The sequence below is a fragment of the Hemiscyllium ocellatum genome, chromosome 6, assembly GCF_020745735.1.
Source record: "Hemiscyllium ocellatum isolate sHemOce1 chromosome 6, sHemOce1.pat.X.cur, whole genome shotgun sequence".
NCBI classification, from domain to species: Eukaryota; Metazoa; Chordata; class Chondrichthyes; order Orectolobiformes; family Hemiscylliidae; genus Hemiscyllium; species Hemiscyllium ocellatum.
Genome location: NC_083406.1, coordinates 106,408,149 through 107,437,957, shown reverse-complemented (window position 1 = coordinate 107,437,957; position 1,029,809 = coordinate 106,408,149). Strand labels below are relative to the sequence as shown.

Sequence of the window (1,029,809 nt, the reverse complement as noted above, 5' to 3'; positions counted from 1 at the left end):
CAAGTGTTGATTTGATGTTTTAATTTGATGTGCTTCTTTGGGAGTCTGATTCATACATAAGGGTCGAGAGTGTGGCGCTGGAAAAGCACAACAGGTCAGGCAGCATCCATGGAGCCGGAGAATCGACATTTTGGACATATGCCCTTCATCAGGATTCAAAACGTCGATACACCTGCTCCTCGGGTGCTGCCTGACTTGTGCTTTTCCAGCAGCACACTCTCAACTCTGACCTCCAGCATCTGCAGTCCTCACTTTCTCCTCCTGATTCATACATAAAACCATAAGATGTAAGAGCAGAAGGAAGCCATTCAGCCCATTGAGTCTCATCCATTATTCAAGGGATCATCTGATCTGATTACCCTTAATTCCATTTTCTTGCCTTTTCCCTTCAATCCTTGATTCCCTTACTGATTAAAAATCTGTCTATCTCAGCCTTGAGTACACTATCGACCCAGCCTCAACATCTCTCTGCAGTAAAGACTTGCACAGATTCACAGCCCTTTGAGAGAAGAAATTCCTCCATATCTCTGTCCTAACTGGGTGATTCATTATTCTCAGTTGCTGCCCTCTGATCCTAGCCTCTCCCACTGGGGAACACACCTTTCTGCATCTAGCCTCTGAAGTGATTGTATTATACTGGCTGTAGAGGATGTTACCTAGGCTGAAACATTGAGAAGAGGCTGGATAAGCTCAGGTTGTTGTCTGTAGAGTAGAGAAGGCTGGGAAAGCGAACTGATTGAGGTGTATAAGATTATGAGGAGCGTGGATAGGGTGAATAAAAAGCAGCTGTTCCCCTTAGTTGAAGGGTCAATAATGAGGGAGCACAACTTTAAGGTGAAAGGCAGGGGGTTTACAGGGGATTTCAACGGTAGCTCTTTTCACCCACAGGGAGCTGGGAATCTGAATGCATTGCCTGAGATGGTGAGAGAGGCTGGAAACCTCACAACCTTTAAAAAGTATGAGGATGAAACCTCATGGTATTCAATGCTAAGGGCCAAGTACTGAGAAGTGAGATTAGTGTGAATAGGTCAGTACAGACCAAATAGGGTTGAAAAGCATCTTCGGCTGCATGTCAGTCCCCTTACAATCTTGTATGTTTCAGTAAGATTGTCGCCCATTCTTCTGAACTCTATTGAGGACAGACCCAACTGATTTAACCTTTAAGACAGCCTTTCCATACCCAGTATCAGTTTAGCAAACCTTCTCTGGACTGACTCCAATTCCGCATATCATTTTTTAGATGAGAAGATTTAAACTTTTAAGGCTCCTCTTGGTGTGGTAACTACTACCTTGTATAGTTTTCACAAAAGACTTCTGTATTTTCAGTTCAAAGGGAAGATGTGTAAAGGACAATATTTTATTTGCCTTCCCTGTTACAGCCAAACATTGATGTTAATTTTTGTGATTTATGCACAAGGACTCTCAAATCCCTCCATAATGTCATTTTCTATAGTCCTTCTCCATTTAAGTAATATTTAGCTCCTTTATTCTTCCTGCCAAAGTACATTACTTCACATTTTCCCACATGAAATTACATCTGCCAAGTTTTTGTCCACATGGTTAACCTGTCTGTATCCATCTCTACATTCTTTGTGTCATCCTCACCACTTGCCTTCCCACCCCTATTTTTATGTCATCTGCAAACTTGGCTATAGTACATTCACTATCCTCATCCAGGTCATTAATATATATTGTTAATAATTGTGGCTCTACAACTGATCCTTCTAGCACTCCACAAGTAACAGGTTGCCATGTATAAAATATTCCCGCCTTAGTCCAATTCTCTGCCTTCTAATAGTTAGCCAATTGTCAATCCATGCTAATATACGACCTCCAATACCATGGGCTCTTATCAAGGAGACTAATGTGTGGTACCTTATCAAATATCTTCTGGAAACCCAAACTTGTTATATCCACTGCTTCCCATTTATCTACCCTGCTTGCTATCTCCTCAAGAAATTCTAACTAATTTGTCAGTCACAATTTCCCCTTCATGGAGTTATGCTGATTCTGCTTGATCAGATCATGGATTATGAAATGCTGTTTCATTACATACCCTCGAATTGATTCTAACATTTTCCCAATAACAGTTTTAAAGTTAAGTGTCTTATAGTAACTCGATTTCTTTTGTCTTTCACCCTCTTTAAATAAAGATGTTACATTAGCAGTTTTCCAGTCTTTTGGAATCTGAAAATTCTTGGAATATTTCAACCACTAACATTGTAGCTATTTCCTTTAATATCCTAGGATGTATCCCATCTGGTCCAGGGGATTTATTGGTCTTTAGCCTCATTAGTTTCCTCAATGTATTTACTCTGTCTGTGTGGAGTTTGCACATTCTCCCTGTGTCAGCGTGGGTTTCCTCCGGGTGCTCTGATTTCCTCCCACAGTCCAAAGATGAGCAGGTTAGGTGAATTAGCCATACTAAATTGCCCACAGTGTTCAGGGATGTGTAGGTTCGGGCATTAGTCGGGGGAAATGTAGAGTAATGGGGGAATGGGTCTGGGTGGGTTATTCTTCAGATGGTCAGTGTGGACTTGCTGGGCTGAAGGGCCTATTTCCACACTGTCGGAATTCTAATTCTAATTCTAAAAAATACAAGTACCAAGAAGCAAGAGTTACTGAACAGTGAGCTCTAGAATGAGAGGCTAAAGTTTACCTCTCCTGATTCTCGCTGGTTAATTACATTCCTGCTATCCATCAATAAATTTACTTCTCATTAAGAATCAATCCTGTGTGGCACATTGTCCATTACACCAGGGGTCCTCTTTCACACATGGACCAACCTCCAGTTAAATATTAAAATGTGATAGATGAGAAAAAATGATTAAATCATTTGATTTCCAATTTCCATCTTCACTGCTTTGCTAACACAGCAACTTGGTGCTTGCAACGAGCTTGCATTGATCTTATTCTGTGTAGTACCCATTCTGTGAATGGACAAGGCATTGCTCACAATTTTTCATCCATTTTATAACTGAACAATTTTGTATTGAGTCCACCCCAACACACTCTTAGAAAAAACCAGATCTGCCCCAGACAGTTCAATGCAAAATTTGCACTTTCAACTGATGGTGCTGGTAATGAGAAATGTTTGAAAATCACAGATCCCAGCAGGTTTTGCCTGGTTTGCTGAAGGAACAAAAAAAACCTGATAATTCAATTTGGTCTCCTCCTAAGGTCCCCGACCTTGTAGATACCATTCTTCTGTTAATTCACTTCACTCAACCTGATATAATGGGGCCTGACAACATGCTGGTCAGGGTACAGAACACTGTGTTTCAGAATGAGCAGTGTACCTAACTGATCTATTTCTGTCCAGCTACAACACTGTTGACAGATGTAATACAATGTGGGAATGTGTGAGGTTATGCATTTTGGAAGGAATAATAGAGGCATTGGCATTTTCTAAGTGGGAAAGGGCTTCGGAAATCTGCAGCACAAAGGGACTTGGGAATCCAAGATCGGGATTCTCTTAGATTAACATGCAGGTTCAGTTGGCAGTTAGGAAGGCAAATGCAATGTTGGCATTCACTTTGAGAGGGCTAGAATACAAGAACAGGGATGTACTGCTGAGACTGTGTAAGGCTTTGGTCAGACTGCATTTGTAATATTGTGAGCTGTTTTGGACTCCATATCTAAGGAAGGATGTGCTGACATTGGAGGGGATCCAGAGGAGGATTACTCAAATAGTCCTGGGATATGGGGAGTGGTTGAGGACTCTGAGTCTGTACTTGGGGTTTAGGAGGATGAGGGGGGAATGCGAGAGGTTATTAACAGGCCTATATAGAGTGGACATGGAGAAGATTTTTCCAGTGGTAGGAGAGACTATGACCCGAAGGCCCAGCTTCAGAGTAAATGGATGACCCTTTAGAACTGAGATGAGGAGGAGTTGTTCCATTCAGAGGGTGATGAATCTGTGGAATTCATTGATGTAAAGTGTGTGGAGGCCAAGTCATTGATTGTATTAAAGACAGATATAGATAAATTCTTGATTGGTAAGGGGTCAAAGGATATGGATAAAAGGCAGGAGAATGGGGTTGAGAACCATATCAGCCGTGATCGAATGGTGGAGCAGAGTTGATGGGCTGAATAACCTAGTTCTGATTCTATATCTTATGCTCTTATGTTCAACTCGGCAATGAGGAAAATGGCCCAGCTATAACCTATCCACAAATATCAGGACAACTCAAATCTATCCAATTACCATTCTATCAATCTGCTCGCAATCTCAGCCTAAAGACTTCAGAACAGAAGTTCTTTAACTCAAATATCTTCAGCTATTTCAATGGTGACATCTTCTCCACCTTAAAACAGAAATGGGAATGTTTGCTGCTGATTGTATTCAATCACAATTCATCAGACGCCCAAGGAATCCACTTCCAGTAAGACCTGGACAATATTCAGGGTTGGGCCGATAAGTAGTAAATAATACTCATGCTATACATGTGCCAAGCAATGAATATCTCCAGGAGGGAGAGAAACTAAATCCCCTTGACATTCAATGGCATAACCATCACTGAATCCCTCACAACTATCGTCAAAAATGGCTGTGCCTAAAATTGACTGGTTTCATCGTTGAGGAAAAGAAAGGGTAAGTTGCCAAGGAAGGTGTGAAGAAAGAACTGAAGGAGTCACTAATGAAGAGCGGCAAGAAGAGGAGGAAGTCCAGGAAAAAAAAGTTATAGCGTCTGCCTGTATGAAGTGGTAAAGCAGGTTCACCCTGATATTGGTATCTCCTCTAAGGCCATGAGCATCCTGAACTCGCTCGTCTCTGATATTTTCCAGGGAAGCTTCCTGCTTGGTCTAATACAATAAAGGTAGTGCCATCAGTTCCTTGGAAATCCAGAAGGCTGTGTGCCTGCTGCTGCCTGGGGAGCTGGCCAAGGGCGCTATTTCAGAGGGGAGCGAGGCAGTGACCAAGTACGCCAGCTCCAAGTGGAAGACACATTGTACAGAAACTAAACTGGGCCAGCCATAAATACAGCTTAGTGACTGGGAATCATGTGATTAGTAACGATTGCCTTATTCCTCAAAGCCCTGTCCACCACCTCCAAATCACAGGCCAGGAATACCAGTGCAGCTGCAAAAAACTTGACTCCAACTAAGACAAAACAGCTGCTTGATTAGCATTTCATCCACCACTTTGAATATTCCCTTCCTCCACAGTGGCAGCAGTGTATACCATCTATAATGCACAGTAGCAATGCGCTAATGCTCCTTCAGTACCAGCTTCAAGCCTGTGAGAAGGACAAAAGCAGCTGACACATGGCAATAATAACATTTCCAAACACCCCTCTGAGGTACTTACCATCCTGCCTTGGAACGATAGTCTTTCACTGTCTGGCTCAGACACCACGATCATCCTCCCCACGAGCTGTTGGATGTATCTACATCACAATGACTGCAGTAATTGAAGAAGGTAGCTCACCAAATCTGAAGTTATTTGTATTGACATCAAAGACTTATTATGAGAACAGTGCCAGTATATTGACACTGATTTAGAAACATAAATGTTTCCTTTCTCTGTCAGGCCTCAATGTAGGTTATCCAATTCAGGTCACATACTAACTTTCCATCATGATCGAGCTAGAAAATGCTGTTAATATGTTTTCAGGTGATTTATTATTGTAACCTCCTGTAAGTAGAATGTATAAGGTAAGAAGTAATGCTTCTCCAGCTGGCACCAGCTCTATATATATAAATAAACTGATCAAAAATATCTTAATCAGGGGCTACATCTGCTTAATGTATGCGTACCTTTTAGATGTAACCAACCTGCTCATTGATGGAATTATGATTGCAGTTAAATTTAGCCAATGGACAAATCCTCCAGTCTGCACACCTTTGAAGACAGCACATGTGACTGACGATGCATATTGAGACTGTACAGATGTTCTGATGTGCTGACCGACATGGGAACTCCCAGGAAATTTCAGTTTCCATTGAGAAAATCCCCTACTCCCAGATACATTCCGTAAATTTCTCAGTGTCTGTGCTAGAGTAGGGATGTGCTTACTCAGCAAGTGTTAGTCAGACTAAAACCTTATCTAGGTCAGGCAGCATCTGAGGAACAGGAGAATTGACGATTTGAGTATAAGCTCCCCATCAGGGATGAGGCTTGTGGGGGCAAAAGAGATTGAGAGATAAATGGGAGGGAGTGAGGCTGGGGGTTGGGTGAGGATAGCTGGGAATGTGATGGGTAAATGTAAGTGGGGGTGAAGGTGTTAGGTCAGAGAGGAGGGTGGAACGGATAGATGAGAAGAAAGATGGACAGGTAAGACAGGTCAAGAGGGCGATGCCGAGTTGGAAGGTTGGATCTGGAAAAAGATGGGGGAAAAGGAAATGAAGAGACTGGTGAAATCCACATTGATCCCATGTGGTTGGATGGGTCTAAGGCGGAAGATGAGGCTCTCTCTCTCCAGGCGGCGGGTGGTTAGGATTTGGTGGTGGAGGCGGCCCAGGACCTGCATGATCTTGGGGAAGTGAGAGGGAAAGTTAACATGTTCAGCCATGGGGCGGTGGGGTTATTTTGTGTGTGTTTCCTGAAGATGTTCTCTGAAGCATTCCACAAGTAAGCATCTTGTCTCCTCAATGGAGTAGAGACCACATTGGGAGCAACAGATACAGTTAATGACGTGTGTGGAAGTGCAGGTAAATCTCTGACAAATGTGGAAGGCTCCTTTGGTTTCCTTGGATGGAGGTGAGAGGGAAGGTGTGGGCACAGGTTTCCAATTCTTGCGTTGGCAGCAGAAAGTGGCAGGAGGGGAGGGCAGGTTGGTGGTGAGTGTGGACCTGACAAGAGAGTTATGGAGGGTTTGGAGGGAATTATATCCTTGGTGGTGGGGTCTCATCCACTTCCCCCATTTCCACCACCTACAAACAGACCCCATAGAGCAAAAAGAGGCCCTTCAGTCCATCAATCTGTGCTGATGTTCCATACTAATCTCCCTGTCCAGCATTTAACCTTGAATATTAATGACATTTAATGTGTCCATCCACATATATTTTAAACATTGTGAGGTTTCCAGTCTCTGCTACTCCCCCAAGCGACGCATTCCAGATTCCCACCTCCTTCTGGGTGAAAAAATCTTTCCTTAAATCCACACTAAACCTCCTGCTCTCTTCTCCATAAAATTATGCCCCTCATTATTGACCTTTCAGCTAAGGGGAACTTTTGACTGTGTCCCAAATATGGACAGGACATTGGTTAAGCCACATTTTGAATACTGCATTCAATTCTGGTCTCCCTGCTATAGGAAGGATTCTGTGAAACTTGAAAGGCTTCAGAAAAGATTTACAAGGATTATGCCAGGGTTGGAAGGTTTTAGCTATAGGGAGAGGCTGAATATGCTGGGGCTGTTTTCCCTAGATCATGGAAGGCTGAGGGGTGACCTTACAGAAATTTATAAAAGGAGCATAGATAGGGTGAATAAACAAGAACTTTTCCCCAGGGTAGTGGAGTCCAAAACTAGAGGGTATGAGTTTCAGGTGAGAGAGAAAAGATTTAAAAGGGACTTAAAGGACGCCTTTTTCATGCAGAGGGTGGTGCATGTATGGAATGAACTGCCAGGAGAAATGCTGGACACTGGTACAGTTATAGCATTTAAAAGGCATCTGGATGGGTATAGGAAGCATTTAGAGGGAGATAGGTCAAATGCTGGCAAATGGGACGAGATTAATTTAGGATATCTGGTTGGCATAGACAAGTTGGACCAAGGAGCCTGTTTCCGTAGTGTACATATCTATGACTCTATGATGCTTCTCTGACAACCTCACTATTCCTCCCAACCTGACTAGCCCTTTAATCCAACCTGTCTATTCCCTTGACCCAACTAGCCGCTCATCCAAGTGTAGCTTAACCATTTATCCACCAACACACCTTTACCCACCAATAGACCCACCAATAGACCCACCCAACTTGATCATCTCCCACCCAAGTGTTCGACAGACCCCATCGCATACCCACTTACCCACCTCTTGTACTCCTCTAACCCATCCATTCATTCACCACATTTAAAGTGGACCTTTAAATTTACCAAAGCAGTACAAAGGAAGTTGTGTCTTTTCTCTAGATTCTACTTGACTCAGATGAAGATTCCCAATGGACACTATGCTGCCACCACTCTGTTAAGGCCAGGCCCAGTACAGTAGATGTCAGTGGGAATGCGTTGTACTGTTGAGTTTGGGAGAGTTGACAAGCACTGCAGCAATCTGACAAACATTGCTTGGATAATCTAAGCCATTGCGTAATTTTGGTGCTCATTAGGATGACAGATGCCACAACATCATTTTTTGCTGTTACAATATTTGTTTAAAAATTACAATCAAAGGACAAAGTAGAATCAACAGCTTGTGGAAGAAATGTTAGATTTACATGCAATCTTTCCGTGTATGTGAGCAAGCAAGCTGGCTTTGCTGGTGTACGGCAGCACGTGGGCGGCACGGTGGCACAGTGGTTAGCACTGCTGCCTCACAGCGCCTGAGACCCAGGTTCAATTCTCGACTCAGGCGACTGACTGGGTGGAGTTTGCACGTTGTCTGCGTGGGTTTCCTCCGGGTTTCCTCCCACAGTCCAAAGATGCGCGGGTCTGGTGAATTGGCCATGCTAAATTGCCCGTAGTGTTAGGGAAGGGGTAAATGTAGGGGTATGGGTAGCCAAAGGGTCTGTTTCCACACTGTAAGTAATCTAATCTACAATGGATACAGATCAGTGAAGCTGTCCTCAAAAACCTGACTGGTGAAACAATCTCTTATTAAAGAAGGAAAGTCATCCTAACATGCCAGGCTTAAATGTGACTCCAATCCCACATCGATGTGGCTCCTTATTCTTTCCCCATGCCATTCAGGGGCGGTCATAGACAATGCCAACCCAGAACAACATCAAGCTGAGAATGTATAACAGAACATTTGACATTTACTTAGGAACATAGGAACAGGAGATGACCATTCAGCTCATTAGGCCTGCCCTCCTATTCAATATGATCACGGCTGATTGAACACTTCAATGCCTATTTATTTACCTCATCCCCATACAACTGTATACCATTGCTAATCTGCAATCTAACAATCTTTATCTTAAAACTCATTCAAAAAGTTTCCATAGCCCTTTGAGAGAGAGAATTCCAGAGGTTTACAACCCTCTGAGTGAAAAAATAAATTCTCTTCATCTTGGATTTAAATGTTCCTCTTAGTTATAAGCTCAAAACAAGTGAAAATACGTGACCACGGTGAATCTATAATTTACTTGATCGCGCAAGTTAAATTTAGTGTTCTTCACTGGATGGATAAAATCCGTGGCCTGAATGTTTCCTCTGGGGACAAGATACAGGACCGGGAATTGAACTGAGATTTTGAACCCACCTCTTGGAGAAATCAACAACTGGTTGTAATTTGGATCAGAGCCAAAACAAGTGGGGGGACGGCTTCCCTCTCTGGTTCAGGTTGCAGCCTCAAAGCTGGAGAGCTGAGGTCAGAGGTCAGCTGCCACTGCTACTTTTTTAAGGAGTTAATTAACAAAATTCAGCCAAGCCCCACCACTCTGGTGATTGTCGTGGATGTGGTCTTTTGTTTGAAGGGATGTGGATTTTGGGTGGGGGTGTTGAGGGAGGCATGCTGGAATTTCCCAATCAGCCATAGAGGTCCTGACAGCCTTCCCGGAGTGCTGACCTCCCCACTACCCACCAGCTTCCCAACTCTGGGCAGTTAAAATGTTGCACAGCAATATTGGAGGCAGACTGGAAGATCCCAGTCGGTCTCTCTTACTTAGCCTTAACAATGTTAAAATAGCCAATGCTTGGAAACAAAGTTGGAATACTCACACGCCAGTCCTTGCTGGTATCTTTGTGTCCTCTTTGCCCCCATTTGTGACCATTCTTTCTGCAACCCACATCTTGGAAACCTGGTCACCATAGATAGAAGCCGTGAAAAAGGTTGGAAACAATAACAAAACTTTCGAAGCAAGTTCACCAAAGAATGGATGGGTGTGATGTGATCCATTTTATTTATGACCCTTTGGACTAAAAAGGTACATCCCAAACAGCACATGCATTGTTATTGGGGCTGCAGTCTCCTAGCACTGAGCATTACTGAAAGCTCATTATGGAATTAAATGGGTTAAACAAATACAACTCAAATTTTGAGTTTTGTGAGGAAACGTTGTCCAATATAATCAGGCCTGTTCTTCCCTTTGGGCTTTCTTTGATCTTTGCTCTCTAAGTCTCTAACCTTCTGCTAAACACTGAAGAACATAGAATTGGTGATAAACGCTTATGTGCCCTCTTCCAGGGATCAAGAAAGCAAGCAGTATTCAGGTCCAAGCAGAATGCTATTTTATCAAATGGATTTGTTCAATTATGCTATGCATATATTTAATGAGTACTGTAAGCTTTACTTGGCTGTTTCATCAGCGGTAAAACTAATCTGCTGCAAAGGATGAGAGACTATGTATGGTGTTGAATTTGAGCATTGCAGAGATCAGGTTGTGGCTGAGCCAATACAGGCAATCAAATATTCACTGACAGGGGTAGTGGGAATCAGACATGTGTCCTGAAGAGGGTCTTGAGTGCTTCATGTAATTGAGGTGATCTGACTTCACAAACATCAGCGTTGATCAATGCTAAACGCTCTCTGGGGCCTCCATCTGAAACATACACCAAGCTTTCTGGCAGTGGATTTTCAGGTACACTATGCATGATGAATATGTATTACCAAAAATTGATGTAACATCTCCCTGCTATGCCCTTGCTCCCGACATCACATGCATACACAGACTTGAACCAGTTTAGGGGAAGCAATGGCCTAGTCATATTATCGCTGGACAATTAATCCAGAAACCAAGGTAACATCCTGGATTCAAATCCTACCATGGCAGATAGTGGAATTGGAATTCAATTAAAAATCTGGAATTGGGAGTCTAATAATGGCCATGAAACTACTGTCATAAAAAACCCATCTGCTTCACCGATGCCCTTTAGGGAAGGAAACTGTCATCTTTACCTGGTCTGGACTACATGTGACTCTAAGCCCACAGCAATCCAGTTGACTCTTAACTGCCCTCTGGGATAGTTGATAATGCTGGCCTAGCCATCAATGCCCTCCTATGAATGAAGGGGAAACAAAATGTCAATTCTCTTTGTTAAATCTCATTGACCTGAATATCTTACCTGCAAACTAGGCCAGAACCATTTTATTTCCCTCACACTGCCTAAAATGATGCTAAAAGAATGAAATTATTTCACTGACATGCTTGAGGCAATGCAATAATTCTTTCAAGACCACAATGAGAAAGAATGTGGCCAGCCTGCAGGGGGACTTGAAACAGCATTCTATTTCACAGGTGGAGGTGGGATCGACTCGAGCCCAATTTGCTGCTGTCAATTCAAGGTTGCTCAGATTTTCTAAAGTTCAGTTCCACGAGAAAAGCAACATTACTTGTGTCCCGATAAATGCTTGATCTTTGTAAATGTCAATAACTGGAGCTGATGCTTCAGTAGGAGCCAGCTGCTTTGAAACTTAAACAAAGAGATTTTCAAATGAATCCCTCATCAGAAACATGGAGCTGGCTCCATTTGTGTTTTATCCAATTTGCTGTGTGGATTCTGTGTGACCTGAGCTTGACAGTCTCAGCCTAGTTCCAAGCACGAGAGCATCCAAGGCTCAAAAATGACCTGTAATTCAGCACTAATTGACAATCAGAGGATTTCTGGTATTAAAATGTGGAACAACTTGCATTGCATCAGTAGGGGGTGTTCTTCTGAAGTCGGTACTGAGACGGAATTTGAGAGCTTCAATCTACATCTTGTTTGATTAGATTCCCTACAGTGTGAAAACAGGCCCTTCGGCCCAACTCGTCCACACCGACCCTCCGGAGAGTAACTCACCCAGACCCGTTTCCCTCTAACTAATGCACCAAGCACTAAGGACAGGGATGTGCAGGCTAGGTGGAATTGTCATGGGAGAGGCAGGGTTACAGGGGTGGGGTGGGATCCTCTTCAGAGGATTGGTGTGACTCTGTGGGCTGAATGGCTTGCTTCTGTACTATAAGGATTCTATGATTATCCATAGCAAGACAATGAGGGACAGATTGCTGACACTGGACTGCAGTGAGTGCCATTTAGGAGGCCTCTCTTGAATAAACCAAGAATTATAGAAACTGGCCCATCATTTCTGCATAAGTTTTTTAAAGGCACATCATTACCAGGGCCGTTCTCCTGTTTTCTCTACCGTTTTTAGCCAAATAATCATCCAATGTCCTCTTAATGCTTCAATTGGACACTCCTTCACCACCCTTTCAGGCAGTGCATTCCGTTACCTAACTACTTGCTGTGTGAAAATGTTTTTCTGTACTTGCTCCTTGTGCATATCACATTAAATTCATGCCCTCTTTTTTGCTGATGATTTTATGAGCTGGAACAGTTTCTCCTTATCCACTCTATCCAGCTTGTTCATGATTTTGGAAACCTCCCCCAATCCTCCACGTGGCCTTCTTTTCTCCCAGGAGAAGCATCCCCATTTCTTCGATCTATTCTCATAACTGAGGGCAGCACAGAGCTCACTGCTGCTTCACAGTGCCAGGGACCCTGGTTCGATTCCACTCTCAGTTGACTGTGTGGAATCTGCTGTTTTCTGTGGGTCTGTGTGGGTTTCCTTCGGGTGCTCTGGTTTTCTCCCACAGTCTAAAGATGTGCAGGTTAGTGAATTGGATGGGGCAGCACAGTGGTACAGTGGTTAGCACTGCTGCCTTACAGTACTAGAGACCCGGGTTCAATTCCTGCCTCGGACGACTGATTGTGTGGAGTTTGCACGTTCTCCCTGTGTCTGTGTGGGTTTCCTTTGAGTGCTCCGGTTTCCTCCCACAGTCAAAAAATGTGCAGGTTAGGTGAATTGGCCGTGCTAAATTGCCTGTAGTGTTAGGAGAAGGGGTAAATGTAGGGGGTGGGTTGTAGGTCAGCGTGGACTTGTTGAGCTGAAGGGCCTGTTTCCACACTGTTATTAATTTAATTTAATCTAAACCCAGAATGGGGGTGGGTCTACATGGTATGCTCTTCACAGGATCAGTGTGGACTCAGTGGGCCGAATGGCCTGTTTCCACTATTTTGGGATTCTATGATTTTAACTGAAGTCTCTCATCCCTGGTGCCACTTTTGTAAATCACTTCTGCATTATTTTCAATGGATTTGCAGCTTTCCTACAATGTAGATAATATGGGTGGCACTATGGCGCAGTGGTTAGCACTGCTGCCTCACTGTGCCAGAGACCCAGGTTCAATTCCTGCCTCCTCCTGTGGGTTTCCTCTGGGTGCTCTGGTTTCCTCCCACAGTCCAAAGATGTGCAGTTCACCTAGTGTTAGGTGAAGGGGTAAACGTAGGGGAATAGGTCTGGGTGGGTTGCTCTTCGGCGGGTCGGTGTGGACTTGTTAGGCTGAAGAGCCTGTTTCCACACTGTAAGTAATCTAATCTAATCTAATACTGCAGCTCTTACAGAAATTCAACATTGCCTCATTACTCTTATACTCTAGGCCCCCATCACGAAAGTTGAAGATTCTCGATTTATAATAGTGATAATTCTGCTTTATTTCCCGCTACTCTACCTGCTTGCCTCCTGCCACGATGTAGGCACACACACACACACACACACACACACGCACTCTGGTCTGCTCTGCACCTGTACTTCCGTTAGAATTGTACTCTCTATTTTACATTTCGTTTCAATATTCTTCCAACCAAAATGCATCACCTTACATCTCTGCATTGAAACTCATCTGCCACATATCCCCCCAACTCAATTAACTTGTGTATATAAGAAAATAAGCATTATCTCCCAAGAGGAGTAGATAATTCAGCTCCCTGAGCCTGCTCCGCCATTATTATATGAGCATGGCTGATCTCACCACAGTCTCAACTCCAGTTTCCTGCCTGCTTTCCATATCCCTTCATTTAATTAAAGTCTCGGTCGAGAGTGTGATGCAGGAAAAGCAGGGCAGGTCAGGCAGCATCCAAGGAGCAGGAGAATCGACATTTTGGACATAAGCCCGAGATAAATAGAAGGGGAGTATGGCTGGGGGCAAGGTAGCTGGGAATGTGATAGGTAGATGAAGTTGGGGAGAAAAGGTGATAAGTTGGAAAGGAGGGTGGAGTGGATATGTGGGAAGGAAGATGGACAGATCAAGAAGGCGGTGCCGACTTTGAAGCATGTTTTTGCGACAAGGTGGGGCGAGTGGAAATGAGGAAACTGGTGAAATCCACATTGATTCCATGTGGTTGCAGGGTCCCAAGGAGGAAGATAAGGCGTTCTTCCTCCAGGCATCGGGTGGTTAGGGTTTGGCAATGGAGGAGGCCCAGGACCCCAAGAAAATCTGTCTACCTCATCCTTACATTTACTTAATGTTCGCTGCATTCCAAAGATTCATGACTCTTTGAGAGAAATAATTTCCCCTCAGCTGTGTTTTAAATACACCTTGTCCCCAAACCACGATCTCTTGTTTCATGGCCATTTCTTTTGGAATTTCGCATTGTCCTCCTCACAGCTGGGATTTCTTCCAAGTTTTGTGTCAGCTACAAACTTTGAAACTGTCATCCGCAAACTGAGATCTAGGTTGTTAATATTTATCGAGTTAATTGCCTTGGCCATGCTAAATTGAACATTGTGCGTAGGCCAGGTGGGGTAGCCATGGTAAATGTGGGGTTACAGGGGGCTGCATCTAAATGGGATGCCCTTCATAGGGCCAATTGGCCTCTTTCCATACTGTCGGGATTCTATGTTCATGAAAGATTTTACACACGGATGGTATAATCTGGTGCTCTCAAATGGCCCAATATAGAAAGCTGATCAGTATGATGGAAATTAAGAATGAGCAACAAACACTGACATTCACATCTCATGAAAGGATAAATTATACAAACAATTTGAGTGAAATAGTGGGCTGAATTTTACCAAAAGTCAGCAAAGTACCAATTTTGATGAGCTTTATGGAGGGCTTCTCTCCATGAGGCTAAGTGCGTGTTCTGGTGCCGTTGTACCAACTTGCTTCATACCAGGGCACCATGCTTCTATGGCGTCCCACTTGCATGTTCTTTCCCTTGCCAGGAATGGAAGTTTTGGCTCTCATGGGACCACCCAGAGGTTCCTGATCACCAGCACCATCTTTAAAGTTCAGTCATGCACCGGGCAAGCTCTGGTAGCCTACGGCTGGCCTACGCAGTTTGTTTTCATTGCCCCAGACATGTCAGACAAAGGATATTTAGCACCCTATGTTGCCGATAGGAATCTGGAGTTCCTGGTGGGTAGGGGTGGTGTTACATGCTGCCACTACTCTGAGATGTTGATGAGTCAAGGAGGGCTTGAGGAGAAAGCAGTAAGCTGTAATCACCAGGTTACCTCTGTTGTCATCTAGTTTATATCCGGAGGGTGGGAGAGAAGGGAAACTATATCAATGAGGCAGGATGGCATAATTATAAGGATATTAGTACATGCTCGTTCATGCATGTAGGTCTGTTGCTGCTCCCTAGCATTTTACTCTCGATGTCAGGGATCTCCTTGCTGGGCGTCTCATATGCTTTTCCCAGCTTTCCCAGCATTGTCCAGTGTTACAGATCAGATCAAACCCCTCAAAGTACATTCAGAAGATAGCCTTGACCCAATTTTTTTTATTTTAAAGGTAAATGCAGTTGTTTTCGAGATGCAATTTGACTGGTTATTACCAGATTTGAAGCAAAAAACACTTCATCCCTATACTACAGTTAAAACACAAAAAAAAGAAGAAATTGAAAAACTAGCAGAATAATAGATTAATTACTGCTAATTAACTATTCAAATATACTGATGTCTCATAAATACACCCTTGGCAAAAAATAAGTTCAGTGAAATAGATTGTCCCACAGATAATTCTCCACCCCAGGGGGAAAAACATTAAAAGAAAACTCCAGGAGAAAGAGGAGCAGAGCAGGGGGAGATGTAATGCAGCTTTCAAATCCAGCTTCACGACCCAGCAACAACTGCTACTGAAAACTAAAAACCCTGGTTCTGTGGGAGCTTGACCCAACCCATCCAGGCTGCTTCTATAGTTCCAACTTCTAAAAAAACTCCCCAAGACCTCACAAACAGCTTACTTTAAGAGATTTCAATAGACAACTAAGCACGTCTGCCTTAAAACCTCTCTTCAAAAAATAACCTGGTCCAAGGATACCTCTTAAAGCCACAGTATTATCACATCATGTCATTCAGGGTTGTGCAGATTCTACCCAATGCATTCAATGTAATTCTTTCTGATCAATAATCAAGGTGTAATGAGGATAGTGTAGTCTTGGGCTATGAATGTGATTGCTGAGCCTGTCCAAGCTTCTATCATAGCAGAATGCAAAGACTAATTGAACCCCTTCAGTAGGAACAAGCACCTAAGAGCCACATGTCCTACCAGTTGTTTGAAAATAAGTTGCGTGTCCATATTGTCCTGTTGTTGTTTTCTGCAGTCAATAGGGAAAGGGTAATAAAAGGCAAGATGGTGAGTAAAAGGAGTTGGCTTTTGCACTATTTGTCAATTTATAACGCAATTTATAACTAAAATCAATCAGGAAACATGTAAAGTCTTTGCTTGATGAAAATGAGAATACAAAAACATGAATACTGAAAGGGGACTCATGTCTCAATCTTCACTGAAGAATCAATTGAGATTTGGCGTGATCAATTTGACGAGAGAGAGGTCAATATGAAACGACTTGTTTCAACTTAGCAGAATGCTCATCATTCTCACATCACTCCTGCTTAATCTGGGCAAATATTTGGCAGATGGAAAACAAGGTCATCCATTTTGGTAGGAGTAACAGTAATAAGGACTATTACTTAAATGGTAAAAATTGCAGCATGCTGCTATGCAGGGGTACCTATGCAGAAGGTTGGTTTGCAGGTATAGTAAGTAATTAAGAAGGCATTTGGAATTTTGTCCTTCATTGCTAAAGGGATTCATTTTAAAAGCAGGAAGGTTATGTTGAAGCTATAATGGGTGCTGGTGAGGCCACACCTGGAGTACTGCATGCAGTTTTGGTCTCCTTACTTAAGAAAGGATGTACAGGGACTGGAGGGGGTGCACAGGAGGTTCACCAGGTTGATTCCGGAGTTCAGGGGGTTGGCTTATCAGGAGAGACTGAGTAGACTGGGATAATATTCATTGGAATTTAGAAAAATGAGGGCGTAGATAAGATAGTCGTAGAGAGAATGTTTCCACTGGCGGGTGAAACTAGGACAAGAGGCATAGCCTCAAAATTAGGTCGAGCAAATTTAGGACTGAATTAAGGAGGAACCTCTTCACCCAGAGGGTTGTGAATCTGTGGAGGTCCCTACCCAGTGAAGTAGTTGACGCTAGATCAGTCAAAGGTTTTAAAGCTAAGATGGATTTTTTTTTGAACAATAAAGAAGTAAGGGTTATGGTGAGGGGAGGAGGGGGTAAATGGAGCTGAGGCCACAAAAAGATCAGCTCATGATCTTATTGAATGGTGGAGCAGGCTCAAAAGGCCAGGTGACCTACTCCTGCTCCTAGTTCTTATGTTCATATTATGTTCATTGCTGGCCACCACCCAAAGATAACAAAACATTTCCTCCATCTCATTATTTTGCCATTTTTTGTTAGAATCACAGAAACACAGGACTTAGTCGTTCAGCCCCTTCAGCTTGTTCATGGCTGATCTACGGCCTAACTCATTTGCCTGCCTTTGGCCCAGATCCCTTACTACCTTTGCTGAATAAAATGTATCTATCTCAGACTTAAAATTAAATCTGTGTCACTTTGTCTTATTACTTGCATTTTGCCTATTCCTGCAGTTTTCTTTCTGTAAAAAGCAGTTACGCTGAAGAGAACCTGTTCCACCTACTTGTTCTTCTAATCTCACTTGAGTTCACTGCTTTGAAATGTGTGCTTTCTTGTTTTGTGCTCACATGCAAGTCAAACACGTCCTTAAACAGGACTGTGCTATGTCCTCCCACAATTTAAATTACAGTCAGTTCTTCTATAATATAGTGGTTGCATTCTTGTGCAACTTCGCGTTGTACTAAAATCGTGCTTCAGAAACAACACTTAAAGTATTCGTGATGTAATCACGTTACAGCCATCGCACATTTTAAAAGTTTGCACTTTAGACACAGAGTCCTGAATTTGTCAATCGGGTTATAGCAAAATAACCTGTACTTGAAGAAAACTTTCAGAATTTGTTTCTTACAATTTAAAATACAGGAATGGATCGCTTTTAAGCATAAAGTATGAACAAAGGTCCTGCACTCCACAAATGCCTAAAAATTGTCTAGCCAGACGCCTACCATTCCGTGAGAGGTTGACTCATACCTTTCTTGTCGTTCCAGTAAAAAATGTAGCCTGGTGTGACTCAGCTGACCCATTCTGCCATATTGGCAGAAAGTGCAGGCAAACAGGCTGTTGAAATGCTGGAGTTGTAGGCCTCTGTTTTCTCTGGGAATTGTTACGGGCATTTTTTGGGGACAGCTTTCTAACAGAAATGAGGTAATTTATGTATGTTAATGAGAGGGCCTAAAGGCCAGCTTTAGGCCTCATTTAAAATTGGGCTGGCTTCAGCTCTGTCCTTCTTAGAATTCCCACAGTTGATATGCCCACCATGACACTGAAACATCTGTCTTCATCTTCCACAAGCCTTAAATCACAAATTCAACCCTGAACTGAGGGGGGGGAAGAGATAGACACAGAGGGTGGATGAGCCCACTGCCAGGCAGACCCTAAAGAGGAACATCCAGACTTCTCAATACCAACAAATCTCATTACTGGTAATTTTTGTCCATTTAAATTGATGCTATTCATCACATATGAGCTTCGAGATCGAGAGTTAATTTTTGTCTCTCACATCTGATTTATATTCTGAGCTGTCTCATAGTTTAAGACCTGACCTTTGGAAAACAAATGAGATTTTATGATTTATAGCCGCGACTTTCTTCAGGAAAAAAAATAATGACTGTATGGAATGGATAAGAAGCAGCCTGAATACCCAGTAAAATTCTTAATTGGCTGGTTATGTCAGCGAACTGATTTCTGATATGTTGGCTTCTGGTATTATTTAGATATCTTGTCATCTTAGCAAGTGCTTATCATTGTTGGAAAAAAGGCTTACCATTCATTGACATGAACAAACAATGTATACTTGGTTTTCATAGAATTGTGATTGATTTGGTGACACACAATTTTTCACCAGTCTGGAAGCTTCCTGGAGTCAGCCCAATGACAGCTTTGCCCCATCCTCCCCCTCTGTCCCTCTCCATTGCCTCCATCCACACAATATAATTGTCAAGGAACAGAAGCAAACTCCCTAATTTGATATTGCTGAGGGAAATTAAATTAAGTCCCTGGCATTTGAAAAATTACCAATGTCACGTTAGGTACATGTGTACAAGTATTCTTTCATTTTCATGTGATCACGTGTGCTAATTATGTGACTGTGCTCCCTATCCCTAATGTAATCAACTTTTGAGTATTGTTGGTAATAGAAATTGGCATGGTTAACACTATAACCTCATAGCACCAGGGACCTGGGTTCAATTCCAGCCTTGGGCATATACCTATGTGGAGTTTGCACATTCTCACTTGAAAGGTTAGGTAGATTGGTCACTCCATAGTGCCTGTGGTGTGCAGGCTAGATAGATTATCCATCGGAAATGCTGGGGTGGGTTGGTCTTTGGAGGGTTACTGTGAGCTGAGTGGCCTGCTTCCACACTATAGGGATTCTATGATAATAGGACAGAACTCGATATCTCGAAGACTCCAATCCATTGAATTTGACAAGAGTAAGTATCTTAGTGGAAATGAAAGTTTTAACAAAAGTTGGATTGCCACAGTCCAAGAGGGCAGATTACCACTACCTTCTCAAAGCTGTCACAATACTGGTTCTTTTTGCAGCGAGGAGGTAAGTGGCCAGGCTCCAACTAGGCTAGGTTTGAAAATATTATTGGGCCTTTTGCTTACCCCTAACAGATAGTGCTTCAGCCCAAAAGCTTTCATGTTAAAAAATACAATCAAAGGCCATTGGCCAGCTCACTGTGTGGCTAGCCTTTGTTTAGATTAGAACTTTTTTATGATTCAGAACTTAAGTCAGTTCAGTACCAGCAGGGGATGTGTGAAAAAGGCTGCTGACCTTTCTCTCTAACTTGAAGCCTGTAAGCTCTAGTCTGTTTCATTTTTAGTGTTTGTGCTGAGGCATGTATGAGTTGGGACTGTTGGAAGTATTTTCAGAACAGCATCACTAAGTCGGGTTTGGATAGGATAAATTAAATGGTATTCTGTTTTCTGTTCTTGATGTTTCATTCCATCGTTTTGGAAATAAATTTTGTTTGTTTAAAACTTGGTAGTAGAACCAGCTAATTTACTGCAGGAATATCCACTTTAGTTAAAACAAATATCAAAGTTACAGTCTGGGCTATCTGCTCAAAAATAGAGTCATAGAGTATGTCCAACCCATCCATGTCAACCAGACATCCCAACCCAATCTAGTCCCATCTGCCAGCACCCAGCCCATATCCCTCCAAACCCTTCCTATTCATGTACCCATCCAAATGCCTTTTAAATGTTGCAATTGTACCAGCCTCCACCACTTCCTCTGGCAGCTCATTCCATGCATGTACTACCCTCTGTTTGAAGAAGTTGCCCCATAGGTCTCTTTTACATCTTTCCCCTCTCACCCCAAACCTATGTTCTCTAGTTCTGGACTCCCCGACCCCAGGGAAAAGACTTTGCTTATTTATCATATCCATGCTCCTCATAATTTTGTAAACCTCTATAAAGTCACCCCTCAACCTCTGATGCTCCAGGGAATACAGCCCCTAGCCTGTTCAGCCTCTACGTATAGCTCAAATCCTCCAACCCTGGCAACATCCTTGTAAATCTTTTCTGAACCCTTTCAAGTTTCACAACATCATTCCGATAGGAAGGAGACCAGAATGTTTTGAGGTGTCTGGCCTAGTCTGTAACCAAGGCAACTCGGGCTGGGCAATTAATGCTGTCCCAACCAGTGACATCCATATTCCAGAAATCAATGTAATAAGAAAGCTATAAATTCTTCGTTATTGTATAACAACAATTCAGCAAAGCAGAATAGCTTCAACTTGGTGAATGGGATTTTACTGAAAGAAGACAAAATAGTGTAGATAGCAGTATTTCACTGAAGCTGTGTGGCCTCTCATTGTTATCCCTATTTGAATAAGACTTGGCTCAATGGAAGCAATCTCACTGCTGAAGAGATAATGGTCCAAACCCGAGTACAGAGACTTAAATGCAGTAATTTAGTCTTCTTCAGTGCATTACTGAGAAAGTGCTGCTCCGATCACACCAAGGCCACATCTGCCTTCTCAGGAGAGCATAAAGGAGTCTTTTGAAATAAATGTTTCCCTTACAACAGACATTGCTAACTCTGATTATTTGACAATATAATAGATTGCTGTATGTGAGATCCTATTGTGTAGAAACTACCTCCCGTTTCTGCTTCAATACAATTGTAACTCGGGCTGGAACCTTATCAAGGTCTGACTGCTGGGGGAAATGGTGAGATGTATAGCAGAATCAGGCAAGGCCAATAACACCAAGCTGAGTGTCAGGAGCAACTCATGCTGTGTTTTACCTTTTCAGTAAGTGGTGAGGTGGGTTTCTCCCTGGGCAGCTGTAAGTTGCCAATTAAGGGACGATAATTGCTTGATGGCCCAGTTCACCTCATCAGTATTCATCTTTCTATCTTACCAAATTTGCCAAAACAAATTGAACATGGAAAAAATGCAATCTGGAGACCAGAGTGCTTACCAAGTCGATTCAGCTCACTTTTTGCCTTGGATCGATCTCGGTGCTGTCTACGACTAAACCGCAGCTGAGGATAAGATCCACATGCAGCAGCCTTGTATCCATGTCGACGGGCATTGGCCAGCCCTCTCAACCATCCAGGCACCTGTCCGATAACACTTGCAGTGCACTCTGGGAGCACAGACTTGCATTGCAGGATGCACCAGCAACTAACATTGAAGGACTGAAACACAGACATTTTGCACGCACAGAAAGATACCCAGCTGACAGATTGGTCCAGACTCCATCTCGGGGCTACTCACTTCACCTCTTTGTGCCCACTCAATTGGCTTCTACTTGGCTGCTCACTGCTCTCTGCCTTGCATTGCCTCACGTGCCATTTAGTTCGATCACATGACCAGGCCGCTTGAGTGGGAGTCACAGGACTCAGTCAAGGGGTGAGACATCTCACAGTGCAACAGTGTGCTTCTTTTTTTAAACATTCATGGGATGAGGGCAGCAGTGTCCAAGCTAGCAATTATTGCCCATGCCTAATTACCTAGAAGGCAGTTAAGGGTCAACCACCTTGCTGTGGGTCAGGAGTCTGTGTAGGCCAGACTGGGTAAGGATGGTAGTTTCCCTCCCTACAGGACATGAGTGAACCAGATGGGTTTTTCCAGCAATCAACAATGGATTTATGGTCATCATTAGACTCTTAATTCCAATTTTACTGAGTTCACATCACAGCAGCTGCTGTGGTGAGATTCGAACCTCAGTACCCAGAACATTATTTGGCTTTCTGGATTAACAATCTAGTAATAATATCACTCAGCCATTGCCTTCCCTTATACATCCACCTTACTGTCCTGCTCCACACGCCAGCAGTGGATGCGGTGAACACACACGCAAGCATCCGTGTCTTGGGATTAGTCTTTATTGAAGTCCATGAGTGTATCTGTCAATTGGGGGGGTGGGAACAATAGGTCAATTGGCAGCTTCCTATACCAGTCCAAGAATTGGCCATCACTGTCAGGCATCTAGTCAGGGTGATTCCAGTCAGTGATCCATGCCTTTGCAGCTTAGGGATTAGTCACGGTCAGTCTTGTGGCTCCATATCAGGCAGTCACAGTTAGTGCTTAATGCAGTTGGGGGAAGTGTACAGTCACCAGTTAGGGGTCAGGGTAACTGCCGGTCCAGAGGTTCTCTGGTCAGGGCAGGTTGCGTCTGTCGGAAATAAGCAATGGATAAAGGTGGAGGCATGGATGATGGTTGCTGTGAAAGTTTGCCCATGGGGCAGGGGCCTACTAGTGTGGTAGGATTGCAAATATAAAGTATCCGCAATGATAGGAGACAGTGAAGCTTTGCTGGGAAGGCCCAATGCGGGAGGAGGGTCATCCATGGTCAGGAGCACCCTGACATGGGCACCTCATTTGCCAGAGGCAATGGGGAAAGGAGACGCACTCATGTGGTTTAAATGGTCACTTGGGAAGGTGTGAAACCTGTGGGGTTCATGAGAAAGCCATAAGGAAGCAGACTGGAATATTTGAGAGCTCATGTCTCCTTCAATCATGCTGGAAATCGAAAGTACTCACTGGGGGAGAAAATGCAGCAACTATATTCAGATGCCGGCACGAGTGAGGAGGGTACTTCTGTGGGACTTACTGATGATTGCGGTTTTAAAGGGAAAGACCTTTAATGACAGATCCAGGCATAGTACAGGACACAAACCTGCAGAGTCCCGATTCCCTGGACATCCTTAAACATTGGGCAGAAGTCGGCACTGCAGATGCTGGAGATCAGAGTCAAGATTAGAGTGGTGCTGGAAAAGCACAGCAGGTCAGGCAGCATCTAAGGAGCAGGAAAAATCGACATTTCAGGCAAAACCCCTTTATCAAGAATGAGGGGCTTATGTCTTAAATATTGCCGCCCTCTCCCTGTGTCTTATACTCCCTGCCACAATCACTGCTGGACAACTGATTGATACTGAGACCTGTGGGTACAGAGGCTGTGACATAACAGTCATGTTGCACAACAAGGACCAACAGTGACAGCCCAGCCCAGTGCCAGGGAAACACATTATTCCACTTGCTTCCACATGATCCAGCAGGGTCTCAGCACACACCTCACCCACAGAGCCTTACCTGCTCCCACGTTTCTGTACCTGATCATGTCACCTTTCAGCCCTACACACAGAAACTAACAACCAGATGTATGGTTGGATCACATACATTTATACATGGGTTCACAATCATTGACAAGCCATTGGTGCTCACATGGGAGGTTGAGGGTGTGAGAGCAAGAGAAAAGTGCTTCAGTGACAGAGTGTGAGTCTTGATGGGAGGCCAGTGCGTAGGTAGAGCGAGTGAGTATGAGGTAGCAGAGAGAAGAGTGTGGCATTTCCCCTGATGCAGTGGAGACCATCATTGACCTTCCTAAGACGTTGTTGGCTCTAAAGTCTGGTTGAAGATTTGTAGCTCGGGTGTCCGTTGTTGTGGTTCTGTTCACCGAGCTGGAAGTTTTTGCTGCAAACGTTTCGTTCCCTGGCTAGGGAACATCATCAGTGCTATTGGAGCCTCCTGTGAAGCGCTGCTTTGATGTTTCTTCCGGTATTTATAGTGGTTTGTTCTTGCCGCTTCTGGGTGTCAGTTTCAGCTGTAGTAGTTTGTATGTGGGGTCCAGGTCGATGTGTCTGTTGATGGATGTTCTTGCCGCTTCCGGGTGTCAGTTTCAGCTGTAGTGGTTTGTATATGGGGTCCAGGTCCATGTGTCTGTTAATGGAGTTTGTGGATGAATGCCATGCCTCTAGGAATTCTATGGCTGTTCTCTGTCTGGCTTGTCCTATGATGGTAGTATTTTCCCAGTCAAATTCATGTTCCTGGTTGTCTGAGTGTATGGCTACTAGGGATACCTGGTCGTGTCGTTTTGTGGCTAGCTGATGTTCATGATGCGGATTGATAGCTGTCTTCCTGTTTGTCCTATATAGTGTTTTGTGCAGTCCTTGCATGGTATTTTGTAAACTATGTTAGTTTGGCTCGTGCTGGCTATTGGGTCCTTTGTTCTAGTGAGTTGTTGTCTGAGTGTGGAAGTTGGCTTGTGTGCTGTTATGAGTCCCAAGGGTCGCAGTAGTCTGGCTGTCAGTTCTGAGACGCTCCTGACGTATGGTAGTGTGGCTAGTCCTTTTGGTTGTGGCATGTCCTCGTTCCGTGGTCTATCTCTTAGGCATCTGGTGATAAAGTTGCGTGGGTATCCGTTTTTGGCGAATACCTTGTATAGGTGTTCCTCTTCCTCTTTTCGCAGTTCTGGTGTACTGCAGTGTGTTGTGGCTCTTTTGAATAGTGTCCTGATGCAGCTTCGTTTGTGTGTGTTGGGGTGGTTACTTTCATAGTTTAGGACTTGGTCTGTGTGTGTTGGTTTCCTGTGTACCCTTGTGGTGAATTCTCCGTTGGGTGTTCTCTCTACTAACACGTCTAGGAATGGGAGTTGGCTATCCTTTTCCTCTTCTCTCGTGAATCGTATTCCTGTGAGTGTGGCGTTGATGATTCGGTGTGTTTTTTCTATTCTACTAGGTATAGTGATACTAGTGATACTAGTATCACTACCAGGGACACCAGCATACAAACTGGCCAAAGAACTACAACAAAAACTGAAACACCTAGTCAGCGGATCCAAACACTCCATACAATCAACACAGGAATTCTTGGACATCATCAGGAATACACACATAGACAAAGAAGAAACCATGGTATCATTCAACGTGATGGCACTGTTCACATCAATTGACAAAACCCTAGCCAGAGAAACAATAGCCAACTTACTGGACATACATAACAGAACACAGGAGGCAGAACCTATCAACAAGGACGGCATACTTAAACTACTAGACCTGTGCCTCACCACACACTTTACATTCAACAATCAGATATACGAACAAATCAACGGAACACCCATGGGATCACCAATCTCGGGATTCATAGCAGAGGCAGTTATGCAAAGGTTAGAACATACAGCCCTACCACAAATCCAACCCAAACTCTGGATCAGATACGTCGATGACACCTTTGTAATCATCAAAACACAGAAATAGAAAAAACAATACGATTCACGAGAGAAGAGGAAAAGGATAGCCAACTCCCATTCCTAGACGTGTTAGTAGAGAGAACACCCAACGGAGAATTCACCACAAGGGTACACAGGAAACCAACACACACAGACCAAGTCCTAAACTATGAAAGTAACCACCCCAACACACACAAACGAAGCTGCATCAGGACACTATTCAAAAGAGCCACAACACACTGCAGTACACCAGAACTGCGAAAAGAGGAAGAGGAACACCTATACAAGGTATTCGCCAAAAACGGATACCCACGCAACTTTATCACCAGATGCCTAAGAGATAGACCACGGAACGAGGACATGCCACAACCAAAAGGACTAGCCACACTACCATACGTCAGGAGCGTCTCAGAACTGACAGCCAGACTACTGCGACCCTTGGGACTCATAACAGCACACAAGCCAACTTCCACACTCAGACAACAACTCACTAGAACAAAGGACCCAATAGCCAGCACGAGCCAAACTAACATAGTTTACAAAATACCATGCAAGGACTGCACAAAACACTATATAGGACAAACAGGAAGACAGCTATCAATCCGCACCATGAACATCAGCTAGCCACAAAACGACACGACCAGGTATCCCTAGTAGCCATACACTCAGACAACCAGGAACATGAATTTGACTGGGAAAATACTACCATCATAGGACAAGCCAGACAGAGAACAGCCATAGAATTCCTAGAGGCATGGCATTCATCCACAAACTCCATTAACAGACACATGGACCTGGACCCCATATACAAACCACTACAGCTGAAACTGACACCCGGAAGCGGCAAGAACAAACCACTATAAATACCGGAAGAAACATCAAAGCAGCGCTTCACAGGAGGCTCCAATAGCACTGATGATGTTCCCTAGCCAGGGAACGAAACGTTTGCAGCAAAAACTTCCAGCTCGGCGAACAGAACCACAACATTGTTGGCTCTGCCTCTGCACTCTGGAGATTGCAGCAACTGGGTGCCAACCTTGGACCAGGCTGCCAGAATCTGGTGACATGGCCTCCTCTAATGGTCCTTCGGGAAGCGGATAACCCTTCCTTGCACCACCCTATCCAGCAGGACCTCCAAATCCCTCTTGAAGAATCTTCCCCTTCTCCTCCATGTTCAGATTCTGTCTGTCACTGAGCTGGGCAACTTCGGAATGCCAGTTCTTAACCGGGTGCAAGTTGGCCCTTTAAAAGTGGTGCAGATGCAAGGGATGCTGGTCTTTTGGCAGAGGAGTGAGGAGTTGTTCTGGAAATGGTGCAGGGTAAAATGGAATCAGAAATGATGGGCACCATAGGGTAGGTAATTAATGTGGCGAGTTTGGTAGTTGGGGTGAAAGTCCTATCCCAGCCTTGTGGTGAAAAGCCTTCCAAAATAACCCAAAATCACACTTTACCAAAAGAACCATACAATTGAGCTTAAGTTTCATCTCACTGGCTCTGAAAGGATCTTTCTTTTTATTATAGTGCAGAGATAGTTTTACTTGGTTCTGCTTTTTGACAGTTGTCTGGCCCAATGTGGCACAGATCAGGAATTCAGAAAATCACACATATGGCTATCAGGCAATGTGGAACTATATAATAATTTATTTGCAGTCACACTAGGAGTACTGTGTACATTTCTGCTCTCTGTAGGAGAGAGAGGAAGTGAAGAAGGTGCAAAATACATTCACAAGGAAGAAACCAGAACTGAGAAGATCTCTGTATCAGAAAAGGCAGGGTCTATTTTCAGTTGCAAAGAACAGACTGATGGGTGACTGATTGAGGCTTTAACACAAGGAAAGTATTTGATTAGGTAGTTATGGACAAAGTGTTGACATTTGCAGGGGAACATAGAACTAGAAGTCACAAGTGTAAGATATTCACTAATAGATCTGAAAGAAAGTTTGAGGAAAAATGACTTTTGGGGCACATTGCAAGGGGGTAGATTGTGTGAAAAACATTTGGAGACAGCCAGAGAAACACAGGAGTGAGAAAAGAAGAGAAGAATATATCGGTAGGGTTAGAAAAGGGATGAAATGAGACTTATGTTGAATATAAACAGAGGTGTGGATCAGTTGGTCCTAGAGGTGCTATATCTCTCTCTTCATCTCGACATAACTTGGTGTCACATATTATATTCCTCTGGTGAAAGGAGCATGCTTGGATTTAATATTTAAGAATGAAGAAATGTAACTGCCTATATATATAGGACAATTGAATATGATGGGCATACGGTAAATCTCAGAACTTCCAGGCAGTAAGGCAATGTTTTTGTTGCAAACATTCCTCTGAAAATCCAGAGGATTATTCGATTTTAGGAGCAAGGAATCATGTAATTCCCAATACTGGACAATAGAGTGAAACCCAAGCTGAGCATCGAGGCCTTGCTTTGAGCAGAGAATGGCATCATTTCCATTGGCTTCATTGTGACCTAAGGTAAAAGTTTCCTGAGTTCACTGGAAATGGAGGGCAGAGGGAATTAATCAGTCAGCATCCAAATGTCAAGGGACAGGTTAAATATTTGCTAACTTGGAATGTTTCAGTTGATCAGCTTTCCTGACCATGACGACAGATGATGGAATGCGAATTTAATAAAAAATCTACAATTCAGAGTTTAATGATGACCGTGAAACAACTGTCAATTGCCAGACAATAAAACATCCGGCTCACTAACTTAACTGCTTACTGGTAATTAGAGACAGTGAATAAATGCTGGCCTAGACAATGGTGCCAACCAACTATGAATAAATCTTTGAAAAAATTGACAGAAATTGCTTTTGCATTTGTTAGCATGTCATGAATACTCATTTACACTCCGGACTACTGTACCTAGAACAGTCAACATAGCTATTCACAAACCCAATTGGATGAAAGAACATAGGAGTAGGATTAGGCCATTCATGAGATCATGGCTGATTTGTGGCCTAACTCCATATGTCTGCCTTTGGCTCATATCCCTTAATACCTTGCTTTAGAAAAACATTTATCTATCTCAGATTTAAGATCTAACAACTGATCCAACATCTATTGCCATTTGTGGAAGAGAGTTCCAAGCATCTTCCACCCTTTGTGTGTAGAGGTACTTCCTGACAGTTCTCCTGAATGGTCTGGTCACAATTCTCAGACTATTCTGTAATCCTCAATCAGTGGAAGTAATTTATCTGTACTGACCTTTCCTGTTCATAACTTGAAGACAGCAATCAGATCACCACTTAACCATCTAAATTCTAGAGAAAAGCCTAATTTATGTAAAATCTCTTCATAACTTAAGGCCTGATGCCCAGGTATACCCGTTCTTTTCATACTGTAGCAAGTAAAAACCTCTTCACTGATGTGACTACCCAAAAATAAAAGCCATTTCATTACATCAAAGCTGGTCGTGTTAGAGAGGCAGACTTTCCATTGTTTATCAGCTCAAGAGAAGTCTTAACTGGACACAGTCTGTCCTGTGTTCTGTGACAATTGACAGTGATCAGGGTGAAGGCCCTATGAGCTCATAGTGACACCACAAAGCTGACCAGGCCAGGGGAATGGGGACCAACTTAAAAAGAGATGCGGTTTAGATGGTGGATTAAAGTAAAGGGGGATCAGCGGAAAAGGTGAGCAGAGTGATAAGGAAGGATAAGGAATGGAACTTCAAGGACTTCATTAAGATCCAAAAGAACTGCGGATGCTGTAAAGCAGAAGCTGATTAGATTACCAACAGTATGGAAGTAGTCCATTTTGGCCTCGAAGTCCACACCGACCCTCTGAAGAGTAACCCATCCAGAACCATTCTCCTCTCCTTTATTTACCCCTGATTAATGCAGCTAACACTGTGGGCAATTTAGCATGACCACGTCACCTGCACATCTTTGGATTGTGGGAGGAAACCCACACAGACACAGGGAGAACTTGCAAACTGCACACAGACAGTTGGCTGAGGTGGGAATTGAACCCAGGTCCCTGGTGCTGTGAGGCAGCAGTACTAACCACTGAGTCACAATTCCAGTTTTGGGTGAGGAAGGGTCACTGGATCTGAAACTTTAACTCTGATTTCTCTTTACAGATATTGCTAGACCTGCTGAGATTTTGCAGCAGCTTCTGTTCTTGTTAAAAGACTTCATTGCTGGGGGATTCCTAGGGAATGGAAAGGGCTGGCTGGGATTCAGGGGGAAGAGCAACATGGACAATGAAGGATAAGAGCTGGATATTAAGGACAGAAAGGACTAAACAGTAAATTGGATGTGCTGGAGAGAGATAGAGAAGGAGCAGTAGATCTGAATGGCAAGGGATGTAATTGGACTGTACATTGGCAGACCAGAAAGGATCATTCAGACCCTTACAACACTGTATCTAGCCATGCCTGTAGGTTGAGTACATACATTGCCTGCATCCATGCTGTCTTTGGCAGGCATAATGGCATCTTGTTGCCCACCCCAGATGAACAGGATATCACAGTACTCACAAAGACGCTACAGGTGCAACTCAAGGCAGTGGTCATTACATTTGTGCAATCTCTGAAGTCAAATGGCTGGAGGTCAGGAGAGCAGGATGCAATGATCTTTAAGGGTATTTGGATTCAGAGAGTGATGTCCTTTTTAGAAATGACACACAAAATCCTGGAAAGGTTCCAAACTTTCGGCCTCTCTGAACAGTAAGAGCTGGCATGCTTCCTGTGTGTCTATGTAATGACCCTTAAAGAGGAATTCTATTCTGAGTGTGAAGCTGAATTGTTTTTTTAATTAACTTCTGACATCGCTGGCTGGGCCAGCTTTTATTGCCCACCCCTAGTTGCCCTTGAGAAGGTGATGGTGAACTGCCTTCTTGCACTGCTGCAGGTTAAGTGCTATAATTAGATCTACAATGCCATTAGGGAGGGAATTCCAGAATTTTGACCCAGCAAACAATGAAGGAATGGAGATATATTTCCAAGTCAGTGTGGTGAGCGGTTTGGACGGGAACTTGTGGGTATGTGATGAGACTATGACTTGAAGAGATGTATTTTGTTATGGTTTTATTGTGAAGAAAGTTTGAGGCAGAGGTGCAGAGTGGTATGCTCAAAGCCAGTAGAGTAAACAGCTTGTGAGGTATTGGGTTTTTTTTAAGTTGGAACAATAAATGCAACCCAAATGGGTGTGATCAAGCTCCGACAGAAGCTGGAGTTTTAGTTCTAGCTTTCAGCAGTTGCTGGGGTCTTGAAGCTGGATGTGGAAGCTCTTATTTTTCTCTCTGTTACAACTACACGCTGGGGTTCTCTTTCTGCATGTGAGACAATTTATTTTACTGAATTTGTCTTTGCCAAAGATGTGTTTATGGGATGTTACTATATTGGAACAATTAATTAATACTAGCTTATAATATATATATATAGTGGCCCTCCCATATCCACGGATGATATGCTCCAAGACCTACCGCAGATACTCAAAACCATGGATAGTAGCGAACCCTAACATTTAAATGGGAAATTTACCTCCCCAGCAGCCCCCTGGTCCCTGCTTCTGGAATGTTCCATGTAATATTTTTGGGCCACAATAAACTGCAGATAACTGAAACCGATACGCGGATATCGGGTTCAACTGTATATATAAATGATCTTGTTAAACAATTCAATAGCTACAGTTAAGCCAATTGTTTTCTTCTATTGTTATCTTGTCTGCATTTTAACTGTTGTATGAAAATTAAGTGTGTTTTGCTTAGCATCAAGTAGAGTGACCAAATTACATCTGGAGTACAACATCCTGCGCTTACTTTTAAAATAAGAAAAATATAGGGTCCAGTTTACCTTCTTCATATATTTTGATGGGGTTTGGTTTGATCCATAGCACATCACACAAGATAACTCTCAGACCAGCTGTAAAACAATTAGATGACAAAACCACCAGTTGTGAGTGTAGCTTTGACAGTGATAGTCTGGCAATGGTAGACAAGTAATTCTTACAATTCATAGCAGTCTGGCACTTCTCAGCAGCAAAATCCCTGCTTTGGTAGTGCACAGGGAATTCAAATTGATGGTTGGACTCCTATAGAAGGAAAGAACTCACTTTTGATTGGCATTTCTAATGACCTCAGAGCATCCCAAAATGTTTCACAGCTAATTACTGACTTTTGCAGTATACTCTGTGCTGTAATATAGTAAGCACAGTAGTCAATTAGCTCACAGCATGGACTCAGAGGCAGCAATGGAGTGAGTGATCATTAACACCACTTTAGTGATAATGGATAATGGATAAATGTTCATCAGAACAGCAAGAAAATGTTACTACTCTTTAAATGGTATCATGGCATCTTTTACGTTCACCTCAGTGAGCAGACTGGACATTTGCCTCAAGTGAAAGTAAGCTACTCTCACCATACAACATTTGATCATGGTTTAGGTTTGGATTTGGGACCCTGGTATTAGGTCAAATAGAGGTCACAGCTTCACACTCTGAGGGAAACAGTCACCCAGGAGTGTTTCTTCCTGAAATGGTCAATTACTGGCCAGAGAGCTGTCCAATAAGGATTGGCTCATGGGCTGTCAAAGCTGTCATCCCTCCCTTAGCTCATCTCTGCATTATCCTCACTCTCCTCTGCATTATCCTCAACTTTAGACTAATGGATCTCTTCATCCCCAGCCTTTTCAAAGGTCTGGCTCCTGTACAGGGCGGAGCCAAGGAACATAAAGCAAACAATGACCAAAGCAGAGATTTCATCTGAGCATTCCTCCAGAGGCCAAGGTTTGTTGAGGATTTAGATGGTCTTCTCAATCTAGGCTCAGGTGGGCTCTTAAGTGCTCTTGGACATTCTGAGAAGGAATTATGAGCTATGTTCTCAGGGTGTATCTGCTGTCCTCTAGTAGTCAGCCTAACACCGGATAGCCTGGGAGAAATTGAACGGGCACTGAGCATGGTGGAAAAGCAATGGCTTCATGATGATTGTCAGGGATCTCTGTTCAGTCCTTTACATCCTGTTTTGAGGGAATTGAATCCTTTCCCATTGAGAAAAGAAAGAAAGTCTCACATTGATGTGTGCTTTTCATACCCTGAGAACAAGGGACATATTTTTGAAGCGAACACAGAGAATGTGGATTTGGGGAAGGTACCATGACATTGGAAAATAGTAAAATGTAACTCCTTTATTTAAGAAGGGAGGATGAGAGAAAGCTGAAAACTACAGACTGGATAGCTCAAGATCATAGAATCCCTGCAGTGTAGAAACAGGCCCCTTGGCCCAACAAGTCCACATCAAAAAGTAACCCACCAAGACCCATTCCCCTACATTTACCCTTGAACACATCTCTGAACACCATGGACTATTTAACATGGGCTACGGGGAGAATGCTGGTAAGTGGAGTTGAAATGCCCATCAGCCATGATTGAATGGCGGAGTGGACACGATGGGCCAAATGGCCTTACTTCCACTCCTATGTCTTATGGTTTTATGGTCTTACGGCTAATTCATCTAATCTGTACATCTTTGGATTGTGGGAGGAAACCAGAGCACCCGGAGGAAACCCACGCAGAGACAGCGAGAATGTGCAAACTCCACACAGACAGTCGCCAGAGGCAGAAATCGAACCTGGGACCCTGGCACTGCGAAGCAGCATTGCTAACCATTGAGCCACCATATAGAAAATGTTTGAAGCAATTATTGATTAATGTTAAGACAGGACATTTAGAAAGGTTCAATGTAATCAGTCAGAGTCAACTCGGTTTTGTGAAAGGGAAATCATTCTTAACCACCTTAGTGTCTTGGAGTCATAGAGATGTACAACATGGAAACAGACCCTTCAATCTAACTCGTCCATGTCAACCAGAAATCCTAAATTAATCTAGTCCCATTTGCCAGCATTAGGCCCATATCCCTCAAACCCCTTCCTATTCATTTAACCATTCAGATACCTTTAAAGTTGCAAATGTGCCAGCCTCCACCACTTCCTCTGGCAACTCATTCCATACACACATAACCCTCTGCATGAAAAAGTTGCCCCTTAGGTCCCCTTTAAATCTTTCACCTGTCACCTTAATCCCATGCCCTCTAGTTTTGGACTCCCCTACTCTGGGGAAAAGACTTTGTCCATTTACCCTATCCATGCCCCTCATGATTTTATGAACCTCGATAATGTTGTCCCTCAGCCTCCGACGCTTCAGGGATAATACTCCTAGCCTACTAAACCTCTCCCTATAGCTCAAATCCTCCAATCCTGGCAACATCCTCGTAAGTATTTTCTGAACCCTTTCAAGTTTCACATCAACCTTCCTAGAGCAGGAAGACCAGAATTAAATGCAGTCTTCCAAAACTTATTTGAATCCCTCTGATCCTCAGTACTTCCTAGCATTCTGCTAGTCAATGGGATGCAGGCAGACGAAGAGATTAGAAAAGCAATGGAGGGGGGGGTGATGGGATGGTGAGTTGAATGCAAACGTTATCCTTCAGTTATACAGGACGTTATTGGAATGTATCTGGACTATTATGTATTGTACTCATCTCCTTATTTAAGGAAAGATGTAAATATCTTAGAAGGTGTTAAAAATTTATTAGATTAATACCTGGAATGGGCAGATTGCTTTATGAGTAAGGATTAGACAGACTGGGCTTGTATCCATTGGTATTTGAAAGAGAAGGACGTTGCCCTTTCAAGTAGTGCACGGGGTCTGCTATTGCTCCTACTATGGCAGGTTAATTTGCTGTCCATAACTGTACCACCCTGGATCCTCATGGAGTCCCTGAGGTGTTCTTGATAGCACCTCTGCAGCCTTATATCATAGCAAGTATTGAAGTAATGCCACCATTTACAGAAAGAGAAATTCCCGTCCTCGAAGCAGTGGCCACTGCAGAGAAGTTCTCAGCACCTCCCCTCCACCATTGCCCTCAGGATGCCCTTGATTCTTCTTCTGAACAATTACATTTGTCCCTATGTTAGGGGCAAGGCAGAGAGAAAAGAAAATGAAAATTCCACGTCCTTATTTTCATATTTGTGAGGCTGTGCCCTTCAATCTTTTCCTGTGAATAATTTTTGTTCCCCTACTGGTCTGCAATGCTGTCACATTCACCTCTTCATGTGGGTCATAGGCCAAAGAACTGTCATTGTCAGAAGTGGACATTTCACTCCACCAACGTGCTAACCCTCCAAGGAAGGAACAAGAGAGCGCAAGAGACTTAAATATTCTCTCAGAGAACTGACCATGCAGTGGGGCATTATTCATTATTCGTGGTCAAATGGAAGTGTTAAAAATGGGACACTGTGATGGTGCTTAAGATAAGATGTAGAGTGAAGGGATGCAAATTTAAAACATTTTAAACCCCAGAAATTCCAATTAAAACTACTCCAGTTAATATCCAAAATTATGTGTTAGAAATTGATCGTTTAGGTCTTCGTTATAATATCCAGATTGGTCTTGCATATAACCTTGGTGAGTTTCTGTACCACATTAGAAGTGTCCACACTGATGAGAGTACTGTTGCTACCTTTCAGCTGTGCCTGATTCCCACTGCCACATAGTGAAGGTGATTCATGCTCGAGGATAGGATGAAGTGAGGACCAGATTTGTTCTCCTACCCCTTTGGAGTCCTCAGCTCCATTTCACTGTAAACATCGAACATGCTGCTACACTATATTGTTAATCTACTCTGGTGGCTTCTCTCAGCGCCGATTCTATTTTGTCAAAATGGTCATAATGTTCAATGGAGATAACAACTTCCTGAGTTGACCTCACAGGGCTCAAGTCTATGTTTGAAGTCTATGTTTGCTTTGGGTAATTGACTTTCATTTCCCTATTTACCTGAATGAAAAGAATTCTGAGAGCAGAAGAATACATCTGGAGGTGAAGCTCAGTTTAGTTATAGCAAATAGTGGCTTGTACATTGTCACTTGCAACACACAGGAGTCATCTGTGAAATCAATTACTTATCTTGAGCAGTGGCGCATGAAAGACATCAGACAAGTTCTCATAACATTGTCTTTCCCTTCCTCGTTCAAAGATCAATCTAGATCCTGTGTACTTCTGCACTAGGATTTGAAGCTGAAACAGCGGCATTGGTCATGGATTTTAACCCCGGTTCATTGTATTTGGGTTAAATTAAAATCCCTTACAATACCCTGCTCATTCTAATGCTAATTATAAGAATTGTTCCGTTTTGTTGTTCAGCAGAAAATAGTGATCTGCAAAAAGGTAAAATCACACAACAGTCAAAAAAGAGGCCATTCAGCCCATTGTGTCCATTCCACTCCTCTAAAGTGCTGAGCAATATGTCATTGTCCAGAGCTATGCAAGTAGTTCCCCTTCAATTATTTACCCAATTCAGAAATCACTGAATCTGCTCCAGTCTTTAACAAACAATACAAAGATAGATAAACTGGTGGTTATCTCATTGCTGTTTGTGGTAACTTGTAGTATCCAAATTGCCAACCATGTTACTTATATTACAACTTCAAAAGTACTTCATTGTCTGGAAAACCCATTGTGACAGCTGATGGTCATGAAAGGCATTATATCAATGCAAATGTTAAGAGAAAAAAGCAGCTAACATTTTGAGTGTGGTATGACAGGTCAGAACTGTTCTGATCAAAAGTCAGATCAGATTTGAAACATCTCCAGAATTCACTGTGTGTTTGTTACAGATTTCCAGTACTTTATTTTTATATAAATGCAAGTCTTTCTTTCTCTCTGTTTGGTCATGATAAAGGAGGGTCAACAGAAGTCAGTAGAATTGAATATTTAGCTGCCTAGCCTATATAACACATTAGACAAAGCTAAATAAGAATGATTTCTATCCTTTTATCTTTTGATCTGCCAAAAAAAATTCTGATGCTTCAGAAAGAAGAAAAGGTTCTGTAAATGTTAATACTTTTTAATAAACTTTAAACAGCCCATGTTATCGTGCAAAGCATCATGTATGCTGCAAGTTGAGATATTGAATTTGTAACTTGTGAGATAAAAGCTAGTCTTTTTAACTTTAATCAAGATAAATAGATTTCAGTAAGGGCCATCAAGGATATTTTGCTGTAAGTTGAACTGTCATTATCGGGAAAATGAAAAGTAGCCTGATTTCATTCATTGATTGTTCAAGGCACATTAACCACTCTTCACAAATCTTCTGTAAGAAATGTAAATAAGCATATAATTATGCTCCGTACATCTTTTACTTGGACAAATAAATGAGTCAAATTGAATTGTATTAGATAACACCTATTCTGACCTGGCCTGACGAATCTACACGCACCAGCCAGTTTCACAACAGTTTCTAATCTACTGTTGTTAGAATGCTGAATAAACTCACAAACTCTTAACATTTGCCTGTACCTGTGTTTTTGCTTTTGCCGCTGTTTTCTTATTATTTACTATCTATGCTACTTAACTGTGATATGCCTGTATTGCTCACAAGGCAAAGCTTTTCACTGTGCCTCAGTAAAAGTGACAATAAATTCAATTCAATTCAATTAATGAAGGTGGCATTTACCAATGAAAAACAATCCATATTTAGAATGATATTTCCTATAAGAAAGACCATGAGCAGCTTAATTTTATATTCTTAGAAAGCAGAAAATCATATTTTTAAAGTGTGATGAGAACAATTTAAAAGGGAACTGCAGGACAGCTTTTTCACTAAGAAGATATGTGGAATAAATTGCTAAAGAAAGTGGGAGATGCAGTAACAGTTACAACATTTAAAAGACATTTGGATAAATACATGAATAGAATAGGCTTAGAGGTATAGAGGCTGAAAATGTGTTGCTGGAAAAGCGCAGCAGGTCAGGCAGCATCCAAGGAGCAGGAGAATCGATGTTTTGGGCATGAGCCCTTCTTCTCCTGCTCCTTGGATGCTGCCTGACCTGCTGTGCTTATCCAGCAACACATTTTCAGCTCTGAACTCCAGCATCTGCAGTCCTCACTTTCTCTTAGAGGGATATGGGCCAAACACAGGCAAATGGGACTAGTTTAGTTTGGAAAAATGGTCGGCACAGACAAATTGGACCAAAGGGTCTCTTCGTGCTGTATACGTCTGTTACTCTATAACTCTAACTGCCTTTTCTCTGATGAAGTGTTCTGAGTGCTTTTTCTCTGAAAGAGTGTATTTACGAATTTAAGGAAGTTTTTTTTTAATCTTGAAATAATAATGCAATAAGGCAACACAAAATCTCACAGCTCTCTGTGAGTAAATGACCCTTGATCTGGAGAAGACACACATCCACCCCACCAGCTTCCCCACACCCCCACCCCCACCCCCACCTTCTGTGTAAACCTTTGTTGTGTGCTTGTTGTCACAGTTCATTGTTCTGTTTTGGGGTCATAGAAAATAAAGTACCACTTTTGTTCTTTCAAGTAAACCTTCTCCAGAATAACTTCTCCACAGGTGAAGAACAGAATTAGAGTAGGACTGACAAAATTTCTTGAGTCTTTAATATTAATGGTGGTAAAATGTCCCGGCTTGATGTTAATGCTTTCACGCAGCTGGATAAAATAACTCATGATAAACTAACAGGCTTTTCCTTGGAAGAATTAAAAGTGATACCTAAGCACTTACAGGTGAAGTTTCACCTCAAAGCTAGAAAAATAGAAATTGCAACATTTGTGGCAAAACTATCTAGAGGTAGATAGTTTGAGGATAATGAAGCAGATAAAATAAAATTGAAACACCAAAAATTGGAACTGAAATTTCAACAAATAAAAAGATATTTACAGGAAAGATGCAGAAGATGTAAAGTGAGAGAGAATTCCAGGCAAGAAGGATTGAAAGAGAATGGGAAGCTAAACTAAGACATTTCAAGCTGAGAAGGTAGCCTGATATCAACTATAGTAAAGGAAACACATCTAACTCAGATGTAAGTGTATATATTGTAGATTGTCCATTTGATCCTGAAGTTTGATCAGGAAATCTTGATCTCCTTGGCTGCAGTAAGCAATATTCAGCAGAGATTTCTTTATCCATGTCCAGACTGCGACTTTATATGTCTTCAAACAAAATGGAGGACTCCCAGGGTAGCTCTGACTGAACTCTATACCACTGTGCTACCACCTATACTGGATCTGTCCTGCCATAGGAATAGGACATATCCGGGATGATAATGGTGGTGTTTGGGACAGTGAAAGGTATGATCCCATAAGTATGACTATGTGAGAATGTTGCTTGACTAGTCTGTGAGACATTTCTACCAAGGTTGACACCAGCTCCCAGATGCTGGTGAGAGGACTCTGCAAAGTTGGCAATGCTAATGTTGCTGTTCTCATTCTCAATGCCTGGGTCAGTGGCAGGTTGTTCATTCAGTCTCATTTGGTTTTTAAGACATTTTAGTGGCTTGACAAGGTAAATAGCTTGCAAGGCTCTTTCAGAGTCAACAGCATTGTCATGGATGTGAAGTCACATGTTAGCCTGAACGGGTGAGGATCGGCAGATTTCCTCCAGAATGTCCAGAGATATTCTTGAACTAAGTGGTATCGTGATCTCCTTTAATTTAAATTTTTGGTTGTTTTCAAACTTCAATCCTACCATTTGGGATACTGAAATTCAAACTCAGATCCCCAGAACATTATCTGGGTCTCTAGATTATTAGTCCAGCAACAAAAGCTCGACACCAGCATCTCCCTCCTTGTAAAAGTAAGCCAGAACTGGCCAGGAAAAGTGACAATGGATGAGAGTCCAAACTAGACATCTGCTTAACTGATACCAAATTTACAACAGACTGGTGGCGCTCTTGAACAGGTCAGGAGAACGTGTACTCTGATTTAGTGGAAGTGCAACATTAGAGTATACCAGAAGTTGAACACCCAGCTGCTAGCAGCAACACTCCAGGAAAAAGGAAATAGGTTAAGCTAAAGACCAAAGCAAAGGAGAAAGGGAAAAGAATTTATCCCACGCCAGACAACTCTTATGGAGGTAACTAAGAACTTATGACTGAGTTAGAAAGAGAATTACCCAATGAGATATTCAAGAAACAGAATCAAATGTCAAACCTTAACCAGTCATAGAGACATAGAGATGTATAACATGGAAGCAGACCCTTCGGTCCAACCCGTCCATGCCGACTAGATATCCCAACCCAATCTAGTCCCACCTGCTAGCACCCGGCCCATATCCCTCCAAACCCTTCCTATTCATATACCCATCCAAATGCCTTTTAAATGTTGTAATTGCACCAGCCTCCACCATTTCCTCTGGCAGCTCATTCCACGCACGCACCACCCCCTGCGTGAAATGGTTGCCCTTTAGGTCTCTTTTATATCTTGCCCCTCTCACCCTAAACCTATGCCCTCTAGTTCTGGACTCCCCCACCGCAAGGAAAAGACCTTTGACTACTTACCCTATCCATGCCCCTCACGATTTAATAAAACTTTAGAAGGTCACCCCCACAGCTTGACACAAAGGTAAGTGAGAGTGAGGCGTGGGATGCAAGTTCAGACAGCCTACATGTGGCAGACTTCAGTTCATTACTTAGTAACCTCCTGGAGATCAAATATGTAAAAATGCTTGAAGCCAACAGATACATTACAGAATTAGACAGTGAAAGAAAAAGACTTGGGAATGTGGCACAGTTCAGCAAACAAGTCTGATTGCTCAAACCTAGTTAAAAATCCCACAACACCAGGTTATAGTCCTACAGGTTTATTCAGAAGCACTAGCTTTCGGAGCGCTGCTCCTTCATCAGATGGTTTGTCAGGTGCTCCAAAAGCTAATGCTTCTGATTAAACCTGTCGGACAAAATCTGGTGTTGTGGGATTTTTAGCATTGTCCACCCCAGTCCAACACCCGCACCTGTAAATCATGCTGGAAGCTCAGGAGACTTTGAACACAGTTTAGGACAAAGAGAGTGTACGCAAAATATGTTGTCTCATTTCATTTTAGATCACAATTTCATACTGACTCCATAAGGAATGCTCACTTTAAACAAAGTAGGAAAATATCTTCTTCATAGTGAAGGTGTTACAATTGTGAAAAATGAACCATCACTTCCGCCTTCATCATCTGACTTTAATTCACGTGATTTTCATGGATGTAAAAGATCTTACAAAGGATGCTACTAACCTGAAATGGCTGCTATGATCACCTGGCAGTCTTAGGGACTCTACACAAATATCCCAATATAGCTACTTTTGAATTACCACTTACACAAGAAGCACTGACACTCACTGAAGGTCAAGACATTAAAATCTCATGGTTTACTCACACTTACCCTGTAACTGCTGATATTTCATTATTTTCATTTTATTCTTTTTTTAATTTTGGTTTGCAGCTGTGAGCTCAGAATTATGAACTAAAGGGCGGCACGGTGGCACAGTGGTTAGCACTGCTGCCTCACAGCACCAGAGACCCGGGTTCAATTCCCGCCTCAGGCAACTGACTGTGTGGAGTTTGCACATTCTCCCCGTGTCTGCGTGGGTTTCCTCCAGGTGCTCCGGTTTCTTCCCACAGTCCAAAGATGTGCGGGTCAGGTGAATTGGCCATGCTAAATTGCCCGTAGTGTTAGGTAAGGGATAAATGTAGGGGTATGGGTGGGTTTCGCTTCGGCGGGTCGGTGTGGACTTGTTGGGCCGAAGGGCCTGTTTCCACATTGTAAGCAATCTAATCTAATCTAAAATGATATTTGGATTGTGGGGATCAGCCTATGTTAAAACAAAAGCAGCATAAAGAAGCATTGGTTTGTTTGTGAGGCCAAACAGGTTGGTTCTGGATCAAAAGGTTCCATAGATGCTTTGACACGAAGGAGAGTAATATATTTAAATAGACAGGGGATGCTGGACACTGCCTAGGAATTGGTTCCAGCAAGTCTGGAAAGGCCGAATGCTCCAGTAGATGGCAAATGTTGAAGGGAGATGGACAGTCTGCCAGAGAAAGGCCAGAGTTTTGAAATGGGTTGTCATAGAATCTCTATATTGTGGAAGCAGGCCATTTGGCCCATTGAGTCCACACCAACCCCAACCCTGTAACCCTACATTTCCCATGGCTAATCCACCTAACCTGCACATCTTTGGACTGTAGAAGGAAAACTGGAGGAAATCCATGCAGATACGGGGAGAATGTGCAAACTCCACACAGACAGTTGCCCAAGGCTGGAATTGAACCCTGGTCCCTGCTGCTGTGGGGAAGCAGTGCTAACCAATGAGTCACTGTGCTGCTCAGATGGGTTTGGGACTATGACTACTGGAAGAAGGAGTTTTGCTGTTGATGCTGCAGCATGAAGATTGGAAAGTTCTTTGTTTAGTCTCCCATTAATAGCTATTGGAAGTTCAGAGAATAGAAACTATACTGTCGGTATCAGTGACTTCCTGTGAATGAGTTGAAAAGTTAGCCCTGATCAACATCTTCAGAAAAATCACCAAAAAAATAATTTATTTATGCCTATGGAACAATGCATCATGGAAGCCATTTAAGTAATCTGGCAAGCTTGGTAATTTTCTCATATTTATCGTGGAGCTGTGTCTGTTTTTCTTATGAATGGGATTGAAAACAAAGGTTAATAGTTTTAAACAAAGAAATCAATTAGATTACTTTCTTGTTTAATTTTGCTCTGCTAAAGTTAGTGTCTTGTTAATAAATTGCTAAGTCTTTTGTTTAAGCGACAAACTGGTTTTGAGAATTGATTGTTTGTAGAGTCTGGAATTGTTTACTCAAAAAAGTATGGTTCGAACATAAGAACATTAGGAGCAGGAGTTGGCCTTCTGGCCCTCCACCTTTCAATAAGATCATGACTGATCTTTTTGTGGCCTCAGCTGCACTTATCTATCCACTCACCGTAACCCTTAATTCCTTTACTATTCAAAATCTATCGAACTTTGCCTTAGAAACATTGAATGACGTGGCCTTAGCTGCTTCACTGGGCAGGGAATTCCACAGATTCACAACCCTTTGGGTGAAGGAGTTCCTTCTCAACTCAGTCCTAAATCAGCTGCCCCTTATTTTGAGGCTATGCCCCCTCGTTCTAGTTTCATCCACAAGTGGAAACAACCTCCCTGCTTCTACCTTCTCCATCCTCTCTGTAACTTGATATCTTTCTGTATTCTCCCCTCATTCTTCTAAATTCCAACGAGTATAGTCCCAGTCGCCTCAATTGCTCGTCATAAACCAACCCTCTGAACTCTGGAATCAACCGAGTGAACCTTCTCTGCACCCCCTCCAGTGTCAATATACCCTTTCTCAAGTAAGGAGGCCAAAGTTGAACACAGTACCCTATACAGCAGTTGCATAACCTCCCTATTTTAAATTCCATCTCTCTTGCAATGAAGGACAATAGTCCATTTGCCTTCTCAATTACCTGTTGCACCTACTAGCTAATGTTTTGAGATTTATGCACAAGGACAGTCAGGTCCCTCTGCACAGCGGCATGCTGCAATTTATCACCATTTAAATAATAGCCCATTTTGCTGTTATTCCGACCAAAATGGATGACCTCACATTTACCAACATTGTACACCATCTGCCAGACCCTTGCCCATTCACTGAACCTATCTATATCCCTCTACAGACTTTCAGTGTCCTCTGCACACTTCGCTCTACCACTCATCATATTGTCATCTGTGAACTTCAGCACAATACAGTTGGTCTCCAACCTTAAATCATCTATGTAAATTGTAAACAATTGCAGTCCCATCACTGATCCCTGAGGCGCATCACCAGTCACTGATCGTCAACCAGAAATAACATTTGTTTATCCCCACTCTTAGCTTTCTGTTTATTAACCAATTTTCTATCTATGCTAATACATTACCCATAATGCTGTGCACCTTTATCCAACGCAGCAGCCTTTTGTGTGGCACCTCGTTGAATGCCTTTTGGAAATCCAGTTCCACCACATTTACTGGGTCCCCATTGTTCACCAAGCTTGTAATGTCCTCAAAGAATTTCAGTAAATTAGTTAGACATGACCTGCCTTTCATGAATCCATGCTGCCTTTGCCCAATGGAACAATTTCTATCCAGATGTCTCGCTATTTCTTCCTTGATGATAGATTCAAGTACCTTCCCCACTACAAAAGTTAAGCTAACGAACCTATAGTTACCGTTTTTTTGTCTATCTCCTTTTTGAAACAGTGGCATCACATTTGCTGTTTTCCAATCTGCCAGAACTGCCCCGGGATCCAATGAATTTTGGTAAATAAGCGCATTTACTATTTCCCCGCCATCTCTTTTAGTACCCTGGGAAGCATTCAATCAGGGCCAGGAGACTTGTCTACCGTTAGCTCTATTAGTTTGCTCTGTGCTATCTCTTTAGTCTTAATGTTCATTTCTAGGTCCTCATTTGTCAAAGTCTCCTTGTCATTAATTCCTGGCATGTTACCGTGTCTTCCACTATGAAGACCGACACAAAATACCTGTTTAACACCTTGGCCATTTCCTCATTTCCCATTATTAAAACCCCCTTCTCATCCTCTAAACGACCAATATTTATCTTCGCCACACTTTTTTGTTTTGCATTTTTGTAGAAATGTTTGCTTTCTGTTTTTATATTTTGAGCTAGTTTATTCTCATATTCCATCCACCTTTATAGCTTTTTTCATGACTTTCTGTTGACCTTTAAAAATTTCCAAATCCTTAGTTTCCCACTAGTCTTTGACACTTTGTATGTGTTAGCTTTCAATTTGATACCCTCCTTAATTTCCTGAGTTTGTCATGGCTCGCTATCCCTTTTTCTACAGTCCTTCCTTTTCACTGGTATATACTTTTGCTGAGCCCTGTGAAGAATTGCTTTGAAAGTCCTCCACTGCTCCTCAATTGTCCCACCCTATAATCTTTGCCCCCAATCTACCTTAGCCAACTTTCCCCTTGTCCCAATGTAGTCCCCTTTGTTTCAGCACAAAGTATTGGATTTCAACTTCTCACCCTCCATCTGGATTTTAAATTCAATCATACTGTCATCTCTCCTTCTGAGAGAATCCCTAACTATGAGATCATTAATTATTTCTGTCTCATTACACAGGGCCAGACCTAGGATAGGCTGCTCCCTCGTGGGTTCCATTGCATACTGTTTGAAGAAACTACCTTGGATACATCCAATGAACTCCTCCTCAAGACTGCCTTGACCAACTTGGTTTGAGCAATCAATATGTGGATTAAAATCCCCATGATAATTGCCATATCATTTTGAGGAATCAATGTGTCAGTCTTAAGTATCTTTGATGGTTTTAATTTGAGTGTGTTACAAATACAGGGGTAGACAAGCTGATTTGGCTCAGCAGTCTGTCTTTGTGTCATCACACTACACACTTTGAGAGATGAGAGTTTGCCTACAGCTATCTAAGTTGAAATAAGATAATGACACTGATGCTAGAATCCATAAAAAAGGACCCTTTGAGAAAAATAGAGAGAAAGCAAAACGATGTCATCTAAGATACTGGATACTCTTCTTTACCTCTTAGTCTCAGCCTGAATCACAGTAACCATGGAGTGCAGTGGTTTAAGAGAGCTCACCATTATCTTCTCAAGGCCAACTAGGGATGGGAAATAAATGCTGACCCAGATAGCAATATCCATGTCCCACAAATGAATAACAAGAAAAAAAAGACACTGATGAAAAAACACTTTGAAAAATTATTGTTTGCTGAGGACTAAATATCTGCAAACATCACCAATGATAAAGAAACAGACCAACAGATTAACAGTTAAACCCAAATATTTTCTCTCTCATAACCTTGTAACTTCTCTTGGATTTTCTTTTTATCTGTTTGTAGCGAACATCTTCTTTCCTTCTAATAATCTAGAGCGAGAGCGAGAGAAAGAGAGAGAGAGAGAGAGAGAGCAAGAGATTCATAGAGAGATAGAGGGAAAGAGATAGCCAGAGAGATAGCAAGATGGAGAGAGAGAGAGAGAGAGGTTGTGTGTGTGTGTGTGTGTGTGTGTGGTCATATTTTATCAACTGTTTGAAATTACATAAATGGCTTCAATGAATGGATGGGAGGTTTGGTTGTCAAATTTGTTGACTGCACAAAAATAATTGGTAAAATAAATTTTGAAGATACCAAAAGATATAGATAGGTAATTTGGAAGAAAAGATCTAACAAATGGAGTATAATGTATAAGCTTGTCCATTTTAGTGGGAAACATACTATTTAAAAAGAAACATACTATCCAAATAGTGAGACATTGCAGAGCTCTGAGATAATGGCAGGGCGGAGGGATCTGGGTGTCTTAGTACATGAATGGCAAAAACGTCAGAACGCAAGTACAGCAATTAATTAGACAAGCTAAAAAAAATTTATCATTTATTGCAGCAGTAATTAAACATAAAAGTAGGACAGTTATGCATCAGTTATATGGAATATTAGTCAGACCACAGCTGGAATACAATACACAGAATTGGTCACATTTTTTGAGGAGGGTTGGAAAAAATTTAAAGAAGATTTACCCAAATTAATGTCTGGAATTGACAGTTTTCTTATGAGTAAAGGTTGGACAGGCTAGCTGGAGTTTGGAAGAGTAAGAGGCAACTTGTTTGAAACATATAATTCATTTCAACATTGAAATTTGGTTGTAAAATTGAGGTTTTCTGTTGGGAGAGAATTAAGAACTATAGGTCATGTTTAAAAATAAGGGGTTGCCCATTTAAAATAAACAGGATGATTTTTTTTCTCTCTCAGAGGAAAGTGGGCATTCTGAACTGTCTTCCTGAAAAAGTAGCAGAAGTAGATGTTTTGAATATTTAAATGGTAGAGGTAGAAAGATTATGGTGAAATAAGAGGGTGAGGGTTATCAGGAATAAGGAGGAGTATGAGTTTGAGGCGACAATGAGCCTTGATTTTCTTAATGAACAGAGAGGGTCAAGGAGCTGTGTATTCTACACTGCTCCTTATTTATATGTCCAAATCTTTTCATTGATCAGTGAGGGAAACATCAGAATAAGTTAATTTTATATTTAAAAATAGCCACAATTAAAAGAAGAGCTGAGGAGAAAAGTCTTTCAAGGATCAATATTAGGAATTAAGAATTCTCTGCTGCGAATCAATATAGTGTCGGACTAAATGATACTTTTCTCTGATCTAACGTTGTATAAATCCCTTTTAAGACTTTCACTAGGAGTCCTGTTTAGATCAAGAGACCTAGTTAATGTTGCCTTCCCTAATCCAGATGATAACATTAGAACTCAATTATTTACAAAGAGAAATCAATTAATTGAACACCAGCTATAACATAAATCAGAACCAAGTAGTAATCCTTAGGATGAAGCATAGAAACTAGGAGTAGGCCATTCAGTCCATCAAGCTTTCTATACCATTCAATAGGATTATGGTTGATCAGGGTCTCACTGTATTATCTCTGCTTTCTCCCCATGCCCGTTAACGCCTTTAAAATGTAGATATTTATCTATGTCTTGTCCTTGAATATCTTCAGTGGCTGAGCCTCAACAGCCCAGTAGAGGGGCTGAATTCCTTGGAAGACTACCCTTTGAATGAAAAAAGCTCTCCTTATCTCAGTTCTACACGATATACCCCAATCCAGAGACTATGTCATCTTGTTCTAGACTCCCCAAGTAGGGAATACATGCTTCCTGTATCTAGTCTGTCCAGCCCTGTTCAAATTTTATAAGTTTCAATTGGATTTCCTCTCATTATTCTAAACTCTAGTGAATATAGATCCTATTGAACAAATCTCTCCTCATAAGGATAGCATGTTGTGGCTGTACAGAAGAATTATGAGGCCTCTTTTAGAATACTGCATTCAATTCTGGTCTCCCTGCTATAGGAAAGATGGTGTTAGTTCAGAAAAGTTTTACAAGATGTTGCAAGGAGTGAAGGGTTTGAACCAAAGAGAGAGGCTGAATAGGCTGGGACTTCTTATCCTGGAGTGTTAGAGGCTGAGGGATGACCCTATCGTGGTTTATGAAATCATGAAGGGCATAGATAGGATGGATAACTAAGGTATTTTCTTCAGAATAGGGGAATTCAAAATTAGAGGGCATAGGTTTTAGTTGAGAGAGGAAAGGTTTAAAAAGCGAATTCATGGGCAATGTTTTCATGCAGGTGGTGGTTCTTGTATGGAATAAGCTCCCAGAGAAAGCGGTGGAGGCTGGTAAAATTACAACTTTTAAAAGACACCTGGATGGGTACATGAGTAGGAAGGGTTGAGAGGGATATATGCCAAACGTTAGAAAATGGGACTAGATCAGTTTAGGCTATCTGGTCAGAATGGAGAAGTTGGACCGAAGGGTCTGGTTCTGTGCTGTACATCTCTGTGAAGGACCTACCATCCTTGGTAGCAGTCGAGTGAAATTTCACTGCACATCCTTTATGGCCGCTGTATCCTTTCTTATGTAGGGAGACCAAAACTGCACGTAATACTCCTGGTATGGTCCAAACTGTGCTACTGCAGTAAGACATCCTTACTTCTGAACGCACAACCTCTTGCAGTGAACCATCTCCCACTTGCCTTCCAAATTGCTTGCTGCTCCCTCTGCCTACCTTAACCAGTGTACAAGGACATTCAGATTCCTTCCCACACTGTTTAAATAATGCTCTCCTTTTTCTGGTTTTCATACCAAAGTGTATTTAGCCATATTATACTTCATCTGTGATGTGCTTGTCCACTCACACATGTTTAAATCATCTTACCTACTTCTTACAATTCACAATCCCAACCGGTTTTGTGTCATCATAAAACTTGGAAATGATGCATCTGGATCCCTCATTCAGGTAATTGATTTGTATCATGAATAGCTGGACCCAAGTATTGATCCCTGTGATTAGGTGTTGCCTGCCACTTTGAAAAAGATCCATTTATTCCCATTCTTCTTCCTGTCAGTCAATCAATTCTTAATGCATTCTAAGTTTGCCCAATAACCCCTTATGAGGGACCTTGCCAAAATTCTTCTCAGAATGCAAGTATACCACAACCACTGGTGCCCCATTATTTATTCTACTCGCTATACTTCCAAAAAACTCCAACAGATTTGGTTAAACCTATGCTGGCTTTGTCCAATCCTATTAAAGCTTTCCAAATGTTCAGTGTGTTTTAAAACTGACTCCTACATTTACACCCACTATTGATGTTAAGCCTTCTGGTCCTTAATTTTCAGTGCTTTTCTTCCCTGTCTTTTTAAATAATGTGATTACGTTTGTCTTTAATATATAGGGACTGCTCCAGAGCCCATAGGATTTTGGAAGATGACCACCAATGCATCCAATATTTTCAGGATCACTTCCTTTAGAACATGGATTATCAGGTCCTGGAGATTTGTCAGCCTTTAATCCCATCAGTTTCCTGAGTACCATTTTCATATTAACACTAATCCCAGCCATCCACAGTGCCATGGATGTGGCTCGTGCTGTTATCCTCGGAAGGTTTACTCCCAACAATAACCAGAATGTTTGGTCTCTCAGCGATGGGTCAAGCTTCTGCACTATCTGACTCCCATTACACTGCTTGATGATCACCATCTTCTTTCTGCATGTTTTGTCTTTACTTGACACTTGACTAAAAATGTTGTTTGAAGAACTAGGTATCCCATCACCAAATCACTCTTTATTTACATACGGAAAACCTTTGACACTGATCCAGCTTCCTTTGAGCCTGGTCATAGAGTCATGGAGATGTACAGCATGGAAACAGACACTTCGGGCCAACCCGTCCATGCTGACCAGATATCCCAACCCAATCTAGTCCCAACTGCCAGCACCCGGCCCATATCCCTCCAAACCCTTCATATTCATATACACATCCAAATGCCTCCTAAATGTTGCAATTGTACCAGCCTCCATCACATCCTCTGGCAGCTCATTCCATACACGTACCACCCTCTGCATGAAAAAGTTGCCCCTTAGGTCTCTTTTATATCTTTCCCCTCTCACCCTCAACTTATGCCCTCTAGTTCTGGACTTCCCGACCCCAGGGAAAAGACTTTGTCTATTTATCCTATCTATGCCCCTTATAATTTTGTAAACCTTTATAAGGTCACCCCTCAGCCTCCGACGCTCCAGGGAAAACAGCTCCAGCCTATTTAGCCTCTCCCGATAGCTCAGATCCTCCAACCCTGGCAACATCCTTGTAAATTTTTTCTGAACCCTTTCAAGTTTCACAGCATCTTTCCAATAGGAAGGACACCAGAATTGCATGCAATATTCCAACACTGGCCTAACCAATGTCCTGTACAGCTGCAACATGACCTCCCAACTTCTGTACTCAATACTCTGACCAATAAAGGGAAGCATACTAAACGCCTTCTTCACTATCCTATCTACCTGTGACTCCACTTTCAAGGAGCTATGAACCTGCACTCCAAGGTCTCTTTGTTCAGCAACACTCCCTAGGACATTACCATTAAGTCCTGCTAAGATTTGCTTTCCCAAAATGCAGCACCTCATATATATCTAAATTAATCTCCATCTGCCACTTCTCAGCCCATTGGCCCATCTGGTCCAGATCACATTGTAATCTGAGGTAACCCTCTTCACTGTCCACTACACCTCCAATTTTGGTGTCATCTGCAAACTTACTAACTGTACCTCTTATGCTCTCATCCAAATCATTTATGTAAATGACAAAAAGTAGAGGGCCCAGCACCGATCCTTGTGGCACTCCACTGGTCAAAGTCCTTGAAAAACAACTCTCCACCGCCACCTTCTACCTTTGAGCTAGTTCTGTATCCAAATGGCTAGTTGTCCCTGTATTCCATGAGATCTAACCTTGCTAATCAGTCTCCCATGGGGAACCTTATCAAACACCTTACTGAAGTCCATATAGATCACATCTACTGCTCTGCCCTCATCAATCTTCTTTGTTACTTCTTCAAAAAACTCAATAAACATGACTTCAAAAAACTCAATAAACAATGAGATATGATTTCCCACGCACAAAGCCATGTTGACTATCCAGAATCAGTCCTTGCCTTTCCAAATACATGTACATCCTGTCCTTCAGGATTCCCTCCAACAACTTGCCCACCACCGAGGTCAGGCTCACCGGTCTATAGTTCCCTGGCTTGTCTTTACCTCCCTTTTTAAACAGTGGCACCACGTTTGCCAACGTCCAGTCTTTTGGCACCTCACCTGTGACTATCGATGATAGAAATATCTCAGCAAGAGGCCCAGCAATCACTTCTCTAGCTTCCCACAGAGCTCTCGGGTACACCTGATCAGGTCCTGGGGATTTATCCACCTTTAACCTTTTCAAGACATCCAGCACTTCCTCCTCTGTAATCTGGACATTTTGCAAGATGTCACCATCTATTTCCCTACAGTCTATATCTTCCATATCCTTTTCCACAGTAAATACTGATGCAAAATATTCATTTAGTATCTCCCCCATTTCCTGTGGCTCTACACAAAGGTTGCCTTGTCAGCCAGGGCTTCCTGATTGGACCAGATTAACAGTCTCAATCGGAGAACTCATGTTCTATCAGGCCCACCTGGCTGACCTTGTTACAATCCCTGTACTGGCAACATCAGTCTCAGCATTTTCGAATGCTGGGTATAGGCTTACTTGCTGAGCTGGAAGGTTCATTTTCAGATGTTTGTCAACATACTAGGTAACATTTGAGTTTTGACTGTGGTGCTGGAAAAACACAGCAGGCCAGGCAGCGTCCGAGGAGCAGGGGAATCGACATTTCGGGCATAAGGACTTATGCCCGAAATGTCGATTCTCCTGCTCCTCGGATGCTGCCTGGCCTGCTGTGTTTTTCCAGCACCACACATTTCAACTCTGGTCTCCAGCATCTGCAGTCCTCACTTTCTCCAACATTTGAGTTTTCCAAACATATAAATAGAAAGCAGGAAGCATCAGCAGTGTTTCATCTGAGGCTCACTGCAGGTGTTACCTGATGAAACATCTGAAAATGAACCTTCCAGCTCAGCGAGCAAGCCTACATCCAGAACCTCAACCTGAGCTAGAAATCTTCTCAAAACTTGATATTGTCAAATGCTCCAGAGTGCATCCACTGGCTGATCCAGTTCTGAAATATGGTTAGCCAATGGGCATGCTGACATGATCGCCTAGGACACATGGCATGTTTGTGATTTTCTCAGTAGTGCAGGAGGATCATATCCCAAGTACACCATGACCTCCTTTTAGATTGATTATGTTAGTTACTCCTTTTAAAGAATAATCATTCCGTAAGGGATCTTATTTCACTCCAAATATTCCTGTTGTAATGCAAAGTTCTTGTCATAAATCTCTGGAGACCGTACTTTTAACTTTAAGTCCCTTACATCACTTTAAAATACCTTATATTGGGGCCAAACTTTCTCAGTTGAATCCAAAAGCAGCTGCTTATTTAAAAAATACACTTTTCTAATTTACAGTAATTTCTTCTCCAACTAAAAACTTGCAGTTTTTCTGTGTTATAACTCTTTTTTTTCTCATTTTGTTTCAAATCAGTTGCTCCCCGCAGACCCACTCCAGCTGCCAAGTCAGCAGGGTAGGCCTCAATCCTCAGCCCCGAGTTCGATATTCCTGCTCCCCCGCAGTACCCTCTTGAGTTCTGCTTTCTCTTCTGATTCCTAGGGTAACCTTCCAAAAATTCAACCCTTAGCCAATAAACTTACAGATTTTCTATATCACTCATGGACCATGAGAGAATTTCCTGAACTGAGCAGTAACAGAAAGGAATTTTAATCGAGCGATTAATCAGAAATTGTGTTGCAACAAACCAACAATTTGAAGCTGTTTGAATCACAATGCCAAAAGTTTTTAATGTAACAGATGTCATAGTTCTCGGTAGGCAGGATTCAATAAATTGTTGCTCCATTTTACACAGGCACTTTTGCCAGTAATTAAAACATTTATAAGAAATAAATAGTGCCAATGCAATAAATGGTGATGCAACCCTTTCACTTCTGAAGCTCAGCTCCAGCTGTTCATCTGTACCCGAAGTCACTTCACATACAAATTGCTGGTGTTGGGTGCTTTCATGGATCAATTAGGGTGTCTGAATTTGCTGATCTGATCACAGAGTCATACAGCACGGAAACAGACCCTTTGGCCCAACTCATCCATGCCGACTAAGTTTCCCAAACTAAACTAGTCCCGTTTGCATGTGTTTGGCCCATATTCCTCCAGACTTTTCTATTCATGTACCTATCCAAATTTCTTTTGAATGTTCTACTTCCTCTGGCAACTCATTCCACACAGGAACCACCCTCTGTTGCCCTTTGGGTCCCTTTTATATCTTTCTCCTCTCACTTTAAAATATGTTGTCTAGTTTTGAACTCATCTACCTGGGGGAAAAGATCTTTGCTGTTCACCTTATCTGTGCCATTCATGATTATATAAACATCAACCTTCTGCACTCCAGTGAAAAATGTCCCAGCCTATCCTTGTAACTCAAACCCTCCAGTCTCACTAATATCCTGGTAAATCTTTTTTGAATCCTTTCCAATGTAATAATATTCCCAAGAAGGGCTCATGCCCGAAACGTCGATTCTCATGCTCTTTGGATGCTGCCTGACCTGCTGCACTTTTCCAGCAACACATTTTCAGCAAAGTAATAATATCCTTCCCATAGCAGGGTGACCGCACTGTACACAGTACTCCAGAAGAGGCCTCACCAACATCTTGTACAATCTCAACATGGTGTCCCAACTCCTGTACTCGGAGGTGTGAGCAAGGAAGGCAAGTGGCTAAATGCCTTCTTAATCAGCCTGTCTACCTGTGATGCAACTTTCAAACAACTATGTACCGAACCTTGAGATCCCTCTGTTCAAAACACTACCCAAGGCCCTACCATTAATGGTGTAAGTCATGCCCTTGTTTATTTCACCAAAATGCAATACCCCACCCTTATCCAAATGAAACTCCATTTGCCACTCCTCAGGCCGTTGACCCACTTGATCAAGATTCCATTGTAATCTTAGATGACCTTCTTCCCTGTCCACTATCCCACTAATTTTGGTGTCATCCGCAAACTTACTAACCATGTCTCCTAAGCTCTCATCCAAATCATTTATATAAATGGCAAACAAAAATGGATCTAGCACCGATCCTTGCACAGCATTGCTGGTCACAGGTTTCCAGTCTGAAAAGCAACCCTCCACCACCATCCTCTACCTTCTGTTGTCCACCAAATTTTGCAGCTAATTGGAAAGCTCTCCCTGAATCCCATGTAATATAACTTTACTACTTAAACTGCTGTGCAAAACTTTTGTCAAAGGCTTTACTAAAGTCCAATGCATCTAACGCTCTGCCCTCATAGAGTCATAAAGTATACAGGACAGAAACAGCCCCTTCGGTCCAACTAGTCTGTGATGAACATAATCCCAGACTAAACCAGTCCTGCCTACATGCTCCTAGACCATATCCCTCCAAACCTTTCCTATCCATGTACTTATCCAAATGTCTTTTGGATATTGTACCCAAATCCTCCATGCAGAAAATATGCATCAATCGTCTTGGTTATGTCCTCAAAAACCTTTGATAGTTTTCCTCTGGAAAATTTGCCCAGGGGAACCCTCTACTTGTGGTGATGAGGCCTCTCAATGGGTTTTCAACTCTCCTACGTTGCTGAGAAGGGTTTTAAGGGAAAAGTAAGAAAGAACAAAGGCTGTTGCTGCAAGCAAGTTATCTCCTTAAGGTTTTGCATCCAAATCCAATAGCTTTATTGCATCCAAAAATTGGACCCTCTCTGAAAAAAATTGTCGACTCAGTGACTCCAATCCAAGCAGCTTGCTTGTGCAATCTTTTCCCTGCCACAGACTCCTTTGCTTTGCAAATTGTTTTAACCAAATTGTCTAAGATATAGATATATGTCATCAATTATATTCTGAACTAATATTTCTGTTAATACATCATCCAGACAAATGCAATCTCTCTCCTGTTCACTCTGCTCCTTTCTAATGGGCTTGAAGACAGAAAGCAGAATCAGTGAATTTGAGGCATCTTCCTGGCATATTCTCACTGATCCTAATGTCCATCCCTTGAAGTGTTAGCAACTTGATTGAATGTACCTTCCCTTTATGAGCAACAAACTCTGTTTTAGGTAGAGCTGGCTAGCTGCAGCACCTCAGTGAAATGAAAATTGAGTCGCTGCTAAATGCAAGATGGAGCCAGCGGCTTGGAAAGGATTGGGTTGGGATGTCTGGTCGGCATGGACGGGTTGGACCGAGGGGTCTGTTTCCATGCTATACATCTCTATGACTCTATGACTCTATATCTTTGTGATTGCAGCATCTGGGTTTCCCTTCTACTGAAACTGGATTCCACCTTTTTTTTATTCATTGTGGGACTTGGGTGTCACTGGCCAGCCAGCATTGATAGCCCATCCTTATTTGCCCTTGAGATTAACTTTAAAGTTCAGATTTTAATAGTTACATTTCAATTCTATCAGCTTCTGTGATGGAATGTGAACCCATGTCCCCAGAACAGCATTCAATTTCCTATTTTACCTGCTTACCCCACTTACTTCTGTACAAGACCTAGTTTGTACAGCCTTGTTCATTGTTGGATAACAGCAAACTGAGCTTGAAATAGAAAGACTTCCTGTGCCTTCTACATCACCTTGCTCCCAATCTAAAACTCTATAATGAGAGGTATTCATTTTTATTGCCTTGTTATTCCTGCCCTTCCTTGTAACATGTTTGCATATGTATTTTACTGTTCAGCAGTCTATAAAATAACATACTGCTAGGAAGAGAAAAAGGCTTCCATCTCTACAGCACTATTCATAACTACCCAATATTTCAAAGAGCTTCACAGCCAATTAACTGTATTTGAAGGGTAGTAATGTAAGAAACACAGCACACTCCCACAAACAGCACTGTGATAGTGGAGAGACCATTTGTTTTAGTGATGTTAATTGATTAAATATTGGCCAGCTCAACGGAGAGAACTCCTCTGCTTTTCTTTGAAGTAATGCCATGGGAGTGTGTACACCCAGCAGATAAAGCAGACAACAGAACTGAAACATAAAAATGTGGAAAATAGGAGTTGAAGTAGACCATTTGGCCCTTTGAGCTTGCTCCACCATTCAATATGATCATGGCTGATCTTCCAACTCAGCCCCTGTTCCTGCTTTTTCCTCATACTCTTGCATTTCTTCATCTCCAAGAACTATACCCATCTCCATCTTGAAAACAATCAGTCTCTTTCTGTAGCAAAGAATTCCACCGGATCATCACTCTTTGGATGAAAGTTTCTTTCTTTATCTTGGTCTCAAATGACCTAACCCCATATCCTTAGATACTGATCCCTGGTTCAGGATTCCCTGGTCAAGGGAAACATCCTTCCTGTGTTTACCTTGTCTAGTCATGTTAGAATTTTTAGGCTTCTATGGGATTCCCCCTTCATTCTTTGAGGGGTTGATGAAGGGGAACCAGTGGTTGTGACTTACTAGGACGTTCAGAAGGCTTTTGATAAAATTCTACATAAGATACTGCACGTAAGATTAATATGCATGGGATTTGGAAGTGGGTACTGGCATGGATAGAGGACTAGTTGATGGATAGGAAACAAAGATTAGAACATAGAGCAGAACAGCACAGTACAGGCCCTTCAGCCCTCGATGTTGTGACAGCTTTTTATCCTACACTAAAAATCTCAGAGTAGAGCATTCTGTTACACAATGATTGTTCAATTTTGTGACGAAAATAATTGGAATTGTAATTAGTTACACTAGAGACTCTCATTATCTCAGGCTAGAACACAGCCAAATTTTTTCAGACAGTACATTTGTGTGATTCCCTATTACCCATTTTACCAGGATGTTTGCTGGGAATGGAGGGTTGGCGTCATGAGGAGAGGTTGGATAGGCTAGGATGTTTTTCTGCTGGAGTGCAGGAGGTTGGGAGCTGATCTTATAGAGGTTTATAAAATCATGAAGGGTATAGATAAGGTGTATTTTCCCTTGGGCTGGCAATTTCAAGACATGGGGATATATAGAGTCATAAGGGTCATAGAGATGCACAGCATAGAAACAGACCCTTCTTTCAGAGTGAACGAGTGACAGGCAGTGACTAGTTGCGTACCACAGGGATTAGAACTTAGACAACTTATTCACAATGTTTCTCTTTCATAAATCCTTGCTGAATCTGTCTAATCCTTTTGCTGTATCCATGTGCTCTGCTATTATATCTTTTTTGATGACCTCTTGCATTTTTGCTACTACTGATATCAGATTAATTGGTCTGTAATTCCCTGTTTTCTCTCTAACCCCTTTTTAAAATAGTGAGGTTATATTTGCTACCCTCCTATCCATAGGAACTCTTCCAGAGTGTATAGAAACTTGAAAGATGATCGCCAATGCATCTACTATTTATAGAGCCTTTTCCTTGAACTCTCGAGGATGTATTAATCAGGTCCTATCAAAATCTACCTGATGATGTGGAAGATTGCTCAGGTATGTCCTACACATAAAAAGCAGGACAAATCCAACCCAGCTGATTTAACATCCCATCAGTCCACTCTCGAATTTCAGGAAAGTGAAGGTATTATGATAACACTGTTGATGATACCTTCATCAAGCTGCTTCTGCTTAGCAACAACCTCCTCACTGGTGCCCAGTTTGGGTTCCGCCAGGGCCACTCAGCTCCTGACTTCTTTACAGCCTTGGTTCAAACATGGGCAAAAGAGCTGAACTGCAGAGATGAGATGAGAGGTACAACCCCTGACATCAAGGCTCAGTTCAACCAAGAGTGGCATCAAAACTGGAATCAATAGGATCCACGGGGTAAACTCACTGCTGGTTGGAATCACACCTGGCACATAGGAAGATGTTTTTGGTTGTCAGAGGTCAGTCATCTCATCTCCAGGAGTCCTTCAGGGTAGTGTTCTAGACCTAACCATCTTCAGCTGCTTCATCATAAAGCCAGAAGTGAGGATGTTCATGAATGATTGCACAATATTCAGCACCATTTTCAACTCCTCACATACTGAAGTAGTCCATGTTTAAATGCAACAAGATCTGGACAATATCCAAGCTTGGGTTGAAAGTAACATTTGTGCCATACAGATGGCTATCTCCAATAAGAGACAAGAGGAGGAAGGTGTCAGAGATGGTCCAGGTAAATTTAAGGTCAGGGTGGAATGTATTGGTGAAGTTGCCCCCTCTCCTTCCTGGACCTCTCCATCTCCACTAATGACGACCGATTTGACACCGACATTTTTTACAAACCCACCGACACCCACAGCTACCTGGATTACACCTCTTCCCAACCTACCTCCTGCAAAAATACCATCCCATATTCCCAATTCCTCCGCCTCTGCCGTATCTGCTCCCAGAAGGACTAGTTCCACCACAGAACACACCAGATGGCCTCCTTCTTTAGAGACCGCAATTTCTCTTCCCACGTGGTGAAAGATGCCCTCCAAAGCATCTCGTCCACATCCCGCACCTCCGCCCTCAGACCCTACCCCTCCAACTGTAACAAGGACAGAACCCCCCTGGTGCTCACCTTCCACCCTACAAACCTTCGCATAAACCACATCATCCGACGACATTTCTGCCACCTCCAAATGGACCCCACCACCAAGGATATATTTCCCTCCTCACCCCTTTCCACCTTCTGCAAAGACCGTTCCCTCCGTGACTACCTTTTCAGGTTCATGCCCCCCAACAACCCACCTTCCCATCCTGGCACTTTCCCCTGCCACCGCAGGAACTGTAAAACCTGTGCCCACACCTCCTCCCTCACCTCCATCCAATGCCCCAAAAGAGCCTTCCACATCCATCAAAGTTTTACCTGCACATCAACCAATATCATTTATCGTATCCGTTGCTCCCGATGCGGTCTCCTCTACATTGGGGAGACTGGACGCCTCCTAGCAGAGCACTTTAGGGAACATCTCCGAGACACCCGCACCAATCAGCCACACACCGCCCTGTGGCCCAACATTTCAACTCCCCCTCCCACTCAACCGAGAACATGGAGGTCCTGGGCCTCCTTCACCACCCGATGCCTGAAGGAAGAACGCCTCATCTTCCATCTCAGAATACTTCAACCCCAGGGCATCAATGTGGACTTCACCAGTTTCCTCATTTCCCCTTCCCCCACCTCACCCTAGTTCCAAACTTCCAGCTCAGCACTGTCCACATGAGCTGTCCTACCGGCCTATCTTCCTTTCCACCTATCCACTCCACCCTCCTGCCTGACCTATCACCTTCATCCCCACACACATTCACCCATTATACTTTTGCTACTTCCCCCACCCTCCTCCCTGACCTATCACCTCCATCCACACCCCTATTCACCGATTGTACTCTATGCTACTTTCTCCCTACCCCCACCCTCCTCTCATTTATCTCTCCACCCTGCTGGCACTCTGCCTCTATTCCTGATGAAGGGCTTTTGCCTGAAATATCGATTTTCCTGCTCCTCGGATGCTGCCTGAACTGCTGTGCTTTTCCAGCACCACTCTAATCTAGGAGCAGATAGCTGGGAAGGAAGATGGACAGGTAGGGCAGGTCAAGAGGAAAGTGCTGAGTTGAAAGGTTGGGACTGGTATAAGGTGGCAGGAGGAGGAATGAGGGAACTGGTGAAACCCACATTGATACCATGTGGTTGGAGGGTCCCAAGGCTGAAGATGAGGCATTCTTCCTCCAGTTGTCGGGTGGTTAGGGTATGGCGATGGAGGAGACTTGGCTAACTCCCAGAGTGTTGATAGTGGGAGGCTTTAGTGATATGATATGCCAAGGGTTGATTGTTAGATCCTCTTTTATTGGAGGTGGTAATTGCCTGGCTCTTGTGATGCACGGGTCGGAACTTTTGGTTATTGGGAGGTTATGCTCATCACTTGTATACACGGTATTGAAGTGCACCTAGCTGTTCCCATTTGCCGTACCTGGGGCCTGGATGAACACTTTGGACTGTGCAGGTTTTTCAGTTTGGTTTGAGTCTGCTGATGTGGTAAGGTGTGGATTCGATCTATCGGGTAAGCACATGGTTTTCCTTACTTTGGTGGGCCTGGTTTTCAATTCAGGTTGTGCCTGAGGACTCGTGGTATTGCTCGGGTTTGTTGTTTCTCCAAGTTGTCGGTCTTCAGTTCAGATGCTTGTGGTCAGTTGCTGAGGGTTTTGCCATTGGTGCTCTTGGTTCAGAAGAGGCTCATGTGTGGAAGCACTCATTCAGATAGAATACCCAGGTGAGATGGGGACTGGCAATTATACTGACCATTGGCCCCTTATCTACGTGACAGAACTCTCATTGTCATTGTACTCTGATGTGTGTTCTTCTGAAGTTGATCAGCTTTCTGATAGAGTATGTGTGAATGGATATTGATTGAGATTGAATGTCCGGTATCTCTGTCGGCCCTATTCTGTCAACACTGTGTAGCCTAGGCTGTAAAAGCTCTCCCGTGCTCGCATCTGTTGGCTATGGTCTATTGTTCTTTTCGAGTGGGGGTGTACTTTGGAATTCCAGGCTGAACAGTCATTCCAGAAAAAGGCCTCCGTTCTGCTGGTTGTGTGTGTGCATATCCCACAGAACTCAGTTCAGCTGTCCCCTTTTTCTTTTAAAAGTTTTGCAAAGTTCAGGGTTTTGTCCAATACTTTAGATATTGGCAAGTCCAAGGGTTTTGTCCAGTGTGTTAAATATTGGGGATTTTTGCTCCATCCTGTGCACCTTGTGTTTAAGTGTGTTTGGTGACTCTAACCTCACATCTTTAAAGCAATGTCTGAGCTGAGATGTCACCTTTTTTTTATATAAAACCTTAAGTAATCTTGGGCCTGTGACTTGAAAGAAGTTCTGGGATTTTTGGAGTAATCACTTGAAACCTGCAACCCATTCTAAGTGATTTAAGATTTAATCGCAATCTAGGTCGGTTCAATCCTTCATATCAGTTGTATAACACTTTGATCTTTTATTATAAATTCTGTGTCCTATGATCCTGCTCCACTAGCTACTTGATAAAGGAGCAGCGCTCCGAAAGCTTGTACTTCCAAATAAATCTAGTGGACTACAACTTGCTGTTGTGTGATTTTCAATTTTGTCCACCCGTGTCCAACACCGGCACCACCACATCATGGCATACCCTCTGACACAGTTTAAAAATAATGGGTAGGCCATTTAAAACAGAGTTGAGGAGAAACTTCTTCACCCAGAGAGTGGTAGATATATGGAATGGTATGCCCTAGAAAGCAGTGGAGGCCAAGTCTCTGGATACTTTCAAGAAATAGATGGATAGAGCTGTTAAGGATAGTGGGATCAAAGGTTATGGGGAAAAGGCAGGAACAGGATACTGATTGAGGATGATCAGCCATAATCATAATGAATAGCGGTGCAGGCTCGAAGGGCCGATTGGCCTCCTCCTGCACCTATTGCCTATTGTCTATTGTACACACTTCAATGAACCAGGATTCATCTCCTGGATTGCTGTGTCTAATTATTGACAAGAATGCTCCCAACTGAGCCACAGGCTTGAAGATAGAATTGTGGAGGTAAATTGTCATGAGTCATTCAGAGGGTTGTTGGTGTGAGTTTACTGACAACAGGATGTTTTACCGGATGGGGGCAATGTTAATGTTACCTCCTGTCACATAAGCGACTGGATGTAGATGTCATGATATTGAAGAATACAACGGACATTTATTACACTGACTATTACAAATAAACATTACATTCTGCAGGCACACAAGTGGCTGGACCACCAGTAAACTATTCAGTCTCAGCACAGCAGCAGGTGTCTGGTAGAGTGTCATGCTTCCACTGATCTGAAGTAAGGTGGAGTAAAAGATTTTTTGACCCTCAGGTCACGGCCCATGATACAGTGCAGTTTTTATGGGCATGTTACTGACCGTGAGCTATAAAATAATAGGAGTAGAGGAGCTGTGTGACTGTGCAGGACGGTATTCCAGGTAGCATCTCTCATTTATGCTGATCAGCTGTATCTACAGCTAGAACATGGGACATCAGCTCTAAGCACCAGGTAACAAACTTGGAAGTGGAGAAAATACTTGTAATGCCATTTATGTTACAACTTAAATTGCAAAGTTGTGTGGTCTTCCTTTGTTTTATATTCTTCATACAGAGGTTCGTCCAACAGAGGGAGTAAAGTGAAGGCTCACCAGACTGATCTCTAGGATGAAGTGAGACCTCATACTTGATGAAGGGCTAATGCCCGAAACGTCGATTCTCCTGCTCCTTGGATGCTGTGCTTTTCCAGCATCACACTCTGATCTCTGGGATGTTGGTCAGTCTTCTGGGGAGGTACTGAGACTGTGGCTGTATTCCTTGGAGCTAGAAAGATGATAGGTGATCCCATTGAAACTGACAGAATCCTTACAGGGTTCAACAGGATAGATGAAAGTTGTTACCTCAAGGAGCTAGAACCAGGTTTCACAGTGTCCATTGAAGATATAGCCTATTTACGACTGAGATCAGAAGGGATTAGGAATATTCTTTTCACTCAAAGGAGATCAATGTTTTTTTGGGATTCTCAACCTGAGAGGGCTGCAGAGCATATGTCATTAGGTATATTCAAGACAGGGATTTAAATGTTGTATTTGTGCCCGCTTCTACCAATTTCTCTGACAGTTCATTCCAAATGCGCATCACTTGCTGTGTGAAAAGGTTGGCCCTTCTCACCTTTGACCTATGTCCTCTGGTTTTGGACTCCCCCAACCTGGGGAAAATATCATGGCTATTCACCTTATCAATGCCCCTCATGACTTTGTAAACCTCCATAAGATCAGCCCTCATCCTCCTGTGCTTCAGGGAAACAAAGTCCCAGCATATCTGACCTTTCCTTACAACTCAAATCCTCCAGTCCCAGTAACATTCTGGTAAATTGTTTCTGCACCCTTTCCAGTTTAGTAACATTCTTACTGTAGCTGGGTTACCAGAACTGTAAGTACGTTTTCGAGGGAATTGGGCCAAACACAGGCAAATAGGGCTAGTTTTTGGAAACCTGGTTGGCGTGGATGAGTTGGACTGAAGAGTCTGTTTCCATGCTGTTGACTCAATGACTTTATAGATTTTTAGATATTGGAAAGATCAAGAGATACATGAAAGTTGCAGGAAAATGGTGTTGACTCCATACAGGCCCAAAGGGCTGATTGACCTACTCCTGCTTCTATTTCCTGTATTTCTATGCATTGCAGATCAGCTAGGAAGGAGAATCATACAGACTTGTTGTTTGAAGTTAATGGTTTGTATTTGCAACTCTGTTATTCAATTTACAATTACAATGTCATGCAATAACATTTAGAAACGATAAGCTTTTAAATTTAGTTTATGGTTACTCTAAGAAATTGCTCTGCTGACAAGGCTGTTCAGTACAGTGTACACAAGTTGGCCACCTTGATCTTTCATATCCTCTTTATGGCAACCTGTGGTGAACTACTGAAATATTGAATTAAAATAATGAACAAATCAGAGTTAAAAAAAGATGGTGGCAAATTTTGGAAGTTCAGGAACAACCAAAATGCAACCCAAAAATGAGGAAAACCTGAAAGTGTTTCAAATACATAATAAGTCTAGTCAGCTTATGAAATAAATAAAATCAAAAGATGAGCTAGCATTTTGGGTGAGACTTCTTTTCTGAACCTATCGAAGTGTCCCACCCAGTGCACCTATATTCTCTCTTCAGATCCTGACAAGGACACTGAGTTGTCTAGAGTTTGTCCATTAATTCAAATAAAATTTATACCTCAAACAAACAAAAAACAGAAATTGCTGGAAAGACTCAACATGTCTGGCAGCACCTTTGGAGTGAAAGCAGAGTTAACATTTCAAGCCCAGTGGCCCTTTGTCAGAACTCAAAGTGAAACACTGGAGTCATTGACCCTGAAACATTAACACTGTTTCTCTCTCTACAGAAGCTGTCAGACTTGCTGAATTTCTCCGGCATTTTCTGTTTTTGTTTGTATCAGATCTCTACCACCTGCAGTTCTTTGTTTCATTATAATAATATATACCTGTTGGCCCATCATGACCCATTTAATTTTCTAAATGTTACCTTCCTTCACCAAAAAAAAAGTGATTTTTGGAGGAAAATAGTATTTTAGAAGCTGCCAGGAATTGTTAATTACCACCCACTAAGTAATGAAAATTAAATCTCTCGAGTTCCTAACTTCCCACGATCTCCCATACGTATAATCTACATAACATTTAAAACTCAGTTATAAGATCGCCTAAGTCATTACTTCTTGATGAGCAGTGGAGAAAGACATCAACTGTGAACTGTGTGTAATGCACTTGGATATCTATTACAAGTGAGTTGCCTCTGGCCTCTCCCCTACAGTTTTTAAGCTTATGACTGACCTGGACTATGAGCCGTTGCCCCTCCCACAAGTTAATTAGTTCTATAAATATTCCTCCCTTCTTAATAAATTGTCAGCTTCAAATGTGATCTGCCAATCCTTGTTTGCTAGGGAAAATGAGAGCAGGGAGTGAAGAGCTGTTAGAGTATTTAAGTGTTTTGATGATGTGTTAATGCACAGGGACCTAATGTTAAAAGCTGTTTGAGGAATTTATATTCATTGTTTTGAATGAAGAAACATGAGTTGATTATGGTAGTATATACTTAGCAGCATTTTCAATCTTCAATACAACCAATCAGTCAAAACAAACCTCGTTGCCAGCCCATAATTTTGACTAATGAAAGCTTGATTTTGCATAATTCAGTTTGGCCTATCTGCGCACTGTCTCATGATAATTTATCATCTTTCAGTATCTCAATTTACAACATTAATACTATTTTATTTCCTTCTCTCCACACCTGTCCACACATGACAACATCATTATGGAATAAATCTATTAAACTCAATGTCATGTACGTCAACCAGTTTTGTTGTCTTACTCCTAGTATTATTTTAGACATACCTGTATTTATTGGCGAGAGAGAACCTGTTGCATGTATAGACCTGCTGGCATGACGTCTAATATTGGTTCTACATGTGGAAGTTAAATGGAGTCATTATAAGACTATGCATGGGCAGAGGAAGAGAGAGAGGTGATGGCTGAAGCAGGGATATGGAGGTGTGTAAGGAGCTTTAATTACTTGTATTCATTCATGAGATATGAATATCTCTGACAAGGCCAGCATTTATTGTTAATCCCTAATGCCATGGAAAAACTGGTGGTGAGCTTTCTTCTTGAACTACTGTTGTCCGTATGGTGTCTGGCCACTTAGAGTGTGATTGGGAAAGGAGTTCCAAGGTTTTCATCCAGCAAGTGAGGGAATGATGATAACATATGGCTTAAAGGGAAATTTGCAGATGGTGGTGATCCTATCTGTCCTTTGCCCTTGCCCTCTGGGTGATGGAAGTTGAGGGTTTGATAGGTGCTATTGAAGGAGTCTTGCTGAGTTGCTAAAGTGCTTCTGTGCTGCTGAAGGGAATGAATGTTTAAAGTGGTGAATGCTTTGAACCTCTTGAATATTGTTGGAACTGTACTCATCCAGATGAGTACTCCATCTCCTTCCTGACATGTAAATGGTGGGCAGGCATTAGGAAGAGCCATACCAGATTTTCAGCTGTGACCCTGTCTCTACAGATGCTGCCAGACCTTGAGTCATTTAATTATAGAGCATGAAAACACACCCTTCTGTCCAAATCGTCAATGTTGACCAAGTTTCCCAAACTGAACTAGTCCCATTTGCCTACATTTGGCCCATATCATTCTAGACTTTTCCTATTCTACTGAGTTTTTCCAGCATTCTCTGTTTGTTTCAGATTTCCAGTATCAGCAGTGTTTTGCCTTTAATTGGGAGACTGAAGTGAGTTACTTATCCCAACATTCCCAGGGTCTGACCTGCTCTTTTAACCAGAGCATTTCTGAGGCTGTTCAAGTTAGGTTTCTAGTGAATAGTGATGCTCAGGATGATACAGGATTCAGTGATGGAAGGATGATTATCTATTGCCTTCCTTGGATCAACAGCAGTGAACTCAATGATTACAGCCCACACTGTTATTGAAAACTACTTCTTTATTGATCGCTCAATCAATTTACCTCTACAGCATAAAATTGCATCAGATTACAAAACATAGCTGCCTCAGACTGATGACAGAGACTGAGGTATTACTGCACTTGTGAGGGCTAGCTGGCTGGGCTTCAGTCACTCAGATAGATCTATTCCTCTTTGTCGAATATATGCTCTAGGTACTGCTTCTTCAATGTTTGTTCCTAGGTTATGTTGCCAACGTTTTAAAAATAACTTATTTTTATAAATTTTCTCTTGGAAGTTCCAGAAAGTTTGACTCCTGCCCATGACTCTAAAATCACCCATACAAGGGTCGTTTAGACATGATACATCTTTTTCATTGTCCTCCCTTCTGTCTTTAATTTAGGAGCCTTGATAACCATGAAGGTCAAGCCACTTTTTAGCAGCCCTTACCATCAGATTCCTGCTGAATGAATAGTGCCTGGTTCTATCTTGCACAGTAGGCTTTCATCTTGTGAAGCTGGCCACCTTTTTCCCATCATCCTTTAGAGATTTCGTTGTTAACCACTCTGGTACAGTGTAGGAATTAAGATTAGATTCCTTACAGTATGGAAACAGCCCTTTGGCCCAACAAATCCACACCGACCCTCCAAAGAGCAATCCACCCAGACCCACCCCCCCCCCACCCTGACTAATGCACCTAACACTATGGGCAATTTAGCATGGCCAATTCACCTAACCTGCGGGAGGAAACGAGAGCACCCGGAGGAAACCCACGCAGACATGGGGAGAATGTGCAAACTCCACGCAGACAGTCGCCCGAGGCTGGAATCGAACCCGGGTCCCTGGTGCTGTGAGGCACCAGTGCTAACCACTGAGCCACTGTGCTGCCCTTAAGATGCAGTCATAAGGTACACCGTTGAATGTGAAAGGGGGAGGGGGGTGGGGTGGGGATGTTAAGAATTCTCTTTTGCTTGAGATCCTCTTACGTGGCATGAATGTTATTTATCAGTTACTAGTGCAAGTCATTGTTCAGATCTTGCTGCATGTAGGCATGAGTCGAGGAATATTTGAGGAGTTGCAAGTGGTAGTAAATGTGGTGCAATCATCAACCACCTCTTCTACTTTTTACCTTATATTGGAGGGAAGGTCATTGCTAAAGTAGCTAAAGTGTGATCAAAGCAAAGTTACTAAGGAAAGAAAGTGATGCTGCTTTGTCTGGAGGTATAATTGCATCATGAATACTTCTAAAAACAATGACATATCTGACAACATCTAAGAGACTTGAATATCCTGAAGATCTCTATCTTTTGTCTTGCCAAGGATAAATCTAAGAAAGTTCACAGCTAGAGAGACAAAGATATATTTTCTCATGTGACCATTTTCAGAAAAAGGGTTCCTTTCATACAAAGGGACGATGGGTATTTTAATGTCCTTGGCCAACATGTGTTGACTTATGAATTGATTGAAATACAATAGCTTCATAGTTATACCATTACATGCTGATGTAAAAGACATGTTCATCTGCAATTCTTTTCTGCTCTTTTGGAGTAAGATGTACTGTTAAAATATTAAAGCTAAGACATTCTGAAGTATGAGTTGGCATTTATATGTTAATATCCTACAGTGTAATTTATTTTTAAAAATTCAGTCATATACAAGTTGTCAGGGTTACTTTTTCATAATTGTTATTTTGTTTTGAACAAAGGATACCATTAGGTTTGAGACGTTTAAAAACTGGCATATTTTTCCTTTCTTATGTAGTTATCCAGAGTCTTGTGGGATTCCTACGTTCTGAGACATTGTTACAGAATATTTAGTGCCAGTCCAGTCTGTTATTTTGTTCTATTTGCTCTGTATTGGTGAGAATGTGAAAATCAGTCCCTCACTAATAGCAAGTTACCTTTGCTCTGCAACTTATGTTGAGTTGACATCAGTGTTGCTTGTGTTTTATGAAGTAATTACCTCATGTTTAGCTACTTCAAACTGATTTGAGGGTCTCAAAAGAATCATAGCTTCATAGAGATGTAGAGCACAGAAACAGACCTTTAGTCCAACTCGTCCATGCTGACCAGATATCCTAAATTAATCTTGTTCCATTTGCCAGCATTTGGCCCATATCCCTCTAAACCCTTCCTAAGCATATACTCATCCAAATATCTTTTCAATGTTGTAATTGTACCAGGCTCCTCAACTTCCTCTGGCAGCTCATTCCATATACATACCACCATCTATATGAAAAAGTTATCCCTTAGATCCCTTTTAAATCTTTCCCTTCTCAACTTAAACCTGTGCCCTGTAGTTTTGAACTCCCTCACCCTGGGAAAAAGAGCTTGGTTATTCACCCAATCCATGCCCTACATGATTTTATAGACCTTGATCAGGTCATTCCACAGCCTCCAACCCTCCAGGGAAGCTCCAGCCTATTCAGCCTCTCCTTGTAGCTCAAACCCTCCAACCCTGGAAATATCCTTGTAAATCATTTCTGAACCCTTTCAAGTTTAATAACATCTTGCCTATAGCTGGGAGACCAGAATTGAACACAGTATTGCAAATCTAACCTTACCAATGTCCTGTACAGCCACAACATGACATCCCAATTCCTAAACTCAATGCACTGAGCAATAATGGCAAGTGTACCGAACACCTTCTTCACTGTCTACCTGTAACTTCACTTTGAAGGAGCTATGTGCCTGCACTCCAAGGTTTCTTTGTATGGCAACATTCCCCAGGACCTGCCCTGATGTGCCTTTCCAAAATGCAACACCTCACATTTATCTAGATTAAACTTCATCTGTAACTCCTCAGCCCATTGGCCCATCTGATGGTCCCATTCTACTCTCAAATAACCTCCTTCACCATCACTACACCACCAATTTTGGTGTCATCTACAAACTTACCAACCATTCTTCCTATATTCACACAAAAATCATTTATATAAATGACAAAAAGCAGTGGACCCAACACTGATCCTTGCAGCACACCGCTGGTCACAGGCCTCCAGTCCGAAAAACAATCGTCCACAACCACCCTCTGTCCCCCACCTTTGAGCTAATTTTGTATCCAAATGGCCAACTCTCCCTGTTTGAAAGCAATTTGGTTTGGCACTAAATGTTACTGATATATTCACTTTTTGCAATACAGCCACAAATATTGATCTGTGCAAAGTTGTCCTTCAAATATAAACCAAAATCAAAATCTAAAATTGTCATTACTCAATAAAATGAATAAATCCTCAAGATGCTATGCCTGACAAAAAGTGTTTCAGTTTATTCATATCTATGAAGCACAGATTGTGACTTAACCCCAAGAATTATGTGGTGTTCTCTCCAACACGCTCTTGTCCCTAAACTTCCAGACCCATATAAATGTATGATACAGAACTTCCATTGAATTGAAAACATCTTTCACTTATATGATGTATTTATGACAGTAAAATGACTCTAAGTGATTATTAATGATGTTAAAGAAGGGAGGTTTATAAGAGCAAACTGTAGTGCCATCTCTCTTATTTTCACTGACATGGAAGTTGAGTCTTCATCTTCACCTGTGAACACAACATGACAAACATCACATACAAGAGCGACTGATGCTTTAAGGCTTCCTTTTCCTAGTCAGGTCAGAAACAATGTGTCATTAAAAGTTTTGGAAATAAGCTGCAGTTTGTTCTCCATTTAGGATGAGTTATAGATGCTTCAAAACTTTGTGGAATAGATTCAAGCCATTGTTCTTGGCCCCTGCAACAAGTCATTACCATGCACCCTCATTCAATGGATTAAGGTCATGTGAAACACAGACATTTTGCTCATCCTTGAGCTTTCACATTTTCAAGATGACTTATTTCTACCACTGAAACATGGCTTGTTGAAACCTTAACTCAGCTCGTCAAATCCATCTCTTTGGAAATTAGATTAATTCCACCATCATACTAGCAAGCAAATGGAAATATGGCATAGATATGCGGCAATGATCAAGAGCAATTGAGCAAACAATATGACCATGGAAGAGCACAGCAGCTGTGCTCTTCCAGCACCACCAATCCAGAATCTAGTTTCCAGCATCTGCAGTCATTGTTTTTACCAAACAATATGACCATGTCTGATCATTTCTCTCAATGCCATACTCAAGCTCTCTCCCAAATTCCTTGACCCCTCCATTGTATAGAAATCTATTGATTTCTTTCTTATTTCATGATCAGGTTGAGAATTCCACATGTTCACCACCTTCTGAGTGAAGAGAATTCTCCTAATCTCCGTGTTAGTTTGCCTGCCCCACATTCTGACACCATGGTGCCCTCATTTAGAATCCCTGGACTCATAGAGTCATAGAGATGTACAGCATGGAAACAGACCCTTCGGTCCAACTCATCCATGCCGACCAAATATCCCAACCCAATCTAGTCCCATCTGCTAGCACCTGGCCCATATCCCTCCAAACCCTTCCTATTCATATACCCATCCAAATGCCTCTTAAATGTTGCAATTGTACCAGCCTCCACCACTTCCTCTGGCAGCTCATTCCATACACATACCACCCTCTGTGTGAAAAAGTTATCCCATAGGTCTCTTTTATATCTTTCCCCTCTCATCCTAAACCTATGCCCTCTAGTTCTGGACTCCCTGACCCCAGGGAAAGACATTGTCTATTTGTCCTATCTATGCCCCTCATAATTTTGTAAACCTTTATAAGGTCAACCCTCAGCCTCCGATACTCCAGGGAAAACAGCCCCAGCCTGTTCAGCCTCTCCCTATAGCTCAAATCCTCCAACCCTGGCAACATCCTTGTAAATGTTTCCTGAACCCTTTCAAGTTTCACAACATCTTTCCGATAGGAAGTTGACCAGAATTGCATGCAATATTCCAACAGTGGCCTAACCAATGTCCTGTACAGCCACAACATGACCTCCCAACTCCTGTACTCAATACTCTGACCAATAAAGGAAAGCAGGCCAAGCGCCTTCTTCACTATCCTATCTACCTGCGACTCTACTTTCAAGGAGCTATGTGTCAGGAACAGATTTCAGTCTGTCAACATTTTATAAACTCCAATTAGATTGCCCTTCAATTGGTCTTAACTCTAGTCAATACAGGTCAAGTTGACCCAATCTCCCATCAGAGAGCAAGTCTGCTATCTCACCAACCATCTCGCAAACCTTTGCTGCAATACCTCCAAGGAAAGTATGTTCTTTCTGAGATAAGGAGACCAAAAATGCCCACAATACTCCGATGTGCTCTCTCAACCTGAAAAGTTGATGTAAGACATCCTTTCTCCTGTACTCAGACCCCTTTGTAATGAAGGACATTATACTATTTCTCTTCCTAATTGTTTGTTGCACCGACAATGTTTGCTTTCAGTGACTGGTGCACAAGTCCCTTTTCAAACTGATACTTAGCTATCTGCCACTATCTAAATAACTATCTGAATAATTCGGTTTTTCCTGCCAAAGTGGATAACTTCACACTTATCTACATTACTCGCTAAATTGTCTTGAAATATCTTTACATCTCTTATATTCTCCTTATAACTTAAAACTCCCATCGAGTTTTGTGCAATCAACAAAATTAACAATATTGCAATTGATTCCCTCATCCAAATTGTGATACACATTGTGGATAGCTGACCATTCGTCTCACATGTGGGACTTTATCAGAAACTTTCTGAAAATCCCATTACACCACATTCGTTGATTTTCCCTTGTGCTCAAAAATCTCTACCTGCTTTATCAAACACTCTTTTCCTTTCATAAATCTCTGTTGGCTTTGTCTAATCCATCAATATTTCTAAATGCCTTGATGTCCCATTGTTTATAATAGAGTCCGGCACTGTTTAAGCTCCTGATGGTGGCTATATAGTCTGTAATTCCTGATGAAGAGCTTATACACAAAGCGTCGACTCTCCTGCTCCTCAGATGCTGCCTATTTTCAAGCGCCATATATTTTGACTGCAATTCCCTACTGTTTTCTCTCTTTTTCTTTAAACTGGGGAGCTACATAAGTCACTCTCCAAACTGTTGAGACCATTCCAAAAAATACAGAGTTTTGGAAGATGGCCACCAATGCTTCCACTATTTCTGCCTTTCGTACCCTGGGATATAGATTATCAGGCCCTGGGGATCTATCAGTTTTCAATGCCATTAATTTCTCCAGCACCTTTTTTTAATTAATGCTAATTTTCTTCAACTCCTCTTTTTACTAGAGACAATGTTCGTTGCACATTATGACTTCTAATCACATCACATTAACCACAGCTTGCAAACAGCTATTGTCTGTAAATACTGAAGACGATGTTGAAGATGCTGTGAAGTGTTTTAGAGACCACAAGCAGTTCTAGTAACCTGTTCTTTCGGGTTTGCAATGATGTAAGGAACACAAAACAGAGCTCTTCCATTGAAAATTAAAATGCAGAATTTAAATAGCATTGTGAAAAACATAAAACTGATGAAAAGATAATTTACTGTTTCTTTATACTCATTGTTAGATGATTGCACTTGTCTTGTTTTAACACTCTCTTTATTCCTTTGTTTTTCATGGTGTGCGCTCACTTTCATCACTGACACACACACACATACACAGACAGACAGACACAGCACACACACAACACATATAACACACACATCACTCACACGTGCACACACACACACACATACACATGCAGATATACAAACACAAGATGGACACACACAAGCACATGCACACACAGAGACACAGACACAGGCACACACACGCACATGCATGCATACATGCACATGCACACACCGACACACACAAACACATCCACATACAGGGAGACACACAGACAGACACAAGCACATGCACACACCGACACACACAAACACATCTACACACAGAGAGACACACAGACAGACACACACAAGCACATGCACAAATGCACACACACGTACAGACACAGACAGGCAGACAGACAGACAGACACACACACACACACACACACACACACACACACACACACACACACACACACACACTTGTGGTCAATCAATTGCTTGGATAAGACATTGCTAATTTGCTACCAACTCCCACATGATGTTGATTATTCATCCAAATCACCTTATTAAGACAAACCCAAATGCATGGGAAAATGTAACCTAAGGACTTCCTAATGTAGCTATTATACCACATTGGTGAAGGAACTGAAAGGATAAAATCAATAAACTATGAGGGTTAACACAGCTGACAATTGGAAGTAACTAAAAGAACTTTGGATAATCAGCAACTGGAGTTGTACAAGTGTACACCTGTGACTTAAGGGGAAATAATTGGATTTGGCTGTTAGCTGCCATGACAACTTGAAAGTGGTGTGTCATCATAGGATAATACATGCATCTTATAATAAGAGAGAAATAATTGTTGAGATTCTGATTTGCTTAAATTAAGTTAAATTGGAGGCTTGTGGTCTAAGATTCCTGCCTCTGAGCTGGATGCTCTGTGATCTAGTCCCACTCTAAAATCAAACGACACCAGGTTACAGTCCAATAGGTTTATGTGATATTGCAAGCTGTCGGAGACCCTGGTCCTTCCTCAGGCTTTGTATAAATCTGATATACCACGCTTGAGCTCAGGACATCATCTCCGAGAGCTTGTGGTTTCAAATAAGCCTGTTGGACTATAACCTTTGGTCATTTGATTTTTGACCTTCTGCGGTCGACAATTCCACAATTTCACTGCCTTTTGAGCAAGATATCTTTCCTTATCTCAGTTCTAAATAACCTTGCCTGTATTCTGAGACTGTATACCCTTGTTTTTGACACCCCGACCAGGGAAAATATCCTTTAAGCATCTAGTCTGTTCAGCCTTGTTTGAATGTTATACCTTTCAATCAGGTCACCTTTCATCCTTCTAAACTCTAATGATTACTCACATAGTTGAACTAATCTCTCATCATACAACAACCTATACCAATATTAGCCCCCATTACCTTTCCTTAACAATGAGTATATTCTTTCTTCATTATGATGTGGAGATGCCAGTGTTGGACTGGAGTGGACAAAGTTAAAAATCACACGACGCTAGGTTATAGTCCAACAGGTTTATTTGGAAGTACAAGCTTTCAGAGCACTACTTCTTCATCAGGTAGCTAGTTACTTGATGAAGGAGCAGCGCACCAAAAGCTAGTGCTTCCAAACAAACCTGTTGAACTTTAAATTGGTACTGTGTGATTTTTAACTTTCTTAATAGGGAGACTAAAACTGATGGAAGACTCCATATGTGGTCTCACCAAGGTCCTACATAACTGCAGTAAGATATCCCTATTTCTCAACTCAAGTCCTCTTTCTATGAAAGCCAAAATACCATTTGAATTCCTAATTGCTTGCTGCACCTGCCTGTCTACTTCTGGTGTACAAGGACACCCAGATCTGTTTGTACATCCACATTTCCCAATGTATCACCATTTACATAATATTCTTCCTTTCTATTTTTTTCACTGAAGCGTGTAAACTCATTTTTAGTCACATTGCACTGAATCTGCCATTTGTTTGATCATTTATTCAACTTGTTTAAATTGCATTGAAACCTCCTTGCATCTTCCTCACAATTCAAATTCCACTTGGTTTTGTGTCATCAGCAAACTTGGAAATGATACGTATGGTTCCCTCATCCAGGCCTTTAATTGAGATCATAGTCAAAAATCACATGACACCGGGTTATAGTCCAGCAGGCTTATTTGAAACTACAAGCTTTAAGAACCTCTGTTCCTTCCTCAGGCAGCTAATGAGAGAGAATACATCACACACAGAATTTATAGTAAAAGATCAAAGGGTCAGACAACTTATGCGAATGTATTGAATGTAAGGCTGATGGCTGTTAAGTCTTTAATCAGTTAGAATGGAAGTGCAGGTTTCAACTGATTAATATGTAAATCCCTGCCCCAATTTAACTTCAGGTTTTATCAAAATAAAGTGATATCTTAGATCATAAAATGCATTTTAGGTGTCAGGCCGTGTTTCAAGTTTGTTTGTATCTCATCTTGGAGCCAAAGCTTGTCCCTCCATTCCAACTGCTTAAAGACTTAATAGCCATCTAGGTTAGTTCAATACATTCACATAAATTGTATAACCCTTTGATCTTTTACTATAAATTCTGTGTCCAATGTATTCTCTCTCACTAGCTTCCGGAGGAAGGAAAGGGAGCTCTGAAAGCTTATGATTTCAAATGACCCTGTTGGACTATAACCTGATGTTGTGTCATTTTTGACTTTGCCCGCCCAGTCCAACACTGGCACCTCCACTTCATTTATGTCATGAATAACTGGGGCCCAAGCACTAATCCTTGTTGGACTCCAGTAATCGCTGACTGCCATTTGGAAAAAGATCCATTTATTCCCACTGTGTTTCCTGGCTGTCAACCAATTCTGAATTCATGCCTGCAAATTACCTTCAATCCCATGTGTCTTCTAACTTTGCCCACTGTATCTAATGAAGTAACTTATCAAAAGCCTTCAGAAAATCAAAATACATAATATCCGCTTGTTCCCCCTTATCCATTCTACAAGTTACATCCTCAAAATAATCCAGTAGGTGTGTTCAACAAGGTTTGCCTTGACCCACTTGACCAATCCCATTTCATGGAAGAAAATTAATGGCGTCCACATCACATTTGCTGCTTTTGCTGATTTTGACCATGCTGCCAATAGAGAATATAACGGCGGTGTTTCTTTTTGTTCCAATTTGTACTACAAGAAATGGTGGTACAAACACTTCATTTGATGCCATCAGAAAATCCACGTCTGGGCTACTGGAGGAAATTGAAGTCTCCATTGAAATTGTAATTAAAAACGAGAATGATTTGAGTATTCATAGCTCAGCGGCCAGATGAATGGTATCCATGAATACATAAGGAAATGAAGGTAGAGGAATCAGTGCTGAAATTTTTCACAGCTCATTAAATGCTTGGGTGGTAGCAGAAGGCACAAAAATTACTTATTTTGTTCCTTTTTTTCAAGAAAGACTAAAAGCTTTTGTTTCGCATTCTGTTCCTGTATAGTTACTTCCCCACTCACTCCACAGCTGCAACTTTACCACCATTAGTGTGAGAAAAGACACTCCAAAACCTTGAGGAGAAGCTTAATTGGGAAAAAAAATGAAACAGGTCCTATTCAAAAATATGACTGAAAACATTGTCAAGGATATTGGTTTAAAGGAAGTCTTTAAGGAGTTCAGAGAATTCGAGAGACTATGGAAACAGATTTGTTTCACAAGTATACTAGAATTATCACCTTTAAGCCTTATACATCATGCTTATCAATATTTAAACTGATCGAGTGACCATTCTTACAGTTCATTCTTTGTGTTGGTGAGATATTTAATTCAATTTTACATTACTCGTCTACAAGGGAATGGCGAAGGTTAAAATGCTCACTAAGCATTAACCCTGTGTACTAATAAGGGGTCTGGGTAGCTGGACAGCTAGTCTGTGATGCCAATAGTGTAGGTTCAGTTCCTATACTAGCTGAGGCCACAATTCAGGTCTTTTTCAACTTTACTCCTTGCTTGAGATGTCGTAACCGTCATGTTAAACACACCCCAATAGTCATTTCTCTCTAATGAGGAAGCAGTCAGTCCTCTGGGACCATGGCAACTCAATCTTTGCTGAGTTAAAAACATAGAAATAATAAAAAAAAACAAGATTAGAAACATGTCTCAACAAATCAACTCTATTTTCCTGACTTTTTTTATCCTATAATTGTCAATAGTGATCTGTTTACAATCCATTTGGCACATGCACTATAGTTACCAAGGAAGTTTATACTTAAGACAGTCTGAATAATGCTGCCTGTATCTCCGTCACAGACAGGCTCATTATAAACTTGGATTTGATACTCTGCATTTCCATAGAAATGTACCCCCACAATATTCTCCCTGTTAATCCTAGGCATTGGACTTGGGTTGGCATAGGACCACATCAAGAAGGCTGAGATATGTAATGAAACAAGAATAATTAATCTGCTCCAACCTTTCTCAACTTTTCCCACCTCACCTGCAACTCTCTTGACCACATTGCAACATCCCTGCTTTCCTTGACAATGTTTATCTCCTCCTGCACCCTTGGACATTGCTCAGCCAAACCCCTCTTGCTGACATTGCTTACTCTGCACCCAAACCTTCTGACAATTCTCACTGCCCACTTCATCCTTCACTAATGTTCACCAAGCCCACTCCATAGTTTATTTCTGTTAAGTATTCACTGAATACAAAATCACTGTGTTAGGGATAACATTGATGGTGTCATCATAAGAAATACATTGACTTTGATATTATCAGTTCAATGGGTTGATATATAAAAGTGAAGAACAAAGAGCAAGACAGCACAGGAATAGGCCTTCAGCCCACATGCTTGTGCCAACTCATGCTGCCTTGTCACAAAGCTAGTCCCTTTTTTTGCTAAAAGCTGTTCCTTTTCTCAAGGACACTCTGAGTTTGATTTTTTTCAGAGGGGTAATAAACTGGGCCGGGCTTTGATCAGTCCGGTTTGGTACAGAGATGAAAAGGATTTTGAGAGACCTTTTGTTTATATGTAAAGAGATGAGACTTCAGGCCAAAGTGGTCATGTTTTAGAAGTGACCTGTCTAAAGAAAGGACAGTGGTCTGCTCTCTAGCTGAGCTGAGCAGTTTTAGTTCAGTCTTGAACTGGTTGGAAGTTCAACAGGGAGCTGTGTGTAAACTCTCTTTTCTGTCCTTCAACTTCAACTTGTAAGCATGTGTTCCATTTATTCTGGTTTTTAAAGGGAGTCGCTTATTGGGACTGTTGTGAAGATTTGGAAGAACGTAATTAAGTCTAGTTGGATAGGTTGAGTTCGGTAGGGGTTCTTTATTCTGTTCATTGCATTTCATTGTGTAATTTTGTGAATAAAGTTTTATCTGTTTTAAAATCTAGTAGTCAACCTAGCTAACTTAATCTGGGTAATGTTCACTTAGCAAAACAAATTGCAAAGTTATGGTCTGAGCTGCCTGCTTAAGAATGCATTGAGTGGTCTGGCTTAGTCCATAACACATAACACAAAATAGTGAGTGGTAGGTGTTAATGTCTTTACTTCAGGTGTTGGTTTGGTTGGGTAGACAAAGCTTTGGATAACAATGGCTCTTTCAGTCACCAAACATTTTCTGGATATAGATGCGGTGACTTTGGATGCTTTGCAAGACCAAGTTGCAAGAATTAGCACAGAAACCGGGATTGGAAATGTTGGCTTCTGTGAGGAAAGCAGAGGTAATTACAGCAGTAGCTCAGCATTTAAATCTGTAGAGACTGCAAGAATTCAATTGCAAATGAAGCACCTTGAGTTAGAAGCGAGAGATGAGGAAAGGGCAGCAGAAATGAAACAGTTTGAGTTACGATTAAAAGCAGAACAGAGAGAAAAAGAGAGAGCAGTAGAAGAGATGGAAGAAGAGAGAGCAGAGAAAGAAAAAGAGAGATTGTTTGAACTTCAAACACTGACAGTTAAAAAGGAAATTAGGAGAAAGTGAGGACTGCAGATGCTGAAGATTAGAGTCAAGAGTATGGTGCTGGAAAAGCACAGCTGGTCAGGCAGCATCCGAGGATCAGGAGAATCGACATTTCCGACTTAAGCTGCTGATGCTGTCTGACCTGCTGTGCTTTTCCAGCAACACACTCTCGGCACTTAGAAAGGAACATCAGCTTAATAGGCTGGAGATAAAGGCTGAGGGTAGGTTCAGTGAGGAAGTCGTGCAAACTCATGTGGAAGAGCAGAGAGTTAAAATAACAAGCTTAGCAGCTGAAGTGGCTAATGATCATGAGTTGGCCAATAAAACTCGGTTTGGCTTCCAGAATCACTTTCAGTCCATGAGGGATAGAAATTGGGGCAAAGAAAAATCCTCATGTGGAAAGGGAAAGATAGATCTCAGTGAAGATCATAAGGATAATCTACCACAGGGTGAAAAAGATACCCTTGAGGAGGACAGAGCTGAAAATGTGTTGTTAGTTAAAGCACAGCAGGTCAGGCAGCATCCAAGGAACAGGAAATTCGACATTTCGGGCATAAGCCTTCCTGATGATGCTCTTGGATGCTGCCTGACCTGCTGCGCTTTAACCAGCAACACATTTTCAGCTCTGATATCCAGCATCTGCAGACCTCACTTTTTCCTTGAGGAGGACAAACAAGCTAAAAAGCTCTGGTGTTTTCATTGTAATAATGTTGGCCACACAAAATCACAGGGTTGATGGGCTAGGAGGAAGCCAGATGAAGGAAAACCAGACAAGCCTGGAAGATTTGTTGGACAAGTTACAAAAAGCACAAGGGAATTTGGACAATTGCCTCAGAATGTACAAGATAATCAGAGGTTGGTTAAGGAGGAAGTGCTCCATTTGCTCAAAAAACATACATGCAAAGATAAAATTTATTCACATAGCCGTGGGCAGTAGGTAAGGAGGTTACATTATTAAGGGACACAGGATCCTCTCAGTCTGGAATGCTGAGGAATGAGGAGATATGCACTCCTGAGGGACAATTGCCAGAAAAGGTATTGGTAACAGGAATTCATGGTGAGACAAGAAGTGCTCAATTATTTAAAGAGACGCTAGAAAGTCCAGAGAAGAGTAGAGAATTTGTGGTAGGAGTACTGGACAAATTCTCAGCTCCAGGAATAGAACTTACCCTTGCAAATGATTTCACTGATGCACCGGTAGGCGCACTGCCTACTCTGGTTGAAAAGAGACACAGGCAACTGAAGAAATGGAGAATGTTTTTGCAGGAATTTTCCCTGATTGTGTGATCACAAGATCACAGAGGCACAAGCTGAAGCAGGAGAGATCAAAAAGCACAGATAGTACTAACTAAAGCCTGTAAGGAACTAGATAATGAAGTCAGCGTGACTAAGGAAGAGCAGGCAGGAAGCAGATGATAAATACAAAGGGACTGGTGGTCTGAGGTGCATTTGCTTTAATGTGAGAAGTGTACTCAGTAAGGAAGATGAACTTAAGACTTGGATTAGTACCTGAGGATACGATGTTATTGTTATTACTGAGACTTGGTTGAGGGAAGGCAAGATTGGCAACTAAATATCCTAGGATATAGATGCTTGACATGGGATTGAGAAGGAGGTAAAAGGAATGGAGGAGTTGCATTACTGATCAGAGACAATATCACGGCTGTGCTGAAGGAGGGCACTATGGAGGACTCGAGCAGTGAGGTAGTATGGGCAGAATTCAGAAATAGGAAGGGTGCGGTAACAATGTTGGGGCTGTACTACAGGCCTCCCAACAGCGAGTGTGAGATAGCGGTACAAATATGTGAACAGATTATGGAAAGATGTAGGAGCTACAGGGTAGTGGGTGGGGGATTTTAATTTTCCCAACATTGACTGGGATTCACTTAGAGTTAGAGGTTTAGATGGAGCAGAATTATAAGGAGCATGCAGGAGGGTTTTCTAGAGCAGTATGTAAATAGTCCAACTTGGGAAGGGGCCATACTAGATCTGATGTTGGGAAATGAGCCCGGCTAAGTGTTTGAAGTTTCAGTGGGGGATTACTTTGGAAATAGTGATCACAATTCCGTACATTTCAGAATACTCATGGACAAAGATGAGAGTGTTCCTGAAGGAAGAGTGCTAATTTGGGAGAAGCCAACTATAGCAAAATTTGGCAGGAGCTGGGGAATGTGGATTGGGAGCAACTGTTTGAGGATAAATCCACATTTGATATGTGGGGGACTTTTAAAGAGAGGTTGATTAGAGTGCAGGACAGATATGTCCCTGTGAAAATAAGGCATAGAGATGGCAAGATTAGAGAACCAAGGGTGACAGGTGAATTTGTGAGACTAGCTAAAAGGAAAAAGGAAGCATACATAAGGAGGTCTTGGTGACTGAAACTAGATGAAGGTTTGGAAGAGTATCAGGGAAGTAGGACCAATCTAAAACGAGGAATTAAGAGGGCTAAAACAGATCGTGAAATATCTTTAGCAAAAAGGGTTAAGGAAAATCCCAAAGCCCTTTATTCATATATAAGGAGCAAGAGGGTAACTAGAGAAAGGGTTGGCCCACTTAAGGACAAGGGAAGAAAGTTATGCGTGGAGTCAGAGAAAAGGAGTGGGATTCTTAATGAGTGTTTTGCATCGGTATTCACTGAGGAGAAGGACATGATGGATGTTGAGGTTAAGGTTAGATGTTTCATTACTCTCAGTCAAGTCAGCATAAGAAGGAAGGAAGTGTTGGGTATTCTAAAAGGCATTAAGGTGAACAAGTAACCAGGTCCTGATGGGATCTATTCCAGGTTACTGAGGGAAGTGAGAGAGGAAATAGCTGGGGGCTTAACAGATATCTTTGCAGCACCCTTGAACACGTGAGGTTCCAGAGAACTGGAGAATTTTTGATGTTGTTCCCAAGTTTAAGAAGGGTAGCAAGGATAATCCATATAATTATAGACCAGTGAGCCTGATGTCAGTGGTAGGGAAACTGCTGGAGAAGATACTGAGGGATAGGATCTACTTACATTTGGAAGTAAATGGGCTTATCTGTAATAGGCAACATGGTTTTGTGCAGGGAAAGTCATGTCTTACCAGTTTAATAGAATTCTTTGAGGAAGTGATAAAGTTGATTGATGAAGGAAGGATTGTCAAAGTCATAAACATGGACTTCAGTAACGCATTTGATAAGGTTCCCCATGGTAGGCTGATAGAGAAAGTGCAATCGCATGACGTCCAAGATGTACTAGCTAGATGGACAGAGTACTGGCTGGGCAACAGGAGACAGAGAGTAGTGGTTGTAGTGGAAGGGAGTTTCTCAAAATGGAGAACTGTGACCAATGGTGATCCGTGTTAGGACCACTGTTGTTTGTGATTTATGTAAATGATCTAGAGGAAGGTATAGGTGGTCTGATTTACAACTTTGCAGATGACACTAAGATTGGTAGAATAGCAGATAGTGAAGGGCACTGTCAGAGAATGCAGCAGAATACAGATAGTTCGGTGAGTTGGGTGGACAAATGGCCGATGGAGTTCAATCTGTGCAAATGCGATGTGATGCATTTTGGAAGATTCAACTCTAGAGCGAGCTATACAGTAAATGGAAAAGCCCTGGGGAAAACTGATGTACAGAGATATCTGGGTGTTCAGGTCCGTTGTATCCTGAAGGTGGCTGCGCAGGTCGGTAGAGTGATCGAGAAGGCATAAGGCATGCTTTCCTTCATCAGACGGGGTATTGAGTACAAGATTTGGCAGGTCATGTCACTGTTTTTTAGGACTTTGGTTCGGCCACATTTGGAATACTGTGTACAGTTCTGGTTGCCATACTACCAAAAGGATGTGGGTGCCTTGGGGATAGCGCAGAGGAGGTTCACCAGGCTGTTGTCTGGTATGGAGGGAGCTAGCTATGAGGAGAAGTTGAGTAAATCAGGATTATTATCATTGGAAAGAAGGAGGTTGAAGGGGAACCTGATTGAGGTCTACAAAATCATGAGAGGTGTAGACAGTGTGGATAGCAAGAAGCTTTTTCCCAGAGTGGGGACTCAATTACGAGGGGTCATGAGTTCAAGGTGAAAGGAGAAATGTTTAAGGGAGATATGTGTGGAAAGTTCTTCACGCAGAGGGTGGTGGTTGCCTGGAATGCATTGCCAGTAGAAGTGGTAGGGGCGGGCACGATAGCATCATTTAAGATGTATTTAGACAGATGCATAATAGGCAGGGAGCAGAGGGATACAGATCCTTGGAAAATAGGCTACCGGTTTAGATAGAGGATCTGGATCAGTGCAGACTTGGAGGGCTGAAGGGCCTGTTCCTATGCTGTAATTTTCTTTGTTCTTTGTTCTTGAACCTTATGTATACCTCTTTTTACTTTTGACTAACCTCACAATTTCATTTGTGAACCAGAGTTCTCAAATCTTGCCACCCTTATTCTTAATTTTCACAGCAGCATTCTGGTCCTGAACAGGAATTAATTGGCCTTTAAAGGATTACCACGTGAGAGATATGGATTTAGCTTCCATCAGCAGCCCACCTCCCACTCACCCCCCACGACGTGCACTCAGGTATGGGGTACAAGAGCACAGTGAAGTGTGTTCAATGTCACCACACACCGTACCATCTTGGGTACAAAGTACCTCGATACAAAATCTTAGTTACAGAAATAGAGAAGTAAAAAAAAGTTTAAAAGTTCAGCATTACAGTCTTAACATTGAAGTAGAAAAATAAAGAAATAAACTTTACATGTCAAGCATTACAGTCCTTTGTTGTGGTTCTGTTCACCGAGCTGGGAATTTGTGTTACAGACGTTTCGTCCCCTGTCTAGGTGACATCCTCAGTGCTTGGGAGCCTCCTGTGAAGCGCTTCTGTGATCTTTCCTCCAGCATTTGTAGTGGTTTGAATCTGCCGCTTCTGGTTGTCAGTTCCAGCTGTCTGCTGCAGTGGCCGGTATATTGGGTCCAGGTCGATGTGCTTATTGATTGAATCTGTGGATGAGTGCCATGTCTCTAGGAATTCCCTGGCTGTCCTCTGTTTGGCTTGTCCTATAATAGTAGTGTTGTCCCAGTTGAATTCCCAGCAGCAGGTTCAAACCACTACAAATGCCGGAGGAAAGATCACAGAAGCGCTTCACAACAATGAGCACCCGAGCTACTAATCTTCTCCCAAACTTTGAATTACAGTCCTTTTTTAAGCCTTGGGCATGGAGATGATCATGCTAGGCTTTCCCCAAGAGGATTCACTCTCCCCTGCACTGAGCATGCTTCCACCCGCACTGGGCTAAGACCAGTCTGTGTTCACCAGACACTGTCACCGTAGACTGTCACTGCCATCAGTGCCATCACGTCACTATCACCATCCAGGCTCCCGCTGGTCCCAACAGCTGCCTTACTCTGTTGCCACATTTGCTGCTTCGCTGAAGAATCTCGATTGATGTCTGGTACTGCACTGGACATCAATTGAGCCGCGATGCCGTCCACCATCAAAGTCTCCCAGCCACCACTGTCACCACGTCCACGAGCAAGCTCTAAAGATTAAAGGACTAAAAGATAGAATAAGTGAGAAAACAAAAAGACAAAGAAAGGAAAGTGGTCAGAGCAGATGAGCTCTGGGAAGGACCACACTCTACCACTATCTTGCATGATCCCAGTTCCTGGTTAATAGATCTGTAGCTGGCCTTCCCCTCAATTTATTACTTTTACCTGAGGGTTACTGATAACCTTGTCCATGAGTAACCTAAAACTTACTGAATTACCGTCACTGTTCCCGAAACGTTCCCTCACTGAAACTTTAATCAACTGATCAAGCTCATTCCCCAGTATGAAGTCCAGCATGGCCCCTTCCCTCATTGGGCTATGCACACATTGTTTCAAGGAACCCTCCTGGATGCACCTTACAATCTCCCCTCCCCCACCCCCACCTAAATAAGCCCCTGGCACTAAGGGAATCACAGTGAGTATAGTGGGAGTTGAAAACACCCACCAGAACAACCCTGTTGTTTTCACATAATCTGCTCGCATAATCTGTTCGTCTACCTCCTGTTGGATGTTGGGAGGTCTGTAATACATCAACGTTATTGCATCCTTTCTATTCTGAGGCTCTATCAATATGGCCTCGCTGGATGAAACCCCCAAGGATGTCCTCCCTCAGTAAAGCTGTGACATTCTTCCTTGTCAGTAATGCAAGTCCCCCAATTGTTTTCCATCCCTCTCTATTTGACCCGAAACATCCAAATCCTCGCACGTTAAGCTGCCAGTCTTGTCCCTCTGTCAACCAAGTGTCTGTATTAGCTACAACATCATAGTTATGTGTACTAATCCAAGCTCTAACTTCATCTGCCTTACCTGTCATCTTTGTCAGGTGAAAATAAAAGCACGTCAGACCATCGTGCTCAGGACCTTCTTGCTGTCTGTTCTGCCTATTATCCTTACTGCCATTGATCTTGAACTCCTCCTTGGTCACTTCACCTGCTGGTCTACTGCTCTGGTTCCCACTGGTTTCAACACTCCCTGGTGACACGAGCTAAACTAAACCTCGTTGGAAATTCTACAATGCCATTTCAGTAACAATCATCTGATTTAAGTCACATCACAACAAACAGCCGTGAAGCTGGAATTTATGAAATCTTAGCCCATGGAATCATTGTCCTCAGCTTTGGCTCCTCATCAAGTACATTCCAATTTGATTTTAATTTACGTGGTTTTATTTGAATTTCAACATTGAGTTAGGAGACAGATTGCTGGAATTAAGTTAGTACAATGTCTTTGCTTGCCATCTGGCTGATAATTTATTGCATAAAGCGGAAGAATTAAGTTTAATGCCTGGCTCAAGTGCTGTTCTGCTCAGTCTGCAACTGATGTTAATTATTCAACGTCCTTGTTTAATCCCCATCAGATGTTGATATCTGAAACTGATGCTAATTATTTCATTCACTTGCTTAATTTTCCTCAGCTGTTAATTGAAATAACTTCACAGAGGCCGGCATCTTGTCATCAAATCACACTTTATTTACCCATGGTCGATGACATCACATATCAGTACCAGATCTTAGTGTGCCAACACGTGAGAGGGTGAGAGCTGTTTCTTCACTTCTCTGAAAGCTACGGCTTGCAATGCTACCATTTCTAAGTCTGACCCTTTTTTAAGAGTTGATGTGAAGGTGCCAGGATGTCGACCAGGTTCAATAGGAACTTTCTGTAATAACTCACTTGCTCAAAGAAAGACCTAAGCTCTGGTACAGACATAGAAGCCTGGCCATCTTTTGACCACCGTGACTTTATCTTCCAACGGCTTGTAACTTGATCTTGTCGACTCTGTAGCCCAAGTAGGTCAGGCAGGGAGCTGGAACACACACTTTTCCCTTCCCTCCTTGCCTGGGAGAACCATCTAAGGAATATGTCCAAGTTCTCTAAGTACTCCTTATTGGTCTTGCCTATTATTAGCATGTTATCTAGATAAACGGTGACCTGGAGTAGACCCTACAAAATGTTTTCCATCATCTACTGAAAAATGCAGAGGCTAACAATGCCCCAAATGGGAGTCTCATATATTGGTACAAACCCTTATGGATATTAATTGTAGCATACTTCTGGGAATCCTTATCTAATTACAATTAGATGGCTCATGTCCAGCTTCATGAAGGACAGCCCCCTGCCAGTTTTGTGTTTAAATCCTGTACATGAGGGATTGGGTATTTACCCAGCTGCAAAAAGCAGTTCACCATTTGTTTAAAATCTTCACCAAGACAAACTAACCTACGGACTACACAACCTGTATGATCAGTGCTGCGCATTCCACAAACTAGGCGGGTTTGGTGATTCCTTTGCTCTTCGTTGTCTGATGTCTGTCTCTACTTTTGTCCATAAAGCAAATGATATTGGGCTGGCCTTGCAGGATTGTGGAATTGCTTCCTAGTCAAAGCGGCCTTGGCTTCTTTGAAAGTCTCTAGCCTTTCCTGAAAAGCTTCCTGTTCTTTCATTAAGACGTCATCCAGACAGCCATTTTCTAATCGAAAAATGTTGAACTAATCAAGGTGAATCTCCCTCAGCCAATTTCGCCCATCAAGCTTGGGCCTGAGTCTTTTTTACAATCAGTGGTAACTGAACCTACTGTTTCTCAAAAGAGACCAGAACCAAAGTTTTCCCTTAATCGGTAAAGGTTCCCCGTTATAGGTTCGCAGTCTTGCAGAGAAATGCATAAAGTTAAGGTTTGGAGTCCGGAGCAAATTTTGTTAAAGGCTGATTCCAAGATCACTGATTCAGCCACACCAGTATTGACCTTCATTAGAACCAATGGCCATTAAATCAGACGTTAATTTAGATTGGTTCTGATTTGGATGTTGTTATGCAATTTAACTCTTCCAAGCCAGATGTCAGTGAACCTTCCAGGGTGTGCACTCTCGTGGATACTGGCCTAGGAGTTCTCTTACTCCATTTAGGTCGAGATCAATTCCTTTACTGTCTCAAACAGGCGTACCTGCAGCAACTATCATGGCTTGGCCGCACCGATCCTGAAGAAAACTTTAACCATTTGCCCGAGGCTATGCTTTGTTTTGGGGTTTTGCTGTGGACTGGCTGAGAGTCCTACTGATCAGGATATGTCTTGTGCGAGCATCTGCAATTGCCTCCACTCAAGCAATGTTCCCCAAGCTCAGTTGGACTGGCGAGGGTGTCCACTTCCATTGGAATACCCTGTAACCCATATACTCCACCTGCTGCATTTTCTAACAACAAAGCTAGTTGTAATGTTTGTTTGATGTCCAGCTGGGCTTCAGCTAGGGTTTTGTACAGTCACATCATTAATCCCACATACCAACTGATCTCTTGACATCTCATTAAGGCTTAGACCAAAGTCACATGCCTCTGCCAGTTGTATTAACCTCGTCAAAAATCCCAATATGAATTCCTCTTTCAAAGTTTGTGAGAAGATTTGTAGCTCGGGTGCTCGTTGTTGTGGTTCTGTTCGCCGAGCTGGGAATTTGTGTTGCAGACGTTTCGTCCCCTATCTAGGTGACATCCTCAGTGCTTGGGAGCCTCCTGTGAAACGCTTCTATGATGTTTCCTCCGGCATTTATAGTGATTTGTATCTGCCGCTTCCGGTTGTCAGTTCCAGCTGTCCGCTGCAGGATTGTGGAATTGCTTCCTAGTCAAAGTGGCCTTGGCGCCTTTGAAAGTCTCTAGCCTTTCCTGAAAAGCTTCCTGTTCTTTTATTAAGACGTCATCCAGACAGCCGTTTTCTAATCGAAAAATGTTGAACTAATCAAGGTGAATCTCCCTCAGCCAATTTCGCCCATCAAGCTTGGGTCCAGGTCGATGTGCTTATTGATTGAATCTGTGGATGTGCACTCAATTTTAACCAATTTTAAAAATGATTAAAGTTCAGATTCCTGAAGCTAAATGTAAGCCTCCTGATTAGCTGAACATAAGGTGATTAGTCCAACACTTGATCTGTAGAGGGGGCACTCTTTGATCATGTGCAGCTGTACGTGTATCTCTTCAGAGAGAGTTTGTACCAAAGGTGTGTGTTGGCTGCATAAAGAACCTGGTTTGTCCTGGAACTGTTTGTTTAGATTACTTGTTGATTATTTATTAAAAGTGGTACTGAGGAAGGGTCAGTGGACCTGAAATGTTAATCCTGAGATGTGTCCACAGATGCTGCCAGATCTGCTGAGCTTTGCCAGCAATTTCAGTTTTTATTCAGTTTCTGATTGTATGGTTTCTGTTAGCTTTTGCTGCAAGTAAAAGTGAACACTTTGAAGTTTTTGAAGGTGTTCCTTTGTGTGATAGTCCCATAATGAAAGGATCCTTGGTGACGGTTCATTTTGGGGAAATAGTAGCAATGACTTAGGGAGGGATATAGGGTGTGCTGTGGCTGAGGACAGTTGAGTTGTGTGGCTTGATGCTTGGCAGCCAGAGGTGTAGGAATGTGCAGTTATACACGCAAGCCTCTTATGTCATCTCAGAAGTGTTGATCTTTGGATGCTGTCCCAGTTTGTGCACAGTGAAGGACAACTCAAGGTTGCCAACATTTTACTGGCTGCATGCATGGGGTTCGAAGATAATGCCGGATCCCTGAATGTCCTGACAGTAATGGGTACGTCTGTACTTGGTAAGCGAGAAAATCAAGCTGGCATTGGACAGGTCAGGAGACATAGGGTATTGAAAATCAACGTTTCGGGCAAAAGCCCTTCATCAGGAATGAGGCCCCATTCCTGATGAAGGGCTTTTGCCTGAAATGTCGATTTTCCTGCTCCTTGGATGCTGCCTGACCTGCTGTGCTTTTCCAACACCACTCTAATCTAGACTCTGATCTCCACCATGTGCAGTCCTCACTTTTGCCAAGTCAAAGATAGCTCATTAATGAGGCAAGTTTGGAGTGATAGTACAAGACAACTGCTCAGGCCTGGCCAAGAGAGACACTCCACTGAAACCTGCTGAAATGACATTTAGCCAGTTACTGGTATGATTCGGCTCAGAGTGACCATTGCTGGAAAAGTGCAGCAGGTCAGGCAGCATCCAAGGAACAGGAAATTCGACGTTTCGGGCATAAGCCCTTCATCAGGAGTGGGCCCTCATTCCTGATGAAGGACTTTTGCCCGAAACGTTGATTTTCAATACCTTATGTCTCCTGACCTGTCCAATGCCAGCTTGATTTTCTTGCTTACCAAGTACAGAAGTACCCATTACTGTCAGGCTTATGCCCGAAACGTCGAATTTCCTGTTCCTTGGATGCTGCCTGACCTGCTGTGCTTTTCCAGCAACACATTTTCAGCTCTGATCTCCAGCATCTGCAGACCTCACTTTCTCCTCAGAGTGACCATTACCAGTTAAGCAGCTGAGATGGCTGGAGTGATCAGCATCACCTTCTCAAGGCAACCAAGGATGGACAATAAATGCTGGCCAATTAGTGATGTTCACATCCTATAAATAAACAAAAAAAATTACAAGCTGTTGATTCCAGATTTTATTATTTGAATTTAAATCCCATAAGCTCCCCCCAGTAAGGTTTGCAGGCTTGTCTCCAGACTATTAGGCTGAGACCTGATGAATTACTAGTTCAGTGATGTTGCCACAGCAATGTCAAATCTCAAAGTGGAAGATCAGTAAATGTGCAGAGAAAGGAGAAGGAAGATAGGAGCTATGTGACAAACTGGAAGTCGAATTAAAAAACTTGTGTTTATGGAGTAAATCGGATGGAACACGGTGCGACAACATCAGTGGAATTCTCCCTTCATTAGTGTAGCACGAGTAATGGTAAGAAAGCTGGGAAAATACAGAAGATTTAAAAATCAGAATCTCAACATGGGAAAATGTTTGCAATTTTCCCCTCAAGCATTAAGTGGCTAATTCAGAATCTCACCATCAAGTGGCAACTACCATATTTCTATGTATTTGCATCTCATTAAAGCTCCAATTGGCATTAGTTAGACACCCTTTCAAATTCTCTTCCCTTGTCCTTAGAAATGATATGGCAGACACTCTTGACCTGTAAATCTGATGGCTACCTGATTGCTATTCCTTGTATCATCCAACTGCATCTTCGGAACACTCCATGACTACCATTGCCCTTGACTCCTTACCCAAGCAAGTTGGCTGTGGTAAACCACCAGGCTCAACCTCTCACCTCTCAAAATCCAGTCACAACCTCAGGGCTTTGTCCCTTTACTTTGGGGTTCAGAGATAACTACAGCCTGCATGGTTCTGCCAGTTTGCACTGTGTGGAAGGGCACACCATGTCTTGAGCAATCAAATGGGTGGACATGAAACTGTGAGGACTGTGCTTTGTCAGCATCACACCACCTTTACACAGTAAATATGCTGCACATGCATCAAGCAGATGGAGCAGTGCATTGTGGAGTGAAAAGGGATAGTCAGGCATTGCCACAATCAGTAAATGGGCTTGTCTGATTTTAACCTGGGGTTTGGCTACGATCAGTCAAAGGCTTGTTCTAACCGGCATGGTGACACAGTGGTTAGCACTGCTGCCTCACAACTCCAGGGACTCGAGTTCAATTGCATCCTCAGGTTGACTGTCTGTGTGGTACTTGCACAATCTACCCATGTCTGTGTGAGTTTCCTCCAGGTGCTGTGGTCTCCTCCGACCCTCCAAAGATGTGCAGATTAGGTGGATTGGCAATACTAAATTGCCCATAGTGTCCAGGGATTGTGGGTTAGCCAGGGATATGGAGGGTTACAGAAATGGGTTGGGTGCTCTTTTAATGGCTGGTGTGGACTCAATGGATGCAATGGCCCTCTTTTTCATTCAAGGGATACTATGATCCATCTCCTTGCAGTCTGGGGATAGGGCCACAGTCAGTTCCTGAAGGTCAGCAGAACCGCTCCAGGGATTATAGGTAGGTCAGTCAGGATTATCTGTGGAGGTATTAGTTTGCAATGGGGAATGAGCCATTCTTACTGCAATGAGGCAAAGGGAGTGTTTGAAAATAATGGAATAGCAGTTAGTGGTAATTCACAAACAGCAAAAGTGCCCATGTTGATCGAATAGGAAGTATAGGGGTGAGGGGTTCGTTGTTTAGGAGGTTGAAGTGGGTGGAGGTCATTTAGTGCAAAAGCATGTAATATTGACAGGTGTAGTCCATGTACTTTGGTGAGGGGTATATGCATTTGAAGAGTTAGTAACTGATGGCTTTGAGACAGTAGAAAAGAAATGGTGGCATTTACCCTTGTGGAATGCAGAAGATTTGTGTTATTGTATAGCTGTATAGCTTGATGTCCCTTTTCAATGGTATGCAGCATTGACCCATCTTGAAATTTGGCTTCAGGTTGGTTTTCGTCTGGTAATAGAGCCTCCTGTGGCAGTTCACAGGAATAAGGACTGCCCTCCTCATCACCACCCCATCTACCAATACCTCCATATCGCGGTCCAAAAAGCAGGGAGCGAGGTTTCCTTCCTGTTGGGCAAGTATTAATGGGCAAGGACCACATTGTAAGGGATCATTCCTGGCTTGGAACACCTACCGTGCAGCCAGATTTTCAGCATGGTGCCAGTGGTGTTGAAGCTAGAGAGTTATGCCCATGCCAACCACAGTCTGCTCCCCAGTAACAATGTTCCTCGAAAAAGGTGGTAAAAAGTGCTGTGACATAATTAGTGGGAGATTGCCTGGTATGTGCCTTTTCCACACAAAGATGAATACTTTAGACAAAACTTTTCTAGGATATAGGTTTGCTCACTGAGCTGGAAGGTTCGTTTTCAGATGTTTCATCACCATACTAAGTTACATCTCCAGTGAGCCTCCGAATGAAGCACTGGTGGTGTAGCCCACTTTCTATTTATGTGTTTGAGTTTCCTAGGGTTGGTGATGTCATTTCCTGCAGTGACATCATTTCCTCCGGTGATATTATTTCAGGTTCTCCATTAGTGTATTCTTCCTTGATGGATTATTCCAGAAAAAACGCAGTATGACAGTTGTACCCTTGTATTCTTCTTTATTCATTCACAGGATATGGGCTCGATCAGCTTTTACTGCCCATCCCTCTCTGCCCAGAGGACAGTTAAAAGTCAACCACATTGCAGTGGCTCTGGAGTTACATGGTAGTTTCCACCCCTAAAGGCGTTAGGGCTTTCTCCCCCCAATAACTGGCAATGGTTTCATGGTTATCATTAATTCCAGATTGTTATTGAATTCAAATTCCAACATCCATATGGCGGAATATTACTTGGGTCTCTGGATTAATTGTTCAATGATAACACCACCAAGCTATCACCTGAAAATGCAGCAGCCAATATGTGCACAGCAAGGTCCCGAAGGAGCGGGAGGCAATGCCTGTTTTATTTTGTGATGCTGACTGAGAGATAAAGATTGGTCAGAACACTAGGCGTAAACCCCATTACTCTCTGTTGAGATCATATCAGGTGATCTTTAATGCCCATGTGAAAGAGCAGGAGGACTTCAGTTTAGCATCTCATTTGAATGCCAGTGTAAGGGGAGATTCTCTAACTATCTCTCAAAGAAAGAGAGTCTTGGCTAAATCCAATGAAACAATGAAGAATGCCATCAAGCTCTGTCTCATTGCAAAAACCCCCAATTTAGCAGCAATGCCTGCAATCAATAGGGGGAGTTTGCTCTTTACTCTCAGAGACGTTAAAACAAGAAATGTGCTTTTTATAGGAAAACTTCAATTGTGATTTTTGTGTCTTGTTTTCAAATTGAAATCCCAGAGTTATTAACATAAAATAGACATTAAACGTGTACAAAATCAATTAAGCAGCAAAGAACAAGAAGCTATGTATACATCAGGGATTTTTAACAAGCCATTGATTATGTTGGCATCCAGGCTGAGCTCCAGAATAACCTTTGATCTGATCAGAATTCCAATACACTCATGCACTGAATTCAGCATTCATATTGCAATCCATCCACACAGTTGCTGTACATATATATATATATATATATATAAACACATTTACATATGAAATCAGTTAAATTGAGTCAGTATTGTTAATTGCTTAAGATTCACTACAAGACAGCCCGATTGTTTGGATACAAATGTGCCATCTCATTGAAACATAGAATGACAAAGCATGGAGGAAGGCCATTCAGCCTGCTATTTTTGTGCTAGCTTCTTGAAAGAACAATCCAGAATGTTCCATTTTCAGGTTGTTTTTTTCCATAGCCCTGTACAGCTTTCCCCTCCAAGTATTTATCCAACTCCATTTTGATCATTTCTATTGAAACAACTTCCACCAGGCTTTCAGATCACAACAGATTGCAATATAAAAAAGATCCGCCTCCTCCCTCCTCTTGTTCTTTTGCCAATCAACAACCTGCGCTCTTCAAATTTTGTGTTTGGTGTTTTTATATAAAGATGTTAAAGAATTATCTATCCTTTCCTGTTACCATTTGAAGCTTAAACTAATTGCCATGTTAAAATCAGATAGCCAGGCTATGGATCGGACGCATGGACCTAAGATGAAGGCGGAGTAGTTTGAACTTTATACAAGAGTATAAAGAGGATTGGATAGTAGCCACTTGGCAGCCCGTAGGCAGCAATGTAATTGCAAATAAAACTTGAGGTGAAGTACGTAAAATCGCCTAATGACTAGCTATCACCCACTTCACAATTGCACTCGGTTGAAATTAGTTCCTTTGAATTTGTGAATTAAGATTTCATGTTCTATTAAGCTTACAGCAATAAATGCCTTCTGTTTCTCATAATAATCAAAGGACAGCATCACAATCACAAAGAGCAGAGTTTTAATGATTTGAACTGTTACATAGCCTTCACTGCAAGATTAGAGTGGTTACTTTTTGATCCCTCTTGCTTTGATTGTGATCAAAACAATTTTCAGTCCACACCAAGGTTTCTCTTTGCTTCTGTGTTGATAGCACCTGTTATTTTGCTGCAGTTTAGTGGTGCCCTGTCCACGCTCACAAACACATGTGAAAGGACAAAAAACACAGGAGATTTGATTTGAGGTATTATTGTCACATGTACCTCAGTATGTTGAAAAGTTTTGTTTTGCATGCAATGCAGGCATATATACCATCCAAAGCATATTAGTGTAAGAGGGCAGAGCAAGGAATACAACGTTACAGCTGTAGAGAAAGTGCACAAACAGTGAGATCAACATTAAATGTAAAATTTGAGAAGTTAATTCAGAAGCCTAAAAACGAGGAAGAAGTTGTTCTTGAATCTGTTGGTAGGTGTGCTTAAGCTTTTGTATCTTCTGTCTGATGGAAGAGGTTGGAAGAGACTATAACTGGGGTGGAAGGGTCTTTGATGATGTTGGCTGCCTTTCTGAGGCAGTGAGAATTAGAGATGGAATCAATGGATGGATGACTTGGCTTGTGTGATGGTATTCGCAACTCTCTGTAGTTTCTTACGCTCCTGGGCACAGCAGTTGCCGTACCAAGCCGTGATGCATCAGGATAGAACGTTTTCTGTGGTGCATTTAGTTGGCCCATTAAGTCAGTCCTGATCCAGCATTGTGTAACATCTATACACCATAATCTGCACCATCTCTTGCCTCCAGCTCCACACTCATCCCGACGTCCCTATGTGCTTTTGCGCTACCCTGAATGGCAGATAAAGAAGAGACAGAAAACAAAACAACGGACAGTTTGGAGAAAATAAAGAGACATTTCCCAAAGGCAATCAGGAAAGTTCCAGGGGATTCCAACCACTAAACCCAAATGTTCCTCCTTCCTGTATTTGTAGAGAGATGATGCAGAAATACAGGTTCTCACCTGGCTTCTTTTTAGTGTGTGGCTTTCAGACCATAAATTTGGATTTATACTCACTCTATTACATATTCAATTGAATGAAGATAATAAGCTTCAAATAAATATACTTTTTTTCCAAAGCAAAGCATCAGACAGAATTATAAAATAGTTTATAACTTAATTTGTGTTAAATTATGCGGCTTGTACCACTTGTATTTTCTTGAGGATAGATGATTAAGGAGTCATCTAATTGAGCTGTTTAGGATGATTAAAGGATTTAATTGGGCAGATAAAGTGAAATTGTGTTTCTGGGTAGAGAGCCCAGAACCTGAGGGCATCAACCTTAAAATTGGAACTAGGTCACTCAGGGGTGAGATAAGGAGTGACATAGTGGTAGTGGCCCTAGACTGAAAGATCTGAGTTCAAGTCCTACCAACACAGAGGTGTGTAATAATGTCTTTGAACAAGATTGGTTAGGTAAAAAAACAGATCAAATAAAAATGGAAGGAAGCACTTCATCATGAAGAGGTCATGGAAATCTAACATTCTCTCTCCCCCCCAAAAAAAAACTCTTGTGGATGAGGGTCAATTAAAAATTTCCAAACCTAGAGTGCCAAATTTTTTTTTTGTTTGGAAAGATTATGAAGGAAATATAAAACTTGAAGAAGTAAAGCGCGGAGATGGAGAAAAAGTACAAATTCGAGGTGAACCAACTGAATAACATCACCGATCCAAATGGCCTTTTCCTGGTTGTTATTGACCATTTCTCCAGTGTGAGTCTCCACTGAATGTGTACAGGCTAGCTCCGCTCTGCTGTTGCCTAATTGATTTCCACAGTGACCTTCCGGCAAGTCACTTGTGTTGTTTACTTGCAGGCCTTCAGCAACGCTTCGAATAAGGCACACAGTTAGTACTGACTATTGATTCCCACTTAAAAGCACACACAGTTTATCCTGATCCCACAGCAAGCATTACAAATCACAGAAGAGGCTTATTAGTTGTGACAGAATTGCTGCTGGTGATGTAAGGCATCACTGATTCCTATAAAAAACAGACTGTGGAGAGATATTGAGACCATTCTGAGAGAGTGGTTACACAATTTAGTCTGTGTTTCCTGTACTGCTTCCTTTTGTTTGTATATTTGGGCTAAATACCTGTTCCTGTGACCGTAGGATTCTGGGATTCTAATATTGATGGCTTATGGTTTTGCATTCTGTACAGTTGAAACTTCTTCTGTGTGACTTCCCCACTGAATCCATTCATAATGTTAAAAACCTCGATTTGGTCACCCATCAGATTTCTCTTTCCCTCCATTAGCTGAGGTGTCTTGAAAAGGATAATTTTTCCAATCGACAATTTTGGTCAAACCTGTGTATACCTCGATTTTCAGCAACTTTGAATTGGATCATGCCTGATGTAACTCTGTTGAGACCTAAGATCAAATGGCAATTTAGATTTATTGAATTATCACAAGGAGAGATGTAAAAATGTATTAATTGCAAACAGAGATGCAATTCCCTAGTATACTACACATATAGGAGGATAAGTATTTACCAAAATGCAGCAGGAAAGACCTATCCATGGCTTATAAAGGTGAATAGGAATAGTATCAGTTTAAAAGCCAATAGTATTAACTTATAAAGTTCAAACATTAGCAGTAAGTGTGCAGGTGTGTTTTAGAAGCCAGCAAAAGGCCTCTAGAAAATACATTTAAAAATGGGAAAGCCATTGAATCTGAGCGTAAAGTGGTTAAGAATATCGAAATATATTCTAAGAGCCTTTAAGCAGGGCATGATTGAATGAGTTTTGAGAGAGAAAGACAGAGTGGCTGAGAATGTGAGTGTAAAAGTGTATGTGTGAGAGAGAGAGAGAAAGTGAGTGCGTGAGAGAAAGAGAGAGTGTGAACTTTAAGACTGGGCAAGCGAGGCACATAAATAGTCATGAAGAAGAGGAAAAGTCAGTCTGATGGCAAACTGCATTCCAATTCCCACATTAATATGAATTTCACCAAAACCACCTTAGAATGTTCATGGCAGAAGCGAGTCTGAAATCGGTATTGTTTCCAACCCATCCAAGATGCAGTGGAGTAGGACTCCTCAGCCAGTCTTCATCCACTCTGTTTCTTTTCTTTATCTTTTCATGGTTTTTTTTCCTTCTTTCTTCTTATCTCCTGACATCGAGACCTTTGAGGTTAAGCCCAACATGGACTGATGGTGAGGTCAGGCCAGAATTGCAGTGGGTGGGATTGCATTCTGAACTTTATGTTTCTCTATTTTTCTAATTTATTCCTATACCTTTCTACTTTTGTACCTAAGAGTCCCGAAAGTCTGTAATGCTAGACTTTTTATTTCTTTGTTTTTCTAAGTTTTTCCTTTGAATTTGTATTTGAGAATCTGTACCTAGGTACATTTGTACCAAAGATTGTGTCATAAGTGGCAACTGATAAACCTTTCACTGTACTCATGTGAGTACCTGTGACAATAAAGCTAATTCTAAATTTAACTGCTAATCCCACCTCGTGGTTCTTATCTACTGATTTTTAAAAGCTCATTTGTGGAATGTGAGTGTCACTGATTGGCCAGCATTTATTGTCCATCTCTAGTTGTCCTTGAGAAGGTGGTGGTGAGCTGCTTTCTTGAACCACTGTAGCCCACCTGCTTTGGATTGACCTACAATTCCATTAGGGAGGGAGTTTCAGGATTTTGGTATTCAGGGTTTGGAGCTTGCTTTGTCTCTCCAGCTTTGCTTTTGGGGAAATGAAAAGGCCTTTTTAGTTTGCTGTGGTGTGTTGTATAAGGAATGAAGGGCTAAGCTCAGTACATTGGCTCCATCCATTCTACTGATGCCTTACACAGCCTGTAGGTGAAGATAAGGAGCTTTCCACTAGCTTTTGGAGCAAGTACTGTATATGAATCTGTACCAGCTCCTTAAGGTCCAAGTAATTAATCCTGACCAAATATAGTCGTATTTATTGCTGCCATGAAATAAATCTTCTCATTTAAAGGAACAGCACCTCTTCTGCAGTTATTCTAAGGCAGTATATCCTTTCCTACTAACACAAGATACACCCAAGACAGAGCAAAGATAAAAGAGAATTGGTTGCCATGAATTACCTCAAGCAAACCTTACCCAATGCCATAGACTGGTAGAAGTGGCAAAGACCATAAAGTGCAAGGACTGGTCACCTTGAAATATACCACATGCTGCTTGACACATTTTACTGGTTAGCTTTAACAATTACTCTTCTTTTAAATGATCAATTCATTGTTGAGTCATTGACTCTTTACTTTGCAACTCACTTGTGATTTCTACATACCGTATTTTTAAAAAAAAAATAATGTTCATTGTTGTGCTAATTCAGGTCTCAAGTATTTGCTGCTGAGTTTATTTCTGAAAGACCTAAATGAAATCTGATTGCGTTTTTGGAGGACAACAAAATTTAGGTTGGTTTTGCTCGAAGATAAATGGGAAGTGTTTGAAATACTCACGTATCCGACAGCATTTGTGCAGAAAGAAACAGACATCAGTAACCATTTGCAAAAACAAGTGAAAATCACGGATCTAAGTGTTGATTTTGTTTTTCTGTCTCTCCAGGTGCAGCCTGATCTGCTGAATATTTCCAGCATTTTCTGTTTGTATTTCAGATTTCCAACTCTCCTAATATATACTTTGTGTTTGTATTTCACTTTGAAATATTTACTCTTGAGTGCAAATTGTAATTCCTCTGTTCACAAAGGCCTCTGGTGTGAGAAAAAAATAGCCCATTATTCCAGGTGGATTGCTCAGGACTAATTAACTGAACAGTTTTACATGTTTAAACTTAACCGAAGGTGAGAGTTATGCTTCAGCAAAATATGTCACTGTTAGTTCAAAATATTCTCCCTTGTGCTATGGATTGTTGATTATGTAGTTTGCCCCTTGTGAATGTTGTTGTCTTGATATTCATTTGGGCCAGGTTCAAAAAAATGGAAGCATTGCATAAGATGAATGACTAAATTCAGTGTAATCGTCAGACAAAGCTGTGGTTGCAAAGCGTATCATACTGAAATCTGAACTTTCAACTTCAGAGACATAGAGTGCAAAAACCTGGTTTTACTAACTCTATATAAACAGTACAACCCTCCCGTAACAATAGGTCCCAAACCTGCACTCCTCAGGATTAGAAAGGATGTGCCCTGTCAGTTCTGTATGCGTCCTATTATTTGTAATTAGACTATGGAAGAATTGGCTCAGACAGGTTGCCTTAGATTACACATGGAGCACAATGAGTTTATTGAATTTGCTTTTTTCAAAGCTAAGAAAAATTTGGCAACATAACGTTTTTCATATGATCACATATTTTCATCTGGGCTCATGGATACACAAGTATAGTTGGCAGGGTAAGAAGGCAAACTTACAAGCATTGTACAATCCTTGAATGTTAAAAAAAAGTGTACACTTAACTATTCCTTGACTGGTCTCAATAGGGCAGGAAATCTGCTGGTGCTATTCAGGTGGGTTTAAACTAGCTCAGCAGGGAGGGTGGGAGCCTGAGGTGTAGTTCCAGTGCCCAGGAGGATGAGAGTGGGGAGGGCATGGACAGGATTTCACGGTCACAGGAATGTGCTGGCAGACAGCAAGCTGGTTTGAAGTGTGCCTATTTCAATGCCAGAAGTATTCGAGATAAGGTAGGTGATCTTGCAGCATGGATAGATACCTGGGACTTCAATGTTGTGGCCATTTTGGAGACATGGATAGAGCAGGGTGAGGAATGGATGTTGCAGGTTCCAGGGTTTAGATCTTTCATTAGGAACAGGTATGGCGTTAAAAGAGGGGGAGGTGTGACCTTGTTAGTCAAGGACAGTATAATGGTGGCTGAAAGAACTTTTGATGAGGATCGTCTGCTGAGGTAGTATGGGCTGAGGTTAGAAACAGGAGAGGAGAGGTCACACTGCTGGGAGTTTTTTTATAGGCCTCCACAGAGTTCCAGGGATGTGGAGGAGAGGATCGGCAAAACGATTCTAGATAGGAGTGAAAGGAACAGGGTGGACATTATGGGGGACTTTAACTTCCCCAACTTTGACTGGAAATGCTATAACTCTAGTATGTCAGATGGATCAGATTTTATACAATGTGTACAGGAGGGTTTCCTGACACAGTATGTCAAAGGACAAACAAGAGGGGAGGCCACACTGGATCTGGTGCTTGGTAATGAACCAGGCCAGATGTTTGATTTAGTGGTAGAGAGTGAAGAGAGTGACCATAATTCAGTTACATTTAGTTTAGCAATGGAAAGGGATAGGTACATGCCACAGGGCAAGAGTTATTGATGCAGCAAGGGCAATTACAATGCTATTAGGCAAGACTTATGAATCATAGAATGGGGTAGCAAAATGTAGGGGATGGGGAATATCGAAGTGTGGAGCTGATTCAAGGAACAGATATTGCGTGTCCTTGATAGGTATGTCCCTGTCAGGCAAGGAGGAAGTGATAAGGTAAGGGAACCGTGGTTTACTACAGAAATTGTATCTCTTGTTAGGTGGAAGATGGAGACTTCTGTGATGATGAGATGAGATGGTTCAGATGGGGTGATGGAGAGTTACAGATTAGCTAGGAAGGATTTAAAGAGAGAGTTAAGAAGAACAAAGAGAGGACATGAGCAGTCTTTAGCAGGTAGAATATAGGAGAACCCTGAAGCTTTCTATAGGTATGTGAGGAATAAAAGAATGACTAGGGTAGGAATAGGGCCAGTAAAAGACAGAAGTGGGAAGATGAGTGTGGACCCTGTGGAGATTGGAGAGGTGCTACGTGAATATTTCTCATCAAAAAAGGAGAATATTACAGAGGAGAAGAATGAGATACAAGATATTTGACTAGAACATATTGAGGCTAGTAAGAAGGAGGTATTAACAATTCTAGAAGGAGTGAAAGTAGACCAATCCCCTGGGCCAGGTGGGACTTATCCAAGGATTCACTGGGAAGCTAGGGAAGAGATAGCAGAGCCTTTGACTTTGATCTTTGAGTTGTCAATGTCTACAGGATTAATACCAGAGGACTGGAGGATTGCAAATGTTGTGCAGTTGTTCAAGAAGGGTAGTAGAGATGACCCAGGTAATTATATACCAATGAGCCTTACATCTGTTGTAGGAATGGTTTTGGAAAGGAATATAAGAGATAGGATTTATAATCATCTAGCAAGCAACAGTTTGAATGCAGATAGACAACGTGGTTTTGTTAAGGGTAGGTCATGTCTCACAAACCTCATTGAGTTTTTTGAGAAGGTGACCAAGCATGTGGATGAGGGTAGGGCAGATGATATGGACTTCAGGAAAATCTTTGATAAGGTTCCACATGGCAGGCTGTTGGAGAAAATGCAGAGGCATGAGATTTAGCAGTTTGGATTAGAAACTGGCTTTCTGAAAGAAGGCAGCGAGTGGTGGTTGATGGAAAATATTTAGCCTGGAGTCCGGTTACTGGTGGTGTGCCACAAGGATCTGTTTTGGGACCACAGTTGTTTGTCATTTTTATAAATGACTTAGACGCAGGCATAGGTGGATGGGTTAGTATGTTTGCAGATGACACTAAAGTCGGTGGAGTAGTGGACAGTGTGGAAGAATGTTGCAGGTTGCAGCGGGACTTGGATAAACTGCAGAATTGGGCTGAGAGGTGGCAAATGGAGTTCAATGCAGCTAAATGTGAGATGATTCACTTTGGAAAGAACAACAGGAAGGCAGAATATTGGGTCAATTGAAAGATTCTTGGTAGTGTGGATGTGCAGAGGGATCTTAAAGTCTATGTGCATAGATCCCTGAAAGTTTCCACCCAGGTTGATAGTACTGTTAAGAAGGCATACGGTGTGTTAGGCTTTGTTGGTAGAGGTATTGAGTTCCGGAAACGTAATATCATGCTGCAGCTATACAAAACACTACTGCGGCCACACTTGGAATATTTTGTACAGTTCTGGTCGCCATATTTCGGGAAGGATGTGGAAGCATTGGAGTAGGTGCAGAGGAGATTTACCAGGATGTTGCCTGGTCTGGAGGGAAGGTCTTATGAGGAAAGGCTGAGAGACTTAGGTCGGTTCTCAATGGAAAGAAGAAGGCTAAAAGAGGAATAAATAAAGACATACAAGACGATCAGATGATTAGATAGGGTAGACAGTGAAAGTCATTTTCCTAGGATGATGATGTCAGCTTGTAGAAGGGGGCATAGCTACAAATTGAGGGATGATAGATTTAAGACAGATATCAGATGTAGGTTCTTTACTCAGAGAGTGGTCAGGTTGTGGAATGCCCTGCCTGCCAATGTAATTAACTCAGCCACATTAGGGGCATTTAAACAGTCCTTGGAGGAGCACATGGATGATGAAAGGATAGTATGGGGGATGGGCTTAGATTTGTTCACAGGTCAATGCAACATCGAGAGCTGAAGGGCCTGTTCTGCGCTGTATTGTTCTATGTTCTATGTTCAACATTATGGCCATTTAGTTAAGCCATTCTCCGGGATAAAGTTGTGTCATGCAAATGTTAAATTTTAAATGATTTCAGTTCACAATTGCTCTTCTCTCGGATTGTCACTCTTGTAGAACTGGGCCCACCATTACCAAAGAGACAGAGCAATAGAGAGAGGCACGGCATCTCAGCGTGTCTTCAACACAGCATAGTTTTAGTCTCCCCTCGGACTTGCAAGTACCTTCAAATTACTCTGTTCATTTATATATTCCAGAGAGATTCTGTGAGTTCATGTCTGCAACCATCATTGCTTCAAAACAGGTAACTCCATTTCAAAGTCTCATCTCAGAAATATTTGAAACGTTTCAGGGTGCTGTAATGAAAGAAATGAGATGGTCTATCATGCTCCCTTGTTGTCTTATTGACTGTTTTCATTCATCTCGTTGAAATGTGAAATTGGTTAGTCAGTGTCTTGTTTAAACAGAAATCTGAAGTGTGCCTCAGTTTGTTTTAAACAAATCTAGCCAGGAAATAGAAAATTAGCAAATGTATGTCAATAAGAAATAGATCCTTGTAAAACTGGGTAGACACTGAGTGCTTCTTTCCTCTCCTCTCAACCAAAGGCCACAGTCTTAATATAAGGAATAATCATCTGTGAATGAAATAAGGAGACATTTCTTCACTCCAAAGCTTATAATGTCTTCGAATTCACTATCCTATATGCATATGGATGCACCATTATTGAATATATTAAACGCTGAGGGAGACAGGAAATCAAGAATTATGGGTGGTTAAGTAGAGTTCTAAGATTAGTGTGGCATGGTGGCTCAGCAGTTGGCACTGCTGCCTCACAGTGTCAGAGAATCTGGTTTCATTGCAGTCTGTGTGGAGTTTGTATGTTCTCCCTGTGTCTGTGTATTTTCCTTTATATAAGCACTAAGAGCAGGAGTCGGCCATCTGGCCTTTTGAGCCTGCTCCACTGTTCAATAAGATCATGGCTGATCTTTTTTGTGGCCTTAGCTCCACTTACCCACCCTCTCACCGTAACCCTTAATTCCTTCACTGTTCAAAAAAACTATCTACCTTAGCTTTAAAAACATTTACTGAGGAAGCCTCAACCTCTTCACTGGTCAGAGAATTCCATAGATTCACAACCCAATGGATGAAGAAATTCCTTCTCAATTCAGTCCTAAATCTGCTCCCTCTAATTTTGAGGCTATGCCTCTTGTCCTAGTTTCACCCGCCAGTGTAAACATCCTTTCTGCTTCTATCTTATCTATTTCCTTCATAATTTTACATGTTTCTATAAGATCCCCCCTCATTCTTCTAAATTCCAATGAATATAATCCCAGTCTGCTCAGTCTCTCCTCATAAGCCACCCTCTCAACTCTGGAATCAGCCTGGTGAACCTCCTTTGCACCCCCTCCAGTGCCAATACATCCTTTCTCAAGGAGGGAGACTAAAACTGCACACAGTTCTCCAGGTGAGGCCTCACCAGCACGCTATACAGCTGCAACATAACCTCTCTGCCTTTTAAACTCCATCCCTTTAGCACTGAAGGACAAAATTCCATTTGCCTTCTTAATTACTTGTTGTACCTCTAGACCAACCTTCAATGATTCATGCACAAGGACACCCAGGTCTTTCTGCACAGCAGCATGCTGCAATTTTTTAACATCCAAGTAATAGGTCTTTTTGCTGTTGTTCCTACTGAAATGGATGACTTCACATTCATTAACATTGCACTCCATCTGCCAGACCTTTGCCCACTTCCTGAAATGATCAATGTCCCTTTGCAAGGTTTCACAGTTCTCTGCACACTTTGCTCTGTCACTCACCTTCGTGTCATCTGCAAACTTTGACATACTGCATGTGGTCCCCAACTCCAAACCATCCATGTAAATTGTGAATAATTGTGGTCCCAACACAGATCCCAGAGACACACCATAGTCACTGATTGCCATCCAGACTAGCACTCATTTATATCCACTCTTTGCTGTCTGTTGGTTAACGAATACTCTATCCAGGCTAATATTTTGCCTGTAACCACTTGGATCTTTATCTTATGTAGCAGCCTCTTGTATGGCACCTTGTTAAATGCCTTTTGGAAATCTAGATACACCACATCTGCTTGGTCCCTGTTGTCTACCGTTTTTGTGATGTCTTCATGGAATTCTAAAAGATTAGTGAAGCATGACCTAGCCTTTGTGAATCCATGCTGGTGCCTGCCCAATGGGACAATTTCTATCTGGATGCCTTGCTATTTCTTCCTTGATTGTAGACTTCTATCTCTTGCATTGTTCTGTCCATGCAAACCGAATGGGCAAAGTTAATGCCCAGGCCTTAACTGCTCTTTCATGCCAGCTTAGCATAGCCATGACTCCCGATATTTCAAAACGTCTGTCTATCTCCCCTTTAAATACTTTGTGTGGAAGAACAAATATTTCAGGCAACTGACATTAAGGGGAGCGTTACGGTGTGCGAAGTGATTTTACTTCATGAGATGCAGCATAGGACAATATTGTAAAAGTTTGTGATTACATTTGCTGTATGTAACTGTGGTGATTTTTAAGACTCCTAGATGGGTATGTGAAGTTCATAATTATCCCACTTTCCTCAGCTCATTGGAAATGGCATCAGGATTTCATTTTAAAAATCCAATTTTAAGCTGATATTGAAGCTGAGCTAATGAAACAGTCCTATATGTATGTTACATTAAGGCAGTTAAATGAATGCTATGTTACAAGGAGAACTGATTGAGGTGACAGAATAATGGGCCAACTGACCCTATTAGTGAATCCACACTTCGAAAGGTAGACTTCAACATTAGCTGCAGTAGGTGGAGACGCAATTAGTTGAAGTGATTGAAGATACAATTTGTAATAGGCTGTTGCTGCCCATTCACTGCCCCTCACTACCATCACCATCTTCTGAGTCCAGCTGAGAGCTGGAGTGAATTCTACTGTGAAGGATTCATAAAAGTACATAACTAAATGTGATTAATACCAGGACATGGAACATTTTTTTAAAAACTGCTTTTTTTATGTCCCTGTAGTGAATCTTACGCTCAAAGTCTTTTTTTTATTTTCATTGCAAGTCTTACTCCATGTGGCACATGGGGTTGAACTTAAGAACATAAGAAATAAGCGCAGGTGTAGGCCATTCATCCCCTCAAACCTGTCCCACCATTCATCAAGATCATGGCTGCCCTGCCCAGGCCTTAACTACTCTTTCATGCCAGCTTAGCATAGCCATGACTCCCCGATATTTCAAAACATCTGTCTATCTCCCCTTTAAATACTTTAATTGATCTGGCTTGCACAGTGCTATGAGCAAAGAATCCCAAATATTCACTGCTCTATGGGAGAAGCAAATCCTTTTAAATAGTGTTTGATTATCATTTAACCATGCCCCTATTTCAAGATTCCCCAACTAATGAAGAACATTTCTCAGTATCTCCCCTGTCAAGTCCCCACAGAACCTTGCACACTGCATTGAAACTGAGGCGACAGTTTAAACAAAATGCATAGAAGGTACACAAGCCTAATATTCAAGAGAGTATATTAGATTACTTACAGTGTGGAAACAGGCCCTTTGGCCCAACAAGTCCGCGCTGACCACCAAAGCACAACCCACCCACCTAAAACTAACACTACAGGCAATTTAGCATGGCCAATTCACCTGACCTGTACATTTTTGGACTGTGGGAGGAAACCAGAACACCCAGAGGAAATCCACACAGACACAGGGAGAATGTGCAAACTCTACACAGTTAATCACCTTAAGTGGGATTGAACCCAGATCTCTGGTGCTGTGAGGCAGCAGTGCTAACCACTGAGCCACCCACAAGCTTTATTAGCTTTTCTTGTAAACATCTTGAAGTCTTTGGTTACACGAATGGCTTCACAGACTTGAACATACTTGACCAGAGAGACAACTGTGTGACCAGAAACAAACCTAAGATCAGGTTGGGGGAGTGGGTAAGATCAGTCTAATGAGAACCCACGGGTGGCACAGTGGCTCAGTGGTTAGTGCTGTTGCCGCACAGCAACAGGGACCCAGGTTTGATCCCAGCCTTGGGTGAAAATCTCTATGGAGACTGGACATTTTCACCGTATCTGTGTGGGTTTCCTCCGGGTGCTCTGGTTTTTTTCCCACATTCCAAAAATGTGCAGGCTCGGTGGGTTAGCCATGGGAACTGCAGGAGGGTTGATGTAGACTTGATGGGCTACATGGCCTGTCTCCATACTATGGAAGGTGAGGGAAACAGCACAATTTTGATTAACGTTACATATGTCTGCAACAAACATGTGTAAGTTCAACTGTACTACTGAGAAGTACAAGGGAGGCAGATACATGGGAACACTGAAAGTTTCCAGCCAAGCCACTTACCATTTTGACCTGGAAATATATCACTGTTCATTCACTGTCAAAATTCTGGAAATCCTTCCCAAACAGCGCTATGAGTGTGTCAACACCCCAAGGACTATAGCAGTTTGAAAAGGAAGCTCGCCATCACTCTCCAGGAGAAGAAGGGATGGGCAATAAATACTGGCCCTACCAATGATGCCCATGAATGTATTTTTAAAAACGCTTGGCTGGTCACTGTGCAAAATATTCTTTCATATTCCATTATGTCAACATACCAATGGAAGCTTGGTTGCTTCCATCCGGAGTGCTGTATCCTTTTGTATGGCTAACAGCATTGCTATCATGCCTTCTATGTCCCCAATATAATCATCTTGGCCAGGAATAAAAGGGTGTTTTACTATGTATTTTAATTCCTGATCCATTGACATCTGTTACCCTAAATCATCACTGTCTATCGATCACTCATTCAGCAATTTCACTTTCATCACATTGTCCATCCGGAAGCAGATTGTGGCTCCTTTGTTATAACTTTACGATTTTCATATTCTCATAGGCTATGAGCAGAGCAGAAGGCATCAACCACACATTTAAATGAGTTGTAATGCTTGTCTAAGAGTTCAGTTGCCTGCTGTGGTTCAGATGCTTGCACACTTGATTCTGAGTCAGAGATTTATTGGTTACAAGTCTCAACTCCACATGGTTGAGTGTGAAATCTATGTTAATATTTCAATGCAGTACTGCTCTTTGGGAAATATCATCTTTCAGCTGAAATATAAAACCTCTTGTGTATATGTGACAGATTTTATTGTTCCTTTGGAAGAAGAGCAATGATATTCCTTTCCATACCTTGGCAACTTTTTGATTTCACATCCAATATGGCTAAAACTATCACATGACTGATTGTGGGACCTTGGGTCTGCACAAAATGAGAGCTGCATTTCCTACAACACTAACTTCCAAACATTGGGCAGGAGACATAAAATTACAGCAGGATATTGATAGATTAGGTGAATGGGCAAAGCTGTGACAGATGGATTTCAATATAAACAAGTGTGAGGTTATCCATTTCAGACTGAGAAAGGACAGGTAGGATATGTTTTTAGAAGAAATACACTTTTTTGAATCCCTATGATGTGGGAGCAGGCCATTTAGCCCATCGAGTCCACACTACCCCTTCGAAGAGCAACCCACCTAGAGCCACCCCCACCCCTATCCCTGCAACTCTGCATCTTCCATGGCTAACCCACCAAGCCTGCAGATCCCTGGACACCAAGGGCAATTTAGCATGGCCAATCCACCTAAAGTGCACATCTTTGGACTGTCGGAGGAAACCCACACAGGCACACAGTGAGAACCTGCAAACTCCATATAGACAGTTGCCCAAGACTGGAAACCAACCCAAGTTCCTGGTGCTGCGAGGTAGCAGTGCTAACCACTGAGCACCATGACACCCCAGTTGATGCATGATGAGATTTGAGTTTCAGGTACGTATTTCTTTAAAATGCCACAAGTAAACACAGAAAATAGTCAATGAGGTTAATGGCATATTGGGCTTCATATCTAAAGTGCTTGAATACAGAAATTCAGATATTATACTGAAGTTGCATAGAACTCTAGTTAGACTACACTAAGAGTACTGTGAGTAGATCTGGCCTGTATACCTAAGGAAGGATGTTTTGGCCCTAGAGAGAGTTCAGTGCAGGTACACAAGGACTTCCAAAGTTACATCATGAAGAGAGAATACACTAATTAGGCCTTTATTCTCTAGAATTTAAAAGGTTAAGTGGTGATCTAATTGAGGTTTTTGGGATATTAACAGGAAAAGATAGGGTACATAAAGTTAAACTATTTCCACTGGTTGAAGATTCTAGAACCAGGGACGTGGTCAAAGAATTAGGGCCAGGCCACATAGGAGAGAGTTAGAAAGCATTCCTACATGCAAAGAGTAGTGCAAGTTTGGAATCTCTTCCTCAAATGATAGTTGATGCTAATTCAATTGTTAAGTTTAAATCTGAGATAGACAAATTTATATAAAGTGAGAATATGGGCCCAAGGCAAGTAGAGGTGGCATGGTGGCTCAGTGGTTAGCACTGCTGTCTCACAGCACCAGGGTCCCAGATTCAATTCCAGTCTTGGGTGACTGTCTGTGTGGAGTTAGCTCTGGTTTCCTCCCGCAGTCTAAAGATGTGTAGGTCAGGTGAATTGGCCATGCTAAATTGCCCACAGTGTTTGGTGCATTAGTCAGAGGGAAATGGGTCTGGGTGGGTTACTCTTCAGAGGATCGGTGTGGACTGGTTGGGCCGAAGGGCCTGTTTCCACACTGTAGAGAATCTAATCTAATGTGGAGTTAGGTCACAAATCAGCCATGAACTTAGTGAATGGTGGAACAGGCTGAATGGCCTAACCCTGTTTGTATGTTTCTTGTGTTCCGAAAAAAACACCATTTTGGATGTGCATCTTTTTGATGGTCTGAAGTCAAGACCAATGCTGCACAAAGAAATAGCTTTTCAAAGCTCCCAGTGTTTTGAACATCATGCAGAAGACATATTTGAAGTATTTATTTCTAGAAAATTTTCATTAAATTCATTTCACAGAGTCAAGATATCCTGAAGCAGGGGGTAGAATATGGTAGCGATATTTGGCAGCAAAGGCGACAGTGAGTGCACAGCAGTTTGGTAACTTCTGGATGTATTGATGCCATATGGAAAAGTAAGATGGCTTTGAGAAATTGTCCAAAGCTTTCTAAATCGGAGATTGAAACTGGAGCAAACTAGTCGTCGAAAGAATCGGAAAAAAAAAATTAATTGTTCAGCCACGTGGCATGAAATCTCGCATGTGAAATATATCCTACAAAAACCATCACTATTTTAATTGACTTTCCAATAAGTAGCAGGGATTCTAGCTTTACCAGAACATGCTTAATGCAGTCACTGAGGCTGAACAATGAAGTCTTGTGCTGGCTAATTCAGCATGTAGATATTGGTTTGTTAAACAACCAATGGCCCAGGTTAAAGGTAACTGACAAAAAAAATCTAAAGGTGGGAATCGAGATTGCTGGAAAAGCTCAGCAGGTGTGGCAGCATCTGTGGAGAGAAATCAGAGTGAACCCACTTTGTGTCGAGTGACCCTTCATCAGATCATATTTTTGTTTCTGATTTACAGTATCTGCAGTTCTTTCAATTTTTATTAAAGAAGGAGGATGTGTATTATGTAGCTGGTCATGATGATCTGGAATGCACTGACTGAAGGAGCTGTGGACGATGATTCAAAAATGACTTCCTAAAAGGAAATTAGATTTAGACTCAAAAAGGAAAAAAAAAGACCTCTAATAGAAATCCCTTGTTCACTATTACCTTCCATTACTGTTGTGCTGATGGCTGAAAATCATGCCTTTCATTAAATTCGCCAAATTGAATTTGAAGTCTGACCTGGACAAAAAGGCTGACTGTCCAATTTGACTCAGCTGCTAAAGTTCATCATTAATAAACTTCATTAAGCCTTCAAACTCAAAAATTGAAACACTCTCCTTAATCATCAGGAACTTTTAGCAATTTCTTTGGTAGAGTGGGAATTTTGAAATCAGTGCCAACTATATCATTCATACAAAACAGCTCGTCACCTTTATTCTGAATAGTAAGTCCTTTTTACTGATTTGGAGATGCCCTGTGTTAGTCTGGGGTGTAAAAAGTTAAAAATCACACAACTCCAGCTTATAGTCCAAAAGGTTTCTTTGGAAGCACTAGCTTTCAGAGTGCTGGTCCTTCATCAGGTGGTTGTGGGGGACAAGATCATAAGACACATCTCCCCACCCTGGAGGCTCCCTGCCTCTATTCCTGATGAAGGGCTTTTGCCCGAAATGTCTATTTTCTTGCTCCTTGGATGCTGCCTGACCTGCTGTGCTTTTCCAGCACCACTCTAATCTAAACAGTAAGCAAAAGTTTACAATGTGATGGAACTGAAATTAATATATTGACAGGAACCTGGATTGTTTGTTAAGTCTCTCACCTTTTAGAATGAACATGTTAGTTTCAGTTCTTTCTTACGTAAATTGTAGAATTTTTTAAAAAGTTAACTTTTAGATGAACTTTAACAATTGGTGTCACGTTGGCCCAGATAATGCATTGAAGGTGTGAACTGCCCTGTGTGAGACTGTCTGTGCCCCAATGGTCAGACTGATTCTAATCTAAAAACCAGATTTACAGAATCTTACATGGATTCATGCAGTTTTTGAGCAAAAGAAAATGTAATTCTTCAAGTACAAATTCACCCCACAAACTTATATGTGTGTTTGTGCATGTGGGTTGGTCTGTCATTGTTGGGGGAGGTGTGCGTGTGTGTGTGTGTGTATAGTGCAGTGGGGTCACCTGGAGAGTGACATGAACCCAAGGTACCAGTTGAGGCCATCCCCATAGGTACCGAACTTGGCTATCAGCATCTGCTCGGCCACTTTTCATTGTTGCCTGTCCCGAACCTGGACTATCGCCTGGACACATGCATCTCCATCAAGGATGGGCATCTCAGCACCTCACTCTACCACACACCCACGAATAATCTCACAATGCTACACTTCTCCAGCTTCCACCTGAAACACATTAAAACAGTCATCCCCTATGGACAAGCCCTCCGCATACACAGGATCTGTTCAGATGAGGAGGAACATGATGGGTACCTGAAAGTACTTAAGGATGCCCTCAGAAGAATGGGGTACGATGCTCAACTCATCGACCGCCAGTTCCGAAGTGCCACAGCAAGGAACCGTAACGACCTCCTCAGGAGACAGACACATGCTGCAACTGATAGGGTATCCTTCATTGTCCAGTAATTCCCAGGAGCTGAAAAACTATGCCATGTTCTTCGCAGCCTGCAACACATTATCAATGAGGATGAGTGCCTTGCCAAGACCTTCCCCACTCCTCCACTTCTCACCTTTAAACAGCCACCAAACCTCAAACAGATCATTGTTCACAGCAAACTGCTTGGCTTTCAGGACAAGATCATACAACCCTGTCACAGTAGACACTGCAAGACATGTCAGAGTGTTGATACAGATACCACCATTATGCGTGGGGACATCTCCCACCATGTTCGTGGCAGGTAATCCTGCGACTCAGCCAACGTTGTCTATCTCACACTGCAGGCAAAGATGCCCTGACACATGGTACATTGGCGAGACCAATCAAAGGCTACGGCAAGGAATGAATGGATGCCACACAACAATCAATAGACAAGAGTGTTCCCTCCAAGTCGGAGAACACTTCAGTGGTCCGGGACATTTGAGCTGGGACCTTCGGGTGACCATCCTCCAAGGTGGACTTCGGGACAGGCAACAACGCAAACTGGCTGAGCAGAGGCTGATAGCCACATTCAGTACCTATGGGAATGGCCTCAACCGGAACCTTGGTTTCATGTCACACTCCAGGTGACCAAATTGCACTATACATACAAGGACAGGGACAGACACACACACACACAGACAGATGCACAGACACAGACAGACACTACTATATACACACACACTCCTACACACACACACTCTCACAGGTGCTCCCTCATACACTCACACATACACTTACACACTCACATACACACACCCTCTTACAGACTTATACCCCTTTACACTCACACTCACACACATACACACACTCTCTCGCAGACACTCATAACCACCCCACCCACACACACGCACATAAACATATAAGCATAAGTTTGTGGGGTGATTTTGTACTTGCAGAATTACATTTTATTTTTCTCAAAAGCTGCATGAATCCATGTAAGATTCTGTAAATCCATTTTTTAGATTAGAACCAGTCTGACCATTGTGACACAGACAGTCTCACACAGGACAGCTCGCACCTTCAATACATTATCTGGGCCGATGTGACACCAATTGTTAAAGTTCACTTTTCAATGTTCTACAATTTACATATGAAAGAATTGAAACCAGCATGTTCATTCTCAAAGATGAGAGATTTAACAAACGCTCCAGGTCTTTTTCAATATATAATTGCAGTTACATCACACTGTAAACTTTTGCTGCAAATACTGTGTCTTATAATCTTATACTCCACGATCACCTGATGAAGGAGCAGCGCTCCAAAAGCTAGCGCTTCCAAATAAACCTGTTGGACTATAACATGGTGTTGTGTGATTTTTAACTTTTTACTGAAGTTAGAAATGAAACCATCTCTAGGCCCAATCTGCGACTTATAACAATGCTTATTATTTTGCAAGTGTGGCATTGCTCTGTTTTTGATGCTAACCAACTTAGGGCTTCCCTGATGTAGTTTTCACAGTGCACCTATGTTCAAATAGGAGTCAAGCAGGCACCAAAACCTTTAAAAGTCACTACTGATGAGACGTTTAACTGGACCAGCCATATCATAGCTTTAAGGCCATGGTAAGATGTCATGGGTGACACAATGACTCAGTTGTCAACACTGCTGCCTCACAGCATCAGCAACTTGTGCTCAATTCCACTCTTGGGTAACTGTCTGTGTGAAGTTTGTGCATTGTCCCTGTGTCTGCATGGGTTTCTTTCAGGTTCTCTTGTTTCCTCCCACAGTGCAAAGATGTACAGGTTAGGTTGATTGACCATGCTAAAATTGCCAATAGAGTCCAGGGATGTGAAGGCTGGGTGGATGACCCATGTGAAATGCAGGGTTACAGGGATAGGGGAGGGATGTAGGTCTGGGTGGGATGTTCTTTGGATGGTTGGTGTGGACTCGAATGGACTGTTTTGCACTGTAGGGATCTTTGATCAATACTTCTGTGATGATCAGGAGTGATGATGCTGTTGTGATTATCTCACTGAATCAGTAATCCAAAAGGATAATGCTCCGGGGATCTGTTTCAAATCCCATCATTCTTACTGGTGGGATTTAATGTCAATCTATTCACCTGCAATCTGTAAGTTAGTCTCAGTAATGTTGACAGTGACTAGGAAACTACCATCTTTTGTTGTAAAAAGCAATGTGGTTCACTCATGCTCTTCAGGGAAGGAAATCTGCCATCGTTAACCTGTCTGGCTTATATGTGACAGTAAACACATTGATATGTCGTTTTCTGAACTGCCTTCTGAACTTACCTGACAAACCACCAATTATGGATAAGTAGCCAATGTTGTCCTCGCTATGCGATGCACATCTCAGTAAACAAAAAAGGAACATGCTCAATTCCCACCCATATAAAACTTCTTCACCATTTACTCTGCCTCTGGTTATTCATAGGTGAAGATCCTTTCAGTGAAGTACCATTTAGTACCTACCCTGCATTCAAAACATAACTAAATGACACAGAAACAGACGTTCTGGAAGAGAAATGATTATTCAATGTCATTAAATCTCCAATTGTCTAACTAAAGGCCAATCCCAGGAATCAGAGTTTGCCTTGAATATGAAAACCAAAACATCTTAAATAATCTTGATCAAGTATAATGGGACATGCCATAAGCTAAAGCCACAACTGGATTCTACTCTTGGATCAGTAGAATTGCAGACACTCTGAGGTCAGTGTTCCATACAATGCTAATTAAGTAGTGTTGTCTCACTACTCGGCTTAGAATATGTTGATATCTGTCAGGTTGACACATCATTAGGAGGTTTTGTGGGTTGGATGTGCTCTCCTGAACCACAGGTTCCATGATTGAATCCCACTTCAGGACTTGACAGCCTGAGGGAGATGCCTTCATAATGCGACCAAAGAGGTTGACTATTTACTTGCAACTTATTTTTTTCAAAATGCACCAATGACAGGTGGTAAGAGTAGGAGAGATTCCGGTTCGGTCATGTGTTGGAAAGAAATTGGAGCCCCTACCATCAATATCCATAGCTTTGGAATGTGAGAGACATCCACCAGTGTATGTTGCCACATCAACTTGGACTACCTGGGGATATGGTTGACCTCAGTTGACTGTGCAGCAGTTTGGATCAGATTGGCACCAACAGCATGGGGCTTGATTCCCAAGTTTGCTCAGGTCAATTCAGGCTCTGCCTCCTTGCTCTATCCATGTTAGAGATCATGGTACTGTTAGATGAACCTATTTCTGGCAGGAAATTGAAGAAGGAGTTAATCATTCACATTGCTTGGATTTGGTTTGAATTCGGTAAAAACAATGACTGCAGCTGCTGGAAACCAGAGTCTAGATTAGAGTGGAGCTGGAAAAGCACAGCAGTTCAGGCAGCATCCGAGGAGCAGGAAAATCGACATTTTGAGCAAAAGCCTTTCATCAGGAACTTTGATTTGAATTCTCCCACCCAAGAGAGAGATCTGTGCACAGTTATTTAGATGACACACTGGTTATTTGCTGTTCACGTTATAAACTGTTACATCCAAATGCCACAAAAATTTCTACTTCAGGGATCTGTTTGGATAAAGAGTGGAGCTGGAAAAAGCTCAACAGCATCAGAGGAGAAGGGAAAGTCGACGTTTCAGGTTGGAATCTTTCATCAGGACTGGGGGAGGGGAAGGGATTTAGCAACTCTACATTTTGAAGTCAGTTTGCAACCTGCGACCATGTGCATATAGATGCTCTAGCATCATTGAAAAGGAAGAAACTTTTCGAGTCACATTTAATTTGCTGTATAAAACACAAAACTAGTGACAGGGTCATATTGCTGAGGCTAAACTGCGCAATTAAAATGTGTTGGAAATCACAAAATCTGCTGAGAATTCTATGTGTTGCAGTGTGTGCCCAACTCTTGACTTCACTTTGTCTTAGCTGTGGTTTCAGAAACAATAAGAGAAATGCAAATCTAGGTACAATCCGTCCGTGTTTCATTAGCGTATTAATTGTTGAGCCAAGAAACAATTTTCTTGTAATGCACCATCCTTGTTAAACCACTTGGGCTCCTGGGATCAATAAAATGCTCATTATCAAACCATCCACTCACTTCTTCTTCATTCTTCATGACTAAGTAAATTGGCACTGATGGGAGAAAAGGATATTTGTGATTAATATAATTTGATATCGTTTTGCTGCCTGTCACTGCTGTGACTCCTTTTATCAAATGCATTGTGTTTGGTTCTCAGCAATGTGACCTAAATTCAAATGTCAGCTGTCATTAAGTCAAAAACTGTCTAGGTCCAGTTAGCGTGTCCGGTGAAATGAGCATGTCACTTCCTTGAATAATGACAATGGCTGCAAACATTTGGACGATGGAATTAATCAATGCTATGAATGACATCCTTTGTGATTGATGTTAAAGTGTATTCCCTTTTTAACCCCCTGGACCTGTCTGCAGCCTTGGACCAGGAGAAAGTGAGGACTGAAGATGCTGGAGATCAGAGACGAGAGTGTGGTGCTGGAAAAGTACAGCCAGTCAGGCAGCATCCAAGGAGCATGGGAATCAATGCTTCGGGCAAAAGCCCACAATCAGGAATGACTGCAGCCTTGGACCACTCTATCTCCCTCTACTGTGTCTCTTCAGGTATTAAAGGGTTCACCCTGCGTGTTTCCACACTTTGCAGGAAATTCTATGACAAAGACTAAGTAGCAATGGCCTCTAGTTCATCAGAAGGCTAAGGTGTGTCCATATGACTCTTACCAATTTTTATAGATGCACTATAGAAAGCATCCTATCTGGATGCCTCACAACTTACTATGGCAACTGCTCTGCTCAAGACTGCACTAAACTACAGACAGTTGTGAACACAGCCCCGTCCATCATGCAAACCAGCCTTCCTTCCATTGGCTCTGTTCATACATCCCGCTGGCTCCTGAGGGAATGCAGCGTAGGTTCATGAGGTCAATTCCTGGAATGGAGGGATTACCTTACACTGAAAGACTGAAGCGACTGGACTTGCATACCCTTGAGTTTAGAAGACTGAGAAGGGATCTGATTGAGACATATAAGATTATGAAAGGATTAGACACTCTGGCAGCAGGAAACATGTTTCCACTGATGGGTGAGTGCCAAACCAGAGGACACAGTTTAAAAATACGGGGTAGACCATTTAGGACAGAGATGAGGAGAAACTTCTTCACCCAGACAGTGGTGGCTGTGTGGAATGCTCTGCCCCAGAGGGAAGTGGAAGCCCAGTCTCTGGATTCATTTAAGAAAGAGTTGGTTAGAGCTCTCAAAGATAGTGGAATCAAGGGTTATGGAGATAAAGCAGGAAGAGGATACTAATTAGGAATGATCAGCCATGATCATATTGAATGGTGGTGCAGGCTCGAATGGCTGAATGGCCTACTCCTGCACCTATTGTCTATTGTCTCTTGTCTTTTGAAAGCAGCCAACATCATTGAAGACCCCTCCTACCCTGGTTATACTCTCTTCCACCCTCTTCCATTGGGCAGAAGATTAAAAAATTTGAAAACACCTGGCAACAAATTCTTCCCTGCTGTTATCAGATTCATGAACACACCTCCCATATATTAGAGCTGATCATACCTGTAGCTGTAACACTATAAGAATATAACATAAGACCTAGAAGCAGGAGTAGGCCATTTGGCACTTGGAGCCTTCTCCACCATTCAATGAGATCATGGCTGATCTTTCGTGGACTTAGCTCCATTTACCAACCCACTCACCAAAACCCTTAATTCCCTTACTGTTCAAAATCTATCTAACTTTGCCTTAAACACATTCAATGAGGTAGCCTCAACTGCTGCACAGGGCAGGGAATTCCACAGATTGGGTGAAGAAGTTCCTCCTTAACTCAGTCCTAAATCTACTACCTCTTATTGGAGGCTGTGCCCCCTAATTCTAGTTTCACGTGCCAATGGAAACAACCTCTCTGCTTCTACATTACCCATTCCCGTCATAATTTTATACGTTTCTAAAAGATCCCCATCATGCTTCGAAATTCTATATTCTGTACCCTGTTCTATTACCCTGATGCACTTATGTAAGTTATGATCTGTCTGCTTAGTGTGTAAAATAATACTTTGCACAAAACAATACTTTTCACTGCATCTCGATGCATGTGACAATAATAAATCAAATCAAACCTTCTCTGCTTCTGCCCAGACAACTATCTGTAAAGCCCCTTAAGGATCAATGCTCACTCCTCCCTCTCTCTTCCCCTTCAGCTATATGTTGCCCCTCAGATGAGTTATTTGGAGATAGGCTCAGAAACAATAAGGGTAGTAAAATGCAGAACAATGTTGGCCAACTGGGAAGACGGTGTCCAATTCTGGTGAATTAATTGGCCTCTTGATGGCCATTTTATCACCTGAGGGTCATTTTACTGTTATTAGAATTGTCTCACCTACTCTATCCAGAGAGGCCACCAGATAAAAGGGGGTGACCTATCAATGCTATCCCTCTGGGTGGAGGGGGATGGAATTCTAGGTCTCATGGAAGGACCATCCCAGTGGTCATGGCTCCAATGTTGACACTGCAGGCTCAATCTCCAATTGTCGGGGCCTGCCTACCTTGCTCTCATTCATCAACTTATTTTTTTAGTCCTATATATAGGAACATCACCTCTACCCACCTGTAGCCTCAGTATTGACCACCTTTCTCAGGAGCATTACTGAGGATGTCAGGTTGTCTGCTCCCTGATTGGAAAGGGTGGATCGGAGATGTAGACGATGATCCTGACTGGCTCTGCTGTCCAAATGAAGGCTTTTTAATTGCCACCAGAGTCCTCTCTTTGCCCTCACTGGCTTGGGTCTAACATTTGGCTCCAATTATGAGAACTTATACATTCTTGATGAAATTCTTGCTGAATTTCAAGTTACGCATACACCCCCAACTAACTCTTGTTGGCTACTGTAGGAATACTGTGGTGAATGAGTCACCTCCTGAATCTTCAAAGCCTGTCCAGCAGGTCTCAACCAGAATAGATAGAGGGAATTCAGTAGATGCACTGCATTTGGACTTCCAGAAGGCATTTGACAGGGTTCCTCATAAAAGGTTAATCCATTGGATAAGAGCCCATGGAGTTGGAAAGAGTATATTCTCAGAGATACAGAATTGGCTAATAGGCAGGAAACAGCTAATGGGATAAGGTATTCTTTTTCAGGTTGGAGAAAGTAAGGACTCCATTCCTGATGAAATGCTTGTGCCCGAAACGTCGATTCTCCTGCTCCTCGGATACTGCTTGAACTTTTGTGCTTTTCCAGCAACACACTCTCGACGCTGTTCTTTTTCAAGTTGGCAACAGCTAGGGTTACACGGCTCAGTGCTAAGACTGGGACTGTTTACAATATATAGTCATGACTTGGAAGAAGGAAGTGAATGTACTATAGCCGAGCTTACAGATCACATAAAAATAAATGGAAAGGAGGGTCACACGAGGGATGCAAACAGTTTACAGAGAGATTTTAGTGGGTTAAGTAAGTAGCCAAATAGAGTATAATGTGGGAAAATGTGAGGTTGCTCACTTTGGAAGGGAGAACGTAAAGGACAAAGTATTATTTAAATGAGGAAAAACAGCAGAAAACTGCAACATGAAAGGACTTTGGGGTACTTGTGCACAAAACACAGAAAGCTAGCACTCAGGTGCAGCAGGTCATCAGGAAAGCTAATGGAATGTTTGGCCTTTTTCAAGGGATTTGCAGTATAGAATAGGGAAGTCTTACTGCAATTACACAAGTTGCAGATGAGACTACATCAGGAGTATTGTGAGCAGTTTTGGTCCCCTTATTTAGGAAGGATGTCTTTTCATTGCAGACAGTACAGAGAAGGTTCATGAGGGTATGCAGGAGCTGTCTCATGAGCAAAGTTTAAACAGGTTGGGACTCTAATCACCGGAGTTTAGAATACTAAGAGATGATCTCTTTGAGACATATAGGATTCTTAAGGGGCTTGACAGGATAAATGCTGAAAGGATCTTACTCTCATTAGGGAGTCCAGGACCAGAGCGCATAGTCTCCGAATAAAGGGGTGTCAATTCAAGACTGAGTTGAGGAGGAATTTCTTCTCTCAGAAAGTTGTGAGTCTTTGGAATACCTTGCGACAGAGAGTTGTAGAAGCAACTTGTGTCTATTTACGATTGGGATATCTTGGGATAGATTCTTACGAATTGGGGAACTAAGAGATGTGGCGAACATGCAGGAAAGTAGTTACGATGAATATCAGACCAGCCATGATCCTGATGAATGGCAGAGCAGGCTCAATGGCTTCGAATGGCCTACTGCTGTTCCTATTTCCCATGGCCTTAAAGTTTTATTACCCTGCAAGGACACTATTGCTTTAACTCTAGCCCTTTGTGTACCTCACACACCTTTCACACCCCTCCCCCTTCCTTGGCAATTCTCCCTTCAGCTTCAAGATTTTCCATTCTGGAATTCTATCCCCATACTTTCCATCTCTGCTTATGAAACTCCTTCAGACCTATCTCTTTGCCCAAACATTTGGTCACTTATCCAAATGACTCTTTATCTGGTTTGTTTGTAGACCGTCAATCACTTCATTCAAAAATTAACTTGAGGGAGTTCATTTCTTGACATTCTGAACATACAACTCCCTGCCTGAGGGAAAATGGATGGTTGGGAGTCAGTAATTTCACAGATGATCATTTCATTATTAACATTTCTACAACTGACCCATTTTTCTTTGATGTTTACAGATTGTAAATAGTTGCTTTTGATGCATTTATCTTGAGTTGGCTGATTGTTCCTTTAGTGTGGTAAAAACAATGACTGCAGATGCTGGAAACCAGATTCTGGATTAGTGGTGCTGGAAGAGCACAGCAGTTCAGGCAGCATCCAAGGAGCAGTGAAATCAACGTTTCGGACAAAAGCCCTTCATCAGGAATAAAGGCAGAGAGCCTGAAGCATGGAGAGATAAACTAGAAGAGGGTGGGGGTGGGGAGAAAACAGCATAGAGTACAATAGGTGAGTGGGGGAGGGGATGAAGGTGATAGGTCAGGGAGGAGAGGGTGGAGTGGATAGGTGGAAAAGGAGATAGGCAGGTAGGACAAGTCCGGACAAGTCATGGGGACAGTGCTGAGCTGGAAGTTTGGAACTAGGGTGAGGTGGGGCAAGGGGAAATGAGGAAACTGTTGAAGTCCACATTGATGCCCTGGGGTTGAAGTGTTACGAGGCGGAAGATGAGGCGTTCTTCCTCCAGATGTCTGGTGGCGAGGGAGCGGCAGTGAAGGAGGCTCAGGACCTCCATGTCCTCGGCAGAGTGGGAGGGGGAGTTGAAATGTTGGGCCACGGGCAGTGTGGTTGATTGGTGCAGGTGTCCTGGAGATGTTCCCTAAAGCGCTCTGCTAGAGGTGCCCAGTCTCTCCAACGTAGAGGAGATCACATTGGGAGTAACGGATACAATAAATGATATTAGTGGATGTGCAGGTAAAACTTTGGATGTGGAAGGCTCCTTTAGGGCCTTGGATAGAGGTGAGGGAGGAGGTGTGGGCCCAGGTTTTACAGTTCCTGCGGTGGCAGGGGAAGGTGTCAAGATGGGAGGGTGGGTTGTAGGGGGGCGTGGACCTGACCAGGTAGTCATGGAGGGAACAGTCTTTGCGGAAAGCGGAAAGAGGTGGGAAGGGAAATATGTCCCTGGTGATGGGGTCTTTTAGGAAGAGCCAGAAATGTCGGCGGATGATTTGGTTTATGCGAAGGTTGGTAGGGTGGAAGGTGAGCACCAGGGGCGTTCTGTCCTTGTTACGTTGGAGGGGTGGGGTCTGAGGGCGGAGGTGCAGGATTTGGACGAGATGCGTTGGAGGGCATCTTTAACCACGTGGGAAAGGAAATTGCGGTCTCTAATGAAGGAGGCTATCTGGTGTGTTCTGTGGTGGAACTGGTCCTCCTGGGAGCAGATATGGCGGAGGTGGAGAAATTGAGAATACGGGATGGCATTTTTGCAGGAGGTAGGGTGGGAAGAGGTGTAATCCAGGTAGCTGTGGGAGTCAGTGGGTTTGTAAAAAATGTCAGTGTCAAGTTGGTTGTCATTAATGGAGATGGAGAGGCCCAGGAAGGGGAGGGAGGTGTCAGAGATGGTCCAGGTAAATTTAAGGTCAGGGTGGAATGTGTTGGTGGAGTTGATGAATTGATCAACCTCCTCGCGGGAGTACGAGGTGGCGCCAATGTAGTCATCAATGTAGCAGAGGAAGAGGTGGAGAGTGGTGCCGGTGTAATTACGGAAGATCAACTGTTCTACGTAGCCAACAAAGAGACAGACATAGCTGGGGCCCATACGTGTGCCCATGGCTACCCCTTTGGTCTGGAGGAAGTGGGAGGATTCAAAGGAGTAATTGTTAAGGGTGAGGACAAGTTTGGCCAAACGAATGAGAGTGTCGGTGGAAGGGTACAGTTGGGGACATCTGGAGAGGAAAAAATGGAGGGTTTGGAGGCCCTGATCATGGCGGATGGAGGTGTAGAGGGATTGGATATCCATGATGAAGATGAGGCATTGGGGACCGGGAGGAGGTGGAGGGCGTGGGTGGTGTCTCGAATGTATGTGGGGAGTTCCTGGACTAGGGGGGAATAGGACAGTGTCGAGGTAGGTAGAGGTGAGTTCAGTGGGACAGGAGCATGCTGAGACAATGAGTTGGCCAAGGTGGTCAGGCTTGTGGATTTTGGGAAGGAGATAGAACCGGGCAGTGCGGGGTTCCCGGACTATGAGGTTGGAAGCTGTGGGTGGGAGATCTCCTGAGGTGATGAGGTTCTGTATGGTCTGGGAGACGATGGTTTGGTGATAGGGGGTGGGGTCATGGTCGAGGGGGCAGTAGGAAGAGGTGTCCTCGAGTTGGCATTTGACTTCAGCAGTGTAGAGGTCAATGCGCCAGACAACCACTGCACCCCCTTTATCCGCTGGCTTGATGATGAGGTTGGGATTGGAGCAGAGGGATTGGAGGGCTGCGCGTTGTGAGGGTGAGAGGTTGGAGTGGGGGAGGGGAGTAGACAATTGCACCTACAAATTGATTCAAAATGCATGCTGTCCCCCATCTGCAGATGGCACATTCCATGTACGACTGCATCGTAACAACTCACCTTTAACTTGTGACTGCCCAGTGGACAGCAATTTTGTTTTTAATTTCATAGAACATGTTCTTGAAGGTTACTGACAGACATGGTGTTCCTTTGTCCATTGTAGCACCAAGCTGCAGGTGTGAGAGTCCACATCAGCTTAATTGCCACTGGGTAGTATGTGTCTCGATGGGAATAGACAAGCATTATCGAAACACAGTACCTCTGTAGTTAAACCCATATTGACCTGTGCTGCACTTTACTCTGTAAACTGAAGCGCATTGATTAGCTGAAGGTGTTTAATTAACAGCGCAGAACTAGACATCCATTTCTACATTCACTGTCAGAAGATTTTCGTTTCTAACCTTTCAATGACCTTTTCTGTGACGTTTTAACAACCCAGTTTCTGAATCTGTATTTATTTCTTGGCAGTGATACCAAAAGGAAATCGTTGAGTATTGATGTTAGCGGAGGTCTATTTTCTTTCAATGCATCCTGAAGATAAAGAGCACATTTTACGTCTTTGATTACATCACACGAGAGAATTAGATTTACAGATCTTCCCCTTAACATAAGTCTAAACGTAAATGTAACATGAAGAAAAGCAGCAACTTCTGAAGAAAAATATACTGTCACCATAAATATTTACAATTAACTTAGTGACTGGTTTACCTTGAAGAATTTGAAATCGTTATTGGAGAGATTCTGTTTGGAGGGAATGATATAACAGTAGGATACTGCACCTTTGGGATGCTCCAGGGTAGTGATACAAGTAATTGAGGTTAATGAGAAGCTAATTATGCTGTTGCCTAACATGGTTAGTCTAAAGGAAGAGTAAAATGCAATGCTAGAAATCTGAAACAAACACCAGGAATGCTGGAGAAACTTAGCAGATCTTGCAGCATCTGTGGAAAGAGAATCAGAGCTAACGTTTCAACTCCAGCGCGACTTTTCTTCAGAACTAAAGGAAGCCCATAGCACCAAGCAGTAAGATTCAAAAGGCTACCAATCCACCTCAGTTCATAAGAGAATTCCACTCCAACCAGATTTTCAGAGTTGGGCTTAAGACGTGCCATTCACATCCCTGAGATTATGAAAGTATAGACGAGAAACATTGTACCGGTGAATGGACATCGATGTCAAACTCCGAGCTTGTGTACCATATAAAATCAATGCAGGTAAACCATGAGACGTAGATTGATTTTAGTAGATATCTTGGAGATAAGGAGTGGTCTGTTTGTGGTCCAGTAATATTGGCTTCATAGCTTTAGTCCAGGGCAAGCAGTGCAGGGGGCACTGGTAACAGAGTAAAGGAATAGCATCATTATAACATCATACGGTATGTAGGGAATCGCTTGGCTGATGTTGACTCCACCCATTTTGATATGAGAAGATGATTTGCCAACTCGTTGAATTGTCAACATATAACCCTCTTTATTACAGCAGTGCATTGGCTAAGTATGAAACCTAAAACAAATGGATATTTGACATCCTGAATGCATCCCATTTACAGATATGTCGAAGTCAATAGAATTTGGGAGAAGTTACCTCTTTTTGGCACCAATGTCATTAATGCCACCATCAAAAGCACAGGGCAGAAAGCAATATGTCAAAAGTATCGGTTTTACATCCACCTGTGCATGAATGGGCTGATGCCGTAGAGTCTGGAGGAATCAGTAGGGGTGCACTTTTGCCAATAGTAACTAGAGAAAGGCTGTGCTAACTGGTGTGACAAAATTAAGAATCACACAAGACCAGCTTCTCCACCTTATATCTGATGTGAGTTTACCTCCAACAATATGTTTTTACCTGAAGCAGCAATGCTTATGTTACCCCTACTAATGTAAGTGGGTGTGGATATCATGCTATTGAGGAATCCAACAAATATTCTCATTATAGCTGACTGTTATACATTCACAGACACATATATACCAGGGCTAACATCAAGTTTGTAGTTGACAATAGGAGAGTATGCTTTTACTATGCTACAACTGATCCAAGGTAAGATGGAATATGAAATCTTTATACTTCCATGTCATATGCTATAGTACCATTATTATGAGCACATCACTTAAAGTATATTTATATGCTGACTGTGTGATTTAACACACATTGTTTGGACCATAATTCTATTCGTTTTAAAATAGTGATGGGAAAGAATAGACCAGATCTAAAAGCTGAAGTTCTAAATTGGAGAAAGGCCAATTTTGACGGTATTAAGCAAAAAGTTTCGAAAGCTGATTGGAGACAGATGTTCGCAGGTAAAGGGACAGCTGAAAAATGGGAAGCCTTCAGAAATAAGATAACAAGAATCCACAGAAAGTATATGCCTGTCAGGGTGAAAAGGAAGGCTGGTAGGTATAGGGAATGCTGGATGACTAAAGAAATTGAGGGTTTGGTTAAGAAAAAGAAGGAAACATATGTCAGGTATAGACAGGATAGATCGAGTGAATCCTTAGAAGAGTATAAAGAAAGTAGGAGTATACTTAAGAGGGAAATCAGGAGGGCAAAAGGGGACATGAAATAGCTTTGGCAAATAGTATTAAGGAGAAGCCAAAGGGTTTTTACAAATATATTAAGGACAAAAGGGTAACTAGGGAGAGAATAGGGCCCCTCAAAGATCAGCAAGGCGGCCTTTGTGTGGAGCCACAGAAAATGGGGGAGATACTAAATGAATATTTTGCAACAGTATTTACTGTGGAAAAGGATATGGAAGATATAGACTGTAGGAAAATAGATGGTGACATCTTGCGAAATGTCCAAATTACAGAGGAGGAAGTGCTGGATGCCTTGAAATGGTTAAAGGTGGATAAATCCCCAGGACCTGATCAGGTGTACCCAAGAACTCTGTGGGAAGCTAGAGAAGTGATTGCTGGGCCTCTTGCTGAGATATTTCTATCATCGATAGTCACAGGTGAGGTGCCGGAAGACTGGAGGTTGGCTAACGTCGTGCCACAGTTTAAGAAGGGCGGTAAAGTCAAGCCAGGGAACTATAGACCAGTGAGCCTGACCTCAGTGGTGGGCAAGTTGTCGGAGGGAATCCTGAGGGACAGGATGTACATGTATTTGGAAAGGCAAGGACTGATTCAGGATAGTCAACATGACTTTGTGCATGGGAAATCATGTCTCACAAACTTTATTGAGTTTTTTTTGATGAAATAACAAAGAAGATTGATGAGGGCAGAGCAGTAGATATGATCTATATGGACTTCAGTAAGGCGTTCAACAAGGTTCCCCATGGGAGACTGATTAGCAAGGTTAGATCTCATGGAATACAGGGAGAACTAGCCATTTGGATACAGAACTGCCTCAAAGGTAGAAGACAGAGGGTGGTAGTGGAGAGTTGTTTTTCAGACTGGAGGCCTGTGACCAGTGGAGTGCCACAAGGATTGGTGCTGGGCCCTCTACTTTTTGTCATTTACATAAATGATTTGGATGTGAGCATAAGAAGTACAGTTAGTAAGTTTGCAGATGACACCAAAATTAGAGGTGTAGTGGACAGCGAAGAGGGTTACCTCAGATTACAAAAGGATCTTGACCAGATGGGCCAATGGGCTGAGAAGTGGCAGAAGGAGTTTAATTCAGATAAATGCGAGGTGCTGCATTTTGGCAAAGCAAATCTTAGCAGGACTAATACACTTATTGGTAAGGTCCTAGGGAGTGTTGCTGAACTAAGAGACCTTGGAGTGCAGGTTCATAGCTCCTTGAAAGTGGAGTCGCAGGTAGATAGGATAGTGAAGAAGGTGTTTGGTGTGCTTTCCTTTATTGGTCAGAGTATTGAGTACAGGAGGTGTGGGCGGCACGGTGGCACAGTGGTTAGCACTGCTGCCTCACAGCGCCTGTAGACCCGGGTTCAATTCCCGACTCAGGCGACTGACTGTGTGGAGTTTGCACGTTCTCCCCGTGTCTGCGTGGGTTTCCTCCGGGTGCTCCGGTTTCCTCCCACAGTCACAAAGATGTGCGGGTCAGGTGAATTGGCCAAGCTAAATTGCCCGTAGTGTTAGGTAAGGGGTAAATGTATGGGTGGGTTGCGCTTCGGCGGGTCGGTGTGGACTTGTTGGGCCGAAGGGCCTGTTTCCACACTGTAAGTCTAATCTAATCTTAAGGAGTTGGGAGGTCATGTTGTGGCTGTACAGGGGCATTGGTTCGGCCACTGTTGGAATATTATGTGCAATTCTGGTCTCCTTCCTATCGGAAAGATGTTGTGAAACTTGAAAGGGTTCAGAAAAGATTTACAAGGATGTTGACAAGGTTGGAGGATCTGAGCTACAGGGAGAGTCTGAACAGGCTGGGGCTGTTTTCTCTAGAGCGTTGGAGATTGAGGGGAGACCTTATAGAGGTTTACAAAATTGAGGGGCATGGTTAGGATAAATAGATAAAGTCTTTTCTCTAGGGTCGGGGAGTCCTGAACTAGAGGGTTTAGGGTGAAAGGGGAAAGATATAAAAGAGACCTAAGGGGCAACTTTTTCATGCAGAGGGTGGTACGTGTATGGAATGAGTTGCCAGAGGATTTGGTGGAGGCTGGTACAATTGCAACATTTAAGATGCACTTGGATATGTATATGAATATGATGGGTTTGGAGAGATATGGGTCGGGTTCTGGCAGGTGGGACTAGATTGGGTTGGGTTATCTGGTCAACATGGACGGGTTGGACTGAAGGGTCTTCTTCCATGCTGTACATCTCCATGACTCTATTACTCTATTGAGTGGCCCATAATTGTTTTGTGAGCTAGGGTGAGGTGGAAAAGAAGTGGCAGAGTGCTAAGAAACATGAACTTGAAAATAAAATTTCGTTTGAAGCAGTTCAGGGAAGGGTCTTTTCTGGACAAAGCTTGAAAAGGTTGGGCCTATATTAGATTAGTTTAGGATATCTGATTTGCATGAACGAGTTGGACCGAAGGGTTTGTTTCCATGCTGCACATCTCTCTGACCCTATATCCATTGATGTTTAGAAGAATGAGGGGTGATCTTAGTGAAATAGATATGATCTTCAGCTTCCTCTTGTGGGGAAGGTTAAACTAGAGGGCATAGTTTTTTAAGGCAGAAATAAGAGGAATTCTTTCTCTTTCAAACGGTAGGTAAGCAATGGAATTCTGTACCCCAGTAGGTGCTAAAGGCTGATTCTCTAATTGTATGTTAGATAGATGATTTGATAAATAAGGGATTTACGGGTTGGAAGGTGACAGATAACAAAACTATGGGTAGCATGGTGGCTCACTCGTTAGCATTGCTGCTCCACAACTCCAGTGACCTAAGTTTGATTCCACCCTTCGGCAACTGTCTGTATGAAGTTTATATGTTCTCCCTATGCCTGCATGGGTTTCTTTTGGATGCTTTAGTTTCCTTCCACTGTTCAAAGATGTGTAAATTAGGTGGACTAATCATGTTAAAATACCCATTGTGTTCAGGAATGTGTAGACTAGGTGCGATAGCCATGAGAAATGCAAGGTTACAGGGATAGTGTAGGGGGATGGATCTGGATGGGATGCCCTTTGGAGGGTTGACTTGAACTCGTTGGGCTAAATGGTCTGTTTCTGCACTTTATAGATTTTATGATTCTCTGTTCTAAAATACTGTGATCATAACCTGATTAACCGCAATCTTACTGAATGATGGAGCAGTCTTGAAAGGCCAAATGATCAATTGCTGGTCCCATGTCCATGTTCTCTGTTTTTTATTTTCAAATGAAATTATCATCTAAACCTGCTGTTAACCAATATTTCATTAACTACAACTTCAATTACAATTGCAGTATTGGACATTAACGGGATATAACACTGGTGACTGTTTGGCATGCGACAATAATTATCATGCATCTTGGTTTTCTGAGTTCACAAATGAAAAAGAAACTCAAGGCAGAGCACTGGAATTGTTAAAAATATCAAAATAACTGTGACAATTGTAAAAATAGCCCTTTTGTTTCCAAATTTGTTAAATGTCTGTTAATGTTCAGCCCGATGACAGTGTAAAAATGGTGAAGGGGTGAAAGCATTTAAGAAATTGACAGCCTTAGGTACAACATTAAATTTCAGAGATTTAGAAGAGAGGAAGGCAACAAAATCTTCAAGCATAGAATAGGAAGACAAACATACATCTCCAATTGTGAGACTGCAATCTGGGAGCCATTCCTTCACAGAAACCGCCAGTCCTTAGGAAGAAGATCTATACCAGGCTCCCAACCATTCCAGGTGAAAGTGAGGACTGCAGACGCTGGAGATCAGAGTCAAGGTTAGAGTGGTGCTTGAAAAGCACAGCAGGTCAGATAGCATCCAAGGAGTAGGAAAATCGACAGGAGCCCTTCATCAGCCATTCCTGGTGAAGGGCTCCTGCCCGAAACATTGATTTTCCTGCTCCTCGGATGCTGCTTGACCTGCTGTGCTTTTCCAGCACCACTCTAATCTTGACTTTGATCTCCAGCATCTGCAATCCTCACTTTTGCCTAATTGATTACAATTGCTATGGCCTGCATTACCAATTAATGCTGCTTTTTATTCCAGAATTTTCTTAATTGAATTCAAATCCCATCAGCTGCTGTGGTGTGGCTTGAATGCATGTCTTCAGATAATTAACCTGGTTTACTAGAACAGTGACATTATACGACATCATCATCACTCAATAGCACTTTAGACGAATTGTTACAAAGGCTTGAAATGTGTTGCTGCTTAAAGCACAGCAGGTTAGGCAGCATCCAAGGAACAGGAAATTCGACGTTTCGGGCCAGAGCCCTTCATCAGAGCCCTTCTTCCTGATGAAGGGCTCTGGCCCGAAACGTCGAATTTCCTGTTCCTTGGATGCTGCCTGACCTGCTGTGCTTTAACCAGCAATACATTTTCAGCTCTGATCTCCAGCATCTGCAGACCTCACTTTTTACTGTTACAAAGGCTTACCAGCATTGGGTTTCCTTGGATAATATTTGGGTCCGCTGTAGACTAATTAATAAGAAATTAATTTGTACAATTAACCAACAATTTAATTGCCATTGTATCACGTGACTTCTACCAGAAGAGTAGAAGATGAATTCTTTGTTGATAAGTTACATTTGCACCACACAAATGCCACTCAATGACCATTTCCGATGAGAGAGAAGCCAGCCATCTTCCTTTGCCCATCAATGGCGTTACCATTACAGAACATTCCACTATCATTATGGTGGGATTTACCATTGGCAGGAAACTGAACTTAGAATACAGTGGCTCCAAGAGGAGTTAAGAGGCTAGGAATTCTAAGGTGAGTAATTCACTTTCTGACTCCCCAGAGGCTGTCCAATATCTACAAGGAACAAGTCAGCAGTGTGATGAAATCCTCTTCATTTACCTGGATGATTACACATCCACCAGCACTCATGAAGCTTGGTACCATCCAGGGCAAAGCCACCTACTTGTTTGGCACCCAGTTTGCCACATTAACCATTCACTTGCTCCACCACCAATGAACAGCATCAGTGGTATGTACCAGCAGCAGCTCAAGATACACTGAAGCAACTCAACAAGTCCCTTGAAACAGCAATTTCTAAATCCACAACCAGTACTATCTAGAAGGACAAGAGCAGCAGGTACTTGGGAGCAAGTTTCACTTCAAATTAGACAAAATCCTGACTTGGGAATTCATCACTGTTCCTTAACTGTCACTGAGTGAAAATCCTGGAACTCCCTTTCTAACAGTACTCTGGATGCCCGTACAACTCAAGCACTGCAATGATTCAAGAAGGCAGCTTTCTACAACCTTCCCCAGGTCAGTTACGGATGGGCAGTAAATACTGGTCTTGTCATTGATGCCCATTCCCCATGAAATACATTGTGTGTTTTGAAAAGACATGTCCTTAAAAAAGCAGGATCATATAGGAAGACCATTAATGGACTTTGGCAGGCAAAGCAGGCTGAGCAAGGAAGGAATGATGACTAATACATTGTTCTTACCTATATCCCAGAATGGCATTAATGGCTCTAAAAACTCATGTGGCATAATCTTGTGTTCAGTTTTTAATAAGAGAGTGGCAGATACACTTGCTAAATTGTTCTCTTTCAGTTGTTTTTGCTTTAGTAACTCTGTCATAAAAGCTTTAGCTGTGGTCTTTGTAACTTCCTATCTATTTCAAAGATGCTTACACTGGGCACTCACTTATAACTATATTTACATATACCTTTGAAGTCAGACTCACTCATGCACATGTCTTTATAGTGACAGAAATGTTGGCTAATTCAGTTTTATCGTTCAGGATGACAGATGCCTCAAAAGCAGGAAATTCCCCAGTGTTTTTGATCTCTTCCAACTTCTAAGAACCAAACTGGTAGGGACGTTGATAAACAGGAGAAAGTGAGGACTGCAGATGCTGGAGATCAGAGCTGAAAATGTGTTGCTGGAAAAGCGCAGCAGGTCAGGCAGCATCCAAGGAACAGGGGAATCAACGTTTTGGGCATAAGCCCTTCTTCAGGAAACGTCGATTCTCCTGTTCCTTGGATGCTGCCTAACCTGCTGTGCTTTTCCAGCAACACATTTTCAGAACGTTGATAAACAGAACAAGATGATTTCAGTCTGTTCTTTTGATTGATCAAGTACAAAGGTATTGAGGCACAGTCCAAGTAAAAGATCACACTATCATGTATATCATGTCAGAGCAATACAAACAGCACAGAATAGGAAAGGAGAGAGACTGTGGAAGAAACTGTGGGTGACATAAGTGAGAATTACAAATGAAATGAAGCCAGTGTATAGATATTTACCACCAGTATATAAAATGCAAAGCAGCCATCACAAAAGGTAATAGATATTCAGTGTCGAGAGCTCAATAGGATGGAGAAGTAGACAAGAGAAAAATCTATAGGAACTCAATCCTCCCCACTGCTCTCCAAAATGCTGCTGGAAAGCTAAAACATCGTGACTACGTATGCATTTCAATAGATTGCTTCACAGCCAACTCTTTCTAGATTAAAATAGAAGCACTGTGCTATTCAAATATTGTGACAGCTTCTTTATGAAGTTAATGCCAGCATTGCCTGAGTGTATTCACTGAGCTCTGTGGATTCTGCCAGGACTTTGATGCGTGGGCGGCATTGACTTCACATCGAAATCATGTACCAGAGCGTTAACCAAAGCCTCCTTGAGGTTTTAATTGGGGCAATGATTTGCTGTCATTTGGTTGAATGCAGGGCATTAGTTAGCAAGAACTTGCATTTATATAGTGCCTCTAACATAAATAAAACATTTCAAGGACCTCAAATTAATGGAATCAGACAAAATTTGACTTTGAACCACATTATGGAATGTACTGCCTAAAAAGATGGTGGAGATAAGTTCAACTGAGGCATTCAAGATGGTATCAAATAATTGTTTGAATAGAAGTAACATGCAAAGATATGAGGAATGGACAGGAAATTGGCAGTAGGTAATAATGCTTATTTAATGAGCTGTAGCAGACACAATGGCCCGAATGATTTCTTTCTTTGCTGTATTGATTCTGCAATTCGGTGACAAAGAGAGATGTTAGGAAGCTTGATCAGAGATTCTTGTTAAGCAAAGGATGAGATGTTACCCAGGATAGGCAAGAATGCAGATTTGATGTTATAGTCAGATCACTCACTTATTGAGTAGCATATGTTTGCATATAAAACAAGGTTAGATTGTCATATTTGTAATAGGTTAATGAATGGGACAGCTCAGCTATCATCAAACATGCTCAGTTTCATAACTACCCCATCCATTGGCCCAAATCTAGGCTTATTTCTTCCATCACACACATTGACTTTTAAGGTGTATCACAGATGTTATTGTGATCTACCAAAACTACACCATTCCCTAAGAATTACAGACATTTGTCTATCTTTGCTTAAAAGACGTATTACCATCCATTCTACATAGTCAACCAACCAGCAGCAAGAACATGTTTTGAATTCTTACAACCTCAGTATGCTGAGCAACCAGTAAACTCCTGTCTATATTCTCAACCTCCATTATGTATAACTACTTCATTCACCTGTTTGGGCATTCCTCAGACAATGGTTGGCGTACATGACCTGAAACATAAGGTCATTCAGTTCTTGTAAAAAAAAACCTAATTTAAGTTTTGCTGAAAAGAGAAATTTTATTGAAGTTTTTTTTCATTTTGTACTCATCAGGAGAGAATTGAAAGAATGCTAAATCTAAAGGGAACAACAGTACAGACTGCATGAGAAGAAGGTGAGTGTTTAAAGTAACAATTAAATTTCTCAGAGTACATTTTATAAAGATACACGATTCAAATACTAATTTTTAATATTATTAATTGGGCCAATTTTATATATGTTCAAATTTTGAAAGAGATACTTTGCAAAGGAACATGAGGAACAATATTGCACTTGCAAGGAGCACTGTATTCAAGTGTAGACATCCAGTCTAGAATATTTTCAGAGGGAGGCTGCATACCCCAGTTTGTGGACGTGTGGAAAAAGCCAACTTTTTAAGACAGACACTGAAGGAGTCTGAGATAACGTACCTGAGGAGCAACAGCCCTTTGCCCTCTCTCACTTTTTCTGTAAGTCCTCTCATTAAAATGTGAGATGAAGACTTACTGGAAAACCTCATCACCACTTCATGGAGGTTTCCTAAAGAAGATTTTAGAATTGGTCTCCAGAAAAGAGTATTCAGCCATCCAAAACTGATCCAGGAAGACACAGCAGTAAGAACAGTTACCGCTCAATGGTTACCGCTCAACATTCAACATCTCCTTTATCCTGAGGTTAACTATCACTTAGCCAAAGTACTTTTAAAATAACAGGCTGCAAAAAATTACACTTTATTTCTCAGTCTTGCAGTTTGTGTATATGTGTGTTGTTTATCATTAAAGGTAGAATTATGTAGGTTCTAAGGCGGTTCCCTCTCTGAAAGGTAACAAACATTACCTCATTATTTAAGAAAAGTGGAAAAAGACAATGAGGAAGTTTAGGAGAATTAGTCTAACATCAGTGGCCTAACAAAGTTTTTATTAGGAACTTGTTGACAGGGCACAAATGAATCATAACATGAATAAGCAGAATAATAACAAGAGTAACAAGAGTAAGAGTAACAAGAAGATGGAGTACTGGGCTAATGATCGGATACTTGGTAGTGTGGATGAGCAAAGGGATCTTGGTGTCCATGTACACAGATCTCTGAAAGTTGCCACCCAGATAAATAGTGCTGTGAAGAAGGCATATGGCGTATTGGTTTTTATTGGTAGAGGAATTGAGTTCCGGAGTCCTGAAGTCATGTTGCAGTTGTATAAGACTCTGATGCAGCCACATCTGGAGTATTGTGTGCAGTTTTGGAAGGATGTGGAAGCACTGGAACAGGTGCAAAGGAGGTTTACCAGTTTGTTGCCTGGTATGGTAGGAAGATCGTATGAGGAAAGGCTGAGGCACTTGGGGCTGTTTTCATTGGAGAAAAGAAGGTTTAGGGGTGACTTGATAGAGGTGTACAAGATGATTAGGGGTTTAGATAGGGTTGACCATGAGAACCTTTTTCCATGTATGGAGTCAGATATTACGAGGGGGCATAGCTTTAAATTAAGGGGTGGTAGGTAGAGGACTGATGTTAGGGGTAGATTCTTTACTCAGCGAGTTGTGAGTTCATGGAATGCCCTGCCAGTAACAGTGGTGGACTCTCCGTCTTTATGGGCGTTTAAACGGGCATTGGATAGGCATATGGAAGAAAGTGGGCTAGTGTAGGTTAGGTGGGCTTGGATCGGCGCAACATCGAGGGTCGAAGGGCCTGTGCTGCGCTGTATTGTTCTATGTTCTATGTTATAATAAAGCTTATGGAAAGGGAATACATTTGAGCAATTTTTGAAGGATATAACAAACAAGATGATTAGCAGTCAAGGTTTTATAATCAGGAATTATGCCCGAAACGTCGATCCTCCTGCTCCTCGGATGCCGCCTGACCTTCTGCACTTTTCCAGCACCACACTCTCGACTCTGATCTCCAGCATCTGCAGTCCTCAATTTCTCCTCCAAGATGGTTAGCAGGAAATGAGTGTGCACAGTGCACATTTTATTATTCATTCACAGGACGTGGGAGTCATTAGTAAGGCCAGGATTTTATTGTCCATTCCTAATTGGCCAGAGGGCAGTCGAGAGTCAACCAAATCATTATGGGTCTGAAGTCATAGGTCAGACCAGGAGACGATGGCAAATTTTCTCCCCTCAAGGCCACTCATGAACCACTGCTCTTTTGCCAATTGATAACAGCTTCATGGCCATCATTAGATTTTAAATTCCAGATTTTTATTCGAATCATAGAGTCATAGAGATGTACAGCATGGAAACAGACTCTCCTGTCCAACCCTATATCCCTCCAAACTCTTCCTATTCATATACCCATCCAAGTGCCTCTTAAATGTTGCAATTGTACTAGCCTCCACCACATCCTCTGGCAGCTCACTCCATATACGTACCACCCTCTGCGTGAAAAAGTTGCCCCTTAGGTCCCTTTTATATCTTTCCCCTCTCGGTTGAAACCTATGCCCTCTAGTTCTAGACTCCCCCACCCCAGGGAAAAGACTTTGTATTGAATTCAAATTCCATGGCAGGATTCAAACCAAGGTCACCAGAATGTTAGCTGGGTCTCTTAAGAGATATAGTGATAGTACTAGGCCATTGCCTCTCCTCTTTCACTACCAATGAAGTGTCACATTTGGGGTTTGGTGAACTCAGTTGGCTAGATGATTAAAACGTGGTACCTGCATCTGTGATAGTTCTGGCAGTCCTCTCCCTCAACTTATCTCATGCTTGTGGAGTGGTTACTCAAGATATCCATAAGAAATTGTTTTTCTTGAAAGGAGATGTTGTTGATCATTTTTTGAGCTACCAAGATGTAAGTTTGCAGATGACACCAAAATTGGAGGAGTAATGGACAGCAAAGAAGGTTATCTCCGATTACAACGGGATCTTGATCAGACGGGCCAATGGGCTGAGAAGTGGCAGATGGAGTTTAATTTAGATAAATGTGAGGTGCTGCATTCTGGGAAAGCAAATCTTAGCAGCACTTATGCACTTAATGATAAGGTCCTCGGGAGTGTTGCTGAACAAGGAGACTTTGAAGTGCAGGTTCATAACTCCATGAAAGTGAAATTGCACGTAGATAGGATAGTGAAGAAGGCTTTCCTTTATTGGTCAAAGTACTGAGTACAGAAGTTGGGAGGTCATGTTGCAGCTGTACAGACATTGGTTAGGCCACTGTTGGAATATTGCATGCAATTCTGGTCTCCTTCCTATCGGAAAGATGTTGTGAAACTTGAAAGAGTTCAGAAAAGCTTTCCAAGGATGTTGCCAAGGTTGGAAGATTTGAGTAATAGGGAGAGGCTGAACAGGCTGGGGCTGTTTTCCCTGGAAGGTCGGAGGCTAAGGGGTGACCTTCTAGATGTTTACAAAGTCATGAGGGTCATGGATAGGATAAACAGACAAAGTATTTTCCCTGGGGTTGGGGTGTCCAGAACTAGAGGGCATAGATTTAGGTTGAGAGGGGAAAGATATAAAAGAGACCTAAGGGGCAACTTTTTCATGCAGATGGTGGTACGTGTATGGAATGAGCTACCAGAGGAATTGGTGGATGCTAGTATAATTGCAACATTTAAGAGGCATTTGGTCCTCTCTTTCTCCTATATGAATAGGAAGGGTTTGGAGGGATATGGGCCAAGTGCTGGCAGGTGGGACTAGATTGGGTTGGGAATATCTGGTCGGCATGGACGGGTTGGACTGAAGGGTCTGTTTCCATGCTGTACTTCTCTATGACCCTATTACTCTATGTCTCACAAGAGGTTATTACACTGAATTAAGACTTATAGGATTGGGTGCAATATAGTTGCATTAATTAAGGATTAGTTAATGAGAAGAGAGGGCGGATAAACAGGACACTTTCAGATTGGCAGTCTACATCTGGGTACAATAACCATTAATAGTTGGATTTGTCCAAATTTGTTGGTGATGCAAAGTTAAGTGAGAAAGTTAGTGCTCGGGAGAATGTAAAGTGTTTGGATGAATTTGCAAGAACATGGCGAAGTGTGACGTTATCCACATTGGTAGGTTTAAAAAAAAACATATTTTTTTAAAATGGTCAGAAATTGGGTAAGTTTGCCTTCAGTGGAAACAGACTGACTGTCTTTGCACAGGAAGTTACCATGCAGACTCTATAGGCAATTAGGAAAATAACTGTGTGGTTATCTTTTGTTAGAAAGCAAAGTGAACTGCAATTGTACAGTTCATTTGTGAGGCCACAACTGGAGTATTGTGCACAGTTTGGTCTCCTGACCTGAGGAAAGGCATCCTTGCTCTTGAGGGAATTTAGCGACGATGATTCCTGGATGACGTGACTGACCTATGAGAAAAGACTGTGTACACTAGGTCTATATATCCTGGATTACAGAATAATGAGAGGTGGTTGATGGAATCATGTAAAATTCCTCTGATGTTTTCCTGAGAAAATGTGTCCCATGTCTGTAATATGCAGAATATGGGGTCATTACTTACAAATAAAGTGTCAACTTTTTTAGGACTGAGGAGAATCTTTTTTTCTCTCAACGTATTGAAAGCGTTAGGAGCTTTCTAAAACTGTCAACAATGGATGCTCTGGTGTTGAGCTCAATAGATTTTGACTCCTATGGAATTTAAGGGATATGGGAATCATGAAGAAAGGTCACATTGAGGAAGAAGAGCACTGATCAGCAGGTGGCATGGTGGTGCAGTGGTCAGCACTGCTGCCTCACCGTGCCAGGGACCTGGGTTCAATTCCAGCATTTGGTGACTGTGTGGAGTTTGTGCGTTCTCCCTGCGGGTTTCCTCCGGATGCTCTGGTTTCAGGGATGTTTAGGTTAGGTGTCTTAGCCAGGGGAAATGTAAAAGTTAGAAGGGTAGGGCATTGGGTCTGCACATTCTTCCTTTTGTCTGCGTGGGTTTCCTCTGGGTGTTCTAGTTTTCTCCCACAACCCAAAGATGTACTGGTCAGGTGAATTGGCCATGCCAAATTGCCCATAGTGGTAGGTGCATTAGCCAGGGGTAAATATAGGATAAGGGAATGGGTCTGGGTGGGTTACTCCCGGAAGAAACATCAAAGAAGTGCTTCGCAGGAGGCTCCAGAGCACTGATGATGTCTCCTAGCCAGGGGATGAAACGTTTGCAACAAAAACTTCCAGCTCGGCGAACAGAACTACTACAACAAGCACCCGAGCTACAAATCTTCGCACAAACTTTGGGTTACTCTTCAGTTAGTCGGTGTGGACTTGTTGGGCTGAATGGCCTGTTTCCACACTGTAGGGAATCTAATCTTGAATCATGGAGCTAGCAGGCTTGAAAGTCCTGTTCCTGCTCCCATTCTGTATGTCTTATCCCTTATATCTCAGAAAATGAATTATTCTCATGATTAAAAAAAGAGCTGTGCTTATTCAATAAGAAAAAAAAACAGTGTTCTGATCAGTGGATAGGCATCCAGTCATGTTGCTTGAGCAATCATGAGAGAACTAAGTCTGCCCTACTTGCAGTAAACTTGAAGACATTCCCCAAAGGATTATTGGCTGGCTGTATTGACAATGCCTGAGAACCAATGCTTAAATGAACCGAAGCCAATAATAGCGAAATATTTTTTGTTAAGTTTAGACTCCTGCTTCATGGAAACAAGCAACCAATTTCTTAAATTCCCCTGTGTTTCTCATGCATAAATTCATAATCAAAATGAAGGAAATACATTGTTCGCTACATCCATTGGCCCATATCCTTCACAATGTTACTGTATGCTATGTTTGAATATATGGCTTCATCTCCCTCAAACAATTTGACCATTTGTTGAAGTAACCATGACAATATTGAAATATGGCTCTTGAATTTCCTCGATTGGGATTTGCACATCCGTTGCTTCTTTGAAACTTCAGCACAGTTTTCTCAATGCACTGTGCAAAATGCCAAGGGGCAAGAATGTAAGACAGGAACCATGTTTGCCTTTATCTTCGTGGAATTCCAGCAAGTGTTGAATTTTATAGTGTGTTGTGCTCTCTGTGCTACTAACTTAAAAGCTCAGTTGGGAGCCTGCAAGCGAAAAGTTTGGTTTTGCAGAGGCATTAATTGGCTTAGGATAAAACTTCCCAATCCAGTCCCTGTGCCATATTTGGTCATCCCCAATGCTGTCTTGGAGCCAGGATGTAGGTAGTTGTGAGGTTCTTAGGGCAGGTACCAGAGGGAAGCCTTAAAGTGGGAAGGAGGACATGAGAGTGCAACTGTGAGGGAAACACACCCTCTCCCTTCCTGATATGCCCCAAGCATTTCTATATTGATAGGGTTTGGTATATTTCCACTTTAATCTATATGCCATGGGATTTTGCAATGCATATTTTTACATATTAGAGCCTTGGAAAATACCTGAAAGGTACTTTGCTGTCTTTCTACTGGTTTAATGATGCCTTCTACTGAAAGTCAGTGAATGGGTGGTTGGTTAGACCACTAGCATGGCTCAGACAGCTTACACAGGGTTCGAACCCTGCTCTAGCTCTAGACTCACACTCGCCCCGTTTCCTTTCCCTACCTGGGATGGGATTTCCAACATGATGGGATGGATCTATTTCAGGCAGGGAACTGATGAAGAATAAACAAGTCCCTTCAGATATTTTTCAAATCAAACTGTTCAGTGATCCTATTACACACCTAAGGAGGTAGGGACATTACCACATCGCGATAAGCACCTTAAAATGTCCCTCTCGTGGTGCTGGATTGAGAGCCACAATGCATATTAGTGATGAGCCCCAGAACAGATATTGTGGGCGGCACGGTGGCACAGTGGTTAGCACTGCTGCCTCACAGCGCCTGAGACCCAGGTTCAATTCCCGACTCAGGTGACAGACTGTGTGGAGTTTGCACGTTCTCCCCGTGTCTGCGTGGGTTTCCTCCTGGTGTTCCGGTTTCCTCCCACAGTCACAAAGATGTGCAGGTTAGGTGAATTGGCCATGCTAAATTGCCCGTAGTGTTAGGTAATGGGGTAAATGTATGGGTGGGTTGCGCTTCGGCGGGTTGGTGTGGACTTATTGGGCCGAAGGGCCTGTTTCCACACTGTAAGTCTAATCTAATCTAATTAACCTCTTCAGGTATGTTATATACCTCTGAAGCAGGTGGGGCTTGAACTGAGTCTCCTGTTTAGAACTAGGGTCACAACCACTGTAGCATAAGAACCCTAAAGAATGCAGTTACAGAAATTACATCCAGCACATCCATTATGAGCACAAACCCTGCCTAAATAAATGCATAAATATGAAAGGGAGATTGTCACTTTCATTGCAATTAGGTGAGTTCCATCACAGCAAGTGATCCACTTTCATCAATTTACCACTAAAATGGTGAAAGTTGGTAAAACTCATGTGATATTTGGTTAGCTTCATAAACTTTGGTTTTCCTTGGAGATGTTCCTTGGAATCTAAAGTTGACCACCTATCTCAAAGATCAAAAAAGCCCTCAGAGGAAAGCAGTAAAAGAAATTTATCAGAGCAGAAGAGAGGTGGTCATGGCTTGAGATTTTATGTATGCTTAGCTGCTCATCACTCAAATTCACTGCAATTCATCGAGGATTAAGTTTCACATTCATTAGAAAACAGAAGTGGGAAAGTGGTTATACTTATAAGAGGAAATCAGGCTCTTGTTTGGTTTATATCTTATTGGCAATGCACACAATAAAACAGACTGCCAAGTTTTGAAAAGGGCAAGAGGCAGTCTAAAGCATAAATCCACTCTATTTGTCTCTATTTTTCAAATATGGCATTTTTGGATGTATATCAGCAAAAGGTATTTAATTAAGTGAAGAGGAATCAAAGACAAAACAGAGAAAGAAAGTTTTGCTTATCATTATGGTTGGAGATATTTGGTTGTTGCACCAGGTGTTGTAACATAGCTACTGTCAAAATAATTTTGAAGTTAGAGATTCATTATCTTTTCGTGACAGTAGCCAGTGGCCACGAGACTATTTTTTTCTGGGTATATTTTCAAGAAAATGAAGGTTGATATCAAAAATAGTAACTTAATAGGAATGCAACAAGGTGTTTGGGTGACTGAAATTCCCCAGGCAAAGATGCAGCCTATGCAAAGGGACATCAGTGCATTCTTGCCTGAAGGTGTTTCCATTGTTTTCCTCCAGTATTCAGCTGCGATTATTAATTTACACAGTTTGATATTCCTTTCATCAACTTGAAGTCAGTAAAAACAATGCTGTAGCGTTCAACGAAACATATGGTAATTTATGCCATGTGCTACATGCTGAGCTGAGAATTCTGCTACTGGATCCAAGCCACTTCTTGTGCATACACACATATAGTTAGTTACCAGCCTGTTGATAGTCTCAGTCTCAGTATGTTGTGAGTTCTTTGCAATTTATCAGATTTTGCAATTGCCCTGCAACTTGCATGTCCCACCTTTTATATGAACTCTCCTTCTGAAGACAAAGAGTTCAAAATAACATGAATTGCACTTGCAGGCTGTCTTCTATCTTTCCAAATTATATCCAACATGTCAGGGTTAAAAAGTTCAGTGACTTGTTACATGGGCTAGAACATCAGCAAATTATTTCATAGAATCTCTACAGTGTGGAGACAGGCCATTTGGCCCAACAAGTCCACACTTACTATCCGAAGAGTAACCCATGCAGACCCAATCCCCTACCCCTATTATTTTTATATTTCTCCTAGCTAAGGCACCTAACCTACACATCCCTGAACACTACGGGCAATTTAACTTGGCCAATCCACCTAACCTGCACATCTTTGAATTGTGGGAGGAAACCAGAGCACCCGGAGAAAATTCACGTAGACACGGGGAGAATGTGTAAACTCCACACAGACAGTCACCCGAGGCTGGAATTGAGCCCAGGTCCCCGGTTGTGAGGCAGCAGAGCTAACTACTGAGCCACTGTGCACGACGCATCCTTAAAGAAGCAATGAGAAGAATGATTTATTAATAAGTTTTTGGTCAGTTTTGATAGTGTGATTTGGGAAGAACTGATCAAACTTCCGACTGTTCTTTCAAATAGCACTATCATATCTTTTACAGCAAACTAGGTCATGGAACATGAGACGGCATGTTGACTTACATTTTTATCTGACACTGACACATGGGAGATAAGCATGAATTATAATAGTCACCTTTGACTATACTAAGAGCAGAAGACCAGTGCTTTTTATGCACCACACTCAATTTTTGCTTTCACATGGGCAGAAGATCTGTTACTGTAAGTGTTCCACTCCCACTGAAGTTAACGTTATCCCATTTTTAAGTGCTGGTTTGGGACTTGGGCACACAACGTCCTGATCACTGGTCAAGGCTGGAGTTAGTTAACCTCTGGCCTGTCTAATCTATTCCTGATGAAGGACTTTTGCCCAAAATGTCAATTTTCCTGCTCCTTGGATGCTGCCTGACCTACTATGCTTTTACAGCACCACTCTAATCTTGACTCTAATCTCCAGCCTCTGCAGTACCCATTTTTACCTGTCTAATCTATTGCCCTTCCAAGACCATATCGTCATGCATAGCTGTCTGATTTTGCTCTTTGTTAAGAACAAGCCTATTTTTATACTGTGTCGATGAGAACCTAAGGAAAGTCGCAAAGTCAGTTACAACCTGTGAAATGCTTTTGAAGTCTGATCACTGTTCTAACACAAGGAATCCCAGCAACCAATTTGTGCATAGCAAGGCCATAGCAACAGCCTAGAGAAATGACCAGATATATACATGTCATTTTTCTCTGACCTTATTTATCGGTCAGCCAAGACAACTGTAGATTGGGAAATCGAAGGTCTTCCTTATTCTTCATACAGTTTTGCAGCATCTACTGCATCCACCTGTCAGGGTGAGCAAGTCCTTACTTTACATTGGCTTCTGAAAAACAGCACAGTTCACCCTCAATGTTGCAACGATAGGTGAACATTTTCTTTATGCTTAAGAATTTGGAGTGGGCTTGAAACCATGACTGACTTAAAAGGTATGGTGCTGGAAAAGCACAGCAGGTCAGGCAGCATCTGAGGAGCAGGAGAGTTAATGTTTCTGGCTGAAGTTCTTCATCAGGAATGTGGGGGGTGGGGGCACGGGGAAGGGGGCTGAGAGATAAATAGGACAGTGGGAGTGGGGGTCGGGGTGGGAGGAAGGTAGCTTGGAAGGTGATAAGTAGATGCAGGTGGTGGGTGATTGTGGTAGGTCAGTGGGAGGGTGGAGTGGATAGGTGGGAAGGAAGATGGACAGGTTGGACAGTTCAAGAGGGCATTGCTGAGTTGGAGGGTTGGATCTAGGATGCAGTGGGTGGAGGGGAGATTTGGAAACTGGTGAAGTCAGTGTTGATGCCATGTGGTTGTAGGGTCCTGAGGCAGAAGATGAGGCGTTCTTCCTCCAGTTGGCTGGTGGCATTGATCTGGTGGTGGAGGAGGCCCAGGACTTGCATGGATAGCAAGCCTGAACAGACAAAAAGCTGAATATGTGATAATAAAAGGTAAGAATAGGAAAAATGGGTTAGCTGTGCTGAATGCAATCCATATAATGTGATAATGGGCCGAGGAGTTAATGAGAATTGTTTACTGTGCTAAATGCAACCCATGTCATAACAGGACTTGGTGTTGGTTGAGTATTAAACATGGACGGATGGATTCAAGCACTAAAGTTATTGAACTCAATGTTGAGTCCTAGAAGCTGCAGGATCCCCAAGTGTATCCAGCATCGATGACATTGACATCGCAAATATATATACAAATTCTACACTCCTCGTACTGTTTATCATTTACATTTCTTTGTAGTTGCTAGACTAATAGTAGAAATGCTTATGATGAATCAGAGCCATGAATACCATAACGCAAACTGAAAATGCTTCCTGTAAAATGATTGGAAACATTATTTCATAAACCTATGTTTCTGCATATATCTCTTTACTCCTAATCATTCCCTGTCACCTCACACACACCCATTTGGCACGTCCATGGCCCAAATCCAGATGGAAGTAATTTCTATTGCATCCTCCAAAACCAGGTTTCTGCTAATGACATGCAAGATGTTGTTCCTGCTTCCTGAGAGAACTATGCATTATCGCAGACGACAGGTTTATATTAAACTAATCTTGGTCGCAGTCGTATAAAATTATGGCTGCATAAGTTAAGGAAATACATCTTGGTGAATGGAGCCTATGTAACAAGCACTGCAGAAATGTAGTCAATTGCCTGAAGTACTTTGAGATATTTTGTGTGCAAGCTTGTATTTTGTTGTAGATGCTGCGGTAGAGGATTAGGCGCAGCAACAAGTTTCTTCTCATTCTGCTTTACACAGGATTATGTGGAACTGACAGTAGAGGAGCAGGTAGTTTCATTTAACTGGGTCAGGCAGCATCCAAGGAGCACGAAAATCGATGTCAATTTTCCTGCTCCTGGGATGCTGCCTGACCTGCTGTGCTTTTCCAGCACCACTCTGATTATAGAGTCTGATTTCCAGCATCTGCAGTCCTCACTTTTGCCTAGTTTCATTCAACTGCCTATGTATATAAAATTACATATGAGCATAAGAGTTGGGAACAAGATTAGGCCATTTGGCTCCTTGACTCAGCTCCATTGTTGGATAAGATTATGGGCATTCTGACTGTGACTCAATTCCATTTCTAACTTCTCCCACATACTCTTGGACTCCATTCTAAGTCAACTTGACTCTTTCGTTTATGTTCCATTCCAGACTCTTCCCACACTACTTCATCAAACCTTATTGACAGATCTGATCTTTTATGGCCTCTGTAATCATCTAGCATCCCTGTAAAATCATCTGTTTCTGACCTCAGTTAAATTTAGTTTTACCCTGGTTTTGCATGGGGTGAGGGAGGTGGAACAGGAGCTGTGTGGTCCACTCACTGTGTCACCTTGACATAACGAGATTGGACATGCAATTAGCAGCTGCCAGTGGGAAGGTGGATAAGTAGCCTTGGCAGTAGAATCCTGTACCAAGTTACATGTTAAGGTTGGATGTCTGGTGGGGAAAGGATTAGGTCATTATCCAGAAAGTGCCAGCTAATAATTTGATGGACCTCTCCCCTCTCATTCTCTCATTTGATAGAGTCACTTAACAAGAGTCAAAAATCTAATAGCATTGAAAAGCCTTCACCTTCATCAAGAGACTCAGACTCATCTGTTACATGTGGCCATAGCCCAACTTGGGAATCTTCTGCTCAGTCCTTGTGTCACCTCCTCATATTTGATAAGATGCTTATGTAATTTTTTTTCCTCATGTGCCTAATGAAAAGAGGAACTCAACACACAACAATAATCAGTCAATTTTTATTCATTGGATGGGGGCATCACTGGCTAGGCCAAAATTAATTGCCCAGAGGGCAGTCAAGAGTCAACCATGTTGCCATGTGTACAGAACCAAATGTGGGTCAGACCTGGAAAGGATAGAAGTTTCCTTCCCTAAAGGACATTAGTGAATTGGGTAGGTTTTTTCTCCCAAAATAACATCATGGTCATCATTAAACTGCACCATCTGCCATCATGGGATTCATACCTGGGCCCCCAGAACAGTCCCCATGAACAGTCCAGTGTTCATGCCACTAGGCCATTGGCTCCCCTAAGGCTGGGCCTTCAGCAAGCCTAACTGCTTGCTTGGTTTCTTAGGCAGGCTTCCTTTATCTATGACACAAGGTCATAGTCAAACAAGTTTATTTGAAAGCATTAGTTTTTGGAGTGCTGCTCCTTCACTAGGTGATAGTGGAGGAACAACGCTCTGAAAGCTACTGTTTTCTAAAACACCCCTTGGACAATAACCTGGTGTAGTGTAAGTTTTGGGCTTATCCAACTCAGTCCAATACCGGCACCTCCAAATCTTTTAACTAGGTCAGCTCCCCTCCCAAGATATAGGAAACTGACATGATGAAGTTGGGTTGTTCACCCAATGTTATTGTTCAGTATGTTACTTGAAAATAGCGAGGTTGCCTTGACTGATGTGCAACTGTAAAATCCAGAATGGAGGCCAGGTCTCCTTCATGGGCAAGGAAGAAAATTATAATGAGATGGGTTTAGGACAGATTTGGACATCCAAAGAAACTAACTGAGAAGCAATGCGAGCAGAGTTCTGGATTTAAGATGGTGCAACACTAGAAGCAGCAGAAGAATTATTTAGAAATGCTGATGCAGTCTATAGTAACTGTCAAACCTCATGGAAATTTTTAACAAAATCTATTGGGGAGTATTTATATTGTAGGAGTACACTTAGTGTTTGGGCTATTTTCTCACTGCCCCCTTTTTGAGATGGCCTTATTGACCAATACATTGACTTTGGACAGAAACATGATGAACAGTCTGCTGATAGGTTACCCCCTGTTTGCCCACAAGTTACTAACTGGCACAGAGTATGAGAGCATATTTCACTCTCCTACTCTCGAAGAAAACTATTATCATTGAGCAGACAACAGGCAGACAATCAGATCATAGAATGTTACAACGCAGCACAGGCCTTCAGCCCCCGATCTTGTGCCAACCTGTGAAAATAATCTGGTGCCCATCTAACCTACATCTTTCCATTATTTTTCATATGCATGTCCAATGCCCTTTTAAATGCTCTTAACGTCGGCGAGTCTACTATTGTTGCGGGCAGGCTGTTCCAAGCCCCTACTACTTTGAGTGAAGAAACTACCTCTGACATCTGTCCTAAATCTATCACCCAGTAAAAAGTGAGGTCTGCAGATGCTGGAGATCAGAGCTGAAAATATGTTGCTGGTTAAAGCACAGCAGATTAGGCAGCATCCAAGGAACAGGAAATTCGACGTTTTGGGCCAGAGCCCTTCATCAGGAATGAGGAGAGGGTGCCAGGCAGGCTAAGATAAAAGGTAGGGAGGAGGGACTTGGGGGTGGGGCGATGGAGATGTGATAGGTGGAAGGAGGTCAAGATGAGGGTGATAGGCCGGAGTGGGGTTGGGGGCGGAGAGGTCAGGAAGAGGATTGCAGGTTAGGAAGGTGGTGCTGAGTTCAAGGGAATCGACTGAGACAAGGTGGGGGGAGGGGAAATGAGGAAACTGGAGAAATCCGAGTTCATCCCTTGTGGCTGGAGGGTTCCCAGGCGGAAGATGAGGCGCTCTTCCTCCAACCGTCGTGTTGTTATGTTCTGGCAATGGAGGAGTCCAAGGACCTGCATGTCTTCGGTGGAGTGGGAGGGAGAGTTAAAATGTTGAGCCACGGGGTGGTTGGGTTGGTTGGTCTGGGCGTCCCAGAGGTGTTCCCTGAAGCATTCTGCAAGTAGGCGGCCTGTCTCCCCAATATAGAGGAGGCCACATCGGGTGCAGCGGATGCAATAGATGATGTGAGTGGAGGTGCAGGTGAATTTGTGGCGGATATGGAAGGATCCCTTGGGGCCTTGGAGAGAAGTAAGGGAGGAGGTGTGGGCGCAAGTTTTGCATTTCCTACGGTTGCAGGGGAAGGTGCCGGGAGTGGAGGTTGGGTTGGTGGGGGGTGTGGACCTGACGAGGGAGTCATGAAGGGAGTGGTCTTTGCGGAACGCTGATAGGGGAGGGGAGGGAAATATATCCCTGGTGGTGGGGTCCATTTGGAGTTGGCGGAAATGACGGCAGATGATACGCTGTATGCGGAGGTTGGTGAGGTCACCCCTCAATTTAAAGCTATGTCCCTTCATGTTAGCATTCACCATCTGAGGAAAAAGGCTCACTGTCTGCCCTATCTAAGCCTCTGATTATCTTATACGTCTCGATTAAGTCACCTCTCAACCTTCTTCTCTCCAACAAAAACAGCCTCAGGTCTCTCAGCATTTCCTCCATAAGACCTTCCTTCCATACAGGCAACATCCTAGTAAATCTCCTCTGAACCCTTTCCAAAGCTCAGTGACCAGAACTGCATGCAATATTCCAGGTGCGGCCTTATCAGTGTCTTGTACAGCTGAAGCATGACCTTGTGGCTCCGAAACTCAATCCCCCTACCAATAAATGCCAACACACCATCTGCCTTCTTAACAACCCTATCACCCTGGGTGGCAACTTTCAGGGATTTATGCACTGAGATCTCACTGTTCATCTGCACTGCCAAAACTTTTACCATTAGCCCAGAACTCTGTATTCCTGTCACTTCTTCTGAAGTGAACTACCTCACTTTTCTGCACTTAATTCAAAGTTTCTTTCCTTTCAGAATTGTTAGCTTCCATTGAAAATTTAAAAGCAAAGTCACTGCCACATTCACCTCCAGTGAATTTGCTAAAATTCTGAACAGACACGACATTGAGGTTTTTCTTACTGTGTCAGTGAAGTTCAAGGTAAGCATTCTTTGACTGAACTACCATTGTTTCATTATAACAGTTCAATGAATCATTTTCTTTGATGTTACACACTGAGGAGCATCTTCACATTAATGTACCAGGAATGTATTACAATAAGGGCTTTACACTGACAGCACCGTCTTTTTCTTTGAATTCTAAGATAGTTGTTTATATCAATCTGTTTATTAACTATCTGTGATAATAAAGTTAAAACCATCTTGCTACATCTTTCAGGATGCCCATAAGGGATGGCACTTTTAAAGCAGTAATATTGCACGCCCAGTGCTTTGTTCAAGGATATACAGAAATATGGTGAACAACAGGCACTAATTCTTCTCATGCTTCCTATCCTTTCTCTGATGTTTATATGTTCTAATCTTCTCTTGATATCTCACCTGGTTGGGTTAAATTCTAATAACATCTTTTAGCTGTGTAGTGATCTCTACCTTTGTCACATTTCCTGAGGTTAGACCTGAAGTGTTGCAAGTATGAAGAGAGTTGAGATCTCTCTCAGTCTTTGGAAACTCTCTTTCCTGGAGACCAGTGTGAGAGGGGGGGTGGGGGTGGTGGTGGGGTAATGAAATGCTATTAAGGTGGAGCAAAATAGATTCTTAACTAATAATGGAGTCAATGGTTAAAGGGGAAGACAGGAATTTGGAGCTGAGGCCACTGTTAGATCAATCATGATCTTATTGAATGGTGGAATAGGCTGGATGTGCCAACTAATTTATTGTGCTCCTAATTCATATGTTCAGACAGGAGAGTACTAGCCTGAATTGGGGCTTTAGGGGATTTTGATTTCCATTGTAAAACTCCACCTGAACTGATCGTGAATTCACATTAGATTAGATTACTTACAGTGTGGAAACAGGCCCTTCGGCCCAACAAGTCCACACCGACCCGCCGAAGCGCAACCCACCCGTACCCCTACATATACCCCTTACCTAACATTACAGGCAATTTAGCATGGCCAATTCACCTGACCCGCACATCTTTGGACTGTGGGAGGAAACCGGAGCACCCGGAGGAAACCCACGCAGACACGGGGAGAACGTACAAACTCCACACAGTCAGTCGCCTGAGGCGGGAATTGAACCCAGATCCCTGGTGCTGTGAGGCAGCAGTGCTAACCACTGTGCCACCGTGCCGCCCCTGTACTGTGTGCATTTATCCAATTAAATGCATGTATTTGTCATTTTGCAAGGACCTTTAATCTTCACAGCACATAACATGGTTTGTTATTTCAAAGAACATGTTTCAAATACCAAAACACATGGAATTTTAACCCTTAAGGTTATGGGTATTGTTAGTTGGTACCTCAATTAATACCAAAACTTCAACAAGAATCAGAAGATTTGAAAAGCAATCAATAGAAAATCTTGGTTGTTTTTCACCTCTTAGGTGGTATGCTGTGGCATGCTTCAATTGTAAAACTTAACCATTTCACATGAACCCTAGAGTCATTCAAAAACATTTAAGTTGGCACTGGAGACTTCAGCAGTATAAGTTATCCACAGGCATATCAACCCAATTGTGAAAAGGGAAAAGGTGCAGGAGAGAAGGCTGGAGAATGGCATTCGGCAAAGTGTACATTAGATGAGTTGGTGCATACACAATGGGCATACTTCTGCACCAATACAATACTGTGAAATTCATATTGCCAAAGCAAGTGATTTGATATGTTTCCTATGAGCAATGAGAATATGGATTGTACCCAGATGGTTCTACATGCTACTTCGCACACTGCCGGCCACAAGAATTAGAAAGGTGACATGGGAGCAGAATACTTCAGTTACCAAAATATTTTGAATTTTAATCTTTGCCATTGTAATTGTCTTTGGTTAGTGCTTTCAATGAATTGCCTAGAATCCACAGAAATAGTGGCCTGGTGAACATTGATCAAGAGACCATTGATGCATCTATGGGCATAGGCTGAAAATATGTTGAAGATTCTCAAACAAATAACATAGCCGAAGCAGTCGTGGTCATATTTTAATGCGCCTTTTCTATCAATGTTACTAGACCTTGTTTTCCAGCTGTGTTCTTTATTTCAGCTGCCAGCTGTTTTAAAAAAAGATATTTGAGAATTCTTTTTACATGCTGGTATCAATCAACAATGGCAAGACTCAGGAATCAAAATTCTGTGCAATCACATATCAAATCAGTAAATTGAATCAGGTCTTACACTGTCAGCGTGATTATGGTTAAAATTGGTTGTTTAAGAGCCAGTCTTAAATAAATTACAATGGGAATGAAACCTAATTTGTCATCAATTTTATGTGCAGATGAGAGCTGGTGTTCAGAAAACGTTTTTTTCAGCTTTAACTCAAAAAAATTATGATTTCACTATGAGCACTTCTTTTTTGGTTTTATTGGTATGCATAAACCTAAGGTTTTGGATTAATGTTCAGATGCACATCAAATGGATGGCAGAACAAAAGACAAATCATTAGGAGTTGTTTTGAAGTTGTATTATCTGAAATAATAATTTAGAAGATCATCATTGTATATATGTGCATAACATATTGAACTTTTTGGAACTAAAACTTTTCACAGCAGAGCAGCTCAGATTGACTGCATGCAGTTTTTGGGTAGGAAAGTCTAAATTTTTATTTTGTACAAATCTCACTTAATTTGGAGTTGGTATGAAATCAAAATCTACAGTTTAAGTACAGAAAGTGCCAACCTTTAGCTGGACTTTAACAAGGCTAGTGATGAAAGAACACTTTAATAATAGCCAGCTGAAATTGGATCTTCATTGAAGTGAGCCAGTTAAGCAGTTTCTTTAGAAGCATATAAAACTAACAAACTTAGTGCAACTTAGAAAGCAGTATGCCAGTGTCAAATGATTAAGGGAGTCAAGAAGAAGAAGAAAAAGAGATGTTCTGTTGCTTTTACTTTTGTTTTTCCGAACCTTTTTCTATTTCCAAAATTGCTCCCTACTCTGCTAAAGGAAAATGACCTTATTATTTGGAAAGTATATGGTAAGGGAGAATAGCAAGTTGTAGTTAGGTTTATAAAATAAATAAAAAAACATTAATGCATTCATAATTAAATGATATAATTAAGTAGCTTATCAGAACAAATTGATGAAGCTAGGATAGGTGATGTGTCAAGGCTGTTGTATCTGGGTGTCCCTGGATACCTATTTGGACCAGAGGAAACATGTCTATGGTAAGTTCCACTTCATTTCAGAGTCTGAGTTGGAAGCTAAACTGTAGACATTGAGATGCATGTGAGAGATGGTAGTTTATATGGATTGGTTGTACCAGGAGGTAATCCTATGTTTTAGATTTGGTTAATCTGATTTGGTCAATGTTCAGGGACAAAAGGGTATGACTGTGAGTGAGACAGCTAACATGACTCAGGACAGGGCTGCAGATGACTCAGCCTTTGTATTTTCAGAAAACATTAGAGGTTCTTTCAATTTGTTTGGATGAGAATGAGGGCTGCAAGGTGGATGAGATCATCAACCATGGCACTGTGATATATTCATTTAAGAGTGGAGTAGGAAGGAGCAATGCAGTAATGGTGCAGGGGACAGTAGAGTAGGGGGAATATGGGCAGTCGGGTGTGTGAAACTGTTTTCTGCTGCCAAACGTGTGGAGTTCAGATGGCGATGTTCAATGGCATTAACATTCCTGATTATCCCACTCTGATTATCCTTGGGGCGTACAAAGTTAAAAATCACACCACACCAGGTTATAGTCCAACAGGTTTAATTGGGAGCACTAGCTTTCGGAGTGCTGCTCCTTCATCAGGTGGTTGTGGCGAATAAGATCGTAAGACACAGAATTTATAGCAAAAGTTTACAGTGAGATGTAACTGAAATTATATATTGAAAAAGACCGGGATTGTTTGTGAAGTCTCTCATCTTTTAGAATGAACATGTTGGTTTCAGTTCTTTCATATGTAAATCGCAGAACATTTAAAAGTTACATTCTCAAGTGAACTTTAACAATTGGTGTCCTGTTGGCCCAGACAATGCATTGAAGGCGTAAGCTGTTATGCCACAATGGTCAGACTGATTCTCATCTAAAAAATGGATTTACAGATTCTTACATGGATTCATGCAATTTTTGAGCAAAGTAAACCGTAATTCTGCAAGTACAAATTCGCCCCACAAACTTACATCTGTATGAAGGTGTGTGTTTGTGTGTGCGCATGTGTGTGCGCGTCTGTCTGTGTTTATAGTGCAATGGGGCCACCTTTAGTGTGACATGAATCCAAGGTCCTGGTTGAGGCCATCCCCACGGATACCGAACTTTTCATTGTTGCCTTTCCCAAAGTCCGCCTTGGAGGACAGTCACCCAAAGGTCTGAGGTCGAGTGTCCCAGACCACTGAAGTGTTCTCCGACTGGCAGGGAACACTCCTGTCTGTTGACTGTTGTGCGGTACCCATTCATCCGTTGCCGTTGCCTCTGCTTGGTTTTGCCAATGTACCATGTCTCTCCATGGTCTCCATGATCTCCATTTGTTTGGATGAGTGCACTCCAACAATACAGAGGAACCTCGATTATCTGACATTCAATTATTGGAATATTGGATTATTCAGCAAGACCACAAGGTCCCCATGCTTAGCTAATCAATGTTATCCAGCATTCAATTATCCGGAATTCAATTAACCAAAGAAAATGCTCCCCACCTGTGTCATTTTGATAATCAAGGTTCCTTTGTACATACAAAGTACAACACCATTCAGCACAAAACAGTTTACAGAATTGGCATCCCATCCACCACTGTAAATATTTATGCTCCTGTACAGTGGTAACCAGTATAGAGTTTACTATGTACAGGACATATTGCAACAACTCACCAGGCCTGTTTTGACAGCACTTTCCAACCCACGACCTTTACCAGCTAGATGGACAACAGCAATAGATGCATGGGGACACCACCACCTACAATCTCCTCCAAGCTACACACAATCCCCGTTTGGAATTGTATCACGGTCCCTTTACTGTCATTGCTTCAACATCCTGAAATTCCCTCCACTGTAGGTGTCCTACTTCACATGAACTGCAGTGGTTCAACAAGGTAGCTCACTAACACCTTCTCAAGGTAATGAGTATAGGCAAGTCTCCAAAATCTCAGAGGCATAGAATTAAAAAAAGCCTGCTGATACAAAATGAAGTTAAGTTTGTAGTATTAGTCATTATGAATGCACCGATTTTCTTTCTTCACGCGAGTCTTCCTTCTGGTCTCTTATCTCCTGGTGGTGAGAGTCTGTCAGTCTCTGAGTCCCTGAGCATCACAAAACCATTGAAGGAAATATTGAGGGAAATAATTTAAAGACCATAAAATTCTATCTGGGACCCACTTTGGGGAAAAAGAATGAAGTTCTATCTAAAAGTCACTCCTTCTTTTTCCTTCTCCCTGATCTCACCTTCTTTATCTATAACTTAGTCTGGTCATAAATATGTCAGTTTTCTTTTATTGTCACAAAAGATTTTGCACCCAACTCCCCTTCTTACTCCAAAATGAACACTCCTCAGGCTGCCTGGAAAACTTGAGACATTTCCATAGCAGGTTGGACTTGAGCCCAGATGTTTTGGCTCAGCGAGAGGGACACCATGACCGACATAAGACATCCCCTCCACCCCCACCCCGTTGTCTGGATTAATGTCGCCAATCCTCTGAAGAATTTAAGTGGAAGAATCTTCACAGAAGGCCAAAGAAAATTTCATAATTGAGGTCTCTGATTACATGAGTGGCTCTGTACTGTCTCAAGAAATGCATAAATACTTTCGTTGTTTAGTGATAAGATATACACAGTTACTCTGAAAGGTATCATAGAATCCCTATAGTGCAGAAAGAGGCCATTCAGCTCATTGAGTCTGCACAGATCCCTTGAAGAGCATCCCACCCAGACCAATCCATCTAGCTTGCACATTTTTTGGAAACCCATGCTGACACAGGGAGAGAATCTGCAAACTCTACACAGACAGTCATCCAATGTTGGATTAGAACCCAAGTGCCTGGCACTGTGAAGTAGCAGTGCTAACCACTGAGCAGCATGCCATCCCACCTTTGGTGAAGTTATTGTCAGACTAAAAGCATTACTGATTCAGCCACTTTGTAAAATGAAACAAAAACACTCTGGATACCAACTCTACTCATAAAATAGTTTTATTTGTTGTAAATACATTTCACTAAAACACTTATAAAGTGCATGGATAAAGTTAATAATTCTTAAACAGAAATGATAAAAACAAAAGTTGATTTTCTTCAATGGCTTAATGACCTGTACAGTTGCCTCACCATTCGATAAAGAAATGCTTCATTAACCCTTTGAGTACTGAGTTCGTCTTACAGATTTATGAAGGTTATCTCTGTCACCCAGGATGAATACCATGTGCAATTGCTGCACTGTATATTTTAAGATGGAATGAAGGGATGATACTGTTGGTACTGGAGATCTGAAACAACTGCTCCAGAAGCTCGGCAGGTTTGGCAGCGGGCATGGAGAGAAAAACAGAGTCAATGTTTCAAATCTGATAGGACTCCTTCAAAACTCTATGCTCATCTTACTTCTCTCTCCACAGATCTTGCCGGACATGCTGAGTTTCTCCAGCTTGCTGTGTTCATTTTAAGATGGAAATTGAAGACATGCACAGGGTAACTTTATTCCATGAGGAAGCTGAAACATCATCAAGGTGTGAATTTCTCACATTTTTGAACACTCTCCCCCCATCCATTGGCTACAAATGTTAGTAACTTGAGATATCTGTATGAGCATTATACAAGCTAATCTCTATAAAGTGACCTGAGGTGCAATCTGAATGAGCGGCCATCTCTATCAATTTTTAATTTCCTTCCACATTCTTCACTGAAACATCTTTGATACATACCCTGCTCAACAATATATATATAATTTAGCGAGTGAGTTGCAAAATTTGAATGGTAGTTGAGACCAGCACCTTACACGGATCTTTCACAGAAAGGTGGTGCCATTTAATGGTGAAAGCTACTGTTCTGTCTACAGAATAGAAAGTTTATTATAATTTACAGTCTGATGATGTTATAAATGATTGTCCACATTATTAAAATTACTGCATGAGTGATCACTCGACCGCATTCTGTGATGAGGTATAATTACATCAGTAAATGTGTAAAATGTCAATCTTGTTTTGGGAGCTTCACCATTTTATTTTTTTCATTTTTGGTTGGAAGAGTGAGCCGTGAATTGAAGGTAACCTTCACACTGTGGGTAGCAACTTTTCCTTAAAAGGACAAACAAACTTATACAGAATTTGTTTATGGGACCGGCCCTCGGAAGTTAATCGCAGGTTGATTATTGTTCAAAGAACACTGTAGATGTTTAGAATCAGAGGTGCATTATGCTCAAAGATGGCAGATGCTTGGATGTTAAAAGGGCTGATCACAGAGAGCTGGTGCGGACCAGTCTAACAAAGAGAAAGCAAAAACAGAAAGAGAAACCAAAGTTTGAAATGGTTTGGATAGTATATTTAGACAGAAAGGCTGTGACTGACGGAGCTGCTGGGAGGAGTTTTGATTGCTTTCCAGTTATTCAAATTTTATCTACTTATTGAAAGTTTGGAGAACAGAATTACAATTATAAGAAATAAGTGAATAGTCCTTGGAGCTTACTGGAAATATTTACATTGATAGGTGTCTTTAGAAATTAAGCAAGATAAAATCCCATGTGCCTCTGATACTGTGAATTATACCATGCTTAAGTGAATTGACAAATTATATCTTTTATTTGCCCTTAGCTGTCTCTGCCTGCCTATGAAATCACTGATATTCATTAGATCACCTTGATGTTTCGTTTTGCTTTGCTGAAGTTACAGTATAAATAATAAACTGTCAATTTTTAGGTATACATTTTCTGTCTGATATCAATTAGAGTCATAGAGTCACAGAGATATACAGAATAGAAACAGTCCCTTCGGTACAAGTCATCCATGATGACCAGATATCCTAGACTAATTAGTCTGATTTATCAGCATTTGCCCCATATCCCTCTAAACCCCTCCTATTCATATACCCATCAAAATGCCTTTCAAATGCTGTAACTGCAGCAGTCTCCACCCCTTCCTCAGGCAGCTCTTTCCATACACACATTATCCACTGCATGAAGAAGTTGCCTTTTAAGTCCCTTTTAAATCTTACCCCTCTCACCTTAAACTTACACCCTCTAGTTTTGGACTCCCTCACCCTGGGGAAAAGACCTTGTATATTTACCCTATCCATGCCCCTCCTGATTTTATAAACCTCTATAAACTCACCAATCATCCTCCGACACTCCAGGGAAAATCACCCCAGTCTATTCAGCCTCTCCCTATTTGTAAAATCTGCTAGGGCATCATTGTGGAAATCTTGAGGGTTATTGAATGTTTTAATATTACAGTGTTGTGAGTGTAGGGATAGATAAGCTGATGTAATCTGGCTTGCTGTCCCTGAATTGTAACATAAAGGAAAAAGGTAGTCACTATGTGAAATATTCTAAATTCATTCATGATTTTCCCTGCTCAGCATTTGATGAGATGAATAATAGCAACCAAAAAACCCAATTTTATAGTGAAATGTGTTTTAACCCACGTTTATTTATTAAAATAAAGAATAATATCTGTATTTTCAACTGGACAAATCACTGGAAAAATAATCACTGGTGTTGAGTGTGTGATGCTGGAGAAGCACAGCAGGTCAGGCAGCATCCGAGGAGCAGGAGAATCGACGTTTCAGGTATAAGCCCTTTATCAGGAATGAGGGCTTGTTCAGACCTCATTCCTGATGAAGAACTTATGCCCAAAATGTCAATTCCCCTGGTCCTCGAATGCTGCTTAACCTGCTGGGCTTTTCTAGCAGCATACTCTCAACTCTGATCTCCAGCATCTGCGGTCCTCACTTTCTCCTAATATAATTTGGTGCAATGTTTGTTTCACAACTTGCATGATTTACACCAGGCAAAATACAAAATGCAATCCTGCCAACTTTCCCCAGGCAAGTTAGGTTAAAATTATCTTTGGTGTTTTTAGTTAACTGACAGTTATAATGACTGATCATTGCCTTGAGATATTTTAACCAGATTACAAGAACCACATGAATGTAAACCATTTTTCTAGTGAAATATCAATTCTTTGATATTCCCAAAACATGGAGAAGAAGAGTGAAGCAAAATGTGTCCTGGAATTTGATGGAAGTGCAGGATATGTAGATAAATGATTGATTGTAGCCAGGGACTAAACAGTTAGCAAGCGGGTCATACATAAGCATGTTAATGAGGTTATCGACTATTTCATAGAGCAAAAAGTGATTGGACAATTAACAAACAGGAGGATACAGCCATAAAGGGATTACCAGGAGAAGCAATATGGGATGAAATTGATAATTAAGTAAACAAAGCAACTGACTGCCAGATGAGTTGATATGGTTGGAAATTAATACAGTTGAAGTTGTCATCCACTTGTGTAACCTGGTCATATGAAATTTCTCTCTCCAATGTATTAACAGAAGCATTAGATTAGAGTGGTGCTGGAAATGTACAGCAGGTCAGGCAGCATTCGAGTGACAGGAAAATAGATGTTTCAGGCTTTTAAAGGGCTTTTGCCCGAAACGTCAATTGTCCTGCCCCTCGGATGCTGCCTGACCTGCTGTGCTTTTCCAGCACCACTCTAATCTATACTCTGGCTTCCAGCCTCTGCAGTCCTTGTTTTTACCTAACAGAAGCATTAGCCTATTTCAGTTAATTATCTTTGTTAAAGCAAAAGAGAGATTTGGGATGGGGTGTGATTAGCATTTCTGCTATAATGTTACTAGCAGGGCTTTCTCTCCATTGACAGCTGTTTTCAGAAGAAACAGCAGTTAGAGAAAACTCACACTGTGATAATGATTGGATTTCAACATTCGATTGATAAATTGAATAGACCAGGGATAAGTAAGTGGTCAGAGAAATCTAGGACAGATACCATATTAGATGTTATGTTCAGCTCTTCGGAGTTGAAATCAGCCTAGGAAATGACTGAATATTTAGTTGAATTTGTTGCCATAATTGACACTGAAGTTAGTCTATTTGAGAAACTTTGGAACGCAAGCATGCATCAAATGTGAAATATCAATTGGAAAAAAATGTTGCTTTTCAATATAATTTTAACGGACAAACGGGCACACTTAGAATAATTTAAGACCAAAGATGAGGAGCTGTACAGGCTGAGTTATTGAATACATCCATGGCTGGCACGGACAGATATTTGAAGGGAGTCTAGGGTTATAGGAAACAGGGAAGTGGAGTCGGTGCCAAGCTCAGATCAATCTTGTTCCAACTGAATGGTGGTGCAGTCCTTAAGGACCAAATAGCTTGTTTATGCTCCTATTCCTTTTGTCCTTAGAACCAGGATTGAGATTGAATTCGTAGCAAGTTAAATATACCAAGCCTCAGGAAACAATGGGTGAATAAAAACATTGGGTGTAACCTAAAGACTAAAGGGGTATTTTTGAAAATACTTAAAGATTCTATAGTGTTGCTCACACTAAAGCAGTTTTATGTATTTACTTGAATAAAATGGATAAAAACATGATAATTATGAAGAACAATGTTTATCACTGCCTAACAACAAAGCAATTGGCACCATTGTCCGTTAGGTAGTTCTCAAGAAGGCTGACTATTGGTCTGTTTAAACCACCTTTGAAGTTAAGGCAAGTTTGTGTGCTATAAGGAAGCAAACCTGAAAACCATGCAGAAGCTAAGTCCTGTTTCTCAAGAAAGTTTTGGAAAAGGTTGGCAATTGATTAAGTTACAGATGTCTCATTTGGCAGGGGGGGGGGGGGGGGGGGGGGGTGGTGGAGTGGAGAGTGAACATTCCAAGGCTGCAAACAATTTTAGAATTATAAATATGTCAAAGCACAGCTGAGGTAGCACTAGCATGCAATTCAGGTAGATGGTTAGGGAGGTTGGATTTAGAGAGTTATAGTGATTCATATTAAACCAGAGGGTGAGTCCATGTTTGAGGAGCATGTAGTATGAGGAACTTCAGGATAGGCTTGGTAAACCTTGAGGTAAATCATTTCTGAAGTGTAACTGCGAAGGTGTACTGGGAATTTGATGGAAGTGAGGAAAATTATCAGGCAATAAGATAAAATAGTTCAGGATAAAATTGTAGGGGGAGGAATTCAACTTGTACTAATTTCCACAGCAAATTGGGGGTGCGATCAGAATGTAGGTTGTAAGATATCAACCCTGGAAACCATCCAAATTTGCAGCTCCTGGAGGGGTGTCACAATAGGATCTGATAAGAGTTGGTAATGAACAACACAAAAGATCAGCCATTCTCCAAGTACAAAAACCACCACATCTGGCTGGGATGCAGCTCAAGTTATTGAGAGAACTCAGGGTCAAAGTTGAGGAAATTCTGGTCAGATTCTTTCAATGTGCCTTTGATATGGAGCTGCAGCTCGAGTTTTGCAAACATTGCATAACTGTTCTTGAATTGGGAGAAGGAGACAAAGCAGGTCAGTCATTTTGCTGTTGTTGTCAGGGAAACCTTTAAAGACTGTAATCTAGTATAAAATGTTTGAATAAGTGGAAACCAGTGCAGATTTGTTAAAGGCAAATTATGCTTAATTATGATGAGTTGAGTTCTTTGATGAAATAAGAGATGATTAATGACTGCATATTAATTCACATACAAAATATTATTTAATAAACCATAAGTAAAATTAAAGTCCACTGGGAGATTAGCGGCATGGATATAGAATTGGCAGATGAGTTAGCAGTAGTGTGCTCCAAGCTTCCAGCAGCATGTCTTAAGAACATTGCCCTTTTGTTATGCATATTTATGAAATGGATCATTAACTTCACTACCTGAAAATGTAAATTAATAATGAAGCATATTAAGTACTCTAACATCCTGGTTTGCTTGTCTTATATACCATACTGCAATATGATTGACAATCCTCTGCAGTTATCACTACTGCTGTATGACAATAAATCCTCTTGACTTGGTAAACTCCCACCATAAACATCACTGGATCTTACTGGTCAGTTTTCTTTTCTCAAAAGAACAAAGGAAGAAGAACTAGGAGCAGCAGAAGGCTGTTCAACTTACTGATTCTGCTCTGCTACTCAGTAACATCATATCTGATTTGATTGCCACTCCAAGTCCACTTTTCTGCCTTCCACTTTCTCCTCACAGCCCCATGAACTTTCCATGTTAATATATTTGATGATCTAGATTTCACTGCTTGTTGAAGGAGCAAATTCCACAGACTTAGTAACAGAGAAACAAAAAACTCCCATCTCAAATTTAAATTGGAGACTCCTTAGTTTTAAACTTTGACCCTTAATTCTAAATTTCACCATATTCTCTGTGTCCACCCTGCATCAAGGCCCTTCAGAATGTGTTTCAGTAAGATCCTCTCTCAAGCTTTTAAATTCTAAGACTTTAGACACATTCTGTTTACATTTCCTCAGAGGACACCCCATTTATCCCAGAAATCTGACTAGTGAACTTCTCAATCCAAGTGCAATGGAAGTCTGTTATAACATGGTTCAGCAAACTGCAAATTTGCTTATATGGTCGAGAAGTCCTGGTTCCCAAAAGAAGTAAATTCTTATTTAAATCATCATTTTGCTGGTTAAAAATAAGCATTTTCTTTTGATGTGGTCCACCTACAAATCAGCTGTAGAGAGGCTTTGCTTTTTGGACTTCAACATTCCTATGACAACCAACTTTCACTGTACAGTAAGGTCAGCAGTAAGTACCTTTTCATCATGACAGTTCACTAAATCCAGGCAGTCTTCTGAGGTTACATGGTTGATTAGTACATCACATGTAAGAAACAACAAAGTTCATGTTTGCTTGCTGGTATTGACATCAAATTCCCATCCAATGTTTTCAACCCATTTCACTTTGTTTGATATCACTGATTTTTGATCCTCTTCAACACATTTGTTTTTGGTGGAATCAATGTAAGGCTGTCCTGTATATTTCTTCCAAATGATGATGGCTCATTCAAATGTTGATGGCCAATATGATGACCATATTTATGGCAGTCATGTTCATAGCAGTGACTCAATACAAGGAGGTACACTTGATATTTTCTTCCCTGTTTTCAATTTACCTGTTCATGTCTATGGAATGGTCCATAGGTACCACTTCTGCCACCCCTTTGACACATCAAAAGATACACTTGCATCATGCTGAAGGATCTCTTTGCCCTCCTGGGTAATACTGCCCTGGTAAGATATCCCGAGGGAAAAGCTTGTAAATGGGAATTAACCAAAATATCAAACTTAGCCTTGATGTTGTTGATTTAATTTGGTTAAACAACTCAGTCCTCAAAGGGTTAAACAGAATTGTGATCGTTTTCAAGGAAGAATGAATGGAGAATGCACCACCTAATGTTTCATCAATATTTTCAGCTAGTTTATCTCAGTCACCTCTAACATCATACTACCAAAGAAACCCCACGTAAAAATATGACGTGCTGAATAATTTTCCAAACAGTCTAACACTTTGTTCACCCGACACTGTTTTGAAATTTCAATTAATGAAAAGACATAGCATACACAAACACTCTTAGTTTTTTTTTTCAAAGAAAACTTTCCTTTCGTTCCAAAGAACCTGACTATATCTCTGGATTTAAGTCCATCTTGTCAAATACAAATGTGTTCACATGAGTAGCCTTTAATTTGGAAAGATTTAAAAAAAAATCTCTTGGGTTTCTATGGCCAGAAATGCCTTAATTGATTCTAATTAGCTCTGTAAGAGTAATATGCTTCAGTCTAGTTTGCTCTTAGCTAACTCTTCACTTTTCTCCATGCAACTATGTAATAATCCAGGCATTTCTGACTATCCGACAAACCTGTGAATAGTTACTCTAAAATTACTGTTGGTTGCAAAACCAAGAAAACAGTTTGTGAAGTCAAATAAATTGGGTCCCTTCTCTTCAAGTTTTTCAAAAAATATTTCAACACTGATGACCTTGGAGAGATGCCTCGTCAGCTTATGTACACTTTCCACACCTTCTTCCTTCTGCCATTTTGAATTTGTAGCTTTTTTTTTAATATATTAAAGAAATGGAAATGAAAGAACCAATGCTGTTACTTCATCCCAGGTAGTTTCACTTTTCTGACAACATCCAGAGATACATATCAAAGTTACAGGACAAGCGTGACGAAGAGAAGTCTTCACTGCTACAGGCAGAAGCTTAAAGATAAAGGTATCCAACCCAGTAGACAAGATTAAATAGCAAAAATGTCGTAGGAAAAAACACACGCGAATACGTGTCTAATTTCAAAATGTCTACGTGAATCCGTCCTTTGCGCCATGAGCCTGATTTGCATTCTTTGTAACAGCAGAAGAAACTCTGGCAGTCTTTACCATCCAGGCATTCATAGACGCAGGCTTCCTCAAAGTCCTGCCAGTACATAGAATTATTTATGGTAATAACTGAAGAGGCCGGCCCCAGGTTCAGTACAGAGTAATTCTAGAATGAATAGAGAAATGAGATTTTAAATATTGGCAACAGCACACTAGTTGCAACGTTTTCAACAAAATCTAACCAGATTTGTTTAATATACACACATCTCACTTCACAAATCTGAACGACCTGTAGATCCATATATTCTATGAAAAACATCAGTTGTAATCCTGACCATTTTCTTGACTGCTTTCAGTGACAATGTTGCAAAATGCTTTCTATTGCTGCCTTATGCCACAGCTAAATTATCAATAAAGAAAATAATAATGATTGCAAGGGTCTTAAGAAGCATTCTCCAATTATGAGACATTTTGATTATTCATAATTAAGTCAAACATTTTCCAAGAGGCTAAAGATATTCTCTTTAAACAATATTTTTCACATATTAGCCTACAGTAAAAACAAATGTGGTCTTTCCCCTTCCAATATAGTTGATTAATTTAGAATCAAAACAACTGTCTCTTGCAATCCATCCTCTGAGTAGAGAGCTGTGCTGATGTGCAGTACAGATTGCAGGATTCTAGTTTCCATTCTATCAGCAGCTCACCCCTGTTGCTCAAGGAGGGCTCCTTTGATAAAAAGCACAGGATCACAGAATATTATTTATTTATTTAAAAGTAAAGAACATCACCATATCAGAGTGGAGCAATTGCTTGGCTTAATACTTGAAAAAAATGCCTCTATGTGGGTCATGTGAGTCAGGATTTGTTCCCATTTATGCTTTGGTTTTTTTTTATAATCTAATGAATATATTTAAAGCTGAGCTGGAGAGATTTTATTTGAGAAAGTGACATGCAGGCCACTATCGCTGTGATCATGTTAAATGGCGGAGCAGGTCTGAAGGCCTGAATGGAGGCCATTTCCTATGACTTTTCCCTTCCTTATTTGGTGTTCAAATCCTCTTAGTCAGGTACTGACAGTCTTCTTATAGACCTTCATAAGACATGGCTGTCACTATAAAAATTGGAATTTGTAGCACATTGCTAATTGCCCTTGAACTGCGTGGCTTGCTAGGCCATTTCGGAGAGCAGTTAAGAGTTGCTGTGGATCAGGAGTAACATGTAAAGGCCCGACCTGAAAGGATGGCAAACTTTCATCCCTAAAAAAATCAATAGTGAACTAGATGACAGTTCACAATGACCACCATTAATGAAACTAACTTCATGTTCTCAAGCTATTAATTAATTGAATATGAACGTGTGATGCCGGAGTGTTATACTGGGCCTCTGGATTAGTAATCCAATGCATTGCTATTGAGTTGACATGTCCCTCCATAAGAATGGCATCCTTATATGACAACAAACCCTGAATTTTGAATAAGAGCAAGAATTGTGAAGTATAATTACCTCTTGTGGTCCTTTCTGCTGGGTGAAGAACCATTCACGTCTGCGCTCCGCTTTCCAGTCATGCTCATATTGATTCGGATACCCACGACAGTGAGAATTCTGCTTAACTCTACAGCTGAGGGTTGCATCTGGGAGCTGGGACGGGAAAAAGGTTTTTCCATGTGTGTGTAATGTACTTCAGTGAATTTGAGAATCATCATTACTAATGAATCATCAAAGCTAATCAAACCAAACCTCTATTCCTGATGAACGGCTTTTGCCCGAAACGTCGATTTTACTCCTCCTCAGATGCTGCCTGAACTGCTGTGCTTTTCCAGCACCACTCTAATTTAGAATCTGGTTTCCAACATCTGCAGTCATTGTTTTTGCCTCATTTCAAAATGGCGGAGGCTCCTTGGCCTGGGGCTCATTCATCTGTCTGCTTTATCTTTTCCTTTTTCTACCTTTTTTTCCGATCTAAAATTTTTAATTGTTTTGTTTAATAAAAGGAAACGTACTTTGGAGCAGGCTGGAGCAGTGGGGCTGAGGGCGAGAACTGAGCGAAACACAACAGGTTGGAGCCTTGGAATGGAGGTGCCGGTCAGAGGCTTATGAGCCCGGTCAGACCACATGAGGAAGCCCCTGTGCTTGTCGACTACATTGCAATGTTTATCTGTAGTCTGTTTATCTGACTGTAGTATTTACCCTTTTAACTCTACTTCATATTATCTAACTTATATTAAGTACCACTAAGGTAATTCACTTTTTTTTTCTTTATTTCTCTATTTTGTATCTAAGATTTGTATCAAAAATGGCACCGTGAGGGCCGACATTATAGGCCGATTAGCCTAACCTCGGTTGTGGGTAAAATTCTAGAACCCATCGTTAAGGAAGAGATTTCTAAATTCTTGGAAGTGCAGGGTCGAATTAGAACAAGTCAGCATGGATTTAGTAAGGGGAGGTCGTGCCTGACAAACTTGTTAGAATTCTTTGAAGAGGTAACAATTAGTTTAGACCAGAGAAACCCAGTGGATGTTCTCTATCTAGACTTCCAGAAGGCCTTTGATAAGGTGCCTCACGGCAGGCTGCTAAGTAAGGTGAGGGCCCATGGTGTTCGAGGGCGAGCTACTGGCATGATTGAGGATTGGCTGTCTGACAGAAGACAGAGTTGGGATAAAAGATTCTTTTTCAGAATGGCAGCTGGTGACAAGTGGTATCCTGCAGGGTTCAGTGTTGGGGCCGCAGCTGTACACTTTATGTATTAATGATCTGGATGAAGGGACTGGGGGCATTCGGGCAAAGTTTGCCAATGGTACAAAGTTAGGTGGACAGGCAGGTAGTTCTGAGGAAATGGGGAGGCTGCAGAAAGACTTAGACAGTTTAAGAGAGCGGTCCAGGAAATGACTGATGAAATTCAACGTGAGCAAATGCGAGGTCTTGCACTTTGGAAAAAAAGAATATAGGCATTCTTTCTAAATGGTGAGAAAATTCATTAAGCTGATGTACAAAGGGATCTGGGAATGCTAGTCCAGGATTCTCTAAACGTTAACTTGCAGGTTGAGTCCATGATTAAGAAAGCCAATGTAATGTCATTTATCTGAAGAGGGTTGGAATATAAAAGCATTAATGGGCTTCTGAGACTTTAGAAAGCTTTAGTTAGGCCCCATTTACAATACTATGTCCAATTTTGGGCCCCACACCTCAGGAAGGACATACTGACACTGGAGTATGTCCAGCAGAAATTAACAAAGATGATCCCTGGAATGGTAGGCCTAACATATGATGAATGGCTGAGGATCCTGAGATTGTATTCATTAGAGTTCAGAAGGTTAAGAGGAGATTTAATAGAAACTTATGAGATAATGCATGGCTTAGAAAGGGTGGACTCTAGGAAGTTGTTTCCGTTAGGCGGAGAGATTAGGACCTGTGGGCACAGCCTTAGAATTAGTGGGGGTAAATTTAGAATGAAATGAGGAGATACCTTTTCAGCCAGAGTGTGGTGGGCCTGTGGAATTCATTGCCACACAGCGCAGTGGAGGCCAGGACGTTGCATGTCTTCAAGGCAGAGATTGATAAATTATTGATCTTGCAAGGAGTTAAGGGCTACGGAGAGAGTGTGGGTAAATGGAGTTGAAATGTCCATCAGCCATGATTGAATGGCAAAGTGGACACGATGGGCTGACCTCCAACCACAAGGTATGAAGTCAGATTTCTCCAGCTTCCTCATTTCCCCTCCCCCCACCTTGTCTCAGTCGGTTCCCTCAACTCAGCACCGCCCTCCTAACCTGCAATCCTCTTCCTGACCTCTCCGCCCCCACCCCACTCCGGCCTATCACCCTCACCTTGACCTCCTTCCACCTATCCCACCTCCATCGCCCCTCCCCCTAGTCCCTCCTCCCTACCTTTTATCTCAGCCTGCTTGGCTCTCTCTCTCTTATTCCTGATGAAGGGCTTATGCTCGAAACGTCGAATTCTCTATTCCTGAGATGCTGCCTAACCTGCTGTGCTTTGACCAGCAACACATTTGCAGCTGAAAGGATTGGAAGTAAGCCCGATGTCGTATGGTCTTATGGACATTGTAAACTTTTCACTGTGGAGTCAGTTCTGTTATGTCTCTTTTGTTAACGCAAATTGGCTGTAACGCGATTGGGTAAATAAGGAAGGCTGTTCCTAAAACATGAACTTTTAAAGTGTGTGTTAACATGATTACATCGCAAGACTTTACATGTTATTTGTATTGCACAAGTTTTGGGGTTGCACAGAAACACAGCTATCAGATTATAGCAGAAACTCCTATACTTTTGCACTTGAGTAAACGTGACAATAAACGTAATTCTAATTCTAATAGCAGCACTGTATTGATTAAGAAAATTGTCCTTTACCAGCAATGTTCCTCAGAGTAATGCAAAGGAAAGTCTTCGCAATTCACCAGCTGTAGTATATGAATTGGGCCCAAGTGATTTCCGTTCAGTTTATTCTGATCATTGCCCCGTAACACAAGACATAAACTTATACTTGTACAGATTCCCATAACATTCTGCTCAAGGAGTAAAGAGACCCATGGCTCAATGCAGAATTTTTATCAGACATTTTACACAGAGCCTCAGCTGAAGATGTTTAGACAGTTGGTCAAAAAGGTAGGTGTTTACAGAGCATTTTAAAGGAAAAGGATAGGTTAAGAACTGGAGATTGTAGGAAGGAAGTCCACAGCTTGGCTGGCAACACTGGGGCCAAGGAAATTAGGATGTGCTAGAGGTCAAAATTGAAGGAATATAGAAGTTTCAGTAGGTTATGGGGCTACAAGAAGTTTTGGAGATAGGGACTGGTGAGGCCAAAGAAGGATCTAAATGTCACACTTGCAATAATTCACAGTAAGAGTGAAATAAAATAATAATCATTCCCCATGTGGATTTGAATGATAGGGGCGGGGCTTGTGGTGTGGTGATGGTGGCCTCATCCACATTGGTGCTTCAAGAGGATAATTTTCAGAAATTCTGTTAATGACAAGATTCAACATCCTAGTGTGGCCAATTCTATGTTCTTATTCTAAGTGCACCTCTCCTGAATGATATAATACCTCAAAGGTTATTATAGTCAGCCTAAAGTAGACCAAATGGAGTGTTCACTGTTCATTAGACTTGCCCTTGCCTCTTCACTCTATGCGAAGCCTCACAGATTACTGGGAGAACAAGGTGGAGCCAACACAATCATTGCAGGGTGCCTGAGATCTGAATGGACATGGAAGTACACTCAATTGAATCAGATTGAAGGATGATAAAATGAAAACAGCAAGATTGCACTCATGCATTCTAACTTAAATCTGCCTGAGCCAATGTTAAACCAGGTAAAGGAAGAAAAAAGAAGAAATTGAATAAAGGATTACAGTAGGAGAGAGAGTAAAATATGGTTTAATGTGTTTATCTTTTTTAGTTTCCAGAATAACCATTAAAACCTTAAGCAAAAGAACTGCACACATGTAATGGTTAATGCCCACTGGTCAGTCGGTTAACAAGCAGTAATTAACACTTATCACACAGTTGCAAGGGCACTCAGACTGAAATGGACAAGCATATCTTTCCGTGGCAATTTACGTACATGGTTTCTATCCTGTAAGTGCTTTACTGCATTGATGTAATGTATTTGAATTGGGAACTAGAGAACAAGATGCTGATTTTAAAAAGCCACAACAGATACTTTCATGCAGTGACCCTTGCCCAGAAATTCCACTTAATAATAGCAAGCAATATTAGCCTCACCATGACTTGCAAAGCACTTTTTTCTCTTCTGTTTTGCACTCCTTTAGTCTGGTTACAAGCTCGTGTCGGGGAGTCCAATATATGAATCATGAAACATGTGCTGCATGAAAGGATTTCTTGTAACTACTCCAGATATGCTTTGTAAGATGACTGGACTATAACTGTGAGGTAAATGTTTGTCTTGTTTCCAGCATAGAATTCAAAGTAAAGTGGATGTTACAAAAGAACTAAAATAATCAAAAAAGGGTCGAGTCAATTCTAGCTCTGTTACTCACTGAACACAATGCTGTCACTCAAACCTCCAATAGTGTACTTCATATCATTATTATTATTATTATGCTGGTTTCATACTAGCTCCAGGCTCCAATTATTACAAAGTAGATTGTCTACACATGGACAGTCATGTTACAAAATCCTTTCTGATTGCTTTTCCAACCCAGTACTGGATGAATAAAAGTTTCCACCAACTATATATTGAGGAAACCAAAAGCATTGTCTTCAGGTATAACTTTCATTCCTTTGCACCCAAACCAATAGCTCAAAATCATTTTTGTTCTCTATCTTCTCCTCGAACATGATCCCTAAAACTTACCATTTTGACTAAGCCTTTGGTCATCTGTTTTAATAACCCTTCATGTGGCTCAATGCCAAATTTTATTTCACAATGCTCTTGTGATGTGCCTTTAGAATGGCACGATTTAGAATGTTAAAACCATGATAAAAATGCAAGTTACTGTATAAATGAAGTTACCAGAAGTGATGTAGTTAATGCCAAACTAGTATCTAATTGTGAACAAAGGAAATTATCAAAACGTGAGGGACAGTTGGTTGTGGTGGATTGAGAAAACAAAAGACAGGCAATGGTTAGCATTTAAGAATTAATACGTGGTCAACAAAAATGCAATTACATTCTTCTTAGGGACAGAAACCTAAGAGAAAAGGTGGAACAACCATGCCTAACAAAGAAAGTTACTGTGAGGAGGCATGGTGGCTCAGTGGTTAGCATTGTTGCCTCATAGCACCAGGGACTCAGGTTCAATTCCAGCCTTGTGTACCTGTGTGTGTGTGTGGAGTTTGTACATTCTTCCTGTGTTTGCACGGGTTTCCTCCCACAGTCCAAAGATGTGCACGTTAGGTAAATTGACTATGCTAAATTGTCCATAGTGTTGAGGGATGTGCAGGTTAGGTGGGTTACTCTGAGGGTCAGTGTAGACTTGTTGGGTCAAAGGGCCTGTTTCTCTGTTGTCGTGATTCTACTAAGAATTACATTTGATTGTAATGTTGCCAGAGAGTGGTAAGTCTGGGATTGGCATCACTTTAGAATCTGGTAATGGAGAATGAAGAAACTGATAAAGAGAATATAAATACATAATATCACACAAAAAGACATATTGTGAAAGCTTCTTTAGGTATGTGAAAAGGCAGGGAATAGCTTGGACAAATGTAGTTCCATTATATGTTGAGAATTGTAGTGCAAAATGAAGAAATAGCAGACAAACTAAAAAATTGCTTCAGGCCTACTCAGCCCTGAATAATGTGAGATACAATGAGAAATCTCTGTCAGGTGATGCCTTTCTCAACCTTGACTGCATTTTCAAATAGAGTTCTGGATGTTCTGGTGAGATGCCTATAAATGTGGATTATTGCTTGCTAACGATCTCACTAAATGCAAACCTTGCCTCATAATATGCAGCTCTCCTACACCAGCTCCGAGGAAACCAAACATTGACAATTCACAATTTGACGGTCAGAACAGATACCTGGCAACTCCTGCTTTCCACTTGTTCCTCTGATCTTAGGGTATACTATATGGACAGTGGTTGCAAGCAGTACTCTATCCCACACCCCAGTTCATAGGCATTGTTGTCTGAATGTGCTAACTTTCTTACATCACCATGGCACGTCTCTCATCAACTTGTAGGAAGCTTCTTCATTTTAAAGCTAGACATCACGGTGCACCGGTAATTATCACAGCAATACCTCATTCAAATCTTACATTCTACTACGGGGACAACTGCAACATTTAAAAGATATTTGTACAGGTGCATGCATAGGAAATATTCAGAGAGATATGGGCCAAAAGCATGCAAATGGGGCTAGTTTAGTTTAGGAAACCTGGTTGGCATGGGTGAGTTGGGCCGAAAGGCCTGTTTCCTTGTTTATGACTCTATTATACTTGATTTGCCATCTTGTTGTCCAATCACTTGCCCTGTATACAACTCTTCAGCTTACCCTGTGTATTATTAGCATATTTAGATTCATTCCCCTCCGAATGTCCATTTAAACAACCAATATCGATTGTAAGTAACCGAGGCCCAAAACTTAGCAGCATTCCACTGGTCACATCTTTAAAATGTGCCATTCATCATTGCTGTCTGTTTTTCATCTGTTAACAGATCCATCTATTTGTGTTAATATATCACCCGCAATTCTTTATTTTCTCTTTTATTAACATTTTCTGTTTTCAATGTGTTTTAGAAATATAGTTAAAAATCACACAACATTAGGTTATAGTCCAACAGGTTTATTTGGAAGTGCTAGCTTTCGGAGCGCTGCTCCTTCGTCAAGTGGTTGTGGAGTATAAGATTATTAGACACAGAATTTATGGCAAAAGTTTACAGTGTTATGTAACTGAAACATGTACATTGAAAAAGACCCGGATTGTTAGTTAAGTCTCTCATCTTTTAGAATGACCATGTTGGTTTCAGTTCTGCTATAAATTCTGTGTCTTACGATCTTATACTCCACAAACACTTGATAATGGAGCAGTGCTCCGAAATCTAGTGCTTCCAAATAAACCTGTTGGACTATAAACTGGTCTTGTGTGATTTTTAACTTAATACACTCCAGTCCACCACCAGTATCTCCAAATTTTGGAAATATTGGTACTGGTTCATCTATGTCGACCCTACTCCTTACACTCTCCAAGATGTGTAATCAAACATGATTTCCATTGCATGAGATCAAACTGAGCTTTCCTAAATATACAAAACTTGTTAAGACTTTCGTGGCAATAGATTCTAGCACTTTCATAATGATTGATATCAGGGCAACTGGCCTATTGTTGCTTGTGTTCGCCTGCCTCCTTTTTTGAATTTACTTTTGTTGACTTGTAAACTGTTAAGGCCATTCCAGACTCTAGAAAAATTTGGAAATGCATATCCAGCGCACCCATTATTATTGAAGTATCTCTTTTAGAATTATAGAATATAGGACTTGGATTTTAGGTCCAGGAGCTTCTCTAACACTATTTTTCTGAGGTTACTAATTATTTAAAGTTCTTCAGTCTTATTAATCCTGAGGTTATCGTCTACTTCTGGACAGCATCTTCTATGAATACAGGCAGAAAATGGTTCAATGTATTTCAATTTCCTTATTCCACATGATAATTTCTCCTGTATCTACTTCTAAGGGATCAAATGTTTACTTTAGCTACTGTCTTCCTTTACACATACTTGTAAAAGCTCCTATAACCTTTTTATAGGTTCTTTAGTTTATTATTGTATATATTTTTAAAAAAAATAATGTTTAGATTAGATTCCCTACAGTATGGAAACAGGCTCTTCAACCTAACAAGTCTGTACCGACCCTCTGAAGAGTAACCCACCCAGACCCATTTCCCTCTGACTAATGCACCTAACACTATGGGCAATTTAGCATGGCCCAATTCACCTGACCTGCACATTTTTGGATTGTGGGAGGAAACTGGAGCACCCAGAGGGGATCCACATAGACACAGGACAGATGTGCAATCTCCACACAGACGGTCGCCCGAGATGGGAATCAAACCCAAGTCCCTAGCTCTGTGAGGCAGCACTGCTAACCACTGAGACACTGTGCCGCCTAATAATGTTAATCGTGCTTTGTTGATTTCTTAAACTTCCCTAATTGTCTGATTAATTGCTTTTGCAACACTGTAAACCTCTTCTTTTAAGCAAACACTAACTTTAATATCCTGAGTTACCCAGGAAGCATCATGCTGACTTTTTGTTCTTCAGTGAAGTGCATCTTCCTAGCATATTTTCAATGTTTCAAAAATGCTTCACACTGTTTATTTCCACCAACACCTTTTAATTACCCAATCAACCTGAGTCAGCTTTTCTCTCATGCCTATGTAATTGCTTTGTTAAACTTTATGATTCTTGTTTGGGAGAATTTATTAATGTATTCTACAAAATCTTCTTTATCAATATGTAGATGAATCTATTTAAAGAAGGAGAAAAACTTGGTTTTCTCTGGTACAGGAGTTGAAAGGTCATGTTGCGGCTGTACAGGCATTGATTAGGCCACTGTTGAAATATTGCGTGTAATTCTGGTCTCCTTCCTATCGGAAAGATGCTGTGAAACTTGAAAGAGTTCAGAAAATATTTACAAGGATGTTGCCAGGATTGCAGGATCTGAGCTACAGGGAGAGGCTGAACAGGCTGGGGATGTTTTCCCTGGAGCATCGGAGGCTGAGGGGTGACCATATAGAGATTTACAAAATTATGAGGGGCATGGATAGGATAAATAGGCAAAGTCTTTTCCCTGGGGTTGGGGAGTCCAGAACTAGAGGGCATAGGTTAGGGTGAGAGGGGAAAGATATAAAAGAGACCTAAGGGACAACTTTTTCACACAGAGGGTGGTACGTGTATGGAATGAGCTGCCAGAGGAAGTGGTGGAGGCTGGTACAATTGCAACATTTAAGAGGCATTTGGATGGGTATATGAATAGGAAGGGTTTGGAGGGATAAGGGCCGGATGCTGGCAGGTGGGACTAGATTGGGTTGGGATATCTGGTCGGCATGGACGGGTTGGACCGAAGAGTCTGTTTCCATGCTGTACATTTCTATGACTCTAAATAAGGCAGGGCAAGTGACTGATGTTAATGGGGGAGCACTTTGGGATCAGTGACCATAATTCAGTTAGTTTTAAAATAGTAATGGAAAATAATAGGCCTTGCATAAAACTTGAAGTGCTAAATTGGAGCAAGGTCCAATTTGATGGTAGTAGACAGGAACATTCAAAAGTCGATTGGGGTAGCCTGTTTGCAGTTAAATGGATGACTAGCAAGTGGGAGGCTTTTGAGCGTGAGATACTGAGAATTCAGAGACAGTGTGTTCCTATTAGTGTGAAAAGCAAGCATGGTAGGCGTAAGAAACACTGGATGATGAGAGATATTGAGACTCTAGTCAAGAGAAAGGAGGCATGTGTCAGGTCTAGACAGCTGGGATCAGGTGAACCCCTTGAGGAGTATAAGAGGAGGAGAGGCATACATAAGAAGGAAATCGGGAGGGCAAAAAGGGAATATGAGATAGCTTCGGCAGATAAGATCAAGGACAATCCAAAGAGATGATACAAGTAATTAAGGACAAAAGAGTAACTAAGGAGAGAATAGGGTGCCTTAAAGTTCAGCAAGTTTGTCTAAGTGCAGAATTGCAGGAGATGGGAGATATTAAATGAATATTTTGCATCAATGTTTACTGTGGAGAAAGACATAGAAACTAGGGAAATAAACAGCAATATCTTGAAACAGTCCACATTACAGACGAGGAAGTACTGGAGATCTTAAAACCCTAAAGATAGATAAATCTCCAGGACCTAATCAATGTAACATAGGACATTGTGGGAAGCTAGGGAAGAAATTGCGAAGCCCCAAACAGAGGTGTTAATATCGTCCATAGCCATGCCTGAAGTGCTAGAAGATTGGAGGGTGGCTAATGGTGTGCCTTTATTTAAGAAAGGCTGCAAAGAAAAGCCATACATACTGGTGAGTCTAACACCAATGTGGGTGAGTTATTGGATGGGATTCTGAGATACCAAATTTACATGCATTGGAAGAGCCAAGGACTGATTAAGGATAGTCAGCATGGGAAATGGTGTCTCATAAACTTGATTGAGTTTTGTGAGACATGACCAAGAAGACTGATGAAGGTAGAGTGCCTTTCACAAGATCCTGCTTCGTATGGTTTTATCACATGGGATCTTGGGAGAGCTAGCCAATTGGATACAAAATTTGCTTGATGATAGGAGACAGAGGATGGTAGTAGATGGTTGTTTTTTGGACTGGAGGCCTGTGACCAGTGGTATTTCACAGGAATTGGTGCTGGGTCCACTGTTGTTTGTCATTTAATAAACAGTTTGGATGAGAATATAGGAAGCATGGTTAGTAAGTCTGCAGATGACACCAAAATTGGTGGTATAGTGGACAGTGAAGAAGGTAAACTGACAGTGCAATGAGATCTTGATCAGCTGAGCCATTGGGCTGAGGAATGGAAGATGAGGTTTAATTGAGATAAATGCAAAATGTTGCATTTTGGTCAGACAAACCAGGGCAGAATTTACACAATTAATGGTAGGGCACTGGACAGTGTTGTTGGTAAGTGAGACCGAGGGTTCAGGCACATAGTCCCTTGGAAGTGGTGTCGCAGGTAGATAGGGTCATGAAGAAGGCATTTGGCATTCATTGGTCAGAGCATTGAATGTAGGAGTTGAATGTCATGTTGAGGTTGTACAGGAGGTTGGTGAGGCCATTTTTAGAGTTCTGTGTATAGTTCTGGTAATCCTGCTACAGGAAGGATACTATTAAATTGGAAAGGGTACAGAAAAGATTTAAAAGGGTTACCAGGACTGGAGGGTTTGAGTTATAAGGAGAGGCTGGGACTTTTTTCTCTGGAGCGTAGGAGGTTGAGGGGTGACCTTATAGAGGTATGGGCGGCACTGTGGCACTTTCCTAATAACCCAACTGAACAAGAATTTATCTATCCTTTCCCTAAATTTACACAAAGAATGACTCCACAGATTTCTGTGCCAAGGAATTCCAAACACTGTGAACCCTCAGAGATGAAATTCCTCCTCATCTTAATTTTAAATTGGTTCTGAAATAACTCCCTCTGGTCCGAGACTCTCCCATGAGGGGAAATGTCCGCTTAGCATTTGCCCTGCCAAACCCCTTTATAACTGTGTATGTCTCAGTGAGATCACCTCACATTGTAAGGGTATTTTGTACATGATGCTTGTTCTGCAGGTTGTAGGAACAGAGTTCTTTAAATTCCTCGGGAGCTGTGTCAATGTGGTGGTTGGTTTGTAGGCCACCATGATGCCTTGGGACTGGAGTAGTCTGGTCATCATCTGTCCAGCTGAATATAATGTTCCCTATCATTATCACAGTCTTTTTCGTTCCCTCCACTTGCACAGCATACAACACCAAGATGCCTTGGTTGATTTGCTTGTCCACTCCTCAGTTCTTCCAATTTGGCACCCATTCTTCACTACAGGATGGCTCTATTCACTCTGTGCTTCCCATACTCTGACCTGAAGGCATTTCAGATATCTCAGCCTATGCCAACACTGCCAGAAGATGAAACTGTATTAATCCAAGAAAGAAGTAAGTTGACTCTCGATGCGATTCATCTGCAGGTAGTGGAATGGGACACCACTTTTACCTATGGATGATAAAATTTGATACAGCACTGCACCGCTCCATGAGGAGGGGACCAGGAAGGTCTGACAGTTTGGAACTCCATGGCACAGATATACCACAGTAGGAAATGCCAATCAGAATCAATGGTGTGTACAATCCTGTTCTTACAAGAAGCACGCAATTGCATATACATTTTAACAAATGTGGCAGTGTATGTTTTGTGAACAATGCTATTGATCATGTAAAGACATTAAACTGCGCTGCAAAAGGTTTATTGTGAACCTAGGAGAAAGGAGCTGTCCTGTCATGGTCAGCACTCATACAGCTTCACAGCTCTTTCATTAGAATCCACCCACACTAACAATTCAGCAAAGCATGGCATCAAAATCCAAGCTCACTGACTGAGAGGACAGTTGATTTGCAGATTGGATGCAAGCCTGTCATTGCAAATATTTGCTCTCTATTAACTATATTACATGAGTACTTCCCTGGTTGGATTGACAGAATTAAAGGTGACAGATTGAAATAGAACTTTTCACACATCACCTCCTTTTGCCTCCTGTGGAAGAGGCCATGTGAGACATTAAGGTGCTCAGTCATCCTTTGCTGCCTGGCAAGCAATCGTTCTTACAGTTCCATAACCCCTGGAGGCAGGAACTCATTGCGGAGCCAGCTGGGCAGGAACTCCTTACCTTACCATCTCTCAGGATCAGACCCCCACCACCCCAACACCCCAAGGTCTGCTTCTGGTTCTGCCACCATGGGACATTTGAAAGCTTGGTTGAATTTTTTCCAGCTGTTGTCTCCTGTAACCATCTAATTCCTTTCCACCTGTATCCATAATCACTGTGCAGTGAAAGCTCTGTTTGAAAGTATTCTGTGGTAAAGGCAGTCTAACACATTACCTCAATACCATTGTAAATATGGAGGAACGTCCTTGCCCACACCAGTAGTCCATGAGGGCAGTGTAATGATTGGAACAAGATCATCAAGGTGGATTTCAGAATATTGGGGCAGTTAACCTGGTCCAAGTGGGGATCCCTGGATGACAGATATAAACAGGAGCGTCACAGGTTCAGTTCAATCTGAGAGCTGGCTGCGTCAGTGTTATATACTGTGCTTGTGTAAATAAAGTTAAAAATCACATAACACCAGATGATAGTCCAACAGGTTTATTTCCATGTACTACCGACAAAGGAGCAGCACTCCAAAAGATAGTAACTCCAAATAAACCTGTTGGACTATAACCTGGTGTTGTGTGGTTTTGAACGTTGTCCACCCCAGTCCAACACTGGCACCTTCTCGATGTGTAAATAAAGAGTGACTTGATGATAGGATACTGGCCTTTGTCAAGTTATTTTAGGCGGAAACATTGCACAAAAGCCAACCTCTTACCAGTATTTCAAGCAACATCATAGCTAGACAGAGTTCATTTAATGAACTTGAAGAGGTCATGAAAAAACCTTACTAACATATCTCTACATGCCTTGAAGTCAGTAATTTGTGTTTTGAGATGCACAATGCCTGAACCAGCATTCCGCAAGTGTCTGTGCTTTGTGGATAGTCTCACGTGACACTAACATACTAAGAGCCTTTGTACATCATTAGGTTGTGTGAGATATATCTGATGATCTCCCTGCCATATTTGCCTCTTTGCACTTGGGGCCACTGATAAGATTGGTGAATTATCAAGCTATTTGGAACTTTGGGTTGATGGGAGTTCTGGTCAAATGCCACCGTATTTCTTTGAAGGACTAAACTGTCAGGTTCTGACATTATGCAGTTGTCAATATCAATACAGTACTAGTTTAACCATTTAACAGATACCATAGCATGCATTTTTGACACTGACAATCTATTTTGGCAATTACTGCAACGTTGGTCTAAGTCTATATCTAATAAAGGATGGCAAAGCTTTCAATTGCTTTTAGTATTTTTAATGTGAAGCCTATGCTGGGAGCTACTTATGGTTATTCTGACAAACAAAGGGATTTGCTAAGAGAAAGAATTTTTTTTTAGATTACTTACAATGTGGAAACAGGCCCTTCGGCCCAACAAGTCCACACCGACCCGCCGAAGCGCAACCCACCCATACCCCTACATATACCACTTACCTAACACTACGGGCAATTTAGCATGGCCAATTCACCTGACCCGCACATCTTTGGACTGTGGGAGGAAACCGGAGCACCCGGAGGAAACCCACGCAGACACGGGGAGAAGGTGCAAACTCCACACAGTCAGTCACCTGAGGCAGGAATTGAACCCAGGTCCCTGGCGCTGTGAGGCAGCAGTGCTAACCACTGTGCCACCGTGCCGCCCAAGAATATCTCATACATTTTGCTAAATGTTCATGGTGAATTGAATCAGCCCCTGAATTTAGCGACTGGAGTTATCCAGTCATAATATTCAGAATCTAATGTCTTTGCAAATAGTTACCAATTATGTTGCTCTGCAGCACTGAGGGCCTGCCACATAGGAATGTTTGCAAGCTACTGCTCTGCAGGGGAATGGCAATAAATGGGCTACCATTTGCAAAGAAGGCAACTCATCTCGAATGCATCTCTGGATAACAAGCTGACTGAGTCAGTTTACTTTTATGGCTAGTATTCAGATTCCTCTGCCAGCAATGTTTGCTGGGGGGACTGTGAAATCCAAATAGTGACCTGCCCACTGATTGCCTGCAACATGGCTCACGCTCCTTGTCTGAAATTTTACTGGGGACTGTTTAGGAGGTGAGTGACCTATTGAACCTTGAACATGTTGAGGCTCTTAAATGGGCAATTAGTAGCCACTTAAAGGGTTTGTCCCACACAGGCCACTATTTTACCCAGAGAGAAAAAAAATGCAGAAGCTGGAATGCAGAAGAGCTCAGCAAGCCAGGCAGCATCAGGAAGTACTGAAGTCAATGTTTCAGGTGTAACCCTCAGTCCTAAAGAAGGGTTACACCTGAAATGTCGATGTCTCCACCTCCTAATGCTGCCTGGCTTGCTGTGTTCCTCCAGCTTCCAGCCTCTACCATTTTATCCAGGACAGGGAGGGGCCAGGTAGCTGGCGGTCTTACCTTCTTGGGCTCATGTCCTGAAAAGGAGCAAGGGGAGTATTAGATTAGATTAGATTACTTACAGTGTGGAAACAGGCCCTTCGGCCCAACAAGTCCACACCGACCCGCCGAAGTGCAACCCACCCATTCCCCTAAATTTACCCCATTACCTAACACTACGGGCAATTTAGCACGGCCAATTCACCTGACCCGCACATCTTTGGACTGTGGGAGGAAACCGGAGCACCCGGAGGAAACCCACGTAGACACAGGAAGAACGTGCAACCTCCACACAGTCAGTCGCCTGAGGCCGGAATTGAACCCAGGTCTCTGGCGCTGTGAGGCAGCAGTGCTAACCACTGTGCTGAGATTTCTTTGTGTCCACTGCAGCCACCCCCTCAATACCACACCTCTTCCTTTATCATTCCCACCTTCCCCGTATCAAAGTGGTCACTCCACCCAACCACCCTTTGCCATGGCCTGCCTACCTGACCTGGGCTTGTCACTTTGTTGGGACTAGTCCCAGTAATGGGCATCACATTCTAAGACAAGACTTCACTCTGAGATAGAGGCAGAGGTCGCATCACGAAATAAGGAATGCTGCTTTTGCCGGGTTATATTGCTAATGGGCTGTCAGCTACATTGTGGGAAAAATCACTACTGACATCCAGCCAGGAAGTCAAGCCCATGATGATGTGCAACATCCAGGTCTTAGTGGCAAACAAAGAAATCTAACTTTTTAATAAAGTTTTATAACTTTGCTGACACTCGGTATTGACAAAATCATGAGGGGCATAGATAAGGTGATTTGCAAAGGTCTTTTCTCTCAGGTGGGGGAATTCAAAACTAGAGGGCATAGTTTTAAGGTGAGCAGAGAAAGATTTTACAGGGAGCTGACGGCAACGCTTTCATACCGAGGGTAGTTCGTACGTGAAATAAACATTTAAAAAACATTAAAAAAGGTAGATGAATAGGAAAGGTTTAGAGGGATATGGGCCAAATGCAGGCAAATGGGGCTAGTTTTGTTTGGGAAACCTGGCTGGCATGGATGAGTTGGACCAACCAGTCTGTTTTCGTTCTGTATGACTTGATGACCCAAGTATGAAAATGCAGTTGATGTTATAATGTAGGCATGTACAGGTGCCAGATTGCTTGCAAAAGGGAGACCATGAGCAACAATGCGATAAATGACCATTAATCTGTTTTCAAGATGATTACTGATACGTGCATACTGGATAGGGGAATGGGGAGACAGGAGTGTTTGCTTCTCAGAGGTAGGGGGTTTGAGGAACCTGAAAAGGACAGTTGGATGTAGAGGAGTCAAGAGGGTTCAGGGACAGAGGGGTAAGGGGAGGGTAAAATTGTGAAAGCTGTAGAGGGAGTGAGAGGCTGCAGAAGTGATGAGGAGGAGAGGGAGGCTGCAGGGGAAGTGAGGGAAGGGAGAAGCCACAAAAGAGGTGTGGGTTAGAGAGTAAGAGATTGCAATCAGGGTGTCGGGAAGGTTGGGGGGAGAAGGAGGCTGCAAAGGAGCTGAGGAGGAGGAAGAGGTTGCAAAAAGGGATAGGCGATGAAGTAGAATACAAGGGAATGGGAGGAGAAGGAGACTGCAAAGTTATAAAGCTGCCAACAAAGAAACCTGAAATCACTGAGTTTATAAATTTCTAGCAAATGAATGTGGAAGCTTTATATTTAAGGTTGCATAAAATCAGGAAGACTGAGGAAAAAATCTAATGGATGCTATTGTAATAAACAGTGTGTGTCAATTGGTGAATTTTAACCTGAGATTGAGATCTGAGACATTGTAAAAAGAGTGATGATTGCATGGTTAACATATTCCAGCCTTGTTTACATGCAATAGAAATGCAAAAGTGATGACCTCACCAGTCAGTGCAGAAAATATTCTTTGTGTAAAGGATTCATCTGTGCAGAGGTGCTTGCCATTTCCCTTTGCAGAACTTTTATTGATAAATTATACCTGCTGTCATGTGTCAATGAACAGTAGCAGCAGGGTCTCCTGATGCATTACATGCAATCCCCTTTTGATTACTTACAATGTGGAAACAGGCCCTTCGGCCCAACATGTTCACACCTACCCGCCGAAGCGCAACCCATCCAGACCCATTCCCCTTCACCTAACATTACGGGCAATTTAGCACGGCCAATTCACCTAACCTGCACATTTTTGGACTGTGGGAGGAAACCGGAGCACACAGAGGAAACCCAAGCAGACACGAGGAGAAATGTGCATACTCCACAGTCAGTCACCTGAGGCCCCTTCACAGCTTCTTTCACACATGTGGCTTCCACTAACTAAAAAGACAAGTAGAATCATGGGAACACTCTCCAATTTCTACATTATCTTGACTTTGAACGATATTGCTGCTCCTTCACTGTCAAATCCTAGAATTCCCTTCCTAACACTACTGTGGGTTCACCTACACCCAAAAGACTGCATTGGTTATGAAGGCAGTTTATCACTAACTTCATTGGCAATTTAAAAAAAATCATTTACAGGATGCAGGCATCACTGGCTAGGTCAGCATTTATTGTCCATTGTTAATTGCCCAGGGGGAAGTTAGGAGTCAGCCATATTGCCGTGGGTTTGGAGTTACTTGTAGACCAGACCAGGTAAAGATGGTAGTTTCCTTCCCTAAATGACATTAGTAAACCAGATGGGCTTTTCTGGCAATTAACAATGCATTCATTGTCATCATTAGACTCTTAATTCCAGGTTGAATTCAAATTCCACCATCTGCTATGGCAGAATTTGAATCCAGTCCTCTAGATTTACAGTCCAGTGATAATACCACGAGGCATCACCACCACCACAGTGATTAGTGATGAACAATAAATGCGGAGCTGGCCAGTGCTGCTCACCTCCTACAGACAAGCAAGAAAACACTGATGGAGCATCTCAGTGAAAAAAATGTAGCTGTTGTAAGCATGGTTGAAGAGATCTGGAATTGGAGGTGAAATGTTGAAGCTGCTCTGCAATAACTGTTAGAATTTGTGGTTACAGTGCTTTTGGAGAGGAACTGGGACTCTGAAGTAGCTCTTTAATGTTCCCTGCACCCTTCATGATATGACAGTCCACTTCTCCCATAGATCACAGGAAAAGATAAATAATTCAGGGCAATGTAATCAGTTTGGGTGATGACACAGACTGCAAGTTTGAGATTTTGAATTAGCACACAACTGGAGAATAGCAGAAGTTATAAATCAGTCTGAAGAAAAAGAACACCAAGGTTGTTATCAAAAATAAGGGAAAATGTTGTTCCTTTTCTGATGTCACAGGTTGCAGGATTTATTTTGCATTCAGTCTATCTTTCTTTAAAACAAGTCTAAATCTTTTTATGTAAAACTATTGAAGATTTTATGTCATAATGAAGATTCACTTCTGTTACATTCATTATTTTTAGAGTGATCAGAAAAGCATCTGAAGGAAGCAAAATAAAGATTTATTGCTTCTTCTGCAAGCATGTGTTACCGTCTGCTTTGCATTGTGGTTGGTTAATAATACTGGCTTGAATTAAATTTGAAACATTGAAGCAGACAAACCTATTTAGTTGCAAAAATCAGATGTGCGTTACAGCCTGTCAAATTCTGTTTGCTATAAACTGTTTGAAAGTCTCTCATTCTGGAAATGAAAGTGTCACATGTGTAATCGGAATTATAAATTTCCAACCAATTTTGAGAGTCAATGATTCGAGGTAAATCTGATTGTTTAATTAAGTCAACGGCCTTCAGAGTTAGATTAAGAGGAAAGAAAAGAGGGATGTACTGCTATCCATCACTCTTAAAAACTCTCTGAAGACAGTTTAATGTCTTGACCAATACTTTCTTCTATGACCACTGTGCCTCCCGACCTGCATGGGTTTCTGGTTAAAAAACATCTTGATATTAAAATTCTCATTCTTGTTTTTAGGTCTTTCCATTCTTTGCCTCCCTTTATCGCTGATCATTTCCAGCCCACAATCCCCCAAGACCTCATCAAGGCTTTGGACCAAACATGGATAAAAGATTCCAAAGGTGAAGTGAGAGTGATTGCCTTTGGTGTCAAGACTGCATTTGACAGAATATGGTATCAAGGAGTCCCAGGTAAACTGGAGTCAATGGGAATTGGGGGGATCTGTTGGCTGGCTGGACTCATAACTGGCACAGATGATGATGTTTGTGATTTTTGGAGGTTACTCATCTCAGCTCCCGGACATCTCTGTAAGAGTTCCTCAGTCCTTGGCCAAATCATCTTCATCAGCTTCATTGATGGCCTTACCTCCATCATTAAGTCAGAAGTGAGGATATTTGTCGATAAGTGCACAAGGTTCAGCACTGTTTCTGACTCTGTTGAGACTGAAATTTGGCAAGTAACATTCAAGCCATACAACTACCAAGTAATGACCATCTCCAGCAAGAGAGAAACTAACCATCACCTCTTGACATTCAGTGGTGTTACCATCACTGAAACCTCCATTATCAACATCGTGGGGTGACCATTGAACTAAAACTGCATGGGATTAGTTATATGCATACAATGGATACAACAACAGATCAGAGGCTAGGAATGTTACACTGAGTAATTCACCTCCAGACTCCCCCTAGCCTGTCCACCATCTGCAAGTCTCACGTCAGGAGTGATGGAATACTCCCCATTTGCCTGGAGTGCAGTTCCAACATCAATCCAAAAGCTTGACACTATCTGGAACGAAGAAGCTAACTTGACTGGCACAACATCCATTCCCTCCACCACTGACACTTAGTAGCTGCAGTATGGACCGTGCACAAACACGGAGAAATCCACCAAAGCTTCTCAGGCAGTGTCTTCCGAACCCATAACCACTGTCATATAAAGGAACAAGGGCAGGAGATACTGGGGAACACCACCCAAGTTTCCCTCCAAATCACTTACAATTAATTTTCAACCACCATGCAATAAGTGCTGTAATGCTTAATATAAAAGTATATATTGGGCATTGTCTGTTTCACAAATTGGAATTGCTGGGGTAAAACGATAAGATGTTGTTACAAGCGCTAAGGAATGGAAAGCTTATCTATTACCTGAAAGGAGTGTTTAATATTATCTTCGAGGAATATCCTGTACAGAATGTGCTTGCTCAAGAAATATTGCAGAACATAGGGTAAATGAGTAGACTGTAATTACAATTATAATTGTAGATATGAGCTTTGGGTGATTGGACATATCTGTATTTATTGTTCTTATGTAATTTGCATCTTTGTAATAGTTTTATTGCTATTACTGAGCAGACACTAAAATGGCTGAGATTATTCTATTCATGAATCCCTATAATTGTGATTGCATGGCTTTACAAGAGCATGGACCAATGGGCAGAATAGTGGCCATCTGAGACCTGAGTCTGCAGTAACTGCACTAATTGTGTTGCTATTTGAAGACAAGGGTTACATTGTCGAAGGTGAATGATAGGACAAAGGATCCAGAGATGCCTGATGGAAAGAAGGTAGAAATTAAGTCAAAGAACAAAAGTGTGTTCAAAACATGTGTCAGGTTGTAAACATAACTGAGACCCAAGGTGAATACAGGAGATTCAGAAGGAGGTGACAATGTTAGTACAAGAAGCAAAGTAGTATTATGAAAAGAAAATGTCAGCTCACAAAGGATATCCCAAAGTTTTCTATAAACAAATCAGTAGGAAATGGATGGTAAAAGGAGTCGTGCTGATAGGGACCAAAGCAGGGATTTACACTGAGAGGGTAAGAGAGATGTTAAATAAATACTTTGCTGGCTATCTTTATTCGAATATAGATGCTGCTGAGGCCAAAGTGACAGAGGAGGAGACTCAATTAAGAGAAAGGGTTAAAATTGATAAGGAGTATGTATGGAACAAACTATCAATACTTTTGTTTTAACCCAGTGGGACATGGTGTCGCTGACTGGCCTGCATTTATTGCCATCCTTAGTGGCCCTTAGATGAGTTGAAGTTGATGTGTTAATGGGACTAGATGAAATGCATCCATGGACATTGAAGGAAGTGAGAGTGAAAATTGCAGAGACACTGGTATTTACTTTTCAATCTTCCCTGGATTTGGGAATGCTGTTGGAGGCTTATCAAATCGAATGGATCAGTTGGAGAGACAAATAGAAGCAATGAGGAATTTGCAACAGCAACAGTATGTGATGGATGGCAGTTATAGGAAGGGGGGAAAGTCACAGAAACAGTAACATAGATGGGTTTACTCCAGGAAAGGTAAGAGAGGTAGGCAGCTAGAGCAGGAGTCTCTTGTGGATATATCCATTTCAAACAGGTATGCTGTTTCGGAAAATGTAGGGGGTGATGGATTCTCAGGGGAACGTAGCATGAACAGCCAAGTTTCTGGTATTGAGACTGGCTCTAATGGGATGAGGGGTACGTCGGGTTCCAAGAGATCAATTGTGTTAGGGGATTCTGTAGTCAGAGGTACAGACAGACATTTCTGTGGCCAGCAGCAAAAAAGCAGAATGGTGTGTTGCTTCCCTGGTGCCAGGATCAAGGATGTCTCAGAGAGGGTGCAGAATGTTCTCACGGGGGAGAGGGGCCAGCAAGAGGTCATTGTACACATTGGAACTAACGACATAGTAAGGGAAAAGTTTGAGATTCTGAAGGGAGGTTGCAGAGAGCTAGGCAGAAATTTAAAAAGGAGGTCCTCGAGAGTTGTAATATCTGGATTACTCCTGGTGCTACGAGGGCAGGAATAGGAGGATAGAGCAGATGAAGGCATGGCTGATGAACTGGTGTATGGGAGAAGGATTCACATTTTTGGATCATTGGAATCTCTTTTGGGGTAGAAGTGACCTGTACAAGGAGGACAGATTGCACCTAAATTGGAAGGGGACTAATATACTGGCAGGGAAATTTGCTAGAGCTGCTGGGGTGGGGGGAGGAGGGGAGATAGTGAGGAAAGAGGTCAATCTGAGACTGGTACAGTTGAGAACAGAAGTGAGTCAAACAGTCAGGGCAGGCAGGGACAAAGTGGGACTAATAAATTAAACTGCATTTATTTCAATGCAAGGGGCCTAACAGGGAAGGCAGATGAACTCAGGCCATGGTTAGGAACATGGGACTGGGATATCATAGCAATTACAGAAACGTGGCTCAGGGATGGGCAGGACTGGCAGTTGAATGTTCAAGGATACAAATGCTACAGGAAGGATAGAAAGGGAGGCAAAAGAGGAGGGGGAGTAGCATTTTTGATAAGGGATAGCATTACAGCTGTGCTGAGGGAAGATAATCCTGGAAATACATCCTGGGAAGTTATTTGGGTGGAACGGAGAAATAAGAAAGGGATGATCACCTTATTGGGATTGAATTATAGACGTCCTAATAGTCAGACGGAAATTGAGAAACAAACTTGTAAGGAGATCTCAGCTATCGAAAAGAATATTAGGGTAGTTATGGTAGGGGATTTTAACTTTCCAAACATAGACTGGGGCTGTCATAGTGTTAAGGGTTTAGATGGGAAGGAATTTTCTGATTCAGTGTGTGGATGAACTAGAAAAGGTGCAAAACTTGATGTACTGATAGATAACTTACAGGATGGAAACAGGCCCTTCGGCCCAACAAATCCACACCGACCCTCTGAAGAGCAACTCACCCAAACCCATTCCCCTACATTTACCCCTTGACCTAACACTATGGGCAATTCACCTAACCTGCACATTTTCAGACTGTGGGAGGAAACCAGAGCACCCGGAGAAAACCCACGCAGACACGGGGAGAATGAACAAACTCCACACAGACAGGTGCCTGAGCCGGGAATTGAACCCGAGTCTCTGGCGCCGTGAGGCAGCAGTGCTAACCACCGTGCCACCCATTGTTTTTCTGTGGGGCGAAAATGATTTTTACTCTTGGGAAATAAGGCAAAGCAGGCGATTGAGGTGTCAGTGGAGGACCACTTTGGGGCCAGCGATCATAATTCTATTAGATTCAAAATAATGATGGAAAAGGATAGACCAGATCTAAAAGTTGAAGTTCTAAATTGGAGAAAGGCCAATTCTGATGTTATTAGGCAAGAACTTTCGAAAGCTGGGGGCAGATGTTCGCAGGTAAAGGGACGGCTGGAAAATGGGAAGCCTTCAGAAATGAGATAACGAGAATCCAGAGAAAGTATATTCCTGTCAGGGTGAAAGGAAAGGCTGCTAGGTATAGGGAATGCTGGACGACTAAAGAAATTGAGGGTTTGGTTAAGAAAAAGAAGGAAGCGTATGTCAGGTAAAGACAGGATAGATTGAGTGAATCCTTAGAAGAGTATAAAGGAAGTAAGAGTATACTTAAGAGGGAAATCAGGAGGGCAAAAAGGGGGCATGAGATAGCTTTGGCAAACAGAATAAAGGAGAATCCAAAGAGTGTTTACAAATACATTAAGGACAAAAGGGTAACTAGGGAAAGAATGCGGCCCCTCAAAGATCAGCAAGGTGGCCTTTGTGTGGAGCCGCAGAAAATGGGGGAGATACTAAATGAATATTTTGCATCAGTATTTACTATGGAAAGGAAAATGGCAGATATAGACTGTCAGGAAATAGATGGTGACACCTTACGGAATGTCCAGATTACAGAGGAGGAAGTGCTGGATGTCTTGAAACGCATAAAGGTGGATAAATCCCCAGGACCTGATCAGGTGTAGCCTAGAACTCTGTGGGAAGCTAGGGAAGTGATTGCTGAGATATTTGTATCATCGATAGTCACAGGTGAGGTGCCGGAAGACTGGAGGTTGGCTAACGTGGTGCCACTCTTTGAGAAGGGTGGTAAGGACAAGCCAGGGAACTATAGACCAGTGAGCCTGACCTCAGTGGTGGGCAATTTGTTGGAGAGAATCCTGAGGGACAGGATGTACATGTATTTGGAAAGGCAAGAACTGATTAGGGATAGTCAACATGACTTTGTGCGTGGGAAATCGTGTTTCACAAACTTGATTGAGTTTTTTGAGGAAGTAACAAAGAGGATTGATGAGGACAGAGTGGTAGATGTGATCTATATGGGCTTCAGTAAGGCGTTCGACAAGGTTCCCCATGGTAGACCGATTAGCAAGGTTAGATCTCACGGAATGCAGGGAGAACTCGCCATTTGGATACAGGACTGATTCAAAGGTAGAAGACAGAGGGTGGTGGTCGAGAGTTGTTTTTCAGACTGGAAGCCTGTGACAAGTGGAGTGCCACAAGGATTGGTGCTGGGCCCTCTACCTTTTGTCATTTACATAAATGATTTGGATGCGAGCATAAGAAGTACAGTTAGTAAGTTTGCAGATGACACCAAAATTGGAGGTGTAGTGGACAGCGAAGAGGGTTACCCCAGATTACAACAGGATCTGGATCAGATGGGCCAATGGGCTGAGAAGTGGCAGAAGGAGTTTAATTCAGATAAATGCGAGGTGCTGCATTTTGGGAAAGGAAATCTTAGCAGGACTTATACACTTATTGGTAAGGTCCTAGGGAGTGTTGCTGAACTAAGAGACCTTGGAGTGCAGGTTCATAGCTCCTTGAAAGTGGAGTCACAGGTAGATAGGATAGTGAAGAAGGCGTTTGGTGTGCTTTCCTTTATTGGTCAGAGTATTGAGTACAGGAGTTGGGAGGTCATGTGTGGCTGTACAGGGGCATTGGTTTGGCCACTGTTGGAATATTATGTGCAATTCTGGTCTTCTTCCTATCGGAAAGATGTTGTGAAACTTGTAAGGGTTCAGAAAAGATTTACAAGGATGTTGCTAGGGTTGGAGGATCTGAGCTATAGGGAGAGGCTGAACAGACTGGGGCTGTTTTCCCTGGAGCATCAGAGGTTGAGGGATGACGTTAGAGAGATTTACAAAATTATGAGGGGCATGAATAGGGTAAATAACCAAAGTCTTTTCCCTGGGATCAGGGAGTCCAGAACTAGAGGGCATAGGCTTAGGGTGAGAGGGGAAAGATATAAAAGAGACCTATGACAACTTTTTCACACAGAGGGTGGTACGTGTATGGAATGAGCTGCCAGAGGAGGTGGTGGAGGCTGGTGCAATTAAGGCAACAATTAAGAGGCATTTGGATGGGTATATGAACAGGAAGGGTTTGGAGGTATATGGGACGGGTGCTGGTAGGTGGGACTAGATTGGGTTGGGATATCTGGTCGGCAGGGATGGGTTGGACTGAAGCATCTGTTTCCATGCTATACATCTCTCTGACTCTGTGACTATGATTGGACACTTACAAATATTGCACCCTCGTTCAAAAACCTATTGTAAAGCATTACAAACGAGTCATCTTAAATCCAGTGGTGGGGGAACCTCCAGAGACACATATCCAGCATAATGTCATTAATAGTAAGATGGAAAAATGAGAATTGATTCAGAAGAATCAACGTCAATTTGTTAAAGAAAATTCTTGGCTGAATAACTTTGAGATTTCTGAAGAGTTACAGATACAGCTGGTGAGGAGAACATTGATGATATGGTGAACTTGGACTCACAAAAAGTGCTTCATACCGAATCATGCAACACACACTTGTGAGGAAAGCTATATCCAATGGACTCAAAGAAACAGTAGCAATGAAGATAAAAACATGGCTGATGGATTTTGCTTAATAGATTTTTCGGGGCGGGGTGGGAGGGGTTTGGAAAGGAGTTTCCCATGTGTTGGTATGAGGATCCTTGATTTTCGGTATATAATTATTTGATCTTGGTATGCAGAAATAATCTCAAAATTTTCAGATGACACAACATTTGGAAGAATTGTAAACTGAGGAAGACAATATAGAACTTCAAACGAACATGAACACATTAGTGTAGTGTGCAGATAGTTGGCAGTTGTAGCCCAGCACAGACAAGTGTGGTGTGACGTACTTTGGTACTAAGAACATAGAGAGAGACAGTATAACTTAAAGGCTACTATTTTAAAGGTTCTGCAGGAGCAGAGATACCTCAGTGCATCTCTTTGTAAGTCTATAATGGCAGCAGGATGGATACAGAGAGCTGTTAATAATTTGCAGAATATTCTGAGCTTCATAAATAAGCGTGGAGTACAAATGCAGAAGATTATGATGAACTGATACAAAACACTGGTTTGACATCAACTGGAATAGTGTCTGTAGTTCTGGGCACCACACTCTTAAAAGGGAATCCTCACTACGTTGACAAAATGTTATCATCATCCGAGGATATCCTCTTGTCGTGTTTCTACAAATTTGTGTCACAGAGTGAAAGCAGCAAAAGAGTCTCCCCCGTGCCTGTTAAATTGTTCAGAGGAAACACATTGCTCTGTGGCTTGTTAAATAACATCTGGAAAACTTACGGCCTTTTTCTTCCTTGTACACGTGGGTTTCTTGCAGCATGTGTAGTAATTGAGGGCTGCATATTCCATCAATGCCGCAAAGACAAATAAAAAGCACACCGTGACGAATAAATCCATAGCAGTGACATAGGAAACCTTTGGTAGTGATTTTCTTGCTATGCTGCTGAGCGTTGTCATGGTTAGCACTGTTGTAATCCCTGTTTTGTAAAGAAAGAAATGCCAATGTAAATTAACACGTGAAGAACACTCCAAATCCATTATATAAATACCCTGTTATAATTTTATTAACTTATTATTCACACAATTAGCTGCAGTCGTCTAATGTGAAGCCCTGAAGAAGCTGGCAAAGACAACATTGGAGCAGAGTTAAATGCAATGATAAATTGGCCTTGGTGAATGCGTATAGATATAATCCCATCATATTGACTTCAATTGAGTTGTAACTGGGGACTCCAGCACTTCACTCATGCTCAAGGCTACTTTCCTAGTGTCGCAAATAAGAAGTCAAAGTGGGTCACTAAAAAAAATCATAACCATACAAATGTTTAGAAGTGGAAAATGGTCCATTTCTGCTGCCATCCAGCTGTTCTGATGCCTTATCTGCTCATTGGGAAATTACATACACAGTGTGAAAGATCATGGGCAGCCTGCATGCAATTTCCCAGTATAACCCCAGTTAAAGTGCTAATGGGCAAGCGCACGGGAAGGTGACAGTGACAATTTAACCTTAAAGTCGGCAATTGTGTTGGGATTCCAACTGTGAAACCCAAAGCATGTATAAACTAGTTAGCAGATCTTGTACGTCATGGGCGTAAAATGGCTTGCATTTTTTAATGTTCATTCATGGGTTATAGGCCATTTATTGTCTGTTTATTGTCTGGGAAAAAGTGAGGACTGCAGATGCTGGAGATCAGAGTCAAGAGTGTGGTGCCAGAAAAGCATAGCAGGAAATTTGCTGATGAAGGACTTATGATTGAAACTTCGATTCTTCTGCTCTTCAGATGCTGCCTGACCTATTGTGCTTTTCCAGCACCACACTCCCAACTCTGTTTATTATCTGATCCTAGCTGCCCTTGCAGAAAGTGGTGGTGAGCTGTCTTCTTAAACCACTGCAGTCCACTTGTTGTAGGTACATCCATCAGGGAGATGGTATGAGGAGTTTGACCCAGTGACAGTGAACGAACAGAAATATATTTCCAAATTAGGAAGCTGAGTGGCTTGGTGGGGAACTTGCAGGTGTTCGCATAGGTCAATTGCTCTAGTTCTTTGTGACTGTCATGGTCGTAGGTTTGGAAGATGCTGTCTAAGTAGCCTTGACAAATTTTGCAAATACATTGAATGTTGTTAAACAAGCACAATACCACATTACCAGCAAACTTCCACGAGAAGTTAGGCAAATAACAATATTTTTTTCCTATTTATTCATTTGTGGGATGTGATGGCCAGCATTTATTGCTTGCCCCAAGTTGCCCTTGAGAAGATGTGGTGAGCTGCCTTTTTGAACTGCTGCAGTTCATGTGCTGTGGGTTGACCCACAATGACACAAGGGAGGGAAGTCCAATGATCTATTTTCAAGATTTTTAATATTGGAACATAGTTTCCTTCCAAAACTGCCATAGAGTCTTGATAAATACCGAAATGGGCAAACAGGACAACATGAATGAGAAGGCAGGTATACCTCACTATTTCATTCATGTATCAGTTCAGAACGTCAACTTTTTCCCAGTGCAGTATTCTAATTCACTATGTTCTATCACATAATTTTATTAACCAAACCCAACCAATAAAGCTGTACAGATGTTCTACCAACAAATTAATTTGCAGTGGTCAAAATATAGCTCGTACTGGTGCACATCAGTCATGCCTTTTTTGGTCATTTGCTCTGGGCATTACGGCAAGTTTGAGCATCACTACTAATTACTGTGAGCATTACAGTCCATTTCTGTGGACATTAGAGTCTATTACTGGTGGGCATTACAGTCCATTACTGTGGACATTACAGTCTGTTAATGTGATCATTACAGTCCATTATTGTGGACATTAGAGTCTATTACTGTGAGCATCACAGTCCATTACTGCAGACATTAGAGTCCATTACTGTTGGCATTATAGGGAAGCAACACCATAATGGCTGGACTGTTAATTCAGAGACCCAAGTAATGTTCTGGGGACCCAGGTTTGAATTCTGTCATGGCAGACAGTGAAATTGGAATTCAATACAAAAAATATCTGGAATTAAAAGTTTAGCAATTAACGCAAATCTACAGTTGATTGTTGGAAAAATCCATCTGGTTCATTAATGTCCTTTAGGGAAGGAAACCACCATCCTTACCTGGTCTGGCCTACATGTGACTGCAGGCCCACAGCAATGTGGTTGACTCTTAACTGTACCGTGGGACGGTTATAAATGCTGGCCAAGCTGGTGACACCCTCATCTCATGAATGAATTTGAAACAAAGAATTTTTTTAAAAAATTTACCATCAATTAGGATGGGTATTACAGTCTATTGCTGTGGGCATTATACAACCATGTCACTTTCCCTCAGCACAAATGTGAATGGTTGTCCAAACAGCAGGATGTGTTTCTGAATACACCAGCTCAGAAATGTGATCGAAACATCAATTGGATTTAATAGTTAGGATTGTTCGCAAGGAATGAAATAAAGACTATTTACTGTTGATTCACAGAGCACAAATTGTAGCTGTGAGCAACCACGGGTGAAGCTGAACTGGTTTGTACTGGAATTTAATCAGAGGAGTATGATTAGAACAGATAACAACCACAGATTTTGTGTTACAGCAATTCTTATTGCTTTCCATTACAGTTAATATTTGTATCAGACAAGAGCCTGTGTCCATTTATTTACTCCTCACATGGATAACAACAGCTCAGAGCATATTACATCAAGCTGGTTTCTGAGCAAGACTGGAACCAAACAGGAAAATACAGCTGGTGATGTTAAACAAAACCAAAGTTGAGGAAAAGTGTTTCAGAAATCATTTGTGAGCTAGGGAACCCAAGAGGCAGGATTTTGGGACTGTTCACTGGGGGGGTTGGGGGGTGGTAGTATTTATCATTTGTGGAATGGCAAGAGGAGACACATGGGAAGTTGGTGCCACAAGATTGGAGATATATGGGAGGAGGTAAAATGGGAGGGTCAAACACAGGTTATGATTTAGTGCTCTCGGCACAATGTGTGGTGACAGACATGTTCAGGGGTGACTAAACGTCCAGGCCTGCATCAGCGAGAAAGCAGCCAGCTCAAGCTCCAATCAACCACGTCAGAGCAGACTGACCCGTCTCTCATTGTATCATGAGCCTCAACACTGCATCTGCCTCACCGGAAGCTTCCGGCAAATCCCAGGCTAGCAGACTCCTGGGAGTTGGAGATCACCACTTGGGAAGTGGCTGCACAGTCATCAATGGTGGCGATGGTGAGAGTGCAGGTTTAGAGACAGTCGGAGAAAGGATTCACAAGGTCCTAAGCATGGTCACAGAGCTGGCTTTCATTGGCGTCACCTCTACCCGATTCTGTCTGTGCCCCCACCCTCCAACACATTCAGACAAATGGAGGATCACAGCACCTTCCCCACCTACATGATTTGATCACCGGGCAGGTAATGCTTTATCTTGCCCTCCCGGAAGGCGGGTAATCAGGCCTGTGATGGGGTTAAGGTCTTTAATTGACCACTTGGCGGTGGGTTGGGAAGATCACCCAGGGGACTTTTGCCCAGAACCTGATTGATGAGGTAACAAGAACAGGTAGATCCATACAATCCTTTGTCCTTCTCACCACTTGCCCTACCTTTCCTTCGATGGGGGAACTTTGGACTATCGGAGGCTGAGGGGTGACCTTATAGAGATTTACAAAATTATGAGGGGCATGGATAGGGTAAATAGGCAAAGTCTTTTCCCTGGGCTCGGGAATCCTGAACTAGAGGGCATAGGTTTAGAGTGAGAGGGGAAAGATATAAAAGAGACCTAAGGGGCAACCTTTTCACGCAGAGGGTGGTACGCGTATGGGATGAGCTGCCAGAGGAAGTGGTGGAGGCTGGTACACTTGCAACATTTAAAAGGCATTTGGGTTGGTATATGAATGGGAAGGGTTTGGAGTGATATAGGCCGGGTGCTGGCAGGTGGGACTAGATTGGGTTGGGATATCTGGTCGGCATGGACGGGCTGGACCGAAGGGTCTGTTTCCATGCTGTACATCTCTATGATTCTATGACTCTAAGCACAGACAGAAGAGAAAAGGCCCTTCGGCCTGTCAGCCCTGTATCACCGAAGATAACTGCCGAACTACTGCCGACACTAGTCCCACTTCCCTGCACTAGTACCATATCCTCGAATGTTACGACAAGGATGTTATGAAGGATTTCAGCATGGAAGTGTGCAGGATGTGGGCCCTTGAGAAGGTAGTGTTGAGCGTCTTGAACTGCGACCCATTTCGTGTAGGGGCAACCCAGTGCTGGAAGGGAGGCATTTCCAGAATTTTAATCTAGTGACACTGAGGGAACAGAGATGTCTTCAGAAGTCAGGATGGCGTGCAGCTACAAAGGGAACCTGGAGACGATGATGTTCCCACGGATCTGCTGCTCTTGTCCTTTCAGCTGGTAGAGCTGGTGGGTGTGTAAGGTGCAGTTGCAGGAGTCTTTGTGACTTGCTGCAGTGCATCATGTTGATGGGAGATACACCGTTGTGCATAGGGGGTGGAGCTAGTGAATATTGCTGGAGTGAGAGAGAATACCTTTCAAACAGTTGCTTTGGCCTGGATGGTGTTAAGCTTCTTGAGTATTGTTGGAGCTGCATCCATTCAGACATGTGAGGAGCATTTTATCACATTTCTGACTTGTGCCTTCTGGTTAGAGCACAGGCGTTGAGGAGTCAACGGGTGAGTTACTTACCAGAGAATTCTCAGCCTCTGACCTGCTCTTGTTACATAGCTAGTGCAGTTCAGTTTCTTTTCTTAAAGGAAATGTAGGACTAGGTGTAGCCCATTCGGCCCACTAAGCCTGCTGTACCATTCATTATGATCATGGCTGATCATCCAACTCAATAACCTGGTCCTGCTTTCCCTCCAACATCCTTTGATCCATTTAAAACCAAGTGCTTTAGGGTTCAATGGTTAGCACTGCTGCCTCACAGCACCAGAGACCCAGGTTCAATTCTACTACCGGGCAACTGTCTGTGTGGAGTTTGTATATTCTCCTCATGTCTATGTGGGTTTCCTCCTGCAATCCAAAGATGTGCAGGTTAGGTAGAAGGTTAGATGGATTAGCCACAGGAAAGACAGGGTTACAGGGATGGTGTGGGTCTGGCTGGGATGCCCTTCAGAGGAGTGGTGTGGACTTGATGGGCTGAATGGTCTGCTTCCACGCTGTAGGGATTATATGATTCAGAATATCCAACTCCTTCTTGAAATCATACAATGTTTTGGCCTCAACTATTTCCTGCAGTAATGAATTCCACAGGCTTACCACTCCCAGGCAAAGATATTTCTCCACATCTGAGCCCTGTATCTTTAGCCTGTGAACCCCAGGTTCTGATCTGCCCCACCATCAGAGACATCCTTTGTGCATCTAATTTGTCCAAGCCTGTTATAATTTTATCCCCTCCCCTCATTTTTCTGATCAATAGTAACCCGCAGGACATTGATAGTTAGGAATCTGCTGATGGTAATGCAATTAAATTGGATGGTTAAATTCTTTCTCCTTAGTGATTATCATTGCCTGGGACTGATGAACATACAAATTAAAAGCATGGGTAGGCCATTCATCCTTTCATACATTATACTCCATTATCTATATCTTTGCCCATCATTCAACTGATCAATATCTTTTTGTAACGTCCTTGTATTGTCTTCCAATTATCTTCCCTATCTTTGCGTTGTAGCAAAAATTTGCAACCACCCTTTCAGCACCGATCTCTGTCACCCACCACTCTTTTCATCTTGCAAACCTGAAAAAGGCCCATTTATACCAACGATCTGCTCCCTGTTAGGCAGCTAGTCTTCTATCCATGCCAATAACCTATACCCAATACCATGAGCTTTTATTTTCCACAATATCCTTTGATATGGCACCTTATGAAATGTGTTCTGAAAATCTAAGTACAATTCACCTACCAGTTTCCGTTTGCCCAAAGCATGTGTCATCTCCTCAAAGAACTCCAAATGATTGGTCAAATATGGTTTCCCTTTCACGACTCCTTCACCCGACTACATTGAACTTATCCACATGTGCTGTTAACTTCCTGAAAAGCAGCTTCTAACATTGTATCTATGATAGATGTTCAGTGTCCTAGTTGCTGTCACTCTCACCTTTTGAATAAAGGAGTTAGATTTGCCACCTTCCAATCTCGTGGGACCCTCCTTGAGTTGGGAGAGCTTTGGGATAATTAAAACCAATGCATCAACAATGTCACTTTCCCACTTCTTTTAAGATCTTAATGTAGTGTGAATGTTACATTCTATCAGTCTAAACCTGAATGTTAGTCTTGCTGCTCTGAACACAGACTATTTCAGTACCTGAGGAGTTGTGAAAGATATTGAACATTGTGCAATCATCAGTGAACAGCTCCAGTTCTGACCTTATGACAGAGGAAAGTCATTGATGAAGCAGTTGAAGGTGCTTGGTCCAAGGACATTAAATGAGGACGCCTAACAATGATGTCTCAATGACTGAGAAGACTGCCCTCCCACCATTTTCCTTTGTGCCCAACATGCCTGTAACCAGTGGAAAGTTTTCCCATGATTCCCGCTGAGTCCAGTCTTGCCCGAGTTCCTTGAGTCCACGCTTGATCAAAAGCTGCTTTGATAAGGGCAGTTACCCACAGTTGAGTTCAGTCCCTTTGTCAATGTGAAAGGAAGCAGGGAGAGGGGGACGTGGGTGACATATTTATTTATAGTGAGGAATGTGGACAAAATTTAAAAGTTAATTTATTTTTAATGAGCATTAGGAAAAAAAATTGATAGGGAAATCCCCAGTTTCTGCAGGTAGAACACAGAAGTCGAAACATCATGCTTTTACTTTCTCTCATATTTTCTCCTCAATTTCAAACTGTGATGAATGTTGATGGGACCAGGACATAGTCACTGGTAGCCCTCTAGTACTTCATCAACATATCAAAACCTGGATGATGAAATCTATTTGGCTATGAGCCTGTTCTCAATGCCGTGACCCCACCCAACATCGGAGGTCAACAGAAAGCCATCAGGAGCTCATTTCCATTGAAATATGTTTCATTTTTGATTTTCTCTAACAAGCCGAAGGCGGAATTGTTCCACAAATGCTACATTTGGAGCCAGCAGCACATGTCGCAGTTGCCCTGACAACAGATGTAGCTTGGCAACTCATTGTAGCCTGGCAACAACAATGGGCCAACAGTTCAGTAAAAATCATGGCTGTTTCTAAAGATCTCATTATTCTGGCTTATCATAAGAAAAGATGAACGTCTCTTTAAAGAAATAATTCTCCCCACCAGCGATTACTTTCTGAACTCACCAATTATGCAGGAGGCTGACAAGCCATTACAGAATCTGTGTTTTCTTAGGAAAATTGGGTGGGCACTGTAATGGGGCAGTCAATCTAATCCACTCAAGTGGTGAAGGGGAAAGGCTGCGCTATTGTCAAAAGGAGATGATTCTTCCTGGCTACATGGAAACTTATTTTTTCTGCTCTGGGGTGACAGAACTGACAGCACATAGATATATGAGTAGCTAACTCCAGTCATTCCTGATGAAGGGCTTATGCCCGAAACGTCGATTCTCTTCCTCCTTTGATGCTGCTTGACCTGCTGTGCTTTTCCAGCACCACACTCTCGACTCTGATCTCCAGCATCTGCAGTCCTCACTTTCTCCAGCCAAACATGTCCACTGCTACAAGTTGATTGGACCTGGGATGTGCTCCAATTGTCATTTCCCATTGTCTTGCATTATGCCAGACTGAGGTGGTGAACATAAGACTTGGAAGCAGGATTAGGTCATTCGGCAATTTGATTTTGTTTAGGGACAGATGGAATAGAGCTGCTCTGCAGGGATTTTGATAGTGTAACTAATCTAGTCTCCACTGCCTGGACAGTCAGCAATTTCCAGATCAGTGTGGTGCTAGAAAAGCACAGCAGGTCAGGCAGCATCCGATGAGCAAGAAAATTGATGTTTCAGGCAAATAGATCTTCATCAGGATCATCAATTTTCCTGCTCCTCTGATGCTGCCTGTCCTGCTATACTTTTCCAGCACCACTCTAATCTAGACTCTGATCTCCAGCATCTGTAGTCCTCACTTTTGCCTAGTCAGTAATTTCAAAGCAAACAAAGGTTCTTTCTGTTTCATGTACCACACAGAAAGGCCAGAACACTGCACAGTCCACTTCCCCACCTTACCCCATCCAAGTTTGCATGTCATCCCAACAGAGACTCAATGGAAGAATAGTACTGCCTTTGGTTATTAATTCATTCCCTCATCCTTCCGATAATGAGGTGACCAGAACCGGACACAATATTCCAAGTGTGGTCTAATCAGGGTTTTATCGAGCTGAGTAAATCCTCCCAGCTCTTAAACTCAATCTCTTTGTTAACAAAAGCCAAAATATCATCTTAACAACCCTAGCAACTTGGGTGGCAAATTTGAGGGATCTATGTACGTGGACCCCAGGATCCCACTGTTCCTCCACACTACCAAGAATCCTGTCTTTAACCCCATATTCAGCATTCAAATTTGACCTTCCAAAATGACTCACTTCACATTTATCCAGGTTGAACTCCATCTACCACTTCTCAGCCTAACTCTGTATCTTGTCAATGTCTTGTTGTAGCCTGCAACAACCCTCGACCTTTGTGTCATCGGCAAATTTACTAACTCACCCTTCCACTTCTTCATCCACATGATTTATAAAAACTATAAAGGGAATGCATTAAAAAACTACAGAGAGCAGTGGCCAAGAACAGATCCCTGCATGATCCCACTGGTCACCAACCTCCAGGCGGAACACTTTCCATCCACTACCACTCACTGTTTTCTTTCAGCCAGTCAATTCTGTATCTAGACAGCCAAATTTCCCTGTGTCCTTGTATCTAAAATAAGGAGACCAAAACAGCACACAGTATCCGAGATGAATGAACTTCCTGAACAAATGATGAACGCAGGCACAGTTATAACTGTTAAAAGACACTTAGATTAGATTAGATTCCCTACAGTCTGGAAACAGGCCCTTCTGCCCAACAAGTCCACACCAACCCTCTGAAGAGATTGTGGGCGGCACGGTGGCACAGTGGTTAGCACTGCTGTCTCACAGCGCCTGAGACCCAGGTTCAATTCCCGACTCAGGCGACTGACTGTGTGGAGTTTGCACGTTCTCCCAGTGTCTGCGTGGGTTTCCTCCGGGTGCTCCGGTTTCCTCCCATGCTAAATTGCCCGTAGTGTTAGGTAAGGGGTAAATGTAGGGGTAGGGGTATGGGTGGGTTGTGCTTCGGCGGGTCGGTGTGGACTTGTTGGGCCGAAGGGCCTGTTTCCACACTGTAAGTAATCTAATCTAATCCACCCAGACCCATTCACCTACTCCCTACTAATGCACCTAACACTATGGGCAATTTAGCACGGCCATTTCACCTGACCCACACATCTTTAGACTGTGGGAGAAAACCAGAGCACCCGGAGGAAACCCACGCAGACACGGGGAGAATGTGCAAACTCCACACAGACAGTTGCCCAAGGCTAGAATCAAACCCAGGCCCCTGATGCTACGAGGCTGCAGTGCTACCCACTGAGCCACTGTGGCACCCCTTTAGGACATGAATAGGAAAGGTCTGGAGGATATGGGCCAGGAGCAGGCAGGTGAGACTAGGATAGTTTGGGGTTATGTTCAGCATGGTCTGGCTGGACAGAAGAGTCTGTTTCCATGCTGGATAACTCGATGTGGTCTCATTAATGTGCTGAAGCATAACATTCTTATTTTTGTGTTCAATTCTCTCATAATAAATGATAGAATCCCATTAACCATCTTGCTTATGTGATCAAGTTGCAGGCTAACTTTTTCTGACTCATGGACTACAATTCCTAAATCCCCCTGTGCCTTGGATCTCTGCAATCATTCACTGTTTAAGTAATACCCTGCTCCTTCATACTGCCTTTCTAAGTGAACAACTTCACATTTTCCCACATTTCGACTCCATCTGCCAGATTTCTGCCCACACACTCAAATTGCTTCAACATTTCTACAAACTGTTTATGTCTTCATCAAAATGTATTTTCTTGTTGATCTTTATGTCCTCTGTAAAATTAGCTACCAGGAACAAAGAGACCTTGGAGTGCAGGTTCATAGCTCCTTGAAAGTGGAGTTGCAGATAGTTAGGGACAATTGCAACATTTAAGCGGCATTTGGATGGGTATATGAATAGGAAGGGTTTGGAGGGATATGGGCTGGGTGTTGGCAGGTGGGACTAGATTGGGTTGGGATATCTGGTCAGTATGGACAGGTTGGACTGAAGGGTCTGTTTCCATTCTGTACATCTCTGGCCCTATGACTATGACATTACACCCCTTATCTAATTCATTGATGTAAATGATAAAAGTTGAGATCCCAGCACAGACCCTCATTACTCACCACACAATGCCAATCAGAGAAGGTCCCATTTATCCATACCATCTGTTTTCTGCATGCCAGCCGATCTTCTATCTATGGTAATATTGCCCACTGCACCATGAATAACATTGTGGCACTTGGAAATTCAAGCGTGGTTTCTTAACTGACTCCACTTTATCTACAGCACACATTCCTCCTTCAAAGAACTCTAAAAATTTGTCAAACATTATACCTAAGAATAATAACTCAACCATTTGGACTTGAAGCATTCTGTGCCCAAGTTTCAATATATATATATAAAAAACAATCTGTGCATTGCTGCTGGATCGGAGTGTTATTATCAAATGGGAGCAGGTGGTGTGAAGAAGATTCTGCAACCACAATTACAACTTTTGGCAAGCAATTTTAGGTTTGCCTGATAGGTTCCCGATTTGATAAAGCAATGTGAAATGTTATCAATTCCCGTGAGTCCGTAAGTAGCTCCTGGGCAAAGTGGCTTTTTCATTCAACGAGGAATTGAATTGTAAACCATTGCTCCCATAGGAATTTAATCAGAAGTTTGACAACCCATTTGTGGCATTTGTTTTCTCTTGTTAATATGTGTCAAAACTCAATCGAAAATACATTTGAGGGAGAATTGCATTCTAAACCGTTTGGTAAGGATTCATTTTGATAATATTTGGACTGTGTGATCCATGTCCACTTCTCATAGCTTCAGTGCTCCTCAGAATATTAGATAAACTGCCTGAGGTTTGTTATGATTGAGATGTGAGGAACACACTATCTCTCTCCATTCCCACTACTCCATGAGTCACATTATAAATGTAATTGTTTTATTCAGCTGCTGTTATGGCCACCATAGGCTTTCTCTATATTATACTTAAAATAAAAAGTCCATTGACCAGATTTCTTCAATAAACACAATTATTGGTTTATGATAAAATAATATTATAGAATAAAGATTCATTATAAGTTAACACATGTAGTTTGTAAAATGAAACTATAAATGTTTACTCATCGAAGTAAAGCCATCATATTCCTAGAAGAGTGTAGAGTTGCTCTCTCATTAGAGAGAGAAGCCTGCTGGTGGTTTAAGCTAAGGGTCATTACACCTCAGGTGAGGTGAGAGTACCTCATAGTAACCTCAACTGGTGTGGGAATTGAATCCACACTGCTGGTGCTGTTCTGTATCGCAAATCAGCCTTCCAATCAACTGGACTTCCAAATTAATCCATGGATCAGGGAAAGGGTAGAAAATGGACTTCTCACTGCAGTGATTCACTTTGGAAAATAAAGAAAACACTTTGGCCAATAATAGTTAGATCTTCAAAGAAACAAAAGGATGTGGTGTGGAATGTTCAGATGCTGTTAATGTGGCATTCTGGGACATTTCAATCGGTGACCAGACATGGCAGTTTTCTTCAAGGGACTTAGCAGATGCAACTTGCTCAGGAAACATAACATAGATAAGTCTTGTAACCGCTCTTTAACAGGACAATCAAGGTTCATACTAGATTTACAACAAGGGTGCTTTAGAAATAGGAGCAATAACCTGAGAATCAGCTGGTTCTCCCAACTTGAAACCAAAACTTCTAACCACCTGCAAAGCTGAAATAGAAAAGCTACAAAATCCAGAAAGGTGACCTTTTTGATCAAGTTTTAAGGTCACCCTGTCTATTAATTCCTTCTTCAACTCAGCATCCATTTTATTTAATATGGCTCTTTGAAGCACCCCGGGACATTTTTCCATTTCAATGGAGTTTGAGAAGTACAGAAACAAAGTGCAGCACTTGCTGGAAATATGAAATAAAAGCAGAAAATGGGGAATATATTCACAGACATTATCTGAAGACAGAGGAATAGAGTCCATTGTCGATCCTTAATCAGAATTAGGAAAAGTTAGAAATGAAATACTTTTTAGGCAAGTCAAATGAGGAGGATTAGTGGGATTTGACAGTAAAGGAGAAATTAAATAAAGTGTGGGTGCTGCAAATCAAACAGAGAGGTGATGGGACAAGTAAATAATTAAAACATGTGCCCAGAGGTAGCGTGAATGGCAGATTAATGAACAACTGCTCAACAAGAGATTTCAGTGGCTCAATAGAATCAAGGGGAGCTCTGAAAATCACAACCTCAAGTTACATCAATATCATCTATTGCACACAGTGTAACATTGTGTTCCAGAGGGCGTAGCATGAGTACAGCAAATGGCTGTGACCTGAGACCACTGGGTATTTGGACCCACAAGGCACTAAAGGCTGTTAATGTCCAACTAATCAAGGGGAGGTGATGGCCTAGTGGAAATATTACAAGATTTATTAATCCAGAGCCTAATGCTCTGGGGACCCAGGTTCAAATCCCACCATGGCAGATGGTGGAACTTAAATTCAATTTTTAAAAATCTGGAATTAAGAATCTACAGATGAGCACAAAACTATTATCGATTGTCGGAAAAATTGCATCTGGTTCACTAATGTCCTTCAGGGAAGGAATTCTGCTGTCGTCGCCTGGTTTGGCTTACATGTCACTCCAGATTCACAGTAGTGGGGTGGCTCAGTGGTTAGCACTGCTGCCTTACAGCACCAGGTTCAATTCCAGCCTTAGGTGACTGTGTGGAGTTTGTACATTCTCTCTGTCTCTGCGTGGGTTTCCTGCGGGTGCTCCACTTTCCTCCCACCATCCAAAGATGTATAGGTTAGGTAAATTGGCTAATTAAATTGCCCATAGTATTCAGGGATGTGTAGGTTAGGTGCATTAGTCAGGGGTAAATGTAGAGTAATGGGGTTTGGGTGGGAGACTATTCAGAGGGTAGGTATGGACTTGTTGAGCTGAAGGGCCTGTGTCCACACTGTAGGGATCCTATGACTGCCATCTGACATGGCCTGGCCAACTATTCAGTTGTACCAATTGCTACAAACTCTCTTCGAGGAAAACTAGAGACGGGCAATCGTTGTGATACCCACATCCCACACATAAATAAAAAGAAACACATTGTTAAGTTTGTTAAAATCGTTATTTAATTTTCATATTTAAGGTCAAGAAGGAACTGGCAGTGGTTATTAATTGTCCAAGCAATATTTTGGGAGAATTGAATCATAGAGAACTATAGCACAAAAAAAAATCAGCAACCACCTCACCAATCAAATCCCATTTTCCAGCACTTGGCCCATAGTCTTGTATGCCTTGGTATCACAAGTTCACATCTAAATACTTATTGAATGTTATGAGAGTTTCTGCCTCTACCACATGTAAATGCAGCAAGCTCCAGACTCTCATCACTCTCTGGATGAAAATGTTTTTCCCACACCACCACTAAACCTTCTGCCTTTACCTCAAATCTATGCCCCCTGGTCACTAACACCCAGTCTATGCCTCTAAATGTTACAGATCCCAAACAGGTCCCCTCTCAATCTCCCCTACTCTAACAAAAACCACCTCAGTTTGCCTAATCTCTCTTCAGAGCTGAAACACTGCAGCTCAGGCGACATCCTGGTAAATTTCCTCAGCACCCTCTCTATTGCTATCACTTCTCTGCTAAAATGTAGATTCTAGAACTGCATACAATACTTTAGCTATGGCTTCACCAACATTTTATACAGTTCCAGCACAACCTCTCCTGAATTCGGTGTGTGGAATGAGAGGATTAACACTTAGGAGACAAATAAACACTCTCCACAAAAGAAATTAAAAGTGTGTCTTGATTTCAATCTCTCTAGTTTGGAGTTATGAAAAAGGACCACTTCGTCTCTCCGATGGCCAGCTCAAGATTAGAGTGGTGCCGGAAAAGCATAGCAGGTCAGGCAGCATCCGAAAAGCACGAAAAATGGACGTTTCAGGCAAAAGCCCTGACCTGCTGTGATTTTCCAGCACCATGCTAATGTTGACTCTGGTTTCAACATCTGCAGTACCCACTTCTGCCCAGTGGCCAGCTCAATAAAAGAAGCAGGGTCCAGGATTGATATCACCACTGAAGAAGTTGGGGATGTGATTTCAGCTGTGAAAGTGCTCTGAGGAGAGTCCCCATTGTCCAAAATATACTCTTCCTGTGCCCCTTGAGGCCTTTCATTCACTCCTGTGGTTGCTTTGAATGAATAAGCCTCTGAGAAAGAGTAAAAATGTTGATGCCCATCTCAACATTGTGTACCACTGGGATCTGTTATATAAGGTAATGATTTTGAAAGAGTTAATGTTGATGTTGCAGTAGGCTCCACCTGACCTGATGTTGTCCACTGATCATGGGTAGAGATGGAGCAATGTATCACGTGATCTTAACTGAGGCAGATATTTCAAGTATGGCTCCAGATGGTCTTTGTAACGTAACTTGTATAATTGTTTAACCAGTCCTAGTGACATTTAGATTAGATTAGAGTACCTACAGTGTGGAAACAGGCCCTTTGGTCCAACAAGTCCACACCGAACCTCCGAAGAGCAACCCACCCATACCCATCTCTCTCTGACCAGTGCACCTAACACTATGGACAACCTAGCATGGCCAATTCACCTGACCTGCACACCTTTGGATTATGGGGGAAGCCGGAGCACCCAGAGGAAGCCCACACAGACACGGGGAGAATGTGCAAACGCCACACAGTCATCCAGGACTGGAATCAAACCTGGGTTCCTGGCGATGTGAGGCTGTAGTGCTAACCACTGAGCCACAGTTCCGACCAACTTGTACCTAGTGTTATAATGCAATGAACAACATCATGTTGTTAAGACAAATACCTCATCTTGTTAAGACTCAGTAGTGGTTTACTTTTTACTATTGCTGAAATGATAGGCCCTTCAACTCAGTACAAGGAGGAAGATATGACTTAATAAGTTTCTGTTGATTTTTTTTTATAAGTTTCCTTTAACTGTTTAATCACATTTCCATTACAGGATCCCATCATCAGAGACTCTCTAACCATGAGTTGTTTTCAAAGAGCTGAAAGGAAGATAAGAGGGCCCATGAGATACAGCAGTAGTGCCCTATCTCTGGGTCAGGAGGTCTGGGTTGAAGCCTCATTTATCCTGGAGGTGTGTCAAAACAGGTGAAAAGGATGGTTGGTAGCATCCGTCTATTACAACCACACATCACCAGTATTTGATACCACAACATATCATCTGCCAGCATTAATTAGGTGGCTCTATCATTGACAGCCTCTTATTTGGCTGTTTGGTATTAGGTACTTGGTAAAGTTTTCCTCTATTGTCTTTCACTAGGGATTTTCATATTAAGTGCAGACTCAATGCAGTCAATGGTCACATTAATCAAATAACTGCTCAACTGTGAGTCCTGGGATGAATGTTGGTAAAGTGCAGTGATTAATCCGACTGTGCCTGTGTGTGCCACCATTTCCTCTTGAAATTTCAGCCTCTGCTTTAGTCAGAAAATCCTGCCTGAAATCATCTCTGCTTCTGTCTCCAGAGATGTTGACCAGCCTGCCAATTATTTCCAGCATTTTCTGTCTATAAGTAATTGTTCTTCATGTAATAGATTGATGCAGGACAGTTATTAAAATGTTAAATTATACATGTATTAAATCTCTTACAGTTGAAAATGTGTTGCTGGTTAAAGCACAGCAGGTTAGGCAACATCCAAGGAACAGGAAATTCAACGTTTCGGGCATAAGCCCTTCATCTAAATCTCTTACAACCAACTGAAACTGAAGAGACACCTGTAATTGTTCATTTGCAGTACTAGTGGGTTACACTTATACCAGTGTGAAAGGGTACTTTCAGGCAGTGGAGAGTATTCCATCACAATCATAGCTTGTGCCTTGTAGATGGACAGGCTTTAAGGAGTTGGAAGATGTGTTATTGGTTGCAGGTTTCGAGCCTCTGATCTGCTCTCCTCACCATAACATTTGTATAGTTCACTCAGTTCAGTTTCTAGTCAGTAGTAATGCTGAGGATATTGATGGTGGAAAACTCAGTGGTGCTAACGCTGTTGAATGTCAAGAGGCAATGGTTAGCTTCTCTTGGAGATGGCCATTGCCTGGCACCTGTGTGGCAAATATAAATATAGAAATGTAGAAATGAAGATCAGGAATAGGCCAGTCAGCCCTTCGAGCCTGCTTTATCTTTTACTATGATCGTGGCTGACCATCTATCTCACTGGAGCAGGAAAATCAAAATTTCAGACAAAAGTCCTTCATCAAAAAGGCTTTCCCGATGAAGGGCTTTTGCCCGATATGTCGATTTTCCTGCTCCTCGGATGCTGCCTGACCTGCTGTGCTTTTCTAGCACCACACTCTCGACTCTAATCTCCAGCATCTACAGTCCTCACTTTCGCCCTCCATCTCATATTCCTGCTTTCTCCCTATATCCCTTGATGCCTTTAATTTCTAAAATTTCATCTATCTCTTTCTTGAATATATTCAGAGTCTTGACCTCCTCAGCTCTCTGTGGTAAAGAATTCCACAGGTTCAATATCATTTGAGTGAAGAAAGTTTTTGTTCATCTGCTTCCTAAATGGTCTACCCTGGAGGCTGAGACTATGTCCCTGAAGATAGATTCCCAAAACGGGGAAGACATCTGCTCTGAATCTAGTCTGGTCGGCCCTCTTAGAATTGCATACGTTTCAATACAATCCTTTCTGTTCCTCCTAAACGCTAGCGAGTACAGGCCCAGTCAAACTAATTCTTCTGAATCTACAGTGCTGTCATCAGCAGTTCAGCCCAGTCAGTCTTTGTTGCATGTCTTCTATGGCAAATATATCCTTCCTTAGGTAAGGAAACCAAAACTGAGTGTAGCACTCCAGGTAATGGTCTCACCGAGGCTTTAAATAGCTGCATACGACATCCCGACTTCTCAACTCAAATGCTTTTGTGACGAAGGGCAAGTTCCCATCTGCCTTCTTAATTGCTTTGTGCATCTGCCTGTCTGCTTTCATTGACTGGTGCATAAGGACACCCAGATCCCTTTATACACTCACATTTCCCGATATTTCACAGTTTAAATAATGGTCTGCCTTCCTGGTTTTCACACCAAAGTATACAGCTTCACATTTAGCCGCAAGAAAGCCTAACTAAACAGGGTTCTTTCAAAAGATGAGTTAATTTAGTCAGGGAGAAAGGTATCCACAAGGAAGGGATCATCTTTAAATATTAGATTTCTTACAAGTCCACACCAACCCTCCAAAGAGCAACCCACCCAGACCCATTCCCCTACACGTAACACTACAGGCAATTTAGCATGGCCAATTCACCTAACCTGCACATTTTTGGATTATGGGAGGAAACCAGAGCAAACCCTTGCAGACATGGGGAGAATATGCAAACTCCATACCCACAGTTGCCTGAGGCGGGAATTGAACCCAGGTCTCTAGCGCTGTGAGGTAGCAGTGCTAACCACTGTACCACCATGCCACCTATGATAATTAACTGAGCAGGTGGGTGAATGAAGGAAGAGAACCAGTTCATGGTTCCTCAGCCAGGCTCTTAACAAGTTGGAGGATCCTATCTGGACTGGTAACATCTTAGCGAAACCTCATTTAGTATCTGATTGTAACACTGTCTTTGCATTCCTCTATCATAACGTCTGGTGTACCAACTGAACACAATAATAATAGGCCGAAGGATTTGTCCTTAAATCTGAATGTATATGTTGATTTAAAATCAAATGATCTCTGCAAGTATTATGTCTGCAAGGTAAAGATAGTGCATTCTGTCCAAAATAAATTTGGGCAGCAATGGTTGGAAAGCTGCCATACACTTGTATCAAGACACTGATGTAAAAATAGAATGTGTGTGAAATATGTTTTGCCAGCATCTTAGCTGATGAACTTACCGACCATACCAGAACTGATAATATGTATGAGCCTGACTTATAATCTGACATTAAGGGTCTATTTAACTTACTTAAAACTGCACTTGGATGGAGTCCCTGACAGAAGGGCACATTGGCAAAAGGCCAGAACTAGAAAGTCATCCCTTCAAACCCCATCTGGACTGGGAACAAATGCATGTCAGTGCCTGTGTACCAGCAGTGCAGAAGGATGATGAGTGAATGATCCCTTGCATTCTACAAGGAGAAATCATATTAGTGTATTGCTGCCAGCTCACCCTTTCACAACAGGGCCATCTCTCACCTCAATCCTACTGCTGCATAGGCACCTCATAAAGCCTCAGAGGCTGCCAGCCTCAGCATCAAATGCAGGGTGAGCAGTCCAGGGCTCACACCCAACCTCTCCTCTCAAACTATGAACCATCCTTGAACACTTCACTTCCTCCTCACTCACTAGGGACAGCTCTGCCTGCTGTATGGCTAATCATGTATCCATTAGCATAACACTCAACCCTTCCATAATTTATCATTTGGAAAGAGCTGGCAATAGTGGGGGGCTGTAGACATGGCCCTTGATGCAATGGTTCTACTGGAATGGCCCAAGAATCAGTAAAGCAACATTGTGCCCTGCTTTTCTTGAGTGTGAGCAAAAACAGATTCATTGGTCTCCATAAGATTTTCTGTTTCTTCACCAACTGTTTCTTTCTCTTTTACAGGGACTAATGGAACCCAGGATCCAGCCAAATGCAAGAGGCCTCTGAAGAGGCAGTGGGACAGGATGCCCCAGTGGGCTATTCACAAATACTCACTGACTTCGTCATCCTATCAATGAATAAAGAATGTCAATATGCTCTGAATATTAAATAGTGCAATGGCATAAAACTGCACTAATTCGTTCAGTATACCTGAGGAATATTTATATAATGTAAAAGGTAGGGGATTCCCAGTTATTTCCCTTCTCTGGTCACAGTGGCTTCTGACAATTCACTGGCTTAAAAGGTTCAAGTGACCATCAGCTAAATAAAGATTCAAATCTGAGTCTCCGAATTGACAAACATAGGTTTAACGTCTATGCCAATCCTCTGCATCCCATGCAGGTATGCAATCTTCTGCTATTCTGCAATTGTAGTTGAAAATTAGCGACTTCTCTCACTTGGTTTCTGGCTCCTACCTGACGATAATGTCACTCTTGGGGATGGATCTGTGGACAAGTATTTGCTTAAGCATTTTGCAAGGTAAAGAGTTCTCGTTCCCATCAGAGGACCAGCCCCTCAGACAAGATGGAGAAAGTGTACATGCTGAGAGGCAGAGCCGTGAGTGAGGTGGTTGGACAGGGGTGACATGCAGGATGGGGAATATCATAGGAGGGGGAGTAAGGGAAGGAGAACTGGCAATACCTGGGCCAGAATCATTCAGTGAACTGGGAAAAACAGTTGAGGATGCTTCTGCGCCATAGAAATACATTTTAAATCAAGTGAACAATCAAATATATCTTCACAGAGTCCACAAAACATTTTTTTTCACCTTTTCAGACAAAAAGATGTCAGTGGTTCCTATGAATGAAAACAATCAAATAATTTGTCTTTTACTGTTGAGATTTGCTGTGGAATGATTACATTTTGTGTTCCATTCCTTTTGATTCCTTCACCTTGACTCACTGACAGATTGTGAGGCTAAAACCTTTGATTGATGCTGTAGATGTACAAAAATAAGAACTAAGAGAGGAAGTAGACCACTCAGTCGCTCGAGCCTGCTTAGAGGATCTGTTTTAACTTCAAATTCCACATCCCCCCTTCTATTTCCAATAAAATTAAAATCCTGTTTGGCAAGAGAATCAATCCATCTTGACTTTAAGAATAACAAGGCCCTGGGGAAGAACTTAAAAAAAGAAAGTGGCAAAAATATATTAATAAATTGGCTTCCTAAGCATTTGTATTTCAATAATTTGATATATGACTTATTCCTTATACTTTAATGAAGCCCATTTAATGTCGAGGTTTTCAACTACATGCATGACACAAGTCAGGTTTGTGAGAGAATAAGGTGATGGCATAATGGTAATGTACATAATGCAATAGTAACAGACTATATATTCTTGAAGTCTATGGTTCAAATCCCATCATGGCAGCTGATGTGGACTAAATCCAGTTAAATCCACTACTGAATTTGATTGTCCACCAAGAAAATTCTGTGTTACTGGTCAATGGGCCCTTATGTAGCTGATCAAGCAGAACCTAGAGCCATATTTCTGACCACAGATTGGCAGGTGTTTCCAGGATGGGGAATTGGGCATCTCAAGGCCCAGGACTAAAAAACCCAATTCTAAAGCTAAAGCATCAGTAATGGTAACCATGAAACAATCACTGATATGATTGAGTGTCAACTCCCCCCAGTTCACTAATATCCTTGGGGAAAATATCTACACCCCTTACTTGACTGACCTGTGTGTAAGTCCTGATCCATAGAAATAAGGCCATAAGAAATAGGCCACTTGGCCCTTTGGGCCTGCTCCATCACTCACTAGGCTGATCTGACATTACTCGTGTCTATTTTCCTACCCCTTCCCCCGGTGTCCTTGTCAATACATCACTGATGGTTAACATGCAAGTTCCTTGGAAGGTTAATGGGAGCAGATTTGAGGACAGCAGCAGTGAAGTCTTGCTTCAGTAATATAGGAGCTTTGTTAGACAGCACCTGGAGTAGTTCTGGTCTCAATATCTCAGGAAATGTATTATTGCCAAAGGGCAGGTGATAATGGAGGGTGTGATGTTTTAAAGGTGGCAGAATGGGTGTCAACCCAACAAAATGCAATGTTTTGCATTAGGCTGCATGAGTGTCCCCCATCCAGCTAAGTGGAAAGTATTCTCTCACAAGCCTCACTTGGGTCATGCATGCGGTTGAAAGCCTCGACATTAAATAGGCCTCATTAAAGTAAAGGGAATAAGTCATACATCAAATTACTGAAATACAAATGTTTAGGAAGCCAATTTATTAATACAATTTTGCCACTTTCTTTTTTTCGGTTCTTCCCCAGGGCCTTCTCCAGCGGGTACCCTCCCCACACCACCCACTTCCTTCTGACAGGAATCAACACTCAGAAAGTAAGGTGGAGGGCAGTTTGTGTGTCTCGTTTGCCAGGAACAGTCTGAAATTTTGACCGGTATTTGGCAACATCCATGATGGCGCATTGTGGTCTCACCACAGGGAGAAAACCGCTGCAGTACTGAGTGAAACATAAATACACTTTCATTTACAAAATAATCTCCATCTTTGCCTTTTATAAGTTAGAGCCTTCCTTGTAACATTAAACGGCACTGTGCAACAAATAGATCATCACTCCATTGCTGAAAAGGATGGTGCTGGGAAAGCACAGCAGATCAGACAGCAGCCAAGGAGCAGGAAAGTTGACATTTCAGGCATAAGCCCTTTATCACTCCGTTACGTCAACGCTGTATTTACCATGTTGATTAATGTTCTTATCCCACATGAAGATGCAAAGGAGAAGTCAGCTGAATACTCATCTTTTAAATACCTTACACAATACATGGAGGCAGTGGTGACTTCAGCTGTCGGCCACGAGGTGGTGGAGTGGTGTGCCTGGACACGACACCGGTGGTCAGCGGCATTGTGGAAGTGGCTGGGGACCCAGTGCAGTACCAGAGTAGGACTCTAGCAGCCTGTGGTGAGGCAGCTGGTGAGCTCAGATGGTACTCAGTAGTGAGATGGCAGTGGAGGTGCAATGATCAAGAGATCGAACCCAGTGATGGGGATAGATCAGGCCGTACTGGGAAAAGCCCAGTGTCGAGCGACTGCAGGGCCAGGGCTAAAGGATTGCAATTTGGAAATGTTAACATTATTTCTTATTTACTACTTCATATTGACAAGAAACTGAAATGTTGAACTTTTAATTATTTCTTTATTTTTCTACTTCGTACCAAGATTGTGTACGTAGGTACCTTGTTCCTAAGATAGTGTCAATGGTGACATTGGAAACTTTTCATTGTACTCCAGTATCCCTGTACATGAGTACATGTGACAATAAAATCGTTCTTAATCAATTTTCAGTGGTATTATGCCATATCTACACATCACTTCACACCACTTCATGGGTTAACCTTATTATTATCTTCAGGGAAACAAGCAACATGTTCCACATTACCCTCAAATCATTGCTTGAAGGTTTTTCACACAAACATTTCACAGATTGAAGTTCTATGAAACTTCAGGTAATGACTTAAAAGAATCAAGAAAAAGTACCCCGCAGCAAGCAAGGTAAAAATTAACTGAAAGCTCCATTTATTCCACTATCAAACAAAAACCTTACACCATTATGAAAGAGGTTGGGGCAGAGTGTTTATACCATAGGACCATAAGACATTGGAGCAGAATCAGGCCATTCAACCCACTGAGTCTGCTTCAACATTTAATCACAGCTGATATGTTTCTCAATCCCATTCTCTCCACACCCTTGATCGTCTTATCAAGAACTTACCTATCTCTCCTTTAAATACACTCAATGACTTGGCCTCCACAGCCCTCTACAGCAAGGGGTTTCTCAGATTCACCACCCTCTGGCTGAAGACGTTCCTTCTCATCTCAGTTCTAAAGGGTTGTCCCTTCACTCTGAGGCTGTGCCCTCAGGTCCCAGTCTCTCCTACCAATGGAAACATCTTCTCCATGTCCAATCTATATAGGCCTCTCAGTAGACTTTAAAGTTCAATCAGAAACACCCTCATCCTTCTAATCACCACTGAGTGCAGCCCCAGAGTCCTCAACTGCTCCTCATATGACAATCCCTTCATCCCCAGGATCATTGGATCATTCTTGTAAACCTCCTCTGGACACCTCCATTACCAACACATCCCTCCTTTGATATAGAGCACAAATCTGGTCAAAATATTTCCAATGTGGTCTGACCAGAGCCTTATCCAGCCTCAGCAGTGCATCTCCGCTCATGTATTCTAGCCCTCTTGAAATGAATGCTAACATTGTTTTGTAACTACCAACCTGCACATTAACATAATCCTGAAATAGGACTCCCAAGTCCCTTTGTGTTTCTGATTTCCAAAGCCTTTCCCTGTTTAGAAATAATCTAACCGCTATTCTTCCTCCAAAGTGCACAACCTGACACTTTGCCACAGTATATTCTATCTGCCAATTGCTTGCCCACTCTTCTAGCCTGTCCAAGTCCTTCTGCAGCCTCCCCACCTCCTCAACACTACATGCCCCTCCACCTATCTTTTTGTCATTTGTAAACTTAGCAACCATGGCCTCATTTCCTTCGTCATTTCTGCCACCTCCAAACAGACCCCACCACCAAGGATATATTTCCCTCCCCTCCCCTATCAGCGTTCCAGAAAGACCACTCCCTTCGCAACTCCCTCATCAGGTCCACACCCCCCACCAACCCAACCTCCACTCCAGGCACCTTCCCCTGCAACCACAAGAAATGCAAAACTTACATCCACACCTCCTCCCTCACTTCTCTCCAAGGCCTGAAAGGATCCTTCCATATCCATCACAAATTCATCTGCACCTCCACACACATCATATACTGCATCCGTTGCGCCCGATGTGGCCTCCTCTATATTGGGGAGACAGGCCGCATACTTGTGGAACATTTCAGAGAACACCTCTGGGACACCCGCACCAACCAACCCAACCGCCCCGTGGCTGAACACTTTAACTCCCCCTCCACTCTGCCAAGGACATGCAGGTCCTTGGCCTCCTCCATCGCCAGACCATGGCAACACAACGCCTGGAGGAAGAGCGACTCATCTTCCGCCTAGGAACCCTCCAACCACAAGGGATGAATGTCGATTTCTCCAGCTTTGTCATTTCCCCTCCCCCCACTTTATCTCAGTCCCAACCCTCAGACTCAGCACCCCCTTCTTGATGTGCAATCTTCTTCCCGACCTCTCCGCCACCATCCCCTTTCTGGCTTATCACCCTCACCTTAGCCTCCTTCCACCTATCACATTCCCAATGCCACTCCCCCAAGTCCCTCCTCCCTACCTTTTATCTTAGACTACTTGGCACACCTTCCTCATTCCTGAAGAAGGGCTTATGCCTGAAACGTCGATTCTCCTGCTCCTTGGATGCTGCCTGACCTGTTGTGCTTTTCCAGCAACACATTTTTCAACCACGGCCTCAGTTGCTTTGTCCAGATCGTTAATGTATATCGTGAACAGTTGTGGTCCCAATATGGACGGGTAGAATTCTACTAGTCACTGGCTGCTAACCTAAAAAGGGCCTCTTTATTTTTTCTCACTGCTTTCTGTCAGTCAGCTAATCCTCTTTTCATGCCGGTACCTTGCCCCTAACACTGTGGGCTCTTATCTTATTTAGCAGCTTCCTATGCTGCACCTTATCAAAGGCATGTTGGAAATCCAAACAGATCATGTTCACATGGCTTTGCTTTGCCTAACTTGCTCATTACCTCCTCAAAGAATTCAAACAGATTTGCCCTATCTTGACAAAGCTGTGCTGACTCAGCCCTATTTTACCATGCACTTTCAAGTACTCTGCAATCTCATCTTTAACAATTCACTTTAAAATCTTACAACAACTGAGGTTGGGCTAACCAACTTAGAGTTTCCTGTCTTCTGCCTCCCTCCCTTCTTAAACAAGGGTGTTACATTAGCGATCTTCTAGTCCTCTGGGACCCTCCCTGACTCCAGTGATACCTGAAAGATCATTACCAATCTCCTCAGTTAGCTCCTTCAGAAGTCTGAGGTGTTGTCTATCCAGTCCAGGTATCTATCTTCACACCTTTCAGCTTCCTCAGTGCCTTCTCCTTTATAATGGCCATTATATTCACCTGTGCTCCTGACTCTTTGAAGTTCTGGTATGAGGTTGATGTGTTCCATTTAGAAAACTGATTCAAAGTGCCTATTCAGTTCCTCTGCCATTCCTTTATTCCCCATTACTGATTTTCTAACCTCATATTCCTGCAGTCTAACATCCAATCTTGTCTCTCTTTCTTACTTTTTCAGGTATCTAAAAATAAACTTTTGTAATTTTCTTTTATATTACTAGCTAGCTTACCCTCATATTTCATCTCCTGCCTCCTTATTCCTTTTGCAGTTAGCCTCTCTGGTGTTTAAAGGCTTCCCAATCCTCTAGCTTCTCACTAACCATCACCACATTGGATGGTGTTACTTTTGTTTTTCTGCTGTTTCGGACTTCCCTTGTCAGCCATGTTTGCCTCATCCTCTCCTAAGTATGTTGCTTCATCATTGGGATGAATTTCTACATTGCCTTCTGAATTGCCCTCAGAAATGGCAGCATGATGGCTCAATGGTTAGCACTGCTGCCTCACAGTGCCATGAACCTGGGTTCGATTCTCCTCCTCAAGCGACTGTTTCTGTGGAATTTGCACATTCTCCCCATGTCTGTGCGGTTTCCTCCCACAATCCAAAGATGTGCAGGTCAGACGAACTGGTCCTCCTAAATTGCCCATATTGTTAGGTGCATTAGTTAGGGTTAATTGTAGGGTCGGGGAATGAGTCTGGGTTGGTTGCTCTTCGGAGGATCAGTGTGGACTTGTTGGGCCAAAGGGCCTGTTTCCAGAATGTAAGGAATTTAATCTAAATACCTGCCATTGCCATTCCACTAGCTTTCCTGCCATGATCCCTGAATTTTATTTATGTCTCTCTGAAACAATATGAAAGAAAATATAACAAGTTAAACAATATGTTAAGATCTCAAAACCCTATTTGACACAAACAATGCAATACAAATTATACTGCCCTCTACTGTACTGTGCATGATGGTTCTTCATACGTGGCAAATCATTGAAACCAGAAGTTGGAACATCACGTAAAGTTTGTAGAGGACATTGGTGAGGGTATTCTGGAGCACTGTGCCTAGTTCTGGACACCCTGTTATAGGAAGGATATTATTAAACTGTAGAGGGTTCAGAATGATTTCGCAGGATGTTGCCGGGAATGGAAGGTTTGAGATATAAAAATAGACCGGATAGGGAGGGACGTTTTCACTGGAGCATAGGATGATGAGGGGTGATCTTATTGAGGTTTACAAAATCATGAGGGGCACATCTAAGGTGAATGACAAGGGTTTTTTCCTCGAGTGGGGGAGTTCAAAACCAGGAGGCATATTTTTAAGGTGAGAGGAGAAAGATTTGAAAAGTACATGAAGGTCAACTTTTTATACCCTGAGGGTGATTCATGTGTGGAATGAACTACCAGAGAAAGTGGTAGATGCAGGTATAGTAACAACATTTAAAAGGCATTTGGATAAATTCAAGAACAGGAAAGGTTTGGAGGGATGTGGGCCAAATGCAGGCAAGTGGGACTAGTTTAATTTGGGAACATGGTTGGCTTGGATTGGTTGGACCGAAAGGTCTGTGGCTCTATAACTGCATATCATGAAGAGATTTTAAAAATCTTGTGACATAAAGAGTTTCGCTTAATCCATTTTCTACTGGATGATAAATTGTCCCCTAGTTTCTCTCCACAATTTGACAAATATTCATATAGCCAAAACAATAATTGTGAATGTTAATTCAGTGACTATCTGGAGAGAGAGAGAGAGAGAGAGAGAGAGAGAGAGAGAGAGAATCTGTAATGTCATACCTGATGTGGTGTCAATGGGCTCCAAAGGGATGGGGAAATGCACTACACATTGAACTGTGATCTCCTGGGAGTTATCTCAGACTGTAAACATGATGGATGAGGACAGCAGTCTAGATGAGAGATGTAATGTGTGTCTTCTCTTTTCAGAGCATACAAAAACAGAGAATAAAAGCCAATTTTGCCCTGGTATGTGTATTTTACTGACAGAAGGTACATTAGTGAGCTAAGGTTCTCAGGTGTACCAGTGAGCTGAGATATTTGTGTGTGGGTTTGAGTGCTAGTGTACTGTGAAGGTCACAGTTGAAGTATCACCTACTAGTTGGTATATCCCTCTCTCACTCTGAATGCTACAAGTCAGTTGCCAGTAAGTCAGTCAAAATCCAGACCAGACCCCCCTCAGCTGATGAATCAGTGTTACTCCATGTTGTACAGTATGAGAAGGAAGCACTGAGAGTGGCAAGGGTACAGAATGTACTCTGGATGGGGACTTAAATGTTCATCTCCAAGAGCGGCTCGGCAATGGCATTACTGATTGATCTGGTTAGGTCCTAAAGGACATAGCTGCTAGACTGGGTCTGCGGCTGGTGGTGAGGGAACTGACAAGAGGCATGCTTAAGGTGATCCTCACAAATCTGCCTGCCACACGTGCACTGCCATGACAATATTGGCAAGAGTGAACACTGCACAGTCCTTGTGGAGACAGAGTCCTGTTTCCATATTGATACCTCACAATGTGTTGTGTGGCACTATCACCGTGCTAAATGGGTTAGACATGGATCTAGTAACTCAAGATTGACCGTCCATTAGGTGCTATGGGACACTAGCAACAGCAGCAGCAGAATTGTACTCCAACATACTCTGTAGCCTCATGGCCTGGTATATCCCTTACTATATATACAGCAAGCCAATGGATCCAATCCTGGTTCAATGAAAAGTTCAGGAAGGCATATCAGGAGCAGCATCAGGCATTCCGAAAAATGAGGTGTCAATGTGTGATGCTACAGCACAGGACTACCTGCATGTCAACCAGCATAAGCAGCAAGTAATAGACAGAGTGAAGCAATTCCACAACCAATGAACTCAATCTATTCCCAGAAATTCTGCCACATCTATCGATGAATGGTGATGGACAATTAAATAACTCACTAGAAGATGAGGCTTCACAAATATCCTCACCATTAATGATGGAGGAGCCTTGCACATTATTGGAAAAGATAAGGCTAAAACATTTGCAACTATCTTCAGCCAAAAGCACTGAGTGAATGATCCATCTCAGCCTCCTCCAGAGGTCCCCGGCATCACAGATGCCAGTCTTCAGCCAATTCAACTGACTCCACGTTAATATCATGACATGGCTGTAAAAATCATGTCACCTGTCAGTATTCTAGCAATACTATTGTAGACCCTGTGCTCCAGAACTAGCTGTAGCCCTAGCTTAACTTTTCCAGTACAGCTACAATGTCATCCATTCGTCAGTGAGTCGGCATTTGCCCAGGTATGTCCTGTTCACAAATCTCTGGATAAATCCAACCCAGCCAATGACTCGCACTAGTCTACTCTCCATCATTGGTTAAGCAATGGAAGGTGTCATCAATATTGCCATCAAGCAGCATTTGTTCATTAAAAATCTGCTTGTTGATGCTTAGTTTGGCTTCCACCAGGCTCACCTCTTACAGTCTTGGCCCAAATATGGACAAAACCATGTTTGAATTCCAGAGGTGAGGTGAGACGGATTACTGTTGACACCAAGGCTATGTTTGACCGGATGTGACGTCAAGGAGCCTGAGCAAAACTGGAATCAGTGGGAATCAGGGAAAATTCTCCACAAGCTGTAGCACTGCTGTACCTCGCCTGGCTCCTTTGTTGGCACCTTCTGGACACAGAAACTCTACTATCTAGAAGATCAAGTGTAGCAGATGCCTGCAAACACCCTCCAAGTGGCTCACCTTCTAGCTTGGAAAATATTGCCATTCCTTCACTGTAGCTGAACCAAAATCTTAGAAGTCTATACCTAACACAGTGGCTGCTCCTGCCCCTTAAGGACATCAGCAGTTCAAGAAGGCAGCTCAACACTGCTTTCTCCAGGGCAATTATGGATGGACTATAAATGTTGGTTGAGTCAGTGAAGTCCAAATCGCAAGAACGTAGAAAATAAACCTACTTCAGTTTCCAGACATTGTTTTCGGCAGAGTACCTTGTCTAAACCAGGCTTCTGGGACAAGCTCAGACCTTCAAGTGAGATTATTTATGCAAATCACACATATGGTGATTCTCAGAATGAACTTAACAATGCTATAATTATTTTGTTTAAACCCTCTTTTCTGTGTTTTACAAAATGTATCCATTGAGCACATTATGATGAGTGTGAAAGCTTCCAGGAAGTATTTTGAATTATTACTGAGAACCAGGTAGAGTCATAGAGATGTACAACACGGAAACAGACCCTTCGGTCCAACCCATCCATGCCGACCAGATATTCCAATCCAATGTAGTCCCACCTGCCAGCACCCGGCCCATATCCCTCCAAACCCTTCCTATTCATATACCAATCCAAATGCCTCTTAAATGTTGCAATTGTACCAGCCTCCACCACTTCCTCTGTCAGCTCATTCCATACATGAACCACCCTCTGTATGGAAAAGTTGCCCCTTAGACCTCATTTATATCTTTCCCCTCTCACCCTAAACCTATGCCCTCTAGTTCTGGACTGCCCGACCCCAGGGAAAAGACTTTGCCTATTAACCCTATCCATGCCCCTCATAATTTTGTAAACCTCTACAAGGTAAACAACCCACCACCACCACCACCCTCTGTCTTTGAGCCAGTTCTGTATCCGTGGTCAGTAACGCACAGTATTATGTGTGTACACCAGCAAAGCCATAATAAACTTGACCATAAAATATTCCAGTAGGAAGAATGAACATTATGAATGTCGTGTGGCAGGTGATGGATTTGCAATTCAGATGTTATCCTGAAATGCGTGACGAAAATCTGCTGTAGCCAAAACAGGTGTGCAGGTAGAAAGCAGTTACATATTGTAAGGCTTTGTTTTAGCATAAATACTCAGAGAACATTCTATAGGCACTAATTTGGAGACAGCATATAGATATGTTATCAATATTTGCAGATGGACATTGTTGGGAATACTGAAATTGTGAGGCTCCATTCTTGGAACATAGCCTTGTTTTTTTGTGGATCAGATTTCAGAATTTGGCATGGGAATGACAGTACATGACTGTAGCTGGAAAGCTCAGAGCACTGGAAGGTCCCATGCCCAACTATCTGAGTTGAGTCAAGAGAGCCACCTTGTACTAGTGGACAAAGCCCACAACTTCTTGAGTGTACACCAAAGGAATAAGGAAGTTAGTCGAATTCATAACGATACTGAGTTTGAAAATATCTTTAAATGTATCAGCCTCCTAATGTTTACAAAGGGGCAGGGGTCAAACTAAAACTGAATTTGCCTGATATAACATGTTTATTACAGAACGTTGCAATGCAATTCCACAGGCAATTTCTTTTTTCCCAGGTAGCTAACATCAATAAAAAAAAGACACAAGATGACAGCAGGCAAAATCTATTGCATATATATCCGTCTTTCAAACAGAAGTTTTCAATATGTTAATCGTTGTCAATCAAACCAGCATTTGCAGACAATTTTCCTCTCACCTTTGTGGAAAACATATTCAACTATTATTTTCTTATAAATGTGAAAGTGACGAAACAAACAATGCCAAAAGGCTAGATTATTACAAAGTTGAGTGGTAGGCCTTATAGTCAGCAATTTGATGATGTGAACTTCATCTACATGGAACCAGTGCCAGGAGAGAACTATTTTACTTCCTTCATTTAAACTGTTATAAACTGTGTAATGTGTACCAGAATATTTATCATTCTTCTGAAGCATTATGCAGGAGAATTTGTAAAGCATCTGTTAACACCAACTGGTGTCAGCATGTTTTGAAAAACACTGTTCGACAGATTTTCGTCATTTGCTCAGGGGTATTGCACAATTGTATAAGTGAAATACTTCGAAAGAAAATTGAATGGAGAGAATTGTCTGGCCAAAACGAAACCGGGCAACTTTCCATCCATCGATATTAATCGATATAAAAGAGGAAAGACTGTCCCACAAACAATCTTTAACAGGAAGCAAGTAACTGAGGAAGCAAACTTTCAAAAACATCAGGACTTAAATTAATGACTAGCAAATGTCATACAATAAATACTAATTAGTTACAAATAACTGATTAATTTTATATACCCTTCAAACTATGAGGAAAAACTTGCCTGTTTGAAATGCTTATCCTCAATTGCAGATTCTGGTGCAGTCAATTATGTCTTGATTAACTTTCAAGATTTTTACATTAATCAGATTATGGACTAGCTCTGTTCTTTTGTGCTTGTCGAAAATTACCACTTTCACTGTTAGATTAGATTAGATTACTTACAGTGTGGAAACAGGCCCTTCGGCCAAACAAGTCCACACCGACCCGCCGAAGCGCAACCCACCCATACCCCTACATATACCCCTTACCTAACACTAAGGGCAATTTAGCATGGCCAATTCACCTGACCCGCACATCTTTGGACTGTGGGAGGAAACCGGAGCACCCGGAGGAAACCCACGCAGACACGGGGAGAACGTGCAAACTCCACACAGTCAGTCGCCTGAGGCGGGAATCGAACCCAGGTCCCTGGCACTGTGAGGCAGCAGTGCTAACCACTGTGCCTACTTAATCTGTAATCAGCTGACACAGAAGAGCTCCAAATTTCGAGCTATTTTGCCTGACATAATTCATAGAATCCCTATGACATGGAAACAGGCCCTTCAGCCCAACAAGTCCACACTGACCCTCTGAAGAGAATCCCACCCAGACTCATTCCCCTACCCTATTACATTATATTTACCCTGTCTAAAGCACCTAACCTATACATCCCTGAACATTACGGGCAATTTAGCATGGACAATTCACCTAATTTGCACAACTTTGGACTACAGGTGAAAACCAGATCACCCGGTGGAAACCCACGCAGTCACAGGGAGAATATACAAACTCTACACAGACAGTCACCCAAGGCTGGAATCGAACCTGGGCCCCTGGTGCAGTGAGGCAGCAGAGCTAACAACTGGGTCACCATGCCACAACAATTGCGTGTACTCCACAGAATCACATTGGTCTAGAACTCTGAGTGTCCAAATTGTCAGAGTGTGAATGCATAATCCAAAATGCACATTGGTATCGTGTGGAATTCCAAACGCAGTGACCATTGTGGGGACTGACACTGAGCTTTGAGCTTCTCATGGGCAATTTCCTGCTGCCTGGGACCTGCAAAAATGATGGTCTTCAGACAATTCCATGGAACATACTAGAATAATTACACAAGCACTGTTGGACAGAAACATCCTAGTCTAATGTTACACAAACTGACACTGCAGTCACTCACACTGACAACAGCAAGTCCCCTGTCAACTCCCCAGATACGACCCCAGCTCTCCCAACTATCCTGGACCGATCTGACTACAGCACCCAATTACTTAGCAAACAAACTTTACCTAACACCAATCTGACATGGCGAATCCTCTCAAAGATGCGCCTCCCTGAACTGACATGACCTACACCTCGATATAATTACCGGACTACCCTGCTGAACGGACCTGATTAACCCCCACAAACTGATCAGTCCCCTGCGTATCTACCCCTCCCAATATGGCACAAATATCCCCTGATGTGGTGCCACACCTTCTAGCCATCTGCCACCCTGCCTGCCACTTCACCCACTTATGTACTTATTTCACAAACCTGTCCATTCAACCACTGACACATTTGCTAACATTCACTCTGGACATTGAAGTTTACCTGACTCCATCTTGTGCTGCGAAGGGGGACCATGACATTTCCTGTTACTATCTTCCTCTGACCAGGCAATGGAGCTCATTTTGGGACTGCATGTTCTGCATTTTTTGTAGTGGTCTGGCTCAGAACAGCCATTCAGAGATGTGGAGGGATATCAGGGGCATAGAAAAGGATAACAATGGAGCAGCAATCCAATGATCATTACCATTTCATGGAAGACATGGACCAGTGTATCTTCAACAGAGCATTGATGATGGAAAAGGATAGACCAGATCTAACAGATGAAGTTCTAAACTGGAGGAAGACTAATTTTGACGGTATTAGGCAAGAACTTTCAAAGCTGAATGGGGACAGATATTTGCAGGTAAGAGGACACCTGGAAAATGGGAAGCCTTCAGAAATGAGATAGCAAGAATCCAGAGACAGTATATTCCTGTTAGGGTGAAAGAGAAGGCTAGGAAGTATAGGGAATGCTGGATGAATAGAGAAATTGAGGGTTTGATTAAGAAAAAGAAGGATGCTCATGTCAGGTATAGACAGGATAGATCAAGTGAACACTTAGAATAATATAAAGGCAATAGGAGTATACTTAAGAGGGAAATCAGGAGAACAAAAAGGGGACATGAGAAAGCTTTGGCAAATAGGATTAAGGAGAATCCAAAGGGTTTTTACAAATACGTTAAGGACAAAAGGGAACAAATAGGGCTCTTCAAAGATCAGCAAAGCAGACTTTGTGTGGAGCCACAGGAGATTGGGGAGATACTAAACGAGTATTTAGCATCAGTATTTACTGTGGAGATGGACATGGAAGAGATAGAATGTGGGGAAATAGAGGGTGACATCTTGAACAATATCCATATTACAGAGGAGGAAGTGCTGGATGTCTTGAAACGCATAAAGGTGGATAAATCCCGAGGACCTGATCAGGTGTACCCTAGAACTCTGTGGGAAGCTAGGGAAATGATTGCTGGGCCCCTTGCTGAGATATTTGTATCATCAAGAGTCACAGGTGAGGTGCCAGAAGACTGGAGGTTGGCTAATGTGGTACCATTATGAAAGAAAGGTGATAAGGAAAAGCCAGCGAACTATAGATCAGTGTGCCTGACGTTGGTGGTGGGCAAGTTGTTGAAGCCATTTGGATATAGAACTGGCTCGAAGGTGGAAGACAGAGGGTGGTGATGGAGGCTTGTTTTTCAGACTGTAGGCCTGTGACCTGTGGAGTGCCACAAGGATCGATGCTGGGTCCTCTACTTTTCATTATTTATATAAATGATTTGGATGTGAGCATAAGAGGTATAGTTAGTAAGCTTGCAGATGACACCAAAATTGCAACACAACACCAGGTTAGAGTCCAACAGCTTTAATTGGAAGCACTAGCTTTCTGAGCGCTGCTCCTTCATCAGGTGGCTCCAAATCATGACCAAAATTGGAGGTGTAGTGGACAGCGAAGAAGGTTACCTCAGATAACAACAGGATCTCGATCAGATGGGCCAATGGGATGAAGAATGGCAGATGGAGTTTAATTGAGATAAATGTGAGGTGCTGCATTTTGGGAAAGAAAATCTTAGCAGGACTTATACACTTCAGAGTAAGGTCCTGGGGAGTGTTGCTGAACAAAGGATGCAGGTTCATAACTCCTTGAAAGTAGAGTCGCAGGTAGATAGGATATGAAGAAGACATTGGGTATGCTTTCCTTTATTGGTCAGAGCATTGTGTACAGGAGTTGGGAGGTGATTTTGTGGCTGTACAGCAAGTTAGTTTGGCCAGTTTTGGAATATTACGTGCAATTCTGGTCTCCTTCTTACCAGGAGGAAGTTGTGAAAGTCGAAAGGGTTCAGAAAATATTTAAGACCATAAGACCATAAGACCTTAAGAAATAGGAATGTAAGTAAGGTCATTCGGCCCATTGAGTCCACTCCACCAGTCAATCATGGTGGATAGGCATTTCAACGCCACTTACCCGCAGTCTCTCCGTATCCCTTAATTCCTTGTGAGATTAAGAATTTAACGTCCCGGTTTCCACTGTGCTGCATGGCAGTGAATTCCACCGGGTGAAAACAATGACTGCAGATGCTGGAAACCAGCTTCTGGATTAGTGATGCTGGAAAAGCACAGCAGTTCAGACAGCATCCGAGGAGCAGGAAAATCGACGCTTCGGGCAAAAGTCCTTAATCAGGAATACAGGCAGAGTGCCTGCAGGGTGGAGAGATAAATGAGAGGAGGGTGGGGATGGAGAAAAAGTAGCACAGAATACAACAGGTGAGTGGGGGTGAGGATGAAGGTGATGGTCAGGGAGGAGGGTGGGGGAAGGTAGCAAAGAGTACAATGGGTGGATGGGGGTGGGGATGGACGTGATACGTCAGGGAGGAGGGTGGGGGAAGGTAGCAAAGAGTACAATGGGTGGATGGGGGTGGGATGAAGGTGATAGGTCAGAGAGGAGGGTGGTGTAGATAGGTGGAAAAGAAGATAGGCAGGTAGGACAAGTCATAGGGACAGTGCTGAGCTGGGAGTTTGGAACTGGGGTGAGGTGGGGGAAGGAGAAATGAGGAAACTGTTGAAGTCCACATTGATGCCCTGGGGTGAATTCCACAGGGCCACCCCTCTCTGGGTGATGAAATGTCTCCTTATTTCCATTCTAAATTTACCCCCACTAATTCTAAGGCTGTACCCACGAGTCCTAGTATCCCTGCCTGATGGAAACAATTTGCCAGCATTCACCCTTTCTAAGCCATTTACAAGGATAGTTGCCAGGGTTGGAGGATTTGAGCTATAGGGAGAAGCTGAATAGGCTGGGGCTGCTTTCCCTACAGCGTCGGAGCCTGAGGCGTGACCTCATAGAAGTTTAAAAAATCATGGAGGGACATGGATAGGATAAATGGATAAAGTATTTTCCCTGGGGAGTGGGAGTCCAGAACTAGAGGACGTAAGTTTAGGGTGACAGGCAAAAATATAAAACGGACTGAAGGGGCAATTTCAGAAAGGAATGAGTTGCTGGAGGAAGTGGTGGAGGCTGGTACAATTGCAGCATTTAAAAGGCATCTGGATGGGTAAATTAATAGGAAGGGTTTCGAGGGATATGGGCCAAGTGGTGGCAAATGGAACTTGATTAGGTTGGGATATCTGGTCAGCATGGAAGAGTTGGACCAAAGGGTCTGTTTCCTTGTTATACATCTCTATGGTTCTCTGACTCGATGACTATTTATACTCAATCCCATTTCATTCAACTGTATGGGCACACCCATGGTATGGCATATGGGGTCCTTGTTGCAACCACAACTATTCACGATATACATTAATGATCTGGACGAAGAAACAGAGGGCATTGTTGCTAGATTTGTGGGTGACACAAAGATAGGTCGAGAGATGGGTAATGTTGAGGAAGTGGGGAGGCTGCAGAAGGATCTGAACAGGCTATGAGAGTGGGCCAACACAAATGATAGTTGGAATACAATGTGGGAAGGTGGCAGGTAATGCACTTTTAATCGGAAGAATAGAGGCAAAGACTATTTTCTAAATGGGGAAAGGTTTCGGAAATCTTAAGCACAGAGGGACATAGGAGTCTTAGTTCAGGATTCTCTTAAGATTAACATGCAGGTTCAGCTTGTGGTTAGGAAGCCAAAACAATGTTAGCATTTATTTCAATAGGGCTAGAATATAGAATGGAGATGTTCTGCTGAGGCGGCATATGGCTCTGGTCAGACTGCATATGAAATACTATAAGCAGTTTTGGTCTCTGTACCTAAGGAAGGACGTGCTGGCATTGGATGGGTCCAGAGAAGGTTTACAAGGAAGATCTCAGAGATGAAGGTCTTGTTGTATGAAGAATGATTAAGGACTCTAAATCTGTACTCAATGGCGCTTACAATAATTGGGGGGTGGGGGGTGGGGGTGATCAGATTGAAACTTACAGAATACTGGGAGGCTTGCACAGAGTGGGCATGGAGAAGATAGTTCCATTGGTAGGAGAGAGTAGGACCCAGGGCACACCTTCAGAATGAATGGATGACCTTTTCGAACTGAGATGAGGAGGAATGCCTTCACCCAAAGGCTAGTAAATCTGTGGAACTCATTGTCACAGAAGGTTATGGAGGTAGCCAATTCATTGGTCATGGGTCATAGAGAGGTACAGCACGGAAACAGACCTTTCGGTCCAACCTGTCCATGCCGACCAGATATCCAGATTAGTAAGGGGATCAAGTGCGAAACGGGGTTGAGAAACATATCAACAATAATCGAATGGTGGAGCAGCGCCAATAGGCTGAATGGCCTAATTCTGCTCCTACCCTTTTACCCCTTTCTCCTTCATCTGCTCATTGATGATACTCATGTCAACTGCATTTTATAGTAATGGTTACTACATTCTTATTAAAGATCAACTTGAGGTCGAAAACTAGAGATGAGAGGGAAGAGATTTAAAAGGGACAAAAGGCTGGTGCATGTATGGAATGAGCTGCCAGAGGTGGTGGAGGAGGCTGGCACAATTACAACATTTAAAAGGCATCTGGATGGCTATATGAATAGGAAGGGTTTCGAGAGATATGGGCCAAAAGCTGGCAAATGGGACTAGATTAGGTTGGGATATCTGGTTGATGTGGATGAATTGGACCGAAGGGCCTGTTTCTGTGCTATACATCTCTATGACTCTGATGTATTCCTGAAGACCCACCAAGGGGCACAGCTGATCACGTCAACATTCTTAAAAAGACATGGTGACAATATTATTTCAAATTTATTTAGTTACTTTAGTGTTTTGGTTTTTCTTATTTTTTTGTTTTTATCAGTGCTGGGTCCACTCATTTATATAAACGATTTAGGTGAAAATATGGAAGGCATGGTTAGTACATTTGTGGATAACACCAAAATTGGTGGGGTATTGTGGACAATGAAGAATTTTATCTAATATGTCAAAGAGATCTTGATCAATTAGGAAAATGGGTTGAGTATGGGATTTAATTTGAAGAAATGCAAAGTTTTTGGTAAAACAAAGAAGGACAGGACTTACATTTTAAAATGTACGTCCTGGGTAGTATTGGAGAACAGAGAGACCTAGGGGTTCGGGTGCATAATTTTTTGATGTTTGCGTCACATATAGATAGGATGGATAAGAAGACATTTAGCACAATTGCCTTCATTGTTCAGACCTTGTGAGTATCATATTGAGGTTGTACAAGATGTTGGTGAGGTCTCTTCTAGACTACTGTGTCCAGTTTGTATGCTCTGTTATAGGAAGGATATTGTTAATTTGGAGAGGGTTCAGAATAGATTTATCAGGGATATTGCCAAGAATAAATGGTTTGAGCTATAAGGAGAGACTGGATAGGCTGGGACCTTCTCTCGCAGAAGCATAGGAGGTTGAGGTAAGATCTTACAGAGATTTATAAGATTTATATGAAGGGTATAGATAAGGTGAATGACAGGTGTTTTTTGTCCCCTAGGGTGGGGGATTTCAAGATTAGGGGGTATATTTTTAAGGAGAGAGGAAAAAGGTTTTAAAAAGACTTGAGGGGAAATTGTTTTACATGGGGAGTGACTCACAGGTGGAATGAACGGCCAGAGGAAGTGATGGATGCAGGTACAGTTACAATGTTTAAGGTAAGTACGTGAATAAGAAATGTTTAGAGGGATATGGGCCAAGTACAGGAGGTGGGAGTAGTTTAGTTTGGGAACATAGCCATCATGGACTAGATGGACTGAAGGGTCTGCTTCCATGCTGTATGACTCGATGAAGCTACTGTAAAGTAGTAGTGAAAGGCTGAGAGCCATAATAAAAGGCATTACATTTATTACATTTGACAAAGAGCATTAGGTGAGTAAAATCAATTACATTTAGTCTGCCTAGAAAGATATTCACCAAAGGCAAAGGGAAAGATTCCAAGAAAAGCTAATTTCCCCTTTCCCCCATTTAATCTCTTTCTCGTGATTCATTCACTTTGCATTCACCTGATTTTTTTCTTTAACCATTAACTCCCACAGCCAGTCAAATGACTGTTTTGCAGTAATACTTTGTGTGATGGCAGCTTCCAAATATACACATGTGTAAGAATCACTTGTTCATGTCATTAACCAGACAAATTGATCTATTTAGTTTAAACAAGTTTGGATGCTGGTATTTCAAGTGTGATTTTATATATTCAAATAAAAAAGCTTATCTAACTCCCTGGCTTACATGCCCTTTAAACTGATGGATTCCAGTCTGATTTTCTTGGCTAAACTAGAAGAAATAGTTTTGTTTACTCTGGCTAAATTCCATTGTCTAAATCTTTTCATTGTTTGCTAACCAACAGTAAAATGTGTTGTCTAAGAATTGAAGGTCGCCACCCAGATTGGTGGGTTTTTTTAAGAAGGCCTACGGTGTGTTAGTTTGTTTGGGCAAAGGGATTGAGTTTCGGAACCATGAAATCATGCTGCAGCTGTACAATACTCTGGTGCGGCCACATTTGGAGTATTGCATACAGTTTGGTCACTGCATTATAGGAAGGATGTGGAAGCTTTGGAAAGGGTTTAGAGGAGGTGTTACTAAGATGTTGCCTGGTATGGAGGGAAGGTCTTACAAGGAAAAGCTGAGGGACTTGAGGTTTTTTTCATTAGAGAGAAGAAGGTTGAGAGGTGACTTAATTGAGACATGTAAGATAATCAGAGGGTTTGATAGGATGGACAGTGAGAGCCTTTTTCCTCCAATTCTGATGGCTAGCATGAGAGGACATAGTTTTAAATTGAGGGGTGATAGATATAGGACAGATGTCAGAGGTAGTTTCTTTACTCAGAGAGTAGAAGGGCCATGGAATGCATTGCTTGCAAAGGTAGTAGACTCGCCAACTTTAAGGGCATTTAAATGGTCATTAGATAGGCATATGGATGAGAACGGAATAGTGTAGGTTAGATGGGCTTCAGATTGATTCCACAGATCGGTGCAAAATCTAGGGCCGAAGGGCCTGTACTGCGCTGTAATGTTCTATGTTCTATTGGTCTTATCAAAACATTTTTAGCATCCAACAAATCCTTTGAAGAATAACAGCTGGAATTTAACAATGTCGCTGGCTGGTGAGGATGAGAGAGTGACTGGTGGGGTGCTGGCCTGTAAAATGAAATACCACACTAACTATACTATTTCCAATGCCTACCCATCTGACTCTACAGTTTTGCCAGCAGCTGGAGAGAGATCGGGATGGTCCACCTGTGTGGGAGCTATCCTAACTATGGCGACTTGAGGGCATCCTCCCTCTCCCTGAATTGTGTCTGCAGTGTGAGTATGGTGCCACATATTGAATTGGGTGAGGCATGGCTGGCCAAATGAGGCAGTCCCCTTTTATTGGCCCTTTGTGCCAATCTGAGTCACCCCTCTTCCATCCGAGCTATCCCAATACCCCCTCCCCACCCTGTCCACTCGGGGGAACACCTCCCTCACCAGCGTCTTCCAGGTAGGTCCCAGTGGGAACTCAGATTACCTTCAAGTCAGGGCTTCATGGGAGTTGGCTTCTCCCTGGGGTAGTCCCATCAGTGGGCACTAGTGGTGGTGCAACTGGGACAGGAGAGTCTTCAGCCATTTGGTAGGCTCTCACAGGGGAGATGTTCTCTCTGATGGAGGTAGAAAGGTCAGTTCAAACCAATGTGTGCTACCAGGGCGCCAAGCCCAGTGGGGCTCACACCTAGTGTTTCGTGGGAAATACAGAACCATACAAAATAGGAGCAGGAATAGGCTACTTGGCCTTTTGAGTCTGCTTCACCATTAGAGATAACCATACCTTATCTCCCAACTCAGTACCTTGATCCCACTTTCTTTCATCCCGTGAGCAAGGCAACCCTGTAGAAGTGTATGAAATAATGAGGGGTATAGACAGAGTTAATGGCAGTGTCTTTTCCCTGGATGGGGGATTTCAGTAATGGGGCCACATTTTTAAGGTGAGAGGCGAAAGATTTAAAAAAAAACATGAGGAACATTTTTTTTTACACAGAGGGTGGAATGAACCTCCAGAGGAAGTGGTGGATGTGGGTGCAATTACAAAGTTTAAAAGACATTTGGATATGTACATGAATAGGAAAAGTTTAGAGGGATATGGGCCAGGAGCAGGCAGATGGCCTAGTTTAGTTTGGGATTATTTTCGGCATGGACTGGATGGACCGAAGGGTCTCTTTCTGTCCTGTGTGACAATATGGCACGGTGGCTCAGTGGTGAGCACTGCTGCCTGACAGCCCCAGGGTCCCAGGTTCGATTCCAGCCTCGGGTGACTGGCTGTGTGGTGTTTGCACACTCTCCCCGTGTCTGCATGGAGTTTCCTCCCACAGTCCAAAGATGTGCAGGTCAGGTGAATTGGCCATACTAAATTGCCCACAATGCCACGTGCATTAGTCAGAAGGAAATGGGTCTGGGTGGGTTACAGTGTGGACTGGTTGGGCCGAAGGGCCTGTTTCCGCACTATAGGGAATCTATTCTAAATTATTCTGGAAAACAGATTCAGCTTTAATGAGGCTTTATACTGCAGAGAACCGAGGAAGTTAAAATGCCACAGGGTGGATTTGCTTCTCCTTCAGGAGACATTGGGGACTCAAGGATTAAATATTTCACTACCAAAGGACTTACTGCAGTATCAACTGAAAGCCTGTACTCTTACAATATAGACAAACCATCTCAGGAGGCGGGGGGGGGGGGGGGGGGGGGGGGGGGGGGAGACTGACTGTATCTCAGAAATAAAACCCAGTGGGGCCACACATGTGGATTTCCCCATAGCTCCAGACAGAGGAATTTGCCCTTTCCAGACAAGACCAATAGCCCTGGCCACGACCCTGTTAAACTGCCTCCCGCTCCCATTGTCTTACTTCCCCTCCATATTAGCGTATGTATGTGATACCCCCATTTACTTCCTTTCCATATTAGCATAGGTAGTGAATCCCCCATTTACTGAAGGCAGAACCCTTCTGCCTTAATCTCTTCTCATCAACACATAATCATAAAGAATAGGATAATCAGTTTCTGTAATCCATTCACACGTTATCACAGGACATCGACATTCATCAGGCTTTGTAAATTCATAATTACCTACTTTAAACTATGTGATGACAATCACCCATGAGACTGATAAACCTTTGTTTAATTCCTATAAAATATACTGTCTCTGTGCGTCAGGCAGAGATTCATGAAGAAGTGCCACTACAAGTAGAAACACAGCTACTTTAGAAACACTTTGAATCTCTCGCTGGCTGTCCAATAATAAAGTTACTGCTGTTGTACAGAAAGCTTGTGTCGTCTGGATTTGTGGAACAAAGCAGACATCAACAGAACAGAGAGAGTTTCTGAACCTGTAGGGATCTGCTGATTCTCTCAATCTCATTCATAGCTTCAAGATGTACAGTGACCTGGGAACCAGTTAAAATTCCCATTGTCAGCATGACACTCACCTCCATTTCTTACCAATCTTGTTATGTAATCTAGAATTCTATTTTTTTGTGACTCATCTTGCCCTCATTTTGTCAAGATTTGGGGATGCCGGTGTTGGACTGGGGTGTACAAAGTTAAAAATCACACAACACCAGGTTATAGTCCAACAGGTTTAATTGAAAGCACACTAGCTTTCGGAGCGATGCTCCTTCATCAGGTGATTGTGAAGGAGCTCCTTCATCATCTGATGAAGGAGCGTCGCTCCGAAAGCTAGTCTGCTTCCAATTAAACCTGTTGGACTATAACCTGGTGTTGTGTGATTTTTAACTTCATTTTGTCAAGGTATTGAACATCAGGAGTATACGGTCAGTTTTAGGCCTTTCTCTCAGATTTCCTTTGCAAATTCAACCCTATTAAATGATTACTTAAAATTCCTTTTATTGAATTGCTGTGCAGCATTGATTGAATTAACATGAACATTTGATACCTGATAACATGATATATTTGCCATATGCAATGCGTCCTTGTACGAGATTCATTTTATCTCACTTCAATTTGTTTCAAGAACCCTCTCCTGACCACTTTAAACCAGATGTTCAGCATGTTTGTGGGTTTAAAGTGTGACTCTACTTTTATAAGCATCACTAATGCACTGTAAGCCACATAGCTTTAAACAAACATTTTGACTTGACATCTGTCGTGTTGCTGCATTTGCTCAGTCCTGACCTAGATCACTCAGATGAGACGGACAGCACATCACAACATGAGATCACTTTCTAGCAGACTGGGAGACTGAACTTCCTACCTGACAAAAATTTAAAAATGCATCTCCAACACTGAGTCGAGTGCAATGTTTGGCAGGCTAAAAGAAAGGTCATGAGGCTTTCTTTTAAAAATTTCCACAAATTTCTTGGTAAGGGCGTGGAATACCCTGCCTACCATTGTAGTTAACTCGGTCACATTAGGGAGGTTTAAACAATCCTTGGATAAGCACACGGATGATGATGGGATAGTGTAGGGGGATGGGCTTAGATTAGTTCACACGTCGGTGCAACATCGAGGGCCGAAGGGCCTGTTCTACGCTGTATTGTTCTATGTTCTGTGTTCAAATGGGTTGTACACTTTCAATGCTTTGATAGCTATAGCAGTCAGGTGTAGCATTTGGTCATGAAGCACGTTGAGTGAAGCAGACTGCAGCTCGCTTATTGTCTCAATCAGTGTTTTGGGAATTGGTGTCAGGACGTAGACTGATGGGAATATCATCATGGAGCTGGGAAATTCCCAAGTTGGTGTGGGTGAGCTGATAAGTGGGTTAGTGTTTTGACTAGGAGGGTTATATTCCGATAGGGGTTTACTAGCCCAGTTGGCTGGTTTAAGACATAGGAACGAGAGTAGGCCATTTGGCCCCTTGAGTTTGCTCCACCATTCAATAGAATCATGGCTGATCCAACATCGCTAATGTCCTCTTTCCTCCCTTCCCCTGTAACCGTTGATTCCCCAACTTGTCGACAATCCATCTATCTCAGCCTTGAAAATACACAAGGATTTTGTCCCCACAACTCCTTGTGCAAGGAATTCCAAAGACTCAAAACCCTCTGAGAGAAGAAATTCCTCTTTATCTCTATTTATTGTGGGACTATTCCCTCTGGTCCTGGACATGAGGGGAAACATCCACTCAGCATTTACTATGTCAAGCCCATCAAGAATCCTGTCTGTTTCAATGTCATCACCTCTCATTCGTCTAAACTCCAATGAGTAGAGTCCCAACCTGTTTAGTCTTTGCTCATAAGACAATCCCTCCTTGCCAGGGATCATCCTCATGAACCTTCTCTGAACTGCCTGCCATGAAATACTACCTTTCATTAAGTAAGGGGACCAAAACTGCTCACAGTATTCCTGCTGTGGTCTCACCAGCACCTTGTACAGCTACAGTTAGACTTTTCTAATGCAACCCCCTTGAAATAAGGGCCAACAGATGCTGAGTAATTCCTACACAAGCTGAGATTACCAGGCAAGTCCCTCCTTCCCAATCTTACCCTTGTCTGAGGTGTGGTGACCATCAGGTTAAACCACCGCCTCTAATGACAGAGCAGCCCCATGGGAGGATGGTGATTTCACTGTACGTCATTGGTTCATTAACCTATACTTGTCAGAAGTAATCATTCTTATTCAGTACAGAAACCTGGTCCAGTTTGTTTGCCAACCTGCATCTGAAAGACAGGTCATTGGAAATTCTGCATTTTTTCTTGGAGACTGTGGAGCTTGGTTTCCAGCCTATTATCCCAGTGAGTTGTGACAAGGGCTGAATCTGTCTATACGGTGGCTTCAGTGTTGTGTGCATCAAATTTTATGGGGATTGGGATCCAGCAGGTCTTCTCACCCAACTATCCCAAGCTCACCTCATTAAATACCTCTCATGGCCCTACAGCCCCTCTTGACTGATGCCAACCCGATTCTCTAAATCACAGCAACCAGAAGTACTTGCCACTGGCACAGGTGTGACCCCGAAAAGGCTGGTCAGATACTGGCAGTCTGGAACTGTCCTGTGCTGCTGGTGACATTTGCCCCAGATGTGGCAGACAATGGGAAAACTAATGCCCCGTTTTACAGACAGGGACTCGGAGGTCCCACCTGATGAGGTGGCACACTGGTCAACTGTCCTATCAGCCTCAGCCATGGCAGTGAAGGGCACGATGCCAGACTCTGCCACCTCAGCGCAAGGTTGCTATCTGGGTTGGCAAGGTCTCAGCCACCCAGAAGGATGCATAGCCATGCTACAGGAAGAGAATTCCACGTGGGGAGGTACCACCATCTTGTCTCTGCTGTGTCACATTCACTTCATTTTTGCTCCCCACCTCCCATCAAGGCTCACACTCAAGCCTCTCTGCTTGCAGCATGTTCTCTCACTTGCGGTCACCCTCCTATACTACTCACTCCTGCAAGGTCTCTGTGCCTCCTACTTGGTGACTCCTCACTGTCCTTTTTCCACCAACTGCTGTGTCAGTTCCATTCATCTCACTCCATCCTTCAACTCCTCTCAAATAAGCCCACATTAGGGCAAAAGGAGCTAATACCTGTGCGGGGGATGGGTCAAAATTGGGGGCGGGGGGGGTTCCTTATCATTTGGCTCCTCACTCGCCCTACCCCGTGGTTACCCTGAGTGACTGGGCCCAATCTCCTGCACCAGTATCAGCTGAAGCCCTTGACTAACTACAGAATGTGTGCATGTGAATGTGTGTGTGTGTGCACATGTAAGAGAGAGAGTCTGTGAGTGTGTGTTTGTGCATGTGTGTGCATGTGTGTGCGTGTGTGTGTGTGTGTATGTGTGTGTGTGTAAAACCATGACAAGCTCTCCATTTGCTGAACAGCATTGCAATATTAATGTTTAAGCTTGAATGAAAGAGGTAAAATATAAAAGGCAAGGCCATGGGCATTCGGGTTGGCATTCTGATGTACGCTCAGAGAGTGAGCAAGCAGGTTCTGACCATGGTAAGACCATGAGACATAGGAATGGAAGCAAGGCCCTTCGGCCCATTGAGTCCACTCTACCATTCAATCATGGCTGATAGGTATTTCAATGCCATTTACCCACACTCTCCCCGTAGCCATTAATTCCTTGCGAGATTAAGAATTCATTAATCTGAAGTCTTTTAACGTCCCAGCCTCCACTGCGCTCCATGGCAGTGAATTCCACAGGCCCACCACTCTCTGGCGGAAGAAATGTCTCATTTCCATTCTAAATTGACCCCCTCTAACTCTAAGGCTGTGCCCACGAGTCCTAGTATCCCCACCTGGTGGAAATGATTTCCCAGCCTCCATCTTTCTAAGCCATGGTCCAGACCTTGAGCTTGGAGTGTGTCCCTGCATGTTCAGTGTCCTTACTGCAGTATTACAATGAGAGGTTTGGGTGCATGTCAAAATGCAGAAACATGCTGTAAGTGGATTGGAGATGTGCCATGCTGATCCAGTGAGGCTGGTGTGTGTCAGATGCAAATGTCCATGGCCACGGGGTGCCAGTGCTTGCTGGCCTTGGAGCCTCGTACCGAATGTCTAGGTTAGAGATTCCTAGCAGCAAGTGATAAGTTTAAACATTAAATACACACTCTAAATGTCATGTTACGTTTCTCGGCATCTAGTTTCTATCTGTCATCATAGAGTCATAGAGCTGTTGGTCCAACTCGTCCATGCCAACCAGCTATCCTAAATTAATCTCGTCCCATTTGCCAGCATTTGGACCATATCCCTCTAAACCCTTCCTATTCATATACCCATCTAGATGTCCTTTAAATGTTGTAACTGTACCAATCTTTGCCACCTCTTCTGGCAGCTCTTTCCATATATGCACTACCCTTTGAGTGAAAAATTACCCTTTATGTCCCATTTAAATCTTGCCCCTCTTATTTTAAGTGTATGCCTTCTAGTTTTGGAAATCTCCTATCCTGGAGGAAAAGACCTTGAATATTTACTCTATCCATGCCCATCATGATTCTATATGGTCAACCAAATATAGGTGTGGGAGAATGGGAGCCTGCACATTAATGAGGCAGGATTAGATGGTAATGATGGTAATAATTAGTGATAATTTCAGTGAACAGGTCTCTCACTGCACAGATGCAAGAATTTGATTTACCATCTGGGACTTGGTTACAAAACTGAATTTTGGTATCGAAATGTCAATGTGAGGTTGACATCCCTCTCAGTTTTCCTAAATTGCTCACCATAAGTCGCATTGTTCCCCCCATAGTACTTTTGTTTTAATCCTCCACTCCAAGGCATCCTTTCAGTATAAGGTTCTACTTCGTTCACCCTTTGTTTTCTATTTCATTTTAATTGGAATACATCTAAAGCATTCTTGTCTACTTTGTGTAGTGGCAGGTTCTGTAGCCCAAGCATTCCTTGGGTAAAGCTGTTTTGCCTGAATTCCTCACTGGATTGATTAGTGACTGCCTTTTCTTTACAAGCTCCAGTCTTATTGACAACTGTAGATGTACATCAATATGTTTTCATTGACATCTACCTGGAGGATTTGAGTTCAAAATGCAGAATAATTTTGCTACAAAAGCAGAAATTGCTGGAGAAACTCAGCAAGGTTGGCAGTGTCTGTAAGAAGAAAGCGGAGTTAATGTCCTGAGTCTAGTGACTCTTCATCAGAACAGTCTTCCAAAATTTGTTTAATTGTGCAACTTCTGGTTTTAACTTCCTAAGTTAGCTTTACATAACATTATTGATGTTTCCTCATCAATCTGTTCAGTGACATCATATTGTCCTACACATTGCAGGAGCAGGCAGGACTTGAACTGAGGCCTACTGGCTCAGAGATAGTGACACTACAACCACACCACAAGCCCCTTTACATAATGCTCAAAACATTGAAAGGTTTCCCTCACAGTTTTGTCAACTACACATTTGTGTGTCAAGAGGAAGAACTTCTAAGTGGAGTAGCCACAGTCAATGAATAGTAAAAGAAAATCATGTCACATGGGTTTTAAGTGGCTATAATTTGTAAAGGAAAATTCATGATATCAAAGAATGATACCGTAATGAAGGAGGTCATTTGGCCCATGTGACAGACAGGATTTGCATGCATTTGGAAAGACAAGGACTCATTAGGGATAGTCAATGCGGCTTTGTGCATGGGACATCATGTCTAATTAATTTGATTGGGTTTTTTGAAGAGATGACATAAAAGATTGATGAAAACAGATGGACGGTGCCTACATGGACCTCAGCAAAGTGTTCGACAAGGTTCTTCATGGTACACTGGTTAGTAAGGTTAGATCACATGAGATCCAGGGGAAGCTAGCCAATTGGATGCAAAATTGGCTTGAAGGAAGGAGACAAAGGGTGATGGTGGAGGATTGTTTTTCAGACTGGAGGCCTGTGATCAGTGTTGTGCCACAAGGATCAGTGCTAGGTCCACTGCTTTTCATCATTTGTATAAATGTGAATATTGGAGGCATGGTTTGTAAGTTTGGACATGAAAATAGGGGGTGTACCAGACAGTGAAGATGATTATCTTACAATACAATTGGACCTTGATCAACTAGGTCAATGAGCTGAGGAGTGGCAGATGGAGATTAATTTAGATAAATATGAGGTGCTGGTAAGGCAAACCAGGATATGATACACACAGGACTTATATGTAAAGAGTCCTGGGAAGTGCTGCTGAGCAAAGAGACCTAGGAGGGCAGGTGGATAGTCCCTTGACAGTGGAGTCGCGGGTAGACAGAGTGGTGAAGAAGGTGTTTGGCACGCTTGCCTTCATTAGTCAGAACACTGAGTATAGCAGTTGGGATGCCATGTTGCAGCTACACAGGGCATTGGTGAGGCACTTCTGGAATACTGTATACAATTCTGGTCGCCCTTCTATAGGAAGGATGTTGATAAACTTGAGTGAGTGCAGAGAAGATTTACAAGGCTGTTGCCAAGACTGGAGGAAGTGAGCCACAGGTAGATGCTGAATAAACTGTTTATTTTTGCCTTGGAGTATCGAATACTGAGTAGTCACGTTATCGAGATTTATAAAATCATGAGGCACATGGATCGGGTGAAAAGCCAAGGTCTTTTTTCCAGAGTAAGGGAGTCAAAAACTGAAGGACATAAGTTTAAGAAGGAAGACTTAAAAGGGACCTGAGTGGTAACCTTTTAAATGCAGAGGGTGGTATGTGTATGGAATAAGCTGCTAGAGTAAGTGGTGTAGGCTGGTACAATTACAGCATTGAAAAGGCATCTGGACGTGTATATGAATAGGAAGTGTTTAGGGGGATTGAAACGTCTGGTTGGCACGAGTGAATTGGACTGAAGGATCTGTTTCCATGTTGTATGACTGTACAATGCTGTGCTTCTTTTTAAGATCATTTCTAATTAACCTGCTCTGTGGTATTACTTCACACCTCTTGGACAGATGAGACATGAATGTGTCTCATTCAGGCTCAGAGGTAGGGACACTGCCATTGTACCACAATAATCTTTCTGATGGCGCTGTAATAGAGTTATCCACCTAGTCCCACTTGCTCACCCCATATACTGACTGTGACAATTTTTAAAACATATTTGAAGTAGTTATCTAATTGCATTTCAAAAGCTTTGTTGAATCTTTAGCCGCAATGTTTTCAGACAGCACCTTCCTGATCATTGCAATACACTGTATCTTGCATTTTTCTCCCATGTTCATTTTCCAGTTAATGAAATAACAGTTAATCAAGGTCCTGGGAACTAAACTTGATACAAAAGGTAACTTACCAAGTGCTGTCCTGGCTGGAGTTGCATCTTTCTTAATCCAGAATGAAACCCATGATAGAACAACAGTCAATATGCAGGGAATGTAGGTCTGAATCGTGAAGTATCCCATTCTTCGACTTAAATCAAAGTACAGAGTCATCACAACGTATTCCCCTGTTCAACAAGAAAATGATGGTCAATGCCATTTTCAATTGTTATTATACTAAAATGAAAGAATGTGTTTCTCCCAACCAGATACCCCAAAAGAGAAAAAGATGGGAAAACCCGAGAATGGGACGTAGTGGTCGCACTTACCCTGTGTATTTCAAAATGGAGCTCCAGTGCGACCAGTACATTAATTTCCAGTGTTATTCCTTTTTATTTGCTAATGTTTCTCTCCATGTAGCCACAATAAAAAGGAGCATGGGTTCAAGGTAGGACTACAGCTCTCTGACCCTTTTCTCTGACCCACATCACTTTCCATTGGGACTCCCATCCGTTATTAACATGGCATACAAAAAACTATCCCAATGTGCTTTCTGTGGCTGGGGGGTCCCTTCAGTCTCATTCCAAGTACTTTTCAGGAGATGAACCCACTCCTTTCAGCTGACACATAGAACAGGTGGGTGCCACATCTGAAATCATCTATCACTCTTATTTTACAACTCGACTCAGGACTATAGAAATCATGGATTTGCTGCTAATGTAAAACCCGGCAGGAGAGATTAACCAAACTTGAGATTTTTTTTAGATTAGATTTGATTCTCTACAGTGTGGAAACAGGCCCTTCGGCCTAACAAGTCCACACCGCCCCTCCCAAGAGAAACCCATCCAAACCCATTCCCCTACCCTATATTTACCCCTGACTAACGCACCTAACACTATGGGGAATTTAGCATGGCCAATTCACTTGACCTGCACATCTTTGGATTGTGGGAGGAAACCGGAGCACCCGGAGGAAACCCATGCAGACACGGGAAGAATGTGCAAACTCCACACAGACAGTCGGGAATCAAACCCAGGACCTGGTGCTGTGAGGCTGCAGTGCTAACCACTGAGCCACCATGCCACCCATAAGTTGTTTAACTCAAGGGACTGTCTCAGGGTTCTCTTCTATCCCTCGCTACACAAACACAGAACAGTGTTGAGTGATGGAAATCCCCCAAACTGGATGTCAAATCGCAGGGCATTTTACTCACTGTATGAACCCACAACAAGTCTACCTCCTTGACTGGGAAAATTCCACCACATCATTTCCATTATGCAATGGTAATCATTTTCACGGTCACAAAACCCTTACAGTGTGGAACCAGGCTACTCAACCCATTGAGACCACACCAACCCTCCAAAGTGCATCCCACCCAGATCCACACTACATCTGTCTTTCCCATGACTTGCACCTGACCTACACAGCTTTGAATTGTGGGAGGAAACCAGAGCACCCGAATGATACCCACGCAGACACGGAGAAAATATGCAAACTCCACACAGGACAGTTGCCCGAGGATGGAATCGAACCCAGGTCCCTGGTGTTGTGAGGCAGCAGTGCTAACCACTGAACAACCACGCCACTCTGGTGTATCAGCCCATACATATCTAAATGTTATTGATAAACTATTATATCGTTCTACACTGTAAATTTCCAATATACTATCCTGTTAGAATGAATGCAACGTATGGCATGCAGTATATCAGATTGGAGCTACGAACAGATGTAGGCCTGAATATGTAAACAAGAAAACAAAGGGGAAGAAATTTATTTACATAGCACCTGCTCCATGTGCAGATGAAAGTCATTTATTGGGGCATGCAGCACCTTGAGACACTCCCTTGCCCAACTCACTCATCATCCTTCAGTGATATCGATGACAAACTATGCATTGACTTCAGAAGTCATGACCCTGCTCTGGGGAGGTGGCACAAGTGAGTCTAGCACCAGCAAACTTGGCACTAAGTGCACACAGTTAGCCCTCGAGAGAAGGAAGCAAAATGCAGATATCAGATTTGGGAGGCTGGAGAAATATTGTTCTAAAAATGTAATGATTTAAGGATTAACTCAACCAGTAGCATCTTTCAGATAACAATGTGGTAATGGAACAGATCATGCATCAGTCACACGCTGGTAAGGTGTGCAATTATTTTTTTTAAATCCATGCATAATAAATCCTTATTATCTTTCACTAGCTTAGTTTTTCATCCATAGAGTGGAGATATCAAATACGTGACAGGTGACACTCCTGTGCAATAATGTGACAGTAATTTATTAGCAGCAGTACTTTTATTCAGGTGAAAGTGAAAGATCCTGACTGCCTAACTGATAGTCAGGAAAGAACCACTGACACTATTGAGAGCACAGTGTGGTATGATTCTGTATTCCTGGTCAACATTCATGCCTCAGTCTACACCAGCAAGGTGGAGTGGACAATCATTTATTACATTGTTGTTTGTCAGTCACGCAATAGGTGGAATGATTATATTACCTGACATGTTAGTAGTTACCACGCTTGGAAATAATTCACTGTTCTGGATGTACTGAGCTGAAAGGCTCATTTCCAGACGTTTCATTACCTTACTAAGTGACATCTTCAGTGGACCTCATGAGAAGCAAAGCTGAAAATTCCTGCTTTCTATTTATATGTTTGGGTTTCTTTGGGTTGGTGACATCATTTCCTGTGGGGATGTTATTTCCTGTGGTGAAGTCACTTCTTGTTCCTTTTCTCAGGGGGTGGTAGATGGGGTCTAACTCGATGTGTTATTGATAGCTCAGCTCAGCAAGCAAACTTACATCCAAAACCTTCAAATCTTCTCAAAACTCGATAATTCACTGTGTATAAGATGTTCTGAAATACTCTTTGACTTTTAAAACATGGTCTTAACACTGTTGCTCGCTGGACAACTGAGCAATCAAAATAAGGTGGTTGGCTTGCCTATCAACATCCCACACAAAGGACACCATCTTCAACTGTAAATTGTTCTTCCAAACAGGCAGTAGGACACCCACAGGACTAGGAAGGCATTTATAGGGTGGATGTTGATGTGGGCCTCATTTTAGCAATGTCATGACATCCCGCCAGTGTGAAAGCAGGCCATTTGGCCCATCAAGTCCACACTGACCTTGCGAAGAGCATCCCACCCCACCCCATATTTTTCCCATGGCTAATTTGCCTAATTTATATTGCCTAATTGCCCTGGACACCAAGGGCAATTTAGCACAGCCAATTCAATCAAAATTCACATCTTTGGACTGTGGGAGGAAACTGCAGCCTCCAGAGAAAATCCATGCAGGCACAGGGAGAGTGTGCAAACTCCATACAGACAGTCGCCCAAGGCTGGAATCAAGCCTGGTGCTGTGGGGCAGCAGAGTGAACCACTGAGCCACCGTGCCACCCCTGAATGTGGAAGCCAGATGAAAATGACAAGGAGCACATTCAAGGTCAGAAGAGCTACCTTTCAAAAACTTGTTCTTGTTTGTAATCACTGGAATGTTCACTGGAATGTGGTACAGAGCTCACTGACCCCCTCGTCTATCCACTTAACTCCCAGTCCAAGTTAAAATCAGGACATTATTCCCACGAAGAAAATTGATTGCTTCTGATAAAAACTACCTGGAACCATACTGGAAAAAACCTTGACACCAGTGAGAGTCCTCAAGGACATCCATTTGCAGGATGCTTAGGAAGTTATAACCCACATTTCAGGGCACACCAGTGATGGGCATTGAAAAGCTGCTGCAAGGACACTTTGTACACAGGAACAGACTCATGGGTTGAACCAGGCTGCATCTCAGGCTTCTCACTTACATTGGGCCATGCTAGCTTACTTAATGCCTACTTGCATGTTCCCACTTGCCTTATCTTGCCATACCGTACCAAACCCATGCTTGCTTATTGACATTTCAACCAGAGCCTAAAGGCTTTCAGTATGGCTGTATTCACACATTCTTTAGCACAGACACACAGATAGGTTGCTTGTCAGTAGAGACCTGTCTTGAGGAGACATCTTTGTGTCATCTGCAAATTTCCCAATAATGCCTCCCATGTTTAAGTCTAAGTCATTAACAGAGTCTACCAGCAACAAGGGAACCAATGCCAAGCTCGGTGGAAATCCTGTGGAAACTAATCTCCATTCACAGCCAATGACGATTCCCCTTTATGTTCTCCCACTGAACCAAATTTGGCTCCAACTCACCACATTCCCCTGTATCCTAAGGGCTTGAATTCTTTTGACCATTTTACCACGTTAGACCTTATCAAATGCCTCATTAAAATCCAGTAAACAACATCTACCCCGGGGTGGCTCAGCAGGTTAGCACTGGTGTTGCACAGCACGAGGGACCCGGGATCGCTTTGAGCCTCGGGTGACTGTCTGGAGTTTGAACGTTCTCCCTGTGTCTGCGTGGGTTTCCTTCCACAGTCCAAAGATGTGCAGGTTAAGTGAACTGGTCAAATTGCACAGAGTGTTCAAGGATGTGCAGGCTAGGTACATTAGTCAGGGGAAATGTAGAATAATAGGACAGGGGAATGGGTGTGGATGGGATACTCTTTGGTGGGTTGGTGTGGACTTATTGGTTCAAGTGGTCTGTTTCCACACCATAGGGATTCAATTATTCAATCCTTCTAACTTGCTGAAAGAAATTATTTAAGTTAATCAGACAAAAACTTTCCTTGACAAAAACATGCAGACTATCCCTGGTTTACCTTGCCTTTCCAATGAATAGTATTTCCCAAAATTGATTCTGGTGATTTACTGGCTGACTGGCATAATTAATTGGCCTATCCCTCACATCCTTTTGCTAACAGCTTACTTCTCATGCTCTGTACTTCACCTGTAACTAGTATAGATTGAAAAATAATCCTCTGAGCATTTATCATTTCCTCTCTGGCTTCCTGTAGCAGTTGAGGATGCAATTCATCTGGTCTTCCAATTTATCCATCTTCAAGGAAGTTAGCCCTTCCCTCCCAAATTTATTCTTTCTCGTATAAGTAGGAACAGGAGTGTGACGCTCAGCCCCTATAGCCTGTCCCACCAGAGAGATAATACAGATATCTCAAAAAGGCATCCTCCTTTTTAACTAGAAAGTCTGTATCATCCTTCTCATTTGTGAAGACAAAATACTCATTCAGAACAATCCCCATCTTCTGCATCCAAATACAAATCCACGGACATCTCTGATAGGCTCAACTACTTCCTTTATCATCCCTTTGCTCTTAATGTACTGCTCAAAAGTCTTTAGATTTTCCTCCATTTTACCAGCTAATAATTTTTCATATTGAGTCATTGAGTCATAGAGTCATAGAGGTGTACAGCATGGAAACAGATCCATCGGTCCAACCTGTCCATGCCGACCGGATATCCCAACCCAATTTAGTCCCACCTGCCAGCACCCGGTCCATATCCCTCCAAACCCTTCCTATTCATGTACCCATCCATATGCCTTTTAAATGATGCAATTGTACCAGCCTCCACCACTTCCTTTGGCAGCTCATTCCATACACGTACCAACCTCTGTGTGAAAACGTTGCCCTTTAGGTCTCTTTTATATCTTTCCCCTCTCACCCTAAACCTATGCCCTCTAGTTCTGACTCCTTAACCCAAGGGAAAAGACTTTGTCTATTTATCCTATCCATGTCCCTCATGATTTTGTAAACCTTTATTAGGTCACCCCTCAGCCTCCGTCACTCCAAGGAAAACAGTCCCAGCGTGTTCAGCCTCTCCCTATAGATCAAATCCTCCAACCCTGGCAACATCCTTGTAAATCTTTTCTGAACACTTTCAAGTTTCACAACATCTTTCCAATAGGAAGGAGACCAGAATTGCACACAATATTCCAACAGTGGCCTAACCAATGTCCTGTATAGCCGCAACATGACATCCCAAATCCTGTATTCAATGCTCTGACCAATAAAAGAAAGCATACCAAATGCCTTCTTCACTATTCTATCTACCTGCGACTCCACTTTCAAGGAGCTATGAACCTGCACTCCAAGGTCTCTTTGTTCAGCAACTCTCCCCAGAACCTTACCATTAAGTGTATAAGTCCTGCTCGGATTTGCTTTCCCAAAATGCAGCACCTCACATTTATCTGAAATAAACTCCATCTGCCACTTCTCAGCCCATTGGCCCATCTGGTCAAGATCCTGTTGTAATCTGAGGTAATCTTCTTCGCTGTCCACTATACTTTCAATTTTGGTGTCATCTACAAACTTACTACTGTACCTCTTATATTTGCATCCAAATCATTTGTGTAAATGACAAAAATAGAGGACTCAGCAACGATCCTTGTGACACTCCACTGGTCACAGGCCTCCAGTCTGAAAAACAACCCTCCACCACCACCCTTTGACTTCTACCTTTGAGCCAGTTCTGTATCCAAATGGCTAGCTCTCCCTGTATTCCGTGCAATCTATCCTTGCTAATCAGTCTCCCATGGGAAACCTTGTCGAACGCCTTACTGAAGTCCATATAGATCACATCTACCACTCTGCCCTCATCAATCCTCTTTGTTACTTCTTCAAAAAACTCAATCAAGTTTGTGAGACATGATTTCCCACGCACAAAGCCATGTTGACTATCCCTAATCAGTCCTTGCCTTTCCAAATACATGTACATCCTGTCCCTCAGGATTCCCTCCAACGACTTGCCACCACTGAGGTCAGGCTCACTGGTCTATAGTTTCCCTGGCTTGTCCTTACCACCCTTCTTAAATAGTGACACCATGTTAGCCAACCTCCAGTCTTCGGGCAACTCCTCTTTGTGCTTTCCTACTTTCCTTTTTCTCTTCATTTCTGAATTTTCTAGGCTTCCTATAGTATTATGTTTTTTGAGATTGTGATGAGCTTTACACTTACACTTTATCTTACCCTCCGGACTCTCTGCACTCCTTCAACTCTGACCTCTCCTGTATCTCTCATCCCACCTCTGGTGGTTGGGCAATCAGTTGCTGAAGCCCTGAGCTCTGGAATTTTTCTTTGCCTCTCCCAACACATTTAAGAAATTCCTTACAACGTACCTCTTTGACCAAACCTTTGTTCTCCTGTCTTGGCATCTCCTTATACGGCCAAATTGTCAAATTTTTTTCATGACATTTCTGTGAAGTGCCCTGGGACATTGCAACATACTGTATAAAAGCGAAGTGCTGTTGGCTGTAAAAACTTACATTTAATGGGGTGGAAGCTTTGAGTTTTGGCTTCCACTAACCTGAAATACTAAACCTCTTTGGAGATCAAGTACACTGCTGGGGATATCATGTACCTCTTTGTTTTCCATTGCACAAATTATATGGGTTAGACAAAAGAAGAAAAACTGGGTTGGATTGAAAGTATTTCCCCATTTGCAATCCTTCATATGCAAACAAGAAAAGAGTGACTTAGTGAATAGAATAGGGCCAAGAGCTTCAGCATTCTCAGATAATAAATAGGTTATGACAGACAATGGGATGATAATAAGTAGTTTTCCCTGCAGTTCATTCTTCGCATAAATGTCTGTCATGCTTCATTTCTCTGTCTCCCACTGCTGCCTGAGCTCTGTGTTATTTACAGCCTTTTTCCATGCTGGTTTACAAGAAAACTTTAGAATTTGACATTGATATAGAGAGCTGTATCATCTTAAACCCCTCCCTAACAGATCCAGTTTAAAATCAATTTGCTTTATACAAAGATTCCGATCAGTGCTGACTTTCTTTGTTTAGTCTCACGATATGGGCATTGTTGGCAAGGTTACCATTGATTGTCCATCCCTCATTGCCCTCAGAATGTGTTGCCAACTTGAATTACAATTTGTAACAGTTTCATACAACTAAGTGGCTTGACCGGCTACTTTGACAGGGCCGTTAGTTACATTAATGTGAAACCAGAGTATGTGCAAGCCACGATGTGGAAATGCTGGTGTTGGACTGAGGTGAACAAAGTCAGAAGTCACACAACACCAGGTTATAGTCCAACAGGTTTATTTGAAATCGCGAGCTTTCGGAGCGCTGCTCCTTTGTCAACTGAAAGTGCTCACTTAGCGAAGGGACATTTGCAAACAGGTTGAAATTTTAGTGGCTCTTATGGTCACTTCCTTCTGACACCAGTTTTTTATGAGTAGATTTTAACAAATGAATATCAAACATCCCAAGCAGATTTGAATGCAACTTAATTGTCCAGAGTTGATATTTGTATTAAAACAATATTAATAAATGTAGGCAGCAAAGGCTGGGTGTGGGAGCAGAACAAGCTTTATTTTAAGTAGCTGGTTCTTAAAGGCTGTATTTAATCCTGTGACTTTAACATGCTGTTTGTTTTGGAATGGGGAAAGAATGGTAGTGACTTTCTTTTCCCTTACTGTTGTCATTCTTCTTATTAGTAGATAAGGGCAAAAGAACTGGGGCATCATGTGATTTTGTGTGATATTCTTCAACAAGTGATTGTGAGTCAGTGGCCAATTGTACAGCTCTTCAGAAGATTAGAAGTAAAAGTCAAATACAGATATAAACTGGGCTGCCACTCAAGTTCAACCTGAAAGCTACAATCTCACAAAGTCAGGATCTACCTCATTTCTCATTTTGCTTTGGGAGTTAGCCATTGACCAGCCATTTCTTTCACCAAACTTGCTCTATCTTTTATTTTAAATACATTTTTAATATGTTGAAATAACTGTACAGTGGCTGGTATCCTGATAAAGATTCCCTTTATTTACATATGCACAGTAAACTGGTTCTGACCAGCCAGCTCCAAGCTAGTGGGACACTGAAAAAAAAATTCTGAATCTCTTGTTAAAACTGTCATTCAGGGCTCCCTGATTGGGCCAGGTTAACAATCCAATTATACTGATTTATTTTAGCAATCTCTGTGCAAACTTTTATTGTGCTGAGATTTAGTTTGATTTCTCATTCAGTAAGGTGAAAACCAAATGAGCTAGAAAGTCAACTGATTGTACCAAATTTCATGGATTTTTGTTCTTAAATTATTGAGATAATGTTCAGGAATGTTTCAACTTCAGTTTAATAATCATTTTAAGCAATGATTTGGAGATGCCGATGTTGGACTGGGGTGTACAAAGTTAAAAATCACACAACACCAGGTTATAGTCCAACAGGTTTAATTGGAAGCACACTAGCTTTCGGAGCAACGCTCCGAAAGCTAGTGTGCTTCCAATTAAACCTGTTGGACTATAACCTGGTGTTGTGTGATTTTTAACATTTTAAGCAAAGGATCCTGTTGATTGGACTAGCCTGGACCTGGTTCCATCATTACACATATAGATGAATAACAGTTACAAATCAAAATTAAATGTTTCTACAGAAGTAGACCATATCTATATGTAGCCAAGCTTGAGCAATATGCAGCCTTGTTTAATGGATAAGTGGTGATTAACAATTGTGATGCAAGTACCAGATAATGACCATCTCCAGCGAGGGAGCATCTATCCCCCTCCTTTTGGCATCAATGGCATTGGCATTGCTGAAATCACTGCCATCAATAACCTGAGGATTACAACTGACATAAAAATTAATTATATCTGTCATATAAATATTTTTGGAGCAGAGACTTTGCAATGCCTTTTCTAATTGCATTGATCAGTTCAAACTCTCCCCTATATATGAGGAAATGGCTGATTGCACTGGATCAGGAGGAGACTGCCCCCTGGCTGTACAGTGAGAAATAACAGCTATTCGCTCGCAGCCTGAAATTCAACTAAGTTACTCAGTGGTTAAGAAACTCAAAAAGGACAATGTGAAAAATACTTCCATTTTACACTTCCAATATAATCTATTATAAATGCAGCATGGCTAGTCCAATCAACAGGATCCTTTGCCTAAAATGATTAATAAGCTGAAGTTGTAACATTCCTGAACATTATCTCAATAATTTAAGAACAAAAATACATGAAATTTGGGCTACAATCAATTGACTTTCTTTTAGCTCATCTGGTTTTCACCTTACTGAATGAGAAATCAAACTAAATCTCAGCACAATAAAAGTTTGCACAGAGATTGCTAAAATAAATCAGTATAATTGGATTGTTCAAAGACATTGATGTAAAGTTGTCAGTTTACATTTATCTTTCTCTTCAAGAAAACAGAATTTGCCATTATACAACTTTCAGAGTAAGTATTTTTGAAGCATTATCACTGTTACAAGATAGTGAAGTGAAGCAGACAGAGCACAATTCCACAAATGGCTGAACTAGATTAGTGTACAATCTGATAGAGCAATCCTAACTTGGTAAAGGAGTAGTCAGGACAGTGGGAAGACTGTCTTGCTTTGCCCATCTGAAAGACAATGTCTCAGTTTACATCAGTCAACAGCGCAGCCACCACTTCAGCAGTACAGCACAGAAGGCAGCCATTGAGTCACCACGTCTGCACCAGCTCCTGAAGGAGCTAGTCCCATTCTCCAGCCCTATCTCCACAGCCTTCTAAATTCAGCGTTTACAAATATACTTCACAGCTCAGCGAACATACTCACAAATACGGCAACTGGGCACCCACATTACAAATTTTTAAATATACATCCAGCTCTCTTTTGAAACCACCGATGGAATCCACCCCCGCCACTCACCCAGGCAGTGCATTCCAAATCCTAACTCTTTAAGTAAACAAGTTTCTCCTCATCTCACTGATAATTTTGGAATTGTGACCCCTAATTACTGACATGCCAACTAGTAGAAACAGAATATCCTTCTTTACCCTGACAAAATTGTTCATAGTTTTGAACATCTCAATATAATCACCTCTTAATCTTCTCTGCTCCAAAGAGAATAATCCCAATTTCTCTAATCTTTCCTTGTATCTAAAATCCCTCATTTCTGGTATCACCTAGTAAATCCCCTTGGACCTCTCCCCAGGGATTTAACATCTTTCCTTAAATAAAGGTGCCCAGAACTGAACACTATATTCCAAATGTGAACTGATGAATGATTTGTAGAGGTGCATCATCACTTCTTTACTTTTATGCCCTCTGCCTGTATTTATAAATCAAAGAATCCAATAAACCTTCTGAAATGCTTCAACTTGCCTGACCAACTTCAAAGGATCATGCACTTGAACCCTGAGGTCTTTCTACTCCTGTATTCTTCTTAAAGTTTTATCATTGAGTCTGTACTGTCTCTCTGTGTTTCTTGTAACAAGATGCATTTTCTTGCATCTCTCTACATTGAAATTCATTTGCCATGTGTCTGCCTATTTGGCCAACATGTCAATGTCTCTCTGAAGTTGCTCAAGGATCATGCTCACAATTCATTATTCTCCCTAACTTAGCATCATCTGCAAATTTAGATTTTGCCCTCAACACCCATCTCTAAATTGTATATATGAATTAGAAAAGACAAGTGTCCCAACAACAATCCTTGGGTAACATCACTTTCAACTCGTCTCCAATCTGAGAAATGCCCATTTTGAGAAGATTTGTAGCTCAAGTTGAGGTTTTGGATGTAGGTTTGCTCGCTGAGCTGGAAGGTTCATTTCCAGATGTTTCGTCACCCTACTAGGTAACATCTTCATTGGGCCTCAGGTGACAATTCCTGCTTTCTATTTACATGCTTGGGTTTCTTTGGGTTGATGATGTCATTTCCTGGGGTGCCCATCTATACCTACCCTTTGTTTCTGATCTTTTCACCAGCTTCTAATCCATGCTGCCCAGGACCCATCAACCTCAAACATACCTAATTTGCCAAACCACCTTCTATTTGGTACTGTATCAAATGCTTTCTGAAAGTCCAAACATACAACATCCACAGCACTACCCTCATTCACTGCTTATGACAACTTGTCAAAGCACTCACTTAGATTTGTGAGACATTGACAGAGTGGTTGACAGAACTCTTGACAGAGCCACATTGGGAATATATGATCAAAGGAGAATGTGAAAGGAGAAACTAGTTAGGTGGTTGGAGGGAAATGATATAGCCTGGACCTAACCACATGGGGTTAGAACTAATGTTCATGTAAAGGATAAACATTTAAAAGGGCTGGTTTGGCTAAACGCTGTCTATGTTGTCACTTTGAAAACCATATGACCTCTTTGAGCGAAGTGATGAATTTGGACTTGAGGATCCAATTCCTTGAGGAACCTGACTGAGACTGTCCAATTTATCTTGTAACAGCCTCTTACAAATAGCAGCCGGAAGCTGCTTTCTCATCCTATTTTGGGCTGGATTTGCATTTGTTTTCATAGCCGCTGTAGAAAACTAATGAGCCATCTAGTTTCTATCTGGGGAACTGAGGCCAAGGTCAGTGTATCCAGGAAAACCAAATGATTAACTGGAAAATCCAATTTTGCAAGAAGGGAAACTAATTTCCAACAGGAGTCTGCAAATTATTTCACCAATGCTTGGTGGCATATTATCTGACAGAAGTAATGATAATGGAGTACAGTAGAATCTGAGTAAACAAGGAGTGATGAAAAAAGATCTTTGAATATAAAAAGGCTTCTCAGTTAGCTACGTGATTCTAGTTTGTGGAGATCCTGTTTCTTGCTCTCGACAATACTTCAAAGCGATACCACTGATATGCAATTGTTTATCATGTCACTTGGATAAATGGGCTTTTCCTCCAGAGCAAAAACTAAGGGCTTATCACAGCTACAGCAAAATGACCACAGAAGGAGCAGAAATGTCCCCAGAACAAACACAAAATAAGATAATTTATCAATCAGTGCTAATGCAGCTGTTAAAAGACTAACAGCGTTACAATGAACATACATAATTACGTTTTTTTTTCTATACTAGAAAGTTGGCTGAGCAAATCATGCTGTGGAGAATTTTAAAGTGGCTGAATGAGAAGAACAGAAGGAATGGTACTCCATTGCATTTGTACCTCAGTCCCTCGGTAGAGTGTTCAGTACACAGCGGCTTGACACTGCATCATTTTCACCACTGGCACCCAGACTAGGAAGACAAGTCAGAGCACTGGGGATGTAAAGCCCGTTTCACTGCTTCCCCTTGGCTGCGTATGTCATAAATTAGAGAGCTATTCAGCACAGCATCATTGAAAACAATTGTCAGTTCTCACAATGGAAAACAGTTGCTGCCAAGTGAATGTTTGTAATTAGTAAGGATTAGTGATGTGGAAGACAGCAATTTGCAAATACACATTAGTGAAGTGTGAAAGGACTCCTGTCTGTCACAATGTTAATAACAATGTAAAAATCAGTCACACCTAACTGAAGAGAGGAGAGTTCATTGGTTCAAAGGTACTTTGGTAACCTTGATTGAAGTATACATTGGATTGGTTGACCTGTGGAATGTTGGAACACTCTATCCTAATTAAATTTTATATACTCTAGCTAATTTTCCATTTTTTTGATGATTGAGTAAGAAGTTGCCTGGAATTAAATAAGAAATCAATGAAAGAATAGCTCTTAGCCAATCTCTGTGGAGGAAAGGCCACCTTTCTCTCACAACTTACCCGAGCCAAATAAAAAGATGAATTATGTTTTGTGCAGAGTCAAATAAATGAAGATAGACATGTTGAGAAATCGCTTATGAAATGACTATTGAGTTTCACAGAAAACTGTGGAGGGTCAAAATTCACTGAAGATGATTAGGAATCTTTCTGTGGCTGTACGTTTGACACCATCATTCACAGGGAGAATGGAGATTGATGAGCAATTACTCACCTGTCAGTCCTGCAGACTACATTGGTACCAGCCATAAGAATGGTATGAGCCTAATTTGTTTTATGCAAATATCTCTCTCTGACAAAATCTATTCTGAAGAAATTGTCCTGCCTTTACTGAGAGAGGTGGTATGAGAAAATACTGGCATTTAAGATTAGGTAGAATCACAAGATATTCTCTCGGTATATCAAATGAAAAAGGACAACCAGGGTATGAGTAGGGCCCATTAAGGGTCAAGGGGGCAATTTGTGTAAGAGGATATTGGTATTGTGTTTCACATTGGAATGAACTTCCAGAGGAAGTGGTGGATGTGGATATAATTAGGATGTTTAAAAGACATTTGGGTAAGTACATGATTAAGAAATGTTTGAAGGGATATGGGCCAAGCGCAGGCTGGTCTAGTTTGGGTATATGGTCAGTATGGGCCAGTTGAACTGAAGGATCTGTTTCTGTGCTGTATAACTTGATGGGTACTTCAGATTTGTCCTCACTTTGGAGAAAGAGGATTCAAAATTTGGGAAGAGGAACTGTGAGGGTCTGGGAAGAGGGACTGTAAGGGTCTTGAGGCATTCGACATAGGAGAGAGGAAGGGTTATGTGTCTTGATGGGCTAAAAGGTGAACAAGCCCTCACATCCAGATGAGTTGTATCCCAGGGTGGGAGATGAGGGAGGAAATTACAGGAGCTCTGACAAACTCTTAATTCCTCTCTGCCCACAGTAAATGTGGCAGAGGACTGGAGGACAGCTAATGAGGTTCAACTTTACAATAAAGCTGGTCCATATAGACCAGGGAACTTCATGGACCAGTGAGATGCTCATTATTGGTAAGCAAATTATTGGAGAAAATTCTGGAAGAGAGGATTCATCTCCATTTGGAGAGACAGGAATTGATCAGGGATAGTCAGCATGGCTTTGTCAGAAGGAAGTCATGTCAAACAAATTTGATTACATGTTTTGAGGAGGTGACTAGGTGTGTAGTTCTGGGTAATGTAGTTGATACAGTTTATATGGATTTCAACAGAGCCTTTGACAATATCACAAATGGCAAACTAATAAAGAAGATAAAAGCACAGGGGATAACTACGTAAGAGGTTCAAATGTTAGTGGTAGGAGACAGAAGGTAATGGTAGAAGGCCGGTTGAGTTACTAGAGGCTGGTGTCCAATGGTGTCCCACAGGGATCAGTGCCGCATTCCTTATTGTTCATGATATATAAGAACAAAGTCAGAAGTCATATGATACAAGGTTATAGTCCAACAGGTTTATTTGAAATCACAAGCTTTCGGAGCGCTGCTCCTTTATCGGGTGAAGTATGGAGTGCTCCGAAAGCTTGTAATTTCAAAGAAATCTGCTGGACTATAACCTAGTGTCGTGTGACTTCTGACGTTATCCACCCAGTCCAACACTGGTACCTCCGCATCCATTAGACAGAGAGAGTGACTGAAGGTGAGGCAGGTACCTTTACACTTATCATGATGTTGTGTACATGTTTTAAAGGTACAAGCCCATCTAGTCTGGAATCCATCCTGTAACACAACAATAAATCATCACTTCAAAGTGATAAGGGAGTTTGCCAAGAAGCAAAACATTAAAATAAAAGTGACAAAAGTAGAGCATTCAGCATGTCTACACCCACAGCTTTTAAAATAGTTCCAGTTCCTGTGGGGCTGCATTTCTTTGTGTAGCTCTCTGTAGGAGAAAACCATTGGCTAATGCTGTGTGTACAATCTTCGGACACCCAAGCTTCACATATTAATTAAAAAATAAAGTTGTTATTATAAAGCAGCACAAATCTCCTTCATTAGAAATCCCCTGGCAAAAGGAAGTCTCTTTATGATCCCAATTCTCTGCGCGGTCCAAGTCTGCAGCATGTCACCAGTGTACAGGAGTGGCTTGTGAAGCCACAGTCCCACTTCACCTCAAGGTCTGGGACAAAATTCACTGGCAATATCTAAGAGCTACACTTTTAAGAAATCCATTCACAGGATGTGGATGCCACTGGCCAAGGCCAGCATTCCTCACCCATCTCGAATTGTCCAAGCAGGAGTAAAGAGCCAACCACACTGCAGTGGGTCGGAAGTCATATGTATGCCTCTGATGAACCAGATGGGCTATTAACAATGATCATGGTTAGACTAGGCTTTTTTCTCCTTCTCCTAAATTGCACGGCTTTTTTTTACTGAATACAGACTTCACCATTTGCCATGGTGGCATTCAAACTCACGTCTTCAGAAAGTTAGCCTGGGCATTTTGGATTACCGGCCCAGTGATATTACCATTATACCACTCCTACTCAGGTATACAGATACTTTCTAATCAGCCTATTCAAAGATGTTATCACTGTGGAACAAGTGGGACTTGAACCCAGGCCTCCTAGCTCTGAGAAAAAAACACTACTACTGGGCACAAGAGTGCTCAGAGCAGTAGCTCAGATTTTGAACTGCTATGATGAGAATTTGCACTCAGATTTTCCTGCTTCCGATGTCTGGGTTACTGAGCTACTCTACAGACTACTTACTGGGTTACTCGACAGAAACACTACTTAGGGGTCTATAGACTTTGGTAGATTTGCAGAGTCAGAGGAACAGGAGTAGGCCATTCAATGCCCTGAACTTGATCTGCCTTTCAATGAGATCATGGCTGATCTATCACCTTTGGCCTATACATCTTAACAACAATAAAAAATTCTTACAGATTTAAAATTAACAAATGATCCAGCATCCACATGCCAAATGTGGATGACAGTTCTAAGCATCTACCACCCTTTATGTGTGGAAATGCATACCCAAAATCTATCCCTTTTCTCAGACTATGTCCCTCAGTTCTAGACTCCCCAAACTGCAGAAATAGTTTATCTTTATCTATCTTGTCTTCTCCTGTTAACAGGAGAAAGTGAAGAGATCAGAGTTGGCAGTGTGGTGCTGGAAAAGCACAACAGGTCAGGCAGTATCCGAGGAGCAGGAGAATCGATGTTTCGGGCATAAGCCCTTCATCAGGAATTGAATGTTAATGTCTTGAAGACTTTGACCCAATCGCTCCTTAACCGTCTAAATTCCAGAGAAAAAAGGCCTAACTTAGAAGGGCTCCTGCCCGAAACATTGATTTTCCTGCTCATCGGATGCTGCCTGACCTGCTGTGTTTTTCCAGCACCACTCTAATCTTGGCTCTGATCTCCAGTATCTGCAGTCCTCATTTTCATCTAATCTCTCCTCATAGTTGAACTCCCAAAGTCGAGGCATAATTCGAGTAAATTGGCATTGTTCCCTCTTTCCAAGGCCAAGATGTGCTTCCTAAATTATAGTGCCCAGATCAGACCTGTGATTAGGAGGATCTCCAACCAAACTCAGCTAATTCCATTGGTGGCTAAAACCTAAAACATTAAAAGACCCTTCTAGTTTCGGAACCAAATGATCTGTAACACACTTGTTGTTTGCAAGAGGAAGATGTTCTTTGAAAGGCTGAAACTCGGTTGTCATAACTTCACCTCAAATATGGCGGGAAACCCCATTTACACATTTTAGTTCAATTGTGGGCAAGTTATTTTGGCAGAGCGGAAGATGTTTCTTTTTGACCTGTAGTGGACTCCATACTGTATGCAAACAGATCATTAGCGCAAACAGCTGAAGTCAGTGGGTTGATGACATACTAGAGACAAGTCAGGAAGTTTGCTAATGTGCTTTCCACTGCCAAAACAATTATCTGAAGGGGCCTCAGCAGAATTCTATCATTTACTCCCTAATTCATCCTAAGTTAAAACAAGTTGAGCTGTTAGGTTTTAACTTTTAATCATTGAACCATTCCTACAATTAGCTGTAATGGTTTAATCCTTAAGGAATGAAGTATTTGAGGTTTCAAGATGCCCTTTTGCAGGGAACATGTATACTCATATACAAGGCCCTGAATTCACAATGTCGCAACGCTGTCTCAGTCTTGTAAATACGAATCCAGAGAGAATATGGAGTGCAGTTAACGGTGGGATTCTAGATTTTTATCATTGTTAGCCTGATGCAGATTAAGTCCTTTTGAATTACACAATGATTACGGCTGCACTCAGAGGAATACTCTATCTCAATTTATTGTTCCACCAGAGGCAACTGAATCAATCAATTATATTTCTGAGTCGTTCTCAACAGTAATGAGATAAGTCTTTACCCCCAGAGAATAATCTGAATCAGCATTAATTTTGTGTCTGAAGGCAACAATTGCAGCTAGGCCTTCGATTTCAACTGATCAGTGTTTCATCATGCTACCTGCCAGGTAAACTGGTTCAAAGGATCGTTCTGAGTTGTCAGATTCCCTACATGAGAGTAAAAGCCTAATTCATGGCTGGTTCCCCTTCCATATCTCATTTGCATGAAATCTGTTGCACAATCATTTCCTTTATTGAATTTGATTGTCTCCTTGTGGCACTTTTGCCTCTAAACTTTCTTCAAAACACTTACTATACCAGGAGTGTTCTTCAGATGTTTTTTTTGTCTGTAGCAATTGCTGGAAACCTGAAATAAATAACTGTTGGTGACTGACAGGTAGGAGATGCAGTGACATAGCAGTATTGTCACTGCACTAGCAGTCCAGAGATTCCAAACTAATGCTCTTAAACACGTGAGTTCAAATCCCATTGTGGCCAATGATTAAAACTTAAATCAATGGAAAATCTTCTGTTAAGATGGTGATAATGTACAACGTTGTTGTTAAAAACCCATCTGGTTCACTTGAAGGAAATCTGTTGGCCTTTAGTGGTGTGGCCTGCATGGGACTGGCTGACTGTAAACTGTCCTTTGAAATGACTCCATCAAGCCGGTCAGTTCAAGGGGCAGTTAGAGAAGGGGTAATAAATACTGGTCCAGCAAGTGACATCTACATTCTGTAAATTCTTTTTTTAAAAGATGCTGCTTCTTTATGTTGCCATGAACGGTGGTGGATCAGCCACTTTCTGAGGATATCCAGCCCAAAAGCATGGGAAGGCATTACAAAGGGTCAGAAAGACTTGTGAGAACTGTTCATGGTATGAGGGACATCAGCTAAGCAGACAGATTGAAGAAGCTAGGGTTGCTCTGTTTAGAAAGGAGGTTTGATAGAAGTCTTTCAAATCAGGAGGAGTCTGATCAGAGTAGATGCAAGTGGGTACTGCAGATGCTGGAGATTAGAGTCAAGATTAGAGTAGTGCTGGAAAAGCACAGTAGATGGACCGAAGGGTCTGTTTCCATGCTGTACATCTCTATGACTGTAGATCAGGCAGCATCCGAGGAGCAGGAAAATCAACGCTTCGGGCTAAAGCCCCTCATCAGGAATGCAGCTCAGAATGCTGCCCGATCTGCTGTGCTTTTCCAGCACCACTCTAGTCTGATCAGAGTCGGTGGGAGGAACTGTTGTTATCAACTGAGGTGTCAAGGACACAGCTTTAAAGTGGATGGGAAAAAATCCAAAACAATTATCGGAAAACCTTCCTTTTGCATCAAGTGGTTAGGTTCTGGAATGTATCATCTGAGAATATGTTGGTGGCACATCTCGTCATGTCTCTCAGTTATCTGAAAACACCTGCACTGCCGCAAAATAAACCTTTAGGGGATGGGCATGTTAATAGCTGAGCTATTCTTGGAACTAAAGTTGCCAGAGTGCTGCTCCCTCATGATGGTGTGTTTGACCTGAGGGGCACGGCAAGGGGCAAGACAGGACCTTCATGGGAAGCTAAATATGTGCAGGAGGTGAACTCACACTGTTTAGTGTCACACTGTATCACAAACCTGCTGTGCAGCTAACTGAGCTTACTGCTTGAGCAGGGATCTAGCAAGGACAAGTTGGGCTAAACAGACTCTTCTATGCAGCAGCAATTCTCTGCCTCGAATTAACATTTAATTATACATTTATAAATAACTCCACATGTCCTCAACTGTCCTTTTAAAACTGTAGACAAAACAATATTTTGTGTCAATGTGTGGGAAAATGCATTAAATCATCACAGGCTCTAGGGATCAACCACGTAACAGATGAGTTATAGACAGTAAGAATGCCATATTGTGGGAGCTTGTCCATTGTTGGTGGGGGAACTGGCATTTAAATACCTGCAGCAGCTTAAGTGGGATGGAGACATACTAATCAGATTTATATGTGAAGAGAGAAATTCCACCAGCAAAGGGGTTTTTGACAGCTATAGCAGGGCTTCGATGGCCTCAGGTATCACACACGTAGCTGCCAATGTGCTGTTTGCTGATGGAGATTAGACAAAGGCACTCTGTGGAACAGAATGACCCAGATTTCTGAGGAGAGCAGTACAGGAGTAGTGGTGAAGTGGCACAGGCAGTCAGTGATAATGTAAATACCCATGCATCAGAGATCTGTGCTGGAAAAGCAATTAAGAGGACAGGTAAGGTAAGTAGAATCTGCCAAATACAAGGGGCATGATTGCTATTTCTGCTGATCTCCCATTAAACTTTGTTAAAGCACTTTAATGACATTTTTTTTCTCAGACCTGTAAAAGTAAGTATTATATCTTTGTGGCTCCAGTTTTTACTTTGATATATTCCTTTGCTGTGTGCTAATCCTCTTCTTATTTACTCTGTCTCATAAAAAAAACTGAATACAATTCTTACTTCTGGCTCTCCTTTTCCAGGACAGGATTGTCAAAAATTAAAGAGACATAGAGAAAGAGACTACAGCAAAGGGAAAACCTCCCAGACATCTGGCCTCCTGTAGATGTACCTAAGGAAGACAAAGCCAATGCGCAGACCCCAGTCCATTTGAATTTTTCATGCATTTCAGATTAATGTCACCTGGTAAAAACAATGACTGCAGATGCTGGAAACCAGATTCTGGATTAGTGGTGTTGGAAGAGCACGGCAGTTCAGGCAGCATCCAAGGAGCAGCGAAATCGATGTTTCGGGCTTTTATTCCTGATGAAGGGCTTTTGCCCGAAACGTCGATTTCGCTACTTAATGTCACCTGGTCTACCCCTGACAAGTGCAAAAACAAATATTTTAAACCAAAGAACTAATACAAGATTTGTGTGGGAAAGGGGCAGCTGCAGGTGAATTAGCTGCAGGTGGTCCCCACTGGACTGAAAACTTTGTGAAGACAGATTCTCAGGTCTGAGTTCACAGACTGCACTGGAGTATATCTGGAGGAACCATGGAGTAGCAGTCGACATGGCTCTGTCCAACCATGGTGTCAGATTGGCAACAAAGGACAAATAATGGAATGTTTTCTTTTAAAGGGAAGATATGTACCGATGAGATCTGAACTCCACAGAGATTCTTGGAGTATGAGGGAAACAGCTATCAATAGGTTAGCTGATGACATGACTAGCAGTGATGTCATGTTGAGTGATATTCATGTGTGGAGCATCTTATTTTAAGGTGGCCATGTTGAGATCTCACTCTGTTCAATAAAATACATAGAGTTTCATAACACATTCCGGCTATCAAAGTCTCTCCATATCTATTTCTGAGCCCAACAATTCCAGGTCTCCTGCACACTGATGTTCGGACACTGGGAGAACTCAACTTCTCCCAGAATTTCCAAACCACTTCCACTACTCAGCCTGCTGCTACATGTTCAGCTGAGGAAGACTGTCAAAGCATGCAGCAAATCAGGTTATACAATGCCACTGCTTCAGTCTTTTGTCATTTGCATGTACCTGCCAAAAATGCAGCAACACGTACCAACTACTAAAAATTGTTTTGATGAATAGATAGTCCTAAAATATCATGGAATGTATATTGATGAACTCTAACATATTTCTTACCATTGATTTTCAGCTTAGCTACAATCATCAACGGTAGCAAATATCAACATTTTGGGCAGGAGCCCTTCATCAGGAATCATTCCTGATGAAGGGATCCTGCCCAAAATGTTGATTTTCCTGCTCCTTGGATGCTGCCTGACCTGCTGTGCTTTTCCAGCACCACTCTAGTCTTGATTCTAAATTAGCAATAATTTCATCTGCTGTAATATGCCTTGTTGTTTAATTGATAAATTTCTTGAAAATATAAGTGTAAGTACAAAAGGGAAAAATAGTATTAATACCTTTAATCAGTATGTTGTGAGAGGATTACATCCTCATCGAAATAAGGTAAGTAAATATATCAGTGCAAGAAATCAAAACAGGGCATTGCTAAAAATAATTTTACAAGGCACATGCAGCATTGTAAAACTAAAAATGGCATTATAAATTTGAAAATTAGTTGGAATTGCCCAATTTGTGTTGAGTCGTACTGATCAATTTGGTGCAGAAGATTAGCCAGGTTATTCATCTGCTGCCTAATAAACTCAGTTGTAAAGTCCACATATAACTATTGGTGAAAATAATACCCAATTCTTCACCTCAGGCGTTAATTCAAGGACTTATCCGTCTTCTCATGTAAAAGGTTATGTCAAAGATGTTTTTTTCAAAATACAGCAGAGGAGTTATACACAGTGCCTTGGATAATATTGATCCCTTGATAAACATCAGAAACAAAAATCTGATCTTTATCTCCTTGCTGTTGTGGGATTTACTGTGTGCAAATTAATACCCTACATTACACTGATGATGACACTTCATTGGTTGTAAAATACTTTGAGATATTTGATGGTCATGAAAATACTATATAAATGCAGGTATTTCTTTTCATTTTAAAAATGTACACGAAGGGCTAACATACAAATCAAGAACAGAAGCAGACCATTTGATCCCTTGAGACCGCTCCACCATATGATAAGATTGTGGCTACTATGACTTCTCCTCCATTTCGCTGTCCTACCCCTTTCTGATATAGACATTTGAATTTCCACTCACTCTCTGATCCAGACATGAAATGGGAGGATATTGGAGGAGAGATCAGAGACTGCCCCAGAAACCAGAAAATGCCAAAGAGGAGGATATTGGAGGATGAATAGAATATTAAAAAAAAAGACAATCTCTGTTGTCCATGAGGGAAAATGTGAGGTGAAGAATGGAAGATGGGAGAATTTGGGTTGGTCTGCGAAGAGCTGGTCGGGGCGCAATTGCCTGTTTATTGTTGTCTTAATTCATAAAAAGTCAGAGCTTAGAGCAGTTCTGAGGAAGAGTCATATCGGACTCGAAACTTTAACTCTGTTTGTCTCTCCAGAACTGCTGAGCTTCTCCAGCATTCTCTGTTTTTGCTGTTTTTGTGCAGCTCAGATCTCAGTCTCCCAACTAATGTGAAATGCAACTGCATTCCTGGATTCTATATTGTGTGAACTTCAGTAGGAGTGCTTGTGGTAAGTTCACTGTGGAAATCAGGAGTAAGACTCTAGCCTTCCTGAAGAAGGGCTTATGCCCGAAACGTCAATTCTCCTATTTCTTGGATGCTGCCTGACCTTCTGCACTTTTCCAGCAACACATTTTCAGCTAAGACTCTAGCTAGTAGTGTTTGGCCACCACAGTGAGAACTTTGGCCACTAGTTGGTGTTAGGTGCCAATACGAGAAGAATGCCTGAGGCAGAATTGGAAGAGCAGATGCGATGGCAGACAAGATAAAAGTTTCCATTTGCTGGGATGTTAGTACAGTTCTGTAAATGAACATGAGGATATGTAACCATTATCTGCCAAACTCACAAATGGTATGCTCATTTTAGGAATACTTTGAGGTGCTCATAAAACTGTCAAATAAACCATCATTCAAAATACATTTGGAAAACAAAAATCCTCTTAAAATCTGATAAAACTGTCAAGGTATTAATCAGTCCAAAATACTTAAAAAGAAATCACAATGCTGTTAAAGTGTAGAAATCCGTCCTTGGAGCAATGTCAGCAATAACCCCTGCTGATCTAAATCGATTAGTGAATTTAGAAGTCAGCCACGTGTTCTTAATGAAATTCCTTTTTGCAACTTGGTCAACAAAAACTTAGAGTTGAATATATCAAAGCTTCAAAAGTTGCTGAAAGAACTCTGTGATCAAATGTTAAAACAATAAACTCAATGTCCAAGCTTAAATTCAAAGTGCTTAGCCTCTTCATTTTTGAAAACTTGACCTACGTGATGAGAACTATGTCATCTTCAAAAGCAGGTCCATGAAAACTTTGGGGATGGCGGGGTGGGGGGTGGGGGATTGATTCTGAATCACCCCCAATCATAATGGAGTGGGCATAAGTGGTTCTGTTACTTGCAGGCTGATGGTCCAAACCTTTATCCCCTTTATTTCTAATTGGGAATGAAAGCCCTGATTTTATGTTCCCGCTGCCATTTGTAAAGCCTGTCCACCATGGAAAACTCTGTGATCTAAACTGGGATTAAGGAGCAAGATCAACTGACAACCGTCAGGCAAAATTAGTACCTTCAAAATGTGGCGGTTGGTTAGCTCAACTAGATGGATGGCCAGTTGTTTTTATGCAGAGTGATCCACTGTGGCTCAGTGGTTAGCACTGCTGCCTCACAATGCTAGGGACCCAAGTTCAATTCCATCTTCAGGAGAATGTCTGTGTGGAATTTGTACATTCTCCGCATATGCGTGGGTTTCCTCCCACAGTCCAAAGATGCGCAGGTTAGGTGGATGGCCATGTCAAATTGCTCACAATGTCCAGGGGTGTGTGAGTTAGGTGAAATAGCCATGAGAAATGCAAACTTACAGGATAGGGTAGGGGGTTGAGGTGAGTCTGGGCAAGATGTTCTTCGGTGTGTTACCATGGACTTGATGGGCTGAATGCTCGGTTTCCACTCTTTAGGGATTCTATGAGGCCAACAGCATAGGTTCAATTCCAGCAAAGGTTACCAGAAAGGGTTTCCTTCTCAACCTCACCTCTCACCTGAGGTGTGGTGACCCTTAGGTTCAACCACCACCAGTCATCTCTCTCTCTCTCTCCCTGAGACATCAGCCCCATGATCTGGAAAGACTGTGGTGACTTTACCTTATCTTACAAATTAACAACTGCTTTCATGACTACTTTCCTTTTATTTTACAGTCACCTTATAATATTTTGTAAGGGATTACTTGCCTCATTTGTAACCACATTCAAATTACTTAAGCTTTGAAGACACAAAGGTTTCATTCTTATTTGAAAACAGGGGATTGAAGGGAATGAAACTGAAGGAAAATAAACTTGACATCACAATAAAATAAATACGTGCATTAGTATAGTTTCATAACTACTGCATGTCACTAAGTATGTTGCAATCAATGAAGTACTTCTGAAATGTCACCATTGTTACAATGCACAAAGTACAGCAGCTAATCTACCTCCTAATAAACTGCCTCATACAGCAAAATCAAAATGACAAGATAACTAATTGAAAGAAAAACATGGACCACAACACCAAGAAAAACATCCCTGTCCCTCTTAAAAGTATTAGCATAGAATATTTTATGTTCACTGAAGAAGATAGACAAGGACTTGGTACTAATCCAGATGTTCCATCTGTGGAGCAGAACATCTGACAGTGCAGCTCATCCCCAGTACTACACTGGAACATAATCCTCAAATATTCAGGTCTTCATCTTTGAAGGTTTTACGTGAAGTGTATTTAATTGCTACAAAGATCAGCAAATGAAGAGAAGGGAATAGTTAGTGGAGGAAAAACCGAAGGAGGCTTGAGTGAGGTTGAATGTCAGCTTGGGTTTGCTGTGCCACATGGCTTGTTTTTGTGACATACTATCTATCTAATTCGATAGTACTTTGGTTCAGCATCTAGATTATCCAATTCACAATCAGCTGGATAATGGGTAGGATTGCAAATGACATAGATAATATTCCCATTCTGCACATTTGGAAAGTATTTGCCACTAGGCTTTCCCTACTATCCAGGTATTTTACAAGTGTGACATTCAGGAGATTGTTGCATTAGAACTAAAGCCTCAAGGCATTTTGCTGACCTAATGTCTCTTCTAGATTCTGGTTGCAGACGCTGAAATCTCTGAAGTCTTTCTTTTAAGCCTGAGACCATGCTGCCTATTTACATAATGGCATTGGCAGCCAACCACTGTTTGTTTCTGCATTTTGCTATGTTCTGTCCAAGTGGCTGTTGCTGAAACGTGATAAACTCAGTCTGATACTCTTACAAGAGCTTGCATTCTCTTTGTTTAGCTCACACCATGATGTTAGACATTGATAACTTGGACTTGAGAGTTGTTATGATCCCGGTCTGAACTTGTTTAACTCTGATTCTCTCTCCAGACATGCCAGACTAGACAAGTCTGATCCTAGACTGAAATCTGGCTTGACAGATTTTTTGGGGGTTTTACTGAGGTAGTCTTTCATTGAAAAGCAATGCTGCATGTTTGAATTTAACAATAACATAAACTTTTATGAAGTAAAAGAAAAGGCAAAATAGAATAAACAAGCTATTTCCAGAAAACACAAGTTTAAAAATGTCAAGACATGTACCAACTACCAAAGACAGAATTTCCTTTTATATCACATATAGGATTAGACATAACTGTGGCTTCAGTTCTCCATTCTTGAGAATTTGATCACCTCTCCCATGAATCTTCATACAACTGAGCTTAGACTTTCTCAGCTTCAAATAACTTTCAATGGATCACACATCATTGGTCTGGAACTTTAAAACTAAACTCTTTGATAATGGTGCAATCTATTTCTTACAGTTCTAAAATATCTACCTTTTCTAAGATAAAATATTTAACACATCCAACTTCAACAAAGACTTCTGCAAGCTAAAAAAAAGGAAGCTTCTTCAAACCATGAGTGTTTCCTCTAAGCCAAAAAAAGTCTGAAATACTCTAACTAAAAGCTAATGCTCTAACCACTCTCCCAATAGAAAAAAAAACCTTATTTCTCTCCAGGAAGTCTCCTTTTCATACTATGCTTAGAAATCACATGGCCACAGCAATACTTATTAGTTAATCATTAAACCTCTTTATAAACAAAGACCATACCACATGCTACTAGTTAAAAATGCAAACTGTAGAATAACTGATAGTAAAATGTATATAAATCACATACCATACATCACAAGGGTACAGGGAAAATTTTGGAAATCTGCAGATAATGCAAGATTTGTCAATACAGTAGTCACTGAGTAAGATTGTAACAGACATCAAGTGGGCAGTTATGCTAACAGGGCAAAAGTGAGGACTGCAGATGCTGGAAATCAGAGTCTGGATTACAGTGGTGCTGGAAAAGCACAGCAGGTCAGATGCATCCGAGGAGCAGGCAGTGCAGAGAGTGAACCAAAATTATTGACTGGCTTATTAACCATATTTTCAAGTAACAGCTTGCATTGGAACAGCATCTTTCATAAAGAAACATCATCTCAAGTCACTGAAGCTTTCTAAGACAGACCTTGACACCGAGTTACGTGAAGAGATAATAGGACAAATGACTGAAAACTGGATTCAGCATGCCTTCTGGGATACTGTGAGTATTTTGCATATATTTAGCATTCTATGGTACTCTCTGCCCAGGGTCATGTTCTTTAATAACTGCTTTGTTACCCTGGAGAAAATGAGCACTGCCGATGCTGGAGAGTCAGAGTTGTAAAGTGTGATGCTGGAAAAGCACAGCAGGTCAGGCAGCATCCGAGGAGGAAGCTGCAGTGACTTGGGATGATGTTTCTTTATGAAAGATACGGTTCCGATGCAAGCTGTTCCATGCAAGTATGGTTAATAAGCCAGTCAACAATTTTGGTTCATTCCCTGCACTTCCATAGTTCATGGAGGCCTGCATTTTTTTTTTAGTGCCATTTTTTTTGCAGTGTATGGTCCTGTTCTGTCCTATGGTGACAGCTTCTATGGTCCGGGTCCATTCCTGATTGGTGGTTTTTGAAATTAACGATTTTTGGCATGCAATTTCTTGTCTGTATTTGTGTAGTCTGTTGTGTGCATCTGTAATCATTACCTGGATCATCCTGAATCCATTCTGTCTGACTGTGTCTCTGGCTTGTGGGTTTTTGACTGGTGGTCTGTATCTGACACATGGTGGAAGGATTTGATTCTTTCAGCATTTGTGCAGGAATCAGAGTAGTTTGTATGTGGCGCTTAGGTGGTTGGCACAGGATTCCCATTTCCTGGCTTGTCTTAGCGTCTCTCGCCCAATTTGTAGCTTGGGTGCTCGTTGTTGTGGTTCTGTTCGCCGAGCTGGGAATTTGTGTTGTAACAGAGTACATCAAAGCAGAGTACATCCAGAAAGCGCAACAACTACCAGAAGAGAGAGTTTGACCCCACCCCACAGCTCACCAATAGGATAAACAACACTGAGGAACCTGCAAAAAAACGGACAGATAACCAGGTTTGACCTACAGAGAATGAAACCTGAAAGTAACACCACCCCCAGGTTCTATGGACTACCTAAAGTGCACAAACCAGACATCCCACTCAGACCCATCGTATTGCTACCAGGGACACCGTCACACAAACTGGCTAAAGAACTACAACAGAAACTGAAACACCTGATCAGCGGATCCAGACACTCTATACAGTCAACACGGGAATTCTTGGACATCATCAGAAATATACATATAGACAAGGAAGAAACTATGGTCTCATTCGATGTAACGGCACTGTTCAGCTCTATCGACAAAACCCTAGCCAGCTAAACACTAGCCAACCTGCTGGACATACAGAAAAGACAACAAGATGGGGAACCTATCAACAAAGACTGCATACTCAAACTACTGGACCTGTGCCTCACAACACACTTCACACTCAACAACCAAATATATGAACAAATCAACAGCACACCCATGGGCTCACCCATCTCTGGACTCATAGCAGAAGCGGTAATGCAAAGATTAGAACAAACAGTCTTACCACAAATTCAACCCAAACACTGGGTCAGATATGCGGATGACACCTTTGTAATCATTAAAAACATAAAAATAGAGAACACACACCGGATCATCAATGCCACACTCGCAGGAATCCGATTCACGAGAGAGGAAGAAAAGGACAACCAACTCCTATTCCTAGACGTGATGGTACAGAGAACACCGAATGGAGAATTCACCACAAAGGTATACAGGAAAGCCACACAAACAGACCAAGTCCTGAACTACGAAAGCAACCAACCCAACACACACAAAAGAAGTTGCGTCAAGACACTGTTCAAAAGGGCCACAACACACTGCAGTACACCAGAACTACAAAAAGACAAAGAAGAACACCTCTAAGAACACGCCAAAAATGGATACCCACGCAATTTCATCAACAGATGCCTAAGGGAAAGACAACGGAATGAGGACATGCCACAGACCAAAGGACTAGCCACACTACCATACATCAAGAACATTTCTGAACTGACAGCCAGACTACTGCGACCACTAGGACTCATAACAGCACACAAACCAACAGCCACTCTCAGACAACAATTCACCAGGACAAAGGACCCGATACCTAGCATGAGCGAAACCAACGTAGTATACAAAATCCCATGCAAGGACTGCATAAAACACTACATAGGACAAACAGGAAGACAGCTAATGACCCGTATCCACGAACACCAACTAGCCATGAAACGACACGACCAGCTATCCTTAGTAGCCACACATGCGGATGACAAGTAACATGAGTTCGACTGGGACAACACTACTATTATAGGACAAGCCAAACAGAGAACAGCCAGGAAATTCCTAGAGGCACGGCACTCATCCACAGATTCTATCAACAAACACATCGACCTGGACCCAATATACCTGCCACTGCAGTGGACAGCTGGAACTGACAACCGGAAGCGGCAGAGACAAACCACTATAAATGCCGGAGGAAACATCACAGAAGCACTTCACAGGAGGTTCCCAAGCACTGAGGATGTCACCTAGACAGGGGACGAAATGTCTGCAACACAAATTCCCAGCTCAGTGAACAGAACCACAACAATAAAAGAGAGTTCACTCAAATGGGTCTGTACACAGAAAGCAAAGTGGGCTTGCTCTAGCCAGACTGAATTTGTAATATTGTGAGCAGATTTGGGCCCCATATCTAAGGAAGAATGTGCTAACTCTGGATGGGGTCCAAAGGAGATTGACAAGAATATTTCCAGAGATGAAAGGCGTATCATATGAGGAGTGTTTGAAGATTCTGGACCTGTACTCGATGGAGTTTAGGAGGAATGAGTGGAAATCTGATTGAAACTTACAGAATACTGAGAGGCTTGGATAGAGTAGATGTGGAGGAGATGTTTCCATTAGTAGGAGAGACTAAGATCTGAAGGCACAGCCCCAGAGTGAAGTGACAACCCTTTAAAAATGAGATAAGGAGGAAAGTCTTCAGACAGAGGATGGTTAATCTGTGGAACTCATTGCCAACAGGACTGTGGAGGCCAAGTCATTGAATGTATTTAAGACTGAGACAGATAGGTTCTTGATTAGTAAGGGGAATCAAGGGTTACTGGGTAAGGGCAGGAGAATGGAGTTGGGAAACATATCATCCATGTTTGAATAGTGCAGCAAACCTGATGAGTCAAATGGCCTAATTCTACTCCTAATTCTTATGGTCTTATTGCAGGGGATACGTGCATTTGTGTGTTTAAGACTGAAGATAAATGGAACCAGAAACTGAGGCGACCCCATTGCAGTACTCCCCTACAGCGCTAACCTACGGTAGTCCCCTACAGTACTCTCCTCAGCACTCCCCTACAGTATTCTCCTTAGTACTCCCCTACATTACTCTCCTCAGTACTCCCCTACGGTACTCTCCAACATTACTCCCCGACAGTACTCCCCGACAGTACTCTCCGACAGTACTCTCCTCAGTACTTCCCTATAGTGCTAACCTACAGTACTCTCCTCAGTACTCCGCTACAGTACTACCCTACAGTTCTGTGCTACACTCAACAACTCAACTACCCAACAATACTCTGCTACAGTACTCTTCTCAGTACTCCCCAACAGTACTCCCCTACAGTACTCTCCTACGGTACTCTCCAACATTACTCCCCGACAGTACTCCCCGACAGTACTCTCCGACAGTACTCTCCTCAGTACTTCCCTATAGTGCTAACCTACAGTACTCTCCTCAGTACTCCGCTACAGTACTACCCTACAGTTCTGTGCTACACTCAACAACTCAACTACCCAACAATACTCTGCTACAGTACTCTTCTCAGTACTCCCCAACAGTACTCCCCCACAGTACTCTCCTCAGTACCCCCTACAGTACTCCCCTACAGTACTCTCCTCCGTACTCCCTTACAGTACTGCGTTACAGTGCTCCCCTACAGTAGTTTCCTCAGTACTCCCCTACAATACTCCCCTACAGTGCTCTCCTACAGTACTCTCCTACAGAACTCTCCTCAGTACTCCCCAACAGTACTCCCCAACAGTACTCTCCTCAGTATTCCCTTACAGTACGCTCCAATATTACTCACCTACAGTACTCCCCTACAGTACTCCCCCACAGTTCTGTGTTACATTACTCCCCTACAGTACTCTGCTACAGTGCTACCCTACAAATGTGTGTTACAGTACTCCCTTACAGTTTCGTATGATGAAGGGCTTATGCCTGAAATGTTAACTCTCCTGCTCTTCAGATGCTGCCTGACCTGTTATGCTTTTCTAGCGCCACACGTTTTGACTCCACTATCCTGGGGAAAATACCTTGGCTCTTCACCCTATCCATGCCCCTTATGAATTTATAAACCTCTACAAGGTCACCCCTCAGTCTCTGACACTTCAGAGAAAACAGCCCCAGCCTATTCAGCCTCTCCTTTACCTCAAACCTTCCAACCCTAGCAACATCCTTTCTGAAGTAAATCTTTTCTGAACATTTTTGAGTTTCACAACATCTTTCCTAGAGAGGGAGACCTGATTTGAATGCAGAATTCCAAAAGTGTTGTAACCAATGTCCTGTGCAGCCACAACATGACCTCCCAACTCCTATTCTCAATGCACTGACCAGTAAACTGTTTGAAATGGCTAGAAATTCAGAAAAACATGAGCTGTTTTAATTCTTTGGATTTGTTTATGGGATGTGGGTTTCACTGGCTAGGCTAGCATTTATTATCCCTTATTGCCCGAATGGCTTGCGGAGTTTTTGCAGAGGACAGTGAGAGTCAACCACCTTGCTTTGGGTCTGGAATCACATGTGGGCCAGACCAGGTAAGGATGGCAGATTTCTGCTTCCCAAAGGATGTTTCAAACATTTGAGAAATTATATTTGGAATCCCTACAGTGTGGAAACAGGCCCTTCGGCTCAACATGTCCGCACTGACCCTTTGAAGAATAACCCACCCAGACACATTCCCCTACCCTGTAATCCTATAATTACCCCTGACTAATGCACCTAACCTGCGTATTATAGGCAACTTAGCATGGCCGATTCACCAAATCTGCACATCTTTGAACTGTGGGAGGAAACCAGAGCAAACCCACACAGACACTGGGAGAATGTGCAAACTCCACAGAGACAGTCGCCCAAGGCTGGAATTGAACTCAGGTCCCTAGCACTGTGAGGCAGCAGTGCTAACCACTGAGCCATCGTGGCATCAAGAGGCATGATGAAATTCTGGCAAAATGCAATATATGTTAGATTAGACGTATTCACCCTTGCGGATACATTTGTGTATAGAAAACCTTACAAATTGGAGAAGAACATCTAAGGATGGTTTTTGCTAAGCCAGGTCAAGTGGTGCTGTATGGGATTGCCCTGTGGGATCCATGCAAAGTGGATCAGAAAAGAAAGAGGCCGAATTTAAGGGAAGAAAGGTGAATATGAGGAATACATCCACATAGTAAGAGATTTATCTCTCTGCATTTTACTGTCAAAGATCAATGCTTTACTGCTCGAGAAATCCATGTATCAACAAAAAAACAGAAAACCTGAGCAGCTATTTAAATAAATAAAATACACAAAGATTGGGGCAGAGGTGAATATCAAAAGCAACATCAGTTACCTGAAACTAATATATCTGTCTGATCATAAGCAACAAATCATTTGTACTGTCACTCAGAATGCTTCAGCTTGCATCTACTCGAACTCAAGGGGCCCAAGCAACATGGTAATTTTGTCAGTAGAACTTTCACAGTACACAGTAGTCAGATGGTTTACATTTTTAAAGCTGCCAGAGTGCAGAGGGAGGGTTGCCAGATACTTTAACAATGGAAGATCCACAAAAGACCGTTCTCAACAAGCAAGATAGCAAGATATCTCAAGCCATAAATTCTTCCAATCGTTTGAGATGGACTGAGGATTGGTCATTGTTTTGTGAAGCAGCACACACATTCTGTTTACATTCACATACATATATACTTCATCTCTTTAGTTTTAAGGAATCTTTGCTGATTGACATTAGGTTGGCACTGGGACAGGTCAATTTGCAGTTGATATTTGAGAGAAAAGCATTTCTAAACTGAAAGAGGGCATTTTGACCCAGTAGAGCAATCTAGTCAGTCCCATTCCTTCCACTCTTTGAGGCATTGAGGCACCGACGACCTACGATGGGTTGGATTTGTCATCCAATTGACTGATATGAGACTTCCCAAGAAGGTGCTTTACTCCCAGCTCCGAAATGGCAGGTGTGGTCCAGGTGGGCAGAGGAACAGTTTCGTTGACACTCTCACTGGTGAAGTACAGCATTCCCACAGACACCTGGGAATCATTGGTGGAGGAGTATCCAGGAAGGTGTACAGCACCTCGAGACTTGCCATTAAGAACAAGTGGAAGCCGGGCCAAATCAGCGGAAGGAACACGCTGCCGTTCCAATGCCCCACGCACACCTTCCCATGAAGACCTTCTATCCTGAGTGTGACTGAGTCTGTGATAGTCTCATCGACCTGTACAACCACCTATTGTCTCACCTGAGAGTGGAAGAGTTATCCACATCGATGAGTGACCGCTGATGAGGAGGACTCTTTCTGAGTAGCTCGGCAAATTAATTTCCTTGCAGTGTCTGTCCAATTCCCTTTCGTTGATCACCTCTGCTTCTCCATCCTTGTGGACAGCAGGATGATGACGTTACCACCCAATCACTGTAAAAGCATCTGAGTAGCTCTGCAAATTAATTTTCTTGCAGTTCCTTTCCAATTCTCTTTCACTGATCGCCTCTGCTTCTCCACCATTGAGGACAGCAGGTTTATTACATAACCACCTGATCATTGTAATAGAAAGTTCTTCCTCACATTCCCCCTTGTATCCCTTACGCAGAATTTTAAATCTGTGTCCTCTTGTCCTTGCATCATTAGCTGGCAGCAATACTCTCAAAGTGATAGTTTCACTGAAACTGTCCTGTAACCTTCCAAGCTATTCCTTTTCAAATGTCCCTTTGCATGGTGCAGAGGATCATGGGGGCAGTGGCATTATGGCAGATGGTGAAATTGAAACTCAGCAAAAGTTTGATTTTTTTTTTAAAATAAAGCTGTTCTAGTGATGATCATGTAACCATTACTGAATGTTGTCAAAATCCATCTGATTCACTCATGCCCTTTTGGGAAGGAAATCGACCGTGTTTACCTGGTTAGGCCTACCTATGGCCCCAGCCCCATAGCAACGTGGTTGACTCTGAACTGCCCTCTGGGCAATTAGCGATGGGAAATAAACCTTAGCTTGTGAATGAGTGATTAAAAATAAACATTTAGAATGCAGTGGTTGAACTTATCACACTGTCAGGGAGTAAATGCCAGACCCTAACCACCTGCTGGATGAAAAGTGATTAGTTTTGATTAGTGCCCCTTCCTCCTTTCTCCCTAACTGCTCCATCCAGACCCAAGGCTGTTTGAACATCTCGAACAAATCTTGTCTGGGCCTTCCCTTTTGATGAAAGATCTCCTCTTACCTTCTCACACAAACGAGAAGCTACTGTACTTAAAACATCGGCTGACAATAAACAAACGATCAGTGAGGTCAACATACCAAAGTCATTACCAAATAAATCCTATTCAAACTGCAGATATCCCTCTCACATTATGGCCAAGTGGCACTTTACGATAAGCAACAGTGAAGAGTAAATCTTATTATTGAGCATCATTGATGCAGAGCTTTGAGAACAGCACATATTTATTCGCAATTTAAATTGCTAATACTTTAATGGTAAATAGGCCTCCAGCTCAAAAGGTGCCCTCATTTCTTGAACTTTGCATCAGATCAACAAGGTCAAAAAATCAAGTAGCTGACAAGTTCCCAGAAATTAAATAATAAAAAATTAATCATCCAGTTATTCATTTTCACAAGTAACATGGAAGTAATGAAAAAACTATTAAGTATTACTTTGAAGAAATAAAACATTATATTTACAACATATGCAAATGTTTATTGACACAAACAGAAATCAGATCATTATCTAACACTTAGATTAGATTACTTACAGTGTGGAAACAGGCCCTTCGGCCCAACAAGTCCACACTGACCCACCACCCACCCACATCTATTTCCGTCTGACTAATGCACCTAACACTGCGGGCAATTAAGCATGGCCAATTCACCTAACCTGCACATTTTTGGACTGTGGGAGGAAACTGGAGCACCCAGAGGAAACCCACGCAGACACAGGGAGAATGTGCAAACTCCACACAGTCAGTCGCCTAAGGCGGGAATTGAACCCAGCTCTCTGGTGCTGTGAGGCAGCAGTGCTAACCACTGAGCCACCGTGCCATCCACAATACATGTGAAATGAGGCAGCCAAGAGTTGTTCCATGCTTTTTAAAAATCCGTTTGCTTGAAAGGTTCTGAGTATTTACCATCCACTTCCGTACTAACGAAATATGATTAATGTGTTTGTTTTATTCATGGGATGACTGTAGTAGGTTGTTGCTGTCAAAGTCATGGAATTATATTTTGAAGTGGCAATGAAACTGATAGATGTCTTTCCTGTTCAGGAGATTGTTGCTGCTTCCGAGAGTCCAGTGAAGGAATATTGAAGAATGAATTGTAATTTGCAGCTGGTAATGCTCAACAGAACAATTTACACTTGGAAAGTGACATTACGTTAATACATTTTCAAGGAATGTCACAGACATGTGAGTGGGAAATGATATCCAGGCAGGAAAGAAGAGATGTGGTGATATGACCAAAGGTAACATTTCCAGTCACATAGTGATAGAGAGAGACAAATTATAGCTTTGGTAACTCTGAAATGCTAAACATTTTACACTTAATAATCTCTCCTTGAGTTTTACTTTTGGCAGAGAACTGCCTGTTTTGGAGAAAGTTACAGAGAGGGGTTTGGGAGCCCTTGTCACAAAAAATCACAAAAAAAAAAGTAGCACCCAACTTTACCAGAGATGTGGAGATGATGGCGTTAGACTAAGGCAGACAAGGAGAAAGTGAGGTCTGCAGATGATGGAGATCAGAGTCAAGAGTGTGTTGTTGGAAAAGCACAGCAGGTCAGGCAATATCCAGGGAGCAGGAGAGTTGACGTTTCGGGCCAGAGCCCTTCATCAGTAATGATGACAAGGGTGGACAAGGGCAGACGTCATACGATGCCAGGCTGTAGTTCAACAGGTCTATTTGAAATCACAAGTTTTCGGAGTTTTCACATGAAGGAGCAGCGCTTTGAAATTTTGTGATTCCAAATAAACCTGTTGGACTATAACCTGGTACGTGACATCAGACCAAGTTTACCAGGTAGTAGGAAGGCAAATGGATAAAAGTGCATCCAGTTTGATCCTGATGTCGAAGGACTTTCTTATGAGGAGAAGTTCAGTAGGTTGGGTCTGTACTTGTTGGAGTTTAGAAGAATGAGAGGAGACCTTATTGAAAGACACACATATCAGAGAGAACTTGACAGAATGACTGTTTATTGTGGAAGGGTCTAGGGTCTGAGGGCATAATCTCAGAGTAAGGAGTCACCTATTTAGGACATGGGTGAAGAGCAATGTCTTCTCTGAGAAAGTAATGAATCTTTGTTACAGGAAGCTGGGTCATTAAGTATATTCCATATGGCATGAAATTTTGATCAGCAAGGCGATGGAAGGTTATGTGGAAAAACAGGAAAGTGGAGTTGAGCATTATCAAATCAGCCTTCATTTCATTGAATGGCAAAGCAGACACAATTGTCTGATTGGCTTGTTTCTGCTCCTACACCTTATGATCTTATAAAGTTTAGAAATACAAAGTGAAATTAAAGTGAGTGCAAAGGCAGTTCAATACATCAAGATAACCCCAGAGTACTGCGTTTTCTTTCTTAATTTACCATGTCTAATTTCTGGATCTCCTAACATTTATATTTTGGACATCAGGCAGAGTTGAAACTGACCACTTACTTCATGTTGCTAGGTTGAAATAGACTTGGTGATTGCATCTGCAAGATAGAATTCTTGCCAGTCAAGAACAATTAGAAATAGTGATTGAGAATCTCAAAGACGCCGCAATGGGAATAGACCTATCACAGTACTGCATTAGATTAGATTCCCTACAGTGTGGAAACAGGCCCTTCAGCCCAATGAGTCCACACCGATCCTCCGAAGAGTAACCCACCCAGACCCATTTCCCTCTAATGAATGTACCTAACACTATGGACAATTTAGCATGGTCAATTCACTTGACCTGCACATCTTTGGACTGTGGGAGGAAGCCGAAGTACCCAGAGGAAACCCACGCAGACACGGGGAGCATGTGCAGACTCCACACAGACAGTCACTTGAGACTGGGATCAAACCTGAGACCCTGATGCTGTGAGGCAGCAGTGATAACCACTGAGCCACCATGCTACATTAGCGGTGATTACCCTCCTGGAGTGCAGGTTTGAGGGAACTTATTCAACAACAGGTCTTGTTGCTCAAGATCTGGAACTATTTAGTACTGGCACTGAATGCCAAACTTATATTTTTAAAAATTATGCTAGTTGTACCCAATTATCACTAGTCGACACCTTTGACTAAGGAGCCACCACTGATATGCTCCTGCCATATACACAATTGTTTGAATCATCTCCATTTAACAATTTTACAATCAATGTTGTGACATTGTATTATTTTCTGTGCAAATATTACTTCATTTCCAGCTGAAAGCTATTCACAGTACCCCATGGCATCAGTCAATTTACATTGGTCAAATATTGATGTCAAAATAATGGTGAGGTTAACAATGTTTGTCGTTATTTAAGTGCAAAATGCCGTAACAGCTTCAGGCAAGGCTGATGCCCACTAAATCAAAGAAATCAAGAAGTTGCTATCAGACAGTAATTGTTCTACCATTAGCTTTACAAAAAAATGACAGCTCAGCTTTTGGCTCAAATACATTTTGATTGACGTAAAATTCCAATACTTGCATAGGTCGAAAATAAATAAACTCATCACAGCTAAAACAAGCAACAACTTGATTTCAGATAGTCAACATGGTTTCATCAAGGGCAGATCGTGTCTCACAAACCTCATTGAATTTTCTGAGAAGGTGACCAAGCATGTAGACGAGGGTAGGGCAGTTGACGTGGTGTACATGAACTTCAGTAAACCCTTTGATAAGGTTCCACATGATCAGCTATTGAAGAAAATGCAGAGACATTGAATTGAGGGTGATTTAGCAGTTTGGATTAGAAACTGGCTTTCTGGAAGGAGGCAGCGAGTGGTGGTTAATGGAAAATATTCAGTCTGGAGTCCAGTTACTAATGGTGTGTCACAAGGATCTGTTTTGGGACCACTGCTGTTTGTCATTTTTATAAATGACTTGGACTCAGGCATAGGTGGATGGTTAGTAAATTTGCAGATGACACTAAAGTGGAGTAGTGGACAGCTTGGAAGAATGTTACAGGTTGCAGGGGAGTCTTGGATAAAGTGCAGAATTGGGCTGAGAGGTGGCAAATGGAGTTCAATGCAGCTCAATGTGAGGTGATGCACTTTGGGAAGAATAACAGGAAGGCAGAGTACTGGGTCAATGGAAAGATTCTTGGTAGTGTGGATGTGCAGAGGGATCTTGGAATCCATGTGCATAGATCCCTGAAAGTTGCCACCAGGTGGATAGTGCTGTTAAGAAGGTGTGTTAGGTTTCATTGGTAAAGGGATTTAGTTCTGGAACCACACAATATCATGCTGCAACTATACAAAACACTGATGTGGCCACACTTGGAATATTGTGTACAGTTCTGGTCGCCCCATTAAAGGAAGGGTGTGGAAGCATTGGAAAAGGTGTAAAGGAGATCTACCAGGATTTTGCCTGGTTTGGAGGGAAGATCTTATGAGGAAAGCTGAGAGACTTGGTTCTGTTCTCATTGGAAAGAAGAAGGCTAAGAGGGGATTTGATGGAGGCATGCAAGATGATCAGAGGATTAGATAGGGTAGACAGTGATAGTCTTTTTCCTAAGATGATAACGTCAGCTTGTATGAGAGGGCATAACTACAAATTGAGGGGTGATAGATTTAAGACAGATGTCAGAGGCAAGTTCTTTACACCAAGAGTGGTAAGGGTGTGGAATGCTCTACCTGCTAATGTAATCAACTCAGCCACATTAGGGAGATTTAAACAATCCTTAGATAAGCACATGGATGATTTTGGGATAGTGTAGGGGGACGAGCTGAGAATAGTTCACAGGTCGGCTCAACACCGACAGCCGGAGGGCCTGTTCTGCGCTGTATTGTTCTATGTTCTATGTTCTAAGTTATTTCAAGTCTAAGCATCCTTCTAACAACATACTAAGTGCTAATTGCTGCCAAGTAATGACACCAAAAACAAATAATTTATGGGAACTAATTTAGTCATGTTCCATCATTGTTGGAGATGCTTTTAATGCTAAATTTAAATAAAAACTCTATTTCCTTTTCCTGTTTTCTCTCTCGTTACCCAATGTGCCTTTCCTCTTTGTTTTTCATTCACTATTTTATTTGACATTGAAATCACCCGTTCTACTTTACACATTCTGGATCAGAACTTGGACCTGCCTTTTTGATGGCAAACTCATAGCAGAAATGTTTGGATCATTGTCTTGGTAATCTTACGCCTTATCTCACATGAAACAGTGTAAAAAAAGTCTCGGTATGATGTCAACAATGCTTCACTCAGCTTAACAAATCAGAACAAAAAGTATCATTTACCCAGTATGGAGTTCTGGGAAATATTGGTAAAATATTCTACTAACTATGTCTATATTCAAATTTAGAGGTATGTATTTATTTATTCACAGAACGTAAGTGTCCCTGGCTGGGCCCGCGTTTATATCTTAGGCCTAACTTCCTTTAGGAGATGGTGATAAGGCATCTTCTTGAACTGCTGTATTCCAGGGGAGCTAGGTACACCATTGGTATTGTTAGTAATGGAGTTCCAGGATTTTGACCCAGTGATAGTGAAAGAATAGTGATATCGTTCCATATAGGTGATATTGTTTGTGACTCGGAGGGAAACTTGAACGTGGTGGTGTTTCCACACATCTGCTGCTTCTGTCCTTCCAGGTCTTAGGTCAGAAGGTGCTGTCAAGGAAGCCTTGGTGAGTTGCTGCAATCTATCCAGTAAATGGTATAAAAATTACCTAGAAACAAGAGTTGGCCACTTAGCCCTTAAGCCTGCTCCACCATTGAATACGTTCACGAATGATATGACTTCATCCTCAGTTCTACATTCCTGCACATCCCCAATGACCTTTCATCCCCTTCATTTTCAAGCATCTATTTACCTCCATCTTAAAAATATTTAAACATTTTGCATTCATTTCCTTTTCAGGAAGGCAATTCCAAAAAATTGTAATCTGAGAGTAAAACAAAAATTCCACACCCCTGTTTTAAATAGGCAACATTTATTTTTAAACTTGATCCCCCATGCGAGATTCTCCCACAAGACAAAACATCCTTTCAACGTCCACCTGATCAAATCCTCTTATATGTTTCAATTAAGTCACCTCTGACTCTTCTAAACCTCAGAGGATGCAGGACCAGCCTGTCTAGCTTGTCCTCATAAGGCAATCTACTCATTCCTGGTATTTGTCTAGTAAGCTTCTCTGAACAGTTACCAACGTGTTAACATCCTTCAGTAAGTACTGTACTATACACAGTACTCCAGATGTGGGATCACCAATACTGAATAACTGATGCACAACCTCCCTACCCTTACACAAAATTATCATTGCATAAACATAACATTCAATTATCTTTCCAATTACAAACTATACCTGCAAACTAATCTTTTGTGATTTATTTACTAGGACACCCAGGTCTCTCAGCATCTCAGAACTCTGCAACCTCTCACTATTTAGTTAATATGGTAAGCACTACCATCATGCATTGGTGGTGAGCAAGAGGGTAAGTAACTGATTCTACGAACATCAAGGTATTAGTTGGTGCTGGGAGCTAAATATTTTTTCCAATCCTCCCACTTCCTCCAAACTAAAGGAGTTGCCATGGGCACCCGCATGGGCCCCAGCTATGCCTGTCTCTTCGTAGGATATGTGGAACAGTCCATCTTCCGCAACTACACTGGCACCACCCCCCCCTTTTCCTCCGCTACATCGATGACTGTATCGGCGCTGCCTCGTGCTCCCACAAGGAGGTTGAACAGTTCATCAACTTTACCAACACCTTCCATCCCGACCTCAAATTCACCTGGACTGTCTCAGACTCCTCCCTCCCCTTCCTAGACCTTTCCATTTCTATCTCAGGCGACCGACTCAACACAGACATCTACTATAAACCGACTGACTCCCACAGCTACCTGGACTACACCTCCTCCCACCCTGCCCCCTGTAAAAATGCCATCCCATATTCCCAATTCCTTCGTCTCCGCCGCATCTGCTCCCAGGAGGACCAGTTCCAATACTGTACAGCCCAGATGGCCTCCTTCTTCAAGGACCGCAGATTCCCCCCAGACGTGATCGACGATGCCCTCCACCGCATCTCCTCCACTTCCCGCTCCTCTGCCCTTGAGCCCCGCCCCTCCAACCGCCACCAAGACAGAACCTCACTGGTTCTCACCTACCACCCCACCAACCTCCGTATACAGCGTATTATCCGCCATCATTTCCGCCACTTCCAAACGGACCCCACCACCAGGGATATATTTCCCTCCCCTCCCCTATCAGCGTTCCGCAAAGACGACTCCCTTCATGACTCCCTCGTCAGGTCCACACCCCCAACCAACCCAACCTCCACTCCCGGCACCTTCCCCTGCAACCGCAGGAAATGCAAAACTTGCGCCCACACCTCCTCCCTTATTTCTCTCCAAGGCCCCAAGGGATCCTTCCATATCCGCCACAAATTCACCTGCACCTCAACTCACATCATCTATTGCATCCGCTGCACCCGATGTGGCCTCCTCTATATTGGGGAGATGAGCCGCCTACTTGCAGAACGCTTCAGGGAACACCTCTGGGACGCCCGGACCAACCAACCCAACCACCCCGTGGCTCAACACTTTAACTCTCCCTCCCACTCCACCGAGGACATGCAGGTCCTTGGACTCCTCCATCACCAGAACATAACAACACGACGGTTGGAGGAAGAGCGCCTCATCTTCCGCCTGGGAACCCTCCAACCACAAGGGATGAACTCAGATTTCTCCAGTTTCCTCATTTCCCCTCCCCCCACCTTGTCTCAGTCGATTCCCTTGAACTCAGCACCGCCCTCCTAACCTCTTCCTCCTGACCTCTCTGCCCCCACCCCACTCCAGCCTATCACCCTCATCTTGACCTCCTTCCACCTATCACATCTCCATTGCCCTTCCCCCAAGTCCCTCCTCCCTACCTTTTATCTTAGCCTGCCTGGCACACTCTCCTCATTCCTGATGAAGGGCTCTGGCCCGAAACGTCGAATTTCCTGTTCCTTGGATGCTGCCTGACCTGCTGTGCTTCAACCAGCAACACATTTTCAGCTACATATTTTGCCAATTGTTACTTGTCTAATCATTGGCAATTGTAGATTACCTCAGTCATTTTAAGCAAAGGATATTGGCTGATAGTTGACTGCTAACCCTCTCATTTTCCATGTTGCTTGCAGTTGTAAACAATCCTCTGTTTTCTATTTTGGAAGCAAATCTTTGTCATTGTATAGATAAAATATACAGTGAGGTTACCTTACCACAGTGATAGTCAATGTGTGCAAATGGATATGCTGAAACTAATGAGTAAATGTTACAAGACTGGAAGACAGTTCTTGGGTAATCTTTTTGCGTCTTCTATCTTGAACAGTGTAATAATATTTCTGTTGACATCACATGAAGCATCAATGACACAGAGTAGATATGATACTTCAGAGAGATGCACAACGGGCGGCTGATCCAACAGTACCCAATTCACACAAGTATTTGAAGTATACACCTTTTCTTTAACAATGATGTTGGAAGACACTTTTTGGATATGGGTTGGATAGTGAACAACAGTTGAAGATTGTGCTTGTGTTTTTGCTGTAATCTCCAAGACTCCCAACATTCTCTTAAATATATCTTTGGACATTTTCATTTGAACATGTCTTAAAAAGGCAAGTGCTACTTGAAGCAAATTCTTCGTCACTGTAAGCCTGACTGACATTTCTGGATCTGTGTGATTTTATTACTTAACTTCAGTTGGGTCTTTCTATATCCACAGGGGAGTACTTAATGTTACAGCAAATGGCAGAATTAATGCATGATTCACTGTCAGCATCAATAACTGAGAACGCAGTGAGGTTGCCAGATTACGGGCCAAAACAAAATAATATCAAGGCTACAGGCAAGTGCTGTGTACGTTCAGTGAGCAATGTGGGCAGAATGGAACAGAATCTTTATCAGCCACAGGCAAATCTGGTATTGATTCACTGACTATAATCTGCTTTTCAGATGTGATATTTTCTCATTAATCACAAGACTGGATCATACATTAATTCCTTTCCTTAAAACCAAACAGTTCAAGATTCTGAAAGAGCTGTTTTAGTTGGAACCTGTTTGTGCTCTATCCTTGTAAAAATCTAACTTATAAAACTTTCGTCAGAAAGCAGGGTGCTGACTTTTATACTGGTAACACCTTTGGTAGAGCTGCCAGTTCAGAGGTTGTCCTTGCCTCAAAAGTAATGCAAATGAAACCAAATGAGATGTACAGACATAAGGAACTGAACAGTCACCTTTATTAACGATTTTATCATGGATTAATTGCTTATGTTGTATGTTTGCATGAGGGTGAGTTTGACTACAACGCTAAGACATGCTAAGTACAAAGAGATCTGATTTATATTTGTTAGCAGCAGACATGTACATGTGGTATACGAAAATTTAATTTAACTTGTCACCTAAAAGATGGGAGTCAACTTTATATGGATCAAGCTCTACTAGAGTACATACAGCAAATCTTTTAGAATCTTCTGAGAGCTTCCAGTCACATTGCTTTTGCAAATATATGTGGCACACTCTCTGCGATCTACTCTCATATTATGTATACAGTAGTGACGGTGTCAACTCTGTCCACCTTCATTTCCCTCTACTCTCTCAATTCTGGTACACTGTCTGACATCCAGCTTCTTCTGGGTGAAGACTGAAGCCATCACCTGCAAACAGTAACACTAACTCTGTCCCCATTTGCAGATTCTTGTAGACTATCCTATTCAAATTTGAAAGACAATGCCAATCTCATGTACTCTACTTTAGGAGCTACAACCTTCAAACCTCTAACACTGTGAACTCTGTTGCCTCTACTTCGACCCCAAGCTCCTGTCTCTCACAAAAACCTCGAACTGTGTTTCCCCACATCCAGTCCAACTGTTCTAGTAATCTCTAGACTGTCCTTATCATATTACCCACAGTCTGTAGACTTCAGTTCATTAAAAAAAAGCTCTGCTCACCAGATCTCCTGAAGCAAGTTCCGCTTGTCCATCACTCTGGGCTACAATGGCCCCATAATATCTTAAATACAAAATTATGTTCTGATCCCAGCTGATAGTAATACTGGACAAGTCAGATTATTGAGTAAAATCCAGCTTGTAGGAGAAAGTGAGGACTGCAGATGCTGGAGATCAGAGCTGAAAATGTGTTGCTGGAAAAGCGCAGCAGGTCAGGCAGCATCCAAGGAGCAGGAGAATCGACGTTTCAGACATGAGCCCTTCTTCAGGAGAAGGGCTGAAGAAGGGCTCATGCCCGAAACATCAATTCTCCTGGCCCTTGGATACTGCCTGACCTGCTGCGCTTTTCCAGCAATACATTTCAACTAAAATCTAGCTTGATCAATAATAAGTTTTATTTTTGCAATTTGGTTGCTGCAGTGATCAGTTAAAGAATGTGTTCACTAGAGGCTGCCAATTTATTTTCAACAAAAGAATATCAAAGTTTGTGGAAAGGAACAAAACCTATTTTACACAATGCAAGAATGAGCTGAAATCGCCTTATTACAAATAAAGATTCAATTATTTTAGTTTCAACATTAGATTCCCTACAGTGTGGAAACAAGACCTTTGGCCCAACAAGTCTGCACCAACCAATCCCCCAACACTATGAGCAATTCACCTGACCTGCACCTCTTCGGACTGTGGGAGGAAATCAGAGCACCTAAAGGAAATCCACACAGACACAGGGAGAACGTGTAAACTCCACACAGACAGTCACCCAAGGCTGGAATTGAACCAAGGACCCTGGTGCTAAGAAGCAGCAGTGCAAACCACTGAGCCACCATGCTGTTTGATGCACAAGCTTCAGCAGAGAGTCATCTGTTTCCACTTCAGATTTCTTTTTCAGTTGACAGGGCCATATTTTGTTTCTTTCTTGCAAACTTACATATACATTTAATGCTATCTTCTTTAGTGAATATCTCTTCCTGAGATCTTTACACAAACTGCTGACTCATTTATTCCTCACCATGAGTTTCTTAAACTGCTTTTCCACAACTTTTTGTGTCTGGAACTTTCTCTAAATGACAGTGAACCACTCACGGCTTATTTTCTTCTGCCCTGACTGTTCTGAAGATTATGAATCGGCACTCCTGCTATCTGAAAGAAATCTGCACACTGACTGACCTTCTGGATGGTTCTCTCTTTCAAAAGGGAAACTGTTTCATTCTGTCTTCTTGTGTCATGTGACATAATGTTGCTACACTACAGCTCAATTTTTTTTCCTCTCTTTTGCCCTTGCAATGAGCTATTCACCTCAAGAATTTTAATTGCCTCATTTAAATGTATGAAGACACATTTCCAAATTCCCGGTATTCATCATCGTACTCAAATAGGAAACTAAGCCATTCTCAGGAGCCAAGTTTCACAATAATGATGTCATGAACTTCATCATAATTGTGACCTCAATTCCTCCCTACTGCCAACCATTCCAATATATTGTATCAACAAAAGGATAATGATAATAAAGAGAGAATATGTGACAGGATAACACTTTGGACAAAAAGATAGCATTAGACTCTGAGAGATGGCAATGATTTGAAATCAAAGATATTCTTTTACCGTGCCTTCTAGTCAAAGATTTTAATGTTTTCGTTGTATCTTATTGCAAAAAAAAAGGCTGGGGCTGTATGTGGCCATGAAATAGGATGTTGTTCTGCTGTTTTAATCCATCAACATTGTTGGCACATTAAGTGAGGAATTTTCTTGTTCAGTAACATGACACACTATTTTAGAACCAATTTGTAATTTTCACAGAAATTACAGAGCAAACTTTCACAGATCTATGTTATTTATATTGTTCCGCATAGCAAATTGACAATATCTCAGACTTTACACCTCAACTTAAGTCCATGATAATTGAATTTTCAACATACAAGCAAAACACCTCTGAAGAGTAGCACTGACTGTATTGTTGTACTCTTAGAAGATATGATGCCACTGTCAATTGTTTGGGATAGCACAAGAAATCTCAGTTCATGAAATAGCCTGTTATCTACTTCTGAGACTGTATGTTGAATATTGGGACATGTTCTCACTCACCCTGCTACACAGGGTGGCTCAGTGATTAGCACGGCTGCCTCACAGTGCCAGGGACCTGGATTCAATTCCACCCTCGGGCGACTGTCCATGTGGAGTTTGGACATTGTCTGCGTGGGTTTCCTCCAGGAGCTTCGGTTTCCTCCCACAATCCAAAGCAGGTTAGATGAATTGGCCCATGCTAAGAGCGGCACGGTGGCTTAGTGGCTAGCACTGCTGCCTCACAGCACCAGGACCCCAGGTTTGATTCTAGCCTTGGATGACTGTCTGTGTGGAGTTTGCACATTCTCCCTGTGTCTGCGTGGGTTTCCTCTGGGTGCTCTGGTTTCTTCCCAGAGTCCAAAGATGTGCAGGTTAGGTGAATTGGCCATGCTAAATTGCCCATTGTATTAGGTGCATTAGTCAGAGGGAAATGGGCCTGGGTGGGTTACTCTTTGGAGGGTCGGGTTGGGCTGAAGGGCCTGTTTCCACACTGTAGGAAATCTAATCTAAATTGTCCATAGTGCCCAGAGATGCATGAGTTTACCATGGGAAATGTGGCCTACAGAGATATGGAGGTTGGGACAAAGTAAGATGCTCTTTGGCGGGCTGAACGGCCTGCTTCCATACTGTAGGGATTCCATGGTTCTACACGGCATTCCTTCCAATTCGAGTGTTTATTACAAGAACAACCTTAAAAGAACTGACTGTGGCAGGTTTCAAGGTAGCAATACCCTGAAAGCAAGATATTCAAATCAACCATACTGACACTTCCTGACCAAGCCTTATTGCATTTGGTTGCCCTGTTCTTTATCTCCATCACTTCCTCCATCTATCCAAACTAATTCTGAATTTTGATATTGATTTTTTTATCCTCTTCTGTGATGTCAGCAGCTGAGTTTCATATGAGCGCACATGACAGTTTTCATATGAATGATAGATACCTGTTGAGACATCATAGCATCCTTTATACAATTGCCACAGAAAAGTAACTGTGGAGCAATATAGACAGGTAGGGATGTAGTGTGCAATGAGGATGCAAAGGAGCTGCAATGAAATAGAGAGACCGTTTCAGTGACCAGGCAAGGTGAGGGAAGATGTATCATCAGTCAAAAAGCAGAAAATTTTCAAAACAGAATTGTAAATATTGATATTTCGATGCAGTTGGAAATTCTTATCAGACTATAAGGCCACAGGAAGTCGGAGTAGGAGCAAGCCATTTGGCACCTCAGGTCTCTTCTGCCAATCAATAGGATCATGGCTGATCTGTCACTCCTCATGTACATTTTCCTGCTATATCCCCATTATTTTTGTAGATAAACCACAGAAACCTAAAGTCCATGTATGTGTAGGGTTGAGGGTTAATGATTTATTAATCTTAATTTATAAGGAGGTTGGAGCACAAGAATACAGAAGTCTTGCTGCAATTATATAGGACTTTGGTGAGCTCACACCTCAAGTATGGTGCAGCTGTTTGTTTCCTTCCTGCCTTAGAAGGGATGCAACAAAATATCATAAAATTGTTTCATGGAGTGAAAGGTTGCCCTATGAGGAGAAGGCAGCCAACATAATCAACAACCCCTCCCACCCCGGCTATAATCTCTTCCAACCTCTTCTGTTGGAGAGAAAATATAAAGGCTTACGAACACGTACCACCAGATTCAAGAACAGCCTCTTCCCCACTATTAATGGACTTCTGAATAGACCTCTCAAGTTTTAAATTTCATGTTGATCATTCTTTGAGCACTTTCTCTGCAGCTTTAACATTATATTCCTCGCTCTATTACCTGAATATACTGTGTGGTATGATATCCCTGTACTGCACACAAAACAAAACTTTTCACTGTACTTAGGTGCATGTGATGATAGTAAATCAAATCAAATCAAATCAAAGAAGGAGTAGGATGGTCCTGCATTCTCTAAGGTTTGGAAAAATGAGAAGAGATGTTATTAAAGCTTATAGAGTGAATATCAAGGTAAATACTGAGTTACTAGTTCCCTTGACCTGAGAAACAAAATTTAATTTCAGGATAAGACGGTCACCCCATTTAGGGTTGATGCGTGGAGTTATTTCTTCATTTACAGAATCTTTGGAATTGTGAGGGTTGTGAATGCTCATTCAATGAATGTCTTTAATATTGAAGCTAATCAATTTCATTGGATTAAGGAATATGGGGATATGGAAGGAAATTGGAGGTTGCAGTCAGAGAAGAGCAGAGACCGGAGGGAGCAACGGAATCTCAGGTAAGAGATGCTCGGAGGACAGAGAGGGGATCACAGGTTAGTCTGGGGATGAGTGGAGTGTAAGGAAGAAAATTGGAGATTGGGTTCGGGGGAAGATGGGAACTTAAGAGTCAGGAGAGAGTTGGATACAAGAGGGGAAACTAGAGCTTTGGATGGGGTGTAGGTTGGTAGGTGGAAGAGGGGATCACGTTCCAGACTGTAGCATGGCGATTGGTGACAGTGGTATATTCATTACCTTTGAGTTCAGACGAGGTACAAATGGAAAATTTCCCTTAAACCTACCCTATCAATTACCTTCATGGTTGGTAAACCTTCATTAGGTCAGCCTTCAGCCTTCTCTTTTTAAAAGAAAGAAGCCTCAGCTGACTCCACCTTCCCTGACAAGCATACCCTCTCAGTTCTTAAAACATTCTGGCGAATCCTTTTTTTGGAGTACTTCCAATGAGTCTTTTTCCTTTTTAACCACCAAAAAGTTGAACAGCAGTCTGAGTGTGATCCAAACAGGATTCCATACAATTTTAACATTAATTCTCTGCTTTTCAACTCTATACTTCTGAGCCTAAATATTTTTCAAAATATTTTAAGCCTATTTTATATTTGTCCTGTTAGATTCATTAGCTTCTCCATTATATTCAGGCTGTTATTATGACCACTGTATAAACTCTCATTATGCAAACATACTTACTCCTGCTGCCAAAATGCACAAGCTCATATCTGTCTATTATTGAGATTAATTTGACAGTTACTGATTCTACATATTTATTATCTGGATTTTATGGTCAGTGGTCATTGAGCACACTGCCAGTTGATTTCACAATAAGCTTCCGACAATGATGTAGGGATCTCTGTGCTATGGATTTCCTCGTTCCAGACAGGAGTCTGAATGTGACGTCAAGTCAAGGGGTCTTCAGGCATGCAACAACAGTGGTGTCATCAAACAGGACACACAGCCAATCACTGTGATGTATAACTACAGCCACCACAGTGGCAAGTATTAAGCCCTAAAATGTTCCCTTTATGAAAAGATTTACAAGAGGCAAAAATCAATGATTAGGACTTTTCAAATGATCACAAACAATCTTTCTTTTAAAAGAAAGTTAAAACTGCAATTTTGGAGAAATGTAACATTCCACACACCTAGAGTTAGTTTATCAAGTTTAGTTAGATGGTTTAGCAGTAATTATGAACTTAGTATGCTATTAATGACAGGTTACACTTCATTCAACAAGGTGCAAGGAATTTTTGCAGCAGTACCAATGGCCTTAATGGATAAATATTCATCAGTTCAGTGATTTCTACTTGACTGCTATCAAAAGAGCACCCTATTATCAAATGAGGAATCACTGACAGCAACTTTTGGATTTCTGTATTTGACTGAACATTGCCTGTAGGTGTTCCTCTATATTTTCCCTGACAGGAATATGATCCCAACTCATACAACAATCAGGTGAATCATTTTTGCAGCATCTCCAAAGCATCTTTATCTTTTTTATAACATGAAGACCAAACAGTTAAACAGTATCCTGAGTATGACCTAAACAAGGTTGATATGAGCTTAAAATAACTTCTCTGCTTTTCAATGCTCCCTTTCTGGGCCTAAACAAAACAGAGCAGAATTTCCTGTCAGTTTCACAGCAGTCGTGATGTTGAATGCTCACAGTCTTACTCACATTACTTGTGGGTAAAAAGTGAGGACTGCAGATGCTGGAGATCAGAGCTGAGAATGTGTTGCTGGTTAAAGCACAGCAGGTCAGGCAGCATCCAAGGAACAGGAAATTCGCCGTTTCGGGCCAGAGCCCTTCATCAGGAATGAGGAGAGGGTGCCAGGCAGGCTAAGATAAAAGGTAGGGAGGAGGGACTTGGGGGAGGGGCGATGGAGATGTGATAGGTGGAAGGAGGTCAAGGTGAGGGTGATAGGCCGGAGTGAGGTGGGAGCGGAGAGGTCAGGAAGAAGATTGCAGGTTAGGAGGGCGATGCTGAGTTCAAGGGAATTGACTGAGACAAGGTGGGGGGAGGGGAAATGAGGAAACTGGAGAAATCTGAGTTCATCCCTTGTGGTTGGAGGGTTCCCAAGCGGAAGATGAGGCGCTCTTCCTCCAACCACCGTGTTGTTATGTTCTGGCGATGGAGGAGTCCAAGGGCCTGCATGTCTTCGGTGGAGTGGGAGGGAGAGTTAAAGTGTTGAGCCACGGGGTGGTTGGGTTGGTTGGTCCGGGCGTCCCAGGGGTGTTCCCTGAAGTAGGCGGCCCGTCTCCCCAATATAGAGGAGGCCACATCGGGTGCAGCAGATTCAATAGATGATGTGTGTGGAGGTGCAGGTGAATTTGTGGCGGATATGGAAGGACCCCTTGGGGCCTTGGAGAGAAGTAAGGGAGGAGGTGTGGGCGCAAGTTTTGCATTTCCTGCGGTTGCAGGGGAAGGTGCCGGGAGTGGAGGTTGAGTTGGTGGGGGGTGTATCTGGGACGCCCGGACCAACCAACCCAACCACCCCGTGGCTCAACACTTTAACTCTCCCTCCCACTCCACCGAAGACATGCAGGTCCTTGGACTCCTCCATCGCCAGAACATAACAACACGACGGTTGGAGGAAGAGCGCCTCATCTTCCGCCTGGGAACCCTCCAACCACAAGGGATGAACTCATATTTCTCCAGTTTCCTCATTTCCCCTCCCCCCACCTTGTCTCAGTCGATTCCCTTGAACTCAGCACCACCCTCCTAACCTGCAATCCTCTTCCTGACCTCTCCGCCCCCACCCCACTCCGGCCTATCACCCTCACCTTGACCTTCTTCCACCTATCACATCTCCATCGCCCCTCCCCTAAGTCCCTCCTCCCTACCTTTTATCTTAGCCTGTTTGGCACCCTCTCCTCATTCCTGATGAAGGGCTCTGGCCCGAAATGTCGAATTTCCTGTTCCTTGGATGCTGCCTGACCTGCTGTGCTTTAAGCAGCAACACATTCTTAGCTCACATTACTTGTGCAAAATCAAGGCCAACATTTTCTGTGTTTTGTCAATTTTATCTTTTGTATTAACTACAAAGTTAATCTGATTTAATTATTCCCAAGCAACCACATTATCTCTTTAGGAACAGTTAAAGCTGCAATGCTGTTTTCAGTATATCTCATCGGAAATATTTCACTCCTAACTTTCTCTGAATTAATTGATGGGTATGATTGTGTGCTTTGAATGCAAATGAAAGACATTTTTAATCAGGGGCCTTGAAAGGTTAAGGACATGAAACTACCAGCAATATCTCTCTGCATAATTTTCCGGTAGTATTCAATAATTCAATGGGTAATTAGAAATGACCACATGAATTGACCATTTCTTTATGAAGCCTATAAATTTCTTGATACAATTTATGACCTTGCAAAGCAATGAGAAATAAGCACAAGCACTTAAAATTAACAAAACAAGCTGGACAAGAACCAATTCTTAGTGACCTGCAGATTCTGCCAACCTTCTTTTGTCAGTTTCGCTTTGTGTTTCAGTTTTCCCATTCTCTCCCATGGAGGTGACTGTTGTATGTGCGTCTGAAATGGCTAATGCTCAGGCATGCTATACACGACACCCAGTATGAAGGTGTGACATGGACTTGTGAGCAAAACAGCTTAGTATCTCAAAAGGTGTGAGACCGAATGTCGGATCCTCCTCGATGTATCTGGCCGCCATAGCAACATAACCTGTGATTAGCTGCTAACAGGCCATAAACGACAGAGGAAGCTCGATTATCCAAATCACACCGAAATGGGGAGCATTTTGTCGGATAATCGAATGTTCAGATAATCGAATGCTGGATAACACAGTTTAGCCAAGCATTGAGACCTTGAGATCGTGCCAAACGGGGAGTATTTTGTTGGATAATCCGAAATTCAGATAATCGAATGGTGGATAATCGAGGCGCCTTTGCATATCTTCTTAACTATAGGAGACTCTTGTAGACAGAGCAGGAATTGGTTTTCCTCTAGAACACATGAGACCACACAGGCCCCTGTAGTTTCTTAGAGAGGTCGATGGCAACAGCCTTAATCATGAGCAGCTGCTCATACAGTGTACTGAGTCACCTACAAATGGACCCCACCACCAGAGATATATTTCCCTCCCCACCCCTATCCGCTTTCCGTAAAGAACATCCCCTCTGCGACTCTGTTGTCAGGTCTACGCCACCCAACAACCCATCCTCCCCTCCTGGCACCTTCCCCGCCAACCCGGGAACTGCAAAACCTGTGCCCACAACTCCCCTCTCACCTCCGTCCAAGGCCCCAAAGGAGCCTTCCACATCCTTCAGAGTTTTATCTGCACTTCCACACGTCATTTACTGTATCCGTTGCTCCCGGTGCGGTCTCCTCTACACTGGGGAGATAGGACACCTACTTCCAGAATGCTTCAGAGAACATCTCAGGACACCCGCACCAACCACCCCCACCGCCCCATGGCCAAACACTTCAAATCCCCCTCCCACCTGCTAAAGACATGCAGGTCCGGGGCCTACTCCATCGCCAAACCCTAACTACCCAATGCCTGGAAGAAGAATGCCTCATCTTCTGCCTTGGGATCCTCCAACCACATGGGATCAATGTGGATTTCAACAGTTTCCTCATTTCCCCTTTCCCTATCTTATCCCAGATCCAACCTTCCAACTCGGCATTGCCCTCATGACCTGTCCTACTTGTCCATCTTCCTGCCCACCTACCACTCCACCCTCCTCTCCGACCTATCACCATTACCCCCACCTTTCTCCATCTATCGCACGCTTAGCTACCTACCCCCCCAGCTTCAAGCTCTCCTATTTATCTCTCCACCCCCTCGACACACAAGCTTCATTCCTGATGAGGGATATTTGTCTGAAACGTCAATTCTCCTGCTCCTCAGATGCTGCCTGACCTGCTGTCCTTTTCCAGCACTACACTTTTGATGCTGATCTCCAGCATCTGTAGTCCTCACTTTCTTCCAGTATAGCGAGCTTGCAGGTCCATGTAGATGTGACAACTTACATTCTGTAGGTAATGCCACAGATTCAGTACTTCAGGAAAGAGCCTGGATAGGAAACACCAGCAATTATTCCACAACATTCAAGTTGAAGCCATTCCCATCAACATTCCTTGTTCAAGCATGTGCACAGTTTTAAGAGATATTAATGCATAGATGTGCAGGTTAGGTAAATTGGCCATGCTAAATTGCCTATGGTGTTCAGGGATGTGTAGGTAAGGTGCATTAGTCAGGGGAAATATAAGGTAGGGAAATAGGTCTGGGTGGGTTACTCTCCAGAGGGTCGGTGTTGACTTGTTGGGCCGAAGGGCTGATTTCCGCACTGTAGGGGTTCTATGATTCTTTTATGACTCTATGATTAGTGACCTTCATTCAGGTGTATAAAGGACAGGGGAAAGGGCATTGACACCCACATGAGAGGACAGATACAGCCTCAGTTTAATGCTTCATCTGATGGGTGACACTTGAGCAGTGCACCCTACACTGGAGTACTATCATGAAATATATAATACCAGAGTCATTATGCAATTGTTTGCCTACAAGACCATGATAGAGTTAGGACAGAAATAGATTAAATTCTTACTCCCATTTCCAAGAACGCAGAGAGCTGTGACTGGCAGGGAGGCAGGGACATCAGTTGCTTGGCAGTGGCTGGTTAATTAGACCTGGTCTTTCAGGTGCAGAACAGCAATGGAAAGGAGGCAAGGACACTTGGAGAAGACTGCTTTATGGACGAGTGTAGTTTGAATGTTCTCCCGGCAGGCCAATGACAAGGTTGTTTTTTTCTATAAATCCATTCATGGGAGCGTTTATAGCTCACTCCAGACAGGAGGAGGCCATTCAGTCCTTTGACACTCCTCTACCAAGCAACAAATTCCCCTGCAGAAAATGGCGATGAATTACCTTCTTGAAATGCTGTGGTCCTCATGGTCTAAGCACACTCACAATGCTGTTTGAAAGGACTTTCACTAGCAACAGTGAAAGAATGGTAATTTAGTTCCAGCTCAGGCTGATGTGTAGCTTGGAGGGGGATTTGCAGATGGGAGTGCTCCCATGCATTTGCTACCCTTGATGATAGAAGTCAGAGTTTCAGAAGACACCATCAAAAGAGCCTCAGTGAGTTAGTCTTGAGCTGGATATCCATATTTGTGACTGAGGCTGCACATCAAACAGGAAGCCAGAGATTGATCAATACTGTCTCCCCATCCATAGGCCATGTATGTTTGAGGACAGCTCAGCAATAGCCTGCTCAGTGACGCCTAGTTTGGGTTTCCACAGGGCCACCCAGCTCCTGATCTCTTTACAGCTTTGGTCCAAATGTGGATAAAAGAGCTGAATTCCTGAGGTGAAGCGAATCTGACATTGACATCATGGCCATACTTGACCAAGTGTGTTATCAAGGAGCCCTAGCAAAAAAACCTACAGTCAACAGGAGTGAGGAGAAAACTCTCTGGTGTTCCGAATCATACTTGGCACATTGGAAGAAGATTGTGTTTGTTGGAGGTCAGCCATCTTAGCTCTAGCACCTCACTGCAGGAATTCTTCAGAGTGGTGTCCAAGGTCCAACCATCTTTAGCTGCTTCATCAATGACCTTTGCTCTATCATAAGGTCACAAGTGTGGATGTTCGCTGATGATTGCACAATGTTCTGCAGCATTTGTGACTCCTCTGATACTGAAATGTTCCATGTCCAAATTCCCTCAGATCTGGACGATATTCACATTTGGGTTGACAAGTAGCAAGCAATATTTGTGCCACACAAATACAGGCAATTACCATATCCAACAACAGACAATCTAACCATAGCCCTTTGACATTGTATTGAGACACTATCAACATCCTGAGTGTTACCATTGATCTGAAACTGACTGGATTAACCACATAAATCCTTTGGCTACAGGAGCAGGTCAGAGGCTAGGAATCCTGCAGTGAATAGCTCACCTTCTGACTTCCCGATGCCTGACATGGAACTCCTTCAGGATTGTGAAGGAATATTCCTCATTTGCCTATGTGGATGCAGCTCCAACAACATGTGAAAAAAAAAATTGACCCTAGCCTGGATAAAGCAACCCAGTTGATTGGCAGCACAACTATCAGTATCTATTCCTACCACCACAGACAGTAGTTGCAGTACGCACCATTTACAAGAAGCACGACAGGAATTCATCAAAGCTGCTGTACATACTCGAGTAATAGTCAATTTTTTTTTACTACTTTTAAGTTTAAATTCATGGGGTCGACTATTACACAGATATTATTTTTGAGAGGCTAAACTTCATGCCTGTTAAAATTTATACTGTATTATTAACAGAAGCCCAGTAAAGAAATAAAGAAAAAAACAAATAATGAATTACAGTAATTCTGAAAACCCGGAGCAAAGCGCAACTGCTGGCTGGCTGGAGTACTATCGTGTAATATAGAATACCAGAGTTATTATGTAGTTGTTTGCCCAACAAGAGCATGATAGAGTTAGGACAGAAATAGATTAAATAGATTAGAGCAGGATGACCAACAGACTGCAAACCTGAAAAGGAACACAACGACCAGCACACGGACTCATAAATGTTGATCCGATATTGGTGAAGAACTAGGGTTGATTTTTTACATGTGATATATGGAAAATTGCTGATTTTTTGGCCAAAAATGGGGGGGGGGGGGGGGGGTCGACATTTACATGATATCCGCTATTACTCGAGTATCTACGGTACTTAGACAGCACCTGCCAAACCCATGACCACCATCTCTAGAAGGACAAGGGCAACTGATACATGGCAACACCAAGTTCCCTTCCAAGCAATTCACCATCCTGACTTGGAAATATATCACTATTCCTTCAGTGTCATTGGGTCAAAATCATGGAATTCCCTCCCTAATAACACTGTGGGTGTTCTGACACTGAATGGACTGGAGCAATTCAAGAAGACATCTGACCATCACCTTCTCAAGGACAACTAGATGTCGACAATTAATGCTGGTGCAGCTAGTGAAACCCCACATCCTACAAATTAATGAGAAAACAGCAGAAACCTTCCAGACCAATTTGCACATAGCAGTGTCTTTTAGAGCAATGAAACAAATAGAGTCATTGAGGTGTACAGCACGGAAATGGATCCTTTGGTCTAACCCGACCCCACCGAACAGATAGCCGAACCTAATCAAGTCCAGCACTTGGCCCATATCTCTTTAAATCCTTGCTACTCATGTCCCATCCAGATGCCTTTTAAATACTGCAATTGTACCAGCCTCCACCACTTCCTCAGGTAGGTCATTCCACACATGGACCACCCTCTGAATGAAGAAGTTGCTCCTTAGGCCCCTTTTAAAGTTTTCTCCCTCATCTTAAACCTATGCTCTTTAGTTCTGGACATCCCCACCCCAGGAAAAGACCTTGTCTATTTGTCCTATCTATGTCCATCATGACTTTTTAAACCTCTATAAGGTCACCCCTCAGTCTCCAACGCTGCAGGTGAAACGGCCCCAGCCTGTTCAGCCTCTCCCTCCAGCTCAACTGGTCAGATAATTTGTTTTTGGTGGTGTTTCTTGGGGCTAATATATTATCCTGGGCACAGAGGTGTTCTTGCTTGCTCTTAGGAATGTTGGCACAGGATCGTTTACAGAACCAGATGGAAGACAGAGCATTATTTTTAACATTACAACACTTGCACCTTGTAAACGCACTGTATCAAAGTATGAGTGATGTGATTGTGATCTTGGCTTGCTATCTGACCAAATCAATCAATGCTTAAAAAAGAAAATGTCAATGCACGCTTGCCCAGTGATTACTGAAGGTAGGATGCAGTCTGTGTGCTCTACACTGGGGTAACAGACTCTGTCTTTTAAAATTGCGAACATCTATGACTGGAAAATATACAAGCTGTGAGTGTGCAATTTCACAGTGTGCCTTCCCAGCATGCGTGGAAATGGAATTTTAGGTTTTTAGTTTTGAACAGCAAGACTTCTCCCAACCATGAGCAGGCAAAATGGACCAGGGCCAGACCTGTCAACTGAGAAGACACGATTAACATATGGAGGCACCTTGCAAACTGTCGGTGCTGAGTTGATTGAGGGCATAGGCCAAGGAAAACCTGATGGCTTTGCATAAGCCCAACATGCATTACGTCCTCTCTCATTTAATTGTCTTGCTGCCCTTTTGTGCTCATTATGGAGAGCGCAGCAACATAGCATGTTCTACGATTTGCAGTGGAGCTCATTTCACAGCATTTCACACAGTACCGTTCCAATATTGTTTTAACCTGGCTTCTTCAATTAAGAGGTCTGCGCTGGAGCTTATCAGGATGGCTGCTTTGACCTCAACTGCACCAGTCACTGTTTGCACAGCCATTGCCCTCGAAGGCCTCCAGGAGATACAGTATTTAGAAGGTTCAGGAAGAAGCACATGGTGAAGAGGTGAGGAGAAACCGGTGTCATGGAGGTCACAGAGCAGCTGGCTCCAGGTTACAGGAGATGTTCTTCAGCAACAACAACAATCTCCATTGATGTTGCACCTTTACAATAGAAAATGTCCCACAATACTTTGCAGGACATTTTCAAACAAAATATGGCATGAAGTCAACAAAGGAGAAAGTCAGGACTGCAGAAGCAGGAGAACACAGTCAAAAGTGTGGTGCTGGAAAAGCACAGCAGGTCAGGCAGCATCCGAGGGGCAGGAGAATCGATGTTTTGGGCATAAGCCCTTCATTAGGAATTGGGGTTGAGAGATAAATGGGAGGGAATGGGGTTGGGGGGGGAAGGTAGCTGAGAAAGTGATAGGTGGATGAAGTTGAAGGAGAAGGTCAGAGGGGGCAATGATGGACGGGTCCAGAGGGCAGTGTCGAGTTGAAGGCTTGAGACTGGGATAATGTAGGGGGGAGGGAAAATGAGGAAGCTGTTGAAATCCACATTTATCCCATGTGGTTGCAGGTTCCCAAGATGGAATACGAGGCATTCCTCCTCCAGGCATCGGGTGGTAATGGTTTGGCGGTGGAGGCGACCCTGGACCTGCAGTTCAGTTGATGAAAAGGTTGGCTAAGAAGAGGTATAAATCAGTATCTTCAAACAGGAAAATGAGATGGGAGAGGTGTAGGGAGGGAATTCCACCACTGGTGGGTATGGTAGCTGTCAATATTATCATGAATTGTGGTGTTTTTAAAATCACGGATTCTCAAGGAGCCAGAATTAGATGCATGCACATATTTCAGGAGATTGCGGTCTGGAGGGGAGTTCATAGAGGGAGGCATGAGGCCCATGTAGGGATTTGAAAATATGGACTCAAAGTTTAGCAGCAGTGACTGTGACCTAATGTAAATCAGCACGGGTGATAAGGAAATGGGATTTGGAGCAGATTAAGGCATGGGCAGCAACGATTTGGATTACCTCATGTATTGGAGGGTAGAATGTGAGAGTATGGTACCAAGAAATATAAAATATCATAATCCATTTCTATACTTATTTAGGGATGTTTTAACTGTAGAAAAACTGTCAAAGTAGCTTGGTTCTCAATAAGAAGGTGGAATCATGATGCGTATGAACTTCCAGAAAACATTTAAGGAATTGTTACGTTATGATAGGGTCATAACGTTGTTGCCCCTGCAATAAAAGGGTCTGTAGCAAAATGGATATGAAAGTGGAATGGCAGGGAGGAAGGATAAAAAACATAGAATAGTACAGCACAGTACAGGCCCTTCACCCTCGACGTTGTGTCAGCCTTTTATCCTACTTGAAGATCAGATGACCTGACATCCCCTTCATTGTACTATCTTCCATGTGCCTATCCAAGAGTTGCTTAAATGTCACGAATTATTTCCAACAATATACAGTGATGCTTAATCTAATTTTTGGATTGGAGGAAAGCTTGTGGTGAAATTCCTCACAGTTTGGAATATGGACTCTTGTCCATCTTGTGATATACCTAGACCTTGGGCGTATACGGCACAACTTTAAGCTCTGCCTCAACTGTTCTCTGAGGAAGACAATTCCACAGATGCATTGCCCATTGAGAGAAAAAGATCTCCTGACTTAGGTCTAAATTGGAAAACATTTCACTTTAAACTGTATCCCCTAGACTTGCCCACGAGAGGAAACATCTCTCTTGTTGAGTCTTCACAGAGATTTATGTCTTTCAGTAAGATTAGTGTAGCGTAAAATGATTCATTTTGATAGAAAGAGTATGGAGAGACAATATAAAATGAAGGATATAATTCTGAAGGGAGTTCAAGATCAGCATGACCTGGGTGCTGATGTAAATAAATCATTGAAGGTGGCAGTAGATGAGCAGCACAGTTAACAAAGGATACAGCATCTGTGATCTTGTTAATAGCAGCACAGAGTATAAAGGGCAAGGACATGGTGGTAAATTTGTAATGGACACATTATATTGTCGATATAAAAGGATGCGATAACATGACAGTTACAAAATAGTGATCAGATTGGACATAGGCAGCATTAGCGTTCCATCTAATTTTATTTACAAGCTGCATGGACGTCTGAGGCCAATGTGTGGGCAGTAACGTCTGGGACTGAAAGTCCATGCTGCACCCTATCACTGTGCAGCACAGAGGGAACATTGGTGAACATGGATTTAAGAAAGTGAACAGGAAATTCGACGTTTCGGGCCAGAGCCCTTCATCAGGAATCATGATGAAGGGCTCTGGCCCGAAACGTCGAATTTCCTGTTCCTTGGATGCTGCCTAACCTGCTGTGCTTTAACCAGCAACACATTTTCAGCTCTGATCTCCAGCATCTGCAGACCTCACTTTTTACTTTAAGAAAGTGAAACCATTCTTAACGTGTTGAGGATATACCTCATCAAGTAGATACGAGGGGAATGGTAGATACAAGGGGAATGGTGGATGGGGCACATTTAGATATTCAGAAAGCTTTTGACAAGGTTCCACATAACAGTTGAGCAAATAAAATTAGAGCACGTGTGGTTGGGTATGAGGTGAGGGGAGCAACTTTACTGGCATAAATTGTTAACTGGTTAATTGCCAGTTCTTACTGTTTAGGAACAAATGGAAGGGTTCTGAGGAAGGGTCATTGGAGCTGAAATGTTAACTCAGATTTCTCTGCACAGATGCTGCCAGACCTGTGGAACTTTTCTAGCAACTTCTGGCTTTGCTTTTGATTTCCAGTATCTGTAGCTTTTGATTTTTAATTTAGGAATAAATAGGATGTTTTCAGGTATGCAGGTTCTAACTTATGGAGTAGCAGAAGGATCAGTGCTTGGGCCAAGCTATATACAATGTATATCAATGAGGATTAAACGTGATGTTTCCAAGTTTGCAGATAGCAAAATTCGAGGCGCAAGTGGAGGTGTGAGGAAGATGGGAACACGATTCAAGGGCATTCGAAGTGATTGGGCAAGAATTTGGCAGGTAGTCTACAATGTGGAGAAATGTGATGTTAAACATTTTGGAAGGAAAAATGGCAATACATTGTATGGCTGAAATAGTGAGAGGGTAGAATGTATTGAGTCTCCCAGGGACCTGAGTGTCCTTGTTCATGAGTCACTGAGAGCTAACATGCAGGTACAGCAAACAATTAAAGAGGCGGATGGTATGTTGGCCTTCATTACAGGAGGATTTGTATACAATAGAAGAGATGGTTTGCTGCATTTATACAGCTAGGACAAAGTGAGGACTGCAGATGCTAAAGGTCAGAGTCAAGAGTGTGGTGCTGGAAAAGCACAGCAGGTCAGGCAGCATCCGAGGAGCAGGAGAATCGACATTTCAGGCATAAGCCCATTAGCCATACAATATATTTCCATTTCTCCTGATGAAGGGCTTATGCCCGAAACGTCGATCCTCCTGCTCCTCAGATGCTGCCTGACCTGCTGTGCTTTTCCAGCGCCACCCTGATCTAGACTCTGGTTTCCAGCATCTGCAGTCCTTGCTTTTACCCATTTTAATTGGCTGCCCACCTCAGTGTGGTGGCAGCTGAATGCATTCCAAGTCTGTCACTTGGGAAGGTTCTCCAGCTATCAGGTGAATGGGAAGATAAAGGTTCATCACCATGGTCCTGTGGGCCTCCAACTGAAAGCTAAATAAGGCCTTCAGCGAGTCAAGCCATTCCAGATTGATGTCGCTGCCTGAAGCTTTCCACTATTTGCTAATTTAAGTTTGGGAAGAGACTTAGTTATGAATCAGAGATTTGTTTTTGCTTTTGCAAAAAGAGTGACATCCCCAGGTTCACTAAAATTAATGACCTAGGGAAAGTAGCTTGGGATAAGCTTTAATAAAGTGCCTTAGGTTGTGACGTTTCTCACAGAATTGGAGGACATTGTTTAAAAAAAATTTGATTTTCAATGTCTGTGTATTTAAAGAAATTCTCACCACTTCACCATGGCTGCTACCTAACCCGCTCCTAAACATATACACCCACACCCCATCCTCATCTCACAGCTACTTGAAGCACCAAAATAAATACTGGAATGATCTAAAGGTGTTGTCATAGCAATAGTCTAGTGGTAGCTGCATCAGTCATGGGGTCTGCAGCTCATCTACTGTGTGATGTCCTCATGGATCTGTGTCTGAAATGCTGAACTGCTAGAGTAATTAGGCTTTCTTAAAGAAATGAATAGGGTTACTTTACATTTCATCGAAATAGAACAGAAAACAAAACTCTTGGAGATAAAAACAAAATTGCAATAGTGCAAACCATAGAGGAGCTATTCCTGCTTAGTATCATTGAGAACAAGTCCACAAATCACTGCTATGGATGATGGGGACCACTCACATGGACAATGAGAACAGAACTGCCAAAGGTTAAACTAGACACCACTATATGCTGCATTTGCACTGTGTGGATCCATTAAATCCCGACCTGTTTTGGGGGATGTATGGGGCCTATTTTGCAGGCTGCGAGGTGATTGTTATAGTCATGGAGTCATAGAGAAGTACAGCACGGAAACAGACCCTTCAGTCCAACCCGTCCATGCCAACCAGATATCCCAACCCAACTTAGTCCCATCTGCCAGCACCCGGGCCATATCCCTCCAAACCTTTCCTATTCATGTACCCATCCAGATGCTTTTTAAATGTTGCAATTGTAACAGCCTCCACCACTTCTTCTGGCAGCTCATTCCACACACGCACCACCCTTTGCGTGAAAAAGTTGCCCTTACGTCTCTTTTATATCTTTCTCCTCTCATCCTAAACCTATGCCCTCTAGTTCTGGACTCCCCCACCCCAGGAAAAAAAAACCTTGTCTATTTACCCTTTCCATGCCCCTCATGATTTTATAAACCTCTATAAGGTCACCTCTCATCCTCTGTTCTCCAGGGAAAACAGCCCTAGCCTATTCAACCTCTCCCTATAGCTCAAATCCTCCAACCTTGGCAACATCCTTGTAAATCTTTTCTGAACCCTTTCAAGTTTCACAATATCCTTCCAATAGGAAGGAGACCAGAATTGCAAGCAATATTCCAAAAGTGACCTAACCAATGTCCTGTATAGGCACAACATTACCTCTCAACTCCTGTACTCAATACTACTTAGTTAAACCAAGCAGTGAGGGTCTGGTGACGTAAATCAATCCACAATGCCATTGCTAAGAGCTGTCTCAACAGTGTTCAATGCTAGGGTCTTACCTAGATAATAAATCATGGGCTGAAGTGCCTCTTTTTGCACTGTCACGATTTTGGGATTCTCTACAATCAAGGCCAGATGCCAAGTAAAGGCATTGCTAGTGGGAGGCCAAAACGGTATGGTTGCTTTTATTTAAAGACAGACCTCCATTGACCAGAAAGACCAGAATTCACCTGCCCCGGCATTGAACCAACCCAGATTCTCTGGATACCTTGCCAACGATTCAGGCCTAGCTACCATGGGCACTGATCCTGTGAGCGCTAAATGGCAACCTCCTGCCATGCTCACTTGCTCCTGCAGTCTGAAACCCTTATGGTTAACATTATCCTGCCATTGGCTATTCAATTATCCAGAAGAAGCTACTGTGTCAAGGCATTAGGAACAATGGGGAGCAAAGGGAATAAACCCATGAAAGAAGGCATCCTGAGGATGTAAAGAAGCATCCGTGATTACAGGAAGGGCTCTGGTGCACTGATAAATTAAACCCTACCATTTACAGTGACTTATGGCCGGCATCTTGCAAATTTGCATAAACCATCTCTGAAGTATGGGATGCGCTACCTTCTGAAAGAAACTGGGCCACAAGCAAAGTTGCCAATGAACAATACAACTTAAACCAACCATCAATTTGAGCAATGTAATGATATAAAAGCAAAATACTGCAGATGCTGGAAATCTGAACCAAACATCGAGAATGCTGGAGCAGGTCTGGCAGCATCTGTGTTCTAGCCTGATGTGACTATTCTTCAGAACTGGTATCCTTGAACTTCTCATGCTTTTATTTGCAATTTGCTTCCCATTGGCCTTTGAAAAATGTATTTGATTTTACCCTAAAACTGAGTCTTGCACAATTCCCTCTCCTCATGGCTTATTATGTGCTTGTTCTTCCTTCAAAGTATTTCTGCTTGGCCTTTTGGATTCTTTTGACCTCCTTATGCAGGCAATACGAATTTTCTCTTTCTATATTTATCTTTTCACTTGTTCTGAATCTCAAAGGGATACATTTACTTTCCACGCCACTTGACATGACTGTTGAAACATTAGAATTTTCTCTTATTCTCCAGCTCCACCTCCCACATGGTTATCCCCAGGGTTCTTACAGATTCAGTTTGCTCATCTGAAACTCTGTATAAACACGTTGTTAATTTTGGCTTTGAGCCTAATTACTACCTAAAGCGGAACTATAAAACAATCACTGAAACCAATGGCTGACCTACTTCTATATTGTAATCAGTTCCAGTGGACTATAAAACATTAAAACTGATACAGCATCTGCATTAGATCATTGTTTCACTAGTTGTACTCAGTCAGTCATTGATTACCACTTTCTGCTTTCACTACGTGTCACTAATTTGCTCATTATCACATTATAATCACATATAATATATCCGTTTTGCCCGAGGGCTATTGTGTTGCAATGGTAATGTCTCTACATCCAAGTCAGGAGGCTCAGGTTCAAGTCCTGCCTACTCCAGAGGTGAGCAATAACATCATTGAACAGGATGATTAAAAACATCGATCCAACTTGTACAGAGAGTGTGTTATCAGGTTACATGAGGTAAGAGCTTGTTTCCAGCTCTAGGTTTCTATGACTGTTTTTGTCATGAACAATTTTGACTGGCGGTTCAGTCATTCAGGCTCTTATCTCTGAATTAGAAAGTTGTCGGTTCAAGTCCAACTTCTGAGACTTGATTTTTATAAAATTATTTCCTGGAATGTGTGCAACACAATGGCTAGACCAGAATTATTTCCCACCTCTAATCATCCAGACAGTAGTTAAGGGTCAACCACAATGGTGGAGTCATATATGGACCAGACCAGGTAAGAATAGTAAATTCCCTTCCTTAAAGGACATGAATGAAGGAGATGGGTTTTTAAACAACTCAGATTGCTTTTTAATGCAGATTTTCGATGAATTCAAATTTCATCACCTCAAAGATTCAAAGTGGAACATTGGCCTGTGGTTCTGGATTATTCAACCAGTGACATTAGCATGACACTATCAGCTCCTCTCTATGTGTAAGGATGTCGTCGCAGGAAATTTAAAAATACAAAATGTAATCAAGCAGGATTCATGAAAGGGAAATCTTGCCTGATAAAGAATTCTTTGAAGTAACAGCATAAAGTGGAAGCACAGGATCTTAGAATCTTACAGTACAGAAGAGGCCATTTGGCCCATCAAGGCTGTATCTTGGAAAACATGCTACTACTTACACTAATCCCGACATACTGCAGTTGGCACACAGACTTGAATGTTATGACACTTCAAGTGCTCATCTAAGTAAGATTGGAAGGTTTCTTGTCCTAACTGTGCTCCCAGGCAGTGTATTCCACACCTCCACCAATTACTGGGTGAAAATGCTTTCCCCAAATTCCCACTAAACCTCCTGCCTTTTACGTTGAAATCATGCCCTCTTGTTGTTGACATTGGATGCAAAGTGTTTTGGATTTTCACAAGGTGTTCAATAAGGTACCAACATTATGCTGGTTAATAAGATAGTGTCGAACATGGACAGAGAATTGGCTGACTCGGGGAGATGGAGTCAAGATAAGGAGGGCATTTTCAGGCTGGCAACATGTATTTAGTGGAATGCCCCAGAGATAGTACTGGGTTCACAACTATTTTAAAAGTATATAAATGATTTGGTTGAGGAAAATTAAAATACTATAGGCAGGTTTATAAATCACACAAAAATAGGTGGGAAGGCAAAGGGTGAGGATGACACAAAGGGTCTGTAGAGGGATACAGACAGGGCAAGTGAATGTGTATAAACACTGGCAAATGGAATATAATGTGGAAAAAAGTGAGATCATGCATTTTTTTCAGGAAGAACAGAGGAGTGCATTTATTTAAATGGAGAAAGACTGCAGAAAGCTATGGAATGGAGGGATTTGGAAGTTCACATGCATAAATCAAACAAAGCTAGCATCCAAGTTCAATGAGGAACATAGAAAGAAATGAAATATTGGTCTTCATTTCAAGAGGAATGGACTGTACAAGTACGGGGGAGTTTTGCTAAAACTATACAGGGCAGCAGTGAGATCAAAGCTGGAATACTCTGAACTGTTTTGGGTTCCATATCTCAGATATACTGGTATCAGAGGCACCCCACAGAAGGTTTATTAAACTAATACTAAGTACAGGGGGACGGTCTTCTGAGGAGATATTGAGAAGGTTGGGTCTATGCTCATTAGAGTATAGGAGAGTGACTAGTGGCATGATTGAAAATATTTCAGATTCTCAGGGGACTTGATAGAGTAGATGCAGGAAGATTGTTTCCCCTTGTGGGAGAGTCTGGGACCACAGGGCACGATCTCAGAAGAAGGGATCACACAATTAAGACAGAGATGAGGAGGAAATTCTTCTCTTTGAGGGTGGTAAATCCGTTAAATTCTTTACCACAGAAAGTTGTTGAGGCTGGGCCATTATATTCAAGGCTGAGTTAGACACATTTTTAATCATTAAGGGATCAAAGGTTGTGAGGAAAAGGCAGGAAAGTGGAGTTGAGAGTTATCAGGTCAGGCATAATCTCATTTGAGTGGTGGAGCAGACCCAAAGGTACTCCTACATCTTATGGTCTTATCAGGATATGGGCTGCTTCACTATCTAGGGAATGGTGAATGGTAATGTACATCATTAGGGAGCATGCCCGGTTCTGACGTTATGATGGAGGGAAGGTCATTGATAAAGTAGCTGCAGATGGTTGGACCTAGGGCTCCAGGTTCTCCTGCAGAGATGTTCTGAGAATCAGATGACTGACTTCCAATAGCATCATCATCTTCTTATGTTTCAGGTAAGTCTCCAGCCAGCAGAGCGTTTTCCACCTGATTACCATTGACTTTAGATCAACTAAGGCTCCCTGATGTTAGACTCAGTCAGATGCTGCCTCGGTATCACAGACAGTGACTCTCAGCTCACTCATACGGAGTTTCCTCATCTCCCCTCCCCTCACCTTAACCCAGATCCAATTCTCCAACTCGGCACCGCCTTCTTGAACTGTCCCACCTGTCCATTTTTCTTCCCACCTATCCGCTCCACCCTCCCCTCCGACCTATCGCCATCACTCCCCCGTCTTCAACTACTTATCGTATTCCCAACTACCTATGCCCCAGCCCCACTCACCTCCTATTTATCTCTCAGCTCCCTTGCGCCTCCCCCACATTCCTGATGAAGAGCTTATGCTCGAAATGTCGACTCTCCTGCTCCTCGGATGCTGCCTGACCTGCTGCACTTTTCTAGCACCACACTTTTTGACTCTGATCTCCAGCATCTGTAGTCCTCACTTTCTCTGACTCTGCATTGCAAACCAGCTATCCAGCCAACAAAGCTAATCTGGTCAGTGCCAAGTTGCAGTGAGATACTTGACCGTCCTGTTTTGAAAATTACATCTGTAATTACACCCCAAAAAGTATTTAATTGTCTATAAAGCACTTTAAATCATCCTGAAGTCCGATGTCACTATATAAATGTAAATTATTTCGCACTTTCTCTCTGTAACAATACTGAGATGTTTTGCATTGCTGTCATGCCCCATTTTATATCATTATCTACAAATTACAAAGCTCCTAGGAGTGAAGACAGGATGCCTGTACCCGAGCCTGAACTTTTGGAGAATGTCCATATCGCTTGCCAATCTCATTTCACTTTAAGTTTTGGGGCAGTACCTTGGTAGCTGGTAGGAGGTGGGATATTAGTCCACTGACTGGAGGCAGTCCCACCTCAGAGAGTTGGCCAATTGGAGGTCAGCAGTCCTGCCCACTAGCAGGCATAGTGGGCATTGCGAGTAGACCAAGGAGGTGACATTCAGCAACAATCTTGGACATTCAGCTACGTCCAGGGATTGGCTGTTGCCAGGCTGATGGGCCACGGGTGGGCAGAGGCCATGTTGGGCAGAGCATGGTGGGAGATTGACCTAGGGCAAGTGAGGACATCTGTGGTGTAGAACCTCTGATGGGCAACAACATCCTCACTCACCTCCTTCCTCACTGGCCAACAGCACTGGGTGAGTAGTGCACTGGAGTAAAGATAATAGAATTAATGAGAATCCAAAGAGTCTTTACAAATATATTAAGGACAAAAGGGTAACTAGGGAGAGAATAGGGCCCCTCAAAGATCAGCAAGGTGGCCTTTGTGTGGAGCCACAGAAAACAGGGGAGATACTAAATGAGTATTTTGCATCAGTATTTACTGTGAAAAAGAATATGGAAAATATACACTGTAGGGAAATAGATGGTGACATCTTGCAAAATGCCCAGATTACAGAGGAGTAAGTGCTGGATGTCTTGACATGCATAAAAGTGGATAAATCCCCAAGACCTGATCAGGTGTACCCGAGAACTCTGTGGGAAGCTAGAGAAGTGATTGCTGAGCCTCTTGCTGAGATATTTGTATCATTGATAGTCACAGGTGAGGTGCCGGAAGACTGGAGATTGGCTAACGTGATGCCACTGTTTAAGAAGTGTGCTAAGGACAAGCCAGGGAATTATAGACCAGTGAGCCGGATGTCCGTGGTGGGCAAGTTGCTGGAGGGAATCCTGAGAGAAAGGATGTACATATATTTGGAAAGGCAAGGACTGATTAGGGATAGTCAACATGGCTTTATGCGTGGGAAATCATACCTCACAAACTTGATTGAGTTTTATGAGGAAGTAACAAAGAGGATTGATGAGTGGTAGATGTGATCTATATGGACTTCAATAAGGCTTTCGACAAGGTTCCCCATGGGAGTCTGATTAGCAAGGTTAGATCTCACGGAATACAGGGAGAACTAGCCATTTGGATACAGAACTGGCTCAAAGGTAGAAGAAAGATGGTGGTGGTGGAGGGTTGTTTTTCAGACTGGAGGCCTGTGACCAGTGGAGTGCACAAGGATGGGTGCTGGGCCCTCTACTTTTTGTCATTTACATAAATGATTTGGATGCGAGCATAAGAAGTACAGTTAGTAAGTTTGCAGATGACACCAAAATTGGAGGTGCAGTGGACAGCGAAGAGGGTTACCTCAGATTACAACAGGATCTTGACCGGATGGGCCAATGGGCTGAGAAGTGGCAGATGGAGTTTAATTCGGATAAATGCGAGGTGCTGCATTTTGGGAAAGCAAATTTTAGCAGGATTTATACACTTAATGGTAAGGTCCTAGGGAGTGTTGCTGAACAAAGAGAAGTTGGAGTGCAGGTTCATAGCTCCTTGAAAGTGGAGTTGCAGGTAGATAGGATAGTGAAAAAGGTGCTTGGTATGCTTTCTTTTATTGGTCAGAGTATTGAGTACAGGAGTTGGGAGGCCATGTTGCAGCTGTACAGGACATTGGTTAGGGCACACTTGGAATATTGTGTGCAATTCTGGTCTCTTTCCTATTGGAAAGATGTTGTGAACCTTGGAAGGGTTCAGAAAAGATTTACAAGGATGTTGCCAGGGTTGGAGGATTTGAGCTATAGGGAGAGGCTGAACAGGCTGGGGCTGTTTTCCCTGGAGCATCAGAGGTGGAGGGGTGACCTTATAGAGGTTTACAACATCATGAGGGGCATGGATAGAATAAATAGACAAAGTCTTTTCCCTGGTGTTGGGGAGTCCAGAACTGGAGGGCATAGGTTTAGGGTGAGAGGGGGAAGATATGAAAGAGATCTATGGGGCAGCTTTTTCACACAGAGAGTGGTACGTGTGTGGAGTGAGCTGCCAGAGGAAGTGGTGGAGGCTGGTACAATTGCAAAATTTAAGAGGCATTTGGATGGGTATATGAATAGGAAGGATTTGGAGGGATATGGGCCGGGTGCTGGCAGGTGGGACTAGATTGGGTTGGAATATCTGGTCAGCATGGACGGTTTGGACCGAAGGGTCTGTTTCCATGCTGTTCATCTCTATGACTCAATATGTGCACGATTCCTTTTGAAAGTGCTGGGCTGAAGCTCCCCAGGTGGGAGTGCCAGCCTCTGTTCACTTAGAGTAGCTGTGGCATAGAGACCTTAATTAGGCCATTGATGGTCAGCCCACCCATCACTTATACACAACCTCACCTCTATACAATTGTAGTGAGGATGAGGGTGGTGGGAAGGGGGGCAGCAATGGGCACCCTATCAATGGTACAATGTCCTAATTTAAGGTGATATTGCCTGCTTTCATGCCTGCTGGTGAAGGTTAAGATTCAGTCCCTAGTCTGCTGAAATACATACCTTTGCTGCTCTTGTCATTATGCACCCCTTAATCACAGGCATGTTTCTGTTAACACCAGTACTCTTATTAGCAGGCTTGCTTTGATGTGCAAGTTTGAAACAACCGCCCTGTCTGTTCGCTGAGCAGAATGGGGCGATGCCCTAATTTTTGGACCACTAATTTTTAACTCACTGAGAAGGCTCGTCTGAAGCTAAAGAAGAGTGGGTTTTACTCTCATTTGTTTCATCTTGCTGCATGCTGCCAAGTGAACAGATTGTTGCTAACTTTGAATGAATGATGCTCAATTGAAGAGCTGAGCATATGCTGAGTGGCTAAATTGGCACCTGATAGCAATAAATGGTGGATGTTTGATCAATGTAACTGTGCACTTCAATGTTTCTGTCCAAACAGAGATGGCAGGGAGACCGAAATCAAGGACATCCTTAAAATGAACGTGATTGAGCACGGAAATTGGAAAATCATTAGCAAACTGTGCTAATCTGCTTAGCAATGACCAAGGAATCACAGGCTCTTGCTGTCGAAAAGGAGGCCATTCTCTCAGCATATCTGAGCTATCTACTGGAGCCCTTCTTTCCTGTCCTTTCCCTACAGCCCTGCAAAATTTTCCATTTCAATAATATAAGCATCTTTTGAAAATCACTGCTGATGTTTTTTTTTCCCCACTGGCTTTTCGGGCAATGTATTCCAGAACTTAACAACTCACTGCCTCCACATGTAAACGAATCATGTGCCACTTTTTCGTTGCACTGAAAGCCAAGAACTCATGGAGGAGCATGCCAGCCCTCAAGGCCAACAATCAGTGTAATAACATTCTGCATCACCCACACAACCTGCACCAAACATCTGAGATGCTGCATAAATCTATCTTCGTTGTGAAAATGAGCCATCATCATTCAAAAGGTTGTTGCTTATTCTGTCAGGGTCTAATCACACCATCCAAATTCAAATAATTAGTTAATTCACTCTGAAAAAGTGTCACAATGCCCTTAACAGATCTCCTTTCTTCTGGAATTGACTGTCCTCTGTAGTTTGCAGTTATAGTAGCATGAAAAATAACCTGAAGTGCTTCTGAGTGTCTGAATGGATAGGAATGGCAGCATACTCATGATGATTGTGGACTATAATTCACAGACATGAGTTCAAATACCACCATGTCAGCTCAGATATTCAATTAAATTCAATGAAATTATCTGATTGTCATAAATTCACAGTTGTTCTCAAAGGAGGAAATCTGCCATCCTTCTCTGGTCTGGCGTAGATGTGACTCCAGGTTCAAAGCAATGCTCAGTCCTCTGAAAAGTGGTGGCAAACAACTGTTACTCCAGTTGCTACAGAGAGAAAAGCATCGTGTATGTAGCTCCATGAGATGGACTGTCATGGTTGACCAAGTTTGCTCACCAGCACCCTCTCAAGGACAATAAGTGATCAGCAATAAACCCTGACCTCAACTACAAAGTCAAAAAAAAACCTGAAGAAAAAGAGATGAGGAATCTACATTGAAGAGATGAGTTGAAAAGAGAGCCTTAGAGGAGGAGGGTGGGTGGAGAATCTTGGAAATGTGGGACATAGGACTAGTGGTGAGGTCAAGGCAGTTTGAGACAGCTTAAGCAAATGTAACAGAGGATTACAGACAGACAGGAACAGCGATGGGTTCGAACACAAAAACTGAGATTGTTAAATCTGCAGCGCTGGAAAACAGGAAGCCAACATCGTCAGCAAAACAAAGTGTTAAGCAGGATTTGGAGTGAGATAGGACAGCAGTAATTGGAATTTCAGCGAGCTGATATTTACGGATGGTGAATAGTGAATATTAACCAGTCAGGGCTTGGAATCTAGAGATGACAAAATACGTGAAGACAGATTTAGCAGAGGATAGGCTGTATTTAGCTGATAGATTGAGCCATGTTTTGAAGGTGGAAGTTGGCAATCTTTGTGACAAATATGATCAGAGCTCAGTTTGGATGAACCAGATAATCAGAACCCGAATAGTCTTTCTCCTTTGCTTTTGCTGGATCAAAATCCTGGAATTCCTGACCGAAGATCATTGTTGCTTAACCTACAGCATGTGGACTGCAGTGGTTCAAGAAAGCAGCTCACTAGCCCCTTCTCAAAGGCAACTAGGAACGGATAATAAGTGCTGGCTAGCTATGATGTTAATGTCCCACACCAGAAAGTAAAGGAAAGGCAATAGATTGGTTGAGTGAGTGGATAAAAACTTGGGGGAGGAAGTTCAATTGTCAGAGAGTGTGCGGTCATGCGCTCTGTTAGGAAGAATCAAAAGGCAGATCATTACTTGAATAGAAAGAGTCTCAAAAAAAGTGTACTGCAGAGAGATCTGGGTGCATGAAACAAAAGTTAGCTTAAAATACAGCAAGTGATTAAGAAAACAAATGGAACTTTGACTTTTATTGTGAGTGTGTTGAAATTTAAAGTTACGCAAATCTTGTTAGAACTGTATAGGGTGTTGGTGGGGTCACAACTGGAATAATGTGTAGAGTTTGGTTCCCATAGTTACGAAAGGATATACTGGCATCAAATGAGACTCAATCAGTTGATTCCTGGGATGAAGGGGTTGGCTTATCAAGATTGGTCAAGCAGGTCAGGCCTTTACTCGTTAGAGTTTCGAAGAATGAAGAGTGATCTTATTGAACCTTACAAGATTCTGAGGGAGTCTGACAGAGTAGAAGTTGGGATGATGTTTCCATTAATGATGGATCCTTGAACTAGAGCAGTTACAGAATGGGACACTAATTTAAAATTGAGAGGATAAAAACTTTTCTTCTCTCAGAGAATGATGAATATCTGAAATTGTCTATCTCAGAGAGTTCTGAAGGCTAGATTATTGAAGGTAACTAAAGGAGGGGTTGATATAGTTTTGAAATATTGGGGAATTGAGGAGCTGAGGCTGGGGGCACATCAGCCATGCTCTTGTTGAATGATGAAGTAAGTTTGAAAGGCTGAATAGCCTACGCCTGTTGATATTTGTTTGAGAAAAGAATCCCTACACTGCGGAAGCAGGCCATTTGATCCATCGAGTCCACACTGACCCTCCAAACAGCATCCCACCCAGATCCATCCCATCCCTGAACCTCACCTTCACATCATGAGCAATTTAGCACGACCAATTCACCTGACTTGCACATCTTTGGATTGTGGGAGGAAACCGGAGCACCTGGAGGAAACCCACGCAGACACGGGGAGAATGTGCAAACTACATACAGACAGTCACCAAGTCTGGAATCAAACCCTGGTCCCTCATGCTGTAAGGCAGCAGGGCTAGCCACTGAGCCACCAAGAAGGTTAAAAAGAGATTTTCAAAATCATGAACAGGGTGATTAGGGAGAAACTGTACCCACTGTTAAACAGATCGAAAACCAGAGAGCACAATTATAAAGTATTCACGAAAGAAACAAATGCGAGGTAAGGAAGAACCTTTTTCACTCAGAGGCTAGACTGAGTGTACTGTCTGGAAATGGGGTGGAGGCAGGTTCAATTGAAGGATCGAGAGGGACTTAACTAGAGACAGTATACAGCGTTACAGGAATAAGGCAGGAGTTTGTCACTGTCCAAATTTTCAGCGAGTTAGTAAAGACACAAAGGGTTGAATGGTCTCTTCCTGTACTGTATGCCTTGCCTGCAGGCTACTTGCACAAGATCCCCAAATGGTAGTGATATAAATGATCATACAATCTAATTCAATAATTCAGGTCAAGCACTGAGGGTGTAGTGATAACACCACTCAACTAATAGTCCAGAACACAAGCCAATATTCTGGGGACATAGATTCAAATCCCACCATAACACATGGTGTAACTTGAATTCCAATAAAAAATCTGGAATAAAGAGCTGGGCTGGAGCAATGTGGTTGACTCTTAACACCCACATCTTCCTAGTGAATTAAAAACAAAGATGCGTGTAAACTAGGACACTGACTCTAGTTAAATAATTATGTGAATTGAAATTCCTCCCAACAAAATCTTAGGTCAAAAACATAAGAAGGGTTCTATAGAATTTGATTTTAGGCACAATTAGAATAGGCAAAGTAATTACATTTTGCACAGAAATGTTATTACAGCAAAACAATGCCTCCCACTCATAACATTTAATCACAGAGCCAACTTGATTCAATCTGATCCAAAGTCCCAAATTTTCCCATATTATTTCATGCACACCCATTTAATTAAATAGATTAATTTACAAAGCCATTTATTTAAATTCTGGCCTTCACTTCTATTATTGCAATTTTATTTACATAATTTATGGCAGGTTGGATTTCCTGATTTTCTCAAAGCAAACTCTCTACTGATTTGACAGACAGGTAGCAGAATGTGTATGTTGCCAGGTACAAATGCCAGCAATCCAAACATACAGCTGATTATTAAATGCCTTAGCTTATTGGATAAGCCTCTGTTGTTTTCCTTCAGAATGAATCTGACAGGGAACTGCAAATGCTCCTATTAAGGAATTGCAAGCAGTGCTAATTCCTCATTCATTTCCATGGTGACTGCTTAATTGTATAACTTGGGTACTTGCACAAAAGTTCTTCCTCCAGTATTATGCCATTAGAAGATAAGCAATGCAGCTCCCTGGGGTTATTACCAGTAGTCACAGATTAGGCGCAAATGCATCGTAATTAGCTTCCAGGTTACTGACTGACACGTTGAAAACAAGCTCTGAGTACTCCTCCACAATAGATTTCAGCAGCTTATCAAATTAAAATAAATCATTCTAATCTTTGTGGGATTACACAGCGCTGCTAGTTATTTCTCTTCTGATTTATCTCATGCATTCATTTTGAAGGTTAGGACTCTTGTAGGGACTCTTGTGGGGACTCACTGGTAATATCCCTATCTCTGGTCAAGCAGGTCCAGGGTTCAAGTCTCAACTATCTTGGAGGTGTGTCTAAACACAATCTGCCTGAACAAGTCGAGTAGTTAAATTAGGTTCCCTAAAGTGCAGAAACAGGCCCTTCGGCCCATCAGGTCCACACTGACCCTCGAAGAGTAACCCATCCAGACTCGTTCCCCATATTCACGCTTGACTATGGGCAATTTAGGAGGAGAAAGTGAGGGCTGCAGATGCTGGAGATCAGAGTTGTGTGTTGTGCTGGAAAAGCACAACAGGTCAGGCAGCATCCAAGGAGCAGGAGAATCGACGTTTCGGGCATAAGCCCTTCTTCAGGAATGAGGAAGGTGCGCCAAGCAGGCTAAGATGAAAGGTAGGGAGGAGGGACGTGGGGGAGGGGCGTTGGGAATGCGATAGGTGGAAGGAGGTTAAGGTGAGGGTGATAGGCCGGAGTGGGGTTGGGGGGTCGGAGAGGTCGAGAAGAAGATTGCAGGTTAGGAAGGTGGTGCTGAGTCCGAGGGTTGGGACTGAGACAAGGTGGGGGGAGGGGAAATGAAGAAACTGGAGAAATCTGCATTCATTCCTTGTGGTTGGAGGATTCCTAGGCGGAAGATGAGGCGCTCTTCCTCCAGGTGTCGTGTTGCCATGGTCTGGCAATGGAGGAGGCTAAAGACCTGCATGTCCTTGATGGAGTGGAGGGAGAGTTAAAGTGTTCAGCCACGGGGGCGGTTGGGTTGGTTGGTATGAGTGTCCCAGAGGTGTTCTCTGAAACGTTCCGTAAGTAGGCGGCCTGTCTCCCCATTGTAGAGGAGACCACATCGGGTGCAGCGGATGCAGTAAATGATGTGTGTGGAGGTGCAGATGAATTTGTGACAGATATGGAAGGATCCCTTGGGGCCTTGCAGGGAAGTGAGGGAGGAAGTGTGGGTGCAAGTTTTGCATTTCTTGCGGTTGCAGGGGAAGGTGCCGGGAGTGGAGGTTGGGTTGGTGGGGGTTGTGGACCTGGTGAGGGAGTCGCGGAGGGAGTGGTCTTTCCGGAATGCTGATAGGGGAGGGGAGGGAAATATATCCTTGGTGGTGGGGTCTGTTTGGAGGTGACGGGAATGACGAAGGATGATACATTGTATCTGGAGGTTGGTGGGGTGGTAGGTGAGGACCAGTGGGGTTCTGTCCTGGTGACAATTGGAGGGGTGGGGTTCAAGGGTGGAGGAGCGGGAAGTGGAGGAGATGCGGTGGAGAGCATCATCAACCACGTCTGATGGGAAATTGCAGTCTTTGAAGAAGAAAGCCATCTGGGTTGTTCGGTATTGGAATTGGTCCTCATGGGAGCAGATGCGGTGGAGGCGAAGGAATTGGGAATATGGGATGGCGTTTTTACAGGGGGCAGGGTGGGAGGAGGTGTAATCTAGGTAGCTGTGGGAGTTGGTTGGTTTATAGTAAATGTCCGTGTTGAGTCGGTCGCCCGAGATAGAAATGGAGAGGTCTAGGAAGGGGAGGGAGGAGTCTGAGACAGTCCAGGTAAATTTGAGGTCGGGGTGGAAGGTGTTGGTAAAGTGGATGAACTGTTCAACCGCCTCATGGGAGCACGAGGTAGCGGCGATACAGTCATCGATGTAACGGAGGAAAAGGTGGGGGGTTGGGCAATTTAGCATGGCCAATTCACCTGACCTGCACATCTTTGAATTGTGGGAGGAAACCAAAGCACCCAGAGGAAAGCCAAGCAGACTCAGAGAGAATGTGCAAATTCCACACAGACAGTTACCCAAAGCAGGAATTGAACCTGGGATCCTGGCAGCGTGAGGCAGCAGCGCTAACCACTGAGCCACTGTTATACACCAGCTGCCAGACTGGGGAGGCATCAAAGTCATGCGACAAAATTCCTCATCACCAGATCTTTCCAACAAGTACCAAGACATCACTTGGCCAGTGGTGAGGTGCTTTAGGTACGCTGAGTCGGTCAGTGCTGCCCTCGAAACAGCTGTGGGGAGTGGGTAGACGCTGGCACACATCTCCCTCTGGAATGTGCCTTTGCAAAAGAAGTCTGGAGAAAGACACAGTGGTTATTGTTGAGGTTTGTCTCAAGCTGCTCCGTGACACAGGAGTCCGTGCTCCAAGAGCTGTTCCCCAGAACGCAAACCGAGACAAACATCAACTGCACATGGAAGACCATCAATTCAGTGAAAGACATTCAACTGAAACTTGTTGGTCTTCCAGAACAAGGAGTTGACCCTGATTGAGTGTTGCAGACTGGCACATTCCAGGGTCCAGGACTATGTGCTGAGGGATGCGCTGAAGCTTGGGGCAGACGCTGCCAGGGTGCAGTGGGGAAAGACCACTGTCTGAGGTCTTCCTGCTGAAGGTAAATGGGGGTTCATTCAATTATCAAATGCTCTTGGTGCCTCAAATATTGGTATTGTAATATATAAGCGAAGTCTTTGGCTTTTGGAGACAGCAAAGTCCACTGGTCTGTTTGTTTACTTAACATGCAACTGTACAAAATTGAACTGCATTTGTGACAACATATATGTATAAAGAGATTTTTACAAGTAAAGTATATTTCGAGACAGAAGTGCTGACAGGTTTAGTAATCCAACCCGAGCAAAGGTTTTTGCAGACTGTATTCAAACCCAACCAGCAGAAGTCCTGGATTCCACCTGCTGCAGCATTGTATCATACCATGTCTGGTTAAAGACAGGCTGATTTAAAAATGTCTTCCTGCCAACGCTGAAGAACCAGTTTCTCTGCATCTTCATTCCTCAGGTTTGCAATATCTGCCTGCTGGTTTTCTCAGGGATGCCCGCACTATGTTGCTTCAATTCTGTTTCTGGCTCAAAGATTTATTTTACATGAGGGAGGTGGGAAGCGTAGTGAAGGAGAGGAAGACATTCGAATTCAGGGATTTCACAGGCAAAGAAATAGGCCTGATTATCCATGTGTTTTCTGATCACCAAATTCACAAGGGTAGTTAGGGATTTGCCCTTTCCAGCGACACCACCCTGAAAACAGACGGTCCAATATTTTTTTTTGGGGGGGGGAGGGGTGCAGGTGGTAATCTCTAGCCCATACATTCAGTGAAATATTAGTACAGGTGTTCCAGATTTTTGACAGCAAGATTGTGGAATTATAAACTCCTGGATTGTTGACGGTTCTGGTATTGATAAGTATTCCAGTTTAAATGGATTTATTGAAATGAAGCCTGAGACCAAATTAAAAGGCCTTGGGCCTTCCTATTCCACAACAGGGACCAGTCTCAGTGATCAACTTAACTCATTTGATGAATGTATTTCTTCTCTACCAGGTTGAAATCCAGCTCTGGCTGATGATCTGCAATTTTCACCTGACTATTGACTGTTGACACAATGTTATTCGTTGACATGTGACTGTCACTGGTGAGGCAAACCCCTAACCACCCTTGTGAATATGGTGATGAGCTCCCATCTTGAACCACTGCGGTCCCTTTGGTATAAGTACCACCTACAGAAAGGTGAATTTCTGTGTAGATTTGCCGCCACCATCTCCTTTCTTGGGTTTGCTTCATCTTGTATGATAGAGGAAAATCAAATTGGTTTTCCATTGAAAAGAGTCTTGTCTTCAATAAGGTGCAGTTTATTGCACTGTGTACAAGCTTTACTAACAGGATTGGCATTGTTACAGAGACTATGAGGGAGACCTTCAATAGTTTATCTTATTCCTTCAAGACTCTAAACTGTGCTTCCACCAAGTCCACATGATATCATCATACTGCGGGGAACTTAAAGCACCCCTCAGCTTTAACCCTTTCAGGCTCTTACACATTTAAACAACACCTCTATCGTGTACATGGGTGTCAGAAGTGTCAATGACTGAACAACCATGCTGCCATTTTAATCATAGAAGCCACAACTGGGCTGTGGTGGGGAAAAAAAAATCACAATGAGTGCTAATCTGAAGGAAGATCTGGCACATGTGGCCCTTACCCTTTGAGGTACATATTAATGAACTGCACTTAACTGCAGGGATATAATATGATTAAGGCATTCACAGATGATGCAGATGTTGGTAGGGTGGTAATTAGTGATACGAATTAGGTAAGTGATGTGTATGGAAAAAGTGTGGACTGCAGATGTTGGAGATCAGAGGAATCCTGATGAAGGGCTTATGCCAGAAACGTTGATTGTCCTTCTCCTTGGATGCTGCCTGACCTGCTGTGCTTTACCAGCGCCACACTGTAGACAGGTGATGTGAATGAACTGCCAGACCATATCAACAGACTGGTCAGACTGGTCAACAGACTGGTCACACTGGAAAAGTACGAGGGGATACACTGGGGAAAGACTAAAGACATGGATTATACTGTGAATGGAGGGATCCTGGAAAGTACAGAAAATCAGTGGGCCCTTGGTGTACAGGTCCACAGATCCCTGAAGGTGCCACGGCAAGTACGCAAGGTGGTTAAGAAAGCAAATGGGAAACTTGCCTTTATTAGGATGGCACAGTGGCTAGCACTGCTGCCTCACAACACCAGGGATATGGATTCAATTCCAGCCTTGGTTGACTGTCTGGGTGGAGTTTACATATCCTCCCTGTATCTGCGTTGGTTTCCTCCCACAGTCCAAAGATGTGCAGATTAAGTGGATTGGCTGTGACAAATTGCCCGTGGTCACCAGGGATGTGTAGGCAAGGGGGGTTAGCTATGGTGAATGCAAGGTTACAGGAGTGGGGGCTGGCAGGGGTTGGATCAGGGTGGGATGCTCTTCAGAAGGTCAGTGTGGACTCAATGGGCTGAATAGCCTGTTTCTACACTGTATTTATTAGCCAAGGTATAGAAATAAGAGAAAGTGAGGACTGCAGATGCTGGAGATCAGAGTGGAAAAGTGCAGCACTGGAAAAGCACTGCAGGTCAGGCAGCATCCAAGGAGCAGGAGAATAGCCTGATGAAGGGCTTATGCCTGAAACATTGATTCTCCTACTCTTCAGATGCTGCTGTGCTTTTCCAAGGTATAGAAATATAAGAGCAAGTAGACTATGCTGGAACTATATAAAATAGGCTGTGTCTGGCACATTGTGAATGGGTCTGGTCACTACATTACAGGAGGGATGTGATTGCACTCAAGAGAGTGATTCCAAAGTGACCTGATAGAGATGTATGAGGGGCACAGATAGTGTGGATTGGAAGGCGTTTCCCCATTAGCAGAAAGATCAATAACCAGAGGGCATAGGTTTGAGGTAAGAGCTAGAAGGCTAAGAGGAAAATTGAGGAGAAATGTTTTCACTGAGATGGTGCTGAAGTCAGAAACACTCATAACATTAAAGCAGGATCTAGATAATCACTTGCATTGCCATCGCTCACAGGGTAAAGGACCAAGAGCTGGAAAATGAGATTAGTGCAGCCAGACCTGTATGGACCAGGGCAACCATGATGGGCTGAATGGCCTCTTTCTGAGCTGTAATCCTCAATGTGTCTTTCAGGGGGAGTGTGAAGTGAGTGTTACTCTGCATCTGGTTATGTTCAACCAGGCCTGGACGTGCTTAGTGCTGCCTGGAATGGAAGAAGGTAGTATCTCCACTGCTAGCATCCTTTTCAAAGGGTAAAACTGAAGACATTAATATCAGAGCCAGCTACAAACTGCCTCCCAATACATTAGTGAGAGTTCAAAAAGCAAAGATAAGACCCAAATTGGTAGATCCTAGCTTCCAAAGAACTACTTCTGATGTACATTGGCTCCCAGTCTGATAGAAGCTCAATGTTAAAAAAAACTCATCCTTGTTGACAAGTCTCTTAGTGGTTTCGTCCTTTAATCCAGTTGTCTGCTTCTGCAACATGAGCAGCTCATGATTGAATGCTGTCACTAATCCTTCTTTCCATACTGGGTCTAAGGGTTTAACTGGTTTGCATGGGAGAGGATGAACCTTTAGTGAGTCTTAGTGGGCTGAGACACTTGTCTAAACATCAAAATGTAGTTTATTACTTGGTTGCAAAAGGCACAAATTAGATCTACACCTTGCTATCAGGAGCCACAGATAATATTTCTGACCCCACAAGGATCTCTTTACCCCAGCCAAGGCTATCTGGCATCATTAGATCGGGTTTACTCTATTTATTCATTCACAGGATGAAGGTATCACTGGCTGGGTCAGCATTTATTGTCCAGAGGGCAGTCTAAGAGTTAACCACATTGCTGTGGGTCTGGAGTCACATGTAGGCCAGACCAGGTAAGGACGGCAGTTTCCTTCTTGAAGGACATCAGTGAACCAGATGGGATTTTCCTGACAATCAACAATGGATGGATGGTCATCATCAGACTCTTAATTCCAGATTTTTATTGAATTCAATTTTCACCATCGGCCGTGGCAGGATTTGAACCAGGTCCTTAGAACATTACCTGAGTCAGGGGAATAATAGTTCAGCAATGATACCACCAGACCATCACCTCCCTCTGAAGAGTCTGGATGGAGCATGATGCAGGCTTCACCATGAACTCTGGCAGAACCCCAATACCTCATACAACACTTCCTGTTTCCCTGGACTCCTCCAGCCCCAGGTATCACTGCAATCTCTGCACTTCTCCAGATCATACCGCTTGCATATTCTCTACTTATCCATTCTACCATTGGTGGTTGTGTGGCTTCAGGCTGCCTGGAATCTTAAACTCTGAAATTCCTTCCCGGAACATCTGTACATCTCTTCTCTCCTTTCAGGTGCTCCTTAAAACCCAATTCCTTGTCTGTCCGAATGTCTCCTGTGTCACTCAGAACAAACTTACACTCTCCTGTGAAGCACCTTGCCATGTTGACCAGAGGTGTTATATAAATGTAACTTCCTGTTGACACTGCTGTCTGAGAAACCTACCCGGAGATATCCTTATAAATCTCCACAGGGGATGGCTCCAACAAATGGTGCAAACATGCTGTAATCCTCAATGCGAAATAAATCTGCTCCACAAATCAGACCCAAACACCATTCTCACTTGATCAGCTAATACTTTCACTCAGCACTAGATTCATTTCTGGCAGGCTCATGACCTGATACTGCTGAATGCTGTTTCTCCTTTGTGACAAGTTCCTGACAGAGGTAGCTTTAATGGCTATGCTCTAAAAAGCATTAGTGGGTCCCCTGTAGGATGGCGGATATTGAATTGCAGGGACTCAGCTGATTAGCCTGTCAAACCTGTAGGCCCAAGCCTATTTTCAGAAGGCCTGAAATGAGCCTGTTGCCACAACACAGTGCTATAAAATCCCCTTCCATTTGGTACACTACTAACACCTGGGAGAAATTCAAATCCCTTGGTTCTTCAACCTGTTTGATGTCATATGAAATCCAGGTGTAGTGTTAAGTTGGATCCCCTGCTAAAGGGGCAGCGATCCGAAAGCTTGTGATTTCAAATAAACCTGTTGAACTATAATTTGGAGTCGTGGGACTTCTGACTCTGAAGTTTTCTCTTGCAAGACACTCACTTCCCATCTCGTCACCTCAGCAATTAAACTCTGAGTTAGAAGGTCCATGGGTGACCATCTCAACCTAATATCAATTAAGGCCTGTAACTGGTCAATGAATAATCACTTAAGGGCCTGAACTTGTCATCCTGACGATTACCTGGCCTTCCGTCCAGCCAGGATAGAGACTGTTAGGTGACCTTTCTGGTTGGTGGGGCTCTAGTCTGGAGGCAATTGGAGGAATGGAAGAGGGGATAGGGGATTAGCCTTCTCAAAGCTGCAGTCCCGCCCTTGTCTCTGGTGTCCCGTGCTTCCACCCTCTTCCCTTGCCATGACAACGGATGAACAAAGACTTAACGTTTGGCCGCGGGATTCCTCAAGGATTGGGTCTCGACCATGGGTCCTCAGGGCTAGAATTTGATTGGTCAGGAGCTTCTGAGATCCTGGGACGCTATTGCCGTGGTCTGTGATAGACTGCGACACTCGCCCACATTCCTGTGCCAACTGTTCATGAGCTGACTGGCACATGACCCATTGGGTTTTCTCAGCAGTAATGGATGGCATGCTGATCACCACCTAACGCACATCCCACCACACTTCAACGTCAAGGAAAAACTGTGCCCATTGTGTTTAATTTCCAAATGGATTACTTAATCATCAATAGTAAAGGGAACAGAAAGTACTGAAACAACTTTGGAACACAGTGAATCTAACAATAATTGTTATTGAAACGAATACAGAATGATCACACATCATAGTGGATTAGCACACTCCTTTGTTATTCATGAAGAATGGATTCAAATCTTGCCAAAATTGATGTGATTAAAGTATCGTCCATCTGCCAATATAAGGATTCTAAATTACTGAATTGCACATCTCAGCTCAGCTGTTTTTGTCATGGACGGCACCCATTCGGTAGGCAGTGACACTAAACGACTAATAGCACACTGAAAGGCTGTAATGATAGCTGATTTAGGATGCAGACAAATTCATGACTGAATAAAGTAATCACTGTTATTTACCTCAACGTCTCTCCTGGCCAGCTAAGTAACTTCAGGAGAGATTGATGAAAGTTTGCAAATGGATGCGCAAAGAGAACGTCTGCTTGTCTTTCGCTCGAACTATGGTTTATGATTTGAAGAGCCACGGGGAAATTCCCAGACAAATTCAAATGTTGAGGAAACAGTAAAATTTCCAGCAATGTTCTTGATTACAGAATGCTCAATTTGGCACACTTCAACTTTTTTTAATCAAGTAAGGTATCATTGTCTTGGCCACCATTTATTGCCCATCCCTAATTGCCCATAGAAAGTGATAGGCAAAAGTGAGGACTGCAGATGTTGGAGATCAGAGTCAAGTTTAGAGTGGTGCTGGAAAAGCACAGCAGGTCAGGCAGCATCTGAGTAGCAGGAAAATCAACATTTCGGGCAGGAGCCCTTCATCAGGAATGCAACACTCGCCCCATGGTCGAGACCCAGGCCTTGAGGAATGCCGCGGCCAAATGTTAAGTCTTTGTTCATCTGTTGTCATGGCAAGGGGAGAGGGTGGAAGCATGGGAGACCGGAGACAAGGGTGGGACTGTGGCTTTGAGAAGGTTAATCCCCTATCCACTCTTCCATTCCTGATGAAGGGCTCCTGCCTGAAAGTTCGATTTTCCTGCCCCATAGAAAGTGAGAGCTAAGCTGCCTTTAAGACCTGCTGTGGTCCATGTGGTGTAGGTACACCCCTATCTCACCATGTCTTACCTGTTAGTGGGGGTGGAGTGGACACTGCCAGTCACTTCACCCTGCATCGTACATCATGGGCTCGGTCGGCACACAGTGCAGGGCCTTGTCCAAGGGCTAGTCAGTAGTTCGCACTGGGCAAGGTCAGGGGTCAGTCCATTCGTTGTTGAGGGAGATGAAAGGAGGGACCCTGTCAAAAGAGGTGGGGAGGTCAAGGCAAGGTTGTAGTGGGGTGTGAACTAGAGGTAGCTGCAGAGGTCAGGACAAGGATGGTGACGGAATCAATCATGCCTTGGGGTTGCTCATCGCAGTTGGTCAGAAATATGGTGTGAGTATAGTCCTCAAAGAGGGTCCTGTTGGATTGGTCGGACTATCAAGGCTGGAATGGGGTGAGTGGAAAGCTGAGGCATTTGCAGCGATAGGGACAAGAATGGTGATGAGGAAAACGTAAGATGTTTGGAGGGTTAGGCAGAATAGCGGAGGGAGGCATTGTGGGCTGGATGAGGTGGGTTTATTGGCAGCAACCACCGTTGTGGGGTTCACGGGGTGGGGGGTGTGGGGTGGCACATAAAAGAGCAGGGTGGCCATCACTATGGTGTAATGGGTGTACCCTTATGTGTATGGTGTATGGAGTTCACGGGGCACAGAGGAGTTGGAGGAAATTTTCAATGATGGATCTTTGCATGGAGGGGAATGAGTAGAAATGAACTGTCAGGCTACCGGAAGGTGAAAGGGGGCATGAGGTATGGCTGACCGGCTACCAGGAGGAGCTCACTGTGAGCTGTGTTCACTACCATCAATCACTGCTTTCTATATGCTAGATGCAATTGGGGAATAGCTGGAACAGTCCCTCAGCAATCAATGAGCTGACCTCTGACCTTGTCCAGTTGGCAGAATCAGTATCAGTCTGAAAGCGTGAGACCTGCATGTGCACAATTCTAGGGCATTGGGAATGGGCAGCAACATGAAGTGGGTGTTTGCAATCACTTTGTTGCCCAGTTGCAATGCTTGCAGAGTAAAAGTTTTGCACCTCCAAATTCTCCTCAAGGGTGATTGCATCATGCTGTTGGTCCTTGTCACTCAGATATGGATATCTCAGTGAAGCAGAAGTTAGCAATGGCAATGACTTAAAAGGCGAATGCTGGTGAAATGTGTCCCATCCCTTGTGAACAGCTATGGAAGGAAGGGAACATTGCTGCATCATATGCCATGCAACTATGCCAATGGACTCTAATGGGCACAATGGAAAGTGGAAAAGTCAATATGGGTCTGGGATGGGAAGGGAGTCGGAGAGTGGAGCTACTCCCTTTTGATATAATGCATTGGTCACTCAGCTGGCATAGCACCTTCACCAATTTGGTACACACGCTGTGACCAAGTCCATGGTGAAGTCTCCAGTAGGACTCCTGAAGATGCAATCCTGTAGTTTGAGGCTGTCTGGGCAGGGCCCTCCAGTATAGTCGAGACAAAATGTGCCCTCGCAATCTGGTAACAGCACAACAGGAGCAAGCAACACAGGGATATGATAGATCCTGAGGAACTGGAGGAATGGGAGAAGTTTTCTGATGAGGACATGGAATACAATGGGGAGAAGGACAATCTCCTTACCCATGACACAGCTTAGCCGCATCAGGCACTACAACCAGGCACGATCAGACTGACACCTGGTTCCATTAAGTGAGAGCTGGCTGCAGCAGATCATCATGGCCTGTAGATTACAAATTAGTCATGATGCCAGCATTGTGTTTGCATTGTGGGGGTGAATGGCTGCCTCTGTTCATTTTCTTTGTTTTCCTTAATGGTGACTGAGGGAGAGGACAGAGTTGTATGGATGGAGAAGTGTCAGCTATGCCAGTTACATGCTGAGGGTGATGTGGCTTTGTGGCTGCTGTGTCATTAAGCTCTTGGCGAGGTGAATCACCAGATTGCCAACGTTTGTCTGGGAGCACAGGGGCTTTTAAAGATGGCGCGATCCCAAGGTATTCCAGTTATTCGGTGGATATCCATGGAGAAGCGACTGGTTCTGGGTGCACATGGTAAGATAGGGCTAGAATCAGAAAAGGGGGTCAACACAGAGCTCGGACAAATAATTAGTGAGGTAGGTTTATTCAGGTATAGCGTGAAATCTCTGCAGGCCTCACGCCCAGAAACCTCCAAATAACTTGATGCAAATGGCACGTAACCAGTAAACGTAAAATTCAGCCCTATATTTGTGTTTCTTTTGATTATTTCACGTGATATTCTTTGGCCTCAGACAATAGGCACACCATATGGTTATGGCTGTAAATTGGTAAATGGTGTGAAAACATTAAATGAAAAATTGAGAAGAAGGACCAATGAACCCTTGATTGCTGAAATTTTTTTAAAGGAAGAACTGCTTGTAATCCAAACAGAAGTTGAAATTGTCAGGTAAGATCAGCTAGTTGGAGATCACGTTATTAGGAGGACCGACAGAAATACTGTTGGCCCAAATAAGGCAGATGATAAAGATTTGCTTGTCAGTGAGAGACAGGAAGACCTAATATATCAAAATAGAAAAGAACAGGACCATCTCCACAATTTCCACACGGCAACTCAAAGTTGTAATTAACTTCCTGACATTGTTGACAATGTGCAGTTGTGGGCAACATTTTAAGAAAATGATTTAAAAAGTGTACAGCGAAAAATAACCAAAACGATGACAAGAGCGACAAACCACATGGGGATAGATCTGACAGACTGGGACAACTTCCACACACACACACAGAGGTGGCTGAGCAGATATAATAGATGCTCTTAGAATGATGGAGGATTTTGAGAGAGTGAATAGAAAAGACCACTTCCTTTGGTTAGTGGCTCAGCAGCGAAGTGTCATCCACTTAGCTAAGTGCAGAGAGAAGCGTAGGTATAATTTCTTCACGCAGAGAGCTGTTAAACCTGAGAAAGCTTTGCCACAAAGATTAGTTGGAGGTGGGGACCGTGACATCTTTTCAAGGAAGGGTGCAAGTGAAATCTTGATAAGAGGTTGTGAAAATAAGGATCTCAAACTCTTTATTCTGGAATTGTTCGGTCAGTGAATAAGCATTTGATTAGATTCCCTACAGTGTGGAACAAGGCCCATCAGCCTAACAGGTCCACACTGACCATCAGAAGAATAACTCACCCAGACTTATTTTACATTTCCCTACATTTTACCCCTGACTAATGCACCTAACACTATGGGCAATTTAGGATGGCCAATTCACCTAACCTGCGCATCTTTGGATTGTGGGGGGAAACTGGAAGACCCAGAGGAAACCCACACAGACATGGGGAGAATGTGCAAACTCATACAGAAAGTCGCCCAAGGTGGGAATTCAGCCCAGGTCCTTGGCGCTGAGAGGCAGCAGTGCTAACCACCGCACCACCGTGCTGACCATTGGTTGAGGGGAGGAGGGAATGGTAATCAGCCCTACAAATCTAGAAGGTTTACTGAGCCAAACTGCCAGTGACCCCACCCCATATACATCCAAGGGCTTCCATAATAACTGTGGTCTGCTGCCATCACTCTCATCATTAAAATGATCCATTCTCCTGTTCCTTACTCTTGGCTCTGCATCATCTGACCTGCTACACAAGTCCTTCTCACCCTGGACCAGCAAATTCAGGTAATGTAGCTTCAGTCACCATTTTCCTTGCTCCTCCAGTGTTTTTCAAGCACGTCATGATGCCCTGATTTCCTAACCAAAATATTCATGCCTCTCCTTTCTCATTGATTGTTTCAGAGACATAAACCATATGTTGGGCCACAGTCTAAAATTTAGAAAAATATGTGCAAAAAAGCAAACTTCATTAAATCCAAGAAGGTTTTGTAGCCATAAATAACTTCCTAAAGGTGATTTTTATACATATCATGAAAAATATTTTCCTTATAGACATTATTCTTGAAATTACAATATTGTATGTATTAGCTTGTCCACAGTTAGTACACTCATTTGAAATTCGTTAATTTGATTTTTTAAAAATGGCAGTATTAATCCATTTAAAATGTGAAAACAAATGCAGATTAATCTCAGCCTTAGTGCAGGGAAATGTGCTGCACACAAGTATGTGCAATTGAGGAATGGGGTTTCTAGCAATGGAATTAAATCATTTTATGTACATTTTAATAATAAAATGCAGTGATTTTATAAATAAATACTAGAATACATTATAATAAATGAAAAAGCAAAGCTCCATTTTATTGTAATAGCCAAAATGAAATTTCACAGAAAGTACTTATGCATGTTTGTGCTGTTATCATGTGACATTTGAACACTTTATTCTTCAATATGGATATGCAAATAATACAGATTGTTCATTATCCTCAGTATTCACAAATGAAATACATACCAAATGAAACAGAATAAAGCCAGAACTAAACCGCAATTTCATGGAAGCAAAATGTTATGTGCGCAGTGCATGACGTTTACCAATTCAACCATTTGAGAAATTTGGAAGCTTTGTGAAAACATATCTTAGGCACCCTCTCATCCATAATTTCCATATTTCCATAACTAAAAGGTAATTAACAGAAAACAGGACAGACATCCACAGTGCTGGAAAGTTTGACAGGAGAGATGATATTCAGGAAGGAAAGGAACACTGCTTGTATTTCACTGTCTCCCCAATAAACAATCACAAACTTCAACCCCACTACGTAATAGTTGTGTTACATGCAACATTTTCACGAAAGGACCAAGCAATTTCCAAGATTACTATCAGTCTCCCTTTTCCAACTTGCCCTGTTCATTTTGGCTTCATTAAATCCAACACCTTGGAAATTTTCCTCCCAGTATACATTCCATTACTGGTGCTCTACCAGCTGTGAATTAATTGCCATTATTGATCCACTCAATAATGCATTTCATTGTGCCTTTAATATCTTTATTACTGACATTTCTAACTTTGCATCTCAACTCTACAGGTTCAGGCTCAAGCAAAACTGTCAACCAATGGGGCTGCACTTCCACCACAAGCCAACGATTATCATAGCTCCCTCTTACTGGGCAACTCCTCCGCCTGGTTCAGAATGGTCCTTAAGTTTAAACACAATGGATGTAGGATTGCTCGCTGAGTTGGAAAGTTCATTTCCAGATGTTTCGTCACCCTACTAGGTAACATCTTCCAGCTTTTTAATGGAGGCCCACTGAAGATGTTACCTAGTAAGGTGACGAAACGTCTGGAAATGAACCTTCCAACTCAGCGAGCAATCCTACATCCAGAACCTCAACCTGAGCTACAAATGGTCTCAAAAGTTTAAGCACAATACCAAACATTCCCTTCAGCCCTTCCACCCTCACAACAACCTCACATATGAGCAACTGGGGGGAGTTGACAGCAATTAGCATTCTGAGTATGCATAGCACCTGAAATTACACTGGTTTCCCAGAGTAAAAATGCAATTTAGATTTCCACTTAAACTTAGTTGTATAATCCTCTATCACCCAGTGGAATATTAAAGAACATAGTTGGTTTCTGCACTTTAAGAAATAGTGTCTTTAAGAGTCGTAACTTGTGCAGCGTTATCAATTCAGCTGAAAATAAGCTTATCACAAAAAAGATCACTTTTAATAAGAGTTGTTAACAACAGTCCTGAGTGACCTCATTATAAATCACAGATTATGACTGGCATAAAATACTAAAGAAAACTGGAACCAGTTACTAGTTTCATTCATGAAAGAAATTAATTTTATCCGGGTGTGAATTATTTTGAGGGTGGGCCTTTTTACAGGAAGGCTTTTTAAAAAAGTTATTTGTGGAACTTAATGTATACAATGCACAATAGGAACAGGCCCTTTGGCTCACCAATCCTGCTCTGATTCTAATCCTTATTTAGACTAATTCTAGTCCTTATTTAGATCAGGAACTTGAAGTAACACAGATCAAAAGTTCTCCAATATTTTACTTTCTTTGACCTACCTGAGGAGAGTTATATTGGAAAAACCAGAAGAAACTCTTGGTACATATTGAGGAAACTCCAGAGAGGCCGATATCCCATCACTAAGTCACTCTTTATTTACATGTGGAAAGTTAGCACTGATCCAGCTCTCTCAGGGTCAGCACTGAGTGTGAGGATGTCTGACACTTCTGTTCTTATCTGTCAGCCATGGCTCCCTGATTAAATCAGATTAACAGTCCCTATCAAGGAACTCATATTCTGTGAGATCCACCTGGCTGACCTTGTTACAATCATTACACACATGACATTTTTTATCTGATAAAGAGATGAACGGGCCATGTAAAGAAGTGGCCAGATCTGACAGCACGTCCCACTGACTATGATACCTCATAGGCCATCCTTTGGCTCATTTGTTGGCTCTTCTCATTGTTCAGTGCTGCTGGAGCACTGTTGGCAGTTCCTATTCTGTATGGCAAATGAGACAATGGAAACAAAATTTGTGCTAACTCGCCATCAAATGTAGACTTAAGCATTTGCCATGTATCTTCTCCTGCTAGGTTTGCATTCTTTCAATGTGAAATCAAAAATTAATGGTTGGATTTCAAAGAAACTTGACACACAGAAAGGGTGTAGCCCATGGAAGAACTGATTCGATTTGGATCCAGATATGGACCCTAGCATCCTGGGGAACACCACCACATTCATGTTTCCCTCCAAGCCACTCACTATCCTGATTTGGAAACATATTTCCTTTCCTTCACAGTTGCTGGGTCAAAATCCTGAAATATTCTCCTTAACAGCATTTTGGGTCAACCCAAAGCACATGGTCTGCAGTGGTTCAAGAAGGTAGCTCACCATCCCCTTCTCAAGGGTAACTAGGGATGGGCAATAAATGCTGGTCAGTCAGTGATGTCCACATTCCACAAGGGAATAACAAAAAATGATTCCAATGACCATGCTGACAACATTGGGAGATAGGAAAATTGACCTTGTATTTAAAAATAGAGTGGGTTGTGTAAAGACTGTGCTTTTTTATTTTTCTGTATTATTGAATGGAGACTAAAATGAAAAAAAAACTGTTTCAAAATCCAACCATGTTTAAAAGATTGTAGTACTTTTTGAAAGCAAGCTACTGATACTCCTTGTAAGTAGTGTTTACACAGCTGCGTGTTCAAGCAGAAGTGGAAACTAGTCCTGGCTGGAGGTAAAGTGGGTATACTAATAGAGCTTTGGCTGGCAGTAACTGATTGGTCTGTGCCAGGTATCAATGCAAAGGCTTTCTGCCTGCCAACAACTATGTGATTGGTTCCTCAGTAGTTGAACAGCTTGAGGATGTGAACATTTTGACAGAAATCACTGGACCTCAGGCAGAGAAATTGTTTTTGCTCTGCAGTAAAAACTATCTCATGCCTGAGGAGACCCATTTGTTTCCCTCTTGCAGTTGCTGTAAGCAATGACTTTTGATTGATAAGTCAAAGACCTTTATAAGTGGGAACCAGTCATTCCTGCCAACAGGCGAAAGTACCTGGAGAAGGATGATCAAGAAACAGTGTTGTAACCAGCAAAAGGATCCCCTCAGCAAGCCGACAGACAGGGACTACAGAACTACATTCCTGGCCTTTCCCTCCATCCATAACACCCATTTTTTGAATTCAGTGCATGTCTGTGTAGACTTTATAAGGGAGTTTGAATTTTAACCAGTAGAACTTTATGTTGATGATTTATAATTGTTTATCTTTAGCTAGAATATACTAATTTGTAATAAATAGCAATTGGCATTAAATCCAGAAACCTGATCCATTCTTTTTATGATTTGATGTGATTTATTAGTGTCACATGTACTGAGATACAGTAAAATTATTGTCTTGCATTCTTTACAGGCAGATTGTACTATACAAGTGCATCAGGGTAACACAACAGAGTGCTTTTGTCAACTTGCGTCTGAAAGATAGGTAAATTGGGGAATTCTGCATACTTTCTTAAATTAGATTAGACTGCTTACAGTGTTGAAACAGGCCCTTCGGCCCAACAAGTCCACACCGACCCTCCGAAGAGCAGCCCACCCAGACCCATTCTCCTACATTTACCCCTTCACCTAACACTTCAGGCAATTTAGCATGGCCATTTCACCTAACCTGCACATTTTTGGACTGTAGGAGGAAACCAGAGCACCCGGAGGAAACCCACGCAGACACAGGGAGAATGTGGAAACTCCACACAGACAGTTGCCCGAGGTAGGAATTGAACCCGGATCTCTGGCGCTGTGAGGAAGCAGTGCTAATCACTGTGCCACCGTGCCACCTAAAATCTTTAAACTAGTTCAGACTCTCTGAATAGTGTTCTCGCTTTTCCAATAATACCCCAGTGAGGCACAGCAATTGTGGTGTCTTTTGCAATAGCTGTCAAAATGTGAGCAGAGTTTTCGGAACAGTTTGTTGGGTTTGGGTAGACCTGAAGGCTCTTTAATATGATGAAAGGCCTGAGTAAATAGGAAATAATTTTCAGCTTTATACTTACGGAATATCGCTCTGGCAGGGAAAAGCCTCAAGTAAGAACTGCGTAACTATAATAACATTGAATTAACACAGCCCGGCAGATGTACGCACTTTATTTAGTAAGAATGTTACTTGCTTTGGTTGCAATGCAATTTGAGGCCAGAATTTTCCACAAGTCATGCAATAAGAAACTCTGAACTTGTTACACTAATATTGCCAGCACTCACTGGAAGAAAAAAATCCTGCCATCCACATTAGCAAATGTTGTACAGTAAAAACAATGACAAAGAAGCAACAATAAGTGAAAAATCAATCAGGGTCTGAGGAAAGTGAGGGAGCGAATTACTGCGGATGCTGAAAACAAAAAATACTGGAAATCACAGCGCACCAGGCAGTATCCATGGAGAGAGAGTAAGCTAACACTTTGTGTTGCGAGGACTCTTCATCAGAGCTGAGAAGTTATTTAGACTCAAAATGTTAGCTGGCTTTGTCACCATGGATACTGCCTGACCTGCTGCGATCTCCAGCATTTGTTGTTTTCTGAGGAAATTGACACATGTTTCTTTGTGAAAACCCTTCAAATAAGAAAATGTACATAATATATAAAACCATTTACGCCATGAGAATCTCGTGTGTGCTTTTTGAGAAAAATGCAAATAAGAAACCTTTCTAACGTTCAACGTGACTAATTAAGATGCTGTATTGGACACCACTCACACTTGACTTTCCTTGATTTTTATCTGAGAAAATTGGAGTAACACTACACGGTTGTGTTTCAGTTCCAAGGAACATTCAATCTTAAGTGTCAAATCAGATAACATTATTTACTTGCTTGTATGAATTAAATACATTTCCCCATTCATTCTAAATTTCTGCAAATAACAGCTTTAAAAATGAAGTAGTGTATGTAGCAAATTAGCAATCTACCACCATATGATCTTCAGTGTTGGTTCTAAGCTCTAATATAACAGAATCACATATGATTATGCCAGCTGGGGTTTGAAGTGCTAAACAATCATTACAATGCCTCATATCAGCTGAGAACAAAAACATAAAGAGGACCTTAAATTTGAGCACCAGAACAAACAAAAAACTGTGACAATGACAGAAATTGTTGGAGAATCCCAGCAGGACTGATAGTATCTGTGGAGAGAGAAGAGAATTAATGTTTTGGGTCCAGTGACCCTTCTTCAGAACAAGGAAGACTCCGGAGAAGGATGACTGGACTCAAAACTTTAAGTCTGCTATCTTTCCATAGAAGTTGCCTGAACTGCTGAGTATCTCCAGCAATTTCTGCTTTGGTCCTAAATTTGGCCATTACTGCAAATCTGAGAGGGAATGTTTTCCTGGAATTACGCACACGGGCTTGCCTTTCAGCCCGCCGCTGCTGTGAAGTCACATCCCATGGAAAGAGGATTCAGAGGCTGATAGGTATGTGCTGATCAAAGATCTAATATTATTCAAGCTGAGCCTCATTCTTCGAGCAATACATCTGATGCCCAACACATGCTCTGTATTAAAGGGCATCCATCTTATACAAAGTCAACAAGATTTAACTAATTAAGCATTGATTCATTTTCTTTTAATTCTGATTCAGCATTTCTTCTAATTAATTCGATTTGACAGAGCCAGCGAACATTTCTGCTACTCATAACTCAATTATATTGAAGGTAACTAGCCTGAGAATAGTGCAGGCTGACAGTACTAGCCGTATAACGTAAATTGCGGGATTTGAATATATAATTTTTAATGTTAGTTGCCCTGAGCATAAACTCTGGTTGTCAGTCAATAACTCATGGGGCTTTTCTGTGTGTCTGAAGTTAATAGCTAACTTTTAAGTCTTTCTATAATTATAGTGATTTTGTTTAAAGAACAGTTGTTGAAGCCTGGCTGTTGAATGGGTTTGAGCACTAATGAACGTACGATTATTTTAGGTTTGCAACTCAGCTTGGTAAATAAGGATGCTTCAAATGTTATTAAGAGAGTTCTTGAATTTTTTTTTGTTGACCATATGGAAAATGCCCATTACAGACAGCCTTTAGTTTCACTTTGAACTCTCGGCAATGTTAGTCATGTTAATACGTTGGAACACGACAGTTGTATAGAGATAGTATACTTGAGAAGAGAATGATCTAGTGAAGCAGATTACTTTGGAATGAAAAATTAGTATTAGCCCCAGACCAGAAGCATTGGGATAAAATGCTGTAAAAGCTTACCTAGCGCAGAGTAAAGTGAAGCCCAGCTATGTGGTAGCAACAAGAAGATGGTGCAGTTTCAGTCTTTAAAAATTGAATTCGCAAAGATTTAAACTACTAAGGTGTTAGATACAGGGATTCTGATCTAGGTATAATTTCAATGGTGTTTTGTCAATTATACCAGGACAGGTATTTTGGATATTATATGATTTATATTTTGTTCCATTTTAGTGTATGAAACAGCATTTTGGGATTAATGGGATTATACTTTTATTGTATGTTTAAATGTTTGATTTTGTATGACAAATGATATTCGAGGTGAGCTACTGGCATGAATTGAGGGTTGGCTGTCTGGCAGAAGGCAGCGAGTTGGGATAAGAGATTCTTTTTCGGGGAATGGCAGCTGGTGACAAGTGGTGTCTCGCAGGGTTCAGTGTTGGGGCCGCAGCTGTTCACGTTATATATTAATGATCTGGATGAAGGGACTGGGGGCATTCTAGCGAAGTTTGCCGATGATGCAAAGATAGGTGGACAGGCAGCTAGTACTGAGGAAGTGGGGAGGCTGCAGAAGGATCTAGACAGTTTGGGACAGTAATCCAGGAAATGGCTGATGAAGTTCAATGTGAGCAAATGCGAGGTCTTGCACTTTGGAAAAAAGAATACAAGCGTGGACTACTTTCTAAATGGTGAGAAAATTCATAAAGTCAAAGTACAAAGGGATCTGGGAGTGCTAGTCGAGGATTCTCTAAAGGTAAACATGCAGGTTGAATCCGTGATTAAGAAAGCGAATGCAACCTTGTCATTTATCTCAAGAGGGTTGGAATATAAAAGCAGCGATGTGCTACTGAGACTTTATAAAGCTCTGGTTAGGCCCCATTTGGAGTACTGTGTCCAGTTTAGGGCCCCTCAGGAGGGACATACTGGCACTCGAGCATGTCCAGCGGAGATTCACACGGATGATCCCTGGAATGGTAGGTCTAACATACAAGGAACGGCTGAGGACCCTGGGATTGTACTCATTGGAGTTTAGAAGGTTAAGGGGAGATCTAATAGAAACTTACAAGATAATACATGGCTTGGAAAGGGTGGACGCTAAGAAATTGTTTCCGTTAGACGGGGAGACTAGGACCCATGGGCGCAGCCTTAAATTAGAGGGGGTCAATTCAGAACAGAAATGCGGAGACATTTCTTCAGCCAGAGAATGGTGGGCCTGTGGAATTCATTGCCGCGGAGTGCAATGGAGGCCGGGACGCGAAATGTCTTCAAGGCAGAGATTGATAAATTCTTGATGTCACAAGGAATTAAGGGCTACGGGGAGAATGCGGGTAAGTGGAGTTGAAATGCCCATCAGCCATGATTGAATGGCAGAGTGGACTCAATGGGCCGAATGGCCTTACTTCCACTCCTATGTCTTATGGTCTTAAATAGACTTTTTGCATTATTCTATTTTATCTACGTTCCTTTTGTAATAAAGTTCTATTTTGTCGTTAAAACAAGATCTGCAGCCCTGTCTACTTACGTTTCAGCAAAAGACTGTAACAAATAAAAATATGATCAATCAAGCCAGGTTCCGAATTGTGATCGGGCTTTACCAGTAATAATATCTACTGGGAACATGACCGCCCCACTCACGATCAGTTCAGTTAAACAAGTGAGTGGGTGTGTTCCACACATGGAGGCTTACAGATACATGCAGTCATGATTTGGAGATGCCGGTGTTGGACTGGGGTGTACAAAGTTAAAAATCACACAACACCTGGTTATAGTCCAACAGGTTTAATTGGAAGCACACTAGCTTTCGGAGCGACGTTCCTTCATCAGGTGATTGTGGTGGGCTTGATCGTAACACTGAATTTATAGCAAAAATTTGCAGTGTGATGTAATTGAAATTATACATTGAAAAATTGATTGTCTATTAAGCCTTTCATCTGTTAGAATACAGAAGTTTCACTTCTTTCATGTGTAAATCACAAAACCTTTTTTTTTAAAGTTGCACTCTCGGGTTAGCTGTTAACAATGGTGATAGCCAGACAATATGTTGAAGGTGTTAGCCCCCTGTGTTCTCTGTCTATGCCATGATGTTTAGATTGATTCTAATGTAAAAAGTGAGATAGCAGAGTTTTACATAAATTCATGCAGTTTTTGAGCTCAGAGTTCTACATGAATGTATGCAGCTTTTGAGCAAAGTGCAATGTAACTCTGTAAGTACAAGTTCACCCCACAAAATATATGTGTGCATGTGTGTGTGTGTGTGTGTGTGTGTGTGTGTGTAGTGAGTGCAGAGTGTCTTAAGTCTGTGAGGGGGTGCATGTGTGAGTGTGGGAGTGTGTGTGTCTATAGGGTGTGCGTGGGTGGCAGGGGGATGGTGGTGTAAGTTCTGCCAGACAAGCCCTAGGAAGTATTGTCGAACAGAAAGACACACGAGTTCAGGTACATAGTTTTTTGAAAGTAGGAGTTGTGAATGGTGAAAATAGCGCTTGCCTTCATAGGTCAGAGCACTGAGTACAGGAGTTAGTATGTCTTGTTAAAGTTGTACAGGAGGTTGGTGAGGCCACTTTTGGCATACTGCGCATAATTCTGGTCACCCTGTTATAGGAAGGATATTAAATTGGAAAGGGAGCAGCCAAGATTTAGAAGGTTTTACCAGGACTGAAGGGTTTGAGTGAAAAGGAGATGCTGGGACATTTTTCCCTGGAGTGTAGGAGGCAGAGGGGTGACCAGTAAAGGTTTATAACATTAGGTTAGGTGCATTAGTCAGGGGTAAATGTAGCATAATAGGGTAGGGAAATAGGTCTGGGTGGGTCATTCTTCAGAGGATTGGTGTGGACTTGTTGGGCCAAACAGCCTGTAGGGATTCTATAAAATCATGAGGGGCATAGATAAGGTGAAGGGCCAAAGGCCAAAACTAATGGTTGTAGGTTTAAGGTGAGGGGATAAAAACAATGACTGCAGATGCTGGAAACCAAAGTCTAGATTAGAATGGTGATGGAAAAGCACAGCAATTCAGGCAGCATCCGAAGACCTAGACTTAAGGTGGGGGGGGGGGGGTGAAATTTAAAAGTGACCCGAGGGACAACCTTTTCACACAGAGAGTGGTTCATATGTGGAATGAACTGCCAGAAGAAGTGGTCGATGCAAATACAGTTACAACATTTAAACAGGTACACGAAGAGGAATGGTTTGGTGGGATATGGGCCAACACAAGCAGATGAGACTAGTTTGTGGGAGATCTGGTCAGTGTGGATGAATTGGACTGAAGAGTCTGTTTCCACGCTGTGTGAGTCTATGACTCATAGAATCCCTGCATTGTGGAAGTAGGCCATTTAGCCCACCAAGTCCACATTGACCAAACAGCATCCTACCCAGACTCACCTGGCAATCCTGCATTGCCCATGGCCAATCTACCTAACCTGCCCATCTTTCGACTGTGGGAGGAAACCCATGAGGTCACGGGGAGAATGGGCAAAGTGCACACAGGCATTCACCCAAGGTTGAGGTGGCATCTTATGAGAGGATGGTGTGTGTGGGGGTGGGGGGATGGGGGAAGCTGGCTGTCCTCAATTCATGCAGCACATCCTTGTTTGAGGTGCCCTCTCCCAACTCTTTTCTTGCTCTTGCCCATTAAGTCTTTAAAAATGGCATGCCCACTCCCAGCTGTAATTTGGAAAGGACAGGATATCATCAGGGTAAAGTTTTTGGCCCTTAGTTAGTTATTTATAAATGATGGGGTAGGCTGCAGGTTTCGGTACTACGTAGTTGAGCTCAGGGGTGATTGGGATGCTGGTGGGTTAACTAGCTGACCTCGTTTACTTGCTTCGGGCTGAAAGGAGACTCAGCACAGACATGTTCCTGATATGATTTATGTTTACCCATTTTTGATTCATCCATTTTTAAAAGGATGATTTTAATTTCACTTCCTCAGTGAGAACCAGCTAGACCACAATTCAATTTGCTGATTCTAAGCAATTCTCCTCAAGAAGGGCTTATGCCTGAAACGTTGACTCTCCTGCTCCTCAGTTGCTGCCTGACCTGCTGTGCTTTTCCAGCACCACGCTTTTCAATTCTACTGAGCAGGCAAGAGATGGAGATGCCAGGCAACAAGAGTGTGGTTTGCTTGGCTTCCAAATTCTGTTCCCTGTTCAAGGAACAACCTTTCCTGATATTTTGAAAACTGACAGAGGCTTTGACATCAATAAACTTAAATTCAGAAAAAGACTCTTGAGTTGAATTACTGATAACCCCAATTTTGATTATTTAGCTATCATAGACAGATGGACATTTAAAGTCTCCTTCCAGATAAACTTGCCGGGAGCAGAATACTAGATGACGGTATAGATATATTTCAAAAGAAAAGTCGACAAGAGGTAAAATAATGATCTGAGGAGTTCAACCATTACTGATTTATACATGTAGTATTTGCAATCAAGCTGCATTAAAATCACAGAATCCCTACAGAGGCCATTTGGCCCATCATGCTTGCACTTGCCTGCAGAGCATCCCACCCTGATTGCCAATCATAATCTTGTACTTATCCTGACTCATGCACCTAGCTTGCACATCCCTAAATACTATGGGCAATTTAGTATTGCCAATCTCCCAAACCTGCTCATCTATGGAGGGAAACCAGAGCACCCAGTAGAAACCTATGCAGCCATGGGGAGAATGTGCAAATTTCAGATACAGACACCCAATGCTGGAATAAAACCTGGGTCCCCGGCAATGTGCAACAGCAGTGCTAACCACTCAGCCATTGTGCCAGTCTGAAACATTGCTTTGTGACAGAATACAAAGATAATTAGATAAATGCATGGTGCGTGTATATATACAAAATAAGTACAAATAATACTTCACCTATAGGCCATCTCTTTGAGTTCGTACATGTATTTGTATAATATGCACACTTACATGATGTTGTTACCTTTATAATTAAGATTAAGTATCTGTTTTCCTATTACATAGCCATTAGTTCCTCCTAATAAGCAAGAGAATGAAATTTGACTGGGGAAGCTTGTTACCCATAGGAGACTGATTAGCAAGGTTAGATCTCACGGAATACAGGGAGAACTAGCCATTAGGATACAGAACTGACTCAAAGGTAGAAGACAGAGGGTGGTGGTGAAGGGTTGTTTTTCAGACTGGAGGCCTGTGACCAGTGGAGTGCCACAAGTATCAGTGCTGGGCTCTCTACTTTTTGTCATTTACATAAATGATTTGGATGCGAGCATAAGAGGTACAGTTAGTAAGTTTGCAGATGACACCAAAATTGGACGTGTAGGGGATAGCGAAGAGGGTTTCCTCAGATTACAACAGGATCTTGACCAGATGGGCGAATGGGCTGAGAAGTGGCAGATGGAGTTTAATTCAGATAAATGCGAGGTGCTGCATTTTGGTAAAGCAAATCTAAGCAGGACTTATACACTTAATGGTAAGGTCCTAGGGAGTGTTGCTGAACTAAGAGAACTTAGAGTGCAGGTTCATAGCTCCTTGAAAGTGGAGTCGCAGGTAGATATAATAGCGAAGAAGGTGTTTGGTATGCTTTCCTTTATTGATCAGTATTGAGTATAGGAGTTGGGAGGTCATGTTGCAGCTGTACAAGGCCTTGGTCAGGCCACTTTTGGAATATTGCGTGCAATACTGGTCTCCTTCCTAAATTGGAAAGATATTGTGAAACTTGAAAGGGTTCAGAAAAGATTTACAAGGATGTTGCCAGGGTTGGAGGATTTGAACTACAGGGAGAGTTTGAATAGGTTGTGGCTGTTTTCCCTGGCGCTTCGGAGGCTGAGGGGTGACCTTATAGAGGTTTACAAAATTATGAGGGGCATGGATAAGATATAAAGACAAAGTCTTTTCCCTGGGTTCGGGGAGTCCAGAACTAGAGGCCATAAGTTTAGGGTGAGAGGGGAAAGATATAAAAGAGACCTAAGGGGCAACTTTTTCATGCAGAGGGTGGTATGTGTATGGAATGAGCTGCCAGAGGAAGTGATGGAGTCTGGTACAATTGCAACATTTAAGAGGCATTTGGATGCGTATATGAATAGGAAGGGTTTGGAGGGATATGGGCCGGGTGCTGGCAGGTGGGATTAGATTGGGTTGGGATATCCGGTCAGCAAGGACGGGTTGGACTGAAGGGTCTGTTTCCATGCTGTACATCTCTCTGAGTAAAAAATGAGGTCTGCAGATGCTGGAGATCACAGCTGAAAATGTGTTGCTGGTCAAAGCACAGCAGGCCAGGCAGCATCTCAGGAATAGGGAATTCGACGTTTCGAGCATAAGCCCTTCATCAGGAATGAGAGAGAGTAGCCAAGCAGGCTAAGATAAAAGGTAGGGAGGAGGGACTTGGGGGAGGGGCGATGGAGGTGGGATAGGTGGGAGGAGGTCAAGGTGAGGGTGCTAGGCCGGAGTGGGGTGGGGGCGGAGAGGTCAGGAAGAAGATTGCAGGTTAGGAGGGCGGTGCTGAGTTGAGGGAACCAACTGAGACAAGGTGGGGGGAGGGGAAATGAGGAAACTGGAGAAATCTGAATTCATACCTTGTGGTTGGAGGGTTCCCAGGCGGAAGATGAGGTGCTCCTCCTCCAGCCGTCGTGTTGTTATGTTCTGCCGGTGGAGGAGTCCAAGGACCTGCATGTCCTCGGTGGAGTGGGAGGGAGAGTTAAAGTGTTGAGCCACGGGGTGGTTGGGTTGGTTGGTCCGGGCGGCCCAGAGGTGTTCTCTGAAGCGTTCCGCAAGTAAGCGGCCCGTCTCCCCAATATAGAGGAGGCCACATCGGGTGCAGCGGATGCAATAGATGATGTGTGTGGAGGTACAGGTGAACTTGTGGTGGATATGGAAGGATCCCTTGGGGCCTTGGAGGGAAGTGAGTGTGGAGGTGTGGGCGCAAGTTTTACATTTCCTGCGGTTGCAGGGGAAGGTGCCAGGGGTGGAGGTTGGGTTGGTGGGGGGTGTGGATCTGACGAGGGAGTAATTGGTTGAGAAGGTAGGACCTTTGTGGTGACCTCAGCCAGAGCAGGAAGTGAAGCTTCGTTGTTGGCATCACAAAGTAGCCAACAAGCCAAATGAGCTGACTGACAGCCAACTGTACCAGCCTTTGGCAAAGCCACACTCTTGATGGTGAGTGCGATATTGCAGAGGCTTCACAGCTTTTTCCTGCCAGATGGAACACTCAGGAGAGATCTGCACTGCCTCATTTTGGGAAGGTCCACCTGACCAACAAACCAACTGAGCAGTGATGAGGCAGGCTACCTGCAGCACTTCACCTGGAAACAAAAATAGGGGAGCAGAAGCCTTGCCTACTGGGAATAACTGGCCAATCATAGGCTGGCAACTCTCATGTTCAACAGCACAGCAAAAGAGGAGCTGCCTACTGCAGGTAAAATACCCAGCCAGTGGAGTGGTCCAGGCTACCGGGAAGCAATATGGGTTGGGGGGTAAGGGGCAGAGAGGATGTGGGTGATGGAGAACAGCATGTTGGTAACGAGAGCAAGGAGTTAGCTCTCAATAGGATCCCGTCCATCCTAATGTCAAGATCCTTGAAGAGACACTCATTCCCTTTGAGCAAGGGATCCCACTGATCCCAGAGGTGGAAACAGATTTGCAGCTGCTGTGCACACACTATGTGGTGCCACTATCGCTGGCAAATGGGTTAATACCAGTAGTGGTGAGATGAGGCCTGATATCATCATTAATTGGCCACTTAACAGCCAATTGGCAGCAGGGCAGGACCTACCATCATGGTGTTGGCTTTACCTCCAATTGGATGTTGGAACCTGATGTGGCATACCAACTCCCGTATCATAAAAACTGGACATAGGTAACATGACTTTGAAAGACTCAACTGGCATATATGAATATTAGAGACACAGGGTCTTCAGTGCCTGAACTGATATTGTGTGCGTCAGTTAGGCAGTGGCAAATTGTTGCAGGAATGGTGGATGTCAGCATGGGATGTGAATCAGGTAAGAGAGGCAGCATGGTACTTAATGAGTTGAGCTTGGGTAAGATTTGGCAAGAAAACTCACTGGGCTTCTCACACAGTTAAACTCCATGAAATGGTACGGGTGGTTCAGTGGGTACCACTATTGCCTCACAGTGCCAGGGATGTGGGTTCGATTCCACCCTTGGGTGACTGTGTGTGGAGTTTGTACATGCCCTCTGTGTTTGCATAGTTTTCCCTTTCACAGTCCAGGCTTGGTGGATTAGCCATAGTAAATGCAGGGTTACAAGGACAGGGTGGGTCTGGATGGGATTCTTTTTGGTGGGTTGGTGTGGACTCGATGGGCTGAAGGGCCTGCTTCCACACTGTGGGGTTTCTATGAAAACCAGCCAAAACTGGTAGCCAAAATATTGTAATATAAAGCCCTTCCTCGAACTAATTAGAGAATCACTTCTGATGCACTTATTGCCTTTTGCTAGTAAAACTTCCCAAGCAGATTCACAGGAGTGCAATCAGATAAAATCTGGGGCAAGGGAAGCAGCTGACAACAGAGTAAGTGGGCAAGAGAAGAGAGTTAATGAGAAAGGATCGAAAGCAATATGGCAAACAAAATCTGCTGACTTCGCAATGGTTCAAATGAGATCTTGTTATTGGTTGAGAAAGCATTAGTAATTCTGAAACTTTCTAAAATGTCAAGTGCCTGTAAATTGGATTCTTTTCAGGAAAGTGAATTGAATCTTGCTGCAGAACAATGACCCTGGATATGCTTGGGTAAAGCAATAAGCAGCACCCAGTGTTACTTCGACTTGCCTTTACTGCCTTAATTTGTTGAAACTTTGACCTGAAAACTGTAGAGTATTCTGTTTTTGCCAGTTTACTGCATTTTTCATACATCTGGCTTACCTCAGAGCAATGCAGATATGACACTATTCTAAGTTCACAACAGCTTTGTTCACAGTGCTCTAAAATATCTCAACAATTTCCAGATTTCCACCCATATACCTACAGTTCAGGCTCCACAGGTCTTTCTGGACGAATGTGTTTACTTTAGGGCCCTAGGGTCCACTGAGGCTCAGTTAATATACCACAGTAACATAAAATGGCCACCAAACTAACATAATCCAACACAGATCAATCAAACCCATTGAACACAACACAGAGAGTGAAAGCTGGAATCAGTACTGAACACTGTTTTGCGCAACACTCTGTTTCCTTGATCAAACAGGGAGAAAGATTGCAACATAAAAAGAAACACAAAGTTTGAGAAGGAAGTGGAATTAAATTGGGAGAATGCATTTCAAATCAGGTGCAGAAAGAGAGACTCTGGAGGTGTTGGTGGCATAATGTCACTGGACCCTAGGCTGCTGTCCTGAGGATTTGAGCTCAAATTCCACCATAATAGATCATAAAATATGATTCATTTTCTTTATAAATCTGAATTTAAAAATAGGCATACTATGGTGGCAGAGGGTAGAATGTCACTACCCTTCTTCGTGCACTGCATGTTTTCCTCCAGGTTGTGGGCATGGCAATGAGCTGGATGGCAACTTCAGACCAAGGTTGGCAGCGTCCGGTGCTGTGGTCTCCTCTGAAGGTATTGAAGATAGAGGAGTGCCCTCCTCTCTGCCACGCCATCCACCAGGACCTTGCAAACCCTGTCAGCCAAGCGGGTACCAATGCCACTTTCTTAGCCATGACATCTGAAACTGTGCAGGAACACACCATGGAAGTCAGTCAGTTCCTGGCTTGCAGTATTTGGCCTGGTGCACAGCTGAGATTGAAACACGGCATCAGCAGCGTGATTCCCAGAAAGACCCAGCAGAGATGAGTGCTTCCACTATTGGTGAGCACAAGCATGGTGCTGTAGGGGAGAGATGAATGCAGACTGAGGTGACAAATGGAAAATGCTGTGAGGTAACACATCAGAAACCATAGAGAGAACCCTCAGGGCGTGTGGAGCAAACACAGGAACATGGCAATGAGGTGGAAGACCAACCATAACCTGATTGCATGGCAGAGCAGAATCAATGGGTTGAACGGTCTACTCCTGTCCCAATTTTATTCATTTCTCATGCTATGAACACTCATCTTAGACCCTCTTTTAGATCCACTATTTCTATCTGAAGCCAAATGTGACATTCATACTATGATCACTGTTCTTCAGGCATGCCTTCACTATGAGGTAATTAATTAATCCTCTCCCAGTGCACATTGTCCAACCCCGGCAACTCCATGCTGGGGGTGGACAAAGTCAGAAGTCACATGACAGCAGATTATAGTTCAACAGGTTCATTTGAAATCACTGCCCCTTTGCCAGGTAATGATGGAACAGTGCTCCGAAAGCTTGTGATTTCAAATAAGCCTGTTGGACTATAACCTGGTGTCGTGTGATGTCTGGCCTTATCACGTAGACAGTGAAACAGAGGAAACAGGAGCAGGAGGAGACCATTCAGCTGTTTGAGCGCGCTCCACTATTCACGGCTGATCAACCAACTCTGTATCCCGTGTCTGCTTTCTCTGCATACTCAAACATCCCCTTAGCTATATCAAACTCCTTCTTGAAAGCATTCAATGTTTTGGCCTCAACCACTTACTGTGAAATAGAATTCCACAGAATTACAACTCTGGGTAAAAATAAATTCTCCTCATCTTAGGCCTAAGTGGCTTACCCCAAATGCTTAAGCTGTGAACTTTGGGTTCGGGACTTCCCAGCCTTCGGAAAAATCCTTCCCATGTTTACTCTGTCTCAACCTGTTAGACTTTTATAGGCTTCTATGAGATTACCACATCATTCTTCTCAACTCCAGTGAATATAGTTCTTAGTAACCAACGCTTTTCATACATCAATCTGCCATCCCATCAATAAGTCTGGTAAAATCTTCACTGCATGCTCCCAAAGTCAGACCTCCTTCCTTAGAGTAGAAGATCAAACCTGCATACAATCAGATCCGTTAAACCCCTGGATCAACAGCAAACGTTGTCCAGTAGTGGAATTACATGTGATGTTGGATACTGTGTTTTAAGTTTTGCAAATTGGATTTGGGCAGTGCACAAAACCTAAATAATCCTAGTTAAAAGTCACATAACACCAGGTTATAGTCCAAAAGGTTTAATTGGAAGCACACTAGCTTTCGGAGCGACGCTCCTTCATCAGGTGATAATTCTCCAAATCATACATAATCTTAAATATGCTGATGAAGGGCTTATGCCCGAAACGTCAAATTTCCTATTCCTTGGATGCTGCCTGACCTGCTGTGCTTTAACCAGCAACACATTTTCAACTAAGATTTATGCTGCCAACCAGATTAAGATTGTCAGTTGGCCTCACAGTGTAGTGCGCTTGCATATTCTAGAAATGGCATACACTAACGGACAGGGCCCTGTTTTATACACCCATCTCCGGTTTAACACAATAATTGATAGCTATTCTGTCATTCAATCCTCAGGGCAATGCCTTGACAAATCAGTGCCAAACTATATGGTGTAAATTTAAGCAATGCTTGGCAGTCAACTCCTAGTCATCATCTACTGGTGCATGGTAATCAACATTCACAACATTTGCCAACCAATCAGCACTTCCTTCTCATACAATATAAAGTATTATTTCCCTTTATGTTGGTATTCTCACAAATGTCCCAATGAGTACAAGCCAAAAGCCTTCCACAAAGTGTCCATTTTTCAGCAATTCTCTAATCATAACAGACCTGGTGATATCAGCAGGCATCAATCTGCAAATGTATTTATTAATTTATTATTTAATCAGGCTGTTTTTTAATGACTTCAATTCCACCTTCAACATTATATTTTCAAACAAACTCTGAGACCGAGGACTCCGTTTCCCCCTCTGTAATTGGATTCTTGACTTCCTGACCCATGGACCAGAATCAGTAAATATGGGTAACAACACCTCCTCCACAATAATCCTCAACACCAGTGCCCGACAACGCTGAGTGCTCAGTCCCCCGATTATTCTCCTTAAACATTCATAATTGTTTGGCCAAATTCAACCCCAGCTCCATCCACTAAATTTTGATGACATCATAGTAATGGGCTGGATCTCAAATAATGACGAGATGGAATACAGGAAGGACACAGACAGCTTAGTGGTATTATGTGAGGACAACAATCACTCCCTCAATGTCAGCAAAATGAAGGTGCTGGTCATTGACTTCAGGAAATAGAGTGGAGGACACGCCCCTGTCTGTATCAATATTTGAGAGCTTCAAGTTCCTGGGAGTAAATATCACCCACGATCTATCCTGGGCCATCCATGTTGACATTCCAGTCAAGAAAGCACATCAATGTCCTCTAGTTCCTCAGGAGGTTAAGGAAATTCAGCATGTCCACAATGACTCTGACCAATTTTTATAAATTCACCATGGTGAGCATCCTATGCAGATGCATCAGAACTTAATATGGCCACAGCTCTGCTCAGACTACAAGAAATTACAAAGAGTTGTGAACATAGCCCAGTCTATCATGAAAACCAGTCTTCCATCCATTGACACTTCCTGCTATCTAGGGAAAGCAGCCAACATAATTAAAGTCCCCTCCTATCTTGGTTACAACATTCTTCCAACTTCTTCCATTGGGCAAAAAATATAATAGTTTAAAAACATGTACCAACAGATTTAAGAACAGCTTCTTCCCTGCTGTTATCAGATTTATGAACAGACCTCTCATATATTAGATTGGATCTTTCTCTGCACATTCTCTATAGCTGCAACAATATGTTCTGTTCCATTACCCTGATGTATTTATGTAAGGTATGGTCTGTCTGATTGGCAATCCAAATAATGCTTTTCACTGTATCTCGGTACATGTGTGACAATGACAAATCAAATCAAAATTTAAAGGACCCCAGCTTCAGGCAGGATTCCCTCATTACATGTTCAGAAGAGCAGAATAATACTCAAGACAAATACATCATGTACAGGATTGTGTCTGCTGTGATGAAAAGTATATGATCAGATTTGAGATTTTAAATTAGTGACATTAAGATGTATTTTATGAACAAAAAATGTCTGTGAAGAGTTTTTAAATATAACACAAATCAGATAGTCCTTCTGAAACATTGACTTAATCCAGGGTATGACAAAAAGCATAGAACCTCTGCAATGTTAATGGAAGGTTGTTCATATTGAGTCATATGGCGAGGGGTTACTGAAACAACGACACAGTGATATCAACGAGTTTCATCCCACCATCAAACTCACCATGGATTACTCTCTACTCACTATCTCATTCTTGGACACATGCATCTCTATCAAGGATGGGCACCTCACTCTATTGCAAACCCACAGATAACCTCTTGAAGCTACACTTCTCCAGCTTCCTCCCAAACCATATTAAAACAGCCATCCACTATGGACAAGCCCTACACGTACACTGGATCTGTTCAGATGAGGAGGAACGTGACAGGCACCTCAAAATACTCAAGGATGCCCCTCATAAGAACGGGGTATGATGCTCAACTCATCGGCCCCAGTTCTGATGTGCCACAGCAAGGAACCGTAATGACCTCTTCAGGAGACAGACACGTGCTGCAATCAACAGGGTACCCTTCGTTGTCCAGTAATTCCCAGGAGCTGAAAAACTACCCCATGTTCTTTGCAGCCAGTAACACTTTTTCAATGAGAATGAGCACCTTGTCAAGACATTCCCCAAACCTCCACTGCTCACTTTTAAACAACCACCAAACCTCAAACAGATCATTGTTCATAGCAAACTGCCTGGCTTTCTGGACAATACCACACCAACTTGTCATGGTGGATGCTGCAAGATGTGTCAGAGTGTGGACACGGATACCACCATTATGCGTGGGGACACCTCCCACCATGTACGTGGCAGGTACTCATGTGACTGAGCCAATGTTGTCTATCTCATATGCTGCAGGCAAGGATGTCCTGAGGCATGGTACATTGGAGAAACCAAGCAGGGGCTACAGCAACGGATGAATGAACGCTGCGCAACAATCAACAGACAGGATGTTCCCTCCCAGTTGGGGAACACTTCAGCAGTTCAGGACATTCGACCTCAGACCTTCTGGTGACCATCCTCCAAACGGACTCAGGACAGGCAACAACGAAAATTGGCCGAGCAGAGACTGATAGCAAAGTTCAGTGCCCAAGGGGATGGCTCAGTCGGAACCTTGGATTCATGTCACACTACAGGTGACCCAATTGCACTACGCACACACAGACACAGACACACACACACAGACAGTCACATACACACATATAGACAGAAACAGACACACAGACACTCTTACACAAGCAGACACTCCTACACACACTCCTGCAGACACACACACTCGTACAGACCCATACACTCACGCAGACCCTCTCTCACGTTCACAGATATGCTCCCACATTCACACCCGCACCTTCTCACAGACTTATACCCTTTCCACTCACGCTCACACAATTACACACACTCTCTCGCAGACACTCATAACCCCCTACGCGCACACACACACACACACACATGTTTGTGGGGTGAATTTGTACTTGCAGAAATGCATTTTATTTTGCTCAAAAACTGCATGAATCCATATAAGATTCTGTCAATCCGTTTTTTAGATTAGAATCAGTCTGACCATTGTGGCACAGACAGTCTCACACAGGGCACCTCACACCTTCAATGCATTATCTGGGGAGATCTGACACCAATTGTTAGAGTTCACTTGAGAATGCAACTTAAAATAGTTCTGTGACTTATATATGAAAAAACTGAAAACAACATGTTCATTCTAAAAGATAAGAATCTTAACAAACAATCCAGGTCTTTTTCAATATATAACTTCAGTTACATCACACTGTAAACTTTTGTGATAAATTCTGTGTCTTATGATCTTATACTCCACAACCACCTGGTGAAGGAGCAGCGCTCTGAAAGTTTCCAAATAACCTGTTGGACTGGAACCTGGTGTTGTTTGATTTTAAACTTTGTTCAAAAGGGGGTGTTTTACAAGAGGACAATAGGTCATTAGCATGTTTTCAGTTCCGAACAATTAACTGTTAAGTTTTGATTTGGAAAATGCAGAGAATGAAAGTTTCCAAGATTGTTCTGAGGAGACCTAACTGGAGTTTAAAAAGAAAACAATCTCTCTCCTTGAAATGAGCCTTTCCAAGGCAATTCGAGGAATAGGTTGCCTCAGTAGAAAAGTTTAACATGTGCTATAACGTTTACCTGCAAAAGGTGTTTGGGCACAAATTAGCAAAGTATTCGAAGTTGAGAAAGTCTCACCTCTCAGTTTTGTGAGTATTCATGTAAGGGGACTTTACAGTTCCAAGGAAAAAAAAACGAGGAAACATCAGTCATATCCAGCTTAATCGCTAGTATAATTTGACTGGATTTGTATTGCTGTAAAGTGAAGGTGCTTGGAAACAGATTGAAACTTTGTTTTGTTGCTGCCTTTTAAAGAAAAATTGATTTCGAAATCGTATTTTAGATCCAGACAGCTTGGTTTTGTTATAATTGTTCTGTATAATAATACCTATTCTGTGATCAAGAAACACTCAAGCCCCATGCGATTATGTCCCAGTTTGGCGTTTGGTAGTGGTGGTGCGGGGGGGGGGGTTCCTGTTGGTGGTGGGGGAGGGAGGGGACAGTGTGTTCCTGGCAATGGGGGAGGGAGGGGAGACTGTGTTCCTGTTGGCGTTGGGGGAGGGAGGGGAGAGTGTGTTCCTGGCAATGGGGGAGGGAGGGGAGACTGTGTTCCTGTTGGCGTTGGGGGAGGGAGGGGAGAGTGTGTTCCTGGCAGTGGGGGAGGAAGGGGAGAATGTGTTCTTGTTGGCAGTGGGGGAGGGAGGGGAGAGTGTGTTCCTGTTGGTGGTGGGGGAGGGAGGGGAGAGTGTGTTCCTGTTGGCGGTGGGGGAGAGAGGAGAGAGTGTGTTCCTGGTGTTGGTGGGGGTGGGAGGGGAGTGTATGTTCCTGTTGGTGGGGGAGGAGGGAGGGGAGGGTATGTTCCTGTTGGTGGTGGGGAAGGGAGGGGAGAGTGTGTTCCCGGCGGTGGGGAGGGAGGGGAGAGTGTGATCCTTTTGTTGGTGGGGTAGGAGGGGAGACTGTGTTCCTGGCAGTGGGGGAGGGAGGGGAGAGTGTGTTCCTGGCAGTAGGGGAGGGAGGGGAGAGTGTGTTCCTGTTGGTGGTGGGGGAGGGAGGGGAGAGTGTGTTCCCGGTGGTGGGGAAGGGAGGGGAGAATGTGTTCCTGTTAGCAGTGGGGGAGAGAGGGGAGAGTGTGTTCCTGTTGGCAGTGGGGGAGGGAGGGGAGAGTGTGTTCCTGTTGGTGGTGGGGGAGGGAGGGGAGAGTGTGTTCCTGGTGTTGGTTGGGTGGGAGGGGAGTGTATGTTCCTGTTGGTGGGGGAGGAGGGAGGGGAGGGTATGTTCCTGTTGGTGGAGGGGTAGGGAGGGGAGAGTGTGTTCCTGGCAGTGGGGAGGGAGGGGAGAATGTGTGTTCCTGGCGGTGGGGGAGGGAGGGGAGAGTGTGTTCCTGTTGGTGGTGGGGGAGGGAGGGGAGAATGTGTTCCTGGCGGTGGGGGAGGGAGGGGAGACTGTGTTCCTAGCTGTGGGGGGGGGGGGGGGGGGGGCAGTGCATTTGGGCCCAATGCTGGCACTGGACCCAACAGCTTCAGCAGTGGTTGCATTGCCGTGATTGACCTAATGCCATTTCATGGTTCTGAAGTGATTTGTCAAGGGGTGATGGCACTGAAGAATAGGGAATCTAGTCCGGCGGCCGTGGAGCGGCCCAGGGACATGAGACTGAAGACTACTTGGTCCTGGTGATGGTCTCAGCGTTGAGTAGAGAAGCGTGGGTCTAGGTCCATGGCTGAGCACTTAAGGAGGATTTTAAAGTTGAACTTTTAAGTTTGTTTGTATACTTTATACTAAGATTTTGCATCTGGATTTTTATACCTAAGCTGGCACTGGGGAGGGTGACTCTGTTGTCTAGATTAGAGTGGTGCTGGAAAAGCACAACAGGTAGGGTAGCATTAAAGGAGCAGGAAAATCAACGTTTCGGCAAAAGCCCTTCATCGGGATTCCTGATGAATGACTCTTGCCTGAAACGTCAATTTTCCTGCTCCTCGGATGTTGCCTGACCTGCTGTGCTTTTCCAGCATCACTCTAACCTAGACTCTGATCTTCAGCATCTGCAGTCCTCCATTTCACCTGGGGTGACTCTGTACACCTTTCACTGTACTCCAGTATCCCTGTGATTGAGTATATTAAGAAACATGGGATCTAACAGGTCAAATTTCCCTCTGGGATCTGGCCTTTCCAGTCGTACCATTAGCTGGGATCATTGCATTGCCTGCCAGCATAGTTTCCACTGGATGGAAAGGGTTAAGTGATTAGAGTAAATAGACAAAGTCTTTTCCCTGGGGTCGGGGAGTCCAGAACTAGGGTGAGGGTGAGAAGGGAAAGATATAAAAGACACCTAAGGGGCAACTTTTTCACGCAGAGGGTGGTACATGCATGGAATGAGCTGCCAGAGGAAGTGGGGGAGGCTGGTACAATTGCAACATTTAAGAGGCATTTGGATGGGTATATGAATAGGAAGGGTTTGGAGGGATATGGACCAGGTGCTGGTAGGTGGGACTAGTTTGGGTTGGGATATCTGGTCGGCGTGGGCGGGTTGGACCAAAGAGTCTGTTTCCATGCTGTATATCTCTGACTCTATGGCTCTATAACCTGAGAGAAATAAAACTCGTCGGTATTTGCACTGCTCCATTTGTTTTCCTGAACCATCTTTATTTGTTTCTGTTACAGTGAGACAATCACCGAACTACTAATATTATTGTTGTACTGTTTCATTGTTTATTCTAGAGGCGTTTGAATTGTGTATTTTATTGTTACTTCTCCATTTTAGTTACAGTACTGAGATTATTGCAGTCTTTGGTAAAAATAAATAAAAGCTGAAACTGTGTTAGTTCAGTTTATATAACACAAATGCAACACTCCATAAGTCACATTGTAAATATCCAGACCAGATTACCAAGGAGTATATCTCAATTAATGACAATTCACCAAGGTCCACTTAACTTTGAAGGTACTTTCGTCAATGACGTACTTTGTTGAGTTGTCAAGTTGTAATGTGGGAAATTCAGCCAATTTCCGCACAGCAAACTCCCAGAAAGAACTTGAAATAAATGGCCTGTAGATCTGCTTCAGGTGGTGCTTGAGTGACAAATATTGACCCAGGAAGCTGAGGAGCACTCTTCTGTTCTTCATCGAGCACCATTTTAGGTGCTTTTCATAGAATCCTTCCAGTGTAGAAAGAGGCTATTCAGCCCCTCATGTCTGCACCAGACCTCCAAAGATTATTCCACACAGACACAAGACCAACCCACCTAATGTTCACACCCTTGGATAATTTTCAAGCACTGCCCATTCACCTAACTTGCATATCTTTGGACTGAGGGAGGAAACACAGAGCACCCAGATATGACAAGAACATCACACAGAAAGTCACACAAGGCTGGAATTGAACCCAGGTTCCTGGCACTGTGAGGTAGCAGTGCCATCCTACTCCATTCATCTGTGAGTATAGGTGATGTTTCAATTTTATAATCCCTTTTGAAACACAACACTCCCTCAGAACAGTACATCCGTAGTACTGCACTTTCTCAGTTGTTCTGATCCCAGCTATGATACTACTGTGCAAGTCAGATCCCAACATAAACCTGGTTTGATAGATCAACAGTTTTATTGTTGCAGCTTGATAAGTCACTCACTGGGCATATTGTGACTGCCAAGGTTCTATTAACAAAAGAACACAAGTTTATTACACAGCGCTTTTTTTAAAGAAATGTTACATACAAGACAATTTAGAAAGATTTTGACATGAACAACAAAATAAAATAAGGATACAAACTCTTTCCCAATAATATCAATCCCAGTTAGATATCTCTATCATCTTAATATTAAAATAATTTGATACTTAACTAATTTTCTCTTTCTCCAGTTCTACAGCTGAGAGTTTTCTTTCCAGTTCTGAACTGTCAGAACCTGAAGACTTTCACAGACTAAGCTCCCTTAGTTTGGAAATTTCTACAAGTTATCAAACTTGTAGGATGGTATCTTTTCTCCTGAAGTCCACTTGATAGTGGTCCTGACCATCCGCTTTAGTTTGTCATAAGAGTTTAATTTGTAAAACACTTAATTTGTCACTTAATTTCAGCCCCATATTCTACAGTCCACATGCTTGCTTGAGAAATCTATCTTGAATTCTGTTCAAAAAATGATATTGTTTTCCTTTAAAACAACAAGTCACTTTTAAAGAACTAAAAATAAAGATCAATTTTCCTATACTTTAGAATCTAAGTTTCCTATTACAATGTAATACAAATGTATATTACTCAGCACTTCATTCACTCCATATTACGCACTGTTGTAATAAAGATGGAAGGAGAGTGTTGCCGTCCTAAACTCCTAGTACTCCACTAGTCACAATATATATGAAAGAAAATGCTTTAACCACTTAGCAATATGGCCAATTATATATCCGTTTCAGAATATAAATGTGCCAATCAAGTTTCTTAAATGAACAACGAAACTATTGATTTATTATAAAACAATAAAAATGCAAAGCTTAACAACATGCAATCTGAAATTTGACAGAACAAATATATCCTTCAAAAAACTAAACACATGCACATTAATGAAAAAACACCTTCTCTACAAATATTAGCTTAGGAACAAGCATTGCCTCATAAAGCCCAGAAAAAGAAAACACCTCTTTTTAAAAATATTGTATTTTCTCTGAAATCATGTTTTGCCCTGATCTCGCTAGAAGCTTCCTAAACCGTTCTGGTGTAGCTTAGTAATGTCCAGTGTTCATGCTTTCACATACATTCTCCTTGAAGACAAATCTGTGCTCTCAAATGCACAAGTCAAACTGCAATGCTAACAGACAATATTCTGGATGCACTTACAATGGCCCAAATGGCAGAGTGTTTTGTCATTCCCATCAAAGTCAGCAGCATAAATCCCAATAGATCTAGATCACTATTAGTTTTGTGAGAATTTTATATTCCGCACTGGCAATAACTTATCTGGGGTTACAAACATTGTGTAAATGAGAAGAGATTTCCGAGCACAGAAGCGAGGATGTTGCAATTGAATCAAAGTATATACATTCCTTGAGAACTTTAGTTCAGGTCTGATTTTAATTTAGTGACAAAAACACTACAACTTTTAAAGTAGTTGCAAAGAAAAAGCTTGCATGGGGAAGATGGAGGCATCAATTAGAACTGGGCAGCTTAGTGTTTGCTTCAGCAAACCATTCTTCACAATAATAGTTAATGGAAATCAGGAACATTGTCCTGGAGACAATTTGTTGATGTCAAATCAACAAAAAAATGTCAAATATGAGATCAACTAATCTCTTAGGTCAAGGTATTGAGCGATTAGATTGGATTCCCTACAGTGTGGAAATACGCCCTTCGACCCAACCAGTCCACACCAACCTACCCCCCCCTCTAACTAATGCACCTAACACTATGGGCAATTTAGCATGGCCAATTCACCCGACCTCCACATCTTTGGATTGACAGTTGCCCGAGGCTGGATTTGAACCTAGGACGCTGGAGCTGTGAGGCAGCAGTGCTAAACACTGAGCCACCATGCCACCCATGTGGGGCAGGTATGATGGGCCAGTCCCAAGTTGCCCTTGAGAAGATGGTGGTGAGCTACCTTCTTGACTTGCTGGCCACACTGTTGTTCAGGAGAAAGTTCCAGGATTTTGCCCAAGTCACAGTGAAGGAATGTCTGTATATTTCCAAGTCAGGATGACGCGTGGCTTGGAGGGGGAACTTGCAGGCTGTGGTGCTTCCATGCATCTGCAGCTCTTGTTTTTTGATGTGGTAGTGGCCATGGGTTTTGAAAGCATTGTCCAAGGAGATGTGATGAATTTATGCAGTGTACCTTGTAGATTGTACACCTACTGAGCGTCAACGGTGGAACGAGTGGATGTTTGCAGATGTGCTGCCAATCAATCAAGGTTCTGATGGTACTAAAAGCTATTTAAATGCAAGGAAAGTGCAATAACAAATAAAAGAATGGATTCAAAGTTTTCTTAAAAGCACTAAGATAGTGTCTACAGATCAGCTCACACTTAGCATTTAGTGCATAAACCACATGGACTCAAAACTGGAATAAATAAAAAAAACTTATTCTTGCATGGGTGGCACAGTGGCTCAGACGTTAGTATTGCTACCTCACTGAAAGTCCTTAGTTCAATCCCACCCTTGGGTGACTGTCTATGTGGAGGTTGTACATTCTCCCTATGTCTGCATAGGTTTCCTCTGGGTGCTTTGGTTTCCTCCCACAGTCCAAACATGTGCAGGTCGGGTGGATTGACCATGCTGAAATGTCCAGGGATGTATACGTCAAATGTGTTAGCCATGGGAAATGCAGGGTTAAGATTAGGTCTGGATGGGATGCTCTTCGGAGGATTGGTTTGGTCCCAATGGCCCGAATGGTCTGCTTCCACACTTAGGGATATCTTGGGGAATGAAGCTATGTTGTCAAATCAAGCCATATTTTGGCTGGTTTATGCCTGGAGCATTAAAATAATCAAGGTGCAGATGCAGGTGAAATTCAAGAATAAAGCTGATGTGAGTCTGTATAAGACTCATGCAAAATAAAGGCTACAACTCAACCATCATGCAGCACACTGAAGCTCTCCAGGGGATTTACACCATTATGATTCACTATAATTGTGATCTTACAGCTAAAGTGTACCAGCAATAACATTTTTGACATTTTGGCATTCTCAGAATGCCATACAAACTTATTGACCAGAGCAAGAACGAAAATAACAAAGCAATAATGTTGGTTATTGTCAACCCTGGAGGCATTCTGAGTAAAACTAGAATGCTGGTCAATGTGGAGAAATAATTAAATGCCTTTTTGTTGTATTGTATTACAGATTCAAATATTCACTTTGAATTTAATAACTCCATATTTCAATAGCTTTGGAAGAAGTTATGTACTTCTTCAAGCTGATTTTGAAACTATATTTTTCTTGCTGTGAGCTTCAACATCTTGTGTTTTAATGGTTCTTTCATGTAGAAAGATGCCTTAGCATTATAGATGCAGTAAAAAAAGGATATTGCATCTTTAGTTCTGTGCATAGTGGAATAGTTCTGAAGGGAGCTCTCATGTTGGCGTAGGCACCATTCCAGGAAGCAGAAACTCAGGGTTCAAGTCCCACTCCAGGACTCGATGGCACAAGGAAGGTGGGTTCATAACAGGGCTAAACGGAAGCACTGCAGTGCAGAAAGAGGACATTCAGTCCAACAAATTCACACCGACTCTCCAAAGAGCAACCCGCCTATCCCCATAATCCCACATTTACCATGGCAAATCTATCTAACCTGCACATCTGTGGACTGTATGAGGAAACTGAGTACCCAGAGGGATCCCACACAGACAAACATGCAAACTCCACACAGACATGATATGGAGATGCCGGTGTTGGACTGGGGTGTACACAATTAAAAATCACACAACACCAGGTTATAGTCTAACAGGTTTAATTGGAAGTGTACTAGCTTTCGGAGCGACGCTCCTTCATCAGGTGGTTGTGGAGTATAAGATCTCTCTTATACTCTCTTATAATCCACAACCACCTGATGAAAGAGCAGCAAGATGAAAGCTAATGCTTTCAATTAAATCTGTTGGACTATAACCTGGTTTGTGTGATTTTTAACTTTCCACACAGTCACCCAAGGCTGGAAGTGAACCCAGGTCTCTGGCGCTATGTGGGAGCAGTGCTGGCCACTGTGATACCATGCTGCCCAACAGATTGGAATCAACTCATAACTCTTTCCAATGTATGCCATTGGTAGGCAGTAAGAGTGTGACAAATTCCTGGCCAGCTCCTTGACTCCATGACTTTATGTGGTGGAAAGAAAATTAAAGTCTCTACCATGACAAACTTTATTTCCAAGCTACAACAGGCACAGCTACTTGGACTCCTGGAAAGTGGATAAAGACTGGAACTAGAAAGAGCACGGCAGGTCAAGCAACATCAGAGGAGGAGGGGAGTCGCCATTATACTTTTCATCAGGCCTGGGGTTGGGGAAGGGGGCCGAGAGGTAAATAGAAGGAGAGGGTGGGGATGGGAGACAGGTAGGTGGGATGGTGATAGGTGGATGCACGCTTGAGGTGGCTGTGATTGGTCAGTGGGAAGGGTGGAGCAGATAGATGTGAAGGAAGATGGACAGTTTAGGTCAGGTTTAGTTGAGAGATCTCAATGGGTCTCCCTCCCACTGCAACTCTGCCAGCTCTGATTTACATGTTGGAAATTTGTGCCATCTTGTGTCTTGGGAAAGGAGAGGAGAAATGGAAATATCATGCAAATTGGGTGAGTTGGGGTTAATAATGAGACACAAATCCATGGAGATGAATTTGTCACCATTCAACAGTGAGATTCTGAAATCACCACTTAAAGCTGAAAAGGTAAGTTGGAAACTGTTTCCCTAATGTTGAGGTTCTAATTTTTTTGTTTCTCCTCACCACATTTCCCAACTTCTTCCCCATTGTCCAAGCTATTCTAGAGAGGGAGAATTCTACCCAATGCTACTGTCAATTAGTTAGCCTGGCAACCAATTATCACGCTCCCCTCTTGCAGCATAATTGTTGTGTTTGTTTGCAGTCTTGCAATTGTCCTGATGAGTGGTGAAAAGCTTCAGGAAAGTATCTGTCTTTTCAATGATAGTTACTGGTGTTGCATATGAGGAATTTTCTGTTAAAATGGTGCTGTTATTGTCATAATCATAGCTAGTCTCATTGCTATTTCTCATGGTCTACACTCTCTATTAGCACATACCTAAAATGACCTAAAATCCACTTACTTAAATATTTTGACAGAATCCACTAAGGAAAGTGAGCAGTCTTCAAAGACTCCTTTTAAAAGTCCCAACACAAGCAGGCAGATAAGCCAAAGAGACAAAAGGGAACTAGTTTTGACTGGTGATTGAATTGCAAACGACACATCATTAATAGTAAAAGTGTTCTATTTGTATGGTAATGTTGTGATTTAATTGGCTGTCTCTTTAGAACAAAGCAGAGAGCTTAAGGATCTTTGGGAAATAAAATCTTTCAGGTGTGGCTGAAAGTCCAATGAGGATGATAAGACCATGAGATATGGGTGCAGAATTCGGTCATTCAGCCCATTGTATCCACTCCACTGATGGAGTGATCTGAGGAATCATAGGGCTGAGTTTGAATCAAGGTAGGGTCTCCTGCTCAGGGCACTTGGAAAATATAAAGACCATTGTGGGGACCTCTGTCTGATGTTGGCCTACCTCCCGGAGATACCTTCCAGGCCTAATTGATGTGCCACCAGTTGGGTAGCCTCCAAATGGTACAGATAGCAATGGTGACTGGAACAGATTCATCCGCAATGTTAGAGTCTATTTCTTTCCATTATTTGGTAGAGGCTAGTCCCTGGAAATCCAGTGTGGTACTCCAGCAGTGATACCACACAGGAAGGATACACTAGGGATCCCACATTCACTCATCCACTGCCTGGAGAATTTGCTATGGGTTCATCATTGGCAGTCATTCTGTACAGCAGTAGTTCCTCCTCAATGCCGGATGCAATGCTGGTGCAGTAGATATGAGACTCTTCATTGCCACCGCCTTCCTCCCTCCATGAGAGACTGCATCGCTGTGGATACCTCCTTGTGCCTTCCACTTCCATTTCATGAGGCATCATTGTAGGGTTACTAAAATACAAGCCATGGTGTGTAAACTAAATGGCAGAGTTACAATCCTATCATCACTTCATCGAGATTGCCATTATCAATGCCTGAACTTTGATGCCATGCCTTTGAATTGTGTACAGTGTCATTACTGAGTCTGTGCCAACTCTTGGATATTCTACGTATCTCCCCTCCCACCTTCCTCTCGAAACCCCGAGACCTACATGAGAAACCACTTCTGTTTCAGTTTCCCCTCCCTTCCCCAAGCCTGACTGCTAAACCATAAGACAATAAGAAACAGGGAGAGGCCATTCGGCCCCTCAAGCTTGCCCCACCATTCAATAGCATCACGGCGAATCTGACACTCCACATATCCACTTCGACCTTCCAGCACTCTGGACAGTTCAGGCCTGTTTACTCTGCCTCTACAATATAAACTCTAGTTACTGCAGTTACTTCTGCAACTCCCACCTGAGGCCAGCAAACTATATCACAGATTGTGAATTGAACTCGGGAGCCAATCTGGTCTCTACGATTTAGCTACTTCGCAGACCCTCTCTTACAGCATAGAAATAGCCATTTGGTTCAACTGGACAAAACTAATGTTTATACATTTCTTCAAAATCTATCAGAATAATTTTCTTTCTCTTTCATCTTCATGTATTTATTGAGCATCTACTTAAACGTGTTGATGTTATCAGCTGGATTATGCTCTGCATTAGTGAGTATCACATTCTAATACCCCAAACTAGAGGTTTCTCTTTAGATACGATAATCAATAATTCCATATGGGAATTTTTGGGACTATTTTTCAATTATGCCTTTTACTTCTCATCTCCTGTGCAAATGGAAACATTGGACCTTCTTAGATCTGGGAATTGTGAATCAGGAGCTTTCCTAATGTCGCCATCCCATCACCTGGCAGGCAGTGCCCAACTACAAGGAATCAAAGACAGGCTGATGCCAAGCTAAAAATGGCTGCCTTCAATCACAGAGCCATCAGCCTATCCCTGAAGATGAGTGTGAGGTCCCTTCTGATCCACACCCCCATTACCTCCAATCCCATCCTGTCATGCTTCCAAACATCTATTCACTTTCAAATCGTAACCAATTCAGCCCCATAACTCCCAACACCAACATCCAAACTTCCTTATCCTTCCCAGACCCCTCAAACCCCCAAATCCCTTCACACAGTATCCACTCTGAACAGAACCATGAGTTTTTGAAGTGTATATGAAATAACTCCAGCGAGGCTGGCATCCCATCACCAAGTCACTCTTTATCTATACGTACATTGTACTTGACACTGATCCAGCTCCCTCAGAGCCAGCTCTCAGAGTGAACAGAACCCCCTGACACGCCTGTTTATCTCTGTCAGCCAGGGCTCCCTGATGACCAGATTAACAACCCCAAACAGGGAAATCCTATTCTATGAGGTTCATCTGCCTTGTCTCGCTACTGCTGCTACAGTATGCAAATCTCAAGAATCTGTGAAAAATAAGTAAATAGTACTTGAAATTCACTTAAATATCATTCTTTTAATTGCTAATAAATCCACCAAAATAAGAAACCTCACATTATTGTTGACAACTCTGTCAACAAACACTGAAAGGCCGAATTGATTTGTGACTTTGTAAATCAACCAACTATTGATCATGATATTCTAGTGTAAACAACTTAATTCATTGGTGGGTTTGGAACTCAACAGAACATCCACAATGCAGTACATTCAATTTACTCTGTCAACAAATCAATTTATGAATATATTCAAGCCTTCCATGATATACGTAATGATCATTAACTATCAAGGCTTTGAAACAGCTAAACAGATAAACAGCTGAATTGAACTTCAAAAATAACAAAAATTCATCTATCTGTCAAGTAGAAGGATGAAGTCAAACAGATGTCTAAGCTTGAACTTGATGGAAAGCAATCAAGGCTTGGGGCACATTTCTGTAATCACTACCACACAATCACATTTTATCCAGGAGACATGTTAAAGCATCTGGAGACATTTTCATTTGCATAAAGCCCTATATTTCCTTTGCAACTAGTCAGCTGTCATAAGTGAGGTAGACATTGCCACTTGCTACATCACAGAAACAATACACATCATTCGCTGCCTTAACAATGTATATACCTATGACATACCATTTCACTCTGACAGATGTAATTTGCTGAAAATGTGTTGCTGGAAAAGCGCAGCAGGTCAGGCAGCATCCAAGGACCAGGAAATTCGACGTTTTGGGCATAAGCCCTTCATCAGATGTAACTGGCAACAGCTTTCGAACTTTCCTTTCATATGGTTCCCAACTCCAAACAGTGATTCACTTGTTAAGGACCAGACGAGACCGCCTCAAAAAATATTTTAAGAAGCTCGACTGGACCCTAACTTTTTCATATTTAAAGGCAAATGTAATGTGTCCTAGATGCAATGAGACTGGTCAAACTATTTGACATTAAGTGAAACACAATTTATTTAAATGCTTTCATTAAAATACAACCAAAGAAAGAGGAATATAGAATAAGTTAATAGATTTGAAATTTAACAGGATAACAGATACAATAGCTATTACTAATTAACTGTTGCAATATAGTAATATCCTAGAAACACACCCCTCGGCAAAAATGAAAATTCAGCCACAGACTCTCACATGCAGTTCTCCAATCCAGGAGGAAAAAAAATCAAGTGAAGATCCAGAGAACCAGGAGACATTCACTGAAGCTTCCACCTCTTTTGATCTTACTGAAAAAGAACCAAATCCCAGAAATCTCGATCTGTGAGAGGTGGCCACACCCATTCAGGCTGTCGAGAAAAAACTCCCAAACTGTTTACTCAAGAGGTCGTCAGTAGCCAGCTCTTCACCTCTGCCTTATGACCTCTCCTCAGAAAAAAACAGGACAAAATAACCTCTGAAAGTAATAGCATCATCACATCACCTATGGTTTGCAACATCTCTGTGCTGGTGGGAAATAAGCCCCCTATCGTAGCCAGTCAGACATCAGGAAAATTGCAGGAGATCTGACGTCTTCTACAGAGGCATCAGGCCATCCATGTGTCACCTTTCTGCACATCATTGAAAGTTTTCAGTATTAGGAATGATGGAGAAAATACCCAACTCAGGTCTGGCACACCATTTTTAAAGGATTATGTCAGAACAGGAATATCCATCCAACCTCTCTTCTCAATCCTTTTAAACCGCTTCAACATTTTAAAGGTCTCCATTACATCTCTCCTGTGCCTCCTCTTCTCCAGAGGAATGCAACCCAGCTGGACCAGTCATTGAGTCACTGGGACAAACATTTCAAGAGAAAATGTTGCGGCTGTACAGGACATTGGTTAGGCCCCTGTTGGAATATTGCATGCAATTCTGGTCTCCTTCCTATCGGAAAGATGTTGTGAAACTTGAAAGGGTTCAGAAAAGGATGTTGTCAGGGTTGGAGGATTTGAGCTACAGGGAGAGGTTGAATAGGCTAGGGCTGTTTTCCCTGGAGCGTCAGAGTCTGAGAGGTGTATAAAATCATGAGGGACATGGATAAGATAAATAGACAAAATCTTTTCTCTGGGGTGGGAGATTCCAGAACTAGAGGGCATAGATTTAGGCTGAGAGGGGAAAGATATAAAAGAGACCTAAGGGACAACGTTTTCATGCAGAGAATGGTACGTGTATGGAATGAGCTACCAGAAGAAGTGGTGGAGGCTGGTATAATTGCAGCATTTAAAAGGCACCTGGATGGGTTTATGAATAGGAAGGGTTTGGAGGGATATGGGCCGGGTACTGAAAGGTGGGACTAGATTGGGTTGGGATATCTGGTCGGCATGCATAAGTTGGACCGAAGGGCCTGTTTCCGTGCTGTACATCTCTATGACTATGACTCTATGACTGTGACCGAAACATATCTTCATCTGAAACATCCTGTCAAGCAATTTGTGAAACATTCAGGCAGCCAATTTGCCTCATCTCCAAGCCCCTGACCTCCCTGATGCACTCCAGCAGGCGAATGGTGACCCGCTCACCTTGCCCACTGCAGGCCATGATGGAAAACAGGATATCCAGGAGGTTAATGTGCAACTGGAGTGCAACATACAAATAGCCTTGCTATATTATATTGACTTTCAAATCAGTTCCATAGCTTGGACAGCCAATAAAACAACTGAAAATCCATAACTGCAAAATATTCCTCTTGACTGCCACAGCAATAGATTTCTCATGACACATTTTCATTTTTACACATTGCAGTTTGAAAGCCGGAGTCGATCTCTGCTATAGCCTGCAGCTATGCCCCGTGGATCTATTATAATCATGCATTTAAAGGTATAATGGGATCTCAATTCCCTGCCACATTGCAGAGGAAATGCTGATTGATATTTGAAGATTGCGGATAATTGAATTGCAGCTCACTGCTGATAAGAGATATGACTAAATTATGTTCCATGTTTGAAGAGGTAGCTGCACAATTACATTGCACCCAGAAGAAGACAAGATCCAAAGGAAGACTCGCATTCTGACCCAGTCCACAGCCTTATTGCAATGTCAATCATCAAGTTGAAGTGAGCTGGGAATCCTATCCAGCAAATGTTATGGTGTCTTAGTCACTAGCTCACACATGTGGCAATTACCTCAATCTAAATTTGCCACATATCATCTGACCACTGGCGAAACCCATTGTTGGATGGGTAATCTTCGGTGACGCACAAATGATGCACACTATAGCTAAATTCAGGAGACTGACGTAGAAGCCAGTGGAATAAAAATTAAACATGGAGAAACTTAAAACAAGTCATTCTCAAGTGAGATTGGGGTTCAGAACTCCTAGGGGAGTGAGGCAACTGACCCACAAATGGATAAAATTGGACTTATTAGGGTAGAGCTCCAAATCATGATAAGACTTTGAACGTCAGCACTTTTTAAAAATCACATCTATTGATGGCTCCTCTTTTCCACATGAGGTTAAGAATAATGTTCTGATGAAGGACTTTTGCCCAAATCATCGATTTTCCTGCTCCTCTGATGCTGCCTGACCTGCTGTGCTTTTCCAGCATTACTCTAATCTTGACTCTGATCTCCAGCATCTGCAGTCCTCACTTTCACCTAAGAATAATGTGGTCAGTCCTCACTGCTGTCTACTTTATAAAAACAAAATATAACATTTACCAGAGATTTATATCAGACTGTGCTTTCTATAATTAGTATCCTTCACACATTTTACATGCCTCTCTCCCCTAATTATGACACTTTCTCCTTCAATGGATCCAACTTTATGTAATTTCTCACTTAACTGGGATCATCATATGAGAAAAGGTGAAATATCTTGGAACTGAGGAACAATAACATTAGCTGAAAAAATAGTGCACAAACCAGGCACTCACATGTCCCGATGCATTCGTAACATTCATGACCTGTGATAGCCACAGTGACATCGAAGAACAAAATCTGACAGTTTATGAGTGCCCCATTTTCCGAGTAACAGAATATGCATCAGCCATCATCTCCATATATACAACAGTTTCAACACAGTAAAATATCATTAAGCCATGCAGTCAGTCAAAGTACATGGTCACTGAAGAAAGTTCAATGGACTGAACACAAAATGTGAACTCTGCTTTACATCCACGCATGTTGTTGGACCTGCTGAGTTTCTCCAGCAATTTTTATTATTGTGTGTTACGTGGACACTGAGCCATATAAAGGATGTAACAAAACAGGTGACCAATGTCTTAGTCAGAGGTACATATTATATATTATAAAGAGTTAGTGAAGGTCAAGAGGCAGAGAAGTAGAGGGAATTTTTGGACCTTAGGGCACATCTAGCTGAAAACATAAACATTAACAATGGAGCAATAATGCAGCTACATTAGTTATATATTCTTTAGTTATCAACTATAACCACAGCATTAAAGAGAAATCCTACACAATTCAGGAGAGTTTGGATGAGACCAAAGTAAAAGGCATTGAACTCCTTGGGGATAAATGTGCACTCCAATTAAAGGTCTCAATTTTAACTTATTCATTAACTTCTTCAAGTGTAGACATTGCTGGTGAGGTTAAGAGACCACAGGGCCAAAGTTGGACATTCTAAATTGCACTACCAGTAGAGAAATTGGACTTGACATAAAACTGGCCAAATTAAACAGCCAGCAGTTGTTGGCGACAGATAACAGTGAAAACCAATATTAAAGTGGTCACAAGGGTTCAAAGGGAACCAGTTATAATCAGCCTGAGGGCTATGTATTGGAGAAGTGTCAGTCAGACTTTCTGGTACCTTGACTGCCTGAGTATGTGCATTTTACATCTCCCGGCATGGTAACAGTGAGGGTTGTTGGCGCAGACCCATTGAATGATTTGAACTCACTGACCAAAAGGCCACAGAATGCTCTGGAGGGTCTGGGGCAAGGAAGGATAAAAATACACACACCTGGAAGCCAGTCCATCAGGCATGACTCAATGAAGACTCGAAGTGAAGGTTCACAGCAAGATCTAATACTGCGTGGCAACCCGAGAAGATCCAGGAATCGATCTACCCTGAGCTATCAGACCCACCTTGCTGAAGAGAGCCAGCCCTAAGTCAGAAAGGAAGAAGATTCCAAAGGCTCAGCTCAAACACCCGGGTCATTGCAGGTAATATCCTTTAACAGATGGACAAAGAGTAAATATTGTGGGAATTTAGGTATGCTCACACTGTTTTTTATAAGGAATTTGTTTTAATAAAGTTGAGTTGAATCACAAACTGAATTCTCTGTTCCTTTGTCCACCTCATTGATAACAGCGCCGAGTTAAAGTTTATTATATAAACTGGTCAAAGCAAAACCATCAATGACTGCTCCTGAGAAGGTGATGGTGAATCATCTTCTTGAACCACTGCACTCCCTGTGGTGAGCTAAATGCACAGTGGTGTTAGTGAGGTGGATGCTGGGGCTTTGATCCAGTCTCATTGAGGGAATGAGCACATCGTTCCAGGTCAGCATGGTATGGGTTTTGGAGAGAACATGGGATCAGGAATCTCATTCCCAATCGGGAATGGTGTGGCTTGGTGGTGGTGGTATTCCCATGCATTTGCTGCCCTTATCATTCCTGGTGGTAGAGGTTGGAAGTGTGGGAATTACTGCTGAGGCAAGTTGCTGCAGTGCATTCTGGTATTATTCTGCACTGATGCAGGAGGGAATGAATGTCTAAGGTGGGGTGATGATCAAGTGGGCAGCTCTGACTTGGATGGTTTCCAACATTTTGACTGTTGCTAGAGTTACTCTTGTCCAGGTAAGTGGACAGCATTCCACCATATTCCTGACTTGTACTTTGTAGGTAGCAAACAGGATTTGGGAAGTCATGTGGTAAGTCATTCAGTGCAGAATAACCAGTCTCTGAATCGCTCATAATACTATGGCTGAGGAGCTTCTGTTCCAAGCTGAGGAGAAGAAGGAAACATTCATTCAAATTGTTCTAGCCCCTAGAGGTTTTGATAGAATATAAGAATAAAGTGTTCCCTGTAGCAGAAAGCCCAGTTTCGAGAGCACACAGGTTTTAGATAACAAGCAAAAAACAACCAGATGTGAGAGGAGTAGATTTTTATTCATGCAGTAAGTGTTTATGATCCGAAATGTTCTGCTGACAAACTCCCTGCTGAATTGATGCCAAGCCTGTTAATCACTGACTGAGTGATGCCATATACACCTTGACCTCTGACCCAGCAGCCTCCTGCAGATCAGCTGAGCAAAACATCTGGTTGACATGGATGACTCTTATCATTTCCTTTGTTCAGTAGAAGACATGATCCATTCTGCCAACTGCTTATCTGGAATATTCGTCAGCAAGTCCTCATCATTCAGTGAGCATGGATTGAGGCATATTGAGAGGACGAGAAGCCTTTCACAACATAAGGACTAACAGCTGCCCCGTCAGACGAGTCGCCAACGACACGGTTTAAACCATCCAGTGAAAAGGGGACACGGCCAGGTGGTGCCACAAACTTTGAAAACAAAACTACTTGAGCAATTTACACCGTTTGAACTCCATGTTTGCTTTGCAAGATTCTTCTGGGCATACATATCGTTGTATGCATTTGCTGCAGAAACTGGGGTGATTGCTTCATTGAACTTAAGAAAATGCTGGGGGATCTGGATATATATTGTTTTCCTTCATTGTTCTGCTGTGATTGCTGTAGCGAGATTAATTGACTTCATAATCTCCTTATCAGCCCTTAGTAAGAGGAATCTTGCAGAGGTTCAAGGTGCAGCTATAACTCCATAAGACATAGGAGTGGAAGTAAGGCCATTCGGCCCATCGAGTCCACTCCGCCATTCAATCATCGCTGATGGGCATTTCAACTCCACTTACCTGCATTCTCCCTGTAGCCCTTAATTCCTCGAGACATCAATAATCTATCAATCTGTGCCTAGCATCCCGGCCACCACTGCACTCTGCTGCAATGAATTCCACAGGCCCACCACTCTCTGGCTGAAGAAATGTCTCCACATTTCTGTTCTGAATTGACCCCCTCTAATTCTCAGGCTGTGTCCACAGGTCCTACTCTCCTCGCCTAATGGAAAAAATTTCCTAGCGTCCACCCTTTCCAAGCCATGTATTATCTTGAAAGTTTCTATTAAGTCTCTCCTTAATCTTCTAAACTCCAATGAATACAATCCCAGGATCCTCAGCTGTTCCTCGTGTGTTAGACCTACCATTCCAGGGATCATCCGTGTGAATCTCCGCTGGACAGGTTCCAGTGCCAGTATGTCATTCCTGATGTGTGGGGACCAAAACTGGACACACTACTCCAAATGGGGCCTAACCAGAGCTTTATAAAGTCTCAGTAGCACAACGGTGCTTTTATATTCCAACCCTCTTGAGATAAATGACAACATTGCATTCGCTTTCTTAATCACAGACTCAACCTGCATGTTTACCTTTAGAGAATGCTTGACTAGCACTCCCAGATCCCTTTGTACTTTGGCTTTACGAATTTTCTCACCATTTAGAAAGTAGTCTCTGCTTTCATTCTTTTTTCCAAAGTGCAAGACCTCGCATTTACTCACATTGAATTCCATCAGCCATTTCCTGGACCACTCTCCCAAACTGTCTAGATCCTTCTGCAGCCTCCCCACTTCCTCAGTACTACCTGCCTGTCCACCTAACTTTGTATCATTGGCAAATATGTGTCAACAATTTGAAATGGATTTCAATTGGGGTGGCAAGGCGGTACTTTGAGAATACATGGGAGTGTTTTGGCAGTAACTGAGGTTGAAAGATTGAACTGCAAATAAAAATGAAATAGCAGGTAATGTGCTGACAGCCAATGATGAGCGAGCATCACATTATTTGAGTAAATGTGATTACACATTGAATTGTGAACATAGTCTGTGGGAAAGTAACAATTGGAAAAATCTCAACTGGAGTTACAATCAAAAAGATTGCCTCTCATCATGCAGATACAGTTTTTTGGAGTCCTCTCTTGGATTCACAATAAGTCAAGGTGGCAATGGCCTGGTGCTGAACTATTAATTCAGAAAACCCAGATAACTCTCTGGGAAGCCAAGTTTGTAACCTGGCCATGGCAGATGGCAGAAACTGAATTAAACAAATCCATTTTGAAGTTAGAATCTAAAGTTAAATGTGAGCTTATCCACTTTGGTAGCAAAAACAGGAAGGCAGAATCTCATCTGAATAGTGATAGATGCAGGAGTGGGAGGTGCAATGAGATCTGTGTGTCCCTGTAACCAGTAGCTGAAAACAAACATGTAGGTGCAGTAGGCAGTGAAGAAGACAAATGGAATGTAGAAATAATTGAATTTACAGGACAGGAAGAGACCATTTGACCATCATCTTTGTACTGGCTCCTGAAAGAGCTACCAGGCTCGTTTTGTTCTCCAGCCCTATCTCTCTCGCCCTCTATATTCATCACTTTCAAATACATATCCAGATCTCTTTTGAAACCTCCCACAGAATCCATCTCCAGCACTCTCCCAGGCAGTGTATTTGAAATTCTAACAACTCTCTGAGTAAAGAAGTTCTCAGCAGATGTCACCTGCAAACTTACTAGCTGTATCTCTTATGCTTGCATCCAAATCATTTATGTAAATGACAAAAAGTGAGGACCCAGCACTGATCCATGTGGTACTCCACTGGTCACAGGCCTCCAGTCTGAAAAACAACCCTCCACCACCACCCTCTGTCTTCTACCTCTGAGCCAGTTCTGTATCCAAATGGCTAGATCTCCCTGTATTCCATGAGATCTAACCTTGCTAATCAGTCTCCCATGGGGAACCTTGTCAAATGCTTTACTGAAGTCCATATAGATCACATCTACTGTTCTGCCCTCATCAATCTTCTTTGTTACTTTTTCAAAAAAACTCAGTCAAATCTGTGAGACATGATTTCCCATGCACAAAGCCATGCTGACTTTCCCTAATCAGTCCTTGCCTTCCCAAATACATGTACATCCTGTCCCTCCAACAACTTGCCCACCACTGAGGTCAGGCTCACCGGTCTATAGTTCCCTGACTTGTCTTTACCACCGTTCTTAAACAGTGGCACCACGTTTGCCAACCTCCAGTCTTCCGGCACTTCACCTGTCACTATTGATGATACAAATATCTCAGCAAGAGGCCCAGCAATCACTTCTCTAGATTCCAACTGAGTTCTCAGGTACACCCGATCAGGTCCTGGGGATTTATCCACTTTTAACCATTTCAAGACATCCAGCACTTCCTCCTCTGTAATCTGGACATTTTGCAAGATGTCACCATCTATGTTCCTACAGTCTACATCTTCCATCTCCTTTTCCACAGTAAATACTGATGCAAAATACTCATTTAGTATCTCCCCCCATTTACTGCGGCTCCAGACAAAGGCTGCCTTGCTGATCTTTGAGGGGCCCTATTCTCTCCCTAGTTGCCCTTTTGTCCTTAATATATTTGTAAAAACCCTTTGGATTCTCCTTAATTCTATTAGCCAAAGCTATCTCATGTCCCCTTTTTGCTCTCCTGATTTCCCTCTTAAGTATACTCCTAAGTAGTCAAGGATGGGAAAAGGGCAGATTTTGGGGCTCAGGTACGCAACACCCATGTTTTTAACTGGTCAATTGTTATCATTTACTAATTTTGTAAAGACAGAAGCAAAATAGTCATTTAATACCTGTGCTATATCTATTGTTTCAGTGAGCAGTTCACCTGCTTGTTTCTTCTGGTCCACACTTAATTCTTCAATAATCTTTTACTATTAATGTGGTTGAAGATTTGTTTAAATTCAGCCAAGCTCCTTTCCTCATGCTTCCTCTTAGTCTTCCTTACTCCAGCCTTGGTCTTTCTTCTGTAGTTGAGAATCTCTTTCTAATTTCTGTTACTATTATTCCTCTGGTATGCATCATATGTCTTCTTTGACTTCCTTACTTTTTCATCAAGATCCTCAGTCATCCAGGGTACTCCAACTTTGGATACTCTATATGTATTTCACATGGGTATGTACCTCGCTTGCACTCTGTTCATCTCTCTTTTGAAAGGCACCAATTTTTCATCTAGGAGAAAGTGAGGACTGCGGTTACTGGAGATCAGAGTCGAGAATGTGGTGCTGGAAAAGCACAACAGGTCAGGCAACATCTGAGGAGCAGGAGGATTGACATTTCAGGCATAAGCCCCTCATATGAATTATTCCTCATGATGAGCTTATGCCCGAAACGTCAATTCTCTTGCTCCTTAGATGCTACCTGATCTGCTATACTTTTCCAGCACCACACTCTCGACACCAATTTTTCATTCACTGTTTTATTCACCAAATACATTCTGATCATTCTGCTCAGTTCAACTTTAAGACCCCTAAAATCTGCTCTTTTTCGCTCTGGGATCTTAATTCTTGATTGATTTTTATCCTTCTCCAACTTAACACTGAAACTTATTATTTTAAGATCATATTTGTGGGCGGCATGGTGGCACAGTGGTTAGCACTGCTGCCTCACAGCGCCTGAGACCCAGGTTCAATTCCCGACTCAGGCGACAGACTGTGTGGAGTTTGCACGTTCTCCCCGTGTCTGCGTGGGTTTCCTCCGGGTGCTCCGGTTTCCTCCCACAGTCCAAGGATGTGCGGGTCAGGTGAATTGGCCATGCTAAATTGCCCGTAGTGTTAGGTCAGGGGTAAATGTAGGGGTATGGGTGGGTTGCGCTTCGGCGGGTCGGTGTGGACTTGTTGGGCCGAAGGGCCTGTTTCCACACTGTAAGTAATCTAATCTAATTTCCCAAATGCTCCCCCACTCAGACATTCTCCACTTGGGCTGCCTCATTTCCTAGGGCCGGATCCAGCACAGCCTTCTCCTTGTAGGACTGGAAATGTATTGTTCCAGAATGTTCTCCTGCACACATTGAAGGAATTTCTCCCCTTCTGTGGCCAACATTCTACCTTTTTCCCAGAGCGTCATTAAAATCAACAGCTAGCACAACCCTATGTGCCCTGCAGATTTCCATAATCTGCCCATAAATCCTCATTTCGATTTCCTCGTCACTGTTTAGAGGTCCACAATAAATACTCAACAAGGTCACTGTGCTGGTCCTGTTTCTCACTTCCATACAAATTCTAATTCAGGTTCTGCATCCCGTTCAAGGGCAATGACACTATCTTTCAGTAATATTGCGACACCTCTTCTGTTTTTATCCATCCTGTTTCTAATAATAGCCTTATAACCCAGAATGTTAAGTATTCAGTCCTGTTCGGACTTTACCCACATTTCTGTCAATGCTACTACGTCATATCCTCCTCAAGCAATTTCTGCTGCCAGTTCCCCAATTTTATCCACAATTCCCTGCTCATTAACAATTTAAATATGCTCTTACCTCTTTCTTTCCCATTGGAAGATGACCATTTCTTTGTTCCTGTCAACACTCAAACCTTCCCTGACTTCCTTCCCCTGTTCTCCACATCCTCTCTTTTAGGGATTTACAAAGTCTGAGAGAAGCAATTCATCCTTTTAAGGAGTCTTAAAGGTGTGACTCCTTACTCCTTAGATTATTCCCTCTGGACCTAGATTCCCCACTTCGAGGTAACTCCATTTCCACTTCCACCTTGTCAAGCCCCTGAGAATCTTGTAAACTTCAATAAGGTGGCCTCTAATTCTTCAATATTTCAATGAGTACAAGCCCAATCTACTCAGCCTGCCCTTCATAATTTGGAGATGCCAGTGTTGGACTGGGGGGGGGGGGGGGGGGTGTACAAAATTAAAATTCACACAAACACCAGGTTATCGTTCAATAGGTTTAATTGGAAACACTATTTTCGGAGCACCGCTCCGAAACCACCTGGTGAAGGATCAGCATTCCGAAAGCTAGTTCTTCCAATTAAACCTGTTGGACTATAATATGGTGTTGTGTGAATTTTAACTTTCTCTTTCATAAGATAGCCTTTCCATATCTAGGATCTTCACTGGATTGCCTCCACTGCCAGGACCTCTTTCCTTTAATAAAGGGCCCAAAACTGTTCACAGTATTCCATGAGTGATCTCACTAATGTCTTATATAGTATTGTATAGTTTTAGCAAAACCTTCCTCCTTTTATAAAATAAGAGCCAAAATTCCATTTGTCTTCCCTATTATTCTTAGTATCACTGTACAATAAATTGTGTTACTTTTAAGCCTCAGCCTGATGACAGTTCCTGATTTTGTTTCCTCCTTTACCAGTCTGTCCTGAATCCAAATACAAACTATCGAATAACACCGTAAATAAACTCATAGAAAGCACCCACCAATTGCCATGAGATAACGATCAAATAATTTGCTTTAGTGATGTTGGTTGAGGAATAAATATTTGCCATGATTCCAGGAATAACAAGTTGCTCTGTCATGTCTATTGATGCTTAATTGTTTTGTTGTTTACATATCGACAGAAAGATTTATATCACTGGGACTGTTAGGCTTGAGGGCAATTAGTAAACATTAAGACACCAAGGATTCTCTGCACTTCTAAATAAATCACTGCAGATTAGCTCTTTTAATTTGATTCCAATTTTCTTCCAGAAAGGAAATGATATCTTGCAATGACACTGGACCAGGGGAATAACACAGTTGTGACCAGTTTGTCATGCATGCCCCTCGGCTTCCATATGCTGTTGAAGATGAGAGAGAATTCACTATAAATAGCAACCATCGATGCTGTTTTATTGATATTATATACTGTAATCTTGATCTTGGAGCACAAAGCTTGAGCTGGGTGTAGGCCAAGTAAACAAACAGGTCTTCCATTTATCAAAAACGTAAGTTTCCTTGTCCAAGTCAGTCAGAGCACTGGAGGAGGCACCTTTTCATATTAAATATCTAGATCAGTATGTGATGTAGTGTCAATCAGACATCAGACTAGTAACTGGGTAAAAACAATGACTGCAGGTGCTGGAAACCAGATTTTGGATTAGTGGTGCTGGAAGAACACAGCAGTTCAGGCAGCATCCGAGGAGCAGCAAAATCGACATTTCGGGCAAAAGCCCTTCATTCCAGACTAGTAACAACAGGCTGAGAGCTCCACCTGGCAATAATATCACCGTGACAGGACTTTTCCCTATGGGCTTCTGAACCACACCTTCATGTTCAAAATGGCATCACAAACCTGCATTTGGTTAGAAAAAGACTTTTTTGCTTAAGATTGGCTAATTAATGGTCAGAGCTAGCTATCCAATTTGGGATTCTCAGAGCTGAGTGAACCACTCAGACTGAAAGCAGATTCAGTAGGATGTGATCGTAGGCAAGTGAGGGACCTTTGATGTGGAGGTGCCCTCTTTCCAAAATTTGTTTATAAAGTGTAACATGGCCATGGGTTTGCAGGTGAAGGTGATGATGGAATCCTTCTACAGTGTGGCATCTAGCTGCTCCTGCACCAGGCTGGGAGGCCTTCTCTGTCTGGTTCCTGTCAGCTCTGCAAATCTGGAAACTGTCTGAAATGTTCCACTTTGCCTTCTTTAAGAGACCCAGATTGAGGTATTTGCTGACTAACCTGTTCAGAGATATTATTGCACACCTTTGGAGCAGGATGGATTTGAATCCACATCTCCTGGCTCAGATACAGGGACACTACAACTGCACCACAAAATCTGACCAGCTATCCTAAATTAATCTAATCCCATTTACCAGCATTTAGCCCACATCCCTCTAAACCAATCCTATTCATAAATCCTTCCAGATGCTTTTTAAATGTTGTAATTGTACCAGCCTCCACTACTCCCTCTGGCAGCTCACTTATCAACAGTGCAATTACCCCACAATATGTTCCATTCTTCCTGTCTTTCCAAAAGGTCAAATAAATGTTAAGTTCCCAGTCTTGATCTTCTTGTAAAGCTTATGAGATCATATTAATTTAACTCAATTTGTGCTACCAGTTCACCTACCTTATTCCAAATGCTTTGTGCATTAAGATACATGCTCTTTAAGTTTTATAGTTCCTTGGTGCAATGTGTATGGAGTTTACACATTCTCTTTGTGTCTGCGTGGGTTTCCCTCAGGTGCTCCGGTTTCCTCCCACGGTCCAAAGATGTGCAGGTTAGGTGAATTGGCCATGCTAAATTGCCCTTAGTGTCCACGGTTGTGGAGGCTGGGCGCATTAGTCAGGGGCAATGTCGAGTAATAGGATTGGGAAATGGGTCTGGGCGAGATACTTTTCGGAGGGTTGGTGTGGACTTGTTGGGCCAAATGGCCTGTTTCCATACCATAGGGATTCTGTGAATATACTGTTCACACATTCTGTCCCTTCCTTTTGTCATCTGACAAATGATCAGCCCCATCACTAACCTGCAATCCTATCTTCTCCTTTAACTCTGTTTTTTTAAATTTTCAATGCAACTCAACCCGCACTTCCAAGATTTAGGTTAAAGTCCCAAGCAAGATCCCATAGGCAGGAGTGATCATAGCATGATAGAATTTAATATTAATTTTGACTGGCTGTGAAACACTGTTGATAAGTGAGGAAATGAGGACAGTTGTGAGAGAAGGTCTACGCTTCGATGATGTCAAGTCCATTTGGACAAAGATAAAAGGCAGCAAGGAAAGAAGACATTTGTAGGAGTGGTGTACAGATGCCTGAACTGTAGCTGCACTGTAGGAAATCAACAAATTATAGGAGCATATGAAAATAATTAAGCAATAATTACGAGCCATTTTTATTTTCAAGATCCCCTGGGAACTAGTGATCATAACATGAAAAAAGTTAATATTATTTTGAGATTAAGAAATTTGGGTCAGAAGCAATTGTGTTTAACTTCATTCAGAGGAACTAGGGAAAAAAAAAATTCAAGTGAGCAAGGAAGATAGATTAAACGGAATGCCAGGAAGCAAGCAGTGGCAGATATTTAAGGAGGTAATACATGACTCACAGAAAAATTACATTCCATTAAGGAGAAAAGATTCTAAGAGAAGAATAAACCAACCATGACAAAACAAGTAAGTTTAAAAAAAAGGCATATAAAGAGGCCAAAATCAGTGATAGCCCCAAAGACTGGAATAAATTGTGAATCTAGCAAAAGAGAACTAAAAAGATAAAAAGAGGGAGAAAATAAACAATGAGGGTAAACTAGTGAGGAACATGAAAACTGACAATAAGAGCTTCTTGAAATCTATAAAAAGAGTGAAGTTAAAGTGAACATTGACCCCCTTGGAAAATGAATCTGGGAAGATGGTGATGGGGAAAGTGAGGACTGCAGATGCTGGAGATCAGAGCTGAAGATGGTGTTGGGGAACAAGGAAATGGCAGAGGAGTTAATAGATATTATGCATCAGTCTTCATGGTGGAAGACATTTCAAACATCTCATTAATACCAAAGAATACGAGGGAGGAGATAAGTACTATCACTTTCGCTTGAGACATAATACTTTTTTTTAACGTATGTTACAAATCAACCCGTTCAGCTATGTTATTACACATCTCTGGAGCTAGAGTAATACTAGACCATCTATTGAGGCTCAAGGCAGACAAGGTTCCTGGCCCAATGATCCAAAAAGAGACAGCTCCAGAGATAGTGAACACATTGGTTGCAATTCTCCAAAAATCATTGGCTTCAGTAGAAGTAGAAGAGGATTGGAAACTGCTGATATGCCAGCCCTATTCAAAAAGGGAGGGAGGCAAATAGTGAATATCTACAGGCTGATAGGCCGAACATCAATTGTTGGAAAAGTATTGGAATCTATTATTAAGTATTAGCGCAAAATTTGGAAAGTTTTAATGAATCAAGCAGTCAGCATGACTTCATGAAAGGACAATCGTGTCTGACTAACCTATCAGAGTAATGTGAGGAAGTCTCAACCAGAGTGTTTAGAAGGGAACCAGTAGATGTGTTGTATTTGAACTTCCAGAGGGAATTTGGCAATGTACCTCACAAACAGTTAATACATAAGACTCCACGGTGCTGGCGGTAGTATATTGGTATGGATAGAGAATTGGCTATTGGGCAGGAAATAGATAGTGGAGGGTAAGGGATTATTTTTCAGGTTGGCAACCTGTAACCGGTGGGATTCCACAGGGATCAGGCTAGGACTACAACTGTTTACAGTAAGAAATGAGTGACTTGGAGGAAGGAAGCAAATGTTTTGTGGCCAAATTTGGAGACAACAATAAAAAAGATGTAAAAGTAGATTCCAAATGGGATACAAACAGTTGACAGAGAGATGTTGATTGGTTAAGTAAGTGGGCAAAAAATTTAGCAAATGCAGCAGAATGTGGGAAAATGTGAAGTTGTTCACTCGGAAGGGAGAACAAAAGACAGAATATTACTTCAATAGAGAAAATCTGCAACACAAAGGGACTGGGGGTACTTATGCAAAGAAAGCTCGTGCACAGGTTCAGCAGGCGATTAGGAAGGCTAATGGAATGTTGATCCTTATTTCAAGGGGTCAGAGTATAAGAGGAGGGAAGTTTTCCTGCAATTGTTCTGGTGAGATCTCATCTGGAGTACAAAGAGCAGTTTTGACCCCTTATTTAAGAAAAGGTGCCATTTTATTGGGAGCAGTTCAGAGAAGCTTCACTAGGATGATCCCTGGTCAGGAGGGATTGACGTTTGTGCAAAGATTAAACAGTTTAGGACTCTACACATTAGAATTTAGAAGAATTACAAGTGATTTCATTGAAACTTACAGGTTTTTGGCTTAATAGCGTTCATGCTGAGAGGATGTTCCCCCTCATGGAAGAATCTAGGACCAGAGGTCATAGTCTCAGAATTAAAATTTAAGACTGAGATTAGGAGGAATTTCTTCTCTCAGAGAGTTGTGAGTCGTTGGAACTCCTTGTCACAGAGCGTTGTGGTGCAGAGTCATTGCGTATATTTAAGGTTGAAATAGATTCTTGATCAGCTGGAGAGTGGAGTGCAGTGAGGAAAGATTAGAGTGGTGCTAGAAAAGCACAGCAGGTCATGCAGCATCCGAGGCGCAGGAAAGTCAACATTTTGGGCAAAAGCCCTTCATCAGGAATGAGCTCGGAGCCTCAGGGGTGGAGAGATAAATGGGAGGGGGGTGAGGCTGAGGGGAAGGTAGCTGAGAGGGCAGTAGGTGGATACTCATCTCCACCTGCAGTAGGGGAAGGTCAGGGAAGTTGACCTGGGGGATATTGGACCAACCATGATCTTATTGAATCACGATGCAGGCTCATGTGGCCAAATTACTTACTCCTGCTCTTATTGTTATGGGCTTATTAAAATCTTGGAAGTGTGTAATCAGTGTTGAAATGTGGCCCGATGCAGTGACCATTTTGAGTGCAAGCAACTTCCTGCACACTGAGCTGTGACAATGAGCAGATTATCTATTTGGATGATTTTGGTTGAAGAAAAACTAATGGTCAACATCACGAGAGAGGACTCTCCTGCTCTTCTCTGATTTAGTGGAAGCTTTTACATTCATTCATTCATCCAAGCTTTGTTTTAGCATTTCACTTGAAAGGCTGTGAGTTTGGCAATGCAGCACCCCCCATCCCACCCCACCCCAACACTACACTGGGGTTCTGCCTAGATTGTATCTCTGGATTTGGGCTGCAATTCACAATCTTAGAAGTGACAGTATTACTAAATGGGCATCTAATAACAGATCTATCTGCTTTCTCTGTAAGGTGTTGTGGACTTATCCTCGATAAATGTCCTCGATGAAACACTTCATCTGAAGGATAACTACACAAATGATCAGAATGGTCTGTGGTTTTGCCATTTCTTGCTGAAGTTTAATCTCGACACTGATCCAGCTCTGATGATTTGTTGCTTTGTTTCTACATCTGCTATGTGACATTTGGCTTGATAAATCTTCCTGACTCGTTCTGAAATCTCACCTCTGGTGGACTCTTCCTCCAGGGATTGGCAGCACATTATTTCAGATGAATATCTTTTGATGATCTGTGGTTTGATTTCCCAACTGGCTTCAGTGATATTACGTCTGCTGCTTGTCGGTTTAAGCATGTTCAAGAGACACCTCGGGATCAAATGGTGTGTTGTGGAAGTATAATTGATTGTGTTTTGTTTTTGCTGGGGAGAGAAATCAGTTATGGCTTTCTTACCCCTTATCACAAGTCAGTAGCATTTGGGAAATCGCACTGTTATAAATGTATTTTGTGATTGGTACACAGCCTAATGCTACAACATATTGAATTGTAATGTAATTAGAAGCATTATCAAATAGCCATAAAAGGAGTTATTAATTCATGTGTCAAAAGCCAGATTAAAGAGCTAGATTTCAGTGCTTCTATAGAAAGAGATCGATGTAATACCATAAGACCATAAAACCATAAGACATAGGAGTGGAAGTAAGGCCATTCATCTCATCGTGTCCACTCCACCGTTCAATCATGGCTGATGGGCGTTTCAACACCACTTACCCGCACTCTCCCTGTATCCCTTAATTCCTTGCGAGATCAAGAATTTATCAATCTCTGCCTCAAAGACATTTAATGCCCTGGCTTCCACTGCACTCCATGGCAATGAATTCCACAGGCCCACCACTCTCTGGCTGAAGAAATGTCTCCTCATTTCCTTTTTAAATTGACCCTCTCTAATTCTAAGGCGGTGCCCACAGGTCCTAGTCTCCCTGCCTAACAGAAACAACTTCCCAGCGTCCACCCTTTCTAAACCATGCATTATCATATAAGTTTCTATTAGATCTCCCCTCAACCTTCTAAACTCTAATGAATACAAACTCAGGACCCTCAACCATTCATCGTATGTTAGGGCTACCATTCCAGGGATCATTTGTGTGAATCTCCGCTGGACACGCTCCAGTACCTGTATGTCCTTCTGCGATATGGAGCCCAGAATTGGACACAATATTCTAAGTGGGGCCTAACTAGAGCTTTGTAAAGTCTCAGTAGCACATCACTGCTTTTACATTCCAGCCCTCTTGAGATTAATGACAACATTACATTTGCTTTCTTAACCACGGACTCAACCTGCAAGTCAACCTTTAGAGAATCTTGGACTAGCACTCTCAGATCCCTGTGTACTTTGACTTTATGAATTTCCTCACTCTTTAGAAAATAGACCATGCCTGTATTCTTTTTTCCAAAGTGCAAGACCTCACATTTGCTCACATTGAACTTCATCAGCCATTTCTTGCACCATTCTCCTAAACTGTCTAAAGCTTCCTGCAGCCTCCCCACCTCCTCAGTGCTACCTGCCTGTCTGCCTAACATCGTATCATCAGCGAACTTCATCAGAATACCCCCAGTCCCTTCATCCAGATCATTAATATACAAAGTGAACAGCTGCGGCCCCAACACTGAACCCTGTGGGACACCACTTGTCACCAGCTGTCATTCTGCAAAAATTGAGAAATTGTTGAGAAATTAAAAGACAGCATTCGAGAATTTTGGGTTGAGGCAACTAAAAGCACAGATACTAAGTTGGTGGACCAACTAAAACAGCAACGTGCAAAATATAGCATGTCTGAAATATGACAATCTTGGAAGGCTGAAGGCTTGGGGGAGGTTACAGGGATAGAGAGAGGAGGAGAAATAAATGGAGGGATTTGAAAGTAAAGGGTGGAATCTTACAAGGGTCAGAGCGATTTGAGCGATAGTGAATGTGTAGTAGAATCGGACAGGAACTCCGCAAGGCCGCATCTCAATGTCAATATCTTCCTACTCAATCTCTGATGCTTTCCACACGTAGCAATGGTGAGATTCTCACTTGACAGTGAGGAGTTGAAAACTCCTGGGGATTAAGGCTCATTAATTGCCTCATTAATGACGCAGCTCATCTCATTGATATTCAGGCTTCTGTCTTACCTAACTTGCCAAAGAAGCTCAATGTTGAGAAAACTCAATGAGGAGATAACAGTGCGTACCTGGTCAACTCAGCGTGCTGTTTGCTTCACATGGCATCTATGTTACCCTCAATTGTACCTCAGGTAAAAAATGAGGTCTGCAGATGCTGGAGATCAGAGCTGAAAATGTGTTGCTGGTTAAAGCACAGCAGGTTAGGCAGCATCCAAGGAATATGAAATTCGACGTTTCGGGCATAAGCCCTTCATTCCTGATGAAGGGCTTATGCCCAAAACGTCAAATTTCATATTCCTTGGATGCTGCCTAACCTGCTGTGCTTTAACCAGCAACACATTTTCAGCTCAATTGTACCTCAACCAAGGCTTCATTGACAGGCACTAAGTGCATGCACCAGTCATCCACATGCATCATCATCTTAGAATTTGCCAACCCATCACGACCAACCTGCCACCTCTCCTACACACTGCCAGTATGCTCTGGGAGCACAAACTTGCATTGCAGGGCACACCAGTAACTAACACTGAGTGGCTGCAGTGGGTCACTTTACCCATCGAGATAGGGCACCCAACTCATAGATTGGAATTAGTGTCATCTCTGGAATACTTGCTTGCTTACTTAGTGCCTACCTTTGACATTCCTGCCTTGCCTCACCTTGCCCTACTAAATAAGCACAGTCACACATACTATGCTGCAGATTATTCCTCAGTTCACCTTGCAGTCCACAAGAATGCTACTTCAATCTCATATCTGCACGAAGCGAAAGTGGCTGGGCTATTTCTTTCTCGGACAGCTGCAGAAGTGAGGTGCTCCCCAGATTGTGCCCCTGCGATCTCTCTGCCTACTGTGCCACCTGACGTTCAGCATCTGGGCTGTGGGGAGGGGAGGGGGACGCGGGAGCAAGCCTTGCTGGCACTATCTCTGAAACCTGAGCACTCTCACTCTCACCCTCGGAGGTCCGAGAAAGCGCTTCTGATGGAGCAGGCTGGGGAGGCTGGTGGAATCTGTAAGCATAAAGAGAGTGAAGGCATTGCACTCTGGGTTAGAATTGGTGTGCAATGATCGTGGTCGAAAGATGTGGCACTGGAAAAGCACAGCAGGTCAGGCAACATCCGAGGAGCAGGAGAGGTGACGTTTTCGGCACAAGCTCTTCATCAGGAATGTGAGGGGCAGAAGGGGGCTGAGGGGTGGGGGTGGGGGAAGGTTGCTCAGATTCAGGTGGGGCGTGATGGTGATAGGTCAGAGTGGAGGGTGAAGCTGATAGGTGGGAAGGAAGATGGACAGTTCAAGATGGTGGTGCCGAGTTGGAAGGTTGGATTTGGGATGAGATGGAAGGAGATGATTGCGCAATGTTTGTGACTGACGGCAGCTTTAGTGTATGAGTTGCAATAGAATGAGGACAGTGTTTCTTTCTTGTTGGTGGGACATTGATCACCACAGGAGGGGTCTCAGCTTCTGCATTCAACACAGACACACACACACACACACACACACACACACACACTATTCTCCTGCAATGAGAGAAACAGAGGAAATGAGTGAGATTACTTTGGGTGGCATGGCTATCAGTGCTAGTCCAGATGAGACATACTGAAGGAGGGCAGAGCAGAGGCCATGCCGAATTAGTGATCTGAGAAAGTGAAGAGCGAGTGAGAAAAGGTGAAACATTCAATAATGACAGTGGTGAAGCCTTGGTGAGAGGTGTGCGCAGTAGCAGAGGTAGAGCGAGTGTGTAGATCTTGGTGAGAGGAGTGCACAGTAGCAGAGGAAGAGTGTGTGTGGAGATCTTGGTGAGAGGTGTGTACAGTAGCAGAGGAAGAGTGTGTGTGGGGATGGTGGTGAGAGGTGTGTACAGTAGCAGAGGTAGAGCGTGTGTAGAGACCTTGGTGAGAGGTGTGCGCAGTAGCACAGATAGAGCAAATATAGAGATCTTGGTGAGAGATGTGCGCAGTAGCAGAGATAGAGCGAGTGTGGAGATCTTGATGAGAGGTGTGTACAGTAGCAGAGAGAGAGTGTGTGTGGAGATCTTGGTGAGAGGTGTGTACAGTAGCAGAGATAGAGCGTGGGTGGAGATCTTTTGAGAGGTGTGCGCAGCAGCAGAGGTAGAGCGTGTGTAGAGACCTTGGTGAGAGGTGTGCGCAGTAGCACAGATAGAGCAAATATAGAGATCTTGGTGAGAGGTGTGTACAGTAGCAGAGATAGACCGAGTGTGGAGATCTTGGTGAGGTGTACAGTAGCAGAGGTAGAGCGTGTGTGGAGATCTTTGTGAGAGGTGTGTACTGTAGCAGAGATAGATTGAGTGTGGAGGTCTTGGTGAGAGGTGTGCGCAGTAGCAGCGGTAGGGCATGTGTGGAGATATTGGTGAGAGGTGTGTACAGTAGCAGAGAAAGAGCGAGTGTGGAGATCTTAATGAGAGGTGTGTACAGTAGCAGAGAGAGAGTGTTTGTGGAGATCTTGTTGAGAGGTGTGTACAGTAACAGAGAAAGAGCGTGGGTGGAGATCTTGTTGAGAGGTGTGCGCAGTAGCAGAGGTAGAGCGTGTGTAGAGATATTGATGAGACGTGTGTATAGTAGCAGAGATGGAGCAAGTGTGGAGACCTTGGTGAGAGGTGTGTACAGTAGCAGAGGTAGAGCGTGTGCAGAGATCTTGGTGTGAGGTGTGTACAGTAGCAGAGGTAAAACGTGTGTGGAGATATTGGTGAGAGGTGTGTACAGTAGCAGAGATAGATCCTGTGTGTAGATCTTGGTGAGAGGTGTGTACAGTAGCAGAGATAGAGTGAGTGCAGAGACCTTGGTGAGAGGTGTGCGCAGTAGCAGAGGAAGAGTGTGTGTGGGGATGGTGGTGAAAGGACTGCACAGTAGCAGAGGAAGAGTGTGTGTGGGGATGGTGGTGAGAGCTGTGTACATTAGCAGAGATAGAGCGTGTGCAGAGACCTTGGTGAGAAGGGTGCGCAATAGCAGAGGTAGAACGTGTGTGGAGATCTTGGTGAGAGGTGTGTACAGTAGCAGAGAAAGAGTGAGTGTGGAGATTTTGGTGAGAGGTGTGTACAGTAGCAGAGGTAGAGCAAGTGTGGAGATATTAGTGAGAGGTATGTACTGTAGCGGAGATAGATCGTGTGTGTAGATCTTGGTGAGCGGTGTGCACAGTAGCAGAGGAAGAGTGTGTGTGGAGATCTTGGTGAGAGGCGTGTACAGTAGCAGAGGAAGAGTGTGTGTGGGGATCTTGGTGAGAGGTGTGTACAGTAGCAGAGGAAGAGCGTGTGTGGGGATGGTGGTGAGAGGTGTGTACAGTAGCAGAGGTAGAGCGTGTGTAGAGACCTTGGTGAGAGGTGTGCGCAGTAGCACAGATAGAGCAAATGTAGAGATATTGGTGAGAGGTGTGTGCAGTAGCAGAGATTGAGGGTGTGTGGAGATCTTGGTGAGAGATGTGCGCAGTAGCAGAGGTAGAGCGAGTGTGGAGGTCTTGGTGAGAGTTGTGTACTGTAGCAGAGATAGAGCGAGTGTGGAGGTCTTGGTGAGAGTTGTGTACTGTAGCAGAGATAGATTAAGTGTGGAGGTCTTGGTGAGAGGTGTGTGCAGTAGCAGTGGTAGGGCGTGTCTGAAGATCTTTGTGAGAGGTGTGTACAGTAGCAGAGATAGAGCGTGTGTGGAGCTCTTGTTGAGAGCAGTGTACAGTAGCAGTGTTAGAGTGACTGTGGAGATCTTGGTGAGAGGTGTGCGCAGTAGCAGAGGTAGAGCGTGTGTGGAGATCTTGGTGAGAGGTGTGTACATTAGCAGAGGTAGAGCGTGTGTGGAGATCGTGGTGAGAGGAGTGCACAGTAGCAGAGGAAGAGTGTGTGTGGAGATCTTGGTGAGAGGTGTGTACAGTAGCAGAGGAAGAGCATGTGTGGAGATATTGGTGAGAGGTGTGTACAGTAGCAGAGGAAGAGCATGTGTGGAGATGGTGGTGAGAGGTGTGTACAGTAGCAGAGGAAGAGCATGTGTGGAGATGGTGGTGAGAGGTGTGTGCAGTAGCAGTGGTAGGGCGTGTCTGAAGATCTTTGTGAGAGGTGTGTACAGTAGCAGAGAAAGAGCGTGTGTGGAGCTCTTTTTGAGAGGTGTGTACATTAGCAGAGGTAGAGCTTGTGTGGAGATCATGGTGAGAGCTGTGTACAGTAGCAGAGAGAGAGTGTTTGTGGAGATCTTGGTGAGAGGTGTGTACATTAGCAGAGGTAGAGCAAGTGTGGAGATATTGTTGAGAGGTGTGCGCAGTAGCAGAGAGAGAGTGTTTGTGGAGATCTTGTTGAGAGGTGTGTACAGTAGCAGAGATAGAGCGAGTGTGGAGATATTGGTGAGAGGTGTGCGCAGTAGCAGAGATAGAGCGAGTGTGGAGATATTGGTGAGAGGTGTGCGCAGTAGCAGAGGTAGAGTGTGAGTGTAATTCTTACCGTGGTGGAGTGAAGAAGGCTATTATCCTTCTTTCTTTATTGGTGTTCTTCAGAAGCTTGGAGACTGGGCCGTGATCCATCTTACAACCTTCAACCTGACCGGCTGGAAAGGCCTCCTCTGCTGGACCTCGAGGACATTGATGCCTCTCCTCTGAACAGCTTGTGCACCAAGATCTCTGCGTCCCTGTTGAATAGTATCATCGCCATCTTTCCCTTCTCAAACATATTCAGATGCTGCTCTTGTCTAAGCAGGGCAGATTCCTGATGGAGGTCTTTTGCCCGAAAAATCGATCTTCCTGCTCCACGGATACTGCCTGACCTGCTGTGCTTCTCCAGCACCACTCTAATCTTGACCCATGTCCAAGCAAGGCAGCTATGGACAGCAGTGCTCCTGCAGATATTCAAGACTCAACAACCTTTTAAAGATGGCGCAGCCATAGGGATTGCCAGTCTTTTGACAGACATCCACTGAGTAGTGAGTGTTCCCAGAGTGGGACAGTGTGGCAGAAATTGGGTGTGAGAAATGCTATAGGGACATGGTAAGCAATTAATGAGGCGAGTTTGATGAAATGGGAGACTGTTTCTCCAGGTCAAAGTGTTTCAAGTGAACGTGAGAACCCTTCTTGGTATGTCAATCCAACCTATGACAACAAATGCCTTTAATTCTGAGCTATGCACTAAAAACTCCCAAAAGGCATGTGGAAGCATTACTTCTGAGCAGATCAGTGTTAAAATAAATTGCTTGTCACAACAGATCAGTTTCTCTAATGTTAACCATACATCTAAAGTGTTAGTTCCTTTGCACTGTTCAATATTGGATCAATGTCAGAAGCTTTTCAAACACTCACAGCAGCTATTAATTTGGGGATTACCCTTCCATATTTTTGCCCATTGTCATTTCATTCCATTTAAACTTTTCACTGGCACAAGGAAGTGTGGTTTACCATTTTATACACACAAAATTATAAAGCATTATAAATGCCAATAGGTTGAAGTAAAGCTTTGGAATATGGATGGGTAATTAATAAGTGGAGACTCCAATGGCCTGCTGTGTCTTGAAAATAAGAAACAATGCCAGCTTTTTGTTTGCATTTTCAAAGTCCTCTTTAATTTTCCATCATATAATAACACAGACAATACTTCAGCTTGCAGTGTTGTTATGAAAATTAGATTAGACTCCCTACAGTGTGGAAATATGTCCTTCGGCCCAATAAGCCCACACCGACCCTCCAAAGGGTAACCCACCCAAACCCATTTCCCTCTGACACTGTGGGCAATTCAGAATGGCCAATTCACTGACCTGCACATCTTTGGATTGTGGGTGGAATCCCAGAGCACCCAGAGGAAACTCATGTAGATGTGGAGAGAATGAGCAAACTCCACACAGCCCGAGGCAGGAATCGAACCTGGGTCCCTGGCACTGTGAGGCAGCAGTGCTAACCACTGAGCCACCATGCCACCCATTAATCACTCTGCTGAGATGTTATTACACACCACTAGAGGTGGTAGGACCTGAACTCAAACCACCTGGTTTAGAGGTAGGGACATTACACTACACTATAAAGGGCCTTCTTACTCCTGTGCATATCATTGTAGATGCCTGCGTACGTCTGTAGGATAACATTCGAGACTCATAGACTCATAGCACAAAGGCAGGCCATTCACAGCAACATGGTAGCTCAGTGATTCTCACTGCTGCCTCAGAACACCAGGGACCTGGGTTTGATTCCACCCTTGGACGAGACTATCTGAGGAGTTGGCAAGTTCTCCCTGTGTCTGCATGAGTTTCCTCTGGGTGCTTTGGTTTCCTCTCATAATCCAAACAAGTGCAGGTTAAGTGTATCGGCCATGCTAAATTGCCCCGTAGTGTGCAGCCTTAGTGGATTAGCCTTGGGGAATGCAGAATTACAGGGCAGAGGGGTGGGTCTTGGTGGGATGCTTTTCAGAGCGCTGGTGTGGTTTTGATGGGCCGAATAGCCTTCTTTTACACTGCAGTGATTTGAATGATTCAGACCATTGAGTTTGTGCTAATTAATAATGAATTTTGCTGCTCTTGAGAAGATGGTGGGGAGCTGCCTTCTTGAACAGCAGTAGTCCATTTGTTGTAGATAAAACCCTGAGGTTTTGAACAATGTTACATCAGTATAAAGTTTGCTTCTATCAGAAAGAAACTCTCCTTTTAGACAAGTGAAGAGAGTAGGCTTGCTTTTGAGTCTCTCTGCATCTAAAGTAAAACAACCAAGTGATGGATATCAGAAAATGAGTCAACCATTCTTACTTATTCAATGGCGGCGTCATCCTGCTCCCTAACGCTCGAGGGTCGTGTTGGCAGTGGTTTTGATAATCCAGCTTGTTGATGAGCAGGGGACATACTTCTGTTGACACCTAGGATTATTCAACACCAGCCATTCTGCTGGGTTGATAAACAGGATGCCAACTCGCCATTGGAAATAGAAAGATCAGGCCTTAAGGTCTGGTGAGCCTACTTTGTCATTCAAGAAGAACATGTTTATTTTTGATCTTCACTTCACCCTCCTGCCAAATCCCCATGTTTGTTCCTTCTCTTCCAGTAAAACCTATTAAACTCAGCCTTGATTACACAGAACTACTGAGACCATCCAAACACAAGGCCAAAAGCATTAGCAGCAGGAGTAGACCATTCCTTGCCTCGAGCTTACACCACCACTTCATAAGGTTCTTCGACATGAATAAGAGTCATACTGGACTCAAAACTCTAACTCTCCTTTGCTCTCTCAACAAATGCTGTCAGAGCTCCACCAGCATTTTCTGTTTTCATTTCAGACCTCCAGTATCATAAGTACTGTGCTTTTATATATTCCTTTGCAGTGTCTTCATCAGAGTTTATCCCTCACCTATCTTTCTCTAATCAGAACACTTGAATGCATCACTCTCGGTCCCTTATTAAGATAGACTGCAAGTAGCTGAGGTCCCAGTGCTGATCCTTGAGGGATCTGCCTTTATTGTAGCCACCAACTTGAAAAGGCCTGCTTGCTCCTACTTTCTGTCTGCTTACTAATCACTAAATGTAACATCCCCAGCTCTACGAGCCCCTGTCTTGTGTTGTTATCTTTTATTTGGCATTAAAATGCCTTGTTGGGGAACAAAGGGAACTTGTTTGGTTGTGACAGCCACAAATACTGAGTGAATAGGTGATCTATTCAATCCATTGATGGCATTCAATCCGTCTGAAGAACATATGTAATATGTATATATTTAAATAAATTATATGAAAGAACGTTTGTGCAGATCTTGTCAAAATTCTGACACATTGGCATATCTCATATCCATCAAATCTAGACCCATGACAATACATCAAATGCTGTTTTGCACTTCAACTGAATGCTTTATAACACTTCTTACTTTCAATGAGAGTTCTGCTATTAGACTGAAAAAGGTCAGAGGCTTGATTCTAATCAATGTTTAGTTGTCTAACGTTGGTGTATCCCATTATAACTGAATGAGCTTCCTGAGGGTAAAAAGCTGAGGTCTGATTGGAATTGAGATCCTAATCTTCAGATCAGTCAGTCAAATCACTGTTGGAAATGATCTTCTATTATATCAAACTCCTCTCCTGAGCTGAAACAAAATATACTTATCTTACAGTTCATTGTGACAAACGACTTCGAGATCAAAAGATAAATGTGCACAGGGTAGCCACTCATGCTCATCTAAGCTTGTTTTTACAGAACACCTTACAAGTCCTTTTATTTGACATCGATTCTTTCAAATGCTCCCAGGGTTTTTGTCTCCACTGTTCTACTGAGAAGTATATTCTACCTATTGATCATATTGCAGGAAGGAAATGTATTCATATTACACATAAAGCTGTTTTTTATACTGGTTTGAATCTATGTTCCTTCATCTTATTTTGTCCTTTGGTTCAATACAATTTCTGGATAATTTTATCCAATGCACCTGTAATATGGAAAAACCTTCCTTCATACCTCAGTTGTCCTTCGCCCTGGGTCGGCTTTCTGGCTAATCTCTGACTTACTTGACTCCATTACCTGAAAGATTCCCTGGTCTCTCTGACTTCAAGTGTGCCTGGACCACAAGAACACAATGGTTTGGATGTGGAATTCACTCCACAAACCACTTTTGAAACAAAGTCCATCAATTCTATTAAGAAGCAAGTCGACAGTTTGTAAAGAAAACCTGTGGAATGCAGGATGAGGATGGGATAAGATTAATGTTGACCTGGTTAAATGTACAGATGCAGACATAATGGTCTAATCATTTACAGGGTTTATCTTCAGTGACTTTTTTTTGCTAGGGCACGTTTTCCTTTAACTTGCATTTGCACGTAGTTCTCCTATAACACCATAGTCGTGCTCCTCGCTGAATAGAAAATCACTTAATAGAAATAATGAGGCCTATGGGAAAAGTGGGCTTGGGACAGACCAGCAAAGATATCACTCACAATCGCTCAAAAATCACCCAAATGTCTCACACAAAGTATAGCACAGGCTGAATGAAGGTTGAAATCATATTTGTTAACAAAGCAAAAGTAAATTTATCACAATTCATTTAAGAAATGTAAGAAAGCTACTCTCTATGTAGTACCTCTCACAGAAAGCTGCTCTGTCTGCTGTAGACATTGGCACATGTGCAGAACGAATGAAAGAAACGCATGAACTGATCCCGGCTGAAGTTGCACTACTGAGAGCAGAGGTAAGCGTTCTTGAAAATACCGTACCCCCAAACTCTGGAATTCCCACCCCAAACTTCTCCACTTCTTCCCCTCCCGCTGTGCTTTAACAAGTCCCTCCTAACAAGCTTCACTTGGGCCACATTATCATTTACAGGTCCTTATGTCTAATTCCTTGCACAGCATCCATTTCAAACCTCCCCGACATGGTTTCTGATGTTGTTTGACAGTGAAATATGCTGCACAAATGCAAGTTGCTGACAAGAAAGATCTTCATGTACTTTTTGTCAAATTACCAAGAAGTCACTTTGAATAATATTGAGAAAAGAGTGTAATCAGAGGGATCTGACAAGTTTACAGGTAGCACTATTTATTCTAATATTTATCTTCGCTCTCCCATGGAATATAGTAAAGCATTATAACATGACACCTTGTTTGCCAGGCCTGTCAGTTAGTCAACTATTATAGGTCCACTCCTATCTTCATATTTCCTAACAAAAAACTCTGGTGTAGTTACCATGAAAAGGAAAAGAATACTTAGCATCACTCTCTTCTGTAGGCATGATGAAAGCATTCAATTCTCACAGACTTAAAGTTAGCCCAAGGAGGTAGAAATGGCTAATCACAACCATCAAAAACAATAGCACTAGAATTTATATATTACCTTTAAAGTAATAAAACATCCAAAGTTACTTGATTAAAAAGCAAAATATGACACAGAGTCACATCAGGCGATCTAAGATGAGATCACGGTAAAACAGTTGGGTCTTAAGGAGTGACCTGAAGTCTTGAGGGTGTAGGGACATAGACAGTTTGGAAGTGCAGCAAGCTCTGGAACACAGGTTTTCAATACGGCCAGAATCTCATCAGGGCCTATAACTTTTGCAGTATCCAATGCCTTCAGCCATTTCTTAATAACAAATGGGGCGAATCGAAGTGCATCTGGGAAGCTCAGAACCTTAAAGAAGCCTGAGATAGATATTCCACACAATACTTCTGGTTGAAGATGGTTGCAAATGTTTCGGCTTTTCCTTTTGCACTGATTATGCAGAGCTCCCCCATCATTAAGGCTGGGGATATTTGTTGAACATCTCCCTCCTGTTATTTGTTTAATTGTAAACCAACACGCACGGAATTATTTTGTTCCAGCAACCAAAACAAACCTCAGCACTCCTGTGAGCTAGATGCATCAGAGTTGTTGACTTTGATGTCTACTAACTTTGAGCAGTTGTTGCTATAGAAAGAACTAGTTGTCAAATATAGGAGTTCGCTTCTGCTTTAATTCCATCTGATGAACAGACAAACTGCTAGCCTTGCACAAGTTTTTTCACACTGTACAAAAGCAACATGCTGCAATTATTGCCCTGCCTGAGCTAAGATCAGATTACTTACAGTGTGGAAACAGACCCTTCGGCCCAACGAGTCCACACCGACCCGCCAAAGCGCAACCCACCCAAACCCATTCCCCTACACCTAACGCTACGGGCAATTTAGCATGGCCAATTCACCTAACCTGCACATTTTTGGACTGTGGGAGGAAACCAGAGCACCCAGAGGAAACCCCCGCAGGCACGGGGAGAATGTGCAAACTCCACACAGAGGGAAAATCAAATAATGTACCAACTAAAGGACTAAGGATTAGAAACACGCGTGCAGCGAGCTCACTTGCATCTTTATCAAGCTGAAAAGCCAAGATGAATGAATTTGGTCAATGATTAGATTCTCTACAATATGGAACCAGGCCCTTTGGCCCACCAAGTCCACACTGACCCACCAAAGAGTAACCCACTCAGACCCATTCAACCTACCCGCTATTTACCCCTGACTAATGCACCTAACACTAAGGGCAATTTAGCATGGTCAATTCAGCTGACCTGCACACCTTTGGATTCTCCAGAGCACCCGGAGAAAACACTCGCAGACACGGGGAGAATGTGCTAACTTCACACAGACAGTCGCCAGAGGAGGAAATTTGGCAGTATCTGTGGAGAGAGAAACAGAGTTATCATTTTGTGCCCAATATGATTTTTCTTCAGATTTGGCCTCATAATTGGACTCAAAACATTAACTCTGATAGAATCTCACAGGGTTTGAGTGATGTGGGCTATGATATGGGATTTGTGGCAGAATCAGTCATGGCCCATCTCAATATCAGGGACATTTGGTTGCAATGTTTACGCTTTTGCTGAGCAGCGGGGTAAGTTCCTCACTAAACACTGGCAAGTTATTAATTAAGAAGAACAATAGCTTGTTAAGCACCTTATTAATGGACCAACTCAACTCACTCTGTTTGTTCACTTGTGGGGTATGGGTGTCAGTGGCTGGTCACCATTAACTGCCCAACCTGAGTTGCTCTTGAGAAGGTGGGGATGAGTTGTCTTCTTGACTTGCTACAGTCCATGTGCTGCAGGTTGAACCTCAGAGAGAATCCTAGAGAGAATTCCAGGATTTTGACCCAGCAACAGTGAAGGAGTATTTTCAAGTCAGGATATGAGTAGCTTGGTGGGAAACTCATAGGTACCCTCGTCTTTTTGGATGGAAGTGGTTGTGGGTTTGGAAAGCACTAAAGATCTTTGCTGAATTTCTACAATGCATCCGAGAGTCATAGAGTGATGCAAATATACAGCACGGAACCAGACCCTTAGGTCCAATCTGTCCAAGCCGACCAGATACCCTAACCTAATTCAGTGCCATTTGCCAGCACTTGGTCCATATCCCTCTAAGCCTTTCCTATTCATGTACCCATCCAGATGCCTTTTTAATGTTGTAATTGTTCCAGTCTCCACCACTTCCTCTGGCAGCTCATTCCATACACACACTACCCTCTGCATGAAAAAGTTGCCCCTTAGGTCTCTTTTATATCTTTCCATTCTCACCCTCAACCTATGCCCTCCAGTTCTGGACTCCCCCACTCCAGGGAAAAGACCTTGTCTATTTATCAAATGCATGCCCCTTATGATTTTATAAACCTCTATAACGTCACCCCTCAGCCTCCGACGCTGCAGGGAAAACAGCGCCAGCCTGTTCAACCTCTCCCTGTAGTTCAAATCCTCCAACCTTGGCAACATCCTTGTAAACGGCTGAAAATGTGTTGCTGGTTAAAGCACAGCAGGCTAGGCAGCATCCAAGGAATAGGAAATTCGACGTTTCGGGCATAAGCCCTTCATCAGGATGAAGGGCTTATGCCTGAAACGTCGAATTTCCTATTCCTTGGATGCTGCCTAACCTGCTGTGCTTTAACCAGCAACACATTTTCAGCTGTGATCTCCAGCATCTGCAGACCTCATTTTTTACCCGAACATCCTTGTAAATCTTTTTTGAACCCTTTCAAGTTTCACAACATCTTTCCAAAAGGAAGGAGACCAAAATTGTACGCAATATTCCAACAGTGGCCTACCAATGACCTGTACTGCCACAACATGACCTACCAACTCCTGTACTCAATACTCTGACCAATAAAGGAAAGCATATCAAACGCCTTCTTCACTATCCTATCTCTATGTGACTCTACTTTCAAGGAGCTATGAACCTCTACTCCAAAGTCTCTTCGTTCAGCAACACTCCCTAGGACCTTACCCTTAAGTGTATAAGTCCTGCTCTGATTTGCTTTTCCAAAATGCAGCACCTCGCATTTATCTAAATTAAACTTCATCTGCTACTCCTCAGCCCATTGGCCCATCTGATCAAGATCCCATTGTAATCTGAGGTAATCTTCTTCGCTGTCTACTACACCTTCAATTTTTGTGTTAGCTGCAAACTTACTAACTATACCTCCTATGTTCACATCCAAAGCATTTATATAAATGACGAAAAGTAGTGGACTCAGCACTGATCTTTGTGGAACTCCACTGGTCACAGGCCTCTAGTCTGAAAAACAACCTTCCACCCCAGGTCTTCTACCTGCAAGCCAATTCTTTATCTAAATGGCTGGTTTTCCGTGTTTTCCATGAGATCTCACCTTGCTAACCAGTCTGCCCTGGGGAATCTTGTCGAACATCTTATTGAAGTCCAAGTAGATCATGTCCATCGATCTGCCTTCATCAATCCTCTTTGTTACTTCTTCAAAAAACTCAATCAAGTTTGTGAGACATGATTTCCCACACACAAAGCCATGTTGACTATCCCTAATCAGTCCTTGCCTTTCCAAATGCATGTAATTCCTGTCCCTCAGGATTCCCTCCAGTAACTTGCCCACCACTGATGTCAGGTTCACTGGTCTGTACTTCCCTGGCTTTTCTTTACCATCTTTGTTAAATAATGGCACCACGTTTGCCAACCTCCAGTCTTCCGGCACACCTCACCTGTGACTATCGATGATACAAATATCTCAGCAACGGGCCCAGCAATCACTTCCCTAGCTTCCCAGAGTTCTAGGGTATACCTGATCAGGTCCTGGGGATTTATCCACTTTTCTGTATTTCAAGACATCCAGCACTTCCTCCTCTATAATATGGACATTTTTCAAGATATCACCATCTCTTTCCCCACGTTCTATATCTTCCATGTCCTTCTCCACAGTAAACACTGATGTTGTAGATGGTACACACTGCTGCCACTGACTGTCAGTCATGGAGGGATTGGGTAATTGTGGATGTGGTGCCAATTAAGTGGGTTACTTTGTCCTGGATGGTGTCAAGCTTCTTGAGTGTTGTTGAAGCTGCACCCATCCAGACATGTGGGGAGTATTCCATTATACTCCCCACTTGTGTCTTGTAGTTATTGGACAGATTTTAGGGAGTCAGAAGGTAAGTTACTCACTGCTGTAGTCCTAGCCTCTCACCTGTTTTTTTTAAACCTCCCTATTTATGTGGCAAGTCCAGTTCAGTTTCTTGTCAATGGTAACACCCAGGATGTTGATTATGGGGGGATTCAGAGATGGTTATAGCATTAAATATCAAGAGGCTGTGGTTAGTTTGTCTCTTGTTGGAGATGATCATTACCTGACATTTGTGTGGCGTGAATGTTACTTGCTACTTGTCAGGCCAAGCCTGTATATTGTCCAGATTTTGTTGCAATTGAACATGGACTGCTTCAGTATCAGAAGAGACATGTATGATAGTGAATATCAGCGAACACGCCTACGTCTGATGTTATGATGGAGGAAAGATCATTGAGGAAGAGATTGAAGGTGGTTGGACCTAGGACACTTCCCTAAGGAAATCCTTCGATGATGTCCTGATTGGACCACAACAGCCATAACCACCTTCCTCTGTGCCAGATATGACATTGATATTCAGTTTCCTCTCTGAAAATCCACCCTCCACCACCACCCTCAGTCTTCTACCTTTGAGCCAATTCAATATCAAAATGGCTAGTTCTCCCTGTATTCCATGAGATCTAACTTTGCAATCCAGTCTCCCAAAGGGAACCCTGTCAAATGCCTTACCGAAATCCATGTTGATCACGTCCACTGATCTGCCCTCATCAATCCTCTTTGTTATTTCTTTGAAAAACTCAATCAAGTTGGTGAGACATGATTTTCCACGCACACAATGCCTTCCAGACTATCCCAAATCAGTCCTTGCCTTTCTAAATGCCTCAGGATTCCCTCTAACAACTTGCCTAAGCAAGCAGAACATTGAGAAATTTCAGCATGGAAATCAGAATGACGACCTGTCAACTCCAACTTGCTGCTGACTGGGAAGAGCCTCCGTGTTGCTCAGAATCAAGTCCCTGAGGGCCGATTCTCTAGGTTCCTCTATTGTTGGGGGTTGAGCAGTTTGTTGGCCTCTGGTGGTCCTCCAAATGTTCTGGATTTGGGGCATTTCTTCCACCACCAGCAGTAGCAGAGCTTTCACAGCGAGGTGCTCATCAGATTGTGGACCCACACTCTTGAATGTCAACATTCCCACCAAAGTGCCAGTCACTGGCCTGGTTGGGTGGAGGCAGGGGGGTTGTGGGGGGAGCTCAGGTGGCAGCCGTGTCAATGCTTTCTTCAAGATCTCAATGCTCTCTCCGTCAGAGATCAAGGATGGGGCATCTAGCAATGCCGGCCATTTCTTGTAGAGACAATGGAGATCCCACCAGTACCTGTCCAACACAACGTCAGAGAAAGCATCGTGGCCAGTGGTGTGCAATGAATGAGACTTGCAGCAAGGTTACTGCGAGGGCTGGAGAGGGATGGAAAATGGTACGGATTCAGTTCATGGAACATGGATGTTTCAGCAGGCCTGGAGGATCACTCAAAGTTTTCTCCTGTGATACCAGGATTCTCTCCTGAAGAGTCGAATGTTAGGGTTCTCTCCTCCCACTTTCTGGGTCCTTTCTGTCCTATTGTGGGCTATCTTCTCCTGGAACGAGAGAAAGGGAGCGAATGTGTGAGGTGCAAGTGCTGTTCATGCTGAAGCAGGAGGCGGAAATCTGGCTGAGGGATTCCAAGGGAGTGAGGAGATAGCACAGGAGGGTTCATGGATTTGGGAGGTTGGGTGTGAGGGAAAATAGGTGAAAACAAGTGTTGCCAGCAACAGTGAGAGTGCTCCACCATGAGCCTAGGTGGGAGGTGAGTGCACTATTGAGTGAGTGTGAGGAAGCAGAGAAATGTGCGTGACATTTACCCTGGCACAGTGGAGAAGATCACTGACATTCGTTTGACACTGCTGCCCATTTCCCCACACCACTAACACTGCATTGATCTGCTGGCGACCTCAGACCAAGCTGCCAGGGTCCAGTAGCACGGCCTCGCTGCCAGTCATCCAGGAAGCTGCTTGTCCTCTGGACCAACCCTTCGACTAGAACCTCCAGGTCCCTCTTGGAGAGTCGCGGTGCCATCTTTTCTTTTAATGACTTTCGGAATGCCCATGTCAGTCCACGTTCACAGATGCCTGCTCAAGATGGTGCCAGGGAGGCTGGGGTTTCAGCAAATACCCTGCGAGGGGCAAATTGTTCTGGAATTCATGTGGTAAAATGGGGATCGTATTGGACATGACGGACACCACAGGGATGGAGTAGATCATTAATGAGGTGCATTTGGTAAGAAGTGGCAAGAAATCTCACTTGGCGAGAATCTCTCCATTAAGCTCACACTTAGCCAATAAAAAAGTAAACTTCAACTCTCTGTTTCTTCCTCCACAGAGATTGTTGTACCTGCATAATTCCTCTAGCATTTTCTGTTTTAGTTTCAGATTTCCACCATTCACAGTAATTTGATTTTATCTTTGTTTTCTTTGAATAATTTGATAATTTGCTGTTAAAATCTGTGGACATGTCACTGCTAACCCTTATCCCGTGTCGATACCCCTTTGATACATAAAGTGGCCCCTTATAAAAGTGAATACACTGGTTGAATACCACCTTCTGGGTGTAACTAGGAGCTGACAGTTAAAACTGTCTTACAAAACGAATGGTGATTCACCTGGATCCCTGTCCCTGTATACCAGTTCCATGTCTTTCCACCAACCAGTTTGACGGTCCCAAAGGCTCTACTGCAGATCTGTTGTTAAATACTTAGCTCGCTTTCAAAGTGCCTTATCACATCTCTGACTCCAAAGGTTGTGGGTTCCAGTCTCAACGCAAGTTCTGAGCACATAATCAAAGCTGACATTTCAATGTGGCACTGAGGGAATGCTGTTACTTCAGAGCTGGTGCTTTTTTTGGAATGAGATGCCAAGCTGAGCCCCAGCTGCCTGTTCAGGTGGGCGTTAAAGGATCCCATAATATTATCTGAACAAACAGAGAATCGTGGCCAACAGCTTTCCCTCATCTAGAAAACAACAGAGATTTCTCAAGCTGTAATCAGTCTAAAGGGCTCTCGTGAATCAAAATTTAATCCGAGAAGTTAATCAACATCCTGTAAAACCAGAGATCATATTGTCCTGAGCTAAATCATGATGCTTGTAAAAGGTAAAATGCACAGGTCTATGTCACATTACAGACAGAGAGAAAGAGAATTGCTGGTGAGGTTTACCTGAGAGTCACCATTCCTGAGGAGGGGAGAGGTTAAGAAGGTGGCACCTTTATGGTAACCTCAGCTGGTATGGGAATTGAAAACGTACGATTGGCATCACTGTGCTGTCCAAGATATCTTAACACCCAGCGCATTACAAACTCTCTGTTATCCCTTTCCAATTTTATTTATTTGCTTTCCACAAAAATGTCCTTTCTCTCTTTAACATTTGATTTGCAATCCGGATTGCATCTGTATAATGTTTTTCTTGGCGGTTCCTTCTACTACTCTGCAATAGTATATTTAATTCTTCATTTCATATCGTTATAGGCAGGTTTTTAATACATGACTTTATTTGAGTAACCAGCAGGGCTGCAGGTCTATTTTGAGAGATAGGCTGTCGTGTCCGGATTGTAACAAAAAACAGAAGTTATAGAATCCCCATCATGTGGAAGCAGGTCATTTGGCCCATTGAGTCCACACCCAACCCTCCAAAGAGCATCCCACCCAATCTCTATATTCCTCATGACTTATCCATCTAGCCTGCACATCCCTTGACACTCTTGGCAATTTAGCATGGCCAATCCACTCTAACTTGCACATCTTTGAACTGTGGGAAGAAATCCATGCAGACACCAGGAGAACATGCAAATTCCACACAGACAGTTGCCTGAGGCTGGGAATAGTTGAACCATAGTCCCTGGTATTGTGAGGCAGCATTGCCAACCACTGTCCCAATGTGCCACTCACCAATTACTGGAAAAATTCAGCAAGTCTGGCAACTTCTGTTTTGAAGGCATGGCCCCCGGACCCGAAATGTTAGCTCTACTTTTTCTCCACAGATGCCAGTCGTATCTGCTGAGCTTCTCCAGCAATTTGTTCCAAATTTCCAGCAGCTGCTGTTCTTTGTATTATGCCTGGTCTGTGCCTGATAGAGGAATGGAATGAAGGGGTTAAGGTCAAATGCAAGGAACAACACTGAGCCAAAGGTATGTTGGAGATTCATAAACCAGGGCAAAAGGGAATCATATGAGAGAATGTTTCAACGCCTGAGGAACATATTAAAGTTGATCTTTCTCTTCACCTTCTCTGTATGTCGAACACGATATTCTGCATTCTGTTCTATCACCTTGACGCACTCGTGTAGTATGATTTATCTGGATAGCATATAAAACAATACTTTTCACTGTTTTTTGTTACAGGTGACAATAATAAGTCAAATCAAACAGACTTAAGGGAGCACTAGCCTTCGGAGCGCTGGTGGTGTGTAATTTTTAACTTTGTACACCCCAGTCCAACACCAGCACCTCCAAACTAAGACTTAAGGGAGAACTTGTCTTGCTCCTCATTAGATACAATGATGAGGTCATTGTCAGACACTCTGGAAAAAATTATTCTGATCCATTTTCACATTAGCTGATCCCCAGATGTTTCATAGAACCCCAACCATGTGGAAGTATGCCATTTGGCCCATCAAGTCCACACTGACCCTCTGAAGCGCATCCCATCCAGACCCACTCCATCCCTGTAACCTTGAAGTCCCCATAGCCAATTCACCTAGTCTGCACATCTTGGACTGTGGGAAGAAACTGGAGCACCTGGAGGAAACCCATGTAAACACATGGAGAATATGCAAACCCCACACAGACAGTCACTTGAGGGTTGGATTGAACCCGAGTCCCGGGCACTATGAGGCAGCAGTGCTAACCACTGAGCCATTTGTAGGGCACAAGGCTCTGGAAACTGAGACTTTTGTACTTTGATCTCAGGAGTCGGTAAGTCAACAAGCAAGTTGAAATGCAAACAAAAATGCTAGAATAATTGTGAGGTGAATGTTGTGCCCACCAAGAGCTACCAGCCAGTCAGATACCATCAAGTGTATTGGGGAGCAATGCCACCAGATGAAGGGTGGATACAGCCAACGTGCTTCCCATCTGGAGGTCTAGGACCGTCACTGAATCCCGGGTCAGAGGGGCTGATGGGAGGACAATATTTCACAGGGTGGGAGGCTGGTCAGCAGCAAAAGTAGGGAGCTCTGCCAGGTCAATACTAGAGGTAAGGTGATGAGGACCTTAAGCTGACACTGATTGCTCACCTCAGTGGTCACAATTGGTAGTATAAAAAGAGGACCAGGCCTGTATTGGTTTTGACAGAGTGTATCAAGGGAAGTTGGTGGGCAAGGATGGAGTTTAGAGGCCAGGAGCAGTGAATAAATTGTACAGACTGACGCACCATCATCTTTCAATGCCTATCGTCAGCACATCTATCACTGAACTGACTGAAGCACACCCTCCATTGAGATAAACCCTGGCATCTAGTTAAGTGGAAAAGACAGGCTGCATTTCCATTTAGGGACTCAGACAACAGGTGTACAGTTTTTAATTTTTTGCCTTAACAGTCTATGATCCTGTCTAAACTCTTCAGTAAGATCAGTGCCTTACAACTGAGGTAACACTCTCAATATGGTGCTCATTCAAAGAACACTTGAAGCTGGCAAATACTGACATTGCCAGCTGAGAGACAGCTTAAACACATGAGCCAACAGGTTCAAGAACAGGGTCTTTCCTGCTGTTGTTAGACTTCTGAACGGACCTCTCAAATTTCAAATCTAATGTTGATCTTATGTTCGTACACCTTCTTTGCAGGGGTAACTTCGCATTCTTCGCTCTGTTCAAAAGATTTATAAGGATGTTACCAAGACTTAAAGGTTTAAGTTATAAGGAGAGGTTGGATTGGTAAGTACATTCTATCTCCCCCTGGAGTTTAGGAGGTTGAATGGGTGACCTTATACAAGTTTATAAAAGCATAAGTGGTCTAGGTAAGGTGAATTGCCAATGTCTTTTCCCCAAATTAGGAGGGCATTGGTTTGAAGTGCAAGGGGCATGATTTATAAGGTGTCAAAGGGGCAACTTTTTCACAGAGAGGATGGTACGTATGTGGAACAAGCTGCCAGAGGTGTCGAGGCAGGTAAACAACAACATTTAAAAGACAATTCAAACACCCTATGATCTTTGTGTCTTTGAATGTTACGATCTGCCTGTACTGCAGGCAAAACAAAACTTTACACTGTACCTCTGGACACTGTATCTGCAACCTCTCCCTGCAGTAGACCACTATCCCTGCCTGTTTTAAGAGGGCCAACATCATCCCTGTGCTTAAGAAGGCTCATGCAGCATGTCTCAATGATTACTGCCCAGTGGCCCTAGCTTCGGTGGTCATGAAGTGCTTTGAAAGGTTGGTCATGGCATTAATCAACTCCAGCCTCCCCACTCCTCTTGACCCACTCCAATCTGTATATTGGACAACATATCCAATTCAGATGCCATATCACTTGCCCTTCACTCCTCCCTGAAACATCTTGACACCGAGAACAGCTATGTAAGAATCCTACTCATTGACTACAGTTCAGCCTTCAACACTATTATCCCCTCGAGACTGATTACTAAACTTAGTTATCTCAGACTAAGCCCCACTCTTTGCAACTGGATCTTCAGTTTCCTGACCTACAGGCCACAATCAGTGAAGATTGGGGACAATATTTCACCCTCACGAATACTCAACACTGGAGCCCCCCAGGGGTGTGTACTCAGCCCTACTGTACTCACTGTATACTCATGACTGTGTCACCAAATACCAGACTAATGCCACTTACAAGTTCGCTGATGACACCACTGTAGTTGGTTGAATCTGAGATGAAACGGCCTACAGACAGGAGGTGGAAGACCTGGAAAAATGGTGCACTGAGAACAACTTAGCTCTCAATGCCAGCAAAACCAAGGAATTCATTATTGACTTTCGGCAGGATGTTACTCATGCCCCTACACATTAACAGCACAGAAGTGAAATGAGTGGACAGTGTCAAGCTCCTAAGTGTGGTCATCCACAACAAGCTTTCTTGGACTCTTCATGTGGATGCACTGGTTACAAAGGCCCAACAATGTCTCCTCTTCCTTCGGCAGCTGAGGAAATTTGGCATGACAGTGTCAACTTTTATAGGTGTGCCATTGAGAGCATTCTGTCTGGATGTATTACTACCTGATATGGCAACTGTACCATTCAAGATCAGAAATAGTTACAGAGAGTGGTGAACTCGGCCTGAACAATCACAAAGGCCAACCTCCCATCTATAGAGTCCGTCTACCAGGCCCACTGTCAAGGAAAGGTTGCCAGCATTCTCAAAGATCCATCCCACCTTGGCAATGCTTTTCTACAATCTCTACCATCGGGGGAAGGTACAGAAGCTTGAACACATGCACCAACTGGTTTTGCAACAGTTTCTACCCTCCTGTTGTTAGAATACTGAATGGACTCAGAAACTCTTAACATTCGGCTGAACCTGTGTTTATGTTTTTGCCGCTGTTTACCTATTATTTACTATCTATGCTACTTAACTATGTGATCTGCCTGTATTGCTCACAAGACAAAGCTTTTCACAACGCCTCAGTACACGTGACGATAAATTCAATTCAATTCAAAACCTAGATACATGTGACTATAATGAATCAAATAAAGCAGAATTATTGAATTGTTACAATGCAGAAAGAGGTCATTTGGTCCATCATGTCTGCAGAGGCTCTCTGAATATTTGAATTCATTGCTAATCTCTATGCCGGTAAACCTTGAGCAGTGTTTCAACTTAAATAATCATTCAATGCCCTTTTGAATGCCTCTTTTGAACAAACCTTCACCATACTTCAAGGCATTGCATCCCGAATCTTCACTACTGTCTGCCTAAACAAGCTTTCTGTCACAGCACAATTGCTGCTTTTGCAAAACTGTGCCCTATGGTTCCTGACCCTTTTGTGAGTGGGAATAGTTTCTCCCTCTCCAAATAAAAACCGGAACAACTGCTGGAGATCAGAAACAAGAACATAACTTGCTGAAAAAGCTTAGCAAGTCTGGCAGCATCTGTGGAGAGAAATCAGAGTTAACAGTTTGGGTTCAGTGACCCTTCCTCAGAAGTGCTCTCCCTGTACACTTGGTCCAAAGCCCTCGATTTTGAAAGCAGCAGCTACTAACTCCAAACTCCAGCGGGTGGCACAGTGGCACAATGGTTAGCACTGCTGCCTCACAGTGCCAGAGACCTGGGTTCAATTCCCGCCTCAGGTGACTGGTTGTGTGGAGTTTGCACATTGTCCCTGTGTCTGCGTGGGTTTCCTCCGGGTGCTCTGGTTTCCTCCCACAGTCCAAAGATGTGCGGGTCAGGTGAATTGGCCATGTTAAATTGCCCGTAGTGTTAGGTAAGAGGTAAATGTAGGGGCATGGGTGGGTTGAGGGTCAGTGTGGAATCTGTAAGTAATCTAATCTAATCTTACTTGCTGCATGTCTTGTCCATGCAGTTGGAAATCAGAAAGCATGTTTTGCTCGCACAAGTAATTAAGAAACGAGGACATTAACTCTGGCGAGCTGGCTTCTTCCTGAGTCTTCATGTGATGCAGATGCAAAAGGTGGCAGGTACCAGGAAGTTCAGCCCAACCGGGAAATTAGTTGCAAACTTTCACTCCGCTGTCAGCAGCTTGAGTTTCGGTTTGCAGAAAGCTGTCTCAGGTACCTTCCTCAGCTGAATCTGTGATAGTCACAGATTCCATATGGCAATGAATCAATTTTTCATTTGAGGATCCAGCCAGCAATAGACTGGAGAGAAAAAAAACCCCTCCTGAATGAATCGCTCTCCCTGGGATGTGATGCTAGCACTGATTGGAGTGCCCAAAATTAGAGTTAAAAGTGACACGACACCAGGTTATAGTGCAACAGGATTATAACCTGGTGTTGTGTGATTTTTACCCTTGTCCACCTCGGTCCAACACTGGCACCTCCACATCAACCTTAGAGTATTAACAATTTCAAAATTTGGGCCCGTACAATGCCAACGGAATTTTTGCCCTTTACTCTTGTTAGGAAGCATTATTAAGGTTAGGTTGTGTTAAGAAACTTTATTGTTAGGTAGTGCTCACGTAAGGTAGTATTAGCAAGTCTGGAAATTGTTAGCTAAACTAGGCAGCAGTAGACCATTATGTTACACCAGGAGCAGACTGAAAAGCTGATGGCATAAAGAGGCCCCAGGGAGGGTGAAAAGATAACAGGACATTGGAACCGTGTTAAATTGCACGTAGCTCAAACTGAGGTAACAGAATGTTATCAGCTCGGGACCAATGCCATATGAGTATACCGTATCTTACCAAATAAGGATGTAGCATTGAGATGCAAGGGGCTAAAAGAGCTAGACAAAGAGAAATATAGTTAGAAGGCGCTTTCTCCAGTGAGCTGAAAACCTCACTGTATTTGTGTAAGGCTCTCTCTCATTAAAACAGCTTATATTTTGAATCAGATCCAGTGTTTCTCTCCTTCAAACGAACATGGGGACGGTAGCCCGTCCTAACACTCTGCAGGACCATCTACAGTTATCGGTAAATTAAAATAACACACATTTCAGCTGTACTTTTCATGTTCACAGGGCATTCCAAACCCCTTTACAGCCAATGAACTGCTCTATGAAATGTTGCTGCTGCAAGGGAGGAAATGTGACAGCCAATGTGCACACCGCTAGACAATAATGACAAGATAATCTCTTTTTTATGATGTTCATGGGTTAACTTTCTTGCTATTCTTCAAAATATTTCCTTGCAATCTTTAAAGTCCACTTGAGAGGACAGATTTCACCTCGGTTTTATATCACACCTGAAAATTAAATGCTCGAAAATAATGTGTGCTCTTATTAAATGCACAGTACGTATGAATTAAGTTGTTACAAGTTTTCTCAAATTGCCTTCTGGGCTTAAGGTAAGTTATTCGACACCACTTTCTCAAGGAAGATCTTACAGAGTGCATTTCACAATGCTCAATGAACCCTGCTAACATGACATAAGCCAGTTCAAATCACCTTGGGCCTATCCAATTTGGCAGGCTATAGCAACAGCACAGGAAGAAACTTGAGCAATTTCCACGCTCTAACACAGCCAGGGAGTTCTGTCTGTGACATGCCTTCCAGGTAACATTTTGCAAATGTCTCCTGTGACATATCACTGCCCTCGTAAGAGCTTTTTTTTTACTAAATGCTAGGTGCCAGGTAACGCTGTCTGCAAAACTTGGACAGATTGACTGCATCTGATTTCCCTTCGTGGAAGCAGTCAGGTCATTGCAAGAACAATTTGAAAGAAAGGTTACAGCAGTTTAATCAGTCACAGTTATTGTATTTATCACAGTGTTATTCTCTAAGTGGCAGATATTCGTTCTGCATTCAGACAGTGACAAAAAGATATTTATCCAGCCCGTAATATCTAAGAGCATACATGTGAAATAAGAAACACACGGTGACCAAATCACCCCATATTATAATGCAATAATGTGCATTTACAGAGCACTTCTGGTGAAGTACAACATTTCCACACTGTTTACAACAGAAATTATCAATCATATTTTGATAGAGAGCCATATATTACAACAAGTTTGGTCAAAGAGTAAGATTGAAGGAGGACAGAAGGATGAAGAGAGGTTTAGGGAGGGATCACCAGATCAGGAATGAAGGGCTATTGCCCTAAACGTCGATTTTCCTGCTCCTCGGATGCTGCCTGACCTGCTGTGCTTTTCCAGCAGCACTCTGATCTAGACTCTGATCGCCAGCATTTGCAGTCCTCACTTTTGCCTAGATTTTAAGGCTTTGCTGTCTGAAAGCATGGTGAGTTATGATAGTAGGGGTTGCCGATTCAAGACTCTGGTGCTCTCGTGCAGATTGATAGAAGTACTGTCAACTTCAACATAAATCAATGAATGTCTTCCATTTTAATTTTAAATATGTGGATCATCAGGTATATCAGCTTAAATGTTGTAATGAGATGGGAGTGAGAAGAACAGTTCATAAATGCACATACATTTTTGCTCCCCCCCCCCCCCCCGCTTTCTCTTCCTTTCTTTCTTCTAAAGCACAGGAGATTATGGAAAGATGTAAAAGTTGTGTTCCACTGATAGTATTCAGAGGATACAAATGTAATGTAATTTATGGGGAAAAAAAACATAGGGTAGATGAGGAGACTTTTGTCTTCACAGAGAAAAGTTGTTCTTTCGGGTTTGCACTGGCGGAAAGGCTATTGGAAGCAGATTCAACAGTATCTTTAAAAAGGAAGTGATATAAATACTCTGAAATGCAGGGCTGCAGGGATAAAATGGGGGAGTGGAACTATTTGGATAGCTCATCCAATGATTGGCGTAATAGGGCTGAATGACCACCTTCGATGGCCTACTACTCTGGGATCCTTAGCAGCTAGAGGATTTCTCTAAGCACTGCTGTCAATCACCCAATATTGCAGGGTTCTGAAGAAGGGCCATTGAACCTAAAACATTAAATCTGCTTTCCTTCTGCAGTTGCTGCCAGGCCTGCTGAATTTCTGTCTTTGTTTCAAAGCTCCAGCATCTGTTGGGTGACTTTATTGCAGTTCCTGGTGTTTGCCGTGACTCCACTCATTGGGTCAAAATCCTGGGATTCCCCCATTAATGGTGTTATAGGTGTACCTCCAGCACGTGGACTGTAATGGTTCAAGAAGGCAGCTCACTGCCACCTTCTCAGGGTAACTAGGGATGGGCAATAAATGATGTGCCAGCCCATAATGCCTACACCCCATGAGTGAATAAGAACACTCCTTCCATTTCCATTTGTCCTGAACGATAATGACTCCTTTCCCAACCCTCAGTGTATCGTGTTAATCTCTGCTCGCTTTTTAGGATTGCAATGTTCAAATGTTTGCATCGTTAGACAGCTACAGTTGGATTTCTCTTTAACTTCTAAATGAAAAGTTTGACCATTCCAGGAAGGTGAGGCCGGGGAACATTTCTACAATATTCAATGTGCTTTAAAGGAAAGGCTTTCACCTGCTTTTCTTATGACTGCAAACAGAGATGGCAGATGGGCTAGCTTTGTGTTTAATCAGAAGAATGTTATTTTTAAGGAGCTATCAACACATACATATAAATTCATCACTGTCTATTCAGAGTAAGTAGAGACCAGACTTGACAGTCGATTCACTGCATCCCAACAGTCATCCACTTGCTGTCGTCATCATTTATAGAATGTTGACCAATCAGCTGCAACATTTAAAAAGCATCTGGATGGGTATATGAACAGGAAGGGTTTGGAGGGATATGGGCCGGGTGCTGGCAGGTGGAACTAGATTGGGTTGGGATATCTGGTTGGCATGGATGGGTTGGACCGAAGGGTCTGTTTCTGTGCTGTACATCTCTATGACTCTTTGACTCTATAAGTCACGTGGATCAGAGATGTGACAGAGAAAGAGAAGTGAAGGATTGAATGAGAAGGTCCAGGAGCCAGCAGAGTCTTAGGAGCTGACAGAATCAAAAGGACCTAGGAGCCTAACGATGTGAAAAACAGCAGAATTGTCACGGATGAGGAAGGCTGCAAAATGAGTGTCACACAATTTCTGGGACCTGCCACATGAAAGGAGACTTTAGTAGACAGTTGCATGATATAGCAAGTCACATTGAGTAATGACTGACTGAGACTGACAGAATAGGTGAGCAGGAGGTGATCGCTGAGATTGGGACCAGGCTTGACAAGAAAAAGGAAGAATAAATCTGAGAGCTGGAAACAAAACTGGAATCTTTGAGATTTAACATTTTTAGTGGATAGGAATTTTTTGAAAGATGTGGTGAAACAGAATATTCATTTCCTGCATCTTCTACACTTAAAAGTGCTTCACAGCCAGAGCAGTTATTTCCCGAACTGTAGTCACTGGCCTGAATCTTCCAAACTTTTACTGTTCTTCTCAGCACCACCTCATTTATTGCCATTGCCTTGACGTACTACTCACATGAATTACGTCACGTCTCAGGAATAAATTGCATTTGCCACTTTTCTGTTAACCTGATCAGTCCAATGACTTATTAAAATAACCAATCCAATCAACCCTGGACTGAGTGACTGGTAATATTGACTCCATTTTCAGCAAGGAAAACTGTGCTCACAAAATGCAATCCAGTTTCATTATATGCTTCATTGCATCTTGCCACTACGTTGCTTCCTTCAACGCTTGTCTCAATTGATTGACAGTGCACTTAAATAACACTTCTTCACCTTAACACTCAATTGGGAGCCTCAGTGTTTGAGGAGAATAAGACATTTAAACATTGAGCTTTGAAAACTAACAAGAACTTCGGTCCAATACCTGCAGTTGTTTCAATGATTTTCGTTGTGTTTCTCAAGCCCAAGAAATCAAACTGATAGAGTCGCCAGGATTTCTCATTGCCTGTTTTCACTGAATTCTTCCTCCACTTGTAGACCATCTCCTCTTTTGGGTATCCATCTGGAAGAAAGATCAGAACAGACTTTATTGTCAAATGCACAGCACTTTGCTCACAATTATAATGTAGATTTTGTGACATAAAACAACACACTTGATGACACAGTTTCAATTGCCAAAGGCAACTGGGAAAAAATTTACCAACTCTATTCCTCTTGTGATCCTAATTTTCCCTCAGGGTTTTTTTTGGCATTATCTGGGATTTAGCTTGATTTCTGAGTAGGGTGGAGAGCAATGTTCCCCAATAAACTGCGTGCCCTCCCAATTACCTAGAATGTACCAACACAATGTAGGATACAGGATACGAACAACGAAGAAAGGTTAGAGCTAAGATGTTGTGGGGAGGGTATATAATGTGGGAGTTAAAACGCCATGCTGTGAGGGCCAGCTGGCTGGAGGAATCAGTGGATTTTTTTAAACTATGTTGTCACTATTTCCTTGACCACTTTAAACACAGAAATCTCAGCCAAGGATATTTGTCTGGAAATATATCCTTGTCTTAATCATTACTTTCATTAGTAATTTAACTCGGTGCAGATCAATAGCAAATGATCTAATTAATCGTATATCCACTGAACCTATAGTCATTCTGATAAAAGGGATAAGATACTCCAATTTAAAATACATTGACACATAAAGAGACAAGATTATTCTTTTTAAGTCATTTATGGGATGTGGGTGTCACTGGTTTTGACAGTCTTTATTGCCCAGAGGACAGTTAAGTGTCTTCAATATTGTTTTAGATCTGGAGTCATGCTTAAATCAGACCAAAGCCAAATTCCTGCCCTCTAATACATAGAACATAGAATATTCCAGCACAGTACATTTGTGCTGACCTGTGGAACACACCTGAAGCCCATCTAACCTGCACTATTCCATTTTTAGCCATAAATTTATCCAATGACCATTTAAATGCCCTTAAAGTTGGTGAGTCTACAACTGTTGCAGGCAGTGCATTCCACGTTCCTACTACTCTCTGAGAAAAGAAGCTACCTCCGACATCTATCCTTTATCTATCACCCCTCAATGTAAAGCTATGTTCCCTCGTGCTAGCCATCACCATCCAAGGACAAAAGCTTTTACTGTCCACCCTACCTAACCCTCTGATTATTTTATATGAAATGAATGAACTGGATGAGGCTTTTACTACAACTGGCTGTGGTTAGATAGACACCATGAGGCTAGCTTTTCATTTCTTTTTTTAAAATTAAATTCAAATTGCACCATCTGCTATGGTAGAATTCAAACCAATGTTGCCAGAACATGAGCTAAGTCTGGATTATTAGTCTAGTGATGGTAATATCAGGCCACCAGTGCCCCCTATCTCTAGCACTTACTCTCGCAGACATCAAAAACAGTGAGATCTTGTCACTGTCATTATTGATCTTTACTGCGCCACACACTCGCTGGCAAAAATACAACACAGAGTACAGGCCAAAATTTGGGCTCACCCATTTTGGGTAGCTACGGAATGCAGTAACTGACCCTCGATTCTAAACTGTGGGATCTGAGCTGGCTTTGTCAACGTTGGATCATGAGCAGCAGTTCAATAAAGCTGATAAATAGTGATGAACCAGGAGCAAAGTCCAGTGACAGTCGCCGAGCCTGCAGGACAGTGTGGGTTGCAATTACTGACCAGGAGAGTTACCTTGGGGAGTTTTACTCTGGGCAATTCAGTGTGCCCAGTCCACCTAACCTGCACATCTTTGGACTGCGGGAGGAAACCGGAGTACCGAGAGGAAACTCACACAGACATAGGTAGAACGTGCAAACTCCACACAGTCAGTCACGCAAGGCTGGAACCAAAGCCAGGTCCCTGTCACTGTAAGGCAGCAGGGTTAATCACTGGGCCATCCACTGTTACTTGCTAACGTCCCCATTATAATGGGGAGAGAGGGACCTGGGAAAACATTCGATTTGCAATCCACAATATCCTCCGTGATATCCCATTTATGAAAATATAGGAGCAATGTGCTAATGTAAAAGTATCCTAGGCATGACCAATAATAATCTCATTAATATTTATTCGGTGGCATTTCCACAGGGGCTGTCTCTAGTAAACAAAGCAATGCTGCAATGCATTAGAAATAAAACTCAACTGACCTTCCATTCAATTATTTAGAACAAGCAACATAAATCTAAATGGAAACAAATGACTCCATCTGCAAAGGGCTCAAGGTTTAGGCAGGACTGTTGGTCTGACATCTCCCTGCACTCAGTCAGAAGGAGACAGGGTCAGTGCACATTGCCTGTTCTTTTGTGACTTGCTAAACAAATGACTTTGTCACCAGTGAAAGTTAATTGCCTATCTGCTCAGACATTCTTCAGAAATTAATATTCAACTGTATGTCTAATCCTTCCAGTTTATATCAATTTAATTGTTGAACCTTTCCTGCACTGCAGTCATATCGCATTCTCGCCTCTGAATCATAAGCTTCTCGGTTCAAAACCCTGTGATTACAACAAAGCTCAGGCTGATACTCCACAGCAGCATTGGGTTGGGGAGCATTGCACCTTTGGTGGTGCTGCCTTTCAAATGAGATGTTAAATTAAGGCCTGATCTGCTTGCTTAAGTGGATGTAGATCTTACAGCATTGACTTGTAAAAGAACATAGAACATAGAACATTACAGCAAGTACAGGCCCTTTGGCCCTCGATGTTGCACCGACCTGTCATACCAATCTGAAGCCTATCTAACCTACAGTATTCCATGTACGTCCATATGCTTGTCCAATGACGACTTTCATGTACTTAAAGTTGGCGAATCTACTACCATTGCAGGCAAAGCATTCCATACCGTTACTACTCTCTGAGTAAAGAAACTACCTCTGACATCTGTCTTATATCTATCACCCCTCAGTTTAAAGCTATGCCCCCTCATGCTCGCTGTCAACATACTTGGAAAAAGGCTCTCCCAGTCCACCCTATCTAACCCTCTGATTATCTTATATGTCTCTATTAAGTCACCTTTCAACCTTCTTCTCTCTAACGAAAACAGCTTCAAGTCCCTCAGCCTTTCCTCATAAGACCTTCCCTCCAAACTAAGCAACATCCTAGTAAATCTCCTCTGCACCCTTTCCAAAGCTTCCACATCCTTCATATAATGCGGTGACCAGAACTGTACACAATACTCCAAGTGCGGCCGCACCAGAGTTTTGTACAGCTGTAGCATAACCTCATGGTTCCGGAACTCGATCCCTCTATTAATAAAGGTCAAAACACTGTATGCCTTCTTAACAACTCATCACCAAACCATCATCTCCCCGACCGCACAGAACCTCATCACCTCAGGGGATCTCCCACCCACAGCTTCCAACCTTATAGTCCGGGAACCCCGCACTGCTCGGTTCTATCTCCTTCCCAAAACCCACAAGCCTGACCACCCTGGCTGACCCATTGTCTCAGCATGCTCCTGCCCCACTGAACTCATCTCTACCTACCTCGACACTGTCCTATACCCCCTAGTCCAGGAACTCCCCACATACATTCGAGACACCACCCACACCCTCCGCCTCCTCCAAGACTTCCGTTTCCCCGGCCCCCAATGCCTCATCTTCACCGTGGATATCCAATCACTCTACACCTCAATCCGCCATTACCAAGGCCTCCAAGCCCTCCGTTTCTTCCTCTCCCGAGGTCCTCAACAGTACCCTTCCACCAACACGCCCATTCGTTTGGCCGAACTGGTCCTCACCCTTAACAATTTCTCCTTCGAATCCTCCCACTTCCTCCAGACCAAAGGGGTAGCCATGGGCACCCGTATGGGCCCCAGCTATGTCTGTCTCTTTGTTCTGTAGTTACACCTGCACCACTCCCCACCTCTTCCTCCGCTACATTGATGACTACATTGGCGCCACCTCATGCTCCCGCGAGGAGGTTGAGCAATTCATCAACTTCACCAACACATTCCACCCTGACCTTAAATTCATCTGGACCATCTCTGACACCTCCCTCCCATTCCTGGACCTCTCCATCTTCATTAATAACGATCAACTTGACACCGACATCTTTTACAACCCCACTGACTCCCATAGCTACCTGGATTACACCTCTTCCCACCTTACCTCCTTCAAAAATGCCATCCCGTATTCCCAATTCCTCCACCTCTGCTGTATCTGCTCCCAGGAGGACCAGTTCCACCACAGAACACACCAGATGGCCTCCTTCTTTAGAGACCGCAATTTCCCTTCCCACGTGGTTAAAGATGCCCTTCAATGCATCTTGTCCACATCCCGCACCTCCGCCCTCAGACCCACCCCTCCAATCGTAACAAGGATAGAACGCCCCTGGTGCTCACCTTCCACCCTACAAACCTTCACATAAACCAAATCATCTGCTGGCATTTCTGCCACCTCCAAACAGGCCCCACCACCAGGGATATATTTCCCTCTCCAACCCTTTCCGCCTTCCATGAAAACCATTCCCTCCGTGACTACCTGGTCAGGTCCACGCCCCCCTACAGCCCACCCTCCCGTCCTGGCACCTTCCCCTGCCACCGCAGGAATTGCAAAACCTGCGCCCACACCTCCTCCCTCATCTCCATCCAAGGCCCTAAAGGAGCCTTCCACATCCATCAAAGTTTTACCTGCACATCCAACAATATCATTTAGTGTATCCGTTGCTCCCGATGCGGTCTCTTCTATATTGGGGAGACTGGACGCCTCCAAGCACAGCGCTTTAAGGAACATCTCTGGGACATCCGCACCAATCAACCACACCGCCCTGTGGCCCAACATTTCAACTCCCCCTCCCACTCTGCCGAGGACATGGAAGTCCTGGGCCTCCTTCACCGTCGTTCCCTCACCACCAGACGCCTGGAGGAAGAACGCCTCATCTTCCGCCTCGTAACACTTCAACCCCAGGGCATCAATGTGGACTTCAACAGTTTCCTCATTTCCCCTTCCCCCACCTCACCCCAGTCCCAAACTTTCAGCTCAGCACTGTCCCCATGACTTGTCCTACTGGCCTATCTTCTTTTCCACCTATCCACTCCACCCTTCCCCTGACCTATCACCTTCATCCCCTCCCCCACTTACCTATTGTACTCTATGCTACTTTCTCCCCTCCCCCACCCTCCTCTCACTTGTCTCTCCACCCTTCAGGCTCTCTGCCTGTATTCCTGATGAAGGGCTTTTGCCCGAAACATCGATTTTACTGCTCCTTGGATGCTGCCTGAACTGCTGTGCTTTTCCAGCACCACTCTATTCTAGACTCTGGTTTCCAGCATCTGCAGTCATTGTTTTTACCTTCTTAACAACCCTGTCAACCTGGGTGGCAACTTTCAAGGATCTGTGTACCTGGACATCTATACTACCAAGAAACCTACACTACAAAAGAGCACGGGGGAATTGATGCTGGTGCTTTGGCCAATGTTTATCACTCATTCAATGACATAAAAAAACACAAATTGTCCACATGTCATCACATTGCCGTTTGTGGGACTTACAAGTTGACTTTTGCACTTCCTACATTACAACACAGGTTATACTTGGTAAAATACTTCATTGGATGTAACGTGCTTCAGGATGTCACAAAAAGTGCTTTTTTTAAATATACAGATACACACATTTCATGCTGTCCATAGCACTACTAACGCTGCGTTTCATGATAACTGGCAAAAGATACAGCAATATATGCACATGCCATGGGAAACTGTGTGAGAGATCGATGAGGTATTCGTGATTCACTGCGGTCTAAAGGGGATGTTGACTCAAAATGCATTTTCAGAATGTGGACTTTATTCTCCAAGTTGTTTTAATGGCTCTTCTTCTGGAATGGGCTTATTAGGCTGCTTCAGAGGGCAGTTCAGGATTAGCCATGCAGTGTTGTAGGACTGGGATTACATAGAGGTCAGATTTAACTGGACAAAGTCACCTCACGTGATTTCAAAGTGGTACACGAGAAGATGTCTAGAATAAGAAGGGCTCTGAGACCTTTAGTTCTGAACAAGAGGCACACTGGACTTGAAACATTAACTCTGCAATGTAACAATTCTGTAATTCCAGTTCCTTGCTGTGGAAGATTCCTAAATAATTGACGATGGTAAAATGTATGCATCAAGGTTTTTCGGATGCAGGACTAGGTGCTTTTATGGAAGTGATGGAAATAAAGACGTCTTGTATCCTCAAATTGGAAGGAAGGTCTCCAGACACTTGCTTGGAAAACAGTGGCAAGTGATAGTGGCAGATGTTGCTGCTGGAGTATGGCTCGAAGAATCTGCTGCAGTGCAGGAAGAAATTTAATGATCTCTCAGGGCTTGCCAAAGTAAGTAGTGCCATATCTAACTTCATCCACTGCCTAATTAAACACAATTTACCCACCAACACCTCAACCCACCCACTCACAACACCAATCAAGGGCTCATAAATTACATTAGACACAGTTTATCACACCCTCAAAGAGAGAACAGAGTCCAGTGTCACACCCACATCTGACTATTTATACAGATTAACAGTTTGTCCACCATGATCATTGAAAGCTATCACAAAACTTTCACTGGCACACCTCCTTCTTTCTAGTACGAGAAAGAGACATAGAACAGGAGGCAGCACTAATTAAAGTGAGTCGGGGAAGGTTTGTCTACATTCTTTAGATCTATAGAGGGGGCAGTGCTGCACATTTTGGAAAAGTGCACTGTTGAAAGCTCTTCTCCCCTTTCACCTCCACCTCTTCCTTTTTCTAGCTGCTTATCCTGCTCTGAATGGCCTTTGTTGTTCTTCCGACAAAACTCAATGTTACCTGGGAAGAAGCAGTTTTTGGAAGCATCTTGTTTGTGCACAAACATTTATATTACTAAAAGTGTACTTCTGACCCAACCAGAGTATTCCCTGAAGATCACTGAGACTGCAAATACACATGAAAAAGCAGCCAAAGCAGGAAGAATTGCAGCAACAGCCAGAAGAAATAGTTCATCAGCCAATTTACAAGTAGAGTCACAGTCATAGAGACGTGCAGCATGGAAACAGACCCTTCGGTCCAACCCGTCCATGCCGACCAGATAACCCAACCCCATCGAGTCCCATCTGCGAGCACCCGGCCCATATCCCTCCAAACCCTTCTTATTCGTATACCCATCCAAATGCCTCTGAAATGTTGCAATTGTACCAGCCTCCACCACTTCCTCTGGCATCTCATTCCATACACGTACCACCCTCTGTTTGAAAACGTTGCCCTTAAGTGTCCTTTATATCTTTCCCCTCTCACCCTAAACATATGCCCCCTAGTTCTGGATCCCAACCCCCTCATCCCCCCATCCCTGGGAAAAGATTTTGCCTATTTACGCTATCCATGCCCCTCATAATTTTGTAAACCTCTATAAGGTCACCCCTCAGCCTCCGATACTCCAGGGAAAACAGCCATAGCCTGTTCAGCCTCTCTCTATAGCTCAAACCCTCCAACCCTGGCAACATCCTTGTAAATAGTTGATGATCCTTTTAAGTAACACTGGTAGGAAGCCCTGCATGCCAATCAACACATTTGCACAAATGGAAAAGGGCACAAGCTGCAACATGGTGCCAAATTAGCAGCTGACTGTGATCCTTTCATGTGTATGTGCAATTCTTCTTTACAACTGTGGCATCTCAGTGCACCTCCTATTGAAAGTCTGGTAGCTTGTAGTTCGAGACGTCCTGCAGTGCCCAGCTAACAGACGTGTGAACCTAATGCTGTCTCAATGAAAATTCTACCATCTGACCAGTTGAAGAGGTACGCTGTTGTTTGCACTCACAGTCCTGATCTGATGTAGAAGGAGGTGCTGAAATGAACATGCAACCTGATGAAATTTCAGCAATCTGAAATATCACCTTCGTTTCTCTTTCCAAAGATGCTCTCAGTTTTAGTCATAGCATCCAGGAAGCACCAACAATTGGATCAATCTTCTCTCTCCTGGATGTCAATAAGGCTTCTTTTCCCCTGGCAATCAGCAGACCCCTTTAATTGACAGGTTTTTGTATACAGAGAAGACACTTATAGCTCAATGGGACACAGATAGTAATGAGAGGTTGATTTCCAAGCTAGGACTTGGAGTCCTAGAGACTAAATGGCATATTCTGAATACACATAGCTGTTAGGCATAGTGTATGTCTGATTGCTTAACCTTTGCTTTACATATTATTGTGCATATCATCTGGAAGGGAGAGATCAAAACTTGCCAAAGGGGTTTCTTCATCCAAACCCATTTAATTAAAATAAAATCCAATTAAAACAGAATCTAATAAAAACTAACTTGAAGAGAAATTTCCATGTCTATTTTGTACTACTTTTTAAAAGAAAAAAAAGCAATTATAGCATTGGTGCAATAATCAAGGTCCATTTTTATGAAGGTTTTGCAGAGATATTGCGAGAGATGTTTATCTTTCCATCTGGACATAAAACTGACATCAATGATTAGCCTGAAAATGTGTTGCTGGAAAATGTGTTGCTGGAAAAGCTCATGCCTAAAATGTCGATTCTCCTGCTCCTTGGATGCTGCCTGACCTGCTGCGGTTTTCCAGCAACACATTTTCAGCTCTGATCTCCAGCATCTGCAGTCCTCACTTTCTCATCAATGATTAGCCACCCACAATGGACACTGTCAAAACCAATTTCTGTTGGGGACGTGGTGAGTTTTCTCTAACAGGCAACTGATCCAGTTATATCTGGACAGAAACACAAAATTTTACTTCACAAAAAGGAAAGTAAGACTTTCATTTCTATAGCAGCTTTATGAACTCAGGATGTGCACAAAGCCCTTTACAGCTAATTAATTACCTCCTTGGAAATGCAGTTGTTGCTGCGTAAGAAATGAAGCAGCAAGTTTTGCACATGATATGCTCCAGCAGAGAGCAAGGTGAAACTGGCTAACTGATCTGTGATTCTGGTTGACAGATACGCATTGGTCCGGACACCAGGGATAACAATTCTTTTAAGCAATGCCATGGAATCTATGATGCCCATCTGAAGGGGCAGAAGAGGCCTCAATTAACTGGCACATCTGACAGCTCAGTACTCCCTCAGTAATGCACCAGAGTGTCAGCCTAGAATTGAGTGCTCACAACCTTCTGACCCAGATGTCTGTTTGCAGACAACTGGATGTGGAGGTCCAATGTAGAGGCTGGTGCTACAATCCCAACACATCAAGCCCAGTTTTGTAATTGTCCTCAGTATCTGCATATGATCCAAAATTTACAAAAGCCTACTCTTTCTGAGAGAAATGGACAGAGGTAACTAACAGGTTTGTGGTTATAGCAGCTATCAAACATTAATACAGAATCAGACTCCAAATGCACACACATACATACACACATGTAATTTATGCTTATGCCAGCTGATTTATTAACAAGATTTGCTGTGGGGCTGTTATCCCTCAGCAGTGTGTGGGAGTTTGACAGTGATGCTCGGCTCACAGAGGCGGAGATTATTTTCACAGTGCACTGCTGCAGACATTACTGATGTATTCTGTCCTTTGTTTTATGTGCAGCTGATGATACTTGAAGTTCTGCCAGTTTGTGCCAATTGAGTTCTGCTCTGCTTTATCCTCCTTCAGTTTGATCTCTTTATCTGGCTTGCACTTTTGGCAAAATGTTGAGTGGAATATAATTCCTCAGTAACCCCTCCCCCAACACAAACACAGGCTGGTCTTGCTAAATCTGACTCTGATTCACAACATGCGGTGAAATGTACTTTTCCTTGGATTTGCCAATTCACAGCCACAAGGGCAGGCCTGGGACGGTGGAGAGGCACTGGAGATTTTTGGTCAATCTGAAGCCATCTGGCTTGAAACAAATGGCAGTACACCATGGCAAAAGTGAGGACTACAGATGCTGGCAATCAGAGTCTAGATTAGATTGGTGCTGGAAAAGCACAGGATTTCTGATGAAGGGCTTTTGCCCGAAACATCCATTTTCCTGCTCCTCGGATGCTGCCTGACCTGCTGTGCTTTTCCAGCACCACTCTAATCTAATACATTATGGCAGGTAAGTGAAGGTAAGGGGTGCTGCCCATTGGAGGTGCCAGCTCTCCAACATTGTTGAACACCAACACAAAGACGTGACCTCAGTGTCACTGAAGGGATGGTGGTGATTGGGACTGGGGGAGGGGGAGAAGTGGGTGAACCTCTCCGACACATGGCGGTACAATGCCCAAAAAGGTATCAGAGCCAGCCCAGGGCCACATTCCAGGCAGCTGAACTAGCCCTCAGTGCGTCCAGGAGGCTGAGGACCGAATGGAAAATCCCTATCGGCCTCAGTCGACTGGCCACAGGTGATGGGCAGAACGCACATTGCTCTTACCACATCCCCATGCAGGGAAACTGTCCGTGAGGGTGTGATGGAGTTGGGCATAAACAATGCTGTTATATTCTGTGCTTGCTATTTCTGTCCCTGTACACGGTAGGAGCTAAGAATCCAGGCCTTATTCTCCTGCCTTCCACCCAATCACCGAATCTCCCTTTTTTCTATTTTCCTCACCTGTCCTTCACTTTTCTCTGCTGCTGTAGAGACCTGAGACCTGCTGCACCTCTCAAAACCTTTTCTTCTCAGTTCTGACCAAAGGTCCTCAGCCAGAAATCCACAGAATCCCAACCATGTGGAAACAGGCCATTCGGCCCAACAAGTCCACAATGACTCTCTGAAGAGCATCCCACCAAGACTTGCTCCCTTACCCTATTCCTGTAATTCTACATTTCCCATGGCTAATCCACATGACCTACATATCCCTGGACATGATGGGCAGCTTAGCATGGTCAACCCACCTAAGCTGCATATGTGGTTCTCTCCCCACAGATGCTGCCTGACCTGCTGGGTTTCTCCAGCATTTACTGTAAGACTGTAAGATATAGAAACAGTGTGAGGCCATTCAATCCATTTAAAATTCACTGTTAGTTAACAGTGATCTGTTGCAAATAGGAAATTGTTCATTGTCAAGCCTGTAGTGGGCTGTGAATATGGAATCATGTGTTATCTTTGACAGGTAGTAAAAATAGAATAATTTGTTGTCTAACTGTGGACATTATGAAGACAGATATTTCATTTTTTGGAGAAGTGAATTGTAAATATGGAATAAATGATCTAATGGCAGCAGACAGTAAATGTGGCATAGTTCATTTCTTGGGCACACAGAATCAATAAGGTATCATTCATCTCATGATGGCAGGTCCGTACACAGAATGTTAGAAACCAGATAAAACTACAGAAAGAGTTGCAGCACTCAGAATTCATGGAGTGCTCACTTTGTGATCTTGCTACGTGGTTATACTATGAACCAACTGAGTGGGCCCAAGGCTGTCCTAAAATTAAGTATTGGGCTTCATCTAAATGAACTAAAATGAAGACTTACATTGACATAGCACGTTACAACCTTGGCATCTCCCATAGGTGCCAACTGAAGGAAGTATGCATTCCTGATGTCATAGATGGGCGGCACGGTGGCACGGTGGTTAGCACTGCTGTCTCACAGCACCTGAGACCCGGGTTCAATACCCGACTCAGGCGACTGACTGTGTGGAGCTTGCACGTTCTCCCCGTGTCTGCGTGGGTTTCCTCCGGGTGCTCTGGTTTCCTCCCACAGTCCAAAGATGTGCGGGTTAGGTGAATTGGCCATGCTAAATTGCCCGTAGTGTTAGGTAAGGGGTAAACGTAGGGGTATGGGTGGGTTGCGCTTCGGCGGATCGGTGTGGACTTGTTGGGCCAAAGGGCCTGTTTCCACACTGTAAGTAATCTAATCTAATCTAAAATGGCAGCCCATGCTGATGTCAGTCACCTGCAACATGATCTCTACTGCCAGTGTGCGTCATGGTGGTTGCCATGGTGATATTGATGATGAACACAGCCATAATTGAACTGTGGGCACAGGCATGATTTCAGAAACACAGCACACCAGAAGCAGCAATGAGGTATTGATCTGATAAATAACTCACATTGTCCAAAGCAAGGTCAGGACGTTGAAGTGAACTCCTCGGCTCTGGCTTTAGAATTGTGCCTCGGGACCTTTTAATTTTCCTCTACAAGGACAGATGGGAATTGGGTTTATCACCTTGTCCAAAAGGAGCTCGGACAGTGGCAATGCTCCCCCAGTCTCGGTTGCTGGGGTAACCAGCAGTGAGGGAGTGCTGGGTGGTGCAGGAGTGGGGCTAGATGTTGCCAGTAGAAGCTGTGCATTGGACGTTGATGCAATACTCACAGCCAATGCCGAATCCTGAAGATTCAAAACTGTGCTGCCCGGCCTTTACAGCAACCATGCTCCTCAGGCAGCTCACGTGTGTGGTGACTCTCAATTGAGCACACCGCTACGTGGACAGGAGTTTTGCATTGGCACCCAGTCCTGGTACCTCAGGAACCGCAATCCCACAATCTGAGACTCGTGGGAATTCCCTTTGGGACATTTTTTGCTTGGCATGGTCAGGTATCATAGGATCTGAGCAGGCATGAGCTTGGCAGCAGATTTAAGGTGGCAGAGAGGATGAAGTGGTTCCCTGGGGGTATGATGGGTTTTCAGGTGGAATGGGTTGTGAGATAGCATGGGCTGCCATGGGGGTATGAAGGACATGGGGATGTGGGACAGCATGTTCAGGGAGGGTGGGCAACTGAGGTGTGAGAATTCAAGGTCCTGCAACCTTCTATAAAGCTGGGCTGCAGCTCTGGAGAAATAGGGCAAGCCTTTCAACAAGCCTGCCTCAGCAGTTGCTGGATTTATGACCACTTCTGAAGCAAATTTTGAGAAAATTTGTAGCTCAGGTTGTAAGTTTGCCCACTGAGCTAGAAGATTTTTTCTCAGACACCATGCCAGGTAACATCATCAGTGAGCCTCCGCTGGTGTACCGTCTCGTTTTCTATTTATATGTCTTGGTCTGTTGTGGTGGGTGATACCACTTCTGTTTTTTTCTCTGAGAGGTTGGTAAACATCCTTTAATACCAACAAATGGAGCTGCATCGGGACATCATTTAAACAAGCCACAACACACTGCAGCACCCAGGAGCTACAAGAAGCCAAAAAAAAACATCTATACAATGTATTCAAGCACAACAGGTACCCAATAAGCATAGTCCATCGATTCTTACACAACAAACCTAAACAAGAAGATACAACAGGCCTAGAGACTCTGGCTACACTGCCATACATTAAAGGCATTTCAGAGATGACAACTAAGACATGCTGACCCCTAGGCATCACGGTAGCCCACAAATCTACCACCATACTGAAACAGCTCTTGATGAATCCAAAGGACCTTATACCAACAACCAGTAGAATGAACGTCATATACTAAATACTCTGCAAGGACTGCAACAGATACTACATCTGACAGACAGGCAGGAAACCAGCTACCAGGATACATGAGCACCAACTAGCAACCAAAAAATATGACCAACTATCACTAGTATCCTAACACATAGACAATGAGGGACACCAGTTTGACTGGGACAATGCATCCATCCTGGGACAAGCTAAACAAACACACACACAGGAATTCCTAGAGGCCTGACATTCAAAACAGAACTCCACCAACAAACACATAGATTTGGACCCAATTTAACAATCTCTCAGAAAAAGAACCGAAAATTATGTTACCAACCACAACAGACCAAGACGCACAAATAGAAAATGGGACAGTGCTTCACCAGAGGTTCATTTATGATGTTACCTAGCATAGTGACAAAGCAGCTGAGAACAAATTTACCAGCTCAGCAAGTAAACTTACAACCTGATATTCGAGTAAATATCATGAGTATGGGCTTTGTTTGTACATCTATTGAATTGGGACTCTCCTAGACTCAAGAATCCAGCTTCCAATGGAAACAGTCTGGACCACAGAGTTTTAGGGTGAAAATTCCATGGCTTATGGTTCTAACAAATGAAAGTTGGATGGCACTGATGGAACATTGAAATTATGTGAAACAAAGGTTGATCAAAAACAGCTGAACAGTTTCAGCCTTAATTCATTAAAGTCTAGAAGAATTAAGGGTGAACTTATTGAAACATCCAAGATTCTGAAGGTGCTTGACAGGGTAAATTTTGAGGAAGTGTTTCGAACAGTGGGGGAATCTCAAACTAGTGGATATAACTACAGAATAAGTGAGGCACTGGTTTTAAAATGAGATGGAAAGGAACTTCTTCCCCAAAAGGACAGTGAATGTCTGGGAATCTTTACAGCAGAGAGTTATGAATGCTCAATCACTGAAAATATTTAAAGTAGGGGAAGACAGACTTTTGGAATAGCAGGGAGTTGTTGGCTACATTAAGCAGACACAAAAGAGAAGCTGAGGCCTGGTGTAGAGCAGCCATCATCTTGTTGAATGGTGTGTCAAGATTGAGAGGCTGAATGGCCTTGGTGTTCATATTCTTCTTATGTTCTTGTGTCCTAAGAGGTTAGGATTACAGAATCTCAAAGAGCTGCTGTGTTAGAAAAATTGAGGCATAACCAGTGCAGTCATGTATGGACTTGTTATGAGTCGGTTGGTGAGTATCAGAGATTTTGATGAGCTTAAGGTCATAGAGGATCAAAGGCAATATTTTTGGGGGTGAAAATGGATGGATTGGGTGATTTTTTTTAAGTTCATCATGGAATGTGGGTTTCACTGGTTATGCCAATATTTATTGCCCAGAGGATAGTTATGAGTCAACCACACTGTCGTGGGTCTGGCGACTCCTGTAGTCCAGACTCGTTAAAGATGGCAAATTTACTTCCCCAAAGAACATTGGTGATCTTGATGAGTTTTCCAGTGATCTACTTTGGTCACCATTGGAACAACTTTTAATTCAATTCAAGTTTTACAATCTGGCAATCTAATTCATGTTCCAGAACAATAGCTTGGGGTTCTGAATTATTAGTCCAATGACATCACCACAACACTGTCTCCCCTATCTTTACATCCAGAAGCTCACGTTGGGGTCAAATATGTCACTACATTTGTGAATACTCTGAACTAATCTTATCAGTTATCATGGAGATAGATGGAGTCAATGGCTGAGAAGTGGAGTTTGTGGTGTAGATCAAAGATCATGGCTTTATTCTACCTAACATTTAATTAAAGGAATTTTCTGCTTATTCAGCATCTAATGTCAGACAAGCAGTCTGACAACTTCGAGATAATGTAGAGATCGTGAGAAATGACAGCTTGGGAGTTCGGTGTCTACATGGAACCTGGTGTTAGGTTTGCAGATAATGTGTCTGAGGGGCAGCATGTAGGTGAGAAGCAGGAGGGGGCCAAGATAGAGGCCTGATGGACATCAGAGGTAACTGCGATGATGTAAGAAGACACCACAGCTGATTCTCTCACCTTAAAAGAATCAATAAGAATGAAGTCACATGAGTGCAGTTTGTAGAATAATGAAAGGGAGGGTTTGGAAATGGACAATGTTGTCAACTTCATCACAACAGAAGACAGGATAAGGAAGGATTGTTAACCATGGTCACGATCACATTGGATATCATATGTAGCCTTGATAGTTGTTTTGATGCTAGAACAGGTTTTGGAGAGATTCAAAGTGGTTTATGTTGGATACAGTAAATGCTGAATGCAGTTATGATTCTGTAGAACTTGCAGAATTCTCATCATGAATAAGCCTTCATATAGGCAGGCTTTGAAGTAACAAGCAGCTGATCAGAGATGTCTTGATTGTACTGTGGCCCATTTGGAAGATTGAAAGAGTGACAGTATCATGAGATTTTATGATGGCCCATAAAATCTGTCATTATATATCAGCTGCAAGTCATGGAAACCAGACAATCTTCATTTCCACCTCCAACAGCAGGAAGAAAAATGGGCCAGACAGTAACAGACTGTCAATCCACACTGAATGTTTGAAATCCAGAATAAAAGTTGAAAATTGACTCATGAAGGCTGATTGGCTTGCAATAGTTCAATAAAGTTTTGAAAAGTTGATTTCAGATTTTAGATGGTTCACTGGAAAACTGGAACAATCTCCTGGGAACACAGGTTCAGAGAATCCCTGCACTGTGGAAAGAGGCTACGCAGCCCATGGGGTTTGTGTTGACCCTCTGAAGAGCATCCCACCCAGACCCCCTCTATCCCTGTAATCCTGCATTTAGCATAGTTAATCCACACAGCCTAGGCACCCTTATACACTAGAAACAATATAGCATGGCCAACCCACTTAACCTGCACATCTCTGAACTGTGGGAGGAAACTGGAGCACTTGGCAGAAACAGGGAGAATCTTCTATCTTCACAGAGACAGTCACCCAAGGCTGGAATCGAACCTAGGACCCTGCCACTGTAAGACAGCAGTGCCAGCCACTGAGCCACCCTTCAGGGAAATTGAAACATAATGACTTAAACATATCTGGAATGAATGATAATGATCAGGGGCCCACTGGATTGTTGAAAAATTGTTTCAGGAATGGAAATCTGCTCTGATTAGCTACACTGGCCTACACACGATCCCAGATCCACATCAATGTGATTGATTCTTAACTACCCTCTGAAAAAGCCCTTTGAAAAAGACCCTCAGTTGTGGTTGGCTTACCAGCAACTACACCAGGGCAATAAATGGCCTCATCAGCATCACTAGCTTTCCAAGAACAAGTAAAACAAACTGTATTGTTAGTTTTGAACAATCTCCAATGTATCTCCATCAATATGGTAGGTTGGTCTTGACTTTGTGAGATCATATTAAGTAACTGATGTTGAGTCTACAGCATCTTTGCATCTCTTTCTCTCAATTTTTATTTCCACAATATCTTTATTTGCCACCGTCAGAGTCTACTTCTGTGTTTTATTATCCTTTTGGAGAGATGGAAGACAGGAATTCAGTTTCTTACTGGGAGCAATTTGTAACACAGGTGATGCTAATATACCTCTAAATGTTAGCAGTTAACACGATTAATACTTGAAGAAATAACTGATTGCCTAATTAACATATGATGTCCAAGTCTCACAGGTGTCATAATATTTAGAGAGAATGCAAGTTGTACATTTTTTTTTCTCTTTTTGGTTTAATATAATGCACCTGCATGAATGAATATCCTTTATTTCATGTCCTCTTGCCTCCCATCTTCTCCCTTGTCCTGCATCATTCCATAAGTTCCATTGCTTCCTGAACATTTTTCTTTACATATTGACTGTCACAATGTGTGTCAATAGGTAATTAATTATAAACAGCCAAAATGACCATGATTGACGTAACTGCCTCTCAGAAACCTTTTCAAGGACCTTTGCTCCTTGAAGATTTCCATCAAATTTTATTCTTTCTTCAGAAGGCCTTGCTATAAATTGTTCCAGTGAATGTATTCCATACCCCAAACTGCCCACATTTCAACACAAAGTGGTTGCTTAGTGACCATCTCAGAAGGTAACAGAGGACAGTCGAAAGACTACAGCAAGAGGATGTCTCCTGAGGCCAAGATTGGGGACCATTAAACAATCACTTTAATGTTCATTGTTGCAGCTTCATTCTGAAGAACAGTCACTGAACCCGAAACATTAACTTTGATTTCTCTCCACAGATGCCAAGACTTTTCAGCAATTTCTTATTTCCAGTGTTTGCTTCTGATTTCCAGTGTTTGCAGTTTAATCAGTTTTTACTTTAGTGTTCATGTACTTTAATGCTGTTATGTTTCCACTTGTTTAATTTTAACAGCCTTCTGACCAAGAGCTGAGCTATCATTCAAGATTCTTAATTTTTTTTAATACTGGGAATGCTTGAAGCTAAGTTTGCACATTCTCCCCGGGTCTGTGTGGGTTTTCTGCAGGTGCTCCTGTTTCCTCTCACAGTCCAAAGATGCGCAGGTCAGGTGAATTGGCCTTGCTAAATTGCCCATAGTGTTAGGTGGATTAGCCAGAGGTAAACCTAGAGGAATGGGTCTGGGTTGCTCTTTGGAAGGTCAGTGTGGACTTATTGGGCCGAAGGGCTTGTTTCCACACTGTAGGTAATCTAATCTAATCTAATAACACAAAGTGCAGAAAGAATCTCATGAAGGCTACTCTGATAGCACCTTTCAAACCTGCAATCTCGCCCACCAGAAGGACAAGGGCCATAGTCCCAGGAGAACACTACCACCTATAATTCCGCCCGCCTCAGCCTTAATCATATTCAACAATGGAGTAGCCCCAACCTTTTGGGGTGAGAGAATTCCAAGAATCACAAGAATTGAAGAATTGAGTGAAACAATTTCTCCTCTTGTCAGTCCTAGAAAATTGCCCCTTATCCTGAGTTTGTGTTCCTGTGTTTTGATCTCACAGCATTTACCCTATCAAAAACATACACAGGGAATGCTAGGTCTGGCATTATCTGGAGAGAGAGCCAGAATTAACGTTTGAGTCCAATGTGATCCTATCAAGGTCCTTTTTAAGCTTACATGTTTCAGCAAAATTACCTCACGTTCATCTAAGCTCTAGAGGACATAGATGCAAACTGCTCAACCTCTGATCATAGGACAACTCCCTTATCGCAGGGACCAATTTAGTAAACTTTAGCTGTAATGCCTCCAATGCAAGTGTATATTTTCTTAAATGTGAAGACTAAAACTACACATAATATTTCGGATGTAAGCCCACTAAATTCCTGTACAATGTAATAACACTCCTGTTTTTCTTGTTTGTTGATCTGCAAGTAATAAAGGCCAACATGCCATTTGGCCTGACTTAAGTGAATGGATGCTGTTTCTCATAACTTGGACTATCCCCAGTTCCTCTTCAATCCTCAGTTCAGGCGGTGACCATCTCCAGTCTATTCCATGATAGTGGAACACCACAGCTAAGCAACATTTTATTCTCATGTAATGTCTACACAAGGGTTTGGAGGTTTTGAGCTACAGGGAGACACTGAATAGGCTGGGGCTATTTATCCTGAAGTGTCAGAGACTGAGGGGTGACCTTATAGTGGTTTATTAAGTTATGTGGGACCAAGGTCTTTTTTCCAGGGTAGGGGAGTCCAAAACTAGAGGGCATAGGTTTCAGTGAGTGGGGAAAGATTTAAAAGAGACATGAGGGGCAATTTTTTCAAGCAGAGGGTAGTGCGTGTATGGAATGAGATACCAGAGGAAGTGGTGGAGCTTGGTACAATTAAATCATTTAGAAGGCATCTGGGTGGGTATATGAATAGGAAGGGTTTAGTGGGATATGGGCTAAATGCTGGCAAATGGGACTAGATTAATTTAGAATATCTGGTCGGCATGGACGAGTTGGACCGAAGCTTTTGTTTCTGTGCTGTACATCTCTCTGACTCTAAGAGCATTCTTCAGCAGACGTCACTGGATAGAGATCAGAACTAGGAATCTAGCTTGGTCTCGGGATATGGACAACTATCACCCCACCTGACTCAAACCATGCAATAATTTCTGTTTCTGTGTTAATGGAGTGTACTTGCACAACTGAATATTAATTATTTTGTGCCTACCTCACACCCTTTCCTTTTCCTTTTTCACTCTCTTGTGGTCAGGTGGCCACAAGAGCTGCAATCAGGCATGCTGGGAATTTTGGTCAAGCTGGTTTAAACTCAGACCTATGTTAAAGTTGAAGCCAGGACGCCTCCAGTCAACTATGACCTGCAGTTTCCTGTGTTGCTCAAATATGAGCGGTCTCATGGTGGTCTGCCAGACATGCTAGCACCGATATTACCTTATATGGAGCATGGAAAGTGGTTTAAATGACAAGGTATAAACACTGGGGAGTTGTTCACACTAGTAAACTCCACTAGCAGGGATCAAACATTGTGATCAGGTTTGGTCAATTCATTGGCTGAGTGCCAGAGAGGTTTCTGGAAAATGAGCACACTTTGGGATAAAACTTAACAGCGCAACAAATTTTGCAGAAATGAGACAAACATTTGAGAAGAATGTGCCCTGTTTCAGAGAAATAAAGTACGGCGTGGCAAGACTTACACTGAGAGCACAGTTGGCTGCTTCGCTTGAATTGGGGTGGAATTTGATCCAAGCCAAACTTATCGAGTTAAGGTTAGAGTTAAATGTGAAAAAAGTTAAAGTAAGGTGAAGTGAAGTTAAATGGAGTTAAAGTAAGATCAGCCATGGCAGAGCAAGCTCGAGAGGCCAGATGGCCTACTCCTGCTCCTAGTTTGTACGTTCTTATGTTCATATAGGGAAATAAGAATTAAATGTTGCAACAAATGCATGTTTTATATTGAGTATTAGTATATAAAGAATTAAATAAAAAAGGATTTGTTTAATTAAGGTCGAAGTCAATTCCCTGCCTCTTTTCTGTCATATAAGGGGCACACTTGGGTAAAAGGTTTGAGTATTCCTTTCGGGTAACACTCTGCTTCCAAATAATATTCACGTATTAGGTGCAATAATGAATACAAAGAGGTAATCCAGCATAGAGAGAAGACCAGAGCAAAGAGGACGGAGATAGCTACCTCTTAGGGAAAAGAAACATGCCTTTTTGCACCATGAGTTTTCTTTCTGCAGGAGCTTGGGTTGGGACATTTTCCACAACCCAAAATCAGCAGAAGCAGCGTAGATCACTGATGAGGAGAAGCTCTGTCAATGTCTGATTTGGTAAAGGCCAATGTGAAACTGAGCCATGCAAACATTAGAGTTAGAATCCCTACAGTGTGGAAATAAGCCCTTCAGCCCAAAAGGTCCATACCAACCCTCTGAAGAGTAATCCATCCACACCCATTCCTCTACCTTATATTCATCCCTGACTAATGCACCTAATATTGTGGACAATTTAGCGTAGCCAATTCACCTGACCTGCACATCTTTGGATTGTGGGAGGAAAACCACACAGATATGGGGAGAACGTACAAACTCAACACAGACAGTCGCCTGAGGCAGGGATTGAACCCGGGTCTCTGACGCTGTGAGGTTACAGTGTTAACCACTGAGCTACCGTGCCACCCTTTTCTTTCTTAAACGTGGTCTCTCCTGCTCCTCGGATGCTGCCTGACCTGCTGTGCTTTTCCAGCATCATACTCTTGACTCTTACCACTGCCACCACCATCACCCCATTTCCTTTCTTAGTCCACATTGAAAGAATTTAGAATTAGACTATTGCCAGATCATTCCCTCAAACATGCTGACCTGATCAGCTAAGTTGCCAGAAGAAAGGGAAGGAAGTGGAAAACACCAGCCTGGGATCACAATCCTGCTTGGAATTACAACAGGAGAAGAAATATCTGACTCCTGATTAACCTATCTGACTGCCAGATGCACAAATGAAACAGAATCAACCATCAATGCTTTAGATGAGAGTTTCCTGAAAGAAATTTGAGAAGATACAAAGAAAAATACACATGCACATGCAGAAATACACATCAACATGCATATAAAACATGCACACAACCTAAAGGAGACAAAATAAAGAGAATATTGCTGGTTCTGCATCCTTCCCACACATCTTCAGCTTTGAACTGTTCTATTTATGCTCTTTGGCAGCTTTAAAGGTTGTTTCCAGTGGTCAGGAGATGCAATTGTCTATGATAACATTCGGAAGGGAATATCTTTGACTAGCTTTTCATTGTATTGCCAGAGATGTGGTTCCAACAACTTCTTAATTAGCTGATTACCCAACACAACGTTCCAGGAACTGCCATATACAGTGTTAAATTACCCCATTATAACATCCAACTTGTAATTGCCAACAGCACAATTTGTTCAATTCTGTTGAAAATACATCATTAACAAGTGCACTGCATCACAGTTAAAGGGGACAATGATCTAGTCCTTTCATTTTCTCCTCACTCTCTTATCCTTTAATTATTGTGAATGTTACCCATTTAATATGACGAAAGTAAGGACCCGGTTGTAGAAATGGAGTTGTAATTCGAAAAGATTCTTCAAGAAAAAAAGTCACGGTGATGCCACTCTATAAAGTGCCATGATTGAACAATATTTCTAAAAAATAACAAACAACGCATTGAAGTTTTACATCAACTCAAACATTTCAAAAAGGTTTTTGCGTCATGTTTGATCACATTTACAGTCTTTTGTTTTGTAACATAATATTTTGAGTGTTAAATTATGAGCATTTTGACCAAAAATGACAAATAAGGTTACTTTGTCTTCATGTTATTGTCGAGTTCATGGTGAAGTTTCAATGCACATTTTCTTTTAATGTTATTTGCTTTTCATGCTGATATCAGTGACCCCTGGTAAACTTTGCATCATTTTGGATAGATCTGAAAAGGTATTGAACATATTTCTTTTCCCTCCTTCATGATTCTCTTCTTGAACCCAAAAATCACACAATCTCTCAGAGTGGAAGCAGATTGCTCAGCTCATCAAATCCACGCTGATCCCTGCAAAGATCAGCCCACCTACCCATCCCTGCATTATCCTGGCTAATCCACCTAGCCTGTACATCCCTGGATGCTATGGACAATTTAGCATGGCCAGTCCACCTGACCTACACATCTTTGGACTGGAGGAGGAAACCTCTGCAGGCAATCATCCAAGAGTGGAATCGAACCTGGGACCCTAGCACTGTGAACTAGCTGTGTTAACCACTGTGCTACCCCATTAAGGAAAGTGTTAAAAATCAAAACTAAGTGCAGCTCCCAAAATGATGGATGTGGGACAGGAATGTTCTGGTAGACTGGACGGGCGATCTTGACATAGACAAAGTCTTGTCCATCTAAAATTCCTTCAAACCACAAGCAATTAAAATGATGTGCCAGATCTAGCACATTTACTTCAGCTGTGAAGTTGAGTGATGTCATCACTGGAATTAAATTGAATCTAATTCCTTTCAGAATTGTGAAGGCTTATCTGTTCAATTCATCAAGTTAATAATTCGTTAATATATGGTAACTAAATCCAATTTGGGTAGAAAGGAAGAATTTGCATTAATATCACTGCTTATCATCACTCCGAGATCTCTGAAAGCACATAAATCTAATCATGAAATGGCTCCTTACAACATTAAGTATTAGCCTAATGTTCTGAGGTGAATTTAATTCATATTTCTGCAGCAAATACAGAGATTTATTGAATTTCATTGGGGGTGATTGAAGCCAAGCTCTCATTTTCTCCCATCAGTTTGTGCCAGTTCATACCCCACAGAATATCTCTTCTCCACTGCAAATTGCTGGGCTATTTACGCCTTACAGCACACGCATTAAGTTCATCCTATTTTCGCAGCAAACTCTGAGCCAACGTATCCAGGATATTGCTGGAAATACCAGCTGGTGAAAATGTACATGAAAGAAAAAAATCATATCATACACATTATGGGAACCAATGGCTTTTAAACCTGATTGTTACAGAGGTTTAACTTGCGAAGCCAAGAATGATTGACACCAACAGCTGGTGCGAAGTTGTTTTGATGGGAAATTGCTCAATGCTACAGTAATGAGAGGCCTGTTACTAAAATCAACTGGGTCTCCTCACTTCTGCTCTGAGATGAATCAGATGTTCTCAAAGCTGTGTTCACATCTGGATGTTAAAATTGTTGACATTGTTCTATGCTGGAAATTTGAAGGTGTGGATATGAGGTCGGATAATGTGGATGGTAATGGTTAAAGCAGTAAGCATAGCCAAAAACTTTCCCTTCCATTGAATTGAATGGCAAAAGCCAAGCGAAGGTTGACATTGGTAAATTCAGAAGAGGTTTGCCAACGCGACACAATGATATCCTGTGTGGTTCAAAAGCATATCACATGATAATACTGTGCTCTGAGCTATCAGGTAAACTATTTTTTAATGATAAAAGTGCTTGGAATCAAGCAATCCAGAGCCTGTTACTTTTCTTTATAGAAATGTAATAATTCATTTTTCCAAAACGCAAAACAAAATGTTGTAACAGTAAAGTCGAATTCAGGTTATCCTTTAACAATTGCTTGATTATTTGTTTTGTGCCTTGTCTTTATTTCCTGTATGCTATTATTACACAATTTTTCTGTCATGTTTTCAGACTACATTATTCTATCAGAGATATGTATACTATTTTTCATCTCTGCAATCAGTCCTCATTTACTCTTGAAGTTATTCACTACGTGCCACATGTTTCTTTCACAGAAGAAAGGACCTTTGGCCCATCACAGTCTGTGTTAGCCAAAAACAACCGCCTAACCATTGTAATTCTATTTTTCAGCATGTGACCCACAGTCCTCGATGCCTTGATGTTGCAAGTATACATCTAACGGCAGAACACTAGGAAGCGCAGAGGTACACAGGGATTTTGGTGTGCTTGTCCACAGATCAGGACAGGTTAATCGAGCAGTTGAGAGGCATATAGACACTTGCCTCTACTGTTGAGACATAGATTATGAGAGAAAGGAGGTCTTGTAGAGCTGTACAAAACTTTGGTTCAGCTACAGTTGGATACAACAGCTTACAATTAGTTTGGGATAAATGTAGGGGAATGGGTCTGGATGGACTATTCTTTGGAGGGTTGGTGTTGACTTGTTGGGCCAAATGGCCTGTTTTCCCACCGTATGGGAATCTAATCTAATCTTTCCTGATAGCTCAGTGAGTAGTTCTGGTCACCACTGTAGGAGGGACATGATTGCACAGGAGGCCTTGCAGAGAAGATTCTCCAGGGATGTTGCCTGGGATGAAGCATTTTAGCTATGAAGAAAGACTGAGGGTGTGAATCACTTAAAATACGTGCGAGAGAAGGTACTTTGCCTCTTTAATTCAGGAACTGGGAGAGCAAACATCCCTACCGCTATGCTGAATGAACTGAACCCAGTCTGCAAAGTGATAGGGCATTCTGCTGGTAGCTTCAATATCTATTTTCTTGGAAGTCTGAAACTTGATCATTATTCACTGCCTCTGCTGGAAGTGCCACGTGGTGGATAACAAGTAAGAAGAGGATGTAACCATGGTACATTCAGATACTGTACATCCCAACAATCACTAAAATGACAATGAAAACAGACACTGGATGATAACCAGTACCTATGGCAATAATTAAGTACAGAATTTCCTCTTTCTATGGCCAACCATATTGTTTCAACTGGGCACAATAGAAAATTAGGAAGGAAGGATTACATACTGGAAACAGAACTCACACCATTTTATGTCCTCATGAATTACTGTGAAGAGAAAAGTAACATGATATTTGATGGATTGTGATATGTTCTGTTTTCTCTGGTCATGTCCTGGAGTCATTACGGTTAAAAAAAAAGGCCATTTGGCCCATTGCGTCCAAGCCTGATTCCTTCATTATGCTTCTTTATGGTCCAATACAATAAGAAAGGAAACTCACTTCTCTGTTTATCATGAGTTCGTAATGTTGCTCATGTTCCCACTGCTCCACTATCATCGGCATTTATCAACTGAAGTGAAAAGCAGATGGGTGCATTACCCTGCAGGGAGAAAGTCCCTCTGTCACTAAAATGATGTGGTCAACGACAAGAAAGGAAAAATGGAGAAGGATCAACTGAACATAAATGTCAAACTATAGTGGCCTGTTTTGAGCAAAAGAACTTTTGAGGAAAGATCATTCACATTTGAAAGAAAAGTTAAAGGTGAGAGGGCCACAATTTAAAAGTGTCCAATTAGTTTTATTGTTTGAACTCATTTCAAAACATACATACCACACATTTATGAAAAAGACACATTTCTGTCTGAAACATTTGTCCTCTCTTGCTCAGTCACAGGACATAGATGAAAATTACTTTCTCATTGCAGGAAACACTGGTCTGCTGTATGTTTCCAACAGTTGCTGTTTTTTTTTAACACAAGGGCGGCACAGTGGCTCAGTGGTTAGCATTACAGCCTCACAGCAGCAGGGACCTGGTTCAATTCCAGCCCTGGGCAACTGTCTGTGAGGAGTTTGCGCATTCTCCCTGTGTCTGCATGAGTTTCCTCCGGGTGCTCTGGTTTACTCCCACAGTCCAAAGATGTGCGGGTCAGGTGAATTGGCCATGCCAAATTGCCCATAGTGCTAGGTTCATCATTCAGAGGGAAATGGGTCTGGGTGGGTTGCTCTTCAGAGGGTCGGTGTGGACTTCTTAGCTCGAAGGGCCTGTTTCCACACTGTAGGGAATCGAAACTAAGAGCCCTTCACCCCTCAACAACGGTGACAATGAATACTTAAGGTTATCTTGTCCCTACCTACTTCCTGACCTCTCCGCCCCCACCCCACTCCAGCCTATCACCCTCACCTTGACCTCCTTCCACCTATCACATCTCCATCGCCCCTCCCCCAAGTCCCTCCTCCCTACCTTTTATCTTCGCCTGCCTGGCACACTCTCCTCATTCTTGATGAAGGGCTCTGGCCCGAAACGTCGAATTTCCTGTTCCTTGGATGCTGCCTAACCTGCTGTGCTTTAACCAGCAACACATTCTCAGCTCTGATCTCCAGCATCTGCAGACCTCACTTTTTACCCTACCTACCGTACAAAGCCTTTGCACTGTGAGGCAATTTATTGTAGGTAAGATCACTGCTTTCTAATCTTGGTTAAGTCAACATTTTTCGGTCACATTATCAGTCCAATGTCATTTAACATCAAAGATACACTATTATCCTCATCCTACAGCATGTGTCTCAGTCTTTGAGCCATCAAAAGTGTAGTTAAACAATTTAAGCTTGGTCTTTTTCCCCAGATTGCAATCAACTTGGTGACAGAGACAAAAAATACCAGCAGGAAATAGAAACATTCCTGAAGGACACAGCAGTAATAAAGACAGATTTAATATAGTCGATTTGATTAAAGGCTAATGCTGCACTCTCACAAAAGCTTATGCTTGAAGAGGGTGTTTGTAAAACATTTGCGAAATTCTTTTCTTGTTTTGTTCAATAATACAGAGGAGCCTCGATTATCCGAAGGGCATGGGTGAGGAGTATTTTGTTTGCTCAATTGAATTCCAGATAATCGAATGCTGGATAACATAGTTTAGTCAAGCATTAGGACCCTGCGATCTTGCTGGATAATCCGATGATCAGATAATCGAGGTTCCTCTGTATATTGAAAACAGTCTGTGGTAGAATACAACTTTGGCAACTTTTATATATACAACGCCTTTAATGTAACCAACCGTCCCAAGACTTATTTCTTTATCTCCATTATTTAAACAGGTAGACAACACTTTGTCCAAAATCCCAAAATCTGAAAAGCTCCAAAATCCAAAGGTTTTCTCGTGAAGTTTTTTTTCTCATTAGCAGGGTTGTTTAGCATGCAGTTAAACCCAACTCCACACCCACATGATGTGTGTCACTCAGATGCGGTGCGGGTGGGTGTGGCCCAGCACTAGCAGGCCTCAATTCTGTCTCAAGGCCTGTAGTACTCACAGTGAGTCTGCTGTTTGGTAAGATTTTGTTTTAAAAATTCACCGTCAAACTGTCACCTATTCCAAAGTTGGAAAAATTCCGAATTCCAAAACACAGCTGGTCCCAAGTGTTTCCGATAAAGGATTGTGTACCTATGCTATGAAGAACTTTAATGTAGAACTTTTAGCTTTTTTCTTTATTTCTCTATTTTAGTATCTAAGATTTGCGACGAGGTACTTTGTACCTAAGATGGCGCTGTGTTTGGTGACATTGTACATTTTTCACTGCACTCCTGCACGTTTGTACTGGAGTACACATGGCAATAAAACCTAATTCTAATTCACAGCAGCATTATTCAGCAAAATAAGTCTCTAAGTTGGATAAAGAGTTATCATGTCTTTAATTTGCAATTTGGTCAAAGAGGTGGATTTGAAGAAGTATCTTTAAAGTTAGAAGGCAAGGTTGAGAGGTCGAGAGGTATCGGGAAAGAAATTCAGAGCTTTGGACCTAAGCTACCAAAGACAAAGACAAAATTGGGAATACACCAGAATGCAGAATTGAAGGCGTCCCAATAATCTCAGAGGGTTGTGGGGTTAGAGAAAATTACAGAGATACAGAAGGACAAAGCTGTGCAGGAATTTGAAAACAAGAGTGGTAATACTAAATTCAAGACTTCACTTGGGTGTAAATGAAAGGCAGTAATTTCAGAAACTATTGAATTTAAATTCCACCAGCTACCAAGATTAAATCCAAAGCCATGTCCTGGAGCCTTAACTTGGTCTCTGGATCAGTAATTCAGTGACAATATCATAATGCCACAATCCCTGATGATTATGACATTGCTCATAAATGTGCTTTATGCTACAAACTGTCATCCTTACCTGGGCTGGCTCACAGCAATGCGGTCGACTCTTAACTGGCCTCACGATGGGCAATGAAGTTCTGGCCTAGCCAGCGATGTCCACATCCAATGAGTGAATAATAAAAATAAGGACATGGTTCAAAGGAGCCAAGTATCTTTGGTTAATCAACATTAAGGATTGATGTAGAAGGGGGAAGGGGATTGGCTGGATCGGGATAGATTACCGATGATGTTACGGTTTTAAATGACATTTACTGGATAGCTCTCAGATGGGATCAAGTTGGCTTGATTTGAAGAAGAGAGTAAGTTGTTACATCATTCAGAGTATTTTTTTTTCAGACAGCCAAACAACGGTAAGATGACTGATCAGGAAATTTGTCAGCAGACATGTGGACAAAACTAGTGTAGTAAAATCATTTGGTGGCCTGCAATAGGCAAGGTAAAATATAATGACAAGGGTACAGAAGAACTAAATTTCTGATATTTGTGCAGCAGAACGTTCATGTTCAATAGTTGGAATCTTAACATAGAACACAGGACATGGAATAGGCCCCCTGGCCCACCATGTCTGTGCTGACTACAGCGCCATTCCAAACTAATCCCATCTGTCTGTATCTCTCTATTCCCTGCCTGTTCATGTATCTATCAAATGTTGCAATCATATCTGCTCTTCCACTTCCCCTGGTATGTTCCAGATCTACTGCCCTCTGCATGAAAAACATGCCTCAGACATCTCTTTAAATACTTCCTGTCTTATAATAGACCAAGTGCAGCAGTGGGACCAATACTAGGTTGGAAAGATATCTGTAATTATAGTGAGCTTTGCTATGGCTGTTTAGCTGAAGTGATGGCTATCATGTCAGGCACTGACAATGCCTGCCGCCTTGCTCCAGCTTGCTACAGATGTCAAGTGGTAATGTCCTATGAAAGCCTTCTGAGGGGCCAATGCTTACCTATGCTGAGACCACGAGTTCTCTGCCTGCAGGATCTGTGCTGGGCATCTCACCTCCACTGTGCTGCATCTGTAGATCCAGCTTTTGTGTCTGCGGAGAAGGCGGCTGCTGTTGGTTTTGCTATTCCCCATCTCCCTCATTAAGAGGTCCAAGGTAGAGTTGTGTAAATTGCTTGCAGCAGGGAATTGCAGATCAGAATGAGTGATGTTCAAGATAGATACAATGGCATCTGACAAATTAGAAATCACCCGTTTGACAGTGAAAGCAGAATTTCAGAATTGCTGTGAGCACTCTCACAGCAGCAGGGATCCAGAACTATACTGTCATAGTTCGAAAACTTCATAGCCTCTTTGCTTAACAGAGCCAGTACTCCCCACTGTTCTGTTATCGCAGTGATCCTGGCAAAGTTCCACACAACTCAGGAAACACAACTCAGGAAACACCACTCCTGCTAAAGCAAGACTTCTAAGTTAATTCTTGAGTTAACTGCAAGCCAGTATCTTATGCTTGTCCTAATAGCACTCCAAGAGCTTCCTCATAACCTGCAAAATTGTTGAGGTTAAACCCAGTTAAAAATCACACAAAATTGAAAGGGTTCAGAAAAGATTTACAAGGATGTTGCCAGGGTTGGAGGATTTGAGCTATAGGGAGAGGCTGAACAGGCTGGGGCTGTTTTCCCTGGACCGTCGGAGGCTGAGGGGTGACTTTATAGAAGTTTACAAAATTATGAGGGGCTCGGATAGCGAAAATAGGCAAAGTCTTTTCCCTGGGGTGGGGAGTCCAGAACAAGAGGGCATAGGTTTAGGGTGAGAGAGGAAAGGTATAAAAGAGCACCTTTTTCACACAGAGGGTGGTATGTGTATGGAATGAGCTGCCTGAGGAAGTGGTGGAGGCTAGTACAATTGCAACATTTAAGAGGCATTTGGATGGGTATACGAATAGGAAGGGTTTGGAGGGATATGGGCCAGGTGCTGGCAGGTGGGACTAGATTGGGTTGGGATATCTGGTCGGCATGGACGGGTTGGACCGAAGGGTCTGTTTCCATGCTGTACATCTCTATGCCTCTAGGATCTATAATTGGACAAAAAGACCAGAAAATAATCAACGGTAAGAACAAGGTTTAGCGACAGTAATTTCAAAGTTTGGAGAAGGGGCTTAACTCAGGAATATTGGAAACTGAGATTGCTGATTAAGGCAGTAACACAGCAATAAAGGGCATTGAGGGAAGAAACAGCTTAAGTGGAAACCAAGTATACGCCTTTGGACGAAAAATATCCAAAGCCATTGAGCCTTGGATGACAGAGGAAGCATAAGTTATTACCAAGCAAAAGAAAGAGGCTTCTAACAAATGTCATAAGCATGATTTAGTTCATAAGCAGGAAAATTATGCAAAGTGTTGGATAGAATTTAAAAATTTAATCAGAAATTGAACTGAGGTTATGAAAAAAGTATTAGTAGACAAAATTAAACTGAACCCCAAGAACAATTTATAATTAAAAGTATACGCTGCTGACTAGGGAAATTTTAGCCATCTTGGAGGCAGAGAATATGATAAAGTATTAAGAGTGTTTTTTGCATCAGTCTGCATGAGGAAAATGAAAGATGTGAAGGTGATGTAGAAAGAATGAAGGGGAGTTAATGGACTGAATAGTAGTAGGTCATGATAATGAACTAAAAATATCATCACTACTGAACACAAGTAATTTTTTTGGTTCAGATCCAATGCATCCTAGATTGTGGAAAGAAACAGAAGTTAAAAATAGCAGAAGACTTGGTCAGAATCTTTGAAATCTCTTTAGTTAGAGTTGTAGTAATAGGACAACTGCAAAACAGCTAATGATGTGTTCCTGTTCAGGAAAGTGGAGAAAGAAAGATAGAAGACTAAAGGCCAGTCAACCTGACATCAGTGGTAGAGGTGCTACTGAAATCGACTATCAGGAACCAAATAAACTTACTCTTGGAAAAGCATAGTTAATCAAAGAGAGCCACCATGAATTTGTTAAGGAACAATCATTTCTGAATAGCTAGGACTGAATTTAAGACCATGCAATGGCTACATCCATGAATATTTGAAAGGCATTCGGCAGAAAAGTAATTTGGAAGATTGAAGCCCATGGACGTTAGAGAAAAGTGACAGTACAGATGTAGGATTTGATGAGGGACAGCAGGCATACGAGAGGGTGGACAATTTTTCAGAGTCAGAGGTAGTTTGCAGTGGTGTTCCCCAAAGATTGATTTTGGCTCCATTATGCTTTCCATATTCTAATCTACACTCACAGCCTGGGTGTAGACAGCAGCATTATAAAGTTTATGTAAAATACAAAACTTGGAAAATGGAAGATTGCGATAAAAATAGCCAAACGTCTCAGAATGACACAGATAGATTGGTGACATGGCAACAGTCACGGTGTTCGATGTAGTAAGGTATGACGCATTTTGTGACGACCAATGTGCAAAGTCGGTATGGCATAAACGGCATAAATTTGAAAAGCTTGATGAACAGAGATAATTTCTTGTCTAGATACACAGATACTTGAAATTAGCAGGACAAATTCCCAAATATATTAAAATAACAAAACTATTGGCATTTATGAATTGAGGAATATAACATAAAAGCAAAGGGATCACATTTAAACTTGATAAATCACTGGTTACGAATCAGCATTGTTGATAATTCCAGGCACTGCATATCAGAAAAGGTAAACAGAGATGTCTTATCTGTTTTATCACCGTTGATGGACTTCATTTATGAGAGGGGTCCAAAAACATAAAACTATTCTCCTTGAAACAGAGAAGGTGAAGAGTTGATCTAATAGACTCTTCAAAGATAAGGAGAGATTTTCGAGCAATGAATAGTTTTGATTGAGCATTGAGAGAAAGGTTATTCCTTCTGGGTTAATAACCAGAAATCACAGATTCAAAACTATGAGCAGAAAATCTCGAGATGGGGTGAAGATTTCTATTTCAGTCAGACTGTTAGCAGGAATGGAACACTGTACATGAAATAAGAATAGAAGTTGACTCCATAAGTAATATTAAATGGGAGTTAGATAGATATTTGAGGAAGACGAAGTTAAAGGGCTACAGGATATGGGTCTAAACATGACAATCCTTTTTAAGAGTCAGCAAACTTATCTGAATTGTGCACTGTATGTTTCTATAAATCAATGATTTACTGTGTGATGAAGATGTAGCTTTGTATACGCTTATGGGAGGGGGGTATTGGTCGGTCAGGATTTACTGTACAGCCCTCATGATTTATATCAACTATCAGGAACCAAATAAACTTTTACTTGGAAAAATATGGGTGAATCAAAGAAGGCCAGCATCTATTTGTTAAGGGACAATCAATTATGAATAACTAAGATTGAATTTAAGATCATGCAGTGGATACATGCATGAACTTTTAGAAGGCATTTGACAGAGAAGTAATTAGGAAGATGGAAGCCCATTGACGTTAGAGGAAAGTGACAGTACAGATGCAAGATTTGTTCAGGGACAGCAGGCGTAAGAGTGGGTGGACAATTTTTCAGACTCAGAGGTGGTTTGCAGTGGTGTTCCCCAAAGATTAATTTTGGCTCCATTATGCTTTCCATATTCTAGTCTGCACTCACAGCCTGGGTGTAGACAGCAGCATTATAAAGTTCATGAATGATACAAAATTTGGAAAATGGTAGATCGCAATAAAAATAGATATACATCTCAGAATGAGATTTATTACACATATTACATACACTTATTATATTATACATATTAGCTTTAGAGTTTGGATTTCAAACTAGCAGCATATGGGCATTGAATAATTTTGTTAGGTTTTTGTTACCAAAAAAACATAGTTAGAGCCCTTTCTAGAACAGTGTCATAATCCTGTATGTGCCAGAGAGATGTTTGCAAATTCCATGGAGTGTCAATGAATGATTGTTGACACAGTGAGGTTTACAATCATGGAAGATACTGCCTGAGGTCAGAAGCAAACATAGTTTGAGTTTGGTTGAGTTTGAATTTGATTTATTGTTGTCACATTCACTGAGACACACTGAAAGTGTTGTTTTACATCCTATAGATACAGATTGTACCATACAAAGTGAATCAAGGTAGCAGAACAGAGTGCAGTATATAATGTTACAGTTTCAGAAAAAGTGCAGAGAGACAGATCAAAATTAAAATGTGAGAGGTCCATTCAAAAGTCTGATAACAGAAGGAAAGAAGCTGTTCTTGAATCTATTATACATGTATTCAAACTATTATATCTTCTGCCTGACTGAAGAAGGTGTAAGTGAGAATAACCGGGATGGGAGGGGTCTTTTATTAAATTGGTTGCTTTCCCAAGGCAGTGGGAAGTATAGCTGGAGTCAATAGATGGAAGGCTGGTTTGAGTGATGGACTGGGTTGTATTCACAACCGTCTGTAGTTTCTTGTGGTCTTGAGAAAACCAGTTGCCATGCTACACTGTGATGCATCCAGATAGAATGCTTTCTAAAGTGCAGCGATAAAAAATGATAACAGTCTTTGTGGACATGTCAAATTTTCTTCGCCTCCTGAGGAAGTAGAGGCATTGTTATGCTTTTATGACAATCACATCGATGTGGATGGGCTAGGACAGATTGTTGGCGATCATCAGCCCTAGCAACTTGATGCTCTTGACCATCTCCACCTTAGCACCACTGATGCAGACAGGACGTGCCCTCCACTCTGCTTCCTGTAATCAATGACCTGCTCCTTTGCTGACATTGATGGAGAGATTATTGATTTTACACCAAGCTGCTAAGTCCTCAATCTCTCCACTGTACTCTGTTTCTTAATTGTTTGAGATCCGACCTACAACGGTGGTGTCATCAACATAAATGGACTTGAGGTGGAATCTGGCCACACAGTCGTAAGTGCATAAGGAGTATAGTGGAGGACTGAGTACAAAACCCTTGCTGGGCACTGGTGTTGAGGATCATGATGGAGGAGGTGTTGTTGCCTCTTCTTAATGATTGCGGTCTATGGGACAGGAAATCAAAGATCCAGTTACAGAGATAGGAGCTGAGATTTGGTTTAAGCCCTAGAAATGACTATAGGACAGGTCAGGCAAGGCACTAGCTCCTTGTTCCAAAGTTTAGCTCGGGGATGTACTTGGTTTGCAATCAGCAGATTATGAAAAGACTGAGGAAGTCTAAGTTTTCAGCTTCATGTGTATTCATGCAAGAAGGCTTTGCAGTTCATGAAACAGAATTAAAGAGATGCAATTAAATTGAACCTTACGATTTCATACACAAGGGTAATTTCTTTGCATTAAAATCACTGTAAAGTGAAAGTGTTTGGAGAATAGGAGAGAATAAATGAGACTTTGTTTTGCAGAGTGTTTTAAGATCTTTCAAACTATCTTCTACATTTGTAGTTTAACATTTTTAATTTTTGTTGATTAACCTTCGGTTTTATTGTTAAAGAAAATTTGAAGCTCAGTATATGAAAAGTGTATTTCAGTGAATGAACACCACATTCAACAACAACAAAAAAATCCGTCAAGCCACTATCATTGGGAATTAAACTGAATGGACCATTGAGCACTCATCTAGAAATTGCATCAGCAAATTCAGAACTGTCAACCCCGCAAAATCCTCCTTCCCAACATTTGGAGGTGCGTGCCAGGATTGGGAGAGCTGTCCGAGAGTATGATCAAACCACAGGCTGACTTAGAATTACTCGTGGAATCATATCTTCCAGGCAATGTTCCGGAACACTGTCATCTCTGTGATGTTCTGTCTCACCAGAGGACAGACCCAGCAGAGGTGGCAGCAGTGAGGTAAGCAGTCAGAAGGGAGTTAGTTGTCCCATGTTACATCTCACTCCTGCAGCCCACTGAAAATCAAACCCTGCTATTTCTGGATTCCTTACAAAAGTTAAAGCTTTTACAAAAATAAATATGCAAAATTTCCCAATTTACTTGTATTTTAGATCTAGGTTAACAGAAAGCATGGAGCGAGCTCCTGTATTTCATAGTTACTATCCATAACAAAGATAGCTTCAGGCTACAGATAATTAATGATAAACCATCAACATATTATGCTACTTGTTAAAACTCTACCTCCCTTAGAAATATCCCCTTACACACATATACTAACAGACAAAAAGAACCATGGGTTTTATGGACAGGGGGAAAATCTGGGAAGCTACAACATTTTCTGTGCACAGGTTCACTGAGATGATCCTTTAAGCTTGTCAGGGCCTGCTGCTCCTTGATCTTCTTTCTCCAGGTTCTTCAATTTGCTTTCAGGAGGCACAAAGTGACTGGCTCACAATCTATAAAGTCTGCCATCCATTGTTGAGAGCCACCATTTAGAGTCATAGAGATGTACAGCATGGAAACAGACCCTTCGGTCCAACCTGTCCATGCTGACCAGATATCCCAACCCAATCTAGTCCCACCTGCCAGCACCCGGCCCATATCTCTCCAAACTCTTGCTATTCATATACCTATCCAAATGCCTCTTAAGTGTTACAATTGTATCAGCCTCCACCACTTCCTCTGGCAGCTCATTCCATACACGTACCACCCTCTGTGTGAAAAAGTTGCTCCGTAGGTCTCTTTTATATCTTTCCCCTCTCGCCCAAAACCTATGCCCTCTAGTTCTGGACTCCCCCCCGCCCCCAGGGAAAAGCCTTTGCCTATTTACCCTATCCATTACGCTCATAATTTTGTAAACCTCTATAAGGTCACCCCTCAGCCTCCAATGCTCCAGGGAAAACAGCCCCAGCCTGTTCAGCCTCTCCCTAAAGCTCAAATCCTCCAACCCTGGCAACATCCTTGTAAATCTTTTCTGAACCCTTTCAAGTTTCACAACATCTTTTCGATAGGAAGGAGACCAGAACTACATGCAATATTCCAACAGTGGCCGAACCAATGTCCTGTACAGCCATAACATGACCCCCCAACTCCTGTACTTAATACTCTGACCAATAAAGGAAAGCATACCAAACGCTTTCTTCACTATCCTATCTACTTGTGACTCCACTTTCAAGGAGCTATGAACCTGCACTCCAAGGTCTCTTTGTTCAGCAACTCTTCCTACGGCCTTACCATCAAGTGTGTAAGTCCTGCTAAGATTTGCTTTCCCAAAATGCAGCACCTCGCATTTATCTGAATTAAACTCCATCTGCCATTTCTCACCCATTGGCCCATCTGGTCAAGATCCTGTTGACAGCAAAGGATATGGAAGCAAGAGAACTTGGGGAAATAAATAGTGATATTGCATCTGCATTACTGAAGAGGAGGAGCTGGACATCTTAAAACATGATATCCCAGAGATGGTGATGTTCTGGGACATTGCATGTAAGATATGGTTCCACAATTATTACTATGTCAGGATGTTGCTTGATTGTACTGTGGAACAGCTCTCCCAATTCTGGCACTAGCCGCCAAATGTTGGGAAGGAGGATTTTGCAGGTTTGTCAGGACTGAATTTGCTGTTGTAATTTCTCCGTCAATGCTAGATGGTCACCTAATTTCATTCTTATTGGTAGTAGCTTGATAGTGCTTTTGTTGTTGTTGAATGTGGTGTTACATAGACACACTAGGCTGCAGATTTTGTTGAACAATGAAACTGAAGATTACTCATTAAAAATCTTAGAACACAAAAAGGTGGATAAATCCCAGGGACCTGATCAGATGTATCCCAGAACATTGTGGGAAGCTAGGGAAAGGATTGCTGAGCCTCTTGTTGAGATATTTGCATCATTGATAGCCATAGGTGAGGTGCCGGAAGACTGGAGGTTGGCTAAAGTGGTGCCATTATTTAAGAAAGGTGGGAAGGAAAAGCCAGAAAACTATATACCAATGAGCCTGATGTCAGTGGTGGGTAAGTTGTTGGAGGGAATTCTGAGGGACAGGATTCATATGTATTTGGAAAGGCAAGGACTAATTAGGGATAGTCAACGTGTCTTTGTGCGTGGGAAATTGTGACTCACTAATTTTATTGATGTTTTTGAAGAAGTAACAAGGAAGATTGATGAGGGCAGAGTAGGTGTTACATGGACTTCAGTAAGGTGTTTGCCAAGGTTCCGCATAGTAGACTGGATTTCAAGGTTAGATCACATGGAATACAGGGAGAGCTAGCCAGTGGATATAAAATCGGGTAGCCGATAGCCCAGTGGTGTTTTAGCTGGACTATTAATCCAGAGATCCCAGCTAAAGCTCTGGGGACCTGCTTTCAAATTCCAACAGAGCAGTTGGTGGTACTTGAATTCAATAGAAGTCTGGATTTAAGAGTCTAATGAGGATCATGAAACCATTGTCAATTGTCAAAAAAGCACATCTAGTTCACTAATGTCCTTTAGGAAAGGAAATTGCCATCGGGTCTGGCCTAGATGTGATTCCAGGCCGACAGCAAAGTGATTGACTCTTTACTGCCTCTGGGTAATTAAGGATGATCAAGTGAATTCTTCATCTCATAAATGGATATATTTTAAAAAGTTGGCTCCTAGGTAGGAGACAGTGGGTGGTGGTGGACAGCTGTTTTTCAGAGGGGAGGCCTGGTTTATAAATCATGAGGGGCATTGATAGGGTGAATAGTCAAGGTATTTTCCCCAGGGTAGGGGAGTACAAAACTAGAGGACATAGGTTTAAGGTGAGAGGGGAAAGATTATAAAAGGACCTGACGGGCAATGTTTTCACACAAAGGGTGGTGTGTGTGTGGACCGAGCTGTGGTGGAGGCTGGTACAGTTACATAATTTAAAATACATCTGAATGGGTCTATGAATAGTGAGAATTTAGAGAGATATGGGCCAAATGTTGGTAAATGGGACTAGATTAATTTAGGATATCTGATCAGCATGGATGAGTTGGATCATAGGGTCTGTTATCACGCTGTATAAGTCTATGACAAATGAAGGGAAATAAATGGGCTTTGACACTTGAGATACATTTTTTTTAGTGCAGAGGAAATGATGGCTCCTTCACTTTTGAAGTTTCGATGGTTTCTGACAGAATATTTTCAGCCTCAAATTCTTCAGCTATGTGGGAGCCAATCACATGGTAGAACTCGTTTATCATCAACAACTGATCACTCTTCCACAGACCAATCAGCTATTGTTGCCACCCAAATCTCCATTCAAGCACTTGCTCCCACTCCAGCTCATTTGTTGTAAACTGCCCTTACTGAACATGAACAACACTTAAAATGAGGGTTGCTAACCTGCTTTTTAAAAGTCCACATGTGCAATAATCCTTATCAAATCCTTTTGTTTTAAATGCAGTGCATTTCCCATTTCAGTCCACAATCAAATAAGTACAGAAAACTAAAGTTACGGTCTTTACACGCAGGAGTCTTCAACATTGATTCCAGCTTTTACAAAGTCTCATGACATCAGGTCAAATATATGCTAAGGATCTCATGCTGATTTCTATGGAGTACAACCCAACCAGCACTCCTCCATGCTGAGCACTATTTAGAAGAAGCATTGAAGGTGGCAAGAGCACAGAATGTACTCCAAGTGAGGGACTTCAATGTCCATCACCAAGAGTGGCTTAGCAACACCCTACAGACTGAGCTGACTGGGTCCTAAAGGACATAGCTGCAGTCTGTGACAGGTGGTGAAAGAATGAACAAGAGGGAAATACATACTTGACCTCATCCTCACTAATCTGCTTGCCGTAGATGCATCTGTCCAGACGGTATTCGTAAGAGTGACCAGCACATAGTCCTTTTGAGACATTGTCTTGTTTCCACATTTAAGATACCTTCCATTGTGCTGTGTGGCACAATCACCTTGCTACATTGGATAGACTTCGAACAAATCTAGGAAATCAAGGCAGGGCATACATTGTGTACTGAGGGTTATCAGTAGCAGCTGAGTTGTGCTCCAACACATTATGTAACCTCAGGGTTCAGCATATCCTGTAAATCAACCATTGCCATCAAACCAGGGGAGCAAACTTGGTCAATGAAGAGTGTAAGAGGGCATGCCAGGAGCAGCAGTAGATGTACCTAAATAGGAGGTGTCAGCTTGGTGAAGCCATAACACATGACTACTCTTGTGCCAATTAGTATAAGCAACAAATGATTGACAGCGCCAAATGATTCCAGAATCAATGACTCAGATTGAACCTCTGTCATCCTGCCACATTCAGCTGTGAATAACGGTAGATAATTAACAACTCACTGGAGGTGGAAACTCTACAAACATCCTCATCTTCAGTCACAGGGGAGCACAGCACATCAGTGTCAAAGGTAAAGCTGAAGAACTTGCAACAATCTTCAACCAGAATGACTGATCCATCTTGGCGTCCTCCAGAGGTCTCCAGCATTATGGATGTCAGTATTTAGTCAATTCAATTCGCTCCATGTGATATTCACCAGCTGTTGACATTTAATGGCATTTCTATCACTGAATGCTCTCCACCATTAGCATCTCTTGGGTGTTACCATTGTCCAGAAACTGAAGTTGACCGGTCATGTAAATATTGTGGCTACAAGAATGGGTCAGAGGTAGGAATCCTACCATGCATAACTCAACTTATGTTTCCTATTATCTGTCCATTTATAAGCACAAATCAGGAGTGTGATGGAATATTCCCCACTTGCCTGGATGAATTCCAATTCCCGATGAAAATTCCAACAACACTCAAGCACTTTCTACGGACAAGGCTGCCTGCTTGAACAGCACCATGTTCACAAGCATCCAATCCCTCCACTGCTGGTACACAATAGCAACGGTGTGTACGATCTACAAGATGCACGGCAGAAAGGCACCACAACTCCTCAACACTTTCCAAGCCTATAATCTCTATCATCTGGCAGGACAAGGTGAGCGGAGCACTGGAGTACCACTACTTGCAATTTCTCTTTCAAGCCACTCCCCATCCTGACTTGGAAACTTCACACAGTTCTTTCAGTGTTGTTGGGTCAAAGTTCTGCAACTCCCTCTCTGATGACATTGTAACAGTATCTACAATAAATAGACTGCCCCGATTAAATAAGGCAGCTCACCACCACCTTCTCAAAGGCAGCTAGTGATGGACAATAAATGCTAACCCAGCCAGCAAGGCCCACGTCTCCTGTATGAATTTTTAAAATGAGGACTGCGGATGGTGGAGATCAGTGTCAAGATTAGAGTGGTGCTGGAGCACAGCAGGTCAGGCAGCATCCAAGGAGCAGGAAAATCAATGTTTCGGGCAGGAATGAAGGCAGGGTGGAGAGATAAATGGGAGGGGAGTGGGGCTGGGCAAAGGTAGCTAAGAGTGCAATAGGTGGATGGAGGTGGGGATGAAGGTGATAGGTCAGAGAGGAGGGTGGAGTGGATAGGTGGGAAGGGAGCCTGGCAGGTAGGACAGGTCATGAGGATGGTGCTGAGCTGGCAGGTTGGAACTGGGGTAAGGTGGGGGGAGGGGAACTGAGGAAACTGTTGGAAGTCCACATTGATGACCTGGGGTCAAAGTGTTCCAAGGCGGAAGCTGAGGCGTTCTTCCTCTAGGCGTCAGGCAGTGAGGAAGTGGCAGCGGAGGAGGACCAGGACCTGCATGCCCTCGGCAGAGTGGGAGGGGGAGTTGAAATGTTGGGCCACAGGGCGATGTGGCTGATTGGTGCGGGTGTCCCAGAGATGTTCCCTAAAGCTCTCTACGAGAAGGCGTCCAGTCTCCTCAATGTAAAGGAGACTGCATTGGGAGCAATTGATACAATAAATGACGTGTGGAAGTGCAGACAAAACTTTGATGGATGTGGAAGGCTCCTTTAAGGTCTTGGAGGAGGTGAGGGGGAGGTGTGCGCTCAGAGAATTGCAATTCCTGCAGTGGCAGGGGAAGGTGCCAGGAGAGGAGAGTGGGCTGTTGGGGGGCGTGGACCTGACCAGGTAGTTACAGAGGGAACAGTCTTTTCAGAAATGGATCGGGGTGGTGAGGGAAATATATCTCTGGTGGCAGGGTCCATTTGCATGTGGCGGAAATGTAGGCAGATGATGCAGTTTATGTGGAGGTTGGTAGCATGGAAGGTGAGGACCCAGGGGTTCTGTCCTTGTTATGGTTGGAGGGGTGGGGATTTGAGTGCAGAGATGCGGCACATGGATGAAATGCGTTGGAGGACATCTTCAACCATGTGGAAGAGGAAATTATGGTCTTTAAAGAAGGTGGCCATCTGGTGTGTTCTGTGGTGGAATTGGTCCTCCTGGGAGCAGATACGGCAGAGGCGGAGGAATTGGGAATACGCGATAGAATTTTTGCAGGAGGTAGGGTGAGAAGAGGTGTAATCCAGGTAGCTGTGGGAGTTGGTGGGTTTGTAAAAAATGTCAGTGTTGAGTCGGTTGTCATTAATGGAGATGGAGAGGTCCATGAAGGGGAGGGAAGTGTCAGAGATGGTCCAGGTAAATTTACGGTCGAGGTGGAATGTGTTGGTGAAGTTGATGAACTGTTCAACCTCCACGAGGTGGCGCTGATGCAGTCATCAATGTAGCTGAGGAAGAGCCTGACACCTGGAGGAAGAACGCCTCATCTTCTGCCTCAGAACACTTCAACCCCAGGGCATCAATGTGGACTTCACCAGTTTCGTCATTTCCCCTCCCCCCACCTTACCCCAGTTCCAACCCACCAGCTCAGCCTACCTGACCTGTCCTACCTGACAATCTCCCTTCCCACCTATCCACTCCACCCTCCTCTCCAACCTATCACCTTCACCCCCACCTCCATCCAACTATTGCACTCTTAGCTACCTTCTCCCCTGTCCCACCTACCCCCCTCCCCCATTTATATCTCTACCCCAGAGGCTCTCAGCCTCATTCCCGATGAAGGGCTCCTGCCTGAAATGTTGGTTTTCCTGCTCCTTGAATTTTTAAAATGCCAGAGCAAAACAAAAATCACTGCGGATGCTGGAAACCTGAAAAAGAAACAGAAATTGCTGGAGTAACACAGCAGGTCTGAAGAAGGGCCACTCGACCCGAAACGTTAACTCTGCTTTCTCTCCCTTGGGTAAAAACAATGACTGCAGATGCTGGAAACCAGAGTCGGGATTAGAGTGGTGCTGGAAAAGCACAGCAGGTCAGGCAGCATCCGAGGAGCAGGAAAATCGACGTTTCGGGCAAGCTGCCAGACCTGCTGAGTTGGTCCAGCAATTTCTGTATTTTTGAAAAAAAAACAGATTGCATTTTGCGACCTGCTTTGTCCAGTCCTGATAACAGCAATGCCTCTGGGCCCCTGGGACATTCCAAATTGCTTCACAGACATTCAATTGATTTTTCAGTCAATCACAGGGCATGAAATTACTATTTATTAATCATTCCTTTTTTAAACAGTTCTTTTTATACATTCCAGGACTTTCTTATCATTTTAATAATACTGCTGGATAGAAATTACGTAATGGGATTCAATATTATTAGAGGTAATAAGCTGTCACCTCTGGCAGCGTTGTTAAACTGAATGACTGCATTCAGAGCTACTTATTGCTTTGTCTGAAGGACATTCATAAGGCTCCCTCCTCTGATGCAAAATTTCTGAGTACCTCTGGTACTTAGGAACAGAGTCACAATATTGCGCGCAGTGTGGATTTAAGTGCCTCCAATCGAAGCAAAAATAGAATTGTGCAATTAGCTTTTTAAAAAAAATTTTTGGTGACAATTTTTCGAATGCCAGCAAGTGACATCGTGACCTTTAGGTTGGATAATCACTTATAATGTCCTCCAGCATGTCAACAAATTGGTAAAACTTCAAACTGTTACAGCTGCAAGGCCATTCACAGCATGAAAGCAAGAATTTCTGTGTGCGCTGTCATTAAATTGGGATCCATTGTTACAATAAAACTGCAGCAATGGAAACTGGCTAACCTCTGAGTTATAGTGGGCAGCGTGTAGAGCAACAGGTGGTAGAAACAGAATTGGTAAGAGCTTTCAAAAGACGAGTGGTTGAAATCGGTCCCTAACAGTGAAGCAAAATGAGGTAATATTGTATGCTTTGCACTGATAGAACCTTATGGAATTCTAAATGATCCATGCTGCATTCTCACATTTCTTCCAATTGGGAACTTATAACCTCATTGCCTTGACTTTTCTGTTTACTTCCACCTTTTCCAAATCAAAATGCAACTCCACTTCTGGGAACAAAGTCAGGAATTGCTGGAAAAGCTCAGCAGGTCTAAGGAAGAGTCACTCGGACCTGAAACATTAACTCTGATTTCTCTCCACAGATGCTGTCAGACCTGCTGAGCTTTTCCAACAATCTCTGTTTTCGTTTCTGATTTACAGCATCCACTGTTCTTTCGGTTTTAATTAACTTCTGGAAACCCACATGTGTCCCACCTTTTAATCTTAATTTCAGTTCGCTCTTCAACAGTTTAAGAGTAATTAACAACAAGAAGCAAAGTCATTTCAGCAGCACCGAGTGCAACACAAAACATACAAGCTACTTAAACAGTTCTTATTAAGAGGGTTAAGTTCGCACCTTTGTCTGTTAACTTTCAAGTCTGCTTCAAATCCATCCTGACTAGTGGCACATAAGCCTTTTCAGTTTGTTGGCTGTTTGATTGAAGTTTGATGAAAAATTTATCTGGGTGCCATGAAGTCAAACTGAAGTCTTGCGGCACAGAATTCAGAAGTCACAGCCCTACACCAGGACTTGTTAGTCTTGGAAGGTGTGTTCATACAGTGCCTCACAGGTTAATTGTCAGCCTGCAAACCCTTTGAACACATCTGCTGGCCTGCGGGAAGAATGACAGAATCTCTTGGTCAGCCATCCTGCAGATAGCTTTGGCAAAGCGCTGCGGAATCTCCTCATAAGGGTGGAACAATCCAAGAGAGGTAAACTCTTGGATTGAGGGCAGGACAAAAGACAGACAATACTAAAGCAACTCCTTAAGGATATGAGCTCTCAACAATGACAAAACAACTGCCTCAATTTTAAGACACTGATACTAATGTCCCAAAGTGACTGAAGTGGCAAGTTGCAGTAGGCATTGATCTTCACTTGTTTAGCTAAGGTTGAGCTGAAGGGCGTATAACTTGCATTTGACCACAACACTAACTTTGATCATTGCTCGATGCAAAATTGGATGCTCAAAATTACAAAATTCTCAAATAACCTATCACCTCTGCGCCAACTCTTGAAACAAATTACCCACCCAGTGTCACACCTCCAGTCCTTTCACAAATGCAGACATAACTTGCCTTTTCAAACTTAAACCTCTTTGGGAAATAAATGGTCTGAAGGAGTGTAGTGATGAGAACCAGAGCCAGGTGGATCTCATCGACTATGAGATCCTTGATAGGGATTGTTAACCTGGGCCGATCGAGGAGTCCTGGCTGATACACATATAAACAACAGGCTATGGCCTTTCCTATCAGTCAGATGGGTTCCATCATGGAGAGACAATCTGATCCATTAGATTATTGTCCAAAAGGCGAAAGTGAAAATGTATTCCACTTGACTTCAGCCTCACTAACCTGACAGCTTCAGATTCATCCGTCCATGACAGTATCGGTAAGACTGTCCACTGTACAGTCCTTGTGGAGATGAAGTCCAGACTTCACATTGAGAATACCCTCCATTATGTTGTGTTGTACTACGTGGTTAAATCAGATGGCTTTGAACAAATCTAGCAACTCATTTCTGGTGCAATATAAATGGGACCCGAGCGTAGCAATTTTAGAAACCAAAAGGAAGATTTTTTGTGATGTGAAATTCAATGCTATTACAGAACCACATTGTGAGAACGGGAGACAGAAATGCTCAATTATGAACTCCCATCTCAAAATTTCACAGAAAACATTGTGGTTTAGTACAAACAATTATGCCATCGGTTTTCCCACTCTGTCATCAGTAAGCATGATGCTTTGTAGGAGGCAAATCTTAGCCAATTACTGAAGACAATCTTGTAAAAGTTTGCAAACATCTGTGCAAGAGACATTGAAACAGATACATAGGAGCAGAAGGCCTAACTGGCTGGTTAATACCTGACTTCTGACATTCACGTCAATGTGTACCATCACGGCACCAATTAATTGCTCGCTCATACTGCAGTAAAAACCCAATAGAAGTTCCTGTTCTGAACATCATCATTAGAATAGTGACAGGCAGCGATAAATCTACCCCACCTTGGGAAGTATTTGTATTTTCTCAAATAGCTGTCAACTTCTCAAACAAGCTTGTGCACAGCTACCCCATCTGTTGAAGGAGTTGGTCAAGAGAACTTAATCAATACTGTTCTGTTCAAGTTGGGCATGCCATCATGGGTTAATTCTGAATGCAGAACCTGAGTGGTCGCTTGATAAATGAGTGCAACTTGGGAAAAGAGCTGTGCATTTAATGTGACTGACAAAGAATCTATAATAAGATGTTGCAATCAACAGCAGTGATGGTTGATGATTTTGAATGATCAGTTATGAGAGCTGCACTCCTCTGAGATGTAGCAGACTGAATATTAATAGCTCACCCACAGACGACAACCGACCACACGCTACGAAGCTTCTTTTAAATAGAAAAATGCCACAAGCCCACTTCACGGTGTCTAGATCAGAGTGGTGCTGGAAAAGCACAGCAAGTCTGGCAGCACCGAGGAGCAGGAAAATCAATGTTTTGGGCAATAGCCCTTATTCAGGAATAGAGGCAGGGATCCTGCAGAGTGGAGAGATAAATGAGAGGGGGGTGGGGGTGGGGAGAAAGTAGCATGGAGTACAATAGGCGAATGGGGGTGGGGATGGTGGTGACAGGTCAGAAAGGAGGGCGGGGGAAGGTAGCAAAGAGTACAATGGGTGAATGGGGGTGGGGATGGAGGTGATAGGTCAGAGAGGAAGGTGGGGGAAGGTAGCAAAGAGTACAATGAGTGAATGGGGGTGGGGTGGAGGTGATAGGTCAAAGAGGAGGGTGGGGGAAGGTAGCAAAGAGTACAATGGGTGAATGGGGGTGGGGATGAAGATCATAGGTCAGCGAGGAGGGTGGAGTGGATAGGTGGAAAGGAAGATAGGCAGGTAGGACAGGTCATGAGGGCAGTGCTGAGCTGGAAGTTGGAGCTGGTGTGAGGTGGGGAAGGGGAAATGAGGAAACTGGTGAAATCCACCTTGATGCCACTTCACAGATGTGCCATATTAAAGCAACAGGAGTTGGGCGATCATGTTGAGGTTGTACAGGATGTTGGTGAAACCTCTTGTGGAGTACTGTGGCAGTTCCGGTTGCCCAGTTATACGAAGGATATTGTAAAGTTGGAGGGGGTTCAGAAAAGATTTACCAGGATGTTGCCAGGAATGGAAGGTTTGAGTGATAAGGAGAGGCTGGATAGGCAGGGACTTTATTCACTGAAGTGCAAGAGGTTGAGGGGTAACCTTAAATAGGTTTTTAAAATCATTAGGGGCATAGATAAAATGAATGGCAGGCTGTTTTCACTACGGTAGGAGATTGCAAGGCTGAGAGCACATTTTTCAGGCAAGAAGTGAAAGATTTAATAAAACACATGAGTGGCAAGGTTTTTACCCAGTTGTTCATGTGTGGAATGAACTTCTAGAAGAACACGTGGATTCAGGTACAGTTACAACATTGAAAAAGCATTTAGATAAGTACATGAATAGGATAGATTTAGAGGGATATGAGCCACACACAGGCAGGTGGGACTAGTTTAGGTTGGGAACATGGTCAGCATGGACTGGTTGGACTGAAGGGTTTGTTTCCATGTTTCATGACTCTAAGATAGCTCCCAATAGCAAAAGCGTGGTAAAAGGTGAGATACTATCCGAGAAGAAAGGAGGATTCTGCTGATTGAACAGCTTAGGACCGTGATCCCTGGAGAACAGAAGGCTCATAGGACATCCGAGAGACACATTCAAAACTATGAAAAATCTGCTTTGAGCAGATCGAGAAAAACTGTTCTCATTCATGGTTGGATTGTGAATGAGAGGGCACAGATTTACAGTGATATGCAAATATAGGAAATCAGAGAAAATCTTTTTCACACAACCAGTGGGTCTGGAATTACTTGCTGGAAATATATTGGAGGCAGGTTCAATTGAGGCATTGAAGAGGGCATTGTTTCTGTTTAAGTGATGATGTAAGGTGCAATGGCATGGAAAAAAGGCAGGAGACTGGTACAAAGACATAATGCCCGTTAGAGGGCTGGAACAGACACGGTGGGCTGAATGGCCTCTTGCTGTACCATAACACTTCTGTAATTTTGCAAGCAGACAAAAGTAAATAATGGGCCAAACAAGCAGAGGGGATGAAAAATTTGGATAAAAACCTGAATTGTAAGAATCCCAGGATGAGATGAAGAGGCAGATGGAGCTGGGGAAGGAAATTCCTTGAGTACAGGGACTCGACAGGATAACAGGACCAAATGTGGCAGGAAGATGCCAAAGACACGAGAGGGGGGTGGGGGTGGGGAGAAAGTAGCATAGAGTACAATAAGCGAATGGGGGTGGGGATGGTGGTGACAGGTCAGAAAGGAGGGCGGGGGAAGGTACAAATCATAGCTTTGTAGAGGTGGATGAGGTTACAAAGATAATGCTCATTAATTAGAACAGAATTCAGTTAATTGTTTTCAAATGATTGAGAATCTATACTCAAGTATGTAAGTGAGTTCAATGTATTCTTCAATGAATTTTTGTTGTTTTTGATCTTGTTATTACAACTGTTTGTTTTTGGTTTGATCATTGCGCTCAGCTGGCTCACTAGTCACCAACAACAATCTGCATTTATATGACCCTGTTAATATAATAAATTGTCACAAGGTGCTTAGTAGGAACTTGGTCAAACAGTTGAGGCCATTCTGAAGCAAGACCCCAAGTAGTTGAGAAAGGGCAGATGAATAGGACTTAATGTGAGTTAGGATCTGGGCAGGAGAGTTTATTATTGATTTGGTTTATTATTGTCACAAGTACCTAGGCACAGTGAAGAGTTTTGCTTTGCATGCACTATAGGCAGATTTTACAATACAAACTATATTAGTGTAATAGAACAGAATGAGGGATACATACTATGGCTGCAGGAATCTCCTGTTCCTTGGATGCTGCCTGACCTGCTGCGCTTTTCCAGCAACACATTTTCAGCTACAAAGAGTGAGATCAACATTAAATTTAAAGTTTGAGAGGTCCATTCAGAAGTCAAATAGCAGGGAAGAAGTTGTTCTTGAATCCGTTGGTACGTGTATTTAAGCTTTTGTATCTTCTGCCTGACAGAAAACATTGGAGGAGATTATAACCAGGGTGGGAGGGATCTTTGATGATGTTGATTTATATTTACACAGGATACACTGTTTCTGTAGAGACATGGCACTGTAGTTAAATGAAGCTGGTCTCAATCGCTGCAAAAATACATTATTTGGCTCCTACACAGCAGCAGTAAACAAAAGAGAAGTCTCATGGCACAGTGCTGATGGCAGATCCTCCATCTTGTCTCAAGCAAAGAAAGCTCTGTTGACGTTGCAATGCAAAAATCTAAGATCCCCTTGTGGATCCCAGCTTGAAAAGTGATGCACTTGACAGTTAGGGTCAGATCCGTTATCTACTGGTTCGAAGAATTAGTCCACTGAGAAATGACAGAAAGCATCAGCAAAACCTTTCTTTTCCAAAAAAAAACAATCACTTGCCAATGATCATTAAGCATTCTGACTTATTAGCACGAGTCAGGAGTCTTATTCACTTGGAGACGCGTTTAACTATTTTCTCCACATTGCAGGTTCGAGGGGCAATTTTAACTTGAGTTCTGTGCAGATGAATTTTGGAATCTGAACAATCAAGTTGCAAACCAGTTGAGACCAACATGTTAAATCTATATTCAGTTCCAGCAACCTGAATAGAAAGTCTGATGAAAAGTCAATTTTGCATGAATTCACATCACCCTTGGCTGCAACTTCAAGTCTGAGCCCGTAACCCACCATCTTATTTTTGATTTTTTGTTACTATCTCGCTGCCTCATTTATTCGGATTATAGGTCATCCTTTTGTTTGTTATTCAGCTGTTGACACTTTATTCATATTGTCTAACACCAGTGGTCACCTGCAGAGACTTACTATTCAACACTCCACTCACTTGTATGATCTTTTGATCTCTCTGACCTTGATCTCTCTGGCCATAGCTTCTGTGCTCTGTGTGCCCCCTTCTCACTTCACCTGACAAAGAGGCTACACTCCGAAAGCTTGCAATTTCAAATAAACCTGTTGGACTATGACCTGGTGTCATGTGTCCATCCCAGTCCAACACCCGCACCTCCACATCATGCTGTGACTTGGATACCACCTTCAGATTCAGAAATTATCACAAAACTAATATTGACATCTACCTTGGTGTCAGGATGTAACCATGGTCTTTGCACCCTGTTTCACATTTTTTTCCCCATCCCTTCCCTCTCCTGAAGCTATCAGTTCATTGCAGGCAGTCCCATTGTATTTGTAAGAGTTACTTGCCAACAATGCAGCTCAATAGCTCTTATTCATGAAATTCCACAACAGCCTTCAATCATTTGCATACTGCTGGGAAGCATCAACATATGTCAGGGATTTGGCCTATAGGGACGTCATATCAAAGGAGCAGCATGGTGGCTCAGTGGTTAGCACAACTGCCTCACAGCGCTAGGAACCTGGGTTCAACTCCAGCCTTCGGTGTGGCATTTGCACCTTCTACCCATGCCTGCGCAGGTTTCCTCCAGGTGCTCCGGTTTCCTCCTGCAGTCCAAAGATATGCAGCTTAGGTGCATTGGCCATGCTAAATTGCCTCATAGTGTCCAGGGATTTGCAGTGTTACAGGGATTGGGTGGGGGGGGTTGGTGGTCTGGGTGGAATGCTGTTTGGTGGGTTGTTGTGGACTTGGGCTGGATGGCCTGCTTCCACACTGGAGGAATCCAAGATAATGATGATAATCCACTGCCACCACTCCACCCCCAACGCAGGGACACTAATGTTATTTGGAGCGTCCTAGGTATTACTGGGCTAAGATTGGCTAACTCAGCATAAGAAATCTTCTGATGTTGGCACCTCCCTTCTTGATATGGCTCAGTTGCATTTTCGATAAATCTACCGTGGTATTGGAGCAACTTTGTATTCTAAGCCAAAATTATAGTCAGTTGAATTTATCTGTCCATGACCTGAATAAGCTGTGGTGGAAACAGAATACTTATTGACATATGTTCAGCTTGAATAGTGAGGAATTAGTTAGTGTGACATTAACAAACACTCTCTCTACCGGTGCAATCTGTAACATTGTCAAAAATAGATAAGTTAAAGCACAAGAGAACTTTGAATGATCTAACTGGTGGATGGAGTCCATGAAAAGAGACTTTAGTGATTACTCATGTGGACAGATTAGCTGGGGGAGGGCATAAGTCATTATAGGTGGAATGCTAAATCTGAACAGCATTGCAATCATGGTTTAGAAATCAAATTGATTTGCACACAGGGCTAGCTACTTCTAATTTGTAGATGAACTGATGAAAAATGCAGACAAAAATGTTATGAATATTTCTGCTTGGAGGCTAGTTTCCCTGTCCATTTTAATAACTTTGTGAGATTTATCAAGTAATCCCGAACTCCTCTGACTAAGTATTGTACATGAAGATAATGGATTCAGGTTTTGATTCCAAATTGTGGCTGTTTTCACTTGTCAATATTGTGCAAAGGATTCAGCAGATTTAGGCCATGAGCAGATGGAGGGCTCAACACCAAAATCCAAAAGTGGTTGTCCACGTTGGGCAGTTATCTGCATGATACCTTACTACATTGCAACTCAGAGAATGGCATGAACTTGCATCCATGACTGGATTTCATATGCCGCTGGATTTTCAGCAGGGGTTCACATAAATCACAGTATCCCAACAGTGCAGATAGAAGCCATTCACCCATCAAGTATGCACCGACCCTCAAAGAATATCCCACACTATCCATGTGACCCTGCATTTACCATGGCTAATCCACCTAACCTGCACATCTTTGGACTGTGGGAGGAAACCAGAGCACCTGGAGGAAACCCAGCAGACACGGGGAGAGCATGCAAACTCCACCGATAGTTGCCTGAGGCTGGAATTAAATTTGGGTCCCTGACACTGTGAGGTAGCAGTACTTTCCACTTATTTCCCTTACTTAACAAAATATTTAACGGTCAATTGACCCACCTTCCTTCCTACTTATCCAGCTGATCTCCAACACCTACATCTTCAACAACTCTCATCTCACTCCATAGACACACTGAACCCTCTCCATTCAATAATACCAATTTACTTCGCTCAGGAGAGCCAGGGGGCCTGTTTCGTGCTCCTTTTTGTAGTCCTGGCAGTGCCCACTTCCAAGATCTTAGCACTACTGCCCATTCAGATGGATTGGAAACTCTACAAGTTTGGTCTTCGTTGCGCTGAGGGGGCAGAATCCCATGCTGCACCAGGTTAGCTCGATAGCAAAGTGTTACAGCTGTAGGATGGGCACTTTCCAGATCTGTCAACTGCTTCTTTAGTGAGTGGGCAACGGCCTAGTTCCCCATCCCATAAAATCCTGCCCATGCCAATCGATGTAAACCTTTGAAGATGCTTCTATGATTCTGCAGTTAGGATAGCGCTAGGAACCTGGGTTCAACTCCAGCCTTCGGTGTGGCATTTGCACCTTCCACCCATGCATGTGCAGGTTTCCTCCAGGTGCTCCGGTTTCCTCCCGCAGTCCAAAGATATGCAGCTTAGGTGCACTGGCCATGCTAAATTGCCTTATACTGTCCAGGGATTTGCAGTGTTACAGGGATTGGGGGTGGGGGGTGGAGGGGTGGGGGTGGTCTGGGTGGAATGCTGTTTGGCAGGTTGTTGTGGACTTGGGCTGGATGGCCTGCTTCCACACTGGAGGAATCCAAGATAATGATTTCGAGTGTAAGTATCAAAATCAGAAAATGCTGGAAAAACTAATGAAGTTCTAAAAAGGGTCACTAGGTCTGAAATGTTAACGATGCTTTCTCTTCAGATGCTGCCAGACCTGCTGAGGTTTTCCAACAATTTTGGGGGTTTCTGATTTCCAGCATCCGCAGTCGTTACTTTTCAAGTCTTAATCTGGAGTATTGTGTGCAGTTTTGGTCGCCATACTATAGGAAGGATGTGGAGGCATTGGAACGAGTGCAGAGGAGGTTTACCAGGATGTTGCCTGGTATGGTAGGAAAATCGTATGAGGAAAGACTGAGGCACTTGGGGCTGTTCTCATTGGAGAAAAGAAGGTTTAGGGGAGATTTGATAGAGGTGTACAAGATGATTAGGGGTTTAGATAGGGTAGACACTGAGAACCTTTTACCGCTAATGGAGTCAGCTGTTACAAGGGGACACAGCTTTAAATTAAGGGGTGGAAGGTATAGGACAGATGTTAGGGGTAGATTCTTTACACAGCGGGTTGTGAGTTCATGGAATGCCCTGCCAGTAGCAGTGGTGAACTCTCCCTCTTTATGGTCATTTAAGCGGGCATTGGATAGACATTTGGAAGTTATTGGGCTAGTGTAGGTTAGGTAGGATTCGATCGGTGCAACATTGAGGGCCGAAGGGCCTGTACTGCGCTGTATTTTTCTATGTTCTTTCTATGTTCTAAGTATACCCCTCATAATGCAACAGCTATTAATGCCAGTCATCCTCTGTGGCACTGAAAATGAACTATCATCAATGTGTAGTCTCATTTTTTTAGATTTTAATTGTTGAAGATTAAAAATATGAAACAAAGACATTTTGTTTAACCTTTCGTTTTTCATTATCTATCTCTCAAATAAACAGACTTTCATTGCATTTCAATTTATTTTCCAGACATGATCTGGAATTGAACTCCTTCACTTTAAATGACATTCATCTCTCATCCTTGCATTGTTACTCTCGTTATCCTACAATTGCTTGGATATGCAAACACACAGTTGGCTTGCTATGTTCATCAGTTTCCCCATCTGCCCATGTTTTTCATGCTGTGTCACTTTTGCACTTACCATAATATGCCATGTGAAAGGCTTGAGAAACTTAAACACGCAACTGAAATTATGTTGTATGCTATTAGATCCCCTTGCAAAATATGACCCTCTTGCAATACTGAATATTCAACTGGCAATTGGTAATTTTTCTCCTTCCTACATCGGTGTTAAAATTAAAATGAAAAGGGACAAAAATTCCCTTAGTCCTGAATTTTAGTTATAAAGTGGTCACCAATTGTTCAACTACAGAACTTGTATCTCATCAACATAACTCAGGCAAATTTAGGCCTTCCCATGCAGGTGGCTCATTTGAGAGACACTAGTTCAGGACCATCGGGTAAATCTGGCAAAGATGGGGGAGGGGAAGATAAATGAAAGAGGACAGGAGCAGGCAGATGTAGAATCAGAGTAACATAGAATCACAGACGGAGGCCAGTTGACCCATTGTTTCTGTATCAGTTCCCAAAACAGGCACCCAGCGAAACCCACTCTCCAATCCTGTCTCCATAGCCCTCTACCTTATAGCACTGCACTCTCATTACCAAAAGAAAGTGTTAATACATTTATAACAAGCAGGTTGATGTTTTAATTAAACAATTTAACAAACTGCTTCACAACTCACTCCTTCCCTGCTGCCTATCACGTTAACCTGGAGATCCCAGAAGGTGGGCTTCCCCATCTAAAAGCAGGGGCTTCAGGAATTGATGCAGATCATGTTGCAAATAGCATCAAGGATTTGCCTTTATTTATCACCATTAATATAGTAAAATGACCCCAAGACAGTTCACAGGGACTTAAACACACAACAATGTGATAGTGAGACACACAGCTAAAGCAGTTGCTTGTATAAGGTTTCTCAAAGGAAGGTGAAGGTATTTTATGAGGAGCTTAAAGTCAGGATTGTCTGGTGAAGTTACGAGGGATATATAAGAGGTCATGGTTGGAGGAATGTAGAGCTTTACTGGGCTGGAATAAGTTACAGAGATCAGGATAGATGATGCCAAGGTGGGATTTGAGTTACAAGGTGATGCTGGAAATGCTGGGACATTTTTCACTGGAGCATAGGAACGAGAGAAGGTGACCTAACAGAGTTTACAAAACCATGAAGGATATAGATAAGGTGATTGGCAGGTGTCTTTTCCCTAGCATGGGGGATTTCAAAACTAGGGGACGTATTTTTAAGGTGAGAGGAGAAAGATTTTAAAAGAAGACATGAGGGGCAATTTGTTTACACAGAAAATGGTTTGTGTGTAAAATGAACTTCCAGAGCAAGTGGTGGATGTGATAGAGTTACAACATTTAAAAGACATTTAGATAAGTACATTAAGAAGGAAGGTTTGGAAGGATATAGGCCAAGGCTGGACTAATGTAGTCTGGGATTATGGTCGGTATGGACTGGTTGGACTGAAGGGTCTATTTCTGTGCTGTATGACTCTATGGTTGGAACAAAAAGCTGCTAACCTGAGTAAGCGATGCATATTGAATGGGTAGGGGGAACACACTGAATTCAACACAGGACAGATATGTTTACCTGTATTCTTGTCTTTCTCTCCAGTTATTGCTGACTACAGGCAGAGATGGTCTGCATCAATTGCAGATTTCAATAAATGGAGTGATCACCAACGTTACAGTATAGAAACTGAGCAATTCTATCGTCTCGATAAAATCTAAACTTACCACCTGTAGTGATTGGAACCAGCTGGATCTTGTTGATTATGAGATCCTTGATTGGGGTTGTTAACCTGGGACAATCAGGAAAGCCCTAGCAACCAAATTAATGGGGGATTTAGTATCTCCTCAGTCCAGAGGACTGACTCTGAGCTGGCTGGCTGCAGCCAGTGTACTGTATACAAGTAAATAAAGGATGACTTGCTGACAGGTTACCGGCCTCTGTGCACTTATTTCAACACATAAAGACAAGTGGAAGTGCAGTGTCAATTTTAGTGCCTTCTTCAACAGGATCCCTGGGCTAGGGAAGCCCCAGCAGGTTTCTCAAGTCGACAGGCAGAAGGCTGGACAAACATAGCAAGCTAGGCAGCATCAGGAGATGCAGAAGTCGATATTTCGGGCATGACCCCCACGTTTGTCACCGGCAATATTTCGGAAGGGCAAAGAGGCTAATAGGTAAGTGAGAAAATTGGGTCAGATGGATGAAATTGCCAAAGGATCCTGTCCTTCCACTTCGGGGGAGCAAGGAACAACTAGAACGGGAATCTACTCCAAGTTAAAATTGGCACCCTGGCCTTCCACAATACAGTCAAGATTAGAGTGGTGCTGGAAAAGCACAGCAAGTCAGGCAACATCTGAGGAGCAGGGAAATCAATGTTTCAGGCAAAAGCCCTTCATCTTGACTCTAATCTCCAGCATCTGCAGTACCCATTTCTGTCTCCACAATACCGTCTGGTTGCTCACCCAGAGCCATTACTGGAAAACGAACAAATAATCTGAGAAAACATGATTGATAAACACAGAATCACTGAATTGTTGCCTCGCAGGAAGAGGCCACTTGACCCATAATGTTTGCGCTGGCTTTTCGAACAAGCTATTTACTTTATGCAATACTCCCGCCTTCTCCTTGCCTTCATCTTTTCTGGAAGCAAAGTCTTGGAATATGCAAGTATTCACAGTACTCTTGAAGTAGAGAGAATATTTGCATTGACATAAAGGCTTTCACAACCTCAGGAAATCTCCAAGGCCATCACAAAGGATTCAAAGCCATCCGCTTCTTCCTTTCCCGCCGTACCAACCAGTACCCTTTCACTGAAACCCTCCTTTGACTGACTGAACTGGTCCTCACTCTGGAACAACTCTTTCCAATCTTCCCACTTCCTCCAAACCAAAGGAGTAGCCATGGGCACCTGCATGGGCCCCAGCTATGCCTGCCTCTTTGTAGGATATGTGGAACAGTCCATCTTCCGCAGCTACACTGGTACCACCCCACACCTTTTCCTCTGGTACATCGATGACTGTATCCGTACTGCCTCATGCTCCTACGAGGAGGTTGAACAGTTCATCCACTTAACCAACACCTTCCACCCTGACCTCAAATTTACCTGGACCGTCTCAGACTCCTCCCTCCCCTTCCTAGACTTTTCCCTTTCTATCTCGGGTGACCGAATCAACACGGACATTTACTACAAACCGACCGACTCCCACAGCTACCTAGACTACACCTTCCCCCTACCATGCCCCCTGTAAAAACGCCATCCCATACTCCCAATTCCTTCGTCTCCGCCGCATCTGCTCCCAGGAGGACCAGTTCCAATACCGTGCAACCCAGATGGCCTCCTTCTTCAAAGACCGCAATTTCCCCCCAATCGTGATCGACGATGCCATCCACCGCATCTCCTCCACTTCCCGCTCCTCCGTCCTTGAGCCCCGCCCCTCCAATCGCCACCAGGACAGAACCCCACTGGTCCTCACCTACCACCCCACCAACCACCACATACATCGTATCATCCGTCGTCATTTCCGCCACCTTCAAATGGACCCCACCATCAGAGATATATTTCCCTCCCTTCCCTTATCCTCATTCCAAAAAGGCCACTCCCTCCGTGACTCCCTCGTCAGGTCCACACACCCCACCATCCCAACCTCCACTCCCGGCACCTTCCCCTGCAACTGCAAGAAATGCAAAACTTGCACCCACAATCCCCCCTTACTTCCCTCCAGGGCCCCAAGGGATCCTTCCATATCCGCCACAAATTCACCTGCACATCCACACATCATTTACTGCATCCGCTGCACCTGATGTGGCCTCCTCTATATTGGGGAGACAGGCCGCCTACTTCCAGAACAATTCAGGGAACACCTTTGGGACACCCGGACCAACTAACTCAACCACCCCATGGCTCAACACTTCAATTCCCCTTCCTACTCCACCAAGGCCATGCAGGTCCTTGGACTCTTCCATCGCCAGACCATAGCAACACGATGGCTGGAGGAAGAGCACCTCATCTTCTGCCTGGGAACCCTCCAACCACAAGGGATGAACTCAGATTTCTCCAGTTTCCTCGTTTCCCCTCCCCCCACCTTGTCTCAGTCAAATCCCTCGAACTCCAACCGCCTTCCTAACCTGCAATCTTCTTCCTGATCTCTCCGCCCCCACCCCAGTCCGGCCAATCACCATCACCTTGACCTCCTTCCACCTATCACATTTCCAACGCCCCTCCCCAAGTCCCTCCTCCCTACCTTTTATCTTAGCCTGCTGGACACACTTTCCTTCTTCCTGAAGAAGGGCTCATGCCCGAAATGTAAATTCTCCTGCTCTTTGGATGCTGCCTGACCTGCTGCACTTTTCCAGCAACACATTTTTCAGCTCTTTTTGAAGTGTAGCTATGGTTGTGATACACGAATCACAACAGCCAATTTGACACAGCAAACTCTCATAAATGACAACATTTATGGTCAGTTAATCTACTTTTACAGCAGGTAGGCTCACTTTAACGTCCCATCCAAAAGACAACACCACCAAAAATACAACACACCTTCAACCAGTTGTCAGGACTTGACTAATGAGCCAGATGTGGTGATTTCATTTAATTCCTGGAGTGGAGTTTGAACTACAGACTCAGAGGCAAAAACACTATGCCTGAGCCATAACTGACAGTCAGCTGAATGTAAAAATCAGAAATAACCCAATAACAGGAAAGCTGCAAATGCACAACAGGAAAATAACGTACAACAGTATATCAAAGGGTAGAGATCACCTTAGAAGGAAAAATAAAGCTGGAAATCTGCTGCTTTCTGCTGTGCTTTTGACAATGGCAGAAGAAACAGCCATTTATAACATATGCAATAAAAGACATTAAGTGTAATGCTCTTATGTTTGCATTGCATTAGAATCCCAAAAGGGTAATGTATGTAACTCAAAGATCTGATCAAGGTATCGAGGTTCTCAATTTTACCATCTGAAGTTTGACCCGCATGAACACACAAACCAAAAAACACAATGAATAGAGTAAGTGCAGAGTGTTAAGAGATATCCCTTTATTCTCTAAACCTTACATCAAATGGAGTGAGAAATCTCATCACTACTGAGGTCTGCAGAGAAAAAAAATGGATGCCATGAGTCACATTCAGGCAATGAGCTTATAATCACCACTATTTGGAAGTAATTTGAGAATAATTGGCAATTTCAATGAGTAAGGTCATAAGATCTGTAGAGTGTAAAAGAAAGTAAATGTGATGACAGGGTTGCCATTATATTGTCACAGTGATAAGATCCTAAGGCCAAAACAACATTGAGCAGGAATAAGCCATTTGGCCCCTTGAGCCTGCTCCTCCAATCCTGACTCTCGCTCCACTTTTTCCCCTGATTTCCACAAACCTTGACACCCCTGTCAATCAAACATCAGTCAAATTAAACCTTGAATGTATTCATTGATCCAATTTCTCTGCTTTCTGGGAAAGATAAATCCGAGATGTTAAGAGCCGTGTCTAACTTAAAATTTAATTTAAATTCTGTATGTTAGAAGGGGAAGACATAGTTTTAGTTTCATTTCTAGATGTCTTGGGCACTTCAGAACTTAGTGCCTCAGACTTTGGAGGTCTGTTTTGTGAAAGTGTATTTTAAATAAGTTTTATAGGGTTGAGATTACTTACAGTGTGGAAACAGGCTCTTCGGCCCAACAAGTCCACACCGACCCGCCGAAGCGCAATCCGCCCATACACCTAACACTATGGGCAATTTAGCATGGCCAATTCACCTAACCTGCACATCTTTGGACTGTGGGAGGAAACCAGAGCACCCGGAGGAAACCCACGCAGACACGGGGAGAATGTGCAAACTCCACACAGACACTCGCCTGAGTCGGGAATTGAACCCAGGTCTCTGGCGCTGTGAGGCAGCAGTGCTAACCACTGTGCCACCATGCTGCCCGTGATGAAGCTTCAATCCTGTGCAAGAAGATTGAGGGAAAATATGAGACTGTTGATTAGCAACAAGGACATGCCAGGAGACAAAACAGTCCAGGAAGTCAATCCGTCAGTCTCTCTGTGACTGCTGGAGTGTGAAGGCTGAAGTGTTAATCTCTTCTGTCAGAAATTTGAAACAAAAATAAATGATAGAAACTTGACTTTGGGGAATTCATAAGTTTGCTCTGAAATTAAAGTGATTGGGGGTTTTGCAGTTTGCAGTTGCTTTAGGTCTCAGGGAGTGATATTAGCTGAACAAAAACCTAGTGATTGCACAAAATTCACCAAAAGGCAACTGGATACAGGTGTACCTGTAAAAAGAAGAAAGTGTGGAGGTAGTGGTGATACCTTCACTGATGGTGATGTGGTGGGTATCACAGAGACGTGGCTGTAAGGGGATTGAGAGCTGAATATTCAAGGATATACATCCTATTGAAAAGATCAGCTGATGGGCAGAGGGGATGGGGTTGCCTTATTAGTAAGAATGAAATTGAATCAATAGTAAGAACAGAAGTAGGGTCAGATGGTATAGAATCTGTGTGGGTAGAATTGAGGAACCGCAAAGGTAAAGAAACCATAGTTGGAGTTATTTTCAGGTCTCCAAATGGTAGTCAGGAGCTGGGGCACAAGGTACACCAGGAGATAGAACAGGCAAAGTTACCGTGATCATGGGGCATTTCCTCATTCCTGATGAAGGGCTTTAGCCTGAAATATTGATTCTCCTGCTCCTCAGATGCTGCCTGACCTGCTGTGCTCTCGACTCTGATCTCCAGCATCTGCAGTCTTCAATTTCTCCTAGTTGATTTTAACACTGGATTTAGTGTTCTGCAATGAGGCAGGCTTGATAAGGGAGCTTAAAGTGAAGGAACCCTGAGGGGGCAGTGATCATAATATGATTGAATTTACTCTGCAATTTGAGAGAGAGAGAGGATGGAATCAGATATAACAGTATTACAGTCAAAAAGTGCAGTGCTGGAAAAGCACAGCAGGTCAGGCAGCATCCAAGGGGCAGACCCATCGACATTTTGGGCTTATGCCCGAAACATCAACTCTCGGATGCTGCCTGATCTGCTGTGCTTTTCCAATGCCACACTTTTTGACTCTGATCTCCAGCATCTGCAGTCTTCACTTTCTCCGAGTAACAGTATTACAGCTGAAAACGGCAACTGAAGAGGCATGAGGGTAGAATTGACTGGCAGAGGAGCCCAGCAGGAAAGACAGTGCAACAGCAATGGCAGGAGTTTCTGGGATAATTGAGAAGACACAGTAGAGATTCATCCTGAGGTAAAAGAATTTTGGTACAGGGAGGATGAGGCAACCATAGCTGACAAGGGAGGTCAGGGATGGCATAAAAGCAAAAGAGAAAGCAGATAATGTGGCGAAGAGCCTTGGGAAACCAAAGGATTGGGAAGCTTACAGATATCAACAGAGGGCAACAAACAAAAAAATAAATAAGGAGGGAGAAGATTAGGTATAAGGGTGAGCTAGCCAGTAAAATAAAGGAAGACTGCAAGAGTTTCTTTAGATATATAAAGGACAAAAGAGAGACAAAAATGGACATTGGGCCATTGGAAAATGGTGCTGGGGAGATACTAAAAGGGAACATGGAAATGGCTAAGGGACTGAATAATATCTTTACATCACTCTTCACGGTGGAAAACACAGGTAATATTCCCAAACTTCAAGTGACTCTGTGGACCAAGCTGAGTATGGTGGTCATCATCAAGGAGAAAGTGCTAGAAAAACTGAATGGCCTGAAGGTGGATAAATCACTGGATCAGATAGAATACACCTCCCAGTTTTAAGGGAGATAGCTGAAGAGATGGTGGAGGAGTTTGTGGTGATCTTTTGGAAATGCTAGAAACAGGAAGGGTCCCAGAACACAGGAAAATCGCTAATGTTATACTCTTGTTTAAAAAGGGAGTAAGGCAAAAGATGAAAAATTACAGACTGTTTAGCCTGACTTCAGTTGTGGGTAAGATCCTGGAATCCATTGTGAAAGATGAGATTTCTGAATATTTGGAAGTGTATGGTAAAATATGGCAAAGTCAGAATGGTTTCATCAAGGGGAGGCCATGCCTGACAAATTATCTAGCATTCATTGAGGAAGTAATGAGCAGAATTGATGAAGGAGAGCCAGTGGATGTTATCCATCTAGACTTCAAGAAGGCCTTTGACAAGGTGCTGCACAGGAGACTACTGAGTAAGATTAGGGCCCATTAGAGGCAGGATGCTAGCATGGATTGAAGCTTGGCTGTCTGGCAGAAAGCAGAGCATGGAGTTAAAAGGGTCCTTCTTAGAATGGCAGCCGGTGACAAGTGGTGTTCCTCTCAAGACTCAGTGTTGGGACCACACGTTTTACTTTACGCATTAGTGATCTCGATGAAAGCACTGAGGGCAGTCCGGTAAAGTTTGCACATGATACAAAGATAGGTAGAAGGACAGGTAGCATTGATGAGGTGGGGAGGCTGCAGAAGGATTTGGACAGGTTAGGAGAGTGGGTAAAGAAGTGCCATATAGAGTGCAACGTGGCAAAGTGTGAAGTCATACACTTTGGTCGGAAGAATAGAGACACAGACTATTTTCTAAATGGGGAGAAAATTCAGAAATCTGCAGTGCAAAGAGACTTGAGAGTTCTAGTCCAGGATTCTCTCAAGGTAAACTTGCAGGTTGAGTCAGTTGTGAGGAAGGCAAATGTAATAATGGTATTTATTTTGAGAGGACTTGAATGTGCAAGTAGGGATGTACTTCTGAGGGTCTATAAGGCTCTGGTCAGACCACATTTGGAGTATTGTGTGCACTTTTGTGACCCATATCTCAGGAAGGATGTACTGGCCTTGGAACATGTTCAGAGGAGATTCACGAAAATGGTCTCAGGAATGATTAGCTTAACATATGAGGTACATTTGAAGACTGTGGGTCTATACTCAATGGAATTTAGAAGGATGAGGGGTGATCGAATTGAAACATACACAATAATGAACAGCCTGGACAGAGTAAATATTGAGAGATGTTTCCATTGAGAGGAGAGACTAGGACCTGAGGGCACAACCCTTAGAGGAAAGGGAAGATCTTTTAGAACAGAGATCAGGAGAAACTTCTTTAGCCAGAGAGTGGTGAATCTATGGAATTCACTACTACAGAAGGTTGTGGAGGCCAGGTCATTGAATATATTTAAGATGGAGATAGCTAGGTTCTTGATTGTCAAGGGGATCAAAGGTTACGGGGAGAAAGTGGGAGAATGGGGTTGGGAAACTATCAGCTATGATTGAATAGCAGATCAGACTTGATGGGCTGGATGGCCTAATTTCTGCTCCTATGTCTTATGGTCATACTTTGCTCAGGTTTGTACGTTTCTAAAATCTCTGTTTCCGTGAAAGATATAGTGCAAAGTGCATTTGTCTCAGCCAATTGTAATGAAGTTTTCCTAACCTTTTTGTCTGGTGTAATATTATTTAGGTCTTCTTTCCCTTACTTAATAAATATTTTAATCTTTGTGCAAAAAGTACGCTGGCGGCTTCTCATGAACGTGGCCAGTAACTGATCCCTTTGGTTATAAAAAAATTAGAATCTGACAAATATTCGGTTTCACACTGGGATCTAATTTGTCAAAAGCTAATATCAGCTGGAATCTTAACTGCAGTTTAACGATCTTCGAAGAGAAAATTAGTCCACTTCTCCATTTTAAATGAAAGATTATTTAGAAACTGATATCCTAAGCCTTGGCGCTAGTAAGAAGAAAATTTCTCCCTGCAATTCCTCTCTCAGACCCCTCAGGACCTTGTATGTTTCAGAAAGTTCACTGTTCATTCTTCTAAACTTTAATAAATGAGTATAGGCCCAGCCTGCTTAACCTTCCCTCTTAAGACAAAGTCTTCATTGAATGAATCAGCTGAGTGAACTTAGTCTGAACTATTTCCAATGCAATAATATTCTTACTTGCAACAGGAGACCAAAGATAAACATGATACTCCAGGTGCATCCTCACTAAGGCCCTGTACAGCTAGTAGTAACAATTCTCTATGCTATATTCTCTTTCTGATGCAAGAAAGGCTATTATCCAAACGATGCTTGTGATTACTTGGGATACCTGCATTTTTTTTTAGTGATCCATGTTCCAGGACACCTCTCTGCAATACAATTCTGCAGTCTCTCTCCACTTTCATAAATGTTGCTTTTCTATCCTTGCTGCCAAAGTCAACATTGTCACATTTTCCCATATCCTAGCTGATGGTAATACTGGACAAGTCAGATCCCTGAATGAAACCTAGCCTGATAGATCACGCGCTTAATTTTTTGTAGCTGGTAAATGTAATGATTAGTCCCTCAAATATACACACATAGATTCATAATGTGCAAAAAGGCCCTTCGGCCCATTGAGTCTGCATCAACGTAACTACTAGTAAAAGTGTGCTCATCCCAATTCCATACACTTCTACCAATCCTTGAATGTTGTCAAATTTGAAGTGCTCATCTAAACATTGTTTAAAGATTAGATTAGATTAGATTACTTACAGTGTGGAAACAGGCCCTTCGGCCCAACAAGTCCACACTGACCCGCCGAAGCACAACCCACCCATACCCCTACATTTACCCCTTACCTAACACTACAGGCAATTTAGCATGGCCAATTCACCTGACCCGCACATCTTTGGACTGTGGGAGGAAACCGGAGCACCCAGAGGAAACCCACGTAGACACGGGGAGAACGTGCAAATTCCACAGTCAGTCGCCTGAGTCGGGAATTGAACCCGGGTCTCAGGCGCTGTGAGGCAGCAGTGCTAACCACTGTGCCACCGTGCTGCCCAAAAGGTTGTAAGGTTTCTGGCTTCCACTACCTTCCTGGGCAGTGCACTCCAGATTCCCATCGTTCACAGAGTGAAAATGCTTCATTCTCAAATCCCCTACTCATCTCCTGCCTCTTACTCTAAAATTATGCCCTCTCGTGATTGACTGCTCAATCAAGGTGAATGGCCACTCTCTTCACTCTGTTCATTCTGCTCATAATCTTATACACCTCAAGCATGTCCCCTTTCAGTCTTCTCTATTCTAAGGAAAACAATTCAAGTCTATGTAGTTTCTCCTTATAGCTCAGTTTCTCCATCTCAGGCAACATCCTGGTGACCCTCCTCTGTACTCCCTCCAGTGCTATCACATCATTCCTATAGTGAGGTGACCCGAAGTCTACTCCAGCTATGGCCTGATCAACACTCTGTACAACTCCAACATTACCTCCTTGCTCTTATATACTATTCCATGACTGATGAAAGCAAGAATCCCACATGCCTTTTTAACTATCCTATTCACATGCTTCAGGGATCTGTGAATAATTACCCCAAATGAGGCTGCAGATGTTCTTCAACAACAGTGCAGAACTTTATTACACAAAGATGGGGGAAAACAAAGCTATTTTATACATTTAATGTACACTCCATTTGAAAGAACTTCACAGAAATGTCAAAACGAAGTTTCAGCCAGTTTTCCAATACCATCTGATGTACAGATTAAATCCGAGAGAATTATCACTCCTATCTTACCAATGCAAACATTTACTGAATTTGTGCTCTCCAGTTTCTGTCCCTTGAGACTATCCTTTCTGATGCCTTTCCAAGCCCACTGCATGAACCTCTCATAATTTTGATGGCTTAGATTTTCTGAAGTCTAATTTTGAAGGCAATTTAAAAGCTCTCCTAAGCTCTCCTGACTCAGAAGACATGAGAAACCATTTGTGCTGAGATGACTGGTCCCTTGAACTGAACTGCAATCTAGGCTTTCAACCTGTTCTGAAGTTGAAACTAAACTAAAATAAATCCAAGAACCGCAGATGTTGATCTGAAACAAAACTAACTGTCTGAGTGGAAAACCAAAAGAACTGCAGATGCTGGAAATCAGAAACAAAGACAGATTTTGCCGTTAAAACTCAGCAGGTCTTGCAGCATCTGTGGAAAGAAATCAGAATTAACATTTCGGGTTCAGAGACCCTTCTTCGGAACTGATGGTAGCTAGCAAAATGTTTTTTTTTGTGCAGAAGATAGGATGGGGAGAAAGGGTTAAGGAGTAAGCAATAGGTGAAGGTAAAGCCCACAGAGAGAAAAGAACAGATGGACAGCCAAAGGAATGGATACTGATCAGCTTAGGAGAATGAATAGCTGCTAATGGGAACTATTAATGGCTGTCAATGGTTTGTGTGTAACAGCAGACTATGTGATAACAAGGCCTGGTCTGGGGGTTGATGGAAGGAAATGGGTGAAGGTGCTTCATGCCCTAAAGTTGTTAACTTGACATTGTACCCAGAAAGCTGTAAAATTCCCAAAGGGAAAAAGAGGTGCTTGCTGGAGCTTCACTGGAGCACTGCAGCAAATCGAAGTCAGAGATCTTAGCCAAGGAACAAGACGGTGTGTTGATGTGGCAGTTGCCCATCTCTTTGGTAGGAAGAATAGAGGCATGGACTATTTTCTAAATGGGGAGAAAATACAGAAATTGGAAGTGCAAAAGGACTTGGGACCCCTGGTCCAGGTTTCTCTTAAGGTTAGGGGTGGCACGGTGGCACAGTGGTTAGCACTGCTGCCTCACTGCGCCAGAGACCCGGGTTCAATTCCCGACTCAGGCGACTGACTGTGTGGAGTTTGCACATTCTCCCCGTGTCTGCATGGGTTTCCTCCGGGTGCTCCGGTTTCCTCCCACAATCCAAGGATGTGCGGGTCAGGTGAATTGGCCGTGCTAAATTGCCCGTAGTGTTAGGTAAAAGGGGTAAATGTAGGGGAATGGGTGGGTTGTGCTTCGGCGGGTCGGTGTGGACTTGTTGGGCTGAAGGGCCTGTTTCCACACTGTAAGTAATCTAATCTAATCTAAACTTGCAGGTTGCAGGAAGACAGATACAATGTTGTCAGTCATCTTGAGAGGACTGGAACTTAAAAGCAGGGATGTACTTGTGAGGACTTATAAAGCTCTGGTCAGATCACATTTAGAATACTGCGAGCAATATTGTGCCCCAAACCTCAGGAAGGATGTTCTGGCCCGGAGTGGGTCCAGAGGAGGTTCACGAGAATGATCCCAGGAATGAAAGGCTTAACATCCGAGGAACGGTGGAGGACTCTGGGACAATACTTGATAGGAATTTAGAAGGATGAGGGGAGATCTAATTGAAACTTGCGCAATACTGATTACCTGAATAGAGTGGATGTTGGGAAAATATCTCCATTGGCAGGAGAGACTAGGACCTAAGGGCACAGCCTTAGAGTAAAGGGAAAACCTGTTAGAACGGAGATAAGGAGAGACTTCTTCAGTCAGAGAGTGGTGGATCTGAGCAATTCATTGCCACAGAAGGCTGTGGAGGCCAGGTTACTGAGTATACTTAATTGACAAGGAGATCTTGATTGACAAGGGGATCAAAGGTTATGGTGAGCATGGGTTGAAAATACATATCAGTCATGATTGAATGGCTGAGCAGACTCAATGGGCCGAATGGCCTAATTTCTGCTCCTATGTCTTATGGTCTCCCATGTCCTAGGGGGGCATGGTTGTTCAGGGAAATCACCTGACTTCTGTTTCCCCACCACCAAAATTAACATTTAGTCCAATGTGTGAAAATCACATTATCATGGCCTGAGTATTCATCCCATTGAAACTGTACGAAAATCTCTTGTCTTTCTGAGGGAATTTAATTACGACTTTCCTGTCAAGTTTAGCACGGTAAAATCATTGCTTTCTGTGGCATTTATCTGGTCCTGAAATAGCCTAAGAAGTATCACGTTCGAAACGTCAACATCTACAAACTCCATATTGATATTATAAACTCCATACACAGTCCAAATCAGAAATCTGGACTGTTCCTTCTCTGATATTTTTGCCAACATGGATTGAAAGCCAGGTTTTCCCACGATTTGGCAGGAATTTCTAACCACATTTTTCGAATGTTTTGAAGGAAAACAAATCCTTCTAATTTAAAGTCTTGTCTGAGACGAATTAATCTTGTCCATGTTTGTTCTCCAGTCCTGTGCCTTGCTGATAATGGCTGCACATTGACTTTCAGTCTTGCTGACTGTGATTTTGAACTGCGGACCAACTTATAGTGAATTTGTTTCTTTTCCTTTCCCCATCTTTGCCAATGCCTAATGCATTTATGTATTCACTCAATCTAAGAAACATTAGCTGTTCAATTTTCCATCTATTCATTGATCCATACATCATAAAGCTGCTGTCAATCTTTCCCCTACTTATCACCCACCCATCCTGGTTTGTATTATCAGCAAGGCGACTGAGCAATGTTTTCACAGAGAAATGGTAGAAATCAAGGAATGTGATCCCATTAATGATGTCAGAAAAAGAAGATTCAGTTAGTAACCAGACACTTGGCTAAATATAGCATTAGAAGTAAGATGTTGTTATATCCCATTGCCATAAGCATCATGAATGAGAAGTTGTGTCGCCATAGGCTTACCAAAGCATAGAGGCTGCTCTCATTAGAGAGAGAAGTGCCTGGTGGTGATTTAGCCTGAAGGCCATCTGACCTCAGGCAATAGAAGAGGTTGAGTAGAGTCCTTCATTGTAATCTCAAACTGGCGATGGGAGCTGAACCCACACTGTTGGTATCACACTGCTCCGTAAACCAACAATCCAGGCAACTGAGTTAAACCAATAATGAGAAGACTAGTATTATCATTCTGTTCATTCTCTACATTTACCTCAGGAAAAACACAGTTAAAGATTTTAAGCAGAATCATAAAGGAGAAATAGGGTTAAGGTCTTATGAAAGTGAAAAGATCCTTAAGGTTTGGAGAGGTTATTCCAGAGCATTGTGCTCATGATTGGAGATGTATCTGCTTTATTTTTCTTGGGACATGGGTTTTGTTGGAATGGCTAGGATTCTTTGCCCATCCATAACTGGCCTTGGGTGACAAGATAGACCACCACAGAAGCTAGTTAAGAGATACCACATTGTGATGAAGCTAGAGTGCATCATCTGTGAGTTACAACAACCAATGACTGTTGCCATGGTCACCATTATTGAGGCTAGCTTTCATTTCTCGACTTTGTGAATTGAATTAAAGTTCCATGAGCTGCCATTTCCTCACAGCATTAACCTGGATGTCTAGCATCACCAGCCTAGCCCAGTGACATTCCCATAAATTTATCTATTTCCTTATCAGCCTATGGAAAGCAGTATACATAAAATAGTGGACTCCAAAGAATGATACACCATCAGAATTCTAGAGCTGGAGGAGGACACATTGATAGATTTAAACTCAATTTTAAACTTAAGACATTGGATGACCAGTTGCCAATGTAGGATAGACAAAAAAGGGCATGACTTGATATGAATAGAATATGGGGGCGTATTTTTGAATGACCTAAAGTGCATGGAGATTTGTCAGGCGAGCACTGAATGGTGGGTGCAGCAAAGAAGTGGTGATGGTTTCAGTGGCTAAGACTCATAACAACAAGAGAAAATAATCGTCTTCTATCCCTTCCTACAGTGACGTTTAAGAGGCTTTTAAATAAGCAAATGAATATGGAAGGAATGGAGGGATATGGAGCAGAAGCAGGGAGGAGGGATTAGCTTAGTTTGATGTCATGTTGGGCACATCATCATGGGCCGAAGGGCCCATTCTTCGCTGTACTGTTCTTTGTTCTATGTTCTCTGTGCTATGTCTGCTAATGCACATGTCGGGATCCTGGTCAGCAAAAGCTGGCTGAAGAAAACGTCAATTATTTGGGATTTTAGCTTCACAGAATCATTTGAATGAAAATATCTCAGATACCAAGTTGCTTCTTCTGCCTCAAATTCAGCGCCATCAGAAAATTTCACCAGTTCACATGAATTTCTGCAGGAACTCAGAGTCTGTCGGCGGTCCTGGTCCTTAGCAACAGAGCTCAGTGTGCACTCTTATGTTATGGGCATGTGTTTAAACCATGTGGGATGTCTTACGTAGACCCACCACCACCAAGCCTTTGTACTGGTATTCGTCCATGTTATGGACCCCAAACAAGAAAGGATGTCCATTAGATAGATTCAATCTTGATAAAGCTTTGTTACATGATTTTTATTATCCAGTTTCCATTACATCTGAGATACATGATAGTCTATTGTGAGAAACAAGGCTCGACACAAGGGTAAGCACACATTACTGTTAGCTACATTGTTTGAGCATTTCAACAACTCAAACTGAAGTAGAACACTACTAAGACATCCCGCAATCCATCCAGGAACAATCCTTAACTTTCAGATATAGATTAAGTCTCAGAGAGGTAACTTCTTGTTAAGCGAAGGAATGAGGCGACAGATCAGTCAGGATCTCATTGAGTGGCAGCTCAGGCTCAATGACCTACTCCTGTTCCTGTGTTCCTAAGTTCCTTTGTAGATGGGCAGAGCTTACCTTGTGATGCCAGTTAACCCTTTCAGACAGTAACTGCCTGAAGCAACATTTGCCACATCAATTCTTTAAGGTCCAAAACTGACAAAGATGAGGTCAAGTATGTTTTTCCCTCTTGTTGATCCCCTCATCACCCCTGCCACATACCCAGTCTAGCAGCTATGTCCTTTAGGATCTGAACAGCTTGATGAGTTGTGCTGCTTCCCAGCAACTCTTGCTGGTGGATATTAAAATTCCCCAGCCAGAGTACATTTTGCACCTTTTCCACCCTCAGTGTTTCATCCAAGTATTGTTCAATATGAAGTAGCACTGATTCATCAGCCGAGTGAGGATAGTACATTGCAACGAGCAGGAGGTTTCCTTCTCCATGTTTAACCTGAAGCCGCAAGATTTCATGGAATCCAGAGGAAATGTTGAGGACTCCCAGGGCAACTCCCTACTGACTGTATCTCACTGTTCCACCACTTTCTCAGCGTGTCCTGCCAGTTGGACAGGACATATCCAGGGATGCTGATGGGACACTGTCTGTCAGGTAAGATTCCTTGAGAATGAGTATGTCAGGCTGTCACTTGATGAGTCTGTGAGACAGTTCTCTCAATTTTGGCAGTAACCCTTCGATGTCTCGAGGACTTTACAGGGTTGATAGGGCTGATTCTGCCGTTGTCTTTTCCGGTGCTTAGGCCAATGCCCAGTGGTTCATCCAGTTTCATTTCTTTCTTGAGACTTTGTAATGATTGATACAACTGTAATAGCTCTCTTGGCCATTTCAGAGGGCAACTGAGAATCAACAACACTGATGAGGGTCTGGAGTTACATGTAGGCTAGACTATGTGAAGACGGCAGATTTCCTTCCCTGAACGACATTAGTGAAGTAGATGGGTTTTTCTGATCATTAACAATGGCTTCAAGATTAACAGTACATTCTTAATTCCACATTTGTTAAAACCTGTATTCAAATGGTACTATCTGCAGTGGCAGGATTCAAGCCTAGGTCTCTAGAAAGTTAGTTGAGCTTATGGATTAACAGAGTCGCAATAATACCACTGGGCCATCACTTCCTCTTCCTCTTGAATAGCCCAGAAAGCCACTCAATATAGCTGCAATTAGGGATGCACAACAAATTCTGGCCTTGCCAGGATATCCACATCCCGTGACAGAATTTTTCATATAAATTGTGTTTCTCTGATTTAGTCACTTGCATTGGTAAACATCCTCCAGCTGGTGTAGTAAATGATACATTGAATGCATAAGCCGACTGAGTTACAGATTAAAATATGTCTGCAGATTTGACATACAGAGTTGAGATTGCATAGTTTTAGTGAGTTTTAAATTGAATGTGGCTGGAAATCAATCGCTGACCAGGATAACAATCAATGAATAGCAAAAAGGAGCAAGAACTTCTGCTCTTTCATATATATTTGATTCGCTGTGATTTTCTATCTGCTCATCAGTATCTGGTAACTTATTAAATAGTTGGGGCATAACATAACAATTTTCCCTCACGGCCAAGGAAGTACAGTTAATCAAAGAAAGATCGGAATACTTAAATTTTAGTTGGGATGTATGAAGGTTGCAGCCGTGATCAACTGTCGAGTACAAAGAAGTGAATTAATGATTTATCTGGAGTCTGATGTGCTTTTTTATCCAGCCTGATAAGGTTTGCTCTTGGCTGTGTTCCTGTATTGCACTTATCTTCTCTGAATAAATAAGTCTCCCATTGTTCGGGTGTCTGCAGATTGAGCTGCACTGTGTAATGTCAAAGGCACAACACAAAAGCCACAGACATTGTGGACCTAAAATTGTTGGGTGCCACCAGGTTGAACAGAGATGAACAGCAAATTATATTCATTTCGAAAGGAAAAAAAAGTGACAATTTTTCTGGCGCACTGGCAACTCATCCAAAGATTAGCGAAGGATGATGCTGCCAGGAAAACTATAGTTAAGCAATAATTTAAATAGGCAGTGTGACATTGGTAATGATGCATGTTTCTTGAAATATTTCATACTCTATTTATATTTTTTGTCACTGTGAAACTGCACAGCCATCTATTTCCATTTCTACTTGGTATCTGAAACGCTCCTGTCTTTCAATAATTGCAATGCTCTTTCAGTAGAAAACTATTAGGAAATCCATGACTGCCCAGAAGATAGTGTCTACACTGGTTTGATCTTTACATCTGGGCTGAATTGCCACAAAATCCTCATTCAGCAGGCATTTTGTTGGAATTCATCAACCATCCTTACCGTTCCTTATTTAAACTAATTATCCACCCTTATTATAGTCTCACTCCTTTTATGTACACCCTTCGCCACGATATTACATGCTCTGGGTCATTCTTCATTTATTCAATTCTTTATTCTCACATGACATTCCATTGAGACCAACTTCCTGATGAAGAACTCTCCAGCAATCCATTTTATTGACTGGTGTTTAGGCCTTCCTAGACCGGGCACTTGGTATTGCATTTGTTATCGTTCACATATACTAATTTTCTTACTGGTCTTGTTCACAAGTCTCCAGCATCAACTTAGCAGCATAATGTCACAAAAATTAGCCAAATCCTCCTCATCCTTTACTGTCTTCCTCCGGTCAAAGTTTTGATTTCTCTGTTTTTCTAACAGCTGCTCAAATCATAGACTGTTTGCAGCACAGAAACAAACTGTTTGGACATTCATGTCTGTTGGTTTTCTGAAGGAAGAATTCATCGAAGTCACATCATAAACCTATTCCTTTTGAAAGCCTTGACTAAATGTGCCTCTATTTCAGACAGCGTATTCCAAATCCTAACGATTAGTTGCATGAAACTGTTTCTCCACAGGTCACGGTCTCACCACAGCAGATAGGAGAATTTGAATTCAATAAAAATCTGGAATAAAGAGTCTAATGATGAACATTGTCAATTGTCCATCTGGTCTACTAATGTCCTTTAGAGGAAGAAGCTGCTATCCTTACCTGGTGTGGCCTACATGTGACTCCACACCAATGTGGTTCACTCTTAAAAAGATTGCCCTCTGGGCAATTAGGGATGGACAATAAATGCTGGCCTAGCCAGCAATGCCCTCATCCCATGAATGAATAAAGAAAAAGTTGCTCCTTTTTAATCATCTTCCTGAAATCCACCATCTGGTTCTTGATCCTTGCACCAATGGAAACAGTTTCTCTCTATCTTCACTGTCCAAATACCATTTGACAGAAGTAGGTCTCCCACATCTACAGCTCTTTGCTTTCTAATCATTTTGAATATCTCTATCAAATCTGCTTCCATGCTTCTCCTCTCTCAGCAAGACAGTCCCAACTTCTCCAATATATTGAAGCAGTTGAAATTCTTGCTGTCTGGAACCATTTGCATGAATTTGTTTTGTCCTTTCTAATGCTTTCACATCCATCTAAGGTGTGCTGCACGCAACTGGGCACATAGTCCAGTTGAGTTTGAACTAATGTTTAAGGTTAAGATAGCTTTGATGTTCTTGTACTCTATACTCAACTGATAAAGTGTAGGATGATGTTTGTTTTCTCTATCTTTTTAGTTTTTGTCATTGTAACACTACCGGCCGAGATCGGTATTGGTAAATTGTTATTGGTTGATTAGTTAAGAGATGGTTGATAATTGGCTTTTCAAAGTGAAAGAAAAAGAACTGAATTCTATTTATACAATGATCAAGGATCTTTGGATTTCCTTTTATATGAGTTGCCTATCTCTTCTCATAGTTGAGAATGTGGAGCTGGAAAAACACAGCAGGTCAGGCAGTAATGGAAGAGCACGAGGGCTTTTGCCCAAAACGTCTATCCTCCTGCTCCTTGGATGCTGCCTGACCTGCTGTGCTTTTCCAGGAATACACTCTCGACTCTGATCTCCAGCAGCTACAGTCCTCACTTTCTCCAATCTCTTCTCATTGTCTCTCTCTTCTTTTCGTAATCACTTTTTCAATTCCACTCGGTACTTTTATATTCAGCACTGTTCTCAATGAATTATCCGCTTGGCATCTGTCAGAGGCACACTTTTTCTTTGATATTTAATCTCTATCTTGTTCATCACCAGGGGAGGTCAGGATTTGTTTGCCTTTTGTTCCTTTTTTTTGGAGGGAATATATCTTGACTGTGCATGAATGATCTCTTCTTTGAAAGCAGCAAACCTATCATTCCAATTTACCTGGTTTAAATCCATTTGTTCCTCATTGATGAACAGATTTATTAAAATGGTGGAAATCTGAAATAAAAACAGACCTATGATGTGAACCACAGTTCCCTCTCCACAGATGCTGTCTAACCTTTGAATATTTCCATTATGTTCTGTTATCATTTTTCTTATCCCAATTGAAGTTGATTTTCCCTTCATTTAATTATTCTTAATTTGGAGTGTTCAATGGCTTTTATACCTAATCTAAATCTCACTATCCCCTTGAGTCATGTAGCCCATGCCAAACTTTACATTCTGACAATGTCTACATATCAATATCTAGTGACAGTAAAAAGTTGACTACTCAATTGTGGTGGTTAATAAAGAGTTAAATAAATGTGTGGCTCAGGAATAACTCTTACCTGTCGATATGTTACAAACTGGGTAATTCAGCACTTATTACATTGACATAAAGAAGCACAGAATACAAAGGCATTCATCTTCATCAGGTCAACAGCATGAACAGAATGCCCTGTTGTGACTGTTACAAAATTAATTGATCTCCTAAGGGAAATGTCCTCCAGTATTTCCCTCTAAAATCATTTTGGGTTGCCAGTGAAGATACCAATTTACTGCCCATGTTATTTCACAGTTGACAGATTACATTCCCTGTCCATGAAGAAGTATTCTACCGATTAATCACTTAATTGTTTCTGTCCTTGCTTATTCCAACAGCTTTGAAAACCGCACTCAGCCATATTATCATTTGGCTTCATTCCTACTGGAACAGAACTATATTTGAGGGGAGATCATCAAGTCACACAATGGCAGAACTGTTGTGGCACAGAAAGAGACACTTGGACCATTTACATCCCCTCCTTCTGTATGCTACAGTCAATAAAGTCTCGAATACAAATAATCTTGAGGGAACGTTTTTGATAAATACTCCTTAATTCTGAAGAAAATTCCCTAAATGTCCATATATTCCCACATTTCCACTCTTGTGCTGAAACAGTTCAGACAGATTTGCCCATGTCCTGACCCAGCACTGGGAGATCTCCCAGTCCTGCGTAATACCTGATCATTTGGTCAGTAACTATTCTTATAACTAAAAAACATATTCCAAACCAGTTAGAGATCCTCGTACAGCACTTTCCAAACCCATGACCACTTCCATCTAATAGGACAAGGCAGCAGACACATGGAAACAACATCATTTGTAAGTTCCCCTTCAAGCTGGATGTCTTGAAATGGTTGAAGGTGGATAAATCCCCAGGACCTGATCAGGTGTACCCGAGAACTCTGTGGGAAGCTAGAGAAGTGATAGCTGGGCCTCTTACTGAGATATTTGTATCATCAATAGTCACAGGTGAGGTGCCGGAAGACTGGAGGTTGGCAAATGTGGTGCCACTGTTTAAAAAGGGCGGTAAAGACAAGCCAGGGAACGATAGACCGGTGAGCCTGACCTCAGTGGTGGGCAAGTTGTTGGAGAGAATCCTGAGGGACAGGATGTATATGTATTTGGAAAGGCAAGGACTGATTAGGGATAGTCAACATGGCTTTGTGCGTGGGGAATCATGTCTCACAAAAATGATTTAGTCTTTTGAAGAAGTAACAAAGGAGACTGATGAGGGCAGAGCAGTAGATGTGATCTATATGGACTTCAGTAAGGCGTTCGACAAGGTTCCACATGGGAGACTGATTAGCAAGGTTAGATCTCATGGAATACAGGGAGAACTAGCCATTTGGATACAGAAGTGGCTCAACGGTAGAAGACAGAGGATGGTGGTGGAGAGTTGTTTTTCAGACTGGAGGCCTGTGACCAGTGGAGTGCCACAAGGATCAGTGCTGGGTCCTCTACTTTTTATCATTTACACAAATGATTTGGATGCGAGCATAAGAGGTCCAGTTAGTAAGTTTGCAGATGACACCAAAATTGGAGGTGTAGTGGACAGCGTAGAGGGTTACCTCAGATTACAACAGGATCTGGACCAGTTGGGCCAATGGGCTGACAAGTGGCAGATGGAGTTTAATTCAGATAAATGCAAGGTGCTGCATTTTGGAAAAGCAAATCTTAGCAGGACTTATATACTTAATGGTAAGGTCTTAGGGAGTGTTGCTGAACAAAGAGACCTTGGAGTGCAGGTTCATAGCTCCTTAAAAGTGGAATTGCAGGTAGATAGGATAATGAAGAAAGTGTTTGGTAAACTTTCCTTTATTGGTCAAAGTATTGAGTACAGGACCTAGGGGGTCATGTTGTGGCTGTACAGGACATTGGTTAGGCCACCTGTTGGAATATTGCATGCAATTCTGGTCTCCTTCCTATTGGAAAGATGTTGTGAAACTTGAAATGGTTCAGAAAAGATTTACAAGGATGTTGCCAGGGTTGGAGGATTTGAGCTATAGGGAGAGGCTGAACAGGCTGGGGCTGTTTTCCCTGGAGCATCAGAGGCTGAGGGGTGACCTTACAGAGGTTTACAAAATTATGAGGGGCATGGATAGGATAAATAGACAAAGTCTTTTCCCTGGGGTCGGGGAGTCCAGAACTAGCGGACATTGATTTAGGGTGAGAAGAGAAAGATATAAAAGAGACCTAAGGGGCGACCTTTTCATGCAGAGGGTGATAAGTGTATGGAATGAGCTGCTGGAGGAAGTGTGGAGGCTGGTACAATTGCAACATTTAAGAGGCATTTGGATGGGTATATGAATAGGAAGGGTTTGGAGGGATATGGGCCGAGTGCTGGCAGGTGGGACTAGATTGGGTTGGGATATCTGGTCGGCATGGACGGGTTGGACCGAAGGGTCTGTTTCCATGCTATACATCTCTATGACTCTAAACCATTCAGTATCCTGACCCAGAAGTAAATCGTGATGTGGAGGTGCCATTGTTGGACTGGGGTGGACAATGTCAGGAGTCACATGACACCAAGTTACAATCCAACAGGCTTTTATTTTGAAATCGCAAGCTTTCAAAGTGCTGCTTCTTTGACTTCACCTGACTTTTGGATTTCAAATTAACTATTGTACTGTAACCTTGTGCAGTGTGACTTCTGAAGTTGAAACTAATTGTTATTCTTTCACTGGCGTTGGGTCAAAATCCAAACTTCCATCCCTCGCGGAATAGTGGGTCTACATGTGGCAAATGGAATGCAGCAGTTCAAGAAGGTAGCTCATCATCATCTTCTCAAGTCGAACTGAGGATGGGCCACGAACGTTGGACTAGCCATCAATATCCACACCCACATATTAATAAAAACAAACACGTTATTGAAGACTTGAAATCTCAACTGTTCTTAACAGTGATTCTCTTCCAAGTATATTTTGCTTTGTCCAGGCTAAGCCTTGTCTGAGGCATATTAAAACCTGTTATCCTCTCTTCAACGTAACAGCATAAGGCACATAGCCTGCAGAAAAATATGATGATGTTTATGCTCATAGTTGACGCACTGCCTCTACACAACAGATACATGAATCATGCGTAGAATAAACAGACAGCGCAGAGTAGGTCATTCAGCTCATTTCAAAGCTCATTGGAAAAGAATCAAATTAATATCCTTCCCCAAATAAGTGTAAACTACGATGGATGCTGAAATAAAAACTCAAAATGCTGGACAAACTTGGCAGGTCTGGCAGAATCTATCGAGAGGGAGAAGATTTCAAAGTGGTGTCAGTTTGGCCTCAAACTTTTAACTCGGTTCTCCTCTCCACAGTTGCCATCAGACGTGCTGAGTCTCTCCAGCACTTTCTGTTTCTGTTTTAGCATTCCTTCTCTGCACTTTCCTCTTGACCATGCAAAGCTTTCCCCTGCAATTCGGTATTCAATTCCTTTTGGAACTATATTATCAAATCTGAATCCGAACTGTTGACTACAGCTCTCCCAAGCTATGCTGCAGCAATTCACTTCACATAAAAGTAAAACAACTTATCCTTCCTCTCGCTCTGTTGCCAATTACCTTCAATCTGTGTCCTCTGGTGGCAGACTGTTATGCTAGAGGGAACAACAAGTGGCAATTCTTTTTTCTGTGCGTATCATACGTCTTTCAGTTCCCAGATTTCAACTCCTTTGTGAAGAAAGGATTTATTCACTGGACTCAAGGTAAGAGTGGTGCTGGAAAAGCACAGCAGGTCAGGCAGCATGCGAGGAACAGGAAAATCAACCTTTCAGGCAAAAGCCCTTCATCGGGAATGCTTCATCACTTCTGCCTTATGAACTGGACTGTTGTGTCTTGCTGTTCTTCTTGGATAAAATGTTGACATTCTAAAGATATTTGTTGATGCATCCACTTGGCACTTCACAACCTTTCCCCATGGCTACAGTTTGATTTGGTCTGATTTATTCCTGCCATGTGCATTGAGGTACAGTGAGAGGTGTTGTCTTATGTGCTGTACAGGCAGCTGGTACAATATGTCACTCTTTCTTTCCAGAGAGCTGCTGAGAAGAACTTCATTGTTAAAGTTTCACCCCTACATCCCTCTTCAGTAATGGTTCACAAAGGTGTGTCTTCAATTGTCTGGGCTTCATGTGAGTGGGTGCTGGTGGCCTTTCGTAAGACTGGAGAGTTGTTAGTGAGGTAGGGGACCAGCTATTGAAAGCTGCCTTTCCAAGCCTTCCAGCCTATGGTGCTCCAGCAGATCAAACCTTAAAATGGGGTAAGTAACCTTCAAATGGAGAGAGTTGTTGAAGTTTGAGAGCTGGGCCAGGATTTTTCCTAAGCTTGGGATTCCACTGCCGGATTAGATAAGGAGTGTAATGGCAGAGTGGGGGATCCTACTGGATTTGGGGTTGTAAATTTATCAATGAGTGCAGTCAAGTAAATGGCAGCCTTTGAGCCTACCATCCTCTCATGGTCAGTCACTGGTTTCCATGAGCTACAGGGCAATTCCCCAGAGGAGGGCTGGTAGCTCAATGGCCTCAGCAGCGCCACCAGCAGCAGTGGCCATGGTGGGGAGTTGCAGCTGGGAATGTGGGTTTGATGGACTCAAAGGAGAAAGTGAGGACTGCAGATGCTGGAGATCAGAGCTGAAAAATGTGTTGCTGGAAAAGCGCAGAAGGTCAGGCAGCATCCAAGGAGCAGGAGAATCGACGTTTCGGGCATGAGCCCTTCTTCAGGACTCAAAACCTGGAAGTTCGGGGGTCAGTCAGTCAACCTCCAGCGTGGAGTTGAGAGGGGCGGGTTGCCACAGTGGGCCAAAAAAGAGGATCTGCCCACTCTTAGAACATCCCAGAGGATGTTCATGCCCACTTAGAGGAGCAGCCTGCCCTCTGCTGGTAGGAAACAGCAAGCACACCCTCAGTTCAGCTTCAGGCAAGATGAGGCTGTCTGATACTCTTCTCGTCACCAGCAAAGTGACATGGTGACAGGAAGACACTTTCCTGGATGCTTACCAAGGTCAGGAAAGACAGGAAGAATTGGCTGGCCAGTCCATTCAGCTTTTAGCATACAGTTGCAATGACAGAAGCATCAAACTGCATTATTCACCACGGGAAATGTCAACCTGTTCCTCAGCTTTACTGTTCTCCAAACGGACCCCACCACCAAGGATATATTTCCCTCCCCTCCCCTATCAGCGTTCCGCAAGGACCACTCCCTTCGTGACTCCCTTGTCAGATCCACACCCCCCACCAACCCAACCTCCACCCCCGGCACCTTCCCCTGCAACCGCAGGAAATGTAAAACTTGCGCCCACACCTCCACACTCACTTCCCTCCAAGGCCCCAAGGGATCCTTCCATATCCGCCACAAGTTCACCTGTACCTCCACACACATCATCTATTGCATCCGCTGCACCCGATGTGGCCTCCTCTATATTGGTGAGACAGGCCGCTTACTTGCGGAACGCTTCAGAGAACACCTCTGGGCCGCCCGAACCAACCAACCCAATCACCCCGTGGCTCAACACTTTAACTCCCCCTCCCACTCCACCGAGGACATGCAGGTCCTTGGACTCCTCCACCGGCAGAACACAACTACACGACGGCTGGAGGAGGAGCGCCTCATCTTCCGCCTGGGAACCCTCCAACCACAAGGTATGAATTCAGATTTCTCCAGCTTCCTCATTTCCCCTCCCCCCACCTTGTCTCAGTCGGTTCCCTCAACTCAGCACCGCCCTCCTAACCTGCAATCCTCTTCCTGACCTCTCCGCCCCCACCCCACTCCGGCCTATCACCCTCACCTTGACCTCCTTCCACCTATCCCACCTCCATCGCCCCTCCCCCTAGTCCCTCCTCCCTACCTTTTATCTCAGCCGGCTTGGCTCTCTCTCTCTTATTCCTGATGAAGGGCTTGTGCTCGAAACGTCGAATTCTCTATTCCTGAGATGCTGCCTAACCTGCTGTGCTTTGACCAGCAACACATTTGCAGCTGTGATCTCCAGCATCTGCAGACCTCATTTTTTGTTCTCTAGTCTGCCCTTACATAATCTGAAAAGGTGGTCCCTCATCCTCCCTAATCAGTTTATTTGTCACAAGTTATCTGCTATCTAATCCCTTGTAGAATGGTCGTGTGCTTCCTACGTATTAGCTTCGCTGAAACACACTGAATTCATAACATTCACACTAAAGCGCCAAACATGAACATAGGGAGAGGTGGCTCCCTTGATTATGCTGCACTACTGCACAGGATCATGGGTAATCTTCTACTTCAAACCAACTTTTCTACCTATCCCCATATTCTTCTCTTTCCTTAGTGTCCTTCATATCAATCGTACTCCTGAACATCTCGGCAGATGTGAGATCTGCAGAACTATGAAAGAGTATTATAACTGTTGAATATGGGTCTGAAAGGGTTAATACTGACAAGTGCCATAAGTGTCACCCTGTAGTGATTGGAATCATGGCCAGGTGGATCTCATTGACTATGAGATCCTTGACTGGGGTTGTTAGCCTGGGTCAATCAGGAAGCCATGACTGACAAAGGTAACAGGAGATTCAGGAGGTCTCCTCAGACTAGTGACTGGCTTTGAGCTGGCTGGTCAGAGCCCATGGACTGTGTGCATGTGTAAATAAAAGGTTAATTCGTGGCAGGGTACTGGCCTCTGTGTAGTTATTTCATGCCTACTCGGGTGATGTTATGTGGACACCTTAGGATCTCGAAAGAGTAAGATCTAACATCAGGTCCTCCTCCAAGTCCCTATAACAATATCTTGTGTTAATGTAACCTGTAACTAGTTGTGAACATGCAATGAACTATATCTTATCACTATGAGGTACTTTCCTAGTTAGATCAAGAAGTTAGACCAAAATTTAACCAAGCAGACCCTATATGTCCTTCACTTCAAAAGGATGGTGGTGGGAAGCTTCAACATGGAATCAGCTTAAGTGTCATGTGCTGGCTTGCCCCAAAAGCAGGATGAAGGGCTATTCCTGATGAAGGGCTTTTGCCCAAAACTTCGATTTTCCTTCTCCTCAGATGCTGCCTGACGTGCTGTGCTTTTCCAGCACCACTCTAATCTTGACCCCAAAAGCAGTAACGCCCTGTGCCCATTAAGAAAGAAGAAAGATAATTTTTAAAGCCCCATTCGTGATTACTGAAAGTCCCAAAATGCTTTATAGCCCATGTAGGACTCACTATTGTTCCAATTTCTGAAATATATCAGCCAATTTGCACACAACAACCCTTCACAAACCACGATGTGAGTATAAGCAGAGAACCTGCTTTCACGACACTGATCAAGGGGAAAATATTGGCTCGACAATTTCCCTGCTCCTTTCTCAAAACAATGCATGGGATTTATTTCATATCCATCCAAACACGTACTTGGGACCATGGTTTTAAATCTCATCCAGGAGTTGGCACTCTGCCAGTGCAGCACACCCACTGAACTGCGCTGAAGCATCTGCCTTTTGTGATCATACGGTGTAGTGGGAATTGAAACTGGAACTTTATGACTAAGAGGCAATAATGTCAATAATGGAACAACAGCTAACCCTTTGTCCCTTCAATGGGAAGACCATAGAACAGATGGGAGAATAAAGGCCATTCAGTCAAATGGAGACAATGACAATGCTACACAACTAACAACACACTCAACAAGGCACCACACAATCTGTAACAGGCCAAATACTTAGCTGAGTGCTTGAAGCATCTAAAACATGTTAGTGAGGGGTCACCTTATAGAAGTTTACAACATTATGAGGGGCATGGATAGGGTAAATAGGCAAAGTCTTTTCCCTGGGGTTGGGGAGTCCAGAACTAGAGGACATAGGTTTAGGGTGAGAGGGGAAAGATATAAAAGAGACCTACAGGGCAACTTTTTCACATACAGGGTGGTACGTGTATGAAATGAGCTGCTGGAGGAAGTGGTGAAGGCTGGTACAATTGCAACATTTAAGAGGCATTTGGATGGGTATATGAATAGGAAGGGTTTGGAGGGATATGGCCCAGGTGCTGGCAGGAAGGACTAGATTGGGTTGGGATATCTGGTCGGCATGGATGGGTTGGACTGAAGGGTCTGTTTCCACGCTCTATGACTCAATGACTCTATCTTTCTGATAGGAAGGAGACCAGAATTGCATGCAATATTCCAACAGTGGCCTAACCAATGTCCTGTACAGCTGCAGCATGACCTCCCAACTCTTGTACTCAATAATCTGACCAATAAAGGAAAGCATACCAAATGCCTTCTTCACTATCCTAACCACCTGCGACTCCACTCTCAAGGAGCTATGAACCTGCACTCCGAGGTGTCTTTGTTCAGCAACACTCCCTAGGACCTTACCATTAAGTGTATAAGTCCTGCTAAGATTTGCTTTCCCAAAATGTAGCACCTTGCATTTATCTGAATTAAACTCCATCTGCCACTTCTCATGTGTGAGGTTAGGGTGGGAGATGTGTGGGGAGAGGGGCGGGTGAGTATAATTGGCTGATGACATGGGTAGAGTGCCAGGCAACTCAGGTGGGTGAGGTTACAGGTGGCAAGAGTGCCAGTTATGTGGATGACTGCTTAGTGTAACTTGGGGATTGGATCAGGTCAGCAGAAGGTGTGGAAGGGTCTGGTTGGGTGAGAGCAAGAGTTGAATCTGATCAGAAGTGTTTTGTCAGATTGGGCTGGGTCAGGCTGGAGCTGGATTGGGAGGTGTCCAAATGTCATTACGGGTCGGGGGAGGGGGTTTGTTGGCTTTGGGGGAAGTCATTGAGTTGTGGGGTGGGGGGGTTGGATCAGATTGTGAGGGTGTTGGTTTATGTTGGGGGGTCTTGTGTTGGATGATGTCATAGTGGTGGGGTTATCATTTGGGGGTCAGGTCAGGTCAGGTCAGGTAAATGACAGGTCAATGAGATTGGGATGTTGACTCAAGTGGGTATCAGAGCTGAAAATGTGTTGCTGGAAAAGCGCAGCAGGTCAGGCAGCATCCAAGGAATAGGAAATTCGACGTTTCGGGCATAAGCCCTTCATCAGGATTTCCAGCAACATATTTTCAGCTCTGATCTCCAGCATCTGCAGACCTCACTTTCTCCTCAAGTGGGTATCAGGTTGCCTCATTGATGGCACTTTGGGTTGAAATGGGGAATGGGGTTGTCGGGTCAGGTCTGGAAGGGTGGCTTGGGGTTGGGGGGACTTTATCAGATCTAGGTTGTGGAATAGGGGTAGGCGGAGGGATTTCAGGGTCATGGGGTGTTAGGTTGCCAATGAAGGTGTAATTGGGATTCCAGTCCGGAGGACACCAGGAGCGACCATATGACCATAAGACTCGGAACAGGAGAATGCCATTTGAGTCTGCTGAGCCATTCAACAGGATCATGGCTGATTTGACGTGCCGTATTGCGAGAGCAAGTTCTTTTTTCAAACATTTCCTGGGCACCAGTTAAGCTTAAGTGAATCAGAACAGTCCAAAGTTTCTGACATTAGGAGCCTTTTTTGGAGGGTTTCAGATGCAAAGGAACTGCCTTTGCAGTTCAATATTCTGGGGAATTTCTGGAGTGTCAGCTGCATCAGGATTTCTGCTTTAAATGTGGGCCATTGTTGTAGATTTTGACATATGAGCTATGATGAAAGATCACAGGCCTGAATTGTTAACTCTGTTTCCCTTTTCACAGTTGCTACCAGACCTGCAGAGTCATGTGCAGCATTTTCTGGTTTCAACCTTTTCTTCATATATCACTATTTTGCTTGGCAGTATCTAAATTCCGAGAATTAGAGGGGAAGATTAGGATAAAATGTTTTATAATTTGAGATTTTGTGGAAGGGCTTTATGGGGACATTAAGAAATGCACAATGCGACAGCAAATTATTTTCAGATTTGCTGAGGTAACGAAACATGAAGACACATATTCAATGGCCAGAGAACAAAAGCAGGAACAGATTGTTCGAAAAAGCATTTAAGGTCATTTTAACAAAAAAAAACTGACAATGCTAATGGAAGACAGGAATGCTTTAACTTGGAAAATACAAGATTGATCAGGCCAAAGCACTCTTTTTAATCCAAATTTATCTCATAATCCTCCGTAAATTTGCATCTCTATGAGAAAAAGAAAAGCTAAACCCTTGTATAGTTATACTCAATCAATAGTTAATGAAAACATGAAGTGAAAATGTATCAGGAATTAGAATTTCATTCATGTGAATATATTACGTTGTAGTTTATATTATTCAGCTTGTTACTGCAAAATGGCTCATTTTCTCTAACCAGGGAGCAAGTGAGGACTGCTGATGTTGGAGATCAGAGTCGAAGAGTGTGGTGCTGGAAAAGCACAGCAGGTCAGGCAACATCCAGGGAGCAGGAGAATCAACATTTCAAGCATTGGCTCTTCATCAGGAACCAGATGAAGAGCTTATGCTATAAAAGGCGATTTTCCTGTTCCTCAGATCCTGCTTCACCGGCTGTGCTTTTCCAGCACCACATTCTTCAACTTATTTTCTCTAAATATCCAAGTTCCCAAGGAATGGGAGCCTTTTGCATATTTGCTGTCATAGCTTCATATAAACCTATTATACTTTTAAACATTAAGTTCATTAAAAGCTGTTGGTAAATAGGAAAAGGAAATTGCATAATGTTTAAATGCTATCGTGAGCTCTTCTTGCATTCTTAAATGCGTTTCAGTCGCACTCTGATTCCAGTAAACCAACGAACAAATCCTGTAAAATATTCCCACACAGTGTGTTACAGAAAGCAAGGAATATGTAGTGATTGTAGCAAGGTCAGTCAGCTGGACCTCATAGAATATAAGTTCCCTGACAGAGGCTGTTAATCTGGTCCAAAGGCTTCCAATACCTCATCACCTCAGGGGATCTCCCATCCACCGCCTCCAACCTCATAGTCCCACAACCCCGCACCGCCCGTTTCTACCTCCTGCCCAAAATCCACAAACCTGACTGCCCTGGCCGACTCATTGTCTCAGCCTGCTCCTGCCCCACCGAACTCATCTCCGCATACCTCGACACGGTTCTGTCCCCTTTAGTCCAAGAATTCCCCACCTACGTTCCGGACACCACACACACCCTCCACCTCCTCCAGGATTTTCGCTTCCCCGGTCCCCAACGCCTTATTTTCATGATGGACATCCAGTCCCTGTACACCTCCATCCCCCATCACGAAGGACTCAAAGCCCTCCGCTTCTTCCTTTCCCGCCGCACCAACCAGTACCCTTCTACTGACACCCTCCTTCGACTGACTGAACTGGTCCTCACCCTGAATAACTTCTCTTTTCAATCCTCCCACTTCCTCCAAACTAAAGGAGTTGCCATGGGCACCCGCATGGGCCCCAGCTATGCCTGTCTCTTCGTAGGATATGTGGAACAGTCCATCTTCCGCAACTACACTGGCACCACCACCCACCTTTTCCTCTGCTACATCGATGACTGTATCGGTGCTGCCTCGTGCTCCCACGAGGAGGTTGAACAATTCATCAACTTTACTAACACCTTCCATCCCGACCTCAAATTCACCTGGACTGTCTCAGACTCCTCCCTCCCCTTCCTAGACCTTTCCATTTCTATCTCGGGCGACCGACTCAACACAGACATCCAGTATAAACCGACTGACTCCCACAGCTACCTGGACTACACCTCCTCCCACCCTGCCCCCTGTAAAAACTCCATCCCATATTCCCAATTCCTTCGTCCCCGCCGCATCTGCTCCCAGGAGGACCAGTTCCAACACCGCACAGCCCAGATGGCCTCCTTCTTCAAGGACCGCAGATTCCCCCCAGACGTGATCGACGATGCCCTCCACCGCATCTCCTCCACTTCCCGTTCCTCCGCCCTTGAGCCCCGCTCCTCCAACCGCCACCAAGACAGAACCCCACTGGTTCTCACCTACCACCCCACCAACCTCCGTATACAACGTATCATCCGCCGTCATTTCTGCCACCTCCAAACGGACCCCACCACCAAGGATATATTTCCCTCTCCTCCCCTATCAGCGTTCCGCAAAGACCACTCCCTTCGTGACTCCCTCGTCAGATCCACACCCCCCACCAACCCAACCTCCACTCCCGGCACCTTCCCCTGCAACCACAGGAAATGTAAAACTTGCGCCCACACCTCCTCCCTCACTTCCCTCCAAGGCCCCAAGGGATCCTTCCATATCCGCCACAAGTTCACCTGTACCTCCACACACATCATCTATTGCATCCGCTGCACCCGATGTGGCCTCCTCTATATTGGGGAGACGGGCCGCTTACTTGCGGAACGCTTCAGAGAACACCTCTGGGATGCCCGAACCAACCAACCCAACCACCCCGTGGCTCAACACTTTAACTCTCCCTCCCACTCCACCGAGGACATGCAAGTCCTTGGACTCCTCCACCGGCAGAACATAACAACACGACGGCTGGAGGAGGAGCGCCTCATCTTCCGCCTGGGAACCCTCCAACCACAAGGAATGAACTCAGATTTCTCCAGTTTCCTCATTTCCCCTCCCCCCACCTTGTCTCAGTCGGTTCCCTCAACTCAGCACCGCCCTCCTAACCTGCAATCTTCTTCCAGACCTCTCCGCCCCCACCCCACTCCGGCCTATCACCCTCACCTTGACCTCCTTCCACCTATCACATCTCCATCGCCCCTCCCCCAAGTCCCTCCTCCTTACCTTTTATCTTAGCCTGCTTGGCACACTCTCCTCATTCCTGATGAAGGGCTTATGCCCGAAACGTCGAATTTCCTATTCCTTGGAGGCTGCCTAACCTGCTGTGCTTTAACCAGCAACACATTTTCAGCTGTTAATCTGGTCCAGTCAGGGAGCCTTGACTGGCAAATAAAAAGAGGAGTGTGAGAGACTCTGACACGGTGGGCGCTGACACTGGCGAGGCTGTGCCAGAATGGAGGACATGCACGTGCAAATAAAGAGTGGTTTGGTGACTGGATACTGGCCTCTGTGGAGTTATTTCAGAGTAGAAACTGATTAAAATGTTCCTCAAATTCTGTATTAGCTGATCAGCAAATTACACTGGAACATATTTTAAGGCAGCAACGCATTTTAAGGTTATAAGGGATCTTTCGTTCCTTGAAGTTCAACTGCCTTGAAAAGACAGTGAACAGTTCTATCTTATATACATAAAGGCAACAAAGACTGTTGATTAATGAATGTCCTTTTGCAAACAAGATTAAATGCGGTCTCAACTACTTCAATAGGATCGCTAGCCTATTTGTTTTAAAGATAAAAATAATTGACAAAAGAAAGCAAATTTCACAGAAACACAATTTTCCATTTATCTAGAATTCAGCACATCACACAAAATTAGAAATCTGTATGGCATGAATTATGCATTCAGGCTTAGATCATATAACTGAGGGACCTGTTAGACATTACTTGACCCATCTGAAATGTCTGTCAATTAATGGGGAGAAAGGCAAGCATTTATCAATAGCTACTAACATATATTTAGTAAGTATAGGTGGATCCCTTAGGGTAGATGATTAAAAAATCTTTTCTATCCTGCAATAGGGCAGAGTCAGGCCGATTCCAAAGCAGTTCCAAACATAATGGCAGGGCCCAGATGTGAGAATGGAAACAAAGATAACCTGGAGGGTCTTCAGCACCTGAGAGATTGAGAAAATTGTGTTTCTGTGAAATCTGCTTTCTTTTGTTAAATTATTTTTATCTTTAAAACAAATAGGCTAGCGATCCTATTGAAGTAGTTGACACAGCATTTAATCTTGTTTGCAAAAGGACATTCATTACTCCACAGTCTTTGTCGCCTTTGTGTATATAAGATAGGACTGTTCACTGTCTTTTCAAGGCAGTTGAACTTCATGGAATTAAAGACCCTTTACAACCTTAAAATGTGTCGCTGCCTTAGAAAATGTTCCAGCGTTCATTTGCTGATAGGTTAACACAGAATTTGAGAAATATTTTGATCAGTTTCTACTGTGAAGTATCTCAACAGTGGCTGGTATCCCATCACCAAGTCACCCTTTATTTGCACGTGCAATGTCCTTGACTGGCACAGCTTCACTGGACAATCTCTGATGCTCCTCTTTTTATTTGCCAGCCAAGGCTCCCTGACTGGACGAGATTAACAGCCTCAATCAGGGGACTCACATTCTATGAGGTCCAGATGGCTGACCTTGTTACAATCACTACATATTCCTTACTTTCTGTAGCGCTTTGTGTGAGAATAGCTTACAGGATTTGTTTGTTGGTTTACTGGAATCAGAGTGTGACTGAAATGCATTTAAGAATGCAACAAGAGGCCACAATAGCATTTATACATTATGCAATTTCCTTTTCCTATTTTGAAAATAAATTACAAATAGCATTTAGTGAAGGTAAAAAATCTTTTCTACCCTGCAATGTGGCAGAATTCTGGCATAGTCAGACTGATTCCAAAGCTGTTCTAAACATAACGGCAGGACCCAGTTGTGGGAATGGGAACAAAGATGACCTGGAGAGTCTTCAGCACCTGAAAGGTTGAGAGAGAGAGACAGCGAGAGAGAGAGAGAGAGAGAGAGAGAGAGAGAGAGGCAGAGAGAGAGAGACAGAGAAAGAGAGAGACAGAAAGAGAGCGCCAGGAGAAGGACCCACTGTTTCTGCAATAATGCAAGACAGAGAGAGGGGATAGCATCTTCATAAAGAGCAAGAGAGACAGCAGGATCATCAGCTTCTCAAACACAGTGAGAAAACACAGGGACAGCAGTTTCAGAAAGACAAGTGCATGGGAAGGGAAGAGGTGGTTGGAGATAAAATCTGCTGGCAGACAGCCTCTTCAACCTGTTTTTTGCTGTGAGAGCCGGAGTGCAATGTCAGAGCAAAACAGGTATTTCATCTGTGTCTCTTTTGATTGGTTTCAATCAGGAGACATTTTGGCACTTGAAGAGTGCAGTTAAGAAATTTGTTTTTAACATCCAAATTGTTTAGAATAGATATGGGTGGGCAGACAATATATTGCATTGGTCTTCATGGTGAAAGAGGTACAAATCAGCAAGATGCTCATGGGAGCAACAATCTTGTAACAATCTCTAACACAAGAGACAAATTATTTGACAAATTAAGGGGATTAAAGGCAAACAGATCACCAGGGCCTGGTGAACTGCATCCAAGAGCTTCATAGGAAGTGGCTACAGTGATAGAAGGAGGCATTGGTCGAAACATCCCAGAACTCACTAGATTCCTGGAGAGGTTCAACAGATTGAGAAGCCATTAGTGTGGTGCCCCTGTTCAAGAAGGGAGGGAGACAAAAAGCAGGAAACAATAAATGCCTGTTTGAATATCAATCACCGGGGAAATGCCAGCGTCCATTATTATGAAAGAAACACCAGGACACTCAGAAAAGCTTTACCCAATCAGAGTCAATATGATTTTGTGAAAATTATATCAGGTTTGAAATATCTGACCGAGTTCATTGAGGATGTAACAAGCAGAGTTGATAAAGGAAAATGTGTAGATGTAGCGTATTTAGATTGCCAGAAGGCATTCACTAAGATGCCACTTAAATATTTGTTGTATAAGATAGGAGTTCATGGTATTAAAGTTATATGTTAGCAGTTAATACACAAATGTCAGAAAGTCAAGTTGGAAAGACATAATTAATGAAGTTCCACAGGAATCAGTCCTCAATTATGTTTAATCGATGCTAATAATTTGGAGGAGAAGGCAGGATATGATGTATCAAATTTTGCTGATGATGATACACAAATAAGTGGGAGGTCATGCTCTTATGTGTGCAATAATCTGTTTAAGTGTCGGGGGTCTTAAGTTTTGAAATTACTGGCCCTCTTTATTTTTTTCAATTCACTCATGTGATGTAGCATCGTTGGCCGTTTGTAACTTATTGCCTGTCTCTAATGTTTTGAGGGAAACTTGAAAGTGGTGGTGCTCCAATGCATCGGCTGCCCTTGTCCTTCCAGGCGAAGTGATCATGGCTTTGGATGATGCAGTCTAAGGATCTTTGATAAATTTCTGTCGTGCATCTTGTAGACACTACAACAATGCTGCCACTGCGTGTCAGTGGTGAAGGGAGTGGATACTTGTGGATGTGGTGCCAATCAAGCGGGCTGCTTCGTCCTGGATGGTGTCAAGCTGCTTGAGTGTTGTTGGAGCTGCATCCATCCAGGCAAGTATTCCATCATTCTCCTGACTTGTGCCTTGCAGTTGATGGACAGGATTTGGAGAGTCAGGAGGTGAGTTATTCGCAGCAATATTCCCAGTGTCTTGTAGTCATACAGTCATTGAGTCATAGCAATGTACTACACAGAAACAGATCCTTCAGTCCAACCCGTCCATGCCAACCAGATATCCCAACCCAATCTAGTCCCACCTGCCAGCACCCGGCCCATATCCCTCCAAACCCTTCCAATTCATATACCCAATCCAAATGCCTCTTAAATGTTGCAATTGTCCCAGCCTCCACCACTTCCTCTATCAGCTCATTCCATACACGTACCACCCCGTGTGTGAAAAAGTTGCCCTTTAGGTCTCTTTTATATCTTTCCTCTCTCACCCTAAACCTATGCCCTCTAGTTCTGGACTCCCCGACACCAGAGAAAATAATTTGTCTATTTATCCTATCCATGCCCCTCATGATTTTGTAAACCTCACCCCTCAACTTCCGATGCTCCAGGGAAAACAGCCTCAGCCTGTATTGCCTCTCCCTATTAACTTAAATCCTCCAACCCTGGCAACAATTTTGTAAATCTTTTCTGAACCCTTTCAAATTTCACAATATCTTTCTGATAGGAAGGAGACCAGAATTGCACGCAATATTCCAACAGTGGCCTAACCAATGTCCTGTACAGCCGCAACATGACCTCCCAACTCCTGCACTCAATACTGTCACTGTGTTTATGTTGAGTTTCTGGTCAATGGTAATTCCCAGGATGTTGATTCAGTGATGGTAACACCATTCAATGCGAAGAAACAGTGGTTAGATTTCTGTTTGCGGAGACGGACATTGTCTCACATCTGTCTGATGTGAATGTTACTTGCCACATGTCCGCCCAAGCCTGGATGCTGTCCAGATTTTGTTGCATTTGAACATAGGCTCTTTCAGCATCTGATAAGTCACAAATGGTGCTGAACTTTGTGCAATTATCAATGAAAGTCCCTACCTCTGTACTAATGGAATAGGATAGGATAGAATAGAATCTCCTTTACTGTCATGTGTACTCAAGCACAGAAATACAGGCACTCTGCCTGTATTCCTGATGAAGGGCTTTTGCCCGAAACGTCGATTTTACTGCTCCTCGGATGCTGCCTGAACTGCTGTGCTCTTCCAGCACCACTCTAAGCCAGAGTACAGAAATACAGGAGTACATTGAAAAGTTTTAAAATGTTACCTCTTATGGTGCCATCTTAGATACAAGTACCTAGGTGCAAATCTTAGATACAAAAGAGGAATAAAAAGAAAAGTATTTAGAGAATAAGTTAGAAAAGACATAGTTAAAGGATTAACGTTAGTCAGATTAAAAAAAACAAATAAATATTATGTTGCAACAGACAATGAAGTATTAGTCATTGATGAAGCAGTTGATGATGGTTAGGCCTAGGACGCTATTCTGAGGAACTCCTGGAGAGATGACCTGCAGTTGAGATGACTGACCTCCAACAACCCAACTTCCCATGTTCCAGGTTTGACTCAAACCAGTGGAGAGTTTGCCCCCTGATACCCACAAATTCCAGCTTTGCCAGGCCTCTTAGATGCCACACTCAAATGTCAAGGGCTGTTGCTTTCACCTCACCTCTGAAATTCAACTCTTTTGTCCATGTTTGGACCAGAGCTGTGATGAGATCAGGAGCTGAGTGGCCCTGGCAGAACCCAGACTGGGCAACATTAAGAAAGTCATACTGTTTGTGTCATTTACAGTAAGAAAGCTGCTACTGGAGAGCATTGATTGAAAGGCCATCATGGGTAGCTTAAAAAAATGCAATTTCAATAAGTTCCCAAGGGCTATTATTCCCAGTGAGCCTATTATGAATGGTAAGTAGAGTTTCAAATATCCAAATCTTTTATCTCAGCAAGGAGTTGTGTTTTTGTTATTATTGATAGTTATATAAGGCTACTAAAGGATTAACTAGCTTTTCAATGGTTACAGAATAAAAGATTACAGAATTATTGCAGAATAATAACAAATCAATCATTTTAGGGGATTTGAATCTTTGAATGAATTTCATAATTGGGAGATTTATTTCCATATCAAGTATACATGAAAGAGAACTCTTTTATATAATTAAAGTTATTTTTGTCCTTCTACACAACTCCCGAAATTAGACCAAAGGGGATATTGAGTCAAGATTGTCTTGCTGGACAAGCACAGCAGGTCAGGCAGCATCCGAGGAGCAGGAGAATCGATGTTTCGGGCCAGAGCTCTTCATCAGGAATGGAGCACCTAATGAAAGACTCTGGTCCAAAACTTCGATTCTCCTGCCCCTCAGATGCTGTCTGACCTGCTGTGCTTTTCCAGTAACACACTCTTCACTCTGATCTCCAGCATCTGCAGACCTCACTTTCTCAAAGTGGATATTGGATAAGTGGATAAGGAAGGTGGCACTGGGTTATGAGATGGCATTGAGGGGTGGTGGGGGAAAGCAGAGGGGGGGAAGTATTTTGGGATGATGGCAAGAAATTGGATTAATGTCTAAGAGAACCAAAAGAGGCTTTTTAGCTAGGCTACTTCCACAACTGCCCACTCAGTGATCCTGTAGGCCTAACATGATCACACTACTACTCTCCTCCATCTCTGTATGAGTTATTGACATGGTGGTCTTGTTAAGTGGTAGATTTCTCAACTCCATCTCCTGTTTCCATGGTGAAAATCAAACTTGAAGTGTTGCCTTGATAGAGCACTCTAAGGAAAGAATGGCACCAAGGTTTCAGAACCTGCTTAAATTACCTTCCATTTAAATGAAGGAAATAGGAGCAGGATCACCATGTGGCAAATGAACCTGATCTGCCATTGAATACGATGATGGCCAATGACCCGCCTCCCTTTACTTTCCTGCACTTTGAGAGTATCCCTTGAACCCCTTCACATCCAAGATCCATCGATTTAAACCCTTGAATGTAACAAGCAGCTATATATCTCTGAATATTTCTAAGATTTACAAGCGCATGAGTGAATACATTTATCCTCATCTCCATGCTAACATTGTCCTGAGAAATAAATCAATTAATTGTTGCTCTGTCCCATACAATGGTAAAATAACCTGATTGTCTCGGGGGTGTGCAGACATGTCTTTGCCATTTTGAGCCAGACAACACTGAGCATCCGGAGATGAACATAAAGAGTCCGTTCTCTATCTCGTTGTTAATGGCCAATCAGATGAATGGGGTCATAGCAACCAAAACTTCACAAAACATAGTTGCCATTTAGTGGAGTGAAAAAATATATTCATTGGGTAAAAGCAGTTGCCATTGATAGTGGTAATGAGGTTATCTATTCTATAGGCAGCAACTAGCATTCATTAAATAAATTGAAGGGAAAATCTGTGATGCCCAAAATATATAAATTACATAAAAGAATAAATCTTTGCATGGTGATTAATTAATTAATTAATTAATTAATTAAGAGAACTGTCATTGTTAACTTAATTATGCAATGGATGGGAGCAGGCAAAATAATTTTTTTTAAAAATCAATGCATGCGATTTTGAAATTAATTATGTGGCAGTGGGGAAAGGAGAGTTGGACTGGGAATATTGTTTAAAAATTAATCTTCCAGCAACAGTCTGAAGGGAGCAACGACAACGGGAATCTTTAATTGATTTAGATTGCTGCTGGGGCTTAGTGCCGGGTTGAAAAGTTGTAAAGCAACAACTCACCAAGTCTCTTTGTGTAGTACCTTCTGAACCTCCGACCAAAGGACAAAGGCAGCAGATGCTTGGGAGCAGCCAGTTCCTCACCAGGCCACACACCATCTTGATTTGGTACCACGTCACATCTCCTTCACTATCTCTGCATCAAAATCCTGGAATCCCTTTCCTAACAGGATACTATCCAGCCCACACAACCCTCTCCACCTATGCACTTCCTCTTCTCAGTTGGGCTGCAGTGGTTCACCCATCACCGTCTCAAGAGAGACGAGAGAGGGGCAAAAAAGTTTGGTCCTATCAGTGATACTCACCTCCAGGAAAAGAATAATAAAAGTATGTTTCTACGAGCAGAAAAGGCCATTCACCAGACATCACAGACTTAAAGTGATTGGAGAAAGGACCACTGCCTCCATGAGGAAAGATATTTTACACAAAGAGTCTGTCTGATCTGGAATGTTCCATCTCAAAAAATGGTGGACGCAGATTCAATAAAATTGACAAATACGTGAAGGAGAAATAGATTGTGGGAGAAAGTGGGAGCAGTGAGATTAATTGGATAGTCCCACCTCAGAACCAACAGAGGTAGATAGACTAAACAGCCTCCTCCTGTGTTGTTGATGAGAGACAAAAAAAAACTGCAGATGCTGGAATCTAAAGTAGATAAGCAGGAGGCTGGAAGAACACAGCCAGCCAGGCAGCATGAGGAGATGGAGAAGTCGATGTTTCGGGTGTAACCCTTCTTCAGGACTGCTGTGCTGTACCACACTCAGACATTTTCTTTACTCATTCATGGGATGAGTGCACCGCTGGCTAGTCCAACACTTACTGTCCATCCCTAATTGCCCATGGAAACGGTTAAGAATTAATCACATTGCTGTTTCCTTTCCTACAGGTCATTAGTGAACTAGATGGGCTTTATTTCTGACAATCAAAATGGTCATGATTAGAATTGCAATTCCAGATTTTTATTGTACTCAAATTCCACCATCTACAGGATTTGAACCCAGGTCCCTAGAAAATTACCTGGGTCTCTGGATTAACAGTGTGGTGATAATATCATCAGGCCACCACCTCTCCAAATTGATGGCTGGATTTTCTGAGGAGCAGCAGTCAGTCGCAGATTGCTGCTCTGTCCCTTCTTTGTTGCGAAAGGAGGGATCTCTGTATTTCTGAGAAAAAATTCCAATCAGAACTGCCTGAGAAAAGCAGAGCCGTACCTCAGCTTGCTCACACTGGGGATGAGGAAGACAAATCACACTTCCTTTTCACTGAAGCCAGCTGCCATATTCTGTCAGTTAATAGTCCACACAGTTGTTGTCAGATAGTAGGTCTATAACGTAAGTAGGATGTTAGGGGGCCGGATATGTAGGGGCACAGGCTACCAGGTAAGTAGGGTGCCAGGTGAATTGGGTGCCAGATGGGTAGGGGGTAATGTGCTGGAATGGAGCATGCCAGGAAGCATGGTGCAAAGGAGGATTGGTAAATGATGCAGTGTTTCGGTTGGGTGGGTGGGAGAAATCGGGTCAAGCAGGGGCAAAGGATGGGGTTGTGAGGTCAAGGGGGTTGTCAAGTCTGGTACCAGTGGTGGGGGAGGGGATTGTGTCTGACAGTGGAGGGGGTGGGTGGGGGGGAAGGGTGTTGCTTGCAAAGTGGAGGTCCAGCGGCCGGGATAGAGAGGTTGAACACGATGTGAGAAAAATGAAGAGTGGTTCCAGTGGTGATGAAAGGGGGACTGAGTGCAGAATCTTCGATAGAACATAAACTGCCAGGTGAGGAGGGCAAGAGCTGGGCAGAAGTGAGGACTGCAGATGCTGGAGATTAGAGTTTACCTGTCATTCTCCCAAGAAATATAAATTTCAGAGATGAAGTACATGACTGCATCCCCATCTCACCCTCATTTTCCAAGGACAGTTAAGGATAGGCCATAAAAGTTGGCCTAGATTAGAGTGATGCTGGAAAAGCACTACAGGTCAGGCAGCATCCGAGGAGCAGGAGAATCGACATCTCGGGCAGGAGCCCTCCTGATGAAATAACGATTTTCCTGCTCCTCAGATCCTGCCTGACCCAGGGTACTAGCTGTGTCATGGGTCAGGATGTCAGATGCCACAGGAGTAGCAGGTAAGTACAGCACCAGATGGGTAGGATACCAAGTGGGAAGGGGATGGGGTAACGAGTGGATATGCTGCCAGCGTGCAAGTTGGCAAGGAAATCAGGAAAGTGATAGTGTTTAGAGTAGATCAGAGTGAGTGGGAGAAGGATTTAAATGGAAGCTTTTGGAGAGTTACAGTTACAGTTAATTGAGGAATTAGCCACCAGAATCCGCAATGCAATTCCTTTAGAATCTGCTATCATGGGATTGTGTGGGATCCCCATGTACAACTTGCATCAATGGTGGAATAATGGCTTTCTGGCCATTGGAGAATCCTGGCCAGTCTCCCCATTTTTTTTTGTTTCAATTAACCCTCTCTCCCCCTCTCTCTCTGAAGTCCCTCAATGAATTCAACTGACCCAGAACATATTACAAAATAATGCTGCAGTGTAAAATTCCAAATGCATTGGCCTTGTTTTGTTCACCCTGCACGCATTCTGCTGTAAGAACAAAACTGCTTAATGAATTGAGAGAATATCTGAATGCATTGCTGTGCTCCTCTGGGTAGAAAGAGAAAAGTCGAATTCAATTTTTTTTGGCATCTCTCAGCTAATTTGACATTGAATTGTCTTTATTCCAAGAACTGTCAATACCACAAAGGTAGCTTTCTCAGCAATTGCTGTATTTGTAAAAATAAATAGATTCCAGGTGAGGGATGTTAGCCAAAATCCTTAACTATCAGAAGCTTTGTGCTTGTGTAAGTTAATTGGATTTAATTTGACTATTAAGCAGTTAATTTGACTAATATCTCTCAGCTGGATTTTGTTTATTGGTACAAAATATAACAGTCATGGGTAACATCTTTTGCAGCATTAACTTGTCAATCGGAGAAAGAGGCAAATCAGAGGCAAGTGTCAAGTAATCTGTAAGGAGACTGAGTGAGTTGAGTGCTCAATGGAAAGAATGTTAATTTCAGATGAGTGAAATTCATTGTACAGTTACTGAACAGAATGTGTTATTTCCCAGTGATTGATTGTAATTAGCACTCACTAAACCTGCAGTGATTAGCAAGTTGTTTTGCTGGCATGAGACAACATAGTACGAATAAGAGATCTATTTGGCCTATTAAGCTTGATATTTTCCACACAAATTTTGTTTCCTTTTAAGGTAGCTTTTGATGAAAATTCACCAGCTTGCCCTGTCATTCTGGCACAGGGAGGACATTTGGAAAACTGACAGATCTGTGTAGGGTGATCAACCATCCTGGATTTCACTGGGATGCAATTAGAAATTCCTGGGAGAAACCCAACAGGCTTGGTAGTTTCTGTGAAGACAAAACTGAGTTCATGTTTCAAGTTCCCCCCACTGAGTTGGAACTTAGCATTCTCCAGCAATTTCTGTTTCAGGTTGCTGGCATCCGCATTGTCTTATTATTGAGCCAGTGTCCTGGCTGTTTGCTGGTAGAACACCCTTTGCCCTATTTCTCTGACACCATGACTTGCTTGTGTGACTTTACTTGTCATTCTCCCAAGAAATATAAATTTCAGAGATGCAGTACATGACCACATCCCCCATTTCACCCTCATTTTCCAAAGACACTTAAGGATAGGCCATAAAAGTTGGCCTAGATTAGTGTGGTGCTGGAAAAGTACAGCAGGTCTGGCAGCATCTAAGGAGCAGGAGAATTGACATTTTGGGCAAAAGCCCTTCATCAGGAATTCTGATTTTTCCTGCTCCTTGGATGCTGCCTGACCTGCTGTGTTTTTCCAGCACCACTCTAGTCTTGACTCTAATCTCCAGCATCTGCAGTACCTACCTCTGCCTATCAAGTGACTCCGGTGATCCAAGCATAAAGTAAGAAGAAAGCTACCTGGATGTGACCACTCTATTGATGCTCAAATTTCAGCCAGAAGGGTTAGATGTGCATTGGAAGTCTTTGAATTAAATGGAAGCAATTGAATGATGTGTTATTGCGAGGTTATATTAATGACATACACTTCTATACAACAGGTAACAGAATTCTGAAAACAGTCACATCAAACTGCTCTCCATTTCTTTCCATAGATGCTCGCAGACTCTGAGTTTCTCCAACCGAGAAAGTGAGGACTGCAGGTGCGGCAGATCAGAGTCGAGAGTGTGGTGCTGGAAAAGCACAGCAGGTCAGGCAACATCCGAGGAGAATCGATGTTTCGGGCATAAGCCCTTCATCCTGTGCTTTTCCAGCACCATACTCCTGAGTTTCTCCAATACTTTGTTCGTATTATATATTGCAGTTGTTTTGAATTGCTAGGACTGCTTAAGAACTAACTGACCCACAAGTGAAACAATGCTACATTCACTGCACAGAAGGAGACTATTTGGCCTGTTGAGTTTGCGCTTGCCAACAAATCCAGCCCAATCCCAGTTCCTGATAATAATAAAACAAAGAACCGCAGATGCTGGAGACCTGAACAATTTTGGAGAGACACTCAGCAGGTCTGGCAGCATCTGTGGGAATAAAGCCGAGTTAAAGTCATGGGTCTGCCGATGATTTATTGGACTCAAAATGTTGATCCCTCTTTATGGCTCTTGGTCCATAGTTCTGTTGGTCTCCTGGGATATCAAAATGAATTTTGTTTTCAATGCAATGTAGAGTTTTGCCTTGCTGATATTTTCAGGCACAGTTCCAGACCGCTACCACACTTTGAATACACGTACTAGCCCCTCAACCATTCAGGGCTGAGATAAGGATAAATTTCTTCTGTGGAACTCTCTGCCACAGAAAGCAATTGAAGCTTCATGGTTTCAAGAAAATAGGTACAATTCTTTGGGCTAAAAAGATTAAAGCAAATAGGAAGAATTGGAAGTGGGGGAGGTGGAGGGCAGGACACTGAATTGAATAATCAGCCATGATCCTACTGAATGGCAGAACAGGCTCAAAGGGTTAAATGGCCTGCTCCTTTTCCTATTCCGTGTTTCTGTGTAGCCCTCTAATCCTTTGAGCAATTAACTAAAATCAATGGGTTAGAAATCTGTCTCTGCTTGGAGAAATAGGTCTTGCTTACTCACTCTAAGCACTTTGTTACACCTCTATTAAACCTTCACTTAGCCTCCTCTGTTCTGAAGAACTGCAAAGGATAACTTAAACAAAAACAATAAGTGGGGAGATGGTGAAAGATGAGAGGAAAGGAGCTAGTAGCATGAAAGATTGCAAGAGAATTTTTTTGAGTATCTAAAAGATAAGAGAGAGGTGAGAATGGACAATGAACTGCTGAAAAATGAGGCTTGAAAAATATTAATGGGGAAACAAAACAAAAGATGGAGGAACTGAACAGACACTTCACAACAGTTTTCACATTGGAAGACTCCAGCAGCATACCAGAAACTTCATGAGAGTCAGGGGCAGAGGTGACTGTTGTGGCCATCACTAGGGAGAGGTTGCAGGGGAAGCTGAAAGGTCTGAAGATGGATAACTCACCCAGAACAGATGGACTACATACCAGAATTCTGAAGGAGATAGCTGAGGAGATTGTAGAAGCACTAGCAGTGCTCTTTCAGGAATTACTGGGATCAGGGAGTGCGCCAAAGAAATGGAAAAGAGTTAATGTAACACCCTTGTTTAAGAAGAGAGGGTGGCAGAACACTGGAAGCTATAGACCAGTTAGCCTGACCTCCGTTGTTCTAAGATTTTAGAGTCCATTATTAAGGATGAGATTGCAGAGTACTTGGAAGTGTATGGTAAAATATGGCTAAGTCAGCATGGCTTTGTCAAGAGGTCATACCTGAAAAATCTGTTAGGATTCCTTCAGGAGGTAACGAACAAGTTGGACAAAGGAGAGCTTATGTATACAGATAAACACAACTGCCATCTCTGCATGGATCTGTGATATAAAACTTGCAATCATAGCTTCAATGTAACAAAAGGTGCTTCAGAGGAGACTTTTAAAACACTACATGACCATAAGTCACAATGGAGATGTTCAGCCACATGGTCAAATTCTTGGTTCAAGATTTTAATGCATGTCTCCAGGGAGAACCGTGAGATGGAGAGCTTGGGGCCTCAGCAACTGAAGGCATGGCCACTTAAATGTCAAATGCCAAAATTAAATGTGTGCAGACATCTTGGAGGGTTGTGGTTCTGAGAGAATAGGGAGGATTTGAGGGAAGTGATGGTGAGGTAGAATTTGATGTCTGTAGTGTACGTGTAAAAATTAATGCTGTGTCTTCTGATTACATCAGATAGCCAGGTACTAAGAGGATCCAAAGATTGGTACTTGGGGGACACCAGCGTTAACAGCACTGCAGCAGGAAGAGAGATCACCGCAGTGTTTCTCCGATAGGTAAGAATGATACCAGGTGAGCGCAGTGCCAATCAACTGAATGACCATGGTGTGCCAATAATGGAGAATGATGTGTTCAATCATCCCCTAGGCTGAAGATAGTCAAGAAGGATGACAAGGGAAAGTTTACCTTTGTCACAGTCACAAAAGGTATCACTTGTGATTTTTGTTGAGAGCTGTTTCAATACTATGGCAAGAGCGAAGATCTGGTTAGAGCATGTTAAAGATGGCGTTATGGATTTGGAAGGTAACAACACCTTAAAGAGGAAATGGAGATTGGTGACAGACAGGAACATTGGTAAAACAGCAAGATTCATAAAAAGCAGAATGCAAAATCTGATGAGGAAGACATAATGGAACTTCTACCCTGTATATTAGTTTGTGCAGATTTTCTCAGTGATAAAACCCAGTTTTATTATACATGCCAGTTCTTAGTTTCCATAGCTCACTGAATTTGTTTTGTGTCTCTTGCATGCTTTGCTGATGACACAATGTTCCTTTTTATGCTTTACTTATTCCAGTTGTGCTATACACACAACATGAAGTTACAACCCTCCTCCAGATATACAATGCTGCTGTATTAAGGTATATTTTTACAACAGGAGAAAAGGACAGCCCTTTGGGACTGAGGGATCAAGCATCAAGGAGGGAGAACGCTGCTAAATGAACCCTTATTTGCTAGTTACTTACTTGAATGTTTTCAATGCATTCGTGTTTTGCTAATTCAGAAAAAAAACTTCAAACATTTCCAAATCCATGGTAACAAACAATAGCATGATAAAACCAATATGACATTGAGACAGAACAGTGGTTCCCAACTTTTTCAGTGTCAAGACACACTTCACTGAGACAAGTAATTCCATGGCAAACCCACTTTTTCCACTGAATCAGTGCTAATCTCCCCACATGCATGGGCTGCACTCATTCAATAGAGACAATTGGTGGCTGAACACAAACGTCACCATTGCCTCATGCGAGGGGACAAGTTGAAATGGAGAGTTCGTCCATCATTATAAAAATGAAGGCCTGAATCAGAAAGTCCCATCCTGAACTGAGCATTTTCATTGAGGGTGATAGAGGAAATGGGGGAGCCTTCTAATCTGCAGATCCACAGTTCCGAGAGGTAGCTGGAAATGTTCCGCTATCTCAGACTGAGATGATTTTAAGTAGTGGGATGTCCAGGGCATGTTTAATGTGCTTGTTATCAGATAGAGGATCTAAAACTTCTGGAACTCTTTGAAGGAGTGCGGTGTCCTTTCGGATATAGTCCTGTGGCAGCATGTGTAGCTCTGCACGTATGTGTATAGACAGTTCACATGGGCATCTGGTGTCAGCAGATACTTTGAATGTGAGGTAGAAGATAAACCCTCTACTGTCAAGCATAATCCCCCATCTAACAGTAACAATATGTGCGTCTCAGGCACTATTCAATCAATGAGTAAAAAGTGAGGTCTGCAGATGCTGGAGATCAGAGCTGAAAATCCTGATGAAGGGCTCTGGCCCGAAACGTCGAATTTCCTGTTCCTTGGATGCTGCCTAACCTGCTGTGCTTTAACCAGCAACACATTTTCAGCTCTATTCAATCAATGCCAAGTCAAGATCTTTGATAAAATGTTTAAAAGGTCAAGCCTCTAAATTAATGAGTATTGAGTCTGAATTGAGAAAAGATGGGTGGCATCATGGCTCAGTGGTTAGCACTTCTGCCTGTCAGCGCCAGGGACATGGGTTTGCTTTGACCCTCGGGCGTCTGTCTGTGTGGAGTTTGTATATTCTCCCCATGTATGCACGGGTTCCCTCTGGGTGCTCTGGCTTCCTCCTACAGTCCAAAGACGTGCAGGTTAGGTGGAATGGCCTTGCTAAATTGCCCTGTAGTGTCCAGGGATGTGCAGGTTGGGTGGGTTAGCCACTGTAAATTTGGCACTACAGGGATAGGGTAAGGGCCTGGGTCTGGGTGGGATTCTCCTTGGAGGGTAGGTGCAGATTTGATGGGTCGTATAGCCTCTATCCTTTCTGTAGTGATTCTATAAAAGTAAAACCCCATTGTCCTACCAGACCACAGAGCTGCTCTCATTGGAGGGACAACTGTTGGTGATTTAACCTGAGGATTACCATGCCACAGGCTAGGGCATTGTGATTAAGTACCACCCTGGACATGGCATTTTCATGGGAGCGGTAGAGGAAATGGTGGAGTCTTCTAATTCGCAGATCCATATTGCCTAGCGGTACTGGGAATATTAAAGTGCAGCTACCTTAGACTGATAGATTTTCACCACTGGGATGTCCAGAGCATGTTTTCTGTACTTCATGCAAACCAAGAAGGTCTAAAACTTCTGGAATTATTTGGAGAAGTACAATGCCCATTCAGATAAGTTCCTCAGACAACTTTGGGAAGGCAAGGTGCCCCTTCGAGTTGATAAGAGCGGACATAAATTTGTGTATGAAGTTTATAAATTCACTAAAACTGTAGCGGTCATTGGAACTCTCAAGAGAGCTATCAACAGAAATGGCAGCAGCACAACTGTCAAAGGGAGGTGTGAAGGCATTTCAAACCCCTGCTCTTTAAATGTTTGAAAACAAAGCTTGCCTGAAGTACAAAATAAAATCAATATTTGTTGTTTCCTGCCATCTGTTGACAACATGCTGGGGTTATCAGGGCTTGAGTTGACATAAATGGGGCATGAGAACATATTGGGGTAAAGGTGAGGAGCCATTCAAACTGGGAACGAATTGGAATGTGGTCATGCTGGGAGCAGGATAATTAGAGGGATAGAAACTTTAAGGACAAGCACTCCCTGTTGCCCCAAGAAGTGAATACAACTTCTGTTGCTTGCATTTTTCTTTCTTTGCTTTTCCTTATTGTTTAATGTTCATGGTTTCAAGTATTTGAACTGTTTCCAACATGAGATGTTCCAACATTGAACAATCAGAAGCTCTAATGCTACACTTGAATGCTACCTTCTTGTGGAAATACATGGAAACTGAGTGCCTCACAGTAACTAAATCAAGTAACTCTAGGGAATTTGTCTCCAGGCAAGCTGGATTAATAGCTGCTTTAGGCTTTGTTTTAATCATTGCTTTGGCAAAGTGTGCACCATGATTCACCTTCCCTCAAGCCATCTCCATACCCAACAGCCTCTACATTGTCTCTGGTGCTAACTGCCACAAAATTCCATGAAATCTGGCTTCCAAAGTTCCAGTACACACTTTCCCTGGTCAGGCTTGTGGAACCAGGAAATCACTTGACGTGGGAGCAAAAAATTCAGGCCTCGTTTTTGCCTTCAGTTTTTTTTTTAAAGTTAACAATTCATTGAGGTAATTCAACAGTGATTATCTTATCAAGGTGATCATTTGTCAGTTGCGTATTCACTGATGGAATATGAATATTACTGGTGAGACCAGCATCTGATTCCTGTTCTTAACTGCCCTTGAGAACGTGATAGTGAGCCAACTTCTTGAACCACTGGTGTAGATACACCCAGGGTGCTGTTAGGAAAGGGAGTTCCAGAAGTTTCATTGAATGACTGTGAAGAAATACTCCTATTTTCCTCAGTCAGGATTTTGAGGGCAAGAAGGGGAACTTGCAAGTAGGGTGTTCATTACCATCATCCTGAGGTGGGAGAGACTGGGCTTGAATGGTGCTGATGAAAGTGACTATTATTGGAGCTGCACCCAAGCAGGCAAGTGGGAAGTTGGTGACACAATGGTAATATCACTGGAATAGTTACAGGTGAATGGCTTAGGTTCAAATTGTGAAATGCAGTGAATTAATAGATCACGGTATCCCTAAAGTGTGAAAACAGGCTCTTCAGCCTTACAAATCCACACCATCCCTCTGAACAGTATCCCACGCAAACCCATTCCCCACTACTCTACATTTACACATTCCTGAGCACTCTGGGACAATTTTAGCATAGCCAATTCACCTAACCTGTACATCTTTGGATTGTGGGAGGAAATCAGAGCAGCCTGAGAGTACCCACGCAAACACAGGGAGAATGTGCAAACTCCCCACAGACAGTCACCCAAGGCTGGAATCGAATCCAGGTCCCTGGCGCTGTAACCAATGAGCTACCATGCCATTTATAATCTGGAATTATAAAGCCAACCTCAGTAATATTGAGCATGAAACTAGCATTGATGGTCATAAAATCCTTTTACTAAAGTCCTTTACAGCAGGAAATCTCCAATCTTCACCTGATGCAGCTTTTATGTAACTCCAGACCTACAGCAACGTAGTTGAATGTTAACTACCCTCTGATCTAACTTAACATAGGCAATGAGGGTTGGGTGACAAAAGCTGGCCTTGCTAGTAACAAATCCATGGAAAGAATAAAGACGAAGAAAACAAAATCTATTCCTGACTTTGTGGCCTCATAGATTATGGATAGGGAAGTTAGTTACCTATTAACAATTCCCAGTTTCTGACCTTCTGTAGCCAGAGAATATTCATTGCTGGTCCAGTTCAGTTGTTAGTCACTGGCAAGTCCCACCGTGTTGATGCTGGAGGATTCAGGTTTGCTAATAGTGTTGACTTGTTAGATGCTTTCTTTGTGGGAGATGGGCATCGTCTGGCATTTCAGTTCCAGAAACATTACATGGCACTTATCAGCCCAAGTGTGAATATTAACAAGGTCTTACTTCATGCAGGTATAGACTGTTTCAATATCTGCAGAATTGTGAATAGTACTGAACACTATCAGCGATTGTCCCCATTTCTAGTCTAAGTAATAAGCTACTGAGTTTGTTGATACTCCTGTAATCTAAGTCGAACATGATTCTTTGTGAGAACACCTGATTTTTCTGCATGGGTCTCTGATTCTGGAAACCTGATTGTTATTTCCTCGGTGAAGTCAGATGGACATTTCTAAACATGAGTGGACAAAATCATCAAACGTGGAGTAATCAGCGATTTTGGGCAGTGTTCACCCCACGTCCTGATGACTGGAGGGCTTTAAGACAGCCTCCCCTTCAAAGTCATGTTACTCTCCTGAGACAGGCAAAAAGTTTAAATGAAAAACACAAATCAAGTAAGAGGAGTAATGTTATAGAATATTGAGCCATCTGTAAAGGCAGCTAACATTTGTTTGGGGATTTTTAATCTCCCAAAATCAAAGTTAGCCATGTCAGGACAGACTGAGGATTGAAACTGGAATGCTGTTATATGATAGGAATAAGGAGCAGGAGTAGGCCATTCAGCCCTTCAAACCTGCTCTACCATTCAATATGATCATGGCTGATCCTCTATCTCAATGCTAAATTCTTGCTTTCTCACCTATACCCATCAATACACTTAATATGTAAGAAAATTATCAATCTCTTTCTTGATTAACCTCAGAGACCTGGCCTCCAGCCCTTTCTGTGGTAGCAAATTCCAAAATTTGGCCATCCTTTTAAGTGAAGAACTGTTTCCTCATCTCCATTCTGAATGACCTGTATCCCTCAGCCACTCATAACTCTTATCTATGAACCATTATCTAAACTTTCTCAGATTTTATTGGGGATTTTTCAAACCCCAACAAAATCTATTTCAAACACCTATCCAACATTATCAGTTCCCACAGCATGTGGACGATCCAATTGTAACACTAGGGAGAAGCTTAATGGATGTCACTTATTCATAGAAACACCAGCTCCCAATTATCTTTCCTTCTAAGTACTAGTTCCATCCATCTGTGTTTGCAACCTTTTGCCATTTGCAAAACCGGACAGATGGCACGATGAAACATGATGGAAAAAATGCCAGAGTTGTGACATTTCACTGACATAATTGGATAAGAATCTGAGCAGAAATAAAATTGCATGATGCAGGGAAAAGGGGAGTGGAGTGAGCTTAATTGTGACAGGGAGCCCCCACAATTAGGATGGGCCAAATGGCTTCCTTCTATGCTGTAACCTTTAATATTTCACCGACTCGAGTAACCTCAGGGATTAATGAATCAGGGGACATAGAGTGAAACATTTGTGTTTAACTTTGATTTTTTAAAAAAAATCCTGAGTCTAAAAATTACAGCTAGTGACAGTCAGTAGAGGAGCACTGTTTTCTTTTCTCTATCCAAAATCATTCCTTCATGACACTAGCCAATGATACCCTTCAGTAAAAGCAGAGAAAGGGTTTTCAGATTAATTGGTTAAGCAACGGTCTGCAAAGGTCCAGGGTTCCAGGAATTTTTAGATGGCATATTTTTAAAAATATGGTCCCCATCCAAAGTCAGGCTACAATGTCCATTGAGCTCCTGAGGATGTTTAAAGTCATTATGAAAGCTTTTACAACACAACACAACCAGCTGATTGTTACACTGTCCAATCCAATTATAAAACAATGCTTATGACAGATGGTGCATTAGATTTCACACTTATTGAAGTTAGAACTTCAGAAGATCCCTTAGGGAAGACACCCTCCGCCAAACCAGCCAACTTTGAGCTAAATAAGGTGTTGCGAAAACTCCTGTTTTGACAACATCAACTTGCTTCAAGGCCCTGGGAAATCCGTAGGCTGTATTTCTTAGCACAATTGCCAATTCAAGTCACATCCTTAACATTTCCTTGTTGGTCTTTTAATGTATTATTAATGCTGTTTATTAAGCTGTGGCTCATATCGGAGACATTCATAATTCAGAGATGAATTTACGATATTGTTCCAAAACAACTCTCGACTTGGGTCATTTCATTTTTGCAGTGCTTCGGAATTAATCTGCTTGATGTGCTGTTCTGCAGAAGTCATACCTGACTCAAAACGTTAACTCGGTTTCTCTTTCCACAGATGATGCTAGAACATCTGGGTTTCCCCAGCATTCTGTGTTTGTTTCAGATTTCCAGCATCTGCAGCATTTTTCTTTCATTTGCTTTATTTGCAATTTGTCAGTGAATGAATGAATAATTTGCATTCACACCCCCAGCACTTTTCCTGGACACCTCAAAGTGCTGTGCAACCAATTAAATACTTTTGATAAGCTTTGGTAATGTGAAAAAGGAGCAAGGCCATCTCTATTAGATTGTTTGTTTGATCTGTAGAGAATAAGTTTCCTGATGAAGCGATGGACGTGAGTACAATTACAACATTTAGAAGATATTTGGATAAATCCGTGAATATGAAAGGTTTGGAAGGATATATACCAGGAGCAGGCAGATGGGACTTGTTTAGTTTGAGATTATGTTCAGCACGGACTTGTTGGATCGAAAGGTCTGTTTCCATGCTGTATGGCTCTGATACTATATATCAGGATTTTTTCAAAATGGTAAGCCACATTTTATCTGTTGTTCATCAAACATTGTTTGAATTCTTCAGTTTTGTTCATAATGTCCCCTCTCGAGCCCTACCTCACCCCACCCATACCTTCTTTCTGCTGACTTGTGATCTTTACCGCTCAAAAGACTTCCATTCTGAGGATGCTGCAATGATGCAGGGGTAGATTGTTAAATTTCTTTTTGGCTGTTGTGTGTAGCAGCATCTTAAGCAATTTTTTTTTTTCATTTGCTATCCCCAGCAGGATTTGAAACACTTTTTTGCTGTTCACAATAGCCATTGAGCACAGATATCTCTCTCTCTCTTGCGCTCTCTCTCTTGCTCTCTCGCATGCACGCACACACACGCGTATCCCTACTCACATTCTGCATATTGAAGGTGAATGCTGCATTCAAAAAGGTTAGCAACATTCAGTGCATTTTAAGGCCCTTAAGTATCGAGTCCAGTTAAATAACTGACAAGACGAGCCAATTTCTGACAGCCTTGTCAGAGTCAAACAAAGATGCTATTGCATGAGTGGCATGTTACAAAGGGTGAGATTATTTTAGTTCAACAGTGTCAAAGTTTCACATGTATCACTGGCTAAAGAATGAGAGAAAATGAAGGAGATACCAGTCAACATGTATTATACATTAAGCTGTTAATTGGGAATCACTCTGGGATACAGTGTGATGAAGCATTAACACTATTCCAGCTTTCTCAAAAGTGAGCAACCCTACTGTCCAACAAGCAATGCTTGAAGGGTAATTAGATTTCTATTAGATGTTTGAGTGAGGCAGTACTTACAGCTGGAGAAGATGAGTGGACAAGAATGTTCATCCATTGGAAAGTTCTGGAGCTGCAGTTGACACTCTGCGATTATTGTCAGCCTGCGGAAAACAAGTGTTTATTAATAATCACTTTATGCTACATTCTGGCACTGTTACAGCTTTCTTAAAGAATAAGAAATGGAAGTGCTCATATCTATGATGTATTGCTCACAATTTTCCAGTTGAGGCATCGAGTAACTGGCCATAGATAAAAGGAAAGAAATTCCCAAACTGCCACACAGAATCTAGTCATATTTACTTTAGCATAAGAAGTAACTTCTCACAAATGAAAGAAGAGCAAAGCAGTGGTCAACTGATTCATTTAATCTAAACTCATTAATTTGGTTCACCTATCGATTTAAAAATCCACATGTTGTCTTTCAAGGCAGGCAAATGATGAAATTAGACCATCTTATGGTAACATTGGTTTAAAAAAAGTTTGAAACCTTTACAATATTTACTGATCTTCCCCTTTTTACAACTGCCTTTTTCGTACTGGTAAATTATATCTTATAAGATAACTCCCCTTAGGATGTGTCAGGATCCTGGACAGGCCTTTCAGCCCATTGAGGCTCAGCCCAACATTCAATTGGATCATGGCTGATCGTTTACATTAATGCTACTTTCCAACACCACCTCCATTTCCCTTGATGTCATTAGTTTTCAGAAATCTGTCAATTTTTATCTTGACCCAACTCCACAATTAGGCTTCCACCACCCTCTGAGATAGACCGTGGTGAATGTTTGGAATTCTCTATGTGAAGTAATTCTTTTCATCACTACATAAACTACATTTTATCATGAGGTCTTGTTCCCTGGTTTTAGACTCATCAGTCAGGGGAAACATCCTATCTGTAATCACTCTCATGCACCCTGTGATGTGAGAATTCTTTCAGCTTGCACAAGGCCATCCTTTGGTCTTGGAAACTCATTGGAGTACAGACCCAATCTCCTCAATCTTCTTTCTTAACCTTGCAACTTCACATTTTGGTTTCAAATTTACCAAATCCTCTATTTACTATTCCAATTGGACGTTCACTAACACATTGAAAATGTGTCACAGAATCACCAGATTGTTTGATTACAGAAGGCCATTCGGCCCATTGAATCTGTGGAAGCTAAGTGTTTTGACTTTAGGCCAATCTCCTGCCTTGCACATTGTTTATATTTCAATAATCATCAGACACACTACTGACTGCTTCAGTTGCCTGCTTCCCTCCAGTGTACTTCCAAGAAGTGCATTCCAGCCCCTAACTGTTCATTGTGTGAAAAGGCTTTTTTTTTCTCCCCTCCATGTTCACTTCTCTTGCAAAACATGTTCAAACTGCCCTCCCCCCTCCCCAGTTATTGATCCTTTTTACAAGTAAGAAAAGGTTCCTCCCATTTTATACAATCCAAGGCCATCCTGATTTTGAAACCTTTTACCGAATCTCTTCACAGCCTTTTCCTCTCCAGTGCAGAACTGTCCAACTACAGCAATACACATCCCTCTAACTAGTGTCTTATATAAGTATAGTACTCTTGTGCTGTACAGTCCTATTAATGAAGCCTAGAAAACTGTGCTTTATTAACAGCTCTCTTTCGACTTTTCCTGCCACTTTTAATGACTTATACCCAGGCCTGTCTGCTCCTGCCTATCCTTCAGAATATTCTCCTTTCTGTTAATATTGGCTCTCCATCACTGCACAGTTCTACCCTTTGAACTTCATCTGCCCACTCCACCAATTTGTTTATGTCCTTTTGGAGTTTAACACCATTTATGACATCCTCAGCCACCAGTTACAATATCCTCAATTTTTGTCATCTCAACTTTTTGAAGTTGTCTCCTGCACATCAAGATCTAGATCATTTACATCAGGAAAAGCAAAGGATCCTGTACTGACCCTTCAGGCATGCCATTACAAACCACACACCAATGTGTAAAATAACCATAAACTATCAGTCTGCTTCCTGATCCTCAGACAACGTTATCTCCATGTTACTACTGTCCTTTTATTTCATCAGCCATAACCTTCTTTTACACCAGGAATGTTTGTGTATTTAGATTTATGGACAGGATGGCATTGTCCTCTTCTACTAAGAAGATGACAAAGCAGCAGGATGGGCCATTTGGTCCTCCTTTGAACAACATCATTGCTATTTGATTGATCTTAATTCCAATTTCTGGCTAAGCCTAGACTCCCATGGCAAATCAAAAATCTATCTAACTCAGCTCTGAACATATCCAATGACACAGCCTCCTCAGATCTCCATAGAACATTTCAAAGACTAATTGTCCCTTGGGAGAAGAAATTCCTCATCTTCGTGTTGAATGAGAGGCTTCCTCTATTTAAATTTTAACCCTTGGTTCTTAAAATCCCATGAGAGGAAACATTGTCTCAGTTTCCATCCTGCCAAATCCCCTGAGAATGTTATATATTTCATTGCAGAAGGTTATAGAGTAGGTTTAATTTGATCTGAGATAATAGAATCTGAATCGTTCACTACTGCCAAATGCCAGTCTGAAATATTAATACACTTCAGTTTTCCTAGTTATATGGAAAGCTACATGCCTGGTATATCCCTTTTTAATATTTTCATTGAAAAATTGTTTTATACGAGCCAAAGAATGACCAGGAGATGTCAAGTGGTATTATATCAAGTGCTGGCCAATCATACTTGAAAAAATATCAAGAAACAATTCATTCTTTTGATAGCCTGCATTTTAGCTTCCTTCAACCTTCCCTGATCTAAAGATGGCATCAATCAATCTGTCCTTGTAGATAGTTTCTTCTTGTTTGAACCAAAGCAGCAAATCCTTTTGGGTAACTCACATGAAATAGCACAACGTATCTCAAAGTACTTCAGTCAAAACAGTTTATTTCAAGCTTCTGCAGCACATGGCTGGGCTGTACTATGAGGGATATTAAAACTCTAATTGTTAGGCAAGACCTTTATACTTCCAAACATTTAGGCCAAACCTTTATACTTCCATAAGTTTTTATTTACAGAGACACTTATTCCATGTTGTGCACCTCCAAACCAAGTATAAACCTGCTCAAATAGAAAGGAGCAGGAGGAGGAGGACACACACCTATCTACTTCAATGAAGCTGAGGTGGAGATGTTCAAGAGTGTCAAGTTCCGAGGAGTGACCATCACCAACAATTTGTCCTGGACTACCCAAGTAGATGCGTCAGTCAAGAAGGCACAACAATGCCTCCCCTTCCACAGCAGGCTTAGGACATTCTGCATGTCCATAAGGACAGTCTCCAACTTTTATAGATGTACCAAAGAAAGCATTCTATCTGGATGCATCACTGCTTGGTTTGGCACTGCTCTGCCCAGGACCATAAGAAACAACAGGAAGTTGTGAATAAAGCCCAGACCCTCATGCAAGTCAATCTTTCATCCATTGACTCCAATTATATTTCCTGTTGCCTTGCAAAGGCAGCCAACCTCATCAAAGACCCCTCCCATCTCATTTATAATCTCTTCTGCTCAATGGAAGAGATTGGAAGATACAGCAGCTTAAATACAAGGACCAACAGGTTCAAGGACAGCTTCTTACCTGCTGTTATTAGACTGCTGAATGGACCTCTCTAATTTCACATCTAATGTTGTTCTTGCTTTCTGGACACCTTCTTTGCAGCCATAACTTTATATTCCTTGCTCTGTTCAATCACCCTTATGATCTTTGTGTCTTTGTATTTTATGAACTGCCTGTACTGCATGTAAAACAAAACTTTTCACTGTATTTAGGTGTATTAACAAATCAAAACAAACCCCTTTAATCAAACTGTTTAGACTTGCTATGACACACCTCTGGGTGAGGCAAAGACTTTAACCCAGGAACTTGTGGCTTAGTGGTAATAGCATTACCAGTGCGCCTGTCCTGCTGCACTATATACAGGGATACCAGTAAATCCAAATTTAATGTTATCACTGGATTACAATTAAACACCAACTTAATGTTGCAATTAATATGACTGGGGGAGGAAAGTTGAGGATGACCAGACCATAAAGAGGAAAAGAGAGATTTAAGTAATTAAATAATTAAAGTTTTCAAATTAAATTTGCTGTCTCTGGGTTTGACCAGTCTCAAAGGGGACATCATAAGCTCTAGAAAATGTTGATAGCATTTTTTCACTTAAGAAAAATGACACTTTATCTGGATTCTTGGTGCAGAAAGAGAGAGAGAGAAATCAGTTTGACATCAAAAAGAGTAATGCAACAGTATAGATGAAACAACAATTTTTCACAGTGGTGCAAATTCCAGTTGATGTAACTAATGCCTGTGTTGCTAATTTCAAAGTGTTGATAAGTGGAGTAAGTAAATATTTTAAGCTTTTAGCTAGGTTTTAGCAAATCAATGAATATTTAGCCTTAAAATTTAAAACCCATATTTTGGGATTAATATTTGTTAGTAAAAACAGAATGGAGGTGAAATCTGTTTCACATACTTGGCAAATGCAATGTAATGTGGATACATGTGAGGTTATCCAATTTGTTGGCAAAAACAGGAAGGCAGATTATTATCTGAATGGTAGACAAGCAGGAGGTTGGAAGAACACCGCAAGCCAGGCAGCATCAGGAGGTGGAGTAGTCAATGTTTCACGTGTAAAGCTTCAACAGGATTGGTGGTGGGTATAAAGGGAGCTGTAGATAAGGCGGGGGTGTAGTTGAAGGGGACAGCAGGGTGTTGAGGTAGGGATGGGTGAGCAGAATAGATAGAGGTATGACCTGGTTGGTCGATGGGAGGAATGAATCCGGTTGTTGGTTGGAAGGAAGGGTCAATCAGAGGAATGGAAGGGAGTGGGAGGGCCTAGGAAGGGAGTCTGGGGATGGGAAGGGAGGTTATTTGAAATTGGAGAGCTCGATGTTGAGTCCTCTGGGTTGTAGGCTGCCCTGGCAGAAGAATGAGGTGTTGTCCCTCCGATGTGCTGTCTGATTCACTGTGGCATTGGAGGAGGCCGAGGATGGTCCTGTTGGAAAAGGATGGGGAAGGAGAATTAAAATGGGTGGTGACTGGGAGGTGAAGTCAGCTCCTGCGGGCCTGGCTATGATGCTCAGCGAAACGTGTCCTGAGTTTATGTTTGGGGTCTCCCCGATGTAGAGGAAACCACATCGGGAGCACCAGATACAGTAAACATGGTTGGAGGAGAGGCAGGTGAACCTCTTCTCACCTGGAAGGGGCCCTGGATGGAGGTGAGGGGTGTGGTGTGCCAGCAGATTTTGTATCTTTTATGGTTGCATGGGAAGGTACTTGGGGGTTTGGCGGGGGGGGGGGGGGGGGGGGGGGGGGTTGGTAGGGAGAGTGGTGAACCAAGGATTGGCGAATTGGAGGAACTACACCTCATCTTCCACCTGGGCAGCCTACAGTCTGGAGGACTCAGCATTGAGTTCTCCAATTTTAAATAACCTCCCTTCCCATCCCCTGACTCCTTTTTCAGACCCTCCCTCTCCCTTCCATTCCTCTAATCAATCCTTCCTTCCAGCTACCAACTAGAATCATTCCTCCCATTGACCAACCAGGTTGTACCCTCTACCTGTCTTCACTTATCACGACCTCACCATCCTGCTCCCTCCTCCCTTTACCTGCAGCTCCCCTTACACTCATTCCCAGTCCTGAAGAAGGGTTATACCTGAAACATTGACTTCTCCACCTCCTGATGCTGCCCGGCTTGCTGTATTCTTCCAGCTTCCTGCTTGTCTATCTTGGATTCTAGCATCTGCACTTTTTTGGTCTCTATCTGAATGGTTGCAGTTTAGAAAAAGGTGAGGTGCAATGAGACCTGGGTGTGACCATGGAACAGTTGCTGAAGGTTGGCATACAGATGCAGCAGGCAGTGAGGAAAGCTAAGGGCATGTTCTCCTTCACAGTGAGAGGATTTGAGTATAGGAGTAGGGATATCTTGCTGTAGTTATACATGGCATTGGTGAGGCCACACCTTAAGTATTGTGTGCAGTTTTGGTCTCCTAGTCTGAGGAAGGACATGTTCGCCAGACTGATTCCTGGGATGAGAGCAAGTGAGGACTGCAGATGCTGGAGATCAGTCAAAAAAGGTGGGGCTGGAAAAGCACAGCTGGTCAGGCAGCATCCGAGTAGCAGGAGATTCAACATTTCAGGCATAAGCCCTTCATCAGGAATGCAAACCTGTGAATTCTCTACCACACAAGACTGTCGGGGCCAGTTTGTTAGACATATTCCTGATTGACGTTTTAGGCATACGCCCTTCAACACTCCTGCTCCTCAGATGCTGCATGACTTGCTGTGCTTTTATAGTGCCACACTTTTTGACTCTGATTCCTGGGGTGGCAGGACTGAAACATGAGGAAAGACTGGATCGACTGTGGTTGTATTCACTGGAATTTTGGAAAAGAGGGGGGATCTCATACAAAGTCCTGGTGGGACTGGACAGGCTAGATGTAGGAAGAATGTTCCTGATGTTGGAAGTACAGAACGGTGGCACGGTGGTACAGTGGTTAGCACTGCTGCCTCACAGTGCCTGTAGACCCGGGTTCAATTCCCGACTCAGGCGACTGACTGACTGTGTGGAGTTTGCACGTTCTCCCCGTGTCTGCGTGGGTTTCCTCCGGGTGCTCCGGTTTCCTCCCACAGTCCAAAGATGTGCGGGTCAGGTGAATTGGCCAAGCTAAATTGCCCGTAGTGTTAGGTAAGGGGTAAATGTAGGGGTATGGGTGGGTTGCGCTTCGGCGGGTCGGTGTGGACTTGTTGGGCCGAAGGGCCTGTTTCCACACTGTAAGTCTAATCTAATCTAATCTAAACTCGGCGTCGCAGTCTAAGAATAAGGGGCAAGCCATTCAGGACTGAAATGAGGAAGACATTTTTCACTCAGAGTTCATGGGGTATGGAGAGAAAGTGGGAGTGGGATACTGAGATTGCATGATAAGCCATGAACACATTGAAAGGTGGTGCAGGCTGCAAGAGCTGAAGAGCCGACTCCTAGAATTTCATAGAATCCATAGGTTCCCCACAGTGTGGAAACAGGCCTTTCAGTCCAACAAGTCCACACCGACCTTCTGAAGAGTAATCCACCCAGACCCATGCTACTACATTTGACCCTGACTAATGCATCCAACCTACATATCCCTGAACATTGTGGACAATTTAGCATGGCCAATTCACTTAACCTGCACATCTTTAGATCGTGGGAGGAAACCGGAGCACCCGAAGGAAACCCACGCAGAAACGAGGAGAATATGCAAACTCCACAGAGGCTGGAGGTTGGAATTGAACTCTGGTCCATGGCAGAGTAAGGTAGCAGTGCTAGCCACCTATTTTCTACGTTTCTATGCTTTAACACTGATCTGGGACATACATTTCAATGGAGTCTGGGCGCTTTTTCCACTTCCTTCTTCTGTTCAAACTTCACTTCTAGCAATGAAATTGTTGATGTTTTCCTTGTATTGCATGTATTGCAGCCAAGGAAGACACTAGCAGTATGCTTTTTAATTCATGGGACGTGGGTATCACTGGGTAGGACGGGATTTATTGCTCATCCCTAATTGCCCAAAGGGCAGTTAAGACACAGCCACATTGCTGTGCATCTAGTGGCACATGTAAAAATGGCAGATTTCCTTCCCAAAAAGACATTAATGGACCAGGTCGGTTTTTACAACAACCATTACACAGTCGTCACTGAATTCAAGTTTTGTCATCTCCCATGGTGAGATTAGAACCTGTGTGCTCAGAACATTAATTATGATTGCTAGTACTAGTGACATTACCAATATAGCATTGCTTCCCTTGAGAGGAGGGAGTCTGTTCATTTGAGATTAGCATGAACTTCATATGGCCTATTTTTCCCTTTATCCCTTTATACCCTTGGTTAACAAAAGTAGAAAAATTTTTATAAAGGTGGCATGGGTCACGTATCAGAGTTGCACTATGCCATATTCAAAGCAGGTTTAATTAACAAGAAATCTTACAACACCAGGTTATAGTCCAACAGGTTTATTTGAAATCACAAGCTTCAAATCCCAAGATTTCAAATAAACCTGTTGGACTATAACCTGGTGTTGTGTGACTTCTGACTTTGACCAATCCAGTCCAACACTAGCACTTCCACATCATAATTAATGAGAGTTTGATAATATTTTGAATCTCAGCACATTAAAGGTTAATCCATATTTTCAACTTTTGCAGCTTAGGGCAGACAATACTGTTCCTCCTGGTAAGCATATCACCCACCCACGTCACTCACCAATTCTGGGATTCGAACATCCTGCACATTTTGGAAATGTTCTCTTGTTCAAATTATCCTTTCCCTTGTAGGAAACTCAAAGTTTACAGCAAGCGGGGAAGTGGAAAGCATGCAATTGTAGTGATGCAGCGTGGCTTCGGGAATTTCAACACGTCATAGATCTTTAATCATGTCTATGACAACAGATCTTAATTGGCTACCTACAATTTAAAAATAGAGAAACTAGGAGCTGGACTCGACCATTTGGACAGCCAAGCCCACTCTGCGATCCAATAGATCATGGCTGATAGAGCAGGCTTGTCAACTCTCCCTTTGGGGAAATGTCTGGGGACCACGGAGACTGGGAGGTGGGGGTTTAAAAAGTGGAAAGGTGAGAAGTGTCAGTGATATTAGAACAGTGGTAATGTTACTAGGGACCTGAATACTTGACTGATGCCTGGGATTGAGAGTTAATCTTTTGAGGAGAGATTGTACAGGCTGGGGCTGTATCTCTTGGAGCTTAGATTAATGACAAGATGATTTTATTGAAACGTATATGAAAGTGAGGGCACTTGACAGCGTGAATGCTGAAAACATTTGTCCCCTTGGGGAGGGAGACTAAAACTAGGGGACAGAGTTTAAAAACCAAAGGCCCCTATTTAAGACAGCAATTAGTAGATTTTTTTTTCTCTCAGAGGTTGTGATTCACTGGAACTTGGTTCTCCAAAGAGTGGCGATGGTTGGGCCATTGAACATGATTAAGACAGAGTTAGATACAGCAGGGTTAATAGGGGCAATAGGGAATACTCAGAATTAGATCAACCATTCTCAGATGAAATAACTTTTTCTTAATGTGTTCATGGGATGTAGACATCACTGGATGATGTGGTATTTCTTGCCTATCCCTAATTGTCCTGGGAAAGATGATAGTGAGCCGTCTTCTTGAATCACTGGAGTCCTTGGGATGTAGTGACACCTAGAGTGTTAGCAGAAAGGGAGTTCCACAATACTGACATAGGATAGCCATTATGAAGAAATAGTGATGTAGTACCAATTCAAAATGGTATACAGTGTTGAGGAGAACTTGTGATGTTTCTATACATCTGCTGCCTTGTCCTCCAAGGTGGTAGAGGTTGAGGACTTGGAAGCTGCTGTCAGAGGAGCCTTGGTGAATTTCTGCAGCACATCTTGGAAATGGGATAATCTTTCTCCAGTGTGTTTTGGTCGTCAACAAAGTAACTGTTCGAGGGATGGCTATCATACCAATCAAATGGGTTGTCTTGTCCTGGACGGCAACAAGTTTTGTGAGTGCTCTCAAGAAACCCATCCAGGCAGGTTGGGGTATTCCATCAGACTCCTTACTTGTAAATGGTGGACAGGCTTTCGGGAATCAGGAGGTAGGCTACTTATTGCAGAATTCCCAGCCTCTGACTTGCTCTGTAGAATTGGACTTGTCATATAATGTCTCTGGTTAATGGTGACCCTCCGAGAAGTTGATAGTGGGAGATTTAGTGATGGTGAAACCATTGAATGCCAAGGGGAAGTGGTTAGATTTTCTCTTCTTGGGAATGATCATTGCCTGGTACACGTGCGGCATAAATGTTTGGCCTTTTATCAACCCAAGCCACCATTGTCCAAGTTTTCCTGCGTATGGATTTACTAACACTCTGAAACATGGCAGTGGGAGGAACTGTAAATTCCATTGATGAAAACATCTGAAATAAAATTTGTGTCTTATTTAACAACAATAATGTAGGTACCAGATTATAATAAAAACCTTGCTGCTTCTTGCGTGCCCTTTAGGAAAGGATATCTGGCATCCTCACCTACATATGATTCCAGCCTATAGCCATGCAGTTGACTCCTAACAGTGCTGTCGAATGGCCTACATCAGCTGTCAGCGGCTCACCATCTGCCCAAGGACAATCAGCAGTAGGAAGGAATCGGTGACTTTATTCAACGATATCCACATCACAAGAACAAATTTTAACAAAACCTAAAAAAGTGATTGCACTTTTGAAGAGGAGCACTTAGAATATACAAAATATTCATATTCTCACCTTCATTGGTCCATTGTCAAGTTAAACTGTACTATACTGTTAAACACCCAGGTATGTGGCTTCTACTGTAATCAGTTTTCATTTCCTTAATTTAATCTGTCAAATTTCGGATAATCAATTAAGCAAATAGGCATGGCAATCTTCCAAATCAATTCAACAAAACATGTAGGTGTTCAAATCTAACTTTTTTTTCCAATTAAGAATTTAACTGCTTTGCATTAAAGTACACTGACCACTTTCTCTAAGTCTAATCACGGTCTCAGAGTAAATTAAGAGCATCTCCTGTTATTGTACAGACAATTATTCCAACGTTAAGAACTTAAATAAAAGATAAGTAGAAGTGATGCTCCCTCGATGGCCGCCTTATCAAGGCTGTGTTTTCTGCTGTATTAGGCCTTGCACCTGCAGATTGTGGCCTCAAGGTCCACTCAGAGATTTGAGCAGAAAATGTGGGTCGACGGTCCACTGCAGTACTGATGGATAGCTGCATTGTCAGACGGTACAGAGCAGTATTTTGTCCTCAGGGTTGACATCATAATGTTGTAGTTGAATGTGGGTCAAGCGCCCACATTGCTTAGGATATAATTACCCAACACTGATTTCTCCCCTAATTGACGAAAAGTCCTCAAAGATCAGGCTCACTGTTCACTGAAGAATGGCAGGTGGATGTTCAAAGCTGGAGGGCCATGGGGAGGTCTTGCATCCCTGGAGAATGAGCAGGCTACCTTTCCAATTGAGTGGAAAGCAGGCACAGCGAGTCAAGAATAACATTGAAGGTACGGAAGTCTATCTCTTATGGTTTCGAGATGGAGGCAGCCCTTTCTCCAGCCTTTAATATTTTGGATTTTAAATTAAAGCTGAGGCCAGGCTGCTATGAAAAAATCTCAAAGTCTGCTAGGAGTGCCAATTAAGGTCAGCCAACGGGAAGCTCTCCCTTCACAGCTGACCTGGTTGCCAGTGCTTCACGGGGTCTCCAGTCAGGCTGGAAAGGTCCCAGAAACAAAACAGAAATTGCTGAAAAATCTCAGCAAGTCTGGCAGCATCTGTGAAGAGAAACTGGAGTTGTCATTTGGGGTCCAGCAATCCTTCTTCTGTATTGCCCTGGAAAGATCAGCCTCAAATAACAGGCCTTAATTGGTCTTTAAGGATCCTGAACAAATTACTCTCCACATGCTCACAGACCCGTGGCCTTGATCTGCCTGCCTATAAGTAAATTAGCTAGGGCTGAATGTGGGCAGTATGCCCAGGTTTTTAAGCCTGGTTTATGTCTGAAATGTCAACTCTCCTGCTCCCTCAGAAGCTGCTGTGCTTTTCCAGCGCCACACTGTTCAACCCTGATCTCCAGCATCTGCAGTCCTCACTTTTCTCTTAAAAACCTAGAGGTCAGCATCCTTCAGATGGGATTTCAAACCAAGGCCAAGTCTTCTTTCTTTGACTGATGTCAAAGATCCTCCTGTGCCATTTGGAAAAAGTGTTTTCCTTTGTGTCTAGACGATACTTATTTCTGAACCATAGTAAAGGCAAAGTCACCACAGTCTCATAAGGTTTCTCTCTTATGACAGAGTAGGTTTAACCTGCGGGTCACCACATCCCAGGTGAGGCATGAGATTCAGAAAGTGGGACCTTCATGGTGACCTCAGCTGGTATAGGAATTGAACCTGTGTTGTTGGCATCACCCTGTACTGCAAAGTAGCTATTTATCCCTCAACCAATAGCACAACAATAGATGCTTTGACCAACACCACTTTGCTGTTTCGTGGGACGAAAACTAATCAGCTACAGCGTTGCTGACACAAAGTGTAAGAAACCCTCAAAAAAAATTCATCAGCTGTAAAATGCTTTGTAAATGTCCTGAGGTCATTGAAGACATTGCAGTTGAAATATTTTGATAATTCATGGCGGAATGGTGGCCCAGTGGTTAGCACTGCTGTCTCAGTGCCAGTGACCTGGGTTTGATTCCGGCCTTGGGCAATTGTCTGTGTGGAGTCTGTACATTCTCCCCATGTCTGCGTGGGTTTCCTCTGGGTGCTCTGGTTTCCTCCCACAATCCAAAGATGTGCAGTTTAGGTGGATTGGCCATGTTAAATAGCCCACAGTGTTTAGGGGTGTGTAGGTTAGGTGCCTTAGTCAGGGGAAATGTAGAGTATTAGGATAGTGGAACTTGGTGGGTTACTCTGTGGAGGGTTGGTGTGGACTTGTTGGGCCAACTGGCCGGCTTCCACACTTGTAGAGGTTCTATGATTCAATCTATGCTGGTTGGGCTGATTTTTATTATGATAGCAGTTTGATAACCAAAGTTCCTGTTGGCATTGCATGGAGTAATGAAGAGATAAAATGAACAGGCCTCATAAGCAATCATTTCGATGGCCATATAAATGTGTAACAGCCCCTACAGAGTGTTTATTGCCTTGAAAAAGGAAGAGACAAGTAAATAAAATCTTTGTATTCAAGAATAAAACAAACTGTTGGGATTTTTAAAAGATCTCAGAAGCGTTTTTATTTTGAGGTAACAGTCAACAAATGTCACTGAAGAATCAATCTTGTGATAACTTCAGTGCAAGGGAAACTATTGCCTGATTTTGGAAATTATCTAAATAGTTTTACGATCTTTCTCTTACAAGACAAGCATATGGAGTGAGGCCAAAGATCAGCCATAATCTTTCAACTGATTTTATTTTATTTATTATTGTCACATAGAGTCATAAAGTCAGAAAGATGTTCAGCAAGGAAACAAATCCTTTGATCCAACTTGTCCATGCTGACCAGTTATTGTAACCTAATCTAGTCCCATTTGCCAGCACCCAGCCCATATTGCTCTCAACCCTTCCTATTCAGATACCTCTTAAATGCTGTAATTGTCCCAGCCTCCACCACTTCCTATGGCAGCTCATTCCATACATGCACCACCCTCTGTGTGAAAAAGTTGCCCCTTAGGTTCCTTTTATATCTTTCCCCTCTCACCCTGAACTTACGCCCTCTAGTTCTAGACTCCCCCACTCCAGGGAATAGACCTTGTCTGTTTATCCTATCCCTGTCCCTCATGATTTTATGAAGCTCTATAAGGTCACTCCTCAGCCTCCGATACTCCAGGGAAAACAGCCCTAGCCTGTTCAGCCTCTCCCTGTAGCTCAAATCTTCCAACCCTGGCAACATCCTTGTTCATCTTTTCCGAACCCTTTCAGGTTTCACATCATTCCGATAGGAAGGAGACCAGAATTGCATGCAATATTCCAAAAGTGGCCTAAGCACTGTCCTGTACAGCTGCAACATGGCCTCCCAACTCCTATACTCAATGCCTTGATCAATAAAGGAAAGCATACTAATTGCCTTCTTCACTACCTCTGACTCTACTTTCAAGGAGCTATGCACCTGCACTCCAAGATCTCCTTGTTCAATAACATTCCCTAGGACCTGACCATTAAGTGTATAAGTCCTGCTAAGATTTTCTTTTCCAAAATGCAGCATCTCACCTTTATCTAAATTAAATTCCATCTGTCTCTCCTCAGCCTAATGGCCCATCTAATCAAGATTCTGTTGTAACCTTCTTCGTTGTCAACTATGCCTCCAATTTTGGTGTTACCTGCGAACTTATTAACTATACCTCTTATGCTCCTATCCAAATCATTTATATAAATGATAAGTGGTGCACCCAGCATCAATCCTTGTGGCACTCCACTGGTCAGAGGCTTCCAGGCTGAAAAGCAACCTTCCACCACCACCCTCTGTCTTCTACCTTCAAACCAGTTCTGCATCCAAATGGTTTGTTCTCCTCTGTATTCCATGAAATCTAACTTTGCTAACCAGTCTCCCATGAGGAACTTTGTCGAACATCTTACTGAAGTCCATATAGATCATGTTCACTTCTCTGCCCTCATCAATCCTTTGTTCCTTCTTCAAAAAACTCAATCAAGCTCATGAGACATGATTTTCCACACACAAAGCCATGTTGATTATTCCTAATCAGTCCTTGTCTTTCCAAATACATGTAAATCCTATCTCTCAGGATTTTCTCCAACAATGTGCCCACCACCGATGTCAGGCTCGCCAGTTGATAATTCCCTGGTTTTTCCTTACCACCTTTCTTAAATAGTGGCACCACGTTAGCCAACCTCCAGTCTTCCGGCACCTCACCTGTGACTATCAATGATACAAATATCTCAGGAAGAGGCCCAGCAATCACTTCCCTAGCTTCCCACAGAGTTCGAGGTTACACCTGATCAGGACCTGGGGATTTATCCACATTTATGCATTTTAATACATCCTCCTCTGTAATATGGACATTTTTCAAGATGTCCCCATCTATTTCCCAACATTCTATATCTTCCATGTCCTTCTCCACAGTAAACACTGATGCAAAGTACTTGCTTAGTATCTCTCCATCTCCTGAAGCTCCCTGCCTGACTGAAGTTTGAGGGGCTCTATTCTCTCTCTACTTACCCTTTTGTCCATAAAAACCCTTTGGATTCTCCTTAACCCTATTTACTAAAGCTATCTCATGTCCCCTTTTTGTCCTCCTGATTTCCAACTTAAGTATACTCCTACTGCCTTTCTACTCTTCTAAGGATTCACACGATTTCTCCTGTCTATACCTGATATATGCTTCCTTCTTTTCCTTAACCAAAACCTTAATTTCTGTAGTCAACCAGCACTCCCTCCACTGCCAACCTTTCCTTTCACCCTAGCAAGACTATACTGTCTCTGTACTCTCTTATCTCATTTTTGAAGGCTTCCCCTTTTCCAGCCTATCCCTTTACCTGCGAACATCTACACCCAATCAGCTTTTGAAAGTTCTTGTCTAATACCACTAAAATTAGCCAGCCTTCAATTTGGACAAAGTGAAGGATACACAGTTATGACTGCAAAGAAGGTGCACAAATATCAAGATCTACATTAGATTTGAAATTTGAGAAGCCCATTCAGAAGTCTAATAACAGTGGGGAAGGTGCTGTTCTTGAACTTGTCAGTACCTTTCTCATTGAATGGTAGAACAGGCTTGAGGGGCTGAATGACCTTTTCCTGTTCCTATGATCCGATCAGCCCTTACTAAAAATATGACAACATCTGCATTCAGTGTTTCAGAAGGAATATTTGAACTATTTTAAACGCAAGAGCTGGTATTCACATTGGGAATAGTCCCCACTCAGTTTCAAAGCTGAGGACTAGAGGAGAATGCTGTGATTCTAAATCCCCATTGCTTTTGTCTCCTCTGGGAATTCCTGGACTTTCCCAATGGTTTGGGATGATATGTATTGTTTAATTGCTACTTAAAAGGTAACGTGGCTTGATTGTATCTCGTTGGCCACCTTTTGCTCTGCAGGAGTTGGTAGCTGCCAATTTGGAGACGTGCCTTTTAGAAATGGGCAGGACTGCAGGTGTCATGATTAGACCATTCAGCCCTTTGAGATGATCTCATTCAATTACATCATGGTCCATCTGCACCTCAACTCCACCTGCTACCCACGGATTATATATTTCCCTCAATCTGAAAGATCACAGCTAGGCCCTGTTGTCACGAGGAGGTCAGTCACAAAAGGCAGGAGGACCTGAAGCCCTGACACCACCCACTGGCTGAATTTTCACCCTCGACGACATGCAAAAGGCTTTCACCAATTTAGTGACTCAACTTCAGAAATATAAATGTGTTCAGGTCAGGGTAGGCACAGAATAACTTGGGACCATAGCGAGACATTAACAGGCTGTTTAATAAGGTTTCTTCAACTTGTGGCTTTTTTAAAAATTGGTCTTTCAGCATTGTGCACATAGAGTCATAGACATGTACAGGATGGAAACAGATCCTTCAGTTCAACTTGTCCAAGTTGACCAGATATCCTAGATAAATCTTGTCTAATTTGCCAGCACTTGGCCCATATCCCTCCAAACCATTCCTATTCATATACCCATCTAGATGCCTTTTAAATGTTGTGATTGTACCAGCCTCCAACACTTCCTCTGGCAGCTCATACCACACATTAACCACCATCTGCGTGAAAAGGTTACCTCTTAAGTCACTTTTAAATCTTTTTCCTCTCACCTTAAACCTATGCCCTTTAGTTTAAGACTTTGTCTATTTATCCTATCCATGCCCTCAAGACTTTATAAACCTCTATAAGGTCACTTCTTAGCCTCCGATGTTCCAGGGAAAATAGCCACAGTCTATTCAGCTTCTCCATATAGTTCAAACTTTCCAGTCCGGGCAGCATCCTTGTCAATCTTTTCTGAATCCTTTCATGTGACACAACATCCTTCCTATAGCTGGGAGACAAGAATTGCACATAGTTTTCCAAAATTAGCCTACCAATATCCTGTACAGCCAAAACAAGACCTCCCAGCTTCTATGTTCAATGCACTGGTCAATAAAGGAAAGCGTACCAAATGCCTTCTTCACTATCCTATCTACCTGCGACTCCTCTTTCAAGGAGCTATGAACCTGCACTCCGGCATCTTTGTTCAGCTACACTTCCTAGGACCTTACCATTAAGTGTATAAGTCCTGATCAGTTTTCCAAAGTGCATGCAGACAAGGGAAAAGGAAATAATTATCTTTGACAACCATCATCTTTTGGCTCATCTCATTACTATTATTTCCAATGTGAGAAAAAGAAGGAAACGTATTGAATAACAAGCTCAGTTGATGGCTGTCACTATATCATGTTTTTTTCTGTGGTTAGCTGATCTTGTCTCGGAATTCCATACTCATTAAGTGTTCCTTACAAAGCCCCAAGCAACAAACAGGAGGAAATCTCTTTGCTGGTTAGAGTCATATCAAGTACAAAGGAATATGATAGCAGTTGCTGGAAATCAATCAATCATTGCAGCCTCAGTAGATCACTGCAATAGCTCTTCAGGGGTGACCTTGGATTTGGATTGTCCTTGGTTCAACTATCTTCAACTGCTTCATCAATAATCTTCCTTCCATCATAAACCCAGATGTGGAAATGTTTGTTTGCTGATGATTGTACAATGTTTAGCACCATTCACATCACCTAAGACAATGAAGTCATCCATGTTCATATGCAGCAAGACCTAGACATCAGGCTTAGATCGACAAATGGCGAGTAACATTTGTGTCACACAAGTACCTAGCAATGATTATTTGCAACTCCTGCAAGAATACCCTCCAAACTTTTGATCATTACCACCTAGAAGATAACCATCGAATCTCGAGATGGAGACCATTCAGGAGAAAGTGAGGACTGCATATGCTGGAGATCAGAGCTGAAAAATGTGTTGCTGGAAAAGCGCAGCAGGTCAGGCAGCATCCAAAGAGCAGGAGAATCGACGTTTCGGGCATGAGCCCTTCTTCAGGAATGAGGAAAGTGTGTCCAGCAGGCTAAGATAAAAGATAGGGAGGAGGGACTTGAGGGAGGAGCGTTGAAAATGCGATAGGTGGAAGGAGGTCAAGGTGATGGTGATAGGTCGGAGTGGGGGTTGGGGTGGAGAGGTCAGGAAGAAGATTGCAGGTTAGGAAGGCAGTGCTGAGTTCGAGGGATTTGACTGAGACAAGGTGGGGTGAGGGGAAATGAGGAAACTGGAGAAATCTAGGTTCGTCCCTTGTGGTTGGAGGGTTCCTAGGCGGATGCAGTAAATGATGTGTGTGGAGGTGCAGGTGAATTTGTGGTGGATATGGAAGGATCCCTTGGGGCCTTGTAGGGAAATAAGGGGGGAGGTGTGGGCGCATGTTTTGCATTTCTTGCGGTTGCAGGGGAAGGTGCTGGGAATGGAGGTTGGGTTGGTGGAGGGTTCATTTACTGCATCTGCTGCACCTGATGTGGCCTCTTCTATATTGGGGATACAGGCCGCATACTTGCAGAACGTTTTCAGGGAACACCTCTGGGACACCCGGACCAACCAACCCAACCACTCCGTGGCTCAACACTTCAACTCCTCCTCCCACTCCACCAAGGACACGCAGGTCCTTGGACTCCTCCACCGCCAGACCATAGCAACATGACGGCTGGAGGAAGAGCGCCTCATCTTCCGCCTAGGAACCCTCCAACCACAAGGATGAACCTAGTTTTCTCCAGTTTCCTCATTTCCCTTCCCCCCCACCTTGTCTCAGTCAAATCCCTTGAACTCAGCACCGCCTTCCCAGCCTGCAATCTTCTTCCTGACCTCTCCGCCCCCACCCCCACTCCGGCCTATCACCATCATCTTGACCTCCTTCCACCTATCCCATTTCCAATGCTCCTCCCCCAAGTCCCTCCTCCCTACCTTTTATCTTAGCCTGCTGGACACACTTTCCTCATTCCTGAAGAAGGGCTCATGCCCGAAACGTCGATTCTCCTGCTCTTTGGATGCTGCCTGACATGGAGACCATTCAGCCCATTGAGCCCATACTGACCCTCCAAAGAGCACCCCATCTAGACCCAGCTCCCACTGGACTCCCATATTTGCCATGAATAATCCACTTTGCTCTAAATACTTGCACGTCTTTTGGCATAAGATAAGCCAGCACTTACATGGGAGCACCAACACATGCAAGTTTCTTTCAAGCTATACATCACTCTGACTTAGAACTCTCTCATCAATCCTTCACTGTTGCTGGGTCTAAATCATAGAACTCCCTTCCTCATCGGCCTGTGGATATTCCCTCGTATCAAGGTGGAGCTCACTATCAACTCCTCAAGGGTAACCAAAGCTGGGTTCCATTTTGTGGGGCACTGGCATCAGTATTGGGACAGGAAGAAAGTGTACCATTAGGAAGGGCTCCCCCTGAACTGACCCGGAGCCCATCTCTCAGCAGAAATGCGAAATAGGGTTGTCACATGGATGTCAAACTAATAAATGAGTGATTTTGGAAATCTTGGGTGAAGTCAATGTAGTTTCAAAATCAAGTAACGTGACATAGAGTGAAGAAACAGTCTGTAGCTTGCTTCATGTATGGCAGGTCATGGAAAATCTACAAGATGCAGATTGATTAACTAGAAGAGAGAAGTAACAAGCAGGTGATTAAAGCACTAGTGCTGAGGAACAGGTTACTGTGTATGCCTCAAAAATGAGCTTTACATATAAGTGCACAGAGCATAAGGAATAAATTAAATGAGTTGCAGGTACAACTTCAAATTGGAGATTATGATATAGTAACCATTACTGAGACATAACTGTGGGATGGCCAGGATTAGGAACTTAGCATTCCAGATTATAAGGACATACAGGCAAAATGACAGAGAAGATGAAGTAGCCTTACTAATGTAAAACTTCAATGGGGAGGGAGGATATAATGAGAGGAAAGCATTCAGTGGAGACTGAGGAACAGTGTAATTGCTGTGGCATACAGACTTTCAGGAGCAGCTGAGAAGTGCTTGATTGTATGAATGCAGAAATTATGCAACTTTGCAAAAATGGCAGAGTTGAATTAATGGGCGATTACAACTTTAACACAGTTTGGGAATGGCAGACAAGGATCTCTCCAAAAGGTAGTGAATTTCTGGAGTGTGCCCAGGATAGTTTGCTACAGCAGTATGTCCTGGATGCAACAAGGGGACAAGCAATATTGGATTTAGTAAAGAGTAAAAACTTAATTAGTAACCTAATTGTACATAAACATATATCAAATGGTGATTATAACATGATCGAGTTCAAAGTACCATTTAAAAGCAAAAATACAATGAATCGATTATGAGAGCTTTAGATTTAGATCAGGCCAACTTTAATGAGATGCAACAGAGATTATCTACAATAAACTGGTAAAAGCTGCTACTGGGTAAAACAACTAAAGAATAGTGGAGAATGTTTCAAGAAACATTTAACCCAATACAAATCCAGTTTATAACTGGGTCATAAAAACTCTACTTCACAGACAAAAAGCTTGGATAATTAGAGTCAAGGAACAGCGTAAAACTTACAGAAAGGGCTTATGAAAAAGCACAGATCCTGCTGAATAGGCAAGATACAAAGACCAGCAAAGGGTCACAAAGCAGCTGATAAGAGTTACTAAAAGGGACTATGAAAGGAAACTTGCCAGGGACATCGAAACCAATTACAAGAAATTTTACAGTGTAGGCACAAAAGGGGAAAGTGGGTGGGCAGGAGCAATGTTGACTGACTAAAGACTGAAAGTGGTAATATTGTCAATGACGATGAGGAATTGGGAGACATGTTGAGTAATCACTTTACCTTGGTATTGCAGGAGAAAAGGAGGAAAGCTTGCCAGGAGTCCCATAAACTTAATACTGGATTGAGAACAGGGTCTGAATAAAATCAACATGGCTAAAACAATGGAATTGAAGAAATTAATCGAATTAAAAAGTGACAATACCTCAGAACCTGACAGTTTCTAACTGAGGGTATTAAACAAGTAGGAGCATATTGTGGACACCTAACTATAACCTTTCAGAGTTCCTTAGATACAGGAGTCATCCCTCAAGATTGGGAAATTGCAGGTCATTCTGCTTTTTTAAGAAAGGCAAAGGAGGAAAACCAGGGAATTACAGACCAGTTAACCTAATAACGCTGATGGGGAAATTACTGGAGTCCACAATCAAGGATGGAGTATCTGAACACTTTGCCAATTTTCAGTTCATCAGGGAGACTCAGCACAGATTTATGACCGGTAGGTAATGCCTGACAAACCGTATTGAAAATTTAAAATGGTATCTAAGTTAGTGGTCAGGGTAATGTATATGGATGATGTTTACATGGAATTCCAAAAGGTGTTTGATGGAAGTCCCACATAAGAGACTATTAATTAGGATGGAAATCCACAGAGTTTAGGGAGTTCAATATAGGTTTACAAGGATGATACATGGACTTCAGGGGGACTCCAGGGGTTAAGTGATGAGGACAGGTTATACAAATTAGGTCTGTTTTCAGTACAATTTAAAAGGTGAGGGGTGATCAAATCAAAATCTTCAAGGTATTAACAGGAAAAAACAAGGTAGACCAAGATAAACCATTTCCAACGGTTTAATTATCTAGAACTACAGGACATAATGTGGGAATTAGGTCCAGATCATTCAGGAGAGATGCTAGAAAACAGATCTACACACAATGGGTGGAATATGTTTGGAACTCTCTTCCACAAATGACAGCGTATGCGAGTCAGTTACTAATTTTAATGTGAGATGGATAACTAAACTATTTATTAAGCAAAGCTATTAATGGATATGGGCCAAAGGGATATGGGGTTTGGGCATGGATTGGCCATGATCTCATTGAATATTGGAACAGGCTCGCGGGCTTACTCCTGTTCCTATGTGCCTGACAATGTGGAAATTTGCCCTGATATGTCCTTTGCACAAAACGCAGGACAAATCCAACTCGACCAATTACTACCTTATGATTCTACCCTTAAACATCAGCAAAGTGATGGAAGGAATCATCGACTGTGCTATCAAGCAATGCTGGCAAATGATTAACCAGCTCACTGCTGATCAGCTTGTGTTCCACCAGGGCCATTCGGCTCTTGTCCACATTACAGCCTTGGTCCAAACATGGACAAAAGGGTTGAATGATAGAGTTGCTATGACAGTGACTGACCTTGTTATCAATTGGCAGAATTGAAGCATGTGTTTCTTCAAGAAGCCTTAGAAAAACTGGAGTCAATGGGAGTCAAGCCAAATCCTCTCTGCTGGTTGGAGTCACACCTAACACATAGATTGGTACAGTTGTTGGAGTTCAATCATCTCAGCCACCAGGATATCTCTGTAGCAGGTCTTCAGTATAGTGTCCTAGCAGGCAGTTGCTTCATCGATGACCATCTCTCCATCATCAACACAAATCTGGGAATGGGCATTCATGATTGGATAATATTCCTCATCAACCATGCTTCCTCAGATACTGAAGCAGTCTCAGTCCAGACGTAGCAACGCTTGGATAACATACATGCTTCAGCTGATGAATAGCAACTAACAATTCTAGGCACACAAATGCCAGGGCTGAAAATGTGTTGCTGGAAAAGCACAGCAGGTCAGGCAGCATCTCCTCCTCCTTGGATGCTGCATGACCTGCTGCGCTTTTCCAGCAACACATTTTCAGCTCTGATCTCCAGCATCTGCAGTCCTCACTTTCTCCACACAAATGCCAGGGAATGACCAAACCAACAAGAAGGAATCTAACCATCACTCCTTGACATTTAATGGCTTGACCATTACTGAATCTCCAATAACAACATTCTGATGATTTCCATCAATTAGAAATTGAACTGGACCACTACCTAAACACTGTGGCGACAAGAGTAGGTCAGTGCTGAGAATTCTGTGACAGATTCCTCAATTCCTATATGTCATCCATAAGGCATAAGCCAGGAATGCATTAGAATACTCTCTCCTTATCCATATGTGTGCAGTTTCAAAGACCCTCAAGATGTTTGACACCATCCAGAACAAAGCAGCCCACTTGAGCCATCTGTTGGGAGGCCACATGCTGAATGATGGGTCTCGGTTGCTGAGCCTTCTCTGGCGGCGGAGTCACCGGGACCGAGAGCGAGTAGCGCTATTCCACTCACAACCTTCAATATTCACTCCCTTCAGCACCAACAGACAGGGCAGCAGTGTGTACCACCTCTACAAGTCATCTTAGAGCAATTCACCAGAGCTGTTTCAACAGCAGCTTTCAAATTCACAATCCCCAGCAACTACAAGGACATGGGCAGCAGATGCACGAAGAACCTTCACTTTCAAGTTGCCTTTTCGACACGCAGCATCTCGATCTGGCAGAAAGGGGGCAGTACTTACTTCCTCCCTTTGTCTTCCCCCGCCTCAGCTGGGTGCTGTGCAGCTGGTGGCAATGGCTGTCCCTTCAAAATGACAATATTGTTCAGCAGATTATTACAAATATTGACATGAGCTTTACTTGAATATTTATTTGGATTGAAATATTTAATTAACTCAGGGATATTCATGATACAGCCCATGCATCATAGGAATAAGGAAATATGAGCAGACAACTCAGTCCTTTGAGCCCACTCTGCCATTTAACATGATCATGGCTGATCTTATCCTGGTCTCAATTCTATATAATATTCTATACCCAAGTCACAGCCCTGAAAATTAAGTGAGAGAGTCATATTTATGCTTTTAACTTGTTTGTGCTGTTTGAATTTTATTGGCCAAATGATTTGGAAGGAACTGCACTTTATGCTGTCAGTGAATAAATCCCAAACCGCGCACCAGAATCTGTTAGTATTCATAGCTTGAGTTAAGTGTGAATTCATACAACGAACTTCAATGGTTCAAAATCTACACTCATGTCTGTAGCTTAATCCTTCTTCACTACCAACAATCATATCAATGAGATAATGTGTATTACATACAGAGCATAGTTCTTGCAACACATCTTTTGTTACTTAGCACTCACTAAGTGAATGTCAAGTCTTCAGTGTGTGAATCACCATACTTCAATGAAATGTGATATACTGGCAATGGTGTCCCACATGATAATGCTTTAAGATACAGCTGAGAATGTTTAACACCAATGCCATCCTTTTTAGAAAGTGGAAATTCCATAGAATCCCCATTGTGTGGAAGCAGGCCCAACAAGTCCAGACCAACCCTCCGAAGAGTAACCTGCCCTGACTCAATTCCCCTACCCGATATTTACCCTTGACTAATGCACCTAACCTATACATCCCTGAACACTATGAGGCAATTTAGCATGGCCAATTCACCCAACCTGCACATCTTTGTGATAGCGGGAAGAAATTGGAGCACCCGGAGGAAACCCACACAGACACGGGGAGAATGTGCAAACTCCACACAGACAGTCGCCCGAGGTGGGAATTGAACCCGGGTCCCTGGTGCTGTGAGGCAGCAGTGCTAACCATTGAGCCACCTGTTGGGAGGCCACATGCTGAATGATGGGTCTCGGTTGCTGAGCCTTCTCTGGCGGCGGAGTGACCGGGACCGAGAGCGAGTAGCGCTATCGCATTCGAAGCTTTCCTCATGTTTTTGGGACGCTGTGTTGTCCAAATATAAAATGGATGATTGCTTTGATTATGACTGCAGTGAGCTTGAGCCATCTCATCATTAACGGAAGCCATGTTTTAGGGATAGAAAGATACCACAAGTTAATTACCTGTCCAGACTATAATTAAAAGGAAAGAAACGAAAGTGCTAGTCAGCACTGTAGAATGATGCTGTTCAGAACCAGTCTTTCATTGAATATATCTGCATTATGAGGAGGATGTCAGGAGAGGTTAATAACATATATATGTATTGTCACACACCTTGTTAAATGTTAACCTGTTTACAGCAGTAGTTTGGATGCATCTGTCTGTTGAAGTTCATTCCGTTGCAATCAAACTTCTGTTTAATTTTTAATGTCTGCAGGGACGCCCTTGGTTGAATTAGTTTAACATTTACTAACCTAGGTCAGACGGGAATTTCTATTCTTCAAGTTGTTCATTCTTCAAAGAGGGATTCAACTGGGAACAGAGCTGAACTTGTTCATCTAGGATAGATGGCACACACATTTCAAAGAGAAAATATCTTGAAGTTGCGAAAAGGTTAAAGTTGGCTTGCTCTCTGTTGTGGAAGCTGATTTTTCACTAGTTTAGGTTTGACATAGGATTGCCCATCTGATAGAAGAGGAAAGCTTGAGGATTATCAACATGGCAGAAAAGTTTGGAAGTTTAATGAACATTCATGGTTTTGATTTGGGTGCTCGGTCTAGGGACGTGAAGCCACTTGGGTATGGTGGCAATGGTCTGGTTTTCTCTGCTGTGGACAATGACTGTGACAAGTGAGTGGCTGTCAAGAAAGTCGTCCTGAGTAATCTACAGAGTGTCAAACATGCCTTGCGAGAGATCAAAATCATCCGACAACTTGACAATAACATAGTGAAGGTATTTGAGATTTTGGGTCCAAGTGGGATACTGATGCGGGTGCGATCACAGAACTGAGTTGTTCAGGAGTATATGGAGACCGATCTAGCAAAGCTGTTGGAACAAGGTCCATTCTCAGAAGAACATGCTAGGCTCTTCGTGTACCAGCTGCTTCGTGGGCTAAAATACATCCATTCAGCTAATGTTCTGCACAGAGATCTTAAAACAGGCTAACCTTTTCATTAACACTGAGGATCTGGTGCTGAAAACAGGGGATTTTGGTCTGGCACGCATCAAGGATCCCCATTACTCTCACAAAGGTTATCTGTCTGAAGGACTGGTTACTAAGTGGTACAGATCTCCACGTCTCCTGCTCTCTCCCAACAATTACACCAAAGCCATGTGGGCCGCTGGCTGTATATTTGCTGAAATGCTGACTGGGAAAACACTTTTTGCAGGTGCTCATGAGCTGGAGCAAATGCAGTTGATTCTTAATTGCATCCCTGTAATCCATGAAGAAGACCTTCAGGAGTTATTGGGTGTGATTCCAATTTATATACAAAGACATGACAGAACCCCACAATCCATTGCCACAATTACTCCCCGGTGTGTGTGCTGAAGCACTGGATTTTCTGGAACAAAGTTTGACCGTCAATCTAATGGACAGACTGACAGCAGCTGAGGCTTTGGTACATGAATATTTATTCCTTCCTTTCGGATGAACCCTCAGCTGCCCACCCCTTTCACGTTGAGGACCAAGTGGATGATATTTTGCTAATGGATGAAAGTCACAGTCATATTTATAAGTGGGATAGATACAATGAAAGCGGATTGTCAGACCATGACTGATCTTTGCACAGTAATTTTGAGGCAGATGATGTTCAACGAGGTCCATGAGCAATGTCTGACATGACTGAAGAAGATGAGGTACAAGTGGACCCTCAAGTATTTAGATGGAGAACGTGAAAAGTATTTGGAGGATGCTGCATTTGACTTGAACGGCTGAACACTGAATATTCTTGGCCACATTCAGACCACCATGAAAACAAATACTGTGATCCTGAATGTGGCCATAGCTGTATTTATAACGTGGGGTCACCTTCCTACTTAGATGGCTTGGTGTGGAGAGACAGTAAAGTGAATCATTACTATGAGCCCAAACTTATTGTAGACCTATCTAACAGGAAAGAGCAGAGCAGAGATAAGCCAGATAAAAAAAGGCAATTCAAAATGTGAAAAGAATGGACTAGTGAAAGCACAGTTAACTTTGGTAGAGGCAACACAACAGATTGTTGGAAGGACAAAGAAGATTCAGAAGTTTGGCTTTGATTATTTCATGGCAAGCACCATCAAGCTTGGTTTGCAGCCAGAGACTGGTGATATAGATAAGCTGAATGACTTGAACAGTTCTGCATCCCAGTTAAACCTGAAAAGCTCAATGTCAAGTTCCAAGTCTGTCAGTCAGGAGGAGGAGAAGAAAGGGATGGCCAATTTGGCTCGACTGGAATATCGAAGTCAGAATCCATGGGATTGCCAGTTTGCAATTGACAGAAGTGATGGTGAGGAGAAAAGTTTTCTAATTCATCTAGATGAAGATGTTTGTTGGGACAACCGGAAGGATGAGCAGCTAGAAAAAAGTACATTCACTGGTTATTTTAGACAAGTTATTCAACAAAACAAGATGAGGTAGAAATCGCAGAATCTCGAGCCAGCAAGTGACAGGAAACTGAGGGAAAGAATTAATGAAGAGTGTGTGAAAGAGGTGAGCAGAAATGGTGAGATTCTATTAGCAAGAAATTTGAGTCCATTGGTATTCCCCAGTTCGACAATCCTGCCAGTTCGCCACTGAAATTCTGAGTTGCAGGTTCTTCAAAGCTCAGGATTTTACACTTCTTTGTGAGATCTCTGTGTTGTTTTCAATGTAGTACAGAAAACCAGTCACTTGGCAACAATTGCCACTTAAACTGAGTGTGGATGAGCACACTTCCAATTTAGCAACATCAAATGTTTTCACCACCATAGGATGTCCTAAGGTGCATTTGCATCTCTGATGATGCTTTCATTAGAAGCATTGAGGACGAAGTTGATGATATTTTGCTAATGGATGAAAGTCACAGCCATATTTACAACTGGGATAGATACCATGAAAGCGAATTGTCAAACCATTTATTTATTTAAATTATTTTTTTCATATGCAATAGTGAATAAACCTCCATAGTACATTACTGACTGTGAAGCATTATGGGACATCCTGTGCTGTGGTTGAAGTGCTTGAAGTTGCTAAATTGGAAATTCTGAAGAAGTGCCACTGAACCCAAACCCTGTTAACTCTGCTTTCTCTCCATAGATGTTGTCAGTCTTGCTAAATTTTTCCTGTAGTTTCTGTTTTTGTTTCAGATTTCCAGCATTTACAAATCTTTGTTTTATAGAACAACGAATTGGGTTTGTATTATGCCCAATATCTCGAAGTTTAAAAACAGCTATGTAAAATAATATGATGTCTCAGATTTACATATACAGTGTGGGTTATATTCTTCCATACATTACAATTACATTATGTTGACTGTTGACAGGCTTGCCAACTGATTAACGAGCATGCTGACTGCCATTTGAAAATAGACATCTCTTATACTGGAACGCCACATATCATAATGCCATCTCACTGCATTAGAAGTTGAAAGCCTTTCTGAGATCCCTGCAATAATGCAATAAGTTTGGTTTTATAAACCATTCACTTTCAGTAGGTGAAGGTAATTTATAGCCTTTTTATTTCTCAGCATTTAATTGCCAATAAAGAGGAATCCAGTCCAATTGTAAGAGCAGCTGTTACAGACTGTGCTGATGTCACCTTACAACTGTAGTCATTTTCCAATTCTGCAGTATTTCATACCTGAATGGCTTGAAGAAAAGGGAAAACTGGGACAAAATCGCATGATTTCTTTCTCCGTTAGTTCATTGGTGTGGTTAGTTATAGCTCAAAGCAGAGCAAATGGACAAACTAATAAAGGAGGACAGGAAAACTGTAATTCAATTGAATCTTAAAGAGATTGGAAGAATTGAAAGTCACAGAAGGGGCAAAATTTGGCCAACCTTAAAACTCATCTCAAGCCATTAGCCACTGTTAAATTTGGGTCTTTTAAGACTGTCTTATATTTGATTATGATAGTTTTTTATGAGTGAGGTCTCTCTGGTAGACAAGTACCAACCTTCTCAACCCTTCTGACACCTAACCAGCCTTAAAATCTGAAATGGGTTTACACTGATGAACTGATTACAACCATGTTAAACTGTTAATGCCCCTAGAATACAAACAGTAAAATACCAACATTGACATTCACTGTGCCTCCATAACCTCTCTGTTCAATTATTTCGGAAGGGGTAAAGTTTATCATTTTACAATGAGGCAGATTAATTAAATAAGTAATGAAAAGTTGATATTTTTCAAATATTACAATGTTTAAAAACTTATATAAGAAAGTGCTTTATAAATCTCTTGGAGAAAATAAAACACACAAAAGCCATTCAACTCAGAACAAATTCAAGTTGTTATAAATAACATCTATAAACACACAGTTGGCTGGGCTTTATGCCCCTGGAATGGTTGGCAAGCAAGCAGGGGATGTAACATTAGTTTCAATGTGTAATGGGGGCCACTTCTATATTTCAATGTGTGATAGGAAAAGCTACTTCAGGACCTATTCTTGCTCCCACACAACTTTACTCACAGAGAGTGGTGGCCAGTCCTAGTTGATAGTTGGCACTGATTGGGCTGGCTGCAAGCAAAGTGGAAATGGTACCTTCTTCACAGGGCCCATGGAATGCCTCTACATTATACCAGTCTCTTTACCCAGGTCTGATTCACCTTGGCCCTCCTACACAATCCTTGCTCCCTCATCCACCCCACCAGCCTGCCCCTTTAAAATATCCCACTGTGTCATGCTAGTGATGACCTTCATTGGTTATAGGATGAAATCCCAGCAGTGACCATCTCTCCACATGATGCTAACATGTCCAGGGAGCTCTAGGTCATTTGACTGGCCAGCAGCCCAGATGTGGGTGGCAGTGTCAAGTCACAAAACAATATGCCTGCTTTATAGGGGTGGCACAGTGGTTCAGTAGTTAGCACTGCTGCCTCACAAAGCCAAGGGCCTGGGTTCGATTCCACCCTCAGATGCCTGATGTGTGTGGGTTTGCTCTGGTTTTCTCCCACAGTCCAAAGATCTGCAGGTTAGGGTGGATTGTCCATAGTGTCCAGAGATATGCAGGCTAGGTGGCTTAGCCATGGGAAATGTAGGGTTTCAGGGATGGTTGAGATGCTTTTTAAAAAATTTCATTCATGAATGAGGGCGTCGCTGGCCAGGCAGCATTTATTGCCCATCCCTGATTGCCCAGAGGGCAGTTAAGGGTCAACCACATTGCTGTGGGTCTGGATTCACATGTAGGCCAGACCAGGTAAGGATGGCAGCTTCCTTCCCTGAAGGACATCTATGATCCAGATCGGTTTTCCAACAATCGACAATGGATTCATGGTCATCACTTGTTTCTTAATTTCAGATTATTATTGAATTCAAACTTCTCTGTCTGCTTTGGTGGGATTCGAACCGGGGTCCCTAGAACATTATCTGGGTATCTGGATTAACAATCCAGCAATAATACCATTATGCCATCACCTCCCCTTCAGTATACTGGTGTGGACTCAATGGGCTGAAGAGTGTCCTTCTACATTGTAGGAATTCTATACTTTATTTTTCACAGCAATGTTGAAATGACCCTCATTTTCAACAGCTTTATTTACATGACTTTTAAGCTATCACTGCAACTACAAGATTTCTGTACTTCTATGGTATGTTTATTTTACTCTGAGTCCACACCCATGTTTAACCAATCAGGCATAGTGAGCATAGATCAGTTACCAGAGTCCCAAAATCAAGGACTCCATAACCAAATTCGGCAACTGTTAACTGACTGCAGGGCAAACCATTAGAATAGAGTTGGAGGATTTGGGGGAGCTGGGGGCTAGGGGTGGGAGTGGGTGGTAATGGTAATAATTCTTTAAGTGTCTATTCACATGAGTTTCTCCAATGGAAACCACCCTTGAACACCACCAGCAACCCTTCCCCACTTATCTCAGAACCAGCCTTTGCTTTCCTCGTGTTTCCAACTTCCAATGTTATCTCCATCACTGCCACACACCAGCAACTCCCCCCACCCTATCTCACATACTTCAAATTCCCAACATCTTACTTTTCCCATTCCCTGAAGCACTCCCACTTGCTGGAGACATCTCCCTGATACTGCAAGGCATAAAACTTCTCCATCTCACCGAAATCCCACCTTTTCTTAAAGTTACAGCAACACTGAATGGCCATCCTAACATCATTAAAACCCATGGAACCACCCTGTAATGATGTGTTAGCCCTCTCTCCTGCTTGTCTCCAATCTGGAACAAAACAAGTTGCATCTTTTAAAGATAATGATGGCCCCAAGAACAACGATAAGTGCATATAAAATGCCTTCAGTGTTACTCTATCTTCTCAGAATACATAGAATAGAATTCATAGAATCCCTACAGTGTTTCATTTGTTGGTTATCCATGTAGAAATCATGCTGCATCAATTGAAACTTATTTTTCTAACCAACCTGTTCAGAAATGTTATCACACGCCTCTGGAGCAGGTGGGACTTGACGCTAAGATCATTAGAATTACCACACTGACTAATCCATCTTGTGTAGTTTAAAGCTCAGTATTAAATGTGGGGAGGAGAACATACAGGGATGGAGGGATGTCCAACATAGCCAATTAATGGAGAAGAAAGGAAGGAAGTCTTGAATTTACCTAAGTTTGCATGAGTCCTGGACACCTCAAATATTTACAGCAAATAAAATACTTTTAAAGAGCAGTTACTGTCGCAAAGTAGGAAACATGACAGTTTGTGAATGATAAGGACCTACCAACTGTTATGAAATATTGGCTAGGTAATATGATTTATTGGTTCCAAGTTAAATATTGATCAGGACATTGTGGATAACTCTCTTGCTTTTCTAAGAAATAGCACTGTAGGATTTATTTATATCCACTGGAGGGGAGAGTCAAGGCCTCAGTTTAACACCTCATCTGAAATATGGTACCTTTGAGAGCCCTCAATCCATACTGAAGTGGGAATGCCAAATTAGGATTTCTGCTCATTTTTCTGGAATGTTATGTCAACCTAAAACCTAATGAGTTAGGGACCAGGGTGCTACCACTGAGCCAAGGCCAGCAGCTGTAGCAGCAGGCATGAAAATATAATTAAATGTTTAAATATTTGAAGCACAGAAAGCTCCTGGCATCATCTGCAAATACCATGTTTGTTTAAGAATCTGACTCGAGCACAGCTAAGTCCAAGACCTGTTTGTGGAACTATCTCGTACAGGTGAGCTGCATCCCGTGAGTCTCACCAAACTCCTAACTTGGCGTAGGATCTGATCAGAGTTTGGTCACTGGCTGTTTGGAATGCTTTTTCGTTTGGCTTATCGTCATTAGCTGTAAATGCCCCCATCTGTCACCCGAACAGGATGCCACACACTGTCTCAATTTTCAACAGATGAAGAAGGGTTCCGAGTAAAGAGCACAAAATCTATGGCAGCACAAAGCCTTTGTAACAACATGCATGTACCATGTGAACAGTGGCAGACATGGTCTCCAGAGGACTACTGACTGATTATTCCCAAAAGAAGCAAATGAACTTTTGCAAACACAGCAAAGAATAGCTAACTATTTGCCAATGCGAGTGAAGCTTATGAATATGTTTCAATGATACAGAGTTCTGTTCCAATCCCATTTCAGCTGGAACAATGTGATGAATACCTTGCCTTCAGGTATATTTAGTCCTTTCCAAATTGTTGATGATAATATTCCATTGTTTTGCGAATTTGTGGACAAAGCATCCTATGGGATTTCTAAGCTAAAAGTTTTGTTCCACAGGAGGTCTCTCAGGACCCAGGCTGAGAGTCTGAATTTTGAAATAATGAGTTTTATCTTCCAATTTGATTTTTGGAGTTAAGATTCCACAAGTTTCCTTTGTGAGCTGAAGTCAATGACCACATTGAAAGTTAATACACAAAAGGTAATTTACAGGAAGAGTTCAATGAGTCCTTTAGCAAAGGCATTAAAGGTGTCCAAACTGTCATTTAAGACAGCTCCAAACATTACTGATAAATGCTGCAGTGATCCAACCATTCCATTCCTATCAATCAGTTACCGCCTACCACCTTTGTCCTCCACTTCCTACAAATCTCATTCAATGTTGAATTATAACATTGGAGTAGCACGGTGGCTCAGTGACTGAATTGAATTGAATTGAATTGAATTTATTGTCACATGTACTGAGTCACAGTGATAAGCTTTGTCTTGCGAGCAACACAAACAGATCACAGAGTTAACTAGCACAGATAGTAAATAATAGGTAAACAGCGGCAAAAACAAAAACACAGGTACAGGCGAATGTTAAGAGTTTGTGAGTTCATTCTAGTATTCTAACAACAGTAGGGTAGAAACTGTTGTGAAACCAGCTGGTGGGTGTGTTCAGGCTTCTGTACCTTCTCCCCGATGGTAGAGGTTGTAGGAAAATATTTGCCAGGATGGGTTGGATCTTTGAGAATGCTGGCAGCCTTTCCTTGATAGTAGTAGATGGATTCTAGAGATGGGAGGTTGACTTTTGTGATTGTCTGGGCCGAGATCACCACCCTCTGTCACCATCTCCGATCTTGAATGGTACAGTTGCTATACCAGGTAATGCTATATCCAGACAGAATGTTCTCAATGGCGTACCTATAAAAGTTGGCAAGGGGATTCACCATCATGCCAAATTTCCTCAGCTGCCTGAGGAAGAAGAGATGTTGTTGGGCCTTTGTGACCAGTGCGTCCACATGAAGATCCAAGAAAGCTTGTTGCTGATGACCACTCCCAGAAGCTTGACACACTCCACTCTGTGCTGTTGATGTGTAGGGGGGCAAGAGTAACATCCCACCAAAAGTCAATAATGAGTTCCTTGGTTTTGCTGGCATTGAGAGCTAGGTTGTTCTATGTGCACCATTTTTCCAGGTCTTTAACTTCCTGTCTGTAGTCTGCTTCGTCACCATCTGAGATTTGACTGACAATGGTGGGGTCATCCGTGAATTTGTAAATGGCATTAGTCTGGTATTTGATGATGCAGTCATCGGTACAATGCATACACTAGGGGGTTGAGTATGCACCCCTGAGGTGCTCCAGTGTTGAGTGTTAGTGAGGAGGAAATATCATCCCCAATCTTCACTGATTGTGATCTGTGGGTCAGGAAACTGAAGATCCAGTTGCAGAGAGTGGGGTTTAGTCTGAGATCAGTAAGTTTAGTAATTAGTTTCTTGAAGGCTGAACTGAAGTCAATGAGTAGGATTCTTACGTAGCTGTTCTTGGTGTCAAGATGTTCTAGGAGGAGCGATGGGCAAGTGATATGGCATCTGATGTGGATCTGTTGGTCCAATAGGCAAACTGGAGTGGGTCAAGAGTAGTGGGGAGGCTGGAGTTGATTAATGCCATGACCAGCCTTCAAAGCACTTCATGATCACCGACATTAGGGTCACTGGGCGGTAGTCATTGAGACATGATGCGTGAGGCTTCTTAGACACAGGGATGATGTTGGCCCTCTTGAAACAGGCAGGGACAGTGGCCTGCTGCAAGGAGAGGTTGAAGACCTCTGCTAACCTCTGGTTAGCACTGCTGCCTCACAACGCCAGGGATCTAGATTCGATTCCACCCTCAGGCAACTGTCTGAGTGGAGTGTCTACATTCTCCTCGAGTCTGTGTGGGTTTCCTCCCACATTCTATGTTGTACAGCTCTATGATTCCAAAGATGTGCAGGATAGATGGATTGTCCTTGGGAAATGTAGGGTTACAGGGTTGTGGTGAGTCTGGGTAGGATGCTCTTTATTGGGGTGTTGTGGACTTGATGGGCTGAATGGCCTGCTTCCACATTCTAGGTAATTCTGTACAGTCTGAAGCTGATGCTACCAGCCTTCAACTTGTTGCAATGTGAAGTCACAAACAAATCCCAATGAATACCCATCATGTAAAATGATAGTTTGAATTCCATTACTTCATCTGTTTTCTCGGTTTACTACAATGTTGCAAGCAATATACAAGATTTAATGCCCAGCTGCAAAACATTTATACTATGATGTCATTCCTGAAATGGGAGAGATTTTCTCATTACCTACTGCTTCATACAAACTCGATCAGGATTGATGGCTGGGGAGAATGGGGTGGACATTGGCTGAATACACAATCCATAGATGTCCTATTTTTGATTTTTCCCCTCAGATATAACAGTGAATATGCCCTTTCCTCGTCAGACTGGAAGTCGTGTTAATGAAGCATGTTTATCAAGCAATGCATCCCTGCTCAAGAATGACATAATGCAAGCTGGCAGAAATGCCACTGCTTTCTGGTCTCTGGCATCACTATGGAGACAGAGGTGAAGTCTGCACATTCAGTGCCCTGAAAGCCAATCACCAGACAAATCAGTTCCACTCAGCCAATGTGCCCATTCCAGCAATATAAGGACAGGCCAGTCAGACTCTAGAGCCTGTTGCACTGTTCAATCAGATTGTGGCTGATCTGGCTCTTAATTCCATCACTTCTTTGGTTCAGTTCTCCTTAACAACCTTGTTTTTATCAAAGTCATCAACCTCAGTACTGACATTTTCAATCGCATTAACAGCTATTTGGAGAAGAGTTTTTTTTTAATTCTTTCATTGGATTTAGACATTCCAAGCTGTTTCTCATCAAGCAGTTAAGAGGCAACCCCATTGCTGTGGTCTGGAGTTACATGTAAAGGCATCCAATTTCATTCCTTCAAGAATGTCAGTGCACCAGATGGGATTTACAGTAATCAGCAATTACTACATGATAACCATGAGACTAGCCAGCTTTTCTAAAATTCCCGATTTTAAGTTAATTCAATTTTCACCACCTGCCATGGTAGGAATCAAAATAGTGTCTCTACAGCATTAGCATGGGACTCTGGATTACTAATCGAGTGATATTATCACCACCTTCCCCAACCACACAGTAAGTTCCTTTTCCAGAGTTTTAGCCCATAGCAGCAAGATTCAACAGAGCATCATTTTCTTAGGAGGCTGCTTGCTCTCTGATCGCCACAGGGCAAGTCAAAGTTCATTGGAAGCTTTTGTGTCTTTCAATGCGATGCGAAGTTATAACGCAACATGCATGTGCACTTGCTTGCCATATAACATGAATAGTAAGAGGTCCCAGCACATGAGAGTTAACTTCAGAATTGAGGCTCCCAGCAAAGAAACGCACTGCATTTTGGAAACTTACATATGCGCATCTCGTCAATTTCAATCCATTATCTCTCAATTAAATCAACAATGTCAGGTATTGACTTTCCAGTGATATTGGAGAACTGTTCTCAACACAGTAGTTCAGAAGAGTTGGGTATGTTTTAAGAAGCTGTAATCCCAGCAGAGAACCAACATGTTGGAAACATGGATCAGTTCAATTGAGTAATCTTGCCCTGGAGTCAGAAGGCTGTGGGTTCAAATCCTACTTCATGTGCTTGAGCACAAAATCTAGGCTAACATTTCGTCACAGTCTTGAGTGACTTCTATATTTCTCAGATGAAAGCTTAACTGAGGCCCTGTATATCTTCTCACATGGATATAAAACATACCATTAGGAAGGAGCATAGGTGAAATCAACATTAATCCCTCTGCCAACATTATTAAAAGAGGTTATTTTGGTGTTTGTTAAAGCTGGATGCCACATAGCTAAGTGGCTAAAGTCTGAGCTTGGGTTAACACTTTGTAAATTTGTAAATGTTAGTCTTTTATTCTTCTGAATCATTTGCTTGCTCTCCCTAAGCTGCCATGAATTTCAGATACTTGAACTGCAAAGTGATTAAGCACAAGGGGATCTCCACAGCCCTTCCACCACCTACAGAGCCCAGGTCAGGAATTAAAAATCACACAACACCAGGTTATAGTCCAACAGGTTTAACTGGAAGCACACTAGCTTTCGAGCGACGCTCTTTCATCAGGTGATAGTGGAGGGCTTGATCGTAACACAGAATTTATAGCAAAAATTTACAATGTGATGTTGCATTCATGTAGAACTCTGAGCTCAAAAACTGCATGAATTTATGTAAAACTCTGTTATCTCACTTTTTAGATTAGAATCAATCTAAACATCATGGCATAGACAGAGAACACAGGGGCCAACACCTTCAACATATTGTCTAGCTATCACCATTGTTAACAACTAACTCAAGAATGCAACTTTAAAAAAAGTTTTGTGATTTACACATGAAAGAACTGAAACTATCGCTGTATTCTAACAGATGAAAGGTTTAACAGACAATCAATTTTTCAGTGTATAATTTCAGTTACATCACACTGTAAATTTTTGCTATAAATTCTGTGTTACGATCGAGCCCTCCACAATCACTTGATGAAGGAGCGTCGCTCCGAAAGCTCATGTGCTTCCAATTAAACCTGTTGGACTATAACCTGGTGTTGTGTGATTTTTAACTTTGTACACCCCAGTCCAACACCGGCATCCCCAAATCAGGTCAGGAATGTAATGGATTGCCTGGATGAGGGCAGCTCCAACAACATTCAAGAAACTTGACACCAATCAGGAAACAGTGGCCCGCTTGACTGGCATTTATTAACCACTTTCAAAATTCTCTCCCTCCAGCTGTGTGAGCCCCCTACAAGATGCACTGCAGCAATTAACTCAGCTTTCTTTGTCAGCACTTTCCAAATCTGTGACCTCTCTCGCTTAGAACAGCAAGGACCGCATCTGATTGGCAACACGACTGCCTGCAAGTTCCTATCAAAGTCTCACATCATCCTGACTTAGAACCATATTCCTGCACTGTCGCTCAGTCAGAATCCTTGAATTCAAACTGAAGTTAACTCGAATACTCAAAACCTGCTCACATCTGCTGGATCAACATGCTTGATACACTGCTTTCAAGGGACAAGACAATGCCAGCACACGCATTACAATCTAAATACTGACATCTGACACTGCAGTTCGCCTTTGTGACTTTGTGATCTGGAAGCTTGCACAGCAGTGGGAGAGGGTGTGCTCGTAACGAACGTGACTGTTATGGATTCCCTGGGCCCCAATGAATCTTTATTCCCTTTTTTGTCTGCTTTTGTAGGTGACTTTGATACAGTCAATAGCAAAAAAAATGAAATTCAACCTAGAGTTTTATGTAAGACTATGTATTTAAAAATGCATTTGGAAATTCCCTATTTCCACTTTCACTCTGGTTTACAACTGTTTCCAAATTCTTCTCATTCCTCACTGTCACAATCCTGTATCCACAGATCTTGGAAAAGTGTTAGAAGAGCACTAAATCCCAATTATTCCAGTTGTTATCAAAATTATTCAGCATCATCATGTTACCCTGTCTTTCTCTATTTTTAAACAGAAGTAATAGAAAGATGATGTGTCTTTTATTGGGAGGGGGGTGTATTTTACAGCTCCTCAACTTCTCAAAGGGCTGTTTTCAATGGTGGGGGGTCCCATGTAAAATAGGTCAAGAGGGTAAGGACTTCTACCCAGTGCCCATAATATAGGATTGAAGGGGTGGATTAAGCATCCTCTTGGCAGACTGCCCTGAGGTGTACTGAGACCCTCAACATCCTTATGAAGTAGTAACTAAGGATCTCAATCCTCCTCTAATACCACAATATGCTGGGGAGTGGAAAACTAAAGAGAATGGGGCATCTGTTCTTTCATCAAGGGAAAGAAGGGACTTACCTAACTTGGAGAGGTGCCTTGTGTGTAGCGCGCGGAACCCCTTAGACTGTACTGCTGCCACCTCCCTGCCTCTCCACACTTGGTCTCTGTGCTGTATGCAAGCAGTGTACTCACTTTAAAAAAATCATCTTATTGATGTCTTCAAAGTGGAAGCCAACAACAATGCTTCAACATAATGAGTTGTTTAAAATTTCCAGAACCAATCACAAAACTAATTATAATTAAGGGCAACATTAACTTTTTCCGTCCTATGCTCTACCACCTCTCTCTCTTATATGTTGAGCTGCACTATTGTTATCCCCTCTCCAATCCCAACAACTGAGTTCCACAGCTGTCCCTTGCATCAGTGGCTCCTGGCAACCCACATCACCTCTCCTTGATTTCCAAGTGTGAGCAAAGAGCAAAGGAGCAGGGGAGAAGCCATGAGGAGAAAGTGAGATCTGCAGATGCTGGAGTATCAGAGCTGAAAATGTGTTGCTGGAAAAGTGCAGCAGGTCAGGCAGCATCCAAGGAACAGGAAATTCGACGTTTCGGGCATAAGCCGATGAAGGGCTTATGCCCGAAGAAGCCATGAGGCACAGCCTCCTCCAACCCGTGCGTTGGATACCTAACCCTGGGCACACAAAGTGTCCTGGCAGCAGCATCCAAATGAAAGGTGTTGGGATACTTCAAAGTGCAGCATTGAAGGACTGAGCTGTAAATGGATCAGTGATGGGCCATGAGGGTGTGGTAGGTCTGGCATATGTTCAGAGCCAACATCCGTGAATGGGAAGGTACATGTTGACATAGTCCATGGAGCGTGCTCTGAGACATTGGTGACTGCTGTCTGGAATGTCTGGAATCGCCTTGTAATGTTCCTGATGTCAAGAATGGTCAGCATCGAGTTTCAATAAATGAGGTTAGATTAACTAATAATGACATGTTAATACATATAAATGGATGCAAATAAGTCTCTTCCTGCTTACTAGTAAGAATCTGTCCCACCTTTCAACACACAGTTGAAGAATTGGATATTTTGCTCTTGACATTAAGATTCATCTTACTGCTGATCTCACCCTATTTCCCAAATTTTCTGCCAATGCCCACATCATGCAGTGGTTGAGAAGATTCCACTCTCTGTCACTTTAAACATAGAAATATAGAAACTAGGAGCAGGAGTAGGCTATTCAGATCTTTGAGCCTACTCCAGCATTCAGTATGCCCAAGCTGATCCTCTATCTCAACACCATCTTCCCATTTTCTCTCCACACCCCTAGTGCCTTAAAAATGTAACTATCTCTTTTCTGAATATACACAGCGACCAGGTTTCCCCAGCCTTCCATAGCAGTAAATTCTATAGATTATCCACACGCTGTGTGAAGAAATGTTTCCTCATCCCTCTCCTAAATGGCCTTTGTAATCTGAGATGACCTTCTTCATTGTCAACTACATCACCAATTTTGGTGTCAACCACAAACTTACTAACCATGCCTCCTAAATTCTCATCGAAATCATTTAAATAGATTACAAAGGTGGACCCAGCATTGATCCCTGCAGAACACCACTGATTACAGGCCTCTGGGTCCGAAAAGCAACCCTCCACCATCCCTCTCTGTCTCCTATTGTCAAACTAATTTTGTATCCAATTGGCATACTCTTCCCATGTGACCTAGTCTACCATGCAGAACCTTGTCAAAGGCTTTATTAAGAAGACAACATCCACCGCTTTGCTCTCATCAATCGTTTTGGTTACGTTTTCAAAAAACTCAGTCAAGTGTGTGAGATATGATTCGCCACACACAAAACCATACTGATCATCCCCAGTCAGTTCTTGCCTCTTCAAATCCATATAAATCCTATCTCTCAAAACCCTTCCAACAACTGACCTACCACTGATGTCAAACTCACCGTGGTTTCCCATTGCAAGGGCTAGCTGCCAATACAATCGAGGAGTTCTATACATCAAAGGCAGGGGACCTGGAGGCTTCATGCCCCCTTTGATAGGGTAATGAGGGGGAAGGTCTCCCCCAAGACTCAACAATCCCATCTGTGTTTTTTATCTCTCCAATCCTCCATCTAAAATATAAACACTGTTACTTCTAAAGGTCTCTGATCTGCCCCAGCAGTGCTATTATGCTCATCACTCTGTCTTTCCACAGCTATCCTGAACAGTTCATTCCGCACCCTCTGCAAACCTGTTCAAAATTGTTTATGTTACTCTAATCAAAAAAACCCAAAGAACTGTGGATGCTGGAAATCAGAAACAAAATCAGAAATTACTGGAAAACCACACAGGTCCAACAGCATCTGTGGAGAGAGAAACAGAGTGAACGTTTCAGGTCCAGTGACCCTTCTTCAGAACGAGGTCACTCAACGTGAAACATTGACTCAGTTTCTCTCTGCACAGTCGCTGCCAGGCCTGCTGTGTTTTTCCAGCAATTTCTAATTTTGTTGCTCCTACTACTTGCCCACCCATTACCTGAAATAGAGGGAAAGCCATTTGCTGTTTGAATACAGTAAAAAAAACTCCCTGATTTTTACCACATCCCTCAGTACCATGTATATTTTAAATCCCTTCATTGGCTCTTAGACTAGCCAACTGTTTGTTGCTAAATATATATTTAACAAAATGTGTGTCAGTTCTTTCAACAATGCTTGGAATTCTAACCTTATTGTCTCTGATCCTCTTCCTACCAATTTCTTAAATTATTTTTTTAACAGATTATGCTTTACAGGGAAGAACAAAAGGAATAGATGCAAGAATACAGCTTGTTGAGTCTAACCACCATTCAATATGGCTATGGCTCACTTTTAGCTTCAGGTCACTTTCCCAACCATTCCCAATATCCCTTAATTAGCTGAGAGTTTAAGCATCTGAGCTTTAAGTATATTCAATTATGGCGCATCCAGACTTCTTTGTGGTGCGGAATTCCACAGATTCACAACCTCTGAGTTAATACCTCCTCACCTTAGTTCCAAATGATTGCTCCCTTCAGGTGATTCTACACGCACCAGCCAGGGGAAATAAACTCTCAGTAACTACCATGTCAAATAGCTTCCATTCATCATCTTGAATATTTTGATTAGATTACCTATCATTCTTCTAAACTCCTGAGAGTACTGGCCCGGTTTATTCAGCTTCCCAGCCCAGGGACCAATCTAGCGAACCTCTGCAAAAGCCTCCCTCTCACTTTTTCCTCTATCTCTCCCTCTCTCTCTCTCTTTTAAATCTTCCAACGCAAATGTATCCTTCCTTAAATGTGGAGACTGAAACTGCACGTAGTACCTTAAGTGCAGTTTCACCAGAGTTCTTTACATTAATTGCAAGACTTCCTTATACTTACAATGAAGGCTAGTTTGCCATTTGCTTGCTGTACCTATATACCAACTTTTTATCTTCCATGTATAGGTACATTCAAAAATTTTGAATATCAACATTTATAAGCTTGATGTCTTTCAAAAAAAATTACACTTTTCAATCTAATCTGAATAATCTCACACATGCCCACTTTGTATTCCATCTGCCACCTTGTTGCCTACTAACAAAATCTAGGAGAAAGTGAGGACTGCCGATGCTGGAAATCAGAGTCAAAGGTGGGGTGCTGGAAAAGCACAGTAGGTCAGGCAGCATCCAAGGAGCAGGAGATTTGACGTTTCAAGCCCAAGCTCTTCATCAGGAACATTCCAGATGAAGAGCTTATGCTTGAAATGTCGACTCTCCTGCTCCTCGGATGTTGTCAGACCGACTGCGCTTTTCCAGCACCACACTACTTAGCTAATCTCTGTACAGATTGTTTGCCCTCTGCAAAGCGTGCATTCATCATAAATCTTTAGTTACAATACTGTCTGTCTTAGATTGCAAATCATTGAGGTCTCAGTGATGATGCTTGTACCACTCCACAAGCCACAATTCAAAATGTTCCATTTGTTTCCATTTCTAGTCCTTTTTAAAAATTCATTCATGGGGTCTGAGTATCATTGGCTGGGCTAACTTTTATTGTCAATCTCTAACTCCCTTGACCTGAATGGCTTGCTAATAAATTTGATGGGTATTTAAAGCAATCAAAAATGTCTACATTTGAGCAGCAATTAATTCTATATTTTTCCTGAATTTACTTTTCACTATGTGCGCCATCACTGGATTCAAGCTCATGTGCTCAGGACAATAGCCTGAGACTCTGGATTACTAGTCCAGTGACATTACCACTATGCTACCAGTTCCCTGGTTAACCACTCATCTGTGCATACTGACACACCTCCCCAAGTCTCTGAGTCCTTTCTCTATACGTTAATTTTTTTATTCGTCACTTTATTGAATGGCTTTAAATGCAAGAATGCTGCATCTGCTATTTCTCTTTATCTACTCAACTGGTTATATCCTCAAAACTTCAAATAAATTTATCAACCATGTTCTTTACTATGTTTTCTTGGTGTATCATTCAGACTTAATAATAGTCTGGCATTTTCCCAATGACTAATGTCAGGCTTAGCAGCCTGCAGATCCCCGTTTCTTTATCCTTCCTTCCCTGATTACACTTGCCTCCTCCAAATCTGGAATTATTCCAGGATGTAGGAAATTCTGCAAAATTAGAGCTAGCACATCCACTATCCCTGTGGCTATCTGGATGAGAAGTCTTTGGTGTAGTCCAGGGATTTGTTGTGTTTTAGTCCATTACTTTTAGTCTATTTCCAATACTTTCCTCTGATGACACTAATTGACTTAATTCCCTCACTCATTTTGATTAGATTCCCTACAGTGTGGAAACAGGCCCTTCAGCCCAACAAGTCCACACTGACTGTCCGAAGAGGAACCCAATCAGACCCATTTCCTTCTGACTAATGTACCTAACACTATGGGCAATTTAACATGGACAATTCACCTGACCTGCACATCTTTGGACTGTGGGAGGAAATCGGAGCACCCAGAGGAAACCCACGCAAACACAGGGAGGATGTGCAAGCTCCACATAGACAGTCACCCAAGGCTGGAATTGAACCTGGGATCCTGGTGCTGTGAGATAGTAGTGCTAATCACTGGGCCGTCAAATCCCCAAATTTTAACTCCTTGGTTATATTCTAGATCTCATATTTAATTTGTGTCATATACTGTGAAGACAGACACAAATATTTATTCAATGCCACTACCATCTTTTCATTTCCCATGGTAACATGATTTCCTGATGGAGCAACGTTTCGACTAGCAATGCTCTTTTCATATGCTTCAGAAAGTATAGATCAGGTTAGGTTAGATTTCCCTCAAATTCTGTTTTTCCCTTTCTATCAACTTTGTGGTGACCTTATGTTGTTTTCAAAAATTTGAAATCCTCAGGCTTATGATCATTCTTTGCAAATTAGTTAGGTTCATCCTTTAACCTAATATCATCCTTAAACCTTCCTAGGAAGCTACAGATCAAGTTTTGTCACTCATGATGCTTTTTCCAAAGGAATGTTTTTGTTAAACACTTTGAATTTTTCTTTAAATGTTTTATGTCAGAGAGTCTGAGCGCAGAAAAGTGTCTACAGCACAGAAAAAGGCCCTTCAGTACACTGTGCCTGCAACCATCAAAACAAACACCTTAGCTATTCTAATCACATTTTCCAGGACTTGGCCCAGAGCCTTGTATACCTTGGCATCACAAGTGTACATCTAAACACTTCTTAAATGTGCTGAGGATTTCTGGCTCCATGATCACAGGCACTGAGTTCCAGATTTCCACCATACCGTGGGTGTAATAAAAATCTTCACACCCCCTCTACCATCAAGTGATGACCCCTGGTCATTGCTCTCTACATCAATGGGAAAAGTTTCTTCATATCTTCATAATTTTATACTTCTCAATCATGTCCCCTCTCAGACACCTTTGCCCCAAACCGCAGTCTATCCAATCTCTCTTCACAATTAAATATCTCCAGCTGAGGCAGCATCTTGGTTAGTTTCCTCTGCACCTTCTCGAGTGCATTCTCAAACTGCACATGATACTCTAGCTGTGGTCTCGTCAAATTTTTATGCAATTCAAGCACAACCTGTTATGCTCTCAAACTCCCCATCCTGGCTTATAAAGACAAGTATCCTGTATGTCTTCTCAACCACTTATCTAACTGTCCTGTTATCTGAAGGGACCTGCACACCAAAATCCCTCTGATTGTTGGTGCTTCCCAGGGTCCTACTGTTCATCATGTATTCCCCTGCCTTATTTGTCCTGTTTAAATCAGCTCACATTTATCCAGATTGCATTCAGTTATCATTGATTATGCCATCTCACCAGCCAGTCTTTATCCTCCTGGAATCAGGGGCTATACTCCTCACTATTTACCACCAAACCAACTTTCATATCATCCACAAACTTACTGATTAATGTTCCTGCACTCAAGTCTAAATTGTTTCTATGTACCACAATCAGCAAGGGCCCCACCACTGATCCCTGCAGAACTCCACATAACCACTCGAGCCATTTTAGGAAAATAACAAGAGACCTTATCAAATGTTTAAGACTCTTAGGGAGCTTGACAGGGCAGATGCGGAGAAGCTGCTTCCCCTTGTAGGGGCATCTAGGATCTCAGGGCATAATTTCACAGTAAGGAGCTCCCCATTTAAAAAAGAGATAAGAAGAAATGTTCTCCCTCGGAGGGCAGTGAATCTTTTGAATTCTTTACTGGGGTATCATTAAAGTCAACGCTGAGACGGACAGATTTTTAATCAGTAAGTAAATCAAGGGTTATGGGAAAAAGGCAGGAAAATAGAGTTGAAAACTAACAGATCAGCCAAAACAGGTTTGATAGAAGGAATGGCCTACTTGTGCTCCTCCATCTTGTGGTCTTATAATTTTTATCAATCTATTCATTTCTCTTCAAATGGATTATCTCTTAACAATCAAAAGTTTAGCCCTCAGTTTGTTCAATTTGTCCTGATAGCTAAACAATTGGAGTTCAAGTTAAATTCACATGATAACGGGTTCCATCAAAGGCCCTGTTGTCCTCTTTCAGACAGTTGGAATTTCTGGGGTGGAGCTGAACCTCTGTTTTCTCCTTTTACATTGTTGTTGCTTCCCATCACACATGGTCATGTGCAGGGCAGCTTCACTGCACTGAAAAGGATGATTCCGCAGTACTCGCCCTGAACTGGTAGTTGGAATGTTGGAGGTGTGCCAAGCTTCTCTTGTGGCAAAGTGTCAGCTCAGCCAGTGCTCAGTGAAGAATAATCTCATCTTCTGCTCCAGTAGAGCAATGCACGGCTTTGGAAATGGTCATTTACATCTTTTAGGATCAATTACCTTCTTGTTTGGTGTTTTCTCAGTAGGACTCATGTTAAGTTTAATTGGTATAATTTCCTCCAAGGCCTTAGAAAAAAACCCAGAACAAACAGTATGTCCTCGAGTCAGCAAAGGACTACCCCTGATTTGTGGTGGCGCAGAAGAAAATCCTCCAATCGCCTTCCCTCTAATGGAATTCAATAGGGGGATAGGAGGACTTGAGGCCATAATTGTATTGTTGCTAGGCTAGGAATCCAGAGAGCTAGGTTAAGGTTCTGGGGTCATGAGTTTGATGGCAAATGGTGACATTTGTATCAATGAGAATCTGGAATAACACTACACCGGCACCACTCCCCACCTCTTCCTCCGCTACATTGATAAACCACCAGGGATATATTTCCCTCACCACCCCTTTCCGCCTTCCGCAAAGACCGTTCCCTCCATGACTAGCTGGTCAGGTCCACGCCCCCCTACAACCCACCCTCCCATCCTGGCACTTTCCCCTGCCACCGCAGGAACTGTAAAACCTGCACCCACACCTCCTCCCTCACCTCTATCCGTGGCCCTAAAGGAGCCTTCCACATCCATCAAAGTTTTACTTGCACATCCACTAATATCATTTATTATATCCGTTGCTCCCGATGCGGTCTCCTCTACATTGGGGAGACTGGGCACCTCCCAGTAGAGCGCTTTAGGGAACATTTCCGGGACACCCACACCAATCAACCACACTGCCCCGTGGCCCAACATTTCAACTCCCCGTCCCACTCTGCCAAGGACATGGAGGTCCTGGGCCTCCATTACTGCCACTCCCTCACCACCTGGAGGAAGAACGCCTCATCTTGTGCCTCGGAACACTTCAACCCCAGGGCATCAATGTGGACTTCAACAGTTTCCTCATTTCCACTTCCCCCACCTCACCATAGTTCCAAACTTCCAGCTCAGCACAGTCCCCATGACTTGTCCGGACTTGTCCTACCGGCCTATCTCCTTTTCCACCTATCCACTCCACTCTCTCCTCCCTGACCTATCACCTTCATCCCCTCCCCCACTCACCCATTGTACTCTATGCTACTTTCTCCCCACCCCCACCCTCCTCTAGCTTATCTCTCCACACTTCAGGCTCACTGCCTTTATTCCTGATGATGGGCTTTTGCCCGAAACGTCGATTTCGCTGCTCCTTGGATGCTGCCTGAACTGCTGTGCTCTTCCAGCGCCATTAATCCAGAATGCTGACCATGTGCCCACTGTCAGTTCTTGTGAAAACACACCTTGTTCACCAAATTCCTTTAGGGAAGGAAATCTGCCATCCTTTCCTGGTCTGGACTCCACGTGAGTCCGGATCCACAGTTATGTGGTTGACTCCTGACTACCCTCTGAAATGGCTGAACAGGTCATTCAGCTCAAGCAGTAATTACAGATGGGCTGGGACAGCTAGTGATACCCACATTCCTTGAATGAATAAAACCAAAACGTACTGTAGGTGGGAGAGGGATCAGAACCAGTGGGGACCCAACTGCTTTGTTTATTCATTTACAGGATGAGGCCATCAAAGGCTAGGCTAGCATTTGTTACCCATTCCAGGATGTAGGTAAGAGTCAAGCACATTGAAATGGGTCTGGAGTCACATGTAGGCCAGACCAGGTAAGGATGTCAGTTTTATTTCCTGAAGTACATTAGTGAACCAGATGAGTTTTTCCAACAGTGGATGCATTGTCAACATTAGACTCTTAATCCCAGATTTTTATTATATTCAAATTCCACCACCTGTCGTGGCAGGAATCAAAGCCAGGTCCCCAGAACATTACCTGGATCTCCAGATTAATAGTCCAGCGATAATACCACTAGACCAAACCCCGCCCCTCCCCCAAACTATGAATAACACAAACCAAATACTTAAATAGATGTCATCAGATAGTTCCTAACCCACCTCAAAGTATACAAGATTTTCCCATCATTCCATATTCTAAGCAGCTGATTGGGCGTGGTGATCCAGTGAGCATCTGCCTTTTTGGAATTCCTGAAGATAGTGTCTGGTATCCATATGAATCCAACCATGTTGCTATTGAGAGTGATGATTTTCATTGTACTGTTGAACCGCAGGCGACTGTCAATCCAGGTCTGAGCAAAGAAGATGTCAATGGTGTACTCCTGCAAAACAAAGGCAAGACCTAGTAAGTCCAGCAGAGTTGAACACAGAGTAACAAAATTCCACACATGTCAAGAAAGCAACACTTACTGAGCAGCTTCTAAAAGAGAGGGTGAACCTTTTAATTATGCTTTGGATCACAGTTAACTTCTGGGAGATAGAGTCATAGAGATGCACAGCATGGAAACAGACCCTTTGGTCAGACCCATGCACACCGACCAGATATCCCAACCTAATTTAGTCAAACCTGCCAGCACCCCGCCCATATCCCTCCAAACCCTTCCTATTCATATACACATCCAAATGCCTTTTAAATGATGCAATTCTATTAGTCTCCACCACTTCCTCTGGCAGCTCATTCCATATACCATCCTCTGCGTGAAAAAGTTGCCCTTAGGCCTCCTTTATATCTTTCACCTTTCATCCTAAACCTATGCCCTCTAGTTCTGGACTCCCCCACCCCATGGAAAAGACTTTATCTATTTATACTATCCATGCCCCTCATGATTTTGTAAATCTCTATAAGGTCACCCCTCAGCCTCTGATGCTCCAGGGAAAACAGCCCCAGCCTGTTCAGCCTCACCCTGTAGCTCAAATCCTCAAACTCTGGCAACATCCTTGTAAATCATTTCTGAACCCTTTCAAATTTCACAACATCTTTCCGATAGGAAGACCAGAATTGCACGCAATATTTCAACAGTGGCCTAACCAATATCCTGTACAGCTGCAACATGACCTCCTAACTCCTGTACTTAATACTCTGACCAATAAAGGAAAGCATACCAAACGCCTTCTTCACTAACCTATCTACCTGCGACTCAGAACAGTTTCTTTTTAAATACATTCACTCAGAGGTTTGAGAGTCACTCGTAGGGCTAGTAAGGTGGGAGAGCTGTCTCCCAGGACTGCTGCATTCTATGTGGTGAAGGAATTCCTACAGTGCCATCCATTTAATGGACATGGCTGAGAGACTTACCAGTCATTTCAGAGCACTGTTACCAGTCAACCATTTTGTTGTCGGTCTGAAATAACATACAGCCCAGACTGGGTAAGGGTAACAATTCCACTTCTGTAAAGGTTGGTTAAGTAACAACTTGGTAAGAACATTGGAACGGGGTAGACCATTCAACCCTTTGAGTCAGTTCTGCTATTCTAGATTATGACTAACCATCTACCACATTCTTGTGCGATGTCTTTAGCATCTAGGAATCCATCAATGTCTGCCTTAAAATCACTGACTAAGCTTCCACAGTCTTCTGGCTGGAGAGAATTCCAAAGGTTCACTAGCCTGTGAGTAAATCAGTTCCTCCTTATCTCGGTCCGAAATGGCTTGTCTATTTTCAGAGATATTGCGACACACTGCTGGAGCAGGTGGGACTTGAACCGGGTTTCTCGGTTCAGAGGGAAGATTGCTACCACTTTATCACAAGAATCCCTTGAAAGTTGATGGAGTGAGAACAGCACAAGCTCAATCCCTTAGTGGTCTCAAATCACCAACCTTTTATTAAAGCCAAACCCGCTGACTAATTGTGTCACAGGAGATCCTCCAATTACTAGATAAAGTAACATAAACCATTATTCCACCTTTATTAAAATGCATATGTACAGTCGTAGATTTTAAAAGAAAACTGAAATACTTTATGGTGTTCTAAATTGTGGGGTTTAGGTTTGGTTTTTTTCTATTCATTCATGGGATGTAGGTATCATTGGCTGAGTCAGCATTTATTGCTCATCCCTTGCTTTAATCGTTCAAAAATTTCAATCAATGAGATCACCTCATTTCTACCATCTTCAATTCTAACTTATTCTTTCTTGTGTCTGTGAGTCATAGAGATGTACAGCACGGAAACAGACCCTTTGGTCCTCGTATCCATGCCAATCAGATATCCTAAATAAATCTAGTCCCATTTTCCACCACTTGGCCCATATCCCTCTAAATCTTTTCTATTCATATACCCATCCAGATGCCTTTTAAATGCTGCAATGGTACTAGCCTCCACCCCTTCCTCTGGCAGCTTGTTGCATACACGCAGCACCCTCTGCGTGAAAGAGTTGTCTCTTAGGTCCCTTTTATACTTTTTTCCTCTCACCTTATACCTGAACCCTCTAGGTTTGGATTTCCCAACCCTGGGGAAAAGACCTTGTCTATTTACCCTATCCATGCCGCTCATGATTTTATAAACCTCTGTAAGGTCACCCCTCAGCCTCCTGCACTCCAGAGAAAAAAACAGCCCTTGCCTATTCAGCCTCTCCCTATTGCTCAAACCCTCCAACCCTGGCAACATCTTGTAAATCTTTTCTGAACCCTTTCAAGTTCCACAACATCCTTCCTATAGCGGGGAGACCAGAATTGCACACAGTATTCCAATAGTGGCCTAACCAATGACATATACAGTCACAACAAGACCTCCCAACTTCTATGCACTGACCAATAAAGGCAAGCAGGTCAAAAATGTGTTGCTGGTTAAAGCACAGCAGGTTAGGAAGCATCCAAGGAACAGGAAATTCGATGTTTCGGGCCAGAGCCCTTCATCAGGCTCTGGCCCGAAACGTCGAATTTCCTGTTCCTTGGATGCTGCCTAACCTGCTGTGCTTTAACCAGCAACACATTTTCAGCTCTGATCTCCAGCATCTGCAGACCTCACTTTTTACTCCAACAAAGGCAAGCATACCATATGCCTTCTTCACTATCCTGTCAAACAGCGACTTCACTTTCATGGATCAATGAACCTGCATTCCAACGTCTCTTTGTTCAGCAACACTCCCCAGAGCATTATTATTAAGTGTTTAACACCTGCCCTGATTTGCCTTTCCAAAATGCAGCACCTGACATTTATCTAAATTAAACACCATCTGCCACTCCTCGGCCCTTTGGCTCATCTAATCAAGATCCCATTGTACTCTAAGGTAGCCTTCTTTGCTGTCCACTACACTTCCAATTTTGGCGTCATCTGCAAGCTTGCTAACCAGACCTCCTACGGTCACATCCAAATCATTTATATAAATGATGAAAAGCAGTGGGCCCAGCAGCGATCCTTGTGGCACACTGCTAGTCACAGGCCTCCAGTCTAAACAGCAGCCCTCCACCACCACTCTCTGTCTTCTACCTTTGAGCCAGTTCTGTTTCCAAATGGCCAGTTCTCTCTGTATTCCATGTGATCTGACTTTGCTGACCAGTCCAGCGTAAGGAACCTTGTCAACACCTCACTGAAGTCCATATAGATCACGTCCGCCACTCCGCCTCCATCAATCTACTTTATTACTTCTCCAAAAATCTTAATCAGTGAGTCACTTAGTCCATCAGTGTGAAATGCATTATTTCATTTCCTACCTCATATACAATATTTTATAACTTGATTTATTTTATATGCAGTTTACTTATCTGCAGTTTACTTGATAAAGGTTTGCAAAGAAATTGAGAGAATATTTGTCTACTAGTAACATGTAATGATAAGACTGTTATCATTATATAAATAACTATTTTCAATGAGAATTAAAAAGAAGCTGGAAAATAGTTTGCGAAGGATTTTAACCTTACCACCCTGGTTGAAACCAGCAGACGGCAGTTAAATCTCCTTGGTTACTTGCCAAATGGATAGCTGGCCAAATCATGACAGTTCTAATTTTAAAGGGCATCTCTGTACAGGTGGCTGATCCAGCCACCCACAGCCAGCGAGGTCCATAATTGACATTTCCCTATTGGAACCCAATGAAAGTATTGGTGTCTGACAGCCATTTTAACTTGTGTGTGAACAGGAAAGCCACTGTGTGTTTCCTGCCAAGTGAAGGCCAGTTTGCAGAGGGTCCAGAATCTGTTGATGACCTTGCTCTGATGTTGTCCCCTCCCCACCCTGAACTTACAAAATCTAGATTTCACCCTTTTCATAGAGCCCTCCATCCTTACCCTTTATCTGTGCCACTTCATTTCACAAGGCTGACAATGGCTTCCCATCCAAACTGAGCAGAAAATTAGACAGCCAGTATATCAAATGAGACCCAGTGATTATTGCTATTTTCATATCTTCACATATGTCCCTTGGAGAACATGCTAAAAGTCCTTGAATAACCTGCAGGCTGATCAACAATCTGACAGGCTTTGAAGTCATCTCTCCTTCTATAGCTTTATCATGTTTATACCAATATCATTTGTTAATAGTATGCACCAGGAAGGTTTTATGGATGCCCACTACCCCTACAATTGATGATTGGGCCTGGGAGTAACCCATTTCAGCTGGCACCCAACTGGGTGCCAATCCACAATTTCACATCAATGCTTTATTTGTCTGAAATTTGAACCCTGGGCCATTTTTTTCTCAGTGATGAAACTGCTACCATTAATCCAAAGGCTGAATCCTAGAAAACAAGTGGAATCAGTGGTTTCCCGCCAGAAACGCATTAACCATTAAAATCCAATCTCATCCCTCAGCATTGTTAAAGTGGACAAACTAATGACAGGACACATTGACTAGAATCTTCTGGAATTACAAAGTCTACTGAGGGCAGGACCGGACCCGGTCTGGGTCCTGAGCTCTCTGTATTGGCAGTTATTCTGCCTGTTAAATTCTATGGCAGGCAACCAAATGACTGCCTGCCTCTTTACCTGCCATCATATTATGGATGTTGGGTGGAATATGAACACAGGAGGGACAATGGAAGAATCTGATGAGAGAGCCATCCAGGATTTCTAAAAGTGGTCACTAACTGAGGTCTTGCACTCTTGATTGTCTGCCCTGTGGCCATTCCATCCCCCACAATACTTCAGTGAGTAATTTGTCATTTGCAGATCGAGCCTGCCCTTGTGGAAGTTAACACTGGGGAGCCATCCCAAAGGAGTTTACAGTTACTTTCCCAGCATCTCCAACTCTCCAACCCACTTCCCATTGCTGGGAACATTGCTGCCATTCCGTACTTTATGCTGAGTATTACAAATTGAGGTATTTAACATCCAGGATTGTTGACATTCAAGAATTCTCCATGGCTCGTTGGTCACGGTCTCAGTGGTGAATCAGAAAGCTGTGTATTTAAGTGCACTCCAGAGACCAGACCACAAAGATGGGCGGCACGGTGGCACAGTGGTTAGCACTGCTGCCTCACAGCGCTTGAGACCCGGGTTCAATTCCCGCCTCAGGCGACTGACTGTGTGGAGTTTGCACGTTCTCCCCGTGTCTGTGTGGGTTTCGTCCGGGTGCTCTGGTTTCCTCCCACAATCCAAAGATGTGTGGGTCAGGTGAATTGGCCATGCTAAATTGCCCCTAGTGTTAGGTAGGGGTATGGGTGGGTTGCGGGTCGGTGTGGACTAGTTGGGCCGAAGAGCCTGTTTCCACACTGTAAGTAATCTAATCTAAAAAAAAGTCAAGGCTGCGCTGCACTTCTGCAGCTCCCCCATCTTTTAGTTGAGTTGTTAAACTAAGACACTGCCTGTTGTCTCTCAATGGCGCAAAAAAATCACACGGAGCTTTCTCAAAGAGGAGTCGGGTGCTTTCCCCAGATTTTACCAATTCATACATTCATACAATGCAGAAAAGGCCCATCAGCCCATTGAATCTGTACCAACATAACTACCAGTAAAAGTACGCCTGCACTTGTCCCATATCCGTGGGTGTTCTGATATTTGAAGCACTCATCCAAATATTGTAAGGTTCCCAATTCCACTAGCTTGCCAGGCTGTGCATTCCAGATTCCCACCACCTGATGAGTGAAAAGTTTTTATTCCCAAAACCCCCCTGAATCTCCTGACCCTAAAACTATGCCCCCTCATGACTGACACCTCAACCAAGGTGAACTGCTGCTCTCTATTCACCCTGTCCCTAACCCTCATAATCTTATACACCTCAACCAATCCAGCCCTGAAGAAGGGTCACTGCACCCAAAACATTAACTCTGATTTATCTTCACAGATGCTGCAGAGCTTTTCTAGTATCTTCAGTTTTTGTTTCTGATTTACGCATCTGTAGTACTTTCAGTTTATTTTTTGCCTCAATCAATGTTTACCTAATAGTAATTACACTTCAAACATACTTCATTGGATGTAAAACTCTCCGTGCATCTGCTGTCCCCACAAATGTGCTCTGTTCAATCCCAGTGTAAGCTCCATTCTGCCTGGTCTACAAGAGACACAGCCACGTCTGTCTGTGTGACTGTAAATGGTGTATGTCTTTGTTTCTTATTAGAGTGGTATACCTGATAATACAAGTAGGAGAGTAAAACTGAAGTGATGCATAACAACTATTATATCTCAGAGAATAAAGGAAAGCTTTGTAACATGATTTAAAGGTATATTTTTATGAGTGTAAGGTAAGTTACACTTTTAACTCCGAAGCTTATAAAATCTACGTAAATATGTGAACGTTAATGTGGTGACATGATTGTATCTTGGCCCTATGATCTCTGGATGGTGGTGGGTGGGTTTAATTCCGCAAGGATAATCAGAGATGTAATCACTGTCAATGTACTGAGAGACAATCAACACTTCATTACTGAGTAATATCTGTTACTGTATGCTGCAAGGTAATTAGATCTTGAACATCATGCATATTCGGCATTTACCAACATAATGGTCACTGCATTTCAATTCACGATACATCAAGGCATTAAGATAACTCTCAGACACCATCTGTCATTACATAAGCAAGAAGAAATTATTTTTGGTGATTTGGTTAAATTTCTAAGTCTGATATGACTTGGAGAAATAGGTTGAATTCCATTTTGATCTTGATTTTTGCTACTATGCACTTCACAATAAAATGTGCTAAGAAAAATATTACCACTACTGCTACAAACTGCTTCAAGGCTGATAACATTTTAAAACATATTTGAACATACAGAAAGTGACTGTATTTGAAGTTGTAAAGATTTTACTGTAATAAGAAAGTGAAATGAACAATTGCTCTTGCACAATTCAGCAGGCAACTTACATGTTAAATGATAGAAAAAAATTCCTCATTTAAAATCTGAACATATCCCTCCATGATTTTCATTTTCTCTGTCACTGAAGTGTTTACTTTATTATCCAGGAACCAGTCCAAAACTAATCTCATTTTTCATTAACTTGTTTCCTTTTTTCTTTTATGGCTGAATGACTTCTAATCCCTGAAGTAAATCTAACGGTGAAGGCTAATCTAGGGATCCCTTCTTCCAATCAAAGCTAGGGTAAATGTCCAACCCCATATAAATCCTCATAAATGTGGTCTCTTCAATCCCAGTGCGAGCTCCATTCTGCATGGTCTACAAGTGACACAGCCACTCCTGTCTATTTCTGTTTTCCTGTTGTTTCAGCTGCTGTAGACTATTTGCCTCTCAAGGTCCATTTCACAGGTACATAAAAAGACAGGAATGGGCAATTTGGATTGTTGCACCTGCTCTGTTATTCAATTTGATCATGGCCTATCATTTATATCAATGCACTACCTTCATTGTTAAAAATCACACAACACCACGTTATAGTCCAACAGGTTTATCTGGAAGCACCAGCCTTCAGAATGCTGCTTCTTCATAGGGTGGTTGTGGAGGAACCTGATGAATTCCTGATGAAGGGCTTTTGCCCAAAACGTCAATTTTCCTGCTTGTCAGATGCTGCCTGACCTGCTGTGCTTTTTCAGCACCACTCTGATCTAGACTCTGATCTCCAGCATCTGCAGACCTGACTTTTGTCTATCAGAGGATATACCCAAGTCCTACACCGGCACTTCCAAATCATCACTACCTTCACAACTTTCAATGGCTTTAGTTTCCAGAAACGTATCAATTTATTTCTTGAATCAATGACTGAGCTTCCATTGCATTCTGGGGTAGAGAATTCCAAAAATTCTCACCCTCCGAATGAAGAAATTCCTCTAGATCCATGGCTTCAATGAGACCACCCTGAGATTACATCCCTGGCTTTAAATTCATAGCCAGTGAAATATCTGAACAACATACACCCTGTAAGAAGTTTGTAAGTTTCACTAAGTTCCACCCCTTATTGCTTGAAATTCTAGGAAATACAGACTCAGTGTCCTCAATCATCCAATGATAATGCGTATCACATGTATATCATATCCAGTAGAAATGCTATCTTCAAGATCCACAATTCTAGTCTATCATGGAATTAAACCAATATTTTAAAGAATAATTGGCTACAGACCTGACCTTTCCAAAATTTACTTGTCTTGGAAACTAACAGACTACCTATAATAGCCCAGCAACCAGGTCCCCCTGCCCATCCCTTCTTTAACCTAATATAACCAAGTGGGTTCGTTGTCAGGCAAGATTCAGAACAGGTCACATGACCTCTTCATTCACTTTACTCCACATTCAAGGGACAATGCAAACAAAGCAATATAATTCTTCATATTTGTAACATCTTTACAAAGAAAAGCATAAGTTATAGCTTCCAAGTGTTCTTGCCTTTTGGTTATGAACAATGTTCTACGAGGGCGGCACAGTGGCACAGTGGTTAGCACTGCTGCCTCCCAGCGCCAGAGACCCGGGTTCAATTCCTGCCTCAGGTGACTGATTGTGTGGAGTTTGCATATTCTCCCCGTGTCTGCGTGGGTTTCCTCCGGGTGCTCCGGCTTCCTCCCACAGTCCAAAAAACACATGCAGGTTAGGTGAGGTTAGGTTAGGTTAATCTATCAGAGATTGGTAGATTCTTGTTGTCTCAAGGAATTAAGGGCTACAGGGAGAACGCTGGTAAGTGGAGTTGAAATGCCCATCAGCCATGATTGAATGGCAGAGTGGACTCGATGGGTCGAATGGCCTTACTTCCACTCCTATGTCTTATGGTCTTATGGAATTGGCCATGCTAAATTGCCCGTAGTGTTAGGTGAACGGGTAAAATGTAGGGGAATGGGTCTGGGTGGGTTGCGCTCCGGTGGGTTGGTGTGGACTTGTTGGGCTGAAGGGCCTGTTTCCACACTGTGAGTATTCTAAAAAAAAAGGTGGGGGGGAGTGTGAAAGACTCAAACTTGTTAAACAAATGCAGTTAATCTCGCACTTTATGTACTTTCTCTGCAGCCGTAACATTGTGTTCTTCACTAAGTTCTATTATCTTTGTATGCTGTGGTCTGTTGGTACTGCAAGCAAAACAAAAACTTTTCATTGAACCTAGTACATGTGACAATAATAAATCAAATTAGTAAACACATGATCTTTCCTGAATGATTAGTATTGACAAACAATAAGGGTTTAAATTTGAAGTTTTGCACCAATTTGAGCAATGTCACTTTTCAAAAACTTTTTCACAGGATTTGGCCATTTCTGGCAATTTCAGATGAATTGCCCACTGGTAAGCTGCACTGCATTTAACATGGTGTAGGTACACGAATAGAGCTATTAGGATGGAGATCCAGGGTTTTGACCAGTATAGGATCAGTACCATGATCAGTCAACATGATGTGTGCCCTGGCCTGAACATTTGGGTGAGCAGTGTTTCCGTGCATCTGCTGCCCTTGTCCTTTAGGTATCAGAGGTTGGGGGGTTAAAAGGTGCTGTCAAATTAAGCTTGATGAGTTGATGCATCTTCTACATGTTAAACACAATGACACTAAGAATTGGTGAAAGCTGTAAGGGCTTAATGCCATGGATCAAGTGAAACCAAGTATTAAAGTTGTCTTGGACGATGCCAAGCTTCTCAAGTGTTGGTGGAATTGCACTCATTCAGGCAAGTTGCTGGTAAATAGTAAAAGTCAGGATGTTGATAGAGGGGATTCAGTGATGATAGTGCATTTGAATTTCAAGAGGAGATGGTCTGATTCTCTTTAGTTGGAGATGGTGTTCACTTAGCACTTCTGTGGCCCAAATATTATTTGTGACCATGATGACAATCATGTTTTGTTTTATGCTACTTATACCATTGTATATCTGAAAATGATAACATTCAAGAGAGTTTTAAGGGGATACTATGCTTGACTGTTGCAAAATATCAATTATATTAAATATTGCCTAGAAACAGGGGTGAGCCTTCTACATTTAGAATCCCAGTATGAAAACAGGCTATTCAGCACATCGAGTCCACACCAACAGCACCCCACCCAGACCCACTCCCCTTATCCCATCCTTCATCCACCCAGCCTGCACATTCCTGGGCACTATGGGCAATTTAGCATGGCCAATCCACCTCACCTGCACATCTCTGGACTGTGGGAGAAAACCAGGGCACCTGGAGGAAACCCCCACAGACCCAGGGAGAACATGCAAACTCCACACGGCCAGCCAACCAAGGTTAGAATTGAACTCAGGTCTCTGGTGCTGTGAGGCAGTAGTCTTAGCCGTCAAGCCACTGTGCCGCCCAGAAGTATTGTGAGCTTTTCAATAGGCCACAGAGAACAGTGCAAGGGTTATGCACACTCGGCTCAGTCAGTTGGAATGAGCCAATCAGAGGAGAAAATTGTCACCTTTGGGCAGTAATTGGTCAGGTACTTAGGAACAAAGAAAATAGACCTCATCACCAAATGGTACTGCTGTAGAAGGTTTCAAGCTGTTCAGACTCAAGAGAAGTCCAAGGAATGGTACAGCACAGTGGCACAGTAGCATTGTTGCCAGAGACCTAAGCTCGATTCCAGCCCCGGATGACCGTCTATGTGGAATTTGCACACTCTCCTGTGTCTGCGTGGGTTTTGTCTTAGATGCTCTGGTTTCCTCCCATAGTTCAAAGACGTGCAACTGAGGTAGATTGGCCAGGCTAAATTCCCCCGTAGTTTGTCCAGAGATGTGAGGGTGAGGTGGACCAGCCACGGGGAATTTGGGGTTATGGGACTATGGGGTCGTTCTTTTGAGGGTTGACACAGACTTGATGAGCTGAACAACCTCTTTCTGCATGTAAGGATTCTATTTGCTACAGTTAGGAATCTGGAAAATACTTGACTTGAAACAAGGTATCTGACAAATGGAATATTTATCATGCATAACATTTTGGTGGGGTTTCCATTGCTCCTGCAGCCAAAACTACAATGGGCAATTTGAGCAGATCTCCTGCAGAAATCAATTTGTGTAGATCATACCAACTTCTCATGGTAGCTGTAAGGGTCACAGCTACTCTTATATTTTGAAGGAAATTATCAACCAAATGGCCACAAAGTGCAGAATTAACTGACAAAGACCATTCACCAATGTTTTGCAAAGACCCTTCCTATCACTAGTTCTAAACAGAATAATGCAGGCAAAAAACGTTTGAAGTTTTACTCCCTGTGGAGGCTTGTGAAAAAAGGTTAATCTTTCAGACTGACAGTAAACTGGAAAGAGCTGAATACTAGGTTGGCATCTTCAGCTGGATTTTTTCCTGGAGGTTTTATAATGTGACCTCTTGCCTCTGACCTGACTGCCCAAGTAAACCACCTTTTGCCTCGCTGACAATGGCATTGTAAGTAATAAATAGACATGGTCAAAGAATGTGAAGAAAACACAAGTCATTAAACTGGAAAATGTGCTGTTGCTTAGTGCCCGCTCTGCCAGCTGCCACTTCTTGCACAGCTGGGGTGGCACTCTGCCAGGTTAAGGGCACTTGCAGGTGCATTTCCCTGTGTGCACTGAAAGGTGCTGATTCAGTGTCCTCACATCACAAAGCCCAACCAGCTGATGTGACTCGGGGGTTTGGAAACTCGGACACTGAATAGCCAGGCAGAGTCTGCATTATTGACCCGAGACCATCAAATTGCAAGACAGGCCATGCAGTAGCACTATTTAAGGGGACCAGGCTGTGATTGCTGCTATGTTTTGGTGATGGTGGAGTCTTGCCAGGGAGTGTTACTGCTCTGGAAGGAGGTGGATGTGGGCAGTGTGGCTGAATGGTCCATGCAGCATATATGGGGGTTGGTCAGCTGTGCAGTGCTTCTGTGTATGCAGAGTAACAGGGAACAGGAACTAAAGCAGCAGGAGGAAAAAACTGGGAGACCATTTCCTCTGGGATCCTTGGCATTGACAGAAGGCTGTGTGGCAAACCAGACTGGCAACGTGGTGTAAATACCCATCAGTGTTCTCCTGGATGTTACTCCTTCAAAGTGCCCTTTCTGGTCCTCATCTAACTCCTCAGTAGCCCTTTGTACAACTGGCAATCTTCCTTCCCCCGGCTTGGTACAAATGCCAAGGCCTTGCCATGCACTATTTACAATATAACACCATCTTCCTTAGGGAGGTGCAGCTCCCAGTGTCTGAGCTATGGGCTGTGTGTGTCAGGTCAAGTGACATGGCCTTGTTTGTCTACACTGTGCTGTTACCTCTTTCCTCACCTGCAGTTGGGAACAGGTGGATGAGGGTATAAACGGAGCAGAGAAGGGGAGTATCAGGCAGGAAGGAATGTGTTGTCACCCAGAAGACATAGCTCCTATTGCAATGGGCACATTGTGATCAGAAGAAACACCTGATGTCCCCTACCAGCTCTTCCCTCCTTCTAAACTATTCCACCTTCTCCCACACAGAATAGCTTGTGTGTTGTGACACTGTGTCTAGGTGACATGTCCATCATGGTTGAAGCTCAATGTATACGGAGATAGTGGAGAGCCATTGTGAGCTGTCAGCTTTGTTGCTCAAAGAATGAGGTGAGTGTTTGACTGTCAGGTATAAATCTTGATGTCAAGGCAGTGCTGATGGGTGAGTAATTGGTGGAGGGACCATTGGTGTGGTGTACTGAGCAATATGAGAGGTGACTGTTAATGTAGGTCGCAGATATCAAGTGATGTTGCACTCACTGACCTCAATCTCCCACATGAGATTATTTGACTTCATGAGGTGCTGGTGTGAGATCCTTAGTTCCAGACATTGGGAGATTACCTTTCTGGGTCACCCTTTCCAAGGATTGTTCCTGAGGTCTTTTTGCTTGTACAGTTTCCCCTATCACAAATGCCTCCAATACCATAGCCATCAGCATGGATTCTAGACAGCCATGGCTCAGTTGATAGTACTTTTACCTCTGAGTTAGAAGAACCTGGTTTCAAGTCCCTGCCTTGGACTTCAGCCTGAAAGTTTAGGCTAACACTCCAGTGCAGTGCTAAAAGGTGGTAACCTTGTTGGCAGTGCCATCTTTCAGATGAAAAGTCAAACTGGGGGCCCTCTTATCTGAAAAGTGGATGTGAAATAACCCACTGGCTGAATAGGATAAAGAGCAGGAGAGATATCCTTGGCATCCTGTCTACCATCCACCAGTCCATCAAAAACAAATGGGTACATGAGTAGGAAGGGTTCAGAGGGATATGGGTGAAATGTTGGCATATGGGACTAGAATAATTCAGGGTATCTGGTTGACATACGTGAGGTGGACTGATAGGTCTTTATCTGTTCTGTACAACCCCATGACTCTAAATTATCAGGTCAATCTTTTTGTTTGTGGAAGCTTGCTGTCCACAATTTGGCTGCTAGGAGAAAGTGAGGACTGCAGGTGCTGGAGATAAGAGTCAAAACGTGTGGTGCTGGAAAAGCACAGCCAGTCAGGCAGCACCCATTCCTGACAAAGAGCTTATGCTTGAAACGTCAACTCTCCTCCTCCTCAGATGTTGCCTGACCGGCTGTGCTTTTCCAGCACTACATGTTTTGACATGTACCTCCTAACCTTGCAATGCTTCAAGAGTACTACATTGGCACTTTCGAACATCCTGGGTCACCTAAATAAATTGAAATCTTTTTAGCTACTTGCCTTGCTGTAACAATTTTGTGCAGTGTCCCTTTAAGATCCAGCCTGTGTTGGGCAAGGTCAGGATGGCTGCACCACACGATCTGCAAACAGGCGGCCATCTTGTGCACAGATGACACGGGACAGTGCAGAAGTAAAACATGACAGCGATTCAAGCTACTCAACAATTCATTCAGGTGAGATCTCACCGAGTGACTGTTAAGGCTCGAGGGGCTGAATGGCCTATTCCTGCGTAGATGGATACATGGAGTTTGCATGGTGTCCATCTTGATCTGTATGGCCATCATGAAAGCCTAGAAGATGGGCAACCAAATTTCTCTCCTGTTGCTCCCTGCTGTGTCCAGGCACTTAATGTTATGAGGACAGATTATGCAGATTGGACAATATTGAAGAGCAAGTGATGAACTTATTGAAACATATAAGATACAGACAGGACTTGACAGAATAAATGTTATCCCATGGGGGTGAGGTTGGAACGAGAGGATATGAAGATTAAGGGTTCTCCCATCAGAGATTAGGCAAATTTTAAAAGCCAAAAGAACGGTGGATGCTGAAAATCAGAAACCAAAACAGAAATTGCTGGAAACTTTCTGGCCACTGGACCCAAAAGTGAACTCTAATTTCTCTCCACAGATGCTGCCAGATCTGCTGGGCTTTTCCAGCAATTTCTGTTTTACTCTCTGATTTCCAGCATCCTAAGTTCTTTTAGTTTTTAACATTCCCTTGATCTCTGATTAGGAGATTAGAAATTGGTGATAAAGCTCAGCAGGACTAGCAACATCTGTGGAGAGAAATCAGGGTTAACTTTCAGGTCCAGTGGCCAGAAATTTTCCAACAATTTCTGTTTTTGTTTCTGATTGGGAGATTTTCCTTCTATCAGAAGGTCATTCGTTTGTGGAATTTGCTTCCCCGTAGAGCGGTGGAGGTGGGGACATTGAGCATTGTAAAGACTGAGTTAGATAGATTATTGACTGATCAAAGAGTCAAAAGGATATAAAGGGCAGGCAGGAAAGGAGAGGTTGCCAATGAGATGAACCACAGTCATCAAATGACGGAGCAGGCTCACAGGACAACATGGCCTACTCCTGCTGCTAATTAGTATGTTCTTATGTTAATCTCTGCTTTCTGGCAGACGCCTGGACAATCCTGGAAGGTTGGAAACCTCAGAAGGCAGGTGAACCAGTTCACTGGACTGTAAAATGGTTTCCTCTTTGTACACCATCAAACTAAATTGAGTACAGTCTCTGACATCAGCAGCTGTGCACAGTTGGACACAAACAAACAATCAGTATAATTGTAAGTGACCTTTCAGCTTATTCACAATTATAATTAGGGTGGATTTGTTCTTTGAAATTGTGGCAGAGGCAACATGATTTTGCATCATCAGTGCCCCACTGCATCGGCAAATAATATGTAATTTCTGTCAAGTATATACTGTATTATACTCCAAGCATTGGTAACTCAATATCTTTCAAGTAATACATCATAAGTGGATTGAAAGAGCGTTTCCGACATTAAGAATCAATTTTTGTAAGTTAATAGGAAGCAGATTAGTTTAAACCCCTTCTTACTGGTCTCTAAGCAGAAAACAAGTCTAATCTCGTAATTATGGTTAATTCGACCAAGTTGCTGTCAAGTCCATGCAGACAGAATTTACTGATCAAATAAATTGTCTTCATTTCAATGCTAACTATCACTTTTGGGAAGAATCATTAAGGTCGTTTTTTTGGATGTAGAGCTTTACCATTTTCAGGCTCAGTCCACTGGCAACCTTCACAGTACCTCCTCATTTCCATGGTTACAGCTAATGTCCAATATGACCACACAACCATCTCGTGCTAAACACAATAAGAGGACCAACAGTGTGTGAGCCAGAATGCAACTCTGCTGCCAACTTATTGAGATAGTAGTCCCTCTTAAAGGAAAGCTACAATGAATCAGAGGAGGCTGCTGTTGACTGTCAGTGCAGGGACAACGATAAAGAACATCAAGGCAATAAACAGTTCAAGGATGTGACATTGGATTCGGGGTTGCACACTGAGACAAACATTGATTGCGCCTGGAGGATCATCAACTTGATGAAAGACACTCTTTAGTCTGCCCTAAACTTGCTGGTGTCCAAGAACAAGGCATTGATCTCGACTGAGAGTTGCAGACTGGCACCTTTCAAGGTCCAGGATGACATACTGAGGGACGTACTAAAGCTTGAGGCAGCCTCCGCCAGGCTGCAGTGTGGAAAGATCATCATCTGAGGTCTTCCTACTGAAGGTAAATGGGGATCTGTTCAGTTCCCGGACCCTCCCGTTACCTCATATATATGTAAATATAGTCTGGTCCAAGTTAGAGACACCTTTGGTTCATTTAGATAGAATCAAACTCCAATGTTGTATATTTTGAAATAAAAACAAGCCTTAATCATGGATGATCAACGATGTTTCCAGAGGAGTTGGGGTTGGACAGTCAGAGAAACACTTACAAAATGAACAGGAGCAGTTCACCAAGGAGGTTAATGATCGGTGTGGGATTTGCATGCCCTGGTCAGAAACCTATCGTCAGGAGCAGTTCCAGGTGTGGACTCCATGCAGCAGGTTCCTGACACGCCCACCTCACATTTTCAGTGGGGGCATATTAATGGCAGGACACAGGCTCGCTGTGCAATGAACAACAATTGGAAGGGTACTGAGGCCAATAAGAGGCCCTGCAACACAAACATGAAAACAGTTCCACTGGCCCAGGTGAGAGATGTTGATTCATGATGGAACGGCGGGGAAAGCCAGCCCCCCATACAAGGTTTCCACTTTTGTATCTGTTCTGTGGCGATTCCACTGTTCACACTATTCCACCCTCATCGATATCCACAAGGTTATCTGAACCTGTTGAGATGGCAGTCCTGGCAATGAAAAATGTATAAATGGAAATATCCAACAATAGGTCTTGAAGTTTTAAATTTCGGGCCTGTAACTATTTATTTTGGCATCTGTCTTTGACAGTGCTATTATCTTTGGGAAGAAAGATTGTTGATCCACTCTTTGGGAAAACAAATGGTCTTTGTAGCTTGTGTGGCTGGCTACAGCATGTTTTGTCATTGTCAGAGGGCAGCAGACACTTGTTTCTGTCAATTCCCACCCTCCCAGCCCATATTTTATGCCTTCTGAAGGTTTAATATGACTATGGTAGCAGGCAGTGATTGCATAGGGACAGACCCTCCAATGAAGGATGAAAGGCTGTAGTCCAGCAGCCATGACAGCTGTGGGTGGGGGCTCTCTTATGGAATTAATCTCATTCCCTTTTCTCATCCCATCCTCCCTCATTTCTCACCACATAACTGCTTTGCTGCACTTTTTCAGCCTGACAGTAACATTATGGACTTAAGAGACCCTAAGCTTCCAGTTGCCTGCCTCTTCAACACCCCACCCGGTTCCCTGGACAACTTCTCTGTCTCAGGCTTGTTGCAGTGCTCCAATGAAACTCAGCACAAGCTGCAAGAACAGCACCTCATTTTCTGCTTGGGTACCCTGCCGCCTTCTGGACTCAGTATCGAGTTCAACATCTTTAGGGCTTGAGCTCCCCTGTGTCCTTACCCCAACCCCCACACACCAGGCCATGCTATCACACAATCTGGTATTACACACTACTTATTGTTAGTCACTAGCAGTCTCCATTAATAGCTATTCACCCTCCTAGCCAGATTGTTATCTATTCCTACTTTTCTTTTCTCTCTGTGGACTCTATCCCCCACTGTTGTTTATTCCTTACCTTCTTCCCCCATCTTATCTTCTGCATTTTTTAAACTACTATCATTTCTGAGGGTCACTTGACCTAAAACATTAACTCATATTTCTCTCCACAGATGCTGCCAGACCTGCTGAGTTTTTCTGGCAATTTCTGTTTCTGTGTCTGATTTCCAGCATCTGCAGTTCTTGTGGTTTTTAGTTAGTCTGCCATCCTTACCTGGTCTGGCCCACACGTGACTCCAGACCCATAGCAATGTGGTTTATTCCTAACTACCCTCTGGAACAGATGAGAAGTTGTTCCAAAACTGCTAAGAATACAAACAAAATATCACCCAGAATTGACCCAGGGACCTGAAAGACGTATCTACACAGTTAACCCTCTTAACCCACAGTTAACCCCACTAACTGGTGGGGGTCTTGGGCCAGGCTTGAGAGCCCTGAGCCCCAGACAAGTCAAGCAACAGCCTGACATTGGTCATATATAATCACATCTTACAACTAATGTCCTAGCTATAATCTGAGAAACCAGAAGGGAGGAACCCTGGGATTTGTCAACATTGATTCTGAGCCCCTGTATTCCTGATGAAGGGCTTTTGCCTGAAACGTCAATTTTCCTGCTTCTCGGATGGTGCCTGAACTGCTGTGCTTTTCCAGCACCACTCTAATATAGACTCTGAGCCCCGTGTAGTCTAGTTTATTGAAATATCAACAAGGAAACGTACCACCCTCATTCTGTGAATGAATACAGTAGAACCCTCATATCCATGGATCTGGTTTCCACGGTTCAGTTATCCATGGTTTACCACGGCCTGAAGATATTACATGGAACATTCCAGAAGTAATTCCAGGGGGCTGCTGGGGAGGTAAATTTCTCCTTTAAATGATAGGGTTCACTACTATCCATGGTTTTGGGCATCCACGGTAGGTCTCAGAGCGTATCACCCACGGATAAGGGGGACACCTATGCATATTCTCCCATGTTAATCATCATTTAGAACAGATACTAGGCCCTACTGATGGTAGTAACGGCACAGGATTCACTCTATTTGAGGTGATTTTGCTGCCTATCACCCAGAAGCCCCAAAAATGTTGCAACTGTGGGTCAGATGGTAGTACTTTCACATCTGAGGTACAAGGTTCCCAGTCCAAATTCCATTTCATAATTTGAACACTAAAATCACAATAGATAGTCCATGCAGACCAGAGGAAATGCTGCAATATGGAGGTGCTATCTTTCAGTTGAGTTGTTAGATGTATAAAACCAACGATTTAGCAAATTGACTTTAGCATGGCCTTCAACAAGGTTCTGTAGTGGACTGGTTAGTGTGGTTAGATCACATGGGATCCAGAGAGAGCTAGGCAATTGGGTACAAAATTGGCTAGAAAGTAGAAAACAGTGGGTGGTGGTAGAGGGCTGTTTTCAGACTGGAGGCCTGTGACTAGCGACGTGCCATGAGGTTCGATGGTAGGCTCACTGTTGTTTATCATTTATATAAATAATTTGTATGAGAATTATGTGAGGCACGGTTAATAAGTTTAAGGATGACATCAAAATTGGTGGGACAGTGGGCAATGAAGAAGATTATCTAAGTATATAATGGGATATTCCCATTGGGCCAAGGAATGGCAGATGGAGTTTAATCCAGAAAATGCGAGATGTTGCATTTTGGTGAGACAAACCACAGCAGGATTTATACAGTTAATGACAGGGCCTGAGGAGTGTTGTCAAACAGAGACAATAGGGGTTCAGGTACATTGTTCCTGAAAATGGCATCCCATGTAGACAGGGTGGTAAAGTAGAGACAAAAGAAAACTGCAGATGCTGGAATCCAAGGTAGACAGGCAGGAGGCTGGAAGAACACAGCAAGCCAGGCAGCATCAGGAGGTGGAGAAGACAATGTTTCAGGTATAACCCTTCTTCAGGGCTGGGGCTGAGTGTAAGAGGAGATGCAGATAAAGGGGGTGGCAGGGACAGGGTGGTGAAGTGGGGACAGGTGAAGACAGGTATGACCTGGTTAGTCAATGGGAGGGATGAATCTGGATGATGGGTGTGAGGAGTTGAAGGAAGAGGGAGGGGCTGGGAAGGGAGCTGGAGGATGGGAATGGAGCTTATTTGAAATTGGAGAACTCAATGTTGAATCCTTCGGGCTAGAGGCTGCCCAGGTGGAAGGTGAGGTGCTGTTCCTCTAATTTGCAGTGTGGTTCATTGTGGCAATGGAGAAGACCAAGTATGGTCATGATGGAAAGGGAGTGGGAAGGGGAATTAAAATGGGTGCTGAATGGGAGGTATGGTTGACCCCCCTGGACCTGGCTGAGATGCTTGGTGAGCCGTTCCCAATGTTTACGTTTGGTCTCCCTGGTGTAGAGAAGATTACATTGGGAGTAACTGATGCAGTAAACTAAGTTGGAAAAGAGGCTGGTGAACCTCTGTCTCATCTGGAAGGACTGTTTGAGGCCCTGGATGGAGTGGGGTGGGGGTGTACCAGTAGGTTTTGCATCTTTTTCTGGTTGCAGGGGAAGGTACCTGAAGGTTCGGAGGGGGTGTGGGGGAGAGTGATGCAAACAAAGGACTGTCGAAGGCAATGGTTTCTGTGGAAAGCAGAGAAGGGTGGGGTGGAGAAGATGTTCTTAGTGGTGGAGTCTATCTAGAGTTGGTGTAAGTGTTTAAGGATGATGCGTTGGCTGCGGAGACTGGTGGGGTTGTAGGTGAGGACAAGGGGGACACTGTCTTTATTGCATTTTGGGGTGAGGGGATTAGAGCAGTGGAACAGGGGATGGAGGTGGTGCGATGGAGGGCTGAATGAGGGTGGTAATGTAGGCATTTGGTATGTTACCTTCACTGGTCAGAGCACTGTGGGTAAATGAGTTGGGATGTCATGTTACAGCTGTACAAGCAGTGGACAGGCCACATTTGTAATACTGCATACAGTTCAGGTCTCCCTGCTGTCAGAAAGATGTTATTAAACTGAAAAGATTTACAAGAATGTTAGAAAGACTGGAAGGCTTGTGTTATAAGGAGAGGCTACATAGCCTGGTACTTTTTCCCTGGAGCATAGGAGACTGAGGGATGACCTTACCAAGATTTATAAAATCATGAGGGGCTGAGATAAGATGAGCAGCCAAGGTCAGCTCCCGAAGGGTAGGGGAGTCCAAAACTAGAGAGCACAGGTTTAAGGCGAGAGGAGAAATATTTACAAATGACTTGAGGGGCAACTTCTTCACACAGAGGAAGTAGTGGAAGCAAGAATAATTACAACATTTAAAACACATCTGGACAGGTATGTAGATAGGAAAAGTTGAGAGGGACATGGGCCAAAAGCAGGAAAATGGGACAAGTTCAGTTCAGAAAACCTGGCAAAAGGGCCTGTTTCCATGCTGTATGATTCTATGACTCTAGAATATTACAGCACAAATCGATACCATTCAGATTACTGAATGCCTGACAGCCAATAAAAACTAGCTCTCTATTCTCATCCCACTTTCCAGCACGTCGTGCAAATCAAGATACATTTTAAATGAGTTGAGGCATCCACCTCAATCACCAAACTGGGCAGTATGTTCCAGACACCTGCCACCCTCATATTTTCCCTCATATCCCCTCACAATCCCTCTATGAGGGGAAACAGGTCTTTGTGTCAATTGTATCTAGGCACCTCATTATTTTCTACATCTCAATTAACTCACCCCTCAGCCACGTCTGTTTGAATGAAAGCAACCTGAGCCTATACCACCTTTGCTCAATTATCAAAGTGTGGCAACTTTCTTGTGAATCTCCTCTGTACTCTCTCCAGCACAATTATGTCTTTCCTGAAACATAGCGATGAGAACTGTGGATAAAATTCCAGCTGGGTCCTTACCAGTCTTTTATTTAGTTCCTGCATTAAATCCCTCCTTTTTCATCCAACACTTCACCCAAGAAAGGATAGCATTCCATTTTTTTTACCATTTTATCTGTCCTGCCATTTTCAAGGATCTGTGGACATGCTTCTTACTTCCTCTACCCGTCACAATATTATGTTGACTGTGTATTCCCCAGAATTTTTGCCCTTTCCAAATGCATGACATCACAGAGCTTTCTGGATTAGTGGTGCTGGAAGAGCACAGCAGTTCAGGCAGCATCTGAGGAGCAGTAAAATCGACGTTTCGGGCAAATCCTGATGAAGGGCTTTTGCCTGAAATGTTGACTTTACTGCTCCTCGGATGCTGCCTGAGCTACTGTGCTCTTCCAGCACCACTAATCCAGAATCTGGTTTCCAGCATCTGCAGTTTTTACCATCACAGATCTTTCTCCTGCATTCCATTATCACGTCACTGTTCACTCAACTGAACCATCAATACTATTTGGTGTCTACAGCTTGTCTCTTCACTGTCAACTACTCAGCCAAATTTTGCATGAGTTGTAAACCTTTCAATGCCTCATGGTTTTAAATCCAAATCATTGCAACAACAGCAAGCAGAGAACACAGAACTCTATCAAATATCTCTGGGAGCTATGTTCAATTTGCAAAAACATCCAGTCACCATTGCCTTTTGGGTGGAATTCATATAAGGCACTTAAAGACCTGGGCTTGGTGAGAATCATTTCTATGTCTGGAGCAACAAGGTATATTTTCCAACAGATTGAGTTTTAATTGTTGAAATAATTTTTTTTGCACGGGAATATCAAGGTACCACTTCATGGATATTATTGCTCATTAATATCAAATCACACCTCATCAATATGTAGGTTCCTATTCTACAATGCTCCAGATAGAAACTAGCTGCTGAGACTTCCCAGTCATGTAACTGATGATTTCCGCTTGCTATTTGTACCTCTGGATTTCATCTTGGATATTCAAGCACCAACATCTCAGGGCCCACTCCAGGATGGCAATCACATACATGGCATGCTCATGCACCTTGGCATCTGTCAGAGGCTGCTCCCCACAACATTGTTGTACATCTCTGGTCCACTTACGCTACACTGCTGTGCTTCAGTGCTATGCTTTGGAGCACAATGGCACACCTCAATGGAACACTACTGCATGAGTGCACTCTGCACAGGGACTGGAAGCAGCGCATGGACTAGACTAGGTTGCATCTCCATGCAGCTTTCATAGCACTCAGTTACCTTGGACCAACTTAGGACGCTCACAGCATCTTCACCTTGCCTTTTATCACAGACACAGACAGCTTTCCTCAGCTGTCACCAGACCATAGTGTGGACATGTTAACATCGCACCAGCACCAGTGTATCCAAGAATTAACCAGCATCCCTTGCAATGGTGCCATGTTTAAAAGCCCATTGTGTATCTGGACACTTAACTATCAGTGTGGAGCTACTTGTGCAGTTCCTTGCATTTGCCCCAGACATGACAATTACGGCAAATCAGTGCCCCACATTTCAGGAACCTAGGGTTCCTGCAGGGTGGGGTGGTGCAAGCTCTTATACAATTCAAGCAGCACTCAAATCTTCTTCCAATAAAGACGAATATTCCATTCGCCTTTCTGTTGGCTTGCTGCATCAGTATGTTAGCCTTCAGCGACTTACCAAGAAGGACACTTGAGTCCTTTTGTACATTAGCACTTTCCAACCTCTTACCATTTAAGAAATACTCTGCAAATTTGTTTCTATGACCAAAGTGGATAATCTCACATTTTTCCACGCTATTGTCTGTCTGTCATGTTTTTGTCCAATCACGGTCCAAATCCAATTGGAGCTACATTAGATCTTTCTCCCAACATTAATCCCCATTTAGCTTCATGTTATCAACAAATGTGGGAATATTACAGTTGCCCCCACCCTCATCCCCAAATCATTGATATATTTTGCATATATAGGACTTCTTCTCCTAAGATTACTAGAGGAGGTCACAACATCTGTTCTAATGTTGCCACCCGGTTTAAATCAGCCTTAGCCATTTGGAACACTGCCCAAGAGTGTAAGAAGAATGTCAATGTTTTTTTCACTTCACCAGTATAAATGCCAACATCCTCACACTCATTCAATCTGAGCTAATGTACCCATGTCCCACCAAGGCTCGTAAGCTGCCAAAGGGCCAAAAGAAGGTAGGTGGAGTTAGGCCACAGATCAGCCATGACCTCACTGAATGGCAGAATGGGCTATTTCCTCAATTGCTGTCATGCACCCCAATCCCTGACACGACTAATCCTGCATTCCCTCCATGCTGTCTATTTATTTATCCGGGACATGCCCCTCTTGGAAGGTAACAGTTTTGCCACCCACTTTCATCTCCTATAATACTTACCAGGAGGAAAATAGCCCTCTATATGACATAAAGAGTCAAGCCGGGTGGTGGACTGCCCAGCATTCAGCTTCTTACCTTTTATACAGAGGACATCCTGACTCTGATTGCCTCGGGTGGCTGACTGATTGTGTGCAAGCCCTTCGTCTGGTACTGGGAGGTTGCCCTTGACTCACTGTGTCGGGACTCCCAGACAAAAGGCCAAACCTTTTGACTTGACTGTGGACTGCCGACAAGCTTTGTGTCTGTGCTAAAAACAGGGCAAAACAGAAGGAATATGAGCCTGGTAACCCTCACTGAGTGGTGGGAAAAATGCACAAAGGCAATGCTAGGTAGGAATACCGTGAGCATTTGGGTAGGTTAAGAGTGAGTGAGCATAATGACAGCAAGAGAATAGATCACAAATGTAGCCTTGTCCAGTCCATGAGCTCGGGAATTGTCCCTGAGTACCAAATGTCCTTGCTGAGATGTGCCTTTAAGAGGGATTTGTTTTCTTCTGTATCTCTTGAACAGAAGTGTAAACTTGGTGGTGTGTTGTCTGATCCATTGAAAGCAGAGTAAATCGCTTTGGGTTTCTTCTTAAAATTAGACAGAAGAAGGATGAGTGAATGGGGTCACACAGATCCAAGGTTTTAATTTTATTTTCAGTTGCTGACATTGGAATTTTGGAGTTAATAGCTACAAGATATAGCTCTCTCTCTCCCTATCTCTCTCTCTCTGCTGCTGCAAAACACTTGAATCCTCCTGTTCTGTGGTAGATCCATTCTTTCAATGATACTTCTGCTGGACTGAAGGAGCTATCAAAGTGAGGGGGATCTGAATTTGCCTTTGCCCACGGTGTGTACATTGGATGCTGCTATATTGGCACAGTTAATGAGTAGTAGTTAAATGATACATTATTTTGTTAAGTATTTTAGAGTTAAAGGTTTGCCTCTTCTTTTTTTTTTGGTTTGTATTTTAACTGTGGTGTAACAGTAAAGTACGTTTTGCTTAAGTCAGAAGTCACACAACACCTGTTGAACAGGTTTATATTTGAAATCACAAGCTTTTGAAGCACTGCCCCTTCATCAGGTAAAGTCTGAAAGACTGAAGACAGCAAACACTGGAGATCACAACAGGTCAGGTAGCATCCATGGAGAAAGAGAGCAAGCTAACATTTCCAGTTGAAATGACTCTTCATCAGAGCTGACTAGAACTTGGCATCATATAACTTCTGACTTTTGTTTACTCCAGTCCAACACTAGCACTTCCACATCAAGTTTTGCTTAAAGCCTTGTAGTTTGACCAATCAAATAACATCTGGGCCAAAATGCCTTATATTTGTTTTTAAATAAGATTAAAGTTAGTGTCTACATTATCTCCTTGATGTGTTTTGAGGTGACTAGCTCTGGTCCATCATACTGTAGCACAGCAATGATAGTTACTGGTGCAGCCCAAGGTGCAGCATTGAGGTGCAGAAGCTTATCCTAAGTAGAGTGCAGCGTGTTCTTAAAAGCTGGAACATCTCAGAAGCCAATGTCTGTGGGCATGGGTTGCATACGGCCTGTGCCCAAGAAAAGGTCTTTGAGATGTTGGTGTCCAGTATCAAACATGGAAGCTACTCAGAATAAGTGATGAGCTGACATCGCCAAGTACCTCATCTTGATATCGAGGTGTCTAGTTTCTTTGGAGGGGTTTGTTAAAATGGGAAGCTGAATACTGATGAGGTGAGTTGGGGGCTGTTAATAAAACATGAATAATAACAAGAAACCAAGCAATGATGCTCCTTATTTAGCAACTCACCGTCGCCTATTGAGAAATTCACCTCAACCCTTGTCAAAAGCATGAAAGTTGGAGTGAGATGCTCCCAATGAGGAGATGGGCCTTGCCAAACTTCTTGGGTAATTTTGTAACATGCCAAAGCCCACCCCATTCAGAACCCTAGAAGATTTTACCCAGTTTATACGTAAGGATAATCATAAATAGTTTCAGCAATCTTCTTATAGTAATATTTTTCAGAATGCTACATGAGGTTTCTATTCTTCTTCAATATTTTCAGTTGGCTGACGTTTATTCCTCAAACATCATATAAAGAAATCTGATTTTGCCACTAAATATTACCATTAATGGGATGGTGCTGCTCACTAATTAACTGACACATTTCCTTTATCCTAACAGCATTTCCCTTGATTGCGAAGAGCTCCAGAAAAGATTGAGGTTGTGAAAGTCTGTTTATTTCTCTTTCTTTTTCTTTGTCATTCTTCTCACTTACTCTCCCTTTCGCCCCCTCACTGTATCCCTCTCTCTTCACCTCACTATCCACCCCACGCTCCATTTTCTCTCTGTTTCTGTCAGATTGGCTGTTATACTTGAAAGTTCCCCTTGAGGGAGATAATACGTGAAGTTCAAGTGGACAATTGAACTTCAATTAAATAAATTGAAAAGCTCAAACAATGAGCTACACTGCTGTTCACAATACAAAAGAGAGACTGTGGAATAATGATGGTTTGAAGCATAGTTCAGTTTCTGTGTCACAGGGAATGAAGCAAATGCATGCACATGTGGAACTGTGCAGTATTGATGCTTTTTAATTTTTTCACAGCTAATGATGGACTCTCACCCATGCTCCATTTGATTGTGAGGCAACACTAACCACTGGATTTGTTGCAAGATCATGGGTGTCTCTTCCTTTGTGTTCACCTAATGTGTACTTCTCATACAAGTTTCCAATTCCTATGTGAACATTTACCAATGCTAATCTCAATGGCTTCTATTTGACTTATCCAAACATTTTGAATATTAGAAATCTGTTATAACAGTCCTTGTCAAGTACTGGTAGTTTATCACTGAGCCAAGAGACCCGAATTCAATTCCCACCTTCTCCAGAGCTGTGTGATAATATATCTGAACAGGCTGATGAGAAAATATCCAAATGTGTTAAATTTTGTTTAACAATGCTCCTGTGAAGTGACTTGGGTTTTTTTCCCCTTATGTTATGCTCAGGGGGAGGCAATGGCTCAGTGATATTATTGCTGGGCTATTAATCCAAAGACCCAGAAAATGTTCTGCCAACCTGGGTTTGAATCCTGCCACAGCAGATGGTGAAATCTGAATTCAACAAGTGTCTGGAATTAAGAATCTAATTGTTGATTGTCAGAAAACCCATCTAGTTCACTTTAGGGAAGGAAATTGCCATCCATACCTGGTCCGGCCCATATGTGACTCCAGACTCACAACAATATGGTTGACTCTTAACTGCCATCTGAGCAATTAGGAATGGACAATAAATATTCACTCAGTCAGTAATGCCCTCATCCTCTAAATGAATTTTTTAAAAAACATATAATTTACAAGTTGGTGTTTTTTAAGTCATATATTAATCCATGTATAACTTGAAATAAAATCTTCAATGTTGGCTGAGGCTTTCCAGTTTGGTATTCCACATGCTTTGTTCTCTGGTCAGGCTGCAAATTTAGCATGATCAAATCACTGACAAAACCTGTACTGTCCTTTCACTATTATTTCTGCAGCATGTGGAAGACAAAATCAATGCTCTGAGCTTGTCACACAGGGAGAGATTACCTCTGTGCACTGTGTGTAACCAGACTGCAACCAGCTCCTTTCTATTTCTTCTCTCAAGAAACCAATTAAGAGTTGGCTACATGCAGAACACCCAGGAAATCATCGCCCCAATCACTTGTAATCAAGCCTCAAAATGATTGAAGTCAGTATTTCTAAACCATTCTAGTGAATTAATTTGTTTTCAAAGGTGAGCTGGCCCACATAACAACAGATATTCCTAATATGATTTTACCAGTGAATAATGCAGGCTTGAAATGGCTTGTTTTTTCTCATAATTAAATGCCCTTGAGATGCATTCAAGTACTTGATTAGCCTTGTTGATCGCAGCCTCACATTGACTTGACAGATAATTGCACCCAAATTATTTTCCTCCTTCATCTTTGCTAATGGAAATCCATTGATTGTGAAACTTTCATCTTCCTGCAGCAGTGCGCACAACTTTTCTTTTATCCATGAGAAAATCCATCTGTTCCTCCATTAGTTTGTTCTGAGTGGTCTGAATGCAAGCTATTTTCTCATATTCAAGGTACAGCACATCCAATCTGGCACTCTTGATACTGTAGCTGCACCAGATTTTGAATGTTTCCAGGTTTCAGATCAATGCTGTTCAGGTCAGCTATTTTGCGTCAAGCTAGGTTGGGTTGGGTCAAGTGTCGCTTGGTGCACAAGAATAGGAAATAGCCCTGGAGCCACACTGTGGCACTGTCAACCTGAACTGTCCCTTCAACCTTCTTGATGATCTTTCCCTCAGTTACACTTATGCAACAAATATCCTGTTGTCTGACAACTCCAATTCTCAGATGGCTAGACTGACTCCTCTAGCTCTAGTTGCATACTCTGCTGTCATTTACACTTGCTTTGTTACAGCCAGGAGTCTGGCTGTCATTATGCTTCATGTCCCAAAACTGAAGGAAATCCGTGTTAAGCAGAGTTTACATTTACCTGACATAAAATGTACATTTTTCTCTTTTTGAACCGTGCCCTTTTTTAATCCCTTTAACCATAGAGGCTCATCGCAAATTGTTAGAGCCAAGTTTTCAAGACTTCCACACAACTTACTAATGTTGCATCAATTATTGGTAAACAGGTATTTTTCCAGCTAGAACAAGCCTGTATAGTGTTCTGGAGATTTGATGCCAATTAGGAAGTGTCCAAGTCCTAGTTACAGGTTTAGATTAGATTAGATTAGATTACTTACAGTGTGGAAACAGGCCCTTCGGCCCAACAAGTCCACACCGACCCGCCAAAGCGCAACCCACTCATATCCCTACATTTACCCCTTACCTAACACTACGGGCAATTTAGCATGGCCAATTCACCTGACCCGCACATCCTTGGACTGTGGGAGGAAACCGGAGCACCTGGAGGAAACTCACGCAGACACGGGGAGAACGTTTAGATTAGATTAGATTCCCTCCAGTGCAGAAACAGGCCCTTCAGCCCAACAAGTCCCAGGTTCAATTCCCGCCTCGGGTAACTGTCTGTGTGGAGTTTACACATTCTCCCCATGTCTGCGTGGGTTTCCTCCGGGTGCTCCAGTTTCCTCCCACAGTCCAAAGATGTGCAGGTTAGGTGAATTGGCCATGCTAAATTGCCCGTAGGGCATTAGTCAGGGGTGAATGTAGGGGAATGGGTCTGGGTGGGTTGCTCTTTGGAGGGTCGGTGTGTTCTTGTTGGGCTGAAGGGCCTGTTTCCGCATTGTAGGGAATCTAATCTAAAGTCCCTCCAAAGACCAACCCACCCAGACCCATTCATCTACTCCCTACTAATCACCTATCACTATGGGCAATTTAGCATGGCCAATTCACCTAGTCCACACATCTTTGGACTGTGAGAGGAAACCGGAGCACCCTGAGGAAACCCACACAGACAAGGGGAGGATGTGTAAACTCCACATAGACAGTTGCCTGAGGCTGGAATTGAACCTGGGTCCCTGGCACTGTGAGGCAGCAATGCAAACCACTGAGCCACTGTGCCACCCCTAATGGCCCCTAATAGGTTATCTACTCAATTTATGTACTACCTGTTAATGCGATAGAGGCAGATTCAACGATGCTTTCAAAAGGGAAATGGATAAGCACTTGAAAGGAAAGGAACTGAAGCATTACGAGTAAAGGCAGTGGAGTAGTATTGGCTGAACTGGTTTTATAATGAACGAACATGGACACAATGGTTTTCTGCGTTAGAATCAGCCGGCGATTTTATATGTGCCATCAGTAAGAGAGGATGGCCAGTTAATTATCAACTGTGTTCTTAAAGTGCTTTTATTTTCTCAGTGAATCAAATACTTGTTTTAGCCTCAGCAAAACATGACTCAGTTAATCATTGCTAAAAGGAGACATGTTGTTGATTTTTTTTGCACACGTCAGGATTGGGACACAAGAAACCAGACCTGGAAGAAGAACGCCAATTTCTATGGTTGAGAAGAGGGTGCTGATTGGCACACCTTTGGCAGATAATAGACAACACGTCTTAAATAATCTAAACTGTGATGAGCATTACACAAGAAACCAATTAAGATTGTAATTCAGACTTGCAGTGTTGCCCTTTGGGTTTTCTTTTTCGACAAAATGAATCTATAGGTAAACTGCCCCTTTATCATGGGAAGTGTTCGTCAGGACTGTCAATCCATGCTACACTCCCCATGGCAACTCCCTGACCAATTAGAGCATACCTGCCTAGCCTGAGAATTAAAATCGATGGTTAATCATTCCTGCTACGTCTCCATGCCAACAATGACCCAACCAATTGATACCATCCTCTTTCATGACATTTTAATTGGTCTTCCTTTTCCACATCTGGTTTCTTGTGTCCAAGTACTGATGAGTATCAGATGAAAAGCTTTAATTTTGTGTCTTCTTTCAACAATGCTTAGGTTCTTTACTTGTCTTTCTATCAAAAACACAATTATCTAAAACCTGAAGACTATTGCCACAAATTTGGAGACAGTTATAATCCTCCACAAACCCCCTAAAGATTATCCAAGGGAAACAAAAGAGCTTACCTTTTAACAGATGACATCTATTTTTCAATGTTTCCAATATTCAAAACCCAACTTCTAAATCAAAATAATTACTTCCTTATTCACCTGTTTTCTACCTTGATGATTTTCTCACAATATCTCAACAAGATTAATCAATGAGAAAATTAAATCCAGGATTATGTTTTTATAGAATGCATGACATAGAGTTCGACCAGTGGTTGAGCATTAATGCATTGACCTCAGTAATGGTGCTGCATCCAACTTAATGTGAGAGGATGTAAATATATTTAGACTGCTTGTTGTCAACGTCCTAAGTGATGTAGCTGGGTAGTTTTAGTCTAATTTCCTGTGACTCTACAATTCAGAACCCTTAATTTATACTCATTCATACTCAAGGTTATGACCTCCAATCTAGAACCAAATGTGCTACCCACTGATCCTCAGCTAAAAACTGCATGGGCACAAATATTCACAGAAGATTGTAGGAAAAAAGTTGATACACAACAGGGGAGTATAATACTCCAATCTCCATAGAAAACATATACATCTATATGGAATATAAAGCAAAGAAACAGGCCATTCAGACCAATTAGTCCATACTAGTGCTTTTGCTCCACAAAAGCCATCTCTGACACCTCTATCAACAGACTTTTTAATTCCTTTCTCCCTCATGTATGGAAGGAGTTTCCCTTTAAATGCATCTGTGCAATTTGCCTGAACTAATCCTTTCAGTAGGGATTTGCAGATTCCAAGTATTATCTGGGTTTAAAAAAATCTACTGAAGTCCCTGTTCAACTTCTTGGTGTCTTTCTTATAGTTGAAGCACCCAGCTTTGGCTTCTTCCTCAAATGGAAAGCTTCTCCGTGTACCTTTATTAAACACTGTCATAAAGTCAAAGCCATCTTCTGGGGAAATCTGAAATTGTAATGAGCCCTTCCCATTTCTAAAAATAATTTTAAAAAGAGATTTCATGCAGTACAGTGGCAATCCATAATTCAAATGCTTCTCATTTGCAGCAATCGTCTTATTGCAACTTGATTTTACCCGAGTTTTTGCTTATACCTTAAGGTACTGCAATTTTCAATTGCACCAGGTACCAGCTGGATTAAGTGACATTGTCATCTGGTAGATTGCCTCTCAAGACAATTTTCCAGGCTAGTAAATGGAAGAGAGCGCAATGACGCACTACCAGTGGTATTTGCCACTACAAATACTCTATTTATAACAATGTACAAACAGCAAGGCAAATCTTCAACAGAATCTGCAGCTGGGTATGACAGAGTTGGGTATGTTTTGGCTCACACTTTTCCTGGTATAGTAAATGATGATATCAGCCCAAATGCTTTTAAGTGAAACAGCAGTGCCTTTTGTAATGGACTAGGACAGACCACTCAAAACATTCTTAAGCAGGCAGCCCAGACCATAACTTTGCAATTTGTCTCGGTAAGTGTATAGTGAGAATTACCCAGAGTGAGGTAGCTAGGTTGACTAGCAGGTTTTAAAACAGTCAAAACATTATTCACAAGATTACACAATGAAACACAAAAAACAGAATAAAGAACCCCTACAGAACTCAGTCTATCCAAACTGGACTTAATTATGCTGTTCCAAACACAACCAACAGTCCCAATAAACAAACCCCCCCTTTAAAGGAGGAGAAAGTGAAGACTGCAGATGCTGGAGATCAGAGACAAGAGTGTGTTGCTGGGAAAGCACAGCAGGTCAGGCAGCATCAGAGGAGCAGGAGAATCGATGTTTCGGGCATAAGCCCTTCATCGGGAATCATCATTCTGGATGAAGGACTTATACTCAAAACGTCGATTCTCCTGCTCCTTGGATGATGCCTGACCTGCTGTGCTTTCCCAGCAACACATTCTCGACCCAAACCCCCTTTAAGACACAGTGCAAAAAAGGGTCAGATGTTTATAGGTTGAAGTTAGAAGGGTAGAAGATAGAGTTTCCATACTGCCCACTGTTGAACTCCCAACCAGTTCTGGACTGAACAAAACTGCTCAGCTCAGCTAGTGAGCTGACCACTCCCATTTCATTATACAGGTCACTTCTAAAACATGACCACTTTGGCCTGAAGTCTCATCTGTTTACATATAAACAAAAGGCCTCTCAAAATCCTTTTCATCTCTGTACCAAACCAGACGATTGGAGCCCGGCCTGGTTTGTTACCCCTCTGAAAAAAAAATCAAGGACAGAGTCTCCTTGAGCCAAGGAACAGCTGTGAGACAAAAAAAGGGACTAGCTTTGTGACACTTTGAGAGAAAAGATGCTCTGTTTACAATGCAATACATTTGTTGGATAATAAAACAAAGAATGCATGGGCGAGAATACAATAGAAAATGCTTGTGGCAGGATTTGTCCATTCTTAAAGTTATTCAGAACTTCTGCATGGAATTAAAGTGGAGAACACTTGAGATTTACAAAGGAATAACTTTATTTGTAAGTGAATGGAGCTGTAATGAAAAGCTGCTAAAATAAATGCTGATTGCATGCATCAGAAAGAGCCAGCCTCCCCTGACTGCCCATCCTTTTAGAAAAAAAAAGACTCTCTGGGGTAGAACTGACTGTACAATAATGTAAAATGAGTGGTAGCAAGTTCAGAGCCCTTTTACAGCTCTGTTGATTTCCATTTCCATTGGTTTCAATCCGAACAGGCATGTTTAACAGACAACTGTTTCACTATTGTTGAACATAAACTGTTGGATAAAGCAGAAACGACCTCCTCTGGGAGTAGCTCTGCCAGATTCTCTGGTGTTAAGGAGAGTGACACAGAGTTAACACCATTTGTCTGTTTTATTAGCAAGGCTTGCAAAATCTTTCATCTCAGGCTGGAAACACTGGCATTTTCACAGGACACCCTTAAACTATGAGGCTCACTTAAAGAAAAGGTTTCATGTCGTTAAGCTGCACAATATTGAAGCAGCTAAAGCAAGCAAACGTTTCAGTGAATTAATGTAGAATTTATGTGTGTAGAATGAGCTAGATTATATGGTATATTCTCAGGAAATATTGCTCTTGGGAATATTGACCCTTGATTGACCTTTTTATAATAGCTGAGGCAGGTAATGGAAGAGCTTGATCTAAGGCTGGCAAAACAATCATGGTGGCACCACGTCATTCCAACTGGGGAGTCTGAGAGATGGCAATGGCCCAGAAAGTAAATTTTCAAACCTGTGGTCCTTAGTGAACAAAATGACACCTTTCGAAGCTGAAATGTTTGCCATCTTTAGTGAGACAACAGTAAAACTCTCAGAGACTCCAATGCTTCCACCTGTAACAGGCAGGATTTCCAGCTTATCTAAGAAACGCCCAACATGCCCACTGTGATATGAGGGCAAGAGGCCAGCGGGAAGGAGGTAGGCGTCAGATTTCTTTCCCTCCCCGGCATAAGTAACGAAGCAGAAACCTATGTTTCATTAACTATTCCTTGAACCATCTGTGGTCCAACCACTCCTATCCCAGGAATACTGACATCTGTGCTTTTTTAAGCAGCCATGCTATTCCCAAATTGATAACGACTATTTGTTTAGATTTACAATGTATGAATACTGATGCTAAGGCACTGGAGTAATATCCTGTGTGGAGTGTGTATAACCCACTAATATGATATAATCAAACTTTTCACAATGGACATCTTTTAAATGGTAATGATATTTTGAAAATATGGATCTTAGTGATGATTAATTAAGATTTGAACCACTGTGCTGACAATGTGTGCATCTGTGTGACGTAGATTAGATTAGCTTCCCTACAGTGTGGAAACAGGCCGTTGGACCCTCCGAAGAGTAACCCACCCAGACCCATTCCCCCGAGCTAATGCACCTAACTCTACGGGCAGATTAATTGAATATATGGTAAAATTGCAAAGAAATGTCTCCTTTGGATTTTTCTCTGTGTGGGAATGTATTCGGTAGAAAGAAGAGGGACATCCCATGTGCTGAATTTTGTGATAAGTTGACATGAGAGTGCCAATTTCCCAAATGCACAGAAAGAGGAAGTGCGTGCAAACCAAATGTACTGAAAGGATTTTGTGTAACAATTACAAGAATAGGAGTGGCCAACATTCAGTTAATGAGTGTGCTCTAGTAATAAGATGGTGTTGCATACAGCCAGATGTCTGAGGATCAATAGCTTTAGAAACTAATGGATTGGGTCCCAGCTGTGAACGTTTCATCTGTAATAATAAAGCTTGGAGGGCTCCAGCCAAAATGCTGCCAAACAGCTGCAAGAGTTGGCAGATAGAAAGTATCACTGGCAAGATCTTGTGTTGTCTCAGGTCAGCCTGGTGGTAATTCAATTTAAGTTAGTCATCCTCCTCCTACATTTCTCCACCTGCTCCAAATCCCACCTAAGCTGATTCAGAGTATATTAGCAACCCGAGAGCTGATGCTCAGATCTGATCTAGGCTGCCTCCTTTTGAATCAATCTCCCTGTGCTTACAGGGACATTGGCAATGTTGAGAATAGCTATTTCCTCAAAACCAGTCTTAAACTAGGTAGGTCACCTGTGTAGAAATTCAGCTCTAGTGTCTACCTCTGTCAACTCTGCTCTGGACGCAACTCCAGTGGAAGGTCTGTTGTTGAAATAACCTTGGAAATGATTCAGATTTCTGGGCCCAAATTGCAAATATAGTGAGCAGATCATTTCCTCCACTTGCTATTTGGAGTTGTTATCTGTGTTATTTGCAAATAACAACCAGTCATTTTAGATATAACTTCACTTCTTGAATCAATACTGACTGTTCTGATTAAATGGCACAATACAGACTGGAGATCAATGGCTTTCAGGATTGAACACCATGATAGGGAACTTGGTTGTCCAATGTATTTATTGAGACAATACTCTATCTACACAATTGTGAATGAACAGGTTTTACTGAACATAACCGTATACAGAAGGTAGTAAGAAAGGACATGTTACGTGGAGTCCAAAGGCCAAAGTTCCATTTGCATGTGATTTGACATCAAAATGACAAAGCTTAGTACCTATACCAGGAATAAAGGTACAATTCCCTTTCCTATACATTTACAGAGAGAAAAGGGCTTGAGGCTTCAGGTGAGAAAGCAACCAAGTGCAGACAATGTCTTAATTTAGGCACATCCTTTCCACTGAATCCATAGGAGTTTTTCCTGACATGGAACTACATGAACACAGTGAATACTGGAAAGGTAAGTGGTTGAGAATGAGACCCTTAAAAGACTTCATCCCATTCTCTAATGGGCATAGGAAATTCTCTGCTATATACTGCACCCTCTACCTGTGTTACCTTTCAATTGGAGCTGCTTTATTCCCTTTTCATCTTTCCTTCTCAGACACAAATCCACTTCTCTTTTAAATAGTTTCATTTCTGACTCAATAAGAATTTGTGTTCAATCTATCGAGTTCTGAAAGTACACTGTTCTGAGGAAGTTCTACCTCCTCCAACTTGTGTCGCTCCAATAGCCAACACCCATCTATTACCAAGAACACAAACAGAAATTGCTGGAAAAACTCAGTAGGTCTGATAGCATCAATGGAAAGAAATTGGAGTTAATGTTTCAGGTCCAATGTTCAGAAGAAGAGTTATCTCTCCACAGACTCTGGAAAATCTGCTGTGTTTCTGATTTCCAGCATTCTAAACTCTTTGAGTTTTTAAAAACTATTTGCTACCCTTTCCCTAAGATTTCTTGGGGTCGCGCACTCATAGAGATTCTCACCACAACTTCAGAGAAAGATCTATGAATACCCAGGGGAAATGGAAATTGTAAGCTCTTTACTTTCTTCACATATTTATGGTCAACATATGTTTAAGGAGATTTGGATTCTGAATTGGTTCTACATAAAGTAAATATTAGACATTTTCTTTCCATGAATCCAGGGATGTTGTTACTGTAAACATAATCTTTTTTAGGGAGCTCATTAAGTTAACTGGCACTTGGGCATTTGACAGGCCCAGGAGTCCTCTTCAGCTCCAGGAATCCATAAGGATTCCATGTACAGAGATCTGTCAGTCAGTCAGAGGTCAGCTGTTTGACTGAAGGCACTGAGGAGGTGCTGGCTGTTCCTTGCCATGCTCTCCATCCTGAGGTCTGTTAATCAGCCATGGAGCACCTAACAGCAAGAGAACAGCCCACAACTCCCACCCACTCACACAAACATAGAAACGTAAAAGGTAGGAGCAAGAGTAGACCATTTGACCCCCTCAAGCCTGCTCTGCCATTCAGCATGGTTGATCATCAAACTCAATACCCTAATCTCATCCTCCCCCCCCATACCCCCTGATCTCTTTGGCCACAAAAACTATCTATCCCTCTTGAAAATTCATAAGGTTTTAGCCTCAAAACTTTCTGTGGCAGTGAATTCCATTGGCTCAGCACTGTCTGGGTGAAGAAATCTTTCCATGTCTCAATCCTAAAATGTTTACCCCTTATCCTTAAACTATGAATGCTGGTTCTGTATTCCCCAACCATGGGCGGCACGGTGGCACAGTGGTTAGCACTGCTGCCTCACAGCGCCTGTAGACCCGGGTTCAATTCCCGACTCAGGCGACTGACTGTGTGGAGTTTGCACGTTCTCCCCGTGTCTGCGTGGGTTTCCTCCGGGTGCTCCGGTTTCCTCCCACAGTCACAAAGATGTGCGGGTCAGGTGAATTGGCCAAGCTAAATTGCCCGTAGTGTTAGGTAAGGGGTAAATGTAGGGGTATGGGTGGGTTGCGCTTCGGCGGGTCGGTGTGGACTTGTTGGGCCGAAGGGCCTGTTTCCACACTGTAAGTCTAATCTAATCTAATCTAATCTAATCAGGAACATGTTCTTATCTGTATACTTGTGTTAGAATTTTCCAGGTTTCTACATAATCGCCTTCTTTATTCTAAACATCAGTGCTTACAGCCTTAATGACTCAATCTCTCCTCATACGTCAGCCATAAGAGCATAAGAACTAGGAGCAGGAGTAGGCCATCTGGCCCCTAGAGCCTGCTCCACCATTCAATAAGATCATGGCTGATCCTTTCATGGACTCAGCTCCGCTCATCCACCTGCTCACCATAATCCTTAATTCCCTTACCGTTCAAAAATCATTGCCTTAAAAAACTTGCAATGAGGTAGCTCAACTGCTTCACTGGGCAGGGAATTCCACAAACTCATAACCCTCTGGATGAAGAAGTTACTCCTCAACTCAGTCCTAAATCTACTCCCTCTTATTTTGAGGCTATGCCCCATGGTTCTAATTTCACCCACCAGTGGAACTCTCTACTTACATCTTATTTATACCCATCATTTTATATGTTTCTAAATGATCCCACCTCATTCTTCTAAATTCCAATAAATAGACCATAGAGTTGTACAGCATGGTAATAAACCCTTTGGTCCAACTCACCCACGCCAACCTGATATCCTAAATTAAATTAGTCCCATTTGGCAGTATTTGGCCCATATCCTTCCCAACTGTTCCTATTTATACACTCATCCAGATATCTTTTAAATGTTCTGTTCATGCCAGCCTCCGCCATTCCTCTGGTAGCTTATTCGATATACGCACCACTGATGCGAGAAAAAGTTGCCCCTTATGCCTCTTTTAAATCTTTTCCCTCTCACCTTAAACCTATGATCTCTAGGTTGGACTCCCCTACCCTGGGGAAAAGACGTTGTCTATTTACCATATCCATGCCCTTCATGATTTTAATAAACCTCTATAAGGTCAGCCTTCAGCCTCTGATGCTCCAAGGAAAGTAGCCCCAGCTTATCAGCTTCTCCCTGTAGCTCAAACCCTCCAACTGTGGCAACATCTTTGCAAATCTTTTCTGAACCCTTTCAATTTTCACAATATCCTTCCTGTAGCAGAGAGACCAGAACTGAAAGCAGTATTCCAATAGAGGTCAAACTTTAGTCCCAATCTGCTCAATCACTTCTCAATCTCTTAATTCTGGAATTAACCTGGTGAATCTCCTCTGCACCCCCTCCAGTGCCAGTACATCATTTCTCAAATTAAAGAGATCAAAACTGTCCACAGAACTCCAGGTGTGGCCTCACCAGAACCCTCTACAGCTGCAGTATAACTTCCCTATTTTTAAATTCTATCCCTCTAGCAATATTCCATTTGCCTTCTGCATTGGCAAGCCAACCTTTTTGTGATTCATGCACAAAGACACCTAGATCCCTATGCACAACAGCGTGCTGCAATCTTTCACCATTTTCACCTGTCCTGCCATCCCAGGGATAAATGTGGTAAACTGTTGCTGCACTCCCTCCACACCAAGAATATCCTTCCTCAGATACAAAGACAAAAATTGCATGCGGTATTCCAGGTGTGACTTCTCCAGTGCCCAGTATAGTTGCAGCAAAACAGCCTTGTTCCCCAGGTTCCCCCAAGCCACTTTGCAAGGGATTTGTTTTTAAAATAGATGCCCTGCATGGTCAGAAAACTGCCTGCCGCTGGATGGATAACACTGGCATTGCGTGAGGCCTTCAAGTGGGCATTACTCAGAGGCCAAGTGGGAAGGCCATCACAGACAGAATCAGGACTGAGGCAGGAAGGAAATGGATACCCAACAATCTCACTTTGAAGTGGGACATTCAATTCTGTTCACAGTGTCCTTTTGCAGCAGAGGCCATGAGATCCAAGCAGCATCAATGAGGCCTCCTTGCACCCTTAAATGATTGCTCAGCGAACATGAATATGAGTTCTCCACTGACTTTTCAGATGGTGGGAAAGGAAACTGTGTCATCCAAAAAGTCCAGCCCATTATCGTATTGTTGCTGTACTTGAATGTTGTGATGCAGAAACCTCATCAATTATTCCCCAGCCTCACTGGGTAAACAGGCAACAACCCCCTTTAACTCAGGATCATTGAAAATATAAGCAGGCCATTCAGCCCTTCTTCCCTGCTCAACCATTCAATATAACTATAGCTGATCATCCAACTCAGTCTCCTGTTCCCACTTTCTCCTCATCCCCTTTGACTTCTTGAATTCTAAGAATTTGATCTAACTCTTTCTTGAAAAAAACTAATTGATTTGTTCTCAGCCACTTCTGTGGAAGTCTACTCTACTCTATCTAGTCCTGTTAAAATTTTATCAGTTTCTATGAGATTGCCACCTCCTCATTATTCTAATCTCCAGCATATATTGTCCTAACTAATCTAGGCTCTCATCATATGTCAGTCCTGCCATCCCAAGAATCAATCTGGCAAACCTTTACCACACTCTCTCCATGGTCAGAACATCCTCCCCCAGATAAAGGGACCAAAACTGCATACAGTGCTCTAGGCGTGGTCTCACCAAGGCTCTGTACAAGTGCAGCAAGACATCCCTGCTCCTGTATTTGAATCCTCTTGCTATGAAGTACAACAGTACGCCATTTGCTTTCTTCACCACCTGCTGCACCTGACTTTTACTTTCAGCGACTTGTGTACAAGGACACCCAGCTATCACTGCACATCTTTTTTTTCCTAACCAATACTATTCAGATAATAATCTGCCTTCCTGTTTTTGCTACCAAAGTGGATAACACGTCTATCCACATGAGACTTAACTATCATGCATTTGTTCACTCACTCAACTTATCCAAGTCGCACTGAAGCAGAGCATTCTTCTCACGGATCTCCTTCACATGCAGCTTTGTGTCTTCTGCAAACTTGGAACCATTACATTTATTTTTCTAAATTATTAGCATTTTTTAAATATGTAGCTGGGGTCCAAGCACTGATTCCAGTAGTACCACTTTATGTACTGCCTGTCACACATTAACATTTCCACTCATTGTTTCCTGTTTGCCAGTTGTCTACTCAATCACTTACGTGGGACCTTGAAAGTCCAAGTAAATCACATCCACTGGCTCCTCCTCATCAACTCTACTAGTTACATCATCCAAAGTTTCCAGTAGATTTGTCAGGCATGATTTCCCCTTCATAAATACACGGTGACTCTACCTGATCTTGTCATTGTTTCCCAAGTGTTCTGGCAATAAATCTTTTATAATGGACTTTAGCAGTTTTCCGATGAAGGGCTTTTGCCTGAAACATCGATTCTTCTGCTCCTCGGATGCTGACTGACCTGCTGTGCTTTTTCAGCAGGACACTCTCGACTCTGATCTCCAGCATCTGCAGTCCTCACATCTTTAACTCTCCCTCCCACTCCACCGAGGACATGCAGGTCCTTGGACTCCTCCACCGGCAGAACACAACAACACGACGGCTGGAGGAGGAGCGCCTCATCTTCCGCCTGGGAACCCTCCAACCACAAGGTATGAATTCAGATTTCTCCAGTTTCCTCATTTCCCCTCCCCCCACCTTGTTTCAGTCGGTTCCCTCAACTCAGCACCGCCCTCCTAACCTGCAATCCTCTTCCTGACCTCTCCGCCCCCACCCCACTCCGGCCTATCACCCTCACCTTGACCTCCTTCCACCTATCCCACCTCCATCGCCCCTCCCCCTAGTCCCTCCTCCCTACCCTTTATCTTAGCCTGCTTGGCTCTCTCTCTCTCTTATTCCTGATGAAGGGCTTATGCTCGAAACGTCGAATTCTCTATTCCTGAGATGCTGCCTGGCCTGCTGTGCTTTGACCAGCAACACATTTGCAGCTTTAGTATTTTCCCCACCACCAATCTTAGGCTAACCAGTCTGTAATCCCTGTTTTGTCTCCACTTCCTTTACTAATTTGGGAGTTACATTAGCTAATCTCCAATCCACAAGAACTGTTCCAAAGTTAATGGAATGCTGAAAGTTGACCATTAATGTACCCAAGATTTGTACGGGCACTTCCTTAAGTATTCTCAGATGTAGATTATCGCTCCTTGAAGATTTATCGGCTTTTGATCCAACAATTTCCCCAACACCATTTCCATACTCATCCTGATTTCCCATAGCCCCTCCCTCTCATTAGACCTCGTGTTCTCCAACATTTTTGCAATGTCATTTTTATCCTTTGTGAAGACAGACCAAAGTACAGTATTAGTGAATTGCTATGCTATCTCTTTGATCCCTTATATGATGGGCAGATGACTTATATAGCCTGTACAATGTCTCATTTATCTGCAATTCCTCATTAATACTCTCACACTGTTTACTCTTCTATTCACTACCCATTACCAGTCTCATAATAAACTCCAGCAGAATTAGGGTATTATCAGGGATTAGTGGTTCTCATTAGAAGAACCTAATTAGAATGCGGATGTATGAGGGATAATTCTGCAATTGTCTGATGCTGGCAGGGAGCCTCAGACAACAGCAGGGGCAGATTTGTAAAGCAATCCACGTGGTGGTTTTCTGTAACATATTGTACGCTACAAGAGTCTGTGCTGGCAGCAAAGCCTCAAAAATTACCCCTTGTATCATTTTTCTATGCAGGTTTTGAGAAAATAAAAAGACCATCAATTAAAAGGCAGTTCTTCACAAAGAGTTCCATTCCCTGTCAGCCACTGAATTTTGTTGATGCTTCAAAAAAATACATTGGCGACTCTCTCAGCAATTGGTGTCTTGGTGGCACTTATAGATGAGTCACAAAAATGTTGATTAATTACTAATTCTGCACTTATGCAAACAATCAAGGCCGACACATCCTTCAGATGAGGCGTTAAAATGAAGTGCTGTCCTCTCTTAGGTGGATGTAAAAGATCCCATGGTGCTAATTAGATTAGACTTACAGTGTGGAAACAGGCCCTTCGGCCCAACAAGTCCACACCGACCCGCCGAAGCGAAACCCACCCATACCCCTACATTTACCCCTTACCTAACACTACGGGCAATTTAGCATGGCCAATTCACCTGACCCGCACATCTTTGGACTGTGGGAGGAAACCAGAGAACCCGGAGGAAACCCACGCAGATACAGGGAGAACGTGCAAACTCCACACAGTCAGTCGCCTGAGTCGGGAATTGAACCCGGGTCTCAGGCGCTGTGAGGCAGCAGTGCTAACCACTGTGCCACCGTGCCGATGAAAAGCAAGGTGTAAGTATTCTAGCCAATACTTACCACTCAATTAAAACACCAAGGAACAGATTATCTGCCCATTATTACATCGCTGTTTGTGGGAGAACTGGCTGCTGCATTTTCTGCACCAAACTGGAGACAGTACTCAAAAATACTTAGGATGTGCAGTATTCGTAAAAGGCACTACATAAATGCAAGTCCTTACTGGAATTTTTCCTTTCCTGCAGGTGGCTCAAGTGGCAAATGAAAAGAAGAAGTAGTGGCATAGGGGAACATACAAAATAGAAGCAGGAGTAGGCCATCTGGCCTCTCAAGCCTGCTCCTCCATTCAATAAGATCATGGCTGATCTTTTTGTGGACTTAGCTCCACTTACCCACGACACACTCTAACCCTTAATTTACTTACTGTTCAAAAATCTACCTATTTTTGCACGAAAAACAATCAAAGTGGTAGCCTCAACCGTTTCACTGAGCAAGGAATTCCACAGATTCACAATCATTTGGGTGAAGTAGTTCCTCCTCAACTCAGTCCTAAATCTGCTACCCCCTTAGTCCATTTGCTGTTATTCTGACCAAAATGGGTGACCTCACATTTACCAAGAATATACTCCATCTGCCAGACCCTTGCCCACTCACTTAACCTATCTACATCCCTCTGCAGACTTTTAGTCTCCTCCACCACTCTACCACTTTCCTCCACCACTCATCCCAGAGTCATCTGCAAGCTGTGACACACTACACTTGGGTCCCCAACCTTAATCATCTAGGTAAGTTGTAAACAATTACAATCCAAGCACTGATCCCTGAGGCACACCACTAACCACTGATTTCCCCTTCGGAAATACATGGTGGCTCTATCTGATCTTGTCATTGTTTTGTGAATGTGCTGCCATTAAATCTTGTACTTTCATATTTTCTCCATGACCGATGATAGGCTAACCAGTCTATAATCCCTGATTTGTCGCCATCTCCTTTATTAATTTGGGAGTTACATTAGCTAATCTCCAATCCACAAGAGCTGTTCCAAAGTTAATAGAATGTTGAAAGATGACTATTAATGCATCCAATATTTCTGTTAGTTAACCAATCTTTGATCTATTCTAATACATTACTGGTAATCTTAATCTTACGCAGCAGCCTTTTCGGTAGCATTTAGTTGTATGCCTTCTGGAAATTTGTTAATGGACTAATAAACTAGAAACACAGGCTAATATTCAAGACATATCGCTTCGAATCCCACCATGGCTGTATTCAATATAAATTGGGAATCTGAAAGCTTGACTAATGGTTACCATGTAACCACTGCTGATAGTTCTAGGGTCTAATTTGATACTGGGTGATCTGACTAGTTTCTTCCTTTCTTTAAGCTTTATAGCGGTTTTGTCCAAATGAGTGGCTTGCCAGTCACTTCAGAAAGCATTTAAGAATGGTCTGGAGTCACATTGAGGCCAGGCTTGGTCAGGATCTCTGAATTAGCTGGTTAAACAGTGGACAATTGATGTGACTTTAATCAGCATATTGAAAGAATTCAAAGAAGAACATTAACTCATGTCACTGTGTCATAGAAGAGCTGGTAAAATGTGTGGCTCTTTGGATTTCTCATTGTTTACTATAAGGATTCAGACATCCGCAGATGAAGACTTACAGCATTAGATGATAAAGTCACAGGAGTTTCCTTCTAGCTGTGTCTGGAGTGTTCTTAACTGAGAGTATTGCTGAGATTGGAATGGAGGAAACAGTCTCTGCAGCCACCATCTCCCGTAAGTGATGAATATCGCCTCTATCATTACAGCTGTTAATGACTATCATCATTGTTCATCAACAACCTGGGGCATGATGGCAACTGGGAATCATTAGTGTATTCAGTGTGGCGCCTGGATGCTTGACACCTTCCTCTGCTAATAGTAAATTTATAGCACAGAGATGCTGTCATAGGTAATTCTGCATACTTCTTTAAAGTAAGGGTCGTGGATATCTGAAATCTCAAACCAAAACGTTCAAACTTTAGATTGTCGTCACATCCTCGTTTGTCAAGCTTTTTAGGTCTGTGAAGCCAAGGTAAATAAATGGAGGGAAAATATAGACAGGGTTATGGAACAGACTGGAGATGTTGAAAATCTGATTATTGCTCCCACTCTTTTGTGTCGCGAAAATAATCTTGATTTCAGTTGTGACCAGAAAACATGGTGGCTACCCATACGTGTACCTCCTGGTCAGCCCTGAACTGTGACCGTGACTGTGATCCAGTTCCACAGGGCAGAGGTCTCTTGCAGGAAATAATGCTTCAGGATAACATGGGCTGCATTTTTCCATCCTCATATTAGTCAAACCCGTGTCAAACTGATGCAAATAGAACTGGAGTTCAGGGGCGGTGGACTCGACTTTGATAACTGTGACCTTTTAACAAGTGCAGAAAACATGACTCAACTAACAAGGGCAACTAGGGATGGGCAATAAATGCTGGCCCAGTCAGAGACATCCACGCCTCTTTTACAGTCTACCTTCTATTAGTCAACATGATGATATAAAAGGGTTTTCACACAGTGTGCAAGGAAGTAACCTCTAACTGACCAAGCCTGTGACTCCAGGCCAAATATTCTTAGCTCATGTGGTTGATTCTTAAATGTTTCTGAAGTAACCTTGGAAAGCCATTCATTTTTATGAAACTATTGTAAAGCTTAAAGAAAGGAAGGAAACTGGTCAGATCACCCAGTGTCAAATTAGACTCTAGAACTGACAACAGGGGTGGCATGGTGGCTCAGTGGTTAACACTGTTGCCTCATAGCAGCAGGGCCCCAGGTTCAATTCCAGCCTCAGGCAACTGTCTGTATGGAGTTTGCACATTCTTCCTGTGTCTGGGTGGGTTTCCTCCCACAGTCCAAAGATGTGCAGGTCAGGTGAATTGGCCATGCTAAATTGTCCATAGTGCTAGGTGCATTATTCAGAGGGAAATGGGGCTGGGTGGGTTGCTCTTCGGAGGGTTGGTGTGGACTGGCTGGGCTGAAGGGCCTGTTTCCACAGTGCAGGGAATCTAATCTATTCTAGTCCCATTGACCCTGCAAAATCCTCTTTTTGATGTTGAGAGTCCTATACTTCCACAAAACCTTTCCACAAATTTCAGGCTCTTGGCCATTCCTAGGTGAGACTCACTCAGAAGAAAAATATCATCTGCAAAAGCTAGGGCGGCACAATGTAAATCTTAGTCTTTAAAATTAATTTTAAAAATACCTGATTTCTGACTTATACCTAATAAGTAGATCTAAGGTTATATTAAACAATGCCGGGGACAAAGAGTCCCCTTGCTTCACACTCCCTCCAGCAATATGGATAGGGATAGTTTTACATTTATGACCTTCAATCACTGGAAAACTATGGACTTCAGTAAGGTGTTCGACAAGGTTCCCCATGGGAGAATGATTAGCAAGGTTAGATCTCACGGAATACAGGGACAACTAGCCATTTGGATACAGAACTGGCTCAAAGGTAGAAGACAGAGGGGGGTGGTGGAGGGTTGTTTTTCAGACTAGAGGCCTGTGACCAATGGAGTGCCAAAAGGATTGGAGCTGCGTCCTCAACTTTTTGTCATTTACATAAATGATTTGGATGTGAGCATAAGAGGTATAGTTAGTAAGTTTGCAGATGACACCAAAATTGGAGGTGTGGTAGACAGCGAAGAAGGATACCTCAGATTACAGCAGGATCTTGACCAGTTGAGCCAATGGGCTGAGAAGTGGCTGATGGAGTTTAATTCAGATAAGTGCGAGATGCTGCATTTTGGGAAAGCAAATCTTAGCAGGACTCATACACAGACCTTGGAGTGTAGGTTCATAGCTCCTTGAAAGTGAAGTCATAAGTAGATAGGATAGTGAAGAACGTGTTTGGTATGCTTTCTTTTATTGGTCAGAGTACTGAGTACAGGAGTTGGGAGGTCATGTTGCGGTTGTACAGGACATTGGTTAGGCCACTGTTGGAAAATTGCGTGCAATTCTGGTCTCCTGCCTATTGGAAAGATGTTGTGAAATGTGAAAGGGTTCAGAAAGGATTTACAAGGATGTTGTCAGGGTTGGAGGATCTGAGCTATAGAGAGAGGCGGAACAGGCTGAACAGTTTTCCCCGGAGCATTGGAAGCTGAGGGGTGACCTTATAGAGGTTTACAAAATTACGAAGGACATGGATAGGATAAATAGACAAAGTCTTTTCCCTGGGGTTGGGGAGTCCAGAACTAGACGGTATAGGTTTAGGATGAGAGAGGAAAGGTATAAAAGAGACCTAAGGGACAACCTTTTTACACAAAGGGTGGTACACTTATGGAATGACCTGCCAGAGGAAGTGTTGGAGGCTAGTACAATTCCAACATTTAAGAGGCATTTGGATGGGTATATGAATAGGAAGGGTTTGGAGAGATATGGACCGGGTGCTGGCAGGTGGGACTAGATTGGGTTGGGATATCGGGTCAGCATGGATGGGTTGAACTGAAGGGTCTGTTTCCATGCTGTACATCTCTATGGCTCTATGACTCTATAGCCAAAGAAACTCTTTTAGTAATTAAACAAAAAAAACACATGCAATCTAACTTCAGGACAGCTATATCATTGCTATCTCATTTTCAACTTTAACATTTTTTTTCATCCAGGAAAGTGGGTTTTAGACGCTTGTGTCAACCAAGTCAGGCTGGAGGGGCTGTTGACAACAGAAGAAGCCAGTTCTGTGTTGAGAGTCCATTGAGTTTAAAAAATGTTTTAAGCAGATTTAGCAATTGTTTCTGACTTCACAAGTCATGTCATTGGTAATTTAAGTATGTATTTAATTTGTTATTGATGATATGGCCTTGTTCTTAAAAGGTTAAGTGAGTGGGAAAAAAAGACAGATGGAGAATAATGTGGGAAAGTGTATAATGTGTAAAAATAATTACTTAAATGGAGACAGACTACAGAACATTGCAGTACAGAGGGCCTTCGGTAACCCTACATGTGAATCACAGTGAGCTGAATCTCATCGTTTTCCATCTCGTTGCGGTTGTCAGGGTGATTTTTGGCATGAGGCTGAGAACATTTTCTCACTGTAACTTTCCAAACTTGACACTTCAGTTGGTGTTTCTGCCTTTAAGCCTTTCAGCCTTTTTTCTGATTTCTGCTCCACCTTACCACACAATGTTCCTGAGATCCCAGAATTGACCAGTATCCCATGTACTGGCATTATATTTAAAACACCGTTGTATATCCAGTGCCAATAAGGAGCTGCCCTGCACAATGCCTGACATTTGACTTGGCAGACAGGGGAAAATTGGCATTTTGCTGTGCAGGCAGGGACCCAGAGCTGCAGCTGGGGTGATGCACATGCAGGGCTTCCTCTTCCCTCCAGGGTCAGCATTGGAGGCCTCAATAACAGACCATGGTTAATAAATAATAAATAATTGTTATTATTGTTAACTGTTAATAAATAACCTGGTCTGAGATTGCCACTTTGGTTAAAGCAGTCTGTTGCCTGGAGGAATGCCCAACCCTGTAGGAGAAAGTTCAATGTTTTCCACTCTGCTAATGTACATGTTACTATCTTCTCTCTCTTATATCTCACACCTGCACTATTGAACATAGAACTGTACAGCGCAGGAACAGGCCCTTCAGCCCACAATGTTGTGCAGACCATGACACCAAACTAAACTACTCCCTTCAGCATGCTCTTGGTCCATATCACTCCTTTCCTTGTATCGTCATGTCCTTGTCTAAAAGTCCCTTAAATGCCCTTATCATATCTTTTTCCACCACCACCACTGGCAGTGCATTCCAGTCTCCTGCCACTCTCTGTGTAAAAAACTTGCCCCTCACATCTCACTTGAACTTTCCCCTCTCACCTTAAATGCATGCCCCCTAGTTTTACACATTTCAACTCTGGTAAAAAGATTCTGACTGTGAACCCTAACTATGCATCTCATAAATTTAAAGACTTCTATCATGTCTCCCCTCAGTGTTTATCACTCCAAAGAAAACAACCTGAGTTTTTCCAGTCTCTCCTTCTATCTCATACCTTTCAATCCAGGTAGCATCCTGGCAAATCTCTTCTGCACCCTCTCCAAAGCCTGTACATCCTTCCTGTAATGTAGCGACCAGAATTAAACACAATACCTTAACAGTGGCCTTACAAAGCTGCAACATGACATCCTGACTCTTGTACTCAACTCCCTGACCAATAATGGCAAGCACGCCACATACTTTCCTTACCACCCTATTTACTTGTGTGGCCACCTATAGGGAGCTACGGACTTGAACCCAAGATCCCTCTGCACATCAACACTGTTCAGGGTCCTGCCATTTGATCTCCCGAAGTGCAGCACCTCACACTTACCTGGATTAATCTCCATCTGCCATTTCTCCACTGATATCTGCAACTGATCTATACCCTGCTGTGATCTTTAACAACCTTCCACACAATCCTTAACTTCTCCGAACTTTGTATCATCTGCAAACTTATTAACCCATCCATCCACATTTTCATCCAAGTCTATTATATCTATCACAAACAGCAGAGGTCCCAGTATGGATTGCTGTGGAACACCACTAGTCATGGACCTCCAGCCAGACAACACCCTTCCACCACTGCCCTCTGTCACTTATGGGCAAGCTTTTTCTGAATCCATGCTGCCAAGTCACCGTGGACCATTGCACAAAACCATGCTGAGCATCCCCACTCAGGCCCTGCTTTTCCAAATGCATGTAAATCTTATCCCTAAGAATTCCTTCCAATAGCATCCCAACCACCAATGTGAGACTCACAGGTGTTTAGTTTCCGGGATTATCCTTATTTCCCGTCTTGAACAGTGGAACAACATTAGTTACTTGCCAGTGCTATGGAACCTCTCCAGTGGACAGGAAGGATACAAAAATCTTGGTCAAGGCCCCACGAATCTTCTCTCTTGGGTCTCTCAATAACTCGGGCCCCAGATAAGATACCATCAGAACCTGGGGTAGATACCATTGGGCCCCGGGGTAGATACCATTGGAACCTGGGGTAGATACTATCGGGCTCTGGGGACTTAACCACCTTAATGCTCTTCAAGAGACCCAATACCATTTCTTTCTTGATCTGAAAATGCTGTAGCATATTAGCATGCTCCACACTAATCTCACTATCCTCCATATCCTTCTCCTGGGTGAATACCTATCTGTGACAGGACCCAACTCCCACCGAGACTCATGTTCTATCACTCTCGTTAGGGCCTGCAACATCTTCCATACTTCCCCTCACTCACTATAACCTGTGACAAGACTCACTTTGTATGGCCTACTCACTCACTCAGGAAGCCTCCCCATCTGCACTAACAGTAATTTCATCTTTCGCAATACCTGTCTGTCCCTCTCTCTGTTACTCTCTCAGTCCAGGAGCAAAACAGCCCAAAATAGGGCATAAAGAGTCGAGGCGGATAGTTTGCTATCCATCATTCAAAGCTTTACCATTTCTTAACACAGGACCCTAACACTGACCACCCTGTGTATGACCTGGGCTGGTATCGGAGGTTAGGTTTCACTTACTGTGCTAGGATACCCTGAGCAAAGGCTTGACTTTAGAATCATTGAGGTTTACACCATTGAAATCAGTCCTTCGGCTCAACTTGTCCATGCCACCCAGTTTTCACAATTAGTGTGGTCCCATTTGCCTACATTTGGTCCACGTCCCTCCATGCCCATCCTATCCATGTACCTGTCTAATGTTTCTTAAATAAAAAAATTGTACTCGCCTCCACCACTACCTCTGGCACCCCATTCCAGACACTCACCATCTTCTGTGTAAAATTGCCCCTCTGGACTCTTTCGTATCTCTCCCCTCTCAGCTTAAACCTATGCCCTCTAGTTTTGGACTCCCCTACCATGGGAAAAAGCTGTTGGTTATTGACCTTATTGATGCCTCTCATGATTAGAAAGGGCCTCCATAAGGTCATGATCTTCCAGGAAAAGAAAGTCCCAGCCTATCCAGCTTCTCCTTATAATTCAAACACTTAACTTGACTCACACCTGCTGGCAACTGTAAATCCTCCTAGATTTGTGTCCATGCTGAAGGGCACAGCAGTACAGTCATTATATAAGCACGGTTTTTGTGGCTGAGGGGTCAATGTGCCAAAAATAATCCATGTCAAGGATGCTCTAGAATCCAGGGAGGCTCAGAGTAAGTGACTTCTACGACAGTGAGTGAAGCATATTATAGTCCATAGGCTGGGTGCATGTCTCTGAACACAAAGTATCCTTGCAGTAGCATTACAATAATAGATGCTGGTGAGCACAAGGTGCAACACTGAAGTTCAGAAATGTTCTGCAGTTGGATTGAAATTGTACTATGAGAATTTGTAGACACTGGCACATATCAGGTGCCAAAGTTAATAGATGTACAATGATCATTGTATAATCCAGAGCTACAACCCAGAGCAAAAAAAAACATCTGGCAGGGAGATGACTTCAGTGGGGCTCGAACAAAGCTGAGCAGGATTAATTGGAGTAGGAGGATGGTGGGAAGATCAGTGACTGAATAATGACTATCTTCAATGAGTAGATGGTTTGGGTACTATAGTGATTGAAATGTTGATCAGTTGGGTCTCACTGAGGATGGGATCTCTGATTGGCACTGTTAACTTGGGCCAATCAGGGAGTCCTATCTGACAGATACAAATAGGAGTCTCAACTCTATTTTGACTTAGTCCCTGCCCTCCCTTTCACTGTTTGATCACACAGCATTGCCCTTTGAGGTGAAGGACACTGCTTGTCACTGGCCACTCGGGTGTTTTCCTTTCTTCCTGGTGGTGGAAATTGAATAAAGATTTGTGCACTTTGTGTCTCTCACTGTGTCTCACACCTACACACACACACCATGGGTGCTGGGGAAAACATAAGCACCACCGCAGTTAGGCGGTAGTGCAGGGGTAAAGAGAAAAGAAAAGGGAGTAAAAATAATTTAAAAACAGGAGATTCCCCCTTCACTGTTTGATCAAAAAAAGAAAAAAGAAAGAGTAAATAAATAAATAGGAGTCTCAACTCTATTTTGATTTAGTCCCTGCCCTCCCCTTCACTGTTTTGATCACACAGCATTGCCCTTTGATGTGAAGGGCACTGCTCGTCACAGGCCACTCGGGTGTTTTCCTACTTTTCCTGGTGGTGGAAATTAAATAAAGATTTGTGCACTTTATGTCTCTCACTGTGTCTCACAGCTGCACACACACACACACACCATGGGTGCTGGAAAAAAATAAGCACTACCGCAGTTAGGCGGTAGTGTGGGGGTAAAAAGAAAAAAAAATTAAAAAAAAAATATAAACAGGAAATTGAAAAAAAAACAAATAGGAGTCTCAACTCTATTTTGACTTAGTCCCTGCCCTCCCTTTCACTGTTTGATCACACAGCATTGCCCTTTGAGGTGAAGGACACTGCTTGTCACTGGCCACTCGGGTGTTTTCCTTTCTTCCTGGTGGTGGAAATTGAATAAAGATTTGTGCACTTTGTGTCTCTCACTGTGTCTCACACCTACACACACACACCATGGGTGCTGGGGAAAACATAAGCACCACCGCAGTTAGGCGGTAGTGCAGGGGTAAAGAGAAAAGAAAAGGGAGTAAAAATAATTTAAAAACAGGAGATTCCCCCTTCACTGTTTGATCAAAAAAAGAAAAAAGAAAGAGTAAATAAATAAATAGGAGTCTCAACTCTATTTTGATTTAGTCCCTGCCCTCCCTTTCACTGTTTGATCACACAGCATTGCCCTTTGATCGTGCACCTTGTGTCTTTCACTGTGTCTCATGCCTGCACACGCACAACATGGGTGCTGGGGAAAAAATAAATAAATAAATAGGAGTCTCAGAAATTCTCATTACTCTCGGGCCTGATTTTGAGCTGGCTGGTCAGAGTCCATGCACTGTGCACGCGTAAATAAAGGGTGGCTTGGTGATAGGATATCTGCCTCCGTACAGGTGGAGTCGAGGTATATTCTCTGAGTTGTTGGGTTAGTCAGCTGGACAGCTGGTTTGTGAGACAGAGTGATGCCAACAGCATTGGTTCAATTCCCACACTGGTTGAGGTTACCATAAAGGGCTCTTCTTGCCAACTTCAGCCCTCACCTGAGGTTCAGGTTCAGTCACCCCCAATTACCTCTCTCTCTCTAATGGCAGAACAGTCCTATACAACTTGGCTGAGAGATAGGAAACAGAGTGCAATGGTCAATGGATGTTTATAATGGAGTATTTAAGGTTTTGAGACCTTTGCTTTTCCTTTATGATTTGGATCTTGGTGCACAGAAGACAATTTCACACTTTGCAGATTACACTAAACTTGGAAGAACTGTGAAATGTAAGAAGGACAGTGGGGATCTCTAAAAGCACACTGAGAAGTTAGTGGAGCAGATAGGTGGTAGATGAGGTTTGATGCTGAAAAATGTGAGGCGATGCACTTTGTTGAGAAGAACATTTTCAAAATCAACATAAAATAGGGGGTATTTGACGAAGGCTTTGACAAAGGGTCAGTTAGACTCAAAACGTCAGCTCTTTTCTCTCTTTACAGATGCTGCCAGCCCTGCTGAGATTTTACAGCATTTTCTCTTTTGGTTTCAGATTCCAGCATCCGCAGTAATTTGCTTTAGGAGCAGAGGGATCTGGCTGCATGTGTGCACAGATCATCGAAGGTGACAGGACAATTTGAGACAGCAGTACATAATGCATACAGTGTCCTCAGTTTTATTAACAAGGGCATAGAGTACAAGAGCAATGAGTGATGTTGAACTTGTACAAGACAATTGTTAAACCTCAGCTGGAGTATTGTGTACAGTCATAGTGCCACCTTACAGGAAAGATGCAAAAGTACTGGAGAGAATGCAGACATGATTCCCTAAAATGTTCCAGGAATGAGAAACTTCAGTTATGAGGATAGATTGATGCCACTGGGACTGTTCTTCCCAGGAAGAAATCGTCTGAGAGGAAACCTGATTGAAGATTTCATAATCATGAGTGGGTTTGATACAGTAGATACGATAAAGCTGTTGCCATTCATAACAGTAACAAGAATGAGAGGACATAGACTTAAAGTTATGTGCAAAGAGTGATGTGGAAAGTTAGTGTGGAGAATGCACTGCCTGGAAGTGTGGTGGGAGCAGGTTCAACTGAGGCATTCAAGACAAGGTGGTGGGTTACTTAGATAGAAATGGTGGACAGGGATACGGAGAAAAGACAGGAGATTGGGAGTAGATAATAGAACTGCTACAGTCATGATGGGCTGAACGGCCTCCTTTTGCATTGAAACAAATCTGTGATTCTGCAATAAAGGGTGCATATGGCCAAAGCCCATGGAGAAGGTCTGGTTTCCAATGTGAAGGTCTTTAGGAAGAAAGGGTGAGTGGATCCCAACAAACCTATACTGCTTTCCATGACAAGTTCTCTCAATTGTGAGTTTGGCAAACTAGCAACCCATGGTAAGATGGGCTGTGAACAAGGCGTTTGGCAAGCAACAACGAGCATTCATTGGCAACTTGGAGTTGCCTCGAGAAAATCTCAACACACTGCTTGTAGGAAGTTAAGAGTGTGACGAGAAGATCTTGATGTTGAGATGAACTTTGCCTCGTGTCTTGCCCGATTCTGGTGCCATAGCCCATTTTTCAGAACCTGGTAAGATTCTGCCTGAAAGGTCAGCATGCAGGTAAAGCTAGGTAAGTTTGTTACAGCTGCACACCACTTCAGTTATCCCCCACCTAGGGAACAATGTACAATTTTGGTCACTTCATTGAAAACAGCACTGGGTCGTGTTCAGAGGAAATTGACTAGGTTGATTGCCCCTCAATAGAGTTTAGAAGAAACAGAGGTAATATCATTGAAATATCAAACGTCCAGGGGTATTTTGACAGGCAGATACATTCAGATCACCCATGACATTATTGAATGATGGAACAGGTTAGCAGAACTGAACAGTCTATACATGGTCCTATTTCTTATATTTCACAGAATCCCTATAGTATGGAAATAGGCCATTGGGCCCACACTGAACAGCATCCCACCCTGACCCATCCCCTTACCCCTGTACTTCGCATGGCTAACCCACCTAGCCTGCACATCCAAAGACACTACATGACCAATCTGCCTTCTCTGCACATCTTTTGGATTGTGGGAGGAAACCGGAGCACCAGGAGGAAACCCACGCAGACACGGGGAGAACATGCAAATTCCACACAGAGAGTTGCCTGAGGCTGGAATTGAACCTGGGTCCCCAGCACTGTGAGGCAGCAGTGCTAACCATTAAGCCATCGTGCCACCATTTTTTTTCCTTGGATCTATAATACATTTCCAGCAATGTGACTGCCCCCTTTTATTCCGAAGGTTTACCCACAGAGCCTCATTTGAACTTACTTCTAATATATCATTCCTCTTTACTGCAGTAACTGACTCCTTAATTAATAATGCAACACCACCTCCCCATTTTATACCCTTCTCTGTCCTATCTGAAAATCCTTTTGTAATTAATCAATAGCACCAATGATCAGCATTGTGAAAATGTTCACATACATTAAGGATGCATAATCTACCAATACCAAGGGATGGGGTGGCATGGTGACTCAGTGGTTAGCACTGCTGCCTCACAGCACCAGGGACCTAGGTTTGTTTCCAGCCTCGGACAACTATGTGGAGTTTGCACATTCTCCCTACATCTGCGTGGGCTTTCTCCGGGTGGTCCAGTTTCCTCCCACAGTCCAAAGGTGTGCAGGTCAGGTGAACTGGCCATGCTAAATTGCCCATAGTGTTAGGTGCATTAGTCAGGGGGAAATGGGTCTGGGAGGATTACTCTTCGGAGGGTCAGTATTGACTGGTTTGGTTGAAGAACCTGTTTCCACACTGAAGGGAATCTAATCTCATATAAAACCATTCTATCATGGGATGTGGGCTTTACTGGCCCAGGGTGGCATTTGTTGCTCATTCCTAATTTCCATTTGGGAATGTGGTGCTGACCCCACCTCTTCAACCACTACAGTTGTCTCAATTACCAGTAAAATGATGGAAGAGGTTCATCAACAGTCCTATCAACATGCAGCACATGGCATGGCCACTCAGCTCCTGACCTCATTACAGCCTTGGCTCACAAACGTGCTGACTTCTAGAAGTGAGATGAGAGTGACTGTGCCTTATATTAAGGCAAAATTTGACCAAGTGTGGCATCAAGAAGTCTTAGCAAAACTGGAGTCAACAGGAACTGGGGAATACAATCCACTAGTTGAAATCATACCTAATATAAAGGAAGATGGTTGTGGTTGTTAGAGGTCAGTCATCTCAGCTCCAGGACATCGCTGCAGGAGTTCCTCAGGGTAAGGTTCTGGGCTCGATCATCTTCAGCTGCTTCATTAAATCATAAGGTCAGAAGTGGGATGTTTGCTGATGATTGCACAATGTTCAGAACCATTTGTGACTCCTCAGATACTGATGCAGTCCATGCCCATATGCGACAAACCCTGGAAAATATCCAGGCTCGGGCAGACACAATGCCACACAAGTGCCCAGTATTTCCAAAGAAAGACAATCTAACCATCACCCCTTCATATTTAATGGTATCATCATAACCAAATAACCCACTCTCAACATCTTAGGAGTTACTATTGACCAGAAACTGAACTGGACTATCCACATAAATACTGTGATGACAAAAGCAAAGAAGCAAAGAGGCTAAGACGTCTGCAATAAATAATCTAACTCTTGACTCCCTGTTCATCATCTGCAAAGCACAATCAAGAGTGTGATGGATTTATTTCCCCAAAACCATCCTTACAAAGCAGTCTTCTTGACTGACATCACAACCAACACTGTCTAAAACTCACTTCCTTCACCATTGATGGTCAATGGCAGCAACGTGTGCCATCTACAAGATGCAATGAAGCAACTTACCAAGGCCTGTATGGTAGCACCTTTTAAACCTGTGACTTCTACTATCTAAAAGGACATGGGCAGCAAATCCATGGGAACACCATCACCTGCAAGTTCCTCCTCAAGACACTCGCCATCCTGACTTGGAAATATATTGCCTTTCCTTCGTTGACACTGGGTCAAAGTCCCAGAACTCTCTCCCCAGTGGTACTGTGGGCTTATCTACACCTTGAGGACGGTAGTGGTTCAGGCAGGTGGATCACCACTACCTTCCAGGGTATAATGAGAAGTGGACAATAAATGGTGGCCCAGGCTGTGATATGCAGATCCATGAATGAATATTATAAGGAAAATGTTGAGAAGGTAAACCCGCAGTTCAGCAAAGAAGGGAGTTCTAAGATTGTGAGCACTCCAATTATGCAAGATGCTGTATTTTGAATAAAGCCAGGCTCCTGTCCTTTCTCTCATGGGGACATACAGGTCCCATGATTCTATTTTCAAGATAGGCAGAGGTATTACATGTGGTGTCCTGGCCAATATTTATATCTCAATGAATATCATGTTCTTTGGTTATTAGCACATTGATTTTTGTTTGATCTTAATTTGTCTAAATTAGCTACCATGTCCTACATTACAAGAGTAACTGTCCAGACTATGTTTAACTCTTCCAATTCCCAAATAAAAGTGTTAAATGAAAATTACTTTCCCTGAAGAAACCACGTTAAAAGCACCAGCTACCTTTGTGCAATTTTTAGATTAAAAAGCTATTGGCTGCCTCTCATTTAACTGGTCCAAACGTTTTCCCACTAACTCATACTCACTTCCCTCCGGCTCACTGCTACCCACCTGTCAGTTTTCCCACTTGTCCTTTTTCCACTCCTCCATCTACCCACTCACTGTTTCTTATCACTCTCCAAAACCTTTACAGAAAGAGGCATTGAGGAGGAAGGACCAAGAGGCTTAGAAAATTGAGGAATTGTGGGTGGAGGTCAGGGAGGAAAGTGGAAGAGACAGTATACAGGAGGGTCAGTGAGTGAGAGGCTTAGTATGGGAAGCAGCAAGCTGGTGGCTTAATGAAGGAGGGATGGTGAGTGTCAGGATTGAGGATGGAAAGCGTGCAGTGGCAGTTTGTTTGTTTTAAATAAAGACTGAGCACATTGGAGTAAAAATGAAGGCAATGCTATCGGAGAATGTTCCTAATTACCAACAGTGTGCAAACAAAAATATGCAAAGAGAATATCTTTTAAACAGGGGCACCTGTAATTCAAACACTGGCTGCAATATGCCTCAAGACGATCCAAGGTTGCAAAATGTACAAATCAATATCAATCTTTTTACTCATCCTGCTGATGAATTAGACTGATACCTGGAATGGGCAGGTTGTCTTATGACAAAACATTGAACAGGCTGAACTTGCTTCTCCAAACTCGAGAAGATACAAGAGTTGACTTGACTGACACACACAAAATTCTGAGGGCAGATGAGGAGAGGATGTTCCCCTTCCTGCGAGAATCTAGAAGTAAGTGCCGCTTTGAAAATCAGAGTTCCTTTCCTCCCAAGGGAAAAGGAAACAGCATTCTTCAATATTTTTAAGGCAGATAGATTCTTGCTTAAACAAAGGGGGTTTAAAGGTCATCAGGGGTAGGTGGGAATTTGGATTGGGGATTGCAATCAGATTAACCATGAGTGTGTTTTTTTTTACCTTATTCATTCAGGAGATGAGGACTTTGCCAGTTGGGCCCATATTCATTGTCCAGAAGGTAGTCAAAATTTAATTACATTGTTGTGGATCTGGAGTCGCATGAAGGCCAGACCAAGTAAGGATAGCAGTTTCCTTCCCTAAGAGGTATTAGTGAACCAGATGGGTTTTCCCTGACACTCAACAATGAATTCATGGTCATTATCAGACTCTTAATTCCAGATTTTGTTTCTTCTTATTGAATTCAAATTCCACTATCTTCCATGGTAGGATTTGAATTCCAGTCTCCAGGCTATTTCTGAGTCTCTGGATTAACAGTTCAGCAATAATACCATGAGGCCATTGCCTTGGGGAATGGCAGAGCATGCTCAAGGGCTGAAAGGCCTACTCCTGCTCCTGATGTGTTTGTTTCCAATTTGCATTAGAAAGGTTATACCCAGAAAAATCAAGGAAGCTTCCCAGTTCTTACCAGCACACTGAGGTTAAGGTAATTTTACTCTATGTGACGACACAGAAAACAAAACTGCCCCAACAAAACTCCAATTATTGATAACTGCCTAGAACAAGGACAAGGTTAAAAGATACTGTCCAGAAAAACATTACCAGATTACATTGATAAAATGGCTGCTTAAAAACTAATAACAATGACACACAAATCACTGTGAATGAAAATAAATAACAGGCATTAACTGAAACATACACAATACAATTCTTAGCAACAGGATTAATACCACGGCTCTTCATTGTCAGCCAGTTATTGTTAAATTGTTAAGTACCAAGCACTTGTGGTAATTTCACAAATTCATTGCTATTATGGTTTGAGGTTGATATAAAAACACAAAACTGATTACAGACACAGGCTGCCTGGAAACAGGATTTGAATTTTGAGATGGATTTTCTCCTTTTCCACGGTTACCTGTGAATAGACAATTTAAGCTCGGATGTTCACTTTCAGAGGCCACAAAGGGGGGGAGCTCTCACCACTAACGCCTCAAGTTCAGAATTCCCACATGTTCCCATGTGTCGACACCTAACTTTGTGAAATGCTACGCCAAAGGACCAGCAGACTCATCAGAGGAATGTCTGCTACTTGCTGCTCCAGCGGGCCAGTGGAATCCTAATATAGTTCGACAGGAATCATGGAGTCATAGAGATGTACAGCACAGAAATGGACCCTTCGATCCAACCCATCTATACCGATCAGATAGCCTAAACTAATCTAGTCCCATTTACCAGCATTTGGCCCATATCCCTTTAAACCCTATCTATTCATATACCCATTCAGATCCCTTTTAAATGCTGTAATTGTACCAGCCTCCTCCACTTCCTCTGGCCAGAATGTGGAGGTGCTGGTGTTGGACTGAGGCAGACAAAGTCAGAAGTCACACGACACTGGGCTATAGCCCAACAGGTTTATCTGAAATCACACAAGCTTTCAGAGCACAGCCCCTCTGCACCTGATGAAGGAGCAGCGCTATGAAAGCTTGTGATTTTTAATAAACCTGTTGGACTTTAACCTGGGGTCATATGACTTCTGATCTCCTCTGGCAGCTCAATCCATACACGCACCACCCTCTGTGTTAAAAAGTTATTCCTTAGGTCCCTTTTAAATCTTTCCCCTCTTACTTAAATCTATGTCCTCTCATTTTGGACTGCCCTACCCTCAGAAAAAAGACCTTGCAATTCACCCCATCCATGCCTCTCATGATTTTATACACCTCTGTAAGATCACTCCTCAACCTCCAATGCTCGAAGGAAAATACAAAATGCAAAACGACAGTTGATGGAAACTTGAAACAAAAATAACAATGCGATTAAACTTAGGGATGCAGGCACTGTCAGGGAATAGAGGATAATATTTGTCTCATAAATGAGTCTTTCAACGGATTCATTTAGAACTTCACTTTCGGAATGTCAATGGAAAAGACAGTTATGGCCTTTGGGATTGCCTCAGAGATAGTGAAGAAATATGGAACTTGTCTTAGTGAAGGCAGGATTTAAATTGTGAAAATCAGAGGGAATTCATTTTGCAGTCCCTAGAGGTGCCTATAAGCAGGAGAGGATAAGTGATATCTGAACAAATAGCCTTGGACTTTCACACAGTTGTGGAAACTACCTGATGTGTCGAAAAGGGTGGACAGACCCCAGATCTAATGCCTTACCGACTTATTTTTGTCAGTATGACAGTTGGAAGGTGGGAACAGGAGGGAAGAGGCTGGATCAGAGACTGGACATGACTCATGTGGGAACACTGAACTTGACAGCAAGATAATAACATCTTGTAGATAACAATGGATCCACCTTTTGCTTTCTCCCACAGCATGGGAATTATGGCTTTTTAAAGTAGGCATAAATAATCTCAATGGACAGATGAGGAAATGATAAATCCTTGCTTACAGCTGTGGTTGCATTTCTGAAAATCATGACATTAGGTGAAACAACTTTAAGGGAATCATAGGTTGCCGGCAGAATCAATTCTAAAGTCAGAATTAGTTTTCTTCAGCCACTTCTCGTCCAGAACAAACAATGCAAAAGTTGAGATATTGTGTCATACATTACAATGTATTCCAAAATATCTTGGAAAATAAAGTACATGACAATCTAAAGAAGAAATACAACACTCTATAAAATGGCTTCAGCATATGGTACTTTCATACTGATCAGGTTCCATCTGGGGCCAGAGGCTGGCTCGACCAAGTCCAGATTACCAGCACTGACCCACTTGTGCTCCATGGATAGAGCCTAGAGTTCAGCGCAAATTTAGGAATGGGTGTAACCAGCAGCAAAGCTGGAACGAAGAGCAAAGTCAGCAGGTTAGAGAAGAACTTTGAGCCTAAGGGAAGGTGAGTAGGAAACAGGGTGAGGTTTTTGGGATGGGTTGCGGGTAGAAGAAGCGCAGGGGAGGAAGAAAGGGTAAACAGAAACACTAGGAGGGAGCCAAGGTCGGTGCTGGTGTTGGTGGAGCAGAATGGAAGGACACACTGGGGATTAATGTGCTGGAGGGAGGGGATGCAAGACCTTGGGGAGAGGCAAAGTCTAGTCATGAAGCAAAGCTGGAGGAAAATTTGTTTGTTGACATAACTTTAACTGCAGTTATAGTAAGAGTTTTAAATCCCCTTTATAACCGATCAATATCACAGTGAGGACAAATTGAAAGAGGTTATTAAAGGATTAACTGTCTTTGATTTGGGGTTATGAATATAAATGCAAATTTTATTCAGAGTTAAAAACTCAAGGGGATTTAAATAGGTTTTCACAAATTATAATCTTTCCTAATAATATTGAATGCTATTTTAAATATTTAAAACTTTTTTTTCATCGGAGCAAGGCTTAGGAGGGTGGGTTCTAGGTGAGTTGGCATGGAGGGTACCTAATTAAAGGGTGATGGGTGGGTATGGAGACAGGGATCATGAGCAATGTTCCCTCTAGGCTATACGACTGTGCCATTACACAGCCACTCCAAGGTTCCATACAAACCAAGTGGCATCCCAATATATTGACTTATGGTCTCAGAAGTTGATGCCGCACACAGACCTCAGAGGTCCACGCACTGAACAAAATAAAGAAAGTATTGTTCATAGTTGGCACTAACTTGGCATAGGGCATCATGGTGTGGGGATGGGACTGGGAGGAGTTTTACTAAGTGGCATAAAGAAGTGTCAGTGGTCATGAGGGTGTGGAAGGCTTGAGGTGGCACTAAGTTGAGGGACCATGGGGTTGAGTAGGGGCATGGGTTGGTATAGAGTATAGGAGAGGCCAATGAGGCTGGGTGGAGGGCTATGTGTTAGCATGAATTGACATGCATTGCATGGACATACAGAAGACAACAGTTGTTGTGGTTCTGTTCGCCGAGCTGGGAGTTTTTGTTGCAAACGTTTCGTCCCCTTTCTAGGTGACATCTTCAGTGCTTGGGAGTGAAGCACTAAAGATGTCACCTAGAAAGGGGACGAAACGTTTGCAACAAAAACTCCCAGCTCGGCAAACAGAACCACAACAACGAGCACCCAAGCTACAAATCTTCTCATAAACTTAGAAGACAACTGCTCAAAAAGGCACCTCAAAGCCATTTGCCAATTGAGGATGGGCAATAAATGATGGCCATGCCACTGACACCCACATCCTGTGGTTATTTTTGTTCAGAAGTAAAAGTATATTCAGGAGACATTCCTGTGATACTGAATTGTTAAAAGGATGCAAGTCACAGTTGTGACATTGTTGCTTTATTCACTGTTTTATTGGATCAAATTCTGACCTGCACTATTTTAGAGGAGGCATTAATCTGTCCGAAATAAATAGCTCATGGACTCCATTAATATTGTGGAGAAAGATCTGATGGGAGTGCATTAAGTATTTGCGCACTGATGGCATTTCCGAGACAATGATGAGAAGTTGAAGAAATTGATTAATCACTGAGAAAGGAGCAGAGTTGATTTTAGCCTGTTCCTAATTTTTCTGTTAAGTCCGTGCAACAGAACAAACACCATATGATTTTTGGCTGAACTTCATACAGCATGATCAAGCAATTGCCCCCTTTCCTTCCCTCTTCCAAATCACACTCTCACCTTGGCTTCATTTGTCCAGAAGTGCAATTGTCAGTCTATAAAACAACATCACAAAAGCAAAACATTGATTTTGTTTTCAGCCCTGCTGAGCACAGAAATTATCGGGGAATTAACATCGAGGATAATTGATTTTGATTGGGCCTGCCACCCTTAATTACTGTTGCACTCGAAACGCACTCACTCACCAGGAAACAGGGTGATGAGGAAAGCTACAAGAAGGAATTGAGATAATCAATCGAGATATTTACAGGGCACCATCCTGTGGCTGAACTTTCTCTCCTGGAATGTGATTGAAATATTGGGGATTGATTTTGAAGTGGCATTGATCCACTGTAATTACTGAAGTGGAGCAATGCATAATTGGTTAATTCCATCATAGATTTCCAAAAGTAATTTGGCATCTGTTGTTTTAATCTGCAAATCAACAGGACGGAACAATTTTTTGATTGTTTACAGCACAGTCATAGAGTCATAGAGATATACAGTTCGGAAACAAACTCTTCAGTCCAACTCGTCCATGACGACCAGATATCCTCAATTAATCTGGTGCCATTTGCCAGTACTTGGCCCAGCATATTATCTTCGAGTAAAAAATGAGGTCTGCAGATGCTGGAGATCACAGCTGCAAATGTGTTGCTGGTCAAAGCACAGCAGGCCAGGCAGCATCTCAGGAATAGAGAATTCGACGTTTCGAGCATAAGCCCTTCATCAGGAATATCAGGAATATTCCTGATGAAGGGCTTATGCTCGAAACGTCGAATTCTCTATTCCTGAGATGCTGCCTGGCCTGCTGTGCTTTGACCAGCAACACATTTGCAGCCAGCATATTATCTCAAAGGCACCCACATCCAGCTTAGGACCTTTACCACAGCTAACAGATGCTCTCTTGTATCCTTTCGGATCGATTCTATCATGTGCCCCCATCTTAATTTTTGATTTCGTTTAAACTTTTCCTACTCTTGCCGTTTTCTTCGTATGGGAATATGTTTTTTTTTAATTATTCATTTGTGTGATGTGGGTGTCCCTGGCAGGGCCAGCATTTATTACCAACCCCTAGTTGCCTTTGAGAAGGTGGTGATGAGTTGCATTCTTGAGCCGCTGCAGTCCACATGCTGTTGTTTGACCCACCATTGGAAATCCAGGATTCGGACCCAGCAACAGTGAAGGAATGGCAATATATTTCCAAATCAGGCTGATGGGTGACATGGAGAGGAACTTGAAGGTGGTGGTGTTCCCTTGTATTTGCTGCCCTTGTTCTTCTTGATGGAGATGGTCATAGATTTGGACCGTGTTGTCTGAGGATCTTGGGTAAATTTCTGCACTGCACCTTGTGGATGGAACACACTGTTTCTACTGAGCATTGGGTGGAGGGAGTGGATACTTGCAGATGAGGTACCAAGTAAGTGGGCTGCTTTGTCCTGGAGGGTACCTAGACAAACTTAACCTCTTGTTTGAATGCCTTCCATTGATGATCCACAACTAATTTTTCTCAAATTTATTTTCAATACCTCTTTTATACTAAATTTAAATGGACTCTTTTCTTGCATTTATATAGTGCAAAAGTAAAACATCTTTAGGGGTTTCGCGGGAACATTATCAAAATACTTGACACATAACTGGAAGAAATGTTAGTTTGTTTCCTTTATATTATGTTGCAATTTACCTTCTTTGGAGTCAATTATATGCAATTATTTAAGTTTGAATGTTCCCTTTTTCAGTTTTTATATCAACAACAACAAACTATGATTGCTATTTTCCGACGGTTCTCCCTCTTCCATTATCTACTGCACTGATCTTCAAGCAGTCTGTGTCAACATACAGCAAGACCCAAACAACACCTACATAGATTAGATTAGATTACTTACAGTGTGGAACAGGCCCTTCGGCCCAGCAAGTCCACACCGACCTGCCGAAGCACAACCCACCCAGACTCATTCCCCTACGTTTACCCCTGCACCTAACACTACGGGCAATTTAGCATAGTCAATTCACCTGACTGCACATCTTTGGACTATGGGAGGAAACCGGAGTACCCGGAGGAAACCCGCGCAGACACGGGGAGAATATGCAAACTCCACACAGTCACCTGAGGCGGGAATTGAACCCAGGTCTCTGGCGCTGTGAGGCAGCAGTGCTAACCACTGTGCCACTGTGCCTCCCAACATATGGGTTGTTAAATTCATACCACACGAGTGCCAAGCACTGATCCCTAATCCAAGAGAGTACCAAATCATATCCCATTGACAATCAATGGCATTACCACCACTGAATCCCTATTTCAGCACCTTGCTCGTTACCATTGACCAAAGCTTGAAAGGAATCAATCTGTAGCTGTAAAGATAAGACAGTTATAGTTGGCAAGGATTCAGAGGTGAAAGTGAGGACTGCAGATGCTGGAGATCAGAGCTGAAAATGTGGTGCTGGAAAAGCGCAACAGGTCGGCAGCATCCAAGAAGCAGGAGAGTCAACGTTTTGGGCATGAACCCTTCTTAAGAAACATCGACTCTCCTGCTCCTTGGATGCTGCCTGACCTACTGCGCTTTTCCAGCAAGAATTCAGAGGTAACTTACTTCCTAACTCCTCACACCCTGTCCACCATTTACAAGGCACATGTCAAGAGTGTGATGGAATACTTTCCATTTGCTTGAATGAGTGCAGCTGCAGCAGCACTCATGAGGTTTGACATCATCCAGGACAAAGAAGCCTTCCTCACTGGCACCTCATTCAACATTGTCAACATGCATATTCTCCACCTCCGATGCTCAGTGTCAACAGTGTGCACCATCTACAAGATGCACTGCAGCAATTCATCTCTGCTTCTTCGACAGCATCTTGCAAATTCGTACTCTTGACCAACTGGAAAGACAAGGGCAGCAGATCCATGGGAGCACTACCACCTGCAAGTTCCCCTCCCAGTCAGGCACCAACCTGACTGACTTGGAACTGTATCCCCAGTCATTCCCTTTGGATGGGTCGAAGTCCTTTAAGACTCACCCAAACAGCACTGTTGGTGTACATAACCCTTACTGATGGCAACGTTTCTAGAATGTGGCTCACTACCTTTGCAAGGGCAATTAGGAATGGGCAATAAATCCTGACCTAGTCAGTGATGCCTCCAGGGGGACCCATACCTCATGTACCTTGTCCCCTTTCTCTTCCTCGGGGATAAATGAATGAATGAATTTTTAAAATCCCAATGCCCTCACAGCTGTCCATAATAATTTGACCCCGGCTTTTCTTTGGACATTTAAATTCATCTGTTAATGCATCCATTTTTTTCCTGCTCACAATGCCAACGGTAATTGTGTTCCCCATCTGATATTTCATTCAGGAGGTGACAGTGAGCACATCTGGAGTTATCCAGGCTTTTTATGGTCACAGGATTTCTCCCCAAAAGAACTGGAGAAAACCAGATGCCCAGCAGGGTTTTCAATTAAAATCTTGTAATTTCATCCACATCCCATGAATGAATATATAAAACAAAACCATGAGCTCCATTGCTGATAGTAGTTAGCTATGATTTAATGCTAGATCACATCAGTCTTGGAACGGTCTTGCAGATTTTACACATTAGCTTCAGTGGAACGTTTCTACAAGACAACATTGAATTACATAACTTCACATCATTCCAACTATTGATTACCTGTCTGACAATATCAATTTCCACTCTTCGCTTTCCTACCATTACTGGTACTGAATCAGAGAAACTGATATGTCCCTCAAACTCCAAAGCCTTTTAGCTTGCTGCTTTGTTTGAAGAGCTGAGCGTATGACCGTGAATGCTGAAAACAGTTTTTTTTAATGTTTAGTTCCACTGCAGAACTACAGAATTAGCAAGTTCATACAGGAGATCCTACCCTGGGTCCATCTCAGAACAGGTTCTGAATTCTGACGTGATGTGAATGTTTTGTCTTATTCTCTGACTTTGCATTTTAAATTCTGTGTTTATGCAGCTTGAACGCACTGGTCTTCTATGACCCGGAATGCCTGGTTCTGTCCAAGAAAGGGGAAGGGGATAAGGCACGTAAGGTCTGGGTCCCCTGGAGAAGAGATGGATTTCTCAGTCACCATCCACAAAACACTGAGCAAGCTCTTTTCCAAGTCTTCACTCCTTTACTCCTTTTGTCCTATACAAACATTTCCATAAGTTTTCCCATAATGAAGGTCAAACTGAACAGCTTGTGATTTCTCTGTTTGTCCTTTACATCTCTTTTTGATCAAGCAGGTAAACACATGCAAGTTTCCAGTGTTTCACAATGCCCTTAGCAACAGGAGGTTGAGAATATTCTGGCCAGAATCTCAACAATTTTCACACTCTGTTCCCTTAGTATCATTAGATGCATCCTATCTAATCCTGATAACAGATCAACTTGAAGTACCTTTCCAGTTCCTCCTCTTTATCAGTTTTGCCCATTCAGAATTTCAACTACAGCCTCTCTCACTATGACACTACTTTGACAGAACCTTTTCCTTGGGAAAGCAGATGGGAAGTATCATCCAGCACCTCAAGTGAAGCAATTACCTCCACACACATGGTGCCACAGTGTTTAGCACCGCTGCCTCATAGTGCCAGGGACAAGGGTTCAATTCCACACTTGGGCAACTGTCTGTGTGGGTTTCCTCCCACTGTCTAAAGGTTAAGTGGACTGTCTATGTTAAATTGCCTGTGAAGTGCAGGTTATGTAGATTAGCCATGGCAAATGCAGGGATAGGGTAGGATTCTCTTTGGAGGGTCAGTTTGTTTTCAATGGGCCAAATGGCCTGCTTTCATACTGTGGGGATTCTATGATCTTGAGTTCATTCCATAACTTGCATAAAATTTCTATGATCTGAGAAGGAGTACAACATGGGTTTATAAGAATGATAACTGATTTCAGGGATTGAGTTACGAGGAGCAAATATACAAACTAGGCTTGTTTTCTCTAGAATTTGGAACGTTAAGAGGTGATCTAATTGAACTCTTCAACATATTAAAAGAAAGCACATTGGCTTTCACAGTATTGAAGACTTCAGACCATTATTTGTACAATGCAAACTGATCTTCCCTGCAATGCCTATAATGTGATTCTGATCTGATTGGTTTAAATAGTGCTGCTATTACGTGATTTTCCTATAACACGGGATCACACAGAAATAAACTATTGCGTTATATCAGAACAGACTGCAGGTAAAGTTAAACTATTTTCACTGGCTGGCGATTCCAGATCTAGGGGGTATAGACTAAAAACTAGGCCAAACTAGGCATATCTTAAACAAAGGTATTAAGATATATGGCCAAAGGCAAGTTTTATGGAGTTAGGCCACAGATCAGCCTAGGTTTGAGGGGCTGAATAGCCTACTCCTGTTCCTAAATTCTCTTATTATTGTGATACGTGAGGGAAAAAAAAATTGGAACTTTTTAAATGTTATCTGCCATTCCCTTTTCATTATCTCTCCTTGTTTCTCTTGTTTTTCTTTATTTTCACTTGTTCTGTGAAATTTCTATACTCAGCCTCACTCTTCCTGCGTTATCAAGATGATAATTGTCAAATTAATTCCTTCCGCTCCACCTTTTTGTTTTGTTATTCAGAGACCTTTGGCTGAAGCAAGTAAGTATCAACGTATTTGGGATTTATAGGAAATTCTACACTGACAAACCTTTTCATACCGTGTATTTCTCCATATTTTAAAAAAAGCAGAATTCCTGGCACTCCTGATGCGTCACCCTTTGTAATCACACAGGGACAGCAGCAAGTAAAATAGACTCAGGAAAGCTGAGAACCGAAATGGTCTGAATCGGACTTCAATTCACCAGTGAAACCAAATTCTGAAGGCTGAAGTATTTGAAAGCAACCAATTCGTGGTTGTGGTGGAATCTGGGCTGGGTGAGCATTTATTGGCCAATCCCAAGGCAATCTCACCGCTGTGTGGGTCTGGGGTCCTCTGTAGGCCAGAGCAGGTAAGGACGGCAGATTTCCTTCCTAAAAGAACATGAGTGAACCAGATGGGTTTTTACAACTGACAATGATTACCATTAGGTATTAATTTTACATGTTCAATTTTCCGCTGTCTGCGATGGTGGGATTTGAACCTATGTCTCCAACATATGGCATTGGATTACGAGCCCAGTGAAACTGCCACAAGACTGAAAGTGCTAAGCCGTGCATAGAAAATAAAAAGCTCGTCATGTGTTAAGGCATAGTCATCACCACCAAGCCATGGGCTACAATAAAAATTTGCAATGGGACTACTGTACTAAAATGCCCACATTACTAAGGCATGATAATTAAATTCAATTATGTATTTTAACATGATAATTGGATTTCACCAAAGGGTTTTATTTTATTCTTTTTATTACTGGTAGACTTTATTACCCAGTCTTTCTGCTTTTGTGGTGCCTGTCACAGTGTTATTGTGGTGAACTGTGTATAGTCAAAGTGCTATTCTTAATGGGAGAGTTTCGAAATTATGTTGCGCAATATGAGCGTGTAAAACATTATGGATTTCATTTGTTTCATATTTTAATGGAAGCACTAACCCACCAAAAAAGGTTAACCCTTCCAGTAAAATTATAGACAAATGCGAGACGATTGTTCATTCAAGCTTTAGATTAGAAAATGAAAATATGAACATCGAAGTATTAAATTCTCAGTCCTGAGTAAGTGTAAACATACACATCCACACTCAGAGATTTTCACAATTCCATGTCTGTCTCTATAAATTTGCACTGCATGCTTTGCTTATTAGCAAGCCTATCACTTAATCTGACCCCACTTTTCAATCCTAAAGAATTTCAATTATGAAGATGGATTTAAAAATCTGGGACTCTCCTCCTTGGAGAAGGCTGGGAGGTGATCTGATTGAAATATTTAATATTATGAATGACCTCGACAGATTAAATAGGGAGAAAAGGTTCCTACGTGTGGGAAGAACGAGAATGAGAGGGCACAGATTTAAATTAACTGAGTAAAAGAAGCAAAATTGATCTAAGGAAAATCTTCTCACACTCTTGTCTGAGTGTTGCAGAAACAGGCTCAATCAAGGCTCTCAAAAGGGAATTGGATTATTATTTGCAAATAAATAATATGCATGGTGTCAGGCAGAAGTAGGGGGAATGACACTAGCTTCGGGGAGGTGACCCTTTATGATAGTATGCCCCCTTCCTGGATTTTATAATCTTCTTACAAAAAAAAAGTCTCCCAGTTCTCATTCATCTTTCTATGCAACGGCAGCATATTATCAGGGCCATGTGAGCATTTCACAAACTGAACTGAACCTTCCTTGCTTACTTGCATATGATCTAGGGAAAATCAAGGACACTGTCTGGTCCCTCACCTCAACTTTATTTGCCAACTTCGGGCAACTGCACACAAGCCATGTGTTAGTGTTGATATTAGCCGTGAGACAATTACAGGCCCAAACTCAGGCCTGGCTAGAGGCATGTAATGTCCAGTCCTGGGTGAGGTGTTCATTTGGAGACCCACCATAGTCATGATGGGGCTAAATGGTCTCCTTCTACATCGCAGATACGTATCCCGACCTTGACTCCTGGATTTCTCACTTAATTACTCGATGCCTGATTTCTCTAACATGCCTTGGATTCTATCCCATGATTCCATGGTTTACTCCACAGTGGCCAACTCTGTGCTGACTATTGTCTCACGCAGTTCAGGAATCCCATTTTGGTGGTCTCTACATCATTTGATGTGGGACCACCACGAGAAGGTGAGCTATTCACTGTTCAATTCATTGTTCTCTGAAGTCTTTGGAGCCCATGGCTCAAACAATTGGGCTTCCTGTCTGTGCTCACGTCTTCCAATTTCCTTCCAAAAAAACATCCTCCACCAGTCACAGTGCTCTCTGTATCTCACAGTTGGAAATGCCAATATCTCTCAGATTCATATCTTGTTTACTGGCATCTATGTCATAGTGATATGACTGGCCATCAGATCTTGCCTTGGTGCCAAGTTTACCACACAGAAGGTCTTTGTAGAACATCTTTGATTGACATATAACTTAAGAGCATTTGCAACATTGGCTGTGAATTTCCATAGATGGTCTTCCAATCTTCTGTATGGTTGGTGAAACAGCTGAATCCAAAGGTCTCCGGCATCCCTGCTTTTATTAGTAGGGTGCTTGCAGAGTGTCAACAGATGTCCAGGCATTCCCAACATCCTTCTGATAATGTGCAGTAGCTTGGAAAAGTCCACTACCTCTCTCTGTGGCACAAAGATGCATGGCAATCCAGAGTGATCATGACAGAGGCCAAAGGATAGTCTGATTGTTGGAGCAGATACTGAGTCCTCTACCATGGAAGATAAGGTTGTCTTTTGCACTCTCCAAGACATTGGGTTATAGGTTCATAGAGTCATAGACATGTACAGCATGGAAACAGACCTTTCGGTCCAACCTGTCCATGCCAAGCAGGTATCCCACCTCATCTGGTCCCACCTGCCAGCACCCAGCCCAGGGAAATTACTTTGTCTATTTATCCTATCCATGCCCCTCATAATTTTGTAAACCTCTATAAGGTCACCCCTCCGATGCTCCGGGGAAAACAGCCTCAGCTGGTTCAGCCTATCCCAATAGCACAAATCCTCCAACCCTGGCAACATCCTTGTAAATCTTTTCTGAACCCTTTCAAATTTCACAACATCTTTCCGATAGAAAGGAGACCAGAATTGCACGCAATATTGTAACAGTGGTCTAACCAATGTCCTGTATAGCCGCAACATGACCTCCCAATTCCTGCACTCACTACTCTGATCAATAAAAGAAACATACCAAACGCCATCTTCACTAACCTATCTACCTGCGACTCCACTTTCAAGGAGTTATGAACCTGCACTCCAAGGTCTCTTTGTTTAGCAACACTCCCAATGACCCTACCATTAAGTGTATAAGTCCTGCTAAGATTTGTAGCACCTCGTATTTATCTAAATTAAACTCCATCCGTCACTTCTCAGACGTTTGGCCCATCTGGTCAAGATCCTGGTGTAATCTGAGGTAACTCTCTTCGCTGTCTACTACATCTCCAATTTTGGTGTCATCTGCAAACTTACTAACTGTACCTCTTATGCTCACATCCAAATCATTTATGTAAATGACGAAAAGTAGTAGACACAGCAACGATCCTTGTGGCACTCCACTGGTCACAGGCCTCCAAGCTGAAAAACAACCCTCCACCACCACCCTCTGTCTTCTACCTTTAAGCCAGTTCTGTATCAAAATGGCTAGTTCTCCCTGTATTCCATGAGATCTAACCTTGCTAATCAGTCTCCCACGGGGAACCTTGTCGAATGCCTTACTGAAGTCCATATAGATCACATCTACCGCTCTTCCCTCATCAATCCTCTTTGTTACTTCTTCAACAAACTCAATCAGGTTTGTGAGACATGATTTCCCATGCACAAATCCATGTTGACTATACATAATCAGTCCTTGCCTTTCCAAATACATGTGCACACTGTCCCTCAGGATTTCCTCCAACAACTTGCCCACCACCGATGTCAGGCTCACTGGTCTATAGTTCCCTGGCTTGTCCTTACCATCCTTCTTAAACAGTGGCACCACATTAGCCAACCTCCAGTCTTCCGGCACCTCACCTGTGACTATCGATGATACAAATATCTCAGCAAGAGGCCCAGCAATCACTTCTCTAGCTTCCCACCGAGTTATCGGGTACACCTGATCAGGTCTTGGGGATTTATCCACCTTTAACCGTTTCAAGATATCCAGCTCTTCCTCCTCTGTAATATGGACATTTTGCAAGGTGTCACCATCCATTTCCTTACATTCTATATCTTCCATGTCCTTTTCCACAGTAAATACTGATGCAAAATACTCGTTTAGTATCTCCCCCATTTTCTGCGGCTCCGCAGGTCAATGCATCATGATGCAGAGAGCCATCTCCTAGGTCTTCACTAGAGCGGGTCGGGCTTCATTTGGATCGGAAATGCTAACTGTCTCAAGTCTGTGTGACTGTTGATATGTCAAACTTAGGAGTCTAACAGTGCCCTTAATTCTCCCCAAATCCAGCAAATGAGAGAGGATAATGAGGTGTATAGTCTACATCACTAATGACATTAACATGTGGCTGGTGGAGTCTTCAAGTTTGAGATGTTTCACATCCAAAAGGCTTCACCTGGCAGCTATACTGAAAGTGAGCCTGACTAAGGTACAGTTTTTGTGGTGTATACCGATTTATTCCAAAATCAGAGCAATAAACACTGCAATTTTGAAGAGTGTCTATGGAAGGAGTGAGATTGAGTTGTGTATAATTTCAATGGTAGATTTTGTCACTCAACACAAATATTATTGCACAATCAATAAGAAGTGGTGTTGAGATATGTGAGATCTTGACTGGGCTATCTTTAAAGTGACGAGCTGATGTTTAACTTTCTGAGTTGATACAATCTGCTTCTCATTATCAGGAAGAAACTGGTCTACATGTTGAACCGATAAATCTTTCTTCAATAATCGACCAAATGATTCTACCTAAGGTGTAAGTTACCTTTTTTCTTCATGCTCAACAATGTGTTGGGACTTAATGAGCATTTGGCCAATTTGGTACAGTTCAAAAACTGTGATGGAGCATGTACTGATGAGGTTGTTGAAATCTCCTGGTCCGTAGCTTTTGGGCATGTGAGCTGGTTGGGCAGGCTGAGTCAGTGAGCCTGAGTCAAAGGTGCATTCCTCTGTGACCCCTTTGAATCTAATATGGCAGATTCCACATGGGCACTATGTACGTGGCTTTTCACAAGGGTGGATCATTGTCCTACATGAGGAGATATTCCCTAATGTTTGGAATATTATTCCCTAATCTTTTTCAATTTATTGTTTGCAAATTAGTTCATTGATTTGTGCACCAAATGAATGTGACCAGATTTTGTTTGGTGGGTTCACCATTTCCCTGGGATCTCTGACAGGAATGTATATTGTTTGATCATTATTCTTTGGTGTGAAGGAATTTTTGAGTGAACTTACTGTTGAATAAAACCATCTATGAGTTGCTTGAACATCCACTGACCTTCTGTTCCAAGGCAATGTACAAAGTATCACTTTCCTATGAATTGCTGCTACAGTCAGTCCCTTCAATAAGCCAATAGGTCCTGAACCCCAAGATCCAATTTGTCAAGGCCATAAGAAGCTTTACCAGAAATAAAAGAAATATGTTCTGGAGCTGATATGGTTGAAACTTTCTCAGCTCTGCTTATTGCCAATTTTGTTACATTTTCGTTGGCATAGGGACTATTTTGTACATCTGATTTATCTCAGAACTATGCAAAGATGACTCTGGTTCTCAAACTACAACAGGTTTATTTACAGTTCTTCAAAATATCTCAAAAGTTACAGGATTTTCCACACAGAAGGGGTGGAAAGTTATGGCAGGGGTTGGGGCACTTATTTCACTCCTTCAAAAACAAGTTTGGTGGTTCGTGAACAGTCTCTGAGAAAGAGCAATTAGTGGGTGGTGGGTCTATGGCCCTCACTGGAAGGAAATTCCACCCTCTGGAGCTGCCAGATAATCTGACTGGTTCACATTCCCAACTGTTAGAGCTCCATATTGGCACTGCCAGTACTACAACCAGCCCCACATTAGATCTCCAAATCCAGAGAAGCCATTGGTTGAAGGGAAGCATTGGTTGAAGATGGCATGAGGGCAAAAGGTTGGAGAGATGGGATTAAGTTTCTGTACAGGACCTAAGAAGTGGGGTACTCTATTTTGGGGTGTATCCCTCACTTGCAAAGTGTGCCGTCCAAAGAGAATAGCCTCACTTTCCCACCAAACGTGTTTTTTTTTATTTAATTTATTTTGCTAATGCATTTGTTCCAAAAATGCGATTACACACCTCTGGATGAGGTGGGACATGAATCCAGGCCTCTCGGTCCAGACATAGGGACACTGTCACCGCGCCACAAGAGGGCCCCAAACATTGAAGTTGTGAATTGCACTCAAGCCAGATTGGAGTTGAATCGACGAGCTTGTGATCTGTATTCAGATGTATTATCCATTGTGGTCACACTGGGGTCAATTGAGTTTTCAACAATGGGTTAAGGCTATTAATTAAGTATGAATTGCCTTTTAAGAGTTCCAATTCAACTTAGACAGATGATTCACCCAATGCCTTTCTACTGTTTGTAAAGTCATGGTGCAAGGCTGTCCATTTACTGGCTCATTGTCAGCTTATGTATCTACCTGCCTGCCTCCAGATGGTTTGTAAAATTCAGTCTTGAACATGAGCCCAGGCTTCTGGGCTGCTGGTCCAATAACATGGCCACTGTGCTTCTGTCCAATTAAAGGGACTAAAATCCACAAAGTGTTTTCTTAATGATGAATGAGAGAGCTATGAACACAATAAAAGCTACAACTCTGCTTCCCAGTGCTGCCTTTTAACACCATTTCTGCTATTGCATTATTTCCTGGAGCAGGTTAGAGGCCTCGTGGGAGCAAAATCTCAAAGATACAATGATAGTGCCACCCAACTGGAATGTACATGCTCCAAGACAGGGCATAATAGTCGAGTTGCCAAGGGGAAGGTAAAGTGCCAGAAATATAAAACAAAGAACATAGAAAAGTACAGTACAGAACAGGCCTTTCGGCCCACGATGTTGTGCCGCGACTTAATCCTAATGTAAAATATACTAACAGCCTACGCAACTCCTCAACTCACTGCTATCCATGTGCATGTCCAGCAGTCACTTAAATGTCCCCAATGACTCTGCTTCCAGCACTACCGCTGGTAATGCATTCCATGCATTCACAACTCTCTGCATAAAGAACCTACCTCTGATGTCTCCTTTATACCTTCCTCCTAACATCTTCAAACTATGACTTCTCATACTTGTCAATCCTGCCCTGGGGAAAAGTCTCTGGTTATTGACTCTATCTATTCCTCTTATTATTTTGTACACCTTGATCAGGTCTCCTCTCTTCTTCCTTCTCTCAAGAGAGAAAAGTCCAAGCCTATTCAACCTTTCTTCATAAGGCAAGCCCTCCAGTCCAGGCAGCATCCTGGTAAACCTTCTTTGTACCTTCTCCAAAGCCTCTGTATCTTTCCTGTAGTCGGGTGACCAGAACTGGACACAGTATTCCAAATGTGGCCTCACCAGGGACTTGTAGAGCTGCAGCAAAACCTCGTGACTCTTAAACTCTATGCCCCTGTTGATGAAAGCCAAAACACCATATGCTTTCTTAACAACCCTATCCATTTGGGTGGAAACTTTGAGGGATGTATGTACTTGCACACCCAGATCCCTCTGTTCCTCCATACTGCCAAGAATCTTGTCTTTAATCCTATATTTAGCATTTGAGTTCTACCTTCCAGAATGCATCACTTCGCATTTATCCAGGTTGAACTCCATCTGCCATTTCTCAGCCCAGCTCTGCATCCTGTCTATGTCGCGCTGCAGCCTGCAGTAGCCCTCTATACTATTGATGACACCTCCTAACCTTTGTGTCATCTGCAAATTTACTAATCCACCCCTCAACCTCCTCATCCAAGTCATTTATAAAAACTACAAAGAACAGAGGCCCAAGTACAGAGCCCTGCAGGACCCCACTCAACATTGTCCTCCAGGCAGAATACTTTCCATCAACAACCACTCTGCCTTCTATCAGCCAGCCACCTCTGAATCCAGATAGGCAAATCTCCCTGTATCCCATATTTCCTGACTTTACGAATAAGCCTACCATGGGGGACCCTATCAAATGTCTTGCTGAAATCCATATACACCACATCCACTGCTCGACCGTCATTGACCTGTCTTGACGTCCCCCTCAAAGAACTCAATAAGATTTGTGAGGCATGACCTGCCCCTCATAAAGCCATGCTGACTGCCTTTAATCATACTATGCTTTGCCAAATAGTCATAAATCCTATCCCTCAGAATTCTTTCCAAACTTTTGCTGACCACAGACATAAGACTAACTGGTCTGTAATTGCCAGCGGTTTTCCTATTACCCTTCTTGAAAAGAGGAACATTTGCCTCTTTCCAATCCTCCAGTACGACTCCCATGGAGAGTGAGGAGGCAAATATCCTTGCCAGCGACTTAGCAACCTCCTTTTATGCTTTACAGAGCAGCCTACGATAAATGTAGTCTGGCCCTGAGGAATTATCAATCTTAATGTTTTCCAAAATTTCCAGCACATCAACTTCATCAATCCTGATCTGGTCAAGACTGTATCCCAGCTCCTCTAAGTTTTCATTTATAACAGGTTCCCTTTCCTTGGTGAAAACCGAAGCAAAAAACTCATTTTACGGCTTCCCCTATCTGCTCAGACTCCACAAGTTCCCTCCGCTATCCCTGATCAGCCCTATCTTCTCCCTGATCATTCTCTTATTCCTCAGGCATGAGTAAAACGCCTTTGGGTTCTCCCTAATCCTCTTGCCAAGCCTTTTTTGTGCCCCCTCCTGGCTCTCCTCAGTCTACTTATGAGCTCTTTTCTTGCAAGCCTGTAATCCTCTAAAGCTGTGCTAGATCCTTGCTTCCTCCACCTTACGTAAGCTGCCTCCTTCCTTTTGATGAGAAGTTCCTCTGTTCTCGTCATCCAAGGTTCCTTAATCTTTCCTCTTCTTTCCTGCCTCAGAGGAACAAACTTGTGTATCACTTGCAACAACTGCTCCTTAAATAGTCTCCACATGTCTGTTGTGCCCTTTCTGTGAAACAATTGCTCCCAGTCTATACTTCCCAACTCCTGTCTGATAGTGTCATAATTTCCTTTTCCCCAATTGAATATCTTCCCTCGGTAATTGCGCCTTTCACTTTCCAAGGCTATGCTAAATGTGAGACAGTTGTGATCAATGTCACCAAAGTGGTCTCCCACCGCGATATCTGACACCTGTCCTGGCTCGTTACCGAGCACCAAATCCAAAATGGTCTCTCCCCTCATTGGTCTGTCTACATACCGAGTAAGGAAACCCTCCTGAACACACCTGGCAAAATTGGCTCAATCCAACCTATCTACACTTAGGAAGTTCCTATCGATATTGGGAAAGTTGAAATCACCCATAACAACAACCCTACTACTTTTGCATTTTTCCAGAATCTGCCCGCCTATGAGATCTTCAATCTCCCTACTGCTATTAGGTGGTCTGTAGAAAACCCCCAATGCAGTGGCTGTTCCCTTGCTCTTCCTAACCTCCACCCATACTGACTCAGTAGACAAATCTTCCTCAACAACCTTCATTTCTGTAGCTGCGATGCACTCTCTGATTAGCAATGCTACAGCCCCTCCTCTTTTTCCAACCTCCCTGTCCTTTTTCCCTGGAACATCAAGCAACCATTCCTGCCCCTGTGAAACCCACATCTCCGTTATGGCCACAACATCATAGCCCCAAGTACTGATCCATGCTTTAAGTTCTTCACTCTTATTTCAGACACTCCTTGCATTAAAACACTTCAACCAATCCCTATGTTTCATCGCTTGAGAAAGCTTCCTTTTAGATTTAATATATCCTGTCACTGCACCATCTGCAACTGACCCCCTCCCAGACATGTGGCTCTGATTCCCACCCCCCTGCCAAATTAGTTTAAACTCTCCTGAATCACACGAGCAAATCTCCCATCCAGGACATTTGTACCTCTCCAGTTCAGGTGCAACCCGTCCTTCATGTACAGGTCCCACCTTCCACAGAAGGTATCCCAATGGTCTGGGAATCTGAAGCCCTCCCTCCTGCACCAGCCTCGCAGCTATGTGTTAAGCTGCATTCGCTGAATATAGTGGAAAGCTGCATTTTCCCTGTTCAGGGGAGAAAGCTAATGGATTGCAGAGAGAGGTAAGTAGGGCATTGAAGGAGAGACAGTGTATTAGCAATGATTGGGCTCTCAGAGTTGGAGTGGCTTGGGAAGCATTAGTGATGGAGCAATGGTAGGAGATCATGAAAGGAGTGTTTGCAGGATTTGGTTGTGGATGCCAGAGGAAATGTGTGCATGCTTCTGGAGCCACAGGGTAGACAGGACAGAAAAGTGGTTGGCATGGCAGAGTTTTGGAGGAAGAAGAGAAGCAAGAGCTGAGGACAGGTTAGCCAGACAGCGCAAAGAGTTAACAGCAGTCAATGTCCATTGCCAATGTCTCCATAATGGAACATACACACACAAAATGCACTTCTATCACAAGCTAACCAAGGGTGATACTTCTTCACAAGTTCTCCTGCAAGTTGACTCTGGCAAGGAAGGTTTTGAGCAATCTGCCTTCCTATGTGTAAGTTGAGCCCTTCAAATGGCTAAATGACCACTTACAAGCCTCCTCCTGCTGTTTGATCTTTTCTGATGGTGTGAGTAGCCCATCTGGGTCAAACATGGCAGTACCCTAGCCACATGTTGTAGGGAGAGGATGGTAGTTGCCTCCTGTTCTTGATACTGTGTGCGCCTCCTGAAGGCATTCCTCCTCTCTATGTTTCTCTTTACCCTCTAGTCCTATTGATTTCAGTCCCCTGCACACCCTCACAACCCTGACACTGGGCCTTACCATCCCAGCTTCCAAAAAGACCCTAGCCTTCCCTCAGTCCAGGTTCCTGGCTCCTCTTCTTTAGGGACTGCCTGCAACCATAACATTGGCTATCAATATTTCAAGTTCCTCGGAGTAAATATCACCAACAGTCTGTCCCTGGTAAAGAGCTTATGCTCAAAACTTCAACTCTCCTGATCCTCGGATGCTGCCTGACTGGCTGTGATTTTCCAGTGCCACACTCTTAGACTCTGAGTTCCAGCATCTGCAGTCCTCACTCCCTCCTAACAACCTGTCCTGGTCCATCAATGTCAATGCCACTGTCAAGAAAGCACAGCAATGCCTCTACCTCTTCAGAAGGCAAAGGAACTTCTGCATGTATACAATGACTCTTACAAATTTTTATAGAACATATCCCACAGCTTGATTTGGGAACTGCTCTGTCCAAGACCGTAAGAAACTACTGAGAGTTGTGAATGCAGACCAGTCCATCACACAAACCATTCTTCCATCCATTGACTCTGACTCCACTTCCCACTGCCTCAGGAAAGCAGCTAACATGACCCAAGACCGCTTCCACCCCGATTATACTCTCTTCTACCCTTTTCTACTGGGCAGTAGATAGAAAAGTTTGAATGCACGTACCAACAGATTCCAGAACAACTTCTTTGCTGCTATTATCAGGCTTATGAACAAACCTCTCGTATAATAAAGTTGATCTTTTTCTGCACCTTTTATATTCTGCATTCTGTCCTCTTATCCTGATGTACTTACATAAAATATGAGAGGAAATGATTGCACACAAATAATATTTTTCACTGTATCTCAGTACATGTGACAATAACAATAAATCAAATCAAATCAAACCACTCAGCGTGCTTCTAGGACATTGTCACTTGATTGGTCGGACGCTCTCATGGCTGGTATTTCTTTGGGACTGAGGTTCACTTCAAGCCAATGGCAGACTCGATGGCTGTCAAGAGGTTGCGGGGTGAACAGCACAAGCACAGTGAGCCCAATCTTCTCACCACAGGGCAGGGATTTGAGTCCTCCAGTAGAATTCAGCCCCACAGCCTGAAGCATCGCAACAGTTCTGGCCTTTAGAGCCATTATGACCTCAGTTCCTATGGTTGCGGTCAACTTGCAGGAGAACTTGTATATCCCTCAGTTAGCTTGAGATGGAAGGGCATTTGGTGTGTATGTGTTCCATTATGGAGACATTGGCAATGGACATTGACTGCTGTTAACTCTTTGCGCTGCCTGGCTAACCTGTCCTCAGCTCTTGCTTCTCTTCTTCCTCCAAAAGCCTTGGGCACTGTGCTGCCTTCAACTGAATTATTTATAGTAGTGCTCGTTCTACTTAGGGTTGAATGAAGCAATAACTGAGAGTCCCAGAGTGAAAAGCATAAGGATAATCAGTGAAGCAGCTTGCAGCTATGATTTAAAATAAATGTTTCCTATGAATCCTTTCACAAAAGATGTTTCAATCTATCTCTCTCTTTGACTTACCACTGAGCATTGCTGGATGCCTATTTTATCCAGGTTTGATACATGTTTAGTGCTAATGAGACTGTACTGATGGAAAATGGAATGCATTATATCGCCAAAGTATTATTACCCCATTTAACTATGGTACAAATTGATGACAAAATATGACAGTGGGCAGGGGGAGACATTAAAGTGGGTCAGGATCTATTATCTATTTCTGTCTGCCTGAGAAGCAAATAAAATGTATCGCATCAAGGTACCAATCAAAGGCTGTAAATATTTGTTTCAATTCTCTTTGTTTTTCGAATGCACTTTCCAGTTATCATTGTGCTGACACGTAGAGCTGTTTTCATTTTTCTGCAATGGACTTTCAGCTGTAACACCCGCTGCTACTTCAGAAATAACATGTAGGGGATTCCTGGTTCAGTCCACTGGAAATTTCTTCCCTGTGGCTATTCTTTTAACAAAGTAACACGTTACTGTTCTCTGTCACCCACTCAGATCCAAATTTGTTCCGACTAGAATATCATCCTCGCTACATTATTTCCATCTCCATTCATGGTAGTTCTCCCTGTCAAGAGCACAAATGCTCTGTTTGTATCCCTTTGGAGTCCCTCGACGTATATATACATTCCTTGTTTGGTTTGCCTTTTACTGATTCAATCCTCAGTTGATCAGTCCTCATGGGTTAAGCCAGCATGAGGTTTGGAACTCAGGGTGCTATCCTGCACGCTGAGGGATTGATCCTGAGAACTGTGCAATTTCCATTATTAATGAACAACATCTCAGTTTCTGCCTCACAAAGAGTGCCTATTGCCTGATTCTCAGTGGTTCCAGCGAGCACTTTTATTGGCACACTGGAATACAGAATATGATCTCTGCAATACAGCTCCCTACTACAGATTATTCCAGCCCTCACTTCTCTGAGCTTCCTGAACATGTGACTTCTCATGTCAGCGTTCCATCACCATGTCATTATGTGTTCTCCCAACTACCAACACAGCCTCAAGGACCTCAGACCAAGGTTATAGGCCATAGAGTCATAGAGATGTACAGCACAGAAACAAACCCTTCAGTCCAACTCGTCCATGCCAACCAGATATCCCAAACCAATCTAGTCCCACCTGCCAGCACCCAGCCCATATGCCTCCAAACCCTTCCTATTCATATACCCATCTAAATGCCTTTTAACTGTTGTAATTGTACCAGCCTCCACCACTTCTTCTGGCAGCTCATTCCATGCACGTACCACCCTCTGCACCAAAAAGTTGCCCCTTAGGTCCCTTTTATATCTTTCCCCTCTCACCCTAACTTTCCTGCTCCTCGGATGCTGCCTGACATGCTGTGCTTTTCCAGCATCACTCTAATCTAGACTCTGGATTCCAGTATCGACAGTCCTCACTTTTGCCCTAAACCTATGCCATCTAGTTCTGGACTCCCCCACCCCAGGGAAAAGACTTTGCCTATTTATCCTCATAATTCTGTAAACCACTATAAGGTCACCCCTCAGCCTCCAACGCTCCAGGGAAAACAGTCCCAGCCTATTCAGCCTCTCCTTATAGCTCAAATCCTCCAACCCTGGCAACATCCTTGTAAATCTTTTCTGAACCCTTTCAAGTTTCACAACATCTTTCCGATAGGAAGGAGACCAGAATTGCATACAATATTCTAACAGTGGCCTAGCCAATGACCTGTACAACCGCATCATGACCTCTCAACTCCTGTACTCAATGCTCTGACCAATAAAGGAAAGCACACCAAATGCCTTCTTCACTATACTATCTACCTGCGACTTCACTTTCAACGAGCTATGAACTTGCACTCCAAGGTCTCTTTGTTCAGCAACACTCCCGAGGACCTTACCATTAAGTGTATAAGTCCTGCTAAGATTTGTTTTCCCAAAATGCAGCACCTCGTATTTATCTGAATTAAAATCCATCTGCCATTTCTCAGCCCATTGGCCCATCTAATCAAGATCAGATTACAACAGGAGGTAACCTTCTTCGCTGTCCACTACACCTCCAATTTTGGTGTCATCTGCAAACTTATTAACTGTACCTCTTATGCTTGCATCCAAATCATTTATGTAAATGACAAAAAGTAGAGTACCCATGTGCCTTCTCATGTCAGTGTTCCATCACCATAACATTATGTGCTTCTAAGACCACAGACAAGGTTATGGGCCATGTGCTAGAAAATGGAATTAGAATAGAATAGTTAGAATAGTTTTTTTTCTGACCAGTATGGAGGTGATGGGCCAAAGGACCTTTTTCTGTAGATCTCTATGACTTGATGACCTTTGGAGCATCCATGACATGAGATGGTAAAATTTCTCAAATCAATACCTGACAAAACCTTATAAATTAACTCTTATTCTAGGTCCACAGATTAATTTTAGCCTTACTATTTTTATTTTCCTCTTTATTTCCACAGCAGGGCATATTTTTCACATTTGTTAATAGTTTCATGAAAAAGTTTTATTCCTTAATTAGATTGATTCTCTTATTCCTCCAGCTCGTCTGAATTGTTATTTCTATTTTTTACAGTGATATCAAATTCAATCAACCTTTCTGCAGTATAAGATAAGTGCCCACCAGGTGACTAATGAGTTTGATGGACTAAATGCCAAATCAAATACCACATCAGATTTTTTCTTTCTAAATGTGCACTGATTAATTCCCTTAAACAGGCACTGGAAAAGGAAGAGACTGAGATTTGGTGTAAGAACTGGCCAATGATGAAAAACTAGGGTGTGAAACTAAGTTGAACAGTTCTTTCAGATAGCCATCACAAGCTTGAAGGCCAAATGGCCTTTTCTGTGCTGTGTGTGTAATCTATGATGAAGACTGACAGCTTCTAGCTTGACCAGTGGTGCTGCCAATCACTGCATGTTGGCTTTCCAGCAAGAGTTGCCCATCTCTCATCATTGATTTGGACATTGATCCCTGGTCTTCATTGAGGATTGAGGTGGGCTTGCCTGAAATAGCCACTGTTGGGTGGGGTCTCTAGTCTAGCCCCCACCCTTTCTTATAGCCAGAACCTTGAAAACCCAATCTGACGGTTTTCCTCGAAAACCTTAAAACGACTATGCAATTGAGATGTGGAAAAAAAAGTAGGTCGCAAAACAAGGAAAAGTTGCAATCACATTTGTGCATGAATTGTTTCTCGTGCTGGGACGTGGAAATAATTAAAATGCTGAGCGAAGCAGGGGATTGAATTTGCAGTCAACTAGGGAGTTTTCTCAGGTAGAAAGAATTATCGGCTGCGCAGATTCATATGGGGAGCTAAACTGTCGACAGAGCACGAAAACAGTAATTTGGATTGATTAAAACCTAACTTGTGATTAAAACACTTGTAAATATAAAGAGCATGTGAGGTGTGCTCAGAAGCAGAAAGAAAATGGACAATGAGAACAGGAGCATTTTAAAAACTGCAAAGCAAAATTTCTAACGACTCACCTCCTTATTCTATCTCCAAGGTTTGATTTCATGGCAGGACGTGGTTCTTACAATTTTGAACACATTGTCCAATAGCCATTTCTCATGCTTACACAAGTTACTCCTCTCTTTGTTCTTCCTGAGTCCAAAGTGCATTTTGACTCTGGATCTGATGTTTGGGATCTCCACCTTTTCTCCTTGAATTCGATATGTCACAATTCAGTTGGCATCATAGACACTGATCCTCATCCAGCCACTATAGGGTGGCAACTCTAACTGTAGAAAGTTCAAATCAGTTGCTCAGACCCTCGCAATATTTTCTTAAGTGGGATGAGCAGACTGTTTTCCCCTTGCAAGGTCATTTGGAAGTCTTAGGAAGCAGCATAAGCCTGGTGGAATCAAATCTTGCACACTGCTTTGCAAGCAGATTTCACCAGACTCTTACAGAATTATGTCATGAGGCCATCAAAACCCTAAAGGTTTAGCCACATTTAACTCTGGATAAAAGAGGGACTTGCATTTATATTGAACCCCGTTTACAGTTTCAGGATGCCCTGTCATGGTCTCAGGGTGTTCTTTCACCACCCCGAGATGTCCCAGCCAAAGCCACAGCCACTTCCTTCGAGAAAGGTAAGGACAGCAGGTGCCACCTGCGAGTTCCCCTCCAAACCACTCACCATCCTGACTTGGAAATGACCACTGCTTCAGTGTCATTGGGTCAAAATCCTGGCATGTAACAGCACTTTGGGTCAATCTACAGCGCTTGGACTGAAACAGTTCAAGAAGGCAGCCCACCACCAACTTCTCAAGGGCAACTAGGGCCCAAGCAGTGACACCTCATGTCCAATGAGCAACTGCAAAACAAGTGTCTTACAGCCACTGGAGTACTTTTGATGTCCAGTCACTGCCATAATGTTGGTAAAATGGCAGCCAGTTGACACAGAACAAGCCTTCACAACCAGCAATATGAAAATGGTCAGATAATCTGATTGCTGCTATGTTGTTTGAGGGGAAAGTGTTGGTTTTGCACCACAGAGAACTCTGCTGCCCTCTTCCAAATAGTGCCTTGGTTTCAAATTACATGTGTAATGGTGCAGTACGTCCTCAGTATGGGACTAGAGTGTCAACTGTGATGTTCTCTGCTGGCGTCTCTGCAGTGCAACTTGAACCTTTACTTTTAAAGCAGGAAAGCGACTTCAACTCATGCCAGATTGAGTCGATATTGAGAATAGATTTCCAGACTGAGCATCCTTTCCTGAAAACTCCCATTCTTTTGAATCTTAAATAACAAAGGCTCTGGGAGAAATATGAATGAAATGTTAACTATCAGTCAGCATCAGTGAAATATACATAGTATGCTTGCAGTGTTTTGTCCCATGGAGAGCAACAATTTCAAAAACAGACAGAAAAAACAGACTAACAATCCAGAACTCTGTACTGTTTATCTGGAGATTTGGGTTTGAATTCCTCCAAGGCAGTTGGTAAAATTTGAATTCAATAATAAAATTGGCCTATTAGCCACTGTGTAGACACTGTTGTTGGTCATAGTTAAAAATCACACAACACCAGGTTATATAGTCCAACAGGTTTATTTGGAAGCACTAGCTTTCGGAGCTTGAATGTTAATGCTTCCAATTAAACCTGTTGGACTATGATTTGGAGATGCTGGTGTTGGACTGGGGTGTACAAAGTTAAAAATCACACAACACCAGGTTATAGTCCAACAGGGTTAATTGGAAGTGTGCTTCCAATTAAACCTGTTGGACTATAACCTGGTGTTGTGTGATTTTTAACTTTATACACCACAGTCCAATACCGGCAACCTCAAATTGATGGTCATAACAATTCATCTGGCTCACACATGTCCTTTAGGGAATCTGCTGTTCTTATCTGGTCCAGACTCCAGACTCACAACAAAGTGGTTCACTCTGAACTGGGCAATTGGAAGTGGGTAATTAATGCTAGCCTAGCAGTGACACACACATCCTGTGAATGGAGAAAACTAAAGGTAGCCCTTACTGAACTAATTATTGCTGGAGTGGACCGTTACATCATTACCAGTCATGGAAAAACAAGACTTAAAGATATATCATTCATATAATCCTACTAATACTTTGACAGGTTTTCTGTGGGAGAATCAAAGTTAATCTTGGCAGCGTGTTCAAAGTCACCAAACTGCTGCACAGTTTGAATCCCAATGAATTTCACACAGTTAGCCCTTTTACCATTCCTATTTATAATAATTCCAGTGTTATGAAAATTAGTGGTCTAATTATTACAGTTAATTCTGGTTAGTGTGATGATGCTGCAGCTACATTTGAAAGTTCATACTGTTAACATAATGATTAGGCCAGAAAATGGAAATTCAAGTGCTAGTAAATTTTAATAGATTGGCCTTAAAATTCCACAGATCTGAAAATGGCCCTGAGCATTGTGATGCATGATTAACCTCTGTCTGTTGCTTCTGATGCAGGAAGCATACATTGATTAATACAAACCTCCGTACAAAGACAGAAAGGTGCTGGAAATCTGAAATAAAAGCAGAAAGTGCTGAATATACTCAGTGGGTCTCAGACAGCATCTGTGGACTGAATCAGAGTACACATTTTATCTCCAAAACCTTTTGCCTAAACTTTACAGTGGTATGTTTGTAGACGATACCGTGAATGAGAAAAGCACTGAATAATGACACACCTGCAAGCTCTAAGCATTTCCACTGTACTCCTCGAGGCCTTGGTACAATGGGGGAGTGAGAACATTAGTCTGCAGTTAGCCAGGAGACTGTCCAGAAAAACAAACAGAAAGGATCAGGATTAGACTGCTCCTGACAGTTAATACCGCAGTAGACCTGAGGATTTGGATGTAGTGTAGCAAGAAATTCAACCATCTCAGACAGGTGATCTGAGTCAGTAAATATATCTTGAATACCGTATCATACCATTGGTTCCAGAAACTTCAAAATTCCGCATATAGCATACCACAATCACTCATGTATCAATAATCTCTCTCAATCATGACTCAAACCTAATGTTCATATTACTCATCTCTCTCACTATGGCTGCAAACCCCAGCCTCAGTTCACACACCACCAACCATTCAATCAGACCACCCAAAGCTATTGCAATTCACACACAGAATAGAATTTGTAAAGTGTGGAAGTGGGCCATTTGGCCCATCGAGTCCACATCGACCCTCTGAAGAGCATCCCAGCCAAACCCACCCATCCCTGTAACCCTGCATTTCCCATGGCTCATCCACCTAGCCTGTACATCCTTGGACACCATAAGCAACTTAGCATGGCCAATCCACCTAACCTGAACATCTCTGGGTTGTGGGAGGAAAATGGATGCACCCAGAAGAAACCCATGCAGACACACCAGAATATACAAACTCCACATAGACAGTCATCCAAGGATAGAATTGAATCTGGGTCCCTGCACTGAGCCACCATGCCACTCACTGACATGCTTCCCTCTGTCTTGCAAGAAAAAATGATACATAATCAGAGACAGCGGGAATTAACTTGTGACTTTTATACAGTGGAAACTGTGCACACTATCATTGGACCAGCCATTATCTGCACCCTAACCTTGTGACTTACTTGTGGTGAAACAGCAATAGTTGGAAGAGTAGGAAGACATTAATGAAGAACCAACACTCTCAGCCAGCAGGTCACATACAGACAATGCTCATAATTTAGTTGACAGCTTATAGGCAGAAGCTACACTTGGTGAGACACTGGACAAGAGTGGGCAACTGCTAGGAACATAGGACTTAGGAGCAGGAGTAGGCCATTTGACCCTTCAAGCCTGGTCAGCCATTCAATAAGACCATGTTGTTTACTCAACTGTATGTGTCTGTCTATACTTCATGAATCTTGACAGCCTGAAAGACTTAAAGACTTAGCCTCCACTGTTTTCTGTGGGAAGAGAATTCCACAGAATAATGACATAGAGAAAAGAGAAAATCTCCAAATCCTCATTTTAAAAGGGTAAACCTCTTATACTTAAACTATGTCACCCGGTTTCAGTTTGCCATATAACAGGAAACACCCTTTGGGTGCATTCCCTATCAGGTCCTCTTAAGATCTTATTTTTCATGAAGATAACCTCTCTTTTTAACTTTAAACAACTTTTTTTTTCAAATAAGGAGACCAAAACTGCATACAATCTTCCAGATTTGGCGTTAACCATACAGTGTACAACTGCAGTGAACTTCTCCTACTTTCATATATACTCTCCTTGCAACAAATGAAAACATTCCATTTGCCTTCCCAATTTCTTGTCTCTGTATGCTACCTTTGTGCTTCTGCAGAATCAAGATCAGTAGTCTTTCTCCATTTCAATACGGAATTGAAATGTTTTTCTATATTTCCTGGGAGAATGGACAAGTTTACATTCATCTACATTATGTTGTATTATATTGATAATTTTTTGTCCTCTCACAACCCGTTCTAAACCCTTTGCAGGCTCTTCATTTCCTCTTGACAACTTAGTTTCCTATTATCCTGTAATCGGCAAATTTAGCTGCCATACATTAAGCCCCTGGTCAAAATTATTAATAAAGATTGTGAATAGTTGAGGCTTTATCATGGATTCCTGTGGAAGTTCACTTGGTACAGCTTGCCTGATACAACAACAACTTGACCCTCCTCTGCTTCCTGTTAGGTAACCAATCCTTTACCCATACTAATACATCACCCATTACACCGTGTGCTCTCAGCTTTGTTCTGGTACTTGTCAAATGCCTTTTGGAAAACTCACTACATCACATCAACTCGTTCGTCTCGATTGGTTATAAATGTTTCTGCTAGGACACTAAGGATTCTTGAAAGATTACAATATCCACTATTGCTGTGACTGCTTCTTTTCATGGTCTAGATTGGAGTGATGCTGGAAAAGCACAGCAGGTCAGGCAGCATCTGAGGAGCAGGAAATGCTTCTTTGAATATCTTAGTTTTCCTAGCATGTCTTCTCACCTAAAAGTTGAGTGTATTTTCTCTCCTCCTTTTACCACTTGATTACTTTGTAATTTTGGAATGCTGTTAGTGTCTACTACTATGATACAATATGTTTATTCAACATCTCTGCCAAATCCTAGCTCCCCATTTTTATTTTCCCAGCTTGTTTGCTAAAAGATCCATGTTTATTTTGTCATCTCACTTTATTTTTATACACTTAAAGAAGCTCTTGCTGTTTGTCTTAATAGTACTTTTGCATTTATCCTCGCAATACATCCTCTCCTTTTTCTTTGGTCTTCTTTTCTTGGTTGTTAAAACTTTCCCAATCCTTTGTCTTACCACTAGTTTTTGCCACATTCAATATTTTTCTTTCAATTTATTGCTGGTTTTAACTTTTCTGGTTAATCAGGGTCATCTATACCCTTCCAAGAATCCTTCTTTCACACTGAGGTATATCTTTACTGTGAGGCATGAACCATTTTCTTAAATGTTTGCCATTTTTCCTCAGGGGTCTTTGCTGCTAAACTTCTCTCTCAGTCTACATCAGCTGGCTCTGCCTTCATTCCTTTGTAATTACCCTTCGTTAAGGTCAGCGCAGTTGTTTGCTACCCACGTTCCTTCTTCTCAAACTTCAAAACTTAGCCATCTTCTCGATACTTCCAGATCTAAGGAATTGAGGAAGATATTGACCAATGCATCTACTATTTGTGCTGCCACCTCTTTTAAGATGCCAGGATACAGATCATCTGATCCTGAGAACTTGCCAGACTGTTGGTCAATTATTTTCTCAGCATTGTTTCCATGGTGAAAGTGATTGTTTCATATTCAACCCTCCCTAACAACAATTATCTCTATTTTCAAAATCTTCCACACTGAAGAGTGTCCCAACATTGAATGTTGAAAGCTTCCATTATTTCTTTGTTTTCAATTATTAACTAACCAAAAGCGTTCACCTGAAGACCAACACACTAGTTTTATTTCCTCTTTTCTTATTCAAGTACTTGTTGAAGAAGGGGAAAGGGGGACTAGGAAAAGAGGGGGTGGGTAGCAGAGCTGCCAACTTGCTGGGTTGCAAAGCTGACCATGAGGCCTGCAGCAGCAATGTCTGGTGAGGACTCCATTGGGACAGGCAATGAGGTAAGGCTGATGGGTATTCACACTAAGACCCTTGGAACATTAGCAGGATCTGCCAGAGAACCTGCTGTCTCTGTCAAGGAACTTGGAGCAGACTGGCACCACATTCCTGATGAAGGGCTTATGCCTGAAACGTTGATTGTCCTGGTACCCAGATGCTGCTTAACCTGCTATGTTTTTCCAGCGCCACACATTTCAACTCTGATCACCACCATCTGCATTGCTCGCTTTCTCTGAGTAGACTAGCATCAACTTAGACCAAGACATAGAACATAGAACATAACAGTGCGGTATGGACCCTTCGGCCCTCGATGTTGCACCAACCTGTGAAACCAATCTGAAGCCCATCTATCCTACACTATTCCATTCTCATCCATTTGATTATCCAATGACCATCTAAATGCCCTAAATGTTGGGGAGTCTACTACTGTTGCAGACACGGCATTCCACACCCCTACTACTCTCAAACTACCTCATACATCTGTCCTATATATATCACCCCTCAATTTAAAGCAATGTCCCCTCATGCTAGCCATCATCATCTGAGCAAAAAGGCTCTCTGTCCAAAATATCTGACCCTCTTATTATCTTATATGTCTCAATTAAGTCACCTCTCAAACTTCTCTCTAATGAAAACAGCCTAAAGTCCCTCAGCCTTTCCTCATAAGATCTTCCCTCCATACCAGGCAACATCCTAGTAAATCTTCTCTGAACCCTGAAAGCTTCCACATCCTTCCTGTAATGCGGTGACCAGAACTGCACGCAATACTCCAAGTGCAGCCGCACCAGAGTTTTATATAGCTACAGCATGACCTCATGGTTCCAAAACTCAATCCTTTTACCAATAAAAGCTAACACACTGTATGCCTTCTTAATAATCCTATCAACCTGGGTGGCAACTTTCGAGAATCTATGTACCTCGACACCGAGATCTCTCTGCTCATCTACACTACCAAGAATCTTCTCATTAGCCCAGTACTCTACATTCCTGTTACTTCTTCCAAAGTAAATCACCTCACACTTTTCTGCATTAAACTCCATTTGCCACCTCTCAACCCAGCTCTGCAGCTTATCTATCTCCCTCTGTAACCCACAACATCCTTCGTCACTATCCACAACTCTACCGACCTTAGTGTCATCCGCAAATTTACTAACCCATCCTTCTATGCCCTCATCCAGGTCACTTACAAAAATAACAAATAACAGTGGACCCAATACAGATCCTTGCGGTACCTCACGAGTAACTGACCTCCAGGGTGAATATTTCCCATCAACCACCACCCTCATTCTCTTTCAGCTAGCCAATTTCTGATCCAAACTGTGAAATCACCCTCAATCCCATGCCTACATATTTTGTGCAACAGCCAACTGTGGGGAACCTTATCAAACACTTTACTAAAATCTAGATATTCCACATCAATTGCTTTTCCTTCATCCACATGTTTGGTCACCTTCTCAAAGAACTCAATAAGGTTTGTGAGGCACGACCTACCCTTCACAAAACCATGTTGACTATCCTTAATCAACTTATTCCTTTCTAGATGATTATAAATCTCTTATAACCCTTTCACTTTTCCCACAACCGAAGTAAGGCTCCCAGGTCTATAATTTCCAGGGTTGTCTCTTCCCTCACATCTTGAACAAGAAACAACATTTGCTATCCTCCAGTCTTCTGGCACTATTCCTGTAGACAATGATGACATAAAGATTAAAGCCAAAGGCTCTGCAATCTCCTCCTTGGATTCCCAGAGAATCCCAGGATAAATCCTATCCAGCCCAGGGACTTAACTATTGGCACAAGACCATGAACAGCCAGAGAGTCACACAACTGTACAGCATAAAACAGACCTTCAGACCAAGTTGACCATGCCAACCAGATTTCCTAAACTGTTTAAATCACAATTGCCAACATTTGGCTTATATCCCTCTAAATCCTTCCTGTTCATATACTCATCCAGATGCCTTTTAAATGTTGTAATTGTATCTGCCTCTGGCAGCTTGCTTCATCCTCTGCATCAATAAAGTGTCCTTTAGGTCCTTCTTATGTTATTCCCCTCTCACTTTAAACCTATGCCCTATAGCTTTGGACTCCATCATCCTAGGAACAAGACCTTGGCTATGCATCATGTCCATGCCCCTCATGATTTTATAAAGCTCTCCAAGGTCACCCCTCAGTCTCTGATGATCCAGGAAAAAAAGCCTCAGCCTATTCAGCCTCTTCCCATAGCTCATACCCTCCAAACCTGGCAAGACCCTCGCAAATCTTTTCCAAACTCTTCCAAGTTTAACAACATCATTCCTATAGCTGGGAGGCTAGAATTGAAAGCAATATTCTAAAAGTGGTCTCACCAAAGTCGAGGATGAGATCTAAGCTCCTCACGGAGTGAAAGTGGTGCTAACTCCATGTGCAGAAAATGTGTTGCTGGTTAAAGCACAGCAGGTTAGGCAGCATCCAAGGAACAGGAAATTCGACGTTTCGGGCCAACTCCATGTGCACATGAGCCAACCCAACTATGATGCATTGTCTGGTGGACAATGTCTCAGTTTGCATTCAAGCATAGTAGGACATCTCCTGATGCCTGGATTCATCACAGTCAGACACCTCCTGATGCCTGCAGTCAGCACAGTCAGACATCTCCTGATACCTGGGTTCAGCACAGTCAGAAATCTCCTGCTGCCTGCATTCAGCACAGTCAGACACCTCTTGGTGCCTGGGTACATCACAGTGAGACACCTCCTGATGCCTGCATTCAGCACAGTCAGACATCGTCTGATGACTGCATTCAGCACAGTCAGACACCACCTGTTGCCTGGGTTCAGCACAGTCAGATACCACCTGATGCCTAGGTCCAGCATTGGAAGCTCAAACTCAAGTCATGCATGACCACCTTGCTGGTCACACAGACTACACTGTACCACCGTTGCTGCAGACAGCAGAGTTCAAAGGGCTTGCATTTTTTTAAAAAGTTTGTTAGGTATGTGTGGCACTGATGGCCAAGGTGCCCAGAGCTAATTGAGCCCTCAATTCACAGGGCAGTTTGGAGTCAACTACATTGCAGTCAGACCAGATAGGGATGACAGATTTCATTCCCTGAAGATCACATGAGAATCAGATGGATTTTTGCAACAATCAACATTGTTTTCATGGTCACCATTACCATGACTAGTATTTTAATTTGGGATTTTAATTTAAAATTTCAATCACCCAATGGCGCTATTTAAATCCGTGTCCCTACAGCATCAGCCTGGATCTCTGGGTTAGCGGAATAAATCATTGAATGGTTTCAAGAAAGGGTGGATATAGCATTTGGGGCTAAAGAGATTTGGGGGAGAAAGCAGGAACAGGCTACTGAGTTGGATCATCAGCCATGATCATAATGAATGGTGCAGCAAGTTCAATGGGCCAAATGGCCTACTTAGGTTCCAACTTTCAATCATTCTATGTTAGTCCTTCAATGGTATTACCACCACATCACCCCTCTCCTTAGCAGTCCAACATCATGTCCTCCAACACATTGCCAGGATTGCTGAGGTATGATTCCACTGGAATGTCTTTGATTCCACTGACCAGGTACCTACTATTCTTTCTCAGGAACACAGCATTCACCTTTCCATTGCCACCGCAGCCTGTGCTTGGCCTAGTGCCTGTCTGCCAGTCGTACCCAGAGTGCTGCCAACCTTGTGAAGTTGGTGCAGCCCAGCTCAGGCCTTCCTGGCTCAGAGCTGCTTAAAGAAATTATGAAAAGCCATCAGCTGCCTTCGCTACTGGTGTAGCACTGGGATTGACAAAGACAAACAGTACGCTGTCATTAAGGGAATGTATAGGGATAATTAACTGGAATGGAATAACAGGAAAAGACAAGGTAGGTACATAGAACATAGAACATAGAAAAATACAGCGCAGTACAGGCCCTTCGGCCCTCGATGTTGCGCCGATCCAAGCCCACCTAACCTACACTAGCCCACTATCCTCCATATGCCTATCCAATGCCCCTTTAAATGCCCATAAAGAGGGAGAGTCCACCACTGCTACTGGCAGGGCATTCCATGAACTCACGACTTGCTGAGTAAAGAATCTACCCCTAACACCTGTCCTATACCTACCACCCCTTAATTTAAAGCTGTGCCCCCTCGTAATAGCTGACTCCACTGGTTCCACTGGTTGGAGATTCTAGAATTAGGGAGAATAGTCTAAAAGTTAGGCCAGAGGCGGGGGGTCAGAAGAACTGTTCGGAAGCTCTTTGGAACTCTCTTTGAGAAATGGTAATTGTTCTTAGATCAATTGTTAGCTTTAAATCTAAGATTTTCTTTTGTTAAATAAAGGTATGAATGAATATGAACCAAAGGGAGGTAAGATGGGGTTAGGGCACAGATCAGTCAAGGACTTATTGAATGACAGAAAAGGTTAAAAGGGCACCTGCAATGATGCCCTCACACAAAATATTGTCCAGCATAATCAGCTCCTGAACTCTACAGGTCCAGCATCAAACTTATTCCCTGTAAGGATAATAGAGACAGAAACATTTAAGAAGTGTTTGGATGTACACTTGCGATGCCAAAGCATACAAGGCTATAGCCAAGTGCTGGAAAATGGGATTAAAATAGAGAGGTGTTGGTTTTGACCAGTTTGGACTCAATGGGCTAAAGGGCATTTTCCTGTGGTGTAGACCTTCATGACTCAGTGATATTTTGGACCTGGATAGTCAAATTGGTAATATGCTTTCTACACAAACACTTTCCTTAACACAAAATCTGTTGACTGCACATTTGTTTTAATTATTTATAGAGCACTCACAAGAAGTAGTGCTCCTGAAAGCAGTCTGTTTCATTATTTTGTGTCACATTTGAGATAAAAACACACGTAAGTTATGCAACAATAGTGAATGACTATACTGTTAATCATTCGTGATCCACAGCATATTGATGTCATCCTGCGACACAGGCAGACAGACAGAGATTGCTTTTAGACTTTCTGTCTCTGTCAGTCATGGGATTCTATATGACAGTGAATAATGACATAAATTTTGACACATTCAGAATATTAAGGTCGAAAGTTATACAACTGAATGTATGATGATTGAAATTACAGCTTTTTTTTAAAGGATATATTTATCCATTCAAAATATTCAAGCCAAATATCCATGTTAAGGTAGCAGAGGAGTTTCTTTGTGGAAGGGTTAGGTCTTTCTACTTCTGCTTTGGCGGTACCCCAATACTGAGGATGAATTTCTTACATGTTGGCATGAGGATCCTGAGGTGACTTAACAGACCAATACACAGTGCTCCTACTAATATTCTTTTCTTCCACATGAACCTCTGAGGTTGCCCTGATTGATTGGCTCGAGAGCCTAGTTCAGTGGGAAGTAAGAGTCAATTGGATTGGTTGGACCTGGAGTTATATAGAGACCACAGTCAATGGAGAAGGTTGGTTTTCCTTGAGAATGGACAGTGGAGCACTGAGAAGATTTGTAGCTCATGTGAGGTTCTGGATGTAGTTAGTTAAAAATCACACAACACCAGATTATAGTCCAACAGGTTTAATTGGAGCGCCGCTCCTTCATCAGGTGATAGTGGAGGGCTCGATCGTAACAGAATTTTTAGCAAAAATTTGCAGTGTGATGCAACTGAAATTATACATTGAAAAATTGATTGTCTGTTAAGCCTTTCATCTGTTAGAATACAGTGATAGTTTCACTTCTTTCATGTGTAAATCACAAAACCCTTTTTTTAAAAAGTTGCATTCTCGGGTTAGCTGTTAACAATGGTGATAGCTAGACAATGTGTTGAAGGTGTTAGCCACCTGTGTTCTCTCAATGTTTAGATTGATTCTAATCTAAAAAGTGAGGTAACAGTGTTTTACATAAATTCATGCAGTTTTTGAGCTCAGAGTTCTACATGAATATATGCAGTTTTTGAGCAAAGTGCATTGTAACTCTGCAAGTACAAATTCACCCCACAAAATATATGTGTGCATGTGGGTCTGTGTGTGTGTGTGTGTGTGTGTGTGTGTGGAGTGCAATGGTGATCACCTGTAATGTGACATGAACCCAAGGTCCCGGTTGAGGCCCTCCCTATGGGTACCGAACTTAGCTATCAGCCTCTGCTCAGCCACTTTCCTCTGCTGCCTGTCCTGAAGTCCACCTTGGAGGATGGCCACCCAAAGGTCCGAGGCTGAATGTCCTGGACCACTGGATGTAGGTTTGTATGTTGTGCTGGAAGACTCATTTCTAGACGTTTCGTCATCCTGCTAGGTAACATCTTCATTGGGCTTCCGGGCGCAGCACTGTTGATAATTCCTGCTTTCTATTTATATGTTTGGGTTTCCCCAAAGCAGGGATTATTAACATTGCTTCACCCAGAGGCCCACTGAAGATGTTACCCCATAGGATGATGCAATGTCTGCAAATGAACCTTCCAGCTCAGTGAGCAAACCTACATCCAGTGGAGAGCTATTTGGATTTTTACAACAATCAATAGTTTTTCGGTCACTCTTCTAAATCACTAAATATAATGGTAATGTTTTCCTTTCTGAAAATTACTTTAATAGTCCCTTCTGAAATTGCTAATTGATTATTTTTGTGCTTTTTTTCCTTTATAAATGACTATTTTATTATTTCAGTATTGATTTCCTATTTTGAAAATACAAATTGATTAGCCCAGTATTGGTTTTCTCTTTCTAAACTACAGATGGATTTGTTCAGGATAATGCTGGTATTCTCTTTTTAACTCATGAATTGGCTATCTTAGAATCAGTCAATCTCTTCACTCACCTTCCAATATCCTTTGTCACCAGAATAGGAATGTTTGTGGAGCCTTCTCCACCAGGAGGTTGTTTACTTGTCTGCAATGATTGGAATCAGGTTGGCCAGGTGGACCGCTGATTGGGGCTATAAACCTGGGCTAATCAGGGAATCCTGGCTGACAGGCATAAACAGGAGTCTCAGGAATTCTCACCACTCTAGGGACTGGTTCTGAGCTTGCTGGTCAGAGTCCATGCGTGTGTCAATAAAGGGTGACTTGGTGATAGGATACCAGATTCCATGGAGTTATTTCATTGTCCAACGCCATTCATGACTGAATGGAATAGGACTGCAGATCTGGTCCATTGCTTATGGAATCACTGAGCTCTGTCCACCACGGGCTGCTTACGATGTTTGTAACTCAAGTATTCTTACTTTGTTGATTCACCAGGTTACACCTTATTTTTGATGATAAAAACCGGAAGAACTGCAGATGCTGTAAATCAGAAACAATAAGAGAAATTGCCAGGAAAGCTAAACAGATGTGGACGGCATCTGTGGAGCGAGATCAGAGTTAATGCTTTCGGTTGAGTGACCCTTCCTCAGAATGGACCTAAGGAAAGGTCACTTGACTGAAACATAAATTTTAATTTCTCTCCACAGATACTGCCAGACCTGCTGAGCAAGAACACACATTAAACAATCCCACCACCCCGTGGCCAATCACTTCAACTCCCCCTCCTACTCTGCCAAGGACATACAAGTCCTGGACCTCCACCACCACCAAATCCTAGCCACCTGAGGCCTGGAGGAAGAACACCTCATCTTCCGCCTTGGGACCCTCCAATCACATGGTATCAATGTCAATTTCTCCAGTTTCCCCATCTACCCTCCCCCCACCTTATCCCAGATCCAACTCTCAAACTCAGCTCCGCACTCCTGAACTACCCGTCCATCGTCCTTCCCACCTATCCATTCCATCCTCTGTTCTGACCTATCACCATCACCCCCACTTCATCTACATATCACATTCCTAGCTACCTTCCCCGCCAGCCTACTCCCCTCCCATTTATCTCTCAGCTCCCTAGGCACCCCAACACTCCTGATGAAGGGCTCATGCTCGAACCGTCAACTCTCCAGCTCCTCGGATGCTGCCTGACCATCTGTGTTTTTCCAGTGCCACACCTTTTGACTCTGATCTCCAGCATTTGCTGTGCTCCCTTCCTCCAAGTTTTTTAAAAATGCCCATTAAATTCTTTGTGCCCAAATGAACCAGCTTAATTATTTTCTTTGCAAGGACGACAAAGGAAGTGCTCATAATCATTTTTGCTTGAAATCTTTAAGATCCAATTTTAGATTCTGCTTGTTTACGTTTTCCATTATCGTCTCAGCGAGCAGTGCCCAATCAAAAGTTGGCGGAGATGGATATTGATCTGTGATGCCAGCACAAACAAAAACTTTGAGCTTTCTGGAAGGCCACAGACAAGGACAACATGGCTCAGTGTGGAGGATATCCAGGTTAATGGTCATGGTCGGATTATAATGCAATGGTTTTTAAATAAGAGCAAACATTTGCAGAAATCTAATGCTTACTGGATGAAATTCACACTTGCACTTTGCCAAATTAAGCACTAGTTTGGCCAATTTCAAACGGGTTTTGCTGATGAAGGGCTTATGCTCGAAACGTCGAATTGCCTATTCCTGAGATGCTGCCTAACCTGCTGTGCTTTAACCAGCAACACATTTTCAGCTGTGATCTCCAGCATCTGCAGACCTCATTTTTTACACTGAAATTAAAACCCAACCTCACCGAAAACTCTGGAGGTGAATCCAAAATAGTGAAATTGGAGTCAATTCCCAGCATCATGATCTAGGAAATCTTTGGTCATCTACATAGAATTTTTACTAGTCATACTGTCACTTCTCTCCTTCTGTCATTGAGTTTCATTGTATTGTTGCGTATTTTCCTAAGTGTCCCATTCAGAAATGTTGTTACATTTTTTTTTAGATTACTTACAGTGTGGAAACAGGCCCTTCGGCCCAACCAGTCCACACCGACCCGCCGAAGCGCAACCCACACATACCCCTACCCCTACATATACCCCTCACCTAACACTATGGGCAATTTAGCATGGCCAATTCACCTGACCCGCACATCTTTGGACTGTGGGAGGAAACCGGAGCACCCGGAGGAAACCCACGCAGACACGGGGAGAATGTGCAAACTCCACACAGTCAGTCGCCTGAGGTGGGAATTGAACCCAGGTCCCTGGCGCTGTGCGGCAGCAGTGCTAACCACTGTGCCACATTTAGACAGGTGGGACTTGAACATGGGTTTCCTGGTTCAGACGTAGGGACACTACCACTGCAAGTATAAAGTGAGGTCTGCAGATGCTGGAGATCAGAGCTGAAAATGTGTTGCTGGTTAAAGCACAGCAGGTCAGGCAGCATCCAAGGGACGGGAAATTCGACGTTTCGGGCCAGAGCAGATTCCTGATGAAGGGCTCTGGCCCGAAACGTCGAATTTCCTGTCCCTTGGATGCTGCCTGACCTGCTGTGCTTTAACCAGCAACACATTTTCAACACTACCACTGCAACACAACAGCTCATTAGCTTGGTCACTCCCATCCCATCCACATTAGCAAGCTCTCTGCACACGCGAAAGGATCAAAAGGAGCCAGGCCAACATTGCAATTACATAGCAGTGGCTGTGAAACATCGAAGTTAAGGTGCAAAGATTATAAAATTATTCTGGATGGTAGGTGTAAGTAAATTGTAATGAACGTCTGGAAATTATGTAAATTTTTAGAATACATCAGTGAAACTGTGACTTGCATTTTTCAGGCAGTTCTTGGCTCCTGATTAGAGAGAGGTTATTAATGTTTGGAAATACCTCAGCAAAGTTTCATGAGATTTATATCAAGGGTTATAATTATGAACAAAAGTATGGAAAAGTAGAGGCTGGTTTCACTGGGGCTAAGCAGTTGAAAGGGTGGACAAAATTGATGCCTTCAATATCAGAGTCCAATAATGTTTCACGAAGTTAGACAGTGAGTGACTGGTTGATGAATCAATAGTAAAATGCTATTGATTCACAAGAATCACTTGTGAAAGGATGGGGTGAAAATTGTCTTTTAAGTGATCCTGCTTCAACAGCCTGAGATACTCAATATTCAGTTCTGCTAAAGTCAATGAGCGAGAGTTCCCACCGACTTGGGGGCAATTTAAAGAAATGTAGGTCACCAAAAATCAGTGTTGGGCTTGTTTCCTGATGTCTCACAACACTGGCTGTTTTTTTCCCCAATAGCAGGCTGTGTATCTGGATTGTATCCTTGTTGGCTAGGGAAGAGGTCTATTAATATCCATGTATGGAAGTGATGGTCTAATGGTATTATCAGGGGACTATTAATCCAGAGTGCCAGGTAATTTCCTGAGAACCCAGATTCAAATCTCATCATGGTGGAATGGTGGAATTTGAATTCAATAAAACATCTGGAATTAAGAGTCTAATGATGACCATGAATCTGTCGTTGATTGTCAAAAAGAAGCATCTGATTCAATAATGCCCTTTAGGGAGGGAAACTGATGTCCCTACCTGAATCTGGCTTAAATATTATTCCAGACCCACAGCAATGCAGTTGACTCTTAACTGACCTCTGGGCAAATAGGGATGAGCAATAAATGCTGGCCTAGCTAATGATGCCCTCATTCAATGAATGAATTTTTAAAAAGCACAAATCAACTAGCTATTACCCGGCAGTCATGGCAAATCTCTGGAGGCACTAAGCACGCTTGCTTCTTTGCAGTTAAGCTTCCTCAGAAAATAATTGCCTGGTGTATGGTCAATGTAAGATCATGAAATGAACATCCTGAGCTTCATTCAGCACATTCACAAGTGGGCACATATCCCTGCAGAGGAATCCGTGTGGAAGTTTCAGACTTTGGGCTTTTCTTTTCCAGAACTTTCCTCAATTCTGAAGAAGATTCAGAGCAGGCTCAAAGCGTTAACTCTATTTCTCTCTCTCCACAAGTACTGCCAGGCCTGCTGAGTTTCACCAGTGTCCTCTGTAATTGCTTCAGATTTCCAGTATCTGCAGTATATTGCTTTTATTCTGAACTGTTCTTTAGGTTGTAGAATTATAAGCAGGCCTCAGGCTTTGGTTCAGCTCAACAACAACAGTCATGGTCACTCTGCTGGTACTCTTCCCTGTAAACACTTTGGTTCATCCTCCAATTGGCCACCTCTGGATACATGACAGCTGATGTCCCACCATTGCCTTCTGCTGGCTCCCAATCTCTGGAAGTCATCATCACATCAGGGTTGACATGTTAACAGCTACATTTTGCCCGACAGATATCAGACAGGGAATACAATGCTGATCTGATATTGTTTTTTCTCCATCACCATCCATGATGAACATCTACTCCCTCAGGCTTAGATATTATTAAACTAGAAAGAGCGCATGAAAGATTGACTAGGAAGCTACCTGAACTGGAAGTTTGAGTTATAAGGAGAGATTGGATAGACTCGGGTATTTTTGTCCTGGACCATAAGAGACTGAGTGATGACCTTAAAAAGGTCTATAAAATCAGGAGAGGCATAGATAAGGTAGATAGCTAACAGCTTTTCCTCAGGGTAGGGGAGTCTAAAACTAGAGGGCGAAGGTTTAAGGTGAGAAGGGAGAGACACAAAAGGGTCCAGAAGTACATTTTTTTCCACACAGAGGGTGGTGAGTGTCTGGAACAGGCTGCCAGCAATAGTGGTGGAAGCGAGTATAATTTCATCATTTAAGAAACATTAAGACAGACTCATGGATGGGATGGGTATGGAGGGATAAGGACCAAATGCAGGCAAATTGGGACTAATTTAATTGTGAAAACAGGGTGCCATGGGATAATTGGGTCAAAGGGCCTGTTTCCATGTTGTAGACCTCTACTACTCTAATTAACATCAGAGGAATGAAGGAAAAAAATTTCAGCATGTTCCATTCCACCGTAGAACCTTAGATTAGATTCCTTACAGTGTGGAAACAGGCCCTTCGGCCCAACAAGTCCACACCGACCCGCCGAAGCGCAACCCACCCATACCCCTGCATATACCCCTTACCTAACACTATGGGCAATTTAGCATGGCCAATTCACCTGACCCGCACATCTTTGGACTGTGGGAGGAAACCGGAGCACCCAGAGGAAACCCACGCAGACACGGGGAGAACGTGCAAACTCCACACAGTCAGTTGCCTGAGGCGGGAATTGAACCCAGGTCTCTGGCGCTGTGAGGCAGTAGTGCTAACCACTGTGCCACCGTGCCGCCCCTTGTTGGAGCATGAAATGCTTTGACACAAGCTGCTATCAAGGCAGAAACCTTAGTGCTAATTTGTCAGAGATTTGTGTTTGAAAAATACATGGGATTTGGGAAAAAAGGCAGGAAAGTGGGATTGAGGTAGACAATCTCAGTTGAAGATCTAACACGAATGTAATGCAATGATGTCTTACAAACCACAATTTCTATAAACCCAATGAAAAAGAATACAAAGCAAAACTAAACATAAGAAAATTTAATTTGAGTACCATTGCTAAAGGAGAGGAGCCATTGAATCTTTTCACCTTCCACTGAGACAGACACAGGGGTTGGATTCTTATGGAGATCTGAGTGACTGTGGGCTATCATGAGGTGTGTGGCAGACTCAGGCAACAAGTTTGACAGGACCCACATTGACCTCAAGATCATTTTGCTCAACGTTTTAGATATTTTTAATTCACCTGTTCAGAGATGTTATGATAAAATAAAGAATTGCAGATGCTGGAGATGTGAAAAAAAAATCAGAATTTGCTTGAGAAACAGCATGGTGGCTCAGTGGTTAGCACTGCTGTCTCACAGCACCAGGGACCCAGGTTCAATTCCAGCCTTGGGCAACTGTCTGTGTGGAGTTTGCATGTTCTCGTGGAGTTTGCGTGTAGTTTCCTTCGGGTGCTCTGGCTTCCTCCCACAGTCCAAAGATCTGCAGGTTAGGTACGTTGGCCATGCTAAATTGCCTACAGAGTTCAGGAATGTATAGGCTAGGAGGATTAGTCAGGGGTAAATATAGGGTAGGGGAAGAGATCTGAATGTGATCCTCTTTGGAGGGTCAGTGTGGACTTGTTGGGCTGAAGGGCCTGTTTCCACACTGTAGGGATTCTATGATTCCAAATGGAGCAGATCAGTGAAGAGGAAACAGTTAATGTTTCAAGTGTAGTAACCTTTCTAAACAAAATGTTATAACACCTCCAAAGCAGATGGGCCTTTCAGCTTGGGGATAGGGACATCACAAGAGCTCTTTAACAAATCCGAACATTTTGGCATCTGTGACGACATTTGAGCTTACATCTTCAGAGAGACTGGAGCCTCAATCCAGCACCTTAGCCCACACAAGCAAGCTACCTTCACTAAGCTTTTGACAAGTGGCAAGGCGAGATTCTCATGAGGCAACAGCGAGATGCCAATGGATAGTTCTATTGCTTGCTTAACACCTCGGGAACAGTTCAACTCACCTCATTAATACCCACTACTTTTCTGAACAACCTTAGCATTGGAAACAGGGCACCAACATTTCAGGGCATGCTTCATTCTAAACACTTTCAATGTCCATGGACATTAGCATCCAATAAGTGGCAGCTTCTAAGAATCCTCATGACTCACTTCCAATCCACTTTAATGCTGCACCTCAGCAATGCTGCCCCAGAAACTGACATTGTAACCCTGCAACAAGAGACTGTATACTTGGGGGCAATAGACAATAGGTGCAGGAGTAGGCTATTCTGCCCTTCGAGCCTGAACCACCATTCAATATGATCATGGCTGATCATCCTTAATCAGTATCCTGTTCCTGCCTTATCTCCAAAACCCTTGATTCCACTATCCTTGAGAGCTCTATCCAACTCTTTCTTAAATGAATCCAGAGACCGGGCCTCCACTGCCCTCTGGGGCAGAGCATTCCACACAGCCACCACTCTCTGGGTGAAGAATTTTCTCCTCATCTCTGTCCAAAATGATCTATCCCGTATTTTTAAGCTGTGTCCTCTGGTTCAGTACTCACCCATCAGCGAAAACATGTTTCTTGCCTCCAGAGTGTCCAATCCTTTAATAATCTTATGTGTCTCAATCATATCCCCTCTCAGTCTTCTAAACTTAAGGGTATACAAGCCCAGTTCCTCCAGTCTTTCAGTGTAAGGTAATCCCGCCATTCCAGAAATTGAACTCGTGAACCTACGCTGCACTCCCTCAATAGCCAGAAATGAACCCCACACACAACCCCAGCTTATGGACTGGACCAGGCTGCATCTGTAGGTGCTTCACTTGTTCTTATATCATTCATTCAATTTGAACCTATCTGGAATCTCCCAGCATCCCTATCATGCATTGCTTTGCTTTGTCTTTTTGATCTTTGGCCCCTGAGCCAGAGATACCAGACTCATGTTAATGCAGTCCGCAGTCAACACCAGGGGTTTTGCCTTCAGTCAGAGATTCCCTGCACAGTAAGACAAGGTCAGCCTCTGAAAACGGGGTGGTCAGAGTAAAGATCCTACCCATAAAATGGGTGAGTAAGTCAATAACAGATAGCACACCACCCTTCTTGACTCTCTATTGTGGATTGCTTTCCTCATGGAATATGAGAGAGGCAGGTTTGACGGAAATGGAATTGGGTGACCCAGCCATTATTGCTAGTGCATGTGGAGAATGAGTGAGTAGGCAGAACAGAAGACATGTAGGGTTAGAGGTGAAGGGAATTGTGGTGGATGAGAGCTAGTGAGGAAGAATGTTGAAGGCAAGATTATGAAGATCACAGGTGAGGTGCTGGAAGACTGGAGGTTGGCTAACGTGGTGCCACTCTTTAAGAAGGGTAGTAAGGACAAACCAGGGAACAGTAGGCCAGTGAGCCTGACGTCAGTGGTGGGCAAGTTGTTGGAGGGAATCCTGAGGGACAGGATATACATGTATTTGGAACGGCAAGGACTGATTAGGGATAGTCAACATGGCTTTGGGCATGGGAAATCATGTCTCACAAACTTGATTGAGTTTTTTGATGAAGTAACAAAGAGGATTGATGAGGGCAGAGCAGTAGATGTGATCTATATATTACTTCAGTAAGGCATTCAACAAAGTTCCCCATGGGAGACTGGTTAGCACGGAATACAGGGAGAACTAGCCATTTGGATACAGAACTGGCTCAAAGGTAGAAGATAGAGGGAGGTGGTGGAGGGTCGTTTTTCAGGCTGGAGGCCTGTGATCAGTGGAGTGCCACAAAGATCAGTGCTGGATCCTCTACTTTTCATCATTTATATAAATGATTTGGATGCGAGCAAAAGAGGTACAGTTAGTAAGTTTGCAGATGACGCCAAAATTGGAGGTGCAGTGGACAGCGAAGAAAGTTACCTCAGATTACAACAGGATCTTTATCAGATGGGCCAATGGGCTGAGAAGGGGCAGATGGAATTTAATTCAGATAAATGCGAGGTGCTGCATTTTGGGAAAGCAAATCTTAGTAGGACTTATACACTAAATGGTAAAGTCATTGGGAGGGTTTCAGAACAAAGAGATCTTGGAGTGCAGGCTCATTGCTCCTTGAAAGTGGAGTCGCAGGTAGATAGGATAGTGAAGAAGGCATTTGGGCTGCTTTCTTTTATTGGTCAGAGTATTGAGTACACGAGTTGGGAGGTCATGTTGCGGCTGAACAGGACATTTGTTAGACCACTGTTGGAATATTGCATGCAATTCTGGTCTCCTTCCTATCAGAAAGATGTTGTGAAACTTGAAAGAGTTCAGAAAAGATTTACAAGGATGTTGCCAGGGTTGGAAGATTTGAGCTATAGGGAGCGGCTGAACAGGCTGAGGCTGTTTTCCCTGGAGCGTCAGAGGCTGAGGGGTGACCTCTATGACGGGCATTGTTAGCAAAAATAGACAAAGTCTTTTCCCTGGGGTGGGGGAGTCCAGAACTAGAGGGCATAGGTTTAGGGTGAGAGGAGAAAAATATAAAAGGCACATGAAGGGCAACTTTTTCACATAGAGAGTGGTACGTATATGGAATTTGCTGCCAGAGGAAGTGGTGGAGGCTGGTACAATTGCAACATTTAAGAGGCATTTGGATGGGTATATGAATGGAAGGGTTTGGAGGGATATTGTCCGGGTGCTGGCAAGTGGGAATAGATTGGGTTTGGCTATCTAGTCGGCATGGACTGGTTGGACTGAAGGGTCTATTTCCATGTTGTACATCTCTAGAACTCTATGACTCAATAGTGAGGGTGGGAGAATGTCAGATATCAGAGGGCTGACAACAGAACTTACCCAGGAGGAGTGCAGAGGGACAGTGACCCTTTTCCTATATTGCTGGTAACCTCAGACCTGTCTGGCAGTTGTCTGGTGTCGAGACCTCCATTGTTAGACGTGAGGGAAGAAGAATTCTTGTATTGACACCATCCTGTCCAATAGGACCCTGCCCACACAAGGAGCACTGATTCCCCTCCATATTTTGGGCAAATTTCAAAAATCGTGCAGGACAGCAGTGGACTGACAGCACTTAGGCCCAGCAAATTTTTAAAGATAGAGTGAGCGCAAGGGATCCCAGTGAATTCTGGGATATTCACTGAGTGGCGAGATGTTCCGGGTAGTGCATGTGGTAAGATGAGGTGGACATGAGACACACCATAGGGATGTGGTCATTAATTAATGCGGTGGGTTTGGTGAGATATGGCATGAAAAGCCGTTAGGCTCTGCTATGAGAAACCCTCCAAAAAACTCAACACAACTCGCATTTCACCAAAAATAGGTAAGATTCAGCAAAAGAATACCGAATTTCAAAGGCAGCCACAATTTATCGAAGAAAAGGCCCCTAAATGGTTGGCAAGTTCATGCCAAATAGGCGAGGCGTTGCCAAGGAGAATGCAGTTGGCAATTATTGCTCCCACATTTTTGTTTAATTCATTTATCAATTAATGATTTATTAACTTGAATTCAAAAATTAATTTACAAGTGAAAACTTAACTATTCCTTAGAAGGGCTTCTTAAACAAAATATCAAGGATTGAAACAAAGTTAGTAAATACAAAGCAACACTTAAAAATATGTACCTTTCTTCAAGAATGAAGCTGTGTGCAAACATGCCTGTGTAAACGACAGATTGCTGTAGTCTTTAAATGTCAGTGAACGTTTTGCACTCTCGACCTAATTGGTCTGATATACCCAAGGAAAGTATATCCATGCAAGGGGTTAAGAATGAAATGGTAGAAAGTAATAGGACAAAAGTAACAAAGAATTCCGAAATAACTCCTTGAAGGCCAGGATCCCATCACCAAGTTACCCTTTATTTACACGTGCATAGCTTATGACACTGACGCAGGTAGCTGAGAACCGACTCCTCGGGTGAACAGAACCCGGGACACTTTTTTTAAAAATATATTTTTGTTGAAAAAATAGATTTTTTAATATTACAACAAGTACAAAACAATACAAAAAAAGACCAAGTTAAAAAAAACCCAACCCACCCTCATGTACAAATGTATAAACATATATAGAAAAATATAGAATAAAAAAACCCAAACTGGCTATTTAACTAAATAAATAACCAACAACAAACTAATAAATAGCAATAACTCAGCCCAGCCAAACAAAACGCACATACATTTACAGTTCCTCCTCCCTGGATATTGGACTCATGAAACACAATCGTTCTGGCTATATAAAAGCCCTTGTTAATGTGGCAGATAAATCTGTATCCAGGTATTCCAAAAAGGGCTGCTGTGTCTTATAAAACTTCTCAGTTTTGTGGTAAGAAAATCCAATCTTCCGCCAACCCGAAAGGTCCGGAGGGTTTTTTGGATATTCTTTCTTGCACAGAACGTAAGAATATTAAAAATCTTTTTCTTATGGCGATTGCAGGAAATACAGTGGGCAGGTCCAAAAGGAGAAGAGATAGAATCCTTCTCCACCGCACCCGCCACAACACTCCAATATGTTTGAAGCCTATCGCAAGACCAGAGACAATGGGTAAGAGTGCCCATGCAGACTTTGCACTTGGGACATGCTGAAGGTACCCCTGGTTTAAATTTTGACAAATGATCCAGAGCCAAGTGGACCCTGTGGAGAATCTTTAACTGTAAAGCATGGGTCCTGTTGCAAATTGATATCTTCCTTGCATCCTCCCAAATATCCTCCCATGCTTCTGAGGAGACTTCAACATCCAGCTCTCCCTCCCACATCCCAGAGTCAATCAAACTCATCTGAAGGGGCACCCCCCAATTGATAATATTCATACTGACAGAAAGTGTACTCTTTGCACTTAGCACCCTCCTCTCTATGTCAGATTTGTAAGGATCAGTCAAAAGTGTAGTCTTTTTTTGAATAAAATCCCTAACTTGAAAAAAACAAAACAGGTCTCTGTCAAATAACTTGTACTTCTGTACTAACTGATCAAAGGACATCATTGTGTCTCCCTAAAATAAATCTCCCATGCAAGACACTCCCCTAGCTGTCCAACATTTAAATCCCGAATCTATCATCCCCGGTTGAAAACCCAGCATTCTCACTAAAGGTGTAAACAAAGATGTTTTGCCAATCTTGCCTTCTCTCTGCTGAATTGCCTTCCATGCTTTAACAGTATTGATAACTATTGAGTTATGGTAATATTCTCTAACTGTCCTCATTTTGTCCAAAAACAGCAAACTGGTAAGGGGGCAACTTGCCTGGGAGGCTTCGATATGTAGCCATATTGAAAGAGGATCTCCACAAACGCAGTCACTCACGTAGGACAAAAGTGACATTAATAGGTCCAGAAGGTCCACTCCACCCAATCTGTGAGGCAGATGCGATTTGGCTAATTTAATAAGGGGCCATTTACGATGCCAAATAAAGGAACTGAACCAACCATTCAGCCTCCTGGGAGTTTGTTTATTGAAAATCAGGGAGAGCATCCATATAGGGTATAGCAAATATTCAAGTTAATATTCAAGAGAATATTCAAGTTAATAAGTGCTGTCCGACCTACCACGATATTGGAAGTGCCTCCCATCTTTGAAGATCTTGTTTAATTTTTTCAAATGTTTGGAATGAATTGGCTTTGAACAGACGATCTAGAACTGGAGTAATAAATATGCCCAAATACACAAAAGCCCCCGGTGACCACCTAAGTGGGAATCCATAGTCACCCTCAAGGCCTAGCTCCTTCATAAGACCATCCATAGGCATAACGTCTGATTTCGCAAAATTAATCTTGTACCCCAACAAAGCACCAAATGCGCAAATGCATTGTATCAGGCAAGGCACTGAAACTGTTGGATTTATCAAAAAAATTAGGACATCATCTGCATACAACAAAATCTTATGTAATTTTGATCCCATTTCTGGAGCTGATATATTGGAATCCCTTTGAATGACCTCTGCCAATGGTTCAATCACCAACGTAAAAAGCAATGGTGAAAGGGGACAGCCCTGCCGCCTGCCCCTAAAAATATTAAAATTGCTTGATTGGGTGGCACGGTGGCTCAATGGTTAGCACTGCTGCCTCATAGCACCAGGGTCCCAAGTTCAATTCCAGCCCCAGACTATCTGTGTGGAGTTTGCACATTCTCTCCTTGTCTGCGTGGGTTTCCTCTGGGGACTCTGGTTTCCTTCCACAGATGTGCAGGTCAGATGAATTGGCCATGCTAAATTGCCCGTTGTGTTAGGTGCATTAGTCAAAGGGAAATGGGTCTGGGTGGGTTACTCTTTGTAGAGTTAGTGTGGACTGGTTGGGCTAAAGGGTCTGTTTCCACACTGTAGGAAATCTAATCTACCCTGTTGGTGATGACCCCCACGAGAGGGCCAACATAGTCAACTTTTACCCATCATATAAAGACTTCACTCAAACTAAACCACTCTAGAGTATAAAAAAGGGATGGCCACTCAACTCCGTCAAATGCCTTTTTTTCTAGAGAAATCACCAATCCCTTTATTGATTTGAACAACATAAAGCGTCCTCCTTACATGATTGGAGGATCTGCAACCCTTTAAGAAGTGTGTCTGATCCTCTTTTATAATAAAAGGTAACACAGTCTCCAGCCTTAACATGAAAGTCTGAGAGAGGATTTTAAAGTCCACATTTAAGAGCGAGATGGGCCTGTACGAAGCACAGTCTTCTGGGTCCTTCCCTGTTTAAGGATAAGTGAAATATTGGCCTCTCTCAGAGATGATGAGTGACAATCATAACTGTATGAATCATTAAACATATTGAGCACTGGGCCTGACAGTTTACTTATAAATTCCTTATAGAATTCACTGGGAAGTCCATCAGGACCGGGCGGCTTTCCACTCTGAAGCTGCCTCACAGCTTCCTGCACTTCTTGTTCTGATAACAGGGCCTTGAGGAAGGACTGTTCTGCATGAGCACGGAATTCAATGCAGACCGCAGTGCCGTAATCCTCTGTTGTTTTACCAACGAGGGTCTGTCAAAGTAGGCCTTCTCGGCTACCTTCAACCGTGCTTCGAGGAGATGTTGCTGCTCACCCTTCTACCATTTCCTACTGGCAGTGTAGGAAATAACTAACCCCCTTGCATAGGCTTTGGCAGTTTCCCAGAGGATGGATGAGCTACCAACCGAGCCTAAGTTGATGTCTAGGAACATCTGAAATTCCCTAGAGAAATACTCCACAAACTTATTATCCTTGAGAATAAAGGGATCCATTCACCAGTACCTCGAACCCACTGTAATGTCCTTAATCTTAACCATAAGGTACATTGAGCATGATCAGAGATGGTAATATTAGCAATCGTACAATATGCCACCAAATGCAGGGTTACTGCAGGGGTCAGAAAAAAAATCAATCCTAATGGGACATCTGTGCAGATTGGAGAAAAACGTAAAATCCCTACCTATAGGGTGGAGACGCCTCCAGACGTCCACCAACCCTAATTCCCCACACAGACCCACTAATTGTTTAGTTTGTACAGAAGATATCAAGGGATCTTTGAGTAACCTGTCTACTGTGGGATCGATGAGATAGTTAAATTCTCCCCCTAAAATGATGTGCTGGAACTCGAGACTTATCAGTTTAGAAAAGCGTCTACCAAAAATTTAAGGGGATGAGCTGGAGGGCAATAAACATTTAAAACACCATATTCTTCCCCATTCATCAAAACTTTTAGAATTACAAACCTCCCATGGGTGTCTTTAACACACTCTTAACAACTTAAATGGGAGATTCTTCCTAACCAATATAGCCACTCCCCTACTTCTGGTATTAAATGATAAAAAATAAACTCAGTCAAAGCCATTATGTTGTAATTTCAGATGCTTCTTGTCATCCAAGTGTGTCTCCTATAACAAAGCAATTTCCACCTTCTCCCTTCTAAGACTCAAGAGTACCTTCTTCCTCTTAATTGTGAGTGACTTCCCTTGATATTCCAAGTACACTATTTAATCAAGGCATTCTAGGGAGGAGGAACCCGAACCACAAACCGCTGAGCCTTAGTGTCACATGATCTGCCAAATATAAAAACTACATAAACTAAAACCACTACATTTAACAAACCTACAAAACTACTGGAAATTAAAAACAACAAAACCAAAAAACAAACCAATATATGAAGTACCAACAGCGCTGAGTAGGGGAACTGACCCCCTGCCCAGAGGGGCAACTACTCATCCCAAACTGCCCTTAAGTAGAAATCTAACCGTCCCAGCCACCTTCACTTCTCCCAGCTAGAGCCGCACCGCAAACACAAGCAGAAAAGAGTAAACATCCCATAGAATACCAATATGAATTTTAAAAAATTTTCTTAAAAAAAGGGGAATAAATACCCCACCCATCCTTTGATATATCGTAACTTAGAAATTGAAAATGTACATCTCAACTGCTGCCAAAAATAGTTTAAACCAAATTATTATCAATAGGGAACAAAAAAGAAAGATAAAGCTCCAACCAGACTTCCTCCGTTTCTTTTACAGAATGATAAGTACATACCCAAACAACACAATTTATACACATTGAAATTGTTCAAATTAGGTTAATTTGTCCACAAAGTCTCTTGCCTTCTCTGATGTGTCAAAGAGATGTATGGATCCATCTAAGGTGATTCGGAACACCACTGGATACCTCAGGGAGTCCTGAAACCCAAGCTCCCTCAGTCTTCTCTTGACAACGTCGTAAGATTTTCATTTCTGGATCACCACTGTTGAGATGACCTGATGATCTTTGAGCCTTCGTAAAGTAGGGTCTTCGGATCCTTCCCCTGGACTCTGGAACCCTCCATGACTCTTTCCTTATCCCGGTAATGATGGAACCATACCAGGAGAGGACGAGGACGTTGACCCAGACCCGATCTCCATGCTGCGACCCAGTGAGCCCTCTCTGTCTTCAATCCAGCCTCCAAGTCAAGAAATTTCGGAAACCAATCCTCAACAAATTCCGCAGGCCACTCACCTTCCTTACCCTCAGGCAGTCTGATGATCCAAATGTTATTTCTCCTGCCCCTGTTCTCAAGGTGATCCATTTGGTCAGGCAAATTACAGATCTGCATCTCCAGGGGTTGGATCATTTCCTTGGATGAACTGGCATCAGCTTCCACCACTGTGACCCTGTGCTCCACCTCATCCGTCCTCTTCTCCAGGTCTCCCAGCTGCTGCTCATGCTTCTGCAGCATGAGAGAGACTGGAGCCAGCTTCTCTTCAATCTGTTTCCCCAACATCTCGTGAGATTTTGCAAGCTTGTTCACCAGGTCCTGGAAAGCAATTGGTTCCAAGGATTCTGCAAGCTGAACAGCAGACCCGGCCTCTGATGCTTCTCCTCCTTTTTTCAACATCTCTAGATGGCTAGAAACATGGGTAAGTTAATGTTTTGAAGTTTTTTGGGAGTCCATGATCTTTCCGGAGTCCCAAGATGTTGTAATGGTCTGGATTGGGCAGATTTAAGATTCATCCTGCTTGTGCTGCAATGCAGAGCTCTGCAGTGTGATCTTCTTAGATCGCCGCCATCTTGGATCCCCTTGACAGTCTTTATCTCAGTCAGCTCAATCAACAGCCCCAATCAGGGAACTCATATTCTATGATGTCCACCTAGCTGACCTTACAGTCGCTACAAATTCAAACAAGATGAAGGAAAGGGCCAACAGAAAGAAAGCATAACAGACCTGGTTAAACAGTAATGCATCAGAAAGAGAAAAAGGAAAAGAGAATTTCCATTGACAGAACAAAAACAGAGTTGATGTAGTGTTTGATCTGGAGAATGAGACTGAGGATAAGGTAGATAGACTGTGTAAGAATATAATTGGGGTCCCTAGCATTGACAAAAAAGTGATGTCCTTTCAATGAATATATTTCAAAGGAGGACAGCTTACATATGAATGGGAGGATTTGTTCTGTTACAAGTGTATTGATAGCAATATAATTTGTGCATTTTTTTAAAGTAAATCAAAGCACACCATGTCAGTGCTCCCATGTCAAACAGTTTCATCAACCTTAAGCCTCAAAGAAAAATTTATCATCGTTAACCAACATGAACTTTTCGAATTACCAACAGAGCCTTTTGCTGGTTCCTTTGCCGCTGTGTTAATTTCTGTTGAGCAGAATAACATTTTTCAGGAAGAATTTCATGCATGTAAAATCTTATTAAATTGCAGAGTGATTCATGTGTAGCATTTCTGCTTTGAAGTAGAACAACTGGTGCAACTCCTTGCTACCAATACAATTACTGCCAAAGATTGCAGAATCCACAGAGCAAAGTGTGCTCAGCACATCTCCAGTTTCCACTAAGATTTGTAATAGGTTAAAAAGTTTTTGTTCTGTAAACAGCCTTGCCTGCTGTGGCAAATATATATATGTGTATGGTCAATGTGGAGAATTGGGAGATACTAAATTGTTTGGACACCTTCTGGAATAAAAAAATGTCAACGCTCCTCAACTGCTGGAACACCTGCCTCTGTACTGATAAGCAACCCGGCCTGGATTTATCTGCTGTTTCAAAATCCTGTGGAGTCAGAGAAGGCAAAGCAGCAGTAAGGATCAGAAAGCTGCAACATGTCTTTCTTTTTCTCCTGTTTGAAGGTTCGGAATCATTTGGAAACCAGCATGATTATTGATCAAAGTGAAGCTTTCTTTAAAGGATCGCACCATGAACCCTGCATGCCCTCTGCGCTGCCTCCTCATTCATTTCCTCACCTGCACCAGCAATTATAGCTGGGTCACCCACTTTCATTTCCGGCATATGGCAGCCAGAAACTCGATTTTCTCAACAAGAAGCTCAGTGGACTGTGAGGAATCATCAACCTCTAACTCTGCTTTTCAAACCATTGGTCAATAAGGGAGATTCTCCCTTTTGGTTTTTTTTAAACTACCATCTCTGCACAGCAATGTGTATTGTGTAAGCATCAAAAACAGAAATGGCTGGAAAGGATCAACAGGTCAGGCAGCAACTATGGACAGAAATCAGAGTTCATGCTTCAGGTTGAATGACCCTTCCTCAGAAGGGTCTGAGTTCTGATGAAGGGTCACTCGATCCAAATGTTAACTCTGATTTCTCTCCTCAGATGCTGCCAGGCTTGCTGAGCTTTTCCAGCAAATTCTATTTTTGTTTGTTATTTGCAGCACCCACATTTCTTTTGACTTTTAAGTTGTGTAAGTGTATTTGTTTGAGGTTAAAAGTGAATATTGTTCTAAATCTGGATTACAGCAAAGATATTAATGAGTCTTGCCACCTATTTTTAAGAATGGTTTTGGGTAATAATGAACCGAGTATTGAAGAAGCCTGTGTAAATCTCTCTTATTCAAGTTATCAGTACCAAAGGGAAACATGGGTAAATTTGATGATTGCACTTAAACATTTATACGTAGAGTACTAGGGTCTGGTCATCAATGCATTCTTCCTATTATAGTCATAACACTACAAAATTGGCTACACATAGAACATAGAATATAGAACAATACAGCGCAGAACAGGCCCTTTGGCCCACGATGATGTGCTGAACATTTGTCCTAGTTTAAGCACCTATCCATGTACCTATCCAATTGCCGCTTAAAGGCCACCAATGATTCTGACTCTGCCACTCCCACAGGCAGCGCATTCCATGCGCCCACCATTCTCTGACATCCCACCTGTACCTTCCACCCTTCACCTTAAATTTATGTCCCCTTGTAACACTCTGTTGTACCGGGGGAAAACGTCTCTGACTGTCTACTCTATCTATTCCCCTGATCGTCTTGTAAACCTCTATCAAGTCACCCCTCATCCTTTGCCGTTCCAATGAGAAAAGGCCTAGCACTCTCAACCTTTCCTCGTACGACCTATTCTCCATTCCAGGCAACATCCTGGTAAATCTCCTCAGCACCCTCTCCAAAGCTTCCACATCTTTCCTAAAGTGAGACGACCAGAACTGCACACAGTACTCCAAATGTGACGTTACCAAGGTCCTGTATAGCTGCAACATCACCTCACGACTCTTGAATTCAATCCCTCTATACCATAGGCCTTCTTACAAGCTCTATCCACCTGAGTGGCAACTTTCAAAGAGCTATGAACATAGACCCCAAGACCACTCTGCTCCTCCACCTTACTAAGAACCCTACCGTTAACCCTGTATTCCGCATTCTTATTTGTCCTTCCAAATTGGACAACCTCACACTTGACAGGGTTGAATTCCATCTGCCACTCCTCAGCCCAGCTCTGCATCATATCTAAGTCCCTTTGCAGCTGACAACAGCCCTCACTATTCACAATCCCACCAATCTTCGTATCGTCTGCAAATTTACTGACCCACCCTTCCACTCTCTCTTCCAAATCATTAATAAAAATTACAAACAGCAGAGGACCCAGAACTGATCCTTGCAGAACTCCACTTGTAACTGGGCTCCAGTTACCATCTATCACCACTCTCTGACTTCGACCGGTTAGCCAGTTCTCTATCCAACTGGCCAAATTTCCCACTATCACATGCCTCCTGACTTTCCGCATAAGCCTACCATGGGGAACTTTATCAAATGCCTTACTAAAATCCATGTACACTACATCCACTGCTCTACCCTCATCCACATGCTTGGTCACCTCCTTGAAGAATTCAATAAGACTTGTAAAGCAAGACTTACCCCTCACAAATCCGTGCTGGCTGTCCCTAATCAAGCAGTGTTTTTCCAGATACTCATAAATCCTATCCTTCAGTACCCTTTCCATTACTTTGCCTACCACCAAAGTAAGACTAACTGGCCTGTAATTCCCAGAGTTATCGCTATTCCCTTTTTTGAACAGGGGCACAATATTCGCCACTCTCCAGTCCCCCGGTGCCACCCCCGTTGACAGTGAAGACAAAAAGATCATTGCCAACAGCTCTGCAATTTCCTCTCTTGCTTCCCACATAATCCTAGGATATATCCCGTCAGGCCCAGGGGACTTGTCTGTCCTCAAGTTTTTCAAAATGCCCAACACATCTTCCTTCCTAACAAGTATCTCCTCTAGCTTACCAGTCCGTTTTATGCTCTCCTCTTCAACAATATGGTCCCTCTCATTTGTAAATACTGAAGAAAAGTACTCATTCAAGACCTCTCCTATCTCTTCCGACTCAATACACAGTCTCCCACTACTGTCCTTGATCGGACCTACCCTCATTCTCGTCATTCTCATGTTTCACACATACGCATAAAAGGCCTTGGGGTTATCCTTGATCGTACCCGCCAAAGATTTTCCATGCCCTCTCTTAGCTCTCCTAATCCCTTTCTTCAGCTCCCTCCTGGCTATCCTGTATCCCTCCAACGCTCTGTCTGAACCTTGTTTCCTCAACCTTATGTAAGCTTCCTTCTTCCTCCTTACAAGACATTCAACCTCCCTCGTCAACCAAGGTTCCCTCACACAACCATCTCTTTCCTGCCTGACAGGTACATACATATCAAGGACATGTCGTATCTGTTCCTTGAAAAAGTTCCACATTTCAATGACATCCTTCCCTGACAGCCTATGCTCCCAACTTATGCTCCTCAGATCCTGTCTTGCAGCATCGTATTTACCCTTCCCCCAATTGTAAAACCTACCCTGTTGCACGCCCTATCTCTCTCCATGACTAAGGTGAAAGTCACAGAATTGTGGTCACCGTCACCAAAATGCTCACCCACTAACAAGCCCATCATTTGTCCCGGTTTGTTACCGAGTACCAAATCCAATATGGCCTCCCCTCTGGTCGGACAATCTACATGCTGAGTTAGAAAAGCTTCCTGGAACACTGCACAAACATCGCCCCGTCCAATCTACTTGATCTAAAGAGCTTCCAATCAATATTTGGGAAGTTGAAATCGCCCATGACCACTACCCTGTGGCTTCTGCACTTTTCCAAAATCTGTTTCCCAATCTGTTTCTCCACATCTCTGCTGCTATTGGGGGTCTGTAGTAAACACCCAACAAGGTGACTGCTCCTTTCCTATTTGTGACTTCAGCCCATACTACCTCCAAAGGCAGATCCCCCTCGAACCGTCTTTGTGCAGCCATTATACGATTTCTAATTAGCAACACCACACCCCCACCTTTTTTTGCCACCCTCCCTAATCTTACTGAAACATCTGTAACCAGGAACCTCCAACAACTATTCCTGTCCCTCTTCTATCCATGTTTCCATGATGGCCACAACATCGTAGTCCCAAGTACCAATCCACGCCTTAAGTTCATCCACCTTATTTCTGACACTCCTTGCGTTGAAGTATACACACTTGAACTTATCTCTGTGTCCGCAAGTATTCCCTGTCAGTGCTACCTTCTCCACAGCTTCCCTACATTCTTGGACATCCTGAGAAACAGCTAACCTACTTGCTGGACTACAAGCCAGTTGGTTATTATTAACTGTGTTCATTTGCAGGTTTTTGTGGTGACTCTAAAATTAAGCAGAAGTTCTAGGCAAAAGGACACCAATAAGTATGTTTTGAATTTTCTCTTTAGCTCAAAGAAGTATTTGCTGCTGTGTCCCAAGCTAACTGTACACTTGTAGTTCTGTAAAAGCATATTTCCTATAATTTAAAAGTGGCTTTATATAGGTTGTGGATTGACACTTGGATTTTTATGAAGTCATGCAGGGGACATTCCAAAATGGTGGGGTGGGACCATGGAGTCCCACCCATACTCCCGAGAGATCCTTTTTTACTGCAAGCATGACTGAGGCTTGGGAGGGGAAGCAAGATGGGATGTGACTTCCATTTGTGGGAATCCTGAACTCAGCAAGATAATTTGTAATCAGCATTGATTTAACACTGACTCCATTTTCATTACACTGAATTATGGGAATCTTTATTGAAGTTGTATATGCTTTTGAAGTGTGGTTAATGTCTGTCGAACTGTCACCTGTCAAGCTACTTAAATGCCAGCTGTTTAAAAATAAAACAGGTCCGTCAATGTCTGTGGGAGTTTAAAAACCAATTCAATTTCAATGGTTGTTTCTTGATATAATATTAGCATTATCAATGTTAGGCTCTTCCCTGATGTTTTAATGCTTTCCAAGATGTACCGGTATCGCAGTACAAGTTTACAATTCGATTAAAGGCTCAAAGAGATTGTTAAAGGATTAACTGTCATTGTTATGCTGTTATCAATATAAGTTTAATTGTATTCACAGACGGAGCTGATGAAGGGCTTTTGCCCAAAACGTTGGCTCTTCTGCTCCTCGGATGCTTCCTGACCTGCTGTACTTTTCCAGTGCCACACTTTTCGACTCAATGACTTAAGCTGCCGATATCTCTTTGCAGCCTCATTGTATCCACCTCACAGCTTGCATTCTTGCTGAACTTTGTATCTGAAACAAAGTTTAATACATTCATCCCTGTCTCTTCAACAAAGTCCCTAATATAGATTGTACAGATTGCTGAGGCACAGCATTGATTGTCACAGCACTCTGCGAATCACAGCTTGTTATCATGAAAATGCCCAATTATTCCGAGTCTTTGCTTTCTGTCCATCAACCAATCTTCTATCCAGGCTAAGTAATTATCCACAACTTCAAATGCCTTATCTTGTGTAGTAACCCTTTGTCTGGCAAATTGTCAAATGCTTTTTTTGAAAAACATGTAGAGTACGAATTGATTTCCTTTATCTAACCTTAACATCTTCAAACTCTCTATTAAGTTTGTAAAACATGGTTTCCCTTTCATAAAACTATGGCCCATTTTGCTGATTGTACTGTGATTTGAAAAGTGAACTGTTGAGACTTTTCTTATTCATGGATTTCAGTGTGTTCCTGATGATTGAGACAGGCCTGTAATTTCCAGCATTTTCTCTCCTTCATTTTCTGAATAGTATTGTAACATTTGTTAACTTTCAATTGGCTGGAACCAATTGAACGTAGAGGCAGAAACTTTAACTTATGGGACCCACTGGCATGTTTGTAGATGAGGGGCCCAGAAAAAGATTCAGGTGGGCTTCCCTTCGCCCTCCCACCTGCCTGAACTGTCTGTGATTTTATTAGAGAAGGTGAGGTCTAGGGTGATCCAGCCAAACTTCACGCCAATTCTTGGCCTCTTTAAGGCCTTTATCTGCCTGGCCAGAATGTCCCTTCCAATGGGATGAGTTCAGAATGCGGGCTAGGCCCTGAAGGTCACCTGCTTAGGCTTTGGGTGGAAAAAGGGAAGGATTATCCATACCTGCTGCCTTTCCAGATCAGGGTCTGCCCTGCACACTCCCCAGGTGCTCTCCCTTTATGTTCTTTATTCAAGGGTGTTGCTGGCTAGGCCAGCATTTATTGTCCAACCCCTGAGGGCAGTTAAAAGTCAACCACATTCATCGAATCATAGGATCTGTACAGAAGCAGGCCATCAAGTCCACACTGACCCACCAAAGAGCATCCCATGCAGATCCAACCCCTTACCTCAACGCTGTAAACCCTGCATTTCCCATGGGTTAATCCATCCAGCCTGCACATTCATGGACTATGGGGAATTTAGCTGTGGGTCTGAATGAAGCTCAGGATGTTCATTTCATGGCACTCTGACCTTACACTGGGTTATCACCTCCTGCAGAAGTTTAGCTCCAGAAGAAGGTGTGCTTTGTGCCTGCTGAAAATGGCCTTTTATAAAATTCATTCATGTGATGAGGATGTTGCTGGCTGGGTCAGCATCTGTTGTCCATCCCTAATTGTCCAGAAGGCAGTAGAGAGTCAACAGGCGACTGACTGTGTGGAGTTTGCACGTTCTCCCAGTGTCTGCGTGGGTTTCCTCCGGGTGTTCAGGTTTCCTCCCACAGTCCAAAGATGTGCAGGTCAAGTGAATTGGCCATGCTAAATTGCCCGTAGTGTTAGGTAAGGGGTAAATGTAGGGGTATGGGTGGGTTGCGCTTCGGCGGGTCGGTGTGGACTTGTTGGGCCGAAGGGCCTGTTTCCACACTGTAAGTAATCTAATCTAATCTAATCTAATTATTGCTGTAGGTCTCAAGTCATGTGGGCCAGACCAGATAAGGATGGCAGTTTCCTTCCCTAAAGAATCTCAGTGAACCAGATGAGGTTTTGGTGACAATTGTAATGGATTCATCATCATCATTAGACTCTTAATTCCAGGTTTTTATTGAATTCCAATTTAACCATTTCCCATTGTATGATTCAAACCCATGGCCCCAGAACCTACACCTAACAGCTCAGTGACAATACCACAAGGTCACTGCCTCCCTGCTGACCATGCCAACTAGACCATGTGAATGGCTATCACCCGTTTTGTTGCCACATATTCCCTCCGTTATGGTGAAGTGGATCAGTGCTGGCTTATGGAACTGCTTTTTCACTTTTGCACCAAAAAGATCACATCAGATGTCGCCAGGAATGAATGCAGGGCAAATCTAAATTATCTCTACTTCACGGACCAATTCTCTTGTACACAAAATTGAGCCTCTTTTAAAAATTGCTTTTTTTGTGCAACCAAAATTTGGAAAAAGCTTCTTCCAAAATATAAACGACTCATTAAAATGTTATTATGATATCACGCCCCTCTGGCCTTTTACCTAAACCTGCTTCAATGAAGGATCCACACCCTTGCTCAGATTTAATTTACACTTTCTTGATTTATTCTCAGGATGCGCATGTCACTGGATTGTTACTTCTACTTGTTCTGTTTAGTTAACTACCACTTATTGGCTTCTCAGGGCAATTACCAGCCAGGCACACTGGTGTGGAGCTACATTAAGATCCAGCAGAATAACAATGGCAAATACCCTTCCCTAAAAGTACATTAGTGAACCAGTTGGATTTTATTAAAAGGATCTGGTGGCTCCATTGGCCACTCCTCTACCATTGTCAACTTTTTCAAAATCAAATTCACATTTTGTGTTAAACCAAATTAACATTTAGAAAACCGTGAAGGGTGGGAATTGAACACTCATTTTCGTGAGTATTAGTCCTGGTCTCTGGATTACTATGTGAGCAATGCAAGAATCTTATGTTAGGGTACAGCATCACCAAAAATGAGAGCAGTCACACCTAATTTAGCATCTGTGTAGGAACTCTGTTATAGCTAATCATAAAGTGAATTATTTTGAGTAACATTCTTAATCAAATATTCTTTCAGTAGTGTAAAGCAATGCTCAGTGTCAAACTATAGAGATGATGGTAGCGGAAGGCTGTTGGGTGGCTTACCTAGTTCAAATTGCTGTGGTTTAGCTGCTTCCTAAATAAATTCCGTCTGCTGTGATTGGCTGTACTCTGTGGAATACATTCCATGACCCTGTACTAACGAAGTGCAAGAAAAGTTTATGCAGATGATATATCATTCTGTCTGTTTTGGCTTCATCGCTACATTGGTAATAAACTGTACATCCCTGGTGAACGGTTAGACTGGGAATCAAATTAATCTTGGAGTCCAAATCTGCCTTGCAAGAATTGATTACACTGCAGCAAGAAAGCAAGCAAAATTAAAAATAGAAGGAACTGCGTAACCTAAAAAAATTAGGTCATTTAAATATTCCCAGTGTAACCCTTTAATAACAAATGTCCCTGTGAGCTTTCAAAATGGACACTTTCTTCCTTGTGTCCATTGTATTAAAGACGCTATTATGAGAATTTTGAAAAATTAAAGAACTAGATACCTCTTAATTTTTTGAGTCAGAATATATCAGTTTTTGAAAATTCAGTGATATTATTTGAGCCAATAAATGTGATTCTGGTTCATCATAGGTTTGCTGTCTAGACACTTCAACCCCAGGGCATCAATGTGGACTTCACCAGTTTCCTCATTTCCTTTCCCCCGACTTTACCCCAGTTCCAACCTTCCAGCTCAGCACTGCCCTCATGACCTGTCCCACCTGCCAATCTTCCTTCCCACCTATCCGCTCCACCCTCCTCTCCGACCTATCACCTTCATCCCCACCCCCATCCACCTTTCGTACTCTTTGCTACCTTCTCCCCAGCCCCCCCTCCACTCCCCCCCCCCATTTATCTCTTCACCCCGGAGGCTCCCTGCCTTCATTCCTGATGAAAGGCATTTACCCGAAATGCTCCTTGGATGCTGTCAGACCTGCTGTGCTTTTCCAGCACCACTCTAACCTGTTCTAGATGTGCCCTATCTTTTCACCTCTTGCTGGGAATGCCCCAGTTTTACTAATAGACCTCTCGCACAAACGGCCATTCTCCACTTGTCAACTGAATCATGACTAGCAGTGGATAGGCTTAAAAGGATGCACTGTCAACCCTACTCCTGTTCTCACCTAGTTATGCACTTATTAGTGGAAACTATTGTATGAATATTAGGGGCAGATTGACATAGCAGATTTTCATTCATGTAGCTATTTGTAAGATTAAGATAGACGTATTCAGGTGGTTGATAGATCTCTCTATTCTTCTTTTATGTCCAAGCCCTCCTTGGCAATGGAGATTTCAAAGTAAGGTTTGGAGTGAGTCTTCACAAAGACAGTCATGAATTGTACTGATTCCCTGTTCCCCAATAAATGCATTTTTGATCAAATCCAAATAGTTGGATATGACATCTTAGTGTAAATGAAAGGGGAAGTTTATTATACTGAGAGCTGTGATAAGGTCTTGGTTTCCAGATATGATACACTGAGGTAAATCTTGGAAAACTGCTCACCAGCTACTTCTGTGAGTACTTCAGACACCTCAAATCTCAACCCCATTCCACATCCAACCTTAGCCAATTAATTTGCTTAGCCAAGCCTCTCAGAGAATACCTTTGACATTAAGTAAGTGTTTGATTTCTCACATGTATAAAACTCTTCTGGGAGAAAGTGAGGACTGCAAATGCTGGAGATCAGAGTCGAGAGTGTGGTGCTGGAAAAGCACAGCAGGTCAGGCAATATCTGAGGAGCAGGAGAATCAATGTTTCGGGCATCAGCCCTTCATCAGGGATGGGCTGAAGGATGAAGGGCTTATGCTGAAACGTTAATTCTCCTGCTCCTTGGATGCTGCCTGACCTACTGTGCTTTTCTAGAACTATAATCTCGACTTATCTGGACAGGCATGTATCTTAAGTGTTAGATATCTCTTTGGCTGCTTACACATTTCCAATGTCACACAACATTTCTTGGTGAATGTAAAGGACAAGGGATATTAATAATTTTCAGACCCTGGAGAAGATTGAGAAAAACTTTGCAGCTGTGTTGCATTTCGACATTGTTTGTTGCCAATGATACCATTTACCAATGCAAAGTCCATTATCCTGATTTCCCATTTGCCAGGGATATTGCAACATATTACCTCTCCCAGTGGCAAGAGCAATGGTGACTTCTACAAAACATGGTTGGCAAACTTGAAGATGCTAGAGTTATCGCCTGCTCCAGTCTAAAAGATGTTGGAGTTATCACAAGTTCATGTCCACCTTCACGGGTGTGGTCAATGTCATCCTCACCTTGCTCTGCCCTGCAAAAATGTGACAAGTTCCTGCAAGAACCTCTTTGGTTCACACACTGTTCTTGGTTTGAGCTGAGGTCAGAGATTCTAGGTTGATAAGATCCCCTGTCATGAACTCCTCTGTCTCTTCATCCTCATCCCTCAACTAGTAGCTCATTCTTTTTTTTATGCCTATTGAGAACTTGGATGTCACAGGCAAGGCCAGCATTTGTTCCCAATTCCTAATCACTCTCGGTTTGTTAGGTCATTTTTGAGGGCAATTTAGAGTCAACTACATTTCTATGGTCTGGAGTCAATAGTCGGTCAGACCAGATAAGGAGAGCAAAATTCCTTTCCATCTAGGTTCTTCCAACATTGATGACAGTTTCAAGGCACTGATACTAAGACTAGCTTTCAATTCCAAAATCGTTAAATTAATTAATTGCACTAAATGCTGCTAGCTACAGGGGTAAAATTTAAAACCAGTGTATTCACGTAGGCCTCAGGAGCACTAGTCCTGCGTCTCCATTGTCGTGTTCTGTACAGGCTCTGCCTAGATCTCAGAGAATTTAATTTCAGCAAAATCTTTGGATTAGTATTTTCCAACCTTGTGGAAATGTGGTGGGAGCTACTCCTACCATTGGGCAAATTTCCCAGACAAGAGATGACATGTGAATCACTTGCGCACTCCATAGAGCTAATTTAAATGCTTCAGGTTCTAATTAGGTGCAAACTATTAATTGTTAATGTAGAGCATCATAGTGAGTGCTGCCTGCATGGTGAGATGCCTTTGAGGTCTTCTTCCTGCCTTCAAAGCACCCACCTCTCCCAGCAGGCACCGGTTCAGGATCCTCATTTGAAAGATTCTTCCGCTGAGAAACAAGACCTTCATCGCGTGCAGCATCACTCGCAGTTAACTTCACCACACTAAAGTGGAAGTAGAAAACTCAAAGCTTTTCTAAAAGCTAAGTACAAACCCAGTTGTGTTGGGGAGATGGTGGGAAGGGAAAGGAAGGCCCTTCCTGTTCCAGAACATATACAACTGTGCAAGTGAAACATGGACAACAATCAAAACATGAAGGAAACAGGAACAGGAGTAGTCTATTCAGCCCTTTGAGTCTGCTCTGCCATTCAGTACGCTGTTAACACTTTCTCCTCGTATCCTTTGATCCCTTTAGCCCTAAGAACTGTATCTAACTCCTTCTTGAAACATTCAATCTTTTGACCACGACCACTTTTTTGTGGCAGAGAATTCCACAGGCTCACCAGAGATTCATAGAGATGTACAGCATTGACACAGACCCTTCGGTCCAACTCGTCAATGCCTACCAGATATCTTAAACTAATCTGGTCCTATTTGCCAGCACTTGGCCCATATCCCTCTACACCCTTGCTATACATCTGATGAAGGGCTTTTGCCCAAAATGTCAATTTTCCTGCTCCTCTGATGCTGCCTGACCTGCTGTGCATTTTCAGCACCACTCTAATATTAACTCTAATCTCAAGCATCTGCGGTACTCACTTTCGCCTTCCTATTCATTTACCCATCCAGGTGCCTTTTAAATGTTGCAATTGTACCAGCCTCCACTACTTGCTCTGGCAGCTCATTCCATATACGCACCACCCTCTGCATGAAAAAGTTGCCCCTTAGGTCCCTTTTATATCTTTCCCCTCTCATCCTAAACCTATACCCTCCAGTTCTGGACTCCCCAGCCCATGGAAAAGACCTTGTCTATTTATCCCATCCATGCCTCTCATTATTTAATAAGGTCACCCCTCACCCTCCAATGCTCTGGGGAAAACAGCTCCAGCCAATCTAGCCGCTCCCTATAGCTCAAATCCTCCAACACTGGCAACTTTCTTGTGAATCTTTTCTGAACCCTTCCAAGTTTCACAATATCCTTCGATAGCTGAACTCTCTGGCTGAACAAGTTTCTCCTCATCTCAACGTACCCTCTATCTTTTGAATATGAAGCCTGATTCTGGTCATCTTGCCTGCATTTTTCCTGTCTAGTTATGTTAGAGTTTTATTTATTTCTCTGAGATTCCCTTTTCCCTGACCCTTCATTCTTATAAATGCCAGTGAATGTAATCCTAATCGATATGGTCTCTCTTCATACATCAATCCTATCATCTCAAAAATCAGTCTAATATACCTTCCGTGCATTGCCTGCATAGCCAGAATATCTTTGCCCAGGTAAGGAGACCAAAACTGCACACGATACTCCAGGTCCTGTCGAACTGCAGCAAGACATCCCTGCCCAGCACCCGAATCCTCTTCCTTGAAGGCCAATATAACATTGCCCTTCTCTACCACTGCTGCGCCTGTACGCTTACCTTCAGCAGGTCTTGTCTAACGTCCTCCTTTCCTGAACTAGTGACATTCAGATAATAATCTGCCTTCCTTTTTTACTATCAAAGTGTGTGACAATGTAAGTGCCCCCTCACAGAACTCGAAGGTGTTAATGGAGCACTGAAGTCAATAATGTACCTCTCATCAAATCATCAATAAACACAGACTGACCTCACAACCCGCCCACTCTGCAACCTCTGGCGTACATCCGAAGCACCCACAATAAGAACCTCACCACCCCATGAGCAACCAAAATGCCACCTGTTGCACCAAAAATTGAGAGCCTAAGCCACCACATTTTGCAGCAGTAATGTCTTAAGTAGAATGTGGCGTAGTGTGATACTCTGATGTGTATGACCTGATTAAGGTAACACGACATTTCAAGGTACTGCTCGCACTTAACCAAAAGTGGGTCAATTGAAGAAGTGAGTTACAAAATAAAAATAACTCCAGAATTCAGGAGGGACAGAAAATGTGTTCAAATGGTTTATTTCTTCCTTCAAGAAACACACCTCTGATCATGTGTAAACCTGCCATCCTTGACAATCCTTGAAAATCACTGACAAAGCTCCTTGGCTAATATACAATAACGAAAATGCAGGACAGTGGGAAATACAATTGGATCTCCCTCAACATTTTTCATGATAAGTCAGAATCCATAACAAAAGGCTTAGGAGAGCGTGTCAAGCACAATTTAATATTTTGTATTGAACTGGCTACTGAAAGAAATGCCAAATGATTTAGAGTCATGCAGCATGGAAACAGACCCTTTGGTCCAACCAGTCCCATGCTGAACAAAGTCCCAAACTAAACTAGTCCCACCTGCCTGTTCCTGGCCCATATCCCTCCACACTTTTCATGTTCATGTATCCATCCAAATGTCATTTACACGTTGTAATTGTACCCGCATCCACATTTCCTCAGGAAGTTCATTCCACATGCAAACTACCCTCTGTGAAAAAAAATGGCATCTTATGTCATTTTAAAACTCTCTCCTCTCACCTTAAAAATGTATCCCTTTGTTTTTGAAATTCCCCATCTTAGGGAAAAGACAACTACCATCAACTCTATCCATACCTCTCATTATTCTATAAACTTCTACCAAATCACCTCTCAACCTTCTATGCTCCACAGAAAAATGTCCCACCCTATCCAGCCTTCTTTTTTAACTCAAACCTTCCATATCCAGCAACATCCTGGTAAATCTCTTTTAACCCTCTCCAGCTTGATAATAGTCTCTAAGATTGAACTGAATTGAATTGAATTGAATTTATTGTCACGTGTACCGAGGCACGGTGAAAAGCTTTGTCTTGCAAGTAATACAGGCAAACCACAGTTAACTAGTATAGACAAGTAAATAATAGGTAAATAGCAGCAAAAACAAAAACACAGGTGCAGGCAAATGTTAAGAGTTTGAGAGTCCATTCAGTATTCTAACAACAGTAGGGTAGAAACTGTTGAGAAACCATCTGTTCAGGTTTCTGTACCTTCTTGTACCTGTGATTGCTTCTTGCCTTTGCCTCTTGTTCTGTCATTTTGGGGTTCCATTGCAGACCAGACCAACAAACATGAGCTCATCCAAATCTTTGCTGCCCAGAGTTAAACTTCCAGCAAGTCCCACTCACTTGTTATCAGCCCCTGCACACTAACTTTCGTTAGCTCCCATCGTCAACATTTCCATTTTAAAGTTCTGATCTTAAATCCAACTATGACCGTGCCCGGTCTACATCTCTCGAACACTGTCCAACACCGTAACCTTCCAAGGTCTCCATGTTCCTCAAAATCTGTCCTTTTGCATTGAGCCAAAGCAGAGTGTTACAGAAAATCATTGCTGTTGAATAGAAATTAATGTTTCAAACAATATATCCTAAAAACAGCAGGTGAGCTTCAGTTTATTTTTCAACATTTAAAACTAGTTAAAACAAGGCATTTATACAGTTTCTCTAAATGTGCTTTATTATACCAATTATCAAATTATATTTAACAGTGAACCATGTAAAGAGATATTTGAATGTGCTATTAAAACGCATCCATGTGATCGAGTATTCAAAGGTGTACTTTAAAAGAGAAGTGTACAGAGATATGTAGGGAAGGAATTTCAGAGTTTGGAATCACTGAACATCTGGGTGTGAATGATGAGGTAATGAAAACTGACGAGTGCAAGAGGCCAGAATTTGAGGAGCATAAATATCACAGAAGGTGGAGGGCAAGTCAACATTACAGGGAAGGGAAGGGGTGAAGCCTTGGATGAATTTTGAAATCAAGGCATTTGGGGAGCTGACGTAGGTCAGTGACCATAGAGGTGATGGGTGATCAGGACTAGGTGGGAGTTAGGACGCAAACATCAGAGTGTTGGGGCAGCATGGTGGCTCAGTGGTTAGCACTGCTGCCTCACAGCGGTAGGGACCAAGTTCAATTCCAGCTTTAAGCAAGTGCCCATGTGGACTTTGCACATTCTCCCTGTGTCTGTGTGAGTTTCCTCTCAGTGCTCTGGTTTCCACCTACACTCCAAAGATGTGCGACTGAGGTGGATTGTCAATACTAAACTTCCAATAGTGTCCAGGAAGGTGAAGGACAATACTGAACAGGTTTCTTGGCCCTCAGAGCTTGCACTGCTACATTTTGCCCTTCTATCAAAAACTGTCTTCCCTTACAGGATCCGTATCCCTCTATTCTCTTCTTATTCATGTATTTGCCCAGGTGTTTCTTGAATGCTGTTATTGTGGTTGCTTCCACCACCTCCTCTGGCAACACATTCCAGGCACTCACCACCCTGTGTGGGAAAGATTTGCCTCACACAAATGGGGGCGGCACAGTGGCTCAGTGGTTAGCACTGCTGCCTCACAGCACCAGGGACCCAGGTTCAATTCCTACCTCGGGCAACTGTCTGTGTGGAGTTTGAACATTCTCCCCATGTCTGCGTGGGTTTCCTCCTGGTGCTCTGGTTTCCTCCTACAGTCCAACGATGCTGAAAATGTGTTGCTGGAAAAGCACAGCAGGTCAGGCAGCATCCAAGGAACAGGAGAATCGACGTCTCAAGCATGAGCCCTTCTTCAGGAAACCACCCTGTGTGGGAAAGCAGGAGAATCGACGTTTCGGGCATGAGCCCTTCTTCAGGTCAGGTCAGGTTTCCTGAAGAGGGGCTCATGCTTGAGACGTCGATTCTCCTGTTCCTTGGATGCTGCCTGACCTGCTGCGCTTTTCCAGCAACACATTTTCAGCATCGTTGGACTGTAGGAGGAAACCAGAGCACCAGGAGGAAACCTGACCTGAAGAAGGGCTCATGCCCGAAACGTCGATTCTCCTGCTCCTTGGATGCTGCCTGACCTGCTGTGCTTTTTCCAGCAACACATTTTCAGCTCTGATCTCCAGCATCTACAGTTCTCATTTTCTCACAGTCCAAAGATGTACTGGCTAGGTGAATTGACCATGCTAAATTGCCCATAGTGTTAGGTGCATTAGTCAGGGGTAAATGTAGGGGAATGGTTCCGGGTGGATTGCTCTTCAGAGGGTCGGTGTGGATTTGGTGGGCTGAAGGGCCTGTTTCCACACTGTAGGGAATCTAATCTAATCTCTTTTAAACTTCCTCCCTCGCATCTTGAACCTGGGTCCTTTGGTAATTAACCCTCCATCCTGGGAAAAGCCTCATATTTTCCATTCTATCCATACCATTGACAATCCTATAAATTTTTATCAGGTCGCCCTTCAACCTCTGCATTCCTGTGAAAACAAACAGAGTGTATCCAACCTTTCTTCATAGTTAAAATCCCCCACATCAGGCAACATCCTCGTTAACTGTTTCTGTAGCCTCTCCAAAGCATCTACAACTTTCTGGTAGTACGCTGACCAGAACTGTATGCAATATTCCAAGTGTGACCTAACTAAAGTTCTATAAAGCTGCAGCATAACTTGTTTATCCTTATACTCAATGCCCCCTCCAAAGAAGGCAAGTATGCCATAGGCCTTTTTTACAACCTTATCTACCTGCATTGTCATCTTCAGCAATCTGTGAACCTGCACATCCAGATCCCTCTGCATATCAATTCTCCTAAGGGTTTTTCCATTCACTGTAGAGTATCCATCTGTAGTTGACCTTCCAAAATGCATCACCTCACATTTGTCCAGATTAAACTCCATCTGTCATTTCTCTGCCCATGCCTCCAACTGATCTATATCCTGTTGTATCCTCTGACAATCCTCCACACGATCTGCAACTCCAACAAACATTGCATTGTCTGCAAAATTACTAATTAGACTAACTACGCTTTCCTCCAAATCATTTATGTGGATCACAAACAGCAGAGGGCTCAGCACTGATCCCTTGGAACATCACTAGTCACAGCCCACCATTCTGAAAAGCATCCTTCCACCGCTACCCTATGTTTCCTTTGACTAAGCGAGTTCTGTATCCATCTTGTCAGCTCACCCCTGATACCATGTGACTTCACCTGTTGTACCAACCTAGGCTCTACTGAAGCCCATGTAGACAACATCAACCGCTTTTCCCTCATCAATCACCTTCGTCACCTCCTCAAAAAACACAAAAAAGTTAGCGAGGCATGATCCCCCAATAAAACCACATTTGCTTCTCGGTTAGATCTTTAGCCATGAGGAATGCAAGGTTACAAGGACTGGGTACAGGGGATGAGTCTGGGTGGAATGCTGTTCGTAGGTTCAGTGTAGACTTGTTGGGCTGAATGTTTTCCCACTGTAGAGTTTCTATGATTCTATGAATGAGATCATAAAAGAACAGGCTAAAAAACATCGTCTCATTGACATTAGTCCTGAATACTTATGTTACTGGTATCTATCTAATACCCTTTCCCTTACTTTCCTTTTTCTAATTTTCCTACATTTCTCTATATTTGTCAATTACTTCTCTCCAGAGACTAATTATTGCGTCTTGAAACAATTTACTAGCTCCATTAATGTCTTTCTGAATAACCTTTCTTTCCTTCACAATATAAACAGCAATTTATTAGAACGACATTCCCCTTTGAGTGAAAAAGATTCTGTCAGGTTTCCCTTGTTAATCTTAACTTTCTAATTTATTGCTCTTTATTTTTCAATCTGATTTTGCCACTTCCTCTCCTTAATGGGTTAACTCCCTTGCTGGGAGTTAAATTTTCACTGACACTGATTGTTTCATAAAGCCCTCACTCCAAAGGATCTGAAAAGTGAGTGCTGGCAGGGTATATGACTGGAAAGGACAGGTATTGCAGTTAAGATTGATCAAGAAACTTTGGACCTTTCTAACAGGAGTTGCAGGGCAACAGGCTAAAGCTAAGTTTATTGGTTGTTTAGGACGCTGAGGCCATGTGGTCGTGAATCTGACAAAATGTTCCTGTGCATGCCTTCTGCTCTGCTCCATGCCCAACCTTGGCTGATAGTATTACAGTAGTGGAGATTATCATTTTTGCAGTTATGATTAGCACAATCTGTGCTTGTGAGCAAATGTAAGCAATTTTGCACCTTTCCTTTAATTGCTGCTTAACAAGGCTTTAACAAGCAAAACAAAAACACTCACATCAGTTATGTGTTAACGTTCATTAGATTGGCTTACTCCCAGGAGCAATTATTAGGAGCAGGCACAAACATTTGCATCTGCTCCGCTGATGATAAAGTGTGAATTTACTGCACCCTAACACATTTTGTACATGTGCTAGTGCCAACATTGAAAACAACAACAACCTTCATTTTTGCAGCACCTTGAATGTACTACAACTTCCAAGGTGCTTCACAAGAACATTATTGAAACATTGGTTGACACCGAGCCACCTGAGATATTAGGTGACCAAAAGGTAGGTCAAAGGACTCGGACTGAAGTAGATTTCAAAGAAGGAGATGGAGGTTAAGACACAGAAAGGTTGAATACACGGTGAAGGTTCCTTCATAACTGTCTCTTGATTCTCTAACAGTTATTTACAAATTCATTCATGTGATGTGGGTATCGCTGGATGGTCTATAAATAACATTTATTGTCCATCCCTAGTTGCCATTGAGAAGGTGTGGTGAGCTGCCTTCTTAAACCACTGCAGTCCAGCATTATTAAAGACCCACTGTATCATTAGGCAGGCAGCACCAGAATTTTGACCCAGCCACACTGAAGGAATGGTGATATAGTTCCAAGTCTTGTATGGTATCTTGGAGCGTCAGAGGGTAATCCCACCTCTCAATCAGTTACCTGTGTTCAGCACGTTTCCTGAGTGTCAGAACAGGATACAATATCATAGTGTGATTTGACCAGATTATCTTAAAGTTGGTCACGTACTGTATTCTACTGTTTTAGTTTTCTGTTTCAATACCCCGTGGCTTTGGATGATGTCTGCTCTGCTTTGTTCAACATCGTGAGCCTGGATTCCACTGAGTTAAATACTCAACAAGTAAACAAACTTTGTTTTAGATTCTATTCAGTTTTATTCTTTGCAATTTAAGCACCATTTATGAAGTACCTATCATTGACTTCTACTTCCTACTTTTCTGCATTAAATAACATCAGAGACCATTAGCTGCATTCTCCCGATCTATCGCACAGAAATGAAATGTTTTAATTTTCAGTCAGAGGATCACAAACTTTGGGTAGGATCTCACAGAGGCCTGAACTATGTGACTTTTGGTCAGACATACCAGTAGTTGAATGAGAATTCAGACCTGGCCTTTCTTGTTGCATCTTCAAACAGATCCAGGTGTCAAGATGAGATTCTCCTCAGGGAGCAGTGTGATGCTTATTAATGAGGGCAGGGGTTGGGGGTGGGGGGGGAAGATGATTACTGCTTGTTGGCAGCCTCACAAACCACAAATCTCACCGTATTAACATCCACACCTGTCACTGGGAAACGACACGCCAAGAATTCCCGACACGAAGGTCAGAGCAGGTACCTGGCAGCGTCCATCTTGCCAATGGTTTATCCGGGCTGCCATCTTAGCAACAACATCTCGGGGCACTCTCCAGAGCATCTTATTGATTCACAACGCTTGCCGTGCTCCAGGGACACTGCCATCTGCCAGCCTTTAATAAGGTTCCTGACGCCTACTTGTTCCACTTGCAGGACTCTTCTGCAACGCAGGTGGAAGGGTAATTCCTATCGAAGGATTGCAGCAAGGATGCTTTGCACCCAAGGTGAAGCACACAGCTCCCAGATAGACTGCACTGGAGCTTAGGCCTCTTTCTTTGCTCTGTTGGTGCACTCACTCAACCTGGGCACTCACAGAATCTGTGCTTTACCTTTGGGGGTTTGCCTCCCCAGCCAGAGCTACTAAGCTCACATTGTTTTTGTCTTGTTTTGTCGTTTAGTGCAGACACAAAGCCAGGAAACTTGTCATGGCTGTTAGCAGGCCTGAGGCAACTCAAGGAGGACAGCCTTCAGTTAGTGATGGTGGGGGAGAGGAGCGGAGGGGTGGAGTCAGAGTGGTTCTGGGTAAAGTGAGTCATGAGCAGCCCCCAGTACCAGTCCAGAAGCTTGGGCACAGTCAGTCAGTCATGATGAGAGTCAGGGAATGAGGGGCCAAATGTCTTATCTCTTTCTGCCCAACTGTGGATTGCATTCTCCTGCCATCAGAGAAGGGAAGGGATTATGTGAGATGAAAGTGGGTGGCATGGTTGTTGAAGATGGTACTGTTTGGAGAAAAGGGTCCTAAGCAAGTGAGTAGGCAGCCTATGGAGGCCATGCCAATGAGGTGTGGGGTAGATGAGAAGAGATCAGCAAAGTGTTTTATGTAACAGTGTGAGGGGTAGCATCTGAGCCGTGTTGGAGGTAGGAGTAACTGTAAATGGAATGAGAGTGAAGTATGATGATGGCTTTTACCCTCACTGAGTGGAGAAGCTCATTGGCCGTCTTCCTACATTGCTGGACAAAATAACCCAGGTGGCAACATCAGGCCAGGTTGGCAGGGTCTGAAGGCATACCATCTTCTGATAGTCCAGTGTGGGGTGGGTCAAGGGTGTATGAAGAACATTCCTATTCTGCACCACCCTAACTACCAGGACTTCCAGTGGCATGTCTATGAAGTGGAGCCTCAATTCTCCCCTGTTTGCCATGTCTGGGGCAAATGTCATGAACTGATATTGTTATTCCAAGAGCGTAACAACATTTTAAAGATTGCACAGATGCCAATGGATGCCAGCATTTTCTGCGTTATCCCAGCGGTGACCAGTTCTACTGGATGCAATGAAATGGTAGAGTTGGGCTGGCATTGAATGATAGGGTTTCCATCGGCAGAGGACCATTTTTGCTATTTAATGGGAAGAATTTGTGACCATACAGGGAGGAATTCCTCCGCCTCACAAAAATTGACCTTCCACGAAACTTGATAAAATTGACACTTAAACACCAAAACCCCACAATTTTCAGAGCTTTGATGGTTCTGGGACATTCATTGCTTCTTCTGGGATCCAATACAGCTTCATTAACAAGTGGCCATTGGTTGCAGAGTCAAAAACAATCTCCTACCTTTCCTTAAATGTTGAAGCAAAATACGTTGTGGACGTATCCATTATCTACAGTGAGATAGATTAGGCAGTAATTTTGGTGCAAGATTATGAAATGTATCCAAGGTTTCAAATGGATAGAGTAGGGTAAAGGGACAAGGGGCAGGACCAGCCATTGGGCTGTGTGGTTTTCTCTGTGTAATTCATGCAACATTGCACAAATCAGCATAACAAATTGCAGAATTTCAGCCCATTGAGTTTGTTCCATCATTCAATCAGGCCATGGTTGATCTGATAATCCTCAACTCCACCTTCCTGCCTTATGCCAGTTAATGTTGGGAAAATTAAAATCTCCTATCACCACTATCCGGTGGTTCCTACATCTTTCCATAACCTGTTTACATGTTTGTACCTCTATCTCACATTCGCTGTTGGGAGGTCTGTGGTACAGCTCCAACATTGTTACCGCATTCTTCCTATTTCTGAGCTCTGCCCATATTGCCTCACTGCTTGAGTCCTCTATATTGCCCTCTTTTAGCACAGCTGTGATATCCTCTCTGACCAGTAATACAACTCCACCACCCCTTTTACATCCCTCTCTATTCCACCTGAAGCATCTATATCCTGGGATATTTAGTTGCCAATCTTGCCCTTCCCTCAACCAAGTATCAGTAATAGCAATACCATCATGGGAGTAATAGCAATAACACTGGCAGTATGATGTTATTGCTATTACTGAGACTTGGTTAAGGCACGGGCATGATTGGCAGCTAAATATCTCAGGATGTAGATGCTTCAGATGGGATAAAGAGAGAGATAAAAGGGGTAGAGGAGTTGCATTACTAGATATCACAGCTGTACTGCAGGAGGGCACCATGGAGGACTCGAGCAGTGAGGTGATATAGGCAGAGCTCAGAAATCAGAAGGGTGTGGTAACAATGTTGGAATTGTACTACAGGCCTCCCAACAGCGACTGAGAGATAGAGGTATAAGTGTGTCGAGAGATCATAGAAAGATGTAGGAGCCACAGGGTGGTGGTGATAGGACATTTTCATTTTCCCAACATTGATTGGGATTCACTTCACGTTAGAGATTTGGATGGAGTAGAATTTGTAAGGAGCATCCAGGCGGGTTTTCTAAAGCAATATGTAAGTAGTCCAACTCGGGAAGGGAGCCACACTGGACCTGGTGTTAGGAAATGAGCCTGGTCAGGTGATTGAACTTTCAGTGGGGGATTACTTTGGGAATAGTTATCACAATTCCATATATTTTGAGTACTCGTGCTCCTAAAGGAAGAGCTAAATTGGGGAAGGAACAGCTCTACCAAAACTCAGCAGGAGCCGGGTAATGTAGATTGGGAGCAACTATTTGAAGGGAAATCCACATTGGATACGTGGGAGGTTTTCGAAGAGAGGTTGGTTCGAGTTCAGGGGAGATATGTTCCAGTGAAAATGAGCGATAGAAATGGCAAGATTGGGGAACCATGGATGACAGGTAAAATTATGAGACTAGCTAAGAGGAAAAATGATGCACTCTTAAGGTTTAGGTGACTGAAGACAGATGAAGCTTTGGAACAATATTGGGAATGTAGGATCAATCTGGAACGAGGAATTAAGAGGGCTAAACAGGGTCATATCCTAGCAAGAAGGGTTAAGAAAAACCCTAAATCCTTTTATTCATATATAAGGAGTAAGAAGGTAACTAGGGAAAGGGCTGGCCCACTCAAGAACAAAGAAGGAAAGATATGTGTGGAGTCAGAGAAAATGAGTGAGATTCTTAATGAATACTCTGTATCGGTATTCACCGAAGAGAGAGACATGATGAATGTTGAGGTTAGGGATAGATCTTTGATTATTCTAGATCAAGTCAGCATAAGGAGGGAGGAAGTGTTGGGTATTCTAAAAGGCATTAAGGTGGATAAGTCCCCAGGTCCAGATGGGATCTATCCCAGGTTACTGAGGGAAGCGAGAGAGGAAATAGTCGGGATTTTAATAGATATCTTTGCTGCATCCTTGAAAGTGGGGCAGGTCTTAATGTTGCTAATGTTGTCCCCTTGTTTAAGAAAGGTAGCAGGGAGAATCCAGGTAATTACAGACCTGTAAAGCTTGGCATCAGTGATAGGGAAGCTACTGGAGAAGATACTGAGGGATAGGATACATACACATTTAAAAGAAATTGGGCTTATCAGTGATAGGCAGCATGGTTTTGTGCAGAGAAGGTCATGTCTTACAAAGATAAAAGAATTCTTTGAAGAGGAAACAAAGTTGATTGATGAGGGAAGGGATGCAGTCATATACATGGACTTAGGTAAGGCATTTGATAAGGTTCCCCATGGTAGGCTGATGAAAAAGGTGAAGTTGCATGGGTCCAGGGTGTTCTAGCTAGATGGATAGAGAACTGACTGGGCAACAGGAGGCAAGAGTAGTAGTGAAAGGGAGTTTCTCAAAATGAAGGCCAGTGTCCAGTGGTGTCCCACAGGGATCCGTGCTGTGACCATTGTGATGTGCGATATATATAAATGATTTGGAGGAAGGTGTAGGTTGCCTCATTAGCAAGTTTACAGATGACACTACGATTGGTGGAGTAGCAGCTCGTGATGGGGACTATCAGAGAATACAGCAGAATATAGATAGATTGGAGTGTTGGGCACAGAAATGGCAGATGGAGTTCAATCCGGACAAATGCGAGGTCATGCATTTTAGAAGATGCAATTCCAGAGCGACTAGACAGTAAATGGAAAAGTCCTGGGGAAAATTGACATAGAGATCTGGGTGTTCAGGTCCATTGTTCCCTGAAGGTGGCAACAGGTCAATAGAGTGGTCAAGACAGCATACGGCATGCTTTCCTTCATCGGAAGGGTATTGAGTAAAAGAGTTGACAGATCATGTTACAGTTGTATAAGACTTTGATTTGACCACATTTGGAATACTGCATAAAGTTCTGGTCGCCACATTGCCAGGAGGATATGGATGCTTTGGAATGGGTGCAGAGGAGAGGTTGAGTAGATTAGGATTATTTTCATTAGAAAGAAGGAGGTTGAGAGGGGACCTGATTGAAGCCTACAAAATTATGAGAGGTGCAGACAGGGTGCAAAACAAGAAACTTTTTCCCAGAGTGGAGGACTCAATTACTAGGAGTCACGAGTTCAAAGTGAGAGGGGAAAAGTTTAGGCAAGATTTACGTGGAAAGTTCTTCATGCAGAGGATGGTGGGTGCCTGGAATGCATTGCCAGCAGAGGTGGTAGGGTTGGGAACAATAGCTTCATTTAAGATGTATATGAACAGATACATGAATGGGCAGGGAGCAAAGGGATACAGGTCCTTAGAAAATAGACGGCAAATTTAGATAGAGGATATAAGGATTGGTACAAGCTTGGAGGGCCGAAGGGCCTGATCCTGTGCTGTGATGTTCTTTGTTCTTTGCTATCCCCAAAATCATGATTCCCATTGCTGACTAGAAATCTGTCCAGCTCAGTCTTGAATATACTTAATAACCCAGCCTGAACAGCCTTCTGTGTTAAAGCATTCCACAAATTCAGCACTGTCTATTAGGTACTAAGAGTAGTATGGTGGTTCAGTGGTTAGCACTGCTGCCTCACAGCACCAGGTCCCAGATCTGATTCCATCCTCTGGAGGCTGTCTGTGTGCAGTTTTCACATTCTTCCTGCGTCTGTGTGTGTTTCCTCCAGGTGCTCCGGCTTCTCCCCACAGTTCAAAGATTTGCAGGTTAGGTGAATTGGCCATGCTAAATTGTCCATAGTATTGAGCGTAGTGTAGGTTAGGTGGCTTAGCCATGGGAAATACAGGGTTACAGAGAGAGGGTGGGGGTTGGGGGAGGGGACTAATGCTCTTCAGAGGATTGGTGTGGACTTGATGGCTAAATGGCCTGCTTCCACAGTTTAGGGATTCTGTGATTCTGACAGCAGAAATTCTTCTTATCTCCATCTTAAATGTGCGATCCATTTTTCTGAGATCATGTCCTCTGGTCTTAAACGCTCCCACAACAGGAAACATTCTTTCCCCGTCTACCTTGCCAAGTTCCTTCGGAATCTTGTACATTTCAATAAGGTCTCCTCTCTGAATTCTAATGAGCAGAGGTCCAACTTATTCAATCTCTCCTCACAAGGCAATCCCTGAACTGCATCCTGCCCACAAAACTGACCACATCGTTAGATCTCATTAATTGCCTGAGTCAGTTTTTGGCAATTGCATCCTTTTGCAGGACCTCAAAAAGGTTCTTAAAAGTAATGATTTATTTTCTGATGCAAAGATAATATAGACACTTTTTAAAAGCTTATAAATAGTATTATTTAAACCCATTAATTAGTGCTAACCAATATAAACAGTAAATACTTCAGTGCAGTTTGCTGAGGTCGTTTTCGATTATTTTAAAATCCCGTTCCTCACATGTGAAATCTCTTGATACTAATTAGAATTGCTTATTTCTTTGTAATATACTCATATTTTAAAAATTGCACCAGGTTCACCCTTTTCAAAAACAATTAAAATATTTCCAGAGAAAATGTCTTTTTCATACATTCTGTCATAAAAAGCAGCTCCTTTATTCACTGAAGAACATAAGAAATACGAGCAGGAGTAAGCCATCTGGCCCATTGAGCCAGATTCTGCCAAGATTTGCAAAAAAGTTTGAGCAGAAATGTGAGCAAGAGAATAATTTTGGAAAATTCAGTGCGAGTTTAGCACAGTTCCTGCCCAAATCACTGATGGCAACCATAGTCACAATCTTTCACTTTGTCATCACAAGGTGAATTAAGAGAATATTTCAAATTGACTGATACTTTCTAAATGGACATAGCTACAGGAATTCCTTGACATAGATATTTTCTAAACAATCTTTGATTTGATTTGATTTGATTTGATTTATTGTAAGCATTAGAACTGCGTTTTATTGTCACATGTTCTCAACTGCAGGGATGCATGAGTAAAGTGTACAGTCACCATTTCCGGTGCCATCTTAGGTATAGAGGTACAAAATGTTAGGTAGAAGTTAGAAGAGTAAATAACTAAAGTTAAAAGTTCAGCATTACAGTACTTCTAAAGTAGGGAACAAAACTAAAAACAGACTGAGCAGAAGAGTCCACCTCGAGGCTGGGAGTCATAGAATCCTGTGGAAGCAGGTCATTTGGCACATTGAGTCCACACTGACCCTCTGAACCCAGACCTATCTGCCGATTCTATCCCTAAAACCCTGCATTTCCGATGGCTAATCCACCCAGCCGGCACATCCCTGGACACTATGAGTCTCGTGAATCCATGCTGGGCCTGACATCGAGTCCACCACTGACGCTGTCCGAGGATGGGAGTTAAGGAAAAATGGAAAACAAAACATGAAAAGAGCAAAAGTGAAAAGAAACACATTGAGCGGAGGAGCTCCAGTCCAGAAACCCCACTCCGCCGCCATCTTGAATCTGTTATATTCTTGTCACATGGACCGACATAGAGTGAAAAGTGCTGTTTTTCAGGCTGTACAGGCAGATGGTACCTGTGCAAAGGTGTTATCACACACCTTTGGAGCAGGTGAGACTTGAACCTTGCTCACGGGAGGGAAACTACTATTGCACCATAAGAGCCCACAGCTTCTCAAGGAAAATATTCCCCTAATCGTTCTGCAAGGGATGTTATTCCATACCGCTGAGGCAGAAGGAACTTGAACCCAGCCCTCCTACTCAGAAATAGAGAGGTGACCATTGCACACAAGAACCCTATTTTCTCAGGGTAAATGCTTTAACAAAGCTATTCAGAGATGTTTTTACACAGCTCTGGAGCAAATGAGGTTTGAACGCAGGCCTCCTGGCTCACAAGCAGAGATGCTACCACTGTGCCACAAGAATCCTATCCTCTCAGGGTCGTGTCCCAAGCTAAACCATCTTCAGCTGTTTCAGCAATGACCTCCTCCTCAACGTAAACTCAGAAATGTTCACTGATGTTAGTACCGTGTTCAGTGTTATTCATACCTTTCAGATATCAGAACTGAATGTTTTTTTAATAGAATCCCTATAAGCCCAAACCGACCACCAAAGAGTAGCCCACCCAGACCCATTCTCCTATCCAATATTTACCCCGATGTACTAACTTACACAATTTAGCATAGCCAATTCATCTGGCCTGCGCATCTTTGGATTGTGGGAGGAAACCCATGCAGACACAGGGAAAACGTACAAGGTCCACACAATTAGTCACCCAAGGCTGGAATTGAACCTGGATCCCTGGTGTTATGAAGCAGCAGTGCTAGCCACAGAGCCACCATGCCATCCCAGTGTCTGTTTCCCTGAAGAGTTCCTACAGACATGGCCTGGAAAGACAGACTTCCTCTAACCACAACTATCTTCCTTTATGCTAAGGATGACTCCAACATTAGAGACCAGACCAAACGCCTTTTAAATATATCAAGGAGATAGCCTAGACCCTACCTTTCTCTTATTTAAAGACAAGTGTCAGGCGCTGTGCTCCAGATGTAATTAGATTGGTCACACTACTCTGCTTTCATCAAATCACACTTTATTCTTACATCTAGTTAAAACACAAACAAAAGAAGGAAGAACTGGTATATCTTTAATTCTATTGGAAAACTTGACAGAACGATAGATTATTTAATTACTAAACAGCAACTGGTCCAATATAGCAGCATCCCATAAACACACCCTTGGCAAACGCAAAGTCAGTAAAACATTGTTTCACATGCAGTCAAGGAGGAGAGAACACAAAGAGAAAATTCTAGCAGAAAGAGAGAGACAGAACTCAAGTGTTTTGCTGTAACAGCGAGAGATGTATGGTAGTTTCAAAACTCTAATAACTACTGAAAGCTAAACTGAAATCCTAGTTCTATGGGAGCCTGACTCCATACATTCTTGCTGTTTCTATTATTCCAACTTTAAATAACAAGACCCCAAGGCCTCACAAGCTGTTTACTTTATTGACTTGGAACAGACTGCTCCATACCTCTGTCTCAACCTCTCTTCATAAAAACAGCAGGATAAAATACTCCTGTTAAAGCCATAGTATCGTCACTCCAACTGAGTGCTCTTGTCTCACTTACAGTTACACAACTTAAAAGATGTGACCATTGGATTGGACCAATGGTCCATTGAGGGGAGAGCTCTCTTGAGCTATGAGTTTTACATAAACATTAAGTACACACAAGTTAAACTTTTAATGTGGATAACAAAAAGATGGAAAGTTCTAAATTGAAGCAATAAATTACTCCACCTGTTTATATAACTTTTCATTTAATATTGACCAAAACTTAATTACTGCATAGTTAGCAAACCTTTATTTAACAATCACACCAGCAATTGCCATGGTATCCCAGAGGGCCTTAGCTCTAACACAAACATTAATTTGCTTATATTAAAAGAAAGGCTGTTTAATATTTTCAATAACATCAAAGCATTTAAATAAGTATAGACTTAATTTGGATGCCCTTAATCTGATGTTCTTGGAGCATCAAAGGACTCAAAATGGGAATGTCACCTCACTGTTCCATTGACTTCCAGCAACAGATCTATGAAGGTTCTTATGTTGCATTGGTTGTGTCCCTATCTCTAAACCAGAGGACCTAAGTTCAAATCTCACCTGCTGCAGAAGATTCTGGGGAGAAGGCAGGAGAATGGGGTTGTGAAACTTATCAGGCATGATTGAGTGGTATGGCAGACTCGATAGACCAAATGGCCTAATTCTGCTCCCATATCTTACGGTCATAAGGGTGCATTAACATCTCTCAACAGCTTGATTTAGAAAATAAAACAGACTGATAGATAGATGTCCAAAACAATTATCTTATACAAGCAATAGAAAATTATGGAGCTATGTCTTAGTTAGGATCACAGTTGCCATTTAGATTGTATTATGAGTGCAGGCTTTAACTGCTTCCACAGGCAATGGAGGGGAGAGGCTAATCTGCTATGCAGGTACACTCTGGGCTGAAGCCAACCCAGAACCTAAGTTCACTAGATTGATCCAGGGTAAAGATGAAAGGTTGGGCTTGTACTCATTGGAGATTAGTTTCTCCTATTCAATCTAATGAGCTCCATTGGGATTGTTAATTTGGTTTCATTTAGCAGATGGAAACAATGTCGAAGCCTGAAAAATGACAGGGCGACTTTGCTACCTGACTGTGGGGTGTAGGAAAGGGTAGGTGCACAGCATGAAGACTGTGGGCAGGTGGGTGGGGAGATGACCAATGTACTCTGTTGAACCAGCTGTCCCAAAACTCAAAATGGACCTAGGCAGATAGATAACCATGTGTCTTCATGAACAACCGTCACGTCACTAAATGTACAATCAGCTCATCAATGACGTTGTGCAACTGAACTAAAATGTCGGAAGAATGCAACGTAATGAAGTCTGAAACTCAGTGTGTTCGCCCAGGGTAGAGCATTCTAGATTCAATGCAAACACGACTGTCCATGCTCTTACAAAATTCTGACGACAGAAACAGAGTTAGCCTTTTGTAGTGGTTCTGTTCGCCGAACTGGAAGTTTTTGTTGCAAACGTTTCGTCCCCTGGCTAGGAGACATCATCAGTGCTGTGGAGCCTCCTGCGAAGCGCTTCTTTGATGTTTCTTTCGGCATTTATAGTGGTCTGTCCTTGCCGCTTCCGGGTGTCAGTTTCAGCTGTCCGCTGTAGTGATTGGTATATTGGGTCCAGGTCGATGTGTCTGTTGATGGAATTTGTGGATGAATGCCATGCCTCTAGGAATTCCCTGGCTGTTCTCTGTCTGGCTTGCCCTATGATAGTAGTGTTTTCCCAGTCGAATTCATGTTGCTTGTTGTCTGAGTGTGTGGCTACTAGGGATAGCTGGTCGTGTCGTTTCGTGGCTAGTTGGTGTTCATGTATGCGGATGGTTAGCTATCTTCCTGTTTGTCCTATATAGTGTTTTGTGCAGTCCTTGCATGGTATTTTATAAACTACATTAGTTTTGCTCATGTTGGGTATTGGCTCCTTTGTTCTAGTGAGTTGTTGTCTGAGCGTGGCTGTTGGTTTGTGTGTCGTTATGAGTCCTAGGGGTCGCTGTCAGTTCTGAAACGCTCCTGATGTATGGTAGTGTGGCTAATCCTTTTGGTTGTGGCATGTCCTCGTTCCGTGGTCTATCTCTTAGGCATCTGTTGATAAAGTTGCGCGGGTATCCGTTTTTGGCGAATACCTTGTATAGGTGTTCCTCTTCCTCTTTTCGCAGTTCTGGTGTACTGCAGTGTGTTGTAGCTCTTTTGAATAGTGTCCTGATGCTGCTTCGTTTGTGTGTGTTGGGGTGGTTACTTTCATAGTTTAGGACTTGGTCTGTGTGTGTTGTTTTCCTGTGTACCCTTGTGGTGAATTCTCCGTTCGGTGTTCTCTGTACTATCACGTCTAGGAATGGGAGTTGGCTATCCTTTTCTACTTCTCTCGTGAATCGGATGCCTGTGAGTGTGGCGTTGATGATCTGGTGTGTTTTTTCTATTTCCGTGTTTTTGATGATTACGAAAGTGTCATCGACATATCTGACCCAGAGTTTGGGTTGAATTTGTGGTAGGGCTGTTTGTTCTAACCTTTGCATAACTGCCTCTGCTATGAGTCCCGAGATTGGTGATCCCATGGGTGTTCCGTTGATTTGTTCACTACAGCGGACAGCTGAAACTGACACCCGGAAGCGGCAAGGACAGACCACTATAAATGCCGGAGGAAACATCAAAGAAACGCTTTGCGGGAGGCTCCACAGCACTGATGATGTCTCCTAGCCAGGGGAACGAAACGTTTGCAACAAAAACTTCCAGTTCGGCGAACAGAACCACTACAACAAGCACCCGAGCTACAAATCTTCGCACAAACTTCGTTAGCCTTTTGTGTTACGTCTGACTTTTTTTATTTAAGAAATCTGGTTCTCTGTCCACAGAGACAAAATGTCTGTAGATGCCGGAGTCCAAAATAAACAGGCAGACCTGCCTCTCTTCCAAATCTGGTGCTCCTGATGTGGTCTTCTCTACATTGGGGAGACCTGAATGTAAACTTGGAGAATGGTTCGCCGTGCATCTCAGCTGGTGCTTCCCAGTCACCGCCCATTTTAAGTCCCCCAGCCACTCCCTTTCCGACATGATTATCCTAGGCCTCAATTACCAAAATGAACCACACACTGCAAACTGGAGGAACAACCACCTCATCTTCCGCCTGGGCTGCCTACAGCGCAGGGGAGTCATAGAGTCATAGAGATGTACAGCATGGAAACAGACCCTTCAGTCCAACTCATCCGTGCCGACCAGATATCCCAACCCAATCTAGTCACACCTGCCAGCACCCGGCCCATATCCCTCCAAACTCTTCCTATTCACATACCCATCCAAATGCCTCTTAATTGTTGCAATTATACCAGTCTCCACCACTTCTTCTGGCAGCTCATTCCATACCCGTACCACCCTCTGCTTGAAAAAGTTGTCCCTGAGGTCTCTTTTATATCTTTCCTCTCTCACCCTAAACCTATGCCCTCTAGTTCTGGCCTCCCCCACCCCAGGGAAAAGACTTTGTCTATTTATCCTATCCATGCCACTCATAATTTTGTAAACCTCTATAAAGTCACCCCTCAGCCTCTGAAACTCCAGGGAAAACAGTCCCAGCCTGTTCAGCCTCTCCATATAGGTCAAATCCTCTAACCCTGGCAACATCCTTGTAAATCTTTTCTGAACCCTTTCAAGTTTCACAACATCTTTCCGATGGGATGGAGACCAGAATTACATGCAATATTCCAACAGTGGCCTAACCAATGTCCTGTACAGCCGCAACATGACCTCCCAACTCGTCTACTCAATACTCTGACCAATAAAGGAAAGCATACCAAACGCCTTCTTCACTATCCTATCTATCTGCGACACCACTTTCAAGGAGCTATGAACCTGCACTCCAAGGTCTCTTTGTTCAGCAATACTGCCTAGGACCTTACCATTAAGTGTATAAGTCCTGCTAAGATTTGCTTTCCCAAAATGCAGCGCCTCGCATTTATCTGAATTAAACTTCTCAACATTGTGTTCCCCAATTTCAATAACCTCCCTTCCCATCCCCCACTCCCTTCCCAGTCCCTCCTCATCCCTTCCACTGCTCCCTGCCACCAACCAGATTCATTCCACCTATTGACATCCAAGGTCGTACCCTCTACCTGTCTTCACCTGTCCCCACTTCACCACCCTGCCCCCACCAATACCATTATCTGCAGCTCCCCCCAAATCTCACCCCCAGTCCTGAAGAATGGTTACACCCGAAACGTCGACTTCTCCATCTTTTGATGCTGCCTGGCTTGCTGTGTTCTTCCAGCCTCCTGCCTCTCTCCACAGAAGCAGCCAGACCTGCTGAGTTTCTCCAGTACTCTCAGTGTTTGTTTCAGATTTCCAGCATCCACACATATTCTTATAGGAGTACTTTGCTTACATTCTTATGCAGTTCACTTGCCTTTCTTTCCACCGTTGTTCTTATACAGACCTTTCAGAATGTTGATCAACGTGCACGATAATCAAGTTGAAATTTCCGCCAAAGTCCATCAATACAACTCCAGCAAAACATTTGCACTCAAAATGGTAAACTGACTTACTTAATTTTTTTTATGGTTCTTATAAACCTTTAATTCTTAATAATCATTCACTTGCACAGGTTGACAGAGAACTACTGCTTTCAGAGAATGTCTTCAGCGTTAACCAACATGGACGAAATTTCTGACAACAAAGGAATTGTTCTGGCAAGAGCCTAGCACACTGTGCTGATTTAGATATCATGCTGATTTTTATTCCCCAGTTCCATCTTTTATTCCACATCCACTTTTCCTCTTGGGATCTAGATCTACCCGCTGGAGAAAACATACATCAGTAGAGGCATATGGACAGAAGGATTATGGCTGTGATAAGTCATTCAACATTTCCAGCCTATAAGATCGTGGCTGGTCTGATTACTCCACATTCCCCCAACTTCTAATGGTCTTACGCTCCTTACTTGTCAAGCAGTTACCTCAATCTCAAAAAAATATTCAGGACTCTGCTTCCCCCACCTTGTGAGACCCACAATTGACTGTGATGAAAAAAAAAGATTGTCTGGACTCTTTTTTAACTGGATGACCCCTTCTTTTGAAATGATGACCCCATACATCCCACATGTGCTGCATCAAAACCCCTCAGAGCCTTTTATACTTCAATGAAACTGCCTCTTACTCTTCCAAATTCCAGTGGACACAAGCCTAGCCTCTCCAACCTTTCCTCACAAGACAACCCACCCATTCCAGGTGTTTGTCTGTAAATCTGTTCTGAACCTTGCTTCCAATGCAACTACATCTTTCCTTGAATAATAAAACCAACATTACACCGAGCCCAGTGTGGACTTAATGGGCAGAATGGCCTGCTTCCAACACTGTAAGGATTCTATGACTCGATGATCAGTTGTGGTCTCAGCAATGCCCTGTACAACTGAAGCATAATATCTGAAGAAGAATCCAATCAGACAAGTAACATTAATTGTTTCTCTCTCCACAGATGTTGCCAGACCTGTTAACTTGCACCAGTATTTTCTATTTTTAACATCAGATTTCCAGCATCTGCAGTTTATTTTCCTTTCATTGAAACATAACTTCCCAACTCTTGGATTTAATTTCCCTTCCAAATGACATTACTGTTCTATTAGTTTTCTGAATTAATAGCAGTACTTGTACACTAATCTTTGGAGAAACATAAACTAAGAAACCCAACTCCTCTGCTTCTCAATGCTCTGAAGTTTCTCTCTGTTTAGGTAGTATGCTTCATTTTTATTTGCAGTTTGATATGGTATAGTCAGTTATGAATACACAAACTGAGATCCTCTTTGATGTAATTCACAATTTTCTGAGATGTATGGTCTACACAGCTAGAATCACCCCCACACTGAAATTCATATATCACATTTTCATTTGTTTGATAGACAGAATATCTTTTTGGCTTGATGGGAACATCCTGTAAGTGGTGAACATGTATCATTACTTCATTGTAACAGGAAAAAACTTGCAACATAGTGTCCAACATTAGCAGTTACTCTACAATTGGACAGCACTCACAGAATAATCCTGAGTGTGAAAGGAATGTCACTGACAACTAATTTAGGGTTGTGAGTTGGGATAACAGTGTGGTGCAATGGTGTGTACTGGACGTTACAGATCTTAATACACAAGTCCTGATCCTTGCAGACATAATGTGTATATGTGCAGTGTCTGTTTCAACTCAATAAAGCATGTGACAGCCATTTGCTGTTTCATTTCACAGGGCAGTGTTTTCACCAATTAGAGTTGACCTGCCTGGTTTAAAATTTAAACAGAGTTTGGAAATTAACTGTCAATCATCATTAACTGGTGTTTTCTGCATGTCAATGCCTCTGCCAATCTGAGTTGACCAGCCACATAATCAGCATTCTCCTATTGTGCAGCATAAATATTGGTTTTGCCCTTAAATTGGTATTCTTGCAAATTGTCCAGAGGTAGTACAAGGCAAACTGTTTGGACAAAATGTGACTTTGTGCAATGATATGCATGTTATTTAAGTTTGATAATATGGTTTTTTTTGGTTAATCACAGATGGTGGGTTCTACCTTTGGAACTAACTTCCTTGTTAGAATGTGTATCTTATATATGTTCATAAATATCCCTTTAAAAATCTACCACTACATGCAAACTGACTTAGCCCTTGATCTCATTTGCTACATCACTTTGGGTAGTTCTGCTTTCATGCCCTCATAATTGTCATTATTTCAGTTTACAATACTAATCTTGGACCTACTCTTCTCTCTGTTAAACTGAACCAAAATTCATTTGTGTTATGGTCACTGCTATCAAGCAGTGGCTTCCATATACAGTGATTAATGAATACCTTTTGTTACACAATACTAGGACTGGTATAGTCTGTTCTTGAATTGATTCCAGAATGCCAGTTCTAAGACTTTTCTTTTATTCATTCATGGGATGGAGGGGGTCTTTGACTGGGCCAAATTTTATTGCCCTTTCCTGAATGCCCTTGAGTGGGTTGTGTTAAACTGCCCTCTTGAACTGCTGAAGTCCAGTTGACATTGGGACAATGTTACTAAGGATTTTGACCCAGTGACACTGAAGGAATGACAGAGCAATATATTTCCAAGTCAGGATGTTGAATGTCTTGGAATGGAAAATGCAAATGACGGTACATGGACACATAGGTTTAGAAATAGAGCACATTCAAAAGGACAGAATTTTAAAAAAAAATATACAGATCAGTCTCAAAATTATTCATGAAAAGTAGAGAGTTGAATGTGATGGCCTTTGCAGTGAAAGTTACCAGCAGCGTTGACATTGTTTATTCAACAGTCGGTAACATGATGTTTGCTTTCACGTCTTGGTTGAGATTCTGTTATTCTGTTCCCCTTTGAATTCGAGCCATGAGGGTGATGGACAGTCTGGCGAAGTAGTTGACTTCCAGGACTCAAGCGTGAGAGAAATACAGGGTAACGAGATGATACTTCTTTGACTGTGACCTTCAGAGCAAACTAATGTTTGAACTCAGCCATTTTATAGTCACCACATATCACAGTCCAGTCTGTGTAAAGTTATTATGACACCTTTGGGTATTACATCTCATTGGTACCACACTGTATTTTTTGCTAGCTAGCCACTGGATTTACACCAGCAGTTATTTTGTCTCTGTAGCAGTCCTCTTTTTTATTAAAAAGGATACAGTTTGGAATAAGGGCTAAATATGTCCGTAGTATATTGGGGTTTAGACCTATCAATGTAATAGTCCAATCCTGAATTTTGTCCAGGTCTTGGTGCATTTGGACAGGAACTGTTCAGTATCTGAGGAGTCGCAGATGGTCCTGAGCATTGTGTAACCACTGGTGAATATCACCACTTCTGACCTTATGATGGAGCCGGCGGGGGGCAAGTCATTGATGAAGCAACCGAATTGGTTGGGCTAAAGAGACTGAAGGGGCCTGAGGAAATCCCGCAAGATGCTCTAGAACTGAGATGATTGACTTCTAACAACTACAGGAGAAAGTGAGGTCTGCAGATGTTGGAGATCAGAGCTGAAAATGTGTTGCTGGAAAAACGCAGCAGGTCAGGCAGCATCCAAGGAACAGGAGATTCGACGTTTCAGGCATAAGCCCTTCTTCCTGAAGAAGGGCTTATGCCCGAAATGTCGAATCTCCTGTTCCTTGGATGCTGCCTGACCTGCTGCGCTTTTCCAGCAACACATTTTCAGTTCTAACAACTACAATCTTCTTTCTTTGTGCTGTGTATGACTCCAACCAATAGATAGCTCTTGCCCTGATCCCCTGTCTTCAGTTTTGCCAGAGCTCCTTGGTGCCTCACTCAGTCAAATGTGGCCTTGACATCAAGGACAGTCACAGAGGCTGCTTGCCTAACCATAGTGGTTATTCCTCATGAGCTTATACAATGGAAAATCTGAAACCATTTGTAGATAACAGGTGTTATGAATCCATTCTGGTTTTGCTCCAATAGGGGGAAATATGCACTATTGAATTTTGACTGTCATCATTTGATTGTGATGCCTGAGGCATTTCATGGACTAAAATTGTTTTCAAAAAAAGAAGAAACATGGACTTTATATGACTGCACTCATCACTAGGCCACAGATTGAAACAGGGTTTGAAAGTTCTATAGGGAGGAAACAAAGCTGTCTGCATGGAAACTACCAATTTTAAAGATATTGGAATGAAATAACTGAGTCAATATCAGACAATTTGCATCTCCTGTTTTATTTTGCACTTATTTGATCATTTCACATATTGGGAGATGAAAGGCTGTCCCACCAATCAGCCAGCTTGGAAAGATGATGAACAATGGACTAAGAATATCGAGGAAGTACCCTGATCTATTTTTCAGTCCAAACCTCACTCTTGCTTACATTGAACTCCATCTGCCAGAGTTTTGCCCATTCACTTAGTCTATCAATATCACTTTGCAATTTTACACCATCATCTACACTGGCCATAATGCTGCACCTAACTTTTAACCACTTTTGAACTACTGTCCGCAATGCTTTCGATCTCTTTAGTCTTACAGGTGTTGCTAGGATCGCCACCATCTCTGTGGAGAAATAGCCAGCTCTACCAGTACAATCTCCTCAATCTCTGAGGACAAGAGTAGCAAGGCCTCAGACTTTGAGACAGGGCTGCTGACTGCCACACATCCAGGGTGTTTATCAAATAAGCTGCTCACAGATGAGCAGATGTGAGACTGATGTAGCACAATGCTGTACAACAAGATGTTTGTCCCTTGACTAAGGATTGAAGGCATTCCTGATGAAGGGCTAATACCTGATTATTCGACTCTCCTGCTCCTCAGATGCTGCTGACCTGCTGTGCTTTTCCATCGCCACACTTTTCAACTCTGAGAATTGAAGACCAAGGCAAGGCCTGGTTATGTGACTGCGCTAATTGGCAGAACCAGGCAGGAATGGTGTGACCCTGCAGGTTGGTGCTAAGTGAGTGAGCACTGTGAGATGAAGTGAGCAGCCCTGAGATGGAGCCCAGCCCAGTTAATCAGCTGGGTATCTCTGTACATGTGCATAGCACCCCTTCAATATTAGTAATTTGTGCATCCTGTAATGCCAGCTTGTACTTCTGAAGCGCACTGCCAGTGCATTGCAGAGGTGCCAAGATGGTAATGAGGAGTTGACAGGTGGCACAGTGGTTAGCACTGTTGCCTCACAGCACCAGGGACCCGGGTTTGATTCCTACCTCGGGCCACTGTCTGTGTGGAGTTTGCACATTCTCCCCATGCCTGTTTGGGTTTTCTCCGGGTGCTCCGGTTTCTTCCCACAGTCCAAAGATGTGCAGGTTAGGTGAATTGGCTATGCTAAATTGCCCATCGTGTTAGGTGCATGGGTGAGGGGTAAAAATAGGGTAGGGGGATGCATCTGAATGGATTACTCTTCAGAGGGTTGGTGTGGACTTGTTAGGCTGAATGGCCTGTACTGTAGGGAATCTAATGACAAGGGGTGCATGTATCCATGGATAATGCCCTGAAATACTGTTGGGTGCTGAGCAGCACAAAATCTCCTCACTGCTGATATTCAGATGGGTACCTGCTCTGTAGAAAATTCTCCATGTCTGGCTTGTTTGGCCAGTTTGATATGACAGGCAGCTGACTATTAATCAGGCAATTTGTGGCATTAATAAGGATCTTAACAAGCAACTCCTTTCAATTCTGTCACCCTGTTTTTGGAAGGATATTATTAAATTGGAAAGGGTACTGAAAAAAAAATTACCAGGATATGCTGAGACTAGAGATTCGAATTATTAGGAGTGGCTGAATAGGCTGGGACTTTCTTCCTTGGAGCGCAGGAGGTTGAGGGGTGACCTGATAGCGGTTTAAAAAATCATGAGGGATGTAGAGAAGTTGAATCACAAAGCTCTTTTCCCTAGGGTAGGGGATTCAGAAGCAGTGGGTATAATTTTAAGGTGAGAGGGGAAACAATTTAAAAGGGGCAACTTTTTCACAAAGTGGGTAGCATGTCTAGGAGATAAACTGCCAGAGGAAGAGGTTGTGGCAGATACAGTTAAAACATTCAAAAGACATTTCGACAGGTACATAAATAGGAAAAGTTTGGATGGACATGGGCTAAACGCAGGAAAATAGGACTAGTTTAGTTTGAGAAACCTGGTTGCCATGGACAAGTTAAACTAAAGGGTCTGTTTCTGTGCTACACGACTCTACGATATGATATGAATCAATAATTCCCTTTAATTGGCAACTCACCGCTGCCAAGCGAGAAACCCGCCTCAACATTCAGCAAATGCATAAAAGATGAAGCATGTTGCTCTCAATGTGGAGATAGATCTCATCAGACTTGTAAGCCCCCATAAGATTCTTCCCAGCACCTCTGACAATGCTGCACTTTCTCAGTATAGTGTGAGAGTGTCACCTTAAGTTTATGTTCAAGCCTCTGGGACGGGACTTGAAATCATTCCCAAGGGCATGACAATCATACCCACTCCTTCTCTGAATTATGTGTTTCACACATGCTTCTCTGATTCTTCAGAATGTGAGACGAGAGAAGATGTTATGAGGTAATGTCACAGATGAATCATTACGCAGTTTTATTTCACAACAAGTTAACATACAAAGCAGCAATAATGTTGTAAATTAGCACAATTTTCCAAAGTGCAAAAATAGTGAATGCGCAATCCTTTTCCATTGGCAGTGGGTTGGTGATTTTCTGCGATCGGTACAACACAGTTTTCCTCTTCGATTGAAGAACACAAGTGTTATTGGGATGAGGTGGGTGGGGCATGGCAGGCATGAGAGTGGACTTAAGGACACATTTAGGTCTGACATGATCTTACTGAATGGTGCAGTAGACAGGGGGAGCCAAATGGCCTATGCCTCCCCTTATTCTTCAATTCCTAAGAAGCAAAATTCCATTTAATTTTTGGCTGATTTCATATGCAGTTCCATTAGTTTTCATTTCCATGCGGACAGCTGGACTGAAAATCTGATCAAATGCTCAGGGCCAGAGACTTCCCAACCCGAAGAATTGATTTATTGGTTATAGAATCATTTATCATTTATAATTTTCAAATTAATTAACCCTTTCATCTCTAGTGTGTTCATTTGTTAAATTATAGCTTTAAAAACATGCTTCAAAATCTAGTGCTTGAAAAGTAGCACTTTTTCTAAACTCTTTCCAAGGAGAAATGGCCAAAAATTGCTAAACTGTCATCATCATCCATCTTCCCTCTCATAATCTTCAACTCAGATTAGATATTTTCCAAAGCAACAGTTATCACACACCTCTGGAGCAGCTGTGGGACTTGAAATAAGGCCTCTTGGCTCTGAGGGAGGGTCGGTACCACTATAAACCGGAATTCTTCAAACTGTTGTGGGTTGCAATTGTTTCTGTGTTTGGTACCAATTATGGGGCGGTGATGGCTACATGGTATTATCACGGGACTGTTATTCTAGAGATCCCAGTAATGTTCTGAGGACCTGGCTTCAAATCCCACCATGGCAGATGGTGGAATTTGAATTCAATGAAAAAATATTTAAATCTGAAATTAAAACTCTAATAATGACTATGAGTCCATTGTTGGTAAAACCAATCTGGTTCATTTATGCACTTTAGGGAAGGAAACTACCCATCCTTACCTAATTTGGCCAATAGCAATGTGGCTGACTGTTAACTGCCCTCTGAGCAATTAAAGATGGGCAATAAATGCTGCGCTTATGCAGGGAATGAATTAAGAAAAGAAAGAGTAGACTTAAAAACCTCACTCACTGCTCTTCATCCACCATTTGAAAAGGTCTTCCCTCAATGAGGCAGTGAATCCTTACCGAGCTTCGAAGATTGAGATGACTCTGCTCTCATTCTTCCACCCCCACCTCCAAGATCAACACACTCCCTGCATTGCTTTAGGAGACCCATTATTTAGATGTGGGTGTCCAGGAGGCAAATTATGCTGGGATGCCTCCTCTCTGGACAAAGGGGCAGACTAATCACCACAAACTCAGCAGATGAGGAATATATCGCTTGGCTTTGAAGATTGGCATTTGCTAAATAAAATAAATAAAGTTACACCCAAGAGTTTTGGTTGTTTTTTCCTGAAATACCTCAGGGTGATAATAGTGCAATACTACTTTGCTTCATATCTCTTCTGATTTTTATTTCCATTGATTTCAACACAGAGTAGTTATAACACAGGCTGGTTTACATAACCACAGTCAAATTTGATTCCAGCATCCTCACCAATTGGGCAGGGGAAGAGGGGTTTGGCACTGTAAATGTTTTCCAGTTTCTGACAGGCTGCACCAGAAATGTGTGTTTATTAGCCACTGGTGAATGCTGAATTCTGTTTGGCTGTGAAAAAAAAGTCAAAATGTGTGGTGCTGGAAAAGCACAGCCAGTCAGGCAGCAGTCAAGGAGCAGGAGAGTTGACATTTCAAGCATGGGCTCTTCATGTTAAGAAGAAACCCTGCTAAAATTAAGGTACTCACAAATAAGCAGTGCTCAGCCAATATACTGCAGTTTTAATGCCTGCAGAAATGCTGGACTCTGTTAAACGTTGATGCATTTTCACTTCTACTTAATTAGATCTGTTGATACGAACAAACAAGCCACTTAACCACAGAGGAACACCTGTTTAATGCTGCTGAAACAGAACGATGTAGAGCTTTCGGTTTATCAACATAAATACGTTTAAGTCCAAACACATACACATTGTATGCTCTTTCTTTTGTTTTTATACTGTCTTCGACTTCCCTTGTCAGCCATGGTTGCCTTGTCCTCCCTTTAGTATGTTTCTCCTTCCTTGGGATGAATTTCTGTTGTGCCTCCCAAATTACGGCACATTGCTGCTCCACTGTTTTCCCTACTAGGCTCTCCTTTCTGTCAGCTCTGGCCAATTCCTGTTTCATATCTTTGTCGTTATCTTTACTGAATGGTAATGGCGTTACATCTGATTCCAGCTAGTCTCGAGGACATTGGCTATGAGGAAAGGGTAAAAGAGACTAGGATAGTTTTCACTGGAAAGATGGCGGCTGTGAGGAGAGCTGATAGAAATCTACAAAATTATGCAAGGTATGGATAGGGTGGATAGTCAGAGGATTGACGTTTCAATTGCACAGGGACTCAGGTTCAAGATGAGAGGGGGAATTTATGGGACTTGTGCGAGGGAAGTTTTCACGCAAAGAGTCAGGAATGCAGTGCCAGCAGTGTAGTGGAAGCAAGCACATTGACAACATTTAATAGTTCATTTCATTAATGCTGCCGGATTCAGTTTCAAGAACAATTAAGGTGGTAAAGTACAGTTTTAGAGATCAAAATCCAAACCTTACTGAAAACAGTAAGTTAATCTTTTACCAACTGCACAAAAGGGGGAAGAATCATCTGATCTGTATCTGCTCTGCATTTTTCTGGGCAACTTACATGACATTGATCTGTGGGGCAAGATGGAGGAGTGAGATTAGCAGAGTTAGCCTCATTGAAAAAAAAGTGTGACATGATGGGCTGAATAGCCTTCTTCTGCCCTGCAGGCATTCTATGATTCTCTTGAACGCTGAGTTTTCTTTCAATCTGAAAGATGGTGCTGACCTGTTACATTTTCAGGCAAAGAAGATCTCAGTAATCAATGCAATCATTCTATTCAGTGTGGCTAGTTTAAACTCTTGGTAGAAATAACATTCTTTATTCAGCCTTCTCTGCTGTTCACAGGCTCTTTTCCCATTAAACTGCCACAACATTCAGTTAGCACTTATCAGTTTAGATTAATTGGCTGAACCTACTGTCTGATTATGCCTTGAGGTTGTTATTGTCCAACTGTATTTTTGCTGTCTCTCCTTGCTGCTTGCAGAGGCAATGGGGATAATCACAGCAAAACGTTGAAAGGAGAAAGAAAAGCACAGTTTATGATGTTCCCCTTTCCCTTGTTACAAGCTTCAAATATCAGCATTCCCACTTCTTCAACTGCGAAAACACTTGTCACATCCAACCTGGATTCTCCTGCAACCTGTCAGGGCGCATAGCTAATTGGAGATTTTATTTTAATGTTGTAACTACTTCACAGGCGTGGACAGCATCTCTTGCAAATTCTCTCCCCTCTTCCGATTTACTCATTCTGTGCTCTGAATGTTGCTGGCAAGATCAATATTTGTTGTCCATCCGTAATTGCTCTTGAGACGGCAGTGGTGTCTGTTTGAACCACTGCAGGTGACCTGGTGCAGGAGCACGCACAGTGCAGTTCGAAAAGAATTTCCAAGATTTTGACACACTGACATTGAAGGAACAGCAACATCATTCCAAGTCAGAATGGTTTGTGATTTGAAGGGGAACTTTCAGGCAATGATGTTCCCAAGTATCTGCTGCGCTTGTCCTCTAGGACATTGAGGTCATGGGTTTAAAAGGTGCTGGTGAATGAGCCTTGGTGAGCTAAAACAAAACAGCAATAGAGAGATACAGCAAAGGAACAGGCCCTTCGGCCCTCCAAGCCTGTGCTCATTATCATGCTGTAATTAAACTAAAAAACAAACCTTCTGTCCTTATTCGATCTATATCCCTCTATTCACTCTTTATTCACGTAAACATCCAAATGCCTCTTAAATGTTGCCAATGTGCCTGCTTCCATTACCACTTCTGTCACTGCATTCCTGACTCTTTGCGTGAAAAACTACCACTCTTTTCGTGAAGAACTTCCCTCGCACAAGTCCCATAAACTCCCCCTCTCATCTTGAACCCGAGTTCCTGTGTATTTGAAACGTCAATCCTCTGACTATCCACCCTATCCATACCTTGCATAATTTTGTAGATTTCTATCAGCTCTCCTCACAGCCGCCATCTTTTCAGTGAAAACTATCCTAGTCTCTTTTACCCTTTCCTCATAGCCAATGTCCTCGAGACTAGCTGGAATCACATGTAATGCCATTACCATTCAGTAAAGATAACGACAAAGATATGAAGCAGGAATTGGCCAGAGCTGACAGAAAGGAGAGCCTAGTAGAGAAAACAGTGGAGCAGCAATGTGCCGTAATTTGGGAGGCACAACAGAAATTCATCCCAAGGAAGAAACATACTAAGGGGAGAACAAGGCAACCATGGCTGACAAGAAAAGTCAAAGACAGTATAAAAACAAAACAAAGAGCATACAATGTGTTGAAGACTAATGGGGAGCCAAAGGATTGAGAAGCCTTTAAAAACCAGCGGAGAATAAGTGAAAAACAAGCAATAATAGTTGTTATGGATCAGATCAAACCCTTTCAAAACACAGGAAGGAGTTAGCCAAGACCCGCACGGTGGCACACTGCTGCCTCACAGTGCCTGAGACCCGGGTTCAATTCCTGACTCAGGCGACTGACTGTGTGGAGTTTGCATGTTCTCCCCGTGTCTGCGTGGGTTTCCTCCGGGTGCTCCGGTTTCCTCCCACAGTCCAAAGATGTGCAGGTCAGGTGAATTGGCCATGCTAAATTGCCCGTAGTGTTAGGTAAGGGGTAAATGTAGGGGTATGGGTGGGTTGCGGGTCGGTGTGGACTTGTTGGGCCGAAGGGCCTGCTTCCACACTGTAAGTAATCTAATCTATTTACGTATTACTATTTAAAGCATGTCTAAGGCGCCATAGTCCAAATTTGATTTGATTGGTCACACTATTCGGCTTTAAGCAAAACACACTTTATTCTTGCACAATTAAAATACAGACAACAAAAAGATGTAACTTAATCAATCAAAATACATAACAAAACAATATATATTTTAACTATTACTCATCAAATGTTCCAATCCAGCAGCATCCGATGAACACATCCTTGACAACCGCAAATTCAGCAAAACAGATTACGACAGGATCTTGACCAGATGGGCCAATAGGCTGAGAAGTGACAGATGAAGTTTAATTCAGATAAATGTGAGGTGCTGCATTTTAGGAAAGCAAATCTTAGCAGGACTTCTACACTTAATGGTAAGGTCCTAGGAAGTGTTGCTGAACAAAGAGACCTTGGAGTGCAGGTTCATAGCTCCTTGAAAGTGGAGTCGCAGGTAGATGGGATAGTGAAGAAGGCGTTTGGTATGCTTTCCTTTATTGGTCAGAGTATTGAGTACAGGAGTTGGGAGGTCATGTTGCAGCTGTACAGGACATTGGTTAGGCCACTGTTGGAATATTGCATGCAATCTGGTCTCCTTCCTATCGGAAAGATGCTGTGAAACTTGAAAGGGTTCAGAAAAGACTTACAAGGATGTTGCCATGGTTGGAGGATTTGAGCTATAGGGAGAGGCTGAACAGGTTGGGGCTGTTTTCCCTGGAATGTCGGAAGCTAAGGGGTGACCTTATAGAAGTTTACAAAATTATGAGAGGCATGGATAAGATAAATAGACAAAGTCTTTTCCCTGGGGTTGGGGAGTTCAGAACTAGAGGGCATAGGTTTAGGATGAGAGGGGAAAGATATAAAAGAGACCTAAGGGGCAACTTTTTCACAGAGGGTGGTACATGTTAGGAATGAGCTGCCAGAGGATGTGGTGGAGGCTGGTACAATTGCAACATTTAAGAGACATTTGGATGAGTATGTGAATAGGAAGGGTTTGGAGGGATGTGGGCCGGGTGCTGGCAGGGTGGGATGAGATTGTGTTGGAATATCTGGTCGGCATGGACAGGTTGGACCGAAGGGTCTGTTTCTATGCTGTACATCTCAATGATTTTATGACTCTGTTATCTCCCATAGTCCAGGAAGAAAGAAAACCCAAAAGAATGAATCTAGCAGCAAACTTTTTTTGTAGCAGCACAGAGACAGCTGTATCTAGAAGCTTCCACTCCAAAAACCCCAATGGCAACAACTGCAAGCAAAAACTAAACCCCTGGGTCTGTATTAGCCTGATTTCAGGCGGAGGGGAGTACTACAGATGCTGAAGATTTTCCAGCTTCTCAGATACTGCCTGAGCCTGATTCCACCCACTCATGCTTCTTTTGTCTCATTTTAAAAAAAAACATAGCTATTTACTCTGCTTTCCATGGAGCAGACACCTTGTCACCAGATTTACAACAGCTTTCAAGAGAAACAGGAAAGAACAACTCTCTAAAGGGCATTTCTCTTTGCACAGGGAGAAGGAATAAAATATGAGTGTAAGCTAGAAGAGCTTTTCTTTCTATGTATAAAAGGTAAAAGAGAGGCAAAAGTGGACATTGGACTAATGGAAAATGAGGCTGGAAAAGTAGTAATGGGGCAACTCAGAATTGGCAAAGGAACTGAATAGGTACTTTGCATGAATTTTCACAGTGGAAGACACCATCAGCATACCACAACTTCAAGATATCTGGGGGCAGAGCTGAGTGTAGTGGCCATCGGCAGAGAGGTGTGGAGAAGCAGAATAGTCAGAAGGCGGATAAGTCACCCGGATCAGATGGACTACATCCCAAAGTAGTGAATGAGATAGCTGAGAAGATGTGGATGCATTGGTGGTGATCTTTCAGGAATCACAGGAGTCAGGGAGTGTCTGAAACGACTGAAAAATGGATATTGTAACACCCCTATTTAAGAAGGGAGGCAGGAGACAGGAAGCTGGTTAGCCTGACCTCAGTTGTTGGTCAGATCTAGAGTCCGTTATTAAAGATGAGATTGCAGAATACTTGGAAGTGCATGGTAAATAGGGATGAGTCAGCATGGCTTCATTAAGGGGAAATCATGCCTGACAAATAAGAGTCCATGGTGTTAGGGGAAAGGTACTGGCATGGATAGAGTATTGGGCAACTGGCAGATGGCAGACAGTGGAGATAAATGGGTCTTTTTCAGGATGGAAGCCGGTGACTAGTGAGGTTCCACAGGGGTCCGAGTTGGGACCCCAACTATTCACATTACAACTTAATAATTTGGATGAAAGAACTGAGGGCATTGTTACTAAGTTAGGACAAATAGACAAAGTCTTTTCCCTGGGATAGGGGAGTCCGGAACTAGAGGGCATTGGTTGAGGGTGAGAGGGGAAAGATATTAAACAGACCTAAGGAACAACTTTTTCACACAAAGATGTATGGAATGAACTACCACAGGAAGTGGTGGAGGCTGGTACAATTGCAATATTTAAAGGTCATCTGGATGGGTATATGAATAGGAAGGGTTTGGAGGGATATGGACCAGGTGCTGGCAGGTGGGACTAGATTGGGTTGGGATATCTGGTCGGCATGGACAAGTTGGACCAAAGGGTCTGTTTCCATGCTATACATCTCTATGACTCTATGACTATGACACAAAGATAAATGAAGGTCAGGTAGTGTTGAGGAAGCGAGAAGGCTGCAGAAGGACTTGGATGGGCTAGGACAGTAGGCAAAGAATTGGCAGAAAGAATACAATGTGGAAAAGTGTGAGTCTATGCACTATGGCAGGAAAAATAGAGGGTTAGACTATTTTCTAAATGGGGAAGGCTTCCGAAATCTGAAGCACAAAGGAATTTATGAGTCCTACTTCAGGATTCTCTTCAGCTTTACATGCAGGCTCAGTTGGCAGTTAGGCAGGCAAAGGCAGTGTTATCATTCACTTTAAGAGGGTTAGAATACAACAGCAGAGATGTATTGATGATGCTGTAAAAGTCTCTGGTCAAATCACATTCAAAATATTGTGATTTGGGCCCTGTATCCAAGGAAGGATGTGCAGGCTTTGGAGGGGGGTTCAGAGGAAATTCATGAGAATGATCCCAGGATGAGGAGCAATAAAGGGCTCTACATCTGTACTCAGAGTTTAGAAAGATGAGGGGGGAATCTTAATGAAACCTATAGAATACAGACAGACCTGGATCAAGTGGATGTGGGGAAGATGCTTCCACTAGCAGGAGAGACTCGACCTGAGGGTAAAAGGCTCACAATGAAGGGTGATTCTTTAGAAGTGAGATAACGAGGAATTTCTTCAGCCAGAGGGTGGTGAATCTGTGGAACTCATCACTGCAAGGGCAAAGGAGGCCAAACCAATGAGATTATTTAAGGCAGAAATAGATAGGTTCTTGATCAGTAAAGGGTTATGGTGAGAAGGCAGGAGTACAGGGTTTGAGATCAACTAGGAGACAGTGAGGACTGCAGGTGCTGGAGATCAGAGTTGATTATGTGTTTCTGGAAAAGCACAGCATATCCTGCAGCATCCGAGGAGCAGGAATCCTCATTCCTGATGAAGGGCACCAGCCTGAAATGTCAATTCTCCTGCTCCTCGGATGCTGCCTGACCTGCTGTGCTCTTCCAGTAACACACTCTCAATACAGGGTTTGAGAAACATATCAGCCACGATCGACTGATGGAGCAGTCTCAAAGGGTCAAAAGGACTAATCAGCTCCGATGCCTTTATGGTCTTATAATCCTTGAGTGATCTTATGGAGGGGATCCTGTGCTGCAGTGATTGTGATCCTACCTTGAAGCCAGCAGATCTGGATTCAAGTCCCACTTGCCCCAGAGATGTACAATAACATATCTGAACACACTGAGTTTTGTTTTCAGAAACATGCTCAGGTGAGCCTTTGGCTGTTGAAAGAGAGACCCATTGAAGTGAATTCAGACACTCATATATAATCGCTAAAATCCTCTGACCTGTGTCAGAACCTTTGTTTCCGATACAAGCCAGACAAAAAAATCCCACTTACCTCCCTCCTTTTTTATCTGAGAGCCATACAGTCATGAATGAACATGCTCCCCACAAAAAGGTCCACCTCAGTGTAGTGACTTAAATAAGGGCAGCCAGGTGGATCTCATAGAATACACGTTTCCTGATTGGACCGGGTTAACAGACCCAATCAGTGAGCCCTGGTTGACAGAGATAAACACGAGTATTTGGGCCTGGCCAAACTGGCCATAAACAGGTCCAGGCAGTGGGCCGTGGAGAGGGTCATTAGGGCCTCATCCGCGGTTACGTTAGAGCCCAAGTGTCTCTGGAGAAGGAGCACATGGTGTCCACCAATCACCTGGAGTTGTTCAGGGAGAGGTGGGCGCCGCAGGGAGTGGGGTGCATTATTTCTCCCTCCAATTCTCTTTTGATTTAATCCCTGCCCTCCCCTTCACTGTTTGATCATGCAGCATTGACCTTTGATGTGAAGGGCACCGCTTCTTACTGGCCACTTGGGTGTTTCCTTTCTTCCTGGTAGTGGAAATTTGAATAAAGATTCGTGCACCTTGTGTCTTTTACTGTGTCTCAAAAAAGTAAATAAACAGGAGTGTCAGACTTCCTGTTCACTCTGAGAGCTGGCTCTGAAGAAGCCGGACTAATGTCAAGGGTTCTCAAAGTGTAAATAAAGGGTGACTTGCTGATGGGATATGGGCCATTGTGGAATTAATTCAGTGGTTTAGCCAGTGTATGGAATTGTGTTCTGACTCCCACACCTCCACACTCACTTCCCTCCAAGGCCCCAAGGGATCCTTCCATATCCGCCACAAGTTCACCTGTACCTCCACACACATCATCTATTGCATCCGCTGCACCCGATGTGGCCTCCTCTATATTGGTGAGACAGGCCGCTTACTTGCGGAACGCTTCAGAGAACACCTCCGGGCCGCCCGAACCAACCAACCCAATCACCCCGTGGCTCAACACTTTAAGTCTCCCTCCCACTCCACCGAGGACATGCAGGTCCTTGGACTCCTCCACCGGCAGAACACAACTACACGACGGCTGGAGGAGGAGCGCCTCATCTTCCGCCTGGGAACCCTCCAACCACAAGGTATGAATTCAGATTTCTCCAGGTTCCTCATTTCCCCTCCCCCCACCTTGTCTCAGTCGGTCCCCTCAACTCAGCACCGCCCTCCTAACCTGCAATCCTCTTCCTGACCTCTCCGCCCCCACCCCACTCTGGCCTATCACCCTCACCTTGACCTCCTTCCACCTATCCCACCTCCATCGCCCCTCCCCCTAGTCCCTCCTCCCTACCTTTTATCTTAGCCTGCTTGGCTCTCTCTCTCTCTTATTCCTGATGAAGGGCTTATGCTCGAAATGTCGAATTCTCTATTCCTGAGATGCTGCCTGGCCTGCTGTGCTTTGACCAGCAACACATTTGCAGTTCTGACTCCCCATGTTTGTTTTCCATACCATCTGGTTTTAATATGTCTTCGACAAAGATTGGTCAATTAGCACGAATCAGTGCTAGCTAATGGTCAGTTAAGTAGTGTAAAGTCATTTCCACTAGGCACCCCACTGGGCCTACTAATTCCATTCATACCCCTCAATATCTTTTTGGACAGAAAAGTAATTTCAAACCATATGTCAGTGTGGGATTTAGTCTCAATTTGCAGAACTAAATAGTGTTGGGGCAAGTCAGTGTTGCCATGCACCTTTCCCAAACAACCTTTACTTTTTAAAAAGTCACTACAAATAAACTTCAAGCCTTTTTTAAAATACAAACTGTTTTAGAATTTTTTTTCAGAACAAAGTACAGCTGTCTTACAACATCAACCTTCGAAGAAAAAAAATAAAAAAAATAAAGAAGAGTGTTTGGGCCTGGCCAAATTTGCCATAAACAGATCCAGCCAGTGGGCAATGGAGGAAGTTGTTAGGGCCGACTGCCAGCCCCTCTTCCATGGTTATGTTAGAGCCCAGGTGTCTCTGAAGAAGGAGCACGCGGTGTCCACCAACACCCTGGAGTTGTTCAGGGAGAGGTGGGTGCTGCAGGGAATGGAGTGTATTATTTCTCCATCCAATTCTATTTTGATTTAATCCCTGCTCTCCCCTTCACTGTTTGATCACACAGCATTGCCCTTTGATGTGAAGGGCACTGCTTATCACTGGCCACTCCGGTGTTTCCTTTCTTCCTGGTGGTGGAAATTGAATAAAGAGTCGTACACCTTGTGTCTCTCACTGCGTCTCACACCTGCACACACACAACATGGGTGCTGGGGAAAATATAAGCACTGCCACAGTTAGGTGGTAGTGTGGGGGAAAAAGAAGGAGAAAAAAATAAATAAACAGGAGTGTCAGAGGTTCTGTTCACTCTGAGAGAAAAAAAAATAAACAAGACTGTTCTCTCAGTGGTCTGGGGTGGAGGGTGCTGCATGCAGCAGTCCCCTGAAACCGCAGATTGTGGTGATTCACTGACTCCCAGCCCAACTGCTTGTTCTGTGGTGCTGTGGAGTCCGTGGACCATGTATATATTGGTTGTGGGCGCTTGCACTCCCTTTTTGATTTCCTCAAAAACCCCTTCTCTGTTTTTGATTGCACTTCAGTCCCACGCTCCTGATCTTCAGGCACCCAGTACGGAGGAGGGAGGACAGGTCTGAAGACCTCTTAGTGGGTCTGCTCCTGGGCCTGGCCAAACTGGCCATAAACAGGTCCAGGCAGCGGGCCGTGAAGGGGGTCGTTAGGGCGGACTGCCTGCCCCTCTTCTGTGATTACGTTGGAGTCCTTGTGTCTCTGGAGAAGGAGCATGCAGTGTCCACCAACACCCTGGAATTGTTCAGGAAGAGGTTGGTGCCGCAGGGAGTGGAGTGCATTATTTACCCCTCCAACTCTATTTTGATTTAATCCCTGCCCTCCCCTTCACTGATTGATCACACAGCATTGCCCTTTGATGTGAAGGGCACTGCTTGTCACTGGCCACTTGGGTGTTTCCTTTCTTCCTGGTGGTGGAAACTGAATAAAGATTCATGCACCTTGTGTCTCTCACTGTGTCTCACACCTGGACACACACAACATGGGCGCTGAGGAAAATAAGCACTACTGTGGTTAGGCGATGGTGTGGGAGTAAGCAAAAAAAAAAGATAAACTAGAGTGTTAGGGGAAAGTGAGGACTACAGATGTTGGAGATCAGAGTCGAGAGTGTGGTGCTGGAAAGGCAGCATCTGAGGAGCAGGAGATTGAGGTTTCTGGCAAAAGCCATTCAACAGGAATTAGGAGTCCTGTCTTGGAATGCATAAAGGTGGATAAATCCCCAGGACCTGATCAGGTGTATCCAAGAACTCTGTGGGAAGCTAGAGAAGTGATTGCTGAATCTCTTGCTGAGGTATTTGTATCACCAATAGTCACAGGTGAGGTGCCGGAAGACTGGAAGTTGGTAAACGTGGTGCCACTGTTTAAGAAGGGTGGTAAGGACAAGCCAGGGAACTATAGACCAGTGAGCCTGACCTCAGTGGTGGGCAAGTTGTTGGAGGGAATCCTGAGGGACAGGATGTACATGTATTTGGAAAGGCAAGGACTGATTAGGGATAGCCGACATGGCTTTGTGCGTGGGATATCATGTCTCACAAACTTGATTGAGTTTTTTGAAGAAGTAACAAAGAAGATTGATGAGGGCAGAATGGTAGATGTGATCTATATGGACTTCAGTAAAGCTTTCGATAATGTTCCCCATAGGAGACTGGTCAGCAAGGTTAGATCTCACGGAATACAAGAATTTGGATACAGAAATGGCTCAAAGGTAGAAGACAGAGGGTGGTGGTGGAGGGTTGTTTTTCAGACTAGAGGCCTGTGACAAGTGGAGTGCCACAAGGATTGGTGCTGGGCCCTCTACTTTTTGTCATTTACATAAATGATTTGGATGTGAGCATAAGAGGTACAGTTTGTAAGTTTGCAGGTGACACCAAAATTGGAGGAGTGGTGGACAGCGAAAAGGGTACCTCAGATTACAACAGGATCTTGACCAGATGGGCCAATGGGCTGAGAAGTGACAGATGGAGTTTAATTCAGATAAATGCGAGGTGCTGCATGTTGGGAAAGCAAATCTTAGCAGGACTTATACACTTAATGGTAAGGTCCTAGGGAGTGTTGCTGAACAAAGAGATCTTGGAGTGCAGGTTCATTGCTCCTTGAAAGTGGAGTCGCGGGTAGATAGGATAGTGAAGAAGGCATTTGGTATGCTTTCCTTTATTGGTCAGAGTATTGAGTACAGGAGCTGGGAGGTCATGTTGCAGCTGTACAGGACATTGGTTAGGCCACTGTTGGAATATTATGTGCAATTCTGGTCTCCTTCCTATTAGAAAGATGTTGTGAAACTTGAAAGGATTCAGAAAAGATCTACAGCGATGTTGCCAGGGTTGGAGGATTTGAGCTAGAGGGAAAGGCTGAACAGGCTGGGGCTGTTTTCCCTGGAGCATCGGAGGCTGTGAGGTGACCTTATAGAGGTTTACAAAATTATGAGGGGCAAGGATAGGATAAATAGGCAAAGTCTTTTCCCCGGGGTCGGGGAGTTCAGAACTAGAGGGCATAGGTTTAGGGTGGGAGTGGAAAGATATAAAAGAGACCTACGGGGCATCTTTTTCACACAGAGAGTAGTACGTGTATGGAATGAGCTGTCAGAGGAAGTGGTGGAGGCTGGTACAATTGCAACATTTAAGAGGTATTTGGATGGGTATATGAAAAGAAAGGATTTGGAGGGATATGGGCCGGACGCTGGCAGGCAGGACTAAATTGGGTTGGGGATATCTGATCGGCATGGACAGCTTGAACTGATGGGTCTGTTTCCATGCTGTACATCTCTATGACTCTATAACTCTATGACACATCTGGCTGATACATTTCAGCAGCTTCACACTGGGTGACTGAAGAGATGTGACAGCCCCTCAACATACTACAGTCAATATCTTCAGTTAAAAAATGGCTCTTTGAGTGTCTGTCTACCTGTGTGTGTGTCTCTCTCCAACCATGTGTCTCGTTCACTCTGTCTGTCTCTCTCTCTGTTTTGCTCTCTTCACCTGTCTCTCCTTTCCCCTCTATGTATGTCTCTCTCCCCCTCCCTCTCTGTGTCTGTGTCTTTCTGTTCTGTGTCTCTCTCTTTCGCTCTCTTCAGCTGTCTCTCTCTCTTCCCTTCTGTGTATGTCTTTTCTCTCCCCCTCTCTGTATCTCTTTTGTTTCTGTATCTCTCTCCCTCTCTGTCCACCATCCAAAGATCCCAGTGGCACCATTAATTTTCCTCCCATTGGCCCATGAGTGGGCTATACTGGCTATCCTACACCACTGCACTGACCCAGCCTACAACAAAGTTACTTGGAGTCTGGAACCGAGGGGCTATTTTACAATATTGTTCCTGCTCCCACTTGTTAAACCTGTGCTGCGATATGTCTCATGGTCCTTTATGTCAGTACACTGTTCAGGGATATGCTCATAATACAATCATAGCATGAGACCTGAGAGTGTAAAGGTCTCATATTCCACCTCACTCTGGGATCACATGACGCATGACACAAAACTAGAAGCTGCTCAGTGTTGTTTTATTTAATTAGGTGTACAACAGTTAGCTGTAATAAATGTCTGTTGTATGATTCAATACTACAACGCCAATGACCAGTTTCTTATGGTACAAGAGATGACATAAGCCTTGCTGCACCAGTTCAAGTACCCTATTGAAAGCACACCATTAATGTTCTTTTGCAGATCAGGAAATTCAGCCCTTTTTCCCATTGCACAGATATTGACACAAAGAACCAAAAGGATATCAACAAGTTAACAAAAAGATGGAATATAATTTTGGAAAATGTGAGGTTATGTGCTTTGCCAGGAAAAGCAGATGAGCTGAATATAATTTAAATGGAGTAAGACTGCAGAAACCTATGGAATGGAGTGATTTGCATCCACGTTCAGCAGGTAACAGGGAAGGCAAATGGAATGTTGATCTTTATTTCAAAAAGGAATGGAGTATAAAAGTAGAAAGGATTTTCTAAAACTGTATGACTCACTAGTCAGTTTCCAGCTGGAATACTGTGAACAATTTTGGGACTCTTATCTAAGGAAAGATTTACTAACATTGAAGGTGACTCAGAGAAGGTTAGAAATCACACAACACCAAGTTAAAGTCCAACAGGTTGTACCACCTGATGCAGGAGCAGCACTTCAAAAGCTAGTGCTTCCAAATAAACCTGTTGGACTATAACCTGGTGTTATGTGATTTCTAACCCCAGTCCAACACCAGCATCTCCAGATCAGAGAAGGTTCGTTGATACCAGACGTGAAGGGGGTCTGCCTTATGAGGAAAGGTTGAATAGATTGAACTGTACTCATTGGAATTTTGAAGAATAAGAGATGGCCTACAGAAACATACAAGATTTTGAGGGAAAACGTGAGGACTGCAGACAGTCGAATGTAGTGCTAGAAAAACACAGCAGATCAGGCAGCACCCAAGTCTCAGGAGAATTGGCATTTCGGGCATAAGCCCTTTATATGGAATGGATGATTCCTGAAGAAGGGCTTATGCCCAAAACGTCGATTCTCCTGCTCCTCGGATGCTGCCCGACCTGCTGTATGTTTCCAAGATTCTGTGGGCTTTTGACAGGGCAGATAGGCAGTTTTTTTCCACCTGTTGGGGAGTCTAGAACCAGAGGGCATAATCTCAGAATAAGAGGGTTGAACAGTTTATTCAGAGATGAGGAGAATTTCTTCTCTGGAACAGAAGTGAATTTGTGGAATTCTTTAACACAGGAGCTGCTGAGGCTGGGTCAGTAAGTATATTCAAGGCAAAGATAGTTTTTAAAAATCAAGGGTATGGGGAAAAAGGAGGAAGGTTGAGTTGAGGATTATCAGGTCAGCCATAACCTCAGTGAATGGTGGAGCAGACTCAGTGGGCTGAATGGCCTTCTCTGCTCTTACATCTTATGATCTTATATTCAATGCTTCATCTATTCTCTGTAATTTATTCATTATAGGCAGCTCTTGATGAATAAAACCATTTCATGATTTTTTTTGATTAAAGTGTCGAATGGTTTTTTAATTGGATCCCAATGTACTGTGGATATCAGGGGCCCTGTTTCAGATTTTGCCAACTCCCAATTAGCTACTGATTTCCATCAAAGGGCCTCTTGGACTACAGTAATAATGAACAGTATCATTTTATGCATCACTCCTAACAACAACAAGTTGTATTCACATCGCACTAGCAGCATAATAAAATAGCCCAAGGTGTTTCAGAAAAGCAATACAATGCAAAATACTGAGCTACATAAGGAGAAGTAGGTCAGCTGATCAAAAGCTTAGTCAAAGAGGTAGGTTTTAAAAATGCGTCTCAAGAAAGGAGAGGACAAAGGCTGGAGAGGTGTAGGGAGAGTTTTGCAAAGCTAAAGATATAGGCATGAGTGGAGCAATTGTATCATTAGCCTTGATCTCTTAAGGAGATGTAGCACTGAAAGAGACTGCAGAAATAGTGAGGCACAGGTCCACAGAGGGACTTTGAAAACAGGAATGAAAGTCAGGATATTGCTTGACCAGGAACTAATGCTGAGGTAAAAACAATGACTGCAGATGCTGGAAACCAGATTCTGGATTAGTGGTGCTGGAAGAGCACAGCAGTTCTGGCAGCACCCGAGGAGCAGTAAATTCAACGTTTCAGGCAAAAGGCCTTCATCAGGGGCCAATGAGAACAACAACTGACAGGAATTGCTGTATGACAGGCAGTAGAGTTTAAGTGATTTGCATGAAGCATGGAACTAATCAAACTTGCACAAAACCATGCATTTAATTACGCTAAAAGATTTCCTTTGTTACCATCAATTTAAAAAACTCAGACCATAATTTTAAATGTAGAAATTCTCCAAATACTATTTAAACGAAAGCCTGTCTGCAGTTCTGGTCTGTTAACTAAGTGAATTCTCAAAGTCTCTGCTACTGGGGACTGCAGAAACGAGGTGGGAAATGAAAACCTGACAATGTCAATATGGCTGTAAACATGGGAGAGGGAGCCAGCTGCTGGCTAGTTCTGATTATGCACATACTGGGACAGCTGCTTGGATTGAACCCATTTTTCTCTTGGTCTGTTACATCACGTTAAAGACTTAATTTTTTATTTCAGCTTTGAGGCCGTTCTCTGGAGTTACAGAGATTCAGATCTGTTCCTTTAACTGAAGGATAATCAGACTGCAGCCTGATAGCTCCAATAATCACCCTGCTCCAAGCAAAGGAAGAATAAGACATCAAGCCACTACAGTATTAACACAAGTCTGGTAGTCACTCTCCAAGAAACCATACGTTTTGTCACAGATTATTACTTACTTTTCAGAAGACATCAAGCCACTACAGTATTAACACAAGTCTGGTAGTCACTCTCCAAGAAACCATACGTTTTGTCACAGATTATTACTTACGTAGGAATAAAGAGCAGGAATAGGCTATTCAGCCCCTGAGGTCTTCTCTGCCATTCAGTATCAGGGCTGATTTAATTGTAACGTCAAATCCACATCCCCATCACCCACTGACAATCTTTCAGTTTTTGTGATTCATTCATGGGATGTGGGTATTGCTGGCTAGACCATCATTATTGGGGAAAGTGAGGACTGCAGATGCTGGAGATCAGAGCTGAAAATGTGTTGCTGGAAAAGCGCAGCAGGCCAGGCAGCATCCAAGGAGTCGGGGAATCGACATTTCAGGCCTGAGTCCTGAAGGAGGGCTCAGGCCCGAAATGTCAATTCTCCTGCTCCTTGGATGCTGCCTGACCTGCTGTGCTTTTCCAGCAACACATTTTCAGACCATCATTATTGGCTATATCTATTTGCCCAGAGGGCAGTTAGGAGTCAATCACGTTGCTGTGGCTGTGCAGTCACATGTAGGCCAGATCAGAGAAGGATGACAGATTTCCTTCCCTGAAGGACATTTATATGAACCAGACAGGTTTCATGGTCATCGTTACCCTCTTAATTCCAGATTCTTTGTTGAATTCAAATTCCACCATCTGCCATGGCACAATTTTAACCTGGCAATAGTTAATTTTCTGGAATAATCAGCTGGCAATAATATCATGAGGCCACTGCCTCTTTAACAAAAATCTATTTACCTCTGCCTTAAAAACATTCAAGAATGTTGTTTCCACTACATTTTCAGGAAGAGGTCAAAAGTCTCAAAGCTGAGAGAAAAGAAATCATTTCACTTCTTTTTTAAGTATGCAACTCCCGACTTTTAAAAATTGACCCCTAATTCTAGATTCTTCCATAAGAGAAAAACATCCTCTCCATATTAAACCTGTCAAGACTACTCAGGATTTTATCTTTCAATCAAATCATCACTTATTGTTCCAAAGTCCAGCAGATACAAGCCAAGCCTATCCAACCTTCACTCAAAAGAGGACCTGTCCACTCCAGGCATTAATCTGATAGGCATTTACTGATCTGCTTCCAAACTACTTACAACCCTCCTAAAATAAGGTGACCAATATTGTGCCAGTACGACAGACACACAGTGCTTTGTAAAATTGAAGTATAAACTTCAACATCTGTATTAAATTTTCTTTGCAGTTGCTAATATTCTATTAGTGTTCCTAATTACTTGCTATGTCTGCAAACTAACATTTTGCAATTCACGAAGAGAACACCTAGATCCTTCTGCATCTCAGAACTCTGCAATCTCTCATCATTCAGAATTTTTTTTATTCTTCCTGCCAAAATGAACAAACTCACATTATATTCATTCGCCGGATCTTCGCTCTCTCACCTTACCTATCTACAGCCCCGCGTTGCATCCTTATTTCCCTTCACAACTTATTTTCTTACAGAATTTGAGTCCCTTCTCCCCTTAAGACTTACTAATTGGATATCAGATTCTACAACTGAGACAATACTCTGTTAATCCCCTAAGGCTCTGAAAATGATAGCTCATGGAAAACAAACTTTGGCAGTAAATGTCAAGTTAAGTCTTCCCTTTTTCTAAGGGAACAATAAAAACAGTTGATGTTAATAGAAGGTAGGAACCCTTCAGTGATTATGACATTTAATATTCCAGCTCCTGACCCGTGTGACCTGCTCAATATGACATCTGCTATGCACCATAAGTTCTGTTTAAAAAAAAAATGAGGGGCTCTTGCATTATCATGCAAAATCATTTCATTTTGCATGGAAGTACGACATTTCACAATGGGTATCATCCGTCCTAAAGTGTCAAATTACTAAGTCATCTGTCCATTTCCTGAAATATGTGCTTTAAATGTGCTCAAGTGTCTCAGGTTTCCCAACAGCCACTTTTAAAACTCTGAATAAGTATGAGAAAAGATGAAATACTACTGTTGATAATGACCTTATTACATTGTCAAAATGCCTTGAACCGCTTTGAATAATGAATTCTGTGTTGGCTGCAGTGATTGCTTTGAAGGCAAGCAATCCTCAAGAAAAGATCTCTCAAGTGACAAAGGCATGTCAATGTCTGCTCTTCAAACTCACAGGCTATACTGTTGTAAGGTGGGCACAGCAGTTGATAATGAATTCAACTTGTATTCTTTCAGGCAGTAATGGCATTCTGAGACCAGAGCTTGGCGGGCTAGAAGCAGAAAAGTGCTTTTGCAACTGTACCTTTTAACAATGCAGTGAACTTGTAGGGAGGCACAAAGAATGCGAATTTCAGTTATGAATGCTGATCTGCATCTCAGTTTGACGCACTAGTTGCTGTCAAAAGAGAAATGCTCCACCTGCCTCACTGTGCCAGCATTAGGAATCTTGAAACACTCCAGAAGATAATTGACAGACTTTTGTAAACAAGACTCAGAATCTGCCACATTGATTTTTTTTTCCCCCTGTCATCGCAGTGCAATCCCAAAGGAGCTGGACAGATCTACATATTCAGATTTGAGCTTGGTTGAGTAGGTGGAACCCTTAAAGGAATTGGCACATGGATATCGTCAGGTTCCCACACAACTGCAGCTATTTTGTGTTATTTCTCAAATACATGCAACCACAATGGACACTGGATGAACCCCTTCTTTCAAAGTTACGTTCTATCAGTGCATGAGATTATATTTAAAATTGAAGTTTTAAAACATGATTGCAGCACATTTCTTGGATATCTGACTTTCCAATATTATATATCTCCCTTTAAAATATACAAGTTATTACACTGATGACGTTAACAGTGTCTAACAAATCACCTATACAGCTTACTGACTGTAAACTATTTCTCAATAAACTTGCATTTATTCCTCTAGTGAGAATGTGATTGGACTCTGATGAGAGATAGAGAGCAAGGTGTGGGAAGGGGCAAGGAAAGGGAGGAGAGAAGGGGGAGGGGTAGAGAGAGAGTGAGGGAGCTACACAAATACTGTCAATTTGGTGGATACCATGTCTTTTATAAATATAACAGAGAGATCCCATAGTGTTTTTCTCAGCTCAATATTTACATTAAACCTGATTTGACCTTTCTACTTATGTTTTATGCCATTATTTGAACTTTCTATTAGATTACTGCCTTCTGCTCATTTTAAACTACCAATTATTCATTATCCCAGACCATTACTATGTATTTCCCATTAAATGATGACCTTCTGATCTGGGCTCTGCCTTTGTTTTCCATTTTACATGCCTACATGTGCAATATATAGTAAAATAACATACTGTCAGATTGGATATTAGTTCATTGAAATAACGTTAAATTGTACACCACCAAGGAACAATTTCAATGAAACCTTTATATTTTGATTGGTCAGGTTATATTTTGTCCATGAATAGATTTGAACAGCAATTGTGTGAAAATGCATTTAGAACAGTCAAATGGAGGTGAAAGTCTCCAATACACAATACATACAACTGCCACTAAAGAATTGAAGGAGCAGTGACATACTGAAAACAAACTACTGGCATAGTCTGCAGCATACCCATGCATTGGCACATCTTTCTGGGACCCTGCAACTCCAGGCTGACTGACACAAAGTTGCCAGTGCTGTTAAAATGGAACAGTCTCTTCTGGGGAAGGGGAAGGGTAAGGACAGACTTGCAATTATTCAGCGAGTTGCAGTTTCACCTCAGAGCATCTGAAACTCCTGCACCACCATGCAAGTATTGTAGAAAACAGGGCAGCCAATTTGAGTACAGTAAGCTGGCTTTGCTATCAAACGGATGTCAGTGGAGTAGCTTAGACAAAAGCCCTGAAGTGGTGCATCTCCTGTGGAACAGTTGGTTCAATGTTATATTTTCAAATCATTGTGAACAAAAGGCAGCATTTTTATCTCTAATGAAAATATCCCTTTGCTCTTTGTTTTATCACCATCAATCTTTCTGCTTAACCAGATACAATGATCACATTGTCAAGAGAAATAAATTGATCCAGGAGCTGATCTAATGTGCGTACTTGCAAATACCTCAGAAGGCATATGGCTCAAAGCTAAGGCTGCAAAAGGAAGTGGACTCGGAGACATTGACAAGTCAATCAGGCGCACAGGAACAGAGTGGTGAGGCCATTACCTTTCCAACTTCACCATGCGACCATGAGGTCAGAGGAATGGAAGGTCAAGTTCAGCCTGTCCACCCCTTAGATCAACTGAGACCCTTTCGGCCAAGCCTGCCTGTTGGGTCAGCTGCAATGTATGTGCAACGGAGACAGATGGAGCGGGGAGGGGGGTCGATTTCCTTAGGATTGGATGCCCATTGCCAGATGGAGGACCCCACCAGTAGCAACAGGAGGCTGAAGGAAAGCACTTCCCTGGCCACCAGGCCCTGCCTTAGCCTGCTGTATTGGACCAACAATCAGCCACTGTTCCTGATCACCAGCCTTCTACCATCTCTGGTGGGGCTGCTGGGAGGGAAGAGCTACCTCTGATAGATTGGCTACTCTCCAAGGTGGGATGTTTGCCTCCAGAATTCCAGGAACAGTGTTGGCTGCTAAATATCCGATGGAGATTTGATCTCATTGAGAATCCTGGAAGTAACTGTGCTGGTGTTGCCACTGGCCTTCTGACCATTGACCAGAGCCAATACCACAGTCATTACACTGAACTCGCGTATCTTTACTGATGTTAATTCAGCTGAGGAGATAATTTCTCCTTCAAAATGTGTCCCTGTAAGAAAGGAACATATGAAAGGAAGGAATGGTCATAGAGTCCGTCCAGACCTTTGCACCATTCCATAAGATCAAAAATGATTTGTATCTCAGCTTCACTTGCCCACCTTGATCTCTTTGGTACTCAAAGGTAAAAGAAATAGTCAATATCACCGCAACAAAATAAATCGTTAACTTGTTTTTTTCTCATATTATCAATTTTGGAGAAGTATCCCATTGTAAAGTATAATATTCAGTTGGTGGTTGTTCTTATTTCAATGTCCTACCATAGTCCAACCTGACTGTATCAGTCATGGCAGATGCAGTTTAATGTGAACACATACGCAAATTGTTTCTGTGTTAACTTTGAAAAGCTAAACCATTACCACTATAATGCAGCAATCTTTTGTTCATCACAGCAAATTAAATTAGGATGACAATGCCGTAGCTGGAAAGCTGACTTACCATGTTAATTGATGACACAGGCCCAATGCTGTTTACATAAATATCAACATCTATAACAGTTGGTTTCACTGTTAAAAAAGGGGAAACAAAAGTTGTATGTTAATAAACAGCAAACCGACACCATTCTTATTAATCACCACATTTCATGTTGCCTTAATAACACCTTCTTGCGCTCATATCTGCAGCAGTTATAATGATGGCATTACAATTTAGAGAATAAACTACTTGCATTTATATAGAACCGATTAAGTCTTAAGGGCTTCCCACAGTGTTTTACTGCTAAGAAGTATTTTCAGGAGTTCAGTCACTATTAAGATGCACAGAGTACTGCAGTTATTGGGATGTAGGGAACACGGCAGTTATTGGGATGTAGGGAGCACAGCAGTTATTCGGATGTGGGGAACACAGCATTTATTGGGGTGTAGGGAACACAGCAGTTATTGGGATGTAGGGAACACGGCAGTTATTAGGATGTATGGAGCACAGCAGTTATTGGGATGTAGGGAACATGGCAGTTATTGGGATGTATGGAGCACAGCAGTTATTGGGATGTAGGGAACACGGCAGTTATTGGGATGTATGGAGCACAGCAGTTATTGGGATGTAGGGAACACGGCAGTTATTGGGATGTAGGGAGCACAGCAGTTATTGGGATGTAGGGAACACGGCAGTTATTGAGATGTATGGAGCACAGCAGTTATTGGGATGTAGGGAACACGGCAGTTATTGGGATGTAGGGAGCACAGCAGTTATTGGGATGTAGGGAACACGGCAGTTATTAGGATGTATGGAGCACAGCAGTTATTAGGATGTAGGGAACACGGCAGTTATTGGGATGTATGGAGCACAGCAGTTATTGGGATGTAGGGAACATGGCAGTTATTGGGATGTATGGAGCACAGCAGTTATTGGGATGTAGGGAACACGGCAGTTATTGGGATGTATGGAGCACAGCAGTTATTGGGATGTAGGGAACATGGCAGTTATTGGGATGTAGGGAGCACAGCAGTTATTGGGATGTAGGGAACACGGCAGTTATTAGGATGTATGGAGCACAGCAGTTATTAGGATGTAGGGAACACGGCAGTTATTGGGATGTAGGGAACACGGCAGTTATTGGGACGGAGGGAGCACAGCAGTTATTGGGATGTAGGGAACACGGCAGTTATTGGGATGTAGGGAACACAGCAGTTATTGGGATGTATGGAGCACAGCAGTTATTGGGATGTAGGGAGCACAGCAGTTATTGGGGTGTAGGGAACACAGCAGTTATTGGGATGTATGGAGCACAGCAGTTATTGGGGTGTAGGGAACACGGCAGTTATTGGGATGTAGGGAACACAGCAGTTATTGGGATGTATGGAGCACAGCAGTTATTAGGATGTAGGGAACACGGCAGTTATTGGGACGGAGGGAGCACAGCAGTTATTAGGATGTAGGGAACACGGCAGTTATTGGGATGTAGGGAACACGGCAGTTATTGGGACGGAGGGAGCACAGCAGTTATTGAGGTGCAGGGAGCACAGCCGTTACTGGGATGTAGGGGGGAACAAAGTTATTGGGATGTAGGGAACATAGTAATTATTAGGATGTAGGGAGAACAGCAATTATTGAGATATTGGGAGCACAGTAGTTATTGGGAGGTAGGGAACACGGCAGTTATTGGAATGTAGGCAGCACAGCAATTATTGGGATGTAGGGAACATAGTAATTATTGGGATGTAGGGAGCACAGCCGTTATTGGGATGTAGGGAGCACACCAGTGACTGGGATGTGGGGGGGGGAACAAAGTTATTGGGATGTAGGGAGAACAACTGATATTGGGATGTAGGGAGCAGAGTAGTTATTGGGATGTGGGGAGCAGAGCAGTAACTGGGATGTAGGGAGCACAACAGTTATTGGGATGTAGGGAGAACAGCAGTTACTGGGATGTCGGGAGCACAGCATTTATTGGGATGTAGGTGGGGGAACAAAGTTATTGGGATGTAGGGAGCACAGCAGTTATTGGGACATAGGGGGGGAACAAAGTTATTGGGATGTAGGGAACACAGCACTTATTGGGACGTGGGGGGGAACAAAGTTATTGGGATGTAGGGAACACAGCAGTTATTGGAATGTAGGGAGAACAGATGTTATTGGGATGTAGGTAGAACAACTGATATTGGGATGTAGGGAGCACAGCAGTTATTGGGATGTGTGGGGCGGGGGGAGAAAAGTTTTTGGGATTTAGGGAGCACAGCAGTTATTGGGATGTACAGAGCACAGCAGCTATTGGGATGGCAGGAGAACAGCAGTTATTGGGATGTGGGCGAGGGGGGGAGAAAAGTTATTGGGATGTAGGGAACACAGCAGTTACTAGGATGTAGGGAGCACTGCAGTTATTAGGATGTAGGGACCACAACAGTTACTGGAATGTAGGGAGAACAACAGTTATTGGAATGTGGGGAGAATAGCAGTTACTGGGATCTTGGGAGAACAGTCATTATTGGGATGTCAGGAACGTAGCAGTTATTGGGATGTATGGAACACAGCATTGGGATGAAGCGGGGGAAAAAAGTTATTGGAATGTAAGGAGAACAGCAGTTACTGGGATCTTGGGAGAACAGCCGTTATTGGGATGTAGGGAGCACAGTCGTTATTGGGATGTAGGGAGCACAGTTGTTATTGGGATGTAGGGAACACAGCATTTATTGGGATGTAGGGAACACAGCCTTTATTGGGATGTAGGGAGCACAGTTGTTATTGGGATGTAGGGAACACAGCATTTATTGGGATGTAGGGAGCACAGCCTTTATTGGGATGTAGGGAGCACAGCATTTATTTGGATGTAGGGAGCACAGCCTTTATTGGGATGTAGGGAACACAGCCTTTATTGGGATGTAGGGAGCACAGCATTTATTGGGATGTAGGGAACACAGCCTTTATTGGGATGTAGGGAACACAGCATTTATTGGGATGTAGGGAGCACAGCCGTTATTGGGATGTAGGGAGCACAGCATTTATTGGGATGTAGGGAGCACAGCATTTATTGGGATGTAGGGAACACAGCATTTATTGGGATGTAGGGAGCACAGCCGTTATTGGGATGTAGGGAGCACAGCCTTTATTGGGATGTAGGGAGCACAGTCGGTATTGGGATGTAGGGAGCACAGCATTTATTGGGATGTAGGGAGCACAGCCGTTATTGGGATGTAGGGAGCACAGCCTTTATTGGGATGTAGGGAGTACAGTCGGTATTGGGATGTAGGGAGGAGAGCCGTTATTGTGTGCGAAGCAAAGTCCAATGATGAAACAAGTCGATAATCTTTTTTCTAATTTATACATCACAAATATCATCCAGGGAAATTTGGAGAACTAACTTTGCTCTTTGTATTTGTGCCACGTGACCAGTACTGTACATTTGAGAAGGCGGAAATATCAGTGTATCAAGTTCTCCAATAAACAGCTCCTCTGACGATACAGTACTCCCATGTCAGCTAACAATGTGAACCCAAAACTCTGGATGGGACTCAAACTCAACCTTCTGACTCAGGTGAGAATTCTATCACTGAGTCACTGCTTGCAATAAAGCTATGGTTTAAAATGGTATCTTTGTTAAAAAAAGTGAACAAGTAAAAGTAAAAAAAAGTTCCCTTCACCCTAATGTGGAGGCACTGGTGTGGGCAAAGTTAAAAATTACACAACACCAGGTTATAGTTCACAGGTTTATTTGGAAGCACTAGTTTTTCAAGCATTGCTCCTTCATCAGGTCACAACCATCTGACGAAGGAGCAGTGCTCCAAAAGCTAGTGCTTCCAAGTAAACCTGTTGGACTATAACCTGGTGTTGTGAGATTTTTTCAACTTTGTCCTTCACCCAGTACGTCATTATATCAAAAATTAGGCTTCAACCTTTGAGTTAAATCATGACCATGAAGTGCAGGACTTCCTGAAGCTACTAAAAGAGAAGTTTCTGGAATCCAAGGAAGACTGCATCTTCTACATGTCTGCATCTTCCAGAAGTGTGCTTTTAATGCCTGTGCAGTGGCTTATGAGCATTTAGAAACTTCTCAGCTGAACAAAAAGAGACATTTGGACAAGCAAGCACAGGCTTACATGCTCCAACTGGGAGACTGTTTTTGCAATTACCTACTGACCCAGCTTACAGTGTCTTCTTAACGCCCAAGTCCCTTTGGACATCAACACTTTCCAAACTTTCATCACTTGTTGACCATAAGACCATAACAAAAACAGCAATTGCTAGAAAAGCTGAGCAGTTCTGGCAGCATCTGTAGAGGGAAATCAAGAGTTGACATTTCAGGTTGAGTGACCCTTCCTCAGAACTGACAGGAGGTTGGAAAATGTCAGTTTTATGCAGAAGATAAGGTGGGTTAAGAAGTAGATAATCAGTGGAGTTAGAGCCCAAAGTGAGAAAAGAATAGTTGGACAGACAGAGGAGTCGATAATGATCTGGTTTGGAGGGTGAAGAGCTATTAATGGGGACTGTTAGGGACCAACAATGGGTTGTGTGTAATAGCAGACAACCATATTACAGACAACCCATCGTTAATCACTAATAGTCCCCATTAATAGTTATTCACCCTCCAGACTGGGTCATTAATGACTCCTTTGTCCATCCAACTATTCTTTTCTCACTTTGGGTTCTATCCCCACCTATTGTTTACTCCTTACACCTTACCCCCAACCAATCTTCTGCACATAAACCGACATTTTCCTAGCTACCATCAGTTATGAGGAAGGGTCACTCGACCCAAAATGTTAACTGATTTCTCTCCTCAGATGCAGCCAGATCTGCTGAGTTTTTCCAGCAATTTCTGTTTTCGCTTCTGATTTACAGCATCTGCAGTCCTTTCAGTTTTTATATGACCATAACATATCGGAACAGAATTAGAATATTTGCCCTTCTAGTCTGCTCCACTATTCAATCATGGTGGATACGTTTCTTAAACCCATGCCCTTGCCTTCTCCCAGTGACCCTCGATCCTTCTGTCTTAAATACACTCAGTGACTTGGCCTCCACAGCCTTCTGCAGCAATGACCTCCACAGACTAACCACCCTCTGGCTGAAGAAATTCCTCTTCATCCCAATTTGAAAGGGTCATCCCTTCACTCTGAGGCTGTGTCCTCAGGTCCTAGTCTCTCCACCTTGTGAAAACATCTTCTCCACAATCACTCTATCCAGGCCTCTCAGTGTTCTCTTAAGATTCAATCAAATCCCCCCGCCCCCCCCCCCCCCCCCCCCCCCCCCACCCCTCCATCCTTCTAAATTCCATTGAGTATAAACTGCAGAGACCTTAACTGCTTCTCATATGACAAGTTTTTCATTCCTGAGATGATTCTTGCAAACCTTCTCTGAACTCTCTGCAATGCCAACACATCCTTATATATGGGGCCCAAAACTGCTAACATTATTCAAAATGGGACCTGATCAGGGACTTATACAGCCTTAGCAGTACATCTCTGGCTCTTGTATATTCTAAACTTCTAGAAATGAATGCTAATATTGCCTCTGCCTAACTGCCAAGTGAACCTGCTTGTTAACTTTAAGATAATCCCGAACAAGGATTTCAAAGTTCCTTTGTTCCTCAAATTTCAGAAACCTTTCCCCATTTGGAAAGCAGTCTTTGCATCTATTCTTCTGACTAAAGTGTAAAATGTCACACATTCCCACATTGTAATCCATCTGTCAATTGTTGGCCTGGTCTCCTAGCCCATCCATGTCCCTCTGCAATCTCCCCACTTCCTCAACATTACCTGTCCGTCCACCTATACTCTGCGCATTATTCCAAAACCCATTACCTCACACTTACCATGCCCTTGCCCACTCACTCAGCTGAAGTCACCTTGAAACCACTTTACATCATCCTCGTACCCCGCATTTCTATAAACTTTAGTATCATCTGCAAACATGGAAAAACTGCACTGGATCCCATATCTAAATCATTGATATTGATTGTAAACAGGTGTGGCCCAAGCACTGATCCCTGAGGTACCACACTGGTCACTGCCTGCCAAACTGAAAGTGACCCATTTATTCATATTCTACTTTCTGCGTATTAATCAGTTCTAAAGTGATACTAACCTCAATCTCAAGCAGTTGCAGTTTGTTAACCAACCTCCTATGTGGGAAAATGACAATGCATAACATCCATTGGTTCTAATTTAATGACACCAATTTTCAGATAAATGCTTATGATCTCACCTGCAAGGAGTCCAGATCAGTCCTATTAAATCTTTTTCTTTCCTCATCGCGAGAGAAGATGTTGTAGTCTTCTCTTTATGCTCCTTGCATTCATTTTGTCTTGCTATCAGTTTCCCTTTGCGGAGTTGGTCCCACTTCTCAGGCTGATCACTTTTTCTGCATTATCAGTTCCTTCCCTTGATCCAACATAATTTTTAACTACTTCTGTTAGCCGCAGTTGATTTGTCTTTCCTTTCAGACTTTCCTTTGTGATTTATAGCAATTGGCAACTGCAGTAGACATGCTAATACTTCTTCAAATGCTAGCCATTGCCTGTCTACTGTCAAGTCTTGCGAGGGGTTTTTGCAGCACACCATTACCAACTTTCTCCACATTCCTTCATAATTTCATTTCTTCTGATGAAAGATCCTAGTGCACACAAGCTTAAAGTGAAATTTTATTATGGTCACTATTTCCCAAATTATTCCTGACAGCAAAATTGTAAATAACTTTTTTATTCCACAATATTTAATCCAAAATAGCCCACTTCCCAACTAGCTCCTCATTTTCCTCTTCTGGAAACCTATCTCCTGTCCACTCAAAATTATTCATCCTCCACAGCATTCATGTTGAGCTGGTTAATCCAGTCTCTATGGGTTGAAGTCACTCATTATTACTGTAATACCCATCTTACATACATCTCCAATTTCTGATTCATATCATGTCGAACAATATCACAGAAGGTTAATAGCTGGTAAGGTAATCAACTCTCAACTATGTTTGCTGTCCCTTGCTTTTTGTTTTAGCTTCATCAATTGATCCTTCAACCTCAGGTCATCTTTTACTCATCCCTTAGGTCATCCCTTAGGAAGAGTGTTACCCGATTGCCTTTTCTTTTTTGAACATCCTCTGAAATTTCCTTGGATACCCAGTTCCAAATCTTGGTTACCATGTAACCATGTCGCCACAGTGACAATTATATCATACTCATTGCTTCGACTGGGGCATTCGAAGCATCAACCTTTTTTGTGAATGCTATTGCTTGTATAGAAGAAGAGCCATGAATTCTGCTGTTTTAACATTATTCTTTCTTCCAATGCTACCTGACACTTGCCTTTATCCATCTTCTATTGTTGCGTTCTGCTTTTCTACCTTTTTACAGTTTTGTTGCCCTTGAGGCTGAGCTCCTGTCCAGGTTCCAATCCTCCTGCTAATTTATTTTAAACACTCCACATCAGCAGTATTGAATCCCCTTGTGAGGTTGTTAGTTCTGGTCCTGCTAAAGTGCCATCTGTCTTTCACAGATCTCAGCAGCCCAGACCTTACCTCAAAACCTCAGGAATCCGATGCTCTCCCTCCAAACCAGTTCACAGCTTTATGTTCCATCATTCAATTTATATGCTGCTCTGCTCATTAGCAAATGGGACTGGAAGTAATGCTTCCTACTGTCGAGGTCCTCTTTTGGATATCCTTCTTAGCTCACTGAAATCTGCTTTCAAGATCACATCCCATTTTCTACGCAATACAATTGTACTGATGTGAACCATGAGCAATGGATGTTCACCTTACCCCATAAGAATGTCTTTAGTAGCCCCACGGCACCCCTGAACCCAGCATCAGGGAGGCAAAATGCAATACTGGAGCCACGTCTATAGCCACAAAAGCTGTCCGTTGACCTTCCAGATGAAGGGCTTCTGCACAAAGCCTTGACTCTCCTGCTCCTCAGATGCTGCCTGACCTGCTGGGCTTTTTCAGCACCACACTTCTTGACTCTGACTCTCCAGCATTTACAGTCCTCACTTCTCCTGCCTATTGAGCTAACCAAATCCCATATCACCACTGTTGTTCTTCTTCCCCTTCTGTATAATTGAGCCACTATGATAATATAAACCGGGCTCTTATTGCATGCCTCTGCAGAACCAATGCTCTATGGCTCAATGGGCTGTATGGCCTCCTTCTGCAGCAAAGCACCTGGGGAGGTGACAGCCTTATGCTATTATTGCTAGGCTGTTAATCCAGAGACATAGTAAATGTTCTGGGGACTCAGGTTCAAATCCTGCCATGGCAGATGGTGAAGTTTGAAATCGATAGAAATAATGGATGGGTGCTTAATCTAGGATAGATGTTCGGCACAACATCGTGGGCCGAAGGGCCTGTTCTGTGCTGTATAGTTCTATGTTCTATGTTAAAAGTCTAATGGTGACCATGAATTAATTGTCAATTGTTAGGAAAGTTGAAAATGTGTTGCTGGTTAAAGCACAGCAGGTTAGGCAGCATCCAAGGAATAGGAAATTCGACGTTTCGGGCATAAGCCCTTCATCAGGAATCATGAGGGCTTATGCCCGAAACGTCGAATTTCCTATTCCTTGGATGCTGCCTAACCTGCTGTGCTTTAACCAGCAACACATTTTCAACTGTGATCTCCAGCATCTGCAGACCTCATTTTTTACCCGAAAATTGTTAGGAAAGCCCTAACTAGTTCATTAATGTCTTTGAGGGAATGAAACTGCCATTATTACCATCAGTCTGGCCTACACATGACTCTTGCAACATAACGATGTGGTTGATTCTTAATTGTCCTATAGGCAATAAGTGCTGCCTGAATCAGTGATGCTTTTATCCCTGAATGGACATCAGCCTGTGATATGACAATTCAAGATGTTGCCAGGACTGGAGCCTTTGAGCTATAGGGTCAGGCTGAACAGGCCGGGGCCTTTATTCCCCTGGAGCATCAGAGACTGAGGGGTGACCTTATAGAAGTTTATAAAATCATGAGGGATATGGATAGGGTAAACAGCTGAGGTCTTATTCTCAGTTTAAGCAAGTCCATTGAGAGGATATAGGTTTAAGGTGAGAGGAAAGATTTAAAAATGACCTGATGGATAACTTTTTCATGCAAAGGGTGGTAAGTGTATGGAATGAGCTGCCAGAGGAAATGGTCGAGGCTGGTACAATTACAGCATTTAAAAGACCTCAGGATGGATAAATGAATAGGAAAGGTTTAGAGGGTTATGGGCAAAATGTTGGCAAATGGGACCAGATTACATTGATGAGGTGAACCGTAGAGTCTGTTTCCACGTTGTATGATTCTATATTATCGATTTAATTCTCGGCCTTGCAGGTGCACCACAGAGAGTCCAGACAACACTGATGTTCAAACCTTGGAGCTCAGGTTCCTACAGGCATGACACCTCCTGCCCCTGTAGTTTTCTAGCTCAGTGGTATAGCCCACAACCTCTCAAATACTAGAGGAAACATTCAACAGGACCGAGCTGCCTTTCCATGCTTGACTTTCCTTCATTCGTGCTACTTTGTCTTATATATATTAACTTAATTCTACTTGCCCTTATCCTAATAAGCCTTACAACTATTCAGAAACTTTACTAATAATGATAAATGCAATTAATACTTTAAAAAACTACTAGCAACAATGAACCTTACTAAAATCACCTCTTTCCCCATGTATGGAATTACCATGTGGGCAGCACGGTGGCACAGTGGTTAGCACTGCTGTCTCACAGCGCCAGAGACCCGGCATCAATTCCCGCCTCAGGTGACTCTCTGTGTGGAGTTTGCACATTCTCCCTGTGTCTGCGTGGGTTTCCTCCGGGTGCTCCGGTTTCCTTCCACAATCCAAAAATGTGCAGGTCAGGTGAATTGGCGAGGCTAAATTGCCCGTAGTGTAAGGTGAAAGGGTAAAAGTAGGGGAATAGGTCTGGGTGGGTTGTGCTTCGGCAGGTCGGTGTGGACTTGTTGGGCCGAAGGGCCTGTTTCCGCACTGTAAGTAATCTAATCTATGTGAAGCCAATTCACTACTTGCTCGTTCTACATTGCTTAGCATTGCAACCTAACTTACTTGATGTTTGTTAGATCCATTTTCGAGTCTGATTCTTCATCTATATTTAAGCCTATTAGGATTTACAAAAACTTAACATATGATGTGATTACTCCCTGTGTCACGTGTGAGTGAGGCTACAAAGAGGAAGTTAATACAGTTGAATATGTGGCTAAAGAGCTGGAATAGTAAGGAGGGTTTCAGCTATGTGGATCATGACTTCCAGAGCTGGTGGGACCTGTACGAAGACAGGTTACACCTAAACTGGAGAAACATCGATAGCTTGGCAGGGAGATTTGTTAATGTCATTCACCAAGGTTTAAAATAGTTTGGCGGGAGACATAGAAGAGCTTATGCTCAAAATGTCGACTCGCCTACTTCTCGGATGCTGCCTGACAGGCTGTGCTTTTCCAGGACCACACTTCCACAGTTCCCCCAATCGTTGTGTCATCTGCAAACTTACTAATCAGACCACTTACATTTTCCACATCCCTTTCTAAGAGGAAGAACAGATGGAGAGAGGTTACTGAACACGACAGGACTTGGAGTGTGAGGTGTATTTCTTTTAACGCAAGATAAGGCAGATGAATTTAGAGCTTGGATTATTACATATAAGTATGATGTTGTATCATTTACAGAAACTTGCTTGAGAGAGGGATATGACTGGCAGCTTAATCTTCTGGGATTAATTAAGATACAAAGGGATGTAATAGAAAGAGGGAGTTGCATTAACTGATCAGGGAGAATGTCACAGCTGTACTGAGGGAGGGCGCCTTGGAAGGTTTATCATGTTGTTTGAAATGCATGTAAATGAGTTGGTTGAAAATGTAAGTGGTCTGATTAGTAAGTTTGCAGATGACCCTAAGATTGTGGGAACTGTGGACAGTGAGGAGGATTGCCAGAGGATACTGCAGGATGTAGATAAGCTGAAGAATTGGGCAGAAAAAAGGCAGATAGAATTGAATCTGGACAAATGTGATGTGATGCATTTCAGAATTTCTAGTGTCAGAGGGAAGTATACATTAAATGGCAGAGCCCTTAGAAGCATCAAAGTACAGTGGGATCCAGCCGTACAGGACCACAGTTCCCTGAAAGTGGCAATACAAATAGAAAAGATGGTCAAGAAGGCATATGGTATGCTACTGTCATCAATCAGGGCACAGAGTATAAAAATTGGTAAGTTATGTTGCTGCTGTATAGAATTTAGTTCAGCCACATTTGGAATATTACATACAGTTCTGGTCACCACACTATCAGAAGGATGTGGAGACTTTGACAAGGGGAGAGAAAAGGTTTAGCAGGATGTTGTCTGGTTTGGAGGGTATTAGCAATCAGAAGAGACAAGAACAGTTGGCTTCTTTTCACTTGAACATTGAAGCTGAAAGGCGATCTGACAGGAGTTGAGAAAATGATGACAGGCATGGATAGAATGGATAGTCAAAGGCTATCTCCCAGGGTAAAAATGGCAATTACTAGAACTCATAAGTTGAAGGTAAAAGGGGTACCATTTAAAGATTTTCTACACAAAGGGTGGTAAGTGTCTGGAATGTATTGCCAGAAGAGATGGTAGAAGCAGATACATTAGCAAGGCTTAAGAGACATTTTGACAGTTATATGAACAGGCAGGGAGCAGAAACATATACAGCTGAAAATGTGTTGCTGGTTAAAGCACAGCAGGTTAGGCAGCATCCAAGGAATAGGAAATTCGACGTTTCGGGCATAAACCCTTCATCAGGAATGCAGGGTGGCTATGCATTCATTCCTGATGAAGGGCTTATGCCCGAAACGTCGAATTTCCTATTCCTTGGATGCTGCCTAACCTGCTGTGCTTTAACCAGCAACACATTTTCAGCTGTGATCTCCAACATCTGCAGACCTCATTTTTTACCAGCAGAAACATATAGACCGCATAAGGTGAAAGATGTTTAGAAGGGTGCAATGTGTCATGTTATGAAGGTGTAGAGATACTGTACCTTTAAGAGAGCTGAAAAGCTAGCAAAACTGTGTGACACAGCAAGGAGTGTCCTGACCAAGATAATGATGTAATACATGGTCAACGCAAATACAGTAGCTGGTTTGCCATGAGACAAAACAAATTCAAATTCGGCTAATCAGTTTAAATTATACCCCAAGATACCAAACTCCAATCAAGTTTGAATTTAATATTTTGATAATATTTAACCCAACGAAATGATCCAATGTTTTGGGGTATAAAACCAGACATTTTGAACACTTAAGGAAGAACTGCCATGGAGACTGCTAGCTCAGGGAGGTACCTGTTTGGGGAAGGAGTTTGCACAGCAGACCATCGAAACCGACCTGGAGAGAAGCTACAGAGGAAAATCTACAGAGCAAACTCACTGAAGCTGCCTGGTTTTGAAAAGGGATTTATTTTTTGCAACTCTTAATCAGGATTTTTAAAAAATTGGACTTGTACTGTAGAGTCAGAGGTAAGAGATAGGTTAAAGAGAAAGAAGTTGTAAATAGATGTTGGTTATAATATCCACTGTTGGACTTAATGAGAAAAGTTGTTAATTCTTTCTTTAAATTGTGACCTCTGGGATAGCTCTTTGCCGCTCACATTTTAACAGATTGCAGCATGGAGTGAATCTTTTCTGTGTTGCTGGTTTAAATTAACAAAGGGGTTTACCTTATGTCATACCGGTCAGCATAGGCTTGGTGGACCAAAAGGCCTGAAATATAGACAGAGTAAGTCTCGAATTAGGGTCAATATAGTACAGAACAGGGCCTAATTCACGACTTACTCTGTCCATATTTCAGTGAAGCACAGTCTTTAAACCATGCACCTCTTTTTGCTCAAAACGGCAACTATCTGAGCTATAGTCCTGACAGGATAAAGACGTGTTGACTATGCTACCTTAACATGTTAAAGAGAGATATTACAACTGAGAGACCAGTGGGCCATTGGATGTTTGTCAAATGGTGCAAGTCTCTGAGAGCAGCCAGGAGGAGTCACCTGAACAAATTGGAATGTCCCCTGGTTGAACTCTTGGCCACCAGGTTGGAAAACACTGAAGTTTTGAAAAGTATTAAAAATCACACACCTGACCCCAAAGCAGCAGGAGAACATAGCCACCCTGCTTGGGAAATTTAAAGAAATTTATCAGGTCCAGCTTATCACACTCGCAATTCACAACATGATGTCAGAGACATCTCACTGAGTAAACAGTATCAGGCCAGAAGACCAGTACATGCTGGACAATAGTATAATGGAGCCCAACCAGTGGAGCTGGAGTTCCTCCACTGCTCTGGTCCCCCAGCATGGATCAACATGGCTCAGTGTTGACTGTTGAGAAGTAAATGTAGCCACCAGATACAAGGAGTGTCTAGACAGTTGGGACACTCGGCCTATCTCAGCAAAAACTGACAATTAAAAAGGTTATTCGCAGGACCCCTGACCCCCAAAGCAAATGAAATCCCGGCATTCCTTCAGAACCAGTGCAAGGTCATGCCTTCTGACCTAAAAAGTGTTGCAGCAACCTTTCAGAGACTGATTATCAAATGGTACCTGTATTCAGCAGTTATACTATGTAACTGAATGACTTGGTCATTTACAGTGACACCTGCCATGATAATTTAAACCATCTGGAGACACTGAATTGGGCAAAAAGGTGAATCCGCAAAGTCTGAGGTAATTTATCTGAGTCATGAAGGAGACAAGGAAATATGTGACCCGAAAAGCTAAAGGAGGTACCCAGGTCAACTGCCATAATTCCAAAAACCAGAGGGAAATATCATATTTCCTAGGGATGTACAAGTTCTATTCCAAGTTATTCATGAGATTTAACACTCTGCCATGCCCCCTACCAAGTGCTCTCAAAAGAAAATCAAAGATGGAGTAGACCAAGACTTTATGCAAAATTGAAGACAAGCTTAGTAAGTGATCTGGAGCCCAAGACCTTTGTAAATGTTGGCTAGCAACCTAGGGGCAGGCAGTAACCTACCTGCCAAATTCCAGAAAACATTCACGAAAGCAAGCTCAAGTGTCTTATTAGCTCTGCAGCATTTTGAAACCTATTCTCTGAAATAACTCACAGGCTGGTATCCCATCGCCAAGTCGCCCTTTATTTTCATGTTTAAAGTTCCTCATACTGATCCAGTCCCCTCAGAGCCAGCTCTCAGATTGAACACAATCTTCTGGCACTCCTGTCTTTTGTTTTTATTTTCTCAGAAAACAAACTCAGTAAACAATATAAAGGACCAAAAGAACTTCAAAATATAACTCCTCTTTACTGCAAAGAAACCAACAACAACAACAAAAAATCAGTCTCTTCTTCTCTTGAGAGAGCAGAGTCCTCCCCTTCCCCTCACTCCACACTGATCCGGTTCCCTCAGAGCCAGCACTCAGAGTGAACACTCCTGTTTATTATTTTTTTCCTCCATTAACCCCACACTAACGCCTAACTGTGGTAGTGCTTATTTTTTTCCCCAGCACCCATGTTGTGTGTGTGCAGGTGTGACACTCCTGTTTATATCTGTCAGCCAGGGCTCCCTGATTGAACCAGATTAACAGCCCCAATCAGGGAATTCATTTTCTATGAGGTCCATTTAGTTAACCTCATTACAATTACTAAATTCTCGAATGGGCAATGAGGAATTCTGGCATATGTAGATCACAACTCTTTGAAATTTCTGACTAATATCAGGGTCTCCACTGGAGATTGTTCATATAGCCCTATAACCTAAAATATAGTGGAAAAAAGAATGATTTCAGCACTGATGTCTTGTCATATGTGTAGACCCTTCAAATTTAGACAATGACACTATATCTGTTAGTAGTACATTTGACTTCAACAGTGAATGAAAGCATTAGCAAAAATACACCAGAACTTAAGGAGTCATATCAGACTCTAAACTTTAATTCTGTTTGTCTCACCACAGATACTGCCAGACATGCCGGATTTCTCCAGCATTTTCTGTTTTAATTGTTCTTTTTTCTGGGACCAATCTGGTGATCACTGACTGGGCATATACCACCACAGAGTCTTTACTGCAAAGGCAGTTAGTGGTTAGCAACATTTTTATTGCATTATAACAATAAGTATAAATATATTGCAAATCAGATATACTTACTAGCAGTCTCAGAAGCTCTACTGACTACATCTCTCCCCATGAAGACTAATGGAGAACTCACTGTCAGGCTTATAGCCTTGGCGATGAGCCTGAAATTCATGAGTGTTTCCCAATGCAAATTCAAGACCTGTTGACTGCATTTCTTCTCATCCCTGACTTGAACCGTGCGTTGACAGTTGACTATCAGTGATTTGACATGAAACCTTGCGGTGCAGAGGTAATATCCCTATCGTTGAGCCAGAAGACATAGGTTCAAGACACAGAGTCCAGAGCACGTGAAGTAACATTTCTGAAGATGTTGTTGAGGAAATTATCTAAAAGAAGAACTCACGATCTCCACCCACATATTGTGTGTGACATCAACAGAATGGTTGGGGCTAAGGCACCTTCAACATCAATGTTTTCAGTACTGTTGTCGTGAGCATCTTGCGGCACTGAGGTCTGGATAGCACAACTGGAAGAAAAAGTAGTATTTCTTTTTCATCGCCTTCTGGTTCCAACTCTTTCCTATAACATTCAAGTTTGGCTAAATGGATGAACATAATGTATCTGGGTGAAATAGACTCATCTGGTTTTGTGCTAATATCCCCACCTCTGGGTCAGAAGCTCTGGGTTCAATGGCAATCATTGCAGTTCTTTGCCCATAAGCATGGACAGATCTAAGAGCCCGACCCTTGAAATTGATGGTGGGAGAACAGACAGATTCATGCTGGAGCAATCAGGAATAAAATGAGAATAAGATGTTCCAGATACATCTCCAGGATGCACACTATTGGGAGATGAATCAGATAAATAAAGATATTGTAGTTAAATAACTAACACAAAGTTATAAAAATGAAATATTTTTCTCCGTTGGTGTTCACATATGTTTTTACCCTATGAAATAAGAAGGATGCTGCATTCTCATCAAATCATATCAAAGTTTAAACTAGTTTTTCAGGAAGTGTAATGCTCATATCAGAATCTTTATAGATTGCATATAAAATAATGGGTTTATGCACCTGTTTACCTGTGCTTGAATTACGACAATTAAGTCACAGAGACACCAGAAAGCTCTGAATTAAAACATGTACTTCACACAGTACTGATTTGATCTCAGTAATAAGCTTCGATCTTGCCAGAGTGAGCAGTGTTTCACTGTACTGCAGTGTACTGTAAATTACAAATGAAATATTTGCAAAACATTTTATGCTTGCTTGCTTGTGTTTGGAAGTCTGAACAGTGGGCATATATTGAAAATGGATTGACACATTGGAATTCTGTGCTTGGGTAGGCAACACTCTCACCTGAATTTTAAGCAAAAACCGAGCTGAATTCTGCATTTTTTGCACTTGTGTCTGGTAACTAACAGCAGAAGCACGAGAAGTCACAAGAACAGGTTTTCAGAGTGGAATATATCATGATTCCAAATGTCATGTGAAAGGATTAAATCTCTCTGGCTATTAATGTAATGTTAAAGAGTTAGACTGTACTGTCTTTCTCCAAGAAGCTGAAAATTCTGCAAGTGGGTGGGGGCGACACGTTGTCTCACAGACAGCGTACAGGAATGAGGATGACTATCCATTGTAATCCACACTTCATTTTGGCAGCCATTTACTACTATCCTACTGCTATTATCATAGTAGTAGGATAGTCGTAAACTCTCATTCAGACCCTTCCATTTAGGAATGCTTTCATAGCCATCACCCAGTCAATCAAATTCATTTGCGTGATCATCTCCTGAAGTTAGGACATATCACACCTACATTGTCTTGGGGAATCACTGGGTCAGGAAATCGTCTGCATAGCAATTCCCCAGGATTAGGGGATTTACATTTGCATTATCTCGGAGGATAATCTCATCCTAACATTGTACCTGGGGTCACATGTGACTGAGAAGGAGTGGCTAGGGGTTGTCTTGAGTGGCATGTGACTGTGGGGGAGCAGCCAGAGTATCTGTGAGCATGATCACCTGACCTGTATAAAGGGGATGTGTTTCCTTTGTTCAGGGCCTCACTTTGACTCGACTTCGCATGCCTGCAATGAGGATCAAATGGGGCCACGTAGCTTGTATAAGCTTTAATAAACTTTAACTGTTTGCAGAGGTTGGTTGTGCGAACTGCATCTCACGTGTGAAACCTCAGGAAAAGAACCTAACACAAACTCTTCAAATGTCATACTGAGTACACTAACACAAAATGTACATTCAACAATTGAGAACGTAATAGTCTATTTATCATTTTTCTCATATTTATAAAAGTGTTATCACATAGAGTCTTTGTAATATTTGGCTTTTTATGTAACAATTGTGGGACAGCCTGATGGCTCAGTGGTTAGCACTGCTGCCTCACAGTGCCAGGGACCCAGGTTCAATTCCAGCCTCAGGCAACTGACTGTGTAGAATTTGCAATTCTTCCCATGTCTGTGTGGGTTTCTTCCAGTTGCTCCCGTTTCCTCCTACAGTCACAAAGATGTTCAGGTGATATGGATTGGTCATTCTAAATTGCCCATAGTGTCCAGGGATGTGTAGGCTGGACTATTAGGCACAGAAAATAGAGGGATATGGTAGGAGGATGTGTCTGGGTAGGATGCTCTTCAGAGGATCAGTGTGGATTTGTTGGGCTGAAAGGCCTGATCCCACATTATAGGGATTCTATGATTAAATCTACTCTGGTGGTCAACAAAAAGGTATGAGTGTTTAGATTTTCATGTTTTATTTTCAGTGAGCAGTGAAATGCATAATACTAAATCAACCAACTCCCCCTCCAAGATGTGAGAACTGTAGGTTGGATTATCACAAGAGGGACATCTATTCAGTTTGTATTATTGTGGGTGAGCAATTAGGATTGTTTATACTTACTTTTTGCACAGTAGAATCCTACAGAATTCCAAAATGCCAGGGCAGGGAGGGATGAGTGACATAGGACATCCAAAGCTGGAGTTGAATGTTCTGGGTGCATGGATTTGAATCTCAGCTTGGCACATATTGAAATTTAATTCTATAAAAGCTGGAATTAGGAACTAGACTAATGGTGACAACGTGGGCATTATTAACTGCTGTTAAAAAAAAACAACTGGTTCACTCACATCCCTAAGGTAAGGAAACCTGTTGTCCTTACCTGTCCTGACCTATGTGTGATTCAGACCCACAGCAATGGGACTGACTTTTTACTGGTGCCTGCAATGGCCTATCAGTTAGTTATATTAAAACTACGATAATGTCTAAAGAAAGGTAAAATATTGGAAAGACTTCCTGGCATTAACTGAGACCAGGAAATGACAATGGCAAACACGAACTCTGTCGACCCTGCAAAGTTCTTTTTGCCCATCTAAGTGGTTAGTGCTAAAATTAGGAGAGCGATCTATCTCACAGACTCGTCCGCATCGGCCTACTCATGGAATCATAATATGTAGATAACAACCCAGTCAGTACCATCACATTCCTTGGCCATGTCCTGTTCTACTGGCAGGACAAGCTCACCAGATGTGATGGCACAATGGTAGAAGAGACTTTCCCTGGGAATACTGGCTTCAGACCCTGTGTAATCTCATGATATCAGGTCAAACATTGACAAAGAGATCCCCTGCCAATTACCATGTACAGTACCACAACACCACACCCATGCCCCTGATTCCCATCCATGTCTTCCATGTTGAACAGCACTTGGAGGAAGCACTGAATGTATTATGGGTGGAGTCTTCAATGTCTACCACCAGAGCTGGCTTGACAGCACCATTACTAACCGAGCTGTTCAGTCCTAAAGGACATACCTGTTCGCCTGAGCCTGCAGCCCATGGTGAGGAAAACAACAAAGGGCAAAATCTATTTCCCCTCATCATCAACAATCTACCTGTTGCCATGTTAACTATCCAAAACAGCCCCAGCCTATTCAGCCTCTCCCTATAGCTCAAACCCTCCAACCCAGGCAACATCCTTGTAAATCTTTTCTGAACCGTTTCAAGTTTCACAATAGCAGGGAGACCAGAATGGCAGTTTTCCAAAAGTGCCCTAACCAATGTCCTAAGGAGCCGCAACATGACCTCCTTCAAACAGATTTAAGACTGGGCGTCGATGCTGCGCTGTGGACCAGCAGCAGCAGAATCCAGCCTCTCTCTTACACTACAATTACTACTGGACTTAAGAGATCAATCCTGGTTAATTAAGAGTGCAGGAGGGCATGTCTGAAGCATTACCAAGCATACATAAAAATAACATATCAACCTGGTCAACTTACAACATGAGAACCGTAAGCTCCATATGTGCAGGTAGGAGAGAATACATCAGAGTGAGGCACAGCCTGAGTGAATGTGTATCTCTGGGAATTTGGAACACTGTGGGAATTTATTGCACAAGGGAAGAGGAGTTTTTTTTTGCTTTTCTTTGGTTCAGTTTGTCAGGTCTTTTAACAGGACAAATTGAGGCTCAAGATCAGGAGCCCAACACAAATCAAAGAGGAACAGCACATTCATAACAGCTGGTTATGTGCATATCTATGATAAACACTGAGGATGTCACCTAGAAAGGGGATGAAACGTTTGCAACAAAAACTCCCAGCTCGGCAGAACCACAACAACGAGCACCCGAGCTACAAATCTTCTCACAAACTTTGAATATCTATGATAATTTGTTTTGTAGATAAGGGAAATATTTTACAGATTAAAAAGTTAAAGACCAGTAGGAAATGCTTAAAGATAAAATTAACAGTGAATTGACTGTGTGGTAATGACCATCAATTAAAGATTAATGCTTAATATCAGTTATTTTAAAAGGTGTAGAATTGCTAAGGAATTAACTGAAGATTAACTGAAATGCAACGGGGGATGAGTAACAGTCAGAGAATGTGGAGACTAAAGTAAGTGGAGTATCAGTTTAGCCTAAGTTATGGGAAAAATCAGCTGGTAAGACTAAGTTAAGTTTTAAGTTTAAGTCTGTAAGATCATCACACAGAGAAACAGTATTAGGCCAGTCAGCCCATCAAGTCTGCTCTGTCATTTGATCATGGATGGTGGATTTCTCAACCCTAATCTCCTGCCTTTGGCCTATAAACCTTGATCCCCTCACCAATCAAAAACTTACCTATCTCTGTCTTAACTAGATGCAGTGACTTGGCCTTCACCGCCTTCTGCAGCAATGAGTTCCACAAGTAAATTACCTCAGGCTAAAGAAATTCCTCATCTCAGTTCTAACGGGAACCCCTATCCACAGCTCCTTCACTTTGAAGATGTGCCCTCAGGTCCTAGTCTCCTCTACCAGTAGAAACATCTTCTCCACATCCACTCTATCCAGGCCTCTCTGCATTCTGTCAGTTTCAAGCAGGTCCCCTCACCTTTCTAAATTCTATTGAATACAGATTTAGAGACTGTTCCTCATGTGTCAAGCCTTTCAACCCTGGTATTATTCTTGTAAATCTCCTCTGGACCCTCTCCAAGGCCAGCGCATCTTTCCTTAGATACAGGCCCCAAAATTGCTCACAATATTCCAAATGACGTCTGATCAGAAGCTTATACAGCCTCATTAGAATATCTCTGCTCTTGCATTCTAGCCCTCTTGAAATGAATGCTAACACTGAATTTGCTTCCTAACTGCCAACTGAACCTGCATGTTAACCTGAAGAGAATCCTGAACTAAGACACCCAAGTTCCTTTGTGATTTCTTAAGCCTTTCCACATTTCCAAAAGAGTCAATGCCTCTATACTTCCTGCCAAAGAGCATAACCTCACACTTTCCCACATGGTCTTCCCTTTGGCACTTCTTTGCCTACTCTCTTAGCCTGTCCAAGTCCTTCTGCTGCCTCCCTGCTTCCTCAACATAATCTGACCCTCCACCTATCTTGGTGTCATCTGACCCTCAGTTCCTTCATTCAGATCGTTAATACACAACATGAATAGCTGTGGTTCCAACACAGACCTCTCTGGAACTCTACTCATTACCAGTTGCCATCCTGAAAACATTCGCTTTATCTCATCCTCTGCCTTCTGCCAGTCAACCATTCCTAACTCACTTAGCAGCCTCCTTTGTGACATCTTGTCAAAGGCCTTCTGGAAATCCAAACAGATCATGTGCAATTGCTCTCCTTTGTCTAACTTGCTCATTACCTCCTGATAGAATTATAACAAATTATGGCCTCCCCTTGATGAAGCTGTGCTAACTCTGACCTATTTTCCATGCACTTCCAAGCACGCTGCATTCTCATCCTTAATAAATGGAGCCTAAAGTCTTACCAACAATGAAGGTCAGGCTTATTGGCCTATAACTTCCAGCCTCCCTCTTTCCTAAACAGAAATGTTACATCAGCCATTTTCCAGAGATCTGGGACCTTCCCTGACTCCAGTGATTCCTGAAACATTGCCAACAATGCTTCTACCATCTCCTCAGCTACCTCCTTCAGAGGTTTGTGATGCAGTCCATCTGGTCTGGGTGATTTTTCCACCTTCTGACCTTTCATATTCTTCAGCACCATCTCCTTAGTGATGGCCACAACAGTCACCTCTGCCCGCTGACTCTCCTGAAGCTCTGGTATGCTGCTGTATGGTGAAAACTGATACAAAGTACCTATTCAGTTCTTCCACCATTCTTTGTTAGTACTTCTCCAATCCCAGTTTTGAGCAGTTCAATATTCACTTTTGCTTCCGACCTATTATGTATCTGAAAACACCCTTTCATATCACTAGCTAGTTTGCATCCATGTCATTTTCTTCCCCTTCCCTTGTTGCCTTTAAAAGGCATCCCAATCTTTAGCTTCTCACTGATCTTCATCACACTATATGCTTTTTCTTTTCCCTTTATGCTGTCCCTGACATTCCTGATTCCTGATTCCTCACTCCTGATGAAGGGCTTTTGCCGGAAACGTTGATTATCCTGCTCCTTGGATGCTGCCTGACCAGCTGTGCTTTTTCAGTACCACACTCTCGACCCTGACTTGCCTTGTCAGCAATGATTGCCTTGTCCTTCTCTTAGTATATTTTTTCTTCCTTGAGATGAATTTCTGCTCTGCCTCTTGAGTGACCCCCAGAAACTCCTGCCATTGCTGCACCATCTTCCCTGCAAGGTTCCCCTTCCAATTAAATCTGTCAAGCTCTTCCTTGGAGGCAGGTAGTACTGAGGAAGTGGGGAGGCTACAGAAGGATCTAGACAGTTTGGGAGAGTGGTCCAAGAAGTGGCTGATGGAATTCAATGTGAGCAAATGCGAGGTCTTGCACTTTGAAAAAAAGAATACAAGCATGGACTACTGTCTAAACGGTGAGAAAATTCATAAAGCCAAAATACAAAGGGATCTGGGAATGCTAGTTGAGGATTCTCTAAAGGTGAACATGCAGGTTGAATCCGTGATTAAGAAAGCGAATGCAATGTTGTCATTTATCTCAAGAGGGTTGGAATATAAAAGCACCGCTGTGCTACTGAGACTTTATAAAGCTCTGGTTAGGCCCCATTTGGAGTACTGTGTCCAGTTTTGGTCCCCACACCTCAGGAAGGACATACTGGCACTGGAGCGTGTCCAGCGGAGATTCACACAGATGATCTCTGGAATGGTAGGTCTAACATATGAGGAATGGCTGAGGATCCTGGGATTGTATTCATTGGCGTTTAGAAGGTTTCGGGGAGATCTAATAGAAACTTACAAGATAATACATGGCTTGGAAAGGGTGGATGCTAGGAAATTGTTTCCGTTAGGCGAGGCGACTAGGACCCGTGGACACAGCCTTCGAATTCACGGGAGTAAATTCAGAACAGAAATACGGAGACATTCCTTCAGCCAGAGAGTGGTGGGCCTGTGGAATTCATTGCCGCAGAGTGCAGTGGATGCCGGGATGCTAAATGTCTCCAAGGCAGAGATTGATAAATTTTTGATGTCACAAGGAATTAAGGGCTACGGGGAGAATGCAGGTAAGTGGAGTTGAAATCCCCATCAGCCATGATTGAATGACGGAGTGGACTCGATGTGCCGAATGGCCTTACTGCCACTCCTATGTCTTATGGTCTTATGGCAGTTATCTTTTTTCAGGTGTAATTCTCATTGATCCCAGCTTCTCCCTCTCAAACTGCATGGCACCTCATGCCAGGCGAGGGCAGCCAAGTGATGTGTGTGACCTATCAAATGTGGGAAGTCATGTTTCCCACTCATGTCCAAGATAACTACATGTGCAAGAATGCTTCAAACTGCAGAAACTTTAACTCCATGTTTCAGAGCTGTGGCAGGAGACACTGTGGCACATCTGCAATGCTGAGAGTTATGTGGATGGCACAATCACGGAGGTGGTCACACCGTAGTAATGTTATGTGTATTAAGGTGAGATAGTACATGTGCATGTTAGGGTCAGTCCTGAGTGACAGGTATGATTGATAAGTGACTGAGTTATGTGTGATGAATTAAGGAGTGCATGGGACTAGTAAGTAATTTGATAGGGTGCAGGATTTGAAGATGCAATCACTGATCTTGATCTCTCCTTTATGATCCTGTGAGCTTCTACGATATTCCATTCACATCACCAGAGATAACTTTTGTTTTGGGTGGCTCTTTCAAGATCTAGCACAGATAGGATGGGTCAAATTGCCTCCTCTTGTACTGTAAAATGTTATGATTCCCCGATTAATTTCTGTAACTACTTGATCCCATTGCCTATTGATCTTACATCCAGATATATTTCCAGCCAACCATGGATAAATGCAATTTCTCTGTTCCTTCTTAACCAAGAACTCAAGGGGTGCATCCACAAACTGTACTGCCTACTCATTTTTACTTTCATGTTGTATCAGGCTGCTACATTTGGGGAAGAGGTGTACACTTTTTCCAATGTTTCTGTTAGATTTCCGGGTGGTCACCCATTCCCTTCATAGATCAGATTCATTTCTTATATGTCTGCCACCACCTGTTCCAGCCACAATTAATCCCTGCCCTTGAAGGAATGCAGGTTGGTTTTATTATTTTCCTTTTCTTTTTATTAAACAGTACAGTTTACAAACAATTAACATTAACAGCTGTATATAGAGAAACAGCATTTTACAAGGGAGAGGATTGGCAAAGCCAGATCCCCGAACCCTACAGTTCAACCAATATCCAGGGAAATGAGGACAAACCTCAAGTCCCACTTTCAAATCCCACTTTCAGTCATCACAAAAGAAGCAGTAACAAATACATACAAGGCAGTCCAATTAGATAAGAAGCAGTGCATAGAATACAGACCCCCACCCCCAGCAACCCAGCAAGCCTCCCGTCCCTCCCACTTTCCGGCCACTCTAAGGCAGCCAGCTCCTACGCACCTTCTGGCTCTCGGTCCGCCCCATGCCCCTTGCAGTTTAGTTTTAAGTGGTGTCAGCCCCTCATGATATTGGCCTTCCCATTGATTAGTCCAGCCAATCAATCCTGTGCTGCACGCTGAAACCATTGAGTAAGTAAGAGAAGGTAGCAAAGCACCACTAGTATTTCTGTCAAAAGGCATGTGTTATTCAGGCATCGAGATATCCACACCCATTTTTTAAGCAAAGTCTTCACAATCACCAATTCTAATGGATTAGATTGATTCAGTTAATTGTTGCTTATCAGCAAAGGGATCCTCTTCTACTCTCTTCTTAACATGAACCCATAAAATCATACAAATTGCACAGCCATCTGAAATTTGGGTATCAATAAACATGAGTTGACAACTTTACAAACTCTACATTGTAGTAAAATTTGATTTTATAAAAAAAAGTCAACAGTTTTAATCGAGCAGTTAGGTTGGATAGCTCCATTGACTTTACTACAAGCTGAAATAAACTAAAATTAACCAATCACAATCACTTAAAATGAAAAGTGACTTAACGTTATTTGCTACCAGACTACCAATACACTAAAACATCAATTTAAAACTATTTTATTATTCTTTTTGTGGGACATTCTTCACCATATCTAAGTGACTATCTCAATGATTCAGCAGATTTACAAACAAGTACCTAACACACAGAAAAACAGCCATTGATGGAGCCAATTGTCTAACTTCAGCTAGGTTGAAGTAGGCAGCTTCAGTATTGCTGATTTATTTGTTTATATTTGTACATGGAATGTGAGTATTGCTTGCAAAGCCAGCATTTATTGTCCATCCCTAATCATCCCAGAGATGGTAGTGCTAAGCTGTCTTTTTGCATCTCAACAGTCAATGTTGAGTAGATACTGCATGGCCCTGCTCTCTCACTGGGAAAGATGACTGGTGTGGCTCACCTGAGGGTCACTATACCTCAGGGGAGGGGAGACGCTGACAGACAGCCTCATCCAGTGTGGGAAATAAACCTATGATGTTGGCATGATTTTGCATTGCAAACCTGCCATCCAAACAACTGAGCTCACTCTCCCCTTACACACAACGCTGCTGGGAAGAGAGCTTTTGATCCAACAACAGAGAAGGAACTGTGGCAAGCTTTAAGTCAGAATGGTGTGTAGTTCGGAGAGGAACTTGCAGCAGTGTCCCCAGGCATCTGCTTCCCTTGACACGGTAGGTCATAAACATTATAGGTTGGGAATATGCTGATGGAAGAGGGTTGGTGGATTATTGCAGATCACTTTATGCAATATACACACTGCTGCCACTGTTCATCAGTGGTGGAAGGAATTAATACTGTAGGAAGTGGATGGGAGGCCAATCAAGAAGTCTGTGTTTTCCCACATAGTGTCAAGTTTGTGTGTCGCTGAAGCCGCACCCAGCCAGGTATGTGTAAAGAATCAATCACACTCGTAACTGGTGCCTTATAGATCATGTTTGGTCCAGAAAAGTGAATCATTTGCTTCATTCCTTTCTTCAGGCCCTCCCATCCCTGTGTTAATATCATGCAAACAACTTGGGCAAACAAATCCAATCAAGGGTCTTTTTGGCAGGATGTAGTGTAAATATTGTCTCTAAAATGGCATTGCATAATACAAACACCTTGATTGACAATGTATTAAGAGGCACAAGTAATTTTCTTTACAAAACACTTTCCATAATCATATGGGGAATCTGGAAATCGAAAACTTCTACAGCCCAATCAAAACAGCCTGGCAGGACATAAAGGCGTTCCCGTTTTGTGTTCTATTCAGCCTAATTTTTTTTTTCTTTACCACTCATACTGACACTAGAAAGTGAGGACTGCAGATGCTGGAGTACCAGAGTTGAAAAATGTAGCGCTGGAAAAACACAGCAGGCCAGGCAGCATCCGAGGAGCAGGAAAATCAACATTTCGGGCATAAGCCTTTCTTCAGGAAGAAGGGCTTGTGCCCGAAACATCGGTTCTCCTGATCCTCGGATGCTGCCTGGCCTGCTGTGTTTTTCCAGCACGACATTTTTCAATACTCATACTGACATCTTGTTATTTCCGTAGTAAAATGTAGAAAATACGTCAACCCCAAAAGGAGCTAAGAAGTAACATTAACTGTTTTGCTGAAATGGATTTGACAGGTTGAAAAACCTTTCAGATTATTATTTCAGGTATGAAACAATTTACCCAGGCTAACAGAAGATTGAAATAAAGCGTGAATGAATCACTAAGCTCACCCAAAAGACAGCAAGTGCACAAAATATATTTTGACAAAAAATAATTTAGCTTTATATTCCTTCAGTTCAAGCGCTGCCTTTTAAACTAGGTATTTCTTTGGATTATGTATGATTTGCAGCCATGAATACAGAATTTTATTGACATACTCAAACAACTTGAAGCAGAAGAGATGTTCATTCCACTTTTTTACACTGACATAAAGTAAGATTTGTGATTACAAATAAGAATTGTATCCTGTTGCTTTGTTGTGTCGATGTCTTCATTGGAATCACTGTCAAGATTTCACATGAGTTTTGTCTGGTTAAGCTGCTGTCATTTGAAATAATCTACATGACCCATAAATCATATATATTAAAATGCCATACCCTACATCCTGCCATGCAGCTAGTTCAGTTCAGTGCACATAATTACATAATACTTCACTTTTTTTTTGTATTGGAAGTAAATGATGCACCTTCCAATAATTAGTTTTTCTCACCCTGTCTGCATGACAATTAGGTTGTACATTTTTTTGATAAATCCAGTGAAATCTTTGCTGACAGGTGTGTGATATTGAAATACACTGAATAATGGAATTTATGTTCAGCTAAGGAGCAATAACTGATAGCTTCAGTATTTGATTAACCGAGTCCACTGAAGTCTCCCTCCTCAATCACTCTATTACCAAACTATACAAGATATGAGATTCCATGTGTAAGGCAAGTCTTTCGCAGTGTTGAATTCTAGAGATTAAATTAAAACAAAGCATTCTACAATGCAGAATTTAGTGGCTAATATATTGGATTTTCTGTTATGGTCAGATATTGGAAAGAACAACTGCATTAAGCTGTCATGTGTAACATTTGGCCTTAAGCGTCTAATAAGCATTCTTGATCATGCACTTTATGTATGACAGCAAGCTTTGCTGGTCAACATTTCAATTTCACCGTTTGTTGTAGTGTCAGTCATAACTCAGTTGGTAATCCTCACATCACTCAGTCTAAATGTTATAGGTTCCATTCTCACTATGTCCTGACCAATATTTATCCTCAGTCAACATTCACAACAACGAAAGATCTAGCCATCCTCACGGTGCCTAATGCAGGAGCTTGCTGTATACAAATTGACTGTTGCATCACCTACAGAGGGCCATTACTTTTAAGGTAATCTGTGCTGCTGCAAGGTTTTATATAAATGCAAGTCTTCCTAGTTTTGTTTCTTTTCAACCATTTGAATTTGCAATAACTTGACAACAGACCTTGATGGAAACAACCATGTCATAATGAATGTAAGTTTTTTTTAAATTGCAAAGTTCATATTAGAATTAAAAATTGAAAGAATTGCAGACAATGTAAACCTGAAACAAAAACAGAAATTGCTAGAAAAGCTCAGCAGTTCTGGCAGCACCTGTGAAGAGAAATTAGAGTTGACCTTTGGGTCCAGTGACCCTTCCTTGGAAGGAAACGTTAACTCTGATTTCTTTCCACCAATTGGAAGCAAGATTGGCTTGATGGTAGGAAGCAGAGGGTGATAACGGATGGACGCTTGTTGGACTGGTGGCCCGTGGAATATGCCTTAGGGTTGAGAGTGGGGTGCTGGAAAAGCACAGCAGGCCAGGCAGCATTTGAGGAGGAGAATTGACGTTTCAGGAACCTTCATCAGGAATGCCTCAGAGGTCTGTGCTGGGCTCATTACTGTTTGTTATCTATATCAACGATTTGGATGAGAAGGTACAAGGCATGATTAGCAAGTTTGCTGATGACACTAAAATAGGCAGCATCTTGGAGAGTGAGGAAGGTTATCAGAAATTGCAGCAGGACCTTCATCAGCTCGGCAAGTGGGCAGAGAAGTGGCAAATGGAGTTTAATAAAGGTAAGGGTGAGGTCTTGCATTTTGGAAAGTCAAACCAAGGTAGGAATTTCATGGTGAATGGTAAGGCCTTAAGAAGTGTCATGGAACAGCGGGATTTTGGAGTTCATGTTCACAGTTCTCTGAAAGTGGAGTCCCAGGTAGCAGTGAAGACGACTTTTGGCATACTGGTCTTCATCAGTCAGGACACTGAGTATCAAAGTTGGGAAGTTATGTTGCAGTTATACAGGATGTTGGTGAGGCCACCCTTGGAGTATTGTGTTCAGTTTTGGTCAGCTTGCTATAAGACATAGGTTAAACTGGAAAGAGTGTAGAAGGAATTTCCAGGGATGTTGCCTGGACTCAATGATCTGAGAGTTGTGGAGACAGGTTGGACAAGCTTTTTTTCTTTACAGCATAGGAGACTGACGGGGGACTTTATAAAGGTGTATAAGATCATGAGAGACACGGATAGGCTAAATCCACTCAGTCTTTTTCCTCGGGTTGGGGAATCGAGGAATAGAAGACATCAGTTTAAGGTGTGAGGGGAAAGAATAAAAGGGAACCTGAGGGGCAACCTTTTTACACAGAGGGTGGTACAAATATGGAATGAGCTGCCAGCGGAAAGGTTTGAGGTGGGTACATTAACAACATTTAAAAGGCATTTGACAAATACAAGGATAGGAAAGGTTTAGAAGGGTAGGGTCAAATGCAGGGAAATGAGGGTGAGTGTGGACGGTCATTTTGGTCGGTATGGACTAGTGTAGGCCAAAGGGCCTGCCTCCGATCTGTAGGCTTCTGTGATTCTAGGACTCTATGAGATGCTGCCAGACCTGTTGAGCTTTTCCAATAATTTCCATTTTTGTTTCATATTTGAATTTCTGTTTCAAAAAAAGCACAGCCTATTAAACATTTAAACATCACCTGAACACCGCGGGCCACATACAGTCAAAAGTTCCCCTGAGCCAGGACATCGCTTACGAAACACCTGCTAGTACTCACTTCCAATGTCGGGGCGAAGTTTCTTATCATACTCCTTCAGCAGGTGGTTTAAAATCTTGGTCGCGTCTCTGTCTTGCATCTTGGAAGTCAGCACCCAGGTCTGGTTGACCGTGCGATCTTCGTCCTCGCCATCGTCGATTTTTCTCGAGCTGCAAGACAGAGAAAAGGTGGTTAAAAAAAAACAATGACTGCAGATGCTGGAAACCAGATTCTGGATTAGAGTGGTGCTGGAAGAGCACAGCAGTTCAGGCAGCATCCAAGGAGCAGCGAAATCGACGTTTCGGGCAAAAGGTGGCACTGCCGTCATTACCTGCAAATTTGGCAGCAGCGTTAACCAGGGGCGTCTGCAAACTTTGCACAATTTGTCTTTCTGAGTGTGCTGGGGGCCCTCAAAGCGTGTGTGTGCATGCTGAAGGTTCAGGAGGCAGGGAACGAGCAGTTCCTGAAGTTTGATCACGGGACGACTCCAGACAGCAACAGGTACCCAAGAGAAGTGGGTCACATATCTAGGACACTCGATCAGACAGACTCAATGCCCCCTTGCATTTGCACTTGCAGTTGGCATCTGGTGTGCAACTTGCTGTGAGCTGTCATCTCCCCTTAACTCTTCCAAAAAAAAAGCGGGTTGGTGAGGCTTCCCTGTTTGTTTCTGAACATATTTAAAATGTCGACAGACCAAACTTGAACGGTTCACACCGCCTTCAATTTTGATTGTGCGGATGTCAAAAAGGAGGGGGGGGGGGTGTGGAAGGGGGAGTCATTTGCAAATAATAAATGCCCCTGCCTTTGTGCACAATGATGGGGAGGGGGGGGGAGTAATTTTGATTTCTTGATGGCGTTGCGCGCTCTGCCTGACTGGTTAAGATTGAGCTGCTCTCCAGATTAAAGGCGATGCTGCACACGCCGCACGGTTATCGGTGCCGGGCCCGGAAGGAACGAGATTCCTCCCCCTCCCCGCCATCCCCACACACAGGCCGGCTGGAAATAAAGAGAGAAGTCCCACAAAATTGTCTGCTGCTTGCAGGTAGCGCTAATCTCTCCGTGGCAATGGTGTAAATCTGCAGTCCATTGGACGCTCTTGACAAGCCGTTTTGGGGTGTCTTTCCAAATAGAGAACCTAATATCAAAATACACTCAGTGGCTGCCTATTCACTGTGCTCAGACACTCAACGGTGGGACCTGGATGGGTTCCTGCTCCCACCGCTCGGCCTCTGAAAGATTAATTTCCATCATTTCACAATGTACGATCAAATGGTGTCGATTAGATGCTCTGTTAACCCTACTCGCATTGCCTTGAGAGTCCTCCCTCAGGCACATTCACGGGAGATGTCCTCGGGATATCTGCCACCGTTTAACTATCCGGTTGAAATCACGACATGGGGCTGGAGGTGGGGGGGGGGGTGCAATTAAACACCACCCCGTCCCCCTCACCCTGTTTGACAGTGTTGAGCCCATTTCTCCCCTGAAGCGGCTGAACTCGGGAGTTCAAGGGCTGAGTCCCCCCCCCCCCCCCCCACACTCCCGTGTGTGTGTGTTTCACTTTACTGAACCCATTATCCTGACGGTGTGGGCGAGAACCGAGTTTGCACCCGCGATAGAGACACAAATAAAAATTCCCAGGAATGAGACTGTAGCCCTGCATCAGACCGTAAACTGCGACATCAGTAATAGTGCTGGGGGGGGGGGGGGGGGGAAGGAGGGGTGTTGGTGGTGGGGTGTGTGTGAGAGACCACCCATAGACCCAAAGCCACCGCTTCCCACCAGCTTCATATCTGAGCCTGTACATTTCACAACTTTTTTTTAAAAAAATTTTGGAAATAGCAAAAGGGGGAGAATATTCACAAGCAGAAACAACAGCCACTAGCCGCCCGCACAGTCAGTCAGGTAACACCGTCCCTTCTCGGGCAATAATACCAAGAACATTTGCTTACCACGCTTGGAAGACTGAGAGTAGCAACAAAGCTGCCAGTAGTTTCGTTAGCATCGTTGGGCGGGAGAGACGTGAAAAGAGAGAGCGATCCGGACAGTGGAGAGAGTGGATTTGGAGAGGAAGCTGACAGACTGAGTTTCGCTTCCCCCCCTCCCCCCCCCACCCCACCACCACCACCACCACCCCACCCTGTGTAAGCAGCGGCTGTCTCCCGGGGTCTCTCACTTCGGAACCATCAAGAGAATCGGAACAAACGAGACCGAGCGGTGCTTCCCGTGCTCAGCGATAAATCGCACATGCACCTCTGACAGGTGGGAGCGTTAGTGGCGCTCCAGCCTTTCCATCCGGCACCGAGTGGCTGACAGAGTCAACTAGCCCCTCCTCGCTCCACAAGCCCTCTCCTAACGCTCATCTGCACCTCATTCGGCTTCCCTGCACTGGGGGAGAGAGGGGCCGAGCACCGAGCTCCGGCTTCCTCCAATTCCCACTTTTCCCATTATTCCAACCGAGGGGACTCCCATTGGGTTCACTGACGTCAGGTTTCACCGCAGGATCGGGCGATTAGTTTTGAGGAGGCCAGCAGTTTCCCTGCAATCAGGGGCGAGCAAGGTACCGAGCGATCTACCTTTGAGTGCTGAAAGCACCTCGGTGCGAGGGAATACAGATGCCTGGGTCCGAGATGTGACTGGGTGAATACGTGACGGAGCAAACAGTGACAGGGGGCACTATCTGACAGGGGGCACGATGTGATAAGTGCAATGTGTGACAGGGGGCAGTATGTGACGGGGGGCAAGTTATGAAACTGCAATCTGTGACAGGATGCACTTTGTGACAGGGTGCAATATGTGATAGAGAGCAATATGTGACAGGGTGCAGTATGGGATGGGGTGCAGTATGTGACAGGGTGCAGTATGTGACGTTGAATATTTGGCATATGCAGTATGTGACAGGGAGCAATATTTGACAGGATGAAATATGTGACAAGGTTCAGTATGTGACAGGGTACAGTGTGTGACAGGGTATACAGTGTGTGACAGGGTACAGTGTGTGACAGGGTATACAGTGTGTGACAGGGTATACAGTGTGTGACAGGGTACAGTGTGTGACAGGGTATACAGTGTGTGACAGGGTATACAGTGTGTGACAGGGTACAGTGTGTGACAGGGTATACAGTGTGTGACAGGGTACAGTGTGTGACAGGGTATACAGTGTGTGACAGGGTATACAGTGTGTGACAGGGTACAGTGTGTGACAGGGTATACAGTGTGTGACAGGGTACAGTATGTGACAGGGTACAGTATGTGACAGGGTACAGTATGGGAATGGGTACAACATGCGACAAGCTGCATGCGTGACCGGAGCCGTATATGATTGTGTGACTATATAACGATATGATGTGTGTTGGTGTCCAATATGTGACAGGGTGCAAAACGTGCTGCTGCATCTGAGACTGGGTGCAATGTGTGCACGGGGTTACGCTTGGTGCCCTCTGATCATTCCCAGGCTGGATTCGTTAATATATTAACCAAGCTCGCCCATTCCCAAACCCTGACATCCTTTCTGTGTTCTGATTCAACGCGATTAACCCAAGTGTCAGATATTTATTTATGCCCCTTGCTTTGCTGGCGCCCTGATCCACCGGGTGACGGCTCTGGCCCATGACAGTGACATTTAGTTTCTGTGATATCTGAGGAGTGGGAGGGGGGCAACAGCTGGTAAAATGACATGTAAAATTATTTTAAAAAACCGTGATTGATGTGCCCACCAGCCCTTGAACAGAGAGCGAGACACACAAGGTTCGGAAGCATTTTGCGTGTACTTTTGAGTGAGACTTCATAATCCAAGCAAACAGATTTCAGCCAACGATTAACACACACGGGAGCCACTGCAATTATTGTTTGGAAAACTCCCTCTTGGTTTTTGAAGATCCCAAAAAGGCGACGGGAGAATCCCCACTCCGGGGTGAGGTGGGGTGGAAGGAGTCTCAAGTGTGTGGGGCTTCCAGCGCCAGACCGTGCTGAAATACTTTATTTTTGTTCAGGTGACGCCGGATAACCTGGTTGTAGGATCGAACCTGCCGAGGGGCGTTGACTTCATAAAGGAGAATGGAGACAGCTGTTGTCCACTCTCTTTCCCCCCCCTCCACCTCCTCTCTCTCTCTCACTCTATCCCCCTCCCTTCTCTCTATCTCTCTGCAGCCTCACTCACACGGGAGTCCCGGGGCAGCTAATTCCGCTGCTGTTCTGTCTTATGTTTCGTTCAGCGGGGCCAGGGATCGGAGGAGAGTCCCTCTTAGGAGTGCATCTCTCTCGCTTCTGGATGGACCGCTCGGGTAAGCGCTAACTCGGCTAGATTGTCCAGGCAGAATACTGTGTATGTGTTTGCTTCGGGGAAGTCTGCGCAGGGAAAAGGTAATCTGTTCCAACACATTGCCCGTAACAAAAGTGCGTGTTTCAGTGCAGGCTCGACAGACCTGTAGCTCGTTTTGAACTGATGTAGAGGGACAGAACACACACACACACCTCCCCCTCCAAACCCACCTCCCCCCTCCACACGCTCAAACAATCGCGGGAGACCCCAGAGGGGTTCAGTATTCATTGCGGTTTAGCAGTGTTGTGGGGAGAGAGACATTAACTTTACAACATCAGGAGTTGGCCAAAATCGAGGCACTTACAGGCGTGTTCGAAAATGGGGCGGGGGGAAACGGGTTGTTCGTCCGTTTGTCTGCTGCACAATAAAAGTGTTAACAGTGAACATTTCAAGGCAGAGAATTTCACTCGGTCGAAAATTCTAGGGTGTACACTGAGTGTAGACCCCAACTAAGAGCGTGTACTCTGAATATATATATCTACTGTGTGTGTATAAAATTAGTTTTCGCCTGAAATTTACTGCACATCAGTATATCGATGCATATGATATATTACTGATATATAAACTATTGCACAAACTGTCGGCGTGTCCTCTGTATAAAATGTCAGTATTCCGTTTTATAATACACACACCAATCTCTGTAGAGTCCGCTTGTGTACATTCTGATACATACATATAAACGATCAGTGGGCACTCTGAATATGTATAAACAAAAATATATATAAATATCAGATCTCAGGCAGTGGAGCGGGGGTTGACTCATCTGCAATGAGCTATTGGCAAGAGTCTGATCCTCTGGAGCTGAGCCGGGGATACGCCGACAAGGAGCCAAGTCTGTAGGTTCCTGGGGGAGTAGGGGGTGAGGGGAGTAGGGGGTGAGGGAGGTCCCGGGGAGGGATGGGAGCCAGTGACTGTCTGAGCCCGGAGCCTCCCCGTGATTCTCCCCACAGATGGCGATGTGTCTGCGTGCGTTTGGAGGCGAACCTCTGGCGGCGACAGTAAAACAGTGCTCCTTCGAAGCAGGATGCTGAGGGCACGCATCAGCCAGACAGAGGGGCAAGCACATTGGGTGAAGTCCCTGAGAAGGTGGCATCGGCCTGGATCCCCCTCCCCACACGCACACACACACACTCCTCGGGGTCTGTGGAACAGTCACTGGGGCAGGTGCCAGGTTTCCTGGAGCTCCCGTGGGAGATGTAGGGTGGATCCCGCTTCGGATGAACCCAACCCCGCCTGTGGTGCCTGACCATTTGAAACCCTCCCTCCATTTATCTGGAACCTGGAAGCGTTGCTGTTTACTTGAAGTCAACGAGACGAGTCAACTGTGAACAACCAGCTGAAAGCCAGAGCCGGAGTGAATGCGACCGAGTGTGTCAATGTTGTCAGATGCAGCTGAGGAGGATGTGGAGACAAATTTTGGGGGGGGGGGGGGGGAGGTAAGACTCCTTGTGGCACGGTGGTAGCGTCCCTACCTCTCGGCCAGCAGACCCAGGCTCAAGTACCACGTTCTCCAGAGGAATGCGATAATATCCCTGAACAACTTGATTAGGAAAATATCCGGGGTGTAGGTCGTTAAGACTCCTTGAGGCACATCGGGAGTGTCCCTGTCTCTGAGCCAGGGGACCCAAGTTCCAATTGATAACATGGGTTATCAAGTTGACCAGAAAATATAGGACGGGGTGGGAAGATAGAAACTAATTTCAAGCGAGGGAAAAATTAAATTGGGGGTCACCGTCATCATTCTTAACCCAGCCTGATCATTTTGGAGATGGTAAAACCCTCAGTAATAGGCCGAATGCGCTTGGCTTCCCGCCTGATATGGAGAATCCTCACCCAGGGGAGACTGTGTCAATCAGGCAAGTGCACGTAGTTCTAACACTTATGAGAGATAAGCAGAAAGCATTGGTCATATGGTAAGACACACTTTACACTCCTTTGGTGACTATGAGAAAATTATATTTGCCTTGATTGGTCAAGGTGTTGATTATGGCCCGGAAATCTCTCCGGGTGGTTGTGATGGAGGTGTACATAACATTAGTCAGGCCCCAGCTGGAGGACTGTGTGCAGTTCTGTCATCTCCTTCCAGGGAGTGCGTGATCACATGGGAGGGGTGCGGAGGAGATTCACCGGGATGCTAGACCGAAAAAAAATGAACTGTTACTGCTAGAAATCAAAATCTTCAACAGAATTCACTGGAGAAGCTCAGCAGGTCTGGCAAAACCTGTGGAAAGAAAGCAGAGTTAACCAGGAAAAAAAACAGTCCTTCTGAAAAAAGGGTCACTGCATCCAAAACGTTAATCTTGCTTTCTTCTCACAGATGCTGACAGACCTGCTGAGTTTTTCCAACAATTTTTGTTCTTGCCCATCAGGATGTTGCCTGGATTGGAGTGATTCAGTAACAAAGACACAGGAAGGTGTCTGGGCTTGTTTTCTTGAGAGCAGAGAAGGCTGAGGGGGATCGGATTGATGTGCACAAAGTTCTAAGGGTCATAGGCAGGCCGGGTAGGCAGAAACTTAGTACAGGGGTCAGTAATGTGGGGGCACTGTTTTAAGGTAAGGAGCAGAGGTATAGAGGAGACTTGAGGAAAACATCTTTCACCCAGAGGATGGTGTATATCTGGAACTAACTGCCTAAAAGGGTGGTGAAGGTGGGAACCTTCAAGACCATGAAGAACAATTTAGATGAATATTAGATGTACCATAGCATATCAGGCTCTGGACCAAGTGCTGGAAAATAGGATTGGAATAGATGGATGCTTGATGACAATCATGGACACGGTGGGCTGAAGGGCCTTTTTTTATGCTGTAAAAACTCTGACTCAATGATGCACTGAGTCAGATTGTGGATACGAATAAGGACTACTGGACTGGCAACAAACATCTACACCAATTCCATTAACAGATATTTCATTTGATGATTTAAGACCAAAACCCTTCAGGTTGACGATCTTAATATTGCTTAAAAATGTGTTGCTGAATTCCTGAAGAAGGGCTTGAGCCCGAAACGTCGATTCTCCTTTGATGCTGCCTGAGCTGCTGCGCTTTTCCAGCAACACATTTTTGAGCTCTGATCCCCAGCATCTGCAGTCCTCACTTTCTCCTAGTTGATCTTAATATTGCACCTTAAGATGCCACCCTGCTGAGTTATCCACATAGGCCCTATAAAACAATGGGAAAGGTGAAGCTGTGCCCTATCACAAACAGCCCCCACGACAAACTCGCTGACGTGAATGGATTGTTTTCCACAGCACGCTTTCTGCTGGGGCATGTTGATATATCACTGGGACAGAGGATCACAGAATTTTGCCAGTGTGGAAGCAGGCCATTTGGCCCATCAAGTACATCCCAACTGTCCGAAGAATATCCCACCCAGATCCAACCTACATGGCCCTGGACACTGTGGGCAATTTTACCATGGCCAAGCCATCTAACCTGCACATCTTTGGATTGTGGAGGAAATTGGAGCACCTGGAAGAAACCTATGCAGACACAGGGAGAATGTGCAAATTCCACACAGACAGTCACCTGAGGGTGGAATCAAACCTAGGATCCTGGTATTGTGAGGCAGCAGTGCTAACCATTGAGCCACCATGCACCGACAAGTTAAAACCTCAGCAGCCTGTTAATAGGTTGGCAAATTTAGTCTCTTTAAAGAATGCTTTGTGGCCTCAGCATCGAGATATCTGGCGCTAATGGCTTACTTTGGTTAACCTGATGTCATTCCAATTATCTGGCATTCACATGTAATGCAGGGTGAGTATGGCTGTTTAAACTGGCCTCAGACTATGGATGGGGAGATGTTAATCTTCCACCAGTGAATTTAATTTTGCACATACAAGGATGCCTGCCATTGGGTATCAAAGCCCTGCAGATTTTATTGATTTTAAAGTGAATCCCAGCAATTATAGAAATTAATGTTTGCGTATGGAAACTAAATCTAATTTCCGTTCTTTTTCTGAAAATTAGATGACTGGGAAAAGGCTGATAGGAAGGTCTATTTCAGAGAAAAATAAACAGTGAAATCCTGTGTACAGCGGTCAGTGGAGTGAAAGCCCTGAGGGCAAGCAATGGACACTGCCTCATGAATTGTTTGTGTGAGGTTCATCTAAACTTAGTGACAGTAAAGTTGCATCTCTCCATCCGCCCGACCACTATCAAGACAAAGAAAACTTCTTCCCGCCCCATTCATTGCTGATATTGTTTCACAAAAAAAGAATTACGCAGCAAAGTACTAATTGTTATCCCATTTCTTAGTAGATTTATACAACTTTATTTTGCATGGGATCAATATAGCGGTGTGCTTATGTTCTTCCTGCTCCTGTCTTTCCTAAATTCAGAAAGAGAAGCTTGCATTTATATAGCATCTTTTACTACCAATCTCCCACAAGTATTATAACAGCCATTTAACCTGTTACGGTTTTGTGTAGAAAAGATGGCAACCGAACCATGCCCAAGGTTTGACAAACCATGCTGAAATAATGACTAGATCACCGGTTTTAATTTATCTTCATAAGAAGTAGACACAGGATATAGCAGTTTAAAATAGCTACTCAAAGAATGGTCAACATTCCTTACAATTTCCAAGGCTGTACAGACAAAAACATTCGAGATGTACAGCATATGAAGAACCAGCAGCCGTAAGAATGGCAACATCAGGACCAGCTAATGAGGACATGAAGCTAAACGAAACAGATTCAAATAGGTTCACAAAATAATCTATTTAAAGGAAGAGCTTGTACTTAAATAGCAGTGTTCGTGATGTCAGGACATACCACACTATTTTACAGCCAATTAGCTCTTAAGTTGGGTTATTGTTGTGATGTTCAACAGTCAATACAGCACACAGTAAGATGCAACCAACAGCAGTGAAGTAATGACTGATTGATCTGTTTTAGTGATGTTGTTTGAGGGATAATATTGTCCACGACTCCACAGGAGAGAATCTCCCTTCTCTTCCATTAATGCTATAGGTCTTAAATATATGTTGAAGAGCCTCAATTTAACATCACGTCTGAAGAATAATATGGCATTTTATTTTATTGCATTGAGGTGTCTGCTTTAGACATTTGTGGAACTCTTTGGAGTAGGTTATGAACTTGCCACTTCTAAGCTCAGGGCAAGAATGTTACCAGCAAACCAAAATTGACATCTTACTAAAGCTCTTACAAATATATAGAAGAATAAAAGTACAAGTGGACAAAAGTGCACACCATCCACAAAGGACTGATATGGATGGAATGGTCCAAATCAATTTCTTTTGGGGACTCAGTTCTACAATGGAGTAAGCATATTTTGGAGAGCTCAAGGCTGTCTCACATTCTCGGATAATCAATGTAAAACTCTCAGATATTGCTCTCAAAATTTATGATGTAGTCTGGAACTCTTAATTGTGTTATAGCCTTACAGCAGAACCTCTGTCATTGCTATTCTCTGTGTAATTCACCTCAGTTGTAACTTATAGCGCTTCATTCATGAATCTGAGAGACCCATAACTCAACTTTAGTGCTATCAAAGAGCAACAATAGCTTTTGGCATGTGTGAAGCAGTGCATGTAACTCGCTGAATAAAATATTTTTGTTTCCCTTCCTGATGCTACAGAGAATGATTATTAGGAACTGAAGTGATGGGTAATGCTCTGTGAATGATGTGAGACCGACAGGAAGAAAAAAGTTTTGAATAATCAGTTAGAAGAAAAACGTGTAAGAACGACTTAGTATAAATCGTTATCTCACTGCTAGTTGATTGTTATTTCATTCTGAAACTAGTATTCTTTGAGACATGACTGCATTTTGACATCTTCATGTTCTTCTGTTAAAACTATCATTTCAGTCCCATTGAGTTATTACCAGATCTTGTACCAGTTATGGAATAATAGGTTTATATAAAAAATTAGTATGGAAGGAAACCATTCAGCCATGATTTGGAAAACATGTCAAATCTGGATCTGTAAGTCCAACTCAGTTAGTTCTTCCCTTTCTTTTCCCTACCGACTGTAATTTGTTTGCCCATTCAGGTGCTTATCCAATTCCCTTCCAAAAGCCACAATTGAACCTACTCCTGTCACACTGTCCACCATCCTCAGGTTCTAATTGCACTCATCCCCATGTTACCGTTAGTCTTTTTATTAGTTCTCTTAAATAAGAGTCTTCTATTTGTGGATCCTTCCACGAACAGGCAGACCTCTATCAAATTTCCTCTTCACCATCCCTTCCTCAGGAAGAACGTCCCTAGCTTCTTGAGTTCATCTGCACTTCTGAAGTTTCTCATTCTTGGAACCAATTTCATGGATTTTGTCCCTGTCTAAAACCTTCACATCTTTCAAAATTGAGGTAACCAGAATTGGACACAATGTTGCTGCGACGATGCTGTCACTTTTTGTCCTTGGTTTTTTCAAAAGTGGTCATAAGGGCAGAGGTGGTGAAATGTCTACTTTAACAATGGCAGGGGAATGGCCAGTTCTCCCAGTTCAGGTTTTATCTAGTTTGGTTTGGTTGTAACAGTGAGAATTGTTGGTTTTAGCAGTAGCAGAGAAGCTGCTGCAGTCCAGAGAAAGGTTCCAAGCTTCAACAGATGATTCTTGACTGATTCTTTGCTCTGAACTCTCTCCGGCCTGTAAGAACTTGAGTTTGAATTTACCTTTTGCCGAGAGGTCTGTTTATGGGATGTTACGGGAATTGGAACACCTCCTTAGTTAAGTTGCTATGTAGGGTCAGTTAAGTTTTCTAATAGTTAAGTTATTCTAAATTCTGTTTTCTTTTGTTTATGTTTTAACTATTGTGTTTAAAAAACACTGTTTTGCTTCAAGCCAAGTGGTTTAACCAGCTGCATCATACCTAGAATATCCACTTCATATCTGCCTTTAAAATAAGACAAAGTTGGGGTCTGGGCTACCTTCTTAAAATATTTTGAGGGAGTCTGGCCTGGTCCATAAACTGCAGTCAAAGCCAAACCAGTGTTTCAGAAATGTTCATCATAACCTCCTTGCTTTTGAACTCTATTTATTAAAGCTCAGAGTTCTATTACTGTGTTTAAACACTTTTTCCATCTGTCCTGCCACATTCAATGATTTGTAGGTGTACACCCTCGGGTCTCTCTGCTTCCACACCCCCTTGAAAATTCACTCATTATTTTCTTCTCACTCCTTGTTCAATGTATGAAAATGCATCACTTCACAGTTTTCTGCATTAAATTTAATCTGTCACTTGACTGCCTATTGTAGCAGCCTGCCTGTGTCCTCTTGTAGTCCATCACTATCTGCCTCACAGATCATAATTTTTGAAATGTTGCTGTCATCTTCAAACTGTGTGCTGTCCACCTTGGATTTAGGTCATTGGTAGAGATGAAGGAAAACAATGATTCCGGAGATCTCTGCTTACCTTCCACTGGCCTGAAGAAAACATCCACCACTCCTCCTTTCTCTTGTCACTCAGCCAACTCCACATGTTTGCAGTCTGTACCACTTATTGCAGAAGCTGCAGGTTTTCTGACAAGCCTAAAACATGGCAGTCTATTGATCGTCTTTTGAAAATCCATCCTCTTCAACCTTTTCTATCAACCAATTTTTAAAAAGTCCAACAATGTTATTTAAATACAATTTGCCTTGAACAAATTTGTGCTGGCTTTCCTCATTTGTTCATGTTAAAGTTAATTTTTAACCTGAAATTTCTTGAAATATACCAGTTAAAAAAATCTTTTCCAGAAGAATTATGTATTTGAGCATCATTACATTGGTAGAAGATTGTCCAGTTTGTCATAAAGGAAAAATACCTCAAAAAACAGCTAGGAGAAACAACAGGAAAAACCTAGAAAAATTTACAGTGATAGTTCATCTTCTGAAAGAGAGACAGATTTATATTCATACAATTCTTTCTTACCATGTTAGAACACCTCAATGCATTTCATATAATTATTTGCTGTTAATCTGCATTTGATTTGTAAGCCAATGTGTCAGCCATTTCGCCCTTGTAATATCTTACATTCAACATTAAAATGAATGACCAAATGTTTTGCCATTTTAACGTATAATTTCATTTGAAAATATTTATTCCTATATCAGGACAAGCATCTGTACATCTTCAACTAATTGTTTAGTTTTGTTATTGTTGATTTTATACTCCTGAAGGTAAGGGATATTGGTGTTCAGAAGTGGAATATTTCACATTGCAAGTACTCACTGTCAGCACTGTCAAGCATATCTAGATCAGATATAGCACAGTTAGGTACAAAGTTCCATCAGCTCAATAAACCATCGCTGAAGTAGATTAATCTGTTTCTTTAAAGAAAATATTTGTGTTTTTTGACAAACCTGGAATGTATTAAAAAGGAAGCTTTCTATTTCTTTAACTATTTTCATATCTGAGAAATGTGCTCATAAGCTTAATGAACAATGCAGTATTTGAGATATTGTGACTACTACTATGTTGGCTAATGTAGCAATCATTTTACACGCAGTAAGGTCCAAATGAGTAGAAACATTGTGTGTGTAAAAGACCTTGTCACATCCTTAAGACATTGCAAAGTACCTCATAGACAGTGGAGTGAACTTGAAGTGCAGTTAGCACTGATATGTTGAAAAACATGTCTACAGAAATCTCACTGACAGTAAACAAAGTGAATGATTAAAGCAGACTGTAAGGATGCTGTGTGAATCATTTTTGTGAAGTCTTTCTCCACTTTCTCCTCAAGTTCCAGCTAACATTGTTATATTAATCACCACCACTGTAAACAGGTCACTGGTCACATGTCAACCTATTATTCCTGGCACAACACTTCATTGTTCAACAAAGAGAAAGAAAACATCAGAAGCCTTCTCCACAATGGTTTAAAAAGCTAACAATATTTTAATAATAAGAACATTTCAAATCAACCATTCATCAGAAATCAACCCACTACAAAGGGAAAAAGTGCAGACAATAACTTCAGACCTGGAATAGGACAAAAGGGTGCCTGAAATGAAAATTAAATACAGGATGAAATACCTCTGAAGAGAAGATAGTGCATTTTGGGGAAAGTAAATCAAACTACTGAACAAGGAAGATAACTCTGTTCAGAATCGGAAATGTACAAGTAAAAAGTGAGGTCTGCAGATGCTGGAGATCAGAGCTGAAAATGTGTTGCTGGTTAAAGCACAGCAGGTCAGGCAGCATCCAAGGAACAGGAAATTCGACGTTTCGGGCCAGAGCCTGATGAAGGGCTCTGGCCCGAAACGTCGAATTTCCTGTTCCTTGGATGCTGCCTGACCTGCTGTGCTTTAACCAGCAACACATTTTCAGCTCAGAATCGGAAATACCTAGTAAGTCTAAAATAGTATTTAGAAAAATGCATCCATGTAGCACTTGTAATTTTTATGCACTACCCATATGGTTATCTCATTCGTACCCTAATAAGTCAGTATCGTGATGGAACATGTATAGAGTCCCATTTCTATCTTGCTTTGCTGCACTTGAACTAGAGTAAGTTATTTTGTATCATCCTGGTTTGTGCAGCATCTTTAGTGCATATGGAATCCAAAAGAAATGAATGAAACTATATCTGTTTTGTCTCTGCAAATGAGTTGTCTTCATTTAAGTTGAATCCCTGAGGCAATTATGACCAGACAATAGAAATGACAAAACACAGGAGACTGCTAAATTCTCAGTGAGACCTATAGCAGACCAAAAAAAGAAAGCTATCAATGAATCACATTTCAGACAGTGCTATTAAATGACAGGAAAACCCTGGACTTGTTGTTAGAATGTGCATAGCCTCCTGCTCTGGTGTATAACATGCAAGCCCAAAACTGAAGCAAAAAAAAGGGGGTGTGAATGCATAGAAAATACTTGAAAGACTCTGTAGGTCATTTAGTATCCAGGGAGAGAGAAGCAGAGCTGATGGTTCAAATCTGTGACCTTTCAACAAAACAAAAGCAAATTACTGCGGATGCTGGAATCTGAAACCAAAAGAGAAAATGCTGGAAAATCTCAGCAGGTCTGGCAGAATATGTAAGGAGAGAAAAGAACTGACATTGAGTGTAACTGACCCTTTGTCAAAGCTTTAACATAGGGTCAGTTAGACTCGAAACGTCAGCTCTTTTCTCTCTTTACAGATGCTGCCAGACCTGATGAGATTTTCCAGTCTTTTCTCTTTTGGTTTCAACAGAACAACTCTCTCTTCTTTATCAATTGTCAGCCTATCCACTATTTCAACTACCTCCTCTTTATTATGATTTGTGCAGTGTCTTGTTCTTTGGGAAAAGAAAGATGCTTTTAGTTTTCCTTTAGTAACCTTAGCCATGCCCCCTGCACAAATAATCTGTTTTCATGTCCTTTCTTTAAACACTGCTTTAATGTTTACATGCCTACAGAAGACTTTTGGATACCCTTTATCATGGTATCATAGTTGCCAATGTTTTCCCCTTGTCAGTCTTTACTTCTTGTATTTCCCATTTCACATTCTTTCTATATTCAGGTTCAATTTCTTAACTGAACTATCCATTTTGCAACTCTCATATTCACCTGTATTCTGCTTCATCATGCTGTCTGTCAGTTCCTCCATTCTGGGAACTCTGAGTTTTTGTTTTGATTTGCCTTTCTCTGTCATGGGAATGTATCTTAACTGTACTCAAACTATACCAATTAACTCAATGCAATTTGAAATTTAATGTTGGTACAATCACAATTATTTTTTGTAATTTTATTTAAAATCATTGCATAAGAATATTGTGAAGGTAACTGACTGACATCATAGAACAATGGAAAGTACACCTGTAACATTTTTCAACTTTGCCAAATAAAAGAACTTACTTTTCTCACATCTTCCAGTGTTTTCCTTCCCAAAGCCCCTATAATATTGTTTTTAGACATGTTTCAAATCTTAAATTTATTTGAGAGCTTCAGCAAATTATCTCTTCAAGTGTGTGACACACATATTCGGTTGCAACAGAGAAATGGTTCCCATTTGTAAATGTCACATTTACATCCATTTTTTGTGAGCCAATTAGTAGCTATCCTGCTTTGCGAGGGAGATGGTAAACCAAGTAAAGCCATTATGTTCTTAAGGTAGCCACATAGAAACTTTTGTGATGTTAAGAGATTTAAAGCTAGTTCATCTGAATGGCAAACATGTCCAATTAACACCAGATCCAGCCAGGCATACAGCACTGTTGCTAATTAGAATTCATTGGGTCATCTATGATGTTTCATGTGCCAGGCTCATCAGTGTGAACTTAATTTTTTTCCCATTTAAATCAAGTTAATTCTGCAAGCTAATGGACAAATGGGTGGTAGTCACCGTAGACTCAGAAGATCATAAGGCTGTTCATTCATTAGAGAGGGAGACAATTGGAGGTATTTTAACCTGAGTATCACCACACTCAGGGACAAGGACAAGAGGTTGGGCCTCGTGGTAACTGTACAGGAACTAAACCTATTGGTGTCACTCTGTAACGCAAGCCAACCATCCAGCCAACCGGATGGGTAGGGTGATGCAGGATGAGGGCCTCTGTGGTAGTACCACCATCCATCTTACATTGGAAAAGCTATTGTATTAATTCTGCTGCATTTAGTGATAGTGGAGGAGGATGTGAAAATGGTGGTGGTGATGGTGACAGTGGGAAGAGTGGAGGGGATCATCAAACCTTGGCTGTTCGCAACCTTTGACAAAGCTTTCTGACATAGATAAACAATTCATGCTAGTACAGAAGTGGAGATTCTGCTATCCAAAGCAGCCAAAAATAAATTCTTACCTGCAAGAACTCATCTGTAAGAATATGATTTCAAGATCCTAGTAATACTGATGAATTGTAACACATCTAACTCACGGCTATTGAAGCAAAAACACAGTTAAAATTGTCTTACAATGAAATGTAATTTTAAAAGCACTCATTGCTTTTAACAGCTACATGGGCAATCAGAAAGATTAAGTATTAAGCCTTAACGTTTAATGATAAAACAAAGGCTCTGTTTGAGTCCAATATAAAACAAACTGTAAATAACTTGATGATTTATGTTCTAAATAGTAACCTCCAAAACCTTTCTTTCTTTCTCACATTCTCATCTTGTGTTTTTTCATATATTTCCCTAACTCAGTTCTTCATGTTTCGAGATGTTATATGTGTTTCCTAATGCACACTTATGTTCTACATTTTCTCATCAATAAAAACATAAAACAGGCTGAGAGTGAAATAGTCTGAGAGGTGGAATGATCATGAGGGTGTTTCCCCCAATTTCCTAACATAAAATCAGTGACAGAAATCTCAGAGAGAATGAGTCGAAACCAATAAAGGACTTACTGGTGTCAGAAATAACGAATCTGCATATCTTTGAGCAGCCTTAAATAGTCTTTTAAGGAAGAGCAAAATTGTATCAATATCCTACTAACAGCAGTGGACTCAGATTTTAACATTTTCCGCAGGTTGTCTTGGATGAAAGTGGTGACTACTTGTTTTGAGACCTACTCACAAGAATATAGTTGCATAAGCCTTCAACAGCTTGGGGCTGCGTTTCATGTAAAAAATGTTTTCTATCCACTGATCTAGTGACAGCGGCCCAGTTGGGCAGGAGATGGATGGCAGTAACTCACTGAAATATGCCTTTATCCTGTTTTTGTCATTTGTTTGGTTGTAATGGCACAGACTAGTAGCGTGACATTGACAATTGTCTACCACTTAGTCAGCATGGGAAACTCTGCAGGCTCTGGCCCGAAACATCGAATTTCCTGTTCCTTGGATGCTGCCTGACCTGCTGTGCTTTAACCAGCAACACATTTTCAGCTGTGATCTCCAGCATCTGCAGACCTCACTTTTTACTCGAAAACTCTGCATTCACACGTACTCATGTACTTTCTGAAGCCATCAGTTCAAATGCAATTGACATCTTGGGTGGAGCTTAGATTGTGTACTCCCAGTCAAGCAACCATAGCTTTAGGTGATATAAAATGCTTTCCAGATACCCAAGTGGGATAGTTGTTGAATGCTGGCCAAGACACCAGGGAGGATCTCTTGCCTTTCTTTAAATAGTGCCATGAGACCTTTAGTCTCCATTTCAAAGAGAGAATGGGTCTTGGTATAATATTTATCTAAACTGTGACAGCTCATAATATGGTTATTTCCTGAGTTCCACATTGAAATACCTGGTGTGGTATGAATTTAGTGTCGAGGATGTAGTGCTGGAAAAGCACAGCAGGTCAGGCAGCATCCAAAGAGCAGGGGAATCGATGTTTTGGGCATAAGCCCTTCATCAGGAATGAGAACTTGTTCAGGCTCTGCAGTCTGCACTTTCTACTCATGGTATGAATTCAGTAAAGCCAACTTTGACTATATTGGAAACCAAACCATTGAAGTGAAACGTTGGCCCAAACTTTACTGTCTCCTAATGGTTGGAGATTTAAAAAAAAGTATCAGGAGGTTTATGTCAGGACCCTGATGGACAGACAGATGTTTAACCTACCAAAACAATGATTCCCATTGTCTGGAACCTTCTGTGAAAGGCCCTGACCCTGAACTCAGGGCAGAGACCTGGGCTAGGTAAGTGGAACTTAGCAATCTGCTGACCCATAAAATATTCTTTTCAATAAGCAGTTAGGTATAGTTCTTAGGAATTAAGGGATCAAAAGGTATGCACAGAAAGCAGGAATAGGATACTGAGTTGGATGATCAGCCATGATCATATTGAATGGTGGAGTAGGTTCAAAGAGCTAAATGGCCCATTCCTCCTATTTTGTATGTTTCTATGTTTCAATTAGATTAAGACCTGATCTTACAGCTGGGTGGCTCTACAGCCTTCCAGCTAAGTCATCAGCCCCAAATGATTCTGATGAACACCAGCCATCAGACAACCCCCAGCCATCTGACCTGCTCACCTGCCCAACCTTCCAATCACCAACCACATCCACGACCATCCAACTACTCCCTAGCCTAGCCCAACCACACCCAACCATCCAACAACACATCCCTCACCCAATTCAATCATCTCCTCAACCTATTTTGACTAATCCTTCATCTCCCAATCACATCTACAACCTGACCTCTCCAATTCACCCTAACCTGATCTGACTACCTCCTGATGACCTGACTGCCTTGCAGATCACTCAACTATCTTTTCAACATGGAGAAAGTGAGGACTGCAGATGCTGGAGATCAGAGTCAAAAAGTGTGGTGCTGGAAAAGCACAGCTGCTCAGGCAGCACCTTGGATGTTGCGTGACTGGCTGTGCTTTTCCAGCACCACACTTTTTGACTCTATCCCTCCAACATGACCCGATTACTACTCAGAAGTCCAACTAACCGCTGGCATGACAACCCATTCAACCACCAACCTACCTATCCACCTCATCACTTATCCACCTCACCCATCTGCCCGCCTCCTCCATCCACTGATCTGATTATGGTCTCAACTCCAGTGACCTGACAGTCCCCACCCATTACACTTATTGTTCAAACATCTAGCTAACTCAGCTTGAACATATTCAATGACCCAAAATCTACTGTTTTCTGAGAAACAAAATTTCACAGACGAGCAGTCTCTGATATTTAAAAAAAACTCTTCATCTTGATTTAAATTTGGAGATCCCTAATTTTTAAACTGTGTTCTCTAGTAAAGACTTCACACAAGGGGAAACATCCTTTTCAAGGTGATGGCAGTATAGGACACTCTAGCTGGATCTCTCCTGCTCTGTCTGCTTCTTTCTCTTTTCTCTTTGGTGTTTTTTTTCTCTTTGCTTTTCTCTTCTTTCTCCTTGGAGAAGACGTTCAGAACTTCCAGCCTCAGCATGGACCTGTGAGGCAATCTTTTGGCATAATATGGCAGTCTGTCAGCCCTGCGTTGTGATTTTTGGTAATCGGTGGCAGTCTTTCAGTCCAGCGTGGACTTCCGAGGTGATGCCAGAGTAGTCTCCTGGCCTCGAGGTGAAGGCTGACGCAGTCTGGAGTCAAGGCCCGACTGGAGGTTAGGTGCCAGTGTGGAAAGGCTGGGAGGGTCTGTCATTCTGAACTTTGTGTTTCTCTATTTTCTAATTTATTCCTACAATCTGTAATACTGGATTTTTAATTATTCTTTTTCTCCTAAGAACTTGAACTGAAGAATCTGTACCTGGGTACCTTGTACCTAATATGGCACCTTAAGTGGTGACCTGTAAAGTTTTCACTGTACTCATTTGAGTCCATGTGACAATAAAGCTAATTCACACATTTATCCTTTCAGCCTCCAACTTGTTAAGTTCCCTCGGGAATGTATTTGCTTTAACAAGATCAGTTCTCAATCTTCTAAACCTTAATATGACTTGGACCAGCCTTCTCTTCTATTATTCATTCAAGGGATGTGTGTGTCACTGGTAAGTCCACTATTCATTGGTCATCCAAATGAATGGCAGTGTTGAGCTGATGCATTTCAGTTGTTGGGGTGTAGGAATCCCAGAGTGCTGGTTAAGAGGGAGTTCCAGGATTTTGACTCAGTAACAGTGAAGGAATAGTAAGATAGTTACAAGTTAGGATGGTTCCTGGCTTGGAGAGGTACTTGCAGATTGTGATGTTGCATTGCATCTGATACCTTTGTTCTTCTACGTGGTGGAGACAACAGACTTGGAAGGTGTTGTTGGAAGGTCATACTTAACCTTTTCCCATAAACAAATCCTCCCATCCCAGGAATTAGTCAAGTGAATGTTTTCTGAATAATCTCATCATATCCGTTCTCAGGCAAGGAGACTAAAACTGCACACAACTCCAGAAGTGGCAGCAGTACTTCCCTACTTTTATACCTTGCAGAAATCATTTGTCTTACTGATTCATTTGTCTTACTGATCACTTGCTGTACCTGCACACTGACTTTTTATGATTCATATGCCAGTACATCCAGATTGCACTCCAGTCTGTTTCTTCAATGCAAATTGGCTTTAATGCAATTGGAGAACTTATTCAGTTATTTGTAGAACAAAAACTTTCCTTAGTTGTATTGGCTATACTCTGATTCCAGCCTTTTAGTTTAAATGATGCGTCTTTGTGCGATATTCTTATAACACAGGATCACCTGAGATCAGAACTATTGTGTTATTTCATAACCGACAGTATTCTACCACCTCTCTCTCAGATTGGTGTACAGCTTGTTTTGCCAAAGTGGACAAGTTCACATTTTTCCACATTATGCTCGAACTGTCAGCTTAAGTGCATGGGTAAGAACCTATGTAAAGCTCTGTCAACAATATACTCTTGACAACTTACTATCCTAACCATCTTTGCATCATTAGCAAATTTAGCGACCACATTTGGCACCTTCATCTCAGTGATTGATATGGATAGTAAACAGATTGAGGCTGCAGCACTGAGGACTCTGGTGTTCCATCAAACTGAATATTCATCCCAATTATTTTATATTCATTTGGGGGACATTTGCTGGCTGGGCCAGCATTTATTGCCATTGTGAATTTGTTGGTGAGCTGACTTCTTGAATTGCTGCAGTCCATTTGGTGTAGGTGCATGCGCAATGCTGTTAGGGAGGGAGTTCCAGGATTTCACAAGCATAGGAAGACATATAGGCCACTTGGCCCTTCGTACCTATTCTGCCATTCAATAAAACCATGGTTGACCTGATTTTAACCTCAAATGAAATTCCTGCAATGTCTTCAGCTGCTTCACCAATGACCTTCCCTCCATCATAGCATCAGCAATGAGGATGTTCGCTGATGATTACACAATATTCAGCATCATTCACAACTCCTTCGATACTGAAGCAGTCATGATCAAATGCAGCAAGGCAACAATCTCCATCCCCAGTGTGAAAGATTCTAACCATAATTCCTTGCCATTGAATGGCATTATCATTATTGAAACCCCTTCCCCAGTATCAACATGTTGGGGGTTATCATTGACCAGAAATTAAACTGTACCATAGAAATGTCAAAAAGATGTTTCCACTTGGTGTTTTATCCCCTTGGTAATCAAGAATCTATTCATCTCTGATTTGGAAATACTTAAAGATTCTGCATCCACAGGCTTTTCAAGAATGAATTTCTGAAGAGTCACAACATCTGGGGGAAAATAATATTTCCTCAATGCTGTCTTAAATGGGTGACTCCTTATTTTTAAACTGTGACCCTGGCTGTAGATTTTTCCACAAATGGAAACATCCTTTTGACATTTCTATGGTATAGTTTAATTTCTGGTCACTGGTAACCCCCAACTTGTTGATACTGGGGAAGGGGTTTCAATAATGATAATGCTATTCAATGTCAAGGAATTATGGTTAGAATCTTTCACGTTGGGGATGGAGATTGTTGCCTTGCTGCATTTGATCATGACTGCTTCAGTGTCTGAGGAGTTGTGAATGACGCTGAATATGGTGTAATCTTCAGCGAGCATCCTCATTACTGATGCGATGATGGAGGGAAGGTCACTGGTGAAGCAGCTGAAGACATTTACGCCTGGGACTCTACCCTGTGGAACTGCTGCAGAGGTGACCTGAAATTGAGAGGACTGATTTGTAACAATGATAAACAACTTCCCTTGAGTTAAGTATGGTCGCCACCAATGGAGAGTTTTCCTCCTTGTTCCCATTGATTAGTTTTTCAAGGGCTCCTTGATGTCATGCTCTGTCAAATGCTGTCTTGATGTCCATGGCAGCACTTCACCTTTGGAGTTCAGAATTGACTTCTCCCTGCTTGTCAACCAATCTTCTATCCATCTTAAATGTTACACCCTAAACCATGATCTGTTATTTTGTGTACAAATCTTCAAAATTGGACCTTATTGAATGCCTTTTGGAAATCCAGATATATTACATCTACTGCTTCCCCTTCATCTATCTTGCTTGTAACTTGAACAGTACTAATAAATCTGACAAATAGTTTCTCTTTAACAATGGCCTGTTGACTCCATCTGATTATATCCTGCTGTTATCTCCTTTATAATTGGTTATAATATTATTCCTATGATAGGTGTTAGGTTAACTTTAACCCTTATCGTTTCCTCTCCACCGTATTTCTCTTTTTTCAGATAGTGGGATTACATTTGCAGTTGTACAATTTTCCTGTTGAAACCTTCCCTGAATTTAGGAAATTTTGGAGGATCACAACTAATGCCACTCTGCCTCTAACCATTTCATACCTAGTCAATCAAATCCCTGAGAAATGTCATCTTTTAGCTTCAATGGCTTTCTCAATATAACTTCCCTAGTGATTATGATTGTTTTAAGTGTCTCCATACCTTTTTATCCCTTGATTTTGAACTTTTCTTAGTATGTATCATATATCTTCCACTGTCCTTACAGTCACAAAATATTTGTTCCAATACTTGCACATTTCCTTGATTCTGATTGTTCCTTAGAGACTGAATATAGGAAAACAAATACTCACTTTAATTACTCATTTTCTTTCAGACTATGTATAGAAATTTTTATGATTGGCTTTTCAAATTTTTAGCTCAATTTCTCTCCTACTTTATTTTATCACTCATTTTTAATTATCCTTTGCTAGCTTCTACAATCTGCCCAATCTTCTGACCTACTATTAATCTGTGTAGTATTTTATGATTTTTCTTTCAATTTAGTAGGATCGTTAACTTTATTTATTAATGTTTGATGGTGTATAGCCCTTATAGATTTTTTTTCTTGAAGGAACATCTTTGCAGAGAGTAATGAAATATATCTTTTAATGTCTATTACTGCTCCTCTACATTCCCACCTTTTAACCTATTTGCCCATAATAATTCAGCCACCTTATCTTCATATCCTAACTGCCTTTATTTAGCTTTAAGACTAGTCTTAGATCAACTCTCTTTACTGCGAACTGCATCTTATGCTCACTAGAGGTTCATGTACAACAGCACCGTTTTTTTAATCACCTGTGAGATGTGGGCATCGCCAGCTGGCTCAACATTTATTGCCTGTCCTAAGTTGCCATTGAGAAGGTGGTGGTGAGCTGCCTTCTTAAACCGCTACAGTCCATATGCGGTACGTAGACCCACAATGCCCTTAGGAAGGGAATTCCAGGATTTTGACCCAACAGCAGTGAAGGAGCAGTGATATATTTCCAAGTCAGGATGGTGAGTGGCTTGGAGAGGTATTTGAGGGTGATAGTATTTCCATACATGTGCTGCCCTTGTCCTTCTAGATGGAAGTGATCGTGGGTTTGGAAGATGCTGCCTGAAAATCTTTGGTGAATTGCTTTAGTGCATCTTATTGGTAGTACACCCTTCTGCTCCTGTCGGTGATGTAGGGAGTGGTTGCTTCTAGGTGCAAATCAAGCAGCCTCTTTTGTCCTGAATGGTATCAAGCTTCTTTAACATTATTGGAGATGCACCCATCCAGGCAAAAGGGGAGTATTCCATCGCACTATTGACTTGTGACATGAAGATTGTGGACAGGCTTTGGGGAGTCGGGAGGTGAATTACGTGCTGCCATATCTCTAGCATCTGAACTGCTCTTGTAGTCACTATTTATATTGCAAGTCCAACTGTATTTCTGAATAATAGTAACCCTAAGGATGTTGATAATGTGGAATTCAGTGATGGTAACACCATTGAATGTGATGGTTTGATTGGCTCTTATCGAATATGGTACTTACCTGGCACAAAATCAGAAAGCAATAGCAAAACTCAGCAGGTCTGTCAGCAGGCTGTGCATCATCGGGGGCCAAAAGGCCTGTCCTGCGCTGTAATGTTCTATGTAATTTTTGACCCTTTTTCAGAACTGGACCTGAAATGTTAACTCTGCTTTCTCTCCACAGATGCTGAGTTTCTCCAGCAATTCTGATTTTGGTTCTGATTTGCAGCATCCACAGTTCTTTGGGTTTTTTTGTCATTATCTAGTGCTTGAATGATATAAATGTTACTTGCCACTTGTCAGTCCAAGCCTGGCTATTGTCCAAATCTTGTTGCATTTGAACATGAACTGCTTCAGTATCTGAGGAATTAAGAATGGTGCTATTTCATTGCACATTACCTGACCTAAAACACTTTCTCCTGTTGGCTCTGAATGTACTACTCTAAGAAATTGTACCCAAGTATATTATATGCACTCATCTTTCAGGCTATTGATTTCAATATGTTTTTATTTTCCAACTGTGTTTTGTTTTCTGTCTGAAGTCTGGATCTATCTGAAGTCAGCTTCGATGGAAAGTTCTCTCAAGTAATTAGATATAATGAATCTGTTAATATCTAATTCAGCTTTTAATGGGCATTTGTGCTAACTGCAACAATGACCACTATTCACCTGGAAACTGGCAATCTTACACAGAGGGGATGCAAGGGCAAAAAAAAACAGAGGAACTGAAAAGTAATCCTGTGTATGAACTCCATAAATTGTGATGAAGGGAAACATTGTTGAATTAAAATGAAAGAAAGTGCATGCTGCTATATAGTCATGCTGCATTTGATCTGAAAGCATTCAAAATGACCTTTAATGTCAAAGTGACATTCTTTAGTAATGACATTTTTCACCTTCCTGACTGCAAAAACATAAAAGCTAGTTTACAAAATGTAAATTCTTGCATAATCTTCAGCTGTGTCCAGTAAGTTAGATAGCGAGGATAAGTTGTCTCCGAGCTGAAATTCTATTTTATTTATGATGAAAGTAGCAACAGGAATTGTAGGTGAGCTGCCACTTTAATGGAATCTGAACTTTAGCAGATGCGTCTGTTATGTTGGCCTAATAGGTGACCAACCAATGGAAAACACTGACTGGTCTCCTCAATAAAGAGAAGGGCTTCCAATATAAGAAAAAAAGCTTCCTTTACAATGAGCTATCATGACTGCAACAAAGGTATGTGTAGGTGATGGAGGAGGTTTTTGAAGGGATGGAGTCCTAGTCAGGCCCTGATCCTCTGGTCATTTCAGTAGATCCATTGAAGAGTCGTTCTGCTCCTCCTGGCCTCATATAAATATTATCTTTCCTTGGTTTGATCTTGCAATGCCTTGAGAACATGTATTGCAGAACCAGCTTCAATCTAAGATGACACTCAGGACCTTTGTACCCCTATCTATATATCTTGACAGACATACTGGCTGATGGTATGCCACTATCGAAATAGGATTTGTCATAGCATCATTATTAACAGTTAAAACCGATCTCATGAAACTTGAAGATCTTTTCAATAACTGATAGGTCTCTAAGAAAGAGCAGATATGAAAATTCATACAGAAGTGAAATGAAAGCACGGAATTAGGAATATAAGAAATAGCATGCAGAATGGATATAACTAAAGACATGAGAATATTATCATTCCAATGGGAAGTGCTCTCGCTGAAGAATTCCAAGAAGGCAAGTTCACGTCCACTGTAATGTTGAGTTAAAATCAAGCTTAACATTTCAGTGCAATGCTGACGGAGTGCAATGTTGAGGGAGTGCAGTACTGTTAGTGGTGATGTCTTTCAGATGAGACATAATACTAATGCCCTATCTGGCTGCTCATGTGGATGCAAAAGATCCCATGAGAACCATTTCAATGAAGAGCAGGGCAATTGTCTTTGTGTCCTGGCCAATATTCCTCAGTCAACATGACAAAAGAGGATCACCTTGATATTATCATGCTGCAGATAGTGCAGATTGAGGTTCCTGTGTGCAAGTTGGTTGCCACATTTTCTATATTACACCCATGAGTCCACTTCAAAAGTTCATCACTGGCTGTAAAGTTCTTTAATATGCCGTTGTTTATGAAAAGTGTGACATAAGTTCAAGTCTTTATTTTTGTTCCTAGTGACCAATGTGAGTCTAATTGAGACATTTATCCTGGGAAGTTGAAATTGGACCCCTGATTTTAAGCTATCCATGTTTGGTGATAATGGAGGTATGTTGGAAGGGGCAGAGATAGGTATGTAGCAAATTCACACTGCAAGTGAACTCCATTGACAGTCAGTGTGTGAGGAGGCCCTTACTTCAGGCAGGTGAGGTGAGCATTATTGCAATTCAATGTCAGGATCTGATGGTATAAGGTGAGACTCTGATGATACTGTTTATCTAGAACAATGTGGTTGGCACCTGATGCTTGCTTTCCCAGAAAACTATGTGCTGCAGAATGGCAGCACCAGAAAAAGCCTGAGTTGGCAAGTAAAATGTATTTTTGGCTTCCTTCCTTGTGGCTCAGAGGCTGCAGAAGTACTCGACTGAGTCCCATAGTCATTTACTTGACTTCTGGAGACCAATTTGCAAAGGGATAGACTCCTGCTATATGTGGCATCCTTCCATTCAAAATCTTTGTGACAATCCAGCCACCTTTAGCTGGAATGCATTAGTGGTTTCAAGAATTTAAAATGGCTTTGAACTAACATTGGCGAATGTAGTCGAGTCTGACACTTAGCTTGTCACTTCCCCACTTGCTGTTAATCCTGAGTGAAACTCAAGGCTTAATAATACAGTAACTCAAATACACATTTTAAAAGGTCTGATTTCCAGGGTACACATATTTAGTTGCTATGGTAACTCAGGCTCTGATGTTCATGATAGTACAAAAATGCATGTTTTTTTGACAAACTCCACATGAGCTATGGGATTTTATTTTCTCCCCCTTTCTTCCCTCTGTCCTGAAAATATTGGATGTATAATTTCACAGTTAGATTCAGGTTTTATTAACCTATGGTAGTTGTCAGCTACCTCCTTTATTATTGTTGACCTTGCATTTGTATAGCAGGCTTAAGTGCAGTAAAATGACCCAATGTGCTTCACAGGAGTGTTACCAAATAATTTCAAGCATTGAGCCACTTGAGGAGATATTAGGCAGGTGACCAATAGCTTGGTCAAAGCGGTCAGTTTTAAGAAGCAACTTAAAGCTGGAATTGATAGTGACACAAAGAAGTTTAAGAGAATTCCACAACTCATGAAAATCTAGCCACCAATATTGGACCATAGTGCAGTATCTTTTATTTGGAGCAATATTATCAGATGTCAATGATAACTGACAGAGCATGAAGATCTTTGATGAGGTTTGGATGAGGAGATACTGAACAAGGATTTGAAAACAGGGATGAGAATTTTAATATTTTGACATTGTTTCCCAATGTCACTCAGCACGAGTGAAAGGGAATCCATGCTTGGTAAAAATTAGCTTACAGGTCAGAGTTTGAAATTAATTCACTGGCTTTAATGAGCATATTGTTAAGACCTGAGTTAGTGATGATACAAATACATTTTCTACCATGAAATAGCGTCCAGTAATCCTGGTGAGTTTATTTCTGCTTTCCTCTTGTTGCTGAGGTCAGCTGGAGCCCTTTGTGCAATATTAGAATGGACTCCAATGTTATGGAGTCAGGGCCTTCAGCCCAACAAGTCCACAATGACCCTCCAAAGAGCAACCCACTCAGACCCATTCCCCTACTCTATATTTACCCCTGACTAATGCACCTAACACTTTGGGCAATTTAGCATGGCCAATTCACCTGACCTGCACATCTAATTTTGGATTGAGAGAGGAAACCGGAGCACCCAGGGGAAACCCACACAGACCCGGGGAGAATGTGCAAACTCCACTCAGACAGTGGCCCGAGGTAGGAATCGAACCCGGGTCCCTGGCACTGTGAGGCAGCAGTACTAACTACTGAGCCACCGTGCCGCCCATCTTGGTTCATTCTAGAATATTAAACACAAACCAAGTTCTGGAACTTGGGACATCATGACATTAGATGGAATAGTTGCTTACGAAGCCAGCAGGGCTTCAACAGTTATCATTTTGTGTAACAGTATTGCACAGCCAATATTCCCAGCATGCATTTTATCAAGGCACAACTGGAATGAATAAATTGCCTTATGAGGACAGGCAAGGCAGGGCTAGGCCTCTATCCTCTAGAGGTTAGAAGAGTCAGAGGTGATTTCATTTGAAACATATAAGATCCTGAGGGAAATTGACCAGGTGGATATTGAAATTAGTGGGCGGCACGGTGGCACAGTGGTTAGCACTGCTGTCTCACAGCGCCTGAGACCCGGGCTCAATTCCCACCTCAGGTGACTAACTGTGTGGAGTTTGCACGTTCTCCCCGTGTCTGCGTGGGTTTCCTCCCACAGTCCAAAGATGTGCAGGTCAGGTGAATTGGCCATGCTAAATTGCCCGTAGTGTTAGGTAAGGGGTAAATGTAGGGGTATGGGTGAGTTGCGCGTCGGTGTGGACTTGTTGGGCTGAAGGGCCTATTTCCACACTGTAATCTAATCTAAATCTGAAATGACATTTCCTTTTGTGGATGAAAGTAGAACTGGGGATCATGGTTTAAAATTAACATTTAAAACAGATGAGGAAACATTTTTTTCCTGGGGGTTGAGAATCTTTGGAATTCCCTTCCTCAAAAGGGAGTGCATGCAGGATCTCTGCATTTTTAATGCAGAGGTAGACAGATTCTTGATGACCAAAGGAATGAAATATAATTGGGGATTTGCAGGATTGTAGAGTTGAGGTTAAAGTTGGATTAGCCATAATCTTATTGAATAGTACAGCAGGCTTGAAGAGTTGAATGGCCTACGTTTATTCTTTGTTTGTACGATTACTACATTGAAAGCTCCAGTTTATTTCAGGCATGTGTAGTTTCAAATCCTTTTCATATATGACATTTCTCCTCTAATCTCTACAGTTTAGAAGGTTGTGACTTATCATGAGGCAGGATTTCAACAGTGCTAATTACTGACCCCATTCAAACAGCTGTTGTTTAATGTGTCACTGGCTATAATTGCTGCTGTGCCTGTCGGTGCCCTTAGCTCAATACCACACATATAAGAGTTCAACGTGGTCAGTCTATAGAAATTAGAAAGATGAATCCTGTGCAGTTATTCCACGGTATCACTCAGGGATGTTAAGGTTAAATTTTCAGTCTCTACAGCTGGCTGTGATTCAATAATTCAACTCAAATCTTGGATCTAGCCTGAGATAATGTTAGAAAATTTAGAAGCTCATTCCCTATTGACTGTGGCCTGATAGAATACCTAAAGTGAAGAAGCAGGCCATTTGGCCCATCAAGTCCACACCAACCCTTTGAAGAGCACTCCACCAGACTCACCTCATCCCCTGCCATGGCTAATCCACCTAGTCTGGATGTTCCTGGATATTATGGGCAATTAAGCAAGGCAATCTACCTAACCTACATATCTTTGGACTGTGGGAGGAAACTGGAGTACCCAGAGGAAATCCACACAGATGCAGGGGGAATGTGCACACTCCACACAGACAGTCGCCCAAGGGTGGAATTGAACTCAGTTCCTTGGTGTTGTGAGGCAGCAGTGTTAACTACTGCACCACCCCAAATTGATGATACCATTTTTACTTCTGAATCTGAAAGTTGCGTGTTCAAGTTTTGGTACATTGACTTAAAATCACAATCTGTGCTGAAGTTCCAATGGAGTAGAAGTGAAATGTTGTATTATAGTTATATCATTGGAATAGACATTAATCACAGTATCTGTTTATATTTTCGGTGGACATGAAAACAACTTGTCATTATTTGGAAAAGAGTAGGGGTGCTTTTACTGGTGTGGTGTCCTGGCCAACATTTATCCCTCAAATAATAAAAAATAACAATAAAACTTGGCCATTATCCATTTGCTGTTTGTGTGACCTTACAGAAATGGATTGGCTACCTCCTTTTCCCACTGACTAGACTTCAACAAAAGTTTAGTAAAACATGGCATTGCACCTAAATGCAAGTCTTCCCCTTTGTTCCAGGAACAGAGAGCATCCCAACCAATTATCATGTGATGTTCATAAATTGATTCAGTTGCAATCATGAGCCCAATCTCAGCTAAAGTAAATGTTAAAGGGACCTAAATTTAACTGCTGTGGTTTAAATTTTAAAAGAGACTATTCTGAAATTTTGTTCAATTCTTATCGACATTGCGAAAAATCACACAACATGAGGTTAGGTCCAACAGGTTTAATTGGAAGCATTAGCTTTTGGAGTGCTGCTCCTTCAGGTGGTTGTGGAGGTTAAGATTTTATTGACATAGCTTGTTTGTTAAAACCTAAATAATGGAAAAGTTACATCGAGGTGTAAAATGGTCCTGAATAATTTTCTCATAATCTTGATAGTTTATCATCAAATATTTGATAATACAGTACTACAAATACTCAGAATAACAGAGACAATTTTAACCTGGGCAGGTTTCAGGTGGACTATGTTTGGGGATATGAAGGTGGCTGGGATTGGAAATCATTGTATAGATTTCAGATCCATAACATTCTACTTCCTGAATAATGGGTTTGCCACTACTTTGCATTAGGAATGAGAAGCTTCCCCACATTTCAGGGAATTTCTAGTGAGCATCCAGTAGCCCATTTCAAATGGGAGCAGATCTGTTAAAAACATATTACATTTTCTCTTTGAGGATTTTTTATCTAGTGAAAATATTCATACAACAAGAGTGCATTTGGGCACAGGAGTCTAGAATGCCTCTTCCAGCTAAGATCACTTGGTTGGAAAATCACATGACAACCAATTAAAATAGTGTCTTTGAGGCTTGACTGCTGTCTGGAAGGAACTAGCTACAAACAAAGAGAAAGTGAAGACTGCAGATGCTGGAGATCAGAGCTGAAAATGTGTTGCTGGAAAAGCGCAGCAGGTCAGGCAGCATCCAAGGAGCAGGAGAATCTTCAGGAAGAAGGGCTCATGCCTGAAACATCAATTCTCCTGCTCCTTGGATGCTGCCTGACCTGCTGCGCTTTTCCAGCAACATATTTTCAGCACAAACAAAGAGTTGGCTGTTGTGGGGAAAATCACCAGCCTCGGAGTCAGAGTCAGGGATCAATGACAGAGTTTATTGTACAAGGAAATACCGGAGCTCTGGGGAGGGAAAGACCCCAACAGCACAGCACAGCGCAGCTGTGATTCTTCTCTCAACCCGGAGCACATGTCAAGATACTTTTATGCATCTTGTGGTACAATAGGTCAGTGATGAAGTTATTGTTTTTGTAACATGGTTTTTTTTATAGTAATCATTGCAGAATCATTAATAGTTTTGATAGTCATTGTCAGTTACAGCACAGCCTTTGTTTATATTAAGCGCAGACAATTTCAGTTTCAATGTCTGCGCGGAAGTCCGTTGCTATGGTAATGGACGCCAATCACTCTTCCTAAGAAGGACGATTACTGCAGCCCTGGCTATTACCACTCTGTACTGAGTCCGTATCAAACTGTTAGCATTTCTATCAAAGGTGTTGGCTGGACCCAGACACTTCGGCAGGCAGTATATGCTACTTATGTATTCTCTCCCCCATCCGCCTTAAACTAATCAACTAGGTTGTGAGTGTATTGTGCTGGCATTCTGGTGGCCCCAGACTGTATCTGTGTTTGCTCTGCTGTCTCTCTCCATATTGTCATCCAGCAGCCATCTTATGTGTCAAGTGGCCAACTGATGGCTAAGCGGCCATCTTGTGTGTCTGTGTGCCTAGTGTCACCCTGCCCCATGACATTTCTCACATCATGGCTTTCCTCCTTCCTAAGGATAGCATGGTAGATTGAAAGACAGTGGGATAGGGTGTTGATAATTTTAGCTGACCATGTGCCCAGCTTATACAATGCAACCTGTAATAAAATTTTGCTTTCTGAGTAAAAAACAGGTCTCTGTTGATCTTGGAGGAGAATAATCATCACTACTTATTATTCCAAGACTGTCCCTCTTAGTCCAGCCTTTTTACTTCTTACTTTGAACAGGGATCTTGTCCTTGTCACAAGGTTGTTTGTACTGCAATGTGCATCATGTTAGCTTCTAATCTTTTGCATGGAATCTTATCAAATACTTTCTGAAAATTAATGTATCTGCCATTTATCAATTTTACTCCATCCACCATCTCAGTGACTGTCTCAAAGAACTCTATTAGATTAGTTAGACATGACCTATCTTTCATGAAGCCAAGCTGATTTCTTAATGATCTTATAATCTCTTAAATGGTAGGATTTCTGTTGTATAAACAGTAACTTTGAGTTTTGTGTCCAGCCCGCAAAGATTTATACAAGTGTACGTAGAGGTAAAAAGCTCACTTGGTTACCCACGATGACACCTTAAAAACAATAGAAAGTTCAAGCAGTGTTTATAATTCCCAAATTTATTTTGACGTCTCTCCACTTCAACCCAGGTCCACTGTTTTCCATGACAACTCAACCTTCAGCTTCCCCTTATCTCATTGGTCCACGTAGCAATGGATAATTGTTAAAATTGAAATCAGGCAGAACTACAGCCAACACTATCATGCATTTTTTTCACACAATAAATATTAATCCCTTGTCCCTTGTCCCTGCTTCAGTTCCTCATCTGTGCCCTGATTAATATCCTCTGAACCATAAAGACCACCTACCTGCATACTGAACTGACAGATGTCCAGAACTTCTGCAATACTCTAAGGATGTTACACCCCTAAGCTTTTACCTTTTACCTCATACTGCTTGACCTGTATCCTTGTGATATGTTGGAGGCCATGTTTTCAATTGCCTATCCAGAGAATGGCTTTTTTGAAAAAAACTCAATTGTGGGATGAGACTGGGCCAGTATTTATTGCTCATTGCTAATTGCCCCTGAGAAGATGCTGGTGAGCTGCCTTGTTGAACTGCTACAGTTCTTGGACTCATTGAGATCAAAAGCACAGAAAAAAAACCCCTTTGGCTCATCGGCTCTGTACATGGTCAAAAACAATGAACTAACTATTCTCACCCATTTTCCAGCACATGGCAAATAGTCTATATACCTTAGCATCACAAGTGCACATCTAAATAACTCTTAAATGTTATGAAGGTTTCTGTCTCTGCCACCCTTACAGTCAGTCAGTTCCAGTTTCCCACCACCCTCTGGGTGAAAATATGTTTTCTCATATCTCCTCTAAATCTCCCTCACCTTACTTGAAATCAACTGCCCTAGTCACTGATCTCTCCTCAAAGGGAAAAAGTTCCTTCTGATCGACTCTGTCTATGCTCCTGAAAATATTATACATCTCAATCATGGCCAATCTCAATCTCTGCTCCAAGGGAAACAATCCCAGTCTATCCCCAATCTCTCTTCATAACGAAAACTCTCCAGCCCAGATGACATCCTGGTAAATCTATACACCTTCTTCACAGCAATTGCATTCCTTGCTTAAGGTGAGTTCCAGAACTGCACACAATACTTCAGGTGAATGAAGCAGAACTGAAGTAGGTTTGATATTGTAAGACTGTCAAAACATTTGAAGGTGCAAGTTTGCAGCATGTTAAAAGCAGCAACTCACTTAAATAAGACTCAGGGTGATTACTGCAGTTGATCTTTAACAGTTTTACACTCTAATTCACTCCTAATGGATTCATGATAACATCTTCTTTAGTTTCCCTATCTATGTGATGCAATCCTGGGAAGGCAACGTAACAGTCGCGTACTCCATTGATTTATCATAACCATGTGTTATTAGATGAAAACATTTTACGTTAGTACATCCTAATCTTTTAATAATCTCAACATGCAATTCTTGATGGTGTTGTCCTTCATATCCTGAAGGGAGGTAGATTAGTCCATCCTCGTGAAATCATAACCTCTTCCAACAACATCTCTTGTAACATGTAGGATTTTAGTGATTGTTTCTTTTCCTTTCTTTGGGCATTCCATGTGCTGTCAAAGATGCAGGCTGCTGCTCTTGCTGAAGTACACAGTGGGTACTTTCCTCACTGTTGTGGTTACCAGGAGGATATTCACTGTTACTCAGCCCACTGACTGCCATTCATTGACTGATTTAGCTGAAAACAAATGCTGAGGAGATTGACATCTGATCCTCCTGTTGTCAGAAACAGAATACAGCTTGTGCTGCAACCATTGTGAGATGTTTCAGCACTTCCGAAAAGAAAAGCACCAAATTCATCACTGTGAGATTTTTCTTTTTGCAGTTTACCTATACTATGTGTATATGTCTGCACTAAACCTCAGAGACACATACAATGCAGTTATTATCAATATAATCAATGTTTCCAAACTATCTGTAATAACCCATGAGGGCACTTCCTCTTCATAAGGGGTACTATACCCTACTATCTTGCTGATGATAAGATGTACTGTACCCTTCTATCTTGCTGATTATAAGGGGTACTATACCCTACTATCTTGCTGATTATGAATGAGAGTTTCCCAGGAAATGGTACCTGAGCAGCTAGATTGCTGATCACTGAACGCACAAACATAGACACTTACCCTATTGTTTCAGGAGCCAATCCCAGCAGTATGTTTTGTCTCCATTAAGAGGAATTACTTATCCTGTACAACTTTACTCTCATACAATTTTACAAATCCTACCAGTTACCATCTATCCCAATCATGAACCCTCAAGAAATTTCACAGTTCAATAGACTATTAAAATAAAATCATTAAAACAATAATAAAACATTTCTATTTTATTCCAGGCATTGCACTTTAGTTCAGATTATATGTTATTTTTGCCTCAAAAATAACATGCTAAGTAATGCTGCATTGTCATGTCTTAAAATCATCCCAAATTTAAATAAGTGTTGGCAGACATAATTCCTTTAAGATTTAAGTTGGCAGGGTTAGAGGGTTTGAGCAATGGGAAGAGGCAGATTAGGCTGGGACTATTTTCTTTGGAACATCGGACGCTGAGGGTGACCTTATAGAGGTTCATAAAATCATGAGGGTAAATAGGTAAGTGCTTTCCCTCGAGTGAGGGAGTCCAAAACTAGAGGGCATATGTTTAAAGTGAGAGGGGAAAGATATAAAAGGGGCATTAGGGGCAACATTTTTACACAGAGGGTGGTGCGTGTATGGAATGAGCTTCCCGAGAAAGTGATGGAAGCGAGTATGATTAGAAAATTTAAAAGGGTGAGTAAATGAATAGGAAGGGTTCAGAGGGATATGAGCCAAATGTTAGCAAATGGGACTGGATTTATGTCGGATATCTGGTCATCAGTGGACAAGTTAAACCGCAGGGTCTGTTTCCATGCTGTATATCTCTATGACTACTTTATTTTTCTTAAACATAACAGGTCAGGTGTCCTTTGTCTGTACATCCAAAAGCTGAAATGACCTAAAAAGCGAAGATCTTTTTGAAAGTGGACCCAAATAGATCTGTGGGTATGCTGAGTTCAGGCCTTTGAGAAAAAAATACCTTTGTTTTCAGGTCCATTTGGGTTCATTTGTGCCAAGTGAAGCTTCTTTTAAAACTAGATCCAAAAATCAAAAACATCTTTTATTTGAAGTTTATGGATAAAGGATTCCTTACCTGTATTTATATTTTCATGATTTGGAGATGCCGGTGTTGGACTGGAGTGTGCTAAGTTAAAAATCACACAACACCTGGTTATAGTCCAACAGGTTTAATTGGAAGCATTAGCTTTTGGAGTGCTGCTCCTTCCTGATGAAGGAGCGACGTTCTGAAAGCTAGTGTTTCCAATTAAACCTGTTGGACTATAACCAGGTGTTGTGCGATTTTTAAATTTTATTTTTTCAGATTTGTATTTTTTTAAATTTGTTCACATCAGGTGAAACTCACTGGTTAGATAAGCATTTATTTCCCATCCTTAAATGGCCAGAGGGGAGTTAAATGTCAATTACATTGCTGTGGGTCTGGAATCACACTGAGACCAGATCAGGTGAAAATGCCAGATTTCCTTCCCTAAAGAACCTCAGTGAACTAGATGAGTTTGGATGACAGAGAACTGTGCTTATGTGGTCACCATTACCATAGATTTTTATTCCAGGCTTCTTATGGTCGAATTCAAATTTCACCATCTGTCTTGGTGGGACGTGAACTCTTATCTGCAGAACTTTAACCTGGGATTCTGCAGGTCTTTACTGTTACTGCAGCACCACTCCTCAAACTGAGACTGTTTGTCCAGCTTTCTGTCTTATGTTTGTTTGAGACCGTGTCCATGTATTTTTATTGGCTTTCTAAAATCACTTTAAATGTCAAGTCACTTTTTTTAGATTGTAGTGAACTATCAACTCAATGAATCTTAATATTATTCATTATTTCTGTACATACGCTTTTGAACTATTGGATAATCAATGTTTACAGCAGTTTTCCTGTTTAAAAAAATGCTGCAAAAGATCAATTCTGCTCCAGGCAGAATTATTTACTACATCCAAACATTGCTGACAGTTCAGAGACTTAAAATTATATAATGCCCAATTTTTAACTGAATTATAAAAGCTGAGCACTCATCTTGAGCTGCTGACCATAATAATTGATGTTTTATGAATTTAAAAGGGTGAAACAAATTGCCTTTGTAATTGGATCAACGCCCCTTTATTTTAAGGCAAAGATGAGGATCATATGCCTTGCCCTTTTTTTTAAACAAAGGTAAAGCCTACGTCCTATTTTCGATTTTTATTGTTCCAAATTCATTGATGTCTGCTGTCTCAGATTCTCAGGTATATCTTCAAACAGTTTTTTTAAAACATTACCCTTCCCATGTTTTGAAATTCCAAGCTTTCGTTTTTTATTCCTGAGGTAAAAGTCAAGCTGCTGTAATTTTATTAGACCATAGGGCTGTACTGTCATTAGAGAGGTTTAACTGGTGTTGTTTAACCCGCCTCATACAAGGGCAGGGATTGAGAAGAGGAATCCTTCAATGGTAACCTCAGCAACTCATGCTGTTGACATCATAAAACCAGCTATCCAACCAACTGAGCTAACATAACCCCGTTTGAATTATCAAGTCACATGAATAAACGTTAAATACAAATAAAGCTGATTATCTGAAATTTAAGGTTCACCGAGACTTTGAAATAATACTTAGATATTCAGTATGGCCAGAGAATGCAAATCCAAATTTGACAACTCCATTTAAAAAAAAATTCAGAAGTCAAGCTGTTATCTGAAACATTTTCTTGGCTGAAACACAAAACAGGATAGCACAGCGCTGTTTAAAGGAAAAAGAGAAATAAATGTTGTCATTTATCTTGAATCTTATTTCTTCAAATCACCTTCAAACAGCTGTAATTAAAAACTGAAAAAGAGATGAATTCTCACTAGAAAATCCTTAACATTTTGATTCTAAACGTATGTTATACAGCAGTCATTCCTAACCACAGGTGACTATTTGAAAAAGAACACTACAACCTCTCACTCATTTTATCAGTTTGTATTCCATGCAACTCATTTCTTTTATCTGACAGAGTTGCAATAACAGAATAGAGTCTTAGTACTAATTACTTCACATTGATCCATAGGTTAACTTTACTGTTTTTATTAGATTAATATGGATACATTCAATAATCATATCTGCACTTTCATATCTGCATGAGCGCAAGAAATATGAACTCCTATAATGCATTATAAATACTGAGTACAAAACATGTCCCCAGACTGGAGGCTCCGAAGGGAAAAGAAAGAATATTAAAATTTAAATTAGCTTCAAACCTCCATCACAATACAAATATATAGAGAATAACATTTAACAACCAATATTCAAACACCAAGCAAGACCAGAACATATTTAATTTAGTTTAAAATAAGTTAACACTTACTTTAGAAACTTGCTGACATTGAAGGAAATCACATTGAGAAAGAAATTTCTTTTTACTTCCAAGAAATTACACAAAACAATTTTCTCCTTCGCACAGACAATACTTTTTTTACCCCCTTTTGTATCATGAGATTTGAACGCACAGATGGCACAAAGATCATGCAGCACGGATTCTTTATTCGCTGGCATGATATATTACAAATGAAGAGAAATTGAGTTTACAAAAGGAAGACATAGGACTTACATGGAATTACACCTATTGTTTATATCTAGTTCTAAAATTTATTTGTCTCTCTGAACTTTCTCACCATAAGACATCTTGCCCTAAAGATACCCTTTCCTTCGGAGAGAATTTGTTCGAGTTGCCCTGCTTGGTATCTTCCCTCCCCATTGCCACCTGCTGTCGGTTTTATTGCACTTTTGTATAGCCCCCTAAGCTTGCTATTTTTCTTTCAGCTTCGAATGCAAATTTGGACTTGCATTCTCCGGCCATACTGAGTGTCTAAGTATTAGTTCAAAGTATCGTTGAACTTTAAATTTCAGGTAATCAGCTTTGCTTGTGTCAAGTGTTGATTCGTTTGACCTGGTAATTCAAAAGGAGGTTAAGTTAGCTCAGTTGGTTAGATAGCTGGTTTTGTGATGAGTTGCTGAGGTTACCATTGAAGGATTCCCCTTCTCAATCTCTGCCCTTGACTGAGGCAGGTAAACTACCACCAGTTAAACCTCTCTAATGAGAGTGCAGGCCTATGATCTAATAAAATTACAGCAGCTTGACTTTTATCTCAGAAAAAAAGGAAAGCTTGGAATTCACCTCTTTTTCAGTTTTTAATTACAGCAAAGCAGAAATGATTGTGTAGCTGGAATAAAGCTTAATCTCATTTATTGTTTCTTGATTTAACATGTAGACTTTACCTTGATGCCCACTTTGTGCGGGTTACCCAATGTTTATGAAGTCTTGTTATGGACAAGGCCAGACCCCTCAAAACATTTCATGAAGTTAGTCCAGACCCTAACTTTTTGAGCTGTTTGAGGCAGATGTAAAGTGCATATTTCAGGAGTGATGCAGCTGGTCAAACCACTCAGAATACAAATTTGGACTTGCATTCTCTGGCTATACTAAATATCGAAGTATTATTTCAAAGTACTGGTGAACCTTAAATTTCAGATGATCAGCTTTGCTTGTGTCAAATGTTTATTCATGTGACCTGGTAATTCAAAAGGAGGATAAATTAGCTCAGCTGGTTGGATAGCTGGTTTTGTGATGTCAACAGCATGAGTTGCTGAGGTTACCATTGAAGGATTCCCCTTCTCAATCTCTGCCCTTGTCTGAGGCAGGTTAAACTACACTGGTTAAACCTCTCTAATGAGAGAACAGCCCTATCGTGTAATAAAAGCTTGATTTTTACCTCAGAAAAAAAAAAGGAAAGCGTGGAATTCACCTCTTTATTAGTTTTTAATTACAGCTTTCCTTACTTTCTACTCATCGTTTTTCTTCAATTCCATTTTTTTCTCCCTTCTACCTCAACATTACTTGTGTTTTGGTGAATACTCTTCTTTGTGGCCAGCTTTATTATTTGCCCTTTTTGTTTTCTGAGAGCTCCTGCCTGAGCTGCTGGATACCAACAAAAATAACTTCTGCATACTATCGAGGTGTTCTCTGCTGTTGCATTATCGTAGTTGGTTATTCAGTTACTGACTCAAAAGTATGAAGCTGCCACTTTAAATCATGTTTCTTTTCATGTTTCTCCTCATGTTTCTCCTGCAATTAGTCTTTCTCCCGAATCAATCTTCCTACCTCCAGGTTGCCAGGCAAATACTGAGGCAACATCTACACAAAATTCCTATCTCCTTTCCCTTTCTAAGGCCCATAATGGATCCCAGCTGTCCTTAGTCATATTACGTAGGATCTTTTTACTTTTATCTGTTCAGAATTGGGTGAGTGTTCTTTGGGTCCCCAGCCTGTTTCTCTCAGTTATGGCTAATGGTACATTTATAGCCTGACAAGTTCTTTCTAGGTAAACGTCAGTCTCCAATTCCAATTCATTGATGTGAAATTTCATGGACAAAGTACGAGTGCTTGTGTAGCTAAAATAAAAATTAATCTCATTTATTGTTTCTTGATTTAACGCGTGGACTTGACCTTGATGCTCACTTTGTGTAGGATGCCAATGTTTGTGAAGTCTTGTTATGGACTAGGCCATACCCCTCAACCAGTGGCTTAATGGATAAGGCACTGGCCTCCTAAGCCAGGGGTTGTGGGTTCAAGTCCCATCTGGGGTGTCTGACGCTTCCTTGTGTGTCCTTAATCTGCTTTGCCAACAACCGCTTATTAGGGCAGCACGGTGGCACAGTGGTTAGCACTGCTGCCTCACAGCGCCAGGGACCTGGGTTCGATTCCCGCTTCAGGTGACTGACTGTGTGGAGTTTGCACGTTCTCCCCGTGTCTGCGTGGGTTTCCTCCGGGTGCTCCGGTTTCCTCCCACAGTCCAAAGATGTGCGGGTCAGGTGAATTGGCCATACTAAATTGCCCGTAGTGTTAGGTAAGGGGTATATGTAGGGGTATGGGTGGGTTGCGCTTCGACGGGTCGGTGTGGACTTGTTGGGCCGAAGGGCCTGTTTCCACACTGTAAGTAATCTAATTTCAAGAAGGTAGCCCAGACCGTGACTTTTTGAATTGTTTGAAGCAGGTGTAAAGTGCATATTCCAGGGGTGATGCAGCTGGTAAAACCATTCAGTTTTAAACAAAACAATTTATCAAATGAAACATGAGTGAACAGAATATAAAATAACCTATCTGAAAACCCAACTGACTCTATCACAACTTAATGATGGTGTTCCAATTTCCTGCAACATCCCCATAAACACAACCCTTGGCAAAAAGGTAAATTCAAACACAGGAGAGATGTCAGAGAGAGAATCAGCATGGAACCTCTTTCCACTGCAGGAGCTTCCTTTAGGTCCACAGCTAAAACAAAACCGAACTGGGAGAACTGGCCACTCCTCCCTTTCATTGTACAAGTGTTTTTTTTTTAAAAATCCTAAAGACCTTTTCCCCAGATTGTTGCCTTAGGCAGCATCTGTTAGCCATTAGCAAAGACCCCAACCCCAAACAAATCGGAACCTCTGCCTTTTACAACCCTTCTCGAGAGAACAGTCTTCGTGTGCTGATTGGCCTAAATCTGCTCCCCTATCCTATGGTTATATGATCTATGTTCATACTGATATCATTCCTACATCCTCCAGGTACCTTCATTCTCTTTTCTTTTTTAAAATCTCTCCATCCTTTTCCTTACTCTAGTGCTCAGACAGTTTAACTCCTGTGCTGGGGAAACATCTCAAAATAACTATTCAGGATAGAATTAATTTTCACATGAGAAAATATGGATTGATTCAGCATGAACTTGTTAAGGTAAAATTGTGTCTTACTAACTCAGTACTTTTTTTTGAAGAGGTGAATGAGAGGGTTAGTGATGGACTTCCAAAAGGCATTCAATGTAAGGCCGATGTGATCATGCTGTCACTTTGAGGTCATTTTGTCCTTTTTCTTTGAAGAGAGCTAAGGCAGAAGTGCCAAACTGACTACTGAAGACCTCTTGGGAAGCCTTGTCTTTTTTTCCAAATAGCCAGTTTTCTCAGATCCAGATTTTGTTTTTTTTTCAGTAGCATAGGAAGATACTGGGGTCTCAAAAGGGTTGGAAGCTTCAGTGAATGTCTTTTGGCTGCTGCAGTCTCGGAATCTTCTCTTGGTACTTTTTCCTCCTGGACTAGAGAACTGCATATGAGAATCTGTGTCTGAATTTCCCTTTTTGCCAAGGTGTGTGTTTATATTGAAACAGTTAATTTGTAATATTTACTGTATCAGTTAAGATTCCAATAGAGTTAAGTTGTTCTAAGTTCCTTTCTTTGGTTGTATTTTATCTGCAGTGTTTAAATAAATTGTGTTTTGCTTAACATGATGTAGTTTGACAGTCTCATTGCTTCTGAGATACTTTATACTTGCCTTTAAATTAAGAAAAAGTAGGGTCTAGTCTATCTACTCAAAATATTTTTGAGGGGTCTGATTTGGTCCATAACAGACCTGTAAGGAAAGTGATAGATCAAAAGTGAAGGCGATACAAAATTGATTGAGAGAAAAGAAACAGGGAGAAACATTCAATGGGCATTTTCAGGTTGAGGAAAGGTTTGGGATGGAGTTCCCAAAGATGAGAATTGTGACCCTTGCTTTTCCCAACATATATAAATGATCTAGATCTTTGTGTGCAGGGGGCAATTTCAAAGTTTGCGGATGACATAAAACTTGAAATAATTGTACATTTTGAGGAGGTTAGTTCAAACGTAACAAAGTAATTTTGATCTGTTGGTTGAGTGGATGGATTGGTGGCAAACAAAGTTCAATGCAGCAAAGTGTGAGGTGATTCATGGAGAGACAATATAAAATTAAGGCTACTGTTCTAAAAATAGTTTAGGAACAGAGAGACATGAGTGTATGCATGTATAAATCATTACAAGTGGCAGGCCAGGTAGTTAAAGCTATTTGTAATCTAGGTTTCATAATGAAGCCATTATGATAAGTCATTCCTGATGAAGGGCCTAAGCCCAAAACATTAATTCTCCTGCTCCTCAGATGCTGCCTGACCTGCTGTGCTTTTCCAGCACCACAATCTTGACTCCAGGTTTCATAAGTAGAGTATAAAACAGAGAGACTATAATGAATTTATTTGATTTGGAAGTGTCAGTGTTGGACTAGGGTGTACAAAGTTAAAAATCACAAAATCAGATTATAGTCCAATGGGTTTATTTGGAAGCATTAGCTTTTGAAGTGCTGCTCCTTCATCAGGTGGTTGTGAAATATAAGATCATAAGACACAGAATTTATAGCAAAAGTTTACAGTGTGATGCAACCACTTGAGAATGTAACCTTTTTAAAAAGTTCTGGGATTGGCATATGAAAGAACTGAAACCAACATGCCCATTCTAAAAGATGAAAGACTTAACAAACAATCCAAGTCTTTTTCAATATATAAATTCAGTTGCATCACACTGTAAACCTTTGCTATAAATTCTGCATCTTATGATCTTATACTCCACAACCACCTGATGAAGGAGCAGAGTTCCAAAAGCTAATGCTTCCAAATAAACTTGTTGGACTATAAGGTGGTCTTGGGTGATTTTTAACTATGAATTTATATAAGGCACTGGTTAGACCACAGGAGAAAGTGAGGTCTGCAGATGCTGGAGATCAGAGCTGAAAATATGTTGCTGGAAAAGCGCAGCAGGTCAGGCAGCATCCAAGGAACAGGAGATTCAACGTTTCGGGCATAAGTCCTTCTTCAGGAATTAGGAAAGTGTGTCCAGCAGGCTAAGATAAAAGGTAGAGAGGAGGGACTTGGGGGAGGGGCGATGGAGATGCGATGGGTGGAAGGAGGTCAAGATGAGGGTGATAGGCCGGAGTGTGGTGGGGCGGAGAGGTCATGAAGAAGATTGCAGGTTAGGAAGGCGGTGCTGAGTTCAAGGGATTTGACTGAGACAAGGTGGGGGGAGGGGAAATGAGGAAACTGGAGAAATGAGTTCATCCCTTGTGGTTGGAGAGTTCCTAGGCGGAAGATGAGGCGCTCTTCCTCCAACCGTCATGTTGTTATGGTCTGGTGGTGGAGGAGTCCAAGGACCTGCATGTCCTTGGTGGAGTGGGAGGGGGGTATAAAGTGTTGAGCCACGGGGTGGTTGGGTTGGTTGGTGCGGTGAAATGCAAAACTTGCACCCACACCTCCTCCCTTACTTCTCTCCAAGGCCCCAAGGGATCCTTCCATATCTGCCACAAATTCACCTGCACCTCCACACACATCATCTATTGCATCCGCTGCACCCATATATTGGGGGAGACAGGCTGCCTACTTGCGGAAAGTTTCAGAGAACACCTCTGGGACACCCGCACCAAGCAACCCAATCACCCCATGGCTCAACACTTTAACTCTCCCTCCCACTCCACCAAGGACATGCAAGTCCTTGGACTCCTCCACCGCCAGATCATAACAACACGACAGTTGGAGAGAGCACCTCATCTTCCGCCTATGAACCCTCCAACCACAAGGAATGAACTCAGATTTCTCCAGTTTCCTCATTTCCCTGCCCCCCCCCCCACCTTGTCTCAGTCAAATCCCTCAAACTCAGCACTGCCTTCCTAACCTGCAATCTTCTTCCTGACCTCTCCGCCCCACCCCACTCCGGTTTATCACCCTCACCTTGACCTCCTTCCACCTATCGCATGTCCATCGCCCCTCCCCCAAGTCCCTCCTCCCTACCTTTTATCTTAGCCTGGACACACTTTCCTCATTCCTGAAGAAGGGCTTATGCCCGAAACGTCGAATCTCCTGTTCCTTGGATGCTGCCTGATCTGCTGCGCTTTTCCAGCAACACATTTTCAGCACTGGTTAGACCTCAGCTGAAGCACAGTGTACAAACTGGACACCACACTATAAGCTGCATACAGCAAATACATTGGAGAGAAAAGGTAAATGAGAATGGTTCAAAGGATGAGACACTTCGATTAAGAAAATTCAGAGAAATTTTAATTGTTTTTGTTGGAGACGCGAAGGCTCAATGAAGGTTTGATAGAAGTTTTCAAAATCACGAGGGGTCGAGACAGAGTAAATTAGGAGACATTGCACCCACTCATAAGAACCAGAGGGCACAGTTTCAAAGTGCAAAAGAAGCATATACGAGCTGAGAAAAAAATATTCAGGCAGTGAATAGTTAGGATCTAAAATGTATTCATATAAAAGCAAAATACTGCAGATGCTGGAAACCTGAAACAAAGAAAGAGAACAAGGAGGAAACTCAGCAGGTTTGGGAGCATCTGTGGAGACAGAAACAGAGTGAAATTTCAATTCTGGTATTACACTTCTTCAGAACTTATCACAGTGACCTCCCATTCTAGATTCTCCCATAAGAGGAAACATCCTGTCCACACCTACCCTGTCAGGATCCTTCAGGATTTTATATGTTTCAATCACGTTACCACTTACTGTTCTAGACTCCTACGATTCAAGCTTTCTTTAGAGGAAAACCTGCCCATTCCAGGTATTAGTCGCATCAACTTTTTCTGAACTGTCTCTAATGCATATAAATCCTTCCTTAAATAAGTTGGCCTAAACTGTGCACAGTACTCTAGACATAGTCTCACTATAACTGAAACATACCTTTGCTATTTTTATATTCCATTCCCACATCAATAACATTCAATTCGCTGTCCTACCTACTTGTTGTACCTGTGCTCTAGTCTTTTTCAATCAATGCACAAGGCCACTAAGATCCTGCTACAACTCAGAACTCTGCAATCTCTCACCATTTAGATCATATGTTTCTTTCTTTTATTTCTCCTGCCAAATGGACAATTTCATCTTTTCACATAATGTACTCCATTTTCAGTTCTTTCCCTACTCACTTACCCTAGCTGTCTCCCTTTGTAGGCTCTTCCTTCACAACTTATTATTCCATCTCTTTGTCTCATTGAAGAGTGTGGTAATCTTCCCTTCTGTCCCTTTATTGAAATAATTTGTATAAATTATAAACAGTTAATGTCCCAGCATCAGTCCCTGCAGCACATTAATTACATCCTGTCAACTTGAAAAATGCCCATTTATGCCTACTTTCTGCTTCTTGTTATCTAACCAGTCTTCTATCCTTACCAGTATGCTACCCCCAAGTTTAACTTCTTGCATTAACTTTGTAGCAATTTATCAAAAGGCCTCCTTTAAATCTAAGTTCAGTGCATCCACTGATTTCCACTTTCTCAACAACATATTAGTTCTGATTGATAAAGAATATCAATCCATTGGTCACTAAACTGCATTGACTCTATTTGATTGCCTCAAATCCATATGAGCGCCCTGTTGTAACTTCTTTAGTGATAGGGAAAATGTTTGAAATTGTGAGATATATTGGTCTAAGTGCCTTGTAGTTTTCTACGTTTTGTCTCCCTGCCTTTTAGTTACACTTGCTATCCTCCAATCTAGTTGGCCCCTCGCTGAATCTCGAGAGTTTTAGAAAATTAAGACCAATGCACCAACTATCTCAATAAAAACCAAAAGAACTGCAGATGCTATCAATTAGAAACAAAAATAGAAATAGCCGGAAAAGCCCAGCAGGTCTGGCGGCATCTGTGGATAGAAATCAGAGGTAATGTTTTGGGTCGAGTGACCCTTCCTCAGAACTGAACAGCTATCTCACTGGCTATTTCATTAAAACCCATGGGCAAATTCCATCAGGACACAAATACTTGTCAGTCTACAGCTCCATCAATTTGCTCAGTACTACTTCTCTGGTGATTGCAATTTTACTGTGTTCCTCCCTCCCTTTCATTTCTGTTATTTATGTACTCAGTAGTGAACTGATACTAAATACCCATCTGATTCCTGCAGCATTTCTTTATTTTCATAAGGTCATAAGATTTAGGAACAGAATTAGATCATTTGGCCCATCAAGTCTGCTCTGTCACTTGATATGCTCCTCATTCCCATTTTCATGCCTTCTCTCATATCCCTTCAACCCATTATCGATTAAAAATCTGTCTAATTCCTCCATTAATTTATTCACTGTCCCAGCAGCCACCACACTTAGAAGTAGCAAATTCCACAGATTCACAACCTTCTGAGAGAAGTCATTTCTCCCCAGCTCAGTTTTAAATTTGCTACCCCTTTTCTTAAGGCTATGACCTTTTATCCTAGAATGCAATGCAAGAGAAAGCACCTGCTCCATGTCTATTTTATCCACACCTTTTATCATCTTGAATGCCTTTTTTTGATCTCCCCTAGTTCTTCTAAATACCGGAGAGTATCGGCCTGAACTGTTCAATCTCGCCTTGTACGACAAACCCTTCATCTCTGGGATCAATTTTCTGGTATCAGTTCTCCAGACTCACTTTTATAGGACCAACAGTCAACTATTAAGTCTTTTAAAATTATTTTTAGGAACTCTTACTGTCTGTCTTTATGTTTCTGTATAGGTCCATCTTATACTCCAATCTTTTCCTCATTGACTTTTTCGTAATTCTCTGCTGGTTTTCAGATTCTGTCCAATCTTCTAAATATGCTACCTACCTTTGTAAATTACAAACATTTTAATCAATTTATTCATACATGTTATGATGTACCTCTGGAGTGGAGGTAGGAATGCTCTTACTGCACCACGTTTTCTTTAATCTTGATGTTATAGTTAATCTTTTGAGTTAATCACAGATGATACATTTTGGAAGTTTTCTTACTTTTTGGAATATATGTATTCTGTAACATCCCCTTACATATCTGCTTTATGTTCTAGATTTATGAATTGACTTTAATTTTAATCAACTATGAACTCATGACCCCAGAGCATTCGCCCGTGCCATGATCCAGTGACATTACTGATACATTAATGATTCCCATAATGTTGTATTATGACCTTTTTGGCCATGCTCGATCTATTGATGCACTCTTTTACAGTCTGTGCAAGGACTGTAGTATCAGAAAGTGCTATACCTGTGTAAAGTCCTAGGTTCTTTCAGAGGGCAGTTAAGAGTTAACCATATGACTGTAGTCTGGAGTAACATATAATCAGGGTGGTTGATTTCCTTCCCTACAGGCCATTACCTTGGTTTGACATTCTGGGCCCCACTGCTTAGGAAGGATATATTACTTTCCAGGGAATGTAGGGCATATTGACTAGAATGAAAGCAGAACTAAATTACAAAGTAAAATGACTCGCCTTGTATTCCCTTGAGTACACAAAATGATGGATTATCTGATTGAGATGATTCAAATTATTAAAGGCGTTGATAATTTGGCTATTAAGAAACTTCTTTCAGGTGTAGGAATCCAGGTGAATGAGCTGCCTTCAGTGATTGAAAGAACATAGAACTTTTAAATTAGAACTCCATTTTTCACAGGCAAAGTTCAGCAACATTTGTCACAACAAGAATGGTGGAAATCTGAAGCTGTCTCTGAAGTGGTAGAAATGTGTCCTTAAAAATATCAAAGCTAACATTGATGAATTTATGTTAGGTAAGGGTGCTAAGGTGAATAAATGGCAATAAGATAGAGACCAATCATAAACTAATTGAATGGCAGAGCTGGGTCAAGAGACTGAATGACCTATTCCTGTTCCCACCTTTCTATGCAATTGCTACTCCTTAGTTATGCAGTTTGCAGAGGGATGGCAATGCTTAAGGAAAAAGCAGTAATGTTATCTGAAGGCTTGGCACAAACATTCAGTAAACATGGGCAAGCTTATTAAGCTGAGCTTTGTAGTATGTGCTTTTCCTGCTACAGGAGATTGTTGATTTAGATTTCTGGCAGTATGCCATTTACTTAAGCGTCTGGTTCCTAGTACTGCAGGCAATGCTCTGCCTGTCTGTGATATCTGACCAGACTTCTCACCGTAAGAATTGGAGGGTCACTGGCTCTCTGTATCATGGCAAACAACTAGAAACATCCTGAAACACACTTCATAAGAACTAGCTGGCGTTCACCTCCCAGTGTAGACAATGGGTTGATGAAACCCCTGTAGGCTCACCATTTGTTTCCTACACGAACCCAACCAGGTTTATTTTAATGTGATTCATGATGAGGCTGCCTGTAATCTACTGAGTGGGTAAATGAATTTTCATTGCTGAATTATTAAAGTGGATATCAGTGGGCATGGTAGCATATTGGTAACCCAGATACTGCATCTAACACTCTGGGGACCTTTGTTCAAATCCTAACCTGGTGGAATTTCACAGCCGTGAATCTAGATTTGAAAGCTGGTCTCAGAAATGGTAACTATGAACCTGTCTGCTTCATTAATGGCCTGTAGGGAAGGAAATCAACCATCCTTACCTGATTATATGTGAATCCAGACCACAGTAATATGGTCAACTCTTAACTGCCCTCTGAAAAAAACCTAGAAAGTCATTCAGCTCAAAGATGGGCAACAAATGCTGGCCTCTCCAAACAATGCCCACATCCCATGAAGGCATAACGAGAAAGAGAACCAGCTAATTAATACAAGAAGACCAATTACAGAATCATAATTTATATCTAAAAACATGAATGCTTGATAGATGTGAGTAGATGAGTCAAAGTTATATCAGAATCTAACGTGTAAACTATTAATGGACATTGTTAACAAAATCAGTAACTAAAGTAATGGAGATAAATCAGTGTGTCACTATACAGCAGCATTATTAAGTACAAAGTATTAGTTATAACTGTGATCAGAATCTGAGATTATTACAGTTGGCGAGGTTATTCAGGGCCAAATCCTAGCTAATGCCCACATTAAACTCAATATTATTGAGAATACAAGCGAAGGCCAAATATTTGCTTTGAGATTTGTATATGTGCATTGCCGATCTTTTCCTTTTGCAGATTTCATTCTTGTGCATATTTGAGAGCTGCCTATTCATGCATGAATGATTGCACCTTTAATTAGCATATAAATAAAAAGAAGAATTAGAACAGTTTAAGCATTAATTACCTGTTTTGTGTTATGACTTACCTGTTGTCATTCCTGAAATGCATTTGAATAAGTTTCGATCCCATGTTTATATAGTTCTGAGCATGTTAACGCATTTCTCCCCATGTGTCTAAATTTCCACCCATCTCATGGAGACAGAGTGAGTTGAAATACAGTTCTGCATGTAACAAGAACTCCTTATAATATGCTCTCCTTCTCTCCACAGATGCTGCCAGACTTGTTAAGTTTCTCCAGCAATTTCTATTTTTGTTTTAGATTTCCAGCATCCACAGTTCCTTGTTTTATTATCCTTATAACATTGCTGCGCTGGCAAATTATTTTGTCATAGCCTAACATCATTCAAATCAAAATGTCTTTTATGATCGGGGACAGAGGAATATTTAATTATTTCATTTTTGTTCCCTTCAGTAGAGATGTTTTTTCAAAAAAGGTTTTTCTCGATTATTTCCTTGTTTGAACTAGGCTATGCAATGTTTCCCCAAAACCCTTTGTCCATGCAACCCAATGTTCTTCGAATGATCCACAACATACTCAGTTTAAAAGAGAAATATGGGTTATTCATGTATTCAAACCCAAGGGAAAATTGCCACAATATATAGAAGTAAACAGCAAAGAAAGAAAGTTTCAAATAAAGGGAAGGGGAGGAAGTTACAACGAAGGATAAGTTATTACAGTCCTTAATAAGTATACTTTTATGTTTGAAGAGTTGAGAAAGTCTGTGTCCAGTGAAAGTTCTTTTCTGTAGAACTGATATTCAGGTGAGTGCAGTTGGCTGAAGTTTCGGAATTCCTTTGTGTCAGAGCTGAAGGCACTGAAGTTTATATACACTTGGTCCAGTGTCCAGTAAATGTAAGACTTCTTCTAGAAATCAAGTTTTGATGAAGTTGAGACTTGATACAGGTTTAGCTCAGTCTTTTGAGGGATTAGTAGTGTAGTGGTACTGTCACGACCTTGTTATCCCTGTCTAATATTCTGGGAAATGAGTTTGAATCCATGGCAGATAGGACTGCAAGGTCCACATAATGTTACAGTCTGGGAAGATGATTTCTGTGTTGTGTCCTGGTAACTGCTGATTAAAATCATAGACTCATAATTTTACTTTACAGAAGTAGGCCACTCATCCCATCTTTGAATTCAGATTTCTCCAGTTTCCTCATTTCCCCTCCCCCCACCTTGTCTCAGTCGGTTCCCTCAACTCAGCACTGCCCTCCTAACCTGCAATCCTCTTCCTGACCTCTCCGCCCCCACCCCACTCCGGCCTATCACCCTCACCTTGACCTCCTTCCACCTATCCCACCTCCATCGCCCCTCCCCCTAGTCCCTCCTCCCTACCTTTTATCTTAGCCTGCTTGGCTCTCTCTCTCTTATTCCTGATGAAGGGCTTATGCTCGAAACGTCGAATTCTCTATTCCTGAGATGCTGCCTGGCCTGCTGTGCTTTGACCAGCAACACATTTGCAGCACTCATCCCATCATGTCTGTACTGGCCCTGAAAGAGCTACCCAGCTGGTCGCATTCTCCAATCCTGTGTCTGTAACCCTCTGAATTCTTCATTATTAAATATATATCCAGCTCTCCTTTGAAACCTCCTATGGAATCTACCTCCACCATTCCACCAAAGCAGCATGTTCCAAATCCTAACAACTCTGAGTAAAGATATTACTCCTCATCTCACTGCAAGCAGTCTTGTACACCATCGTGAAATTGTGACCCTGGGTGACTGACATACCATCTAGTGGAAACAGAATATCCCTCTTTACCCTGTCAACATTTTGCATAATTTTGAACACCTTAACAAGGTAACCTTGATCTTTTCTGCTCCAAGGAGAATGGGCTCAATTTCTCTAATCTGTCCATGTACCTAAAATCCTTTATTCCTGATAAATCTGTAAATTTAATCTTGTAAATCTGCTTCACATTCTCTCCAGGATTTTAACATCCTTCTTTAAATAAGGTGCCCAGAACTGAACACGTTACTCCAAATGTAGTTTGACCAACCATTTGTAGAGGTGTTGCATCACTTCCTTGCTTTTGAACGCATATATAAATCCAATGATCCTATAAATCTTATTAACAATGGTTACCTGGACTTACCTGGCCACCTTCAGAGGATTATGCACATGTATCCTGAGGTCCCTTTGCTCTTGTATTCCCCTCAAGGTTGTACTATTCGGCCTGTATTGTCTCCCTCTGTGCTTCTTCTACCAAAATACACTTCCACACATTTTTAAATTTATTCTCTAATGGGACATGGGCATCACTGGTTGGCCAGCATTTGTTGCCCAACCCTAGTTGCCCTTGAGAAGGTGGTGGTGGTGAATTGCCTTTTGAACCACTGCAGTCCATATGCTATCAGTTGATCCACAAAGCTGTTAGGGATTCCAGAATTTAGACCCAGCAACAGTGAATGAACAATTATATATTTCAAGTCAGGATGGTGAGTGGCTTAGAGGGGAACTTGCAGGAGGTGATGTTCCCACGTATCTGCTGTCTTTGGTCTTCTGGATGGTTGTGGGTTGAGGGTGTTGTCTCAGGATCTTTGGTGAATTTTTGCAGTGTAGCTTGTAGATAGTACACACTGCAGCTATGAAGTTCATCTACCAGATGTCTGCCCATTTGGCCAACTTATGAATGTCTATTTGAAGTTGCTCAGCATCATCCTCACAATTTACTATTCTTCCTATCTTAGCATTATCTGCAAATTTAGAGATTTTTACCCTCAACACCCATCTCCAAATCATTTAAAGCAAACTAGAAAAGGCAAAGTTCCCAATATTGATCCCTGGGGAACACTACTTCCAACTTATCTGCAATCTGAGAAATGCCCACCTATACTTATCATCTGTTTCCTATATTTTCACCAATTTTTAATGCATGTTGCACTCATCAAATCCAAACATTTCTAATTTTCTCACCAACATGCCATGTGACACCATAACAAATGCTTTCTAAAAGTCCAAATATACAACATCCACACCACTACCCTCATCCACTGACTGTGTCACCTCGTCAAAGCACTCAATTAAATTTGTCAGATGTGACCTGCCTTGACAAAGCCATTTTGTCTGTCTAGTATGAATTATTTTTCTCTTAGTATTTTTTTAAAAATGTTTTTCCATTTTATGGTCTCTGTCAGTCTTCCCACGATTGATGTCAAGGTGACAGGTCTGCAGTGTCCCGTTTTATCCTTTACCCCTTTCTGAATCAACACAATCACATTTGCAATCCTCTACTCCAGGGACTAATCCTGTGTTCAGAGAGACCTGGAAAATTTCTGTCAACTGCTCCACAATTTGCTCCTTTAGCTGTCTCAGCAATCTAGGATGTATCCCATCTGGGCCTGGCAATGGCTCTACCTGGAGCACACCTCTTCTTTATCTGTCATTATGCTCAATTGTTCAGCACCCACATTTTCAAGTAGCCATTTTCACCATTTTCTAATTTAGTAAAGACAAAATCAAAATACTCTTTTAGTGCCTCTGCTGTTCCCTTTGCTTCAATGAGCATCTTATTCTGCTTGTTCCATATGGTCCTCACTCTATCCTTCATTTTTACTATTAATATGTCTGAACACCATTTTACTATTTGTTTTGGCGCAGTCTGTCATTTTTCCCCATACTTCCTCTTAATCTTCCTTAGTCCTGACATAGCCTCTCTCCTGTATTTGAGATATAGCATCCTGATTTTGTCACGCTATTTTTATCATATGATTCCTTTTCTTTCTTTATTTTCTCATCAATAACCTTAGTCATCCAGGGTACTCTCGCTTTGGATAGTCTATTTATTTCTCATAGGTAAGTACCGAGCATACAGCCTATTCATCATTCATTTGAAAGTCTCTCATTTTCAGCCACCCTTTTGATCACCAAAATGCATTTCCAGTCAACCTGCTCCAGTTCAACTTTTAGTTCCCTAAAGCCTATCCTTTTTCCAGTCTAGGAGTTTGATCCTTGGCAATTTTTTATTCTATTCCAACTTAATATTGAACTGTATTATGATCACTATTTCCCAAACCCCTCCAACTCTGACATTTTCAATTTGACTTGCATCAATTCCTAGGACCAGATATAGCATATTTTCCTCCCCAGTAGGACTAGAACTATAATGTTCCAGAAAGTTCTGCATGCATCGCGGGAATTCTTTTCCCTTCCATGTCCCACGTTCTAACTTCTTCCCAGTCCAGATTAGAATGGTGCTGGAAAAGCACAGGTCAGGCAGTCTCTCCACCCTGGAGGCTCCCTGCCTTCATTCCTAACAAAGGGCTTTTGCCCGAAATGTCGATTTTCCTGCTCCTCGGATGCTGCCTGATCTGCTGTGCTTTTCCAGCACCACTCTAATCTAGACTCTGATCTCCAGCATCTGCAGTCCTCACTTTTGCTTAGTTGATTCTTCCCAGGCTACCCTATGGGGAATTGAAATCACCAACTATCAAAATCTTGTTTGTCTTGCAGATTTCTATAATCTGTCTACAAATACTCTCTTCTACCTCCTATTATTTGGAGGTCCATAATAAATACCCAACAAGGTCAGTGCTCCTTTCCTGTTTCTCACCTTCAACCAAGTAGATTTTAATTCAGGAACTGCATCTCCTTCAAGGCTGGTGATACTATGTTTGGACAAGACGACTACACCCTTTTTACCCACTCTATTTCAACCAAAAGTTTTATCACCTGGAATGTTAAGTATCCAGCCCTGTTCTGGTTTGAGCCATGTTTCTATCAATTTTGGGATGTCACACCCCCCAGAACAATTTCTGATTCCACTTCCCCAGAAAGAAGAAAGAACTTAGTTTGATGCCAAAGACATTGGCATCAAATATTAAAGAGAGTACAGCTGCACACTTAGAAAATCTGAAGGTAGTTGGGAAGAGTGATAGGATTTAATCAATGGAAAATCATGCTTAATTAATTTATTGGAGTTTTTTGAAGGAGTAACATCTACTATGGAGGAGAGTCTGTGGATATACGATACTTGAATATCCAATTTGCATTTGACAAGATACTACGTCAAAATTTATTATGCAAAATAAAAATCTCATCATATCAGAGCTAGCATGAGAAAACGATTAGCTAGCTAGCAGGAAACAGAATATGCATAAATGGCCTTTTGTCTGACTGGCAGGATTTGACAAGCAGAGAATTGGAGGTGCTAGGTCCTTAATATTTTACAAGTTTTATCAATTTCTTAGATGAGGGGAACGAAGGCATGGTAAAAAATTAAATCACAAGCAACAAGATAGGATTAAAACAGTGGCGTTAGAAAATATAAAAGTTGTGATGGATTTAGATAGGTAGAGTGATTAGGTGAAAATCTGGCAGATGGAGTACAGTGTGGGAAACTGTGAAACTGTGAAGTTATCTATCATTTGCAGGGAAGAGTAAAACAGCGAAGTAATACTTAAATGGAGAACAACTGCACAATTCTGAGATCCAGTGAGATTTAATTGTTCTGGTTCATGAATCTTAAATTAATAAGCAGGTATAGCAGAGAATTAAGAAGGCTGATGGAATAATTCCCCTTTTATGAGAGCTGTTGAACATAAATGTGAGGATATTATGCTCCAGTTTATACAGAGGATTGTTGAGACATCTCGAATACAATGTGCAACTTGGTTTCCATATGAAGGAAGGATACAAGTGCATTGGTAGTGGTTCAGAAGATATTTACTGGACTGATTTTTTTGAGTGAGCTAGATGTCACAGTCTGTGGATTGGACAGTCTGGGATTGTTTCTACTGCAGTTTGGAAGTATGCAGGATGACTTGATTGATCATGAATGGTCTTGACAAGATTAGATTACCTACCGTATGGAAACAGGCCCTTTGGCCCAACAAGTCCACACCGACTCTCCAATGAGTAACCCACCCAAACCAATTCCCCTACTCTACATTTACCCCTGAGTAATGCACCGATCACTATGGGCAATTTAGCATGACCAAATCACCTGACCTACACATCTTTGGATTGTGGGAAGAAACCGGAGCACCCGGAGGAAACTCACGCAGACATGGAGATAATGTGCAAACTCCACAGAGTCTCTGGCATTGTGAGGCAGCAGTGCTAAACACTGAGCCACTGTGCCGCCCAAAGATGGATGTGGAAGGAATGTTTCCTCCTGTGGGTCAGTCCAGAATGAGGGGAAACTGTTTTAAAATGAGAGGTTGCCTTCTCAGAATAGACATGAAGAGAATTTTTTTTCTCTTAAGAGGGTAATGCAACTTTCAAATTCTTTGCCTCAAAAGGTGGTGGAAAATGTTCACTGAATTATTCAGAAGAGAATGGAGCCTTGTTAGGCAGGGGGAATAAAGGGTTAGCAGGAGCAAATGGGAATCTGAAATTTTAAACATTTTAACATAAAAAGATCAGTCATAATCTTATTATAGGGTCATAGAGTTGTACAGCACAGAACCAGATGGTCCAACTCGTCCATGCCAAGCAAATACCCTAAATTTATCTAATCCCATTTGCGAGCATTCGGTCCACATCCGTCGAAAACCTTCTTATTCATATACCCATTTAGTAGCCTTTTAAAATTGTTATTGTACCAAATGTCCACCACCTCCTCTGGCAGCTCATTCCATGCACACATCACACTGTGTGAAAAAAGTGCCCCTGATGTCCCTTTTAAATCTTTTCCCTCTCACCTTAAACCTGTGACCTCTAATCTGGGACTCTCCTGCCCTGGGAAAAAAGACTTCGGCTACTTACCTTATCCACACCCTTCATGACATTATAGATCTCTGTAAGGTCACCCTTCAGCCTCTAAGACGCTCCAGGGAGAAAAGTCTCAGCCTATTCAGCGTTGCCCAATAGCTCAAACCCTCCAAACCCGGCAACATCTTTATTGAATGATAGAACAGATTCAAGGGGCCAAATGGACTACTTCTACTCATATATGATACGTTTGTATCTTTGTAAAAGAAAGCATAGATGCTTAGAAAACATTAAGACACCATTTGACTCATTATGTCTAATGTAACTGAGGAAAATTTAATTTAGTCAAATCTTACTTTAGAGCTTTTAGTCTACAGCCCTGTGCATGCTTATTAAATGTGATGATGGTTTCATCTTCTGACATTCTTTTAGGCAGTGAGTTCTGGACCTCCACTACTCTCTGGGCATAAAATATCCTTCTCATCTCCACTCTAATTCTTTGACTATCACTTTAATCATTAGTGATTTCTCTTTAAGACATCAAAGTACTCAATAAAAAAGCTTGCCGTTTTTACCAGCATTTGTGTTGCCTTCAAGCCCTGCTTTTAAATACTTCTGCATTCTTAGGTTGGGATATCGATGATAATAACCTTTAGTCATGGGCTGCAATGGAGGTTCACGAACTGATGTTACTGTTGCTGTCTTGATTAGTTCTTCCACATTGATTTGACTCATGGTCAGGTGCAATAGGTCCCAATGTTTGCACACAATTAATATTCAATCTTAATCTGTTAATGCAGAATCTTATTATTGTGCTATTTTGTTGACCAAGTCCCAGTTATTATCTTTCACTCACCATAGTCAGTCCCTATTCTACATTTACACATTATTACTGGTGATTCACATCATATTTTCTATCTTGAGTCGTGTCAATTTGTTTTACACTTCAATGTTGATCCTACTAATTTCATTAACCACATATGGCCCAGAGAGGCTTCTCATGGAGGCTTATCATTTATCCAAACCTTTTTAAAGTTAATTGATTTGACTAAGGGACATAATTTATAGGAGCATAATAATGTGAACCATTCAGACTCCTTCAGCCTGTTCTGCCATTTAACATGATCATTTTCCAACCTTAAATCCAAATCTTCTAATATCCTTTAGTAACAAAGGCCTATTGATCTCAGACTTAAAATTAATAGTTGAATTCATATCCATGTTCTGGGAGATGCTACACTTCTGATACCCTCTATGTGAAGATGCATTACCTAACCTTTCTAACCAGTCTACTCTGAGGAGCCTTGTCAAACGTCTTACTGAAGCCCATATGGATCATGTCCACCACTCTGCCCTCAGCAATCCTCTTTCACGAATAGTTGCCTCGAGAGTTAGGTGATTTATTTGCTGAGATATTTGTATCATTGATAGTCACAGGTGAGGTGCCGGAAGACTGGGGATTGGCTAACGTGGTGCCACTATTTAAGGAAGGTGGTAAGGAAAAGCCAGGGAATTATAGACTGATTAGCCTGACATCGGTGGTGGGCAAGTTGTTGGAGGGAATCCTGAGGAACAGGATTTACATGTATTTGGAAAGGCAAGGACTGATTAGGAATATTCAAAATGGCTTTTGTGCATAGGAAACAGTGTCTCACTAACTTGATTGAGTTTCTTTGAAGAAGTAATAAGGAGGATTGATGAGGGTACAGCAGTGAACGTGATCGACATAGATTTCAGTAAGGCGTTTGACAAGGTTCCTCGTGGTAGACTGGTTGGCAAGGTTAAATCACATGGATTGCTTGGAGAACTAGCCATTTGAATACAGAACTGGCTCAAATGTAGAAGACAGAGGGTGGTGGAAGGTTGCTTTTCAGACTGGAAGCCTGTGACCAGTGGTGTGCCACAAGGATCAGTGCTGAGTCCACTTCTTTTCATCATTTGTATCAATGATTTGGATGTGAACATAGGAGACATGGTTAGTACGTTTGCAGCTTACACCAAAATTGGAGGTGCAGTGGACAGCAAAGAAAGTTACCTCAGAGTACAAAGGGACCTGGATCAGATGGGCCAATGGGCTAAGGAGTAGCAGTTGGAGTTTAATTAAGATAAATGCAAGGTGCTGCATTTTGGAAAGGCAAATCAGGGCAGGACTTATACAATTAATGGTCAGGTCCTGGGGAATGCTGCTGAACAAAGAGACTTTAGAGTATTGGTTCATAGTTCTTTGAATGTGGAGTTGCAGGTAGACAAAAGAGTGAAGAAGGCATTTCGTATGCTTTCCTTTATTGGTCAGAATATTGAGTATGGGAGTTGGGAGGTCATGTTGCAGGTCTATAGGACCTTTGTTAGGCCACTTTTAGAATACTGTGTACAGTTCTGACCTCGCTGCTATAGGAATGATGTTGTGCAACTTGAAAGGGTTCAGAAAAGATTTACAAGGATGTTGCCAAGTTTGGAGGATTTGAGCTACAGGGAGAGGCTGAATAGGCTGGGGCTTTTTGTTTGAAGCACAAGAGGCTGATGAGTGACCAAATAGAGATTTATAAAATCATGAGATGCATGGACAGGGTAAATAGCCAAGGTCTTTTCCCCCAGGTGGGCCAGTCCAAAAGTAGAGGGCATAGATTTAAGGTGAGGGAAAATATTTAAAAGGGACTTAAGGGGTAACATTTTCACACAGAGTGGTGCATGTATGGAATGAGGAAGTGGTGGAGGCTGGTACAGTGAATTGGAAAAGTTTAGAGGGATATGGGCCAAGTGCTGGCAAATGGGACTCGATTAATTTAGGATATCTGGTCGGCATGGATGAGTTAGATGGAGGGTCTGTTTCCATGTTGTGCATCCCTATGACTCTAATACTCTATTAGGTACATATCCAGAACATATCACTCAGAGGTCTGTGCAAGCTCAGTCAGCAAGATCATTGACATTTAAGACAGAGCTCAATTTCTAGATACTAATGCCACCAACAAATCTGAAGATAGTAAAGGAAAGAAGTAGATAATCAGCCAGAGTCTGCTCCTGCTCTTGTGTTCCTGATATTAGCCTTCATCCCAGCTGCAGTTTTTATCAACACTCAGCAGAAACAAAACTTAACTACTATGAATGAGCACAGTTCAGTCTTGGATGTGAGTAACAGCAGCAATAACAGGAGAATCAAGCACTGCAGCCATTTCCAAACTTGCTGGTGTGTCAGTAAGTGGGATGAATGAGGAAATGATTGTTCCCATAGTGATCAGGTGATTGGCCACTCCCTAGCATTAGTGTGTTGGCATTTCTAAGAGGGACTTATGGTGAAGTGGTAGTGTCCCTATTTTTGAGCCATGAGGCCAAGGTTCAAGTCCCACCTATCCTAGATGTGCTTAAGGACATTGTGGGACATGTTTGATGAGCAGTTTCTTGTATCAGATTCATTATGCTTTGAAAGCTGTCCTCACCATCACCACATTTAAACCTCTCCTGGCATGAGCTAGTTGCCGTGTTGTGAAATGAACTGAGTAAAGTTCACTGCATACACACAGCTACTGAGTGACCTCTCCTTAGTGTGGCTGCACCAGAAGATCATTTCTGCTGCTGAAACTCTGCCTATGACTGGCCTGCTGTGAGATAGGATGGAGAAATATTTTTCATGAAGGGCTTATACCTGAAACGTCGATTCTCCTGCTCCTCGGATGCTGCCTGACTGTGCTTTTCCAGTGCCATGCTTTTCGACTCGGAGAAAGAAAAACATAAGGAATAGCAAGATGAGCAGGGTAGGTGTTTACCTAGTGATATTATTAATGGACTATTAATCCAGAAACTCAGCTCATTTTCTGGGGAGCTGGGTTTGAATACTGCCATGGCAGGTGGTGAAATTTGAATTCAAAAACCTTGAATTATGAATCTACTGATGACCATGAAACCACTGTAGACTGTTCCATCTGTTTCACTAATGTCTGGTGAATAAATCTGCCATTCTCTCATGGTCTGGCCTATATATGACTCCAGGCCATGTGGTTGACAGTCAACTTCCCTCTGAGATGGCGTAGCAAGCCATTCAGTTGCATCAATCATGAAAGTCTCAACAAAGAAATGAAATTGGACAAAACACCTAGCATCAATCAGCCACCAGAAAAGACAATGCCAGAAACAACCCAATCGACTCTGCTGAAGTGCCCCTCACTAACATCTGGGAACTCGTGCCCAAATTGGAAGACCTGTCTCACAGACTAGTCAAGCAACAGCCTGACAAAGTCATACTCATGGAATCATACCTTACAGACAATGTCCCAGATACCACCATCACGATCCCTGGATATGTACTGTCCCACTGGCAGGACAGACCCAGCAGGGGTGGCGACACAATGGTATACAGTTGGGAGGGAGTTGCCCTAGGAGTCCTCAACATTGACTCTGGATTCCATGAAACCTCATGCTTTCAGGTTAAACATGGGCAAGGAAACTTCCTTCTGATTACCATGTACCCTTCTACCTCAGCTGATGAATCAGTGCTCCTCCATGCTGACTAATATTTGGATGAAACATTGAGGCTGGTGAGGACACAAAATGTACTCTGGATGGGGGATTTCAAGGTCCACCAGCAAGATTGGCTCAGCTGCAACACTATTGATTGAGCTGGTCAGGTCCTAAAGGACATAGCTGCTGGGTCTGTGGCAAGTGGTAACTAACCAACAAGAGGGAAAAACATACATGCCGTCATCCTTTCCAATTTGCCAGATGCAGATGCATCAGTATTGATAAGAGTGACCATCGCACAGTTCTTATGGAGACAAAGGCCCAACCTCACATTGAGAATACCCTCCATCGTGTTGTGTGGCACCATCATTGTGCTAAGTGGGGTAGACTTCAAACAGATCTAGCAACATTCATGAAGTTCTGTGGGCCATCAGTAGCAGCAGAGTTATACTCTAACACGATGGGCAATCTCATCGCCCGGCATATCCCCCATTCAACCATTACCATCAAGCCAAGGGATCAACTCTGGTTCAATATAGTGTACAGGAGGGCATGCCAGGAGCAGCACTAGTCATACCTGAAGGTGAGATGTCAACATGGTGAAGCTATCAAACACGACTACAGGCCAACCGCCGTATCAGCGGGTCCGGTTTCTGCGGCTTCAAACTTGTGGAAAATTTCCCAGGTACGTCTATACACAAAAAGTCGTTCCAACCTGGCCAATTACCAACTCGGGAGTCTGCTCTCAATTACCAATAAAGCGATGGAAGTCGGCATCAATAATGCTGTCAAGCAGCACCTGCTCAGTAATAACCTTCTGAGTGATGCCCAGTTTGGATTCTTCCAGGGTGACTCAGCTCCTGATCTCATTACAGTCTTAGTTCAAACATGGATAAAAGAGCTGAATTCAAGAGGTGAAGCCCTTGGCATCAAGGTCACACTTGATTGAGTATGGCATCAACGAGCCCTTGTAAAACTTGACTCAATTAGCATCAGATGTAAACTCTTTGCTAGAGACATACCTGGCACGGAGGGAGATGGTCATGGTTGTTGGAGGTCAGCCATCTTTGCTCCATGATATCTCTGCATGAGTCCCTCAGAGTAGTGTCCTTGACCCACTATCTTCAGCTGTTTTATTAATGTCCCTCTCTCCATATAAGATCAGAAGTGGCAATGTTTGCCAATGGTTCCACCATGTTCAGAACCATTTGTGACACCTCGACACTGAAGCAGTCCATGTGCAAGTGCAACACGTTATGCACAGTATCTAGACTTGGAGAAAATGAGGACTGGAGATGCTGGAGATCAGAGTTGAAGAGTGTGGTGCTGGAAAAGCACAGCAGGTCAGCCAACATCCGAGGACCAGAAGAATCAACATTTTGAGCATAAGCCCTTCATCAGGAATGAGGCTTGTGGCTGACAGATAAATGGGAGGGGGTGGGGTTGGGGAGGAAGGTAGCTGGGAATGCGATAGGTAGATGAAGGTGGGGGAGAAAGTGTTCGGTCAGAGAGGTGGGTGGACTGGATAGGTGAGAAGGTAGGGGTAGTTCAAGACGGCAGTGCTGAGTTGCAAGGTTAGATCTGGGATAAGATGGGAGGGAGGGGAAATGAGGAAACTGGTGAAATTCACATTGATCCCATGTGGTTGAAGGGTTCCAAGTTGGATTATGATGCGTTCTTCCTCCAGGAATTGGGTGGTTAATGTTTGGCGGTGGAGGCGGCCTCAGACTTGTATGTCCTTGACGGAGTGGGAGGGGAAGTTATATTTACAAGCACAGAACAGTAGGGTTGTTTATTGAGTGTGTCCCAGAGACGTTCTGTGAAACATTCCGCAAGTTAGCTTGGGCTGACAAGTGGCAAGGACCAATTGTGCCACACGAGTACCAGGCAATGATCATCATCAATAAGAAACAATCTAATGACCACCCCTTCACATTCAGTCATGGTACTATCACTGAATCCCCTACTATTAACATCCTTCAGCTTACCATTGACCAGAATCTCAACTGGACTGACCACATAAACAAACATAGTTGCTACAACAGCAGGTCAGAAACTAGGAATGCTGCAACAAGTAATTCACCACCTGACTCCCCAAAGCCTGTTCATCATTCACAAGGCATGAATCAGGAGTGTGAGGAATACTGCCCACTGACCTGGGCAGCTACACTCGAAAAATGTAACATTTTCCAGGACAAAGCAGCCTGCTTGATTGGCATCACATCCACAAGTATCCATTCCACCCACCGCAGATGCTTAGTAGCAGCAATGTGTACCATCTAAAAGATGCAGAACAGCAATTCACTAAAGATCCTCTGACAGCACCTTCCAAACCCATGACCTCTTCCATCTAGAAGGGCAAGGGCAGCAGATACAAGGGAATACCATCACTTACAGGTTCCCCTCTAAGCCACTCACCATCCCTTCTTGGAAATGTATCGCTGTTCCTTCACTATCGCTGAGTCAAAATCCTGAAATTCCCTTGTTCAGGGGATTGTGGGTCTACCTATACCATGTGGACTGCAGCAGTTCAAGAAGGAACTCATTACCACCACCACCTCAAGGGCAACTAGGAAACTGGCAATAAAAATGGCCAGTTAGCAATGCCCACATCCAATGAGTGAATAAAAAAAGGCTTCTGGATATGGGTTTGTTCGCTGAGCTGGAAGATTCATTTTCAGACATTTCCTCACCTTACTAGGTAACATCTTCAGTGAGCCTCCGGACGAAGCACTGCTGATGATTTCTGCTTTCTATTTATATGTTTGGGTTTCTTTGGGATGGTGATGTCATTTCCTGTGGTGATGTCCTTTCCTTTTGTTTTTTTTCAGGGGGTGATAAATGGGGTCCAAGTTAATGTGTTTGTTGACTGCATTCCAGTTGGAATGCCATGCTTCTAGAATTCTCATGCGTGTCTCTGTTTGGCTTGTCCTGGAATGGATGTGTTGTCCAGTCGAAGTGGTGTCCTTCCTCATCCATATGTAAGGATACTAGAGAGAGAAGGTCATGTCGTTTTGTGGCTAGTTGATGTTCATGTATCCTGGTGGCTAGTTTTCTGCCTGTCCAATGTAGTGTTTGTTACAGTTCTTGCACGGCATTTTGTAAGAACTGTAACAAATACTACATTTGACAAACATGAGAAGACTAGGCACCAGGAGAATGCACAAGAATTCCTGGAAGCATAGCATTCCAATGGGAACTCTATCAACAAACATATTGACTTGGACCCCATTTACCACCCACTGAAAAAAAGAACAGGAAATGACATCACCAACCCAAAGACGCCCAAACATATAAACAGAAAGCTGGAATCTTCAGCAGCACTTCATCCAGAGGCTCACTGAAGACGTTACCTAGTATGGTGATGAAATGTCTGAAATTGAACCTTACAGCTCAGTGAGCAAATCTACATCCAGAACCACAACCTGAGCTGCTAATCTTCTCAAAACTCGCTTAATAAAGGCTTCTCTCCAATGCCATTATGTGGAGGTATTTTGAGTTTAGATGGGAAAATGAACCCCTTCCCCATGTTCTTTGTGGTGCCATTGTCCTTCAAGCTTTGGATGATCAGTTAAAGTTGAGATCAGTCATGGAACAGGTTTCTCTGGACTGTGAATGATGCAATGTGCTCCAGAAGCTCAATCACTTTAGTGACAATGGGTGAGATTCTCCCCTGTTCAAAACCTACCCACTTGCAGAGTGTTAAAACCAGACCCAAAACTTTTATATATGTATACACATCTGTTACTCATGTGGGGGTAGTTTAAGTTGTTTTGGGTGGGGCTCTGGGCGGGCATGCTAATGTGAAGCCTGACAAATATCGTGAGTTTAAGGCAAGGACTGTTTTAACTCCAAGGTCATTCTTCACCTTACCACTCAGCTGCTTGATGGAAATGGACTGAAAGGTTGGTTACAAGCAAGTCAGAACCAAGATGAGTCCACTCTGGCAAAGGGGAGATAAGTAGCAAAGTGAGCAAATAAGAGAGCAAGTTAACCCTTCGTTGTACATGAAGAGTAAACCTGGCATTGCAAAAGCTCAAACACCTCTTGAGTGCAGAAAAATTGAGCAAAGCTTCTGCTTCATCCTCTCACAGGCCAGGTTTTACTTGGCAGGGTTGTTAACATATAATATGGTGGGGTTGGTGTTGAAAGGTATCACAGGACCCCCAAGCTAGAGGGCAGCTCAATCAACTGAAGGAAGGTGAAAGGAAAAAGGCTTGAGCAGAAACTGAATTTATTTTTACAGCAGCTTTAACTGCGCAACTGCCTCTTTGTACACCTGGCCAACATACTGAAAATGCTTTGTTCATCAGTGCTATTGTTAGTATTGCTGATGTGTATGAAAATACATCTGGTGATCTCTTGATTGTGAATTGATTTGGGTCCAATTAAAAATAGTAGAGCTGCACATGGAAGCGTTTGCCAAACCATTTTTTTCCTTCCAGTATTGTGGACAAATGCTCTAATCTAGGCATTGGTGGACTATGGAGATAGTCAATCAACTTAGTATTTGGCTCAATTCTTTCTCCCCCTATATGTCAGCAAAGTTGCAAACTTACAAAATTTCTGACTGCGCAGTTAAGTATTTTTTGAGAGATAGCAAGTGAACTACGGGTTAACAACTCCTCTCATGACTGATTCAATTCAAGTTTTTCTTTGTGCTACGCAATCTAAACAGAATCATGTTTTGTCTGATATCTGTTTAGTGGAAGACACTACCCACTAAGAAAATTAATCTCGGAGGACTTTTCGCTTCAGTGGCCTCTCTGTTCCTTCATTCACCTCAAGTAATTATTTGGACCTATTCTCAGCTTTTACTTTTATGGTTCATTTCAGCTGCTACACCTCATATGGTCGTAGGTGCCCATCTGTGAGCTTGCTGTCAGCTTTTTGCAGTTTACATTATTTTGATCTGTTCATAATTGGCAGAAGGTATTTACAATTGATAAGAAAGCAGTTGGGTATTACAACTCACCTCGCAGGGCTCGATTTGAGTCAGGTTTCTTGTCTCGTTCATTTCTCTAAATAACTTCAGCCTATCGATGCTTGAAACTGAATATAAACATTAGCGATTTTTGGACAATTTGTAGCTCAGGTTGATGGTAAGTATGTAAGTCAGCTCACTGAGCTGAGTGAGCTTTAGGGCAGGGGTCCAGCATGACCAGTTTTCAGCTTGCCACCTTCAATACACCTGAGCTATGATCTCATTGAGTTGTGGAGCTGATGGGCTGAATGATCTATCTCTACTCCTACATCCGATGGCCTTATCGCTGAGTCAGAGTTCGTTTTTGATACACATGAGGCTATTGGTGAATTGGCTCTACCACAAGCAGAAGTGTCCCATACACAAGCCACGTTGCCTGGCAAGCACTCCTCAGCAGACACCAAAGGAGATAGATGTCTGCCATTGATGAGGCACAATCTTCCTTTCTCTGCAGAAGGGTCCCAACTACAGGCATATTTTTATGGTGGGAGGATAAGGATTTGCAAGCGACCTGAAGGTCAACTTTTTCACACACAGTGGTTTGTATGTGGAATGAACTGAAAGGAAGTGGTAGATGCCCATACAGTTACAACATTTAAAATATATTTGGATAGGTACATGAATCAGAAAGTTTTAGAGGGATTTGGGCCATATGCAGGCAAGTGGGATCAGTTTAGTTTGGGAAACTTAGCTGGCATGGACGAGTTGAACCGAAGTGTCCGTCTCTGTGCTGTATGACTCTATGACTATCTGACTTGCTGGCCATTTTCAGTGCTCCTAGCTGTTACCCTAATTTCCATATGTTGGTCCGGAGAGACAATGTCCAGTGTTGTGTCTAAGATCCACCTGCTCACCCTGTCATGTGGTAATGTGACTAGGACTACTCAGTTACAGTCTCAGTAAGTTTCAGGGGAAGGAAATCTAGAGTGGGGAGATGAGGTAGCTGCAGGCCTTTCTCCAGTACATCCTGTTTTTAATCTCAGATCTCCAGAATCTGCTGTGTTTTGCTTTTATTTGAGCTGTAGGCCTTACTACCTGCTCTCATTCTCTCATTTTTAGGCAAGCCTGCTGTGAAGGTTCAAATTCATAGACTTTCAATTAAATTCCTTTTACTGATGTTACTTACTTATTGTTCCATGAGATGTTGGCATTACTGGTAAGGCCAGCATTTGTTGTCCATTCCTTGAATTAAGTAGCATGGGGTATTTAAGAATAAATAATATAATTGTTGGTCTAGTCTCACCTGGAAGCCAAATCACACTGTTGATTTCCTTCCCAAAAAGGACATTGCTAAAGCAAGTGGACTCAGATGACAAATGGTGATAACTTCCTGACCATTCTTATTGAGAGTAGATTTCAGTTCCAGATTTTATTAACTAAATTTAAATTCTGTCTGCTGATGTGGTGGGATTTGAGCTCCTGCCCCTGGAGCATTAGCCTGGCCTTTTGGATTACTAGCATAACAAATTGTCTTTTACTCAGCAGCCTCTCTCTGTAATTGAAATAAGGGTGTTAATCTATTAACCTTAAAACTATAACTCCTGGTTTAAACTTATATTAACCCATAAACACTTATCTGATTGTTGTGACCTAACTGGGGAATGCGCCCTGTGATCATGCCCCAATGTTTCTCAAGTCTTCCTAAAATATATAATTCCTAATTCGACCACTAAGATGATCACTTTGTTTGACTGACTGTTGTTTGGACTAAAATATATCCCCCAGCTTTTCAGAGCAGAAAAGTAGTTCTATTTATTGTAACACACATGATTTCAACATAAAACAGAAAAAAGAAAAATTTCTATGCTGTACTATTTAAACCATGCCCCTGCAAAAAACCCTCAAATATATATAAACTCAATCACAATTAAGTTTGACAGAAGAGAAATGGTTAGACACAGATGGGCTAGGAGTATGGCCATGATCTCAGAGGACATTATTATGAGATGTGTCAAATTCCAGTGTGAAATCTGGATTGATAAAACCAGTAAGCACGGTGACACAGTGGTTAGTACTGCTGCCTCAACAGCGCTAGAGACCCGGGTTCAAATCCCGCCTCAGGCAACTATCTGTGTGGAGTTTGCACATTCTCCCAGTGTCTGCGTGGGTTTGCTCCGGTTTCCCCTCTCAGTCCAAAAGTGTGCAGGTTAGGTGAATTGGTCATGCTAAATTGCCCACAGTGTTAGGTGTAGGGGAATGGGCCTGGGTGGGTTGCTCTTCAGAGGGTCGGTGTGGACTTGTTGGGCCAAAGGGCCTGTTTCCACACCAAGTGATCTAATCAAAAAAGAAGATAAAATATGATCTAACAGGGTCATCTTTCATTGAAACAAAAGTGTACAATTTGTCTTTAACAATAAAATAGTTTGTGAAAAATTCAAATTAGTAGCATAAATTTAATAATTTTGAAATACTTCGTGAAATACATTCCTATTAATCCCAAAAGCATTCCTTTACAATACTCATGCCAGATAAAGTTACCTTCTTAATCACACCTATAAGGCTTAATTTAATTGTGACTTCAATTTCCTATTTTAAAAATCTGATAGTTCTTCCTGTAAGTCTTCATACAACTGTTTCTTTTTGGACTTTATCAGCTTCAAATAACTTTTTTGGAGTAGTAACCAAACACTTCTGGTCTGGAACTTTCAACTAAACTGCTTACACTGAGGGAACCTATTTCTTAACAATTTTAAACCAACTCCTTTTATCCAGAGCAACTGCTTTAAATATCCATTTGTAGCTTAGACTTCTTCACCAAACTGAAACAATGAAGTTTTTCCCCTAATCAAAAAGAAACAATTTGCAGAACCATCTTAACTGAAAGTGTAATGAACTACAATGTTGTCTTTGCTCACTTGTGAACTCTCTGAATTTCACAGTAAACAAACTCCCTTTAGCCTCCTTCAACCTCTCTCTCAGCCTATTTGTTTTTAAATAAGAAACCACAATGACAACAGAAGTACTCAAGTTAATCATTAAATACCTTTAGCCGCATATATGAGAACCCATGTACTAGTAGCCCAAAACCAAACATTAAAATAACTGCTATTTAAAATATACTCAATTCACACACCTTATATTACAATATGAACAGGCAAACAACATGTCCTCATTTCAAGACAGAGTTAAACTGTCTTACTTGATTTTGCTCATTTTAGAGGTAATGACATGCTGCTCTCTGTTTCATGATGGTCATTCTTCGATTCAATCATTGATTGGGTGGACCAAGGAGTTTTCTCGTTACAATGCTTTCTTTTAAGCTTATATGGTTTTCTATCTTTCTTGCATGTGGAGAGAGAGAGAGAGAGAGAGAGAGAGAGAGAGAGAGAGAGAGAGAAAGAGAGAGAGAATGTGGAGGGAGTGAGAGAGAGAGAGGGGTAATGGAGATAAATGCTTCCAGCTTGTAAGCTCCAAACGTTCCTCATGCTGGCACTTACAGCTTTTTAACACTCTGCAGCTCAACTAGAGAGCTATTAGGCACAATGTCCATAACACAAAAGACCTTTGATGCCACTCAGTCTCATTCTCACCCTTATATTTTAGGGAGCAGCATTTTATTGTACAACTCAAAAATATGCAGCACTTGATACACAAGTTTGAAAACTCTCCAGGGATTTCAGTTATATTGCCATCCAGATTCTATTTCATATGTTTCTTTGTAGAAACATAAAAATAGGAGCAGACATCGGCCATTTAGCCTGTGGAACCTGCTCCACCATTCAAGATGGTCCTGGTTGATCAACCTAATCAGCACTCTGTTCCTGCCTTCTCCCCATATGTATTGATACCTTTAGTCTAACATCTTGATGTCACAAATAATACCTTTTAGCCTCTGATACTTTGGAATTTGGCTATTCATGCGTGAAGGTATTAAAACTTAATAGTATTAATGAAATATTCTTTTGCCTGTTGTTTTACAATAACTAGGTTAAGGCCTGTATTACAACATCACGTGACATGGTTCAATATCATCCATACCCATTTACCTTTATAGAACATAGAACATTACAGCTCAGTACAGGCCTTTCGGCCCTCGATGTTGCGCCACCCTGTCATACTAATTTGAAATCCATCCCACCTACACTATTCCATGTACGTCCATTTGCCTGTCCAATGACAACTTAAATGCATTTAAACTTGGCGAATCTACTACCGTTGCAGACAACGCATTCCATACCTTTACTACTCTCCAAGTAAAGAAACTACCTCTGATATCTGTCTTATACCTATCTCCCCTCACTTTAAAGTTGTGTCCCCTCGTGTTTGCCTTCTCCATGCTTGGAAAAAGGCTCTCCCTGTCCACCCTATCTAACCCTCTAATTATCTTGTTTGTCTCTATTAAGTCACCTCTCAACCTTCTTCTCTCTAACAAGAACAGCCTCAAGGCCCTCAGCCTTTCCTCATAAGACATTCCTCCCATACCAGGCAACATCCTAGTAAATCTTCTCTGCACCCTTTCCAAAGCTTCCATATCCTTCTTATAATGCGGTCACCAGAACTGTACACAATACTCCAAGTGTGGCTACACCAGAGCTTTGTACAGCTGCAGCATAAGCTCCTGGTTCTGGAACTCAATCCCTCTATTAATAAAGGCCAAAACACTGTATGCCTTCTTAACAACCCTGTCAATCTGGGTGGCAACTTTCAGGGATCTGTGTACATGAACACAGATCTCTGCTCATTTGCACTCCCAAGAATCCTACCATTAGCCCAGTACTTTGCATTCCGATTACTCCGTCCAAAGTATATCACCTCACACTTGTCCAAATTAAACTCCATTTGCCACCTCTCAGCCCAGCTCTGCATCCTATCTATGTCTCTCTGCAACCTACTACATCCTTTGTCACTATCCACAACTCCACCGACCTTAGTGTCATCCGCAAATTTACTAACCCACCCTTCTAAGCCATCATCCAGGTCATTTATAAAAATGACGAACAGCAGTGGACCCAACACCAATCTTTGTGGTATGCCGCTACTAACTGGACAACAAGATGAACATGTTCCATCAACTACAACCCTGTTTTTTTTCAGCAAGCCAATTACTGATCCAAACTGCTATGTCTCCCACAATCCCATTCCTCCGCATTTTGTATAATAGCCAACTGTGGGGAACCTTATCGAACATCTTGCTGAAATCCATATACACCACATCATCCGGTTTACTCTCATCTACCTGTTTGGTCACTTTGTCAAAAAACTCAACAAGATTTGTTAGGCACGATCTACCCTTCACAAAACCATGCTGACTGTCTCTGATCAGATTATTCTTTTCTAGATGGTTATAAATCCTATCTCTGATAACCTTTTCCAACACTTTACCAACTGAAGTGAGACTCACGGGTCTGTAATTACCAGGGTTGTCTCTACGACCCTTTTTGAACAAGGGAACTACATTTGCTATCCTCCAGTCCTCTGGCACTATTCCTGTAGACAATGATAATTTGAAGATCAATGACAAAGGCTCGGCAATCTCTTCCCTTGCTTCCCAGATGATCCTGGGATAGGTCCCATCCGGCCCATGGGACTTGTCTATTTTCACACACTGCAGTATTTCTAATACCTCTTCCTTGTGAACTTCAATCTCTTCTAGTTTAGATGCAAGTACCATTGTGAACTTCAATCACTTCTAGTCTAGATGCAAGTATCCTTTGTTAATATTTCAAAGCTCACTTGCAAAATATGGTTGCTAAAAAGTGTTAGGTTCAATAGTTTTAAAATGAGTAGAGGCCCAGTCAAACCAAGCTCTCTCATTTCACTTGATCCACCGTCACTTAGATCATGTCAGATTTGATTCATAATGATCTATTCACTTTGAATCCAGAGCCTGCAAAAGTTTGGTAAAAAAAAAATCAAACTTAACTTTGACTAAATTTGACTCCAGCCTGAACAGATTTTCTCTGGAACTCCATTATGCTTTTTGTGAAGAAATGCTTCCTGTTGTGATGATTTGGCTCTCTTTCCATTATTCTAAATCCCACCACCAGAAGAAATAGGTTCACTATCCAGCTAAACAAATTGTCCAGGGGCCCTCTTCTGCTGCTGTGGTAGCATCCCTACCCCGGAACAGGGTTGATTAGAAACATAGCTTACATTTTTAAAAAAAAAAGTATCTAATCATCTTCAACAGTTTTCTGTGGTAAGATACTGGATTCTCAAGGATATGAACAGAACGACGAGCATGTTTTCTGCTTTGAAGACAACCATGAAGATAATAAGGAATTATTATTGTTTTTCAAGGTTCCCAAAAATTTGAGGGAAAGAGATGATGGAGAGCAGACACATCAACAGGATGTGACAGTGAAAGTTTGATCCCTCAGAGTCTTTTTCTTTTTTTGTTTGTGGGACATGGGCAAGGCCAGCATTTGTTGTCAATCCCTCATTGCCCTTGCACAGAGAGGCTTGATCGGGCATTTCAAAAGGGCAGTTAAGAGTCAACCACTTTGTGTAGGTCTGGAATCACATAACCAGACCAAGTAGGAATAGCACATTATTTTCTCGGAGGAGTATTTGAGAACCATTTGGGTTTTCACAGAAATTGCGAGCAGCTCGTGGTCAACACCACTGACACTAGCTTTTAATTCCAGACATTTTTATTGAACTTATTTTTCCTAATCAACCGGATCAGAGATGTTATTGCACACCTGCGGGGCAGGTGGGGCTTGAACCTGGATCTCTTGATCCTGGGGTAGGGACACTAACATTTCGTCACAAGAGGGTCCTGATCAATTCCAGACTTTTTCATTGAATTTAAATTTCATCAGCTGAACCCGTGTCGTCAGAACTTTAGCCTATATCTCTGAATTTACCCTGGTTAACTGTGCAAGTACTTCTGATAGAAGCAAAGGAAACAAATGAGGCTTGCCCTATGTAGAGCAAGGAATGGAGACACCTAAATAGTTACTCAAGGACTCGACAATGTAGTTAATAATCAGTGTGGAGTGGCTGGGAGGGCATTATAAACATTACACACATGCCACTTGAGAGTCAGCATAGTTTCCTTTGAGACTCTTGAAGAGACCTTAAACCCTTTCCTTTAATGGACCCCAGAATTTTGGTGTGAATTAAACCATGGGGCAGATTTTCTGAACAGTGACAATCTCATAGATTATAACGTTGCCCCTTGACAACAGGGTCTGGGTGATGTGGTTATCATTGATTAAATGGAAGACCAAATTATTTTATTGGGCAGTCCATGCAGGATGCATATATCTATAGACGATAGCAAATGCATCTATATTTACAACGGTTATGTTGCTGGCCTTAAAAGTTGAGGAAGGTTTTGAAAATGTCAGGTTTCTCACAGTCATGCTTTAATCTGTTTATTTGTTTTGAAGATACAATATAGTTTTGTTTTAATACTATGCAACTTCCCCACCTGAATATAAGGTACATCAACTCAGGTAGGCTTTCAGACAGGAGGAATCCTTAGACAATTTCAAGCTATCTTCAAGATTTCGAGAGAGAGAGAGAGAGAGAGAGAGGAAAGACAAGAGGTATTTATGGTCCACTGCACAGGAATGCAACTAAGACCTCACACTCTAATTGCAATTGCCACATTCATTAAAGTGAGATTAGAAGATTTGCCTCACCTGAGCCAGAGGGAGAAAAACCAGAGGAAACCCTTATCATGAAAGATAGGTGTGGGGTTAAAAATTCCCAACATGGGAATGGAAAAGAATGAAAGTAAACCCTTGGTATTTAAGAATCATTTTAAACTCATTCCGGATAAATTGAATGTGTATTGCAGGGACAATGTAAAGCATAATTGTAAAGTGGAACTTGTGGCTGTATTAAAAAGGAAAGAATTGGCAGTTTAAAGTATAAACAGACCTACACAAATCGTGTTTAGCCTGTTGCGCTAGTTTGTTTGTTAAAAGAGATGTGAAATCTTCTTGTAATTCTTATCGCAGTTGACTGCAAACTTGAATGTCAGTTTAAAATTAAATATTCTCTGCAGGGGTTATAAAATTGATCTAGATAAACACTTTCAAACAAGTGTTGCAAGTATTTGCAGCTATTCATTGCTTCTCCATTAAAATCTTACAAAAGAATGACAGTGTTTTTTCCAGGTTGTGGAATCCTATGATGTCACCATCATTGTATCATTTTGTTCTGTTGCTACAACTGATGAGTCTACAGAGGATGCAAGCAGCCAAGTGGTAGCACTGCACAGTAACCAGTTGAACACAATTGCTGAATTAATTGTCCTTATTCCAAATTGAGCGTACATTCCATATTGAATCCCATCATTTTGTTAGTAGCTGCTACGTTGTATTAACACTTACAATTAAAAACACAAAGTGGTCAGAATGTGAATTTCTCCAAAAGTTTTCTTCCTTCAATGTTCTCTTCCTCTACATGCATAATTTAGTTTTGTATGAATCTCCTGGTTAATAGTTAAAAATCGATCTATATTTTGGAGTTGTTCTTCATTTTAATTACGTGTGAAGCCTATTAATGAATCCTTGCACGCAATGCAATGCTCAATGAAAGGAGTGGGAAACAGATTTTCAGGTTCAGTTAATTGTGTTTCATTTTGCATGAGACTGTGCAAAGTAAATTTGTAGAGACATAGATTTTCATATTTCTACAATACCACTTAGAGATTGGAACTTGCAATTAAAAAGAATCACTGCACTCCTTGACCATAGTTAGCTTTTTTCTTTCCCAGAAATGAGCAACTTCCTTAGCCCTGCTTTGAAAATCGCAAACTTTGTTACACTAAATTACATTTTCTGTTTATGCACCTACTGCACTTGTTTATGCTTTCCTGTACATCAGTGAGACCTTCCACATTATTAGATATGCTTGCAAATTAGTATAATTTGCACATTTCTATATCAAATATCTAATTCTTGAGTCCAAATTATTCCAGTACATAGCAAAAAGCATTGATCCCAGCACAGTTGTTGTGAGAGTGTGACCAGTAAGTATGTGCAATCACTGGGAGTTGAGTTAAGTGTGGAATATTGGGCAAGTGGTGAGGCAGACATTGCTGTGTCTTGTTCTTGCCATTTTTGCAAGGGGCTGATTGGTCAAGGTGCTGCTGATTAGATCTAAGAGCAGACCAAGGTGAATACTAGGTTTGTTGAAGAGGGTTATTAGCAACAAGGGTAACACCTATTTTTTTTCCCCGCCCTAGTCACTGGAGTAGTATGCTCCACCTGCCAGATGTGGGAGATCAAGGAGCAGTTGACTGTCCCTGATGACTAAATCTGCCGGGTATCCCTGGCTGTAGCTTCTCTCAGACTGCATGGTCAGTTGGAGTGGCAATTGGATGCACTGAGGTAGGAAAGAGTATGATAGATAGAAGCTTCATAGAGGTGGTCACACCATGGTGGATAGGTGGCCACCAGAGCTGGTAGGCAGGGAAGTGTTGGAGTCTCCTATGGCTATCTCCCTCAAACAAGTATATCATTTTGGATACATTTGCAGGGAATGGCCTCTATTTGCAGCAACAGCCAGGTCTTTAGCATCACAACTGGCTCTGCTGTATGGCACAGTCCAAGTGAGCAATTGTGATAGGCACTGTCTTGTCGGGGCACAGACAGGCATTTCTGTGGCAATAAATCCTAGAAGGGGAGTATGACTAACTGGAGGTTGTTGTACACATGTGTGCCAATAGCATAGGTAGATAAAGGGATGAGGTTCTGCAGAATGAATATCAGGAGGTAGGCAGGAGGTTAAAAAGCTGGATCTCAAAGGTAGTATTGTCTGGATGACACTTCCAGTGCCTCATGGTAGTTAGAAGAGGAATAGGAGGATAGAACAGATGAATGTGTGGTTGAGGAGTTGGAGCAGGGGACAGAGTTTCAGAGTTTTGGATCATTGGGATCTCTTCTGGGGCAGAAGTGACCTGTACAAGAGATTTGGGCTGCACCTGACCGAGAGGGGTCCAATATCCTAGTGGGGAGGAATGCTAGAGCTACTTGGGAGGGTTTAAACTAGTATAACAGAGGGTTGGAATCCTAAGCGGCGGTGAGACAAGAGAGAAGGTTGAGGGTGATACTGTAGTTAAAGAGAGTTAGTTAAATAGACAGGCAGGCAAGAATGGGGATAAACTGACGAAGTAAAATACATTTATTTCAATGCAAAAGGCCTGACAGGAAATGTCGTTGAACTCAGGGCATGGATGGGAACATGGGACTGAGATATCATAGGTATTAGAGAGACATGGCTGAGGGAAGAACAGGACTCGCAGCTCAATGTTCTGAGGTATAATGCTGTGGGAAGGATAGAAAGGGAGGCAAGAAAGGAGTGGCATTTTTGATTAGGGAAAATGTCACAGCAGTACTTAGAGGCTTGTCCTGGGGAATTGTGCAGTGAAACTATATGAGTGATACTAAGAAAGGAGAAGGAGGTGATCACTCTGATGGGATTGTATTATAGGTCCCCCAAAGGTCAGTAGAAAATTGAGGAGGAAATATGTCATGAAATCGCAGTTAGCTGTCAGAATAATAGGAATGTAATAGTAGGGGATTTTAATCTTTTAAACATAGACTTGGTTTGACATAGTGTTAAGGGCTTGGATGGGGAGGATTTGTTAAGTGCATTCAAGAAAATCTTCTCAACCAGCATGTAGATCGCCCTACTAGAGAGTGTCAATACTCGACCTCCTCTGGGGAGATAAGACAGGGGCAGGTGACTGAGGGGTTAGTGGGGACCATTTTGGGACCGGCGACCATAATTCTATTAGTTTTAAAATAGCCATGGAAAAGAATAGGCCTAGTCCATAAGTTTAAAGTTTTAGATTGGTACGAGCCCAATTTTGATGGTATTAGACAGGAACTTTCAAAAATTGATTGGGGGACATTGTTCACAGGAAAGGGACATGCGGCAAGTGGGAGGCATTCAAAAGTGAAAGTTCAGGGACAGCATATTTCTGTTAGTGCGAAGGGCAAGGCTGATAGGAGTAGGGAATACTGGATGACTAGAAATATTGAGGCTCTGGTCAAAAGAAAGGTGGCATAGTCAGCAGGGATCAAGTGAATCCCTTGAGGAGTATGAGGGGTATAGGATTACATTTTAAAAGGAAATCAGGAGAGCAAAGAGGAGACATGAGATAAATTTGACAGATAAGGTTAAGGGGAATCCAAAGAGATTTTACAAGTATATTAAGCGCAAGAGTAACAAGGGAGAGAATAGGGCCCTTTAAAGATCACCAAGGCCAAGTATGTGTGGAGCCATAGGAGATAGGTGAGGTCCTACGCAAATATTTTCATCAGTATTTGCTTGCAGAAAGACATGGAAGCTAGGGAACTTTGGGAAATAAATAATGTTTTGGAAAGAGTCCACATTACAGAAGAGGTGGTGCTGGAGATCTTAAAACGCAGAAAGGTAGATAAATCCCTACACTCAATCAGGTGTACCCCAGGACACTGTGGGAAATAGGGAAGAAATTGTGGGGCCCCTAGCAGAGACACTTGTGTTATTGGCAGCAATGGGTGAGGTGCTAGAAGACTGAAAGATGGCTAATGTCGTGCCATTATTTGAGAAAGGCTGTAAGGAAAAATCAGGTGAGCCTGACATTAAAAGTTGGTATGTTGTTTGAGAGACAGGGTTTACACACATTTGGAAAGACAAGTACTGAGTAGCATGGCTTTGTGCATAGGAAATCATGTCTCACAAACTTGATTGAGATTCGTGAACTGGTGACCCAGAAGATAGCTGGAGACAGAGTGGTAGACATTGTCTACATGGAATTTAGCAAGGCCTTCAACAGTTCTGCCTAGTAGACTACTTAGTAAGGTTAGATCAGGGATCCAGGGAGAACTAGACAATTGGATTAAAAAAAAAGTTCTTGATGGTAGGACACAGAGTGCAATAGTAGAGGGTGGTTGTTCGGACTGAAGACCTGTGACCAGAGGATTGGTGCTGGGTCTACTGTTCATCATTTACATAAACGATTTGGATGAGAACATATAAAGGCATGATTAATAAGTTTGCGGATGATACCAAAATTGGTGCTATAGTAGACAGTGACGAAAGTTATGTAAGAGTACAATGGGATGGTGATCAACAGGGCCAGTGGGCCGAGGAGTAGCAGATGGTGTTTAATTTAGATAAGTGTGAAGTGCTGCATTTTTGTACGACAAGCCAGTTAATAGTAGGGACCTGGGAATGTAGTCAAACAGAGAGATCTTGGAAGCAGGTATGTAGTCCCTTGAAAGTGGCATCACAGACAAATAAGATGGTGAAGAAAGCGTTTGGCATGCTTACCTTCATCAGTCAGAGCATTGAATATAGGTATTGGGGTGATGATCAAAAGTAGACTGATGGGTGACATTCGGTCAAGTTGGATTTGCCCTGCTTTTTATTTAAGGGACATACCTGGGCAATTGCCTACTTTGTTGGGTAGATGCCAGTGTTGCAACTGTATTGAAGGAGCTTGGCCATAGGAGTGCCAAGTTGTGGAGCACAGGCCTTCAGTACTATCGCAGCATGTTGACCATGACTTTTGAAGTCTCTAGTGCCTCCATTTGTTTCTCGATATATGGAATTAATAGAATTGGTCGAAGACTGACATCTGTGATACTGGAGACCACTGGATGAGGCACACATGCATCATCCACATAGTTGTTTCTTCTGAAGGTTCCTGTCAATGCTTCAACCTTATCTCTTGCACTGATGTGTTGCGCTCTACCATCATTCAGGTTGCCTCTCAGTCTCCAGTGTTGTAACGAAAACAGTCCAAGTTTTTCCAGCCTCTCTCTATATAGCCAATAAACCCCAATCCAGGCAACATCTTGGTAAACCACTTTTGCACCCACTCCAAAGCCTCTACATCCTTCTTCTGGTGTGATGATCAGAACTGGACAAATTATTCCAGATATGGCCTAACTAAAGTCAGACAGCTGCAACACGGCTTGCCAGCTGTTCCACTCAATGGCCCAAACTGATGGAGGCAAGCATGCTATATGCTTCCTTTATCTTATCCACTTGTGTTGCCATTTTTAGGGAGCTATGGACTTGGACCCCAAGATTCCTCTGAATATCAATGCTACTAAGGGGCCTGCCATTTATTGTATACTTTCCTCTTGCATTTGACCTCCTAAAATGCATCACCTCACTTGTTTGGATTAAACTTCATCTGCTATTTCTCCACCCAACATTCCAACTGTTCTATTTGCTGCTACATCCATTGATCAACTTCCTCACTATCCACAACCCAAGTAATGTCCACATTATCTACAAACTTATTAATCAGAGCACCTACATTTTCATCTCAGTCATTTATTTATTACAAAAGTAGAGGTCCCAGCACTGGTCTTTGTGGAACATCACTAGTCATAGACATCTAGTCAGAAAAACACCCCTCCATAATTACCCACTATTCACTATGACCCCTAGCCAATTTTCTATTCGATTTGCCAACTTTCCATGGATCCCATCCAACCTAATCCTCTGGACTAGCCTACCATGGGGGACATTGTCAAGTGGTAAAGTCCATATTGACAAATCCAATGCCCTATCCAATTCCATCAATCATCTTTGCCACTTCCTCAAAAAGATCAGTCAATTTTAAGATTATAAGACATAGGAGCAGTATTTAGGCCATTCAACCCATTGAGTCTGGTCTGCCATTCAATCATGGCTGATAGGTTTCGCAACTTCATTCTCTCACTTTCTTCCCATAACCCTTAATCCCCATCTATCTCGGTCTTAAATATACTCAGTGACCTGGCCTCCACAACCTTCTGTGGCAATGAATTCCATCGATTCATCATTGTCTGACTGAAGACATTTCTCCTTATTTCCATTCTGAAAGGTCTTCCCTTTATTCAAAGGTTATCTTCTTGGGTCCTCGTCTCTCTGACCAATGGAAACATCTTCCTAACATCTACTATATCCAGTCCATTCAGTATTCTGTATGTTTCAGTTAGATCCCCCCCACTTCCTTGTAAACTCCATTAAGTAAAATGCAGAGTACTCAAACGTTCCTCATATGTTAAGCTTTTCATTCCTGGGACCATTCTCGTGAACCTCCTCCGAACATGCTCTTGGGCCAGTACATCCTTCCTGAGATACGAGGCCGAAAACTGTGTGCAGTAGTCCAAATGTGGTCTGACTTGAGCCTTACAGAGCCTCAGAAGTCTTGCTTCTGAGCCTTGCTTTTACATTTAAGTCTTCTCAAAATAAATGCCATCATTACATTTGACTTCCTAACTTCTAAACTAGAACTCTCAAGTCTCTTCACACTTTAGACTTCTGAATTTTCTCCCCACTTAGAAAATAGTCCATGCTTCCATTCTTCCTACTGAAGTGCACAACTTTACAGTCTCCCACGTTGTACTCTATCTGCCACTTCTGTGTCCACTCTCCTAACCTGTCCAAATCCTTCTGCAGCCTACCTGTCTGCTACCTGTCCCTCAACCTATCTTTGCAACATCTGCAAATTTAGCCAGAATGCCCTCTAGCAGATTTGTCAGGCATGATCTCCCCTTGATGAAACCATGCTGACTTTGCTCTATTTTACTATACACTTCCAAGTATTCAGAAATCTCATCTTTCAAAATGGATTCCAGGATCTTACGTACGACTGAGGTTAGGCTAATCAGCATGTAATTTACCATCTTACTCCTTTTTTATACAGGGGTGACATATTAGTGCATTTCCTCTGGGACCCTTCCAGGTTCTAGCGATTCCTGAAAGATCACTATTGATACCTCCATTATCTCTTCAACTATCTCCCTTAAAACTGTGAGGTGTCGACCATCTGGTCCAGATTATTAATCTGGTTCAGGCCATTCAGTTTTTCTAGCACTTTTTGCTTCTTTGGCCATCATATTCACCTCTGCCCCCTCACTCTCAAATTTTTGGGATATTACTCTTCCACCATGAAAACTGACCTAAAGTAATTATTCAGTTCCCCATTAATATCTCTCTCATGTCATTTTTTTAGCAGCCCAATGTCCATTTTTGCCTCTATTTTGCCCTTTATATTTCAAAATAACCTCTTACAGTCTTCTTTTATACCACTGGTTAGCTTACCCTCATATTTAATCTTCTCCATCCTTATTTCTTACCTCGTTGCCCTCTCTTGGTCTTTGTAAACTTCCCAATCCCCTGGTTTCCCATTGTCCTTCGTCAAATTATCTGCTTTCTGTTTTGCTTTTATGTTCACCCTGACTTTTTTCATCAACCATGGTTGCCTCATCCTCCCTGTACCATGCTTCTTTTTCCTCGGGATGAATCTCAGCTGTGTCTCCTGAAACACCTGCTGTTGCTGTTCCACTATATGCCCTGATAGGCTCCCTCCCAATTCTACCCAGCTCCTCCTTCATGCGTCTGTGGTTGCCTTTATTCAGCTATTATGCATAGAACATAGAACTGTACACCACAAAACAGGCCCTTTGGCCCTCGATGTTGCACCAACTAATCTAAGCCCATCCCCCTACACTATCCAATCATCATCCATATGCTTATCCAAGGGCTATTTAAATGCCCCTAATGTAGCTGAGTTAACTACATTGGCAGGCAGGGCATTCCACACCCTTACCACTCGGAGTAAAGAACCTGCCTTTGACATATGCCTTAAAAATCACCCATCAATTTGCAGCTATGCCCTCTCGTACAAGCCAATGTCATCATCCTAGGAAAAAGACTCTCACTGTCCACCCTATCTAATCCTCTGATCATCTTGTATGTCTCTATTAAATGCCTTCTTAGCCTTCTTCTCTCCAATGAGAACAAACCCAAGTCCCTCAGCTTTGCCTCATAAGACCTTCCCTCCAGACCAGGCAACATCTTGGTAAGTGTCCTCTGCACCCTTTTCCAATCTTCCACATTATTCCTGTAATGGGGACACCAGAACTGTACACGATATTCCAAGTGAGGTCACACTAACGTTTTACACGGTTGCAGTATGACATCACAGCTCCGGAACTCAATCCTTTTACTAATAAAATCAAATCACCGTAAGCCTTCTTAACAGCACTATCAACCTGGGTAGCAACTTTCAGGGATTTATGTACATGGACACCAAGGTCCCTCTGTGCATCCACACTACCAAGAATCTTTCCATTGACCCAGTATTCTGCCTTCTTATTATTCTTCCGAAGTGAATCACTTCACTGCATTGAACTCCATTTGCCATGTCTCAGCCCAATTCTGCAGTTTATCCAAGTCCCTCTGCAACCTGCAACATTCTTCCACACTGTCCATCACTCCACCGATTTTAGTTTCGTCTGCAAACTTACTCACCCATTCTTTTTATAAACTTAACAAACAGCAGTGGTCCCAAAACAGATCCTTGTGGCACACCACTTGTAACTGGACTCCAGGCTGAATACTTTCCATCAACCACTTCTTACTGCCTTCTTACAGAAAGCAGTTTCTAATCCAAACTGCTTAAACACCCTTAATTCCATGCCTCCGCATTTTCTCCAAAAGCCTACCATGTGGAACCTTATTAAAGACTTTACTGAAGTCCATGTGCATCACGTCAACCGTCCTACCCGCATCCACATGCTTGGTCACTTTCTCAAAAACTCTGAGGTTTGAGACATGACCTGCTCTTGACGAAACTATATTGACTATCTCCAATCAAATTGTTGCTTGCTAGTTGATTATACATCCTATCTCTTATAATCCTTTCCAAAACTTTTCCTATAACAGACATAAGGCTCACTGGTTTATCATTATCTGGGTCATCTCTACTATCCTTCTTGAACAAGGACACAACATTTGCACTCCTCCAGTCCTGTGGTACCAAGTCTGTAGACAATGACGATGCCAAAGTTCTGTCATCTCCTTCCTATCTTCCCAGAGAATCCGCGGATAAATCCCATCTCGCTCAGGGGGCTTATCTACTTTCACACCTTCTAAAATTGATAACACCTCCTCCTTACTGTTCCTGTCTATTTTCTCCATCTCGAGTTGTAAAGTAAATTCCATCATATTTTGATCACTGCCTCCTAAGGGAGTCTTAACGTGAAGGGACCCTTATCAAGTCTACCTCATTACACAACACTAAATCCAGTATTGCTTGTTTCCTAGTGGGCTCCACCACAAGCTGCTCGAGGACCTTGTTTGATTTCAGTCTCCGAAACCAAGAATATGCTTCTTTTTTTTCCTTTTATGATTAAATGTTCAATATTTCTTGTCATCTAAGCTTCCTGAATCTTGCCATTCCTATCTTTCATCCTCACAGCAACATGTTGGTCCTGAACTCTGATCAACTGGCATTTAAAAGGATTCTCACATTAAGATGTGGATTTACCCACAAACAGCCACCTCCAAATTACTTCTCCAATTCCTGCCTAATACTGTTGTGATTAGGCTTTCCCCAGTTTTGCACTTGCACCCGAGGACCAATTTTATCCTTATCCATTATTATCTTAAAATTTATGGAATTATAAACACTGTTCACAAAATATTCTCCCACTGAAAATTTGATCACCTGGCCAGGCTCTTTGTCCAATATGAGGCCTCTTGGAAATATAGTCCAGATTAGAGCGGTGCTGGAAAAGCACAGCAGGTCAGGCAGCATCCAAGGAGCAGGAAAATCGACGTTTTGGGCAAAAGCCCTTCATCAGGAATATATAGTTTTACATAGTTTTAATAAACCTTTCTGAATGCACCTAATAAATTCTACCCAATCACCATTCATAGCTCTCAAGGAGTCCCAGTCAACAGTGGAGAAGTTAAAATCTCAGTGCAACAACCCAATTGTTCTTACATCTTTCTCTGGTCTGCTTACATACCTGTTCCTCTGTCTCCTGCTTGCTCTTGAGAGGTCTATAGTGCACCCCATCATAGTACTTGCACCTTTCATATTCCTGAGTTTTACCCATACTGCCTCATTGGAAGAGCCCTCCAGGATGCCCTCTCTCAGTACAGCTATGACATTTCCCTTCAGCAGTAGTGCAATTCACCCACCTGTTTTACACTTCTCTCTATCTAGCCTGAAACTTCTAAACCCTGGAACACTGAGCTGCCAGTCTCATCCTTCTCTCAACCAGGTTTCTGTATTGACAACAACATTGTAGTTCCATGAGCTAATCCAACTCTAAGCTCAACTGCTTTACCTGTTGTACTCCTTGCATTAAATACACTTCAGACTGTCAGCCCACCTTGTTTATTAACCTGGCCCCACCTGTTCGTCCCATGAGAAATGCACACTCTTTCCACAGGCATTGTGATCAGACATTACCAGCTTCTCTATACTTTCAAGGCAGATTTCCAATCCATTTACAATATAATTCTATGCTTCTGCACTTGGAGCACACAAACATCTTTCATTGTAATACTGCTGCTAGACACAGTGCACCCATGGATTGAAAGAGGATGCTTGATCTCCCCACACTCACTCTCACTTAGCACTTCCTTTGATGCACGGCACATACCTCTGCCTTGCCTTTTATTGCTTTGCAACCTCAGCCAGAGTTTAAAAGCTCACAGTACTCACTAATAGCTCCTGCCTTGCCTTTTTCTTTAGTGCAGACACAAAAACATGCAGGCTGTCATGCTTGCCAGCAGTCATCAGTCTCAGGTGCTATGCCAATCTTACACCTGAACCATGTGCCAAGATCTTAATGCAGCAGGCAAATAGCATCAACCAAATGGCTCTCTCACAAAGTCTAAGGGGAGCAGCCCTCAGTGAAGTCAGTATTCATGGCATAGTAAGTCAAGGACAGCCACCCATACCTGTCCAGGAGACTGAGCATGAGATGGCATCCATCTGGGGCAGTCACAGACCTTGTAATGGGTGAACAGATGAAAATCAGTCACCCCACCAGCCATCTTGACTCTGTCGTATTCCAAGCTTTTTTCTCCAGGATTGGGACGAAAGGAGGGACTGTTGAGATGAAAGTCGTGAGCTCAGCTATTAGTGCTAGTGCAGATAGGGAAACATGGTGCAGTGTCCCAAGTGAGGCAGTTGGCAGAGCAGAGGGATGCAGTTACTGATGTGAGGGGGTTGAGGTGAGTATGACTGGCTGATGGAAGATTCATTAGAATATTCATAGAATCCTGACAGTATGGAAACAGGCCCTTTGGCCCAACAAGTATCTTGCACCTGTGAGAGTGGTAGACCATGAACCTTAGTGGAAGTGCATACAGTAGAACAAATAGAGCCAGTGGAGGTAGCAGACTGAGTGTAGATGCACTTACCTTGTGTAACCGAGAAGGTCATTGACATTCTTGTAGCATTTCTGGATGTTCCTTTAGACCGTGGTTACCTCAGGGCAGGCTCGCAACATTGGGTGCATGGTCTCTTCTTCTGGTCCTGAGAGAAAATGATGGTTGTCCTCTCCACCACCCCATTCAGCAGGACCTCCAAGTCCCTGTCTGCAAAGCAGGTACCAGTTCCCTTTGTCTGCCATATTTGGAGCAACATATATGGACCATTCAGGACAGCTGTGGACTGACAGCACTGAACCTGGCGGTGCATGGCTGAGCTTTAAAATGGCCCCAGTGCTGGGAATCTCTGCAGCACTTAGCAGTGGCAAGTACCTCTGCCTGTGACAAATTGGCAATATAACCAGCAGGACACCACTGGGCTGTGGCACACAGCAATAAAGACAGCTTGAGAAGATAGTGTGAAATCTCACTTGGCCGCACAGAGAGAGCGCCTCCATGAAACTGGCCGAAACTGACCCAGCTGAATTCCGGTAAAATTCAGACCAGCACTCCCTGATCTACTGAGTTTCAGGACCGATGCTATTGTTGCTCCTATCTTTCTAGTGTGCCGGAATATTGGCAGATAAAATTCACATGGACCTCTGCTAGTGTCCTCCGTCACTTTAGCCAGTTAATTTATTATTGTCAATTTGTTTAATTGTAAAATATGCCTATGCAATTACTCTCTTTCTTTATTAGTACCTTCAGCAGAAATTGATGTATTATCCATTCAAAATAATCTCTTTTCAACATCTCCTCAGTAAAATATGAGTTTAGCTCTTGTGATGTTAATTCTCTTTTTTGCTACTTACATGCCTGTAGAATATTAACTGTTGTTTTAGACTTTAACTTTGCCTTCTCACTTACATTTTAAGCCATTATCCTAAACTCATTGACCTGAGTTTTATGTTAGCAATGGTGGGCCTGACCCCTTTCTGTAAATTCTGAGAATGAGTCCCGGTCCAATTGGCAGATCCAGGCCATACCCATTAGCATTTCGATGGCATGAGGCTTGAGGTGGGACTTCAACCCCTCAGTAACAGGAAGTCCCACCTCAGTCAGAAGTCAGCAGTTCCTAAGACACAGTGCACCACAGGAGCAATGGCTACTGCTGGTAATGCAGCAAAGCCTACAGAAAGAAATGCTGTGATGTGGCAAGAACTAGAGGTAAGTCTATGAGGTTCTCAACTGAGTCATTTTAGCAGACCCGAGTAAGGGTGGGTAAGAGGGATGGGTGGTCATTGGTAGACAGTTTGGGAAGAGGAACAGTGGAGCATGGGGGAAATTGGTCATTGGAACAGATCCTCTGATAGACCTGGGGTAACCTGTTGTGAGGTAGTCGCTTTTTTGCCCACCAGCAAACAATGCAGTGAAAGCTGTTGGTCTGAATGTTGAGCCAGTGTCTCTCCTATTGTTGACTTAACTCCTGGTGATAGTAAGATCAAGCCTTTAAGTGCTGTTAATTAACCACTTAAGGGATTCAGATGACTTGTGGAAGGGTGTTCTGCCCACAGATTCCACACTACTGATAAAATACAATGGGGCAGGTTGTGTTGGCAGTGAGTATTGCACCTTTGAGGAAGGTGGGGGTGTAAAATTCATTTCCTTATGTTCCCATTCCACACCACTTTTGCCCATGTTTACTCAGTGAGCCTTTCTCATTCAGTTCAATCTGATTCTTTATTTATTCAAGTAGTGGGCTTCATATATGACTATATATTTTCTTACCATGGTTTCATATTATTACCTCTTGGCACAGACTATAACTCCCATAATAAAACCTCGAGCTTCATTTGTTTTTTTTAACAGCCATATTAATGTGAGACGTTGTCTTTAATGTGCTGTTAACTTGTATCTCACAGTATCAAGCCTATTTCAGTTCAGCTTCATTCAGCTACAGTACTGTGTACAGTCCTAGAATCCACATGATGCAAGAGATGAGAGTAGGGGAGATTTATCAGGATATTATATGGACCTGAGAGGTTTAGTTATGGAGGGAGATTGGGGATAGACTGGTGTTGTTTTCCTTGGCGCAGAAGAGTTTGAGAATGGCCATGATTGAGACGTATAAAATTATGACAGGTGCAAACAAGGTAAATCAGAAGGAAATGTTCCCATTGGAGGAGAAAGCCATGACTAGGGGAATAGAATTAAGGTGCAGGACAGGAGGTTTAGAGGGAGCGTGAAGAATTTTGTTTCATCCAAAGAGTGGTGGGAATCTGAAACTCACTGTCTGTATGGGTGACAGAGGCAGAAATCTTTATGACATTTAAGAAATATTTAGATGTACACTTGTTATACTAAGGCATAGAAGGCTACCGGCCAGGTGCTGGAAAATGGGTTTGGAATAGTTAGGCAGTTGTTTTTGACTGACAGAGTTGATGGGCTAAAGGACCTTTTGATCTCAATGACTCTTCAGTAATAATGAGTTTTGAGAAGATTTGTAGCTCAGATGGATTATAAGTAGCTAAGTTAGCTCGCTGAGCTGAAAGGTTCATTTTTAGATGTTTCGTCACCATACTAGGTAATGTCATCAGAGAGAGTCTCTGGTAAAGTGCTGGTGTTATGTCCCGCAGCTCTATTTATAGGTCTTGATTTCTTAAGGTAGGTGATGTCATTTCCAGTTCTTTTTTCCAAGGGAAGGTAGATAGAATCTAAATCAATGTGTTTATATAAATCGAGAGGTGGGACATATCAGAGACTCTCACTGATGATGTTACCCAACTGGCGATGAAACACCTGAAACAAACCTTCAAGCTCAGCCAGCTAACTTACATACTTACTCTTTAGTAATTGCAGATATTTTCTTTATAAGCGTGCACCATATTTATATTATGGGCTTTGACATGAATGAAGTCACACGAGCAATGAAAGGACACCACATATTTCTGAAAGGTTGAGAGGCCTGGTGGTCCAATCGCATGTGTTTTTGAAATGTTATTTTGTATGTTCTCTGGCATAGCAATTCTTTTGCATTCAAAATAATTTCTTCTGGACAATGTACCAAAGATATAACTATGACAATAAAAGAATTGCACTGATGCATTTAATACATTTGCAAGATGCTGTAAGCACACATCAGCCTTTTGTAATTCTTGTCACTGGGATAGCCAGACCTCCCTGCCTCACAGCTCTTACTCTCTCCTTATATAATATGCTTCTTTATTCATCTTGCCAAAATGAACAATTTCACATTTTCTCACACTATATTCTATTTGCCAGAACATTGCCCACTCACTTAATCTGTCTTTTTCTAGTCTCCTTATGTCCTTTTCACGACTTACTTGACAAAATATATTTGTGTCATCAGCAAATTTGGCAACCATACCCTTTATCCCATTCATTCAAGTCATTTGTATAAATTATAAACAGTTGTGTTCCCAGAATTGATCTCTATGGCACACTACTCATTACATCATATGAACCAGAAAAAGACACATTTAGACCTGCCCTCTGTTCCATGTTAGACAGCCAATTTTCTATCCTTGCTCTATTCCCTACACAATGAGCAATTGCCTTTTACAATAACATTAAAATGCCTCCTGGAAATGCAAGTGCTGTACTTCCAATGACTTGCCTTTATCCATTGCACATGTAACTTCCATAGTGATTTCCAATTGATTAGCTGAACATGATTTCCCTTATACAAAACAATGCTGACTGCGATTACTTTGAACTTTAGAGTGTATTGATAGAACTTCTTTAATAATTGTTTCTAATTGTCTTCTGATGTTAAGCTAACTAGCTTGTAGCTTTCTGTTTTCTGTCTCCCATCATTATGAACAGAAGAGTAACACCTGCTATCATTCAATTGAATGACATCTTCCCTGAATCTCGGGAGACCTGGAAAACTAAAACAATGTACGAAGTTCTCATTGGCCACTTAAGAATCATCAAGTCATAGAGATGTACAGCATGGAAATAGACCCTTCGGTCCAATTTGTCCATGCTGGCTAGATATCCCAAGTCAATTTAGTCCCACCTGCCAGCATCAGGCCTATATCCCTCTAAACCCTTCCTATTCATATACCCATCCAGATTCCCTTTAAATGTTGCAATTGTACTAGCCTCCAAGACTTCCTCTGGCAGCTCATTCCATACATGTACCACCCTCTGCATGAAAAAGTTGACCCATAGGTCTCCTTTATATCTTTTCCCTCTCTCCCTAAACCTATGCCTCGAGTTCTGGACTCCCCCACCCCAGGGAAGAGACTTTGTCTATTTTTCCTATCCATGCCCCTCATTTTAACAGCCTGGATGAGTTTCATCAGGCCATTGTCATCCTACACCTCCAACAGTTAACTTAGTACCATGCCTCTGGTGACTGTAATTTTCATAAATGTTCAATTTTTCTTCTGTTTCTTGATTTATAACTGGTTTGGAGATATCACTTGTACCATCTATAGTGAAGACTGATGCCAAATACCTGTTTAATTGATGCGCCATCTCTATTTTCCATTATTGGTTCTCCAGATTCACTTTGTTTTGGACTAATTGTCACTTGTTTCCTGTTTTCTTTTATAAATATTTATAAAAGCTTTCAGCATCTGCTTTGACATTTTTGTTAGCTATGAAGGAGATTGGATAGATTGGGTTTGTTTCCACTGGAACATAGGAGGTTGAGGGGTGACCTGAACAAAGTTTATAAAGATTGTGAATGGCATGGAGAAAATGGGAAGTATGAGGCTTTTTCCTAAGCTGAAGGGGCCAAGTACTAAAGGAAACAGGTTCAAAGTGCAAGAGGAGGGATGTTTAAAAGAAAGGTGCTAGGCAAGTTTTTCACACAAAGGCTGGTGAGTGCCTGGAACATGTTGCTCATGGAGGTGGTGGATGCAGACATCATAACAGCATTCAAGAAACACCCAGATGAATAGGAGGAGAGTATAGGTATCCAGATCCTGTAAGTGAAGACAGTGTTAGTATGGAAGGGCAAGATGTGTCGGCACAGACTTGAAGAGCCAAAGGGCTTACTCCTGTGCTATATTGTTCTTTGCTCTAGCCAGCTTTCCGTCATAAACTATTTTTCTTTTTTTTTAAGTCATTATTTTCTTTCATTTATATTTAACCAATCTTTTGATGTGCCACCTGCATTTGCACAATGATATGCTTTTCTTTAAGTCTGACACTACCTCGAACATTTCTAGTTAACCATGAATAGGGTGTCCAAACCTTGGAATTCTTTTTTCATTGGAATATACAAATTCTGAGTGTACTTATTAATGGAATTATCTGCCACTGCATCTCTTCTGACTTCTCCATTTAATATACTTTGCTAATTCTGTTTAGTTAGCTGAGCCTTTCATGCCTTCATAATTGCCCTTATTTAAACTTTTAAAAAATAGTTTCTGATCCATTCACTCTTACTCAAACTGAATGTAACATTCAATCATGTTATGTTCACTGCTCCTCAAACACCTTCACTACTCAGTCATCAATCAATCTACCTCACTGCACAATACTAGGTCTCGTACAGTCTGTTCCTTGGTTGTCTCCAGTTCTCAAACTATCCTAAAAACATTGTGAACTTTGTATTTGGACCACCTTTGCCCATCTGACTTTTCCAGTCTAATTGTAGGTTAAAAAGCCCCATGATTACTGACATACCTTTCCGAGAAGCTCTCATTATTTATTCTTTTATGCTCCACATGACTGTGTGGTTGCTATTGGGAGCCTATTCCCCACTTCCATAAAAAAACTACTCGTGTTTTTCATTTCTCATCTCTACTCAAACCATTTCTATGCCCTGGTTTCCATCCCTCTCTACTCGGCCAAACAACCACAAACAAACAGAGCCACCCCTCTACCTTTGCCGAGCTTCCTGTCCTGCCACCATAACCTTTTGTGCCTCAACTAATAAAAGAACATATCTGTAGCCATGGTCATTTATCTACCAGTTCTACTACCTTCAGGTATCTGTAGACGTGCATTCCCAGATCTCTGTTTCTGCACACCACTCAGTATCCTACCATTTACTTTGTGTTTCAATTATTTTTATTTGAAAACCTTCAAATTCAAGAAAATGATAGCCTACGTTCTCATCCTTTGGTGTGAACTTTATCTTCCTTTCATTTAACAGAGTCATTAAAAATTTAAAAACAGTTCTGAATAACATTTAGAAGAGAAAAGATTGGCCATAGGCAGAAACTGATGTGGAAGCATGCACCTGAATTTCTAGAATGTTCTTCTGATCAGTGAGGTACTGCATCCAGTTTGTGGATTCCTCAGAGTTAGTGTCATAATTAATCAAACAATTCTTTGATTCATCCCTTTTAAAACAAATTAAGAACTGAAACATTGACAAATACTTAAAACATACTGTTCAAAGATGCTGCACTGGTTTTGGAGCTTACTGGTATATCCTGAATGTATGAAAGGAATGAAATAAAGACAAATACTTAACTTTTAATATAAAAGCAGGACTGCTTTATAGATGCTCTGAATAGTACCTTACAGAGTGTGTCAGTGTTGAAATGAATACTCCAACTGAAATGTTTGAAATGTTTTATAACGATGGTTGAAATGATGCATTACTTTGATGGCAAATGTTAATAATTATGTGCAGCACAGATTATAATACTGCTGTGAGGACCCAGGCATTTTAAGGAACGTTCAGTATTGTGAGGAGCTACACTAATTGGATGTAAGAAAAATATCCTGAAAGACACAAAGCATAAGGAGTTGAAATCAAAAGGAGTCACGTACTGCTGGCACTGTTTTTGTTAATCTATTTGGCTTCATCTTCAATCAGTTTGACACAAAGCACCAGGTAAGAAATAAGATCAGTGAAACTCAAATGAAGTGAGAAGCAATGAATCTTGAGTGCAATAGTACATCAGAAGGAAATAGCCATGTGATAACAATTATGTGGTTAACAATGACAGCTATAATTCTATTGTGGAACTCTGAGTGCCTCTATATGTACAAAACAAGAACATAGTAGCATGCTCCTACTTTGCTGTTCAGAAATATCAGAGGGAATCTTACAATGTGCAAATTGCATGTTGCAACATACTGTTCAAAGATGCTGCATTGGTTTTGGAGCTTACTCGTATCTCCTGAATGTATGAAAGGAATGGAATAAAGAAAAAGCAAAACATTAGGGCTGCTGCTGAACACCTCAAAGTAGCAAATAAACAAAATGCACACCAAGTAGCATTCGTGAAGAGTGTACCAGAGTTAATGCTTTGGATCAATGGCTTTCGTTAGATGACCCTGATATGGCATTTATTAGCTAGCTTTGATATTTATGAGGAGAGTTGGGTATTATGTATTAATGTGTAATGGCTGTGTTAAAAAAAAACAGACTGGCGGAAATATTGTGATCACATTAGCAGTTCATGTGATACATTTCAATCTGAAGTGCATTCTCAACTTATATTGAGTCACAAAAATAACGAAAATTGCTTTCCTCTGTGAGCAAGACCGCATGAGGATTTCTGAGCATTGATACGTTTGTATCCTGACAAAAATTCTTATTGTCACTCACTGGAGAAGAAATCTTCCCCGCTGTTATTAGACTTCTGAATGGACACTTCAAATTTTAAATTTAGTGTTGATCTTGCTCTTTGAACACCTTCTCTGCAGCAACAACATTGTATTCCTCACTCTGTTCTATTACCCTAATGCACTGTGTTGTATGATCTTTTCATACTGCACACAAAACAAAACTTCTCTGTACCACGACATACGTAGCAACAATAATAAATCAACTCAAAAATCAAATCGAACTCTACAGCAATATTAAGCAATCATCCTCCGTATGTACCCAGACTACCAGTTCTGCCATGAATTATATTTTTCTTGACGGTTAATATGCCAAATCAACATCCTCTCTGCTGTACTCTGTTAGCTTTCATCGCACTGCCATCATTTTGTTCCTTACACTGAGCTTTGTAAACAATGAGAGCCTGTATCTCTCATCATTGGAGGGTTTACCAACCTCCATGAAATAAACACATTTGTTCCAGGAATCCAGAGCACGATCAGTATTGTTTGGGAAATCATTCAGGGCATACATTGTCAATTTAAAGATTGAAGACTGAGATGATGTTTATTGTTCAAGTTTATTCCAATGCTTTTCATTTCAAACCTTGTCACTTCTGCAGTGTTCGGAGGTGGGAAGAGCTTGGAGCTTTGTAAAGCAGCTGATATTGAACATTCTTTAATTCCTTCCGTATGGATGTTGCTATGGTGCTCTGGTGCTTTATTTAGAATGGGTTTGAGCAGCTGAAATTTCTGCTTTCACCAAGTCTGCACGCACCTGGGCTCATATGATACATTATACTGACGTTGCAAGCACAAAAATGCCAAGGCTACTATCATCCATCACAAGAAGACTGCCAGTATCAAGTTCAGAAATGTGTTATCTCATTTGGAATGATATCCCTTGTGTTATCTTTAGACAATATGAGAATGGTGTGAATTTTTTAAAAAAGTGGATTGTTGTGGGACCTCACTGACCTAAACATATCATTTAATTGAAGCTCACACAGGTTTCTAATACATACCTTCAAGATAATATGCATTAAAAGATGAAGAGGTCTTTTGTTTTTTATTCACTCATGGGACGTGGGCATTCTGGCTGGCCAGCATTCATTGCCTGACCCTAGTTGCCCTTGAGAAGTTTGGGCTGAGCTGCCTCCTTAAAGCCATTATCTATGTGCTGTCGGTAGACGCAAAATTGCCTTAAGGAGGGAATTCCAGGATTATGACCTAGTGACAGAAGGAATGACAATATATTGCCAAGCTGGGTGGTGGTATTTCCAATTATCTGCTGGCCTTGTCCTTCTAGATGGAAATGGTCTTGGGTTTGGAAGGTGCTGTCTGTGGAACTTTGGTGAAATTCTGCTCTTTTAAAGGTGTTAACCACATCATTGTAGATATTCTGGGAGATTAGATCTGCTTGCGTAAAGAATTTAGAAAATTCACACACAGGTGTCGCAAATAATTTGAAAGTCAAATAGCACGTTGCCCTTTATTGCAAGGGGCTTAAAGAGGTCGTGCGACAATTGAATGGGATGCCTGCGAGATCACATTTGGAATGAGTTTTTATTTTTGGAAGGACATATTTGCATTGAGGCTAATTCAACAAAGTTTCACTCGATATGTCCCCGTGGCGAGATGGTAGGCCTATGATGAAAAGTTGAATAAAATGGGTTTATATTCCATGGGAGGTTAGAGGAATGAGAGCTGATCTTATTGAAACAGGAGATGCTGAAGGAAGTGATGGCTAGACACTAGAGATATGTCCCGTGTCTGGGGAATTTAAAACTTGAATGTATTTTCAAAGGATATGGGTCGATTGTTGAGGAATGAGTGGAGGAATGCATAGGTTGTGAATTTTTGCAATTTTCTAGCCCAGACAATTGTAGATGTTCTACTATTGAATATATTGACGATTGATACAGAGATTTCAGTCTGTCAGGGAATTAAGAAACAATAGCATTCAGTTGGAGAAAATTTCAGCTCGTGACTGGATGTTAGATAAGATGTTCTCCAGCATCTGCAGACCTCACTTTTTACTTGAAGATTTTAACCTACTGCGAATCCTCTTGCGAGGATGCCTTCCTTGAAGAAGCTCTCTTCCTCCCTCTACAAGGAGATTCCTGATGAAGGGCTTTTGCCCGAAATGTCGAATTTCCTGTTCCTTCGATGCTGCCTGACCTGCTGCGCTTTAACCAGCAACACATTTTCAGCAGTGTTAGATAAGAAGTCTGATAGCATAAAGAAAGTTGTGCAGAGCCCCAGGAATCGGGATTTATGCTCCAGATACAATCTGAGTGAGCCAGGCCCAATTGTAAAATTAAATTGTAACTGTTGCAGTCCAGCACAATGAAAGGCTTACTGACAACCTGGGATGTTGGTACATAGAACATAGAAGGATACAGCGCAGTACAGGCCCTTCGGCCCTCGATGTTGCGCCGACCGAATCCTACCTAACCTATACTAGCCCAATAACTTCCAAATGCCTATCCAATGCCCGCTTAAATGACCCTAAAGAAGGAGAGTTCACCACTGATACGGGCAGGGCATTCCATGAACTCACAACCCGCTGTGTGAAGAATCTACCCCTAACATCTGTCCTATACCTACCACCCCTTAATTTAAAGCTATGTCCCCTAGTAACACCTGACTCCATTAGCGGTAAAAGGTTCTTAGTATCTACCCTATCTAAACCCCTAATCATCTTATACACTTCTATCAGATCTCCCCTAAACCTTCTCTTCTCCAATGAGAACAGCCCCAAGTGCCTCAGCCTTTCCTCATAAGATTTTCCTACCATTCCAGGCAACATCCTGGTAAACCTCCTCTGCACTCGTTCTAAAGCTTCCACATCCTTCCTATAGTATGGCGACCAAAACTGCACACAATACTCCAGATGAGGCCGCACCAGAGTCTTATACAACTGCAACATGACCTCAGGACTCCGGAACTCAATTCCTCTGCCAATAAAGCCCAGTACACCATATGCCTTCCTCACAGCACTATTTACCTGGGTGGCAACTTTCAGAGATCTGTGTACATGGACACCAAGATCCCTCTGCTCATCCACACTACCAAGTAGCCTACCATTAGCCCAGTAATCCATCATCTTGTTATTCCTACCAAAGTGAACGACTTCGCACTTAGCTACATTGAATTCCATTTGCCACATTTCCGCCCAGCTCTGCAACTTATCTATATCCCGCTGTAACCTACCACTTCCTTCCTCACTATCCACAACTCCACCGACTTTTGTGTCATCCGCAAACTTGCTTACCCAGCTTTCAAGTCCTTCCTCTAGATCATTTATAAAGATAACAAAAAGCAATGGTCCCAAAACAGATCCTTGTGGTACACCGCTAGTAACTGCGCTCCAAGATGAACATAATCCATCAACTACTACCCTCTGTCTCCTTCCAGCCAGCCAATTCCTAATCCAAACCTCTAATGTATCCTCAATGCCATACCTCCGAAGTTTTAGCATTAGCCTACCATGGGGAACCTTATCGAACGCCTTACTAAAATCCATATACACAACATCTACTGCTTTACCCTCATCCACTTCCTTGGTCACCTTCTCAAAGAACTCAATAAGGTTTGTGAGGCACGACCTGCCCTTCACAAAACCATGCTGGCTATCCCTGATCACGTTATTCCTACCCAGATGTTCATAAATCTTATCCCTTACCATTCTCTCTAAGACTTTGCCCACCACTGAAGTCAGACTCACTGGCCTATAGTTGCTAGGGCTATCCCTACTCCCTTTCTTGAACAATGGGACCACATTCGCTATCCTCCAGTCCTCTGGTACTATTCCTGTTGACAACGACGACATAAAAATCCAGGCCAATGGCTCTGCTATCTCCTCCCTAGCTTCCCATAGGATCCTGGGGTAAATGCCATCAGGCCCAGGAGACTTATCTATATTCATCCTTTCCAATATTCCCAAAACCTCTTCCCTGCATATTTCCAGGGCATCCATTCTAATTATTTGTGATTCCATATTCACATCAGCAACAGTGTCCTGTTCCTGAGTGAATACTGATGAAAAGTACTGATTTAATGTCTCTCCAATCTCCTCCGCCTCCACACACAACTTCCCACTACTATCCTTGACTGGACCGATACCTACCCTAGTCATCCTTTTATTCTTGACATACCTATAGAAAGCCTTTGGGTTTTCCCTAATCCTACCAGCTAAAGACTTTTCATGTCCCCTTCTCGCTTCTCTTAGCTCCCTCTTTAGCTCCTTCCTGGCTACCTTATAACTCTCAATCGCCCCTACTGAACCTTCACGCCTCATCTTTACATATGCCGCCTTCTTCCCTTTCACAAGGGACTCCAATTCCTTACTAAACCACGGCTGCCTCACAAGGCCCTTTACACCATGCCTGACTGGTACATACCTATCGAGGACACGCAGTAGCTGCTCCTTGAACACTCCCCACATCTCATTAGTGTTCTTCGCTTGAAGCCTGTTTTTCCAATCCACACATCCTAAGTCATGCCTCACTGCATCATAATTTCCCTGCCCCCAGCTATAGCTCTTGCCCTGCGGCACACGATTATCCCTCTCCATCACTAAAGTAAAAGTCACCGAGTTGTGGTCACTGTCCCCGAAGTGCTCACCTACCTCCAAGTCTAACACCTGGCCTGGTTCATTACCTAGAACCAAATCCAATATAGCCTCCCCTCTTGTTGGCCTGTCGACATATTGTGTCAGGAAACCCTCCTGCACACATTGTACAAACACCGACCCATCTAATGAACTCGAGCTATAGCTCTCCCAGTCAATATCTGGGAAGTTAAAGTCCCCCATAACAACCACCCTGCTACCTTCACTCTTTTCCTGAATCATCCTCGCAATATTATCCTCTACTTCTCTAGGACTATTAGGAGGCCTGTAGAAAACACCTAACAGGGTGACCTCACCTTTCCTATTTCTAACCTCAGCCCAAACTACCTCAGATGGCAAGTCCTCTTCCATCGTCCATTCCACTGCTGTGATACTGTCTTTGACAAGTAATGCCACGCCTCCCCCTTTTTTACCCCCATGTCTGATCCTACTAAAACATTTGAACCCTGGAACGTGCAACAGCCATTCTTGTCCCTGTTCTACCCACGTCTCTGTAATGGCCACAACATCGAAGTCCCAGGTACCAACCCACGCTGCAAGTTCACCTACCTTATTCCTTATACTTCTGGCATTGAAGTATACACACTTCAATCCACCTTTCTGGTTACAGGCACCCTCCTTAGAGATCGCTGCATTATTCCTAACCTCCCTACACTCAAGGTCCTGTACCCTAAAGCTACAGTCCTGGTTCCCATGCCCCCGCGGAGTTAGTTTAAACCCTCCCAAACAGCACTAGCAAACCTCCCCCCAAGGATACTGGTGCCCCTCAGGTTCAAGTGTAGACCATCCTTTTTATAGAGGTCCCACCTTCCCCAGAAAGGACCCCAGTTATCCAGAAACCGGAATCCCTCCCTCCTGCACCATCCCTGTAGCCACGCATTTAACTGCTCTCTCTCCCTGTTCCTCGACTCTCTATCACGTGGCACGGGTAACAAACCAGAGACTACAACTCTGTTTGTTCTAACTCTGAGCTTCCAACCTAGCTCCCTGAAAGCCTGCCTTACATCCTCACCCTTCTTCCTACCTATATCGTTGGTGCCAACGTGGACCACGATCTGGGGCTGCTCCCCCTCCCCCTTAAGGACCCGGAAAACACGATCAGCGACATCACGTACCCTTGCACCTGGGAGGCAACATACCAAACGTGAGTCCCTGTCGCCCCCACAAAACCGTCTGTCTGTACCCCTCACTATCGAGTCCCCAAGAACAATTGCTCTACCTTTCTCCACCCTACCCTTCTGAGCAACGGGGCCAGGCTCCGTGCCAGAGGCCTGAACCTCATTGCTTGCCCCTGGTAAGTCATCCCCCCCACAAGTATCCAAAACGGTATACTTGTTCTTGAGGGGAATGACCGCAGGGGGTCCCTGCACTGGCTTCCTCCTCCCACTCCCCCTCACTGTCACCCATCTATCTTGAACTTTCGGAGTAACTACTTGCCTATAGCTCCGATCTATGACCTCCTCTGCCTCCCGAATGATCCGCAGTTCATCCAACTCCAGCTCCAGTTCCCTAACACGGGTTTGGAGGAGCTGGAGATGGGTGCACTTCTTGCAAGTGTACTCAGCAGGGACGCTGATGGCTTCCCTCACCTCATACATGTTACTGGTAGTGGCCAGTTCACCAATTCAAGATTGCTCTCTCCCACTCTGACACCTCCAACCTGAGCCCATAATTCCACAAAAACCTTTCTTACTTTACCAAATCTGATCACTGGCATGGACTTGTGCTATTTCCTTCCAAGCTATTTGACTGTGTAAAATATCACTGACTACTTCAGCTGGGTGAACTTGTAAAGAGGTAAAGGATTTAATGCATGCTATTTAAGCCCACACTAGTCTTCCATTACAAATGTGAAATAAGGGCTTTATGAACACTATGTTTTGGACCACTTGCAGTCTCAAGATTCTCTCCATCTATGTGTAAAGTATAGCTTTTCAAATTGAAATTACATACTATAAGCAAACTGCACATTCTGGAACATTGTTCTACATAATCATGGAAGAGTTATAATTTTGTTGTTGAGCTCAGATCAGCATTGTGCTTGAAGATTATGATTGTGACTGGAAAATGTACGGAAAAGTTTCGGACTAAAAAGAAGAAAATACTTTGCAGCTATGCTATAAAACCTTCGTCCATGTTGCATATTAAATGCCATGAATGGCAGCAAGTGACTAGATCCTGGTAAATTTCTTCAAAGCAAATCTCATTGTGTTTAGTGTAATAAGGTCGAAAATGCCTGGTTTGTTACTGAATTCCTCTGAGGAAGAACTAATCTTTGTTTACAAAGCAGGAGCAAGTTTGGACAGCTCCTGAAAATGGACAGAGGGTTCTCAATGCATCATTAACTCGTGGCTATTCAAAATAATGTAGGCAGTGTATAAGATTTATACTGTCGATTAATTCTAATTCCAGTCATGCAATCTGGTGTAGAACTTGCTGTTGAGTGGCTGTGTAGGGCTGGAACCACTTTAAACTAGCCTGCACTGGTGAAAGCACATGCACACCTTTTAATGGTTAGATGATTCAACCAACAGTAGCATTGAGGGGTAATGGAAGAGAGGTTAATAAGCAGGAAGAGCTTTGCAAAATGGCAGAAGGGAATGGAGAAGCAGTGGCAAGACCTTCTACCCTCAGGGTCCCAGGCTAAATAGGTTGGGACCCTACTTATTGGAATTTGGAAGAATGAAAGCTGATCTCTTTGAGATGTATCAGATTCTTGAGGCACTTGACAGGATAAATACTGAGAGGATGTGTCCCCTCCTGTGAGAGTCCAGACCCAGGAGGCATAATTCTAGAATAAAGGGGCACCAAGTTAAGATTGAGATAAGGAGGTATTTCTTCTCTCAGATGGTTGAGAGTCTTTGGAACTCCTTGCTCGAGAGCCGTGGGGCAGAGTTCCTGCGTATTTTTAAAGCTGAGATAGATTCTGGGTCAATAGGTGGAACAAGGGTTATTGGGAAAAGGGCAGGAAAGTGGACATGAGGAATGTTGGATCAGCCATCATCTTATTGAACGGTAGAGCAGGCTCAAGGGGCTGAATGGCCTACTTCAAATCTTCCTTCTTACAGTCATGGTTCCCAGGCCTACATCATGCTCCTTAAGCCTTATGCAATCTTTATTGAGCAAAGGGAGCAAAGTCATTACATAAGAAATTTTAATCCTATAATACTGAAACGTTTTCAATTAACATGTGAATTAATATATCAGCAACTGAATATCACAAATCTGATTGACTTGTTCTCTACTGTGCACAATATGTTCTCTATCTGGCACCACTGTGAATCCCCTGGTTATTTGGCATTGACCTCTTCACAGGTATGGAAATAATAGCCTCAATTTATTTCAGTAGGAAATTTACTGCCTGAGTGTTTCTCTGAATTGTGTTATGAGCTGGGAACAGTTTAATTAACAGGCTCCACAACGTTATACCATAGTCGCTGCAATAAAGTTAGTAGCCCCATTTGCAACATTTTATCATTTGTAGGCATTTGCAGGCACTCAGTCTAAAATAATTACCACAACTATATACAGTGCAAAAGAATATTGGAAGAGTTTTGTCCTTCTTTTATTTAACGTCAACATTTATAGAGAACTCAATAGAACACAGCCTTAAGGCAAATGACGTGGTGATGAGTTTTCCTACTCAGTGGTCTGAAATGTTTGTATCAAATTAATCCAAACAAGGTAACAGCTTATTCTTCAGTTGCCAAAGGGATAAAACTTGAAATATTGCACAGCAAATAAGATTGTGCATGCTGTGTTGGTACAGCTATTTCCTCATTTAACAGCAGTGACATGGAAAAGCCACATTCTTCATGCTATTGTTCTCAATAAACCTTGGCAGGAATACAGAAGGAAAATGCGCTACTCTCATTGTTGTGTTTTTTGCTGTTCCTACTTGAATGCACAGGTGAACATTTTTTCTACACGGTGAAGTTCAGTAGAAGTGGAGTCCTGAATCATTGTGAAGAAACTCTTCCTCCATGCACTTTTTAACATTTGCAGTGACCAATTGCAAGTTAATTTAAATAATCTGGACTTCCCTTGAACAGCTTAATATTTTATGTCTTCTTTTTCACTACTGCTACAATTTTCAAGTATTTTCTTCTTCTCCTAACAGCATTTAGATCCCCTAATTATTGTAAGTGCCTTCCCTTCCTGTTTAGTGCTTTAGTTTCTGCTACTGATTCCTAAGCCTTGCACACCTGCACCAAAATAATTATGGGCAAAACATCTTTAGACCTGAGTCTTCTTCCTAACCCAGGACTAACTCTCTTCCCTCACCACAAAGGTTTAACATCAGTTCTCTAATGCTTCCTCAATGACGCACTACTCCTTCATGATACCATCCACAATAGGATATAGAGCATAGAACAGTACAGCACAGCACAATGTTGTGCTGAACATGACACCAAATTAAACTAATCCCTTCTGCTTGCCCTTGCTCCATATCCCTCCATTCCTTGCATATTAATGTGCTTATCTCAAAGTCCCTTAAACACCACCTGATTGAGACATATAAGATTATGAAAGGATTGGACACTCTGGCAGCAGGAAACATGTTTCCGCTGATGGGTGAGTGCCAAACCAGAGGACACAGCTTAAAAATACGGGGTAGACCATTTAGGACAGAGATGAGGAGAAATTTCTTCACCCAGAGAGTGGTGGCTGTGTGGAATGCTCTGCCCCAGAGGGCAGTGGAGGCCCAGTCTCTGGATTCATTTAAGAAAGAGTTGGATAGAGCTCTCAAAGGTAGTGGATTCAAGGGTTATGGAGATAAGGCAGGAAGCGGATACTGATAAGGAATGATCAGCCATGATCACGTTGAATGGCGGTGCAGGCTCGAAGGGCTTAATGGCCTACTCCTGCATCTATTGTCTATTGTATCTGCCTCTAGCACCATCCTGCAAGCACGTTACAGACTCCCATCACTCTTTTGTATAAAATTGTGCCCCTCACATCTCCTTTGAATTTTCCCCCCTCACCTTGAATGCATGCTCCCTAGCATTCCCCAGAAAGATCTGAGGGATGAGTCACCTGACCCAAAACATTAACTTTGATTTCTCTCCATAGATGCTGCCAGACCTGCTGAGCTTTTCCAGCAAGTTCTGTTTTTGTAAATACTTGCTTAACCTGATTTAGGCCAACATGTTAATTCCTCCCCCCCAACCACCTTAAGTACAAACCCTCAACTGTAGCTCAAACACCTTCTCAGTAAACATCTCAGACTGAACCCACACTTTGCACCCTGGTATCTGATGAGACATCAAGCTGACTGCCCAATTCTATCTCTGTATAGTCACTCACCTCCAACCCAACATGAGCCCATATGCCATTGAATCCTCATTTCGCCCCCCACTTAATGTAATGCTTTATTGATTGGCCTTCACTTCCAGTCCCCTAGAAGCTTCAGCCTAGTCATTACAGTGCTATCCATAACCTATCTCACTCATTTCATTCAATTCTTACTACCATTTATTGACTAATATTAGGCTTCACTTCCCCTATTACTTGAAGTTAATCCCCCACCCCATCACAATGCAACTTTAAATGCTTCTGACAGATATTTCTCAATCCCTTTCTGCCTCTGTGACTTCTTTTAGCACAAAAAGCCCAAGCCTCTGATTCTGCCCTCTTCTGCTCCACCTCCTTCATTTTCCCCATTGTGCTGTCAATCACTCAAAAGCAACAATCTGAAATTCCTTCGATATCTCTTTTCCGAAAAGACCTTCTGGCAACTCGGCTAAGGCTTTAGCTATGCCGACTCAACTATTCCTTCTTTCATGTTAACTTCCTCCTTTACACTTCTGATGTATCTTTGCGGATTTATTCTACATTAAAGATGCTATGAACCTACAAGGACTTATGTTATCTACCCACCAAAGAGCCTCAATTGGTGGCAGATGGCAATGTTATCCTCAGATCTTCTCACCATTACAGACTTAATGAAAGGGGTCAATTTCAGGGTCCTCACCCTCCTGCCTGACTATTTCCACCCCCTAAACACACCATGAGGAGGATGGAAGAATGTTATATTCCACCTTTGTTACTTTCCAAAGGGACAGAAGTTTGAAAATCTCATCCATTATTGGGAATTGATGCTAGATCAATTGTAAACTTGACACTTGAGATTGATCATTTCTTTTGAGAGATGTAGAGCATGGATCCAGACCCTTCAGTCCAACACATCCATGCAGACCAGGTTTCCCTAACTAAACTGGTTCCTCTGTCTGTTTTTGGCCCATATCCCTTAAACCCTTCCTATTCATGTACCTGTCTAAATGTCTTTTAAATGTTGTAATTGTATCTAACTCTTCCATTTCCTCTGGCAGTTCATTCTATATACCCTCCGTGAAAAAGTTGCCCCTCAGGTCCCTTTTAACTCTTCCCCCTCTCACCTTAAACCTATTTCCTCTAGTTTTGGACTCCCCTACCTTAGGGAAGACACCATGGCTATTCACCTATCCATGCCTGTCATGATTTTGTAAACCTCTACGAAGGTCAGCCTTCAACCTCCGATGCTTCAGGGGAAAAGTGTTCTAGCTTCTCCTTATAACTCAAAATGCCCTGTCCTGGTGACTTCCTCGTAAATCATTGCTGCACTCTTTCCAGTTTAATAACATCCTGCCTATAGCAGGGTGACCAGAACTGTACGCAATACTCCAAAGTGGCCTCACCAATCTCCAGTATAACCGAAAAATGACATCCCAATTCGTATACTCAGTGCTCTGAACAATGAAGGCATGTGTGCCAAATGCCTTCTTCACTCTGTCTACCTTGGATGCCATTTTCTGTGCACCTGAACCCCAGTCTCTCAGTTCGAAAACATTCCCCAGAATTTATTAAGGGATATGTTGGAAAAATGGATGTATGAGTTAGGTCACAGATCAGCCATTATCAGATGTTATTCTTTCATGGGATGTGGGTGTCAATTGTTATTCATCTCTACTTGACTTCGAACTGAACCAAGCCACTTGAAAGTCAGCCATGTTGTTTTAGCCTTTGAGTCACACATAGACCATGTTTCACTCTCATTCTTTACAGAATGTATTTCTTTTTGAAAGTAACAGTTTTGCAGCCATGAGAGTACCTTTCAGTTCCAAATTTTATGAATTGAATTCAAACTTTATTATATTGACAGGATTCAAAACTCCATCCTCAGAGCATTAGACTCGATCACTGTGTGACTACCTCCCCAGCTTGACAGACTAAGTAGCCCACCCCCTTTTTTAAGGCAGAGCAAGTTTTTTTTTTGTGAAAAATGCCTGCCAATAACTCTGGGGAGATACCAAGGACCTGTAGCAGCTCTCCCACATCATGCTCAGTCGCAGAAGAGACCAGTTGGCAGTGTTGAAAATAGGGTGGAGATCATTAAGAGAGAGATTGACGGAGATTACAGTGTAAGGTGTAACAGAGTGTGTTCTTAATTCTACTTAAGCAGGCCACTCTTTTCAAATTTGCCTGTTCCCCAGGGCCCAAAGTCAGCAACATGTGTCTTCAGTATTCTGGCTGTGACACTGCTGTGTTTTCCCACAGATACAATACTAACACATGTTCCTTTTCTTTTTACATAGTAGCTTCCCATGGTGAGCCAGCAGGAAACAGAGATAATGCATTTTACTACCACTACATGCTCCTGATCCTACAAGCAATTGCTCAGATATATCTACTTTGATCATTCAGATAGTTATGACCAAGAGTGGATATGAGGTGAAGTGCATGTGTGAAGCTGGGCAAGTGTTGGTGGAAGTAGGGAGCAGGAACCAAATTGGAGGGACATCAACCTTGGATGTTTCTTCATGGGTTAGTATTGAAGATTCATTAGAAAGGAACTTGTTAAGTGCTTGGAAAGGAAGTTAATAATACCTCATTTGGTATGCTGTTGTATCTGCAGATTTGTGATTACAATCTCAGTGCAGAAGTGTTTAAGGAATTCAAACATCTATAGAGTATTTGGTAACACCACCAGTAAAGGAACCTCTCTGTGCTCAAGGTAAGTAGTAAATTCAGGAATCAAGAGATTTTGAAGGGAGGCTTCACTCTTCACAGTAACAGACAAAGGTTTGTTCCAGTCCCAATACTTGTTCATGTGAAAGGAATTTTCAGTAACAAGGTTATGGCAGGAGCATGAATAAATTAGGTACCTAGTTTGCAGAGAGTCGAACATCCAACTGCCCACGGTCCCAGAACTGGTAGGTAGAGGGAGCTAACTAGCAGGGAAGGATCAAAAATGCTGACTGAAGTTCATAGACGAGGATAAAGAGATGCAAAGCCACAATCTGCCCAAAAGATCTTACTGATGTGTTGTAATCTGTTACCTTGGTTGCCTTTTCTACTGAAGTAGGACAAAAGAGTGCAAGATTAAGTAATGAAATGCATTCAGTGCATCCTGTCACCAAGGAGAATTACCAGGGAAACCAGTAATGCAACATTCACAAACACAAGAAAATAATTTGTTGATCTTTATTTCAATTTAGTCCCAAAATTTATTCTGCAAAGCAGCAAATCAAGGGTGAAAACCACAAGACATCCATTGTAGTTAAGGTAAAATTGTTTGAAATTAAGAGCTGTTGCTCATAGAATGACAATGCTGTGATCTCTGATGCAAGGGTTCAATTGAGGATGTTAAATGAACAACCTGCTAATCAATGATGAATGTTTTTTTTTCTGGTTACAAGTCACCAACAATCATTTCTTCCTCCACCTCCTCCTCTGTCAAATGATTGAAGTTACAATCTGGGTTCTGTTTTTCCAGAAAGAGCAATTATGCAGCTTTGGGCACAGCTATAATTTTAGTGTCATGAGCAAGGGAACAGATGACCTTGTTCTGATAACTGGACTCCTTGCTCGCTTTCATACTTACTTTTCTCAGTTTCTTTTAAGTCGTGGATATTGTTATTCTTAAAAGTTTTGTTTCTTATTTATTCATCACAAGATGTAAAGGCTTCTGGCTGTATCAGTATTTGTTAACCATCCTAAACTGCCCTGAAACGTAATAGTGAGCTACCTTCTTGATCTTCTCAGTCCCTGGGATGTAAGTACACCCATTGTGCTGCTAGGAAAGGAGAAAAGAATGGCAATACAGTTTCATGTCAGGATGGTTTGTAGCATGAAGGGGAGCTTAAAGGTTACAGTGTTTTCAACCTGGTCTTGTAATACTAGCTGTAGATGTTGCAAGGTTCGACAATGCTGTTGAAGGAATTGATGAGTTGTTGCATTGCATCATGTAAATGATGCATACTGCTGCCACTGTGCCTCTGTGGTAGAGGAGGTGAAGGTGTAAAGTGATGGATGTGGTGCCGAACACGTGAGCTGCTTTATATTGGATGGTGCAAGATTCCTGAGTGTCTATTCAAGCTGTGTGCAACCGTGTTGGATCATAGTGGCCTGGATACTCGGAGGAATGCCAATCACAGTCACATTGCCACGCGGCTTCCTTCTTTTTGCACTAGAATAGAGCTCCGCATTTCTCAATTGGCAATTCCAATCCTGGCTGCAGAATGTACTTGAAAACTAACATTTCCCTCAGAGTGCTGGATAGACAAGCAAAGTCAAACCATGCCCTCTTTATAATAGCTGTAATATACTGTATTCAGTAAATTTCCAACAGCAAAACTTTGACAGCTCCTGCCAAAAGGTAGGTATGTCAATAAACATTGGATGAGGGTGTGTTTTGGATGCCAGCTCTGGAGGTGCCAGAGTGCAGTTGGGTCGGTGCCAGGTCACTGATTGAGTGCTTAGCCTAATTCAGGGTTGGGGAGGATGTTGGGTATGGTTCCAAAGGAGGCAAAGTCTCAGCTCTGGTGGAGAAGGGCTATGGTGGGGGGAAAAGTACCAGATTGGACAAGGAGAAGGGAGACTGGATCATGAAGGTTTGGGTCTGGTGCAGAGGTGTTTAACATGTCTTATGGGGTGAGGAGAGGGTGGGAGAGGTGAGATCAGATAGCAGGGCTGGTCAGGTCTAGAGTGGAGAGAAGGGCCATCTTCAGCTCTGATAAGGGAATGGTGTTGAGTGGTGGAGTAACAGATAGAGTGGGAGAATGGGTTGTCAGATCTGGCTAGAGAGCGCAGTGGTCATGTTCATCAGGCAGGAAGGCATTTGAGTCCAACAGAGAGATTGGGATGGCTGGCTGGATCAGTTCTGGAGGTGAGTGATCAGGCTGGTCACAGAGTGATTAATGAGTCAAGGGAGCTATCATGTTCAGTGAGGAAGTGAGTTTACAGGTGGCACAGTGGCTCAGTGGTTATCACTGCTGCTTTGCAGTGCCAGGGGCTTGGGTTCTGTTCCAGCCTCGGGCGACTGTCTGTGTGGAGTTTACACATTCTCCCAGTATCTGCGTAGGTTTTCTCTGAGTGCTTCAGTTTCATCTCGCAGTCCGAAGATGTGCAGGTGAGGTGAATAGGCCATTTAAATTACCCATCGTGTTCAGGGATGTGTAAGTTAGGTGCATTAATTAGGGGTAAATTTACAGTAATAGGATAGTGGAATGGGTTTGGATGGATTACTGTTCAGAGGGTTGGTGTGGCCTTGTTGGGCCACATGGCCAGTTTCCATATTGTTGGGATTGTATGAGCGATACGCACAGGAGGGCCTGGATGCGGGGTCCAGGAGGGGTTGGATGTCAGGTACAGAAGAGAGGGGTGAGGAGTTCAGGAGTGGGTGGGTGTCTTGTACAGCAAAGGGCCGGGTGTCAGGTAACGAAGAGGTGATTATCGGGTACAGTGAGGGAATGGGAATTGGGACCAATGAGCGGGTGGGTGACAGGTACAGGAACGGCTGGGTAACAGCTAAAATGAGGTACCGGGTATGTGGGCTTGGGTGAAAGTGGGATGTTCAGTCTGGTGGGGTAGTGGAAGTGTGTTGGCTTGGAGGAACCTATGGTTGTCAAGGGATAAAAGAGTCCTAGGGGTCAGACAATGTGTAGTTGGTTAGAGAGTGGTGATTTGGGGGGGTTTAATAGTTAGTCAAGAGATAGGACAGGTCTGTAAGTATCTAACTTTTCATAGATCAGAATTAGCTTAACTGAAATGGAGACCTCCAAGACCTCACTAAATTATTACTCAGGGTTCCAGCTGCAGGGAAATGCTATGGTAATCTTCAATTTCCTGGGGAAATCCTATTGAGTCTGCTATGTGTGGGATTCTGCATGGTCCTGATGCACATATCCAGGCTGCACTGCTGCAGTGACAATCCAGCCTTTAGAATATCTGGACCAATACGTTCATGTAAGTGGAGACTTCCATCATATTTCTCACTTGAGACTTGTGGCACTGAATATGATGACACTTCCCCCTCATACCCAACCTCTCTTCTCCCTGCCAGACCTGACAGTCATTCTGCCACCATCTGGTCAACCCTTCCCCACTGGACCTGACAGATCTAGAGAGTCAGGAGTTGTGTTACCTGCTACAGATTTCCAGACTTCTGACCTGTGCTACACAATCAAACTTGCACTGTGCTCCGTTAGCAACATGCAGGCCCGTTTGTTCAGGTGAGATTGTTCACATCTGCTCATTAATCCATTTAATTTAAACATTCATTAAAATAGCAGTTACCTGTCATGATGTGTTAAAATATTCATAAATAAAATTACAAGCAATTCATACCATTTAACGCAAAATTGTTTTCATTGGCTTTTCAAATGATTCTGGATTAATAGCAAAAACATAAAACTAAGAAATAAAACAAGTTTATTATCGATGGTCAAAGTGGAGCTTAAAAATTGTCACTGATTCTCTGGCAATTTAATCTTTGTTCCTAATTCCATAATCCTAGACTGTGGTAATATTTAGTTCACTCAATCATGAGCATTTAGTCCATGTCATTGAAAGGAATTCTTCATCAGTGTTTATTGTAAGTGAATCCACATTTTTATATTGAATGTGGCATGTTTGTTTGTATTGCTAGTTTTCAGCTAGCCAACACGATAGTTAAAATAAAACCTTTTACTCTGCTTGTAATATTGCATAGATACCAGACAAAGGAAGAAATGTAGACTTTACAGCAGCAGTCAGTACAGATTGCAGAACGGATCAAAAAAATCTCCGAACAACTTAAAGATATATCCTTGTTTCCTTTTTTTCTTCCTTCACTGGCATTAGTTGCACAAAAAGCAATCTCACTGTAGTCCTCCCCTTCACTTTCATAGTATTGCATCTGAACTGGTTGGGTACCAATATCCTTGGCAGGAGGTTTGCTAGAGCTCATCAGGAGGGTTTAAACTAAATTGGAAGGTGGATGGGAAATGGAGCTACGGATTAGAGGATGGAGTAGCTGATGAATAGGCAGATACAGTGTGCAGAGAGTCTGTGAGGAAGGATAGACAGATGATAGGGCAAAGATGAGGTCAGTGTGATGGGTTAAAGTGTGTCTACTTTAATGCAAAAAGTGTCAGGAATAAGAGTAATGAACTGAGAGCATGGATCAATTCTTGGAACTACAATATTGTGGCCATTATGGGAGATTAGACATCACGTGGCAGGAATGGTTGCTGGATGTTCCAGGGTTTAGAGGTTTCAAAAGGAGTTGTGGGGGTGGGGGGTGGGGGTGGGGGTGGGGTGTGGAAAAGAGGTGGGGGTGTGGCATTGATAATCAGAGATAGTTTCTCAGCTGCAAAAAGGGAAGTTGTCGAGGAGGGTTTGTCGACAGAATCAGTGTGAGTGGAAGTCAGAAACAGTAAAGGAGCAGTCACTTCATTAGCAATTTTCTATAGACCCTCCAATAGCAACAGAGACACGGAGGAGCTGATTGGGAGGCAGATTTTGGAAAGGTGCGGAAGTAACAGGGTTGTTGTCATGGATACCTTCAACTTGTCTGATATTGATTGGAACTTCTTTAGTGCAAATAGTTTGCATGAAGCAGACTTTGTCAGGTGTGTCCAGAAAGGATTCCTAACTCAATGGAGGGGAGGCCATATGGATTTGGAGCTGGCAACAAACAAGGTCAGGCGTCAGATCTCTCAGAGAGAGAGAGAGCATTTCACGGATAGTGAACACAACTCCCTGAGCTTTACGGTAGTCATGGAGAAGGATAGGAACAGACCGTATGGGAGAGTATTCAATTGGGAGAGGAGGAATTACAAAGCAGGAACTGCAGACCATATATTGGGAACAGATATTCTCCGGGAAATGCATGACAGAAATGTAGAAGTTATTTAGGAAGCACTTGCTGATAGTGCTGGACAGGTTTGTCCCACTGAGGCAAGGAAGGGCTGGGAGGATGAAGGAACCTTGGATGATAAGAGATGTAGAACATCTAGTCACGAGGAAGAAAGATGCTTACTTAAGGTTGAGGAAGCAAAGATTAGTCAGGCTGTAGAGGGTTACAATGGAGCCAGGAAGGTGCTGAAGAATGGAATTAGAAGAGCTACAAGGCGGCATGAAAAAGCTTTAGCAGGTTAAGATTAAGTAAAACTCCAAGGCGTTCTACACTTATTTGAGGAACAAGAGGATGGCAAGAGTGAGGGTAGAGCCGATCAGAAATTGTGAAGGGAACTTGCGCCTGGAGTCAGAGGAAGTTAAGAAGTTCCTTAATGAATAATTTGCTTCAGTATTCACCAGTGAAAGGGACCCTATAGTTTTTGAGGACAGCATGAAACAGGCTAATACGTCCATACAGGGTAATATTAAGGAAGAGGAGGAGTATGCTCACCTGGGCCAGATGGGAAATACCCAAGGTTACTACAGGAAGTGAGGGAAGAGATTGCTGCATCTTTGATGATTATCTTTGCGTTCCTACTGTCCATTTGAGTCATACCAGATGATTGGAGGGTGGCAAAAGTTATTTCCTTGTTTAAGAAAGGAAATAGGAACAAGTCTTGGAATTACAGAACAGTCAGTCTTACATTGGTGGTGGGCAAATTATTGGAGAGGATTCTGAGAGAGAGAGTTGATGACTGGGCGGCACAGTGGTTAGCACTGCTGCCTCTCGGCTCCAGAGACCTGGGTTCAATCCCCACCTCAGGCGACTGACTGTGTGGAGTTTGCACATTCTCCCCATGTCTGCGTGGGTTTCCTCCGGGTGCTCCAGTTTCTTCCCACAGTCCAAAGATATGTAATTTAGGTGAATTGGCCATGCTAAATTGCCCGTAGCGTTAGGTGAAGGGGTAAATGTAGGGGAATGGGTCTGGGTGGGTTGCTCTTTGGAGGGTCGGTGTGGACTTGTTGGGCCAAAGGGCCTGTTTCCACACTGTAATCTAAAAAAAAATTATTTGGAAAAGCATAACTTGATTAGAGATAGTCAGCACGGCTTCGTCAAGAGCAGGTCATACCTCACAAGCCTTACAGAATTCTTTGAAGATGTAATAAAACTCATTATTGAAGTTAGAGTAGTGGATGTGGTACACATGGATTTTTGCAAGGCATTTGACAAGGTTCCCCATGGTAGGGTCATTCAGAAAACAAGGCGGCATGGGATACAGAAATTTGGCTGACTGGATACAGAATTTGTTGGCCCATAGAAGACAAAGGGTGGTGGTAGATGGAAAGTATTCAGCCTACAGCTCAGTGACTAATGGTGTTCCACAGGAATCAGTTCTGGGACTTCTGCTGTTTGTGATTTTTATAAATGACTTAGATGAGAAAGAAGAAGGGCGGGTTATTAAGTTTGCCAATGGTACGAAGGTTGGTGGAGTTGTGGATAGTGTAGATTGCAACAGGACATTGATAGGATGCAGGGCTAGGCTGATAAGTGGCAGATAGAGTTCAACCTGGAAAAGTGTGAAGTGATTAAATGTGGAAGGTTGAATTTGAATGCAGAATACAGGGTTAAAAGGTAGGATTTTTGGTAGTGTGGAGGAACAGAGGGATTGGGGGTCTACGTCCATAAATCCATCAACGTTGCCACCCAAGTTGATAGAGTTGTGAAGAAGGTTTGTGGTGTGTTGACTTTCATTATAGACAGACAGGAGGCTGGAAGAACACAGCAAGCCAGGCAGCATCAGGAAGTGGAGAAGTTGATCCTTCAAATGTAACCCTTCTTCGGGACAGGGGGTGGATGTTGGGAGCTGCAGAGAAAAGCGGTAGGGGGAGAGGCAGGTGGCGAAGTGGGGATAGGTGAAGACAGGTAGAGAGTATGACTTGGTTGGTCAATGGAGGAAAGGTTGGTGGCAGGGAGCAGTGGAAGGGAGGGGGAGGGGCTAGGAATGGAGTGGGTGGGTGGGGTGGGAGGTTATTTGAAACTTAATGTTGAGTCCTCCGTGCTGTCGGCTACCCAGGCAGAAGAAGTGTTCCTCCAATTTGCAGTATGGTTCTTTGTGGCAATGGAGGAGGCCAAGGATGGGCAAGTTGGAAAAGGAGCTGTTGGAGGAATTGAAACGGGCGATGACTGGGGTGGTCCGATCGGTCCCTGTGGGCCTGGCTGAGATGCTCGGTGAGCCGTTCCCTAAGTTTACGTTCAGTGAGCTAAAGAGCTGTGAGATTATTCTGCAGCTGTATAAAGTCCTGGTTAGACCACACTTGGAAATTTGTGTTCAGTCTGGTCGCCTCGTTATAGGAAGGATGTGGAAGCTCTAGAGAGGATGCAGAGGAGGTTTACCAGGACATTGCCTGGGCTGGAGGGCATATCTTATGAAGGCTAGAGCTTTTCTAATTGGATCGAAGAAGGATGTGAGGTAATTTGATGGAGGTGTTTGAGATGATGAGAGTCATAGATAGAGTGGATAGCGAGAGACTTTTTCCAGGGCAGAAATGGCTGTCATGAGGGGGCTTAATTTTAAGGTGATTGGAAAAAAGTTTAGGGGAGATGTCAGAGATAGGTTCTTTACATAGAGTGTGGTGGGTACGTGGAATGCATTGCCAACAGTGGTAGTAGAGTCAGATTCGTTAGGGACGTTTAAGCGACACTTGGATAAACACACGGAAGATAGTAAAATGTAGGATTTGTGGGTTAGTTTGATCTTAGTGAGATAAAAGATTGGCACAACATCGAGGGTTGAAGGTCCTGTATTATTTTATGTTCTAAAGTCATACATAAGTTTAATGAGGATTGATTAAAGGGTTAGTTCTGATTTTAAACAAGTGGCAGTATTTAATAAGTAATGTAATAATGCCAATCAGACATCAGGTGATTTCTCATGAAACATACAGTCACCTTGAGGAGCTTGCCATGATCGGATGTTTCCCCTGTTTGGAGAACCTGGGCCCAAGGGATCAGAAACAGAGAATAGAAGGATGTTCATTTTGGACTGAGATGTGGAGGAATTTCTTCACTCAAACAGTTGTGAATGTCTGAAGTCCTCGACCCCAGAGGGTTGTGGATGCTCCTTCAATGAACATATTAATCTTAATAGATATTTGAATCTTAAAGGAATTTAGGGATACGGTGGCATTGGAGCAAGATGGAGCTGAGATAGAAAATCAGCCATGATCAAAGCTACAGGCTGTAAGGACTAAATGGCCTACTTCTGCTTATATTTCTCTTCCTTATCTGAAGACATAATGCCATGTTCTCTGTATATGTTGGTGACATTCAGAACTCTCTCTGGGTGTTCGCCAATAGACCACACTTTACTCCAAGCTGTGGTCAGATTGAAGGCAATATCTTTGGCACCTACCACAAATTCCATCACTGTGCTGTGAAATTTCATGTCTTTTTTCCTTATCACAGCCTTGTATTGAAATAAGATTTTTCACACCTCCAGCACTCTATTTTATTCCAAGTTGAAATTCTCATCCCACAGTCTCTTCATGACAAAGATCACTTGCATGCTTAGAGTCATAGAGTCATACAGCATGGAAACAGACCCTTCAGTCCAACTATGTTCCCAAACCAAACTAGTCCCACTTACCTGAATTTGGCCCATATCCCTCTAAACCTTTCCTCGTCTTGTACTTATCCACTACTTTTTCTGGCAGTTCATTCCATGCCCAAACCACTCTAAAAACATTGCCCCTCATATCCTTTTTAAATCCTTCTCCTCTCACCTTAAAAATATGCCCCAAGTTTTGAATTCCCCCACCCTATCAAAAATACCTTTGCTATTCACCTTATCTATACACTTCATGATTTTATGAACCTTTATAAAAGGTCCACCCCTCAACACTCCCAGTCTATCTTTATAATTAAAACCTTCTATTCCCAGCAACATCCTGCTAAATAGTTTCTGAATCCTCTTCAATTAACAATATCCTTCTGCTAGCAGGGCAACCAGAACTGTACACAGTACTCCAGAAGAGGCCTCATCAATCTCCAGTACAATCTCAGCATGTCATCCCAACTCCCATACTCAAAAGTCTGAGCAATGAATGCATATAATGTAAATTTCAAAGAATTATGTAACTGAGCCTCTAGGTTTTTCTGTTCCACAACATTACTCAAGATGTTACCATCATATGTATAAGTCCTGCCCATTGTACCTTTTACCTAAATGCAATATCAAATTAAATTCTATCTGCCACTCCTCACCCCACTGACCCAATTGATTAAAGTTTCTTTGTAAGCTTCAATAACCTTCTTCACTCTCCACTGCACCATCAATCCACAAACTTACTAACCATATATTCTAAATTCTCATGCTAATCTTTATATAAAATGACCAAATGGACCCAGTACTGATCTGTGTGAACACTGCTGGTCACAGGCCTCTAGTCCAACAAACAACCCTCCGCCACTACACCCTGTCTCTTATAGTTTAAGACAATTTTGTATCCAGTTGGCAAGCTCTCCCTGGATCCCATTTAATCTTATAGCAACTCAAACCTGAGCATCTGCCTCAGCCCATCTGCAGTCTCATTCATGCGTTTGTCACCAGCAGCTTGACACTTCCAATGCTGTCCTTCCAGCTCTTGTAGAGCTCATTACTTTGTTCTGTGTCCTGCACCGAACGTGGTTTTTTCACATGAATGCTTCCTTGCTGACTAGCATGGGATTCAAGAACCTGAATTCTTAAAATTTAGAATTTCTCTCAAGTTTGAATCCTTTAGCCTCACCCTGCTCTCTGTCTGTGACATTATCCAGTCATATGATCCTTTGGATCTCTGTGTTCTTTCTGCAAAAATCCTCTTACTTCCCTAACACTGGCATCTGTTTTCAGCCATTTAGATCCTAATTTCAGGAATTCCCATCTAAAAATGTATTTACTTAGCAGTATTCCTCTCCTTTTTTTCCAGAACTCCTTCCTAGGTTTCTGTTTGGCCAAGCTTTTAAACAGCCCTTTTATTATTTTCTCCTCCAGCTTAGCATGATCCTTTTTCCCAATTAAACTTTAATCAAGCATCTTGTAATATTTTGTAATATTAAAGTGCAACACAAATATTTGGCATTGCCTTTATTTTTGGACCAATTTTGAGGCGAGATTTCAATAAGTTTACTCAATGTATGTTGAAGTTAGGCTACTTGTTATAGTTTATCAACTCACCAAGCACCAATGCTGTTGCTTTATAGAGCTTATATGCATGATTTCAACCTTCTAAATCAACCTCTCTCATCCTGATTCAACTGCGGTAGGATTCAATGAATAATATGCAGAAATTGGCACAGAGATATCCCTAATTAGCACAGCTCTTTACCATGTTTACCAGCCAAACTACTGGAGGAGTTTTGCAGCACATTAAGGACAATTCCATGATCAGAAGATCCAGGAAAATTGTGGACCTGCAGTGTTTGGTTTTCATCAAATGCTCTGTGTAAGCATTGCTTCTGTTGTGAGCCAGCTTTACAGTGTAAATGACATCACTTATAACATAAACATGTCAAATACGACCAACTGGGGAAGGGGGTTGTAAGTCAATCACTAAGCATGGAGAAAAATCATTGAGTTTTGCTCCAGAAAGTGGTTAATCAGCAGTGCTGCAGGCTAATGTTTGCAAGGAGTCAGAGCAAGGGAAAGAGCTTTAACATTGTCTCCTGTTCTGTGTAAGTATGGCTCTCAGTGGGGACTGTCATACTATCTTCCTTGCCATTTAATGCAAATTTCAGAACCTAATCATAGAGCAGATGCTTCCCTCTTAAAAGCGAAATCACAGACGACTAATGTCTACACATGGGCATTACTCATCATTTATTTGGCTCTTGGTGAAAAGAATTCTAGTTGGAGTTGTCAATGACCTTAGTGTCATTTTGCTCTAACAGTTCTGTGTTCCTCAATAGTTTGAAAAAATGAACAGGGAGAAAATAGTCAGTACAGGCAAACTTCTTCCAATTTTTAAAAATCCAGGAGTATGATCAAATTGGTTACACATTTTTGTTGTGAAACACACAACAGCTACATAGAGTTAAGATCTTCAAAGACAGGTAGCTGGTGGGATGGGCAAAAAACCTGCTCTCAGGTGCTGTGTCCATCAATAACATTGAGAGGGCTTAGTGCTTCCAGCTTAACAGTCATTGATACCTGTAGTTTGGGTTTCTAGCGTTGAATGGATAAAAAAAATCTTTAAAAACACAACTGACAAACAGTTTTACTTGTGAACCAGGAGAGGTTAAAGTGATTTGAACCCTGATGAAATACCCGCCTTCCTCCAATTATTAATCCACAATTCCTCCTCCTTACCCCAGTTGTCATTGTGATCTTCCAACCCTCTCTAATCCCCAACTCCTTCACAATTCCCAGTTCACCCTCTGAGCTCAAACTCCATTTCTGACCCTTGCCTCCTTTCCTGAGCTCCAGTTTTCCTGCTGATTGTCAATTCATGGTCTGACCTCCAATTTTATCTTTAAACTTTGATACACGCTCATATCTCATTCCCTCTCTGATCTCCAGATCTCCACCTCCCCATCCCCACTGATATCAGGCTGCAGCAGGTGACCTGTATCCTTGATAACCAGAGTCTGATCCAGAGTCCTTATCTGATCCTCACCATTGACATAACCCTTAAGTCCACCATTCCAACCAACAATCAGCCTTCAACAGGTGGGAAAATAATGCAATAAATTTGAAAGCGATCCTGAGTGAAATTTTGCAGGACCTACTGGAATTACCAGATTTCTAGATTTTCTAGCTGTTAAATCTGCATTACTACCCCTCTATGTCTCCACTGACCCCTTTCCCATTTAACAGGTATGTTTGAGTTGTAAGTTTGCTCGCTGAGCTGGTAGATTTGTTATTTATGCATCTATGTCTGTTGTAGTGGGTGATATCATTTCTGGTTCTGTTTCTGAGAGGTTGGTAAATGGGGTCCAAATCGATGTGCTACCGGAACTCCATTAACATATCAATTTGGACCCCGTTTACCAAACTCTCAGAAACAGAACCAGAAGTGATATCACCCACTACAACAGACCAAGACACAAATAGTAAATGGGACAGAACACCAGCGCTTCATCAGCAGCTCACTGATGACACTACCTAGCATGATGACAAAACGTCTGAGAACAAATCTACCAGCTCAGTGAGCAAACTTGCAACCTGAGCTACAAATCTTCTCTAAAGTCACTAACAGAGATGTTTTTGGGCAAGATGATTTGTAAGTGAGCATTTTTGCAAACAGTTCTGTTTTAGGGAATCCAAATTAATTTCTAAACAACACTGATTTTATTTTCAAACAAGGCTATTTTAAATGGGTAATTTAATTTGACCTTAACATCTCATCTGAACTTTCAAGTCAGATTTAATGCAGACTTTGTATGTATTCACAGTGCAATGCACCAACTTGCTGAAACAACACAGTAGAAATCTGTAACATCAAGCATGTAGAAGAACAAGGTGCATGGCAACATCAATACCTCTCCATTCTCCTTCAAGTCATACACCACCTTTACTTAGATATATATCAGTTTCACAAGGGTAATTAGGGATGTGCAATAAGATTACCAAGTAATCTGTAAGTTCCTACATTATGGATGAGGAGAACTTGTGGCTCAGTGGGTTTTGTGCATACACAGAGTTAAGATCTTTGAAGGTAGGTAGCTAGTGGAATGGGCAACACACCTACTATCAGGTGGGGAGTCATCACTAACAGATTTGAAGAAGGCTTAATGTCTCTAGTTTATGATTTCCTTATTAAATTTACAAAACTAAGCCTCTTCAAATTATATTTGGATAAACCCATCATCTGAGAGCAGGTTTGTTGCCCATATTACCAACTATCTGCCTTCAAAAAAAAATAGTAATTGTCTACCTACCTACTCCAGATTATAAACTAGGAGACAACTGTTTCCAAACAGAGTCCTTGTCCACATTTTATTTCAGTTCACCAAAATTTACACATGGCTGATTATAAGCTCCACCTATTTATAGAGCCAATTCACACTGAACAGTGGGAGATTGTAGGACCAGAGGGTATAATCTCAGTGTTAGGGGGCACATGTTGTGGACAAGGCCAGACCACTCAAAACATCCTTAAGCAGGCATCCCAGACCATAACTTTGCAATTGTTTAGATAAGGTATATAGTGAAAATTACCTGGAGTAAGTTAGCTATGTTGACTACCAGGTTTTAAAACAGACAAATGTATTCACAAAATTACATAATGAAATGCAAAGAACAGAATAGAGAACCCCTACAGAACTCAGTCTGTCAAAACTAGACTTAATTATGCTGTTCCGAATATACCAACAGTCCCAATAAGCAAACCCCTTTAAAACACACAGTAAAAATGGAACAAATGCTTACAGGTTAAAGTTAGAAGGGCAGAAGGAGAGAGAGAATTTTGCAACCTGTTTCCGCACAGCTCACTGTTTAACTTCCTAATTGGTTCTGGATTGAACCACTCACCTAGAGAGCTGACCACTCCCCTTTCATTATACAGGTCACTTCTAAAACATGACCACTTTGGCATGAAGTCTCATCTATTTACATATAAACAAAAGGTCTCATTATCCCTTTTCATCTCTGTAGCAAACTAGTCATCTCAGAGCTGGGAGAGTTTTATGGCCCCTCTGAAAAATAATCAAGGACACAGTATCCTTGAGAACAGGAACAACTTTTAGGAAAAAAAAGGGACCAGTTTTGTGACACATATTTAACACAGATGAACAGGAATTTCTTCTATGGAATTCTTTACTACAAATGGCTTGATTAGGTTTGTACCAAAAGCTAATGACCCCAATTCTAGCTGGAGTGGATATCATGGAGTTGTGGAATGCACCTGCCTCTGGGAAAAGAGGTGGAGAAGTGTGTCATGAATGTTACGCCATATTGCATATGCCTACCTCCTCCCTGCTCTCTTCAATGAGTTGACTGATGCAAAAGTACAGTTTAAATACTCTGTAGTGTCCTGCCTAACAAGCATTAGTTTTATACGCAGACCAGGAAATAAATTTGTTTATGCAAAGAACATCAATCAGCACTACCTATAGCTCAAGAGTAGAACCCAATCAACATTATTAAAGCATGTTATTGATCATTGTGGAATATCTCAGCACAAACAAAAATGTGATATCTTTCCTGTATGGCAACTGTGGCCAAAATCAAATGCACTTTGACTAATGCAAAATGCCATGGATGATGGAAAGCTGAAATAAAAACAGGAAATGCTCAGCAGGTCTGACAGCATCTGCGGAGAGAGAAACAGAGGCAATGTTGAAAGTTTCTGTTTAGCCCCTCCCCCACAGCCGCTGCCAAATGGGATGAGCACTTGCAGCAATTTCTGGTTTCATTTAAAACAATGTACTTTATTGGCTGCAAAGCACTTGGGGAATGTTGGCATCATGAAAGGCACACTAAAACCACCAACCATTCTTTTCTCTTTATTGCAACGAAGTTCAATCAGTCTGCACTTTCTTTCAGCATGGTAGTTAGGAGCAGGAAGTTGTCTTTTTCCTGCCCACCACCTCCTTTATAACTCTAAAATCATTGAACCAATTGCAGCACTGAAACTGGTGTCTAGCTGAAATTAACAAACTTGTAACAGGAACCCACCTTTTAGAAGCAGTGGTGAAATTAAGCAGTTTCATAGCTGATGAATCCTGCCAGTATCTTTAGAGACCATTATAAAAAGTGCAAAATAAGCCACAGAATAACATTGTCAGCTATTTACAGTACTTTATTTTCAACCTGCATACAGAAAAAAACAGATTTTAATATCGTTCTTTAATTACAGCATTCTCAAATTGTTGTGCCCTTTGTTAGCAGTTAAATATAGAAATTGTCAAAGCAAGTCTGACATCATCTGTTTATGACATGCAAAGAATATGAAAAAAATGTCTGAAAATCTTAAAATCTTCCCTGCTTACATCGATGCCTAAGAATATGGTGAACGAACAGTGTACTGTACAGCTAATCTCCTGAATGTTTAATTTGGAACAGTGTCTACTTTTATAACTGGATCTCTGTTCAAATATGTTGCCCAGTAAACTAAATTAAATATTCCAAAAAGAACAGGAAACACAACCCGGGCCATTTTGTCAATCTTGCTGACGCTGTTGTAAGACTTCTTACTTTCCATGGCCCTTTCCTCAGCCCTCATTTGCACAGCTGTACTCTTCGAAATACTTGGGATGACAGGGTCCTTCGTCATGTTGGGGGTGTAGGTCATTCCTCCAATTGCATAAGCATTGTTCATGTTCTTTGCCAAGGTTTCCTTTTTCTAGAAAACAGCATAAGCTCTTATTAGTTATGAGCATTGCTATCTTATGGGTATAAATGTCTGGTATCTAATGCAGGGAGCTGTCTTAAATACCTCAGGTGTTATGATTTAAGTGCCATGCGTCAGGCATCACACTTGATTTGTAATATAGGCATAACATGTGCACTAATTAACCTAAATTGAGTAAAGCAGCAGTAAATCAACTGAAACAGCAGGTCATATACCAATCGGTGAAATACCAATTGCAAAATTTGAAGAATGGAGTGTCACATCACACAACAAACAGCCTAAGCTATAAAAACAACTGCCAGAGGGTGGGTGAGGCTTCACAAATATCCCCATCCTAAACAATGACACCCTCCGACATAACAGTGCAGTGCAAAAGACAGGGCTGAAGCATCAGCATCAGTCTTTATCCACTGGGCACGCTAAGGTGATCAGTCTTGGTTTCCTCCTGAGCTGCCCATTATTACAGATGCCAGTCTTCAGCCAATGCGATTCACTCCAAGAGATGGCTAAAGGCACTGGACAATGCAAAGACTCTGGGTCCCGACAATACTCTCACTGCAAAACTGAAAGCTGGTGTTCTCGAACTTGCTGTACTCTTAACTCAAGCTGTTCCAGCAAAGCTGTAACACTGAAATATATCGGCAAATGTGAAAAATTGCCCAGGAATGTCCTGTTCAAAAAAGGCAGGATTATATGTAAGCAGGCTGAGTACAACTAGATGTCCACTCTTGATTATCGATAAAAAGATGGAGGGGTGGCAATGTTGCTACCACGTGGCAGTGGATCAGCAACAACCTACTCACTAATAGCAAATGAAACACTTAAGAGGCCCCATCTTCCATTTAGAGCAATGACTAAGGTTCTGCCCTTTTGACCACTGGTGCCAGTATGAGGTAGAAACCTTATTATAAACTAAAGTGATGTTAACACAAGCTGCACATGAGTGCAGCTAACTCATTCTACAAGCGACGGTAATCAGTCTGCTTTGACCTAGTGGAAACCATTTAAAGTTCAATCTTATGTGGAAATTAACATACTGATTGTACTGGAGCTCCATTTTGAAGTATAGAAGACAAGTCAAACCAATATGACTCAATTGCCAATTTAACTTTGCTTCCTGAAGCTTGGAGCCTTTGAAGGGGGAGGGTGGGGGAAGGATTTGGGGACCTCAAATAAACCAACAGCAGACCAGAGATTTTGAGATGTTTAGCCCTCAACCCCAAAAATAAAAAAGGTAAAGAAAAAGCTGGAGCTTTATTTCTGAATGACCACCTGCAATCACTATTTGTACCTGAAGATTGTAATCAGATTCCAACAAATATTTGGCTGGTTTTGAGATTTATGAAGAATGACTTTGGTTTGGTTCAGACTTGTCAATTTATAGATCCATCTCAAAATGTCATCACTAAGATCTTGTGGGACATCAATGGTGTCAAATTACATCTCCTGACAGTTCCCTGCTGACCCTCTTAATTTCAGAAAGAGTGAAGTGGTTAAAGAATTGTGAAATTTCCGACAAAGTGGAAGTTTTGCAGCAGCGATTGTGTGCAAGTAAAATATTTCTGACTGTACTTCCCATTGTGAGCCTGAGTTCTCTATGAACATAAGGAATTGAGTCCATGGGGACATTAAAATTACCAGCATCAGCCACGTGAACAGAGTCAGCAAGGGATTTGCGTCACTTTGAGCGCCTACAGCTTTCAAAGACTCTAAAATTGCACAGAAATTCTCAATTCTCCACTGAGATCAGCAGAATTCCACACAAAACAGTGCGGAGGTTAGGGGAGGGTTTTGTTTGCAAAAGCTTTGTTCTGTATTTCTGGCTACAATGATTTGATGTAATTTTTTTTGTAGAATAACTGAAGTACGTAGAAAATTAAATGATTATATATTCAATCTCTTTTGTACAACAATCAAGGAGTTGGATATAGTTCTTAGGGCCAAAGGGGTCAGAGGATATGGGGGAAAAAAAACAGGAACAGGAGAGTGAGTTGGATGATCAGACATGATTATATAGGTGGCTCCGTGGTAAACACTGCTGCCTCACAGCAGTTTGATTCCACCCTCGAGTGACTGTGTGTGGAGTTTGCACAATGTCCTCATGACTGTGTGGGTTTCCTTCAGGTGCTCCAGTTTCGTCCCACAGTCCAAGAATGTGCAGGCTGAGTGGATTGGCCATGCTAAATTGCCTGTAGTGTCCAGAGATGTGCAGGCTAAGAGTCAACCACAATTGCTGTGGGTCTGGAATCACATGTAGGTCAGACCAGGTAGAGACAGCAATTTCCTCCCCTAAAAGGAGATTATGAACCAGATGGGATTTCCCAATAGAATCATGGTCATCATTATATTATAAACTCCAGATATTTGTTGAATTCAAATTTCACTATCTGCCGCGGGAAACTTGGGTCCCCAGAAGATTACCTGGGTCTCTGGGTTAACAGTCCAGTGACAATAGCACAAGGTCATCATCTTTTCCTTAAATGTATTATACTGTGAGCCCCACTGACAATATTTAGTTGTCAAGGTAATTCCACACACACACACACACACACACACAAATTATTCACCAAATATTGCCCAATCATTGAATCCCATCTAATTTTGGATATTTGCACTGAGTTTTGTAAGCACGGATTGTTTGAGAATCTGTTCAATTTTGTATCAAAGGGATTCTTAATGGGTATATTGCCCTGTGAAGATAGGTTTGTGATAGACACTGGTATATCACACCAAAGTCATGAATGGACCTAAGGGCAACAACTTTAGTCCTGAAATGTACCCAGTCTATGATTACCCTGTATAGTTGAGGTATCCCAGAAGTCATGCAATAATGCTAAGTGATTCTGAGTGTGCTAAGAATTATGCTGACAACCAGTTTAGAATTGTTGGTCAGCATTATTGGTTGACAGTAGTTTGTAGACAGAAAGAACATGTACAAACATTGTACCTAGTTCAACTTTACAAAAGTGCGTGGAAATTCTTTCACAAAATGAGTGGTGGGTGCTTGGAATGGATTGCCAGTGGAGATGGTAGAAGCAGGCATTAGCAATGTTTAAGGCGTATCTTGATGGACATGTGAATGGGAAGTGAACAGAGGGACAGAAACCATGCATGGGCAATAAGTAGCAGGTCTAAATAAGGATTAGAATTGGTGCAGGCTTGGTGGGCTGCCTTTGCTGTATTATTGTAAAACAGGTGATGGCCATGCTTTGGTTCATTTCTCATGGCAAAACCTTGACCAGAATCAATCTGCCTAGTTTAAATTTTAACAAGAATTGGAATTTAACTTTCATCTAACTGGTGATTTCTCCACAGCAATGTTTCTACCAGTCATCTGTCAAACAAATACCCTTTTCATACATCATATTGAAGTTATTTTCTTTCTCAGTTAGTATTTCTTGTTGACTGCCCTGATAAATGCCAGATAAAAAGCTTTGTCTTGTTTCATGATCTGGAGGTACCAGATTTAGACTGGGTGGACAAAATTAAAAATCACAGCACCAGGTTATAGTCCAACAGGTTTATTTGGATGTACTAGCTTTCGTAGCGCTGCACCTTCATCACTACCTTATGAAGTAGTGGCACTCCAAAAGCTAGTGCTTCCAAATAAACCTGTTGGACTATAACCTGGTGGTGTGATTTTTAACTTAGTCTTATTTCAGTAATATTCACATTCTGTACTACCAAATAACTACTTGTATACACTGTTCTAAGACAGTAACAGGAACAGACCATTCGGCCCCTCGAGCCTGCATTGACATTCAATAGGATCATTGTTGATCCAACAGTTCTGACGTCCACCTTTCTACCCCTTCCCCATAAGCCTTGATTGTCCTACTGATGAAGAATCTCGGAGATTCTTCAATCATGATGTGATTCATGAAGGAAACAAGAAATAAACATCTCTCTCCCAGTGAGCAGTATATTAAAACATCTATGATGAATCAACATGTTAGTAACAAGAATTGGCACTGTGACAAATGATTAACTATGAATAATATCTGTGTTCCTCATGTTAGATTAATTGAAGTAGAATTTCTTGAAGGCTTGCCATCTTTGGTTACCTTACAGCCCAAAGGATCATATTTTGAATGTATTCAAAGGTAGAACTCCCAATATTTACATTATGTCAATGTGGCACAATGGAGGGAAATATATTGGCCTCAAAACATTTAAGCTGACATTAGGTTGTCAAAATTAATGGTCTTAAAATTTGAAATTAATTTCAAATGCATTGTCGAAGAAATATTGCTTCATAATAATTGCCGCATTGATTCGGCTCAGATTGATGACTAAATCACAAGGTAAAAATGCCTTTTGGGAATGTTAGTGGAAGAATGTTTAACACACATGCTACCTCGTATATTTTTGCGGAAGTATTAATGGAATTGGTCGCTGCAAACAAATTAATGACCCTGTTAAGAGAGCAAAGCGATTTATTTGATGTGTGCATCAAAGGGTTGTATAATAACGTTGGAGACATCAATTCACAGTTTCTAACTTTTAATAGGCCAATCATACTACTGCTTCTTTTAATGGGCAGCATCACAGAAATTCTCTATGACTCCAAAAGTGCAGTAAATGGGATTAGTGTCGTTTGGTGTTTGTTGATCAGCAGAGAGATGGTGAGCTGAAGAGCCTGTTTCTATGCTGTATGATTCTATGACTCTACACCTGAAATACAAATTGAAAGATGGCCAAATCCAACTGAAATGAAAGGCAGATCAAACCAAATTTCTGATTGTGAAAGGAAATTTAAAATACATTTCAAACGTTGGGAACACAAAGGAAAATTCAGTTTTTAGTTCAAAAGTTATTGGAGTTATGCATTAGAATAGAATGAACAGTCATTGAAACATACACTAGGGATAAACAGCCAGTCAGATTCTTTCACAAGAGGGAAGAAACTTCCTTTTTAGAAATTGTTGATGGAATGTGGGCATCACTGTTTAGGATGGCATTATTATCCATTCCTAATTGCACTGGAAAAGGTAGTGGCTAAGCTTTGATTAGATTCTCTACAGTGTGGAAACAGGCCCTTCGGCCCAACGGGTCCACACCGAAACTCCGAAGAGTAACCAACCCACATCCCTTTTCCCTCTGACTAATGCACCTAATTGACAATTTAAGCATGGCTTAAATTCATCTAACCTGCGCATCTTTGTGATGTGGGAGGAAACTGGACCACCTGGAGGATACCCACGCAGACAGAGGAAGAATGTGCAAACTGCACACAGACAGTCATCCAAGATTGGAATCGAACCTGGGACCCTGGAGCTGTGAGGCAACAGTGCTAACCACTGAGCCACCGTGCCGCCCTGAAAGCTTCTTGAACAGTGCAGTTCTTAGACTGCAGGACAAACAGCATTAATAAGAAAGAATTTCCAAGCTTCTGAACCAGTGACCAGAAAGGAACAGCAATATAATTCCAAGTCAGGATGGTATGTGACTTAAAGGGAACTTGCAAGTGGTGATGTTCCCATGCATCTATTGCCCTTGTCCATGTCGATTTGGGGGTTTGGAAGGTGCTATCAAAAAGGAGACTTGATGAGCTGTTGTAGTGCATATTGTAGATAATACACACTGCTGCTTCTATGCCTGAGTGGTGACAGGTGTGAAGGTTCAAGATGAGTGTGGCTCCACTAAAGTGGACTGCTTGGTCCTGGATGGTGCTAAGCTTCTTCAGTGTTATTGAAGCCGCACACCTCCCAGCAAATGGAGAGCATTCCATCATATTCCTGGCTTGTTCCTTGTAAATGTTGGACAAGCACTGGGGATATAGGATGTAAGTTGCCACAAAAGTTTCTAGCCTCTGACCTGCTCTTGCAATACAAATATTATAAGCTGGCCCATTCCAATTTCTAGAGAATGGTAACACCATATATTTGATGATAATGGGTGTTTAGATGGTGGTAATGCTGAAAGTCAAGAAGTGGTGAAATTCTTTGTTGGAGATGATCATGGTCTGGCTTTTATGAGGCACAAATGTGGATCAGAAGACAGAATTAACTCCTTATAAAATTGGTTTATTGCTAGAGCCTGATTACTTTTCCTTGTCTTTAAAAAGATTATTTTGTTTTGAACTTTTGTCTGCTTCGTTATCAAGATGATTAAGTGGATGCCTCCCTAATTTATACGGAGCAGGTTTTATGCATAAAAGAGGTACTTTAGCTGAACATGCAATAAATCTAAAGTATTTAAATGCAATCACAAGAGGAATGTGATATGTTTAATTAAATTTAGCAGCTACATTATCTTCAAATTGACTTTATTTCGATCAGTAACTCAAATTTATAATTACGTTTTCCACAAGTGCTAGAAATTGCACTGAAACAATTTTTTTTGCCCGATATCATATTTTAAAATTTCAGATCTCTGCGGGGAGGTATTTCACATTAACATACACGGCCATCTCCTTCCTCATCATCTGTAAATGTGTAATACATACAGTTGATTCCGATATAACATGATAATTGCATGCTCATGCAATCTTGTGGATAAGAAAATCACGCAATAACAGCGCTATTTAAATTAATGGGGTCGGAATCGCGTTATAACCGATACAGGTAAGGGAAGTTTACATTCTGCAAATAATGGTCTAAATTCTTCAATCACGTTAAAGCCTATTTGGATTGAGGAAATGGACATTGTAGCAGAACCCACTGTCAAGTCATAGAATCATAGAGATGTGCAGCACGAAAACAGACCCTTCAGTCCAACTCGTCCACACAAACCAGATATCCTAATTAATCTAGTCCCATTTGCCAGCACTTGGTCCATAACCCTCCAAAGCCTTCCTATTCATACACACATCCAGATGCCTTTAAATTGCTGCAATAGTATCAGCCTTCCTCTGGCAGCTCATTCCATACACGCACCACCCTCTGCCTGAAAAAGTTGTCCCTTAGGTCTCTTTTGTATCTTTCCCCTCTCACCCTAAACCTATGCCCTCTAGTTCTGGACTCCCCCACCCAAGGGAAAATGCCTTGTCTATTTATCCTATCCATGCCCCTCATGATTTTATAAACCTCTCTAGGGTTGCCCCTCAGACTCCGATAACCCCAGCCAATTCCGCCTCTCCCTACAGCTCAAATCCTCCAACCCTGGCAACATCCTTGTAAATGTTTTCTGAATCCTTTCAAGTTTCACAACATCCTTCCGATAGGAAGGAAACCAGAATTGCGAGCAATATTCCAAAAGTGGCCCATCCAGTGTCCTGTACAGACACAACATGACCTCCAAACTCCTGTACTCAATATTCTGACCAATAAAGGAAAGCATACCAATTGCCTTCTTCATTATCCTATATATCTGCAACTCCACTTTCAAGGAACTATGAACCTGCACACCAAGGTCTTTGTTCAGCAACACTCCCCAGTACATAACCATTATGTGTATGAGCCTTGTTCTGATTTGCTTTCCTAAAATGCAGCACCTCACATTTATCAAAATTAAACTCCATCTGCCACTCCTCAGCCCATTGGCCCATCTGATCAAGATCCCATTGTACTGAGGTAACCTTCTTCACTGTCCACTACACCTCCAATGTTGGTGTCATCTGCAAACTTATATAAATGATGAGAAGTAGTGGACCCAGCAACAATCCTTGTGGCATACCATTGGTCACAGGCATCCAGTCTGAAAAGCAACCCTCCACCATCACCCTCTGTTTACCTTCAAGTCAGTTCTGTATACAAATGGCTAGTTCTCCTGTATTCCGTGAGATCTAACCTTGCTAACTAGTCTACCTTGTCGCACACCTTACTGAAGTCCATTTAGATTACATCCATGACTCCACCCTCATCAATCCTCTTTGTTACAACTTCAAATCAAACTTCCCAATCAAATTCATGAGACATGATTTCCCACGCATAAAGCCATGCTGACTATCCCTAATCAGTCCTTGTTTTTCCAAATACATGTACGTCCTGTCCCTCAGGATTCTCTCCAACAACTTGCATTCCCTGGCTTGTCCTTACCACCCTTCTTAAACAGTGGCACCACATTAGCCAACCTCCAGTCTTCCAGCACCTCACCTGTGACTATTGATGATACAAATATCTCAGCAAGGGGCCCAGCAATCACTTCCCTAGCTTCCCAGCATTCTAGAGTACACCTGATCAGGTCCTGGGGAATTATCCACTTTTTTGCATTTCAGGATATCCAACACCTCCTCCTCTGTAATATGGATATTTTTCAAGATGTCACCATCTATTTCCCCATATTCTATAACTTCTAGGTCTTTCTCCACAGTAAACACTGATGCAAAGTACTCGTTTAGTATCTCCCCCATCTCCTGCAGCTCCACATGTCAGCTGCTTTGCTGATTTTTGAGAAGCCCTATTCTATCCCTAGTTAACCGTTTGTCCTTAAAATGTATTTGTAAAAACCCTTTGGATTCTCTTTAACCATATTTGCCAAAGTTCTCATGTCCTTTTTCTCCCCCTCCTGATTTCCCTCTTAAGTATACTCTTATTGCCTTTCTGTTCATCTAAGGATCTGTCCTGTCTATACCTGACATTTATTTCCTTTTTTTTCTTAGCCAAAACCTCAATTTCTCTAGTCACCCAGCAGTCCTGACATCTACCAGCCTTTCCTTTCATCCTAACAGGAATATACTTTCACTCGATTCTTGTTATCTCATTTTTGAAGGCTTCCCATTCTCCAGTCATACCTTTGCCTGCGAACATCAGCTCCCAATCAACTTCTAAAAGTTCTTGCCTAATACCGTCAAAATTGGCAATCCTCTAATTTCGGACTTCAACTTTTAGATCTGGTCTATCCTTTTCCATCACTATTTTAAAACTAATACAATTATGGTTGCTGGCCCCAAAGTGCTCCCCCACTAACACCTCAGTCACCTGCCCTGCCTTATTTTCCAAGAGTAGGTCAAGTTTTGCACCTTCTCTAATAGGTACATCCACATACTGAATCAGAAAATTTTCTTGTAGACACTTAATGAATTCCTCTCCTTCTAAACCTTTAACATTGAGGCAGTCCCAGTCCACGTTTGGGAAGTTAAAATCCCCTACCATGACCAGCCTATTATTCTTACAGATAACTGAAATTTCTTTACAAATTTGTTTCTCAATTTCCTGCTGACTGTTAGGAGGTCTATGATAAAATCCAATAAGGTGATCACCCCTTTCTTATTTATCAGTTCCAACCAAATTACTTCCTGGATGTATTCCCAGGAATATCCTCCCTAAATACAGCAGCGATGCTATCCCTATCCAAAAACAAAGCACTCCCCCTCCTCTCTTGCCTCCTTTTCTAACTTTCCTATAACATTTATATCCTGGAACATTAAGCTGCCAGTTCTATCCATCCCAAAGCCACATCTCTGTAATTGCCATGATATCCCAGTCCCATGTTTCTGACCATGCCCTGAATTCAGCTGCCTTGCCTGTTTGGCCTCTTGCATTGAAATAATGCAGTTTAATTTATCAGTCCCAAGTTGTTCTTTGCTTTGTTCCTGCCTGTCCTGACTGTTTGATTTGCTCCTTTTCCCAGCTGTACCAGTCTCAGATTGATCTCTTTCCTCACTATCTCCCTGTTCCCCCCCAACCCTCACCTTACTAGTTTAAATCCTCCTGAGCAGCTCTAGCATATATTAGTCCCCTTCCAATTTAGATGCAATCAGTCCTTTTCGTTCAGGTCACTTCTCCCCCAGAAGAGATTCCAATGATCCAAAATTGTAAACCCTTCTCCCCTGCATCAGCTCCTCAGCCACACTTTCATCTGCTCTATCCCCCTATTCTATCCTCACGAGCTCTTAACACTGGGAGTAATCCAGATATTACTACCCTCGAGCAACTCCTCTTTAAATTCCTGTCTGACTTTCTATATTCTCCCTTCATAACCTCAGCCTTTTCCCCTCCTAGTTCGTTAGTTCCAATGTGGACAATGACCTCCTACAGGCTCCTCGCTCCTTTGAGAACATTCTGCACCCTCTCAGAGAGACCTTTAAACCGAGCACCAGAGAGGCAACACAGCATTCTGATTTTTCACTACTGGCCACAGAAACATCTGTCTGTGACTCTGCCTACAGAGTCGTCCCCCTCATTGCATTAGAGCCAGCCTCGATACCAGAAACTTGGCTATTTGTGCTGCATTCCCCTGAGTCCATCACCCCCTACATTTTCCAAAACAGTATACTTGTTTGAGATTGAGATAGCCACAGGAGACTCCTGCACTACCCGTCTCCCTCTCCTGGAGTTAACCTGACTAAATCTGCAGCTTTTCTCCCCTTCTATAACTGCCATCCATTACACCCCTATCTCTTCTAAATTCTTCATTGCCTCTAACTGTCACTCCAACCAAATCATGCAATCTGATTGGATTTGCAACCAAACACCCAGACATAATCATCAGTAACATGGAAACTCCCCCTAAATTCTCATATCCAACGGGAAGAGCATATCAATCTACTACAGGTCACCATTCCTCCTTCACAATGTACAGACCTGGAAAATACCACCGGCTTATTGCTCTAAAAAGACAGTGCTCCAGCTAACTTCATATTTATGGCATATATTCTAAAAATATAATCAAGAAAGAACCCACTCTACTTACTAGTGTCAACTTACAGCAAGGTTACATGTGAAAATAAAACTATGCACTTATCTGTTTCTGTGCTGTGAGGTCTCCCATGTAGGTTCCTCCAAGGTCAGTTGTGAATTTTGCTGTTTGTTAATTTTTCCTAGATACACTCCTATGTCCAGGGATACATGAACCCAAACAGCAAGTGCAATAACTATGCAGATTCACTGTTGTGTCAGTTAGCAGTGTAGGTTTTTCTCTGTTTCTCTCACCTGACCATGTGATCACTGCCTTTTGTATGTCTTCCTCCTATTAAAAGTGCTATCGGTTTGTTCATTTTCCCCCAAAGTTCAAAAACAATATATCAGCATCAGCATATAAAACAGTAATTGCTGCTCCTAGAGTTCAAGGAAATCACCTCCAACTCCTAAAATACCTTAAAAAAAGGAGCAGCTCTTACAGCCATAATTTTTTTCCTGTCCTCCATCTTGTTTACCCAGAATCCTTTGTGACATCAGCAGAAACTATACAGTCACCAGGTTTTCCTTCCATTACAAGTCCATGTCAGGAGTGCAGGAACATGTCATAGTGCGTATCGATAACAACTTAATCTGTATATCCCTCCTCAGTAAACAATTCCAGATTCTCTGTGCCCTCAGAAGAAATTCCTTCTCATCCCTGTCTTAAATGGGAAACCACTTATTCTGAGATTGAACCCTCAATTCTTAAAACACTCCCACATGGGGAAACAATCTTCATGCATCTATTCTGTCAAACCCCTAGGAATCTTTTGTTTCAATTCTTCATTCTGCTATACTCCAAAAAAGTACAGTACAGTACAAATTAATCAATTTCAATCCATAGCCAGGATCAACCCAGTGAACCTCCTCTGATTGCCTCCAAAGCCAGTATATCTTCTCTTCAATAAAGGAACCAAAATAATTCATAGTATTCTCGGTGTAGTCTAACTAGTGCCTTGTATTGTTTTAGCACATCCTCCCTATTTTTAGACACCATTTTGTTTTAAATAAAGGCCAACATTCTATTTGCCTTCCGTATCACCCATAGAAATTGTCCGCTATATTTTTGTGATTTATGAGTTATTCATGATTTAAACTCTTACGAAGAATGCATGATGCTTCTCCAAATGATGAGGCAATAACAATAGCTTGCATTGTTTTGTAAGAGTGAGCAACAAATTGCAGTGATACCTGAAAGCATTAGAACTTCACTTTCCAACTGAGATATTTTACTCAACAAGAAGTGAGAATTCCATGCTGGGGCAAATTATATTTCTTCCAAACATTTGGAATGAACCTCAGTTGGTGGTGCAATCGTAAAATTAATAACCCACACTGTACAAAGCACCATGCAAAATCTCCATAAGGAGATTGATATAAATGTCATGAGGGGCAAATTACATAATTATCCTTGAACTAACAGTATCAAAGCATATTCATTGTTCATTTATCTCATTTAGTTTGTGGAACCTTGTTGTGTGCAATTAGCTGCTGTATTTGACTACATTACAACAGTGAGTGAATTTCAAAAGTAGTCTATTGGCTGAGAAACACTTTAGAATGTCCTAAAATGAGTAAAGTCTCTATATAACACAACTTCTTTCCTAAAGTAGATAATCGTTTTATTGGCTCAGCATACAAACTACGAACCTTTGGACAAAACAAATCAGAGGCAAAAAAAAGCTCAGTTCTTTCTCAGACACTGCTACATTTCCATTGCTTAAGGCCTTCATTGTTTTCATAATGAGGAGAATCACAGCTGCTTTAAGGAATAATTGAGTAAATTATCTCAGTTGCATGTTGAAAATTGACTCAATTATCATGGATTGTTCATCAGTGTCTGTTGACATAAGCCTGAAATGTTTTCATGACTAAATTATTGCTCATGACTAGTTTCACAACCATTCACTATCACAGTCAGATGCCTGCAATATTTCAGGGTTATGAACACCTAACAGTGGGAATAATGGAAAAGAAGGATAATGACATAAGTGAGAAAAAGGGCTGTTGGCGAAGTTATCTGGAAGATTTGCCTCAGTGTACTGGCACTGAGATCAAGTGCAGTGAAAAAAAAAACTTTGCATTGGGAATTCTTAAGCTCATTATTTTAGGACATTGTGTGCATGGATTAATGTCTTCTTGTTATAAAGGATTTATTTAGTTGAAGGAATGTAAATGTAAATTTTATGAATGATTTACTTCAATATTGTGAAGTCTGCAATAGAGACAGAAATTTATTTTATCTTGTACCTGTCTGGGTCCTGAGATATGCCAGGAACTGTGTAGGGAAAAGGATGCTGGGCATTTTTTTGGCATAATTTGGCACAGTGTTGGCAGAGGGGCCCTATAAAGAGCATAAGGTTTGCGAGGGCAGCATAGAGGCATGAGAGGCTATGAGTTGGCATGGATCCAGCATGGAAGGTGTGAAGGAGAAAAGTTTGAGGAATGTGTTTTTTTAAAAAACTAAAAACTTCATCTCAGTGCCAGTACATGAAGGAAGATATTCCACAAACCTCACCAACAGCCTTCGTTCTAATTTGGGGTCACCCAGACTTCTTGCCAGGAAAGCCCATCATCCAGAAGGAAACTCCAACCTCTGGGTCCCCTTTCCTGGGTCAGATTTGCAGACCCAGGAAATGAGGTGGCTCGACACTCGCAATACACAGGCGAACATCTAAGCCAAGTGTTTGCAGCCAGCCCGCAAGCTGTAGATAAGCTGAGAACTAAAAAAAACACTAAGTTACCATACCTCTCTTTCTGCCTTTGCAATTATATTATCACTAGGGCTCAGTGGTTAGCACTGCTGTCTCACAGCACCAGAGACCCAGGTGAGATTCCACCCTCGAGTTATTGTCTACACATTCTCTCAGTGTCTGTGTGGGTTTTCACTGGGTGCTATGGTTTCCTCCCACAGTCTAAAGATATGTAGGTTAAGTGGATTGGCCATGTTAAATCACCTATTGCATCCAAGGATTGCAGGCCAGGTGGATTGACCATGGTAAATGTGGGGTGACTGTAAAGTGCTAGGGCTGGTTGGGCAGCTTTATCTGTATAGTGATGATTCTATGATTCTAATGTCTCAGCCATAACATCCTTATTGCTCTTCTTCCCTCATGTTCTGAGTCTGGGCAACCTCTCAATGCCCTGCCTCGAGCCCACTCTTTCACTCAATACTGATCCTCCAGATCCTAGCCTATGAATGATGTTCAGGTTCTATGTAAGTTGCACATTGAAAATTCTTACCTTCGACTGAAAAGCTTCATATGCTTTTTTCCCATCCCATGCCCAGCTTCGTTTGGTGAAGTAATTTACTGTTGCAAATTCAATCAGAGCAGAAAAGACAAATGCGTAGCACACTGCTATGAACCAGTCCATTGCAGTGGCATAAGCTACTTTAGGCAAGGAGTTCCGTGCACTAATGCTCAATGTTGTCATTGTCAGCACCGTGGTTACACCTGAAGAGAAAGAACAAAAGGGTAGTGTCAACAACAACCACTTGAATTTAGTAACACCTTTGTCATAATAAAATCCACCAACTCACTTCACAAGTTGGTGTCATCAAGACAAAATTTGACACTGAGTCACAACCATACTTAATTGCAGTTCAGAGGATAAAGTATTGAGATAAATCAAAACATTTGGAATTTTTACTGTATAATTCAGAATGATTAACAAAGATGAAAAATACATTTATAATAATCACTTTCCTCTCCTCTTTTCGTGGAAAATAATGTTGATTTCTGTTTTGGACCAAACCAGACCCCCATGAAATATTCTAAGAACGTTGTCTGGACTCTAACATTTTCCTGTTTTTAAAGGCAAATATGAATGTCTTTTCCCAATGGAATGTGACTGGTCAAACTACTCGACATAAGCAAAACACAATATTATTTAAACACTAATTGAAAACAGTTGGCAACTAAAGAGAGGAATTTAGAATAACTTAACTCAAGTGGAAAACTTAATAGAACAATAGATACCACAACTATTACTAATTAACTGTTCCAAAACAATAACATCCCATAAACACACCCCTTGGCAAAAGAGGGAAAATTCAGGCAGATTCTCACATGCAGTTCTCCAATCCAGGAAGGAAAAAGTATCAAGAGAAGAATCAGAGAGAAGTAGGCAGGAGACATTCACTGAAGCTTCCAACTCTGTTGCGATCCCAATAGCTTCTGATGCTACCGGCAAAAAAAACCCTAGATATCTGGATCAGTCAGTGCTAGCCCCATCCATTCAGGCTGTTTTAAAAAAAAGCCCAAGGCCTACCAAGCTGTTTACTCAAGTAGTCTTCAGTAGCCAGCTCTTACCTCTGCCTTACAACCTCTCTTCAAAAAACAGACAAAATAATCTCTTAAAGTGACAGCATCATCACAATTTCTTCCCAGAGTTTCATTCTATTGGCACCAATTTGTCTCCTATCCCCCATTCAGGGCAACAAAGTATTGATGATAGATTCCTCAATCGCAGGGTATATTGCCACTTAACCAGCCTCCTCATTATCTGATATCCTCACAGTGGCACTCCAACTGCAATGTTCACATAAAGGATGTTATGAATGGGTTCCATTCCTGAGTATGTTCACAAGTCAATTTGTGCACAAATTGGAACACATTACAGTATATTATAAACTACTGGTTCATAAATACAAGCAAATTTTCACACATTGGAGCCTTACAGTGAAGAGTAATATGGGATCTCATTTGTAATATGAGCATTCATAAGATGGAGATCCCATGGAACAATCTAAGCCCATGGCACAAGCTGATGACAAACTCAGAACGTTGAAGTGGGTTTGAAACGGTGATATTTATAGTCTGTGCAATTCAGCTGGTAACTGGGTTAATGCAGTGCCCCATCAGGCAACTTGAAAATATTGTTTTTAAAATGCAAACTGAAAACATTAAATAAAGCAGAACATATGAGCTTTTGCTTTATGATACCACTGTTGCCATGACTAAAGCTACCAATCATTTTATTGTGGAAACATGGTTCAAGTCAATAAATAAAATATTTTGTTCTGTTTCCAAACTTTTTTTTTATCCTTTAGTACAAATTGAAACTTATTTTTTTCTCTTTTATGAAAAGCTGGTTATTTTTGTCTGAGGGATGCCAACAGATTAATTCTACAATGCAACATTGGAACATTACATATGGTTCAGTATTTTCTTTTTGAAGTAATTTGTTCAAATGATATATACATTGATAATTACATATGCTTTATACTGAAAAAGATGTCAACGTTTGCAATCATAGAATTCATTTTTCTCCAACAACAACTTGCATTTATATAGCCTTTAATATAGTAAACTGTTCACAAGGTAATACAGTGCTTAAACAATGTTGAAAAGGAGAAATAAGTTGTCAAAGCTTTTAGGATTAGTGGTGCTGGAAGAGCACAGCAGTTCAGGCAGCATTCGAGCAGGAAAATCAAAGCTTTTAGTCTTGCACTCATCAGGACAAACACAAAAATACTAAATTTCAAACAATTATATCAATTTATACTACAGGATGAAAGGGTGCTGACTGATTGGCACTTCTGTTTTTCTTAGAGAGTGCAAAACAAAAAGCTTCAGCAACCTCTGTTCTTTCAGCAATATCATAAAATATCTTATGAAATTCAAATATCCCAACACTGAGCAATAACAGAGCAAATACAGGATTCTGCAGAGAACATCCAATGATTGAAGTATGATGGAGATTTGAGTTAGTAAAAGTGTGATCTGTTGCTAATTTCTCCTGGATCCATAACAGAAAACAGCCACTGAACACAATCAGTATTGGCTTGACATCCTGGTGCTGCCACCAGCAGTAGTTCTACATTGTGATTTAACATTACTGGCTTGTGCTCACCTTCTGAGACAAAGCAAACAAATTTGTAATAGTGATTTTCTGAATGAGCACACAAAGGTTTCAGGGATTCATTTATGCTATGCAGGCATTTGATAGAAGTAGCATTATGCATGTTTGGAAATTACTTTTACATTGCAAAATAGGATTCAAAACAATAATGATCATAAACACACTGAAGTCTGAGACACATGGGAACATATCCTGAACTACTCAATATACAGATTAAAAGACAAATTACAAGAAATATGGTTTTAGTTAAGTTTGTGTGTCACATATATTAAATGATAAATCTATATTTATTTTTAAAACACTGCTTGTTATGTTTTAATTTATATAGTACAAAAGTAATTCTTGCACTCTGAAAGCAGCTGCACTTAGAAGGTGTATGTTTTAGCAACCTTGCTTAAGCTATACCCCTTGACCCGACTCACCTTCATTGTAATCATGGTGCTCTACTTGGAGTGCAGGCTGACAGAACTTTGTTCAGAAGCCTCTAAATATCTCAGTATGCTTATTCTCAGAGTTCTTGTGGTTCAGTAGGGAGTCTTCTTTCCTTTGAACTAAAGGTGCAGGTTCAAATTCCACTCTGTACTAATGCTCAGCGAAGGAGTATCCATTCAAATAAAAACTAAATTTCAGTAGATACTAGTAATCTGAATCAAACACAGACTGCTAGAAAAACTCAGCAGGTGGAACTCAGCTTTGAAGAAGAATCATACTAGATTCAAGACATTAACTCTCTCTATCTCTTTTGCCGCAGATGCTGCCTAACCTGCAGATTTTCTCCAGCATTTCCCATGTTAGTTAAAAGGATTATCTGTGACTAGTTCAACCAGCTTGGTAATCAGTCTGATAGTTCCCCACTACTCTCTTAAGTGGGAAAAAAAGATACATGAATATAACAAACAGCTCAAGATTGTTGAGGCATAGTAATGTATTGAAATGTCAGTTGGATAAAAGTGTTTTTTCTTCCAAGAATAAAATGGTGGGAGATCAGGCAGGATCCTGTACAATTATACACTGGCCTATCTGATTTCCCAGCATAGACTGCTCTCTAGGGAGCCCCACTACTAACAACTTCCATATTTCACTTTGTCAGGAGGAGAGTGGTGTTGAAAGTCGGAGCTGCAGTAATAGGGACGAAATAAGATGCAGAGGAAGACAGCACCATTGGGTGCAATTAGAGTTACCTGTTCTAACTTGTTTTATTGTTTTTTTTAAGAATGGCAGTTTTATCATATGGTAACAATAATTCAAAATCTTGTACGTCTTTCTGAAGGATGGTCTGAATAATGATACAAATTATAGGTGAGAATGTTAAGACTGAAATGTTTTCTTGTATTCCTTCATGGGATTGAGATATTGCTGGCAGTTGGAACATTTCGGTGCTCACCTCTACATATGCTTGAAATGAATGGCTTGCTTGATCATTTCAGGGGACAGTTTAGAGTCAACTGCATTTCTTCAGTTCTTTATTTATTCATGGGATATTGCTGTTGTTGGCTAGGCCAACATTTATTAACCCACCCTAATTGCCCCAGAGGAGGTGATGGCGTGCTGCCTTCTGATTGCTGCAATCTTGCGATGTCGGGACACATGCATTGTTGTTTGGAAGGGAGTAGTGAGATTATGTCCCAGTGAAGATGGTCTTGAGTCAAAAGGTAAAGGAAAGGACAGCAGGTTTCTGTTTTGAAAGGACATTAGCAGAGCTGATGGGGCTTTTGCAACAACTGCTGACAATTTCACAATCCATGCCAGTGAGACATGGAAGGAAGACAGCAAAGGTGTAACATAAGCTGAATGTCTTTCATCAGTCCAGCCTACTTAAGATCGCCAACATCGCATGGAGACAGCATTGCCAACAGAAGAATACTACAGAGGAAAGGTCAAAGGAGCATGAGGGACATTGTAACAGAAGCACAACTGATGCTCGCAGGACAGGACTTTCACGTCCCAGATATATGCCCCACCTGAGTAAAGGTTTAATGGGCATGGTCAGAAGAAGAGGAGGAAGATGGGGGCTAGCTCGCCCAAGAAGAAGTGATGAGGTATATTTAAGGAGGTCCTCCAAGAGTGGGATGCCACCTGGATTGAAACAGAAAGAGATTGTCATGGACCAGAGCTATTGGTGGAGTCATTCTACCCATTGGCCTACATTGGGCCAAGGAGCTAAGTTTTAAAGTGAGGTGATACTTTCAGGGCATAATTACTGAGATGAGCTTCAAAATGCTAAATACGGTTCAAATCAACTGAATTTAAAATGTCACCATTGACCACAGAGGAAAGTGAATCCATGACCCAAAATGTTCATTCATCTGGGCCTTTGAATCAGTGAAATCCAGTGTCATTATCACAACACCACCATCTCCCCAAAAGCAAAGAACAAACAGCAACAAAATTAGTAAATATTGCCATATTTTCATCAGTTATTTTATAACAAAACCTCAATTGATCATTTGACCTCAGTGAAGTGGATTTCAATCTGATGAAAGTTGTCTATACTTACTAACGATAATGGTTTTCATTTGGAGCAGCCTTATTCAGTTGCTACTGGACAAAAATGCATAGCACCTTACTGTCTATAATTTTATATCTACAATCTAATTATTAAGCATTTAATCTCATCCTAGAAGCTATAAAGATGACCAGTGTATGGTGTGGAAATGCCACATTAGAATACTCTTTTCAGATTAGAGTCTAAACCAGATAGGATAAAGATTTGCTTAGTGTATCAGAATCATCATGGATAGGTTTACAATGGCAGTGTACCTGGTTTACAGATGGTCCCTCACTCCAATATACTCTTGGAATAGTGGAATTTATTTTGCATTCAATCTTTGCTTGAAATAAAATGGCAGTGGGTGATACTAATAGACCTGGCAATAATTTCTTATTGGTGTAAGTCATTTTCTGAAAAACACTAGTAATGAGAAGGGTATCTCACCACCAGTGGATGTGAAAAGGATTTCTCTCAGGCGTCAAACATTTCCTGGTACCATCACAACACCCTTTAAGAATCTTCTGGTATCTGAATTTCTCAAATACTTAAATGTATCTTGACATGTTTTCAGTTCTGCAAGCACTCATCGACGTTGGCATTGATGATAATTCTCCTTTATTGTAGTCAAAATCAACAAAGTTCAACAACAAGTGATTAAATCTTCTGGATGTGGGATCCTCTCACTTAGCTCTCAAAAACCAGTTTGACCCAGTTCTCAGGCACGCATGAAGCAGGAATAGCCTCTGTGCATGCCTCTGCTATCATGGTATTTCTGCCCCACCCCTTTACTGAGTAGAAAATATGACACTTAGCTGAATGGGTTAATTTGATGTTAATTTATCTTACTTCCCTTTAGACACCACGCACCAGACACAGATAACATTGGGAGATTAATTGTATTATTGCTCTAAGCGACATTACTGCAATTCAAATTTGTTGGCTGCTCTCCATCAAAAATAATTGAGTTGCATAGCCATACAGTTTGGTATTATTAAAAAGCCTGCGTCTTCGAAAAGATTAACAAATAAAATGAAAAGTTAAAGATTTAAACAGCTTAAGAGTTTAATCAAAATTAAACTGTTTATTCTTTGCACGTCAACATCTTCGCAAAATATTGCAAACTTTTCGAATAACCACATTCTTCACAGCAGTTATAATTAAAGAAAAATAGCAACTTAATTGCTGTTTAAGCAAAGCAATGGTAATGTAAGATGCAAATCTGCTAATCAATCATGTTCACAGGTGCACCTTGATATTTAATGTTTAGCATCAAATATTAAAGTTCAGACGTTTCAGATTTATATTTTTGCTTCAATGTTTAACATATAAGTTTAATCTTATCTCTGCATGTTAGCATGATACTTCTGTTAGCAAAGTTACAATAATTGGTCAGTTAAATACTGTGACTTCTTGAATTACAGACTTCAGCTGTTGCCATCACCATTTATGTTATGTCACAAGGACACAGCTTGAATTCATTTTTTTTCTCTCTGCTCTTACTTTAAGGACCATTGGTATCATGCCCAAATTCTTCCCTTGATGCCCCTTAAGCCCCTGGTTCTTTTCAAGGTGTGAAGTTCGGAATACTGTCCATTTCTTTGGTAACCTACTCCAAAAGATCTTAAGATATAGGAGCAGAAGCAGGCCATTCAGCCCATTGAATCTGCTCAATTGTATCACGGCTGATCTTATTGCCCTCAACTCCACTTTTTCCATTGAACCCTTGATTCCCTTACAGATTCATTTAGGTGCAACACTGCTACACAGTGTTACACTGACAGTTGCTACAGAAAATAACAGCTCGAGGACATGATGTGCTTGGACAGTGATGAGAAGATATTTGACCACAGATGAATTTTCTTGGGTTTCTCTTCTGCTCCCAGTTTGTGCACCTTAATCAGGATTTCAGTTGTGCTTGTGCCAAAGTGACAGCAGCAAAGCCAGGCAATGCTCTAAGAAAACTTACCCAACATGGCTTCCACAATGATCATGCCCAATTCTGTTCTCAGTTCCCATTTGTATATGTTCACCTTCCACCTGATAGTGCTAAGACATCTTCATGACAGTTCCCTTCTATAGACAAGGCTACTTGGTGGTAGAAGCCAAGGCTACATAAATATTTAGGAATAGTTGATACATGTGGTTTAAGTAAAGGGACAAAAGGGAAATGATTACAATCAGATATTTTACATGAGAACCTCTGCATATGTACATAGCTGGTTAAGCCACTTTCTAATCTCTATGCCAATATAACTTCAGCCATTCTCATACCGTTTCAGATGAGAACAGCTATCTCCTTATAAATCCAGGTCCAAAGGTGGTCAGTGTGACAACCTTTCCTATATCCTCAGGAGTATTAGGTCTTAAATTATTTTTTGTAAGGTAGATTGCAAGTGGACTTGAGGCTTGAAAGAAGCCAAGACCCAGGCTTCAAAAGAATTAGCTGGATCCATGAAAGCAGCATGAGTTTTAATTAAAATGAATTGAGATAAGAAATCAAAGGATCAATGGGATCCATCAAAGATGATAAATGGAAACTAGTGACCAGAAGTTCAAGTTGCATTAATACAGTTAATCTTGAAGCACAAAATTGAATAATACATAATAACACAAAGGTGGGACGCTAAGCCCATTATGCTTGTGTCAATGGATTTGTGCACAAATAATTTCCTACATGAGGGTTTCCAGTTTTATTGATGCATTCAGCTGCACTTCCAAGCAGATACCATGTATTTTCCCAATAGCTCGGAGAGAAATTGAAGGGTGATCTGGCCTAAGTTACTGGTATCTTTTATTGAATACATCAGACATGTCATTAGAAGTCTATTCCATAATTACATATCGAAATGCAAATCAACACGGTGAAGGGAATCAAAATAACAGACTACAATATTGAATTTCACTATCCTGCATGATCAAGCTGTCTGCACTTGCTGAGGTTTACTCTTGGGGTTGGAGGAAATTACTGTTCCATACAATCTGTCCTACTTATATATGTTATTGATTATCTCATTTTAATGTTGAATAACTCTTACATGAAATTTATTCTGCTTGCTATATGCACATGCAGTCACGGAGGAATCATCACAAGCAAGGTACATACTTTGAACTTGGAAGAGTTATTCTGTGCTACACTGGGTGAGCACACATTGAAAAGTGTAATGTTCCAACCACATGAAAAGATAGCGGTGTGATTCAGCAGAAAGGCAAAAAAGTGAGGAATCAACACTTTGGATAAATGACAATTTTTCATTTGAAAGCCAAGGTGCTAACGTCTAGATTTTGTACTACTGATGTTATTTACACCTGAAAAAAAAATAGATGAAGGATTTTATACACAAATGGAAATGTACTTTTTTTAAAAATATGATAAGTAAGTCCATTCATTCATATGACTTCAGGTACACATTCAGAAAAAGTGCAGGCAGTATACACATGGCTGGAGTAACAGAAAAAGGAATGACTACTTTAAGGAACAAAGCAACTGTGATATCTGATCCCATTAATAGCCATTGCCAACCCTGAAAAGGAAAATGGCAAACAAAAATAAATCATGTAATTACAGAATTGTTGCTGAAGGAGGCCATTCAGCCCACCATCTCTGTACCATCACTCTGAACATTTTGACTTAGTGTCAATCTCCTTCCTGCATTTTCCCAGTAATTCTGCACATCATTTCAGTCAGGAAAGAACAAGAAACCCACTGACTGGCTTGAAGCACAACTGAATTGGACAGCCTTGCACCCAATTGCTGTTTGGTGACTGCTAAGGTGCAGAGTGACTGTCTCATTGTGTGGATCTGCAAACAGACAAATTAGGCCACCAAGCCTCTCAAGCTTCAGCTGCCATCTCCAAAGCTAGAGCTGCGATATGCTTGTGAGGAGTTTGAGCCAAACTTCAACCCACATCAAATCATTGGTATTGATGCTGACCAAGCGCTCTGCCACTTGGCACCTACAAAGTGTAATGGCAGCAGGAGGTACAATTCTGCATCCGGCTTCACAATGAATACACAAGAGTCCAGGTTTGCAATCTACAAAATATGCTTTCCAAGGATCACTGCTGAAAGAAAGTGCCTGGTCTCAAAGGTTTTACTGTTTCAGCAGTTCCCAATTTCCTGTGGGAGCAGGCAGCAGTGAGTTGACAAAGACAAAAATAAATTTGCAGTTAAATTGTTGTCCATAATGACTGCCCAGAGCCAGCTTAGAAGGAGATAATTGCTAAATATTACAGATGCTGAAGATCAAAATAAAATCAGAAGCATTCTGCCACATCCATGGAGAAACAACATTGACCCTTTGAGTTCAATATGACTTTTCTTCAGAACTTCAACTTCAGTTTCATAGAAGAATTATAGGACTTGAAAATTGACTCAGTTGCTGTCTACTGATGCTCCCAGACTACCAGAGTTTCTCCAGCACTTCCAGTTTTTATTTCAGTTCAGTGATGTCTAGGTCTATTCCTCTGATACCTTCACCTCTTCCTCCACTCTAAGACACATTCCAGCATTTTTGTCTGAGATGTTCTCTCTCCTGTCTTTTGCCTGTGGCATGCAACTTATCATGCTTAACATTTCAGGACATACCAATCTGACGAAAGGTCATCACTCTGAAAGAGTAACTCTGTTCCTCCCTTCACAGATCCTGCTTGACCTATGCAGTATTTCCACCTGACTTTATTGTTTTCATTTCAGACTTCCAGCATCCACAGGATCTCATTTTATTAACTCATTATTAAAAAGGTATTGTTTGGTAGCATAGAACATAAGTATTGCTGAAAAAAAGGCAAGTATGCTAAACATTTTCACCTTATACACATCGGGACAGTTTGCAAGAAAACCAATTTGGAATGGAAAACCAACACTTATACAGTGCAAATGTTGGGTTTCACTTTAAATTGGTACTCTTGCAAATTGACCTGATGAGTGCAGGACAAAAAGCTTCAATAACATGTACCTCTTTGCAGAAATACTTATCATGCTTAGTAATTTCAATCTTTAGCTTGTCTTCCCTTTCGCCTGCCTCAAATTTCACCACCACAATCCTCCTTAAAGCTCTTTATATAAATGTTTCTTCCCATCTTCACTGCAATGCCCTAACCTTGCAATTTCCCAAGGCCTAATTTAGTGTTCTCTAGGCAGAATAACAGTTTACAGAGGAACACTATAACGTGTGCTAGGGACAGTCACATTGGCATGGCAAATTGATTTGTAGTTAAAATAAAAGAAAAAGTGGGCGGCACGGTGGCACAGTGGTTAGCACTGCTGCCTCACAGCGCCTGAAGACCCGGGTTCAATTCCCGACTCAGGCGACTGACTGTGTGGAGTTTGCACGTTCTCCCCGTGTCTGCGTGGGTTTCCTCCGGGTGCTCCGGTTTCCTCCCACAGTCCAAAGATGTGCGGGTCAGGTGAATTGGCCATGCTAAATTGCCCGTAGTGTTAGGTAAGGGGTAATGTAGGGGTATGGGTGGGTTTCGCTTCGGCGGGTCGGTGTGGACTTGTTGGGCCGAAGGGCCTGTTTCCACACTGTAAGTCTAATCTAATCTAATCTAAAGAGTAGCAGAGACTATGAATTAAGATTGGAGGGAGAGAGGATATTTCATGGACCACAATCAGGGGAGGTGCTGCAAACTTTTTGTTAAAAAATGTTGTAAATGTATTTTACCCATTTGTAGCTAAACTACAAACAGCAGATTGAAGAAATCTCATCCTAAGATTAACTGGATGGAGTTAATGATCTCGTCAAATAATCCTCAAAGTTTTATTCTTAAGGAAATAACATTGGTCACCAACAATAAACAACAACTCCCCATCATCCCCCACCTTATAGAGGTGGATCTGTCAAAGAAAATAAAAATGCAGTGAAATTAGTTTGCTCAGCTATCAGTTATGAAAAGCAACCCATTTGCTCAACAGAAGATTACAAATTACTGCTGATGGAAATGCAGCATATTTTACATTCATGCTTTAATCTCAAATCGAAGAAATATGTATTTAAACTCACCAAACACTGTTCTGGCAGGGACAGATTCTCTGTTCAACCAAAATGACATCTGGGATAAGATAACAGTCATAATGCAGGGGAGATAGGTTTGAATGACAAAATAACCGATTTTTCTCTTCAAATGGAAGTGTGCTGTCATTATTACATATTCGCCTGTGACAAATAAAGGAAAAAGCACAAGAGAGAAAGCATGGATTAGAAAGGAATTGGTATTAAAAATGGGATTATTCCAAAATAATTTGTTAATGTACATTTGATATAAGGACTGCAACTTTCATCATTTACACCATATGTTCATTGAATTTATTTGCTCAAAGACTCATTGTAGTGATTTTAATTGAACACTGATGATTATCAAAATTGATTCATGATTAAATTTGTATCACCTGTACATTTCCTGTCATGGATTACTGAATTGTACTTTTTATCTGCTTGACTTATGAAATAAAGTGATTGAATTAGCTATGAAGGAATACTGCATCCATCAACGCTCATTTTCTCAGAAAATGCAGAAAATGTTCCTACATCTATGGCAGCAGAAATCACCCCAGTTTGTAATCAAATGCTCCTTTTTATTTGAAGTACAAAAACCTGAGATTAGCATGTGATTAAGGGGCATGTGCACTAAAATTTGCTTGAGCATAGCATTTCATGAGGCACGATGGGGGAAATATGTGAAGAAAGTAGTTTTCCTTATTCTAAAATCACACTTGTTTAATCTTATTTGGTTGACATCAAAACATTGAATATTTTCAAGTGGTTAGATATAATTTTTAGGGATAAAAGTCATCAAAAGCATATGAAGAGAACGCAGGGTACTGAGTTGGATGATGAACCATCATATTGAATTGCAGAGTGGGCTTGAAGGGCCAGATGGCCTACTGCTGCTACTATTTCTATGTTTTGAGGCATTCAATAGACAATAGGTGCAGAAGTAGGCCATTCAGCCCTTCGAGCCTGCACCGCCATTCAATATGATCACGGCTGATCATTCCTAATCAGTATCCGCTTCCTGCCTTATCTCCATAACCCTTGATTCCACTATCTTTGAGAGCTCTATCCAACTCTTTCTTAAATGAATCCAATGACTGGGCCTCCACTGCCCTCTGGGGCAGTGCATTCCACACAGCAATAGCCTCCTACCTCATGAGGATTGAAAGTCCGCACAATAGTTGGTCTGTATCATGAATAAGAAACGTTTCGAGCGCTGTGGACCAAGTGCAGGCAGGTGGGACTAGTTCAGTTTGGGATTATGGTCAGCATAGACTGGTTGGGCCGCAGAGGCTGTTTCAATGTATGACTATCAAAATAGTCTCAAGAAAGCCTCAGCCAGCAGTCAGATAGATGATACTAGTTTGCCTATTGTACTTTACATTTTAGCTCCTGGAACCTGATTATTCAGTACAGAAGCAAAGGTGACCAGTTGAAAAGTCACCCCAAGATGTACTATCAATTTGTTCATTTTGATACCAGTCCAGTTCTTGGAGGTCCAGGATAACTCCACCTCATTACTGATACATTCCATTTTACTTCAGAATTCTGACAAGTTCAGGCACTAGGGTTTGTGTTTTGGCTATCAAAAGATGATCAACTACACTTTAGTTCAATTATTAGTCAATAAACAAGTTGGATAAGTAACATGGATGCTTAACTTGCTCAGATCACAAGTTAGTAAGTAATTGAGAACTGAATACCTTTCTATAGAAACACTGAGTAGCACTTGCATGGAGATTTGTTGTCGGATATCAAAATAATTTGCTGTGGAGCCAAAAGTCAGGAATAAGATGCACGGCAAGTGGTGCTCAAAATGTGTACAAAGTGGTTTCCCTTCATGGCCAGAACGTGCACATGGAATCTTCTAACATAGACAGGCTGTTGTACTACAATCACTACACAGTTCTATCTGACCAGAAAACTTGCCCATTCTTAACACATACATTTATCAAAAGGATTTACAGATTTATAATTGACCTGTTTGACTGCATTATGACACCTTCACTAAAGTGCTGAGTTGGGGCTCAGGAATTACTGTCCAGAGATTGGATGCTTTGAGATAGAAGACTATCAGGCCCTCAAAGCAGCCAAGAAAGCTGTGTTGATCATCAGACCAAGAATATCTAACTGCAAATATTACTGAGTTGCATGGAAGATGATGCAATGTGGTCAGATACTTACGAAGCGAACAGCCTGGTCAACTGTGTTTATTAAAATTTATACGACAGCATAAGAAAGCAACATCACTGAGCATGCTGCAGAAGCTGGTGGTTTAGCAGGCAGGTTTCATACTCTGGGCACTCTCTTTCCAGCCTTTTAAATACATAGTACATGGGTTGCTGAGGAAGAAATACTTGACTTCAGGAACTGGTGCATCTCTTCATCTTTTCCAACCTTAACAAATGATAGCCACTTTCTTTGGGCAATTTCCTCCATGGTAAGGTCAGGCGAGAGTGACTGCTCCTAACATCAAGGCAACTTTTGAGCAAGTGTGGAGTCAATGAAATCTAGCAGAACTGGAGCCATTGTGAATCAGCGGGAAACCTTTCCATTGACTTGCACAGGGGGAGATGGATGTAGTTGTTGGAGGTTAATTAGCTCAGTCCCAGGATCTCTCTGCAGGAATCCCTCAGGGTAGTATCCCTGGCCCAGCCACCTTCAGTTCCTTCATCAATTGCCTTCTCTCCATCATGAAGGTCAGATGTGGGAATGTTCGCTTGTGTTGCACAATGTTCAGAGCTATTTGAGACATCTCAGATACTGAAGTAGCCCATCTCCATACTCAGCTGAAAAATGTGTTGTTGGAAAAGCGCAGCGGGTCAGGCAGCATCCAAGGAGCAGGAGAATCGACGTTTCGGGCATAAGCCCTTCAGGAATGAGGAAGGTGTGTCAAACAGGCTAAGATAAAAAGGTAGGGAGGAGGGACTTGGGGGAGGGGCATTGGGAATGCAATAGGTGGAAGGAGATTAAGGTGAGGGTGATAGGCTGGAGAGGGGGTGGGGGCAGAGAGGTCGGGAAGATGATTTCAGGTCAAGAAGGCGGTGCATGTCCTTGGCCGAGTGGGAGGGGGAGTTAAAGTGTTCAGCCACGGGGCAGTTGGGTTGGATGGTGCAGGTGTCCCAGAGGTGTTCTCTGAAACGTTCCGCAAGTAGGCGGCTTGTCTCCCCAATGTAGAGGAGGCCACATCTACATACTCAGCAAGACATCAGACTTTCAGTTGCTTGCCACTTCAACACATCACTGGGTTTCCATGCCAACATTTCTGTCTCAGGCCTGCTGCAGTGTTCTAGCCAAGCTGGAGGAACTGCACCTAATATTCCACTTAAGAGCCTTACAACCATCAGGACGCAGCATCAAGTTTAACAGTTTCAGATAATGAACACCTCCTCCCATGTCTATTACCTACCCCAATAATCCAATTCCTATCATGAAATGGGTTTCTTTCAGCACAACCAACCCAAACACCCATACCTCCCATTATCACCTATCTTGTTTCTCTTCTCCCCTGGCTTACTATCAACAATCCCTTTGTATACCTATCCTTTTCTGCTAACTCTTTCTCTCACTGTGGGATTCATCTTGACCTGTCCATTCACTCCTTTTCCTCCTTCACACCCATGATCAGCATAAAAGCCACCTTTTCCTCGTTGCTTCTAGTTCTGAAGAAAGGTCACTCAAAAGAATTCTGTTTTGTTCTTTCTACAGATGCTGCCAGACCTACTGAGTTTCTCCAACAATTTGTTTTTTCTTGTTTCAGGTCTGCAGCATGTGCAGTTCTTTGTTTTATTTTATCTCTTTCATCTTCTTCCTTAGTAAAATATAGGGTTTTTTTTCATTTTAAAAAGTAGATATAAATTTGGGACAGGCATGAATCACTTGTGTACACATGGAAATATGGCTTACTAATGCATATATTGCACTTTAAAATAAGAGACAGAGACAAAAACTTAAAAAGGACATGCATAAAATTAAATTTCTCACTTAAGGAGGTGACAGAATGCAAATTTGGTGACTAATGAGCATCACATTATGTAACTTAAAATGGTCTACATAAGTTAATATTTTCACACAATTAGCAGCATTTCAGGGGCAAAAAATGAACCCTGAGAGAATGCACAGACTTTACTCCTTGCTCATGTGTTTAAAAGGCTATTTTGGTCTCTTGTGCATTAGCCCTGGCTTTGCAATATTCCATAGACTTTAATTACATGTTAGCTTTCCACTGATTTCTGTGGTGTACCATATCATATTTACATTTTTATATCTATCATATTTGCAAAGCTATGTATTCTAACTTTTTATTCTTAAACTATTCAAAATGGTGCTAGATTGGTAGTGACAGTTGAAACATTATTATATTTTACTGTATTACTCACTGTAAAATGAAAGTGACAATAAATCATTCAATTCAATTTGCATTTTGATATGAATCAGACTCCGTTTTAACTTAAATAATTCAAATTGGGAGGTCTTTTACTGTAGTGGGTAGCATCCCTATCCTTGAGCCAGCAGCTGAGTTTAAGACCCTCTTCAGTTCCTTGTATGATCAACCTATAAATCCTTTCAGAAAATGCCAATAACAAATAAAAAGAGCAGGAGAGTTTCCAGAGCAGCTGATGTCATGGAAAGAAACTTAGACTGACAAACATCACCTTTCAGAACTCCAGACTGCAATATGAATGTTCCCACAGCAACTCTGACTCGTTGTGGATTCTTCCAGTTCTGAAGAAGGGTCACTGGACCTAAAATATTGACTCTGCTTTCTCTCCACAGATGCTGCTGGAGCTGCTGAGTTTTTCCAGCAATTTCAGATTTAGTTTCCGATTGTTTGGGGGTTCAGCTGACTGAATAGCTGGAGTGGATCAGATTAGTGCCAACGGCACCAGGGTAAATTTGGAACTGCCACCTTGTTCTACCCATGATAGACGACATGGCATTGTGGTTTTGACCTCCTTTTGGGCACAGAACTGCTGAAGAATGTTTCTATATCTTGCCATCTTCTTAACTTTGTTATAATTTGAAAGCAAAATTTAATTTTAGTTTAAATATTGAGGATCATCTAACTTGTTCTGAAGTCTGCCTAACAATACACCTTGTTGTTTTCATTGTTAAATGTTAAAGGGACCAAATTTTGTTTTAATTGGGAAGGATTTACACTGAGACAATGACCAAAGCCTCTGAAGGTTCAAAATCACCGAAGAGTGTGTTGGGTTGTCAACAGTTAATGTTTTACATTGTCCATTTACATCCAAGGTCAAAGAGATTTGAGGTTTCAAGAATAGCTAATCAGCATTTCTAGCCAGGGTAAAAGGTCAAGATGATTCACACTGGCATGGAGATGGATTTTTTTAAAAAATGGGAAAAGTTTCTAAGATTTCCCTGAAAGCTCACAGGCAGTCTGTAAGAATCCAGGACAGGGAAGACAAACTTATGCAGCTGGAGTTCACTTTGGGTGAATGTAAGTGGGAGCTAATGCTCAGATTGAAGAGAAAAAAATTTCAAGAAGAGATAAAATGAGGCCGAATGAGCTACCTGGCATACTAGGGCAACAATTGCAGGTGGAAAGTCATCACTATAGAAGGCATTTCTAAGATTAAAAGTTCCCAGGCTGAGAAAAAAAAACACAGACATAAATCTTTAAGAGCTTTGAATCATGTTGAGCCAGTTCCACGAAAATTAAATATCTACTTAAAGCACTGTGTAAAGTACACCTGTGATGCATGTGTGTATTTTATTTCAGTTGTGCTGAAGGTGTAAGTGCTGTTCTGTGATACAAAGTATACGTTTCTTACAAAAATAGTGTTTAATCGATGTGCTTTTTATCTTATCTTCTAATAAAAATCTTAAACTGTGAAACTTGATATGTTATCCCATCAGTTGTTGACTGGAAGTATAATCTTTTTCCTTTTTAAAAAACTAAAGAGAATATAATACATCATAAATGTCCTTTTCCCTGTTAATCAGTATTATTGCTTAAATATGACCTTGCACTAAACAGTTAGGGAGGGTGCTTTGGCCAGCTCTGAAAACAATTCTTTGTTGTTGTCAGAGGACTAAAGGTTATCAAGTATGAAATTTGGCAGGATTGATTTGTACCCAGTTATCTTGCATCATACCCTGAGCACCAAATCACCTCAGCTCAACATCTGGGGGAAATGGAAAATGAAACATTTGTATCTTAGTACTTGAATGGTAACTACATGTGATTACTATGTAATGACTGACCAAACAGATTCACATTGTTAATGGGATGACAAATTGGATATTTTAAACTTTGTAACAGTTGCACTGCATTATCAGTGTGATTTTCAATGAATGGTCTGCCTTGTTTTACACCACACGATAATGAAAGTTTTAACAATAATGTACTGATACAATAAGGCTGGTTAATTATTAAATTGATACTCAAAAAGTGTCATTGGTGGGAGCTCTTGGGGCATTGTGGTAGTATCCATATTGTTGAGCTAGGAGGCCTGTGCTTGAGTCTCATCTGCTCAAGAGGTATGCAACAATATCTCTCTGAACAGGTTGATTAGAAAAGATCACAAAACCATAAATTGGTTGGGAAACTAAGCTTTTTAAATAAAAATTAGAAAAGAGGAAAAATATGCACACATACAGACCATTAAAAGTATTAGGATCAATCTGACGGCTGTGTTTGTCTCAGTTACTGACAAAACAGAACAACTGACCTCAGGAGCTGAAGAATGGAAAACTGTCCACAGATTCCCATTCCTGACTACTTTTTAAGAATTATCACTGTGCAAAATTATATTTTAAATCAGTGCAGAATTGAGCCAATGCCTTTGAAGGAGTGGGAACATTTGGTTGAAACCAAAACAGATAAATAGCGTTGGAATAGTTACATTGAGGTGCAATCTAATAATCATGCTTCTGCTATGTGGTGAAGAGCATGCATGTGTCACTTAATGATGTAGATAATAATCAACAGTTATAATGCGATGTTTCCTTTCCAATTTGATATTCTTGTATCTGTCCTGATGCAGGAGCCTGTCTATGTTCTGCAGCAATACTCAGGTAAACAGGAAATGTATCCACGTTTGATTTCAACAAACAGAACACATTAACTTTTCATTAGTGAAATAATGTTAGCAGGCACATCCTCCTGAATTGAAAGTGCTGCCAGTCTGACTTCTATCCCTAATCACTCCACTTCTGCTCTGATAGATTTGAAATGATTTTGGACTTCATTTGATTTTCCTGTCCAAATCGGTTAACCCTGTTTCTTGCCCAGGCAACAAGCAACAATTTATGAATTAATTATAAGTTGAACTATATGATTTGGTATTTTTTATCATACCCTTTTCTCAGGTATAAAAGTACGTGTTTGGTAATACAGAACCTAGAGAACTGAAAAACAAACAAACATTAGTGGAGGTCTCCAGTTATGCGCTCACTAGGACAATTCACAAGAATACCAAAAACCTGGTGGAGGGCTTTTGCCCGAAACATCGATTTCGCTGCACTTTGGATGCTGCCTGAACTGCTGTGCTCTTCCAGCACCACTGATCCAGAAACAGCAACTGAGGGACAGGAAAGACCAAATTAACAAGATTTATTTTAAATGGAGCTGGTAGAACAAAATACGACGGAACTATGCACTATTTGGGAGACAGTTTAAGTGTGGATGTTGACAGAACGTTTGGAAATAAAAACGTATCCTATCTGGTCCCTGACACTTCCAGAATCACGTTCACTTTTGACTCTTACGCTGGTGTTTTGGACAGAAACCCAACTTCTTAAATTGCAACCAGAATGCACAATAAATCATCCTGCAACAGGTGTCAAAGAAGCTGTCAGATGTGCGGCTTGTCATTACACCACCACTCCACCTCAGATAAGCTGTGCCCCAGGACAGATTTACAGACCGTTCTTTCTTTTAATATATATTTGCACTGCTGTTTACCTCTTTCTGTAAACTAAAGGCAAAAAAAAGGGTTCTCAGTCAAATAAAAATGTATTACTTAAAACAAAAAAAAAGTCATTCATAACATGTTCAGTCAGTGTTTTGGACGTGTGATGTCCATGGCCATAAATAACTTCACATCTCGGTCCATGAGAGAGCAGGAGCTGGAGACACACCGCTGCTGCTCGCTGTTGGAAAGCCGATTTTTATTCGCCTACTAATCCCTTCTTGCAATCTGCATCCAGCACTGTGTCACATCCATTCTGCCCTGATTCCCGTCCTCTGATCGGGACCGGACACGGCACCCGTCCAGGTTGCTTTTCACACAAAAAAAATAACCTGCGGATTATTCTTTCGCCAGACTACCAAAATAAAACAAAAAAATATAGACCACAAGTTCACAACTCGTGTGTTTGCCATGGCCTATGGAGACATCACGGAGCGGCACAATGCGGAAAAGCCACACGGTGTGAAGTGAAAATGGGTCGAATATCTCCTCTCATGTGGCTCTGTTGCTATCCTTTTTGAACTTGTTACCGCCTGAGAGAGAGCGAGAGAGAAGTAGTTGAGGGGACAGACCGCCGAGCAGGACCATGTTAGAAGCACTGGGAGTCCTGATGAGCATCGTGTTGTTGAAAGCCAGTGGGGAAATTCCATTCGTTGCAGAAAATAACGCGGCCATGATCGTCAATTGGTGAGTCCCAGTTTGAAATGGATGAACATCGCTCAGAGTTCGCTGATCTGCCCAGTGCTGTGGACACTCGCCCCAGAATGTTGCTCAGAATAAACGCTGGAGGGTAGGGGGCGAGCGTTCACTGCGGAATGTCTCTGGGACATTGTAGACTGGCGGATTCTACAGGGTAAAGACAAGGACTGCAGAGGCTGGAAACCAGAGTCTAGATTAGAGTGGTGCTGGAAAAGCACAGCAAGTCAGGCAGCATCAGAGGAGCAGGAAAATCGACGTTTCGGGCAAAAGCCCTTCATCAGGAATACCTGGAGGATTCTATCGTCAAGATTAAAGTGGTGCTGGAAAAGCACAGCAGGTCCCAAACGTCGATTTTCCAGCTCCTCGGATGCTGCCTGACCTGCTGTGCTTTTCCAGCATCACTCTAGTCTAGACTGATCTCCAGCATCTGCAGTACCAACTTCTGCCTCGCGGTTACTATCACCCGCCTTGCGCTCTTCCCTAAGAGTGATAAACCAAACAGGAAGTGACTTTTGTCTGTCACCCTAAATCCGTTTGGAAGAGGGCGGGGAAACAATGTTATCAGCACCAATATTGCCTGTTTGTAAGAGGAATGATGTTAACGGTTCAAATTAATCTGGTACCAGGAACCCAGCACCGTGATAGCACAGAGACAGCCCATTCTGCCCCCCGCGTCCAAATGAATCATTCATTTAGTGACCTTTAGAAGCAGGCTGTGTCTATGTACTCTTTGAAGGGAAGCAGAAAACACCTCAGGCTGCACATTCTGGCCTGGTAAATAATTTCAACGTGTTACTTTTTTGTCTGTCGGAGTTGCCTCTTTTGTTATACTTCCCATCATTTGTGGAGTTCTGTGAGCGCCTTTGGGCAACACTGAAATTATGCCCCTTTTAAAGAAAAATAAAAATCCCTCTAATACCAAGCAATGCGAAAGGAACAAACCTCTTGTTATAATCCGAAAGGCAGATTGGAGCACACAGAGGACATGAAGGTTAGAGCGCTTCCTATAGGCAGCCTCACACAACCAGGAACTCCCACGTGATGAGGGTTGCTTGATGTTTCAGTGTGGGTTCCTGAATTAATTTTTTAAAAAATTCATGTTTTTTTAAACTGCCATGAAATCAGATGCATCTATCCTAAATTCTCACGAACACTGCATTGAGTCACCTTGCCAGCAGTCTTTCGAGCATGTGCCCATGCATGCGTGTACAAAAAAAAAACTGGCTCATTCAATGTCAAAAGCATCTCGCATATTAGTTTGCGAATTGGCCATTTACCATTACAAATGGCAGTCTGTGAGCACCATCGTTGTTGGAAATCCTCCAAAGCTCGAAGTGAAATCAGTTGTTCTACAGCAAATGCTTTGCAGTATTTGACCATCGTTTGTCCGAATAATTTAAGTAAAACCCTAATTGTTAAACCTCAATTCCAAATCCTTAGTGGAGTTCTGTTACTGGCTCTAACAACAGATTTTAAATCATTCACGCAGGTAAAATAATGCCTTCAGCATAGTTTAACAAAACAACTACGTTAGAATAACGCCTGCCTATTCCAGAGGCAACTCTGTGCGTCTGTATCACTTTATATAACAGCTGCTGGCCACGTGGGTGTGAAAGAGCACAGTCAGCAGCCAATCAGAAGGATTCTTTCACTGGGGATGATGTCATGCAGAGCCGATGTTTGGTCGTTTGGTCTATATCACGTGGACCTATAGGGTGATTTCCCCCATGATCAGAAACCACCTTAATCCACACCACTTCATAGAGACGCTGTTTGTGGGGCAGCTAGGTTGGCTGGTTCATCACCAACTGTGTCCTGGGAGAATAGCAATTTGACTGAAACTATCTAGTGAGCTTTAGTTCAGTATAAGAGACAAAAAAAAGTGCAGATGCTGGAATCCAAGGTAGACATACAGGAGGCTGGAAGAACACAGCAAATTAGGCAGCATCAGGAGGTGGAGTAGTCGATATTTCGAGTGTAACCCTTCTTCAGGACTGGGGCTAAGGGTAGCTGTGGATAAAGGGGGTGGGGATGGGTAGAGACAGGTAGTTGGTACAACCTGGTTGGTTGATGGGATGAATGAATCTGGTCAGCAGCTGAGAGGAGTGGAAGGGAGGGGAAGGGGCTGCGATTGGAGTTGGAGGATAGGAGGGGAGGCTGTTCGAAATTGGAGAACTCAATGTTGAGTTCTCTGGAGCTGTAGGCTGCTCAAGTTAGCAGTACCCTCTACCTGTGTTCACCTATCCTCACCTTACCACCCTTCCCTCCCATCCCCTTTATCTACAGCTCCCCTTACACCCACCCTCCGCCCTGAAGAAAGGTTACACTCGAAATGTCAACTTCTCCACCTCCTGATGTTGCCTGGCTTGCTGTGTTCTTCCAGCCTCCTGTTTGTCTACCCTAGTTCAGTACAAAGCATACATATGAAATGGTTTTGTAAGGATGGTAGCCATACCCAATATAAAGTAAAAACAAGCCAGCAAATGTTGGAAATCTGACATTGGTTCAGTAACCTTAATTATATGAAAGAAAAACACTGTGGATGCTGGAAAATCTGAAAGAAAAACAAAGTGCTGGAGAAACTCACCAGATTCTGCAATAGATTTTAAATTATTTGCATTCAGTATAGTTTTGTAAGGCCACATTGGAAGATATACGCCCAGAAAAAGTTGTATTGGATTCAAAATGTTAACTCTGTTTCTCTCTTCACAGATGTTACCAGAGCTGCTGAGTTTCTCCAACACTTACTGTTTTTACTTTAATTCTTTGGTCCTTTTTCAACTGTTTAAAAAGGAGTAGTCTCCATAATATTATAACTGGCAATTTATTGTTTTAGAGGTGCCAGTATTGGACTGGGGTGAACAAAGTTAAAAATCACAACTCCAGCTAATGCTTCCAAATAAACCCATTGGACAATAACCTGGTGTTGTGTGATTTTTAACTTTGCAATTTATTGGCACTTGGAACAGAGTGGAGAGAAACTGACCCACTGAAACGTTCCAAAAACCTGAATTAAACAGTAGATGTTATTTCATATCCTCAAGCAAAAGCAGATGAAAGTATAAACAGACCTGTGCTTGATGGGATAAGTTCACTGCCCACAGTTTGACCTAATAAATCGTACTGATTTAGACGTGATCCATCTTCTGCCACGACCACCGATTTGTGAGTTTCGTTTGTCCAAGTGTAAATGACCTCCGAGGTTGGATACGCATCTATTGGGAATATGAGAGATTTGAAATGTTAGTCAACCTGTCACTCCCACAGGCTGATTGTGTTTGCTTGGGCTGTGATTTTCCATAAGGCGTCCTGCTACTTAAAGTAAGCTTCTGTAACAGGATCTGCATTGTAATATCAGCTGGAAATGTAGTGCCCAGAGGGAGTGTTGCTGAACAAAGAGCTCCTTGAAAGTAGAGTCACAGATAGGATAGAATTAGAATTAAAATCCTTACAGTGTGGAAACAGGCCCTTTGGCCCAACAAGTCCACACCGACCCTCTGAAGAGTAACCCAAACAGACCTATTCCCCTTATTTACCCCTGACTAATGCACCTAATACTATGGGCAATTTAGCATGCACCTAGCCTACATACCCCTGAATACTATGGGCAGTTTAGCATAGCCAATTCATCTAACTGCACATCTTTGGACCGAGAGAGGAAACTGGAGCACCCGAAGGAAGCCCGTGCAGACACGGGGAGAATGTACAAACTCCAGTTGCCCGAGGCTGGTATCAAACCCGGGTTTCTGCGCTGTGAGGCAGCAGTGCTAACCACTGAGCCATCATGCTGTCCTACAAAGAAAGCATATGGAGAGCATATTGGTCAGAGCATTGAGTACAGGAGTTGGGAGGTCATGTTGCAGCTATACAGGATATTGGTTAGGCCACTTTTGGAATGTTGTCTGCAATTCTGGTCTCCTTCCTATTGGAAGGGTGTTGTGAAACCTGAAAGGGTTCAGAAAAGATTTACAAGGATGTCGCCAGGGTTGGAAGATTTGAGCTATGGGGAGAGGCTGAATAGGCTGGGGTTGTTTTCCCTGGAGATTTGGAGGCTGAAGGGTGACCTTGTAGAGGTTTATAAAATCATGAGGGGCATGGATAGGATAAATAGATGAAGTCTTTTCCCTGGAGTAGGGGAGTGCAGAAGTAGAGGGTATAGGTTTTGGGTGAGAGGGAAAAGATATAAAAGGGACCTAAGCGGCAACTTTTTCAAGCAGAGGGTGATGCATGAATAAAAGGAGCTGCTAGAGAAAGTGGTGGAGGCTGGTATAACTGCAGCACTTAAAAGGCAACTGGTTGGGTATTTGAATAGGAAGAATTGAGAGGGATGTGGACCAAGTGCTGGGAAATGGGACTAGATTAACTTAAGATATCTGATCGGCATAGACGAGTTGGACTGAAGGGTCTTTTTCTGTGCTGTACATCTCTATGACACTATGACATGGATTCCCAATCTCACAACTCACCATTGGGAGGGCTGGCAATGCTCCACAACCCAACCCAATCCAATCCATCTCCAATGGATCCCTGTACAGTGGTGAGAGGCCTGGGAAGGGAGTCATGGGGAAGGGTTTGCTCTGGGATGAAAGGGTGGTGAGAAGGTCAGACATGAAGACAGAGGGTGACATTCATCAGCTCACATTCCAAAACTTGGTCCCAAAATTGGGCACTTAGTACCTGATAATAATTGATCTGCTTACAAGGCCAAAAACAAGCCTAGCAGTGTTGGCTTGGCAGCCCTGAAGAGGTTTGAGACAGCTTTAGGTGTTCCACTGCATCCTTGAGCTGCCAATAAATTTTGGTGGATTCAGGGTTAATTAATTTCAAGTAGTTCATGAATGAGCTGAATTGAAATCGGCTCCACTGGATAAGATCCTAGTATGAAGCTTTGTGACAATAGCCTGTTGTGGTGCAGTGGCAGTGTCACTACCTCTGAACCAAGAGGCCCAAGTTCAAATCGTACCTGCTCCATTTGTGCATAATAATGTCACTGAACATGTTGACTTGGAAATATTTGAAACTAAATGTGCCCCAGAATTAATTGGGGACAGTTTCCCTGGGCAGGATCTGATGCAGGTACTCCAATCCAATTCTGCAACTTACAACTCTGCACCTTCCAGCTGCTATTATTCCCACTGAGGAGGGCCCCATACTTATCTGCGTACAATCTCCAGCAGATACAAGTGATGACACTCAGTAAGCAACGGCCATCTTCAATGAGAGAGAATCTAAATAAATCATGGTTTTTGTTTCGAGCAGACCCCATTGAGGTTTATAAGATTATGAGGGGCATGATGAGTGTGGATAGAAAATAGCTGTGCCACTTAGAGAAGGTTTAATAACATGGAGAGGTAATTTTAAGGTGAAGGGCAACAGGTTTAAAGAGAATTTGAGGAAAAACAATCCCACCCAGTGTATGGTGGGAATCTGGAACATAGTGCTTTGGAGGGTAGTTGAAGCTGGAAATCTCAGAACCTTTAACAAGTCCTTGGAAGAGTGCTTGAAATGTTGTAACATTCAAGGCTATGGGCAAAATGCTGGAAAGTGAGACGAGAGTAGATTTAGATATTTTTTGTCATTGCAGACTCGATGGGCTGAAGGGCCTCCTGTGGTCTATGATTCTCTATCCTCTTGAAATCGAACAGCTTTAGTATTGTTTAATCACCTCAACATTAACACCCTGTGGGTTACTATTGACCAGAAACTCTATTGAACTTGTAACATTGATAGTGTGGTGATAAGATCATGTCAGATGATATGAATTCTGTGGTGAGTAACCTGCTTCTAGACTCCCCAGAGCCTGCCCACCTATTAGACACAAGCCATGAGTGTGACGGAATACTCTCCTCTTGCCTGGTTGAGTACAGTGTAAGGAACATTCAGGAAGTTTGAGGTTACCTAAGACATAGCAGCTTGAATGACACTTCATTCACCACCTTCAACATTCACTTCTTCCACGGCAAGTGCACAGTGGCAGCAGTGTGTACCATCTCCAGGACACACTGCAGTAACTCACCAAGGTCACCTTCCAAATCTGTGACCCCTACCACCTGGAAGGACAAAGGCAGCAGAAACATAAGAACAACAACTGTTGCTAATTGTTCTCCATGTCACTCATCAAACCGACTTGGAACTCTATCACCATTCCTTCATTATTGCTCGGCCAAACTCCAGGAACTCTCTTGCTAACAGCTCCATGCTTGTACCTACACCAGACAGATTGCACCATTTCAAGAAGGCAGCTCAGTTCCATATTCTCAAGAACAACTAGAAATGAGCAATGAATCCAGGTATTGCCAGTAATGTTCACATGTCACAAATGAGAAAATAAATGTCATGCCACTTCAATTACCCATGTGGACGTCATTTCTATTGCACAATCCAACACCTTGAGATGTTCCTGCACAGCCAAAACTCACATAACACGTCAAACAGGTTGAATAGTTATGATACACCTCTAGGGTAGGCAGGACTTCAGCCTTCTAGAGGTAAGGATATCACATTTCAATTCAAGCTTCCTTAATTTGGTAAATTAATTAGGAAATTGAGCCTGTTGCTGAGATTGTAGGCGATGCTGTTCAGATGCATTCATGCAAATAAATAGTTATTATATGAATAAACACAGTGAAAATGAATGCATTTATGTTGAACATACAAATCTGTTGAGAAGCTATAATGATGTAGTGGTAGCGTCCCTGCCTCTGAGCCAGAGAGTCCTCATTGAAGTCCCATCTGTCATAACATGGCTAAACTGGTTGATTAATTAGCTCCTATTTTTTGTTGTATATAATAGAGCCCAAATGCTGCACACTGTTTCTTGCAATCCTTGCCTAATTGTGCTTCAACATCACTGGGGAGGTGGTGTGTAGTGGTAATGTCACTGGACTTGTAATCAGAACCTCATGTTAATGTTCTGTAAAAAGGGTTCAAATCTCACCATGGCAGATGGTGAAATTTGAATTTAGTGAAAATCTAGTCTAATGCAACTATGTAACCCACTGCCAATTACCATGAAATCGTATCTACTCCATTAATGTTTTTAGGGAAAGAAATCTGCCTGATGTTATCTGTGTGTGACTCCAAACCTACAGCAATCAGGTTGCCTGGATGTAAGTTTGCTCACTGAACTGGAAGTTTGGTTTTCAGATGTTTCGTCACCATACCAGGTACCATCACCAGTGAGCATCCAGTGAAGCACTGGTGTTAGTGATTGCTTTCTATTTGTGTGTTTAGGTTTCCTTGGGTTGGTGACATCATTTCTGGTGGTGATGTCATTTCTTGTGATGACATCTACGTTGGACAAACAGGCAGAAAACTAACCACCAGGACACATGAACATCAACTAGCCACAAAAAGGCACGACCCACTCTTACTAGTATCCTTACATACAAATGAGGAAGGACACCACTTCGACTGGGACAACACATCTATCCTAGAACAAGCCAAACAGAGACATGCACAAGAATTCCTAGAAGCATAGCATTCCAACCGGTACTCTATCAACAAACACATTGACTTGGACCCCATTTACAACCCTCTGAGAAAAAGATCAGGGAATGGTATCACTGCAGGAAATGACATCATCATGGGAAATGATGTCACCAACTCAAGGAAACCTAAACACATAAGTAGAAAGACGATCACCAACACTAGTGCTTCACCAGAGGCTCACTGATGATGATGTTGTAACTGATGATGTTACCTAACATGGTGATGAAACGTCTGAAAACGCAACTTCAAGCTCAGTGAGCAGACTTACATCCAGAACCTCAAACTGAGCTACAAATCTGGCTATCAGGTTGCCTCATAACCATCCTCTGAGCAACTAGGGGTGGATAATAAATGCTGGTCCAGCCGATAACACCTACATCCTTTGAACAGACTTTAAAATTACTCCATGATTTCATTCAACCTTCTCTCTGCACACATGAACATTGAGGGTACAGTTCATGGGGTGCAGGGACACTTACAGTGCTAGGGAGGGAGTTCCAGGATTTGATAGATTCCAGTGATAGTGAAGGAACTGTGATACGTTTCTAAAACAGTTTGGTGTGTGTCTTGGAGGGAAGTTTGCAACTGGTAGTATTCCTGTGAATACTGATAGCTGTGAACTGGAGAATGCTTTGACGGTCGAAGATTTTCATTCCTGTAAGGTGTTGTGCACTTCCCAATGATCTCTGCAATCTCCCATTTCTTTGTTGTCATTGTAAGAATAGTACAATAACAACCCTAAAGCATGCTTGCATGTATCATACATATTGTGTGATACTGGATCTTTTTTGCACTGAAAACAATAGCAGTGTTTTAATATCTGAGAAGTGTCAGAGGCCATTTAATCGTGATTATCACGAGCTTGCTTCCCCCATATTGCAGAAAGTACATATTGCAGTTCAAGATGTTATGGAAGCTCTTTAAAATTTAATATTTCTTTAAGGACTTGAGTGTTGAAGGATTGTGAAAAAAAATGGGTCTATTTTAAATTCTACATGACAACCTGAGTTAGTTTTATAAAAAGATGACTGAAAGGCCTTTGGACATTGCAACAATATTCTAGTAAGGCTCATTGGAAGTGTGTTTATGGGAGATCCCCTGCTGGGCTGTTGGGACAGCTTGGAGAGTTCTTTCTGTTGGGAATTAGTTGAGGAAAGCCTGCTTCAGGATAAGCTGCTGACTCCTTTTACTGAAACACCTTGGTTGTGAGAAGGTAAAAAAATATTGTTTTGGGAAAGTGATTGAAACAAACCTTCAGTATTCTGTTTCCTGAGCAAGCTGTGTTGCCAAGATCTGCAGAAGCAATCATGAATGATTAGTGATGTGCCCACCAGATCAACAGACTCTTGACTATCCGACACCTTTTTGTTTTGACCTTCAAGAATACCAACCATTGGCCAGAAAGTTTTATTTGAATGAATCCCTGCAGAGGGCAATCTGTTTCTTTCTCCCCTTTACCTGAAGTGCGTTTTAGATTATTTTGAAGGATAAACCTTTTATCTACAAATTGCATATGTTAATCAATTCTGCATCTTCATTGAATGGGTTTGGTTGATAATAAATCAATAATTTTGTATTTACTGAAGAAATCATTTGATGGATCTTGTCTTTCTAAGTTTAGTATTATGAAAGTATATGACTGGTTATATGGAATAAAGGGTATTCTATATTCTAGTTATTTCGAGACTTGAGCAAAATATTGTTGTGACCTCGGAAGTAGCGAAATGAGACCAACAACACACTCAGTCCATCGCGGTCATGACAATGCAAAAAGTCATTTTAAAATCAGTGATCCTGAAAGCCCATAGTTCGTGGTGATTTTGAAATAGGCAGCAATTAGCAGAGCTGCTATTTGAAATGGTACCCTCTTATATCACGGGTAGAAATTTGTCTCTTGCAGTGGTACAGACGATGTAAATAATATTAGACACTGTGTATAACTGGTGTCAGATACTGCACCACCTTTTTGGGCCAGTACCTGGAATGAATTTCTATTCCAAGTTGCTTGCCCCATTATCACCATATTTTGCTTTCCTATGGGGACAGGAGTTCTTGAACTTATCTCTTTGCAAATTGATATCAGGAACAAAGGCAGGATGAAGAGATAGTGATGTCTGTTTTCCCAGATGGACGCAACACAACCCTGGCAGCTATCCTCTGTGATTTTCCTGCCAAAATATGAGAGCTATATTCATTGTGGGCAGCACGGTGGCACAGTGGTTAGCACTGCTGCCTCACAGCGCCAGAGACCCGGCTTCAATTTCCGCCTTAGGCGAATGACTGTGTGGAGTTTGCACATTCTCCCTGTGTCTGCGTGGGTTTCCTCCGGGTGCTCCAGTTTCCTCCCACAGTCCAAAGATGTGTGGGTCAGGTAAATTGGCCATGCTAAATTCCCTGTAGTGTTAGGTAAGGGGTAAATGTAGGGGTATGGGTGGGTTGCGCTTTGGTGGGTCGGTGTGGACTTGTAGGGCCGAAGGGCCTGTTTCCACACTGTAAGTAATCTAATCATTGGAGCTGATTGAAATTGATTCTTGCTCTTCTATAGAGTATCTGTTTGGTGTGACTCTAGTAAGTAGTTAAGGCCTTTTCTATTCTTACATTTTAACATATTTTGATTATCCTCAGTTTACATACTTGGAAAATGCAACATTGATAAATAAATAATATGAATAATTAAAAATCATTACTGATGGCAGAATAGGTGATGTATCAAGGCTGCAGCACGTGGGAACTCCTGGATACCAATCTGACCCAGGGCAAGCATGTCTGAAGGGGGAACAGCTTTTCCTCAGAGTTTACAAGCTGTAGGCTGAATTACAGACACTGCAAAGCATCAGGGAGTGGGAGAAAGGTCTGGATTGTTTGTCCTACTTAGATTAGGGTCATCTGATCTTTTCAGTGGTACGTAGGTAAGGGGACTCAGAATCTTCTGCAATTTTCCAAATGATTTAAGATTTTCCCAGTCTTTTTAATGAGATTGGGGTTCAGGGCATTCATTGCCTGTCGAGTATCGAAGTTCAGAATATCTGCTCATGGCTGGAAAAGAACTTCCCGTGGGAGGAGGAGTATCCAGTAGTCAAGGTTCATGTACAGTGACATAAGTGGAAGTAGACAAGAAGTCCTGTATAGAAAATATGAAGACCTAGGTCCTAATTAAAATCAGAACCTCAAAAGCATAAATTTAGAGAGCTGAATATGAGTGTTAAAAAATCATGTTCAAGATGTAGAGTCCAGTTTGATGGCTGTTAGCATTAATACTGGGGAAAGCGAGGCTGTGCCATTGGAACAGTCTACATCTGAACTGTAACGGGCCGGAACACTTGAAAATTGCATAAGAAGGGAGTAGAGAGTGGAAAGATGCGGTATCTTAAAGAAGAGACAGACAAGTCAGATAAATAGTAATATGGGAAATGATTCAGATGATGGTAGGGAGGCACAGAGAGAAAAGAAACATGGAATAATCAAATAATCAAGATAGATGTTCCAGAGATAACAAAAAGACAAGCTCAGTACAAGGATGTACATAACATTCATAAAAAGGTTAAGGAATAGCTCACATGGATTGAAGTAAATGAAGGTGATCTGGTAACCATTATGGAGACTTGGCAACAGGAAGTCAAGGATTAGGTCCTGAGTATTGTACACAATATAATATTCAAGAAAAGTAGTAAGTTAATCAACATTGTTAATCAAGGATGGCATTTGTGCCACAGTTAAGAGTTGGCCTTGTTTGAGGAGCCAGATGTGACATCAGTTTGGGTGAATGAGGAGCATTATGGGAAAGAAGTCACTAGTGGGAGCAGTCTACAGCCACCCAAGAGTAATCACAATCTAGGGCAAGGTACACAAGATGAAATATTAGGTGTTTTTGATAACAGGACTGGAATAATTACCAGTGATTGTAAACGGGGGAAATCAGATTGGGAGTAGCAGTTAAGATGAAACGTTTATAGAACCATAGGAACGATGCAGCACAGAAGGGGGCTATTCACCTTATATTGTCCATGCTGGCCCAAATACACTCAGATGCCTTTTCTAATCCCATCTTCCTGCACATGACCCAAAGCCCGGATGTCAACAGTATGTAAGGTGAAGGTCCAGGTACCTTTTAAAACAGTTTAAGGTTTCCGCCTCCACAACCAAATCAGGTAGCGAATTCCACTCACCTACTACCCTCTGCATAAAAAATGCTTTCCTCACACCCCTCTGATCCTTCTGCCACTTGGCATGAATCTATGATACCTGGTTTTTGAACTCTCTGCCAAGGGAAACAGGTTTCTCCTGGCTACTCTATCTCTACCCCTCACAAGTTTGTCACCCCTCAGCCTTCTCTCTTACAAGGAAAACTACCCCAACCTCTCCAATCCCTCTTGATAGCTACAATTCTTCAGTCCTAGCAACATTCTAGTAAAATCTCTCTGCATTTTCTCCAGAACAATTATGTGCTCCCTGTAATGTGGTGACCAAAACTGTCCACAATAATCCTGCTGTGGCCTCACCAAAGTCGCATACATTTCATCGTTTTGTCCTTCTATGTATTCCATATCTCCACCAATGAAGAAGGGCATTCTATATTCCATACACATTCTTTACAACATTATGTACTTGTACTGCTACCTTTAGGGGCATGTGCACTTGCGTGCCAAGATCTCCCACTTAATCTACCCCTCTCAATAAATTTCCATTTATTGTGAGTTCCCTTTTACTGATTGACTTACCTAAATGCATTACCTCACACTTATCAGAGTTGAACTCCATCTGCCACTTTCCTACCCACTTGACCAACCCATCTATGTCATTGTGGAACTTTCAGTTACACTATCCTCTACACGGCCAATTTTTAAGTCCTCTGCAAATTTCCCAATTGTGTCCTTACGTTCGAGTCCGAATAGTTACTGTTTAAAACAAACAGCAAGGTCTCATCACAGGGCCTTGTGAAACATCACTTGAAGCAGCTTTCCATTTCCATGAGCAACCATAACCATTGGCCATTACTCTTTGTTTCCTGTTATTAAGCCAACGTTGGATTCAGTTCAATGCATTACCCTGTATCACATGGACTTTTAACTTTTTGACCCATCTGCCATGTCAGAAGACCTTGTCAAATGCCTTACTAAAATCCATGTAGACAACATCCATTGCACTGCCTTCATTGATCCTCTTTTTTAGTTCCTCAAAGAATTCAATCAAATTTGTACGGCAGCATCTCCACTAAACAAAGTCATGCTGACTATCTCTGACTCATCTCTAAGTGACAGTTTATCCAATCTCTCAGGATTGCTTCTAATAATTTGCTCAGCTCCAAAATTAGACTAACTGGACCATAATTGTTTGGCATTTCTTTACTACACTTTTTAAACGACAGAACCACATCTGTATTCCTCCAGTCCTGCAGCACCTCGCCTGTGCCTAGTGAAGATTGGAAAATAATCCTCAGAGCATCTGCTGTTTTCTCCCTGACCTCCTTCAACATTCTAGGGAGCAATCCTTTTGGTAGGAACAAATTACTGGAAACTGTACTGAAAACAACAATTGCTGGAGATCAGAGCAGGTCAAACAGCATCCATAGAGAGAGAGCAAGCTAATATTTCCAGTCTAGAAGAATCTTAATCAGAGCTGAAGTAAAGTGTGGAGGGGACAGCATTTATGCTGTAGTTTGGGAGCATGGGGTAGTGGGTATGGGGTGCTGGTACTGATCGTTCAGATTAAGCGATCGGAATGTGAGAGTGGCAGAACAATAGTGTGTCTCCTGTCAGACTTGAAAGGTCTGTAACTGGAATGGGGGGAGGGTAGGACATGATAGGAAGTTAAAAGAAAGGGAAGAAATGGTTCACAGTTTAAAGGTATTGAACTCAATATTAAGTACAGAAGGCTGCAAAGTGCCTAGTCTGAAGATGAGATTTTTAGATTTAGACTTAGATTCCCTACAGTGTGGAAATAGGCCCCTCGGTCCAACCAGTCCACACCGACCCTCCGAAAAGTAACCCACCCAGACCCATTTTCCCTCTGACTAATGCACCTAACACTATGGGCAATTTAGCATGGTCATGTTGTTCCTCCAGTTTGCGCTGTGATTCACTGGAACACTGCAGCATGTCAAAGACAGACATGTGGGCATGTGAGTAGTTAAATTAATGTAATCCCGCTTGCTAGCATTTAGCTCATGTTCCTCCAAACCCGTTCCAGATGCCTTTTAAATGTTATAATTGTCCCAGCCTCCACCACTTCCTCTGGTAGCTCATTCTATACATGAACCACCCACTGTGTGAAAAAGTTGCCCCTTAAGTTCCATTTAAATCTTTCAGCTCTCACCTTAAACTTATAGCCTCTAGTTTTGGACTCTGCTGCCATGAGAAAAAGACTTTGGCTATTCACTCTATACATGCCCCCTATGATTTTATAAATCTCTATAAGGGCCACCCCTCAGATTTGGAATTCAGATATTTTGCCCGTATCTGGACCAAGGCTGTAATGCGATCTTTAAATTAGCTCATTGGCCCCAATGGGGCCCAAACTGAATAATTGAAGGTTATTGCAAAACTGCTTGATGTTACCTTCCAGCACTTTTAATGATGATCGAGAATAGACCAATGGACTGACAATTAGATTACCTACAGTGTGGAAACAGGCCCTTCAGCCCAACCCAACCCTCCGAAGAATAACCCACTCACACTATCGGCAATTTAGCATGGCCAATTCACCTGACATGCAGATCTTTGGACTGTGAGGGGAAACTGGAGCACCTGAAGGAAGCCCACGCAGACACAGGGGAGAATGTGCAAATGCCACACCCAAGGCTAGAATTGAACCTGGGACCCTGGTGCTGTGAGGCAGCAGTGCTAACCACTGAGCCACCGTGCCACTCTAAATTGGTCAGGTTGGATCTGTCCAGCACTGGGACAGGGTGTACCAGGGTAATTTTCTACATGATCAGTTAAATACCAGCATTGTACGTTCTGTGGAACAGCTTGGCTGGAGTTGCATCAAGTTTTGGACCACAAGTCATCAGCGCAAAGAAAGTTGACAGGGCCTAAAGCCTTTGCATTATCTAACACCTCTAACCATTTTTTGATTTCATATGAAGTAGATGAGATTAGAATAGGGAGCAGAAAGGAAGAAAAGCCTGCAGTAGGGTAAAAAGCAGCAGAGGTAAAGTGAAAAAAAAACAGGATGATGATATAAGGCAAAAAGGGGGTGGTAATTGGACAAAGACTAAAAAAAGAAGTGTTCAGCAGAGGTGCAAATGGGAATCGCTGGATGCGTGTACTTTGCAATGATCCTAAAACACAAAAATGAAATGAGCAGAGATGATCAGCTGAAAATGTTGAAATCAGTTGTTGAGTCCAGAAGGCTGTCGCGTTTCTAATCGCTAGGTGAGGTTCTGTTCAGCTTCAATTGATTTTTGCTGAAACAAAGGACAGAGAGGTCAGCATTGAAGTGGGTTCGAGAATTGAAATGACAAGTAACTGAAAGTGTGGGATTATGCTTGCACACTGAACAAAGTTGTGCTGCAAATCAGTTACTGGTTTCCTCAGTTTAGAGGAGACCCCATAGTGATCAATGATGCTGGTGATAATGTGATACAGTTCACTGTGGCAACACGCGCTTTTGCATTTAGGTTGGGGTTTGCTGCTGTGGAGAATGATTTTGAAGGCATAGATTTTGTTTCCATCATATGGCTCTCTCGCAATCTTTCCTATCTTTCCCCCTTCCAATGGCATCGGTTGAAAGGATTTACAATTGATTGACTGTCAGATTGTTTGGTCACATTATGAATGCATCTTCCTTGACCATGAAGTACTGGGGTAGGCTGGAATCTGGACCTTTATGGTCTGGAGAAAGAGACATTATGACTGTGCCAGAAGACTACCAAAAGCAGTGATAAAATTAATCACCATTTAAAGTTGACGTTTATCTCTGTTTCATCTGAAAGGAGTATTTGGGCTCTTATAGGGTGACAACGAAAGAGGTAAAAGGGCAGGTATTTCATCTTCTGTGCCTTTTTTTATTTATTCATTGGATGTCAATGTTGCTGAATCATTCAGCATTTATTGCCCAAACAGTTGCCCTTGAGAAGGTGGTAGTGAGTTGCCTTCTTGAACCGCTGCAGCCCATATGCTATACGTAGACAGTACCATTAGGACACAGTACTAGGATTTTGACCCAGCAATACTGAAGGAACGGCGATATATTTTCAAGTCAGGATGGTAAATGGCTTGGAGGGAAACTTAACACATGATGGAGTTCCTGTGTATTGCTGCCCTTGTCAGAGGTGAGTTAGTCCCTGCATCCTTCCATGCCTCTGATTTGTTTGTAATGGCCAAAGTATTAATGTAGCTTGTCCAGTATGTTTTCTGATCAATGGTAACCTGCATGATGTTGGTAATTGGGGTTTCAGCAATAGCATTATTGTTGTAGTGGTTCTGTTCGCCGAGTGGAAGTTTTTGTTGCAAACGTTTCGTCCCCTGGCTAGGAGACATCATCAGTGCTGTGGAGCCTCCTGCGAAGCACTTCTTTGATGTTTCTTCCGGCATTTATAGTGGTCTGTCCTTGCCGCTTCCGGGTGTCAGTTTCAGCTGTCCACTTTAGTGATTGGTATATTGGGTCCAGGTCGATGTGTCTGTTGATGGAATTTGTGGATGAATGCCATGCCTCTAGGAATTCCCTGGCTGTTCTCTGTCTGGCTTGCCCTATGATAGTAGTGTTTTCCCAGTCGAATTCATGTTGCTTGTTGTCTGAGTGTGTGGCTACTAGGGATAGCTGGTCGTGTCGTTTCGTGGCTAGTTGGTGTTCATGTATGCGGATTGTTAGCTGTCTTCCTGTTTGTCCTATATAGTGTTTTGTGCAGTCCTTGCATGGTATTTTATAAACTACATTAGTTTTGCTCATGTTGGGTATTGGCTCCTTTGTTCTAGTAAGTTGTTGTCTGAGCGTGGCTGTTGGTTTGTGTGCCGTTATGAGTCCTAGGGGTCGCAGTAGTCTGGCTGTCAGTTCTGAAACGCTCCTGATGTATGGTAGTGTGGCTAGTCCTTTTGGTTGTGGCATGTCCTCGTTCCGTGGTCTATCTCTTAGGCATCTGTTGATAAAGTTGCGCGGGTATCCGTTTTTGGCGAATACCTTGTATAGGTGTTCCTCTTCCTCTTTTCGCAGTTCTGGTGTACTGCAGTGTGTTGTAGCTCTTTTGAATAGTGTCCTGATGCAGCTTCGTTTGTGTGTGTTGGGGTGGTTACTTTCATAGTTTAGGACTTGGTCTGTGTGTGTTGTTTTCCTGTGTACCCTTGTGGTGAATTCTCCATTCGGTGTTCTCTGTACTATCACGTCTAGGAATGGGAGTTGGCTATCCTTTTCTACTTCTCTCGTGAATCGGATGCCTGTGAGTGTGGCGTTGATGATCCGGTGTGTTTTTTCTATTTCCGTGTTTTTGATGATTACGAAAGTGTCATCGACATATCTGACCCAGAGTTTGGGTTGAATTTGTGGTAGGGCTGTTTGTTCTAACCTTTGCCTAACTGCCTCTGCTATGAGTCCCGAGATTGGTGATCCCATGGGTGTTCTGTTGATTTGTTCGTATATCTGATTGTTGAATGTAAAGTGTGTAGTGAGGCAAAAGTCCAGTAGTTTAAGTATGCCGTCTTTGTTGATAGGTTCCACCTCCTGTTTTCTGTTCTGTATGTCCAGTAGATTGGCTATTGTTTCTCTGGCTAGGGTTTTGTCAATCGAAGTGAACAGTGCCGTCACGTCGAATGAGATCATGGTTTCTTCTTTGTCTATGTGTGTATTCCTGATGGCGTCCAAGAATTCCTGTGTTGATTGTATGGAGTGTTTGGATCCGTTGACCAGGTGTTTCAGTTTCTGTTGTAGTTCTTTGGCCAGTTTGTATGCTGGTGTCCCTGGTAGTGATACTATGGGTCTGAGTGGGATATCTGGTTTGTGTACTTTGGGTAGTCCATAGAATCTGGGGGTGTTGTTGCTTTCCGGTTTCATTCTTCGTAGGTCCGCTTTGGTTATCTGTCCGTTTTTTTGTAGATTCCTTAGGGTGTTATTTATTCTATTGGTGAGTTGTGGGGTGGGGTCCAAATCCTTCATTTGGTAGGTTTTTGTATCTGCGAGTAGTTTTTTTTTCGATGTAATCTGATTTATCTAGGATGACAGTCATTCTGCCTTTATCTGCTGGTAGTATGATTATGTTCTTATCATTTCTTAGTGCTTTCAGTGCTTCCCTCTCCTTGGTGTTGAGGTTATGTGTTTGTCTTTTTCTTATCATCATAGGTACGACCGTTTGTCTCACTGTTTGTTGTGTCTCTTCAGTCAGTTCATTGTTCCTGAGTGTGCATGCCAGTGCTGCTAGGAAGTCTGCTGTCTTGGCGTCCCTGTGGTTGTAGTTGAGTCCCTTGGTCAGTATAGTTCTTTCCATGTCTGTGAGCTGTCTGTGGGAGAGGTTTTTAACCCAGGTGTGTGTTGTAGTGTCCTCTTTTTTGTGTGTTAGTTTGGCCAGTTTTTCTTTTAGTGCCGTTTTTTTGCGATGTGTTGTCCTGTTCTGTCCTATAGTGACAGCCTGTTCTATGGTCCGGGTCCATTCATGATTAGCGGTCTTTGGAATTAACGACTTTTGGCACGCAATTTCTTGTTTGTATTTGTGCAGTCGGTTGTGAGCGTCTGTGATCATTACCTGGATCATTCTGAGTCCGTTCTGCTTGGCTGTTTCCCTGGCTTGTGGATTATTGACTGGTGGTCTGTACCTGACACATTGTGGAAGGATTTGATTCTTTCGGCATTCGTGTAGAAACCGGAGTTGTTCATATGTTGCGCTTAGGCGGTTAGCGCAGGATTCCCATTTCCTGGCTTGTCTCAGCGTCTCTCGCCCGTAAGTGTTCAAAGTTTGTGCGAAGATTTGTAGCTCGGGTGCTTGTTGTAGTGGTTCTGTTCGCCGAGCTGGAAGTTTTTGTTGCAAACGAAACGTTTGCAACAAAAACTTCCAGCTCAGCGAACAGAACCACTACAACAAGCACCCGACCTACAAATCTTCGCACAAACTTTGAATAGTATTATTGTCATTGAATGACAAGGCCAATGGTTGGATTCTCACTGGTTGGAGATGGTAATTGCAAGGCACTTGTGTGGTACAAATGTGACTTGCCACTTGTCAGCCTAGCTATTGTCTAAGTCTTGTTGCATTTGAACTGCTTCAATATCTGTTGAATTATCAATGGTATTGAATACTGTGCAATCATCAGCTAACATTTCCATTTCTGACCTTATGATGGAAGGAAGGTCATTTTTGAAGCAACTGAAAATGTTTGGACCTAGGACATGACACTGAAGAGCTCCTGTAGAGATGTCCTGTCACAACAATAACCATCTTCCTATGTGCCAGGTATGACTCCAACTAGCTGAGAGTTTACCCTCCAATTTGCTATTGTGTGTTGTTTTACCAGGCCTCCTTGGTGCTATATTCAGTCAAATGCAGCTATGATTTCAAGGGCGTTTACTCTCACCTCACCTGGATTGTGATTTTTGTAATCCATATTTGAACTAAAGTATCAGGAGCTGATGACCTGGATGAGGGCATAGAAGGGTGGGTTAGCAAATTTGCGGACAACACTAAGGTAGGTGGAGTTGTGGATAGTGATTAAGGATGTAGTAGGTTGCAGAGAGACATAAATAGGATGCAGAGCTGGGCTGAGAGGTGGCAAATGGAATTTAATGTGGACAAGTGTGAGGTGATACACTGTGGACCGAGTAATCAGAATGCAGAATACTGGGCTAATGGTAGAATTCTAGGGAGTGCAGATGAGCAGAGGGATCTCGATGTCCATGTACACAGATCCCTGAAAGTTGCCACCCAGATTGACATGTTTGTTAAGAAGGCATACAGTGTTTTGGCCTTTATTAATAGAGGGATTGAGTTCCGGAACCAGGAGCTTATGCTGCAGCTGTACAAAGCTCTGGTGTAGCCACACTTGGAGTATTGTGTACAGTTCTGGTCAACGCATTATTAGAAGGATGTGGAAGCTTTGGAAAGGGTGCAGAGGAGATTTACTAGGATGTTGCCTGGTATGGGAGGAATGTCTTACGAGGAAAGGCTGAGGGCCTTGAGACTGTTCTCATTAGAGAGAAGAAGGTTGAGAGATGACTTAATAGAGATGTATAAGATAATCAGAGGGTTAGATAGGGTGGGCAGGGAGAGCCTTTTTCCAAGCATGGAGAAGGGAAACACGAGGAGACACAACTTTAAAGTGAGGGGAGATAGGTATAAGACAGATGTCCGAGGTAGTTTCTTTACTCAGAGAGTAATAAGGATATGGAATGCATTGCCTGCAATGGTAGTAGATTCGCCAAGTTTAAGTTCATTCAAGTCTTCATTGGACAGGCATATGGATGTAAATGGAATAGTGTAGATGGATAGGCTTCAGATTAGTAAGACAGGGTGGCGCAACATCGAGGGCCGAAGGCCTGTACTGCGCTGTAATGTTCTATGTTCTATGTTCTATGATTCTCTGAATTTCATATTTTAGTTTAAAGGTTTATTGAAAGGACACTAACTCTGAAAGTCCTGTGGCCTCCAAATGTCACATTTAAATAACATCATGTAAATGGCCCATAAAATGATGAAGAGGAGGAAAATCTTCTAAAAGGCAAAAGTAAATTGAAAATATAAGAACATAAAACCAAAAAAAGTCTATTAATTTGCTCGCTCATATTTGCAGTCTAAATTGCTTGCAATGACAAAGGTGCCATTCGTCCTCATGTTTTAGAAACAATTCTGTCCTGAAAAGTGACTAGTTGTGAAAACTAATTGCATTTAAGATCGGCTTTACATTGTTTTAACCCAAGTCATTTCACTGCTCAAGTTGACAGTCTATAATTAATTCAAAATCAATAACTGCTTGCAGTAAGGATTGTATTATCCAGTCATTCAAATTAAGGGACATAGATAATACATGCTCTGAAGGCATTTTGTGATAAAGAAAATTGTTCAATTTGCCTGATCCATTGACATAATTAAAAAGATTAGACTATGTATTGTACAATGAAATATTTACATGCGACTGGGAGGTTCAGTTGATTTGGATATGGATGTCTCTTTGGATCAGCAGAGTTAGAACAAAGACACTCACAAAACAAGCGGCTTGGGTATTGGGAATGTAAAAATAAGTTTACCACATTTGTCGTTCTACTGGTCATTTTACAGGCAGTTTCTCCTTGCTAGCACCTTCTCTCGTAAGTTTTTCTAGGCAACTCCAACACAATTACAAGCTGCTATATTCAAAAAGAAGCATCAAAGGCTGTTCCTGCCACAGCTTGATTGAGATAGAATTTGCACAGTTTTAAGCAGGATGGCTGAAAATTTCCACAATTATTTCCTGTACTAATCAAAGAGTGCTTACCAACTATGTGGCATCACAATGTAAGAATCTGAGTTTAAAGCATATCCCTCATTTGGTCAGGATGTAATGTGGAGCTGAATCAGACAGAATCCAAAATCTTCCAATTCCTTAATCAGCCTGACCAGGCGATTTCAATTAAGGAAACATTGGGTAGATTTTTCCCGACTTGGAGTGGAGTCAGCAACAGCAAGATTGGAAAAGTCTGATTATTAAAATCAAGAAAGAGAATTCCAACCTTCCCCTGAAGGTGTCAATACTGAGTTCTTAGTCTCACAAATAAGCAGCACATCATTCCTTCGAGCTGCACCCAATTATTAGCTAATCTCATTTCATTGTGATGCAGTTTACAATTCTCCCATTCACGGCCAAGAAGTTTGATAACACCAGTTCCTCACTTGGAAATCAGTTACATCAATTAGCAGAGGCAACTTGCCATTTGCTTCTCTGGCCTCCTTCTTAAAGGCCATTCATCTGCATCTCATAGTCTTGCTACACAGCCAGCATCAACCTTAACCCTTGGTCCACAGAAGTGTGTTGCATTGGAAAAACACCAGCTTTACCACATTGACATACCCAATCTCGCACTGACTCATGACACACTTCAGCACTTCATCATTGCATTGACACCCTATCTTACAGCACTCCTTCCTTGTCACTCTGCATAAGCTATAGTCATAGAGATGTACATCATGGAAACTGACCCATCAATCCAACTCGTCCATGCCGACCAGATATCCCAACCCAATCGAGTCCCACCTGCCAGCACCTGGCCCATCTCCCTCCAAACCTTTCCTATTCATATACCCATCCATTTAATGTTGCAATTGTACTAGCCTCCACCACTTCCTCTGGCAGCTCATTCCATACATGTAACACCCTCTGCATGAAAAAGTTGTCCCTTAGGTCTCTTTTATATTTTTCCCCTCTCACCCAAAACCTATCCCTCATCTCATGCAACTGTGCAGAATGCATCTTAAAGCTCTTTGTTTGCTTTCTTATCACTCATTTGACACTTATTTTGACACACAGCATTTCTGGCTTGCTTTGCCTTTTAACACACAGTCGATCCATTGAAATCTTTCAGGGTCACAGCATCTTTGGCCTTCCTTACCATTTAATGAAGACAGAAAGGCAGGCAGCTTGTCACAGTGGGGAGCACTAAACAATTAAGGGGGTGGACATGTTACTATGTTGTGCTGTATTATGTCAGAGTAACTCTTACATCCTGCAAATGCTTCAACTAAATGGCCATCTGAAAAGTGAAAGAGAACTAGCAATTTTGGAGTGAAGGGGAACTATTGTCAGTCAGGGGTTGTCACAGCATGCAGTCAAGAGCATCATCAGATCTCAGTCCAGGGGTCTGAGCAACAGTCAACCCTGAAGATCAAATCTAACCAGTTCAGGAATTACAGGTAAGCCATTTAGGTATTGTGGAAACTTCAGTCCAGGGACTGGGCCATGCTCAGTCAGGGTTATTTTCACAAGCCAGCCCAGGGGTTGGGCCACAGTCAGTCATGGAAATCTAGGCAGTAAATGTCAACAGGCTCATCAAGTGAATAATGGGGAATGCAGTCTTGGGGATGGGCAGCAGTGCAGTGTGACACAGGGGGCAATGAGAGTAAAGGAGGAAAACTCCAAATATAAGGGTGGAATCTGACATAGCGTAGGAGGTCACAGTCTACTGTGGAGGGCAAATTTATGTAAATCACCACTAAACTGTCCTCAATGTGGTTTGCTACATTGGGTATTGTAGGGGCTGAGTGGGAAAATGAGGGATATTGATCAGTTAAACAGATGGGAACAGGGCATATTTGAAAGTGCATGTGGTTGACAGGGACAGGAACACAAAATGAAGCATGATGTGTATGGTTATATGATGACAATTACACAGATCCTATCACTCACTCACAGAACCATGACTGGGATAACATGAATAAACCTTAACTGCACAATGAAGACGTAAGTTGGCTGCCACCACATTCACAGTAAATTTCTTTTTGTGTTGTCTACAGGAGGAGGGTGGGCATGTTCACACAACGAGGCTATATTTGGCTGAGATTTGTGCATTGTTCATCATCCATCCTTGAACGGGCGTGCACTCGCACAGATAGAATGAATGTCTACTGCAAGATAAGTGTGCACTCGTGATTTGCTTTAGACCAATGTTCCTGAGAAGAAACCCTCTGTGAAAATTAACAATCTAAAAATAGGAAAACAGCCCAATGACAGCGCTACTTATGACCTCCCATTCCCCAGAGTTCAAGATAGGCAAAATTTGTCCCTGTTCTCATCCCAGGTTTCTATGTTGCTTCAAATGTACATATATAGACATGTGTACAAGTTGCACCTAGATGGAAGTCCTTTATATTATGTAGGTTCAAACATTAACAATCAGTTAAATAGAATTGGATGGGAACAAGGAGTGCTTCAATGTGGATGTGGTTGACAGGGACAGCAACACAAAATGAAGCATGAAGTGTAGGGTTATATGATGACAATTACTATCTTTGTTGTATTATTGGAGGGGATTTGTGGAACTGGATCCCGGTATGAGTCAGTGGCTGCAGGAAAGGAATATAGGACAAAATAATAAAGGACATTTTGAATGCAGAACTTTCTTCTTTTAAGTTTAACCCCAGCAGTGAGGAAGTGATTCAACAGAATTTTGAAGTTCAGAATATGTCTGCACTTGGGGAGGCACAGATTAATCAGGGAAGTCAGCTTGGATTGTTGAGGGAAGGTCATGCTTGACAAATCTGAATGAAATGCTTGAGAACAAAGTCAGGAGTGTTGTTGAGGGTAATGCATTTAATAAGATCGACATGTACTTCTGCAAGGCTTTTACAGAGGTTCTTCATGGAAAGGCATTAGGAGCTAATGGGATCCAAGACAAAGTGATATGTCGGATCCAAAATTGGCTGAGAGTCAGGAAACTATGGGTTGTGGTCGAGGGATGCTTCTGTGACTGAAAGTCTATTTCCAGTGGGGTTCTGCAGGGCTTGGTGCTGGATTCTTGATGTTTGTGGAGCACATTAATGATTTGGACTTAAATATAGGGTGGATAATGTTCATGGATGACATGAAGATTGGTTGGAAAGTAAGTAGCAAGGAGGATAGCCATAAACTGCAGAAGGATATCAATGGACTAGTCAAATGGGCAGAGCAGTGACAAATGGAATTCAAACCAGAAAAATATGAAGTAACAAACTTGGGAAGGCTAACAGGCAAGGGATTACACTGTGAATGGTAAGATCTGAGAAAGTTTTGATTATCTGATGGATAATAGGCCGTTTAGTCCATCAATTCTGCTCTGTAATTCAATGATATTACAGTTGATCTGAATCCTCAATTCCACTTGCCTGTCTTTTCCCTAGAACGCTTGATTCCCTTACTGATTAAAAATCTGTCCTTCTTATGCTTGAATATACTTAATGACTCAGCCTCCACAGCCCTCTATGGTAAAGACTTCTACAGTTTCTCTACAGTCATAGAGTTATAGAGATGTACAGCATGGAAACAGACTCTTTGGTCTAACTTGTCCATACTGACCAGATATCCTAAACTCATCTTGTCCCATTAGTCAGCACTTGGCCCATATCCCTCTAAACCCTTTCTATTCATATACTAATTCCAGATGCCTTCTAAATATTGTATTTGTACAAACCTCCATCACTTCCTCTGGCAGCTCATTCCATACACACACCACCTTCTGTGTGACAAAGTTGCCCTTTAGGCCCCTTTTAAATTTTTCCCCTCTTGCTCTAAATCTATGCCATCCAACTTTGGGCTCCCCTACAAAGGTTTACCCTATCCATGCTCCTCATGATTTAAAAACCTATATAAGGTCACCCCTCAGCCTCCGACACTCCAGGGAAACCAGCCCCAGTCTATTAAGCCTCTTCCTATAGCTCAAACCCACCAACCCTGGCAATACCCTTATAAATCTTTCCCGAACACTTTCAAGTCTCACAACACCCTTCCTGTAGGAGCAGTGAAAAATATTCCTTCTCATCTCTGTCCTAACTGGGTGACCCCTTACCCTCTCGTTCTAGAATCTCCTACAAGGGGAAACAACCTTCCCACATCTAGCCTTTCAAACTCCGTTCAGAATCTTGTAGGTTTTAATAAGTGTGTCTGTTGTTCTTCTAACAGGCCCAGCCTACTCAACCTCTCCTCTTAAGAAATTCCCACCATACCCGACTGCTTCCAATGCCAGTATATCTTTCCTTAAATAAGTAGATGAAAACTATTCACAATATTCCAGGTGTAGTCTAACCAGTGCTTTGTACAGCATTAGCAAGATTTTCCTGTTGTTGTAGTGGGGAGGTGGTGGTTTCAACTTAATATCATGAGACTACCAATGTAGAATTCTAGCCTAATGCTTTCAAGGCAAAGGTTCATATCCCACCATGGCAGATGGTGAAATTTGAATTCCATATAGTAAAGATCTGGCCTATTGAGCAGGAACCACCGTTGATTCTTGTTAAAAACCCATGAGGTTCACTCATGTCCTTTCATAGAAACACAGCATGGAATCAAACCTTTCCATCCAAATCATCATGCTGATTAGACATCCCAATCTGATCTCGATCCATTTGTCAGCATTTGGCCTGTATCTGTCTAAATCTCACCTATTCATGTACCCATCCAGATGCCTTTAAAATGTTGTAATTGTACCCACTTCCACCACCTCCTACAGCAACTCATTCCATACACATACCACCCTCTGCATGAAAAAGTTACTCCTCAGATCCTTTTTAGTGGGCAGCACGGTGGCACAGTGGTTAGCACTGCTGTCTCACAGCGCCTGAGACCCGGGTTCAATTGCCGACTCAGGCAACTGACCGTGTGGAGTTTGCACGTTCTCCCCGTGTCTGCATGGGTTTCCTCTGGGTGCTCCGGTTTCCTCCCACAGTCCAAAGATGTGCGGGTCAGGTGAATTGGCCATGCCAAATTGCCCATAGTGTTAGGTAAGGGGTAAATGTAGGGTATGGGTGGGTTGCGCTTTGGCGGGTCGGTGTGGACTTGTTGGGCCGAAGGGCCTGTTTCCACACTGTAAGTAATCTAATCTAAATTTTTCCTGTCTCACCTTAAACCTATACCCTCTAGTTTTGGACTCCCCACCTTCGGGAAAAGTCCTTGCCTATTCACCCTATCCGTGCTCATCATGATTTTATAAACTTCTGTAAGGTCTCCCTTCAAGATTAGTGTAGTCAGATTGTTGTTGATAGCATGGACATGATCGATCAAATGATCTTGTGTTTTCTTTGTGATATCCTGAAGTTTATAAATGTAAACTTCTTTCTTCTCACTATCAGTATGAATCATTCATCTCTGTAAGGTTTCCAATTAAACAGGCAAGAGAATGGGGATTTCGCAATCCTACGTGTGTGACTATGTTTCTCAGTTGAACTAGTAATCTGTTTCACAGAAAACATTAAATAAATGATTGAAACTTTCTGTTCACTAAAGCAATAAAAACATAATTTGTTGAATTTTAATTAAGTTACTCTGCTAGAGTATTACACTGAAGGCATTTGCTTTGGGGGTTTAACTACAGATGGTTTTCCTAATATACTTGTTTGAATACTGCTATCATCTTCCATTGTACACAACATCATACATTAATAGCACAGAGTGCACATGTTGGTAATTAAGGCAAAAGTTAATCTAGTACTGAAAATTACCCAAAATATTCAGAGTATCAATTCCAGGAAATACCAGATACCCTGGAGTGAGTTCAAGCTCAACCTAAGATCTTGCCTTGGATTGTTCAATTTCTCTTCTTCTGAACTCCCCAGTGAGATTCCTGCCTTTAAATCACTTGCATGCATGCATTATTCCTTTTATAATCTCGCAAGGGGCAGATTCTCTTGCTTTGAGACTCTCTTGTCACAGTGTGCCACAATAATGCTATTCAAATGATCTCACAAAGTAATTGTTGCCCATCATGAATTGTCTGTCAGATATCATGGCTGTTTCCTGCAGTTTGATCTAAGTATTGTCTCTGTACTCATTTGTAAAGTAGAAATCCCCATTCTCTTGCCTGTTTAATTGGAAACCTTACAGAGATGAGTGATTCATACTGATAGTGAGAAGAAAGAAGTTTACATTTATAAACTTCAGGATATCACAAAGACTTTTGCAACTAATTTTTGTTTATTCATTCATGGGATGAGGGCATTGCTGGCTAGGCCAGCATTTATTGCCCATCCCTAATTGCCCAGAGGGCAGTGAAAAGTCAACCACGTAGCTGTAGGTATGGAGTCACATACAGGTAAGGATTTTCGTTCCCTGAACATTAGTGAACCAGATGGATTTTTCCTACAATTGGCAATGGATTTGTGGTCATTATTAGACACTTAATTCTCCAGATTTGTCTTGAATTCAAATTCCACCATCTGCCATGGCAGAATTTGAACCTGAGCCCTCAAGAACATTTGTTGAATATTCCCTGCTTAATGTAATAGCCAATTTGCACACAGCAATGTCCCACATACAGCAATGAGATAAATGAGTGTTGCTTTAGTGACATTGGCTGAGGGATAAAGGCGTGTGGTATCAGTCATGATCTTAGGATATCCCCATAGCATTTGCTAACAAATGAGATACTTTTGAAGTATTATCACTATTGTAATGTAGGAAATATGTGAGAAAGTGGTGGACAGCAAGCTCACAAAACATCAGTTTGATAAGGACTAGTTAAATTGTTTTAAGTGATGTTTGTTAAAGGTTATGTATTGGCCAGAATGCTCACATAAGCCTAGAAAAAAACAGAAAGATACAATAGTCAATCTTGGCAACCAATTCTCAAATTTCTATTGTGTTTATTACAAGCCTTAATTGTATTTACATAGACACTGCACAGATCAGCGAGCCTTCTAATATATGCAATTAGATTTCCTCCTAGCTGTTTATAAAGAATCAGGAGACACAATGATGGATTTTTAACTTGCTACAAATGCACTAATTGATGCTACACAGCAATGGAAATAAAAATTGGGTGGGTTCTATATGTGCAGTCAATCCACAACACCAGTGTTATCCTAAAGCACAGGTAAAAATCTTCCCTGTGTTTTTATATAATGGCAGGACACAATCTCACCTAACACAATACAGCAGATTGTCCTAAGCATTTTTCACATTATCTTATAAACCGCACAATTTTTCAGATGTAATAGGACATCTGAAAGTTTCTATTCATCTTCCCTGATTTGTGCAAGTGATCCCATCACACTATTTCAGGAAAGAGCAGGGAGTTGTCCCCATGTCCTGACCAAAATTAACTCTCAGTTAACATTATAAGGAAATATCCTGGCCATTGTTGCATTAGTGTTTGTAGAAGCTTGCTGTGTGCAAACTGGTTCTGCAGTTTCTTATAGTATCATGGTGGCTACACTTCAAAGTACTGAAAAGAGTTGGCTGAAAAATGCCTGTGAAAGGCAGTGTCTAAAGCAAGGTTTGCTTTCATAACAATAATGTGCTGTCAACAAAATGTTACAGAGCAAGTATTACAGAAAGTAATTGTAGCACTAGGTGTCCAATTTTCCAAAAATTGGAGCCTAGCACATCAGTCTTATTTATGCTGTTTTGATTTGCTGCTTCTGTCTCATTATATGCTCCTCAAATATAATGCATAAAACAATGAATAACTCATTTGGCCCCTCATTCTGCTATTTACAACTGCTTTTTGACTATATTGCCGTAATGCTTAATCTTTCTCATCCAAATATATATTAAACTCTGTCTTGAATGTATTCAATTACATCATCTGCAGTCTTCCAGCATAAAGATTTCTAAAACTTCACAGCCAGTCAATTGAAGAAATTTATCTTATCTCCTTCGTAAATGACCACTTCTCCTCCCTTATGCTTTCTGTTTGAAGGGAGATGCTCACAAAAATCTTCAGTTTTCCTCTCTCTCTCATTGGTTTTACATTTTGTCTCTTCTCTCCTTCTCTTTTACTCTCAGGTGTGGGGTTATGAATATGTGGCAGTTCAAGGAAGGGTTGTATGGTGGTTGTTTGTGTGGAGATTGTACTGGAGTTCTGTGATGTTTTAAATCATGGTTAATCATGCTGAAGGGCCACTAATCACTTACTCTTTAAGAAGAGGATTTGATCTTTGAATTACTTACAGTGCTAAAGATAGATTAAGAGGCTAGTGAGATTTGTTTTCCTTTAAAGCGCTTAAACACTACAAAGGAACTCACAGTGATGATAACTGAGGCAGAGGGATTTCTAGAAACTAGAATAAGGATGTGGATCTGAGAGAGGGTGAGAATGAGCTGAAATAGAAGGCCAAGCTGACAGGAAATTTAGGGGCCAGGTTTCAATTAATGAAATACTGAAAGAGAAAAATGTGGTTGATGAAGTTCTGTAAATCAACCTTGTATATTTTTCAGCTGGATATTGACAGCAGCTGTTACAATCTGATTAACATCCTCTTGCTTCTAGTTTCAACTTAATAAACATGAAGCTAGTACATAATTTCTGAAAGTTGCAGGGGGTAACTTTATTTTAAGAGTTAAAACACCAAGTTGGATTTGTATAATGTCTTTTAATGATCTTAGGGCAGTCTGAAATCATTGATATCCAAATGAACACTTCCCACGTGTATTCACTATTGTAATGTAGGAAAGACAGCAGTCCAGAGTTTGTTTTAGATCTCCAGCATCCACAGTTCTTTGTTTTAATTTAATACAAAAACCAACTTGCACTTAGTACACTCTCTGTGTGTTCATGACTAGATAATTTGTGGTAATGTTGTTGTTTGATGGATAATATGAGTTAGGATGCCCAAGAGAATTCTTCTGCCCTCCTTTAGATAAGACAACGATATCTTTTACATTCACCCAAGATAACACAAAGGGGGTTTTAGATTACTGTCTATTTGAAAAGGCACTTCTGTTAGAATATCACTCCCTCCATACAGCATTGAAGTGTGATTCCATATTTTGGTTCTCCTGCCTTTAAAATAGGTCTTGAAGTCGTGACATTCTAAATTGGAGTGGTACAATTGGCTAGAGATAACTATCAATTGCTAGTGAACGTTTTAGTTAAAGGTGTTTGTAAAATAGGACCATTGGAATATAGGGCATGCAAGTCTATTATACTTGATTCATAGAATCCCAACAGTGTGGAAACAGGCCATTAAGACATTGTATCCACACTGACCGTCAGAAGAACACTACACCCAGCCCCAACCCCAATCCAGTATTCCCCAGGCTAATCCACCAAGCATGCACATTGCTGGACTCGAAAGCCAATCTACTGAACCTGCATATCCTTAGACTGTGGGAGGTAACTGGAGCATCTGGAGGAAACCCACACAAACATGGGGAGGATGGTCAAACTCTGACAAACAGTCCCCGCTACTGTGCGGCAGCAGTGCTAACCACTGTGCCACTCCAAGTTATGACTGATCTATACTTAAACTTCATTTTGTATCTTTATTGCCAATCCATTGACCACTTAACCAATTAAAAACTCTGGCAGTATTGCTTTTGAAAATTTAAGTGAGATGATCATCCACAGGATTAGGATTGGAAGGTTATCGGGGAATAAAGATTTTAGATTACAAGCAAATCATCCATAATTTTATAGAATAATGGTGCAAACTCAAGAAGATGGAAAGCATACTCCCACTCCTGACTCACAAGTGCACTGTAATGGCTGAACAGCCAAGTCAGTTTATCAACTGATCCTGTTGAGGGGTCAATATACAAACAAATGGTCTAACCATGGGCCATATGCAAAAGATTATGAGTTACAATTCCAGGACAGACTCATTCGACTCATCGAGCCTCATTCATCAAAGGTGCAGAAGACAACCAGGCTACTTGGTCCAACTGGTATATGGTGGACCTTACTGCTTCATACAAGTCTTGATTTGTGAATGGAGTACCATTCAGGTACATGAAGAAAGAAGTGGGGGTATGGTAAAGAGAAGATAACAAATTATCAAGCAGAATTTCTGTAATAAATATTCTGAAAGTGATACTTCTGTCAAATTCTCTACCATTGCCTAAATAATTAAACCACATGCATGAGGTTACTTGCTAGAAATTTGCTCATTTTCATCAGCCTTTAAGCATTAAAACTAAAATGCAATAAATTATATGCCACTCGTAAGAAGGTTTTGTTGCTTATTGAGTGAAGACTCCTTTTGATTGGCAGTATATTTGAATAGTTCTCATTCATATTATTGGAAATAACGTTGAACTGTGTAATTTAAGTTCCAGAGAACTTCCTGAAAAGTTCAGAGTTCCACCTCAAATTATTAATAATACTAACATCTGCAGTATTTTGCTTTTCTTAATAATGATCTTGGCTGACTAAGGGCAATTGCACCCAAAAATAAAAATGCAATCTGGGTTTGTTTAGCACAACACTTTGGCAATCCATGACTAAGCTTCTGGAAGATGTTTGTGTCTATCTGACTAAATGTCTGTGGTCTTGGCAATTGTCTTTTATGGGTGACAATGTAACAGGTTTTTTAATTGAATCAAAGGAATTCTGAAATTATTTGATACTGGTCGTGGCTAATGTTTTTAGCATTTAGTAGTGATGAGGAGTAATCCTGAAGAAATAATTTTCTGGTTGAACCTAAATATGGCACTTGTACAGCTGTCACAGCTGATTTTGAACAAGAGACCTTCCAGGTCCTACACCTTTATATGACTCTGGTTGAGGTATGTACCCAATAGAGTAATGGAAGCTCAAAGAATTTTTTCAATGACTCCTTTCATACTTGTAAAGGCAGATCCTCAACAGTCACAGTGCAAAATGTGCTTCTGCTTTTGTCTGCAATATAACTATTGATATGCATTCAGAATATTGAGAACATAAGAGCAGAAGTAGCTTCTTGAGCTTGCTGTGCCATTCAGTACGATCGTGGCTGATCTTTTTAGTGCTCCACTTACCCGCCCACTCACCATAATCCTTAATTCCTTTGCTATTCAAAAATCTTTCTTTGCCTTAAAAATATTCGGTGAGGTAGCCTCAATTGCTTCACTAGACTTGGAATTCTACAGATTCACAGCCTTCATAATTTTACGTGTTTCTATAAGATGTCCCCTCATTCTTCCAAATTTGTCCCACTCTACTCAATCTCTCCTCATAACAAACACTTCTTCGTACATGTTCATACTGCTTGCATTGTGTGTGTTTATCTGCTTAAATACGGATTGTACCATGCCATTGATGCTAGGTAAACTACCACCGTCATCGCAGTGATGTGGTTAAATCCCCAGGACCTGATCAGATGTACCCAGCACTCTATGGGAAGCAGGGGAAGTGATTGCTGAGTCCCTTGCTGAGATAAAAACAATGACCGCAGATGTTGGAAACCAGATTCTGGATCAGTGGTGCTGGAAGGGCGCAGCAGTTCAGGCAGCATCCAACGAGCAGCGAAATTGATGTTTCGGGCAAAAGCCCTTCATCAGGAATAAAGGCAGTGAGCTGGAAGCATGGAGAGATAAGCTAGAGGAAGATGGGGGTGGGGAGAGAGTAGCATAGAGTACAATGGGTGAGTGGGGGAGGAGATGAAGGTGATAGGTCAGGGAGGAAAGGGTGGAGTGGATAGTTGGAAAAGGAGCTAGGCAGGTCGGACAAGTCCGGACGAGTCATGGGGACAGTGCTGAACTGGAAGTTTGAAACTAGGATGAGGTGGGGGAAGGGGAAATGAGAAAGTTGTTGAAGTCCACATTGATGCCCAGGGGTTGAAGTGTTCCAAGGTGGAAGATAAGGCGTTCTTCCTCCAGGTGTCAGGTGGTGAGGGAGCGGCGGTGAAGGAGGCCCAGGACCTCCATGTCCTCGGCAGAGTGGGAGGGGGAGTTGAAATGTTGGGCCACGGGGCCGTGTGGTTGATTGGTGCGAGTGTCTCGGAGATGTTCCCTAAAGCGCTCTGCTAGGAGGCGCCCAGTCTCCCCAATGTAGAGGAGACTGCATTGGGAGCAATGGATACAATAAATGATATTAGTGGATGTGCAGGTAAAACTTTGATGGATGTGGAAGGCTCCTTTAGGGCCTTGGATAGAGGTGAGGGAGGAGGTGTGGGCACAGGTTTTACAGTTCCTGTGGTGGCAGGGGAAAGTGCCTGGATGGGAGGGTGGGTCATAGGGGGGCGTGGACCTGACCAGGTAGTCACGGAGGGAACGGTCTTTGTGTAAGGTGGAAAGGGGTGGGGAGGGAAATATATCTCTGGTGGTGGGGTCTTTTTGGTGATGGCGGAAATGTCGGCGGATGATTTGGTTTATGCAAAGGTTGGTAGGGTGGAAGGTGAGCACCAGGGGCATTCTGTCCTTGTTACGGTTGGAGGGGTGTGGTCTGAGGGCAGAGGTGCGGGATGTGGACGAGATGCGTTGGAGGGCATCTTTAACCACTGGCTGAGATATTTGTATCAATAATAGCCACAGGTGAGGTGCAGAAAGACTGGAGGTTGGCTAATGTGGTGCTGCTATTTAAGAAAGGTGGTAAGGAAAAGCCAGGAAACTATAAACTGATGAGCCTGATATTGATGGTGGGCAAGTTGTTGGAGGGAATCCTGAGGGACAGGATTTACATATATTTGGAAAGGCCAGGACTGATTAGAGATAGTCAGCATGGCTTTGTGTGTGGAAAATCATGTTTCACTAACTTAATTGACTTTAGGGACAGGCTGAATAGGCGGGGGCTACTTTCCCATTGGAGGATGAGGGGTGACCTTACAAAGGTTTATAAAATCATGAGGGGCATGGATAGGGTAAACAGACGAGGTCTTTTCCCTGAGGTGGAGGAGTCTAAAACTAGAAGGTGGAGGTTTAAGGTGAGAGGGGAAAGATTTAAATGGGACCCAAGGAGCAACTTATTCACACAGAGGTTGGTTCAAGTTACTGAGCTGCCAGAGGAAGTGGTGGAGGCTGGTACAATTACAATATTTAAAAGACATCTGGCTGGGTATATGAATACGGAGGGTTTAGCAGGATATGGACCAAATGCTGGCAAATGGGACTAGATTTATTTAGGATATCTGGTTGGCATGGACAAGTTGGACTGAAGGACCTGTTTCCTTGCTGTACATCTCTATGACTCCGTGATTCTACCAAGTCAACCCTCTCAACTCTGAGGAGTCACTGAAAATATACTCTGAGAGAGTTCTACCATTATCTTGCCAGTTCTGTGATTCCTTTTAAATATTTTAAATCACTTCAGTATTCACTGCTTTATCATCAAACTTAATTGTGCTGTTGAAGTTGAGAAATAATCAAATGAAGGAAAATTAATTTGCTTGTGTATTGTATTTGTTCACAGACTAAAGGCATTCAAATTAATTATTTAATTAACTATTTTCTATTGCTGTTAGTCAAAATGATAATCGGAAAGTTTTGCTCAAAGAATATGTTTCATTCTGTCAATTTCTGCATTTCTGAGGCCATTTCTTTCCCCTTCCCCGCCCCCCCCCCCCCCCCGCAACCCCTCTCACCCGCTAGTCCAGTGAGCAGTAGAAGGAAAGGGAATCTTTCAGAAAACAACCACGAACGGAGACCTCAATGGCAAGTCAGACATTTTATAAACAAGATAGTTTGCTATTTCAGGCCATCAGACCAGTGATATCCAGAAGTTAACAGTGTTAATTGCCCTTTGACCTTACTGTATATTTCCACTCATTTACTTTATCTCTTGCAGATTTTCAATATTTATCATTTTCGTTTGAGCTTGTGTAGTTGCCTTTTTTAAACTTAACCTTCGTAGCCTGTGAATGTTTAATCTCAGAACCATCCTTTGCAATGAGGCTTTTCTCATGAAAGCTAAGCTAATCTTCCAGTCCAGTTTTAACAGCCATGAATTTAGTCTTTTGAACAATAATATGATCTCCAACCCACATTCCTGCATGATAAACCAGAAGTGTATTGCTGGCTACTGCTGCACTCCCTCTCCCTAAGAGACGGCTAATCTTGACTGTGAGTTTTAAGTAATATTGTAGACACTCCAAGTACATCTAAATGGCAATGTGAATCACCCACACCTTGCATCCAGGTAAAAATGCTGATTAATTATCATTGAGATCCAGACTCTCAGAGGAACAGAATGATCATAGTGCAGAAGAATGCAGTTGGGGTTATCGTGCCTGCATCAACTCTATTATCTTGTATGCCTGTATTATCTAGTGCCAATCTCCTGCTTTTTTACATCTCCTTGCACATCATAACCATCCAAAAAAACATTCTATATCCTATCGTGTGCTTGAATTGAACCTACCTCCACTAAATTTCTAAGAAGTGTAACAACTCATTGTGTGAAAACGTTTTTCTCATATCACCCTGACTTCATGTGCACAACATTTTAAATGTTTGCCCTTATGTTCTTGGTTCTTTTACAAGTGGAAACTGTTTCAACCCTTTCTACTCTGTCCTGCCTGCTCATGATTTTGAAAACCTCAATTAGATCTCCTGTCAGCCTTTTTCTCTCCGAGGAGAACAATCCCAACTTCTTCAATCTATCTGCTTGGAAGTAAATGGACAGTTTAAGGTACAACTCAAAATTTTGAATGTTCTTTTGTTCTGTAGGCTCAGTTTATCCACTGCTGAAACACATGCTCCTGCATTGTCTCCAAGTGTAAATACCTCATACCTTCTTCCTCATGAGACAGGCTGGGATCGCTTAACAATCAAGCCATCCAGATTTGTTGTCAGGCAGACTTCAGAATGGATCATAATATCCAATTTTAATTTCAAAGACCACCCCCCCCCCCACCCAAAGTAATCTGTTAACCCTCATAATTGTAACATCACCATCACATGTAATAATTTAAAAGGCACAATTGTCAATAGAAATATGAGCTTCCAGAGCTTTCAAAACTCAACCTTTGTAATGGGGTCAGCTGCCACAGCAATCCTTTCCAGATGTCAGCTTTGAACTCCACTGAAACTGTAACTATGAAAGCTATGTTTTATTTTCAAGCTGCACCAGATGACCTGGCAATCAATGCACTCCAATACCTTGATTTTGTTTTTGACTCTGATTCTTGCAGCCTTTAAGTGGCTGCAGATTTAAATAACTTCAGATAAGCACTTTTCAACAAAGGTTGTCCATGCTTCAAGAATATCACATCTTCTTCTTACATCTTTGACGCCGACATTGCAGTTACAACCCTAGCAATGGCTAAATGTGGTAAACTCAGCACTATTTGCAAATTAACCCTGATTCATGAATGCACTGATGCAAACTCCTCACCTTTGCCCAACTAGAGAAAATTTTTATCAGCTAGAAATGGAAGAAATCTTTTCACGGGGGGGAGGGTCCTTCCCTCCTTTTTTAATGGTCTCCAGGTTCATTCCTACTCCAATTCGATCTCTCTACATCCATACTCTTCAGCCTCGAAAAACCACATGTCCTTGTTAAATCCTTCTCTGAATTGTATATGTTTGAATTATACCTAATTCCTTTCAACACCAGTAGAAACATTTAGACAATGTTTCTTCATGTGATTGTGCTCTCAGCCCAAGAAGCAATCTAGTATCTTTCTAGCATTGTGCCTTCAATAAGGGAACCAAAACTATACACAATAATCAGGGTGTGGTCTCACTAAAGCCCAGTTTAATTGCAAAAGATCTCCCTACCCCTTATGCTATAATCTCCCTTTCAATAGCAGCTAATCTGCCATTTGCCTTCCTAATTGCTTGCTATAAGTCTGTGCTTTTTCTATGATTCGCAGACAAAAACACACAAATGACTCTGAAAATTTAGTAAATTTTCATATTTCCAAAAAAATCTGCTTTCTGTTCTTCTTACCAAAGTGGATAATTACATTCTTCCCCACATTGTACTCATCTACCAGCTTCTTGCTTGATCACTTAGTCCGTGTAAACGCCTTTGCAGACCAAGTGTCCTCACAACTTACTTTTGTCCCTTGCTTTGTATTGTTATAAAACTTGGCTACATTATACTTCATTCTGTCATCAAAATCAGTAATATAGATTTTAATAACTGAGGTCCAAATACTGTTGGCTCAGCACTCAGCAGTCATCCTGAAAATGAGCCTTTTATTCCTCCCTGTTTTCTGTCTATTAAACAATCCACTACCTATACTAATATAATCTATTACCTCAAACTTATTATCCCTGAACTAGTGCAGCATGTGGCATTTTATTTCAATACCTTCTGAAAACCTAAATATATTACATTCATCAATTCCCTCATCAGCCAGCAAGTTATCCCCTCAAACAAAACCAAATAGACTTATCAAATATGATTTCAATTCCATCTTATAGTGTTTACCCTCCCTGCGTTTTAACACTCTTGCATCCCACACCACTCTTTTAACCACCTGCAATCAATTTATCCTGAGACCAATTTGAAGGTGACACAGTCACTTCCACAGGGATTAAATCATCTGAAGTTCTTCTTTGTAGTGTGTCTCCTAGCTCCTTGAATTTCCTCAGCAGAAGCACATCCCTGGTTCCACCTGTGTAATTCTTTCCTTTGGAGATCATAATAATAGGGCACTCCTCATCCAAGTTCTTCACCAGCATCAAGGGGATGTCTTGAACCTTGCCACCCAGTGAGCTGAATTGTTCAGAATAACAGGTTGGTTTTGGTGCAAAACGAGGCTGTTTGGCTCCTCGTGCCTGCAGAAGTCCTTCAAATGAGCATCACTCCTGAAAGCATCCTGCTTTTTCCCTATATCATTGTCCAGCATAGCTGTCCAAATAATAAGTGAAATCCAGCTTTCAGGACAACAGTGAGCAGTACCTATCTCTATGACTTTATGTTCCTCTATTAGTATCACACTCCCCTTTGGACACCCCACATGAATGTGTCTTTCATTTGATCAGACGTCCATTTGATCGTTCTTACTGCACTCTATTTGCCTGCTGGTCAACTTTTGAGGCACCTGAACCATTGTATATGCAGTCCTCTTATCTGACAGATTTGCAGTCACAGACTCTGACCAAATCTGAATCATGACTTAACCTAAGGGGTTCCTTGAAAGTTTAAAAAATCCCTCCTACACTGGTGAACTGCATTGGGTGGAATCTCGTTGCCCTCCTGTGGAGAACTTATTCTGACTAAGTTCACACACAAAGATACAGATTCCAGCATCTGCTGTAATTAGCTCCTGCAAAGGTACAGCTTGGATGTCCTGTGCTTCTGCCTCTTGTGACCCATAAATGGGCAATTGATGCCCTCTGAAAGGCCTCATCACACTGCCACTGGAATAACCCAGTGGCTGTATTCTGCCTGGTGGGAGGATAGTATTGAATACGGGGGTGGTGGTGGGGGGTGGGGTGTTGCCCTTGCAGGGAGCACAAAAGCAAATGATGGTGTGTTTGCTTCTGGCCCTCTGGGGGCAGGGACTGTGTGTCTGATTGAAGAAGTTGGAATCAGGGTGTGGGGGTGGTGTATGCAATCATAGAGTGGACGAGGGAGGGGAGGGGAGAGGGGGAGGTGAGGTGTGCTTGCTTACAGGCCCTGCCCTTGCTGCTGACACTCCCTGTCCACAGACCCTCTTTCTCAATTACTGACCTGCACTGAGGGTCCTCCTTGATTCAAGGCTCTAGGTGGGTATAATATTAACCTCTCGATGGCACGCGAGGCTGTCTCAGTCACACTGTTCTCTCACATTACAGATGTAGCACTCTCTGTAGATACTATCTACCATTTCACTTTGTGCTTCATATTTAATTAGCATTTTGTATAATTAAGTGACCTAGTTTATTTCACTTTTTAAGCATATGCAATTATTTCAACTGATATTAATTATTAATTACATGAAAGATTATTAGCTTGAAATATTTATCGTGTCAATTTCACACAAACAATTACAAATGTTAAAGTCAGAAAGGAGATTCATCTTCCATCAAATTCCCAGGGCGAAAGTGAGGACTGCAGATGCTGGTGATCAGAGTCTAGGTTAGAGTGGTACTGGAAAAGCTCAGCAGGTCAGGCAGTATCCGAGGAGCAGGAAAATCGGTGTTTTGGGCAAATTCCCAGTTTTGTTTTCAATTTGTCATTCTCTTTTGTTGAACTTCAGTGAATTTGCAAACATTGTTCACTCTGCACAAAGTCTTCTTTATGTATTGCAGCTTTTCATCACCTTTCTGCAGTCCTTCTACATATTCATCTGAAATGTCATCTGCTGTTTCTTCAAATCCCTTTAGTATAATTTTGTACTGAAACTTTTTACTCACCCTCATTGTGGGGAAAAGTCATTCTTTTATGACATATTTGTGTTCTTTGCCACTTAGATGGCAGCAAGTATATGGTGGTTGCATGCACCACCCCACTCCCTACCCCCACATCCTGATTCCAACTACTTCAGTCAGATACACAGTCCCTGTCCCCAGATGCAAACAGAACAGGATTTGCTTTTGCAAATTCACACACTACCCTATCTTGGAAACATGTTGCCATTCTTTCATTGTTGGTGGATTAAAACTAGAACTCCCTTCTTCACAGCATTGTGGGTGTCCTACACACCAAAGATGACCACAGTTCAAGAATGGCTTCTGCCGGGCACTGTATGCTGGGTGAAAGTAAGGACTGCAGATGCTGGAGATTAGAGTCAAGATTAGAGTGGTGCTAGAAAAGCACAGCAGGTCAGGCAGCATTCGAGGAGCAGGAAAATCGACGTTTCGGGCAAGAGCCCTTCCTTGGGATTGATTCCTGATGAAGGGCACCTGCCTATAACGTCAAAGTATACTGGGACCTACCCTGTGTGCTACATCCCCTGAGCAAATAAACAATAAAGCAAAGTAATCCCATTATTTCCTTTCACCTTGACTTTTCTCACAATCGACAGATTACTCTTCTCTCATCTGGACATCATGTAGATTTCCCATCAAAATGAAATCAAACTGCGCCTATCGATTTTTACCAGACTGACACAGATACCACAGGAATCCAGATTGTGGAGTCTATGAAATCTTTGAGAAAAAGTTTATTTTGTCCAATTATTGCTGGACCCAGGGATTCAAAACCAAGGAAGAGTGGGATTGTGTTGAAGTCTTGAGCCAATGTATGTTCCTCAAACAACAGAAGCAGGACTGATTAAGTGGTCATTTATCTCTTTGCTGTCTGTGGGACTTCATTAGACATACATTTGCGGTTGCGATTAAACATATGTCATTTCGACAATCTTAAAGGTGCAAAACAAATTCCTTTGCAATATCTTCAGCATATATTTGCCCATAGTTGTCATCCTCTGATTGGACGGACAGTATAACCCCCTTCAAACCTAAAAATGACTTTAAGAAGTAATTTGTTGGATTTAAGGGATTTTGGATTGTTATAAGCATTAACTTGAAAAACGAAGGGACAAAGATATGTTGCAGGAGGAATTACAAGTCAATGTTGGATGAGCTGTTTGATCCTGATATTCCGTTTCTAATGCAACCGTTGAAAATGAATACTGGGCATGTTGTGTGGAAATGCAAATTGATTTAATACTAACTATTTTGCTCCACATCTCAAGATGGATTTCAATCGCAGGTTCATTGTGTATTGACTTATCTCTGCAAGGTTTCTCAACAGAAACATAGAATCTAGGAGCAGGAGTAGCCTATTCAGAATGATGATGGCTAAATTTCTATTTCAATACCACATTCCTGCTTTCTCGCCATTCCCTTTGCTACCTGAATGAGGAGATTCGAATAGAAATATGTGTTATAGACGTTTACCAGTGCAATGTCCATTTAAAAAAATGATGGTCTTGTCTCACCTTTTGATGAGTAAACCTCTTGTTGATAAATGAAAATGCATACAATGAGCAGGAGTAGGCCATTCAGCCTATTGGGACTGCTGCATTATTTAATAAGATCATGGCTGATCTGATTGTAACCTTAAATCCATATTCCCGCATTGCTTACCTTTCACTCCCTTGCCTGTAATGAATCTCTCCACTCCTGCTTTAAAATTATTTAAGAACACAGCTTAAAGCATCTTATCTGAAAAAGAGTTCCCAAATCTCTTAACCCTCACAGAATTTTTGGTCTGTTTTAAATAAGCAACCTGAAATTTTGAAACAGTGACCTCTAGTTCTTGACTCTCCCACAAGAAAACATCCTTTGTCCATGCAATATGTCAAGACCTCAGGATGTTATATGTTTCAATCATATCATCTCTTACTCTTCTGTACTCCATTAGATGCAAGCCTGGCTTGTCCAACCTTTCCTCATAAGATAACCCACCTATTCCAGGAATTAGTCTGGTAAACCTCCTCAGATCTATGTCCAACACATTTACATCCTTCCCTAAATAACATGACTGATCCTGTATATTGTTCTCCAGTGCTCTGTGGAAGTGATAATATTCTATTAATGCACCGAATTATGTGCTGTTCCTGTACACTAACCTTTTCTGATTTAAGCAGTAGAGACCCAGAACCCTCAGTATTTCAGAGGTCTACAGTTTCTCACCATTTCAATAATGTGCTTTGTTACACTTTCTGCCAAAATGGACAAATTCACATTTTCCAACATTATATTCGCTTTGCTGGAATTTTTTCAACTCATCCAAATTATTTGCAGCATCCTTATTTCCTCTTCGCAACTTATATCCAGATCTATCTTTGTGTTTCAGCACATTTGATAACCGTATTTTCTGTCCCTTCACCCAAGGCATTTATATAAATTGCAAAATATTTGAGATCCCAGCACCAGTCCCTGTGTGATACCAGTGAGTACATCATGCCGAGCTGAAAAAGACCCATTTATGCTTCCTCTCTGCTTCTTGTTAGCCAGCCAACTTTGATCCATGCTACCCACTATGAGTTTTATTTTTCACAATAATCTTTGGATATGGCACTTTGATTTCAAAGCATTTGATGCAGTATATCTGTTGAATTACCTTTATCCTCAAAGAACTCCAGTGGATTTTATTATGCATTCATGGGATATGGGCATCACTGGTTAGACAGGGATTTAATGCCCTTAGTGCTCTGAGGGCAGTTAAGAGTTGATCACATTGTCATATGTTGGTCAAACCAGATTTCCTTCCCTTAAGGATATTAGTGAACCAGAATTTTTTTCACAATTGATAACAGCTACATGGCCACCATTTGGTCAGTTTCTTATTCACTATCTTTATTGAATTCAAATTTAACTATTTGCCATGGTAAGATTTGAGCCCACATCCCCAAAGTCATTCACCTGGAGTTCTGGATTATGGATCCAGTGACTTACTACTGCACCACCCTCTTCCCATAAAAAAAAATTAAATCTGATTTCCCTTTCACAAAAGCTCATCAGTTTTGCTTGAATACTTTGACCTTATACAAGTACTTTAGCCTCTTGAGTAATAGCTTCCAACATTTTTCCTGATGATGCATGTTAAGCTCAGTGACCTGTAGTTTCCTGGTTTCTGTCTCCCTTTCTTTACATTCGCCATCCTCCATTCTAGTGGAACCTGACCCAAATCAAGAGTGGTATGGAAAATGATAATCGATGCATCAACTATCTCACCAGCCATGTCGTTCAAGAGATGTAAATAAGTTGGACGAACTTCACGCAGGATGACTACGGTCATCCTAAATTAGGTCATGAAACTGTCTAGCCCCTGATCTTTACAACCGTGGCGCAGAACAATTAATAATCTGCTCCTGATGCTCACTGACTTTATGCTGTTGTGTTTTCAACAACAATTTCAAATGCACTTACAGCTTCCAAATTTAAGGGGGCAAGCATGAACATCCATAGGAAAATCTTCGAGTTGCATAGGACACTCGGCAGAAATGGTTAACCTGTAAAACAGAACATAAAACCCTAGTAATGTTCCATTCAATCCAAAAATAATTGTGTAGTCACTTGAAGGTGGTGGATGGTAATGTCACTTGAATGCAATAATGTGAATGAAAATAATCAGTAATTCACTGACTCATTCATCTACAGCATTAATTGGGATTTAGCGCCCAATCAGATGTCCTTGTAACCAATAGCCAAATACGAAGTAACATGCTTAATACAGTAATTACAAGTTAAGATGTAATAACAAAGTGTTGAGGAACTTCTTATTATTGTGTAGGCTGTGATGAATGATAAATGAGATTTTAAAATGAGTTAGGGAATCAAGCAAAAATGAAAATGAGAAATAACTGTTTTAATTAATTAAATATTCCCTTTCTCAACATCAAATTTACTGGGTCATTCACTATTGCTTTCCAGATTAGATATGACAGATTTATTCATAGTCATAACTGAGGTTGTTTTTATGTTGACTGTTAGCAGTTTTGAATCTACTTTTTCTCTCAGTAAATAAATGTTATTTTATACAAATAAATTACACAGTCCAGGAAGAAAACAGACTAAGTCAGAATTGAGCTGGTCATGATCTTGCAGCAAGAAAACTGAAATGATGGTAAGGGCAGGTTGGATACAGGGCTTCAAATTTGCTCTGGTTCGTAGTCTCTTCAAGTGTGGGTTCACTAAAACCATTTACAGGTTTTGAGCATATATCATCTCTCCATCCCATGTCCCTGTGCGGCACGATGGCACAGCAGTTAGCACTGCTGTCACAGCGCCAGAGACCCGGGTTCAATTCCTGCCTCAGGCAGGAGTTTGCACATTCTCCCCGTGTCTGCATGGGTTTCCCCCGGGTACTCCAGTTTCCTCCCACAGTCCAAAAATGTGCAGGTTAGGTTAATTGGCCATGCTAAATTGCCCGTAGTGTTAGATGTCGGGGAATGGATCTGGGTCGGTGGCGGGTCGGTGTGGACTTGCTGGGCTGAAGGGCCTATTTCCACACTGTAAGTAATCTAAAAAAAAAATCAGTATTAGTGAAAATAATTGTTAACATAAATTACATTCCATGCAACTCGAACTGTGGTGGATTTTTGAAGATAAAACATGCTAGAATGATGTGTGACTCACAAACTCAGCCTGACCCAAGGACAAATTAATGTAGTCACTTTGGTTGCTAATATGTAGATTTTCCAAGTTTTTCTTTGAGTTGCTGAAATTCATATGACCTCTGTACCTGCTCCATATTCTCCAGAGGTTTATTCTCTCATTAGAGGGAAACAATTGGTGGTTGTTTACTCTGTGGGTCATCATCCCTCAGGTAAGGGGAAAGGTTGAGAAGGAGGAACTTTATTATAACCTCAGCTGATACAGGAATTGAACCTGCACTGTTGGCATCATTCTGCATCACAAAACAGCCCTCCAGCTCATTTAGTTGACTGACCCCAATGTAAATAGGGTTTATCTATGATTTAGATAACTTTCTGTCCTTTGAAATCAGCTTATACCCTGGTGGTGAATTTGGGCTGTCATTTAAAATGCTGAATATCACAATAATCCATTTTCAGCTGTATTTATCATGGTACACCAGTTACGGCTTTAACAAATTTGAAGCACGCTTTTAAACAAAGATTGTGAAAATACAGCCTATGTTCATACATGTTCTGCATTTACCAGTTTGCAAAAAAATGTAAGTAAACTCAAATAGTGAGCATAGCATGGTTTTAGAACATAACTATGTAAAAATAGCAGCAGAATGTGACCAGACCTCACCAACTGATCCAAATATCACTTCAATCTCAGCAACCCACTCACCCATCTACTTACTCACCCCTAATCTCCTCACGCAATCTCCAATCAACACAACACACCCAACCCTCTACTGTACTTATCTCACCCATCTACTCATTCAGGCACTCACTAAACTATTCACTCACCCATTCCATGCTGAGTTTTTTTGCAAGGAAATGGTGAGGTTGCCTTTTAAGGGGGAATTATTGCTTGTTAAATGCCTTGTTGGCTTTTGGTGTAGGTAGGAGGATGTCCTGAGCCAAGTGAGTAGGCAGCATTAAGGCTTTGCAGGATTTGTGGTCCCATGCTCAGGGTTAGTGACATTAATAATCGGCTTTCTCTATTATCAAACTTGTCAAACAAGCTGGACTTAATATGGAAAACAAATCGCCAATTGTTCCAAAGGACCTTCAGATTGGACACTGCACATAAACATCTTAGAGCATGGTCCATGGATGCTGGCCACATGCACATCATACCCACAGACGTTGGCATCCAAAATGTGCCAGGCTCTAGTAAGCCTGATGGCACAGCTCCGATCTACATATGAGATGTTTCTGCATTTCAGTGCTTCCCCTCGGGCTGCACCAGCAGCTATGATCGTCATGCTGCAGGGAGGGTACTTTGTGCTCAGAGTCAAGCACCCAGCTCATGGAGTGGACCAGGCTGCAGCTCCAAGCTCTTTGCTTGCTGTCACAGCATACAGTCTCTGTGAGCCTTCCTGATGGATGCAGAATCTATCCTTTGCATTGCCTTGCCTTTTTGCATTTTGCTTCTTAGCCAGAGGTACAAGGTACATATCAAACCTTGCCATTCAGCACAGGTACAAATTAAATAAGCTTGCCATGAGTGACAGCAGGACTTGTCAATTCAAGATGGCCTTTATATCTAGAAGACTGATATCAGGATGCAAAAGTTATGCTACAGCTTCACAAAACCCTGTTTCGACCCCTGTCCACCTCTGAGTACTGAGAGCAGATCTGGGCACCACATCTTAGGAAGGATATGATTAGACTTACAGTGTGGAAACAGGCCCTTCGGCCCAACAAGTCCACACCGACCCGCCGAAGCGAAACCCACCCATACCCCTACATTACCCCTTACCTAACACTACGGGCAATTTAGCTTGGCCAATTCACCTGACCCGCACATCTTTGGACTGTGGGAGGAAACCGGAGCACCCGGAGGAAACCCACGCAGACACGGGGAGAACGTGCAAACTCCACACAGTCAGTCGCCTGAGTCGGGAATTGAACCCGGGTCTTCAGGCGCTGTGAGGCAGCAGTGCTAACCACTGTGCCACCGTGCCGCCCAGGAGGAAGTACAGCATAAGTATAGAAGAATGGTATCTGTCTTCAGTTATGAGGAGAGATTGTACAAATTAGACTTGTTTTCTATGGAATTTAGAATGTTAAGGAGTGATCTGATTGATGCCTTCAGGTTATTAGCAGAAAAAGACAGGTTGATAAAGATATTTATTATGAACTAGGGGGCATAGTCTACAAGTTAGGGCCAGACCAGTCAGGAGAGTTGCTCAGAAGCACTTTTTTAAATAGAATCCCTACAGTGTGGAAACAGGCCCTTCAGCCCAACAAGTACACACCATCCCTCCAAAGAATATCCCACCCAAACCCATTCCCCATTACAGTACTCTACATTTATCCCTGACTAATGCACCTAACTTGATCACTATGGGCAATTCAGCATGGCCAATTCACCTAACCTGCACTTTGGATCACAGAGCACCCGGAAGAAACCCATACAGACACGAAGATAGTGTGCAAACTCCATGCAGACAGTTGCCACTTCTGCACACATAGAGTGGAAGATGTTTGGAGTGCTATGCCATAAGCAGCACATGTCGTTAGATCAGTAGTTCATTTTAAATCTGAGATAGATAATTTTTTTGTAAAACAAAGGCATGAAGGGATATGGTCCAAAGGCAGGTATATGGATTCAGGCCACGGTTCAGCCATGATCTCTTTGAATGGCGGAACAGTTTCAAGGGGCTGAATGGCCACCTATTGCTATGTCCTTCCTTCAGGGGTACTGGTACAGCAAGTCAAGGGCAAATTCCAATACCAGTCCAGGGGTTCAGAAACGGCCAATCTGTCCCTCAGAGCAGTGACAGTCAGGGTAATCCCCATATTAGGGGTGAGAAGCGCAATGTTGGGTAACACACTAACCATTTGACTCTTTCTGCCCTGTTGGGGCTAGTTTCCTTCCGGAATGAGAGAGGGGGACAGGTTTTAAAGGAAAGTTGGAGGCTCAGCTGTTACTTTTGGTGCAGGTGGGGAGGTGACCTAAGAGAGTGAGTAGCAGAGCTGAAAATGTGTTGCTGGAAAAGCGCAGCAGGTCAGGCAGCATCCAAGAAACAGGAAATTCGACGTTTTGGGCATAAGCCCTTCATGAGGAATCCTGCCTGACCTGCTGCGCTTTTCCAGCAACACATTTTCAGCTCTGATACTCCAGCATCTGCAGACCTCACTTTCTCCTCCAAGAGAGTGAGTATGCAGACTTATGTGGTGAGACTGGATAGACTGCATTTGTTTTACCTGGAGCCGAGGAGGCTGAAGGGGGATCTGACTGAGATGTACAAAATTATGAGAGGCACAGACAGGGTAGATTCTGAGAATCTCTTCACCATGTCAAACATGCTTAAGACTAGAGGATGTAAGTTTCATCCAGAGGGCGGTAGAAATCTGGAATGTGGACCAAGGCTAAGCCAAATGCAGGTAAATGGGATAAGTGTAGTTTGGTGTTTGTTGGTCAGCATAGATATGGTGGGACAAAGAACCTGTTTCTGTGCTGTATGGCTCTATGAATCTAAGGAAGGTCTGAGGCCATAGGGTCTGTCCAACAAATGGAAGACATTTTGGGAGTATTGGAGGAGCAGTGTTGTCGTATGAAACCAACTTAAAGGCATTAGGTTGTGAGGACAGGTTGCCTTCAGTATAAAGCTTGACAAGTGATCTAAACAAATGATCAAGAGATCCGATGATTATGGAGAAACTATTTCCTCCAGTCAGGATCAGAGTAGAAGGAGACACAATTCTAAAATTAGAGTAAGGGCATCAGGAATGAAAAACGGGAAGCACTTTTTCATACAAGTGAAGCGAATACTGAATTCTGTTCTCGAAGCAGCTGTGAATAGTGGAAAAACTTAAATTGTCCAGACTGTGATGACGTGATTTTAATGAGGTGAGATTAGCAAGGGATAAATCAAAGGCAGACCAATGGAATGAAGGTAATTTCAATCACGACCAAATTTGGATTCGACTCCCCTAATCAGCAAGTGTGAGGGACTAATTAGCCTCCTCCTGTCTCTGTGTCTTTTGTTCCTATCAAACTTCTAATTTCAATATTTTGCTGATGCAATTCTGAAGTCACTTACATCATTTCACTAGCTCAGTTTCATATCATTTGTTTAAGGTGTCCACTGTTCTGTGCTTTACTATGAGTTGTATGCCACTGAAAAGCTGTGTAACACGAAGCGTTAGATGCATTACATCTTAAGGAGGGCTGTGACACAGAACTAGGATAACTGGGAACAGGAAAACATCAAAATAAACTTTTTTTAAAAAATAGGCAGCCAACCTATCATATTCCTCAATTTGCTTTTTCAAAAAAATATTCAACTGTGCCTTCAAGCATTTCTCTTGCATTGTCACTTCAATAGACTGTGCTGGTGGCATTTCTTAACTGGTGTCTTTTGGGTGAAAAAGGTCTCTATCTCTTCACTTCTTACTCCAAATCCTCTCTCATGTCTTTTGGTATTTGAAGTCTGTATCACAGAAGGCAGTGTGCCTGGATCAAGTCTCTGTAATATGTACCATTCAATCAGTAGAAACAAGGTGAAAAAGCTCCACAGAGGTCAGTACCTTGTCAACAAGTCACCATTTAATTACACGTGCATTGTACTTGACACTGATCTGGCTTCCTCAGAGCCATCTCTCAGAGTGAACAGAGCCTCTGACACTCAGCTTATATCTGTCAGCCAGAGCTCCCGGATTAGACCAGATTAACAGCCCAATCAGGGAAATCATATTCTATGAGATCCACCTAGATGACCTTGTTACAACCATTATACAACCTACACAGGGCATTTCCTTAAATTCTACAAACAGTTGATAATATATTCAGATGTCACTGAATATTTCATAGAGGGTGTTTATTTGGCAAAGAAACATTGGCACAGTTAGTAAGTAACATTTCAGGAATTCCAAGTATTGTCACCTACTCCATCTCTCACATGTTACTATTGATCTTTGTAATCCCCACGTTCAATTTTACTTACCTGATTGTGGGATTATTCCTTGATTTAGCTAAATGTCTTCAAATGTGGTTATTATCTTTCTGAGTCACATAAGCTTTAGCCTGCTGCTGACTCTGTACTGCATACTGTTACCTATGACTTCAATCTGTTTAATCTAGTTGCTCACATTGCAAACTATCAAGTACATTTAAAGGAACTCCTTACAAGCCTTCAAGCTCCCCCTTTATGGGAATGGAAGGTTATAGTTACAGAGAACAGGTTCAAATGAACATAGGATATTTCACTGAAACAGAAAAAAATAGTTTGTAATGCGGTGGTCTGATAAAAATCAGATTGCTGTGTTTGCTCTTGAAAGTAAAATACCTCTTATATGCTAACTTACAACATGTGCAGGAAGATACTTTGTGAAAGGAAAATTGACATATTTCTAGGTTCTGATCATTTTACTGCAGTCAGGCCACAATTTGCATTACAAATAATCCAACAGGATCTACGTTGAGTTAAACCGCACATTTTGACTTTTCAAAAGTTTTGATGTGACAGTTTGTTTGAAGTATGAGCTAATAACCAGTGCAGTAAGAAAAGCCAGACATCTGAGACCTGAGTGAAGAGGGCAAGCAGCTGTTACACATCCTTACCTGACAACTGGAAAGAAAATGTGGAATAAAATGGGGGAACTCACTGCCGAATCAAGAACACAAAGAAATTTGAAGTAAGTGATAAAAAGATTGGATTATAATAGAAGATGGAAAATTAAAGGGGGAAAAATTACATTTTAAAAATCTCCAGCAATTAACATGGAAAAGAATCACTGTCATATTTATAATAGTTAACTGTTGGAATCTGGTCTTAACTTTATAGCTTGAAAACGAATGTGAGCATCATTGGCTAGCCTGCAGTTATTGCCCAGATGGACCTGAGAAGCAGTGATGAGCTGTGTCCTTGAACTATTGCAGTCTTTGGGGTTTGGGTAAATAAACAGTGCTGTAAGGAAGTGAGTTCCAAAATATTGACCCAACTACAGTGATAAGGTTTCCAGTCAGGTTGGTGTGTGTCGTAGAGTCATAGAGTCACAGAGATGTACAGCGCAGAAACAGATCCTAAAGTCCAACTCGTCCATGCCAAACAGATATCCTAAACCAATCTAGTCCCTTTTGGTCTGCACTTGGCCACATCCCTCAAAATCCTGCCTATTCATATACCCTTCCAGATGCCTTTTAAATGCTGTTAATGTACCAGCCTCCACCATTTCCTTTGTGTGAAAAGGTTGCCCTTATGTCCCTTTAAAAATTTTTCCCTCTCATCCTAAACCTATGCCCCCAACCCAGGGAAAAAGACCTTGTCTAGTTGCCCTATCTATGCCCTTCATGATTTTATAAACCTCCATAAGGTCACCCCTCAGCCTCCGACACTCCAGGGAAAACAACCCCAGCCCATTCAGCCTCTCCCTATAGCTCAATCCCTCCAGTCTTGGCAATGTCCTTGTAAATCTTTTCTGAACCCTTTCAAGGTTCACAACTTCACCCCCATAGGAGGGAGACCAAAATAGCGCACAATATTCCAAAAGTGGCCTAACCAATGTCCTGTACAGCCGCAACATGACCTCTCAACTCCTATACACTGATGCTCTGACCAAGAAAGAAAAGTATACCAAACATCTTCTTCACTATTCTATCTACCTGCGACTCCATTTTCAAGGAGCTATGAACCTGCATTCCAAGGTGTCTTTGTTCAGCAACACTCCTCAGGACCTTAACATTAAGTGTATAAGACCTGCCCTATTTTGCATTTCCAAAACGCAGCACCTCGCATTTATCCTAATTAAACTCAATGTGCCACTCCTTGGTGAACTTATGTGGCTTGAAGGGGACCCTGTAAGTGGCTGTGTTCAAGTGCATCTGTGCCATTGTGCTCCTCAGTGGTACAGGTCTTGGTTTTGGAAAGTACTGCCTGAGGAGCATGGCTGTGTTGCTGCAAGTGGCACCCATTGCTGCCACTTAGCATTAGTAGTGAAGGGAGTGGATGTTCAAGGTGGAGGATGGGGTGCCAATCAAGAAGGCTGCTTGTACTGGCTGGATTGCTGCTTCTTGAGTGCTTTTGCAGATGCTCCCACTGAGATAACTGGTTAGTATTTTGTCAGATTCCTGTGACTTGTGCCTTTGTCAGTGGTGGTCCAAATTTGGAGGAAAGAGGAGGTAATCATTACAGAATATTAGCCTCTGAATTACTCTTGCAGCCACAGTATTTTTATGGTTAGTCTAGTTCAGTTTCCAGCTCCTGATTTCCATTGACTTCAGCTTTGTTTAGGCTCCTGCAATTAACACCTCACACATTGTTAAAAGGGTGCTTAGGCTGGAAATGGTCTGATTTAGCTAACTGTGATGCTATTAGCTTGTATGTGTTATGTTAATAAATCTGACATCTTCATACTCTTCAATAATTTTGGAGTGATTACAATCAATTAGAAATTGTTTTCATGAAGTTTAACAGGGGGTTGGGGTAACTGGGACATTATTTTTGGATTTCTGAATTTCACTGCCTCCCTGCGCTTGTCGTAATTTGCTGTGACATTTATGGATAAATAAAGGTAAGTACTATTAGTATCCCTGTTCTTTTAGTAGCAGATCATGTGCAATAACTTTGTAGTTGTTGCATTTTTGCTATGTCCTGATGCATTCTGCCACCTAGTGACATTTTCAGAGAGCCACAATCATCTCAATTTTGCTGTTAACGCACTTCTTAAGACAGTACTCAAGGGGATGGCCTGAACCGGCACCTTGGTTCATGTCACACTATAGGTGATCCCACTGCACTACACACACACATGCACATGCACACATACACACGCACACAGACACTCCTACACACAGGCACACACACACAGACACACACTCAGACACTCACACACTCACAGACATTCTACAGAGAGACTCACTCAGACACACACAGAGACACACACGCACACTCCTACAGACCCATACATTTACGCAGACCCTCTCTCATACACATGCTCTCTCTTACACTAACATATACACTCCCACACTCACTTGCACACACGCACTTTCTCACAGACTTATACCCCTTTACACTCACATACATACACATGCACAGTCTCTCACAGACACTCATACTCCCCCTCACACTACACACCCACATACACACACACACACACACACACACACACACACGTTTGTGGGGTGAATTTGTACTTGCAGAATTACATTTTATTTTGCTCAAAAACTGCATGAATCCATATAAGATTCTATAAATCCATTTTTTAGACTAGAATCAGTCTGAACATTGGGGCACAGACAGCCTCACACAGGGCACCTCACACCTTCAATGCCGACATAATACCAATTGTTACAGTTCACTTGAGAATGTAACTTGTAAAAAAGTTCTGAGATTTACATATAAAAGAACTGAAACCAACATATTCATTCTAAAAGATGAGAGACTTCACAAACAATCCCGGTCTTTTTCAATATATAATTTCAGTTACAACACACTGTAACCTTTTGTTATAAATTCTGTGCCTTACAATCTTATTATCCAAAACCACCTGATGAAGGAGCAGAGCTCCAAAAGCTAGTGCTTCCAAATAACCCTGTTGGACTATAACCTGGTGTGTGTTTTTTAAATATGGACACCTCAGTCCAACATCAGCACCTTCAAATCTTTTTAAGACTGATATGACAATTCTGCTGTTGGCCCTGTTAGTTTTGCCAGCACCTTCGAACCTACCCCCAACATCCCTCACACTATATACTTTTATAGTGGCTAGTGCTGGGAGCAATGGGATCATTCAGTGCCAGGATTGCAGACCAGTGTATCCTGAGAAAGAGACGATAAACTTAATTTGCAATGTAGTGACAAGATTAATAGTGCAATTAATGCAAAGGATCCTCAGTGGAATAATTTAACATTTTAATGCTCACATAAACATAAATGTGGAACAGTCATATATATGGCATTATGCCATATTGTAAAATATTGTCACGTTGTTATTTTGGAGTTACGGGGATAGGGTAAGATACTCTCTGGAAGTGTGACTCTTAATATCCTAGAATCTCAGCCAGCGTGAGTTCCCCACTTTGTTTGAATTTATGCTAAAAGAAACTAACAACATAAAGAAAAAGGAGCTGGACTAGACAATATCATCTTTAGAATCCGCTTCATCATGTAGTTCAATTGCGATGGTTTTTTTCCCTGTTTCACGTGACCGCCCTCTCTCCAAAATCTTTGATTACTTGAGGGTTCACGAATCTGTCCATCTTGGCCTTGCACAAGTTCTCTGGTGTCACATCCAGAACCCTCTGGAGCAGCAAATTTGAAAAATTCGTAGCACTCGAAGAGAGAAACTTCTGTTCATCTTGTTAACTGATCAACCGCTTATCCTGAGACTTTGACTTATGTTCTAAATTCCTCAGCCAAAAGAATTCTTTTCTCCTTATCTACCCTGTCAAGCCCCTTCAGAACCATAGATTTTTCAATAAGGTCATTTCTCATGCTTTCAAATGCCAAACAAGCTAGGTCCAATCTATTATCATCTCTCATCCCCGGAATCAATCAAATGAACTGGCTCCAAGGCAAATATATTTTTCCTTGAAAATGGAGATCTAAATTGAGCAGAGTACTTGAATTTTGTAAAGAATAGAATTTACATGCTGAACTGTCACACTGACAGTGTAAGTTGAACATACTACGCAAAGCATGGGTGAAACTATATCTACAGCATGGAATGTAATAGGAAAAATACAGTGAAAATAACAACTTACCCTTGTAAAGCCAAAATGCCAAATTTCAAAATACCACAACAATTTGCACTACACGAGAATAGGGTGGGGATTATTTGGCAAGTCAACTCTGATTGGCTAAGGTGTTGCCACCTTACGGGGAATTGTCGGCTCTCTAAGCTTCCTGATACTTCAATAAAGCACTTAAATGTGTTACTTTTGTTTATGCACAACAGGTTCCTCTGTATGAATGTAAGGTGCTTCTAGTAAGTGTAAATGTGTTGCATTACCTGCTCCACTGATTACCTTAAGTTGATTATTCATCGAATAGCATGGCCGTTCCCCATAAATTGCACGTTCTTAGACAGCGGGAAGAAATTGGAGCACCCAGAGGAATCCCACACAGACACTGGGAGAATGGACAAACTCCACACACACAGTCAATCAAAGATGGAATCAAACCCAGGTTCCTGGTGCTGTGAAGCAGCACTGCTAACCACTGAGTCACCATGCTGCCCTACTTAGTGTAGCTATTAATGTACTCAGGATTGTGAACAAGTGCTGCCCAATCATGAAATCACACATAACAGCAAATATGTTGTTTTCAGTTTTGCAAGTGTGGACTGGTCCTTTGTCTATTACGAACAACTGAAGAAATATGTTTCTTGATTTCACCAACCAAACACTGCAACATACCGTGGCATAACACGGGCTGTGATATTCATGAAAAGTATAGCTCACTAATGTATTAGGCAGGATGTCTTTTCAGACTGACTCTACCATACTATCCTGTTACCCTTATAGCAGCTTACCCCTTGGCAACACTTTGGCAAAACAGTGTTGATATGCCAACCAATTATTGCAATTGTTTGAAACTTGGTATTCTTGCATTTGACCAGATAAGTACAAAGCAAAAAGATAGGCAACATGTCGCTTACTCTTTTCAACAGGATTCAAATTCTGTACGACTGAAAAAATGTTTACAAAACACCTTTAACATTGTAAAACATCCCAAGCTGGTTCACAGGACAGACTTCGAGACTGAGAAACATTAGAGTAGATGACAAAAGGTTTGGTCAAGGAGTTGGGTTAGTGGCTCATCTGGAAGGAGGAAAATGAGGAAGAGAGGCAGGAACAAAATTTGAGCTTTGAGCCAAGGCAGTTGAAGCAATGACCATCACTCCTGGAGCGTTGGAAACCTGGGAAATGGAAGTCAAATTTGGAGCAGCGCAGATATCAGAGGATTGTGGGGCATAGGGAAAGGCAAGGCCAATAGGGAGATTTGTAAACAAGGATGAGAATTTTAAGATCAAGGTAATTTAAGAGAGCTGATGGAGATGAAGAGCACAGGGATGATGGCTGAATGTAATGAGCAAGGATATGGACAGCAGAGTTGAGATGGCATTAAAATTACAGGAGTAGAATTTAAAACTAGCAACGCACTGTCAAACTTCAAACTAAAGCAATAACAAGAGGGATTATATATAAAGCGCATATTGTAGTAAACAAGATGTAGGTTGAAAATTTATACCAAAATCATAAGTAGGAACTTTATACTGAAAGTATGTGGGTTGATACCAAGATGCCAGCTGAAGTCACACATCCTCTATCAAGCATTACCTGAAAAATGAACTACAATGTTAGTGAAAACAAAGTCATTTGTGTTCTGTGATTACACTGCCACCTATTGGATTTTCAGTGATTTAATAAAAGCAATAAGAACGTTCAATAGTACAACCTCATGGCCATCCAAACAAATGTACCTGTTTTAGCCTCTGGTAAACTTGATAATTTATATTGGCAATTACTACTGTATATAAATGGTCAATCATTTCAGCATTAGACACTAGAATGTAGAAAACTATAGTTGTGTTACAAGACAAGTGGTCTCGATTTAGTAAGAAGATTATTGTTATTCTAATATTCCAGTACATGAGTAATAATACTGTATGAAATCACCAGAACTGAGAAACAAAGTTAAGTTTTCAACCGTTCAAGTGAATTAGCGACAGTGGAAAGCGAAGAAGTGTTTGGAGACAATACGTTATCAGGTATACGTGGGAAAACCGAAAATGCAATGCTTCCTTGGCAGCTTTTAAAATACTGGGTTAGGTGGACTGGGGAAGATACAAAGTCTTCTGGTGAGAGAGGAACAAGTTTCTGATCAATGTTTAATCAACATCAACATAAAAACATCAGATTATTTGGTCATTATAACTTTGATTTTTATGACAACTTGCTGTGTACAAATTGGCTGCCATGCTTCTTTGCAACAGTGGCTTCACTTTAAAAGCCCTTCTGATAGCTGCAAACCTCTCTGGCACATCCTGTTAGTGAACGGTGCAACATAAATATAAGTCTGCTTCTTCCTTAACCTGTTGCGAAGTCACAGTGTCATACAACACAGACCTTTAAATTATCAAGTTTCCCAAACTAAACTAGTCCCACTTGTCTGCATTTGGCCAATATCCCTCTAAACCTTCCCTGTTCATGTGCCTGTACAAATGTCTTTTGAATGTTGTAACTGTACCTGCATCTACCACTTCCTCTGACAGTTCATTCCACATACAAACACACTCCATGTGAAAAAACTGCTTGTCAAGTCCCCTTTTAAATGGTTCTTCTCTCACCTTAAAAATATGCCCTCCAGTTTTGAACTCCCCTATCCTCAGGAAAAGACTTTTGCTGTTCACCCTAACTATGCCCCTCATGATTTTACAAGCCTTTAAAAGTAGAGGTGGCTTTCAAGGGAAATGGAACTTAAAGGTCAAGGAGGTGTTCGGAAAAGGTGAATATTTGCAATCATTAGAAATATGATGTAATTCAAACGGTTTAGTTTGGAGTTTGATTTATAGACCACTGAGGCTTATTCATTTTATAGATTGGGTCCCGTCTCTAAGTCTTGTTGAAAATGAAATTTGGAAAGTTGGTTTTGTATAGAACACTGGCCCACTTGATGCAAGATGAAGATCAAAACACTGCAGGTGCTAGAAATATGAAATAAAAGCAGGAGGGCTTGGAAATACTCAGCCAGCCTAGAAGCTTACGTCAAAAGAGACTGGATTGTTAACACTGTATATCAGATCAAGTAGTGCCCCATCATGTTCACTCTCAATAATCATTACAAATAATGGAAAGCATTGTTGACTGTGCAATCAAGTAGTTGTTGCCAATAATCTGCTCACTGACATTCACTTTAGTTTGGGCTAACACAGCCACTTGGCTCCAGGTCTCATTATCACTTTCAGCTATATCTTTTCTTTCCTTTTATTTTTACACTATTCATAATAGTGTTGGATTGTGGCAACGGTTGAAGCTTTTCACTGTATTTTACTATGTTGTTCATTGTAGAGTCCAAGTGACAATAAATGATCTTTCATCCATTCGTTCAAACTTTACTCCAAACATGGACAAAAGAGGTGAGAGTGACTGCAACCTTAATGTCAAGGACATTTGACCAAGTTGTCCCATGAAATTGGTGGAGGAGCACTATACAGGCTGGAGTCATTCATAGCAGAAAGGAATATGCTAGTGATTGTTGAAAATTGGTCAACTCAGCCTCCTAGATATCACTGCAGAAGTTCTTCAGGGCAGTGTCCAAGGCTCAACCATTTTGCCCTACTTCATTCAGGGACAGGAATTTGCATTTTTGGATTATTGGAATCCTTTCTGGGGGAGAAGTGACATCTGTAAGAAGGACAGGTTACATCTGAACCAGAAGAGGACCAATATCCTGGCAGGGAGATTTGCTTGTGCAACTCAGGAGGCTTTAAACTAGTCAAGGTGGTGGTAATACCCAAAGAGATAGTGGGAAAAAAGCTAGGTCTGAGGCTGGTAAGGTTGAGAAAAGGAGCAAGTCAAATAGTTAAGGCATTCAAGAGCAAGGCAGAAGACGAGGTAAGACTGATCCATAAAACTGCATTTATTTCCATGCAAAGGATATGACAGGTAAGACAGATGAATTCAGGACATGGTTGGAAACACGGGACTGGGATATCATCGCGATTCCATAAATCTGGCTCTTAGAAGGGCAGGACTGGCAGCTTAATGTTCAAAGGTATAGAAGCTACAGGACAGCTAGAAAGGGGGCAAGAGAGGAGGGGGAGTGCTGTTTTTGGTTAGGGATAACATTATGGCTATACTGAGGGAGAATATTCCTGGGAGTATGTCCAGGGAAGCTATTTGAATGGAACTGAGAAATAAGAAAGGAATGATCACCATATCAGGGCTGTACAATAGACTCCACAATAGTCAGTGGGAAATTAAGAAGTAAATTTGTAAGGAGATCTCAGGGGATTTTAACTTTCAAAACATAGACTGGGACTGCCAAACTGTTAAGAACTTGGATGGAGATGGATTTGTTAAGAGTGTACAAGACAGTTTTCTGATTGAGTATGTGGATGTACCTACTAGCAAAGGAGCAAAACTTGACCTTGGGAAATACAGCAGGACAAGCGACTGAGGTGTCAGTCAGGGAGCACTTTGGGTCCAGTGATTATAATTCTATTAGTCTGAAAATAGTAATGGGAAAGGGTAGACCTGATTCTAAAACTTAAAGTTCTAAATTGGAGTAAAGCAAGAACTTTCAAAAGTTTATTGAGAGAAGCTATTTGCAGGTAAAGGATTGGTTGCAGATTAGGTGGCCTTTAAAAATGAGATAATGAGAGTGCAGAGGCAATATGCTCCTGTTAGGATGAAGGGCAAAGCTGGTAGGTGTAGGGAATGCTGGATGACTAGAGAAATTGAGGCTCTGGCCAAAAAAAAAGAATGAGTGAATCCCTGGGATCGAGTGAATCCCTCAAGGAGTAGAAACGCAATAGGAGGGTCAGAGAGGAGACGTGAGATAGTTTCGGCAAACAAGGTTAAGGAGAATACAAAGAGATTCTGCAAATATCTTACAGGCAAACAGAGTAATTAGGAATAGAATAGGGACCTTTAAAGATCGCAAGCTCGTCTATGTGTAGAACTGCAGGTGATGAGTGAGATACTAAACGAGTATTTCACTTCAGAATTTGCTGTGGAGAAGGACAAGGAAGCCGGAAAACTTAAATAAATGAAAGTAATATCTTGAAAAATGTCCATATTACAGCGGAGGAGGTGCTGGATGTCTTAAAATGCATAAAGGTGGATAAATCCCCAGGACCTGATCAGGTGTATCCTAGAACTTTGTAGGAAGCGAGGAAAAGAAATGCTGGGCTCCTTGCTGAAACATTTGTATCATCAGTAGCCACAGGGGATGTGCCAGAAGACTGGAATGTGGCGTATTTGGTGCCATTATTTAAGAAAGGTAATAAGGAAAAGCCAGAGAACTAGAGATGGTTAAGCTTGATGTCAGTGGTGGATAAGTTGTTAGAGAGGATTAAGAGGGACAGGATTTACATGTATTTGGAAAAACAAGGACTGATTAGGGACAGTGTACATGGCTTTATGCATGGGAAATTGTATCTCACAAACTTAGTCGAGATTTTTGGAGAAGTGACAAAGAAGATTGATGAAGGCAGATTGTTGGATGTTGTCTGTATGAACTTCAGCAAGGCAGTCAATGAAGTTCCACATGGTAGACTGCTTAGTAAGGTTAGATCATGTGGAATCCAGGGAGAGTTAGCCATTTGAATGGAAAATTTGCATAAAGGTAGGAGACGGAGGGTACTGATAGAGGGTCACTTTTCAGACTGGAGCCCTGTGACCAGCAGTGTGCAACAAGCATCGGTGCTGGGTCCACTGCTTTTCATCATTTATATAAATGATTTGGATACGAATATAAGAGGGATAGTTGGTAAGTTTGCAGATGACATCAAAATTGGTGGTCTCGTGGGCAGTGAGGAAGATTATGTCAAAATGCAGTGGGGCCTAGATCAGATAGGCCAATAGGTTGAAAAGTGCGAGAAGCAGTTGAACTTAAACTAAATGTGACATTTTGCCCTTTGGGAGGGCAAAGCAAGTTAGGACTTATACACTTAATAGTAGGACCTGGGGGAGTGTTGCTGAACAAAGGAACCAAGGGGTGCAGGTACATAGTTCCTTGCAAGTGGACTGTCGGTAGACAGGGTGGTGAAGAAGGCGTTCGGTACATTTGCCTTTATTGGTCAATGCATTGAGTATAGAAGTTGGGATATCTTTTGTGGCTAAGACATTGGTTAGGCGACTTCTGGAATACTGCATTTAATTCTGCTCTTTATGCTACTGGAACGATGTTGTGAAACTTGAAAGGGTTCAAAAAAGATTTACAAGGATGTTGCCAGGGTTGGAGGATTTGAGCTATAGGGAGAGGCTGAATAGGCTGGGGCTGTTTTCCCTGGAGCGTTGGAGGCTCAGGGGTAACCTTATAAAAGTTTGTAAAATCATGAGGGACATGAATAGAGTTAATAGCCAAGATCTTTTTTTACCAGGGTAGGGGAGTCCAAAACTAGAGGGCATAGGTTTAAGGTGAGAGGGGGAAGAATTAAATGGGACCAAAGGGACAATTTTTTCACACAGTCGGTGGCACGTGTACAGAATGAGCTGCCAGAGGAAGTGGTGCAGCCTGGTACAATTACAACATTTAAAAGAAATTTGGGTGGGTACGTGAATGGGAAGGGTTTAGAGAGATATGGGCCAAATGATGACAAATGGGATCAGATTAATTTAGGATATCTGGTCAACATGGACAAGTTAGACAGAAGGGTCTGTTTCAGTGCTGTACAACTCTATATGCCATCCTCCGAGCTAACAAACTACAAGATACATACAGAACGGATATTTTTTTGCAGTGATTATCCAATGCTGAAGCATTGTAGGAACAATTGGAGAGCTCAGTGTAAATTCTGTTCCATCATCACTTTCTTTTAGATATCTGAATTGTGGTTATCTTATGCTCTGCAATAAACCTTCTATTTATTTTTAGACTATGGCCTCTAGAATATACAGCATGGAAAAATCAACCAGCTTGAGTGTACCACTAATATTATTCAGACATGATTGGGCTGCAGTCATTACACAAGAGAATTTCAACAATAATAGCATTTCCCGATTTTGAAACAACAGTCCTGGCTATCTCAGTATTTAGTCTAGGAAGTCTGCCAAGTTAGTATCAAACCAATTGGAGACTAATAGGTTTGTTCAAGATAGACACTGGGAACTGAGCGCAACAAAATAGGTTAAAACTTAATAACATTGCAACATCACAGAAGCAGTAGGATATTAATTAGAAATCAGTAAAAGTAATGCAAAAATGAAAGAAGGAGAAGTGGGGGTGGGGGAGAGAGAACATGGAAAACCAAGATGTAATTTTTAAAGAATTTATGTGTGTTTTAATCCAAAGTGTTTAGAATTACCATTGATCATGCTGTATGTTGTACCAGGACTAATAACGTTAAAAAGACAAGTGTTAAGGCCTTGTGTCTTAATGTGTGGAGCATTCACCGTAAAATGGATGAATGGATGAGTTAGTTGCACAGATAAATATAAATGCATATGATATGGTTGGGATTACAAAGTCATGGCTGCAGAGTGACCAAAGATGGGAACTACATACCCAGGGGTATTCAGTTTTTAGGAAGATGGATGAAAAGGAACAGGCAGTGTGGTAGTATTTGGATTAAAGGAAACATTAATGCAATAATGAAGAAGAGTACTAGCTCCAGTGAAGTGGGATTTGTATACATCGAGTTAAGAAACAAAAAGGAACAGAAAATGATAGTCATATCGCGCTAAAGTTGGAGAGGGCATTAAATAGAAAATTAAAGATATAAGCAGTCAAGGTACAACTGTAATTGTGGATGACTTTAATCTGCGTGTAGATTGGAAGAATCAAATCAGTAACAATACTGCAGAATAGCAAATCCTGAATTGTATATGGGATGATTTTCTGGATCAATACATTAAGGAACTGACTAAAGAGCAGACCATTCTAGACAGGGTATTAGGTAATGGAAAAAGAATAAATGGTGTGCTGGCTGTCTGGTACCCCTTGGGAATAGTGATCATAATACAGAGAATTCTTCACTAGGGTGGAGAGTGACTTGGTTGATTCAAGTTGACTGGATCTAAATAGAGGAAACTACGATGATATGAGGTCCAAGCTGACTGTGATAAATTGGAAAGTGTTACTTAAAGGGATGACAATGGATAGATTAGATTAGATTACTTACAGTGTGGAAACAGGCCCTTCAGCCCAACAAGTCCACACCGACCCGCCGAAGCACAACCCACCCATACCCCTACATTTACCCCTTATCTAACACTACGGGCAATTTAGCATGGCCAATTCACCTGACCCGCACATCTTTGGACTGTGGGAGGAAACCGGAGCACCCGGAGGAAACCCACGCAGACACGGGGAGAATGTGCAAACTCCACACAGTCAGTCGCCTGAGTCGGGAATTGAACCCGGGTCTCAGGCGCTGTGAGGCAGCAGTGCTAACCACTGTGCAATCAGAAACATTTAAAGAGTGTGTGGCTGGACTGCAATAATTGTTCATTGCTATCTGGTACAAAAAGAACATGGGAAAGGTGATCCAGCCATAGCTAACAAGAAAATTAGAGATAAGGAACAGGGTGGATAGATGGAATCTCCTATCCAGGATGGAAATGTCAAATACGAGGGGACGAAAGTTTAGGGAAAAAAGGGCGGCACAGTGGCTCAGTGGTTAGCACTGATGTCTCACAGCACCAGGAATCCAGGTTTGATTCAAGCCTTGGGTGACTGTCTGTGTGGAGTTTGCGCATTCTCTCCGTGTCTGCGTGTGTTTCCTCTGGGTGCTCCGGTTTCCTCCCAGAGTCTAAAGATGTGCAGGTCAGGTGAATTGGCCATGCTAAAATTGCCCATAGTGTTAGGTGCATTAGTCAGAGAGAAATGAGTCCGGGTGGGTAATTCTTTGGAGGGTCAGTGTGGACTTGTTGGGCTGAAGGGCCTGTTTCCACACTGTAGGGAATCTAATCTATTAGAGCTAAGGAAGGAGAAAAATAAATGCAGCAGTCATAAGGATGAGGAGCAGATAAGATTTTGACAAATGAGAATAAAAGAATTATTTAAGAGGGGGAAAATGGAGAATGAGAGCAAGCTTGTGGGAAACATACAAACTGACTGTAGAAGCTTCTATTGATATGTGGAAAGAAAAAAGACAAGTGAAGGCAAATCTAGGCCCCTTACAGTCAGAAACAGGGATGTAATAATGGGGGACAACGAGGTGTCAGACCATTGAGGTTTGGTTTGTCTCCACAACAAAGGACCCAAAGAATGTTGGGGAACACAGGATCTGGTGAGAGGGAGTAACTGAAGGAAATCATCTTGGTAGGGAAATGGTGAGGAAATAATGTAATCAATGCATTGGTGGCCATCTTTAAACATTCTATAAACTATGGATTAGTTCTTAAGGATTAGAGGCTACCTAATTTAACCCTCCTGTTAAAAGCAGGTAGAGAGCAAATGGGGAATTATAGATCGGGAAGCCTGACATTGATAGTAGGGAAATACGAGAGTCCAGACACATGATTTAGCAGCAAAGTCCTTGGAAAGCAGTGACAGTATTAGACAAAGTCAGCGTGGATATATGAAAAGGAAACATGCTTGACAAATGTACTGACTTTTTCAAAGATGTAACTAGTAGAATTGATAAGGGGAAGCTAGTGGATATGGTTAACTTGGACTTTCAGAAGGTTTTCAATAAGGTTCCACACAAGAGATTAACATGTACAATTAAAGCACATGGAATTGAGTAGTGTACTGACATTGATAGAGAACTATCTGGCACACAGGTAACAAAGAGTAAGAGTAAATGGGTCTTTTTTCAAGTTGAATGAAGTGACTAGTGGGTACCGCAGGGATCAGAACTTGGATCCAAGTTATTCACAATATATATCAATAATTTAGAGGAAGAAATGAACTATACTATTTCAAAGTTTGCAGATGACACAAAGTTGGGTGTGGAGGTGAACTATGAGGGAGATGCTGTGCTCTGGTCTGATTTGGATAAGTTAAGAGTGTGAGCAAATGCATGGCAGATGAAGTATCATGTGGATAAATGTGAGATTATACATTTTGGTAGTAAAAACAGGAAGGAAAATTATTATCTGAATGGCGATTGAAGGGAGAGCCTGGCACATCTGTGCAAAAGTGAAGGTTGAAGCATTTGCCCCAATTTTTCAGCCAGAAATGCTGAGTGGATGAACAAACATTGCCTAATTGAGATGTACCTCCCATCAGAGTGCCAGACTTTAGACAACATTTCATGTGATATTAGAAAATGGCTGAAGGTGCTGGATACTGCAAATCTATGGGTTCTGTCACTATTCCAACAATAGTACTGAAGATTTATGCTCTAGGGCTTGCCACAGCCATAGCCATCCTGTTCCAGTTCAACAATAACAGTGACACCCACTCAACAATGTGGAAAATTGCCCACGCTGAGGTCACAAGGTGAGGTGAAAGTAACTGCCCTTCACTTGAAGGTTGCATTTGGAGTCATGCCTGGCACAAAGGAAGATGGTTGTTTTATATTGGTCAGTCATTTGAGCGCCAGGACATCTCTGCAGGACTTCCTCAGTGAAGTGTCCTTGGCCCAACCATCTTTAGCTGCTTCATCAATGACTTTTCCTCCATCATAACGTCAGAAGTGGGATGGTCACTGACTATTGCACAATGTTCAGCACCATCCACCACTCGTCGGAAACTGGGCAATTTACATTCAAATTCAGCAAGAACAGAATCCAGTTTTGGGCTGACAAGTGACAGGCAATAATCATCTCCAACAAGACAGAATTTAACCATTGCCCCTTGACAATCAATATCATCACCTTGTCGAATCTCTCACTATCAACATCTTGAGGGTGACCAGGAACTGAACTGGGCACAAACAGTGTTTATAAGAGCAGGTCAGACGCTAGAAATTGTGCAGCAATTAACTTGTCTCCTGACTTCTCAAAGCCATCTATAAGGCACAACTCAGGAGTGTGATAGAATATTCCCAATTTGTCAGGATGAGTACAGCTCCAAATATACTCAGAAAACTTGACAACATCCAGGGCAAAGCAACTCATGTGTTGGCAAAACCACAAGCATTCATTCCCTCCACCAACGATGTACAGTAACAGCAATGTGTACCATCTACAAGATGCACTGCACAAATACATCAAGACTCCTCAAATAGCACCTTCCAACCTTGTGACAGTAACATCCAGGAAGATGTGGGCAGCAAATACATGGGAACACCACCATCTGCAAGTTATCCCTCCAAGGCACTCTCCATCATGACTTGCAAATGTATGCTGATCCTTCACTATCATTGAATTAAAGTTTGAACTCCCTTATAGCATTGTTGTTATACATACACCAAATGGACTGCAGAAGTTCAAGAAGGCAACTCACTGGCTCCTTTAAGATCAATTAAAGTTGGACAATGACTGTTGGTACAATCACAGTGCCAATATCCCCTGCATGATCTTAAACCCCAAAACTTGTATTTGCAATGTGGCAATCTAACATTTATTGATAATTAGATTTGACCTTCATTGAAAAGTATGGCCAGAAATTTAGTGATGCTGTGCATATCTTTCAGGTAGGGGCAAGTGCCTGGGATGAGCAACACATTATATTGGTTCAAACAGAAAAAGAATAATTTAGAGTGTACACCACTGTCATGTTTTATTAATACGATGGGCTGACCAAAACACATCCAACACATTCAGTAAATGGGCGGCACGGTGGCACAGTGGTTAGCACTGCTGCCTCACAGCGCCTGTAGACCCGGGTTCAATTCCCGACTCAGGCGACTGACTGTGTGGAGTTTGCATGTTCTCCCCGTGTCTGCGTGGGTTTCCTCCGGGTGCTCCGGTTTCCTCCCACAGTCACAAAGATGTGCGGGTCAGGTGAATTGGCCATGCTAAATTGCCCGTAGTGTTAGGTAAGGGGTAAATGTAGGGGTATGGGTGGGTTGGGCCGAAGGGCCTGTTTCCACACTGTAAGTCTAATCTAATCTAAATCACAGTCCACGTGTGGTCTGAGCAGCAATCTAGACATGGTAGTGAAACGATGGATTTATGTGACTCTGAATTTTTAAGAATATTATTTTCATGCAACGAATGCCTTATCACCATTTGCAACACTGAAGCCAAAATGTCGTTATCCATCTGAGCATGGCAGCCCAGCTTTAAGTGGTGGATACTGGCTGGCTCAGGCTGTTCAACTGTACCTCATCCCTGAAGGATCCCTCCTTTGCCTGCCTCGCCCCTAGACCAGCCAATGTTAAAATAGTAACTCTATGAAACATGTAAAACAATATCCTACTGTTTGTGATGCCGTTTGAGTCATAGTGATGTATGGCATGAAACAGCCCATCCATGCCGACCAGATATCCCAACCTCATTTAGTCCCATTTGCCAGCATTTGGCCTGTGTCCCTCTAAACCCTTCTTATTCGTATGCCCATCCGGATGCCTTTTAAATGTAATTGTACCAGCCTCCTCCATAGAGTCATAGAGTCATAGAGATGTACAGCATGGAAGCAGACCCTTTGGTCCAACCCGTCCATGCCAACCAGACATCCCAACCCAATCTAGTCCCACCTGCCAGCACCCGGCCCATATCCCTCCAAACCCGTCCTATTCATATACCCATCCAAATACCTCTTAAATGTTGCAATTGTACCAGCCTCCACCATATCCTCTGTCAGCTCATTCCATACATGTACCACTCTCTGCGTGAAAAAATTGCCTCTCAGGTCTCTTTTATATCTTTCCCCTCTCACCCTAAACCTATTCCCTTTAGTTCTGGACTCCCCGACCCCAGGGAGAAGACTTAGGATAAATAGACAATCTATGTCCCTCATGATTTTGTAAACCTCTATAAGGTCACCCCTCAGCCTCCGACGTTCAAGGGAAAACAGCCCCAGCCTGTTCAGCCTCTTCCTGTAGCTCAGATCCTCCAACTTCTTCTGACAGCTCATTCCATACACACACCACCCTCTTCATGAAAACAATTCCCCTCCAGTCCTCTCGCCTTAAACATGTGCCCTTTAGCTTTGGATTCCCCTACCTTGGAAGAAAGACCGTGGCCATTCATCCTATCCATGCCCCTCATGATTTTATGAACTTTTATAAGGTCACCCTCAGCCTTAGGGAAAAATAGTCCCAGCCTATTCAACCTCTCCCTAAGAGCTTAAATCCTTCAAACCTGGCAACATTATTGTAAATCTTTTCTGAATCCTTTCAAGTTTCACAGCATCTTTCCTACAATAGCAAGACCGGAAATGAATGCAGTATTCCTTGGTTGAATTAAAACTTTGTCCTCAACAGACAGTTTTGGTGATTGTTCTCCCCTGAGACAAACTATCTTGAAAGAAAGGTTACAGGATATAATATTAACCCTTGCAGGCAGTACTTTTCTTGTGCAGCAAACCTTTTCCTTGTGACTGTTTCCATTCTTCTACTCTGCTAGAACCTCAGGCAGGGAACACATATCTCTCTGTAGGGCCAAGAAAAGGAGTGACTGCATTTCTAACTGTGCAATCCACTGATTGGCTGCAAAACCAGAACTAGCATTGAAAAGGGTGTAGAACCATTTGGCGTGAGCGATTTGGCGCGGCCTGTTTGCCGCAGACTCATTTAGGCACAGAACTATTTTGGTGCAGCTCATACTTATTCCTTTTCAGGCTTAGTTAAAAGCATTAACGAAAGCAGTAAAAATAAAAATAATGTTTATTCCCTTTAGTAAAATTGTCAAAAAGACACTTGAGTAAGTATAACATTGACTCAGAGTTTTCTTTGAGAGCTAAAATGATAATTGGTCTTGCATTTATGCCGATTGAAAGCATTGATGAACATTTGGCTGATGCACTTCCAGATGAACTGCAACCGCTGCTGGACTGGTTTGAGGATAACTATGTAGGTAGAAGATTACACAGAGGAAATGGTAGGCATTCACCACTTTTTCCAGCTGGAATGTGGAATTTATATGAAAGAACTTTAAACAATGAGGACAGAACAAACAATCATGCAGAGGCAGCCCACAGGAGATTACAATGCAAATTTGGAGTGGAACATCCAGTTATTTGGAAATTTATTGACAGTTTACGAAAAGTTCAGCGAGGAAGGGACATTTACTGTAGCATCTCATAGCAGGGCACGATATTCCGTTGAAATTGAAGAAACGCTGAAAAATGTGTTGCTGGAAAAGCGCAGCAGGTCAGGCAGCATCCAAGGAGCAGGAGAATCGACATTTCGGGCATAAGCCCTTCCTGAAGAAGTGCTTATGCCCAAAACGTCGAATCTCCTGCTCCTTGGATGCTGCCTGATCTGTTGCGCTTTTCCAGCAACACATTTTTCAGCTCTGATCTCCAGCATCTGCAGTCCTCACTTTCTCCTGAAATTAAAGAAATTCAGGGAAGCTAGAATACAAACACTCGTAAGAAGATTTAGTGAGAGAAATGATGTTGAGTATTTACGAGGGATTGCCCGTAATTTTGAATATGAGTAGTGCCAAAATAGTTCTGCGCCTAAATGGATCTGTGGCAAAATGGGCTGTGCCGAACAGGCAGCGCCAAATCGCTCATGCCAAAATGGCTGCGCCGAATGGTCCCAATCCTGGCATCAGAACATATGAAGCGAAGGCCAATCGTTTATCTTGACTTGGACATCATTTACATGAGACTGGGAGGCTTTGGGCAACTTCTATGAGTGCTCAAGGCAAAAGCATGTCATGCATGCTAATGTCTAACTCAATACTTAAGATAAATGCATGTTATAATTGGAAAATTAAAGTAAACGTTTCCTTAGATGTACAATGTACAGGAGTGTTTGTTGCCAATGAGCCACTTGAGCACTCACAGAAGGTGCCCATAGTCTCCTATGTAAATGATGTCCAAGTCCCAGTATACAATTGGCCTTAACTCCATGTGTTCTGATGCCAGGATTCTTTTTAATGCCAGGGTGAAATACCTTCAGGACAACATTTCTTTTTCACCATTCAACTCTATCTTTCTGGCCAGTTTAATTTTCTTGATTTGCTTTATTGTTGCTTATTTTGTTTGTAGTTTGTTGGTATCCCACATTCAATAGTCCACAATTTCTAGATCATCCAAACTCTGTCTGTGTCTTCACTCACATCAAGTCCATTTCAGCTAAAATTCACTGATAAGTGACAGTGTCTCATTGGCTTAAGGAGGGTGTTAGAAACTGAAAGCAACTTCAGAATTGTAAGTTGGTAATACACATAGCCCAAGAGCCAGATGGACTCTGAGATTTTGCCTGCTTGCTGCAAAAGTTTTATCCCTGCATTTTTAAATTAATTTCTTCCAACCTCCTACCTCCAACTTAATCTTCAAGGTGACTATCTTCTTTTCTGCAGCTTACATTTCCGTACTGGGTGAAACTATGCTGGGTGATTTAAGCATGCCAGCATAATAGATTTGTTGTGAAATCCATTGCTCAATTTTAATGGAGACGTTAACCCAGTTATTTTCAAGCCATTATGATGGCAGACAAAAGAGTTTTCAGAGGAATATGTTAAATATTTATGCACTAAAAGCAAACAGTGCAATTTCACTGTGTATGCGATTTTTCCAGATAATGGTTTATCCGGTTTATTTTTTTTAAAAGTGAAATATTTTAAAAGTGTCCAACAAGAAGGCTTCACTATGTCTGTCCCAGCAAGCTTTTAACTTATTTCTGGAAAAACTCCACAGAGGCCAGTACCCCATCACTGAACTCACCCTTTACTGACATGTGGAGAGTCCTTGACACTGATCCAGATCCCTCAGAATGAACAGGATGCCTGACACTTCTGTTCTTTTTTTGTCAACCAGGGCTCCCCGATTGGACCAGATTAATAGCCCCAATCAGGGAACCCATATTCTATGAGGTGCCCCTGACTGACCTCATCACAATCACTAGGCAAAAGTGAGTACTGCAGATGCTGGAAACCAGAGTCTAGAGTGATGCTGGAAAAGCACAGTAGGTCAGGCAGCATCCAAAGAGCAGAAGGTTCCAAATCTATTCTCTCCACATTCTCCTCTCGCACTACTTGGTTATTCAGTCTTTTCTTGCATCCTTGTTTTCCAAGAGTTAGGCCATAGACTTCCATTGAACTGATCCCTGCTTATGGATAACAAACTGCAGCAATTTGCCATTGCGTCTGCACAATGGCTGACCAGGAATCTCTTCTGCTTTTAGTACTGCCATCAGCTATATTGCAAAGATTTACAAGGGGAGGGGGGCAATACTTTTCACTCTGGCCACTTTAGTAGCAATAGCCAACAATCCTGGAGTGGGACACAAATACAGAGATCTTGTCTATAGGTAGAAACGCTACCATTGCGCAGTAAGGCCTCCTTCAGTTAGTTGATATAAAAGAGAAAATGATCAAAATTGTATACACCTTTCTAAATCACATTACATGCCAAAACACTTCATAGGGCTGGTGACAAAAAAAAATGCAGGAGGCTGGAAGAACACAACAAGCCAGGCAGCATCAGAAGATGGAGAAGTCGATGTTTCGGGTTTTACCCCAAGAAAGGTTAACCCCACCCTCCTGCCTGTCTAAATAAGACAGGGTGGAAAGGAAGCAGCTGTTCCCTTCAGTTGAACAGTCAATAAAAAGGTGGCATAATGTGAAGGTGAAAAGGGGGGTTTAGAGCGATTTTAAGGATTTTTTTTCTCCCAGAGGCTGGTGGGAATCTGGAATGCACTGACTGGGCAGGTGTCTACAGTAGTGAGTAGAGTGGGTTCTTTCTTGATTATAAGTTTTTGGAGATATGTCTCTTGATTAAACTTAAAATATAAGCCATGACTATTAATTTAACATGGGGCAGTAACCCTTCAGGCACTCTGCCTGCATTCCTGATGAAGGACTTTTGCCCGAAACAATGATTTTCCTGCTCCTCGGATGCTGTCTGAACTGCCGTGCTTTTCCAGCACCATTCTACTCCCGAATCTGGTTTCCAGCATCTGCAGTCATTGTTTTTACCTTTGTAGGGGAATAAGACGGTGTTATTTTCTGGGTCAGTAGATTGTGAAGAAGCAAAAATGGCCTTTAGTAGAGTGAAATGTGCTTCTCGTCAGATGTGGAAGTTTAAAGAGAGTTTAAGGATTACAGCGGATTATATCTGTCATAAATGCTTTTTGTTGCAAATCTTATCAGATCGAACGGATCGGTTGGAGAGACAGTTAAAAGCAATGAGGAATTTGCAACAGCAACAGTATGTGATGGATAGCTGCAATAGGAAGGGGGGAAAGTCTCAGATACAGTCACATAGACTGGTTAACTCCAGGAATGGTAATAGAGGTAGGCAACTAGTGCAGGAGTCTTTTGTGGATATACCCATTTCAAACAAGTATGCTGTTTTGGAAAATGTAGGGGGTGATGGATTCTCAGGGGAACGTAGCACGAACAACCAAGATTCTGGTATTGAGACTGGCTCTAATGCAACGAGGGTAAGTCGTCTTCCAAGAGATCAATTGTGTTAGGGGAATTTCTAGTCCGAGGTATAGACAGACATTTCTGTGGCCAGCAGCGAAAAATCAGAATGGTGTATTGCTTCCCTCGTTCCAGGATCAAGGATATCTCAGAGAGGGTGCAGAATGTTCTCATAGGGGAGAGGGGCCAGCAAGAGACCATTTTCCACATTGGAACCAATGACATAGGAATGGAAAAGGTTGAGATTCTGAAGAGAGATTACAGGGAATTAGGCAGGAATTTAAAAAAAGGTCCTCGAGAGTAGTAATATCCGGATTACTCCCAGTGCTACGAACTAGTGAGGGCAGGATTAGGAGGATAGAGCAGATGAATGCACGGCGGAGGAGCTGGTATATGGAAGAAGGATTCACATTTTTGGATCATTGGAATCTCTTTTGGGGTAGAAGTGACCTTTACAAGAAGGACGGATTGCACCTAAATTGGAAGGGGTCTAATATACTGGCAGGGAAATTTTCTGGAGCTGCTTGGGAGGATTTAAACTAGTAAGGTGGGTGGGTGGGGGACCCAGGGAGATAGTGAGGAAAGAGGTCGATCTGAGACTGATACGGTTGAGAACAGAAGTGAGTCAAACAGTCAGGGCAGGCAGGGACAAGGTAGGACTAATAAATTAAACTGCATTTATTTCAATGCAAGGGGCCTAACAAGGAAGGCAAATGAACTGAGGGCGTGGTTAGGAACATGGGCCTGGTATATCATAGTCATTACAGAAACATGGCTCAGGGATGGACAGGACTGGCAGCTTAATGTTCCAGGATACAAATGCTACAGGATGGATAGAAAAGGATGCAAAAGAGGAGGGGGAGTGGCATGGGATAGCACTACAGCTGTGCTGAGGGAGGATATTCCTGGAAATACATCCAGAGAAGTTATTTGGGTGGAACTGAGAAATAAGAAAAGGATGATCATCTTATTGGGATTGTATTATAGACCTCCTAATAGTCAGGGAAATTGAGAAACAAAATTGTAAGGCGATCTCAGCTATCTGTAGGAATAATAGGATGATTCTGGTAGGGGTTTTTAACTTTCCAAACATAGACTGGAACTGCCATAGTGTTAAGGGTTTAGATGAAGAGGAATTTGCTAAGTGTGCACAAGAAAAATTTCTGATTCAGTGTGTGGATGTACCTACTAAAGAAGGTGCAAAACTTGACCTACTCTTGGGAAATAAGGTAGGGCAGGTTACTGAGGTGTCAATGGCCAGCGACCATAATTCTATTAGATTTAAAGTAGTGATGGAAAAGGATAGACCAGATCTAAACATTGAAGTTCTAAATTGGAGAAAGACCAATCTTGATGGTATTAGGCATGAGATTTTGAAAGCTGATTGGGAGCAGATTTTCTCAGGTAAAGGTATGGCTGGAAAATGGGAAGCCTTCAGAAGTGAGATAATGAGAATTCAGAGAAAATATATTCCAGTCAGGGTGAAAGGAAAGGCTGGTAGGTATAAGGAATGCTGGATGACTAAAGAAATTGAAGGTTTGGTTAAGAAAAAGAAGGAAGCATATGTAAGATATAGACAGGATAGATCGAGTGAATCCTTAGAAGAGTATAAAGGCAGTAGGAGTATACTTAAGAGGGAAATTAGGAGGGCAAAAAGAGGACATGAGATAGCTTTGGCAAATAGAATTAAGGAGAATCCAAAGGGTTTTTACAAATACGTTAAGGACAAAAGGGTAACTAGGGAGAAAATAGGGCCCCTCAAAGATCAACAAGGCGGCCTTTGTGTGGAGTCGCAGGAAATGGGGGAGATACTAAATGAATATTTTGCATCAGTATTTACTGTGGAAAAGGATATGGAAGATATAGACTGTAGGGAAATAGATGATGACACATTGCAAAATGTTCAAATTACGGAGAAGGAAGTGCTGGATGTCTTGAAATGCACAAAGGTGGATAAATCCCCAGGACATGATCAGGTGTACACTAGAACTCTGTGGGAAGCTAGAGAAGTGATTGCTGGGCCTCTTACTCAGGTAAAGGTATGGCTGGAAAATGGGAAGCCTTCAGAAGTGAGATAATGAGAATCCAGAGAAAGTATATTCCAGTCAGGGTGAAAGGAAAGGCTGGTAGGTATAAGGAATGCTGGATGACTAAAGAAATTGAAGGTTTGGTTAAGAAAAAGAAGGAAGCATATGTAAGATATAGACAGGCTAGATCGAGTGAATCCTTAGAAGAGTATAAAGGCAGTAGGAGTATACTTGCATCATCGATATTTGCATCATCGATAGTCACAGGTGAGGTGCTGGAAGACTGGAGGTTGGCTAACTTGGTGTCACTGTTTAAATAGGGTCATAAGATCAAGCCAGGGAACTATAGACCAGTGAGCCCGACATCCGTGGTGGGCAGGTTGCTGGAGGGAATCCTGAGGGACAGGATGTATATGTATGTGGAAAGGCAAGGACTGATTAGGGATAGTCAACATGGCTTTGTGCGTGGGGAATCATGTCTCACAAACTTTATTGAGTTTTTTGAGGAAGTACCAAAGAGGATTAATGAGGGCAGAACAGTAGATGTGATCTATATGGATTTCAGTAAGGTATTCGACAAGGTTCCCCTTGGGATATTGATTAGCAAGGTTAGATATCACGGAATACAGGGAGAACTAGGCATTTGGATGCAGACCTGGCTCAAAGGTAGAAAACAGAGGGTAGTGGTGGAAGGCAGTTTTTCAGACTGAAGGCCTGTGACCAGTTGAGTGCCACAAGGATCGGTGCTAGGTCCACTACTTTTCATCATTTACATAAATGATCTGGATGCGAGCATAAGAGGTACAGTTAGTAAGTTTACAGATGAGACCAAAATTGGAGGTGTAGTGGACAGCAAAGAGGGTTACCTCAGATTACTACAGGATCTGGACCAGATGGGCCAATGAACAGAGAAGTGACAGATGGTGTTTAATTCAGATAACTGCGAGGTGCTGCATTTTGGGAAAGCAAATCTTAGCAGGACATATACACTTAATGGTAAGGTCCTAGGGAGTGTTGCTGAACAAAGAGACCTTGGAATGCAGGTTCATAGCTCCTTGAAAGTGGAGTCGCAGGTAGATAGGATAGTGAAGAAGGCACTTGGTTTGCTTTCGTTTATTGGTCAGAGGTGTTGGGAGGTCCTGTTGCGGCTGTACAGGACATTGGTTTGGCCACTGCTGGAATATTGCATGTAATTCTAGTCTCCTTCCTGTTGGAAAGATGTTGTGAAACTTGAAAGAATTCAGAAAAGATTTACTAGGATGTTGCCAGGGTTGGAGGATTTGAGCTATAGGGAGAGGCTGAACAGGCTGGGACTGTTCTCCCTTGAGTGTTGGAGACTGAGGGGTGACCTTATAGATGTTTACAAAATTATGAGGGGCATGGATAGGGTAAACAGACAAAGTCTTTTCCATGGGATGGTGGAGTCCAGAACTAGAGGGCATAGGTTTAGGGTGAGAGGGGAAAGATATAAAAGAGACCTAAGGGACAACCTTTTCAAGCAGAGGGTGGCACATGTATGGAATGAGCTGCCAAAGGAAGTGGTGGAGACTGGTACAATTACAACATTTAAGAGACATTTGGATGGGTATATGAATAGGAAGGGTTTGGAGAGATATGGGCCAGGTGCTGGCAGGTAGGACTAGATTGAGTTGGGATATCTGGTTGGCTTGGACAGGTTGGACCGAAGGGTCTGTTTCCATGCTGTACATCTCTATGACTCTATGACTCTATGGTTGAGGCAGTAAACATCACACCTCTTACAAAGTACTTGGATGAACACTTGAAATGTCAAAACATTCAAGTCTAAAGGCAGGTGCGGGACTATGGGACCAGTAATGGCTTTGTGCAGTTTTTGTCAGTGCAGACCCAATGGGTTGAAGAGTCTCTTCTCGACTGTATGATTCTATAAATATTGACATATAGCCATTTTTATGACGAGGGAATTTGAGGTGGTGCAGTGATGTCACTGGGCATGGTCACTCAGAACCCAAGGCTAAATGCTCCATGGTAGATAGTGAAATTTGATTTCTACAAAATCTGAAATGTAAAAGGGAACCATTGTCCTGAAAATCCACTTGATTCACTAATGTTCTTCAGGGAAGATAACCTGCCATCCTTGCCTGGTGTGGCCAACATGTGTCTCTGGGCAGACAGAAATTAGTTGACTCCTAACTGCCTGAGTTGAAAACAAAGGGCAATTAAGGATGGTCAACAAATGCTGGCCTTGCGAGTAATACCCATATCCTACATAATTAAAGAATAATGCACAGCTAATTTCTGTACAGCAAGCTCCCTGAATCAGCAATGTGATATTGATTCATCTATTTTCATTTATTGTCAAGAATGTGGTGCTGAGTAAGCACAGCAGATCAGGCAGCATCCGAAGAACAGGAGAATCGATGTTTTGGGCAAAAGCCCTTCATCAGGAATTAGTCAGTTTGGAGGACTTATGCCCAAAACTTCAATTCTGTTCCTTACGAGGATGCTGCCTGACCTGCTATGCTTTTCCAGCACCACACTCTCGACTCTAATCTCCAGCATCTGCAGTCCTTACTTTCGTCTATTATAAATTATTGTTTTCTCATGGGCTGTTGGTGCCACTGGTGAGGCCATTCATTGCCCATCACTAACTGCCTTGAGGATAGCAAAGTATCAACTCTATGGCTGTGGGTTTGGAGTCACATGGAGGCACATTCATCTCCTTCCATGTGAGGATGACAGATTTCTTCCCTTAAAGATCAGAGGTGAATCAGATGGGTTTTTACAACAATTGACGATGGTTTCATGGTCACTGTTAGGCGAGCCAATTAGATTCCCCATTTTTAATGCATTCAAATTGCACCATCTGCCACAATGGGATGCACACCCCTTGCCCCAGATTATTAGCTGGGGTTCTGGATTACTACTTCAGTGGCATTATCACAATGTCATCTTTTTTTCTGTTTGTTTGAAGGATTAATATTGCTCAGGACATAAGGACATCCCTTGCACTGCTTCCTGCAAGTGCCCTGTAATTTTTTACGGCTATGCGAGGGGGTAACATTGCTCCAGAAGGTGGCCCCACCCCAGTGCTGTATTCCCTCAGTACTGAAATAGAGCATTCGCTTTAAGTGGGGAGAAAGTGAGGACTACAGATGCTGGAGATCAGAGCTGAAAATGTGTTGCTGGAAAAACACAGCAGGTCAGGCAGCATCCAAGGAACAGGAGATTCGACGTTTCGGCATAAGCCCTTCTTCAGGAAGGGCTTATGCCCAAAACGTCGAATCTCCCGTCCCTTGGATGCTGCCTGACCTGCTGCGCTTTTCCAGCATTCGCTTTAATTGTCTTGGAGTTCGATTTGAATGCACAACCTTTGATTCAGAGGATGTGTACTATTACTGAAATCACAGCTTGCTGTGTACAGTCCCTGCTATATCAGTACTAGAGCTGCAGCATGTTAATGTGTGAAAACATTTTATAGAACAACGAGAGTACTTTTGTTACCATAAAACTTCCTTTTCCTAACTCTTAGCTCTGATACAAACAAGGTGACATTTATAAAACTTGCCTGAATCTCAGTTGCTGTAAATAGACTAAGGTCATATTGAAAGGCAGCTACAATGTGAAGTTCACACCTGTATCAATGATAACAGGACCCCTGGGACCAACATAACCAGTAAGTTATATATAGAAGTGAGATTCTACATATAAATCACTCCTAGCATTGACCATAATTCATTCCCTGACTTTGTGGCTCATGAATTATCATCTGGGATTGGCATAGTAAAATAAATCATATTAACTGAATCTTCATAATGTATTTTGTTTGTAATAGATGCTGAAACACCATTTAGGGAATGTGTCAGCAATGTTAATTGAATAAGGAAGCAAAAATGTAGCTTAACAGTGCACTGTATTCATTAATGGCTTATTTCTTCTCGGTTATTTCAAAGTGGACCTACTACAACAACATGAACTTGTATAGATCCTTGGTACAGGGGCTTTAGAACCAAATCTTAACTTCGAACCACATCAGAGGATATTATGTTAGTTGACCAAAAAATTTTGTCAAAGATACAGGTTTTAAGGAGAACCTTAAAGGAAGGAAATCAGGTGAAAAGTGGTAAGGAGGGAACATAGGAACTTGGAGTCTCAGGTGCTGAAGGAACAAATACAAATTGGGAAACAATGAAAAGAAAAAAAGAACTGTGCAGAAATGTGTAAATTTTGCAATTTATTGATATAATTACTTATAAATATGAACTTGGTATCAGTGTAGACTGCCACAATTGATTTTCTTTTTTAACTTGCCATATTGTTGAAACAGTGAGAAAAAGACTAATGGTAGAACAATTAAAAATTGAATGATCAAGTGGTCAGCGTTGGAGGAGTGCAGAAATCTCAATGTTTTGTGCTGATTGTGACTACTGAGATAAAGAGGAGTGAGTCCATGAATGAATTGAAATGAAGGATGTGAATGCTGGAACGAGATATTGTTTAAGCAGGGCCCCCTATGGGTACATGAAAACATGTAATCAGTTACAAACATAGCTAACATCTTGACCTTGCCAGAATATAAGACCTCAACACCTGAATTATCTTTCCTTTCGCAGGTGACTTAGTTGAACACTGTTGCTTTTGGGACTAGTTCAGTACTACCAATGACCCTGCCTTTGAATTTTCAATCCCCATGAAGTTACTCACTAATTTCCATCCTCACATTTTGCCCAGATGCACTTCTTGCCTCTGTATTCCTCAATTTGAGGACTGGAAACCTGAGTGTACCCGATGCTTAATTGACAGATTTTTGATTGAACATCCCATCCAATATTTGCTCTTTTTCAAAGCCAAATCTTTTATTCTGGAGTCATCTTTAGATAGGGGTAGGGGTTAACATGATCCCTAGTTTCCATTGACAACACTTGTCCAATACCTTGGACATAGATGGCAATGTGGGATTTACATGATATTATGGCATGGCAGAGCATTGGCCTACTTCTCTTCCTGATTCGAATGTTTCAATTTTCAGCCATTCATCTTGACTCCATATCAGTGTGTAACAGCTTCATTCATACTGTGCTTGCAAGGCTTAGCTCCTTTGTAAATGTCCAGTGTTCACTGTCCTAATCGTTCCAATACATGGCCTTGGCTGATGCTTATAACATAATCCATGACACTAAGCCTTCACTTTATAAGCTGCTGGCACCATCCTTTATACAGAAAGATCCCGCCCTTCACCTGCGTAACTAATGCCTCATATCTAACAATTCTATCCTTCAACACATCAGATCATCTCACAGTGGAGAGATCAAAGCATCTCCTTTGGTCGAGAGAAATAGAGTCAGATGTCATTGGGGTGCTGCAGATGAGGAAAAGGAAGATATGAAGGAGGGAATACACTGGAGGTTAAAGTGTAGGGGTGGGAGAAAACGTCACCTCCAGAAAAATTCAGTTTTGCAGATGATTTCTTTGAAACCCAGTCATTGGATGACCCACAAAATCCTTCGCTATTTGGTTACAAGATCATTTTCTTTTACTCCTTCCAAAGAGTTACTTTAGTCCTCAACTCTCTCTTACCTCCCTGAGCCTCAGTTCCCTATTTGATCAGGTGTCAAAAGCCTGATGCAATCCACCACACTCACTTCCTTCCACATCTACAGCATCGTGCAGCTACGCCCTTACCTCACATCGATTGCTGGTAAAGCAATTAGTTGTGCGTTCCTTGTTTCCACAAGCATCGTACCAAGTCCCTTCATGGATTACCGCTTGGCTGTCCAAAACTTTGGAACCCTTATATTGCCCCATTCGCCCATCATTTGTGCTTTCATTCGACTCAATTGGGTTCACTACCCCCTACTATGTTGAATACAAAACTCTCATTCTAATTACAAGGCACCCACTCCACTATATTTGTGCTACCTCCAAGAGCCTTTTGTTCCAACTGTGAACATCCAAACAAGGAACAAAAGGGTGGAGGCTAAGAAATTGTTTCCGTTAGGCGAAGAAACTAGGACCCATGGGCACAGCCTTAGAATTAGAGGGGGTAAATTCAGAACAGAAATGCAGAGACATAGTGGGCGGCACGGTGGCACAGTGGTTAGCACTGCTGCCTCACTGCGCCTGAGACCCGGGTTCAATTCCCGACTCAGGCGACTGACTGTTTGGAGTTTGCACGTTCTCCCCATGTCTGCGTGGGTTTCCTCCGGGTGGTCCGGTTTCCTCCCACAGTCCAAAGATGTGCGGGTCAGGTGAATTGGCCATGCTAAATTGCCCGTAGTGTTAGGTAATGGGTAATGTAGGGGTATGGGTGGGTTGCGCTTCAGCGGGTCGGTGTGGACTTGTTGGGCCGAAGGGCCTGTTTCCACACTGTAAGTAATCTAACCTAATCAAATTTCTTCAGCCAGAGAGTGGTGGGCCTGTGGAATTCATTGCCACGGAGTGCAGTGGAGGCTGGGACGCTAAATGGCTTCAAGGCCGAGATTGATAAATTCTTGATGTCACAAGGAATTAAGGGCAATGGGGAGAATGTTGGTAAGTGGAGTTGAAATGCCCATCAGCCATGATTGAATGGCGGAGTGGACTCGATGGGCCGAATGGCCTTACTTCCACTCCTATGTCTTATGGTCTTAAGAGGAGACCACTTGGCTCTTTGAGCCTGCTCCACCATTCATCATAATTATGGCTGATCTGATTTTAGTGTTAATCCTACATTCCTGCTTATCCCCACCAAACATAAGTTGTCCTCTTGGCAAATCAAGAGGCGAGCCAGCTCTGCCATGAAAAATACTTAAAAATTCTGCACGTTGTTGTTTGAGGAATGGAATTAACCATCTAAGAGAAAAAAAACCTTACAGTCTTTGATCCTATAACTTTGATCTACTATGTGATGCTTGTCCTTCACTCCACCCACAGAAAACTGGACATTTGGGGAGAACTTCTTCTTTGAGCCAGGATTCATGCCCAGGAGATATAAACCAGATACTACAAACTGCCAAACAAAGCTAGAGCTCCTGTTCAAGATTATGAACAAGCCTGGTTGTTGTTTTCTAAAAAGGAAAACTTGTAATCTCATAATATCTCTCACATTATGTCCCAAACACCTTTGTAGCTAATGAAGATTTTTGCATTATAGTCACTGTTGTAAAGAATGAAATAATAAAGTTAATTTGCACACAATAGGCTCCCACAGACAGCTGTGTCAAAAGCAATGTGATCAATATTGTAAAGTAGAAATAACTGTGCTAATTCACACACAGAAAGCTTCCACAGACGACAATGTGAGAAACCAATTTTGTAAAGAAATAACCCTTTTAAATCGTACTCAGTAAGCTCCCACAAACAGTTACATGGTAAGCAGTATGTTCACTGTTGTAAAATTTTAAAATCCTGTTGATTTGTGCACAGGAAGCTCCCACAGAGAGGTATGTAATAATGACCAGATAATGTTGTGTTTATGATGTTGATTAGGGAATAGCCATGGGATCTTCGACCTCCAACTTTGAGAGAAGGTGGGACCCTAGTTAACACCACATCTGAAAGAGGCTCCTCTGACAATGCAGCACTCTCTCAATCCAGGACAATGGTCATTAAGGAATAGTGTTTGTGTTGATGGCACTCTTTAAATTGGCCCCATTAAAAGTACCTCAGGGATGTTTGTTGGGTGAAATTTGAGACAACATTCCTGATGAAGGGCTTATGCCCGAAACGTCTTCCTTGGATGCTGCCTAACCTGCTGTGCTTTAACCAGCAACACATTTTCAACTGAAATTTGAGACATCTTGTGTCAATGAACGTCTATTAAAATGTGCAAGGAAGACATCTAGTGGTGACTAGTGGGTACGACATCTGTTCAATCAGAAACAAAGGAAAAGCAGGGTCTGAGAATAAACCGCTGAAAAGCAAACATCTCTGCCTTTGTATTGACAAAGCAAGTGTTAACATTCTTTCGTTAATTGCAGTGCTATAGGAGCAGTTGAAATTTAATTTGCAGTCTTGGATAGTATTTTAAATCACTGTTTCAAAATATAATCTTAAAAGCATTAGTTGCAAATACCGGAGCTAATTATTTAACAAAGGGCTAAATCGAATTTTACCTCCCACAATTAATCTGGCTAATAGTGCAGAAATTAAAAGAAAAGATCAAAACATGAAACATGAATGGGAACAACCTTATTAAACCGTATTTTAAATTATTTTCTCCATATGTAAATAAATATTGATAATAGCAATCTATCAAATAATAGTTCTTACCAGACTCTCAGTTTCTGAGCTTGAAATTCATTAAGTTTATCCAATTTAATAAAAGATAATATATTTAAGATGATTAACATTATTACTGTAACACATTCATTTAAATACTATTGTGTAAAAAAAACAAATCGACATGATCGTAAAGAAAATAAATTTCATTCCTGGTGTATATTGCTGAGGCAATGATTTATATTGAACATTTGAGAACAGAAACCCATCAGAACTGTGAACACACGAGTAAGTACTGAGTAATTACCTCATGGTGTAGAGCAAAGTACCATCCTCCACCAGCCGGAGTAGCTTGTTAGGGGTGGTCATGTTGTGAGCTATCGATTTCTTGCCATTGTGAAAGAAGGTGTCTGGAGTCCAGATCTTACTCGCCAGCATGTTGTTGAGAGACAGCAGCTGCATTGGTCCTTTAAACTTCAGGCGCTCGTCCTTCCAGCTTTGGCGGAAAAATACGTCTATCGTGTACTCCTGTCAGGGAGCAGCAGGCGCTGGTTGGTATGGTGACTGCTGGAAATGTGAATCGAACTTTGTAGAAACATATTTGAACACTTACCATTTCAGTGTCCGAGACTGGGCCAAAACTTGTAACGTAGATGTCTGTTTTAACCTCCGTGATCCTTTCTGTAAAAGATCAAGCGGTTGAAGGAAATAATTAGCCAACTCATTCTCTGGTTGGCATCCAATATTATCAGATGCTCACTAGTATTTTAGGGCACTATTTAAGCACACTGGTATCTGCTTTCTTACAGAAAGAAACAATTGGCTCATCATGACCATAAGAGATAGCACAGGAAGTAGGCCATTTAGCCCATCCAGTCTACCTCCCCATTCAATGAGATCATGGCTGATCTAACAATCTTCAATTCCACTTTCTTCCCTTTTCCCCACAAACCTTACTGGTTCCCTTGCTGGTTGAAAATCTGTCTATCCCAGCCTTGAATATAATGACCGAGCCGCAACAGCCCTCTGTGCTCAAAGACTAAACCAAGACCCTCCTCATCACTGCTTTCAATGTGCCACCCTTGTTCCGGAATTATCTCCTCTGGTTCTAGTCTCTCACAAAGTGTTAAACAAGCTTTTTGCACCGATCTTGTGCAGTCCTCTAAGAATCTTGGATGTCTCACTGAGACGGCATTTCATTCTTCTCAATGAATGTTGACCCTCGAGAAAGCAGACCGCGCCACCTCCTCCCCAAATCTAGCTGTTTGGGAGAATTTTCCAATGTGACCCTGGCCACTACCCTTTCCCCTCCACGGCCCAGAAATGTCTTTCCAAGTATTCTCAATCAACACTTTGAAAGGATTCTATTTCCACCGCCCTATTCGACTCTTCAATTCTGGTCGTCCTGATCAGCTGGATCGGATAGACCTGAAACTCCTCACCTCCCTCGTCCCCCGCTCGCGTCCTTTGGTTACACTGACCTCCAAGGCAGTGATGTTTGTTTCTGATCTCGTCTTTTTGTTCTAATGTGGGCGGCCCATGCACTTGGAGAGATGGGGAACAATCAGACCAAGCAATTTTGGAAAAACCAAACGTGGGGGGGAAAACGGCCGCCCCATGAACTCACCTCCGAGTCCCGGTCGTAGTCTGTTATCGTATCCGTCCAGCAGACCATCCAAAATTCTGGTGAAGATGGTGATATTATCGTTGGTGTGTTGCTTCAGCGCTGGGGAGACGCTCTGGGACAAGCTGGGGAGCAGGTTCGTTTTGTATGCAAAGGTTAAAACAGGTTTCCATCTTTTATCTCTTATTAACTTGATAAAGCGTTTTAGAAGGGTCCGTGCATATGCCGGATCAATACGACAGCATGACTCACTCCCCAAAGCGCGGGCTCAAGCAAAAATGCTGCTGAACTAACTTATTAATGGGGAAATGCACCCACCTCCCCGTCAGTTACAGAGTCAACTTTGCCTGAGTCACTCTCACTTCAGAGCAGAAAATGTTAGCCCGGCCAACATTCAGCATTCCTATTGTCAGGCTAAAAGGGCTTCACAATCGTGTAGCGCCTCCTTAGTGTGCTTAGTAATGATGAGCAGCACAGCAATTGGAGCATTTTGGGGAGAAAGAAAATCAGAACGGCACGAAACACTAACTGTTGAGTAAGCAACAGACCTTTCGTTGGGTCCAAGATTTATATCAGACGGCGATGTTGCTTGGAAGGGTTTTCAGTTGAAAGAAGCTAAATGACAGCTGAGCTCGGGTAGTCCAGTGGCAATAACCCAGCTGGATGAAAGTGAGGACTGCAGATGCTGGAGATTAGAGTGGAGAGTGTGCAGCTGGAAAAGCACAGCAGGTCAGGCAGCATCCGAGGAGCAGGAGAATCGACGTTTGAGCCAAAGCCCTTCATCAGGAAGCAGTGCTTTTCCAGCACCACACTCTGGACAGGTAATAACTCTGGGCAGGAGTCATTATTGACCCATTGGAGCACAGGGTCAGAAGGTGTAAATACCCCTGAACCTGCCTGGCGCAGAACGTAAACGCTTTCAGGCCGCACTGTTTCACTCAATATCATGAGGAAGGGTCACTGGACAGACATTGCCAGACCTGCTGAGCTTTTCCAACAGGCTGTGTTATCGGCTTCACGTCAGCTGACAGCGACCACCTGGTTCACCCTTCCCCCACCCCACCCCCCCTCACCCCATCCCCCTCAGCTCCATAAAACTTGACACGCCGCCGGGCCAACTCATTGCCAACTCACCTCGGGCGCCAGCTCAGACTCGACACGAGGAGCAAGCACAACTTGCCGAATCCTTCCAACCTCCCAGTGTCCATGGCCACTGCTAAAAGATTCCAAATCCCGACCCGGGCGCTTGTCAGCCCGCCCTCTCTCTTTCTCTCTCGCTCTCTTTCTCTGGTTTCAGTCAGCACTGAAGAAATCTGAGCTGAACAAACGCAATGGAGACTGTGACCAGCGTATCTCAGCCCATGCGCTGACCCAGCAGAATCTTCACCATCGTGTCGGGGCGGAGGGAGGAAGGGGTGGTATCTGATTTAAAAGTCAGCACATAGTGTCTCGCACAGATTAAAGTCAGAGTATAGCAATTTAAAAAATCCAGTGTTAGGACATTGTCTATTTAATGTGACTGTTTTGATAGTAAGTACAATTCAAAGGCGTAGCAGGAGGTGGACTGGCACAAGGGACTGACAAAATACACATCAATGACCCCAGCAAAGTGTTCTGTCGTTACCAGCAGCCACACAATAGACTCTCTCGCCTTCGCCTGAATTTGCAGTACAATAGGTGATTAATAAAACCTTGCTTTCTGTCCTTCCGCCTACACCCACCCACCCACCCACACCCACACACAATCACACACACACAAACCCATCCACACACCCACACACCCAATCACACAGCTCTCCATCTCTGAAATTTATGTTTAGGTACTTTTCCTATTAGGTCTGAGTGAAGATGACATTTTATATAACATGTATAGCGGCAGTGCCAAAAGAATCCCTTTGTCCAACACACCACTCTCCAGCGTATTTCAAAGTTCCAGTACTGTACCTTCAATCACTTGGAGCTGTCCGTTCAGCACCAGTCCCCCACCGGAGACAACCCAGGCTGCAGCTGGCAGCGGGTTTCCGCGCTTCCCTTCCGGCTGCTCAGCGCGGCTCCGCTCGGGGTACTCCAGCCGGCTGCTTTCACCATCGGGGCACCGGGACGGAGGAGGAACTGCGGCCCGTGTCCCAGCCCTCGCCGCCAGCTCCGCTCTGAGGCTGGGTGGGAGAGCGTCCGCTCCCTCTGGGATCTCCCGGGCAGCCAATCATGTCCTCATGCTTGAGCCGGGGCTGGGCTTCACCCGGAGAGGATAAAGCAATGCAGTTGGTAGAGGAAAGCGGTCGATGGGATGGGGCTTGTGGGTGGGGTGGAGTGTGTGTGTGTGTGTGGGGGGGGGGGGGGGAGGGGGTGATGGTCTTAGATTAATAATGCACAGAAGGACTCCACACAGTGGCAGAAAGGGAGCTTGCACATCACTGCTATTGTTCTGTGGAATCCTCGACTTTTTACCGGGGAGTGTGTTGGATAACCTGTGACCAATTTACAGGTCATGGAGCAGGGCGAGAGAAAGACTGCATCCGCCTGGAATTGCTGGTCTCACAGAATCACTAGATGGTGCACAGTGCGGACAGCGGCCATTCGGCCCGCAGTCTCTGCACTGACTCTCCCCAGGAAAGACTACCTGATGACATTCCCCCGCCCCTCTTCCAAACCACCAACACACAGCTTCTCCGGTAACCGCTAACACACCCCACCTTGTCAGTCCCTGTCCCCAAGCTGTCACCTTACCGGATGAACGTGGACTCAGTGGATTCGGTAACTTGATGATTCCGGGATATGACTAGAGAATTTTGACCGGGACAGCCAACGATAACAGATTGACTTAAACCTTATTTTGATTTGTTGTAGATTTCTCCAGTGGCAGTGATATACGCTAGCCACTGTAAATAACTCTACCGGAGAAACTAGACTCCGCGCATTATGAAGAGTAGGGGCTGTATATCGAGATGAGATTGTTGGATGGCTGTAGGCGGCGAGAGACTGCAGGAAACTTGATTCCGCGACAATTATACACTGGAGGATAAATGACAGAGTTTTAAACAAGGCCAGTGGTGTGGAATGGCTCAATGGATAATTAGCAGCAGAACCGAGGTTTTGAGTGTGGCACTGATCCCTGGGGGAACTGTTTGTGAAACAGCCGGGACCTTTAGATTTGTAAATCGTAGGACTAGAGTCTGCATGTTAGGAATTAGTTAGGAGCTAGATTGATGTGGAGGTGCCAGTATTGGACTGGGGTGGACAATGTCAGAAGTCACACCACACCAGGTTAGAGTCCAACAGGTTTATTTCAAATCACAGGCTTTCGAAGCGCTGCTCCTTCGTCAGGTGATTAGAATCAAGAATTAGATTGTGGACGCCGGGTGTATATGGGGTGAGCTGGTAAAGATTTGGGAAAGATGGCTCTTCCCCCGTCAAGGAGTGAACGCACCCCCCATTCTCCTCAGCGCTAGGATCTTGAACGTTAAAGACGACGCTGTATCCTAGCTGGGTCAGACTGTGGGAACTTCCTCCGGCCTGGAAGGAGACCTCCACGGCCATGCAATCTTCGGCAATCTTCATTGAATGGATAAATAAATGAGCAGGATGGATATCTCTGCCAGGCGAATGGATATAGTTTGTACTGAGAATGTGTCGCCTGGAGGAGACGACTAAATGTAAAGCTACACCATCAAGACAATAGAACCTGCTGTGGAGTGGACACTGTAGGGATCGATGCAACTGCAGGGATCGAGGGGAAGTGGGTTGCTCGAACACCTACGTGCATGCTGATACACACCCACACTCAACTCTCCCGGAATTCACTGATGAACTCCATCTCTAATATTCAATGCGGCCTTTATCTTGTCCTTAAGATAAGCTTGGACAACAGTTACTTCCATGTTCACCTGCTCTCTGAGGGATTCAGAGGCCAGTCCTATGTCATATCCCAATACCCTGACCCTAACTCTGTAGGCTCAAATCAGACAGGCCGGCCAGCAATCGAGCTTGGACTGTTTAGTCTGCAGCGCTGTGTTAAATCCCCACCCTAAGAAAATAAAGAGCTTCAAATCAGGGCTAGAAACCGCCGGAACACTCGGAATGTCGGTTAACTCTATCGAGAGAACAAGAAGTGGTTTCAGTATGGAGCCTATTTTTTGACAAGCCTTCACATTCTGAAGTGGTTGGCTTTGTTGTCTCCCACGCACGCGGGTTGACTTGGAGGTGCTGCGCTGAAGAAACTGAGTCATTGCCGATTCTTCACCGCGCGGCTTCACTGCTAATGAAGTTAGCACCCGATTTTGACCCATTCAATACCCCACCAGGATCAAAGCCTGGCTCGGTCCAAATCATGGATTTGCGTCCTTAGCGGTATTGTGAGTCGAGATACAGCACATGGATTGCAATGGTCCACCACCACAACTTTCTCAAGGGATGGACAGCGAATGCTAACCCAACTAGCAGCAGCCACATCCCATAAGTTATGTTTTAAACTTGTATAGAGGTAAAGCTAGGCCAATTTAATATTTTCAAATACTTAATTTTATGTCAAACATTCAATTACCTCTTGTTTTCCCCTGTGTCATCGCACTCCATTCTTTCTCTGAAAGAATTTTCTTCCCTGTGAATACATCTGGGAAATTCATCTAAAGCTGTATCCCTGCTTTGACATTTGAGGAAAGCCATGAAACATGGTTTACATTCTCAGGTTAAAGTGATTTTTAAAAGCCAACTCTTTGACAAGCCTCCATTGTTTCTATCTACGCTGTGACTCTTATTGGTTTTGACTTATCCAAGTCACTATGAACACTTCACTCTGAATCTTGTTCAACCCTATTAGGTTCCAGAGGGCAGACCTATTGTATCACCACCACCTGAAATTAACTCTTGGGCCATTACTTCTTACTCTGTCTGTCTTTCTCAAGAATGTAAAGCTGTGCAAGTCATGGAGCTAGTTGTCTTAACTGTGAACAACTAGGTACAAATTATTCAATTGAGATTGTATTTTGGTTCACCTATCATTACTTCTTTATTTATCTCCTTCTATTTACTATTTGGTCCTTTTGATTCTCAGTACTGGGCTGCAACTGAGGGCCTTGGCATTTTGTTCTTGGCCTGCACTTGTAAAACTTCACCTAGGACATGATTCTACTTTGCTTGGTACTTTCCATGAACCATTAAAATGGTTCTCATCTCAAGAGGCATTTTTGGCTGTTGTCTCCTTCTGTAGGAACAGTTCAACTTATGCCTTGTCCCTATTGTCCTACAATTTGTTCCGCTTTCAGATAATTCACTTAATTGGCTGTCTCCACTACTCTTGCAGGAGAGTAGTAGTGTACGTGCAGGCAGTACATTCCACACCTTAGCCACTCACTGAATGTAAATGTTTTCCTCATGTTACCATAGCTTCTTTTGCCAATTATCTTAAATCTGTGTACTCAAAGTACTTAATCTTTCCACTATTTGCTCTGTTCAGATCCCTCATGCTTTTGAATTGCTTTCTCAAATCTCCTTTTAACCTTCTCCAAGAATAGTCCAAACTTCTCCTGCCTTGCTTTGTAGCTGAAGTTCCTCACCTCTCGAACCTTTCTTGTGAAACTTCTGTAATGCTTTCACATCCTTCCTAAAGTATGAGCCTGGGCATGGACTGAATATTCCTAGATTAGATGAACCAGCATTTTATACTGTTTTAGCTTCATTGATCAATAAAGTCCACAATACTGTGTGATTTATTAACTTGCCCCTCAACCTGTCCTGCAGCCTGCAATGGATAATGCACAGAAGCACCCAGGCACCTCTGCTCCTCCACCCCCCCCTTCAGAATTGAACCTTTCATATTGTCCTTCTGGTTTCTTCTGACCAAAAGGAATTGCTTCACACTTCTTTGGATGAAATTTAATCCACCACATTTTTCCCATTCCACCAAACTCTTTATAGTCTATAAGGCTAGATTAATTTAGGATATCTGGTCAGCATGGATGGGTTGGACCAAATGGTCTATTTCCTGGCTGTACAATTCTATGGCTCTGTTGACATTCTACACTCCCATCCTCATGGTACACAACACTTTTGTATTATCTACACATTTTGAAGTTGTGTCCTGTACACCAAACTCAAGGTTATTAATATATATTGTGAAATGCATAGGTCCTAACAGCAATCCCTGGCAAACTTCACTGTAAACCTTGCTTTTCCTGGAAAACATCTGATCACTACACTGTGTTTGCTACTCGACAATTTAATATCCATTTTTTTGACTATTCCCTGAGCAATAGATGTCTTCACAAATCTGTTGTACAGCCTTTTATCAAATGCCTGGATTAGATGGAAGAAGGTTTTTTAAGTGGTAAGTGGGATTTTTAAAGAGGTTGTTCTCCTGTGGGCCAGAGGCTCTTGGTTTGAGTGCCATATAAGGACTTAATTGCCAAGGAAGTTGTGAAGATAAAATGACCAAACTGATTACTGTGAGCCTGTGTATCATTCCAATAGGGCTGATGACAGATGCTAATAGTTGAAGATTCGCTTGGGCAATTATTTGACAAAAGCAATACAATGAAAGGCCATGAATTCAGACAGGCAGGTTTAGAATTCATCTATAGACATGCTCTAAACTGGTTAATAGCTTTATGAGACTGATGACCCTTGGACACTGTTGAATTGGGTTTAGTGGGATCGAAGCTCAGAGGCAGTGGGTTGGTTTCTCTCCAATTCCTCAACACAGGGGTGGACCACCACAAAGAATACACCTTGGAGCTATTCTGAATAAAAACACCAGACTAGGAATTCATATTATGGGAATGTTGGCTTTGGGTGTGAAGTAAGCTTTAGAGTTTTTATTACTTTATAATGTAGTGTAAAGAACTGACTGGTTCCAATCAGTTTGGAAAATGGAACAATTTGTTTTTGGCAACTGTTAGAATAGCAATTAGTGAAGGAAAAAGAACACACTAGCCCTTTCCAGATAGAATTCACCCCAAAGATGTCAAATTGTCAGGATTGAATACCCAAGTATTAACCAAAGTCGTTGACGTTCCACAGCATTTTGCTATTTCCTATCACTGATGTTAAATATCCCGCAGGGCTGTTGTATTTTTGGTGCTTGTGCCAATCTTCTTCATGGTGCACAATTTGTCTTCGGCTATTCCCCTTCATAGTTCTTCTAAAAATTAAACCTAGAAAACAGGTGTCATTGTGGTAAATTTTTTATCATTTTATACCAAGTCATATGTTGAAATAATACTCCCAAACTACCCTTTTTTTGTTTTTGCTGCAAAATAAAAACACATTTATCAAAGCATTTGGTCTTGCATTCATCAGGGCAATTCACAAGAATTCACAATTCTTACAAATGCAAGACAAATTGTTTGTAAAACGTGTCTTTTTTCCAGCCATGGTCAAGTGCTGTACTAACAAGTAGCTCTTTATTGTTTGTTTTTTCTTGTTGCACTTCATTTCATGTTGATACATGCATTTTGTGTGAAAATGATAACTAGCGCTGTTAATGTCACAAACTAAAAGACTTTCAACCAGGATTAAAATCATAAAATCACAAAATCACACAGTACAAAAGAGGCCCTTTGGCCCATCGAGTCTGCACTTAAAAAAAACTGCTCTACATCTGTGCTAGTCCTACCTTCCAGCACTCGGCCTTGAACGTTATGCCACTTTATATGATGATCCAAGTACTTTTTAAAGGTTATGAGGTTTCCAACATCATAAGGCAGTGCATTCCAGATTCCCACTATCCTCTGTGTGAAAAAGAAGTTTCCCCAAGTCCCTCTAAACCTGTTCCATTAATTTTAAAATTATGCCCCCTTGATATTGACCTCTAAACTATGGAGAATAGATGTTTTTACTCCACCCTGCCCTTGCTCCTCATATTCTTATATACCTCAATCAGGTCCCCACCTCCAGTCTTTACTGCTGTAAATAAAACAACCTGTACTTATCCAGCCTCTCTCTACATAGCCAAGACGTTCCATCCCAGGTAGACGTTAGCTCTATTGTTTTTGAATGGTAACACTTTTTCCAGGGTAAGAGAATCCAAAACTAGAGGGCATAGGTTTAAGGTGAAAGGGAAAAGATTTCAAAGGGTCAATTGTTTCACACAGAGTGAATAGAATGAGTTGCCAGAGGAAGGTCAATTACAGCATCTGAATGGGTATGTGAATAGGAAGGAGTTTTAGGTTAGATTAGATTCCCTACAGTGTGGAAACAGGCCCTTTAGCCCAACAAGTCCACACCGACCCTCCGAAGAGTAACCCACCCAGGCCCATTTCCCTCTGACTAATGCTCTGAACATTATGGGCAATTCACCTAACCTGGATTGTGGGAGGAAATCCCCACGCAGAGCATATGCAAACTCCACACAGCCAGTTGCCTGAGGCTGGAATCAAACCTGGGTCCCTTGGTGCTGTGAGGCAGCAATGTTAACCACTGTGCCTCCATGCCACTATTTAGAGGGAGATGGGTCAATTTGGGCAAATGGCACTAGATTAATTTTGGATATCTAGTCAGCATAGACGAGTTGGGCCGAAGGGTCTGTTCCCCTACTGTACGTCTCTATGACACAAGCTTTTGTTTCCAAAAGGAAAGTTTCACCATTTCCGATGGAGGTCCACCTCGCCTCAGTCTGACACCCAGCAAGGGTTACCCTCTCTTAGAGAAGTTAAACTCTGGATTGCGATCCCATGGCAGCTGCCGTGGAGCATAGAGCTGCCAATAGTATAGAATAACTGACGAACATTTTGCTTTCCTTGCTTTTCATACGCGGCACCGTTTTAAAAAGTACTCGGCTTGAAAAATACATGTTCGCACCCATTATTTCCATTAGAGGGAGCGCTAAGTCTCTGAATTAGATTGACCAGAGCTTGAGGAAAGGAAAATTACATTAACAGCTTTAGGCTTGACTTGGATTAAATGATGCTTAGCAGTAAAATGCTGGGGAACAGCAGTGACGCTACTTAATTCTGCTTTACTGCTTGCTAATGACATCAACACTCATTCTGAGCAATTCCGTTCTCTGAAAAGATGTCCTTTTTCTTAAAAAAAAAACAGCAAAAAAGCTTTTTTAAGCATGAATCAAAATATTTTGGGCAAATACATTCTCCCAAACAGCCCACTGAAAACAAAAGATTGTTTCTCGACCTTTCTGCATCCAGCAATAACTTTTTAATGAGGCAAACTTGGCTGGTTTTATTGGGGAATACCCAGATTATTTCTTGCACGCGAAATGCATTGTCCATTCATCTGTCACTGCTCTCTCTGTACAATCGAAATCTGGATCGCCAGCCTAATACATGATGTGATATCTGCATTACCATGCAGTAATCCTCGACTGTGCATGTTAGGGGGCACTTCTGCAGAACCCGGGTTCATTTGCTGTCCATTGTTTTACTTGTGTTCAGGAGGGCTAGGAAATTCGCAGAGTGGTCTTAATGTTAATTTACCTCCGAACAGCGAGAATAGCTGGCCTCGTTTTTTTTCTCTCTCTAACATCACTGGAGGAATTTCAGTCCATTCGCCTCCTTTGCCTGGGCAATTTGCTGACTCCGCCTGGCTTTAATTGTAACAAGGCGTTGACCACGATGTTAGAGCAACTAATGGGGCTTTCTACTGTTGAGCCAAGATGCTAAACCACAGTTAGGATTTTGCTGACACCACTATTTGTGTGCTTTTTTATGCAGGCTACTTTCCGAAGTTGAACGTCAGGAGACTAAGTGCCTTTAAAATTAAGCCGAGCACTGGCGCCAGATTTCTCAGTCTCCTTGCCTCAACTTCTTGGCTGGGAACGAACTATCCACTCCCCCCATGGCCTCCTAACCCCTTTTCCCCAGAAGGAAACGATCGAAAGGGATTTCAGCCCGGTCTTGGGGACTTCCAAACGGAACTCCAGCATAACCTTCATTTCCAAGTGTTAGTTTTGCTTTTATTCCCTTTGAGTTGCTTTGTGTTGACAGAGCTCATGACCAACAGCTGCGCGTAACGCTTTACTGGCTCAAAGCCAAAACAACAGACACAGTGCTCAGAACAGCAAAGCACAGGGGGACTCAGACTCTGCTCAGGTGCATGAAGCCCCGAGCCACAGTGGCTGTGTGCTCAATCTGTCTGAATTCACAGAATGGACCCGTCCCTAATTGTCCAGAGAGCATTTGAGAGTCGACAATATAGCTGTGGGTCTGGTAAGAACAGTAATTCTCTTTTCCAAAGGAGCATTTTTAAAAAATTGATAATTGGCAATGCTTTCATGGTTATCATTAGACACTACTCCAGATTTTTAAAATTTAATTCAAATTCCACTGGGATTCAAACCCGTGTCCCCTGAACATCACCTGAATCTCTGTCTAGTGATAACATCATTCAGCTATCATCTTTCAAGGAAAGTAAAGACCTGCCCATTGGTTTTCCCACACTCACAACACCACAAAATCATTGACATTTGCTTAAGCACTTTCTGATCAGACAAGCAAAATAGTAGGTCATCTGGCATTGCATCCAGAAATCATTCATTTTGGCATCAATTGACATTGTCCCTGATAATCAGACACACCTAACCACAGATTCCAAGTGGTTTCCATCTCTGACATATATAGACACACTAGCCTCCTGACTGTTTGCCTGACTATTTCAGGCAGTAAACTTGAAACAGGAAGAATGACCTGCTTTCAAATTCACTTTTTGAGTTGAAAAACATATGAAAACCTTTTTCACCACCTACAGAATGATGTTATAACTTATTCTACCCAATTCCTGTCCCATTTTGTTTTCCTTCTTTTACCAAGAAAAATCCATCCATTGCAGTCTGAAGTTTAATAATTGACTGGTTTCAACACAGTTGTCCAGTACAAAGTTATGAGATAAATTAACCAGAGGTTCACCTACTTGCATCTTTGACAATATGTTTTTATCTATTATTTCAAATGCATGTAGTGCAGATGCTCATTTTAAAATTATTATTTTCTCTTTTCCTTCCTCAAATATACAAAGAAGTTTTGTGCGTTTTCTCTTGTCTCTCTTCCTTCATTCCCAATTGGGGTTCTTCCCTCAGCCTTGAGTTTGCGACGTTTCCTTCTCAATCCGTTATTCTTACACATGGAAGGAACATATAAATAAAACAAAGAACTGCAGATGCAGGAACAGAAACAGATCTGAAACAAAAACAGAAGCTACTAGCAATTCATCAGTTCTGATGAAGTTACCGGACTTTAAACACTAACTCTGTTTTCTGCCCATAGATGTTGCCAGACCTGCTGGGTTTTGCCAGCAATTTCTGTTCTTCTTTCTCTTCCGCAAGTCCTCATCCTTTAGTTTTTGGAGGTCTTTCAGTCGTTTTTAAAAACACCATCCTTTGATGCTGTCCAACTTATTTTCAGCTTAAAACATAATGAGCCCTTTATGTCTGAATGCTGACCACTTGCACCAAAGCATTGCTGAACTTTTCTCTTTATGCATCAGCCATTTTGTTATGGTTTTAGTGTGATTAGCTGCTCCCTCAATAAACTTCATATCTCTCTTAGGAACTGGGGTATGGATTTATCTCCGAGTCAAGTAGATGAACGTGAAGAGGTGCAGTTGATGTTGGGGTGTAGTTCCTTATGATTGGACAGAGCATCCTTCTCATTGTGTTAATTGGCTGGAATACATCACATATCACCAGATGCTCTGACTATCCTCAATAGGCAGACAGTTATTTAACTTAATACTCCATTATGTAGGCTGTAAACCAGAGGAGAATGAACAGTACTTGGTTACAAATATCAACTCTTTGATGTTCAAAATATCAAAAACAGATCATATCTTCAGGATAAATTTTTCTTGTGTGGGTAGTGGCAAAGTAGTAATGTTACTGGAATGGTAATCCAGAGACCCAGGCTATCATTCATGAGTTTGAGTGACACCATGGCATTCATTAAAATCTAGAATTAAACCTTGTTTAATAGCAGCCATATTGCCATTGTCAATTGCCAGTAAAACAACAGTATAACTGAGGGATGGAAATCTGATCGTAGGATCACTACAGTACAGAGGCAGGCGATTTGGCCCATTGAATATGCACTAATTTCTGAAGAGCATCCCATTCTGCCCCATCCCTCTTAATTTTTATGCCCTGTAACCTGCAATTCCAATGACTAACCCACTGAACCTATACATCCCTGAACACTATTGGACAAGCCAACTGACCTGCACATCTTTGGACTGTGGGAGGAAACTGGAGCATCCGAAGGAAACCCATGCAGACATGGGGAAAATGTGCAAACTCCAGAGAGTCACCCGAGGCTGGAATCAAACCTGGATCCCTGTGAGGCAGCAGTGCTAACCCCTGAGCTATTGTGCCATCCTGATGCCTTTAACATGGCTTGGTATATATGTGACTGACTCTTAACTGCCCCTCTGAAATTGCCCAGCAAACCACTCAATTTGTGAGGAGTTAGGGATGGTGGCTTTGTTGGTGATGCCCACATTTATTCCAAGAATAAAAGCATGGACTATATTTTAGTTGGTCAGCTCATGCTGAAAGTATTGCCTGCCACCAAGTAAACTTACACTGGAAATAGCCCCTCCAAATGGTCTGAGTTGATCAATGACTTGCTACATGATCTGTTAACTGAATCTTGCTTCAGGAACAACAATGGCACAAATCAATTCAGATCAATGGAGGTCCTCAGTGTACAACTTAATGTGCATTCTCTACACCTCAAGCAAGAATCCAAGGGAAATCAATTTGAAGAAAGAAAGAATCCCATAAAACATCCATCATAGAGAAAAATGCATTTTTGTGACATTGAATGCGAAGCATTGGGACCTAGCCTGTGTGCCCACTAATGGACTCAATAAGAGATGAGGCAGCTATTGATTTCCTTGCCTCTGTGGCTGAAGTCACAAAGAAACTGACGCTGGAGCCTATTAGCCTCTCATCCACTAAGTAGGGATCCATTACAATTGATGAAAAGAGAAAGCGAGCTGTTAAGCAAAAGCAGTAGGTCTTTAATGCAGTGCCTGAAGTTTCTTAGGAACAGTTGATAGAATGGCGTAATTTACTTCTACAGCAACGATGTCATGAGGCTAAAGGGCTCTCAAAAGAAAGTCATGCATTCAAGTCCTGCTCCATGACCTGAGCACTGATTTCAACTGGAAAATAAGATTAGTTTTGCAATGACTGCAGGACATCTATTAATTTTAGTATTTACTGAGTGTTTTATTGATTAATAATCAGCTGTGTATTATTACTCAATAAACATTTAACAATTACATTATATTCATTAATCATGTATTACGTACATATCCATCTATCAAGTGCAGAATTCTTGGTTACTGTCATAGCATGCACCTTTTGTAGCAATAATGGATCCAAAAGGGAATATAAAAGAATTGTTCCTGGGTACATTTGCCAGTTATTTTTCAAGGGCTTATGTACCTCCAGACTCTGCTGTCCCATCTGCTGAATTCCCTGGGGAAAATATCATCGGTCAGCATTGTGTAATCTCCTAATATGAGCTCCAGGCAAGTAATGAGAATACAATAGTGGAAAGTCTCTTGTATAATTCCCTCACACACAAATTGTCTGACTACTAAAATCTTGCTTTGCTCTAGGAATATTATAAAATACTTAAATCACATTGATGCGCTAACCCAACTCTGGATCCCACAAGTTCCTTGCCTCCCATGGGTAACAAAATGGAAAATTTATTTAATACGAATGCTGGATGTGTAAGATAAAAATGAAAGATTTTTCAACTTGGAGAAATGGAATTTAACTTCAAAACATTAGCAGTAAGGCACTGAAATGTCAGGTCTCACTCTCAAGCATTTGTTTTGTGCACTGAATGTGTCATCATATCATTTTTAGGTGTTTAATCTGTTTGATTAGATTACTTACAGTGTGGAAACAGGTCTTTCGGCCCAACAAGTCCGCACTGATCCGCTGAAGCGCAACCCACCCAGACCCATTCCCCTACATTTATCCCATCACCTAACACTACAGGCAATTTAGCATGGCAAATTCACCTAACCTGCACATCTTGGGCTGCGGGAGGAAACCCACACAGACATGGGGAGAATGTGCAAAGTCCACACAGTCAGTTGCCTGAGGCGGGAATTGAACCCAGGTCTCTGACGCTGTGAGGCAGCGATGCTAGCCACCGTGCCACCCATGGAAAGGTGGGATTCGATAAAAGCTTTCAAAATCATAACGGTCTGGACAGAGCAGATGGGGAGAAATTTATCCCTCTAAAGGTTGAAGTTCTCAATTGGAGGAAGGCACATTTTGGTGGTATTAGGCAAGAACTTTCAAAAGCTGATAAAGGAACGGCTGGAAAATGGGAAGCCTTCAGAAATGAGATAACGAGAGCCCAGAGAAAGTATATTCCTGTTAGGGTGAAAGGAAAGGCTGGTATGTATAGGGAATGCTGGATGACTAAAGAAATTGAGGGTTTAGTTATGGAAAAAAGGAAGCATATGTCAGGTATAGACAGGATAGATCGAGTGAATCCTTGGAAGAGTATAAAGGTAGTAGGTGTATACTTAAGAGAGAAATCAGGAGGGCAAAAAGGGGGCATGAGATGGCTTTGGCAAATATAGTTAAGGAGAATCCAAAGGGTTTTTACAAGTACATTAGGGACAAAAGGGTAACTAGGGAGAGAATAGGGTGCCTCAAAGTTCAGCAAGGCAGCCTCTGTGTGGAGCTGCAGGAGGTGGGGCAGATACTAAATGAGTATTTTGCATCTGTACTTACTGTGGAAAAGGACATGGAAGAAATAGAATGTAGGGAAATAGATGGTGTCATCTTGAAAAATGTTCGTATTACAGAGGCGGAAGTGTTGGATGTCTTGAAATACATAAAAGTGGATAAATCCCCAGGACCTGATCAGGTGTACCCTAGAACTCTGCGGGAAGCTAGAGAAGCGATTGCTGGGCCTCTTACTGAGATATTTATATCATCGATAGTCACAGATGAGGTGCCGGAAGACTGGAGGTTGGCTAGTGTGGTGCCAGTATTTAAGAAGGGTGGTAAGGAAAAGGCAGGGAACTATAGGGCAGCGAGCCTGACGTCGGTGGTAGTTAAGGTGTTGGAGTGAATCCTGAGGGGCAGGATGTACATGTATTTAGAATTGAACCCGGGTCTCTGGCGCTCTGGAGCAATGCTAACCACTGTGCCACCATGCTGATTCGTTGATGCCTTTGTAAATAATTATTAGGATTACACACAATTTTAAGGCCTCCCAAAAAGCCTTTACGATAGCTAGGTACCTTATTCACCAGTTTTGAATCTGGTGCACTTATACTAGTTGGAGACACCCTGCTGGGTTCCCTTTCTGGAGAAGGGATAATCACCACTCTCAGGTTAGTGAGTGGTTAGTTTATTGACAGTGCTATTTTTGAACCTTTTGCATATTTGGCTGTTGGAGCTTGTTGAAGTCTGTTAAAATAATTTGGTGAGTTATCAGGGATATTTTGATCAGGGACTTCTGGTAAAAAGTGAGGTCTGCAGATGCTGGAGATCAGAGCTGAAAATGTGTTGCTGGTCAAAGCACAGCAGGTCAGGCAGCATCCAAGGAACAGAAAATTCGACGTTTCGGGCCAGAGCCCTTCCTGATTGAAGGGCTCTGGCCCGAAACGTCGAATTTCCTGTTCCTTGGATGCTGCCTGACCTGCTGTGCTTTGACCAGCAACACATTTTCAGCTCAGGGACTTCTGACAAGCATCTGATTGATGGTGTACCAGACATGGCTCAGTTATTGGCACTCTCACTTCTGAGTCACAGTGATCTGGGACACAAGACCACCTGCAGACCCAGGCACTAAAATCAAAGTTGGCATTCCAATACAGTACTGAGGCAATCTGTCCTGTCAGAAGTACCATTTTTTCACATGAGGTGCTAAGTGGAGTCTCTAACTATCTGATGAGGGCATAAGCCCTCATTCCTGATGAAGGGCTTATGCCCGAAACATCGAGTTTCCTGTTCCTTGGATGCTGCCTAACCTGCTGTGCTTTAACCAGCAACACATTTTCAGCTGTGATCTCCAGCATCTGCAGACCTCATTTTTTACCCGAAGATTTTAACCTACTGCGAATCCTCTTGCAAGGATGCCTTCCTTGAAGAAGCTCTCTTCCTCCCTCTACAAGGATTTCAGTGAGTCTCTCTCTCACTGCACCCCCCAGGTCATCTCCTCTGCACAGAAACTCTTCAGCCACGTTCTCAAACAGACTCGTTACCACAGCCACATCTCCTTCCTCAGCACCTGCCTACGGAACCGACTGATCCCACACGGACTCCGGACTACATTCTATCCAACAAAATTTGGACCCAACCAGGACAACCTGTACCCTCATTCCTGATGAAGGGCTTATGCCCGAAACGTCGAGTTTCCTGTTCCTTGGATGCTGCCTAACCTGCTGTGCTTTAACCAGCAACACATTTTCAGCTCAGTCTCTAACAATCTGATCAGGTAGATGTCACAGATCCCACTGCATTATATTAAAGAAGAATAGGAAGGTTCTCCACAGAGTTCTGGCTAATATTTACCCTTCAATTAAGGAACAGGTTATCTGTTTAACATCATGTTGCTTTTTGCTACCATGTGCCTGATATTATAACAACCAACTATGCTTCAAAAGTACCTTATTAGCTGTAAAACACTTTGAGATGTTCAGTGGTTGTGAAAAGCACGATATAAATGCAAGAAACACAATAATAAATTGCTGGAAATACTCAGCAGGTCAGGTAGCATCTGTGGAGACAAAGCAGAGTTAACATTTCCGGTCCATTGAGGTTTCTTCAGAATGGCTTCCACTAGACATGGAGCATCATTGTCCATACAGAAAGCTGTCTACATGAATAGACAAATCTGTCTAGCTAGTGTGCAACAATCTGCCGTGTGTCACAAAGGGACTGAATCTGATGAGATTTGAGTGGTAGATGCTGAGTGGATGTTTCTCCTTTTGAGGAATTCGAGACTGTGGAGGAACAATTTCAAAATAAGGGGCCTCTCATTGAGGAGAGAAGGAATTTCTTCTTGCAAAGTACCATTAGTCTTTGAAATTCTTTGCTACCAAGAGCAGTGGGCTACTTAATATATTCAAGAATGGGTGAGGAAGATTTTGATTTACAGGGGAATCAAAGACTATAGAGTGAGGCAGGCAGGAAAATGGAGTTTAGGGCAACAATTAGATAAGTCATGCCCTTACTGAATGATGAGACAAGGTCGAAGGGCTGAATAGCCTTTTACTCCTTTTAAAGATTTTCATGATTTTGTGAATCAGTTCAGTTTGATACCAGAGTGCAACTGGATCGAGAGTTAGAGGCATACCCTTTTAACGTTTTTTCTTTATTTTTCTACTTAATACTAAGAAAGATGCTAATATTTAACTTTTAACCTTCTTTCTTTATTTTTCCCCCTTGTATCTAAAAGTTTGTGGCGAGGTAACTAAGATGACACCGGGAATGGTGACATTGTACATTTTTCACTGCACTCCTAAACTTCTGCAGTTGAGTTTATGTGACAATAATATCTCATTCTAATTCCAGTTCTATCAGAACCATAAGGGCAAGAGTAGGCCATTTGGCTCCTCAAGCTTACTTCGCTACTCAACAAAATCATGGCTCCTCTGCCCCAGACTTCAACTCCTGTTTCATGCCAGCTCCACGTTGCCCTGAACTCCACACAATCTACCTACCTCGTTAATAATTAATCTCATCTCCTCAACTCTTTGGGGCAGAGAATTCCAGTCTTGAGAGAGGACACGTGCCCCTCCCAGGTGTTAATGTGAGTTGTGTGAGGTGGTACCTCAGCACTCTCAAATATCTATAGGAGAGTCGATTGCATGAGTGCTTTGCCCTCTTTGAAGGCCCTATCATGATAAGTAAGTTGCAAAGTCCTAGATTTATTCAGAACCCTGGTATTTTCCAATTGCGGTCACAGAATGATAGTTTGTCACCAAATTGCACTCTGCATTGAGGTTACCATGTGTTCCATGATTGACTGCAGTGATTTAATGTCATACACAGACATTGGAATTTACATTTTCACCATTTCCCAACATATTACTGATAGACTGTCTGAATGCACTTAACTATTAGCTGTGTAGATCATCCCTTTGGAAAGCTGAGCCCTAGAAGGGATGACTTCTGCCTTCCATAACAAAGTTAAGACACAGACTCATCTTTGATGCATTATATGCTGGTGTACCGTCTCTGCCTGTCCTTATTTTGGCATGCTTAGGCATATTGCATCACCCAGTATTGATCTCTGCAAGTAACTATATTAGGGGAGGTAGTGGCTGACTGGTATTATTGCTAGACTGTTAATCCAGAGACACACATAATATTCTGTGGGACCTGGGTTCAGTTCCTGCCATGGCAGGTGATGATATTTGAATTCAATACAAATCTGGAAATAAAAGTCGAATGATGACCATGACCATTGTCCAATTGTCGGAAAAGCCTATCTGGATCACTAATGCCCTTTAGGAAAGGAAACTGCCATCCTTACCTGGTCTGGCCTACTTGTGACTCCAGACCTACAGCAATGTGGTTGCCCTCTGGGCAATTGTCCTATAAATCGATAAAAAAGATAGCATGAGATGCTAGACTCAGAGCTGGTTCTTGCAAGTTTAATGATAAGTAATGGTGCATTTTTATGTCTTCTTCCAACACAGAGTTCATGAGAACATGGAAAGAGAAAATATGGCTAGCAGATGGAGGTAATGGTATTAGAAAGGCAGCTTCTCATCACCTCTCAAATTCACTGAGGGCATGGACAATAAATGCCGTTCCAATCTGTGAAGTCCGCATTACCTGAATGAATTATTAAAACAATGTGAGGATGAAATAGTTTGCCTGCTCAATGAAGAAGGCTCAGATGTGTACAAGAGAAGTCATTTAATGTGTGAGTAGTGACAGAGGCTGAGTTTGTTGTATGGAGGTGGGACACTGACTGGCGATACAGTGCTTTGAGGAAAGTGAAGCTGGGTGGATCACGATGCTCATTGGCATTGTTACAGTAAAGTGGTGTAAGACTGTACTGACAATAAAGAGACTGTGCACGGGCATATTGCCTTAACAGCTCAGATGGGGTCATAGAATGTTAGTCATTGGTTTGATTGTTAGCACAGCCACCATTGAGTCAGAAGGCTGTGGGTTCAAATACCACTCAGAGATGAGTACACAAAGAATTAGGCTGGAACTCAAGTGCAGTGTGGCACTTGATTCAGCACTAAGAGAGTGATGATGCCTTTCAGAAGAGACATCAATCCATGTTCTAGTCTGTTTGCTCTGGTGGATGTGAAAGAAATGAAGGCAGTATTCAAAGAGTTATCCCTGGTGTCTTGGCCAATATTTATTCCCAAAGTAACATCATAGAATATATTATCTGATTGTTACAGTGTTGCAGTTTGTGGAACTTGCTGTATGTAATTTGACTGATGTGTTTTCTGGTATTACAACAATGCTTCCACTTTGACAATACTTTCAGCTATCTATTAGTTGCAAACTGAACTATAGAAATGCAAGTCTTCCTTTCTTTTCCATCCAGCAGTGCTTCCAGGTTAAAAGCTTAAAATTTTGGGCATTGACAATATTGACCAAGGAGGAGCACATGGCCTTCCTCCCATCCCACTATTCTATGGGTTATAACATAAATTTAATTGTTTTATCCAGTTTTGCAATGGCCAGTTATATGTTTTCCCTATTTTTAAAAAGTAGACTAAAAATATGCATCAACCAAGTTTCTTTAATAATCAAAAAGGATTATAAAACAAATCTCACTGAACTGAAATGCAAAGCTAATGAACCGAAAAACAAAAATATAAATGTTTGGTCCACTAAATTATCCAAAATGCAAACAAAAGCCAGGTAAAGGGGAAGAAATTAGTTTGTCTTTGTAGTTCATATTTAAGAGATCACTTGGCCAAATTCCATCCTCCACAACAGGTTACCTCTTGAAATGTTAATGTAGCTCAGACCGACAGCTTCCTCATTAACTTTAAACCAGGAACCAGCCTGAATAAGGTTTGTGCTTCACTCTGACATGATGCCTATGTTAGGACTAAATGAACGATCTCAATACAAGTTTGAAAGAACAGACATATGTTTTCAGAATGTATTGATGTGAGCTGTGTTTCTGACCCCTGGCAAGATAATAACAAGGAGCTGATGAAAGATTGCACAAAATTGTGCAAAGAAATGTCAGACTTGAAGGAGAGTTACCTAATCAATTTTAATAGGGGAAATACTTCTGATTGTGAAGAAAAATATTGTTTGGTGAGAAAGAATAGAAAACACTTGAATGCAGCCAAAACATGGGTTTCATCCAAGTTTGATCCTTGACTTATTATGTCTTTAGGGCAACAAAACAAGAGATAAAATGTTGATAGCAAATTTAAGGAGCAATAGATCAATGCTGCTTCATTATGTTAGTGAATTTTCATTGTCCTCCTATTAAGAAGTCTGGTATTCTAGGTGACTGGCACTTTTATTGGTTTGTAGTGAAAGGAGTTTTTTTTTAAAGAAGTAGAAATTTATGAATGAAAGACCATTTTAGCATATCCTATTGTCATTATAGGATTCGTTGGTTTGATATGGTGGATGAATGTGTGTGGAAATTCCTTGGTATGCAGGGTATGCATGGTCATGGGATGTGACAAGAGAGCTTGGCATGGAGAGGAGAATGCATAAGGAAGTTCAATGGAAGAACATAGCTTGGTATGGAAGGCATGAAGGATATTGAGGATGCTGGAGAAGTGTAGTTTGGTATGGACAGTATGAGTGACCATTGGAGTATGTGGAGGGATATAGCTTAGCATGTAGATCAGGAGTAGGACCTTTTGAACTTACCTGTCAAAAGGTCATCTCATGCAGACTATAATTGACAGCAGCTCTGAGAGGCTGTGAGCTACAAGTCCATTGGAGGTTGACTCAAGTCCATGAAACTTGGGAGATGTTTCCCTTGACAATGGAGCTGGCCAGGGTGGGATCACAGAGTGCAGTCTCACACCATGAACCAGCCCACACTCTTAACTCGCACTGGAGAGAGTTGGAAAACCTGGGAACGGATCAGGATTCTCAGAATTGGGTTCTGGCTGCTATTTACAACCCTCCCCAAGTATTACTGACTCTATGACAGTTGAGTTGGATAATGGCGATTTGGGAATAAATATTGGCCAGAAAACAGGTCAGTTTCCATGCTGTTTTCCAAAGTAGTGCCTTGGGATCTTTAATGTTTAATTGAAAAGGAAGATGGGGCCTCAGTTTTACATCTCCGAAAAGACAGCTCCTCCAATAACACCCATCTTACCCCACCCCATTCCTGTACTACACAGTGATGTTACTCTTGATGTTTGTGCTGAAGTCCTGGAATGGAACTTGAATTTAGAACCCTGTGACTCCAAAGGAAGTGCTTATCCAAAGGCTCCACTTTGACACAACAGATGATAATGCTTTCTCAAGACCCAGAAAGTGTTTGATAAACTTTATGCTTAGCTAGTGATTGAAAAGAAAGATTTCCTGCAATTATAGAGATAGTAATACATTGATAGATAACTATTTGGACTTATGAAAACTAGGTATTGGCACTAATAGGAGAACATCTGATTTGGAGCAGCTACAAGTGGAGATTTAGAGAATTTTGGGCATGTACCATAATTGTTTATTTTCTTTAATAGCCTACAAAGAAATTTATCTGGAACCAAGTACAGCTGCTTCATCAATGACCTCTCCTCCTTATAAGATCAAAAGTAATGATTTTGCTGATAATTACACAATGTTCAGCACCATTTGTGACTTTGCTGATACTGAAGCAGTCCATGCCAAAACACAGCAATAACAAATATCCAGGCTTGGACTGACAAGTGGCAAGTTACATTTGTACCACAAAAGTGCCAGGCAATGACCATCTCCAAAAATGCAAATTGAACCATTGCCTCTTGACATTCAATGGCATTAAACATCACTGACTCTCTCAGTATCAAAATCCCTGGGTGTTGCCATTGATTAGTACTGTGGCAAGAGAAGGTCAGAGACTAGAAATCTTGCAGCGAGTAACTCATCATCTACAAGACACAGTCAAGAGTGTGATGGAATTCTTCCCACTTGCCTGGATGAGTACATGCAATCTGTGACACAATGCAGCCCACTTGATTGGCACCAAATCCACAAACATTTAATCCCCCAACAACAACACTCTGTAGTAGCAGAGTGCAGCACGATGCACTGCAGCGATTCACCAAGGTTCCTTAGACAACACCTTCCAAGCCCATGATCACCTCCATCTGGAAGAACAAGAGCAGCAGATGCATGGGAACACCACCATCAAGTCCCCTCCAAGTCACTCATTATCTGACTTGGAAATATTCAGTTCCTTCAGTGTCTCTGCGTCAAAATCCTGGAAGTCCCTTTCTAATGGAACATTGGGTGTACCTACAATAATTAGACTGCAGCTCACCACCAGCTTTTCAAAGACAACTCGAGATGGGCAGTAAATGATGGCCCAGCCAGTTTTGCACATATCCCATGAGTAAATAAAAACAGATCATAAATTTGAAATGAGAGTTAATGATTCAAATGGAATCAATAATGTAGCCCATAAATTAACTACATTTGCTTATGTGTATAACAAGTGTCCACTGTCAAGGATAGAAAAATGCAAGAATTCGATACAATATAGAAGTATTCCCGATAAAGATCAATAGAGACCTGAGGTAGTAATGGATCACTTGCTAAGATGCATAAGTATAGTGAAATAACTACAGTGTGTTTCAGATTTGCTGCTATGACTATTGATCAGAATAGAATTCTAAAGTTAAGTCACATGGCACATAGCTTGGGAATGTTTGTTACCATTGGTCCCTATATTGATAGCAAGGAAGGTAACCTCAATGAGTTAGGTTGCACATTAGTCATGATCTTTGATAGCGTTCATATTTATTTTAGAACAAGTTAGATAAAGAGATATGATTAGTATTTTTAAGATGATAAGTGGATGGATGAAATTCATTTAGGTAAATTATTTGAAATGGTCAGTGATGGTAGACCTTAAGTTCATGCATTAGAAAATTTGATTAGATTCCAGGACTAGAATCATAGAGTCATTGAGATGTACTGCACAGAAGCAGACCCTTCAATCCAACTCGTCCATGCTGACCAGATATCCTAATCTAGTCCCATTTGCTAGCATTTGGCCAATATCCCTCTAAACCCTTCCTATCCATATACCTATCCAGATGTCTTTTAAATGATGTAATTGTACCAGCCTCCACCACTACCTCCGGTAGCTCATTCCATACACACACCATCCTTTGTGTGAAAACGTTGCCCTAGGTCCCTTCTAAATCTTTCTCCATCCCACTGTAAACTTATGTCCTCGAGTTTTGAACTCCCCCACCCTGGGAAAAGACATTGTCTATTTATCCTATCCATGCCCCTCTAGATTTCATAAACCTCTATAAGGTTACCCATCAGCTTCTGATGCTCCAGGGACAACTGCCTCAGCCTATTCAGTCTCTGTCTATAGTTCAAACCCTCCAATCCCTGGCAACATCCTTGTAAATGATGGCACAGTGGTTAGCACTGCTGCCTCACAGCGCCTGTAGACCTGGGTTCAATTCCCGACTCAGGCGACTGACTGTTTGGAGTTTGCACCTTCTCCCCGTGTCTGCGTGGGTTTCCTCCGGGTGCTCCGGTTTCCTCCCACAGTCCAAAGATGTGCGGGTCAGGTGAATTGGCCAAGCTAAATTGCCCGTAGTGTTAGGTAAGGGGTAAATGTAGGGGTATGGGTGGGTTGCGCTTCGGCGGGTCGGTGTGGACTTGTTGGGCCGAAGGGCCTGTTTCCACACTGTAAGTCTAAAAAAAAATCTTTTCTGAACCCTTTCAAGTTTCATAACATTTTTACTGTAGCAGGGAAACTAGAATTGCACGTGCTATTCCAAAAGTGGCCCAACCAAGGTCCTTTATAGTCCCAACTCTTACATTCACAGGTGGCATAGTGGCTCAGTGGTTGGCATTGCTACCTCATAGCACCAGGAACGTATGTTCGATTCTCAGCTCAGGCAACTGTATGTGTGGAGTTTGCACGTTCTCCTGTGTGAGTTTCTTCTGGGTTCTGTGGTTTTCTCCCACAATCCAAAGATGTGCAGGTCAAGTGGATTGTCCATGGTAAATTGCCCATATTATTAGTTGCATTAGTCAGAGGGAAATGGGTCTGTACTCTTTGGAGCATCAGTGTGAACTCGTTGGGCCAAATGGCCTGTTTTCACACTGTCGGGAATCTAATCAGTGCACTGACCCAATAAAGAAAAGCATACCAAACACCTTCTTCACTATCCTATCTACCTATGACTCCACTTTCAAGGAACCATGTTCCTGCACTCCGAGGTCTCTTTATTCAGTGACAAAGCAAAAAATAATTGTTTCCAGAGAGTCATTTTCCTTTGGAGCAAGCAGCTAAGGCATATTGTATTTATATAGTTATACTTGTTCAGTTTCTAGTCAATGATAAGGCCAAGATGTTGATAAAGCACCTTAATAACCAGACCAGACCAGGTCCCCTCAAAATATTTAAGAAGGTAGCCTAGACACTAACCTTTTCTTATTTTCGAGGCAAATGTAATGTGCTGTGTTCCACGTGCAGTGCAACTGGTTAAACTACTAGACATTAAGCAAAACACAATTTATTCAGACACTTTAGTTAAGATACAACAAAAGAAAGAAGAACTTAGAATACCATAACTCTATTGGAAAACTTAACAGAATAATAGACAATAACTATTACTAATTAATTGTTCCAATATAGTAACATCCCATAGATACATCATTTGGCAAAAAGACAAATTCAGAAAATAGATTTTGATTCACGTGCAATCCAGCAGACTAGGAAGAAAACCACCAGCCATTGGCTGTAATCAAGAGAAGGAAATAGCTGCGACTTCTTCAAGCCCCAACAGCAATTGCTGAAAACAAACTAAAACAAACTTGATCTATGAGAGATTGATCACACCCACTCAGGCTGTTTCTATTGCTCCAATTCTGAAAAAAAAGCTTCAAGGCCTCACAAGTTGTTTATCTTCTCACTGAGTGCTCGGGGCTTGACCTCAGTCTCTTTCTAAAAACACCAGGACAAAACACACCTCTTAAAGCCACAGCATCATCACAAATATCATTGATGATTAAATTCCTGTGTGTCCTTGGCTTTGTGTTTGCATGGCACAAATGTGACTCAAGGCTGAACATTGTCGAGGTGTTGCTGCATGTAGACACAGACCTTTCTGTGTCTGAAGAGTGGTTCATGGTATTGAACATTGTACAATCATCAGAAAGCATACCATATAATGAAGGGGAAGTGATTAAAACATCACGCTTAAGGACGGTTGATCCTTAAGTCACTTTACCTAGAGGACCTTCTGTAGTGGTGTTCAGGGATTGAGATTATTGACCTCCAACCAAGCCATATTCCTTTGTACTTGATATGACTGCAGCTGGTGGAGAGTTTACAGCCATATTCCCACTGATCTCAATATCATTTGGATTCTTTGATGCCAAACTCTGTCCTTGATGGCAAGGCTGTTGTTGACTGTCACTTTCTCACCTTCTGGAATTCAGTTCATGTTTGACTCAAGGTTATAATGATATCTGCAGTTGAGTGGCTTTGACAGGCCACATACTAATCCTCAGTGAGTAGGTAAGTGCTGCTTCATAGCTCCAGTGCAAACTTCCATCACCCTGACGATGAGAACAGACTGCTGTGTGGCAATTGACCAGGTTGACTTCATCTTGTTTTTACAAATGCTTTTACAAAGACCAAAAAACAGTAGAGTGCAGGAACATGCCCTTTGGCCCAGCAAGACTGTACTGACACATGATGCATTTCTAAACTAAAAACATTCTGCCTTTATGCGTCCATACCCCTCAGTTCCCTGCCTATTTATACATCTATCAAGTTGCCTCTTAAGTATTGCTGTTGTATTTGCCTCGACTACCCGCTCTGGCAGCACATTCCAGGCACTTATCACCCTCCATGCAAAAAAGGCTACCTTTTACATCTCCTTTAAATTTTTCCACTTTTAGCTTAGACCCAGGTCCCCTAGTAACTGACATTCCTATTGGGAAAACGACTTGACTGTGCATTCTATTCATACCTCTCATAATTTTATAAACCTCTGTCAGGTTTGCCCTCATCCTTTGATGTTCAAATGAAAACCAACCAAGTTTATCCAAGTCTCTCCTCATAACTAATATCCTCCAAGCCAGGCAACATCCTGGTAAACCTTTTCTGAGCACTCTCCAAAGCCACGACAGAACTGGACATAATATTCCGAATGTGGCCTAACTAAAGTGCTGGAAAGCTGCAGCATAACGTGACAGCTTTTCTACTCTATGCCCTAACAGATGCAGGCAAGTGTACTGTATGCTGATGCTACTCAGGGTTCTGCCATTTATTGCATGCTTCCCTCCTGCATTCAATCTTCCAAAATGCAAAATGCACCTTGCATTTTCCTGGATAAAACTCCATCTGCCATTTCTCCACCCAAGTCTTTTGCCTATCTGTACCTTGCTGTACTCTTTGGGAATCTCCTACTATCTGCAGCACCCCAAATCTTTGTGTCATCCACAGACATACGAATCAGGCCACTTAGATTCACAAACAGAAAGGGTCCCAGCACTGATTGCTATGGACCACCACTGGTCACACATCTCCTGTTTGAAAAATACCATTCCATCATTATTATCTGTCTTCAATGATCAAGCCAGTTCTGTATCCATCTTACCAGCTAACCATGGAACCCATGTGACTTCACAGTTTGTGTCAGCCTGCCATGAGGGACTTGGTCAAATGCCTTCAAACTGATGCTGGAAGCCTAGTGATGGGAGATAAGGAAATAGCAGGAGAACTTAACAAGTACTTTGCGTCAGTCTTCACAATGGAAGACATGAGTAATATCCCAACAATTAAAGGGAGTCAGGGGGCTGAGTTGAGTATGGTTGCCATTACAAAAGAGAAAGTGCTAGAAAAGCTAAAAGGTCTTAAAATTGATAAATCTCCTGGCTCTGATGGGATACATCCTAGAGTTCTGAGAGAGGTGGCTGAGGAAATAGCGGAGGCATTGGTTGAGATCTTTCAAAAGTCACTGGAGTCAGGGAAAGTCCTGGATGATTGGAAGATCGCTGTTGTAACCCCCTTGTTCAAGAAAGGATCAAGACAAAAGATGGAAAATTATAGGCCAATTAGCCTAAGCTCGGTTGTTGGTAAAATTCCAGAATCCATCATTAAGGATGAGGTTTCTAAATTCTTGGAAGAGCAGAGTCTGATTAAAACAAGTCAACATGGATTTAGTAAGGGGAGGTCGTGTCTGACAAACCTGTTGGAATTCTTTGAAGAGGTGACAAGTATGTTAGACCAGGGAAATCCAGTGGATGTGGTCTATCTAGACTTCCAAAAGGCCTTTGATAAGGTGCCACAAGGGAGGCTGCTGAGCAAGGTGAGGGCCCATGGTGTTCGAGGTGAGCTGCTGGTATGGATTGAGGATTGGCTGTCTGACAGAAGGCAGAGAGTTGGGATAAAAGGTTCTTTTTTGGAATGGCAGCCGGTGACAAGTGGTGTCCCGCAGGGTTCAGTGTTGGGGCCGCAGCTGTTCATGTTATATATTAATGTTAGAATGCCCCGGGACTGGGGGCATCCTAGCGAAGTTTGCCGATGATACGAAGTTAGGTGGACAGGCAGGTAGTACTGAGGAAGTGGGGAGGCTGCAGAAGGATCTAGACAGTTTGGGAGAGTGGTCCAGGAAATGGCTGATGGAATACAACGTGAGCAAATGTGAGGTCTTGCACTTTGGAAAAAAGAATAAAAGCATAGTCTACTTTCTAAACGTTGAGAAAATTCAAAGTCCAAATGGATCTGGGAGTGCTAGTTGAAGATTCTCTAAAGGTGAACATGCAGGTTGAGTCCGTGATTAAGAAAGCGAATGCAATGTTGTCATTTATCTCAAGAGGGTTGGAATATAAAAGCACCGTTGTTCTACTGAGACTTTATAAAGCTCTGGTTAGGCCCCATTTGGAGTACTGTGTCCAGTTTTGGTCCCCACACCTCAGGAAGGACATACTGGCACTGGAACGTGTCCAGCGGAGATTCACATGGATGATCCCTGGAGTGGTTGGTCTAACATACGAGGAACGGCTGAGGATCCTGGGATTGTATTCATTGGAGTTTAGAAGATTAAGGGGAGATTTCATAGAAACTTACAAGATAATACATGGCTTGGAAAGGGTGGACGCTAGGAAATTGTTTCCGTTAGGCGAGGAGACTAGGACCCGTGGGCACAGCCTTAGAATTAGAGGGGGTCAATTCAGAACAGAAATGCGGAGACATTTCTTCAGCCAGAGTGTGGTGGGCCTATGGAATTCATTGCCGCAGAGTGCAGTGGAGGCTGGGACGCTAAATGTCTTCAAGGCAGATATTGATAAATTCTTGATGTCACAAGGAATTAAGGGTTACGGGGAGAATGCTGGTAAGTGGAGTTGAAATGCTCATCAGACATGATTGAATGGAGGAGTGGACTCGATGGGCCGAATGGCCTTACTTCCACTCCTATGTCTTATGATCTTATAAGCATAATTTCACTACCATTGACGCAAATCTCACTGACCTGTAATTTCCTGAATTATCCATGTTGCCCTTAAACAATGGACTAATATTAGCTTTTCTCCACTCTTTT

The 1,029,809-nt window shown here is 42.4% G+C and overlaps 2 protein-coding genes and 1 pseudogene across 3 annotated transcripts; 1 reads left to right on the top strand and 2 right to left on the bottom strand.

The window, feature by feature from the left end:
• Positions 1 to 161,242: 161,242 nt before the first annotated feature.
• Positions 161,243 to 767,006, bottom strand: LOC132816854 (gamma-aminobutyric acid receptor subunit gamma-3). 2 transcript variants are annotated; one of them, XM_060826837.1, is made up of 10 exons: positions 766,954 to 767,006; positions 765,023 to 765,171; positions 735,603 to 735,670; positions 560,880 to 561,100; positions 513,882 to 513,964; positions 405,949 to 406,086; positions 238,226 to 238,378; positions 188,807 to 189,003; positions 168,005 to 168,010; positions 161,243 to 161,521 (listed from the first exon to the last, which is right to left on the bottom strand). In XM_060826837.1, the coding sequence occupies exons 1-10, from the start codon at positions 767,004 to 767,006 to the stop codon at positions 161,243 to 161,245; spliced, it is 1,347 nt and encodes a 448-aa protein (XP_060682820.1). The 2 variants fall into 2 exon arrangements, with proteins under 2 accessions (XP_060682820.1, XP_060682819.1); XM_060826836.1 differs by lacking the exon at positions 168,005 to 168,010.
• Positions 538,614 to 540,599, top strand: LOC132816605 (mitogen-activated protein kinase 6-like; annotated as a pseudogene).
• A 117,669-nt stretch (positions 767,007 to 884,675) lies between the features above and the next one.
• On the bottom strand, positions 884,676 to 1,002,343 carry gabra5 (gamma-aminobutyric acid type A receptor subunit alpha5). Its single transcript, XM_060826998.1, has 9 exons — positions 1,002,270 to 1,002,343; positions 1,001,139 to 1,001,260; positions 1,000,125 to 1,000,192; positions 999,819 to 1,000,039; positions 961,041 to 961,123; positions 921,597 to 921,740; positions 909,899 to 910,051; positions 898,784 to 898,995; positions 884,676 to 884,969 (listed from the first exon to the last, which is right to left on the bottom strand). Exons 1-9 carry the CDS (start codon positions 1,002,341 to 1,002,343, stop codon positions 884,676 to 884,678), a joined length of 1,371 nt encoding a protein of 456 aa, XP_060682981.1.
• Positions 1,002,344 to 1,029,809: the final 27,466 nt, after the last annotated feature.

Excerpts from the sequence above, each read along its gene's own strand:
- LOC132816854 (XM_060826837.1), bottom strand. The coding sequence starts at position 767,006 with ATGCTAACGAAACTACTGGCAGCTTTGTTGCTACTCTCAGTCTTCCAA. Across the intron at positions 238,379-405,948 it reads AATCATTGAAACAACTGCAG|GGGAATACGTTGTGATGACT; the intron begins GTATTGGACCGA and ends CTTGTTGAACAG. Across the intron at positions 189,004-238,225 it reads TCCAGCCAGGACAGCACTTG|GGATTACAACAGTGCTAACC; the intron begins GTAAGTTACCTT and ends TTTACAAAACAG.
- gabra5 (XM_060826998.1), bottom strand. The coding sequence starts at position 1,002,343 with ATGGACACTGGGAGGTTGGAAGGATTCGGCAAGTTGTGCTTGCTCCTC. Across the intron at positions 1,001,261-1,002,269 it reads AGTCTGAGCTGGCGCCCGAG|CTTGTCCCAGAGCGTCTCCC; the intron begins GTGAGTTGGCAA and ends CCTGCTCCCCAG. Across the intron at positions 921,741-961,040 it reads CCCCCTTAAATTTGGAAGCT|ATGCGTATCCAACCTCGGAG; the intron begins GTAAGTGCATTT and ends TATTCCCAATAG.